The sequence below is a fragment of the Capra hircus genome, chromosome 12 (genome assembly GCF_001704415.2).
Source record: "Capra hircus breed San Clemente chromosome 12, ASM170441v1, whole genome shotgun sequence".
In the NCBI taxonomy this organism is placed as follows: Eukaryota; Metazoa; Chordata; class Mammalia; order Artiodactyla; family Bovidae; genus Capra; species Capra hircus.
This window is the reverse complement of record NC_030819.1, coordinates 37,058,028-38,211,460: the sequence shown is the minus strand read 5'-3', so window position 1 is coordinate 38,211,460 and position 1,153,433 is coordinate 37,058,028. Positions and strand designations below refer to the sequence as shown.

Sequence of the window (1,153,433 nt, the reverse complement as noted above, 5' to 3'; positions counted from 1 at the left end):
TAGATTTTGAGGAAAATTTTTATGATGAAGCGTAGATGGAGACTCAGTTTAATATCCGACACATCTGGTCTTACAACATAATGGTGGGGAAAGTGGTTGGGGAGGGGGGTAAAATTATAGTCAGAGGAAAGAGCTCCACCTACTGATCTGAGAAGCCACTTCCCATCACACCCTTGGAAGTCAAGCTAATGCACAACTTTCAGTGCACAATTATCACTACCACCACTCTGCACACACCCAAACACACAACCTTATCATTTATTGGATATTTATTATTTGGCAGGCAACTGAAAGTCATTTTTATTGATTTGTTGACAACACTAGCAGTAGTAGTTAATCGCAGACCTGCATCCAGGTCACTTGGGCTCGGAGCCTGAATCTGCCATTTTCCAGATGTGTGACTTTGGGCAACTTCCTTAATCTCCCTGGGTCTGCATTTCTCCATCTGCAAAACAGGGTTTGCAATACCTTCTACCTCATTGGGTGGTTATGGGGATTAGACAAATCAAGGTTTGTACAGAATTTACAGATGCTTGGTATGGAATAGGTATTTGTGAGACAGATCTTAAAAAGGAAAAGAACAGATGAGGAAGCTGAAGTTGACACACGTTTGTAGCAGACCTGCACAGTCAGGCGTTGAACACAGACTGTCTGACTCCCAATACACAGGCTCCGGTGCAGTAAGCTGCAGAACTTCTCAGTATGGGACTATATGATGGAAAGACATTCTCAAAGACTAAGGATGTGTATTTGGGGTCTTCCTTACTGATGATGATTTGTTGTTTGAATTAGATTAAATTAAATTAAACAGCTTAGCCTGTTCCATCATATCTTTTCCATCCTTATCTTAGATTCCTAATCATTCTTCAATTTCTTTGCTTCTAGCTTTTGCCATAAGAATTTTCATGAAAAATAACAATAAATACCCCAAATGATGACCATCATAGAGCATTTCTCTTTTTTCTCCCTTGTAATCTTGAGGGCCATTCTTAAGCACCTCCTTGATGTTGTTTACAAATTTCTCATTTCAAGGTTCTATATGAAGCTGATTGGGTTTTTTAAATTTTTATGTTTAAAATTTATTTATTTTTATCAAAGTATAGTTGATTTACAATGTTGTGTTTGTTTCAGGTGAACTGCAAAATGATTCAGTTATATATATGATATACATATTCATGCTTCAGATTCTTTTCCATTATATATTATTATAAGGTATTAAATATAGTTCCCTGTGCTATACAGTAGGCCCCTGTTTCTTTACTTATTTTATATATAGTAGTGTGTATCTGTTAATCCTAAATTCCTGATTTATGCCTCCATCCCATTTTTCCCTTTTGGTAACCAAGTTTGTTTTCTAAATCTGTGAGTCCATTTCTGTTTTGTAAATAAGTTCATTTGCATCATATTTTTAGATTCCCCATGTAAGTGATATCATATGAAATTTGTTTTCTTCTGTATGACTTACTTAGTATGATAATATCTAGGTCGATCTGTGTTGATGCAGATGGCATTATTTCATTCATTTTAATGGCTGAGTAGTATTCCATTGAGTGTGTATGTATGTGTGTGTGTGTGTGTATGTGTGTATATATATATGTGTGTGTGTATATATATATATATCATCTTATTTATCCACTCCTCTGTCATTCCTCTTTATCTATTCATAGTTTGCTTCCATGTCTTGGTTATTTAAAATAGTGCCGCTATGAACATTGGTTTGAATGTGTCTTTTTGAATTAGAATTTTCATCTTTTCAGGATATATGCCCATGAGTGCGATTGCCAGATCATATGGTAAGTCTGCTTTTAGTTTTTTAAGTAATCTCTATACTGTTCTCCATGATAGCTGCACCAGTTACATTCCCACCAACAGAGTAGGAGGTAAACCCAATTGTTAAAATCACTATTCAACTCCTGATATGAAGCTGATATTGGTAAAATAATCTGTTCACCATGTTGAAACTGCTCATGGCAATCCTCAGCAACTGTTGAGGCAACAACTTCAGACTCATTGGAAGAATTTGGAATTTAGGTTGAAGGGTGGGACAAAGTACCCTGGGTTGACTAATGATTCCTAACTGAGAAACATAAATAGGCTGAAGTTAAAGAGAACCGTTAGAGAAAAATTCTGAGCAGCAATAACCCTTAAAATGAAGATGAACAATAGAGTGGTAAAAAGGGCAGGAGCATATGCTTTCTTTTCCTCCCTAAATCAACATATTAGAAGATATGGTCACAATTTAATAATATGTGAGATGGGAGAAAATATTTATTTGGGGAAATTACTGGAAATCTATTACAGCATTTAAGTATTAAAAAGCAGAGACATCATTTTGCCAACAAAGTTCTGTATAGTCAATGTTATGGTTTTTCCGGTAGTCACGTACGAATGTGAAAGTTGAATCATAAAAAAGTCTGAGCACCAAAGAATTGATGCTCTCGAACTGTGGTGTCTCAGAGCCCCTTTGACAGTAAGGAGATCAAACCAGTCAATCCTAAAGGAAATCAACCCTGAATATTCACTGGAAGGACTGATGCTGAAGCTGAAGCTGAATCTCCAATACACTGGCCACCTAATGCAAAGAAATGAGTCACTGGAAATGACCCTGATGCTGGGTAAGATTGAGAGCAGGAGGAGAAGGGGATGACAGAGGATGAGCTGGGTGAATGGCATCACCAACTCAATGGATATGAGTCTGAGCAAACTCCAGCAGATAGTGAAGGATACAGAAGCCTGGTGTGTGTAGTTCATGGGATTGCAAAGATTCAGACACAACTTAGTGACTGAACAACAGCAAAATATGATTGAGTCTCTATATTTTACATGGGATTTACAAAATTTGTTAAGTACCAAGGAAAAGCAAATATAGTTAAAATCTTTGGAAAAAGAAGAGATAAAGAAAAATTAAAGGACTGCAGGGAATTTAATCTGGGGGGCGGCAAAGCAATTAGGGATGACTTAAGTGTTTTCAAATCTACGGAATGTTATTTATTAAAGAACCAAGCATTTGTTCTCTATTTCAATAGAGATCAGAAATAGAAATGGGTTTAAGTTGCTGCAAGAAGTTTGTGTTTACACATGAGAAAGAACTCTTGATTAAACTCTAGAACTTACTAGGGAAGGAAATTGTGGGTCTTTGCTTCAGAAAATCTTTAAGAATTGAAGAGGTAAGCCCTGGGTAATCTGATGTGGTGTTGGGTTGACGCAAAGGCTTAACTGGAATTTCTTTAGGTCTCGTCAAGTTCTTAAATGCCATGATTGGAAAAATAAGATTCATCCACAAAGCAGGAAGAGAAGCAGACACAATCAGACACGGCCCATTTAGCAATGCAGTTGTTATTACTGAGAGAAAATTTTGAAAATCTGCTTTGAACAGAGTTACAATGTCATAGCCAAAACCTTGTGAACATCTTGGAGGGTCCTGGTCAGACACTTTTTTTTTTTTAGACTTAGTGACTAGCCAATTTGAGTAGCAAAGGACATGACCATCATTTTCCATATGTGTGGTAGTTTGTGACCCATGTGTATGTATATGTATGTAAACAATAGTTCATGTTTTAATAAATACAATATTTCGGGTAAATTTGCCAGAGATAGACAATGCAGTCAGTTATTCTGGGGCAGTTTTCTGATGGTATTTTGGATTGAAAATAAAAGCTGATGTTAATGACTGGGGTGATACTGAGAAAGTTCTCAAAATTTTATAAATAAAATTTATTTTATTTATTTTACTTTTTAAGTTAACTTTTCTTAACATTAAAATTGGAAAATTCTCATCCCATAGATATGACTGGTGTTGGAGAAGACTCTTGAGAGTCCCTTGGACTGCAAGGAGATCCAACCAATCCATTCTGAAGGAGATCAGCCCTGGGATTTCTTTGGAAGGAATGACGCTAAAGCTGAAACTCCAGTACTTTGGCCACCTCATTCAAAGAGTTGACTCATTGGAAAAGACTCTGATGCTGGGAGGGATTGGGGGCAGGAAGAAAAGGGGACAACAGAGGATGAGATGGCTGGATGGCATCACTGACTCGATGGATGTGAGTCTGAGTGAACTCCGGGAGTTGGTGATGGACAGGGAGGCCTGGCATGCTGTGATTCATGGGGTCACAAAGAGTCGGACACGACTGAGCGACTGAACTGAACTAAACAGAATAGATATGATTATCCACCTGTATATGGTGAACAGAGAGTTTGGGAGTAAGTGAGGTTTTGGTCAAAGTAAACTGAGAAATACCAGGAAAGGTGGACTGGAGTGGGGTTGTAACTTTATAACTCAGAATGTGGAAATGTGAAACACTGGCTTTCTTTCCCATCTTGGAGAAAGCCTCTGTGAATAGAACAAGGCTCATCAGCTATAGAAGTTTCAACTTATAGGCCAAGCCACAGAAGCCAAAATGATCAGGGGAGACTTGGCAACACTCTCCTCTCTTGGCTGAGTGTCGCCTGCTGCTGGACTCCGTCCTCGCCATCTGACTCCATCCATGCCCACTAGCACCTTCAGAGGACTCACCTTCCCACCAGGGATTAACTATGGAAGAAAGTGTATTGATCAGTCATTTTCCCAACAGTTACATTTTTCATTGTAAATGATCTATGAAACAGTTATTTCATGTAAATCTACTCAAGAGAGATGGCTGACCTGTTGGCCTACTGATATTAGTGATTTAAATCTATAGGTCTCATGGTGTACTCACTAAGGTAAGTATCAACATGTAGCGGTTTTAGCAGTTTCTCCCCCTTCTCTCATTAATTGCCTTCCTCAAACTGAAACAAAAATATGATTTAAAATATTATCATTCATGTAAGTCAGACACAGAAAGACAAGTATCATGTGATATCATTTATATGTCGATCTTAAGTGATACAAATGAACTTATTTACAAAACAGAATAGACCTACAGATATAGAAGACAAACGTTATGGTTACCAAAGGGGAAAGTGAGGGAAGGGATAAATTAGGAGATTAGGATCAGATACACATTATTCTATATATTATATATATATAATTATTATTATATATAAAATAGATAAGCATTATTATATATAAAATATGTATATAAAATAGATAACCAACATTATTGTATATAAAATATATTATATATTTATATATTATATGTATATTGTATATTTATATATTATATATTATATATAATTATTATTATATATAAAATAGATAAGCAACAAAGACCAACTGTATAGCACAGGGAACTATATTCAATATCTTGTAATAACCTACTGTGTATATATACAGAGATATGTATATACAACTATGGGCGTCCTAGGTGGTGACAACGGTAAAGAACCCAGCTGCCAATGCAGAAGACGCAGGAGCTGTGGATTTGATCCCTGGGTCAAGAAGATCCCCTGGAGGAGAAGACGGCTGGCTACCCACTCCAACAGTCTTGTCTGGAGAATCCCATGGACAGAGGAGCCTGGTTGGCTATGGTCCATGGGGTCGCAAGAGTCAGATGCAACTGAAGCAATGTAGCATGCATGCAGCATATATGATATCTCTATATATAATACATACAATTGAATCACTTTGCAGTATACCTGAAACATTTAAATCAACTATACATCAATAAAAAGAAATTAAAAAGTGAAAATAGATACCATAAAAATTTCATTCAACTGACTATTCTTTTTATTCTGGCCATGCCAGGTCTTAGTTGCAACACACAGGATCTTTGATCTTTGTTACTGTGGTATGTGGGCTCTAGTTCCCCAGTCAGGGTTCGAATCTTGGCCCCCTGCATTGGGAGCAAAGAGTCTTAGCCACTGGAGCACCAGAGAAGTCCTCCAAGTGACTATTCTTCTCAGGCTCTTACGGATGAGTGCTCCTTCTCTAGTCATATAGAGTGACAGTGAGGAGACTGGGTCAAGACCTAGAAAAAGGAGGCTCTGAGGCTCTCTGTCTGTCTAGCCAGTAGAGGACCCTTTTTTTTTACCAGAACAGTGGTGTGATAGATGACTCACAAGATTAGGGGCACATCTATTAAACACTTTTAACCTCAATCATTTTGAAATAGGACAGCCCCAGTATTTAATTAGACATATATTAGCAATTTCCTGCATGCTTTACAATGATTCAATAGAATGGTCTTGTCTAGATGACCGGAAATGTCTGTTGCCATACATCATAAAACTATACACATTCATGTGTTGGTTTCAGATAGTAGTGGATTTCCTAGACTGGTGCTGTACTGAATCTCACAACCGCACTACCTCTGGACGTGTCCTTATCAGGGTTCACAAGCAAAACAGACCTTGGCTGAGGAGGTTTGTAAATGGCAGTGGTCCAAGGAAAACCAGGTGCTACAGGAAATAAAATTGGTGATTCAGTCAGGTGAATTCTTTCTTGTGATTCAGGCTGACCCACTAACTAATCATGGTGAGTGAGCACTCTGCTCTCAGGGGTGAATGTGAAGAATAGATGTATAGTAAAGGTCTTAATCACTTTTCCTGACTGAAGCGCTTTCATAGAGATTGCTCTATTTAATGCCTTCGGAATTTCGCAATGGAGGAATCAATTCTATTGCGGTAATAAAATTTATTGGTAATACAATTTTAGGTATGTTATATGTCTTACTTCCTATCTTTGCTCAATATTGAAACATGGAATATATTATTACATACTCAAGGCATTTTGCCTCTGAGCTAGTTTTTTACTTGACAATGAATGTATTTGTTCTTTTTTTATTAGGTTTTTTTTTTTTTAGTTTGTTAAATCTTTAAACTTTAAAGCCCTCATATATATGCATACATCTATGTGTATTGTTTGTTTCCTTTATTTGTTTATGCTCTCTCTTTAGGATTTAAAAAAACTATTGAATAAAAGCAAATAGATTAATACATAAGAAAACTGAGGCCAAGAGAAAATAGGACTAAGAAAATAAAGCAGGACAGGAGTGAGGAAACACATATATCAAAGTATCTATAGCATATACTATAGTTTACCTATAAAATGCTGTTATACCAAAACTATTCTTGCCTAATTCAGAGGAGAAAGTCAATGTAGTGATGAAGCGCTTGCTTTTTGCCAGCAGGCAGATCTGGGTTTGCACCTCAGCTCTCCCATTTACTAGTCTGTCATTTGGGGCACATTCTGATGTCTATCCTGTGAAATGCAGAGAAGAATAGTATTTAATTTACCTCAAAGCCCTATGAATGAGGATTAAAGAACACCCATGTGAAATGTTTAGCATGATGCCTGGTACATAGTGAGGTTTATCAAGTGGTAACTATTTTTATACTAGTGATTATTATTTAATTTTTCCATAAACTTGTGATTGAATAAGGGAGTCCTTGGTTGCCTTTTCACCACCCTTAATAGCTTTATTGAGATCCAGCTGCCTCTTAAACATGTATATTCTTTTGAAAATTGGAGGAGGCACAAGCCCAGTGGGCCTTGATTCATATGACACCATTCATGTACATTTTCTTCCCAAGCAGAGTGGGATCTCTCAGTGACACTCCTGACATTAGTTCAGGGCTATAACCAAGTGTCTGATTTACTTGAGGCCTGCTTTATCCATATCACTTCCAACTTTTAAGGCCTATATCCATGCCTCCTAAAGGTCTTTGATGATCTGTTAATAATATATTAGTTTATTTTATAAGCTGGGTGAGTTTGCAGAGTTGTAGTTTTCTGGTTTGGCTTCTCTCTGGGATCTACTTGTCTTGGCTCCCTCTCATTGCTCATGGCCTGGAGACAATGGAATCTTCCCAGGGCTTTGGCAAAGACCTTGTACAACCTGCAGGGATCCTCACCTAATCCCTCGGTCTATTCTTCTTTATTGAGGAGCTGTCCCTGATTCACTGCCACGGGCACAACCACTTACTTACTTAGAGTGAAACTTTGATCCTGAAACGCAAGAGTCAGCCTAATGAAGCTGAAGCTGCCCTGGGCAAGACCATGGCTCACTATGCATTTTGGGGGAATACAAACCTGCCTTGGACGGTACAGCCAAAAAGGATAAAGGCTGATTGTGCAAAAAGAGAGAGGAGACTTCCTTGTCCTTTCTAAAAATATTTCATGACATTTAGAAAAATATTAAGTTTGGTTCTCAGCACTATTTCTTTCTTGAGAACATCTACTATAAGGAAAATAAATTATTCTCCAGAACCATCTTTTCAAGCCCCAAGTATTTTCCTTTCAAAGTTTCTTCTTAAAATGTAGAAATTAAAGTTTAAATATAAATCAGGTAAATTCAAAACCAGAACTTTTCATCTGAAAATAGGTCAGCCCTATTTGAGGTGACAGGCTTAGGGTTCCCATTCTTTAAATGAGCTTGTCAAGCACTCCTTTACATCTCTCCAGCATCTTCTGGGAACCTTTGCCCCTAATAGATATTCAAATAAATAGAGTAGTTGAATTGCTAAAATAACATTTCCACACTGTGTTTATTTCGCCTAGTAAACTCTTACTGGAGTAAATTCTGATCTTGCCTTTCACATTTTTCTATCGTCTCTGAGCTTGTTCTCTCCTCCAATTACTGAATATGATTACTTTTGGTGGGCTCTGGAATCAGTAGGCATGGGGTTATAATTTCATCTCAAGCACTGACTAGTTCTGTAACTTAAAGCTTAAATCCTAAACATAAATTCTAAATCTTCTTGTCTGTAAACAGAGTATAAATAATATGGGGGTGAAGATTAATACACATCAATTGCTTAGTCCACTACCTGCCTCATACAATTTGTGTTAGCCACTATTATTATTAGTTATCATTATCTCAATGTAAAATGTTAACTTTAAAAATGATCAATTCAAAGAATATGAATGTATAATTTACAAAAGAAAAATTCAAAAGGCAAATAAACTTACAAAGAAATGTTCATATGTACTAAGTATCAGATAAATGTAAGCTAAACACTGAGAAATGATTTTTTACTATAGAATAGAAAAACTTGAAAATAATACTCTCCTATGTGGTCAAACAGGGGCTTCCCAGGTGGCACTAGCTGTAAAGAACTCACCTGCCAATGCAGGAGATATAAGAGACACAGGTTTGATCCCTGGGTCAAGGAGATCCCCTGGAGGAGAGCATGGTACTCCAGTATTCTTACCTGGAGAATCCCATGGACAGAGGAGCCGGTGGGCTCTGGTCCACGGATCACAAAAATTCAGACACGACTAAAGCAATTTAGCACACACACACCGTCAAACAGGCAAGCTTAGACTTAAGTGTGAGATTAAATTAGCGTAACTTTGGGGGAATGTAATACTATAAGTGTCAAGGGTTAAAAATTTTCATACTCTTTGACCCTATAATTGGGCACGTCTTTTATGGAGATAATCAGTGAGATAGACAAATTTTTTTTTAAAGCATTACATATAATTGTGAAAAATGCAAAACTGATGTGTGAAAATAGGTGAATGAAAATTTCTTTCTACTAATGAAGTTTAAAAATAATGTTCTCAAAGAACACGGAAGTTTAGGAAAAGTACTCCTATGATATAAAACTGAATAGTGTGTGTGATCTCATCTCATTAACGTATATATCATGACACATATCAAGGCTTCCCAGGCGGCGCTGGTGGTAAAGAATCTGTCTGCCAGTGCAGGAGACAGAAGAGACGTGGGTTTGATTCCTGGGCAGGGAAGATCCCCTGGAGAAGGTCATGGCAACTCACTCCAACACTCTTGCCTGAAGAATCCCATGGACAGAAGAGCCTGGTGGTCTATAGTACATAGGGGCTCAAAGAGTCAGACACAGCTGATGCAGCTTAGCATGCACACAGATTACACCTATCAGTGATATCTTTCAGACATCTCAAATTTGACCTATCTCCAAATGTTTTTATTCTCAGACACAAATCCCTGAATCTGCTCCTCTTTTAGTCTCCCTTGCCTCAATGAAAGGAAATTCCATCCTGCAATTATTCTGGTCAAATACCTGGGATCTTTCTTCAACTTCTCTTTTTCTTTTATAATCAATCCAACAGTAAATCCATTCACCCCTCCTTTCAAGGTATCTGCAATCTGGCCCCTTTCCACCATCACCAGCTTCTTCTGGCTCAGGCTGTCTGATGGGATCACTGCAGAGATCTCTTCACTGTGGTCCTTGTACCAGCCCTTCTTCACTCCATGCTCTTTTTGTCATACAACAGCCAGAGTGAGCCTTTAAAATATGTTCAACTTTGTCACTCTGCCCAAAGCCTCCAGATAAAAACCGGACCTATGCATTGGTCTGTAAAGGCCTTCCTGATTGGCATTTCTGCTCTCTCTGAATACATTCTCTACTACTCTTCTCAAACTTTTGGTTTCAGTCACACTAACTCCTTGCGTTCTCAATCCTCACCAAACACCCTCCCTTTCCACCGGGTCTTTCCACCTCCTCTGACATCCAGTGAGAATGTTCGATGTGGCTGGTACCATCACTTCCTTAGGGCTTTGCCTACCTGTCGTTTCCCCATGTGACCACTTATGTTAAAAGATACCCCAGCCTTAAGCCAATATGTCCTCTCCCTATCTCCTTAGACAATTTTTTAGATTATCACTAACCTCTGAATGCTTTATTTATACTTTGCTTGCTCACCCTCTCTCCAATAGAATAGAAGCCTTCTGAGAAATGCAGCTTTTTGTTTTTGTTCACTGTTGGAACTCTATTACCTCTAATGCTCTCTGGCTTATTTGTTGAGTAAATAAACAAATGGACCAATGAAGCCTATATCTCTAGATGCATTTGATGTTTTTTTATTTTCTGGTTTATACTCTTCTATATTTAAATTTTCAAAAGTGAGGTTTTCTCCTACTTATTATTAGGAAAAAAAACCCACTCTAAATGTTATTAAAGATTTTTTAACTAGGTCCTTTGCTGGTATTAAAGGGCTGACTGAATGCATGAATCTCCCAGTTCCCTGTACTTTGTTTTGGATCACTCGCTATGAAATCTAAATCAGTTTATTAAAGGATGAAGTTATTTGCCTTTCCTCAAGTCTCATTTCCTCTTTCTTCATGGCATTAGTGAAAATATCATATTTCCTACACTTCTAAATCTGAATCAGTATTAGGCTGGTGACTTAACTCTTTGCCCAGTCTTTCAATTTATAACTACTACTTCTGGTACTTTAATTATTTTTTTGTTTATAATCTTTATTTTTTAATTTTTAAAAAATATACATTGAACTATATTTCATTAGAAAAGTTAATTTAAGCTGCATGGCCAGAATGCTCATGTCCTGAGCAGGTGCTATTTATTGTCTCATTGCCCTCCTCAGACCAATACACACACACACACACACACATGCACACGCACACACACACACACACACACACACACAGAGGCTATGTTGAAGGAAGCACTTAAAAATGTAAAACAAAAGAACAGGACGCAGAATACTCTCCCTTCCCCCTCTCTACAGCCAACCCACATACCTCTTCAACTCTTACCCACACACAGAGGAGCTCTCATGGAAAAGAAGCTGAACCCCAAATAAACTGACCATAAGACACCCAAGTCCAAAGGAATTCTTAGCAGCTGCTCAGAAAGCAGGGTTGAAAATAACACCATCTCCCAAGAGCTGAAGTTGCAGCACAAGTCTTCATCTAAGAGAAGATGGAGCCAGGCTGCCAAGCACAGCAAAGCCTACGGCAGACTGGGGAGAAGAGTGAGATCACTCCACTCCACAGCCAGAGGCAACCCCCTCACATCTCTATATTAAACAGGCTTTTCCAGAGCAAGAAGTATCCAGATGGAGAGGCCCTTCAAGGGCCTGCTGCTGCTGCTGCTGCTAAGTCGCTTCAGTCGTGTCTGACTCTGTGCGGCCCCATAGATGGCAGCCCACCAGGCTCCCCCGTCCCTGGGATTCTCCAGGCAAGAACACTGGAGTGGGTTGCCATTTCCTTCTCCAATGCATAAAAGTGAAAAGTGAAGTCTCTCAGTTGTGTCCGACTCTTGGCGACCCCATGGACTGCAGCCTACCAGGCTCCTCCATCCATGGGATTTTCCAGGCAAGAGTACTAGAGTGGGGTGCCATTGTCTTCTCCGCTTCAAGGGCCTAGTAACAGGTAATTCTCTGATCTGATCACACTGATGCTGAGCTTGCCTATACCAGGAACTGGTACAGCTGGAAGTATTTAGGACAGTGTTCCAAGGTTATAGCCAGTGGTGGGAGGTTTTATCACACCCTTCAGGATGGATGGTCTGCAAGGCCCAAGGGGGGCTCTGTGTGGGCTCTAGTTGGCCACTGATGGTTCAGGGGCTCCCAGGGTATGGGCTTTCAAGTAAGTCCCCCAGGTTGATGGAGAGCAGGATGAACACAACACCTAAGAGATAGAGGTTCAACACAATGCTTCATGACCTGGAGGTTCCCACTCCTTGTACAACAGTAAAGCTGCCTTCTGCTTCTGGAAGTTCTCTGCATCCTCCAGGAGGATGGCCCAGGAATGGCCCACTTGCTGTAATAATGGGTAGTGTGGAGTCAGAAGGAAAGTCAGTCAACAAGCAGCACTAGCCTGCAACCCAGACGCCTCTTCGAAGACAAAAGCTCAGCCTGCAGCAAAGCTGTTTGTAACCTTTAAATTTCTATCTTCCCATTGAAAGTGAAAGTGTTAGTCATGTCAGACTCTCTGCGACCCCACGAACTGCAGTCTGCTAGGGTTATCTGTCTACTGAATTCTCTAGGAAAGAAATCTGAAGTGGGTTGCCATTCCCTTCTCCAGGGGATCTTCCTGACCCAGGGATTGAACCTGATTCTATTGCATTGGCAGGCAGATTTTTTACTGTCTGATCCAGCAGGGAAGCTCCAGTCTTCCCTTTGCACTTTTTCAAATACAACAAAAATTTTAATTGAAACATAGTTGATTTACAAAGTTTTATTAGTTTCAAGTGTACAGCAAGTAATTCAGATATGCATACATATATGTGTGTGTGTATATATATATATATGTATCTTCTTTTCAAATTCTTTTTGATTATAGGTTATTACAAGATATTATACATAGTTCCCTGTGCTATACTATAGATCCTTGTTGGTTATCTATTGTATTTACAGTACTGTGTATCTGTTAATCCCAGACTCTTTTCCTCCCTTCCTCTTTGGTAACCAGAATTTGTTTTCTCTGTCTGTGAGTCTGCTTCAGCTTTGTAAAAAAGTTCATTTGTATCATTTTTTTAAGATTCTACATATAATGATATCTTATTATATTTGTTTGTCTTTCTCAGTTTGACTTACTTGTCTGAGAAAACTGAGCAAATCCTCCTTGGAGGTCAGTGTATCTCTGCACATTGGAAGAACACTGATATCTATACAATAGCCCAGGTTCTTGGAACATTGTTGTCAAGTTGTTTTTATGTACACTATATTTTTCATCCTCAGAAGAACCATCAGATATTATTGCTCCCCATGACTGTGAGGAAACTGAGGCTCTGGGAGCTTTAAAATCTCACTGGAGAGCACAGAGCTAAGAAGTGGTGGAGAGCATGGTGGTGGTTTAGTTGCTAAGTCATGTCCAACTCTTGTGATCCCATGGACTGTAGCCCACAAGGCTCCTCTGTCCATGGGGTTCTCCAGAATACTGGAGTGGGTGGTCATTTCCTTCTCCAGGGGATCTTTCCAACCCAAGGATTGAACCCGGGTCTCCAGCATTGCAGGCAGACTCTTTACTGACTGAGCTACTGGGGAAGCCCCGGTGGAGAGCATATCTGACTTTAAAACCCAGTCTTTTCGCTTTCCCTAGTATTTGTGGATGCTTCCCAGCTCTTCAATTTATTTGTTTATACTCTCTCTCTTTTCAGAAAGCATTAGAAGAACATGAAACCATTGTCACTGCTGCTAAGCCCCATGCTTTGCCTCCATCCTGCCTAAGCCTAAGAGGCTGGGAAGGATGCCATGGGCTAGAGGTGACTGTCAGAGAAACCTCATCCTATCACCATCACTTGTCCCCTTAACCTCAACTGCCAGAAGCAGTGAACTTGCAACAAATTCTGGATTGTATCCAAGAGAGGCAGTGTTAGGGTATTTGCTATAGAATGAATTCCAAGCTTAGCTAGAAGAATCTAGTTTGGTAACCACCATACCATCACTTCATGGCAAATAGATGGGGAAAAAAATGGAAACACTGACAGACTTTATTCTATTGGGCTCCAAAATCACTGCAGATGGTGATTGAAGCCATGAAATTAAAAGACCCTTGCTCCTTGGAAGAAAAGCTATGACCAAACTAGATAGGATAATAAAAAGCAGAGACATTACTTTACCAACAAAGGTCCATCCAGTTAAAACTATGGTTTTTCCAGTAGTCATGTATGGATGTGAGAGTTGGACTGTGAAGAAAGCTAAGTGCTGAAGAATTGATGCTTTGGAACTGTGGTGTTGGAGAAGACTCTTGAGAGTCCCTTGGACTGCAAGGAGATCAAACCAGTGAATTCTAAAGGAAATTAGTCCTGCATATTCATTGGAAGGACTGATGATGAAGCTGAAACTCCAATACTTGGTCACCTGATGCAAAAAACTGACTCCTTGGAAAAGACCCTAATGCTGGGAAAGATTGAAGGCAGGAGAAGGGGAGGACAGAGGAGGAGATGGTTGGATGGCATCACCGACTTGATGGATATGAGTTTGAGCAGGCTCTGGAAGTTGCTGATGGACAGGGAAGCCTGGCATGCTGCAGTCCATGGGGTCACAAAGAGTCAGACATGACTGAGCAACTGAACTGAACTGAACTGATACTAACAGGTGATCTTTGATTTAGAGTCTTCATTAGTAATTGACTGATTATTTTCTTTGGAAAATTATCTTTTCCTTTTGATTTTCTGGGAAAACTGCTTTTTTTTAATCCTAACCTTTAAAATAATTGTAGTATAGCTGATTTACAATGCTGTGTGAGTTTCAGGTGTACAGCAAAGTGATTCAGTTTAGTTCAGTTCAGTTCCATCACTCAGCCATGTCTGACTCTTTGCGACCCCATGAACCACAGCACACCAGGTCTCCCTATCCATCACCAACTCCCGGAGTCTACCCAAACCCATGTCCATTGAGTCAGCAATGCCAACCAGCCATCTCATCCTCTGTCGTCCCCTTATCCTCCTGCCCTCAATCTTTCCCAGCATCAGGGTCTTTTCTAATGTGTCAGCTCTTCGCATGAGGTGGCCAAAGTACTGGAGCTTCAGCTTCAGCATCAGTCCTTCCAATGAACACCCAGGGCTGATCTCCTTTAGAATGGACTGGTTGGATCTCCTTGCAGTCCAAGGGACTCTCAAGAGTCTTCTCCAACACCACAGTTCAAAAGCATCAATTCTTTGGCACGCAGCTTTCTTTATAGTCCAACTCTCACATCTGTACATGACCACAGGAGAAACCATAGCCTTGACTAGACAGACCTTTGTTGGCAAAGTAATGTCTCTGCTTTTGAATATGCTATCTAGGTTGGTCATAACTTTTCTTCCAAGAAGTAAGCATCTTTTAATTTCATGGCTGCAATCAACATCTGCAGTGATTTTGGAGCCCAGAAAAATAAAGTCAGCCACTGTTTCCACTATTTCCCCGTCTATTTCTCATGAAGTAATGGGACCAGATACCATGATCTTTGTTTTCTGAATGCTGAGCTTAAAGCCAGCTTTTTCACTCTCCTCTTTCACTTTCCTCAAGAGGCTTTTTAGTTCCTCTTCAGTTTCTGCCATAAGGGTGGTGTCACCTGCATATCTGAGGTTATTGAGATTTCTCCCGGCAATCTGGATTCCAGCTTGTGTTTCTTCCAGCCTAGCATTTCTCATGATGTACTCTGCATATAAGTTCAATAAGCAGGGTGACAATATACAGCTTTGACGTACTCCTTTTCCTATTTGGAACCAGTCTGTTGTTCCATGTCCAGTTCTAACTGTTGCTTCCTGACCTGCATATAGGTTTCTCAAAAGGCAGGTCAGGTGCTCTGGTATTCCCATCTCTTTCAAAATTTTCCACAGTTTATTGTGATCCACACAGTCAAAGTCTTTGGCATAGTCAATAAAGCAGAAATAGATGTTTTTCTGGAACTCTCTTGCTTTTTTGATGATCCAGTGGATGTTGGCAATTTGATCTCTGATTCCTCTGCCTTTTCTCAAACCAGCTTGAACATCTGGAAGTTCACGGTTCACGTATTGCTAAAGCCTGGCTTGGAGAATTTTGAGCATCACTTTACTATCGTGTGAGATGAGTGCAATTGTGCGTAGTTTGAGTGTGCTTCAGTTATAAATATATATGTGTGTGCATTCTTTTTCAGATTATTTTCCCATATAGTTTATTACATATATTGAGCATAGTTTCCTGTGCTATAAAGTCGGTCCTTGTCGGCTATCTATTTTATATATAGTAGTGTGGGTATACGTTAATCCCAATTTCTGGGGAAATTGTTAAATATATTCTTATTCAATTTTCTTTAAGGAAGAAAACACCATTAGTTTTTAAGAAGGGAAGAGGATGGTAACTAACATGTGTGGAATAACATGTTAAGTATATTATCTTGTTTGATCTTCTTAAATCCCTGTGAAATAGACTTCATTATCCTCTTTTTTTTTTTTTTTAACCAGATGAAGAAATTTGGGTGGAGGAAAGTTAAGAAATAGACATAGACATAGACAATAGAAGTCCTAATGGAATTCTGTTGGCCTACAAAGTCTATTTTCTTCCTATCACCTTATGTACTCATTCTACTTATACATACGCAAATATCGAGATATGTTGGGCTATGTTTGGACACCTAGGGCCTCTTTAAAGTGGAAGAATATATAGGATGATTTAGAATTTGAGAGTGCTGAAGAAAGTGGCTTCAGTCAAGTACGGAAATGCATCCAGGCTTCCTGAGCTCTTTAGGAGGTTTGAGCATTGGCATGCCATTGGGATATCTATCTGTGACTTCCTTTGTGATTTGAAATCAATTTGTCTCTACACATTCACTTGTAACATCAAGATGTTGATACTTCTCACCAAAATGAACAGTACCAAGCCACTTTCATGTATAAACATCTGAAGAAGAAAGTTTAAATATTGACTTGTCTGGGGACAACATTCAGTTCAGTTCAGTCGCTCAATCATGTCCGACTCTTTGTGACGCCATGAATTGCAGCACGCCAGGCCTCCCTGTCCATCAACAATTCCTGGAGTTCACTCAAACTCATGTCCATCGAGTCAGTGATGCCATCCAGCCATCTCATCCTGTGTCGTCCCCTTCTCCTTCTGCCCCTGATCCCTCCCAGCATCAGAGTCTTTTCCAATGAGTTGGGATTAGCAAAATGGCCGTCTCAGCTCCTTTTCTGATTTTGACTGATACAATTCTATTGCTAAACTTATACTGAGATTATGTGTTATTAATGATGCATCACTTATCTAGAATGTGATCTTCCAAAAGTTGCTTGCACTTGGGAATGATCGAGTTCATCTCTGATGGAATTTAAGGGGTCTGTAGAAGTAAACTAGTTCCACCAGTGTCAGGAAATCATGAGTCATCTTGACTCTCATGCTCTCTGACTCTGAATGAAGAAGGGCAATGTTCACATAGAAACCGTATAATTTGTCACGTTAAGAACAGACTGATCTTGTTCTAATGCTCTTGTAGAACTCCAGATACTCTTACATAAAGAGAAGTCTTCTGAAATTAATAAAATGAGTTTCAGCCTTAAGGAATGTGACTAATACATCTGAGATGAATGACTCAAAACAGAATAAGGGGGAGACATGTAGTCTTAGCATTTAAACAGCTTTGAGTTATTTGAGATTAAAAAAAAATCATAAGAACTCACTACATGTTTAAAACATGAAAATTTCTTTCTTTCATAGAGTTAAGGGTAAATCAATCATTGGACAGAAAAAGATAAATAATTTAGTCCCTAAAAGACAGTATTTTATTATTGTTATAAAAAAGGGCAAATACTAGATGCAGTTATCTGCGTATTGACTTCAGTGTATGATCTTAATCCCATGATAATTTCCCAAGATAATTTTCTTATGTCCACATTTCCCTGAGTGCTTTGTGCCACTCCCAGGCATGAGTGTGTGTGGTTAGATCTGCAGACTTGTGGGGACAAGTGTACATACAAGTGCATGCCTAGTTAATAGCCAGCCCTTCAGGGATATCAGATGTGCTGAATGTTGGAAATAGGCAACATTCTGTGTTTCATGACCTTTGCCAAATTGTAAAGTGCAAATTGGCAAAGTGTATTTTATCACTCAGAAACATAGTTTTGGAGATGGAAGAGACACATAATTATCTAGTCAAATCCCTTATTATACGGAGGTGTGAACTGAGGGTTTTCTTATAGCGTATATCTTGGCTTTTATAATTATACACTCCAGAGATTGTTTACCCCACCACACTGTGGGGTCCACAGTGCTTTCCATCATGTTCTCAGCACTCATTGCCTAGCATATAGTTCCTACTAAAAACCTGTTAAATGATCAAATAGATGAACGGATAAAAGAGAAAAAGAATGAGATTGTGTAAGCACACATCAGGAAAAGAAACTCAGATGTTTCTTAATTTCTTTCTATTTTATTGTCCCTGTGAGTTGTCTTTTTACATGAGTTAATCAACTCCTCATTCTCTTTTAATCCTTATTCCTGGAAACACCACCTATTGTTTGCTAAACTCAGCCCCTTTCTCCCCCTGTTTTCACCTCTTTCCCAAAGCCTTGCTGAGTAACTAGACAAAAAAGCAATTTCTTTCTCAACTCCACTTTGCCTGAACATGCAGCAATGAGTCACTCTTCACCTCTAAGACACAATAGAGCTTTCCATGGCTTGTATTTGCTATAAATATTTACTGCCCTGATATCTGATTTACTTAATATTAACGCAATTGTCTCAGACTTTTGATATATCTACACTAGTCTCAGTATTTGTTCAAGATCTCAAATGACTTTAGGTTCTAAATTCAGTAAATATGGGATCCATTCCAATTAAGTTTCTCAACAAAGGTGAAAGCACTATGTCATTTTTGCCGGGCAGGAGTGCTAGATATTGTATTAGAGAACATCTGTCTGTTTATCCATTTTTCTGGATGATGGTTGGTTGATTGTTTATTTGCTAAGTCGTGTCTGACTCTTGAGATCCCATGGACTAGCCTTCTAGTCTTCTCTGCTCATGGGATTTCCCAGACAAGGATACTGGAGTGGATTGCCATTTCCTTCTCCAGGGGATCTTCCAGATCCAGGGATCAAACCCATGTCTCCTACATCGCAGGAGGTCTCCTGCATTGAAAGCAAATTCTTTATTGCTGATACAGCAGGGAAGCCCATCCATCTATGTACTTACCCTCAAATCCTTCTAATGGCCTCCTGGGGCACAGATGTTCTTCCCCTTTCTTTTCCAGATGAGGAAGCTGACATTCCAAGAAGTGGAATGACTTTTAGAAAGGATTGGATCCAGGATTCAAATTGAGATCAGTCTGATTCTTCAGAACAAGTTCTTTCCATGACATTATGTACTCACTTCTTCCCACTCCACAGTCTTTCAGAGCATTTAAAGGCACTGGGACCAACAGATGGTGACCACTGCTTGCCTAGCAGGACAGACAACTTCTTCTCTGTCACCCCCTGCAGCAGGCCTATAGACCCCAGGAGGGCACAGAGAACAAGAGAACAAGGATCTAGACAGGGTTTTTTTTTTTTTTTTTTCTTTCTTTCTTTTCTTGGTTTAAACAAGATGGAGATTTATTTGTCTGGCAAATTTACTTCTCTCACACATTAAAGTCAAAGGTTAGGATCTATGCTCTGTCCATTTGCTCTTATATTCCATTTCCAAGGTTACTGACAGGTCCAAGATGGCTGCTATGATGCCAGCCATCATCAAAGCATTCCTGACTAGCAAGTATGAAAAAAGGAGAGGAGAGTAGCATGCTGTATCTCTTTAAGGACACTGCTCCACAAGTTTCACTGCGTACTTCTGGCATAGCCTATCTGTGGCAGAGCCTGAAATAGAAGCCAGGTTTCTATCTTCTTAACCAAGCTTTTCTCAACAATCTGTCTACTACTTTTGGTATTTTTCATCAGGGTTATTGTTTTGTTTTGCTTGTTTTTAAGGAAGACACTTAGATTTCTGTAGACAGCCGTTCTTATGCCACATGTCTCAGAGCAGTTCATAGTGTCATTAAATAGGGGGGTGGGTAAAGAGATAATGACCTCTTCGTCTTCTCAGAATCAAGACTCAGTAATCTCCCCTTCATATCTATAGGGATGCTTTATTTTTTCTTAGCTGAGTTTAGAATACCAAGTTAAGTGGGAAGATCAGGGCAATTAGTCAGATCTTAAAACGCATTTCTGTATTCCTTAACCCTGCTGCTGTAGTAATAATATTTTCACCCTTCAGCTTTTTCATAGCAGTTACTCTCTTGTTCTCTGTCAGAATGTTATCTTTATTTTGAATTAGTAGATATGCAGTGAGTGTCTAATTTGTGATACTTACATTAAAAGGTGCCAGGAGGGCATAAACATGCATACCAACACCTCTGTTCCCATTCCAGTGGCGGGGAAAGACATGTAACTCTTACAAGCTAAACTGAGACCTACACTATAAGTTTTATTATTCATCAATTTGATCAACAAACATGTATGAAGTTCTACCATGTGGAAGGCAAAAGTATTAGAATAAAAGATTGATCAGTAACTTAAGTATGTGAGATAAGGAAGTTTAGAAGAGAAATTACCGAAAGGAGAACAAAGTTTCCTTTGGATGCTGTGGTATTTGCACTGAACCTGATGACTTGGGAAGAGAAAGCCCCTTCAGTAGAAGAGTTCATACAAATATAAGGGGATAGGAACAGATTATAGAAGGGGAGCACTTCCGCAGTGGCTCAGCAATAAATAATCCATCTGCAATGCAGGAGATGCAGTACAATCAGGTTCGATCACTGGGCTAGGAAGATCCCCTAGAGAAGGGAATGGTGACTCACTCTGGTATTCTTGCCTGGAAAATCCCATGGACAGAGCAGCCTGGCTGGCTACAGTCCAAAGGGTCACAAAGAGTCGGACATGACTGAAGTGACTTAGCACGTGCACACACACCATAGAAGGGGGATGGATAGTAGGCCAGTTTGAATGGAAGAAATTTGAAGAAAAGTAGTAGGAAATGTGGAGAAGGTGATGGCACCCCACTCCAGTACTCTTGCCTGGAAAATCCCATGGGTGGAGGAGCTTGGTAGGCTGCAGTCCATGGGATCGCTAGGAGTCGAACACGACTCAGCAACTTCACTTTCACTTTTCACTTTTCATGCATTGGAGAAGGAAATGGCAACCCACTCCAGTGTTCTTGCCTGGAGAATTCCAGGGACGGGGGAGCCTGGTGGGCTGCCACCTGTGGGGTCGCACAGAGTTCGGGACGACTGAAGTGACTTAGCAGCAGCAGCAGTGGGAAATAAGGCTAAAGAGAGTTAAACTCCTTCTGGAAGACAAGGATCATGTCTGAAAAGATTGATTGATTGAGGGCTTAGTGTATACTTGGAATAATTCTAAAGCCTCACAAATCATGAAAGTATTGCCAGAGAATATATTTGTGCAGGACTTGGTGGTGATGTGGCCAAAAGGCTAGGCTATGATGATGGTGATCTTGGGTTAGGGGTGATAGAAGAGGATGAGGATAATTGGTAGAAAAAGCAGATTAATAAAAAGGGAATGGAAATTCCACATTTTTCCTCCATTACATTTTTGGTGATTAACGCTTTATTCTGCTTAAGGAATGCATCTTCAAAGATGATATTAGACACAAGGAAGATGGTGGAATAAATAATGCAGTAGATTTAATAGTCAGTCAGTTAAAGAAGGGGCTTCCCTGGTAGCTTGGACAATAAAAAATCCACCTGCAATGCAGGAGACCCAGGTTTGATCCCTGGGTTGGGAATATCCTCTGGAGAAGGAAATGGCTACCCACTCCGTTATGCTTGCCTGGAGAATTCCACGGACGGAGGAGTCTGGTGAACTACAGTCCATGGGGTTGCAAAGAGTCAGACATGACCGAGTGACTAACACTTTTCACTTAATTAAAGAAAGCAATGAATCTAGTAAGAGTGATTAGGTCTTTTTTTTAAACAAAAAAGACCCAATTAAAGACAAATAAAACTGGTAACAAAGAAACAACCTAAAATACATAATTTACCTGTAGAATTTAGTGCCATAGCATAGAATTTATGGATAGTCTTAATTTAAGTAAAATGTAAGACTTAAAAAGCATTTGGCATTTACATAAATAAGAAATGTTATTAGTACCTAATATCCCCAGAGAGAAGTATCACTATCATTTGTTAAATTCATTTAAGATGCTGAAATATGTATTCTATTCCTTGCTCTTATGACGTTCAGTGAATATGAGATTCTTACATAGCTTTGAGTTAATTAGGCGTCACATTTATTCTCTAGCATAACATCATTGAAATCAGAAGTAGAACTGACATAAAAATTTATCTATGTTTTTGTTGCCAGGATAGTTGTTTCTTTTAAATTTCTACTAATATCATTTTCTGTTGGCTTTCAACGTTCCCATGATGGCTTCCATTACTGCCCTAGGGTCCTTATTTTTTGAGGCAATACTGGTTCCTCTCTAACAACTTTTCTTTTCTGCTTACAAAGTTGATTTATTTTTATTTTTTTAATTGGAGGATGATTGCTTTACAGTGTTGTGTTGGTTTCTGCCATACAACAATGTGAAATCCGTCATAGCTATATATATATATATATATCCCTTCCCTCTTGAACCTCCCTCCCATCCCCCATATCCTACCCATCTAGGTCATCACAGAGCACTGAGCTGAGCTCCCTGTGTTATTCGGCAGCTTCCCACTAGCTACCTATTTTACACATGATAGTGTACATATGCGGAGAAGGCAGTGGCACCCCACTCCAGTACTCTTGCCTGGAAAATCCCATGGACGGAGGAGCCTGGCAGGCTGCAGTCCATGGGGTCGCTAGGAGTTGGACATGACTGAGCGACTTCACTTTCACTTTTCACTTTCATGCATTGGAGAAGGAAATGGCGACCCACTCCAGTGTTCTTGCCTGGAGAATTCCAGGGACAGGGGAGCCTGGTGGGCTGCCGTCTATGGGATCGCACAGAGTTGGAGACGACTGAAGTGACTTAGCAGCAGCAGCAGCAGTGTATATATGTCAGTTTTACTCTCTCTCAATTCGTCCCACCCTCTTCTCCTGCTGTGTCTGCAAGTCAGATCTATATTCCTGCCCTGTAAGTAGGTTCATCAGTACCTGTTTTTTTCTAGATTACATGCATATGCATTAATATATGATGTTTTTCTCTTTCTGGCTTACTTCATTCTGAATGACAGACTCTGGGTTCATCCACCTCAGTTCAATTGATTCACATTCTTTCCTTTTCATGGCCAAGTAATATTCCATTGGTTATATGTACCACAGTTTCTTTATCCATTCATCTATTGATGGACATCTAGGTTGCTTCCATGCTCTGGAGATTGTAAATAGTGCTGCAATGAACAGTGGATATGTGTCTTTTTTAAATTGTAGTTTTCTCAGGGTATATGCCCAGTAGTAGAATTGCTGGGTCATGTGGTAGTTTTATTTCTAGTTTTTAAAGGAATCTCCATACTGTTCTCCATAATGGTTATCAATTTACATTCCTACCAACAGAACAAGAGGGTTCCCTTTTCTCCACATCCTCTCTAGCATTTATTGTTTGTAGATTTTTTTATGATGGCCATTCTGACTGGTGTGAGGTAGTATCTCATTCTAGTTTTGGTTTGCATTTCCCTAATAATGAGCAATTTTTTCACGTGTTTGTTAGCCATCGACATGTCTTCTTTGGAGAAATGTCTGTTTAGGTCTTCCACTCAGCTTTTGATTGGGTTGTTTTTTCTCTTAAACATTTTTTTTGGCTACATTAGGTCTTAGTTGGAGCACATGAGATCTTCATTGCATCATATGGCTTTCACATCTTTATTGTGGCTTGCAGACTATCTAGCTGTGGCACACAGGCCGAGTTGCTTCACTGCATGTGGGATCTTCATTCCCCAACCGGGAATCAAACCTGTGTCCCCTGCATTGCAAGGTGGATTCTCAACCACTGGGCCACCAGAAAAAAGCAAGTTTTCTTTACTCACAGACTTCCTCTTTCTTTTTCTAGCCATCAACAAAATCTCACTTCCCAGATGTACATTCTTCAAAAAACACAAAAATCTTATTCAAGTCTTATGCATATTTATATCTTCTGAATAGTTGTACTTTCATAGTTTTTAGTCTTTTTTTCCTGAACCCACTTCTTGCATTTATTCATTAGTCTGACAAACTTTTTGGAACATCTATTTAACACACTGACAGGCAGTTTGGAATGGTGAAGAGAGGGACAGCTTTGGAATCTATCGATCTGAAGGGTCAAGGTTAAGACCCAGCTATGACAGGTGATGTTACTGAAAGGAGTGTGTGGGTCTGGCTGATCGCTGCTCAAAAGCCAATAAATAGGCCAGGTTGGTGGAAAGGAAGGTTTGCTTTATTTCAGATGCTTGCAACTGGGGGTGGGCGTGGGAGAGGGTGGTGGGTGTCTGTCCAAAGGCCGACTCCTCCCCTTCTCTGCCGACAAGCAAGGGGTGAGGACATTTATAGACAGTGGGGAGTGGGGAGCTACATGCAGAAACAGCACAGTCATCTCTAATAGTTATCTTCAAACTGGTCATCAGTGGTCTGACCAGGATCATCTTGATAGGTTTAGGTACAGTTAATGTTCAGTTCCAGGTCTGTTTGTTCGTATGTCTTTGTGGCCTGTTCTTGGAATTGTGGCAGCTCAAGTCCTGGGTACAGTCTGGTCATCCTGTAGTTAACTTTTCCACCTGGGGTTTTAGTATCTGTAAGACAGTTCACAGGATATGGCTCAGAATATTATCTATAGCCCTTGAGAATGAGCTAAAGGTCCTTGACTATGCTTAATGACCATATTATTATTATTTAGTCTCCTTTGACTGTTATCCTTTGTTTCAGCATTTCTCACTTCTCTGATTAAACTTATTCTTTGACTAAATTTTTCACAGACAAAGGCAAGGCAGAGGATGTGGTGGTGGAGGAGGCAAGGTCCATAGGGTCCTGCTTCATTTCAGTAACAACTCAGTGACCTTGGACAAATTGTTTAACCAGCTTGAGCCTTAGTCTTCACTGGTGAAAGGGGGTCAAAATGTTTGTCTCACAGGTTCTTGTGAGGGTTCAAGGCAATATCTCCTAGGATTCAGCATACATGCGCACTCAAGAAGGGGTAGGCATTTGGGCTCTTTTCCTTACTCTGTTGCAAATGCACTGAGCTGCTTTAATTTTGCTCTACTGTGTCCTAGGAAAAAATTCAAAGCAAAGTATCTTTGAGTTCTCTTTTACTTTTGCTGCTTATTCTTGCTTTCTATATATTTTAATTTCAGAATCTCATTTCATGACTAACTAGACTCTGACTCTCCCCAGTTCCTCCCAGAGTGCTTGCCTGTTTTCCAGAATGTAGTGAATTTGCATCAGCTGACAAGGTACATGGAGGATTATCCCTGCTTCCTCGGGGGGTTCACCTTGATGCAGACAACATTACCTAATTCTTTCTTCCAGATTTATATGTGATCATAATGATAGGGAAGTGGAAGCTTTATTTTATGAAATAACTTTGTCTCTGATTTTAGAGAAACAAATGATTTCATAAGAAGGCTCTTTCTTCCAGTGTAAAGATTCTAAAAGGCATAAAAGATATTTCTGGATTAGCAGAGAAAAATTTTTTTTCTGTTTGCTTTGTTGTTGGCTACAAAACAGTTCAATGCTACTTCAGTTCAGTTCAGTTCAGTCACTCAGTCATGTCTGACACTTTGTGACCCCATGAACCACAGCATGCCAAGCCCCAACTCCTAGAGTTCACTCAAACTCATGTCCATCAAGTCGGTGATGCCATCCAGCCATCTCACCCTATGTCATCCCCTTCTCTCCTCCTACCCCCAATTCCTCCCAGCATCAGAGTTTTTTCCAATGAGTCAACTCTTCACATGAGGTGGCCAAAGTATTGGAGTTTCAGCTTCAGCATCAGTCCTTCCAATGAACACCCAAGACTGATCTCCTTTAGAAAGGACTGGTTGGATCTCCTTGCAGTCCAAGAGACTCTCAAGAGTCTTCTCCAACACCACAGTTCAAAAGCATCAATTCTTTGGTGCTTAGCCTTCTTCACAGTCCAACTCTCACATCCATACATGACCACAGGAAAAACCATAGCCTTGACTAGACAGACCTTTGTTGGCAAAGGTCTCTGCTTTTTAATATGCTATCTAGGTTGGTCATAACTTTTCTTCCAAGGAGTAAATGTCTTTTAATTTCATGGCTGCAATCACCATCTGCAGTGATTTTGGAGCCTCAAAAATTAAAGTCTAACACTGTTTCCACTGTTTCCACTGTTTCCACTGTTTCCCCATCTATTCCCCATGGAGTGATGGGACCAGATGCCGTGATCTTCGTTTTCTGAATGTTGAACTTTAAGCCAACTTTTTCACTCTCCTCTTTCACTTTCATCAAGAGGCTTATTAGTTCCTCTTCACTTTCTGTCATAACCCACTCCAGTGTTCTTGCCTGGAAAATCCCAGGGATGGGGGACCTATGGGGCCGCGCAGAGTCGGACATGACTGAAGTGGCTTATCAGCACTTTCTGCCATATGGGTGGTGTCATCTGCATATCTGAGGTTATTGAGATTTATCCCAGCAATCTGGATTCCAGCTTGTCCTTCTTCTAGCATTTCTCATGATGTACTCTGCATAGAAGTTCAATAAGCAGAGTGACAATATACAGCCTTGACGTACTCCTTTTCCTGTTTAGAACTAGTCTGTTATTCCATGTCCAGTTCTAACTGTTGCTCTCTGACCTGCATATAGGTTTCTCAAGAGGCAGGTCAGGTGGTCTGGTATTCCCATCTCTTTCAGAATTTTCCACAGTTGATTGTGATCCACACAGTCAAAGTCTTTGGCAGTCAATAAAGCAGAAATAAATGTTTTTCTGAAACTTTCTTGCTTTTTTGATGATCCATTGGATGTTAGCAATTTGATCTCTGGTTCTTCTGCCTTTTCTCAAGCCAGCTTGAACATCTGGAAGTTCATGGTTCACATATTGCTGAAGCCTGGCTTCGAGAATTTTGAGCATTACTTTACTAGTGTGTGAGATGAGTGCAATTGTGTGGTAGTTTGAGCATTCTTTGGCATTGCCTTTCTTTGGGATTGGAATGAAAACTGACCTTTTCCAGTTCTGTGGCCACTGTTCAGTTTTCCAAATTTGCTGGCACATTGAGTGCAGCACTTTCACAGCATCATCTTTCAGGATCTGAAATACCTCAACTGGAATTCCATCACCTCCACTAGTTTTGTTCGTAGTGATGCTTTTTAAGGCACACTTGACTTCACATTCCAGGTGTCTGGCTCTAGGTGAGTGATCACACCATCATGATTATCTTTGTCGTGAAGATCTTTTTTGTATAGTTCTGTGTATTCTTGCCACCTCTTCTTAATATCTTCTGCTTTTGTTAGGTCCATACCCTTTCTGTCCTTTATCGAGCCCATCTTTGCATGAAATGTTCCCTTGGTATCTCTAATTTTCTTGAAGAGATCTCTAGTCTTCCCATTCTGTTGTTTTCCTCTATTTCTTTGCATTGATCGCTGAAGAAGGCTTTCTTATCTCTCCTTGCTATTCTTTGAAACTCTGCATTCAGTTGCTTATATCTTAGTTGCAACATAATATAAAATACAGCTGCTTGCTCTCTTCTTGCTATCTTATATTTTTAATGTTTGGCTGTTGTTTTAGTTTTGGGTTGTTTTTAGAAATCTGTTAAATGGATGTCAAATCTTGATTTGAAAATGGAAGAAGAAGCTGCTATATAACACAGGGAGCTCAGCTCAGTGCTCTGAGATGATTTAGAGGAGTGGGAAGTGGGTAGTGGGAGGGAGGTTCTAGGAAGAGGAGATACATGTATACTTACAGCTTATTCATGTTGTCATCCAGCAGAAACTAACACAACATCATAAAACAATTTTCCTCCAAACAGAAAGAAGAAAGAATCTGTCTAATAAATATTGCACCCTGATTTGAAAATGGAAGAAGAGAGAATCATTCCCAGAACAAAGATGAGAAACAAAGAGAGAGAGAATAGAAAAAGATATGAGTTGTCAGTGGGCTAGGAATCACTGATTTTTACTACATCAGATTTTTCAAAGCACCAGAACTGTCAAGAGCTTGATGTCCAATGCCTGGGGTAGGGTAATAATCAGTATCTGTTGAGTGACTGATGGGAGTTACTGGCCCTCTCTAGTTCTCTGTCTAAGAGATACCTTTTTCCCTCTTCCCTTTACTATAACCTCTTAAGACAAGAGCTTCTAGTCTCCCTGGAGGGTGGACACATACTATCTTACACCTGTCCTTCTTATGAAAGACACCTGGCTCAGGGCCCAGCACCCACTACCTTAGGCCAGGTTAGCAGCCCACCTGGTGGGAGCACCTCGTCTGCAGACTTAAACATGCTGCTCCACAGTTCTCCCCATAGGGGATTCTAAGTCTAGATTTCAGAAAAACTTGAAAGAAGTCTCTTCTCCACTAAAAAGGCAAATCTTATTTTCTAGTCCAGGCTTACAACCACATACAAGCTAAGTCAGTTCCCATCTGATCTTTGAGAGTATTTCAGTGGGTGTCAGTCTCAGAGGGAGGTAGTGGATGAGATGTGTTTAATGATCTTCTTTACAAAATGTGAACCTTCAAACTTGTTTATCCCATGGTGAGTTCACTGAGATAAGTAGGCCCAAGGGCTAATTTGTATCAACCAGAACTACAGCAATCCAGGATTTGGACTCAGCAGAGGTGGGAGGTATGGGTTCCTATCAAACATACTGTTCATTGATCTTTTTTTTTTTTAATGCAAAATTTCAATTTCATTAGGTTATTTGTGGAATACAACTTAAACACACACAGAGTTTAAAGTATGGTGTAGTTGTAGGAGACTTGTTGAGATACACAACAGCTCAATGTCCCTGTATTCCATTTTCTCAATGGAAACCATTTGTCAGCTCACATACCTGTTTATTTTGGTATTTTCTTCCAAAGGGCTAAAGAACACACTTACCTCACTACTTCTTAATTTTGAAGTTGCAGACATTACTTACCTACTTATGCTTTACTTCTTGACTTACCACTTTGGAAAATAAGGACTTGGGTCTCTTTCACATCTCATCATTCACCTCTTGTTCCCCATTCTCCTACTATAGTTATTACACTACTTAGTTCATTCTTTAGGGTTGCAGCAGTGTGATTGTGAAAACACTGGCAGCTGAATTAATTATTGTTATTCACTCAAGCCCAAATTTGTGCCTTTAGCACAACTGTTATTCTGTCAGTTTCACTTTCAAAAGATGTCTCCTCTGGAGATGACCAACCTCTCTAGTATGGACTAGCCTCCCCACTTTTGATGCTCCATTGTCATCTTGAGAATCTGTCTTCACTATCATTCTGAGGATTTCCTTCTGTCCCTTTTGTGTTGGATTCTTTCCTTCCTGGACACTAGGTCTTCTTTGTTCTTTTCATGGAGGACATCCTCTGGTCACTTCCTGCCTAGAACACTCAGCCTGGAGAAATCAGATTTTATTTACCCCAGAGATGAGTCTCTAGTTATAAAGTTCTCCTCAAATTTTTTTTTCTTCAAATGTTTTAATTCTTATTTCTAATTGGAGGAAAATTGCTTTACAATGTTGTGTTAGTTTCTGCTGAAAAGAATTCTAACTGCAAGGTACAGCACAGAATTAAAATGATCACACACATACACATATACACACATGCACAACCACATACCTTCCTATTGTTAAAGTCTAGAAGTCAGAGTCAAATGGAAAGATTGTTGCTAAAATATTAACACACTAATCATCATAGATTATTGCTCTAAGAGATATGCTGAAAAATTAAAATAACAAGCATTTTCCAAGAAAATGAAGATACAGTATTCTGAAGGGCAGCATCTTTCATTGGTCCTTCTAATAGTCTCATGGTTTCATTACTTTTGCTCAAGTCAATAATGCAAATGTTAAGCTCCCTTTCTCTATTACTGCCCCTTAAAAGTAAGTTGATACTTTGAAGCTTTTAAATGAGCATAAATGGTTTTCAGGCATATTCATTTCTGTTTTTCACTAGCCAGGGAAACCCTGGGTGGGGAGTCATGCCTTCTTTGTAACTCCTTGCAGCTCGCAGCTTCTGTACAGTCCATTATGGGCTGAGAAAGATTTTTGCTATTCGCTTGGGAACCCAACAGTTGGTCAGTAGTTGTCTGCAGAAATGAACAAGAAATAAGCATTGTTTATAAGCACTGCTTACATGAGAAAACTGGTACAGCTTCTACACTATGTACTTAAAGTACATTTTCAAAGCCCATATTGATGTTGAGACTCAGTATTATAAACTAAGGATTCTATGAGATATCTTTGTACAGGGCTATTTTACTTAAAATTAGTAACATTGTCCCTTTGACCTCAATGGTCAAAGAATCAACTAAAATGAGAGTTGAGCTTGAGACCATTCATTCTCTCTCACTCCATGAATTTCAAATTGCTTGGGATGCCCAATTTACAGATAGCCAATAAAATATGGTTTTCTAAGCTATAAATTGGTGGGCAACTCAGAAAATGCATGTAGGTCATCTTCCATCCCTAACTTGGTGGAGCAAATTGCAATGGATGACTCATTTCTCGTGGATCCAGCATGTTAAATCAATGAGCACATTTGCTTGAACCTCGTCTCCTAATGAGCTGACACAGATAGAACGTTTCTCATGCATCCAGATGGGATTATTTTGGAAAGTAAACTGATGCACATGCCCACACAAAATTCCTCTGCTATCTCTGGCCAGATTCTGTTAACTGCTCACTGAGATGATTTACCAGCAATTCTTAATATTACTGGCTCCATACAAGTTCCTCCAAAAGACAAATCATTCTATTTTGCTTTGCTCAATTTAATAATATCATGTATAATATTTTCTAGATATTGTGAATTTATGTCTGTACCCATGAATGTGGGAGAGGTTTAAGTTTTATTACTGTAGATGGAATTCATTTAATATGGTTATTTGACTTGGGACTATTTATGTCAATAATTGCTAGCAAAATTATGTCACTAAGTTTATTGCCTTTAGTATGTAAAACTCACAAGTCACCAAGAAAAAGCATACAAAAAAACCCAAAAGAAAAAAGTAATTTGCTTTGACTATGCAAATTGGAATATCTTCTGGAGGCCGACTTTTCAAGTATATTTTCAGAAGCCCTAAAAAATATACTTTCTGTGCCACCCGCAGTTACATCTCCAAGATCATATCCTGCAGAATTAATTAATAGTGGTTATCAGATCTTATAAGATATTTCATTGCAATGCTATTTATTAAAAAGAGATGCAAAAAACTTGACATAAACTCATGTTCAAAAAGAGGGAATTGAGTCATGCTAGCTCAGATCTTCTAAAAGCCAGAAGCCAAGATAAAATAAGTGATACAATAGATTTATTTGGATAAATGCCAGTGAGGAAAGATGAAGAGGGACAGCCAGTGGACCCCAATGCAGGTCTTATACTTTCGAAAGAGCAAGGAAAGGAAGAAGGGACTTTCCTGACAGCTCAGTAGGTAAAGAATCTGTCTGCAGTATGGTAGACGCAGGAGACACGGGTTTAATCCTTGAGTTGGGAAGATCCCCTAGAGAAGGAAATGGCAGCCCGTTCCAGTATCCTTGCCTAAAAATCTCATGGTCAGAGGAGCCTATTGGGCTACAGTCTGAAGTGTCACAGAGTCAGACACAACAACAGGAACATGAGATAAGACAAGGGGAGACAGGGGTCTTAGAAGCTCAGCTGAACAGTTTTGGCAAGGTTGATAGAGAGTCCTCAAGCCAAAGATGCCTATCAAAGTTCTGTGTCTCTCAGAAATGCTCCTGGGAAATACAAACTTTGCTCAAACCCAGCGGTAGATTCAGAGAGCAGCAGCCGAAGCCATCAGTCAATTACATTCCATGCAACCAGAGATTTGAAAGGAGCATTTTCATGGCCTCCATGCATTAAATAAGCTTTGGCACCACCACGAATGAATTTAATCTTTAAAGTGAGATTGATGAATAATTGTTGCCAGGGAAACATGTTTGTCACTTATTTTTATAACTGTACATTTCAATTTATAATTAAAATATTAATCTATTTACAATTCTAATTAACCTAGTATTCTTTATCATACACATAAAGTAGTCAGAGATCATTATTACATCTTTTATGATTTGGAACAAGAAGACAGCTGAGATACAAAATCACACTAACAGAATTGTCACTGGAAAGACAATTCGGTTACCCACATTTGCTATCATTTTTGCTTTCCTAACCTGTACTGCTAAGCTATAATCACAACAAAGACAAAGAAACTTATAAAATTCAAAATAGAGCAAGAGTCAGTCATACGTGAATATTAGATTGAGGAAACTATTCTAGTTAAAGTATAAGACTGTAACTGAGGCTATTGCTTTACAGTATTTACAAATAAAATGTGTTTTATATTCTGGAAAAGAAATGATGTAGGTGTGGTGGGTACAATGTTGAGTAGAGAAAAACAGTTTGTCGATTGCTTGGCCTGTAGGGAAGATAAGAATTACAGGGTGCCATGGGGTTCCCTGAAAGCTCAGTTAGTAAAGAATCCACCTGTAATGCAGAAGACCCTGGTTCGATTCCTGGGTCAGGAAGATCCACTGGAGAAGGGATAGGCTATCCACTCCGTATTCTTGTGTGTCCCTTATGTCCAAGCTGGTAAAGAAGCCTCCTGCAATGCAGGAGACCTGGGCTTGATCCCTGGGTAGGGAAGATCCCCTGGAGAAGGGAAAGGCTACCCACTCCAGTATTCTGGCCTCGAGAATTCCATGGACTCTATAGTCCATGGGGTTAAAAAGAGTCAGACATAAATGAGCCACTTTCAAAAAAAAAAAAAAGGAAGAAAAATAGCAGTTTACATTATGATGTTTGGAGCTTTATCACCCTGACCAAGGCCATATGTTCAGGAGAGATCAGCCCCCCAAGAATGAGGAGATGAGATGGAGAATAGGAAAGCCATCCCACTGAGGTAGGACTTTGTATCTGCCTGGTCTGTTCCACATTCCCACACATCCATCTGTGAAGCACATCATTCACTGATGAGTAATCATGGCTGTGCTGATGACCTTTGTAAACATGCCAATTTGCAATTAGCTACTTCAGATTGAAAAATGGAATTTTAGGGCTGGAAGCACCCTTAGACTATTCCCATAATTCTCTATGAACAAGAGTCCTGCAGTCAACTAAGTTTCGCTATTTCATATTACAACCTCCCCTCGAATTCATGATAATAATTAGTGTATTAAGAGATGTTCCCAATCCTGTCATAAAACTCCATTTAACTTTGTTTAATACAGTATTTCTTACAGATAAATAAAAGTAAAAATCTATCTTCACATAATATCTAATAACTCAGTGTGTTCATGAACACACTGTAGGAAACCAGAATCTTTATTCTATCTTTTCATTCTTACGTGGGAACTTTGAGGCTAAAGGGGGTCAACTTACCCGTCCAAGGTCACACAAATGGGGACTGGAAGACCGGGTCCTGAGACCAAGGCTGGCTGACTCAGCAGAGATCCTTATCCTATCCATAGTCCACTCTTCCTACTATTAAAGTTGAGATGGCCATTTTTACCATCTTTTTCAGATAAGGTAGTTAAACTTAAGCAGACCTTTGGGAACTTGAATAAAGACATTTGAAACAGCTACTTCAGAAAGTATTCGAATTATTTTGAAGTATACCAAAGAGCAAGTGGGAAATAAGATTTATTGTCTTTTTCCTTCCTCCTCAGCTACTGTTCTCGTGATGGTTTTACATTATTGGGCAGAAAAGCAAGCTTCCTTGAGGAGCTGCTACTGACTAGCAATTTATTCATTGCTTCTGAAATGATTTTGAGTTATGTTTCTTTTATTGGATCCCATATTGGAATGCTCCAGAGTGTGCTGCTTTTCATTTGATGCTTTTAGAGTTATTATGGAGGCAACCATTCGGCCAAGTGGAAAGCAGATGAAAAAGCAACCATCTAAATGTGTGCTTTGGGATGATTGCAGATTCTTTATCTCCTATGGGAAACTGAACAGCTGTACCCTCAGGTTGCCCCTTCTCCTGCCTCGAAGTCTGAACTATGTTCCCAGAAGATTTAAGATAGATTGATGTGAGGGTGTGCAGGCTGGGGGTCAAACCATAGGCTAACTGGCTCTTCTAGTTGTTGATGTTTTTGTTAAAGTTTCCAGTGATCTTGATGCCTCATGTTGAGTAAGAGATCCAAGAATGTAGCCAGGTCGCTGGACTGGATCCAACTACACAGATTCTGAAGCTCCGCTGGGCTTGCACCAAGAAACACAGGTGGTCTCACCGAGCCACTTCAATCTCAGTCCAGCCCAAGAAGAGCAGCAAATACCTGGGTGTGTTTATTATTCTCTAACAAATATTTTCCCATTTATTTCATTTTTAAAACAACCAAAGACAAAGCTTATTCAGCTGTAAAAATGAATTTATGTCTTGATTCAGTTGACTTTTGTATCTTTCTCAGTAAAAGGGAAAAGAGAAAGTGCTGGGAAATAGCAGTTATTGACACAAGGGCGTTAGTTAAGGAGTCCTGAAAAGAAAGTGTAGCCTGACATTTTTTTTTGTGGAGGGAGGTAGGGGGTCTCCTGGCATCTTCGATTATTTCTGGACTGTTCCACAAAGACCCTCCACATGTTTGTTTCCACAGAAATCTCGACAAACACTAGAGACTCCTCAAGCAGAGTGAATTCCCTCAGTGAAATATATGTCCTCTGCCAAGAATCAAAGGTCATCCCAGTGGAGTGCCGTCTTCGTGCTCAGCCACTACGGAGTGTCTGGAACAGAGTGAGAACAAAAATTACCCTATTTCGGTGCCCCCTGACTCTTTCGGGAAGTATCCCAACAAAACAGTCACTGGGAATTCAGATAGCACATTTGGAGACTGGGAAAGGGCCAGGCCAAACAGAGGAGAATGTGACTTAGAGACAATAAGGTAAAGGAAATAAATGACTCAAAGAAGAGTTTTAAGCCAATATTTACACCCATATTGCCATATTTACAGCTTAAACACTATGCCCTGACCAGGCAGGAAGTACACTTTTATGAGTCCCTTAATGAATGTTAAGTCAATAATATCCCAAACAATGGGCCCCAGTGAATTTTCTTATGAAGGCCATAGAGGGAGTTATTCAAATGGAGTCAGAGTCATTTGCACTCTGCAATGCACATTTTTTTAAGTGAGAGATTTTCAAATTAGCAATTTTTAGTATGATCGAAAGCCTTTTCTACATGTTTATTGTTAAAGGGAATTATGTCATAGGAGACAGGTATAATGCCTGACTAAAAACGTCTATACAGCAGATTTTATTGTCAGCAGAGGCAATGGTCAAAGAACATTTGCCTTCATCATGACCACAATAAGAGAATAATTACACATGCAGAAAAAACTAATTAAATGACTAATGAGCAAACCAATATGTTCGACTGTAACATCCGTGGCAGCCAGGCAACTGAGCATATGGAATAGATTTTATCAATTGGTTGGTGCCATGTAATCAGTAACTGCTTTTTTTTTGAACCTTGGTGACACCTGACCTATATTGGCTGATTGGCAAGTCCAGATAAATGATCAATAAGACGGAAGTACTCTGATTTCACAAAACACAAGCCCAGCAAAAATACCACTGACCTCTTTGATCTTACTGAGATACTCAGGAAGCACTTTTGAAATTTTATTTATTTTTTGGGTGGCCCATTGTTCAGTGTTCTCTGGTTGCATTTACAAGTGTAATAGGAAATGACAGTCCTGCCAGTCTTTCTTAAAATGTCAAAGACAGACCGCGTAAAACAAAACTCAGAGACATCCCCCATTTGCTCATATCATGGGAAATAAGCAGCATCACAGAGTAGCGCTCATATTTTTGACAACACTCAGTCTTGAAGATCCTGACTTTCAAAAAAAATCCTTCTGATCGAAAGAAGAGAGTATGCTAATTGATGGCTCACCTGCGAATTAGTGGAAAATTATCACATCTACAGACAGTCATATAGAGCATCCTGTTGGATTATCTACCCGGAAAGATGCAAATCTCATTATCACACAATCTACAGAGAAAGTTGTTTGTGTAAATGCTAGCCCTTTCTCTCTTCTTTTTTACTTTTAAACTTTTATTGGAACACAGCCCTGCCTATTTTTTGTAATTGATTTAGTTTTTGGCTGTGCTAGGTGGGCTTTTCTCTAGTTGCGGCAAGTTGGAGCTGCTCCCTAGTTGTAGTGCCGGGGCTTCCTTGTGGCAGAGCACAGGCTCCAGGCCATGGAGACTTCAGCATTTGCGGCACATGGGCTCAGTAGTGGCAGCTCTCGGGTTTTGGAGCACAGGGTCAGTAGTTGCGGTGCACGGGCTCAGTTGCCCCTCCGCAGCTTGTGGGATCTTCCTGGATCAGGAATCGAACCCACGTCTCTTGCATTGGCAGGTAGATTCTTTACCAATGAGCCACCAAGGAAGCCACTAGCTGTTTCTTAAAAGGAGAATAATAGAATTATTCAGGCACGATGTTAGTGTAGAGTTGTAGAGGTCAAACCACTGGAGATAAAGCTAGATTCAAATTCTGGCTGTGGGAGTATAGGGCTGTGCAGACTGTAGATGTGTAAATTCACCTCTCTGAAACTCAATGTACTCTTTGGCAGAGCTGACACAGTATCTCACTCCTAGGATTGCAGTAACAATCAGATATTTGTATGTATGAAATTATGTAGCACTTTGCCTGGCAACTGCTGTTAATTGAACCTGGATAACTGGTTCTTTGGAGAAGGAAATGGCAACCCACTCCAGTGTTCTTGCCTGGAGAATCCCAGGGACGGGGGAGCCTGGTGGGCTGCCGTCTACAGGGTTGCACAGAGTCAGACACGACTGAAGTGACTTAGCAACTGGTTCTTACTATCAGAGGTTTCTACTGATACAAATGTGTGCACTTATAAAAGCACTTATGTAAGAGAAAAATCATCTTAATATGGTGGAAATAATTTTGACCTCATGGACTCCCCAAAAGTATCTCAACTCCTGTCTCCCAGGATTTCCCAGGCCTACTTTGAAAGCCACAAGACTAGGCAAAGCATATGGACCCTTTGGAGAGGGTGAAGCTCTAATAGCAGTAGTAAGGAAGAGAATTAAGAAAGGGGAAATTGAGTTGAGTCCTCCTCTGTTGGGTAATTTTACCAAAATCTCCAGGCAAAATGTGTCATGGTAGGAAGATGCCAAATAAGAGATGATTGCTATGGAAAGACAAATTAAAATATACATTCATGATACATCAGTAAATCTCAGGAAGATTAAAGGAGTTGGCAGATAAGACTAGATATCCTCCCCCTGCCTTAGGCTGTAGCCCCTCCTATTTTTGTTTCATCCATCACCTTTAAAAAGTCAGTGCTTCTTTAAAATCGACTTGTTGATATTACTAATTTACTGCTGTACTTGTGATTCTAAACACTGTAGGTACAAGAAGTTGAATGAGACGGAAGCTCTGGCTGGAGAATGAGCTGTGAGAGGACTCATATGAACAGTGCTGACAGTGGATGCCTGAGCCCAGGGTTGGGTCCCTGAAGGATAGAGAGGATCAGAGGAACCCAGGCCAGGGCTAGAGACCAGAAATACATAGCAAGAGAAGCCAAGTTCTCTCCCCACACGGGTGTAATAAACCAGGAATGAGGCAGGTGAGATGGACTCATCCTGAAAAAGCAAGTTTCCATGATCAGGATAAAAGTAAACGTGGATCCAACATTTTTTTTTTAACTTTTTATTTAAATTTTATTTTATTCAGACATGCATATACATGTATCCATTCTCCCCCAAGCTCCCCTCCCATCCAGGCTACCACATAACGATGAGAAGAATTTTATGTGCTACACTATAGGTCCTTGTTGGTTATCCATTTTAAATGCAGCGATGTGTACATGCCCATCCCAGTTGGTGCAGTGGTAAAGAATCTGCCTCCTAATGCAGTAGGTAAGTTTGACCCCTGAGTCGATAAGATCCCCTGGAGAAGGACATGGCAACACTTCAGTACTCCTACCTGGAAAATTCCATGGACGGAGGAACCTCATGGACTACAATCCACAGGTTGCAAAGAGTCTGACACAACTAAGCAATTATACACGCATGCATGCACATGCCCAAACTCCCTAACTATCCAACATTTTGTCATGGGCATCCATGGTGTTGTGTTTCAAGGGTACAGACCCTTAGTTCCTCCTGATAAGAGCTACAAATGAACTACTTAGACATGTTTATTCGAAGTCAGCAGTCCTGAACATTTTTGGCTCCAGGGACCAGTTTTATGGGAGAGATTTTTTTCCATGGACTGAGGCAGTGGGCATAGTTTTAGGATGATTCTCATAAGGATCTTGAAACCTAGGTCCCTCACACACGCAGCTCAAAGTAGAGTTTGAGCTCCCATGAGAATCTAATGCTGCCACTGGTCTGACAGGAGGTGGAGCCCAGGCAGTAATGCAAGTGTTGGGGAGCAGCTGTAAACACAGATAAAGCTTCACTTTCTCACCACTCACCTCCTGCTGGGCAGTCTATTTCCTAACAGGCCATGGACCTTTATTGGTCTGCAGCCTGCGGACTGGGAACTCCTTTTCTAAATGAAGTAAATGTGATTCCATGGCAGAGAATCTGAAAATTTCAAAGTCCAAAAGATTATAGGAACATATGTTCGTGAAACACCTATAATTCAGTCTTGAGAAGAAAGTGATTTTTTTTTTTCAATCTCAGCTATTTTTAAAAGGTCAGAGAATGAAAATCAATGGGAAAAATCTTGGCCTGATATGGAACTCATGGCTTCACAAACTAAATTCAGCACTGTAATTTCTGAAGTTTTGAATAGTTTGTACTCATTATGGTAAATCCAAATGATACTTAAAAAAGAAAACTTTTGTTATCATACTATGATTCTAAGAAAAGAGTAAATGGGCAGCCTATTAAATATAAAAGACATGCTTGTATACTCTACTTTAATTTAAAATTTTAACATAGTATGATTCACAAATTCACTCTTTTAGAGACTTGTGGGCTTCCCTGGGGGCTCAGTGGTAAAGAATTAGCCTGCAATGCAGGAGACGCAGGTTCAATCCCTAGATTAGGAAGTGACTTGTAAAAGTTTTTTCACCACAAAATATTAGCGTATTATTAAAACATTCTGTTTTTGTATGGATTTTGTTCCTTTACATCCATATAATAGTTACTTCACTCCTGTTGTATTTTAAACAGTAGTATTTTCTAAACATGTGTTTTCTTTACTTTTGTTCTACAAGATGCTTGTAAGTGTTTCCCCAAAACAGTTTTATTCTCAAAGAAGTTTGGAAAACCATGGGTTCAACAAAGGAGAAATTTCTTTATAGCAGGACTTTCATGAGCCTTTGTTGTGAGTTCGTCAAGAAATTTCAAGAAGGTCATCCAGAAGGAAATGCTTCATAACTTACTTGGTTTGAAATACTTGACCTCATGGTGGATCTGTTAACGTCTTTTAGAACAAATACTCTGCATGAAAGGATTTGAGAAATGTTGTTTTGCATCAAGAGACAGAATGACTGGATTTGTACTTAATATCATTTCACTTATTGGGTTTAAATTTCTGAAGGAACCTCCTTTGGGATTAAGGAAAATCAAAATGCAACATAAATATGGCAGACGTGTCTTTAGCATTCTGTTGCTTTTCAGGTGAATGTCAGCAAGAGAGCTTAAGTTAGAATAACTAAGGTGGGAGAAAGTCATGGCAGAGGTTATAGTACCTTCCTTCTACAGGGCTCCCCACGTGGTTCACTGGTAAAGAATCTGCCTGCCAATGCAGGAGATGCAGGAGACAGGATTCGATTCCTAGGTCAGGAAATCCCCTGGAGAAGGCAATGACAACCCACTCCAGTATTCTTGCCTGGAGAATTTCGTGGACAGAGAAGCCTGGCGGGCTATAGTCCGTGGGGTCACAAAGAGTCGGACACAGCAGAGCAGGTGTCACCCCGTGATGTTTCACTACCAGGGTGAAAGAGACAAAATAAGAGTGGGACTCTGCCTCTGAAGAAGAGAATGTTCTTGTAATTCTTTTTATACATATCAATGGCAACAATCAAGTTGTAATTGTCTGCAAGTCATTTGTCCACAGCCGTGTTCATATTTGCTTTTGCACGTGCCACACCTATGGCCAGCTTCCTGTAGGGCGTGAGGGGCAGGAAGGAAGTGCGTCGTCCCTGGAATGGGAAGATGGCCTGTCCACCACCTTTGTCAGAACTGGAGCTTTCTCATTTTGTTTGAATTATTTCAAATACCCAGAATTCAGACATAACAGGGCTTCCCTGGTAGCTCAGCTGGTAAAGAATCTGCCTGCCATGCAGGAGACCTGGGTTTGATCCCTGGATTGGGAAGATCCCCTGGAGGAGGGCATGGCAACCCACTTCAGTATTCTTCCCTGGAGAATCCCCATGGACAGAGGAACCTGGTGGACTACAGTCCATGAGGTCGTGAAGAGTTTGGACATGACTGAGCGACTAAGCACACAGGTAAACATAAACTCAGAAACACTTTTCAAGGAGGCATATACAGGAGCCTTCGAATGCATTCATTTTCTGTCATTACGTTATCATTGTCCTTTATTGACATAGACGCTCCCCAACTGACTATACTTGGTTTATACACATGTCCGAACATGAAATCAGCAATCTATTCAAAATCGAACTGTTTCTATTTTAAATGGGCTTAGCTAGAAACGAACATAGGTTAAATACAAAAGGCACTACAGATGGAAGCTGGGGGAGAGGTGACTGGATGGAAGTAGTATCCCAGGGACGGGGGAACCTGGTGGGCTGCTGTCTATGAGGTCGCACAGAGTCAGACACGACTGAAGTGACTTAGCGGCAGCAGCAGTCAAAAGGTACAAGCTTCCAGTTATAAGCAAGTACTAGGGGTGGCACTAATGGTAAAGAACCTGCCTGCCAATGCAGGAGACAAAAGAGATGATGGTTTCATCCCTGGGTCATGGCAACTCACTCCAGTATTCTTGCCTGGAGAATTCCAAGGACAGAGGAATCTGGCAGGCTACAGCCCATAGGGTTGCAAAGAGTCAGACATAACTGAAGCAACTTAGCATGCACACAGGAATGTGATGTGAAGCAGGATAAATATGATGAACATTGGAGCACATTTTATATGTACATGTGAAAGAGGAGGGTGAAAAAGTTAGCTTAAAGCTCAACATTTAGAAAACGAAGATCATGGCATTCGGCCCCATCACTTCATGGGAAATAGATGAGGAAACAGTGGAAACAGTGTCAGACTTTATTTTGGGGGGCTCCAAAATCACTGCAGGTGGTGACTGCAGCCATGAAATTAAAAGACGCTTACTCCTTGGAAGAAAAGTTATGACCAACCTAGATAGTATATTCCAAAGTAGAGACATTACTTTGCCTACTAAGGTCTGTCTAGTCAAGGCTATGGTTTTTCCAGTGGTCATGTATGGATGTGAGAGCTGGACTGGGAAGAAAGCTGCGCACCGAAGAATTGATGCTTTTGAACTGTGGTGTTGGAGAAGACTCTTGAGAGTCCCTGATACTGCAAGGAGATCCAACCAGTCCATTCTGAAGGAGATCAGCCCTGGGATTTCTTTGGTAGGAATGATACTAAACCTGAAACTCCAGTACTTTGGCCACCTCATGCGACGAGTTGACTCATTGGAAAAGACTCTGATGCTGGGAGGGATTTGGGGCAGGAGGAGAAGGGGACGACAGAGGATGAGAGGGCTGCATGGCATCACTGACTCGATGCACGTGAGTCTGAGTGAACTCCGGGAAATGGTAATGGACAGGGAGGCCTGGCGTGCTGCGGTTCATGGGGTTGCAAAGAGTCGGACACGACTGGGCGACTGAACTGAACTGAACTGAACTGAATGCGTCTGTGTATAGATATATAGTGTTAAAAGAGTAAATCTGAAGAGTTCTCATTACAAAGAAAATTTTTTTCTGTTTTTTAAAACTTTTGCTTCTGTATGAAATGAGGGATGTTCATTAAACTTCTTGTATTCATCATTTCATGATGCAAGTCAAATTATTAAGCTGTATTTACTCATGTCCCCAGTCACGTCTGACTCTTTGCAACCCCATGGACTATAGTCTGCCAGGCTTCTCTGTCCATGGAACTTCCCAGGCAAGAGTACTGGAATTGGTTGCCATTTTCTCCTTCAGAGGATTATGCTTTATACATTTTTTTTTTTTTTTTTTGCAAAACTGTAGCTTGAACATCTTAAATTTAAACTGTGTGTGCATGTGTGTTCAGTAGTGTCCAGCTCTTTGGGACACAGTGGATTGTAGCATGCCAGATTCTTCTGTCCATGGGATTCTGCAAGCAAGAGTACTGGAGTGGGTTGCCATGCTCTCCTCCAGGGGATCTTCCCAAACCAGGGATCAAACCCATGTCCCCAGCATCTCCTGCATTGCACCTGGATTCTTCATCACTGAGACACTAGGGAAGTCCCCAATTTAAACAGTACTGTGTGTCAATTATATCTCAATAAAACTAGAAGAAAGAGCAAACCAAAACAAACAACAACCACAAATGTACTACAGAAAGTTTATGATTTAATGTCACTGTACATCTTTATAGAATTCCCAGCTGTCACACAACCCCTGAGCTCTCTGGATTTCCTCCCTGAACACACTTCAATAGCTGTATGAGCCCTTTTGGTCCAAAATATAGGAAATCACTGATTCCAGGCAAAGTCAGGGTGTGGGAGAAGGGGGAAAGACTAAAGTTTGAATCTAATTAACCAGTTCCGAAACTTGTTTGCACAAACGAGTTAATTTCTTGTTTCAACAGTGAGAGCACTTGGTTTTCCGTATTTATATGTCTGTCCTTGTGTGTACAATGCATGCTTTGTTAAGGCTCTGTCTGGCTAGTGCTTTGCATCCCTTTATGAAGGCAGTAATTGTAGCCAGTACGTAATGTACCTGGGGATGAAGAGTTGCTGGAGTCTCCTTTTGGACAGCATTCTAGCTGGCACAGCCATGGTATTTTCGCCCTCCTCGTCCTTCTAACTCTCCTTGATTTAATGACAGTCTTATGTTTTATTTGTTTCCTCTGATCCAACATGTTTATCTGAGGGCAGTTCTAGAATGCATGAAAGTCAGTGGCAGGGTGGTAATTACTGACACTGTTGTACATATCACCTCTCATGGTGAAAAGATAAATGCGTAATCACACAGTAATATGAAAAACTGACTGAAGGACCAAAGAACTGTGTCATTTCACTCCACCCTCTGTGAGTCAGTGAAATGGATTGAATTATAAACCAGAAACCAGCACTTGAATTTGATGAAACTCATCCTCAGGAGGAAAGTGTCACTACATGTTGGCAGTTTGTAAAATGTGATGAGCTGCCCTAATCCATTGGAGCCAACATGTCCTTAATCATAGCAACATTCTTGGTAAATTAAATAGCTATTAATTTTTTTTTTTCAAAAAAAATAAGCCTGTCAGGATATGCTTCTATAATGAGGCACATACAATCATAGGCATTTCCACTGTGTCAAATATGTAGAAAAATAGAACCCCTTTGGGAATTTGTAAAATGGTGTCAGGCATCAGAGAATTTAAAGGAATGGACTGAACTTGAGCAAAAACTCGGGAATAACTTTCCATGTCTGCAGGTCCTGAGTGCTTGCATGGTGATATATGTCACAGGTCATTGTGTAAAAATCGTCTCCACCCTCCCCCCACGTCAAGTATCCAGTGAAGGCCTATGCTGCTCCAGGTATAGTGCTGAGGGGCAGCCCAGAGGTGGCAGGGGTCTTACTTATCTATTTTCACTTCTCTGCTGCTTGTTTAACCCTCTCTAGTCAGGAGCAAGACATTTGTGTTCTTTTTATTCCTCTCTCATGAGGAGGTCCCCTGCCTCAAGGAGATGAACTCTGGGCCTTCTGCCTTCAAGGTAGCCCCTACAATGGGCTCTTTTCTCATAGATAAAAGGGAGTGTATCCACTACTATATTTAAAAGAAATAACCAAAAAAGACCTGCTGTATAGCACAGGGAACTCTTCTCAATATTCTGTAATAACCTAAATGGTAAAAGAATTTGAAAAAGAATAGATACTTGTATATGTATAACTGAATCACCTTGCAGTAACCTGAAACTTACACACTGTTAATCTCTAATACTCTAATATAATTGAGTATATAATCTCTAATATAATTAGAGATTAGTCAATGTCTAATACTCTGATAATAGAGCATTGTTAATGCTCTAAAATAAAATAGTTTTTTTAAAGAGGCAGTGGTTTATGTTAGTGGCTTTGCTGAAAAGGAATGTATTCCTAGCATGGTGTTAACTTTTTTCTTATAACCACCAGGGATCTCAAAGGAAATTCTCTAAAATTATGCTGGAGTACATTGGCAATTCTTTTGCAAGGTTATTTAATGACCTGATGATTAGGACAGATAGAGACTGCAATATGAAGTCACCTCAGACAGACAAAATATTTCAATAATGCGGAGAAATTTTATGGCATGTCTTACAGACAAACCACAGCAAGATTCATCTTACAGTAAGGCTTTATCTTTGATACATCTGCTTATAACCTTGGTAATGACATGTCTGAATCAGACAGGATATGGCAAAGTGGGAAGCCAGTGCTGTATCAGGGGGCTTATTATCAGCAGGTCTCACCTAATGGCATGTCATCAAGATGCTGCTGAAAATTGTAAATTTTAAGCTTGAAATACCTGATGGTTGCTGTTTTGTTCATAACATTTGAAGTTACAAAAGAATAGCGAAAGGCATAGCTATGTTATATGTAGACTGTGTCCTGCATAGGGTACCCAGCGGGAAGGTAGTGTGGGGTGAGAGGAACCTATCTTGCACCGTGGTCATGGGTCCTGCACCTTGACTTGAGGCTACGTCTGCCCAGAAAGGTGTCTTTTTATAGCTGCATAAAGGTGCTATGTGGGGGTGACTCTGGCATTAGAATAACTGTCTTCCCAAGGCAGAATTCTGAAAGTTCTTTTAGGTCAATGGTAAAGGAGGCAGGCCTGAAATGGCTAAGATTCGAAAAGGGCTGTCCTATTGCTATTTGCAGGGACTCATGTCAGGGATGACATTTTTTCCCCAAGCAAGCTGGGCACACTTCAGTGATTCCAAGTCACTACGTAACTCTGGGGGCTGTAGAGGTTGGTTGCTGCACCCACTGCCCTTTCTTGGAAAAATGTCAAGAACCTGGATTTCCCCTGAGCAAGGATAATTACTGAGCAGAGTCCAGCCCTGCTGAGAAATTGCAGAGTAAATTTCCCCTGAAGGCCACGTCTCCTGCATCCTGCTACCTGTTTCAAGCTTGTAGTTTGAGAGTCTAGTCCAATAGGATTGCAAAAATAGACAGCCCAGACTTAGAACCACTCTCTACATGGTGTGAACATAGCAGCTTGGAAGAAATTCTACGTTTCCAATGTTCATACACACTTCCATGAAATTACACTGACTCTCATTGACTTTGTGGAATGTTCATTATCTTAATGCAATGTTTGTATGTGTGTGTCTATTATGAGACTGTAACAGTTAAGGATTACAACATTGCTCTCTGTTCTACATTTCCTAGCACGCGTGTGCACACACACACACATACACACCACAATTGGTACCAGTAAAATTAAATGAGAGAAGCTATCAGGAAAAAGAGACATAAAATAGAGACTTTTTTTCTGGAGCGAATGAGGCAAGGCAAATGGATTTTAAAATTCTGTTTCTATGACTGCACTACATTTATAAGCCGAAGGCATCAATAGTTGACATTGCTCACGGAATACCAAGGGAAAATTCTGAAAAGGAAGTATCTATTCGCTTATTACCCAAATGTAAATTATATGTGCTCTTGAAGTATGCCCTTTATTTAATTTTAATGCATTTTAAATTTTAATATGGATTTCCCCATGTGAATCACCCTCTTTGTTTTCAACACCATTAGCACACAAAAATTGAGGAAGAGTTTCTATTTTCTGGCAATTCAAAGTATTTTATGAGGTGTAACACATAATATTGCATCTTCCATAGAAGAGGAGCTCAATGTTTGTTGAAGCAATTTCAATGTGATGTGTTAGCTATGATTTACCATGAGTAGGTAATAGCTTTCTCTATTTCCAGCTTAAAAGGATTCTTCTATTGCCATTGATATTAAAAAAACAAAACCCTTGGTTCTCAGTAAAACCAAGGCATAGCTGTATTAGAATATGTTAGCATCTCTCTCAAGGACTTATGCAATCAGAGTGATTCAAAGTCAATTCTTCTGACCCAAATTATTTTCTTATCCTATAAAGATACTCTATATGATATGAAATTTTTTCCATTTGAATAAATTCAGTAATTGAAGAACCTATATTTTATAAAAGTTAGAGGGCTAGATAGAGTAGAAGTAGACACTAGCTTTAAAAAACAGAAAAAAGATTTGCCTCTTTTTAAAAAATTAATGAATTTAATTTTGGCTGCACTGGGTCTTCTTTGCTGCACACAGAGTTTCTCTAGTTGTGGTGAGTAGGGGCTACTCTTGTTTGCAGTGCTCAGGATTCTCATTGCACTGGCTTCTCTTGTGGAACACAGGCTCAAGAGCATGGGCTCAATAGTTGTGGTGCATGGGCATATCTGCCCTGAGGCGTACGGAATCTTTCCAGATCAGGCATCGAATCCATGTCCCCCACTTTGGCAAGTGGATCCTTAATCACTGGACTACCAGGAAAGTCCTTGACTTGTGTTTTGATATATACTTTTACATTTGTAAAGGAGAAAAGATAAGTATACAAATAATGGTGATGTACGTTAGAATGTGAAAAATGTCAGACAAGAGGCCCCCCAAATTGGGCCAGAAGTTCAGAAGGCAAGGCTGAGGCAGGATGGGAGCCTTCATGGAGGAGGTGAGGAATACAGCATGAACTAAGGCAGAGTGATAGGATGGCTCACGGCCATTAGGAGGACACAGTGTGGTCTCATTTGATTAGAGTTAAAGACACATACAAAGGAGAAGGTGGAAGATCATGCTGCAGGACAGGTTGGAATTGGGGTGAAAAAGGTTTGAATACTTGTTATAGGCAGTGGTATCCTATTAAGCATTGAAGAATCAGATACAGGATGGGGAGAGGGGTTGCTGATTTTCTATCCCTACATGAGGCCATTGCATGTACAACTGGGAAAAGATGCTAACATTCAGGTCTGAGCTGCATAAGTTGGCTCCAACACACCAGCAGTTAAACATCAGTTGAAAAAACAAGAAATTGAAAAGGGAAGGTATAGAAAAAGAAAAAAGACAAAAAAGCCAGGACAGAACCTATGGATTACCTGCATTTAAGCTCAGTGAAGGTGATGTGGAGCCAGATGAAGCAAGAGGAGCTAAAAATTGGGAATACAGGAGATCCAGGTAAGCAAGTGTCCTAGAAGTCAAAGGAGGAGAAAGAATAACAAGACTGCGAAATTACTGCTGAGTTTGGCGATTCAGAGGAATCTGGGGTTTTAAGAAAACAGCTTTAGGGAACTGGTAGTCAGTATATCAGGGATTAAGAACTGAGTCAGGGGTCTATGGATTTATATTTATTAGCAAACATCACTGTGTCACATTTAAGTGATTCCACTATTTAAAGGAAAAACTGTATAAGGAATTATAATCAACATGCCAATTAGTCCGAAAAAGCAAGGTTAAAAATTTCACAACCAAGATTTTGGCAAACTCTCCAAGACTCAGCTGGTTTGAGACACTTCAGTTACTTTTACATTCTCCTCTATTTCTCAAATTTGTCCCATTCAAAGAAAGCCTCCTGAAGATTTATTCATGAGCAATTAGGCATGATATGTGAGGATTTTTCTTTTTTTTGTCTAATCCTACATTGAAAAGAATTTTCAAGATGACTAAATCCAGTAAGTCTGTTTAACTCTTACAAGACCCTTAGGCACTGCCCATCTTTAATCTCCTTGCTTTTCTGTTACCGTCCTGAGTCTTTACCTGCTTATCTGTCTCTTTAAAAGCTAAGAGCACAGGAACCTCAACCTTCAATACGAGTTTTCCAAATGCTTTGGTCCACAGAGTTGTTAAAATACATTGAGACCTTCTCAGGCCCTTTACCTAGACAGGCCACAGGCTGATTTTTACAAGCTAATACACTTTAGAGGCTTCCCTGGTGGCTCAGCAGTAAAGAATCTTCCTGCAATGCGGGAGACCTGGATTCTATCCCTGGCTTGGGAAGATCCCCTGGAGAAGGGAAAGGCTACCTATTCCAGTATTCTGGCCTGGAGAATTCCAGGGACTGTGTAGTCCATTGGGTTGCAAAGAGTCGGACACAACTGAGCGACTTTCACCATTAGTAATTACACTAGGAAAGTACGCTTATTTCATCTTTACCCCATGAGAAGGTTTGCCAGATAAAATACAGGACATCTAGCTGAAATTGAATTTTTTTTTATAATATGATTTTTATTTATTTATTTATTTATTTATTGTAATTCATTTTATTTTTTTAAAATATAAATTTTTTAATAAGTAATTTTCATTGAACAACATCTTCAAGAATATGTTCTGTGCTTATGTGCTTAATCGCTTAGTCATTTATGACTCATTGCGATCCCATGGACTCTCCAGGCAAGAAGACTGGAGTGGGTTGCCATGCCCTCCTCCAGGGGATCTTCCCAACCCAGTGATTGAACCCAGGTCTCCCGCATTGCAGGAAGATTCTTTACTGTCTGAGCCACCAGGAAAGACCTTTCAAGAATATATTCTATTTAGAATAAGCAAAATAAAGTATGAAATATATGTAACAGATTGAATATATGTTTTTAAATGAAAATCACAAAGTTGAACATAAATATTCTGTACCCAAAGGATGAACGGGCAATTTATTTGCTAAATAGGCTGGAAAGTGATGATCTCTGCCCAGGGAACTTTGTTCTGTCTTTCCAAAAGTAAATAACACGCTAAAATGACTGGGTACTTTCTAATCATGAATGGACAAATCTTCTGCTCAAGGTTATCTATCAAGTATAACGGATGCTTGGAGTCTAGACAACAGTTTTTAGTTACATAAATTTGAATTTTATATAGAGTAGGGATAACATTTTAACATAAATATGCAACATGGGATTGAATTCCATGGAATAATGGAGACATATGGGCTTCCCTGGGGTTTACTGTATAGCTCAGTCGGTAAAGCATCTGCCTGCAATACGGGAGATACCTGGGTTCAGTTCCTGGGTCGGGAAGCTCCCCTGGAGAAGGAAATGGCAACCACTCCAGTATTCTTGCCTGGAGAATCCCATGGAGAGAGGAGCATGGCAGGGTACAGTTCATGTGATCGCGAGAGTCGGACATGACTTAGCGCTATCTGTCTGTCTTTCTTTCTATGGGCGTCCCTGGTGGCTCAGTGGTAAAGAACCTGCCTGCCAGTTCAGGAGACATAGGTGTGATCCCTGGGTCAGGAAGATCCCCTGGAGTGGGAAATGGCAACCCACTCCAGTATTCTTGCCTGCAAGATCCCATGGAGGAGGAGGAGCCTGGTGGGGTACAATTAATGGGGTCACAGAGTCAGCCACGAATAAGCAACTAAGCACACATGAAACGAAAACTGGGTGTCTGTACGTTTATCAGCAACCTGCACACTGAAGCGACTTGGCAGCAGCAGTAGCACTCGTGAACTCTTTACCCGTTTACACAGGCAACACACCATCTCTGCACAGAGCAGAACAACTTTTCTGACCGCAAACTGGCTACCTAAATTGTAGGGCTTGGTGTAACATGTAAATGTGGGATCTCTTTGCTCAAAAATTATTACACGTTTTAAGATGGTGAGAGCAGAGATCTCTGAAACCAGTCACAGGGCTCTGCTAGGCGTGGATTCCGGACACAGATCACAAATCCATGAAGCTGGCCCTATTCTTACCATTTGGTGTGATGTGTTTTGCTGTAATGAAATCTGGAAGCATTTTCTCTTGAAAAATTTGTTATTGAATAGAAGATTCTTTAAATTCTATAGTACTTGATAATCCTCAAAACTTTCACAAACATGATTTCATACAGTCCCATAATAAACCTTTCTTTTCCCCTATACTCCTCTATTGCCCCTTCCTCCTTCCCTCTCCTCTGGTAACCACTAGTCTGTTCCCTATATCTGTGAGTCTGCTTCTTTCCTGCTGTATTCACTTGTTGGATGTACATATAAATGATATCCACATCTAAATAATATCATATAGCATTTGTTCTATCTGACTTATTTCACATAACACAATGCCCTCTAAGTCCATCTACATTGTCGCAAATGGCAGAACTTGATTCCTCATGACTGCCACATCTTTATCCATTCAACTGTTGATAGATAGGTCGGTTGAAGAATTAATCCTCTTTTTGTTGCTGTTCAGTTGCTCAGTCATGTCTGACCACTTGTGACCACATGGACTGCAGCACACTAAGCTTTCCCATCCTTCACCATCTTCCAGAGCTTCCTCAGACTCATGTCCTTTGAGTCAGTAATGCTATCCAACCATCTCGTCCTCCGTCATCCCCTTCTCTTCCTTGCCTTCAGTCTTTCCCAGCATCAAGGTCTTTTCTAATGAGTTGACTCTTCACATCAGTGGCCAAAGTATTGGAGCTTCAGCTTCAGTATCAGTCCTTCCAGTGAATATTCAGGACTGATTTCCTTTAGGATTGACTGGTTGGACCTTCTTGCAGTCCAAGAAACTCTATAAATAGTCTTTCCCAACACCACAGTTCAAAAGCATCAATTCTTCAGCTTTCAGCCTACTTAATGGTCCAACTCTCACATCCATACATGACTACAGGAAAACCGTAGCTTTGACTATATGGACCTTTACCAGCAAAGCAATGTCTCTGCTTTTTAACATGCTGTCTAGGTTGGTCATAGCTTTTCTTCCAAGGAGCAAGGGTCTTTTAATTTCATGGCTGCAGTCACCATCTACAGTGATTTTAGAGCCCAAGAAAATAAAGTCTATCACTGTTTCCATTGTTTCTCCATCTAGTTGCCATGAAGTGATGGGACTGGATGGCATGATCTTGGTTTTTTGAATGTTGAGTTTTAAGCCAGCTTTTTCACTCTCCTCTTTCACTTTTATCAAGAGGCTCTTTAGTTCTTCTTTGCTTTCTGCCATATGAGTGGTGTCATCTGCATATCTGAGGATATTGATATTTCTCCTGGCAGTATTGATTTAGCTTGTGCTTCATCCAGTCCTGCCTTTCACTTGATGTACTTTGCACATAAGTTAAATAACCAGAGTGACTATGTATGGCCTTGACATATTCCTTTCCCAATTTGGAACCAGTCTGTTGTTCCATGTCCATTCTAACTTTTTCTTCGTGACAAGAGTATGGGTTTCTCAAGAAGCAGGTAAGGTGTTCCAGTATTCCTATCTCTTTAAGAATTTTCCACAATTTGGTGTGGTCCACACAGTCAAAGGCTTTAGTGTAGTCAATGAAGCAGAATTAGATATTTTCTGGAATTCTCTTGCTTTTTCTATGATCCAATAGATGCTGACAATTTGATCTCTTGTTCCTCTGCCTTTTCTAAATTCAGCTTGAACATCTGGAAGTTCTCAATTCATGTGCTGTTGAAGCCTGGCTTGTAGGATTTTGTAATTTTGTAGCAATTACATTGCTAGTATGTGAAAGGAGTGCAATTGTGCTATAGTTTGAACATTCTTTGGCATTGTTTTTCTTTGGGATTGGAATGAAAACTGACCTTTTCCAGTCCTGCAGCCACTGCTGAGTTTTCCAAATTTGCTGGCATATTGAGTGCAGAACTTTCACAGCATCATCTTTTAGGATTTTAAATAGCTTTGCTGGAATTCCATCAACTCCACTAGCTATGTTCATTGTGATGCTTCCTAAGGTGCTCTTGACTTCACACTCCAAGATGTCTGGCTCTAGGTGAGTGATCACACCATCGTGGTTATCTGGGTCATTGGGGTCTTTTTTGCATAGTTCTTCCATGTATTCTTGCCACCTCTTCTTAATATCTTCTGCTTCTGTTGGTCCATACCATTTCTGTCCTTTATAGAGCCCATCTTTGCATGAAATGTTCCCTTGGTATTTTTAATTTTCTTGAAGAGATCTCTAGTCTTTCCCGTTCTGTTGTTTTCCTCTATTTCTTTGCACTGGTCGCTGAGGAAGGCTTTCTTATCTCTCCTTGCTATTCTTTGGAACTCTGCATTGAAATGGGTTTATCTTTCCTTTTCTCCTTTGCTTTTCACTTCCCTTCTTTTCTCAGCTATTTGTAAGGCCTCCTCAGACAACCATTTTGCTGTTTTGCATTTCTTTTTCTTGGAAATGGTCTTGATTCCTGTCTCCTGTACAGTGTCATGAACCTCCATCCATAGTTCATCAGGCACTCTGTCTATCAGATCTAGTCCCTTAAATCTATTTCTCACTTTCACTGTATAGTCATAAGGGATTTGATTTAGGTCATACCTGAATGGTCTAGTGGTTTTCTCCACTTTCTTCAATTTCAGTCTGAATTTGGCAATAAGGAGTTCATGATCTGAGCCACAGTCAGCTCCCAGTCTTGTTTTTGCCGACTGTATAGTGCTTCACCATCTTTGGCTGCAAAGAATATAATCAATCTGATTTCAGTGTCAACCATCTGGTGATGCCCATGTGCAGAGTCTTCTCTTGTGTTGTTGGAAGAGGGTGTTTGCTGTGATCAGTGCGTTCTCTTGGCAGAACTCTATAAACTCTTTTAAAACTATAAACCTATTTTCAGTAGATTGCTTTTTATTAATATAGCATATTTTAAAATTAATATTAACATTTTATGGCTAATTGACATTGACTCAAGATGGCACCAAAATGATCCTTTTCTGGTATACATACATAATATTAAGTTTTTGTTGTTTTTGTTTTGTTTTTGGCCTTGCTACATGACATGTGGGATATCAGTTCCCAGACCAGGGATTAAACCCATGTCCCTTGCAGTGGAAGCATAGAGTTTGACACTGCGCCACCAGGGAACTTCCAAGTTCTAAGTTTTATGCTGTATATTTTTAGGTTTTCTTAGGTCTATATATGAATGTCACATATATATGTGTGTGCATTTATATTATATATATATGTATATAATGCATTTAGTCTAGGTAATATGCACATATATAATATATATGTTTTCCTTTTTTCTAAATATGGACTAAACTGATTGTAATAAAAAATTATTAAATGTTCATCTATAATACCTATATTAAGCAGTGATTTTCATGTATACTAATGTGTAAGTTTTTGGTGAGAGAATTGTATCTAAGAAGTGTTGGAACATGATTGCTTATTTCTAACTGGATAGACCTCAGTAGATGATGCCTAAAGACAGCGCAACAGATTATTTTCCAAGACTTCATCATGAATTCCAAATGTACCATAAATTGAAGACTATATACATTTGTCTCAGTGGGATGTTTCATTTTGTAAAAGAAAAAAAGGCTTGGCGTTCTCCAGTTTTGAGGCAGCAAAGTATGGTAGAGATAACATTGGTTTAAGAGCTGGAAGTCCTGAGCAATAATCGCCAGCAACTACCAACTGTGTGAACTTGGGCACAGGGCTGATGTCTCTGCATCTCAGTTCAGATATGTGTAAACGCAAAGGTTATAAAGATTAAAGGACCTAAGGCAGGACCCATGGCCCTAGGAATGAGAACTTGTGCTGTTGCCTGAATAACCACGCTTTACTCATGTTTGTTTAAAACTGGGTATCTCCTAGAGGTGTTACTCCTCCCTTCCTCATTGGCTCTCAGTTGTCCTATCCTCTTGTCATTCCTTCTCAGACCATCCCATACACTATGTGGGGCAGCTCAAGAATACATATGGAGGTCCATATGCCATATGTCTAAATATTTACAAGCTGTAAATCAAGCTAACACACTGCTAAATTAAATACCTGCTGTCTTCCAGTCTGATAAATCTACATTCCCAATGGCCTGGAAGGCTAGTTTGACTTTGGAATTTTCAGACTCTTGGGGGCAGGTGGTGGGGTGAGGAGAGCTGGCCCTAGTCTTTCATTCCTGTCAGCTTTCCCCTCTAACCCCTAGCTCTACCCGCACTATGGGGGTTCTCATTTATATTTGTGTGGACATATCAGCTCACCCCTCAAAGTTTCTTCCATACTCCCCAGTCACTTCTGGATCACCAGAGGATGGATACACTCTGCCACCAGGAAAATAGACTAGGTAAAGGGACCACATGGGACCTGGTTGCAGATTTAGGGCCACCAGGGAAGGAAATTCTGGGATTTCCAGATACTTAGAGTGTGGTGTAGATATGGGAGTTGGGGTAGACCAGCCTCCTGGTGGGTATACACTCCAAGTCTCATGGATTTTTCATTCTATAGGAAAGGGAACAGTTAGGCAGGAGCCATGATAGAGTCCTCAAAAGCACAGAGCCCAGGGCTGAGGTCATCTTCTCCAGATCTAAAAGCAGGACTTTCCAGTATTTAGCTAAATATCCAATATCTTAGACCCTGTATTTTCCAAAAATGAGCTCTAAGGATGTTACTAGCTTTTAATATGGTACTGTATACTGTGAATCTCCAAAATTTCTGACGATGAAACACTGTGTGTGTGTGTGCGCACATATCTGTATGGGGACACCTCCATGAGACAAGATTTGTCAAAAATAACTTTAATTTCTAATGTCATGTATTGCATATTTCTCTTCCTCCAACTACCATAAGGGATTCTGTCTTCACCTGCTTTTATCTTCTTGCTTTATATTCATGCTAGATGACTTTATCCATATTGAAGGTTTTAATCAGCTATATTCTGATGATTCTAAACTCTCCATATTTCACCTCTCTCCTGAACTTAGTTGTTGTTGTTTAGTCACTAAGTCATGTCTGACTCTTTGTGATCCCATGGACTCTAGTCCACCAGGCTCCACTTTCCATGGGATTTCCCAGGCAAGAATATTGGAGTAGGTTGCCATTTCCTTCTCCAGGGGATCTTCCTGACTCAGGAATCAAACTCACATTTCCTGGTTGGCAGGAATATTCTTTACCACTGAACCACCTGAGAAACCTCCTGAGCTTCATGTGTATGCCTAGTTGTTCAGTCGTGTTCAACTTTTTGCGATCCCATGGACTGCAGCCCTCAAGGATCCCGGGTTCATGGGATTTCCCAGGCAAGAATACTGGAGTGGGTTGCCATTCCCTTCAGGGGATCTTCCCAACTCAGGGATTGAACCCACGTCTTCTGCATTGCAGGCAGATTTTTAAAATTTGAGCTACCTAAGCTTCATTGTGGTGAAGTCACTCAATCGTGTCCAACTCTTTGTGATCCCATGGACCGTAGTCTACCAGGCTTCTCTGTCCATGGGATTTTCCAAGCAAGAGTACTGGAGTGGGTTGCCATTTCCTTCTCTGAGGGATCTTCCTGACTCAGGGATCAAACCCAGGTCTCCTGCATTGCAGGCAGACGCTTTACCCTCTGAGCCACCAATACTTACTACCTAACATCTCCACCTGGTGATACAAACTCCACATGTTGAAAACGTAACTCATCCTCTGTCTCCAGTCCTGCCTACCCCAGCCTGCTCCTCTAACGACTTTCTTCTCCCTGTAAGTGTTTCAACATCTGACAGTGTTTCACCAACTGCCCTGGCCAGAATCCCAGAGTAATCTTTGATTTTTTTTTCCTTTGGTCTCACCCCCCTCCCCAACTTATCTCCCACATTTACTGATTCTGTCTCTTTGGTATTTCTCCAGTCTCTCAGATATATCAATTTTCAAGGCTCTTATCATTTCTTGCCTAAATTCCTATAAGTTCCCATTTCCTCCATTTTTATTTTACACTTCAGTGAGAGTATTCCTTTTTAAATGCTAGGCAGTTAAAAAAAGACCAAAGAAGCTTTTTGTATGCTGATATGTAAAAATCTCCAAAGTACATTAGTAAGTAAGATAAAAGTTAGCTGCAGATCTGAGCATAGATATTAAGTTTAATGTAAGAAAGGAAGAAAATAAGAATATATATTTAATATTTATTTGTGTTTGCAAGCAGCTAATAAAAGCTATCTGTTTGATAAGGGTATTTGGGATGCACATTTCCAGATAGGACGGATATGAGAAAATTTCATTGTATACCTTGTTGATTGTTTTGATTTTTGAAAATATACCAAATTAAAATTCAAAAATTATTTTAAAGTTTTAAATATATTCAAAACTATATTATGCATTATGGTGTAATTATTATGTGTTAAAATGCATAATAAATAAAAGTGAAAAAATTAAAGAATGGAAAGCTAAAATGTTTGTCTGATCATGCCATGTCTTTGCTTAAAATGGTTCTTGGGTCCACTATTACCTTTAGTACCAAGTGAAAACCATTTAGAATGGCATAGAATTCCCTTTAGGATATGGATTTAGTCCACTTCCGCAGCCACACCTCTCTCCATACCCTAATTCAGCCCATTCTCTCATGTCTGCGTGTTTCCACTGTTTGGAATCCCATCCAAGAAGACTCAACCTGCCTGTTCATCCCAAGGCAATCTTCAGGACTTGGCTCAAATACCTCTCTCCAAATAACTCCACTGGTAAGGAATCTGCCTGCAATGCAGGAGACCCTGGATCGATTCCTGGGTTAGGAAGTTCCCCTGAAGGAGGGCATGGCAACCCATTCCAGTATTCTTGCCTGGAGAATCCCCATGGATAGAGGAGCCTGGCAGGCTATAGTCCTTGGAGTCACAAAGAATCAGACATGACTGAGTAACTAAGCACAAACTGAATCAAGTGACCCATTTTTCACCTATTTTATCACTCTATACCTTTCCTATTGTACTCACCTTTTTGGACTGTATTGACTTATATGACTCTTAACCTAGTTGTGCATGCATTAAAGGTGAAGACTATTTTGTATTCACCTCTGTATCTAAATGTAAGGCCTGGCTTAGCACTTATGAAATTAATCTCTAGGTGGAAAATGAATGAAAAGTAAATGAGTGAGTGAATGAATGGGGAAGCATATTTACGATGCATTTCTCTCTCCTGTAAGACTGTGTTGTGGACCAAATCAAGCACTGGTGAGAAAGCTATTGTTCTGCACCTGATTATTGAGTGCACCTGACTGATGGAGTCTTGATTTTGGTGCACTTTCTATGTTTGATTCATGTCAGTGCCAATCCCTCACACCTAAATCAGAATTATCCTTTGAAAAGTAGTCTTAAGTGTTTTCTGCCCTGATCTGAAAATTTTGCTTTATATTTTCATTTTATTTCAGCTTTCTGAGAAAGGATCAATTTTCATAATGATCTTTCCAAATTTTCCCTGAAGGAATTTTTGTTGTGGGAGATTACAAAATCCCCATCTCAGTGTTAGGATTCAGTCCTGGAAAAAAAAAAGACAGGGTAAAGAGAAAAAAAAAAAGTAATGTGAGGTTTTTTTCCTTCATGAATTTTTTTTCATGAGGTTTTTTCCCTTCATAATACTTATGTGTAATGATCAAACACAATATTTTATTCTCTGCATATAGCTTCCAGAAGAAGAGGGCAGTGCATCTTTCTGGGAATTGAGATTTAAGTATTTCCATAGGTCATAGAACAAGTATCCTTCTAAAATTAGAAATTTCTTTTTTATGTCTTGAGAATGTATTTTAATCACTTTTAGAATGAACTTCCTTGGAAAGACCTTATTTCTCTAAATAATGCCAAAGAAGCCCTAATTTGAATTGGCAAAATCTAAAGCAAAAAAGATTGATAACCAATCTTTCAGATTGCCTTCATAAAAACCTGCATTTACAGGTGTGGCAGGTTATCCTGGAACTCTTGGCAGAGTTGAGTCTCCTCACCTGCTTCCCAAGCACCAAATCTTGGTGTGGGACTGTCTCAAGGGCTCTGTGAAGATGATTGCTGCTTGGGTCTTGTGAAAAAGCCAAAAGGACAAAGCCCCCTTTCACTAGCCTCCTTTTATAGGGATCTGGTTTCACTGGATATAATTTTACACTTTGATATATTCCATTTATTTGGGCTCTGGGCCCATCAATATCAAAAGTTCATAAAGATTTTAATATTAAAAAGAATTCTATTCATGGATTACATTGAGAAAATTATTCTCTTGGACCCAACTGCCTGAATCCCACTGCTTGCTTATTGCATTTTGTCTTATGCTTTGCCTGCCATTGTTCTTTTGAGATGTGAAGAAATCTGATTGAATCATATTTTCAGGAATGTTTAAAATTAGAGAGCATTCACTCTGAAAGATATGTTAGTAATTAGGATTTCCAACTTGTGACTGAAGCAACAAATTATTAAATAACTGCATAAGCCACTAAATGAGTCTTTGTTAGTGTTACACCTGAGAACGCTGAACTTTCCTGTGTCCGTTAATGTTGTGTATAAGCTCAGACACATTTCTCTCTCTCTCCACAGACCCATGCACATACACCTCATTAGTATATTATATGCAGTAATAGTGTATTTTGTTACTTATTATAAGTCAAGCTGAAAAAAGCTAACTTTTTAAATGTCAGAGTTCTGAGGAACATGAAATTCATAGTTTTAGCATTTAAACTTCTATTTTTCTCAACACTAAAGGGCTATTTTAATATAGATGTTAGTGCTTATGCAAAACATCAGAAATATAGGTACAGTTAGAAGATTGGGATTGACATATATATACTATTGATGCTGTATATAAAACAGAAAACTAATGAGAACATAATGTATAGCACAGGGAATTTTATCAATGCTCTGTGGTGACCTAAATGGGAAAGAAATCCAAAAAAGAGGGAATATATGTAATATATATAGCTGTTTCACTTTGCCATACAGTAGAAAACAAATACAACATTGTAAAACAACCATACTTTTAAAACACTTTTTATTTTTTTAATTTTTTTAACACCAAAAACATTTTGTATCAGGGTATAGCCGATTAACAATGTTGTGATCATTTCAGGTGAACAGAAAAATAGGTGCAGTGTCCCATTTCTTCCATTTACGTACAGAGTATGCATCTACTGCCACATATTTTCTAGTAAAATCGAGAGCACTTGAGGCATTTTGGTAGCCTCTGTTTGGGGAGTTATTTGTGTTTCAATAAAGGTGCATCTTTGCGGGGTGGAATTTGGAAAAGTGCATTTTCAGTAGGATTTCAAACTAGATCCTCCCGGGGCACAGAAGCTGTGATGATTGCTGCAGTATCCGTATGTACAAAAAGCCTATTTGCTACATAACTTTTACCCTTTGCCAAGAAGCAACACAACCTCATCTCTCTCATCTCAAATCCCTGGGCTGGCTCTGGGGGATACCTGTCTGTTTGATTTGGCTGTGTACACCTTCTCTCTGTTTCAGCAAAGTCGAATTTCCATCAGTGATTTATTAAGAAGTCTTCCAGTAGCTCCTTATAAACCTGCTCTGAAATACTATTGTGGGTCATTGCTTGAGTGGATCGATCTTGTAAGAAAACATTTGCTAGGTACTCTCTGGCAACATCTGTCAAGCTCGGGCTCCCTGTCCTTGGGTGTGATATTGCTGCTCCAGGCCAAGATGACATGGATTGGAAGAGGTGTAAATCTGACGGCCAGGAGTCAAGGAAAGAAGGGAAATGAACATACATAAGAGGTTGTTTTGAGGGAAGATAGGAATAGGCATAATGAGCCCAAAAAGGACATTTACTTAGAAACATATTTGAAACCTGGCATGAGAGGAGAGTTCTAGAGTTAAATATAACTTCACTGCATTATCCAAGTGTTGACTTATGAGGCAGTTTTGAGAGCCAAATGAAAAGCTTTTCATAAAACAGTTATTAGAATATGGGATCATTAGTTTTCTCTATGCATTCCATTGAATTATTTAGTTCTCCTGCTGTGGTTCAGATGCATATATACATAAATACAGAATGCACATCCGTTTAAGCATGTTAAAAAGCATTATTGATGATTTAGCCTAGAAATTTGCTAGTTTTGTTAATATCCAAAACCTTTCTTTTCAAACTTGTATTCTGGGGTGAGTTTGCACTCAATTGAAAATGACATCTGTGAGGTTCAAGATATTTACAAATACGTGATAATACTTTATATGGTATGAAAAGTTTTGACTTTCAACTGAGGACAAGAAGCAATATGAGTTGTTGTTGTTGTTGTTTTTTGGCGGCAAAAAATCAAGCAATGAAGACATCTGAGATAACCTTCTCTCATGGTTGCACCATGAGCCTTGATGAACCCAAGTCCCAAGTATTCCTCTAGAATGAAAAGCAGGGTTGACAGTGCTCTTTATAAATGGAAACCTTGCTAAGAAGGGTCAACTTGGAATTATGAACACCAACCAGTTTGTTGGTGGGCAGCCAAAAACCTTGTTGGAAAAATGCCCCATATTTCCCAAACCATTTGGCTCACCTCCTGATGGAACTCCATCTGCAAGAGAAATATCTAAATGGGCTGGAGCGAGGGTAATGGAAGGATTTCAATTATCAAGGTGCATACTGGATTACTTTAAGTGCCATGGATGGACCTTAAGGCTAACTCAAGGGATCAGACCCACTATAGCTTTCCAATGCAATATGCATCTACCCTCTCTGAAGGTAACACTGTGTGCTCTTAGGTAATACAAAACAAAGGTTGGGAGTCAAAATGCAATTGGAGAGAAATCTATCAGGAAATACAAATCATAATTTCAAATGTGGAATAAGGCCAAATGATTGAGCCTGCTGAAATAATGGTCAAGGGTATTTAGAGAAGTTTGAAATGATAGAAATGATTTTAAAAATTCATGTAAATATGCACTGAGAAATATTTAGAGGCATCAATAAATAGTGGTTCCAAAGTTTTAGAGCAAAACATAATATCTAGAATATCCAGCCAATTTAAAAAAGTCAGTGACTCTGCATTAAAACACTTAAGCAAAATAGACTAGAGCTTAGCACTAAACAAAGAGATTCACGTTTTACCGTCTTGCTCTCACGTCGTTGGCTGTGTGTGAGCAAAGCCTACTTATTGAGTGCTAGAGGATGTACTGTCTTCATTTCCAGGCAAAGAGATAACGGGAGCTGTGCGTCACTTACTGTTCCATTCTTTGCTTTTCTTGCCTCTTTGTTTTCTTCTCACATAGATTCTCTCCTATAACACCTCCTATAACTCACCTGTCTTCCTCCTTTTCTCCCATCTAAAACACTACCTCTGTCCCAAGGGTCTTTCCTCTGTCAAAGTATCACATTCATTTTGCCCTCTTGCCAAGGCCCACGTGACTGGACAGGCATCTTACTTTCTCTTTCAAGTCACCTTAGTAGGTGTTCAACCTACTAAGCTCCTTTGCTTCTTGGTCAAGTAAGTCAGGTACAACACATATACTTTATATGATTTTCTGAAAAAAGGAGCTAATAGATGAGACCAGCCTGAAACAGTATAGATCTGAAAATAGCAATAATTAAAATAATATATGGTACAAAAATAGACATGTATTCATGGCACAGTAAGAGGCCAGAGAGGAAATCTAATGAATTTTGAAATGTCACATAGCTAAGATTTACTTGTCACTTACTACGTGCTGAGTGACTTCACTTTCACTTTAGAAGCCCCCTTGTGGCTCAGATCGTAAAGAGTCTGCCTGCAATGCAGGAGACCTGGGTTCGATCCCTGGGTTGGGAGAATCCCCTGGAGAAGGAAATGGCAACCCATTGCAGTAATCTTGCCTGGAAAATTCCATGGATGGGGGAGCCTGGCAGGTATAGTCCATGGGTCGCAAAGAGTCGGACACAACTGAGAGACTTCTTCACTTCACCATGTACTGGATGCTGAACGTAGTGGTATCTTTGTCCCAGTGAGCTGATGATGGCTTCATTAGGGACAAATGAGCTGAATATTAAAAGGATTTTTCCAGGATCAGCTAATACTGTAGCTAATATTAAATCCAGGCCACTGGGCTCTGATGCCATATTTTAACCTTTACACTCTACTGCCTTCAAAAACTGAAGTTAATAAAGCAGTTTGGAAAGTAATCATTAACTTATAAGTATTTGGGGGGATAATTAGCTTTATGCCAGTTCTCCTGCATTGCAGGCAGATTCTTTACCATCTGAGCCACCGGGAAGCCCATGGTTTTTTATACCATAAGTCAAAATGAACCAAGGACAGTGCTACGTGTTCTTTTAAGCCATGCGAAAACACTAGAATTTACAACATAAAATTTATTTCAATTCTATAGCAATGATAATTTCATACTTATTGAACAATACAAAATATTACAGAAAGTCACATTTGTCTACAATCTATTACATATTATAGTTGACTTTAAGCTTCATTATAATTAAAAACCATGAAACTTTAGACATCAACAGAACAAGAAAATTTTTATGTTCAAATATTAACCGATGAACAAAATTCATTCCTCCAATGTACAAAGAGCTTTAATATTTATAAAAATACAAAAATTCAAACACCTAAATTGGCTAAGTTGAGTCACACAAGAGAAGATATCAATAATAGTGAATAAATTTGTACTGGCCAGGCCACATACACAGTGTTACAATTATTTATTTAAACTAATTTTGTTATTGAAAAGGATATGGAAAAGTTTAATACGCTGTAAAGGCCAATTAGAATGGTGGAGAGAGTTGAAACAATTTTAGATAAGGAATGGTAAGCAGTGAGGCTGTTGGGCAAAGAAGAGTTGGGGGTCTAGGAACATAGCCAGAGATAAGGCCCAGACACTGCCAGAACTTGAACTTCAAAGAAGGCTCAGAAATTAAGATATAGCTTATGGCAGTGGCTTTCAATTTTTGACAGACATCAAAATCACTTTAGGGCTCATTAATACATAGCTGGGTTCCTCTCTCAGAGTTTCTTATCAAGTAGGTTTGAGGTGAGACCCACTGCCTGCATCTCTAGGCTGCTCTCAGATGATGCTGATGCTACTGGTCTGGGGCCCACCATTTGAGAACTAGTGACTTACAGAATCATCTGCAGACATACAGTGAAGATAGGAAGTGCAACGAAATCAACAGCGGAGAAAAAGAAGGGAGAGGAGACCGGCAGAAGGAGACACAGGTAAGGATGGATAAAGACACAGAGACAGAAGCAATGAGCATTAAAGAGGCAGCAATGAAAAAGGAAAACTTTCTTCCCCGAGAAAAGATCTAGCCAGGAGAGGTGAGTGAGACTAGAGAGGATAAAACGAGGCAGACTGACATCACTGTAAATAATGACCACAGTTCTCTTATCCTGCCTTACCCTGTTCCCTTTCCTTCCCTGCTAATGATTTTGAATGACTAATAATCTACTGTAACTGAGTCCCCTGTATCCATAACCAGCACCCCAATCTTCACCTTAACTCCCTGAAATCTGTCTCCTATCTTCAGCTCACCATTGAAATTATTCTCTTAAAGGTCACTGAACCTGTAGCTCTATTCTTAGTCCTATATTCTAGACACATTAGCAGTGTTTCATAGTTTTGCTCGTTTACTTCTCCCTTGGTTTACGTAACACACACTAACCTGGTTCTTCTTCCAAATACTGAGCCCTTGACCTGCATCTCTAATATTCTCCTTGGTTATAAAAACAAATTTTAGAGCACAGCTTTTAGAATAAATTCTAAGGTTTTCCAAAATTCTTTTCTTGTATCAGAAGAGATAAATGTATACTGCCCAGCTTGGCACTTAAAGACAGAAACATTCTATCATTTATAATTTAGTAAGTATTTATTATCTATGGGGTGAAGAACCCCTGGAGGAGGGTATGGCAATCCACTGCAGTATTCTTGTCTGGAGAATCCCATGGACAGAGGAGCCTGGTGGGCTACAGTCCATGGGGTCACAAAGAGTCGGAAATGACGGAAGTGACTTAACACACTCGTAGGATGGCATGCAATACAGACACTGCAGGGAACAAGCTTGATGAACCCTTTGCACTTATGCAGCTGACATTCTGGTGGGGAGGATACAGACTGTAAACCAGCAAATATAAATATATGAGATTATTACAGACATTATCTAAAAAAACAAACAAATTGATATAGTAGAATATCCTGATGCAGCAGTGCTTTTGAAAGTCAGGAAGGCTTCTCGGAAGTGATATGGAGCTGAGATCTGAATAAGAAAGAAACAAGCCATGTGAGGATTAGATGACAAAGACTTTAAACAACTGGAAGGAGGCAAATGTTGGAGCAGAGTAAGTAAAAGGGGGAAAGACAGTGATGGGATAGAAAGACATACAGCCTCAGATACATAAGGCCCTGAAGGTCATGATGATATTTTTGAATTTTATTTTATTTTTTTTGAAGGTTGTTTTATTCAATGGGATTCTTTAGGATTTCAAGCTTGGGAGACACCATCTCAACTAACCCTGAAAGAACTACTCTGAGGAGGTTGGGGGAAGAGTCAGTCTATATAGACCTTTGCAACAAAGGTCAGGTAGTCTGAATATCAAAATATTTGTGTGAATTAAAGATAATCAGATATCTCATCTTAAGGAATTTAGTGAAATGAAGAGAGACTAAAGAGCCTCTTGAGAGTGAAAAAGGGCAGTGAAAAAGCTGGCTTAAAACTCAGCATTCAGAAAATGAAGATCATGGCATCCAGTCCCATAACCTTATGGTACATCAGTTCAGTCAGTCAGTTCAGTCACTCAGTCGTGTCCGACTCTTTGCAACCCCTTGAATCGCAGCACGCCAGGCCTCCTTGTCCATCACCAACTCCCGGAGTTCGCTCAGACTCACGTCCATCAAGTCCGTGATGCCATCCAGTCATCTCATCCTCTGTCGTCCCCTTCTCCTCCTGCCCCCAATCTCTCCCAGCATCAGAGTCTTTTCCAATGAGTCAAGTCTTCGCATGAGGTAGCCAAAGTACTGGAGCTTCAGCTTTAGCATCATTCCTTCCAAAGAAATCCCAGGACTGATCTCCTTCAGAATGGACTGGTTGGATGTCCTTGCAGTCCAAGAGACTCTCAAAGTCTTCTCCAACATCACAGTTCAAAAGCATCAATTCTTTGGCACTCAGCCTTCTTCATAGTCCAACTCTCACATCCATACATGACCACAGGGAAAACCATAGCCTTGACTAGATGGACTTTAGTCAGCAAAGTAATGTCTCTGCTTTTGAATATGCTATCTAGGTTGGTCATAACTTTTCTTCCAAGGACTAAGCGTCTTTTAATTTCATGGCTGCAGTCACCATCTGCAGTGATTTTGGAGCCCAAAAAAATAAAGTCTGACACTGTTTCCACTGTTTCCCCATCTACTTCCCATGAAGTGATGGGACCGGATGCCATGATCTTCATTTTCTGAATGTTGAGCTTTAAGCCAACTTTTTCACTCTCCTCTTTCACTTTGATCAAGAGGCTTTTTAGTTCCTCTTCGCTTTCTGCCATAAGGGTGGTGTCATCTGCATATCTGAGGTTATTGATATTTCTCCTGGCAATCTTGATTCCAGCTTGTGTTTCTTCCAGTCCAGAGTTTCTCATGATGTACTCTGCATATATGTTAAATAAGCAGGGTGACAATATACAGCCTTGACAGACTCCTTTTCCTATTTGGAACCAGTCTGTTGTTCCATGTCCAGTTCTAACTGTTGCTTCCTGACCTGCATACAGATTTCTCAAGAGGCAGGTCAGATGGTCTGGTATTCCCATCTCTTTCAGAATTTTCCACAGTTTATTGTGTCCACTGCTTCCCCAGTGGCTCAGAGGCTAAAGCATCTGCCTGGAATGCGGGAGACCTGGGTTCGATCCCTGGGTCGGGAAGATCCCCTGGAGAAGGAAATGGCAACCCACTCCAGTACTCTTGCCTGGAGAATCCCATGGAGGAAGGAGCCTGGTAGGCTGATGGGGTCACTAGTCCATGGGGTCACAAAGAGTCAGACACGACTGAGCGACTTCAGTTACTCACTCACTATTGTGATCCAGACAGTCAAAGGCTTTGGCATAGTCAATAAAGCAGAAATAGATGTTTTTCTGGAACTCTCTTGCTTTTTCCATGATCCAGGAGATGTTGGCAATTTGATCTCTGGTTCCTCTGCCTTTTCTAAAATCAGCTTGAACATCAGGAAGTTCACAGTTCATGTATTGCTGAAGCCTGGCTTGGAGAATTTTGAGCATTACTTTACTAGCATGTGAGATGAGTGCAATTGTGCGGTAGTTTGAGCATTCTTTGGCATTGCCTTTCTTTGGGACTGGAATGAAAACGGACCTTTTCCAGTCCTGTGGCCACTGCTGAGTTTTCCAAATTTGCTGGATGGGGAAAAAGTGGAAACAGTGACAGATTTTATTTTGGGGACTCCAAAATCACTGCAGATGGTGACTGTGACCAAGAAATTAAGACACTTGCTCCTTGGAAGGAAGGCCATGACAAACCTAGATAGTATATTCAAAAGCAGAGGCAGCAATGACGACCCTGTATACAAGATGGCAAAAAAAGACACAGATGTGTATAATGGACTTTTGGACTCTGTGGGAGAGGGAGAGGGTGGGATGATTTGGGAGAATGGCATTGTAACATGTATATTATCATGTAAGAATCGAATCGCCAGTCTATGTCCGACGCAGGATACAGCATGCTTGGGGCTGGTGCACGGTGATGACCCAGAGAGATGTTATGGGGAGGGAGGTGGGAGGGGGGTTCATGTTTGGGAACGCATGTACACCCGTGCTGGATTCATGTCAACGTATGGCAAAACCAATACAGTATTGTAAAGTAAAATAAAGTAAAAATAAAAATTAAAAAAAAAAAGCAGAGGCATTACTTTGCCAAAAAATTCCATATAGTCAAAGCTGTGGTTTTTCCAGTAGTCATATATGGATGTGAGAGTTGGACCTTAAAGAAGGCTGAGTGCCAAAGAGTTGATGCTTTCACACTGTGGTGCCAGACAATCCCTTGGACTGCAAGGAGATCAAACCCATCAATCCTAAAGGAAATCAGTCCTGAATATTCATTGGAAGGGCTGATGATGAAGCTCAAGCTCCAGTACTTTGGCTACTTTATGCTAAGAGCCAATTCATTGGAAAAGACCTTGATGCTGGGAAAGATTGGGGGCATGAGGAGAAGAGGGCAACAGAAGATAAGTTGGTCAAATGGCATCATCAACTCAATGGACATGAGTCTGAGCAAACTCCAGGAGATAGTGAAGGACAGGGAAGCCTGGCGTGCTGCATCTCATGGAGTCGCAAAGAGTCAGATATGACTTAGTAACTGAACAGCCGCAACAAGTGTATGGGAAGATACAAGAGTTTAGATTTGCTGAAATCCTTCCTTTCATATGCATCTCAGCTATTTGGGGCCAGTATCACGTGTTTTTCCTCAGTGCTCACTGCAGGGAACAACTGCAGTCAGATGGCTGCTGGATTCCAGGTATTGTTTTTCCTGGGTGCTCTTGGGGCTTAGAAATTCACATCAGGAGGACAAAATCAGCTGATGACTGTGACATCCTTAATATGATACAAATCCACTGGAGAATTTTAAACAGGAAGTTATTATTTTGATTAATGATGCTGAGGTTTTTGATTTGCCACATGTAGTTTTCCCCTTATCCAAAGACTTTGCTGAAATAATAGTAAAGGAAGAAGAAAGGCATAAAACTTTAAGAACAATGATGAAAGGAGAGAAGACAGCAGGAGCTAAAGCATTACTGCATATTTTTGGAAAACGGAAGCAGATGGACAGAAGAATGGTAACTGACTCAGATAGATGCAGGTAATTATAACCCAAAGTATGTGCAGAGAATACCAATAAGGGATGAGTCAATTTTTTATTGCCCAGAACTTGAAATCACACAGAGCAGGGTGAAGCAAAGTTTGGAAATAAATGGATTGGATGAAAGTTTGCACAAGAAGCTATTAGTCTTCAGATGCCTATTCTGACCTCTGTATCAAGGTGATATCCTCCATGGCAGGAGTTTCCAACCTCTGGGATCTAAAGCCTGATGATCCAAGATGGGCTTCCAGGTGGCACTAGCAGTAAAGAACCTACCTGTCAATGCAGTTAGACTTAAGAGATGCAGTTTTGATCCCTGGGTTGGGAAGATTCGCTGGAGAAGGGCACAGCATGGCAACCCACTCCAGTATTCCTGCCTGGAGAATCTCATGGACAGAGGAGCCTGGCAGGTTGCAGTCCATAGCGTCACACAGAGTTGGACACAACCAAAGCAACTTAACACTCAGGGAAGCACTGAAGTGAAGCTGATGTTATAAGAAATAAAGTGCACAATAAATGTAATGCTCTTGAATCATCCCCAAATCATCCCCCATCCCACCTGGTCCATGGAAAATTTGTCTTCCATGAAAACAGTACTTGGTGCCAAAAAGACTGAGGACAGCTGCTCCATGGCAAGAAAAAGAGTGTATATTCTACAGAATTTGAACTTGAGTAGCAAAGGCACCAAGGTACATGGCAGAGTGAAGGACATATACACGCAGCTTGAGAAATAAAATAGAAAATTAATCTAAAGCTTGAAAACTGATTTTCCTGTTGTAAGAATGTTGGTCTATATTCCACAGGCAAGAAGCTCAAAGGATTTTTTTTTTTTTCAGAAGAAACTTAAAAGTCCTAGAGAACATACTTTCATATAATTCCCTGACAACTAAACTCAGAATGAAGTCCACAACTTGGTCAGTCCTGATCATGGACTAGATCTTGTTTCCAAGCACCATTAAATATTAACTGCTAAGTCACTTCAGTCGTGTCCGACTCTGTGCGACCCCATAGATAGCAGCCCACTGGGCTCCCCCGTCCCTGGGATTCTCCAGGCAAGAACACTGGAGTGGGTTGCCATTTCCTTCTCCAGTGCATGAAAGTGAAAAGTGAAAGTGAAGTCGCTTAGTCGTGTCCGACCCTCAGCGACCCCATGGACTACAGCCTTCCAGGCTCCTCCATCCATGGGATTTTCCAGGTAAGAGTACTGGAGTGGGGTGCCATTGCCTACTCCAAAATATTAACTAGAAGATAATAAAAAATTTGTGAAAACCCCCAATTTATCTCTCCAATAGAAAAGAGATAAACACAAACAGAAAGGAAAATCTGGAGGAAACAGAGGTAAATCAAACAGCAACATAACTACTTTTTGTTTTCAGAAGATAATTATTTTTGTCTGCATTAAGATGTCTAGTCACTAAGTCGTGTCCAATTGCATTGTTTAGTCAATAAGTCGTGTCCAACTCTTGCAACCCCATGGACTGTAGCCTGCCAGGCTCCTTTGCCCATGGGATTCTCTAGGCAAGAATACTGGAGTGCAATGCCATTTTCGTCTCCAGGGGATCTTCGCAACCCAGAAATTGAACCTGGGTCTCCTGAATTGCAGGCAGATTCTTTACCAACATTGCACACCTAATATGAGATTAGAAAATTAAAAAAGGAACCAACAAAGAAAAAAAGTTCAGATGAAATGAAAAATAGAAGGAAACAGAGTTCAAAAAAAGTAGGACCAAAGCAAAATGACAGGAAAAAAGTAAGACAAGGCTTGGAGGATCAAGGTATCTAACACTTAACTCAGAGTGTTTCAGAGAATAAGAAAAGACAATAAAGAACATAATGAAAGAAATACAAGATGATTTCATCCAATTTGAGGATATGAATCCTTAGATTGAAAAAGTTTACAAAATTCCCAGAGGAATGAATAATAAAGACCTATTTCAAGGATATCATTAGGACACATAAGAGCATCATGTTAGAGAAACTTCAAGAAGATTTTGCAGAGAAAATAAACAGATTACAAAGTAACAACATTAAGCATACCATTCAACTTTTCAGTAGTAACAAGCTACAGACAAAAGGCAATGGAGGAATGCTTACAAAGTACCAAAGAGAATAATTGTCAACCTAAAAATTTGTACCAAATCAAATTATCATCAAGTTTGAGGATAAAATCAAATCATTTTCATATCTGTAACTCATGCAAAGTCTCAACAAAATTACCTCCACAAGCAAAGCACAAAATATGTAGAAAAAAGAAACTATCTAGCTTTAGAATTAAAATACATCTAAACAAACAAAATAAAGAAACCTCTGCTAAGTTGTCTAATACAAAAAAATGCTAAATAAAAATATTAATAGTAGCATTACTATGGAAACAGAGGATGAGAAGTGGAGAATGCTGGCACAGAAAAACTAAGCCTTCACCAACCATAAAAGGAAGCCAGTAGATAGTATCTAAATTCACAAATCAAGAAATAGAAATCATATTATTTAGAAATGTGGAAGCAAATACCAGATGAAACAAAGAAATAAAGGCTAAGAAAGGGATGGTTAAGGAACTACTGATTTTCACTGAAGTTTTAAAATATTATCATATATTTTTCAATTATGTGTATATATTACTTTGACCAAAACAAGCAACCTTCAGGCAAAAGTTTCTTGTGGCAGAGTGGAGACTACAGTGTAGTGAGGCAAGAATGGAAAGAGGTGGCTATTTCCATGCTCCAGATGAGAGATGATGGTGGCTTAGACCAAAGTGGTAGTGGTAGAGAGAGAACTGAGCAGCTTCAGTATACAATTTAATGGAACTGACTTAATTTATTGATACATTGACAGTGGGGCATGAGGAAAAGAGACTCCTCAAGAATGACACCTAAATGGTACGTGGCGGCACCACTCGTTAAAGTAAATAAGCCTAAAGAAAAACTCAATTGGGGAAAGCATCGATCAAGATTTCTATTTTGTGCGTGTTGGGTTTGACATTCTCATCCAAGAAGAGTGTCAGGGAAGAAGCTAGATGGTTTTCTGAGCTCAGCTGTATCCCCTTTAAAGAGGTTGAAGTCCTAACCTCCAGTACTTATGAATGTGACCTCATTTGGAAATAAGGTCTTTGTAGATAATCACATTAAATGAGATTGTTAGTGTGGGCCCTAATTCAGCATGAATGTGTCCTTATAACAAGGTAAAATTAGGACACATAGACAGACATTCACAGAGGGAAAATGATATGAAGACACAGAAAGAATACCATCTGCAAGCCAAAGAATGTCTGAAGTGACCAGAAGATAGGAGAGAGAGATGGAACAGATTCTTCCACACAACCTCAGAAGGAATCAACCTTACTGACATCCTGCTTTTGGATTTCTAGCTTCCAGAACTGTGAGACAATACATTTCTGTTGCTTAGCCGCCCGGTTCCTAGTGTAATAGTTTGTTAGAACAATCCTAGGAAACTAATATGCATCAGGAGATTTAGGAAGAGGAAATGGTAGAGACACACACTTTTGGAATCACATGCATGGAAGTAGAATTTAGAGCTATGTAATTGGAGGAAATCACTTCAGTGACGAGTGCAGATGGAGAAGAGGACCAGTTCAGTAGTCAGTATTGAGACTCCCATATTTAGAGATTTGATCTTTGGGGGAGGAGGCCCCGAGGGAAAATGAGAGAATAAATGATCCAGGAGGTATGAAAAAACCAGGAGAGTGTGATGTCAAGAAAAAAGTTTTGTGGGATGATTTGGGAGAATGGGAATTCTAACATGTATACTGTCATGTAGGAGTTGAATCGCCAGTCCATGTCTGACGTAGGGTGCAGCATGCTTGGGGCTGGTGCATGGGGATGACCCAGAGAGATGTTGTGGGGAGGGAGGTGGGAGGGGGGTTCATGTTTGGGAACGCATGTAAGAATTAAAGATTTTAAAATTTAAAAAATAAAAAAAAATTTAAAAAAAAGAGGGAGTGAAAAACTGTTTAGATGACAAGTAAGATGAAGACAAATGATCACTGCTTTTGGAAACATGAAATTCATCATTGACTTGGGAGGGCCACTTTCTTCATTTGAAGAGGATTGAGGATGGAACCAGGAGTGAGGAAATTGAGGATAGTAACTGCAGAAAGCTGTTGTAAGATGATTTATTGCAAAGGAGACCAGAAAAAGCAGTGTTGGCCAGAGGGAGACATGGGATCAGAGGAGCAGTCTTAAAAGACGAAGGATGATGGTGTTGAACACATCATCTTTGTGGATATTAAGGGACACAGAGTGGATGCAGAACTTTCCTAAGTGAGCTCAAATACTCAGTAAAAGATTATGACCCAGCAATCCCACCCAGAGAAAACCATAATTCAAAAAGATGCATGCACCGAAATGTTCATAGCAGCACTATTTACAATAACCAGGAAATGGAAGCAAACTAAATGCCCATCAACAGAAGAATGGGTAAAGAAAATGTGGTCTACACATACGAAGGAATAATATGCAGCCATAAAAAAGGAATAAAACTGGATCATTTTTAGAAATGTGGATGGACCTAGAGATTGCCATACAGAGTGGGGTAAGTCAGAACGAGAAAAACACTGTGTATTAATGTATATATGTGGAATTCAGAAAAATGGTATAGATAACCTTATTTGCAAAGCAGAAATAGAAACAAGAGATAGAGAACAAATGTATGGATACCAAGATGGAAAGGAGTGGGTGGGTGGAGTTGGGAGGTTGAGATTGACACATATATATACCCGATTGATACTAGGTATATATACCAGGTATATATACCCGATTGATACTAGGTATAAAATAGGTAACTAAATGAGAACACACTGTATAGCAGAGAGAACTCTACTTAATGTACTGTGGTGACCTGAATTAGAAGTCCAAAAGGGAGGGGATATATATATGTATGTATACATATATTTACAGACACACATATGCATATACATGTATGGCTGATTCATTTTTCTATACAGCAGAAACTAACACAACATTGTAAATCAACCATACTCCAATAAAAATAAATTAAAAAAAAAAGAATGTAAGTGGATAAAGGGATGTTAGTAATAAAAACAGGGAGAGAAAGTGTCTGAAAAATAAATGTCAGAGGAGTGAGAGCTTGTGATAAATAAGAAAAATGACTTAAAAATAACAATGTACCCCAATTTAAGGATCTTGTTTACGAGGTGTATGAATACAAAGCAACCTCATCTTGAGAATCCTGCAGAGGGAGTTGTGACCTGTGGACAGACCCCTCACTTGCACCGGCCCCTCCCAGGACAGCTGTGGGTATTCTCTAGTTGTTTACATGATGCCCCAGGATTGTGTTACTTTCCTTTCTTTAAAAGTGTTCCCCAAACTGTATACACTTCAGGACTTGAAAAAAATCTAGATTCACTCTTGCTTGGAGCAATGAATGAGACACCAGACAGTTTTGGTCAGCTGAAGATTCAAGAGAGCTTAGAGAAAACATTGATGAAATGGAAATTTGCCAGATTTAGAGTCTACCAGAAAGACAGAGAATCAATGCCCAGAGGACTTATAGAGACAGTGTGGAATAAAGATTGTCAAGTCTTCTCCTCAACTTCCTTCAAGGAAGTTCCATTTTACAGCAAGACATACTTGCTTATGAAACTTCCTTGGGGTATGGCACTTCCATTGGTCCACAGGTGGAACAACTGGAGACAAAAAGATAAAGATAACCCACTGATGGCTTCACATCATGACATAGACAACGATTTGTTAAGTGGGACAGAGAAAATGCTAATTTAAAGAAGAAAAACACTAGATGAGTCTGCATTAAAATTAACAGCTGTTCATCAAATGACACCATTAGAAGAACAAACAATTGAATCACAGATTGGGAGCAGTCACTATTTGGAATATTACAGTACTGAACAAGCACTTGGATGAAGCGTTAGAAAAAGCTACAATTTGTATGATCTTGGTTAAAATTCACTCCAGCCTTTGTCTTAAATTTTTGTGTTATTATTGTGTTTCTTCATCGCAAATAGATGGGGAAAAGTGGAAACAGTAATAGATTTTATTTTCTTGGGCTCCAAAATCTCTGCAGACAGTGATTGTAGCCATGAAATGAAAAAACAATAGTTCTTTGGAAGAAAAGCTATGGTAAACCTAGACAGCATATTAAAAAGCAGAGACATCACTTTGCCAAAAATGTCTGTACAGTCAAAGCTATAATTTTTCCAGTAGTCATATACAGATGTGAGAGCTGGACCATAAAGTAGGCTGAGCTTCAAAGAATTGATGTTTTTGAATTGTGGTGCTAAAGAAAATTCCTGGGAGTCCCTTGGACTGCAAGGAGATCAAACCAGTCAATCCTAAAGGAAATCAACCTTGAATATTTATTAGAAAGACTGATGGTGAAGCTTCCAATACTTTGGCCACCTGATGCAAAAAGCCAACTCACTGGAAAAGATCCTGATGCTGGGAAAGACTGAAGGTGGGAGGATAAGGGGGATGAGCTGTTTGGATGGTATCACCAACTCAATGGACCTGAGTTTGAGCAAACTCCAGAGATAGTGAAAGACAGGGAAGCTTGGTGTGCTGCAGTTCATGGGGTCACAGAGTCAGACACAACTTAGCAACTGAATAGCAGCAACAACTATGTTTCTACTTTATTTTACAAAAATGGAATTATATTGTACATTTTGGCTTATACCTTTTTCCTCCTAGTAATTTATTACAATAATCAGATTTTAGAACTACAAGGCATATATAAAACTGTTTCCCCATTTTTTTGTGCCAATGTCATTAAAAAAAATTGAGATATAGTTGACATGGTCTTATATGTTAATTTCGGGTATACCACATGATATAAGGTGGTTGGTGGTTTAGTTGCTAAATCGTCTCTGATTTTTTGTGACCCCATGAACTGTAGCCCACTAGGCTCCGCTGTCCAAAGGATTTCGCAAGCAAGAATACTGGAGTGGGTTGCCATTTCCTTCTCCAGGGGCTCTTCCCAACTCAGGGATCGAACCGAGGTCTCTTGTGTTGCAGGCGTATTTTTTACCGACTGAGCACCACTACAGTAAGTCTAGTTTACATCTGTCACCACATAATTGCAAATAATTGAAAATTTTTTCTTGTAATTAGAACTTTTAAGATCTTCTCTCTTAACAACTTTCAAATATATCATAAAACAGTGTTAACTATAGTCACCATGAAACACATTAGAACCAAAGGATGTATTTATCTTGGAATAGTCAGTTTGTATCTTTTGATCGCCTTCACTCATTTCACCCATCCCTATCTCTGGGAACCATTACAGTGTTCTTCACTTCTAACAGAGTCTGGGGTAGTCAAGGGACTTCCTCAGGACTACAGTACTGGTGGAGTACTATGTCCTGATCCCAGCCCACTGCTTCTCTTCATGGTAGAAAAAAGCCTTCCAGAGGGCCTTGCCTTAATTCTTTTCTTTAGCCCCAGGTTGCATCCAAATGAGTGACTGCCTCTTTTTAAAAAAATATTTGTGAAAGACAGCTTCATAATTTGTTTCACTAGTTCATATCATATTTTGGGGGTGTCCAGATTCCTGTAGAGATGAAATTTTGATGAATTATAATATCTCTTTATCCCCAGGATAAAAAAGAAAAACTCTTCAGGAGTAGAAGGAAGAGAAACATTCACTGGTAAGAAAGGTTCAGGTTGCAAACTTCTCTTGCTTATTTATTGAGGTTAAAAGTTAAACTGGATTAGTACAATCATATTTTTCTGACACATTGACTTGCTTCTTAAGAAAACATATTTAGCTTTTTTTTTTCATGAATCATTTCAGCAGAAGATCTAGGAGTTATTTCTTAGGCTGAGTAGAAATACTGAAGGCTCCTTTGTGAGGGATTTAGCTAGGCACACGTATGTATTGGGTTCATTTTTTCCCCTCTGGGTTAAATTTTGGCTTAAAATTTGTGCATGGATTGGGAGAGGAGGCATTTGGGCTCATTTTTGTGTTTTTCTGGAGATAAAAATAGCACCAAATTTACGAGCTTGATAGCATTGCTGTCTGAGTTGTGGCCAAGAAGGTTTTCTCATTGTTGTCATCATTTCCTTCTCTCCCAGCTCCCTCCAATTACTCTTCAGATTCCCAAGATCTGGCTCATGTAATGTTGGTAAATAAGCAGAAACAGGGTGGAGAGTAAAATCGAGAGATGCCAACCTTCAAAATCACAGCAATGAGGTATTGCAAAATCTCCCTTGCAAATGGAGTGCCCTGTCCACAGAGTTGCTTTTCACCATAACACACGTGACCTTTCATTTTATGCGACCTTTCTTTTTGCAAATGTCACAATCTCCATCATTATCATTGAAAATTTCAGGTATGAAGCACACTTTCCATTTAGATTTTCAGTAGACTATAAATAGAACTGTTTTCTGGACAGAGAATTAAATTTCATACCCAACCAATTGAAAAATGGCCAGATATTACTTACCATGACAATTCCCCCTTCATAACAGGGAAATGAGGGGACACACCTTTATTGTTTCTACGATGATCATAAATAATTTAGGAAATACAATTCCATATAAAGGAATAACCCTATCACTGAGAGATGACTGTTAACATAATTTTGATGTATATTCTTCTTTTAAAATATGAGGTCCTACTAAAAGCATTCTTTTTATAACTTTTAAAAATTAATTTTTATTTTTTATTGAAGGATAATTGCTTTACAGAATTTTGTTGCTTTCTGTCAAACCTCAACATGAATCAGCCATACGTATACATATATCCCCTCCCTTTTGAAACTCCCTCTCATCTCCTTCCCCATTCCACCTCTCTAGGTTGATACAGAGCCCCTGTTTGAGTTTCCTGAGTCATACAGCAAATTCCTATTGGCAATCTATTTTACATATGGTAATGTAAGCTTCCATGTTACTCTTTCCATACATGTCACCCTCTCCTCCCCTCTCCCAATGTCCATAAGTCTATTCTCTATGTCTGTTTCTCCATTCAGTTCAGTTTAGTTCAGTCGCTCAGTCATGTCCAACTCTGCGACCCCATGAATCGCAGCACGCCAGGCTCCCCTGCCCATCACCAACTCCTGGAGTTCACTCAGACTCACATCCATTGAGTCAGTGATGCCATCCAGCCATCTCATCCTCCGTCATCCTCTTCTCCTCCTGCCCCCAATCCCTCCCAGCATCAGAGTCTTTTCCAATGAGTCAGCTCTTCGCAATAGGTGACCAAAGTACTGGAGTTTCAGCTTTAGCATCATTCCTTCCAAAGAAATCCCAGGGCTGATCTCCTTCAGAATGGATTGGTTGGATCTCCTTGCAGTCCAAGGGACTCTCAAGAGTCTTCTCCTACACCACAGTTCAAAAGCCTCAATTCTTCGGTGCTCAGCCTTCTTCACGACCCAGATAATCACAATGGTGTGATCACTCACCTAGAGCCAGACATCCTGGAATGTGAAGTCAAGTGGGCCTTAGAAAGCATCACCATGAACAAAGCTAGTGGAGGTGATGGAATTCCAGTGGAGCTATTTCAAATCCTGAAAGATGATGCTGTGAAAGTGCTGCACTCAATATGCCAGCAAACTTGGAAAACTCAGCAGTGGCCACAGGACTGGAAAAGGGCAGTTTTCATTCCAATCCCAAAGAAAGGCAATGCCAAAGAATGCTCAAACTATTGCACAATTGCACTCATCTCACATGCTAGTAAAGTAATGCTCAAAATTCTCCAAGCCAGGCTTCAGCAATACATGAACCGTGAACTTCCTTATGTTCAAGCTGGTTTTAGAAACGTCAGAGGAACAAGAGATTAAATTGCCAACATCCGCTGGATCATGGAAAAAGCAAGAGAGTTCCAGAAAAACATCTATTTCTGCTTTATTGACTATGCCAAAGCCTTTGACTGTGTGGATCACAATAAACTGTGGAAAATTCTGAAAGAGATGGGAATACCAGGCTACCTGATCTGCCTCTTGAGAAATCTGTATTCAGGTCAGGAAGCAACAGTTAGAACTGGACATGGAACAACAGACTGGTTCCAAGTAGGAAAAGGAGTACTTCAAGCCTGTATATTGTCACCCTGCTTATTTAACTTATACGCAGAGTACATCATGAGAAATGCTGGACTGGAAGAAGCACAAGCTGGAATCAAGATTGCCGGGAGAAATCTCAATAACCTCAGATATGCAGATGACACCACCTTTATAGCAGAAAGTGAAGAGGAACTAAAACGTCTCTTGATGAAAGTTTTTCTATTGCTGCCCTGTAAATAAATTCTTCAGTACCATTTTTCTAGATTCCATATATATGCGTTAGAATATGATATTTATCTTTCTCTTTCTGACTTACTTCACTCTGTATAGTAGGTTCTAGGTTCATCCACCTCATTAGGACTGACTAAAATGTGTTTTTTTTATGGTGAGTAATATTCCACTGTGTATATGCACCACAACTTCTTTATCCTTTCATCTGTTGATGGACATCTAGGCTGCTTCCATGTTCTAGCTATAACTAACATTTTAAAAATAAATGTATATTGGCCTTTTCGTAAGGAACCCTCTTACACTGTTGATAGGAATAGAAATTAGTACAGCCGTTTTGGAAAACAGCATGAAGGTTCCTTTAGAAATTGAAAACAGAGTTACCATATGATCCAGCAATGCCATACTAGAAGGAAACTCTAGTTTGAAAAGATATATGCATCCCAATGTTCATAGCAACATTACTTACAACAGACAAGACATAAAAGCCATCTAACTGTCCCACTGACAGATGAATAAAAAGAGAAAATGTGGTGCACAGACACAATCAAAAGTAACTCAGCCATAAAAAAAAGGAATGGAATAATGCCATCTGCAGCAACATGAATGGACCTGTAGATTACCATATTTAGTGAAAGTAAGTCAGACAGAAAAAGACAAATACCATATGATATCACTTACATGTATGTGTGCGTGTGTTAGTCGCTAAGTCATGTCCAACTCTTTGTGACCCCAAGGACTGTCCCTCCAGCCTCCTCTGTGGATTTCTCCAGGCAAGAATACTGGAGTGGATAGCCGATCTCTTCTCCAGGGGATCTTCCTGACCCAGAGATTGAACCCTGGTCTCCTGCATTGTAGGAAGACTCTTTAACATCTGAGCCACCAGGGAAACCCTTATCACTTATATGTGGAATCTAAATAAATGAATCAAATGAACTTGCTTACAAAACAGATGTAGACTCACAGACATAGAAAACAAGCTTATAGTTACCAAAAGGTATGTGGGGATGCAGGTGGAAGATAAATTAAGAGTTTGGGATTAACCTATACACAGTACTATATATATATTAAAAAAGGTAAACAAGGACCTAGAGCATAGCACAGGGAACTACATTCAATTTCCTATAGTAACCTTTAATGGAAAAGAATTTGAAGCTGTACACCTGAAACAAACACAATATTGTAAATCAAATACAGTTCAGTTTTTTAAAAAATAAAGAAATATGCCCTAGCCTCTTCATACATAGCAATGGAAAATATTAATTGATTAATGACAGAAGGGTCTTTGGGTTATTAGAGGAATTTAGAATGAATATCTTTTAATCATAGAATCAACAGAATTTTTTTCTCATGGGGATTTGTTTATGGAAAGTTGATAGAGATTAAAATATCTGTAATTCACAATTACCTTTTGATTATAATTTCCTAGTAGACTCATTAGACTTGAAACAACTTACATCTGGTATTGGTATTGACAACTATCTGTTCTGTCTTTGTTTCATGCCAAGATATACATTTTGTTTTACTCATTGAGTAATAAGCACAGTAGAGGTAAGGCTGAGTAAATAGATAATATTGAAAAGCACAATATTTAAAATTCTAAAGTGATACACTGATACCTAACAAAAATTAGTGTATTCATACTTCATAAAGTGTTTAAATACATATAGTTACTGTTTCCAAAATTTAAGTTATAAAATGTAATAGATTTGAATTTTCTCACAAAATTTTTTCTAGAGTTAATCCAGAAATCTTAGTTTTTATCAGTCAAAGCCTAATCCCAGTTTCCCTCACCTTCTTGGCAATATTATACATTTTGTAGATATACTGCAAAGAGCTATGATGGGAGGAAAAGGAAAGAGCAGTCTAGACACTGGGTGTTTTCCATGTCACATTATTCTTTAATACTATGCAATGAATTCATCTCCAGAGTATAACATCTGGGGATTCAAAATGAACCAAGTTTTGAACTCTGACAGTGTTTTTGAAAAAAATATTGCCCAGTGTTTATATTTTTAAAAATCAGTTTGTAGTGAATTAAAATAAATACTTTTCTTTCTTATCAGTTTTGGAAGAAAATTTCAAAATATCCAGTGCATGACAAAAATACTTAATGTCCAAGTTCTCTTTATTGCCCTGGTCACCAGTGATCTGGTATAGGTTTCAATTTGCTTTGTCCTCTTGATCCTATATATCTTTCTTTTTTGCTTTCTCTCTTTTGCTATAATATGACTCAGTAATAAAATGCTACCTTGAAGATGTCCTGTGAAAACATTTCCCAGTCTATGTGCCAATTTGTATAACTTACACAGGTTGTGGGTAAAATAGTTAATACCTTCTGTTGTATGGCATCTAACCTGAGTTCCTGGAAAAATGCGAGTCTAAACTGTTTTGCATAGCATTATCGTACTTTTTGTCCAAGTTAGGATACCTTTAAGAGTGAAAGGATGGTAGAAACTGTTAATGATTAAGCCATAATAACAGAAATAAACTAGAAGTGTCCCAGGCAAACCAGGACAAAGGACCATCTCCTTTAGAGAAAGGTTATAAAATACCACATGATAATATTGTCATAATTGAATATGAACTTTTCTTGAGCTTGCTTATTTTGATGTATGCTCTGATATCATAAAAAGGGAAGTGATATATCCCATAACAAACTCTTTAATCTGACTCTCTTTGAATTTCAGGGTTCCTAGTCTTCATTCCCTATGAGAATTTTTTTCTTTCTTGAGGTTAAGGAATGGCAGTCTAAAAAAGAAAAAGAAAAAAAAGGAAGATTTATAGAAAGATACTTCCACATGAAAAGACATTTAAAGCTAACGTTTATTTATCTGTTTTTGTCTCTGCTTGTTTTTGATGATTGTGTATGTTTGTTAGCCTTGAAATTGACTGGATTAGAATGTAGTTCATATACAGTAAATATAAAAAGCAGTAATAGCTAATGAATACTAACTAGTATAACTCAGTATGAGTCAACAGATAATAATTGTAGTTAGTCATTCTATATATATTATCTTTAATCCTTATAAAAACCCTGTAACATAGCATTAGCCCCATTTTTGAGATGAAGCAAATGAGGTTTACTAGCTTGCTTAAGGCCACAAAGTTGGAATGAAACAGAACCACTTTCTGAATCTAAACCCCACGATCTTCACACTACATGTTGACTCACTCCCTCTTTAAGAAGACCTGAGGATTGCCCTTGTCTAGTCTCCATCAGCATCTCAAAGCTTTCCTGGGATGATTAAAGATCTATAATTATAATATTATGTATCCCTTCCAGCAAAAATAAATGCTATTCTACGGAGTAAGTCTACTTGTTATGCCTGTTTTGCCAACATGTTTAACCAAACAGAATTACAACAGCCTTCCACAACTGACTGCAGTGTGATATTACTTACTTCCTTAGCAATGATAGTTTTGCAGCTTATAAGGGACTAAAAAAATAATAATTATTTTTCCTAAAAAAGATTACAGTCCTATTCATTTAATCTCCCCAAATAGCCATTAGCTATGGGATGTAGAGAACAAATTTATGGACACCAAGGGAAAAAGGAGGAGTGGGATGAACTAGGAGATTAGGATGGACATATATACACTACCCTTTATAAGATAGATAACTAGTGAGAACATGCCATAGAGCACAGGGGACTCTACTCAGTGTTCTCTGCTGACCTAAAGGGGAAGGAAATCTTAAAAAGAGGGGATACATGTATATATATAACTGACTCACTTTGCTATACAGTAGAAACTAACACAACATTGTAAAGCAACTATACTCCAAAAAAATTAATACATAAAAATGAAATGGAAAAAAGCCAGTAAACACACAAACAAAAATAAACTAGAAGATTTGAACTTACATATGTGCTTTAATTATAAAACACCTGAAGTTGTATACTGTTTTATATTATAATTATATACTTTGCATTAAAGATCAATGAAATTAATCTTGCTTTTGTAATAATTCCAAATAGTTTTGAATACTTTTAAAGATGGAACCAAATGTATAATGGCTTAGCTTTAATAACAACAAAACAAAATAGTCATCTGCTATGGTAGCCAGTTAAAGCCATTTCTTCTGTAGGTGTGTCTCTTGTACCCCACAGTTGTAGCACCCCTGTTTGCCAGAGCTCTTTTGAGATAAGTAGAAACAGGCCCCAGTTACTGTGAAACTGTCCATAGGAACACAGTCTGATGAATGGTCATGACACACCGATGAGTATAGCCCCCGTGACATGAATTAAACATAGCATCAAAATCCTCACTAAGGAATCTGCCTTCATATGCTTGTAACCAGGAAGAATGTTTATATGCATGTCCAGCTATTTGCAACCCAGTGGACTGAAGTCCACCAGACTCCTCTGTCCTGGGATTATCCAAACAAGAATACTGGAGTGGGTTGTCGTTTCCTACTCCAGAGGTCTTCCTGACAGAGGGATCAAACACAAGTCTCTGATGTCTCCTGCATTGGCAGGAGTGGTTCTTTACCACTAGTGCCACCTGGGAAGCCTAAACCTTTGGCATTCTTGTGTTTGTGTGTGTGTATGTGTGTGTGCTAAATCGTTTCAGTCATGTCCAACTCTGCAACTCTATGGACTGTAGCCTGCCAGGCTCCCCTGACTATGGAATTTTCCAGGCAAGAATACTAAAGTGGGTTGCCATCCCCTTCTCCAAGGGATCTTCCCAACTCAGGAAGAGGGCCAAACCAAAGCCTTTTGTAGGAGCTGAGGTCCAGGAATGTTGGGGACATTGGCACTGAAAATTCTACCAACAGTTATGTCCATTCCCTTCAAGACTGACCTGCAGTCCACCTGCTAATATATTTTAGAGTTGCCTCTGGCTTCCCTGGTGGTTCAGCTGGTAAAGAATCTGTCTGCAATCTGGGAGACCTGATTTCAATCCCTGGGTTGAAAAGATCCTCTGGAGAAGGTAAAGGCTACCCACTCTAGTATTCTGGCCTGGAGAATTCCATGGACTGCATAGTCCATGGGATCACAAAGAGTTGGACATGACTGAGTGATTTTCAGTTCACTTCGGAGGTGAAAGAGTAGGTATTCCTGTTTTGAGGCATTTGCAATACGTCTTCCTGAAGGCAAAAGTGAAGACTCTTGGTCTCTTTGATAACTGCTTTCTTTCTACCATCTCATAAAACTTAGTATGCTGGATTGAAGCATTGATTAGAACAGGCTCTGGTTGTATTTCTCTTTGAATTTGATCCTTCTCCACTGTCTATTGACATTATCAACATTCTTCTGATTCTGAAAAAGCAAAGCCACCCCTACTCATGTAACAATGCCTCTCATTCAAGTTTTTGATCCATCTCTAGATTGTTTGTTGATTTGCCATACTTTTTAAAACTTCCTTTATCTACTTCCTCAGCGAATAAATCATTAAAGAATTTTTAATAATTTTTTTTTAATTTGAATCAATAGGCAAGTATAGTATAAAGGACTTTCTCCATAAACCACTTGAGAGTAAATTGCCAAAATGATACCCCATCGCCTCTAAATCTTTACGATTTGGGAAAGAAACCTCAATAAGTTTTCTTCTCTGTATTTCCCATTGTGAGAGGTCACACTGCCTTCTCCATAGTTCTGCCACTGCAATTGGGCATATGGGATATGTATAACTCAGCTTCAGTAGACAACGCTGAAATCTTCTCCAAAGGGGATGTCAGACTTTCTGGAATCATCTTGGGTTTGTCATTGTCTTCATTAAATCATCTTTCTTAGGCTGATCTCTGTTCCTGCCCTTGACAGGAAAGACTGCTAGGAAGATCATTTCAGACCCTTACTATGCACAATTTGATGTTCTCATTTTCCATTCTCATCCTCCTTGGAAGCTTTGTATCATTTGACCACTTCTTAAAATCTCCCTATACATTTGAAATTCTGTCTTCATAATTGACTTCATTCATTCATTCAAAAGATATTTATTAATTGAGCATTTGTCATGGTCCAGGACCTATGTTAGGCTTTTCATATCTGATGGTGAATGTGACAGAAAAATCCTTATGGAGCTAACATCAAACCACGACAGGCTCAAACATTTTTAACACTTTCTTTTAAATTAAAGAAAACTTCATAGTCTTCAATTCAATATCCTCCTTTATTAATATCTGTACTTATTTTTCCTGCCTTCTATCACTGCCATACCTGACAGCAGTGATTTCTAATCAGAGGGCTGAAGACTCTAGGGAACCAAACTATTATGCCAATGGATCTATAAGCCCATATATTCCTCAGTATTAGCCTGAATATATATCTATACTCTGCCTATACATCTCATTTCCACAAGGTTCAAATATACGAAGATGCTGTGAAAATGTATTCTAACATGAATTTAGAGTAAGTTGTCATCATGTATAATTTTCTATAAAAGATTACTAAAAGTACAACAATTATCCCGTTGGACAGGGAGTGGGAAACTTTTTTGATGTATACAGACATACCTAAGTTTCCGCAAGTCTTAATTCCGGCAAATTTGGGCAATTTTATCCCTCACTACCCTGCTTTAAAGGTTTTGTCAGTATTCAGTGGCTGTGGCTTACTTTTTCTTTTAGAAATCTCATCCAAGCTTCCTTTTTTATTTCAAAAATCTCCTGCTGTAAGGTGTCTTTTCTTACCATAATTTTTCCTTGCTATTTCTTATGGTTGTCCTAGTCCAGAGTGAAATACACTATATTTCACTTGTCTTTGTACACCTGAAATGCCTAACACAGTGCTGGCACATCATCTGAGCAGAAAAACTTGCCATATTGACATAAAGATCTTTTCATAAAGAATCAGCATCAATAAATGTGTAACATAAGACTATTGCACCAGAGTCAGTAGAAATAAGGTGATACGTTTCAAGTATTGTTTAGTTTGTTGAAAAAAAATTTCCATGAATCCATCATTATGCTACTTCAGAGCTTTTGGAACTCTGGAATTCATCCTGCCTTTAAACTATTTTTAGCCCTTAAACCAAGTACGCAAGAGGCTGAATAAGTTCATGTTTATTTTACCTGCACAAAAATTTTTCTCTTAAAGAGGATTAGTATAATGATCTACCTCTAAACAGCATTGCCTGATTAATGTATTTCTATGAAGGACTAGCTTATGAGAGTTGAAGCAGGGCTCAGACTTGGTACTTATTATCATTACTTACCCTACAACTTCAATAGATTCTTAAGTTATTATTGAGCACAAAGACTCTCTTTTATCTCTATATTCCCTACACCGTCACATATAATGTGTGTTCAAAGAATCTAGTAAGCGACTATATTCATGGATCCGTCACAAGAGAGGCTCTATGCTAACCAAGGAGCAAAACAGGCCCCTGCGTGATAATGATTCGCTATCGAAGGTAAGATAGACTTGCACTTACATAAGACAAATATAGTTAATCTCTTTGCTCCACTTCTTTCTTCCATTTTATCGGAATCCTATGATGCATTTTTTCTCACTCTATTCACAAAAGTATAACAAGTTTTGATCAAAAAAAAAAAAAAAAAGATTTGTGTCTTCCTTGGGTAACCAGCTTTCAAATTACTGAGTACTTTTAGATCTGATAGTTACAAAGGTGTACACCTGAGAATAGAAAGCTGCAAAGCAATCCTTGGAGAACTTTCAGAATATGATTTTGGTCAAAATATACATACATACACACACACACACACACACACACACACACACACACACAGAGGCTTCCTTGGTGGCTCAAATCGTAAATTATCTGCCTGCAGTGCAGGAGTGACATGAAAGTCAGTCATGTTGGACTCTTTGCGAGCCTATGGACTTTACAGTCCATGGAATTCTCCAAGCCAGAATATTGGAGTGGGTAGCCTTTCCCTTCTCCAGGGCATCTTCCCAACCCAATGATGGAAACCAGGTACCCTGCATTGCATGCAGATTCTTTACCAGCTGAGCCACAAGGGAAGTCCAAGGATATTGGAGTGGGTAGCCTATCCCTTCTCCAGCGGATCTTCCCAACCCAGGAATCGAACCTGGGTCTCCAACATTGCAGGCAGATTCTTTAACAACTGAGCTATCAGGAGACCCAGGTTCAACCCCTGGGTCAGGAAAATCTCCTGGAGAAAGAATTGGCAACCTACTCCAGTACTGTTGCCTGGAAAATTCCAAGGACAGAGGAGCCTGGCAGGCTACAGTTCATGGGATCGCAAAGAGTCGGACATGACCGAGCAACTAACTTTCACTTTCTTTTCTCTATATATATTTATATAATTGATATATATGTGTGTGTATATATATATATATATATCAATTAAAGGAAACCAGTAATGGAAAGTTCTGACATCATTTTTTTCTTTGATCTATATCTGTGATTTACGTATGTTAGGAGATGGGTTATTATCAGTTGAGAGTCAAGATATCATTTCTCTGCCAGTTTAGAGACTAATAATTGTGACTTTAACAGGGAAATTATCTCAAAATTATAAGCGATGTTTCAGCAAAAAGAAAAAATTCTCTCTTTGTCATAATGCTAATAGAGTACTGAAGAAAAAAATCATGAGTCCCAAATAAGAGAGACTTTAAGGGAAGGGAGTAGAAAGACAAGAACTGGTGTTCTTTACCCCAGATGTGACCCTGACTCAAAGCAGCCTGGTGGGACTCATTGTAACCATCTCCCTGCCGACAACAGAGCCAGGGACAGGATTTGGGAAGTCCCAGAAGTGAGAAATGGGACCACTTTCAGAATAATAGTCACAGAAATTTGGAAACTAACACCTCATGGCAGTAGGATTAGGAAATATTCCTTAAGTTCAATTGATTCAATCATCAGACAAGCTATTTTTAAAAATGTTTTTTAAAGCCATATAGTCTTACTGGGGTGCGGTCTTTATTTCCTCCTTCCTTTATCTTGGCAGAACATCCCTGTAATTGATTTCCCATAAGGAAATGCCAAATCCTAACATCAGACAGTTAGACTAAGAACAAATAAAAATTCTTCCACATTTTCCTTCACAGATTAATCATTATTGCCATTCCCCATTAGATTTGTAAAAATGTACCAATTATTTGGGCTTCCCAGGTAGCTCAGTGGTAAAGAATCTGTCTGCCAATGCAGGAGACACAGAACATGAGGGTTCGATCCCTGGGTCCAGAAGATCCCATGGAGAAGAAAATGGCAACTCACTCCAGTCTTCTTGCCTGGAAAATTCCATGGACAGAGGAGACTGGTGGGCTACAGTCCATGGGGTTGCAAAGAGTCAGACACAGCTGAGTGACTGAGTGAGTGACGCACGCACCCAGTTACTTAGCACACCTCTAACCATTTGAACATGTATTTTTAAAGATCTCAGCTTTTGTCAAAATTCAATGAAAAGGAGATTAAAGAATGATAGTTAATGAGACTATTAACTAAATATACTTCAAAGGTCATCAGGCCTAATCAAAAGTGAAGATTTTTCAAGACAGAGCTCTCTTTTGGCAGCTCTTCAAATAGACCTGTGGGCTGGGAGGCACAGGAAGGAGAGATGGTCCTGGAGTCTAGAGGGTCCACTTCAGGATGAATCATAATAGGTGAGAAAGATGCCCAGGGAGAAAGGCAATCTTTCAAGACATCAGGATTTACAAACAAACTCTGCTCATGCTGAGAATCAAATAAGGAGCAAGGACAGTCCTTAGCCACAGGTGTGAGTCATAAGCAGGCTGAACTTACCATTGACTGTCTTCCAGGTCATCAAATCTTTGTTAAATTGTTACATATCATTTAACTCTAGTCCTAGGACGTTGCATGATTTCTCCCTATTACTTAAAAAAAAGCAAAAGAAGACTCATTCTTTTTTTAAGTTTAATCCTGACCCTCACTCCACATTGGATAAGCCACAGTTTAAAAACATTGCCTTGAGTGTTCTGCTTCTGTTCATAGTAAGATGAACCAGGAAGAATATTCAGACTCACATTTGCAGCAATATTAGTGCTTTCCACCCCCAAGAGAAGGGACAGAAAAACTTTCTAGCAAAATGCTGCTTTCTCTCTCTTTCTCATTCTTCCTTTAAAAGTACACTCTGAATATCCATACCATTTATTAATATTACTACTATTATTACATGAGAAATGAATTACATTCAGTCACTAAAAAGACCCAATGATGTGCTAAAGTGGTAAGGTAAATTTTATTATATTTTATGGTACATTATCAAAGCCCCTAAACTCCAAAGCATAAAGTTTGACATCATTAGTGATTTCAAAGGGTTAGCAAGTTTAAACAGATTCAGGGATATGTTTTAATTATAAACCATGATTTATGTAAATCCAAGTAAACATTAGAGAAAGAAATGGCAACCCACTCCAGTATTCTTGCCTGGAGAATCCCATGTACAGAGGAGGCTGGTGGGCTACAGTCCATGGGATTGCAAAGACTCAGACATGACTGAGTGCATGCACAGGTAAATATCATCTACTAACCTGTGTCAAAACAAGGTGTCATACTTTACTTGAATCTTTAAGCAAATCACATTAAACTTAAAGAATGCCTCCCAGGGAATATGCTGAAACACCTGTTTTCATAAGCAGCATGTCCTCGGTGAGAAATTCCAAGTAAGTAAATAGGACATGAGGCCATTTTATAATTTGTGCCAAGGTAAAACCAGAAACTACCTCCTAAATTAAGTCAAATGAAAACAAATATGTGACATGTTTGTCTACTAATAAATGCTTGTTGTTAATTTAAGTGATCTCTATTTGTCCAAAACAGCTTGATTTAATCCTGTCTTTTAAAGTATATGTTACTGAATTGATGCCAAACCCTTTTTCCTGATGCACTCTAATTTTTTAATGCTGAAAAAATTCAGACAGAAAATATACTATAATATAGTGTTGTTTTTATTTGGGGCTTATTTTTAATAGAATGTTATAGCAAAATAATATGGACCCAGAAAAAGCTAAATTTTAACATTGGCACGTTTAATATCTAGTGTAGTATGACATTACTTTTCTTTTTTGCATTTTTAATTTATTTTATTTTTAAAGAACACTGTTGAGATGTAATGAACATACAAAAAGCTTTAATAATAGATAAACAACAAGGTCCAACTGTATAGCACAAGGAACTATACTCAATATCTCCTAATGATCTATGATGGAAAAGAATCTGAAAAGGTATATATACACGTATGAAATGAAAGTCAAAGTGCTAGTTGCTCAGTCCAACTCTTTGTGACTCCATGGACTATACCCTGCTAGGCTCCTTTGTCCATGGAATTCTCTAGGCATGACTAATGGAGTGGGTATCATTCCCTTCTATAGGGGATCTTTGCAACTCAGGGATCAAACCCAGGTCTCCTGTATAACAGGTGGTTCTCTCCATCTGAGCTACGAGGGCAGCCTATTTCATTGTGTGTGTGTGTGTGTGTGTGTGTGTATGTATATACATATATATATGAATCACTTTGCTGTACACTTGAAGCTAACAAAACATTGTAAATTAACTCTAATTAAAAATAGTTTTTTAAAAGCTAAACATATATAATATATACAACTTAATGAATTGGGCAATAAGAATATACTGTGAAACCATTACCATGATCAAAGTTATAAACATATGAATCACCTCTAAAAATTCCCCCTTCCCTCTTTACTTACTTATTTATAATATTATTTTTCTTTGTGGTAAGAGCACTTGATATAAGATACATTTTCTTAGCAAATTTTTAGGTATGCAATATAGTGTTGCCAACTATAGTCTCAATGTTGTACAATAGATCTCTAGAACTTTTTCATCTCATGTAACTTAAACTTTGTACCCTTTGACCAACACCTCTCCATCGCCCCTTCCCAAGCCCCTGGTAACCAAAATTCTACTCTCTGTTCTATGAGTTTGACTGTTTTCAAATATTTGTTAAAAATGAGATCATGCGGTATTTGTCTTTCTGTGACTGGTTTACTTTATTTAGCATAATGTCCTCCCCTAGTGGTGGTTTAGTTGCTAAGTTGTGTCCAACTCTTTGTGACCCCATGGACTGTAGCCCACCAAGCTTCTCTGTCTACGGGATTTTCCAGGCAGAAATACAGGAATGGGTAGTCATTTCCTTCTCCAGGGGTGATTCCTAACCCAGGGATCAAACCCAAGTCTCCTGCATTGCAGGCAGTCTCCTACACTGCCAGAGGAGTCTTTACCAACTGAGCCACTAGGGAAGCTCATTGTCCTCCAGGTCCATCCATGATGTCAACCCTTCTTGTTTTTAAGATGAATAATACTCCTTTGTACGTACATATCACATTTTTAAAATTGAGGTATAATTGACATATAATGTATTAGTTTCAGATGTATGACATGATTCAATGTTTGTATATATTGTGAAATGATCACCACAATAAGTCTAGTTAACATTCATCAACCATGCGTGTGGGTGTGCAAAGTCGCTTCAGCCATGTCCGACTCTATGCAACCCTATGGACTGTAGCTCACCAGTCTCTGTCCGCAGAATTCTCCAGGCAAGAATGCTGGAGTGGGTTACCATGCCCTCCTCCAAGGAATCTTCCCAACCCCGGGATCAAACCTTCATCTCTTACTGACTTCTGCATTGGCAGGCAGGTTCTTTACCACTAGTGCCACCTGGGAAGCCCCTTCATCAACCGTGTGCTGTGTGTCTGTGTGTGTGCGTCTGTGTGTGTGTATTAGTTGTTCAGCCAGCTCCAACTCTTTGTGACGGCATGGACTATAGCCCACCAGGCTCCTCTATCAATGGGCTTCTCCAAGCAAGGATACTGGAGTGGGTTGCCATTTCCTTCTCCAGGTTTTTACAAATATTTTTCTTGTGATGCTAACTTCTAAGATTTACTCTCTTCACAACTTTCAAATATACAATATCATATTATTAACTATAGTTGCCATGCTATACATTATCTCCCCATGACTTAATTTACCTTATAATTAGAAGTTTGCTTTTTTTGACCACCTTCACTCATTTCACCCCATCCCCTACCCCCTGCTCCTGGCAACCACCAATCTGTTCTCTGTATCAGTGAGCTTTTTCATGGTTGCTGTTGTCATTCTTTGTTTTAGATTCCACACATACATGAGAAATTAATCTAGAATGTTTGTGCAATGCACTGTGAAGTTTAACCTAGAATGTTTCCCTAACCTACTTGCTTTTGTCCTAATCCTACTGTCACAGAAGTTGTCACACTAAATGACATCTTTACTTGCAAACTCTTCTGACTCCTCTCCCAGGCTGTCATTTCTGAATGTCTCTTATTTTGTCACGTTTGTCTTTCTTTGCCAGACTTAGAGACAGTTAGCACAATACTTTCAAGGTCCATCCATGTTGTCCCAAATGGCAAGATTTCTGTCTCTTATGGCTGAATAATATCCCATTGTAAATATGTGTGTGTGTGTGTGTGTAGACATATAAACACACAGCATGACTATCCACTCCAGTATTCTGGACTGGAGAATCCATGGATGGAGGAACCTGACAGGCTACAGTCCATGGAGTCTCAAAGAGTCAGACACGACTGAGCGACTAAGCATAACACATATAGAAAATAGAAACACATTTTAAAAATCCATTTATCCATTGATGCACACTTTGATTTCTTCCACGTCTTGGCTATCGTAAATAATGTTTCAGTAAATACGGGGTTGTATATATCTTTTCAAGTTAGCGTTTGCATTTTCTTTAATTAAACACCTCAAAGTGAGGTATCAGTAATATACAGCATTGCATGAGTTTTGGATGTGCAGCATGATGATTTGACTCACATATATGGAGAATCGATGACCACTGTAAGTTTAGTTAACATTAATCAAACGTTTGCCTCCTCAGTATGGCTTGTTATCTTCTGTTGTTGTCATTTCTAACAACTATTCTCCAAGGTGTGAGGTGACATCTTATTGTGGGTTTAAGATGCATTTCCCTAATGATGAGCGATGTTGACTAACCTTCATATACTTGTTAGAGATTTGTACATTTTCTTTGGTGAAACATGTATTCAGATCATTTGCTCATTTTTATTTTATTTTTAATTAATTAATTAATTTTAATTGGAGGCTAATTACTTTACAATATTGTGGTGGGTTTTGCCATACATCAACATGAATCCATTTGCTCATTTTTGTATTAAATTATTTGATTTTTTGCTATTGCATTTGGGAGTTTCTTACCCATTTTGGCCAGTAAACCCTTATCAGATACATGGTTTGCTAGTGTTTTCTTCCATTCTGTAGACCGCTTTCACTTTGCTGACTTGGTTTGGTTTTTTGTTTTGTTTCTGTGTAGAAGCTTTTCAGTTCGATATGATTCCACTTGTCTCTTTTTGTTTTTGTTGTTGATGCTTTTGGTATCACCTCTAAGAAATCATTGTCAAGTCCAATATCTAGAAGCTTTTAATGTTGCTTTAGCTTTAAAACATCCCAATGTGCTCCTTACTGGTTTTAGTACATTTAGATTGTGCATTTCCTAACTATTTTTTGTAAAAGTCTAATTAACTTTACATCTTTTAACACTCTGGTCACTGTGAGGTTAATCTAGAATGCTTTTCTAACCTACTTTCTTTTGTCCAAATTCTTCCATCACAGAATTTGTCACACTAAATTACATCTTTACTTGCAAATTCTTCTGCGTCCTCTCCCAGATGGCCATTTCTGCATGTCTCTTATTTTGAGTATATCCCATAACACTGACACTCACTAAAATTTTTCGGTAAACAAATGAATGAACTAATTAATGCTTTAATTAATTAAGGGTCTGGAATTGAGCCATATTAAGATCTTAGGAATAACAAAATAGATATTTTTTAGTATCACTTTGTAGGAGTATACATGTGCCTTATAGGAAAGACAGGAAGCTCTCTTGATACTTTACAATGCTTTCAATAGGCCTAAAACAAAAAAGACAAACAACAATCCATATATCAAAACAGTAATTTTAGTTGATCATCAGATTGATTAATTTGGTTTAAATATATTCTGTTCTTAATTTTTTTAAGTTAAAAGTTCCTTTTTACATTTAAATGTGTCTCTCCTTATACTGGTCTTGATGAATAAATGATTCAATCAATTAACCAAACTAGAATTCCTCTTATGTTCACTAGTCTTTGCTTTCTTTTTTCTTAACTTTTACTTTATATTTCAGTATAGTTGATTAGGGCTTCCCTCATAGCTCAGTCGGTAAAGAATCCGCCTGTAATGCAGGAGACCTGGGTTTGATTCCTGGGTCAGGAAGATCCCCTGGAGACAGAAATGGCAATCCACTCCAGTATTCTTGCCTGGAAAATCCCATGGACAGAGGAACCTGGCGAGCTATAGTCCACGGGGTTGCAAGAGTCGGACACGACTGAGCAACTAAACCACTAAACCATAGTTGATTAACAATCAACTGTTTTAACAATCAAGCTGTTTCAGATTCAGGTGCAAAGTGATTCAGTTATACATATACCTGTATCTACTCTTTTTCAAATTCTCTCCCTATTTAGGTTATTAGAGAATACTGAGTAAAGCTCCCTTTGCTATGCAATATGTCCTTGTTGGCTATTTTTTTAAAATATAGTTGTGTGTATGTCAATCCCAAACTCCATATGTGTGTGTGTGTGTGTGTGTGTATTTTAGAAAGCATAACTAGCCAGAACAAGAAAAGTGTTTTTACCCAAAACACTTCCAAGTGCTTGATATCAACGTTCATGATCTGAGATTCACATCTTCAGTGATGGCTTGATTTTGTTGGTACAGAGAGGGTGCTCCTGTGACAAAACCATAAATGGCCTGTTGAGATGGAATCTTGAGTATCTAAAGGTATTTAAAATAAATATTTCCACCTTTGAGTTTAGCAACTTTCAAAGCAGATGTCTTCGATCAGGTAAAAGTAGCAGATTTTTTTCTTTAACTTGGCGGGCACATTTGTATTTTCTATACTGTCAGTTCCCTAACAAGGAAGGGTTTTTGTTTTGTTTTTCACAGTTTAGAGTTGTCTTCTAAAAGACAGAGGTAGTAGGGTGCACTGGTTAAGGACATGAACTCCCTCAGTAGGCAGTACCGAGTTCCAAGGTCAGATCACATAGTAACAATGGCTACCATTTGTGAAGGGGCCTTCCCAGGTGTTAAAGAACCCACCTGCCAATGCAGGAGACATAAGAGATGCGGATTCTTTAATCCCTGGGTGGAGAGGATCCCCGGCATGGGGGCATGGCAACCCACTCCAGTATTCTTGCCCGAAGAATCCCATGGACAGAGGAGCCTGGCAGGCTACATACAGTCCATGGGCTCGCAAAGGAATCAGATATAACTGAAGTGACTTAGCAGGCACGTACCATTTGCAGAGAGCTTACTAGCTGCCTAGCTTTGGGGATGATATTCTTTACATGAATTATTTTACTCAGTTCTCACAACTTAGAAAATAGTATTGAGCATATTCTTTTTTTGCATGAGGAAACTAATATTAAAGCATCAGGTAAAATTTCTGAATACACTCAGCTGGTAAATTGAAAGACAGCATTTGAATCCATGTCTATTTAATTCCAGAACCCATATTTTAACCACTGCCATCTTAAACGCCTACTAAGTGTGATCTTCATCAAGTTCTTGCACATGACTGCATCTTGTTAGGTTATTGTAGAGATTCTATAAAACAGCAAGTGTGAAATACTCAGGATGGTGCTTGGTACAAAGTAAGCTCTTAAATTATAATCTAGAAATAATTGTTATTCTTTTTTTTAACAGTCAGTTGTTTACTAGACAATTAGAAAAGAAGGAAAAATAGTCTCTTTTATTGACCCACAAATTTACTCATTACTTCGTATAATTCTAAATTTCCATCTGGTATTTCTCTTTAGTCCAAAGAACTCCTTTAACTTTTCCTGAGGGATAGATTTGCTGGCAACAAATTATCTCCACTTTTGCTTTTCCAAAATTTTACTTTTCATCTTTACTGAGGTATCATTGACAAAATTTTAACTTATTTAAGTTGTGTATATTGTAGTAATTTGGTCTATGTATACATTGTGAAAGGATTCCTTCCATCTAGTTAATACAATCCAAAACCTGACATGTTTGTCTTTACTATGTGTGTGAACATTTAATTTCTACCTCCTTAGCAAATTTCAAATATATAATATAGTGTAATTAACTATAGTTACCATGTCTTATGATACAACCTCAGAACTTATCCATCTTATAGCAGAATGTTTGTACCCTTTTGCCAGCCTCTCTTATTTCTACTACCTCCAGCAGGCCTTGGCAACTACCTTTCTACTCTGTTTCTAATAGTTTGATATTTTTCAGATTCCACATATAATTGATACCATGAAGTGTTCATCTTCTATCTGGTTTATTCCACTTAGCAGAATACCCTCAATATCCATCCCTGTTGTTAAAATTGGCACAATTTCTCTTTTTCATGTCTGAAAATATTCCATTATATATATATCACACATCTTCTTTATCCATTTGTCTATTGATGAACACATAAGTTGTTTCCATATCTTGGCTATTGTGAATAATGCTGCAATTAGCATGGGAGCACAGTATCTCTTTGATATCTTGTTTTCATTTCGTTTGGATATATACCCAGAAGTGAGATTGTTGGATCATATGGTAGTTCTATTTTTAATTTTTTTGAGAAACCTCCATACTGTTTTCCATAGGGGCTGCACAGATTTACATTTCCATAAAATTTTGCCTTCATTTGTAAAGGATACTTTATAGAATACAAACTTGTAAATTTACAGGTTTTAAAATTTTTTTTCAGTACTTTAAAAATGTCATTCCATTATTTCCAGCTTCCTTTGTTTCACATAACTGACTGTTCAAACATTTGACTAAATGTATTCCTTTTATTGTTTCTCTGCATGTAATGTGTCTTTCCTTCTGGCTATTTTTAAGGCCATATCTTTGGTTTTCAAAAAACGTACCTAGGTGTATTGTTTGTTCTGTTTGGGCTTTGGTGAATTTTTAAAACCTTTGTGTTAGTGTTTTTCATCAAATTTCAAAAAATTTTGCCCAGTATTCCTTCAGGTAATTTTTTCTCTCTCATCCCTGTTTTCTTTCCTTCTTAGACTCTAAGCACATGTGTTTATGTTTGATCACTTGAATCTGTCATATAAGATTAAAGTTTTGTACAATTTTTTTCAAGCGTTTGCTCTTTGTGCTTCAGTGTTATTTGTTTATTTTACAAACCTTTTGCAAATTACTTACTTAACACTTATTGATAAGTTCATGGCACATTTTAGCACATTATTAATCCCTAGAATTATAGAAAATAATCAGATCATGTATATTAGCATTTTCTTTTTAATTTGGAGTTTGTTTCCCAGGGTTAAAGATATTTGTTTTCCTTATTAGTCAAGTAATCTGTGCTTCAGTTTTAATAATTTCTATTCACCTCTCTTCACGTTTGCTGATCCTTTATTCTACACTGTTCGATCTGCTGTTAATCCCAACAATGTTTTTTAAATTCCAGGTGTGGGAATGGCTACCTACTCCAGTACCCTTGCCTGGAGAATTCTGTGGACAGAGCAGTCTGGTGGGCTACAGTCCATGGAGTCACAGTGAGTCAGACAGGACTGAGTGACTAACATTACTACTACTAATATATTTTTAAATTCTAAGTATAGTATTTGTTTCTTTTCCAGAGTTCCTACATCTCTCCTAAATTACCCATTTCTTCATCCATTTTCCTGGGTCTAAATATATTAAAGACCCTTTAATATATTTATCATTATTTTAAAGCCCTACCTACCAGTGTCAGCATCAGAGTGATCTATAGGCCTGTTTCTACTGATACTCTTCTTGACTATGAGTCACATTTTCCTGTGTTTAATAATTTTTAATAATTAATTTTAATGCATGTTTAACAATTTAAAAGTTTAGATTGAACATTGTGTATGATGAAACATTGTAGAAATTCTGTATTCTGCAGCTTCATCTGAAGAATATGAAGGGTCTCTTTTCAGCAGGATGCTAAATTATCAGTAGAGTGCTGCGATTCTGTCAATATTTGTTTTTTTTTTATTTTAGTTTTTTATTTTATTTTATTTTTTAATTTTTATTTTTACTTTATTTTACTTTGCAATACTGTATTGGTTTTGCCATACATTGACATGAATCCACCACGGGTGTACATGGATTAATATTTGGTTTTAATTTTGAGCTTTCTTGGAGTGGGTCTGTTTTGGTTAGTTCTGAGATGTGATTGTTACTCCTAATGTGTGGCCCTGCTGGTGTTTTAATAGAAAGTTCAAGATGTTTGCCAAGCCCTGTTAACTTGGTAGGACTTGAATGTCAAGTTGCATCCCCTCAGAACTAAGAAAATGCTGAAACCTCTATTCCACTCTTTCAGCCTTCCTGCATTGATTTCCACTGGAAATGTCGTACTCTTGCTTCCAATTTGTGCAATTCAGATATTAGTGAAGAATCTGAAAGGAGTTTATGTGCAGATTTGAGATGATTGCTTCATTTGAGAAATGTTTTCTTCCATTTCCAGCTGCTATGGCAACTTTGATTCTGATATTTGACTTCTCAGTACAGAAAGGACTTCTCTTTGACTAAGTTCTAGACCTTTATGCTAAAGGGACTGGGGATTGCCCTGGAAAAAAAACCCAGGAAAATATATATCTGACCCAGTTTGTTACCTTTATTTCAAGATGTGGCATGTCACCTACTCATGACGTTCTATATAGTGTTTTAGGCTATCATTACCTTTAAATATAGCTGTGGAAATTAATACTCATAAAACCAGAGTCAGAAAAAAAACAACCAGTATTTACCAAATGCTATGAGAAAACTATTGTTGTTGTTGTTTAGTAACGAAGTCATGTCCCGTGCTTTGCAACCCCATAGACTATAGCCCACCAGGATCCTTTGTCCATGGGATTCTCCAGGCAAGAATACTGGAGTGGATTGCCATTTCCTCCTAAGGGAAATCTTCCCAACCCAGGGATTGAACCCATGTCTCCTGCATTGGCAAGCAGGTTCTTTACTGCTGAGCCATATGAAAACCCTGAAAAACCTATGCAGAGTACCTAAAACACTGACTTTGTTCTAAAAATTATAAATGCAATCAAAACCTTGTGAAAAATGACTAAACAGACAGAAATGTGAGGAGCGTTACCACGTGAATTAGACTTGAAAAATGAGGGGAGCAACTCATAACAAAGGAAGATAGTACCCAGATATGGGAATAAACATAACCAAAATCTGGAAAGCAAAATGGCGTGAAACAAGAGAAATCAGCTTAATTGGGCTAATGGAAAAGACAGGAGATTAAGTTCATTAAGCAGGGTCAGATAAGAGTTAAGAGTGTCAAATATTAGGCCAAGGAGTTTAACCTTGCCAATAGGACATTTTCCAAGTATAGAAAATAGCAAATGGAAAATATTATCCTTAAAATACATTTAATGAGAAGTTCAGTTGCTCAGTTGTATCTGACTATTTGCAACCCCATGAACTGCAACACACCAGGCTTTCCTGTCCATCACCAACTCCCGGAGCTTGCTTAAATTCATATCCATTGAGTCAGTGATGCCATCCAACCATCTCATCCTCTGTTGTCCCCTTCTCCTCCTGCCTTCAATCTTTCCCAGCATCAGAGTCTTTTCCAATGAGTCAGTTCTTCGCATCAGGTGGCCACAGTATTGGAGTTTCAGCTTTAGCATCAGTCTTTCCAGTGAACATTTAGAACTGATCTCCTTTAGGATATACTGGTTGGATCTCCTTGCAGTCCAAGGGACTCTGAAGAGTTTCCTCCAACACCATAGTTCAAAAGAATCAATTCTTTGGCACTCAGCTTTCTTTATAGTCCAACTCTTATATCCATACAAGACTACTGAAAAGACCCTAGCTTTGACTAGATGGACCTTTGTTGGCAAAGCACTGTCTCTGCTTTTTAATATGCTATCTAGGTTTGTCATAGCTTTTCTTTGAAGGAACAAACATCTTTTAATTTCATGACTGCAGTCACCATCTGCAGTGATTTTGGAGCCCAAGAAAATAAAGTTTCTCACTGTTTCCATTGGTTCCCCATCTATTTGCCATAAGTGATGGAATCAGATGCCATGATCTTAGTTTTCTGAATGTTGAGTTTTAAGCCAATCTTTTCACTCTCCTCTTTCACTTTCATCAAGAGGCTCTTTAGTTCTTCTTTCCTTTCTGCCATAAGGGTGGTGTCATCTGCATGTCTGAGGTTATTGACATTTCTCCTGGCAATCTTGATTCTAGTTTGTGCTTCATCCAGCCTGGCATTTCACTTGATATACTCTGCATATAAGTTAAATAAGCAGGGTGACAATATACAGCCTTGATGTGCTCCTTTCCTGATTTGGAACCAGTCTGTTGTCCCATGCCCAGTTCTAACTGTTGTTTCTTGACCTGCATACAGATTTCTCAAGAGGCAGGTCAGGTGGCCTGGTATTCCCATCTCTTTCAGAATTTTCCACAGTTTGTTGTGATCCACACAGTCAAAGGGAAGACATGTTTGTTATTATCATAATGTCTGCATGCTTGTCTGCTAAGTCTCTTCAGTTCAATTCACTTCAGTCGCTCAGTCACGTCCAACTCTTTGCGACCCTATGAATCGCAGCACGCCAGGCTTACCTGTCCATCACCAACTCCCGGAGTTCACTCAGACTCACATCCATCGAGTCAGTAATGCCATCCAGTCATCTCATCCTCTGTCATCCCCTTCTCCTCCTGTCCCCAATCCCTCCCAGCACCAGGGTCTTTTCCAGTGAGTCAACTCTTCGCATGAGGTGGCCAAAGTACTTTAGTTTCAGCTTTAGCATCATTCCTTCCAAAGAAATCCCAGGGCTGATCTCCGTCAGAATGGACTGGTTGGATCTCCTTGCAGTCCAAGGGACTCTCAAGAGTCTTCTCCTACATAGTCATGTACAATTCTTTATGACCCTAAGGATTGTAGCCCTCCAGGCTCCTCTGTCCATGGGGTTCTTCAGGCAAGATTACTGGAGTGGGTTGCCATGCCCTCCTCCAAGGGATCTTCGGACCTAGGGATTGAACTTGGTCTCTTATGTCCTCTGCACTGGCAGGCAGGTTCTTTACCACTAGCGCCACCTGGAAAGCCCCTATTATCATCATAGTACACATTCAATTTTACTTGGTACTATTTCTGGAGTTTTTCTTAATAAAAAAGAAAAAAAGCATGGTATACTTAAGCAGCAGGGGGAAAGATTCTATAGTTAATGGGAGCTTAATTATTATGATAATAGTGGAGATAATTATTCTGATAAAATATGAAAGGTAAGACCTTTAGCACGGCATAACTTCTTGCATTTACTCCTTTTAGGAGCATATTTCTACTCTGGGGGAGTCACGTACTTTTCTTAAAAAACTTGTTACTTTGCTTGGAGAATCCTGTGGACAGAGGAGCCTGGGAAGCTACAGCCCATAGGGTCACACAGATTGAGACACGACTGAAGTGAATTAGCGTGCACGCATAGCCAGTTAATAAACAATGTTGTGATAGTTTCAGGTGAACAGTGAAGGGACTCAGCCATACATATACATGTATCCAATCTTCCCCAAACTCCCCTCCCAGATAAAAAGTCATTTTAAGCAGGACCCATCGAAGGAGACATGAAAGGGACATCTATTTTGTGTACTGGATTGTACAAATTTACCTTTTGTGAATTCCTTTATTTAGACAACCGTTTGTTATTTAATCAATATGAATTCAGCATCTACCACACCCAGGCATTATTCCAGGTACACAGCAAAGTAGATGATGAGTTTCATCCCTCTTTGAGCCTTCATTTTAGTGCTTGCTTCTTACTCTGTTCTCTGCCTGCTGGAGACCACTGGCTTGCTGCCCATTCTTGTTCCTTCAGACTGATACACAATCCAGCCTGTTTCAGTTTGAAACCTCAGCTTCTCTGTCTTCTCTCCTCTTTCTTTTTCACTTTTGTATAACATTGGAGAACTTCCAGAGTAAGACCTAGACTTTCAGAGGTGCTCCTGTTACGTCTTAGCCTTCCCGATCAACAGTTTCAAGTTGGTCTCAGCCTCCTAGTGAAAGTCACTCAGTCATGTCTGACTCTTTGTGGCCCTGTGAACTGTAGCCCACCAGGCTCCTTTGTCCTTGGGTTTCTCCACGCAAGAATACTGGAGTGCCATTCCCTTCACCAGGGGATCTTCCTGACCCAGAGGTTGAACCCGAATCTCCTGTACTATAGGCGGATTCTTTCCCTTTTGAGCCACTGGGCCTCCTAAGTTGGACCCAAGCCCAAGATCTTGTTGAGGATTGGGGGAAAAAATCACTGGGAATTAACCTACTTTATTTTAAACAAACCAGTGATTATGTTGATGAACAGATTTTATTTTAAGACATAGTAAGGATTTTCTATGACTTAAGTAGCATAACCCCCACAAAGTTTTCCCTCAGTCCATTAACTTAGTGCCTCCTCTTCAATGTTATCTCTTTTTTTGAAATAAAGCAATAACCAGAGAGCCATCATGCAATTTTATTATTTTATTGCTCTTTCATAGGAGGAACAAACAGTGATGAAATGGATCCTAATGTTCTCAGAATTAAATTATTTATTAAAGCTGAAAGTTTTAATATAATACTGTACAACTCCAAGTCAAGATAGATCTCAAAGTGATAGAACGTATTATTGCACTTTTATCTTCTTGTATTCTGGTATATCAGTGACCTACATGTACATTTCAAGAGAAGCTCTGAACCAGAGTCCAGCGCTGACAGCAGAGCAGGTAACTCAGTGCTTATGAATCCTATTCTTTGCTGGCTTGATTTTTAGAAATCAGTTTTACTGTGGGCTGACTGCACTGGTATCTACAATGTCAGATATTTCAGTACTTTGCCTGTAGACTTACCTTGCCTACAGACTTCAAAGCATGATGAGATAATGAATTCACATAGTGTTCATTGACAGGACATAGCATTTAGCCCATTCAGTGGATTTTCTGCTACTAGTGGCAAAGAAGCTCTCATTGCAAGAAGAAACTTGAATACAACTATGTTAATTTAGCTGAAACATCTTAATGAGTTACATAAAAATATTCTAAGTAATAGTGGACATGCCAAAAAAAATATTTATGAGAACAAGAAATTATATTTCAGTTTCTGTTTTAGAAAGGAGATAGTTTCTTCTATAAATCAAGAACACATTCCAGAGTATAATGACTGAGTGGAACAATTAGCATCTTCCGAATCTTAGCTAACAAAAAAGAAAGGTGGCACAGTGGTAAAGAATCTGAATACCAACACAGGAAGTGAAAGAAATGGATATTCAGTCACTGGGTTGGGCAGATCCCCTGGAGGAGGAAATGGCAACTCACTCTGGTATTCTTGCCTGGAAAATTCCATGGACAGAGAAGCCTGGCCGACTACAGTCCATGGGGTCGCAAAGAGTAATACTATGCCTTTTAAGCTTTTTTTTTTTTCACAGTGGGCCTTATTTTCTCCTTTATATCCAAGATCTATAGTTAACAATAATATTTTGTGTACATTATTTTTATTGGAATATAATTGATGTACAATATTATGTTGGTTTCAGATGTGCTACATAATGATTTGACTTTTGCATATATTATGAAATGATCACCACAATAAGTCTAGCAACCACTGTCTTTGCACAAAGTAGCTACAATATTATTGCTTATATTCCTTATGCTGTATATTATATCCCTGACTTATTTATTACAAAACTGGAGCTCTGTCCTTCTTAATTCTCTTTGTCTAGTTCCCCACCTCTAACCTCCTTCCTCTGGTAACTACCCAGTTGTTTTCGTATTTATATTTCTTTTTTCATTTTGTTCTATTTGTTTGGTTTTTTTGGATTCCATACATGAGAGCATGTGGTATTTGCTTTTCTCTGATTTATTTCACTTAGCACAATATCCACTAGATCCATCCACATTATCATAAAAGCAAGAGTTCATTTTTAATGGCTAAGTAATGGTCTAGTGTGTGTGTGTGTGTGTGTGTGTGTGTGTGTGTGTGTGTATAACACATCTTTATCTATTCATCTATTTATAGACACTAAGGTTGCTTCCATATATTAGCTATTATAAATAATTCTGCAATGAACACTGGAGTGCGTATATGCTCAGCTAGTCATGTCTGACTGTTTGAGACCCCACAGACTATACCCCGCCAGGCTTCTCTGTCCATGGGATTTTCCCAGCAAGAATATTGGAGTAGGTTGTCATTTCCTACTAGGGGAACTTCCTGACCAGGAATCAAACTTGCATCTCCAGAGTCTCCTGTATTGCAGGCAGATTCTTTACCGCTGAGCTACCTTTTCAAACTAGTGTTTTTTGTTTTCTTTTGGTAAATACCCAGACAAGAAATTGCTAGATCATATGGTAGTTCTACTTTTAAATTTTCAAGGAAATTAGATACTCTTTTCCATAAAGGCTGCACCAAGTTATAACTGTACTAACAGTACAGGAGGGTTTTCTTTTTTGATATCCTTGCCAACACTTATTTGCTATCCTTTTTTTTTTTTAATTTTTATTTTTACTTTATTTTACTTTACAATACTGTATTGGTTTTGCCATACATTGACATGAATCCACCACGGGTGTACATGTGTTCCCAAACATGAACCCCCCTCCCACCTCCCTCCCCATAACATCTCTCTGGGTCATCACTGTGCACCAGCCCCAAGCATGCTGTATCCTGTGTTGGACATAGACTGGCGATTCGATTCTTACATGATAGTATACATGTTACAATGCCATTCTCCCAAATCATCCCACCCTCTCCCTCTCCCTCTGAGTCCGAAAGTCCGTTATACACATCTGTGTCTTTTTTGCTGTCTTGCATACAGGGTCGTCATTGCCATCTTTCTGAATTCCATATATATGTGTTAGTATACTGTATTGGTGTTTTTCTTTCTGGCTTACTTCACTCTGTATAATCAGCTCCAGTTTCATCCATCTCATCAGAACTGATTCAAATATATTCTTTTTAATGGTTGAGTAATACTCTATTGTGTATATGTACCACAGCTTTCTTATCCATTCATCTGCTGATGGACATCTAGGTTGTTTCCATGTCTTGGCTATTATAAACAGTGCTGCGATGAACATTGGGGTACATGTGTCTCTTTCAATTCTGGTTTCCTCGGTGTGTATGCCCAGCAGTGGGATTGCTGGGTCATAAGGTAGTTCTATTTGCAATTTTTTAAGGAATCTCCACACTGTTCTCCATAGTGGCTGTACTAGTTTGCATTCCCACCAACAGTGTAGGAGGGTTCCCTTTTCTCCACACCCTCTCCAGCATTTATTGCTTGCAGATTTTTGGATCGCAGCCATTCTGACTGGTGTGAAGTGGTACCTCATTGTGGTTTTGATTTGCATTTCTCTAATAATGAGTGATGTTGAGCATCTTTTCATGTGTTTGTTAGCCATCCGTATGTCTTCTTTGGAGAAATATCTATTTAGTTCTTTGGCCCATTTTTTGATTGGGTCGTTTATTTTTCTGGAATTGAGCTGCAGAAGTTGCTTGTATATTTTTGAGATTAGTTGTTTGTCAGTTGCTTCATTTGCTATTATTTTCTCCCAATCAGAAGGCTGTCTTTTCACCTTGCTTGTATTATCCTTTTTAAAATAGCCAATCTGACAGGTGCGAGGTGACCTCTTATTGTGGTTTTCAGTTCCCTGATGATTAGTGATATTGAGCATCTTTTCAAGAGCCTGTTGATGATATATATGTCTTCTTTGGAAAAACATCTATTTTGGCCCCTCTGTCCATTTTGTAATCAAGTTGTTTGTTTGATGTTGAATTATAAGAGTTCATTGTATATTTTGGATATTAATTCCTTATCAAGTAAATTGTTTTCAAATATCTTCTCCAACTCAGTAGGCTGCCTTTTCATTTTGTTGAGTTTCCTTCACTATGCAAAAACATTTCAGTTCGATGTAGTCCCACTTGTTCATTTTTACTTTTGTTTACTTTACTGAGAGGATATATCAAAAAAAAGAAAAATTCTAGACCAATGTCAGAAAGCTTGTGTGCGTACATCTGTGTTAAGTCACTTCAGTCCTGTCTGACTCTTTGAGACGTTATGGACTGTAGCCCGTCAGGCTCGTCTGTCCTTGGGATTCTCCAGGCAGTTAAATTCTGGAGTGGGTTGTCATGCCCTCCTTCAGAGGATATTTTGGACACATGAATCAAAATCACATCTACCTGCGGTTCCTTCATTGCACGTAGATTCTTTACTTCTGAGCCACTGGGGAAGATCATGTATACATTCAGTTCAGTTCAGTTCAGTTCAGTCGCTCAGTCGTGTCCAACTCTTTTCGACTCCATGAATTGCAGCACGCCAGGCCTCCCTGTCCATCACCAACTCCTGGAGTTCACTCAAACTCATGTCCATTGAGTCAGTGATGCCATCCAGCCATCTCATCCTCTGTCATTGCCTTGTCCTCCTGACCCCAATCCCCCTCAGCATCGGGGTCTTTTTCAATGAGTCAACTCTCCGCATGAGGTGGCCAAAGTATTGGAGTTTCAGCTTGAGCATCAGTCCTTCCAATGAACACCCAGGACAGACTTCCTTTAGAATGGACTGGTTGGATCTCCTTGCAGTCCAAGGGACTCTCAAGAGTCTTCTCCAACACCACAGTTCAAAAGCATCAATTCTTCGACACTCAGCTTTCTTCACAGTCCAACTCTCACATCCATACATGACCACTGGAAAAACCATAGCCTTGACTAGACAGACATTTGTTGGCAAAGTAATGTCTCTGCTTTTGAATATGCTATCTAAGTTGATCATAACTTTCCTTCCAAAGAGTAAGCATCTTTTAATTTCATGGCTGCAATCACCATCTACAGTGATTTTGGAGCCCCAAAAAGTAAATTCTGAAACTGTTTTCACTGTTTCCCCATCTATTTCCCATGAAGTGATGGGACCAGATGCCATCATCTTCATTTTCTGAATGCTGAGCTTTAAGCCAACTTTGTCACTCTCCTCTTTCACTTTCATCAAGAGGCTTTTTAGTTCCTCTTCACTTTCTGCCATAAGGGTGGTGTTATCTGCATATCTGAGGTTACTGAGATTTCTCCTGGCAATCTTGATTCCAGCTTGTGCTTCTTCCAGCGTTTCCCATGATGTACTCTGCATATGAGTTAAATAAGCAGGGTGACAATATACAGCCTTGACAGACTCCTTTTCCTATTTGGAGCCAGTCTATTGTTCCATGTCCAGTTCTAACTGTTGGTTCCTGACCTGCATACAGATTTCTCAAGAGGCAGGTCAGGTGGCCTGGTATTCCCATCTCTTTCAGAATTTTTCACAGTTTCTTGTGATTCACACAGTCAAAGGCTTTGGCATAGTCAATAAAGCAGAAGTACATGTTTTTCTGGAACTCTCTTGCTTTTTTGATGATCCAGAAGATGTTGGCAATTTGACCTCTGGTTCCTCTGCCTTTTCTAAAACCAGCTTGAACATCTGGAAAAATTCATGGTTCATGTATTGCTGAAGCCTGGCTTGGAGAATTTTGAGCATTACTTTACTAGCATGTGAGATGAGGGCAATTGTTTGGTAGTTTGAATATTCTTTGGCATTGCCTTTTTTTGGGATTGGAATGAAAACTGACCTTTTCCAGTCCTGTGGCCACTGCTGAATTTTCCAAATTTGCTGGCATATTGAGTGCAGCACTTTCACAGCATCATCTTTCAGGATTTGAAATAGCTCCACTGGAATTCCATCACCTCCACTAGCTTTGTTTGTAGTGATGCTTTAGGCCCACTTGACTTCACATTCCAGGATGTCTGGCTCTAGATGAGTGATCACACCATCGTGATTATCTTGGTCATGAAGCTCTTTTTTGTACAGTTCTTCTGTGTATTCTTGCCACTTCTTCTTAATATCTTCTGCTTCTCTTAGGTCCATACCATTTCTGTCCTTTACTGAGCCCATCTTTGCATGAAATGTTCCCTTAAAGTGAAAGTGAAGTTGCTCAGGCATGTTCGACTCTTTGCAACCCCATGGACGGTAGCCTACCAGGCTCTGCAGTCCATGGGATTTTCCAGGCAAGAATACTGGAGTGGGTTGCCATTTCCTTCTCCAGGGGATCTTCCCAACCCAGGGATCAAACTCGGGTCTCCTGCATTGCAGACAGACACTCTACCTTCTGAGCCATGTTCCCTTGGTATCTCTAATTTTCTTGAAGTAATCTCTAGTCTTTCCCATTCTGTTGTTTTCCTCTATTTCTTTGCATGTATCGCTGAGGAAAGCCTTCTTATCTCTTCTTGCTATTCTTTGGAACTCAGCATTCAGATGCTTATGTCTTTCCTTTTCTCCTTTGCTTCTTTTCACAGCTATTTGTAAGGCCTCCCCAGATAGCCATTTTGCTTTTTTGCATTTCTTTTCCATGAGGATGGTCTTGATTCCTGTCTCCTGTACAATGTCACGAACCTCCATCCATAGTTCATCAGGCACTCTATCTATCAGTCTAGTCCCTTAAATCTATTTCTCACCTCTACTGTATAATCATAAGGGATTTGATTTAGGTTATACCTGAATGGCTAGTGGTTTTCCCTACTTTCTTCTATTTAAGTCTGAATTTGGCAATATACATGCAATTCTTTGTGTATTAATTCTCTCTCAATAAAGTTAAAAATTTAGCTTGATTTAAGTCTACTTAACTTGACCAAAAGGTAAATTTGTTATTCAGTAAAGGTAGTAGAAATGGCTGAGGATCCTTTATTATGAAAAGCTCTTAGAACCGCAAACCCTTATTCTCTTATTTCAGATTTCAAGCCACCTCAATTCTGTCTTAGTGGCATGATTGGGATGCAGGAATCCTGGAAATATAGTCCACTTTTGCAGGATAGCATGTGTTCCACTTGAGCAGCCTAGTTCACAAACTATTTCATAGCTATCACAAGTATGAATCCAGTGGAATTGAGAAGAGGGAGTTAGATATATAAATATAGTGAACACATATTAGGTTATCTGACTTCCCTTCTCTGGAATTCATCCTTTACTTTCATCTAGTCACAGGAGCAGCAGATTGCTGACAGCCATGTTCACACACTGTGAAAATGTCCAACAGACTTTAGTTTGACAGATCCAGGGACAGGCACCTTAAATCAGACGAGTCTACCAAATTCCCTTTCTTGACATTTTTGAATGGAGCCCAAGAGAATCCCACCTCAACCTAGGCTGGAGAAAGAAGATGTAAACAGTAGGTCATGCTTTTTGCCGCATAGATCTGAAAGCAAAAAACAGTTTGGAAAAACAGAGGGAGAGAAAGAGAAGCAGGAAGATGAGAAGAAAACTTCATCAGGGAGTTGGGGGTTTGCAGAGGTTTCCTATGACTATCCCTTTTCTGGTATACTGTGAATGCCCATAAAGTCTGTTGCCCAGTATCCATATAACAAAGCCTATTATTTTTTTTACTTTAACTATGTCAAGTCGATTTATATGATTTGAACCTAAAAGTCCTAATACAAGAAGAAAAGTTAATCCTAAAACACAATTTCAAATACATTTAAAGAAGTTCATTCGCTATGTCCTTTTTTTTTTTTTTTTTTTTTTTACTATTCATGTCATGCACATTCCCTCTGTCTAATTAGCTTGGGAATTTCATGTCCTAGACTTGCTAAGTTCTTCTTGCCTTGACATGCCCTTCCTTCTGCTTGTAAGGCCTCTCCTTTTTCACCTAACCATTAAAATCTGGGTCAAACTTGAGGTATTCCAGAAAGTCATCATGACTTAATTCTATCAATCTTTTTTTTTTTTCTTTTTTTTGATTCTGTTTCTAACATCTCTCCAAAGTCTGGAGACTGTACTATATTATTATATATGTATAAGTGCTGCCTTGAAATTATTCTTAAATGGCTTTTTGTGCTAACATTTTTTTTTCTCCAAAGTGATAAATTATTTGACACAAGAGATAAAATATTTTACTCCTTATTTTACTATTTAACTTTAAATAACTTCAGTTCAATGAATTACATATCACAGGTGCCCATAAGGATGTGTGAACTGTCTCTATCACATCCTCAGTGAGTCATCAAAAATCTCCATTTTATAATACTAGAAGCAAATATTTGAAAACTATTGACTTAAAGGAAAAAAGATAGTGATGCCATCTGGAAAAGCCAAAATGTTACCTTCTAAAGTTTACTACGATGCATCACTTCATTCCTAGATTTCCATTTCTAAAAGACAAGCAGTGCAGAGTTCTAATGTAAATTCTTTTATGCATAATATATTTGAATGACTAACCACAGAGGTCCTTCCTTCTAAATGAAGCAAAGCAAAGAGCAGCTCTCCTGTGGACTGAATTAGTTTTCCCAGGTCTAACTCATCCGTAGATGCAGTCCATGATGATAAACTCTGTAGAAAGAGCACACATCAAAGCTACGAAGAAGATAAAACATCATAACCTCTATAAAAGCATTGGAAAAGTGTGTAGGGGAAATTTTTTTAGATTTGACTTTATAATCTAAAAAAAGATATTATCCCTTACTGATGAGACTATTCTTTAATTTTTGTCCAAAGACATTAAAAAATTCATCAATAATTAGGGAGTAGTGTAAACTATAAAGAGTTCTTAATCTTTTCAGATGATCAGGAAGAAGCTATCATTTAAGGCTAAAATAAAGAAATTTTCTCTAGTAAGTCTCAATTTTGATATTGTCACATGCCTTGAAGTCACTGGGACGAGAACATTTTTGCAAATCTAACATAAATAACTGGAGTAGGTCTGTTACTCACAGAAAAACACAGTGTGTTTACATGAATACCTCTTCTACTTGATTCCTTTGACCTGAGAACTTGAGAGAAACTCAGAAAAGGCTGCCAAGTTCCAAAGCTGGGAACAGACCCAGGCCGGCATGATCTTTATTCTCGTGCTCTAACTACCTGGAAACGTTATCTCAAGCAGATAGGTGTTAAAAATTTACAATTCCATTTCTACCAATCAATATTTGTGATACTTTGGAACCTGCCCATACACTAAGGGTGACAAGTTATTCTGTTTTAATCATCTGTTAGATGTGAACATATTGCCTATAACTGATCTTCTTGCTTTTTCTTCCTAGTTCTCCATCTCCGCCTTTCTCAAATCTATTACTCCTTGGATTTTTATTTTTATCTTGTGTTTGCCTTTGCCTCAGCATATTTTGCTTTATCAAATCTTCTTCTGCTTAAACTTGAAGTCCACTAGTTTTTCCCCAGCTGTGGCCCTGACTGAATGGCATCTCTTGTCCTCTCTCAGATCAAAGGGACTTTGGAAGACTTGTCTGGTTAGGAAAAGCCAGTAGGAAGCAGGCAAGGGTGTCACATGAATAAGCAGTAATAGAAGATCAGCAAAAGAGCCATGCTGGCAAAGGTGTCCTAGGGAAGAACCCTTGTGTTCTATTACAAGTTAATCTCTAAAGGGGTGTTGCCTATGAGCATAATGGACCTATAAGCATAACGGACCATCTCTGGGAACACTGCTTCCCAGGTAATGAACATTAAGCTAAAATACCTGTTTAGCTCACCAGAGACATCCTGACCAGGCCCATCTGTGAATGACTACAGAAAGGAAGAAATCAACCTATGCCCTCCAAAAGCTGATGAGAATCAGGTAGTGTTTGATGTTATTCCCTTCTCTTTTAGTGTAAAAGGAGCCTGAATTCCAACTCAGACAAGATGGTTCTTTGGGGGCACAAGCCCACCTTCTCAGTTAGGTAATTTTTCAAGTAAAGTCATTATTCCTTGCCCCAACAACTCTAGCGAACAAGGTCTATCAATAATTGGCCTGTCATGCAGCAAGCAGCACGAGCTTAGACTTGGTAACACGGAATTCTTCTCTGGCCACATAATGGCCACATCTCCTTTTTTGTTGCTGTTGCTCTGAGATTCTCAAGTCCCTTCTTCTTTCATCGAGTTTGCCCAGTGGGCATTGTACCCACTGGTATGTCAACTGTTCCTCTTTCTAGCCTTACCTCAAATGTATTGTTTGATTTCACAATCAGGGACATAGTCACCCTTGCTGTCTGACTCAGAGGGTACTTTACTATTTTACAACAGCAATCGATTACTCTTCTTAAATTACAGACTTATTCACTAACTGGACATCCATCAAAAGGCTTGCCTAGTTCTTACTTGACCAACATAAATTAAGATGTCTCCAGGCAAGGTTTCACACAAGGAACCATGGAGTTTTTAGGCAAAACCATTTCTCTGTAGGCTAACAATTCTTAATGTGGAAAAATCTCTCAAAAATATTTGCCTTTCTTTCAAGAATAAAGCCCTCAAACACTCAGTGTTCAATTCTTCTTGCCTTTCTTCTCTGACTCTGACTCTCCTTATCTTAATCTATCTCATGAAAAGGTTATAAAAATTTAGACTTTTTTTATGATGTACTCAATGCTTTGCTTAGGCTTACAGTAAGCTGTAACAATGAACATGTACACATTAGATCTTAAAATAATCTAAAAATATAAAAGGTTACTTTGTCTCCATAAACATCTCCTTTCTTTTTTCTTCTTTGATAATCTCCTTAGATTGACCCATATCGCAACCTCGTTTCAGTTAAATTATTTTTTTCTCTTGGTTTTATCATCCCCATATTTTGCAACTCATCTGCCATTTTTAAGTATATGTTGGATTTCAAATTTTTTTTTAAAGTAAAGCTATCTAATTTGCTCTTTTGATAAAGTTTTGCACAACCACGCCTATAATATTTTTTCCCCTGTGGGTTATCATACTCTTTATAATAGGAAGAAATAACTTTCAGATGTAGGGAACTTTGGAATGAAAGCTTGAGTCTTTTAGAAACTCAAATAACTCCAGCTTTTGGGTGCAAACAAAATAGAGATTTGAATATGTTTGTGACTCGTAGTAAAAATGTGCTCTTTCAACCAAAGAATTTTTCGGCATTTAAAAAATGCTGATGAGAATGCAGAATGGTACAGCCACTTTGGAAGACAGTTTGGAAGTTTCCTACAAAACTAGACATACATTTATCTACCATCTAGCAACTGTCTTCTTTGATATTTACCCAAATGAATTGAAACCTGATATCCCTACAAAAACCCACACACAAATGTTGATAGCACCGTTCATTATTGCCAAAATTGGGAAGCAACTAAGATGTCCTTCAACAGTGGACTCTGTAAACAGTCTCTGGTTTTGCCACACAATGGTAATTATTCAGCAATGAGAAGAAGTGAGCCATCCAGTCACAAAGACATGGAGGAAACTTAAATGCATATTACTAAGTGTAAGAAGCCGGGCTGAAAAGACTAACTGCTATATGACTCTATGAAATTCTGGAAAAGATGAAAAGACAGTAAAATTTTTCTATGAATTCAGAGGAAGGGAAGGAGGAATGAAAGAGTGGGCACAGAGGATTTTTAGGAACGTGGAATTATTGCTACATATCCTGCCGTGGTGGAAGCATATCACCATACATTTGTCCAAATCCACAGAACGTACAAAAAGAAGAATGAACCCTAATGTAAACTATGCACTTTAGTTAAGAATAATATATCAATATTGGCTCATCAATTGTAACCAACATACCACAGTAATGCAAGCTGTCAGTAGTAGGAGAAACTTTGGGGAGTGGAGGTTGGGGGGTGAATAAATGGGATCTCTCTGTACTTTGTTCTCAGCTTTTCTGTGAACCTAAAACTGCTTTAAAAAATAAATTCTATTAATTTTCATTTATACTTTTAAATTTTTTATCAGTTTAAAACAAAACAGGACAAAAATGAGCTTGCTTCTTCTGGATTATGACTGGATGAGAAAGCCTGAAGGACTTACAAAGGCATTTTCGGTGACTTCATGGCCCTTTATTAGCATGATGGACAGCAAAACCATGAATCAGTGAGTGATCTCGGGTGCCAGCCCTTTGCTAGGTGCTTTCCACACATTGTCTCGTGGAGCCCTGTAGTGTTACGTAAGGCCTTGAGGCTTAGAGAGACTAAAAGATTTTCCAAGACCACCATGACAGGAAATGGCAGAGACAAATTTCAAATCTAGGTCTTTCCTGTTGAAGGAAAAAAGGAGGCAGGTCCCCTTTCCACTCCTGAGTGTTAGGACAGGGATGCAAGCAAGTGGAGAAGGCAATGGCACCCCACTCCAGTACTCTTGCCTGGAAAATCCCATGGACGAAGGAGCCTGGTGGGCTGCAGTCCATGGGGTCGCTAAGAGTCACACACGACTGAGTGACTTCACTTTCACTTTTCACTTTCATGCATTGGAGAAGGAAATGGCAACCCACTCCAGTGTTCTTGCCTGGAGAATCCCAGGGACAGGGGAGCCTGGTGGGCTGCCATCTATGGGGTCGCACAGAGTCGGACACGACTGAAGTGACTTAGCAGCAGCAGCAGCAGCAGGCAAGGGCCATGGAAGAGCTTTTGACTATTGCAAAAACCCCACCCTGATGGCAACTATGTGGGCCTCAGAAATCAGTACCTCATCCAAGACCTGTGACTGCCCTGTCCCTACCCCAAGGGCCCCCTGCTGGGTAGGGTGCAGCCAGATTTGGGGTGCCTTCACAAGGAAGCTGTAAGCTCCTGAGTCAGAAGGAAAACACAATAGGGGAAGAATACTTATGCAGAAGGCCTGTGTAGATGATCTAGCATTAATATTATATAATACAGAAAACACTTGCAACATCCTTTATGATCCTCTCAGGATATTTTTATTACAATTATGGGTAACAGCTCTTGAAAGGTAACGCCCGCACTTCCCAATTTACCCAAGCAACTACCATAGTTTTTTCTTTATCTCTGCTCTTACATTAAAAAAAAAAAAAGTTCCAGGGCTTACATATTACCTTTGCTAATTTTGAAAGAGAAGGAAAACCTTGCAGAATCAAAAGCTCAAATAGCTCACTTTAAAAGCACTTGAGAACAAGAGAAAGTTTTATGTGATTACATTAATAGCAGTGACAAATGCATGTAAGACACTTAACCATGATCTGTGATGCAAAGAAAACCCATTTAGGTGTCATTCATCTTTTTCACATTAGTACAATGAGTACTGCCTGCTTTATCTTTTTCTCAGACAACACTTGAATTAGAATGCTGCATTTTTCCAGAAGCTAGCATCCTAATTTCTCCTTTTGGTGCCCTTTTATAGAAATGGTTAAGACTCTGAAACCCCAAATATAAAACAAAATCTGTTTTTTTCCCCTCCAATTCCATCTCTCTAAAAAAATTGTTGGAACTACTTCCTTTTTGAAGAGACAAGATTTTTATTTACCAATTGGTTATTTCTAGTACTTTTCCTCCAAAGGAAATGAAACTATGCAAAATAAACTCTAATTCCTGATTCCAAACTTAGAATCATGAACAGAGGAACATAGGAATAGAAAAGAATTAGGGGTAGAGGGGTGGTGGTGGAGAAATGAGGTTGGAGAGGGGGGAGACGAGGAAAGAAAAGACAGAAGAATGAGAAATGATCTCTCTGAACATGATTTATACGGCCCTGAATCCAGCTTCCTACAGTCATGGACTTGTGGAGCATGAAAACTTCCAGAAACATTAGTAGTTGTCAATGCCCCCCGACAACCACCCCCCAACTCCTACCACTCAAGTTTTGCCAGTGAGAGAACTATGATGCAATGAAAATAAAATGTTTAATTGACAGTCAGGAGACCTAGATCTCAGTAACCACAAACTTAGCAGGTCACTTGACTACTCCAACCTTCCATTTCCAAACTAGAAGAAGTAAAAGTCAGCCTTGATGCTTTCAGAGTTCCTTTTATCTCTGTCTTATCTGAAACACAGTCTTGGAGAAGTCACTTGTGCAGAGTCTTAGAGCTAGTGAGAGGCAGAGCCAGGCTAGATCTAAGGTCTCCTGAGGAATCATTAAGATTTTTATAGCTTCCTCTGGGTGGAGTGGTTTGTGAGGATGTTTATTCCGTGGGCTAATGCAGGCGCCCATCTCTCTGAGCTGTCCCATGTTTCTCCAAACCTCTTTACAATTTTGTCCTGTTTTCAAATTTTCTTTGGCGGATCAAGTCAGCCTGTACAAGATATCCTAGTAAGAGCAGCCTGGCTTGTTTTTTTTGTTTTTTTTTTTTACTGTGAAAGTGAGAAGCATAGAAAGAGCAGTCTGTTCCCTAATGGGAGCAATGAAGCAGTGCCTCACTTGAGCAAAAAGAGAGAATCAGGCAGGTAAGTGTGGCAGAGGTAGAGAATCAGACCCTCTGTCTCCCCAGGCTAACCTCATCCCATCCCCCACAGCTGTTCAGAGGGACTCTGGGACTCAGTGGACAGGAGGCCCAATGTTGGCTGCCTCTCCTCTCTGCCCTCCAAATACACATTTAAAGACTCCCAAAGGGATTTCTTGCAAACTTGAGTTTCTGATGTGGAAGAAAATGTTTCCAGAATTTAAAAAAAAAAAAAATCACAACAAGTTCCAGCATCACACAAAAGAAAAGACTTCAGTTTGAAACTTTAAAGAAATATTAAATAAGAGATAGAATTTTGGTTATACCAGATATGAATGCCAGTACTATAGGAAAGAGCCTCATAAAATGTATCAAGCCCAGGCAAAAATAAAATAAGCAAAAATAGAATATCACTTAAACTATAGCAGGCCTATAAATTCAGCTCCAAAATTACAAGCCAACACACATACCATATTGTACAACTGAGCCTGAAAAAAGGGGAAATTAGCAATAAACCAAAAAGCTTTTAAAAGTAACATAGTGAAGCAGAAAAAAAAAGTCAGAATAAGTACTATCTGAGAAGAAACAGCAACAAAATATGTGATTTTCCTTTTTTAAAGACTCTGGACTGCATAGTACATCTGAGAGGTGGATGAGTCAATTTGGGTGGGTAGGTTCACTGTGTTTGACAAATAAGTTTTGCTTCTCACCAGGACATTTGGATACTACATAAATAGAAACCTTCTTTTCATCTCGAGAAGCATAAGAAAGTGCTTTCTCAGAGTGAATATTTTCCTCAAATCACTTGGAAAAGAGAAAGAACATTTATTTCCATGTTTCTCATATCTAGCAAACTCTATTGACCTTAGGTTGAACTTGAAAACATTGTCCTAGCACAGCCTGTCTATAAAAGCCAAACTTGCCTTTCTTTACCATCTGCCCCTGGCCTTAGAAAGATCATCTCCTACAGTACCTCCCACATTTAAGAATTTTTGTTTTGTGGAGGGTGGGGTAGAATCCCCTCTGGTGTAAATGCCAGTGTGTGAAGTTGGACTTCTGCAACGAGAATGTTCCAGCCTCACAACAGACCTTTGGTGGAAGTAGGGAAGGTTCTTGCTGGATGATCAGGCTATGGTTCTGAATGTTGAGTAAGACAGTCTGCCTTAGCAGTTACCTGTTAAATCAAGATGCTTTTTGTACTTTGTTGTTGTTTAGTCACTAAGCCGTGTCCGATTCTTTTGTGACGCCATGGACTGTAACCCACTAGGTTTCTTTGTCTATGGGATTTCAAAGGAGTAAGTAGCCATTTCCTTCTCAAGGGGATCTTCCTGACCCAGAGACTGAACCCACATCTCCTGCATTGGTAGGCTGATTCTTTACCACTGAGCCACCTGGGTAGCCCCCTCTTTCTACTTAGTTGAGACAAAAGCTCATACTTTCTAAGACCTGGAGAGAATGGAGAACTTCTCTGGCATTTATGTGAGACCCCAGGGCACTGCTGTTTGTGCCAGGTTGCTAGTTTCAGAAATGCTGAGTTACTCTCACATCCATTTCCACGCTGTGTAGACAGCAGGAGCAGATGCAACTCCCAGACTGCCATGTCGCTAACCTCCTGTTGCAAAGTCCAAAGTCTGTCTGTGTGCAGGAGGTGGGTTATGTTTTCAGAAAATGATACTCTGCTCTCCAGTTGCTACCTGCTTCTTGGCGGCAGCCTTCAGAGCCCTCGAAAATTTAAAATTCAAATTTGTCATTGACATCTGGTATTATTAGACTTGTTAATGCCAGAAGGGACAGGAAGGAAGAGGAATATATATATATATATATATAATATATATATATATATATATGCCTTAAAGACTGCAAGGAATTATCCGAAGGAAACAGAGGAGGTGCTTGTGTGTTTCAAAGTGTTTGTTCCTCCGTCACTCTTCTCTCTGAGTTTCCCTTACTTTGTCTCTGACCCACAGTTGGATCTAGAATACAGATCGGTATCCTTAGAAGGAAGCTGAATAATTAAAGGTCATTCAATATACCGCCATTCTTTTATATAACCTCCAAAGTAAAGGCACTTTAGGGCTAACAATGCTGTACGATTCAATTCTGTAAAAGTAGAATTATCATTGTAATCCTAGAATGCCATGCTTTCTGCTTGCCACGGTTCCCTGATGCTCATGCTTAAATAGTTGCCTTTATGTTTATTTGCCAGGGTATATAACAAGGTGGACGTTCTAAGACATTTTATGTCTTCAAATGTTTGAAAAATCTCAAATATCTGTACTTATCTTTATTTGAAGGTGTCTATAGGTAATTGGCAATTATATATATATATATATTTATTGCCAAATATATTTGAAATATATTTGATTAGCCTCTGTAGCACAGTCAACTTTCAAAAATTGTTCGATTTTCCTGTTTTCTTTTAAATCAAATCTTGCAATTTGTTTTTCACAAAGTTGTAGCATTTGTTATTCACCTATTAAGTATAGAGACTTCATGAATATTGAATATTCCATAGATCTGCTGTGCTGTGCTAAGTCGCCTCAGTCATGTCCAACTCTTTGCAACCCCATGTACTGAAGCACGCCAGGCTTCTCTGTCCATGACATTCTCCAAGCAAGAATACTGGAGTGGATTGCCATTTCGTCTTCCAGGGGATCTTCCTGACTCAGGGATTGAATCCGTGTCTCTTAAGTCTCCTGCACTGGCAGATGGGTACTTTACTACTTGCACCACCTGGGAAGACCCATTTGAAATATGCATGTGTAAAACCCAACCGTTCCCAGTATTTCTACAGGCAGGCAAAAAAGAGCTGCCATACAAAATCTGTGGAATTCCTATGTTCAATTGCACGGCAGCCATTTCTTGCCTGCCAGTAGAAATACTGGGAAAGGTTGGGACTTACACATACATATTTCTCCTCCCGGGGAGCAGGATTTCTCCACTTTGGGGCTGGGAGCATAAGCTGAACAATGGAGAGGATGGGATCTAAGCTGCCCTAACAAATCTAGATACTTTAACTTTGGGTTGAGTCATGTACCATAGAAACATTCAATTTTACATTCACTTTTGGTTGCTGCCTAGAGGGCTTCCACATGTTTTTCACATGATGCTACTTATAGAAAATAAAAGCATTTTGTATCCCAAACTTATTAAGAGTATTTGAACTTAGTTGAGGGTCCTCCATGCTACAAGTGACTTGCTCAAAGACTTGGGCCACCTCTGACCCAACATGGCTGCCCAAGGACTGTGCATGCTAAGTTGGTTCAGTCATATGTGACTGTCTGCAATCCTATGGACTGACTAGAGCCCATCAGGCTTCTCTCTCCAGGCGGATTCTCCAGGCAAGGGTACTGGAGTGGGTTGCCCTACCCTCCTCCAGGGGCTCTTCCTGACCCAGAGATCAAACCTACGTCTCTTATTGCATTGGCAGGTGGGTTCTTTACCACTAGTGCCACCTGGAAAGCCCAAGGACTAAGCATCCTAATTTTGTAGCACACCAGCAGGGATCTGAACTGCAATTCAGCAGCCCCAACCAGGCAAGTTACAAAGCAGACAGGATTTGCCTTTTCTCCCACCTTGATCACTTTTATTCAATACTATAAGTACTGAATCAATTTTATTCAATAGTATAAATGTTGAATAAAATTCTAACGGATGTTGTGGCTGGGCTTTTAAATGTCCACAATATAATCGTTGGGTCTTCCCTCATGGCTCAGAGGGTAAAGAATCTGCGTGCATGCTAGAGACCCAGATTCGATCCCTAGGTCAGGAAGATCCCCTGGAGGAAGGAATGGCAACTCATTCCAGTATTCTTGTCTGGAGAATTCCATGGACAGAGGAGCCTGGTGGGCTATAGTCCATGGGGTCACAGACAGTCGGACACAATTGAGCGACTAACACCACCACCACCATGTAACGATCAGAACTTTTCAGGGCATGAACTGACAGTTGCATATCTGAAATTATGCTTATTTATCTTAAAAGTGTTTCAAAGAGAAATATCTATTATTTTTCATCTCTGCCTCCAATTACTTCACATCTTGCTGTCCTGAACATCTTACCTAGACTTGCCACCATTCAGAAAACTATCCTTTATTGGCCCCAGTTAAAACTTCCATTCTCTGATAATTAAAGTAACTCAGATTAAGATGAGAATAAAGCTTAACTCCATCCATTTAAGAGTTTGTGATTATAAATCTTTAATTATTAGAAGACACAGTGAAACAACAGGTATTCATAATTCCCTCACACACTCTCCAGGACTCTGTTTCTTTGTTTATTTCACTTCTCAGGGAGTAGAATCCAGGGAAGCAATTTTTCTGTGTCAGAGAATCTCATGAGCTGCCCTCTCCTTTCTTCCTGGAATCCCTTCCTTTCTTCCCAGGTTCAGGGAGGAAAGAGTCACCAATTTGAGAGCCTATCTATTGGTATAGGGAGCTTTAGTCTGATTTGGGTGAGATGTGTTTCCTTTATACCTTCTCAAATTGTCTTAAGAGGTTTACCTTGGGGCTAAAAACATCAGAATATCTGAAAGCTCAGCTCTGCACTCAAAGATGGAGACAGTGATCACAACGTGATGCAGACAAAGCAGGTTGCCTCCTGCTCACACTGACAGCACACTGGAAGCATAGCAGGGTGGGGAGGGCCACTGTGCAGGCTTATAGGAGAAACGGGCCTCCGAATCTGAAAGACTGGAGCTTAAATCTTGACTTGGCCACTTCATAGAAGGGTGATTTTATTCTGATTACTGAAGCACTCCGAATTGTCTGTTTCCTCATCTGTAAAATGGACTATTAACCCCAGCTCAAAGAGGTTGATGTACCAATGAAATGAGATGTAAAAGTTGCCAAGCACAGAGAATCCCATCTATAAGAACTTGTCTGAAATTAAAGAGCTGATGCCGAACTGTTGTTTCTCTAAGACATTTCTCAGACTTCCACCCTGCCACTTGGTTTTGGATTTTGTTGTAGGGGAGTTTCTTTCCATCCTAGCCTTAGGAGAAAGTAGGACTTGTCTCTATATTCAGTCTGGCCCCAGATTTGTAATATCAAGCCAGGCTTCCCCAGGAAGCCAGAAATCCCTGCAGGGCTGGTTCCACCCTGCTGGACACTTGCTGTCTCAAAAGCAAAGCCTGAGGTCAAGAGCTTGGGGATGTCTCTTGATCCCTCTTGGCAGGACCTGCACATTAGAATTTCATTTGGAAATTTAAAAAATACTAATAACAAGACTCTAATCCCAGAGATTCTGATTGAACTGGTCTGGATAAGGGCCTGAGCATCAGCAATTTTTTAACTAACTCAAGGGATCTTGATATCCAGCCAGTGTTGAGGACCGCTTCTCTAGACACTGCAGATCTAAGTGACCTGAAGATGTTAGAGGTCAAGGAGGGAGCCGGAGATGTCTGATGAGCTGATACTGGAGAGCCCTCCCTTGCTCAGATATTTCACTCATGGAGGCAAGGACAAGACAGAAGGAAGTGGGGTAAAATTAGCTCTTCTGGAGCATGTCTTGGGGAGCTTTCCAGGTAGCGCTAGTGGTAAAGAATCCACCTGTCAATGCAGGAGACGTAAGAGAGGCAGGTTTGATTCGTGGATTGGGAAGATCCCCTGGAGAAGGAAATGGCAAGGCGCTCCAGTATTCTTGCTTGGAGAATGCCATGGACAGAGGAGGCTGGCAGGCTACAGTCCATAGGATCACAGGGTCAGACATGACTGAAGCAACTTAGCACAGGAAAGTGTCTTGGGCAACGATAGCACCATTTTCTCATCTGCTTGTGGATTCCAATTTTCCAAGTAGCTGTTGAATAAGAGAACACTGCAGATTTTCTTTTTACAACATAACTCCAGAAGCCTCATTTAAGCTGATATCATTATGGACTTTTTAAATCTCCTGCCTGCATTTAGTTCATTTCTGAATTAAGAAGTACTTAAAATGTAATGACTTACTTGAATTGCTCATTCTCTAATGGTGGTTACAGAGCTGTGCTCTTAAACCCCTGCACATGGAGGATATTTTGATCAAGTCAGAAGGAGCAATGTGAAAGCATTCAAATTATGGGAACAGAACCAAGATGTCTTGATTTCCAGTTCTCGCTATCAATTAAACCACATAATAAAACTCAGAAATGGCTATTCCTCTCCTTGAAATAGTGAGATGTCCATGTTTTTTCTCTTTTGTTTTTACTGACATAGATCTCTGACCAGCATAATGATCCCCCTCCCTCCCTTTCCCCCTTTTTTTTTTGCCTTATCAAATGATACTCTTTCTCACCCAGTGAAATCCAGTTTCTACCATCATTCTTTTTTATTCACACCTTAAATTAACTGAGGGTCCTTTTGCTAGAGACCATGACTCCCTCTCTCTTTTTTGGTGAAAAAAGCCTCAAACTGAGTTATCAGTTATTTTAATTATTTTAAGGCCATAGAAACAATATTTGCTCTGTCACTGTTAAATAACTAGGAGTCACTTTAAGATCAAAACTAAAATTTAATGCAAAAACAAGTATTTCTGACTTAGATATCTGCATGAGGAGGGGATCCATTTAATTATCTGATCCCAAATCAAAGAGTTTCCCTGTCCTTATACTACCTGCCCTTCCAAAGGGATATTAATATCAATCGTCAAGGAGAAAATTTATAACCCATGGAGTTCTGATGTCACCAGGATGGATTTAATGGCCTGCAGTCAGTTTGGGCAGGACAGCATAAGAATAGTTGTGAAAATAAGTTCCTAATAAATCAGAACCTGCCTCTAGCCCTCATGACAGTAGAGCTAAGGAAAAAAATTTAGCATCTAACTTGTAGACAGTGGCTGTTATAGGAAATATGGGTGACATTCCCACAGAGGAGAGTGCTTCAGAAAGCAAACCCACTAGGCTAATTACTGGCTCACTCTGCATAGTGGATCCCTTCATTCCACAAGTATAACTGAGTGCTTGGCACTTATTTGACACAGCACAGTGAGTTTATTGGAGGTGTAATAGATAAGCGTGGGTGACTCTGTAGTAGGTCAGCTGGACCTGCTTGGGCTTAGTGTACCCTGAACTTAAAATGATGTCTGAGTCCATGGTCCCATGGCAACCTTACAAAATTATTTACAAGTTTCTTAGGAAATCATCCCTTTATTTTCATCTTTCAACTTTATTTAGTTTTATGGAGTTGAGTGCCATAAACTTAAAATTATTTGCATATTCTTTCTGTTTAGAGTTTTTATTCAGTCACCAAGTCGTGTCTGACTCTTTGTGACCCCATGGACTGTAGCATGCCGGACTTCCCTGTCCCTCACTAATATATTTCCTTGCTTTTGTGCTCTCTTCTTATATTTGCTAGAGGCTTGCCAATATATTGCAGTATTTAGCAATATAAAAATTAGCTATATGTATAGATTATTGTTATATGTCATAAATGTGCAAAGCACATGAAAAAAGTGAAAATGCTAGCTGTTCAGTCATGTCTAACTTTTTAGGACCCCATGGACTATAGCCTGCCAGGCTCCTCGGTCCATGGGATTCTCCAGGCAAGAATACTGAAGTGGGTTGCCATGCCCTGAGGTGGGTTGCCATGCCTTCCTCCAGGGGATCTTCCTGACCGAGGGACTGAACCTAGATCTCTTGCCTTGCAGGCAGATTCTTTACTGCTGCGCATCAGAGAAGCCCCATAAAAAGCACATACAATTAAAGAAAGAAGAAAAAGAAAACAGCAAGCAGAAAAATATGTATATTGGAATGAGGAGTGTTGGGGAACTAGAGTAGGAAATCATTTTTTCCCTAAACTTTTGTACCGTTAATTTTTTACTATGATTAATAATAATAATAATAAATACCTATTTTAACTGACTGAGAGAATCCAGGCCAATATTAGACAGGGTTCATTTAGTGTACTGGGGCCCATTTTCAAAGTCCAGAGGTGTCAGTCCTGTGTGTTTAGGCTTCAGTTCTCCTAAACTTGATTGTGCTTTTGATAACTGGCAGTGGGTCATCAGGGTGGATTGCCAAAACACTTAGGGGAAGTCACTTGATCAACTTGTCCTTGGCACAACGGCCATTCTGAAAATAGACATACTCAAGTGAAATGAGTTATATTGAAACTGATTCCAAATAGTTAACTGAGTGCATGTTATGTTTGAAAAACATGTACTAAAATGTGGAATTGTTTCACTTTCAAGTGAAAATCCCTGCCTACATTACAACATTACAATATTTTGAAACACGTCTTCCTCGGATCAGGAGTCTCCTTCTGGGCTGGCTCTCCCTTGCCCTGGTCCATTTAGAGATTTCCAAGCACTCAGGCCAAAGAAGCAAAGAGGCCTATGTCTGAGAGTGAAGGAAAAAGAACATACAGACAAGTTTGCTGATACAGATACACACACACACACACACACACACACACACACACATCTAGGAAAAAATATTTTGCAGCAATGGTGACAAAAATAGGATTACCCTTTTTATTATAAGATATGTTTTTATAAGTTCATTCAACACAAGGACAAATGGACAAAAACTGTAAACTATCAGTTCTCAAATGAGGAAACATGGTTATTCATTGACTTAGACTGTTTTGGTTGAGTCCTTGAGACAGGAGATTCACTTATTTGTCATAAGTTTCCAGCAAGACTAGAGTTCCAAAACCAGGAGGAGAGGCTCTCACCGCCGACACACTGGGAGCCTCCAGGGATACTCCTGGTCTTGTGACTATAGAGAGCACCATTTCTACTTCAGACAAATGAGCTTGCTATGAGCACTGCCAATAGCCATCCATGGCAGAGGAGCATTGTATACTGGGCCGACCTTGCAGTTTTCAGAGATCTCAGCCCACGACACAGACATCCAGTCTCACCTGGTACCATTAGCCATGAGCCCCAGTTCCTTCCTGCACCATTTTTGCTGTACCCCAAATGTCTGCTACCCCATCCCCACCTCCCTTTCTAATGGAGAGTTTCTACCCAGTAATATAGGACATAGAGATTAAGGACATAATTAGGGTTATAAGAGTAAGGTAGAAGTTATAGGGACAGAGCGAGAAATACTTTATGAACTACTTCAGACATTGTCTTGGCAGGGCTTGGCAACATATTGGATGGAGGCTGTGGGTGAGGAAGAGGGAGGAGTCATGGACGGCACCCAGGTTTTTGGTGCGAGCACCTGAGGGATTGTAATGTCAGGAACTGATCTGGGAAAATTGCAGGAGGAGAAGTATGAGGAAATGAATTCAGTTCTGAACGTGTTGAGTTTGAGGGATCTGTGAGAAGCCAAAGAGGAGATGTCGCGAAGGCTTTGCCTATATTCATCTGGAGTTAAGCAGACAGATCTGGGCTGGAGATACATACTTAGTTGTCATCAACATAAAGATGGGAATCAAGCCATCCCTGGGTGTGGATGAGATTGCTTAATACTTGCTTGTAGTGTGAGATGGTAAGTGGCCCAGGTTAGAGCCCTGAGTAACCCCCATTATTTAGGGATGGGTCAGGAGGAAGAGCTAATAAAACAGCGAGAAGGGGAGAAGGGAAACTGAGAGTGTGCCTTTGTTCATATTCACCCTTTCCCTGGAGTGACCTCCTGCTCTTCTTTGTGTGGTAAAATTCGGCTCATACTCCAACACATCTAAAATGTCACTTTGATGAAGCAAAACTTTCTTGATTCACTCTTTACTTCCGCAAACACCGTAAGAACTGCTCTCTTTTCTCTGCTTCTATAGCTCTTCAGACAAAAGTCAAACCGTGATGTAGCCACCAAAGACACCTCCCACCCTACTTCCAACACTTTCTGAGCTAATATAAAGTAAGAATATGATAGGTGATTCTAATTTATCTTTGTTTCCTGGGACAAAGCAGTACATATGAAATGGTCAACAAGTGTTGAATTAACTTTTCTTGCCTGGTATTGAAAGGCACCTCATTCTGACAAAGATTTCAGCCCAGTGGGATACATTATTCAGAGAAAATTTTGGTTTTTAAGAACTCTTGCATTATAATCAAATCTATTTCTAGGACAATGTTACAAGCTAGTTTTTGATTATTCATGTCTTACTTACTTCCAAAAAGAATTTGAGATAGCTTGCAGTGAGTCACATGAATAATTACATCTTTAAAAACAGCATGAAAGCATCATGCGATGGAAAAAGGTGATAACATTACCTGATAAGTTAGACCAAGGAAAATTGCTGCCATTGAGATTAAGATATAACTTTGCACTTCTTAGCAGATAAATGAATACATTCTCTTTTTATGAACAGTCCTACGATTTTTGTGGGACTCAGTATAGTAGAGGACGGAGCATAAGCATGTTACTCTGACGAGCTAAAATTCAGCTGGACTTAATTATATCCTTCAACTGTTTACTTGAATTGTTGTATGTAATATGCTTATGAGTGGCCTGTGAATTAGAATGACAAAAAATGACTCACTTGAAGAAAAAATTCAACAGGCCTGCAGAATGGGGATTCTTTTTTAAGGTTTTGAAAACATTTAAAGCTATCTCAGAGTTGTACTTTTAGAATATGTTTCTTGAGAACATAGGACAAAAGACTGCCATCAAATTAATAACCTATGAATGTTTTCTGTGTATAATATTAAAATACAATACTATTTGAATACGTTGTTCAGAAATGGCATGAATGTTTGCGTAAGATCAGGTGTATAATGTAGAGATGTTGCATGGGGAACACACAGATTTGAAATGTTTTTTGCAGCATCTCGAGGAGTCTCCTGGTCAGAGATTGGGAACCACTAACTAGATTAATGGTTTTCCGAGTTATTAATGTAATTAGCTTGTTTGCTTAGTTATAATTGGCTAAGTAGCTCTTTGTTCACAGAGCTCATATTCTGGAGATCAACAAATCCCAGCTCTGAGACAGGAGTTGGAGTCTATCTGATTGGGGTTCAGAAAGGACCTTATAAAAAACTATGATCATTCTATGAAAATTACACTGAAGAGACACTATTATTAATATCACCAATGTTTCTGCATGGTGATTAGCCTGACATCTAATGTTAGTTTCAGCATATTTGCTTAGATATACCTGACATTAAAATAGGCACTGCCTTTATTTCTGCCTCTACAAAATTGCAAATGTCTTCTGAGAACCTTCCAAAAATCCTAGAAGAGTCTTTAAATTATTAGGCAAATAATAATTATTATTAGTTATCATAATTACTACTACTAATAATAAATAAGTATTAGGCAAAGCCTAATACTTTGAGGAACTTTGAGGAAAAAATGGTTCTCTATAACTATCTTATAAAATCCAATGGAATTCAGATTTTTCAAACTTTTATGGAAAGGAGAACTTTGAGGTCAATTCTTTCTCTAAGTTCTACCTGATGCTATAAGAAAACACCTGTTGTAATTTTCTTCCATGACAGAAGTTCTGTCTCAATATTTCTAGAATTCAAAATAGATGATTTAGATTCATAATCAAATCATCTTCACTTATCTCCAATGCTATCAAGGATTCTTTTTCTTTTTTAGAAATTTTATGATTTTTTTCAAAGACTCATTATTCTATTTTTGGCTGTGATGGGTCTTTGTTGCTGTGCATGGGCTTTCTCTAATTGCAGAGAGCAGAGGCTATTTGCTAATTGTGGTGCACTAGCTTCTCATTGTTTGTCTTCTCTTGCTGTGAAGCATGGATTCTAGAATGCAGGGTCATTAGTTGTGGCCCAGAGCTTAGTTATTCCATGGCATGTGAGAGCCTCTGGACCAGGGATCGAACCCATATTCCCTGCATTGGCAGGGGATTCTTAACCACTGCACCAGCAGGAAAGCCCTCTTTTTCATAATTTATGTGTAGTTGATGTACAGTATTGTATGAGTCTCTGGTGTACAAGTATAGTGATTTGACATTTATATATATTACAGTTTAGATCACCTTTATTTCTTAATATTGGTAGAATGCAGGAGATTGAAAAATATCTCTTGGGATGTTTGAAACATCTATACATACACACCCTCAGATTACATCTAAAATCCACACATGAAAGAATGAGATTATTCTTCCTTTACAAATCAACACTTCTGAATCAGTGCTCAATATCATTGTGGGACATCTCCCATCTCATGGATTATTTGTTCTGGATTTGACATAGTTTCTGGACCCTGAGAATTTGCTACTGACTCAAGCTCCTTGAGGGTAGAGACAGTCTCCTCACTGAGCCTTGTATTTCTGGCACCATTTAGCATAGTCTGAATTTGTAGATTTTAACTCAATTAAATGTAGCTCCCTATTTAAGTATTAGAAAGGACACATACCTTCTTCCTGCCCTCTCCATCTTTTCAGTTTGATCTCCCCTCTCTCATCCTCAGCCACAACTCAACAGCCAGTCATCATGAGCTTTCTTTAGTTGCCAGCATGCCTTTCCCCAGGCTTGCCTTTGACCTTTGGCAAATGCTATTCCCTTCTATTGGAATATCCCCCCCTTCCCTTTGCCTGGCTGAGATATGCTTATTTTTCAGGTCAATGTTTTTGTGTCTCTTCTCTGGAAATACTTTACAACTCTGATTAAGTATCCTTTATATATTTCTCCCATAACACACATTGTGGCATTTTAACCCTCATTGAACTATTGTAATTGAAATATCCCCACTAGATTGCCAACTTGAAGGCAGGCAGATATGTCACTTTATTTGCCTGCATATCCTCAGGAACTTAGCCCAACAACCGAGACATAACAGGTGCTCAATAAACATGTAGGTGAATAAGCAAATGAATGAATGAATAAATGCAATGACTAGGAATCCTTTCTCAAGAATTCTTTCACCCAGAATTTTTTGGCAGTTAAGACTTCATTGTTGGTATGGTGACATTGTTTTAGGGAAAACTGTTACTGAGTTTATATTTTTAAAAACCTGCTGAAATTGCGCATGAAGCTGGAAGTATCATAGGATCAAAATTCCGAAACTGAGTTCACATCATTCAATTCTGTGTAGGTGAGAATGGAGCTCAGGCTCCTTTCTTTCAGCTGATGATACCAACCTGGTCTTGCTCCTGCAGTTCCTACTTTGTCAACTGGTATTCCATTGGAGATGTGAGGATGTAGTCTTTTTCTTTTTATTCATTCAACAAATATTGATTAAGGGTCTTGGAGGGGGGGACCCATGGACTTGACAGGCACTTAAGAATTAGAATTCCACTGAAGCATGTCTTGAGCCAACAAATACCAGGAAAAGATGGGGAAAGGGAAAATCCTTACAAACCATTTTGAGCATGCTAAGTTATAAATATGTATCGGGAAAATTCTTTGATCAAGTCTCAATATGTGCCTTTCGTTATAGTAAGGAATCTTCCCCACCCTCTCTTTAAAAACAGATGAAGGCACACTTAGAGCCATCTGGAAGAAGATGCTGCTTGATTAGGGTTCAGTCTCTCTTTAGAGAACAGCTTACACAAAATTACACTGAATAGAGTTTCAGAATCAATCTGCTCTTCCCTTTGCCTTTTACAACATGTACTTTACAGAATGCATAGTGATCTCTCTTAAGACATTTTTCTCTTTTATATCTTCGTCTCTTTCTGACAGAAATTCCTTTCTTTGTAGAGAAATAGGGCTCCTCTTTCATTGCCTCTATTCCCTTGATGACATGAAGTATTCAATCACGACCAATTTACAGATAATGTGCTAGTTTCTTGTGTGTGTTTGTCAGTTTCGTCACCTGTGCCAGATTGTCAAGTGCATGCCCTAGATAACGTGGATACCTTAGTCAACAAGTTTCATCATGCTTCTAAGTGGAAATGTTCTGGAAATTTTCCTCTCGCCTCTTTTTCACGTGCTTGTGCCTTTTTGGGTGACTCTGAATTGGATATTCTTCTCCTATACCTTTAGTTCCTTAGGCCACCATACATGTCAGCTGGGAAAGGAAGAAGAAACATGGGCAAAACAAACCTTCCATCAACATGTCAGAAAAGTGTCTGAAAGGCTTTCACTCAGCAAACTTTCCTGATCTTATCAGTGGCAGTCAGCTGAGCTGAAGCTCTTTGGATGATTCTTACTTTTCCCTGACAAGGAAACGAAAAATCCAGATGATGTGAAATGCTGCAAAGAGTCTAGCAATGCAATTTTTCAGTGTCATCTGGGTCAAATGGTTTGATAAGTTTTACTTGTAAGTACAGACTGGGAATAATTTGGGTTTAGGTATGGGGAGAAACAGGCAGAGAAGAAGAATTCAGTGCTAGCCATATAGATTTCATCAATATTAGTGACTCAAATTACCTTGTTAATAAAGCCAAAGATAAGAGGCAAGATAACTGCAGACTATAGTTTTCTAATCTCTAGATGTCTGTCCATGTATTTATACAGAAAGACTCTTGTTCTTTTTTCCTCTAGTCAATAGCACAGCTGCATGGACAGATTTGATACCTCTCCCTTCATAAGCTGACAACCACAACAGGAGAGTTGGCATGTCCCTAGGTTGTGGCATAAAGGCAGCACCTCTTAGTTCTATGACCAGCTTCTGATCAGTCATTGGGAAACAGTTATGGTGGCAACAAGAACCAGAGGCAAAAGTGCTGGAATGGGAGTCCAGTGGTTAGGACTTCACTTCCAGTCCAAGAGGTGTGGGTTCAATCCCTGATCAGGTAGCTAAGATCCCACATGCCTCAGGGTCAGAAAACCAAAACAAAACAGAAGTGATATTGTAACAAATTCAATAAAGACTTTAAAAATGATCCACATTAAAAAAAATCTTAAAAAATAATACTGGGTTCATGGAGGCCTCATTTCATGGGCGTGGGCTTAAAGGCACCCTAGGTTGCTGTTGTTTGGTTGCTAAGTCATGTCCAGCTCTTCTGCAACCCCGTGAACTGTAGCCTGCCAGGCTCCACGGTCCATGGGATTTCCAGGCAAGAATACGGGAGTGGCTTGCCATTTCCTTCTCCAGGGGATCTTCCTAGCCCAGGGAATGAACCCATGTCTCCCGCGTCTCCTGCACTGCAGGTGGATTCTTTACCACTGACCATCAGGGAAGCCCCAATCTTGGTTTAATACTCTGCTGCTGCCTTCTTGAAGTTCTTAATGATTTTTGAGGCAAGGGACTCGTATTTCCATTTTGTACTGGACCCAGAAAATTATGTAGCCAGTCTTGTACTCAAGACATGTCATTGAAACATAAAAGAGCAGCACAGAAAGGTGTGTGCACCGTGTGCTAAACCCAGCTCTTTGTACCTACACTTTAGACTGTTGCCACTGCCCTCTCACCTCCCTCCCACCCCTCCAAAAAAATACTTATGTATGTATTGAGAGACAATTTTCAGGGGTGGTTAAGAGTAAAAATTGCAGCTAGACTGCCTGGGTTTGAAACTTACCATGGGAAAGCTGCAATACTTTCTGTTGCCTCAGCATTTTCATCTGTAATACAAGGTGAGAATAGCATCTATCCATAAAATAAAATAGCCATAAGGATCAAGTGGTTTAATAAATGGAAAGTCCTTAGAGCACACTCTGGCCCTTAGTCACACTAAATTATCTATTATGTTATTATTATTAAATTAGGTTATGTTGTTATTTAGTTAAATTGTCTCTGGAAGGCTATATCAGCAGATCTCGTTTTGTTGCACCTTGCTTTATTACGCTTCACAGATTTTATGTTTTTTTCCAAATTGAAGATATGTGGTAACCCTGCACTGAGCAAGTCTATCAGTACCATTTTCTCAACAGCATTTGTTCACTTTGTGTCCCTGCGCCACATATTGGTAATTTTCACAATATTTCAATCTTTTCCATTGTTGTTATAGTTATTATATAACTGATTTTTAATGTTAGTCTTGGAATTGTTTTGAGACACCATGACCATGCTCATGTAACAGTAAACTCAACTGATAAATGTTGTGCATGTTCAGACGCTCTCCATCTTTCTCCCCCTGCTCAGGTCTTTGTATTCCCTGAGACACAATAATGTTGAAATTGGGCCAATTAATGACCTTATGGTGGCCTCTCAAGTGTTCAAGTGAAAGGAAGAGTCACATGTCTCTCACTTTAAATCAAAAGCTAGAAATGTTAAATCTTAGTGAGGAAAGCATGTAAAATCTGAAACAGGCCAAACATTACCCCTATCCTGCTGAACAACTAGCCAAATTATAGAGACAAATGAAAAGTTCTTGTAGGAAATTAAAAGTGCTACTCCAGTGTACACACAAGAAAGCAAAATAACCTTACTGCTAATATGGAGAAAGAGTAAATGGTTGGTATAGATCCTGATGGCTCAGATGGTAAAGAATTCACCTGCAATGGAGAGACCCAGATTTGAGAAGATCCCCTGGAGAAGGGAATGGCTACCTACTCCAGTATTCTTGCCTGGAGAACTCCATGGACAGAGGAGCCTGGCAAATTATACAGTCCATGGGGTCACAGAGTTGGACACAACTAAGCAACTAACACTTTCATTTTTTCTTCATTTTTTATAGATCAAACCAGCCATAATATTCCATTAAACCCAGCCTAATCTGGAGCAAAGCCCTAACTCTATTCAATTCTCTGGAGGCTGAGAGAAGTCTGGAAGCTGAAGAAGAAAAAGATGAAGCTAGCAGAGGTTGATTCATGAGGTTTAAGGAAAGAAACCATCTCTGTAACATAAAACTGCAAGGTAAAGCAGCCTGTACTGATGTAGTAGCAAGTTATCCAGAAGATCAGATCATTAACAATGTTGGCTACACTAAACAACAGATTTTCAGTCCAAATGAAACAGCTTTTTATTGGAAGAGGATGCCACCCAGAACTTCCATAATTAAAGAGATGTCAATGCTTCATTCAGAGGTCTGAGTCTATTGTTAGGGGCTAATGCACCTGGTAACTTGAAGTTGAACTCAATGCTCATTTACCATCCTGAAAATCCTAGGACCCTTCTGAATTATGCTAAATCTACTCTGCCTGTGCTCTAAAATTGGAACATCAAAGCCTGAATGACAGCATATCTGTTTGCATCACAGTTTACTGAATATATTAATCCCACAACTGAGACCTAATGCTTCAAAGAAAATATTTCTTTCAAAATATTACTGCTCATTGACAATGCTCCTGGTTACCCCAGAGTTCTGATGGAGATGTATGAGATTAATGTTGTTTTTTATACCTGCTAACACTACATCTGTCCTGGAGCCCATGGATTAAGAATTAAATTTGAATTTCAAGTCTTATTATTTAAGAAATATATTTCACAAGGCTAAAACTGCAATCTCTAGTGATTCTTCTGATGAATGTAGGCAGAATAAACGGACAACTTGCCAGAAAGTTTTTACCATTCTGTACTGTGCTGTGCTTAGTTGCTCAGATGTGTCCGACTCTTTGCGACCACATGGACTGTAGCCCACCAGGCTCCTCTATCCATGGGGATTCTCCAGGCAACAATACTGGAGTGGGTTGCCATGCCCTCCTCCAGGATCTTCTCAATCCAGGGACTGAACCCAGATCTCCCGCATTGCAGGCAGATTCTTTACTGTCTGAGCCACCAGGGAAGCCCTTTCACCATTCTAGATGCCATTAAGAACCCTCACAACTAATGGGAAGAGGTCAAAGTATCAACATTAAGAGAAGTTGATTCCAGCCCTCATGGTTGACTTGGGTGGGGCAGGGGGCGGTTCAAGACTTCCATGGAGAAGGTAACTATAGATATGGTGGAAATAGCAAGAGAACTAGAAGTGAACTCTGGAGATGTGACTGCATTGCTACAATCACAAGATCAAACTTTAATGGATGAGGAATTGCTTCCTATGGATGAGCAAAGATAGTGATTTCTTGAAATGGAAACTACTCCTGGTTAAGATGCCATGAAGATTATTGAAATGACAGCAAAGAATTTTGAATATTACATAAACTTAGTTGATAAAACAGTGGCAGGGTTTGAGAGGGTTGTTTCCAAACTTGAAGTTCTACTGTAGTAAAATGGTACTAAACAACATTGCATGCTACAGAGAAATTGCTTAAGAAAAGGAAGGGTCAATCAATGAGGCAAAGTTCATTTTTCTATTTAAGAAATTTACACAGCCTCCCTAACCTTCTGCAACCACCTCTCTGATTAGTCAGCCGCCATCAGCACTGAGGCAAGAACCTCCACCAGCAAAAAGATTATAACAAGCTGAAGGCTCAGGAGTGATGGCTAGCACTTTTTACCAATAAAGTATTTTAAAGTTAAGGTATATACATTTTTTTTTCATTCTGTCTGCCCTCTGATAGATGAGGATAAGAGGCTTGTGGAAACTTCCTGATGGGAGCGACTGGCTGTGGGGAAAACTGGGTCTTGCTCTGGTAGGTGAAGCCAGGCTAAGTCTTTAATCCAAACTTTTGCTGATGGGTGGGGCTGTGTCCCAGCCCTGTAATTTGGCCTGAGGCCAAACCATTGTAGGGATAATGATGACCTCTTTCAAAAGGACTGATGCCAGCACTCTGTGGCTCCCAGGACTGTGGTAGTCAGTGGCCCTGACCACGTGGCAGGCCACTGTCAACCACACCTCTGCCAGAGACACTCACAGGCAAGTCTGGCTCAATCACTTGTAGGTCTCCTTTCTTCTGGGTCCTGATGTGCACAAGGTTTGTCTATGGCCTCCAAGAGCGTTTTCCTAGTCCTGCAGAAGTTCTGTGATCAAATCTCACTGACCTTCAAAGTCAAACTCCCTGAGGGTTCTCAGCCTTTGCCAGAACCCCAGATTGGGAAATCTGTTGTGGGCCCTAAAACATTTGTAGCAGTGTGAGAACTTCATTGGTATAATTGTTCCCCAGTTTGTGGGGCATCTGCTTGGTGGCTCTATAGTGGCGCTAATGGCAACCTCCTCTAAGACGACTTATGCCACGCGCCGTGCCTCCAAGGTCTGCTGCAGCCAGAGCCCCTGTCCTGACGGCAGGCCACTGTTGACCTGTGCCTCTGCAGGAGACACTCAAACACTCAAAGGCAGGTCTGCCTCAGTCTTCTCTGGTGGTCACTGCTCCTTTCCCTGGGTCCTGATGCACATGTTTTGTTTGCACCCTCCAAGCATCTCTGGAAGGTATGAGGTTTGATTCTAAATGGATTAGGCCCTTCCTACCATCTTGTTGGGGCTTTCTCTTGGCCCTTGGACATGGGGTATCTTTTTTGGTGAGATCCAACATTCTCCTGTCAATGGTTTATCAGCAGCTAGCTGAGATTTTGCTGTTTGCACAGGAGATGAGTGCATGACCTTCTACTCCACCATCCTGTCAATAGTTGAGAGTTCCAAAGAATAGCAAGGAGAGATAAGAAAGCCCTCCTAGGTGAACAGTGCAAAGAAATAGAGGAAAACAATAGAATGGGAAAGGCTAGAGATCTTTTCAAGAAAATTAGAGACACCAAGGGAATATTTCATGCAAATATAGACACAAAGAAAGGACAGAAACAGTATGGACCCAACAGAAGCAAAAAATATGAAGAAGAGGTGGCAAGAATACACAGAAGAATTATAAAAAAAGATCTCAATGACCCAGATCATCACAATGGTGTGATCACTCACCTAGAGCCAGACATCTTGGAGGGTTAAGTCAGGTGGGTTTTAGGAACCATCACTATGAACAAAGCAAGTGGACATAATGGAATTCCAGCTGATCTATTTTGAATCCTAAAAGATGATGCTGTTAAAGTGCTGCACTCAATATGCCAGCAAATTTGGAAAATTCAGCAGTAGCCACAGGACTAGAAAAGGTCAGTTTTCATTCCAACCTCAAAGAAAGGCAGTGCCAAAGAATGTTCAAACTACCATATATTTGCACTCTTTTCACATGCTAGCAAAGTAATGCTAAAAATTCTCCAAGCTAGTCTCCAACAGTACTTGAACCGAGAACTTCCAGATGATCAAGCTGTATTTAGGAAAGGCACAGGAATCAGAGATCAAATTGCCAACATCTGTTGGATCATAGAAAAAGCAAGAGAGTTCCAGGAAAACATCGACTTTTGCTTCATTGACTATGCTAAAGTCTTTGACTCTGTGGATCACAACAAACTGTAGAAAATTCTTAAAGAGATGAGAATATCAGACCACCTTCTTTGCCTCCCGAGAAACTGGTATGCAGGTCAAGAGTCAACAATTAGAACTGGACATGAAACAACAGATTGATTGGTTCAATTGGGAAAGGAGTACATCAAGGCTGTATATTGTCACCCTGCTTATTTAACTTATAGGAAGAGTACCTCTTACAAAATACAGTACTGGATAAAGCACAAGCTGGAATCAAGCACAAGCTGGAAGAGATATCAATAATCTCAGATATGCAGATGACACCACCCTTATGGCAGAAAGTGAAGAACAAAAGAGTCTCTTGATGAAAGTGAAAGAGGAGAGTGAAAAAGCTGACTTAAAACTCAACATTCAAAGAACAGAAATTCATGGCATCCAGTCCCATCAGTTCAGTCAGTTCAGACATCAGTCGTGTCTGACTCTTTGTGACCCCATGAACCACAGCACACCAGGCTTCCCTGTCCATCACCAACTCCTGGAGCTTACTCAAACTCATGTCCATCGAGTCAGTGATGCTATCCAACCATCTCATCCTCTCTTGTCCCCTTCTCCTTCTGCCCTCAATCTTTTCCAGCATCAGGATCTTTTCTAATGAGTCAATTCTTCACACAGGTGACCAAAGAATTGGAGTTTCAGCTTCACCATCAGTCCTTCCAATGAACATTCAGGACTGATTTCCTTTAGGACTGACTGGTTTGATCTCCTTGCAGTTCAAGGGACCCTCAAGAGTCTTCTCCAACACCACAGTTCCAAAGCATCAATTCTTCAGTGCTCAGCTTTCTTTACAGTCCAACTCTCACATTCATACATGACTACTGGGAAAAGCCCAGCTTTGACTAGATGGACCTTTGTCTGCAAAGCAATGTCTCTGTTTTTTAATATACTGTCTAGGTTGGTCATAGCCTTTCTTCCAATCTTAAATTTCATGCATCTTTTAATTTAATGACTGTAGTCACCATTGGAAGTGATTATGGAGCCCCCAAAATAAAGTATCTCACTGCTTCCATGTTCTCAATCTATTTGCCATGAAGTGATGGGACCAAATGCCATATTCTTAGCTTTTTGAATGTTGAGTTTTAAGCCAACTTTTTTTGCTCTCCTTTTTCACTGTCATCAAGAGGTTCTTCAGTTCTTGTCACTTTCTGCCATAAGGGTGGTGTCATCTGTGTATCTGAGGTTATTGATATCTCTCCTAGTAATCTTGATTCCAGCTTGTGCTTCATCCAGCCTGGTATTTTGCAAGATGTACTCTGCATATAAGTTAAATAAGTAGGATTACGATATACAGTCTTGACATACTCCTTTCCCAATTTGGAACCAGTCCATTGTTCCATATCCAGTCCTAACTGTTGCTTCTTGACCTGCATACAGATTTCTCAGGAGGCAAGTAAGGTGGTCTGGTATTCCCATCTCTTTAAGAAATTTTCACAGTTTGTTGTGATCTACACAGTCAAAGGTTTTGGTGTAATCAATAAAACAGAAATAGATGGTTTTCTGAAATTCTGTTACTTTTTTGACTTTCACAGCATTATCTTTTAGGATTTGAAATAACTCAACTGGAATTCCATCACTTTCACTATCTTTGTTCTTGTGATGCTTCCTTAGGCCCATTTGACTTCACATTCCTGGATGTCTGGCTCTAGATAAGTGATCATACCATCGTGGTTATCTGGGTCATGAAGATCTTTTTTGTATAGTTCTTCCATGGATTCTTGCCACCTCTTCTTAATATCTTATGCATCTGTTAGGTCCATTCGATTTCTCTCCTTTATTGTGCCCGACTCTGCATGAAATGTTCCCTTGCTATCTCTAAATTTCTTGAAGAGATCTCTAGTCTTTCTCATTCTATTGTTTTCCTCTATTTCTTTGCATTGATCACTGAGGAAGCCTTTCTTATCTCTCCTTGCTATTCTTTGGAAATTTGCATTCAAATAGGTATATCTTTCCTTTTCTCCTTTGCCTTTTGCTTCTCTTCTTTTCTCAGCTATTTGTAAGGCCTCCTCAGACAACCAATTTGCCTTTTGCATTTCTTTTTCTTGATCACTGCCTCCTGTACAATGTCATGAACCTCCATCCATAGTTCTTCAGGCACTCTGTCTATCAGATCTAATCCCTGAATCTATTTGTCACTTCCACTGTATAATTGTAAGGGATTTAAGTCATACTTGAATGGTCTAGTGGTTTTCCTTACTTTTTTCAATTTAAGTCTGAATTTGGCAATAAAAAGTCCATGATCTGAGCCACCGTCAGTTCCTGGTCTTGTTTTTGCTGACTGTACAGAACTTCTCCATCTTTGGCTGCAAAGAAGATAATCAGTCTGATTTCAGTATTGACCATCTGGTGATATCCATGTGTAGAGTCTTCTCTTGTGTTGTTGGGAGAGGGTGTATGCTATCATCAGTGCATTCTCTTGGCAAAACTCTGTTAGCCTTTTCCCTGTTTCATTTTATACTCCAAGGCCAGATTTGCCTGTTACTCCAGGTATCTCTTGACTTCCTACTTTTGCATTCCAGTCCCCTATAATGAAAAGGACAGCTTTTTTTGGATGTTAGTTCTAGAAGGTCTTTCAAGTCTCCATAGAACTGGTCAACTTCTGCTTCTTCAAAGTTACTGGTTGGGGCATAGACTTGGATTACTGTGATATTGAATGGCTTGCTTTGGAAACTAACAGAGATCATTCTGTCGTTTTTGAGATTGCACCAAGTATTGCATTTTGAACTCTTTTGTTGACTATGATGGCTACTCCATTTCTTCTAAGGGATTCTTGTCCATAGTAGTAGATATAATTGTCATCTGAATTACATTCGCCCACTACAGTCCATTTTAGTTCAGTGATTCCTAAAATGTCAATGTTCACTTTTGCCATCTCCTATTTGACCACTTCTAATTTACCTTGATTCATGGACCTCACATTCCAGTTTCCTATGCAATATTGTTCTTTACAGCATCGGACTTGACTTCCATCACCAGTAAAATCCACAACTGGGCTATGCTTTCTCTTTGGCTCAGTCTTTTTATTCTTTTTGGAACTATTTCTCCACTCTTCTCCAGTAACATATTGGGCACCTCCTGACTTGGGGAGTTCATCCTTTAATGTCATATCTTTTTGCCTTTTCATACTGTTCATGAGGTTCTCAAGGCAAGAATACTGAAGTGGTCTGCCATTCCCTTTTCCAGTGGACCATGTTGTGTCAGAACTCTCCACCATGACCCATCCATCTTGGGTGGCCCTCCACAGCATGGCTCATAGTTTCACTGAGTTAGACAAGGCTGTGCTCCATGTAATCTGTTTGATTAGTTTTCTGTGATTGTGGTTTTCATTCTGTCTTATTGGGAGAGACTGACTATGGGGAAAACTGGGTCTTGTTCTGATGGGCAGAGCCACACTCAGTAAATTTTTAATCCAATTTTCTGTTGATGGGCAGGGCTGTGTCCCCACCCTGTTTTCTGACCTGAGACAAAACTCTGGTGGAGGTAATGAGAAGATAGTGGTGACCTACTTCAAAAGGTCGCATGCATGCCCTGCCACACTCAGTGTCCCTGACCCTGCAGCAGGCCAACACCAACCCATGCCTCCACCAGTGACTCCTGGACACTTGCAGGCAAGTCTGGGTCAGTCTCTTGTGTGGTCATTGCTCCTTTCTCCTGGGTCTTGGTGTGCACCAGGTTTTGTTTGTGCCCTCCAAGAGTCTGTTTCCCCAGTTCTGTGAAAGTTCTGTAATCAAATCCCACTGGCCTCCAAAGTCAAATTCCCTGGGGATTTTCATTCTCTTTGCCAGATCCCCCAGGTTGGGAAATCTTCTGTGAGTCCTAGAAATTTCTGAACAGTGTGAGAATTTCTTTGGTATAATTGTTCTGCAGTTTGTGGATCGTCTGCTTGGTGGCTCTATGGTGGGGTTCATGGTGACCTCCTCCAAGAGGGCTTAAGCCACAGGCTATGTAACCCAGGTCTGCTGCACCTAGAGCCCCTGCCCCTGCAGCAGGCCACTGCTGACCCATAACTCCTCAGGAGACACTTAAATACTCAAAAGTAGGAGTGGCTCAGTCTCTGTGGGGTCTCAGGGTCCTGGTGTGCGTGAGGTTTTGTTTGAGCCCTCTGAGCATCTCTGAGAGGTATGGAGTTTGATCCTAAAAGTGATTTCACCCCTCCTACAATCTTGCTGGGGCTTCTCCTTTGCCCCTAGATGTGGGGTATCATTTTCTTGGTGGGATCCAACATTCTCCTGTCAATGGTTGTTCCACAGCAAGTTGTAATTTTGGAGTTCTCCCAGGAGAGGATGAACACACATCCTTCTACTTCACCACCTTAATCTGGAACAGAAAGACAGCACTTTTTCTCTCTGTGAGCCATTGACCATTTGAATAGCTCTGACAGCATATTGCCTCCATTTTACAAATAAGACAACAGAGATCAGATGGCTTGGCCAGAGTCCCACAGATGGTAGGTGGTGTGGTGAGGACTTGAATTATAGCTGTCAAGCCTGTGTATCCTTAACTACTGGAAGATGCTGATGTTCAGGGTTAGCAGCCATACAGCAACACACCCAGAGCCTGAAAATGTCCCTCAAATGCCAGTGGGAACAGCAGGTCCCCAGATGACCCTTGATGCCTATCCAGCCAGGCTGCATGTGGGAGGGTCCCTACCATCTCCTTTCTGTGTGCCCTCATCTGCATCGTCAATCATGTGCTTTGATGAACACAAGACCTTGATCCCTGAGTTCTGTGAGGCGTTCCAGCTGATAAGCCAATCTTGTCCCAACACTTCATGGCAAAAAGATGGGGACCCAATGGAAATAGTGAGAGATTTTATTTTCTTGGGCTCCAAAATCACTGCAGATGGTGACTACAGCCATGAAATTAAAAGATGCTTGTTCCTGTGAAGAAAAGCTATGACAAACCTAGACAGCGTATTAAAAAACAGAGACATTGCTTTGCAGACAAAGGTCCATCTAGTCAAAGCCGGGGTTTTTCCAGGAGTCATGTATGAATGTGAGAGTTGGACTGTAAAGAAAGCTGAGCACTGAAGAATTGATGCTTTGGAACTGTGGTGTTGGAGAAGACTCTTGAGGGTCCCTTGAACTGCAAGGAGATCAAACCAGTCAATCCTAAAGGAAATCAGTCCTGAATGTTCATTGGAAGGACTGATGGTGAAGCTGAAACTCCAATACTTTGGTTACCAGTGTGAAGAGCTGACTCATTAGAAAAGATCCTGATGCTGGAAAAGATTGAGGGCAGGAGGAGAAGGGGACAAGAGAGGATGAGATGGTTGGATAGCATCACTAACTCGATAGACATGAGTTTAAGTAAGCTCCAGGAGTTGGTGATGGACAGGGAAGCTTGGCGTACTGCAGTCCATGGGGTCAGAAGGAGTCAGACATGACTGAGCAACTGAACAGCAACAATAATATACATTTTTTTAGACACAATGCTATTGCGCACTTAATAGATTCTAGTATAGTGTAAATATAACTTTTATATGCACTGGGAAACCAAAATTTTCATGTGACTTTCTTTATTGCAATATTCACTTTATGTGGTGGTCTGAAATTGAACCCACAATGTCTCTGAGGTACACCTATATAATAAACGAGTAAAAGTTGTTTCCTCTAGAGAAAGGAACTAAGGAACATAAATAGGAACAGAAGTCAATTTTTTTTTAATGAAAACTTGCACAAATTTAGGGGCCCCTTTAAGAAAAGCAACAAAAATTATAAATTTAAAAAATCAGAATAACTTTTTTAGAAATAATTTGTAATGCTGATAATATTACAAAGTTCATAAAAATAAAATAATATAATATATATATTCATTGACTAACAAACATCTGGACACGTTCCCCTACATTTTTGCTGCATAATCTTTGCCTCATGTGATAATTTTATAATTTCTATGAGAAAAGGAAGATATTTCTGATTCTTATGAGAATAGAAAGATCAGTGCTGTTGAGCTACAGTTAACATACCATAAGATTTATCATTTTGAGTAAACAGTTTGATAATTTTTAATAAATTTATATAGCTTCCCACTTGGCACTCACTAGTGGTAACAAATCCACCTGTCAGTGCAGGAAATGCAGGTATGATCCCTGGGTCGGGAAGATCCCCTGGAGGAGGAAATGGCAACCACTCCAGTATTCTTGCCTGAAGAATCCCATAGACAGAGGAGCCTGATCCATGGGGCCTCAAAGAATTGGACACGACGGAGTGACCGAACACACACACACACACACACACACACGCACGCACGCACACACACACACGCACCATGTTTTTTAAAATTTCCATCAACCCAGAAAATTTTCTCATGCCCTTTTGCCCTTGTTTAGTTAAATTTATTGTTTAGATGTAATTATGATCGGAATTGCTTTCTTAATTTTATTTTCTAGTTGTGTGTTGCTTGTACTTTATATCCATTCTGAAGGAGATCAGCCCTGGGATTTCTTTGGAGGGAATGATGCTTAGGCTGAAACTCCAGTACTTTGGCCACCTCATGTGAAGAGTTGACTCATTGGAAAAGACTTTGATGCTGGGAAGGATTGAGGGCAGGAGGAGAAGGGGACGACAGAGAATGAGATGGCAGGATGCCATCACTGACTCGATGGACGTGAGTCTGAGTGAACTCCAGGAGTTGGTGATGGACAGGGAGGCCTGGCTTGCTGTGATTCATGGGGTCGCAAAGAGTCAGACACGACTGAGCGACCGAACTGAGTGAACTGACTGTACTTTATATAGTGGATTAAAATTGATCTTTTGTCTTGCAAGCTTGTTAAACTTGCTTATAAGTTACAGCGGGTTTTAAATTTTATATTTATAATTTTCTACATATAGTACTACATTGTCTGCCAGTAAAGTCAATTTACTTTCTTTTTCCCAGTTTTCATGCCCTTAATATTTTACTTCTACATTATTGTACTGACTAGAAACTCCAGTAAAATATAAATGTTGAATAGAAGTTTTGAGAGTGAAGATTCTTATTTACTCCTTTTCTTAGGGAGAAAACACTCAGACTTTTACCACTAAGTATGACGCTAGTGACAATTTTTCTTGTTCTTTTTTTTTTTTTACTTGATTTATAATGTTACACGTGTACAGCACAGTGATTCAGTTATATATATATGTACATAAAAGTGTACATATGTATATATATATTCTTTTCCAGATTCTTTTCCACTATAGGTCATTATAGGATATTGAATGTATTCCACTATGCTATACTCTGCTACTGCTACTGCTAAGTCGCTTCAGTCGTGTCTGACTCTGTGCGACCCCGTAGACGACAGCCCACCAGTCTCCACCATCCCTGGGATTCTCCAAGCAAGAACACTGGAGTGGGTTGCCATTTCCTTTTCCAATGCATGAAAGTGAAAAGTGAAAGTGAAGTCACTGAGTCATGTCCAACTCTCAGCAACCCCATGGACTGCAGCCTACCAGGCTCCTTTGTCCATGGGATTTTCCAGGCAAGAGTACTCGAGTGGGGTGCCATTGCCTTCTCTGGTGCTATATTCTAGGTATTTGCTAATTATTTGACACATAGTAGTCTCTCTGTTAATCCCAAATTCCAAATTATCCTTTCTCCTCCCTTTCCCCTTGGTAACCAAAGGTTTGTTTTCTATGTCTGTGAATCTATTTCTGTCTTGTAAATGAGTCCATTTGCATCATTTTTTTTAGATTCCACATATAAGTGATATGATATTTGCCTTTCTTTGTATAACTTAGTTCACTTAATTTCTAGGTCCACCCATGTTACTCCAAATGACATTATTTCACTCTTTTTTACAGCTGAGTAATATTCAATTGTGTGTGTGTGTATATGTATATATATGTATGCACATAGGCTTTCCTGGTGAGCTTAGATGATAAATAATCCACTTGTAATGCAGGAGACTGTGTTCTGTCCCTAGGTTGGGAAGCTCCATTGAAGAAGGGAATGACTACCCACTCGAGTATTCATGCCTGAAGAGTTCCATGGACAGAGGATCTTGGCAGGCTACAGTCCATGGGGTCACAAAGAGCTAGACATGACATTACTGAGCTACTAACACTAATATCTATGTGGAATGAGAACCTCTGTTTATAATTTTACTTTTCTGCTATCAGATTTTGCCACAGACTAGCTTCTGGTGCTCTATATAATTCATAACTAATTTCACTTCCACTATACTTATGCCTCCAGTGCTGGATTCTCAGATGCACCTTCAGAAAATATGATCTCTGGCCTAGATATTGTCATATCACGATACCATGAATTGGGAAAAATGGTTATTAGGATTATATGTTGAAAACAAGTCTACACTAAGCCTGAATGACAATATAACCATACACAGAAGTGATTATAGACCACAAGAAACACGTCCCACTAAACCCAAGCTGAAAGTATTCTTTTTTAGCTAGAACCCTAAAATGCAAGTAGCCACTTCAATGCCAACAGAAAGAGAGAAAGCATGATGGAATAGGACTGGAAAGAAAGAATTTTCTACACCAATTAAATTATCTAACTTTTGCGAATATTATAATATTTTTGGCTCTGTGAACATATTGCATTGCTGAGTCCATCTTAGAGTCTTGGAAGTGGTCCATGCAAATGAAAGTGAACATAAAAGTCACTCAGTCGTGTCCGACTCATTGCAACCCCATGGACTATAGACCACCAGGCTCCTCTGTCCATGAGATTTCCCAGGCAAGAATACTGTACTGGGTTGCCATGCCCTTCTCCAGGTGCTCTTCCCAACCCAGGTATTGAACCCATGTCTCCTGCACTGCAAGCAAATTCTTTACCATCTGAGCCACCAGGGAAGCCCTGGTACAAGGAGGAAATTTATAATTCAGTATGAGTTTCATGATAAAAGGTAAATCAACCTCTGGTTAAAGGAAAGACTGATTCCTTCTTTTACATATGATAACGTATATGTTTCCATGCTATGCTCTCAATTCGTCCCACCATCAGATAGCCAGTGGGAATTTGCTGTATGACACAGGGAGCTCAAACTGGTTACGACCTAGAGGGGTGGGCTGGGAGGGAGGTTCAAGAGGGAGGGAATATATGTGATACCTATGGCTGATTCATGTTGATGTATGGCAGAAACCAACACAATATTGTACAGCAATTATCTTCCCATTTAAAATAAATAATTTTTTAAATGAAAGACTGACTCTAAAAATGTATTAACTCTAATAAAAAATAAAAAGCTAAAAATAAATGAATAAAGTTTGAAAAGTATTAAGTTCCAAATCTTCCTCTCAGCATCTTATCAGTGGTGTAACTGATCTGTTGAATAAAACTTCTGAGCTTTAATTTTCTCATGTGGAATAAAATTAGCACCAATAATTGTTGACATTATTAACCACTCCCTGCATGCCATCTGCTTTAAGTGTATTATCTTGATTCTCACAACCTTTTGAAACAGGCTTCATTAAAATTCCCATTTTACAGTGAAGGAAACTGGGTCACTTTCCTGAAACATACAAATGATCACCTCACATCATGTTGTTCTGTGCAGTTTAATGTGAAAATAAATAATGTGTCTTGTACACTCTGCAGCTTTACACCAGTCTGCATTAGAGAGAGCCTTTGTAAGTGTGAGAAATGCATCTTCTCATTCATCAGCATGCAGGTAAATCAAGGGACTATTAAATGGCCAATCAGATAGCAAAGTCAGGTCCTGGAGCATCTCCAACCTACCATTATTGCTCATCAAGATACAAGTCCAATGAGCAGAATAATTCCACACAGTATGGTGCAGTAGTTTTCAAACTTTACCCAGCTTTGGAATCATGAAGAGGAAATTGTGCTTGTTGAAATAAAGATTCCTGTGACTTATCTTCAGATATTTTGATTCAGTTGGTCCAGAGTTTGGCTTCAAGATATGCATCCTTATTAAATATCTTAGGTGATTTTGATGTAGGAGTTGTTGGGTTACAGAATAAATACGGAGGAACCATGGAAGAAGCCACTAGCTTACTTTGTATTTTTTTTTTCTTTTACCCTGACCTCAAAAAAATAAAAAAGAATGAAAGAAAAATTTACCACTTAAATTTCTGGTGCATCTAGGACTTTTTATCCCCCTGGAGAGATGACCTTGTACTGTTATATGTTATTTGTATTTTATTGTGGGTGAGTTTATTATGGTTTCTTGTGAGGGAAGATTTGGTTAGAAAGAGAATCTGAAGACCATTGCATTGAAGATCATTGCAACTGATGAAATCTTTCAAAGCAAGGAGAGGGCATGCAACTGGAAGGACAAACTTGCCAACTTCTTCATTTTATCTACACAGAGTAACGTCAGGCAAGGCCATACAGTAACTTGTTACTTTATAGGACAAACATGGGCATATCACGGCAACAATTCTTCCACCTTGAAATCCAGCTAAAGGAATAGGAAGATCTGAAACTTAGGATCAATTATTAAGGTTGGAGCCTAAAAAGCAGACTGAAATTCACCATCGGAGGTGGGCCATATGTCACATTTCACCAGATTAGGGATATTGATGTTTTCTGTCAAATTTGTTCACATATATTACTGTGGCCAGATATCACTGAAGTACTTTGTCTTTTGAGATGTAAATAAAATTCAATTGGACCATATTCCAGGTGAATTGAGAGCCTCTAAGTTTTCTTCTTAGAACAGGAGTCAGCAAATTCTTTTCTGTAAAGGGCCAGATAGTAAATATTTTCAGCCTTGTAGGCCATATAGTATACATTACTCAACTCTGCCATTTGAAGCAGCCATCTGCCTAGTTGCTCAGCTGTGTCCAATTCTTTGCAATCCCATGGTCACATTAAGCTCCTCTGTTCATGGGATTTCCCAGGCAAGAATACTGGGTGAGTTGCCATTTTCTACTCCAGGGGATCTTACTGACCCTGAGTCTCCTCCATTATTAAGTGGATTCTTTATCACTAAACCACCTGGGAAGCCACTATAGACACAATGTAAACAAATGAACAGAGCTATGTTCCAGTAAAACTTTATTTAAAGAAACAGGTGGCATCCAGATTTGGCCCAAGGGCATAGTTTGCATACACCTGTTCTAGAAGGTAGAGATGGCTTACTGTTTACCCTCTAGTTCTGAGTTTCTGCTTCTCCTGAATTAGTTCAGTTTATTGGTCATTTTATCATCCCATGCATCTCTCCCTATTCCGCAATTTGTAAGACTAAAGACAGAGCTCAAGCAGCCTGAGTGGAAGCTAATTTACACTGATATCCAATCAGACACCCGTGTCTATGAGACCTGTTTCTTGTTGGTATTTTGCTTGGCATGCTTCAAACTGTTGTATAATTCTCAGTTGACTCACTGATTTGGATGTGGAAAACAGGTTGTACCACATCATTCATGCTGGAGGAAGCAAGAATGGAGCTGATGGCTTCTCAGCAAATTCTTGGGATAGGGAGAGACACATAGGCACCATATATCACTCGGTGAACTAACAGTTGTCAAGCTAGTACCCCGGATTGGGCTGGTCTGCTGTCAAATTGTATCCTCTGACTCAAAAAAACTATGAGTTTCTGTCTGATAGCTGGCATCTAAGAATCCCGCATTTCCCCATTTTGTTAAATCATATTAAAAGCAACTTGATTGAGCCTTTTATTTTCCATGATTTCTGAGCAGTCCAAACGCAGTGACATTCAGTGCTCCTTTCTCTTATCTTGGACCCCAAGATTTGGGGAGTACAGGAAAAGAGGACAACATCACTCCTCAAGTTCTGTGGGCTTATGGCTCCTATAGCCCATGTTTTAGCAGTTTGTTCAAATATGGGCAGCTTTCAGGCAGCCCCAATTGCTCCACCCATGAGTGATTTGAGGGCTTTCGTCAAAGCTCCCAAGATCACTGGGCTTCGTTCTCAGTCCTTCCAGCTTCAAGATGCTTCTTTTTAGTGGGCTTGGATCTACATCACTTGGGTAAACCGATGCTCTTACCCGCCTCAGCAAGAATCAAACCAGTTTCGAAGGAACTTGGTTGCTCCCCTTATCAAATTTTAAGTCACTGAAACTCTGAACACCATTCTATCTCAGATCAGTTTAATATTCCTATTGGATCCAGATTGTCAGAGGTACAAATTGTTTGGCTTTCATAGTGATTTATTTTGTTTTCATTGAACTTCAATGGACATATAATCTCCAGTTTACAAGCCCTACCATTCTCTATTATCTTGCTCCAACTAGCCTTATTTGTTGCTACCTGTCTTGACTTAGAGGAGGGGTAGAATAATTCCCCTTGATTCTTCCTGAAGAGCTTACAGTTAGGAAATAATACAATTTGCTTTCTCTATATCGGATTTTACTACATAAATTAAAAAGCAAACCACTCTTTTATAAAGCTCTGTTTATTCTAGCCCACCTTAGTGCTTTTCAAGGTATGGGCCTTGGGCTAGAAGTAACCACACCTCCTGGGAACTTGCTAGATAGGTAAATTCTCAAACCCTACTCCAAATCTACTAATGTAGGTCCTGGGAGCCCAGTAATTTGCATTTCAACAAAGCTTCCAGGTGATCAGATGCAATGTGCTAAGTTTCAGAAGTACTGCTTTAGAATATGTTACACTGTGGAAGGACACGGACAGAGAAGCCTGACATTACAGTCCATGGGGTTGCAAAGAGTCGGACACGACTGAGCGACTGAACTGAACTGAACTGAACTGTGGAAGTAATAATCCACTAGAGAAAGAATCTGTCATTTAGAACTAACAGTAATCCTCTGACTAGTTCTTAGTCCTCTCTCCTTTTCATTCCATACTCTCTTGGAGTGCATATGCTCTCAAAATTTTAATTGATGCCCTTTGTGGCTATGAGAATTCCCAAGTGTATAACTGACCTATTATCTTTCTTCTGGCTTTTTATCATTGTTTCATTTCAGGAAAGCTTAATTATCATGGTCTGACATAATTGGAAACTGTATTCTTCATGTAGGCCTCCCACACAAATTCCCCTTCCTTCTTTTCCCCTTAATTGTTAATGACCCTGTAGTGGGACTGGACCCAGCTAGGGTAAGTTGACTGAGTCACTGATCTCAGGTGCAAAATTTAAGGGGACATCCCAGAAATAAATTCACACCCTTATGATCAATTAATCTATGACAAAGGCGGTAAGATTGTACAATAGAGAGAAAGATGGTCTCGTCCATAAGCCATACTGGGAAACTGGACAGCTACTTGCAAAAGAAAGAAATTAAAACATTCTTTAACACTGTATACAAAAATAAACTCAAAATGGGTTAAAGACCTAAATGTAAGACCAGAAACCATAACACTCCTAGAGGGAAATATAGGCAGAATAATCTTTGACATAAATCATAGCAATTTTTTTTTTTTGGATCAGTCTTCTAAAGCAAAGGAGATAAAAGCAAAAATAAACAAATGGTACATAATTAAACTTAAAAGGTTTTGCACAGCAAAGGAAACAATTGACCAAATGAAAAGACAGCCTACTGAATGGGAGGAAATATTTGCAAATGATATGACCAATAAGGGGTTAGTACCCAAAATATATAAACAGCTCAAACAACTCAACCTGAAAAGAACAAACAACTGGATTACAAAACGGGCTGAAGACCTGAATAGACATTTTTCTGAAGAGGACATGCAGATGGCCAACAAGTACATGAAAAGATGCTCAATATTGCTAATCATAAGAGAATGGAAATCAAAACCACAGTTAGATGTCACCTCACATACATCTGCCAAAATTGCCATCATCAAAAAGAACACAAATAACAAATGTTGGTGAGGATGAGGAGAAAAGGGAATCCTCTTGCACTGTTTGTGGCAAAGTAAATTGGTACAGCCACTGTGGAAAACAGTAAGGTTTCTCAAAAAACTAAAAATAGAGTTACCATGAAAAGTATTAGTTGCTCAGTCATATCCCACTCTTTGTGACCCCATGGATTGTAGCCCACCAGCTTCCTCTTTCCATGAATTCTCCAGGCAAGAATACTGAAGTGCATATAAAAATATATAGCCCCCAAGTATAAAAGCTAACTTGAAAAGATACATGCACCCCAGTGTTCATAGCAACATTGTGTACAGTTGCCAAGATATGGAAACAACCTAAGTGTCCATCAACACTGATGAATGGATAAAGAAAATGTGGTGTAAATATATAATAGAATACTAGTCAGTTAAATAAAATAATGAAATGTTGCCATTTGCAACAACATGGATGGACTTGGAGGGCATTGCACTAAAGTGAAATAAACCAGATAGAGGAAGATAAATACTGTATGACATTAGTTATATGTGTAATCTAAGGAATATAACAAACTAGTAAATATAACAAAAAAAGAAGCAGACTCACAGATAGAGAGAACAAACTAATGGTTACCAGTGTGGAGAGGGAAGGGTAGAGGGGAAGTATAGAGGTAGGGGATCAAGAGGAATAAACTATTATGTATAAAATAAACTACAAGGATATATTGTACAACATGGGGAATATAGACATTATTTTATAATACTATAAATGGAGTAAAATATTTTAAAATTGTGAATCACTATCATATACCTGTAACTTCTAAAACATTGTACTGCAATGAAACTTCAATAAAAAATTTAAGGAGGCACCAAAAAAATCTCAATGATTAAAATAAATATTTTGATGAGATTTTTTTTTTTGCAAAATGAAAATTATTGCAAGAAAAGCCATGATGAACAAAATGAAAAATTATTTAAAGACAGGATCAGGACCTTGTCATATCAAGCCATATTAGCTTGAAACAAAAGGAAATATCAATAATACTCTACTGATCCTGGCTTTATTTAAAATTCTGGTATTTTGTTCATTATCAATTTCTCTGCATAAATTTCTCTTTTAAAAAGTACTGCAATAAAATTTTTTTCTGTCTGGGTTGCTGAGTTTTTTGGTACCCATGTAAATTTTATGCCCTCTTGCCTCACCAATTCTCTGAAGGTCAAAGTTTTTCTTACATCTTATAGACAAACACAGTTCTTGAGAAAGATGCCTCTTGCCTTTCTCTGTTCTAAGAACTCTGCTGACTACAGATAGACCCTGTGTGCAGGAAAGAAAGTTGGTTACATGCAGTGATTTGAGAGGCATTGAAAAGTATCTGATCTGTCAAACTCATCTTCTCCTTTTGTTTTCTGTTACTATGTCACAGTTGATACATTGGTCCTAGAAGAGACAGAACCGGTTTTGGTTCCAGGTTCCAAAGCTGACAGAGAAGTCTTAGACCCCATAAGTCTTCTTTGTATTGGTTCAACGAGTCATGGGGCTCTTGGAAAGCAAGTCGCCAGATAAGAAGCGTGTTGAAATGGAAGGGAGGGGCCTGGAGAAGACTCAAAAACTCACCGTTTGCCCAGGGCTCATGGGTATCTGCTCGCCAGATCTTTAACAACTGCACACTCAATGTATTCTAAACAATCTCATGTTAGCTCATAGACTGCTTTGTAATTAGTCTCTAGATGAATCAGATGTATATATTTATCTTCTCCAACTAGATTGCACTTCTTGATGTTAAGGATCATGTTTTCTCTCTTGTTTTGATTTTTTTTTTTTTTTCCTTTAAAGAGGATGAACTGAGTAGCTTTTTCAGAAGCATCACCTTTGGTAAGTTTGTCTTGATTTATTCAATCTTTCCTTTATTCAGTTCACAGTACATTTGAGATCAAATGGAATTAAGGAGACATCATTGAATGAAACAATTTAGCACTGGAAAAAGTTAAAAGCCTGGTTGCCTTTGGTGTCTACTCATTGTGACAGTTACCTGAAGATAATCTCAACTCTCCAGGAACTTCTAAAGCATGGAGATAGATGAGTCCAAAGGAGACAGATATACATAGTACATTATAAAGGAACTTAAAACAGTAAATGTGTATCAAAGTAAATTGAAAGTTAAGCCACATTCTTAAGGAATGTGTTTCTTTCATATGGTTCCAAATCAAAGGCTACATGTACCCACAGTCAACCTCACAGGTCTTTGCAGGTGCAAATATTCTGAGCACAAATTCACCTTTCATGCAAAATCCCCAAACTCAACACATAAACATGCCCTACATAAATCACCGAAGAGTCTCTTCAGTTGTAATACTATACGAATTAAATTGTCAAGAGTATTTTCTTTTATAGAAATTGATTCAGTATCTTTTAAAGTCCTCAGCGCTGTCAGATCTCTAAAGTCTGAATTCCAGTAAATAAACTTATGCTTTCCTCTATATTTAGAAGTTTACAACATAAAACTGCAAGTTCTGACCTGTTGAGAAAGGTACCTTCATAGTGCCCAGTCGCTAAGTCGTGTCCAACTCTTCGAGACCCCAGGCACAATAGCCTGCCTGGCTCTTCTGTTCAAGGATTTTCCAGGCAAGAATACTGGAGTGGGTTGCCATTTCCTCCTCCAGGGATATTCCCAACCTAGGGATCAAACCTGCATCTCCTGCGACTCCTTCTTTGGCCAGCAGATTCTTTACCACTGTGCCACCTTCATAGAGTAATAATTTATTATGCTGGTAACTTGACAAATAGTTTTATTTCACTGGTGACTAACAGTAATTTTCCTTAGCACTTTCAGGACAATTTTCCATTTCTGACTTGAAATCACTGTCTTACATTTTTTAAAATGGAAGATTATCTTTAGAGGAATCATTTATTTTTATATGCTTTTACATTCTAGAATGAATGCGTAAGTGTCCTGAACAGAGCAAGTATCTTTTGAAACATTTTTTACACTGGTGAAAAGTTGTTAACACTTTGTGCCACCAAGACGGTAAAGAGGCCAATCCACTATGCTTGGCTCAGCAATTACTGCAGTCAAGTAGGAAACTGTGTCAACTGTGTGGCAACTTAATTTGTTTTGAACAGATGAATGACCACAGGAGATGCCAAGGATTGATGGAATAAAGCAATTCCCACGTCATTGTGAGTCCTAGGGGTTCACCTAGAAAGTCACGTGTATAAACATCTTCTAGAGGATAATGCCCATTGCTCAGTTCCCCGAAACACAGGGAACAGAGAGCTCACTGCGGTTGCCTTCCACATCTGTTAAGCACAGGAGCACAGACACACAGACAAAGGATACCATATCTGTTTCTATGTATTATTTTTATAGAAGACTCAGCAGAAGGGCTCATGGTGGTACTAAGCACCTGCTTTTCAAGTCTGTAAAGCCCATGACTTAATGGAGAGAAAGGTTCCTTCCAGTTGCACAACTGTCCTCCTGGGGAAACTTCGAGTCTCACTAGGAAGAAGCCAAGGTCCCAAGGACCATCTTGCACAGGACTGTGTGCAAGCGAGTCATGAGGCACCTTTAAATGGTACAAGATTGAAAGGAACCTTTTATTTTGAAAGTTTCAAAATGATCTCTTGGCATCATCACAGCAGAAACAGGAGAGAAAAATTAATAAAATTAGATGAGTACATGTTTATTTGCCTGTGGGTATTTTGCTTGGTTCTGAATTTATTCCTTTGAAAGTCATCCTTCCAGGGTTTGTCTACTCCAAGGATATCTTCCGAGGGTGAGTCAATTCCCTTTCAGTTGGATGTAATTTGCAGCCACTTTACCCTGTCTAAAAGGAATGAAAAGAAGTCAGGAAGATTTCCTGAGGAGCAGCTGGCACATGCAAATGTGAGACTGCTCATTTTAATTTTGGTTGTCATGACATTTCCTCAATTACCTCATTGACCTGAATCACATTTCCTTACAGTGCTTTCAGCCTTACTGTCTGGAAGTTACACTTGTTGTGGATAGCCCAAAGAAAAATCATGAGCAAGTCTGGATGTTATGGTTTTTGCAAATGTTGGACATATGCAGAAAATGTCATTTGAATTTGTAACATACTGAGAGTGTATCTGAACAAGCCTGCCAGTCAAACTTTCATCAGGTTTATTTCTTTGCCAAAGAGTCACTCCTGGATGATATCTTCATTTTACAAATAAAGAGAGATATGCTCATAAATGATAAATTTGAATGGTAGAAAGTATATATGGCTAAGAGAAATAATAAAATATAAAGATATTCATGTGAAACTTACTGGACAGCAAGGACACAAATTTATGTATACTCTATAAAGCAATCTGCTCTCATTCTGCTGGATAGATCCTTAAGAAATACTATCCCTTATCTTCACTATAGCTGGCATAAAAGGATTGGTAATAGCTCTCAGTTGCTTTTCAAAACATCGAACAGAAAAAGATTGGTCAAATCTTTGCAATCACCATAATTTGTCCTTTGGAATTCATTCAGCACATATTCTTGCTCCTTTCTGATGATGAATATCAAAGATTTTAGTATACATTAGACAAATACATTAGCCAATCACTCACACATAAATATGAGAAACAAACTGAAAATATTATAAGAGATACAGTGCATGTTTCAGTATTCAAGAGAAAATTAATTAGCCTTCATTGATAAATACATGGCCAAAGAGTCGTATACAATTAGCCTTTTAGGGAAACATTCTGGCAAAATAGATGCAATTAATGATTACAGTAGTAATTATCTACTTATAGTATGAATGCATATGAAAAATTTCAATTTCTTTCCTGCTTAGTTGTTTTCCACTGTGCATTGCTAATGAATAGAGTTTACTAAACTAGTTTCTAATAGAAATGTCAATGTACAAATAGAACCTCTGTTCATTTTCATTGTGTCCAACCCATAAAAAAATTCAGATTGGCCTTTCCCAGAAGTGTTGAGGGTACATTGTGTCTGAGATCAGATGGTCAGGTGTGCAACCTTTGTGAATAGGCCTGTTCTGCTAATATTTACCAAAGACCACAAGTTCCTGTAGCTAGAAGATTCAGGAGTTAGCCTATTGTTTGAGCAAACTGAAGCTTTCTTTGGAAAATCTTGGCAATGGGAAGTACATTTGCGTATTTATTTATAAAAACTGTCATACAGTTTTCTCTCAAAAGAAAAATAAGTCTTTAATTTCCTATTGAACTTGTTCAGTTGACAGAAAAAAAAATTTTTGCAGCAGCCTCATGTATAAAACATGACAAGGAACAAACTACTAGTACTATCTGGAAATCTTCTGAAAGAAAGATCTTTTCTGGTTTGAATCACTTACATTGAAAACACAAAGATGATATTACTGAAAGCAGTGCTGTATGAAGTGAATGGCTGAAATAATTTTCATGTTTCATGTTTATAAAGACCAGATAATAAGGCAGTAAATTGAAATTTCTGTTTGCTGTCCAGTCGCTAAGTCACATCCAGCTCTTGCTGATCCCATGGACTGCAACATGCCAAGCTTCCCTGTCCTTCAGTATCTCCTGGAGTTCACTCAAACTCATGTCCATTGAGTCAGTGATGTTATCCAACCATTTCATCCTCTGTCGCCCCCTTCTCCTTCTGCCTTCGATCTTTCCCAGCATCAGGGTCTTTTCCAATGAGTCGACTCTCCGCATAGGGTGGCCAAAGTATTGGAGCTTCATCTTTAGCATCAGCCCTTCCAATGAATATTCAAGACTGATTTCCTGTCGGATTGACTAGTTTGATCTCCTTGCAGTCCAAGGGATTCTCAAAAGTCTTCTCCAACACCACAATTCTAAAGCATCAATTCTTCAGTGCTCAGCCTTCTTTATGGTCCAACTCTCACATCTGTACATGACTATTGGAAAAACCATAGCCATATGGACTATGTGAACCCTTGTAGGCAAAATGATGTTTTTGTTTTTTAATACACTGTCTAGGTTTGTCATAGCTTTCCTTCCAAGGAGTAAGTATCTTTTAATTTCATGGCTGCAGTCACTGTCAGCAGTGATTTGGAGACCAAGAAAATAAAGTCTGTCACTGCTTCCACTTTTTCCCATTCTATTTGCCATGAATTGATGGCATATGAAGTAAATTGAAATAGATACATGGTAATAATTTTAGGAATGAGTTTACAATACAATAATGACAACAGTTTTTTTCATAGCATCTCCCAATGCAATATTTTCAAATATCAGTAAATACTAGACAACTCATCATAGAAAAATGCAATCTGTCTTATCTGCATGACTTTCAGGAGCTCATATACAGTTACAGACATATATCATTTCCTAGACTGTCTTGGTACCTCAGCAGTGTCTTAATATATAGCCTTTTTTACATGGAAGGTCCATTTGAGGAGGGAATGTAGCTTATCAGAGAACTCTAGCCTCAGCCTTAATTCTAGAAGGCTACCAAACCCCTTTATTTTTTCAGATGTTCCTGAGTTTGTCTCACTGGCTACAGCCTGGTCTCTCGTTTCCACAATTGCTCCTTTAAAGTTTGACATGTATGCACTGCACACATGCGTGCTAAGTTGCTTCAGTCATGCCTGACCCTGTGACCCTATGGACTATAGCTCACCAGGCTCCTCTGTCCATGGGATTCTCCAAGCAAGAATACTGGAGTGGGTTGCCATGCCCTCCTCCAGGAGATCTTCCCCACCCAGGGATCGAACCCAGATCTTCAACATTGCAGGCAGATTCTTTACTGTCTGAGCCACCAGAGAAGCTCATACACACACACACACACACACACACACATATAGACACATATAGCTGATTTACATTGTAGTACAGCAGAAACCAGCACAACTTTGTAAAACAATTATCCTCCAATTAAAAAAAAAATTAAAGCTTTAGGATTGGGTCAAGCTAGAAAGCCCACAGTAGTACCAACAGATCCTCTTAGCCTAAAACATTTTTAAGAAATTCTGAATGCTTGTTACTTCTCCTGCAGTCTGTCTCTATCATTAACTGGGACCAGAAGAGGAACTCAGTATTTAGATTTAGGCTAAAAATACATTTCAACAGTGACCTGCAGACCTACAAACAAACTTAAAGCTTCCAAAATGAACCTATGATTTCTGAGCAGGTCTTGGCTAGCTTAAGAAGCAATATAAGAGCTCTTTGGAAACAAAAGAAAAATACAATATTTGCCAGCTATTTAGCTGATACGGAATTTTAAGGTTCCATCTCTTCCCCTTCTTCCTCATGCAAAATTGGTCTGGTATTAGTTTAGCCCTATTATGGCAAAACACACATATATATTAGCCTGTCTGTGTCAATATAGCCTTCTTCCTGAATCAGTCAAATATTCTTATTGCATTCCTTCCATTGCTAAGCCCTGTGTGAGGTGCTATGAGTTATACAAAGAAGCAGAAGAGTCAATCCTGAATTTCAGATCTATAACTGAGTTTATAAGATGAATTAATGGAAGTTAAAAAAAAGTGTACTGCTAAATAACCTGGTACTGAGTTTAGCATAATAGACTTTCACAGAATAATGAACCAATGTGTGAGAGCTAAATTGAGAAAGGTTCAATGGAAAAAGCAATGCTGGAGCTGTTTATGGAAGTATGGTCCTAGGCAGAGTGGCTGAAAGAGCCTTCCAGAAGCGGACAAGAGCCTTTTAGCAAATTTCCCCAAATGGAATGAAGATCATAAAACTGGAGAATATGGATGACATTTATTTTACATTTATTCTATATTGATAACTACGACAGACAAGTCATACTTTTTTCCCAGTCATAATTGTCATCCTAACGATGTACTTTTCTTCCAATGCAGTAAGTTATTCCAGATATTAAATGGCTATCTGAAAAAGGAAGAATCTTTTCCTCATCTTCTCTGGAATGTAAGTGCAGTTTTTTTTTCCTTTAAGGCAGGAAAATGGTATTTTAAATATGCTCAACTTTCTTCCATAATGTAGAGTATGATTTTGGAGATGTAATCTTAACAGAGCCCAGCACTTGGTAACTTACTGCAAGTTTTAAATTTCATGATGAACCTACTGTATAACACAGGGAACTCTACTCAATACTTGGCAATGACCTAAATGGTGAAAAGAATCCTTAAAAGAATGGAGATATATATGTATAAGCTGATTCACTTGACTGGTACAGCAGAAACTAACACATTGCAAATCAACTGTACTCCAATAAAAATTAACTTAGAAAATAAATTCCATGATGAAAAAGCAAACATTTCTTACTAATTATGTCAAAGTAAACTGCCTTTAAAAGTACTCTAAGCTTTCCAAGGATCTAAAGATGCAGAAAGATGGTTGTGATGTTGTTCAAATCTAGGTTACCCTGTAGAGTCCTACATACATGCACTATGTTGATGAGTTAGCATGTCCCAGGTTTGGTAGAGCCATGGCAACCTTCCTATGGCCAGGTTTTTTTTTTTTTGTATAAGAGCAGTGACCCCAAAAGTTGAAAAGTGTGGCTTCCCCATATTTTTTCCCAATTGCAAAAGGGAATTGGGATTGCAGTTGTTTCATGAGAAACATCACTAAGGATATTACAGTGTCATACAGTTTTAGAGCTTAAAAATATCATAGAGGACTTTCCTGGTGGTCCAGTGCTTAAGACTCTGCTTCCATTGCAGGGGGCAATGGTTCAGAACCTGACCTAGGAACTAAGATTCCCACATGCTTCATGGCCTGGCCAAAAAAAGAGAAAGATGCCATAGAGATCATTAGCCATTCTTTCAGATCACAATGAAGAAAGGTAAGCTGTACTAGAAGTCTCATCTTGGGACTTCCCTGGTGGTCCAGTGGTTAAGAGTTTGTCTGCCAATGCAGGGGACATGGGTTCGGTCCCTGCTCTGAAAAGATTCCGCATGCTGTAACTACTGAGCCCACATGCCGTCTAGAGTCCATGCTTCACAACAAGAGAAGCCACTGCAATGAGAAGCCCAAGTAACTGCCACTTGCCGGACTAGAGAAAGCCCCTGCACAGCAACAAATACCCAGGGCAGCCAAAAATAAATAAATAATGTATAAATAAAGGAAGAAAAAAAAGATGTTCATTTAAAGGATCAAGGAAAAAAGAAGTCTCATCTCATCTCTGCTTTGGTGTAGACTCTGACCATGCTGAACCTCCTTATCTGTAGATCTGGGGGGGCAGGGAGGCTTCTCTGGACCCCAGGGGCCCTAGGTAGAGAGTGGAGACCACAGCACTCCCAGGTAGTCAACAGGAGAGGGAGCAGCTTAAACCAGTGAATGAGTGCTGGTGACTATTGTGAGTTGCTGCTGCTGCTGCTGCTGCTAAGTCACGTTAGTCGTGTCCGACTCTGTGCGACCCCATAGACGGCAGAGGCCAGTAAAAGGCCCTGCTTTACTCTTTCCATGTGAAATTCAGTCCTGTGATGAAAAATTTAGAAAACACATATTAACAACTACAGATGTGGAGAAAGACTATCATTTAAAACTTTCAGACTATATTCTACCTTTAGAGATAGAGGCTCAAATTTATACAGCAAACTGTGCGTGCGTGCATGTGTGTAAAGTCGCTTCTGCCATGTCTTACTCTTGGCGACCCCATGGACTTAGCCCACCAATCCCTCTGTCCATGGGATTCTCCAGGCAATAATACTGGAGTGGGTTGCCATTTCCTTCTCCAGGGGATCTTCCTGATTCAGATATCAAAACCTCGTCTCCTGTGACTCCTGCATTGCAGGTGGATTCTTTACCACTGAGCCTCCAGGGAAGCCCAGCAAACTAGGAGAAACCCCGTAATAAGCATTTTCTGTTATGTAAAAGATAAAGCAAAACTTTATCCTACTCTTTAAAGGGAAATTTGAATATAGTGAAATAAATTCAATTTAGATGTTTCAACCTGAGTTTTAAGTTCTCTGCTTGATGTAAATTTGGTTAAAGTACATTTTAACAATTACTACCTAAAGACCAATGTTTGTTTTTCTCTGTGCTGAATTAGACTCTTTCAGCATATTTATTATTGAGTGACCCCAAAGAATGATCTCTTGTCTGAAGTCCCCTTTTCCCTACATCCTCTCCAAGGAAAGTTGGAGTCATTTCAGTAAGGAATGGCTTCAAATAAAGAAACACCTTACCCTGAAGGATTCAAGAAGTTCACAGCATTTGGTGGTATGTGACCCAGATGAAAAGATTGCTGTCTAGTGAAGACTAAGGGAAGCCCAGGTGGCTCAGTGGTAAAGAAGCTGCCTGCAATTCAGGAGCCACAGGAGATGCAGCTTCAATCACTGGATCAGGAAGATCTCCTGGAGGAGGGCATGGCAACCCACTCCAGTATTCTTGCCTGGGGCATCCCATGGACAGAGGAGTCTGGCAGACTATAGCCCATGGGGTCGCAAAGAGTCTGACATGATTGAGCGACTGAATATAATCACGAAGATTGAATAAGCCAGATATGGGGAAACATATTAAACTTGCAGTACCATGTATAGGTCAGGTTGAGTTCCTAAGACCAGACTACACTACTAATGGGAGTTGTTATTTCCCCTAAAAGTAGCAGATGACCTGCAGTTTATCACCCTGGGAAGGGGCCAGTCTTGAGGCAGTGAATAAGAACTCAGGATTGTGAGGGCTTTAGACTGTTGGGTTTGGAGGAGGTACTAGGGTCTTTTCTCCTCTCTCTGAAACCTCATGGAATTTAAATAAAGCAGACATGCTAGAGAGTGCCGCTGTTGAGGGATGGCTGGCTTTCCTTTTCCAGATGGCAGCTGACTGGAATGAAGGTGGAAAATGATCATTTAGGAACTCTGAAGAATGTCATCCTGGCTTTGAGGTTGAGGGCTCTGAACACACTTGTGTGCAATGTCATTTATTCTGTATGTGAACAGTCCCCTTCTGTTTTCCATAAACTTTCAATGAAGACTGATTAGGAGTTACCACCTGGTCTCTTCTTTGCTGGAAGAAAAGGGCAGTGACCCCTCCTAGAGCTCAAAGACACTTTGAAGTTGACTAGTTTATGGTAAACCAAAAGGTCGGATTCAAGATATCATTTTCAAAACTTTAAGTGGAAATGTGACCTTATTTTTATTCATATGTATCTGAGACCTGAACATTTTATTGTACGTATTTCTGTACTAAATACCAGAGATGGCTTCCTTCTTCTTTCCTGGTGATTGTGGTAAATCATTATGCAATGGACCATTTTCCGAAATTTCTTTAATGGTTTCTTTGATTAAAAATGGGCTTCCTAGGTGGGGGAGTTGGTAAAGAAACTGCCTGCCAATGCAGGAGACACCGGAGACTCGGATTCCATCCCTGGGTCAGGAAGATCCCCTGGAGGAGGAAATGGAAACTCATCCCAGTATTCTTCCCTGGAGAATTCCATGGACAGAGGGTCCTGGGGGACTACAGTCCGTGGGGTCACAAAAAGTCAGACATGATTGAGCACTCAAGCAAGCAAACAAACAGGCCATTAGAATCTCTTGAATGGTGTCTTTAGTTAAATAACCATAGGATGACAACTGATCAGTCTTCACCTGAGTGAAGGGTATAATGGGAATTCTTTGTGGATTGACTAAGGCTAATGCATACCACACCTCTCACCTTTTAATCACCATATTTAATTGCTAGAGAAAAGTCTGCTAAACTGTAGAAGGAATGTAGGGGTTTTTGAGAAAAAGGGACCCCAACTCTCTTCACCTCTTCGAGCGTACCAGAATGAGTGTACCAAAGTTTGTAAGAAGCATGTCAGGATTCTCCAAGGATAAGCATACCAAAAAATAGGGTATGGGTGCTTACCCTTGGCAGATACCAGAAAAAGCCATTTTTTAGGGAAAATAAAAACATGTATCTGAGATTGGCATACTTTTAAGATCTAGCTATGCTGGCACATTGTTGTGGTTTTGGAGAAAAGGCTGAGCATTTGAACATGGGATGCTTTTTGGTTTAGGTATATCATTACAAGATGGACACATTTTTCTTGGCATTATAGAGTGTTAATTTTGAACAATGACATTCAGTGGTAGCAAAAAAGCAAAGTAGTAATGCAGGACCAAGCTCTTTCCCCCATGACACTGATTAAGGTTTGAGCTCTTAAACTTAAAAAGGGTCTGAATGTGTGTGGGAGGGGAAGACTTTCCAGGCAAAGTCTCAAGAGTGAGATGTTAGACTTCCCACTAACAAGTCACATGGATGCTGACTGGGAAAATAAAAGAATATGACTGCTTTCTACCCCCAGTGTTAATGAATATGATTGTTACATTTGTAAAATTAAAGAGAAGTCACAATGGTATATTGTGTAGGATAATCCCAAATCACAATACATACTGTGATTTTTCCTTTATGTTTATTAATTTAAACGCGAGGTTCAGGGAATCTTAGCTCAACCAAAGTCCCAGAAATCTCAAAGATTTGATCTTTTCTGAAAGGTCTAGGTGAGTAAGTCACTCAGCTAAGAAATTCCCTTGCATGGATCACTGCAGACTAATTCTTAAATCTTCCTTTTAATTGATTTCATTGGAAGTCTGAAAGAACGTAATATGAAAGCTGAGCAACTGTCAATGTGCGGCTTCTCATTCTATAACTGATTCAGTAGTTTAGTTTGTCGTATTCATACACATCTTCATAACTGACTATGCTCTTTTGCATACATTATGTTGTCTGTGCCTCATGGCCACACTGATGGATATGTGGAGAAGTGACTACTAATTTCACTTAATGCAAGAGGGCAAAGAGGCAAGAAGAGAGTAAATGATATAGTCAAAAATGAGTGCAAGAAAGCTTAAATTTAGAGACTAGATACTTGCTAATTGCAAAGAGAAAACTAGTGACTTTAGTGTAAACATATACGGCAGACACCACTTTCACCAAGTGATTAAGGTTAACATGACCCATAATGAGACCTATCAATATCAAGTGCCTCCTGATACTATGCACTGCGAAGGGCACAGCATCACTTCTGTAGGATGGCTGCCAAAAATAATAACCAGAAATATGAAAAATTATCAGATACACTCAAACTGAGACTCATTCTACCACATTGGCCAGTGGTATATGACACTATTCAAAAGTGTCAAGATCATAAAAGACAAAGAAAGACTAAGGACTGTTCCAAATTGCAGGAGACGGAGAAACCATGACCACTAAATGCAACTTGAGAACTTGGATGCTGGGTCTGGAAAAGGAAATCAGGGGGACCATTGGTGACACTGGATAAGATCTGTTGATTAGTTAGTAGTATCATTGTCAATGTTAATTTCCTGATTTTCCTAATTGTACCCTGGTTAGGTAAGATGTTAACATTTGGAAAAGCTGTGAGAAGTGCATATAGGAATTTTGTGTACTGTTTTTGCCACTTTAAAAAAAGTCTGAACTTGTTTCAAAATCAAAGTTAAAGTAGAGAAATAAATAGGTTTTCTCCTATAGCCAAATCAGTTTTATTCCTGTGGGAGTATGGTTGATTTATAATGTTTAGTTTCCGATGTACACAAAGGGATTCAGTTATATACACACACATACTCATTCTTTTTCAGATTCTTTTCTCATATAGGTTATTATAGAATATTAAGTAGAGTTCCATCAATTTTTATCTTCAATAAAAATCTACGTAAACTTCAAAACTGGTACTCTAAAAAATGGTTTATTCATTATTCAAGTGAATACTTTGAATTATTATTTTTTTATTATTCAAATCCATGGGTGATGATCCTATATTCTGCTGTAGAATTCTGGGTAAACAGGGAGCATAATGGTAAAAGACTCTGGGAGTTGGGTTTGGAGAGACATATCCCAGCCCTATCAATTTCTATGTATGTGACCCTCAGTTTCTCTCTCTGAGAAATGGGAATAAGCAAAGGTATCATAGGACGGACTGCTGTGGGATGTGGAATTGAATGAACCAATGTATAATGAGTCCACACCACAGTGCTAGATGCCAGTTCTAGCTTTTGATTGATTTGGGTGAGAAACAACATCTTCATGGGCCAGTCATCATTTTGTGTCAGAATGGCTCCTTGGGTTGAAATTTCACCAACGTAAATGGACACACTTCCTCAGTCATTTACACAAATTCACCAGTGATATGTTGAAAATGCTAAGTGAATCACTCAAAACTTGTCATGGAAAAGATCTCTGCTGTCACCATGACCTCAGCCTTTGGTAGGGTACCATCCCTGGAAAACAGAGTGGAAAATGGGAACTCTGCCCAAAGTTGCAGCGCCTGTGATGGAGAGCAAGGAAGAAACCATGGCTGCTCCGGGAGCCCAGCAGAACCTGCCCGAGTGGGCGGACAAGACTTTAAACAACTTGGAAAGGCTCTTCAAAGAACAATTAAAAACAGCCTCCCGCGGTGGGAGGTGAATCTGGCTGGCCAACTCCTGCTTTCTTTCCCCAGGGTAGAATTCCCAGGCTTCTGGATCCTGGTGGAGCGCCCTTGGCAGTGGATCCTGATGTTCCCTTTTCACTTTCCCGGGACGCAGAGTGATGGTTATGAGTACACAGGGTAAAGAACATCTGGCTGTCTTGAAACTGAAAGAGATTTGCAGTCAGCAGGTGGGGGTTGGAGGTTTATGAAAATAGTGGGGTGAAGTTCATTTTGTGGACAACTCTTGGCCCTGGGTATTATTTATTTCAATTTTTTTTTTTTTTTTTTTTTTACTGCTGGGCTCCTGTGGGCTTATTACAGATCAATTCATAAACAAACACACCGCTAAGTTGTGTCCTGGGGATAAATGATGAGTTTATGTGACTTTGGGGTTGCATGTTAAAGGTAAGAGAGGAGCCACAGCTGAGAACTCAGTGTAATTTCAGTTTACTAAAATTCCAAGCTACACCCCTATTTGGGTAAAAGACTTCAGAAGTCCATGAACTATACATGGTTTTAAGGCACTGAATTAATGTCTTCAACATTTCTAAACAGAATTACTGTGGACTCAGGAAATAAATAATCACACAGAGCACTCAGATTTCCTTAAGAGTGCATGAGAAGATAAAATAAATCATTTGGAGCCCTGACATGTTCTATAAAATGATTTTAATATGCATTTAATATGAATCTAATTTAATGTGTGTTTCTATTTAACAATTATAATGACCTAAGTCATCATTTATTCAATCTCTCAAAAATATCTATCGAGTGTCTACTATATGCCAGAACTATATATGAGCCAAGATTCTAAAATATGGTTAACATTTTTGATGACTTAATTGTTTTCCTTTCATAGAAAGGCTTCTACTTTCTGATGTGATGAGCACTGAGAGATACCCTTCCCAACTCAAAACAGATTGGTGTATAGCAAGTCTGTACATACACACTGTTATCTTTGTGTTTAAAGTAGTGGAAGCTCACTGGATGAAAGGATGAGTCATCATGAGAGGTTATGTACTTCAGCCCTGTCTGAGCAGAGGCGTAAAAGGAAGGCTGTATGTTCCCAAATTACACATGAAACTGAGCGATGTTTATTTCTCACTGTGAGGTCCACCACCATGAGACCTTGGGAAGAAAAGCCATCATCAAAGAGAAAGAATTGTGATTCCAGGAGATGATGTAGCTTGCAAGTCCCGTGTCTTTTTGCAACACAAAATGTAACAGGTAGGCAAAGATATAATTGAAAGAGAAGAATGACGGGGAAATTATATTGGAGAGGAAGGGAATCAGACAGAAAACAGAGATTAAAACTAAGAGAAAACAGAAAAGTAGACACCCTTGGAAGGACAGAAAGAGCCTCCCCCTGACCATCTTCCATACACCTTACCAGGTGTGACACATTGGGGATCATAGAGTAAGCTGCCCTTCCGGCTTCCATCCCTCACCCCCATCGTGTTAGTTAGCAGAAACTAACACGATGATTTAAAGCAAATATACCCCCAATTATTTTAAAAATGAGTTGGTTGGTGACAATTTAGCCCAGTGCTGGGAAAGAGGTACTATATCTGAAAAACGATTATTTATACCACTATAAGCGTGAATTTGGCACTTGGGACAAGGATTCATTCATTCATTCATCCACCCTGTCTCTCTCACACACTTCTCTTATATTAACTGTATTCAATTTCTTCCTGTCATTACAAATTCCTGGTCTTTAACATCAGCTCAGTGTTCTCTCATCCCTTATCGCTTTCACCTGCTTCACTGAGTTTATTACTCTCATTACCTCTGACAGAGACGGTGAAGGACAGGGAAACTTGGAGTGTTGCAGTCCGTGGGGTTCCAAAGAGTCGGACACAACTGAGCGACTAAACAACCGCCTCTGTCCTTGAACCACCCCATCCTTTCTGTTTGGGGTCACCCCATATAATTTTTTATTCCCCATATAAGGCCTCCATCCTTATGGTCCTACAGTGGATTTCATTGCCCACCATCCCTTCAGTGTGACTGTTTGCTAGAGCTCTGTCCTGGTGCGTTCTCACCTGGAAGCTCATCTTTCCTCCATGGAACCCAATGATGTACTCAGCACTCTCAAATGAAGATCTCTGGACATTTCTTCTCCACCACTGCAGACCAAAGTAACTAAAGCTCAACGTGTCTGAAAATCAACTCCGATTGTCCTCCCAAACATGCTTCTACCATCTTTCTTCGCTTGGTGAACAGTGTGTTCATCCACCACGCAGCCCAGGCCACACTTGGGTCTCTGAAACTCATCTCTTCCTCTCATCTCTCATGCTCAAACCTTCACCTCCTTAACATTTCCTAAATCTGTCTTTTCTATTCTATCTCATTCTTAGGCTTCAATTTAGACCCTTATTTTATTTTGGAGAATTTAAATTTTTCTTAACTGATTTTCCTGTCTCTTTTCTTGCATATTGTTTATTGATTGATTATCCACACTTCATCTAGAGTGACTGCTTTAAAATTCAAATCTAACTCAATTTCTTCCTAACTTACAACATGTTAGCAGCTTCTTATTGCTTAGGGATTCTCAAATGCTCTCAGCATGATGTATAAGACCTGAAGTGGTGTGCCCTCTGCCTGACCCGCAGCCTCTCTTCTTCCCTCTATCACAGGCGATGGTCCAGCCATAACCCAGAAAAAAGGTCATGAACCGAACAGCTGGAGCAGAAGATCCTACAGGCTTTTATCATGTCTAAAAGATGGTCTTAGATGACTAAGAATAAGTAGTCTTGATATTTCCTATGCCCCCATCAGCATACTGTCTGATTTATAAATTTTGTTGAATATTGTCAAAATTGTATGTTCTTTCCATAGGCTTTCATCTTATCTATACTGGCTGTTGAGGGCTTACGTGTTGACCTTACACCATATCTGGTATTTGCTCCCACTGAACAAAGACTTCTTCATGTTCTAACAAATATGGAAGCATTTCACATCACATTGCCAGGCTCTGAGGATCTCTAGCAAGAGCACATGTGATTAATTTCAGTCTTTGATAATCCAAGAAGTATGGAAAATTCCCACCTCCTACTCTTTTGCAGGATTCACAACTCTGCCAAGTTTTGTAGCTCATCGGGATATTTACAAGCTAAATGTTGAGCTGTGGAAAAAAAGACATCTTCACATCTTTCATTAAAAGCTTTACAAAGAGCATTCAAATTGAGCCGTGTGGTGAGGGAGGGGAAACCCTAGATTCCATTTCCAGTTCTTCCAGGAACAAGGGGTGTGACCATGGACAAACTCCTAGACCTTCTAGGACTCAGTTTCCTCATTTGTTAACCAAGAGCCTTGGCTGAACTCTAAAATTCCTTCCAGTACTGAAACAAAACAACAAAAACTTTGCCAATTTTCTTGCAAATTCCTGCCCAACTATGTGACTATAGAATGTTTCCTTTGTGGGGAAAGAAAATATAAATAGGTTTTGCATTTTTCCAAACTAAGTGGTCCTTCTTTAGAGACTTCAGCCTTTCATTGCCTACAAATCAAGTTATCCATTTTTAAGTAGTTGCTGAAAAATTGAGGGCACTTTTTTTTTTCCTCACCAACTGACCCTGTGAATAACACCCTTTCACAAACACTGACAATGTAATGTACAGCCTGAAGGGAATTTTTTTGCTTGCTTAAAAAGGAAAATCAGCTTTTCATCTGGATACGAAACATTCTAGAGCTTTTACAACCGTGAATTTAGCATGGAGAGATGAATGTTTAAAAATTGCATTAATAACCAGGTTAGTGTGTCTGACCCCAATGAGCATGAGAATGAAAGGAGGGAGGTGACCAAAAGGACTGCGTTTTCTATAGAGATTTTACTATGTCACTTTAACATCCTCCATTCATCAAAACTTTCCCTAGTAGAACACAGGATTTACCTTTTCCCTTTCAGAAATGTATAGTGATTGAACTAAAACCAAACAGAGACCACAGCCAACATTTCAGCCTCATCCAAATTGAAAATCATTACATGTTCTGGGTAATTATGCTTTCTGTCACCCAGAAATACAATTACAACATAATTTAATTATAAGAAGGAGAAGAAAGTTTCTTAGTCATGTCTGACTCTTTGCAACCCCATAGACTATACAGTCCATGGAATTCTCCGAGCCAGAATACTGGAGTGCATAGCTGTTTCCTTTTCCAAGGGATCTTCCCAACCCAGGGATCAAACCCAGGTCTCCTGCATTGCAGGCAGATTCTTTACCAGCTGAACCACCAGGGAAGACTCATTTAATTATGAATCACATGTATTGATGTGAGAGTTGGACTGTGAAGAAAGCTGAGCACTGAAGAATTAATGCTTTTGAACTGTGGTGTTGGAGAAGACTCTTGAGAGTCCCTTGGACTGCAAGGAGATCCAACCAGTCCATTCTAAAGGAGATCAGTCCTGGGTGTTCTTTGGAAGGAATGATGCTAACGCTGAAACTACAGTACTTTGGCCACCTGATGAGAAGAGTTGACTCATTGGAAAAGACTCTGATGCTGGGAGGGATTGGGGGCAGGAGGAAAAGGAGACGACAGAGGATAAGATGGCTGGATGGCATCACCGACTCAATGGACGTGAGTTTGAGTGAACTCCGGGAGTTGGTGATGGACAGGGAGGCCTGGCATGCTGTAATTTCATGGGGTCGCAAAGAGTTGGACATGACTGAGTGACTGAACTGAACTGACCTGAACAAATGTGTATCTGAAAAAAAACTCATACATTTGGAAATCAATACATATAAATAAGTATAAGGAATCAAAAATGAAAAAAAATCTAGAACAGAAATATAAAAATTTATACATCAAAATCTGTGGGAAGAAACCAAAACAATAATGAAAGAAATTTTTAATTTTAAATATATAGTAGGATGAAAATTAATGAGTTACATGGCCAACTGGAGAAGTCAGAAAAAAACACAACTGGGTATAAACCGCCCCCCCCCAAAAAAGAAGAAGAAGAGAAGAAACCAAAGAGTCAGAGATTACTTGAATGCCTTAGAGACAAACAACAAAATTAATAGCTTATTCTTTGAAATGCTAATAAAAATAAACAAATCTTTGGTGAGACTTCTCAAGAACCAAAAGGAGAAAAGAAATAACAAACAATGTTGGAAGTTAAAAAAAAGGGTGAAGTATATTTACAAATGCAAGCTTGATAGAAAATAAAAAATACTATCAATAATTCTGTGTTAATGAATCTATAAGTGTGAAAAATAGACAGTTTCCTGGAAAAAAGCATAACTTGTCAAAACTGACTCAAGAATAAGTAATACACTTGAATAATAATACACACTTCACCATACACACACACACACACACACACACACACATACACACCAAGAACTCTTTTGACTGACCATTTTATGAGTTACACCAAATATTCATGAATCAGATCATCCATATCATATCCAGGGAATACTATAAGAGCAAAAGCTCCCTGATAGCTTGTGTGGTCTCATATAGAACTTGTTCTTTTAATCAGAAAAGGATATTAGAAAAAACTATACATTCATCTCTTCTGTCCTCATATATGTAAACTTCTTTAAAACAAAGCCAAAATCTAGCAATACATTTATTTAAACACATTCCACTATGCTCACAGAAAAAGAATAAAAATTATATGACTATCTTAATGGATTGGTCAAAATTGGGAAAGGATTAAGTCAAGGTTGTATATTGTCACTCTGCTTGTTTAACTTATATGCAGAGTACATCATGCAAAATGCTGGGCTTTATGAAGCATAGGAGAAGGCAATGGCACCCCACTCCAGTACTCTTGGCTGGAAAATCCCATGGATGGAAGAGCCTGGTAGCCTGCAGTCCATGGGGTTACTAAGAGTCACACACGACTGGGCAACTTCACTTTCACTTTTCACTTTCATGCATTGGAGAAGGAAATGACAACCCACTCCAATGTTCTTGCCTGGAGAATCCCAGGGACAGGGAAGCCTGGTGGGCTGCCGTCTATGTGGTTGCACAGAGTCAGACACCACTGAAGTGACTTAGCAGCAGCAGCAGCATGAAGCATAAGCTGGAATCAAACTTGCCGGGAGAAATATCAATAACCTTAGCTATGCCAATAATACCATCTTTATGGCAGAAAGTGATGAGGGACTAAAGAGCCTCTTGATGAAGGTGAAAGAGGAGAGTGAAAAAACTGGCTTCAAACTCAATATTGAAAAACTAAGATCATGGCATCCGGTCCCCCACTTCATGGCAAATACATGGGGAAACAATGGAAACAGTGACAGACTTCATTTTCTTGGGCTCCAAAATCACTGCTGACAGTGACTGCAGCCATGAAATTAAAAGATGCTTGCTCCTTGGAAGAAAAGCTATGACAAACCTAGATAGCGTATTAAAAAGCAGAGACATTACTTTGCCAACAAATGTCCATTTAGTTAAAACTATGGTTCTACCAGCAGTCATGTGTGGATGTGAAAGTTGGACCATAAAGAAGGCTGAGTCCTGAAGAATTAATACTTTTGAATAGAAAATTCCTGAGAGTTCTTTGGACTGCAAGGAGATCAAACCAGTCAGTCCTAAAGGAAATCAGCCTGAACATTCATTGGAAGGACTGATGCTGAAGCTGAAGCTCCAATACTTTGGCCACCTGATGCGAAGAGCTGATGTATTGGAAAAGACCCTGAAGATGGGAAAGACTGAAGGCAGGAGGAGAAGGGGATGACAGAGGACGAGATGGTTGGAATGCCCTCACCAACTCAGTGGACGTGAGTTTGAGCAAACCCTGGGAAATAGTGAAGGACAGGGAAAGTCTGGCATGTTACAGTCCATTGGGTCACAAAGCGTCAGACACGACTGAGAAGCTGAACAACAAATCTTAATGCATATAGAAAAAAATGTATAATGTTTAGCAACTTCTGATTCAATGAAAACTCTTCGTAAACTAAGGATAAGATAACGTACAACACTCCACAGGCAAAATTTTCAGCGAGAGATTTGCATTAGTCAGGGAAACGTTTTAGTGGCCAATTGAATTATTAAGTTGCTTCTGCTCACTCTCCTGCTAGGATCTGCAAGTAATCTCTTTACTCCTTGGAAAGAAGAGAAGGAGCCTTGCTTTTTTGGTTACACTGAGTAGTCACAGAAGCTGAAGATGATCAACTCCTTTGCATGGGGCTGGCTTTCTACCTGGTGAGAAGCACAGGAGCATCTAGCCAGGCGTGGTCCAACTTTGCCTGGTCCACCTTGGGCTCAACCGCACTAGCCTGGATAACACTGTTCCATAGCATAACCATTCCTTCCACTTCCCACCTGAAGCTGTACGTCATGGCTAAGACGGCAGTGGGGCTTCCCAGAGAGCTGGTGGAATCTAACTTTTCTGCTTCGGTCTCAGATGTGGCTGAGAGACAGTTCTGTTCTCAGGACTGTGTCTATCCCTGCAACAGGCCATGACTAATGCTGTCTATGGGTTGTGGCAGCAACAGACATTTGATCCCAGAATCAAACACTGAGGATGAACATTGTAAGCATTTCACTCTCTCTCGAAGCTTCTGTCTTCTACTATTAAACGTCTTTTCTTTCTCCTTTTTCTCCTCTATTGGCAACTGATTTTCTCCTCTCATTCTCCTCTGTACAAATCTTTCCTGTCATTTTCACTCTATTTCATTATTCTCTTTTTTCCTCATATTTCTATCTCCTTCTCATGCCTATTTTCTGTCCTCTCCTACCCCTCTCCCTACCCCCATATTCTCCAGTTTCTGGGTATGTGCTGTGCCTCTACCAATTTTCCTAGGTTCTCTTCCTCCTCAACCCCTATTCTCAAGCCCTTCTAGCATACACTTTTCTACAACTTCCCTACTTATCATTTCATGACAGTATTTAGGCCACCATTCTAACAAGAAGCACAGCAGATATGCATAATAGAACAACAGCATCATCCAGGTGAGAGTCGATGCTCCATGAACATCCAAGCTTCCTCCAATTGTGGAGGACATATTTCTTTCTTTTTTATGTAGGCAGATAATGTTTCAGATAACACCACAGAGATTAACTATCATGAGTTAGCACAATGTAATTTTTATGGCTATGCTTTTTATTATTTTATAGCTAATATTGTCTTAGCTAGGAATCTAGAAACTTTCACCAGGGCTCTATATCTAAAGATTTTTTTTTTTTTTTACCAGAAGGCAATTACAGATAACTGGATTCTCATGTGTGCTTATGAAAGTTGTAATTATTTATATGTATCTCAAGACATTAAAGGCCAATAATTCACCTGTATTTTGGAGGAAAACAAATTAACTGCTGATTAATTTGGAGAATCATTTCATTTCGTATCCTCAGTAACCAACAGTTCTTGGTGTCTAAGAGGATTTCAGAAAGTGCTGTTGAAACAAATATTGATTTCCATCCAATGTTTTCTCCTAGGATCCTTAAATACATAACTAAAAGAGTCTCATATGAATATGTATTTCCACTCCTGCAACAAATAACAAAATTTTCATGTAAAAGATTACCATGACTGAATTGTTTCTTGGCATTTGAATAGTGATTTACAATCACAAGTCACTTGGTAGTTTTTAAAACTGGCTATTCATCATGAAAACTCTATTTTTACAAATCTACTGATGGAAAATCCAAGGAAGGAAAATTCATAGAGATCCTCACTAAGGATATTTTCCCTCTTAGGTTAAAAAATATTAATACTAAGTACATAAAGGTAAATGATTTACTCTAACATAATGTACAAACTCAGCTTTTCTGAGCAAATAAAGAACATGAACAAATGATATGAACAGGAAAAAATATTAAAGCAACCTCAAGTAATTTCAAGAAGTCTCCAGATTTTCCCAGGTCACTTGACACTCAGCTTTCCCTCAGTTTCCCTCTGGATAACAAAATACAAACAAAAACAACTAACAAAGCCCAGCATGTGGGATCCCCTGGTGGTCCAGCGGTTAAGACTTCACTTTCCAATGCAGAGGGTGCAGGTTCAATCCTTGTCAGGAAGCTAAGATCCCACATGTTTTGCAGCCAAAAATTAAAAAAAAAAAAAAAAAAACACCCAGAACATAAATATCAGAAGCAATATTGTACAAATTCAATAAAGACTTTAAAAATGGTCCACATCAAAAAAAAAAATCTTAAAAGGAAAAAAGAACACAGCAAAGTGTAGGGCTGGATTGGCTAGTAGACACTGTTAGTATGTGCTGGTAGCACCAGCAAAGCAGAACAGTATTTTTAAATGACATTTCAAAAAGAGTTTCAAAACAGATAGTTCAAGAGTCAGATCTGTTTCTTTCGAAGATCTTTCAGGGAGGAGCATATGGATTTTTCAAAACATTCTAAATTCTATATAGCTCAGGAGGGTAGGAGAGCTGCAATGAGTAATAGTGGAGGGCATTTAAAAGGCCAGTCCAGTCAGGAGCCAATTATAAACTGACCATTGCTTCCCCTCTAAAATTTTCGTGCTTTGAGCAGACAATCTCACACATGAGCAAATATGGAAGGGCCAGGCACACATAAAAGAGTAAACAAAACTGCCAAAAATATTGATCTAACCCATATTGAATATTGTACACAATTATTACTGCAATATTAGAAATATTAAACAAAGATGGAGTGAGAGGGTTGTTGGACTCTAAAACCAGTCTTGCTCACAGTTTTGCCCAGAACCATTTCTGACACTTAATTTGCTCCTCCTCATCGCACCATTGTGAGGCTGAGACCGGAGATTTGTTGACTAGGCTGATCCTGGGCTTCTCACTGTACCAGGATGGTCAGAAGAGGACAACAGTATAAAGTCCTAAAGAACAATGGACTTAGGGGGTCAGACAGACCTTACTTTGAGTCCTGGCTATTTCACTTATAAACTAGCTGTGTAATCCTGAGCTAGGAACAATAAGACCACCTCGTAAAATTGTTGGAAAGATGGAAGACATAAAATACATGGAGACCTAGAAAATATATGAAAGCTCATCTAGTAGAATGAGTAGGTGTTCAATAAATGGTACCTGTTGGCACACAGTAATCACAGTTCAGTTACTTAGACAAGAAATCATTCATCTATTCAATTGATACTACTGTGCACATACTATGGACCAGAGTCAGGCGCTGAAATGTGATGTAGGTGATTCCAGAAGTGGGGGGAAAGCAGTATGGAAACGAATTGAGGCAAAGATGTGTGATATAAGGGGCTTCTCAGGTGGTGCTGGTGGTAAAGAATCTGTCTGCCAATGCAGGAGACACAAGAGATACATCCCTGGGTCAGAAATATACCCCAGAGAAGGAAATGGCAACCCACTTCAGTATTCTTGCCTGGAACATCCCATGGACTGAGAAGCCTGTCCCACTTCCTAAGGGAATTATGGAGAAAGTAGTGAGATAAATTCAGACTCAGTTTGTAATGGCTGACAGTCTATACTATCTTGTGGTACTGGATCATAAGTCTTAAAAACATTCTAACAGGTTGAATTTCTGTCTGTATCCATGGTAGATACACACTTCTTAATTTCAACTAGATTGTTTTCTTTGAAGCAGAGCTATGTACCCCAAAGCCAAGGACAGAGGGATGAAGATAGCAGGCTACATAATTCCCTGTAGCAGGCTACAGTTCATGCGTCGCAAAGAGTCAGACATAACCGAGCACACACTATATTATTTGTGTGATATAATAGAAATTTTCTCTCAGACTCTTGACAGAGAGTGAGCTATCCTTGCTTCTACAGAACAAATTGTCAAGAATCAGAGGATTTGTAAAGTTGATGGACTCAACACTGGGTATTGGTGAAACAGGTATTCCCATTTCATGCATGGTTTCCTTCTTTTAAGGAAATAAAATTTCATTCCTCTCATGAGTGAGTTAGCTCATCATTTAGATACTAAAGCCAGGCACATACTAAGATTGCTTGGATCTCAGCTCCAAACAAAACTGAGAAGAGAAAGCAAAGTAATTCCTGCCCATTCCCTACTACAGAGAAAAGCCTGTGAAGTTTCTTCCCTCTCTCCTAGGCTTTGGAGTACATAGCTCTACTTCAAAGAAAATAATCTAGTTAAAATTAAGAACTGTATATCTACCATGGATACAGCCAGAAATTCAACCTGTTAGAATTTTTTTTTTAAAGACTTATGATCCAGTGCCACAAGAAAGTATAGAACGTCAGCCTTTACAAACCGAGTCTGAATTTACCTCACTACTTTCTCCATAATCCCCTTGGCCAACAGCTCAGGGAATGAGAGTTTTGCTGGAATGACAGCCTTTATCTGCCATACAAAACCTGAGAGCTCTGGATACCGTGATGCAGGAGACAGAATAATAGTAAACCCCGAAGATTGTCCTAATCCTCAGAAGCTGTGAAGGTGTAAACTTACATAGAAAAAGTGATTTTTGCAGATGTGCTCAAGTCAAAGATCTTGAGATGGGCAGACTGTCCTGGATTATGCATGTGGGCCCCATCTAATCACATGAGTCTTTTTAAAAAGTGGACTTTCTCAGATGTGATCAGAGAAAAACACATGACAATGGAAGCAGGATCAGTGAGATGCTATACGGTTGGCCTTGAAGGAGGAGGAAGGGGGGCCATGAGCCAAGCAAGATCTGGATCCTTTAGGATCTGGAAAAGGCAAATGGATTCTCTCCTAGAACTTCTGGAAGGGATGTAGCTATTCTGAAACCTTGGTTTGACCTTAGTGAGACGTGCGTTGAAATTCTGTTCTGTAGAACTGTAAAGTAATAAACTTGTGTTAAGTCAATAAACTTGTTGCAATTTGTTACAGCAGCAAGAGAAAATTAAGGCACAAGGGACAAGGAAGTGGGCACTCTAGGCAAAGAGGGAGGAAGAAGGGAGTTCAAGCCAGAGTAGTGGGAAAATGGTTTGAATCAATCCCCTCCCTCCCCAGAGACTACATGGGATGAGCACCACGCTGACTGATTACGGACAATGAGAGGAGGTGGGTCTTGATGTGTTCACATGTTCATTCACTTTAAAAAACCTTGGATCCATTCCGGGGCATTTCTTCTCTAAAGATCTCTGTCCTTATTGTATATTACTGTTGATGTCATTACCTCCCTAGAACTTCTCATGTGGTGTCATCATTTTGTTTCTTTTCCAGATTACTTGTTCAATACTCTTTTCACATTAGAATACAAGCTGCCTCTTTCCCATCAGCGTGCAAGGTACAAGAACTAAAGGATTCTGCATATCTACTCACCATTGTGTTTGCACTGCAGAATAAATGGGAATAATTTATCTCTCTTCTCAGTCAGTCATCCTCTCCAGGCTTCTATTGACCTCTAAGCCAAAGCGGTCTACCACAGAATTTTAAGGAAGATAGATATGAACAAAGGAGGAAGTTTGTCCTTCAGTATTTCATGGTCAAAAAATTGATTTTACAGCAACTAAATCATTTATTAAAGTTCATTTTATATTGTTCTTTTGGGTTAACCTCAATTTTCAAATATGTGAACCACTGGATGTTAATTTTTAATATGAACAATTTTGAGAATCAACACTAAAATGGTCACCATACAAAGGCAAGAAAATACTTGGTTTCATTCAATGACTCACCAGGACATTCAAAGTCCTTGAAAATTACAAGGAAATTGATCCTAAGGGGAGCCAAAGGCTAGTAGATTGAACCAGCCAAAGGTCATATATAAAAAGACTAGGTGGAGCTAGAAAAAAAATCTCGGACTCATAATGTTCAGCTTAGAAATTATGGGTTGTTTTTCTTCTTTTCCTTAAACACCATCTTTCCCCAGCAGGCCTATCTGAAAGTGGGTGGAACCCAGACAAATTCTGGTCATTTTTTTTTTTTTTTCAACACTTCTTTTAAAAATATGTTTATATCAGTGAAATTCAGTAATATATTTATGAGCCTCAGTTCTCAAAAGCACTAATTCGCCAGAGTAGAGAGGTGGGAGGCTTCCCCTAGTGGCTTGGTGGTAAAAAATCCTCCTGCAACCCAGGAGTCACAGGAGACACAGGTTCAACCCCTGGATCAGGAAGATCCCAAGAGGAAGGCATGGCAACCCACTCCAGTATTCTTGCCTGGAGAATCCCATGGACAGAGGAGCCTGGTGGGCTATAGTACATAGGGTCGCAGAGTCCAACACAACTGAAGTGGCATAGCACTCACACAGAGAGGTGAAAAGGGTCGCCTCTTTCATCAAACTGGGGCAGGTGCTATGAAGCTCCTCTCAACATTGTCCAAGAGGCCCATGGTTGGCCCTTTGAAAGGTGGCCAAAACAGTCAGACACACCCACAGGAATTAAGTTTATTGCTTTCCCTTCTCTGTCTCATTTCCTCCCGTTCTCCTTGTAGTGTCTCATGTTTGCCCTGTGAGTGTATTTCGAGTACCTGCCCTAATTCGGCTCTCAGCCTTTCTGCTCTAACATACAGAAAACTGATTCTGGCCTTGCTAGACTACTCCACCTTGCTTCCCAGACAGGACTTGATATTTCTCTGTGGCTTCCCAGCAAAGGACCAACCTGCTCCAAGTTTCAGTCTCATTAACTTAGCATGTGACAGGCTTGCTGCCCAAGGGACCACTCTCTGTTTTATTATTTTCCTTATTTTTCTACTTTCTCTGATAATCAATGGGTGAGGTACTCATGATAGAATTCTTCTCTTATCTTTCCTTAAAAAAATTGTTTTCTCCTTAGAAACATGAAGTTTGTGATGGTGAACAAACATGAAAGATGGTGATTAGTAGGGATTAGAGAGAAGAGGAAAAGGAGAGTTGTTGTTTACCAAGTATAAAATTTCAGACTAATCAGAGGAGAAATTTTTTTCTATTCATAGAAATATGAATATATTATATTTAACACTACTGCACTGTACACTTTTTAAATGGATAGGATGGTAAATTTTATGTTTGGTGTGCTTTCTTTCAATCACAATATATTTTTATTTTTTAATTAAAACATAGTTGATTTATGAAGCTGTGTTAGATTCAGATAAATAGCAAAGTGATTCAGTTATACATGCATATATTTCTATATATTTTTAACATTCTTGTCCCTTATGTGTGCATGCGTGCTAAGTCACTTCAGTCATGTCCAACTCTGTAACCCTGGGGACTATAGCCCACCAGACTCCTCTGTCCATGTGATTCTCCAGGCAAGAATACTGGAGTAGGTTACCATGCCCTCCTCCAGGGGATCTTCCCAACCCAGAGATCAAATCTTCATCTCTTACGTCTCCTGCATGGGCAGGCAGGTACTTTAGGAAGCCCCTTGTCCCTTATAAGCTATTACAAAATATTGAGTATAGTTTCCCATGCTATACAGTAGGTCCTTGTTGGTTACCACAAATTATTTTAGAAGGAAGTTAAAAGTTTATTTTTTTTTGAGTTTTGCCCTTTATGATTTTGGGTGTTGAATTGGGTACTAAATTTAATCAAATGCCTATTTATCTGAATTCTTTTGAAAATAGAATCTGCCAAGTGGACCTGTCTTGGGGTTTGCTCAAATCAATTCTTACTTTCAGATTTATCCCCATAATACAGAATTATACATTCCAGGAATAATCATTGAACACAAATTTGCTAAGCAATGACAAAACTTCAAGGATGAATTGCACACAAGCCTCTGCTCACTGAAGTTTATACACCTAAACTATATTAATGATAGTAGAGCTTCCATTTTTATGGTTTCTCTGTGCCGGAAACTATACTATACCTTTTAATACATTATCTCTTTTATTCTCTAACAAACTAATGAAATAAGTAATTTTTCACTGATTCTCTAGTTTTTAATAAGTGGAGCTGATATGTGTTCACTCAGAAAGTAAAGACAGAATGAAGAACTATTGAAATGGAATGACTATGTATTAACTTCTGTGTGCTAAGCAGAGTTCTAATGAAACTTATATAATAAACTTAATGTTTTATTTCCATTTTACAGATAAGGAAATTGAGGATCTGCCAGGTTCAGAGACCTGCCAAAGGCCATTTAGCTAATAAGACAAAGTTATGTATTTGAAACCCATGTCTGGCTGATTCCCAAGGTTACATGGATTGCCGTACTGTAACCTTCCTATTCGCGACAATACAAGTTGGAAAGTGGTTAAGCACACTAAGATTGTACATGAAATAATGTAGGAAACTAGAGAAGAAGAGGTTTACCTTTAGCTGGAGTTGGTAGATGAAGAAGTAACCTAAAAGGGGGAGACAACATATTTAAGGCAGTAGAAGGAGGAGTGCAGTGTTTGTATGTAGTAAGCAAGCAATAGAGTTGGCTGGAATCTTCCAGGGAAGAAACAGAGCAGTAAGAGATCAGACCTGGAAGCCACACAAAGATCTGGGCCTTCAGGACCTGGATGTCTGACTAAGAGATTTGAACGTCACTGTCTATCTGAAGGTCAACCATTGCCATTTTTCAAACAGAGAAGCTACAGGATCAAAACCTATTTTTATTTAGCAAAGAAGTGTATGAGGCAAACTGGGGAAGGGTCAGTGGAATGAATGAAAAAACAGCTTAACTTCTCTCTTCTTAATTCTCTCTCTTTTTAGATTAACATTGGTCTTGACACATAAAACACATCCTCAACATGTTGAAATCAGGGATTCAGTAGTGTATTTGCCTGAAACCACTAGCTTTTAAGTGAATTAAATATAATTTTTTAAAGTTTTCCCTTAACAGTCTGTAGGTTTAAAACATAATTTGAAGTTCATTTTCCAGGGAGGGATCCAATTTGGCTTTTGTTGTTTCTGGTCAGATATTATATGATTTTTTTTTTTTTTTTTTTTTTTTGTATTGCAAGCCTTTAGAATGGTTCACAGATGTTTCTTCTAAAATAGATCCTCCTGGAACTATTTGGTTTGAGACAATCTTTGTTGCCATGGATTAAATTAATATGAGAGCTCATTTTAAAATTCAAGACTGTACTCAAATTGAAGAAATAATAGTCCTTCCTTAAATTTATATAAGGTAGTCATGGGGACAAGTGATAAATGGAATGCTAACCATAGGTCCACATTGTTGCACTTACAGTTGAGTTATACTTTGTTCAAATTAAAGACCATCTCCCCCAAGGACAGACAGATCAACCAGGTTAATCTTTTTATAAATTAAGAAATTCAATGTTCCCTGTTGGTCAAATGTACAGTAAGTCTTCTACATACAAACTCTCAAGTAACTTTCAAAGCTGTTAATGTGCACTCACATGTCCAGTCACATAAGTTAGTATAGTACTATATAGCTCACTGTGTTAGTTGGATACCTAGTGTTAATTTTGTTGGACTTATGAACAACCTGGGCTTAGGAATATGCTATCAAAATGGAACTCATTCATATGTATGGGACTTACTGTACTAATAAACTTTTATTTTTTTTATTAAAAACACCAACACCTATGCTTTAAATTATACATATGAGTATGCTGTATTAAATTAAATTAATTTAACAAAATATGATCAAATTTAAATAGCAGCTAAACATCAGCTGAGTCCCACACAAACTATTATTGTACATAGGCAGCACTCAAAATATATTCCTTGGTCTTCTCTTTCACTCTTCCCTTTCATGAACTCAACCATTGCCACTAAGCTGGAGTCCTCACTGCCACTCAGGTGAGGGATCCGCATGTCTACATCTCCAGTCCTGACCTATCTCTCAAGACCCAAATCTTCAACCTTCTATTATGCGTCTCCCCATCAGGTACCTGATACTCAAGATATCCAGACCAAATTTACCACTTTATCCACAACACTGTTGCTCCTACATCTGGCATCAAGTAGGACCTCTGCATCAGCATTTTCCAAATTGTGTTCCAGGAATACTAATCTCCCAAAAGGTTAGTTTAAAAAAGAGATTTATGGTCAGCTAAGTCTGGGAAATTCTATATAATATATCACACTTTCCTGGAGATTCACAGTGAAAAATAAACTTCTTAAGTTCCTTAGGTCTCTTGAGTCAAAAACATGTTTATCTTGTTTATCTTAGTATTTTATTTGATGTTGAACCCCTTCCATATTCAACATCTATTAACATTTGGGGAAAAAACTAGTGTTTACAAAAGATACCTTGAAAACAGCCACTATGAATCATTTTTGACTCATCTTATCCCTTAATCTCTGCAAAAAATTTATCACCTCCTTCTACAGTTACACCTAAGAGTATATCTAAAGTGAGACTGCCTGAGTTTACTTCCTAATTCCACCGCATAACGACTGTGAGATGTGGGAAATTATTAATACTTAATCTTTCTTTGCTCATTGCCAGATCTTCAAAATGGCTGACTCCTCTTAACAGATTGTAAGGAGTAAATAAAGTAATGCATACAATGCACTTAAAACAGAGCTTGAAGCATAGTATCTGCTCAATAAATGTTCATTTTTAATACTATTATTGTCATCTTTAAAATATTTCTCAATATTTGCTGTTTCCCATTGTCTTTGACATTTGCATGGTGCAGGTACTCATCACTGATTTTCTAGACCATAATAATAATAAGAGAAATTTGAGAAAGATAAGCATCATATGATATCACTTGTTTGTGGAATCTTAAAAAGAAAAGAACTTATTTATGAAACAGACTCACAGACTTTTAAAACAAACTTATTCTTACCAAAGGGAAAAAGTAAGGGTGAGAGATAAATTAGGAGCTTGAGTTTAGCATATACATAGTACTACATGGGGGCAGGAGGAAAAGGGGACGACTGAGGATGAGATGGCTGGATTGCATCACTGACTCGATGGATGCGAGTCTGAGTGAACTCCGGGAGTTAGTGATGGACAGGGAGGCCTGGCGTGCTGCGATTCATGGGGTCGCAAAGAGTTGGACACGACTGAGCGACTGAACTGAACTGACACATAAAATAAGTAATCAACAAAGACCTATTACACAGCACAAGGAACTCTACTTGATATTCTGTAATAACATATATGCAAAAAGAATCTGAAGAAGAGTAGGTATGTGTACACGTATAACTGAATCACTTTACTGTACTCCTGAAATAAGACAACATTGAAGATCAACTATAGTTCAAAATAAAATTTAAATTTAAAAAATAATAAGAGCAATTTTAACATTTAGTTTGATTCTTTATAAATTTACTTGATATTTTATATACATTATCCAATTAATCTAATAAATATGTAATCTGGTATGTTCACAGACTTTCTACTTTGCAATTCATTCACCACACTGCCATTTAATCTAATGAGTCCATTCCTATGGGCAAGAACATTTAATAATCCTCCATTATCCAAGTATGAAAGAGAAGTAACATTCTCATCATGGTGGGCACACCCCTGACTTCATACTCCTCAGCACAGCTTTCTAATCTAGCCACACTGCACCACTCCTTGAGTTTAGAATATACAGTAGACTTTCAGACCACTTGGCTTGGCTGGTACTGTTTTTGGTTTTATCTTGAATACCCTGTCTTCCTTCTTCTCCTTGTTGAAAGTCTTACTCATTTTTTAGAGTCCATGTAAAATTTTACCTACTCCATGAAGTATTTCTCGTATCTACCCGGTTGTGTATTCTGTTCTCAATTCTACATTCTGTTCTATATTCTACAGTTTTTTTCCAAAAAATATACATACACAGTATTATGTTCTGTCTCATACAGTTAACTGCACAGAGACTATGTTCTCTACTTCTCACTGTGAGCTCAATGAGAGGTGATGTCTGAGTCATTCTTTTGTACTTTGTAAATTAAACACAATGCCTTACATGTAGTATGTGTTCATATAGATATTTACTGATTACATTTGCCTACATAGAGAACATCTTACTACTTATTAATGTGTACCATATCTTAGACAAGTATTACACTTAAAAGAGGCAACTGGTTGGTAATTCTTTCCTTGCCAAAAGTTTCTACTCTACAAATCAGGTTTCCTTTAATCAGAAAATGAGCCAATATCTTTAAATAAAAACACAGTCGTGGGACTTTCAAAAAACACGCCTACAACACACACCTGTATTCACCAACCATCCCTGGATTCTGACTTCTTGGGATAATATCATGTTTTTGTTGGGATTCTCTTGGAATAAATAAAAAGGCCAATTAATATATTGGCTCTGTAATAATACCATGCCTTCATTTTTCCAATGGAGACTTCCTGGTTGGCTCATAGAGAGGTGATATAATCTATAGCCTTACTCCCTAATCTAAGTTCATGTTCAGGTCAAATACTCCAGTTTTTTTCTAATTCAATGATCTCATTGCCTTCAAGGGAGCTACTCTTCCTTCAAAAGGTGGAAAATCACCCTGGAGACTTGCCTACCAGTAAGTCTACAGAGACAAATTTTCCAGATCTGAAGGACAGTATCTCCACTGTGCATTGTTCTCAGTGCCTCCTTCCTATCTATTGGTTTGTCTTGGAAATACTGGCTAGAAGTAGGAGGAGTACCTCTTTAATAAACCTTCCATTTTCCTATGTCTGAATTTAATTAATCTGTTTCCCAAAGAAGTGTAAATGCTCATGTTTGTAAAGCATATTTACAAATCCCTTCTTACCCTATGACTACGTCAGGACTCACGTGGCAGGTTTAAATAGATGTTTCTGTGGCATGAAGAAGTTTGGGCCAGTGTTATACATCGCATTCTCTTTATTCATCCTAATATTTATGGGTACTCTTCTATTATGTTCAGTTTAATTCTCTGCACCTCTTAGCTATTACTGCTTCCCATGGCTTGGGTATTTTGACTCCATCTTGCTCATTAATGATAAACTATTATCTATCCCTGATACACCTCTGCCAAGAGCTTTTTTCCAGACAATACTTTATAGTTATTATCTAATATTTACAAAACCATGGAGGAAGTTTTCCCACCTAACATAGGGTAAATGATTAAGGAGAAGACAGTTAAAGAATCTGCTCAAGGTGACATGGTAATTCAGCAATGGAATAATACTGACTGTTCCCAATGCTCATTTCTAATTGTTTATTTTCCATAATTCAATCAGAAAACCTCTTAACATTTTCTCATTTCAAGTTTGTTTACAGTTGCCTTGTTATTGTTTAGCTGCTAAGTCATGTCCGATTCTTTGTGACCCCATGGACTGTAGTCCAGGAGGCTCCTCTGTTTATGGGGCTACCCAGGGAAGAATACTAGAGTGGGTTGCCATTTCCTTCTCCAGCAGATCTTCCCAATCCAGGGATCAAACCCACACCTCCTGCATTAGCTGGTGGATTCTTTATCGATGAGCCACTGTTATGTTTCTTAAAAATCAATAAATGGCAAAATAAAATGAGAAGATGCATATGAATGTATGGGCTTCACTTCTGGCTCCACAGTAAAGAATCCACCTGCAATGCAAGAGCCATAGGTTTGATCCTTGAGTAGGGAAGATCCCCTGGAGCAGGTCATGGCAATCCACTCCAGTATTCTTGCCTGGAGAATCCCATGGGCAGAGTAGCATGGTGGGCTATATATAGTCCATAGGGTCACAAAGAGTCAGACACATCTGAAGTGACTTAGCATGCAACCATGCAAATTAATGCATGGAATAGAGTTAAAAGTGTTATGCTCTATAAAGAGTTACACTGACTCTATTATTGTTCATCAACTTGACTGTTATTCCCATGATTTTGAAATAATTGCTTGATAATGAAAACAGTTACAACCAAATTACATAAAGTTGTTAATTCTTTACCTGGAAACTTTATAAACTACCAAAATAGCTTTGAAGGCCAAGTTTTACCTTTTTTAAATAAAAAAATTTGCAAATATTTATTTCTAGAATGTTTGTATTCACTTCAACTGGATCATGGGAAAAGCAAGAGAACTCAAGGAAAACATCTACTTCTGCTTCATTGACTATGCTAAAGCTTTTGACTGTGTGGATCACAACAGACTGTGGAAAATTCTTCAAGAGATAGGAATACCAGATTACCTTACCTGCCTCCTGAGAGACATATATGCAGGTCAAGAGGCAACAGTTAGGACTGGACATGGTACAATGGACTGGTTCAAAATTGGGAAAGGAGTATGTCAAGGCTATATATTGCCACCCTGCTTGTTTAACATATATGTATAAATGAGTCACTTTGCTATATAGGAAAAGTTAACACAACATTCTAAGTCAACATATAAACAAAATTTATATATTAATATAAAAATATAAAGTAAGAAAAATAGTAACCAGTAGACACCCACTAACTATGCTGGGACACACAGGCAGGACCAGTTAGGCATCTGTCTCCAGTCTAGGTACAGCCCAGAACAACTGAGATCCTGATCTTTCCTTTACCATGAAGAGGTCACTCGAACAAACTTTTCCTACACATCCAAACCACCAAGGAAAGTTCAGAAAAAGAGACTGTATGTATTTTGTCTGAATGAGACAGCATTTTTCTATTTTAAGTTTTCTATTTTAAAAATTCAATAAATTTTTAATTTATTGAATCAGAAAACACATACTGAATTGGTCTATAATATCACATCACTACCTAAGGTTCAAAAGGGGAAAAGAATACATCAGTGTTGTATATTGACACCCTGCTTATTTAACTTATATGCAGAGTGAATGCATACATGCTCAGTTGCTTTAGCCACATCTGATTTGTTGTGACCCAATGGTCTGTAGCCGGCCAGACTCCTCTGTCCATGGAATTCTCCAGGCATGAATACTCGAGTGGGTTGCCATGCCCTCCTCAGGGGATCTTCCCAACTCAGGAATTGAACTCAGATCTCCTGCATTGCAGGCAGATTCTTTACTGCTGAACCACTAGGGAAGTCCCTATATGCAGGGTACATCAGGCCAAATGCTGGGCTGGATGAATCACAATCTGGAATCAAGATTACCAAGAAAAATATCAACAACATCAGATATGCAGATGCTGCTGCTGCTGCTGCTGCTGCTCCTGCTGCTGCTAAGTCGCTTCAGTCATATCCAACTCTGTGAGACCCCATAGACAGCAGCCTACCAGGCTCCCCCATCAGTGGGATTCTTCAGGCAAGAGTACTGCAGTGGGGTGCCATTGCCTTCTCTGGATATGCAGATGATTCTACCCTAAATTGGCAGAATGGGAAGAGGAACTAAAGTACTTATTGATGAAAGTGAAAGGTGAGAGTGAAAAAGCTGACTTAAAACTCAACATTCAAAAAACTAAGATTATGGCATCCAGTCCCATTGTTTCATGGTAAATAGATAAGGGAAAAATGGAAACAGTGACAGATTTCATTTTTGAGGGGGGGGGGCTCCAAAATCACTGTGGATGGTGACTGCAACCATGAAATTAAAAGATGCTTGCTCCCTGGAAGAAAAACTATGACAAACCTAGACAGCATATTGAAAAGCAGACACATCACTTTGCGAAAAGAGGTTCATCTAGTCAAAGCTAGGGTTTTGTCCAGTAGTCATGTATGGATGTGAAAGTTGACCATGAAGAAGGCTGAGTGCCATAGCATTGATGCTTTCTAACTGTGATATTGTAATCCCCTTGGACAGCAAGGAGATCAAACCAGTCAATCCTAAAGAAATCAACCCTGAGTATTCATTGGAAGGACTGATGCTGAAACTGAAGTTCCAATACTTTGGCCACCTAATGTGAAGAACTGACTCATTAAAATGAGTCTGATGCTGGGAAAGATTGAGGACAGGAGCAGAAGGAGGCAAAGAGGATGAGATGGTTAGATGGCATCACCAATTCAATGGACACGAGTTTGAACAAACTCCAGGAGATAGTGAAGGACAGGAAGACACATGCTGCTGTCCATGGTGTCACAAAGAGTCAGAGAGAACTTAGTGACTGACAAACAGCAACCTAACACTGTGGGGACTTTTGAAGGATTTCACATCAGTTACAGGAAAAATAAAGACAGGGCATTTTCTCTACACATAGGAGTGAATTTTGAGTATACTTATGACCCCACTGGATATTTGTCATCATTTCTAATTTCTAGACAAGCAAACAAAATTATCAAAGTCAAAATTATATCCATGAAACAGCAGACATTTAACATCTTTTTAAAGCCCAGCCCAGTGCTTTTTCTATAGACTCCAAGGCCTCTTGTCCCAATATTCTATATTTATTTCTGTGCTTGTGCCTTAGACCTCAGATGTAAACTTTGGACTCAATTTTAGATCTAGTTAGAACTGTAATGGGGGAGAGAGAGAACAAGTAAATGGTGTTCTGAGGTAGTTACCACAACACATAGACACACAGATAGACACAAACTCATTTGTGAACAGTAAATATTTTCTATTTACACATGCAAACATAGGCAAACACCCCAAGGTTCATGCATGTATGTGTACAAAGTGGTGTAATAGCATGTAAAGAATTTATTTTGCATACCTATTCTGTACAACTGTTTTATTAGCCTTTGAGTACTTGTTGCCCCTGTGCCCTATGGAGGAATGTCTGAAGAGGAATGTGCTTTGTTTGCCAAATACTCTAGTCACCTGAGGTCCCCCACATCTAGGAGGAAGTGAAGGGTTCTCCACTGCCTTGCCCTTAGAGGGATGTCCTTAGGGAGTGAAAAAGTTCACCCAAGACAAAAGAGAGGTAGGGAATCTATGACCTGCCTCTGAGAATCACAAATGTGTAAAAATAGCTGTTGAAAGGGTGATAACTTGCAATAAATACCATGTAGGTTTTGTTCTCTGAGAAACTGTATAAACTATGGACATTCTTTCTAAGATTTGTATGGTCCTCATGGGTTCAATAGATTAAGGATGGTTCTCTTCATGTGGTGGGATAATTCTCACAAAGGGTTCCAGCAGCTCTTGGCTGTAAAAGGAAGTGAGAAACAGTGGCAACCCTACTGATGACTGGCTAAAGTAAAGAGTTTTATCAACCACTACTCAGAGGAGCCCTAACAGAGGGGAACAGACACCAAGGAACTGTAAGTGGAGCCAATGGGAGTGACTTAGGAGAACCACAGAGAGGGGCTGCTAGAAAGGATTTCTTCCCTGTGGCTCACTTTCAGTGGGTTTTACCTCAGAGAGAAGGAAGTCAGCCCACATTTTCTACTTATCATCATATAGGGATAAAGAGTGAATTTTCTCATGGTGGAGCTGGAACCTCAGAAGGTCCGAGTGAGAGCTTATGTCAACACAGAGACTCTGCATGCAGCTTCTCAGCCTTGAGAGTAGCCCTGGGGGAAGAGTGTGGCATAAATATAAGGTGGTGAGTGGGAAATGGCTGCTCTTGTAACCTTATATTAAAATCAACAGAACTTCAGTTAACAGGCCTTTTCTTCTTCATTTGAGAACAAACTAGAAAACCGTTGAGTCTGAAGGGCTTATTTTCAACATGACTGGCGCCTGAGAAGAATTTTTTAGCAGTAGCACTCCTGAAACACAGCCAAAGAACAGCAATCTCCCCCATTTCTAAGCCCCCAGAGTTACAGAAAAAAAACAGCATATAAGAGCAGAGTGTTCAGTTATTATGTCGGGTCTTATTTGATTTCTAAAGTTTAAATAGGTATGAAATTTATCTGTGCCTCTAATCTTTGTTCTTAGTTGTAACCACAACTCTTCAATTACATTGAATCTCTATTCTCTAACTGACACACATTTTTTGTTAAATTAGTCATATCCCCAGACTCATTTTTCAGATACATATTTTTCAAACTTCTAAGAAACTGGCACGTTCATGCTAAGTACAGTGGTACTTTCACTAACCACTCACAAGTCTAAGCTCTCATCAAGTTTGCCACAGTCTCTCTCTGTTTTTTTAATTTAGTATCTTTTGGCCCAAGAGATTTGTTTTATAATGAAAACATGTCTTGAGAAGAAATCTGGGAATAAGAGCAAAGCCCCTTTTGGAGTACTTTAATCACAGAGTACATGGGAGATGTGGGTTCGATCCCTGTGTCAGGAAGATGCCCTGGATGAGGAAATGGCAACCCACTCCAGTATTCTTGCCTGGAGAATCCCATGGACAGAGGAGTCTAGTGGGCTATAGTCCATCTGGTGGCAAAGAGTCGGACACTACTGAGCATGCACACAATAGCAGAGTAAGCAAAGAATCAGAATCAAGTTTGGAAGATTTCTTTATTTCTATTTCAGAGACTCTTTGGTAAAATAGATCTCTGACCTTTTTTTTTTTTTATGAAAAATAAAGACACTGCAAACAGCAGCCCTTTGGACTATGGTGCTTGGATTTGCTGAATGATTGGAGTTGGCAAGGTTGCTATCCAGGGATAGTAACCTCTCATAGCCTGTTGCCTAAGGCGAATATTTTCTAGCAAGCTTTTTTTTAAAGGAGAAAGAAAATTCAGCCATTTTTCATGCAAGTTCCATTTTACCTTTCCATCTGTGGCAATGAATTTCATGTAGAATAGATATGTATTTGATCCAGTCAAATGATTCCTATTGATTTTTGATTTCTCAATATTCAAGAGAGAAATTGAGAGTACTGCTCATCTATCCCAATTACACATGGTAACAGGGATATGAAATACAGTTGTAAGGGAGATAAGGGCACGTTTTAGAACTAACTAAACAGAAAATCATTTTTAGGGTGCTTTGGAAACAAGAAGGGACACTATGGCCCAGATAGTTCAGGTAGATGGGAAAATAGTGGGAGAGAACATGGAAGAAAATGGAGAAAGGATTTTAGTTTTCCTTCACTCTGGCAACTTGAGATGCTTGAGTCTCTGATGAAAAGTAAACCGCACAGGATGGCATGCCTGGTGCCCTGACTGTCCCGCTGCTGGTCCTCGTTGAGTGTTTAAACCTTCACTGGCCACTGGGAGTCGGTAACATGCAGCCAGGAGTTGAGTAAAAGGCCCTGCTGGAGTGGTTGGGAAGAGGGTCTGGGGAAGGCTGGAGCTGATGTTGTATCACACCCAGGAGCAGAGGGCACTCCCATCTCACCATTGCCGTTGGCTGCCCTGAAGCCCATCAGCTGCCCAGGAGTCACTATCCAACATGGACAAACTACAAACAAAGCTAGTGGAGGTAATGAAATTCCAGCTGAGCTATTTCAAATCTTAAAAGATGTTGCCTTTAAAGTGCTGCACTCATTATACCAGCAAATTTGGAAAAGTCAACAGTGGCCACAGGACTGGAAAAATGTCAGTTTTCATTCCAATCCCAAAGAAAATCAATGCCAGAGAATGTTTAAGTTACTGTGCAATTTTACCCATTTCACATGCCAACAAGATTTACTCAAAATCCTCCAATTTAGGCTTCAGCAGTACATGAACTCAGAATTTCCAGATGTACAAGCTGGATTTAGAAAAGGCAGAGGAACCAGAGATCAAGTTGCCAACATACACTGGATCATAGAAAAACAAAGGAAATCCTAAAAAAAAAAAAATCTATTTTTGCTCCATTGACTATGTTAAAGCCTTTGACTGTGTAGATCATAACAAACTGTGGAAAATTATTAAAGAGATGGGAATACCAGACCATCTTACCTGCCCCCTGAGAAGCCTGTATGCAGCACAAGAAGCAAAAGTTAGAACCAGACATGGAACAATGGACTGGTTCCAAATTGGGAAAACTGAAAGTGAAGCCGCTCAGTCGTGTCCAACTCTTTGCGACCAGGCAAGAGTGCTGGAGTGGATTGCCATTTCCTTCTCCAGGGAATCTTCCCAACCCAGGAATCAAACCCGCATCTCCCTCATTGCAGGCAGATGCTTTACTGTCTGAGCCACCAGGGAAGCCCCAAATTGGGAAAGGAGTACGTCAAGGTTGTATATTGTCACCCTGCATATTTAACTTATATGCAGAGTACATCATGTGAAATGCCAAGCTAGATGAATCATAAGCTGGAATCAAGATTGCCTGGAGAAATATCAATGACCTCAGATAAGCAGATGATACCTCTTTAATAGCAGAAAGCGAAGAGAAACTAAAGAGCCTCTTGATGAAGGTGAAAGAGGAGAGTGAAAAAGCTGGTTTGAAACTCAGAATTAAAAAAAACTAAGATAATGACATTGGTCCCATCACTTCATGGCAAATAGACAGGGAAAATGTGGAAACAGTTTCAGATTTCATTTTCTTGGGCTCCAAAATCAATGCAGATGGTGACTGCAGCCTTGAAATTAAGATGCTTGCTTCTTGGAAGAATAGCTATGTCAAAACTAGACAGTGTTTTAAAAAGCAGAGATATCATCTTGCCAACAAAGGTCTGTCTAGTCAAAGCTACGTTTTTCCAGTCATCATATATGGATGTGAGAGTTGGGCCTTAAAGAAGGCTGAGCGCCAAAGAACTGACACTTTCAAACGTGGTGCTGGAGAAGACTCTTGAGAGTCCCTTGGACTGCAAGGAGATCAAACTAGGCAATCCTAAAGGAAATAAACTCTGAGTATTCATTGGGAGGACTGATGCTGAAGCTGAAGCTCCAATACTTTGGTCACCTTATATGAAGAGTTGACTCATTGGAAAAAGCCCTGATGCTGGGGAAAATTGAGGGCAAGAGGAGCAGGAGATACAGAGGACAGAGGATGGCATCACTGACTCAATGGACATGAGTTTGAGCAAACTCAGGGAGCTAGTGATGGGCAAAGAAGCCTGGTGTGCTGCAGTTTATAAGGTCGCAAAGAGTCAGACATGACTTAGCAACTGAACAGCAACAACAAAACTGTACAGGCAACAGCCACTGTGCAGTCTATGCCTTCCAAAAATAGGAAATGAAGCCGCCACAGAACTCCACAGACAGGGAAGGGAAAGGGGCATACCAGTGAAAAGAAGTTGACAGAGGAGAGCTAGAGAAGATCTCTGGCCACTTTTAAGACTTAGTGGGTGTAGTTTGGTCTTGAGCAACTGGCAGACTGAACAAAGAAGAAAATACATCCTAAGGTCATGTGCTTGCTTGAGAAAAACAAAACATCTTTGAGAGGTGAATGCATTTTGCAGAATAAGATTTCTCAGGAATCTTCAGTACTGAGATGTGACTACACCTTTAATGAGCATATGTGTATCAAAAAGAGAGGAATTACTGAAATATTCAATAAAGCCAAGTTTAGAATAAGTTCATGTATTTTTTTTCAAAAATGTTTGATTCCCAGGACTTCCCTAGTGGTCCAGTGGCTAAGATTCCTCGTGTCCCATACAAGGGGACCAGGGTTCAATCCCTGATCAGGGAATGAGATTCCACATGCTACAACTAAAAGATCCCGAATGCAATAAATAAATATTTTTTAATTAAAAACTTTTTAATTCCCTACTATATACATTCCAAACATTTGGGACATGGGGTGTGGGGGGGGGAGTGACTTTGTATTCTATAATCTTATTTCTGCTTGCTGTCTTTTTCAGATTATGCTAGCCACATTTAATGAATGAATTATATCTCCATAGTTTTATGTCCATTGTAATAGCTTCATTAAGATAGCATAAATTATGCCAGAAAGATTTTCCAGAATTTTACCATATCATCTATGGGGAAGTAGTACAGCAAAAGGAACAATTCTTGGCAACTTTGTCAATTATTTATTTATTATTTTACTATTGGTTGCATTGGATCTTTGCTGCCCAGACTTTCTCTAGTGGCAGAGAGTATGTTCTACTCTCTAGTTGTGGTGCACGGGCTTCTCATTGCTGTGACCTCTCCTGTTAGAGAGCACAGGCTCTACATGCCTGGGCTCAGTAGTTGTGGTGCTCGGGCTTAGTTGCTCAGCAGTACATGGAATCTTCCCATACCAAGGATCAAACATGTGTCCCCTGTACTGGCAGGTGGATATTTATCCCCTGTATCATCAGGAAAGTCCTGTTGATGTGTGTGTGTGTGTGTGTGTGTGTGTATGTGTGTGTGTGTGTGTGTGTGGTTACATGTTCCTTTGTTGCTGTTTTAATTTCTCCTTATTTCCATTTTTAACTTTCCAAAACTGAAGCAGGAAGACAAAGAAAATCTTAACAGACCCATCAAAATCACAGAAATTGAAATCGTAATCAGAAATCTTCCAACAAACAAAAGCCCAGGACCAGATGGCTTCACAGCTGAATTCGACCAAAAATTTAGAGAAGAGCTAACACCTATCCTACTCAAACTCTTCCAGAAAATTGCAGAGGAAGGTAAACTTCCAAACTCATTCAATGAGGCCATCATCACCCTAATACCAAAACCCAACAAAGATGCCAAGAAAAAAGAAAACTATAGGCCAATATCACTGATGAACATAGATGCAAAAATCTTTAACAAAATTCTAGCAAACAGAATCCAACAACATATTAAAAAGATCATACATCATGACCAAGTGGGCTTTATTGCAGGGATGTAAGGATTCTTCAATATTCACAAATCAATCAATGTGAAACACCACATTAACAAATTGAAAGATAAAAACCACATGATTATCTCAATAGATGCAGAGAAAACCTTTAACAAATTCAACATCCATTTATGATAAAACCCTTCAGAAAGCAGACATAGAAGGAACATACCTTAACATAATAGAAGCCATATATGATAATCCCACAGCAAACATTATCCTCAATGGTGAAAAATTGAAAGCATTTTCCCTAAAGTCAGGAGCAAGGCAAGAATGCCCACTCTTACCACTACTATTCAACATAATTTTGGAAGTTTTGGCCACAGCAATCAGAGCAGAAAAAGAAATAAAAGGAATCCAGATTGGAAAACAAGTAAAATTCTCACTGTTTGCAGATGACATGGTCCTCTATGTGGAAAACCCTAAAGACTCCACCAGAAAATTACTAGAGCTAATCAATGAATATAGTAAAGTTGCAGGATATAAAATTAACACACAGAAATCCCTTGCATTCTTATACACTAACAATGAGAAAACAGAAAGAGAAATTAAGGAAACAATTCCATTCATCATTGCAATGAAAAGAATAAAATACTTAGGAATATATCCACCTAAAGAAGCAAAAGGCCTATATATAGAAAACTATAAAACACTGGTGGAAGAAATCAAAGAGGACACTAATAGATGGAGAAATATACCACGTTCATGGATCAGAAGAATCAATATAGTAAAAATGAGTATACAACCCAAAGCAATCTATAGATTCAACGCAATCCCTATCAAGCTACTAACGGTATTTTTCAGAGAATTAGAACAAATAATTTCGCAATTTGTATGGAATTACTAAAAAGCTCGAATAGCCAAAGCAATCTTGAGAAAGAAGAATGGAACTGGAGGAATCAACCTGCCTGACTTCAGGCTCTACTACAAAGCCACAGTCATCAAGACAGTATGGTACTGGCACAAAGACAGAAACTTAGATCAATGGAACAAAATAGAAAGCCCAGAGATAAATCCACACACCTATGGACACCTTATCTTCAACAAAGGAGGCAAGAATATACAATGGAGAAAAGACAATCTCTTTAACAAGTGGTGCTGGGAAAACTGGTCAACCACTTGTAAAAGAATGAAACTAGAACACTTTCTAACACCACACACAAAAATAAACTCAAAATGGATTAAAGATCTAAATGTAAGACCAGAAACTATAAAACTCCTAAAGGAAAACATAGGCATAACACTCTCTGACATAAATCATAGCAGGATCCTCTATGACCCACCTCCCCGAGTAATGGAAATAAAAGCAAAAATAAACAAATGGGACCTAATTAAACTTAAAAGCTTTTGCACAATGAAGGAAACCATAGGCAAGGTGAAGAGACGGCCTTCAGAATGGGAGAGAATAATAGAAAATGAAGCAGCTGACAAAGAATTAATCTCAAAAAGATACAAGCAACTCCTGCAGCTCAATTTCAGAAAAATAAGTGACCCAATCAAAAAATGGACCAAAGAACTAAACAGACATTTCTCCAAAGAAGACATACAGATGGTTAACAAACACATGAAAAGATGCTCAACATCACTCATTATCAGAGAAATGCAAATCAAAACCACAATAAGGTACCATCTCATGCCAGTCAGAACAGCTGCTATCAAAAAGTCTACAAACAATAAATTCTGGAGAGGGTGCAGAGAAAAAGGAACCCTCTTACACTGTTGATGGGAATGCAAACTAGTACAGCCACTATGGAGAACAGTGTGGAGATTCCTTAAAAAACTGGAAATAGAACTGCCATATGACCCAGCAATCCCACTTCTGAGTATACACACTGAGGAAACCAGAAGTGAAAGAGACACATGTACCCCAATATTCATTGCAGCAGTGTTTACGATAGCCAGGACATAGAAGCAACCTAGATGTTCATTGGCAGATGAATGGATAAGAAAGCTGTGGTACATATACATGATGGAATATTACTCAGCTATTAAAAAGAATGCATTTGAATCAGTTCTAATGAGGTGGATGAAACTGGAGCCTATTATACAGAGCAAAGTAAGTCAGAAAGAAAAACATCAATACAGCATATTAACACATATATATGGAATTAGAAACATGATAATGATGACCCTATATGTGAGACAGTGAAAGACACACAGATGTAAAGAACAAACTTTTGGACTCTGTGGGAGAAGGGGAGGGTGGGATGATTTGAGAGAATAGCATTGAAACATGTATATTATCATATGTGAAATAGATCACCAGTCCAGGTTCAGTGCATGATGCAGGGTGCTGAGGGCTGGTGCACTGGGATGACCTTGAGGGATGGGATGGAGAGGGAGGTGGGAGGGAGGTTCAGGATGGGGAACACATGTACACCCATGGCTGATTCATGTGAATGTATGGCAAAAACCACCACAATATTGGAAAGTAATTAGCGTCCAATAAAATTTTAAAAAAAGAAAGAAAAATGTTATATTTCCTGGAATAATTGAATATTTCATCAAGTTTTTCAAATAGCTTAGCAAAGAATTATGAATAGTATCATTTTATAATTTTTAATTTCCTGCAGGTCTCTGGTTATATCATCTTTCTCACAATGCTGTGTATTTATGAGTTTTCAATTTTTTATTAAAACAGCAAGACTGTTTATATGTTTCAGTGAAATTGATCTTATTTTTTACAATTTTTATTTATTTCTAATTTATTATTTTCTGTTTTTACATTTATGAATTCTTTTCCTCTGCTTTCTTTGGATTTATTTTATTGCAACACTTCTAGCTTCCTAGATTAAAATTTGTATTTATTTGATTTCATTCTTTCTTGTTCATCAAATGAAGTATCTAAATTTCTGAATATATATATCTTGGCTATGCTTTATAAGCATCTATCTTTTATACAGAAGTTTTTACACAAATAAGAACAACTTCAAATGTCAGTTTTTGAGAAATGTACTTAAAAGCCTTATTAAAAGGATGTGAAGGCTGTAAGAAAGTATGAATCATTTGGGAGGTTCAGTGAAATTTCAATTAGTTATAACCAGCTAACTGGAACCATCCAATTTAATTTGTATCTTGTTTTCTTCTTTTGAAGGCAAATTGTATGGGGGAGGGGGGACCTTACAAAAGATAATACTAAGATTTTTAAAAAATCTTCAGGGGATTAGTTATATCAATGCATGATTGATTCTAAATTTCCATACTATTTTTTTTTAGTTCTTTATAATAATCATGTTCAGAATACCTTGGGGCATTGCAAAATTATCATCAGATATTACATTATTTTTACTATAGAAGCCTTAAGAAATGCCATGAGTACATTTTTATAAGGATCTGAGTAATATTCACAAGGATTCTGATATAAAGAACTTTCTGTGTAATTCTTGACCATTCACAAATATTTCATTTTCTGAACACTTAAGTGAAGCATGATTTTAGAGTCATTATTGTTGAGGTAGTCCGAGCGTGGGTTGGAAAAGAATTTCCAGACACAAAGTATTGCAGAAAGAAGTGAGTTTATTAGGAACAAAGAGCAAAGATAATGCTGGCACTGCGATCACTGTGGGCCAATACCCCCTGACAGGCCTGGGTGTGTTGACATTTTCCGTGGGTTAGTAGTCAATTTTTATAGCCTTAGGACAAAGAAAATTTGTGCTGGAAGCTTGGCATTAGGTATTGGTTAGGGTCTACAGGGTGACTACTAGGGTAGGCATTTTTGCCTAATTTGGGGTCAGGAAGCCTGTTGGTAATTATCAGGGGGCTTTGGCAATGGTTACAAAGGGGCCCAGTCAGCTTCAGAGATGACCTTTGTTCTGGGCTCCACTTCTGTGGCCTTGGTGCAAGGCCTCACACCTGTGGCCTTGGGGCATGACTCAACAGTTGTTGTATAGCAGTAAAAAACAATAACAATGATAACAACATGACTTAGTGACTGAACAACAACATAATAACAATAATAATGCCTATATTTACTGAGAACTTACTATGTGCCAGCTAGCATTCTACCACTTCTGGTAGGATTATCATATTAGTCTTCATAACAACATAAAGAGAAAGGCAGTGATGAGGCAACTAAGGAAAAGGGTCAAAAGGCATGAAATCCAGGATTCAAACTCAAACTACCACCCCTCCAACCCCAAGTTCTTCATTATTTTCTACACTACCTACCAATGGATTGAAAAATGTGAGGCCACAACATCACAAGAGAAATTCCCTTTTAAATTTACCATCATTGGGGATGAGACAGGATAAGCTACCTAGGAATATGGCAGCATAATTCTTTTCAAAGAAACTTCACCATGGAGATAATAGAGTGCCTGCCCCATCCCCTTACACCAGCAGAGAGACACAATTCCTTTAAAAAAGGTCTGTGACCTAGAAACACATGCAGACTGAAAATAAAAGGATGGAAAAAGATATTCCATGAAGATGGAAACCAAAAGAAAGCCAGAGTGGCAATCCTTATTTCAGACAAAATAGACTTTAAAATAAAGAATATTATGAGACAAAGAAGGATACTACATAATGATCAAGGGATCAATCCAAGAAGAAGACAATGCACCCAACATAGGGGCACCTCAGTATATATGGCAAACACCGACAGGCATAACAGGGGAAATCGACAGTAACAGAATAATAGTTGGGGACTTTAACACCCTATTTACACCAATGGACTGGACATCAGAAGAGAGACTCAATAAGGAAACACAAACTTTAAATGAAACATTAGACCAAATGGTTTACATCTAAATGCAGAAGAATATACTTTGTTATCAACTGCATGTGGAACATTCTCCAGGATTGACCACATCTTGGAACAAAAATCAAGCCTCAGTAAATTTAAGAAAATTGAAATAATATCAAGTATCTTCTGTGACCACAAGACTGTGAGACTACATATCAGCTAAAGAAAAAAAAAAAACTGCAAAAAACAAACTCATGGAGATTAAGTAACACTAAATAATGAAGCAGTTACTGAAGAAATAAGAAGGGAAATAAAAAGATACCTAGAAACAAATAACAATGAAACACAACAACCCAAAACCTATGGGATGCAGCAAAAGCAGTTCTAAAAGGGAAGTTTATGGCAATACAATCCTACATCAAGAAACAATAAAATAATCAAATAGACAACCTAACTACATCTAAAGCCACTGGAAAATGATGACCAAGCCAAAAAAAAAAAAAAAAAAACTAAAGTCAGCAGAAGGAAATATCATAAAGATCAGAGCAGAAATAAATAAAAAAGAAATGAAGGAAACAATAGCAAAGATTAATAAAACTGAAAGCTGGTTCTTTGAGAAGATAAACAAAATTGACAAACCACTAGCCAGACTTATCAAGAAAACAAGGGGAGAAAAATCAAATCCACAAAATTAGAAATGAAAAAGGAGAGGTTAAAACAGACAATACAGAAATACAAAAAATCTTGAGAATATTATGAGAAACCTATATGCTAATAAAATGGACAACCTAGAGGAAATGGACCGATTCTTAGAAAAGTTCAGCTTCCCAAGAATGAACAAGGAAGAAATAGAAATTATGAACAATCCAATTGCAAACACTGAAATAGAAACTATGATCAAAAATCTCCCCAAAAAATAAAAGCCCAGGGCCGGATGGCTTCACAGGGGAATTCCATCAAACATTTAGAGAAGAGCTAAGGCCTATTTTTCTGAAACTCTTTCAAAAAACTGCAGAGGCAGGAACGCTTCCAAACTCATTCTATGAGGCCACAATCACCCTAATAACAAAACTAGGTAAAGACAACAACAAAAAAAGAAAATTATACGCCAATATCACTGATGAACATAGATTCAAAAATCCTCAACAAAATTCTAGCAAACAGAATTCAAGAACACACTAAAAAGCTCATACAACATGATCAAGTTGGGTTTATTCCAGGGATGCAAGGATTCTTCAGTATATGCACATCAATCAGTGTGATACACCACATTAACAAATTGAAAGATTAAAATTATATGATCATCACAATAGATGCAGAAAAAGTCTTGGACAAAATTCAGTGCTCATTTATGATAAACACACTTCAGAAACTGGGCACAGAAGGAACCTACCTCAACAGAGTAAAGGCCATATATGGTAAGCCCACAGCAAACATTATTCTCAGTGGGAAAAAACTAAAAGTATTCCCTCTAAGATCAGGAGCAAGACAAGGGTGTTCATTCTCACCACTATTATTCAACATAGTTTTGGAAGTCCTAGCTACAGCAACTAGAGAAAAAGAAAAGGAACCCAGACTGGAAAAGAAGAAGCAAAACTCTCACTGTTTGCAGATGACATTACCATACATAGAAAATCCAAAAGAAACTATCAGTAAATTACTAGAGCTAATCAGTGAACTCAGCAAAGTCGTGGGATATGAGGTCAATACATAAAAAGCAGTTGCATTTCTATATACTAACAACAAAAAATCAGAAAGAGAAATTAAGAAATCAATCCCATTCACCACTTGCAACAAAAAGAGTAAAGTATCTGGGAATAAACCTACCTAAGTAGACAAAAGAACTGTGTAGGGAAAATTATGACACTGATGAAAGAAATCAAAGATGACATAAACAGATGAAGAGATATTTCATGTTCTGCATAGGAAGAATCAGTATTGTGAAAATGTCTATACCACCAATTGCAATCTACAGATTCAATGCAATCCTTACCAAATTACTGATGGCATTTTTCACAGAACTAGAACAAAAAAAATTCCCGATTCATATGGAAACACAAAAGACCCCTACTAACCAAAGCCATCTTGAGAAAGAAGAATTAAGCTGGAGGAATCAACCTTCCTGACTTCAGACTATACTACGAAGCCACAGTCATCAAGACAGTATGGTACTGGCACAAAAACTGAAATATAGACCAATGGAACAAGATAGACAGTCCAGAGGTAAACCTATGCACCTATGGTTACCTTATTTTTGACAAAGGAGGAAAGAATATACAGTGAGGCAAAAATAGCCTCTTCAATAAGTGGTATTGGAAAAACTGGACAGCTATGCACAGAAGAATGAAATTAGGACACTTCCTAACGCCATTCAGTTCAGTCACTCAGTTGTGTCTGTTCTTTGTGATCCCATAGACTGCAGCATGCCATGCTTCCCTGTCCTAACACCATACACAAAGACAAACTCAAATGGATTAAAGACCTAAATGTAAGACCAGAAACTATAAAACTCTTTGAGGAAAACACAGGCAGAACACTCAATGACATAAATCAAAGCAAGATCTTCTATGATCCACCTCCTAGAATAATGGAAATAAAAACAAAAATAAACAAATGGGACCTAATTAAACTTAAAAGCTTTTACAGAGCAAAGGACACTACAAACAAAGTGAAAAGACAAGCCTCAGAATGGGAGAAAATAATAGCAAAGGGAACAATTGACAAAAGATTAATTTTCAAACTATATAAGCAGCTCATACAGCTCAATATCAGAAAAACAAACAACCCAATCAAAAAGTGGGAAAAAGACCTAAACAGACATTTCTCCAAAGAAGACATACAGGTGACTTACAAACATATGAAAAGATGCTCAACATTGCTCATTATTAGAGAAATGCAAATCAAAACTACAATGAGATACCACCTCACACCAGTCAGAATGGCCATCATCAAAAAGTCTACAAACAATAAATGCTGGAGAGGGTATGGAGAAAAGAGAACCCTCTGGCATTGCTGGTGGAAATGTAAATTGATACAGCCACTATGGAAGACAGTATTGAGATTCATTTAAAAAAAAATAAGAATAAAACCACCATATGACCCAGCAATCCCACTCCTAGGCATATACCCTGAGGAAACCAAAACTGAAAAAGACACATGTATACCAATGTTCATTGTAGTACTATTTACAATAGCTGGAACATGGAAACAACCTAGATGTCCATGGATAAAGATGAATGGATAAAGAAGTGGTGGTACACATATAGAATAGAATACTACTCAGCCATAAAAAGAATGCATTTGAATCAATTCTAATGAGATGAATGAATCTAGAGCCCATTATACAGAGTGAAGTAAGTTAGAGGAATATAAATATCATATACTGATGCATATATATGGAATCTAGAAAGATGGTACTGATGAATTTATTTTCAGGGCAGCAATGGAGAAACAGACATAGAGAACAGACCTATGAACACAGAAGGAAGAGAGGATGGAGAGGGTAAGATGCATGGAGAGAGTAACATGGAAATTTACAATCCATATGTAAAACAGATAGCCAATGGGAAATTCCTGTGTGACTCGGGGAACTCAAACAGGGGCTCTGTGGCAATCTAGAAGAGTGGGATGGGGAGGAAGGTTCAGGAGGGAGGGGACCTGGGTGTGTCTATGGCTGATTCTTGTTCATGTTTGACAGAAATACACAATTCTGTAAAGCAATTATCCTTCAATTAAAAGAAAAAAATAAAGTGGCAAAAAAGGCCTATGACACTTTTCCTCTCCTCCCAAGAAGGAATTATGCCCATGAGCTCATCAGTATGAACAGATGCTTTCGAACTGTGCTGCTGCAGAAGACTCTTAAGAGTCCCTTGGATAACAAGCAGATCAAACCAATCAATACTAAAGGAAATCAATCCTGAATATTCATTGGAAGGACTAATGCTGAAGCTGAAGCTCCAATATTTTGTCCACCTGATGCAAATAGCTGAGTCATTGGAAAAGACCCTGATGCTGGGAAAGATTGAGGGCAGGAGGACAAAGGGGCGACAGAGGGGTGAGACGGTTCGATTGCATCATTGACTCAACGGGCATGAGTTTGAACAAAGTCCGGGAAGTAGTAAAGGACAAGGGAGCCTGGTGTGCTGCAGTTCATGGGATCACAAAGAGTTGGACATGACTTAGTGACTGAACAACAACAAGGCTGTTTTTGGATTGTCCTTCAAGTTGTGTACAATTTTCCCTTTCAGAGGAATCTGATTGAGAGGAGGCCTTGTCTTGGCCTGGTAACACACCCGAGTGAAGTATGTGGTTTTATTTGTCTGTGGCATCAGTATTGGGAACCAGGTGCAACATCCCTCGGAGATTACAATGTGCCCTCAACACAGGCCACCCTCAAAGGATGTTTTCTTTCACGTCCATATGTTCTTTCCAATTTGGCATGGGATGAGAACTCAGGTTTGCCTCTGGAGCATCCTTTGTTTTTAAAAAGCTAGTATCAATTTCACAATGAGAAGCCAGAGAAAGATGAGAAGTGGCAACTAATTAAGCTACTCTATTGGATAACTGCATTCAAAGGGACACTCCAAAATTCAGTTAAAAATACCAGTTCATACATGATCTCAAGTGTTTTCATTTTCATATGTTCATCATGATTTTACAGGACTTCAATGAAAACTGGAGTAAAGATGGTGATCTCATTATGACTCTTACTCTGGATGACCTGTTAAATTTTTGCAATGGCACAAGCTTTTCTTTGCAAAGACCAAATGTGTGTCACTTTCATCACACTTTCAACCTTTGCTGCCAAATGTTTAAGTTTCTCTTAATTCTTGTACTTGCATAGTCACGTAATGCTTTCTTTAAGGAGGGAAAATAAAGGAGCTTGAATAAAACAAACAGTTGATATTGATCTAAGCTTACTACAAAGCAAAGTAATTAAAGGGTGGATCATTATTTCTCTGATGCAACTTTTTAATCACCCCCACAATAAATTCTCTACCCTGATTATCCCGCTACATTCAGAGATTTGAGTTATTGTGTTCCAGGCTTCATGCAGTATCATTCAGTTGAATGACCTCATGAATGAGGCAGGTTTATTTTGGTTCTTATTTTAGTAAGAACTCTCTTAGTCATCAGCTGTTTCATATTTTTTAAAGACCCTAGACAAATAACTTCAATAATGAGAAAGATTTTACACAAATGTAGCTGTGTCAACAAGAAATGAGTTTGTATTAACTGTTAGTCTAATTATATCTCATATTTACTACTTTGAATTCAAGTGAGAGGGCACAGATCTCCAAATTTAAGTTATATCTATAGTAACTATACAGTAGAATAAATGGAGAAGTTTAAGTTCCTATTGAAAGGAAATTAATTTTGTTCCAGTATAACAAGTCTTTAGAGTATACTCATTTAAGAAAAATATAATAAACACAAGTAGGAATTACTGTTTTGCTGCGTTGATTTCCCATTTATTGCCTTCTCCTCTAAATATTAAATTACAAATCATTTTGGGATTACTGTACTAGATATTGTAATGCAGCAGTTTGTATTTAGTATGATTTTACCTCTTATTCCTTCATGAAAAAGTTTTTTTTTAATTTTTATCAGTAAATTATTTCATTCCTAGTCTAGGTACAGAACATGATTTCAGGTTCTGCCACTGACTGTTCTTTGGATATATTTTGCCTTCTCAACTAGGTTTTAATAACCCTTGTAGCAGGGCTTCCCAGGTGGCAGTAGTGGTAAAGAACTTGTCTGCCAATGCCGGGGACATAAGAGACTAGGGTTAGATCCCTGGGTCAAGAAGATCCCCTTGAGGAGGGCATAACAATCCACTCCAGTATTCTTACCTGGAGAAGCCCATGGACAGAAGAGCCTGGCGGGCTACAGTCCATAGGATCACAAAGATTCGGACACAACTGAAGTGACAACACACACACACACACACACACACACACACACACACACACAGCCCTTGTAGCAAAGGAGGCGTGTCTTTTCCTCCTTGTACCCTTATCATCTAGCTCAGGCCCCTAAACAATAGACAAACAAGACATGTTTATTGATAATGATTTGGAGTTTGCTCAGTGAATATTATAAAAAAAGAAGAGTGAGAAAATATAAATGTAATGCATGCAAAATAGCATTAGAATAAAAAGGATCAATATTTGTGAAGCAAGCGTAATATACCAGGCATTCTAAGTACTTTATTAGGTAGTCATTTATTAGCTTTGTTTTTCAATGCGGAAGTAAAGACTCAGTGAGGTGAGGTCGGGAACTAGGTCAGAGTCAGTTTAAGAGCTGCTGAGCCAGATCTTAGGTATGACTGACTCCAAAGCATGACCTCTTCCATTGAGCCATATTGCCTCTAATGAGACCAGTAAAACACACAAAGTTATTAATCAGCTATACTCCAATACAAAATACAAAGTTTAAAAAAAAAAAAGGAAGAAAGTGTAGGGGAAAAAACACAATCTCTGGACAAAACCAGATTTTACTTTTGGTCTGCAAGAACCAGAAGGTGTTTCTTGCTATGAAAGATGGAAATTTCTTTTTTTATCCCAAGGAAAAATAGAGGGGAAAGCAATATGTCACCATACTATCCTAAATTATATATACACTACAGGCTATTCAAATCTTCCCTGGTGGTTCAGACGGTAAAGCATCTGTCTACAACGCAGGAGACCCAGGTTCGATCCCTGGGTTGGGAAGATCCCCTGGAGCAGGAAATGGCAATCCGCTCCAGTACTATTGCCTGGAAAATCCCATGGACAGAGGAGCCTGGTAGGCTACAGTCCGTGGGGTCGCAAAGAGTCGGACACGACTGAGCGACTTCACTTCACTTCCCAGACTATTAAAGGATAGGCTTCTAAAACCATTTTTAAATTATTTATGTATTTATTTTTGGTTGTGCTAGGTCTTTGATGCTGTGCAGGCTGTTCTCTAGTTGCAGAGAGCAGGGTCTACTCTCTAGTTGTGGAGCATGGGCTTCTCATTGTGGTGGCTTTTCTTGTTGCCGAGCACAGGCTCTAGGGCATGCAGGCTTCAGCAGTTGAGGCTCGCGGGCACAGGGTCAGAGTTTGCCATGAACGGGCTTGGTTGCTTTGCAACATGTGGGATCTTCCCAGATCAGGGATCGAACCTGTGTCTCCTGCATTGGCAGGCAGATTCTTTACCACTGAACCACCAGGGAAGCCTCATGAAAGCTCTACAAGAAAATCCCATGAGAAATTAAAACTCTCTTCACTTTATAAATAAGAAAACTGAGGCACAGAGAGTTTACCAGCACAAGGTCTTAAAGCTAGTAAATCCAAGAGCCAAGATTCAAAATCAGGATGTTTGCCTTCAGATTCCATACCTGTAACCATCACACCAGCCTCATAATATACCTGAATTTCAGCAAAGTATTTCTCGCAATATTTCATGAACACAAGGATAAAGTAGAAACTGAATCATGAAACAATGAAGCAAGCCTATACTTTTGAACGATTTTCCTTAAAAAAAAAATTAGTGGACTGAACACAACATGGAAACATGGTCTCCTTTCACACCACAGGCCACTTTCCTTGGTCCTGCTCTGGTCTATAGACAAGAATATAAGATGGTCACATTAACTAATGAGATGAAACTGAGGGCAGAAAATACTTGTATTTTAGAATTAGGATCTGTGTTTCAGCTCTACATGGAAAATATCTGTGAGGTAATATACGAAGATGATGACAGTTTCTTTGAGGGCTAAGGTCAATGGAACGGGGGTCACTTAGCCTGTGTGTTCTCAGACGTGTTATAAGGGGAGGCCTCTAGATCTGTTTTGGAGAAGGCAATGGCAACCTTGCCTGGAAAATCCCATGGATGGAGGAGCCTGGTAGGCTGCAGTCCATGGGGTCTCGAAGAATCGCACACAACTGAACGACTTCACTTTCACATTTCACTTTCATGCATTGGAGAGGGAAATGGCAACCCACTCCAGTGTTCTTGCCTGGAGAATCCCAGGGATGGCAGAGCCTGCTGGGCTGCTGTCTATGGGGTCTCACGGAGTCGGACACAACTGAAGTGACTTAGCAGCAGCTAGATCTATCTTGATGCTACCTTTGAGTTCTTCTGGTAGAAAGGTCAAGACGAATATGAGAACATGGGATCTGGGGGAAGAGTTACTAAAGAAATGACTTATGAGCCCCAACACAGGCATAGAAAAATGAGGTCCACTTCCTATCTCACTCATGAACCCAAGATCTTAATTCTAAGACCTCTGAAGCTCTGAAAAATTCCCATATTTGTCATTATTGTTGCTTCCTTCAGTCTTCTTTCTTTGTCATTAGCAGAAAGATTCCCAAACCCTTGAAATCGCTAAGGGCCTATGTGATAACCTTTGAAAAGGGCAAGTAAAGGAGAGCCAAGGATATGGCTTCTTGATCCTCAAACTCCAGCACAAGACTGATAGGAAGATCCCAGAAAAAGGAGTGGCTGGTGACAGCGGTTGTGTGTGAGCTCTGCCCTTATGCAAGAAAGGAAGGTCTCTGAACTGTCCAGGGCTGCAAGGGGCCCCGGGATAAAAACAGAAAATCTTGATAGGGGCTCTAATAATTAGAGTTATTCAGTAAAAGGACAGGAGTATTTTTAAGATAGTGAGTTTCCTGCAGAGGATGGATAGAGTTGTAGAAGGGATTTTTATTGAGGATAAGGAGTTCTTGTAGCTTCTTTTGTGAACCTACTGATTCTCTTTTCTATGATTCTATTATCTCTGAGGCATGTAAATAAATATAGAAGGATTAATTATTTAAAAAAGGAGTTTCAAGTCCATTCATTAATTTATTCATTATGTATTAATAAAGCCTCCTGTGGTCTTCCCAGGAGGTGTTAGTTGTAAAGAACCTGCCTGCCAAGGCAGGAGACATCAGAGATTTGGATTCAATCCTTGAGTCAGGAAGGTTCACTGGAGGAAAGAATGGCAACTCACTCCAGTATTCTTGCCTGGAGAATCCCTGGACAGAGGAGCCTGGAAGTTTACAATTCATAGGGCTGACAGAGTGGGACATGACTGAAGCATCTTAGCACTCATGCAAAGTCTCCTGTATATTTGCATAACTTTTTACAATAAGGTGTTTTTACAGACTTTACATCCAATATTATCTCCTTTATTTACTAGTCACATCACTTCAATCTAGCTTCCCACCACTCTAGTGCATTGATTTCAATAAGTGACTTCCTGCTTTATACAAAAAAAAATCAACTTTATTATTCTTATCTCACTAGATTCAACCTCCCTCCAATCCTGCCTTCCACGATGGCACACAGTTCCAGTTACATTCCTCTCTCTCTAACCAAGCCTTCTTGATCCTCTAATGCTATTGCAGGCTCTTGCATCTTAAAAAGTTGATGTTTGTTTCTCAAGTTCCAAATTCTCCCTGGACAATCACATCTAAACTCATGACTTCAGCCAACAGCTAGATGTTTCCCAAATATTCCAGCTGAGTCACTCTCCCTGACCCTCACACCAGTTTTTCCTGCTCTATACTGAGCATCTTCACTTGCACATCCCAAAGGATTTTCACATCTGGCATGTCTGAGACAGAATGAATCATCCATCTTCCTAATTTCTTCCTTGGTCCTCTCAGTGTTTCCAGTGTTTGGATTACAGCATCATTTCCCAATTTACAGGCCATTAACCAGGAAACTGTTCTGGACCTTTCCCTATTTCACGCTCATAACCAGGCACCAAGTGCTGTTGTTTCCTAATCATCTCTTGAACTAGTTCCATAACTCTGATATGCAGCATCTTTTGCTAGACCATTGGAATTACCTCCCACTTCAGACTTCGACTTCATCAGTCCTACCGCCACATCACAGCCTAAGAGGGCTTTCAAAACCACACACCTCGTGGTGCGACTGCTTTGCCACAATGGCTCGCCATTGCCTTCAGGATGAACAAACTTTCCACTAGAGCATGGATCACCTGAGATTGGTGATTTCCAAAAGTTCTAGCACTCTCTTTCCCCCTGCTCCTGCCAGGACTCCAGGAAGAAAAAAGCAAATGAAACTTGGGGAGGTGCCCTGGCTTCTAATGATCAACTGGGATATATCAATGCCCTTGACTAACCTCTTAGATACCCCCACCCTTCAGCCTCTTTTGCTTTAACAAAAGACAATGAAGAGGATAAATAAGGCTAAGTTTAGGGGCTTCCCTGGTGGCTCAGATGGTAGAAAATCTGCCTGGGATGCAGGAGACCCAGGTTCGATCCCTGGGTTGGGAAGATCCCCTGGAGAAGGAAATGGGAACCCACTCCAGTGTTCTTGCCTGGAGAATTCTATGGACTAAAGAGCCTGGCTGGATATAGTCCATGGGGTCGCAAAGAGTTGGACATGAATGAGAAACTGACACATAAAATGAGGTGGGAGGGGCACTTTGGAGGTGCAAAATAGAAGCAAAAAGGCAGCAGAGGTTCAATGTGTTCAGTCACTCAATCGTGCCTGACTCTTCGTGACCCCATGAACTGTAGTTCGCCAGGCTCCTCTGTCCATGGGATTTCCCAGGCAAGAATACTGGAGTGTGTTGCCATTTCCTTCTCCAAGGAGAAGTTCAATACACTAGAAAGGAAAGGGGGCATCACAGTCCATGATCCCCAGCTGCAAGCGGAGTGCAAAACACAGTTCACAAAACTAAGTCATAGATCTGGCAATGCCCCAGAAGGGACATATTGCATATCACCTGGCAGAGCAAGAAATTCAGAGAAAAAAGACACATCTAAAAGTGGGTAATTTGTGGGTTTAAAGAAAACTGCCCAGCAAGTCTCCCCAGGCAACAATAGCAAGTTTATACTACAGCTGTCAGTTGAGTGGTCACTGTTAACCTTCTGAGGACAAATAGTGTCCTAAGTCAGGACCCGTGGGACAAACCCCATGGCCTATTTGTGAACAGTCTGTGAGCTAAAAGAATTCTTATATCTTAAAACTAGAAGAGTAAATGAAACTTCCCTGATGGTCCAGTGGCTAAGACTCTGTGCTCCCAATGTGGCGGTAGGGAGAAGGGGAGGCAGGTTTAAATCCTGGTCAGGGTACTAAGTCCCACATGCTACACTGAGTTCACGTGCCTCAACTGAAGATCCCACATGCTGCAACTAAGACTCGGTGCAGCCAAATAAGTAAATATTTTTAAGAAAAATAAATAAAACTCGAGTGAAAAATGTAACTAAGAAGAATATGCAACAGAAGAGCATATGACTGCAAAGCCTAGAACATTAACTGTCTAGTCCTTCACAGGAAAACTTTCCTAAAGCTTATGTTCCACTCACATTCAGAGTAGTTTATGGAATGGCATCACAGAAATGAGGCTTTTGAAAATTATGCTCTTGTTATTCAGTTGCTAAGTCACATGCAACTCCATGTACTACAGCACACCATGCTTTCCCCTCCTTCACTGTCTCCCAGAGTTTGCTCAGACTCATGTCCATTGAGTCAATGATGCCATCCAACCATCTCATCCTCTATCGCCCTCTTCTCCTCCTGCCCTCAATCTTTCCCATCATCAGGGTCTTTTCCAATGAGTTGGCTCTTTCCACCAGGTGGCCAAAGTATTGGAGCTTCAGTTTCTGTGTCAGTCCTTTCTATGAATATTCAGGGCTGATTTCCCTTAGGATTGACTGGTTTGATCTCCTTGCAGTCCGAGGAACTCTCAAGAGTCTTCTCCAGCATGACAAACTGATGCCACAGTTTGAAGGCATCGATTCTTCGGCACTCAACCTTCTTTATGGTCCAACTTTCACAACTGTACATGACTACTGGAAAATCATGCTTTTATTACATTATTATGGCAACTTGGCAGAGAAGGCAGTGGAATCCCGCTCCAGTACTCTTGCCTGGAAACTCCCATGGATGGAGGAGCCTGGTGGGCTGCGGTCCATGAGGTCGCGAAGAGTCAGATATGACTGAGCGACTTCACTTTCACTTTTCACTTTCATGCATTGGAGAAGGAAATGGCAACCCACTCCAGTGTTCTTGCCTGGAGAATCCCAGGGATGGCAGAGCTCAATGGGCTGCCGTCTGTGGGGTCACACAGAGCTGGACACAACTGAAGCAACTTAGCAGCAGCAGCAGCAGCAGCATGGCAACTTGGAATTCTCCATGTTGAAGGTTTAAAAGGAGACTCTTTCTTGCCTCTATGGATCACCATTTGAAGACACCTCTATGTTCTAGTGAGGGAAAGGAGGTGATCTGGGTTTCAGTGACAACATCAGGACCTGTCTTGGATATTAGGCAGCTCACTTAAAATTGCTGCATTTTAATTTTCTTAATCTGTCTGTAAAATGGGGATAATGCCTGCTTTGCTGTCTTCACAGGTGTGAGGATACAGTGAGATAACAGATGTAGTACACTTTGCCAAGTTGAAAGGGAGATACACATCGAGGTATTATTATAGATGATGACATCATCAACCCTTAATTATGGGCTACTTTGAAGGAGGATGAAAGATGGATAAATTAAGCTGATAGTTATTAGTGGAACTTTCTACTCCTTTAGTCTTCTCTTTCCTCATTAAATCTTAATAAAACTAACAAGTATCAGAATTGAATGAATTTAAAGATTTTTGTCCCTTAATCCAATAAGTTTGTATACTGTTAATTGTGGATTATGTGCTTAGTACTTTTGAGAGGAGGGAAAAGGAGCTATCAATGACCAGAAGACTTCATTAGAATTAGAGGAGGAATGATGGAAGAAATCTAGAAAATGAAACAACAAAACAAAGAAAAAGAAACACTTTTATTATTGAAAACTATCTCCTGAAGTCTGGTTAGAATGATTTCCGTTCAGGACTTAACTCAAGGTTAACCTGCTCAGCAGTGATGCAAACTCAGATACAGTCTGGCATATATATACCTATGGCTGATTCATGTTGATGCATGGCAGAAACCAACACAGTAATGTAAAGCAATTATCCTTCTATTAAATATCAATTAATTAAAATATATATTAATAAGAAAAAAGTTAGTTGTTTTCAGTCACCAAGTTTGGGGCCGATTTGTTACATAGCTATAGATTAAACTCTATAACTCTATTAAAAAAACTCTGCAAAATTTTGGCCCCAAGGAGGAAGCATTGGCAGTTGACTACTTATTTCTTCTACCTCTGCCCCCCACCTTTTCTCACTCCCTTTTGAAAGTGGGATTTCCACCTCTTCTTTCTGAATGCTCAGAACTACTCTTATTGTCAATAGTTTTTTCTTAAGGCAGTGAGCCCCCAGATCAAGTTACCACTGTTAGAAAGAAAAGTTTTCCTACATTATGGCAGAAACTGAATAGTTATTTTTTTTAATTGAGATATAGCTGACATATAACATTATGTTAATAATAGTTTCAGATGTACACAATAATGATTCAATATTTGTATACATTACCAAATGATCACTATAGTAAGTTCTATTCACATCCATCACCACAGATAGTTACAATTTTTTTTTTCTTGTGGTGAGAGCTTTTAAGATCTACTCTCTTAGCAAATATTCAAAACAATATAATTAACTATAGTCACCATGCTATAGATTACATCCCTAGGATTTTGTATTTTATAACTAGAAGAATGTGCCTTTTGTGTGGTTCTTGGTAGAAAGGCAACACACTAGGCACCAAGGAGTGTTGAGGGAGGAAAATGGAGAATTCTTTAAGAGACTTAAGGTAATATACTTCTTATACCAGCAAGAATGACTTAGAGAGAATGTACATCTGCTCTTGAATATACTCTAAAGTGAGAATGTGGTTCTATCCATGGATGAAATAGGAGTCAAGTTTTCTGACTCAGAAAATTATTCATTCTTTCCTTCTGTAATTATTTATTAATTCCTTCTACATGCCAAGCAATAGGCTAGGCATTGCGGATATAAACCCATGCAAGCCTGCAGGTAACTAAGACTCCATCTATTCTCCCAAATCGCTTATAACTAGTGGTAGAAACAGACAGGTATCCAGTTATCTGCTAGGGTGATATAATATGAGCAATAAGAACTAATATGACCAGAGATGACAGGTACACAGGGAGCTGGTTAATCCAGTCCTGAAGTCTAGGAAGACTTCCTGAAGGAGGGGATGTCTGAAGGAGTCCAGTCCTTAGGGACTAGTGGGAATCAGTTCAGTAAAACTGTGGCAAGAGTACGCCAGGTCAAGGGAAAAACACATGCAAAGTCCAGAGGATTAGAGAATGTGTAGCAAGCTTCCAGACTTGTGAGCAATTCAGCAAATTAAGACACGAAGAGATGGAAGGCACTAAGAGATGAGCTAAAAAATTCTGGGAATTTTCAGAAGAACCTCATACACTGTAAGAAGGATTTTGAACAATATGAAAACCACTGAAGAGTTTTAAATAGTTTAAATCATATGCAACCATATAAATGTGACTGGAAAGCTCAAACCTGAAAAAACTAAATGTATGAGAATATTTTATGACAGTGGGTGGGGGAGATGAGGAGGATGTTTTGAAAACAAGATCTCAAAGACCAAACCAAAAGGAAAACTGGTGGATTCGGTTACATCAAAACTAAAGATTTATGCTCAAGGAGGGAGCCTATAGGCATAGTGAATGGGGAACCAGAGATATCTGAAATGGAAAAGGGGATGATATGCAGAACATAAAAGAAGCTCCTGAAAATTAGCAAGAGAAACGCAAAGTATCCCATAGAAAAATGGGCAGAAAATAAAAATCAGCAGCTAGGAGAAAGGAATGTAGAGTGGCTTAACCTCACTAGTAACTGAAGGATTGTATGTTAAAACAACTGTGAGATACCCATCTTCACAATCAGATGGACAAATAAGGAAGAGAATAAAAATTCTCTCTCTTTTTTAAGTGTTAGTTGCTCAGTGGTGTTTGACTCTTTGCAATCCCATGGACTGTGGCCTGCCTGCCAGGTTCCTCTGTCTATGGAATTCTCCAGGCAAGAATACTGGAGTGGGTAGCCATTCCCTTCTCCAGGGAATCTTCCTGACCCAGAGATCAAACCCAGGTCTCCTGCATTGCAGGCAGATACTTTACCATCTGAGCCACCAGGGAAAACTGTCTTTTTTTTTTTTTTAATTGAGATGTAATTGCTTTACAATGTTATGTTAGTTTCTGCTCTACAATCAAGTGAATCAGCATGTGTGTGTGTGTGTGTGTGTGTGTGTGTGTGTGCGCGCGCGCGCGCGCACGTGCACGCGTCCCTTCCTTCTTGGACCTCCCTCCCACCTCCCCATCTCACCCTTGTAAGTCACCACAGTGCACTGAACTAAGATCCCTGTGCTATACAGCAGGTTCCTACTAACTGTCTATTTTATAGACTGTAGGATGGTGCTGCCATTTTGTCCATCACTCTTGGTAGAACTCAGGGAAGTTAAATATGCTACTACCAATGTTAATAGACCAGGGGAATCTTACTTCTGGTATACTTCCCAGAAAGTTCTGCTTAAGTTCACAGGAGATGTGGATAATTAAGTGACTGATGATTCAATCTTCAGTGGTTTGTGGCAGCAAAGAGTTGGAAGAAGCTGTCTATCACCTAGCTGTCTAACATAAAGGTCTGTATGCTTAACATGGTATTTGATGATGCTTTAGAATATAGAGCAATGAGAAGAAATTAGCTAAATGGATATAACAACATGGAAGGTCACAAAAATAAAATAATGAGTAAATAAATATGAAACAACAAAGTTTACAGCAAAATTCCATTATTTCCATTTTAAAGTTCCATTGGTATTATTTAACAACAATACATCTTCCAGGATGCATAATGATCTAAAGAAGGAAAGTAGAAGGGGAGGAGGACATATATAAAATATAATTAAATATTGCTATCAATAGGAATGGAAGAGAATGCAAGGAAGGATAAAGGAGAAAAACAACAATAAATGATGGAACTTAAAAACAACCCCCCCTCCAAAAAAATGGGACTTCCTTGGTGGTCTGGTGGTTAAGACTCTGCACTTCCAATATACGGGGTGCAGATTCAATCCCTGGTTGGGGAACTAAGATCCCACATGCCATGGGGCACGCCAAAAAATAAAAGTAACACCAAACTGAACTGGGTTGAATAGTACCTCTCCAAATTCATGTCTTTCCCAGCACCTCAGGATGTGAGTTTATTTGGAAATAAGATCATTGCTGATGTAATTAGTTAAGATGAGGTCATATTGAACTATATTGGGTCCTTAATGCAATATGACTGATGTTCTTAAAAGAAGGGACACAGAGAGGCACAGAGGGAAGGCAATGTGAAGACACACAGAGAGATTGGAACAATGCCTCTGCAGACCAGAAAGGCCAAGGACTGCCAGCCACTAGCCACCACCAGAAGTAGGAAGAGACAGGAGGGTCTCCATCAAGAGCCTTTAGAAAGAACATGGCCCGCCTAACACCTTGTTTTTAGATTTCTGGTCTCCGGAACTGTGAAACGACAAAGTTCTGTTGTGACCACACTTGTAGCATGTAGTTAGGGCAGTCCTAGCAAACAAATGCAAAAACAAAATAAATTCCTTCCTAGACCCATATTGATGGCCATGAACTGAGGCATATGCATCTGAATTACTAGAATAAATAAAGGTTACAGTAGAACTCTTTTCTATTCTAGAATTAGGGGACAATATTAACACCCAGGTGAGAAGCCAACACTGTGCTATCTAAGACTTGTGCTGGATTGAATTGTTCTTTGCCTGGACTGTGGTTTGATTTATGCCCTCTCCGTGGTTGTGTAGGTGGCACTAGTTGTAAGGAACCCACCCGTCAATGCAAGAGACATAAGGGACACAGGTTCAATCCCTAGGTCAGGAAGATCCCCTAGAGGAGGAACAAGGCAACCCACTTCAGTATTCTTGCCTGGAGAATCCCATGGACAGAGGAGCCTGGCAAGCTGTAGTCCATAGGGTTGCGCACAGAGTCAGATGTGGCTGAAGCAACTTAGCAGCGTGCATGGTTGTGTGAGAGTAGCTATCACAGAAGGGTGCTCCTTGCTCTATATTTAGAAATACAGCCTGCTGCTGCTGCTGCTAAGTCGCTTCAGTCGTGTCCGACTCTGTGCAACCCCATAGACGGCAGCCCACCAGGCTCCCCTGTCCCTGGGATTCTCCAGGCAAGAACACTGGAGTGGTTTGCCATTGCCTTCTCCAATGCATGAAAGTGAAAAGTGAAAGTGAAGTCGTTCAGTCATATCCGACTCTTCGCGCCCTCATGGACTGCGGCCCACCAGGCTCCTCGGTCCATGGTATTTTCCTGGCAAGAGTGCTGGAGTGGGGTGCCATTACTTAATCGGAGTATAAGTAGAAATAAATGTTTAGACAAGTTTGTGTCAATCATTTCTACAAGAGATTCTTGGGTCCTTAACCATGAACTTTATTTCTGAGAATGGCTACTTAAAATTCTGATGAAGAACAAAAACACTGGAATGGATCCCAAACCTCAGTTAACTGTTGGTGTCTAAAGAAAGGAAAGTGGTCATCTTAGATTATTCCCTGAAATCTGACTTGTTCTTAAAAAGAGTGGGCATAAATTCCCCCAGAAATTGATACTGTAAGCATCTTCTCCTCCTTTTAAGTTAGTATTCCGTTGACTTTGGAAGCAGAGAGACTGAGAACGTGTACTTGTTAATACAGCTGGCATTCTCTGTTCTGCCTCCAACCCCTCCCACTGCCTTTCAGATCCAGACCTTACACTTAGCATTATCAAAAAGTCTCCAAGACATATTCTCTAAAATGTTGGTTCTCAGTTTTCATATTACTTTTTTCAGCATTCTTGAGATAAAATTCACAAAGTTGTAAGATATATATAAGTGTACAGTGTCCACTGTGATGTGTACAGGGTGATGATTTGATATAAATAAATGTTATGAAAGAACTTCCCTCATCAAGTTAATTAACACAACCATCACCTCAAACTCCAGAAGATGGTGAGGACAGCCTGGTGAGTTTGTCTGAACAACAACAACAACACTTCATCTTTATCCTTTTTTCTTTGGTGAAATCATGTAAGTTCTACTCTCATAGCAAATTTCAATTATACAATCCAGTGTTATCAACTGTAGTTACCATGTTTTACAATCCTCTGACTTTATTCATTTTATAGCTGGAAGTGTGTACCATTGACTTCCCTGGTGGTCCAGTGGTTAAGAATCCACCTGTTAATGCAGGGAACATGGGCTTGATCTTTGGTCCAGGAAGATCCCACATTCCTGGGAACAACTAAGCCCACGTGCCACAAGAAGAGAAACCACTGCAATGAGAAGGTGGCACACCACAACTAGAGAAAGAGCAAGAGCAGGGACAAAGACCCAGTGCAGCCAAAAATAAATAAAATTTTAAATATAAATAAAATAAAAATTTAAAAGACCCTCCCTATTTCCCCCACCCGATGGCTCTCAGTTTAGACACTCATGAGAGTCATTGTCTCTCTAGTCAAAGTTATGGTTTTTCCAGTAGTCAGGTATGGATGTGAGAGTTGTACCATAAAGAAAGCTGAGCACCGAAGAATCGATGCTTTTGAACTGTGGTGTTGGAGAAGACTCCTGAGAGTCCCTTGGACTGCAAGGAGATCCAACCAGTCCATCCTAAAGGAAATCAGTCCTGAATATTCATTAGAAGGACTGATGCTGATGCTGAAGCTGAATCTCCAATAATTTGGCCACCTGATGTGAAGAATGACTCATTGGAAAAGATCCTGATGCTGGGAAAGATTGAAGGCAGGAGGAAAAGGGGTTGACAGAGGATGAGATGGTGGGATGGTATCACCAACTCAATGAACATGACTTTGAGCAAGCTCCAGGAGTTGGTGATGGACAGGGAAGTCTGGCGTGCTGCAGTCCATGGGGTCACAAAGAGTTGGACGTGACTGAGCGACTGAACTGACTGAAGAGTCACCAGATAATTGTCAAGCTTTGATTCCTCAGGTTCATGTTCCACCCCGTCTCTCCTTCCGCCCACCAAAACTCCCCTCTTCTCCAGAGATTTTAAATCAAGAGCTAAATTATTTGCATTTTATTAAACAAAAGAAATAAGTCACCAGATAATTGTCAAGCTTTGATTCCTCAGGTTCATGTTCCACCCCGTCTCTCCTTCCGCCCACCAAAACTCCCCTCTTCTCCAGAGATTTTAAATCAAGAGCTAAATTGTTTGCATTTTATTAAACAAAAGAAATAAGTACCTCAGGTGATTCTCATGTAGGTTCTCTGAGAATACTTTGAGAAAGAATTTTCTAGATTTTCCAGTTTTCATATGCCACCAATGCATGTGGAGTCTTGTGACAATGCAGATTCTGATTCTCTGTCAGTCTAGAAATGGGATGCAATTTCCAGTATTTCTTTTTTCAAAAAAGATTTTATTTATTTGGCTGTGTTGGGCCTTAGTTGTGGTACACAAGATCCTTGTTGCAGCATGCAGGATCTTTAGTTGTGGCTTTCAGAAACTAGTTCCCTGAACAGGGATCAAACCCAGGGTCCCTTCATTGGGAGCACTGAGTCTTAACCACTGGGTCACCAGGGAAAGCTATCCAGTATTTCTAAAAGATTCCCAGGCAATGTGAACACAGCTGGTCCATGGACAGCACTTGAGGCAGGAAGCTTTTAAAATCTGGTGCCTCAGCAGCATCACAGATCACTCGATCCAGAATCTCTGGGAGTGGCCCACTGGCATCAGAACTTGTCTAAAGTCCCCAGATGATCCCAACACACAGCTAGGAACTAAGCAACAATGCCACTAGGTGCTTGCAGATGGCAAGACCAGCTTCTAACTCACAGACTTCCTCCAAACATAGATATACAGTAGCTGATATTTCAAAAGAAGAGATGGTGGATTTCAAAGGGGTGAAATTTAAGAAAAATAAAACCTTGGCATAACCACCATTTTTTAAATTTAACAAAATCAGTATTTTACTCTTGTTTTACAGCCTCAAAGAACACTAGAAGTTCTCTCAATTATATATTTCCAACTAATTGAAAACTGACAGTTGTGGATAGACCTTCTTAAGTTTTTGCCAATTGACAGAGTTTGTTGTGGTATTTTTCTTCTTTGTGTCTGGATTTAATCCTGATTTCTGAGCCTCATTTTTCACTGGTTGTGTGTGTTACTCGCCCAGTGGTATCTGACCCTTTGTGACCCCATGGATGGTAGCCTACCAGTCTCCTCTGTTCATGGAATTCTCTAGGCAAGAATACTGGAGTGGGTTGCCATTTCCTTCTCCAGAGATCTTCCTGACCTAGGGATTGAACCTGTGCCTCCTGAAGCTCCTGTATTGCAGGCAGATTCTTTACCACGATTGTGAGATGTGGCTAGATAGCCTCTACCCACCCCTGGGAATTAACAGTGATTAGAATGCGAGGGACACTGGGTCAGTCGCTTTCTCAGTACAGTGTTTCCCCAATTTCCTCCAACAAGTACATCATGTCTGACAGGAACTCCCTCTAGCAGCAAATATTCTCATTGTTCCACCCAAACCTGGAATCCTAGTTCTGACTCTATTTTTCTTTTTCTCCCCTTTTTCTGACCTTTTCCTTTCACGCAGTGATTAACAAGGAAACTATTTCTGTCATTAAATTCTGGTTTCTAAATCATCCACCTGCTTCTTCCAGGACATTTGCTTATAAGAGTCAACCTGCTTTTCTTCTTAAAAGAAATTAAGGAATGAGGAAAGTACCTTGTATCAAACTAGTTCCTCTTTGTGTCAATACTGGTAGTAATTCAAGAGAAGTCTTTTCTGAGTTGACCAGGAGTAGCATTTGACTCTATAATCAAAATATTTGTCTAAAACAAGGAATTGTTTTAAAATGATGTAAGCTGTCAAAATGTTATATTTTAACCTAAAACATTTGTAGGCACAGCTGACATTCAGCCAGCATGTGTATTTGTTTAAGTTTGAGATTCTTTCCAATGTGACAGGCATCCATTTTGATTTGTCAGTGTCAAAACCATACCAATTTTTAAAACATTTGGATATAATCCCTCTATATTCATTGATCTTTTGACATAGGATCAAAGTCACTGCTTTGAGTATAGGTCTTTTGTTCAGAATTCTGATTCTTTTAAACCACACCCATAACATATCAAACTAAATTTCCAGTTTAGCTTCTTTGATGTATAGCGAGAATTAAAAATAGAGTGCAGATGCCTACAATTTTAAGATTTCCATCCTCAATCTTTTAGAATATCCCATCAATGCCTCAGTTAAAAGCAATTTTTAAACCGAGTATTGATAAAGCATTCAATCTAGTTTGTACAGAATCTACCAACTTTCTTTCATACTGTAATATTTATACTCTGTGGGTGTGTTGTGTTGTTTAATCACTAGGTCGTGTCCGACTCGCTTGCAACCCCATGGACTGTAGCCCGCCAGGCTCCCTTGTTCATGGGATTTCCAGGCAAGGATACTGATGGGTTGCCATTTCCTCCTCCAGGGGATTTCCTGACATAGAAATTGAACCCACATTGGCAGCCAGTTCTTTACCTCTGAGCCACCAGGGAAGCCCTCTATGGCAGCCAGTTCTTTACCTCTGAGCCACCAGGGAAGCCCTCTATGGGTTTACATAATATAATTAAATTATGCAATTACAAGAATAAGCATAACTCTCATAAAATGTTTAGGAACAAAAAGTTGATTCTTGTCAATATAAAATTCAACTTATTGAAGAAGTTTGCAGACATACTAGAATTTAAGCCACTAGGCCAATGGTTCATTCTACCTGGGTCACTGATATTAGGTAGACATACATGAAAATGATGATGTTCATCATTTTTGACCCACAAAATCAACAATTCAGCTAGTATATTTTATAGAGTCCTGAAAAGCTGTTCTAAGTTAAATGCATGTCCACCAAGGCAGCTTCTATTATAACACTGAAAGAGCAGGCATGCTTTTCAACACTGCTTCCTCTTTAAAATCTTTGGGAAAATAAAAAATCTTTGAATTCCACTTATTAATGGTACTGTTTCTTCAACCAAACATATCACAAAAGCTTCCCTCTGACCCCAAAACAAAAGTTCTCTCCCCCAAATGCTATCGCTAAATAAGTTTGGGAAATGCCCCGTACTATATCCATCTAGGAGAGTCTTAATATCATTAGCATATTAAGGGCTCTGAGAAGTCCCATAACAAGGCCTTGTTTTACTTTGTTTACCTTAGGGTTTCATAAATATATTTGACAAAAAGTTGACCGTTTCATGTAACATCTAATCCTGAATGGCTGTTAATGAAACAAACACGCTTTAGTAAACATGACCCAACCAGCATTAAGGAAAGTATTATTCTGTTCTTGCACTAGATTAAACAAATGCCATCTTAATATCTATTTGAAATGGCACAATTTGTGCAGGTGTCCCAAAGCACTATACAAATTTCACTTAGCAGTAATGTTCTACCCTGGACAATAGAGAAACAAAGGTAAAAGGAAGCATTAGGTGGTTTGCCAGAACACACACAAGATCGAGACAAACTGGAACCAAAATCCATGTCTGAACAATGATTTCTAAGCTGTGTTTACAAACAGAACTAAATTGCAAATTGTAACCACTCACTGTTTCTAACCAGATTAACTATTTATGTTAAATTCTGCCTTGGTAATTGGATTTTCAGGTAATAAATTTTAACTGGACATACTTGTAAAACACAAACATAGATTAATTCTTGGTACTTTTTTCCCACTTTTTTTCCCTCTTTAGGGATAGTCAGGAACTGGTCCCTGCATTAAATTAGATAGAAGGGACCCTACCTCTCACTTAGACATACGTCTTATGAGGAGTAGATAATATTTCTTCAAGCTATTTTAACATGAAATCAATGAAAAAGCTGAACTAAGGCAAAAAAGTGTGCTCTTTAACCAGGAATAGGAGACCAGCCTTTGGAGTTCAAGGGACAGTTACAATGACCCATGTACTTGATTGCTGGTGACTTCTATCAGTAATTAAGAGCAGAGACTATAAAATCCCCAGCTGCTACAGAGATTCAAGCATCCACTGTCTTAGCTCAGAAGTTCATTGAAAAAAAAAAAAATAGACATAAATATATGGCTCTTTGTTGGCACGATTCCGACCTTGAGAGAATGAATCTCAGTCATTTATAATGCTAAATAGATTTATGTGTTCTGAAGCTTGTCAGAATAATGGGTGTTTCCCAGCATTTGGGAATTGCATGCTACGTGACAGGGGAATAACTTTTACAGCATACCTCCCTACCCTCTCTGCCAGGGTGGGAGGTGGGGAACGGAGACTGGCAGCTTAAGAACCAGATTTATAGACTGCGTTGCTCTGCCTACATTATCTTGGGGTACTCTCCCACACCACAGGGCCCCACGGCCTCTGTCACAAACAATATCTGTTCTTTCAGAACACAGCAGTGCTTTACCTCAAGGCCGAGCGAGAGTTGTCAAATAGAAATGAAGAGCCTTTTGGCAAAAAAAGTGCTCTTAAAATGTTTACCTTCTCATACCTAATGGTTTTAGATCATATCTTATTAGCCTAGGAGACCATTATATAAAGTACAATTAAGATCTCCTTGACATTTTTCTAGGAGTTCCAATTCAGCTTTGCTAATGGCTATAACTTCACTGCCTTTTTTTTTTTTTTAATACAGCGTTGGAAATGCCGTTTACAATAATGCGGGCTACACAGGGCGCACTTGCAGTAATTACACAGAATGTCAACAGCCTCTCAAGCTGGGTCCTGTGTTGATTGCTGCTTATGACATTCGCATTTGGTCAACTTGTTGGAATCACACCTCTGCCTGCAGGTCCCTGACCCTCCACGACTTCAAAAAGTGTTCTCCAAACTTTTAGTTTGATCTCAACTATTGAGTTTCACATTCCCCAGATTATAGAGAGGAAGGAGAGCCAGGCCTAAGGACAGGAGAATTGTTCCCATGGTCCATATCCCACTCATACTGCCAGTAGCTTTTGTTCCAGAAACATGTACTAAATGCCTATTTCAAGTATGTATGCATTTATGTGTTAGTCACTCAGTCATATCCAACTCTTTGTGACCCCCATGGACTATAACCTGCCAGGGTCCTCTGTCCATGGAAGTCTCCAGGCAAGAATACTGGAGTGGGTAGCCATTCCTTTCTCCAGGGGATCTTCCTGACCTAGAGATCGAACCCAGGTCTCCACCATTACAGACAGACTCTTTCCTGTCTGAGCCACCAGGGTATACTCAGCCTTATTTTGGACACACACTCTTGTGTGTGTGGAGGTAAGGAGCTCAGAAACCTCTCTATACCCACAAAATATTTCCTCACAGAAAAGAAATCCCACAGGAGTTAACACTTTGAGCCATAGAGTTTTGTTTCATACCCCTTTTCCTTTTTCCCTTTACATGTTTTCCTTTGTGGGTCCATGCCTTGCAGACCCCTGGTTATCAATAGGCTCTATGTGGTTCACAATTTAGTAAACAAACAGCTAAAATTTATATAGTACCCATGCTGAAAAGGACTGTTATAACCTCTTATACATACCAATCGCTTTTATCCCCACAATAAAGCCATAAGTCATATTATCATCTCTATTTTACAGACAAGTAAACTGAGGCACCGAGAGATTTATTTTGTATATTTCACACAGCTGGCAAGCAGAGAATATGAACTTTGAACTTTGGTTATTTGTAGTGAAAGAGCCTGATATCACTCTGCCATTCAAGGGAAGTCCTGATAAAATATCAGTATGGTAAATTAAACAATATAGTCCCCAGAAGATGATTAATGCATGTCATAAACACAGGATGGCTGCAAATGAAGAGGGTCAGGATAGGAACAGAACAAAGACTTTTCTCTTAGTCACCCTTCCTTCAACACCTATGCACCAGTTCCTGTGTAAAGAGGCATGGGATGGGGTTAAACAAGAACAGCCTGATATGTGACTCATAATTTGTTTTAAAGGTACTAAATACTGAGGTTAACTGCTTAGTGTGCCATATAGTTGATCCTGTGTGAGAGTTTCATTCAAACTACCCACTTTTGTTCTATTTATAAATTCCTGAAATAAAGGAACTTCTTCCAGTATTATTAAAGTGGAAGCCTGAGCAGGTAAGATGTGAGACATCTAACCACTACCAGGCCTCTAGGAAGGGAGGGGGACGACTACGAAAGCCTCTCACAGAATCAGATTGAATCGGGCTCATTCAGGTATAGAAGGACTCCATTTTATAACTGATTTTGAAGAGGGGGGGGGCATTAAATTAAAACAGGAAGCCAGAAGTGGGCCTGAATTACATTATTCTCTTAGTAGACTAAGAAGAGTTTGCACCTTTGGAAATGTCTGCCAGGAGTTTTTCCTGGGACATTCATTATTTTTCATTCCATTCTGAATCTGGAAAGAGGCAGGTTACCTGCTCAGGTTAACGTGAAATCTCAAAAAGTGCTAAATTAGATGCTGGGAAGTGTTAAACCATTGATCAAAGAGATTCCCTGCTTGTTACCCAAGGATTACCTCATTCTCAACACCAGAATTGCTGGGGTTAGATTTTCTTTTTACAGTTTTGATCTTATTTTTTTACTTGCTTGACTGGTTAAAGAACAGGTTTGGTCTTGTCACTAGATTTCTTCACGGTTAAAATGAGAAAATTGTAAAACAGTTGTGCTTTTTGAATGGGCTCTTACTTAGCTCTCATTGTCTTTAAATAAAATTTATTATAGCTATTTGTGTTCTTTTAAACCTATTTGATTACCTTTTTCTCTGACTATAAATTCATTTGAGTCTAGCTAAAATAAGCTCCAATGTTTACTTATGACTCTGTTGTTCATTTAGTTGTTTTTTTTTTCTTTTTGGTCGTGATTTAGGAATTATCATGCTGCAAGTTTGATTGTAAAACTTCTGTACATTTTCATAATTGAGTTGGTTAGAAAGCTTGTTATCAGTATACTTGAAAGTCATAGATATATAAAAAGATAAATGCTTCAAAATTTTCTTTTGCCATGTATTTATATAAAAGTGTCTTTTTACTATTTTTTATTATACTTTATGCCAGCAGGTTGAACAATATCTATGCTGAACACTGAATTTTTAAAGCTTTAGTGCAACCGCTGAAACTTTCTATAAGCTATTATAATTGGTTATATTTACAGTATTAAAATGATGAAAATGTAGAGTCTTATTATAGATGAAATAGAAAAAGTAAAATATTACCTTAAAATAGTCATTCAAGTGATATGAATTAACTGAAACTTGTTATTGCCTTTTACTCTTGAGTACATGATAGAGTACATAGGACAGATAAGAAAACATAATTTCATAACATCACTGAGATGTGCTGAAAATGACAATAAAAAGGCATATTTCTCTAAACTGGTATATATAGAATGGTGAAAAAACCAATTCCTACTGTGGAGCTGCTGTTTCTGCTGTTCAGTTACTAAGTTGAGTCTGACTCTTTTTGACCTCATGGACTGTAACCCACCAGGCTCTTCTGTCTGTGGGACTTCCCAGAGAAGAATATTGAAGTGGGTAGCCATTTCATTCTCGAGGGGATCTTCCTGACTCAGGGATCAAACCGTATCTCCTGCTTGGCAGGCAGATTCTTTACCACTGATTTACTATACTGTAAAAAACAAGGAACTATACTTAAAATCCTGTGATCAACCAAAATGGAAAAGGATATGAAAAAAGATATATGAGTCACTTGGCTGTACAATGGTAATTAAAATTTTAATTCAACTATATTTCAATAAAAAAATTTTTTTTAAGATATGTTTCTCAAAAGAAAGATCTATATTGTATGCCTAAAGTTATGCACCTGTTTTGTTTGTCAAAACTTCCTGGCCTGTACAGTTAAGATTCATGCATTTCAATATACATTAACTATTTCTCAAAAAATTATGCATTGTTTTGAAACTTATGAGGGGGGGTAGGATTACACTGATAAGAATTTTAGAGAAATTTTTACATTTGTTTTTAAAAATAATATACAATAAAACTGTTTTATGGCATCATATGGATCATAATACATGGATAGATTCATGGAATCACTACTACAATCAGAATACAGAGCAGTTTCATCATCCCCCCAAAATTCCTTCATTTTACCCATTTGTAGTCACAATTTCCCCACATCCTTAACCCTTGTCAACCACTGATCTATTCTCTCTTCCTATAGTTTTGACTTAGGGATGTCATATAAATGTAATCATGCTGCTGCCACTGCTGCTAAGTCCCTTCAGTCATGTCCGACTCTCCACGACCCCACGGACTGTAGCCTACCAGGCTCCTCCATCCATGGGATTTTCCAGGCAAGAGTACTGGAGTGGGTTGCCATTGCCTTCTCTGAAATGTAAACATACAGTATGTAATCTCTTGAGACTTGATTTTTTCATTCAATACAATGCCTCTGAAATTTATTCAGTTTGTTTTGTGTTTCTTTTGTTCATTCTTTTTGTATTACGATATAGTATTCCACTGCATGGATATGTACCATCCTTCATCTATCGAAACCACTGAGGGACATTTGGATTGTTTAAAATTTGGGGCAATTATGAATAGGACAGTTATTAACAGTTGTGTGCAGGTTTTTGTGTAACCATAAAATTTGATGTCTTTAGATATTAATCCATGCCTATGGGTGGCATTGCTATAGTAGGCCACACATGTATTTAATTCTATAAGAAATTGAAAATGGCCATTCCATTTGTGTATTTCCACCACTTCCAGTTGCTCTACATCTTTGCCAGTGCTTGCTTTTTTTTTTTAAACTTCAATATTGAAATACATATGTAGTGGTTAACTCATTGTCTTTTCATTTGTGTCCCTCTAACAGTAATGATCTTGAACATAATCAAGGACTATAAAGGGTTTGAGACGTTATCATATTTGCACGTTAGCCTACCAGAGTTTCATGAATGCTGACCAAAGGCATGAGACTCCTGGGTCGGAGACAAAGGAGCTAATTTAGGTAAGGGCTGCAAACTTTTAGCTCTAAGAGAAAATTTCAACTATAGCATTATGAGAAGACTTAAAATTAAAACTACTTGCTTGTTGTAAATGTTTCCAACTAAGACTCCTTAAGTTATTTAAGGTAGGTGGTCCTGGCGGGAACAGACACCCCAAAATTCTGCTGGATGAGCATCAGAAGTTGGACCAGAGGAATTTGCCTGGGTGAGAGAGTGCACTTCCTAGGATTCATTGTAGCTATTGGCCCTGACAATTCTGAATCACCAGGGTGATTTCCCCTGTGCTCAGCCAGTTGTTCCTTTTCTTTGCTATGTGATGGCCATCATTTCCTTCTTTCCTGCTCAGGGTCCCTGTAGAAGGATCCTTTGATGTAGAGATGCTACTGAATAATCTCTCACAGATGCCCACACTAGAGCTGTCTGCAGTGTCTGTCATGAAGCTTTTCATGTCCATGACATCGATTTCTTGGTAAGGCTGGCTTGTCTTCCAGAGTCCCCAGCAACATCTTTCATCATTGCCCACACTGCTAGTCCTGGGTTGCCACTTTGCACTCTTAACATTCCAAGCAAATTTTAGTAAATCCCTTTCCATTTATTTTGTTTTTGTTGATTTTGCATCCTTTTTATTGCCACACCATGCCTTTCGGTCAAGTATTCTTTAGAAAGAAGGTGTGGGTAGTTCTCACAGTTCCTTCTCCAGCTCCAACATCAGCCCTGTGTCCTTAACTCATTCTCTATTACTTAGGATGAGTCTTTTCATTTTTTTATTCAAGTTGCTATTTTGTCTTTTTCTTTGGCTATGCCACGGTGCATATGGGGAAACTCATGCTCCTTGCTTGGTAGCTCCAAATCTTAATCCCTGAACCACCGAGGAAGTCCCAAGATGAGACTTTTCATAGTATCCATCTTAAAGGGCTCTCCTCTGCTATCGTGCAGATCTGTCCAGATTTGCTGAGTCCTAAGTACACACCGAAGAACTGATGCTTTTGAACTGTGGTGTTGGAGAAGACTCTTAAGAGTCCCTTGGACTGCAAGGAAATCCAACCGGTCCATTCTGAAGGAGATCAGCCCTGGGATTTCTTTGGAAGGACTGATGCTAAAGCTGAAACTCCAGTACTTTGGCCACCTCATGTGAAGAGTTGACTCATTGGAAAAGACTCTGATGCTGGGAGGGATTGGGGGCAGGAGGAGAAGGGGACGACAGAGGAGGATGAGATGGCTGGATGGCATCACTGACTTGATGGACGTGAGTCTGAGTGAACTCTGGGAGTTGGTGATGGACAGGGAGGCCTGGCGTGCTGCGATTCATGGGGTCACAAAGAGTTGGACACGACTGAGCGACTGGACTGAACTGAACTGAAGTACACACAGCATCACTGGCTAGATATGTGTTGTGTGTTAGTTGCTCAGTCGTGTCTGACTCTTTCCGACCACATGGACTGTAGCCCACCAGACTCCTCTGTTCATGAGATTTCCCAGGAAAGAATACTGGAGTGGGTTGCCATTTCCTTCTCCAGAGGATCTTGTCTACCCAGGGATCAAACCCAGGTCTACCATGTTGCAGACAGACTCTTTACCGTCTGAACCACCAGGGAAGCTGCTGCTGCTGCTGCTGCTAAGTCGCTTCAGTCGTGTCCAACTCTGTGCAACCCCAGAGATGACAGCCCACCAGGCTCCCGCGTCCCTGGGATTCTCCAGGCAAGAACACTGGAGTGGGTTGCCATAAGCTAGATATACACATATATATTCCCAAGGTTAGTTACACTTCACATTTCTATTAGGAAGTCAGTAATGGGCTTCCCTGATAGCTCAGACGGTAAGGAATCTGGAGACCTGGGTTCAATCCCTGGGTCGGGAAGATCTCTTGGAGAAGGGAATGGCATCCCACTCCAGTATTCTTGCCTCAAGAATTTCATGCACAGAGGAGCCTGGCAGGCTACAGTCCATGGAGTCTCAAGGAGTTGGACATGACTGAGCAGCTAACTTTTCAACATTCTCAATAGACTTGCTTCCTATATTTTTGAATATTATAAAATAATATTTATTTGACATGTCCTATATCAAAGGCACCATATCATTTAATATTCTCAACCCCAAGTAGGAAGTGCTTTTTTTTTGGTCAGATTTACAGATGAAAGAACTGGTGTCCCAAGAGGTTAAATACCTCATGATCACAGACCACACTGAATTTCCATCTCCAGTTGTCTGCCTCCAAAGCCTGTAATGTGAAGCCCCACCCTCTCTCAGACCACTAGAAGGATTCATACCACAGTTACCCTCGCAGTCTGTAAGATTCTCGAGATTGATTTAATTTTATTTTAAATGTTGTTTTGAAATTGGCATCATTGTGTCTAATTACACTTCTTAGACTAGGCTCAGCTTAGTCATTCTCACATTGTTTCTCAACTTATGTTCTTAAGCAGAACAAAATTTTGTTAAAGAAAATATTGCATAAGGAAGTTCATATGGCAAAATTATATAAGATGTATTCTTCCCAGGGTTTTATATCCAACTTGCCCCCATTTTGGTTAAATATGCTGGAAAAATGTTCTTTTAGCTGAAACAAAATCGCTCTTTAAAAAAAAAAAAAAAGTAGAGACAAATCCAGACAAATTGTAAAGCATCATTTCTCTTTAGACTACAAGCAGAAACCTCAGGTCAACCAGAAATGCCTCATTCTGGAGTCCCTTTGGGGACATTATGCATTGTGGGACATGGAGGGGCCTGCTGCCTCCTTTAAGCTGAACGAGGAAATGGGAAGTTCCACTGCCCATGTCTGCAAATCTTCTGTCTTGTTGTTTGGCAATCCATGTGTTAGTCATTCACTTCAAGGATTTCTTAAAGAGTATTTATTCCCAAAATAGAGATGCGGAAGTCTACCTTTACCACTGGGCAATAACTTCAGCTCCTGTTAACTTTCCCATAGGAGTAAAACTGATCAATGTCACTGTTGTTGAAATTATACAAGTGAACCAACTAGAGAGTGGAATTTTCCCCCTGCACCCTCCCTCTTGTTTTCATGTACTTTGTAACCTGAGGAGAAGTTTCCATGAGGAAGCAAAGTCTATGTTGAGGTTACCAGGTGATGTATGGAAGATCTCAAGCACAGAAGCTGCCTTTAGACTGCCAAAAGGAATAAAACTCTGTTGTGTCCACGATTGATCTGTGTAAGCAGAATGCGAAATGTTTTCCTTTGCAGAGGCGTTGGCGAGGTTCCTTCCCTCACGTGAGTATCTTACAAGACGCCCACTGTTCTCCATTCTAACATCCCCATGGTGATAGAATTACCTAAATAACGCTGCCCATGAGGGATTTTCATCCACTGGCAATGATACTCATTCATGATTGTGTGGGCAGCATTTTTTTTTTTTTTTTGCTTTACTTAGGAAAATGTTTCCTACTATATTGATGCCTGCCTAAAGCTAAGATAAACAGAAACATAAAATGGAGAAATGAGTTAATTATCTAGTTATTCTGATTAGTATTTAGATTATTTGAAGCAAAAGTGAGTTTTCCTTTACTTTTTCCAGAGTATTTCTTCAAAGTCATGTAACTTTGCATCTGTAGCTGTATCTTCAGATATAGCTGTTGAAGCTTTTCTGTTGAAGATTTTCTCCCCTGTTTCTTCTTTACTCAAGATTATTTTTTAATCTTCCTCATTTCAGTTTTATTGTGGAAATCAGTACAATCATGAAAACACTTCTGAACCACACCATTTAATAGTATTTAATCAAGAAAAATATTTTACTTGGAAGCATTGAACTTGTCAGATGATGTTTACATTTTATTTACTTTCTAAGAGAAATACCTGAGACCTGAATTGAGACCTAATTTTGAAGGTCTTGCTTTAGGTATTGGTGCTTCACCTCTGGGGCCCACTTGGTTCCAAACTAAGGAGAAATTTATGATCATAAGCACAATCTACCTCCTGGATCCCGACATGCATCACATAAGGGACTTTTTCCTTTTCCTCTGTATGAGGTGAAATTGCATTGACAGGACTCAGGAGGGCTGAAAGGTGAAATAAGGTGAAATACTGGATCTTTCATTTGTCTTGAATAAGCACCATGTACTGGGTTCAGTCCCCTACATGGAAAAACAAAGGTTAGCTAAATGAATGAATTGTGGTGCTGGAGAAGACTCTTGAGAGTCCCTTGGACTTCAAGGAGATCAAACTAGTCAATCTTAAAGGAAATCAACCCTGAATATTCACTGTAAGGACTAATGGGGAAGCTCCAATAGTTTGGCCCATCTGATGCGAAGCGCTAACTCATTGGAAAAGATCCTGATACTGGGAAAGATTGAAGGCAAGAGGAAAAGGGGGTGACAAGGATGAGATGGTTGGATTGCATCACTGGCTCAATGGATATAAGTCTGAGCAAACTCTGAGAGATCGTGAAGAACAGGGAAGCCTGGCATGCTGCAGTTCACGGGGTTGCAAGCAGTTGCGCATGACTGAGCAAATGAACAAAAACAAAACCATCAAATGAAACAATCATTCATTTATTTAAATGTTAATTTTTTTTTCACATGTTAGATTTTGCCTGTTGGCATTTTTATCCTCAGCTGAATGGTTATGTCATTGAATGGAAGCTGTCGTCCTTACTGGTAGCTAAGGGTTATAGCCACATGAGGAATAGCACCAGTTAACAGCTACTGGGCCCTCCAGGGCACCTGGCTCAGTGCTACATGCTTTACCTGTAATCATTTCATCCATACAAACACCCACAAAAGTCGAAGTCCTATCGTTATCCTCTTTTGTAGAAGAGTCATTTGAGTCACAGTGAGGGGTTTATGTTTTAAGCGCTCAGTAAATTTGGTCAATGGAGAAAGTGAAACAGAAGGCAAATGGAAGTAAGATACTTTGAGTTACTGGTCTATGGAAGGCATATTATACTCACTGCTTGATTGAAACCAAATGAATATCTAGAGGAAGGAACTTTAACCCTCTTTTAGGCAGGAAGAAAGACGAAGGTTCTGGGGAATCAAACCATTCTCTGAATATACTTAGCTAGAAAATGAAAGTTAACAAGAGAAATCCAGGACCCCTCTGCTGCTGCTGCTGAATCGCTTCAGTCGTGTCCGACTCTGTGTGACCCCATAGACAGCAGCCCACCAGGCTCCTCTGTTCCTGGGATTTTCCAGGCAAGAACACTGGAGTGGGTTGCCATTTCCTTCTCCAGTGCATGAAAGTGAAAAGTGAAAGTGAAGTGGCTCAGTCATGTCCGACTCTTTGCGACCCCATGGACTGCAGCCTACCAGGCTCCTCTGTCCATGAGATTTTCCAGGCAAGAGTACTAGAGTGGGGTGCCATTGCCTTCTCCACCAGGACCCCTTAGAATCTGCCTATTTAAGACAAATAAAGGATCCAGTGAGCGGTACCCCATTGCCTGGTATGCAATTTCACCTTCTACATGGGAAGGAAAAAGGCCCTGGGTGATGGCTGTGGGCTTCTGGGAGTTGTTCCTGATTGCTAGGGAAATAGTCTCTGCTTGTGATAACAAATTTTTCCTCTGCTTAGAACTAAGCCAGAAATGGAGATAAAGCATAACTGGAATTTGTATTCATTTCCTAGGGCTGCTGTAATAATACACCATAAATGGGGAGAGGCTTAAACAACAGAAACTTATGGTCTCACAATTCTGGAGTCTAGGAAACCAAACTCAAGGTGTCTGCAGGGTTGGTTTCTTCTGAGGCTGTGGAGGAAAAGACTCTACAAGGCCTCTCTCCTCAGTTTGCCTGTGGTCATCTCCTCCTTATATCTCTCCAAATTGTCCTTCCTTTACACATGTCTGCTTCTGTGTCCCAATTTCCTCCTTTTATAAGGACATAAGGGGCTTCCCAGATGGCGCGAGTGGTAAAGAATTCGCCTGCCAATGCAGGAGACATAGAGACATGAGTTTGACCCCTGGGTCAGGAAGATCCCCTGGAAGAGGGCATGGCAACCCATTCCAGTATTCTTGCCTGGAGAATCCCATGGATAGAGGAGCCTGGCAGGCTAAAGTCCATAGAAACTCAAAGATTTGGACACAACTGAAGTCCTGTGGTCATGTATGGATGTGAGAGTTGGACTGTGAAGAAGGCTGAGCACCAAAGAACTGATGCTTTTGAACTGTGGTGTTGGAGAAGACTCTTGACAGTCCCTTGGACTGCAAGGAGATCCAACCGGTCCATTCTGAAGGAGATCAGCCCTGGGATTTCTTTGGAAGGACTGATGCTAAAGCTGAAACTCCAGTACTTTGGCCACCTCATGTGAAGTGTTGACTCATTGGAAAAGACTCTGATGCTGGGAGGGATTGGGGGCAGGAGGAGAAGGGGATGACAGAGGATGAGATGGCTGGATGGCATCACTGACTTGATGGATGTGAGTCTGAGTGAACTCTGGGAGTTGGTGATGGACAGGGAGGCCTGGCGTGCTGCGATTCATGGGGTCGCAAAGAGTCAGACACGACTGAGCGACTGAACTGAACTGAACTGAAGTGACTTGAAGGAATGAAAACAAGAGAAATAGACATAGAGAGAGTCCCTGGCTCCAAACACCATAACATATGACACTGAATTGCTCTCTTAGCTGAGAGCTACATCTCCCCAGTTCAGGAGACCCCAGGAAGGAAAAGGACATCTTGCTAGGGTTCCCTCCTCCCGAGTTTCATGTCCCATTGCCACAGTTGTCGACAAGCTTCCACACCCTGAAGCAGCACTGAGGTGGGTTTCTACTGAACTCAGAGGGGCCCTGCTGGTCTGCTGCTTTAGTTGGAAGATATGAACTGGTTTCTCTCTCTTCCATTCTTCAGATCCAGCCCTGTAGCCACTGATTTCTGCACCGTGCTTATCTTTGGAATAGCTATAAGCTATGCCCCTTCTCCCCTTAGAACCTTGGCCTTCACTTTCTGCCTCATCAGCATGTAGATAAATGTAATTTTGATCTCCATCTGATCTACTGATGTGGAGCACCAGGCAGGATCCAGGAGACACCTTTAGTACAAAGATAATCAGGTGCAGATTTATCTGGAAATATTTTCACTGGTCAAGGACTGTGTTCTCTGTAGTAAGATTCTGAGAACTCACAAGAAAAAAAGATAAGAAAGATTTCTGAGGTCAAATTGGTAGTAAATATCACATTGTTACCTCTGCTGATAACATACTTGCTGCTTATTATGGGATGTGTGCTAAAATGGTGACTGGGTGAGTGAGGAACTGAGAGAAAATTGGAAAATGCTAAAATGATTAAAGGGTTTTTCTTTTTTGCACACATGAATGCCCACATGTACGCAAGAGAGAGCAGGAGAGTGAGAGAGATAAGAGGAACCTTTTACAAGTATTTTTGACACACCCATGGCCTGTTCCTATTAATAGAATGCACAAAGGTGAAATTAAGTCAACAAAACCTCCTGAGAATCTTTAACTCCAGAAAATCATGGTCTGTTTTATTCCTAGACCTAAGGAGCCATAGTTATTAAAAGTTGAGGATTTTCCCTTAGTGGGAACCCAGTCAAAGATCCCCAAACCCCCCAAATTCTGACTTCTCTCACCTACCTGATAATCCCTTTCTAGACATGGTGTCCTTTCTCTCCGGAGACCCACCGCCCCCTGGTGATGGACGGAAAGAATAAACTTTATCTTTCATATGATATTCATTCCTGACTCTAATGGGTAAGGACTGACCCTTGTGCATCCCAAATGAAAAACCATATCAGAGCACAACCTGATAACCTCAACATTCACATGAGCGATGTCCAACAACAGTCATGATCGGACTGATATCTCACAATCTCAATGTCCTTTTTATTCATTCTCAGTGTTCCTGCTGGTATGGATTGTGCCCATTTGGTTGCTGGCTTTATAAACCTTGGGATATAAGGCCTGCTACATGCCTTAGAAGGGATAGAAAGATGTTCAGATTTAGATGGGAAGGGCTCACAGGCCAGATGCTGAAGCCCATAGGACTCAATCTACCAGGTGTTAGAATCTATTGTGGATGAAAAATATTACCTGTCATATCCGTAAACAAAGGAAGTGTCTCAGACATCGAACCAGCAGCCACTGCAGCTGCCCCTGACTGTGCACCCTGAGGGGATTCAGGATGGAAAACAAAACAAAACAAAACAGGATACTCATCCTACGTAGTTAAGGAACATGTCAAAGGAATGATTTCAATAAGCCTAGACTCTTACATCTTCCCATGAGTAGAAACACACTAAATTAATTAGTTTGAGATGTCTGATCTTCTTTAACTAAAAGTAGTCTTCTGATGTTCTGGCCACTTGTTTTTTCTTAGAAAATCCTCTTTCCTCTCTTACTTCTTTGGAGCAGTCCCTCAGAACTGAGAGGCTGTGTTTCAGGCTTAAGTCCTCAGAAAATCTGCTGAATAGAACACAATTCTCAACTTTTAAAATTGTGTGGGTTTGCAAATAGAACTACCTTATGACCCAGCAATCCCACTGCTGGGCATACACACCGAGGAAACCAGAATTGAAAGAGACACATGTACCCCAATGTTCATCGCAGCACTGTTTATAATAGCCAGGACATGGAAACAACCTAGATGTCCATCAGCAGATGAATGGATAAGAAAGCTGTGGTACATATACACAATGGAGTATTACCCAGCCGTTAAAAAGAATACATTTGAATCAGTTCTGATGAGATGGATAAAACTGGAGCCGATTGCCAGAAAGAAAAACACCAATACAGTATATTAACACATATATATGGAATTTAGAAAGATAGCAATGACGACCCTGTATGCAAGACAGCAAAAATGACACAGATGTGTATAATGGACTTTTGGACTCAGAGGGAGAGGGTGGGATGATTTGGGAGAATGGCATTGGAACATGTATACTAACATGTAAGAATCGAATCGCCAGTCTATGTCCAACGAAGGATACAGCATGCTCGGAGCTGGTGCACGGTGATGACCCAGAGAGATGTTATGGGGAGGGAGGTCGGGGGGGGGGTGTTCATGTTTGGGAACGCATGTACACCCATGGTGGATTCATGTCAATGTATGGCAAAACCAATACAGTATTGTAAAGTAAAATAAAGTAAAAAAAAAAAAAATTCATTCCATAGGCACTGCCCTAAGCTGTTTAGATTGCCCAGAGGGTCAGCATTGTAGAAGGGACTTTTCAAAGGTCATCTCACTGAATAATTCTCCTGAGCCTTGTTTGCACCTCTGTTTTAAGCATGAGGAAATGGAGACAGAGAGAGGTTAAGGGACTTCTGCCAAATGCAAAGGTGTATTTGATGTGGATCTCACCTGCTCTGAAGCTGGTACCCCCTGCAGTGTGCACCCCAATATGCCAGAAGATTGTTGAAAAGGATCTCAAGGGTCATGGCATCCAGGCTAGGAGTGCCTCACGTCTTGAGTCTAGGTGGCACACTGGCCACTGTCCCTAACCAGCTCCTTATTTGTGGAGTTTTGAGTTTTCATGTATAAAGTTCTTTCCTCAAGTCAGGCCCTGGGAAACCAATCTTATTTTCTAAAGGCTTTTTGGAGAATCCTGATGGGTGGCGTGGGCACATTTGAAATTAGCTTGAGTTCCCGAGAAGTCTTTCATCTCTTTCCTTTCTTGATTGTACCAGTAGATATTTTCTTGCCTGAAAATCAGTGAGAAAGCCTTCTCCTGGCCTCAGAACCTCTTGCAAGATTTCTTCTTCCTGTCTCCCTCTTCTCTTCCTTCTTTCTGTGCTTCCTTTATCTCTTCCTTTCTTCCTTCTTTCTCCCTTCCTTTCTTTTTTCCTCCCTCCCTCCCCTCCCTCTCTCAACTCAAACGCTACTTATTATTTTTTAAAGATATTTCTTCAGTGAGTTTATTTTTTTAGACTCATTTTTTTTGAGAAGTAATAGAAGAAAATACAATTATTGGATGACAACTGCTCTACAATATTGTGTTGACCCCTGCCATACATCAACACAAATCAGCCGCAGGTATACATATGTCCCTTCCATTACTTGATTATTATAAAAAAGTTAGAAAATACAGTTGCACAAAAAGAGAAATTAATTCAAATCACTCTAAAGCCCCCCATCTGGAGATAAATACTGTTAGATCTTGCCGTGTATTATTTTAGATTTTTTTACATGTAAAATTTGAATATAGAATAGAATTTTTCTGTGTATACTGTTTGTGCTCTGCTTTGAAATGTTTTTATTTGGATGACCTCCTTCTGTTGCCTTACAATACATCCTAAATGCCTTTCTACACGAAAAAAAAAAAAATTGTGTGGGTTTTTCTTAGTCAACACCGTATCACTCTCCTTCTCCCATTATCACTCTCATTCTCCTGTCTCTTGACCATCCACAGCTACCAGCAGTGACCAGAAGAGAGAGTACAATCTGTAAAGCCTGCTGCTAAGTCTCTTCAGTTGTGTCCGACTCTTTGCAACCCCAAGGACTGTAGCCCACCAGGCTCCTACGTCCAAGAGATTCTCCAGGCAAGAATACTGGAGTGGGTTGCCATGCCCTGCTCCAGGGGATCTTCCCTACCCAGGGATTGAACCCAGGTCTCCTGCATTGCAGATAGATTCTTTTGCAGGCATCCCCAAATCTTTTCTCTTCAGGTCTTTCCACATTTAAATCAGCTCATTTTCATGTGTAAGTTTTCAGAATCTCATGAGGGTTTACTCTTTCAGTCACTTGTTTTAATACAGTTATTTAAAATAACTATTTCTCTTTTTTATACAGTGCATATAAACACATATTTATCCTCCTTGAAAGATGATTCCTATATCTGTACAGGGTATTTTTTTCCTTTCTAATGATTAACTTATGTTTTAACAGTTTTGAAAACACTAATGAATTGATTCAGAAAGAGGAACATTGTGTCAACTTTTTTATCAATAGAGTAAAAATATTTTGCTCTGTTTACCCAGTTCTCCATATCTCAATAGCTTTTAATCTAATTCATAGGATTCTTGGTGGCTCAGACTATAAAGAATCTGCCTGCAGTGCAGGAGACCCAAGTTCAATCCCTGGGTCAGGAAGATCCCTTGGAAAAAATGAATGACAACCCATTCCAGTATTCTTGCCTGGAGAATCCCATGGACAGAGGAGCCTGGTGGGCTACAGTCCACGGGGTCACAAAGAGTCGGACATGACTGAGCAATAACACTTTCAGACTCTCTGATAAGGCAAGAGCATATGAGAAAGCTGTGAGTTGTTCAACGTATAGCAATAAGAAATAGTGACGTAACTGGTAATATGCTAAACTGTGGTTCATGGGGTTTCTATGATGTGTTTCTGTGTCTGATTTATCGATCTTGTCTCCATATACACATTCTCAGGAGGTTTGGGGCTGTGATTTATTATGCATTAAAGAAACTAACCCATTGTTGGTACAAAAACAATGTACATGCATTTTCATGTGTATATTTTATCTAGCCAATAGAAAAGAACCTGGTTTTGAACGGAATGATATTATTTACAAAGCAATCATGTATTAGATTTTCCTAAGGAGTATTTTTGATAACAAGCACCACTCTAGATCTGGGCACACAGCCCTGAAGATGCATAAAAAGAAAGTCAGTCTTGGCATAAGTTATGGTGAGCTATAAGTATTGAACAAAAGCAAAACTTACAAGTAATAACCGTCCAACAAAATACAAAATGTAGGAAAATTTTCACTAACTTCCAAGACAAAAATGTAAGGATTTGAGAAAAGAATTAATATATTCTTTTGAATGTCTTTTGAGTCAGAATCTTCTATAGAAATAGAGTATGGAGAATTCAGAATATTTACATAGTAAGCACAGATTTCTTTATATTTTGGGTCAAAAAATGACCCATAATACTTATTATAACCGGGGCAGTTTATCTCTCAAAGGATCAACACAAGGGTTAAAGAAATTGTAACAAGTTCATATTTTTAAAACTGTAAAACTTAATAAAATTTAAATTAATGCCATGTGATAAGTGATAATGAATCAACATTTACATCCATTTATATCATGGTGGCAATCCACACTAAGGGGGCGTCTAAAGGGACAGTGAGACAGCAGTGGAATAGGAACTTAGCATTGTGGATGTCACCACGATACCCACCTCCCTTTCCTCTATACTTTATTTCTAAACAGATTCACCATCATATAATCGGTGAACTAGCTCCATAGTTTACTAATGGCAAGACTGACATTGCTTACTTTTTAGGCATTGCCTTTAATAGTACATAGGAGCAAGGCACCTCTATGGAACATGAAGCTGTAAGAAAGAAATTTGGAGTTAGATGAACAAGAAAAGATCTGTATCTAGGATTGAGACGCCCAGATAAGCCTGAAATTTCATTGCAGTACTATTTACAACAACCAAGACATGGAAGCAACCTAAATGTCCATTGACAGATGAATGGATAAAGAAGGTATGATATATATATATATATGATATATGTCCCATTGAATATACATATATATGTGATTTATATATATTTTATTTTATATATATATATAAATATTCCAATGTATGTGTGTGTATATATGTATAATGGCTATTACCCAGCCATTAAAAAAAACAATGCCATTTGTAACAACATGGATGGACCTAGAGATTACTGTACTCCGTGAAGTAAGCCAGATAGAGAAAGACATACATCATGTGATATTGCCTATATGTGCAATCTAAAAAAGAAATGATACAAATGAACTTATAAACAAAACAGAAAAAGGCCCATAAATAAAACAAACTTATGGTTGCCAAAGGGGAGAGTGATAGGTGGGATAACTTAGGAGTTGGGGAATTAATATATGCACCTACCATATGCACACATATGTGCTGCTGCTGCTGCTTAGCCACTCAGTCGTGTCCGACTCTTGTGTGACCCTATGGACTGTAGTCTGCCAGGCTCCTCTGTCCATTGCATTCTCCAGGCAAGAGTACTGGAGTGGGTTGCCATGCCCTCCTCCAGGGGATCTTCCCAACCCAGGGATCAAACCCGAGTCTTCTACATTGCAGGCAGATTCTTTACCACTGAGCCACCAGGAAAGCCCCATACATATATACTACTACTGTACAAAATTGACAACCATAAGGACATACTATATAGTTCAGGGAACTCTACTCAATATTTTGTAATAAACTGTATGAGAAAAGAATCTGAAAAAGAATGCGTATGTATGTGTGTGTACTTTTTTTTTAGTCACTCAGTTGTGTCTGTTTGTGACCTCAAGGACAGTAAGTAGTCCATCAGCCTCCTCTGCCATGGAATTCTCCAGGCAAGAATTTTGGAATGAGTAGCCATTACCTTCTTCAGGGGATCTTCCCAACCCAGGGATTGAACTCAGGTCTCCTGCATTGCAGGCAGATTCTTTACTGTCTGAGCCACCAGGGAAGCCTGTGGGTGTGTATATATATATATATATATATGTAAGACTTATATATGTGTAAATGAATCACTTTGCTGTTCACCTAAAGCTAACACAACATTGTAAATCAACTATACTTCAATTAAAAAAAAAGTTAAAGAACCCAACTGGAATCTAAATTTGGCTTGTGAAACACTCTTTGGAGAAGTTCATTAAGAGCACGGAGGTTCCAGGGACACCATCAACAAGACTCCTGTGTTACTGCCCCATTCTTGGTGTCCCCCAGCAGGTCCTCAGTAACAGGACCCTGCCCTAAGCGAAGCTGTGTACATTTCTGTGATAAAATGGGTTTCCATGTCTGAATGTACAACCAATAAAATATTTGTGTGACAAAGGTAGGAAAAAAAACCTGGATATTTTAAAATTGGTCTGTACACTAGAAAAACATGGACCATCAAGATCAGATATCTAAGGAGACACTCGTCAACCACTTGTTTTAATGCTTCTGGAGCTTATTTTAACTTAGTGTCTACCTAAAGGCACTTGGAATTCACTCCAGGTGGTACTCTTTTTATATAAGCCACAGGAGATCCCCAAAGAGTAAGAGATTAGAAAGGAAATGCTGTGTATATTGAGGAATGTCCTATACAGGGAGAAGTCATCTACTCACCACACACACCATTAATCAGAACTTCATTAAAACGCTGTGTTCACTTGAAGGTCTCATCAATGAGATGTAACTTGGAAGATAGTGTAGTCTATTAAAAAAAAATCCTGGTGAATAAAAACCAAGTTTATAGTTCTCAACTACCATAGGAGCCTGAAAAAGAATGGAGGATATAAATTATTTTGATGTTGCTCTGTTCACTGAAAGATAATTAAGTCAATGCACTTTAAAAAATAATGCAAAAATAGAAAGACTATGCCTTAGAGAGAATATACTTGATTAATACTTGTGAAATTTGGGGCTTTTAATAAAGAAACTTATTCTTTAGAGGCTGTTTAAGAAAAAGCTACTCAGCTGATGTTATGGATGGTTTTCATATACTTGTAATTTAGGAGAGTTGGTGGACAAGATGACCTCTTGAGTTATTTCCAACCCGTGTGACAAGTAAAGTTTAAATTTATTATAAAATACTAGAGGAAATACAAACATATGCAAATGTCCAGCTGGCCCTCATAAACTCATTAATACAAAGCAAAATTATGCCTTAATATTGCTAATTTAATAGGACTACTTATGGAAGATGTATTACTGTAGAAGGTTTAAATGGCCTGCTTTGTATGCATACTTAATAACCTAGGGAAAATTCAACCACAGTCAGTCTCAACTGATTTGGATGTTGATGCTATCATTTGAGTGGGTATGCTGCAAATGTATATTTGAAATCAAGAGGATTTGCCAAAAGAAATAGAGGATGACTGAATATGCTTTGATTTTAGTAACAATGTAAAGATGAAAAAAATTCTGGCCTGCTACAGTGTGTCTTTTTCTCAAGGCTCATCTACTCAGGCCAAATATTACCAATATCATTCACTTATTTATTTATTCATTCAATAAGCATTTATTGATGCTTACTGTGAACCACTTATTTGCAGCACTGGAACTTCAATGGTGAACAAACAAGGCAAAAATCCCTATTTTAGACTTGTAGCTCAATTGGGAGCTGAAATACTTGTGAAAGAAGACAGCCAATAAATAATAAGCTAGTGACATTATTTGAGGGTCTCATGGATTCAATGAAGGAAATAAACAAGGTGATTTGATGGAGAGCAATTGGGTGAGATGGAAGGAGACAGAGTCGGGTGCTGCTAGATAGCATGGTCATGGATTGCCTGGGCTAGAAATCAGGAAGGGTGGATTTTTCACCCAGCTTCTGCCACCAACCAGTTGCCTGGCCTTAAACAAGGGACATCTGTGGAATGAGCACCTTGGGCTTCCGATGTGGCACTAGTGGTAAAGAACCCTCCTGCCAATGCAGAAGACATAAGAGATGTGGTTTCAGTCCCTGGGTTGGGAAGATCTCCTGGAGGAGGGCATGGCAACCCACTCCGGTATTCTTGCCTTGAGAATTTCATGGACAGAGGAGCCTGGCAGGCTACAGTCCACAGGGTCACAAAGAGTCAGACACAACTGAAGCAAATTAGCACACATGCACACACATGGATGAACAGGTTGGTTAGTATAAATAATCTCAGGAGTATTTTAATAGCCTAGAGAGAATGGTTCCCTTAAAAATCACCCTCCAACCCCCATCTTTAGGACCCCTGGAACCTGTGAATATATTGAGTAACATGCCAAAAGGGACTTTGAAAATCTGGTTAAGTTTAGGGACCTCGAGATGACTCTAGATTACCAGGGTGGGCTCAATCCAATTCCATGAGTCCTTAAAAGTAGAGAATCATTTCTTCTGGTTAAAGAGGGAAATAGGAGAGAAATGCAGCAGAGAGATGAAAGAGAAAGGGAAGCTGGAGAGATTCAAAGTATAAGGAACTCCATCCACTTCTGCTGTTGCCTGTTTCCACTGGGCTGTGTTTGGAAAGCAGGAAAAGGAATTCAGGCCCCCTCTAGGAAAAAAGACCAGCCCTTTGCTGACAGACACCAAGGAAATAGGGGCCTCAGTACTACAATCTCAAAAAAATTGAATTTAACCCACAACCAAAAAGAGGTTGAAAGCAGATTCACCCTTGAATTTTTCAGAAGAGAATGGAATCCAATCTTACCAGACTCTAAGCAAGGGATCCAGCTGAGATGCACTTTGAGATAATACATGGACATATTTTAAACTGTTAAATTTGTGGTGATTTATCGTGACAACAATAAAAAACCAACACACAGTGACTAGTTCATATGGGAGTCATCCTCCAGTTCTCCCAGTCTTCCATCCTTCCCTCACACTCTCCCAGCCCCATCTCCAAACAATAATCACTACCAATTTTATCTCCAAACCAGGTATTGACCCATCTTCCCATCTCTACAAAATTCAGCTTGAATGTTTCAACTAACCATGTCCAACCTGGCCCCACCACCTCTATCTTATTTTCTCTTAAAACTCAATCTGTCCTCCAATTTGTAGCCAATAATTCAAAAACTATGACCATGACTTTCTTTTCTTAAAATCTTTCAATATTCCTACTAAACCAGGTGGCGCTAGTGGTAAAGATCCCACCAGTCAATGCAGGAAACACAAGAGATGTGGGTTTGATCCCTGGGTTGGGAAGATCCCCTGGAGGAGGGCATGGCAACCCACTCCGGCATTCTTGCCTGGAAAATCCCATGGATAGTGCAGCCTGGTGGGTTACAGTCCATAGGGTCATAGACAGTCTGACATGACTGAAGTGACTTAGCACACATGCCCACAAACCAACAGTTTCAAGTTTAATCTCAGTAGAATATGAAGCATCCATGGCATGGCTCCTATCTGCTCCCTCCAGTCTCATACCCCACTGTTTGCCTTAGTCTTTATGCACTCATGATGGAGAAGTGTGATTTCTCATTGGTATCACCCTTACGTCCCAGCACATAGGGTATCAGTTCTAAGACCTCTACTCTTTAGAGGTCACTGTTCTTGTGCTTCCTGGTCCCCTTCACAGCTGTCCACATGCTAAAGGGAGGCACTCACTCAGGTGCCATGCTTCCACCTCATGGAATATGCTATTGAGTTTTGGTCTCCCGAATTCTCTAAACAAATAGCCCAGAGCCCTTCCAGCACCTGCATGGGTCTCTTCCTTGAACTTATGTTCTGAAGGATAGACCATGACCTTGAGCAGGTCTGAGGTGGGCTGGTCAAGGGGAAAATATTAACATTATTGCTAAAGAAAGGGAGGTGGGCAATGGAGCCAGGGATGGGTCAAGAAGAAGGTAGTTTGTGGGCTAAAGGCTGGATCTCTTCCCAGCATCACATTTCTAGCCTGGAATTCCAATAAATTCCAATATTTCAACTTACAACCTGGCCTCCTAGGATGCTATTTGTCAAGATAAGAGGGTAAATTTATTTTGTATAGCATTTTGCTAGCTTAATTTATAACTTCTAAATACACATAAGGTATGTCACTGCCATTTGCAAGCTTGCCCTGATACCTGCAGATGTTGAGGGTGTTTCCCCCCACCCCCATGCACACCATATCTTCACATTGTTTCTTGCTATGTTCCAGATTCTCCCCACTGTCTAGAAGGACCTGACCATCATTTTTCCCCTAGCTGACCCTCACATATGATTCAGGATTCAGGTCAGTGGTTTCTGCCTCCAGGAAGTCTTCAGTAACATTCTCGTGCTCCTTTGCAGTCAACACATGGAAATGTGAAGTTATTAAATCTCTCTTACACTGTAAGATGAAGTACAGCGCATTTTATTCTTTTTCTTGTCTCTGTACCATGGTGAGACACTGCAATGGTCTGGCACATTGGTTTAATTAAAGTTTACAGAACTGAAAAGTGAAACCAAATGGTTCATTCAGAATACTTTCACCAAGCATTTATTAGGGAATAAAATAGCACAAAAAGAGGAAGAAAATTGGTGGAGGGTGGTGGTGGTGGTGGTGTAGAGAGCAGATGTGGCAAATTCCTGGTTCCAAGTCATATAATAGTAATAGCTGAGATTTTTTTGAACATTATTTGCCAGAAATTGCACCAATTGTACTAACTGCAACTGTTCAAGGTAGAAACATCACTATCTTCACTTTATAAATGAAGAAACTAAGGCAAGAGAGGTTTGCTTAAAGGTACAAAGCCTGTAGGTGATAGAGCCTGGAGGGGCTCTAAAACTTGAACTTTGACCTTGAGAGCCTGCCCCTTCCTGACCCACCCACTCAAGAAAGGGGAAGCAGACCCAGAGTGCCTTTCTGAAAAAGATAAGAAACCAGTGGTAACCCTCAAGGGCATGTGCAAATGTTAGCTGAACATTAACTGCATGCACTTCAGGAACAAATATGGGAACAGCTGAAATGTGTAAATAACAATAACACTGCAAAGTAACTTGGATTAAATAAGAAAATGATAATGTACTCTGCGGAAAGGGATCTGGGGGTGTTTCCCAAAGGAAGCTGGGAGGTCTTGTTGAGAGGCCCTCAGAGCGGTGGAGTTTCTGGGAGCTTCCTTAGACAGGATGTTAAGAGGGAATGTATGGGGGCTGAGTTGGTGTACAAGTCCAAAATGAAATACCAACACAAGTTTTACATTAAAATGTTTTAAGACACAAATTGTTCTTCACAACAGTTTTCCATTTAAAAGACGAGTTGTCATGTTTCCTAAAATGTTATTTAAGGCCATTTTTACATGTTGACTAATTGGATTAAATTATTTTTTAAGCAGAATTCAGAAAAGCAACTCTTGGCCATTTAGGGAAACTATACTCATGCCAAGCAAGCAGTGATGTTTATAGCGGGCAAAAAAACCAGACTCTTTTGTAACAAGAAATTTCTCTATTTTGCTGTCACTGAACTTAATGTTCATTTCTATCTCCCATTAGGCCAAATGGTTGGACATTTGATCTCGGTCTATACAGTGTGGTCTCCTCCCCCTACTTTCACTTACTCTCTGCTTCCCCACAATTAGGCTTAAATATAGGGTGACTAGGGGCTCCCCTGGTGGCTCAGTCATTAAAGAATCTGCCTGCAATGCAGGAGACCACCTGCAGTACAGGAGACCCAGGTTTGATCCTTGGGTCAGGAAGATCCTTGGGTCAGGAAGATCCTTTGGGAAAGGAAATAGCAACCCACTCCAGTATTCTTACTTGGAAAATTCCATGGACAGAGGATCCTGGTCCATGGGATTGCAAAGTGTCAGACACAACTTAGCAATTAAACCAGCACCGCCACCACAGGGTGATGAGGTGTAGGGATGGCTGGAGAGGAGACAACACCCACACTGGCATTCATGAGGCATCCTGGTCTCAATCTTGCCTCCAGTCATCAACTGTCCTTGTAGGTCACTGTTGCATTCTTCCACATTCACAGCCTCAGAGCCATATGACTGAAACCAGGTTGCAGGCCTGTGGGGCTCCCAGGCATGAAGGCCTTTTTCTTTCCTATCTCTTGTAGGCAAGACTCCAGTCATTATGATGTTCCCTGAATTCCAGAATAAGCTGTTAATCAAGGCTGGAGCAGTCAAGAGATCATCTGTTATAAGATTAAGAAGACCAAAGAAGATTAAGAGACAGACCACCTGTGAGGAGACTAAAGGGAGTGCTCACACCTTAATCTTGTCAGAGACCCCCACATTTGACCCACTGTTATGAAAGCCCTCATCAAGTTCTCTGGAGTTGAGACACATAGTTTTTTGAAGCAGAAGCCCAGTGTTTCTCTCTTTTTCTAGCAAAACAGTAAAGCTATTCTTTTCTCCTTTACCCAAAACTCTATCTCTGGGATTTGATTCATCTTCAGTGTACAGAGAGGCTCAGCTTTCAGTACCATGATTCTCCTATCCTTGGGTCATGCCTATCCCTCTTGAGTGAGAAAGTTCATTTCATTGGTGCTATGACAAAGAGTAGGATGAAGAGCTCAATGAGGCTGCTTGGGGCCTATCTGCCCAACACTGCTCCTGCAGCCCCACGAAAACTGGAGCTGCTCCTGCAGCCCCACGAAAACTGGAGCTGCTCCTGCAGCCCCATGAAAACTGGAGCTGCTGGAAACTTACTTCCTCTCCAATGGCTGAGGACTCAGATCTGCTTGGGAATCCTTGGGCCTTCCAACTGCACCCTGGGTTTCTATGCACCCTCTTCCCCTAGATGTTTGGCTAGAGAAAAGTAGATTATGTGTTCCCTTCTCAGAAATCAACCATATCTAAGCCATCTGGCTCAGTGGTAAAGAATCTGCCTATCAAGGCAAGAGACACAAGAGATCTCTTGTAGATTCGATCCTTGGGTCAGGAAGATCCCCTGGAGGAAGAAATGGCAACCCACTCCAGTATTCTTGCCTGGGAAATCCCTTGGATAGAGGGGTCTGGCAGGCTACAGTCCTTAAGGTCACAAAGAGTTGGACACAACTGACTGAGCAAAAGTACAAGTTCTCTGCATCTGCTTTTTGAACTTTTCCTTGCTTATCCCAGATTTTTTTTTTAACCCATCCTGGGGCAAGAAGTCCTGCTCTTCAAATCATCATACATTGTTCTAGGATCTAGGTTTGTGAAACCCCCAAAACAGGAACAGACTTTTTTTACACTGATTTCTTCTCTCTATGGACACTAAGTCAGCAAGTCCAAAAGAACATATTGTATAATATCATTTATATGTGGAATCTATAAAAGTGATACTAATGAACTTATTTGCAAAGCAGAAATAGAGACAGACATAGAGAATGGACATATAGTGGGGGAAGAAGGGGTGGGAAGAACTTGGAGATAGGGATTGACATATAACACACTGCTAGGTATAAAATATATACCGAGAACCTACTGTATAGCACAGGGAACTCTACTCAATGCTCTGTGGTGATCTAAATGGGAAAAAAGAGGGGATATATGTATACATATAGCTGCTTCACTTTGCTATACAGCAGGAACTAACACAACATCGTAGAGCAACTACACTGCAATAGCAATTCAATTAACAAATTAAAAAAAAATTAAATAAGATCTTTCTGGATATATGTCCAGAAGTAGAATTGTTGAGTCATATAGTAGTTCTATACTTGTTTTTTTTTTAAGAACCTCATACTGTTTTTCATAGTGGTTATACCTTATATCCAAAGAAAACAAAAAGACTAATTTGAAAAGATACATGCACCCCAATGTTCAGAGCAGCATTATATACAACAGTCAAGATATAGAAGCAGTTTAAGCATTTATCAACAGCTGAATGGATAAAGACGAGATGCACACATACCCAATGGAGTACTACTCAGCCATAAAATAGAATGAAATTTGGCCTTTTGCAACAACATGGAAGGACCTGGAGGATATTAGGTTTAAAGAAATCAGATAGAGAAAAATAAACAATGTTATCATTTATATGTGAAATCTAAAAAATTAACCAAATGAAAATAGAAACTGACTCACAGATGTAGAAATCAAGTTAGTAATTATCATTGTGGAGGGGGAGGGACATTATAGAGGTCAAGGATTAAGAAAAACTGTGTATAGAAAAATAAGCTATAAGGGTATGTTGTACAGAAAGGGAATGTTTCCAATATTTTATAACTTTAAATGGTATATAATTCATAAAAATATTGAATCATTATGTTATACACTTAAAACTGAAACTAATATCATATTACAAATTAACTATATTTGAATAAAAAATTTTTTAAAAATAACACATATTTAAAAAAAGAAATTTCCAACTTGCCTGGGCTAAAGAAACAGCCATGGTGTGGGGGAGGGGCACTATACTGCTGCCATTGTTTACAGAAAAGCCCCTGTCTGGGAATCAGAAGATTGGGAGTTTGCCACATGATCCCAGAAAGGCCATTTCCCCTTTGAGACTTGGTTTTTTCATCCCCATAATGAGAAGAAGACAATAATGAGAGAAGACAATTTTCCATGTTTCCTTTTGACTCCAGAAATTCTAACTTTATTTTTTAAAACTTTTTATCTAGTTCTGTGCCTTTAAAATTCTGTGATCACTCATTCCTGGTAAGTAAGGAAGGGCATCATGATTCACACCCCACCCCCACTCCTTTGCAGCATGTAGAAGTAGGATCCCTTGTAATCAGGTTCAGCAACTATTCAGTAGAGGCTAATATCTCACCATAGCTAACAAAATTATGCAGTGGATTCATCTGATGTAACTTAAATGGGACGTATTCACTGGACTGTGTGAGAACTGGAACCTTAAATTAAAGTGGGTCAAACCTGTAGAGGGCTTCCCTGGTAGCTCAGCTGGTAAAGAATCCTCCTGCCACAAGGGAGGGTTTCATCCCTGGGTTGGGAAGATCCCCTGGAGAAGGGAAAGCCCGTTCCAGTATTCTGGCCTGGAGAATCCCATAGACTTTACAGTCTATGGGGTCGCAAAGAGCTGGACATGACTGAACAACTTTCACTTTCAACTTAAAAGTTTAGTTCCCTAAAATGTGTGACCTTATACGTGTGTATATATATATATATATATATATATATATATATATATGAGAAGCTTATTAGAATAAATATATAAGCTTATTAGAATATATATATATAAGCTTCTCATTACTCTTTTTAATGTATTCTAATTAGTAGTAATATTTCTTATTTACTTTCTATAGACTTTTTAGTTTCAACTGGGAAAAAAATTTAACAACCTCACTGAGTGGCTGAGAGGTGTTTTACAAAAGAATTATAATTCTATTTTTATGAATATCTAAAAAGTGACTTGTTTTTAGAAATTATCAACTGTTTTAAACCAACTCTCTAATTTTTAAAAAAAATGACTTCTAGTAATCCATCAATCATGGCCAAGTATCCATTTGAGAATGTATTTCAAAATTCAGAGAGAAAAACACCCACCATGTAAATAATGGAGGAATAATGGCTGGCTTCTAGGCCACCAAGAGAAGTAGGAGTGAAATTATATTAAAAGCTCTAAATCAATGCAGCAGAAAGTCTCTTTATGTTGCCTGCTAGCTCCCTTGTTTTTATTTCATTCTCACTACCACAGTTGGTATGTTACGCATAGTACACGTGCTATAAAATACCAAGGCCATGTTTTCTGTTTTCAGGCAGTATGAAAAGAAAATTCAAATAAAAATCCAATTTTAGCATCGATGCCAATTACTCCTGTCATTTTGAGGAAGTTCTTTAACTCCATTTGCATTAAGAGTTTTAAAAAGTGATTTCTAAGGGCAGTGCCAGCCTTAAAAATTCCTTGGTTCTGTACTTTTTTTTTCTTAGCTCTAAAATAGGAGCCATAATATTTGTAGTGTTTCACAGAGTTGAAATGAAAAAGCAAGGTTTTTTTTTCACTCAATAGTGAATGTAATTTTGCATCCGTGCAATTATTTGCTGAATGCCTATCAACCCAGAAGACGATTAGTTTCGTGATGTGACAGAGAGTGTCTGTCTTACCCACTGATGTATTTCCAGGGGTGTTCCCTGGTGTATCACAGATGCTTACTTCATAAGACTATTGAGTGAAGCCTCAGCCTTACATGGGTGTTTATACAGGGTATTGACAGCAAGTGAGCCACACCTCCACTCTGCTTTCTCAGAAGAAAATTTATAGAAACATGTAGCCAAGTTTTCTATCAACCACTGATGAAACCCAAATTACTTTTCTAGATGAGAAATACCCTAAATTTGTGCTGCTAAAAGTATAGCCTGTAGACTAGTCACACCAGCATCACCTAGTTAGGAATGCAAATCTTCTTTCCTGGCCCCAGACCTACTGACAGAAATTCTGGAATGGAGGCCAGAAACCTGTATCCTCACAAGACTTCTACTAATTCTAATGTATATGAAAGTTTAGGGATAACCAATCATCTTTATGTATCTTTTTTCATATTATGTGCATTTATTTATTTCCCTCAGTTTTTCTTAAAACAGCCCGAAGTTGTTATCCAGCCCTATCTTAGAAAATAATAATAATTATATCAACAACAATGATAATAGCTTATGTTCTTGAACACGTAATATATTCCAAGTCTTGACTGTAGCATGTCTTATACAAATTTATGAGGTAACAATTACTATTCTATTCTATTATATATATATATAAAATAACAATTGCTATTCTATTATATATATAACACACATATTATATATATATGTATGTATATGCATATATATCAGAAAGCTAAGATTTTATTAGATTTCCTGTCATAAATAGTTTCAAATCTCAGGAGCCTAGTGCCAGAGCTGGGCTCTACATGACACAGAATTAGTGTCAATTTCCCAGCTGAAAGGAGACCTTTATAGGTTGGATCCCAGGCAAATAATGGACACTTATGAGCACGTCCACAGGACTGACTTGACTCCACATTCAGATAAAGAGTGAAGCACCTTCCCAGGGGATGGTCATAGGTTGTCTAACATGGAGGTCAGATTTTTCCTTAGGGATGATCTTGGGATCTTTCCTCATGCAAGGGTAAAATTGTTTCCTGTTGTCTACCCTGAATATTCATTGGAAGGACTGATACTGAAACTGAAGCTCCAATACTTTGGCCACCTGATGCAAAGAGCCCACTCATTAGAAAAGACCCTGATGCTGGGAAAGATTGAAGGTAGGAGGAGAAGGGGATGACAGAAGACAAGATGGTTGGATGGCATCAACAATGGACATGAGTTTGGCATGCTGCAGTCGATGGGGTCACAGAGTCAGATGCAACTGAGTGACAGAACAACAACATAAAAGCTTCAGTGAGTGCCAAAAACTATGATGATTTTCAGCTTGGCAGAGTTAATACTAATCAGTTATTTCTAGAAATACTGAGACATGGTATCCTTTGTTTATTGAGCTTTATTTTCTCCCTCATAAACTTCAAAAGAGAGCCAAGAAAATGGAAGAGAAGAATAAAATTGAGGTGGGATGTGGGAAAGGAGAGAAGAATATGTAAATTGAGAAGGGAGGTCTGATGATGATGCTTTATCCTTGGTGGACCTTTGATACTGGTGTAAGAAGTGGAACCCTAGACGTTCAGGAGTGGAGAGAGGGACTGGCCCTGCCTGGTCAGAGGATCGGGGCAGAGAGAGTGACCAGAGGTGCCAATGGCTGCCCAGTTCTGTGTGAGCCTGGACCTTGCCCATTCTACTGGCTAGAAGTCCAATGCTAAATGGCATCTGAAGAACAGGCAAGGAAGGAGCCAGTGGACAATGCTCAGAGGCAGCAGCTGATGGCATTCCCTGAGAGAAGTGTGTTCATGGAGCTAAGGCCATGGACTTCCTCAGAGAGCTCTCTTCTGAGACCTGCCTTTTCAACACCATGCAGGATGGTCTCCCGTAGGGTTCCTGCCCACAGCAGTGAGAAAGTGTAGAGAACTACCATTGACTGAGAGTCCACCATGCAAGGCATTTTGCTACTCCCTTGACAGATCCAAATCCAGTTGAGCCTCCCCAGATATTAACAAGTAGGTGGTATTTTACCCTCCTTTCTACATACGAGGACACTGAAGTTCAGAGATATTAGTTAACTTGTCTAAAATAACCAGCTGGTAAGTATAGAACCCCTCAGCTTTCTCTGTCTTTTTCCTAGGGGACACTGTCTCTCAAAATGATGGGAGAGGGAGAAGAGAGTGGGAAACAGAAAGTGTTTTTTAGGAAATACTACTATTTCTCTCAGGCTAAATAGGAAACTCATCCTATGGGACATTGTCTCTCTCTCTCTCTTTTTTTTTAAGATTTTTTTTAAAAAAATTTTAATTGGAAGCTAATTAATTTACAATATTGTGGGTTTTTTTTTTTTTGCCATACATTCACATGAATCAGCCATAGATGTATGTGTTCCCCATCCTGAATTTCCCTCCCACCTCCATCCCCATCCCATCTTTCAGAGTCATCCCAGTGCACCAGCCCTGAGCACCCTGTCTCATGCATTGAACATGGACTGGTGATCTATTTCACATATGGTAATATACATGTTTCAGTGCTATTCTTTCAAATCATCCCACCTTAGCCTTCTCCCACAGAGTCCAACAGTCCATTCTTTTCATCTGTGTCTCTTTCACTGTCTCATATATAGGGTCATCGGTCATATTCCTCTCTTCCATCTTTTGAAATTCCAAATATATGCATTAATATACCATATTGGTATTTTTCTTTCTGACTTACTTTGCTCTGTATAATAGGCTCCAGTTTCATCCACCTCATTAGAACTGATTTAAATGCATTCATTTTAATAGCTGAGTAATATTCCATCGTGTATATGTACCACAGCTTGCTTATCCATTCATATGCCAATAGACATCTAGGTTGCTTCCATGTCCTGGCTATTGTAAACAGTACTGTGATGAACATTGGGGTACATGTATCTCTTTCAATTCTGGTTTCCTTGGTGTGTATGTCTAGCAGTGGGGTTGCCGGGTCATATGGCAGTTCTATTTCCAGTTTTTTAAGAAATCTCCACACTGTTCTCCATAGTGGCTAGTACTAGTTTGCATTCCCATCAACAGTGTAAGAGGGTTCCTTTTTCTCTGCACCCTCTCCAGCATTTGTTTGTAGATTGTTTGATAGCAGCCCTTCTGACTGCTGTGAGATGGTACCTTATTGTGGTTTTGATTTGCATTTCTCTGATAATGAGTGATATTGAGCATCTTTTCATGTGTTTTTTAGCCATCTGTATGTCTTCTTTGGAGAAATGTCTATTAGTTCTTTGGCACATTTTTTGATTGGGTCGCTTATCTTTTTGAAATTGAGCTACAGGAGTTGCTTGTATCTTTTTGAGATTAATTCTTTGTCAGTTGCTTCATTTGCTATTATTTTCTCCCATTCTGAAGGCTGTCTTTTCACCTTGCTTATAGTTTCCTTCATTGTGCAAAAGCTTTTAAGTTTAATTAGGTCCCATTTGTTTATTTTTACTTTTATTCCCATTACTCTGGGAGGTGGGTCATAGAGGATCCTGCTATGATTTATGTCAGAGAGTGTTTTGCCTATGTTTCCCTCTAGGAGTTTTATAGTTTCTGGTCTTACGTTTAGATCTTTAATCCATTTTGAGTTTATTTTTGTGTGTGGTGTTAGAAAGTGTTCTAGTTTCATTCTTTTACAAGTGGTTGACCAGTTTTCCCAGCACCACTTGTTAAAGAGATTGTCTTTTCTCCATTGTATATTCTTGCCTTCTTTGCCAAAGATAAGGTGTCCATAGGTGTGTGGATTTATCTCTGGGCTTTCTATTTTGTTCCATTGATCTATATTTCTGTCTTTCTGCCAGTACCGTACTGTCTTGATGACTGTTGCTTTGTAGTATAGGCTGAAATCAGGCAGGTTGATTCCTCCAGTTCCATTCTTCTTTCTCAAGATTGCTTTGGCTATTTGAGGTTTTTTTGTATTTCCATACAAATTGTGAAATTATTTGTTCTAGTTCTCTGAAAAATACCATTGGTAGCCTGATAGGGATTGCATTGAATCTGTAGATTGCTTTGGGTAACATACTCATTTTCGCTATATTGATTCTTCCAATCCATGAACATGGCATATTTCTCCATCTATTAGTGTCCTCTGTGATTTCTTTCACCAGTGTTTTATAGTTTTCTATATATAGGCCTTTTGTTTCTTTAGGTAGATATGTTCCTAAGTATTTTATTCTTTTCATTGCAATGATGAATGGAATTGTTTCCTTAATTTCTCTTTTTGTTTTCTCATTGTTAGTGTATAAGAATGCAAGGAATTTCTGTGTGTTAATTTTATAAACTGCAACTTCACTATATTCATTGATTAGCTCTAGTAATTTTCTGCTGGAGTCTTTAGGGTTTTCTATGTAGAGGATCATGTCATCTGCAAACAGTGAGTTTTACTTCTTTTTTTCCAATCTGGATTCCTTTTATTTCTTTTTCTTTTCTGATTGCTGTGGCTAAAACTTTCAAAACTATGTTAAATAGTAGGTGAGAGTGGGTATCCTTGTCTTATTCTTGACTTTAGGGAAAATGCTTTCAATTTTTCACCATTGAGGACAATGTTTGCTGTGGGATTATCATATATGGCTTTTATTATGTTGAGGTATGTTCCTTTTATGCCTGCTTTCTGGAGGGTTTTTTTTTTTTATCATAAATGGATGTTGAATTTTGTCAAAGGCTTTCTCTGCATCTATTGAGATAATCACACGGTTTTCAGCTTTCAATTTGTTAATATGGTGTATCACATTGATTGATTTGTGAATATTGAAGAATCCTTGCATCCCTGGGATAAAGCCCACTTGGTCATGATGTATGATCTTTTTAATATGTTGTTGTATTCTGTTTGCTAGGATTCTGTTAAGGATTTTTGCATCTATGTCATCAGTGATATTGGCCTGTAGTTTTCTTTTTTTGTGGCATTTTTGTCTGGTTTTGCTATTAGGGTGATGGTGGCCTCATAGATTCAGTTTGGAAGTTTACCTTCCTCTGCAATTTTCTGGAAGAGTTTGAGTAGAATAGGTGTTAGCTCCTCTCTAAATTTTTTGTAGAATTCAGCTGTGAAGCCATCTGGTCCTGGGCTTTTGTTTGTTGGAAGATTTCTGATTACAGTTTTGATTTCTGTGCTTGTGATGGGTCTGTGAAGATTTTCTATTTCTTCCTGGTTCAATTTTGGAAAGTTATATTTTTCTAAGAATTTGTCCATTTCTTCCAAGCTGTCCATTTTATTGTCATATAGTTGCTGATAGTAGTCTCTTATGATCCTTTGTATTTCTGTGTTGTCTGTTGTGACTTCTCCATTTTCATCTCTAATTTTGTTGATTTGCTTCTTCTCCCTTTTTTTCTTGATGAGTCTGGCTAATGGTTTGTCTATTTTATCTATCTTCTCAAAGAACCAGCTTTTAGCTTTGTTGATTTTGGCTATGGTCTCCTTTGTTTCTTTTGCATTTATTTCTGCCCTAATTTTTATGATTTCTTTCCTTCTACTAACCCTGGAGTGCTTCATTTCTTCTTTTTCTAGTTGCTTTAGGGACATTGTCTCTTAAAATGATGGGAGAGAGAGAAGAGAGTGGGAAACAGGAAGTATTTTTTAGGAAATATTACTACTTCCATCAGGCTATTTTCCTATTTTTGAAACTCTTCCTTGAAATTAGACCTCTCCAGTTATTTGAGTTATTGCTCTTTTAAGTGATATTCTCAGAACTTGATTAAGTGCATGGTTGGAAATAATCCAAAAGTAGCCTATGAGGATATCCCTGGAGGTTCAGTGGTTAAGACTCCATGCTTCCTATGTAGGGGGCATGAGTTCAATCACTTGTCAGGGAACTAAGATCCCACATAATGTGCAGCATGGCCTAAAAAAAAAAAATTAGCCTATAAATTTAAACAATCACTATATATAACATAATTTTACATTTAAATATATATGAGTATCACATATATTTTTTCACTTATTTATAAAACTGATAAGTGCATCAGTTCAAGGATGAAAATGAGATCAGGCTAAAATTTTTTCTTTACCTTTCCTAGTCGCATACTGATACCATCATGGGCCCCCTGAAGACTAGCTTTGGTTACTCTAAAGAGTCTTCAAGGGTGTCTCATGTGGGCTCACTATTAAGTCTTCTTATCTGCCTTATGGTATCCAGAGTTTCCTCTTTTCTGCTCCCAGTGATGTCAGCTACAAGTCCTCTCAGCACTACAAGCAGACTTGCTTGAGTTGGGTTCACAATTCTCACAGTTACCTGTGCCCCATGTGGTGCTCTCAGAACTGCAGTGCTGCTGGCAACCATTCCTGTGCCATGGATTGGGTTGACCATTGCCAGGAAGCCTGGATAGGCTTCCCCAGAGGCTCAGAAGTAAAGAATCCGCCTGCAATGCAGGAGCTGCAGGTTTGACCCTGGGTTGGGAAGATCCCGTGGAGGAGGAAATGGCAACCCACTCCAGTATTCTTGCCTGGAGAGTCTCATGGACAGAGGAGCCTGGTGGGCTACAGTACACAGAGTTGAAAAGAATTGGACATGACTGAAGCGATTTGGACATGGAACAACAGACTGGTTTCAAGTAGGAAAAGGAGTATGGCAAGGCTGTATATTGTCACCCTGCTTATTTAACTTAAATGCAGAGTACATCATGAGAAACGCTGGACTGGAAGAAACACAAGCTGGAATCAAGATTGCCGGGAGAAATATCAGTAACCTCAGATATGCAGATGACACCACCCTTATGGCAGAAAGTGAAGAGGAACTAAAAAGCTTCTTGATGAAAGTGAAAGAGGAGAGTGACAAAGTTGGCTTAAAGCTCAACATTCAGCCTCTGGTCCCATCACTTCATGGGAAATAGATGGGGAAACAGTGGAAACAGTGTCAGACTTTATTTTTTTGGGCTCCAAAATCACTGCAGATGGTGACTGCAGCCATGAAATTAAAAGATGGTTACTCCTTGGAAGAAAAGTTATGACCAACCTAGATAGCATATTCAAAAGCAGAGACATTACTTTGCCAACAAAGGTCCGTCTAGTCAAGGCTATGGATTTTCCTGTGGTTGTGTATGGATGTGAGAGTTGGACCGTGAAGAAAGCTGAGCGCTGAAGAATTGATGCTTTTGAACTGTGGTGTTGGAGAAGACTCATGAGAGTCCCTTGGACTGCAAGGAGATCCAACCAGTCCATTCTGAAGGAGATCAGCCCTGGGATTTCTTTGGAAGGAATGATGCTGAAGCCGAAACTCCGGTACTTTGGCTACCTCATGTGAAGAGTTGACTCACTGGAAAAGACTCTGATGCTGGGAGGGATTGGGCACAGGAGGAGAAGGGGACAACAGAAGATGAGATGGCTGGATGGCATCACTGACTCGATGGACATGAGTCTGAGTGAACTCTGGGAGTTGGTGATGAACAGGGAGGCCTGGCGTGCTGCCATTCATGGGGTCACAAAGGGTTGGACACGACTGAGCAACTGAACTGAACTGAAGTGATTTAACATGCACACACAAAGTGACTTAGAACAAGTACAGTAATCCTGGACATGCCTGTGTTTGGCTACCAGGAGCATTTTTAGAAGACCATGGCTAACATTTGTCTCAGGAACACCTCATGCTTCCATCTAAGGAGACATTATTCTGCATGGAGTTTTCTAGCAGCTTGCCACATCTGACCAGACATGTCTAAGATCAATAAAGTATACTGAGTAAATTCAGACTGGAACAGACCTGTACACACACACACATATGCACACATTTCATATATAAGTGGTCCAGTATTGTTGGAAAGCTTTAAGAAAAAAATCAAGGTGATATAAAATATGAGGTAGTACAACTGTACTTTCCAATCACACAATTATACTAACTTATCCTCAACATCGAGAGACTTGGCCATGATTTAAGACAATGAAGAAATACTATTAGAATAAGACAAATAAAATACATAGAAAGAAAATGTTCAAAGGATATGTACTTTCACTCCTCCTCCCACAATTGGGAATGAAACGTTGTTTCTATAAAAATGGGATACCCATATCCTCTGCTTACTGTTATTAGATATTATGATCAAAGTGTCCTCAGTTCAGTTCACTTCAGTTCAGTCACTCAGTCGTGTCTGACCCTTTGCGACCCCATGAATCACAGCACGCCAGGCCTCCCTGTCCATCACCAACTGCCGGAGTTCACCCAAACCCATGTCCATCGAGTTGGTGATGCCATCCAGCCATCTCATCCTCTGTCATCCCCTTCTCCTCCTGCCGCCAACCCCCCTCCCCACCTCCCAGCATCAGAGTCTTTTCCAATGAGTCAACTCTTCACATGAGGTGGCCAAAGCATTGGAGTTTCAGTTTTAGCATCAGTCCTTCCAGTGAACACCCAGGGCTGATCTCCTTCAGAATGGACTGGTTGGATCTCCTTGCAGTCCAAGGGACTCTCATGAGTCTTCTCCAACACCACAGTTCAAAAGCATCAATTCTTCGGCGTTCAGCTTTCTTCACAGTCCAACTCATCCATACATGACCACTGGAAAAATCATAGCCTTGACTAGATGGACCTTAGTCAGCAAAGTAATGTCTCTGTTTTTGAATATGCTGTCTAGGTTGGTCATAACTTTTCTTCCAAGGAGTAAGTGTCTTTTAATTTCATGGCTGCAGTCACCATCTGCAGTGATTTTAAGCCCAAAAAATAAAGTCTGACACTTTTTCCACTGTTTCCCCATCTATTTCCCATGAAGTGATGGGACCAGATGCCATGATGTTCATTTTCTGAATGTTGAGCTTTAAGCCAACTTTGTCACTCTCCTCTTTCACTTTCATCAAGAGGCTTTTTAGTTCCTCTTCACTTTCTGCCATAAGGGTGGTGTCATCTGCATATCTGAGGTTATTGATATTTCTCCTGGCAATCTTGATTCCAGCTTGTGCTTCTTCCAGCCCAGGATTTCTCATGATGTACTCTGCATATAAGTTAAATAAGCAGGGTGACAATATACATCCTTGACGTACTCCTTTTCTTATTTGGAACCAGTCTGTTGTTCCATGTCCAGTTCTAACTGTTACTTCCTGACCTGCATATAGGTTTCTCAAGAGGCAGGTCAGGTGGTCTGGTATTCCCATCTCTTTCAGAATTTTCCGCAGTACATTGTGATCCACACAGTCAAAGGCTTTGGCATAGTCAATAAAGCAGAAATAGATGTTTCTAGAATACCCAAATACCCAGTGGACCGAGGCCACCTTGACTACAGGCTCCCTAATATTTATGATTTCAATGACAAATAAACCATGAAAGGTTCAGTATTCCACATTGGTACACCGAGTCTTGGGTAGTGAATGCCATTGCTGACTTCTGATGAGCTGGACAGAACCATATAGAAGACTCCATTTCCCTAAACTAATAAGATATAAACATTATGCTAAGTAAAAGAAGCCAGATACAAAAGGCCACATATGTTTAATTCCATTTATATGAAATGTCCAGACTAGGCAAATTCAAAGGGATGTAAGCTAGATGAGTGATTACCATGGGCTGAGGGAAAGAAAATTAGAAAGTGACTGATAGCAGGCAATAGGTTTCATTATGGGGATGATGGAAATGTTCTGTAATTAGATGGTGATGATGGTTCTTCAACATAGTAAATATGCTAAAAACACTGTATTGTACACTTTCAAATGATGAACTTTATGTTATGTGAATTCTTCTGAATAAAATTTAAAAATAAAAAGTTTTGTTTTAAAACAGGCCACAAAGTCTATTTGGTTCTCTTTACTCTTTCCCCATTCAGAAGCCAAACTCAGCTCTACTGTTATAGTGGAAGGAAAGGCTAGAATCATGTTTTTCTGCCAGTAACAGAGAAAACTGAAGTCAGAAAGAAAATAAACACCAACAATGAAAAGAAACTGGAAAGACTTCCCTGGTGGTACAGTGGCTAAGATGCTCAATGTAGGGAGTTCGATCTCTTGTCGGGGAACTAGATCCCATGTACTAAGACTGAAGACACCGCATGTTGCAACGAAGACCCAGTGCAGCTAAATAAATAAATATTTTTTAACAAGCTAAATTTAAAAAGAGCTTTATTACTTCTAGTGTTCACAAACAAGTTGGCCTGAGCCAGGCAGGAGCAGAAGTCTTTGGCTACCAAGTTGGAAGAAGAGGAAACATGAAAGGAGAGAGAGAGCCAGAACCAAAGCAACAGCCCAAGATCCTGCATCCTCCCACAAGGAAGCGGCCTGGCCTGAGGCAGCAAGAAACAAACACAAGATGAGGGTGTTTCCTGCGATGCTTATCCCCTGGAAGATATCTTCCACTCAGCACCTTGGGGGCAGATAGACCCAAAACATAATTGTTCTTCCTTAGGGGAGAAATGTGGTGTTGGAGAAGACCCTTGAGAGTTCCTTGGCCTTCAAGGGGATCAAACCAATCAATCATAAAGGAAATCAATCCTGAATATTCACTGAAAGGACTGATCCTGAAGCTGAAGCTCCAATAGTTTGGCCACCTGATGCGAAGAGCCAACTCATTGGAAAAGACCCTGATGCTGAGTAAGATTAAAGGTAGGAGAAGGGGATGACAGAGGACAAGATGATTGGATGGCATTACCAATTCAATGGACATGAGTTTGAGCATGCTCTGGGAGATGGTGAAGGACAGAGAAGTCTGGTATGCTACAGTCCATGGGGTCACAAAGAGTCAGACATGACTGAGTGACTGAACAGCAACAAGGGGAAGATTAGGCTTCCCTGGTGGCACTAGTGGTAAAGAACTCACCTGCCAATGTGGGAGATGTAAGAGACACAGGTTCTATTCCTGGGTTGGGAAGATTCCCTGGAGAAGGAAATGGCAATCCACTCCATTATTCTTGCCTGGGAAATCCCATGGACAGAGGAGCCTGCTGGGCTAAAGTCCATAGGGTTGCAGAGTTGTATACCACTGAAACAACTTAGCACACAGGGGAGGATTAAAGGAAGATGGTAGAGACCACTCCCCTTTCTCCAGTGTCAAAATGCATATTGCTAACTGTAGGTAAAATGAAACAACTGACAGTAAAAAAAAGAAAAGAAAAGATAAAGAAACTGAGACACAAACAAGACTCACCTCAGTATTTTCTCTTAACTCCTAATCTTTTTCAGAATTCAAGCAGCTGCCACACTGGCCTCCTCATAAATGGGAAGGGTGTCTGAGCAATCCAAGAAAGTTTCATGTTTTTAGCAAAAGTGAAAATCCTAAGGGAACTTGAGAGAATTCAGTTTAAACAACGTAGAAGAGAAAATATATAACAAATCTCCACCCATGATTCCTCCACTAGATAAAATCTTCCTGCATTGGGAGAAAATGTAGAAGTGGAAGTCAAAGGAGAAATTAGGTGCTGGTTGGTCTCTGAAAAGGACCCTAAGCTTCACTCCTTCCCATTTCAAGAAATATCAAGGTGATGGTAGCAGAGTCTTCCGAATGGATTTTGAAAACCTAGAGAAGAAACCTGTTTTCCATTGCATACACTTACTTCAAAGAAGTCCTAGGCTTCTCCTGAAGAAATAGCTTCCTCCTATGTCTAAGCAGTGTAGTGGAGCAAAATTTTCTACCCCAAAATGTATTTCTTTGGGTTATTAAGACCCATGACTCAGGGAGAACCTTCAACCTTCCTCCCTAACTGCCTAGAAGAATTTAGATGGGGGAGCCTATTCCCTGAGTACAGCTCTCAGCAGAGACATCTGCAAAGAATATGGGGTAGGTATGGTGAGCATGGGCCTATAGATCACAGCCCATTCTGCCTCCCACTGTCCCTGCATGGTCCACTAAATATTTGTTTATCAAACCTTTCTATCTTCCCAGGTGGCTCAGTGGTAAAGAGTTGGCCTGCCAATGCAGGAGGTGCAGAAGACAAGGGTTTGATCCCAGGGTCAGGAAGATCCCCTGGAGGAGAAAATGGCAACCCACTCCAGTATTCTTGCCTGGAGAGTCCCATGGACAGAGCAGCCTGGCGGGCTATAGTCCACAATGATGCAAAAAACCAGATATGACTTAGTGACTGAGCATGCACACACATCAAACCTTTGCTTTTCCATATCCACATGAATTTCTTTTCTCCCCTGTGAAGTCCAAAACCGCTACCCCCAACATCATCTTTGGTCTTTAGCTGAGAGTTGGATTTGAGAGCTTTGGTCCTTTTGTTGAGTTACTCATTTTCCTGGGTCTTCCCCAAGTACACATGTTATGAATCTTTTTTTTTTTTTTCTTCTGTTAATCTGTCTCATATCAACTTAGTTCTTAGGCCACCAGAAGAACCTAGAAGAGTAGGGGGAAATTTTTTCATCCCTGGCAGTAGTTAGGGGCTTAGCTTCATTGGATCCCACACCTGAATATGGTTTCAATGAAGTAGGTTGGTTCCTGGAGCTGCACAAATGTGCTCACAGAGCAAGTGGAAGAAGTCAAACCCAATGGAGAGGGACCTGTGAAAATGGGAAGTAGAAGACCAGAGGCACAAATGCCATCTCAGAGAGGACAGCCTTCCACAGACAGTCAGTGCTCAGTCATCTCACTCACACACACTACCAGCAGCACTGATTACAGCTTGTCAGCCCCTTCCTCTTGAGGCTCTTTCTTCACTGGGCTTCTCATTTTCCACATCTCCTGGTCATTCTCCTACCTTTCTGCATGTATGCATGTTCAGTTGCTTTAGCCGAGTTCAACCCTTTGGGACTCCCATGGACTATATAGTCCACCAGGCTCCTCTATCTATGGAATTTTCATGGCAAGGATACTGAAGAGGGTTGCCATGCCCTCCTCTAGTGGATCTTTCTGACCCAGGGATTGAACTCATGTCTCCTGCGTTTCCTGCATTGCAGGCAGATCCTTTACCGCTGAGCCACGTGGGAAGCCCATCCTACCTCTAACCTCCTCTTAGTCTTCTTTACTGAAAATCCTTTTCTATTCTCTCTGGAAAGCCCAGGACTCAGCCTTACATTCTCTTCCCTTTCTATTTGCAGATCTGTACTTACTTCTGAGTACTCATCCATTTCTATGGCTCAGATATCACCATATCAGAAAGCTGTCTTGACTAACCTATGTGAAATAGCCCCCATCTAGGATTTCCAGTTCCCTTATACCCCATTGCAAGGGGTGCAGGTTTAACCCCTCATCAGGGAATCTGACATACCATGTGGTCTGCCCCCTAAAAAGAAATGAATGAATCACAAAACATGCAAAACAGCTTTTACTGCACTCAGAGTAAAAGCCAAAAGATCTTTTAAATGACCCCCGAGAATTAGCCTCTAGACACCCCTGTTAGCTTGTCTCCTAGTGCTTTCACCCTCCTGCTTCCTGTTCTAGAGTCTAACTATTTTGTTGGTCTAAGAATTCACACTGAAGCCTGTAGTTTGGCACCTGCTGGCTACTCTTCCAGGAGTTATCTCCCTGCTGGATCCCCAAGCTCACTCTATCATGGACTCTCTGTCACTGAATTAAAGATCCCCACACTAAGTTCTCTAAGTCTCAGCTGTCACCCAGAGCTCCCTTTTTCCTTCCCAACTATATTATTCTACAGCACATTCATCACCACTTAAAGTCTTCAATGAGGCAGGACTTTTGGCAACTGTGTCCACTTTGTGTCTTTGGTACCTAGACTATTTATGCCCAAGAAGTGGACACTTGATATTGAACAAATGTGAATTCAATGTAGCAAATGCCTTTTGGATCCATCCTATCTTCTCATTCCCACTGTTCTGCCTGGGTCAACTCATCTTCATAGTTTTCAGGGTTCTTGCCATGACTCTAAATGATCTTAAGTGGTCTTCCCACTTCCAGTCTCTGTTTGCTTGAATCCATTTTTCACTTTTATCTAATTTTATACCTTCCTGTTATACACATCTGAAATGTCACTTGCCTCATTAGAGAACTTCAAAAGCCTCCACTGCCCACAGTCAAATTGTATTTCTTACTTTGGAGTTCACAGTCCTTTATCACTTTGCCTCTAATTCCCTTAACAAAAAATTCTCCCAATAATATCCTGTTCCAGACACATCAAACTGCTCACTAGTCTTTGCAAATATCATACATAATCAGATTTGTTGTATGCTCTACCCATTGAATTCTTCAGTGCAAAATCACTCCTCAAGGGCTTTTATGGGACAGTAGTGAAGAAAAAGAAAACTAAAGGGAAACTACAAAGAATGTTACTGATCTTAGGACAAATGAGAACCCATCTATGGAGCCAGGATTGGGGGAAAAAACATGGGAAAAAAAGGAAACAGGCTAAGAACATGTTGGCTATAAGAGTACTAATGCTGAATGAATGTTTGTTGGCTGGAAATTTTTTAGTTTTATTTGGGATTATAATAATTACTTATTTTCCCACCTTGTTTCAAAAGGCTTAAAATTTTAATAATACATGGAGTGTCTTAAATGGAACATATTCTGGGCCAGCTACTAGGCTAAGGTGTTTTGCATTAACTTACTTAACACTCTCAACATTATATAGAAGGTGATAAAGTGAGGTTTAAATTATTTGCTCAACATAACAGCTAATAATGGGAAAATTAGTTTTTGGACCCATAAAATCTAAATGCATGTTTCATGATCTTTTTATCACATCACATGACACCCTTGAAATTTGGAGGCATGTCCCAAGTAGATTCTTTTTCTGTTTCTACCACAGTTCCTTTTTCTTCCCTTTCTTCTCTGGCAAAGCCATCATCTCCATGGCTTCCAGAGCTGCATAGTTAATAGTACAATACTACATTATATTACAAAGTATAGAGCCACAAATCAGACAGCTACTATTTTATTACACACACAGTTACACTGGAATTTATTCTAAAAGGAGAAACTTTCTTATCTTTACTGGATTGGCTTCAGTCAGTTGCCTTCAGTTATTCTCTTTTAGCAGAAAGAAATAATAGCTCTTCTGCATTAAATTCATAACACCTAAATTTTAAAGCAGAAATGCTGAAATGTATACCCAGTGGCATAATTTGTGTTTAGGGGATAAGCTGTAGTGAGGCTAAGTGAATGAGCTTTGAAGTCAGAGTGCCTGGGTTAAAATTCCAGCTATGCAATGAACCTGTTATGAGACCAAGAGCAATTTCCTGAATGTCTTCTAAGTCTCGGTTTCCCCATCTACAAATTAGGGCCAATGACAGTGCTTATCTGAGATTCAGACATGTCTGACTATGCTTCTTGAACTTGAACTTGATATTGTTGTTCCAAGGAATCTATAGAAAAAAAAAAAGCCCACAGTACTCCTTCACAATAAAGGAAGGAGTCAGGTGGACAAGATTTAGTCACTGATTGGGGGCATCCTGAAAATGAATTAGTTATACACTTGGATTCAGCTTCTGATTCAATGTTCTCAAAACGCCCCCAGAGCCAACCAAGCTATGATTGCTGGGAAGGGAAGGCAAGCTGTGTGAAAAATCTACAAGTGTGCTCTCAAATCACTATGAGACAATGAGGCACAAGCAGTGTTCACATTCCACTAACCAAGAGTAGAACTGTGAAAAGGAAGAATGGTCTTCTTCCAGCAGTGTCACAGGATACTATGTAGCTTTATGCCCAAAAGACGCAGCAAGTAAATTAAATGCTCTTGAGGAGAGCAGCATCTGGTAGGTCTATGATACCCAATGAGGGGAAATGAGACTGATATAAAAGGGAACACATCTTAAGTAGGAAGAAACTAAGAACAGTGAGACACTCTCCGGGCGACACCTAGGATGCACTCTCAGGACGTTACAGGGAGTTGGAGATCCTCAAATAGCAGGGACATGAATGGTGAAGGATTATTGTGTTATAGCCATGGAAACTTAGTCTAAGGAACTCTGAAACAACTACCATATGAAAGAGCCTGAGCTAGCCTAGGTGGTTGTAGATTGCAAAAAATGGCCATAAATTCTTTCCATCCATTTGCAATAGGACTCCGAAGCTCCTCCTATGAAAGGTCAAGTTTAGGGCTTCCCTGGTGGCTCGGTGGTAAAGAATCTACCTGCCATTGCAGAAGACACTGGTTTGATTCCTGGCCCAGGATGATCCAACATGCCATGGAGCAACTGAGCTGGGACATTACAATTATTGAGCTTGTATTCTAGAGCCCAGCAACTGTAACTATTGAGCCCATATGCTGCAGCTGCTGAAGCCCACATGCTCTAGAGCCTGTGCCACAGTGAAAAGCCCTTGCATTGCAACTGGAGAGTAACCCCTTCTTGCTGTTCCTAGATAAAAAGCCCAAACAAAGCAATGAAGACCCAGCACAGCCAAAAGTAAATACATAAAATTATATTTTTAAAAGGTGGAGTTTAGTCTCTCTGTTCAAGTCTAGAATCGGCCATGGTACTTACTTTGGCCTCTGTCACATCAGCAAACATGATGAAGGGAACTAAAAAGTGTTTTCAGTGCAAGTAGCCCTGTTACACTGCTCCTGAGACTCCTACAGCCTCTGCTAGCTCAGTTACCTTCTTTGTCCCTGCCAATGGCCAATAGGCAACTGAAAGTGTGAGTGAGGTTACTGGCTTCCAACTGACCACAGAGTGTGATGGACTCTAGCTAATATCATGGGGTCACAAAGAGTCAGATATGACTGAGTGACTGATCTGAACTAAACTGAACTGAATATCAAATGGAGCAAAAATTAGCTGTCCCAACTGAAGTCATTCTAGCTGACACATTGAGTTGTGAGATAAAAAAGGGTTGTTTTAAACCACTAAATTTGATGTTGGTTTATAGTCAAGGTCAAGGTTATACTGATTGACATTCACAGATCCATCCATTCACTTATCGGTCCATCCATCTACTTATTTCTTATTCACCTTTTCCCCAAAATAAACATGATCATTTACAGAAAAGCACTAAATATTCAATAACATTAATATGATAGAAATATTAGAAGACAGTAAAAGCATATATGCTGATCAAAAAGTCTAACAGGATTTCTGTTGCTTATTGTTACATCGAACTCTAAACTTCCTGCAATCTAAACAAAAAATTAAAATATGTGAGTAACATAAAAAAGGTCAGCCACAAAGTTCCAGTTATATGATAAGCACTTTATATGTTTCTTAATGTTGATGGCTTTGTGAGTTAGATGTTGCTATTCCCATTTTATGGATAAGGAACTTAAAGATTTGAGATATTTCTCTATTCAGCTAATATGTAGAGAGCTAAGATTTAAACTAAGGACTATCTGATTCTAAAACACACGCCCTTTCCAACTCAAGACACAAGACACTTTCTAACACTTTTTATAGGGGACAATGGAAAGTGAAAGTGTTAGTCTCTAAGTTGTGTCCGACTCTGTGTGACCCCATGGACTGTATCCCACCAGGCTCCTCTCTACATGGAATTTTCCAGGCAAGAATATTGGAGTGGATAGGCCATTCCCTCTCCAAGAGATCCTCCTGACCCAGGGATTAAACCCAGATCTCCTGCATTGCAGGTAGTTCTTTATTGTCTGTGGAAGATACTCTAAATCTCTTAAGTATCTCTCTTCATAATATTCAGTACTGTCTTAGTTCAAGATCTCATCATTTCCTACATATACTGTCAAGCTCACTTTGTAACCAGTTTCTCTCACCCTAGTCTTACCCCCTCTGACCTGACTTCTACAGTTTCGTAGGAATGACTTTTCTAAAACTCAGGTATGATTGTGCCAGGATCCTAAATAAAGCTTCTGAGTGGCTCTTCATTATCTTAAAGATCACAGTCCTCTCTCCACATATGGAGTCTCATTTGCCACCATCACCACTAAGCTTCTTCCATTTTCTTTCTTTTCTTAAAGGATAATTGCTTTACAGTGGTGTGGTGGTCTCTGCTGCACATCAACATGAATCAGTTCTAATTATATACATGAGACTCTTGAGAGTCCCTTGGATAGCAAGGAGATCAAACCAGTCAATCCTAAAGGAAATCAACCCTGAATATTCATTGGAAGGAATAATGCTGAAGCTCCAAAAATCTGGCCACCTGATGCAAAGAGCTGACTCACTGGAAAAGACCCTGATGCTGGGAAAGACTGCGGGCAAGAGGAGAAGTGGGCAATATAGGATAAGATGGTTGGATGGCATCACTGACTCAAGGGACATGAGTCTGAGCAAACTCCAGAAGACAGTGAAGGACAGGGAAACCTGCAGTTCATGGAGTTGCAGAGTCAGACACCACTTAGTGACTGAACAACAACATCCCCTCTCTCTTGAGCCTCTTTCCTCCTTTCCACACCTCCTGGTAGTCACAGAGGGCTAGGCTGGATTCCTTATGTTATATAGCAGTGGCACTAGTTGTCTATTTTACACATGATATTGTATATATGTAAATGCTACTTTCTCAATTCACTTACCAATCCTGAAGAAGTCACCAGTCTATTTATTCATGCTCTGCATTCCCAATTCCTTTTTTCACTTCTCACTGCTCACTTCCCACTCAAGTCTTTCCAGTTAATACTGCTTCTTCAAGATAGTGCAAACATCTCTGAGATTCCTAGGCTGAATCTGTGCCTTTATTTAAACTCATAATATTGGCTCAGTCAGTAAAGAATTTGCCTGCAATGTAGGAGACCTGGGTTTGATCGCTGGGTTGGGAAGATCCCCTGGAAAAGGAAATGGCAATCCACTCCAGTATTCCTGCTTGGAGAATTCCATGGACAGAGAGGCATGTCAAGCTATAGACTACAGGCTCTCAAAGAGTCGGACACTACTGAGTGACTAACATCACTTTCATACACCATGTCATATTTTCTTATTTATTAGGTCGTCCCTCGCACCTAGCCCAGTGTCTGGCACACAGATTCATTCAGTAAATACTTGTGGAGAAAAAGAATAATTGCCTTCAACAACAGTATTCCCCAAAATACAGAAGCTATTTTGCATAGCTGATTTGAAGAATAACCTCAATTCCTCTGTAAACTCTGGGCCGAATTACGTTAAATATGAAAGTGACCTTATTGCTTGAACTATGTAGCCTTTCCAGAGCAAATACAAAAACATATACTTTTGAAGGAAGGAGGGGAGGGAAGAAGAAAGGATTATTGAGTTAGAATTGTTCAGCTTTGGGCACTTTGACCTGCTTCTCCCGAACTCATCACACCACCGTAACTCCTTCATGACCATCATGCCCTCAAATACTGCAAACCTACCTCTCCCGCTAATACCATTCCCTGAGGGTTTCCAAGGTCACACTTTCCATTCAAGGCCACTAGTGCAGCATCATAAGCCACACCCTCTACTGAGGCACCACAGAGAATTTTGGGAGAAAAACAGAATCCTGGGACAGACAGATAATCTGGGGAGAGAATGGAGCACTGCAGGAGAGAACAGAGCATTTTGAGGAAGAATGGAGAAGTCTGGGAGAGAAAAGAGAGATGTGGGAGAACAGGAAGGACTGTGGGAGAGCATAGAAGATTGTGGGGGAATGCAGGTGCACACAAAGCATTGTGGGAGAAAGAAATGTGGATGAGAACAGAAAACTGGGGGAGAGGGAATTACTGAAAAGAAGATATGTGAGGAGAGGTAATTCACAGCTGCTCGTCTACCAGCCTTTCCCACAGGGTCCGCCACACAGACACTTCTGGCCACTCTCTCAAGTCTGTCTGAGTCAAGTCCCTCCACCAAAACCTCACCACCTTTGCTCCTTCATGACCCTCCCCCTCCTGGCCCACTCCTGCTAGAACCACACACAGTTGTAGCTGAGACATGAAATTATGGGAAAAAGTAGAGGCTTTAAGGAGAGAGAGAATTTTGGGAGAGAACAGAGATTTGTGTGAGAGAATAAAGAATTGTGGATAAGAACAAAGAATTATGGAAGAAGGGAAGGTTTGAGGAGAGACAAGGAATTGTGCTAGATATAGATAAGTGAACTTTAATGCTTCACTTGGTCTGTAGGGTAGGAGCCATATCCCCTCAATTATGGCTATGCCCATCCCTACATTCCCTCTGGACCATGCTCCCTCCTGCTCTTAAATCCACTCCTCTGGCTACTGCAAGTCATGCCCCGGATGTTTATTCATGGCTATGTCCGACTTCCTGAGGCCATGCCCCTTGTCTCCATAGGGCCATGTGTTTTCTGGTGGGACATAGTCCTTCTCCCCTATATATCATGCTTCTCCTTTCCAGGTCAATCTACTGTACTCTACCTTGATCCTACTACAACCTCCCAGACAAAGTTGTTCTTGTTCCCTCTAGGATGCTCCCTACGTCCTTGTCCTCTTGTTGTGGCCAGGCTGTGTCCCCTGAATTCAACTGTGGCCATACCCAGACCCCTTGGGCCTTACTCTTTGTGCTCCCTTGTAATCATGCTCCCTCTAACCCACCACAACCATTCCACAAGGCCACACCTCTGCTAACTGGGCCTACTCTTTCTAATCTTGTCTCCTCCCTCACCCACCATTCCTTTCCTCCCAAGGCCACTCTCCTTGTTAGCCCATGTTAGTCCATGGTCTCTCCTCTCCCACCATAACAATACTATGTTCACTCAGCTTGGTAGTGCTCCTCTCAATTAGCATGTCCCTTCCCTAGTCTCTACCAAACTCCTCCTGTAAGTAGAGGAGCCTCCAGGTCTCTTTAGAAACCCACTTAAATCAGAACTTAGGTCCAGTGGCATTCACAGAGTTAGCTGAGGCCTGTGGACCCATGATCCTTGCCTAAAAGATGATTTTCTTCAGATTTCTCCCAGCTCCAAATACTGCCACTTGATCAGTGATTTATCAGTCAGTGGGGACAATGGTGGATGAGTTATGGGCTGTATTTTAGTCAGCGATATTTCATATCCATGAAAATCATGTTCCTTCCAGGCAAGTTTCATGTTCCCTAACCCAGTCTGTTTTTATTCCAGCTCTGTAGTAGACCTTAAGGGCTTCCCTGGTAGCTCAGCTGGTAAAGAATCTGCCTGCAATGCAGGAGATCCTGGTTCAATTCCTGAGTTGGGAAGATCCCCTGAAGAAGGTATAGGCTACTCACTCCAGTATTCTCAGGCTTCCCTGGTGACTTAGATGGTAAAGAAGCCACCAGCAATGCAGGAGACCTGAGTTCCATCCCTAGGTTGGGAAGATCCCCCGGAGGAGGGCATGGCAGTCCACTCCAGTATTCTTGTCTGGAGAATCCCCATAGACAGAGGAACCTGGCAGGACCCAGTCCTTGGGGTCACAAAGAGTCAGACATGCCTGAGCTACTAAGCACAGCACAGTGGACCTTAAATGCTAGGCAGATGCATGGAGTAACAATTCTCTCCAGAGTCTCCTCCAGATGACCTTTCCTAGGCATTTAGTCCCTGTTGTTGTCTAGGACCTGTCAAGATAATACACACTTAATCTGGTTGCAGACTGAGCTCTGAGAATACTCTGATATCCTTGCTCCTTTCATTTTCAACTCTGGCTTTACAAGAAAACTATGAAGAGGTTATAACTAGCTTTCTTTCCTGTTCTAAAATCTTTGAAAAATACTTAAGAATAAACTTTACCAAGAAGGTGAGAAAATCTGTGTCTTTCAGAAGGAGAAAACTATATAGGTGAATATTATAGATGAAAACTATGAAACATTGATGAAAGAAATTTTAAATGACACAAAATTGAAAAAAATATCCCATATTGGAAAAATTAATATAGTTAAAATGTCCATACTATCCAAAGTATTTTACAGATTGCATGCCATTGTTATCAAATGTTTAACCACACTTTTTTTTTTTTTACAAAAATAGAAAGAAAATCCAAAATTCATATGAACTGCAAAAAACGTGCTGAATAGCAAGGAAATTTTGAGCAAGAAGAACAAAGTTGGAAACCTCACACTTTCTGATTTCAAAATATGTTACAAAGCTACAGGAATCAAGACAGTATGGTGCTGGGATAAAAACAGAGATATACACCAAGGGAACAGAATAGAGAGCCTGAGAATAAACCCAGTTATTATGGTTAACTTATCTTTCACAAAGATGCCAAGAATACAATGAGGAAAGAATAATCTCTTCAATAATAGCTGTTGGAAAAACTAGATGCTCACATGCAAAAGAATGAAATTGGATCTTGATCTTACAGCACATACAATAATTAACTTGAAATGGATCAAAGGCTTAAATGTAAGAATTAACTTGAAAACTCCTAGAAGAAAACATAGGAAAAATCTTTTTTCAACATTGGTGTTGGCATTGTCTCTTGAATATGACACCAGAAGCACAGACAGCAAAAGCAAAAATAGACAAATGGGATTACATTAAACCAAAATACTTCTGGATAACAAAGAAAACAATGAAAAAACTGAAAAGACAACTCCCAGAATGGGAGAAAATATTTGCATATCATATATCTGGTAACAGGTTAATACCCAAAAATATAAGAAACTCCTGCTGCTGCTGCTGCTAAGTTGCTTCAGTCGTGTCTGACTCTGTGCGACCCCATAGATGGCAGCCCACCAGGCTCCGCTGTCCCTGGGATTCTTCAGGCAAGAACACTGGAGTGGGTTGCCATTTCCTTCTCCTACAAAATAGCAAAAAATAAACAAACAAGCAAAAAAAAACCTCAAATAACCCAATTTAAAAAATGGGCCAAGGATCTGAATAGACACTCCTCAAAAGAAGACATACAAGTGGCCAACAGGTATATGAAAATGTGTTGGACATCACTAATTATCAGAAAAATTAAAATCAAAACCACAATAAGATATCACTGCCATTTACGCTAGGATAGCTTTTTGTTTTTTTTTTTTTTCAAAAAAGATAAACAGGGTGGGTGAAGACATGAAGAAAAGGGAACCCTGTACACTATTGGTGGAACATGAATTGGTTCAACCACTATGGAATACAGTAAGAAAATTCCTCAAAAAGTTAAAAACAGAACTATCATATGATCTAGCAATCCCACATCTGGGGATATATCCAAATGAACTGAAATCAGTATCTCAGAAAGATATCTGCGTTTCCATGTTCATTGCAGCATTAATCACAATAACCAAGACATGGAGGTAGCCTAAAGGTCCGTCTACTGCAGAATGGATATATACATACAATGGAATGTTATTCAGCCTTTAAAAAGAAAGAAATTTTGTCACTTGTGTCAATGTGAATGAACATGAAGGACATTATAAGTAAAGTTAGCCAGACACAGAACAAATACCACATGATCCCACTCATTTGAGAAATTTAAAACAGTCAAACATAAAAGCTAAGAGTAGAATGATTACTGCTAAGGACTAGAGGGAGAGAGAAATGAAAAAAGGATAAAACATTTCAGTTATGCAAGATTAATAAGTCCTAGAAATTATTCTACAGCACAGTGACTGTAGTTAACAATATTGTATTATATACCTAAAACTTTTGCTAAGAGAGTAGATCTTAAGTGTTATTATATAAACAAATAAATAGGGTGGGAGGATACTTTTGGAGATAATGGATATGTATATGGCATTAACTGTGGTGATATTTTCATGAGCATATGTGAGTGATAGTTGCTCAGTCTTACCTGACTCTTTGCAACCCCATGGACTGTAGCCAGCCAGGCTCCTCTGTCCATGGAATTCTCCAGGCAAGATTACTGGAGTGGGTTGCCATTTTCTTCTCTAGGGGATTTTCCCAACCCAGGGATCCTGCATTGCAGGAGAGTCTTTACCATCTGAGCCACCAGGGAAGCCTACTATTAAGAGACATTTCTAAGTATAAAGACAGGTCAACTTAAAAAGTATCAGCAGATATATGCTTGACTTTATCTTATAATCTATAGACAATAAATACATTAGAAAATGTAATGAATCCATACAACTTTTCCAAAGGAATACTCAAGACAGAAGTAGCAATAAAGTTGAATGAATCAGATCAATCAGATGAAATAATTTAGATGAAGCTTTCCTCTCTCAAAGAGATGGGAACTGGGCAAGTGGTCAGGAAAGAAATACAATGTGCTTTTAGCTTTGTATGAACGATAATGTTCAGTTCCATGTTGATGAACATAGTTCTCTTTTTGCTAAATAAATCCTCTACTTCAAATTACTGTCCAAATGCTTTATTAAAACTCCACTTCTGGCCTTTGTTTGGAATCTGTTACTTTTGTTGCCACCTCCTGATCGCAGTCCTCTGAAGCTTCTACTTCTTTCCCACTGTCCCCCAACACCCCAGTTGCCCTCACGCTGTCCCCTGAAGCCTCCATTGCCTTCCCGCTGTCCTCGGAAGTTGCGGTATCCTTCCCTTGGACCTTCTAGCTCTGGTTGCTCCATGGCCACAGAAAGCTGCCAGCACTGTGAATCATGCCACTTTTCCTGTTACTGATGCAGTAGGGATATCAAAGCAAACACTCTGCTTTCCTTTGAGAAAGACCATTCCCTTCACTTTGGAATCAGTATCTCCACCCAGCTGCTCTTTTAGTTCTTTCCAAGCATAACTAATGTTTGGCATTTCAATTGAACACCGCAAGATCATGAGCATATACTTCTCTCCAAATTCATCAAGCTGTATACATTAAATATGTTCAGCTTTTCATATGTCAATCATATCTCAATAAAATGGTTAAAAGAAAAAAAAAAAAGAGCTTCACCAAGGATCAAAATTGTCTTGAGAAGAGTATTTTCTCAGAATTTTGTAGTAAAATAAGTTTGATTCTTGCCATCAAATTTCTTTCCTCACCTTTTTCCTTTGGTTTCATAAGAGAGAAATGGAACACAAAAGTGAGTGGAATGAGAAAACCGTTGCTTTGGATGTGATCAAATAGTCTTATGTTTAATGTTGTTCTCCTGGAATGTTGTACTTTTTTAAGGAAAATATTATTAAATAGCTAACAAAACATTCCAAAAGGCAAACATTAATTTGACCCAGTTCAATCACATAATATCAATACCTGTAAACAATTCAAACTTTTAATGGCATTGCAACCTCACTCCCTGATATTCTTTGGACCCTCATTTTTAAACACTCTTATGCCTTCTTAGGGTTTCAGAAAACAGTCCTCTATTGTAGTTTAGTGACTATACTTGTTTTGCTTTCTTGCGTGAATCACGTAGACAAAAGAGTATATAGTGCACATAAATGTATGGTTTTGGTTTAATCACTAAGTCATGTCCGACTCTTACGACCCCATGGACTGTAGCCTGCCAGGGCCCTCTGTAGAATTCTCCAGCCACTGGAGTGGGTTGCCATTTCCTTCTCCAAGGCATCTTCCTGACCCAGGAATTAAACCCAGTTCTCCTGCATTGCAGGCAGATTCTTTACCAACTGCGCTATGAGGGAAGTGCTCTACATATATATTTATTTATTTATTTAAATCTTAATACAAACTATGTTAAAAAAAAAAGGAATCTTTGGATATATCTTCCTGGGGAAAGAGCATCTTCCAGTAGCCACTCAGTTGCTCATTTATTCAAAATTGTGTTTATCAAATACTATGAGTGTTCTAGTGACAAATAAGAGAAGCATTAAGGAGCTTACAATGTTGTTCCAATCTGACTTTGATAAAACAAAAAATGACTAGAAAGTTAAAGGCGTGGTCAGGGGTTGATAGGTGGAAAAGAACTTGGTAATCACAGATCTTCTGGATTCAACTAATAGGAATATTTAGGGATAGCAAATATAGGAAGCCACTTTCATAGTAGTTACTACAGTCTTTTACACAATACATTCTCAATCAGTTTTCACTGAATGTGAAGAAGAAGGAGGAGGGGAGGGGAAGAGGGAGGGGGAGAAAAGGAAGACACTTTCATCTTTGATGAAGAAACATCAGTTGTGAGGCCTGTCACAAGTGTATTAGTACCTAAAATTCTAAATATTGAAAGTAAATTGCTTTTTAAAATAAATCAGAGTGGATTCAAGAGTATCACTATTATGATATTTCTTTCAATCATTTGCTTTTTTAATCATGAAGAGAAAGGGATGTGGTTACAGCCTAGGCGTGAGAACTGAACTGGATACAGTCACGGGAGAGTATCATTAAGGCACGCTTCATTCATCAAGTGCATGAAGATCAAAAAAGTCTGAGAATTCTGTTTTAGATTATCTTCTCTACCATTTCTCTCACTTGGACATTTGACAGGACTATGCAGATGACAACTGAAAGTTGTCAATTGACTCTTTGAAAACCTGTATTTCATACAGAGGCTGGACCCCAATGCTCTGGAAACTAGAAAACCAGTGAAAAGTTAATATTCTACCTTCAAGTCAAGAAGTTTGATTGGCACTCTCTTAGTGTATTACTTTTCTATGGAAACCCTGCAAACAGTGCTTAAAACAAGACACAATTTTTTCCTCACAGTATTGGAAAGTCAAGAGTCAGGGAATGGCTGAGCTGGGTCCTTGCTCAGGGTCTCCCCAGACTAAGTCAATGTTTACAGCTGGGGCTCTGGTCTTATCTGAGGCTTAGGGTCCTCTTTCAAGCTCACTGGTTGCTGGCAGAATTAGCCTCCTTGTGGCTCTGAGACTGAGGCATTCAGAGACCCCACGCCCCCTCCACGCACACAGTTCCCTGTCACACAGCCTTCTCCACGCTATGCCAGTTTGTTTCTTCCAGACCAATAGGAGAATCTCTGTGACTTCTTTTAAGGGCTCATCTGGTGAAGTCAGACCAGGATAATCTCCCCAATTTAAAGTCAGCTGATTAAGGACTATAATTATATCTACAAAATTCCTTCGTAGCAGTACCTAGATTACCTTTTGGCTGAATAACTGGAATAATATGTACATACTTAGAATCAGGAATCTTGGGGGTTATCTTAGAATCCTGCCTTCCACACTTGAAAAGGAAAACATTTCCATATTTAAATATTTGTTGTTACTAGTGTTGCTGCTGAGATTCTTGAGGATCCAAGAACTGTCTTTCACAATTTTCATTATGGGGGAAAAAAATTACCTTCACAAAACTTGTGCAAAGAATAGTTGCCTCTTTCCAGTTACTTGGATATACTTCAAATTGAAGGAATTTTTAAAAAATAGATTTTCTATGACAGTTAAACCGTGGGAAGTCATGTGGGAATATAAGACTAGTTAGTTGCAAGAAGGGTAGATCATGAAAGAGACTCCACAAGAAGAGGTCAAGGTACCATTAATTAGGAAAAGATTGTGTTGAATAGCCAGTCACCTGGATTAAATTAAGTCCATTTCCTTGGATACAAAGCGGCTGGACTCTGACAACCAGTCTGTTCTAGAATCCCTCTGTGCCTTTTTAGTAACCCACAGAAAATTTGGTATTCAATACTTTGAGTCCATAAATCCATTAAAAAAATAAGAATGCACATTACTTTCTGGGAGGTCTGTTTGTTTTAATGAGCAAAGAATGAAATAATTATCTCACACAATGCTGCAGGTGTAGATTGTAAGAGCAACTTCAATAGCTGTATGTGCAATTGATAATAGGTCTCCAGTGAAAGAACATTTTTAGATCTCCATTTTCTCATAGTTTCTTTTCTTGTAAAATAACCAATGCCAAAATTAGTTCAATTGCTCTTTTTGGAAGCCTTCAAAAACTAGTCACATTATTGGTTCTTTTGTTTAATACATTCTATCCATATGCTGCTGGCTCGCCTATTCAGAGAGCTCAAACCTTTGTGTATGCCCTTGGGAAAAAAATGTGTGGCCTCAATTTCCAATCAGGAAGCACAGTTTCTCTACTTGAGTCTGCCTCTGACTTACGGTCAATTGATTTGGTTCAATTTTTAGATGCCAGTAAAACTGGAAATACCACTAGTGATCCAAAAATAAATTTATTTTCATCCACAAATAATTGTGAAGTCCTTGTATTACGAATTATGAAGTCTAGTTGAATAGCATCATTCAAAGATCTGTCTCTGATGTCATGAGCCACATGCAGAAATGGATTCCTCTGTAAATGATTGTCCTGGTGACAGTTTACAAAACACCAACTTTAAATGCTCAAGTTAAAAAAAAAACAAAACAACTTGGCTCTGGACTTGAAAAAAATTAGAAACAGAAGGTTAACTCTAAAAATGAAAACACTTCTATTGTATTAAACAAGTAAATTGAAAAACAATAAAAAGTATTTAAAGCACTTTTGAGTTTTAGGAATATAGTAACTGCCTTGTTGCCTAACTTTCCACCACTCTGCAGATGATTTACATTACTTCATTGAGGAGCTAGACTATCCAGGACAGAAAATTCCTTCAAGTTTACTTTCCAAGGAGTCACTGCACACTTACCTGCAGGCACTTCATAAATGGTTGTTGGGAGAGGAATGGATGGATGAGCGCAGATATTCATTCTTGATTCCTTTACTTTTGTCAAGCAGAAGAGACTCTCTCCTGTTGCTGAACTAAGCCTTCTGAAGACCAAGCCATCCAACTGTTTTGGCTCCACCCTTCAAAGAAGTTGGAAAAATTGGATACTTCCTCATCAAGAACCAACGTGGCTTCTCTTATACACCTTCTGTCTCTCCTGGCTCTTTCAATTATGGAGTGGAAGCCCATACTGCTTGCCATATGACAGGCCAATAAATCAAGATACAAATTATTGAGGCAAGCATTAGTGACTTTATTCAGAAAGCTAGCAGACCAAGAAGAAGACCAAAGAACCACCTTACCCGAGGTAGAATTTAGGCTTCTTTGGTACTAAAAGGGAAGAAGGTGTTGCTGGTTGTTGTAAGCTTCTTGGTGCAGGAATCCTTTGTTCTTGCAGCAGTCCACATAGGCCTGGTTATCATATTCCTGTAAACCTCCAACAGAACAAATGTTATTCTCTGTTCTGCAAATTTTTATCTCTATATGAGTGGGAAAGTGTTATACTGTTTAAGATCAGAGCCTCAAGAACGGGCTATTGTATATATTTCAGGCTAGAGGCAACATTCTTGTACAAAAGAAGGAGAGCCAGCATGACTAAGCACAGACAACAGGCACAAGGATTAGAGCTAAAGGAATAGAATCAATATGGAGTCAGTTTTGCTCTCTGTTATATTTCCATTTTCCCATTAACAAGTAAACATGTTTCAGATCTCTTTTTTCTGATGTGTGTGCCTCTGTAAATATATATACCATTTATTACATTTACAAAGAGATATGTCACTATTTAGACATTCCCTTGTTGATAGCCATTTGTTACCAAATTTTTGCTCTTATATACATTTCCCTGTCTCCTTGCACACAGCTGTAACCATTTCTCTGGGGCAATGGTCCTCTGGGGTCATATCCCAGACTTATTAAGATAAAATTTCCAAGGCTATTTCTTAAAAGCCTTGCAGGTAATCCTAATGAGCTGCTTTTAGTGGAGAACTACAGCTCTAGAAAGAGAAATAGAAAATCTGGGTGCACAATTATTCCCCAATGCAACTATACCTATTTTCTAGCCTATCGGTATTGTAAGATGTTTATTCTGCTGGCTTGCTACCATGTGATATTGTCAGACTTTTTCATTGTTCCCAATCCAAGTATGAATTTTATTTCAAAATTTTTTTAATTTAATTTTTAATTACTAGCAAGCTAGATCATCTTTTTGCAAATTTTTCCATTCTGGTTCTTTTTCTCCTGTAAATTATCTGTTCATATCTCTTGTCTATTTTTCTGTTGGTGATTTGCCTTTTTCTTATTGATTTATAAGCTCCATGTGATCATCTTTTTTCTATGTATGCAAACTATCTCCTCCAAGTGCACAGCCAGTTTTTTAAATTTGTGGTTTCTTGTGCTGATACTGCCTAAGTTCAATTTCCAGTTTTAAGGTTGTTAAGTTGTTCTTCTTTTATATAACTGGAGTTGACTATTCTTAGGCTTTTCCTTTTTTCATAGAGGTTTCACTGTCCTTTTTTAAAGTCCATTCTCACTTTCTTCAGAATTAAAGTCCAGAAAGGAGTGCATGTGTGCTAATCCTAGCTGCCAGGGACATGGATCTTCTCAGCTTTGGAAGTGGAAGATGAACTCCATTCCTCACCAAGACTTTTGAAATCAGGAACTCCAAAAACAGCAAGGGGAGTTTAGCTGCTGAGCAGTTCAAAAACATGAAAATTCCCTTCTAGCTTCTAAAATTTTACTAAAGATAGTTGTATGCTATAGCTGTGTGTTAGTCACTCAGTCATGTCTGATTCTTCATGATCACATGGACTGTAGCCCGCCAGACTCCTCTGTCCATGGAATTCTAAAGGCAAGAATACTGGAGTGGGAGAAAAGACAATCTATTTAACAAGTGTTGCTGGGAAAACTGGTCAACCACGTTTAAAAGAGTGAAACTAGAACACTTTCTCACACCATACACAAAAATAAACTCAAATGGATTAAAGATCTAAATGTGTCTCTTGCTGTCTCGCATCGTTACCATCTTTCTATATTCCATATACATGTGTTAGTATACTGTATTGGTTTTTTTCTTTCTGGGTTACTTCACTCTGTATAATAAGCTTCAGTTTAATCCACCTCATTAGAACTGATTCAAATGTATTCTTTTTAATGGCTGAGTAATACTCCACTGTGTATATGTATCACAGCTTTCTTATCCGTTCATCTGCTGATGGACATCTAGGTTGCTTCCATGCCCTGGCTATTATAAATAGTGCTGCGATAAACATTGGGGTACACGTGTTTCTTTCAATTCTGGTTTCCTTGGTGTAGAGACACAGATGTATAGAACAGTTTTTTGGGCTCTGTGGGAGAGGGAGAGGGTAGGATGATTTGGGAGAATGGCATTGAAACATGTGTAATATCATATATGAAATGAATCGCCAGTCCAGGTTCGATGCAGGATACAGGATGCTTGGGGCTCGTGCCCTGGGATGACCCAGAGGGATGGTATGGGGAGGGAGGAAGGAGGGGGATTCAGGATGGGGAACTCATGTACACCTGGGACAGATTCATGTTAATGTGTGGCAAAACCAATACAATATTATAAAGTAATTAGGCTCCAATTAAAATAAGTAAATTTATATTAAAAAATTAAATTAAGAAAAAATAAAATAAAATAAATAAAGAGCTAAATGTAAGACCAGAAACTGTAAAATTCTTAGAGGAAAACATAGAACACTCTCTGACAAAAATCACAGTAAGATCCTCTATGACACACCTCCCAGAGTAATGGAAATAAAAACAGAAGTAACAAATGGGACCTAATTAAACTTAAAAACTTTTGCACAACAAAGGAAACAAAAAGCAAGGTGAAAAGGCAGCCTTCAGAATGGGAGAAAATAGTAGCAAACAAAACAAACAAAACAACTGACAAATAATTAATCTCCAAAATATACAAGCAGCTCATGTAGCTCAATACAAGAAAGACAAATAACCTAATCAAAAAGTGGGCCAAAGAACAAAACAGACATTTCTCCAAAGAAGACATCATACAGATGCCTAATAAACACACAAAAAAGATGCTCAACATGACTCATTATTAGAGAAACGCAAATCAAAACCACAATAAGGTTTTGATTTGCATTTCTCTGACTGCAGCCATGAAATTAAAAGATGCTTACTCCTTGGAAGAAAGGTTATGACCAACCTAGATAGCATATTGAAAAGCAGAGACATTACTTTGCAGACTAAGGTCCATCTAGTCCAGGCTATGGTTTTTCCAGTGGTCATGTATGGATGTGAGAGTTGGACTGTGAAGAAAGCTGAGCTTCGAAGAATTGATGCTTTTGAACTGTGGTGTTGGAGAAGACTCTTGAGAGTCCCTTGGACTGCAAGGAGATCCAACCAGTCCATTCTGAAGGAGATCAGCCCTGGGTGTTCTTTGGAAGGGATGATACTAAAGCTGAAACTCCAGTACTTTGGCCACCTCATGCGAAGAGCTGACTCATTGGAAAAGACTCTGATGCCGGGAGGGATTGGGGGCAGGAGGAGAAGGGGATGACAGAGGATGAGATGGCTGGATGGCATTACTGACTCGATGGACGTGAATTTGAGTGACCTCCAGGAGATGGTGACGGACAGGGAGGCCTGGCGTGCTGCGATTCATGGGGTCACAAAGAGTCGGATACAATTGAGCAACTGAACTGAACTGAACCCAACTGAACTGAATAATAATAATAACAAATCTCTCTCAAGAGTTGGTGTGAGCATACCCTAAACCCACCTGCAGTGTGTTGTTGCTGTTCAGTTACTAAGTCATGTGCGACTCTTTGCGACCCCATGAACTTCAGTACGCCAAGGTTCCCTGTCCTTCACTCTCTCCCAGAGTTTGCTCATTCATGTCCATTAAGTCGGTAATGCCACCCAACTGTCTCATCCTCTGTTGCCCCCTTCCTTCTCCTCTTGCCCTCAATCTGTCCCAGCATCAGAGTCTTTTCCAATGAGTCAGCTCTTCACATCAGGTGGCAAAAGTGTTGGAGTTTCAGCTTCAGCATCAGTCTTTCCAGTGAATATTCAGGGTTTATTTCCTTTAGGATTGACTGGTTTGATCTCTTTGCTGTCCAAGGAACTCTCAAGAGTCTTTTCCAGCACCACAATTCAAAAGCATCAGTTATTTGGCACTCACAATAAGTTTAATGATTGTCATAAATTCAATTTCTCCTTTACAGTAACAAAGAGAAAAATTTCAAATTCTCTTTTAGTTAACAGCCCTTGACAGATGATTGTCAAGGAAGGGCTATCTATACCCACTAATCCCACCACCTCAAATCATTCATTTCTCTCTCTGCTCCAAGTCTATCCATGCCAATATATATTACTTAATTAGGCTGTGGCAGCTTAATTCCCTTAACACTTTCCTGTATTTCTGGAGCATTGTTCTACCATGAACTTTAGTGTCTACCATGAACATTAGTGTCTGCAGCACCACATTCTTTCATGGTCTGTCTGATAATCAACCTGATCTTTCTTGGTCTCATTTATAAACATTCTTTTTTCCGTCCTCCTCTCAAATACCAGGATTCATCTATTCCCCCCATGGCGCCATCTTGGCCTCTTTTCATATGCTTCACCACTATCTGTAAAATAGATATTCTTGATTCTACATCTTTAGATTCCCTTTCCATTGAGATCCAAACTTATAAAAGTAGTTCAAACTACTTTGGGACAATTTTACCTGGAAGTTTCCTTGCCATTTCAAATGATAGGCTTTAAACTAAACCTATCACTTTCCACCCATCTTGCTCATTGCTCCAACCTCCTCCTTCTTCACCATTCCAAGCCAAAACCTTCTCCTCTTTGTATGTCCCTTGTCAAAACCCGAAACATGTAAGTGGCTTCTGAGTCCTCTCCTTCCCTAATCTATATCAAATTGCTTACCTAGTTTCCTAGACCTTTCCATTTGCCATACCATGACCTAAGATGAAGCAACCATTAACTTTTGATGAATGCAACATCTTCTGCCTGGACTTTCTTGGACCACCACAAATTATTTACCCCCAAAATCTAGTGTTCTTGTTCAATGGCACATCTGATGTTATAGCTTTCCTATTTAAAAATTTTCAGTGATTCCTGAAAGTCCTCAGAAAAAAAAGATTAAGACATTCATAGTATGTATTGATTCCCTCCATTCTCAATCCTATTCTCCTATGCAGTGAAATAATTTTAGGAATTGACACTTGCTTGGGCTTCCCTAGTGGCTCAGACAGTAAAGTGTCTGCAATGCAGGAGACCTAGGTTCGATCCCTGGGTTGGGAAGATCCCTTGGAGAAGGAAATGGCAGCCCACTCCAGTATTCTTGCCTGGAAAATCCCAGGGACCCGGAGCCTGGTAGGCTACTGCTCATAGGGTTGCAAAGAATTGGACACGACTGAGCAACTTCACTTCACTTCACACTTCAGAGGCAGAACTCACTTATTCTAGCCAATCATGATGATCCCACACCCCTAGCCAATGATTGATTTTGGAACCAAGGACTGAGACAACTGATGCTGGACCTTCCACTGATGATATTTATTGATGGAGCTGTGGGTATAATGACTAGACTGAGCCAAACTAAGGCTGAAGTGAGGAAGTTTTATTTTACCAATAGGAGCATTCTCTCTTTTCCCATATTGAGGTAAACAACAATAAAAGACTGTAGCCTTGATTCCTCTATTGCTATCTTAAAAAAATGAAGATGATGTCCTGGAAGGCAATGGAAAATGATGGAAGAAACCAACCAATTGTGAAAGTGCCATGACTTAATATTTTAAAACTGTGTTGAAATCACCTTAAACAGCATAAGGCTCTTCATGATCTAGTCCTTAATTGTCTTTCCAGCTTCACCTTCATTTTATTTGTTTTCGTACACTCAATATGTCATCTGAGGACCAGCAGTACTGGTACAACCAGAGAACTGGCTCAAAATAGGGAACTTCAGGCCCTACCCTAGACCTACTGAAACAGAATTTGCAATTTAATAATTTTTCTAAGCGACTATATGCACATTAGAGTTTGAGAAGCACTGCCTTTGACCAGTGGTTCTCAAACTATGGCTCCCAGACCAGCAGCATCAGGATCAGTATCCCCTGGGAACCTACAGTGCTGTGCTGCACTTAGTCACTCAGTTGTGTCCGACTCTTTGCAACCCTACGGACTGTAGCCCACCAGGCTCCTCTGTCTATGGGGATTCTCCAGGCAAGAATACTGGAGTGGGTTGCTATGCCCTCCTCCAGGGATCTTCCCAACTCAGGGATGGAACCCAGGTCTCCCACACTGCAGGTGGATTCTTTACCATGAGTCACCAGGGAAGCCCAGGAACCTATTAGGAATACCAATGCTCAGGCCCTCAGACCTACTGAATCAGAAACTTTAGGAGTGGTATTCCCAGAAATATATGTTTTAATGACTTGGTCACTTTCCCTCAATACTGTGCATAGGATTTGTATTTTTAGATGGTGTTGATGCTATTTGTCTCTAGACCACTCTTTGGAACTATTGGTCTACACAACTGTTTTCTAAGGGGCTTCCCAGGTGGCACTAGTGGTAAAGAACCGGCCTGCCAATGCAGGAGACATAACAGACCCAGGTTCAGTCCCCTGGGTTGGAAGGATCCCCTGAAGAAGGACATAGCAACCCACTCCAGTATTTTTGCCTGGCGAATCCCATGGACAGAGGACCCTGGTGGAATACAGTCCACAGGGTCGCAAAGAGTGGAACACAAATGAAGTGGCTTAGCACGCGCACACACACAGATATTACCTCTTGCCAGAAGTTCTCCCTGATGGCCAAATTTGGGTTAAGTGCCCAGACGAAATACTCAAGTGATAGCCAGAGCAATTCTCAAACTGTAATCCACATTTTTCTTCTGACCTAATCTTCCTCATGGAATTAACAACCATTTTGAGTGCAGTGTTAGCTACAGACACTGTTTCGCTCTTGTGTCTAATACGACATCACACAAAAATGGGTGCTCAATAAGGATTTGTTAAATAATATGCATTATTAAGGCAGGAATTCTGTACTACTTCTGTACTACTTCTCTTGATGATGGTCATAGCTCCTCAAACAATTTTTATAGAAGCTTTATAATTACTTCTTAAAGGAACTCTGTCCATTTACAAGTTCCCAAATAAAACTAGAAAATACTCTCAGTTCAGTTCAGTCGCTCAGTTTTGTCCGACTCTTTGTGACCCCATGAATTGCAGCACACCAAGCCTCATAGTCAATAAGATAATGCTCTAGATGCATAAAAATTAGGGGAAAACAAAATTAGGAAGACTTGGTTAACATCATCAATTTACTGCTGAATAAGGATTCAGTTCAGTTCAGTTCAGTCGCTCAGTCGTGTCTGACTCTTTGCGACCCTGTGAATCGCAGCACGCCAGGCCTCCCTGTCCATCACCAACTCCTGGAGTTCACTCAGACTCACGTCCATTGAGTCAGTGATGCCATCCAGCCATCTCATCCTCTGTCGTCCCCTTCTCCTCCTGCCCCCAATCCCTCCCGGCATCAGAGTCTTTTCCAATGAGTCAGCTCTTCGCATGAGGTGGCCAAAGTACTGGAGTTTCAGCTTTAGTATCATCCCTTCCAAAGAACACCCAGGGCTGATCTCCTTCAGAATGGACTGGTTGGATCTCCTTGCAGTCCAAGGGACTCTCAAGAGTCTTCTCCAACACCACAGTTCAAAAGCATCAATTCTTCGAAGCTCAGCTTTCTTCACAGTCCAACTCTCACATCCATACATGACCACTGGAAAAACCATAGCCTGACTAGACGGACTTTAGTAGGCAAAGTAATGTCTCTGCTTTTCAATATGCTATCTAGCTAGGTTGGTCATAACCTTTCTTCCAAGGAGTAAGTGTCTTTTAATTTCATGGCTGCAGTCACCATCTGCAGTGATTTTGGAGCCCCCAAAAACAAAGTCTGATACTGTTTCCACTGTTTCCCCATCTATTTCCCATGAAGTGATAGGACTGGATGCCATGATCTTCATTTTCTGAATAAGGATTACACATTGCTTAAAATTTTTTCACTAGGGCTGGGATGTGGATTCTGACAAAACCAGATTATCATGATGATTATACATAGCAATAATGTGATTAAGAGCTGGGTTGGGGGCAGAAAATTCCAGCTTGGCCACTTATTTATGATGTGTCTCTGGCAGCTGCTTGACTTCTTTAAGTTTTACAGTCCTTACCTCTAAGATGGGTAATGTTTGCCTCACTGGAATACGGAAGGCTTAAATGAGATAACACCTTTCAGACACATAGCACAATACTTGGTACATAATAAGTTCTCAACGAGTGCAAACTAAGAGCAAAGGGGGTATTTCTAAATTCCATATAGACTTGTGGGTAGAGTTTGGTGCCATCTTGGCTGAAAAACCCATTTTTCAAATATAAGCTTGGTCTCCTCCGAATCTTTGCATTTTATATTGAACTATTGATTATCCAGGAGCAAAAACAGAAACTGTTTCCACATCTACCCTGCCATTCTCACAAACCTTTGCTCTCATGGACATTAGTTTCACTTCTTTCTCCAGAACAACAGCTGCATTACAAAGTGATGAAAACTTCCCAAACATGGCCTGAAGGAACAGAAGAATGGGAAGGTTTACTTGTGGGCAATTGGCCCACAAGCAACAGATTATGATTCTAACTCAAAGTCCCAGAGATGCAGACCTTCAGAGCAGACATCAGCCTACGTAGCAGGATGGGATCACAATGTCCCTGGAAGGTGAGCTGCAGAGCCCAGAGCTGTAAAATACAGCCCTTTGTGTGCTGAACGCTGAACCAGGGCACAGTGAGACAAGAACTGTTTATGTATAGGCGTCAATAAAGTGAAAGCATAAGCTCTATGGACAGAATTGGGCTGGTCAAGGGCAGCTAATTCCTGCAAATACCTTGTTACTCATTGAATGTAAATGATCTACTTCTGCATTTTATCATGTTTACACAGTGATATTTTGTGGGAGCTGCTTCCAGGTTTATGTGTATCTTTAATCTGGGAAAGTCCAGGGCTTATTCACTCTAATGTTGAATAAAAGGTCACTGGTAAAAATCAGGAACCAATCTAAAACAAGAGAGGGGTGGCGAGTTTTGCCAAGTGTGTACATATCAACTTATTTCAATATTTTCTTAAAAATCCATTGTCCTGAAACAAGGCATGGCTTCTCATATTGCAAATAAAAAGTCAAACATTTCAATGCAGGCAAGCAACAACATGGACAAAAACAAAACCTCAAACGATGCCCTCTGTTTCCATCAGAGCAACAAAGACATACTTTTATGTTGATGTAGTGGGTAAAAGAGAATAAGTACAGTCAGGTGAAAAATCAGCAGAGCTCCACACTTCACTATTTTATTTACGTGATCTAGCATCCTGAGAAGTTGTGACTGTGTGTTATACCCATTTTACAGATAAAGATTCTGAAGATCAGCAGGCCTGATGTATCTGCCTAAGACACTCATGACTAGTAAGCCACAACAGGACTTGTCCCAAAGGCTGACTTATTCAGCCTAGTCAAATCTTGAGCTTTCCTCGCTAATATGGTTCTTTCCATTTTGTTTCTTCAGAAAAAAAATGTTATGGGTACATATGTGTGTGTGTTTTCTTTTTTCATTGTACAACTCAATACTTTTTTTTTCTTTTTAAATACAGAGAAGAGATCTTTAAGGGTATTAGATTTTGTAAAGTGAATAAAAGTGTGTTGACATATTTGAAAATTTTTGAATTTCAGTTTATTTAGATTATCACACTAAATAGTCTGTGAAATGACAGATAGTAAAACTGTGTTTCCCAAATGATAGACACTGAATGATTTAGGAAGTTAAAATGACACTGAATGAATTTATCCATAAATTCATAAATATGACTTTATTCTTAAATATAAGAATATATATATAATCTGAAATCTGTTTTGTGATGCAACATTTCTTTTTACAATTACTTTTTATTGGAGTATACCTGCTTTGGGCTTCCCAGGGAACACAATGCTAAAGAATCCACCTGCCAATGCAGGAGACACAAGTTCGATCCCTGGGTCAGCAAGATCCTCTAAAGAAGGAAATAGCAACCCACAACCAGTATTCTCGCCTGAAGATTTCCACAAGACAGAGGAGCCTGGTGGGCTACTGTCCATGGGGTCACAAAGAGTTGGACACAATTGAGTGACTGAGTACATAGTTGCCTTAACAACACTGTGTTAATTTCTTGCTGTACAGCAAAGTGAATCAGTATACGTATTCAGGTATCCACTCTTTCTTCGATTTCCTTCCCCTTTAGGTCACCAGAGAGCACTGAGAAGAGTTCACTTTGCTATACGTAGTGCTTAATGTTACTTGCTTAGTCGTGTCCGACTCTTTGCGACCCCATGGACTGTAGCCTGCCAAGCTTCTGTGGTATTCACCAGTCAAGAATTCTGGTGTGGGTTGCCATTTTCTTCTTCAGGGATCTTCCCAGTCCAGGGATTGAACCTGGGTCTCCTGCATTGCAGGCAGATTTTTTTTTTTACCATTTGAGCCCCAGTAGTTTTTCCCTTTCATGCTTTGGAGAAGGAAATGGCAACCCACTCCAGTATTCTTGCCTAGAGAATCCCAGGGATGGGGGAGCCTGGTGGGCTGCCGTCTATGGGGTTGCACAGAGTCGGACACGACTGAAGCGATTTAGCAGCAGCAGCCGCAGCAGCAGTGTATATATGTCAATCCCAATCTCCCAATCCATTCCACCCTGCCTCCCCTTGGTAACCATAAGTTTGTTCTCTACATCTGTGACTCTTTTTCTGTTTTGTAAGTAAGTTTATTTCTATCATTTTTCTAGATTCCACATATAAACAATATTGTACAATGTATGTTTTTCTGACTTAACTTCACTCCATGACAGTCTCTAGGTCTATACACGTCTCTGCAAATGGCACTATTTTGTTCCTTTTTATGGCTGAGTATTATTCCAATGGATATATGTATCACATCTTCTTTATCCATTCCTCTGTCAATGGACATTTAGGTGGCTTCCATGTCCTGGCCAGTGTAAGTAGTGCTGCAATGAACATAAGGGTGCATGCATTATTTCAAATTATGGTTTTCTCTGGATATATACCTAGCAGTGGGATTACTGAGCCATATAGTAGCTCTAGTTTTAGTTTCTTAAGGAACCTCCATACTGATCTCCATACTGGCTGTACCAATTTGCATTCCCTCCAACAGTGTAGGAAGGTTCCCTTTTCTCCATACCCTGTCCAGCACTGATTGTTTGTAGAATTTTTGATGACAGCCATTCTGACCAGATGAGGTGGCTGGATGGCATCACTGACTCGATGGACGTGAGATTGAGTGAACTCCGGAAGTTGGTGATGGACAGGGAGGCCTGGCGTGCTGCAATTCATGGGGTCGCAAAGAGTCGGACATGACTGAGCAACTGAACTGAACTGAACTGATTCTGACCAGTGTAAGGTGATATAACATTTCTAATGTAAATATTGCAAGAGATCAGTAAATTTTTAAAATAATCCTTTTGCTACTTTGACCAGTTCTCAACCACTGCTTGAAGGACATTCAATTCTCTGAGAAAAAAGAACAGAAATATACAGGAAAAAAGTACAATCTTCCCAACCCATGCTTTTGCATTTCTAGTCTTCTTCCCATTTGTTCTTTTGTTTGAAAATGGTATTTGATAGCCATTTGCAATCAAATAGCAGATTGAGTAGTGCAAACTATCAAATCAGATTCGATGCGCCCAGAACTTTCAAATAAGAGACATATTTTCAGTGAAGTATTTTGGAGAAAACTGCTTTTTTCTAAACATTTTCCGTCTATTTACTAGATGGAATAATCCACCTGGGTATTAGATTGTATGGACTCCACTGCATGAAAGTATATTTTGACAAATCCTCCTACTCAACAGGGACTACACGGATGAGTTGTGACACATCCTTTACTTCTTAGGTAGAATCTCCCTGAGCAAAACAATAAACCAGGAAAATATTATTTCCTAGGGCTCTTGTCTCTCTTTCATGAACCTCTGTACACCTCTCTCTACCCCTTGCCACTTCTGTAACTCCTAGCCACTACAAGCAACCACAACCCACAAAAATCACACAATCACATGAGGGGAGTGTTTTTACTAACTTCATTCTCCCTCTTAACCTAAACCTGCTCTTCTAAATACATCTAGACTCATTCATACTAAGGTGTGACTGTTGTTAAATTTACCACTTCTGCTCTTCAGGCTTATTTAGTGAGTGATTCACTTTAGGCAAATAAATGAAGTCTAACAGGTAATTTCAAACACCAAGTGCATATGTAGGGAATATGTTTACCGAGGAGGCGGGCTAGAAGGAATATTTTTAGCTGGACCTCAAATAAAGTAGCTAGTAATCTGTGTATGGGCTTCTCAGGTGGCGCTAGTGGTAAAGAACCTTCCTGCCAAAGCAGGAGACATAAAAGAAGTGAGTTCAATCACTGTGTCAAGAAGATGCCCTGGAAGAGGGCCTGGCAACCCACTCCAGTATTCTTTCCTGGAGAATCCCATGGACAGAGGAGCCCATGGGCTATAGTCCAGTCCATAGGGTCGCAAAGAGACTGAAGTGATTCAGCATGCACTTAGCACAGTCTGTGTATACTTAAGGCAGGTACTCTTTCTTACTTAAGTTGCTGTGATCTCCTTTGTTTCAACATTTAAAGACCACATTCACAAAATAAAATATCGCTTTTACCCTTCCTGGAGATCACTGGCAGAAAGCCCCAGACTCTGCAGAAGGCAATGATAATAATAAAGGGATCTGTGCTGTGAGTCTGGTTGAGAACCTGGGCATTCTAAGGGTAGTGTGTCCTGGGAGAGGGTGACGGGCTGAGCTACCATGTGCTGCCTCTTTTACTCAAGTTCACCAAACAGACAAGTTACTCCTACTCCTTTAAGGAGGAAACACAGAGGGGAGGAGAATGGCTGGAGTTGATCTTCCTGAACTTTCCTTCCTGTGGAGTAAAATGGAAATCTCTTCCCTTTATGAACTTGAGCAACAGGGAATGACAACAAAGGCTACCTTTGGGGCAGGCTCTGTGTTGTAATTTTGTATATATGATCCTGTTGTGTACCCTGAAACACCTTGGAAGGCAGTGTTTTTTTACCCCCAATTTAAGATGTGTTTCCTCAGGCAAGGAACTTGCAGGTATCACTCTGCTAGTAAACTGAATAACCGATACCCGAAAACACTTCCATCTGACCTTAAAGTGAATACTCTTTCCACTGTGCCAATGTTTTAAATATCTTCAACTTTCTATGACTGAAGTAAACTTATCTATAAAACAGAAACAGACTGACACATATAGAGAACAGACTTGTGGTGGTGGGGTTTGGGGGAGGGATGGACTGGGAGTTTGGGATTAGCAGACACAAACTATTATATAGAAAATGGATAAACAATTAGGTCTGACTGTATAGGAGAGGGAACTATATTCAATATCCTGTGATAAACTATAATGGAAAAGAATATACAAAAGTATATATATATACACACATATATGTATCACTTTTCTGTACAGCAGAAATTAGTTCAAAATTGTAAATCAACTACACTTTCATAAAATAAAATTTAAAAAAATCTTCAACCTTTTGTAACAAAGACTTCTACCAGTATATTTCATCAAGCATTTCTGTCTTAACCTGTCCTCACAGTTCCAATCATCTAACTAGCTCCTCTAGCACAAATGGAGAAGAATTCATTTCTTATTTTGGTAGTAGTAGATCTTTTTTTTCCTCATCATGGAATCAAAAATGCCATCATTACACCATTTATCAACAATCGACTGAGGCCAGTCTCAATATTCTTCGCATTTATATCAAACATATCCTAATTGCAAATTGATGCCAAAAGCCAATGGCATTACCTTCCATCTAAGGTAGAGAAATTTCTCATTGATAATACAGTCAAAATAAACAGAATTTTAAGAAATATGATGGGAGAGTCCTTTAGTTAATAAGGAAGTGAAGAGACGCCAAACACCAGGATCTATGTAAAGCTTTATGGAGCAGTTAACCTTGAGACTTCACTGTATGTAAAGATTAAACGGCAACTTCTGGTTAGCAGATTTATAGAGCTTACAAATACCTTGGTTTCACTGTTTGTACTTTTATCTACTTCTGGGTTTTATTACTGCTTTCTGCCCAATGATAGTCTCTATATACACAGAATGCCAAGAGATTAAGCAGTGAAAAGAAGTAAAAGGTTTCCTTTGTCATCTTTGATGTTGTAAAGGTCCTATAGAGAGGTGCACCGTCTACAAGTTACAGATTCATAGAAAATGCCACCCATAGCTCTAACATTGGTGACAAGATTTTCACAATGCACAGTCATCATAAACAAAGGCAAAGAAAACATTAAAGCATTACAGTAGCTTTCCAGGGTCATGGTGGAAAATAGTGCTAAGTCGCTTCAGTCGTGTCCAACTCTGTGCAACCCTATGGACTGTAGCCCACAAGGCTTCATTGTCCTCTGTGGAAAATAAGTAGTCCCTGATTAGCAATTCACTCATAGACACAAAATCAAATTAAATGTTACTTTATATGATACAATCAGCATATCGCTAAACAAATATACTTATATATCTTTAAAAAGGGGACTATGGTTTTGGTTTTATGTGAATAAAGACAGACACATCAGCACAGAAGATGAATTTTTTAAAAAGGAAATGCAAAATTTTTTAGGCCCCAGCTGGGATGAATGATTCTGTTACAGGATCTTTCACAAAAGACCGGAAATGACAATGTTAGCAAAAAAATACAGTAAAATTGAAGGAAGAAAGAAAACATCAATTAACAGCATGAAGACATAGCCTGTTTCCACTTGCCCTGACTATGAGGAAGTATTGTGGAAACTCAAGTCTTCACGTTCCTGAGTTACCGGCTGTCACAGAGGTGAGCTACCAAGCCATTCGTTTGCTGTGACTTGAGGGAAAACAACATTTCTGACAAGAAAATTAAGTTTCTCAGCCACAATCCTACCTGCTCAGCAAAAGCATCATTATCATCAACATATTTTTTCCCCACTTGAACAAAACAATTTATTTTTTGATTGCAGGGAATTTTGTATACCAGCTGTCATTCTGAGTTTCAAAATTCAGTATTATATAATGTTTTTAAAACCCAACCATAATCAAATGATCAAGTGAAAGCTATTTCTAAACAGTGACTCATATATGAGGTATGGTATCAATTTAGGGCTTTCCAAATGTTCATTTTCTCAAAGAATTTCTTTGGAAAGATGGAAAATATTAAAGTCACAGAATCAAAACACTTAAAAAAAACTGTCAAAGACTCTGTGGATTGAAATAATGAAAAGGTAATCATATGCTGGGCACTGACAGAGTCTGAACAGAAACTTTTAAGTAAATTGGTACCTCATAATTTTTATAATATTTGAAATTTTCACAACAATGCCTCCCTATAAAGTGCTTGGTAAACTGATAGAATTCTATTTTCTAATTTTTGAAAAAAAGAAATTTCATACTTTACTATAAGTATATATATATATATATATATATATACACACACACATACATATATGGTCGTGGTGGTGGTTTAGTTACTCAGTCATGTCCATGTATATATATATATATACACACACACACACACACACAAGTTCCCATGAAAGATTATGGAGTACAATTTGATAAGCCTCCAATGTTAATTTTGATGTTAATTTTGACATGTGAATACATTTAAAATTATCAGTTATTTACTATGCTTTCCTTAATGAAATACCTAATATATTTTTGTGTGTATGGAAGTATGTGTAGGGAAGTGCATTCAAAATATGACCTAATTTTCAAAAAATTTATCAGAACATTCATTTTTAGGAATTAAAATATTATTTCTTATTGCCTAAATCATAAAAGTCAAATCCCAGAATTTAGCCTTTATGGCCCACTGTGATCTAATTCAGAAATACTTTCAATTTTATTGTTTCTATTCCCTCATTAAAGTCCTATCTATAAATTGGATCATAATTTGTAGCCATAAAATACTTACTGAGTATTTACCACATTCCAGGCTTTGTGATTCAAAGATCAATAAGACACAATTTCTACTTTCAAGCAGTTCAAGTCTAGCAAAGAAGAACATATGTAATTGGCTACTCACAGTATCAAAAGTGCAATATTTGATGTGTGTCAAAGGCACAAAAGGAAATGCCAATCACTTCCTGGCTGGATAGATAATAGATTTAAGGAAGATTATAAAGGGGGAGTTATAAGAATTCACCAAATTGACACATAGAAAATGATGTTCTTTACACAGGCACACAAGTTTGAGACAGGAACATAGATCTGTTCAAGTACAGATGTTTGACTATTTTCTAGGACAAAGAGTGTGGGGGTTCACCATCTTCCAAATGCCATTTATCCATTAAATCCCTTGTTTAAGGCTCATCTTGCCTTTTTGGCAGATTAAAGTAGATGACGTTGGTTGCTTATGGGAACCTAATAACTTTGACATGACCTTGGACCAGAGTTGTCCAACCTTGGTGCTACTGAGAGTTTGGAAAGAATTCTCTGTTATGGGGGACTATCCTGAATATTGTAGGATGCTTAGTAGTAGTAGCATTCTGGGATTCTGTCCACTAGTTACAGTAGCATTCTCTCTCCCAGTTGTAATAATCAGAAGTGTCTCAAATCATTGCCGAATGTCATTTGGGGAAAAATCTGTCCTCAGCTGAGAATCACTGCCTTAGATCTATGTATCTACACAGTCACTTCAATATTGGTAAGGATTATAACCCTACTAGATAGGAATGATTACAAGGGAAGAAAATAATCACATTCAAAAGAATTTAGGGCTGTAAACAACCTAACTTTATACCTAAAGGAACAAGGAGAAGAAGAACAAATAAAACCCAAAGTTAGTAAAAGGAAAGAAATAATTAAGATCAGAAGTAAATGAAATAGAGACTTAAAAAGGTATAGAAAAGATCAATGAAACTAAGAGCACTTTATTTGAAAAGATAAAATTGATAACCAAAATTGATAGCTAGACTCATAAGAAATAGAAGGCCCAAATCAACAAAATAAAAAATGAAAACAGAAAAGGTACAAGCAACATCACAGAAATACAAAGGTTCAAAAGAGATTGCTATGAAAAAATATATGCCAATAAGACGGACAACCTAGAAGAAATAGACAAATCCTAGAAATGTATAATCTTCCAAGTTTGAACAAGGAAGAAAGAGAAAATATGAACAGACTAATTATGAGTAATGAAATTTGATCACTAATTAAAAAAAATAACTTTCTCAAAACAAAAGTCCAGGATCAGGTGGCTTGACAGATGAATTCAATCAAATATTTACGAAAACATGAACACCTATCTTTCTCTACTCTAAAAAGTTGCAAAGGAAGTACTGCTTTTGAACTCATTTTATGAGAGATCATAACCCAATACCAAAATCAGACAAAGATATAACAAAAAGAGAAAATTACAGACCAATATCACTGATGACTATAGATGCAAAATCCTCAACAAACTAAAATATTAGCAAACTGGGACCTCCCTGATGGTCCAGTGGCTAGGACTCCATGTTCCTAATGCGGGGGCCTGAGTTTGATACCAGAGTAGGGAACTAGGTTCCGTATGCTGCAGCTAAACATTCCACATGCTGCAACTAAAAGGATCCCCGCATGCCACAACTAAGACCCAACACAGCCAAAGAAATAAGTAAATATTTTAAAAATACATTAGCAGGTCTAATCCAAAAGTACATTAAAAGGATTACATACCATGATCAAGGGGGATTTATCCCAGGGATGTAAGGATGGTTCAATAACTGCAGATCAGTAAATGTGCTACACCACATTGACAAACTGAAGAATAAAAATCATATAATCCTCTCAATAGATGGAGAAAAAGCTTTTGATAAAATTCAACTTCCATTTATGATTAAAAACTCTCAACAAAGTGCGTATGAAGAGAACATACCTCAACATAATAAAGGCCAATTATGACAAATTTACAGCCAACATCATACTTGATGGTAAAAAACATTTCCTCTAGTAGTGGTAATAAGACAAAGATGCTCACTCTCACGACTTCTACTCAATTATGGTACTGGAAGTCCTAGATGCAGCAATCAGGTGAGAAAAAGAAATAAAAGGAATACAAATTAGAAAATAAGAAATAAAACTGTCACTATTTGCAAATGACACGATACTATATACAGAAAGGTAGCATCAAAAACCCATGAGAACTAGTAAATTAATTCAGCCAAGTTGCACTATACAAAATTAATACACAGGAATCTCTTATGTTGCTATTCACCAACAATGAACTATCAGAAAGAGACATCAAGAAAACAACCTCACTTACAGGTGCACCAGAAAAAGTAAAATGTCTAGGAATAAATCTAACCAAGGAGGTAAAAGACCTGTAGTTGGAAAATACTGATGAAAGGAAAGCTTGGTGAGTCCAAAATCTGATGAGGTGCACCAGCAAGTTAGTCAGGGAAACACTGCAGTTCAAATTCAAAGGCGCCTGCTGGCAGAGTTCCTGCTTTCTTAGGCGCAGTCTTTGTTTTATCAAGGCCTTAAGTGATTGTCTTCCCTGGTGGCTCAGATGGTAAAGCATCTGCCTACAATGAGGGAGACCTGGGTTCAATCCCTGGGTCAGGAAGATTTCCTGGAGGAGGAAGTGGCAACCCACTTCAGTATTCTTGCCTGGAAAAATCCCATGGATGGAGGAGCCTGGTAGGCTACAGTCCATGGGGTCACAAAGAGTTGGACACGACTGAGCGACTTCACTTTAGCTGATTGAAAGAGGCCCACCTACACTATGGAGGGTAATCTGCTTTATTCAAAGCCCACTTATTTAAATATTGGGCTTAGTTGCTCAGTTGTGTCCAATCTTTGTGACCCCCCGTGGACTGTATTCTGCCAGGCTCCTCTGTCCATGGGATTTCCCCCGTCATAATACTGGAGTGGGTTGCCATGCCCACCTCCAGGGGAATCTTCCCAACCCAAGGATCAAACCTGGGACTCCCACATTGCAGGTAGATTCTTTACCACGAGACACCAGGGAAGCCCATTTAAATGTTAATCTCATCCAAAAACACCTCACAGAAACGTCCTGAATAATGTTTGACCAAATATCTGCGTCCCATGGCCCAGCCAAGTTGACACATAAAATTCACCACCACAATGGATAAATTGCTCAGTGTGAGAATAGCATACCTGGATATGCCATGGGAGACGTGGGACAGGAGAAAAGGAGAGAGAAAGACCAGTCAACCAGAGGCTTTTAAACTTTATATTTAGCATTGAGCTTTGTCACATGCATGCTGTCATGTACATAGCCGAGACAAAAGCTACTCTTCATCTCCTTGGCTCTTTCTTCTCTTCCGTTTCTTGCATTTCATGTTACTCCATACCATTCTGTCCTTTACCATCCCATTTTTCATTTAATTTTTGAAAAATTTCATCTTCATCCACTAAATGGATTTCCTTGCCACTCTTGGATCACAAAAATTCAGTTAGCAAACAATGAATGTACCATTTACACACACACACGAGTGTGTGTGTATGTGTGTGTATATGCATGTAGTAAATCAAAGAAGAGGCTGACCAGTCAGAAAACAGAGACAACACACTTCAGTCCTTGAAATGATAAACCAAGAGAATGAGGTGATGGTGATAAAGTGAGCAGCTTTACCTTCTTTACCCCCAGAGCTGTACATGCCCTCAGCATGCACAGGAATCCTAGGGAGGGCTCTGGTCTTTTGCTGGGCATGGAATTAGGAATCTGAGCATCTCCATGCAATAGAGATCTCTGGGGATGTGGAGATCCAGCTGATTACATGTGTTACAGAAGCTGTTCTACTTTTAAACTTTCACAACTCATCAGTCAGTTCTGGTGGTGCTTATCCATTTATATTTGATACTATAGAAACTGTGTATCTATCTGCTCCAAAAGGCTGTAACCAAGTTTGGGTCAGAGATTACCTCTGAGGTACAAATTTTGTATCCCATATCAATTAGTATAGTACTTCATGGAGTAGGAACTCAAAATGTGTGCCTTGTTTTATGTATGTAAAACTTCTTACTAGCAACCATAAAAACATTGTTATGAGGGGCTGAATAAAGTAGATGAAATCCCCTAACCATTCACCAATGTTTTCAGTTCAGTTGCTCAGTCATTTCCGACTCTTTGTGACTGCATGGACTACAGCACGCCAGGCTTCCCTGTCCATCAGCAACTTCTGGAGCTTACTCAAACTCATATCCATTGAGTTGGGGATGCCATCCAACCATCTTATCCTCTGTCGTCCCCTTCTCCTCCTGCCTTTAATCTTTCCCAGCATCAGGGTCTTTTCAAATGAGTCAGTTTGTCACATCAGATGGCTAAAGTATTGGAGTTTCAGCTTCAGCATCAGTCTTTCTAATGAATATTCAGGACTGATTTCCTTTAGGATGGACTAGTTGAATATCCTTGCAGTCCAAGGGACTCTCGAGAGTCTTCTCCGACACCACAGTTCAAAAGCATCAGTTCTTTGGCGCTCAGCTTCCTTTATAGTTCAACTCTCACATCCATACATGACTAATGGACAAACCAAAGCTTTGACTAGACGGACCTTTGTTGGCAAAGTAATGCCTCTCCTTTTTAATATGCTGTCTAGGTTGGTCATAACTTTTCTTCCAAGGAGCAAGTCTTTTAATTTTATGGCTGCAATCACCATCTGCAGTGATTTTGGAGCCCCCAAAATAAAGTCTGACACTGTTTCCCCGTGATGGGACCAGATGCCATGATGTTCGTTTTCTGAATGTTGAGCTCTAAGTCAACCTTTTCACTCTCCTCTTTCACTTTCATCAAGAGGCTCTTTAGTTCATCTTCACTCTCTGCCATAAGGGTGGTGTCATCTGCATATCTGAGGTTATTGACATTTCTCCCAGCAATCTCGATTTCAGCTTGTGCTTCATCCAGCCCAGATTTTCACATGATATACTCTGCATATAAGTTAAATAAGCAGGGTGACAATATACAGCCTTGGCATACCTTTCCCTATTTGGAACCAGTCTGTTGTTCCATGTCCAGTTCTAACTGTTCCCTCTTGACCTGCATACAGATTTCTCAAGAGGCAGGTCGGGTGGTCTGATATTGCCATCTCTTTAAGAATTTTCCAGTTTGTTGTGATACACACAGTCAAAGGCTTTGGCGTAGTCAATGAAGAAGTGGTAGATTTTTTCTGGAACTCCGTTGCCTTTTCAATTATCTGGCAATTTTTCTCTGGTTCCTCTGCCTTTTCTAAATTCAGCTTGAACACCTGGAAGTTCTCAGTTCACATACTGTTGAAGCCTCACTTGTAGAATTTTGAGCATTATTTCTTTAGCGTGTAAGATGAGTGCAATGTGCAGGAGTTTTAACATTCTTTGGCATTGCCTTTCTTTGGGATTGGGATGAAAACTGATCTTTTCCAGTCCTGTGGCCACTGCTGAGTTTCCCAAATTTGCTGGCATATTGAGCATCACTTTGCTAGTGTATGAGATGAGTGCAATTGTGTAATTGTGTCCTATGCCATCCAACCATCTTATCCTCTGTCGTCCCCTTCTCCTCCTGCCTTTAATCTTTCCCAGCATCAGGGTCTTTTCAAATGAGTCAGTTTGTCACATCAGATGGCTAAAGTATTGGAGTTTCAGCTTCAGCATCACCAAATATAAACAGGGCTTCCCAGGTGGCACTAGTGGTAAAGAACCTGCCTGCCAATGCAGAAGACTTAAGAGACCTGGATTCAATCCCTGGGTTGGGAAGATCCCCTGGAGGAAGGTACGGCAACCCACTCTGTATTCTTGCCTGGAGAACCCCACAGATAGAGGAGCCTGGTGGACTATAGTCCATGAGGTTGCAAAGAGTCAGATATGAATGAAGCAACTTAGCACAGCACAGCAGAGCACATATCAAAAGAATCAACATCAATATCCAAGAGACTGTGTGGATTCACGCTGTGTATATTGCAAAACAGTGGCTCCAAATTAGCCATGAAAAGTAAGGTAGGGTCCACAGACTTCAGTTCAGCAATGGAATATATAGGCTGCACTAATGTAAGTCTTAAGGGCCCTGAGGCTGGGTCAATATTGCTAACCTTTCCCATCCACATCTACCTCATGAGTTGCTCTCTGGTCAAGCTGAGGAGCTCAGAGGAGTCTGGGGCATAGCAGGGCTGCCCTTGAGATGTCTGAACTGACCTGAATATTAAGTATGGTCTGAAATCTCTAAGGGATGTGGACATCACAGTAGCTATGTCACAGACAAATGCCCTGCAGTCCTCTTGAAGGTAATGGATTACAATGCTTGTGTGTGTGCAGTCGCTTCAGTCATGTCCAACTGTTTGTATCCCCATGGACTGTAACCTGCCAAACTCCTCTGTCCATGGGATTATCCCACAAGAATACTGGAGTGGGTTACAATTTCCTCCTCCAGGGTATCTTCCTGACCCAGGGATCGAACCTGTCTCCTACATTGGCAGGCGGATTCTGTATCACTGAGCCACCAGGGAAGCCCATGGATTACAATATATAAATATATATTATTACATTATATAAACTGTAGCTCTCAAAAAAGGAGAGGACTGAGATGGCTATACATATTTTTAAGCAATTCTGGAACATTCCCCGAGTGAACTTCTTTTTAGCATACCTGCTTCAGCCTGATGTTGCTGATGTCATCATGGCCCTCATAAAACTGAATTACATGTGGATACACACATGAATTTACCACAGTGAAAATACGAGAGAAAAAGACCATGTACAAATTGTTCCTATATAAAGAAAAAGTAATTTATTTCAGAAATAAGACAATCATTCAAGTGTATGGCTGTGTAGGTGTTGATTGATGAATTTAGACTAAACAGGAAGTGATGCAGATTATACTTATTACACTGCTGGGAGAGCGATATATTAAATCCAGACAACACTTGGACAAAGCACAAGGAACTCATTGTGTTGAAGGAAATCATGCAACTTTGGTGGGAAGACAATGTACTATATGGTATGAAAACCATCAGTGGCCGTTTGGGACTGAAATAATTTTTTAGGGAGTATGACTTTGTTCAAGCACTGAAGTATTTTTCTCTTTTTGATAAAGCTCCATGGTATTCTACTCTTAATCACATAGCTGCTTCTGTACTTCTAATTCTTTTATGCTGTGGCTTTGCAGTCATTAACTTGGAGAGAATCAGGAACAGTGATACAATCAATATTCAGATGAGAAATCTCAGCTATGGCAAAACATCAAGAATAAAGGTAAGAACTGAGGAAGTTTCAGAATCCCTAGTATCCATAGAATTCCACCTATTGTTGAAGGATTGGGGAATCCCTTGGTAGAAGAAACACTGACAAATACATTACCTTGAGGGTATAATAGTATCAGGTGATCTATTCCATTAGATTGGCCTCCTTGATCTACACTTATGACAAAGTCTCTTGAGATGAACTGGAAAACAAGAACAAAGCTGGAGAGCTGGCCTACTTGCTTGGTACGGCCTAAAGAGAACAGTCAGAAAAATCAGGCCCAAGACACACAAATCGAATGTTCAACTTACCACTTTGTTACAAAGTCATATCCCAAAATGAAGACCCTGAATGAATTAGGTTCAGTCTTATAAGTGACTGCCACACTTCACCAGAGTGTAGAACAAGAATAGAGTATCCTCATTTGTTGGCTTCTGCCTAAATGGGATATTTCCAAAATGGTGCAACTAAAATCTTCATGAGTAGTTCAGTAAAAAAATGTACTTACAGTTTATTGCTTCAACTGTCAAAGAATCTTATAATTAATTAGTGAGTGATTTCTTCTGTAGAACTGGCCTTGTGATCCACTGAAATTACCAAGGAAGCTGGCACTGGTTGAGGAATCACTCCTCTAGGCTCCCTTCAGGTAGGTGCTTGATGCAACCAGGCTTGGGAGGGTCAAAGACGGCGCCCTAAGCACCTTGGACGGAGCAGAACACAGAAGAGCCTGTGTCTCTTAGTAGAACCCAGTGATTTCACTGAACTTAAAGTTCATTTACAAAAGGATTTGAATCAGTAATAAAGTAAGCCAAAATCTACTTCAGTCTCTGATTTTTATGTTATTAAACTACAAGATGGTTTGCCAAGTATGAAGAATTGTATTCATTGGGTTTATTAATATTTATTTGTACATAAATAATCGAAGGTATTTGTTGAATATTTCTATGATATTCATCACTGCTCATTCTCTCTCCCCACCTTCTATCCTTTCTCCATCCTCCTAACCTGTAACACTTTAGCAGCTAAGGACTCTAGTGCTAGAACCAGGCTGACTGGAAAAGTTGCCAGTACCTTACTTTTACCTCTGTAAAATTAGGATAATAACAGAACCCAACTCAGGATTTTGGTAAGAATAAAGAGAACAAATATAATACTTAGAACACTGCTGGGCATCTAGGAAGTACTGAAATATTATTTTTATTATCATCTACCACCATTTAATATAATTGCTAGTAGGATTTCCTACCATTCTCACTGTTGAATGGATTTTTCTAGTAGGTCTTCAAGTGAAGGATATTAATAGGAGACGGCTGGATGGCATCACTGATTCGATGGACATGAACCTGGGCAAACTCCCAGATGGTGAGGGACAGGGAAGCCTGGCAGGCTGCAGTCCGTGGGGTCATGAAGAGTCAGACCCAGCCTGGTGACTCAACACAACAACTGGAGGATACTTAGATTTTTCAAGTGCTTTTTAAGCATTATTTAAATTGAAGGGCTTCCTGGTGGCTCAGAAGGTAAAGAATCTGCCTGCAATCCAGGAGACCAGGGTTCAATCCTTGGGTCGGAAAGATCCCCGGGAGAAGGAAGTGGCTACCCACTCTAGTTTTCTTGCTTGGAGTATTCCATGGACAGAGGAGCCTGGTGGGCTGCAGTCCATGAAGTCACAAAGAGTTGGGACACAGCTGAGTGACTAATACTTTCACTTTCTTTCACTTTTCCACTCATTAATGGCCTTATTTTTCCAAACCTTATAATTGTTTTAAGATTTTATAGAAATAAACCAGCTTTGTCACATGCTAGATAGATCATTCTACACTTAAACGATACACAAAGTCCAAAAAATAATGTAATTCATTCATTCACAGAGATTCGATTTTAGGCTCTGAAAAATATCTTGCTTTCATATCACTTCATATTTCTGGACCACTTTTTAGTTTTACACTCATTAAAATATTTTCAGGAATCCCACTTTAGGTCCTGGTTGTTATGAAATAAAATGTCCTCATCTTTTAGTATACAGTCTATCTTGTTCTGTTTTAAATTACTATACACAAATGATAAAACTTTTCATAACAAAGATTTAATTAGTATGGTAATAACCATGATTTCCAAAGTGTCTGAATCAGCCTTAGTAATAATTAGGGAGTTTCGTTCCATACAAAATGCTTTATTTAACCTTCATGCCTTCATTCAGATAATTATACAAATGCATACAGTTAAAGGTTTAAACTCTATTTCGGTTCACAGCTCAATTCATAGGAAAGTTGAATACAGAAAAGCAATGCACCAACAGAATGTCTGAGACACCATTAAAAACGATAACACTTGTTCATTTAAATCTCTGAGAATAGACTGGAATAATCATCCTCTGAGAGAATCTCATTAGGAGGGTCTCCCTTTATATTATCGTAGGGCAAAAAAAAAAAAAAAAAAAAAAAAAATCACCATTTTACAGTAAAAGGAAAAAAGCTCTGAGTATATTTACAATACATACACTATACATAAATACAAGAACAACACTTACATAATATTAATAAACTTATAACAGGGGTTACCTAAACACTACAGAGTATATAAATGCAGAGGAAACTATTGGGAAATTAGATCTTTAGATAAGCTGGAGAAATAAATTCATTTGCAATTAAAACTCTGAACAGAAAACCAAATGAAGATTTAAGAAATTAATACATTTGCTTGCCAGCATCATTGGGGGTTTTAATCCTTTAATGCAGAGGACCTCCTCTGGGTATTCTAACTCTCTGGGGTCAGAGACCCAGGAGCCTTTTGTAAAATTACATAAGTGAATCAGACGCAGCACATCTATTTGATTTGCTGTTCAGAGGCTTCAAGCCTAGAATAACTGTTTTGTAAATGAAAGGATGTTTTTGTATTTTTTACACAGCTCTTGTAATCCAATCACCAAGTAGAATGAGCTAAGTGTCAAGGAAAGGAAAAAGATGTCTGCTTGATTTGGCCAAAGATGATATTTTTCTTTATTCCCATGTATTTTTTTCAAATACCACCGAGAGATTTATTCAAAAGAGGATGACGTTTGAACTGACCCCCACACACCGAGAGCAACGTCTAGACTACTACTAATTATAACTAAGTCATTTTAAGTGGCAGGTGGGTATATCTTAAACGTGGTCTGTTCTCATCATTTCACAACACAGAAAGCTCTGAATACATTCTTCTATGGACAAACATGAATTTGCTGGTTTCTCTTTTTTAAAATGAGCACGTTATGATACACATAATTGCATTATGATACAGGATGACATAATACAGAAGACGATGTTTTCAAGCTGGTTTTGTAAGTAGTTATCTCACATCCACGGGGAGTTGGTTTGCCATGTGATGCAATGTGTCCCACACAGACATGAACAAAACAATACAGCCCCCATTCCACAGGGCGGGGGTAGGGATGGTGGTTTTTTTTTTTAATGAATTTTTAAACACAACAAAGTGTAGACAGACAAGTTGATAGGAAAGAGCCTTGAATATAGGCACCAGTGCCCCAGTTCAACTATACCCATCCAATATAATCAAGTTCTGAGGGACAAAATACATCTTGTAGTCTGGATGTAAATACAAAATTCTGCTATGGGAAAACTAGAAACACAAGTAGGGCAACATCATTTTCTAAAATGTTTTATGCTATATTTTAGGAGCATGACATTAGCAGAAAGGGAAGATGTTGGTTCGTCCCTAAAATATCCTACTTTTTGATTACTTGGGCACTTTGACTAGAATTTGATCCAAATTCCACCCTCGTCTTCAACCTGCATTTGGAAAAAGCAAGATATACCAGTTCACACAAGGAGTCATTGGTTCTTGCTTTGCACAAAAGGCAGATTCTGTTGCCTCAAACATTTAAAATTTCTAGAGATATAATCCAGAAAGATAAAATACCGATGTGACTATTTCCACTATTCATCTCTTTTCAACTCACTTAAAGTTGTGGTTTTGCTGTGGAGAAATTATTGCTTGTTTTGAAACCCAATTAACTGAGAAAGCCCTTTTCTGCAATGGGTTGTGTGCACACGAAACAGTTGCTTTCAGCATGGGAGGAAATTTGTTTACACAAGTTTTATCTCTTCCCTCAGCCAAATAACAGGGAGAAAGATTGTAATTCAGGAGATTCATTTTCAGAAAAAGAAACACCATGAGAAATGACATTCTCCAAATGTTTTCTAAGTCCATTAGTACTTCCATGAATCAATACTGTCAAGAGAATGTGTTCTACATAGAAAAGGGGGGTGGGGGGTCATTTCTCTGATGTTGGACAGCTTCCTAGATAAAATTCAATTAAACTAACAATAATACTACAGGCAAATTATTTGTAAGACTACTGAAAATATTACAAGGTGGTACTGTTAGGTGAGAAATCTGAAAAGGAATTTTCCATTCTCCCTTCTCGCTCATCATCTGAATGTTACCGACTGCCAATCCATTTACAACCGCCAAAAGTCGACTCTTGTTATCAACAACTAGTTCCATGGAGGTAACTTTCAAATGCAAATTAAACACACTCTGGAAGGTCTACACAAGTGGAAAACCCTTTATTCCATCTATAAAGAAATACGTAGAATTAAGAAAATCTGCTCTAAAATGCCATCAGGTAGGGAAGTGTTTAAATGATTCTGGATCTCCAGGTCGAACATTTCAGAGGCAGGTGAGAAGTCCAGGGAGATAGCCAGTTGGTGTGTTTGTTTATAATGATTCTCCAGGTGTGAGTTTTCAGGAGACTGATTTTAAATCTTACGCACCACTGTCAAATCATGTCCTTATATCTTATTTGGAAAATTTGATGACTACACATCCCTAATAAAACTACTTAAGGGTTAGATATGGAAAGTTGGCTCTTGGGAACACAGGTGCAGCAGTGCCTTGGGGAGAATACAGGCTTTGGAGCCTGAGAGAGGTAAACTTCCACTCCTACTCTGATTTCTGTTTGCAGACAACTCAGCCACCCTCTCTGTGCCTTGGTTTCCCATCCATGAAACCTAGAACTGTTGTACATGAGAGGTGATATGTCTAAAAATTACCCAGTATACTGCTTGGCATATAGTAAGGATTTACTAAAGAACAGCTAGTATTTTCATGGTTTGCTGAACTTTTGCCCTTTCAAGTTCTTTTAGTACTTTCAGACAACTTGCAGAAAACAGCCCAGTCAAAAAGCTTGCCTTCAGTACGATTAAGGAACGCAGTAGTGTTACTCTGACCCTTTGATCATTATTTTATACCCTCATCTAGCATACTTCCTTCTTTTTTGTTCTGAAACGTAGAGGGGGGAACAAGAGATGGTTTAATAGTCCTGTGGTCTGGTTCTGGAGAACACTGTCCATCATGGTAGTCTTCACTGTCTCAAGCCTGAGTGTTTAATCACAGTTATACTTTAAAAATTGCTCTTACCAAATGTTTGGCTCTGAAAGAGTATAATTTTACTGATACCCTTTGATAGCTTGTTTGGATGGATTTGTGCTCTGAGATGATGGGACTGGAGAATTTCCAGGGCTCTTGTCTCTTCATATAATCTGCTTGTATATTTCTATTCATGACTTTACATTCAGCAGTAAAATAATGGTAGGAACATATTGGGATGTTCTGAATGTAAATCTGGTCATTTCCAGGACTAACTGTAAACCTTGGTCAAGGCTAGGCTTACTACATGTCAGTTTTACTTCAGTGGACATTTGGGGGAGAAACAATTGTGTTAATATTCACTCCAAAATGGTTCTTAGATGATAACAGGAAATATTAGGGGGAAGGGAAATGAAGAAAGGTATAGGTTTGTGCATTTGATATTAGTGGATAAAATAAAGGAAAAGGAACAAATGTCTACAGTGTTTTGCTCTTAATAAACTGGCTTTTGTTAACTGAGCAAAACTTTTTGGACTATAAACAAGTGTTTCATAAGTTTTGGACAAATCACAGTGAAGTTTTCATCTCAAAATTATAAATGCCACGTGCCAGGATGTATAATGGAGATAATCATAAAGTTTAGACAGGCATTCTTATAGTCTGTAAGAAAGATTAAATTAAGAAATGCTAACATAAGATGAAATATATTTAAAACACACCAAACAATTTTTGAGGGTGTATATGAACAGATTCAATTTATTGTGTGCATATATTTTCTCTGTGTGCGTGCTTCCCAAAGGTGGGGGAAAAACCCAGTTTGATAAAGAATTATTGCTGTGTAAAAGTACAGGAATATCTCATTGGTCATAAAATGTATTGACAGGCACTTTCAGCTTTTAATTCATTTCTGAAAATGGGCATTAGTTTATTCCTATTGCCAGTATAGAATCATTTCACATGTGGCCATATCCATAGCATTCATCTTGTCAACAGGTAGCTACTGCTAAAAGTACTCCCTCTGGGATTTTACAAAAACAAACACCTGCAGAGGGTCTGCATTTGTTTTGATCAAGAACTACTGCATCGAGGAGGAAGGTAACTGAGAAAAGAGAACAACTGCTAGATGCTTCTTTTTAACACAAGGAGACCCTGTGCTGCTGTTCCCCTCTTTACAGGCAAAGAGCATGCATCTGGAATCAGTGTGCTACAACTTAAAATGACTTCACTGCATTCTAAACCATCTTGGCTAAACTGAGACAAGCGGCCACCCCATTTTGTTAGGGAGCGCAAGGGCTATGCCCTGACAAGGCAGAACAGAGTCCCCCTGGCAATATCACTAATTGTGTGTAAGATACACAAGGCATATCTGAACAAGTTTTTTTTTTTTATTGTGATGAAAACTAGAAGCTCTTTTTCCCAATATACTTCATCAAACTATTTACAACCTCTGTAAAATTTGTGAGTTTGAAAATACTTTTTTCCACTATCACATATGTTACTAATACAGCAAAATATCTTCACTCTATTTTTTTAAGATGCAGTATCCTATTTCATTTTCTTATGAAAATCTGAATTTCTATTGCAATTGCACAGTATTTAGCATATTTAAAGTACCAATGGACATGGGTTGCTAAACAGACATTATTCTATAATGAAACTGTGAAAATACAGCATTTAAAATTTTTATGTACACTTCTTAACTATAAAATGCAGGCAAAGTCATATATAGCATTATAAGCTGATTCCCTAATAAGGTAAATAACTTACATTTCTAGACAGCATGGATTATTACAAATTCATTCTTTTTAAAAAAGTTCTTTGTTGATATTTATTAGTCCACTGGCTGCTGCATATACAAGTGTGTATACAGGTGTGCATGTGTTGGGGGTGCCAGTACAGGTAAGTGGAAGGCATTGTGGGGATATGAGAAATGTGATATGGAAGACATGGCTTACCAAACCCCTTTTCTAAACCAAACCAAATCAAATGGAAACATCTTTTGTGTGTGTGAAATGCACTACCTCAGAAAAGTTGAAGGAAGAAATATGATCAATGAAATTGTAGAGTACATTTACCTCCTAAATTTACAGGTTTAAACAGTAAGGAGTAAAATCTGAGATTGGATTATGGACTATGAATATTAAGGCTTCCTGGGCCTACTAAGATTCACATGAGTTATCTCACGCTCAATCCTTTACAAAGACTGTAACTCATCATATCACGAACGCTGGTATTCTTAACACTGCTGAAATTCTGTCATTCCTTACTATAAACATTAAGACACCTTTATAACAACATCATGGCTACACTTCTAAGCAGTCATAACAATATAACAAAGGCGTATTAATACATTTGAAGGCCTCACCTCACCAGATTTACTCAGTTGCAACTTTGGTAAGTATAATAAATAAAGTACAGAGTAAGGAATACTGCATCTTTATCCATATATATGTTATCACTCTAATGAACTGATTTCAAAGTGCAGAATTGTATTTATGTTGAAAACACAAATAGAAATTTGAAGTTAAAACAACTGCATAAAAACGAACACAATCTTTGTATAAGCTGATCCAAATTTCAACCTTAATGAGAATGGCCCTTTTAATCATCTAGAACTGGCATTTGTAAACACTGTAGTATTTTGCAAGTTTTTTTCACCTGAAGTTCCTCTTTCTATTTTCCACTTAAACTTGTAAAGTGAACAAAAAGTGCTCTTTTTTTTTTTTCAATAAAAAATGTGGTTTGTGTTACTGTTATTCAACTGCCTTTGAAAATAAATGTCCCATAGTGTTCCATAAAAGTAATTCCAGGCAACAGTGTAATTTTATGGTAAAGCCATTAGAAATTTTACTCTAAATGCCTTAATAAAACTTAAGACAAGTTATCAAGCAGGCTTCTCAAAGTCCACATGCAGTTGATGGGATGGGGCTGGAACTAGATGGGGAAGTGTGAATCTTTACCCAAACAACCTAAGATCAGAATATGAGGAGGGAATCTATTAAAACTTCAAGGTCTGAACTTCTTCACTTTTCAAATAACATTAACTTCCTTGAAATCAATCTCTACAATGCAAAGAGACAGTCAGGTCAACTGTAGCTTCCAAAGCCAGTATAGCTAGCTACCTGTGTCTAAATTCCCAAACATACACATATGCCCAGCTGCAAACTGAATGACTTCAAATTTAACACCAAAGAATGCATCCAGTTGGGGTACAACTGAGAAATTCTTTGGATTTGACTCCTTTTCTGCTGTTAATCATCTACTGTGCTTTTTAAAAGAGGCTAGAACAGACATCAGATGAGATGCAGGAGGCTTTTCCGTGCCTGAAGGTATTCTTACTTAAAAATGTAATTCCTTCTCTTCCAAACCACCTTCCTTTCTATGGGGAAACACTTGTAGAAAATTCACCAAGGATTATTTGTTATAATTGTTTCAAGACAAACTTGTTTCCAGACAAGCCTCAGGTAAGTTTCAGTCTGGGACTAGATCAGCAACTCATTCACTACTTGTGCTTAGATTCCCTCCTTAGAAGTATCAATACATCAAAAGGGGGAAATGGCGTAATGCTGACAGGTTTTATCAGTAAACTTACTGTCTCAGTTGGGTTCCCACCTTCAGAAGGCAAGCAGACAAGCTCACGTCCCTTAATTTTTCCTATGCTATTAGAGGGGAGCAGCTCATCTCATTCTGTGCTAAATTTAAATCAAGCTGTCATTCAGGAAGCTCCTACTGCCTCTCCGTTCTATGAATTCTAAAAACCATTTCTACCTGTAACACTCTCAGGATCTCTCAGCAGAGAAAAGGACTGGCCCTTCTTACGAGAGAAAGCAGAAATCGTCTGCCCTTCACCTCAGTGATTCACCTATTTCCTGCCAACTAAAGTCTAGGACTGGTAGAGGGCTTCACAGCTGTGTTCACCATGCTCTGTGTTCTTTGCCACTGACCGGTAACCAACACTGGTCTTTCTATTCAAAATGGTCACAGGCAATGAGATGCACGAGTTGCTTACAGTACAGGTAAAACTTTCCAGTTGGTGTAAAAGAAAAAAACAAAGAGCCATCAACCCAGTGCTTGGTGGGTAGTACACTGTGTAGCTACAGAAGCTATTTATCCATAGAACTGCAGCCCTTGTTGGAGGGAAATTGCCTGATTTCAGACCTGGCAGAAAATATAGAGCATGTATTTTTGAAGACAGAATTTGACCTGAAAATCATTATGCTCTTGCTTGAACATTAAAAACATTCCTTTTAAAGCCATCCAACACAAGTTATCCTTGTTCCAATGTTTCTAGTTTTTTGCTTCATCAGAATTAAGATGATCTGAATTAGAAGATAATCCTAAAGACGATATTTCTAGAACCAGAAATTATTTCAGAATGTTCAAATCTTTAAAAATGAGCGAGGAATATGGTGAGGTTAATTTGTGCAATTCCCCAAATCAAGTGTTTGTAATTAATTAAAATATAATGCAAAGGTCTATGCTGGCAACTTCTTATATCTAAGCTATAAAAAAATCTTAACAATAACAGCAATGACAATCAAACCTTACCAAGCCCCTTGGCTACAGAAAGCTAAAAAAATTCAGCTTTTAGTGGGGGAAAAAATATGGTAATTTTTCTGAAAGAATGCTCATTGGTGATGTATTGCTTCATTTACTACAGACTTCGCTAGTTGCAAAAAAGGCTCATAACTCAAGGGGGTTTACAGGTCTATAATTTCCTCTCACCCTCAGCACAGGATGAGTGGGTTCATCCCTGCACATGCCATTGTATCGGGTCCTAATATAGTTTAGAAAATGAAATCTATAGAGAAGAACCTATTGGAGAGTCATTTATCCTTGGCTCTCCAAGGGTGGAAACTAGCACCATGTCAGGCTTTCCTTGGGGAGCATTCCCTTCCCACTGACTCAGTTCCAAGGAGAACTGACCCATTCACCCAACAGTTAATTCCCAGCTATGCCTTCGTGGCCTCTCTAGTCACCAAATGACTGTTTTCAAACAAGAAAAGGGGGAGCATAATCTTTAATTGTGGTACTCAACCAAGCAGGACAACAAACAGCAGAAAGATTACCTCAGTGCTGTAAATGTAGCCAAGACCTCTAAAATGCTGGGGTGTTTTTACAATCCCTTTAGTAAGTATGAAAATTGGTAACGTGAGTCCTCAGTGAAGTGATTGTAGGAAAGTCCTTTTATTCGTTATTGCTTTTCTCCTCAAGAGGTGCATTATTTCCATCTCTGCTTTGTCTGATTTTTTTTCGTGTTCACTGACTTTGCCTGGGCCGCCCCACCTCTTACCTTGGTGCCAGTGTGTCTAAGAAAGTTTTTTTTCCCCCGATTCCTTGTAATCAAATACTAGGGGCAGGAAGAGATGATGCCTAGCTGACAGAACACTGCAATTTGAAGTGGGGCAGTAGTTGTTTTAGACAGGCTCTTCCTATTCAACTACAGAACGACTCTGTGCCCGTCCACGCCAGGGAGGACACCAGGGCTAGACTCCAACTGAAACGTCGCTGCCCCTCTGCTCAAACAGATGAACAAAACAGAAGCAGAACAAAACAAAAACAATCAACAACAAACAGATGAAAATAATCAATGTTGGTTTTCTCCAGGGCATGGCATAACGACAAGTCGCAGTGATACCTAGTGGTCACCATCGCTATTGCAAAAGGGCTGCCTGAGCGCTCCTTTCTTTTCAGGTATTGGAACCTCTCCAACAGTTTCTTCTTTTCTACTTTCAGGCTGGTTGCTGGTAACAGATTGGATGTGGGTTCTAGTAATATCTTACTTGTAAAAAGGGGTTCAGGGGTGGGATGATGGGAGAATAATCCAAATTTACAAGGTCTTGCTCTAGCCATCAATTTGTGGTAGATGACCTTTAAAAGTATCAATAACAAAACGTCTGACAGCTCAGAAAATGTACAAACTACAAACATCTTGAAATGGCAGAGGACACAGCACGGAAAACAATGCCTGTCTCTTCAGCATCTGTGTCACTGATCTCCCAGGCCAGCGTGGAGTCGTTTCTTGTGCAGTCGTGACGAGGGGGTTACCTTCAGACCCAAAGGAGAAGTGTTACCACTTCTTTTTCCTGCTCTGCTTTCAGACATCGTGGGATGGTGATGCCCTTTTGTGTTAACACTGTGAAGGGGATCCAGCCCTGCTGAATGGGGTGCCGCTAAGAGATCCAGCTCTTACGCTCAGCTGGACAAGCAGCCTTCCTCACACCAGCATATGCCTCCGGCGGTGCAGTGCCAAGTGATCTGACCGGGAGAAGCTGCGGTCACAGTCTGCGCACTTGAATGGCTTCACTCCCGTGTGTTTGCGGTAATGCCTCGTCAGTTCATCCGAACGAGCGAACTTCCAGGTGCAGCCTTCCCAGGTACACTTGTAGGGTTTCTCTCCTGGAAGAAACAAAGGGACATAACGCTGTGCTCCATCATTTCTCCTGAACAATCTAGCCAATGTGATTATCTGGGGACATGACTGTTCTCAGAGGATTTTCCATTTGGTGGCCCTTTGTCAAGAAACCTAACCACCCTGCCAGCAGGTTTTGGGTCGCACAGATGGGGGTTTCAATGTAATCTCTCTTGCTCTGACAATGGGGAGGTTACTTAACACTTGCATCTTCAGTTATGGGGAAGTTACTTTGCAGTCAAACTATCAGAAGGCACAGACTGATAACTCTGGTGTATAATCACCATGGGTAGACTAGAAAGGCATGTGAGAGAGCTCTACCTAGGCTGATGTGGCTGAAGGGTCGAAACTCACAAAGAATTATAAAGGGCAATGATTTGTATGTTTTGTTGCAATACTGCTCCCAAAAGTGCATCACTTAGACACTTAAAGGCTATTTTAGGGTACAGTGTCCTTTTATCAGTCACACAAAATTTCATTAAAAGATAAAGCACGCTACCACCCCCAGAAATTAGGTACTAAGTACTTATTATTTATAAAGTTATTATTTATATTATGTATAAACTACTGTTGTCCATGGGGTCACAAAAAGTTGGGCATGACTTAGAGGTTAAATAACAGTAAACAATTGTTTGTCTCCTGGGAAAGAATCCTAGATATCTTAGTAGTGTGAAGTTTAAATATCTTCTTCAGGGACTTAAGAATTAGGGCAAGTCCTGAGGAATCATCAGGTTGGTCTGAATGTTGAAACCCACAGCAGAAAACAGTCTGAAGAAGTATGTAATTTGACCACATCCCTCAGTCAACTTGTAAAGACAGTAAAATATGCAAAGGCTTTGTTGGGAAGAGATACGCTATCCCTTGTTCAAATGAGTTCCCGGGGGAGAGGGACAACAGTTGACCCAGGTGTGCTTTTTCCTGGCTCTCATTCAGAATGGAAGCCCTGTCCCCAGGTAACCCCACAAGAACTGATCTCTCTTCTGCCCCCTCCATCCAATAGTTAACCACACACTGCTTGGCCCTACGTGGAGTTTGGCGAAAAGGCCTAAGACAGGGAGCAGAGAGCTATTGGCTGACCCCAACATGTGTGTGTGCTCTGTCGCATCCAGTTCTTTGCAATCCCATGGACTGTAGCCCACCAGGTTCCTCTGTCCATGGGATTTCCCAGGCAAGAATACTGGAGTGGGTTGCCATTTCCTTCTCCAGAGGATCTTCCTGACCCAGGGATTGAACCCCACGTCTCTGGCGTCTCCTGCTTTGGTAGGCAGATTGTTTATACAACTGAGCCACATGACTTTTAGACCCCAAGATACAGAGCTGCAATCCCCAGAAAGAGGGCATGGCAACCCACTCCAGTATCCTTTCCTGGAGAACCCCAGGGACAGAGGAGCCTGGCAGGCTACAGTCCACAGGATCACAAAAGAGTCCAACATGACTTTAGTGACTAAGCAGACACACATACAGAGTTGCAAAGTGAATTTTGTTAAATCCATTTTACAGGTGATAAAACTGAGGATGAATGTAGTAAAATAACTTGCCTGAAGCCAGTAAATAGATGTGTTTGGTTCAAAATTCAGTGTTTTTCATGATGCTCCAAATTCTTTTTCCCATCGAAACTCTGTTACATCCTCAGACAATGCTGATTCTACCTTCTTAGATACTTTCCAATTATTCAACTCCTATTTCTATTAAGCCACCTATCACAATATATTGTACAGATTTTGTCTAGATGCTTTTCCCCTTTACCAGTTTCTGAACATAGAGATTAAGAATCACACATCTATTTCTGTATCCTCAGAGCTTAGAGTATGTGTCAAATAGTGTTTGAATAAATTAATAAAACTGAAACACAAACACAGACATGCTCACACCGAGGTGTGTACACAGGCAACTATTAAGCCCTGTGAATGAGATGTACAAGTCATGCCTACGTGGGAAAACTAGACTGAATCAGACTCAGCAGTTTTTGTTCAGCTGTTAAATGAATGTTCACTATATAGGTCCTTTTGGGATCAAGTGGCACTTTCACAGAACCGCATGAATCGTACAGCTCAGTTAACTCTAGAAATACTGGTGCACTAACTGTGATCCACAGAAAGCTCCAGGTTACTCTGAAAGGGCTCCCATCAAGTAGATGCCTAATGACCAGCTTAATCCAAAACCTCACTTCTGACTCATTCTGGATGTTCTCTAGAGACAAAAATCTGCATTGACAGGTATTGACTGATCAGAATTAACAGAAAAAAATTTTTTAAGTCAGCAAAACCCATAATTTAAGAAGATTGGCAGTCTACTATACAGTATATCCAGGCTTCCCAAATGGCTCAGTGATACAGAATCCGTCTGTGATGCAGGAGATGTGGGTTTGGTGCCTGGGTCAGCAAGATCCCTTGGAGGAGAAAATGGCAACCCACTCCAGGGTTCCTCCTAGGAAATCCTAGGGACAGAGAAGCCTGGTGGGCTACAGTCCATAGGGTCGGAAAGAGTTGGATATGACTAAGCATGCATCCACATATAATATATCCATGGCAACTGCTAAAATACTTTTACTGATATGTCATCACTGCATGCTTTTGAAGTTTATATCATGAACATAGGTTCTACTAAGCTGAACTTGATAAAAACTGTATCTTCAAAAGCACATTCATTTTGGGGGCACTGAGCTCAGCTCACTGAGTCTTTGTCACCAACAGGCATCTCCTAGATATCTCTTGTTGTGTATGGAACCAGCTACAATGAATACAGGTCTAAGAAAAAAAGAATAAAGGATTTTAATTGAGGAAAAGCACTGCTCAGCTGTGTGCTGAGAGGATATCTGTTTCTATCTTGCTGGGAAAGTGCAGTATGAATATGACCAGGGTTAGAAAAGCTGCCATACTTTCATCTTGCCATTGCAGTTAAAGTGAGAGGAAGGGGCCCGACCTGGGATTGGCCTGGAAGGAAGGAGAGATAACAGAAGGAGACAGGCTTCAGTTTCAGAGCAAGAAGGATGCTAGAGGCTGACATGGTCACCATGGGGACAGTCTGTTGTCTTGGAGACTCTCTGAATTTCCTTGTACACCCAATTTAGGCACCTATACATACTCTTACTTTCAATTTGACTGTTTAATAATGGTACTTGTGCCCTTTCCATTTGAAAATCCATAGGAGGTGTGGGAAACTGTGGCCCCCAGGCCAAATCCAGTTGATGGCCTGTTTCATGTGACTTGCAAGCTAAGAACAATTTTCACACTTTTATATCATTAAAAAAAAAAAAAACCACCAAAGAGGGCTATTTCACGGCATGTGAAAATCATATGAGATTCAAATTTTAGAGTCCATGAATAAGTTTTTATTGGAACACCGTCTCACTCATTTGTTTGCATATTGTTTATGGCTGTTTTTCAGTGACAGTGAAATTGAGTATTGCAATAAGAAGGTATGACCTGCAATATCTAAAAGGTTTACTACAGGAAGTTTGCTGACCCTTGATGTAAGTGAAGGGTACCTCAGCTTGGGGCAGGCTTTCTGACTATGTTAACTTAATCAGGTTATATAACATACATTGCTAGTCTGGGATGGGTAGGTAAGGGAATATTTTGGTGATAAAATAATCACTTACTCTCAACTCAGGATCCTTGACTAAAATTCTAACAGTCCTCTCAGTAATGAACACCCTTGACATTTCATGTCCATTGCTTTAAACTGAAGGTTCTGGGTCACGAAATGAGTGATTCTCTATTCCATCAGATTTTTAAAAGTCTTCAGGATCTCTTCTGCTCATTATAAAAGCACAACAACATCTTCCTTATGAAGATGAGTGGGGTCAGGAACATCTCTGTATATTTTAGCTGGTTACCAAACAGCACTGATTCGACAGTGATGGAGCCCCACCCAGCTCCATCATCTTTCAATAGAGTTGTGCTACAATGACCAGCATGCAAGATGAGGAACGATAATTCTACTGAGTCTGGAAAGACGGACACACGCAAGGAAGGATCAGAAAACAGGAGCTCGGATGTTTGGCATCATTGCTCAGGTGGGCATTTTAAAGGAGAAGCAGAGAAAACAACAACTATGGCAAGGATTTCTGTGGGCCCACAAATATGGAGGAGGAAACTTACTGCAAAATCTGGGAAGTATGCTGTGAGGTGGAATCAGGTACAATAATGATCATGAAAGACAAGGCCACCAAAATATTTAAGAGGCAGATATAACCCTACTTCATGAATAAAACCAATGAAAATAATATACAAGCTTATAAGTTGTTAGGGGGTAAGTGGTTAACGCATGCGTGCTCAGGTGTGTCATGTCCCACTCATTGTAACCCCACAGACTATATTCTGGCAGGCTCCTCTGTCCATGGAATTTTCAGATAAGAATACAGGAGTGGGCTGCCATTTCCTCCAGGGGATCTTCCTGACCCAGGGATCAAACCCACATCTCCTACATTGGCAGGTGGATTCTTTACCACTGAGAATATGAAGTGGTGAATGAATGCATAAAAAAAAAATAATGTAAATATTCTCATCTGGGGTGGGGAGGGTCAGGGAGAACCTGTATCAGAAAATAGTAAACAATTATGTGAGCAATAGATGAGTTTTTCTTGAGACTTTCCTTACAAAAATGTATATTTTCTTTTTAATATTCAGAAATATTTCTTGTACAGCATTTCTTTTTTTTTTTGTACAGCATTTCTTATACCCATTTCCTCATTAATACAACAAGAGTTTGGGTATTCTATCTCCATACTTAGAAAAAAGAAGAGGGGAGAAAAAGAAAATAAGATCTTCAAATCTTTCTTCACAACTAGAGGCTGAGCTCTGGGGGTGAAGGGAACAAGTTGGCTGCTTGGACCAGGCAGAGAGCAGGCTTCTGCTCCTTGCTCAAGACTGACCTAGGTTTCTGTCGTATCTGCTGAGTGCCTAGCATTTCATTAAAAAATAAAGATCAATCAATGCTCTCTCAGGACTAGTTAAGTTTTAAAAATGGATACAAAAATGATGCACAGGGACTATGACTTTGTATTGAAACTGCATGTTATAGTGTATGCTTGTGCGTTGAAGCAATTTAAGGGGTACAATCTTATAAATAAATTATAGTAAGAGAAACTAACTTCACAATGTGAGTAAAAACTAATTAAGATGATAATAAGTTTGTAAGATATACTGTAATATGTGTAAATGAGTCCTGAAAAGATATAATGGAGAGAATCCTTCATCCATCTGCCCTTCTTTCCTTTAAATCTTACCAGAAAATAGAACACTCACTCTAATGTGGTGGGGACAGAAGTAGAGATGAATTTTCCATGAACAGTTTCCTATGGAAAGGGTTGATTTGGACAATAATGGGAGTTGGACATCGACCTCCCAGGATCTGTGCTTCTCTGACGCACAGCTGCTCTGCAGCAGTCTGGATGGTGGTGACAGTAAACAGACTTTCTAGCAATTTCTTCAGGAATGGTGAATTGTCCTTAAACTCATCTGAATCAGAATTCTGCAAATGTGTTATTCAAAACTGTTTTTCCTAGAAATAGGCTAAAAATAAAATAGCATGCCCATCTTTTTTTTTTTTTTTGGGCTAACCCACAGATACACTTAAAATCCTCAGGAGCAAAGTCTTTGAAAATGTATTTAAATATTTTTTCAAAATAATCAGAAGTTTTGCTTCCACCATCAGATCACCTTTGATTTTTATTGCCTGTATTAATCCTATGGAGTAATAAAATGATAGGAAATGGTGTGTTATATGTCTTCATAAATAAGTCTTAGTGATTTTTTTTTTTTTTAAGTCCAGACATCAAGTTGCTAACGTGTAAGAAAAATCAAAGAAACAAGATGGGTAACACTACGCTTACCCTGGGGTGCAGTTATTATTTTAGGCTTTCGATTCTGAAGTGAAGGTCTCTTAAGTCCCATGACCAATCCATAAGCCATTTCTACCTTTTGACCATTTTTCAGCATAACCTGTCCTCTTTCAGTTCTTTGTAAAAACTGATCTAAACTATGAAAATCTCTGAAAAAGGAAAATGTTAACCAAAACTAATAACAAGCCCTCTAATTTCTTTAAAGGGTCCTGAAAAGCTTAAAAAGAGAACATACCAAAAAAGAGGGTCTGTTAATTTCTGTTTGAAAACACTCTTAATTCCACATTGGCGGTTCAAGTTAATACAATTTTATATCCATGATGGCCTCTGTGTGTGTGTGTTTATACATGTATATTCACAAGGATTATTTAAATAATATTCTAATTAAGTATCCTGGGAAAATGAGAACTCTCATCAGGGTTTTTTTTCTTGGAACAGTCAACAAACTGACTTATTATGAGAACTGCTGTCTCTTTCAATTCTGGTTAAAGAAAAGGCTTAAGAGTCACTCAATGCATTTCCATGACATTTACCCAGCAGAAGGCATAATAAAGTCTAAAGAAAACACCAGGTATTGAATGGATTCCCAAAACCCATAAAACAAAAATAACTCTTTCAGGTACCTCCCATTTCACCATCTGAAATGCTGAAAGGTAAATGTGTCCTGAGACAAAAGACAGGTGCCTTTTCATATTAAAATGACGTGTGAGCAACACCAGAAAAGGAATGTGCAGTTTGCAAAGCTCAAACAAAACGCCCATGTCCTCACATCAGCTTTTCTCTATTATTTTCTCAAGCAACTGAAAAACAAAACAAACCACCTTCTCCAACAGGAAACATAGGCATTTTCTTCAGTGCTGAAGTGCATTTCTAAAATGTGTCCCTCTTTAACTTTTATAAAGTCAGGGGGCCCCAGACACTGACAAATGAGCTTCATTACACTCAAGGCTCAACATACTTGCTGTGACAATTGGTTTCACTTGAGGAATGGTATTTGCATATGAGGGGAAAAAACACCAGAATCAAGATTCCTATCTTGTCTTCTGGTTTCTGTCACATTAGTTCATAAGAGTTCACAGAATCTTAGATCTGGAAGGAAATCAGGGACTTTGAAAATGAGGAAACAGAAACCTAGAGCTGAGATTACAGGCCCTTGACTTGTCCAGGGGTAGACGAGGCAGGCTGCCTTCTTGCTGGTGTCAAAGAGGCAGAAAATAGCACGGGCTTTAAATGCACGGGCTTCTCTCGTGGATCAGATGGTAAAGAATCTGCCGGCAAGGCAGGAGACCCGGGTTTGATCCCTGGGTCAGGAAGATACCCCGAAAAAGGGAATGGCTACCCACTGCAGTATTCTTGCCGGAAAATTCCATGGACAGAGGAACCTGGCGTGCTACAGTCCATGGGGTTGCAAAGAGTTGGACATGACTGAGTGACTAACACTCGGAATGCATGGTCAAGCGGAATGCATGGTCCAATAAGGCTCAGTCGTCAATCTATGACTGGATCTCAGGCTAGAGAGTGAAGCTTTGTGAAACTCCATCCCCACCCAACCCCACCCTGCCGGTCTATCAAGTGGGAATATTCTTCCAGTTGTGAAACTTAGAAATATACATGCCACGTGCCCAGCAAATGAGAGATGCTCAGTAAAGGATACTGAATTCTATAGTTATGAAATTCAAGGTTTTTCTGTTTCTGCCAAGAAATAAAAATAACATGAAGCTAAAAATGAAGGCCATTTGTTAGTTTTCAGGAAGGAATTAAGATTAGTAGGTAAATGGATGTCAATCCTGATACTGATTTTTCCTAATATTATAAAACTTCTTCATAGGCCAAGCAGACCAAACTATTCTATATTTGTTTGATTCATTTGGTCTTGTCAATTCAGACAAATGATTAGTATTTTAGCATCCTCCCCAAGAACTGTCTGGACTGAATTAATTGACTTTCTGTTTCCTTATGTGTAAACAAGTGGCCTCTTCTTTCTTTTCCATACAATTCTATAATGAATTTCTTTGATAAGTATAATCTTTGCTACAGTAGATAGTATTTTTCACATATCCCACTTGGCCCTAAGAGCTGTATGGATCTGAACTTATTTAATGTTGACTCTTAACTTCCTCATGAAGTTGCTATAAGCAACCTCCCTTCACCAAGAGTTAGCATGTGGCAGGTGGAGGCGGCATTTGAACCCGGGATCTGACACCCAAGGTCACAGTCTTAACCATTTCCCTATAATCCTTCTCAACCTTAAATAGCTGCTTTCATAAGCCAGAATATCTAGTCAGACCTGGCCACGCAGACTGAGAGAATATGAATTACTAGTGAGAGGGGAGACAATATGTTAAACCACAAGAGCCTAGCCCCCTGCACCTAGAAATAAAATACAAGGGAAGTGAAAAATATCCTGTCATAAACATGTACTTCAGTGAAAGCAAAAGTTCAAGGTCTAAGGGTAATTCTTTATTTGGCTGTTCTAAGTTTATATTTCCAGGTGCTATGTCTGTCTGACCCTTTGCAATCCTTTGGATCATAGCCAGTCAAGCTCCTCTATCCATGGGATTCTCCAGGCAAGAATAGTGGAGTGAGTATGCCAGGACCTCCTCCAGGGGATCTTCCCAACCCAGGGAGCGAACCCATGTCTCTTATGTCTCCTGCATTGACAGGAGGGTTCATTACCACTAGCGCCACCTGGGAAGTTCGTATTTCCAGGTAGTAAGAGTATTGAGGTTCCTGTTCCTGGCTGTCTTTTTCTCAGCTTCTTCTCAGACACCTTCCTTTACCTGTCACGTAAATGTTCATTGAGATTCAGGCTTTGACTCCTCACCTGCAGAGGCTCTCCTTGGTACCCATAGCTGCTCCCATAACTTCTAAGACAAAGATTCCCAAGTGTTACATCTCAGTCTCTCTCCCATGCACCATGGCAGGGGAGACGACATTTTCCCTTGGCAGCTAGAAAGCAACTTCCACGTGACCAAGGTGTTATTCAGCATCTACCACTTAGACAAGGCCTGTTCCTCCTTCTGTTTTAGTATCTGGAAACAAGACAACCCTACCTCCTCAGGTATCAGGTCATACATCTCTCCAGCTGGAGAGATTTCTTGGACTCTTTCCTATCTGTTATCCTCTACCTGTCCCAACCTGATTATCATTATATCTGCCAGTTCTGCCTTCAAAACGCCCTCTCGTTTGTCTTCACGAAGATGGTCTGCCTCTGTTTAGAGTCTCCCCACCTTTCAGTGGGCTTCCCAGATGGCTCAGTAGTAAAGAATCTGCCTGCAATCCAGCATCCTCAGGAGCCATGGGTTCAATCCCTGGATCAGGAAGATCCTCTGAAGGGGCTGCAAAGAGTTAGACACAACTGAGCATGCATGCTCAACCTTTCATGAGTTCCGACTTCTACTGGTCTATTTCCCTGTCTTGTGTCTTGCTCCCTCCAGTTTATTGTCTGTATTGTAAGGAAAACTTTCTGAAACAGTGTGATCACGCCACTCCTTGGCACCCTGGGCACGCCTATAATTAAACCCTCCTCACACCCCATCCCATAGTAACAACAGGTTTCCCGCCTGTCCATCACGCTCAGTAGCGCAGTATTGAGGGTGCCTTTTCTATGCTATTCTGCTTTGTGCAAACAGATGCTTGTTGATCAAATGAATGAAACAGCTTGAATTCAAATGCCTCCTGTTCTCTTGAAGTTTAACATACAAGAGTCAATAGAAGAGCAATCCACTTTGTGAAACAAAGAGCTTACTGATTGCACTTCACCCCTTCTACAACCCTTTCCCATTCCAATTAAGTAGAATATATATTTTGTTTGTTTTTAAAATATTTACTTATTTCTGTGGCCGTGAAAGATCTGAGTGGTAGCGCACAGGCTCTGTAGTTTGTAGCAAGTGGGCTTAACTGCCCCTCAGCCTGTGAGATCTTAGTTCCCTGACCAGGGACTAAATCTGTGTCCACTGTGTTACAAGGTGGATTCCTAATCACTGGACCACTAAGGAAGTCCCTAGACTATATATTTTTGAAAGGGAAAATAACAGGAGACTTTATTTGTAGTAAGTGTCATTTAAAGGTCTAGTCTACAAATAAATATCTCATTTCTTTAATTTTTAAAATTTAGTAACATGATATGATGTTAAAATTAGCAACATCTGTGATTGAGTCTATTTTTTCAAATGAGCATCAATTATTTTAATCTTTAAGCAATGTATTTACTTTACAATTCTTTTTATTCTTAGTGATGAAGGGCTTTTACTGAATTTATCTTAAGCCTTATACATAAATAATATTTTAATAAACTCTTTAATGGTAACTATATTTTCTACAAAAATACAGTTCCTTAATAGTTCCACGAAAGCCACACATTTTCTATTAGTAGTAGTTAATTTTATCATTCAGCAAAATTAAGACAGGAGGCATAATCTAGATACTCAGCAGGACATGAGAAGGAACAAGCACTGGGGATATTATTATCCCACTCCTTACAACACAGTTTTGATAGCTGAATGGACAAAATAAACCCAAAAGCAGAGGAAGGAAAATGGGGAGCATGGTGATAAGATCCCACAGTATTTTAACTTTTCATTGTCACTGATGATCTGTGCGCTAACAAAAACAAAAAACAAACTCACTTAGCAAGCAGCTTATTCAACTGGGTAATAATTGACAGACTGTCTTAGAAGTCTTTACTTTTCTAAATATATGAAAAAGATGACTAGTTTTTAAATAAGGTAACACTTTAAAATCAAAATTGAAACAAATGTGAACAGCATTCATACTTATATTCAGACAACTGTAAATCTTAGGTTCACTGTGTTTCTAGGTAGTAACTTTCTAGAACAGTGGTGGATTCATGTTGATGTATGGCAAAACTAATACAATATTGTAAAGTAATTAGCCTCCAATTAAATGAAATAAATTTAAATTAAAAAAATAAACTAACTCCTTCATAAATGAAAATAAGTAAATACTTTCAAAACATTTGTTGCTGATCTTTCAGCTTCCTTTTTAGAGCTGGCCCTTTCCTGCAGGTTCCCATGGGTCGGTGATGGTTGCCGCAGCCTTGCAGTTGGGACCAAAGACCCCTTCACTGCTGCTACAGCAACCTGCATCAAGCTCGCTCAGGGCTTTCCCATCAAATGTTCCCTGACACCACTCTAATTTCAGAAAGTGGAAAGGAACTGAAGAGCCTCTTGATGAGGGTGGAAAACGAGAGTGAAAAAGCTGGCTTAAAACTCAACATTAAAAAACTAAAATCACGGCACGGTGGCTCAGTGGTAAAGAATCTGCTTGCAATGCAGGAGACGTGGTTTCGACCCCTGTGTCGGGAAGATACGCTGGGAAGAGAAAATGGCAACCCACTCTAGTATTCTTGCCTGGGAAATCCTATGGACCGAGAAGCCTGGTGGGCTACAGTCCATGGGGTTGCAGGAGTTGGACACCACTGAGTGACTAAGCATCAAGATCATGGTATCTGATCCCATCACCTCATGGCAAACAGATGGGGAAAAAGTGGAAGCAGCAACAGATTCTATTTTCAATGTGTTTATAAGTAGTGACTCTGTAGAACAGATTAAAATAACTCCTTCGTACATGAAAACAAGCAAATATTTTTATATTTATGTTACCGATCCAGATCTCTGCAGATATGGCTCCACTACCAGATTTCAAACCCCTTGCTGTCTTCATCTTTAAGCTGCACCCATTAATATTCAGAGAGCTATGTGCAGAGCAATCACTCAAGAGTTGCTCTTTTCATTTAATTATTAATGCTGCTGGTCCTTGTTTTCTCACACGCTTTCTAACAACTTCAGAAACTTTAGTTGACACTAAAGAAAGACTGGAAATTCCCTGGTGGTCCAGTGGTTAGAACGCCATGCTTCCACTGCAGGGGGCCTGGGTTTCAATCCTTGGTCAGGGAACTAAGATCCTGCAAGCTGTGAAGCTTGGCCAAAAACCAAGACGAGTTCACATTAATGATGAAAAACTTTAAAAACAGACCATTTCAGGACTTCCCTAGTGGTACAGTAGTTAAGAATCCATGTGCCAATGCATAGGACATGGATTCGATCCCTGGTACAGGAGGATTCTGCATGCTGTGGGGCAACTAAGCCCGTGCCCCACAACTACGGAGCCTGGGTGCTCTAGAGCCCACGCTCCACCACGAGAAGCTACCATGATGAGAAGCCTGAGCACTGCAACTAGAGAAAGCACATGTTAGCAACGAAGACCCAGTGCAGCCATAAATAAATAAACAGAAATTTAAAAAACTGGCCATTTAACATCGCCTGCTATCTTAATACTTAATGACCAACTCTAAACAGGTAGGGGCCACTGGCTAGACCTGCATGGAGTGTGGCCCCGCTGGGAGAGACTGGTAGGTTATTAGCAAACCTGCCGCAGATAGGTATAATGAAAACAACACAAACTAGAAAAAACTGGTTCTAGAAAACCAGAATGACAGGTTCTAGAGAAACCAAAGTCTGCCTTTCAGCTCCTCTCCTTGTCTACTCCATGACAGCAAAGAGCGCCTTAACCCAGCATTCCCCAACCTCTAGGATCTTGTTCCTGGTGATCTGAAGTGAAGCTGATGCAATATCAACAGAAATAAAGTAAGTGCATGATAAATGTAATGGGCTTGAATCATCCCGAAACAACACCCTCTTCCCCGGTCCATGGAAAAATTGTCTTCCACAAAACCGGTCCCTAGTGCCCCAAAGGTTGGGGACTGCTGCTCTGACCTTTCCGAGGACTTACAGATGCGATTAAATTATGGAAAGCACTAGCAAAGCTCTGAGCCTGACCCAGCAGGTCCTTTGGAGATATTGGCTCTCTCTCACCACTGGTCTCCGTGTCTGCTTTCAGCATTCCTTCCTGCCAACCACGCATCCTAGATGTCCTCAAAGTCTCCCTGAACCCTGCCCTCACATCCAAGCAGATGCCACGCCCTGCTCTCTCGACTGCTCCACTGTTTCCCACGTGGCCCCTCTCTGCCCACTGCGCTTCTGTGACAAGGGACACGTCCAAGTGCTCCAGATTAGAGATGATGGAATTCTATGTGCCGAGCGAAGGAGGGTGCTCAGAGAGTCTAACAGACAAGGAGACACTGAGGCAGTTTCCAAAAATAAACAGAGGTTTACCAACTCGAGAAGAAAAAAATGGAGGCACCCAGGCAGGCCATTTCAGGAAGAGGGTAAGAATGTGCAGTGAGCTCCGTACAGTCGAGCATGTTCGGAGACTGGTTTGTTTGTTAGTCTTACCCCAATTTTTTCTGCATTATCTAAATTTTAAATTAGTAGAGTCTGGAGCAAACAGTTGATTGTGATAAGAATACACTAAATTATCCAAACATTTTTTGTCTTGAACCTATTAGTCACATTAATAACATATATCTGTATCAGTACAAGACATAGATAATTTCAATTCAACAAATAATGACTGGGTCCCTATAATGTCTTAGTCCCTGCATTTACTGAGGCTTCCCTGGTGGCTCAGATGGTAAAGAAGCTGCCTGCAACAAGAAGGACTTGGGTTTGGTCCCTGGGTTGGAAAAAGCCCCTGGAGAAGGGAACGGCTAACCTACTCCAGTATTCTGGCCTGGAGAATTTCATGGCTACAGTCCATGGGGTGGCAGAGAGTCAGCCATGACAGCGACGTTCACTTTCACTGCACTGACTGGGCATGCAGTAGCACTAGTGGTAAAAAACCCACCTGCCAATGCAGGAAACGTAGCAGACACAGGTTCAATTCCTGGGTCAGAAGATCCTCTGGAGGAGGGCATAGCAACCCACTCCAGTATTCTTGCCTGGGAAAGACTATGGACAGAGAAGCCTGATAGGCTACAGTCCATGGGGGTCACAAAGAGTCAGACACGACTGAAGTGACTTAGCATGCCCATACATGGTAATTACACCACAACTTGCTATATTTATGTTCACAGTTAAAAAAATAGAAAACCTGCGATTCACTGAGTTAAGTAGCTTGTCTAAGCTCATCAACCAGTTAGGGGCCAAAGATAAACTTCTGTTTACTGACTTCAAATTTAGTGCTATTTCTATGATAGTTTCCTATTTCTTTGCAGTTACCAATATGGTACATACTTGCGAGCTCTTTGGCTAAGATGTGCAAACAACTTATTCAGAGAGGATTTTTTTTTTCTTGAAAAATGTCAGTCTGTCCTTAAGAGATTCATTATCTCGGCATCATTAAGCCTTATGCTTTATCTAACAATGAATCTAGACAGAGGGTCTGAAGTGGAGCTTTACATGGAATGAGTTATTTAAATAATGAAGATGGCAAAACACTCTCAGACATAAATCACAGCAGGATCCTCTATGATCCACCTCCCAGAATTCTGGAAATAAAAGCAAAAATAAACAAATGGGATCTAATTAAAATTAAAAGCTTCTGTACAACAAAGGAAAATATAAGCAAGGTGAAAAGACAGCCTTCTGAATGGGAGAAAATAATAGCAAATGAAACAACTGACAAACAACTAATCTAAAAAATATACAAGCAACTTCTGCAGCTCAATTCCAGAAAAATAAACGACCCAATCAAAAAATGGGCCAAAGAACTAAATAGACATTTCTCCAAAGAAGACATACAGATGGCTAACAAACACATGAAAAGATGCTCAACATCACTCATTATTAGAGAAATGCAAATCAAAACCACAATGAGGTACCACTTCACACCAGTCAGAATGGCTGCGATCCAAAAATCTGCAAGCAATAAATGCTGGAGAGGGTGTGGAGAAAAGGGAACCCTCCTACACTGTTGGTGGGAATGCAAACTAGTACAGCCACTATGGAGAACAGTGTGGAGATTCCTTAAAAAATTACAAATAGAACTACCTTATGACCCAGCAATCCCACTTCTGGGCATACACACCGAGGAAACCAGAATTGAAAGAGACACATGTACCCCAATGTTCATCACAGCACTGTTTATAATAGCCAGGACATGGAAACAACCTAGATGTCCATCAGCAGATGAATGGATAAGAAAGCTGTGGTACATATACACAATGGAGTATTACTCAGCCATTAAAAAGAATTCATTTGAATCAGTTCTGATGAGATGGGTGAAACTGGAGCCAATTATACAGAGTGAGGTAAGCCAGAAAGAAAAACACCAATACAGTATACTAACACATATATATGGAATTTAGGAAGATGGCAATGACGACCCTGTATGCAAGACAGGAAAAAAGACATAGATGTGTATACCAGACTTTTGGACTCAGAGGGAGAGGGAGAGGGTGGGATGATTTGGGAGAATGGGAATTCTAACATGTATACTGTCATGTAAGAATTGAATCGCCAGTCCATGTCTGACGTAGGATGCAGCTTGCTTGGGGCTGGTGCATGGGGATGACCCAGAGAGACGTTGTGGGGAGGGAGGTGGGAGGGGGGTTCATGTTTGGGAACGCATGTAAGAATTAAAGATTTTAAAATTTAAAAAAAAATAAAAAATTAAAAAAAAAATAAACTATGTGAAATTTGAACAAGAATGAAGCAAAAAAAAAAAAATAATGAAGATGGATGTGGACATATAAGCAGCACCCCACTGCCTGAAGGTAAGACCTAGCAACCCCAAGACTAGTGAACAAAAGGCCATTAAGATGCACTGCGGGCACATGGCTCATGATTTTCTGTATAGGATATTATCAAGTCATTTCAAAATCTCATCCAATAAAATAAGATGCCAAATTGGAAGCAAGAAACAGAGGAATAGCAAAGAGAAGGGGTGAGGCAAGTAACAAGTGAAAAAGCATGGACTCTACAAGCATTTCAGACCACAGTGTATGCACATGTGTGCAGTCATTTTTGTTGCTGCTGTTGTTCAGTCACTAAGTCATATCCGATTCTTTGCAACCCCACTGACTGCAACATACCAGGCTTCCCTGTCCTTCACTATCTATATGCACTCTCTATCTGCAGTATCAGAGAAGACAATGGCACCCCACTCCAGTACTCTTGCCTGGAAAATCCCATGGACGGAGGAGCCTGGTAGGCTGCAGTCCACGGGGTCGTGAAGAGTCGGACATGACTGAGCAACTTCACTTTCACTTTTCACTTTCATGCATTGGAGAAGGAAATGGCAACCCACTCCAGTGTTCCTGCCTGGAGAATCCCAGGGACGGGGGAGCCTGCTGGGCTGCCGTCTATGGGGTCGCACAGAGTCGGACACGACTCAAGTGACTTAGCAGCAGCATCTGCAGTATACTACATGCACAGGCATTGTGCTGTGCTAAATCGCTTCAGTGTCCGACTCTTCGCGACGCTATGGACTGTAGCCCACCAGGCTCCTCTGTCCATGGGGATTCTCCAGGCAAGCTACTGGAGTGGGTTGCCATGCCCTCCTCCAGGGGATCTTCCTGACCCAGGGACTGAACCTGTGTCTCTTATGTCTCCTGCATTAGTAGGTGGGTTCTTTACTACGAGCGCCACCTGGGGAGCCGATGCATCGGTCATTGAAAAAAACTTAAAGTGAAAGTAAGTGCAAGTCGCTCAGTCGTGTCTGACTCTTTGCAACCCCATGACATGAAATCACAGCACATGATATTAATTACAAAGGCTTTATTCCTCAAGGGAAGGGCTAACTAATACAACATTTCCTTCATTTGTAAAGGTAAGGAAGGACTTATTTAAATACTTTAAATAATGAGGGACTTTTAAATAAAAATTGATTAGTATTTTTAAAGTATCCATATGAGTTACCTTCCTTGATGTGTAAAATTTAGATACAAATTACTTTTGCTACCGTCAGATAGACAAGAAATGTGACTGCCTTGTGTTCACTACTTTTTAAAATTTAGGTGTGGAGTGTTCATATGAATTCAAATAACTATGAGGCAAGATTGACTAAACAAGCCTGAAAAACTATTAGAGACCAGGATACCAAGTTGAAATTTTCAAATTAAGATTCATTTGAAACTAAATATTCTTACATATTGAAATGATTAATACTTATTTTTTAAAAACCCTAGTTTTAAATCTTTATCTTGCCATTTCCTTGTTCATCATTAAATAATAGTATTTTGCAGAACAGGGACAATCATACCATTTCAAATGTACCACTAGAGGGTTCCAGCTGACTTCTGGACCCTCTTAAGCTAGACCCAACATCTGGTTGCTGTGCGCCATCTAGTGGCTATAAGAATCAGTGGTGTCTGAGTGTTACTTCCTTGTACTGGTACTGCATTTTATTTAGAGAAAACACGGTGGCACACATTTTTGGAAAATAAAGAGAATTATAAAGGGTAATATTAAATTCGTAAAACCATTATCTTCTAAAATTCATATTTAGATCATTTGATAAGCAGTAAAATTCTTAAAATCAGAGAAATTCATTGTACATAATAGTTACATATCATACAGATTTAAATGACCTTTAATTTCAACACAGTGCAATTCATTTAAATACACTGTACACGGCTTCACACAGAGGAGACATACAATTCAGACTAGTGAATAGGAATAATTATTATACTTGCTGACGGTAGGGTAAATGTGATGGTCGAAATATATTTTTTCTGTCTATTGAATATGCTTTAAACAATTTGCCACAGGGAAGTGTTAGTAGGCATTTAAAAATATTTGGCCAAACTTCTATGTTATTATCTAAAATGCACATTCATTAGACTAAGTTATTTTTCAGTTTACGAAGGTACTTCAGCATTTCTTGTTTTATTCTAAATTCTGTATGACTATGTAGAAAATGAACCTCTTTCACACTCCTATGGATATGTTTAATTTACTTTATATCTATGTCCTAAACAGATGACTGATCATTTACTAAGAAAGCACAAAAGATCAAGTTAAAGGCAGAATTAACGTGACTTTCTCAAAGGAAGTGTCTTGTTGCCCCTTGCTCACCTCCCATTGCGTGTATAGTTCTCATAAGTCATCGGTTATAATCCCATACTTCACATTCATTATTACTGGTCACACACAAATAACTTACTCAATATGCCTGAAGCAAAGGTAAGGCTAAGAAGATATTTATTAAGAGCAAAGTAAGCCAACCTGAATCCCTACAGAACTAGTGTGCATTTCATTTTGAGCACCAAGTTATGAAATCTTACACGTAATTATAAATCAGAAACCAGTATGGGTCAACTTTGAACTGGTGGCAGCAAATCAACCAAGTTTCATTCTTCCTTTCTGAAAGTACTGTTATTTGACTGGTGGTTTAGGAGCTTCTGCCTTGCCCAGAATAAGTATTTCTCTGCTAAGTTGGACGGATGAACGTGTCATATCTGGGTTTGGAGCAGAAATTTCACAAGGACTTTTGGGTGGAGCTTTGAGATCAAGAAACATGGATCAGAGGTAGGACAAGTAGGTGGATTCTTAGCTGTAAGTTTATGAATTGAGACCGTCTTGGATGGAAGTCTCCAGGACCACATCTGAGTCCTTTTTCCTGAACCTGTTCTATTCAGTACTTGAAAAAAATGGAGAAGCTGAAGAAGAATCCTAAAATACTAAAAGCAAGGTGGGCAGGAAGGGGTTCCAAAGTCTTTTCGATTTATTAGAATAATGAGCTCACATCAATCAGATGGATATAGTATACACAGTAGAAGTATTTCTAAGGTTTGAAAGGGTATGTGCAGCTCCCACAGTAATAACTGTCCTGTATCTCCCATAAGAGATTATTCAGCCTGGGGAAAACACCTCAGTGAGGGAAAACCCACCCCTCTCAAGGCAGCCATCATCTGACAGGTTCAACAACAAATACAACACCGCATGCTTTGGTTTAAAAGAAATGTTATTGTTACAAGGGAGGGAAAGATCTAGTTTTCAGGAGTTTTTGACATAGATGACCTAACAGAGAAAGACAACTGCTAAAAGACTTAACGCTATCTTCGAATCTATTAAGAGATGTCCATTAACAAGAGCTCTTACGTCATCTAGGGGGGTGAAAACTTTAGAAGATGCAGTGATATGTCAGAGTCTACTTAGAAAGAAGTGGCTGAGAGAATTGAGGGTGTCTGATTTGGAGAAATGAAGACGCCCGTGGTTCATGGCAGTGTCGAGAGGCGCACCAGCGCCCGGAAGTGAAAACTGCAGTGTGCCGGCTGGAGGTATAAAGCAGCCAAACAAAGCCACAGGAGACAATTCAGGGCTGTCAGAGACAAGGACTCTGCCCTCAGAAACATCAGCCAACTTGTCTTGCAGAAGCAAAAGCTCTCTGTTACTCGACAAATTTAAGGAGAGGTAGGAAATAATACTCCACCGGGAGCCACTCTCGTTACCAAGGAGACAATGATACCAGGTGTTGTGCGGATCAAATGAAAGAAAAGATCTGTTACGTGTGCAGAAAACTGCATAGGAGGGACTGGCTCTCCGTGACAGATGACACCCAAGAGATTCCTCTAATGTGGGAATGAACTAAACTCCATGATACCGAAGGTCCATTTGGACCCTAGGAGTCAATGATTTCATCTTATTAATAAGCCACGCTGATTAATTATAGTGCTTTGAATTACAATGCATACATCACATTTCCCCCACTTTTCACAATATATATTAAAACCTTCACGATTCAATCCTATAATGCTATAACATTAAAACCCTTTCATAGTATCTCATTAAACCCTTTCTTCTCTTTCACTGTTCACCACTTGGATAATTGAAATAGAGGATGTCTGGTGAAAATGGGGCTAATAGTTATTTCAGAAAGTTCAAGGAAAATAGGAATAACTCAAAATATATGAGGATTCACTGATGAAAGGTCATCCTTTTTTTTTTCTTATAACTGAAATGCTCCCATAAAAAGTCAGTAATACAACCTGATCATACTTACTCCTGTGATTTGTGTTCACTGTGTACTGAGAGGATGAAATATGCTTATTCAACTTTTATGTCTCTATACTCATTCTTGGCCGTCATAAGAAAATTGAATACACACTACCATATATAAAATAGATAACCAACAAGGACCTACTGTATAGCAAGGGAATTCTACTCAATATTTTATAATAACCTGTAAGGGAAAAGAATCTAGAAAAAATAGATATGTATGTATAAGTGAATCCTTTGCTGTACATCTGAAACTAACACAACATCGTAAATCAACTGTACTCCAATAAAAAACCAACTTAAATATTAAATGGCTTAATTTTTCAGATCCAAAAACAAGGAAGAAAACTGATTAAAAAACAGTGCCTGATAACTTCCCTGGTAGTTCAGGGGTTGAGATTGTGATTTCACTGCAGGGGACATGGGTTTGATACCTGGTCAGGGAACTAAGTTGGAGAAGGTGATGGCACCCCACTCCAGTACTCTTGCCTGGAAACTCCCATGGATAGAGGAGCTCGGTAGGCTGCAGTCCATGGGGTCGTGAAGAGTTGGACACGACCGAGCGACTTCACGTTCACTTTTCACTTTCATGCATTGGAGAAGGAAATGGCAACCCACTCCAGTGTTCTTGCCTGGAGAATCCCAGGGACGGGGGAGCCTCGTGGGCTGCCGTCTATGGGGTCGCACAGAGTCGGACACGACTGAAGCGACTTAGCAGCAGCAGCAGGGAACTAAGTATCTCACATACCGTGTAGTGTGGCCAACAAAACAAAACAACAACAAAATGAGTGTCTAAGAAATAGATGAAAACTTCTCCTGGGAGAGCTCAGGATCAGTGAAGAGGGGAGGATCTGGAATTAAGAAGAAAAGGAAGAAGGCTGGGAACAGGGAAGAAAGATGGGAAGAGACAGTTTGCACACTGTGCTGAATTACTTCAGAAATAGCAAAAGCATTAACATTAGCATTAGAAATAGCAAAACTAAATTGCAGACTCTATAAAGCTTTTCTGAATTCAAGCAGCATCTTGTGCTATAACGTCATCACACACGCAAAGAGGCCCCACCTCAATGATCAAAATCCTGAAAGTCTCTGTAAAGAAACCTTCAAACAATCTGCTATAATAACATGACTCAATATATGGCAAAGAATGCCAGTTTAAATAAATTTGCTACCTCAGCTGGGAAACAGTTCACACAGTGTGGTTACCTTAATGTATCTGAGATGGGAGCACTATTTAAACAGCCCCATGGGGTCTGTTACACATGAAACGCCCAGAGGTGGGTGCTGGAGGCAGATTCCTGTCCAAGATAGTTACTGGACTGGGCTGTCTTCATCTCTAGTATGTTGCTACCAGGAATGCCTATGAACGAATTTCCCTCTTCTCTGAGGTTCACACATTCCAGTCACCAATCACTTTTCCTTGAAAAGGTTCTGTAATTGGGGCGGAATTTGGTCTTTGGTCTCTTCCCAGAGCCTCCTATCAGTGGTACCCAATGGGATCCAGAAAGCAAGGCAGGCAGGGGATGCCAAGTGAGAGACATACACGGTAGAGGATGGATGGGGTGAGTAGAGAGCTAAGTGAGGAACCACCGGCTTCTTTCCTGGGAGGGTGAATCGGTGGGAGGGTAGATGTGTTGGGTGAATGGATGGTGACAAAGTCAGCGAGTCACTTGTGATCTCAATTTCCTTCTTTGCAAACTATGAATATAAAAAATCCTCTCCATATACCAAAACAACAACAACAAAAAAACCACCCAGTCAGAATCAAATGGAATCATGGGGAAATAAAGTTTTCAGCTCCTTGCAGTGTTATGTATATGTCAATCTTATTTCATGTTTTTGTTGTTGCTGCTGTTTGTCGGTTTGGTTATTTGGGGGATGAGATCAAGGGGAGGAAAACATGATCTAAGTGGTGGTGAAAATGCTAACTTTAAGAGAAGAAAATGATTTTACTCTGCTTGTTTTGTATGTTACGTGGACATTTTAAAACCTAGACAAGCATTAAGTGGCAACTCTGACTATGAAAAAGTCTAGACCACTGGGTTCACACTAATATAAGTCCTTAAGACACAGAAGAAATACTTCTTTGTTTCTAAATTCCACTAAGCCTTAAGCCTTTTTCAACTAAGGGAGGGGATGCCCTCTGCTCAGACACGATGGGTGAGCACAGAACACTCCAGCACACCCAGGGGTCCGAAGTCAAGCAGCCGGCCCTGTCTGGACTCTCAGTGACCCTCAGGTGAGAAGCCCTGCAGACCTGTTACCTGTATGTGTTCTCCGATGAGCCTTCAGGTGAGAACTTTTTGTATACACTTTGTTGCAGCCCTCGAAATCGCATCTGTGGATACGCCGCTTTCTCGAGTCTGGGGATTCAGACCTTCTCTGGCGCCTTGTGCTCTCGATACTAAATGGTGAGATTGAACTGGAAAAAGAGAAAGGAGATTTAAACGGTGAGCAAACACAGCACTCTGTGTGGTTCCAGTGCTGTGAGACCTGAGGCTCGCAGTCTGCAGCTTCACAGAGACTCAAGGCCCCGGGTCCACGTTACTGCTGTCACTTTCTGGGACACGTTTCATTTCTTAATCTCGAAGGCGGGCAGCTTGACCTATTTTTGATGAAACGCCCCTCGGGAGAGGAAGACATGCTTAAAATAACAACAGAATGAAAAAAACAAAAAAGTAAATGAAAGCAGTGATGAATGAGTAGATCTCCATCATCAAAAGAAATTATCCGGTGGTGGTAAAATTATCACCTAAAGTTCTGAACTTGGGAAGACACTAACAGAGAATATTTTAGGAAGACCTGCTACAGACAAATGACAAAATGAATGCATTTAATAAGTAACATGAGGGTCTGAATTGCATGTGACAACACATAAAATCATGTAAAATCACAATGTACGTTTCCAAACAAGTGAGGTTGGGCTGAAGAAATGACATCAGTACATCAATAACATGACTCATGACAAGCTGTTTTGGTTCTGCAAAATGCACCTGACATTTAACTCTTCCCGTTGGTGGTTTTTCACGGTGAAGAATCAAGTGCATTGTATTTAAAGATTAGCTGTACCACATTATGAAAAAAAGTTTTAACTATGAAATTTGGCCCTGACTTGTACATTGTTTAATCTTAATGCCACAGTAGAAAAACAGGATTAGTTTGTAATGTCAGGTAACTGATTAACATGTACTTCTTCCAACATTAATCTCTTTTGATTGAGATAGAAATGAAGAATATGACTCATTTTTTCTTTTAGTTATTCATAAAGTTCTTTAAAGTTACAGTGAAATACAATAAAAACCCAATCACTCACACTCCTACTATAAAAGATTTACCACTATGAATACTTTGACATTATTTTCTTCCAGCTTTTCCAGGTTTCGATGTTTTTAAAAATTACTTTTTATGAATAAATCAGTCCTCAAAAAAACTGGACACTACAGATAAAGATAACTTTCCCCCTCTTTCTTCCATCATTGTCTTGATCCTTTGTCCTCCCAGGGAAAATCTCTATCATCAGTTTGCTACAAATCCTTTCAATTCTTTTAAATTATGCTTACTGGTATCTGCATTCATGGAAACTCATTATATTGCGTTTTTTAAGAGACATATAGATCAAAGGCTGTTCACATCATTCTGCAAATTGTTCCACACTTGACTTTTGTTCACTCGACACTGAGGATCTGAGGTCTGTTTATGCTGATACAAGCACAGTGGTTTGTTCATTTGAAGTGCTATATGCTATAGTGCACGGATCCTAAGATGAATCTTTTCATATTTCAATGTCTCTAACTCAGGATGCCTCTGACATTTGATGGCTGGTGGTCATGGTTTAATTGATTTATTTTGTCTTTCTCAACAGTGTATTTTACAATAGATGGTGTTTTAATCTACCCAGATCAGGAGTTGGTAAACTGTTTCTATAAAGGGCTGCTGCTATCACTTCAGTCGTGTCCGACTCTGTGTAACCCCATAGATGGCAGCCTACCAGGCTCCCCCGTCCCTGGGATTCTCCAGGTAAGAACTCTGGAGTGGGTTGCCATTTCCTTTTCCAATGCATGAAAGTGAAAAGTGAAAGTGAAGTTGCTCAGTTGTGTCCGACCCTCAGTGACCCCATGGACTGCAGCCTTCCAGGCTCCTCCGCCCATGGGATTTTCCAGGCTAGATAAAGGGCTAGATAGTGAATATTTTGACAGAGAGTCATGCAGTCTATGTTGTGACAAATCAACCCTGCAACTGTAGCATGAAAGCAGCTATAGATAAATATGAGTATAAATAAAACAAATGAGTGTGTCTATGTTCTAATAAAACTTTATTTACAAAACAAATAGTGGGCAGTATTTGATCCATGGGCTATAACTGGTTAATACTTGACTCAGATGAAATATGGGAGTAGTCCAATGAACATTCATTCCAGAGTTTAAAAATTCATTTCCTAAGTGATGGACATACAGATTTATTTCTAATATTTTACTGCAACATTGCTCCAGTAAACTTTAAAGTGTCTCCTTCCATATGGTGGTGGTGGCTTAGTTGCTAAGTCATGTCCAATTCTTGCAACATTTTGGACTGTAGCCCACCAGGCTCCTTTGTCCATGGGATTTCCCTGGCAAGAACAGTGGAGTGGGTTGCCTTTCCCTTTGCCAGGGGATCTTCTCGACCCAGGGATTGAGCTCGGGTCTCCTGCATTGCAGGCGGACTCTTTACCGATTGAACCACCCAAGTTTTCAAAGCATCTTTTTCACTTGTACAAGTAACAGATTCAGTAGCCAATGCTTTATATTATTAGCGAAGATCAAATATAAATGACGTTTATCTGCCTCTGTCTTCAACAGTTTTGTGCAAGATTTCTATGAAGTTGAAGGGATGGCTAAGCCACTTTTTCAGCCTTCTTATCACTCAATGCAGCTTTGTGGTTTTCCACATCATTGACTCAGCTGTAGGGATTGGAGCTTGGCTGTGAAAAGAGTCAAAACAGTGTGACTGGTCTGTCCCATGAGAGAAGGGCTTTAGTTACTCCCAACAAGGTATGTTCTGGCATAGGGTGTGATTCTTGTGAACAAATTGACTCTATATGTGATAATAAGGCAACAGTAATTAACTTCTTGACTATGTAGTCATAAAAACAAATATGGATCTTGCCACTGGGGGCCTCACAAATAGAAACTTTTGTGTTGTGGTATGTTTTACACCTTTCAAATCGAGAATATGACATGGTATTTATGTCCCTCAAGTTATAACATAAAGCCCATAGTAAGAACATTTTGTTTTGTACAATGCTTTCTATGCACTACTATACAGAAGTCTAAATGTAACTTAGCATAATCACTCACACATATTGCTTGGCCTGTGGATTTTAGCTATTTATTCTGCTATGTGTTCATATATGCAGAGAAAAGTAAAAAAATAAACCTAAAATCAATACCCAGTAACTACTAAGCAAGTCTATAAGGGGCCAAGGAGGTAATGCTGCTATACAGTCAGCCACTGGACTATATGGCGGGCAGGGAAGAACAACAGGGCTACAGAATGGCGGGAAACCACTTCACTCAGATTTTTGAATGCACATCAAAATTGAAGACATGTTAGGTGGATGGCCTTGATGCTCTACAAAACTTCATACCGTGGTTTTCCTCATTTTAAAGTGAAATGTTTTAGGACATTATAAAGAACAACTACCTAAAGATATCTGCATGATGATGATAAAAATGATTTTTAAAGAGGTATGTGCATTGAATAAATGGACCAAGCTAACCTTAAAATGACATTCAACGGGTAAAACTTCCCCCGGTTCCCCTTTTTAAATGGCAGAGATACCCTCAGATGTCACAGAACCTTAGGCTAGCCTGTGCCTTTCAAACAAGAACTACTTATTTGATCTCTTTGTGGAAAGGTAGGTAAATGCGGCTGAAGGAAAAAAGAATCAGAAATGCAGACGAGCTTAAAGAACACAGGAAGAGGAGAGGAAAACCCAAGTCCATGGAGGACTGCTGCTGTACTGGGCCCACAGCACGACCCTGGAGTTGGGGGACATGGTAGGTGGAAGATAACTGGACTGGGTGTTTGGCTACACCAAGTCCATGGCAGGAAATCTGATAGTTAAGATGCTGGTACCAAGTACTTTTGTGTCTCTGGAGCCAAGAACATTGTGGGCATTCAGAAATGTTTGCTAAATAGAATGACTGAACAGCTGGATGGATGAATCGATTAATGTATTAGGTCAGGTATTCTTAATTCAATATAATCAACTAATTAATTAACCTTTAATTGGTTAATTAATCCTTACTAGGATCCTTTGACTTCAAGTCTTCTGATAGTGCTTACTCAATTCCTTACTCTTACTTTCATTTCCCTGCTTCAAATTTTATTGTTTTCATAATACATATATTTTATTGAGGTATCAGTTCAGTTCAGTTCAGTTCAGCCGCTCAGTTGTGTCCGACTCTTTGTGACCCCATGAATCGCAGCACGCCAGGCCTCCCTGTCCATCACCAACTCCCGGAGTTCACTCAGACTCATGTCCATTGAGTTGGTGATGCCATCCAGCCATCTCATCCTCGGTCGCCCCCTTCTCCTCCTGCCCCCAATCCCTCCCAGCATCAAAGTCTTCTCCAATGAGTCAACTCAGTGAAAGTGAAGCCGCTCAGTCATGTCCGACTCTTTGTGACCCGTGGACTGTAGCCCAAGCTCCTCCGTCCATGGGATTCTCCAGGCAAGAATACTGGAGTGGATTGCCATTTCCTTCTCCATTATTGAGGTATAGTTGATTTAAATGTTTCAGGTGCATGGCAAGGTGATTCAGTTATACATATATTGGTTTTCAGATTCTTTTCCATTATAGGTTATTACAAAATACTGACTATAGTTCCCTGTGCCATCAAGTAAAACTTTGTTGCTTGTTGCATATCTATTCTTTTTTGTTTCATATTTTAAATGCTGTAATATACAAAGTGGTGACTGAATACCAGGGACTCTCGGTAACCATTAAAATCATATGTTCCCATGAGTGTCTTGGTTCTTTGCTCTAACTTGAAGAGAATGGCATTCTAAAGCAATGCTTACAATTAAAATTTTCAGTGAAATTAAAATATTCTGCCCTTTCTATGCTTTCTGAGCCACGTGCCCTTTGTTTCCACAGCTTATAAGGTATCCCCACATGCACACACACTGACTTGTGTGCTTCAAAAGTTGGCCTCATTCTGAAGAATGGAAATGTGCAAGAAACTACCGCCTATGCCAGCAGAGGATTCTTCCAATAATCCTTAGTGATAAGCTGGGTATGATGAAAATGGTCGGGACCATTCAGCAACTGAACACAGTTGCTAGTGTGTTCCCAGACATTGCACTAAACACAGTCACACAGCTCATAAATAATAACTAAAAGCCCACTCCCTCCCCAGAAGGTTAGACCATTTAGAGAAGTGAATGAACGCCCGAGGGGGCCTCCCAGGCACTGCGACGTAATAATTAGATGGAGAGAGAACAAACGAGTGAGTCACGCCTTTAGTTACACAATAGTCCCACTTGGAATGGTAAGTTAAATTAGAATGAAACCCAGAGAGACTCGGAAAGTCACATCCAAGAACAGCTCTATTTAAATAGAAGGCACCATACAGCTGCCGTGAAAGGGATGAAGGTTAACTGTAATCAGCAGGTAATAAAGGCCATTTGTCACGTGTGACCTGAGAGCAGTGAGACGCCCTTCACTGAAATTGGAGTTTCCACAGGAGTTAAAAAGGAAGAGCCAGGACAATCTTTTAAGACTGGGACGAGGACACACATATCCTCAATTGTAAAACAAGAGCAGAAAACAGGGATGGAAGGTCCTTCAGCAAATTCACACACATCACCTCAACAGAACATCAAGGAGCATGATTGAGGATAACAATGAGAGCCAACACTGACAGAATGCCTGCCATGGGCCAGGCGCTGCTCTAAACGCTTTAAGCTTCAAAGTAGCTCTTGGAGGTCAATATTATTAGTACCCCTAGTTTACAGAGGAGGAAACCGAGGTAAAGGGAGGTTAAGATCAAGGCCAAAACAGAGTGGGTGACCACACCAATATCTGAACCCAAGGGCTGGACACCAGAATCCACCTGAGTTACTATGTTCTACTCACTCAGGTATTTAGGAATATAAACCACATCTAATAAAAGATGCCTGCATGAACGCAAGCTAAGGCACTTTAGTCGCGTCCGACTCTGTGTGATGCTATGGACTGGAGACTGCCAGGCTCCTCTGTCCATGGATTCTCCAGGCAAGGATACTGAAATGGTGCCATTCCCTCCTCCAGGAAAATCTTCCTGACCCAGAGATTGAAGCTGCATCTCTTAGGTCTCTAGCACTGGCTGGCATGTTCTTTACCACTAGCACCACCTGGGACGCCCCATAAAAGATAAAAAGCAACAAAATAACCTGAATCATTAAAATTTCCCCTCTAATCCTATTATAGAAAACAACAGTACATAAAAGCATTCTTAAATGAAATCGCCAGTCCAGGTTCGATGCATGATCCTGGATGCTTGGGGCTGGTGCACTGGGCCGACCCAGAGGGATGGTACGGGGAGGACGTAGGAGGGGAGTTCAGCATGGGGAACACATGTATACCTGTGGCGGATTCATGTTGATGTATGGCAAAACCAATACAATATTGTAAAGTAATTAACCTCCAATTAAAATAAAGAAATTTATATTTTAAAAAAAAGTAGCCTGCTATGATAAAGCATACACTTTACTCCTGAGAATTTTAAACTATTTTATAAATACTGTCAGTAGAGATACACAGTGTAATTACTTACTATTAATCTACCTTAAAAATACTTAACTTTGTAAAATATATATCTTTCCCCGGAAATGTTTTTGAAGATTGAATTTGGCAGTGATATGCGATTAAGTTTTCCTCGACCATCAAGACCAGAGAACTTGTTCCTTCCCTGCCATCTTTGTTTATTTACAATGGTACCACAAAGTGTTTAGAGTTAGTTACACAACAGAGTTACTTTAAGGGAAGGGGGCACATTCAGTTTTAAAAGTATGTTTTGTACTGTTTTCCAAAGCTTGTTTTAAAATGATTTTCAATAGAATGTAAATATCACCTACAGGAATTCTCAATCAGCTGCTGCCACAGAATAGATGGAAGTGAGAACTACTTCCTCATTAGTAAATCAAACACCATGTTGGGAATGAAATATAGAGGCCACAAGCCAAAAAATAGAGTCGATGAGAATCCAGGAGTTACATAAATCTTAGTACTTGAGATTCTATTCATGTGGACAAGCCAGACACATGTAGGTTTTTGCAGGCTTTTTCTTAGCCAGCAGATGGCTCTCAGAAGCAGGAATCTTCCTATTTCTCTTCCATACTATCACAGACTCTCTGCTGCTGCTGCTGCTAAGTCGATTCAGTCATGCCCGACTCTTAGCGACCCCATGGACTGCAGCCTACCAGGCTCCTCCGTCCATGAGATTTTCCAGGCAAGAGTACTGGAGTGGGTTGCCATTGCCTTCTCCATCACAGACTCTCTAGCTTCTATCAAACCATGTCAAGGTCCTCTCTGAGATATCAATTAGAGAAAGGGGGTTATTTAGATACATTCACTATCCGGTCCCCAGACACTTCATTCTAAGATAGCACAAATCCACTGATTCACCTTTTTCCTTCCTGCCCATGGATTTCCCTGGTAGTTCAGATGATAAAGAATCTGTCTGCAATGCAGGAAAATCTGATTCCATCCTTGGGTCAGAAAAATCCCCTGGAGAAGGAAACGGAAACCCACTCTGGTGTTCTTGCCTGGAGAATTCCACAAACAGAGGAGTCTGGTGGGCTACAGTCCAGAGGGTTGCAAAGAGTCAGAAGCAACCGAGTGACTAACACTTTCACTTTCATTCCTGCCCACAGCTTCCTACAGAAAACTAATTTTGAGCACATTGAAATGTAAGATTAGAAGTTGCCAATCTTTCCAGAAGCTGTGACAAAAACATTACACCACTTTACATTCAAATTTGAATTCAATAAAAATAAATTCATTTTCATGAAATGTATAAATCAAGAGTAATACTTAGATGAAATATGTCCAAAAGCTCTATGTTGGCATTTATTCAACAAGAATTTGACATTTTTCATACAAACAGAATATGTGCATAATGTATTTTGAATTATTCTAATAAATGAAATACTCTACTAATTAAAAGATTGATTCACTGGTTTACCAATGAACTTTTTGTAGGTGAGTCTGTAGATAGATTTATAGTATACCATGATTTTCCTTAAAAATAGCAGCTGCTACTCAGTAATTTTAATCACTATCTAGGACCATTAAAATACTCAAAACTGTTAGACTCTGCTGTTTTTTTGATTCATCATATTTTAGCAAGTAAGTAAGATCATAAGCTGTTTAAGCAAAAGATAAAATAGATACATGGATAAATAGAAAAAATAAATTATTAATGGCATTTGCTGTGATTTGTTATATAGTTAAACTGTTATGATGAATTTAGATTAGAGGCTGAAAGATTTTTTTGTTAAAAAAAAAAGAGACCCATTTCAGATATACAGTTATCTATTCAAAATAGTTTCTTTGGGGGCAACACTGTATTCATTGTAAAGATTTTTTTTCCCATAAAGTCTATTCATAATGTAGGATGGAACAAGGGCCCTGAAACAAGTATAGATTTCTGAATTATACTGGACATGGAACAGAAGACATAAAACTTGCCAAAATATTCAGAAGAATGTTTCCACAAAATTTCTTCAAGAAACGTTGGGATTTAAATTGTATTTCATGCTAGGAGTTGTAGCTCAATGGATCATTTAAGCTTTAAAAAAAACTTTCTAGGTCGGAAAAGGATTAAATAATCAGAATGCCTTTAAGGCGGGTACTGTCTTCCTCAGGTTGGCACAGGCCTTACCACTGTTGCCTTATAAAGACAGCACTATGCCTTGCTCTTTCAGGTGTGATCCTTGAGCCCATCTGGATTTGAGACCCTCTAGGACTGTTCTCTTTATTTTATTAAAGATAAACTTTAAACTCAAGAATGAAGATGTGGTTACATGCATGCCTCTCTAGAAGCTGCCATATCAGCAGGTGCTGGGAAGGGTGAGGAGAAAGAAAGAAGGGAAAGAGCTGGGGGAACACAGTCCACCCCATGAGGACATTCCCAATGGCAAACACTGGTGTTTGATATAAACACGCTAACTTTTCTATTTCAGAAGGATCTTCTTATAAGGCGGATCCGATCAGAAAGAAGTTGTACGGGTGTGTATTAGGTGAGGACAGTATATAAGATGACTTGGTGTTTTAAATATTAAGACATATATAAAATGTTTGAAATACACAGTTCTTATGAGTTATTGTAACGCAATCATAAATAAACTTTTTAAGTAACCATCAACACAGCCTCCATCTATTTTATGCTCATCATTAACAAGGTCTATGTTCCACTAGAGATTTGTTTTATTAAAGAGCACCGAAATTACACCAGTTAATATCTGGTACTTACGCTTACATAAATTATTGAAACAGTTTTTAATTACTCATACAGGGATATATAAATAACATGGCCAAGTAGAACTCATTAGTAATATCTCACTTGAGCTTTTTTTGGCTATCTGGTGGCACAAATAGGCATTTGTCCTACCATAAAATGTGTGTGTATTTGAATTTTGGAGAATACCAGAAATCTTCCCATCTAATGGAGGAAATATTTTACTTGTTTTTATTTTCCTTCTTGAAACTCAACTTAATCTTTGAGTACTCTGCCAAATTGATGTCATAAAAGCTAGAAGGTATAGTAATGTGACCTAAATTTATACCTGAAAGACATTAGAAGATAAGCAAACCACGGCTCAAAAAGTTAATTAAACTAACCTATGCCAAACCCACACAGCTAAACAGTAGTAGAGTTGGTACTAGTCTATTTCCTGACTCTTCAAGCTAGGATTCTTTCACTCTTCAATAAAACTGGAGAAAGAGAGAAAGAGCTATATTATAAGCTTTATATGGTATAAAGGAAAGCCTGCTTGGGAAAACTGGAATATATACATATGCACAAATTTTTTTTTCATCAGATAGTTAGAACTAAAAATCCCCACCCTATTTATGTTTTTGTTATGGCTGCCAGGAAACTCAGCCGCATTAGCCTAGGGCCTAGCGTGTTTACTCCACATTCTAATGATACAACAGTAATTCTTAAATGTATGTCTCATAAAGTTATTTCTGAACTAGGTCAAGTATTAATGATAAACAAGCAAAAGAAAACAAAAACAGAACATGCTGATCTTAAAGGAGGAAACGATGTGAAATTTGAATCTTCATTTTTATATGCAGACTTCTAAATTAAAGTTTTGTGATCAATAAGCTCTCCTTACTATCTTTAAGGAAAAAAAGAAAATAAGAATCCTATATTTTGTTGCGGTTCCTAGAAAAAAAGCATAGGCTGTGATCTGAAAATTTACATATGAATGATAGCTTATTATAATTCATTGTGCTTCCCTAGTAGCTTAGACAGTGAAGGATCTGCCTACAATGTGGGAGACCTAGGTTCGATCCCTGGGTCGGGAAGATCCCCTGAATGGCAATGGCACCCCACTCCAGTACTCTTGCCTGGAAAATCCCATGGATGGAGGAGCCTGGTAGGCTGCAGTCCATGGGGTCGCCAAGAGTCGGACACGATTAAGCGACTTCACTTTCATGCCTTGGAGAAGGAAATGGCAACCCACTCCAGTGTTCTTGCCTGGAGAATCCCAGGGACGGGGGAGCCTGGTGGGCTGCCGTCTATGGGGTTGCACAGAGTCGGACACGACTGAAGCGACTTAGTACACACACAGGAAGATTAACCTAGAATAATGTAAACCTGATACAATGTCCAATACATATTAAACTTGGGTTTCCTCTTCCTGTTTTTTTTTTTTTTGGTTAATATCTTTATTAAGATGTAAAAGATATAATTCACATACCATAAAATCACCCTTTAAAGTGCATGATTCAGTGGCATTCATTATACTGTCAATGTTGTGGAACCATCACCTCTATCTAATTTCAAAATATTTTCATCACCCCCAAAAGGAAACTCCATGTTCATTAATGCATTCCACACACCCTCTCTTCCTAGCTCTTGCAACTACTAATCCAATTTTCTGCCTTTATGGATTTCGCTATTCTGAGTATTTAATAGAAACAGAATCATAAAATATGTGGCTTTTTGTGGCTAGCTTTGTTCCAATAAGCATAAAGTCATTAAGGTTTATCCATGTTGTGGCATGCATCAATAGTTTATTCCTATTTTTTCTTCCAGTTTTATTGAAACTTAATTCATATTCAGCACTGTATAAATTTGAGGTATACAGTATAATGAATTAATTTACATATATCATAAAATGATTAATACTTCATTCCTTTTAATAGCTGAATAGTATTTGATTATACAGACACACCATAGTTGATGGACATTTGGGTTGATTTTACTTTTTGAGTATTAGGAATAATGCTGCTATGAATATCTTTTCAAGCTTTTGTGTGAACATGTGTTTTAAATTCTCTTAGCCATACAACCTAGAAATGGAATTACTAGATTATATGGTAATTCTATGTTTAATATTGTGAGTTTTCAAACTGTTTTTCAAAGTGACTACACCATTTTATACTTTCACCGGCACTGTAAGAAGCTTGTAATTTCTTTTCATCGTCACCAACGCATTATGTTTGTCATTTGAATTTTTGCCATTGTAGTGCATGTAAAGTGGTATCTCATTGTGGTTTTCATTGGTAATATCCCTAACAACTAATGGAGTTGAGTCTTTTCATATACTCGCAGGCCATTTGTATATCTCCTTCAGAGAAATGTCTATTCAAATACCTTGCTTACTTATAAATTGTGTTGTCATGTAACTGTTGAGTTGTGAAATTCCCATATATTCTGGATACAAGTCACTTATCAGATATATAATTTGCCAGTATTTTCTCCCAATCTGTGTCTTTTCATTTTCTTGTGGTCCTTAAAGCACAAAAGTTTTAAATATTATGTCCAATTTAATATTTCTCTAGTTGTATGTGTGTGTGTGGTTATACCTAAGAAAGCTTTACCTAACCTAAGTCTCAAAGATTTACTCCTATCCTTTCTTCTTGTAGATTTAGCTCTTATAATTTAGATTTTTGACCCATTTTTAGTTAATTTTTGTGAAAGGAAGGAGTCTAATTTCATTCTTTCACATGTGGATACACAGTTGTCTCCATATTATTTGCTAAAAAGATTCTTCTTTCTTCATCAAATTGTCTAGGAAATCTCATGAAAATCAACTGATCATAAATGTAACGGTTTACTTCTAAGATCTCACCTTTATTCCATTGATCTATATGTGCATATTTAGTCTAGTACCACACTGTTTTAACTTCATAGCTTTGAGGTAAATGTTAAAATTGAAAAGTTTTAGTCCTTCAAATTCATCTTTTTCAAGATTATTTCCATACGAATTTTAGGGTCAGTTTGTCAATTTTTGCAAAAGAAAATGCAGTTGGAATTTAGATAGAAATTGCATTGAATTTATTTACCATTTGGTAGAATGCTACCATTTACTCAACATTAAGTCTTTCAATCTACAAACATGGAAGCCTTTCCTTTAACAAGTTCTTTAGTTTTCTCAAAATAATGCTTCAAAGTTTTCAGTGTGCAAATCTTGTACTTATTCAATTAAATTTGAAAGTGAAGTGACAGTGTTAGTTGCTCAGTCTGACTCTTTGTGACCCCATGGACTGTAGCCCTCTGTCCACGGGATTTTCCAGGCAAGAATACTGGAGCGGATTGCCATTTGCTTCTCCCAGGGATCTTCCCAACCCAGGGATCGAACCTGGGTTTCCTGCATTGCAGGCAGAGTCTTTACCGTCTGAGCTACCTTTTGTCCTAGGTATTTGCTTTTTTTCATGTTATTGAAAATAGAATTATTTTCTTTTTCACTGAAGTACAGTTGATTTACAAGGCTGTGTTGAAATTATTTTCTTAATTTTCATTTTCAGATAGTTTACTGTTACTGGATAGAAATAAAGTCAATTTTGATCAAGTATATTGATATTATGTCCAGCAATCATGCTGAGCTTCTTTATTAATTCTGATAGTTTTTTGAAGGGATTCATTTGGGTTTTCTATATACAAGATCATGTCAACTCTAAACAGAGATAATTTCACTTCTTCCTTTCATGTCAACTATACATAGAGCTAAGTTTACTTCTTCTTTTCCTATCTGGATTCTCTTATTTCTTTTCCTTAATTGCCATGGCTAGAGTAATGAATGAAGGTGGTGAGTACACAAGTCCATTCTCTAGTCTGGATTTCCACCTTCCCCACATATTGGTTCATCAGTATCATTTTTCTGGATTCCATGTGTGTGACTGCTCAGTGGCTCATTCATGTTCGACTCTGCAACTCCATGGACTTTGGTCTGCCAGGCTTCTCTGTCCATGGAATTTCCCAGGTAAGAACACTAGAGTGGGGTGCCATTTTCTCCTCCAGAAATCTTCCTGACCCCGGGATCAAACTTGCGTCTCTTGTGTCTCCTGCACTGGCAGGTGGATTCTTTACCAGAGCCACCTGGAAAACCCCAGATTCCATACATATACGTTAATACATGATACATGTTTCTCTCTTTCTGACTTCACTCTGTATAACAGGCTCCAGGTTCAGTCACCTCACCAGAACTGACTGAAAGTCATTCTTTTTTATGGCTGAGTAGTATTTTATTGTATATAAGTATCACATCTTCTTTATCCATTCATCTGTCAATGGGACATCTAGGTTGCTTCCGGGGCTATTCTAAATAGCGCTGCAATAAATATTAAGGGACGTGTGTCTTTTAGAACTGTGGTTTTCTCAGGGTATATGCCCAGTAGTGGGGGTTTCTGGGTCATATGATAGATTTAGGGAAGGGAGGATCAAGAGCGAGAGGCTATATGTATAATTATGGCTGATTTGCACAGTTGTACTGCAGAAACCAACACAACATTGTAAAGCAATTTTCCTCCAATTGAAAAAATTTTTAAAAAGTGAATATAAACATCCTTGTCTTGTTTCTCACCTTAGAAAAACTATTCAGTTTGCCCACTAAATATGTTACATATTTTTTCATAGTTCTTTATCAGGCTAAAGAAATCCCTTTATATTTCTAGTCTGCTGAGTGTTTTTATCATGAAAAAAAAATGTTGAGTGCCTCTTATGACCTATGGAGATAATCATGTGGTCTTGTGTTTAAGTCTACTAATATATTATACTAATTGATTTTCACATGTCAAACCAGCCTCATTTCTGTGTTACATCCCACATAGTCATGGTATATGCTCTTTTGTATATGTTGCTAGATTCAGTGTGCTTGTTTTATGTTGAGGGTTCTTGAGTCTGTATAAAGGATCTTGTGTATTTTCTATCATCTGTATCTGGTTTTAGTATCAGGGGAATGATATTCTTATAGAAGAGACAGAAGTGTTTTGGGTTCCATCTTTACCTCGGGTTCCACAAAACCATGTTTACCCCAAGAGCCATTGCTTATTACATTCCTATTTTGATACTGACACTTTCTTTCCAACCTCAATTTTGCTCTTAGCCTGCTTCTATGGAGCTGACATTTCTATGCTATTGGGCTTGAACAGTGTATATCAAATACTGCAGGTGGCATAGTAAGGGCTTTTATATCAACATACATAAACTTAGAAATCACAAAAATTACAGAAAGATTGGCAGGGTCGATATTGTTAATGGCAGTCTAACAGCTGAGAAATAGCTGAGAAAATAGACGCTTAGAATGGGTAAGTGCCTGAGAAAAGAGAGACTGAAGACCTCCAGTCCACACTTCCTCTTACATCACATCATTCCTAAAATAAGATGAAAAATCTATAAAACATCAAGATAACAATGCTAAGTCTCTTGTACCACATTTATTGATGATTAAGTATAATTTGCAGTGGAAACAGTGTCAGACTTTATTTTGGGGGGCTCCACAATCACCGCAGATGGTGACTGCAGCCATGAAATTAAAAGACACTTACTCCTTGGAAGGAAAGTTATGACCAACCTAGATTGCATATTGAAAAGCAGAGACATTACTTTGCCAACAAAGGTCCGTCTAGTCAAGGCTATGGTTTTTCCAGTGGTCATGTATGGATGTGAGAGTTAGACTGTGAAGAAAGCTGAGTGCTGAAGAATTGATGCTTTTGAACTGTGGTGTTGGAGAAGACTCTTGAGAGTCCCTTGGACTGCAAGGAGATCCAACCAGTCCATTCTGAAGGAGATCAGCCCTGGCTGTTCTTTGGAAGGAATGATGCTAAAGCTGAAACTCCAGTACGTCAGCCACATCATGAGAAGAGTTGACTCATTGGAAAAGACCTTGATGCTGGGAGTGATTGGGGGCAGGAGGAGAAGGGGACGACAGAGGATGAGATGGCTGGATGGCATCACTAACTCGATGGACATGAGTTTGGGTAAACTCTGGGCATTGGTGATGGACAGGGAGGCCTGGCGTGCTGTGATTCATGGGGCTGCAAAGAGTCAGACACGATTGAGCGACTGAACTGAACGGAAGTAAATATAATTTGCACTGTTGGCATTTTTTTTTAGCTTGGCTTTTTCCAGCTGAGAAAATCTGTATGATAAGGGTTTAAATAAGTGGCAGTCAGATATATACGTATTTTTCAACTTAACACTACTTATTCAATCAAATAAAACAACAAATATTTTCTGTGGGTTCACCATAGAAAAGCAAATGAGCATATACAAAAGTCTCCTCAATGAGTTTATAGTATGGTGAGGTACAGGATTTGGATATTTATCCACCTCAAACAGGTGACAAAAAACTCAAATACACCAATTACATGACATGTGGAAGTCTAACCTTAACTCTCGAAAGACGTACGTAAATTTCTGGGAGGTTTATACTCTCAGGGCCCTCTTGGCCTCTATCATTAGTCCTGACATAAAAATCAGCACCGTCTTCAGTCTTCACACCAAGAACCACCACACACGCTCATCTGAGCTCAGCAGCCCTTCTACCATAGACATGGAGGCACTCTCGGAGCTCTGGCTCTCTCCGCCTAGTGTTCCTGTCTTTATAAAATGCCTTTGCCTACTTCTGTGCTGCTCACTGGTCCCCTCCAGCCTCAGGCACTGTTCATCTTGCTGGCATTCTCTCCTTCCTTCACCTCTTCTCTAGTTTCTTCCCCACCCCCGAGTGTGCGTGCTATCACTTCAGTCGTGGTTGACTCTTTGCAACCCCATGGACTGTAGCCCTCCAGGCTCCTCTGTCCATGGGATTCTCCAGACAAGAATGCTCAAGTGGGTTGCCATGTTCTTCTCTGAGGTTGTTCCCGATATAGGGATCAAACCTGGGTCTCTTACATCTCCTGCACTGGCAGGAAGGTTCTTTACCAGGCATTCTCTCTCCTTCGCCTCTTCTCTGGGTTCTTCTCCCACCCCCATCTCATCTTTATTCAAGAGAAAAACAACAAACCCCTCCGCTTAGCACATGCAGGGCAGAGGGGCTAAGGTTACATTGAGTCCTTGGCCAGAGAAGTGGGAGTGGGGTTCAGCTGTCATGCTCCCTCCAAGCATTCCTAAAGGCATATTTTCCACACCAAGGGGGATTCTTCTGGAGGAGCCTGGTGCCAGCTGTTAGGATAATAAGAATTTCTCCAATTTATCATGTATGAGAATCATAATTATAAAAGTCGTAAAAAATGTTATGTGATAAAGAGAGGAATAATAAAGTGTTATCGGAGTAAAGGGAGAGAGGGTCTAATTCTCTCTGGAAAGATCACAGCGAGCTTAATGTAGGACACCAACAAGTGGGTCTTAAAAGAACATGTGAGAGGCAAAGAGAAAATAGGAGACGCAAACAGGATAAGCTGGGCCAGAAACCATGGACTTAGTGTTCCCTTATAGTGAATCGTTATTTTGTATGTCCTGGAAATGTCAGGATTTTTTTTTTTTTTTTTTTTAGTTTGGGAGGAAAATCATGGCTTATAAAAATAGGATTCATTGGTGAGGAGGTGATGAAAGTCACAGCTTTTATCAGTTAGAGAGCTATTTATGGTCATCATCTAAGCAGTGGATTCTAAGCTGAACCAAAATAGTGTCTTTAAATCTGATTCAGAGGGGCCCAATTCCAAGGCATTTCAGATGTAGGTCTGTCAGTTCCTGGTAACTGACTGGAGGATGGCAGACGAGGAAGAGGGAGGAACAACCCCAGCAGCTTCCTCTAAGTGATTAGGATAGTATTATAATAATGTCCTTAAACATCCTGGAGTTCCCAGGAGAGAAGACACTAATGACTATAATTAATCTATGTATAAACAATAGTGAAAGTGAAGTCACTCAGTCATGTCTGACTCTTTGCGATCCCATGGACTGTGGTCTACTAGGCTTCTCTTTCCATGAGATTTTCCAGGCAAGAGTACTGGAGTAGATTGCCATTTCCTTCTCCAGGGGATCTTCCTGGCCCAGGGATCAAACTCAGGTCTCCTGCATTGCAGGCAGACGCTTTACCCTCTGAGCCACCAGGGAAGCCCAGAACACAGCAGAGGGTACTCTCTGGCAGTCCAGTAGCTAGGGCTTCACACTTTCATTGCTGAGGGCCCAGGTTCAATCCCTGGTAGGGGAACTGAGATTCTACAAGTCAAGCAATCTGGTCAAAAACATAAACAAAAATTTCTAAAAAAAAAAGACAGCAGAGTAACACTTTGATTTGCCAGACAAGCAATAATTTAAAAGGGCAGTATAAACTAGGTTCATAAAGAAGTTATTTTCAGGAATATCTTGAATGCATTTTATAGAAGAAGGCTCATAAAATAAATATAGGTTAATGGTAATAGAATTTCAGTAAGTGCTGTCCAATCTGTAAATTCTAATGGCCAGGTACTTCGTAGAGAAAATTAGACTGAAAAGGCACAGTTTTTGTTTTATTCAGTCAATTAACATTCATTACAGTCATTTAGGGATATTATTAAGTTTATAGTTGGCAGTTTACATACTTGATGACCTAGGTGATTGCTTTTCTGATTGGTTTTAATTATAGAAGTTCGTTTTTCAGGACCTCAAAGAGACTCACTTAAATGGAAGGGAAGACAATGTAGGGATGAAAGAAAACACGTTTTGAAGCAATAACTATTGCCTTAGGCAGCCTGCTGAGTGTTTTGCATATTAGAATGGCTTGAAATATTGGATGAACCAAAAGATGTGACTTCAGAACTACCAGAGTAAGAATCTTGCCAATGAAATATAATTTTTAGCTGTGTCTTAGAAAAATTTAGCAGCTTCCCCAAATTTTGGATTTTTTTCTAGGGAAAAGAAATATCTACCTTGCAGAATTATAAGGAAATAGAGTTATGAAAATAAAACAACCTTGTATAAACAGGTATATAATCAGGAAATGTTTTAAATTACTGTTGCTCTGTTTTGTACAGACCTCAATGTAACCCCCGTTTTACAGATGAGGAATGTGGGGTTCAGTCAATTTAAGTAACTTGCCCAAGAGCAAAAAATAATATTGGGGGGGTTGACTTTTTTTAGTCATTGCTGTCCCAGTCACCTGCAACAGTGCCTGGGACAGGAGGTGCTCAACAGAAACTTGCTAGTATTTATGAAAAGCACCCCCAGATTTATGTCCCTCTGAATGCCAGAGGGCCCCTGTGCTCAGGCTTCTGGCCACTCCTCTTCCAATTCCTTGGGTGAACCCATTCACTCCCACACTTCATACAGGTGCTGCATATACCTTCTTTCTGCATGTCGCCACCTGTTCTTATCTTTACAGGCTCAGACATTTTCTTGACCTTTTACTGAAAGGGCCAATCAGACATCTAATTTAACATGTTGAAAGTTGAATATGAGATATCCCCTTACCCCCAAACTCGCTCCTTCCCCAGTATTCTCTATCTCAGGAAATGATCCCTATTTTCCTGGTGGCTCAGAACAAAACAGGAGTCTTTTATGATCATCCTGAATTTGAATACTTTCCACCATCTCCTCAGTCATGCATTTCTCACCCGGTTTCCGGACACAGCATCTAACTAGAATCTCTGCTTCCACACCTCTCCCTGCCCCACACACCTCCCATTTATTTTATTATGGTAAATATATGTGGCATAAAATTGACCCTTTAACTATTTTTAAGTGTACAATTCAGTCGCATTAAGTACATTCACACTGCTGTAAAACCATCACCGTTATTCATTTCCAGAACTTCTTCGGCATCCTAACACAGAAACTCTGTTCCCATTATACAATAGAGTAATAACAATAATACAGTAATAACTCATCCTTCTCATCCCTCAGCCCCTGGCAACTTCTACTGTACTTTCTGTCTCTAGGAATGTGACTAAATTAGGTACCTCATGTAAGCGGACTCATACAGCATTTGGGCTTCCCTGGTGGCTTAGACGATACAGAGTCTGCCTGCAGTGCAGGAGACCTGGGTTCAATCCCTGGGTCAGGAAGATCCCCTGGAGAAGGAAATGGCAAACCACTCCAGTATCTTTGCCTGTAAAATTCCATGGATGGAGGAGCTGAAGCTCCAATACTTTGGCCACCTGATGCAACAGCTAACTCCTTGGAAAAGACCTTGATCCTGGGAAAGACTGAGGCCAAGAGGAGAAGGGGGCAAGAGAGGATGAGATAGTTCAATGGCATCACTGACTCAATGGACATGAGTCTGAGCAAACTCTGGGAGACAGTGAAGGACAGGAAAGCCTGGCAGGCCATAGTCCACGAGGACGCAAACAGTCGGACACGACTGAGTGACTTTACTTTCATTTTCACAGTACTTGTCCTTTTGTGTCTGGCTTATTTTACTTAGCATAATGTTTTCAAGATTTATTTACTTTGTAGTATGTACCAGCAGTTCACTTTTTAAGGCCAAATAATATTCCATGGCATGTAGCAGTAACTAGATTTTGTTTATCCTTTTATCCACTGATGGGCATTAAGGTTGTTTCCATGTTTTGGCTATTGTTAGCGTTGCTGCTGTGAACACCAGTGTACATGTATCTTTGTCTTCAATTTGTTGGGTATATACTCATAAACGGAGTTGCTAGATCAAAGGTCTGAATACTCAAAGCTATGGCTTTTCCACAGTCATTTGAGAGTTGGACCATAAAGAAGCCTGAGAGCCAAAGAATTAATGCTTTCAAATTGTGGTGCTGGAGAAGACTCTTGAGAGTCCCATGGATTGCAAGGAGATTGAACCAGTCAATCCTAAAGGAAATCAACCCTGAGTATTCATTGGAAGGACTGACACTGAAGCTCCAATACTTTGGTCATCTGATGCAAACAACTAACTCCTTGGAAAAAGACCTGGATGCTGGGAAAGACTGAGGGCGAGAGGAGAAGGGGGCAAGAGCGGATGAGATAGTTGGATGGCATTGCTGACTCAATGGACATGAGTTTGAGCAAATTCTGGGAGATAGTGAAGGACAGGGAAGCCTGGCAGGCTCCAGTCCATGGGGTCGCAAAGAGTCGGACACGACTTAGCAACTGAGCAACAAGGTAATTCTCTTTAACTTTTGAAGAACCATCAAACTGCTTTCCATAGTGGTTGCATCATTTTACTTTCCTACCAGCAATACACAAAGGTTCTAATTTCACGAACCCTAGATTTTTTTTTTTAATAACAGCCATCCTAATGGTTGTGAAGTATTCTCCTATGAAAAAGTGAAAGTGAAAGCTGCTCAGTTGTATCGACTCTTTGTGACACTGTGGACTATAGCCTGCTAGGCTCCCTGTCCACAGAATTCTCTAGGCAAGAATACTGGAGTGGATAGCCATTCCCTTCTCCAGGGGATCTTCCCAACGTACAGATCGAAGCCAGGTCTCCCTTATTGCAGGCAGAATTCTCCTAGAATTTTCCTAATAAAAGAAACAATGTCCTATCAAAATACTAGTGGTTTCTTATCTCACTAAGAACAAAGCTTAAAGTCTGTATTATCACCTACAAGTCATTCTGGGAGCCCTCAGACCTTATTATTCCTTCTCTAGCTCACTCTGCCCCAGTCACAATACCTTCTAACTGTTTTTGGTATGTCTAATTCATTTCAAATCAGAGCCTTCAGGATTGCTATTTCTCTGCCTGGAACTATTACTCACCATATGGTTTCTGGCTTCACTTAACTGATGTCTCTAATCAAATGTCACTTCTTCAGAAAGGACACACACAGTCTCTTCCATATGCCTTCCCCTACCCTCTCACTGTCTATTGCTTTATTTTTCTTCAAACTACTGATCAATTCTAACATTATATAGTATATTAATTGTTCATCATCTCACCAGAGATGTAGATGTGGGGTTTTTTTTTTAATCTTTTTTTAAAGTTGGTGTACAGTGTGGGCTTCCCTGATGGCTCAGTGGTAAAGAATATATGCCTGCAATGAGGGAGACCTGGGTTTGATCCCTAGGTTGGGAAAATTCCCCTGGAGAAGGAAATGTCAACTCACTCCAGTATTCTTGCCTAGCAAATCCCATGGACAGAGGAGTCCGGCGAGCTACAGTACATGGGGTTGCAAAAGAGTCGGACACCTCTGAGCAACTAAACAACAATAGTTGTACAGTATTATAGAATTACAGGTGCACTATGCAGTGATTCACAATTATTAAAGGTCACACTCCATTTATAGTTACTATAGAATATAAGCTATACCCCCCACGTTGTACAGTATCTCCTTGTAGCTTATTTTATACCTAACAGTTTGCACCCCTTACTCACCTACCCCTATCTTGCCGCTCCCCATTCCCTCTTCCCTCTGGCAACCATTAGTGTGTTCTCTATATCTGTGAATCTGTTTTGTTTTTGTTATATTCACTAGTTTGTTGTACTGCTCAGATTTATCTGAGTTTCTATTCAAAGTACTTAGAACAGTGCTATACAAATGGCAGGCACTAATTCCTGAAGGAACGTTCACAGAGGATTAATAGTTTGGCCTATTTAAAATAAGGAATCTTAATCTACTTATTTGGTTTCATTAGAAATGACAAAATATTCTTTACAATTTCAAACATATATGTCTTCTCCTTTTGGGGGGAGGGGGTGAGAATTTGCTATTCTCTTGATCAGCAAATATTCTGGATCTCTTCAAGAAAATTAGAGATACCAAGGGAACATTTCATGCAAAGGTGGGCACAATAAAGGACAGAAATGGTATGGACCTGACAGAAGCAGAAGACATTAAGAAGAGGTGGCAAGAATACAAAGAAGTTCAGTTCAGTCGCTCAGTCACGTCCGACTCTTTGCGACCCCACTGACTGCAGCACACCAGGAATCCCTGTCCATCACCAACTTTCGGAGTTTACCCAAACTCATATCCAATGAGTCGGTGATGCCATCCAATCATCTCATCCTCTGTTGTCCCCTTCTCCTCCTGCCTTCAATCTTTCCCAGCATCAGGGTCTTTTCAAATGAGTCATTTCTTCACATCAGGGGGTCAAAGTATGTTGAGTTTCAGCTTCAACATCAGTCCTTCTAATGAACACTCAGAACTGATATCCTTTAGGATGGACCAGTTGGATCAGTCACAGAAGAACTATACCAAAAACATCTTCATAACCCAGATAATCATGATGGTGTGATCACCAGCCTAGAGCCAGACATCCTGGAATGCGAAGTCAAGTGGGCCTTAGAAAGCATCACTATGAACAATGCTAGTGAAGGTGATGGAATTCCAGTTGAGCTATTTCAAATCCTAAAGGATGATGCTACTAAAGTGCTGCACTCAACATGCCAGCAAATTTGGAAAACTCTGCAGCGGCCACAGGACTGGAAAAGGTCAGTTTTCATTCCAATCACAAAGAAAGGCAATGCCAGAGAATGGCTCACAACTGCATTCATCTCACAAGCTAGTAAAGTAATGCTGAAAATTCTCCAAGCCAGGCTTCAACAGTACCTGAACCATGAACTTGCAGATGTTCAATCTGGTTTTAGAAAAGGCAGAAGAACCAGAGATCAAATTGCCAACATCTGCTGGATCATCGAAAAAAACAAGAGAGTTCCGAAAAACCATCTATTTCTGCTTTACTGACTATGCCAAACCCTTTGACTGTGTGGATCATATCAACACTCTGGAAAATTCTTAAAGAAATGGGAATACCAGACCACCTGACCTGTCTCTTGAGAAATCTGTATGCAGGTCAAGAAGCAACAGTTAGAACTGGACATTGAACAACAGACTGGTTCCAAATAGGGAAAGGGGTACGTCAAGGCTGTATATTGTCACCCTGCTATGCAGAGTACATCATGAGACACGCTGGACTAGATGAAGCACAAGCTGGAATCAAGATTGCTAGGACAAATATCAATAACCTCAGATATGCAGATGACACCACCCTTATGGCAGAAAGCAAAGAACTAAAGAGCCTCTTGGTGAAAGTGAAAGAGGAGAGTGAAAAAGTTGGCTTAAAGTTCAACATTCAGAAAACTAAGCTCATGGCCTCTGGTCCCATCACTTCATGGAAAATAGATGAGGAAACAGTGGAAATAGTGAGTGACTTTATTTTGGGAGGCTCCAAAAATCACTGCAGATGGTGACTGCTGCTATGAAATTAAAGGATGCTTGCTCCTTGGAAGAAAAGTTATGACCAACTTAGATACCATTTTAAAGAGTAGAGACATTACTTTACCAACAAAGGGGTCTGTCTAGTCAAAGTTATGGTTTTCCCAGTAGTCATGTATAGATGTGAGAGTTGGACTATAAAGAAAGTTGAGTGTGGAAGAATTGATGCTTTTGAACCGTGGTGTTGGAGTAGACTCTTGAGAGTCCCTTGGACTGTAAGGAGATCCAACCAGTTCATCCTAAAGGAGATCAGTCCCGAACATTCATTGGAAGGACAGATGCTGAAGCTGAAACTCAAATATTTTGGCCACCTGATGCGAAGAACTGACTCATTTGAAAATACCTTGATGCTGGGAAAGACTGAAGGCAGGAGGAGAAGGGGATGACAGAGGACGAGATGGTTGGATGGTATCACCAACTCTCAGGGAGGCCTGGCCTGCTGCAGTCCATGTGGTCGCAAGAGTCAGACAAGACTGAAAGGCTGAACTGAATTGATCAGCTATAAAGTGTCTATTGACTATAACATATATTCTGTATAATAACAATAACACTGTTAAGCATTTACTGGCGCCCAGAACTGCACTAGGTGCTTGATACATTTCACCACTAATTTTTCAAAAACTCTATAGCGTTGTCTGCAGTTTATAATGAGAAAATTAAGGCTCAGGAGAGGTAAACTGCCCAAGACCACACAGCAAGGATGTGCAGGCCAGGAATCCCAGACAGGTGCTGTCTGGCTATAAAGCTAGCTACTTATTCCTCCAGGCCACTCTGCAAGACACCCAGAGAATTACACCTCTCAGTCTCTCCTTTAAGGCGCATACTGCTTAGTGAGGGGTATAACAAAGCATATACCTACATGGGCTGTGCTCAGTCACTCAGTCCTGTCCGACTCTTTGTGACCCCATGGATTGTAGCCTGCTGGGCTCCTCTGTACATGGGATTCTCCAGGCAAGAATACTTGAGCGAGTTGCCATTTCCTCCAAGGAATCTTCCCCACCCAGGGATCAAACCTGTGTCTCTAGCATCTCCTGCATTGGGAGGCAGATTTGTTTTACCATTGATTTACCTGGGAAGCCCATGTATCTATCTACACAGGTAATTTAAAAGAAACCCAACAACAGAAGAGACAACAAGCTGGTGTTCTGTTGACTGTTTATAGCCATTAAAGAAATTCAGAGAAGAGAGCCAGCCCTGGAGGTTGTGTGGTTAGGATGTCACCCTGAGAAAAAGGATCTTTGAGCAGGACCCTGACTTTGAGTGGGAATTTGAGAAGGGAGGCATAGAGTAAGGTGGAGAGGGTCACATTCCAGGCAGGATGAATCACCTGAGGACTGACTGGGGATAAAAAGGAAAGAGGGGTATTTGATCAAAACTGGGTAAAGTGGTCTACTAGAAATTCAGAGTTCACGTCTGGCAACGTAGAGAGGAGGAAGAATGTCAGCGGATATCTATTGAGTACTTAATACATGATGACAAGCACGGTGCTACATATGGATGATCTGATTTTTGCAACAACCCTATGAAATTAACACTACTTTCCCCATTTAACAGATGGGCAAACTGAGACTAACGGTGAAAGAGGGATGCATAGTAAGAGATAAGGATGAACAGCCAGTCTTGGTGAAGATTTTGAACGCTGAGACAAATTACTTGTCGTTGTTCTTTATGCACTGAATTTTTTGGGTTCCTCTCCCTGCTGAGAAATTTATTCCATCTTAATAACCACCTGCAGTTAAAACTCACCTCCTCTTTTCCCAAAGCTATCCTGAACATCACACATGCTTCCAAGCATGCATACATCAAGGCAAGTCCACTATTCGGCTAGTCTACTTAAGCCCTACTAATTGAAATTTCTTAGTTGCATCCGACATGCCCTCTGGCTCCTCCATTCAAGGGCTTACCTTTCAGCCATCAAAACCTATATAATGCAACTCATTTACAGGGAAAATGGATGTGAAGTTTGAGACTGTTTCATAGTCTAGTGACATTAATTAAGCATAATGTCTCCAGAAAGCCTGGAGTTTCTGTGAATTACAATTTATTCCTCCTAACTCAGAGAGTTAATTCTCAATATAATAAATATTTGATTCTCCAGCTGTCAATATAAACTACAGCACTTTGAGACTGTCTGACTCCAAGAGTTAGTAAAATAATTCAAACACTAGGAAATTCACCATTTTAAGACTTCTCCCATTATCTCATAGTTTCCACAAGTTTACACAGTACCATGCCCTGGTGCCTCGGGCAGTAAAGAATCCATCTGCCAATGCAGGAGAGGGTAAGTGAGGCAGGTTCAACCCCTGGGTGGGGAAGATCCCCTCAGGGAGGTCATGGCAACCCACTCCAGTGTTCTTGCCTGGAGAATCCTGTGGACAGAGGAGCCTGGCGGGCTACAGTCCATAGGGTCACAAAGAGTTGGACAAAACTGAAGCGACAGCAAGCAGGCAGGTGGTGTGTAAGCGACGGTGAGTTAAAGATCACACTGTCAAACAGAAACTTACATATATATTACTAAGCAGTGGTGAAGCTCATGTTACAAGCACTAGTGTAAATCTCCACATGATGTGTATTTTGGCTTCTGAAGAACAATATGGGGGCTGGTTATCAGATAGGTTGCTGCCATGCAGGATTAATACAGTAGGTGGTGATTCACTGTTCAGACATATTTGACATCATTGGTGCAAGTCTGGGTTCATTCAAAGAGAAGGTAAAGCAGAGAAATAAAGTATTGACGCTTATTATCAAGAGAGTGAGCAAAACAGAAGGGCTTCCCTGGGGAAAACTACATACTAATAACTATACTCCAATATACAACATCTAGAGTTCCTAGTTTTCACTTCTGAAAAAAAAAAGGTGTAGAACAACCCATGAAGCATTTTGTTTGATTTTTTACAAAAAGTCTTCACTACATACTAACTTCTAAAATTAAATTCATGTTCTAACAACGAGGATTACTTATCACAGATTTCTAAGATTTCTCGCCCTCTTTTTTCCTTCTGACTCCTATACAGACTACCTGAAGGCAACTTTTGAGACCCTTCAAAAAGTTGATATGCCTAGAAACCTAGTAAGTATTCAATGTTTTACTGGTAGTGCCACTGCAGGACTAAGTTATCAGAAAACATCTATGAATCAGGTACAAGGTTCATACTAATTACCAGCTTAATTTTCCTTGTTTATTGCGGAATAAAAATGTACTTAATGTAGAATAGTAAGCTTTGAGTCCTCTAATTCTGTGCACAAATCAGGCATTTGTGGAAATATCTGAAATAGTCTCATTTACCTTTATCCAGAATCCAGTGTGTTGGGGTGTGTGTGTGTGTGTGTGTGTGTGTGTGTGTGTGTTGGTGTGTGTGTGTGTGTGGGTGTGTGTGTGTGTATTGTCAGCAAGAAAATTATTTACATAACATGTACATTATCAGTCAGAACTATTTAAGCATCTTCTTTGGAGAAAGGTCTGTGTGAGTCTCTCAGAAGATGATCAAATTAGCCAAATGCACATTGGCTAATATGTGACTGGGAACCAATGACACCAAAATATCTCCGGATCACCTTTTGGCAGATGTAAGAAACAGCTTAACAAAAATCAAGATTATTTATTTTTCCTAAATCCACCTAATATGGTATACATTTTTAAGAGGTTACTCTATACCTGCTTTTTCATGTCTTTTCTTTGTGGAAAATAGACAGCTAGTAAACGACAATGTCTCTGATCTTTAGAACTTAAAATATGGGTAAGTCAACATGTATTATGTCTATGAAACAACAACAATAACAAAGGAGCAAAGGTAAGCAACTATGGAGTGATTCAGATAGAATTGATGAGTGCCAAGAGAATTAACAAGGATGTAACATTTCCCTTACATCTATGACCTAAGTCAAATCCCTTACAATTATACAGGAAGTGACAAATATTCAAGGGATTAGATCTGATGGATAGAGTGCCTGATGAACCACAGACGGAGGTTCATGACACTGTAGAGGAGAGAGTGATCAAGACCATCCCCAAGAAAAAGAAATGCAAAAAAGCAAAATGGCTGTCTGAGGAGGCCTTACAAATAACTGTGAAAAGAAGAAGCAAAAAGCAAAGGAGAAAAAGAAAAATATACCCATTTGAATGTAGAGTTCCAAAGAATAGCAAGGAGAGATAAGAAAGCCTTCCTCGGAGATCAGTGCTAAGAAATAGAGGAAAATAATAGAATGGGAAAGACTAGAGATCTCTTCAAGAAAATTAGAGATATCAAGGGGACATTTCATGCAAAGATGGGCTCAATAAAAGACAGAAATGGTATGGACCTAACAGAAGCAGGAGATAGTAAGAAGAGGTGCCAAGAATACACAGAAGAACTGTACAAAAAAGATCCTCACGACCAAGATAATCACGATGGTATGATCACTCACCAGGGCCAGACATCCTGGAATGTGAAGTCAAATGGGCCTTAGGAAGCATCACTATGAACAAAGCTAGCAGAGGTGATGGAATTCCAGTGGAGCTATTTCAAATCCTGGAAGACGATGCTGTGAAAGTGCTGCACTCAATATGCCAGCAAATTTGGAAAACTCAGCAGTGGCCACAGGACTGGAAAAGGTCAGTTTTCATTCCAATCCCAAAGAAAAGCAATGCCAAAGAATGTTCAAACTAGTGCATAATTGGATTCATCTCACACACTAGTAAAGTAATGCTGAAAATCTTTCAAGCCAGGCTTCAGCAATACGTGAACCGTGGACTTCCACTTGTTCAGGCTGGATTTAGAAAAGGCAGAGGAACCAGAGATCAAATTGTCAACATCCACTGGATTAATGAAAAAGCAAGAGAGTCCCAGAAAGACATCTATTTCTGCTTTACTGACTATTCCAAAGCCTTTGACTGTGTGGATCACAACAAAACTCTGGAAAATCCTGAAATAGATGGGAATACCAGACCACCTGACCTGCCTCTTAAGAAATCTGTAGGCAGGTCAGGAAGCAACAGTTAAGAACTGGACATGGAACAACAGATTGGTTCCAAATTGGGAAAAAAGTATGTCAAGGCTCTATATTGTCATCCTGCTTATTTAACTTATATGCAGAGTACATCATGAGAAACACTGTGCTGGAAGAAGCACAAGCTGGAATCAAGATTACTGGGAGAAATATCAATAACCTCAGATATGCGGATGACACCACTCTCATGACAGAAAGCAAAGAAGAGCTTTAGAGGCTCTTTAGAGCCTCTTGATTAAAGTGAAAGAGGAGAATGAAAAAGTTGGCTTAAAACTCAACATTCAGAAAGCCAAGGTCATGGCATCTGGTCCCATCACTTCATGGGAAATAGATGAGGAAACAGTGAGAGACTTTATTTTGGGGGGCTCCAAAATCACTGCAGATGGTGACTGCAGCCATGAAATTAAAAGATGCTTACCTCTTGGAAGGAAAGTTATGACCAACCTAGATAGCATATTAAAAAGCAGAGACATTACTGTGCCAACAAAGGTCCATCTAATCAAGGCTATGGTTTTCCCAGTGGTCATGTATGGATGTGAGATTTGGACTATAAAGAAAGCTGAACGCCGAAGAATTGATGCTTTTGAACTGTGGTGTTGGAGAAGACTCTTGAGAGTTCCTTGGACTGCAAGGAGATCCAACCAGTCCATTCTAAAGGAAATCAGTCTTGAATATTCATTGGAAGGACTGATGCTGCATCTGAAACTCCAATACTTTGACCACCTGATGCGAAGAACTGACTCATTTGAAAAGACCCTGGTGCTGAGGAAGATTGAATGTGGGAGGAGAAGGGGACAATACAGGATGAGATGGTTGGATGGCAACACCGACTCAATGGACATGAGTTTAAGTAAACTCCGGGAGTTGGTGATGGACAGGGAGGCCTGGTATCCTGCAGTCCATGGGGTCGCAAAGAGTCAGACATGGCTGAGCGACTGAACTGAAGATTTCCCTTAAAGGACTACACAGCTGAAAAGTTGTAAAAGGCAAAGATCATTATAAGCATAACCAATTTGATGGCATTAAGCTTTCACTTATTATTATTATTATTTTTAAACTCTGGTCTGTTGGCCATCTCTTATGGGAAGAGGCTTGTGGTTACGTGCTTAGGGCTGCATGGAGTCTGATCACCTGCCCTCATGCATCTAACTGTATCAGTTCAGTTCAGTTCAGTTGCTCAGTCGTGTCCGACTCTTTGTGACCCCATGAATCACAGCACGCCAGGCCTTCCTATCCATCATCAACTCCCGGAGATCACTCAGACTCACGTCCATTGAGTCAGGGTTGCCGACTCAATCCCTCCCAGCATCAGAGTCTTTTGCAATGAGTCAACTCCTCGCAATAGCTCTGGGAAAATAACTGAAGGCCTGAATGCCTGAGTTTCTTTTCTGTAAAATGGAACAGATAAGCAAATTTACATTATAAGGATAAGTGAATTCGTACGTGTAAGGCATTTACGACCATGCTTACTACTTGGTCAGCCTCAATAGATCTTACCTTGCTCTGTTCTCCGATTTTGGTCTGGGAACATATCAAGGACTGTTGTTAAAGAAAATTACAAAAAGTGTGCAAACAAAATTCAGTTAGAAAATTGCATGTTAAAGTAGTCAACGATTCTGGAGAAGGAAACAGCAAGCCGCTCCAGTATTCTTGCCTGGGAAATCCCACGGACAGATGAATCAGGCAGGCTGCCGTCCATACACGGGGTCACAAACATTGGATACAACTTAGCAACTTGAAGAACAACAACAAACAGTCAACAATACCATACTACAAACTTCAAATGTGCTAAGAGACTAAATCTGAATAGTTGCCACCACAAAAGAAGAACTGTTTTTGTCCGACTCTTTGTGACCCCATGGACTGTAGCCCACCAGGCTCCTCTGCCCATGGGATTCTCCAGGCAAGAATACTGGAGTGGGTTGCCCTTCTCCACGGGATCTTCCTGACCCAGGGATGGAACCTGGGTCTCCTTCATTGCAGGCGGATTCTTTACCTTCTGAGCCACCAGGGAATATCCAGTCATAGGATGTGATGGAGGTGTTAGCATTAGCGTGGTAAGCATGCTGCGATACATAAAGGCATGAACGTGTAATGTATGTCAGTTATATCAATTAAAAAAGTAATGTCCCATATGGGATGTAGAAATGAAGGCATAAAGTTAATAAGAAATGTAAGGAATTTTATGTCTCTAAAAAATAGCTCAAGGTGCTTGGGAGAGCAAAGGTTGGGGGGGGAGAATGAATATGTCATTTATCCCCTTTTTCACTAGCATTATCTGATATTTTCAGAGACTCTTTTGCACCACCGCAGACTATTAATAATATCTGAATCATTCTTACATTTATATAGAGATAATGATAAATAATCAGAAAACATATTACACTCCCTGACAATGATGAAAACATTTGTCAGTTTATCTGGGGTTAGCACGTTCTTGGATAGTTATAGTTTTCAAACAAGCTGTCTAATTTTCAAATCCAAATAATCATTTTTTTTATTTTAGCAGAAACATAACTACGTTCTGAGGTGTGAGAATTAAACACTGATAAGATACGCAGGAAGATATGCTCAGCTATTTGTTGAGAGCTGATCTGGCAAGCTGCAAGGGCACAGCACGTATTCAGTTTTGTGGACTGTGTGAGCAAGAGCCGAGACCTGGCCACACGCTGTCCGAGAAACAAGAAGCCGTCCCAGAAACACTCACAGAAGGTACTATATCATAGGTAAGTGTTGCTGGGTAAACCCGCTGAAGCCTCATCCCAAAGACAATTTAGAACTAGCCATGTCATGCATCCTTGAGTTTGATTAAATGAGTTCATTTCTTGATTTATCGTTTCAAAGAGACTAGTTAAGACTCTCTTAGCCAGATGTTCATCTCCAGAAGCAGGAAGCAGGGATCACGTTCCAGATCCACCCTCTGCGGGTCCCCAGGGGAAAGCATTTCGTGTTCTGGTATATGTCCAAGTGTGAGCCTACCAGTGTGCAGTGAGACTTTTAGCAGAATCAGGAGAAACAGCAGAGCGTCTGTTCTGACAGACAGTGCAGCTCATGAAAAGCTCCCCTCACTGCTAATGCAATCTCCACATCCATAAGACGGGCTCAAAGATTCCAGGAGCAAAGGCAAAAATAGCAGGCGCAAAATGGGACACATTCTCCTCAAAGTGCTAAGAGCATTTTTACATAGCCCATCTTTAAAAAGTTTATAATAACTCCTTCCGTTCCTATAGCATCTTTTGTCAGAGAGGTTAAACTTCCTCTAAAAATGTTTTACTCATTTTTTAAAGTTCCAATTCATCTTGACAGTGTTTCCATGGAACAGAAACTTTCCTGCATCTTAGAGGAGAGAAAAACCAAAGCCCAAGTGGGCGAACGCAGAAGGAAAGAGACAGGTGTGCTCTGCATGGCCCAGCGATGCCTCCTCCCTGACAAAGGGAAGCCTGCAGGGCTGGTCCCTGCCCTGGGAGGGGGCTGCACCAACAGTGCTTGCGAGACCCACAAAAGCTCTGGGTTGGTCAGGTATAGCTGGTGTTTCAAAGCTGTAAATTCTGGTTTCCTTGTAGGATAAGAATCTTGCCTTCAGCTTTACAAAGAATAACAGCAAAGACTTCCAACGTGATCCCCTGGATCACAGTTCTTAAAATCCTTAGCCTAACACCACAGTCTGTCTTAGCTCCATGACATCTGTCTGATGTCACTGGAACCTGCAGAGCTTCAGGGTCACTATTTTGAATTATTTTAATTTCAGGTATGTGAGGCTAATCTAAGACTGAAACTCTCACCTTTGACCCTCTAATGATGAATTTCAACAGCTTCATTGCTCTCAGCAGTTGACTTTAAAATAATAAATTAGACATTTTTCCAAAGAAGGCATACAGATGGTCAACAGGCCCCTGAAAAGATGCTCAACATCACTAAGATTAGAGAAATACAAATCAAATCTACAGTGAAGTAACACTTCACACCAGTCAAAATGATCATCATTAAATTGTCTACAAATATCAAATACTGGAGAGGGTATGGAGAACAAGCAACCATCTTACACTGCAGGATACTTGGGTTCGATTCCTGGGTTGGGAAGATCCCCTGGAGAAGGGAAAAGCTACCCACTCCAGTATTCTGGCCTGGAGAATTCTATGGACTGTTATAGTCCATGAGGTCGAACAGAGTCAGACACGACTGAGCGACTTTCACTTCACTTCTCTATGAACAAACAGTCTAGAGGTTCCTTAAGAAACTAAAAACAAAGCTGCTGTATCATCTAACAACCCCACTCCTAGGCCATACATCTGGAAAACACTCTAATCTGAAAAGAAACATGCACACCAACGTTCATAGTAGCACTGCGGCCAAGACATGGAAGCAACCTTTATGTCCATCCACAGATGAATAGAGAAGATGTGGTATATAAATGCAATGGAATGTTACTCAGCCATAAAAAAGAATGAAAGAATGCCATCTGCAGCAATATGGATGGACCTAGAGATTGTCATATTAAGCAAAGTAAGTCCTACAAAGACAAATAGCATATGATATCACATATGTGGAATCTAAAATGTGATACAAATGAACTTATTTATAAGACAGAAACATACAGACATAGAACACATGGTTACTAAAGGGGAAAGTGAGGAAGGGATAAATCAGAAGTTTAGGATTAGCATATCCGAACTACTATCTATAAAACAGATTAACAACAAGGCTCTACTGTATAGCACAGGAGACTACATTCGATATCTTATAATAGACTGTAATGGAAAAGAATATGAAAAATAACATATATGTATACAAATGAAACTGAATCACTTTGCTGTATACCAGAAATTACCACAACATTGTAAATCAACTATACTTCAACTAAAAAAAAAAAAATCTAAATTTACAGAAAATAAGCTTATACTATCAAGTTACCACTCTTCTCTTTCTAAATATTTCATGTGAGATTTAGTTGTAAAAATACAAGGTTTAGTTGCTTTGAAAAAAAATCTCAAGGTTTTTTTGAGATTTGTTACTTGTGAGACTGGTTACTTCTTTAGCATTTCACAAACATTTCCTGAGAGCTACCATGTGTGAGCACAGACCTGAGCTCTGGGGGTTCAGCAGTGAGTCTGGCAGTGGCAGTCCCCCGCCGTCATCTGCTGAACACCTACCCCGGGCAGCCACAGGAAGAGTGCCTTCACTTTCCTGCCGCCACGCACACTGACCTCTGAAGAGAGGCTGGAAAGCCTACTGACATGGTGGGTTTGAAGCCCACCCTGCCGCAGGCTCTCTCATTTTGTGGCTTTTGAGCAGAGCCAACAGGGTCAACTTAATAAAATGCTGGGTTTTTAGAGATATAAGTGAAGTCAAGAAAAGAAAAAAGTGACAGAAGCCAAAGGCAGTGCTTATTATTTCAGATTCTTGCTACAGTCGTTAGACTTGGGGAAGATTCCTAAATATTTAAGATAGAAAATAGAGAGTAGAAAGTGAGTAACATCAACCCTCTTAGCACTAAAGATATGAAACAGCAGAGTGCACACTTTCAATGGGAGCTAAGTATTCCAATCTGATTTTCCTTTTAAAAAAACAGTTTATCCAGAACAAACAGTAGTCAGTGCTCCCTGTGAGGGGCTGAAACGGCTCAGTACCCCCTGCCCCAAGGAGTGATTATTTGTCAGCTCTTCTCATCACTCTCTAAAGTTGGGGAGAATCACAGCATAGTCATGTTCTTTTTGAGCATAAAGAAAAAAAAGTTACTCTTGAGTCCTAACCCTCTTCTGGTCTTTCCTTCTCTTACATAAGCAGATCCCCCATCTTTCCATTAGTTTCTCCACTTAGAAGAAAAGTTGCCAGAAGTAGCCTGTTACATTTCAGATGGGCTGAGGACATCAGCCTTTAATTTGAGACCGGCTTTCTCCCTTCATCTCTAGCTACACTCCATTTCTACAATCTGAGCTTAGAATCTGAGCACACTTGGAGGATGGCATATTCATCTATGAATTACTTAAGCATTGCATGTGCTGGGGGCTGTTCCTACTGCCTCCTCTCAGAGAATGTTGGCGGAAGGAGTTGTAACCTGCCTTCCTTCAGGACTGGCTCTTCTTATGTAGACGGTCTTAAAAATCTGTTATCTGATCAATGCCAAGTTCCTTAAAATAGACCTCTGCTTTAAGTTCCAGAAAGCACCAGAGGATTTAGCTTTTCCTGAAGACTTACTATATGAGTATTTAACAGGTTGAATGCATTTATAAATTAAGGGGGGAGTATGAAAAGGAATGTTTTCTCATTCCACTAAAGTTACATGGAAACTTCTTTTGAAGTGGTTTCTAAAAAAACCACCAAGAAATATGTATAAACAGTAAATATGTATACTGTTATATGCACAAGCTTATGTGTGTTTATTTGTATTCAGAAAAAAAGTTGATTTAAGAAGAGCATCTTAAAAATCATTTTGGTAACAATCTGCTTCAGAACCACTGACAATTTCAGAATAATTACCTTAAAGTCCCACTGTGTTAAATGAGAAAAACTATGATGGTGGTTTATAGAAAGTGTGGCATCCAGAAAAAAGAGAAAAATCATATGACTAGAGGGTACACTGAGAGTGTTTACAATATTTCAAGCATTCCGGAGGGAAAACTAATCTATATCTTTAAAATGGTTTTGAAAAGCAGTTTCAAGAACCTCAGTGACCTCTCATATTTATCTAGAAACTCTTCTTTCCCTTTCGACAAATATTTTTCCATACCTCAAACAAAACCAAATGCCAAGATCTGTGGAATCTTTGTACTAAAATAAAATAGAGCTGGTGTGTGTGCTTTGAAATTCTCCTTCCACAAATAAGAATTCCAGCTGACTCCCGTTAGGAGTCAGCAGCACGGGCAGGAGATCCATTGCTAAATTTGGACTGAGAAGATCTCAGAGTGCCAGCTCCGTTCCACAGTGGCTGGTTACAGAGAACGAATCACTGAATCTCTATTTTGGGCCCTTAATTTCATCACTGACAAAATGGGGTCAATGATACCTCATGTTCATGTCCCAAAGGCTGGACACAAGCTCTGAGCCTTTGGGGACATACGAGAATGCATATCGCAAATGTGAGTTCATTTAAAGGATCTGTTTCACGTAGGAAACAGGGGCACTGCTCTTACCTCACTGTGACTACAGTCCTGAACGTGTAAAGCAGCTCACTGTGAAGGGGTTTGTCAGGAACCAGGGAACAGGCTCTGGTTTTTCTCTTCCAGTGACTAAATCGTGTGACAATTAGGCCAACTGGAGTGAGACCTGAAGGACATATTGTAACCAGTCTAATCCTAATCATGCATATTGATACATATTAACTGGAGTTATTATTAATGGTGATTATTATTGAAACTGCTAGTCTCTCAGTTGTGTCCGACTCTTTGGGACCCCATGGACTGTAGCCTGCCAGGCTCCTCTGACTACGGGATTCTCCAGGCAAGGATACTGGAGTGGGTTGCCATTTCCTTCTCCAGAAGCTCTTCCCAACCCAGGGATTGAACCCAGGTCACCTGCACTGCAGGCAGATTCTTTACCATCTGAGCCCCAGGGAAGCCTATGATTATTATTATTATTCCCAGTGTATTTAACAAAGGTCATGGTATACCCAGTTTGTGACAATGAGCAGTTCCATATTTTGTGAAAGTATCACATGCAAGAACTACTGTATTTCACACATTACGTCAAAGTACCAAGTACAAGAAGAAAAGGAAATGCTTCTTTGCCGACAATTACATCTACAATCTCTAAAATCAGAGGCGTCCCGATTTACTGATAAGCACCAACTTATAAAAGCAAACCCTGCTTCAGACAACACCAGGCAATAACAGCCATGATTCTGCTTTTACTTAATGCTATTTCCAAGATACTCAACAGTTTGAAAGCATGCAAGTCAAAGGCATGCCACTACACAAGTGAATCAATAACAGTGCAAGAATATCAGTGGTCATGAGGTAAATGAAGTATCCTTTTCACATTTCAAGGGTAGTAATGTCTGACTATGCAGGTAACACATGCTGTCTCTACTGGGCCAAAGTCTTACTGAATGTCTGATGCCTTCAAAAAAAATGTCTCTAAACCCAGAGAGAAATCAGCATTCTAGTGACATTCCAATGTCAATACGGAGGAGTAGTATCAAGCTGACAAATATCTACAGATAAAATCCACAAACAAAAATAACGGTGTTACCACAATTAGGAGTGAGTATATGTGCATGTGGGCAAACAGTGATGGAACTGTTATTAGTTCAATTATTTTTCAGTTTACAGACATGGTAAGTCACACTAGGAGAAGCATTAGAAGGAGCAAAGGCAATGGAGACACTTTCAAAAAAATTTTAAGTGAAATTTAAAAAATGCAAATAATTTTTTATGCATGAATTCCATTATGTTGAACACTGCTAATGCCCAGGGCCAACACATGATGCAATATTTAAGTATATTAAAGCAGTGAGGCATAGAAAGCCCTGCCTGTGACAAAGAGGCAGCATGACTTTTATGAAAGATCATCAACACACAGCAGCAACGTAACTTTGCTAACCCATTCTTGAGAGTTCAAGCTCTTCCCCAAAGACAGACATTCCCTGTAGATACCTTTAGTCCCTGTATTCACACAGTGCCTAGCACAGAGTGGGTGCTCAAGATATGTCAGACTTTCAATAAACAGATTTGTTTAGTTGAGCAAATCTTGGAAAAATCCGTTAAATATTTCAGAATATTGGGAAAATATTCTAGAAGGATTAGAACACTTCAGTTTAAAGCCATGTCCCATTACTCTTTTTCTTCCTTCTTCAGATATTTCCAGAGTGTCTGCTACTCATGGGTCAGACCTTGTGCAAGATCCTAGAGACTTAGCGTCTAAAAGAGAGGCTCATATACACACATGCACACATATGCACACACACACTCAAGGGTTGTGATAGAAAGGCTTGGTGGGGACTCAGAAGAGGAAGAGGTCAATCCAAGCTGTCAATGGGGAAAGGATGTGGACTGAAATTGTAGAGAAGGCTGTTAAATCCTTAAGAAAGATTATGCACAATCACACGGAACTTAAGGAAACGTGAACATTTAAAGGTAGGTGGCTCAGACGGTAAAGTGTCTGCCTACAAGGCGGGAGACCTGGGTTCAATCCCTGGGTTGGCAAGATCCCCTGGAGAAGGAAATGGCAACACACTCCAGTACTCTTGCCTGGAAAATCCCGTGGATGGAGGAGCCTGGTGAGCTTCAGTCCATGGGCTCGCAAAGAGTCAGACACGAGTGACTTTCTTTCTTTCACTTCTAAAGAGAGAGAAGTTAACAGGAGGAATGTAGTGGAAATATCAAGGCCAGCTGAATACACCTTATTGGGAATTCTGTTAACCTAGGTCTCCATTTTGTTATCTGTAGAAGAGTCAAAATGCTTTCTAGACCTAAAGAACTAATGTCAGCCGTATATTAGCTATGGCCTTACTTACCGGGCTTCCCTGGTGACTCAAATGGTAAAGAATCTGCCTGCAATGCAGGATACTTGGGTTCAAAAGCTGGGTAAGGAAGACTCCCTGAAAGAGGAAATGGCAGCCCACTCCAGTATTCTTGCCTGGAAAATCCCATGGACAGAGGAGCCTGGCGGTCTATAATCCATGGGGTTGAAAAGAGTCGGATATGACTGAGTGACTACCATTTTATATAAGTTAGCTTTGCTTTCCCTTAAAATACTAATAGTCAACATTTATTGAGTCTGCTAAACCCTGTCCTGAGAGTTTTCCAGGTATTAGTACATTTAATCCTCACAAAAACCATAGCACAAGGATTGATGGGAAGTTCCAATTTATAAAGTTTCATATAAACTGAGGCATACAGATTGTAAAACATTTACCTAAGGTTGCAGAGTTAATATGTGGTAACTGCAATATGAAAATAAGTAGAATGATGCTTTAATTCCCACTCTCTTCTGCCTCCCCTCATTTTAAAGATTAAGATAATGGTATCTTTTACGACATCTCCCAGAATCATTATAAAGAATAAATGGAATGGTATGTATGAAATTGCATAAAACCATTAAAAGCACAGGCAGGTAAAATATCATTGACAAGCCATTCTCACCAAGTATGCTGTCCGGTTTCTGAGAAAACCAGACTTCACTGTTTCCCTTTGGAGAGAAGTGTTAAAAATGAGGAGTTTGTGGAGAATCACTTTGGAGACCTACCGTCCACCACCAGAGGATGAATTATTTACCAGCAATATAACTAGGCATGCCCGGGAGCAAACTATTGATCTCAGAGCCCACTTTTAACTCCGTATCAGGTTCCCTTCGTCAGGAGGTAGCGTATAACCCACAGAGAAGGCAGAGTCAGACACAGACGACGTTTAGATGATTGCCTTTGAGGGAGCAGATAATCAGGAGCTGGCAGTTTGATAAAAATAATAACTGACATACATGATTCTGCTCCAGCCGGATCTTTAACCTGAATCTACACATTTAAATTTTCATCTGCTGAGCTCGAGGAAAGAGATATTTCTGTTGGACTTTTATTCCAAGGAAAAGAGCAGTGAGGATATGCTAACTCACTTAAGGCCAAACAGCCAATAAATGCAGGGGACAAGATTTGAACTAGCATCCCCTGATCTCACAGCCTGTGCTTTCTCCACTGAGTTGCTTGGACTTCTGATTTTATATTTATTCACCCCAGGTCAGTTTTTAAGGCCTTAAAAAAATTACTGGAGAATAGAAATCTACATCCAGTACTTCTGAGGCCGCATCTCCCTCTGTGGCCAATTACAGCTCTGGATTTGCTTTGATGGACATTTCCCACAAAGTAAACAATCCTTCCTTATTATCATCAGGAGGTCCTTTTTGGTGTATGCTCTGCAAATGGGCCCACAGCTGCTATGATCCTGGGGAGGTCTCACTTCTCAGCCCTTGGGAGGATAAATGATTTAACTCTTCATGCCAACATGGATTTGATATTTTACACAGGGCCAGTTAAAATTCAGGACCTGTTGAGTTAGTTAATCAATTAAAAAGAAAAAAATATTTAGTCTTTGTTCATCTGACAATGTCCCATGCCTTAATCCTATAAAACCACAGAGCCAGCATTTAAAATCTCATTCCAAATCCTATTTCCAGAGCTGTGATGTTTGTGGATGTCTGTCTTTGAAGGTGTGGCAATAATCAACCAGAAGTTTGATTTCCAAATCCATTAATATATACCAGAAACAAAAAAGCCATGGAATTAGCACACCCAAAGGACAAAGAATTTAAAAAAAAAAATCACCCACACAAAGCCTATCCAGGAGGTGACCCTTTCTCATTGGACTAATTACAAGGAAAGATAAAAGGGCAAGCTTTTTATTAATCAAGCTCTTTTCACTCAGCCATGAAGAACCGCTAGCCAGGAAGAAAGCAAAGAGACCGGGTGTTAATGTAAGCCTGGTAATTAAATTCAGAATCAAGTGGATCAGAGGGAAGGGCATAAATGGAAAAGTCAGATGGAGGTAAGAACTGGAATCTTAATCCTTTATAAAACTACATGGCTGTAGAAACAAAATGAGAAATGAAAAGCTATCAGATAAAGCAACAATAAGGGAGGTTACATTTAGAAGTGAACAGTGAGCAAAAATAACCACTGAGGCATTTTGTAGTATCTTGCCTCCCAGAGCATAAAGTCCTTTCCTATAAAATCTCTTCCATTTATTTTCATATAATCTCTGTGAAATATACAGGCAAGCGCAGGCTGCACAATCTTGTCTCAGATCAGATAATTAAGAGAACGACAGAAGAGGTCCCCAATCTCTGAAACTTAGGTCAGTATTCTATGGTTATCCTTCAAACATTTTGTTGAGTATAATAATTATAAGCACAGAAAGGGTAGAGATGATAAAACTCACGTCTAAAGATTTTTCTAACATAAAAAATTCTTATTGCCCTCTGAATCTGTGCTTTTTTACTTGGTGGAAAATACTGAATAAGGATGGGAAACAGCCATGCAAAAGTGGAGGAGAAACCATCCAAGTCAGGAGATGCAGTTCTGATCCCAGCTCAAATTCACTGTGCAAACTTGGACAGCATCCTTTAAACTCTTGGCGTCTCAGTTTTCCTACAAGGTAAGATAAGGGTGTTGAGATTATTCATTTCATTGATGAATATTCCCTGGGTCTGCTGTCCCATGTGCTTTGTGGGTAGCTAGGAAATGACTGGGTTGCCATCTGCAGATGCAAAGGTGGGAAGATCATCACACACAGGCAAACCAATGAGGACACTAAATCGTGACGAGGACAGACAGTAACACGTTCATATAGTGGCATCGGATCAGGAAGAAGCAGCGGATGGCATGGGAGTGCTGGAGGAAAGACTTCCCAAAGAAGAGAATCCTTAATCTGAGCCCTCCAGAATTAGCTTGCGTGGCGATCCACGGCTTCTGGAAAACATGAATTCTGTGTAGCTGGAATGCAGCATCCATGGAGGATGGGAAACATTTAGGGAAAGCAAGGTGGAAAAGCAGGAAAACAGCCATCTAGCAAAGGATCTCATGAACTGCACTAAGGGCTTTGAATGGCAAGACAGAGGGGAGAAATCTCATTTGCATTTGACAAACATCACTGCAGGTAAGGTGGACAATGGATCTGCAGGGTGAGTAGAAAGAATCAGAATCTAAAGAGACCCTTAGGAGCTTACGTTAAATCTTTAAGCAAGAGATGGGATAAAGAAGAGCTAACATCACCAAAAAAATATTTAGGAGGAAGAACACTAGACTGGGTGATCAAACGGATTGGTTCACAGAGTTGATGTTATTGTGAGGTTTCTAGCTTGTGTGATTGTGTAGGTGGAGAACAGGAAGAAAAGTGGGCTTGGAGGATTTGAACAAATGGATTCTTTTCCAGTGCCTTTTCATGGGAAGAAAGAGGTCAGGGTGCTTGGAGTTTTGGGGAAAAGATGCCTTTCTGTGTTAAGATCTATTTATTTAGTTGAGGTTAGTGTCTCACCAAGCAGCTCTGGGCTGGACACATACTGGGGCAGGTAGCATCATTTTGTGGTGGTGCATGCTACAGCATGCACAGGTTGGGCAAAGGAGGTGACTGAAATTTACACTTCAGTTTCCATGCACCCTGAGGACACGTGCTGGCTGTGTGAAGTACACCGTGATATGAACAGTTTCTGTCTGATTTACCTGTGGGTATCTGCAGCTCCACCACTGTACATTAGAGCTGTCAGTGGACAGTCTGAAAAACTTATCTTCAGATTTTCTTGGTCTCAAAAACTTCTCTCTCATCATCAGATATAGACACCCCCCCTCGTTAAGTATCATTTTAAGTATCAATTATATATTGATGATGCTGCCTGCATTGCAAGAGACCTGGGTTTGATCCTTGGGTTGGAACGATCCCCTGGAGAAGGGCAATGCTACCCATGCCGGTATTCTGGCCTAGAGAATTCCATGGACTGTATAGGCCATGGGTCGCAAAGAGTCAGACACGACTGAGTGACTTTCACTCACTCATTCGGACATGGCTGAGCGACTTTCACTCACTCACCCAATCACTCATCATGTGTGCATCTATAGATGTAACCTCTCTAGAGAGGTAGACCCTTGTCTTGTTTCAACCACCCCTCACACACTTTTTTAAGTTCCATGAATTTTCCAAATGTGTCCTCATCCCAGGACCCTGGTGTGAGCTGTTTTGAGCACCTGGACGATTTCTCCCATGCACTCACAGTTGACTCCTTTTCACGCATCTCCTAGCTTGTGTATGTTTTTCTTTCAAGAGGTGTTTTTTCTGACCAAGCCCCTGGAGTGGCTTTCCAGGCATCCCCAACATACCCCTGGCAATACTTTCATCTGAGCACTTCTCACCTCCAGACACTTGCTAATTATCTGTCCTCCTCCACTCTAGGAGAGCAGGGGCCCATTTGTCTTACTAAATACAGTGTCCCCAGAGCGCAGGAAAGCGGCCAGATCATCGCATGTGCCATAATTTCACCCAGTGAGGGAACAAATGAATGAAAATGAGTATTCTAGAAAAGTGATGATGCTATCGAGTGAAAACAACAAAACCCCCACAAAACTTCTGGAATATCCAAAGTGACCAGGTGTGCAAGTGACATAGAAGGTAAACAAGACAGTGGCTTAGTTGCTCAGTCACGTCTGGCTGTAGCCCACCAGGCTCCTCTGTCCATTCTTCCCAGGCAACAATACTGGAGTGGGTTGCCATTTCCCTCTCCAGGGGATCTTCCTGACCCAGGGATTGAACATGCATCCCCTGTGCTGCAGGCAGTCTCCTGCACTGCAGGTGGATTCATTACCAACTGGCCTCCAGGGAAGCCCGAAAGAACAGAAATGGCAAGCCAGGCCCACAAAACAGATAGACGGAAAAGAGCTTCGGCAAAAGCATCCTCAGGCAGCAGTAGGATTTAGAAAACAAGAGGAACATAGGGACACTCTGACTGTGAGCCCCACTTTCTAAAAGGTCTTGGTGATATCTTCTGGTTGTTTTTTTTAAAAGTCTCCCCCCACTTCCTTTCCATGAAAACCAGCGTCCTAGTCATCTACAGCATTCAGTCAAGTCTCCCACTCAGCAGAAGAAAAAGGGGCCAATGTGTAAATTCACACAAATATTTTCTTCCTATTTTCTCCCCTTTCCATGCCAGTGAGATCTGCTCTAGTGTTCTGGGAGGCACCCTCCACACAGGCTATTATGTGAAGAGTGCCCCTTGGGGTTTGCAATATGGCCATCCCGGAAAGACAATCACCAGGCAAAAGTGGCAGCAAAAACGGCAACAGTCATGGCTGTCTAGACGTCCTTAGGAGGGAGGATGTTCTGTTAAAAATGTCCCAACAAGGCAAAAAAATGTCAGTCCTATGGACAGCCAGTTCCTGATAACAAAAGCAAAAATAGGCTACATGGCAGATTCTTGAGGCTGGGCTGTACTGGTTTTAGGTTTGGTGTAACCCAAGGGAGTCTCAGGACCCCTCACTTTCAATGGTATTCCCAGGGTTCTCTGCTCCCATCAAAAAGGTCTCCCTCCTACCTGCATCTTCTTGAGACTAAGGAGACCATCAGCTGCACAATTCGCTGAGCATGCAACCTTTGAGGAGCTCCTGAGGTTGTATTTGAAACACGTGGCATGGATTATGAAAAAGACATTCTCTATTAGCCAGGCTAATAAGGAATCCTCCAAATAATTGAGACCACATGGCCATTACAGAGGCCTTCCAATGAATGACTTTCAAAGACTTAACAGACATTTTCATGATCAGTTACAAGTCTTGTTCACAAAAGCCTACCAGAGTCAGCAAAATCTCATAGGACATACTGGCACACTACCAACAGGGAAGAGGAGAGAATGAGTCTAGTCCCCCTTAGAGGAGAGAGTGAGTCAACCAGAAGCATTTTCAGTTTTATGATGATTCCACCTCCGTGTCGCCTTTCGGGATCACCCCAGGAGCCCAGCACACCCACCATTTACCACCTTCTACCTCTAGGTGGCAGCAACTTCCTTCTGTTCTCAACACCCTCGCCTTTGGCCTTTTGTTTCCTAGTCGCTTTAATTCCACCCTCCCTTCTCTTTCTCAAATAAACACTACACAGCCTGTAAAGTTTGGGGACGATTACTGTAAGCCACTTGCAGTGTTAGAAACCAGTCTATTCTTTCCGTTAAGCGACAGGGTTCTTCAAAGAGTCTGAAATAATTCAGGTCTAAAGTGAAAAATAATAGAAAGTTATTTTCTTTCCTTCTCCAGAACTATCAACTATACGCTCGAAGGAAAGCAATGTTTCTTTTTCTTTACAGTCCTCTAAGGAAAAAGGCAAAGAGTAGAGGAGTGGGAAAACAGATGGAACTGGAGAGATTTCTATTTTACAAGAACATTAATTTACTCCTATGGGTAATGTAAATCATTGCTTTCTAAAAGATCTAACCCAACATGTCCATGTAGGAGGCTGGAAGGGAATATTTACTACTCACACAGAGTTGATAACATACATAGTGTTGAGGTGGTGGTGGCTGTCAGTTGCTAAGTCATGTTTGATCCTTTGCAACCCCACGGCCTGTAGCCTGCCAGCCTCCTCTGTCCATGGAATTTCCCAGGCAAGAATACTAGAGCGGGCTGCCATTTTCTTCTCCAGGGAACCTTCCTGATCCACGGCTGAAACCCCCATCTCCTGCATTGGCAGGTAGATTCTTTACCACTGAGCCACCTAGAAAGCCCAAGGGTGTTACCCTTCTGTTAATTTGGCCTTGGTAAAAACAGAAGTAAACTGGCTACATCTGTAACCAGAAAAGCTATCATTTCTGCTTGGATGCAACACCTGCCCTTCCTGGAGTATGTATTTATCTAATGTATCAAACCACAATCCTACCTCAGCACACTTACCTGCTCAGGGTTCTAAATCATTAAAGTTAAGAAGGACTCAAGACAGTCGAAGTACTGGGTTGGCAAAAATGTTTGAGTTTTTTCCAAAAGATGTTACAGTCTTTCTGGCCAACCCAATAACTTATCAGTTCATTTGGGGTTATAATAACTGCTAGGTATGTCAAAAAAAATCATGCAGGCAGTAGAAAAAGATTCCTTTTATGTATAGCTGGCCTTTGACTATGGGTTAATACCTAGGGTTTATAAAGCATTTTCAAGGTGATACTATGATGAGTATTACCTCTGTTGAACTCTTTCCAAGACCAAATTTGAATAGTTTAGGTCAGAAATCATTCATTCATTCAACAGAAACACTGAGTTGAAGGAAGCAGAAAGTCTGGTTTAGTGTTAAGTGACAAATTTATACTAGAACCTAAGCCTGCAGACTTCAAGCTTAATTTCCTAGGAAGCTCCTCTGGAGAAGGCAATGGCCACCCACTCCAGTGTTTTTGCCTGGAGAATCCCAGGGACGGGGGAGCCCAGTGGGCTGCCGTCTATGGGGTCGCACAGAGACGGACACGACTGATGCGACTCGGCAGCAGCAGCAAGCGCCTCTTTCTTTTCACAATAGCTAAGTGTGTTTGGTTTAAAATTTTTTGAAATATACCATTCAACGTAGGATTTCTAGGAAAATGGATGGTTTGAGGAGATTAGGATAAAGCTAGTGAGTTTTCAGAATGAATTCTATTAATATTTTGGCTAAACACTCTTCTTATGCTTTGAACATTTAAGAATGAGACCAGGGAGAACCCATTTATTTTTATTACTAAATTTTACTTACTAATCGTAGGACTGCCTTTGTCATCCAAAATATAGGAAAAGACTGACTCCAAGGAATAAAGTTGAAGTCTTCTGGCCTGGAGAATTCTGTGAACTGTATAGAATCGGACACAATTGAGCGACTTTCACTTTTCATCAACTGCCTTTAGTGGCAGATTCTAGTTCACTGGTAACATGGCAAGCGGATGGTGCTGGTTTAAGAGGTAGTATCTTCCCCATCACTGTTTGTTTGGTACAAGCACCTCCTCTTCCTTTGGGAAATCCCTCATTGTGTGTGGTTTTAATGGGATTGATAACCAAGATACCCTGCCCTCACTTCGGTCAAAGGCTGGGCACCTGCGTCAGGTTGGGCTGGGTTGATCGGACTCTGGTGTTCTCGACTGTGATCCAGGAGCTGGGGCTGTCTCGTTGCAAGATTGCACCTTCTTACTCAATCTGCTTTCAGGTCCTGCTCTGCTCCCTGGGTTTCCCAAGGACCAACTCCTCCCTTTTTCCTTTGACTCCACAACGCACCTCACGTCCTTCAACAAAATTACCTTTCAAGTACGTTAGACAGACTCAGTCGGTTTCCATTACTTCCAACCAAAGAACCTCACCTGCTAAAGGAGACTGAACTGAATGAAAACTGAGACAGAGGTAATAGCTACAGACCACAGATTCCAGCAGGGTCCTCAGCTCTTCAGCTAACTGAGGGCTTATGTGAAGCAGCTCTGACTAAAACCTGTGGGATACTGTTGTGCTCAGATGCTCAGTGTTTGACTCTTTGTGACCCCGTGGACTGTCTCCCGCCTGGCTCCTCTGCCCATGGGATTTCCCAGGTGAGAATACTGGAGCCGGTTGCCATTTCCTTCTCCAGGGGATCTTCCCCACCCAGGGAGGGAACTTGGTTCTCCTGCATTGGCAGGTGGATTCTTTAACAACAGTGCCACCTGGGAAGCCTACGTGTGATACTGGTTGGCTTTAATTGGTGGAGAAATAGGTCACACACTATCTACTGCTATCTTAAAACTGATGAAATATATAAATTATGAGGATACCGATCCTTCCTTAGGTAATCTAGTACTCTACTAAGAAATGTAATAAATAGCCAATTTGAAGGAAAGCATTACGAAACTTTATGAAAATCTAGCGGTCAACTGAGAAAAATTATAGTAAGATGATATCTTATTTGATTTTTAAATGGCTAGTTCACTGTCCATATGTCTACAGAGAAATCTCCATGGCTAGAAAGATGATACTGAAAATAATATGACTGACAGAGGAAAATCAAAACAAACCTACTTGGTACCCCAAGCATTCTCACAAGGGAACCCCCTTAAGATTTATGATCTGGGCAATATTCCCAGCATATTCAAGAACACATTAGGATTTCTGATTGGGTCCTAACATTAAGTCATTATTCTTTCAAATATATATTTAGAAGGCAGGTTGGACTAGCTAATCCTTTAGTCCAAATGTACCCACTGAAAAATACTGTGGAAGCCTAAGAAAGACTGTGGCTCCTCTAGATAGATATAAAATAAGACCTTTCATCGTTTTGGACTTCCCTGGTGGCTCAGACGGTAAGGAATCTGCCTGCAATGCAGGAGATTTGGGTTCAATTCCAGGGTTGGGAAGATCCCCTGGAGAAGGAAATGGCAACCCACTCCAGTATTCTTGCCTGGAGAATTCCATGCAGAGAGAAGCCTGGAGGGCTACAGTCCATGAGATCACAAAGAGGAGGACATGACTGGGCTACTAACATAACACTTTCATCATTTTAGTATCTTACATTAATTATCAGAGAACTTGTAATTCTACTATCAAAGATATATCTTTTTTTCATATTGGGACAGTTTTGTTTTTTTTTTACCTGCATTATTCATTTGTTGTTTAGTCGCTAAGTCGTGTCTGACTCTTTGCAACCCCAGGAACTGTAGCCCGCCAGGCTCCTCTGTCCATGGAATTTCCCAGGCAAGAATACTGGAGTGGGTTACCATTCCTTCTCCAGGGGATCTTCCTGACCCAGGGATTGAACTTGGGTTTCCTGCCTTGCAGGCAGATTCTTTACCTTCTGAGCCACCAGGGAAGCCTTACTCATTAATGACTCCCCAACCCCCTTATCCTGCCTGTTTCATTACAACACGACCATTATTTTAAAAGTCTACATCTGAAAAGTTTAACACGGAGGGGACTGTGATAGAGAATAATGCCCACTGCACGAATGAAAAATGTACAAAGCTGTAGTTTTAGTAGCTTTCCCAGATTCAATCACGATTCCTGATTATACCTTTAAACTAAGAAACAATAACTATATGAAAACTATGCTACAAGTCCCAGAATTACAGACAAGTCATTTTCTTGCTTCTTTTCTTCTGCTCACTGTGGATTTAATTTGCTCTCCTCGGTGGCTCAGACGGTAAAGTGTCTGCTTGCAGTAAGGGAGACCAGGGTTCAATTCCTGGGTTGGGAAGATCCCTGGAGAAGGAAATGGCAATCCACTCCAGCAATATTGCCTGGAAAATCCCATGGATGGAGGAGCCTGATAGGCTACAGTCCATGGGGTCGCAAAGAGCTGGACACGACTGAGTGACTTCACTTTCACTTTCAAGGTAAAGGCTTAAGGTAACTGATTCTAGATCCTTCCTCTTTTATAAAATATGCATTCAATGCAATAGATTTCCTCCTAAGCACTACTTTATATGCTTACTACAAAATTGGCTAACCTGTGTTTTCACTTTCATTTACATCTGACCTTTAAACAAACAACATGGGTTTGAAATGTGTGGGTCAACTTATATGGGGATTTTTTTCAATAAGTATGTACTATAGTACTACAGAACCTGAGGTTGACTGGAACCATATGTAGGGAACCATGGAAACGCAGGCCCAACTATAAAGGTATCCATAGACTTTCAACTACATGCGGTCGGTCAGTGCCAATAACCCCCACTTGTTCAAGGGTCAACTGTAGTTAAAAGTAATCTTAAATTTCTCTTGAAATTTCTTTTTTGACCCGTGCATTATATAGAAGTATGTTAGAAAGTCTCTGTGTATTTTTAGATTTTTCTAAACAAGTCCTTTTGAATACTGAACGAATATGGGACCATATTAAAATGAGTTAATATGAGGACTTCCATGGTGATGCAGTGGCTAAGACTCCGCCTTCCCAACGCAGACGGCCTGGGTGTGATCCCTGCTTAGGAAATGAGATCCTACAGGCTGCAACTAAGGCCCAGTGCAGACAAATAAATTTTTAAAATATATATAAGATAAAATAAAACTAGTTAATACAGTAGAGATGCTTTAAGACATGATAGTACCACACATAGCTCCAATGCTAAGATGCCAGGAATAACAGAGAATATACTGACAGGCCAAGTAATATGGTTCTGAGCAGCTGGTTGGTAAAAACAAATTATGAATGGACTTTTAATAGAGAAACAACTCAAAAGTGGTGACCTTTTAGCTCAGCAGCATCTTATAGCCTTAATTCTCCTATAATTAGAAAATAACCTGCTTTGATTTTTTTCCCAAATCATCTTTATTGTGGTTGAAGGAATACTAGATGCAAAAATCAGCTAATATTAACAGGAATGTGAAGTATTTTTATCATGACTGTTCTTGCTGCAGTTCTGGGTTAAAGAAAATTAAACCAATGGTTGTTAAGGGAAATCTCAAACACAGCACACAAGTTTAAAGTATACATAATGGTCATCAAGCTAAATTTGAGGAGCTGGTGGAAGTCATGGAAGAATTTACTAGCTGACACTGGATTATAACACAGAAAAAGATAGGAATTTGAAGGGATTTTCAATGTAGCATCACTGTGGAAGCTTCTTTGCATTGTAATTCAGTGTACAGAGAACTTGCAAACTGCTTTATGGTTATATAAACTGCCGCCCATTTTCTGAATCTGTTATCAAACATTGGAAAGAACATGCTTCCAAACTAAATCTAAAGGCAACCTGTTGTTACTTATTTGCCAACACATATGGATTTAAAAAAATAAAAGTGAAGACCAGGCAGGCATTCTGGGAACTGGAATCTTCACATATTAAAGTTGAGACACAGTATCATAATTTTTGCCCTGTAAGTCAAGAAGCAGTGAAATGCTCTGGTAATTAAAGTAACATAGTCAATATTATCTATAAATAATGAGCATGCAAGGATCTGCAAGATGATGAGTAAACATTTTGGCAGGGATCAACTGCCACAGATTGGAAGGGAAAGCAATGTCTTTATCAGGCCTTTCTTCTTTCTTTCCCCCATCACATCAATCTCATGGGAATTTCCCAGACAAAAGCCTTCTGCTTAGCTTGTAATGAATTACACATCCATCTGATTTAATCTTAAGCATTTCTCTTGCTCTGCCCACAGGTAACCAACTGCCAAGGAGCAGAAAGATGGCTGGACAGGAGTGTCGAGAACTGGGCTTATGCCCGCATCTGACAAGGAACACATTTCTGTCTTTGGATCTCCATCTCTGTGTTTGAAAAAGTGAGATGTTGAATTGAACTTGATGACGTTTACAGTTCCTTTTCAAGGGGCTTCCTTGGTGGCTCCAAGGTAAAGAATCTGTCTGCCAATGCAAGAGATGTGGGTTCGATCCCTGGGTCAAGAAGATCCCCTGGAGAAGGAAATGGCAACCCACTCCAGTATTCTTTCCTGGGAAATCCAATGGACAGAGGAGCCTGGAAGGCTACAGTCCATGGGGTCCCAAAGGGTCAGACATGACTGAGTGCCGAAAACAACAACAAAAACGACAGTTCCTTTTCAGCCCCACAACTGATAACTACTGTATTCAGAAATGTCCTGTCCCCCCCACCCTCTTTGAAGAGCTAGCTCTATCTCAGCTTTCTTAAAGGTTTCCAGTAGCAACAACTTGAGTGCCTTCCTCTACTAAGGCAAAAGTTTAAACAAGAAGCAATGTTCTTATTTTTATGACCAAAATCCATATTAGTTACACCATTCAAAAAGATTGAATGAAGTCATGTCTAACATTTGCAACTATATGCATATAAACATTTAAGTTCATTGTAGCACAGCATACCCAACCATAAAACATCAAAATGTGAAAAGGCTCTTCCTGCCCTTCCCTAAATTGGTGACACAGAACTTTTTCACTTCCAAATGTGAAATGTGATCCACACCCAGAATGTGTCATAATTGGCATGGATATGCTATTAAAACTAGAGCTTCTTTTGCAGACAGCTACATAACATCTCAGGCATGTTGGTAAGAAAGGAATCATAATTGAGACTGGGGGTGACAGCATCTGGATTGTTAGAGAAAATTAATCCTATTTTACTAATGGCAATTCCTATTAACAATGCCTAATTTCTCCATCATAATATAAATAGTCTACAGTCTCTAGTATGTGACACATACCTCTGCACAAAACAGCCCCACACAAATGTTTTCGGTACACAGCATAACCATGACTACGCCATCATCAAACAACCATATACACCCAAGTCTTTGAAAGCTTTTGGACCGGGGCCGGATGGAAGGAAAAGTATATAAACAGAAGAAAAAATAAAAAGCTAAAAATGAGGATTTTGGAATCCTCCCACTGAGACTGGCAAGCTTGGAGCCTTAAATCAACTTCAATGTTCATTTCAGAGATATTCCCCAACAAGCCCCGCCCTGTCCTGGTCCAACCTACACATCCACACCAAACACGTTTGTACATTTCAGATTCTAGAATAGCTCTGGGGATAAAAGGGCTGAAAGATGACTTGGAAACAGCCACTCTTTGTGGGTTTGGTATCAGAATATCATAGTTTCAAGCAAAAAGACCTGTGAAGAAGAAAAGTCGACCTATATATTCAACCCTCTAAGAAGATTTACCCCATTTCCCCTCATTTGCCCCACAAGGAGCAAAATATTTTTTCCGTCATTATATGCAAGAAAAAAACAGCAAATGCTCTTAGCTGTCGGACAAAGGCAGGCATGAAACAAGAGCTGTGACACATAATACAGCGAATGAAATTCACATGCTGAACCTCAAACACTTCATTAATCCTCAAATCAACAAATATTACTACAGTGGAATGGCAGAGAGGGGAGAGTCATTCCGATGGGCAGAGTTTATGTCTGGTCTGGATTGCTACCACTGATTAATTGAATATTAAATGAGTTGTCTGATGATCTCATGTTTTTTATTAGGGTGCTAATATATCTTGCAAGAAGTTCTTACTGTCATTCCTTAATCCCTGCCTGATTAAGTTAGCAGATACTTATAACAGACATCTGTCCCTGGACCCCTTACATCCTCATGCTTTCAGCTCCTTCCTGGTTACGTACATTTTTTTAGCCATATTTTCTTTCCATCCAGCAGGTTTGTTTGTCTTGAACAGATATTTTTTTCCACACATTTCTTCAGCTCCAGAGGAATTCTTGCCACAGGAATGAGGCCAGGGGATGGACACTGCCTCTCATATTAACATTATGCAAAGAAAAACACTACTTATAATGTTAAGCCATCTTTACTCAATAATAAGCATTGGTTTGAGACCTCAACCACAGCCACTGACATTTATAATCTACCAACTGTCATGCATTTCCTAGGCATAACTTACAGGTTCAAGTTTTTTCATCTTTTACTGAGATTTAATTGTTTATATGATGAACAATATTTTGTAACTGATTGGAGCACTTGCTGGCTTCACCCAACACCACGTATATATAGTACTTGAGGATATAACTCAAGCCAGAACCAAGTTAGTGTTGAATTCAGTATCTAATTCTGTAAATTATCCCGAAACTTCTGTTTTGGAAAAAAAGAGCAACTATCGCTTTCATATCCATGGCTAGCAAGAGTATTTAAAACTTTTAGATCTTCAGAGAGATTATTTCACAAAGAAATAGCAACAGTTCATCACTTAAGTAGATGTAGATGTTGGAGGATTCACTGGGCTTCTTCCTAGCTTTCCTATATGATTGATTTCCATAAAACAGTTTCATAATATTTACATAAGAAAAATTCAAGGTAGTATATGCAACAGGATTTGCAACTAAACTCAAAACCAAATAAGTTAGAAATGTCTCCAGGTCTTTGCATCTGTGTTTTAATCAATAAATAAAGCACTTTGTCCGGACTCTTTTTTTTCTATTAATTTTGAGCCTTTACTCGAAAACCTTGGGAATCAGTTTTTCTGACAATCCGTTTCCACCTTTATATTTTTTCCCCTTCCATACTGTCTGTTCCCAAACTAGTCTTAAATAAAGTTGATAATTATTCTCCTCTGGATGTTGTACTATGAACGTATCTCTTAGAGCATTATCCACATTTTATTATGTTATTTGTATTATATAATATTGTATGTTATATATATGTGACATCACACACACACTCATGCACACACATCCTTCAAGACAGTAAGCCCCATAAAGACAGAAACCATGTTTTATTTATCTTTCTAATCTAGTGCTTAGGAGTGTAAATAAATGATGTTGAATAAATACAAGCTGAATTTTCTCAAGGCTAGTATTAAAGATCCTTTTTGTTTTTCATGGATTACTTCTCTGGAGACAAAACTGGTTTAAACTTACTAACCGAATTATGTGCTATGAATTATGTAGGAACAAGTTATTGTTACTCTAATACTCCAGGAAGGAAAAGCAAAGAAAGAAAAGAAAATATGTTATGGACTCAGTGATCCACATTTAGCCACTGAAATATAAGCTGCAGAAACTGGGCCTCTCCCCTGACAACATGGCCCTCTACCCATTAGCTTATGTCACTCACTTGAGCATCTCACAATCTCTATCTGTAGTGAAGTTTCTTCAGTATGATGTGCTTTGGACTAAAAAGTAAGAGCAATTTCATGTAGTCAAAAAAGGACCTGGTTTATCCCTTTCCTTTTATGTAATGGCCATCAGTGTTATTATCCTCTCAGCTTTCCACGTTTGACAGGGAACAATATGCTTTAGTGATTGTGAAAAATAGTGATTGTGAGGGATGCCCCAGCTTTTAGACAGTGTGTAAGCAAAAGGCTGCTTCCTCTGTATTCCATTTCCCCCTCTGTGAAAAACCAAAGCATAATATTTAACAACAAGATCAAGCTATTGTGAGGGTTAATTAGATTTAATGGGGGAAGGGAGGTGAGCTGATGAGGCACTATTCAAATTCAAAGAATCATTATTTTGTGTCTAAAAATAATCCTCATTTAGGAGTAAAATTAATTTGGAAGCTCAATCTTTGGTAATCATCTTCCTATACTTAAAAAAAAGCCATGGTTTTTAATCAAAATCCCATTCTAACTGCAATTCAATCAAGTAAAAAATGGAGACCTGTGATTTTCCATTCACCTTTGTAGTAAGATAGTACACGATTCAGTTCTTTTTCTTTTCTCGCCCCTCCCTTCCTTCACTTCTTCCTTTCTTTTTCTGAAGATATACTATGTGGGGAAAGGTTAATTTTGGAGAATGAAGTAATGTAAACAAATATGGATTTTATTAATAAAACTATAATGCGTTTTGTTTGTTTTATATGAAGTATTTGTGAAACAGTTTAAATTTCCTCTTTAAAGAATCAGCAGTCAGGACTTCTTTGGTGGTCCAGTGGTTAAGACTCTGCGCTTTCACCAGAGGGGACAAAGGCCCATGTGGCCAGGAAAAAAAAAAAAAAAATTAATAATCAATATTCTGTGGTTAAAATAACTTTTCAGGCTATTTCTGGTAAGTTTCATCTCTATTTTTGTTCAAGTGAAAGTTCTTCATATTCCCCAAATTAAAGAACAGATGCCTGGATATTTAAGGCTAAGGCCAGAAAAGGGGCATCTAAATAGTAATCATCCAAAGTAATGTAATAGATTAAATTATGAAAATTTTCATGAGAAATAGAAGTTGGTATCTGAGAAAAATCTGAGCTGTCTAAATCTTACTAAAAAACATAGTGTCTTCAAAAAATGGGACACAATTCTTTAAAAATGTCCCAGTCGATAATCCTGGGAAATACGCCGTATCTGTTTGGAAAAAAATGTTGCACTCAGTTTTTGGTGAACGAAGACTTTTGGCTAGAAAGAAACTCTATTCATGTTTGTTTAGAATTTTCCAAAAGGAAAGGGAAATAATGTAGCTCAAGCAGTAGAAATATATTCTCTACAGAGAACCAGGAATAATTGACACAGTCCTATTAAAAATTCCCACAGAACTTATAAATTCTCATCACTGTGACTGTATACTCACCAAGCGAACTTCTGATTATTCACTCGATTTCCCCGGACCCTTGATACTGGGGACGGATGTACCCTGTAGTAGGTAGATGAGAATAATCCAGTCATTAAAAGAGCATTTTCCTGATTACAACTGAACAAAAAGTGATCTGGCTTATAAATAATCTCTTTCAGATTAGCTTAATGTAAAATGGCCCACAACACAAGCACCTCGTAGTAAATGAATGCAGTTCGATTCCTATCCCTACAGACCTGCCTTCTCTTTCCTTTTGCACCACTTTTAACATAACAAGCATTTGTCACAATGTTCCCTGTGAAGATCCCGCAAAGCAGGACCAGTTTTAATAAACTGATTCATTCATTCAGTCCAACAAAAAGTTACTGTTGCCAACCTAATCCCTGCCAGGTTTAGGAGTGCATAAAAATAACATAAGGTCTAATGCTGACCCTCAACAAGTCCTTTCTGCTACCTGTTCCCACAAGGACGACAGAAAGAGACAGTCTAAAAGTACACATTCCCTCAGTTAACGTCTAGATTTAAAGCCCTAAAGTAACATAGCAAAGGAGATCAGCATACACCCTCCCCAAATACGTTACTTTGCCATAATGACTGTTTTGATTTGAAGGCAGTCACAAACACAAACACGGCAAGAGCTCTCTACCTTTCCTCTATAAGGAAATTTTAATTCGTAAAGGCCTTCCATCCAACTATTCCCATATCAGGAAAAGGAGTACAACATACAACTCGCCCCAGAAATGGTATTGAGATGAGCTGGCATAAACAACCCTTATTTACCATTAGTTTCCCCCCATACACTTCCTTGCTACCTCGCTAAAATGTAGCCCCCTAGATGCCCAGACTCCCTTGTATTTTGACAAAGCAATACTCCACAATTTTTTTTTGCCTTTGTTAAACTGGTATATAAGCCCCCAACTCTAACCACCCCTTTGAATTACTCATCACTGAGTATTCCTGCAAGCATGAATGCATGTTTTATGTGTAAATAACTGTTTTTTCCTCTAGCTAATCTACCTATTGTCAGTTTAATCTGCACACCTTCAGACACTAAACTTGAGAGGGCAGAGGAAAAAATTAACCCCCATGCCTTATACTACTGTGCTGTGCTAAGACACTTCAAGTCAGGTCTGACTCTTCGCAACCCAATGGACTGTAGCCTGCCAGACTGCACTTTGCACTCAGAAGGTGTATTTCTTCCAACAGCCCTCCTCTGTCCATGGAATTTTCCAGGCAAAAATACTGGAGTGGGGTGCTGGCCCCTTATAGTAACTTCATCCAAATGAAGAATGGGTGAATAGTTATTTTTAGGGGAAAGGTCTTCTATATGTGATGCTCTCTAGCCAGGCTTTGAAGGAGACCATGTCAATTCAAACCTTTAGCTAAATAATGGGGGAAAGATAGTAAAGACCATATTGTTGTACAAGCTCCTTGGGTTGGAGTCATCCACTGGAAATGCTTGAAATTTCTAGGAACTGCTGATGTCTTCCAAGCAGGAGTTAGCTACTGGACCTTCATGAACTTCCACCTCTTTGTGGGTCACTTACTGGTAGCACAATTTGCTCCACTTCCGGTCCCCATGGCCAGCTTCCTGCTTTCTTCTCTCCTTACCAGGTACTTGTGAGATGTAGGCAGTGCTTAGGCTGGTGCTCTCTTTACCCTTTAGATCTCAGTCATTACTCTTATTCACAAGACAAGACAGTAAACCGGGATTCTAAATAGGCCTTAAAGTCCAGTTAGAATCAAGAGCCCCAAGGTTCATTAGAATCCCCATTCTCCACAGTTGCTCAATGAGTGAGAATCATTTCAAAACAGACAAAACAGTTCTAGCCCCTCTGAAGGGCCAAATCCAGTCTTTCTGTAAATCCAGAGCCAGACTGCACTTTGCACTCAGAAGGCTTATTTCTTCCACCATCCCTTATTAACATTCTTTTCCTCACAGCCCTTCTCAATGGCTGCTGCAGCTGAGCTGCTCAGCACAGAGTTCCTGCTCCATGTGGGGGAGGGGATGTTAATTATGCAGAAAGATGGAGAGCAGCCAGACAGCCCCTCTGGTGAACTGTCTCATTCAAGTACGGACCACTTCCTGCTGTTTTGCAGCTACAAGGATCACCTGTTGGTCTTGGCATTCGGCCAACCTGGGGCCTAGCGGAAATGACAGACTCAGCTAGAAATGAAAGCCAGCTCATATTCCAGTACCCCAAATTGGGGACAGAGTGAACAAACATGCAATAAAAATGCACAAGAGTTACACACAAGGTAACAAGGCTCTTTTTTTCCCCTGCTCTGCTTTTTTTTCTTTCAGTCTGCCTGCTTGAAATACAATCATGAAAATGGAAGAAGTGTGAGCCAAAAAATGTCTGTCCAGTTAAAGTCCCCTGACCTAGGGGAAAATGAAGGAAATCCTCTTGAGCCTTGCCTACATTCCCCCTGGGGTGTCAGAATCCTACTGCCTGAATACAGTTTTAACAAGTAATAGCCCAAAAACCGGAGAAGGCACTGGCAACCCACTCCAGTACTCTTGCCTGGAGACTCCCAGGGACGGAGGAGCCTGGTGGGCTGCCATCTATGGGGTCGCACAGAGTCGGCACGACTGAAGTGACAGCTTAACCTAACTTTCAGTCATCATGATAATTCTACGAGGTGAAGTTTGATAGTATAGAAATATTCTCTCACTAACGCATCTCACTGCATGTATCAGTGGGAAAAAAATGCGTCTATTTAACCTACAGCGGGGCTTCCCAGGTGAGGCAGTGGTAAAGAATCTGCCTGCCAATACAGGAGACACAGGGGACTGTGGTTTGATCTCTGGGTTGGGAAGATTCCGTGCAGTAGGAAATGGCAACCTGTTCCAGTATTCCTGCCTGGAGAATCCCATGGACAGAGAAGCCTGGTGGGGTACAGTCCATGGGGCTGCAAAGAATCAGACATGCAACCGAGCACAAAAACACACGCAACTTACAGTACAATGTTCTCTAGGTAATTGTATCTTTTAGCAAAACTCTACTGACCCATAGATCAAACACTATAAGCAGATAATTTTTGTAACGGTTTAACCTCTTCAAATAATTCCTGATTTTGTGTGATCAAATCATTATTAAGCTTTTTACATCAAAATGGTAAAATAAGAAAGGTTTTTTCCCTTCCCAAAGTGAGTACATTGATAACTCGGAGCTTACTTTATCTGAGGAAAGTAGACCATAAATTTGCATTTCAGCTACTTGCCAAATTTCATTTCTTCAAAGAAACATGCTGTATTTCTGTGTGCTCTGTCTTTAAGTGGTGACACTTCTTACCATCGCCTACCTTCTTTCCACATATAGCAGCCAGGCAGGTAGCAAAGTCAAAATCCCAGTAGGAGAAACCACCGTCTAATCTGCATGTCATGCATTATTCATGACCTCCTGATTCCTGCACCTGCATCTAGGCAGGAAGCTTGCAGGGCATGTTCATTACTCTTCTCTTAGCCTCACACAGGCTCCATTACTGCTAAGCCACTTTGTTCTCTAAGTGAGGGTTTCAGGCCTTAGTACTAACCACTGGATAGGGAAAGGAAAAAAAAAAAAAAAAAAAATCACCAGGCTGCAGGAAAGGGCAAGGTTCGTTGTTGTATTACATGCATTCAATCCTACAACATGCTCTTCTAAGACTGACAGTTTATGTCAGATGGAAATGCTCCTATTTGGTGATTTACATTACACAAAAAAGGAAGCTATAACATTAAGGCCATGTACACCAACTGTTCTATTTATATACACTTACTCATCTGAGGCAGACAGCATGTTTATAATTTTACCCAACACAAGGCTTAATTTAGCTTTCTTGCTAAGCATGTGAGAACTTTTTAGATACCTTCTTACACAAATCAGCCTTCCTTCTTTGGGTATAAGCACTGAAAGACCTGACCCTCAAATCTCGTACTGTAATGACTAACATTTATAGTTAATCAAGACAATGTGATTGCTCCTGTTTTTCAATATTTTGCTGAACCTACCTGAATGGCTGGTGGCTGGCAGAGGGGGTGTGAAACCCTGATCCCCAAGGCAGAAAAGCTGTGACAACTGAAGTCCAATCTTAAGGCCCCCAGTGGAGTAGAAATGAAGTGCTAGAGAGAGCAAGCTATGTAAGTGCCTGGGATTGAATTCTAACTCCACCATTGACCAAAGGTGTTATCTTAGGGTAAGGTACTTAACCTGCCTGCCTTTCTGTCTTCTCATCTGCACAAGTGGAGGCAATGATAGCAGCCACCTTCTAGCTCTGTGAGATTTAAGTAGTTAATAATGTTAAAGTGTTCAGAACAGTGCTAACTACCCAGAAAGCAGTCCATATATGTTAGCTATTATCACTAGTAGTGCCGAGACTGAACTGGAAAGGATATGAAGATGGAACTGGAATATCCAGTTAATTCCACAGCACTGAGAAAAATGTGCTTGACAAGCCCACAGTCTTGATTACTATGCTTATATCACTTCCCTCAAGGCAAGGAAATAAAGAGAAATAAACACCTATGGAGTAACATGAACCAAATACTGTGGTTTCTAAGGTATGGCTTCCTCTCTGGAATCTCATCTTGTCTGTTCTTTATGGACAAGAGCCCACTAGGCTCCTCTGTCCATGGGATTCTCCAGGCAAGAATACTGAAGTGGGTTGCCATGCCCTTCTCCAGGGGATCTTCCTGACTTAGGGATCAAACCCATCTCTCTCACATCTCCTGCACTGGGAGGCAGGTTCTTTACCACTAACTGGGAAGTCCTATTAGAAGACAAATCTTCTGTAGTTTTAAGTCAGTAACCATAGCATACAAAGTCACTCTTACTTACTAAGCCCTTACTAGGTGCAGACCCTGTTAAGTATTTACTTTAGTCACATTATCTTACTTTCTCCTCATCATTAATATCCACATTTCACCTTTGAGAAAATAAAAGGTTTAGAAGAGTTAGTAACTTGCTGGAGTTGCAGGGGGAAAAAACAAAATCAGAACTTGGACACAGGTGTGAATGACCTGTCTTCCTCGAGATTATCATTCAATTCTCGGGAGCTCACATATATTCCCTCCCCTCTACTCCTGAGGCTGCAATAAAGTGAATTAGCACCAGGGGCCTTAATGAACATCAGCATTTATTTAAGCCCAACTGAACATTCTACAGTATGAGTAGATGGTCTTCCTGGCCTAAAACTGGCACCGAGCTAAATATTAAGCTTTCAGGGATTCATCAGAAATAGCATCACAGTCATATACTTTGTTCTTCCTTTAACTCTTTGCGAAAATTTCTTGTTATTAGTGTTACCATTTAAATATATAACGTACAACACATGAGTTCAGCTGATCCTGCTCACAGCACCAACTGTCTCGCTGTTCACACTATCTGCACTATTCCCTGAACCCAGGGTAGGCAAGGCGTGAGCTAAGAGGCTGGAAGCGGACACAAGCACCCATAACGAACTGAAGACACATTTATTCTCTCCTGGCTGACACAGTAGCCATAACATAACCATAACGGAGCCACGACATAGCTTCATATAACATAACCATGATGTTGCCTCGGTGGAGCCCCTATGCAGCAGCAGCGAGGGCTTTCATGATGAAGCTCATACCAGCACACCGCATGAAACAGTCCGTGACTGAGCGAGGAGCTCATGATGTGCGTGCACAGTGGTGTAAGTGATCTCAGCAGCTACACAGCCCTGCAAAGTCATTGTTCACAGAACATGGGGTGAGAGAGCGTGACCGGCCGCCACCTTGTTCACTTCCCTACAATGTGTCAGCTGGAGATGGTAAAAGGAATCTGCTTCCTCACTTCCCATTTTCCTGAGAATCCAATCCCATTCAGTTTGTGACCACAGGTGTCTGATGAAACCACCTTTGTTATGGTCATCAATGGCCTCCATGTTTTCAGATCTAATGGGTCAGTCTCAGTTCTCGTCTTCTCAAACTCTCCACAGTGACTCACCTAACTGATTACTCCATCCTTGACCCTACTCAGCATCAGTGACATTTTTCCAGTCTTTTTCCTCCTCTTTTTCTTCCTTTGCCTGAGCCTCTTCCTCCCATTCTTCTGAACTCTAAATGTCAGCATTGTCTGGGGATCACTTTCTCATGATTTTTCTATACACTGTTTCAACTCACTCCCTAGATGAAGGAGTCTCTAAAATAGCCCCCTCATACCCTTGATCATCTCATCCATCTCTAGGCCCTAGTTACCATCCATACAACAATATCTCCAGGATTTCAATCTCTAGTCTTATCGCCAAAGCAGTGCCAGACAGGTTTTTTGAATCCTAACCAACTTTACCCTTTAAAAAAAACATTCCTTTCCATACCTTCCCAGGCTCAAAAATGGCAGCTTCATTCACCTGGTTGCAATCCTGAAATAGTACTTGAGTCATTCATGCTCTCATGCCCTATATGTTAGAGAGGCTACTTAATACTGAGAAAAATCAGACTAAATTATTTCAGAGACCCAAAATTATTTATTGTGAGAATTGCTTATCTAGTAAGATTAGAGATTTTCATTACAAGATCCAGAGAAATTATTATAGACACATATTTTCTCTTCTTAAATTCACTTTTATCCTTTTTTAAACTTCTAAATTTTATATTGGATTATAGATAATTAACAATGTTGTCACAGTTTCAGGTGCACAGCACTTTTCTCCTGTTACGTAATTAAGAGCCTGTACTTTCTTCCATAAATTGATGCAATTATTTGAAAAAATACACACTTTAACAACTCAGTTTGCTACATCTGTGGAAGAAAAGATTAATCTAGAAATAACTCTACAATTATTTGTAAGTACAGAATTTTCCTATGTAGAATCACAGGAAAGATCATTTTAAAGTAATTCTTGTTATTCCTGTTTATTTACACAAGGTTACAATGAATACAAGTTCTCATGACTGTTCAGGTTACTCAGAATGATTTCATCATAATATATTATATACACACACATACACACACACTACTTTTGACCAAATAAAAGCAGGAGCATGACTTCAGTATTTAAACTAAGTAGGTCCTTTTTGTTCTTAGTTTTCATCAAGTCAATGATAAGATGACCATTAGGAATGTCATATATTGTCCAAAAGCTCTTTTTCCCCTCATTATACTTAATTCTCTCTCTATGCAGAGCTACTGATATTATTTTTAGAAGTGAAAGTGAAATTCACTCAGTTGTGTCTGACTCTTTGCAACCCCACGGACTATACAGTCCATGGGATTCTCCAGGCTACAATACTGGAGTGGGTAGCCGGTCCCTTCTCCAGGACATCTTCCCAATCCAGGGATTGAACCCAGGTCTCCTGCATTGCAGGCAGAGTCTTTATCAGCTAAGCCACAAGGGAAGAGTAGGCTGAATTTAAATATCATACAGAATTAACATAATCATTTCTTCATTGTTAATTTTAATAGGAAAAATTTTATTAAAAATACAGTGTTTTAGGACTTCTCTGACAGTCCAGTGGTTAAGACTTCACCTTCCAAGACAGGAGTGTAGATTTGATCCCTGGTCAGGAAGCTAAGATCCCACATGCCTCAGGCCATAAAAACAATAACATAAAACAGAAACAATATTGTAACAAATACAATAAAGATTTTTTAAATGGTCCATATAAAAAAAACCCAATACTTTAATAGTGACACTGAAGGTTCTCCTCCTTCCCTTTTGCCCTGGGATACTCAATGCTCAACTCTAAGAAGCTGGCCCCAACCTTTAGGTCTAGGTCAACTAGCTGGAAGTTCTGATAGCCTGGGGGTCCTTGGCACACACTGACTGAAGATTACGTTTGTTGATATGTTTAATTTATGTTGTCTGTCTCTCCAAGTAGATGATGTGCTCTAAGAGGACAAGGGAGCTTTTCTCTTTTCACTCATTGTCATAACTCCTCTACCTGCCATGCAGTAGGTATCCAATAAATAACTGCGGGAGTGTTAGCCCCATTTCCCTACTAGACCAGAACTATTAGGACAGATGGCAATGGCTGTGTGTGTGCTCAGTTGGGTCCAACTCTTTGCAACCCTATGGACTATCGTCTCCTCTGACTATGGGATTTCCCAGGCAAGAATACTAGAGTGAGTTGCCATTTCCTCCTCCAGGGGATCTTCCCGACCCAGGGATCAAACCCATGTCTCCTACACTGGCAGGAGGGTTATTTACCACTGAGACACCAAAGAAGCCCCATGGCAATGGCTATGGCTGCCTAAGTCACCACTGCATGCCCAGAGCTTAGTACAGTGTATACTACACACAGTAGGCATACAATAAAAACTTGTTAATCAGTGAGATGTGGAAAAAGGACAAAACATTTTAGATTCAGACATCTGAGCTATTTTGCTGAACCCATCCAGAGCACCTAGAGCTTCAATGTGCTCAGTTGCTCAGTCATGGCCAACTCTTTGTGACCCCGTGGACTGTAACCCACCAGGCTCCTCTGTCCATGGAATGCTCCAGGCAAGAGTACTGGAGTGGGCTGTCATTTCCTTCTCCAAGAGTTTCAATAATTGATTAATATTAACTAAATTCAATAGTTTCCTTAACAGCTACTATCTACTGAAGTGTTGTAGAGAAGAGGGAATCTTTGCCTTCAGGCTGTTTGCAATCTGGTTGAAATAAATAGGTAGCAACTATCATAAATTAGTGTAGGAAAATTAAAAGGGATTTTAAGTTTTACTGAAGTGAAGAAGAGGTTAAAATTAATTCCAACTATAAAATAACAGAGAAGTTTTTGAGGAGAAGACCTTTAGGCTGGGCATGAAGGAAAAGCAAAAATTTCATCACTAGAAGTGGATGATTGCAGGGACTTCCCTGGTGGTCCAATGGTTAAGACGTTGCCTTCCAATGCAGGGAATAGGGGGTCAATCTTTGGTCAGGGAGCTAAGATCCCATGTGCCTCATGGCCAGAAAATCAAAATACAAAACAGAAGCAATACTGCAGCAAATTCAATAAAGGCTTTAAAAATGGTCCACATTAAAAAAAAACTTCAAAAAAAAAGTGAATGAGGGCTTCCCTGGTGGTACAAAGGTTGAGGATCCATCTGCCAATGCAGGGGACAGGGGTTCAATCTCTGCTTTGGGAAGATTCCACACGCAGCATGGCAACTAAGCCCATGCGCCAGAACTACTAAGCCATGGCCCTCGAGTCCTTGAGCCACAACTACTTATCCGGCATGCTGCAACCACTGAAGCCTCTGCACTTAGAGCCCGTGCTTGGCAGCAAGTAAGCCACTACAAGGAGACGCCATGCACCTCAGCTAGAAAGCAGTACCCGCTCGCTGCAACTACAGAACAAAACCTGAGCGCAGCAATGAAGATCCAGTGCAGCCAAAAATAAATACACAAACACACATAATGTTTAAAGGGAATGATGGTAGGAAGATACTCCAAGAAGAGGAGTATGAATTGAAGTTGTGAAGTGAATGAAAAGATATGTCTGGGGGAGAGAATGTCTTAGAAAAATTAGGGAGAGATGAGCCAGATTATTAAGACATGTGTAGAACACAGATCAATAAATAAATGTCTGGATAAGGAACTAGTAATTGGGACAGTCAGTTGTAGAACAGTATCAATCTTTCCTCTCCTGGGCAAATCACATTTATGTTTAAGCAATATTTATTGCATACCTATTATTTACTCATGAATTCAAATATTACTTGAACAGCTATTATGCCACTGTTCTAGGCTCTTATGTACAGTGAGCTGTGCTATGATAGAGGCTGTCATTACACATCTATTAAGACATTATACATCTATTAAGCAATGATGAAACTAGACAGTGTATTAAAACGCAGATACATCATTTTGCCAACAAAGGTCCATCTAGTCAAAGCTATGTTTTTTTCTTTTTCCAGGAGTCACGTATGGATGTAAGAGTTGGACCATAAAGAAAGCTGAGCACTGAAGAACTGATGCTTATAAATTGTGGTGTTGGAGAAGACTCTTGAGAGTTCCTTGAACAGCAAGATCAAACCAGTCAATCCTGAAGGAAATCAACCTTGAATATTCATTGGAAGGAGTGATGCTGAAGCTGAACTCCAATACATTGGCCACCTCATGTGAAGTGCCAACTCACTGGAAAACACCGTGATGCTGGGAAAGATAGAGGGCAGGAGGAGAAGAGGGTGACAGAGTCTGGTAAGACAGCTGGATGGCATCACTGACTCAATGGACATGAGTTTGAGCAAACTCAGGGGATGGTGAAGGGCAGGAAAGCATGGCGTGCTGCAGTTCATGCGGTTGCAAAGAGTCGGACACAACTTGGCCAACTGAACAACAACGACAACAACACTAAGACATGATTCCTGATGTCAGGGAGCCTACAGCAGGTCATGAGTTCAGACAAATGATTGGCCATCAGGATTCAGTGTGATAACTGCCCATGGGAACAGATAGCAAGGGCACTGGAATTAAGCTTTGGAGCAGACAGAGATGTTTTCTTTGGGTTATATAGAAGGTACATTTTAAAGGGGAAGTTTCTCAGCTATGGAGGAGGAAAGGGGCATCTAAAGATATGAAGAGGCTCAGAAAGGTGGAAAGAGTCACAGCAAAACTACAGACTGTGCAGGGAGTCGAGGGTTGGCAGGCCTAGAGGGCAGGAAATTATATAGTAACAGGGAACCATGGAGATTCCCCATATATGGAGAGAAAGCTGAACTCATGGGATCTCATGACCAAGATTAAGAGGCTTAGTCATCTTTACTCTTTCTTGCATGTCAAAAAACACACACACAAAAAAACACAACCCCAATAATCTGTTTTTCCTTCAGTACTACCTTTGGCAGCAAATGGCACCAACACCAATAGTGTAAACCACACGGCAGCCGAGTAGCCATCCTGGACTGAGTCTGTCTTCCCACATCCAGCCCGTCTGCTCCATCCTGTCCACTCGGCATTCCCACAGCCACTAACCTGTTGTAACCCACTGTTCTCTCCTGCCATCACTACTCTCTAAACCACCTCCTCCTCAAGCCATGTTTTTGCACTAGCGCCATGGTGATATTTTTAAAAAGCAAACCTGTTTTTTCCTGCTCCATCATCCCTTTAGAGGCTTTTCATTGGTCTTGAAATAGACCCAAATTTCAACATGGCCTAAATGCCTACAATTGGGTTCCTGCCTACCTCTCTGGTTTCACTTTCCAACAATATCCCCCTGACTACTGCTTTCTGTGATCCTGCCACCCTCATTCCCTTTTACAGTTTTGGTGCCTTTGGTCATGTTGTTCCCGTTCTATAGGATCCGGACAGGCCCTCTGCTTCTTCATCTAGAACTCTGACTCCTCAGCTCAGAGAGCTCATCACTTTCCCTGACTCACCAACCTGCAGTACATCCACGCTATAGGCCCACCACTCTGCATCTGTCCTTCTTCTCAGGCTTGTGTCTATACATGCATGCAATTACTCAATGAGAAGCAGAAATAATTTTCTCCTTAGCTCTCCACTATATGCCCCATATCAGACCCTCCATCTGGTACAATTAAATGTTGCTCTACAGATAGAAGGAGATGATGAGAAGTAGTAATAGTAGCTTTTTTATTTTCCATGAGTTTTGTCCTTTCAATAATCTGAAAAGATAGATAAGGAAATGAACATAATAATCTTACACATATTTAGATTAATATGCATTTATTTTCATACTTAATATGTATTTAATATTTATATATGAAGGTGAAGGTGCTGGAGAAGACTTTTGAGAGTCCCTTGGACAGCAAGAAGATCAAACCAGTCAATCCTAAAGGAAATCAGTCCTGAATATTCACTGGAAGGACTGATCCTAAAGCTGAAGCTCCAATACTTTGATCACATAATGGGAAGAGCCAATTCATTGGAAAAGATCCTGATGCTAGGAAAGATTGAGGGTGAGAAGAGAAGGGGCAACAGAGGATTGAGGTGGCTGGAAGGCATCACTGACTCAATGGACATGAGTTTGAGCAAACTCCAGGAGAGTGAAGGGCACGGAAACATGGTGTGCTGAAGTCCATGGGATTGCAAAGACTTTGATACAATTTAGCAACTGAACATCAACAGCCTTTCAGAGTCCTGGGCAGGCACATATACTGTTCTGTGGGAAACAGCTCCAGCCTTTTCTATGAATCACCTGTGCCCAATAGGGTCAGAGATGGTGTGAGACACAGGTGGGTTCCTTTCTGTATATTTAATATATATGATAGGGGCTTTCCACGTGGTGCTAGTGGTAAGGAACCCGCCTGTCAAAGCAGGAGACATAAGAGATGTGGTTTCAATCTCTGAGTCAGGAAGATCCCCTGGAGGAGGAAATGGCAACCCACCCCAGTATTCTTGCATGGAGAACCGCCAGGGACAGAGGAGCCTACAAGGTTACAATCCATAGGGTCGCAAAGAGTCGGACATGACTGAAGTGACTTAGCAGGTATTCATACACATGACAAAAAGCGAAGCAGAAGAGACAATGAAAGAAAATAAATGTGCTCTGGGTCTTGTCTCCTTTGACCCCACATGAGACGGGCTCTCTGGACCCTGTGTGAGGCCTGTGCCCAGCACAATGTGAGCCCAGGCCCCATCCAGGGCCAAGAAGCCAAAGCAGATGTTTCTATCACTTCCTCATCGCTGAAGAAATTCGTGGAAAATCATTGGACCTTGTGGAGAGACTGCTGAATTTCAAATGAAGCCTGCTACTGCTAAGTAGCTTCAGTCGTGTCCGATTCTATGTGACCCCACAGATGGCAACCCACCAGGCTCCGCCGTCCCTGGGAGTCTCCAGGCAAGAACACTGGAGTGGGTTGCCATTTCCTTCTCCAATGCATGAAAGTGAAAAGTGAAAGTGAAGTCGCTCAGCCGTGTCCAACTCTTCGAGACCCCATGGACTGCAGCCCACCAGGCTCCTCCATCCATGGGACTTTCCAGGCAAGAGTACCTGCTGAATTTCAAATGAAGCCTACGGTTCAGTTAATATTGTTAAACCAATAATAATTTTTTTGGTTTGGACCATTGCACTATGGTTTAGGTAAGATAGAAACCACAGAGAAGTCGAATGGATTCTCTACAGTATTTTTGCAACTTTTAAATATTAAATTTTTAAAAAATTAAAATTATTTTAAAATAAGTCATTTCTAAAATGCTATTCCTTTACTGGGGTAAGAATATAAGCAATACAAGTCTTCTAAGAACTCCTTTCTCCCTGTTTCATTTCATGCTTTTCAACAGTTTGTTATTATCTATAGCAGTCATTTTGTGAATTTATATAAAGTCTATATCTCTCTGTGTACACTCTCACATGGCTTTTTTGGGGGGGAGGGGTAATTAAACTCATCAATCAACAATTCTACTGCTTTTACCATCACAGTTTTCATGCACTGGGTAGAGAATTACTAGTAACAGGTAGGTTGAAAAGTGGTGGAAAGAAAGGAGTAGAAGAAAACAAAATGAAGTCATTTTTAAAAGGTTAATAAAAATAAAGCTGCGATGAGATTGGGGGAGGAAATTTAGGTCATGTCTACAGATCAACAACCTACACTGTAGAACTGACACTTATCCAGGTAATAGAGATTCCACATTGCTGCTCCGAGCTGAGCTACCCTGATAATTCGTTCAATTTTTCACTTCATTTTCCATGTTTATAAGTCTGACATATTATTTTTCAGCACTCAGTATATGGTGCATTAAGGTTCCCATCTTTTTAATATGTGAACTGAAATGCTTTGACTCAGTCATCAGTGTGGATGGCGCTAGAGGAATTTCATGAATTGACAGGCATTCTGATTGGTAGTTATTCTATTAGCCACACTGCCAATGCCTTTTATTTGGTGTGCTCTGTCAAGAAAGAGGAGTAAGCAGTTGAAGAATTACTTCAAACGCTTTTACTGCCTCTGGCTGCATTAATTCTTAGATGCCTCATTTAGGCTGGAAAAAAGAGGCAAAGTTAAAGTATGTAATGTGGGCATTTTGTCACCCCAAATTGGATCTATTACAACTCAGCACTCTCTCAAGAAGGTGTTATAGCTCACTGGGCTGCACTGTTTTTCCTTTGAGTAAGACAAAATTTTACATCGTTTGGTTCACGGGCATAATGAAAATGGCATCAAGTAGACCCTAAAGATGATAAGCCATCACGAAGAGAAAATGCGGCTCTACATTTCACTTGCAATAAAATTTCAAATGCTAGAAAAACTTCAACTTGGTAATTAAATATAACTGTTATCTCAATTTTAATGCATTTAAAAGAAATGGATTTATGGATTTGTATGTGTGCGTACAAAGCCCGATCTGCTTTACTTTAAGCAAACACTAAATAAATCAAAAGGAATGGTACCCAAGAGATGGACTCAGCATTGAATTGGAGAGCAGGCTGATCGGCAGACAGCTGTAGAGGTCATTCTTTCACTGCCAAAACTGACGGCCAACAAACTTGGAGGACTTTAAGGGAAAAGAACCAGGAAATGACTTACTGGCTTATCCAGAGACACTTTATTTTAGAATGTGGCATCGGAGCCCAAGAGGTGCCAAACACATCCATCATTACCCACGGCATGAAAAGTACTGTGGAGACTGTCAAGAAATATATGAAATATCACACACTCACTTACCAACAAAATTGGACAGAGAGCAATGCACCCACCATATAAGCCATGCCAAATGAACCAGGCCTTCTACAGCTGAACACCATCATTTACATTCATTTACATCATTTACATCATTGCATTCACATTCACCATTACCTCCTCTCCCACCATCAGCCACTGGTATTGATACTCTTTCCACTGCTTCATGTAGCACTGGCCCAAGCGACTACAGAGTTTTTCCACAGAGACACCATGGGCTAGTATTACATTAACAAAACAGGCAAGCTCAAGTGCAGCTAGTTTTGTTATTTTGGTTATTTCTGAATTCGATACAGACTGCAACATTGTTGTTCCGATTGTTTATGAAGTGCCAGACCATGACTGTGATTCCAAAAGATAAAGAGGAAAGAACTCATTAAAGTGTATTAGGTACTATGCACTTGCCAACCAATTTACGTGATAATACAGTAATCCAAGTTATGGCCTCTGACCTTGAAAACAGACTATGAGTGCAACTGGGTAAGTATCCAAGAACCTCAGAAATAATAATATAAAGTAAAAAATGTCAGTTCTCCAAACAGGAGAGCTGTCACAAGACAGTAGATGATGAAATAATGGAAATATTGATTACTTTAAGAGGATAGAAGAGAGGAAATACTACTTTAAGAAAAGGATATGGGATAGTGCTGGGTTGCCCAGGCTACATCTCCTGAGCAGCACGATGAAGCCCTCAGGCATGCAGGTGAGGATAAAAAAGGAGCCGGGAGAAAGAGGTGGGAAAGATGAGCAAAGCATGCAGTTACCTTGGTCAGAAGTCGTTCATGCAACGGGGTGCAGCTCAGAAGGTGGAATGTCTTTCATGACTAGTGATAGATGTTTTGGAATTCTCCTTAGAAAGTGCAAAGCTGAAGGACGATTTTATTCCACAGGAGAAATGGTATCACATTAAGAATCTATCTGCCAGTGGTGTGCAGATGACTAACACTCAGACAATCTTGACGATACTGCATCAGTATGGATACAAAGGGAGAAAAAGTCAAATCCAAAGAGGTCCAGAAGGAATAGGGAGAAAGGAATTGATGAGATAAGATGATCTGTTGACAGTGAATAAAGGAAGGTAAAGGGAAGACTCAGGAGAGACTAAAAGAACGGCAGAAAACATGGTTCTAATTTTAGGCAGCTGGAAGGCAGACTTGTAGGCATTGGACTTGATTTTCATAAACAGAGCAGAAAACTAGCTGAGAAAGCGGGTGAGACTTCTAAAGGAAAACTACCCATGCAGAGGAGTTAAGAGGCGCTGACTCTGAAATAATTTATGGTTGAGGGCGAGAGGCAAAGGCACAGTCAAGGAATTAGAAGAAGCAGCCAGTGAGATAAGAGGAAAGCTAATATAAAAGAAGATCCTAGGAGAAGCAAACAGAGCTACTTTGCCTAAAAGGAATCAGAGCGGGAACTGGAGAAGGCCCATTACATGGTCAACGGGGAACCGTCCTAAGAAAAGTTTCTTGGTAAAGCTACAGCAGTGATGAGTCTCAGGCTCTAGAGTGTTAAAAGTTTCAAAATGGGGGTAACAATCTCTAGGTTCACCCACTTTGTGGTAAATGGCACTATTTCATTCTTTTTTTTAATGGCTGAGTAATATTCCATCATATAAATATATGTCATATATAAATGATATCTTCTTTATCCATTCATCTGCTGATGGACAGTTAGGGTGCTCCCATGTCCTGGCTGTTTCAAATAGTGCTGTGGTGAACACTGGGGTGCATGCAATCTCTTTGAATTATGATTTTTCTCTGGGTATATGCCGAGCAATGGGAGTGCTGGATCATATGGAGGCTCCATTCTGTTTTTTTAAGGAACCACTATCCTGTTCTCCATAGTGGCTGTACCAATTTACATTGCCACTAATGGTGTAGCAGGGTTGCCTTTTCTCCACACCTTTTCCAGCATTTAATGTCTGTAGAATTTTTAAGGATGGCCATTCTGACCTATGTGAGGTGATACCTCATTGTAGCTTTGATTTGCATTTCTCTAATAATTAGTGGTGCTGAGCATCTTTTCATGTGCTTTTTGGCCATCAGTGTGTCTTCTTTAGAGCCTTTTATTGATTGGTTTTGTGTTTTTTTTTTTTATACTGAGCTATATGAACTCTGTATACTTTGGAGATTAATCCCTTGTCATTTGCTTCATTTGTAAATAATCTCTCCCATTCTGAGGGTTGTCTTTTTGTTTTGTTTATGGTTTCCTTTGCTGTTGAAAAGTTTTTAATTAGGTCCAATCTGCAGCAACATGGATGGACTCAGAAATTGTCATAATTAGTAAAGTCAGTCAGGCAGAGAAAGGTAATTATCATATGGTATCTATTATAAGTGGAATCTAAAAAACGGCACACATGAACTTATTTTAAAAAAAGAAATAGAGTCACAGATGTAGAAAACAAACGTACGGTCACCAGGAGGAAGGGGAGAAGAATAAACTGGGAGATTGGGATTGACATATACACACTACTATACATAAAAATTAACTAATAAGAACCTACTGTACAGCACAGAGAATTCTCAACACTCTGTAATGAGCTATATGGGAAAAGAATCTAAAAGAAGAGCAGATATATGTATATGTATAACTGATTCACTTTGCTATAGAGCAGAAACTAATACAACACTGTAAATCAATTATATTCCAAAAAAAAAAAAAAAGCATATATCCAAACAAAACCTGAACACTGTTGTTTACAACAACTTTACTGACAGTTAGCAAAACCTGGAAATAAACAAGGTGTCTTTTTGGTAGATGAGTGGATAAAGTAAACTGTGGTACATCCAGACTGTGAAATATTATTCAGTGCTAATAAGAATGAACTATCAAGTAGTGAAAACACATGGATGAACTTTAAGCGCCTCTTACTAAGAGGAAGAAACCAATCTAAAAAGGCTACAAAGCATATGATTCCAACTTTACTACATTCTAGAAAAAGCAGAACCATGGAGACAGGAAATGATTAGTGGTTGCCAAGGGGGAGGGTGGAATGGATGAACAGGCAGAGCACAGATTTTAGGGCAGTAAAACAATTCTCATGATGCTACAATGGGAGATACACATCATTATACATCTGTCAATACATCCATAGAAGGTATAAGGGCAAGAACAAATGTAAACTATGGACTTTAGGTGATGATGATGTATCAGAGTAGGTTCATCTATTGCAACAATGTATCCCTCTGGTGTGGGGTTTCCCAGGTGGCTCAGTGTTAAAGAATCTGCCTGCCAGTGGAGGAGACAAAATAGATGCGAGTTTGCAATCCCTGAGCCGGGAAGATCCCCTGGAGTAGGAAATGGCAACCCACTCCAGTATTCTTGCCTGGAAAATTCCACAGACAGGGAAGCCTGGTAGACTGCAACCCATGGAGTCCCAAAGAGTCTGACACTATGAGCATACACAGACATCCCTCTGGTGTGGGATGTGAACAGTGAGGACGTGGTGGGTACAGGCAATAAAAGGGAATACCATCCTTTTCATTCAGTTTTGTCAAGAACATAAACCTTCTGTAAAAGCCAAAGTTTATCATTTAAAAAGTTAAAAAACAAGGATAAAAGGAAAACAACTTCTGTTGGAGAAGCTTTCTCATGAAGGAAGAGCAATGGCTAGAATAGCCAGATGAGACCAAAAAAAAAGCATTCATGTTTTCCATCATAGCTCAGTCAGTAAAGAATCTGCCTACAATGCAGAAGACCCAGGTTCGATTGCTGGGTTGGGAAGATCCCCTGGAGAAGGAAATGGCAATCCACTCCAGTATCCTTGCCTGGAAAATCCCATGGACAGAGGAATGTGGCGGGCTACAGTCCATGAGTTCGCAAGAGTTGGACACGACTTAGCAACTACACCAAAGAAAAGTGAAGTTACCATTCTGTAAGCTAGGGGGAAGCTAACAATGGAAAAGAAGTGTCTCTGACACACAGCAGTGACACATACACAAATATTTTCTTCAAAGTGAGAACTTCCTGTGAATTTGGTACATGGTTCGAGTTTTATTGGAGAGTCTCACTTCTCCACACAGCAGCCCATGGGGCTGGTTGGTGTCATCATTCCCACTTGGTGGTAAGGAAAAACCAGTCTTAGAGAGCTCTGCTAAACCTAGCCTAGGGGCACACACCAGAGCTGAAACTGCAGTCCAGGCCTCACAGGCTCCATGCCATACTCTTAAACAATGTCCCACTTTGTTATTTTATGAATGAAGAAATTACTCTACTTAAAAAAAAATGTTAATTGGAGAACAGCTACAAGAGTAGAACACAATGCAAAATTCAGTTGCTTACAGTTTCATGTTTACCAAACAATGCTGCTTGCAATGGAAAATTCTGTTTATAAGTAGTCCTGAAACAGTTTGAACTCTCAAATGATCATCGAATTTCAAAATATTGCTTATCATACATATTTCTTAATATATGCTCAGTCATGTCTGACTCTTTGCGATCCTATGGACTGTCATTCACCAGGTTCCTCTGTCCGTGGAATTTCAAAAGCAGGAATACTGGAGTGGGTTGTCACTTCCTTCTCCAGGGGATCTTCCTGACCCAGGGATCAAACCCACATCTCGTCAGTCATAGTAGCTCACATACACATGGTATAAGAAAAGATAAATATGTGGTCTTTGCCCCAGAAGCTTGGCACGGAGCTCCTAAAACCCTTGTAACCTCCTAAGAGACAGCGTGTCTTTTGTTATTCCTCATAAGCCACTTTTGACTACAGTGAGTTTAAGGTGGTAAGGTAACTCAGGGTCAGGCTCCCAGTTAGCTTGAAAGACCAAGCCGGTGATTAGAGTTAGAACTTTCAGAATTGGAGGGGAGAGGGACTGGTGACTGAGCTCATTCAGCAATGGCCAACAATTTCAGCAATCATGCCAACATAATGAATCACCACATACCCCCTAACTGATGGGATTCAGAGAGCTATGTTGTTGTCGAACACAACAACAGGTAAGGAGGGTGGTGTGCCTGGAGGCGGCGTGGCCGCTTTGCATTCCACTCCCCCACACCCTACCCTTTGCATCTCTTTCATTTCACTATTCCTAAATTGTATCTATTAATATAATAAAGCACTTTTCCAAGTTCTGTGAATCATTCTAATAAATTATTGAACCTAGAGGGGGTCTTGAGAACCCTCAACTTTGTAGTTAACCAGGCAGCCTTGGGACCCCATATGTGGCAGGCATTTAAAGTGGGGCAGTCGCACAGGCCAGGACTCTTGACCTGCTGGTTTTTGATAGCTCTGGGTGATCAGCATCAGAACTGAAATGAATTGCTCGACATTCTATTGTTATCAGAGGATTGGAGAATTGGTTCTTGTTTCAGAAAACAAAATATTTTATAAATATATTTAAAATATTTTTATACTGAACTTTCATAATACGTAAATTACCATGTGGTCTGGCCAAACATAAGAGTAATGCACCACTGTCAAAAAGTGAAATCATGATTTCTGAAGCCTGTAAGTTAAATTAGGTGGCACAGTGGTAAAAAAAAAAAAAAAATTTGCCTGCTAATGCAAGGAGATGCTAGGTTCAATCTCTGGGTTGGGAAGATTCCTGGGGGGAAGTAACAGCAACCCACTCCAGTATTCTTGCCTGGAGAATCCCATGCACAGAGGAACCCGGCAGGCTATAGACCAGAGTCACAAAGAGTCAGACACAACTGAGTGACAGAACATATGCACAAGTTAAACTATCTTTTAAAAATTCAGCAAAAAAAAATCTAGGGACCATTTTCCCTCAATCTAATTATTAGAAAGTATGGAAGGATCAACAGCCATTAAACAGAATTAACTCATACTTAAATCTACCAATCCTCATACTCTCTTTTAAATAATCAAGACAAACTGAATTTACAAAATATGATTAGAGTGGTTTGCTTAAATTTGTATTCTCTGATTAAATACAGGTGTTACGCAAAACAGGCAGGGTCTGGAAACTGCTTGCAAATGCATCCTTACTATTTAGAATTACTTTTGCTTTGAATAAAAGCAAGCAAGAGTTTTCATAGCATCCCTGCAAAAACTACAGAAATGAGAAGCATCAACCTAGAAAAAAAACTCCATACATGTACTAAACAGTACCACACAAGATACAGGCCTAAAAACTCCGTATTACCAAACAGTAAAATAAAACTATTATTTTCTTAAAAAGAATTGATACAATTGAAATACAAACAGTTGATGTTTTCACTCTTGTGTTCCTGCCCTGGAGATTTCAGAAAGAAAGCCATATGATTCAACTAGTTTTACAAGGGATAAAATGACAATTCAACATTTGAAAAGAATAATTAACAAATTAAAGGAATTTCTTAGTTTCTATAGTTTGCCAGGCCTCGTGCTAAACACTGGTGATGTACAAATGCATAAACTCTGGATCCTGCCCTGAAAAACTTTCAGGCTAAAGAGTTCGAACATGACAGGAATTTCACTGCAGGATTACGTGGCACAGTGTTGAGTAGGGATTCTGGTCCAGGTTGCCTGGGTTCAACCACTATGAGGTTCTAGCATTTATTTACTGGTTGTTTGGTCTATGGATAAGATATCTACATCTCAGTTTTCCCATCTTCATAATGAGTGTACTTATATCCTCTCACTCAGAACAGTGTCTGGAGTGCAGCTTGTGATGGGCTGGACAAGTTTTGGCTACCAGGACAATCTCGATCTTCCCTGGGTGTCCCACATGGCAGTGGGAATGCCTGCTCAGGGCTTTCTTGTGTCTCTGTGTTTCACTTTCCCCTGAAACCAGGAATGACTACTAAAAGGGTGCTATGTCTCTAGGTACTGGGTACAGGCTAAATGCTAAGTGAAAGTCGCTCAGTCATGTCTGACTCTTTGCAACCCTTGGAATTCTCTAGGCCAGAATACTGGAGTGGGTAGCCTTTCCCTTCTCCAGGGGATCTTCCCAACCCAGGGATAGAACCCAGGTCTCCCACATTGCAGGTGGATTCTTTACCAGCTGAGCCACAAGGGAAGCCCAAGAATACTGAAGTGGGTAGCCTGTCCCTTTTCCAATGGATCTTCCTGACCCAGAAATCAAACCAGGGTCTGCTGCATTGCAGGTGGATTCTTTACTGACTGAGCTATCAGGGAAGCCAGTAAATGGTGAGACACAACAATAAAGACTATTTCAAAACAGCCAGCTCCCAATTTGTCCATAACTAGCGAAATCCATCATGAAGAAATGTAGAAGCTTATTTTTTTAATAAAAAGTCACCAGAGTATTGCAACATCCTGTTAAACAGCAAAACAAATTCAGCTCATTATAGCTGTAGTAGACTGCATTCTGTTAGACTCTCAGAGTAACTGATATTTTGGAAATAAAATGTTAAACTAACTAGACAAATTATCTGCTGATTAGGAAGCATGACCCAGCAATGGTTAGGTGACTCTAGCTACTTTTTAGTTTTGAGTTTATCCATATTCAAATGTGGTGTTGACTGCATATCAGAGAAGAGGGTAGCTGAGTTGAGGCAGTTTACAGTTCTGGGATCAGAGGCTCTAATTTGCCAAGACATCTCCTAATTGTGGCTGTGTTTTATAAAAGCAGCATCAGTCTGGGCAGGACAAAACAGGGCAGTCAGTTGGACTGATTTAGTGCCTTTGGTATGCTGAGTGGTGCTGATGAGCAGGGACCTTGACATTGTCTCCAGTTCACACACAGATCATTATGCTAAACACAGACCTGTTCCCTGGTTTGACTCATTCACATCACAGGAAGCAAATCACAGACAGATTGCATTATGTTTTTTTCAGGTAACAGCATTATCAACATAACCGTTCAAGGGCTTCAAAAAGAGAATATTTCTATGTTGCCAATGTGAATTACTGCAGAATGCCAGCGTAGTCTTGTAAGAGCATGGAGCAACCTACCTTTTTGAACCCTGACCACGAATTAATCCACAAGCACACAACTTGGAAATATGTTTGCACATAATTAAATTCAGTTCTGCCATTCTGTTCTTCATGGTGCAATAAAGCAAGACACAAATTTTTTGGTTTGCCAGTATATATAAAAGTTATATTATATTATAGACTACATTATATTATAGACTACATTATATTATAGACTACTAAGTGTGTAATAGCATTGTGTCTAAAACACAACATACATACCTTGATTAAAAAATATTTTATTGCTAAAAAATGCAGTCATCTAAGTCTTGTGTCATAATCTCTTTGCAAGAGTAACATTAAAGTTCGTTGATCACAGATCACCATAACAATAATGAAAAAGTTTGAAATATGGTGTGATTTAACAAAACGTAATACAGGCAAAAGCGAGCAAATGCCATTTGAAAACTGGCAGGTTCTCACATACCTTCCGTCTGTAAAAATGAGTAACTATGAAGCACAATTAAGTGAGGTGCAATGGAAAGAAAGATTCCTATGTTACCTCTTTCATCCTGAACCCAGAGAATATGCAAAACAGGCTTTCTACTAAATTAAAAGAGAGTAAAAAAAATTACAATTTCTACTGCTTCTTTCTCAACTTACCCTCTGCAACAAGTGGTCAACACTTGACCCTAGTTCTTGCGCATCACTTTCTTCTTTTTTACCTTTTGTGATCTAGCTCCTACCTCCGCTACTTTGGAACTGGTTTTAATTCATTATAAATTCACTCTAGCCTGCCACTTGCCTCACACTAGACCTGAAACCTGCACTTCTCTTTTTCTTTTTGTTAAACACTATACTCCATTTAGGGGCTGGAAGAAGCATAAGCTGGAATCAAGATTGCAGGGAGCAATATCAATAACCTCAGGTATGCAGATGACACCACCCTTATGGCAGAATGTGAAGAGGAAAGTGAAAGAGGAAAGTGAAAGAGTTGGTTTAAAGCACCAACTTCAGAAAACTAAGATCATGGTATCTGGTCCCATTACTTCATGGGAAATAGATGGGGAAACAGTGGAAACAGTGTCAGAATTTATTTTGGGGGGCTCCAAAATCACTGCAGATGGTGACTGCAGCTATGAAATTAAAAGATGCTTACCTCTTGGAAGGAAAGTTATGACCAACCTAGACAGCATATTCAAAAGCAGAGACATTACTTTGCCAACAAAGGTTGGTCTTGTCAAGGCTATGGTTTTTCCAGTGGTCATGTATAGATGTGAGAGTGGGACTGTGAAAAAAACTGAGTGCCGAAGAATTGATGGTTTTGAACTGTGGTGTTGGAGAAGACTCTTGAGAGTCCCTTGGACTGCAAGGAGATCCAACCAGTCCATTCTAAAGGAGATCAGTCCTGGGTGTTTATTGGAAGGACTGATGCTAAAGCTGAAACTCCAATACTTTGGCCACCTCATGCGAAGAGTTGACTCATTGGAAAAGACTCTGATGCTGGGAGGGATTGGGGGCAGGAGGAGAAGGGGACGACAGAGGATGAGATAACTGGATGGCATCACCGATTCGATGGATGTGAGTCTGAGTGAACTCCAGGAGTTGGTGATGGACAGGGAGGCCTGGCGTGCTGCGATTCATGGGGTCACAAAGAGTCGGATATGACAGAGCAACTGAACTGATACTCCATTTATAGTTATTAGAAAATACTGGCTATATTCCCCATGGTGTAAAACATATTCTTGTAGGTTATTTTATACCCAATAGTTTGTACCTACTAACTCCCTACCCTTTAGTGCTCCTTCCCCTGTTATTAGTAACCACTAATTTGTTCTCTGAATCTGTGAGTCAGCTTTTTTGCTACATTCACAAGTTTGCTGTAGTTTTTAGATTCCACATGTAAGTGATATAATACAGCATTTGTCCTTCTCTGACATATTTCACTCAACATAATGCCATCTAAGTCCATCCATCTTGCTATAAATGGCAAAATGTAGTTTTTTATGGTTGAGTAGTATTACCGTGTGTGTGTGTATACATCATATCTTCTTTAATCCATTCATCCATAATGGACACTTAAGTTGCTTCCATATCTTGGTAACTGTAAATAATGATGCTATGAACACTGGGGTACCTGTATATATTTGAATTAGCATTTTTGTTTTTATGGATATATATTCAGGGATGGCATTGCTCCATCACATGGTAGCTATAGTTTTGTTTTTTTAAGAAACCTCCATGCTGTTTTACACAATGACTCCACCAATTTACATTCCTATAACAGAAATTTGCACTTCTCTGTGACCCCCATAACCTGCAACCTCTGACATGCCCTCATCACTTTTCTTTACTCCTCTTCTCCCTCCTCTCCCATTAGTTTCCAAAGATATATTGTCCTGGTGTCTTCCACAGTTAGGTTCCTAGCTCAAATCCTGCCCAAATTATAATTTTTCATTTCCAACGCCTTACTAGACCTGTCTACTTGGATAGCTCACTATTAACAGAAACTCAGCATTTATCTTCTCTCCATTACCAATTTTTCACCCATGTTTTTATTAGTAAAATGAGTATTTTTCAAGTTAACAGAGTTCGCAGCTGTGTAAGTATTTTTTATCTCTTTTGTACACAATATAGCAATGACCTTTGTTGATTAAACCGTCTTATTGAAAAAGCAAGATAGTTTCAGAAAAACATCCATCTCTGCTGATTGCTGGGTGAAATATCAATAACCTCAGATATGCAGATGATACCACCTTTATGGCAGAAAGTGAAGAAGAACTAAAGAGCCTCCTGATGAAAGTGAAAGAGGAGAGTGAAAAAGTTGGCTTAAAGCTCAATATTCAGAAACTAAGTTCATGGCATCTGGTCCCATCACTTCATGGCAAATAGATGGGGAAACAGTGGAAACAATGGCAGACTTTATTTTTTTGGGCTCCAAAATCACTGCAATGGTGACTGCAGCCATGAAATTAAAAGATGCTTGCTCCTTGGAAGGCAAGTTATGACCAACCTAGATAGTATATTCAAATGCAGAGACATTACTTTGTCAACAAAGGTCCATCTAGTCATGGCTATGGTTTTTCCATTGGTCATGTATGGATGGGAGAGATGGACTATAAAGAAAGCTGATAGCCAAAGAATTGATGCATTTGAACTGTGGTGTGGAGAAGATGCTTGAGGGTGCCTTGTACTGCAAGGAGATCCAACCAGTCCATCCTAAAGGAGATCATTCCTGAGCGTTCATTGAAAGCACTGATGCCGAAGCTGAAACTCCAATACTCTGGCCACCTGATGCAAAGAGCTGACTCATTTGAAAAGACCCTGATGCTGGGAAAGATTGACGACAGGAGGAGGAGGAGACGACAGAGGATGAGATGGTTGAATGACATCACAGACTCAATGGACATAGGTTTGGGTGGACTCCGGGAGCTGGTGATGGACAGGGAGGCCTGGCGTGCTACCATTCACAGGGTCGCAAAGAGCTGGACACAACTGAGCGACTGAACTGAACTGCTTTACTGACTAGCCAAAGACTTTGACTGTGTGGATCACAATAAACTGTGGAAAATTCTGAAAGAGATGGGAATACCAGACCACCTGACCTGCCTCGAGAAACCTGTATGCAGGTCAGGAAGCAACAGTTAGAACTGGACATGGAACAATAGACTGGTTCCATATAGGAAAAGGAGTACATCAAGGTGGTATATTGTCACCCTGCTTATTTAACTTATATGCAGAATACATTATGAGAAACTCTGGACTTGAAGAAGCATAAATTGGAATCAAGACTGCCAGGAGAAATATCAATAACCTCAGATATGCAGATGACACCACCCTTATGGCAGAAAGTGAAGAATTAAAGAGCCTCTTGATGAAAATGAAAGAGGAAAGTGAAAGAGTTGGCTTAACACTCAACATTCACAAAACGAAGATCATGGCATCCAGTCCCATCACTTCATGGCAAACAGATGGGTAATCAGTGGAAATAGTGTCAGACTTTATTTTGGGGGGCTCCAAAATCACTGCAATGGTGACTGCAGCCATATAATTAAAAAACGCTTACTCCTTGGATGGAAAGTTATGACCAACCTAGACAGCATATTCAAAAGCAGAAACATTACTTTGTCAACAAAGGTCCATCTAGTCAAGGCTATGGTTTTTCCAGTGGTCATGTACAGATGTGAGAGTTGGACTATAAAGAAAGCTGAACACTGAAGAATTGATGGTTTTGAACTGTGGTGCTGGAGAAGACTCTTGAGAGTCCCTTAGACTGCAAGAAGATCCAACCAGTCCACCCTAAAGAGATTAGTACTGGATGTTCATTGGAAGGACTGATGCTGAGGCTGAAACTCCAATACTCTGGCCACCTCATGTGAAGAGTTGACTCATTGGAAAAGACTCTGATGCTGGGAGGGATTGGGGGCAGGAGGAGAAGGGGACAACAGAGGATGAGATGGCTGGATGGCATCACCGAGTTGATGGACATGAATTTGCGTGAACTCCGGGAGTTGGTGATGGACAGGTAGGCCTGGTGTACTGCGATTCATGGGGTTGCAAAGAGTCGGACGTGACTGAGCGACTGAACTTACTGACTGACTGACTGATGCTGGGAAAGATTGAGGGCAGGAGGAGAAGGGGACGACAGAGGATAAGATGGTTGGATGGCATCACCTACTCAATGGACATGGGTTTGGGTGGATTCTGGGAGTTGGTGATGGACAGGGAGGCCTGGCGTGCTACAGTTCACAGGGTCACAAAGAGTCGGACACAACTGAATGACTGAATTGAACTCACCTTTAGTTTCTATGCTCTTGAAACCCCTTTAATGAGGCAGTTATTACCCTACACTTGGCACACTCATACCCACTGAATGTCACACTCATACCCACTGAATGTCACACTCATACCCACTGAATGTCACACTCATACCCACTGAATGTCATGCATCAACCTCTGTCGCTGCCAATCCACGTGACATCCTAGAGATAAGCAATTTGGGCAGATATGGAAGTTTGCTCACTTAGCATCATTCCAGCCTCTTTGTTTCTGATTTTCTAAAGAAGAGAAACTGAAACACTACATTTCTGAGAGACCTTTGTCATCCATTTCCATGTGTGAGCTGCTTCTACAAAGCCCTAACACGGTAGGTGTGAGCAACTGGGGAAAGCAGCCATGGGTAGAAAGGTGGTCTCCCAACAAGGTTGACAGCAGAAAGAGACATTCTTCTGGGGGAGCTGAGAGGAGTTCTCGGTATCCAGGTCTGTCCAGGGGTGCAAAGGGTGGGTAGGGGGTATCAGAGGTATTTTGCTAGAAGTGCCCTCTGGTTGTTCTATGGGCATATTATTTAATAACTCCCTTTCACCAAAAATTGTTAGGGTGGATTCTATTATCAGCAACTAAATTGGCAACTTTTCTAAACCCTCAGTCCTATAACCATCAAAGGGGTCCCTGATGTCTATAGTATAAAGCCCTAACTCATAACCATCACATTAAAGACCCTGATGTTCTGGCCCTCATCTGCCAGTACTATTTCACATGACTTTCTTTAAGAACTTTCCAATCTAGGCTTCTATTTTTTTTGTTGTTGTTATGAGACTTAACCTATTTCACTTACTGGAGATACCTTTGTCTTTTCCTCTGACATTTCAGCTTTAGCTATCTTTCAAAGCACAGAATAAGCTCTACCTCTTCCTTGAAGCCCTCCTTGATCACCTCAGGCAGGAGTGATTCTTCTCTTTTGCCTCCTCTAGACAGACAGGATATATTATATTGTCAAACTATGTATTTATTTTTTTTTACTTATGCTTGTGTATATTCTTAATAATTTTCTTACACATATTCAAAAGATTCAAAATTTTCTGTTGGGAGGAACTTGCATGACATCATCCGTAACAACTAATTTATTGAGCACCTACTATTGCCTGGTCCTGTTGTAGGTACTTTTTATGTCTCATTCCTGGACAAGCAGGTGACCGTCTTGGTTCATTTACTGGATTATGAAACAGAAACAAGTATTATATAGCTTGTCCAGGGTCATGGAGTTAGGGAAAAGACAGTGCTTAATAGACAGTTTATCCAACTACCGACTGAATAATAAGGAAATTATTTTTTCAAAGGAACATTTCTTGAGCACTCACTCTTTGCCAGGCTCTCTGCTGAGCATGTTACAAGCAATGTTTTATTTAATCCACTCAACCACTACAAGATTTGTTACTTTACATGTTTTAAAGATGAAAAAAATACATTGCCACCTAGAGAAATTAAGTAACTTGCCAAGATCTTAGTGCCAATATACTTCTCGGATTGGAACCCAAGCGTTTGGCTCCAGAATGCACGCACCACACACTAGAAGAAACATTTCTGTTCTAAAGGGAACAATGATTTGACCAGAACGCCATTCAATGAAATCTTTTGTTTTTAACCAATAAATAATAAAATAAAGTGCATCACAGTAATTTTCTTTGTTACGAGAGTCATCATGATTACTGTGACAAATCCTCTAGTCTGCAAGACGTGGAGGTAGCCTAACATTTGAAAATTGGAAAAAAAAAAAAAGTCAAAGAAAAAAGGACAGTGAGAGCAAGAAGAACCTGGAGAAAAATAACCTCAAAGTTTGAGAGGATGTCACCTAATGTGCTAATCCTTCCCATATTAGCCTGCCTATATTTTATTTAAAAAAAATAATTACTAAATCTCTCGGGGTTCTTTCGTTAAGTCTCCCTGCTGAATAAGACTCTCTTCTCTGACTAAATCTTTCCTTCTTTAACGTACTCTTAATATGCAAATTTACAGGTTGTCATTTATCTACTGGTTTATCTTTAATACCCTCCCCTTGTAAAATCATCACCATATTACATTTGGCAAATGCCCAGATGATCTTATTTTCTTAAAGAACTCAAACATAACTTATTTCAAACCTTGGGTTTCAAAGTTACTCAATTTGAGCAGGTAATTCTAGTCCAACTTAAATTTGTTATTGTTTTATGAGGGTCTTTTTGTTCCTTTTTCCATAATTTTTTTGTCGCTCAGGACATCAATGAAGAGATAAAATGATGGCCTATAGAAGATGACAAATACACCCAGATTTTAAATGCATTTGAAAGCAGATTCATTTTAGAGCAAACCTTCAGTGTAGTAATACTGCAGGATTCCCAGTGACTGTTAACAGCAAGTCTACGAAGGACAGTTCTTCACGGGACAAGTAGAAACCATTTCCACACTCTTGTATCAAACACGTCATGTTCCCTTTGCCTTCATACCTGCTTTTCAGTTTTGTTTGAAATGAAATTGCTTTCATCTCCTTTTGCGTTTTTGTTTCAGAACATTTCAACTTTACATATTAACTTTCAAAATTAAGTAAACAGCCAGGCAAATGGGATTCTCTACAAATCACTTTCTTCTAAAGTGTGAAACTTACACCTACACATTCTGCTAATTAGGATATGAATAAAAGTCATAATCTAGTAACTTGTTTGCCTGCCACGTCCTCTAACCTGTCGTTTCAGCAAACTTCTCAGCTCCTTTTAGAGAAAATTTCACTTTGTGTATACTTCAAAATAGCTTATTGCTACTTCTGAAAGCTATTAAGGCTCTATTTTTTTTTCTGAATTATAACAGTTTGAATCATTAATAATGCTCAAAACTACTGAGAGTCAAGTTTTGGTTTACTCTGGTGAGTGAAGAGTATAAACACTCTGGGGGACACACAATGGTTTCATAAACTGCATCCTATAAAGGTAAGGTTGCACATCTGTTTTTCTACAAATATGTTCACTCATCGTATCTTTAAGTGGGGCTGTGAGTGCTGGATCGGTGATACTCTCCACCTGAGAAGTGCCTTAAGAGGACAGAACACCTCCACATCAGTTTCATCCCATGGTCACAAAAGCCTGCAGCAGGAACACAGGCTACAGTATCTGCATTCTATGAATGAGCACACTATGGGGTTAGGGACCTGCTGGGTTATCACCACGGTTGCCATGGTACCAGCCAGTCATAAATGAGCATCAATTCTAAACCTGTTTTTTCTTCTACTACCTTGACTGAATTTGGAGCCAGAGAGCATTCTGGAGCTCCCCTTCAGCCCAGTGGGGAGGAGTGTTATTGTTGTTTAGTTGCTAAGTTGTATCTGACTCTTGGCAACCCCATGGACTGTAGCCCATCAGGCTCCTCTGTCTATGGGATTTCACAGACAAGAATATTGGAGTGGGTTTTCACTTCTTCTTCAGAACTTCCCAACTCAGGGATCAAATCCACATCTCCTGAACTGACAGGTGGATTCTTTACCACTGAGCCACCTAAGCAGCCCAGTGGTGAGGCCATATAATTTGCCCAGGTTACAGAGTGGGATCCTGGCCATCCAGGGACTAAAGATGCCCTCCTCCTTCCCAAATGTGATAGAAAGAAAGGTTTCAGAGTCAGACTAGCTAGATTGGATCCTAGTTTCAAAACACACTCCTTGTGATATCGTGCAAGTTACCTACATTCGACTTTAAGTTCTTCATCCCTTAAGTGGGAATGTTGTTGTTTAGTCACTAAGTCATGTCCAACGTTTTGCAACCTCATGGACTATAGTCTGCCAGGCTCCTCTGTCCATGGGATTCTCCATGCAAGAATAGTGGAGTGGATTGCCATTTTCTTCTCCAGGGGAACTTTCCAACCCACGGATTAAACACACATTTCTTGCACTGGCAGGTGGATTCTTTACCACTGAACCACCAGAGAAGCCTTAAGTGGGAAAATTAACACTTATTTCCTGTAGATGTGGAGAAGGAAATGGCAACCCACTCCAGTATCCTTGCCTGGAAAATCCCATGGAGAGAGGGGCCTGGTGGGCTGTGGTCCATGGGGTCGCAAAGAGTAGGGCATGACTAACACTTCACTTCACTTCTGTAGATGTGGGGATGAACAGAGATAAGGGATGTGATGTGCCTGGCTCATAGCCACTGCTCATGACACATTCTTTTCTTGCCCTCTTCCCAACTCCCTGTTTACATAATGGTACCCACCTTTCACATTTTATTTCATAAACACTTCAGCAATCCTCACTTGCTTACAAAAGTAGGTTTTAAATATATCTGTTTCTAACTTTGCCAGGCAATCCTTATGCTTCTTTTAATTCTTCAGTGTTTATTATCTACAGTCCTTTTCATTAAAATGCTAGACCAAACAGTAAACATACAATTTTTATCATCAGTTAAGGTTTCACAATGTTAAGTCAAAACCCACATCAGTCTGCTCTGGTTAATACATTTGTCATACATTTCTTTTTGCTAATTTCTTTTTAAAATTGCGCTGTTTGGTGCTTAGAATGAAAGCTAATCCTTCCCTTGATCAAGTATTCTGTGAAGTGACCCATGCTGACACTGCTGCTGCTGCTAAGTCGCTTCAGTCGTGTCTGACTCTGTGCGACCCCATAGATGGCAGCCCACCAGGCTCTGCCGTCCCTGGGATTTTCCAGGCAAGAACACTGGAGCGGGCTGCCATTGCCTTCTCGGATGCTGACACTACTTGGTGGCAATAAAAGCCAAGACTCTCTAGGGTGGCGCTCAAAACCAATTAATAGACAAAGAATTTCATATTGCATCTGATCTACTGCACGCAGTGCTGGGCATTGTCATGGGGTCAAATACTGCTTAGAGAGCATCTTAGAGAATTTTCAGGGGGTACCACCATGCATTGAGAACCAAGTACAAAGAAGTCGTAAGAACTCTCCAAGCTAATCCTGATGCTTCCCTCCTCTGGTCTAAGAGCAGAGGAGGGAGCTGCTCTCCTCATCTCCACTCTGCAGATTCATGAGTGCCAAGGCTGGGCAACCTGCAAACAGTGCCAGCAGAAGGGGAACTGAAATTCAGAACCACAGACTCACAGCCCTGGGCTTTCGCGAATCATACGCCTTCTCCCATGAAAGTCCCTCCTGTCCTTCTAGGAAATAAAACCAACACACTGAGTGACCAGAACATTTTTCTGTTCTAATTCTGAATTTCTTTTCACTTTGTATTTTTTTTTTTAATTTTTAGCTTATATTGGAGTATAACTGATTAACACTGTTATGATAGCTTCAAGTGGACAACAAAGGAACTCAACCATAAACATACATGTACCAATTCTCCCCCAAACTCCCCTCCCATCCAGGCTGCCACAGAACACTGAGCATGGTTCCCTGTGCTATGCGGTAGGTCCTTGTTGGTTATCCATTTTAAATATAGCAGTGTGTACATGTCCATCCCAACCTAACTACCCCTTTCCCCATCCTTCCCCCCCAGCAACCATAAGTTCATTTTCTATAATCCTGTGAGCCTGTCTCTGTCTTGTAAATAAGTTTATTTGTATCATTTCTTTTTAGATTCTACATGTAAGGGATGTCATAGGATATTTCTCCTTCTGACTTACTTCACTGGGCATGACAATTTCTAGGTCTATCTATGTTGCTGATGAAAACTTGGAACTATCCCTTGGAAAACATGTTCTGCAATTCGAATTCACCAGAAATAAATTGTAAATTAATTCTTCTGCATTCCTCTCAAGATCCCCAAATACCTTCCTAGAACTCGTGTTTCCTTAAAATTATCTGAAAATTAAATGGACTCAAAATAGGGTAATTTGAGTAGGTATACACAATTTACATTTTTATAAAGACAGAGAGTATAAATATTTACTGGATTCAAGTAATACAAGTGTATGTTCATGTGTCTACTTAGACGTAGCAAAAACAACAAATCATTATTATACTATTATCTACTGATTCAGCCAAAAGAGTATTCTTCTATATATAACATTGTAGCAGAATTTCAATTCAATCTGTCATACTTCCTCATTGAATTGACATTTTTTTTCTGCCACATTACCTGTCTGTCATTCCATATAAGCTGTCAGGTCAAAAAAAATTATTGTCTTCTTTAAGGGCAATAGTTTGTGGCTCTTCTCTGGGAATAAAGCCTTATTAATGAAGTGACCTTTAAGTATACAGGGATGACATCAGCATCCTGCCTGGGTATTTTTATGGAGGACTGCATGATCAGCATATATAGCTATTAAGTTTCTTAGCTTTATCTGTTGTCACATTATTTTTCCTGTACATTGATTTGCTTGCCCAGTTCTTAATTCTAAAATTATACTCTATTATGGGCTTCCCTTGTGGCTCCACTGGTAAAGAATCTGCTGCAATGCGGGAGACCTGGGTTCAATTCCTGGGTTGGGGAGATCCCCTGGAGAAGGGAAAGGCTACCCACTCTAGTATTCTGGCCTGGAGAATTCCATGGACTGTATAGTCCACGAGGTTGCAAAGAGTCGAACATGATTGAGAGACTTTCACTTTTATACTATACTACATTTACATAAATTATGGCCAAATGTCTTTTGAAATGGGAAAGGGAATAAGTAAAGAAATATAGTCTTCAGTCTTGTTTTCAGATCAAATGTCATGGCTACTGTTCTGAGATTTTGATCCCTGTGAACCAAAAAAACCACAATCATCAAAACAGGAATCTAGCTCACTGGCATCATGCTAGCTCATGTTCAGTCCCTCAGTTGTGTCCGACTCTGCGACCCCACGAACTGCAGCACGCCAGGCTTCCATATCCATCACCAACTCCTGGAGCTTACTCAAACTCATGTTCATCGAGTCGGTGATGCCGTCCAACCATCTCATCCTCTGTCATTCCCTTCTCCTCCCGTCTTCAATCTGTCCCAGCATCAGGGTCTCTTAAAATGAGTCAGTTCTTTGCATCAGGTGGCCAAGGTATTGGAGTTGCAGCTTCATCATCAGTCCTTCTAATGAATATTCAGGACTGATTTCCTTTAGAATGGACTGTTGGATCTCTTTGCAATCCAAGGGGCTCTCAAGAGTCTCCCTCAACACCACAGTTCAAAAGCATCAATTCTTCGGCCCTCAGCTCTCTTTATAGTCCAACTCTCATATCCATACAGGCCTACTGGAAAAACCATAGCTTTGACTAGACCGACCTTTGTTGGCAAAGTAATGTCTCTGCTTTTGAATATGCTGTCAAGGTTGGGCATAGCTTTTCTTCCAAGGAGCAATCATCTTTTAATTCCATGGCTGCAGTCACCATCCGCAGTGATTTTGGAGCCCCCAAAATAAAGTCTGTCACTACTTCCATTGTTTCTCTATCTATTTGCCATGAAGTGATGGGACCAGATGCCATGATCTTAGTTTTCTGAATGTTGAGCTTTAAATTAGCTTTTTCACTCTCCTCTTTCACTTTCATCAAGAGACTCTTTAGCTCTACTTCGTCTTTGGCCATAAGGGTGGTGTCATCTGCGTATTTCTCCCAGCAATCTTGATTCCAACTTGTGCTTCATCCAGCCTGGCATTTCTCATGATGTACTCTGCATATAAGTTAAATAAGCACGGTGACAATACACAGCCTTGACACACTCCTTTCCCAATTTGCAACCAGTACATTGTTCCATATCCAGTTATAACTGTTACTTCTTGACCTGCATACAGATTTCTCAGGAGGCAGGTAAGGTGGTCTGTTATTCCCATCTTTTTAAGAATTTTACACAGTTTTTTGTGATCCACAGTCAAAGGCTTTGGCATAGTCAATACAGCAGAAGTAGACATTTTTCTGGAACTCTCTTGCTTTTTTGATGATCCAATGGATGTTGACAATTTGATCTCTGGTTCCTCTGCTTTTTATAAATCCAGCTTGAACTTCTGGAAATTCTCAGTTCACGTATTGTTGAAGCCTGACCTGGAGAATTTTAAGCATTACTTTGCTAGTGTGTGAGATGAGTGCAATTGTGGGGTAGCTGCATGGGACCTTTTGAAGGAGGTCACCATTATCTTCATTACCTCCATCATAGTTTGGCTTCAGGGCAAGTAACAGGGAGGAAACACAGCCCTGCCCATTAACAGAAAATTGGATTAAAGCTTTACAGAGCATGGCCCCGCCCACCAGAACAAGCCCCAGTTTCTCGCTCCTCCCTCAGTCTCTCCCATCAGAAAGTTTCCATAAGCCTCTTATCCTTACCCATTGTGCTGGAGTAGTCTCAAAAATTATTCCCCACAATATGCTATCTTGGATGGTAGAATGCACTAAATGTGGCAAGCCACTGACCCAAATCAGCTGTTTTTAACTGCTTTTCTCCCAGTGTTCACAGAAATAGAATTGTTAGGTTTATTTGTTGTTTGTTATTGAGTCGCTAAGTCGTGTCCGACTCTCTGCAGCCCCATGGACTGCAGCACTCAGGCTGTCCTGTCCTTCACTATCTCCTGGAGTTTGCCCAGATTGAGTCAGTGATGCTATCTAGCCATCCCATCTTCTGCTGTCCCCTTCTCATGAGAAAACAGACACAATAAACTCAGATTTTGAAGGTCACTCACTGTGGCTATGGGGCAGACAGCAGGTTAAATGGTATTTCTGGATAGTTAGCTGCAGCTCCACTCTTTTAACTGATTACAATGTACCAGTTAATCCTAGCCCACCAATTTGTATCCAGATCTTAGATGAAAACTGTTTGGCAAGAAGCCTTTTTACAATGAAATTTAATACAGAATCTCAAAGCATAAAAGAGACAAAAGCAATATGCAGCTATAATAAACTTATGAATGAAATTTTAACAATGATTACAAAATGAATATGAAAAGAACAATGGTGTGCTTTGATAAATACTACAAAGTGAGGGTTTTTCGAAGATCAATGGCAGCATCTAAATGATCCTGTTGTTTTTTTTTCCAATGAGAGAGTACAGCAGGATCTGGAACCACTAAAATTCAAAGTTAAAAAATGATCGGACAGGGACTTCCCTGAAGAGCCAGTGATTAAGGCTTTTTGTACTTCTGCCATAAGGAGCATGGGTTCAATTCCTGGTTGGAGAACGCAGATCCCACAAGCCATGCAGCATGGCCAAAAAAAAAAGTTAAGTTGTTTAACTTGCCATTTTGCAATCTAAGAATTCTCTTCCATCAGAGAAGAGATGTCGGTTTTCACTAAGTGGAAAAGTACTTAAATAATTTAAATTTGTATTGAGTGGAAGGATACAAGGCACCTTCTGAGGTATTCAAAGTATTCTGTATTTTGATTTACACAAAGATCACATGAGTGTGTTCATCACTAAGCTATACATTTAGATCTGTACCCTTAACAATGTAAATGTCACATCTCAGTAATAAAACAATGACCCAGAACTTAAAAGACAATAATGGAAATATTTTTTAAAATTAGTTGATAAAAATGACCAATGTTAAGTGTACACTGCTTATCATCATTACTAGAGTTAAGAAATAAGAACCAAAATGATTTATAATAGATTATCTTTGCCACACATGCTATAAAGATTCACTTGATACAAGTGACTGCTAAGCCATGGTGAGGTCACATGCTCAACACATGTGCCTGCCTCTGCCTGACATTTAATCGAGTCTGGCACGTGTGTGCTTCAGTAATGTACTCAGCTGTGCAATTTTATGTGAGTGGACATCTGTAGAGATGAATTTGAAAAGAATCTGTGCAAAGTGACAACCTTTATAACCAATGATATATAATAAAAAGAATCATAACAAGAAGCAGCAACAACTAACATTTATTAAGGTTTTACTACATCACAAGCACTGTGCCAACTTCCTGCCTTCACCACCTCAAGAACTGCATTTACAGGAGTTTTTAAACATAGGAACAGAGATGGCAGAAGATCTCTTTTGCAATCAGCCCCTAAAATAAAATAATATTGTCATACAAATTAATGCAATTATGAACTTCAAATTTGTAGAAAAGAAAGCTGGTTAGTAACTCTCTCTTACATGTGATTATGTTATAATTGCAATTTTAAAAATAACTGAATTTCGTTAAAATGAACCTAAGACATTTAAAATCTAGCATTCTATAGATAAATCTTGAAAGGCATCATCAAAGGAACTTTTCTGACACCAAATGCTGATCTTCTCATTCTAAGAGTTTATAGCTCACAAACTCCTTTCCTTATCCCACAGAAGCAATGAATAAGTTTGAAGACATGATGTGAATGAATTCCTGGCTCATTCCTTTCCTAAACAACTACTGTCTTCAGGATTAATATTTTTCATATGTAAAGCAGGTTCTTGATACTTTTTATTGTTCTTGTATACATCATCTATTATCATTACATCAAATCTTATTAAAGTTTCAATTCTAAAACTCTTAATTCCAAACTCTTCATTAAATTCAAGTTAATTGATTATTAATGAAAAAATATATAAATGGGAATCAAACTGTGCTAAACCACACACTCTACAACTTAGGGTGAACTTATGATTCCAGACACAGTTACCATGCATTGTAGCAGTTGAGTAGAAACATAAACTTGGAACCACATAATTAAGTGGCTACCAGAGGTTATATTTACCAGGGAGGGTTCAAGTCTTTCAAGAATGTTAATAATCATTGACTCAGTACTTAAGAGACCTCAATAGGAATTGAGAGATAATTTAGTCCAAACCCCTTGTTTTCTGATTAGAAAAAAAAGAAAAACCCACAGAGGTTAGGTTGGGTTAGGTTAGGTTCTGGATTCACTTTTTGACATTTGTGGAGATGAACCAGCTTCTCGAACCAGCTTCTCAAACCGCCTTTAAAGATGTGATTCTCTGCAACACACTGCAATAGCATTTTAAAAAACTGCAAGCACATTGTTATACACACATGTAGGAATATATTATAGTAAGGAAACTATGTGTGTATGTGGAGTCCTCGTTCTATATATATATATATATATATACATATATATATATATATATATCCCAGTTGAAACACCGGCCCACCCTGTTTGTTGTCTGATAATGTTATATATTTAAACGTAACTTCGAAAATACCTTCAAGTTCCCCTTTGTCCTGATGAAGCAATTCCAAAAGCTTTAGCTTTCAAAAGCTGTCTGACCTTTGCACCATCTTCAATTCCCCATAGTTTTCTTTAAAGGATGTTGTAAGCAGAGTGTAAGGATCATGAAGGAATCCTTAGATTAACCTGTCCCAGCCAGGCTTTACTTTCTTTTTAACTAGCTCACAAAATTAAGAAACCACTAGACCAGCAAGTTGATTAGATTATTAACTTACTCTGTGCCCTTAACTGCATAATATGCATCTTTGGACTTTCTGCCTTCTACCCAGAGCCAAGTTATTACTACTCTGCTCTATTTCTTTAAACTAATTTCACAATGAACAACCAGGTTTTTCAAAACAATCAGATTTGGTAAAAAGGAAATACTACACATTTTTCCCTCCTGAGTTGGGAATATGTGTGAAACAATCTTGAATTTTTCTTGTCCTCTGTGATAAAGATGGGTTTGCCTGACCTACGCAGACCTTCCACAGTGACTGGTGATTGCTAGCGTATATTTGAAGCTTAAGAAATGTGAGCTTCCATGAGAGAGAACAGAAATTACTGCAATGCATGGGAAAACTTAAATTCACTGGAAATTCTCTTTGAATATAAATATCCTAGATATCGTGGTAGACAGAAAATGAAGCCATTCTTGGCATGTTAGAGATGACATTTTCTACTTGTCTCCTCATGAAGCTGAGCATAGTCTTTTTACACATGGCAGGCATTTGATAAGCGCTGAATGAATGAACTATAAGAAGGAAGTTATTCCCTTCTACTGCTTATAGTGTCATTATATAGAACAATGAACAACAATAAATACTCAAATGATACTGGATGAATCAGTAATATTTATTTGTGATTTTATGATTTTAGTTTGTTCCTAAGCACTATAAAAACACAGAATTCTGGAAAATTCTTAAGAGGCTCTATGTTTAACTGATTAAGAAATGGGAAGGCCAGAGCATTATAAAATATTATGCAGTTAGCAAATGGAAGACCTATTATTAAAAGAAAAAGTCCTTATTTTCTCATTGGAATAAGAAAGATCCCAACCTACATTTTAGGTTTAAAGCTTACAAATACGTATTCATGTTTGAAGTGAAGAGATGAAAGGAAGGAGAATTTCAAAGTTCATGTGGATAAGAAAGAAGACAAAGATGTACCTAGAATGAAAATGGAGTGGAGGAGATACAAGTGACTCTGGCATATACTGGGCCTTTAATAAGTACACTTTGAATGGATAAAAATTCATAATTGCTACTTACATTGACTTATCCAGATAATTATCAGATAATCAAATTCACATATTCAGGAAAAACAAACACATAGTAACTAAAGTTTGCTTACCCCCCCAACCCCCCACCCCAAGCACAGTTATTTGAATAACTGTCTCAATCTTTCTTTTCACTCTGGGTCGATCTCTAGTTTACAGAAACGAACATCACTCCTCTTGCTGTCCTCTTATTCTCATCTCTCTCACAGTCACGAATCTACATTTGCTTCCTCGAAACTTAAGTCTCCTACCACTTCAGTGCTCATGATTCCTTCCTATTAACCTGACGCATCCAAGCTTATGTGTCCTTTTCCCAACTCAACAAGATCTGTACTGCCTCTAGTTCATTTTTTGCTAAATTGATTAGAGCTCTCATTTTTCATTGTCCTAAAACCTCCGAGGGACAGGATCTGGCTGAAAATCACTCCTCCCTACTTTCCTGATGTTTGTCTTAGTCCTTCTCACCCTTTCATTAAGAGTTTATAGGATATCCATTTATTATATTGTCCTTATGAGGCATAATTATAACTAGCTCAATTTGCCAACTTTAATTTCTTCATCTGTCTCCTCACTGTCTTCTTCCAAAACAGGGTGCTTGGCATCTGGTTTTTACTATGAAGAACTGAAACTAGATCTGATTTTAAAGACTAAATAATCAGTAGAATGCCTTAAAAAAAAACAACAACTATGACTAGTTACTTGAAGATGTAGAGTGACTGGAACTCCTCCACAGTGCTGGTGGGAACATAAAGGAATACAAATACTTTGGACACCGGTTTTTTGTAGTGCCTGGCGGTGCAGTGATAGAGAATCGCCTGCAATGCAGGAGACACTGGTTCAATCCCTTGGTCATGAAGATTTCCTGGAGGAAGAAACGCCAACCCACTCCAGTATTCTTGCCTGGACAATTCCATGGACAGAGGAGCCTGCTGGGCTGCAGTCCATGGAGTCACAAAAGAGTCAGACATAACTGAGCTACTCAGCATACAAACTGGTAGTTTCTTATAAAGATGAACATATATCTTCCCTTGACTCAGCAACTCACTCCTAGGTAGCTACTTAAGAGAAATGAAAAGGTATGCCCAGAGAAGAGTTTCCCAGAATGTTCAAGAGTCCCTAATATAATAAATCCAAACTGGAAACAACCTAAATGTTCAGCAGTAAGTAAAACAATAAACAAATTATATTTGCATCCAGGTAACAGAATAGTACTTAGCAAAGTAACAACGTGGCAAGAATCTCAAAAACATCATGTTGGGTGAGAGAAGACTGAAAGCAAAGAATACATAGTATACAATTCCACAAATGATGCTCTAGAATTAACCCATGGTGACAGACATCAGAAAATGGTTGGCTGCGGGTTGGGAGGAGGCACTGGATTTACTGCGGGGGGCAAAGGGAGAAGGTAAATTTTTGGGTGATGGAAGGGTTCTGTTTCTTGGGCTTGGTTATGGGTGTATGAGTACAGTTGGCCCCTGGCCATGCCCACCCCATCTGAGGGCTCTGCATTTATTGATTCAATCAACCATGGACTGAAAATACTAAAAAATATACCCATAAAGTTCCAAAAAGCAAAACTTGAATTTGCCAGGAACTGGTAACTATTTACATAATATTCATATTGTATATTAACTATTTATATAACATTTACATTATATTGGTGCTATAAATAATCCTGAGACGATCTAAAGTGAGTATAAGGGAAGATGTTGTATAGGTTATGGGCAAATGCTAAGCCATTTTTAAAAGAGACTTGAGCATCCAGAGATTGTGAGGCTACCTGAGTCCTAGAACCAATCTCCATGGATACCAAAGGACAACTATATATGCAATTGTTAAATGCTTTGAATTATACTTTTAAAATGTTTTATTGCATACAAATAATGCCTCAAAGAGAAAAAATAAATCTTAATAATCATTCTTATGCCAATGACAGCCTTCTACATTTCCAGCCTTCTCAAATCAGTTTCAGTTCTAGATTTCAAAATTCCAACAGGCTAGTTCCATTTGTAAATTTCACCAATTTATCAAACTCCACCCACTCCACTTAATTACATTATTTGGTTCAAAGGTATGGCCAATTTTCCTGCCAGTATCTTATTCTTTACAGTCGAGTTATCACTAAAACTATTACTTATTTCTTTAAGACATAAATTATAAATCCCTTCAAGACAGAATGCAGGAAGGAGTACTTTTCACATGTACTGTAAAATTATATCTGATTGGACATTATGAGCATCACTGCTTATTCTATGATACCTGCCACGTACTGAACTTTTCTGTGTCTTACTGTTCTCAGTAAAATGAGATAATTCATCCATTGCTATATTAAGGAACATGGTGAGACATGATAAAAATAAACTGAGCCTCACAAAGCAGGACATTTTTAATATAACACTTAGGGATATTGTTACTGGTTCAAAAGCCACCACTGGAGCGCTGGCCCAGGCCCAGAGGTGCTCATGTGTGAACTACTTCAATAACTTCCGATATAGTCTTCCAGATTTTTTGGGCATGTGACCAACTTGTTACTCATTTTCATGACTAATAATTTATTATGCAATCCCTTTCAAAACACTAGGATGATTCTGATGTTTTAAAGATATACATGGCAAGATTTATGAAACTTATTTTAACTGTCAATCTGGAAGCTTAGGTAAAAATGTAGGAGTAAAAACGAAGACTGTAAATATATTTTAAAAAACCAGGTTGTTTTCAGTATGTAAAGAGATGATATGCTTTTAATTCAACAACTATTTTGTTTTCTTGACAATTAATAATTTTGCTGGATATTCTCACATCATAAAAGCTTTACTGATCTACTGACTTCACTTACATAATAAGCCTCATAAAAGAAGCTACAGTGAAAAATTAATATCTTAACCATACAATTTAATCTACCCAATACAAGCTGACAAGATACACTAATCTCTTGATTTTAAGAAGTCACTTATTAAAAAAAAAAAAAAGTCACGTATTTTTTCTAATAGATTTCCTTGATTGCACTTTACTGTCACATACCAGAAAAGGTTTCTCTAAATGTACAAAAAATTTAAAATGAGTTTTATATCTGCATTAGAAAAAGGAAACTACATGAATCGATTCCTTGTTTTCTCTCAGTTGTAATAATCAATCATTACATTTACAGAACAAAATGGAGACTGGATGAAGAAAAGACGAAAACAACTTTTGCTGAAACGGCATGAAATTTTAGCTCAGAGATTTTATTTTCCACTATCTGTATAATAGCTTTTGTATTTTGTCACTATAGAGTCTATTTAATTCCAGAAATCAGGGGAAAAGGCACATTAGCTGATTTTTTTGTTGTTGTCATTTTGTGCACCATAATAGGTTAATCAAAGTTAATTTGAGTTTAGAGACTTGGTAACATTTCACAGATTTTGCTTCTTCAGCTAGAATCAGCTTCTTGCTAAGTGATACATTTTGCAATACAGCTAGCTCTGTTACACCTGTTTTGTAACAAAATAAAGTACCTCTGAGAATATAAGGCCTGGAGATAAATTCACACTATGAAATCCAGATATCAAGATTCAATAAATGTACCTGCTATTAATGATTCTAAAACATACATCATTAAGAAGATCTAGAAAGCAAATCTAGAAAGAAGATCCACCAGAGCCATCTAGAAATTTCATGAGAATATGGCTAAAATTTGCTAAAACTTAAGATTTCAAAAATAATTTCAACTGTTTCTGTAAACAACAGCCATTTTTCTTTCCTGAAATACCAGTATACTAGTCATCACTCTTCTAAAACTTCACATCTCCATGGGAGGAATGGATTTCCTCAACACTGGAGCGGGATTTAGTCATGTGACTTTTTCCGACCAATGGGATACTGTCAGATGAGGGACATGAGCAAGGGCTTATATTTCGTTTGTGTACTAGGGCTTGCCCACTTGTGCTCTAGTGTTGCTTTGAGATATACTTGCCCTGGACTGTCCTTTGGGTTTAGAAAATGAGTGAGCAGTCCTGCTCCAACAACCATAATACCTGCTCCAAACGACGAACTTGATACATGGGAGAGAAATGTTTTATGATGGTATGCTCCTGAGACTTGGAATGACTGCCTACACAGCATTATATTGGCATTATACAACTGATTAGGAAAAAAAAAAAACCAAAAACGCCTTGATATTGAATTTGGGGTGGTACCATATTTTTCTTAGGTGTTAAACTGAAATTTGGTGGCAAACATTAGTGGTTAACTGTGTCAGTCCATGCTTTTCTTTTCCATAGCCATACTTCAAATAACAGGGAATACATAAACCAGGTTTGGTCAATGAGATATAATCACAAGCCATATGGTGGGTCTCCTAGCAAAACTTTTTAAAAGGAACACAGTTGCCTGGTATGGCCTTCTGGTTAGTTTTTTCTTTCTGCTTTTACCCCTTCCCTTCTGTCTCTTGTAAGGGCAGGATACCTGGAGATGCAGCTGCCTTCATATAACCACTGAAAAGTGAAAAGTCAAAGTGTTAGCTGCTCGGTCATTGTTGACTCTTTGCGACTCCATGGACCGAGGCCCACCAGGCTCCTCTGTCCATGGAACTCTCCAGGCAAGAATACTGGAGTGGGTAGCCATTCCTTTCTCAGGGGATCTTCCTGACCCTGGGCTCCTGCACTGCAGGTACTGGGAAGCCACAACTGAAGGACAACAAAACAGGAAGAGAGAAGAAACCTTACGACAAACCTTAGGATACTCCATGCAGCCTGTCCTGCTTATTACTCCAGACTTCTTGTTATGCTAGAAAAATAATTCCATGCTTAAGCTTTCTTGTAACATGTACTGTTACTTGCAACCCAAAGTAACATGAACCAATATTTGAAAGGATATATGAATAGGTAGGTAATCATAATTTTATTCACAGTTATCAAAAAAGATTCAAACTTGTTCCCAGAAATATTATTTGACTCAGTCTAATATTAGAAATTAAGTTGATAAAATGATCACTTTAGTCAGAATACATAATTAGCTTTAAATTAAGTCAAAACTTCAGTTTTTTTATATATTAATTGGCTTTTCCACAAGTAGAGGTGAAATAACACTAATAATATGTCAGCGAATTGTGAAACTACACTTTGACAGAATTCATTTTATTTTACATTGGTGTTCCTTCTCCCATGAAAATAATTTTTCTAAAGATTAATCAGAAATTTCCTCAAAATTTGCTGGCATTGTTATATACTAACTGCACATGGTTTGGGATTTAATTGTTAGGATAAGCCATAACGCATAACGTACCAGATTACAATCTAGCGGCAACTCTTAAGTTTGTGACTGTCAAAGAAGACGGTACAAAATTGTGGTCAAATGTCATCCTGACAAGATTCTATCTGATCCAAGCTATCTTTTTCTATCTATGTCAGACTTTTCTCTATAGCAGCAGGTTCTCCATGAAAACGTACCCATTAATTTTCTACTTCCATTTGATGCATCTAAGTAAATGTATTCAATGAGATTCATATGTGGGAAAGTGCTATAAAGTGAAGGAAAATTATGGTATGATGGCAATAACTCATGAAGAGTAATAAGAAGAGAGAGTATCTAGAGCATTTGACTGAAAATGGAAGAGATTATAGCCTGGTGAATGGAGTTAATTTCAAATATATTACAGTATGGTTTTCTATCATGTGTGCTCTCTCTGACTATATTAATAAATGAAAGAGTGATGAATAGTTCTGGGAACTTCTACAGAAACTTATTAATATTTCAACATAATCATTGAGTATCTATGTCAACACACATCAAAAATGCATGAGAAATGACTACCTATACTTACTAGTTACACTCATTAGGAATATATGGATGAGAAATATAAATGGCATACACAAATTTGCAAAGCAATTATAGGTAGAACATATAGAAAATAAAAAGCTACAAAAAGATCTCACACAGAGAAGCAGGTCAAACAACCAACAGCAAATTAATACTTGCCATCAGTTTGGAGTATACTGCATGACCACATGAAATACCGTTTTATTTTAAATTATGAGTCATTTCAGCAATTACTAGCAAAAATAAGTAGGCACTCTCAAATAAAAGTGGCTGACTCATTCTATCTATGATATAACTTTGGAATCTCTAACTTTAAAAAGTATAAAAACAAAACGTTCGGCTTTAAAAAGCTTGATTTCTATATATTTTTAAATTGATTATCTAGAACTAATAAATTCACATTAGAATGCGGCGTGAGAGTTTAAAAAACTAGTCAACAGTTAACAATAATTCCAAGTGGTTACAAAAGCTAAACAAATAATCTGTTTATATCTGTAGTATACAGCAAAAGATGATGTTCAGTTCAGGTGGGATGGGGGAAGGTTAAACTCATTGCTTAGCATTACACATGTAGTATCAAATGCCTGCCACAGAGATAGGATATAAATCAGTCTCGTAACAGCAACCTCTGTGTAGAAGCTTCCATATATGATGTCTTTTATTTTCGTTGCTATTTTTCTTATTGTTTTGCTCATTTGTTTTTGTACTTTCTGGCATTTCTAGAACAAACTGCATTACTTGCATTCTCTTTCTCTCTCTCTGTTGACCACATCACATGGCTTGTAGGATCTCAGTTCCTTGACCAGGGATTGAACCCGGGCCTCTTCCATGAAAAAAGCAGAGTCCTAACCACTGGGCTGCCAGGGGATTCGGTGCCTTGTACTTTATTTTACTTTTGAATGATCAAAAAGATTCATACATACAAATTCTTAGGGTAAGTTCTCACTTGAAACAACAGCTGCATCATTTCTAGGGGAAAAAGTGCTAATGGTTCCTAGATGATACAGTAACAATATATCTTTTAACAACTCTCTAGGATAATAAATATTTTTGACTCATCAGGGATACAAAATTAGATTGGAAGAACCCAGCCAAAAAGAAGTAAGTTGAAAGTAATGAAGTGTTTTGAAAGAAAAATTGTTTTGCATTTTTGTTTTTGGACTTCCGTTTTGGTTAAATAACTGCAGATTCCTTAAAAAAAAAAAAAAAAAACAAAAACTAACTTTAATCACAGCACAGAGGGCAAAGTATGCGTAGACACTAGAGATTCAGTCCTGGCTCCCTCACCCTAGGGAAGTGACGCTAGAACAGTTAGCATCTACAGAGCCCAGTTTCCTCTGCAAAATTAAGGAATTCTAACTCATGTTCTCTAGCTGGTCAGTGAGTCTGTTTACTCACTCCGGAATACTCCTGCCTTAGAATCTGTTCACTTGTTATTTCCTCTGCCTCACGGGCTGTTCTTTCAGATAACCTAGTGAATTGACCTTGTATCTCTTTAGGGCTGTCCTAACAGATAACCTTATCAGAATTCTTCAAATGCCTTATATGAAATTATAAATGCTGTGCACCACCTCCACCCTACCCAGTACCCGTATCTGTTTCCCTTATTTCCACAGCACTTCCCTTCTTCAGAGGTGTGCGTACGTTGTGTGCACTTGTGTGCACATGCTCAGCCATATCCATCTCTTTGTGATCTCAGGGATGGTAACCTGCCACACTCCTCTGTCCACATGATTTCCAAGGCAAGATTACTGGAGTGGGTGCCATTTCCTTCTCTAAAGGATCTTTCCAACCCAGGGATTTAACCCACAGCCATTTAATGCAAGTCCAATAACCCACATTTAACCTGCATTGGCAGGCGGATTCTTTACCACTGAGCCACCAGCGAAGCTCTCTTCAGAGGTATTATTCACTTACTGTCTGTGTTCTCTCACTTCCTCCACTAGAATATAAGCACCACAAAATCAGTGATTTGTCTATTTTATTCAATGCTGTTCTAGTGTATAAAAAAGTGCCTTGCCAGGCACTGTGCTACAAGCCCTGGAGATACACGGAGGACATGTTATCTGTCCTCTGAACAGCTCAATGTATGGGAGTCTCATGTGAATGGACACAGGGGTGTCTATAAATATACATATGTACATACATGCAGATATATACAGCTCTTTATATGTATCTTTACACCACAAGCTCCTGTGTCTAACTGTGGAAGCTGTGGGTAGCTGGGCAGCTAGGCAGCACCATTCATAGAAATGGCACCCTTTGGGATGCACAGTGGTCAACCTGCACCACCATACTGAGCTTTCTGGAGACTGAAATGTGTAAGACACAAAGTTGATGATGCCATTCCCATGTAAAATCTATTGATGTCTCTCCACTGTTTACAGAATACAGTCATCATTCCTGATCAGGTCCCTACATACCTCCCAAAGCAGCTTCACCTCCCAGCTCTTCATCACACTCAGCTCCATGCCAGTCACTGAACTTGTGCAATCCTACCACGTGTCTCTGCTCTACTCTGGATGAGCTACATGTCCTTTCCTTTCTTCCTTCATGCTTTCATCCCTTTGGGCTTTAATTTGCCTCATGTAGGTTTATTCTGAGCTCCTTATGATAAGGTACTGTGAATCAGTCATCCTGTATCTCCAGCAGCTAACTCAGAGTTGAATAAATGAATTCATTATTCACCAAATGAAGACATGACTTAATTTGCTAATTCACAAAACAGCTCAAATATCAAATTATTATAAAAACTGATCACACTTTTTTAAGTGAAAGAGGGACCAACAGGATCTCATCAAAGCAGATAAAAGTGTCGGTATAAGAGTACAGGCTTCATTTTGCTATTAAACAACCAGGGATTGAGTTACTCCATGATCATTATCTTTTTTTTTTAATCTTGCAAGAATGTTGGGTTGATGAAGGCTAAGTGAACACTTTAGACTTTATCTATATTCATTCACAAAAAATCAGGGGCTCTTTTGAACTACCTTAGAAGAAGAGCAACATAGAAGTGTTTATTTCCTTGGCAAGACAGTGAATGCCTCTCAGATTTACCCATCAGCAGCAGCCTCATCAGCCATGATGTCTATCATTAGTCTGGTAGAGAGCTAGCTTTCACCTGCAGAACTGAACCAAAGCTATTTCTCTGGTAAGACATGATGTGGAAAAAAAAAAAAAAAAAGACATGATGTGGGACTTTGAAGGTGTTCCAAACACATTATTGGCTTCCCAGGTGGCACTAGTGGTGAAGAACCCACCTGCCAATGCAGGAGACGTGGGTTCAATTCCTGGGCAGGCTATAGTCCATAGGTTTGCCAAGAGTCAGACATGACTGAAGCGACTTATCATGCACTCACACAAACACAACAGGCTTATTAAATAAAAATATAGGTTTGTAAGATGAGACAAGAATTTGGGAAATATTTAAAACAAAAGAACTGCAATTATTTGACATACTGAGCTCTGTGGCTAGTCTCTGGGCACAGTCAGCTCAATTGGGTTTGTTCTAATCAGCCGATAACAGAAAAGGCATGGCCCAATGCCTTCAAATTCTTCAGTTGAAGAAGCAAAATTAGATGACACAGTACCATCTCAGCCCTTGAACAAGCTTATCCTTTTATAGACTGACAGAAAGCAATTCTAAAAAGGATGTTCATTTTAGAAATGTCAGCACATGTGTTTATACTGAAATAATCATTTCTTAAAATAATACCAACAGTGTTATATAAAGAACACTCTAATATATTTGTACTTTATTTCTTTACATATCAATATAACGTTATGTGTGATTCACGAAGTGGAATACCTTTTTAAGAATCATTTCTGAGAAGGCATTTGATTGAATTATCTCCCTCTTAAGTGCTAGTTGCTCAGTCATGTCTGACTCTTTGTGAACCCCATGGACTGTAGCCCTCCAGACTCCTCTGTCCATGGCATTCTCCCAACAAGAATACTGGAATTGGTAACCATTCCCTTCTCCCGGGGATGTTCCTGCTCCAGATATTGAACCTGAGTCTCCTACATTGCAGGAAGATTCTTTACCATCTGAGCCACCAGGGAATCCCCACTTCCCCTTACATCAGATTACATTTAAAGTAACAGTGAGTTTTAGAATGAAATAAAAATCAGAAATTATTTCATAAAAGTTGTATTCTTATTGGGATTCAAGTCTCAAAAAAAACTGTGAATTTTAGATAGCTATGGTTTAGAGATTTTAAAGCCACAGCATAAAAACAGGAGCTGTCTTCATAAAGGAATCTGGGTTTATAGTCAGATAAACTTTGATTTCAAAATGAGCTCTGCAAATTACCAGCTGCAGGACCTCTGGAGACAGACTAAACCTCTCTGGGCTTCCTTTTCTTTATTTGTGCATAAAAAAGGGAGCACAGGGCAAATTAAATGGAAACTGTATGAGTTTTTATAGAATCTGCCTAAAACTAGGCAGCCAGTGGCTTCCCAGGTGGCTTAGTGGTAAAGAATCTGCCTGCCAACGCAGGAGATGTAAGAGGCGCGGGTTCCATCCCTGGGTAGGAAAGATCCCATAGAGAATGAAATGGCGACCCACTCCAGTATTCCCGCCTGGAAAATGTCATGGACAGAGGAGCCTGGGGTGCTACAGTCCATGGGGTCGCAAAGAGTTGGACATGCCTGAGCACACACACACTCACAGGCAGTTAGTAACAGCTTTTTCTTTCTCTTATCTCTAGGATTGTTCTCTACAATCATTTAAAAGACATTAACCCAGTTAGATAGAAGGAAATTGAGAAATAAAGATCAAGAATTTTAAAATAAGGACAATGAGAAACACACAATCGCCATCAAAAACCTACAAGATTTCTGACTTTTCTTTGATCATCAGATGCAACTTTCTAAATTAAGAACCATGATGTTTGAACCAGTAACAGAATCTGAAGAAAGTAATAGGATAGATAACTTGCCGCCACATCTGTTCTTTCAAAGAGCATCTAAGTGAAAATGTAACAAAGATATATGACTCTTCATTTCCAGAATTCACAAATTGTTTTGCTTTAAGAAGAAGGGCACTTGACACAAGCAATATAATAAAAACAGGGGGATGAAAGCAATGTTTTAATTAGCTTAAATGTAATCGACAAGGAGCCATTTAAAAGAATATCCTTTTACCAGGTGCAGATTTTAGGGATGCTAACTAAAGCAAAAAGCTGCTGCTGCTACTAATTTATGTTGCTTTTTTTTTTTCTACCCTCTGAGAGTTATTATCAAGATCAGAGAGGGTAGAGAATTCAGATACCATGTGAGTGAAAAAATAACGTGCATTTACCAACTCTGCAAAAATTGACCCTGAAAAATACAAGTCCAGCTCTTTAACACCTTCATTTGCTTTCCTCACCCTCTGCTCTACCCTTTCCCACTTCACTCTTACCGAAAGTATCATGACTAGATCTTTTCCTTTCAGTTTAAGGCTTGTTCCTGGTTGATTAGAAATTCTCTGAGGAAGGCCCTCTTTCAGATATTCGTATTCATTTATACTTTAATTTGAAGGAAGTTGATTATTCTACTAGCATCACCAAATGAGGAGAATGAAGGTTTAGAACTAGAAAGAAGAAAAAGGGGTACAGAAATTAGAGGCTCTGGGTAAGAGAGCCAAATTTTACCTATTTAAAAAATAGTTTTGCTGAGGGTTAGAGTTAATTATAATAATTTGCTCTAATCATGTGCCTGTACTTCTCTTTTTCCAAACATTTATTTCATAATTATGTTTGTCAAGTAGCTAAGGGTAATGACCCTATTACAGCATCAGAGGGAGGGGAAAAAAAAAAAAAACAAACCCAGACCAAAGCAAAACAGATGTTCAATGAATTTCTGGAAGTTGGCTCTATCACAATTACTGGATACCTGTCTCTGGCTTAGACAGTGCCTCCACAATTGAAATACAAGAAGGGCCTCTCTATGGCCAGCTCTTCCCACTTATCTGAATTCACTGATGCTGAGCTGATGAAGGAGAAGCAAATGAACCAATGAAAATAGTTGAAATGAACAGTTCAAGAACAGTTCAGGAGCCTCTCTATAAAAATCTATTTGATGGAAGTGAACTCAGGTTGCTGCTCAAGCCACCAACCAGTGTTCTTTTTTAAAGACAAGACTTGTTAAACATATTGGGGTGAGGAGAGATGCAACTTTGGCTAACAATTCCTGCATTTCAAATCAAAGGAAAAATATTAAACTGAAGACTTACAGCATTCATTTTAAAAGTCAGTAACATGTGTAATACCAAATATTTTAAAACAGCATTTAATAGCATATTAAGGTTTATGCAATGTAAATATAGTGTCAAAAAGTGAGCCACCAAATCAAAAATTCAAACTATGGTGACAACTACAGAGGCAAGGCTATGAACCTGAATGTGAAAGGAGACGAAGAAGAGATAAGGTTGGAGAGAGTCATCTTGTGGGGTTAGCTCCTTGTTTGAAGGACAAGACAAGTTTAATTCCTCTCTGCTTATCAGTCTTTCCTAATATCTTCCTACCTCATCTTCCCCCTTTCTTCCTTGACACTACCATGGGGGCCAATGAGGTAAGAACTCTTCCTAAACCATGGCTTTAATTAGAGAGATAAATGTGTTTCGGTTGCCCAGGGCTTTTAAAATGTGCTAAGAACTTCCCTGGTGGCTCAGAGGGTAAAGCATCTTGCTTACAATGTGGGAGACCTGGGTTCGATCCCTGGGTCAGGAAGATCCTCTGGAGAAAGAAACGGCAACCCTCTCCAGTACTCTTGCCTAGAAAATCCCATGGACGGAGGAGCCTGGCAAGCTACAGTCCACTGGGTTGCAAAGAGTTGCACAGGAGTGAGCAATTTCACTTTCACCTCTAGTGAACACAAACCCTTGATTTAATCACCTCTCTACCTACAGACATCCTTCTCACCTAAGGAAAGTTCTGAAAGTGCCAGAAATAGATGCACAGATATCTTTTGAAATCCTCTCATCTGGTACATGCTGAAACAACGTTCTGTCCTCTTATGATGGGATACATTATTGTATTGAGCACAGTATAATGGAATTTTGCTTGTTTGTTCGACGTCCAGCTTTTGTGTTAATAGATGGCATCATGATCCAAAGGCAAACACAAAAAGAGGAAAGAGAAATAGTGAAACAGATATGCACGAAAAATGAAAGAGAAATTAAGAGAAGAAGAGAAACACATGTCCACTGAAAGTTAACTCTGGGTAAACCTAAGTTCCTTTGTTGGCAAAGTAATGTCTGCTTTTGAATATGCTATCTAGGTTGGTCATAACTTTTCTTCCAAGGAGTAAGCGTCTTTTAATTTCATGGCTGGCATCACCATTTCCAGTGATTTTGGAGCCCCCCAAAATAAAGTCTGACACAGTTTCCACTGTTTCCCCATCTATTTCCCATGAAGGGATGGGACCAGATGCCATGATCTTCGTTTTCTGAATGTTGAGCTTTAAGCCAACTTTTTCACTCTCCTCTCTCACTTTCATCAAGAGGCTTTTCAGTTCCTTTTCACTTTCTGCCATAAGGGTGGTGTCATCTGCATATCTGAGGTCAAGGCTATGGTTTTTCCAATGGTCATGTATGGATGTGAGAGTTGGACTGTGAAGAAAGCTGAATGCCGAAGAATTGATGCTTTTTGAACTGTGGTGTTGGAGAAGACTCTTCAGAGTCCCTTGGACTGCAAAGAGATCCAACCAGTCCATTCTGAAGGAGATCAGTCCTGGGTGTTCTTTGGAAGGAATGATGCTAAAGCTGAAACTCCAGTACTTTGGCCACCTCATGCGAAGAGTTGACTCATTGGAAAAGACTCTGATGCTGGGAGGGATTGGGGGCACGAGGAAAAGGGGACAACAGAGGATGAGATGGTTGGATGGCATCACTGACTCGATGGACGTGAGTTTGAGTGAACTCCGGGAGTTGGTGATAGACAGGCAGGCCTGGCGTGCTGCAATTCATGGGGTGGCAGAGTTGGACACGATTGAGCGACTGAACTGAAACCTAAGGACAGTTTTTCTTTTTTTTTTTTAATTCTCTAACAAGGACTATATACTTGTCTGAGCCTAAAATTTTCCTCAACGTATTGTAACAAGTTTTGAAACACACCTACATTTAAGAGGTCTCTGTATAACATTCTTTTCACTTCACCTCACAGTATCTTATCACTTCTCAGTTTTTACACACACATATTCCTTCTTGAATGATGCTTAATTAACTACTGATGGGTCCTGGCATTCTAGGGCTTCCCAAGTGACAGCTCAGTATTCTTTACTAATCGTTTAATGAATACACTTACATGAATAATGAATCTGGCATTTCCCTAGATACACATGCAACTTTTGTAACAGTAATAAAGGCAGGCATATGGACAGTAGGAACAAAGTATCGTGGCTTCCAAACGTTTTCACAAAGCAGATCAGAGAAGTTACGTTGAAAATGAAGCTCCAATTCCTGAGGCTGCTGTTAAAAGTTTCATATTAAAATTTACTATTATATTATCAGCACATAATACTAGAAGCATAAAAAGTGATTATATTTGAGAAGCTAGTACCATTATTTGCTCTATCAGCTCCAAATGGATTTTAGTAATCACACTGCCAAACCCTAACATCTGAAATAAAAGAAACACACATATCCATAACATATGTACACACAAATTATGTATATATTATATGGCACAGAAAAACAAGTGTGATTAAAATGTCTGTGAAATTTATGATTCATCTCAGAATTGAACCTTTTCAACAGTCTGTCTAATTTTACAGGTGAGAAAATGGAATCCCTGACCTTAAGATTTCGCTCCCACAAAACCACAATTGCTGTGCTGATCATCACACAGAGAAACTAGGTTACTACAACCAGTTATTTAAACAATGGGAGAAGACAGTGTTTTTATACATGTTCAAGTGGAAGAATATGATTGTTAACAGACATTACAGGGCACTCACAGAAAAAGACCTGTTCTGTGAGTTAGAAGTTCAAACCTTGTCTTATCACCACTTATAATATGACCTTGGACAAGTCACTGAACTTCCCTGATCCTCAGTGTCTTCAATAGTGATAGTAGCATAACGACATCTGCAATATTTACATTTCCTAGTTGTCACTATACACTATACTATACACTATTACTATTATTGTAACAACTATCTATCATTAGCAATACTACTAATTTTACCCTCCTTGATATTTTTATCTGTCAAAATTTTTCAATTCAATTTTCATGCCATGTAACCACATCACACCCTCACAGTTGTCCTGTAAGGTAAGCAGTCTTTCTTATTACAGATGAAGAAACATCTCACAGTGGCTAACTTGCCAGATGTCACATGGCTACTAAGAGCTTGAATGTAAATTTGAATCCAAATCTAACTGCAAATTTCATTAGATTCGCAATATAGTTTCCTCAAATATATATATTTGTGTGTATACACATACATATATAATGTAAGTATATAATACCTAGTGCCTATATAATATGGAGGTATATTATTCATTTTATACCACACACAAATACCCACATGTAGGCTCTAAGTTCTAAAATGTTTCAAAAAAAATTTTTTTTTAATTTCAAGACCTAATTCATGAAATAGAGTAGCTATTTAGTCAATACTTGGGAAAAAAGAATTAATACATGGGAGGTAACCAAGATTATTTTAAGTAAAGTGTTAATGAACTTTCATGTCTGCAGTAATAGTGGCTTAATTTAGATCCTCCTCTTCTTTAAGGCTATGTTATTAAAAATCATGCTAGAAAAAAAATTATGCTAGAGACAAAATACACATGGACTAGTGATGGGTGCAATTCTAGACACAGAATTGACAATGATGAAAAAGCAGCTACATTCAATAAATGAGGGCTAAAATCTAACCCTGTGTTGCAGTTAAAGGAGCAAGAAAGAGCCCTTCAAAAATTACATATGATTTGAGTTTTTCAAAGAGGTAACATATTATCTTCAAAATTTGAAATTTCAAAAAATCTATCATATTTTCTCCTATCTACACAAGATAATAATGCTTGTCAGTTTTATTTCTCTTGACTGTTCTGTATGAAAATGATAAAGGTGATAATTAGATAGTGACATTCAAAAAGAATAAAAAATATTATATATTTCTTTTCAGAGTTGGGAAGGTGTGGGAAGTATTAAAAAATAAGTCTCATTTCTATTCAAACGCAAATATTTACGTAAAACACTCTATGATTCCCCTGATCTCCTCCCAAAGAACACAGGGTGAATGGAAAGATGCTGACACATGTACCCAGTCAGAGCTAGAATGACAGGTCTGGGGAAGGAGATGCTGCTGTTTCCATTATCCATCGAACACCTTGGCAATTCTTATTTCATCCTGAGAATGTGATACTTACTCTTGTACTGCTCTGGCTATGGAAAGGGCCGTAGATCCAGTTTCATTAACGCTATCTAAGGTCACATTTGGCAGGTCATCATCATCACTGTCACTTTTACTTTGTCTGGGAGATAGGCCTCGGGGGTCCATTTGTGCTGGGAAAAAAAGGCATATATAATGAATTAAAATTAGTGTGCACAAAGTTAACCTTGTCCTGGACCAACATCAAGCATGGACTGTCTCTTCTGTGTCTATCACACACATGGCATCCTATAGAAATCCCAGGAATTAGTGAAAGCGACATATTTTTATGGACTGAGCACTCACTGACTCTTTTCCCTTGTTCATCTGATTTATAAAACCGCCATCAGCTCTCGGTAGTTTCAGGGGATGATTACAGAATAGAACGTATAAAATCCACGATATTACCAACTTCTGAGTGGTCAGAAGATGATTAGGTAGCTCGTGAGTTATTGTTCTACCTTCTGGCTTCTTCTTGCTTCTGCTGCCAGAGTTCTGGCCATTTTCTTGCATACTAACACTGCCTGGAAGGTGGCGAGCAGGAGGGAGAGGATTTGTTTGCTTATAGCTCACATCAGAAGCTTAGAAAAGAACAAGGCTTACAAGAGAAATATCAAGGTGTAGGTATTTTTCATATCACAGCGAATCCTTGTCTCATAGTTCACTGTTGCTCTAAGTGGAGATCTGAGAGCAGGAAAATAACAGAACTAGCAGCTTGTCATTTTAACTGTATTTACATGTGTTAGCCAGTGCCCTTCATCATTATCCTGATCTCATTTTCCAAAACAGCGTTTCTAGGTAAGATTCTCCTTCACTGCACGCTTGCTGAGGCAAGAAATAGCCCAACGTTCTGACCCTTGTTGATAGGGACCACCAGATCTTTTCAAATGAGAGGGTTACCATCAATCTTTAATATATTAATATATATTTTTCAAAACTGGTTTCACTTCCACCTCCTCTTTACGAACAGCTTTAGCAACCACCAACTAGGAATTCCATCAGCCCTCACTTCAAGCACCAAAGAAGCACACCTTCTCAATTGAAAGCACTGTGCTAGCTACATAACTGCATTGCTAAAATATATGATTTCAACTCTCAGCCAGCTCCAACCAGAATCCTGCTCTTCAAACATGCCTACATAAGACTTCTAAAACCACTACTAGTTGCAAGGAAAAGCAAAATGAACTTAAAATCATGGTTACAATGACATTTGGGTACATTTACAGTTTCATTTTTTTCCTCTTTTTTGTTTTGTTTTGTTTTGTTTTGTTATTGTGCATCATACATCAGGTAGAGTCGCAGGGAAATGCTGATTTTTCCCATTTTCTTAACCCACAAAAGATAATTTCTTACGATTTTACCTAATACTGACTATATGACTAGAAAAACTGTATCTAGAGAGTTTTGACAGATTTCTAACTAAACTTGGTTAGGAAGGTGCTAATATCTGTTGAAATCTAAGATGTGAGTATACGTGACATACGTTCTGCGAGTATAAACATACCAAAATGCACTTTGAATAATGGATGATTTTAGTAAATGTTGGCTAAATTAAAGAGAAAATAATAAAATGAATCTAAAGTAGTAGTCTTTTGCTGAGGACTTATCTGCCCCCTAAGTGACGATGTCTAGAGACACAGTGATTCATCCAACTTGAAGGAAGAGAGATGCTACTGGTACCCAGTAGGCAGATGCAAAGGATACTGTTAGATCTAATATAGTATGCAGGATAGTCATGGCCCCAAGACAAAGAGCCAGTCTAAAATATCAACGGCACCAGGCTGAATAACTTTGATCTAGATATTTAAGAGTTTGGACAGAAAGGTATCACATCTGATAACTTTCAAACGCATAATAACTATGTCCTAGTTTCAAAGTCTCTAGCAAAGAAATCAAACCATACATTGGATTATCCATCTTTTCTGGGTCTATCCTCAAATAAAACAATTCACTGTCATGTGACTCATCACTGATCACTTCCACCAATACAGCCCTCACTTTCTTGAACACCAGAAATTATGCAATGATGCACATTAAGTTCTTGAATGCTGTCTTTATACCACATGGTAAGACAAAGGCTGTTTCTTTTCCATTTGATCTCTAGAGAAGAGTCCCTAGCAGAGGGGGTTGGAGAAACTCTTTGTAGAGGAAAGTAGCCAATTTCACAACCACGTAATAACATATATCTGCTTAGGCATTTGGTCATTCCAAAGGCAATGAAGGCATTAGATCATATAAGATTTATTTTGGCTCCAGGCAATAGAAACTGGCTCAGGCTGCTTTATATTAAACGAACGCGCATGCACGCTAAGTCCCTTCAGTCATGTCCAATTCTTTGAGAACCTATGAACTTCAGCCCAACAGGCTCCTCTGTCCATGGAGTTTTTCCCAGGCAAGAATACTAGAGTGAGTTGCCATGCCCTCCTCCATGGGAATCTTTCTGACCCAGGGACTGAATGTCTCTTAAGTTTCCCATGTTGGCAGGTGGATACTTTACCACTGTGGCACCTGGGAAGACCCTGGAATGATACTCAGCAGCTCACAGAAAGGAAGGCAAAGATGAACAGCTAGCACTCAAATAGCCCAAGACACAGGGATGATACAGACAGATCAACCAGAAATTCACAGGTAAGTCTCCCGTTGTGCAATCCCACTACAAAATGATTCCTTTAACACTCGTTCATATTGCTAAATTTAGTCAATAAATTTAGTATCAGACTCATTGTGTGGTCTTACATATACCTGTGAAAATCAACAATTTAACATTTAAAGTTCTTGAAACACCGTGCACTAAGACTCCTTTGCCAAGATATCAAATGAACAAATAGCCAAAGAAAAGAGGATATTTTTGGTGGTCCCATTTTCATCAAGACAAACAGAGATCACTTGGGAAGTCATATCAACTCAAGGAAGAGACAGGCACTTAACCAGCAACCAATTTGGCTGGGAAAGTTAGTCTCACGGCGTGACAGATTCCAAATAACTGGTGTGAGAGTTGATCATCTAAATTATGCTATGTTTATATTTTAATGAAAGCTTAAAATATGTTAAATATAATGCCTTTTCTGATGTACTTTTCAGGAACATTATAATTGAGGATCTCTTTCCAATATTTTCAATAAATATTATGAAATACATCTGCTGCCATCATGCTGGGAAACTCTTCTTACCCATACCTTCAGCCAAGTTGAGGACGTAATTAGAAAAGCTTTTTTAAATCTGCATTGCTGATTAGGTCAGATGATTAGCTAATCTACATAGTTGCATAATTCCACTCTATTTTTATTAAATGTGGGGTAGGGGTATCTACCCTCCCTAACCTCCAACAGTCTTTGAGTTTTTCAGCTCATTTAGGGAACACTAAGACTTTGAGGTGCCCACGGGAGAGAAAATGGAAAAGTTACCAGGGCATTAGAACCAAAAACATACCTCTCTCTCTGAGTAAGACAGCACCAAGCGAAAGCACTGAAAAGAATGCTAGAAGCATCTGAAAAGAATCTACATTTCAGATTTTGTTCCTCTTAAATGAAAAAGGGATCAGACAGCAGTAGGTGGTCTAACTCAATGCTGGACAAAGTGTCATCCCTGAGAGAGAGGTACTGGGAACATGGTGTGAAATGCACTCCATGTCATGAAATCCTGGGAAGATAACTGCAGAAATCCAACACCTGAACTTGAACCTATTTACTCTTTCAACCTATTTAGTCCTTCAAACACCCACCTATGATCACTGTCACCATGAAGATCACTCCAATGAATATTGTCTCCTTGAATTCATGCCCTTGTGTGACTGCTTCCCCCAGCAACTGTGGACTTGGCTAGATGACCTGAAGTCATTCTAGATTGAGTGGACATATTCCAGCCACTAGATGACCGCATTCACAGGAGTGACTAGCATGAAAACTGTCCAGCTAAACCCGTTTCAAATGTTCGCCTTACAGAACTGTGAGTAAGTAAGAGTGCTATCTAGTCTTGGACTGGAGAATTTCATGGACTGTATAATCCATGGGGTTGCAAAGAGTTGGACACAACTGAGCGACTTTCACTTTCACATGCCAGTCTACTAAATTGGGGGTTGATTTGTCAGAGCACTCCAGGCTTCCCTATTCTTCCCCATCTCCCTGAGTTTGCTCAAACTCACGTCCATTGAGTCAATGATATCATCCAAACATCTCATCCTCTGTCACCCCCTTCTCCTCCTGCCTTCAATCCTTCCCAGCATCAGTCTTTCCCAATGAGTCAGGTGTTCACATCAGGTGGCCCAAGTATTGGAGCTTCAGCATCAGTCCTTCTAATGAATATTCAGGGTTGGTTTCCTTTAGGATTGACTGGTTTGATGTCCCTGCAGTCCCAGGGACTCTCAAGAGCCTTCTCCAGCACCACAGTTGCAAAGTATCAATTCTCTGGCTCTCAGCCTTCTTTATGGTCCAACTCTCACATCCATACATGACTACTGGAAATACCATAGCGTTTACTATATGGACCTTTGGATATGGCTGCATGTAGTCAATTAATACTTAGGACTTTATTATATGTGGGGCTATGGAGCACACTCTTCATAGTACATTTGTACAATTGATATGCTGACGTCATTTGGCTTCAGAATGTCAGTTGCTCAAATATAGGCTTGATTTTTCTAGCATATCAAGATAGATGATGAGAGAAAAACTCATAAGTAAATAAAGCTTGACTCAGAGGTCAGTGAACTCCAGGATCAGATCTGGCTCTTCTGGGTCTCACTTTACTTACTGATCCTTCCACGATGCTCTGTTGTCTTACTTTTTAAATTTTTGTTACTGCTAATGAGACTACTTCTCTACATAAAGCAAGTGTCATTGTCTATATAACCCCAATGAAGATTTAAAAATCCAATCAATTATGTAAATCCTGTGATGTGGGTACTGTGTTGATATACAAGCAATTTATTCATTTTCCCCAAATTCCTATCTGCACATTTGACAGAGTAATGACTTCTTCTCCCATTATATTAAATAATAACTTCATAATGTTACTATAATTCCCTAGTGCAAGGTCCTCTTCTAAGTGATAGCACCACTGGAACTCTCTGCAGCTTTCAAGACTATTGGTTATATCTTTTCATTTTCACTCCCAGCCTCTTAATTAATATTGACTGAGGGACTGAGGGGGAAACCAGTACCTGTGGCTGGTGACTTTTCTTTTGGTCAGCCCAAAATTAATTATTTTATTTCACTAACACTTTGAGGGCTATTACATTCAACAGTTACACCTGATACACCTGTAAAGTCTTCTAATTTTCTTGATATGTTATAGTCAGTCCAGTCTTCTGCAGAATCAAAAGACGTATTCTCCAGCACCGCACCTTGCGCTTCATTTCACTTTCTGTATCAGAATCAAACACTAAGATTTTTTGTCTCTTTGCTGGTCTAATATTCACACTGTCTGAATCAGAACGATATGAAGAACTATCATGTTCTAAGACACTAGCACATATGTCGCTTGGACAATAACAGAAAGAAATCTACATAAAATTCACCAAAAAAATTCTTCATTCAAAATTTTGTGATGCATCATTTTTGAAAATTTGACATTTATAATATATACAAGGTTGGAACAAGAACATAACGGAGCAAAATGTGAATGATAATGACAATCATAAGTTGTATAATGAACCCTTGATCAATTTTAAGCTCTAGTGATATGCCCTACCAGAAGCTTTAACAACTCTGCACAGTGACTGTTAACTGTATCACTATTTAAAAATATATTAATATGTCCCTGGTCAATAATGTGCTAAATCTCTCTCCCTCCCTTGACTTCAGGGGTAGGCACACCAAGGCTTGTGGGTCTTGCCACCTGATTTTATAGATAAAGTTTTATTCCACCATGCTCATGATTTTATCTCTGGCTGTTTTAGGGCTACAATGACAGACTTGAGTAGTTGTCACGGAAACCATATGGCTTGCCATAAAATACCATCTGGTCTTTTGGAGAAAGCATTTGCTGTCTCTGCTGTAGACTGTATAATTCTTTTGCATCTCTCTCCCTCTTACTTTCTTCAACTCTTCTCTCTGCACATACCTAAATTTTAGATACCCCTTCAAACCTCATTATCCACCCTCTTATTTCTGTCTGTCTTTATTTCTCAGTAATTCCACAATTTCTACAATTTCAGTTACTGTCTCAGTGGAGATGGACACTCAACTCATGTTCTCAGCTCTAAAAGAGCTAAAGATTTAGCTCCTCTGCCCTCAATCCCATTTTATTCATATTTCCAGCATTCTATTCCACCTGAATGTCCAAAAGTAATTTCAAAGTCCAGTCCTATTCTTCTTTCAAGCATCAGTGGAGACCCATCATTCTCCTGTTCAACCAGGTTGAGAGCTCTCATCACTTCATGGGTGTGCCCTTTATTCAACCAGATACTAATTGCTACTGCATTCACCCCACGGTTCTTTGAAGGTCCTTTCCTTTCTTTTCTTAATAAATTCAATAAGCTTCCTCAAAGTACTGCTACATATTACATTTGTCTTCTATGGTATTTCTCTAGTAATTAAGTGAATGAAGGATGTCTAGAGAAATACAGATTTCTCAATCAGTCCTTATTTGAAAGCACTGAATTTTTCCCACCACCTTAACAAAAAAGGTTCAGCAGCCCCCACTAATCATCCTACAATTTCATTTTTCATTTGGCACTCTTATGTGTCCTATCTCTGAAGTCCCTTAATCCACTTATTAATACATACAGTTATTCCCGTCTATGTACAATTTAGTCAAAAAAATTCTACACCCTTCCTAGAGAATAATACTTTCCTTTACGAACCTTCAGTTCATTTTCTAAAGAAATGTAAACTTTCCTTTTTTAAAAAATGCTCTTATTTTTGTACTTACGTATTTTTATGGCATTCTTGCACTTTCCATTTTGAATTATACTTAAGCCTATATTTACTTTCCAGTAGTCATGTATGGATGTCAGAGTTGGACTATAAAGAAAGCTGAGCACCAAAGAACTGACGCTTTTGAACTGTGGTGTTGGAGAAGACTCTTGAGAATCCCTTGGACTGCAAGGAGATCAAACCAATCAATCCTAAAGGAAATCAGTCCTGAATATTCCTTGGAAGGACTGATGCTGAAGCTGACACTCCAATACTTTGGCTACCTGATGCGAATAACTGACTCACTGGAAAAGACCCTGATGCTGGGAAAGATTGAAGGCAGGAGGAGAAGGAGACGACAGAGGATGAGATAGTTGGATGGTATCACTGACTCAATGGACATGAGTTTGAGCAAGCTCCAGGAGTTGGTGATGGACAGGGAAGCCTGGCACGCTGCAGTCCATGGGGTCACAAAGAGTTGGACATGACTGAGTGACTGAACTGAACTGATACTTATTTTACATCCCTTTTTATTCAGTCTACTCCTTGAGAAATCGTATTGATTATATCCCCTTGTACACAATAAGAAGTAATATTTACTGATGAAGATGATGGTAATAAGTGCAGATCTTTGTTTGAAGTGAGCACAGTGGTTCCCAGCTTGCAAAAGAGTCAATGATAAAAGTGTCTATTTCACATTTCATTTTAAAAATTACATTCTGGGTTATATTCTAATATTAACATTCATGGGGCAAAAGTCACAATCATTAAATTTCTATTACTCTATAAAATATTAGTTAATTATATGGCACCCCACTTGCCTGGAAAATCCCATGGACGGAGGAGCCTGGTAGGCTGCAGTCCATGGGGTCGCTGAGGGTCGGACACAACTGAGCAACTTCACTTTCACTTTTCACTTTCATGCATTGGAGAAGGAAATGGCAGCCCACTCCAGTGTTCTTGCCTGGAGAATCCCAGGGACAGTGGAGCCTGGTGGGCTGCCGTCTATGGGGTTGCACAGAGTCGGACATGACTGAAGTGACTTAGCAGTAGCATATATATTTTTGGGTTTGTATAAGGCCATAGAATAACATGGAAGGAAAATGTTCTTAATTTTCTGGTTACTTTTTAAGCTAAATTACATTTAATAGGATTTTCTTTTCTTTCAATAAAATATTTTAAATACAACAACATACATGTCACTTCTACAATATGAGTTTCTGCTTGGAAACTGCAGGGGAGGAATTCACTCATTTAAAATACCATTTAAAATAAATGTTTGTTGAGATTGACACAATATTAACTAGGGTTTCACCTTTCTAAAGAATCATGACTAAAACAACTTTCCTTATTTATAAAAAGAACAAGAACAGAGATTTACTATTGTCTTGTGTTCACAGGACATGTGCCTCAGAGAACACAAGGCTTTTGTGATTAAAAGAATTCATAAAATTTTCTATTAATAAGTGGAAATTTACACTGAGCCTCCACTAATGTTATGTAACTCTCCAGAGTTGGCCAAGACTTCTGAACTCCAGGAGTCTTCTGAGATTTCACAGACCACTGTTTTCCTCTACATTTCCATTTTGTCAACTCATTACAACTGCTCAAAACCCAAGCTAACCAGCTCCAATTGATTTATTCAAAATTGAATCTACTTTAGGAAGAGATGATTTAAAACACTTAATAACAAAGTGAATTGGTGGTGGGCACATATGGTGAATAATGAGATCATCAAACTCATTTTCATCTGGACACAAAAGAAGATGACTTTAGACATTAATCCATGGCATTTTAATTCACTTTTCTTATTTCACTTAGCTGGTCTTTCTGCTCTGTGTTTTCTGGTTTGCCAACTGGGTAGAATTGAATCTTCCAAGAAACAGATAAGAGACCTGCTATAATGATTTTAAGTACCACTGAATCATGATCCTCAACTTAATATAAAGTGTTCAGATCTAATAAACACTTCAGAAATGGAAGAAAATCTACTTTGAACTTAATAGTTCTCTTTTTATGTCAACGAAGCTCTGCATAGTTGACATGGAAATGACTTACATTTGAAAGCAGTTATTTTTTGCTAGTTTCAAAGTAAAAAGATTAAAGAAGTTGGCACATGGGACTTCCCTGGCGGTCCAGTGGTTAAGGCTGTGTTTCCACTACAGGGGGCACAATTTCAATCCCTAGTTGAAGAACTAAGATACCACATGCTGCCTGGCATGGCCCAAAAGTAAAAACAAAAAAGACAAAAAGATACCCCAAAAAACTTGGCACATGAGAGTATCACAGCATGTTTATAATCAAAGTTGCTGTTGACCTCATGAGTGCGTGTATCCTCATGGACTGTTTAGGCATGAAACACACACAAATGTTTGGTATTAGTTTCTTTGAATATAATAATAAGGTAAACAGATTTTTAATTGGTAGAAACTTGTGACATTGATGTTTGGATGACTTCTAAAACTTCTAATGCTCTAACACAGGGATCCCCAACCTCCTCGCCATGAAGTGGTACCAGGCCATACAGGAGAAGGTGAGTGGTGGGCAAGAGAGCAAAGCTTCATCTGTATTTACAGCTGCTCCCCATCACTTGCATTATGCCTGAACTCTGCCTCCTGCCAGATTAGTGGTAGTACAATAATTGTAATGCCCTGAATTATCCTGGAAACATTCCTTCTCTGTCCCCAGTCCGTGGAAAAACTGTCTTCCACAAAACTGGTCCCTGGTACCAAAAAGACTGTGGGGACCGCTGCTCTAACAGTGTGCATTCTGAACATCATCTACCCTGACTTCCTTAACCAAAGCTGCCATGTCACCTCTTCAGCACTAAGCATCAGCTGGCCCTGAGGCCAAGCAGAGATCAGAGAGGCCCAGATGGGTCATTATAATCCATGCAAGTTCACATGCTAAAAATAGAGCTCTTCCTCCATGTCCACCCCATTCACACTATTAAATAAGATGTCAGGGATCAAAGTGACTCTTCAGTATCATTATTCATTTTTCTCCTTCAGCCACTCCAAATCTTGAAAACCATTCCCTCCCACGGCCTCTCACATCCAACCATCGCGGACATAAACATAAAATATGAAGAGACATCACACTTACGCGACCCAACAGTTGCTCTCTCATCCTCCTGCTTCCAGATTGAGTTACATTATTTATAGCTTTTCCATGATGTTATTTTTATTTAAGAAATTCCACACACACATAGACTAATCACTTATTTGATTCTTCCAAAAGATGAAAAAAAACTTAACATTTGCAGTACTTCTTTCAGATCATTAAAGAAAGTAAAATTATCACAGAGGGAGTTGACTCTGCATTTTCCGCCTATTTTGTTTCCCTCTTCCATACTGTCCTAGTGTATGTAAGTTTTAACACTTTTTCTTGGTATATATCAATGAGTGATCACCAATGACATTTTGCTCTTTAAAAAGTATTAAAAAAAGTATATATATAAAATTTTACAGTTTATTTTCACTCAACATTACATTTGCTATTTATTTATATTCTTAATTTTTCCAAAGTCACTCTAGGTATCTCTTCTCCCAAATACAAGAAGGATGCAGCATGCTACAAGTACCCCAGGGGTCATTCCCTCCTTCCCCAGGTTCTTTTTCATTACAGGACACCTTTTTTCTTTTGGTGTTAGTTCTAGAAGGTGTTGTAGGTCTTTGCGTGCTGTGTATGCTCATTCCCTTCAGCTGTATCTGACTCCTTGTGACCCTACAGACTGTAGCCAACTAGGCTCCTATGCCCATGGGATTTCCCAGGCAAGAATCCTGGAGTCTGTTGCCATTTCCCTCTCCAGGGAATCTTCACAACCCAAGAATTCAGCCCAAGTCTTCTGCATCTCCTGCACTGGAGGCGGACTCCTTACCACTGAGTCACCGGGGAAGCCCAGTTCTTTTTCATTGTAGCCCCGTATTCTGCTTCATGTTTTACTGTTAAGAGTTACAGCTTATCTCTTCATGCAGATATTTATATTTTTAAAAATCATGTCTAAGCTCAGTTTCCACTTCAGGTTCTTTTCTTTCAAAGAAATATCCTTTAGTTCTTTCAGCAAATTTGTGTGGGTGGTAGACTTAGTCAATATATGTATGATTTTTTTTTTTTTTTAATTTTACTGTCAGTTGAAGTGACTTTAGTTGGGAACAGAATTCTAGGATCCCTCACTGTCCTTTGAAGACACTACAGCATTTCTTTCTGGTATTTGTTGCTGTTGACAGCCTCTGTCATTCTTTAATCCCTTTGTAGAAAAGCTTTCGAGATTTTCTTTATGACTCAGGCTTGGCAATTTCACTGCTCTGTGTCTAGAGGTGGACTTATTTTTACCGACTTGTCTATAGCCCAAGATTCGTGTTATCCCTTAATTCTTCAAAATTCTCAAGACATTTCTCTGAATATTGCTTCTCTGAATATATCTATTTAGACCTATTTTATAAAAGTTCTTTTAGATAGATGCCGGAACACTTCAATTTATGCCCTTAACTTTTCCTTCATGTTTTGGGTCCAAAAAAAAAAATTTTTAACATTGCCTTGTTTTCAGGGTAAAATTTTCAGTAAGATCCCTCAGTTCATATATTCTTCCACTAAAGAACATTCTCAACATAGCCAAAACAAGAATCTGGGAATTATCCTAGACATATTTTTTCCTTCTTCCTTGACAACCATCAGGGCAATGAGTTCTGTCCATCAGATATCCATTCACATTGGCTTCCTAAAATAGCTTCCTAACTTTTCTCCTTTCTTTTATTTAGTCATTCATCCATAGACTTAATTATTACTATGTTACTCCCATCTATTTACATGCTTGTCTCCCTACAGTGTTCAATAATACAGACTTCTCAGTTTGGCCTACAAGGCCTGGGATCACCAGATCCATAGATAACCCTAGAACTTCATTTCATTTTTGATAAATACCCTACAAGTGAACCATACCAACCTATCTACTTGGATGCTACTGCTGCTGCTAAATCACTTCAGTCGTGTCCTACTCTGTGCGACCCCATAAACAGCGGCCCACCAGGCTCCCCCGTTCCTGGGATTCTCCAGGCAAGAACACTGGAGTGGGTTGCCATTTCCTTCTCCAATGCATGAAAGTAAAAAGTGAAAGTGAAGTCACTCACTAGCAACCCCACGGACTGCAGCCTACCAGGCTCCTCCATCCATGGGATTTTCCAGGCAAGAGTACTGCAGTGGGTTGCCATTGCCTTCTCTGATCTACTTGGATAATGTCCCTATCTACTAGGCTCTACTATGGTCTTTCATATTTCTAGGACATTGCATCTTTTGTTTTTTAATTGCCTTTCCTTCCTCATTTATGTGGATGATGTAAGTAACACTTTCCTCTGAGAAACACCCTTCTCCTGAAGTTACAATCACTCCCTTTCAACCTCTAAGCTTTGCATTCCTTTATAATCTATCTCTGTGGGTCTACACTTATTTGTATTGTAGCACTCATCTCACTATAGTTGTCTTGTCTCCTTTATCCATTCAACTATGAGCTTCTTGTGGATATTGTCAGTGCATCAAACATGTGGCTCAATCATAAATGTGCATTAATGAGTAATTAAATGGAAAGGCTAGATTGAATAATTCCTGGGTGATGTAATAGGTTAAAAAAATTAGAAAAAATTTTTTAAAATTAACCTGGCAGTTCAAATTTTATTTAATTTTGGTAATGGAATAAGAACACAGGAAGAAAATAAACAGTGTTAAAATCATCACATTCATTTAATGTTAAGTGTGAAGACATTCCCCTCCCCTCCATTGAAATGTTGCACCATAGGGAATAAAATTCAAGAAATTTATATAACAAGTCAACTAGTTTCATCTAGTTTATAAAGTGCAACAGTTTCTAGGTGGTAAAATTTTAAAGTATGAACATACATGTGTATATATATGTATGTCTCATATATTTATACATACATGCTTAAATGGCTCAGTGAGTCAAGAACCTGCCTGTGATGCAGGAGACGCGGGTTTCATCCCCAAGTCGGGAAAATCCCCTAGAGTAGGAAACGGCAACCCACTCCAGTGTTTCCACCTGGAAAATCCCATGGACAGAGGAGCCTGGCAGGCTACAGTCCACATGGTCGCAAAGAGTCAGACATGATCGAGCGTGAGCACAGTTCAGTTCAGTTCAGTCGCTCAGTCCTGTCCGACTCTTTGCGACCCCATGAATCGCAGCACGCCAGGCCTCCCTGTCCATCACCAACTCCCGGAGTCCACCCAAACCCATGTCCATTGAGTTGGTGATGCCATCCAACCATCTCATCCTCTGCCGTTCCCTTCTCCTCCTGCCCTCAATCTTTCCCAGCATCAGGGTTATTTCAAATGAGTAAGCTCTTCGCATCAGGTAGCCAAAGTATTGGCATTGCAGCTTTAACATCAGTCCTTCCAATCACATACATCTTAAATAAGGAACAGCATCAACCTCTTTGAGTGTATTCTTACATGCCCAGATATGAGGTGGCCACTGCATTCTGTACCTTACAAACACATAAGCGTCTCTAAATAAACCACCTACTGGCTGAATAGTAATAATATGGCCAATATTCCTTACATGGTCTCTGGAATGAGGTATGAAATGGTATTAACAAGTAGAGTCTGAGTGTGCTGGCTTACTCCAGCTGATCAAGCATAATTCTATTCTGTATTTACCATAATTAAAAATACAGAGCACAACACTGAAAGACAGTTATAAACCATTCAGTGGCTTGTAAACTGCAAACGTTTTAACTTTCCACTTAGACCATGCAAAATTACCCAGTCAAAAGTTGTTTAAGTTATAGTTCAAAGGGGTTTACTTGTTAAGCGTGAGGGGCTTATCGTGGTGATTACCGCAAAAAATGATCACAATTGGCCAAGGAAGGAAATAAAAGGGCCTGTTAATATGTTGCCCTACTTGCAAGGTATAATGAAAATAACTGGAGGTTAATGGCACCTTGATTACTGTAGATCATATCAACCAATGGGTACAAGATGCCAGGAAGCAGGGGTTTGCCAGTTAGTGTCCATTTGTTAGATGAAAGCAAGTCATGTTTCATGACAACCATCACTTTGAGAGTAGGTTGGAAAATACTTACTATCACGTATCATAATACCAATCCATTTTGGAAACCATACAACATATCTTACTCTCTGATAAACTGCAGAAAACAGGAAGAAAACTATGAAAACATAGAAAAGCAGTGGATGAGACTCAAGAGAAACTTACACAAAAACTGGAAAACGTCCGCTCTTACCGTGAAGCTATTCTCTGTAACCAAACACACATCTTTTGGAATTTATTTTCCAACTCTGAAGAAGGCATTTCTGAACATCTGCGATATAAGCTAGGATAATTTTAAAGCTGTAATGTTGTAATGATTATTAGCTATTGGCTAGTGCTCGGAATTTTATTGAACTCATTAATCTAAGAAAAATAAATACAATTATAACAGTACTAATAAATGCTGGCTATATTTTTATTTGGTGGTTTTTCCCTTGTGTTTTTTAGAAAATAACTACTACCAGGATGAGGCAAGACAAACAGCAAGTCTGTGCTGTGTATGCCTGTCTAACCAATTCCCTGCTCAACAGAGCTCCAGGCAGGGACCAGCTATGTGGGAAAAGGACACAGATGTCGATCTCTGAAACTCAGTCAACCACACTTTGACAAAATTTCCCTACACCTAAGAAATGTTAACCTATAGCTTGAAGCTGTTGTTAAAAAATACTGCAAGATGCTGGAGAAAATGGAAATACATAATATGGTACCATAACATCAATACTTAGCCACATGGAATTACCTCATGCAATTCATATACACACACACACACACACATATATGAATTTAAATATAGATGATTTCCTATGTAACATTTTAAACCTTGACAAAAATTAAATGATTTAAAATTTCAATGTACCTGATTTGAAAAAATATGAAACTGGGTTATTCAATATTGACAAATTCTCTACATAACTAAGGCATACTTTTTAAATGATCAAAACCCAAGTATGGCAAAAGTATTAAAAAGTTTTGATTTTGTTCAAGGTTTTGTCACTGGTAAGCTGTGACCTTCTTAAGAAACAGAGAAAGGTATGAGTCTCGGTTTTCTTATCTATAAAAGACAGGCAATAATATCTATACACTGGTTATACTGTAAGACTTAAAGATGATGTATGTAAAGTGCAAAGAACATATAAGCATTCAATAAAGGTTAATTATTGAAATGATTTTTAATAAATATATTTATAAGATTTATTACCTACTTTGCCACCTACTTCAGACAGACCATAATTTAGCCTTTCCTTCATTACTAATGGTCATTATTTCAAAAGCAATTATTATGCTGTAATAAAGTATTACCTCCAAGGACTAAAGAGCTGTGTAAGCCTATTTACTCCAATCCCAACAGACCTCGCTGTGATTTTTCAAGTTCCTATTTTAATAATAATTTTGACACCTCCTTTCTTAGCTGCCATTCTTTTGCCCTTCGTCTACCTACAGAGAAAGGAAAATTCCTAATTTGGGCGGGGGGGCGGGGTTTGGGCGTTGAGAATCTCAGAGGGTTTCAAGCATTTGTAAATAGGTAATGCAACATTAGGAATTTCTTTTCCTACGGAAAACTACAGGAAGTGAAATGCTACACAATTTTTGTGGCTATTAGGAATACATAAAAATCTATTGAGATAACATTTCAAGGGGCATGAGTTATAAAAATTGAGAAATATCCCTCTCCTATATTTTTCTTTTGCCATTTTCATTCACTACTTACTCTCGAGGCACAGCAGGATATTCACAAAGGATGTAAGAAGTACATCTAAAGTAAGAGTTAAAAGGCTTTCTCTTTCAGAAAAGGAGAAGTCAGGTCCTCTCTTATAAGTAATTCATAGTATATATCAGGTGTGCAATGCACGTTTTACACCTTATGCTGTTTGTGCGTGTGTGTGTGCACCTCACAGCCTATGATTTAGTAAAGCTCCACCACTGTTCACCCTTTTCCTTATCTGGAATACTTCTGCCTCCTCCCAGAAGCAAAGCCTGTTTCTTAACTTGCACCTCAAATGCTACACATTCTACTTTCATTGTACCATACGACTTCCTCCAGGGTCAAATTCATGTTCTTTGCGGGGTTCCACCTTTGGTCTCTAGAAGGTTTCCTCTGTTTTAATGGGCTCTGTATTTACAGAGGACTAATTGAAAACATCCATGCCTGACAAAGGTCAGGGGACAAAGGTCACACCAGAGATGATTAGGGAGCCCTGGGCTTTAGCACAGAGGAGACAAAAATGAAATCATGAAATTGACAGCTCCTTCTAAACGCAGATTTGAAGCAATTTAGCAGACCTGTTTTAGATTTGTGCATGGGTTTGCTTAATATACCTTTAAGATTAGAGATTGGTGGAAAGAAACGAAATCTTTGTTTTATGGCTGCAACAAATGGGCCCACCACAGTAAAAATGTCATTTATTCTTTCTCACAAAGAGACCTTTGCGATATAGTGCAAATAAAAGCAGCATTTTTCCTTCTACTTAAGGTTTGTTAGGTGAAATTTATGTTTTTAAAGTGCACTGCAAACACCAAAAACTGATTGTACTCTTATCAGCTTTTAAATCAAAACAGCTTGCTATCCGGTAAGGACAGGAGAACTGGTCGATTTATTTCATAAAACTTTATGTACAAAGAGACAGTGTCTATGAACTTAATGGAGAGAATACAGAGTCTGGAGGGGTAATTTTTATTAGAATTTATAGTGGGATTATCCATACTCCACAGTTTTCAGATTTTATTGAGATTTTATGGTACTGTGATGCTGACACAGTCAACTGCAGTGGGACAGGAGGTATAATTTGTTTCACCCTGACTGGGAAGTGAAATTGGCATTACTATTATATAAGAAACCTCACAGACTCTATTAATTGCCCAGATCCAATCAAAGCCATTATTTTTCCTAGTTTCACAGGTAAAATATTTTACCTGGGCATAAAAGAATAATAAGAACTGGCTGTAACTCTCATGCAACAGTATCTTTTCATTAAGACTGCTCAGAAGCCATAAGAATATTTCTCACCCACAGGGAGTTCAGCTCCAGAAACTATTAAAATCTAAATCACATCAAGTATCTGTAATGTACCACCAAATATTATTCCTCAGTATTAAGTACAGTGAAAAAAAACCAAAAACTTGGAGAATAGCAGAAACAATATACTCAGAAGCACCAGGGAATTACAGATGGCCCACTGACACAAAAGAAGAATAGCTATGGGAAAGATACTCATTCATTCTGCAAACATTTATTGTTCACTGTGTGCCAGACACTGGATCAAGCGTAAGGCCATGATATAGATACCACTGTAATTTTATATTATATATATAATATACTTGAGCCAAATATATTGAGTAAAGAGAATATATTTTGTATATGTATGTATATCTATGGGCTTCCCAGGTGGTGCTAATGATAAGGAACCCGACTGGCATTGCAGGAGACACAGAGGAGTTGGGAGACTCAGGTTCGATCCCTGGGTTGGGCAGGTCCCCTGGAGAAGAGCATGGCAACCCACTCCAGTATTCTTGCCTGGAGAATCCCATGGACAGAGGAGCCTGGTGGGCTACAGTCCATGGGGGGTTGCAAAAAGCTGGACACAACTGAAGCAACTCAATATGCACATGCATGTATATCTATGTGTATGTACATATATGACATACACTGTATTCCAATTTGGTATATGCCTTTCTAGAAAAGAAGGCATCTGAACCAGGTCTTAAGACAGGGAAAGAAATGGCCATCCAGGAAAAGGAAACAGCAAGGCTAGAGGGAGAGTTGTCATCACAGAGAGGTAGAAAAGATGGCTGAGACATGACACGTATTTAGTAGAATGGCAACAGCCTGGTGGGGAGGGGTGGTAGGGCTGGGGTGGGGGGAGTCAGGCTCTGGGGATGTGAGGAACCCATGTTGTTGCTGCTTCTACTTCACCCTACAGAGGCAGGTTGCTCTTCTGGTTAGGGTTTAGGACTAGAGACCAGCACTGGCCACCGCACTCTAATGGAGCACCTCATATAGAGCACGGTACCTACATTAATGAATTCATTAGTTAATTCATCTCTTCACTCAGTATTTATCGAACATGTACTAGTGTCAGGCACAATGCAATGTGTTGAGAAAATCAGAGCTAATGAGGTCCAGGTGGATTTGCGGAGATGCCAGCCTATTTTATTCTATGAGGAAGCATTTATAACAACACACGCCACATTATGCTTCCCTGGCGGCTTAGCAGTAAAGGATCCGCTTGCCAGGCAGGAGCCACGGATTTGATCCCTCATCTGGGAAGATCCCCTGGAGGACAGCATAGCAACTCACTCCAGTTCTTGCCTGGAAAATCCCATGGCCAGAGAAGCCTAGCGGGCTACAGTCCATGGGATCGCAGAGTCAGACTTGACTGAAGTGACTCAGCACGCGTGCGCATATCACATTACAGGAGCAGCTACAGTTTCTGTCAACAGAGAAGTTTATTCTTATCATAGGTCACCCAAGTCTCACTAGGTCTTTCTCTCACTGAGAAAGAGAAAATCATACACCATGGCAATATCTTTCAATTTTACTGTTGCTATTGAGCTTTTCCTAAGTCCCTAGCTATCAATACGGAGAAGGCACTGGCGACCCACTCCAGTACTCTTGCCTGGAAACTCCCATGGACAGAGGAGCCTGGCAGGCTGTAGCCCATGGGGTCGCGAAGATTCGGACACGACTGAGCGACTTCACTTTCACTTTTCACTTTCATGCATTGGAGAAGGAAATGGCAACCCACTCCAGTGTTCTTGCCTGGAGAATCCCAGGGATGGGGGAGCCTGGTGGGCTGCCGTCCATGGGGTCCCACAGTCGGACACGACTGACGTGACTTAGCAGCAGCAGCAGCAGCTATCAATAAGGCAGTTCTCTGATGAATTCTCTAAGGGCTACTCCCACTTATCAGTTTTACCAAATTCTCCTGTTTTCTGTCCCGCTGTCTCACTTTTTATTTTTTTTCTCTGTGACATTCAATAAAACTTAATAGTTCCCAAGTTGTCATCTATCTGCTTCCACTAACTCAACAAACATTACCCATAGTTACAAAGAAACTAATCACAGATCCGTAGAAAGTAGCATTTTATTTCTACTAAACAGAAGCCACATACAAACGTGCAGGATGGAAAGCAGGACAAGCGGGTAGAAGTGATGCTTCTTAAAGCAGATGAGTTAGGGTTCAAATCCATGTCCAAGTTTTCCTTTAAAGGGGCATATTCACTGCACTCCCTGACAGTCCTCAACTGTTAAATCTGAGAGCAACGATAGAATAAATTAGTAGACTACATATGAGTTCCTCCACCAACTCTTTCAGATCACATTATTTTAAAATTCCACCACTAGATGGCAGTACAAAGGCTATCATTTTCAACATAGGTTTCTTAGTTCCACAATAAATACAGCACGTAAGGGATAGGTGATTTCGTTAGATATAGAAGATAAAGAAGAATCAAGATTCAAGAAAAGGAAGAATAGTGAAGCATGGAGGGAGAGAGAGAGAAATATATCTAGGAGGAAAAAAAAAGATAAAAAGAGAAGGGAATTGGAAGAGAGAGAAGGCAGAAAAAACAAACTGGAAGCAAGATGGGTATTTGAGCAGGAGATGGAGAAGAACTCCATGTAGTCTCATTCAAATTTTCTAAATAGAAATTATACGAAGAAATACATATTTCAATATGACTCAGTACATAGATACTATATAGACACACACTGTACTGCATTTGATGCAAGTCAGTCAGTTACTAAACAAAAGTTACATGATGTAACACATCCGTGGGTGAAACTCTCATATTTCTTAATCAAATCTATCCTATTTAATTCCTTTAAAATGTTGATGATAAGCTAGTACACTGATACCAAGATTCACCAACAGGAAAATGACTCACAGTATGAACAATATTATTTTAGTGTATTGTAAACTACAGCTGACTTTTAAGAGAAGTTGTCCTAAAAATCACCACACTGAAATTCCTGGCCATATAATTGGTCCATAAAACATTTGTTGAAAAAATTAATTACAGAAGAAAAATGAAGGCAAAGCCAACTAGTCATAAAAAACACATATACAATTGGCCAATGATCAAAGTTGCATTTTCCCCACATAAAAGGGGCTGGAAGGAAGATCGAGTATGTGATTACCACTCTGTAAATTGGTAACTCTTCTTTTATTTATTAGATAGACAAATATCAATCTGTTCTTTTCTAAAGAACCCAAAGTGGAAGAACAACCGTTAATCAAACTCTCCATTAACCATGGAAAACAGGCAGAAAGAAGGGGCTGAGAAAATAGTAATAGAGCTTGGAGAAGAAAACAATTACTGTTGATGGAGTAAAAAAAATTGGAAACAGAAACCACAGCCAGAGAGTTGTAAATAATTAAAAAGCCAATTTAAAACAGTGCTGGCAATGATTCTAAGACCAAGTTTCCCTTTTGGATCTTACATTCTTTCTTCTTTCATTTGTTCCTTCCAGGTCTTAAGAGTCACTGGGCAAAATGTCCAATTGCAAAAAAGTATCTATATCTATATAGATATATCCAGATATATAAAGATTCCTATACAGCTCTATCAGAGAAGGCAATGGCACCCCACTCCAGTACTCTTGCCTGGAAAATCCCATGGACGGAGGAGCCTGGTAGGCTGTAGTCCATGGGGTCGCTAGGAGTCGGACAAGACTGAGCGACTTCACTTTCACTTTTCACTTTCATGCATTGGAGAAGGAAATGGCAACCCACTCCAGTGTTCTTGCCTGGAGAATCCCAGGGATGGGGGAGGCTGATGGGCTGCTGTCTATGGGGTTGCACAGAGTCAGACACGACTGAAGTGACTTAGCAGCAGCAGCAGCTTACAGCTCTATAGTTATCTATATACATATAGATATATCAGTCCAATACTCAAATGGTTCTTGCAGTGAGTATATATATCCAAACATCATCAAAATAATCCTATAAATATCTGCAATCTAATATGTAAAATAAGAATTTCCTTGTAGCATAACAGCACCTGTACTATGTGAAATTAGAAGCTTCACATTTACGTAGAACATTACTTCAGGAGAGAAAAAATTTGTTCTTCAAAATGAAACTACAGAGGAAAGGAAAGATTTATTTCCAGATTCAACATGTTAAAGATAATCAGAGAAAACATTTCAGGTGTGGTAAAAAATGAATATAGAGACTTTCTTAGACTAAATACTAGTAGTACATCACATTTAAGCATCTATCTACTTGAACATAAATTAGACCGTTTTATCTTAGAAGGAACTTGACCTAACAAGTTATAACAGAATGAACACAAAGTCCACTCTGGTAATCCGTTGTTTTAACTACTTTATCTTTCGAATGGATTTTCTCCTGTCTATATCTTTCCTTCCTTACACAGTATCTATTTCTGAATGGAGTATCTCCTGTCCACTCTGCTGGTCATATTTTTTTCTCTTCTTTTCCAGTTGTACTTCTATTTACTGTTTAAATGTGTGTGGGCAAAGCCAAACTCACACCTTGACATTTTACAGTTTACAAGGACCTTACACAGAGTTTTTTCTTTTCTGCTAATTATCTCTTAGAACAATACATATAATTTCTGTCACTTCTCTTGTCAAATTTTAGACCTAACCCAACCTATGCCCTGTTGGCTCAGACAGTAAAAGAATCTGCCTGCAGTACAGGAGACCCAAGTTCAATCCCTAGGTCAGGAAGATCCCCTGGAGAGAGGGATGGCAACCCACTCCAGTATTCTTGCTAGGAAAATCCCATAGACAGAGGAGTCTGGTGGGCTACAGTCCATGGGGTCACAGAGATTCAGACATGCCTGAGCAACTAACAATCTATGCCAGATGAATCAGAGAAGTCAATAACCTCAGATATTTCAGTAAACAAGAGCAGAAGAAGGCTTTTTTTTTGGGATGGAATCCATTCAACTTCCTATGTGTGCCCATAAGTGAAAAAAATACAGATAGGTTTCTACTCCTTGTTAAAATCAGGTAAAAACAAATGACCAATATATCCATATAAAATATTCTGTCCTCCAATTTAAAATTCAGTTTTTCATAAATAGTAGCTGTTTTTCTCACTATTTAACAAGTTACTGTCTGTTTTATAATGAGGGTAGTGAAACACTCACATCCTTTCAAAGTCTACAATTAAGAAAAATAAGCCAAAGTGAGCAACCATCCAGCCCTGCTTCCCAATAAGCAACGCTGAAAATTAACAGTAAAGGATTACGTAATTAGAAGGTTTGTCAATCAAAATCAGATTAAAAATAGGAGCCTATATCTAGTAGTTATCATAATTAAACATAAGAAGAAGAATGCATTTACCAAAGGAAGCTGGGGTAGTTCAATCAAGAAGCCAAGACAACCATATACAGGAGGGTATGTCAGCTGCCCAGGACTATTCTGGTTATATGGACAGATGACACTGGGATTCCACTGAATGGTGAACTAAAAGAGGACAGTCATATGTAAGGCAGCCAGGAGAAGCGAGTCTGTGACAAAAGGAACCGAGACCTGAAATATGACATCATGAACATCAACAAGTGGGAAAGTCGAGAGGAGAAGAACACTGGTGAAACAAAAAGATCTGAAATGGAGAGTTTCATGGGAGTAAAACCCCAGTTGCATTCAATGGTCGGGAGCTACAGTCATAACCTCCAACCAGCTCTGCAGCAATTGCTAGGATGACCAGATTCCCTTTCACAAGTATAAATGGCCTAGGACTAAAAATACACTGTGGCTTCTTCCTGTGGGCTGTGAGAAAAGCAACAGCCTGTAGGAAGAAATGGGGTGTGACTATTTCAGATGTGCCCGCAGCCACAGCCCTCTGAAATTCCTGAACCAGTGCTATGGGAATAGGTATGGTTTTGAAGGATTTGCCATTTCATCTAAAAATAATAGAAAAATAACACTTTTTTTAAATTAATGGAGATGATCAAAGAAATGACATGCTCATATGGGGCTGCTGATTTCTTAACAGCAGTTACAACAGGCTCTAGTCAGATATTTCGGGGAAAAGTACTTTAAACTCAAAGATCTTATCCTATAAATGTCTGAAGTCAGGAATAATGCACTTATGATCAATGGTAAGTTATTAGTCAAGTATGACACTATTATAATAAAAGTCTTGATGCAATAAATATGTTCTGTAAAAATTCTGGTAGGCTGGGCTCTTGGGATTGCATTTTCAAGAGAGAGAATGTGGCTGCATAGGAAACAGGCTGAGTTCTTTCTCCTAGGCATTTTTCCACTTTTATGGTCATGGGGACATCTGGTGAGTCTGGGTGGCTAAGGAGAAGACAACATGGGGAACGGAGGAGAAGACAAACCGAAAGACCATCTACATAAAACAATGAAGAAGGATAGGATAGCGGTCAGGGAAGAAAACTAGACAACCGTGTTACTCAGCTGGCTTTTCACTTCTGGCTGTTCCAAAGCCAACATCAATTACACCTTTGTTCAAGCCTCATTCCTTGGCATCAAGGTTATATTATGTTCCCCTAGCTACATGGGGAAAGGACCAGCTCAGGTACAGGAGAGAGAAAATAAATCCATTGTCTTTTTTAGCTCTTTAGTTGGTTACGGCTTTGTCCTTTTAAGTATTTCGCATTTCTAAAATGTACACATCTATACATATTCAATTATAAAAATGTCTTTAAACAACAATTACAAATTGCTTAGGGATTATCTTTTTAAAATTATTCCGTATGTTCCAGTATGTGATGAATGAGAAATGTTTGATCTTATATTCATATTAATGCTGGTATCATTTTTACATTTTTAGTGGAACCTACATTTTACTGAACTTCTAATCTGTTTACTTTTCATTGTCAATCTTAGACCATTATCTGCTGTTTTCTGCATTTTCTTTCCTTTACCATTATGTATCTTTTTCCTCGAAACCTGTGTCAATCTAATAAACTGACTTCAGAATTCAGGTTAATTACTGCAAGATGGAGGTTACTTCTGCAAAATAATATTGCCTCTGCAAAATAATATAAGCAACTAATGTGTAATGAACAACTTTGCTTCTGTGAGTCTTCCTTCTCTAGAATTACCCATTTTCAACTATCTACTGGATTATTCTTGACAGAATACAAATATGCTATACTTTCTGTCTCTTTTAAATTGCTCCCTTGAGAGCATAAATTTCTCTTCAGCTATCATGCCATTTCTCCAAAACTCTTTCAGCAAAACTTGGCCAAAGAGCCTTCTAGACCCCTGGTCTCCCCTGCCTCAGCTCTCAGTAGAACATGAACTCACTTCGGTCTGTCCCTTGTCCCCAGTGCTCCACTGACACAGCGTCATCAATGAACCCATCCTTCCCCAAATGCTCCATTCTCAGTCCTTATTTCATTTGGCCCCTTAGAAGCTTTTGATAATCTGACAACTCCTTCTTCACTTATATTCTCTTAAATGCCCTTTCTTTTACCTTAATAGCAGATCAAAAGGAAGGAAAGGAGAATCCTAAACATGCCTATTGAAGCAATAAACCAAGAACAATTTTGCTTGTGATTTTTTTTTTTTTTTACCTTCTATGCTTTCTGCTGCTAATTATCTATGAAAACTAATGAAAATCTCCTGAGAAATCTACCAAAAACTTTCCCAGGCTCAATTGAAATTCTGTTACAAGGTCAAATAACCCCTGTAGGGTCTTGCTTATAAACAAGATGTCTCAGGTCCCGTGGAGAACCTTCTAGCTCTCAGCACTGTCACTTGGGGGGCTCAGTGCTACTCTGTCCCTTTGGTATCAAGCAGGAAAATGCGTCCCTCTGGAGACCTCCTCTTACAGCATCCCTCTCATAGCTCTAGTCTACACTGTAAGCCCCTTCGAGAACATCACGCCGTTTTCTTCCTATTACATCTTATCAAGACCCAGCTGAGTTCTGTCAGTGCCCTGGGTTGGCTAATGACTTGCCATTCCTTTAAGACCATATTCTGTAAATACCTGGATGGGCTGGAGTTCTCTCCTCATTAGAATACTTTTTCACACTCTTCTGTTGTTAGCCAAGCATACCCATGCGAAGTTCCATCCTACCACAACTCCAAAACCCCAAACACCCTCTTCTGAGTATCACAACAAAAACATTTGTTCAACCACATGCAGCCCTCTACATGAAAATACTTTGGTCAAGCACAGCTTTCTCCATCTACAGCTATAATTAACCTCTCTCCCATAGGCACATCCATGGCTAGTCTATGTTTTAACTCTGTCCACAGCTATCAGTTAACTGTACAATTTTCTTGTTTGATGACAAGATCTCCTAGCAGATTGTAAGTATTTAGATAAAAACAGCATCTGTTTTGCTCAACACAATCTCTGGTAACAATAAAACGCCTAATACATGAGAGATGCTCAATCAATACTTGAATGGACAAACGACTCAATTCATATTATTTTAGATACAGACGTATACATTCTTAGTCCCTTATGTAATGTGACATAGGGTAATCTATTTCTTTACTATAGACCAGATATGTTTTACCAACTTTAAAACTAATTAACCAGTACAATCACCCACATTTATGTGAGTTATTTTTATTAGTAGCATTTGAAAATCCAACTCCCCTATTATATTTTCTTTTGCTCATCCATACCAGAAATATAAGACCTATGTGAGAATAGAAATAGACCTCCTTTTATCACTCAGCCATTTCATCACTGGCCCAGTGCCCAAGTGCATATTTGCAGCATAAAGATGTGGGGAATTACTGAAATGCCTCGTCCTTTATTCCTTCTGTGAGACAGGCAGGCCTCCTCCACTACACACTTTTATTATCATCTAATTAATCAGACAATTTAAAAAATTATAAAATGCTATAGCAATATTGTAGAATATGGGGATTATAAAAACAATATAAATTAATAAACATAAAAGTATGGGATTTTCCTTATGACTTCTCATCCTAAACCCTCATCACTTATAATTTGTTTTAACAACTTTGAGAAGCACTTCTTGAGAGCAGTTTATCACTTTTAAATTCAGTAAGTCTTTTTTACCCCAACTTTCTGTTTTTACAATACAGCAAAAAAATTTCTGAACATTATTGCTTCAGGTATTTGGGGGGGGGAATCTAATAATGATAAATTATTATCAGTGCTAGACATGTACACATAAAATCTTTATATTTCCAATAATCTTCAAAGATACATCATATTTTATTTGTATTTTATCACTGAAGAAAATGAAGATTAGTGAGATTAAATAACTTTGCCCAGTCCAAAGCTGGAAGTGAGGGAACTAGAATTCTAAACTCATGCATCCTTGATCCCAAATTTCATGCTGTTAAGGTCCATATCATATTTAGTGTGCTGATGGTTATATGTTTATTCTTGATATGCAAAATCTGCTGAATACAAACACTGCATGAAACTAACAAAAATACTCATGTAGAGAACAAATTATAGCATGAGTCTAAATACAGTTCTTCTACAAAGATAAATTTTCCAGAAAATTAAATTTTGGCAGTAAACTTTAAATAAAAGTAATCTCTCTCATAAAATGATAATGGCAAATAAAAGAGACATCTGTTTCCTTCATTAATGCACCAAAACTGTTTTCTTTTTTAAAAAAGGTCACAGTGTTAAAATCTTTATCAATCACCTTCACAATAAAAGCAATAGTTTTCATAAGTGATACTGTACAAAGATTGGATTCCATGGTATACACATATATAAAATAATGTAATACACAAGGTTATATTTTTTCTAATTTTCAATTCTTAAAGAATTTAAAGCACATCTGTAAATTATAAATGAAAATAAATATCTAATGTGATCTTTAATTATGTTACTCTTATTCAAATCGATTAGCTCATTTGGATTAGAAATATTAGTAATATCAAAGAAGGTTTGACTCAAGTAAAATCTATGTAGATATTCCCTTCTTCCTCTTTTTTTTCTAGTTCACAAAGATAGTGGTGAGACTAATTCCTGGCCATTGTCCATAATAGCACTAAAAATACACAATAGTTGTCAGTTAAGCATGGTACCTGGATCTCAAGTTTGCAGTCTAAGTCTTTGACTGTTGTAAGCCATGAGATTTTTCACTTGGAAAAACTGAAAAGGTGCAATCTGTCATGTGCTATGAAGAAACTTATTGGAGATAAAACAGCAACTTGCAAAAGATGCATGCACAATTTTGTATGTTTGCAAAAATTCTCCAAGTTCATAATCAAATATTATTCCTATGCACTGAATCCTACCTTTTACGAGAACCAAAACAACTATGTTTACTAGCATTTTACACAAAGGCAGTGTTTTATGTGCTCATCCATCATATTTTAATTATGAGCTTGACAGTAATATGGCATTCAAAGCAAAATGTACTACAACCTAAGTCTTAATCCATCATTATTTCTAGACTCTGAAGATGAAACACATGCATATGAGTTGATGATTATAGACATTTTATATTTCTATAGATTGGTGGCTTTTTTTTTTTTAGATCTACAGAAAGGGAAAAAATTAACATCATGTTATTACAATTCCTTTGACTTAAAAATAGAAAAAAAGAAGAACTTAGAAGAAGAAAAAAAACTTCATGAGCAGCTATCATATATAATTAACTTGATCTTATTACATAAACTCATGTAACAAAGGAGAAGGCAATGGCAGCCCACTCCAGTACTCTTGCCTGGAAAATCCCATGGACGGAGGAGCCTGGTAGGCTGCAGTCCATGGGGTCGCGAAGAGTCGGACACGACTGAGAGACTTCACTTTTACTTTTCACTTTCATGCATTGGAGAAGGAAATGGCAACCCACTCCAGTGTTCTTGCCTAGAGAATCCCAGGGACAGGGGAGCCTGGTGGGCTGCCGTCTATGGGGTCACACAGAGTTGGACACGACTGAAGTGACTTAGCAGCAGCAGCAGCATGTAACAAAGTATCTTTCTGCTTCTAATCCCCAGAAGGAAATATTAATACTGCATGTTGAATTATTTCTATCATAGAAGCTTCCTGCTATTTAAAATAACAACTTAGACTTATATGAAGATAAGAACTCTAACTACATGATGCATTTCTAGCCAAACACCTAACTTTAGAGTTACTTTAATGGCAACTTAATTGACAAATTACTCAAAAGTGAATGAACAGATAATAAGCATCGGAACTTCATGTCATTTTACATTATTGCCAGATAAATAAGATCCAGTCTGAACAACTGAAGGAAGAGACATCTTGATACACTTTTTACATTTTTCATAACTGTTAATCTCTATGAGGGATTCACAACTCACAAGCCATGAGGCTGACTGTATAGACTGTCCTTCCTATGAAGGTAAAGATTATTTTGCAAATTTACATATTAGCATTATGACATCATATGACTTGATACATAAAAATATGGACTGAGTAATTCTGAAACATATACCTATGAAACATATGAAAACGAGATTAGTTTCTACTAAACTGAGCTCTACTCACAGGAGCAGATCAGTCGTTCCTCTGTGTCACTGTGCACAGAACATCTTAGTAGTAACTTCCTTGCATAACAGTTACTTCTAGCGGTAAAATAAAGCAAGGCTCGCTTGTGTCTCTTACCTTTGCCATGGCTTCTCCCATCCTCCAAAAGTGGTACTACGATAGTGTTGTTCACATTGCCAGGTGACCGCACAGCTGTGTAGACAACAGGCACCGATTGGACCACCACGGGGATGCGGTGAACGTGACTCAGTTTGTTAGACTGTAAATTCATGGGACTTGAAGGCGGAACAGGATGGATAATGTGCAAAAACTGCTGGCCTCCCACACCAGAGGCAGAGGCAACGAGGGGCCCTGGAGTTAATACTGTCGACGAAGATGATGCTGAAGATACTGATGTTATAACAGTCGGGGATGAGGCTGGACGGCTAGAAGATGATGAGGAGGTTGAAGTTGAAGAAGGTGAGGAGGCGGACGCTGTCATGGAAACTGGGGAGGATGAAACGGCTGTAGGGGATGTCCTGGCTTTGTTGATGGACAAGTCCACTGGCTCAGTTTGTGTCTGGAAGTGATCTACAGATAATGAGTCCTCCGGGGGTTCCCCTTTCACATTATTTAGCAACAGGGGAACAGCTTCCATATCGGGGTACTTGTGGACGTTTGGAGACTGTGGGGAGAAAAATGGAACATGTTTATCTCTGTTAATCACATCTTCTAATAGATGTACGATTTATGACTTCAATGTTTATTAATTTTTCTCTTACTGCTGTGGAACATTAATTCACTCTCCAAGTATCTGAAATACTGCTCTGTGACAGTCATCATAATTAAAGATGAGAGTTTAAAAGTACAAGTCAATTGGAAGAGCAACAGACATAATCGTTAAAGTCCAGGGAAATAAGTACACTATGGAGAAGAAAAAAGGCCACAGAAACCTAAAAATGAACAGCAATTTCACATAAAACCTTCTAAACGACAAGTTCCAAGTATTTTCTTTGGCTGTTGTTCAGTTGCCCAGTCGTGTCCAAGTCTTTGTGACCCCATGGACTACAGCATGGGGTCTTCAGTTGTAGTTACACTGTCTTCTTAAGATATTATATACACAACTAAAGTTAAAAACATTCATTTTGTTGGTCTGACCCATCACTACACTTATGAGTTTTAGTTTCCATTAGTTACAAACTAATGGAAACTTTGATTAGATAACCTGAAATATCTTTTCCAGCTCTAAAAGTCCATGCTTTCATGATTCTAACCCTTACTCAGTACTATTATAGGAGGCCTGGCAACAACATGGGAGAAACTCACTACGACATTTCAGCTTTCATATTTGGAGAAATATCCACCATACCATTCTCATTTTGAGCATTAAAACAGGCATAAAATTCTCCAACTTCCCACACTCAGTTACGAAAGTATTCAACACAAATTATTTCTAACAATGGGATTATAACTTAGCTCTTAACAATGAAAAAGATTTTCTCAAAATAATATAAAGAAATTCCACAACAGACATTTTTAGGAAATAATAATTTTAGGAAAAACTTATTCTATAAATCTTAAATTGCCTACGCTTACGTTGTTTAAGACAATGATAACGATTTTGTCCAAGTTTGTTTCCATTTCTTTCAAGTTTTAATGAGCAAAATTTAATAATAATACTAGGAACAACATACAATAATAATGAAGAATCCAAGATTCCACTCAAACTAATGGGCTCAGTGTGTTATTACTGAGCATAAATATAATTTATAGTTATTCACTCATAAATCCAAGAAGTATTTATTAAATGCCTCTTTCCAAGGCCTAAAATGGTCTCCAAACTAGTATGTGTCTGTCTAGCCTTAACAGAGAGTTAGACTATAATAGATTATTTTTGGTTATATATAATCTGACCAGGTTAACAGGGACATTATTGTTCTATTACATGAAGATCAAAAACTCTTTTTTCAGCTTCATTATGGTATGAGAACAATGCCTAAAATTATATTAAATTGGCTCATTTCATTCTTTAATAATAGATTTGGTTCACTATTTCTCTCAAAGTTGTGCATACACTTAAAGGAACAAAACATGCTTCTTCAAATCTTTCTTTATAGAATATAAATTATAGCTCCATTCAGAAAAAATAATAGCGCATGGGCATTTTATTTAGCAGCAATGAGAAAAGAAAGGAAAGAAGCTAAACAATAGTACCAGAACAACTAAAAAGGAAAATGAGTTGAAGTTTTATTTTTTTCTTCTAAGTTAACATGGTTACTTACCAGCAAAAAGATAACTAGAAAATATAAAAATGAACCATCCAAAATATATACTGCATAAAATTTTAAATGACAAGATTCATGTGCTGAAATTGAGAAATAAGACCTTAAATATTCTCAGATATTAAGAAATAAAGGAAAACAAAAACAAATGCCATAAACAGAGCAACTTTTATAAAAAGCTATTAGCATTATCTATTCTTCTAAATAAGAAGAGTATTTCAATTTGTACCCAGTGTTATCATTTAATTTCTTTGTAGAACAAGGTAGGATATTTCTTATTAGTGTGTTATACCCATACAGGAATTATTTGTTGAGGCTGCTTTCATAAAATATCCCAATTGGTTTGTCATTAAAATTGTAAAATATGTCATTGAGTACATACTATCAAACATGGTTTGCTTTCTAATATAGTCTTGAGATTAACTTCTCTCTTTTACTATTAGAGAGCTCAAAAATTCTAATTTTGGAGATAATGATTAATTTCATTCACAAACCTCTTCCTAACTATACTTGGACACAAAGTTCCAACATAGGTTTAAAATCCCAAGTTTGACATATAATTCATCATTGCAGAAAACTCTTCATAAAGTCAATGAAAGAGTACTTTAGCAGACTATGACAATACAGTTGGTAGATTTGGAGCTTACAGTGCAAATAGATGGTTTGAGGCATCAGGCTTCAATGAGCTTTGCAAACTGCTTAGACTTCTGTATATTATGAACACAAGTCTATACTTTGTAGGTAATATAGCTTAATCTCTCACTAAAAGAATTTACTCCTTACTGTTTTTTAAAAATAGAAGAATAATGTTCTTCTGGTAATTCTGTTGTATACACCGGAAAGCTATAAAGATCTAATACTAAGAGCCCCATATTGTTAGAGGGTGTCAGTTGTGTCCGACTCTTTTGCGAACCCACAGACTGTAACCTGCCAGGCTCCTCTGTCCATGGAATTCTCCAGGCAAGAATACTGGAGATAGTCCTGACCCAGGGATGGAGCCCAGGTTGCCTGCAGTGCAGGTGAATTCTTTACCATCTGAGTCACCAGGGAAGCCCACTAAGAAACCTGCTGCTGCTAATTCGCTTCAGTCATGTCTGACTGTGCAACCCCATAGACGGCAGCCCACCAGGCTCCCCCGTCCCTGGGATTCTCCAGGCAAGAACACTGGAGTGGGTTGCCATTGCCTTCTCCTACTAAGAACCCTAGGTGCATTCAAATCCTTGATAACTACATAGCTTTTACATAAGCTCAAACCACAATATAGAAAATGATCCAAAAAATTAGGAAGGATCAACCAAACCTTTGGATGACAAACATAACTTATTTGGGAATGTTAGACACATTATGCATGAATTTAATCATCACAGAGGCACATACTGGCTCCTATTCAACATGTAGCAGATGAAACACAGCCAGCACGTCCGAAAACAATGCTTTATCAGTATAAAGAGGACAAAACCCTCATCATACCATTCAACTATTTACAGCGCTGACATAGTATCATATTCTCATAGCCCTTACCAATCACTTCTCCTGTGATGTGGCCAGTAAATCATCCATAATTCCAGCTTCAAGCTGCACACACACACACATAAGACCAGCAATACTATATAAATCGTTTCCCAAACAGTGTATGCACACTCCTTTTAGGAAAGAGAAAAGACCTGAAAGGCTTGATCCTGAAATTGTTATTAGAAATTCATTTCTTGGATTTTAGAAAGTGCTAAAAATGCATTGACCAAGAAATACGAATTCATAAACATGTAACTGTAGGGAAGCCATGGGAGAGTAGCCAAGAGAAAGAAAGAAAGCTGGAGAAAAACCAACTGAGAAGTACTGAGAGCAGTTAGAAATGAAGGGATTTGAGAAATGCTACACAGACTTGAGAAAGAGAGAAAAGATATGGATGGCTATGCTACCAGGAAACAGCATCTAAGAGGCAAAGACACTGAGAAAAAACCAGAAATTACAAAGACAAGTTTTATGCACAATTAGGAAAAGAAAATTTTGTTAAAAAAAGAACAAACAAAGGATTTCATACTAAAACTTTGCCCTTGGTTTCTAACTACTCAATTTTAGATACAACACTGATGGACAACTCTTGCAGCAACATCCACTAAGCACTGCTGCTGTTTGTTGTTTGTTTGTTTTAAATAAAAGCCCGTTAAGATCTGCATTTGGAGGAAACGTCTAGCTGAATTTTTGCTGCTGATGATCCTGGTGTGGAAAACATCATCAAACACAAAAACTATATTCAATATTATCAACAGGAACAGAATTCCTTCTAAAGACGTGAAGATAAAAGGGCACCCTGCATTTTATGTCAAAGAGAATGAGAATTACTTTCATTTCCCAAAAAAAGACGTAATATTTTGGAGGGGCGGTCCACAATAATTTTTTCGCCTCTCATACTTTGAGAAATAAATGCATAAATACACACAAAAGTCTGGTAAATGTAACAATCTACTTCATAAGAAGGTGTGAAAACTGAAAGATAATATCATAGGATTATACTGCGGCATCATATTGTTTCTTCAAGAGTCCGAGAGCCAGTTTGATTCAAAATAATTCACTCAATAAAGTACAACGCACAATATTCCAGTGAACATATTCCTTTCAGTGAGATGAGGATTACATGTGAGCTGTTCTAATCAGATCACCCTTTTCCTAAATAAATGTTTTAAACTCTAACTTCAGCTTTAGGTATTTTGTTGAATGAATGTAAAAATGTATCTAAAACTTCCGATATGTGAGTATTCACAGTACCTGCTGTGTTTCCTAAAGTCATCCAGTAGCATCAGATGAATCTTATTACAGTCCTCAAGTGAGTTCTTTTTAAAGCTGGCCTTGTATTGATATTTTGATCACCTGGTAATTTTTTTTTTTTTTAACCTGGTAATTTTAAAAAGGAAAAAAAAAAAAAAACAAAACTGGACAACACCACATCTTTGGAAACCCCTCGAGACTCCTATGTGTAGTCATGGTTGAGGAACACTTGGGTAATATTCTGGTATATGTCCTCCACGACTTACAAGCTAACTCTTTCATCTTTAATGGCACCAGAGATTTATTTCTAGAGAAGTGGTATCTGTGCACACACACAGTGATTTAGTCACTCAGTCATGTTCAACTCTTTGCCACCCTATGGTCTGTAGCCTTCCAGACTTCTCTGTCCATGGGATTTCCCAGGCAAAAATACCAGAGTGGACTGCCATTTCCTTCTCTAGGGCATCTTTCCAACCCAGGGATCAAACTGAGGTCTCCTGTTTGTAGGCGGATTCTTTACCAACTGAGCCACCAGGGAAACCCCACACAGGCACATACGTGAAAAAGATGTGTCAAACTATCTGTCTATCCATCCACCACTCCATTCATCTATTCATCCAGCCAACCAGTAAGCTAGTAATAATTTAAATAGATTATATTTAAGTTTACCTTTAAAACTTTTTGAGAAATCACTTCATGGGAGTGTTCAGAAAAGACTGCACAGTGACTTGCCTAATATATAGTTCATGACTTCATGGTTATAGAGCCTGTTATGTGGTTATCATAGAAAGAAAATTTGATTTGGACGCAAAAGACTTGAATTCATAACCTGCCCTGTTAATTATTAACTATACAATCTTGGTGTCATCATTAAAAATTCTCTCAGTTCAGTTCAGTCGCTCAGTCCTATCTGACTCTTTGCGACCCCATGAATCGCAGCACGCCAGGACTCCCTGTCCATCACCAACTCCCGGAGTTCACTCAGACTCATGTCCATTGAGTCAGTGATGCCATGCAGCCCTCTCATCCTCTGTCGTCCCCTTCTCCTCCTGCCCCCAATCCCTCCCAGCATCAGAGTCTTTTCCAATGAGTCAACTCTTCACATGAGGTGGCCAAAGTACTGGAGTTTCAGCTTCAGCATCATTCCCTCCAAAGAAATCCCAGGGCTGATCTTTAGAATGGACTGGTTGGATGTCCTTGCAGTCCAGGGACTCTCAAGAGTCTTCTCCAACACCACAGTTCAAAAGCATCAATTCTTCGGTGCTCAGCTTTCTTCACAGTCCAACTCTCACATCCACACATGACCACAGGACAAACCATAGCCTTGACTAGATGGACTTTAGTCGGCAAAGTCATGTCTCTGCTTTTCAATATGGTCTCTAGGTTGGTCATAACTTTTCTTCCAAGGAATAAGCGTTTTTTAATTTCATGGCTGCAGTCACCATCTGCAGTGATTTTGGAGCCCCCCAAAATAAAGTCTGACACTGTTTCCCCATCTATCTGCCATGAAGTGATGGGACCAGATGCCATGATCTTCATTTTCTGAATGTTGAGCTTTAAGCCAACTTTTTCACTCTCTACTTTCACTTTCATCAAGGGGCTTTTTAGTTCCTCTTCACCTTCTGCCATAAGGGTGGTATCATCTGCATATCTGAGGTTATTAAGATTTCTCCCGGCAATCTTGATTCCAGCTTGTGCTTCCTCCAGCCCAGCGTTTCTCATGATGTACTCTGCATATAAGTTAAAAAAGCAGGGTGACAATATACAGCCTTGACATACTCCTTTTCCTATTTGGAACCAGTCTGTTGTTCCATGTTCAGTTCTAACTGTTGCTTCCTGACCTGCATGTACGTTTCTCAAGAGGCAGATCAGGTGCTCTGGTATTCCCATCTCTCTCAAAATTTTCCACAGTTTATTGTGACCACATAGTCAAAGACTTTGGCATAGTCAATAAAACAGAAACAGATGTTTTTCTGGAACTCTCTTGCTTTTTCGATGATCCAGCGGATGTTGGTAATTTGATCTCTGGTTCCTCTGCCTTTTCTAAAACCAGCTTGAACATCTGGAAGTTCATGGTTCACGTATTCTCTAGGCCTGAGTTTATCCAGAGTAATATTAATTCCAAACTCATAAAATTGTTGTAAAGACTGAACAAGGGCATTAAGTGCTTTTAAGTAATACTAAGACTATGGGACAGAAACAAATGTGCTTCCTTTTTTAGAACTAAAAATTCTAAACAGAACCTAAATCTATTATTGTAGCTCTCAGAGTGACTTGATTTACAGAACTCAGCATAAGAGACATTCTGATGCAGAGCTGCATTATATAGCCACTGTAGGGGTGCTCTGTTAGCTAAACAACCTAGTATATATTACAAAAGTAGTTGAACATGTCGAGATATTGTAAGCACTTTTAGGTTCCACGTAAGATTTTAAACACACATTCTCTCTTAATATATAGAAGATAGTCATTTGACACTGTTTAATTTTCTCTTTTTTTTCTTTTTAGCTTCATTAGATTGGCTTGTCGGATGATCATGTTAACAGTTGATAGAATACATTTTAATTGACTGGCTTTATCTCTTAGTTTCACAATATAAATATCATCTATCAATCCATAAAACAGTTTGAATCCATTATGACAATAATACATAAATACATTAAAATAACTGTTTAGTGATGTCAGCCACTGTTTAATAGTCTCGTCATGAGATGAAACTGCTGAGCTTTGTTTGTTTCTTGTGTCGCAGCCGACAATCAGTTTATGTAAGGTTCACTGTCTGACTTGGTGAGTAGTTGAATGTGCACTTTTCACGCGAGGTGCTTTTGCTGTATAGATCAGGAAACTCAAACTGGGCTCTGGATCAACCTAGAGGGGTGGGATAGGGAGGAAGATAGGAAGGAATTTCAAAAGGGAGGGGATATATATACATGTATACCTATGGCTGATTCATGTTGAGGCTTGACAGAAAACAGCAAAAGTCTGTAAAGCAATTATCCTTCAATAAAAAATAAATTTTAAAAAAAGCTTCCTGTGCATTTCACATAAAAAGGGAATACTCTAAATCTATGACTTCTGTTTCATTGAGTTTTTAGGTTATACTGCATTATTTTAAATGCAAATACACTTTAATTAAAGTGCTGAATTCCTCTTTTTATATGAAATGCACAATAGGTATACACTTTAGTTTTCCTCATTAGTATATGAAATTTTAAAAATATGAGCACCACGCTTAAAGCAAGCAAGCTGCTCAACTCTGGCCATCTTTGCCCTCAGTGTGAAAGGCACCAAACGTCAATTTGTGAAAAAGCATCAACTTCACTTTCCTCTCTATTGTGTTATTTTACTAAAAAGGAAAGCCTGTTTTTCAAGATTTGTCTTACATATGCCCTGACAATCATCATTCACACTGCTTTCAAGCCCAGTGATTTTTCTTCTTTACTCTACATGTTCAAGGGCAAACTCTTAAACACAACTGCTGCAAAAGTTTGACTTTAGAAAACTGACCAAGAAAAAATTAAAGCAGAGTATATACTCAAAAAAGGAAAGGCAAATTATATTTTTTCAAAAAGTATGGACAAGAGAATAAAAGGAAACAATAGATATCTTTTATGTTTACAATCTAGAAGTTGGTTTCCAAAGTATTGAGTTAAAGGGGAAGATATTTCAATGAATATTTAATTAAACGACTTTATCTCAATCTCTCAAGTGTCAATTTAAGAAATGATTGATTCCCTAAAAAATTCAGAACATATGCATAACACAATGGATTCTCTGTGATTTTACATTTATGTTTTTATGCTTTCATATTCAAATTGCAAACATGCTGGCCTTTTTAAAGGATTCAATACACACATTTAACTTTAAATTTTCCTTATATCTTAGTTACTACATTTTTCCATGAGTTATTTATTTTCCAGAACTTTCCTGAATCTTATCATTTACCCACAGCAATCAGAATTTATGTTAACAGTTGACTGCACATCTGAAATTCTAGTTTAGGACTTATGTGTTATAAAGCTGGGATCAAACCTTAGGTGGGGAGGCTTCTCCTAAAGGGTGGTAGAAGACAGAAGCAATTCTATTCTATCTGTGCATTTTTTAAAAAATTAATAGCAGATGTTCTTAAGCAATGAAAAGACTGACAAACATGTCTGGACATGAACATAATGTGCAACATGTAAATTAATAGTATTTTGTACTACCACATAATCAGTGAACACTCAAACATATTTGCTGAATGAGAATATTTATGCTCAAAATATTAAACCACTTAAATTCCATTTAATTGGTCAAATGAGGTAAAGAAATAGTGTCACTATTAGAAGTGTCAAAAAAGGAAGTATAAGAAGTTAGTTTTGCTCCTATTTTCCTGCAATTACTGTTAAACTTAACTTCAGAAAACCATGCAAACACATGTTAAAATAAATTATATGAGTCCAACTCTATGACATTTTGGAAAAGGCAAACTACAGAGACAGTAAAAAGATCAGTGGTTGCCAGGGGCGTGGGGGACAGGATGGAAGGGATGAAAAAGAGAACCACAGGGAATTTTTAGGGCAATGAAACTCTTCTGTATGTTACTGCAATGGTGGTTACATGTCACCACTCATTTATCAAAACTCACAGAAGTGTACAACACAAAGAATTAACCTTAATGTAAACCATGGACTATACTTAATAATAAATCAATATAGGTTCATTAAATCATTACATCCAACAAATATATTACACTAATGCAAGACTCTATATAGGGGAAACTGTGAAAGAGTGGGGTGAGTATATGGAATTCTTAAGTACATTCTGCCAAATTATTCTGAAAGTAATGAATCTCTACTAAAAAAGTAAAGCCCACTTACTTATTTTAAATTAAGTTGAATTCAATATAAGATTCAATTTTATCTATTATTTTATTTATAATTTTTTGTAAAATAAACCAAAATTATTATAATATTTGCAATGTTTTAAAAAAGGGTTAACTGTTATAGGCTTATCTTTACTATATCACGGTTACCTTTTTTTGTTCTTTTGTTTTTAAAAGACTATTATTATTCAGTGACTGATTTAAGATATTGAAGTTTTACCATACAAGACAAGAAAGCATATTTTATAGACTTTTAAGAATAAAAAGTTCATTTGAATCTTCACCCTAAACCACAGACTTATTCAAGTGCCTGAGGCAAATGTTCTGTGCTAGCTACATATTTTAAAATATGCAAAATGTTTACCATTCTCAAACAGATTAATCTTGTCTGCTACCAGATGGACCTTGCTTTTGATTTCACAAAACATTCACCACAAGAGTTATTTTTGTAAGGCTATTTCACAGTACTGGAAAACATCAAATTTCAGACTAGAAAATGACCTCAGAGAGGCAGAGATACCCAGTGCTACAACTGGAAACCACAACACATTACAAACCTATACAGCAATAACACATTTTTTATGTAAAGGGTGGTATAGTTGCAAAAATGTAGGCTTTATTTTTTGGATATTTAAAGCAAGCAAGCAGTCAAGAGAAGCCCGATATGCTTCCCTGCTCATAGAAAATGCCTTTAAAGAGAGATCCACAAACGAGCCAAACAAGACTAACGGCAAAGCTGAGAGAAATCCATTTTTTCCCACCCAACTCTGAGGTCAGAGGGAGCAACAACAGGAAAGTGCAGAAGCAGAAAAGCAATAGTGTTTAAATGCTCCAGCAAAACGCACTCATGCAAACTAACTTTTCTAGCTTCATATTTTGGCTTCCTGGTAAATGGAATATAGATGCACGCACGTCTTTCTAAGACTATGAAAGGGTGAGACTGTCCAAAGGTTTTCTGAAGTGGTCCCTCATTAAGCTGTGACTGCCGCGAGGCACACAGAGGCGTACATAATTAATAGGTTTACGTGGAGAATTAACGATACACATCAAGCCCCTGTTGATTTCATCCATCAAATGAGCATCTGAGCAAAAGGGGAGAAGGGGCAGACTAGAGCTTCAGGAAAGACAAAGGCAAAACAGGAAGACAGAATGGAGGAAGACTGATGTGACTGAAAAAGAGAACTTGCCAGCAGATGAGACCCCTGCTAACCAAATGTGACTGACAGTGACTGGGGAAATCTAAGCTCAGCACTCCTCCTGGCTGGGACAGAGCATTAAAAGAAACACAGATTTTTAAAACGATCCTAGTAATGCTGACACCGACGTAGTAAAGGGACATTCTATTCTGTTGCAGGACAGCAGTAAGTGTCAGATACACACTTTCAGGAATGCTAGTGGGCGAAGTCTCAAGAGTCGTTAAATACCTTAAAACAAGTAATAACATTTTAAAGAATGATATAAATGAAGTTATTTATAAAACAGAAACAGGCTCACAGATTTAAAAAAAAAAAAACAAAAAACTTATGGTTACGGAAATGGGGAAGAAGGGGTAAATACGGAGCTTGGAATTAACGTACATACAGCATATATATAAATGGATTACCCACAAGGATCTACTGCATAGCACAAGGAACTCTACTTAATACTGTGTAATAATCTACATGGGAAAAGAATCTGAGAAGGAATGAATATGCTTATAACTGAACCACTATGCTGTGCACCTGAAACTAACACAAGAGTGTAACTCAACCACGCTGAGGTGCGCCCAACTCTTTGCAACCCCATGGACTGTAGTCTACCAGCCTCCCTCTGTCCATGGGATTCTCTACACAAGAACACTGGAGTCGGTTGCCACTTATGTCTCCAGGGGATCTTCTCATCCCAGGAAACAAACCCAAATCTCCTGTGTTGGCAGGTGGAATCTTTACCACTGAGCCACCAGGGACGCCCATCTACCTATATGAAAGTGAAAGTCACTCAGTCGTGTCCAACTCTTTGTGACCCCATGGACTATACAGTCCATGGAATTCTCTAGGCAAGAATGGGTAGGGTAGCCTTTCCCTTCTCCAGGGGATCTTCCCAACCCAGAGATCAAATCCAGGTCTCCCGCATTGCAGGTGGATTCTTTCCCAGCTGAGCCACCAGGGAAGAAGCCCAAGAACACTGGAGTGGGTAGCCTATCCCTTCTCCAGCGGATCTTCCCGACCAAGGAATCAAACTGGGGTCTCCTGTATTGCAGGCGGATTCTTTACCAACTGAGTTATCAGGGAAGCCCTGATAGCTACCTATATAACCTGCAATAAAACTAAGAAAAGAATTAAATATAACTGGTAACTACTAATAAAAGTCTGTGTTTGCAGTAACCCAAGTGGGTTAAAACTATGAATTCTTCTGAAAATCTCAAGCTGCTGCCTCATAGTTTACCTGGAAAACATTTTCAAACTTGAAAACTAATGTCAACAATTACATATCAATGTTTGGATACTACAAAGTTTTGTATGTTTTTGATGAAAAGCTTTCACTCAACCATTATTTAGTGACCACCACTATATGATCAGTACAGCACTGTCAAGAATCTGAGGACACTACAAAAGGATTTTCTCCTTTGCCACTATAGAAGCAACTGGTAACCAACCCAGAGATTTAAGGAGAGTCTTATCACTTTTTTGTGAACTACATTCAGAAAACATGAAACGTATAAACAATGGGGAATGTTTCAACCTTGAGCTATAAAGAATGGAAAGTATTAAAAAGGAATTTGAGAAAAAAAATTGTGCTCTTTAACTTGACAAGTAAACATTCAAATAAGTATTATAGGGATCTCGAAATCATAAAACAGTTAATTCAATACTAATTAATTATAAAAGCAATATTAATGATTGCTTTTTTAAATGCAGGAAAAATAAATATACTTAAAATTTCCTACATGCTACCTGGTAAAATTTTCTCCAGTTTTATAAAAAAACGCATCCTCCCAGAAGTTGAAAGAACAATGCAATGTGGATCTGTGATCTAAACCTAAGAGTGACTGCTAAGACTGAATTTACCTCCCATGCTGTCCTTGGGAACCTTGAGAAGGGAAAGTCAGTGAGGACTTATGTCTTTGAAAAATTGTTTCCTGCAGCTCATGTGAAATTAATATTTGGCAAATATAAAAATGTATAGAAATGAGCACTGCCTAGAGAGCTGTATGGTAGGCACCTGCTCACTTTCCCAATATATCCAACACACAACAACCTTAACAGCATGAGGCAATTATTATAATGTCCATTTCATATTTATTTCCTATGTGTTTCCATATTAAGTTTTGGGCTTCCATGGTGGCTCAGACAGTAAATAATCTGCCTACAATGCAGGAGGCAGGGGTCTGGTTCCTGGGTCAGGAAGATCCCTTGGAGAAGGAATGGCAATCCCCTCAGGTATTCTTAATAACCACAACTGGAAAAATCATTTGTCACTTAGGAACAGCATCCTGTATTTGGTGCTCTGGCCACACTGTATGTGATGTAAGTTTGAAAGAAAGGAGGAAAGATGGGGGGATAAAATGAAGAAAACAAAAGTCTAACTAGATTTGTAAGCAACAGATTAGAAATACAGGTGAAAAAATCAGCTCAGCATCTACGTAACTTCTTTTGTTCCTTTTCTTGTAAACCAAACACTCAGAAATGAAAAAGAAAAAAAAAAAAGCTTTATGTTTGACCAAAGATGTATGTTCCCCAATAGAAGCAGTTGAAGTTCAGTAAAGGGAAAATTAAGTGAGAGGAAATGTGGTTTTGTAAAAAGAGTACTTACCTGAGTTCAAGTTAAAGTTCTATTTTATGTAGCCAGTTTACTCTCTTCCTTTATTTCTAATCAAAAATGACTCTGATTACACCTTTGCACAGTCACTTTTCTGTTATCACTGTGACCTTTACCAGACTCCACCTGTCCTGATGAGACACCACTCTTGTGTGCTTCCAAAGCACTCTGAGGTTTCTAACCAGGCACTGAGTCCATTCAAAACTCCACTTTCATACGGTTCCTTCATCACCCAGCATGCGTCAGCATCCCATTTGCTCTCTAAAGCCCTCACTCACTCTAACACTGAATAAATCTATAAAATTACCCCATCTTGGAAACTTAACAGTAAATAAACTTATTAACTCAATTATAACATATAAAAATTAGAGTTTCAAGTTTCCATCTGTCCATTCCTTTATTAAAAAAACTGACTGAATGCCATTTTATTCATTTCTCTCACTACCAAACAATTTCACCAGTGTATCTGACATTCTTTCTTACAACTAAGGAAGTAGTTCACTGTAGGGTGGTTTTCCCACAGGATACAGAGCACAGAGTGTCTGAAGACACTTTTGATTATCACAACTGAGGGAAAAGGGTAACAGTCCAGTTTCTGCAACAAAGACTCAAGTTCAATATGGCTGAGCTTGAGAAATGACATACTAAGCTACCTTCACTTTCCTTCCATCATTTTCCCTCTACTGTCCTATTTTTCACATTATAAAAAAAATTTTGATTCCTTATTTTCCTCTCATCTCTTCCCTCAACTTTCTCCATATGCATCAATCATGTAAATCCATCTATACAGTTAAAATATTAGTATGTTCATCTCTGTGGGCAAGTGGGTATGGTTTCTATTTTTTTTCTCTTTTTATTAATTTAATTAATTTATTTTATTTTACAATATTGTATTGGTTTTGCCATACATTGATTGACTTGAATCCACCATGTGTTCCCCATCCTGAACCCTCCTCTCACCTCCCTCCCCATCGCTTCCCTCTGGGTCATCCCAGTGCACCAGCCCCAAGCACTCTGTATCATGCATCAAACCTGCACTGGTGATTCATTTCACATATGATATTTTACATGTTTCAATGCCATTCTCCAATATCATCCTGCCCTCGCCCTCTCCCACAGAGTTCAAGATGTACTGAACAGTCTTTTGGTTTCTATATTAATAAGAATGTCAGTTAGCATGTATACACTCCTCTGACTTTCACCATACAGCACATTTAAAAATTAAAGGAGGGTGTGTGTGTGTGTGTGTGTGTGTGTGTGTGTGTATGCCTGCATGCACGCACTGTGTATGTATACAGTGAGAATATGCACAAAAATTAACTTGAGGAGTTTATGATCTATATATGTGGATGTGTGTATATGTATGTGTGTTTATAGGCCTTGATTTTACATGCATTTATTGTTTGCCTCTCACACTTGTGCTTAGGTGCATAAATAGAAGAACACAGATATATTTGTTTTTTGTAAAAGTGGGGCTGGGGTTGACTCAAAGAGCTTAAGTAATAAGTACAGTTGATGATCTGAGCTGCATTAAGCATGTGTCTTTCTAGGGGGGCTTCTGGTATCATCCAAAAGATGGCTAGGAAGCCCTGGTAGCTCAGCAATGAAGAATCCACCTGCCAATGCAAGGGATTCAGGTTCGATCCCTGGGGCAAGAAGATCCTCTGGAGAAGAAAATGGCAACCCACACCAGTATTCTTGTCTAAGAAATCCCATGGACAGAGGAGCTTAGCAGGGGTCAAGGGGTCGTCCATGGGGTCGCACAAGAGTCAGACCTGACTTAGCGACTAAACAACAAAATGATGGCTACTGCCAGCTCTGTCTAGACTTCAAACTTGAATCACCTGCACCATGTATAAAGGGTGGGGTCACAAAGAGTCGGACATGACTTAGTGACTGAATGATAACAATACTTACAGACATGTGAATATTCATTGTGATATACACATTTAATCCTCATATCCCAATATAGGGAACTATTATTAGTTACACATTACAGATATAAAACACTTGAAGAGGTTAAAAAATGTGCCAGTGGCTCTTCAGTGGTAAGTGGCAATGTCAAGACACAGTTCCACGTGGTCTCTGACAACAAACCTCACCTGTAATGAAACACTCATCTCTACAACTGATTCTATACCGTATGCCTCCAGGGGATCAGGAAAGACTGACGTTACTGTAATCACTGCCATAGGACATTTTCTTTTTATTTCATGCAATTTAAAGATGATTGTGTTTCATAAAGAAGAAGGGGCAAAAAGGTTAAGTAAAAGCTTTCATGGACTTCACAAACATCTATTATTAATAGAATTATTTTTCCTTCATTAGTTTCCTCATAATGGCTCTAAGAAAACAACAACTGCACATTATTCAATTATGTATCACTGAATAAATAAGTAAAAGAAAAGAATCAGGCACATGAATAACCTTTTTGATTGAAATAATAGAATTTTAATTCCCCTGAGATAAAGTTACTCTGTGTTTTGGCTTTAAATAATGCCTGTGATGAAATCTCAAATTCATTATTAAACAAATAAGCAAACTCATATTTACATAGTTCATTTTCTCCTTACCATCAATACTTTCAGCTGCAGTAAAATAACCAATGTTCAATTATCTACAGTCTTATAAGGGATCGTTATCTAAGTAATCCCAAATGACAGATAATCCAAAATGCATTTATATTGGGTTTTAAATTCATTATATGATTCCAGCAGATTTACTGCCATAATTATATTCTTTTTCTCAAGCTCATATTAAAATTCACTTGTATTTCTTGAGCACAAGCCAACTGACAGCAGAAGGGAGGATCCCAGATACATGCTAGATGACAAAAGAAAGTTGATTTGCTATTAGCATTTTCTTCCTGAAGGTAACTGACATGAAGACAATCAAGAGTTTTTTGAGAAACCGCATTTCATATTAAATATCGTATATGATTAATTAAAAAGGATATATTTTAACACGATAGCAGGTGTATAAAGGTCATGGACTATGAACATTAATAGACTTAGGTTCATACCCCAGCTCTGCCCTAGGTATGTGACTACAAGCAAGTTGCTTATCTTCTAAACTTCCTCACTAAAAAATCATATTTATATTTTTACCTACATTTGAAAGGAGTTTTGAAGATTACATTATTGAATGTACACTGCCTGACACAAAAGCACTTAACTGAAGTTGTGTTTGTATGTTTTGGTTATAGCTATTATTTGATCTATTTTATTCTAGAGCTAAAATCAGAGATAACTATTATATACCTGATAGTCTCTATCAGTTAAGCTTCCATAAAATGTCACTGCTGTGATTATTCAATATATTATATTAGCACACTTTAGGGTCAAGTGTTAAAATTTCTTCATAATCTTTCTGCAGAAGACAGTTGGACATATTTAAGATCTAACTATTAAAAACACTTGGAATATACTAAAAATGCACAATTTAAAAAGTTTTAAACTTTTGAGGCCACATATGTCAAAACTTTTAGGATTCTAGGAAGGCAAATAGTACACCGCCAAGAGGATTTGGAGTGGAACTGCCTTCTCACAGTACTATTTCGGCAGTAAAGCAAAGGAGCATTTGCACTAAGTGTTAGAAATAAAAACTAAATATTCGCACATTGGTTTAGTCCAGATTTTAAATGTAAATGAGTTTTTCAACTGCTAAATTTTCAGAACTTTTAACTGATATTATGAAACTGGATTAAATGATACCAAAAAATCATTTCTACATTTTTTTTCATTAAAGTTGTGCTATGTATCACAGAGTTAAAGGGTAAGATAGTTAAGGAATGAAAAAATCCTTCTCTTGGTTTGAATAAATTGGTGCTGGATAATTTCTTGCAAATATAACTCTAAACTGTAATTCAAATTTGAATCATTATTCCTTAATTTTATAAAGAATATGGCAGATATCCTGATTCATAAAAAGTTACATGTAGGTGGCATTATCCATTTTCCCTTTGTTTCAATTACGAACTGATTTCTTTCATAGCTATACTTTACTGGTTAGCTGGATTAAATTACTAGATTTGAATTTTAATAAGCTGTTACATTTTTTGATACCTTCCCTAGTCAGTAGATGATATAGAACATAAGCAATACCATATGAAAAGGGGCTGGGGCCTGAAGGGAAATCATTGATTTACATTTTATCCTCTGACAAATACACACAAACTATACCACACTACAAACTCCCCAGATGAAGAGTAAGGATAACATTTTGATGTATATTTGTAAAAGATCGAAGGAAAGGGTTTATTTATACCACTTACTGACACAAGAATATTCTTACTATGAGTAAAGGAACACATTACTGGCTGTAAGTCTAACCAGAAGGATTTTAAGCTACAGAGGAGTTCAGAAATTAGTGTGGAAAGGCAGAACTTGCTGAAAATTCTATTCAACAGGAAGATAAATCAACACAAAGTTCACCATTCAACTTGTGCTAAATTTTCTGGAATACCTGACATGAAAAGTTCACAGAGAAATGATGGAATAAAAGTGCAATAAAAGGGTTATATAAAGGAAGACCATAAAAATAAGGATTATGAAGAAGATTTAATGTTGACAACTCTGCATAGGTTGGTAGAGAGCGATAGTTTTCAATTCAATATAAATGATGGTGGTTTAGTCACTGTCGTGTCAGACTCTTTTGCAACCCCGTGGACTGTAGCCCTCCAAGTTCCTTTATCCATGGGATTCCCCAGGCTAGAATACTAGAGTGGGATGTCATTTCCAACTCAGGGATCGAACCTTGGGTCTCCTGCATTGCAGGCAGATTCTTTACTGATTGAGCCACCAGGAAAGTCCATAATTAAGAATGAACAGCTTTAAAAGCTTCAGTTTCCAAGTATAGTATATGTATAGGGAGAATCATCATAAAAAATATATGATGAAAAACACGTTATATAATAAAATAATTAAAAATAATTATGGGAAAATAGAATCTATAAAGAAAAGCAAATGTTAAGGTCAATTTGATAGGTGAATTTTAAACATGACTTTGCACATCTTAGTTGATAAAAAAGTAATACTGAAGTAGCTCTATGGATCATATTCTCTCAAAAGTGGATTGCATACATTTATCAACATTGTCTCACAGTATATATTAAAATGCAAAACTTTTTCATGAGGCGCTTCATGGTGATGAAGTGATGAGACAGAAAATAATCTAAAACAATCAAGGTAATTTATAACAGATAAAATGTGGGTAAAGGGCTGAATTTCATTTCAGCAAAGGCATAGTAGCTTGTGTAAGACGAACTAGACTGCTAGGAATAATAAAAGAACATGCATTAAACTTCAAAAAGTGAAATTTTAAGACACTGAGCAGCTAAAGTAAGTAAGATTTAAAGGTCTAAGATCCAAGAAAGAAAACAATGAGAGGTGCTATCATTCTAACTCCTTTACTTCTCTTCTGAGACATAATCACATGCTTAATATTCCCTTAAATACTACAAAACATTGAAGGAGAGTATTCTACATCTCTTAAAACTAAAAGAAGACAAATACACAATAAAAATGTACTGGTGATTCAGAATTTTCTGAGTTATCAAATACAGAGTTTCAAAAAACAGTAATAACATACTTAAGAAAACAGATGAAAGTCAAGTTTACTCCAAAACTGGAATCTAATGTGCATGAATGCGCACACACACGCGGACACACACATCAAAATTATAAATTCTTGAAGAAAGGAAGGCAATATTTGACTGGAGAATTACTTTTCAACAAAAATGATGAAAGTCAGTAAACTATGAGTTATTTTAAATTGTTGAATGGGAAAAAACAAACAACTGACAACCCTATTTTTCTATCAAAAATCAAGAAAAAATAAAGGCATTTTCGATAAAAACAGGGAATTCTTAGCCAGAGAACCATACAAAAATAAATACAAAAGAAAATTCCTCAGGCCCAAGGAAAATAATTGTATAAAAACATGGAAATACTCAAAAAAAGAGCATCGAGAAAAAGAAAAAGGTAAATACAAGTAAATCTAACTGAATAATGACCATATATCAATAATAACAGCAGTAGTACTTCACTGAGGTTTAAATACCGCACAAATAAGGAGATGGATGAAAATGAAAGTCTCTCAGTGGTTTCCAACTCTTTGCAACCCCATGGACTATATAGTCCATGGAATTCTCCAGGCAAGAATACTGGAGTGGGTAGCTGTTCCCTTCTCCAGCGGATCTTTCCAACCCAGGGATTGAATCTAGGTCTCCTGCATTGCAGGCAGATTCTTTCCCACCAGCTGAGCTACCAGGGAAGCCCAAGAATACCGGAGTCGGTAGTCTATCCCTTTTGCAGGGGATCATCCCAACCCAGGAATCAAACCCAGTTCTCTTGCACTGTAGGCGGATTCTCTACCAGCTGAGCCCCCAGGGAAGCCCAATGGATACGGATATCCATATCCAGGATATACAGAAGGAGATGGACATATAGAGTTAAAATATTCCAAAATATTCACTATGTCTAGATACAAGTATTACTCTATGGTGGACATTAGTATGTAAAATATGCACTGTAATCTCAGAAAAAGCTATTAAAGATAATAAAGGTTTATGAGTACTGGGGAAGTCCTGTTAAAACTGGGGATATATCAAGTTCATTGTTCGAAATTGATCAACTAAGGTATGTTTGTTAATTGTACTGGTTTTCTTGGTTTTCTATAGACTATGCCCCTTTTCTTTCTTTCTTTCTTTCTTTCTTGTCTCCTTTATTTATCACCTTTTGAGAAATGTGTGCTAAGATCTCACACTATATTTATGGGTCTGTCTACTTCTCATTTTAGTCCCTTATTTCTATGTTTTTAAAGGCTATTTTCAGGTAGTTATAAATTGATAACAATTATATGTATTTCTGTTTGAGAGGCTGTTTTACCAAACTTTGACAAAGGGTAAGTTGTAAAGTAGTCTTAATAATTCCAAAAGGTTAAAATTATTTAGCATATTTCCTCTGACCATAGTAGAATAAGGCTGGGTATCAATTACAAAAGATACTTAGAAAATTCTAAAACACTAAGAAATTAAGCAGTATACCTAAAGTCAACCCACTGGTTGAAAAATTACAATAAAAAAATTGAAAATATTTTGAGTCAAATAAGAATAAAAATATGGTATGTGTAACCTGTGGGATAAAGACAAGCTGTGATCAGATGAAAACTTATATACTTAAAACATAATCACAAAGAAAAAATGGTTTATAATCAATTATCTAAGCATTTACCTAAAGAAGTTAGAAAAAGAAAAGCAAGTTTATCCTAAAGGATAGAAAAAGAAAACAATGAGTATGATTAATTAAATAGAAAACAAATGCACAACAGAGAACATAAAACTTACTCTCAAAACTTATCATTGCAATAAACCAATAAATCAATAAACCTGGAGCAAAAATAATAGAGAAGAGGCAGTCACTATCAATATCAGGTTTGAGAAAAACATAAGCCTACAGACATTAAAGACATAGTAAGAGTGTTAAGAACAGATTTATGCTGAAAGAGTTTAAAATTCTGATAAAATATAGAAATTGTTTAGTAAGTATAATTTATCAAAACTGACATAAGAAAAAATGGAAAATCTGAAATGCCCTTCCAGAAACTGATTTAACCTTCTTCTGACTTACAAATCTCTAGGCCCAGATTTTGCTTCATGAATTCATTATTTCAAACAAATTATGAAACAGTTAAATAATAACCCAAATCACGTCAAATTCTTCTAGAATTAAAAAAAAGAAGGATGACTGTGGCTTTGTAGTAGAGCCTGAAGTCAGGCAAGTTGATTCCTCCAGTTCCATTCTTCTTTCTCAAGATTGCTTTGGCTATTCGAGGTTTTTTGTATTTCCATACAAATCTTGAAATTATTTGATCTAGTTCTGTGAAAAATATGGCTGGTAGCTTAATAGGGATTGCACTGAATTTGTAAATTGCTTTGGGTAGTATACTCATTTTCACTATATTGATTCTTCTGATCCATGAACATGGTATATTTCTCCATCTATTAGTGTCCTCTTTGATTTCTTTCATCAGTGTTTTATAGTTTTCTATATATAGGTCTTTAGTTTCTTTAGGTAGATATATTCCTAAGTATTTTATTCTTTTCGTTGCAATGGTGAATGGAATTGTTTCCTTAATTTCTTTTTCTACTTTCTCATTATTAGTGTATAGGAATGCAAGGGATTTCTGTGTGTTGATTTTATATCCTGCAACTTTACTATATTCATTGATTAGATCTAGTAATTTTCTGGTGGAGTCTTTAGGGTTTTCCATGTAGAGGATCATGTCATCTGCAAACAGTAAAAGTTTTACTTCTTCTTTTCCAATTTGGATTCCTTTTATTTCTTTTTCTGCTCTGATTGCTGTGGCCAAAACTTCCAGAACTATGTTGAATAGTAGCAGTGAAAGTGGGCACCCTTGTCTTGTTCCTGACTTTAGGGGAAATGCTTTCAATTTTTCACCATTGAGGATAATGTTTGCTGTGGGTTTGTCATAGATAGCTTTTATTATGTTGAGGTATGTTCCTTCTATTCCTGCTTTCTGGAGAGTTTTTATCATAAATGGATATTGAATTTTGTCAAAGGCCTTCTCTGCATCTATTGAGATAATCATATGGTTTTTATTTTTCAATTTGTTAATGTGGTGAATTACATTGATTGATTTGCGGATATTGAAGAATCCTTGCATCCCTGGGATAAAGCCCACTTGGTCATGGTGTATGATCTTTTTAATGTGTTGTTGGATTCTGATTGCTAGAATTTTGTAAAGCAAAGTGAAAACACAGCCTTCTGAATGGGAGAAAATAATAGCAAATGAAGCAACTGACAAACAACTAATCTCAAAAATATACAAGCAACTTATGCAGCTCAATTCCAGAAAAATAAACGACCCAATCAAAAAATGGGCCAAAGAACTAAATAGACATTTCTCCAAAGAAGACATACGGATGGCTAACAAACACATGAAAAGATGCTCAACGTCACTCATTATTAGAGAAATGCAAATCAAAACTGCAATGAGGTACCACTTCACACCAGTCAGAATGGCTGCGATCCAAAAATCTGCAAGCAATAAATGCTGGAGAGGGTGTGGAGAAAAGGGAACCCTCCTACACTGTTGGTGGGAATGCAAACTAGTACAGCCACTTTGGAGAACAGTGTGGAGATTCCTTAAAAAATTGCAAATAGAACTACCGTATGACCCAGCTATCCCACTTCTGGGCATACACACCGAGGAAACCAGAATTGAAAGAGACACATGTACCCCAATGTTCATCGCAGCACTGTTTATAATAGCCAGGACATGGAAACAACCTAGATGTCCATCAGCAGATGAATGGATAAGAAAGCTGTGGTACATATACACAATGGAGTATTACTCAGCTGTTAAAAAGAATACATTTGAATCAGTTCTGATGAGATGGATGAAACTGGAGCCGATTATACAGAGTGAAGTAAGCCAGAAAGAAAAACACCAATACAGTATACTAACACATATATATGGAATTCAGAAAGATGGCAATGATGACCCTGTATGCAAGACAGCAAAAAAGACACAGATGTGTATAACAGACTTTTGGACTCAGAGGGAGAGGGAGAGGATGGGATGATTTGGGAGAATGGCATTGTAACATGTATACTATCATGTAAGAATCGAATCGCCAGTCTATGTCCGACGCAGGATACAGCATGCTTGGGGCTGGTGCACGGTGATGACCCAGAGAGACGTTATGGGGAGGGAAGTGGGTGGGGGGTTCATGTTTGGGAACGCATGTACACCCGTGGTGGATTCATGTCAATGTATGGCAAAACCAATACAGTATTGTGAATTAAAATAAAGTAAAAAAAAAAAAAAAAGAAGGAAAATATTTTGAATGTTTTTCATGAGGATGCTCAAAACCTAAAAAATGCGAGAACAGGCACAACTAAGCTCTAGTTTTAGAAGCCAGCAGTCACTATTATTGAGGTAGTGTGGTGGCTGTGATGAAGCATGAATAGGGTATGTAAATTACTCTTTTTTGATGTAGGTGGTAGTTACATGTCTGTTCACTTACTGAAAATTTAACAAACAACACATAATTTGTGCACTTTTCTGTGTGTATGCTATACATTATATTTAAAAGAAGACACATACTTTTAAAAAAGGAGTCGTATCCTTAGAATAGACCTTACTACTGGTTAACATTAATCCATAAAACATTGTATGTGAACTGTCTGAAGAATGAAGTTGTTATTTAAATACTTAAACATTTATTCTGAACCAAAGTAAGTATTTTTCTGTTTGCAGCACTTTAAAATTTCAGCTTTCTTAAGTTCACACCTCCACTACTCTTTCTTTTCTAAAGTTTACAAACTTCAATGAAAGTTTCCTTTCTCCCCAGGTTGGGATCATTTTACCATCACCAAGTGGTTCTCCATTCTTATTCACAACCTAATCAGAGCATCATCAGTTTCATCTCATTGCCTCCTTTTTCATCTTTCAAGAAAAAATAAATGAATAACTGTACAAGTCAGAGATTTACCAGAGGCCCTAACAATACAGTCTAATAATATTGTACTTACACAAGTTAACAACTTATACATTGTATCAGTTTTATAATAACATTGTGAAGAACAGGTCAACATAAATTTGGTTCCATTCTATACCCATCACTTTTCAAATGTTTCCTATTCTGAATCCACAGCTTGCTTTTTATTCTGGTACAGAGGAAAGATATTCTCAAATGCACTCAGAGGTAACTAATTGCTAAAAGTGTGTGTGTGTGTGTGTGTGCAGATTAGTGGTCTTAAACACATTCTTAAAGTGATCCTTTGTTCTCATGCCTATATGATCATTCAGCTTTATGAAACACATATTGCCAGAACATTTGCTTTCAGAGCTCTGAGCACGTTTATGTAGAGAAAAACAGAAGGTTAAAGTAGAAATTAGTGTGAAGGGATGATCACTGACAATAATCCAAAATTAGCTATTAATACAATGAGGACTTTCCTCTAAATCCTGCCATCTCTTTATCCTTCAAATGTACTTTCTCCCCCTATGCCAGCCAGTGTGTTTTTCTCCAGACTTTTTACTCCCTTGTTGATAATCTTTTTTTACCCTCTCTGATCACCTTCATCCTAAAGATAGACTCTTTAGGGAATTAGGGAAAAACCACATTCAGCATTTTATACACTACATGCTGCTGCTGCTGCTGCTGCTAAGTCGCTTCAGTCGTGTCCGACTCTGTGTGACCCCACAGACGGCAGCCCACCAGGCTCTGCCGTCCCTGGGATTATCCAGGCAAGAACACTGGAGTGGGTTGCCATTTCCTTCTCCAATGCATGAAAGTGAAAAGTGAAAGTGAAGTCACTCAGTCTTGTCCGACTCTTAGCGACCCCATGGACTGCAGCCTACCAGGCTCCTCTGTCCACGGGAGTTTCCAGGCAAGAGTACTGGAGTGGGTCGCCAGTGCCTTCTCCAAATATAAAACAGAATACTGGACTAGACATGCTTAGTTTTTGCTTAGCATCCATTACTACTGTTTCCTTACATCTCCCTGAAACACAGGGGCAAGAGCAATAAGCTTTCTTAAAGAATAAGGTTCTAGATTCTGCCAGGAAGATACCTTACGCAAGTATTGGAAGTTGGAAGTGAGCTGGAGCAATGTTCAACACTGTAGGGTTCAATTACTTGTCTGAAAACCGTTTATGTCTTAGAAGTAATGATAACAATGGTGGCATACCTGTCTCTACTTTGCAGCTATGAATGGTGTGTCCTGAAATCAATGGTAGAGAGGCAAACCCACCTTCAACCCCTCCCTCTCTTCAATGAATTACATAAACATCTAATTCTCTCTGTTAAATTGCTGGCTGCTTGAAATTCCACTCAATTCCTAGAGCATGACTGTGCTAAAATCTAACTGATTTATAATTATTATTTATAACTGTTAGGTGGTTGGAAAAAAGATATGCATATGGATAAGGGGGGTTAAAATGCAGTTACCCATCATCAAACATGAATTCTAGATTCTTTAATACAGCACAAATGATAACCTTTGATAATCATTGACAGTCCTACACCCACCTCTCATATCCCTCCACTCTTCTGTCTCAAGTTGCACGTAGTTTCCTTACACTGTCAAAAATTCTGGGACCCTTCAAACATTCAGTTACCTCTGAATAGAAGTACACAATTCTCTCCCAAACACTTTTTCTCTACCCTCCACTTTTTCTAACTTCTAGATACCTCTAAAATGCAGTTCAGGTGTCCCCTCATCCAGAAAAGTCTTCTCTGACACAGTCTAGTCCGATTAGCAGTAGCAGCTCTTTTTCTGTCCATCCATTTTTTCCACTTACTTTGCTGTATTAAAATTACTGCCCATGTATGTCAGAGAAGGCAATGGCACCTCACTCCAGTACTCTTCCCTGGAAAACCCTGTGGACACAGGATCCCGGTAGGTTGCAGTCCATGGGGTTGCTAAGAGCCGGACAAGACTGAGCGACTTCCCTTTCACTTTTCACTTTCATGCATTGGAGAAGGAAATGGCAACCCACTCCAGTGTTCTTGCCTGGAGAATCCCAGGGATGGAGGAGCCTGGTGGGCTGCCATCTATGCAGTCGCACAGAGTCAGACACGACTGACGCAACTTAGCAGCAGCAGCGCCCATGTATGTGTCCTTCTTAGAATATTGTGAGGTCCTTTCAGTGTGGGACTATGTTCAATAAATATTTGTCAAATGAATAAAAGAGAGAACAATTCTATAGTTTTCATTGCTCTAACAGCCTGAAGAAGCTAACTGTATCAGTTTGCTGAAATCCATTTGGTAGAGTGGAAGTTGACATTTTTACAGGGTTCAGTTTCTAAAGGGAATGAAAAAAATCAATAGAATGGATTACATTAGGGCTTGAGTCAAAGCAAGATTTCCCAGAGAAACTTCTGATTCTCCTGGTAAACTATCTCCCTAACGTAGAAGGGTATGTACTGAGGTCCTGTTCCCTATAAAAAGGGAAGTAACTGAACCTATTTGCAGGACAGCAGTAGAGGGCTTCCCCGGTGGCTCAGCTGGTAAAGAATCCACCTGCAATGCAGGACACCCTAGTTCGATTCCCAGGTTGGGAGCATTGGCTGGAGAAGGGATAGGGTATTCACTCTAGTATTCCTGGGCTTCCCTGGTGGCTCAGTTGGTAAAGAATCCACCTGCAAGGTGGGAAACCTGGGTTCGATCCCTGGATTGGGAAGAGCCCCTGGAGAGCTACCCACTCCAGTATTCTGGCCTGGAGAATACCTTGGACTGTACAGTCCATGAGGTCCCAAAGAGTTCAACACTACTGAGTGACTTTCACTTTCACTTCATTTTCACAGTGGAGACTCAGACATAGAGAACAGACTTATGAACATGGGGTGGGGGGAGGAGAGGGTGAGATGGATGAATGGAGAAAGTAGCATGGAAACATACATACTACTGTATGTAAAACAGACATCCAGTGGGAACTTGCTCTATGACTCAGGGAACTTAAACAGGGGCTCTGTGACAACCTAGAGGGGTGGGATGGGGTGGGAGGTTCAAGAGGGAAGGGGCATATGTATTCCTGTGGCTGATTCATGTTGATGTATGGCAGAAACCAAGACAACATTGTAAAGCAATTATCCTTCAATTAAAACTAAATTTTTAAAAAAGGGAATTAATTACAACACATCCTATTGTTGCTGTTACTGCTTAGTCACTAAGTTGTGTCTGCTCTTTCGTGACCCCACAGAAGCTCCTCTGTCCATAGGATTTCTTAGGCAAGAATACTGGAGTGGATTGCCATTTCCTTCTCCAGGGGATCTTCACGACCCAAGGATTGAACCTGCGTCTCCTGCATTAGGAGGGTGATTCTTTACCACAGAGCTAGCCACCTGGGAAGCCCAAGGCCCTGTTTGCGGTGAACAATGACTTTTTTTTGGTCTGGATTTCATGTCTGGTCATTTACACTGCAAGTATGTTTCAAAACTTAATCTACACATTCAATGTCAGCACCACACGCCTTAACCCTGTATAAACTAATTTAGTGGCCAAAGTTTCTCATTTAGGTCTTCAAATCCCTTTCAATATAATGACATATATAAATAAGAAAGGGCTCTCCAAGTGGAGGTGGTGTGGTAAAGAACCTGTTTGCTAATGCACGAATCTAAAATATGCTGGTTCAATCCCTGGGTTGGAAAGATCCACTGAAGGAAGGCATGGCAACCCACTCCAGTATTCTTGCCTGGAGAATCCCAGGAACAGAGGAGCCTGGCAGGCTAGAGTTCAGAGAGTCACAAAGAGTGGACATGACTAAAGCAGCTTAGCACTTGTGCGTGTACCCATAAACACAAAAACAGGAACGAAAACCTATGAGACTCGTTCAGCAATTTGAACTCAAGTGTTTCCAGATAGTTTATGGATTACCAATACTCCTCCATGCCTTACCTGAGGACAGGTGTAAGACAGACGAGTAGGCATGCTAGAACTGGGAAGGTGGAGATGATGAGACTGGACTCTGCCAGAAACATGTCCAAAACAATGGGGGTCACACTTCACTGATTAGAAGAAAGGAAATTAAATTTAGGAGCACCAAGGAAGATGCTGGCCATTGTTGGACCTTGCAGAACTCTTGATTAGTACAGTATTTGGTTCTTAAAGCCAGAATCCTTTTTTGTAAGGAACCTGCCTGCTTGCCAAAGTGGCTCCGTGAGCCACTGATCTATCATGGTTCTACCTGGTCTTACATAGTTTTGAAATCTCATTTGACTAAGATATCTTCATATGTGTATATGAAAGAGGTCAATGGAATAAGGAAAAGAGAGAAGTATTATTGTCTGATAAATTTTTGAAATAATCAGGAAAACAGAGTCAAGCTTTTAGGGGTAGAAGGCTCAAAGCTCAGCTTAAAAATAATAATCCCAGCCAGAAAAAATAAATGAACCTGCATGACAACAGAGATTTCTACTTTCTTCACTGCTACATCCCCAATACTGGAAAATTTGCTGAATAAATGAGTGGAATGAGGCTGGCGCTATTATGCACTTTTCTTTATCACATTGACTTATTTCCCCCCCTTGGTTATCCGCTTTGGTCACTGAATTGGCCACTGCACCTATTCCGTTTTCACAGTTTTAGGCCTAAAGCAAGACTTTCTTTATCAAGTTTGTGTTTGTGCACACAGGTAATAACAAATATAAGCTGAGTGGCATTAAAATCAAAGGTGAAAACTAATCACTTAATTTTACCATGGAACATTATAATAAATTCAGCAACTGATCTAAATGAGTGATTTTATTAGTCTTAGCCATTTGATAATAGCCTGCTAAAACAACCTAATCAATGATCAATTTGACCTGGTTTGCTCTCATCTCTGCTTTCCTATTAAGTAAGAACTTCAATAAATAGAGAAATCACTGTAGTAGATTTAACCTCTAAAAATAAATAAGAGGGAGGATAAGCCTAAACATGAAATGAGCCAAGAGAATCATTTGTCAGATACTGAGAAGAGAGGCTTCGTAAGAGAGCTTTATTGAAAAGTGGTCTGAAATTTCTCTCATTTTATCATTTGCCTAATTTTAAACAGATGTCAATGCTCAAAATTTTCATTTGCTTTACATTGGTATGACTGTTGTGTTTTTACTTTTAGAAACAATATACATCTTATATATAACACAGCTAGAAATCAATTTATATAGTACTGTCCTGAACAAAATTAAATCTTATAATCAAAGCACTGGGAAATGAGCTAATTAAATCCCTACTTTATTATTCTTTTCCTAAGTCCAAATTTGCTTCTGTGGATTTTTCTGAAAACTACACAAACTTTCTAGTTCAGCCTAAATTCTTAAAAGTGAACTATTTTAAAAAATTATAATACATGAGAATTGTGTTTAATTTCAGCTCCAAGTAAAAATATGCAAAATGACAAGACTTAATAAACTATTCTCAGAAGAAAGAAAATGTAGAGTTATAAAATGACAGTAACATGTATTAATATGTTTCAAGTATTTGAAGTAGTTCACAGTGATGATGTTTTCAAAAGCTCTACTATAACACTTAAATTAAGAAGGCATTCATAATTTATGATGAAAATAGTAAACATATGGCACCACTCAAAAGAAGGCACTGAAGCAAATAATTCATTAAAAATGTAAATGAATACAAGTGAACCTGGTTAGAAAAAGCAAGCCAGGGAACCAAAGGCAGTAGAAAAGACGAAGTTGAGGACTGTTCACAATGGAAAATTCTGACGAGGTCAAGTACAGCCTCCGGAGCTGCGGACTACTTATTAAGGAAGTAGCGGTTCTGAATTTTTATTACTGAGCTTCGCTCACACTGTGATGATTTCAGATGAGGTATTTATGAATTCATTGAATATCTGACCTTGGGACTTTTATGGACACTAGATATATTGCTTTTTATAGGGAAAACAGGCAGTTCTGTGTAGGTAAATCATTCAGATTATTGAAAGACAAAAGAGGGGAAACATCCCTTGTGAAACATTTCATGCCTGTTCAATAAGTTTAAGCAATTATGCACTACAGTAAATTAGAATACATTATAAATCAATTAGTCAATCTTACCAGAAGCCATAATGTCATGTAAAATAAATGACATGATGTCCTTTTCACAATAAAATTCAATAGTGACAAATTCAGTTATTTAGGAAAATGTAACTGCAGCAATGTCAGTAGTCTATTGTGAATTATAATATGCCCAATAATGAACTTGTATTTTCTTTAGCACAGGGTGCTGACTTCAAACCAAAGTTAAGGAACTACTTGTACAGGCTTGGGAAGCTGACAAGGACCTCCTATTAACACCATCCACCAACTTGGCAGTGGTCTCCCTCAAGGGAAACCATTACCATTTCAAGTAACCAGAACTAAGTAACATGGGATAGACGACTGTCATGACTTAATAAGTATTTATTTTACTATCAAGTGATAATAAAGCTTAATTTTCAGTGTAAGCTCTCTTTTAAGGAAGAACTTAAAAACTCTCCTTTAGATTAGATGTTATCTAAAGAGAAATTTTAAGAACCACAGCTCTTTGTCCTTGAAAGTGAAAGTCGCTCAGTTAGGTCTGACATTTTGCGACCCCATGGACTATACAATCTATTGAATTTTCCAGGCCAGAATACTGGAGTTGGTGGCCTATTCCTTCTCCAGGTGATTTTTCTGACCCAGGAATCGAACCAGGGTCTCCTGCATTGCAAGTGGCTTCTTTACCAACTGAGCTATCAGGGAAGCCCATTTTTTAAGGCGCTTTGTCCTTATCATATTGCAGTATCTAGTCACTGATAAAAATCAGATTTTAACTAGAAATTTCAATGATGAGATAGAAAATAACATGATTAAGAACAACTTGTTTACTATACTGTTTCAATAACACTGGTCATCTGTTTCAACACTGGTCCTCTTAATTTTTTGTATATATTGTGCAAATGAATACTTATTTGGAGCTGCTGCTGCTGCTGCAAAGTTGCTTCTGTCTGTGTCCGACTCTGCATGACCCCATAGGCGGCAGCCCATCAGCCTCCCCCATCCCTGGGATTCTCCAGGCAAGAACACTGGAGTGCGTTGCCATTTCCTTCTCCAATGCATGAAAGTGAAAAGTGAAAGTGAAGTCGCTCAGTCATGTCTGACTCTTTGCGACCCCATGGACTGCAGCCTACCAGGTTCCTCCACCCACGGGATTTTCCAGGCAAGAGTACTGGAGTGGGTTGCTATTGCCTTCTCCGACTTATTTGGAGAGAACATATAATTATTGCAAAGTTACAAAGACCACTCAATATTAAAAAAGAATTGAACTAGTAATTTTTATAATACTTGAAACATTAAAATAATGCAATTAATATATTTAGGCATAATAAATACATTTATATGAAATATAAGAAAATGAATATCCAAGATTAGATTTTGTCTAATATGCACTTTTCCAGTGTTCTTGCCTGGAGAATCCCAGGGATGGAGGAGCCTGGTGGGCTGCCGTCTCTGGGGTCTCACAGAGTTGGACGCAACTGAAGCGACTTAGTAAGCAGCAATATGCACCTTTATAAAGTTTTAAGGTAATAAATATGAGTTTTACAGTATCTTACAAATTTTGATATATAGTATTTTCATTATAATACAATTTTACTTTTAAAATTTCTATTGGTCTGATTCATGAGTTATTTATAAAGATGTCATAGTTCAATGTTTTTTACATTATTGACTCCTAATTAAATGCAGTGGTCAGAAAATAAAATTAAATGCTGTGTGATAGGAATTTTCAGAAATTTGGTGAGGCTTGTTTTTATGGCATATTTTTTATACATCCTTACAACTCTGAAAACTTTGAAAGAATGCTTATTTTCTCTATTATTATTAATGAAAGGATCTATATAGTCTATTCAACTTACACCTTCTATTTCAGAATTCATCATTATCTTTACTACTTTCTTCTGATTGGAATGAAAATAATTGACAAAGGTTTAAAATTTATCTTCCCTTAAAATCTCCCTGTATATGAGCATTTTCCATTTTTTATGTTTAAATCAGTTTTGCTTTATATATTTTCATGCTACGTTAGTTACTCACAGGTTTGTAATTGCTGTATCATGCTAATCACATGGAACATATGTAGTAAAACTCTATCACTACCTAATTATATTTTCGGTACTAAAAGTCTGAATGACCTAAAATAAAATGAATATATTTGCATGGTAAACTTATCATTCCTTTACTTTTAATCTTTATGTGTTTTTATATTTAGATATTTCTCTTCTAAACCATATATAATTACACTTTTAAAATAAAATGGTGCACTGGTTAAAAAAAGAAAACAAAACTGCCTCCCAGTGCAAGAGACATAAGAGGCATGGGTTTGATCCCTGGTTCAGGAAGTTCCCCTGGAGGAGGGCATGGTAACCTACTCCCAGTATTCCTGCTTGCAGAATCCCATGAACAGAGGAGCCTGATGGGCTACAGTCCATGGGGTCACAAAGAGACACGACTGAAGCAACTTAGCAAACACAACAATCTCTATCTTTCAGCTTTAGTGTTTAGTCCATTTTATTAGTTTTCTATTGTTGAATAATCAGTTACTGCAAATTTTGTGGCTCAGAACAACACAAATTTATTATCGCATAGCTTTTGTGGATCAGGAATCTAGTATATTTTAGCTGGTTGCTATGCACAGGGTCTCACAAGCTAAAATCAAGGTTTCAGCTGACCCAGAGTCCTCTTCTGGGCACTGGATTACCATGCACCCATGGGTGGGGCAGACCAGAAACCTTGGAGGCCACTCAGAACTCAGTTTATCACATTCATTTATATTTATTATGATTAGTGATATCTGGCATTATTTTTATCATCTTACTTTTGGCTTTACATTTGCTCTGCCTTTATCATCTATTTGTTACCATTTCTGATGTTAAATGGCTTCCCAAGTGGCACCAGTGCAGGAAATGTAAGAGACTCAGGTTCAACCTCTGGGTCAGGAAGATCCCCTGGAGGAGGGCATGGCAACCCATGTCAATATTCTTGCCTGGAGAATCCCATGAACAGAGGAGCCTGGCGGGCTAAGGTCTGAAGGGTTGAAAAGAGTCAGACACTACTGAAGCAACTTAGTGTACACACACTGATGTTAAAAAACAGAAAAGAAAGATGCCTATACTTTGCTTTTTTTTCCTGTTTTACACATTTTCCCCTATTCTACTAGCTTTGGAAATTATATATTGTATCTCTCTTTTAGGAGTTACTCTTGAATTTTTACCAAACATAATTAACAATGTCATAGACATGTAAGGACCTCAGAGAAACCAATTCCCAATTTCCTCTCTAAATTTGAATATTATAATTCAAATTTTCAGTTGTTATTATATAAAAATCCTACAAATTAAACAGTAGTAGTATTATCCAAGAAGAAATGTGTAAATTTATGTAATGTTTACCAATTTCTTTATCATTATTTTCTTTCTTTTATCATTCCTTTTTTACATTTAAGACCAAATTCTGGGGATCATTCTTGCTGGGAGCCAGCACAGGAGATCCCACCCATGGCAAAGTTCATGAGGAAGAGGCCTGACGGGCAAGGCAGATCAGGACTCGAGGGACTTCCCAACCCCACCCATAACAAGGTCACGCGGAAGAGGCCTGATGGGCAAGGCAGATCAGGACTCGAGGGGTCCTGTGGATCTGCTCGAGCATCTACCCCCAAAACCAAAATCTGTCTGTTATACTACACTCTTCTGACATTAACAGGGGCTATCCCCAACCACCTTTCTCTGGAAAGTTAACTTAGAGCTCCAGTTAATAGTCTCCTGCATATAAAAGGAGTGTCTCAGCTCAAACCTCTCTGCTGGCAGTCTAGCTTGTGTGACAGGTTTATCCACACTCTTACTACTATGCACATGACCTCTCAACCATAAACAGCACAGAGAGTTTGGAGTATTTTGAAAGTCTTAGTTAGCATAGGGCTCTTCTAAAGATAAAAATCATGTTGGTGAAGGGTTTCATTAGCTGAGTTAATGATTGCTGCCAGGCCTCCATACGCTTAGGCACCTGGGAGTATGTTAATCAATGTAATTGGGATGCAGAAAAAGAAATATAGTAGTTTTGATGTTAGCATTACTAGACTTTTGAGTTAATGAATTTTCTCTTTGTTATAAATCACTGTACTCCTCTTTGTTATAAATTGTTGCATCCTTGCTATGTAAGAATGTAACTTTATCACTATCTTAAGACTAAGCAGATCTTGAGGGAAAACAAGTTTTCTGATTGACTAACCTTTATCAACAGAAAGAAAGATGGGGCCATAAAATGTTAATTGGTTTCCAGACCAGAAGATATTGTAAACAAATGTAAGACCCTTGTAAGAACAAAGGTATGCAAAGAACATTCTGTCTTTAGATAAGGGTCAGAGCAGCTGACCCTGCGTGACTCTGCTTCTTACATTTATCTCTATGTACAACTTAAAGTATAAATGCTTCCCTGAAAATTAAAGAGACGGACCAGTTCCACGAAAGCCTGGTTCCCCCATGTCGTTCTTTCTTTCTTTCTTTCTTTTTCTCTCTTACTCTCTTTTTCAGGCTGATCCCTTGAAGCACAGGGGCCCTCCGTGTTCACTTATTTGCCTGGGCTTCTAAGACCTGAATGGGAAGGCACTTTGCATCTTCACTCCCTTGGGAGACGGGGAGGGTGCCTGTGGCCTACGTGAATGGTGCAAGTCCCTTGTCTTGGGGCTTTATTGGCTTTCTGTGTAAACCAAGGAATATCAGCCTCTATTCTATTCCTCTTTCTCTCTTTCCTTATTGCCGATGCCATCCCTCCTGAGGGAATCCCTGGATCCAACCGGGGCTGGACCCCGGTACATTCTCTTACTTCCTCAACTATTAATATGTCAGAATCCTCTAGCTGAATACTTTAGGATGTCCTTTACTTTAGGTTTTGGTTTCTGTTCACTCAAAAATGTCCTAATTTGTGCTCATATTTACAGAAGATATTCCACAGACTCATCATGAGTGATCACACAACTTTACCTTGACATGTGTAATTAACATTTTGAAAATATTATCCCAGAGTCTTCTAGCTGCCATTGTTGGAACTGAGAAGTTTGATATCTCTAATGCTATTTTCTTTGTGATCTCTTTTTTCTTGCTATTTTTATGAACTACTTCATCTTTTTTTCAGTTTTGACAGTTTATCCATTGAGTCCATTATCCTTTTATTTGTTTATTTTTGGCTGTGCTGGTTCTTTGTCGCTGCACAGGCTTTTCTCTTGTCGTGGAGAGCAGGGCCTACTCCCTAGTTGCAGGGCACGGGCTTCTCATTGCAGTGGCTTCTTTTGCGGCACAGCAAGGGCTCTGGGGCCCCAGGGCTTTAGTAGTTGCAACTCCTGGGCTCTAGAGCACAGGCTCAATAGTTCTGATATAAACATATAATTATGACCCACTTATACTGTTGTATGGAAGCAATCAGTACAGTGTAAAGCAATTATCCTCCAATTAAACAAAAAATAAAATTAAAAAATGGTTGTGGCACACAGATTTAGTTGCTCTGTGCCATTTGCGATCTTCCTGGATCAAGGATCAAACCTAAGTCTCCTGCATTGGCAGGCAGATTCTTTACCACTGAGCCACCAGGGAAGCCCCATACATTTTATTTTTGACAATTATTATTTGCTTCCCGATTTCAGCCAGCTCTAGTCTAATGCTGACATTGTTTGCAGGGTAATTCCAATCTATGACCTCATGATACTTACATGTGTGTGTGCATGTGTATTTGTCATTGTTTTGACTGGGAAGGACACAACTAGGAATGATGGAAGGATCTGAAAAATCTCCTCTATTTGTTCTCATCTCTGTTTTACAGTAGGATGACTTTTCAGAGCAGTTATTCCTCCATATTGCTGAAAATATTGTCTATAGACAACAACACATCAAATCATTTTCATTAATCATGCTTTTTTTTTAAATTGCTTTCTTCATTGCTCTTAGAGATTAGTTTTATTACAGCCACTTGTTCCATTATAATTAATATAATTTCCTATAATGCTAAGTTATGTCCCATATTGTGAATAAAGTACATGCCAAATAGAAAAACCAGCACACTAAGTCTCACCTGAGAGAATCAGAAAGGCCATCAAAGTAACACTTATACACAATTAAAATGATCAGGGTACATTTCTTTAGGCATGATTATGTAATATAGGTAATAAAGTTGGGGAAAAATGACTACTTCATACTCAGTGATATGCTGCTGACATATTCTCCCCCAAACATTTCCCGATCACAGTTTACTGTTTGATACGTGGATAGAGGCAAAGATTAAAAAAAGGAAAAAGTTTGGGAATTCCCTGGCGGTTCAGTGGCTAGGACTCTGCACTCTTATTGCTGAGGGCCCTCGGTTCAATCCTTGGTTGGGTAACTTGAGATTTCACAAGCCAAACGGCCAAAAGAAAATAAAAAGTTTGCTGAGCTGTTAACCAGGAATAACTACCAATAGTCCTGTGTTTATTCACTTCTCCCTGAAGTACTCTTACACCTTATCCTGTGTCCCAGAAAAAGTCAGGTGGCTAGGATAGAACATATAGCCGCTTAGTTGATAGAAAATAATTGTTTGATATATATCCTTTCCTGTTCTGGGTATTTTTTCCACAAACAGATGTGTATCTAGTTAATAAATCTGTGCTTTATTTCATTTAGTTGCTACTTTTCTTAGTATTTCAGCTGTCATAAAGAACTTCTCAATAACACAATAATAACTCTACCGGCATTTTCTCTTGACCTTCAAATTTGAAAAGGAGCTAATGGATCTCTCCCATGAATCTTAAGACTCCTCAGGAGTTTTAAGAGTAACACTGACTTTATATCTGGTTTTGGAAAAGCATAAACTCAAAGTAAATTTAATTAAATTATGTACTCCACAACCTCTATCCACAATAGAAAATTACATTCTATATATGAATAATGACATAAAATTATACAGAGGCTAATAAAAAAAGGGAAAGCTCTTTTTACATTTTCCTATAGAGGCCAAATAGGCATAAAATTTAACCTTCAAAATTTGATGTTTCTCACATAAAAATAGACTTTCTCATTTCCACATGCTTTGGGAGAGGTTCTAAGAAGGCAAAATTAAAAGAGGAATGAACAATAAGAAGGTTACAGAGGTACAAAACTTTCATTAATTATTTAAAAATATTTCTGGCCTGGAACATCCAGCATTTGCTCTGTTACATTTTTTTCATAATTCCTCAGCCAAAGCCTTCAACTACTTTGCAGACTTACTTTCACAGTGACACTGGATTGAAGTTGAGGTTTTCTATCAGGAAAATAAAAGACAAGAGGCCAGAGAGGTTCCAGAGAGTGAAAGACATCTCCACTTAGACAGGGTGTTCATCGAAGGCTTGTCTGATAAGAGTGAGACTGAACTGAAACCTGGATCAACAAAGGAGACATTGTTGAGAAGAGGGCTCCAGAGGATCCATGAGTGCCACGAGCATGCAGTGTGCTGGGAACCCTTAAGAGCTTTTCAAGAAGGCCAGTGGAGGTGGAGAAAGAAACATGAGAGAAAATGAGTTCAGACAGGGGTATAAAGAGACAGGTCACGTAGCATCTTTTAGATGGCTAGCAGCACTTTTTTCTTTTTTACTTTTTATTGATGTATAGTTGCTTTACAATGTTGTCTTATTTTCTACTGTTTGGCAGTGTATCAGCTGTGTGTATACCTATATCCTTTCTTTTTTGGACTTCATCCCCATTCAGGTCACCACAGCGTACCAAGTAGATTTCCATGTGCAACACGGTGGGTTCTCATTAGTCATCTAGTTTATACATAGTATCAATAGTGGATATGTGCCATACCATATCTCCCAATTCATGCCATCCCCCTCTTTCCCCTTGGTATCCATATGCTTGTTCTTACATCTGTGTCTCTATTTCCACTTTGTACATAAGATAGTCGATACCATTTGTTTTCAGATTCCACATACATGTGTTAATATACAATATGTGTTTTTCTCTTTCTGACTTACTTCACTTTATATGATAAAGTCTAGGTATTATTTTTTGAGAAGAAAAGTTTTAACCAGAGTTGTGAGAAGGTCTGATTGACACTTAAAAGAATCATTTTGGCTGTGACAGAGATAACAGACTCTGCAGAAGAGCAAGAACTTTCCATAGGCTGCAAGAAAAACCCAAACAACTAAGAAGATAAATTAAGATCCTTTAAAACAGGATAGATCTACATCCTCCAGGTTTTCTGATGTTCTGGACTACCTGATGTTCAGTGAGTATCGCACTGCCTTTCACATCTTTTTATTTCTGCTGATGCTGTTTCTCATGCCCAAAATATCATTTCTTTCTTTCTTTTTTTTTTCCCCCCCCACTGCTTGGCAAAATTACACTTAGCCCTCAAGGGCAAGCTCCAATGTTATGGCTCCATAAAGCCTGCATCCATGACCTCTAGATATTCAATGTTTTTTCTGCTACTGTGATATTTTCAATGTAACACAAATTTGAGAAACAAAAAAGGAAACAGAACAAAAGATATGAAGGTAATGAGACACTGTAAGCAACGACTATCTGTAACTATGATAAATAAATGTTAGAATCTCCAGAATAGAAAGCAAATAGCAAATACTAAAATACATAATAAAACTACAAAACTTAAAACACAGGGGAAAAAAATTTAAGGAGGAAACACAGAAAGGTTTTTCTTAATTCGATCTATACTGTACCATTCAGACCAATCCTTTGAAGATATTACCAAAAGCAACAAGAAAATTACTCAGAGCAGCAGAGTTTTGGTGCTAACACCAGGAGCCTTAGGGCCAAATTCAACATGACAATTTTTATAAAATATAATCAGGGAACATGGCCATGCACACTAATTTATATATTTTCTATCAGTTCAGTTCAGTTCAGTCGTTCAGTCGTGTCTGACTCTCTGCGACCCCATGAATCGCAGCACGCCAGGCCTCCCTGTCCTGGACCATATGAGCATATAAGACTTACAGAGTCTAAAATATTTACTATTTGGCCCTTTACAGAATTAGCTGATCTCTGTTCTATCACACTTCACCAGAAGCTCCTCCTATTCTTGGAGGACTACTCAAACAAATCCTGTTCCTTTGGTTCGCAGTGACTGGCGATGCCAATTCTTCTGCCTGGAGCAGGGTTCTCTACCCCTGCCTGGCTAAGTTCATTGCTCCTTTTAGCCATCTCTCTCTAACAAAAGGCTCCTCCTCACCGTCCAGTGTGCAAGGAATCCTGTCAGATCCCCACTGACTCATGCATACCTGGAACTGCACACACAACTTTCTTCACTTTCAATATTTATATCCCTGCCACCCCAACTAGACGAGCTTCCTGGATGGCTCAACGGTAAAGAATCAGCCTGCAATGCAGGAGACACAGGAGATCCCAGGGTTGGGAAGATCCCCTGGAGGAGGGTGTGGCAACCCACTCCAGTATTCTTGACTAGAGAATTCCCATGGACAGAGGAGCCTGGCGGGCTAGAGTCCATGGGGTCACAAAAAGCCAGATATGATTAAGCACAGAACATAACACACACACACCAAATAAATATCAGATGCTGAGACCAGGAAATATTCTGTGGACTATGCATTTCTCCTCCAAATGAACACATATTCAACTTTTCACTTATGTAGTTGGCATTAGACCCAGACTAAGAGAGTTAAATGGGTTAGAAAGAAATTCAAATATGCTTTACTGCCTGCATCTTACAAGTCAGCATGGTAAACTGGTCACATATCCTAAGTTTAGGAAAAATGTTTATAAAGGATGGTTCCTATAAAATGTATCCGCAGGGTCTTTGGTCCTCATGAGGAACTGCTTCCAACCTATGATGACGGTCCTCTGTCACATCCAGCAGCTTCCAGATGCCTCTAACCATGACCCACCCATACCTTTCCTAAGTGGCTGCCTCAAAACTACTTTCAGAGTTGGAAAATAAAACAAACATGTGGTAAAACTGGTATCTAAAATAAGAATGAATAGGTTTTTAAGGATATAGGGGATTTTTTTTCTACAGGTGTATGAACAGGGCTGCTCTTCCAAAGATAATTTTTCTAAATTCCAGATTCTCAGCTCTGTTCAAATGGATGTTTTTCTTGAACCAGAAACCTATTACAATTACTTGAACCATTTTGCAGTGGAAAACTACACCTTGACCTACTTAGAGAAAAAAACCTATTAGCAAACAGATGTTACATTATTACTATGTTAAAACAAAACATGTACCCAGTTTTAAGCAAGTCTGACATTTAAAAATGTTAATGCTTAAAATAGATTAGAACTTTTTATGTACCTATTTACAGTCATTAATCCCTACACATGCTCTCTAAAGATAAAACTAAAATCACATTTCAGGAGTCACTGCCAAGCAAAACTAAACAGAAATTAAAGGAACACAGTTCTGGAAATGAAAGCCAAATTAGTGGGAACAATTCCATTTTTATGACTCAGATTTATAAATCATTATTTACAAAGTCATAGATTTCATTTTGATGTCTGTATTTGGCACCAAGATAGAGTCATTAAATAGGATTTTTTTTTTTAAAGAAAAGATAAAAGAAACTTAGAGTAACAATTTTTCTTTAAACTTTCCTAAAATCTTAAAGCTGTAAAATAACTGCTCTCATTTATTTGGCAAAGAATAATTTTTCTTATATTTAATGAGGGATAACAATTTCAACCAACATGTTCACCTACACAAAATAGAATCTAGTCAATGTTCTCCTAATTTTTAAATCTAAGGAAACGAAGTATTTAATACAAAATGGGACAATACAGGTATAATTATAGTTTAGAAAGGTCAAGAGAATTTCATTTTCTAAGCTTCTGCGCAGAACTACTTTCCCATTTGAAAAGTTTTTTTTTTTTAATTTTTATTTTTACTTTATTTTACTTTACAATACTGTATTGGTTTTGCCATACATTTACATGAATCCACCATTCACTCTCATAAACTTTTCCTCCTTAGCAGACATCAGATAGGTGGGGTTTTGTTTGTTTTTTGCCCACCGTGATTTTTTTAAAAAGCAAACTGCTGTTTAGCGACACAAGATCATTCATTTTCTACTTCCATTTTTTACTGATAGTGCTAATAGAGGGATAGAACGGAATCTTAACTTGAGTGATGTGGCATTATGTTGTTTATAGGACATTAATAAAATTCATTATAAAATTAAGTCATGTAACCAGGTCTTATTCATCAGTATAACTTGAAATAAACAACGTGATTTATGGGTTTGTCTAAAAAGAGAATAAAAATGAAAAAACTAAGGGCTAATGAAATGTTTTGTTGGTTCATTTAATCTTGAGTTCACTACATTTTAAAGAAAAGTCAGGGCATGTTATGCTCAACTAGGACAGCAGCAGCTTCGCTCTCCTTGTCTTTCATTTGGTCAGCCTTTCTGATTTCTGCTGCCTACACATATCCATCACAGGCATTAGAAATACTGACCACTGCAGATAAACCTTACAGTATAAAAGCTCCTGTTCTTTAATGTCTGAAGGAGCTACTCTTTGGGTAATTTTCTAGAACTCTTTTTCCCAGTTTTATTGAGATATAATTGACACACTATTATATTAGTTTTATGTATACAAGGTAATGATTTTATGTATGTATATACTGCAAAAAGACCACCACAATAAGCTCAGTTAACAAACATCACCTTACATAGCTACAATTTTTTTTACTTTTGACAAGAGCGTTTAAGATCTACTCTCTTAGGAACATTGCTAAGTCACTTCAGTCGTGTCCGACTCTGTGCGGCCCCACAGACGGCAGCCCACCATGCTCCCCTATCCCTGGGATTCTCCAGGCAAGAACACTGGAGTGGGTTGCCATTTCCTTCTCCAATGCATGAAAGTGAAAAGTGAAAGTGAAGTCACTCAGTCGTGTCCGACTCTTAGCGACCCCATGGACTGCAAACTACCAGGCTCCTCCATCCATAGGATTTTCCAGGCAAGAGTACTGGAGTGGGGTGCCATTACAATATAGCATGGTAACTAGAGTCACCATGCTGTATATTAAATCCCCACAAGTGTGTACCTTTTTAACTACCTTCACTACTACAGCCACAAACACACACACACACACACACGCACGCACGCACGCACGCACGCACGCACCAGCTCTGGCAAGCACCAATCTATTCTCTTTTTCTATGAGTTTGTTTTTTTAATTCTACATGTAAGTGAGATTATACAGTATTTGTCTTTCTCCGACTTATTTCATTTAACATAATTGCCCTCAAGCTCCATCCAGTTTGTCACAAATAGCAGGATTTCTTTTTATGACTGAACAATATTCTTATGTAAACACAGTACATTTTCTTAAAACTGTATCTTCCAAAGTCATTTTTAATGCGGTCATTTTTTTAATTTTATCCAAACTATGGTCACAAGGAATATACTGACATACAAAATATACTAAAAAAAAAAGAGAGAGAAACAAATCTGTGCTTAGATTTTAATTTATTATACCAAATGTATGGGGATTTAAATAATTCTGAATTTTAAACAAGTACATGAATTTCCTGAGTAGTCATGAAGATATTTGTAAATCACTAATAAATAAAACTTTAGTTTTCAAAGTACAATCTCTATGAGGGATATCAAGTGCAAAACTTAATTTTATAAACTTTGAATTTTGGCTTTACTGACAAGAGGATATTTAGGTAATCATATTCCATTAACCCATAATTTATTGCTAAGAAAGGACTCAAATAAAAATAATAGTATTTTAACCACGGAGCCAATGTTAAAACCCAAAATAAATGCTTCTATATCAGATATTTTGTCTTATAAGCATCTTAAAACAACTGTAAATGTTTTAAACCAGAAGCAATACAAATGAAAATACATTCAATGCAATTATTCGCTCAGTCGTGTCCTACTCTTTGTGACCCCACAGACTGTAGCCCCCCAAGCTTCTCTTTCCATGGAATTTTCCAGGTAAGAATACTGCAGTGAGTCGCCATTTCCTCCTCCACATCTTCCTGATCCAGGGATCAAACCCATATCTCCTATATTGGCAGGTGGATTCTCTACCCCTCTGCACCTGGGAAGCCCATATTTTACACATAGTCATGTACATATGTCAATCCCAATATCCCAATACATTTCACCCTCCCTTCCCATACATCTTTTAAGTTCATAAGCAACTTTCATGAGAAAAGCAGTAAAGTCATTAAAAACTAAGCTACCTGCATAAGAGAAAACCAAGTGATTCTATCAAATTTTGGAAAGTTTTTCTGTTGAAAAACACAAAGCAGAAATTCTTACAGTATAAGCCTTAAGAATACGTGGCAGAGTCCTCTAGAAGACACACACATTTATCTGCCTTTGTCATGTTGATAACCTGCCTTCCATAAACAGGATGGCGTGCAGTGGGGAAGCCTAGAAGGTACAGTTAGGGAGTTTTCCCTTTTTGCACTTTGGAGTGAAGTGACAGGGAAGGGCAACATAAGGTCAAGCTCAAAAGGAAAACGAAAAGGAAATAGTTCTGGTTGGAAGCTGATTCAATGGCATTAACACAGTGTGTTAATTCAACCCAAACTACATCCATTCAATATCGAACTATCTGCAGAGCTTTGAGCAGGGCACTCCAGAGTAAAACACATATACATCCTTTTTTTTTTTTTTTTTTTTTTTAACCTCAAGGAACTTACAACCCAGTATGAAAAATAGCCAAGTATTAATCTTAGCAAATTCCATTATAAGACACAATGTGACAAAAGGCAGGACATTTGCCTCTGAAACAGTTGATAATTAACTCCTATATTTTAACAAAGTGTTAATTTTTTGTTAGAAAAGTTTCAATTTGGGCATGCCCTATATGACAATATGTGAGATAAACCACACGCCAGTACCACAGTGATTGGCTATTTTACTATGAAGGACAAACCGGAAAAAAAAGGGGTGACAGCCAACTTACAGGTAGAAGTTACGAGAGAAAGGATCGGCCTTTCTGGGCACTTACCCCAAATTTAATACAGTTGAAAAAAAATGTCTTTGAAAACTCAAGTCTTTTTTGGACATCATGTTGAAATTTAAGTCTCCTACTTGGTTTTCAGAAGTCTACATAATAGGCCCTCAGTTGACTTACTATCAGTCAGTCTCATTTCTCAGAATAAAAGGGAACTCATTTCTCATCTGGATAACAAGGATTTAATAATACTTGCCTCCTGATATTCTTCTGAGAATTTAATATGTCAGTATGTTTAAAACACAACTGTGCTTGTATTTTTCTCTTCCCTCAGTTGAAGGGCCTATCAATACTCCTTTGTGGATCTGAGTTTTAGTCATCTTGAGGCTAACATGGAGTACTATCTACGGAATTAAATTTTCCCTTACTACACAAGAGCTCGCAATCACCTCGGGTGTTCTTGACCTCCCAGTTGAAGTGTCCCTGCATAAAATGATTTAATAATTACAGTCAATAAAAGAACTGTGATGATCTTCACTGTTTTCTAAACCAGAGAGATCCACAGCCGGTCTGCACTTCCTCACCTCTTCTGGATCATTCCAGTCATGCCTTCATCTTCATGATCCCACTGGGCCAGACAGCGATGGCTCAGTCATGTTCAACTCTCTGTGACCCCACGGACTATAGCTCCCGCCAGGCTCCTCTGTCCGTGGAATTTTCTGGATAACTGGGTATTTGTTTCCTACTTGAGGGGTCTTCTCAGCCCAGGAACTGAACCCATATCTTCTGCATTGGCAGGCAGATTCTTTACCACAGAGACACCGTACTGGGCACTGCTTCCTTAAGAACAGGTATACTGGATCCAGTGCCTCTAGGACTCTGCTCTCATCTTTCTCTGGTGACATCCTTACCCCAGAGAGAAGACTCTGTCAGGCCAAGAAAGGACGTGCCCACTCAGAGCTGCACTTGCCTTCTATCCAAAAGAACTTTCTGCAATGATGGAAATGCGAGGTAGCGACAAGATCCAGTACAGTATGGCTATTATACATATGAAATATGATTAGTGTGATGGAGGAATTTTTAACTTGATTTTATTTGAATTAAAGTACATTTAAACTTAAAAAGCCACATGGGACTTGTGGCCACAATATTGGCAGCTGAGAATTCTCTCATCGGGACCACCCATGACCTTGCTGTTGATCTGTTATTTATTTTCAACTTTGATGTTCCAGCAACATTCAACACTGTGGAACAATCACCTCTTCATTAAGTACCTGCTTCTTTTGACCTCTGAGACACCCTTTCCTGGTGTTCTGCCTGTATCGCTGGTAAGTCTTAGGCCTCTTTGCTGGCTGCACTCATTGTGCTCTCAGAACTTTCAGAACTAAAGCTCCTTGGAGCCCAGTCCTGTACCTTCCACTCTGTTTACGATCTTTAAGGTAATCCCTTACATCAGCATGTCAATCTATGAAACCTCCACTTCCAAATATAGATTCTCATAGAATGATGGGAGAAGACAGTGGCACCCCACTCTAGTACTCTTGGCTGGAAAATCCCATGGATGGAGGAGCCTGGAAGGCTGCAGTCCATGGGGTCACTAGGAGTCGGACACAACTAAGCAACTTCACTTTCCCTTTTCACTTTCATGCTTTGGAGATGGAAATGGCAACCCACTCCAGGGTTCTTGCCTGGAGAATCCCAGGGACGGGGGAGCCTGGTGGGCTGCCGTCTATGGGGTTGTACAGAGTCGGACACAACCGAGGCGACTATGCAGCAGCAGTAGCATAGAATGATGCTTTTGAAATCTTTACTTAGTATCTAAATGTAACAAATCCAGAAGAACACTCAACTCTCTCATCTGTAAAAAGCCCTCTCCTAATCTAGTCTTCCCTATGTCATTGTATAGCATCAATATCTACCTAGTAACTCAAGATAAAAAACTAAGGGGCTATCCTTCAATCCCCTGTCTTTCGTGTGTGTGTGCATGTTAGGTTGCTTCAGATATGTTCATCTCTTTGTGACCACATGGACTGTGGTCCGCCAGGCTCTTCTGTCTGTTAAATTTCCCAGGCAAGAATACTGGAACGGATTGCCATGGCTTCCTCCAGAGGATCTTCCTAACCCAGGGATTGAACCCTCGTCTTCTATGTCTCCTGCATTGACAGGCAGGTTCTTTACTATGAGCACCACCCAGGAAGTTCCCCCTGTCTTTCATCAGCCCCCAAATCCAATCCATAAGTGGGATCTTTTTCTTTTCCCCACATGGGAACTAAAGGCTTTATTTCATTAGCATAACAAAATGCACTCTCTTCAAGAAAAAATTAAGAGTATTGAGTAAAATACCAGTTACCCATCCCCAATTCCTAAAGTCCTAACCATAGAACTTTATCTTTCAATTTTAAATATATAGCTTAGAGATCTCAAAAGTCTTAACTGAGGCACAAATATGAAAAGTTGGGTGCCCAGGTTCTTACAACTCACAAATAGCAGAGCAGAACTGGAGATATTCATGCTCTGATGGCTGGTCAACTACTCTTAGTCAACTAACCTCAGTTTGCGGAATATAATGGCCCTTATTCAAGTTTATATCTTAAATCATGGCAACAATACAGAGAAGGTAACGGCACCCCACTCCAGTACTCTTGCCTGGAAAATCCCGTGGATGGAGGAGCCTGGAAGGCTGCAGTCCATGGGGTTGCTGAGGGTCGGACACGACTGAGTGACTCCACTTTCACTTTTCACTTTCATGCATTGGAGAAGGAAATGGCAACCCACTCCAGTGTTCTTGCCTAGAGAATCCCAGGGACGGGGGAGCCTGGTGGGCTGCTGTCTATTGGGTCATACAGAGTCAGACATGACTGAAGCAACTTAGCAGCAGCAGCAGCAGCATGACAACAATAAAGATCAATTATTTCCAAATTATACATCAAAATATAGTGTTTTTAAAAAAATTACAAGGTCCTTTCAAATTCAAAAGTTCATTTTTTTCAAGAGTTTATAAAACAAGATTCAAATATTAATAGCTTTTGTGTCTATGGATGTAGATAAACAGCTCAGTTTATCTTGCCCTCTATCCCCTCCCAGTGCTAATTACACAATACTCTGATATTTACTAAACTTTCAAATACATTGCAACTTGGTTTATGCTACTTTATCTCTAATACCACAAACCTGGTTCAAGTCACCATCATCTAGTCTTGACTATTACAGAAGGCTGCCCACTTGTCTTCTTGCATCCACATTTGCCTTCATTACCACCATTCCTACAACTCTTCACCAATGAAGCTGGTGCACTTGCAAAAAGGTGGTAATAGAAGGGTTTAGTGATAGCGGTCATCTGAATTAAGAACTGAAACAAGAGGTGGAACAAGCTATGCAAATAGCTAGAGAAAGAGAAGTCCAGAGGGGTAGTCGAGCAAGAACCTTAAGCTATGAATGAAAAATAGGTCTTACTCTTAGGAGAATGCAATGACATTAAAAGGTTTTAAGTTTGAAAGAGAAATCTGCTATATGAAGAACGGGCTGAGGGGAGAATGAGAACAGAAGTTAAAGAAACCTACTTAAAGAGGCTATTAAGTTCCGCTGAGCACTTGGGGAGGCAGGGATGAATTCAGATAAAACTCATATTTAGAAGTTATGAAGGAGATGCAGATGATGAAGGAATGAAAGGTATCAAGGATAATTCCTATGGCTTTCACTTGAGATAGTTGATGAAGACTGGTGCTCCCAACTGAGATAAGGAAGGAGACTATGGAATTCACCATTTAGGTGAATGCTGGTGGTGACGGTTCTGTATGAATATCACATAAGCAGGCTCCAAAAAGGGACTAAGGTCACCAGGCACCATTCTAGAATGCTACAACGTTGGAACTGTGAAGTTCCAGCCTTCAGATGCCATTTACTCACAATATGCACACTGATCTTTTGGATACTGGAAGGTAGCCATTCCTACTAGTTAAATTGGGAAGCCAGAAGTTTTATCCATGAGCAAGGAACACACAGAATCTGATTCTCTCCAGTTACTGTTCGGGACATTCTTTAATTCTGCATGAAATCTGTGCTCAGTCACAAAAAATTTATGCTACTTTAGTAGCAGGAAGAGAACAAAGTTGAACTAGTAAGTAGCACTGTCGCATACAGGAAGGGCTCTTTCTGTAAAAGGGCACAGTCATCTCACAAGACAGAGAAACAAATCCATTGGTATGTTAAACGATGAAAATGTTAAAAATAATCAAAACTGTTTTCAGTGTGTGCAGTCAGATCAGAAAGCTCTGGTTACAAACACTCTTACAGTTTAATCATCAGAAACAACAAATATCTTAAAAACATAGAAACAAGTGACATATGTGCTACTGAGTAGCAACTGCCCAATTTTAATCTACATATAGTGCTCAAGCCATCCACAGATATAACAAATGTAAAATATTAAAGTCAGCAAAGTTAATAAAGGTACTATTCTTTAAAGTTCAAAAAAGTTCCAACTGTTTTCTTAAAATAAAACCTTCCTAATCATCAAAATAACCTTCAAAATTGTTGCAAGCTCCAAATAAACATTTATCTGAAATTGGCCAAATTTTATCACCATGAGTTAAAAAAAAAAAAATCCTGAAACAGCTTTCTCAAACAAACCAAAATATAGGATTGCATAACAAGTGACTGAATACATGAGAACATTATGGCCACTTCTAAATTTATAGAGTAACACTACTTATTGATCATGACATTTAAATTTCTGATGGAAAAAACCTTGTAATTTTTAGATGAAAATAATTTAGACTAAGATGAATATAGGTTACCTCTTTCAATATTTTTACTATAAAAGGTGTGTTAAATCATAAGACTGTCTTTTAATTACGAAGGCTTTTGGTGGGTAAATTGGACCTTACTGCTGTTCAGAGGACTCAAGACAAATCTCAGCATACATAATTCTATTCTTCATTATTCCATTAAAACTTTTATCAGTAGAAGAATGGATTTTCCTTGTCTTTCATCTCCATTAGTTAAAAAGAGAAGGTTATTGTGCTTCAACGTCTTAAAAACAATATGGTAAGTAACTGTCCAAAAAAGAGAGAATGGAAAAGAGATGAGCACATATTGAAAGCGTAATGAAAGAAATAACCATTCCACAAAATATCACTTTTTATGCTTTATGAACCTTTCTTACAACAATAAAATGTCATCTGAAAACTAAGAAATCTCTTCAGATTTTAGGGGATTTGTGAGCCTCAAAGTTGATTCTTTGCCACTGTCTGTCATGCTTTGTACTCTTCCTTTATCTGTAAAGAGTTTAACTATGAAGGCTGTGCTGTATTTGGAAGAGTCACTGAGAAATGATTAAAAAAAACAACTAAAAATTCCATAATTGTGTTCCTAAATCTCTTGTAGGACAGTAACCACATTGATCATGTAAACTAATACGCCTTCAAAGATTATTTTAGATCCAAACTGACTTACTTAGAATTGCCAGAATCTTTTCATATCATGAAACTTCTTTCACTCTGGTGTCTAGGGAAACCCAAATACGTGCACCTCTCCCCTATTTTTAGAAGGGAGTTGGAGGGTTGGGTAATGGCACAATATGCCATAAGATAAGCAGAAGCTACAATTACATATATAAAACATGTATGCATATAAATTACATACATATGCATGCATGACATGTGTTAGATGGAATGAAAATTTAATTTTAACTATATTTCCTAACTATAGTGACGTACGGTATTATGAGTCTAAAGATCAAATTACACTAAGAAGTAATGATAACAGTGTCTTTGAACACCTGGGTATATACAGAGGTAGTAAACTAGCTCAAGATCTGCAACACGAGAATTATAATGTTCACTACACACACTGAGAAACTGGAACTATGAGAGGCAAGCTTTAATTTCCCACCATATGAATTTAGAATCCAGTCAATTACTCTGTGTTTTTCTCAGTGACCAAACAGCATGAAGTTTTTTCTTCGAGTTTCACTGAAATATAACTAAGGTACTATTGCTTAAGGTATACTTGACTTACATACATCATGAAATGATTATCATAGTAAGTTGAATTACATATAGATACAAAATAAAAGAAACAGAAAAAAAATTGTTCCTTGTGATAATTCAGGATTTATTCTCTTCACTTTTATATACAACATAAGAGTAGTGTTAAATGTATTAACCATGTAAAGCACTGCATATCTAGTAGTCATTTATCTTGTAAGTGGAAATTTGTACCTTTTGACCACCTTCATCCTCTTTCTCACTGAGCTTGTTTTTCTTTTGCTGTTTGTTTGAAGTACAACTGACATACAACACTGTAATAGTTCCCAGTATACAACACACTGATTAGGGATTTATATATATTAAAAATGACCCCACGATAAATCTAGTTACCATCTGTCACTATGCAAAGATACTACATAATTACTGAATATATTCCCCAAACTGTACATTTCATACCCATGACTTATTTATTTTGTAACAAGAAGTTAGTGCCTTTTAATTTTCATTACCTATTTCACACAATCCTTCATGCCTCACACAACATCCTCTCTGGCAATCACCTGTGTGTTCTCTTTATCAAACACTATGTTTCTCTTTCGTTGTATGTGTTCATTTGTTTTGCTACATTATATTTCAACTAAAAGTAGTCATATGGTGTTTTTCTATCTCTAACTTATTTCACTCAGCATAATACCCTTTAGCTCTGTTCATGCTGTCACAAACGGCAAGATTTCATCCTTTTTCATGGCTAACAGTCCACTGTGTATGTCCATACACAAACATATATATCTTTACCCATCCATCTTTCAAGGGGAACATAGGTTGTTTCCATTTCTTGGCTACTGTGAATACTTTCAAAATCAGATTCATTATAGTTTCTGCACCCAAAGATGGAGAAGCCTCATACAGTCAAGCAAAAACAAGACTGGAAGCTGACCATGGCTCAGATCATGAATTGCTTATTGCAAAATTCAGACGTAAACTGCAGAAAGCGGGGAAAACCACTAGGCTAGTCAGGTATGCCTTAACCCAATCCCTTACGATTACACAGTGGAACTAACAAATAGATTCAAGGGATTAGATCTGATAGATAGAGTTCCTGACGAACTGTGGATAGAGATTCATACAGGAGGCAGTGATCAAGACCGTCCCCAAGGAAAAGAAATGCAAAAGGGCAAAATGGTTGTCTGAGGAGTCCTTACAAATAGTCGAGAAAAGAAGAGAAGCTAAAGGCAAAGGAGAAAAGGGAAGATACACCCAGCTCAATGCAGAGTTCCAAAGAACAGCAAGGAGAAATAAGAAAGCCTTCCTAAGTGAATAATGCAAAGAAATAGAGGAAAACAATAGAATGGGATAGACTAAATATCTCTTCAAGAAAATTAGAGCTACCACAGGAACATTTCACGCAAAGATAGGCAAAATAAAGGACAGAAACAGTATGAACCTAACAGAAACAGAAGGTTTAAAAGAGTTGGCAAGAATGCACAGAAGAAGTATACAAAAAAAGATCTAAAAGACCAAGATAATCACGATGGTGTGATCACTCACCTAGAGCCAGACATCTTGGAGTGTGAAGTCAAGTGGGCCTTAGGAAGCATCACTGCAAACAAGCTATTTCAGATTATTTTATAAATGGTTAGATCAAACATTAATTCTAAATCAGATGGAAATCCAGCTAAGCTATTTCAAATCTTAAATGACGATCCTGTTGAAGTGTTGCACTCAAAATGACAGCAAATTTGGAAAACGCAGAAGTGGCCGTAGGACTGAAAAAGGTCACTTTTCACTTCAATTCCAAAGAAGGGCACTGACAAAGAATGTTCAAACTACCACACAATTGCACTCATTTCACATGCTACCAAAGTAATGCTCAAAATTCTCCAAGCAAGTATTCAACACTACATGAACCAAGAACTTCCAGATGTTCAAGCTGGATTTAGAAAAGGCAGAGGAACCAGAGATCAAATTGCCAATAAACGTTGGATACAGAAAAAGCAAGAGAATTCCAGAAGAACACCTACTTCTGCTTCATTGACTGTAATAAAGCCTCTGATTGTGTGGATCACACAAACTTTGGAAAATTCATAAAGAGATGGGAATACCAGACCACATTACCTACCTCTGGTGAAACCTGTATGCAAGTCAAGAAGCAACCATTAGAACCGGACATGGAACAATAAATTGGTTCCAAATTGGGAAAGGAGTATATCAAGGTTGCATATTGTCACTCTGCTTATTTAACTTATATGCAGAGTAAACCCTGTGAAATGCTGGGCTAGATGAAGCCACAAGGTCGAATCAAGATTGCCAGGAGAAATATCAATAACGTCAGATATGCAGATAACATCACCCTTACGGCAGAAAACAAACAGGAACTGAAGAGCCTCTTGATGAAGGTGAAAGAGGAGAGTGAAAAGGCTGCCTTAAAGTTCGACATTCAAAAAAACTAACATCATGGCATCTGGTTCCATCACTTCATGGCAAATAGATGGGGAGAAAGTAGAATCAACTGACAGACTTTATTTTCTTGGGCTCCATAATCACTGCATACGGTAACTGGAGCAACGAAAGTAAGAGACAATTTCTCCTTGGAAGACACGCTATGACAAACCTAGACAGTGTATTAAAAAGCAGAGACGCTACAACAGACAATGCAGAAATACAAAGGATTATAAGAGACTATTATAAACAATTATACGGTAATAAAATGATAACCTGGAAGAAATGGAGAGATTCTTAGATAAGTTCAATCTCCCAAGACTTAACCAGGAAGAAAGAGAAATTATGAACAACCCAATTACAAGCACTAAAATTAAAGCTGTGGTCAAACATCTCCCAAAAAACAAGAGCCCAGGACCAGATGGCTTCACAGGAGAATTCTATCAAACATTTAGAGAAGAGGTAATACCTATCCTTCCAAAATTCTTTCAAAAAATTGCAGAGGAAGAAACACTTCCAAACTCATTCTAAGAGGTCACCATCACCCTGATAACAAAACCAGACAAAGACAACACAAAAAAAGAAAACCACGGACCAATGTCACTAAGAAACATAGATGCAAAACTCCTCTACAAAATTTTAGCAAACAGAATTCAGCAACACAATAAAAAGCTCATACACAATGATCAAGTTGGGTTTATTCCAAAAATAGAAGGATTCTTTAATATATGTAAATCAATCAATGTGATACACCATATTAACAAATTGAAAGATAAAAACCATATGATAATCCCAGTAGATGCAGAAAAAGGCTTTGACAAAATTCAGCACCCATTTATGATGAAAACTCTTCAAAAAATGGGCTCAGAAGGAAGCTATATCAACATAGTAAAGGCCATATATGATAAGCCTAGAGCAAACATTATTCTCCATGGTGAAAACCTGAAAGTATTCCCCCTAAGATCAGGAACAAGACAAGGGCGTCCACTTTCACTACTATTATTCAACATAGTTCTGGAAGTCCTAGCTACTGCAATCAGAGAAGAGAAAGAAATAAAAGGAATCCAGACTGGAAAAGAAGAAGTAAAACTCTCACTGTTTGCAGATGACATGATACTGTAATTACTAGACCTAATCAGTGAATTTAAAGTTACAGGATACAAACTCAATACACAGAAATCACTTGCATTTCCATACACTAACACTGAAAAATCAGAAAGGGAAATTAAGGAATCAATCCCATTTATCATTGCAACACAGAGAATTAAATACCTAGGAATAAACTTACCTAAGGAGACAAACGAACTGTACACAGAAAATTATAAGACACTGATGAAAAAAATCAAAGGTGACATAAACAGATGGAGAGATATTCCATGTTCCTCAGTAGGAAGAATCAATATTGTGAAAATGACTATACCACCAAATGCAACCTACAGACGCAAAGTGATCCCTACCAAATTAACGATGGTATTTTCCACAGAACTAGAGCAAAGTTTTCACATTAATATGGAAACACAAAAGACACCAAATAGCCAAAGCAGTCTTGAGAAAGAAGAATGGAGCTGGAGGAATCAACCTTCCTGACTTCAGATTATACTACAAAGCTACAGTCATCAAGACATTTTGGTACTGGCACAAAAACAGAAATATAGACCAATGGAACAAGATAGAAAGCCTAGAAATAAACCCATGCACCTATGGCTACCTTATTTTTGACGAAACAGGCAAGAATATACAATGGGACAAAAACAGTCGCTTCAATAAATGGTGCTGAGAAAACTGGACTGCTACATGTAAAAGAATGAAATAAGAACAATTTCTAACACTATACCTAAAGATAAACTCAAAATAGATTAAAGACCTAAATGTAAGACAGGAAATTTTAAAACTGTTGAGGAAAACACAAGCAGAACACTCAATGACATAAATCAAAGCAAGATTCTTTATGACCCACCTCATAGAGCAACAGGAATAAAAACAAAAGTAAACAAGTGGGACCTGATTAAACTTAAAAGCTTTAGCACAGCAAAGGAAACTATAAGCAAGGCGAAAATGAATGTCACTCAGAATGGGACAAAATAATAGCAAATGAAACAACTGACAAAGGATTATTTCCAAAATATAGAAGTAGCTCATACAACTCAATGCCAGAAAAACAACCCAATTAAAGAGTGGGGAAAAGACCTAAACAGACAGTTTTCCAAAGAAAACATACAGATGGCTAACAAACACATGAAAAGATGGTCAACAGTGGTCATTATTCAGTTCAGTTGCTCAGTCGTCTCCGATTCTTTGCGATCCCATCAATTGCAGCACGCCAGGCCTCCCTGTCCATCACCAACTCCCAGAGTTCACTCAGACTCACGTCCATCGAGTTGGTGATGCCATCCAGCCATCTCATCCTCGGTAGTCCCCTTCTCCTCCTGCCCCCAATCCCTCCCAGCATCAGAGTCTTTTCCAATGAGTCAACTCTTCACATGAGGTGGCCAAAGTATTGGAGTTTCAGCTTTAGCATCAGTCCTTCCAAAGAACACTCAGGACTGATCTCCTTTAGAACAGACTGGCTGGATCTCCTTGTAGTCCAAGGGACTCTCAAGAGTCTTCTTCAACACCACAGTTCAAAAGCATCAATTCTTCGGTGCTCAGCTTTCTTCACAATCCAACTCTCACATCCATACATGACTACTGAAAAAACCATAGCCTTGACTAGATGGACCTTTGGTGACAAAGCAATGTCTCTGCTTTTGAATATGCTATCTAGGTTGGTCATAACTTTTCTTCCAAGGAGTAAGCGTCTTTTAATTTCATGGCTGCAGTCACCATCTGCAGTGATTATGGAACTCAGAAAAATAAAGTCTGACACTGTTTCCACTGTTTCTCCATCTATCTGCCATGAAGTGATAGGACCAGATGCCATGATCTTCATTGTCTGAATGTTGAGCTTTAAGCCAACTTTTTCACTCTCCTCTTTCACTTGCATCAAGAGGCTTTTGAGTTCCTCTTCACTTTCTGCCATAAGGGTGGTGTCATCTGCATATCTGAGGTTATTGAGATTTCTCCCAGCAATCTTGATTCCAGCTTGTGCTTCCTCCAGCCCAGCATTTCTCATGATGTACTCTGCATAGAAGTTAAATAAGCAGGGTGACAATATATAGCCTTGACGTACTCTTTTTCCTATTTGGAACCAGTCTATTGTTCCATGTCCAGTTCTAACTGTTGCTTCCCGACCTGCATATAGGTTTCTCAAGAGGCAGGTCAGGTGGTCTGGTATTCCCATCTCTTTCAGAATTTTCCACACTTTATTGGGATCCACACAGTCAAAGGCTTTGGCATAGTCAATAAAGCAGAAGCACATGTTTTTCTGGAACTCTCTTGCTTTTTCCATGATCCAGCGGATGTTGGCAATTTGATCTCTGGTTCCTCTGCCTTTTCTAAAACCAGCTTGAACATCTGGAAGTTCACGGTTCACGTATTGCTGAAGCCTGGCTTGGAGAATTTTGAGCATTACTTTACTAGCGTGTGAGATGAGTGCAATTGTGCAGTAGTTTGAGCATTCTTTGGCATTACCTTTCTTTGGGATTGGAATGAACCCTGACCTTTTGCAGTCCTGTTGCTCATTATTAGAGAAATGCAAATCAAGACCACAATGAGATATCATGTCACACCGGTTAGAATGGCCATCATCAAAATGTCTACAAACAATAAACGCTGTAGAGGGTGTGGAGAAAAGGGAACACTCTTGCAGTATTAGTGGGAATGTAAAGTGATACAGACACTATGGAAGACGTTATGGAGATTCCTTAAAAAACTAGGAAGAAAACCACCACATGACCTAGCAGTCCCACTCCTAGGCATATACCCTGAGAAAACCAAAACTGAAAAACATACATTTATCCCACTGTTCATTGCAGCACTATTTACCATAGCTGGAATATGGAAGCAACCTAGATGTCCATCAACAGATGAATGGCTAAAGAAGTTGTGGTACATTTACACAATGGAATATTACTCAGCCATAAAAAGGAATACATTTGAGTCAGTTCTGATGAGGTGGATGAACCTAGAATCTGTAATACAGACTGAAGTGCGTCAGAAAGAGAAATATTGTATTTTAACACACATATACGGGATCTAGAAGAATGGTGCTGAAGAATTTATTTACAGGGCAGCAATGGAGAAACAGACATAGAGAATAGACTTACAGACATGATGAGAGGGGAGGAGAGGCTGAGACGTATGGAAAGAGTAACATGGAAAGTTACATTTCCATATGTGAAACAGATACCCAACGGAAATTTGCTGTATGGCTCAGGAAATACAAACAGGGGCTCTGTAGCAACCTATAGGGGTAGGATGGGGAGAGAGATGGGAAGGAGGTTCAAAAGGGAGGGGATATATGTGCACCTACGGCTAATTCATGTTCAGGTTTGACAGAAAGCAACAAAATTTTGTAAAGCAATTATCCTTCAATAAAAAATAAACTTAAAAAAAAAAAAAAGCAGAGATATTACTTTGCCAACAAAGGTCCATATAGGCAAAGCTATGGTTTTTCCAATAGTCACGTATGGATGTGAGAGTTGGACCATAAAGAAGGCTTAGCATTGAATTGATGCTTTTGAAATGTGGTGTTGGAGAAGACTCTTGAGAGTCCCATGGACTGCAAGGAGAGCAAACCAGTCAATCCTAAACGAAATCAATCCTGAATATTCTGGAAGGACTGATGCTGAAGCTGAAGCTCAAAGTTTGGTCATCTTATGCAAAGAGCTGACTCATTAGAAAAGACCCTGATGCTGGGCAAGACTGAAGGCAGGAGGAGTAGGGGATACCAGAGGAAGAGATGACTGGGTGGCATCACTGACTCAATAGATATGAGTCTGAGCAAGCTCCAGGATATGCTGAAGGACAGGGAAGCATGGCTTGCTGCAGTCCATGTGGTTGCAAAGAGTCAGACAAGACTGAGTGACTGAACAACAACAAATGCTGCAATGAACACAAGAGGTACATATACTTTTTAAAATTAAATTTTTATTTTTATTGGAAAAATACACATAAGTACAATTGCTGAATTGTATGCCAGTTCTGTTTCTATTTTTTTTGAGGAATCTCTATTCTGTTTTCCATAGTTGCTATACACATTTACATTCCCTTTGGGCTGTAATTCAAAAATTATCAACAAAAAATGCCTCTATCTAAAAGAAATGGACTCATCCCTAGAAACCTAAAATTTTCCAAGATGAAATCAAGGATCGAACTTCTGAACAGATTGGTCATTAGTAATTAAATAGAATCAGTAAACAAAATATTCACAGTAAGAAAAATCTAAGACCGAACAGTTTCACAGGTAAACTCTACCAAATATGTTAAAAAGAACCAATATCTACTCTTATCAAACTATTACCAAAAAACTGAAGAGTAAAAAATATTTCTAAACTCATGTTATGAGGTCTTTAACATCACACTGATACCAAAACCAGATAAGGACACTACAAAAAAGAAAATTACAGGCCAATATCCCTGCTGAGCATAGACGTAAAAATCGTCCTTAAAATCCTAGCAAATCAAATTTTAAAAATGCACATAAAAGACCATAAACTCTCAACAAGTGGGATTTATCCTAGAGATATAAGGATATCTAGACGTCAACGAACGTGATATAACATACTGACAAACTGAAGAACAGAAATTGCATAATTATCTCAATAGATTCAGCAAAAGCTTTTCACAAAATTCAACATCCATTTATGATAAAAAGTCTCAACAAAGTTGGTACAGAAGAAACACACCTCAATAAAATATAGGCCATGTATGATAAACCAACAGCCAATATCATACTCCATGCTGGAAAGCTGAAAAATATTTTTCTAAGATTAGGAATAAGACATGGATGTCCACTCTCACCACTCTTATTCAACACAGTATTATAACTTCTAGCTAAAGAAATTAGATAAGAGAAAGAAATTTTAAAAATACAGATTAGAAAGGAAGCAGAGCTGTCACTATGTGCAGATATGATATAGAAAAAACACAGAGAAAGTCCAAGTACCATGATTTTAATGCTTGATTACTAAGCATACTTATAGAAAACCCAATGACAGATATGTGTTTTAAATCTAAAAATAAAGGAATGCACCCATTTTCCCTTGGTATCATCCATATATACTTAAAGTATACCTACTGTTTTCCTTCAATAAAAACATATACATGCCTTTAGAAATCAAGTCTTGAAAAACTATTTTTCTTTTAAGAGAACCGAAGAGTATCACCAAGTTTCTGAACCATTTTATACATTTAAATTTATTTAAAAGGATAATGTAAAATAAGGAGTTAATACAGTTAAAAGAAATCTAGAAAAGCTGGGTAAATAATCTTTTAAAATATTTAAGCAAAACATTGCTGTGCTTCTACTTTTGTTTAGAATACTGCATGCTAAAAGGAACTAAATATAATCATATTTTCAAATAGTAGGTTGTGAGAATAACTTTCTAGTACAGATAGGTTTTGTAATTTTATTTTAAATAAAAAGAGTAAAGAATTAATTAAAAGACTGAGTTTCTGGGCCAATTTTTTTTTTACAATATTTCCTCTAAGTAATGATTTATGAGACTTAATTAAGAATATTCTTAAATATAATTTATCACATGCATATTGACCTTAAATATATATGAAGCAGAGAAAATGTCTTTAAACTAAACATGTCCATAGCAGAATAGTATCTAGCATTATTTGCAATTCATTATAATATAAATGATTATAAATTTCCTTTAACTCATTCCCACCCACTAACCTAAATTCTTTATCTTCCACCTCATGTAAGTTTCAAGGGTCATGAATTTTACAAAGCCTTTGGCAAGTAATTAAAAAAATTATCACCCAAAATGCCTCCTTCTACCAAGGAATGAGAAGTTAACCTTATAAAAGTTCTTTGTGTTTGCTTAAACTTTCTGACCAGAAATCCCAAATATTCCTACCATAGAAAAATAGCAAAAATTAATTCATCTGATGTCAGGATTTTCTCATAAAGTAAAATAATTCTTTTTATCCCATTAAATGCCATTTTTAAAAAACATGCTTTATATACTTATAAGTGGAATTGTTTTGGTATAATTTGAGACGGCTATGACTAAAGGGGATCATATTTTAATTTTCTAGTGAAAGCTTTAAAATGTCAAAAAGCACGTACTTTAAAAGACTTTAACCACATACAATTCAGTGGTGTGTTCTAAATAAAGAATTTTAAAGAAAGTAATTATTTTCCACACTTAAAGGCAATCCAAATGTAGATGGAAACAAAAATATACATCTTTTGGAAAGGTCTTGAAACATGTGTAAACATCTCAGAGAATCTGAATTCCAACATTTTAACTGAAACTTCAAAATATGGAATGCATTTTCCTAGGCTGTTTCAACACTGCTTTTCATATGAATAAGGGGAAAAAAAATTGAAAGGATAAAAAAAAAAAAACCTGATGTATTTACAATAGGAAGGTGAAAGCAGAAAATATTGTGCTAGGGTATTCTACTTTTTCAGGAGATACACATGTATGTGCAAATACATTTTCATGAGTATAGCTAAATTAGGAAAGACCACAAGAATAAACTTTGGAAAAAATTTACATTTTTATATTAAAAATCAAATGTCATTTAAAATAAATTTTCATGTATTTCAAAAACATAGATTGCCTCTCACACTTTTGCTATATAAGGATAAAAATCCCACTTGTCTAGAATGACCTAGAGTAAGAACTCTCCTCTCCTCTGAACAGCTGAATACATCAAAGTTGGGACAAATAAAGGTCAGTTCTTCAATAATATTTTTAATATTAATACATTCAGTAACCCAATTACTTCTGCCCTAAAAATGAAACTTGCAAATAAATGAGGGTCCAGAAATACAGTTTTCAAGAACCATGGGAAATTATGAGTCCGGAGAGGTACACTTTGAAAATAGTTCTAATCAAAGCTGGTTCTGGGAAAAATTTTTTAAAAAAGTTTCTAAAATAATTATGAATCCCCTTGCCTTCTTAACCAAAATGGAGATATTACAGTCTTTTTCTGGGTAGGTCTATATCAGTTTTTGTCTTCTTCTGAAGACATAGTTTATTTCTAAAGAAGTTTCTGTTGATAAGTTTGCATTTGTGGATCACTTCTCTCTTATTAGTAAGGAAGAGTAGCTGCGTACAAACTCCTCATCAATATAAAATGATTATATTCTCCAATAAAACCTTCAAATATTGAATTACTGAATAAAAATACTGACTCACAAGCCAATGTATAATTTCCCAAGCAGTCACCAACCATTGAGAAAATGGCTTCCTCACTACTGCTGCATATGGCTGAAACGTCAATAGCATTCATCCACAGTGTTATTGCTATGTTAATACAAAAAGCAACTTTGTGGCAAGAATTTATTTTATGGCCCAGTATGTTACTTTAATGATATTTACTTTTAAATTCAAAGACTCTGGATTTAAATATTTCACAAAAGCCTTATTTTAAATCTAAAAGTTCTTCATCAAGAATCTGTTCTGGTGCTCGCTTCGGCAGCACATATACTAAGAACAGGAATCTGTTCTGAAATATTTTGTAATGTAAACATGACTCTGTAATAACCCATGAAAATAACAGGAGAAAAATGGAAGCAAAGAGAGGAAACTATTAAGAAACAGTGACCTCACTTCTTCATGATGAACTCTGACTCCTTACACAATGGAACAGTACACCTGTTTTCAAGTAATAAAATTTCAGTGAAGATTTTACAACATGCCAAAATCAAATGTCCACAGGTATATTCAGATGTATTGGAAAGCTGTAGAAATTTCATAATTATTATGGTTTTTAATCTACTCTCTCAGATGTTTATATAAAACAGGAACATTATGGGACAACTGGAAAGAAAAAAAAAGTCTTCATCTTTTATTTAAAGTTGCCTCTCTGCAAGGGTAGAAGCCACTGCCAAACGTAAGGAACTGCCAACTAATAAGGACTCTGACAATTAAACTAGGTTACAAACATACAACAGAGTACTATGAAGCTACAAAAATGAAAGAGAGTTTTGAATTGCTTGAGAGAGATGTCTCAGTTACTATCCTTAGTAAAGAGAAGTTTGGCAAAAAAAGTATAGTAAGTTATTCTCTTTAGCAAAGAAAGTATTGCAAAAAAAGCACAGTAAAGCAAAGCTTGGCAAAACATTATGCCTTGCAAATACAATAGGCATATTCTGAATATATACAGAGGGACTTCCCTGGAGGTCCAGTAGCTAAAACTCTATGCTCCCAATGCACGGGGCCTGGGTTCAATCCACGGTCAGGGAACTAGATTCCACATACAAGGACTTCCCAGATAGCGCTAGTGGTAAAGAACCTGCCTGCCAGTGCAGGAGGTGTAAGAGACACGGGTTCAATTCCTGGGTCAGGAAGATCTGGAGGAGGACATGGCAACCCACCCCAGTATTCTTGGCTGGAGAATCTCATGGACAGAAGAGCCTGGCAGGCTACAATCCACAGAGTCCCAAAGAGTGGGACACGACTGAGTGACTTAGAACGAATATACACAGAGACCACTGTATGGTGGTTACCATGCACCATTCACCTTGGCTTCCTCTGGAGGGATGGAGGTAAGTGGGATGAAGCTACTGCTTTTTAGCCACAAACTTCTGTGAAATTTTTAATCACAAGAATATATCACTTTTGTTGAAATAAAAATAAAGGCATAATGAAAACCAACCTCTTTGTTGGCAATGTAAATGTGTTCAGATACTGTGTTCAGAAAGAGAGCTTTAAAAATAAAAACAAGACCAAAAATCCCTAGCTTATTCCTGTTTGGCGGACTGCTTATCAGCCCCAAACCTGCTTGCCTAACATTTTGAAAAGATTCCTTTCAATTGATCCATGACCCACACCTCTGCATTAGTCTTCCAATTAGCAAAGGGTCAGAGATAGGGGCATCTTCCAATAGCTCTTCTAATGACTGAATAAACACAATCCATGTGATCTAATTTAATTATGGGAAGGGTGCAGATCTTTTCATTAGCTTTAGTTAACTGAATATCTGAAAATAATTTGATCATTTTCCCTCAGCCTCATTGTTTAAGAATGCATTCAATCAACACTGAGAGTTTAGTATGTGCCAGAGATCGGTTTTTTGAAAGGAAAGAAGGAATGAAAGGAGGGAGGGAGAGGGAAGAAGGGAGGAAGGTAGAAAAACCACGTGCTTCTCTAAATCAGGATCCAGTCAAGAAACAGGTGCTCTACTGGCTGTTCAGAGGAAATTTACTACAGGTATAACAACAGAGCTGAGTTGCCAAAAGGCAAATAATGAAGTAATAGCAACAGCAAAACTTCAAAAACTCCCCCTTGTCCCTAGGACTGGAAAGACAAAGGCCAGAGAGGATGTTTTAAAACCTAGGCTGCTGCTGCTGCTAAGTCACTTCAGTCCTGTCCGACTCTCTGTGACCCCAGAGATGGCAGCTCACCAGGCTCCCCCGTCCCTGGGATTCTCCAGGCAAGAACACTGGAGTGAGTTGCCATTTCCTTCTCCAATGCAGGAAAGTGAAAAGTGAAAGTGAAGTCGCTCAGTCATGTCTGACTCCTAGCGATCCCATGGACTGCAGCCTACCAGGCTCCTCCGTCCATGGGATTTTCCAGGCAAGAGTACTGGAGCGGGGTGCCACAGCCTTCTCCGAAACCTAGGCTAGCTCTATCCAAAGGGAACTAGATCCACAGTGAGAGTTGCCTGAGGAACTGGGCACAAGAGACACAGCCCCTGGAAAATGCTACCCAAGGAAGAAAGTTCTAACCACGGTTTTCCCCATCCTTTTAAGCTTCCTAGCTGTCTGCCAATGCTTCCCCTGGCCAAACTTCTTGACAAGCCAGTGGGAAAGTGAACTCGGGAAACGGAGTTTGCAGGGAGACAATGGAAAATGCAAAGAGACATCGAGACTTGACTAATGATGAAGTAACGATTAATAAGTCTGCAAAACGTTACACTTTCCAGACGTCTACAAGCCACAGACATATATATACATGCATGCCAATGCACACACGCACTATGTATAAAATACGTGTTCAGTCACAATGACAATGAAACAGTGCTCTATAATGAGCATACAGAGTACAGCCTGGGGATGCCTTACATCAACCTGAATCAGCCATAGGTATATGTATGTCCCCCTCCCTCCTGAACCTCCTTCCCACTTCCCATCTCTTCCCACTCCTCTAGACTGTTACAAAGCCCCAGTTTGAGCTCAGTCATACAGAGAATTCCCACTGGCTATCTATTTAACGAATGGCAGTGTGTATGTTTCCATTATCTCTAGGTAGTTCATAATGGGATTCACACCATGAATGCCCTTAAATTTTTTAATTTAGTTATTAACAAAGCATAGATATCCTATTTACTTTGTTACCTTTACTAAACTCAAGCTATTTAATTTAACCACCTTTTTCTCTAATGTGATGTATTCAATCACATTCTCTCAAAATAATAACATTTTTACCTAAGTTAATGTAACTGTGTTTCAGGTACAAACTGAGTAGATTTTCTAAAGCAAAATAATGATTGCGTTAGCAGGTTGCTTCCTTTTTGATTCTGAAGAAAATGCTCTTTTTTTTTTCCCCCATTAAGTACACTGCTGACTACTGGTTAGAAGAAACACCTATTCCAACATTAAATAAGTTTTATTCTTCAGTATTTTTGTAAGGAATAGTTGTTGAATTCTATGAAATGTCAGAATTTATTGAGAGGATTACAGAGTAATATTTCCTCTTATTTAACAACAGATTTCCTTCTATCTCCTTTTCCTCTTAATCCTATTTCTTGGCTTATACCCAAAATGTCTTGGCATTATAATAAAGCCAGACAACAAAAATATTTCTTTGTGGTTGTTCCTCTGTTCAGGAAGCACACAATCACAGACTGAGCTACATCTGTGGTTCTAAATTTCTTCACTAATTTTATCATTGGAGGGAAACAAGAAGCTGGTTCTGCCAAATCCTTTTATTTATTTACTATTTTTTAAAAATTCAATTCCAAGACCCTAGAAGGCTGAGCTTACTTAGGGCCTCCCTGGTGGCTCAGTAAAAAATCTGCCTGCCCACGCAGGAGATGCAGGTTCGACCCCTGGCTCGGCAAGATCCCATGGAGAATGAAGTGACAACCCACTCCAGTATTCTTACATGGAAAATGCTATGGACAGAGAAGCCTGGTGGGCTGCAGTCCATGGGACTGCAAAGAGTTGGACATGACTGAGGGATTAAGCATGAGCTTACTTAAGGTCTAACTTCTATGTCACAAAGGAATTTATTTTTAGATCTTAGAAGTGCTGAAGAACTTAGAGAGTGAAAACAAAAAGCCAATAAGCTAAAGCCCAGGAAGTTAAGTACTTTTTTTTCCAGTAGTGTTCAGAAGTGTCTAGTAGTCTGAAGCCAAGATCTCAGCCTGCCAACCAGGTAATACTTTTCCCATACCGTAATTTTGCTTTTGTCCATTTGGTTTGGGTAATGGAACTTTTCCCATATGAATTATATTTAGGACCTAAAACATTTGAAAAGCAAATGAGGGGCTCTGATCTATGCCAGTCATTCTGATATTTTCACAGTGGGTGGTCAAGTAATGCTGACATTGAAGAGAAAGGTTACAGAAAGAATTAAGGGGTCACATGTCAAAGAGTGGATGGCATGACCCTGGGCACGGAGGAGTGTGGGGCATCCACCAGGGAGGGATGAATGATGGGGACAACAAAGGACTGACCTCGCTGCAATGGAGGGAATGGACAGTAAGGTAGTTTGATGTCAGGTTTAAGTTTTGCTGCCGTATATCAGAAGCCTGATCGTAATAAAACAGACTGAGGGGAAACTATCATGGCTTCTCCGGGTGGGAAGAAAAGAAGTGGCCACAACAGAAGATGAGTTTTTGAGGAATCATGTCCCAACAGGTTTCACATTCAAAAGAAGTTTATATGAGAACTATCTGCTGTGAGGCAGACACACTGTCCCCCTTCAGTCAGTCACTTAGTTCAGTCGCTCAGTCATGTCCGACTCTTTGCGACCCCATGAATCGCAGCACGCCAGGCCTCCCTGTCCATCACCAACTCCCGGAGTTCACTTAGACTCACATCCATAGAGTCCGTGATGCCATCCAGCCATCTCATGCTCGGTTGTCCCCTTCTCCTCCTGCCCCCAATCCCTCCCAGCATCAGAGTCTTTTCCAATGAGTCAACTCTTCGCATGAGGTGGCCAAAGTACTGGAGTTTCAGCTTTAGCATCAGTCCTTCCAAAGAAATCCCAGGGCTGATCTCCTTCAGAATGGACTGGTTGGATCTCCTTGCAGTCCAAGGGACTCTCAAGAGTCTTCTCCAACACCACAGTTCAAAAGCATCAATTCTTCGGTGCTCAGCCTTCTTCACAGTCCAACTCTCACATCCATACATGACCACAGGAAAAACCATAGCCTTGACTACATGGACCTTAGTCGGCAAAGTAATGTCTCTGCTTTTCAATATGCTCTCTACGTTGGTCGTAACTTTTCTTCCAAGGAGTAAGTGTCTTTTAATTTCATGGCTGCAGTCACCATCTGCAGTGATTTTGGAGCCCAGAAAAATAAAGTCTGACACTGTTTCCACTGTTTTGCCATCTATCTGCCATGAAGTGATGGGACCAGATGCCATGATCTTCATTGTCTGAATGTTGAATGTTGAGCTTTAAGCCAACTTTTTCACTTTCCTCTTTCACTTTCATCAAGAGGCTTTTCAGATCCTCTTCACTTTCTGCCATAAGGGTGGTGTCATATGCATATCTGAGGTTATTGAGATTTCCTGGCAATCTTGATTCCAGTTTGTGCTTCTTCCAGCCCCGCATTTCTCATGATGTACTCTGCATAGAAGTTAAATAAGCAGGGTGACAATATACAGCCTTGACGTACTCCTTTTCCTATTTGAAACCAGTCTGTTGTTCCATGTCCAGTTCTAACTGTTGCTTCCTGACCTGCATACAGGTTTCTCAAGAGGCAGGTCAGGTGGTCTGGTATTCCCATCAGTCCATTATAAAAGAGTAAGTGATTCAGAACGAAGTGTTCCCAAATTTATTGGTTTGAAATCTTTGAATAAGGAAGTTTCTGATGAAATCAAACTCACACTGAAAACTATGTGTTTTCCCAAAAGCAATGCAAACATGAGGGAAGGAAACATACTTTTTAAAAATTAAATTTGTTATTTTATATTAGAGTAAAGCTGGTTAACAATGTGATATTTTCAGGTGAATAGCAAAGGGGTTCAGCCATACATATACATGTATCCATTCTCCTCTAAACTCCCCTCCATCCAGGCTTCCACATAACATTGAACAGAGTTCCCTGTGCTATACAGTAGGTTCTTGTTGGTTATCCATTCTAAATGTAGCAGTGGAACTAATACTTTCTCAATGTCCACTATGTGTCAGCAATATGCTTAAGGTGACTGCTGAGGCCAGCTACAGGGTCAGGGAGCCTCCCAGTCTTTCCCCCAAGACATTATAACAAGCTGACACTAACAGTGTGGTATATTTAGCTTCATCTCTAAAGGATTAGCTAACATAAAAATAAAAATCATCAGAAAAGCATAAACTAGAACTGAGTTTTCATCTCCACCTAATTTATTTCTTCCCTGAAGTGCTTTAATGACTATTCTCTAAATCTAGGCTTTTGGCTTCAGAACTGGCAATTCTCTTCACATTTTGTTCTTTACCCTAAAACTTAAAAATTCTTTTTTTTCGTGGAGATTCATTATATGCATATGTGCATGCATGCACGTGTGCCAAGTCGCTTTGGTCATGTGCGACTCTGTGTGACCCTATAGACTGCAGCCACCTCTGTCCATGGAATTCTTCAGGCAAGAATACTGGAGTGGGTTGCCTTGCCCTCCTCCAGGGGAATCTTCTGGATGCAGGGATCAAACCCACGCCTCTTATGTCTCCTGCACTGGCAGTTATGTTCTTTACCACTAGCACCACCTGGGAAGCTTATATCTGTATGTATGGGCCCTAAATGATGGACTCAGGTTTCCTGATGAAATACAACTGCTAACAGTTCGTCCCCTCCAAGACAATAAGAGACTGGACTATTGGAATACTGAAGACTTCCACTTTCTTTCTTTGTTTTAGCACATTAAAAAATCTAAATTCATAACACAAAAAGTTATTTTCCTGGGCAAAGGTTTTTCTCCTGTTTCATATATATTCTCAACAGGCAACAGGCCTGCAAAACTAATGGTTGTTTTCAGGTCCAGCACATCTGTGTTGGTCATGGTAGATATATTGTGCACACCCACACTCATGCTCTAAATTTGGTTCCCATGGCAAATAGCACCTTAAAATTTCCAAAATTATGGTGGAGGGAGGGCATGTAAAATTTACAACATATTGAAAACATTTACTAAATCATTTCCATGGGGGAAAATACTGTCACAAATGAAAAAGTTGAGTTTGTTCACCTAAGTACTGCAACATGTCAATAAAGCAGAATACGAGTCTTCTTATTCTTGTCAATAAAGCAGAATAGGAATCTGCTTATTCTTATTCAGAATGAGCTAACAGCCTGGGCAATGACTTCATCTTTTCAAATGCAATCTGCCTTTCCAGGCCGAATACTTTTTGATACCTCAAATGCCTACTTGACATATTCACATTTTTGGCCTTAGGGCACTTCAGACCCTGTTCATGTAAAGAACTCAATCCATCATCTTCTTCATCTGGATCAGGTCTTTCCCCTTTCAGTGTCCTCTCTCCCAGGACATACCAATTTCAAATTACCTGGCATCCCAGGACAGGCAGTGGTGCCTCATTCTTGACTCCTCCCTCTTTTGCAACCCATAAATCCCATCCATCTTCAAAGGCTGACAACTTCACATGCCAAACTGCTCTCTCATTTGTCTACTTTTCTCTACACCAGCTATCCCACTCTATTCTAGGCTACCATCCATCATATACTACATGGAACACTGCAACAGTTTTTAACTAATCACCCTGCATTCTTCATGCCTTAATCAATCTGTTGAAACCAGGATATTAGTGGTTATCCTAAAATGCAACTTTCATGATGCCATGCCCCTTCATTAAATGTTTCACTAGCTCTCCAATTGTCTTAGGACACTTTTCAAATTATTCTCATGATCTGGTTTCTGTTTATTTCCCTACAATCAGGTGAGTGAGTGAGTGAAGTCACTCAGTTGTGTCCGACTCTTTGCAACCCCATGGACTGTAGTCTACCAGGCTCCTTTGTCCATGGGATTTTCCAGGCAAGAATACTGAAGTGGGTTGCCATTTCCTTCTCCAATCAGGTAAGATCACTCTAACCAGTGCCTTGTTACCTTGTAAGTTCTGGATATTGGAGACCTTCAGGACTTGAAGGTTCCATGTTCTTTCTTCATTCTGATAGTTATGCCTGTCAGAGAACACTCTTTTCCCTTGCTCCTGTAACCTGCCTAATTCCCACATCTCCTTTAATCATTTACTCTGATTCCACTTCCTCCAGGAAAGGCAGCATCCTCCAAAATTTGTGTCAAGCAGCCCCCCTTCATGAAAGTGAAAGTTACTCAGTTGTGTCTGTCCAACTCTTTGTAACCCATTCCATGGAATTCTCCAGGCCGGAATACTGGAATGGGTAGCCTATCCTTTCTTCAGAGGATCTTCCCAACCCAGAAATAGAACTGGTGTCTCCTACATTGCAGGTGGGTTTTTTACCAACTGAGCTATCAGGGAAGCCCTCATGTAAACATTCTTTGAAAGAATTTCTCTTTCTCTAAAATCTTTCTCCCCTTTTGTATGATCTCTGCCTGATGGATAATAAACTCCTAAAAAATGTTCAAAGAGTAAATTAACCTATGTTAGAAAGTGATCTTCAAGTTAATTTTCAGATACAAACAGCAACAATACATATTTTCCTCCCCTCCCTTTTTCTCTCTTTCTCAAAGAAAACCTGATTCCATGATACTTTTAGGCTCTATTTACTTGTACTCAATTTGTCCACTAACACGAAGCTGACGACAGAGAGAGAAATCACTTAATATTCAAAGAAAGTCATAAATATCTAGTGCCAGACCATTCCTCTGGAACTTTTTAAAAGCAGCTGAAAAAGCTCTGCTACTCATGACTAACATCCATCCAAGTCTGACCCATTTCCAAAGTCCTTAAGAAAGGGACTAGAGAAGAAAGTCAGAGAACTGTGGAGTCAGGTGTTTTCTGCCTGCTTTGGGGGCTGGGGGAGGAAGGCGATTAAGCGCTTACATCAACCAAATGTAAACAGGATGGAGAGCAACCAATTCTATCATAAATATAACTCTTATAAGAAGGGGAAATTTTATATCATAAAAAATGGCTGGAAATGTACTTAGCAATACATTTATTATCCTTCTAAATACATTTATTATCCTGTCTAAAAATGGCAAAAAAAAAAAAAAGAGAGAGAGAGACCAACAGGTAGCGAAGGGTGAAATTGGCATATAATATGTGAAGAGTTCCATGAATTAGCGGACTTTGCAGAAGGAAGCTACACCTCAAGAGAATTTGCAGCCATGCAAGGCAATTGCAGCAGAGAACAACCATCGTGTGATGACAACCGTTGAGCGAGATGGGGTGAAAAATATCATGCTAGCATCAGATGTCTCGCATTAGGGAACTATACAGTGGCGCTGCCCCAGAGGCCACCAGGCACCCTGCCCAGAGAGGGGGCTGGAGGCATGGACCACTGGAGGACTGAAAGGACACATGGTTGCCCGGCCTTGGCAGGTCCTATGAGAAGGTGAAATAAAAGGGAACGCCATCAAATGGAGAACTCCATGTCACTGAGACCACGAGTGGTAAAGAGTTTAGCCCAAGTCAGACCAAACTGTCGAATGTCTCTCATGACTACTTTCTCTCCCCTCTCACCTCCCACTCCCACCTGTTAGGTGGAGGGAAGGATGCAGAAACCAATGCTGCCCTCCTCCTCATTTCTTGAGACACAGTTCAAGGTGAGGAATAAGATGAAGTCAAAAAAAAATTTTTTTTTTTAAGGATTCACTTCCCTCCTCTGAGTCATTTGCTAAAGAGAAGCACCTACAGTTGGATATGAGGTTGAAGTATGAAACTGGACTGTAAATTTTTTCTCTTTGAATAACCAAAAGTAGTGATTATACTAAGTTATAGAAAACACTGGAGATGAGATGTCAGTTAAAGGATACAAATGGGAAACCAACAGATTCAGGAATAAACTGTAAAATAAAATATCAGGTTTATATATACCAAATTCAGACTGTTCAGTAAACTGACAGGAAATCTCAGTCATCAAAAAAGTAAAACCGTCTAAGATAGCAATTGGCTAGAGTGGAATTGACACCTCAAAAGATCACATGTTAATGACAAAATTTATTTAAGCTATTCCATAATACTCAATTGGAGAAGGAAATGGCAACCCACTCCAGGATTCTTGCCTGGAGAATCTCATGCACAGAGGAGACTGTGGGCTATAGTCCACAAGGTCGCAAAGAGCCGGACATGACGGAAGCGACTTAGCATGCACGCCTAACACTCAATAGATGAATCATTCTGTTGCCAACCACCTCTATCTTCAGCAAGTTTTATTAAATGCTAGTCACAGAAACTATAGAAATAGATGTTCACAAAATATGAGAACATGGCTTAAACCTTTTAACACATTCTTTTCAATTTAATGTATTATAGAATGAAATCAGTGGAATTCTTTCAGAGTTCTATGTCTTACTGGGATGATTACATGATTTTCAAATACTATAGTCTTAAGCAACTACATTAGAGCTCACGAAAAATCTCACTAAGTACACAGACTCATGATTCTGAAACTATAATTGAAAACTATAGCTTTAAACTTCTAAAAAACTAATCATACATGGTATGAAATTGCTTTCTCTAACACTTCAACTGAAATCTCATTCTTGAAAAAAAAGGTGAAAATATTAAATTGTGTGGCCAAAATTACCAAATTTCTACACGTCTCCCCTTTTGTAAAAACATTCTATTGGCTTACTAGATATACTGCTCATGACTATAAATGCAGGCATACCAAACACTTCACACATATCCTAATCAGAGTGAGATTTTTGTTGGCCCATCTGCTTTAAACTGCATGCCAAGAATCAAGAAAAATCTTGGAAGTTCTAAGTCCTGGTTGTAAAAACAGAAGATAAACTCTGAATCACAGATTGTAGGCCCTGGAAGAAAATGCCAATGACAACTTGATTAATTCAATGGCCATTCTGATTGAAGTAAAGAAATAATAGACTTCTCTAAACAGTGTAACTGCATACACACTAAAATCGTTTAACACAGACCCATCACTTTTAACAGTGTTTTTGTGTTGATATTTATGTTGTCGTTTCAAAAACTTGAACCTGCATTCAGCAGACATTCTATAATTAGCTGTGGCTTCACCTACAGAGACGAGTAACACCATGATCTCAGGTTCTTAACATTCCTTTGAAATTTATTTCAAAGCTGTGCTAAACAAATCAGTCAGAAAGCCTTAGCCAAGGAGTCCACCCACGTTTAACAACCTTTCTTCACCTAATGATAATTACAGTCTATGGAACAGGCAGCCTCTAATAAACAGCATCAACTTCAGAAGACAGATATCTAGAGGGACCTTTCTGTTGCCATAGAAATATCTTCAGGCCACCCTGTCTTCAGCATGAAACATTACCTTCACATTAACCTGCTATTAACAGTGTGTGTGCAATTGCATATATGTGTGTGTGTGTGAGAGAGAGAGTGAGGAGTACGCGTGCACACATGCGCATGTTGGGGTCGTTTGGGGGAATACATTAGCCCAAATTATAGGATAATTTACCCTGTCCTGATGGTTATAAATATTATGTGGTCCGTAGCTCTAAAACATTCCCCCAAACAGAGAACACAAATCTTCTCAGTGACAGCAGCCCCTGATTAATGGGTTCTTGCTCCCTTGGTTCGATTGCAAACTTTCATACTGCAGCAAAGCAATAAAGCTCAGCAAAGAATTCTCCATACCCCTTTTCCTCATTCTAACCTCTGGGGTCAGTGGCTTCCTAAAAAAAGGTAGCAGCAGCTGCCACGAAATGAAGAAAGAAACTTCATCATGTTAACCCAAACATGAAAAACATTTTAGGAACCATGAATTCAGGGTGCAGAGGTTGAAATTCTGTTTAATAAACTATTTTAAAAGTTGTTTTTAAAAGAGTCAAGTGAACTTCCCTGAGGCATATTAAGAGCTAAAACATACATGTTCCTTTCACATATCCATAGTATATACCCTTTGGGACCAGAGGAATGAGACAGAACTGAGCCATCTACAGGGCTTATATTTTAATGGGCTTCTTTTGGGGGCCACTTAAACACAAAATCTTAAATATGAAAGATATTTTAAAAGTAAATATACAAAAAATGTAATTACTTAGAGTTTTATTATCTCCAAATGCTTATGGACTGAGAAGTCTGGCATGCTGCAGTCCAGGGGGTCAGAAAGAGTTGGATACAACTGAACAACAGCAACAAAATACGTATGGAGGCTGTCAGGGAGCAGGTAAGGAGGGAAGGTACAGGGAAGGGTGTTAGAAGGGTTAAGAGGTCAGAAACAGCAGAGAAGGGTACAGAAAGGTATAATGCTCAGCTACTCTGAAGTAGGTTTTCTATTTCTTGGTCACTTTACATATGTAATTTGTTTAATTCAAGAATTACTGGCATTAGATGAAGCCCTTTAACATGTGTTCTCTCAATTATTTCTAAAACACTATCAAGGCAAGAGGTGGAAGCAGTGTTTTGTCATCATTACAGAAGTGGATACCAAAGCTCAGGAAGATTAAATGATTTGCCCAAGTCTGCAAACTTGCTCACTAAACTGCCAGGAAGTGAAAATAACTCAATAGGCAGGAGTTTTGCAAGACTACATTATGGTATTACTTTGGGTCTCACTTTATTCAGCATTAATAGCCACATGCTGCATTCTAAAATGTTCTTTACCATTAACAATGAAGAAATTTCCCCAGCACATAGTAATGATTCACTGTTAAGTCTGTTAAAGATTTCTTCTATCCTTTTATTCTCAAACTACCAAAGACCCAATACATCAATAGTCTTCTGTTAAATTTCAATGAGATGATGATACAACTAAGATTAGTGAAAGTCTCACTCAAGGAGAAACCTAAAAATAAGTGCTCTCCAGTAATATGACCCTGAGTTTGGTTCAGTTCACTTTTTTTTTTTTTTCAATACTATTTCTTTTGGAAAATGGCAAAGAGATCCATCTAAACAGTCTTTGTTAGTTTGCCTGAATAGGACACAGTTGATTTATTCAGATCGTTTCCTCTGCGTATGCTACTGAAAATTTTTCTTTATATATAGTTTTATAACAAGAAAGCCCACAAATCAAGACGTTATACTTTTTAATCTATGCTAAAAAAAGATTTAGGTAACGTGATCTAACAAAAGATATCATGTCACTTGCCTACGTTTAGTAGATAGTTTAATTTTTAAAGCAGTATCATTTTTCTTAATAAAGATGCTGTGTGTGGCATTTGTATGTGCTAAAACATACTGACATAGTGATGAAGTGATCTTCACTTCAGGAGATGGGCAATAAACACCAAAATCAACCAGAATGTCTGAAATCTTATTAATTATGGCATCCCACAAATACATCATAAACCTATAAGTTCAGCTATACAAGGAAAATAATACAGATTGATATATTTGACAGGATATTTAAAAATATAGCAAAGGAATAAAAATCTGGCCATCTTTCTAAAGTATTCATATTACTATGAAGAATAACAGGGTTTGATTCTAAAACCAAATTCAAGAATGGGACTGTGTAATTTTTTTCTGACAGTTTCACTACCCACAAATATAACATTTAAAAGTTACCATTTTCATCAAATAGGTAGATCAACTGAACTTTAACAAAAGGGCATGTGAGAAAGTTAATGCCCTAGAAGCTTCAAAACGTTCCTCTGCTCTTGGCTCAGGCTATAATAAAGTCAAGCTAAAGATACATAAGTGAATATAAGAAAATGGTTCACATCAAGGAGGATCACGATCAATTCTTGTTAACGACAGTTACAACACTGGGAATCAACAACCTACAAAGTAAATTTCAGGATAGCAGTTAAAGGCAAAGATATGGCTATAAATGCATAGTCAACAGATCAGATTGAAGCAAACAAAATAATCTCAACCACCGACTTCAGGGAAAAAAATGCCAATCAGGTTCAAAGGTTGTACATGTCAATTATAGCTATCATGGGTCACTAAAAAACCTACTACCCTACAGTTCCTCCTAATTGTGTTGCAATACATTTGTTTTCTGGGATGTACAGGCTGACTTAAGCAACAGCACTTCCCCTAAATCTCTGAATTCTCTGTCTCCTTGGGTCATTCAATATACAGCAAATGCAATTTGCATTTGAGAACAGAGTAATGCACCATTTATCAACTTCACTAAGAGATGGAAAGGTAGTTTCTCATGTATATTTTTTAAATTATAAACTCAATTTATTTAATTTTGATTCCACTAGCTCACTGTGAAATTCAGGTCCAAACAAGCCAAAGGACACAGTAATCTCAGCTATCCCTAAGAAATTTTGTCATTTCATTTCAGCAATGATCTTAAAGAACCGTGTAACTATATTCTCAATCATTTTATTATAGGACTGTCATGCAATTTCAGTGTCTGCACTTGTACATATGTTTCCTATTGTAGCAGCAACATTCTAAGATACAACTTCAACAGCAAGGGCCAATGCAGTGGAGAAGGAACAGAGGAGGGCTTGGCAGTGATGCCCATGACCCAGGCATGGGCCAAATGACAATGCTGGGAGCCTGATGATGTTTTGCAGTAATCCAAACTGGAAAACATGGCAGGAAGACACAGAACTCAGCAGACAGGATTATCAGACTCAAAAGGCCTGTGCTTTAGAAGTCAGAAGCCATTCATTTTGACAGCAATTTACACTGAGCAAAAAAAATTAAAAAATCATCACCCATCACAGGTGTGATATTAATTTAAACTTTCAGATTCCTGAAATGTTGATTCAATTTAACGTGCCTGTCTGTTTTGTTTGTATGGCTACATGAGACCAACTACACTAGTGTTTTAAGCCTGTTTCAATATGTATCTACTTAATGCACTATTATAGGCTTCCCAGGTGGCTCAGGGTAAAGAATCTGACTGTAATATAGAAGGCACACGCAATGTGGGTTTCATCCCTGGGACAGGAAGATCCCCTGGAGGAAGGCATGGCAACCCACTCCAGTATTTTTGCCTGGGGGAATCCCACGGACAGAGCAGCTGGGTGGGGTTTAGTCCACGGCAACACAAAGAGTTGGACACAACGGAGCATGCGCTCACACACCATGCAGTATTATAAACAAAGAAAATTCTATACTATTGTAGAGGTCTTAATTTTTTTTTTCCTTTTTAAGAAAGAATACTCTCATTACTCATGTTTTACCTGAAGTTGACCACTACGCTTGTTCTTCAGTCACCTCTGACTTTTGTGCCCAAGTTTAAGAATTTCTACAAGCATTAGTTCCTGTAGTCATTGTTAATTTATGTTAATAAGAAAATTCCATGTTTGGGAACGCATGTAAGAATTAAAGATTTTAAAATTAAAAAAATAAAATAAAAAAATAAAAAAGAAAATTCCAATTTCAGAGAGTTAATACCCAATTAATTCAGTAGGTACACTTACACTGCATTGTCCCGTTTTCATTATAGCATTATGTTCACACATGTGTGCTCAGCCGTGTCCTACTCTTTGTGACCCCATGTACTGTACTATGGGATTTACCAGGTAAGAATACTGGGTTGGGTGGCCATTTCCTTCTCCAGGGACTGTCGCAACCCAGGGATCAAACCCATGTCTCCTGCATCCAGGTGGTCTGCAGCACTGGCAGGCAGATTCTTTACCATGGGTGCCAACTGGCAAGTCCCTTGATATCCTTATGATACATACAAATAAGCAGCGGCCATCTTGAAATACTGCACTAAAAGGCATCCTTATATTTTAAACACTGAACAGACAGTAAAACACAAGTTGTATAATACATTTTTCTTCAGGTTAAACATCAGAAAAGATGTTCACATTCATAAGGATGGGTCCTCTTCATGAAATTTCACTTCAATATGAATCATCCCCTCAAAATTAATTATCTTACCTAAAATCAAGCATCTCTTTCCCACACCAATTATTTCATCTAAACTCCCTACACTTGTTCGCAGACCTAAGACAAAACATGAGATCTTTGATGGATTTACAAAATCTTTGGCTGATGAATTCAAAAGTTCACCTCCAACACTGTCGGGGCAAGAATGCCAAGTAAAATCCATGCAAAGTATTCAACTACATTCTGTTTCCACCGTACTGGTAATAGAGCATAGAGCCCCCATCAGAAAGAGGATCTTGTTTTTCAAACAATTCTACCTGTTAGTAAGCTGTTGCTTCCTCATATATATCAATCCTGACTTCCTATAACTTCTGGTTTGTAATAATATCATCTTCTAAAATACATTTAATTACATATATATATATATATATATATGATAAAGTTTCAAAAATCTGAACATCTATTGAGTCTCCTCCTATGTCTGTTCTGGAGGCTAAATCTGTTACACAGTTATGCTAATGTGAGATGACTTCAAATCCTTCCATCCTGACCACTTGCATCTAAAGTGATGCCATTTTCTCAGAGTAAAGTCTGTTGTCCTCATAGGATATTTGTAGCATTTCCAGTGCAAAGTCAAGGAAATTTTAAGAGCTGTGATATCCAGTCAGCCATTCACTATCAATCTACATATAAGTGAACATGCATCATAACCTAGACATGACTTACTGTGTTTAAAAAAAAAACAACCTCTGAATAGATGTTTCACTATCTATGAATCTACTCTGTGTTCCTCTCATTCAGTCCACATTTTCCCATCTTATCTAATAACTTAAAGGAAGCTTCACCACTTTCTTGAATTGCTGAAATCAACAAAGTGTTTAGTTTTTCCTTGATCTACTATTTCAAGAAGATTTTCCTTTAGGTTATTTTGTATATCATCACCCTATAGTGGTACAGTTCCTTAAAATTTATAAATTTTTAAATTTAAAATTTCCAGCCATAATTTTTGGATGTATCCAATGGCTCAGTAATATGAAGAGAATAGTAATTATTAGCCCTTGCTATAAAAATATAATCAGGGGCTCACAGAGGTTACAGAATGTAATGTACAGGGCTGGTATTAAACACCAAGGCTTGATTCGTCATTTGTACCAGATTTCCTCCAACCTGCCTTGCTTCTGAGCAGTCTGTGCTTCTAAGAAACACCCATGTTCACTCCACATTAGTTCAAACAATATATCTGATATTCTCTTAAGAAAAATTGGGGGAGGTGTTCAGTTCAGTTCAGTCGCTCAGTTGTGTCTGACTCTTTGCGACCGCATGAATCACAGCACGCCAGGCCTCTCTGTCCATCACCAACTCCCAGACTTCACCCATACTCATGTGCATTGAGTAGATGATGCCATCTAGCCATCTCATCCTCTGTTGTCCTCTTCTCCTCCTGCCCCTAATCCCTCCCAGCATCAGGGTCTTTTCCAATGAGTCAACTCTTCACATGAGGTAGCCAATGTATTGGAGTTTCAGCCTCAGCATCAGTCCTTCCAATGAATACCCAGGACTGGTCTCCTTCAGGATGGACTGATTGGATCTCCTTGCAGTCCAAGGGACTCTCAAGAGTCTTCTCCAGCACCACAGTTCAAAAACATCAATTCTTCAGCAACTACTCTAAAACTCTATAGCTTTCAGCATATATATATTTGTTCTATAGTTAAAGGTTGAAGATCTGATAAAGATAAAAACATATTTAATCCTGCATTTTTAGTTCTCATGTGTTCTAAAAGACAAATACCTCAATATTGGACAAAAGTTTGTCATCAAAACATAAATGTAACACTGTAAGCTAAAGGTACAGATTATTCTGCTGCTCGTATTAAAGCCAAGTTGAATTCTAGTCACAAAATTTTCAGATAATGGGAATACTGAACTATATAGTAATGAATTCAACCTTGTGACTCTTAAAAAATAAACTTAAAATAATTATAAGAAACAGAGGATAAGGTATGGTAGTATATGAACGAATGAGTTTTTTTTAATCTCTTGGCTTATTAAAATGAAATGTTGTATTACTTTAGTTTTTGTTCATAAGGTCAATATAAGATGAGATACAGCAATGGCCCCTCTAATAATGTAAATTTAGTGGAATTTGGGGACAATCTTTGAAGATGCAACAGAATGCCTCAGTACTGGTCATTCATCCAGGAGATTAACAGTCAAGCACACTCCTAAAGTCAGCAATAGAGAAACACGCAAGAGTGGTTTGTAAGTTCACAGAAAAGATGCCTGTGTATGCGAGCGTGCTCAGTCATATTCTCTTCTTTGCGACCCCTAGGGCTGTAGCCCGCCAGGCTCCTCTGTCTATGGAATTCTCCAGGCAAGACAGGAGTGGGTTGCCATTCCCTTCTCCAGAGGATCTTCGTGACCCACGGATCAAACCCACATCTCTTGTATCTCCTGCGCTGGCAGGCAGATTCTTTACCAGCTGAGCCATCTGGGAAGTCCAAAAATGTATACATTTCTATAAAGTGGACGGTGTAGACACATATATATAAACTTGTTCTAATTGATGAATTAATTACTTTAATGTATGTAGAAAATAAATGTATCAGGAATTACAGAAATAAGAAAAATATTCAGATGAAAACAGTATCAACACTAGACCAAAACTTGTATTCCCTAAATTTTGTACCACAGAAAGGTGCACTGCGTCTTTGTGCATTCACTCGATGACTCTGATTATTTCAAAGTAAACATAACCTTTTAAATAGAACTGTTTTGTAGGCCAGAGGCCTACAGTTTCTCCAATGTTTCTGCTCCTTTTATGCTTCTATAAGGTACAATGATATAAGGTAGGCTATATCCAGAGTTAATGGTTTGGGGGTTTTCTGCTGTTGTTGTTTTGTTTTGTTTTGCCCTAAGTAAGGCTATGCTAAAGAGCCTAACTACTTACTGCTCCTTCACAAAAACTCCCAGAAGAAAGTAGGTTCTAAACTAGCTTCTTAGAAAAATGCTACCGATTGTTTACTTGTAAACAGAGCCACTTGAGCTAATTTAATGGTTTCTAAGTTCACTGTGGCAAAGTCTGCTCATTTGTCCTCCATATGTTTAAAAAAATCCCAGATTTTATAAGGCCACAAGGGAAGCTTCCCACTGAGTGGCCTGCTTTGTGCTCTGCTCAGTCCCTTCAGTTGTGTCTGACTCTTGGCGACTCTGTTGATCACAGCCCACCAGGCTCCTCTGTACATAGGATTTTCCAAGCAAGAACACTGGAGTGGGTTCCCATAACCCCCTCCAGCAGATCTTCCTGACCCAGGAATCAAACCGGGGTCTCCTGCATTGCAGGCAGATTCTTTATTGCTGAGCCACCGGGGGGAAGCCTGGTCTTCCTTTAAGCAACTCCAAAGAGCAAAAAGAAACATGAACACTCCTTTGGGGACATTGTTCTAAGTGAACTGTGTCCTGTAAAATGATACGCTGAATTCCTAATCTCCAGAGCCTCAGATTGTGACCTTATTTGGAAACAGAGTTGTTCCAGATATAATTAGTTAAGATTGGGCTAGGGTGGGCTCTTAGTCCACTGTGACAGGGTTTCTTCAAAGAGACACTGAGACAGAAATACAAACGGAGACAGGGGTTGGGGTAACGCATCTAATGGCCAAGGACCGTGGCAAACACCAAAAGCTAAAAGAAGCAAGAAAGGATCTTCCTATACAGCTTTCACAGTGAGTGTGGCCCTCCCAACACTTAATTTTGGACTTCTCCAAAGGTGGGAGAAAATCTATTTCTGTTGTTTGAAGACACAAGGTTTGCAGTAATCTGACATAACTATGTCTTTTTTAACTTTTTATTTTGTATTGGGGTGTAACCTATTAACAAAATTGTGACCGTTTCAGGTGGAAAGGGACTCAGCCATACATATGCATGTATCCATTCTCCTCCAAAATGCCCTCCCATCCAGGCTGCCACATAACACTGAGCAGAGTTTCATGTGCCACACAGTAGGTCCTTATTGGTCATCCATGTTGAATACAGCAGTGTGTACATGACCATACCAAACTCCCTAACTGTCCCTCGCCCTGCAACAACCGTAAGTTTGTGTTCTAAGTCTTGTGAGTCATTCTTAACTCCTTTGTTTCTCTTTCTTCCTCCTATAACACAAGGTGCTTACACTGCCCTCACACACAGCATGCAGCCTCATGCCTCCTCCCCTTGGCCCGAAACTTTCCCTCTCTCTTGACCATCCTTCTCCATATCTCTTTGTGTCATCAATGTATCTTTCGAGCTCATCTCCGAGTTACCTTCTCCATGTCACCTCACCTAATCTCCTCCCAGGCTGGGTTCTGTGTGGGGCTTCTTTCCCCCCAAGCACAGCATACAAATCTGCGACACACGTCTGTCTTCTCCAGTCCACTGTCAGCTCTGACATGACACCATTTCTCACCACTGCACCGCCCAACTCAGAACTAGGCTCAGGGTATGTGTGGCATGGTTGCACTACTCCTATCTTCCATTGTCACGTGCTTTCCTCTCTTCACATCCCCTTTCCGTCATATATCACGTAATCCTCAATTTAGAATTTAATAGGTGATTTTAGGGTTTCCTTTGCGAAAACCCTTAGATATACCTGCAGGAAAAAAACCCAGCTGATATAGCATTTGGGACCCATAGCCCAGTGACAGGGACCTGGGTGATTTGTCAGCTTCGCCATAATTTTCACCATCATTTTCACCATCACCTGTAAGTGACAGCCTGCATTCCATTCAGCGTGGTTGTCTGTCCTGTTAATCAGCAGGCAGGTGAGCAGAAGCAGAAATGTGAGAGGCTAAGTATCAACATGACTGCTCTCCCCTTCCCTTGATGTAAGTCCCCAGGAGTGGATTTTCACCCCCTTGACTCTCACAGAGAAAAATAGAGGGGACGGAACTGGCGGGTTCAGCAAATGAAAGCAAGCATTGATGCCAATAAGGACCGAAAGGGCAGATTTGAACTTCAGTTCAGTCACTCAGTCGTGCCCAACTCTTCATAACCCCATGGACTGAAGCACACCAAGCTTTCTTGTCCATCACCAACTCCCAGAGTGTGCTCAAACTCAAGTCCCTCAAGTCGGTGATGCCATCCAACCCTCTGTCGGCCCCTTCTCCTCTTGCCTTCAATCTTTCCCAGCATCAAAGACTTTTCTAGTGAGTCAGTTCTTTGCCTCAGGTGGCCAAAGTATTGGAGTTTCAGCTTTAGCATCAGTCCTTCCAATGAATATTCAGGACTGATTTCCTTTAGGATTGACTGCTTTCATTTCCTTGCAGTTCAAGGGACTCAAGAGTCTTCTCCAACAGCACAGTTCAAAAGCATCAATTCTTTGGTGCTAAAATTTGAACTTAGCACACACGAAAACAAAATAAGCTTTTCATACCTTTCAAATAAAACACAGTTGTTGCTAAAGTTTATTGTTTTTTAAAGCACTTTAGTACAAATTAATATTACCTTCAATATATTTTCAACTACTCTTGTTAACCATGCTTGCGCTCAGCCACTAAGTCGTGTCTGACTCTCTGTGACCCCATGGACTGTAGCCCAGCAGGCTCTTCTGTCCATGGGATTTCCCAGGCAAGAATACTGGAATGGGTTGTCATTTCCTTCTCCAGGGGATCTTCCTGACCCAGGAACTGAACCCGCGTCTCCTACATTGCAGATGGATTCTTTACCACTGAACCACCAGGGAAGCCTCGTTTTAACTACAGCACTTTAAAGACTATACAGTAAAAGCAGTATATGCCAAACTTCTAAACACAGCAATACACACTATGACTGCATCTTAAATAGCTTTAGAAGTATTTTTCTTGTTGAAAGAAAAAAGTCAGTACAGAAGGATGAGCTCAGTCAAGTGTTTTGTAAGAAATGATTTGTACTATATCTCGATGAATTAAATGAACTGATTTTTCATCTTTGCTGGTCCCTGGACAGCCCAGTCCTGGGTCTGTAAGCCAACTGGCTGTTTCTTGCCAACATCAACAAAAAGCCCATGAACCTAGACTTTTCCAGGGTATATCCCAAACCACTTCGACCAAACTGAAATTTCATTTTTGACTTATGTCTGACATCTGATCCTGTCCCTCAAAGTTCCCATTGAAAGTCTTGATCTTGCAATCCAGCCCTGATGATATTCTTCCATCTACCAGCACAAAGCCCTGACTTTGTCCTTCTTGTCCACCTCTCACAGGCCCACTCTTCCTGCATGGATCATTCTGCTGTGAGTGCTGGCAGCCACGAGGAAACACATCTACTCATCCTCTGGGACCCTGGCCTAGTGGTGCACACCCTCACTGATGGAAAGTTTTGCAGCAGGTTTCAGGCCCAAGAGTTTCACTGAAATGAGACATTTTCACTACCTCTCAATCTCTAGTGCACTTAGAATCATGCACCCAATATACGCTGAATGAGCAAATGAACCTTCCCCTTCAATGAGTATCTACAAAGTTATAAATATCCAAATAGCTAAATTCTCTGCCAGGCTTTTGACTATATGCCTGAGCCTGGAAAACCAGAATAAGGTTGGCGGACACCACAGAGAAGTGCCTCTACCTTCATGTTCTTTCTTCAAAAAATAAAAATGCAGGAGACAACAATCAGGGCTCTCTCTTATGACCCCTTTTGTGTCATTTTTTGGCTACATTTTACTTTGAAATAATTTTAAATGTACATGAAAATTATAACAAGATACAATAAAACCCTTCAACCTGGGTTTTAAAATGTCACTCTTTTTACATGCATTTGAACATAACTATACCCATTCACTTTGGAGAAGGCAATAGCACCCCACTCCAGTACTCTTGCCTGGAAATTCCATGGATGGAGGAGCCTGGTGGGCTGCAGTTCATGGGGTCACTAAGAGCCGGACACAACTGAGCGACTTCTCTTTCACGTTTCACTTTCATGCACTGGAGAAGGAAATGGCAACCCCCCAGTGTTCTTGCCTGGAGAATCCCAGGGACGGGGGAGCCTGGTGGGCTGCTGTCTATGGGGTCGCACAGAGTCGGACACGACTGAAGCGACTTAGCAGCAGCAGCAGCAGCATACCCATTCACTTAACCGTCTGTCGATACATCTATCTAAAAACATTTACAGATATAAACACACAAAAATGTGTTTACAGGTATGTACATACACAATTACACACCTGTGTACAAATATATCTATTTTTTCCTGAATATTTCAGCATAAGTTTCAGATACAGAGCCCTTTTATCCTTAGTACATCAGCATGTCTATACTAAGAATGAGTTGGATACACTCTTATATAACCATTTTCTAATTATCAAAGTCAATAGTTGCAACTAACCCACAAACCATGTTAAAGCCGAATGAGTGCTTTCTTTCAACGTTGTCAGAACACTGATGTATTATTCTCCCATTTATGAATCGACATTTGTTTTTCAGGCTTAGAACTACAAGTAAATCCATTAAATGTTCACTATCACAACACTTTGCCAATATGTTCCCAGTCATGTCTTGGTTGCCAAAATTCATCCTGTTGATGTTTCAAAAAGAGCTCACTGGATGCTGAAGTCCTTGAGCTCTTGCTTGTTTAGAACAGTTTTTCTACAGATTTATACTTCATGAAGACCTTGGCTGGATATGAAATTCACGGTTCACACTTGGAATTCACACTTGAATTTCTTAAATTGCTGCTTTTCTTTGTACATTCTTTGGAGATGTCTGATGCCATCCTAAAGACTTGTATTCCTTGATTGAGTCTTTGTTTGCTTTTGCCTGTAGGCCAGCCGTCGGCAAACATTTCTTAGGAGCTAAGCAGTAAGTTATTTTAGGCATTGTGGGCCACATATGCTCTTTGTCACATATTTTTGTTTTCTATATCTTTAAAAAATATATGCAGAAGCAGTCTGTAGCTTGAATTCTATACAACTGGCCGTTATATGTAGTTTGACAATGCCTGCTATAGATGATAAGCTTATTTTCTTCTAAGTTCACTACTTTTCTACTAGGAAATATATAGTCGATTATTTTTTTACAATTTTCCTAGGAACCTGGAAATACCTTCCAATATGTACCTTCAGGTCTTCTTTTAATTCAAGCAAGTTTTGGGGGGTTTATAAAATGCTAGTAGATAACTTATCAAAGTCAATAGTTGCAACTAAAATTGTGACAAAAATTTGTACACTGTAAAACAAACATTTCTTCAGTGAATCATTTGTGGGGATGATGAGCTGGGGAAGTTGTAAGCTTTCCATCTATTTTTTAGTGTGTTGTGTCTTTCAGGATCTTAAATGTTAGTCCTATTTCATTTTTCTTTTCCAAGGATTCCAATTATCTACAGGCTAGATCTACTCTATCTTCTACTTCAACAATTTTCTGTGAAACTAATTTTAACTTCACTTTATTTTCATTCTCTTAGTTACGTGCCTTTGTCTTCAATGCCCCTCAGTAAGTTTGCCTATTTTAATCCACTCCCCACCTTGAGCCCCTGATAATTTATAGACTTTATAGCTTATTATTTTACCTACTTTTTCATTTCTTTCCTATGTTCAATTAAATTGCATTTCACTTCTTCCCGTTTTTAGTCCATCTCTGTTCTTAAAGTTTTGACAGAAAGGTTTTCTCCCCTACACACACTAAGTCACTTAAGTCATGTCCGACTCTTTGCAACCACATGGACTGTAGTCCGCCAGGCTCCTCTGTCCATGGGGATTCTCCAGTCAAGAACATGGGAGTGGGTTCCCACGCCCTCCTTCAGGGGATCTTTCCGACCCAGAGATTGAACCCACATCTCTCATATCTCCTGCATTGGCAAGCAGGTTCTTACCACCAGGCGCCACCTGGGAAGCCCTGCTCCCTTATAGTTCCGAATAATTGTTTAGGAATATTTAATTCAGCCTGCAGCACTGTGTTAGTTTTATATGAAGGGAATATTCATCAACTAAGGAGATTTTGATTCTCATTTTGTTTTTATCTTAGAATAGTTCTGAAGAATGTTTATTTCATTTCATGAAAAAATGGCAGAGGTTTGGTGGGATTAATACAATTTTAGACTGCCCTCTTCTGTTAGTGTAGCAAAAATGTACTTTAATTTGCATGAATTGTACAAAATTTGTACACTGTAAAACATATAAACATTTCTTCAATGAATTGTTTGTGGGGATGATGAGCTGGGGAAGTTGTACGCTTTCCATCTATTTTTCAGTGTGTTGTGTCTTTCAGGATCTTAAATTCCCCTCTGCTTCTTCATGCTTTCACCAGAGACTTCCTAAAGGTAAATTTCTCATTTCATCTCTGTACCAGTTTCCTTTGGATGCTGTAGCAAATTACCAGAAATTTAATGGCTTAAAATAGCAGAAGTTTACATTTTTTTATAGTTCTGGAATCCAGAAGCTTTAAATAAGTCATATGTAGCTAAAAGGAATGCGTCTCTGGGAAAGTTCTCGGTAAGAATTTATTCTCGGTCTTGTAGTTTCCAGTGGATTCTGGTGCTCCTGGGCCTGTGGCTGCATCTCTCCGCCTCTGGTTCCAGTCCTCACATTGCCTTCTCTTCTGCACAGACATCCCATGCGGGCTCCCTCTCTCTTCTCTACACACATCCCATGTGGGCTCCCTCTAATAAGGGCACTCGTGCTGTCACTTCGGGTCCACCCAGATAATCCAGGATCACCTTCCCAACATATAATCCTTAATGTAATCACATGTACACAGTCTCTTTTTCCGAGAACAAGATAAAATTCAAAGATTCCAAGGATTCTAACATACACATCTTTAGGGGCCATTTATTTAGCCTCCCGCTGCTTTTCCCCAGATGCGCTGCCTTTCCAAGACTGTTTGCATGGATCGTCTGTGAGTGCCAAGTCGACTCAGATCAGTTCAGTTCAGTTCAATTGCTCAGTCATGTCCGACTCTTTGTGACCCCATGAACTGCAGCACGCCAGGCCTCCCTGTCCATCACCATCTCCCGGAGTTCACTCAGACTCACATCCATCGAGTCTGTGATGCCATCTAGCCATCTCATCCTCGGTCGTCCCCTTCTCTTCCTGCCCCCAATCCCTCCCAGCATCAGAGTCTTTTCCAATGAGTCAACTCTTCGCATGGGTGGCCAAAGTACTGGAGTTTCAGCTTTAGCATCATTCCTTCCAAAGAAATCCCAGGGCTGATCTCCTTCAGAATGGACTGGTTGGATCTCTTTGCAGTCCAAGGGACTCTCAAGAGTCTTCTCCAACACCACAGTTCAAAAGCATCAATTCTTCGGCGCTCAGCCTTCTTCACAGTCCCACTCTCACATCCATGCATGACCACTGGAAAAACCATAGCCTTGACTAGACAGACCTTAGTCGGCAAAGTAATGTCTTTGCTTTTGAATATACTGTCTAGATTGGTCATAACTTTTCTTCCAAGGAGTAAGCGTCTTTTAATTTCATGGCCTCAGTAGTGCTCAACTCTTTGTGACCACGTGGACTGTAGCCCACCGGGCTCTTCTGTCCATGAATTCTCCAGGCAAGAATACTGGAGCAGGTTGCCATGCCCTCCTCCAAGGGATCTTCCCGACCCAGGGATCAAACCCACTTCTCTTATGTCTCTTGCCTGGGCAGGAGGGTTCTTTACCACTACTGCCACAGCATGGGTCAAACGCATTTCAAGTCCTTTTCCTGTAGTCAGTGCTCTGAGCTACCCTGACCTCTTTTTTGGTGCTTTTGAATTTAGGATTGATTTTCTCTCTTGAGGGTTGATTTTAGCTCAATTCCATCTTCACTTTTCTGTATACTTTCATGAAAAACCCAGTTCTCCACAAAGGCTTGAGCAGGGAAATAAGAAATATGTTTTCTAGACATTTGTGTTTACCTTCCTACTACAGAGAACTTGAAGTTCGTAGTGTTCTGTCTTACTACTACTTCTAAAGCTTGGGGTTTTAGAGTTTTAACCATGCTTGCTGATCTGCATAGATTTTTAGAATGGTATCTGGAGTGATCTGACTGCATTAATTAAGAAGTCTTAAACCTGGAACTTCGCTGGCAGTCCAGTGGTTCAGACTTCACCTTCTAATGCAAGAGGCTGTGGGTTCGATTCTTGGTTGGGGAGCTAAGACCCCACATTCCTCATGGCCAAAAAATGAAAATATAAAACAACAGAACCAGCCCTGTAACAAACTCAATAAACACTTTTTTTTTTTTAAAGAATAAATCCTTTGTGAAACAGGAAATAAACAGTATTCTAATTTGGTAAAAACCTGTTACTTATACAAAAAAGGTTTTTAAAAGTTAATAATGTAACATAATGGCTACTATTTTGTATAGTTACTCAGAGAAATAACACCTCATTAAACTATAGACTTGTTGAATTCCAGAACTGACAAAGACCACAAGGATCAGAGCTATCAAATCTAGCAAAGATCTCTAGTTGCCTATGGTAGAAGACTGTCTGTCTCCCATGCAAGAATCTACCCATCAACTATCCCAGAACCCAAAATTTGAAAAATCCAAAGCGAAATTAATATCATTATACTGAACATGGCATTTTAGTATAATACTTAATAGTCAATGCAAATAAAGACCGTCAATGTCTTTGTCTCTATTTTCTGCCTATAGAATAGCAATCCTAGTAGTTAAATAAGGAGCCTTAGGAAGTGGTTATGATGAATTAGCCAGAATGTGCAAGTTATTTTGTAAATGAAGGCTTAAGTACCATCATGTAACTCTGATGTATGGGGAGATAAAGCAGAAATGTCAGTGGCTGACTGTGGCCATATATATTACTGTATTAATATTTAACAAAGAAATGGGAGATAAGGAAGTAGGATGTTAGCATCTTGCTATCTGTATTCTAGGACTGCCCTTCCAATGGCATAATTTTATTTAATTGTTAACTACATCTGCCCCCAATTAATGGGTATAAAACACACTTTCAAAGCAATAAAACATTGTAAACAATGATTCTGAAGGTAGAAATGTGTACACTGGTATTCCCTGGGCCACTGTTGCACCCAACTAAGTCAAACGTCAGTCATGTCTTTATTTATTTATGTGGCTGCACCTCACAGCATGTGGGATCCTTATTCTCAGACCAGGGATCGAGCCTGTGCTCCCTGCACTGGAAGTGTGCGATCAACCGCTGGGCCACAAAGGAAGTCCCAACAGTCATGACTTTAAATAAAACTCTAACTAACTACTGTCCAAATTTGAAGAAACATCAGTAAACATATACCATCTGAGGTCTAGCATGTGCTGCATACTGAGTGTCTGCTAAGCACTGACTTGAGAAAACACTCCATTTTCTTTGTATCCACTTTATATGCTAGAAAAGTGATTATTTTTTATAAGTGCTACTAAACAGTCAACACATATCATTCACACAGAAATTATACATTTCAACCATTTTTGACACTGTTCCCTCTGCTGAGACTGATTCCTCACAGGCTCATACTAACCTTTTCCTGGTCTGTATCAGATGTCACCACTTTGGAGTTTTTCCAGATCTGCTGAACTACAATACAATCACTCCATGCTCAGAAATTTCTTAATAGGTTTTAGAACCTATACTTTTGTACTTTCCCATACTAGTCACCATATACATATACAATGGCAACACAGAGGTATATTTTAAGAGCCTGGCTTTGGTTTACACCAGGCACCAAGACGGACCCTGCCACCTACTTGTAGTTGTCATAGTGACTGGCATACCTTTCCTGAGACTCAGTTTCTTTGAGGAAGAGGAGAATAATACCTAACCCCTAGGTGTGCCGGGGCTTCCCTGGTGGCTCAGAGGTTGAAGCGTCTGCCTGCAAGGGGGGAGACCCAGGTTCAATCCCTGGGTCGGGAAGATCCCCTGGAGAAGGAAATGGCAACCCACTCCAGTATTCTTGCCTGGAGAATCCCATGGACGGAAGAGCCTGGTCGGTTACTGTCGATGTGTTTGCAAAGAGTCGGACACGACTGAACGACTTCACTTCACTTCACCTAGGTGTGCCAGAAGAATTGAATGAAATAATGTAAAGTGCTAAATCTAGCAAATCAGTTATAAATACAGTTACCTAATATTATTCTCCCTGCAACTACCTCATTCTGCTTCCTGAGTATAAACTCTATATCAGAGATTATGTCTTATGTGCTTGGTGTGCCTACAGCACCTAGAACAACGCCCTGCACACAATCAGTATTCAGAAGGCACTTTTACAATGAAAATAAATGAAGGATACAAACTGAACATTTGTTGAGCATTTTCCATTGTGAAGGCACAGCAAGAAATGAAAAAGACGTCCCTCCTGACCTTTATTTACATCTTTAAGGGTTTATTCTATTTTAAAAGCTGGATCTAGTAAAAGAGCAGTTAATCTTTAAGTGTTTAGTCTAGTTAAAAATATATATGTATATCGATATTTCACATATAAGACTGTGAGTGAAAAGAACCAGGAGGACAGTACAAAAGTGAGTGCTGACTTGGCAAACACACTTACGAGTGAGTTAAACTGAAAAACGCATTTTTCTTGCCTCCATTTTTTCCAAAGATACTTCCCTCTGCAACTGTTACCTCTCCTTACTCCTACTCAAATTTGTTTCCATGGCAATATGTTTCTACCTTGAAATTCCACCACTGGAATGTCTACATTCAGTCTACAAGTATTTCTACTGCTCTTGCTCTTAAATTGCTCCTAGAAGAACTCAGTTCTCCCCTCCACAGTGTAGATGAATTACATAAATGCCTACCGGGCACATGTTTCATCTCACTCCCTTGTACTGTACAGGGGTTCTTACACAGGACTATATTAATACTTCTAACATTTGATACATTTTAATACTTCATAACAAAGTAAATAAACCCAACTCCTGTGATGTGAATCATGCAGGACCTAAGCTTGTTCAGATTCAAGACCTTTACCGAATACAAAGAGAACATTTAGAGAGCTACTTAACAATCAAAACCAAAGGAAAAGAAAGATTGCCAGTAAAAGAGTTACTCAACAAGGACTTATTTCCTACCACCTGATCCTGCCTTTGGCTAGACACTGGATTTCTCCTGCCAGAACCTCAGGACTGTTAAGAGAACCCTAATTTGCCATTGAGCTTTTCCACTGATGTGCTCTCATCCCTACTCCTATTAGGTCCTTTAATGTTGCTTCATTTACTCTTAATTCTTCTGTTTTGAATTGTGCTGCCAAAGTCCTGAAGGTCTGAAACACATCAGTACCTCTGAATAGATGGTCAATTTGACTCTTCTGAACACCAGTCAGACTCTGCAGAACACTGCCAAATGCCACAAGCAAAATTGCTGTCCTGCAGTCAAACAAAAGATACTAACTCACTGAGCAGGTCCTACCCTGGATTTCAAGAGCCAACGGAAGTCCTTGTAAGCAACCCAGGAGTGCAGCCTAGGCTGAAGGAGACACCCAGATGCCAAATGGTCGCTTTAAAAACCCCCAAAATTGATACAGGACTCATAGAATAAGTTCTGGTGTTCCTTGAAGAATTCTAATACAGAGAGCTAATTAAGAGTTTAAGCCACTCAAGAACTACCATGAAAATTTCCAGAGGGTTATCCACAAATGGGTTAGCAAACCCAGAAAATCTGCTAACCTCTCCCCCGCCCAATAGAATTTTGACGGCTATAGAAAGATCTAGCACAGACTATACCATGAGCACTCAAGGATATGATCTCTCTAGGCTGCTCAGAGGCAACGCGGACTTTCTCTCTTGACTTTGCTTGTCTTGATATAGGGAAGAAAGCTGTCTTCCTCTATATCCTAAATCTAGAACCGTATAGTTAGAAAATCAAATGAACCTTTTTTAAGACTACCTTGCATCAACATTAAAAATTTTCTCAACAATTAAACTTATAAAAACTGGCTACATTACTCTGCAGTTTGTCCTAATGGGTAAAATGATCCTGCTTATTTTAGGCTACATTTTATTATTAATCTTCAATTTCTAACTACATTATCAACATAATACATCATGTTGTCATGAAGGAATCTTTAGCATACCATTTGAATGCATGCAGAATTCTGGATATTGTAATCAACACACCATGAAAAGCAAAATAACTCCTCAAGGATTCACAATGTTAAAGAGCAAATGTTTCCAATCCCTATGCAAGGCATGTTCTAATACACCAGGGTGGTCCTTCCATAGACTCTGATGTATCCTTAGATTCTCGACCTGCATCTGAGAGACATCTAAGTTGACTGCTACTATCAATGCTTTATCTCTTACAAATCTTTCTCTCCTAAATTTTCTCAACATATGACAAGGAAGGAAGTCCAGCCAGCAGCAGCAGTTACCCCAGATTCCACGGAGGGATTATACCGTCAGGATATTCCCCATCTCCTGTCAGCAGCTCCAGTGTTGATGCCTTTTCCCATTCAAATTCAGAGAAATATAAAGTAGTCTGAAAAACCTGTTCTAAACACTATAACAATCTGCCAGTACTATGAGAAGCATTTGGTATCCATGCATACAAATTTATTTATGTGTAAAATAACTGCTAGTTATATAAATAAACATATTGTACAACTATGTACACATATATATTTGTATTTATGTATAAATATATAACATCAATTTATATATGTGTAACTATATTCATATAAGTATATATATGCAGTGTATATGAGTACGTGCATGTATGTGCATTTATTTTTTAATTGAAATATAATTCCTTTAAAATATTAAATGGAGTATAATTCCTTTAAAAGTTGTGTTAGTTTCTTCTATACAACAATGTGGATCAGCTGTAAGTATACATATATACACATCCCCTCTCTCTTGTGCCTCCCTCCCACTCCCCCATCCCATGTAATCACAGAGCACTGAGCTGAGCTCCCTGCGCTATCCAGCAGCTTCCCACCAGCTGTCTATTTTACACATGGTAGTGTATATATGTTAATGCTGCTGCTACTAAGTCGCTTCAGTCGTGTTGGACTCTGTGCAACGTCATGGACTTCAGCCTACCAGGTTCCTCCATCCATGGGATTTTCCAGGCAAGAGTACTGGAGTGGATTGCCATTGCCTTCTCCAATATGGCAATGCTACTCCCTCAATTTGTCCCACTCTCTCCTTCTGCCCACTGTATCCATAACTCGATTCTCTATGTCTGAGTCTCTATTGCTGTCCTGGAAATAGGCTCATCAGTACCATTTTTCTAGATTCCATATGCATGCATTAATATACAATATTTGTTTTTCTTTTTCTGACTTACTTCCCTCTGTATGACAGGCTCTAGGTCCATCCACATCACTACAAATGACCCAACTCCAAATGTAACCCATGTGGAGGTGAGCTACTGCATGGGCCAGGCACGGCAATGTGCCCTTGAAAGAAATTCCAACCCGATCTTCAGTAAACAATCTAGATGTTTAGTCAAGTCTCTCAATGAAAAGTTAAAATGTGATCATAATACACAAACCAGAAAAATGCCCTTACTTCCATTTTCAAAACCTGGAACACTTGGTAGACCTATCCTGCCCCACCCACCAAATTTTTAAACTCTCTGTTCAAACTTGCGAATGTTTTACTTCGGCTCTTATGCTCAATCTCCCTATCCCATCCCTGCATACTCTTTCAAAATCAATTACTCTCTCCCTCAGCAACAGGGTTCTGCCCTTTTCAGAATAAATGAGAGCATGCTCTTTCCCTGTTCTATCTCTTCTACTCCCCCATCCTCAAAAGTCCCCTTTCTCTAATTCTCCAGATATTGTGTAACAAAGACCCACAGCAAAAAAGAAGCTGCAAAAGCAGAGGGGATAAATGCTTACATATTAGTTTTCCCTATCTTACATGTCTATCAGAGAATACCCTTAAGATAGCACTTTTTCAGTTTCTGTGTATAGTTGAAAGAACACTCCTAAGATTTGATGTCAGATGGACACTTCACACTTCTGAGACTTTATTTCCTCCACTGAAGACATCATTATAAGAATCAAACGTAATCATATACATTAAAAGACAAGAGATTTCTTTGCTGGTCCAGTGGTTAAGAATCTGCCTTCCAATCTGCCTTGCAGGGGATACGTGTTGGATTCCTGGTCTGAGAAGATCCCAAATGCTGTGAGGCAACTAAGCCCATGTACAACTATTAAAGCCCACTAACTCTAGAGCCTGTGCTCTGTACCAGGCGAAGCTACCTCAATGAGAAGCCTGTATACTGCACCCAGAGAGCAGCCTGCACACAGAGACCCCGTGCAGCCAAAAATTGAAAAGAAAGAAAAAAAGACTGAAACAAATACCTGTTAATAAACACTGGTCTCACCTGCCCTGTCAATTTAATATCTAGAGATAAATTCAATTTTTGGGGGGGGTGTGGGGGGCTTGGTTAGTGTTAGAGTAACTCAAGTATTTTAAAAGTACCTCCCCTAGGGAGTAAACAGCACACACACTGAAAACCCATGTGGTAAGATTTCTGGATACCATGTCTTTTGAACTTATTTCAGGTGTTCTCCATACCATCAGGTAGAAGGAAATAACCTCTTCATAGGATAAGGATCAAAAGAAATATTAAAACTCTGTAATCACACCCACAAGTTATAAAGAAAAAAAAAAAGCTTCAGAATCTGTGGACTTCCTATTACATTCTTGCAGGATCAATAAACAACACCGTACAAAATCTTCATTACTGTTGTTTTTCCATAGGGAAGTCATATGCTCTGAGTACTGCAAAGAATCTGATTTCTACTCCTGGATGATGCTTTCTGGTACCTAAATTCCATTTAACTGAATGAATTTATTGCCTAGTTTCAACTGAACTATTTCCCAATTATACTGACATTACCTCCAAGGGCTTCCCAGGTGGCACAGGGGTAAAGAATCGGCCTGTCAATGCAAGAGGTGTAGATGCAGGTTCGATCCTGGGGTGGGAAGATCCCCTGGAGGAGGAAATGGCAATCCACTCCAGTATTCTTGCCTGGAAATTTCCAGATAGACGAGCCTGGCAGGCTACAGTCCATGTGGCTGCAAAGAGTCAGACACAACTAAGTACGCACACACACACCAAAGAGCAAAATATCCATATTCTATATATACCGAAAATTACTTGATCCTGTCTTTGCCTTAGAGATATTACGAATGAGTTGAGGGTCAAACCTGTGTTTGCCTCTTCCTCTTCCGGCCCCTTCAATGGCCTACGTAGGAAATTCTACAGATATTCTCCTTGTGTGATAAACAGATCATTTGTATATTTCAAGTAAGCTACAGAACAGAAGATGAGATTAACATCTCTTTGTCCACGGAGAAGACCAGCAAAATCAAGAAGCTAGCCCACTGTATAAAAATTTTTGTAATATTTTTACTAACAAAGGCTTCGCCAGATTTTTCTTCAATGACTCTAATTTTCCTAAAAATTTCAGACAACTGCGGTACTGTTCTCACCTCAAGATGATTTCAGCCAGACTTAATAACAGTGATAGAAAGTATAAGTGATAGCTGCCATTTTGCCAACAAGAGAAATAGTTCACCAGTTATTACTCGTCTCCAAAGAGTGTTCTCAGGTCAGGATTGTTCTATAGGCCAAATAAGAAGTTATTTTCAAAAAAAAAAAAAAAAAAGGAAAGTAAAAGAATTAGGTATTAAAAGGAAAAGGAAAATAGATAATTTATTTTTAATATTATTTTTATTATTGAGAAAAGTTAAAACTACCATTTTCTCATAGTTCTGGCAAATTTTTCTAAGACCATGATTATTTAAATAAAAGCCATTATGCTCCTTTCCTGTAGCCAAAGTGTCCTGGACTTTCAATCTCTCTCTTCTCACACACACAAACACAATATTTATGAGATAACTATTTTCCATCTTAAAACAATAAAATGTTGACTTAAAAAAAACATACACTGGGGTATCTGTGTTGACTCTCATGTTAACACTCAACTTTCACCTACACTCATCTCCAACTGATAAGGGATGACAAAGGCAGAAAAGTCCACTACCAAAGGGAAAGGAAAGACAGGCTGTTGGAAAATGAAAGGGAAAGTGAGAGAGGGGAATAGTGTGACATGGGTCTTTTAAGATTTTGTACAATTTGTTCATATATTTTGTTCTTTTCAGATGTGATCCATCTCCTCCAGCAGAAAGGCAGATGCTCTTGGACCATCCACGTCAGAGGTGACACCATCCGTGTCAGAAGAGACAGAATCAGGAATCTAGGCAGCAAAACTTCCAAAACTGTCACGTGAACGTAAACACAGGATCTCAGATTTCTAGTGAAGTTCGATAAAATAAAAGGAAACAAATATCTGTCAAGAACCTACTGTATGAACTGCCATAGGTACTGTGTGAGATTTTGGCTAACCTCAAAGCCTTGTCAAACTAAAAAGAAAAAAAGAAAAAGACACCAATTCAGATGAGCAATTAGAAAAAAACTACCCTAGAAAAATCATGCATTGGGCTCCTGCTTGGCCCTGAGAGCAGAGAGTAGATATTAACCCCCTGGCCCCTCTGCAGGGTGGCTTTATGTGGAGCTTGCCAGCCACTGCAGCCCCACTGCCAAGCTCTCAGAGCTGAATTCAGAACCTGACATCGCAGCTTCACTCCGATAGCGAGTCTCATTCTGCACAAAAGAGGTGGAATCTTTGGAGACATCATTTAAATGCCAATTTTCATGTCTCAGCTTCCAAGTTATGGCACTTATAACATCAATATTTTAAACAGTTCAAGTATTTTTTAACACCCAAATGAGTCATTCACTCTCTTAGTAGAGAAGACGTAAAATAAAATGTCACTGATGAAAATGTGAACTGCTTCTTCAAAGGCAGAGTTAAGTACATATCTCACAATTCCATGGTAATTGGCACTGAAAATACAATGCTGGAGCCTGACAGTGGGAATTTGCTGGGCTCCACAGGAACTCAAAGGCTGAGGGAGAAACAGGGCCCAGCACTATCAGAATCTCCCTCAGTCTACTCTTTCTGCAACATCCTCACAATCCTCAGTGACTTTTAAAGGGACCAATTCCACCTTCTCATTGAATTGATACAAAAATCAAGGTGTAAGGCAGAGAAAACTGCTGTCATACATGAAAAGGATATTCACAGATGCAAAGCGGCACTCTGGGCCAGCATGACCAGCTCTATAAACAACAAAGTACATCAATACACAACAAAGTATAATATCCTAAAACCTGACATACACACACACCTAACTGTATTTTCAGTGTTCTCCCACGTATATCTGCTTACTGCCCCTCGCCCCAGATCTTTTTTAGAGTGAATAAATAAATAAATAACTGAGAACCAAAGGTACTGTAGAAGGATAACTTACTTTGCAAAACTGCTCAGACTAAATCACTCTAATCCGTGAAAGACGTAATAAGCGGTTCAGTTTAAGTGCGTGTGGTTTCTCTGCTTGAATTACCCAAGTAATTGTAGCTATGCAGAATCAAGCTAAACACACCGCACATCTATAGTACTGCATGATTTCTGTAAAACAGAGCATCTCTAGAATCACACTCGCACCATTTTAGGGCTCTAACTGAGAACACGACAGAAGCAGCACTTGGAGTCCATAAAAATAATGGGCCCAAAGCAATCCCATGAATGATTCCCAGAGTGTTACACAGAATTATAATGAAATCATATTGGATAAATGAAATGGCATAAAGAATTTAAAAGGGTGTGAAGCATGAAACTCAAACGTCTAGCCACTTAACTATAACACAGCTTTTATGTGAACAAATATCGATAATTCCAAATTCATCTAAATGAATTCTGGCACACCCGCACAGGCTTAAAAATTCAACACCACAGCAAAAGTGGGGGAAAACCCAGATGAGGAGGTGAGGAAGAGAAGGAGAGAAACCAGTACATGGGCTAAAAGAGGGAGAGTCCAAGAGAGCATGGATCACTCCTCAAAAGTTACTACACCAGCATCCTTCCTTCATATACAAGTAACAAACTTCCATTGCCCAAACAAAGGGATGAATTACACTTTCTTTAACTCTGAAAAATCTGCTCTGAGATGGCATATATAGAAAGATAAGCCCCATTCCCACTGATGTGTTTGCACACTATCTCCACCTACTCAAGAATATCTTTTCATCTTCTCTGTACTTCCTCTCCAAACCATGACATCGAGACGAAATCCATTTCCATTGGTATCACCAAGCTGGCACTCCCTAATACCAACATTAACCAGCACCACTTAAGGCCAAGAGGACTTCTAGGGTGCTTGTCTGTCCACAACTCTACTGAAAATCCATCAGCATTTAAAATTGGCAGGCAGCTGTACTCTTGCCTGGAAAAATGCCATGGACAGAGGAGCCCTGTAGGGGCCACAAAGAGTCGGACAGGACTGAGCGCATTCACTTTCACTTTCAAACTCTTTAACTAATGGGTTAGAAGCCCTGGGTTAAAAATCTCACAATTGCCACTGATTATCTCTGGGTTTTTGGCAAATGATTGCATTGTTATATTCCCAATTTTTCATATGAAAAATAGTGATCACAGCATTCTGTTCTATCTTCTCACTACATTTATGCCAACATCAAACAATAACAAAGAATAAAGTCCTCAGAGTTACACAAAGGATACATACAGATACAAAGCAGTAGTATTGTCATCATTTTTCCTTCAGAAGACAAAACTCTAAAGAAGCCAGAGGAAGTATATTCCCAATGCCAAAGAAATGCAAAGTTAGATTAGCCAAGTCACATTCATTCAACTCATCAACAGATAACATTCTAATAAATATTTTTCATGAGACGTGATAATAAAATAATGAAGATTATTCTTCAAGATCTGTAAAAATCAACGATTTTACATGAAAGTTTCACCTAGAATGCTAGAAATCTAGCATTTGCTAAAGAGTAGCTTAGTAGCACAAAAAAAAAAAAAAAACAAAACATCATTGTCTCGAGTTCAAACATAGCTCGTTCTGACACTGAGAAGTAATGTGATCTCGGAGAAATTACGTAACAATTCTTAACACAGCCATCCTTGTCAGTAAAGTAGAGATGATCACTGTGGGACTACCAGGAATGTTAGATGAGATGGTACCAGGGCCCAGAAGTGCCCATGAATAGCACCCTCCGTAACTATTCTTTTGGGGATTATTAACACTAGTATCATCTTCCTGATAAACCATGCTGCTACTGCTGCTGCTAAGTCGCTTCAGTCGTGTCCAACTCTGGGCGACCCCATAGACAGCAGCCCACCAGGCTCCTCTGTCCCTGGGATTCTCCAGGCAAGAATACTGGAGTGGGTTGCCATGTCCTTCTCCAATGCATGCATGCATGCTCAGTCGCTTCAGTCGTGTTTGACTGTGCAACCTTATGGACAGCAGCCCACCAGGCTCCTCTTGTCCACAGGAGTCTCTAGGCAAGAATATTGGAGTGGGTTGCCATTTCCTTCTCTAGATAAACCATGGGCCTCCTTCAAGTCAGACTATACCTTGGTTCCTAACAACCAGCACCATAAATGATTGTTCTGAGACTGAACTAACGAATGAATGTGCTGGAAATCAAGCTGAGAGTTAATATGCATGATGCCATTTGAGCTCAATTAAGTGCTAAATTGGGTAGGTTGTGACTACAGACAGAGTCGATAAAAGTGCAGAGAAGAGAGAGATCAATGGGAATGCTAAATGCAAGAAAGAGTTTTGACTTGGAACTTGGAGGATAACCATGATTTCAACAAACTATGGGGACAGAGAGGGTATTAGGTTGAAGCAACAGCTAGCAGCAAATGGGCATCAACTCCTTTATCTTCCCTGAAACAATGGAAACAGTGACAGACTTTATTTTCTTGGGTTCCAAAATCACTGCAGACGGTGACTGCAGCCATGAAATTAAAAAAATGTTTGCTCCTTGGAAGAAAAGCTATGACAAACCTAGTCAGCATGTTAAAAAGCAGAGACATTACTTTGCCTACAAAGGTCTGTATAGCCAAAGGTATGGTTTTTCCAATAGTCAGGTGTGAGAGTTGGACCATAAAAAGTCTGAGCTTCATTGATGCTTTCGAACTGTGGTGTTGGAGAAGACTCTTGAGAGTCCCTTGGACAGCAAGGAGATCAAACCAGTCAATCCTAAAGGATAGCAACCCTGAATATTCATTGGAAGGACTGATCCTGAAGCTGAAGCTTCAGTTCTTTTGCCAACCTAATACAAAGAGCCGACTCACTGGAAAAGGCCCTGATGCTGGGAAAGATTGGAGCCAGGATGAGAGAGGATGACAGAGGATGAGATGGTTGGATGGCATCACTGACTCAATGGACATGAGTTTGAGCAAGCTCCAGGAGATAGTAAAGGACAAGGAAGCTGGCATGCCGCAGTCCATGGGGTTGCAAAGAGTCCAATAAGACTGAGAAACTGAACAACAACAATTATAATCCCCATTTTACAGATGAAGAAAATAAGACAGAGATTAAGCAGTTTGCTTTGGTCACAGAAAAAATGTTAGAGACAGGACATAAGCATACCCAGTCTGGCTCCAGAGTCCACACACTTCACCACAGAGACTCAATGAGGCAAGTCCTAATACATTTAAGCTGGAAAATGAGTAAAGCTCACTGTATCAGCTACAAACAGCATCTACTCTGAGTAGTTTCAGTAGTGAAAGCTACTTGTAAAGTAAAAGTGAAAGTCCCTCAGTCATGTCTGACTCTTTGCGACACAGTCCATGGAATTCTCCAGGTCAAATACTGCAGGGGGTAGTCCTTCCCTTCTCCAGAGGATCTCCCCAACTCAGGGATCGAACCCAGGTCTCCCGCATTGCAGGTGGATTCTTTACCAACTGAACTATCAGGGAAGCCCAACTCTTTGAGACCCCATGGATTGTTATCTGCCTGGTTTCTCTGTCCACCGAATTCTCCAGGCAAGAATACTGGAGTGGGTAGCCTATCCCTTCTCCAGGAGATCTTCCCAACCCAAGAATTGAACTGGGGTCTCCTACATTGTAGGCGGATTCTTTACCAGCTGAGCTACCAGAACTATATTTTTTTAAATGTAAGTTCATTGTTTAAAAAACTTTTTAGTTTGTATTGGGTTATAGCCAATTAATGATGTTGTGACAGTCTGAAATGAACAGCAAAGGGACTCAGCCACATGTATACATGTATCTATTCTCCCCCAAATTCCCCCGTCATCCAGGCTACCACACAGCATTGAGCAGAATTCTCTGTGCTACAGAGTAGGTCCTTGTTGGTTCAGAAAATCTGGTAGGTCAGTGAACTAGGTTTACATTCTAAAGGAACATACATAGTTAAGAGGAAAAATAAACCACATCCCAGGTCTCTACCAGTGAAAATTTTACAGCTACAATCCTCCAGCATCCAGTGCCAGAAAGTCTGTCAAATCAACCCCAAAAGCCAGAAGTTCTTGACACTGCACTCACCCAAAAGACAGCCTGCCCTGCACTGTCCATACTACATCTCTCTATAGGTAGGTGCAGCTCACTGGCCAAAGTCCTACTGACTGCAAGAGAGTCTAGGAACTGCAAGGTGTTATGGTTTCCTTTCTCCTTGTTGTAAAAGATTCTATAAGGGGAACTGAAATCACGATATGGGAAGCCAACAGAAAGTCAAGATGATAAACACAAGATGTCAGGTGATTGCAAAGGGCCACTACACACAATGATCATTTGCAAATAGTGTCAGCTACATAAAGGAAGGTCACATCATACTGGTACAACTTCACTGCATGTGAGAACAATTTACTCTTTTCTGGCAAAGGCCTTAGGTCTCTTATAATGGCAAGGTGTGCAAGGCATAAAGATGATAATTCATGTAATTCAAAAACTAATAATATCAATTACTTGGTGACTTTTTCCCCAACAATTTGAGAATGCTATATAGTATAATGATATGAGTCATTTTTCCTATAAGAAAAAGCAAGATATTAACTAACAAAACTGGCCACATTACGTATCATGTACTATTTTTGCCTCTTATACTTAGTTCCCCCGTACTTCTGTAGAAGAATCATTTTCCAAGACAACTGAAATTTTGAATGGTGGCAACATAATTTTATCTCTGTGGAAATAGGAGTTTGAAATAAAATGCTTTATATAAGTATTCACTAGAAAAAAGTTAGTTTTGGTTAACAAAACAGAAAGTAATTTTTAAATCATTATTCCTTTAACTATCATGGCCATATATATTTCTGAATAACATTTCAATTGCTTTCCACAGTAATCACTGTTTCTAGTTCTGTATTATTAAGGAAAGTTAACTACATACAATGAGATACAGTATTTCTGAGTAAAGTTCAAGAATACAGAACTAAAGACATATTTTTAAATGCAAATTATGCATAAAGGCAGATATTAATAACACAAAATCAATATGTATTACTTCTATTGTATAAATATAAATTCACAGTACCATTTTTTAATTGATTATGGAGTCACATGAAACAAAGTAACTCTAGAGCATCATCAATGTTCAGTTTTTCCAAAATCCATGTGAATAAATGAATATCTATTTTACTTTATATATACAAATTATTTTACATGATAAAGTTAAGGAGAAACTCAGATGAACAACAATCCCAAGAGCAGTTGCTTCTCACAATAATTACTTAATACATAGGGTACTATGTTAAGGATGATATATATAGTTTCATTATTCTAGCTGAATTCTACACCCTTTACTATCCCTGAATTTAAATATATAGGAAAATGTTCCCCGTCCTTCTCAGAAACATTCCCGTCAATCAAAAACACTGCACAGAAATGTGAATATACCCCAAGGACAACAACCCAAAGAGGACAAAGACACAATTTCCACTTTTATGTATTTATGGAACGTTGATGTGGAAATCAGAAGTCACCATGGCAAATAAAATTTGGTGGGAGGGAATTGAGAGCAAGGTGAATGGAAAGCGATAATGTCTCTCTCTATATTTTATGACTTGATATAATAGATATTAAGGGTTTTACCATGTAATTGATAATTATTTACCATATTAATAATTACATGTAGGAAAATCATGTTCCTTTGCTAAATAGTTGCTGGTAGAAGAATCAAGACATTTTCAGCAAGACAAAAGTTTTTAGTGAGTACAAGATTGACTGAGGGAAAAATTTATGATCTTGTACATGAATAGGTTATACATATGGGCCTAAAAATGAATTCCAGACAGTCAGCTCCCTAAAATGTACCAACAGGCTTTGCACTATTCATAGAAAATACTTTACTCCAAACAATTTGCCTCTTTATTTTCTTCAGCAAATATCACAATATATTGATTTTTTTTTTTAAATGTAAAGTTTTTTTATCTTTTGACTGTGCCATGTGGTATGTGAGATTTCAGCTCCTTGACCAGGGATGGAACCTGCATCCCCTGCTTTAGAAGCACAGAGACTCAACTACTGTACCACCAGGGAAGTCCCTGATGAATCACTTTTAAAGGGCTTCAATACTTTGTATGACGTGAATCTTTATATGACGTGAATAACTTGAAGTGACCCAGGAGACTCATGCTACTACCCTGTTATAACTGACTTAGCCAAGGGAGGTTTGAGGTTTTAAACCCACAGCTGCATTAACTTCTTTCAAGTTGGAAGTAAAAAATATATAACCTAGGTCAAAAAAAAAAAAAAACTTGAGAACATTCTTCATCTTAATTTTAGAGAACAATAAGAATGTCTTGCTTAGTAGATACAGGCTTTAAGACTATATCAATCAACATCTGCATCGCTTTATTGAAAAGACATAATTAGGACAAGAGTATAACAATGAAATTGCAAAGTTGGAAATAGAATTGGTCATGGAGACTATGAGTCATCTGAACATAACAGCTCATTTATGATTGACAAAAAGTATGTATTTCTTAATTGAGAAAATTTTCTGAAAAAATGTCCTTATGACAAGAAAATGGATTGAGCAGATCATAGAGACAGATTTTTCCACAGGCCACAGACACGACCATTCAGCAACATGTTAAACTGATCAAACCTGCCACCAGGTTAAATGTGCCTTGGTAGCAAAACATAGATTTTCCTCAGTGATGACACTGACATAATTTGTAAAGTAATAAAAAAAAAAAAAAAGCAATTGTTGACATCCCTATGTTATTATTTATGAAATTCTGCATTCTCAAAATACCAGGACAGAGAGACAGAGTTTTCAAGAAGGTGAATCTAATATGTGCTGTCAGCTCTGCTCAATTTCTTGATTGCTGAATTTGATACATCCAGTGAAACAAAATTTTTCCACTGTGATGAGCAGGGAATATTTTTGCACATTTTTACCAATGATAAAATTGTTGAAACCATTATATTAAAACATATATTATGCAGTAAAATATTTTTAATCCTCTCCTCTTCTATAAACTCACCAAAGTGAAAGTGAAAGTCACTCAGCCCTCTCCCACTCTTTGCAACCCCATGGACTATACAGTACATGGAATTCTCCACGCCAGAATACTGGAATGGGTAGCCTTTTCCTTCTGCAGGGGATCTTCTCAACCCAGAGATCAAACCCAAGTCTCCCACATTGCAGGCAGATTCTTTACTAACTGAGGCACCAGGGAAGCCCAGAAATACTGGAGTGGGGAGCACATTCCTTCTCCAGTGGATCTTCCCAACCCACGAATCGAACCGCATTCCACCTGCATTGCAGACGGATTCTTAATCAGCTGAGCTAAGGTTAAAGAGAGATTCCAAGAGTTCATATTTATTTCAGGATACTGTGTAAAATGGCCACAGAACTTCTATTGGTAAATGTGCACTTACTGGGGCAGTGAATTAAAACTTTTCATAAGAGCTGCAAAAATTTTTCTTAAACATTAATATTATAGTAGAAATTATCTGAACTCAGATAATATGAAATATGATTACTAGTTATAAAACTATCTAAGACAGCTTGCAATAGTGAAAAGATTCAGATTCAGAATACATAAACTCCAAGTACATCCCTTTTACTCACTGGTGGTATCTCTGATACAAGCTATCTCTGCAATTTTATTTACTAAACAAGCTATCTCTGCAATTTTATTTACTAACAGGGATAATGCTACATCGACACAAGGGTTTACTACGGTAAAAACCAATTTGGACTGTCAAGCCCTCTAAAAATTGACTTTCTTACGATTATGAAATGTTCTATTTTACCTCTGGTTTCTAAGTCTATGTATCTAATATTAATATGGGCACCATGTCTGTTTTTTGATTTGGTGTATATATACATGATACATCTTTTCCTATCCTTTTACTTCTTGTTTAAAAGAAGGTCTATTACAACATTATTAACTCCTAACAGAAAACATCTCACACACTAGTAAAATAATGCTCAAAATTCTCCAAGCCAGGTTTCAGCAAACTTGGAAAACTCAGCAGTGGCCACAGGACTGGAAAAGGTCACTTTTCATTTCAAGGCCAAAGAAAGGCAATGCCAAAGAATGCTCAAACTACTGCACAACTGCACTCATCTCACATGCTAGTAAAGTAATGCTCAAAATTCTCCAAGCCAGGCTTCAGCAATACATGGACCGTGAACTCCCTGATGTTCAAGCTGGTTTTAGAAAAGGCAGAGGAAACAGATCAAATTGCCAACATCTGCTGGATCATGGAAAAGCAAGAGAGTTCCAGAAAAACATCTATTTCTGCTTTACTGACTATGCCAAAGCCTTTAACTGTGTGGATCACAATAAACTGTAGAAAATTCTGAAAGAGATGGGAATACCAGACCACCTGACCTGTCTCTTGAGAAATCTGTATGCAGGTCAGGAAGCAACAGTTAGAACTGGACATGGAACAACAGACTGGTTTCAAATAGGAAAAGGAGTACGTCAAGGCTGTATATTGTCACCCTGCTTATTTAACTTATGTGCAGAGTATATCAAGAGAAACGCTGGACTGGAAGAAACACAAGCTAGAATCAAGATTCAGTTCAGTTCAGTTCAGTCGCTTAGTCGTGTCCAACTCTTTGCGATCCCATGAATCACAGCACGCCAGGCCTCCCTGTCCATCACCTACTGCCAGAGTTCACTCAGACTCACATCCATCGAGTCAGTGATGCCATCCAGCCATCTCATACTCGGTCGTCCCGTTCTCCTCCTGCCCCCAATCCCTCCCAGCATCAGAGTCTTCTGCAATGAGTCAGCTCTTTGCATGAGGTGGCCAAAGTACTGGAGTTTCAGCTTTAGCATCATTCCTTCCAATGAAATCCCAGGGCTGATCTCCTTCAGAATGGACTGGTTGGATGTCCTAGCAGTCCAAGGGACTCTCAAGAGTCTTCTCCAACACCACAGTTCAAAAGCATCAATTCTTCGGCGCTCAGCCTTCTTCACAGTCCCACTCTCACATCCATACATGACCATAGGAAAAACCATAGCCTTGACTAGGGGGACCTGAGTCAGCAAAGTAATGTCTCTGCTTTTGAATATGCTATCTAGGTTGGTCATAACTTTTCTTCCAAGGAATAAGCGTCTTTTAATTTCATGGCTGCAGTCACCATTTGCAGTGATTTTGGAGCCCCCAAAAATAAAGTCTGACACTGTTTCCACTGTTTCCCCATCTATTTCCCATGAAGGGATGGGACCGGATGCCATGATCTTCATTTTCTGAATGTTGACCTTTAAGCCAACTTTTTCACTCTCCTCTTTTACTTTCATCAAGAGGCTTTTTAGTTTCTCTTCACTTTCTGCCATGAGGGTGGTGTCATCTGCATATCTGAGGTTATTGATATTTCTCCTGGCAATCTGTGTGGATCACAATAAACTGTGGAAAATTCTGAAAGAGATGGGGATACCAGACCACCTAACCTGCCTCTTGAGAAATCTGTATGCAGGCCAGGAAGCCACAGTTAGAACTGGACATGGAAGAACAGACTGGTTCCAAATAGGAAAAGCAGTATGTCAAGGCTGTATGTCAAAAGCAGAGACATTACTTTACCAACTAAGGTCCGTCTAGTCAAGGCTATGGTTTTTCCTGTGGTCATGTATGGATGTGAGAGTTGGACTGTGAAGAAGGCTGAGAGCCGAAGAATTGATGCTTTTGAACTGTGTGTTGGAGAAGACTCTTGAGAGTCCCTTGGACTGCTAGGACATCCAACCAGTCCATTCTGAAGGAGATCAGCCCTGGGATTTCTTTGGAAGGACTGATGCTAAAGCTGAAACTCCAGTACTTTGGCCATCTCATGCGAGGAGTTGACTCATTGGAAAACACTCTGACGCTGAGAGGGATTGGGGGCAGGAGGAGAAGGGGACAACAGAGGATGAGATGGCTGGATGGCATCACGGACTTGATGGACGTGAGTCTGAGTGAACTCCGGGAGTTGGTGATGGACAGGGAGGCCTGGCGGGCTGTGATTCATGGGGTCGCAAAGAGTCAGACACGACTAAGTAACTGAACTGAACTGAACTGAAAGCAATTTCTGCTTAATTTCTTCTTTAGCCATTGAGTTTAGTAATCCATACTAGCTCTTCCAAGAACTGTTTCACTTGTAGCCATCCTTGTTGAATCACAAGTTGGAATCAAGACTACCAAAAAGAAGTAACAATAACCTCAGATATGCAGATGACACCACCCTTATGGCAGAAAGTGAAGAAGAACTAAAGCATCTCTTGATGAAAGTTAAAGAGGAGTGAAATAAGCTAGGTTAGAACTCAGCATTCAAAAATCTAAGATCATGGCATCGTTCCCATCACTTCATGGCAAACAGATGAAGAAACAAAGGAAACATTGACAGACTTTATTTTCTTGGGCTCCAAAATCACTGCAGATGGTGACTTCAGCCATGAAATTAAAAGATGCTTGCTACTTGGAAGAAAAGCTATGACAAACCTAAATAGCATATTAGAAAGCAGAGACATTACTTTGTTGACAAAGGTCCATATAGTCAAAGCTATGGTTTTTCCAGTAGTCATGTATGGATGTGAGAGTTGGAACACAGAGTTAGCTGAGCACGAAAGATATGATGCTTTTGAACTGTGGTGTTGGAGAAGACTCTTGAGAGTCCCTTGTACAGTGAGGAGATCAAAGCAGTCAATCCTAAAGGAAATCAGTCCTGAATATTCTTTGAAAGGACTGATGCAGTGCTCTGATAACTCTGGCTACCTGATGTGAAGAACTGACTCACTGGAAAAGACCCTGATGCTGGGAAAGATTGAAGGCAGAAGAAGGAGACAATAGAGGATGAGATGTTTGGATGGCATCACTGACGCGATGGACATGAGTTTGTGCCAGCTCCAGGAGCTGGTGATGGACAGGGAAGCCTGGTGTGCTGCAGTCCACAGGGGTGTAACAGTCAGACACGAATAAGCATCTGAACTGAACTGTCATCCTGGTTCTTTCCTTGCCATCCTCTCCACACAGGCAGATCACTACTTAGCCAAACCCTTAAGGGGACCAGTTTAAAGATCCCTAGAGCCCTCTCTCTGTACAGCTACTTCCTGTTACTGTTCGCTTTAAAATTAGCTGCCTTGGCCTCTCCAAATTCCAAACCCTGCCTGCTTACCTGGGTGTGAATACTGGCTCCTCCCTGTTTGCCTCTAGGAGGTTGAGGCAAGAGTCAAATCACATCCTTTGTCCTCCCACTGCTAAAGATTATGGTTGTCCACTAGGTAAGAAAACATTTCATATATTTTGCATGGTTTTCTAACGTTTACAGTAAGAGGTTAATACCCATAGCAGTTAATCCCTCACAGTCAAGAAAAAAAGTCCTCCAAAGGCTAAATGAGGTATTTTTGTGAGACACTTAGAGACTATGCGTCAGTTTGTAAATATTATTACAAGAAAACACACCCAGATATAGAGAAATACACACCTTATGCTCCAGATTTTTTTTTTCCTTATTCTCCCACAACGACTAGTACATGAAGGAGAACATCATAATTCAGAAGCTGAAATATTTCGGGAAGGTTAATTTTCCCCCAATCAAAATTCCCAAAAGACTCTGAGCATGAGTTTGCTTTAAAAATGTGTTCCTTTTTACAAAGCACTGACCCTATGCACATGCAAATAACGCTTGAAAAGAACAGCACTTCACATTCTCCTCAACTAATGAGACTGCAGTTAGAACCAGTCATCTGTGGATACAGAGAATCATCGCTGCACAGAGGGTCAGGGTGTCTGGATGGCGGGCGAAAAGGAATGAAGCTGAAGGAAAAAGTACATTGCTAATGGGAAAGAGGAGGGCAGAATTATCAACTTCATAGCGTTGCCCAGGGCAGGCCCCGAGGGAAGGGATTAGGCTGCCAGCTATATTTCCCTTGGGTGCTATCTGTAATTACTATCACAGCTCATTGATTTTCAATTCTTTCTATTAATACATTTATTGGCCATTCTGACATTATTAAAAATCAGTCCAACTCTGCTTCTATAGTGGAAGAGAGCTCTTTCCTAAAATGTGAGTTTTGGAAGTATAGATACTTTTTTCCTGCTTTTTTTTTTTTAATGGTCTTCTCACATTAGCAATAACACAGCTTCTGCCTATGTTTTTCTTTGAAGCCAGGTAGTGACATGCAAAGATTTGACTAGAGATCAAAAGATCTCAAGTAGTGGGTCATCAGAGAATATTAAATGATAAGCAAATTCATATGTCTAAGATAATTCTACCAATTTACTAGCTATGCTGGCGCCTGTTCCCACAGTAGGGGAGGTAATAATGAGGTGCTGTTGAAGGGCAATGCAAGTGGCATTTTTATAATGCTTTCTCATCTCTTCTGATGAAGTCATTAAAGTAACACTGTCTTACTAAGCCTTGACACACAAATGTATATTAAATCTTTTATGTTAAATTAAACAGAGTGGTTTACTGAGGAAAAAGAAGCTAGATGTGTTGTTGAGTGTGTTTTCTTTTCCTCTAAAGCCACTGAATTCTAATGTAACCACCAATCTCTAATCTAGGTTCCAACTACAATGAGGGTTCCTTGGACTGCAGGGAGATCAAAGCAGTCAATCCTAAAGGAAATCAACCCTGAATATTCATTGGAAGGACTGATGTTGAAGCTCCAATACTTTGGTCACCTTATGCAAAGAGCCGATTCATCAGAAAAGACCCTGATGCTGGGAATGATTGAGGGCAGGAGGAGAAGGAGGCGACAAGAGGATGAGATGGCTGGATGGCATCTTTGATGCCATCAATGGACATGAGTTTGAGCAAACTCTGGGACATATTGAAGGATAGGGAAGCTGGCATGCTGCAGTCCATGGGATCACAAAGAGTTGGCCACGACTTAGCAACTAAACAGCAACAACAATACTCGCACCTGTTTTCATCTGTTTATTAAACCTAAGGACTGGGGGCTTTTCCAGAAAGGCACCTGTCTCCAAATCCTCTCAATTCTAAAGTGTGACACTGGCTCCCACTTATACCAAAGAGCATCTGCATTGATCACTCTTGGCTGAGCCCTGCCAATCAACTCCTTGTGCTGGGAGGATGAAGAATAAGAAGAAACATGAAGCATGAGCTCTGCTCTTAGGGAAGCGGCAACACAGTCAGCTTAATGGCACTAGTCGGTCCTCTGTGACACAGAAATACCGTCAACACCTTGTTATGGATGTCCTGAAGAAGGGTTTACGAAAGCTACTCCAGAGAAAAGACCATTATTCTCTTTTGTCCTAACTCTAAAATTAGGGCACTCAGGGATCTCTGGTCCAACCAGGGCTGATGTTCTCTGGTAGGAAACCATGGAGGATACAATGGAATGTATCTCTCCTCTGCTGCCATACCTGTCCCCTTCCCGGCTCCCGGGCTGTGGTATGTATAAAACAGATATGAAAGCCTACTGTTAGCACAGGGAACTCGGTGCTCTGCGGTGACCTAAATGGGAAGGAAATCCAAAAAAGAGGGGATATATATATGTGTATGTATAGCTGAATCACTTTGCTGTAGAGCAGAAATGAACACAGCACTGTAAGGCGAATATACTCCATGTTTCTTTTTTTAAAGGGGCAGAACATCCAATCTCCTCCTCTCTCTCAGCCACACTCTTACCACTACCCTCTGCCTACCAGCCCACTGGTCAGAACTGCACCTGCCTGGACAAGAGGAGACAGAGGAGGAGAAACCAAGGGCTCCAACATGCTTGTGACTGGAAGAGGGACTCTGCTCCACCCCCGTGGAAGACTCCTCAGGTCTTAGAACAAGAAGAATGAAGGTGACTGAATGATAAGTGATTCCTGCCTGTCCCCCTCTGATGCCTATGCACCTACTATGTATCTGTCATATTTTCATTGAGAGCTTTTTAAAAATTATACTTTAAAGAATTTCAAACCTATATACAATCAGGAAGAAGAGTTAAACAAGGGCCCTCGTACCCACTGCCCAGCTTCACTAATGATGAAATCATGACCACTCTTATTACATCTCTGTCTCCACTCATCCACCCTCATCCACCCTCCCATTTTGTTTTCCAGCAACTCCCAGCTGTTGAATCATTTCATCTGTAAAAACATCAACAACTATCTTTAAAGTATGCAAATCCAAGAGTTCCTTTTTTAAAAATCATGGTCAAATACCATTATCACACCAAATGGTGATATCATTTTTGTCTTAAAACAATAATTGATTTCTGCGTTCATTCTGTATTTCTACAAGATAAAATCTGATCAGAATTTGAAACATTTTTCCAAACATGCTTGAATAGAAATTAAAATAAAGAACGCTTCTGATTTGAGATTTACCTTAAAGCCTCTCTTAGGATTATAAACTAAGGCAGATGTTGAAATCTGTGCTCAATAACGATGAGAACTGCAGAAATGGGAAGTGAAGCAATGGGGCCCTTTCTAATTCTGTTTTTCCTCAAAAGGAGAACATTCCGTGAGCAGCCACCGCATGTGGGCAGGCTCCTTCCTGTGGGGCTAGATGGTCTGCTTCACTTCCCAGGTCAGGGGGACTGGGTGGACAGAGACCGGAGACCAAAAGGGCCCCAGAGCAGGCCCCTGGCTAGGGAAGCATCTGAACTCAGGCCTGTCTCACCGTAAAGTCACCGCATTTCTGCTTTCATATGCAGGCATTTTCATCTCAGTATCACTCTTAGACTCATAATTAAAAATGCTTTCTCTCATTCCTGCCGGCAATGCAGGAGACCGGGGTTCGATCCCTGGGTAAGGAAAATCTTCTGGAGAAGGAAATGGCAACCCACACCAGTATTCTTGCCCAGAGAATCCCATGGACAGAGGAGCCTGGCAGACTACAGTCCATGGGGTCGCAAAGGGTTGGACACCACTGAGCAACTAAAGTTTCACTTTCTTTCACTCCATGCCTGTTACTAGAACTAAAGATGGTCAGGCTGAATTTGGAAGGCCTCATCTCAACACCCCCACCGCACAGATGAAGACAGATGAGGTGGGCAGTTCCTTGCCAATGCCATTCCAGCTGGGGAGCTGCAGGGCCACAAATAAAATCACGTTTTATGTCTTTGAGGTGGTGCCCGTTCTCTGCACACAGCCTTATCTCTGGGTGTAATAGTTCCAGAATTCCTCTTCCTGCTTTAGTCCTGGGCTCAGTAACACATTAGAATATTCAAAGGCTGACAGCATTTGGGAAGCTCTTGTCCCAGAAGAACACAAACACCGAAGGTCACAGACAAAGTCACCCCACACTCCACGCTGGGCCCCTGGAGTGTATCACAGGAGCATGTGACCTTGCCATGGACCACACAGCGGCATGTGCTGTACTACCAAAGAGCCTGGAGAAAACTGAAGTCCCATTTCAGGAGACTGGAATAATGAGCAACCTCAACACAACTAACCACTTTCCTGGTGGCTCAGATGGTAAAGAATCTGTCTGCAATGCAGGAGACCCGGGTTCAACCCCTGGGTAGGGAAGATCTCCTGGAGAAGGGCCTGGCTACCCACTCCAGTATTCTTGCCTGGAGAATCCCCATGGACAGAGGAGCCTGGCGGGCTAAAGACCAGAGGGTCGCAAAGAGTCAGACATGACTGAGCAACTAACACTTTCACTTTCAAGAGTGTTCCAAACAGAAGGGAGACACGCAGAAGTGGTTTCAGTGAGCCACCCTCATCTATCCAGTTAACATGGCTGCCAAGATGGAGGCTGTCACCAATGGCAATCTCTTATTTTCAGTGCTTATCTTTACGTTCACAACAACCTTACGAGGTAGACGGAGCAGGTTTATAACTAGCTGTTGACTGATTTCATATTTTGCATTATGCCAGTTAAAATGCCTGGACGAGCTGCACAGAACATGTATTTACCAAGTGCCAGGAACTACAAGAAAAAGGCAGAAAATAGTTCTTGCTCTTTAAGGACTTCCAATCTAATTGAAGAGATGGGACCACATACACACATCATAAAACTATTAAGGAGGTGAGGCAAGGCAGCCAGAAGTTTTCCGAGAGTAAAATGAGTGGCCAGCCTTGGCCTGTTCCACAGTCTTTCTTTAAGCTCTAAAATGAGCTCATCCAGCCCTGAATTCCTTGGAGGGGTGGGGGCACATGCAGAGACCAGCTGACAGCTGGGGACCAAAGGGACTATTTATAGCAAGAAAGAGAGAAGGAACAGATGCCTTCATAGTGCCCTGAGACAGGAGGCCCGTGCACAGGAGCAGATCTTCCAGTGCTGCCTACAGCCTGAAAGCCAGGTTCACTTTCGTTGTCCTAAACACTGATGGAGAAGTCTTAAAACTAGGTTTCCTGAGTGATTACAGAAACCCACCAACACACCAGCTTCACCCTTTCCATTCACTGCTGTGATGCATAGGCACATTTCTATAATTTTGTTCACTGTAACATCTCATTTTCAAAAGCCCATAATCATACATGTGATTTTAATTTCACTAATATAGTTACATTTTCATATGAAGAATCAAACTTCATCCAGACTTTAATACTCAATAAGGAAAGAGTTCTGTAACACGGAGATCATGTTTAGAATTTAGCACTTCTTACCTTAAAATAATTCTGAGATTCTGAAATTCCACATTATTATCACCCATCCCATCATCCTCAATGAGATACTTCAGTAAAGGAACCAAAATTAAAGTTCACTAAAATTGCTGATTTGGTCTCTTTAAAGAAGAGCTGACTTAAAAGTATTATAAATGAATAAATACAATTAATTATATTCTGTAAATAATCAATCATAATACAATTCATTAAATAGCATGGTGTGCTTCTCTTAAAGTTTTACTGTTAAAGAGAATGCAGTTATATCTGCCATGTATGTAAGAAAAGTATATACATTGCTAAGAAAAAGAATAAATTCAGCTTCTATGCCCCTCCAACACACAAAATCTAAATTAGGGATAAAATGTCAACATCAGTTCCATTCACAAGGAGGAAAATTGATTTTAATGAATTAAGTAAAACCTAGAACTTACAACTTTTCCTGTCCCTATTTGAGGACCAAAAAATACTTTCTATAAATAATGTGACATGAGTTTCTCATGCACACTGTAAAACCCCTGCGAATACTGGCTTTTGTTTTTTATGTACCTAAACCTTTCATGCAAGCCTTACTTGGAGAGAAGTACCTAGATGTTCTTGAAGATTTCCGAGACCATAACAACAGCGCATATCCTGGCTTTGACTAGTAGCCCTGGTAATACATTCTAAGTGGTTTTCTGTACATACAGTATATTTTGGGGTTTTCTGCCTTCCTTCAACATGTATGACTTGAACAGATTTGCTGCTATTCAAGTTGAGGAACATATTGTGCAATAGAAGCAATGTTGTGAAACATACTATTTTCACTTTCCCATCATGCTGTCTTCTCCAAATGAGATGTTATGGTTTGTATGTTTTGTTAAACATAGGGCGTGTAGAAATATATTTTATTAAACTGATGCTAATGCATTTAAATTAAGAAAACAGAAATGTGAAAAGATAAAACACATTCTATTGTGGTTAAGCTACACAATAAAGGTAAAAACCTGTTTGGAGGATTTAACTTGCTGACTGTCAGGCTAGAAAATCCGGGTGAACACATGACTTTTCCTGAAGGTTTGTTTAAAATTAGAAAACAAGTATTAATAACTGACATATAGTCTTTTCTTCCGCCATGGCCTGCTGCCTGAATCTCTGGGCATCAGTCATTATATCACATAGAGAGCTGTGGGGTTGTACTTCCGGTTGACATACTCCACAATGCTCATTTCAGAGCTCCCCAGTCTACACTGAACATAAAGATGAAATGAAACCCTCTACATGATGGGAGTCTGTTTCAGACACTGGCTTATACAGAAGAGAATATGTTATGAGATGCCACACAGCCTGGCACTCAGTGCTCAAGAATGGGGCGTTACTGGGGGACCTCTAAATGCAACCATCAAGATCCTTGCCCTTGACTGTCCTCATTATGAAATCCTTTTGCTACATCAATATCCTAACCTTCTGAACGGGGTCCCCGAAGAACTCAAGCGCACTGATTTTTTTTACCTGTGAGATTTTACTCACACTTAAAATATCTTTTGATTGTTCAATTATAAAACGTTGCTAAGGTTTTGCTTTGATCTTGATTTGAATAAAGGATACATAAACAAGATTAAGACTAAATATTTAACTGATGTCCTTTCTTTTGGTCATGAGTGTAATGCTGGCTTAATAAGATAGGTAGACGGTGCTTTCTCCCTTAAACGTAAAAGGTGGTCAGCCACACATTGCCCTGAGCATGGTTTTTATAAGCGAACCTATTAATATAAATGTTAACAATTGGAAAATCACCCACATCCTTATTAAAAAAAAAAAAAAAAAAGCCAGCTCTGCTCTTTAGTCTTCATATACTCAGTAGCCATAAACTGTCGTTTGGCTATGTTATTGTTCAACAAGCTTTCTTTTGCTTTTATGTGCTTTTCAAACTCACTGACCTAAATTTCATCAACTCAAAGAAAGGGTAAACACAAGTGTCAAAAGAAAATTCCATCCAACAAACAGTAAACCTTCCCCCAGCTGTACTCTGTCATTTCCTAACTTGGAAGAACCCATCTATATTGACATTGAGGTTATAGTCGCATCTTATTTTTTTAACACTTCCCCCGTGCTCTGGATTGTTACAGCTTTCCAAAACATGCATCCATTTAAATAAAGCCATATGGTCACTATGACTTCCTAAATTTAGGAAGCTATCTTTTGTAAGTTAGTAATGTTTTGAGGTTGCAAATGGGTAAGAATCACCCACCGTCTCAGAGGATTGTTACTCAAGAGATAAAAGCTGAAGCAAGGGAAAAATCAGAAGTGTTCTGCAACCCTCAGAACACTCTGGACATGAATGGCTGCCAGGGTCTGAGAGAAAAAGGGGTGGGGCATCTTCAGAAACTTTCGCTTACCCCTTGCTCAGATTCCAAAAGCTCTGTTTTGACTCTGACTGCCGGCATCCCATCAAGCATTAACATTCTGTTCTCCAAGGTGTTGATATTCTGAGAATAAAAAAAGGGAGAGAGGGAAATTCAGCTATAAAGCCTTCAACGGAGGACATCTGGTAGAATCTGCCATCATTGTAGCACATTTAGTACTGCTAACCTAAGGTTTTAACAATATAGTATAATTAAGTGAGAATACCCGCACCACCAATTATCCCCCCATTCTGAACTTTCATTAGAAATAATGACCAAGAACTTGAATTAATCAGTCTGATTCTCTGACCTCTGGGTTGCAGGTCAGATGATAATAAACTGGAGTAAGGAAACCTTACATTAATTTATACGGGGCTGAAATAATTCATCAAGCTTTTGCAAATAGTGGAAGGAAATGCAAGGCAAGTTTCTTTATTCCTTTAGCTTTGGAGGTTGTATTGCATACAGAAATCCATAAAGAAGAAAACAGATCACAATAATTTATATACTCTCATATTCCTGTCAAAGTCTAAATGATTTTAAAAGCAAGAAACTATAACACTAGACAGTTAATTCTGGTATTGTGGCATACCTGATCCAATGAAAATTTCCACCTATCAACCTCAAACACCTTCTTCGAAAACAACTAATGTAAGTCTTGGATTAAGAATGAATTCTTAAGCTGAAATCATAATCAAAGAATAAACAACAATTTGTTTTTTTGTTCTGGTATATGTTTGGCTCCATTTGCCACCTCTTGAAAGGAAAACCTTACTTCTATGTGGTTCAGGAGAATTTCCAACAACATTTATAGAAAGATTAAATTAAGGTTATCTTTGACTAATTTCCACAACTTTGGGGATTTTCTGAAGTCAAAAACCTAGGAAGGGAGTCATAAAGCCACACATCAGTGTTTGCTTCAGGCCAAAATCAGGCTCATGTTTTAAAATATGTTGAGAATGCCAACTTTACTCTCAAATACTGACTAAACCCAGAAATTAAAATCACTAAGTTTGACTGAATTTTTAGGACAGTTTCTTTGCTCAGTTATAGAATGTAACTATGACACTTCAGTGGTCTTACTAAAAGAAAAAAGACATTTTCTAAATGTTTGCCTACATGGTGACAAAGGTTAAAATCACTTCTAAACCATCAAGTTTTCCCCATTCATAGAGTTGCTTTTCTCCCCAGCAGACAGTTGGATAAAAACTCCCACTTCAACACATCATAAATTAAATGCTTTTATTACCAAATAATACCAACAGAGCGCAGCATGGTGAAGCTCTAATTATTTCTCCCATTTCTGGACTCTCTTTTTTGTTTAACAAAAATACTCTAAGAAATAAAATGTATGGAGCCACTCATGACAAATATTTGCTCAGAGAAACCAACAGCAAGAAAAAGCAAATTTACACTAAAGCTAACTAATGAGCATTCAGAAATTCCATGCTACCTAGTTTGTTAGGGAATAAAAAGAAAATTACTGTCATGTTCCTCTCTTAGAAAAGTACAATATTATTAACACTGATAGGATACTTTTTTTAATGTTTGCTTTTGATTTGTCTGTATCTTGGAGGGATTTTCATACCCTCATGGCTTAGAATAGGAGGAAATCTGGTGTTAACTGGTGAGCTCAGTGCATTTGTTCCAAGCTTAAAATCCTTTCAGGGAGACTGATGGATTGCTTACACATCAGGCATGGATCTCAAATCCCAACGGGGCACTTGCTTCCACGGTTGGAAGTGGCCAGCTGGGCTTGTCCCCTCTCAGCCTCAGGGAAGCCTAGGAAAGAGGTACCCAACCCTCAAATGCCCAGTCCTTCACAGCAGCCAGGAATTTGCCCTAACAAAGCCTCTGGGAGGCTATTTGGTTGGTAGACAATGAAGGATGAGTTGATATAGTTTCCTACCCTGGAGGAGGTCTTGCCCAGGTGGAAAGGGAAGAAGATGCCTTGCAAAGAGAGGGGAAAGACAAAGAACGGTTCTGGAAAAGCAGGTTTAATGAACTGTTAGAATCTGATTAGAGGCTAATGTCCCTTTTAGTGCTTTATACCAATTTACAGCTGATATACTTCAGCTGTTTTCCTGGCTGGCTGTGATCAACTCATTCTTGTTTTGTTTTTTTTTTTTTTTAAAGGCAAGCTAACCACAGCCTTTGAGGTTAAAAACAGATAAATCATAAAACGCTGACTGGGTTCATATTCCATTGAGTACATTTAAATATCACTGTATTTGCAATATCATTTGTGTTGCTGTTGTTGTACTCAAATAATTCTAGATGTGTTAAAGACACGATTACATGTCAGTTTCATGTACAAGTCAACAAAAATCCAATACGTTTTCCAAAAAAAATTTCTTTTTAAATAAAGTTTGCCCTGCAAATATTTCTCTTCCTCTGGTTTTTCCAGAATCAGCCAAAGCACAGCCATAATAAACATCATAAATAACACTATTCACAGCTAAGGAACCAATCTTTAAGAAACTCTTGCAACTAGTACAGATTCAATGCATACATATGCCTGAAAGTTATATTATACACACATAAGGGATATTAATCTCTGCATTCATGATTCTAACCTTGTTTAGCATAAATACAAACACACATATTCGGTGCATCACACCATATTCCAGACCATCCAACAAGGTGTATGGTTTTTATAAAACACGTGATAATTTTACAGCATTAAGAGTATAGTCCTTGGAACAAAACACAATAGATTTATCTCTCTAAGCTAAAATCAGATACATACAGTCTCAACTGACTGCAGACTTTAAATATGTAACAAACTGTAATAATTTGAAATTGCTGTCAAACATATCTTGCCATGATCTTGATCAAAATGCATTTACAGGAGAATCCAATTGCCCGATTGAGTCCCCAGAGGAAAATAAAATTACAGTCATCAATTTTAGTAACATGGTACTCTTTACGTTGTGACAAACTTTGTGATATTATACAACCCTATATAATTTATGTGCATGTGCTTATATTCATGCACACATCTATATACCTATGCTACTTAATTCATCTGAGTAAACTGTATCAATTACAGCCAAATTTACCAATTTACTGGCTGTTGATCAGTTACATGTGCACTGGATCAGAATGGTACTCTGGACATTCGTACTGGCCAAATAAGATTTGGCGTTTAGCAGTCCAGCTGATACTAGTTCTCCCAGTCAAAGGAGGTATAAAACAACTGTGCTCAATCCTGGCATCTCATAGTATTCTTAATGGAACAGTGAGGAAGGAAAAAAAATGATGCTCACTGCTAATCTCCCATAAAAAAAACAGAGAACAAGGATGACTTTCCAAGTCAACTAGTACAATTTGGAGTGGTAGACTGGAATCCTCCAAATCCCAGAATACAGGTCTCCTCCTCCCCCTCCTCCAGAATATGGGTTATCCAGTTTGCACAATTTAAGTAATAAATAAAGAACACGCTAGTCAACATTCAATAAATCTAATTTTTAAACCACGTTTCCCTTCATAAGCCAAAAATATCTACTGAGATTAGTTGTGATTTCTCAAGATGCAGGACATATTCATTTAAACATCATGAATCTTCACTGTTTGGCTACAGGTAATGAGACGCAAGGAGTCAGACACGACTGAGCGACTGAACTGCACTGAACTGAACGAGAAATATGAATTGGCCCCTCCCATGCCCAAGTTACATTCAATAATGATCAAAGGGACATAGTAGCAATTCAGGATGCATGCACCAAATTGGCTGAGGTACGTTCAGAAAAGACTCTGAGGAGTTTATAATGCAAACATGTGTGTGTGTGTGCTAAGTCGCTTCCGTTTTGTATGACTCTTTGAGACCCTGTAGACCCTAGCCGGCCAAGCTCCTCTGTCCATGCAATTCTCAGATAAGAACACTGGAGTGGGCTGCCATGCTCTGCTCCGGCAGATCTTTGCAACTAAGGGATGGAATCCATGACTCTTAGGTCTCCTGCATTGGCAGGCAGGTTCTCTACCACTAGCGCCACCTTGGAAGCCCTATTGCAAACACACGAACTGGGGAAAAGCATCACCCTTTTTTGGGCTTCCCAGGTGCCTCAGAGAGTAAAGAATCTGCCTGCAATGCAGGAAACCAGGGTTCAATCCCTGGGTTGGAAATATCCCCTAGAGAAGGGAACAGCTAGCCACTCCAGTATTCTGGCCTGGAGAATTCCATGGCAAAAGGAGCCTTGGGGCTACAGCCTTTGGGGTTGCAAAGAGCGGAACATGACTGTGTGACTTTCACTTTCACTTTTTATAGGAAAAGTAAAAGTATCAGATTATAAGGAAATTCAGTTCAGTTCAGTTGCTCAGTCGTGTCCAACTCTTTGCGACCCCAGGAATCGCAGCACTCCAAGCCTCCCTGTCCATCACCAACTCCTGGAGTTCACTCAGACTCACGTCCATCGAGTCCGTGATGCCATCCAGCCATCTCATCCTCTGTCGTCCCCTTCTCCTCCTGCCTCCAATCCCTCCCAGCATCAGAGTCTTTTCCAATGAGTCAACTCTTCACATGAGGTGGCCAAAGTACTGGAGTTTCAGCTTTAGCATCATTCCTTCCAAAGAAATCCCAGGGCTGATCTCCTTCAGAATGGACTGGTTGGATCTCCTTGCAGTCCAAGGGACTCTCAAGAGTCTTCTCCAACACCACAGTTCAAAAGCATCAATTCTTCAGCGCTCAGCCTTCTTCACAGTCCAACTCTCACATCCATACATGACCACAGGAAAAACCATAGCCTCGACTAGACGGACCTTAGTCGGCAAAGTAATGTCTCTGCTTTTGAATATGCTGTCTAGGTTGGTCATAACTTTTCTTCCAAGGAGTAAGCATCTTTTAATTTCATGGCTGCAGTCACCATCTGCAGTGATTTTGGAGCCCAAAAAAATAAAGACACTGTTTCCACTGTTTCCCCATCTATTTCACATGAAGTGATGGGACCAGATGCCATGATCTTCGTTTTCTGAATGTGGAGCTTTAGGCCAACTTTTTCACTCTCCTCTTTCACTTTCATCAAGAGGCTTTTTAGTTCCTCTTCACTTTCTGCCATAAGGGTGGTGTCATCTGCATTTCTGAGGTTATTGATATTTCTCCTGGCAATCTTGATTCCAGCTTGTGGTTCTTCCAGTCCAGCGTTTCTCATGATGTACTCTGCATATAAGTTAAATAAGCAGGGTGACAATATACAGCCTTGACGTACTCCTTTTCCTATTTGGAACCAGTCTGTTGTTCCATGTCCAATTCTAACTGTTGCTTCCTCACCTGCATACAGATTTCTCAAGAGGCAGGTTAGGTGGTCTGGTATTCACATCTCTTTCAGAATTTTCCACAGTTTATTGTGATCCGCACAGTCAAAGGCTTTGGCATAGTCAAGAAAGCAGAAGTACATGTTTTTCTGGAACTCTCTTGCTTTCTCCATGATCCAGCGGATGATGGCAATTTGATCTCTGGTTCCTCTGCCTTTTCTAAAACCAGCTTGAACATCAGGGAGTTCACGGTTCACGTATTGCTGAAGCCTGGCTTGGAGAATTTTTGTTGTTGTTGTTGTTGTTGTTGTGCAGATTACTTTATTTATTTTTTTTTAATTTATTTTTTTTAAATTTTAAAATCTTTAATTCTTACATGCGTTCCCAAACATGAACCCCCCTCCCACCTCCCTCCCCACAACATCTCTCTGGGTCATCCCCATGCACCAGCCCCAAGCAAGCTGCACCCTACGTCAGACATGGACTGGCGATTCAATTCTTACATGACAGTATACATGTTAGAATTCCCATCCTCCCAAATCATCCCACCCTCTCCCTCTCCCTCTGAGTCCAAAAGTCTGGTATACACATCTGTGTCTTTTTTCCTGTCTTGCATACAGGGTCGTCATTGCCATCTTCCTAAATTCCATATATATGTGTTAGTGCATTACTTTACTAGCATGTGAGATGAGTGCAACTGTGCAGTAGTTTGAGCATTCTTTGGAATTGCCTTTTGAGATTGGAATGAAAACCTTTTCCAGTCCTGTGGCCACTGCTGAGTTTTCCAAATTTGCGGGCATTAGGCTTTACTAAAAAACCACTTCATAAAAAAGTCAATCACCACCCTTTTTGACTCAATTCTAACATAACAACAAAATCAACAACAGTAACAACTTTTTTCAAGCATTTATGCCATTCAACCAATAGGTCATTCAAGTGTTTTATCCAACTCCCAAATTTTGGCTGAAATGCAAGAGAATGAGTGAATTTTGCTCGTTGTAAGGATCATCTCAGAGATTAGAACAGTGTCCAGTCAAGGCTTCCATTATCTGCTGTTATGCAACAAGAGGTAGTATAAAACAACTATAATTTTACTATTATTAATATCTTGGTAACACACACAATGGGCTTTTCCGGTGGCTCAGCCATGAAGAATCTGCCTGCTGAGACTCAGGGACACAGGTTCAATCCCTGGTTGGGACGATCCCCTGGAGGAGGGCATGGCAGCACAATCCAGAAATCGTGCCTGGAGAATCCCATGGACAGAAGAGCCTGTTGGGCTGCAGTCCATGGGGTCAAAAAGAGACACAACTAAGCAACTAAACAACAACAAACAAACAAATAATAACGCCTACTATTTGCATATCTGCTGTGGACTAGACACTGTGTAAGAGATTTGTACTCATTTAGTCCTTATATAGCCTCTGCCTACAGTGCGGGAGACCTGGGTTTGATCCCTGGGTTGGGAAGATCCTCTGGAGAAGACAATGGCAACCCACTCCAGTACTCTTGCCTGGAAAATCCCATGGACGGTCAAGCCTGGTGAGCTATATTCCATGGGGTCGCAAACAGTCAGATACGACTGAGCAACTTCACTTTCACTTTCAGTCCTTATAGTAAACCAAGCATTTGAGACACAATGAAGTTAAACTATCCAAGGTCACACAACTAGTAATTGGTGCAGCTTGATTCCAAATCAAATGAGCCTGAGTCCTAGCTAAGCTCCCTCCCATCCACTACACTCCTCTCTCCCTCTCCTTCTTACTCCCTTTCTCTGTGCACATATGCTCACAGGCAACCCTCATCAACACGGGAAAAGACACGAGCACCTTACTGAAGGCCCCAAGAGACGAACTCTAGAATCTCCATCAATGGTTCCTCTCAGGGCTGAGCTGATTCAGTCATTGAACAAATGGGACGTGCAACTTCCAATCACCAGCGAAGTATCAACATTTTGGGGAATAATAATAAGAATTCAAATAAATCACTGGTATCAAAGCTATTTCACATTTTCTTCTTTAAATCAATCTTTCAACATATTTACTTGGCTTATTATGATTATACATTCCTATCCTAGAAACATCTCATAATTAATTCAGTCAGTCCCATCCTGAATTCAACATCCAGAAAAATCTATGGTAATCTGATCTGCTACTATTTTGAAAATAGTCCTGTCCTAAATGGCTCATTCAATGTTTTCACAATAGTTTCATGTACTTAAGATGATATAGGAATTCTGTCTCCTACCTTTTACATTCAAGAGACATACATTTGGGCCTCACATATAATTTATAATCACTTAAAGTATAAAAGCTTATTTTTCTAAGCTCACATAGCCTCAACACTGGTAAATCAATTCTGTAGTGGGCATACACCTAATCAGAGTATCTCAAATGGTACAAAATAAACACCAGTTCAAACGCAGACTGCCCCTCTGACCCAGACTGTCGTGTTTCATTGCTTTGCAGCATGGCAGAGTGGATGTCACATTAATGACCATTCTTAACTGGGACCACTAGAAGTCAATCTATAGACACACTGGGACTCACAGCTTAAATTTCCTTCAGTGGTTTCAATGATCCATATATACAATTTTCTGAAACTGTCTCCAGTCTCAAAAACAAAACCCTTCCATAATCCCCTCACACTGAAACATGGAATTGTGTCTTTCTTAAGAACTGGTAAAACTGCACATGCAATGCAGTAACTTGTATTTTCCTGACAGGAAGAATCACTGTTTTCTATGTTGGTAAAGGGTCGGGAAGATCCCCAGGAGGAAGAGATGGAAACCCCTTCAGTATTATTGCCTGGAGAATCCCATGGACAGAGGAGCCTGGCTACAGTCCACAGGGTCGCAAAGAGTTGGGCACAACTGAAGCGACTTAGTACACAGCACAAAGTGCTAAATTATTAAAATAATAGTTTACACTAAAATTTTTAGAAATGTCATCTGAGCACTTAAATTTCCACCCCAGCATTAATACAAACTGTAATAAAACTAATTTTGTCATTCATACTCTGAATTATTTGGTCATGAGTTGACCAAATCTCTCCTAAAACATGCAGTGAGGGTCTGTGCTACAGCCAAGTTATTTCATTCTATCCAAGCCATGTCTGTGAACCATGAGGCACTACAAAAGAAAATGGGGCAAAGTCAGGGACTAGAGTATAGAAACAAGGTTACCCCTAGGAAAACTAGTGCAACACAACCACAATCCGACTCCAGGGTCTCATAATTTCAAAAAATAATTATGTAACAACTACAATACTTAAAACACATATATAGAAACAACTATAATAACAAGTATCATTTACTGAGCATTTATGCACCAAGTGTTGTTTCCAGTGCTTTATATTTGTTATATCATTCATTCATTCAAAAAACACTGAGTACTAGGCACTGTCTAGGTATTTAGGAAACATCAGTGAACAAAAGAGGAAGTTTTATAGAGTTCCATTCTAGACATTTAGTATCCCAACAATTTTTTTTTTTACTATGTGCATATTAGACAAGAAAATTTAGGTTCAGAGAGATTAAGCAACCTGTCCAAGGTTACTAGTCTATATCTGAGACTAATATCTATTTTCTATTGCTACCAGGGATAGAGATTCTTAACTACTGGGTACTTTGACATTGGCTTCAAAGCTGCACGAGCCCAGCAGTATCTCAGCCACTCTGGCTAATGTCCTTCAGGCTGTTACATCAAAAGGCTGAGAACCAGGAGTACAATGGGAGGAGCAGGGCAAAGGCGGGCTTGCTCATGGACACGCTGAAGGGAGATGATGTTAAGGTCATTCTGAAGTCCTTACGTGTGCGTGTGTGTGTGTGTGTGTGTGTGTGTGTGTTTGTTCAGTCACTCAGGAGATGATGTTAAGGTCATTCTGAAGTCCTTACGTGTGTGTGTGTGTGTGTGTGTGTGTGTGTGTGTGTGTGTGTGTGTGTGTGTGTGTGTGTGTGTGTGTGTGTGTGGTGTGTGTGTGTGTGTGTGTGTGTGGTGTGTGTGTGTGTGTGTGTTTGTTCAGTCACTCAGGAGATGATGTTAAGGTCATTCTGAAGTCCTTACGTGTGTGTGTGTGTGTGTGTGTGTGTGTGTGTGTGTGTGTGTGTGTGTGTGTGTGTGTGTGTGTGTGTGTGTGTGTGTGTGTGTGTGTGTGTTTGTTCAGTCACTCAGGAGATGATGTTAAGGTCATTCTGAAGTCCTTACGTGTGCGTGTGTGTGTGTGTGTGTGTGTGTGTGTGTTTGTTCAGTCACTCAGGAGATGATGTTAAGGTCATTCTGAAGTCCTTACGTGTGTGTGTGTGTGTGTGTGTGTGTGTGTGTGTGTGTGTGTGTGTGTGTGTGTGTGTGTGTGTGTGTGTGTGTGTGTGTGTGTGTGTGTGTGTGTGTGTGTGTGTGTGTGTGTGTGTGTGTGTGTGTGTGTGTGTGTGTGTGTTCAGTCACTCAGGAGATGATGTTAAGGTCAATCTGAAGTCCTTACGTGTGTGTGTGTGTGTGTGTGTTCAGTCACTCAGGAGATGATGTTAAGGTCATTCTGAAGTCCTTACGTGTGTGTGTGTGTTCAGTCACTCAGCCGTGTCTGAAGATTTACCTTGTTCTAGAAAAAGTACCTTGAACCATTCATCAAAGTGCCTCTAAAAAGTTACCCAAACCTGTTTTCCACCATTCTGCTCAGGTTACACCTCAACCAAGTCAAATGTGCTGGTCCTCCACGCCTCTGTATATTCTGTCCCACCTTTGTGTTCCATCACTAGCTGACTAATTCTTTATCTGCTATTACACCAGAACGTAAATTCCAGGATGACCATGACTTTGCCTTTTTGTTCATAAGAGTATGCCTAGCCCCTGGTTTATATGTGTGTCTAACAGGTGGCTCAATGGTAAAGAACCTGATTGCCAATGCAGGAGATACAAGAGACGTGGTGTGCAATCCCCGTGTAAGGAAGATCCTCTGGAGTAAGAAATGGCAACCGAGTCCAGTGTTTCTGCCTGGGAAATTTCATGGACAGCGGAGGCTGGTGGCCTAGAGTCCATCGGGTAGCAAAGAGTCGGACACGGCTGAGTGAGCACACACACATACAATACGCAGTATGTGCTCAGCAAATGTTTGTTGAGAAGAATAAATGCAAATAAATCTAAAATCACTTCATGCCCAGAGTTCATCTGACCCAGGTGGTAACTGGTTGCTGAGAAACAGATGGGAAGAGGTATGTATGTGCTCAGTTGTGTCTGACTCTTTGCAACCCCATGGGCTGCAGCCTGCCAGGCTCCTCTGTCCATGGAATTTTCCAGGCAAGGAAATTGGAGTGGGTTGCCATTTCTTTCTCCACATGGGAAGAAGAGCATACGCAATGAAGGGCAATGAAATTCTCATATTTGTGAAGAACAGTAAAGGATCCATGTGGCTGGAACATTGTGTGGTTCACTGGAAAAGGAACTAGAGATAAGAGCAGATAAGCAACTTGGTGTTAACTGGCAAATGGTCTTATATGGTATGGTAATTCATTGAAAAGTGTTTTTTAGTGACTGCAATGTGCTAGTTGAAAGAGGCCCAAGTGACTAAGAGAGAAAGACTCCCGGCCTTGAGAAAACTGAAGGTAAGTGAGGAAGAAACGTGTTTGGGCAACACACAATAGGTGGCGGGGCATCATGAAACAAAAGCATAATATGTTTAACGTTTGTGTTTGGAAAGCTAGTGCTGGACTTGCTTTGGAAGATGGCTTATCTACATACAGAATTTGATGCGAAGGAAGTAGCCACAGGCTACTGCAATAACTCAGGGGAGAGGTGGTGAGGTCTTGACCCAAGGCAGTGGCAGTGGGAATAAGGAGGAGGAAGATTCTTTGAGAGAGACAGTTTACAGGAAGAAGGAACAGCTTTGGATGAGGACAAGGAAGAGGAAGCATGGGGTGAGAGTCAACAGAAATGTCAAGAATGGCACTGGTTTTCTACATTGGACATGAAGCCTGAGGCAGGATGTCCAGTAGGAAAAGCCAAACGTGCCATAGGGCCCTCCAACATCCCGTAAAGGACCTACTACACTCCGGGATACATGAATCTTTGGGTATACTGTTTAATTTCCATACATTTTTGCTTACTCAGGGATCTGTTATGCATTGAAGAAAATGTCTCACAAGGTGAGTATGTTTGAATATTATAAAAGATACTAACAGAGTCAAATTTATTCAAACTTGGAAACACAGGTTTCGGTAAAGTAAGGGGAAAAAACTATACAAAGAAGTCATCTCGTAAGCTTATATATTCAAGACAAGAATTAACTATGTCTTTACTTTCACTTTTTTTCCTGGGATTTAGTGTTTTACAGACTTTCATGGTTATCAAAACTTAGAACAAAATAGGTATTTGCCAAAGTATGAGTTTAAGAGTACTATATATTAACGTATTCATCACCACTTTCCTTTATGAAAAGTCATTTGGACAGTAATGAAAAAAATTGAACAGAATATGTAATGAAATAACATCACTGGTCCTCTGTGCCTAGGGACAATGAAGATCACTATCAAAAATTAAGTCATTTATTTTCTGTAGGAAACAAAGGAAATGACTATTAACCTGTATCTCCACCTTTCCTGACCTACAGTGATGTCAAATGGGTCCTTATCAAACCCAAAATGGATTATCTTATTAAAACATGAGCTGTTGAGTGCTTGTCTCTGGTAAAGGCTGAAGAAACAGCGCTAAAGAATTAGGAATATGCAAAAAAAAAAAAAAAAAAAAAAAACAACAACAGGAAAAACAAAAATACAAGTTAACTTTTTTTTGTTAGAACTAGTCTAATGAAATAAAAAAGAAACAATCAACCACAAGGGTCTCCACAGTGGCCAGAAAACTACATAAACTTATAAACCAGGTCTTATATTCACTGCCTTATTTTATATGTTAAACATATCATTGGGTTAAGATTTTGTAACAAATATCTCACATTCCTTGAAAACCCTAGGCATGATGTTATTTCTTAAGTATGTTTGAAAAAAGTAAAGCTAAAACAAATGACCTTTACTGTTTATTTTATCTAAGAAGGATTGTCAAAGCATCTAAAAGCTCTATGTAGTGTTTGTCATGTTATTAAAAGGTGAAACAAAAGTAATTGCTTTTAAAGGATTATATCAAAAATACAATGGTGCAACCATAGCATCGCCTAGACAATCATGCAAGACATATCACTGGAAAGGTCTTTCCTGTCTTCCTCAAAACTCTAGGTCCAGGCAATGCAATGGAGAAAGACATCACTAGTTAGCTGCCAAAGGCAAAATGCATACACTCAACCCAAAATTAATTAATCTGTCACCTTCCAGGTACATCCACCTCTAGCCGTTATCTCTCTGGATTCTTCAAACAATGTTTTCAGCTGTAATAATTAATGATGATATCAAATTCTGTGCTAATTTGACATTTTTACTGGTAATGCTCTTACACATCTACTTTCACGTTATCTAATTCCATCTCCAAGAATTCTGACTATTGCACCTTTCACTTTTTTAAAAAGCATTCTATCTTTCAGGTCTGCGCTTTTTTCCTGTACACTTTAAACAATTATACAGAAGTGTAAAAGTTAGACTAGAAGATTGACCAGAACATGGGCCCAGGAACACATTTCCTGCGTTATGACATTCTCATGTTTTCAGTTTTCTTACCTGTAAAATACAGATTAACAGTCTACTTCACAGATTTTAAGGATTCATTGAGAGCATGCATATCAGATACTTTAGCACAAAGCATTTTAACAGTTAGTTAATATTAAGGAATTTTATCAGTAGTAGTAGGTATACTATTTCAACCATTCTACTAAACTTTGCAGAGCCCTCACAGTTTTATGTATGCGATTTCTCTACATGAACTACTACATAACTAGAAAGAAAATGGCAGATTTGATAAAAATACAGTTAATAGGAATTTATGAAAGATTGATTGACACTATATATATATATATTTCTCATGATGAACAGCAACAGTGAACTATTTTATCAGTTTTAAACTGTGAGGATGAACACCAATAACAGACATACAGCTCACCTTGCCACAGGCATCTCAATGAAAACATTTAGTATTCTCCAACTGCTGGGTGCAACCATGTAGTGTCTGAGCCCTTCCTAGCAATCAAGTGTTATTTGATGCAGTGCTCAAAGCCTTTTCTTATGGTTCTCCTTCACATCATTACCCAGAAACACATTATTTTAAAGAAAGATATTCACAACGACAACATATTCTCAATCAAATATTACTTGATGCAGTGCTCAAAGCCTTTTCTTATGGTTCTCCTTCACATCATTACCCAGAAACACATTATTTTAAAGAAAGATATTTACAGCTACAACATATTCTCTGTAGGAGAACAAACCTACAGAGAACCCTTGTAATTTGAGCTGTGGAAAACTTACTAACTTATTTAAGGAAACCAGAACTACATAGGAAACACAAATCCAAAAGGCTCCAAGTTTAAAATCTGTGTTTCAGAGCAATATAAAGCCAGTGATATTAACACCTCCATGCCGTTACCCAGGCTTGAATGCCCCTCCCTCACCTCTGCATGTGATTTTATAACTCATCTTTGTGCCACATTAGAATTTCTATAAAGGCTATGAGAGAGAGAGAGAGAGAGTGTGTGTGCGTGTGTAGATAAATAAAATTTATGGTTATTGTCCCCATAAAACAGTACTTTTAAAGTTCTAAAATGCAACACAAGGAAAATCAGAACAGAGACAAAGTTTACTCAACAGAACTCTGAAATATACTTCTTATTAAGGAATTATGTAACTGCATGGCATTTGTTTAGGCCTTGTTATTTCCTCCAGCCTCTTAATAACCAGCCCCACAAAAATGGAAGCAGTACAGTTTTGAACCTGTATAACACACTGTCCCCTTCATGGATCACAGCCTTGTCAAGGCAAAGGGGCTTGCATAATTCAATGAAGCTATGAGCCATGCCATGCAGGACCACCCAAGACAGACAGGTCATACCAAAGAGTTCTGACAAAATGCGGTCCACTAGAGGAGGAATGGCAACCCACTTTAGTATTCTTGCCTGAAAAACCCCATGGACGGTACGAAAAGGCAAAAAGAAATGAAATTGGAAGATTAGCTCACCAGGTCAAAAGGCATCCAATATCCAACTGGGGAAGAGTGAACTGCAATTACTAACAGCTCCAACAAGAATAAAGTGGCTGGGCCAAGGCTCAGTCATGTGCCCGGTGGTGAAACTAAAGTACGATGCTGTAAAGAATAATATTGGATAGGAACCTGGAATGTTAGGTCCATGAATCAAGGTAAATTGGATGTAGTCAGGCAGTAGATGACAAGATTAAACATGGTCATCTTCGGAATAAGTGAATTAAAATGGACAGGAATGGGCAAACTGAATCCGATGACCATTACATCCACTATTGTGACCATTGTATCTACTTCTAAGGGCAAGAATCCTTTAGAAGAAATAGAGTAGCTCCGATAATCAACAAAAGTGTCCAAAAGCATGGGCTTGTTTTATTTCCAAAGCAAACCATTCAACATCACAAGTCTATGCCCCAACCACTGATGCCAAAGAAGCTGAAGTTTATCAGTTTCTGTGAAGAACTACACCACCTTCTAGAGCAAACAACCACAAAAATGTCCTTTTCATCATAGGGGATTGGAATGCAAAAGTAGGATGTCAGAAGATACCAGCAATAATAGGCAAGTTTGGCCATGGAATACAAAACGCAACAGGGCAAAGGCTAACAGAGTTTTGTCAAGAAAACACACTGGTCATAGCAAACATCCTTTTCCAACAACCCAAGAGATAACTCTACACATGGACATCATCAGATGGTCACAACCAAAATCAGATTATGTTCTTTGCTGCCAACAATGGAGAATCTCTATACAGACAGTAAAAACAAGACCTGGAGCTGTGACTCAGATCTTGGGCTCCTTACTGCAAAATTCAGACCATAAATTGAAGAAAGTAGGGAAATTTGCTAGGCCATGCAGGTATAACCTAAATCAAATCCCTATGCTTATACAGTGGAGATGATGAATAGATTCAAGGGATTAGATACGAGGGGTCAGAATGCCTGAAGAACTAAGCACAGAGATTCCTAATACTGTCCAGGAGGCAGTGACCAAAACCACCCCAAAGAAAAAAATGCAACATGGAAAAGTGGTTGTCTGAAGAGGCTTTACAAATAGCTGAGGAAAAAGTAAAGGAAAAAGCAAGAGAGAAAGGGAAAGATATAGCCAAATGAATGCAGAGTTCCAGAGAATATCAAGGAGAGATTAAAAAGGTCCTCTGAAATGAACAATGCAAAGAAATAAAGGAAGATAGTAGAATGGGGAAGACTAGAAATCGCTTCAAGAAAATTGGATATCAAGAGAACACTTCATGCAAAACTGGGCACAGTAAAAGACAGAAACAGTAAGGACCCAAGAGAAGCAGAAGAGATTAAGAGGTGGCAAGAATACACAGAAAAACTATACAAAGGAAGTGTAAACAACTCAGAAGACCATGATGTTGTGGTTACTTATCTAGAGCCGGATATTCTGGAGTGTGAAGTCAAGTGGTCCTTAAAAGCATTAATATGGAAAAAGCTAGTGGAGGTGACCCAATTCCAGCTGAGCTATTTCAAATCCTTAAAAATGATGCAGTTAAAGTATTGCACTCAACATGCTGGTATATTTGAAAAACTCAGCAGGGGCCACAGCACTGGAAAAGGTCAGTTTCCATTCCAATATCAAAGAAGGCAATGCCAAAGAATGTTCAAACTACCGCACAACAGTGCTTATTTCACATGCTAGCAGGTTTAAGCTCAAAGTCCTTCAAGCTAGGCTTCAACAGTACAAGAACTGAGAACTCTGATGTACAAGGTGGATTTAGAAAAGTCAGAGGAACCAGAGATCAAATTGCCAACATCTGTTGGATCACGCAGAAAGCAAGCGAGATCCAGAAAAACATCAATTTCTGCTACATTGATTATGTTAAAGCCTCTGACTGTGTAGATCACAACAAACTGCGGAAAATTCTTCAAGAGATGGGAGTACCAGAGCACCTTACCTGCCTCCTAAGAAACCTGTAAGCAGATCAAGAAGTAACAGAAGTGGCCGTGGAACAATGGACTGGTGCAAAACCGGGAAAGGAGTATGTCAAGGCTGTATATTGTCACCCTGATTACTTAACTTGTGTGCAGAGTACATCATGCAGAATTATGGGAGGAAACACAAGCTGGGATCAAGATTGTTGAGAGAAAGATCAACAACCTCAGATATGCAGGTGATACCACTCTAATGGTAGAAACTGAAGAGGAACTAAAGAGTCTTTTGATAAAAGTAAAAGAGGAGAATGAAAAAGCTGGCTTGAAATTCAACATTCAAAAAATCAAGATTGTGGCATCTGGTCCCGTCATTTTAAATGGGGAAAAAGTGGATGTTGTGACAGATTTTATTTTCTTGGGCTCCAAAATCACTGCAGATGGTGACTGCAGCCAAGAAATTAAAAGATGCTTGCTCCTTGGAAGAAAAGCTATGAAAACACTGATGGTGTATTAAAAAGCAGAGACATCACTTCTCCGACAAAGGTCTCTACAGCCAAAGCTATGGTTTTTCCAGTAGTCACGTATGGATGTGAGAGTTGCATCGTAAAGAAGGCTGAGCACCAAAGAATGGATGCTTTCAAATTATGGTGCTAGAGAGTACTCTTGAGAGTCCCTTGGACAGCAAGGAGATCAAACCAGTCAATCACAAAGGAAATCAACCCTGAGTATCCACGGAAGAACTGATGCTGAAGCTCCAATACAACCTGATGCGAAGAGTCGACTCATTGGAAAAGACTCTGATGCTGGGAAAGATTGAAGGCTAAAGGAGAAGAGGGCAGAAGAGGATATGATTAGATTGCATCACCAATTCAAAAGGCATGAATTTGAGAAAACTCGGGAGATAATGGAGGACAGGGGGCCTGACATGCTGCAGTCCATGGGGTTGCAAAGAGTTGGACACAACTCAATGACTGACCAACAACAAACATAACACATTGTATCCAGGAAGTTTCTATTACCTTTCTTGCTATTTCATAGTAATTAAGTCTAAATTAAATGCTGCGCATAGAGAGAAGAAACATGTTTTGTTAAGGAGGTCCATTGTTATAACTCAGGTATTCTTTGAGACCTGGTCTTTTCAACATCTGTACCAACGACATTTAGACCAACTGTTATAGCAGTTGTCCTTTGCATTATAAGATATTCAGTAGCACCCCTGCCTTCTACCACTAGATCTCAGAACATCCCTTCACCCCAACAGTTGTTACAATAAAAAATGCTGTCAGAAATGGCCAAATGTCAAAGGAGAGGCAAAGGGGAAGGGCAGGTGAAGGCTGCTGCCCCATCTAAAAAGCACTGTTTTATAATTAATGATATTATGAACTCATTACAAAAGAATCTTAATTTTATGTTGGATTATACTACCCAGTAGCATAAATACAATCCCAGTAGTAATAGAAACCAATACCTGATTATAAAGACTATCTATAGTTATCTTTAAAATATACCTGATGAGAAATTAGAAACATTTTACAAGATGGTTTTACAATTTTGTTCTAATTCCTTGTCTTCTTTCTGCAAATCCAAATTTTCCCATGAAACAAGGGCAAAGATTCCAGGAAGGAGTTTCAAGAATTTGCTTATTAGTTCAAGCTATGGAAACTGAAAGAAACCTGTAAGGATATCAATATTAATATAACAAATCATGGGAGCTTTCTGGCCTCAATCTTAGATATGGCCAGTGAGAACCTACCAAATTAGTCTCAAAACCCTCCAATGTAAGAAACTGTAATTACCCAAATGAATACGCTGACTCAACTTTCAATAAGAAACTAGAAGATAGAGTTTTCATTCTAATTTGCTGGATGACAGATACTTGCCTTTTTTTTTTTCTTCACTGAAACCAGAACTAATCCTTCAATGAAGAACAAAGTATTTCACAATATGCATTGAAATATAAACCTGTCTATATTTTCTCAATTTCATTAGGAATGTTACCTTTTAGACAACACAGAATTCAATTCATCCTGGTTGAATTCAATACATCCTGGAAGGATTTAGTTTCATCTAGTTGTTGGGAATTTTATAAGATGGTTTTATAATTTTGTTCTCATTTCTTCTCTTCTTTCTTCATATCCAAAGTTTCCCAGAAAACAAGGGCAAAGATTCCAGAACTAGTTTCATCTAGTTGTACTGGATCAAAGGAACAAATTTAAATCACCAAAAGCTATGTAAATTAAAAAGGATACAATGTCCTTAATAAAGAAGAGGGAGAAAGGTGCCTTCTTAGGAAATATGAAAAGCTGTAGTGGCTAGTAGGTTCTTAGAGCATGTTACTACTGATTCAGACTCATAGGAATAAAAGGACCTTTTTTAGAAGACACAAGAATATGCTGGAAAGGCAAACCACAAATTCACTTCCATTAGGATATACACAATCAACATCTATGGTGCCTGGGTAGTCACTAGCTACATGCAGCTACAGAACAGCTGTAAAGTGTTGAGCCCAAATTTAGAGGTGCTTTATATGTAAAACACACACTAGATGTGGAAGACTAAATATGAAAAGAAGAATGCAGAATATTTCATCAATTTCTAATTGATTGCTCAGTCACTTCAGGATCAACTCTGTGATCCCATGGACCGCACCCCACCAGGCTCCTCTGCCCACGGGATTCTCCTAGCAAGATCACTGGACTGGGTTGCCATTTCCTCCTCCATTTAATTGATTAAACATGTTGAAATGACATTTTGATTATACTGGAATAAATAAAATATATTATTAATTTTTTATGTTTTGATGAATGTACTAGCAAATTCAGAACTACACATGGAATGGATTTCGTTCCATGCCTACTGGACAAAACCATTACATGCCATCACTTCAGTAAACCTCAACCTCTATTGAGATGACCTTCCCTCCAGCTTCCCCAGTCCTCTGGAAACTGAGATAGGGACAGGGTGGGCTAGAGAAATGAGAAGTTTTGAATGTTACAAAATTAGCAGAGTGTCACTGGCCTTTGAGAAGGCAATGGCATCCCACTCCAGTACTCTTGCCTGGAAAATCCCATGGATGGAGAAGCCTGGTAGGCTGCAGTCCATGTGGTCACTAGGAGTCGGACACGACTGAAGTGACTTAGCAGCAGCAGACAACCCACTCCAGTACTCTTGCCTGGAGAATCCCATGGACGGAGGAGCCTGGTGGGCTGCCGTCTCTGGGGTCGCACAGAGTCGGACACGACTGAAGCGACTTAGCAGCAGCAGCAGCAGCAGCAGCACTGGCCTTTAATGCCAGAGTACTAAAATTCCTCACAGAAGGGGTGAGCCCCGTGAAGTGAAGGATTCACCTATCTACAGTTGTGTCTCCACTGACAAGGGGGCAGGGAATACAATCAGCCAGTCAAATGGCAGCAAGTGCCAATTGCTGGGACCCAATCTTGAATTTTCAACTCTGACGTTTTTCACTTAAAGCTCTCAGACATGACTGGGCGACTTCACTTTCACAATCTTGAATTTTCAGCTCTGATGTTTTTCACTTAAGGCTCTACTCCAACTTCTTCAACTAGACATTCCATGGTCAGGCCACGATTTACTAATCCATAACAAGTACAGTATCTCTGATTTCCACACACCCCTTCCCCAAAAAAGAAAGGAAGACAGGAAGGAGGAAAAGAAAGATGGAAGGGGGGAGGGGAAGAAGGGAAGGGAGAGGGAAGGAAAGATGGATGGAAGCGGGGAGGGAAGGAAAAACAGATGGAAGGGAGAAAGGAAGGAAGGAAAGAAACCAGAAAATCTCATTGTGCTTAAATGAACTGTCCCCCAAGGAATGACCTCATCATCAACACTGTTTCTCAGACTAGAAACCTTTCTCTTCCTAATTTATATGAACTGTGTCACCAGAACCTTTAGCCATCACAGTCAGCCTCTACTCTCAGTTACCACTAGTCTTTGCCCTGTAAGTGACAGCCTTAATGCCCCCTTCTTCTACCCTGCTGCCAGAGACATCTTGGGACAGAGGGGAAATATTCTAACTATGTCTAAGGCTCAACTAACAAACTCAACCAGTTCAGAGGGTAAGCCTCCCTGATCTTTGATGGTAGATAAAATTTAAGGTCACAAGGATACCTTAGAAAATTTGACTTCATTTTAAGCAAAAAGAATCAAGTAAGGAAAAATAATAAAGTATATTAATGACTTAAAAAACTTAATTATTATATTTGGCTATATATTACATATGGTTACATTTTCTATATGTGGCTAGATATAAAACATGTATATGATTATGTGCTATATGTATAATACAAATAATATATTTACATGGTATACATAGTATATAGTTAGCATGTATGATTATTTAAATATAAAGAGATTTTAGGTGCATTATTTTTCAGCACAATATCAGATAAGTGCTACCTTTAAAAACAAAAACATTTCTGCTAGATTTTCAAAGGATAAAGCATGGTAAAGTTTATCTTGCTCATAAGTACATGGTTTGTTCCTAAAGATCAGACGATGATGACCCACAACCACCTTTTGAATGCATTACTGGAACAACAGTTGCAAATATTGCAAAATGCAGGGCATTTTTTTTTTCTTTTCAACATTAATTTGAAAGCCTACTAAATTGAAAAAAGCTGGAGATACACAAATGGATGAGAAACATCAAGACCTACTGCATCCTGATAAAAATAATGAAATTAACAGAAAATGCTATTCTAAGAAAAAAATTGAACAAACATATACTTAAGCATGTGTAACGATGTCCTGCTCGGGTGATTTGGCATGTGCGCTCAGTCATGTCCAACTTTTTGCAACCCCGTGGACGACAGCCCATCAGGCTCCTCTGTCTATGGGATTTTCCAGGCAAGAATACTGGAGTGGGTTGCCATTGCTTCTCTAGGGGATGTTACCAACCCAGGGATCAAACCTGCATATCCTGTGTCTCCTGCACTGGCAGTTTGATTCTCTACCACTGAGCCACCTGGGAAGCCCACTTAAGGTGTTAACGAAACCAAAATCAATCTAAATGCCAAAAAATAGGGAACTGATTATGGGACATGCAAATCACTGGTAATATTTATTCATTACATTTATGACATGTAGTTTTTGTCTTAAAAGTAGATTGATCATAACTGAGCAAAAAAGAGCAATGATAGAGGAATATGTTCCTGAACCTTTAAAAACAATGCTTTAACAGAGACAAAGGGAATGGTGGAGAAGAGGAGGAAAAAAAGAAAAGGAAGGAAGGGAGGGAGGAGAGAAGGAAAGAGCTAAAAGGATACACAGTAAAAATTGGACCTGACAGAATACAGACTGATTCTTTCACACGTTTTGACAAATGCTCTCACTTTTATGAATTTCATGCATTATCTGTATAACTAAAAGAAATAATTAGGTGTTTAAATTGTGAGTTATAAAGAAAAGCCAAACAGCTTAAAAGAAAAAGACGAAATAAATTTGCTTTTATCCAGATTAACTTTCATAAAGTATGGAAAGGCGACATCAATTCTCTAACAAGAAAAGTGGACAGGCACACAGAGTTGCACGTATATTCATGCTACAGTTAAAATTTACCACGAATCTAAAAGAGTAAGTAAAACGCAAATGAACTGATCATCTAAGTTGTATTTGTAACTGATTCACGGAATAGTTATATTGCTTCACATGGGGTATTAGCTGATATTTACAAATATTTTTATTATGCAGAGATCTATGATAAACTGGTATCTTATTTGAAAGTGCTATAATCTTTTGTAAGTTCCAGTGAATTACACACATACACACACACACACACACAAAATGGGTACACTGTACTAGTATCTTGAGCTAAGAATTTAGCATTCTGAAAAAGGAAACCATGGGACAAATACTTTTGTTTTTTCCACTACATTGAGCAGTTGGTGAGTATATTTTCAAAGATTTCAGTCTTATGGAAAAAAAAAAAAATCAGCCTTTTCTGTTCTTGTCTGAAAAAGCACTGAAGTAAAAAGATGTATACTTGTGAAGCTTTTAAACAAAACATTCTTAAAATAACCACAAACGACTATATTCTCTGTCCTCTGTGTAGATCTCCCACTTCACTGGGCTTTGAAATGCTAAGGCCACATTCTCTGACTACACAGCAATTTTGGAATTGTTATCTGAGAAAATTCCTAGAGAGTAATGAGGAAAAGAAATAAAACCCAGGTCCTCAACATGAATTTTTGGAAGAATTAAAAATAACCTTGGGGACTTTCAGTTTCTAGTCCACCATATAAGAAGCTTAAAGTCATCAATCCATCACGACAACAAATAAAAAGCTGAATAAACAGACATGACAACTTTTGTTAGATCCATCAGAGAAGTGAGGTCATAAGGCAAAGTGCTATTCCAAAAACTGAAAAGAAAGACAAGAGGATGCAAACTGCCAGAGCAAAATCCCCTGAACCAAAACCTCTTCGGGAACCAGTGCTCAGGTAGACAAAGCTGAACTGTAGCTGAAGAATTCCTGGAGGCTCAGGATGGACAAATTCAAGAATTATAGAATATTGTAGAACGTCCCCGGACTTTTCGAGTTTTATTTTCCAGGAGTTGTACCATGTCTTTAAAGTGAATATTGGACGAAAATCCTCTAGTACTTCCATCACGAGGAGGATTTCTATCTGAAAGCTGTCACAGCACTAAGATCTTAACAAGACCTTCCCTGAGGAGAAACTCTCCCCAAAGTCTAACCCACTGAGGCTTATGAGCATCTAACCTACTTGCAGGAAGAGAAATACACAGTTTCAGCCATCCTGTCCCATGAAAGGGGGTTGGAAGGATGCAAAAGCACTAGGTGAGATACACAGTTGAGAGGTACATGCTTGCTAAAAAGATTCCGACCTGACCATAGGACTATACCTTACCGATAACTAAGAGCCTATTAACTGTAGTTCATTTTATCTACTATCTCATGTCCGTCTTTCAACAAATACTTATGAGCCATACTGGCAGCCAATTAAAAAAAAAAAAAAAAAAACATAGTTTGAAAAGACTGAACATCAGAACCAGGGTCAGACGTGGCAAGAACACTGTAATAATCAAACCAGAATTTCTTTTAATTTTTTTCTATTAAAGGATAATTGCTTTGCAGAATCTTGTTGTTTTCTGTCCAACCTCAACATGAATCAGCCATAGAAAGAAAGAAAATGAAGTTGCTCAGTTGTGTCCGACTCTTTGCAACCCCACGGGCTGTAGCCTACAAGGCTCCTCCGTCTATGGGATTTTCCAGGCAAGAGTACTGGACTGGGTTGCCATTTACTTCTCCAGGGAATCTTCCTGACCCAGGGATCGAACCAGGTCTCCCGCACTGCAGACAGACGCTTTAACATCTGAGCCACGAGGGAAGCACTATCGATATACATATATCCCTTCCCTTGTGAACCTCCCTCCCATATCCCTCCCCTGGGCTGATACAGAGCCCCTGTTTGAGTTTCCTGAGCCATACAGCAAATTCCCATTGGCTATCTATTTTACATATGGTAATGTAAGTCTCCATGTTACTCTTTCCATATGTCTCACCCTCTCCTCCCCTCTCCCCATGTCCATTAGTCTATGCTCTATGTCTGTTTCTCCATCGCTGCCCTGTAAATAAGTTCTTCCCTGGTAGCTCAGACGGTAAAGTATCTGCCTACAAAGCGCAAGACACAGGTTTGATTCCTGGGTCAGGAGGATCCCCTGAAGAAGAAAACGGCAATCTATTCCAGTACTCTTGCCTGGAAAATCTCATCGACGGAGGAGCCTGGTAGGTTAGAGTCCATGGGATCGCAAAGAGTTGGAAGTGACTGAGCGACTTCACTCAAACAAGCTCTTCAGTACCATTCTTCTAGACCCCGTATATATTTGTTAGAATACAGTATTTCTCTCTCTTTCTGACTCACATCACTCTGTATAATAGGTTCTAGGTTTATCCACCCGATCAGAACTGACTCAAATGTGTTCCTTTTTATGGCTGAGTAATATGCCATGGTGTGTACCTTCCACAACTTCTTTCTCTCTTCATCTGTTGATCAACATCTGGGTTGCTTCTATGTTCTAGCTACTGTAAATAGTGCTGCAATGAACAATGGAATACATGTGTCTTCTTTCAATTTTGTCTTTTCAAAACTGTCTTTTTCAGTTTCCTCAGGGTATAGGCCTAAGAGTGGGACGGCTGGGTCATATGGTGATTTTATTCCTAGTTTTTTAAGGAATCTCCATACCATTTTTCCATAGTAGCTGTATCAACTTACATTCCCACCAACAGTGCAAGAGCATGCCCTTTTCTCCATACTCTCTCCAGCATTTATTGTTTGTAGACATTTTGATGATGGCCATTCTGACCAGTGTGAGGTGATATCTCATTATAGTTTCGATTAGCTTTTCTCTAATAATGAGCGATGTTGAGCATCTTTTCATGGGTTTGTTAGCCATCTGTATGTCTTCTTTGGAGAACTGTCTGTTTAGGTCTTTTTCCCACTTTTTGATTGCGTTGTTTGTTTTTCTGGCATTGAGTTGTATCAGTTGCTTGTATATTTTGGAAATTATCCTTTGTCAGTTGTTTCATTTGCTATTATCTTCGCCTATTCTGAGGGTTATTTTTTTAACCTTGCTTATAGTTTTCTTTGCTGTGCCAAAGCTTTCAAGTTAAATCAGGTCCTACTGTTGACTTTTGTTTTTATTACCGTAGCTCTATGAGGTGGGTGATAAAGGATCTTGCTTTGATTTCTGTCATCGAGTGTTCTGCCTATGTTTTGCTCGAAGAGTTTTATAGTTTCTGGTCTTACATTTAGGTCTTTAATCTACTTTGAGTTTATTTTTGTGTATGGTGATAGAAAGTATTCTAATTTCATTCTTCTACATGTAGCAGTCCAGTTTTCCTAGCACCACTGAAGTGACTGTCTTTGCCCCATTGTATATTCTTGCCTTCTCTGTCAAAAATAAGGTAGCCATAGGCATATGGGTTTATTTCCGGGCATTCTATCTTGTTCCATTGGTCTATATTTCTGTTTATGTGCCACTACCAAACTGTCTTGATGTCTGTAGTTTTTTAGTATAATCTGAAGTCAGGAATGTTGATTCCTCCAGCTCCATTCTTCTTTCTTAAAGACTGCTTTGGCTATTTGGGGTCTTTTGTGTTTCCGTGTGAATTGTGAAATTTCTGTTCTCGTTCTTTGAAAAATGCCATTGATAATTTCATAGGGATCACACTGAATCTACAGATTATATCATTTTCACAATATTGATTCTTCCTACCCAGGAACATGGAATCTCTCGCCATCTATTTATGTCATTTTTGATTTCCTTCTTTAGTGTCATATAATTTTCACTGTACAGTTCTTTTGTCTCCTTAGCTAAGTTTATTCCTAGATATTTAATTAGTTTTGTTGCATTGGTGAATGGGATCAATTTTTAATTTTGCTTTCTGATTTTTCATTGTTAGTATATGGAAATGCAAGCGATTTCTGTGTATTGATTTTGTATCCTGCAACTTTGCTAAATTCACTGATTAGCTCTAGTAATTTTCTGATACGATCTTCAGGGTTTTCTATGTAGAGTATCAAAGCAAAAACAATAACCAGTTGTGGATGTGACTGGTGACAGAAGCAAAGTCCGATGCTGTAAAGAGCAATACTGCATAGGAATCTGGATTGTTAGGTTCATGAATTAAGGCAAATTGGCAGTGCTCAAACAGGAGATAGCAAGAGCAAATTGGAAGTGCTCAAATGGGAGTGAACATCGACATTCTAGGAATCAGCAAACTAAAATGGACTGGAATGGGTGAATTTAACTCAGATGACCATTGTATCTACTACTGCAGGCAGGAATCCCTTAGGAGAAATGGAGTAGCCATCATGGTCAACAAGAGTCTAAAATGCAGTACTTGGATGCAATCTCAAAAACAACAGAATGATCTCTGTTTGTTTCCAAGGGAAACCATTCAATATCATGGTAATCCAAGCCTATGCCCCAACCAGTAACGCTGAAAGAGGTGAAGTTGAATGATTCTATGAAGACCTACAAGACCTTTTAGAACTAACACCCAAAAAAGATGTCCTCTTCATTATAGGGGACTGGAATGCAAAAGCAGGAAGTCAAGAAACATCTGGAGTAACAGGCAAATTTGGTCTTGGAATAGAAAATGAAGCAGGGCAAAGGCTAATAGAGTTTTGCCAAGAGAACACACTGGTCATAGCAAACACCCTCTTCCAACAACAAAAGAGAAGACTCTACACATGGACATCACCAGATGGTCAACACCAAAACCAGACTTATTATATTCTTTGCAGCCAAAGATGGAGAAGCTCTATACAGTCAACAAAAAAAGACTGGGAACTGACTGTGGCTCAGATCATGAACTCCTTATTGCCAAATAAAGACTTAAATTGAAGAAAGTAGGGAAAATCACTAGACCATTCAGGTATGACCTAAATCAAATTCCTTATTATTATACAGTGGAAATGAGAAATAGATTTAAGGGACTAGATCTGATAGACAGAGTGCCTGATGAACTATGGGCAGAGGTTCGCGACATTGTACAAGAGACAGGGATCAAGACCATCCCCATGGAAAAGAAATGTAAAAAATCAAAATGGCTATCTGAGGAGGCCTTACATATAGCTATGAAAAGATGATAAGTGAAAAGCAAAGGAGAAAAGGAAAGATATAAGCATCTGAATGCAGAGTTCCAGAGAATAGCAAGGAGAGATAAGAAAGCCTTCCTCAGCGATCAATGCAAAGAAATAGAGGAAAACAACAAAATGGGAAAGATTAGAAATCTCTTCAAGAAAATCAGAGATACAAAAGGAACATTTCATGCGAAGATGGTCTCGATAAAGGACAGAAATGGTCTGGACCTAACAGAAGCAGAAGATATTAAGAAGAGGTGGCAAGAATACACAGAAGAACTATACAAAAATATCTTCATGACCAAGATAATCACGATGGTGTGATCACTCACCTAGACATCCTGGAATGTGAAGTCAAGTGGGCCTTAGAAAACATCACTAGGAACCAAGCTAATAGAGGTGATGAAATCCCAGTTAAGCTATTTCTAATCCTGAAAGATGATGCTCTGAAAGTGCTGCACTCAATATGCCAGCCAATTTGGAAAACTCAGCAGTGGCCACAAGACTGGAAGAGGTCAGTTTTCATTCCAGTCCCAAAGAAAGGTAATGCCAAAGAATGCTCAAACTACCGCACAACTGCCCTCATCTCACAGGCTAGTAAAGTAATGCTCAAAATTCTCCAAGCCAGGTTTCAGCAGTACATGAACCGTGAACTCCCTGATGTTCAAGCTGGTTTTAGAAAAGGCAGAGGAACCAGAGATCAAATTGCCAACATCCACTGGATCATCAAAAAAGCAAGAGAGTTCCAGAAAAACATCTATTTCTGCTTTATTGACTATGCCAAAGCCTTTGACGGTGTGGATCACAATAAACTGTGGAAAATTCTGAAAGAAATGGGAATACCAGACCACCTGACCTACTTCTTGAGAAACCTATATGCAGGTGAGGAAGCAACAGTTAGAACTGGACATGGAACAACAGACTGGTTCCAAATAGGAAAAGGAGTCCGTCAAGGCTGTATATTGTCACCCTGCTTATTTAACTTCTATGCAGAGTACATCAGGAGAAATGCTGGGCTGGAAGAAGCACAAGCTGGAATCAAGATTGCTGGGAGAAATTTCAATAACCTCAGATATGCAGATGACACCACACAGATGAAACCACCCTTATGGCAGAACATGAAGAGGAAATAAAGAGCCTCTTGATGAAAGTGAAAGAGGAGAGTGAAAAAGTTGGCTTAAAGCTCAACATTCAGAAAACGAAGATCATGGCATCTGGTCCCATCACTTCATGGGAAACAGATGGAGAAACAGTGGAAACAGTGGCAGACTTTATTTTCTTGGGCTCCAAAATCACTGCAGATGGTGACTGCAGCCATGAAATTAAAAGACGCTTACTCCTTGGAAGGAAAGTTGTGACCAACCTAGATAGCATATTCAAAAGCAGAGTCATTACCTTATCAACAATGGCCAGTCTAGTCAAGGCTATGGTTTTTCCAGTGGTCCTGTATGGATGTGAGAGTTGGACTATAAAGAAACCTGAGCATCAAAGAATTGATGCTTTTGAAGTGTGGTGTTAGAGAAGACTCTTGAGAGTCCCTTGGACTGCAAGGAGATCCAACCAGTCCATTCTGAAGGAGATCAGTCCTGGGTGTTCATTGGGAGGACTGATACTAAAGCTGAAACCCCAATACTCTGGCCACCTCATGTGAAGAGTTGACTCATTGGAAAAGACCCCGATGCTGGGAGGGATTGGGGGCAGGAGGAGAAGGGGACAACAGAGGATGAGATGTCTGGATGGCATCACCCACTCGATGGACATGAATCTGAGTAAACTCTGGGAGTTGGTGATGGACACGGAGGCCTGGCATGCTGGGAGTCATGGGGTCGCAAACAGTCGGACATGACTGAGCAACTGAGCTGAACTGATGTACAGTACCGTGTCATCTGCAAACAGTGAGAGCTTTACTTCTTCTTTTTGTATCTGGATTCCTTTTATTTCTTTTCCTTCTCTGATTGCTGTAGCTAGGACTTCGAACACTATGTTGAAAAATAGAGGTGAATGTGGGACACCTTTGTCTTGCTCCTGATCTTAGGGAACTATCACTATTGTGAATACTTTTTCAGGTAGTTTGCCTATTTCCTCTTCATTTATTTGGACTTTTCTGTTTCTAGTTTGTTCCTTCATTTGTATAGTAATTCTCTGCCTTTTCATTATTTTTTTTTTTTAACTGATTGTGTTTGAGATCTCGTTTTCCTAGGTTTCAAGGTTGATCTTTCTTCCTTTTGGTTTCTGCCCTCCTAAGGTTGGTCCAGAGTTTTGTGTAAGCTTTGTATAGGATGAGATCTCTGTGCTGAGTTTTTGTTGTTTTTCCTCTGATGGGCAAGGCTGAGTGAGGTGGTAATCCTGTCTGCTGATGATGAGGTTTGTATTTTTGTTTTGTTTATTGTCCACAGGTGTCTTGCACAAGGTGCTACTGGTGGTTGGGTAACTCCTGGTCTTGTGTTCAAGCGGTTTCCTTTCTGCGAGTTCTCACTCTTTGATACCCCCTATGGTTAGTTCTCTGGTAGTCTAGGGTCTTGGAGTTAGGCTCCCACTCCAAAGACTCAGGGCTTGATCTCTGGTCAGGAACGAGGATTCCCCAAGTGGTTTGTTATAGTATTAAGTAAGATTAAAACAAATATCCAAAAATAATAAACCAAAGATGAACCCCAGACAAATGGCAGTTACAAAATCAGGCAAATAATAATTAAAATAATGGAATAAACACACATATTTATATATACCCATGAGCAAAGTGAAAATAGCCCAAGAAAAATAAAGTACAGTAGACTGACCCAGTAAACAAAGGAAATCAAAAATTATATTAACAAGTTAAGAACAAAACTAACTAAAGCACAAACTGGAAAACAAAACTAAAGCAAGGTTCCAAGTAGGGAACAAAGCAATGAAAACAAAACTAACAAATATGTTGAGAGGAATGGAAAGAAAGAAAAGAAAGAAAGCATATGCAAAGTTAAATAGAGGTAGATGAAGATTTATATACATTAAAAATTATAATTTTTATAATTATAATTAAAAATTAAGGAAAAAAGGACAGTAGGAAAGGCAAACAAAGGAATAAATGTAGAAAAATATAACACGTTTAAAAAATTAAAGTTATAAAACAGAGAAATGAAAAATATGGAAGAAGAAAGAAAATAGGAGAAAAAAAAAAAGGAAAAACTCCACAGAACTGCAAAAGCCCAACGTACAGGCAGAGGTTTATAACAACAATAAAAAGTGTGATTGAATATACACATATACACCCATATGCAAAATCAAAACAGTCCAACAAGAATAAAGTACAATAGATTGACCTGATGAACAAAGGAAACCAAAAATTTTATCTACCAGAACTAACTAAAGCACAAACTGGGAAACAAAACTAAAGCAAGGTGCCAATTGGGGAATAAAGCAATGAAAATAAAACTAACGTATATGTTGAGGGGAGAGGAAAAGAAGGAAGACTAGATATGCAAAGTGAAGCAGAAGTAGATAAAGAAGATTTATATACATTAAATATTAACTGCAAGGGGAAAAGAACAGTAGAAAAAGCAAGCAAAGGAATAAATATAGAAAAAATAATAGTAGGTTTCAAAAATTAAAATTAGAAAAAGAAAAAAGGAAAACTCCACAGAACTGCAAAAGCCCAATTTAGAGGTAGAAGTTTATGACAATAATATAAAATGTGACTGGAAAAAAAAAAAGCTAAACTGGATTTCTTAGTGCCAATAAAACTGACAACTGCAACAGGGAGAAAAAAAGGGGAAAAAAAGAAGAAGAAATCCAAAAGAATCTACAGAACAAGTCAAAAAATAAGAAATAAATGTTTTTCTTGTGTCACTACTGTCAGAGTCCTTTCCCTTGCTGGGAATCACAGTCCACCTCACCTCTCTAGGATGCCCTCCAACACTGTACTGATCTCTGGACCTGCTGTGGGGGCAGTTCAGATTCTAATCTGGTGCTACTCCTGTGTGTTCTTGCCTCCAATGTCCACATCTATCAGAGGTAGTGTGTTTTCTTTTGTGGGAGTTCTCAATGGCCTTTTATATATTCCACAGACAGTCTGCTTAGTTGATTGTGCGGGATTTAACCTGCAGCTTGTACAGCTGGTGGAAAGGTTTTGGGTCTTCTTCCTTAGCCACACTGCCCCTGGGTTTCAACTGTGGTTTTATTCCCACCTCTACATGTGATGGTCCACTGAGGTTTAGCTTCTCAGGCTGCCTCTGAGGGCTTGGGTTTGCCCTTGTGAGGGCCAGGTGTGGAGGTGGTGCAGCTGCTTGGATTGCAGGGGTTCTGGCAGCACCAGGTACTCAGGGGGAGTTGGTGGCTAGGGCAGCAGGAAGTAAAGTGCACTAGAAGGGTATAGCGATCAGTATTGGCTAATACACTCCAGTATTCTCACCTGAAGAACTCCTCTCCCTAACAGAGAACCCTGGCAGGCTACAGTCTACAGGGCAGCAAAGGGTCGGACACTAGCAAAGTGACCCTGCGTACATAGAGGAAGATTTTTTTGCCTGTAGCATCTCTGCCCCAGTGGGAGTTAAGCATGAAGATGGTGTAGCTGCTTGGTTTGCAGGCCCCTTGGTGATGCCAAGTGTGCAGGGACAAGGACTGCCTCCACCGCAGGAGTTATGGCTCTATCAGAGTCTTTTTATGAGCCTCCTGTAGCAGAGAATCAGAAGGCCTCTTGGGCCAGTCTTTCTCCATAGCTCTGCCTGTTCAGGCACTTAGAGGGCTCCCTTGCCTGGGGGTCCTTCTCTGTTGTTCTGGGAGTCAGGCACATAAAGAGGCTCCCCTGGCTGGGGTCCTACTGTGCAGATTGGTGCATCAGGCTCTTAAGGGGGCACCCGGGGTGGGGTCCTACTCTGTAATTCAGTGTGTCATGCATTTGATGGCCCAACCTATCTATTGTTCAGCCGCCAATGCTGGCATATGCGGTGAGAGAGGCGGTGGTGATGGCTCCACCCCCTACATGTGACTCAGCAGTATCGCCTTGCTTCTGTGGCTGCCCAGCTTTCCTCCACAGGCATTTCCCACCACAGCCTCCTCCCTCACCTCCCCTCAGTCCGTTTCTCTGCAGTCAACAACAGCCCTCACCTTGGGGTTGCTCCACAATCCCTAAACTCCAGCTCCCAACCGTTGCGCCTTCCAGGAGACCTGCATCCCCGTCTGGGGTATGTATGGCTGCGGCAAGAACAATCTGATTCTCATTCCATTAAGGCTGCCACAGATCAGCTGTTTCACTCTCAGCCTTAAATATTTCTGCTCTGACTCAGACAACTGCCCCAGTGTGGGGACTGGACCCCTGTTTCAGTTCCCCCACCAGCTGAGGGCAGGTCCAGTCCTACTAACACTCCTGTTTTTCCCCAGTTCCTTCGTCCTACCGAGTTTTGTGTGGCTCTATATGTTCTTTTCCACTGGTCAGGTACTCCTGTCTGCTCTCAGCTGGTGCTCTGCATGCACTTCTGTGTCTGAAGGTGTATTCCTAATGTATTCCTGGAGAGGTACTCCATGTCCACCTACTCCTCTGCCATCTTGTTCAGCTCCAGAAAATTTTAAAACTATGATTAACATGCTAAGAACTTTAATTTAAAAAGTAGGCAGCGTGCAAGAACAGACGAGTAATGTAAGCAGAGATATGAAAATGCTAAGAGAGACTGCTCAGTCGTGTCCGACTCTTAGCGACCCCATGGACTGCAGCCTACCAGGCTCCTCTGCCCATGGGATTCTCCAGGCAAGAGTACTGGAGTGGGGTGTCATTGCCTTCTCTGCAAAAAGAAATTCAAGTGATCCAAAACATTGTAAGGGAAATGAGGAATGCTTTTTATGGGCAGATAAAGGAAATAATGATTTATTATTATTATTATTATTATTATAAGGTACTTGCACTATCCATGAAACAAGATAGTGTTATTTAAAAGTGAACTAGAATTAGTTATAAACGTGTATTGCAAACTCTAGGAAAATTACTAAAAAAAAGAAATATAACTAATACACTAAGAAAAGAGAGAAAGAATTATATAACATGTTAAAACCACAAAAGGTAAAGAAAAAAGTGTGAAAGACAAAAACAATAAGAACAAAGAGCAAAGGCAACAAATAGAAAATAATAAACATAGCAGCTATTAATCCAACTAAAATAAATTATTTTACACACTAATGGTATAAATACACCAATTAAAAGACAGAGATTTTTTACAGTGGACTAAAAAGTAAGACCCAACTATTTGCAATTTACAGGAAAGTATAAAGACATATGTAGGTTAGAATAAAAGTATGGAGAAAAATATACCATACCAAGATTAAAAGGAAGAAAACATAAGTAGTTATATTATTTCAAGCAGATCAGACTTCAAAGTAAGGAAAGTTTCTGAGGGGTAAAGAAGGACATTATATAATGATAAAGGGGTCAAATATACCAAGAAGATGTAACAATGCTTAATCTTAATCTGAATGCATCTACCAAAGTATGCCAAAATACATAAGACAAAAACACAGAAGTTCAAGCAGAAAGATATTGAGAATGAACAGAACTAGCAAACAGAAAATCAGTAAGGACAAGGCTGAACTCAACAGCATCATCAATAAACAGGATATACTTCACAGTGTAGCCTACTTTATACAATGACAGTAGATTACACATTCTTTTCAAGATTACATGGATTATTCACCAAGAAAGACCAAATTCTGGCCCATAAATAGTTTTGTTTTTTTTATAAGAAATTTTATACTATCTGCCCTCAGACCACATTGGAACTAAACTGGAAATCAGTACAAAAAGATGGCTGGAAAATTCCGAAATATTTGGAGATAAACAACATACTTTTAACAACAAATGGGTCAAAAAAGAAATCTCAAGAGAAATTTTAAAATATTTTGAACTAAATGACAATGAAAATATAACTTTATTAAAATTTCTAAGCTGTTGCAAAAGAAGTATTTAGAGGGAAATTTATAGCACTGAATGTATATACGATAAAAAAAAGAAATACAAAAAGTCAACAATCTAACATTCACAATGGGAAACTTTAAAAAAGGCAAATTAAACCCGATGTAAGTAGAAGAGATAATAAAAATTAGAGCAGAAATCAGTGAAATTGAAAAAAGGAAATCAGTGGAGAAAATAAACACATCCAAAAGCTGACCTTTTGAAAAGATCAATGAAACTGGTTAAGTCTCTAGTCAGACTAAGGAAAAAAAAAAAAAAAATACGACTCAAATTAATAATATGAGAAACAAAAGAGGGGACATCTTTAGACACTTTATGGACAATAAAAAGATGTTATTATGAATAATTCAATACCCACAAACTTCTTCAGTTCAGTCGCTCAGTCATGTCCGACTCTTTGCGACCCTATGAATCACAGCACGCCAGGCCTCCCTGTCTATCACTAACTCCCGGAGTTCACCCAAACTCATGTGCATCGAGTTGGTGATACCAGCCAGCCATCTCATCCTCTGCCGCCCCCTTCTCCTACTGCCCCCAATCCCTCCCAGCATCAGGGTCTTTTCCAAAGAGTCAACTCTTCGCGTGAGGTGGCCAAAGTATTGGAGTTTCAGCTTTAGCATCAGTCCTTCCAATGAACACCCAGGACTGGTCTTCTTTAGGATGGACTGGCTGGATCTCCTTGCAGTCCAAGGGACTCTCAAGAGTCTTCTCCAACATCACAGTTCAAAAGCATCAATTCTTCGGCGCTCAGCTTTCTTCACAGTCCGACTCTCATATCCATACACAACCACTGGAAAAACCATAGCCTTGACTAAAATGGACCGGAATGGGTGAATTTAACTCAGATGACCATTATATCTACTACTGTGGGCAGGAATCCCTTAGAAGAATTGGAGTACCCTTCATGGTCAACAAAAGAGTCTGAAATATAGTACTTGGATGCAATTTCAAAAATGACAGAATGATCTCTGTTTGTTTCCAAGGCAAACCATTCAATATCACAAACTTCTTAAGCTACATGAAATGGATCACTACCTTGAAAGATACGAGCTACCACAACCCATATAGAAATACACAGACAATATGAATAGGCCTGCATCCATTAAAGAAACATCCATTAAAGAAACATTAATTATTTCAATAATTAATATTCTTCTATTAAAAAGGGACCAAGTTCAGATAAGTATAGAAATGATTTCTACCAAATATTTGGAGAAAAAATTATGCCAATTCTCTACCATCTCCTCCAGAAGACACAATCAGAGGGAAGGCTTCGCAACTCACAGAGACCAGTATCACCATATTACTAAAACCAAGCAAAGACACTTCAAGAAAAGTACAGATTGAAATCTCTAATAAACAGAACTGTAAGTTTTTCAATATTAGCAAAATGGATGCAAAAATATATAAAAAGAATTTTATACCACAGACAAGTGAGATTTACCCGAAGTATGTTTGGTTCAGCACTAGAAAATCAATTAGTATAATCCCTCACATCAACATATTAAAGTAGAAAAATATCACATAAGCGCATGCAAAAGAAGCATAAATGTGACACGCATCAATGAGTTTTTAAAAAAATCTCTGTTAACTAGGATTATAGGAAAAGTTCCTCAACTTGACTAAAAACATTGTGGTAGTTAATTTTATATGTCAACTTGACTTAGGTAAAAAGCATACCCAGATAGCTGGTAAAACATTTCTGGATCAGTAGATTGAGTTAATAAGATTGACTCTCACCTATGTCTTCAGCAGCCATCAACCAAACCCCTGAGGGTCCAAATAGAAAAGGCAGAGGAAGGTCAAATCCTCTCTCTCTTCTTGACTTGGGACATCCATCTTACTCTGCTCTCAGACAACAGAGATCCTATCTCTCTGACTTTTGGACTACAGGACTTATACCTTAAGCTTCCCTGTCCCCCACCCCCACCCCCCTGCCTGGTTCTTAGCCCTTCAGACTTGGACTGAATTATACCAACAGTTTTCCTGGTTCTCCAACTGTTAGGTGGCATACAATGGCATATCTCAGCTTCCATAATTGCCTCAGCCAATTCTCACAATAAATCTCCTTATTTATTTTTATATATGTATCCTACAATTCTCTTTTCTAGACAACACTGATGTACATAAATATCTACAAGTGACCTACACCTAACATCATATGTAATGACAAGAAACCAGAAGCTTTCCACCAATATCAGGATCTAGGCAAGAATGTCAACTCTCACCACCGCTTTTCAACATCATACAGAAAATCATATCACATGCCCTAGGAAAGACAGGAAAAGGAAATAAAAGGTATACAGACTGAAAAGGAATAAATAAACTATTTTTGTTGACAAAAGACATGTAGACATTCCCAAGAATCAGCCCAATACTCCTGAAAATAATGAACAATTATTATAAGGTTTTAAGACAGAAGGTTAATTAATGTGCAAAAATCAATCATGTTCTCAAATACTAATAATGAACAAGTCAATTTGAATTTTAAAACATATTACCATTTATGTGCTTCCCAAAATTAAACACTTAGATATAAATCTAAGAAAATATGTACAAGGTCTATATGAAGAAAACTACAAAATTCTGATGAAAGAAACTAAAGAACTAAATAAATGATGAGATGTTCCATGTTCATGGATAGGAAGACTTAATACGGTCAAGATATCAGTTTTTCCCACTCAGTCTTTTAGAGTCAACAGTCTGTATCGAACTTCTAGCAAATCACTCTGTGGATATCAATAAACTGACTAGATTTATATGGATAGGCAAAAAATCTAGATTAGCCAATTCAAATTGAAGGAGGGGAACAAAACCAGAGGACTGATATAACCAATTTCAAGACCTTAAAGACCTACTAAAAAGCTTCAGTAATCAAGAAGTGTGGTATTGGCAAAAAAAAAAAAAAAAAACAAATAGATCCATGAACAGACTAGAAAGCCTAGAAATAGACCCACATATAGTTAACTGATATCTGAAAGAGGAGCAAAGGCAATAAAATAGAGCAGAGATAACACTGTCATCAAATAGGAGAAAACATGCAGACATCCACATGCAAAGAAACAAAACTAATGACTAAATACAGAGTCACAAAGTTACACCTTTCACAAAGATTAACTCAAAACAAATCAGCGACATAAATATGAGATGCCTAACTATAAAAATCCTAGAAAACCTAGACGACCTTGGGTATGGAGATAACACTATAGATGTAACACTAAAGGCCCAACTCATTAAAAAAATAATTCATCAGCTGGACTTTATTTAGTTTCACTCAAGGGAACAAGAAAAGTTGCCACAGACTGGGAGAAAGTACTTACAAAAAACATGTCTGATATAAAACTATTACTCTAAATATTCTTACTGTTGAGTTGAAGGTTTTCTTTCAACACAACAATAAGAAAGCAAACAATTTGATTTAAAAATGGGTCAAAGACCTTAACAGACAGTAAATATACAGATGGCAAGCATGTATATGAAAAGATGAAAACTGAAACGATGAAATACCACTATTCAGCAATTAGAATGACCAAAATCCAAAACACTGACAATACCAAATGCTGGCAAGAATGTAGAGCAAAACAAATTCTCACACATTACTGCTTGGAATGCAAAGTGGTTTAGCCACATTAGAAGATAGGTTGGGAATTTAAAAAAAAAAAACAACAAAACTTACTATAGTGTCCACAATCACACTACTTGGAATTTACTCAAATGAACTGAAAATTTATGTCCTTGAAAATAAAATGTACTGTTGTTTTTAGTCAGTCGTGTCCGATTCTTTGCAACCTCATGGTAGCCTGTACACATGGATGTTTATAGTAGTATGATTCATAACTGAAAAAACATAAAAGCAATCAAGATGTCCTTCAGTAGGTGAATGACTAAACTATGACACATCTGGACAATAGAGTACTAAAGAGCACTAAAAAGAAATGAGCCATTAAAAGACACAGAGGAAACTTAAATGCATATCACTGAGTGAAAGGAAGCTATCTGAAAAGGCTACGTGCCGCATGACTCCAGCTATACGATATTACCGAAAAGCAAAACTACTGAGACAGCAGAAAGAGAGCTGGCTGCTAGGAGTTAAGGCAGAGGGAGGAACGAACAAGCAGAAGAGAAAAAATTTTAGGGCACTGAAACCATTCTATATAATACTACAATGGTGAGCACATGACCTTATACATTTGTCCAAACCCACATAACTTGCAGCATCAAAAACAAAGTCAAACGTAAACTGTGAACTCTGCACTCCGATGATGTGTCCATGTAGGTTCATCTACTGTAACAAATGGTGTGAGATGTGGACAATTGTTTAGGTTGTGCCTGAATAAGGACAGCAGATACACAGGAACTCTATACACCTTCTGCTTAGTTTTGCCATGAATCTAAAACTGCTCTAAAAATAAAGTTTATTAACAAAAAAATTCTCTACTGTAACTTTAATCACAAATTCCATTTTTTAATTAAAAGAAAGAATATATCCTTTAAAGTAGTTTCAAAAAGCTGTTAAAAATAAATGGGGAATTCAATAATGCCTTTCTTTCCTCATTCAGAGGACATCAGAAATAATATTTAGACATATAAAATAACGACTCCTAAAAGGGAATCATTACTGCCAAATCTACAAAATTACAAAAGGAACAAGGTGCTGTCACAATAGTATCCCAGTATCCCAAACAAACTAAACATACTTATATAACAGTGATTCAAATGTTATATAATACTTTACATTAATTATAAACACATTTTCTCAATACCAAAAGAAGGAACTGGTTAATAATCCGATACATGATATGAAGTGGGCAAATATATCATTCTGCACTTAATCATTATATTCTCTGCAGTAAAAAAGTTTGTTACCCAGTGTATTTGTTATATATAAGAGAAAAACACAATTGAAGAAAGCAACAAAACAGTAATTCTTATGCCAGAAGATAAACGGATACATGTGTATGTATGTATATATATTCTTATATATTATTAATATGTCATATATATACACATATGACTTCAATTTGTATGTCTCTAAAAAATATCTGGGGTGTCTTAATGACCCAATAACCATGATGGTGTGATCACTCATCTAGAGCCAGACATCATGGAGTGCAAAGTCAAGTGGGCCTTAGAAAGCATATAACTACGAACAAAGCTAATGGAGGTGATGGAATTCCAGCTAAGCCATTTTAAATCCTAAAAGATGCTGCTGTGAAAGTGCTGCATTCAAGATAGTAGCAAATACAGAAAACTCAACAGCTGCCACAGGACTAGAAAAGATCAGTTTCCAATCCAAAGAAGGGCAGTGGCGAAGAATGTTCAAACTATCACACAATTGCACTCATTTCACATGCTGTCAAAGTAATGCTCAAAATTCTCCAAGTCAGGCTTCAACAGTACATGAACCATGAACTTCGATATCTTCAAGCCAATTTAGAAAAGGCAGAGGAACCAGAGATCAAAATGCCAATATCTGTTGAATCACAAAAAAAGCAAGAGAATTTCAGAATACATCTACTTCTGCTTCATTGACTACACTAAAGCTTTTGACTATGTGGATCACAACAAACTAGAAAATTCTTCAAGAAACGGGAATACTGTACCACCTTACCTGCCTCCTGAGAAATCTGTACGCAGGTCAAGAAGCAACAGTTACAACTGGACATAGAACAATGAACTGGTTCCAAATTGGGAAACAAGTACGTCAAGGCTGTATACTGTCACCCTGCTTACTGAACTTCTATGCCAAGTACATCAAGAAAAATGCCAGACTGGATGAAGCACAAGCTGGAATCAAGACAGCAGGGAGAAATATCAATAACCTTAGATATGCAGATGACACCACCCTTATGGCAGAAAGCAAAGAGGAACTGAAGAGCCTCTTGATGAAAGTGAAGGAGAGTGAAAAAGTTGGCTTAAAGCTCAACATTCAGAAAACGAAGGTCATGGCATCCGGTCCCATCACTTCATGGCAAATAGATGGGGAAACAATGGAAACAGTGACAAACTTTATTTTCTTGGGCTCCAGAATCATTGCAGATGGGGACTGCTGCCATGAAATTAAAAGATGCTTGCTGCTTGGAAGCAAAGCTCTGACAAACCTAGACAGCATATTAAAAAACAGAGAAATTACTTTGTGGCCAAAGGTCTATATAGTCAAAGCTGTGGTTTTTCCAGTAGTCATGTATGGATGTGAGAGTTGGACCATAAAGAAGGGGGAGTGCCAAACAATTGATGCTTTTGAACTGTGGTGTTGGAAAAGACTCTTGAGAATCCCTTGGACTTCAAGGAGATCCAACTAGTCAATCCTAAAGGAAATCAATCCTGAATATTTATTAGGACTGATGCTGAAGCTGAAACTCGAATACTTTGTCCACCTGATACGAAGAGCTGACTCATTAGCAAAGACCCTGATGCTGGGAAAGATTTAAAGGCAGGAGGAGAAGGGGACGACAGAGGATGAGATGGTTGGATGGCATGAGTTTGAGCAAGCTCTGGGAGATGGTGGAAGACAGGGAAGCCTGGTATGCTGCAGGCCATGGGGTCACGAAGAGTCGGACACAACTGAGCCACTGAACACCAACAAATGGACAGGGGGAGAAACAATGGGAGACGCTGAAGACAGCACACTGTCTTCACTAACCTTTTCAATCATTTCCAGTTTTGAACATATTATATAATCACGAAAAAAAAAAAAAAAAAAACAGTTTTAGGTGGAAAGTCTTATTACAGTAACACAGAGGACAGGTCACTCAACAATGTTTTCAAAATGTTTCTTCCTACTAATTATGCATTAATTTAAAAGGGGTTTAACAAAACAATTTGGTTTCTCTATATGGAAAAGTCTTGTGACACCTAGTACTTGCTGCTTGCACTTTAGGTCACTTAGTCATGTCCAGCTCTTTGCAACTCTCTGAACTTTAGCCTGCCAGGCTCCTCTGTCTATGAGATTCTCCCTGCAAGAATAATGGAGTGAGTTGCCATACCATCCTCCAGGGGATCTTTCTGACCCAGGGATCAAACCCGCATCTCCTGCGGCTCTTCATTGCAGGTGGATTCTTTACTGCTGAGCCATGACTTAGTACTTGGTATGATACAATAACTACCAAGAGATAAATGTTTCATTTTAAAGTATCTGACTGAACAAACTTTAATATTTTGGCAGAAAATAAGCTGTCAAAGGAAAAATAATAGGAAAATGGTAAAAGAGTTAACATAATCATTTAATACATAATCATAATCATTTAATACAGCTTATATTTCTTCAAGCTGTTAATTTTTAAGTAAGAACCTATGTACCACTCAGCTGCTAAAATTGGTTCCCTGGTTGGTAAGTGCTAACAATCAAGAGAATTGGTAAATTTTTGAGATTAGTTGTTTGTCAGTTGCTTCATTTGCTATTATTTTCTCCCATTCAGAAGGCTGTCTTTTCACCTTGCTTATATTTTCCTTTGTTGTGCAGAAGCTTTTAATTTTAATTAGATCCCATTTGTTTATTTTTGCTTTTATTTCCAGAATTCTGGGAGGTGGATCATAGAGGATCCTGCTGTGATTTATGTCTGAGAGTGTTTTGCCTATGTTCTCCTCTAGGAGTTTTATAGTTTCTGATCTTACATTTAGATCTTTAATCCATTTTGAGTTTATTTTTGTGTACGGTGTTAGAAAGTGATCTAGTTTCATTCTTTTACAAGTGGTTGACCAGTTTTCCCAGCACCACTTGTTAAAGAGATTGTCTTTACTCCATTGTATACTCTTGCCTCCTTTGTCAAAGATAAGGTGTCCATATGTGTGTGGATTTATCTCTGGGCTTTCTATTTTGTTCCATTGATCTATATGTCTGTCTTTGTGCCAGTACCATACTGTCTTGATGACTGTGGCTTTGTAGTAGAGCCTGAAGTCAGGCAAGTTGATTCCTCCAGTTCCATTCTTCTTTCTCAAGATTGCTTTGGCTATTCGAGGTTTTTTGTATTTCCATACAAATCTTGACATTATTTGTTCTAGTTCTGTGAAAAATGTGGCTGGTAGCTTGACAGGGATTGCATTGAATTAGTAAATTGCTTTGGGTAGTATACTCATTTTCACTATATTGATTCTTCCGATCCATGAACATGGTATATTTCTCCATCTATTAGTGTCCTCTTTGATTTCTTTCATTAGTGTTTTATAGTTTTCTATATATAGGTCTTTAGTTTCTTTAGGTAGATATATTCCTAAGTATTTTATTCTTTTCGTTGCAATGGTGAATGGAATTGTTGCCTTAATTTCTTTTTCTACTTTCTCATTATTCATGTATAGGAATGCAAGGGATTTCTGTGTGTTGATTTTATATCCTGCAACTTTACTATATTCATTGATGAGCTCTAGTAATTTTCTGGTGGAGTCTTTAGGGTTTTCCATGTAGAGGATCATGTCATCTGCAAACAGTGAGAATTTTACTTCTTCTTTTCCAATTTGGATTCCTTTTGTTTCTTTTTCTGCTCTGATTGCTGTGGCCAAAACTTCCAGAACTATGTTGAATAGTAGCGGTGAAAGTGGACACCCTTGTCTTGTTCCTGACTTTAGGGGAAATGCTTTCAATTTTTCACCATTGAGGATAATGTTTGCTGTGGGTTTGTCATAGATAGCTTTTATTATGTTGAGGTATGTTCCTTCTATTCCTGCTTTCTGGAGAGTTTTTATCATAAATGGGTGTTGAATTTTGTCAAAGGCCTTCTCTGCATCTATTGAGATAATCATATGGTTTTTATTTTTCAATTTGTTAATGTGGTGAATTACATTGATTTATTTGCAGATATTGAAGAATCCTTGTATCCCTGGGATAAAGCCCACTTGGTCATGGTGTATGATCTTTTTAATGTGTTGTTGGATTCTGATTGCTAGAATTTTGTTGAGGATTTTTGCATCTATGTTCATCAGTGATATTGGCCTGTAGTTTTCCTTTTTTGTGACATCTTTGTCAGGTTTTGGTATTAGGGTGATGGTGGCCTCATAGAATGAGTTTGGAAGTTTACCTTCCTCTGCAATTTTCTGGAAGAGTTTGAGGAGGATATACAAGCAACTTATGCAGCTCAATTCCAGAAAAATAAACGACCCAATCAAAAAATGGGCCAAAGAACTAAATAGACATTTCTCCAAAGAAGACATACAGATGGCTAACAAACACATGAAAAGATGCTCAACATCACTCATTATTAGAGAAATGCAAATCAAAACCACAATGAGGTACCACTTCACACCAGTCAGAATGGCTGCGATCCAAAAATCTGCAAGCAATAAATGCTGGAGAGGGTGTGGAGAAAAGGGAACCCTCCTACACTGTTGGTGGGAATGCAAACTAGTACAGCCACTATGGAGAACAGTGTGGAGATTCCTTAAAAAATTGCAAATAGAACTACCTTATGACCCAGCAATCCCATTGCTGGGCATACACACTGAGGAAACCAGAATTGAAAGAGACACATGTACCCCAATGTTCATCGCAGCACTGTTTATAATAGCTAGGACATGGAAACAACCTAGATGTCCATCAGCAGATGAATGGATAAGAAAGCTGTGGTACATATACACAATGGAGTATTACTCAGCCATTAAAAAGAATTCATTTGAATCAGTTCTGATGAGATGGATGAAACTGGAGCCAATTATACAGAGTGAAGTAAGCCAGAAAGAAAAACACCAATACAGTATACTAACACATATATATGGAATTTAGGAAGATGGCAATGACAACCCTGTATGCAAGACAGGAAAAAAGACACAGATGTGTATAATGGACTTTTGGACTCAGAGGGAGAGGGAGAGGGTGGGATGATTTGGGAGAATGGGAATTCTAACATGTATACTGTCATGTAAGAATTGAATCGCCAGTCCATGTCTGACGTAGGGTGCAGCATGCTTGGGGCTGGTGCATGGGGATGACCCAGAGAGATGTTGTGGGGAGGGAGGTGGGAGGGGGGTTCATGTTTGGGAACGCATGTAAGAATTAAATATTTTAAAATTTAAAAAATTAAAAAAAATTAAAAAAAAAATTTAAAAGAAAAAAGAGAATTGGTAAAAAGATTCTGGCCCTCAAAGAGAGATGAGAGGAAAACATCACATTCTGTGATCAGGATGGAAACCTAAGTAGCCACAGAATCTGAGGTTCAACTCATTGGCCAACTTTTATCATTTATTACCAATGATGCCTACAGAGCAGGTAACGTGACAGAGCTGACAGGTCCTTCCTACAGTATTATTACAAATGCCTAATGTCTAATTTTATACCATTCAGAATCTTCCATTCAAAACTTAAGTCAATGAGAACACAATCTGTTCTATGGTTAAAACTTTTAAGGAAACCCAAGTATTTGGGACTTTTTCACGCCTATATAAAGCACACTCAAGGATGCAGAAATACATACTTTGCAAGGAAATACAAATAGTAAGAATAAAATCCATGCAATGGTAAGCTCCTGCACAGCTCTTAACCATGACTGATTATCTCTACACCTCCCATTGTTTGTGGTACAATTCACAGAACACAGGGCTGCAAAATCAAGTCTAGCAAGGTCTTTTTTATTTATTTTAACTGGAAGCTAATTATAATATTTTGATGGCCTCTACCATACATCAACATGAATCAGCCATAGGCAAATACGTGAACCCCTCTCCCCTGAACACCACCTGACCTCCCAAAAGGTGATCATTTTTTAGGGCAAAGGGCACTGAAGATACCAAAACTACCCCTTGAATCTCAGAATCACTCTATGAGAATCTTAGATAACTCTCATTCATTCTACGTCTAGTGTATAGCTCAAAAGTTTTTGGATCCCTCAACTCTCCCCAGATTTTATCAGAATAACTACAGGAGGCTGAATAAGGATGCTGAGACACATTAGTGCTGATGAGAACCTAGAGTCTAGGTTTCCAAGGGAGCCAAAAACCACAACAGATCTATAAAGCACTGCCTCCCAACTGTTTTTACATTATGGAATATAAAGAACAATTAATGGTTCTACTACACAGAGAGGTAATCAGACAAGGCTGGCCTTGGCAGACAGTCTCAAACGCTCAAGAGATGAATACGTGTAACCCATCTGTGTTGCACCAGTGTGACTTGATACCCTATTAGTTGAAAGGCTCTGCCCTAAGATCAAATACCTTCAGCATAGTTAGGTTAGAGTCAAAACAACAAAAAACAGTGCTACAAGACTCACAGATACCAGAGAACAAACTGGTGGTTACCAGTAAGGAGAGGGAAGGGGGAGGGGCAATTAAGGAGGGGAGAAGTAAGAGGTACAAGCTGTTAAGTATAACATAAGTGACAAGCATATACTGTACTATATAGGGAATATAGCCACTATTTTATACTAACTATCAGTTCAGTTTAGTCGCTCAGTCATGTCCGACTCTTTGCAACCCCATGTATCTCAGCACTCCAGGCCTCCCTGTCCATCACCAACTCCCGGAGTTCACTCAGACTCACGTCCATCGAGTCAGTGATGCCATCCAGCATCTCATCCTCTGTCGTCCCCTTCTTCTCCTGCCCCCAATCCCTCCCAGCATCAGAGTCTTTTCCAATGAGTCAACTCTTCGCATGAGGTGGCCAAAGTACTGGAGTTTCAGTTTCAGCATCATTCCTTCCAAAGAAATCCCAGGGCTGCTCTCCTTCAGAATGGACTGGTTGGATCCCCTTGCAGTCCAAGGGACTCTCAAGTGTCTTCTCCAGCACCACAGCTCAAATGCATCAATTCTTTGGCACTCAATTTTCTTCACAGTACAACTCTCACATCCATACAGGACCACTGGAAAAACCATAGCCTTGACTAGATTGGCCATTGTTGGAAAAGTACTGTCTCTGCTTTTGAATATGCTAGCCCTTCCAAGGAGTAAGCATCTTTTAATTTCATGGCTGCAGTCACCATCTGCAGTGATTTTGGAGCCCAAGAAAATAAAGTCTGACACTGTTTCCACTCTTTCCCCATCTATTACCCATGAAGTGATGGGACCAGATGCCATGATCTTCGTTTTCTAAATATTGAGTTTTAGGCCAACTTTTTCACTCTCCTCTTTTACTTTCATCAAGAGGCTTTGGAGTTCTTCTTCACTTTCTGCCATAAGGGTGGTGTCATCTGCATATCTGAGGTTATTGATATTTCTCCCGGCAATCTTGATTTCAGCTTGTGCTTCTTCCAGCCCAGCGTTTCTCATGATGTACTCTGCATAGAAGTTAAATAAGCAGGGTGACAATATACAGCCTTGACGGACTCCTTTTCCTATTTGGAACCAGTCTGTTGTTCCATGTCCAGTTCTAACTGTTGCTTCCTGACCTGCACACAAATTTCTCAAGAGGCAGGTCAGGTGGTCTGGTATTCCCATCTCTCTCAGAATTTTCTCTCAGTTGATTGTGATCCACACCGTCAAAGGCTTTGGCATAGTCAAGAAAGCAGAAGTACATGTTTTTCTGGAACTCTCTTGCTTTTTCGATGATCCAGCAGATGTTGGCAATTTAATCTCTGGTTCCTCTGCCTTTTCTAAAACCAGCTTGAACATCTGAAAGCTCACGGTTCATGTATTGCTGAAGCCTGGCTTGGAGAATTTTGAGCATTACTTTACTAGCATGTGAGATGAGTGCAATTGTGCAGTAGTTTGAGCATTCTTTGGCATTGCCTTTCTTTGGGATTGGAATGAAAAGTGACCTTTTCCAGTCCTATGGCCACTGCTGAGTTTTCCACATTTGTTGGCATAATAACTATAAATGGGAGTATAACCTTTTAAAACTGTGAATCACTATACAGTACACCTGTGAGTTACATAATATTGTACAGCAACCATACTCCAATAAAAAAATTTTTTTGAAGAAAGTAGTGCTATGAATCAATGCACTATCAGCATCCTTACACTTTAACAGATTGTTACCATTAAAAGCACATTTTCCTAAGAAAATTAATTTCTTACATATTTACCTCAGATGAAAGACTCAAGGGACACTATTTTAACAAGGTCTCCATAAGAAATACTGTGTTTTAAAAGAGTTTATTTTTGATGGCCCACTTCTTTGTTCTTCCACAAAATTCAGAAATGGTATATTAGCCTGATTAATATAGACAAAGCTTTCTGTCTCCAATGACCTCTGTTTCAGTCATATACAGAGAGAGACTGATTGGGTCTATAGGAGTTGATAGAAGAGATGGGACTCCTAGCTGTCAGCCATTCAGAGACCCTACATTCAGTGGGCTGTTTATGATCCCACTGCCCACAGTCTACAGAGGAACATTCTGGAAGCTGAGTCGACATCCCCAGGATAGGAAATGCAGAGACTATTCATGCACACAATTGCACATTACTTCAAAACTCCTGTTGCCCTTTTATCACTCATGTTTCCTTTTCAAAACAGACTGAATATATTAAAGTTTCCCACTCTAACCAAAAGCCATGAGGTGACGGGAATTTCAGTAGAGGAAAAGAATGACAGTAATTAAGCCCCTATTATAGTCTGCTCTCCAAACTAGAAAATGACCGTCTCGTGCCAGCAAACTATATTTTCCAAGTTATTGGGATGTAGTTGCAATGTAAATTAATTAAGAGACGGCTACTCTCATTATCTACTGGGTGGGGCTGTAAACTGCAGGGCAATTTGGCAGAAAATATTAAAAGCCATAAAATGCACATGCCTTTCGCTCTAGCAATTCTAACTCTTGGAATTCATCCTAAGGTAATAATTAAGGATGCACAAAAGAACATTTATTTATCTGCTGCTTGGAACTACTAAATCTTGGAAACAAACTAAATGTCCAAAAATAGGATGGTGGTTAAATTACCATAAGGCTGTAAAACAAAATACCATAAAGGGTCATTAAAAGAGATGCAGAAATCGCCCACTGACATACACAGGTTTGTACTACATATTCTTAAACATAAAAATCAAAATACAAATAGCATCTAAGAAGTCACCTCATTCCAAGTGTAATGGATATTATGTAGGTTTACTTTTCTTCTCTGACTTATTTTTCTGTTTTCTACTATTTCTCTGAGTACATAAAGAGTATGCTGTTTTGATAAACGCAAACATAAAGAGGGAAAACAGTGCAGGAGTTGGTTTTGGGTTTGGTTTGGTTTTGTTTGTTTGTTTATTTTTGCAGTATTCCAGAGAAAAGAAACTAACTAAAAGAGGAAGGATTAGGAATGGGCTTTAGGGAAAACTCCCAACAAGGGTGATTGTGAAGCTCTGAAATGTGCAGTCAACCAAGGTCACAGAATCTCTTTTCCTTGGGGATTTGTAAGAAAAGGGGGGCCAACTTTCATTTGAGGACAACTCGAATGCAACACTAACCTCTGTGGCCTCTTGCGGCTCCATGTGCAAAAGGATTGAGGCAAAATACAATTTTCACTTGCTGCCACACAAAGCGGTCCATTTCATACACTGCCTCTGATCCTCCACAATCTTTTCCCCCATTTAAGGGAAGGTAACCCCCAAGGTCTTTCACCCAACACTGAAACCCAATGACCTTGAATTTATAGGCCCAGCCACTTGCCAGAACTTTACTCAGAAAACATAGTAGAATGTTAGTTAACATTCTGCAGCAAACAAATGATTTCTGACTTTTCCACATTAATTTAATTCTAACTTCAGCCACTTACACTGCCAAACTGAGACCAAAAAAAAAGATAGCCTTTATTTCAAATCTTATCTGTGTTTACTTCTAAGTTTTATAGAGAAAAATATAATAAATAATGGCCAAAATAAATGACAGGATATAGCTGGAGACAAATGAACAAGATCAATTCTGACAAGTTCTTTTGCTATAGTAAAGCCCCTAATTTTGTTTTCTGATAATTTCCTATGAAGACAAATGGAATTCTTCCCAAGTCCATAATTAAACATAACTTTGACTTGGTCTTCCAGCCCAGTGTAAAGGGTAGAAGGTGGAGAGGTTGACAGCCAAGCATGTTGAACCAAGAATGCCCAGTTAAAATAGGGTTCTGCTAGTCACCAAACAGAGAAGATTGAGTCCGTGAAGAGAGACACCGAAAAGCCAGGATGAGGGATTCAGCCAAGACTGAAATACACAATCCCGTAACACAACTCAGGCAAGGTGGCGTTCAAGGACAGAAGAATGAGGTAAGTAATGTGTGAAAGGAAACTTAGGGACCAGTTTGTAAGACAAAATCAGGTGGAGGGAAAAAATCCTTCTCCCCCGCCCGGCTCTCATGCTTTCTGCACAGGATGACCCTTAAACCATGAGCTTTGTCAACAAGGCATCTAAGAGAGCCTTCCTTTCTCTAAATATCTGAAGGGTTCAGTTCTAAATAAGGTCATGCATCTTTAAGGTATATCATTCTCTGCATCCAACGTTTAAGTCGTCACTTTTTTTTAAATTGGGGTTTCATTGCCTTACAATGTTGTATTAGCCTCCGCTGCACAATGAAGTGAAAAAGCTGTACGTAAATGTCTCCCTCCCACGTGGACCTCCCTCTTGCCCCCACCTCCATCCCACTCCTCTAGGTCATCACAGAGCACCAAGCTGAGCTTCCCTGTGATACAGAATAGGTTCCTACTAGCTATCTGCTTTCAGAGAAGGCAATGGCACCCCACTCCAGTACTCTTCCCTGGCAAATCCCATGGATGGAGGAGCCTGGTGGGCTGCAGTCCATGGGGTTGCGAAGAGTCGGACACAACTGAGTGACTTCACTTTTACTTTTCACCTTCATGCATTAGAGAAGGAAATGGCAACCCACTCCAGTGGTCTTGCCTGGAGAATCCCAGGGACGGAGGAGCCTGGTGGACTGCCGTCTATGAGGTCGCACAGAGTTGGACACGACTGAAGTGACTTAGCAGCAGCAGCAGCAATCTGGTTTACACACAGTAGTGTATATCTGTCAATCCCAATGTATCCTAACCCTTCCCCCACTATCCCACATCCACACATTTTTTCATTTTAACGAAAGAGTGAACAGAACATAAGAGAGACCTATCCCTTTACAGTAAGTCTCCTATACACAGTATTCTTGGGCTTCCTCGGTGGCTTCAGTAATAAAAGAAACTGCCTGGATATTGTGCTCAGGAGTTTCATTTTCTGGACAGGGCAAGGGTGTATCTCTATTAAGTGCAATTTTAAAAGAGAAAAGTCTAACTATTATTTTTAGGATGGAAATATTCCTAACATATTTTACACAGAAGGTAAGGGACATAATTTTTTGATGCCTCAGACCAATAATTATGAGCCGCAATGACTATGCAATGCTGCACAGAGATAACTTCAGGGCCCACTGAAGTGTGTCTACACTAAGTGACCTGAAACTCCGGTGCTTCCTGAGTTCTTGGATCTGCATTTTAGAGTCTGTCAGGCTTTTACTTCTCAAAACTATTTTTTTTTTTAACTAAAAATGAAAGATCCCTCTGCCCTGGGGTGAAATGGAACATCAGACGAAGAATCAAGTTGATTTACATTATTGTTCTAGGTAAATGACCTTGGATATGACACTAAACATCTTCGGGCGTAAGTAAGGGGCTTCCCAGGTGCCACTAGTGGAAAAGAACCCACTTGTCAATGCAGGAGACATAAGAGACTTGGGTTCAATCCCTGGCTCGGGAAGATCCCCTGAAGGAGGGCACAGCAACCCACTCCAGTATTCTTGCCTAGAGAATCCTATGGATAGACGAGCCTGGCAGGCTATGGTCCACAGGGTCAGAAAGAGTTGGACATGCAAATTTTCTGCTTCTCATTTGTGTATATTCTTTAAAAAAATAAGTCAGATAAACTTAGTTGGAAAGTAATATAGATACTTAAACATGCAATATGTATCTTTCTACATTCCCTTCTATACATTAGGGCATGACCACAGTTGGTTTATCTTAGGAGGAATATCCTTTCCTCCTCATTGGTAACATATCATTTACTCATCCTTAAAGTCCTTATTCAAATATGGGTCTGTAAAGAGTCTTCTGAGTCTTCTATAATAGTCATCACAGACTGCTATTAACGAAACATCATATACTGGTGGGTTAAACAATGGAAATTAATTTCTTCCAGTTTGAGGAGCTGAGAAGTCAAGATCAATGGGCTGGTCTATTTGGTTCCTTATGAGGTATCTCTTGTCTGCTGCAGATGGCTATCTCCTGTCTGTGTCCTCACATAGGAAGAGAGATCGCTCATGTCTCACATCTCTTTTTCTAATAGCATTAATTCATCACAAGGGTTCCACCCTCATGATCTACTTATCCTCTAAAGGCTCCACCTGCTAACGCCATCGCACTGGGGTTAGGTCTTCAACACACGGACTTGGAGGAGACATCTCAGTCCATCGAATCTACGAAACTGAAGCCATTTCCTCTCCAGTTCCCCGCGAGGCTGGCAGTTCCTCCTCAGGGCTGAACCATACATATTAATCATCTTTATGATTATGCCCCAATCCCCGGCATACTGCTTGAGACTAAGCACGTCTATGGAAAGCTCTCAGTCCACCTTCCACAGATCCCAGTTAACAGTACACCATTCTAAAAAGCTTCCTCATAGGATTATCATCAAATCTTCCTTTTACTGCAATGAAGACATACACAGAGAGAGAATATATGGCACAGTGGTAAAAGTATCCACCTGCCAATGCAAGAGATGCAAGAGAGGTGGGTTTGATCCCTTCTCCAAAGGAACATCCCCTGGAGAAGGGAATGGCAACCTACTCCAGTAGTCTTGCCTGGAAAATTGCATGGACAGAAGACCCTGGAGAGTTACAATCCATGGGGTCGTAAAGAGTTGGACAAGACTAAGGGGCTTCCCCGAGGGCTCAGTGGGTAAGGAATCTGCCTGCAACACAGGAGACACAAGAGCCGCGAATTTGATACGTGGGTTGGGAAGATCGCCTGGAAAAGGAACGGGCAACCCATTCCAGTATTCTTGCCTGAAAAATACCATGGATAGAGGAACCTGGCGGGCCAGTCCAATGGCTTGCAAAGAGCTGGACACAATGAATCACACACACGCAACTGATCACACACACTAGCTAGGTACACGTGCATCACCACTTGTTCATTTTTTCTTCTAATCATAGAGACCTACTTATAGTTTTAGATCACATCTAATCAAAGCTTTATAAATTCCATACTGCTTAGTTACAATCAGCAAATGACTTGTTGCTAATTGATCACCTGATGTTAATGTTCTGAATCATTGAGTTCTGGGTCCTCAATGTGATGTCTATTTGATGCAAATTTATATTATACTAGGTCAGTCCATCCTCCATTGGTCATGCTTTGTCTCCTGTGTAGCACCGTGAGAGAATAAATAAGATGGAATCTAATGATGAGGATTTAAAGTCACAGTACATTGCTGGCCTCCCTTGGTGGCTCAGCAGTAAAGAATCCACCTGCCAAAGCAGAAGACTCAGGTTTGATTCCTGATCTGGGAAGATCCCCTGGAGAAGAAAATGGCATACCCACTCCAGTACTTTTGCCTGGAGAACCCCATGAACAGAGGAGCCCGGTAATCCATGGGGTGGCAGAGTCGGACATGACTTGGTGACTAAAGAACAATATCAACATTGCCGTCTTGTGTGTCTTACCTTATCTGTAAAATGGGTATAACACCATCTACTTCACAAATTTCTTTTGACTGATCAAATGAGGAAACACAACAGTGTACTTTATAAACCAGAGAGCTCTACCAAAGTATTTTTTTTTTACCATAATATACCTTTGTACAACAAAAACTTATTAGATCTCAGCTGTATTAAAAGCCTTTACTTTAGATCCAATATGATTGAACAAGGTGCTCTAAGAGTTCTAATTTCCTTCGAACAATGTCAGAGGGGATCTATGTGGGCTTCCTCAAGCCACTCTGGACAGGTAGAGAAGTCTGTTAGTATTTATATGCTTCTGTGTTATAGACAGATGCTTCCACGTTCCTTCTGGCCATCTTCTGCCAGTTCTAACATATAGAAACTGGCTACAAAGAGGAGCGTTCTAGTGCCACCAACTGCCCACAGACACACCCACTTCCACTCCCTGAGAGGTACCAGACTGCTGGGCAACTTGGCTGCCTGCATATAAAAATGGGGAAACACAGTAGACACATTAGCCAGTAAAGCAGATACTGGCAGATGAATCAAATATTTAGGCTCTAAGACGTACCCAAATAAATCGTCTGTGTGTTCTAACAAATGTTTTATTTGGAAAGCATTTCCCAGTACAGCTGCTGTCAAAAGTACCCATTTTTCGTGGGTTAAATCAAGGGCTGGAAGTAGCAGAAAGGCATGGAATGTTTTTTAAACAAAACTACATAAGCTGCAAAAAAATATTAATGCCAACTGTGGGAGGGCATCCTTGAAAAACAAAAGCACTGCTAGTGGTTTTCAAAGTTTATACCAATTGCAAATGGTAAAAATTTATAAACATAACTACAAAATGAGAAAGTTATCAGAACTTGGCAAGAGATTTAAAAAACTGTGCTATTTTTAAAATATGTAATATATCAATAAAAAGAGATGCCAAAAAAAGATAAAATCAAGCAGTCAAGAAGTTAAGCATTATAAATTAAACCCTTCACTTGTCGGATCTTTTTAATAAGCCATCAATCACAAAGACAGTTAAGGGTTCTTATACAGGAAGTTAATAATTTGGGGGAGAGACATAATGCAATCCAAATACATAGACTTCCTTAGCAAAATAAACTCTGGGACCAAAAGCCAGACAGAGCCTCTGATAAGCTGCCAGACTCTATAAAGACACAATAATATACTAGAAGAGACCAGAGAACTATTGACCCCTATTCTTAGGCAATACTGTAATGCATATATAATTCATCTGCGCTACATCACCCTTTTTCAATTTAGTTCCACCTGCATGGTGCTGTGCTCCAAGACAGAAAAAGTTACAGAAAAAGTTTGAACTATGAAGTTGATTCCTTTTAGGCCCCAGATTAAGCTGCTGCACAGCATAGGGAGCTCAGCTTGGGGCTCTGTGATGACCTAGACAGGTGGCTTCAGGGGTGGAGGCAAGGCTCAGGAGGGAGAGGAATATATGTATACATATGGCTGATTCACATGTTGCACAGCAGAAACTAACAGAACATTGTAAAGCAGTTATATTCCAGTTTAAAAAAAAATATTTTGTGGGTGAAAATTAAAAAAATAAATGAATGCACGATGAATATTTCTCCTGAGACTCAAAACAGAAATGATGGCTAAATAGGTTCCAGCACCACCAATTTTTGAGACTTTGTGTATAACTACTGATGCCAGTGAAAATACTACATTCATGTTAGCAAGGGGATCTATGAATAAAGACAGCTAATAAATTTTTTCCTCCTGAATTGAAAGGAGTTTTAAAAGTCTTTTTGCATGTTTGCTAGTTTGTTTCCCACTTACACATTAACTGGTTGCACAACTACACTGACCAAATCAATCATATTCTTGGTATTATGCAATCAATAAATGTTTATTAAATCAAAGTTAATGGCACAAAAATACTTTCAGGAAAAGAATGATGAAAAAGGAAACCGTAAAATTTTAAAATGCTTTACTCTGACCAAAAAAAAAAAAAGAGAGAGAGAAAAAATTTAATATGCATGAGTATGTAAAAATCACAGCAACCTGCTAAATCTAATTATAGCTTGAGAATTTATGACCGTTCTAATACTGAGTTTTGAATGATCAGGATGAAGAAACACTGCCAATACATGAAACGTCCCCCATTATCCTGATACATTTTCATTGTAAATGTGTCTTTAAAGAATTATGGACAGTCTTTAAAAGTCTTCCAAGTTTGATTCCCTATAATTAATCCAATCAATAACATTATCAATATGATTAATAATAATCATTTAGAACAGCATGGTGTTCATCAGTCACAGATAGTCAATCCATACGATATATGACAATTTCCTTTCAGGTCATCTCAAAAGAAGGGAAAATATCATCAGCTGCATTTAAATATAACCATAAAAAACTGCACACAAAGCCTGATTCTTCTTTCTTTTTGGGGGGGTAAACTGTATAAATCTCAGTTTGTTTTTCTCATCTTGTATGTCTCAGATTGAATTCACAGTAATCACAGCTACAGAGGAGCATCTTCACACATAAATGAAACAAATAACTAGTAGATCGATGCAAGGTGACAGACGCTCAGCTAAAACCTTGCCCTAGTGTGACCCAGCACTGGCCTTCTGCCCTCCAAAGACTTAATGAATCACCAGGAGAACACTGGAGATTGTCTGGTTTTGCCCATGTAAGAACTGGATTTATGTCAGCACCGAAAAAAAAAAAAAAAAAAAAAAGATCATTCTCTTTCCAGGAGATACATACACAGAAGTAAAGACTATGAAGCACCGGACATGATTCAATGCAGCTTATGGCCTTATTTTATAAGGACTTCTTGTATGTTGAAACGCCAAGAATGACAGAAAACCAGGATGCCTAATGAGTGAATGATTTAAAATGATATGCACTTTAGAGTAAGCCGTTTCTATGTGGGCAACTGGAAATGGTGCAAGACAACATTGGGGAAGCCCTTCCAGAATCTCTGAAGATGTTCCGCTCCAGAAAATGTAAAACATGATCTTGCTATTTAACACTGAAGAGGCTCTTACTGGCCCCCAAAGTAATCTTAAATACTTCATATAAATACTCTGTGGAGAAATTTTCAGTTCATTAATAAATAAAAATCCATGAAACAGGGCTCCTACATGTCAAGAAGAAAGCCACAGAATGAAACAAAACACCACTGAGCTCCCTAAAGACTAGCTTTGTGCCACTTAGCTGAAAAGTGCAGAAACAGCATGCATGCCTTTATGAGGATGTTACACCTGTGCGCTCCTTTGCAAGGGTTATCACTGTCCACACCTGGCTAAAAAGCAGGGAGAAGGCCCAGAATATTCAGACACAGCTCACATAACCACACTCTTTCCTCCCCCACTTCCCCAGAATAAGGCTAACCCACTCCTCATCTGGAATTACTGCAAAATGAGAGACAGTAACTGATTCTCAATATGCAGCAACCAAGAAAAATAGGTCTCAACCACAGAAGGAAAGAAGAAAGATTCATCAGCACTGCATCTCAGTCACAGAATATCTGTTCACATGACAAAATGAAGCAAAACAGGAAATATGTAAACATATCTCAGGATTAAGGAAGGCAAGAATGGGAGAGAGAGAGAAAAGGAAGGAAAGGAAGGGAAAAGTATTCATTTCTAAAGAAGAGACAACCTGAAAACAAAAAGCTTCCCATTCTAGAGTAGCAGGATTTTTTGAAATTATTATCAGTGAACAGGGGCTCAGAGATGAAATGATGAAGTAAGAAAAGTTAAAAAGATGCTGCAGAGCCATCAAAACATATGGAAGACTGAAAACATCAAATCATTACTAATAAACAAACAAAATAAAAAACACCAAGGGAATGGGGAGATATGGCTAGAAATGAGAAGATAAGGCCACAATATAAATTACTAGTGTTTTTTTTTTAATTATACTTAATTTAATTCCAGTGAATAGAGAAAGACAAATACACTTTTTAATGGAGAAAAGACAGGGGGCACAAAAAAGAACCTGAAAACTGCTTATTTTCTAGAAAAGAGCCCCAAAACTGACTATAAAACTATTTCAAGTAATGATACTACGAATTTCCCATCCCAAGCAAGAAAAAGATTGCAATGACAGTTAAAAATTGATACAGAATGATCCAAAAGAATTATATCCTTCAGTCACTGAACTTCAAGATACAGAAAAAACATTCTACAGGTGTTCAGGCAGAAAAGAGCAATTCACGCACATGGCGGGTGGGGGTGGGGGTGGGGGTGAGGAGGTCAAACTAGACTCACTGTTCTATGGGGAACATTCCCTGCTGAAGACAAAATAGCAATGTCTACAGATTTCTTAGTGGGATCTCCAAATTTTACAACAAAGCAAAATATCCTTTGAATAGAAAAGAAACATAGTAAAATATGCAAGAAGTCAGGGAATACAGCATTCATGAGTCCTTCATAAAATAAACTATTCAATAATAGGATCCAGCCAAACAAGTTATTGGGCTTCCCTCGTGGCTCAAACAGTAACAAACCCACCTGCACTGCAGGAGACCTGGGTTCGATTCCTGGGTCAGAAAGATCCCCTGGAGAAGGGCATGGTAATCCACTCCAGTATTCTTGTTTGGAGAATCCCCAAGGACAGAGGAGCCTGGAGGGCTAGAGACTATGGGGTTGCAGAGTGGGACACGACTGAGTGACTAAGCGCAACAAACCCAGTTACAAACACAGAAGTATGTACGGCAAAAAGACCACTTGAACACTCAAGTTTTACAAAGCTCTGAGGGAAAGCATGATCCAATTCTTAAATCAATCTGACATTAGGGTATAAAAGCATCTGTGTAATGTGCCCGAACATAAAATATCTTAGGGACTGCAGGGTGTTAAGATATTTTCTGAAAATTACTTGACAATGAAATCTACTTGACCAAGAGATAAATTAAAAGAAACAACTCAGAACAGAAAAGCTATGGGAAAGGACCAGGATGAACATCACACTAATGTAACTGATAAACAGCAAACTGATTTAAATATTTTGCTATTTAACCAACTGATGAACTGTTCAGAACATAATACAGATGTGTATTTTTCAGAGGCTCAGTATATAGCTAGCTCTACACAGTCAACAAAATTTGCTAACTGCTCAACTGATTCAATGAAAGGCAACCTTGACACTTAACTAAACTTTTAACTGTAAAAATAATCATTATATATTCATTAAAATGTTATTTCATAATTCAAAAGTAACCATGTAACTCTAAAAATCCTAATAAAAAAATTACAGAGAAAGTATGGAAAGACAAAAGCTTATCCCATTTATTCACTCTCAAATTTTTGTTACTATTGGAGGCCTGCCAAAGTAGTTTGTCTAAAATTACCTTGCATCATTTCAACCACTTTTTTTCCCTCTAAACACTACAGGTTAATAATTAATAGACATTTACTTAAATAACTTACAAGTGAAATCAGATGGGTGAATTCAGTGTTAATAAATTTCCTGAAATATAACCTGAATATTTCTTTTTTAAAATTTTTTTTTAATTTTTATTTTTACTTTATTTTACTTTACAATACTGTATTGGTTTTGCCATACATTGACATGAATCCACCACGGGTGTACACGCATTCCCAAACATGAACCCCACCTCCCACCTCCTTCCCCATAACATCTCTCTGGGTCATCCCCATGCACCAGCCCCAAGCATGCTGTATCCTGCGTCGAACATAGACTGGCGATTCGATTCTTACATGACAGTATACATGTTACAATGCCATTCTCCCAAATCATCCCACCCTCTCCCTCTCCCTCTGAGTCCAAAAGTCCGTTATACACATCTGTGTCTTTTTTGCTGTCTTGCATACAGGGTCGTCATTGCCATCTTTCTAAATTCCATATATATGTGTTAGTATACTGTATTGGTGTTTCTCTTTCTGGCTTACTTCACTCTGTATAATCAGCTCCAGTTTCATCCATCTCATCAGAACTGATTCAAATGTATTCTTTTTAACAGCTGAGTAATACTCCATTGTGTATATGGACCACAGCTTTCTTATCCATTCATCTGCTGATGGACATCTAGGTTGTTTCCATGCCCTGGCTATTATAAACAGTGCTGCGATACACACCGAGGAAACCAGAATTGAAAGAGACACATGTACCCCAATGAATATTTCTTTTAAAAAAGAAACAGATTTTCAAAAAGTACCTCAAAAGAATTCCAGTTAATCACATCAAAGGGAAAAAATTAAGAATAAAATATACCTACAAACTGTTAACTGTGGCCTCATGGGTTAATAAAATAGGGACAGCCACTTTTACAAGCTACACTAGCAGAGTTCATTCAAATTCCTTAAATTGTACTCTAACATTATAATGCATTAGATATTTTATATAATGGCCCCAACTGACCTTTCTGTTCTGTCCTAAACTATAGCTATTCATTGGTTTCTAAAGTTATGCTCTTTTTTCTTTCTGTGTGACTATTTGTATAACTCCTGGTTGAATCTTTCTGTTTCACAATTATTCAACGTTAGCCATCATTCTTCAATGATCATCTCACTTGAAGACTCTCTTGTTTTTTTAACAGGTGGTGACTATTGCCTTTAAAAATCCCGTTTTATATTTACATTATCTCACTGCATTTCATCATATTTCTGCATCCAAGTCTATTACACTTGTTTTATATCAATTCTCTCCATGCTCGACTCTCCCACTTTTCTCTTCTCTTTCCAAAAACATTACTTGGCTCATCTCATTTACTCTGACAGCTTCTAGTGCCATCAATGTATCACTGACTTCCTAAGTAACAGCCCCAAATATACGCCCAGGAAAATCCCTTTGGATTTCTCCCAGGAAATTCCAATCTCACAACTTCAAAACACTGCATCATGTTTTGCAAACCTGATCCTCCAGTAGCACCATCCACCCAGTGATTTCATTAAGCAGTCAGTATTTCTAATAACAAACTAGTTGCTGCTGCTGCTAAGTCACCTCAGTCGTGTCCGACTCTGTGCGAGCCCACAGGCTCCTGTCCCTGGAATTCTCGAGGCAAGAATACTGGAGTAGGTAGCCATTTCCTTCACCAAAGCATGCATGCATGCTAAGTAGCTTCAGTCGTGTCCGACTCTGTGCAACCCCATGGACAGCAGCCCACCAGGCTCCTCTGTCCACAGGATTCTCTAGGCAAGAATACCGGAGTGGGCTGCCATTTCCTTCGCCATAACAAACTAATTACACCTCAGTAATAGCTCAGTTACAGCTCCAGCAGGCAGCAGATCCTCCAGATGCACAGGCAGATCCATGGCCCCCACCTCCCAACCCCTACCCCCCAACCGCCACCCGCACCCCACAAGAAGCACCCCCATTCCTCTTGGCTTCCCCTTTTATACTTTGTCTCTTCCAGCTGGAGCCTGACTAGCTATGCCTTATGCAAAATAGGGGAAATGGTATCAGCACTTGCCTAATTGGTTGGTTATGCCCAGGACCAATCAGGGGAGGGAGTGTGTTTGTTGTGAATTTTCTTTCCAGTGGTTCTCACTCAGGCCCTAGAGCTACCCCTTCCATGGTCTTTGTTTTTTATTTTACAACCCTCTGCTTGGTTCCCCAATCTTGGGCTCCTTTCTCTGTTCTAATTAGCAGACATCTTTATCTCCATCTTAGGTGCTAACACTCCAAGCCAAGTCACCACTATCTCATGCTGCCATATAATAGACCCAACTCCAGTTTTTTTTGCAACCTTCCAATCCATTTTCTATACAGAAGTCCATGCCGTTTTCTCAGATGTCCTGACCATATGAACCTCCTGCTTGCAGTCTTTCAGACTATGACTGCATGTAAAGTGAAATGAAATAATGTCCTCACAATGCTGAAACACAGTAATAACTAAGTAGATGGAGAATGTAAATTCTGACAAAATGCATTATGAAAAAAAGGAAAATGACTAAATAGTGAGATGCAAGGTGTATCTCCTAAGATTATTAAAAATTCTAACTAAGTATGCATCTGTTAGCATAGTTCAAAATATGTATAACCAAAATATATAGAAACAGTGAGAAGCTAAAAGAACCATGACCAGAAATGGAGATTTTTAAGCCATTCTTTCAGTCATGGATAGATTAGCTAAGCAAAAACCAGTAAGGCTATAAAGATTTTGAGCAAAATAATTTAAAAGCTTTATCAACTGAATAAAGTGATGTAATAACAATAAGTGATCATACACTATTTTCAAACACAAAGCATTTACAAAAATTGCTCTGGGAGCAGACCATATAGTAATACTATAAATAATTTATATCAAGCAGACAATACACTGTAAGTACAACACAATGCAGCTAATTTGATTATTTAAACACAACACCGACTCGATGGACATGAGTTTGAGTGAACTCTGGGAGTTGGTGATGGACAGGGAGGCCTGGTGTGCTGCAATTCATGGGGTTGCAAAGAGTCAGACACAACTGAGCAACTGAACTGAACTGAACTGAACTGAAAAGAATTTAGAAATATCAATAACCTCAGATATGCAGATGATACCACCCTTATGGCAGAAAGTGAAGAGAACTAAACAGCCTCCTGATGAAAGTGAGAGAGGAGAGTGAAAAAGTTGGCTTACAGCTCAACATTCAGAAAACAAAGGTCATGGCATCCGGTCCCATCACTTCATGGGAAATAGATGGGGAAACAGTGGAAACAGTGGCAGACTTTATTTTGGGGGGCTCAAAAGTCACTGCAGATGGCGACTGCAACCATGAAATAAAACGATGCTTACTCCTTGGAAGAAAAGTTAGGAGCAACCTAGACAGCATACTAAAAAGCAGAGACATTACTTTGCCAACTAAGGTCTGTCTAGTCAAAGCTACAGTTTTTCCAGTGGTCATGTATGGATGTGAGAGTTGGACTATAAAGAAAGCTGAGCACCTAAGAATTGATGCTTTTGAACTGTGGTGTTGGAGAAGACTCTTGAGAGTCCCTTGGACTGCAAGGAGATCCAACCAGTCCATCCTAAAGGAAATCAGTCCTGAATATTCATTGGAAGGACTGATGTTGAAGCTGAAACTCCAATACTTTGGCCACCTGATGCAAAGAATTGACTCATTTGAAAAGACCCCGATGCCAGGAAAGATGGAGGGCAGGAGGAGAAGGGGACGAGGGAGGATGAGATGGTTGGATGGCATCACCGACTCGATGGACATGAGTTTGGGTGAACTTGGGAGTTGGTGATGGACAGGGAGGCCTGGCGTGCTATGATTCACAGGGTCGCAGAGTCGGACAGGACTCAGCAACTGAACTGAACTGAAGCCACCAAGTCTATGACATTATGTTATGATAGTTCAGGCAAACCAATAAAATCTTCATGCCAATACATTTAAAATCTTAAAATAAATGAACAACTTTATAGAAACACAGTGCTATAGAAACATACAACTTACCAAAATCATCTGAAGAAGAAACTGAAAACCTAGTCTTTTTACCACTGAAGGAAATGAATTTCAAGTTCAAATTTTAGCCACAGAGAAAATTCTACTCCCAAATAGCTTTATAAGTGACTTCTACCATGTATGTAGAGATAAATTATTCAAGTTATTCACATGCTCTCAAAGAATAGAAACAGGAAGATTCAAACATTGATACCAAATTCCATTCCAAACAGTGTAAGAAAAGAAAATTACAGGTCAAACTCACTTAGTAGATACAAATATCCTATATAAAACTATCATGACAAAACGCAGAGAAAACACTCACCATAGAATAGGTGTACATGCATGCTCAGTCACTTCAGTCGTTTTCTACTCTGTGCGACCCATGGACCGTAGCCCACCAGGCTTCTTTGTCCACAGGATTCTTCAGGCAAGAATACTGGAGTGGGTTGCCATACCCTTCTCCAAGGGATCTTCCCAACCCAGGTATCGAACCCGTGTCTCTTAAATCTCCTGCCTCGGCGGGTGGGCTCTTTACCACTAGCGCCACCTAGGAAGTCTATAGAATAGACACATATTCAGCCAAATTAAAAATAAACACATTATTTAAAAACTAAAAAGAAGGTCCACAGTCTTGGAGAAAATATTTTCAATGTATTTAATCAGCCCTGTTTATCTACACAGAAAGGGAGAAAAAAAAAAAAACTGACTACCATTCTATAGAAAAATAGGCAACGTGTGAAAAGGAATTCCACAGATGAAAGCCAAATAATCAATAAACATATAAACCTTTAGTAACAGCAAATCACCATTAAGGCCGGAAGGAAACACTGTTTAACACACCACCAGACTGATAAAACTTTAAACATCAACAGAAACCAAGAGTTGGTAAGGATATGTAGAAATGGAACTATTAAACAGCACTATTTAAGTGTTGCAACAATATGGAAAATCATCCAGGCACTATGTAGTGTTGCTGAAAAGGTGCATTCCCTACAAGCCAGCAATTCTACTCCTAGGCATATAGTCCAGAGAAACCTTCTACCTGGCCACCAAGACACATGCAAATGGCTGTACACAGCAGTATTATTTAAAATAGAAAAAAAAAAAAAAAAACTACAAGAAATAGAAACATCTACTGCTGAAGAATGGATAAATGACAGTACGGTCATAATAAAAAAGAGTTCCATTCAGTTGTGGAAGTAAATAAGTTTACCTACATACACCAATGTGGATGAATATTAAAAACAAAATGTAAGAAAGGCAAGTTACAAAAGAAACGAGCATAACTCTACTCATCTGATGTGCTAAGTCGCTTCAGTCGTGTCTGACTCTTTGCGGACCCTACAGGCCGTAGCCCACAAAGTACCTCTGTCCATGGGGATTCACCAGGCAAGAATACTGGAGTAGGTTGCCTCCCCCAGGGGGCAACCAGGAATTGAACCTGCAGCTCTTATGTCTCCTGCACTGGGAGGCAGGTTCTTTACCACTAGCACCACCTGGAAAGTCCCTACCTAAGTGAAAGTCACTCAGTCACGTCCAGCTCTTTGCGACCCCATGGACTATACAGTCCATGGAATTCTCCAGGTCAGAATACTGCAGTGGGTAGCCTTTCCCTTCTCCAGGGCATCTCCCCATCCCAGGAATGGAATCCAGGTCTCCTGTATTGCAGGCAGATTCCTTACCAGCTGAGCCACAATGGAAGCTCAAGAATACTGGAGTGGGTAGCCTATCCCTTCTCCAGCAAATCTTATTGAACCTGGGTCTCCTGCATTGCAGGTGGATTCTTTACCAACTGAGCTATCAGGGAAACCCTACTCATCTGATATCCCCCAACAAGATGAAGTAAACTATATATAGTTCCTGAATATGTCCTTATATATGATGACAAGTATCATAAAAAGGAAGTTAAATATAACACAAGGATAAAGCTCATGTCTGAGACTAAAAGTTGTTTAGTTGCTAAGTCATGTCTGACTCTTTGTGACCCCATGGACAAATACTTAATAGGGCTTCCCAGGAGGCTCAGTGGTCAAAAACTCTGTCTGCCAATTCAGGAGACCCACGAGCCAAAGAGTTCAGTCCCTGAGTCAGAAAGATCCCCTGGAGAAGGAAATGGCAACCTACTCCAGTATTCTTGCCTGGAAAATTCCATGGACAGGGGAGACTGACATGCTATAGTCCATGGGGTCATAAAGAGGTGGACATGACTGAGCACATAGTTAATAACTTCAAGAAAGCATATACTCCTACTCTTAACTGCTGCTGCCAAGTCATTTCACTCGTGTCTGACTCTGTGCAACCCCTTAGACGGCAGCCCACCAGGCTCCCCTGTCCCTGGGATTCTCCAGGCAAGAACACTGGAGCGGGTTGCCATTTCCTTCTCCAATGCGTGAAAGTGAAGACGCTCAGTCATGTCCGACTCTTAGTGATCCCATGGACTACAGGCCACCAGGCTCCTCCACCCATGGGATTTTCCAGGCAAAAGTACTGGAGTGGGCTGCCGTTGTCTTGTCCTCCTTTTTTAACTAGAATTGTTTAAATTGATTAAGAATTTTCAAAGTTACTAATTTTGAAATAAAATGACTAATAGTTGGCTAGAATTTGTTTGACTACATAGTCATCTCATAATACAAGCAATTAAGATAATCAAAGTTTAATTTCCAAAGTATAAGAAAAACAGAATAGAAGGGAAATTCTCAGAACACTTAACTTACCAAATTACCCAACACCATATTTTCCATTAAAACAAAGTCATGTTGCTAGATGCTTTAATATAAAATTGCTGGTCTATCACTAACAATCATAAACACTTAGTATAAGAAAATACCTTCTTCATATTTGTTATTACATTTAACCACAGTCTGAGCAGTATTCAGAATATTTTTATGTCATCAGCATAGTGTTTAGGAAAATCCTCTCTTGCCATTTTCCACATGGCTAGCTCCTGTAAACCAGGAAACCACTGTTTCCCTCAATTACCACTATCTGGAAAAGTCAACCTTGGTAAATTTTCAGTGTTTCACGTTTTGTGTGATCTACTTGCCAACGTTTCAGGATCTTATCTTTCTCTCTCTTCCTTCACATGTGGTCACACTCTTTAACACTTTTTTCAAAGAAGGGAAATGTAAGAGAGATTGGACTCATTTTCTCTCTCATGCTCTTTCCTTTGTCTTCATTCATCCTCAATCCATCATTTATTCAAACACTCACTGAAAATATATCCATCAGGTACTTTTTACTTTAAAGTTAAAAACAGGCGAAAGGTAAACCTACTTGATTAAATGAGGTTTCAGAAATCTGTGAACTACAAGCAATCATGTTGCCTTTATGCCTTCTTTCTCCCAAATCTCCCACTCTATAACTGGCTGTCACCTTGAGCAAACTGCTTTTTTTTTTTTTTTTTTTTTTACAGTGATTTTTTTTTTTATTTTTATTTTTTATTTATTTTTTTTTAAATTTTAAAATCTTAAATTCTTACATGCGTTCCCAAACATGAACCCCCCTCCCACCTCCCTCCCCACAACATCTCTCTGGGTCATCCCCATGCACCTGCCCCAAGCAAGCTGCTCCCTACGTCAGACATGGACTGGCGATTCAATTCTTACATGACAGTATACATGTTAGAATTCCCATTCTCCCAAATCGTCCCACCCTCTCCCTCTCCCTCTGAGTCCAAAAGTCCGTTATACACATCTGTGTCTTTTTTCCTGTCTTGCATACAGGGTCGTCATTGCCATCTTCCTAAATTCCATATATATGTGTTAGTATACTGTATTGGTGTTTTTCTTTCTGGCTTACTTCACTCTGTATAATTGGCTTAATTGTTCATTTTAACTGATTTTTTTATCTTACTTACACGAATCCACTTGAATGAGATATTTCTTTTACTACCATCCAACTTCAAATTTCTATGTTTCTAATATAAATGTTTGAAATTTTCAAGATTACTTGAGAAGAAAAATCTAGAATGAAGCTGCTCTTGAGGGCAACAACAACATTTCCTTGAAGCACAGACCCTGCATGGTGAACTACTGAACAAGATGGAGCCAGCATAAAAAGAATGACAATTCACTAACCCACTGGTCTCTTAGTCTCCCCTCTCAGCTGCTCAACATACTTTAATAATGAAAGAGCAGCTAGCATTACCAGCAGTTTCTGCTGGGGCTATTGCAGTATCTCAGTTTCACAGTTAGAGGCAAAGTAACATGGAAATTTAATTTCTCATTCAAAAACACTAGAGACTTCACTATAATTAAATTCTTGCATTAGAACAATATATATTGTTTCCAGCAAAATAAAAAATAAGCGCTGTTGCATAACTGATTAGAAACAGGGAAGGGGAGTCAATTCACACTCTGAGTTGCAACACAGAAATCTCTTGGCCTTTTCTCTTTTTATCTCTCCTTGATTATTTGCACCAAGTTAGCCAGCAGTGGGCTGGGGAGCTGTGAAACTGCATGTCAGGGTCACCTCTGAAAATCTGATATCTGTTTTCTTCAAATTCTATGGAGAGAATTAAGAGGTGAGATGGTGATGCAATAATTACCTAGTTAGATGAGCAAGCATTTCAGATCCATAATAGAACCAGAAGACATTATAAGTAGAAATCATTTAATTGCTTAAAACAACAACTTTCGCTTACTCTCCTCTACCTCTAATCACTCAATCTCTCCTCCTCCCAAACAAATACCTTCATAAGTACCACCTCCACAATTATTTCTCTACTGGGGCCTTTCTAAATGGCACTTTTAGAAATGATGTACAAATAAATGTTATGAAACAAAAATTAAATACATGACATTCTACTAACTGCAGTGCAACCTTAGGCAAGTCTCTCGCAATTTCAGAGGATAGTAAAGGTTATCACTGATGGAAGTAAAAATCTGGGAAGAAGCTAGACTCCCACCAACGTCCATCATTTTCTCCTCTGCAGAATGAGTACATTGTGGAGCAGAGAGGAGTTTATAAACATGAATAAGACAGTCTGTCCTTTGTATCTATATGTTCAGTTCAGTTGCTCGGTCATCTCTGACTCTTCAACTTCATGGACAGCAGCACACCAGGCTTCCCTGTCCATCACCAACTTCTGGAGTTTATTCAAACTCATGTCCATCGAGTCAGGGAAGCCATCCAACAATCTCATCCTCTGTCATCCCCTTCTCTTCCCACCTTCAATCTTTCCCAGCATCAGGATCTTTTCACGAATCAGTACTTCACATCAGGTGGTCAAAGTATTGGAGTCTCAGCTTCAGCATCAGTTCTTCCAACGAATATTCAGGACTGATTTCCTTTAGGATTGAGTGGTTGGATCTCCTTGCAGTCCAACGGACTCTCAAGAGTCTTCTCCGACACCACAGTTCAAAAGGATCAATTCTTCAGCGCTCAGCTTTCTTTAAAGTCCAACTCTCACATCCATACGTGACTGCTGGAAAATGATAGCTTTGACTAGATGTTCCTTTCTTGGCAAAGTAATATCTCTGCTTTTTAATATGGGGTCTAGGTTGGTCATAGCTTTTTTCCAAGGAGCAAGCATCTTTTGATTTCATGGCAGAAGTTATCATCTGCAGTGATTTTGAAGCCCAAAAAAATAAAGGTTCTCACTGTTTCCACTGATTCCCCATCTATTTGCCAAGAAGTGAAGGGAGTAGATGCCACGATACTAGTTTTCTCAGTGTTGAGTTTTAAGCCAACTTTTTCACTCTCCTCTTTCACTTTCATCAAGTCTCTTTAGTTCTACTTTGCTTTCTGCCATAAGGGTGGTGTCATCTGCATATCTGAGGCTATTGATATTTCTCCCGGCAATCTTGATTCCAGCTTGTGCTTCTTCCAGCCCAGCATTTCTCATGATGTACTCTGCATAGAAGTTAAATAAGCAGGGTGACAATATACAGCCTTGACGTACTCCTTTTCCTATTTGGAACCAGTCTGTTGTTCCATGTCCAGTTCTAACTGTTGCTTCCTCACCTGCATACAGGTTTCTCAAGAGGCAGGTAAGGTGGGCTGGTATTCCCATCTCTCTCAGAATTTTCCACAGTTTGTTATGATCCACACAGTCAAAGACTTTGACATAGTCAATAAAGCAGAAGTACATGTTTTTTTTGAAGTCTCTTACTTTTTCAATAATCCAATGGATGATGGCAATTTTATCTCCAGTTCCTCTGCCTTTTCTAAATTCAGCTTGAACATCTGGAAGTTGACAGTTCCTGTACTGTTGAAGCCTGGCTTGAAGAATTTTGAGCATTACTTTACTAGCGTGTGAGATGAGTACAATCGTGTGGTAGTTTGAGCATTTTTTGGCATTGCTTTTCTTTGGGATTGGAGAAGGATATGGCAACCCACTCCAGTATTCTTGCCTGGAGAATCCCATGGACGGAGGAGCCTGGTGGGCTACAGTCCACGGGGTCGCAAAGAGTTGGACACGACCAAGAGACTTCACTTTCACTTTCTTTGGGATTGGAATGAAAACTGACCTTTTCCAGTCCTGTGGCCACTGCTGAGTATTCCAAATTTGTTGGCATATTGAGCGCAGCACTTTCACAGCATCATCTTTCAGGATTTGAAATAGCTCAACTGGAATTCTATCACCTCCACAAACTTTGTTGGTAGTGATGCTTCCTAAGGCCCACTTGACTTCACATTCCAGGATGTCTGGCTCTAGGGGACTGATCACACCATCGTGATTAATGGGTCATGAAGATCTTTTTTTGTATAGTTCTTCTGTGTATTCTTGCCACCTCTTCTTAATATCGTCTGCTTCTGCTAAGTCCATACCATTTCAGTCCTTTATTGTGCCCATCTTTGCATGAAATATTCCCTTGGTATTTCTAATTTTCTTGAAGAGATCTCTAGTCTTTCCCATTCTATTATCCTCTATTTCTTTGCACTGATCACTGAGGAAGGCTTTCTTATCTCTCCTTGCTCTTCTTTGGAAATTTACATCAAATAGGTATATCTTTCCTTTTCTCCTTTGTCTGTTAGCTTCTCTCTTTTCCTCAGCTATTTGCAAGGCCTCCTTATACAACCACTTTGCCTTTCTGCATTTTGTTTTCTTGGGGAATCTTGATCACTGCCTCCTGTACAATGTTCCAAACCTCCATCCATAGTTCTTCAGGCACTCTACCAGATCTAATCCCTTGAATCTATTTGTCACTTTCACAGTATAATCGTAAATTATTTGATTTAGGTCATACCTGAAAGGTCTAGTGGTTTTCCATACTTTCTTCAATTTATGTCTGAATTTGGCAATAAGGATTTGATGATCTGAGCCACAGTCAGCTCCCAGTCTTGTTTTTGCTGACTGTACAGAGCTTTTCCATGTTTGGCTGCAAAGAATATAATCAATCTGATTTCCAATATTTTACCATCTGGTGATGGTACAATCTGGTGATGTCCATCTAAAGGTCAGCAACATTAATTTCCATGAAAGTAGTCACCAATGGAAAGAACTTAGTTCACAAAGAGAACAGGCAGGCAATGTGTCTCAATTTGTGTGATCCTGGTCTTTAAGGAATGTGAATTTCATCTACAGTTCAGTTTAAAAGAAGAATGGAACTGGAGGAATCAACTTGCCTGACTTCAGGCTCGACTACAAAGCCACAGTCATCAAGACAGTATGGTACTGGCACAAAGACAGACATATAGATCAATGGAACAAAATAGAAAGCCCAGAGATAAATCCACACACATATGGACACCTTATCTTTGACAAAGGAGGCAAGAATATACAATGGAGTAAAGACAATCTCTTTAACAAGTGGTGCTGGGAAAACTGGTCAACCACTTGTAAAAGAATGAAACTAGATCACTTTCTAACACCGCACACAAAAATAAACTCAAAATGGATTAAAGATCTAAATATAAGACCAGAAACTATAAAACTCCTAGAGGAGAACATAGGCAAAACACTCTCCGACATAAATCACAGCAGGATCCTCTATGATCCACCTCCCAGAATTCTGGAAATAAAAGCAAAAATAAACAAATGGGATCTAATTAAAATTAAAAGCTTCTGCACAACAAAGGAAAATATAAGCAAGGTGAAAAGACAGCCTTCTGAATGGGAGAAAATAATAGCAAATGAAGCAACTGACAAACAACTAATCTCAAAAATATACAAACAACTTCTGCAGCTCAATTCCAGAAAAATAAACGACCCAATCAAAAAATGGGCCAAAGAACTAAATAGACATTTCTCCAAAGAAGACATACAGATGGCTAACAAACACATGAAAAGATGCTCAACATCACTCATTATTAGAGAAATGCAAATCAAAACCACAATGAGGTACCACTTCACACCAGTCAGAATGGCTGCGATCCAAAAATCTGCAAGCAATAAATGCTGGAGAGGGTGTGGAGAAAAGGGAACCCTCCTACACTGTTGGTGGGAATGCAAACTAGTACAGCCACTATGGAGAACAGTGTGGAGATTCCTTAAAAAATTGCAAATAGAACTACCTTATGACCCAGCAATCCCACTGCTGGGCATACACACCGAGGAAACCAGAATTGAAAGAGACACATGTACCCCAATGTTCATCGCAGCACTGTTTATAATAGCCAGGACATGGAAACAACCTAGATGTCCATCAGCAGATGAATGGATAAGAAAGCTGTGGTACATATACACAATGGAGTATTACTCAGCCGTTAAAAAGAATTCATTTGAATCAGTTCTGATGAGATGGATGAAACTGGAGCCAATTATACAGAGTGAAGTAAGCCAGAAAGAAAAACACCAATACAGTATACTAACACATATATATGGAATTTAGGAAGATGGCAATGACGACCCTGTATGCAAGACAGGGAAAGAGACACAGATGTGTATAATGGACTTTTGGACTCAGAGGGAGAGGGAGAGGGTGGGATGATTTGGGAGAATGACATTCTAACATGTATACTATCATGTAAGAATTGAATCGCCAGTCTATGTCTGATGCAGGATACAGCATGCTTGGGGCTGGTGCATGGAGATGACCCAGAGAGATGTTATGGGGAGGGAGGTGGGAGGGGGGCTCATGTTTGGAAACGCATGTAAGAATTAAAGATTTTAAAATTTAAAAAAAAATAAAAAATAAAACATTAAAAAAAATAATAATAAATAATTTTATGAGAACTTTGACAAAAAAAATAAAAGTAATGCAGTGATTAAATTTAAAAAGAAACTAAAACTCAGAGAAATCTAGCAACCATCAACCCATCAACTAGAATTAATCAACCTCTCCCCTGTCCACCCCACACACACCTTATAAATATAAAAATATAAACTGGTATGTTCTACCAATATCTGAACTTTTTTTTTTTAGCAGCCTAATTGCTCTTAGGCTCCAAAATCACTGCAGATGGTTAACTTCAGCCATGAAATCAAAAGACACTTGCTCCTTGGAAGAAAAGCTACGATCAACTAGACAGCATATTAAGCAGCAGAGACATTACTTTGCCAAGAAAGGTTCATCTAGTCAAAGCTATGGTTTTTCCAGTAGTCATGTATGGATGTGAGAGCTGGACCATAAAGAATGCTGAGAGCTGAAGAACTGATGCTTTTGAGCTGCATTGTTGGAGAAGCCTCTTGAGAGTCTCTTGCACAGCAAAGAAATAAAACCAGTCAATCCTAAAGGAAATCAACCCTGAATATGCATTGGGAGGACTGATGCTGAAGCTCCAATACTTCGGCCACCTGATGTAAAGAGCTGACTTATTATAAAAGACCCTGATGCTGGGAAATACTAAAGGCAGGAGGAGAAGGGGACAACAGAGGATGAGATGGTTGGATGGCATCACCGACTCAATGGACCTGGATTTAAGCAAGCTCTGGCAGATGGTGAAGGACAGGGAAGCCTGGCATGCTGCAGTCCAAGGGAACACAAAGAATTGAACACATCTGAGCACCTGAAAAACAACAAATTGCTCTTACTCTCTATCAGATTAGAATGCTCCTTCTGAACTTCCTCTAAACCACAGATCAGAATTAAGTCCATCCTGGGGTTATGGGTGTAATTTTGGGAACTGAAGACAGGTTATTTTCAAAAGCTTTTCTTCTTTTCCCCCTCAAGCTCAGCAAAAGGCTAGTAACTTTTTTCCTTTGACCTTCACCCACCTCACCAAATGTTCTCCTTTACTCCTGTTCCACGAATGTCCATTGTACAGGATTTCTTGGTCCTGTACCATGACTCAACACAGACCTCAAGGAACTGTCCCCAACACTGAAGCATTGGCATGTAAGACAAAGAGCCACTTGCCCTCCCAGTCTGTCCAGAAGGCTCCACCTTCCTTGCCAGTATGCTCCCATTTCTGCAGTCCCATCAGTTTTGCCCTTTGCCCTGTAATAACCCACCCTGTTCTTCCCTCAGTGTTAATGCCTGCTGGTTCATGAATCCAGTATGAATTAACACATGCCTTGCCCTTAGCTGCTCTCCAGCAACTGTGTTTAGTTACTGCCTGTCAATTTCAGCTCTCACCTACACTGTCCCTGGTATTCTTCATTCCCGCTGAGTATGATGTCTCCACCTCATTCTTGCTCATAATTTTACTCTGAACCACCTGGAAAAACCCCTAACATTCAGATACCCCACTTAATTTCACCATGCATAAAATCAGAATCTCCCCTCTTTATCAAGGTATGTCTGATCTTCCTATGCTTGCAATCAAAGTTCCCCATGGCCACACGGTCCTGGGTTAAGCCTGACCATTCTCTGGCATTACAGATGAGCAATCAAAATATAGGAAGCAGAGTAACACCAAAAACTGGTCAAGTACCACATGCGACCACAAAGGATCCTGCTGTTTCTCAAAAGATGAGCAGAGATCCTACTGTTTCTCAAAAGATGAGCAGAGCTCAGAAACATTGAATCCAGGGAGGTGGCTGTCCAGAGCTGGTGAGACTTTTCTGTGTGGAAGCTTATCCCCACTACAAGCCTGGGTCCCAAGTACAGTGTTTCCAGTCCTTGACAGGAACGGAAGTAACAACTAAGAAGGCAGGAATCAGAAAAGATAGATGGCGTCCAATAAGAAAGCGGGAACGGTTGGAAAGGAGACTCCTGCAGGACAATGGAGAGAATGGGCAACATGGACTCAGTAGTCCATGAACCGTTATGAACCATCACAGCTTGGCTGAGCTCCACTGCATTGCCAGCACTGCTCCTGGTTTACAAAGAGCATGTTGGTGGGACTCAAAAAGGCAGAAGCGCAGCAGCTCTCTTGCTCTCATCACACGAGGAAGATGGTTGCCCGGCTCTAGTGGTGGGTGCAGTGCAGGGGTGCCTCTGGGGCGGGGCCGGCCTACAGGCTCTCCATCAGCTTATCTGATTCTCGACCTTGATATGTCTGACTCAGTGAAGGCGCCCGCCTCCCCTGAGGTCCAGAGCATTCTGGAGGCTAGAGCCTAGTGAGCAGTAAGGAGTCTGTGTGGATTCAGCTTATCCTCAGGGCTTCCAGTTCACCCCCGTTCTCCAGCACCTTATTTGCCGACTGCTTGCCCTGTGGATTTAGGCCTAATATCCAAAATACAGAAGCAACAACCATGCCTAACTTGCTCAACTTTCTACAAATAGATACAGTCAAGTGCTCAAAATAAATCCCATATTCTCTACCACTGCCATGGTTCTACTTCTCGAGTAAATCTTGCCTGATATAGAATTTGGTACCAGATCTACAATTCCAGGAAAAAAAAGCATGGTGAATACAAGCAACCAGTTGACTCTTAAATTGTAATATTTGTGAGTTTTACTTCTATTAGGCCATAAGTTATAGTGAAGGACCAAATTATGTATAAGGTAAAGAATCACTCTCATTGTTGAGTCAATATTTACTCGTGATTTTACTAAACCAATGTCTCTTTTGAGAGCAGTAATAAATTAATTCTCAGCTAACATCAATAGGAGAAAAGTGAAGGAGGCTACACTTTTTTAAAAAAATGCACAGATGTTGATAATAACAAAATTAACCAGATAGATGTTATATTTCAACAAATATTTTCAACAATCACCCTGTTGCTTTAATACTCTGATGTTCTCATTAAATCAAAACTGTTCAACTGAAATGGTTATGTTTAAAAGATGCTCATATCATTTTTATGATCACTCCTGAAAATTTCTGGCAAAATACATTATATAAACTACTTTTGTAATGTACTCTAAATAGGATGACATAAAGCTTAGCTGAAGAGCCACTATAATCAAAAGGCCAGAGAATGAAAATGTGAGAGAGACAGACATAAAAGGAGAGAGACAGAGGAGGAGGGAAATAAAAAATCATTTAGACACATAAATGAGCCTCAATAGACTTTGGGTGAAGTACTGAATAGCATCACTGAATATTACATTTATGCAGGGCACTTTCGTGTCCAAAGGAAAGACAATATACTTTTGTATTTACTTAAAATATTGTTTTTAAAACGGAATATTATGACTTTTTCTCCTATTTCTTCCAGTCAATGTGACATCATCATTCAAGGCCCAGGTCAAAGGTCACTCCACAAATGAAGCCATCTATGGCCCACACCAACTCCAAATGAAGATTGTAGTAACTTATTTGCCTTTTCCTGAGATGCTGTAACCTTGAAATCAGGGTCTAAATATAATTTGTCTTTGTAGCCCAATAACTAACAAATAACAGATTCTAAGTATATGATTACTAAACCCATTCACACTACAGCACAGGTGTGATGGTTAATTTTATATGTCCATATAGTACTGTGAAAGTCAAATGAGAAAAAAATGCTAAAGGATTCGTATATTGTCTCCTAGCTACTATGTTCTCATTAAAATTGTCATTTTCATCATTTTAAGTCATGTTAATTGTATCTGTTTGACTTTAGGAAAACCTGCTTTTCAGGCCAGTAATTGTGTATGCATTATTTCCTTTGACTGAAGAAATGCTGGGATATACTCACATACCCGGGGGTACCTACTTTGTATTTCAGCCTCTGGCTTCAGGGTCTAACTAGGAATTTCCAAATTGTTACTTTATGTTGATAAGAAATAGATACATCTGGCTTTCTCTTGGAGGAAATAAAATCCTGAGCTCACTGGGCATGCTGCAGTTAGTTGATACATCATTGTTTGTTTCACTCACAGAATGCTGACCGCTTATTTAATATTAGTGAGAATTCTCCAGAGAAATGGAATAGGAGACATATATAAATATATACACATATGTGTGTGTGTATGCATGTATATGTGTGTATATATATATGGTATGTGGTATATGATGTATATATATGGTATACAGCAGGTGGTAAAGAATCCACCTGCCAATGCAGAAGACACAGGAAACAGAGCTTCGATTCCTGGGTGGTGAAGATCCCCTGGAGTACGAAATGCCACCCCACTCCAGTACTCTCACCTGAAAAATTCCATGGGCAGAGGAGCCTGGCAGGCTACAGTCCGAGGGGCCACAAAGAGTTGGACATGACTGAGCACCTGAACACAAAACATCTATATATGAGATATGTGATTTACTATAAAAATTGGCTCATGTAATTATGGAGACTGAGAAGGCCCATGATCTGCATTTACAAGCTGGAGACCAGGAAATCTAGTGGTGTAATTCCAGTCCAAGTCCAAAGGCCTGGGAGCCAAGGGAGCTGATCACGTGAATCCAAGTCCAAGGCCAGGAGAAGGCTAATGTCCCAGCTTAAGCAGCTAATAAGGGACTGATCTCTCCCTTCCTCCACTTTTGTTTTATTCAGGCCTCTCAACAGGTTGGATGATGCCCACCACACTGGGCAGGGCCATCTGCTTTTCGAGTCCACTGATTCAAATGCCAACCTCACCTAGAAATACTCTCCCAGATATAGCCAGAAATAATGTTGTATGTGGGCACCCTGTGGCCTAGTCAAGTTGATATACAAAATTAACCATCACAGCTAGCTCCTGTTCAAAATGGCTGGTGCCCCTACCCACAATACCACCTGCCACATTGGAAACTACTGGCCCCATTCAAAGATGGGTAAAAATCAGAGATAGGCCACAAGGAAACTGTGCATAAAAGTAGCAAATATCAAAAGCAAGACAGAAAGGGAAGAAGGAGGCCAATGAAGAACAAACATCATAAGAAGAACTACCCAAGGAAACAGATGAAGAATTTAAATTAACACTTCACAGACCCAATAACAATAGTAATAATTTAAACAAATGGCTCTTGCTTTAAAAGAAAATAATGTTCAGGAAAGAAGTACAAGGGCCCAAATGATAAAATACAAGATATCTGAATCAGATGAAAATAAACGGACAGGGTTATAAAATACTACAGAGATGAAAAGCCACTTTAGGAACTAAAAAATAACAAAGAATTTGACTGAAAATATAGCAGGAAAAAATACTGAATGGGAAGAAACACTTAAGTGAAATTAAAAAGTTAAAGATGATACAAAACACCAAAAAGAAATGTTATACTTATCTTCAGAGCTAATAAAGAAGAAAACAAAAGGAAAAGATACCTCAGTTCATGCAATTCTCCAGACCAGAATACTGGAGTGGGTAGTCTTTCCCTTCTCCAGGGGATCTTCCCAACCCCAGAATCGAACCCAGGTCTCCCACATTGCAGGTGAATTCTTTACCAGCTGAGCCACAAGGGAAGCCCAATATTTAAATATGAAGGCATAAAATGAGAGTCTGCTTCTCAGAGTTAAATGGCAAGATCCAAGAAAAACTGATACAGAATGAGAAAAAACAAGAAGAAAAATGGATGCAGTTACTGAACTTCTTTCTAGCTTACTAAAAATAGCTTACGGACATCTGAACAAAAAGCAAAACAAGAACAAGGGCAAAGATCAGTTTGCTTCAGGCTTCACAGTGACACCAAATGCCAGATGACAATAAAGCAGTGTTTCCATGCTGCTGAGAAAAAGAATTCAGACTAAATTGTTTTGATAATTATAGTTAACAATCAGAAAATAAATATTACTAACCTAAATTTTAAGAAGACAGTAAAATGAGAAGAAAAGCAAGTTAAAAAGAAATGTCATTAATCTACCCATCTTTCACAGCAAAAAGTCAAAAGATGTTTAGAGTTAAATTCAGTCATTAAAAAAGACAGAAATACCAGAATTCAAAGACGGTTTGTTTGTTTGTTTGCTTTCTGGTCTTTCTCTTAATCCTCAAGTAATAGAGTCACTTTGGTGAAAGGATATTAACTTAAAAATAGTAAATTCCTTTGGGTTAAGCCCAGTTTCTAAATCTTCCATTACATCAGAAGCGAACAAAAAATAACTCTATAATAGAAGCAAAATATAAATATGGTCCTACTTTTGCAAAACCACCTCTATTTATTTGTATATATGCACACACAGATGCTGTAAATAATGCTCACCAAATGCCAAGAAGTATGAGGCAGGGAAGTGATGGGGCTTTCTATGCTTTAATGTTTTTAAAATGAGCAATGCATCATCTTTTCAAATAATAAAGCTTTTATCCTACTTCAATAATGGCACAATCTTTCTCAAATCCCTGTTTATCATTTTGTTCTTATATCCCAGGTCTAAGAAACTAGACCACAAAGAGTTAAGGGACTTGATAGAAGAATGACCTCACAAAGGATGATATTTTAATAAATATGAGATACACCTGTTAGTTTGGATCATTATCAAATCTACTGATTATGCTCCAGAAAAGAACTTTTAATATAACTAGATATGCCTGGAAACAGGATGAACTGCCACATGCAGTAAGAAATTGCACAGAGTACTCAAGATACAGTGCTAAAGTAACCAACCAACGCTTGCAGAAGAAAGCCACATACCAAGCACATGTTAGAGCCAATGACCTTCGTGGGCACTTTCAGTTCTTAGAACACTTGACTTTGATGTAACATGATACAAGAAAGTTCTGAATCTCTGTCTTATGCTATATAAATAAGAGTGTCAAGTGCCACTCACACCTTTAGGACTCTACAGCTCTGAATTATTTTCACAAATATGTCATATTTCCTTTCACCCCTATTACAACTCTTTGAACAGGCAGGACAGGTGTTCTTTTCCACAAAGTCACTGGTCCAAGCTACTACAAAGAACTGCAGAGCAAGACCTCATTTTTCCTGATTCCATGTTTATGGGCCAGGTGACTACCTAATGCAGAGGAGCCCAGTGCTGATGATATATTTCACTTATACCAACCCAGGCTTTCTCAACAATTATGCCAACTTAGCTCAAAATGAGATTGGCTTGTTGCTGGTAGTTTTCTACTTTGTGTGAAGAAGGTCTTGAAACTTTAGACAAAAGAAATTTAAAGTAACCACATTATACCTGTCCACTGCTATGAAACAAAATTTTGGCAGGGAATTAAAACTTCCTCAGAAAGGTGTGGTATTGTTCTCTTGCTTTCCAAACTTACCCACTGCCAACACTGGAGCAAAAGTTTGAACATGAATTCTGATAAGCTGGATTAATGTATATGCATGCATATGTTTGGGACACCTGCTCTGAACCAGCTGCTCAGAGTACTGAGTAACATACTGAAATGGCTGGAAAACAGTGGAGCAAAGTCAGGTCTGTTGGAGTCAGGTCCACAAACATTCACAATGAGAGAAACTGCCAAAATATGCTAAAGAGCTATAGACAAGCTTTTATGCTGATTTATGTGAGTAGAAGTTAATGGTAACTGGAACCTTTCTAGAATTTATTTAATATTATCTAATGGCAGATGGTATAGGGACAAAAAAGAAAGAATTTAAAAACTGAGTAAAGAATTTAATGTGAATTTATATAGGTATATTTTTATATAAATATATATTTATACATGACTGATTGGAAAGAGAGAGGAAGATTGCTTCTAGAAGACTCTTGATATGGCCACAAAAGAAATTTTACAAATGCTCAGGCTGTTTAAATGTTAGAACCTAAGCAGAAAGGCACCGCATCATATTCTGTGGCTCTGGTAAGATTTTATAACCACTGGCAAATTGGAAACGTACAAAATAGTTTTAAGAGCCATATTCAAATCCCTTTTCAATTATGTAGACAGTGGCAATGTTGCATCCACTGCTGACATTTTAAAAACGTCATCTTAAAACTGACCTTGGGAATATACGTGAAACATAGAAAAGATAAATTTCCAAACTGCAATTTTCTCTCTGAATCAGACCTTATGAAAACTAACACCACCTGATCCAAGCAGGTTTAAAAACAAGTATCTATGAATTTGTTCTAAAGCCTCTATAACTGAAAACACAGATTTAAAAATATAAAAAATAGCATGATGAATAATGTAATTCATCAGGACAAACACATTAAGTGAAACACTCAGTGTGCCTCCCTCTATAAAGACTTCTAAACTCATGAATTATGAGCTATGAGGCATAATCATTTAGAATGAATCACATAATATATTATAGCTAATCAAGATAGTATCTTAAGTTTATCCTCAGGGTAAGTATTAACACAATGATTCTCTTTGCCATCATCCTCAGTTGTCATAAAATTAGTTACAGAACAATGACACTGTCAAAATGTATAAACATACAAAACTTAACACTGATCCATTCAAACATAAAAATTTAATAACACCTGAACAAAAACATAAATACAGTATTAAACTCATATATAAGAATTGATGCTTTTGAACTGTGCTGTTGGAGAAGACTCTTCAGAGTCCCTTGGACTGCAAGGAGATCCAACCAGTCTATTCTGAAGGAGATCAGCCCTGGGATTTCTTTGGAAGGAATGATGCTAAAGCTGAAACTCCAGTACTTTGGCCACCTCATGCGAAGAGTTGACTCATTGGAAAAGACTGATGCTGGGAGGGACTGGGGGCAGGAGGAGAAGGGGACGACAGAGGATGAGATGGCTGGATGGCATCACGGACTCCATGGATGTGAGTCTGAGTGAACTCCGGGAGTTGGTGATGGACAGGGAGGCCTGGCGTGCTGCGATTCATGGGGTTGCAAAGAGTCGGACACGACTGAGCGACTAAACTGAACTGAAACTCATATATAGGGAAAGTGAGAACTTTTTGTATGATAATGAGTGAAGATTTCCATGGTGACAGAGGAATGAGCTGGGACTATTAGAATTTACTATATCTGCCCTATTCGTCTTAAGAATATAGAAAACTGTTTATCTTTACATTATAAATGCAATTATCAGTAGTTGCTGGAGTAAAATTTTAAGAACCTTGCAAGTTTTTAAACCACTGAAACTGGTGGGAATATTTACACCATGGGAACTGACAAACACTACAGATCAGGCCTTCACATCCAAAGCCCTCGAGTCAGTTTACAAACACAGCACTAATCCTCATGCAAGGAAGTACACAGTGCACTCAGTTCTTACAAAGTTAATTCAGCTATATAGGTAACAGTGAGCTCATAAACAAAGAACATTACCATACACCCAGAAATCTCCCTTGTATCACCTCTGAACTGATACTCCCTTCTAGAGTATTTTCCAGAAACAAATATTACAAAGGAGAAATTTTAGCAAGAAAGGAAAAAGGCACTTTTTTTTTTAAAGATTCCATATACAAGTGAGATCATACAGTATTTGTCTTTATTTCAGTTAGTATAATGAAATAAATAGTAGGATTTCCTCATTTTTAATATTCCATTATATGTTTATATATATACACACACACCCCACATCCTATTTACCCCTTTATCTGTTGACACACACACAGGTTGTTTCAATGTCTTGGTTACTGTAAGTCATGCTGCAATGATCATGGGGGTGCAGTTATCTTTTGTTGAGTGTTTTTATTACCTTTAGATATTTTCTAGAAGTGGAACTGCTGGATTACATGGTAGTTGGTCTTAATTTCTTGAGGATCTTCCATAAAATTTCCATAGTGACTGCACCAATTAACAATCCTACCAACCAGTGCACACATCCCTTTCTCTGCATCCACACCAGCATTCTCTCTTCTCTAATTATGGTCATTCTAAAAGGTGTGTGGTGTTATATCACTGTAGTTTTAGTTTGCATTTCCCTAAATGCCTAAATGACATTCAGCATGTTTTTATGAACCCGGATGTTGATGTATCTTCTTTGTAGAGATGTCATATTCAGACTTTTGACCATTTATTTGGTTATTTGGGTTTTTTTTTTTCTATTGAGTAACAAGAGTACATTATATTTTTGGATAGTAAACCCTTCTTCATCAGATATATAGTTTACAAATATTTTCTTTTCCCCTTCTTCAGGTTGTCTTCACACTTTTTGATGGTTTCCTATGGTGAAGAAACTTTTTAGTTTGACATAATCCCATTTGTTCATTTTGTTGCTTGTACTTTAGGTGTCATATCCAAAACATTAGCAAGATCTATGTCAAGAAATTTTGTTCCTATGTTTTCTTATAGGAGTTTCTTAGTTTCAAGTCTTACATTTAAGTCTGTAATTGGTAGGTTCAAATTTTGTGAGAGGTGTAACATATGGGTCCAATTTCATTCTCTCACACATGAAAATCCAACTATCATAACACCATTTATTGAAGAGACCATCTTCTTCATTGAGTATTCTTGGTTCCCTTGTCAAATATTAGTTGATCAAATCATATTGGGTTTATTTCTGGGCTCTCAATTCTGTTCCACTGGTCTATTTGCTGGTTTCTTTTCTACGAGTGTCATGCTATTTTGATGACTATAACTGTACAGTATAACTTGGAATCAGAAAGAACAATGTGAGACACCCCCACCCCCGCTTTTTCATTCTCCATATTTCCTTGGCTATTCAAGGGCATCTGTGGTTCCATATGAATTTCAGAAATTTTTTCTAGTTTTACAAAATATGTAATTGGAATCTTGATATGAAATGCACTGAATACATTTCAGTAATATTAACATTTTAACAGTATTAATTCTTCCAGTCCATAAATAATGAGGAACTTCTCCATTTATTTGTCTTCTTCAATGTCTTTGATCCATGACATGTGGTTTACAGCATAGAGATCTTTCACATCCTAAGTTAAATTTATACCTAAGTATTTTATTGTGTTTGATGTTACTGTGAAAAGAAAGTGAAAGTGAAGTCATTCAGTCATGTCTGACTCTTTGCGACCCCATGAACTGTAGCCCACCAGGCTCCTCCGTCAATGGAATTTTCCAGGCAAAAATACTGGAGTGGGTTGCCATTTCCTTCTCCAGGGGATCTTCCCGACCCAGTAACCAAACCCAGGTCTCCTGCATTGCAGGCAGACGCTTTACCATCTGAGCCACCAGGGAAGCCCTTGATGCTACTGTAAGTAGAATCTATTTTTCAGAAATTTTGTTGCTTACAGAAATGCTACTGAATTTTGTATATGTTGATATTGTATCTTTCAACTTTACTGAATTCACTGATCATCTATCAGTCTTTTGGTTGAGTCTTTAAAATTTTCTCTATATAAAATCTAGGCATCTGCAAATAAAGACAATTTTACATCTTCCTTTCCAACTGGGGTAACTTATGTCTTTATCTCACATGATTGCTTTAGCTAGGACTTCCAGTACTATACTGAATATAAGTGGTAAGAGTGGGCACTCTTGACTTATTTGTGATCTTAGAGGAAAAGCTTTCGAACTTTCAACACTGAGTATGATGTTAGCTGTGGGCCTGTCACATTTTTATTGAGATATGTTCCTTCTAGGCCTAATTTGTTAACATTTCTTATTTCTTATCATGAATGGATGCTGAGTTGGAAGAAGGCAATTTCAAGTGAAAGATATAATCTGGAAAATCATTTGTAAGTAGCACCATCTTCCCAAGTGACGCTAGTGATAAAGAACCCGCCTGCCAATGCAGAAGACATAAGAGACTTGAGTTTGATCCCTGGGTTGGGAAGATCCCCTGGAGAAGGGAATGGCAACTCACTCCAGTATTCTTGCCTGGAGAAGCTCATGAACAGAGGAGTATGGTGGGCTAGAGTCCATGGGGTCACAGAGTCAGACACAACTGAAGCAAGTTAGCATGCACACACGTGAAGGTGAGCTGGCAGAAAGACATAATGTACATTTATGTGAAAGTAGCAGGAGCAATGGAAGAAGTAAGAAATTGTACATGTTGTCCAGCTATGTAAGGGTTATGAGTCACATGCCTCTGTACCAGACTTTATGAAATGGAAATGGTTTAACATACTGTCATTTTCTTAGTATTAATGTGTGATTTTTGTATTATGACCACTATGCAGTATAAGGTAAGTTTAAATAAATACCACAAATTGATAGCTAGCACATGATAACTGTTGAAATCCATGGGATATTTTTTATCCTCCAATTTATACCTGAACTTTCCTATGAAACAGCCAAAGGTAAAAGCCTCTCATAGTCATCCTATCCTATCCTTGAAGAAAGCCAAGATTGCAGGTGCAAAGAGGACAGCATTTGAAAGCCATCATATGCTATACAGAGCTGAGATGAATATTATGCGTGTGGTAGGAAAATCTGGCTTTTTTTTTTTTTTGTCCCAGTGATCAGTTTCAATTTTCTAATTATCATTTTAAAGTTGATTCTTGAAACAGTTTTGGTTCTGGAAACTGATGATAGCTAGATTTGCACAACTAGCTTCTTTATAACTTTTTTATACTTAGGGGTTTTAAAAAAAATTACACTTTATAGATAGATGAATGTGTCTAAGCATTGACCTTTGCCTCAGAGTCAAAGAAGTGCACTAATGAAAATAATTGCCCCAAATTAAGGTTCAAAATAGGACTGCCACTGCAATTATACAATTTGACGAACCAACCTTTATTGTTTTCCTCTTCATATGGATATTCATTCATCCATTTGTTTCTAGAGTCACATTGATCCTGAAAGAAAAGCACACAAAAAATTAATGAGAACTGCTAAGGGGTTAATATCTAAAATATATAAATAGTTCATACAACTCAACATCAAAAACACAAGTAATCCAATTAAAAATGAGCAGATCTGAGTAGACATTTTCCAAAGAGGACATGCAGATAAAAACAGGCTCATGAAAAGGTGCTAACCACCAGGGACATATAAATTAAAAACCACAATAAAATATCACCTCATACCTGTTAGCATGACTATCATCAAAAAGAACACAAATAACAAATGTTGCAAGGGTGAGGAGCAAAGGGAACCCTTGTATACTGTTGGGGGGAACATACATTGGTACAGACACTGGAGAAAATAGTATGAAGGCTCCTCAGAAAACTAAAATTAGATGTACCATATGACCCAGTAAATGCACTCCAGGATATATCCAAAAACAAAACAAAAACACTAACTCAAAAAGATACATGAACCCCAAAGTTCATGGCAGCATTATTTATAATAATGCAAATAATCGCAAAGTTAAGGAAGCAATCTGAATGACCATCGACAGATGAATGGATAAAGATGTGGCATCCACATACACTGAAAAACAACTGAGCCATAAAGAATGGAATTTTGCCATTTGTAACAACATGGATGAACTGGAGGGTTATTATGCTAAGTGAAATACATCAGACAGAGAAGGCCTGGGTGATATCCCTTACATGTGGAATCTAAATAATACAACAACCTACGGCAGATAAAAAAAGAAGCAGACTCACAGATAAAGAGAACAAACTAGTGGTTATCACTATGGAGAGGGAAGCGGTACGGGATTAAGAAGTATAAACTATTATTAGAAAACAAACTACAAGGATATGTTGTATGACACAGGGACTGTAGACAAAGCTTTATAACTATATAACTATAAATGGAGTGTAACCTTTAAAAGTTGTGACTCACTATACGGTACACCGGTAACTTGCGTAATTTTGCACTTCAACTATACTTCAATTTTAAAATGATAAGAAGTTGCACATGTTGATAACATTCAGCCACTGGAGGAAAGAAAAGAAAATCTTGAGTCTGCAATTTTTGTAAGCTCTTGATTAGTGGAGTGACATAATAAATGTGATAGCTGAAGAACCGTTTTGGGTTTTGCCTCCTCTTTAGCAGCCATGTAAAGGGGAAAATGGAGAACTGAAGAAACAGGCAGAATTCCACCTATGACACTACTGACAGACCCTGGGCCCAAGATACAGAAATCTGTATAAAGATAAGGCAGAGAGAGAAGAAAAAGAGGGATGAAACAGGGAGAGAAGGGTAGGGGTAAAATGGCAGAAACTGGTTTAAAAGCAAATTTAATATCTGAAAGAGAAGTCACAAATGTTTTAGCTGAAATAGCTGGCTCCATTATTCTTAGCAACTAAGAGATTGTTAAAGAAACATTTGTTTTCCAGAGGAAATTGTCTCCTTTCACCTCTTTATAGTTGATACAAATGTGCAGAATAATTAATGGGAATACTTTTTGGTGACTCCATCTTGGCCAATACCCAAGTAACTTTTTAAAAATTGATCTGAGTTAAAATATGTCACTACTTAAAAATTAAACAAACATAAAGTAAATATTTATGTTGTCTCTAAAAGCTTCCAAATCCCCAAGACCATGTGGATCTCAGAAAACAGAATTAAATATTGCTGGACTGGAGAGTTCCAATTACAATAGACCATTTGCCCCATATGGATACATCTTAAAAGTCCTCCTATTTATTCTCTCTCAGTATTATGTAACTTGCTTCAGAATTTCCATTTCACAAGGCAAAATTTTTTTTGGCATTCAGTTAAGCCAGCTTATTAGGCACAGTTCATTTTTTTTTTTTTTTTTTCACTTGGAATTACACTCAAGAGGGGACACGCCTCAGAGTTCTTAAGCAGTTCCCATTCTGTGCCAATGCCTACCCAGGCATTATCCAGCCATGTTTCCTCTGCATGTGTTTCCACACATTTGAGCAGAAAATGTGTGGAAAGTCATAAAGCCTTAAAAGAAATATACCAGAATGTACACGTTTCATGGGCTTGGTCTGTAAGATGAAGTGGCCTTTAATTTCATTCCAGTTTTAAATCAATCAATTGATCAAGCAATGACTCTTTCTTCCTCCTTCCCTGTCGCCTTTCATCTCTCCCTCTCTATTATAAAGATATGCCTCTTCTGACTCAAAAACACATCCCCTAACATACTGTACAGTTTTCACCACTACTAGAAGTGCCACTAAGAAGCAACAGAACAGAAATGCAGTATTTTAATATGAAAATGACAAACAGAAATATTCTCTTCAAATTCAGAGGATAATTCTGTTTTATATCATGAAATCATAATAGGCTATCCCTTGAAAGATATCCCTTGCTCTAGAAGTTATCTAGAACACCACGTTTCTATCAAATACATCTTGTCCTTTCTAGTCTTCAAAATGTGTTTCAATCCATCAATTGCAACTTCTCAGCAGAATGTATCAGGTACTTCAAAACTCACTGCAAGCTTACATTCTGGTTCTATAATTTTTTTCACACTTTAATAAACTAAGAACATTTTGACATGACATTCAACTCATTAATGCTTACCTCCAAATTCACAGTACTCCATTATAAAGATACAGGATTATTTACTCCCTCATTTTTGTCTAGTAGTTTACAATTTTTTACTATTACTGATAATACACATCCCTCTGTGTAAATCATGTACACCAGGACCTCTGCTAGCCTGAAGGATGCCTTTGGGAAACTAGAAAGGATACCGCCTCTGGGAAGACACAGACACTCATCAGGAGGTGGGGCCTGGCCAGGGAAGGCTAATGTAGATGTCTACCACTCACCCCTCAGCCAGGAATCCATATCCTACACCACTGTACTCAGCTGGCCTGGTGTGCACCTTTAATTACTGTCTTAGGATACAGTTACAGAAGTATCATTCCTGGATCAGAGTAATATAAGCTTTTTTCAGCCTTTCAAAATATATTACTCAACTTGCTTTTTATATACATGCTAGCTTCCCTGGTGGCTCAGATGGTAAAGTGTCTGCCTGCAATGCAGGAGGCCCGGGTTCGATCCCTGGGTTGGGAAGATCCCCTGGAGAAGGAAATTGCAACCCACTCCAGTACCCTTGCCTGGAAAATCCCATGGACAGAGGAGCCTGGTGGGCTACAGTCCATGGGGTGGCAAAGAGTCGGACACGACCGAGATACATCACTTTCACACCAATTTATAGTCCCACCAGCAGAAGCTGCACGTGCTAACGTAGTTCTATTACCATCTACTTCCCAGGACACAGCCCATTGCCCTGCAAACTTTAGGGGATTAATAAAGGTTTGTCAGATGAGTAAGAGAAGCTAAGGATGAGGAAAGAAAAGGAAACTCCCTTTTATATCAAGTGTGTGGATATTTCTTAACCAAGGAATTTGCATGCATGCGTGCTCAGTCATGTCCGACTCTTTGTGACCCCATGGACTGCTGGCCTCCTCTGTCCATGGGATTTTCTAGGTAATAATAACTGGAGTGGGTTGCCATTTCCTTGTCCATGGGATTTTCCCAATCCAAGGATGGAAGCTATATCTACTATGTCTCCTGTATCGCAGGCAGATTCTTTACTGCTGAGCCGTTGGGGAAGTCTAACCAAGGAACTAAGGCCTTAACTACATAATTTGTACTTTTATATGCAATTAAGCTACAGACTACAATAAACATTGAATTTTGTGAGTTATACATAATATTATACATTTTTACAGCATTTGGGGATTTACTAAGAATCCTAATGATAGTATTTGTTCTGAAACCAGTTCTGCAAGTTGAGCACATCAACAATTTTAAGATCCATTTGACAACAAGGATCAGAGGTTAATTTTATATGCAAAGTAACAAGTCAGATAATGGTAGGGTCCTTATAAAACCCCTGAATTAGACTCAAACATTGTGGCATGGCTCTTTGCAGCTTATTGTTGTAACCACCTACAATTTAAAAGTAGACTTCAGTACATATTTTGGCCACCTGATGTGAAGAGCTGACTCACTGGAAAAGACCCTGATGTGGGGAAAGATTGAGGGCAAGAGGAGAAGGAGGAGACAGAGGATGAGATGGCTGGATGGCATCATCGACTCAATGAACATGAGTTTGAGCAAACTCCAGGAGACAGTGAGGGACAGGGAAGCCTGGCGTGCTTCAATTCATGAGGTCACAAACAGACACAACTCAGAGCCTCAACAAGAACAAGAGTATACCATGGGGACAGCGTGGTACAATGCTAACTTCTGTTTTCCATTCAATTCAAGCTCTTCAACGAGCACTCAGGACCGTCCTTTGCTCTGAGATGCCCATCCCATACTTTAAGTAGCACAAATGACAGAAAACAAAGACACAGTTTAAGCTTGAGAAAACCTGCCCCTAGTTTCTCCTCTATCAGCTGTTAGCATGTGACAGTGAACAACTCAATCAACCTTGAGGCTCAACTTCATTCTCCACAGAAGCAAAGATAATACTTGATGTACCTATCTATCCTATACACCCTAACTGAAGTAATTTCTGTAATACAACAGTCTGCACTATTATATATGTAAGTACTCATAAGAATTATCACTCCTTCATCAATGGCCCAAATATTAAACAGGAAAACAACAGAATTTCCCCAAATTAAGACCACCAGATATAATAGATGGAGCTCCAATTTTATTCCTGCCAAGGGACCTTTGGATTGTTCCCCACATCCCCATCAAAACCCAAACCATGATATAAAATAGAAAACTGGAGTATTTCCAATAACAGTTATTATCTCATCAATTTTCTAATTAAAAGATGACTAAACTCTGCCGAACAGGTTTGTGAAATTATCCAGTAAATCTTTCCTAAGTCTGGAAGTTTTAACATTCACTGTCCTCATCAAGAAACTCATCATGCTTGCTTTTGCCCTTCATTTCCCTGGCTCCAAAAGTGATTCTCAATCATCAGGTGAGGCAAAACCAAGGGCAGTCATCTTATTCCAATATGAAAAACACAAGAAGTAACAAAAGGCATTACATATTTTAGAAAGAATTTTAGATTTACTTTTAAACAAAACTGTTGCTTCCTGGAACCACTCGTAAATACTGGTTTATTTTTCTTTTAGTGAACAGTATTTCTTTTAGTGAAATTCTATTTATACATGTTTTTCTTCAGTAGCTATAAGCAATAAAGAATGACTGTCCACATTCTTCACTTTCTAACTCTTGGTTTCTTCCCTAAGGTTTACACACACGGCCAGCCAGCTTCAATAAAAATTCAGAGAGAATATCAGCTCAGTGGTAAAGAATCTGCCTGCCAATGCATGAGAGGCGGGTTCGATCTCTGGGTCTGCAAGACACTCTGGAGTAGGGAATGGCAACCCACTCGAGGATTCTTGCTTGGAAAATTCCATGGGAAGAGGAGCCTGGTGCACTACAGTTCATGGGGTCACAAAGAGTCAGACATGACTAAGCAACTAAGCACAAACACACGCATCCTAGATAACAAAGATGACCTTGGCCAGAACGAAAGTGGATGCTCTCCTTCTTAATGAATAAGGAGCTACTTCAGAATGATTACCTCAGAGTACAGGCATCATATTACCCTCCGGTAACAGGCTGCTAGCTCTTCATCACAACTTAAATGATTATGTTCTCAATATTTAAAGGCTACTGTTAATACATTCTTAATACTTCAGGATCCACAAGTACACTTGTTGCTAATCCCTCTGAGAATCCCTTTACGTATCTTTAAGGAGAGACAGAAAAACGTATTTTATAAATATTTACAGACATCTGACTAGTCAGGGTATACTCCTCTTTGCCCAAAGGGAATTTAGTTTGCTCTGTTTCAAATAATTGAATCCTGGTGCTGGAATAGTAATCCCATTTGGAATTCCAGATTCAGCTTTACAAAATCACTACTTCATTAGCTGTGATCTTGTGTTTTCCAGCAGTGATACAAAAAAAGTCAAGCTATAAAGATGTATATACCATTCAACTCAGTTACTATAACTTTTAGAGCTGATTAGCGAACCCATAGGTAGGCCTGTGCATTTCAGTCTGAGATATTATATAAGAGGATCCAGGTTGGCCTTACTCTGTATCAAGGTTTCTGATCTATAAATTGCCTTTTTTCATTTAAAGTTATTTCTGTTTCATCTGTCGTAGTGAGTTATCTTGGGAACTAAAAATATTTGAAGGTTAATCTAAATATTTCTGGAGATAAATGCAAATCTAAGTGCTACATTTTCAGAGCTATTTTGACTTAAAATGAAAAGACACTAAAGACACAAAGCAGTAAGCTTGTTGCTAGGTGACAGGTGACACCTACAGTATCTTCTCTGAACCTGTATGGCATGAGACATCTTACTGCTGAGAAAAGACACACGGATTTCCATGGCATACGCATCACTCTCTGTAGAGAAGCAAACTGAGGTTCAGATATTTTTAAACATAGGCCATAGGTAGTCAGGAAATCACATCTATATGAATATCTTATTTTAAAGATGCCTCTCACAATAAATAGAAAAGGGAAGTTGCTTATTGTCCATTTTGAGTATATGCGATTCCATCATCTAACATCTACATATGAGATACACATAATTTTCATGATTTATGAATAAAGATTAAACAGTGACAATTCTTTGTATCCCACTGAGAAATTTTCAAACTTTTAATTGAAGTCACTTCAACAAGGGTTAGGTAGAGTCCATAGAGAAAGCAATGCCTTATAAAAAATAACCCAATTTCTATTCAATTTATTAATACCAGATTATCATATCTAAGATCTGATGAACTAAAAAAGAAAAGTACACAAAGCTTCAATGGAGATTACTTCCTAGATACATTCTATAATTACATACCTATGTTCTAGCATTATTGTCCTTTCTCCAGGAAAAAATCAAGGGACAATGTTCCACCCCCTATCCTTTGCTCACTGGGTAATACAGAGGATGACAACAGAAATTTCAGGGATTCTTCTATGCCCAGAAATCTGGGATCTCACACGAATGCACGGCACGACTACTCCTGTAAGAAAGGCTATGCTGATGGTCATGGAAAAGATACAGGCACAAATGCCAGAGAGAAGGGACACTTGGAGGCCATGTGACTTGGGGCAGGCTGCTTCACTTTCATGCACTCCCTTTTCGTAATTTATTAAGCTGGTAAAATAAAACCTGTGGGCAAGGGGCGCCGGAAATGAGAATGTAGACAATATACTGACCGCACTTCACTACGTGGCACATACTAGTTATTCCACAAATGTCAGTCCCATCCATACTCCCTATGCTTATAATCAAGTGCCCAATATCCTACTTCCACTTAAACTTCCCCCAGAACTAGGAAAAAGCAATGACTTACTCTAGCCCAAGTTACACTTACTCCATACCACCTTCAACCATGACTGTATGTTTCTTACAGGAAAACTCCTGAGAATACAGACAACAGGAGCGCCACTCTAGGGCATCACAGTGAAAGTGTAAGCTGCTCAGCTGTGTCTGGCTCTTTGCAACCCCATGGACTATAGCCCGTCAGGTTTCTCTGTCCATGGAATTCTCCAGGGAGGAATACTGGAGTAGACATTCCCTTCTCCGGGGGATCTTCCTGACCTAGGGATCGAACCCAGGCCTCCTGGATTGCAGGCAGATTCTTTACCATCCAAGCCAACAGGGAAGCCCCTCTAGGGCATCACGGTATAGTGTCTATAAAAAACCCATTAAGAGAGTTCACTGTTTTAAGGCCATCAATAACTCATACCCCACAATACTCCTTGGATAACTCGTTTGAAAATTCTCCATTATAAAATTCTTTTCCATTTCCAGCTCTATGTTTCTCTGAAATTATGTTTCCACCCAGGAAAGGAAAGGAGGGAAAGTCACTCAGTCGTGTCCGACTCTTTGCGACCCCATGGACTGTAGCCTACCAGGAAGAAAAACAGACAATACAGAAAAAGCAAACTTTCTCAGAACTAAGGAAGGTCCCACATGGAGTACGCTATACCCTGAAGCTTTGCGCAATCATTTAAGCACAGAGTTCACTGCATAAACAGCCCATTTTCTGAGGGAGAAGGCAGAGATAGAGCACACTGACATAGAAATGACGCTCTCCATCTGTTCTCAGCTTGCATTACATCCAATCATTCTAGACAGACAGAGAACAAATAAACCTTTAAAAGAAAGTAACCACAGCAAATGAATTAAGCCTTTCTTGTACATATATTGTGCTCAATATAATGGTTTGAAAAGTACTGTATGCTATGCTCATATTCAAGTGTAATTGCCATTTTACTGGGACTGCGTAGTCAAAAATCTGATTTGTATTGCAAAGGAATGACAAGATGATTAAATCTTGTCTTCATATGTCTAATTTATGTGATTTAGATTGCAGCACAAATAAATATGAGCATGTGCAATTTGTAGTTGCATGGAAAGCTACTGCATGTAACACTACATTCTGCCAAAAGCAACTTGGTCACACAGGAGTTTCCATTCTCACATGGGAAGCAGGGTGGGGGGAGGAGGGGCACGAACAGTCTTCCCTTAACTGTATCAGGGTGTGTTTTAAACCATTATCATTAAGATGTGAAAAACTTTTGGGGATCTTAAGAGGCTGGTAGGACAGAACAACAGGGTCCCAGCTACTTATTAATCTCCACTTCACTTCCCAGCACTTTTTATAAATATAAATGTGGTTATGTGATTTACATAGAGAAAAGCAAACATCAAGTGTTGAAAATAAATGAAAAATAAAATCATGATAAACACACATTTGGTACTATTTATACATGCATAATTCACAAAGTCTAGAAATTTTCACACTACTTTACTTCAATGGGTGTTGTCTGAACATAGCTGGGCGTATGTATTATGGGGTAATTACAAATTTTATACACTAAAGAGCAATGACATAGTCAAGGAAAATAAGTTGCCTCATTCAGTATGCAGTCAACATACTTGGCTTTCCTATTAATTATTGCATTCTATGTTTAGTTTCCCAATGCTAAGAAAGATAAACCCCATTCAATGCATAATAAACTGTTTGCTTAGGGAGTAAATTTGTTTTCTAGTCCATCACAACAATAGCTGATTAAAATACGTTGCTCTTACCCAGTGTTAAATTAACTAATGTGAAATAAAACAAATATTTATTAAATAGTGAGGAAAACATTCCATCAAACTGTAAAACCTGAGTAGGAAAACAAATGGCACACACTTAATTACAGCTGACATTTAAATGAAATTTGCAATTTACAAATATTTAACAAGAATTAAAAAATATCCAACTTGAGGTATTTTTAGGACACTTTCATGTTCAGTCTTTTCACACATCTGAACCCAAAGAAGTTTTAACAGAGGCAGATTGTACAATACAATTGAAAGATAGATCAAAGAAGTAAACAGATCTGTTTTACTGACATTTGTGACATATTGATACAGACACAAGAGAATTAATGTGATATCTGTAATGAATATCTTGTCTTACTGAACAACAATTTTGACAAGCTAAACTCATTAATCTAGCGTGTACATTCAGACATCATAATCACTGCCCCATGAAGTTCATAATCTGGTTCATAACAGATAGCTGCTGTCATAGCAAATATATAATCAATAAGTATTTCTCAATGATGAGCAAACTAGTAGACTGTCAAATGTATTACATCTGTATGCTTCTCTCTGCTTCTCTCATAATTAATACCAAAAATCAAAATACTATTTATTGAGAATAACAAGTGATATATTAGGTGGATTCCTCTCTAGAAGGATCAAAACCACCACTTGAAAAACTAAAAAATACTGAAATTGGAAGTCGAAGTCCACTCAAATATAACGCAAGCAATAGCTAGCAGGTCTTAATTGAGGGTCTACTGACATTTATTACATGGTACCTATATTCTGTTATTAATTTATATTCATATATGCCAAAAATTGAGGACCTTACAAATCACATATCACAATACCTGATTTAAACAGGCTCATGGACAACAAAAGGGAGAATATAAACAAGTAAAATAATTATAACAATAATGGATACCATCTAGTGGATGTTCACCATATGTTTAACATGAACTAAGGGTTGGACACAACTTGGTGACTGAACAACAAAGGCATTATTATAATATTAGTTAATAAATTCATGTACAAGGCATAGCTATTCCAATGACCCAGTATGAATACATCCATTTTGAATTGAAAGTAAGTGTGATTAAAGTCCATATCCACCAAACATGTATCAAGTTGAAATCCTAATATCATCATAGGAGCTCTAGTGCAAAATAATAAAGCATAGCAGGAAACTGAGGGAACCCACAGCAAGGTGAAACGAAGCGAAGTCTTGAAGCTAAAGAGCTATACGAGGAATGAGGACATTTGAACCTGACTCTGAGAACATACACATGTATGTACAGACACATATGATTTACACATGCATACATATGACTGAGCATCCTAGCTGACATACCTATACCAGCTAGGCCATGTCACCCAACAAGGAGCTCTGACACAGTAGAGAAGCCTCTACAGTGGAGAGGACCATTTCAAAAGAATAACCAAACCAATCCTGAGAGCAGACTTTCTAGTGTCTTAGGTCTTATGTTTTATGTTCATGAAGTTTATGTTTATTGGGAGTAAACAACAAAGTGCTCACAAGTATTTCCCCAAAATGTATGGAAAATCTATTTTTATACTTTAATTCAACTACACTATCAAAAAACCATCAGATTTTACAAGAGTAGTTCTTGAATTCTCTAACTTTATTTCCAAAAGGATGTCAAAATACTACTTCATTTATCATATATTTTGATGATGGCAAATGACTTCAGTATTCTTGCCATGAGAACCCCATGAACATTTCTTATGTCTTATAAAGGGATTTATATTATGTATTCTAAACCAACAATATTAAAAACATGAAGAAGCTAATTACATGGCGGAAAATGACTGTAAAAGGCCTTTTTCGTGTGCTATGTTCCACAATTGAAGATATGTCTGACATCACTGACACTTAGGGATAAAATATTTCAAAATATTTATTATTCAAATATGAAGCAATGAACATATGCCAATAGCGCGCATGTGTGCACACGCGCACGCGCGCGCGCGCACACACACACACACACACACACACACACACACAGTCAAGCACTAGTGAAAAACCTGATTAGAGAGAAATTCCTAACACAAGCATAAGTTATATGAGTAAGTTCTTTTCTAAAAATATTCCAGAAAATTATTTTAAGTGATTTTGAAAAGTAACAGTATAGCCAAGAATAACAAAGGCATTTTGAAAAATAATCTCAAAATGAAAATTGGCCACCTGCAGATTTGAAAGCCTATTTGAATACAAACATAAAACTATTTCAATATAAACATCAGAATTAGTCTGATATATACACATATAATACATGGATTAAGCATTTATCATTGCCAAGAAATGTTCACAAGTAAAATAACTTTATCAAAAAACTATCGGGAGTAAACGACAAAGTGCTCACAGGTATTTCCCCAAAATGTATGGAAAATCTATTTTTATACCTTAATTCAACTACACTATCAAAAAACCATCAGATTTTACAAGGACAGTTCTTAAATTCTCTAACTTTATTCCCAAAAGGATGTCAAAATACACCTTCATTTACCATATATATTGATGATGGCAAACCACTTCAGTATTCTTGCCATGGGAACCCCATGAACAGTACGAAAAGGCAAAAAGACATAACACTGAAAGATGAGTCCCCCAGCTGGATAGGTGTCCAAGATGCTAATGGGGAAGAGCTGAGAAACAGCTACAGAAAGAATGAATAGGCTGAGCAAAACCAGAAAGGACACTCAGTTGTGGATGTGTCTGGTGTGAAAATAAAGTCCAACGCTGAAAAGAGCAATATTACATAGGAACCTGGAATGTTAGGTTCATGAGTCAAGGTTAATTGGATGTAGTTAAACATGAGATGGCAAGAGTGAACATCGACATATTAGGAATCAATGAACTAAAATGGACGGGAAGGAAAAAAAAAGAAGAAAAAAAAAGAAAAATAAATAAATAAATAAAATGGACGGGAATGGGCAAATTTAATTCGGATGACCATTATATCTACTACCACAGGTAAGATTCCTTAGAAGGAATGGAGTACCCCTCACAGTCAACAAGAGTCTGAAAGACAGCACATGGTTGCAATTTCAAAAATGACAGAATGAACTCAGTTTGTTTCCAAGGCAAACCATTCAGTATCACAGTAATCCAAGTCTATGCCCCACCACTAATACTGAAGAAACTTAAGTTGAAAGCTTTTATGAAGACCTTCAAGACCTCCTAGATCTAATACCAAAAACGATGTCCTTTTCATCATAGGGGAATGGAATGCAAAAGTAGGAAGTCAAGAGATGCCTGGAATAACAGGCAAGTTTGGTCTCTGAGTATAAAATGAAGCAAGGCAAAGACTATCAGAATTTAGACAAGAGAACACACTGGTCATAGCACACACCCTCTTCCAACAACACAAGACAATTCTACACATGGACATCAACAGATGGTCAATACCAAAATCATAGAAATTTTATTATTTGCAGTGAAGATGGGAGAACTTCTATACTCAGCAAAAACAAGACCTGGAGCTGACTGTGATTCAAACCATTAGCTCCTTATTGCAAAATCCAGGCTCAAACTGAGGAAAGTAGGGAAACCACTAAGCTATTCAGGTATGACATCAATCAAATTCCTTATGATTATACAGTGGAGGTGACGAGCAGATTCAAGTGACTAGATCTGGTAGACAGAGTGCCTGAACAACTATGGATGTAGGTTCATAACATTGCACAGAAAGTGATGACCAAAGCAATCCCCCAAAGGGGGGGAAAAAATTGCAAGAAGGCAAAGTGGTTGTTTGAGGAGGCCTGACAAATAGCTGAGAAAAGAAGAGAAGCAAAAGGCAAAGGAGAAAGGGAAAGATATAATCAACTTAATGCAGAATTCCTGAGAATAGCAAGGAGAGATAAAGTATTTTTAAGTGAATAATACAAAAGAACAGAGGAACACAACAGAATAGGAAAGACCAGAGAGATCTTCAAGAAAACTGGAGATCCCAAGGGAACATTTCATGCACAGACAAGCACAATAATGGACAAAAACGGCAAGGATCTAACAGAAGCAAAAGTGATTAAGAAGATGTGGCATGAATATACAGAAGAACTATATAAAATGTAAAAAATTCTGAAAGAGATGGGAATACCAGACCACCTGACCTGCCTCTTGAGAAACCTGTATGCAGGTCAGGAAGCCACAGTTAGAACTGGACATGGAACAACAGACTGGTTCCAAATAGGAAAAGGAGTACATCAAGGATGTATATTGTCACCCTGCTTATTTAACATATATGCAGAGTATATCATGAGAAACGCTGGGCTGGAGGAAGCACAAGCTGGAATCAAGATTGTTGGAAGAAATATCAATAACCTCAGATATGCAGATGACACCACCCTTATGGCAGAAAGCAAAGAAGAACTAAACAGCCTCTTGATGAAAGTGAAAGAGGAGAGTGAAAAAGTTGGCTTAAAGGTCAACACTCAGAAAACTGAATGTTGGAATCCGGTCCTATCACTATGGCAAATAGATGGGGAAACAGTGGCTGATTTTATTTTTCTGAGCTCCAAAATCACTGCAGATGGTGATTGCAGCCATGAAATTATAAGATGCTTACTCCTTGGAAGGAAGGTTAGGACCAACCTAGACAGCATATTAAAAAGGAGAGACATTACTTTGTCAACAAAGGTCCGTCTAGTCAAAGCTATGGTTATCCCAGTGGTCAAGTATGGATGTGAGAGTTGGACTATAAAGTAAGCTGAGTGCCAAAGAATTGATGCTTTTGAACTGTAGTTTTGGAGAAGACTCTTGAGAGTCCCTTGGACTGCAAGGAGATCCAACCAGTCCATCCTAAAGGAAATCAGTCCTGGGTGTTCATTGGAAGGACTGATGCTGAAGCTGAAACTCCAATACTTTGGCCACCTGATGCAAAGAACTGACTCATTTGAAAAGACCCTGATGCTGGGAAAGATTGAGGGCAGGAGGAGAAGGGGATGACAGAGGATGAGATGTTTGGATGGCATCACCGACTCAATGGACATGGGCATGGGTGGACTCCGGGAGTTCGTGATGGACAGGGAGGCCTGGCGTGCTGCAATTCATGGAGTCGCAAAGAGTCAGACTAAGATTGAGCGACTGACCTGAACTGAATATAAAAAAGACCTTCATGACCCAGATAACTATGATGGTGTGATCACTCACCTAGAGCCAGAGATCCTGGAGTGTTAAGTCAAGTGGGCCTTAAGAAGCATTACTATGAACAAAGCTAGTGAAGGTGATGGAATTCAAGCTGAGCCATTTCAAATCCTAAAAGATAATGCTGTCAAAGTGCTGCATTCAATATGCCACTAAGTGTGGAAAACTCAGCAGTGGCCACAGTACTGAGAAAGGTCAGTTTTCATTCCAATCCTAAAGAAAGGCAATACCGAAAAATGTTCAAGTTACCATACAATTGCACTAATTTCACATATTAGCAAGATTATATTCAAAATCCTTCAAGCTAGGCTTCAGCATCATGTGATCTGAGAATTTCCAGACGTAAAAACTGAATTTAGAAAAGGCAAGGGAACCAGAGGTCAAACTGCCAACACCAGCAGGATCATAGAAAAATCAAGGAAATTTTTTTTTAATCTACTTTTACTTCATTGACCATGCTTCGAAAGTTTTTGACTCTGCTGATCACAACAAACTGTGGAAAATTCTTACAGAGATGGGAATACCAGAACACCTTACCTGCCCGAGAAACCCATATACAGTTCAAGAAGCAACAGTTAGAACTGGACATGGAATAACAGACTGGTTCAAAACTGTAAAGGAGTACGTCAAAGCTATATATCAGCACCCTGCTTATTTAACTTACATGCAGAGTACATCATATGAAATGCTGGTCTGGAGGACTCACAGCTGGAATAAAGACTGCCTGGAGAAATATCAAAAAGTCAGATATGCAGAAGATAACAATTTAATGGGAAAAAGAAAAACTGAAGTAAAGAGTCTCTTGATGAAGGTGAAACAAGAGAGTGAAAAACCTGGCTTAAAACTCAACATTCAAAAAATTAAGATCACAGCATCAAATCCCATCACTTCATGGCATACAGATGGGGAAAAAGTGGAAACTGTCAGAGTTCATTTTCTTGGACTCCAACATCACTGCAGATGGTGACTGCAGCCACAAAATTAAAAAGACGCTTGCTCCTGGGAAGAAAAGCTATGACAAACCTAGACAGTGTATTACAAAGCAGAGACATCACTTTGCCAACAAAGGTCCGTATAATCAAAGATATGGTTTTTCCAGTAGTCATGTACGGATTTGAGTGTTGGACCTTAAAGAAGGCTGAGTGTTGAAGAATTGATGCTTTCGAACTGTCGTGCTGGAGAAGACTCTTGAGAGTCCCTTGGACAGCGAGGAGATCAAGCCAGCCAATCGTAAAGGAAATCAGTTCTGAATATTCATTGGAAGGACTGGTGCTGAAGCTCCAATACTTTGGCCACTTGACGCAAAGAGCCGACTCCTTGGAAAAGACCCTGATGCTGGGAAAGACTGAGGGCAAGAAGAGAAGGGGGTGACAGAGGATGTGATGGTTGGATGGCATTACTGACTCAATGGATATGAGCTTGAGCAAACTGAGGCAGACAGTGAAGGACAGGGAAGCCTGGTGTGCTGTAGTCCCTAGGGTACCTAAGAGTTGGAGACGACTGAGCAACTGAATGCGACCATCATATATTTTAAGATTAATAATGGCTGGAGGTGGCACACTGTGATTCCGGTAACTACCAAGACTGCAAAAAAGGAATGGTAAAACCAGGTGTTGTGGTTTTACACATACTTCATCTCTGCAGAAAGCCATGGTGTGAAGGATGAAAATAACTGCATTTCAATTCATGAGAACCAAACAGATGACAACTCAACCAAACAGATAACAACTCACTATTAATCCAGAGCAGGGCTATGAAGTAGGCACATGACTCTACTAGTCAACTTGAATTTGAAAAGAACATTCAGTGAATACAACTGTCACCCAAGAGCAAGCCATATACCACTAATATTATGAAGGTCTCTCTATTATTAATATTTGAAGATCTTTCTGCAAAATATAGGAAGTCTATTTCTCTATTACTATTTGGAGACTTTGTCCAAAACTTCCTTCACTGTGAAGGCTGCTGTGATCACTTACACTGTGATAACTTACATAATGAACATTTATTTAATTTTCACTCACAAGCTTCAAACTTCAATATGCTTCAACCCTCAGGTTCAAATGCTTGATGGCATACACGCCCACCCCAGCTAGCCTTTTAAAGGTTTTTATTTCATTGAGCGGCTTTAACCCTCCCTCACCACATCCAGGTTCTAATTTTCTACTCTTTTCCACCATATGCATGCATCTTCTCTCTCTCCTTAAAAATATTCAGATAATCTCCATCTCAGTTCTAACATTCAGGCAGTTCTGCTACAACTTCACGTAACTAGAAAACAGTTTCTATCCTTCCTCAGTCATAACGATCGCAACTCATTCACTCTACTGTGATCCACCTCCCCCTATCTTGAAATGGTCTCTCTGGTAACTGATGTTTATTTAGCAACTCCACTTGGAAATACAATCTCCCTCCCCCATTTCAATGAGGTCTCAGATTCTTCTCTCCAATTTCTGTGCTACCATTGGATGTCTTTTGAACAGTCTACCTCCCTACAGAGGGATATCTTCCAAAAATTCCCCTTAATTTTACAACAGCCTTTGCTGTCTTAGGAAGTTTCCCTACCAGAGAGATCTGACTATTACCTCCCAAATGAACTTCTCTAAACCTAAACTTTTGCTAAAATCTTTCTCTACTTTTTTTTCCCACACAGATATTACAGAATGATGTCCAGTGTATATATATACACACAAGTTGTTCCAAAGTTAGCCATCACCCATAAAGTGAAAGCCACTCCATCCCTTTGTGACCCCATCTACTGTAGCCCACCAGGCTCCTCTGTCCATGCAATTCTCCAGGCAAGAATACTGGAATGGGTTGCCACTCCCTTCTCCAGGGGATCTTTCCAACCCAAGGATCAAACACAGGTCTCCTGCACTGCAGGCAGATTCTTTACCACCACTAGGGAAGTCCTATGGACCAATCAATTATGAATAGGAAACTACACAAGGCATTCATAATCACAGGAGGGAAAGCAACTCGAAAAATATCCGGTGCTCCAACTCTCTTGAATAATCCTTGCATTTTGTTTGGAGTGTCTACTTTCTTAGCAATATGCTGAATTATTATAGCTTACCAATAAACATTATTTGATTGATGAAATTCGTGTTAAATAAGGGAGAGTATTATACTACCATTACCTATGATACTGGGTTCCAGCGGTAAATTAGCTAACCAATCTGGACCACAACTCCCGCATCAGTGAAATTAAGGCACTGATACATCTTTCAGTTTCTCTTCCCTTATAAGTTTGTGGAATCTAAGAAACTTCTATGTAAAAAATGCACACACAAAAAAAGAATCATACTAAGTCACTGAAAATAATTTATGGACTGCAATTTATTAGGTTCATACTGTAAAAAAAATGGTATTTATAACACAGAAATTATTTGAAGAGTTCTATCTCTGAAATTCTTTCAGAGTGGAATAAACAGCTGTTGTTGAAACAATGCACAAGTCTGCACAGCATGTGTTATGAACGGGGATAAATAAATATTAGTTAACGGAGTTTGAGTTCTATCTCTGAATTGGTGAACGCAGCGAAATTTATTGAAACTTCTCCTTCCCAGTGGCTACTAACCTGTTTTGGGCAAAATACATTTTGCACTGTGCTCAATCCCTCAATCATGTCTGACCCAGGGATCGAACCCACCTCTCTTGGGTCTGTTGCGTTGGCAGGTGGATTCTTTACCACTAGCGCCACCTGGGAGGTTCTGGGCAGAATACAATGGATGACTAATGACCAGTGGTACCTGAGGACACCACATCTCTTCACTGCATGGCACTTTGAAGAGAAATTCTCAACTGATAAACAGGGGACAATGAAGTGAAATACTTTCACTATTCCAAAGCTGAGTCCATGGGACACACCAGTAGCTGAACGATTCCTCTGGAGGTGGCCTTGGACAATTCTGAAGGTGAGCAGGGACAATTCCTTGTCTAAGCACAGTTCCATGAAGTGCTGTTATAATAACATGTTCATCTGTGACTGGGAGTAATTTATTCCCCTTAGGGTTTTATCATGGCCACTTGGAATGATCAAAAACATATCTGCCACTTTGTTTTGTGTAAATTACACAGATATATTATTCCCAATAGTATCTCAGCACCAAAAATATAACCCACATAGCATGTACACACCAGGCCATGTGGCAGGTACTTTACACCGTTACCTAAGACAGTCCCCACCATGAAGGAGCAATGTGAACCTCCACGTTACAAGCAAAGCAAGGTTCATGGCTACTGAACTGCACGGCAGGGATCTGAACACATGCCTGTCTGATCCCAAATTCTTCTCCTCCCACGACAGTGCCTCTCACTACAAGCTCCTAAGGTGTGAGCATGATGGAAGCACTATTCCAGCACAAATTTATCCAGTGACAGAGGGGGCCAGCTGTCAGGAGTGCTACCATGCACTGAAATGGACAAACCACTGCAGCATTCACTTGGTGGATCCAGGTGGTCACTGAAGACACTCAATTACAACCAGGGGCCACTGATGGGCCAAATCTTGTTATTGCTAGAGTTGGGCAGCATTTCTCCATAGATGCTCTGTGGATGCAATGGGGTTTATGTCAACAGGTTTGTTTGTTTGCTTGGGCTGTGCCACTTGGCATGAGGGATCTCAGTTTCCTGACCAGGGATTGAACTTGCACCACCCTGCATTGGAAGTATGGCATCTTAACTACCAGACAGCCAGGGAATTCTTCAAGTGGGGTCCATATTAAACAAAGGATATCAGAGTTCCTTTTGCCAATGCATTTTTTTTTCATGTAGCCTTTCTCAGAGGTATTATGCAAGAACTCGCCCACACACCCCGCCAGATATCCCAGTAGCCTCAGAAGTTAAAAGCTAACCCTCCCATTTTTATAAGACCATGAACAATACCTGCAGAGTTTTTCAGAAGCAATCATGCCTCCTCCCATTACTCTGCATATTCATACCATTCATGCATGGGCTTCTCAAGGCAAGAATACTGGAGTGGTTTGCCAGTCCCTTCTCCAGTGGACCATGTTTTGTCAGAACTCTCCACCATGACCCATCTATTTTGGGTGGTCTTACATGGCCTGGTTCACAGCATCAGTGGGTTACACAAGGCTGGATCCATATGATCATTTTGGTTAGTTTTCTGTGATGAAGAAAGAAAGTGAAAGTCTCTCAGTCATGTCCAACTCTTTGTGACCCGAAGGACTAGACAGTCCATGGAATTATCCAGGCCAGAATACTGCAGCAGGTATCCTTTCCCTTCTTCAGGAATCTTCCCAACTCAGGGATCAAACCTAAGTCTCCCGCATTGCCGGTAGATTCTTTACCAGCTCAGCCACAAGGGAAGCCCAAGAATACTGGAATAGTTAGCCTATTCCTTTCTCCAGCGGATCATCCTGACTCAGGAATCGGACCAGGCCAGGGTCTCCTGCATTGCAGGCAGACTCTTTACCAACTGAGCTATCAGGGAGGCCCTGTGATGGTGGAGTACTTTATCCACCTCCTGATGCTAGGAAGTGGATGTCACCTCCTGATGACATTTAACATCCTAGAGACTTGAATTCAAAACTCAGCTTTTCTATTTCCAAGCTATAATGTCATGGCCCAGCAATAATTTTTAGAATACAGGTCTGAATTCCAGAGAAATTAATTAGCTAAAAAATGCTAAAATAATGCCTATCTGGTAGTATGTTTGTTATGTCCAGATATGGAATATGCAGAAGGCACTTGATAAAAGTGGCAGTTATTAAGTTATCTTTTTTCTTAATGATAAGTACTACTTTGGTTGTAAAAACACAGAGCTAAGCAATACTATTAGGCCACAGAATCTGCTGGAGTCAGAAAGAGATCAAAAGAAAAGCCACATGCACTTCTCTGGGTATCATGTATTATTAAATTATACTAATTTAAGGAAAGAAAAATAGTTACTAAAGACAGCCAGATTTCTAGAAAGCATATATGAATATATCATACTCCTCTTTTATAGGGAATGAGGCAATGGGAGATGGGTCTACAATTTTTCATAGTAGTATGATCCAAATAAACTAAAACCCACAAAAGTAAAGATCATACTGCAAATCCATCATCCAGACCTCCTGTTTATGGAGATTATCTGGCTATATTTTCTGAAACTTAATATGTTAATATTATATCTATTCCACAGTCAGTCAACTTTTTATTTTCAATACCTTCTATACCCTCTTTCATTGCATCTTTATTGCCATCCATCTTATTCCTGTAATTATTCAGAAATCCACACCTTGATCTCTTTCCTACGAACTGTACTCATTCATGGAATCAGTAAGTACTTCTCTCCCTTCCTCCTTTTTCCAACTAATTCCCCGGTGTAGTTAAAAATAACCTGATGTGATGTTTTAGCAGATCATGCTGATGTCTGGCAGACACCAACACAATTGTGTAGAGCAATTATTCTTCAATTAAAAAACAAATAAATTTTTTAAAAATATTAAAAAAAATAATCTGATACAAAGAGCCAATGCATTGGAAAAGAACTTGATACTGGCAAAGACTGCAGGCAAGAGGAGAAGGGGGCAACAGATGATGAGATAGTAGGATGGCATCACCAACTCAATGGACAAGAGTTCGAGCTAGTGAAGGACAGGGAAGCCTGGCGTGCTGCAGTCCATGGGGTCGCAAAGCTCTGGACATGACTTAGCAACTGAGTAACAACAACAACGTGCACCAATACAAGGGCTTCCCTGGTGGCTCAGTGGTACAGAATCCACCTGCCAATGCAGGAGATGCAGGTTCGATCACTGGTCTGGGAAAATCCCCTGGAGGAGGAAATGATACCGTACTCTTCCCAGGGAAATCGCATGGACAGAGGAGCCTGGCAGGCTACAGTCCGTAAGTCACAGAGAGTGGGACACGACTTAGTAACTGAACAACAACTAGGTTTCAGAATGCACAGATTTCAGAATTTTTTAATTACCATGTAAATATCACTCACCTAGAGCCAGACATTCTGGAATGTGAAGTCAAGTGGGGCTTAGAAAGCATCACTATGAACAAAGCTGGTGGATGTGATGGAATTTCAGTTGAGCTATTTCAAATCCTAAAAGATGATGCTGTGAAAGGGCTGCACTCAAGATATCAGCAAGTTTGGAAAACTCAGCAGTGGCCATAGGACTGGAAAAGGTCACTTTTCATTCCAATCCCAAAGAAAGGCAATGCCAAAGAATGCTCAAACTACGGCACAACTGCACTCATCTCACACACTAGTAAAGTAATGCTCAAAATTCTCCAAGCCAGGCTTCAGCAGTACATGAACCATGAACTTCCAGATGTTCAAGCTGGTTTTACAAAAGGCAGAGGAACCAGAGATCAAATTGTCAACATCTGCTGGATCATCAAAAAACCAAAGAGTTCCAGAAAAACATCTATTTCTGCTTTATTGACTAGGCCAAAGCCTTTGACTATGTGGATCATAATAAACAGTGGAAAATTCTGAAAGAGATGGGAATACCAGACCACCTGACCTGCCTCTTGAGAAACCTGTATGCAGGTCAGGAAGCAACAGTTAGAACTGGACATGGAACAATAGACTGGTTCCAAATAAGAAAAGGAGTACGTCAAGGCTGTATATTGTCACCCTGCTTATTTAACTTACATGCAGAGTGCATCATGAGAAACGCTGGGCTGGAAGAAGCACAATCTGGAATCAAGATTGCCGGGAGACATATCAATAACTTCCGATATACAGATGACAACACCCTTATGGCAGAAAGTGAAGAGGAACTAAAAAGCCTCTTGATGAAAGTGAAAAAGTTGGCTTAAAGTTCAACATTCAGAAAACTAAGATCATGGCATCTGGTCCTATCACTTCATGGGAAATAGATGGGGAGACAGTGGAAACAGTGTCAGATTTTATTTGGGGGGGGGGGGCTCCAAAATCACTGCAGATGGTGACTGCAGCCATGAAACTAAAAGACACTTACTCTTTGGAAGGAAAGTTATGACCAACCTAGACAGTATATTAAAAAGCAGAGTCATTACTTTGCCCACAAAGGTCCAACCAGTCAAGGCTATGGTTTTTCCAGTGGTCATGTATGGATGTGAAGATGGACTGTGAAGAAACTTGAGCGCTGAAGAATTGATGCTTTTGAACTGTGGTGTTGGAAAAGACTCTTATGAGTTCCTTGGACTGCAAGGAGATCCAACCAGTCCTGGGTGTTCACTGGAAGGATGGATGCTGAGGCTGAAACTCCAGTGCTTTGGCCACCTGATGAGAAGAGTTGACTCATTGGAAAAGACCCTGATGCTGGGAGGGGTTGGGGGCAGGAGGAAAAGGGGAGGACAGAGGATGAGATGGCTGGATGGCATCATCGACTCGATGGACATGAGTTTGGGTTAACTCAGGGAGTTGGTGATGGACAGGGAGGCCTGTCATGCTGCGATTCATGGGGTCGCAAAGAGTCGGACACGACTGAGCAACTGAACTGAACTGAAGTATACACCAGAAAAGCATAAACTCTCTACCCACACTGTTAATGAAACTAAAAGTCAAGGACTTGCAGTGGTTACTCCAGAAACCACCAGCCATATCTGAACATCTGAAATGTATCTTATCCAAATCAAGTCGCTCTGCAAGTGTGAAATTCACAGGAGACTTTGAAGTCCTTTTACCAAAAAAGCATAATTTAAAATATTTCATTTATCATTTTATATTGATTATGTGTTGAAATGGCAAGACTTTATTATAAAAATATATTATTAAAATTAAATTTGCCTATTTCTTTTTATGTTCTAACATAAAAAGGAACCCTAAAATTACTGAAGCAGCTAGAATTATATTTCTATCAAAAAGCATCAGTCAAGGTCCTACAACTTCAAAGCCTTGTTCAACACAATGGGTATTTTCCTGGCCTCGAGTTGTATTTTATAGAGACCTTAATGACTTGCTAACATTAAATTCCCTAAAGATATGTTTCCTTGTTTAATCTAGCATTTAATGTATCTGGATATGAATGTATCACAACAGATCCTGTTAATTGAGCAGTTTTCAGACCCTTGGAGAGTATAATTGTGCAGAATGTATTTGATACTTGCTGCTACCAGATTTTTATTTTACCAGATTATAAATCTCAACATCTCTGAAAACCCTGCAAAGTGCTCTCAAAAGTCTTGTGTGTATCTTTCGTAAAGCACGCACAGCCATGGCTGAACTCAAGTGTCAAGGGTTTTCCCTAATCCTCACAGCCTATTAAAACTAAAAGATTCCCAGAGGGCAAGAAATATAACCCAACATCCAGTTTATGTCCTGAAGCATAGCTGTATTTAAATCAATAAATAAAACGTAACGTATTCTGTACCACACTTCCACTCTACCGCTGACGGAAAATGCATTGGACGATATATACATCATTAAACTGAACACAGCCAAATGTATTATGTTACAGCATCACTTGTAACTCAAGCCAAATAATCCTCCAAAATTTCTAAATGTCAAACTTACTGACAATAACATTTTCATCCATTCTGTGTCTCACTGTTGTTTTTTTATGTTTCTCCTTAGGTATTCTTCTGAGTTAACAGATTTGATTAAGGGTTTCTCATTTTCATAATGTATAAAACTGGGAAAAGAATTCACTGTATATTTACACTGTATATTTATTTAAGGAATTTTTTTCCAGCTCTTTCACTGACAAGCAGCAATACCTAAAAGAAAAAACACATGTTATAACTCATATCAGCCCTCATTTTTTTTTTCATGGAGTTACATGCAAACTCATGTTTTTAATCATATGATTTCTACCAAATATCCCTGCTGGCTCAGTTTCTGTCAGATGCTATGAGTGTGATACCAGGCAACATCAGCAAGGCTAGACTGGGTTTCCTTGTCCTTTGAGTTCAGTCACGTCCAACTCTTTGCAACTCCATGGACTGTAGTCCGCCCAGCTCCTCTGTCCATCGGGTTCTCCAGGTAAGAATACGGGAGTGGGTAGCCATGCCCTTCTCCAGAGGATCTTTCTGACCCAGGGATTGAATCCAGGTCTCCTGCATTGCAGGCAGATTCTTTACCATCTGAGCCACCAGTTTACTGGTGATAAAGCCTTTGACTTCAGAGAGAGGATCCACTTGGTAAAGAACCCATGGATTTATTACTTCTAATTCTGCGGCAGGTCTGTAGGAGCTAACCATTCTCCACAGGGTGGTATAAACACAGAGAGTCTCTCAAGTGAAAAAAATGTCCCAACTCATAACCATGGGGCATCCTGGGGGTGGGGGTGCCAGGCCACACATGAAGTTATCGAAAAACTGACTCAGTGCTTCCCACCCCTTTCACAGCATCCTCAACTGTCTAAGGACATCAGTATCTCAACACACCTGGAACGAACTCCCAGGACGCCAAGTGGGGAGCTCTGGGCTAATGTACTGAGGGAGCTATGAACATTTGACTCCCAGGAGCCAGGAGGCTGGAATAGTGAAGCCACCCAAGCAAAGGCTGAAAGAGGAGTCAGGAAGGACAGGGCCGCTGCTACTCAGCTTGTGACAATGGTTCCCCCTGTAATTATATGAAATGAAAGGAAAACTCTATGCCCGCTTATGCTGCTGCTGCTGCTGCTAAGTTACTTCAGTTGTGTCCAACTCTGTGAGATCCCATAGACGGCAGCCCACCAGGCTCCCCCATCCCTGGGATTCTCCAGGCAAGAACACTGGAGTGGGTTGCCATTGCCTTCTCCAATGCATGAAAGTGAAAAGTGAAAGTGAAGTCGCTCAGTCATGTCCGACTCTTCGAGACCCCATGGACTGCAGCCTACCAGGCTCCTCCGTCCGTGGGATTTTCCAGGCAAGAGTACTGGAGTAGGGTGCCATTGCCTCCTCTGATGCCCGCTTATGAGTTCTCCTGTAAAAACAGTACTGCCATACAGAAAAACAAACAAACAAACACCATCTACTCATCAGTCAGCTCATGCTATGTTCTGTACTCTTCTGACCTTCAGTTTCAAAATATGTAGGAAGCCAAGGAAATTACAAACTACAGAGGTCCTAGCTTTCTCTGGGCCTTTGCAACAGAGTTCCAGGAAGAACGTAAATTCCCATAATAAAACACAGTATTTTTAAAAGAAGCATCAATTTCACTCTGAGTTTTTGTTTTGTTTTTGGAGAAACTGTATTAAAGCCAACTGAATATATTATAGAGAAGGCAATTGCACCCAACTCCAGTACTCTTGCCCGGAAAATCCCACAGATGGAGGAGCCTGGAAGGCTGCAGTCCATGGGGTCGCTGAGGGTCAGACACGACTGAGTGACTTCACTTTTACTTTTCACTTTCATGCATTGTATATTATGCACACAGTTCAAAAATCGCAGGATTTAACATAAAACAAGAGTCAAAATAAATCTACTGCTTGTAGCAGGCTACATTCAACAACATACCTGGAATGACTGTCCTTTTCTAAGAAAAAGTCTGAAAAGTAAGTGATTGGGCAACCCTCAGAAAGGACAAGAACCCCTTAAATGGGCTCTGAGCACAGTAAGATTTTCAAGAATTCTTTCATAGTCTGGAGTTTGGGGGAAGCTCTGGGCTTCTTAGGTGGCTAATTCAAATATACTTCACACTGTCCAAATGTTCAAGAAGGCTCCTGGAACACCGCATTTCAGCAGTTCAGGTTTGTCAGCCCAGTGGAGAGAGGGCACCCACCTCACACTACAAATCTGCTCATTTTACATTAATCAACAGTTTTTTAGTGTAATGAATAAAACATTAAAATTGCTATTTAGAATATTAAAACAATGTAGTTCGTACAAACGGTAAAGTTATGCTGGGCCATAGTTTAGGGTACTAAGGCTGTTACTTACAGAATAAAATTCATTATCACTACGCAAATACTGAACAAGAATGGTCTGTATTCAAAGATAAAGTTGCCACAGGGGACTGTTGATATAGGAAATATGGCTGGAGCGATAGAGGATGCATATTAAAATTCATATACTGAAAAGGAAAAATGTACTTAACAGGGATATTTAATATTCCAAGAGCATCAACTAGAATTGTTAAGGTCGTATTTGCTGACATCTCAATTATAACCCTCCATTTTCAGTGCCTTCAGTTCAATCCAAAAATTGTCTGCAGACCCCAATCTACTGTATTTTATGAGGCCTCGTTGACAAATGATTTTTTGGTAGTGTTCAACATGTTGAAACTATCAGGAAAAAGACCAAAGGCCAATTTGAGTATTTTCCCTCACAGGCCCAGCAAATTTTGAAATGAATAGTAGGGATTTAAGACAAAGTTTTGTAAAATGAAACAAACAAGTTAACAGTTGACCATGGTTAGCTTAATAATAAATAGTAGAGTTAGGAATCAAACTCAAGCATTTCCACTCCAGAGTCTATGTTAGCTAGTATGATTTGCCTGTTCATCTTCATAAGTAGATAGAAGTATTTTTATATCCAATAACATATATTAGTATATATATAAATATGGTGTTATATACATATATTATATACCTCTTACATTCCTGTATCATTTTGTTAGGTAGTTAGAAAAGGAAAAAGGAGTCCAGAATGGTGGTGGCTAAAAGACAAAGAAGGGTAAAGCCCATGAAAATAGAAAAAAGGAAGGTCCAAGGACCAGAGTAAGGACCTCAGGTGAAGGAAACAGCCTTCTGGCTAGCCCAATTTACACAGGGTAGGCTCAGAGGGAGAAGAAAAAAACAAACAAACAGAGGGACCAAAATTGAGCTTGGGGCTTTTCTTCTCTTCGTGTCTTTTGGGTCGGCCCAACCTCATATGCCTCAAGGATGTACTTTCCTTTCTCCTTGCAAATATAACTGAGCTGTGACACGCAGCTGTAACACTGGTCCGCCCAATGCTTCAAATTTTTGCTGCAGTGAGACAGAATCGAGGAAATTACAAACTTCCCAGACATATATGATGCTGTGACTTGGATTTAACCTGGCTGACACAACCTCGGCTTGGCCCCTGCAAGGCGAAGGAAAAACACAGCAGAAGCCCAACTCAGTGAAAGCTCCTGCCGTGGAAGCTGAACATGAAGAAAACCCAGCGCAGCGAAAATGACAAGAAGCCCAGCGTGCTGGAACCTGGAACAGCTAAAACAAACTCACCAGAAAGGGCGTGCAGCTCAGTCTCAGATTCCGTAAGACCTCTGGTTGGGGTAGGAAGTCTTCGCTCCTATGGCTGGAAGGATATACGGCTAAGGTGATCTTAATTCCTTTACAATCTCTCATTCCTCGTTTCCTCAAAACCCCCGTGAACAGGCGAGCGGCACTGGGTGCCCCAGGGTGTCCTGAAGGCTCAGCTATCGGCTGTGCCTTAGTAGCTGTTGCCCAAGTGGGTAGGGGTTCTTCTGACCTTAATCTTCTTTGTGCCAAGGATCAGGTCAATGAAAACCGTGAGAGCAGGTCAGGTATTTAGCAGATTTCCTGGCAGGTAATGAAGGGGATTCCTCAGCACATTCTTCCCACTGCTCCCATCCTTCTGCTCCTCTATCTATGCCACTGTTTACAAAGTATTGGGCAGATCATCTTTCCATTTCTAAAAGTTGTGCTTGAAACCATTTACTTAAGACTGGGGCTCAAACCCATGTGGCAGGGACTCTGTGCGATGCTTAGTCACTCAATCATATCCAACTGGGACTTGAGCCGGCCAAAACCCACGATGCCTGGCTTCAGGACCTAACGAAGCTCAGGCTCTTGATGTCTCATTGAAAAAATTGAGAGAGAGACACAGCAATAGGCAAGAGGTAGATTTGTTCGTATTTAAAAAGAAGGACAGTGCACAGGGTGTGGGCCATTGCAGAGGGCAAGGGTTATGGCCCTGGAATGTGGTGTGGTTAGTTAGCTGGGTGTTTTCATATGTTAATGAGTGGGAGGATCATTCCAACAATTGGGCAACTACCCCCTCTTCAGCCTTTTGACAGTGCCTTGGAACTGTCCTAGGACCTCTGGGTATGTCATTTAGCTTGCAGAGTGAGGATCAAGGTTTAGTTGAATCTTGACTAGTTTAGTTGTCATCTTGGACCTATTTGATTTTAACTGGTTTATGTTATGCCCTTGGGCTATGTGATCCTTTCAAAAGTTGTGCCCTGCCCCCTTCTCTCCTATTTTCACATGCTTTTCCTGAACCCCCTCTGGACCCACAGTGTTGCCTCTACAATCTTATGGAGGGGCAACCAGAAAACAGCTGGCCCTTGGGAGAGAAATACTGTATAATATCCAATCTCTCTAGATATTCAGACCCAGGGATTGAACTCGGGTCTCCGGCATTGTAGGCAGACGCTTTGCCACCTGGGCCACCGGGGAAGTCTATTCAGGCCTTCATGTTCCACGTTTCCTGGAACGTGCGCAACAACAGCATTTCTCAGTGAATCCGCTGGGGTGGGTGACAGGCACACAATGCCCACTACAAGTCCACCTGTGGGCAGCATTCCTTCAAGGGCAATTGGGCTTCCGGGGATGACGTTTGCCACTTTGGGAGTTAGCCCTGCAGGCTGTTTGGGCCCAAACCCTTGCCACTCTTCTCCTAAAGTTACAAACATAGCCCAGGATCAAATCTCCACTCCACTTTTATGGAACATCTGGTCTGTTGCCTCTTAGCAGTTTGTTCTTAAGCCACTTACTAACTCCTACAACCAGGACCCTGCCCCCCTGTAGGCAAAATAACTCCACCCCGCTTATTAAAATACTCTTAATGCACCTAACAGGACCAGACCACAGATAGCCCCCTCTTTTGTCACTATTTCTGTTATTATCCAAAGTGGGTCTACGACAACGAACTGTTTACCACTGGAAACACAATAAGCTGTTCTTATAGAGGACTAGGGAAGAAATCAGTGACTTACATTCCCTCAGAATAAGAAGATAAGGCTTATGGCTATTTCACCAGGTTCCCAGTTCAGGACACAGGCTTGGACTGCTTTACATCATGGTATCCATTCCCATCCATGGTAGACAAATGAGCAATGAGTTCAGACTTCAACCCCTTAATTGTACCCGACACTGGTCATGCTAGAGACCTTAGGCCACCCAACTCCAGCCTGGGGGGTCCCAGGAGGTCAACCTGCCTTGACCGGCCTAGGGATCTGGTCCCTGAGAGATTATCACACCTCAACCTGCTCAGGGATCCACCAGTCTGGGGGTCCCAGGAGGTTGACCTGCCTTGAACAGCCTAGGGATCTGGTCCTCAGGAGGTTGTCACGCCTCCACATGCTTGGGGATCCACCAGTCCAGGGGTCCCAGAAGGTCAATAAGCCTCAATCTGCCCAGGGACCCAATTTCAGAAGGCCAACATGCCTCAAACTGCCTGGGGAACTGATCTCCAGGAGGCTGTCACGCCTCAGCCTGCCTGAGGATCTGCACCCTGACCCAGGGGTCCCTGGCTCTCAGGTTGCAACAGTATTGGGTAGGATAAGCTTCAGAAAGACTCACCCTTAAGGAAGTCCACCCTTAGGGAAGTCCACCCATAAAAATTAAAGGAAGCCTATTAGTTGTGGTGCCGTGCCCAGTCTCACCAATAACTCAGGAGCCCAATAAGAACCCCATGCCTTTCTGGAAAGGCTAAAAGAGGCCCTCCAAAAGCTTGCCAATGTGGACTTACACTCTTACGAGGAACAGGTGATTTTTAAAGGACAAATTCTTGTCCCGATATGCATCAGACATCAGGATAAAGTTACAACAGATACAACAGCAGGACCCTGCTGTCTCTTTAGCTGAGATGGTCCAGATAGACAACAATACCTTTTATAACAGAGAACAGGAGAGGGAGGCCAAGGCCCAGGAAAGGGAGAAAAGGAAAGAGATGAGGCATGCCCAGATGCTGGCCACCCTTCAGAGAAGCCCTATGACAAACCACGAGTCCTTGAAGGACAAGGCACAAGGCAAATGCCTAATCTGTAGACAGGCAGGACAATGGGCCAAAAAGTGTCCAAACCATGAAAGTCTCCTAAAATGGCTTGCTACAAATGCCATCAGTTGGGACATTGGGAAGCACTCTGTCCCCGGGACCAAAGAGCCTCAAGGTCAAGCACCAATCATGATGCTTCAATAGGACTCAAGCAACTGCTCCAGCCAGCCTACCTGTCACACATAACCATCATGGGGCTGGAGCCCAGGCTACAGCTGGATGAGGCAAGTAGGTCCAAGAATTTCTTGGTTGACACAAGGGCTGCCTGCTGTGTCCTGGTCTCCTACTCCAGAGCCTTCTCCCCCCAAACTTGTACCATTTGGGGTCCTACAGGAAAGTTCTCCCATCAGGAAGCTTCCATAAGCCTTTTAAATTTTTCTATCAGAGGGCAGACAGAAGTAAAACCACAATCACAGAAAACTACCCGATCTGATCACAAGGAACACACCTTTGTATAACTCAATGAAACTATGAGCCATGCCATGTAGGGCCTCCCAAGACAAACGGGTCATGGTGGAGACTTCTGACAAAATGTGGTCCAATGAAGAAGGGAATGGCAAACCCCTTCAGTATTCTTGCCTTGAGAACCCCATGAACAGTATGAAAAAGCAAAAAGATAGTACACTGAAAAATGAACTCCCCAGGTCGGTAGGTGCCCAATATGCTCCTAGAGATCACTGGAGAAATAACTCCAGAAAGAATAAAGAGATGGAGCCAAAGTGAAAACAACATCCAGTTGTGGATGTGACAGGTGATAGAAACAAAGTCTGATGCTGTAAAGAGCAACACTGTATAGGAACCTGGAATGTTAGATCCATGAATCAAGGCAAATTGGAAGTGGTCAAACAGGAGATGGCAAGAATGAACGTCAACATTTTAGGAGTCAGCAAACTAAAATGGGCTGGAATGGCTGAATTTAACTCAGATGAAAATTATATTTACTACTGTGGGCAGGAATCCCTTAGAAGAAATGGAGTAGCCATCATAGTCAACAAAAGAGTCCAAAATGCAGAACTTGGATGCAATATCAAAAATGACAGAATGATCTCCATTCATTTCCAAGGTAAACAATTCAATATCACAGTAATCCAAGTCTACACCCCAACCAGTAATACAGAAGAACCTGAATTTGAATGGTTCTGTGACGACCTACAAGACTTTCTAGAACTAACACCCAAAAAGATCTTCTTTTCATTATAGGGGACTGGAATGCAAAAGTAGGAAATCAAGATACCTGGAGTAACAGTCAAATTTGGCCTTGGAATAGAGAATGAAGCAGGACAAAGGCTAATTGAGTTTTGAGAAGAGAACGCACTGGTCATAGCAAATACCCCCTTCCAACAACACAAGAGAGTCCTCTACACATGGACATCACTAGATGGTCAACATCAAAACCAGACTGATTATATTCTTTGCAGCCAAAGATGGAGAAGCTCTATACAGTCAGCAAAAACAAGACTGGGAGCTGACTGTGGCTCAGATCATGAACTCCTTATTGCCAAATTCAGACTTAAATTGAAAAAAGTAGGGAAAACCACTACACCATTCAGCTATGACCTAAATCAAATTCCTTAAAATTATACAGTGGAAGTGACAAATAGATTCAAGGGATTAGATCTAACAGACAGAGAGTGCCTGAAGAAATATGGACGGAGGTTTCTGACATTGTACCAGAGGCAGGGATCAAGACCAACCCCAAGAAAAAGAAATGCAAAAACGCAAAATGGTTATCTGAGGTGGCCTTACAAACAGGTATGAAAAGAAGGGAAGCAAAAGGCAAAGGAGAAAAGGAAAGATATACCCATTTGAATGCAGAGTTCCAAAGAATAGCAAGGAGAGATAAAGGGAATAATATTTCATGCACAGATGGGCACAACAAAGAACAGAAATGGTAGGGAACTAACAGAAGCAGAAGATATTAAGAAGAAGTGGCAAGAATACACAGAAGAACTGTACAAAAAAGATCCTCATGACCCAGATAATCATAATGCTGTGATCACTCACCTGGAGCCAGACATCCTGGAATGTGAAGTGGGCCTTAGAAAGCATCACTACAAACAAAGCTAGTGGAGGTGATAGAATTCCAGTTGAGTTATTTCAAATCCTAAAAGATGATGCTGTGAAAGTGCTGCACTCAATATGCCAGCCAATTTGGAAAACTCAGCAGTGGCCGCAGGACTGGAAAAGGGCAGTTTTCATTCCAATCCCAAAGAAAGGCAATGCCAAGGAATGCTCAAACTACCACACAGTTGCACTCATCTCACATGCTAGTAAATTAATGCTCGAAATTCTCCAAGCCAGGCTTCAACAGTACGTGAACTGTCAACTTCCAGATGTTCAAGTTGGATTCAGAAAAGGCAGAGGAACCGGAGATCAAATTGTCAACCTCCGTTGGATCATCAAAAAAGCAAGACAGTTCCAGAAAAAACATCTATTTCTGCTTTATGGACTATGCCAAAGTATTTGACTGTGTGGGTCACAACAAACTGTGGAAAATTCTGAAAGAGATGGGAATACCAGACCACCTGACCTGTCTCTAGAAATATCTGTATGCAGGTCAGGAAGCAACAGTTAGAACTGGACATGGAACAACAGACTGATTCCAAATCAGGAAAGAAGTACGTCAAGGCTGTATATTGTCACCCTGCTTATTTAACTTATATGCAGAGTACATCATGAGAAATGCTGGGCTGGATCAAGCACAAGCTGGAATCAAGATTACCAGGAGAAATATCAACCAATATACTTCAGATATGCAGATGACACCACCCTTATGGCAGAAAGTAAAGAAGAACTAAAAAGCCTCTTGATGAAAGTGACAGAGGATAGTGAAAAAGTAGGCTTAAAATTCAACATTCCAAAAACTAAGATCATGGCATCTGATCTCATCACTTCATGGCAAATAGATCGGAAAACAATGAAAACAGTGACAGACTTCATTTTCTTGGGCTCCAAAATCACTGCAGACGGTAACTGCAACCATAAAATTAAAAGATGCTTGCTCCTTAGAAGAAAATCTAGACAGTATATTAAAAATCAGAGACATTACTTTGCCAACAAAGGTCCGTCTAGTCAAGGCTATGGTTTTTCCTGTGGTCATGTATGGACGTGAGAGTTGGACTATAAAGAAAGCTGAGTGCAGAAGAATTGATGCTTTTGAACTGTGGTGTTGGAGAAGACTCTTGAGAGTCCCTTGGGCTGCAAGGAGATCCAACCAGTCCATCCTAAAGGACATCAGTCCTGGGTATTCATGGGAAGGACTGACGTTGAAGCTGAAACTCCAATACTTTGGCCACCTGATGCAAAGAGCTGACTCATTTGAAAAGACCCTGATGCTGGGAAAGATTGAGGACAGGAGGAAAAGGCAACGACAGAGGATGAGATGGTTGGATGACATCACCAACTCAATGGACATGGGTTTGGGTGGACTCTGGGAGTTAGTGATGGACAGGGAGGCCTGGTGTGCTGCGGTTCATGGAGTCACAAAGAGTTGGACATGACTGACCAACTGAACTGAACTATATGCTCCAAGGACTTACGTCCTAATTAAAGTCTGGAAAGATGGGTCCTCAAAGGCTCAACTCCAGCCCAGATGGATGGGCCCATACCCTGTAATACTTTCTACCCCCACAGCAATCAAGGTTCCAGGACACAACTCCTGCACTCACTACTCACAAGCCAAGCCGTGGAAGAAAACAAAAGAGGACACTCAATACATCTGTCAACAAGCTACAACATGCAGCGCCAGGTCAACAAGGACATATAAAGCTACACCTGACCACGGAAGATATCACTCACCCTAGATGGAAACCGTTCATGACTCTGAGGTTTGAGACTAACAAGAAGGGGAGACTCAAAGGCCCTCACTGTCTCAGTTCAGCAGGAAGTAGCCAGAGAGACCGCGATGCCCCTATTCCCAAAGAAGGGCCTCCCATCTCTTGAGGTGGGAGTGTTATGTAGTTAGAATAGGAAAAAGGAGTCCAGAACAGTGGTGGTTAAAGGCAGAGAAGAGTAAAGTTCTTCAAAATAGAACCAAGGAAGGTCTCAGGACCAGACTGAGGACCTCAGGTGAAGCAAACAGCCTCCTGGCTAGCCCAGTTTACATCGGGCAGGCTCAGGAGGAGTAGGAAAAAAAAAAAAAACAACTAAAAAGAGGAGCCGGGCAGGCTCAGGGGGAGTAGGAAAAAAAAAAAAAACAACTAAAAAGAGGAGCCAAAATTTAGCCTGGGGCTTCTCTTCTCTTCATGTCTTTTGGGTCGGCCCACCCTAACACCTTGAGGATGTATTCTCCCTTGCTTGCAAATAATACTGAGCTATAACACAGAGCTGTAACACTGGTCCATCCAACACTTCAAATTTTAGCTGCAGTAAGACAGAATCAAGGAAATTACAAACTTCCCTGACAATTTTAAAACAATGCTAGAAAATGTTTATTATTATCTATCCAGTTACCACATACACGCCCGTATCTAACATTGCTACCTCAACGCAATTACAATCCGTACATGTAATTCTCTGTGCAATTTCTAAAGTCCCCAACAAATCTATTTTCTAGAAAGCATAGAGGCTTCCTAGCCTTAATGAAGTTATTTAACCTCTGGAGCACACGATTTTCTCAAATATAAAACAGTAGTAACAGCCATGCCTATGTCACAGACGTGAATTCAGTGCAACAGTGCAAGCATAGTGCTTAAGCACAGTGCCGGGCACAAGAAGCACTAGGGAAATATTATATATTATCACTGCTACGGTAAATCACTTTATCCACCCTTGTGTCCTTGCAATTTACACAGGGTTTAGCCTATGAGAGGTGTTCAGAAAATAGTAACTAAAAGAAACTAGTGAATAGTGTTCAACACAACCCTGTAAACACAAAAACACACCCCTCCTTTCCTTAAGCACTCCCATCTCTCATGATTTTGTTTCTTCCACCTGAAACTGGTCCCCATCCTAAATTTTCATCTGGCTAATTGCGCTTTTCCATCTAAGTTTTGGTTCCTTTTCTTAAAAACTCTGAGCCTATTATGCATCCTGCTTGCACATTGTCACTGGGCTTTCTCCCTGTTGCTATTTAGCAAAGCACTCAACCCTCAGTATTCTTGATGTTTTTGACTTGCCTTAACACCCCATTACATTGCAGAGGCAGACACTACCTTTTTACCATTAAAAGGTATAGAATAAAAGGAATGTTCAGTAATTCTTTGTTAAATGAACACACACATATTTCCACCTGAATAACTTTTCCATGATTCTCATCCTTCCTACCAAATGTCATCCTGGATTTAGGATATGGTTCAATTTTAGACATGAACAAGAAGGAAAAAAGACAGATGATCCAGGTTTTTTAACTGACCAAAAAAACCTGGACAAGTTTCTCCCCAAAGATGGCCAAATGACCTTAACATATGAAAGGCATGCAACTCCCATTAATCACTAGGAAAATGCCAATTAAAGCCACCACTAAGACATCAATACATATCTATCAAAATGGCAAAAAGAGAGTGAGAAAATACAAAGAATAGTGGAATATGGGGCACCTGTATCTTTTATACACTGCTGATGAATGTCTAAATTGGTAGAGTCAGTAAGGAAAACTGGCAATATCTACAAAAATGAAAGTACATTTCTGAAGACTCAGCAATTCCACTTCTATCTAATATGCTATGAAGAAATACGTACCTAAACATGCCAAAAGGCATTCACAAGAATATTCACAGCAATGTATTCCTTACAGCTGCAAAGTAGAAACAACCAAGATGCTCATCAACAGTAAAATGGACAAATAAATCTGTGGAAGTTTCTGGATAAATTCCTATGATAGAATATTATGTAGCAATGAAAAAACAGTAAGAATGAATCTTAAAATATAATGTTGAGACAAATACTGTAGATGTCACTTATATATGGAATCTTAAAAAATTCAACTAGTAATGATAAGAAGCAGACTCACAGATACAGAGAAGAAACTAGTGGTTACCAATGGGGAGTGAGGAAAGGGGAGGAGCAATAGAGGAGTAGGGGGTAAGACGTACAAACTATCAGGAATAAAATAAGCTGTAAGGATATACTGTACAAATGGGGAATACAGCCAATATTTTATAGTAACTAAAGTTTAAATAACTATAAATAAAGGTAAGGATTCCCAGATGCCTCAGAATCCACCTGCCAATGCAGGAGACACAGGTTTGATCACTGGGTTGGGAAGACCCCCCAGAGTAGGAAATGGCAACCCACTCCAGTATTCTTGCCAGGAAAAATCCCCTAGAGAGAGGAGCTTGGCAGGCTACAGGTGGTGAGGTCACAAATAAACAGACACACCTGAGCACATGCACACATGTACCTTTAATACGTGATGAAGGGAAGTGAGTGAAAGTCGCTCAGTTGTGTCTGACTCTTTGTGACCCCATGGACTATACAGTCCATGGAATTCTCCAGGCCAGAATACTGGAGTGGGTAGCCTTTCCCTTCTCCAGGGGATCTTTTCTAGCCAAGGATCAAACCCAGGTGTCCCACATTGCACGCTGATTCTTTACCAGTTGAGCCACAAGGGAAGCCCAAGAATCTTGGAGTGGGTAACCTATCCCTTCTCCAGGGGATCTGTCTGACCCAGGGTCTCCTGCATTGCAGGCAGATTCTTTACCAACTAAGCTATGAGGGAAGCCCTGTAATATGTAATACAGTAATTATACATCAATTAAAAAAATTTTAAACATAATGTTACATGAAATAATACAGACACAAAAGAGCATGTGTCCTTGTGTAGCATCAGGAACAGACAGTTGTCTACAGTGATGGAGGTGAAACAGGAGCTGACCAGTGTGTGTGTGGCTGCTGGTCATTTTTGAAGAATGGATCTGAGTGATCGTGGAGTGTGTATGTTCACTTTGTGGAGTTCACCCACTTGTACACTTGGTGCATGTGCACTTTTCTGCAGGTGACCTGTACTTTGGTGAAAACGTGAGCTAAAAATATATGAATACATAAATGCATTCAATTCACACACACAAAAAAGTCAACACAGATGATTCACACAAGTCCAGGAAGTCTGAAATCCTCTAAATCTGACCAGTCACTTGATTCTATTTGAGATCACATCTTCGTCTTATTTCTCTCTCTTCTCTTTATTGGGAAATTCTATTTTAATCTATTTGTTAAATATAAACTACATATACACAGGTTTAACACTGCCATAAAAAGGGACAGAATAGCCGAAATGGGGTCATGATCTTTTTATTACACACGGAAGAAAAAGAAGGAAAGCGGTTTTCCTGAGATAAGCTGGCAACTGTCAAAAGAGATAGAAATGATAAACACACTCCATGTATTTATGTTTATGTAGTCAGACAAAGCTCTCAAATGGTCTGAGTTGAAAATAACTGGCACAGGGCAGTGAAAAGACACAGAGAAGCAGAAGTCCAGGCACATCAACCACTGTCTACCTGCAGGGGTGAAGCCAGAGAGGGTAAGAAAGAATCACAACAGACAGGACCAGAGCTGAGGCCAAGGGGCACTGCTGACTCCAGACTCCATACAGACGGGGAGGGTGCAGGGGGGGTCAGATTATTCAGAGGTGCCTGCCAGCTTCATGCTAACTTCAAGAACACCAGCTACAAAAGAAGGTGAGAAATCAGGGTTGGAACAACCAAAGCCTTGTGGAAACCTTTGAAAGTCCTTATAATTATTGCTTTTACTACATTTTTTTTTAAGCTAAAGAAGCAACATCCCCAAGAAGGAAATAACTTCAGTGCAATTTTAAATTAGTAATTAGGTTTCTGCAAAATGACTTCTTCAAACCTTTGCTCACTAAAATTTTTCCAGGATCTCTCCACCTCTCTTCAAGTATCGCACTTTCTTATGTATAAAACACGGCTAATCATCTCTTGCAGACACAACTTAAGATGCAGAAATGCCCTAAGAGGGCAGCCACTATTGAACAGGTATACAAAATGGATCCACACATACTTCAACAAGGCAAATTCACCTCTGGGAATGGGTCACTGTTGAAAACATTCACAAATGCAGTTTTTACCAAACATTTCATTACTGTTTCATTAAAAATTATATCTCGGTCTCTAACATTCAAATATTTAGGCAACATCTTAGTCTTATCAGAGATGACTTCTTACTTTGAAAAACTGCATTGTGTTCTTACTTTTTACTACTGTAAAGTGAAAGTGAAAGTCACTCAGCCATGTCCAACTCTTTGTGACCCCATGGGGTATACATACAGTCCATGGAATTCTCCAGGCCAGAATACTGGAGTGGGTAGCTGTTCCCTTCTCCAGGGGAATCTTCCCAACCCAGGAATTGAACCCAGGTATCCTGCATTGCAGCCAGGTAATTTACCAGCTGAACCACCAGGGAAGCCCTTTACTGATGTACACAGACAATAAACATCAGGCGTGCTTTATTTATCTAAGGGTGGTGATTTAGTTGCTAAGTTGTGTCCAACCCTTGCGATCCCATGGACTGCAGGCTGACAGGTTACTCTGTCCATGGAATTTTCCAGGTAAGAATACAGGAGTGGGTTGCCATTTCCTTCTCCAGGGGATCTTCCCAACCCAGAGATCGAACCCATGTCTACTGTTTGGCAGGTGGTTGTCTGCATTGCAGGCAGATTCTTTATTGCTGAACCACCAAGGAAGCCCCAGTTATCTAACAGAAGTTACCAAAAACATATATATTTCCATTTCTATATATACTAACTCCCCATATGAAGACTTCAAACTGAAAGACTTCTTTGGCTATAAAGTATTTGAATTTAATTCCATTTCAATGTAAATCTCTTTGGATAACAAACATATCCATCATAAATCAGTATAATTATTTCAGAATAATCACAGAAAGTAGTTTCCTTATACTGCTCACATAGAAAATCAGTTTTAACTGTCAAGAAGCTTATTCACAATAGGTCTTTTTAACTTGAGTCCCTTGCAATCAAAGATCTATATGTTGAAATAAAAGCAGGAAACAGATCCGTTTCACTTTGCATCTCTTCTTATAATTAGACTGAGAAAAAACATTTCTTTTTCCCTGGGAAATTTCTTTGTCTTGTGGAAAATGCTTCCAACTTTAATATCTAAGATGATAAAATCTACTCCTTTAAAACGTTCCTCGAGAAAAGCAAAATAAACTGCCCATGATGCAAACCGCACTGGAACCCTCCAGGCTTTTCTTTCCGTGCCCTCTGTAATAGTAACATCAACTCAGCCCCTGGCCCCCATGGACATCTGCTCTCATCCCTCAGTATTGTGGCCTGAGCATTAAATGTAAGTGTCAGCCAGTCATAAAATCTCAACAATTTCCAAATCTTTGGGGGTCAAACATATGTTGGCATTCCGAGTGGGAAACCCCAGGGTCTGCAGCCACGTCTTCTAGAGGTCTGACATGATGGAAAAGAAAAACATGGCCTGCCTTTACAACAAGGTCATTCTTACACAGAATTTGGTTGTAAGGAAGACTTTACAAGCCTCATATTTATATTGGCTAAAATGTTATTCCATGCATAAACTTCTAGAAGTAATTTTAGAAATTCAGTTGAACAATTTTTTTTTTTCAAATTACACACAACTTGTGGACTAACACAATTTCTGTACAGTCAAATACGAAGAAAAAGCAAGCAAGCCAGGCCCACTGATGGATTCAAGCACTTCCTACTTCCATTCACCTATCAGGGCTCTGCTAAAGAAAGAAGATGGGTACCCTAATCACACTGGGGCAAATCCTTCAGAGATGGCAGCAGCAAGCTGTCCATGACATCCTGCTCGAGGTCTCAGAAAGAGCAGGGCATTTGACAAAATGCAATGATTTCTAATGCACTCCAGTTTTCAAGGAAGTCAGTGTTACAGCCAGAAACAGGATAAATGAAAACTCTAAGACACGTGCTTTCTGAGATTTATCATCAGGTAGAAATTGACAAGGGGAAGGAGATTAGACAAGTGTTTAAGACTTTCCATCAAAATATGCAACCAGAAGGAGATTGCAACACTGGCCATTTCCTCTGCAATTATGAATAAAAATGACTGATGATCCTCACAGTTTTCATTATCCCTGAGATCCAGCATCCTCCCAACTCGGCTACTACATAACTACGTCAGCCAAATCCTATCCTGAAGAAAAAGGGGTTTAGGGTACAGGCTATGCAGGGGGAAAGAAGGCATGGAAAAGAAAAAAGCATTCCGAGTTAAACTAAGAACAGTTGGTGCTGTGAATAAAATCAGTTTGACTTGTTAAGTTTCACAAAGTTACCGCTCACACCTGGAATGATCGGGCATTTGATCCGACAGCATTTGATCCGACAGCATACTCAAACACTGTCCTTATCAAGAGTTAAAAAAAAAGAGAGAGACAATATAATAAATTCTATTAATTCAACTTCAGTTTAAGGCAAGAAGGGTGCTAGATGTTAACATTTGATTATAATTCCATGTCTCTTAAGAAATTCCTAATAGAAGAAGCTACAAACGGGACATGATGTCCTTGAGATAGTGATACAGAAGATTCTGTAAAATAACTGCCTAGGGGGAGCAGGGAAGGAGACAGAAAGGGAAGGAGAGAAGGAGGAAAGGAAAGGAGGAAGGAAAACACAACATTAGCTTTGGTGAAACAGCCAGAGAGGAGCTGGAGCTAGTTGAGATAGACTCATCAAAGAGGTCTGTGTGCATCTCTACACAACCCTGCAACTACACTTTTGTAACTTGGAATCCATCATGGTTGGTGTATTTATATCAGCAAATGCAACAAGGCTTTCCGCATAGTTCGGCTGGGGAAGAATCTGCCTGCAATGCAGGAGACCAGGGATTGATTCCTGGGTCGGGAAGATCCCCTGGAAAAGGAAATGTCAACCCATTCCAGTATTCTTGCCTGGAGAATCCCATGGACAGAGGAGCCTGGCAGGCTACAGTCATGGGGTAGCAAGAGTCAGACGCGACTGAGTGACTAAATCCCAAATACAGCAAATCAGACCTTTTATTCAGAAAGCTGTTTTCCCGTATAGCCTTGGTTAGATCCAAACTACCATGCTCAGTGAGAGCATCTCTTTACCAATAAGAGAGAAGTGCTACCAGCTACCTCAAAAACGCCATATGAAAATTACATACAATAATGCAAGAGTACTTGGTAGCATACAAGAATTTCAGATGGCTGTCTATTATTACTTTCAAGAATTAGCCATCAAGTATACATCACAGAAAACAACCTCAAAGAATTTCACCAATAATGAGATCTCCTTCATGGTCGCACTTAGACCACAGGCTTCAAATGGCTGGACAGCAGCAGTGAAAACAGCAGTGGAGTTTACAAACAAATACACAAAAGGGAAAAGAGTTCAGGGCACTGGGAAGCTATCAAAGCATGCAAGCTTGACAAGGAAACCAGCACAAAATGAGAAATCAACACAGAGGCATTCATTCCAAGTCTTCTATGTGAAGCAGACCCACCTTACATTTCTCGTTTTTAATGTCTTCCTGCTGCTACTGCTGCTACTAAGTCGCTTCAGTCGTGTCCGACTCTGTACGACCCCATGGACGGCAGCCCACCAGGCTCCCCCATCCTTGGGATTCTCCAGGCAAGAACACTGGAGTAGGTTGCCAGTTCCTTCTCCAATGCATGAAAGTGAGAAGTGAAAGTGAAGTTGCTCAGTCGTGTCCGACTCTTCGCCACCCCATGGACTGCAGCCTGCCAGGCTCCTCCGTCCATGGGATTTTCCAGGCAAGAGTACTGGAGTGGGTTGCCATTGCCTTCTCCGATATTTCAAATATACCATCACTGTGCAAGAAATGGCAATGAAATACTAGAAATAAACCACTAGGAAGCATCACAAGCATTAACTAGCCCTCAGTCCATAACACTAAAGGCACAACCTACCTGTCAAGTCCACGCAGTAAAAGGTGGATGAAGACCAGCAGGAATGTGCTCTCATGAAACTAATACATGTTAAAATGGTAACAGTCACTGCAAACAGAATTTCAGGAAAAAAAAGAATGTGATTCGTTATATGTGTACATTTCTGTGTCACAAAAGAGAATCATTTCCTAGCTAGACTAAATATCAGTACTAGATACTAGGGACTTCCCAGTGGTATCCACCCAGTGGCTCAGTGGTGAAGAATCTGCCTGCCAGGTGGGAGAGACAGGTTCGATCCCTTGGGTCAGTAAGATCCCCTGAAGAAGAAATGGCAACGCACTGCAGTATTCCTGCCTGGGAAATCTCACGGACAGAGGAGCCTGTGGGCAGTCCATAGGGTCGCAAGAGTCAGACATTACTTAGCAACTAAACAGCAGCAATATCAGTATTAGATACTAAATAAAAGTATCTTCCATACTTTTTCAACTCATCCTCATCTCTCTTCCTGGGGCCCAAAACAGGTTTTCAAATAGCAGAAAAGCAATGGTAGAGAGAAAAGTCTAGAGAGAAAAACACCAACCCATACCCCAACTGAGATGCAGCCACCAGGGACCATTACAATTCTCCCAACACATCCAAGGGACGCATGACTCATTGACCTCCTATCTCAAAGATGTCTGGGAAACCTTGGAGTCAGGTAATAAATTGGTTTCTGTCTTACTTAAGGTAGTTCAGTTCAGTTCAGTCGCTCAGTCGTGTCCGACTCTTTGCAACCCCATGAATCGCAGCACGCCAGGCCTCCCTGTCCATCACCAACTCCCAGAGTTCACTCAGATACACATTCATCAAGTCAGTGATGCCATCCAGCCATCTCATCCTCTGTTGTCCCCTTCTTCTCCTGCCCCCAATCCCTCCCAGCATCAAAGTCTTTTCCAATGAGTCAACTCTTCGCATGAGGTGGCCAAAGTACTGGAGTTTCAGCTTTAGCATCATTCCTTCCAAAGAAATCCCAGGGTTGATCTCCTTCAGAATGGACTGGTTGGATCTCCTTGCATTACTCTAAATCCATCCATGGAATTCTCGAGGCAAGAAGAGTGGAGTGGTTAAGCCATTCCCTTTTCCAGGGTTCTTCCCAACCCAGAGATCAAATCCAGGTCTCCTGAATTGCAGGCAGATTCTTTACCATCTGAAACTACCAGGGAAGCCCCTAAATCTATCCATTGCAACCAAAAATCATCACCACCATCATAACCCCCAAAATTTTAAAATAAGTATCCCGGTTATTCTCTGGGATATAAAGACCTTTAGACTAGTATTTCTCAATTTTGACTGCACCACAGAATTCATTAGGAGCTATAAAATTCCCTTTGAGCCATCAGAATCCCTGACTAATGACCAGAAAATCTCTGGGATACGTGCTCAGGCATCAGCAGATCTTCAAAGATGGCCAGGTGATTCCAGGATACAGTCAGACTGAGAACTGCTGCTCTGGCAGAAGGGTTCTTACTCCACACTCAACACTCATGACTCACCTTGAGCCACATGTTCCCATATTCCCTTGTCTCTAGTAAGGATGCCAATCACAGGTTAAATTAAGGGCCCACCCTACTACAATATGACCTCAACCTAGTTAATTACACCTGCAACAACTCTGTTTCCAAATAATGTCCCATTTTGAAGTTGCAAGTAGAATGTGAATTTTCGGGGGACACCAATCAACCCTGCACAGCTGATAAGAAGGGGGAGAAAATAGCAACTCTGGTCAGAATTCTAAGTATTGATTACAAACAAGTAGTAGAGTAACCTAGTCTCTGGGGACCTTGAAGAAAATGAAGGAGTATGTGAAACAGAGCTAGAGTCGAGAGTGTCCCTAAAAGATAACCTGGAAGAGATTCCAAGCCCTAACGGTTTAACACCCCCGGTGCAATGGAACCACTTCCAAATTCCAGCCTCTGAAATATCATGTTGCCTATGCCTTAGAACATTCAAATCTGTATTTCTGTTGTCAAGAGTTACAGCACTGTCCCTGAAAATTCATATGAGAATTCAAACAATTCCCAAGAGATATCCTGTCATATTTAGAGTTACAGTGGAACTACCACATTCTTACTAGGCAAGCATTACAGACGAAATGTGCTTTGTAGAATTAACTACCTCTAATAACCACATACCCAACCATATTTCAGGGAAAATATATTCTGAATTCCAACTTCATACTCTTTAACTAATACCCAGCAAACTAATAAACTTTCCATGATTTAGCACCCTGGGTATCAATCAAATGGCTTGTATATTAATTGTCCTCACTAGTGATAGTTTGACGGCTCAGTGGTAAAGAATCCTGCCAATGCAGGAGCTGCAGCTTTGATCCCTGGGTCAGGAAGATCCCCTAGAGGAGGAAATGGCAATCCACTCCAGTATTCTTACCTGAAAAATCCCATGGACAGAAGAGCCTGGCAAGCTAAATCCATGAGATTGCAAATAAGTCGGACATCACTGAGCAACTGAGCATACAGAAACACAGCAATAGTTAGCACAGACGTTTTGTTTCCAACAACCAAAGAAATCAAAGAGGATGTTAATTATTTTGTCATGCTCGAAAACTCTATGATACACAAAGAGACCCCATAATGTTTACAGCCATCCGCTGAACTACTACCAAGAGAGAAAAGGAGAGGGAAAATGTATAATAAATATATGAACTACAAAAACTTTTTGACAAAAATCATTATTCCATGGACACAAATTAGTTTGGTCCCTTGGTTAACTTCTTTGGCCTTAAATATCCTATAAATCAACCAGCAATATAAACAAGTTCGTCTTTTTCATTTAAATACTATTGTAACAGAAATGGACAGAATGAGATGGTTTAGCCAAGTTTTGTCTGCATTAAGGAAGAGAAAAGCAAAGCCTCTCTAACGTGTGAGAAATTAGGAGAAACTCTAAGGTAATCAAAAAGTTTTTAATCGATTTTTTTGCTTTCAACAGATTTCAAATATGGGACTCTTGACACTTTTCAAACTTTAATAACTCACTGTTTCCTAACTACATTAAATTCTAAATATAAATAAGGCAAAAGAAATCTCCCTTTATAATGTAGCTCAGAAGGGGGAAAAAAACTCTTCTATATACTAGGCTGACATTTACTTTGATCTCTTATAGACCCTTTTAGGTAACAATTTATATAACAGAGCAAGCAAACTCCTTTGGGAATTTAAAATACCTTAGAAGTACGAACAAATGCAAATAAACTGAAAACACAGGGGGCTGTATCTCCATTGCTTGCCTTGTCTTACTCTGTTTGACAGCACTGTTTTCAAGAACAGGCAAAGAAATAAATCCTTCAATTTGGCTCTGATAACTTAAAAAGAAGCTTATAGCAGTTTAATAACGGAGTAAGATTAAACCACACTTCTTAAAAAAAATATTTCAAAGGTGGCAAAAGCAAGTGCCTTTATGCAAATGGCATTCCTTCCCAACTACCAACTAAGAGTCGTTAATCCACTCAGATGAAGTGTCCAAATATATCTGATGCCTCAACTACTCCGGTGTATCTTCAAAGTGGATTTGAAGGTTCTTAATTGTGCTACTAATTTAGCCACTGACGTTAGTAAATTACACGTGGGGGACATTTCATTCTTTTTGCAGTTTTAGAAAATCAACAGTATAAGTAGATGCAAAGGCTCTGGTGCTTCATGGTCATAGGGCTATCTAGCCCATAATAATAATTAACAACATACACTGAGCATGAAAGATACAAAGGGGAATTGAGAATCATAGAAGTTTATGCTTTGCGTTTTGACAGAATTATACAGGTTTATGCTCTGACTTATGACAGCTTCCTAGATCATTCCCTAGTGGCTCAGACGGTACTCAGACGGTAAAGAATCTGCCTGCAATGCAAGAGACCTGGGTTCGATTCCTGGGTCGGGAAGATCCCTGGAGAAGGGAATGACAACCCATTCCAGTATCCCTACCTGGAGAGCAGAACCTAGCGGGCAACAGTCCATGGGAGGGCAAACAGTCGGACATGACTGAGCAACTGACAGTGACTTTCACTACGATAGTCACTGTGGTAAATACAAAATAAAAAAGAATATATCATCAATCAATAAAGCAAAATGAAATGCATTAGACTGATCTGATGAGATAACCAAATGACTGCAGATACAGCTAAATGAAGAGATCAAGTAGATACATCAGGCATCTAACTTGATTATTGCCATAATCACTCCTCAAGAGTCCTCATGACAGAAAGAAAATATTATTTAGAGAATGCAAAGGTTACGTCCTTAAACAGACTTGCTAATGTTTACCCAGCAAAACAGCTGAATTTTAGGTACCCTCACTCAAAACTCAACTTTATTAATAAACATAATTCATGCCCAATGAAACACATTCACAATTATCAATTTCATATTTTTTATTATTATAAAATAATTATAAATAACAGCACACAATTGCAAACACATCCCATGAAAAAAGTATTTTTTATTTTAGACCTTGAGGGGGAAAAAAAAGGCTCTACGTTACAGGAAAAACAGGTCTAAAATAACCTGGCAATAGTTCAGCTACCAAAATATATGTGCAAAAAAATGAAGAAAGGCGGAAGAGGAAAGAAAATCGGTTATTTTAATTCCAAAAAAAAGTGAAAGATTTGCAAATCAAATTCTTTTTTAGCATTATGCTTCTGTTATAAAACTATATATAATTCCCCCGATGCTTACACAGTGAATAAAAATCACCTTGAAATATCAACTTTTAAATGTCTAAAAGGTCAATTTTATTGTCATATATATTTCAGCACAATTAAAAATAAAAATGAAGTGCTATTTAGAGGTTTTTCTATTCATTAAAATAGGGACAGAATGGTTTTCATATGCAGACACATATTTCCAGTTAGATACAGCTATGTGAAAATATATGGACTTAACTCTACTTCTGCTGTTTGAAGAATCAGGCTCTGTTCATCTTTGAATGTCCTAGATTTAGAAAAGTTCTTTGCATAGTGTGAAAAGTTTGTCAAGTAAGTAACTTTTTTTTAATGGCCCAAAAGGTAAAGTTTATGCTATGCAAATTCTACTACCATAAAAACAATCACTTTATTTGGAATCAAATATCAGTATCAGTCACCTTGATTTCAATCCAGGTGAATGTGAACATCAAATCTAATCTTCGATAATTTATATTCTGGCACACGGTTACATGAGCTTTTCAATTTTCTAACCACTCTAATTTTAGACTCCTGGGAGGCCAAAAGGTATGGGAACAGAGGGACCCATTTGTGCACCATGATGATCAGCTCCTCCCACAGTCAAGCAGGTGCCCTGTGAAACTTCTCAGGTCCTTTCCTGTGTGAATAGCCACCTAGAAATGTCAGGGGCCTGCCTTGGGTTTCTGACAGGAAATGGTGCCCCTGAAGTGCAAATTCACACGGAGGGGGAGCTGCTGGGCTGAAGGTGCACTGGCAGCAGGGCAGAAGGAACCAGAAAGTCGCCCTGTGCATTTCGTAAAGATAAAATAATCGAAAATGAAAAAAAAAAAGTGGAGGGGTACGGAGAGATACAGAATTAGATTAAAAATACAAATCAACTACTCCTCAATACATCTAAAGGATAGCCGATCTGAAGGCTTACAAAGGAGTTGGTGAAGAAATTGGAAGGTGATGAAAATTCACATCTATTCTCTTCTGTAAGTGCATGTCTTTCTCCCTGATCTCCTTCTAAATTTTGTTGTTGTTGTTCTCACCCTTTCCTCCTTTTTTCCCCATCTAATTATACATCTCAAAGAAATTTCCTTGCCCCTTTAGGTTCAATTCATCCAACCTACGTTTTGCCTGAGGTGGGGGGATGAGGGGGCAAGGAGCACCCTGAGTAAATACTAAGATCTAACCTCCCACAAATTAGGTTCAAAAAGAGGGTAAGCCAAGAATAGAGTAGTTGGCCTTAAGAGTAAAACTCAAGATAAAGATTCCTTGAGGCTATTTTAAAATGTCCGTAAAACCAAAACAGTGGTTTCCAATCCTATATTTGGTGACTGGGGCTGCAGACAGAGTTTAAAGCATATGTTAATACATTAAGCCAAATAATCAGTAATTAGATCTAGAAGCCAGAAATACCTTTAAAAAAAAAAATCGTTTTAACTTCAAACACTTTTCCTATAAGTAGTTTTAACTGTGAGCATACAAATTCATCATATAAAAAGTCGACAAGTTGCATTACAGAGTTTTTGTTTAAATGAGTCCTAACAAGATGTACTTTATTACAACTGTACAACGAATTCCAGAAAATTACATGACCAGATGTCCTGCCTGCGATCAGAAACTAAATACATGTCAACAGTATCACTTGTGGCCCTTGTAAAGAGATAAGGAACTGTGATATACACTCGGCATCAGTTAGATTAGCCAATTTTAAATAAATAACTACTATGTTCATTGTTAGAAAATGGTAGAATCGTCTTACCCATACATTGCCTCTGGCAATAAAAACTACCAGAATCCTCTGAAAGGCACTCATGTTTCAAAAGTCAAAACAGTTAATAACCTGTGACCCAGTAATAATATTCCTGAACTAATCATTCCCCCGGGGGGAAAAAAAAAAAAAAAGGGAAGAGGAGAGAGGAGGGGGCGGGGAGGGAAGGAGGGAGGGAGACAGAGAGGGATGGAGGCAGGGGAACAAGAAGGAAAGAAGGAAGGAAGGAGGCCTACAAATATAAAAGGCTCACTGTTAGCACCATTTATAACCTAAAAACAGTTCCAGTTCATCCCAAGGAAGCAGCCAGTTTAACTATGGTAAAACAATGTAATGGACTATGATGCTGCCATCATAAACTATACTTAAGAAAGATGGGGAAATAGCAATATTATGTAAAAATAACTTGCATATGAGGAATTAGTAAAATACACAAAAATATTTCTTGAATAATTGTGGTGTGGTGGTTTGACTAAGGATTTTCCCTAACTTAATTAGCATTACTGACATACCTCCATAATATTTTTCTAAAAAACTAGATATATATATTTCCTAATACTATTTTTAAAATCAGTATATTTCCTAATATTGTCTTAATATTACTTTTAAATATTAATAAACCAATTTCAAACAGCAGTGTTTACAAAAAACTGTCAAGATTAATCAAGTTACTCCCAGAATTTGTCTCAATATGAGAGATAATAAAATAAATATGGCTCTTAAGTGGAAAACGCTTCAAGATTCAAAATGTTCAATTAGGCTTCATGTTTTAACAGGACTTTCAAAAAGCACCTGCTAGATGCTGCAGAGAATTAGCGTGTGAGAGACAGAAGGGAAGAGAATCATATCATTACAGAAAGCTCACACTACAAGAGGAAATAAAGGAAAAGAGACTTTTCAATTTTAGAAAGGTCATACATGATATGACCAACTACAGTGCTCCTGAGAAATAACCAGCAATAATGTACAATGCAAAGAAAGGAGTCTGCCATTACTGCTTATTATTTTTATTTTTAATAGTTATCATTCATTGAGTACTAATTTCCAGACACCTTGCCAGATGTTCTATATAGTTATCATTTCACACTCAGTACAACACTACCAACCAAATTTTAGCAACTGCATTTCACAGATGAGGAAACTGAAGCTTAAATAAGGAATATCATTTGTCTCTCATAGCTCATGGGGTTTCCCTCATAGCTCAGTAGGTAAAGAATCCACCTGCAATGCAGGAGACCCTGATTTGATCCCTGGGTCTGGAAGATCCACTGGAGAAGGGATAGGTTACCCACTACAGTATTCTTGGGATTCCTTGATGGCTCAGCTGGTAAAGAATCCACCTGCAATGCAGGAGACCTGGGTTCGATCCCTGGGTTGGGAAGATCCCCTGGAGAAGGGAAAGGCTACCCACGCTGGTATTCTGAGCTGGAGAAATCCATCCATGGACTACAGCCCACGGGGTCACAAGAGTCAGACACGACTGAGCGACTTTCACTTTCACTGTAATTTGTCCACGGTTACATGAAAGAGATCCAACCAATAATAAAGAGTGGAACTAGGACTTGAACCAAGTTTTGATCTTTTATTGCATCCTTTCTCCAAAAACTCAAGAAAACATGTGTAAACCACATAAAACCAGCACTTTTACATTTCTTTATATAACCCCACTAGATTTGCTTTTCCGCAGCTATTTTTATCTGTTCTTCTTGAAACAGAAGACCTTTTCAACTCTATGACAAGAAAACTTCATCGTGGTTAGTCACTGCATTATACTCAACAGGTTTCCTATTAAATGTTTCTAACTAAATACAAACTGTATCTTTAAGATCATAAAATTAATACAGGTACTTTTTTAAACAGTGGTTTTAACTTTTAATTTTTTTAATATTTACTTATCTATTTGGCTGCACTGAGTCTTAGTTGCAGCATGTGGGATCGTTACTCGCAGCGTGTGAACTTTCAGTTGCGGCCTGTGGGATCTAGTTCCCTGACAAGGGATCAAACCCAGGACCCCCTACATGGGGAATGCGGAGTCTTAGCCACTGGACCACCAGGAAAGGCCCATTACAGGCATATTTCCAGATCATAATATGCTTGAGGTCAGATTTAGCTACACCAAGAACAATCTGCCAGAATATGCTGGATCATATATGCTTTTAACTTTTTTTTTTTGGCTTCTAATGGCACCCCACTTCAGTACTCTTGCCTGGAAAGGCCCATGGATGGAGGAGCCTAGAGGGCTGCAGTCCATGGGGTCGCTGAGGGTCGGACATGACTGAGCGACTTCACTTTCACTTTTCACGTTCATGCATTGAAGAAGGAAATGGCAACCCACTCCAGTGTTCTTACCTGGAGAATCCCAGGGATGGGGGAGCCTGATGGGCTGCCATCTCTGGGGTCGCACAGAGTTGGACACGACTGAAGCAACTTAGCAGCAACAGCAGCAAGTCCCTCATGATTTCTAAAGTAAGTATTTAGGAAGACCTGTGGTCGGGTTTGGGCCTCGAGGGCACGCAGCATCACTATTCCAATTTGTTCTCGTGTATTTTTCTATGCAGGTCTTACGCTAAACACCAGGTAAGTTACAGCTTCTAGAACAAACGAACCTTGCATTCTAATATTAAAAGCACCTTCGGTCCTCTCTTGAAGAGTTACCTCCTTCCTAAACAACATAATCAGTTCCTAAATTAAGGTCTGTAACTTAATCTCCTAAAGGCACTGCTTTATTAACTCTTACCTCTAGGCCACGGCTAAGTGCAGAACCAAAGCCTAGTGAAAGAAGCCTGGAAAGGAAGAGTTCTTGTTGCTGGTAGAAACTGATTCACTCACAGGTGGGTCTAAGGTACCTAAAATTCTATATTTTCTTATGAGGAGACATGAATTTTCTTCATAAAATTACACAGTAGATCTTTTTAGATTACATTTAAAATGTTTTAAGTCCTCACCTATCTTGAATTACCCGAATAAACTGACGGGTAAACATAGGATGCCCTGGGAGACCTGGACATCCCAGAACCCGGGCTGTGAGGTGGGGGAGGGGAGGGCACCCTGTGCTTTATTCAAAATGGTAAAGGGCTTACTGGAAAACAGGAAACAAAAGATGACCAACAACAGAATCCACTGGAGACAGAAGGGCTACCTCTCAGGAGAAAGCATTAAGAGGCCAGAAAAGCAGCCACTGGGGAAAATCTGGGGAGCAGTGGGCAGGGCTCTGCTCAGCACTGGGCCACTTCTCCCCTAAACCACTGCCTCTCTCTTCCTCTTCCTGCTTCAGACTCTGTATCTTGACTCAAGTCAACCTCTGGTCCAGGGAAATACTAATTCCTTACACCTCCCTGATAGCTCAGCTGGTAAAGAATCCTCCTGTAATGCAGGAGACCCCGGTTTGATTCCTGGATCAGGAAGATCCACTGGAAAAGGGATGGGCAACTCACTCTAGTACTCTTGGGATTCCCTGGTGGCTCAGCTGGTAAAAAATCCACCTGCAATGAAGGAGACCTCGGTTTGATCCCTGGGTTAGGAAGATCCCCTGGAGAAGGGAATGGCTACCCACACCAGTATTCTTGGGCTTCCCTGGTGGCTCAGCTAGTAAAGAATCCTACGGCAATGAGGGAGACCTGGGTTCGATCCCTGAGAAGGGAACGGCTACCCACTCCAGTATTCTGGTCTGGAGAATTCCAAGGACTGTATAGTCCATGGGGTCACAAAGAGTCAGACATGACTGAGAGACTTTCAGTTTCACTGCATTAGCACAGGGATCTCACACTCTACTTTAAATGGGCATTAACAAAAACTGAGCTTCCTTGGTGGCTCAGATAGCAAAACATCTGCCTGCAATGCAGAAAACCTGGGTTCAGTACCTGGATCAGGAAGATCCCCTAAAGAACGGAATGGCAACCCACTCCCAGTATTTTTACCTGGGAAATTCCATGGACAGAGGAGCCTGGCGGGCTACAGTCCCTGGGGTTCCAAAGAACTGGACACGACTGAGTGACTAACACTTCCACTTTAACAAAAACTGTATAAATACCTACATTTAGAAGGGACAAAAATTTTAACAGCTCTACCATTCCAGAACAAAATGGCCACTTTGTCCATTACATGCTCACAATCAACACCCTCCCTAATTCTAGCCCACTTCCAATCAATATGATTTAAAGAGAAAATAATCATATTCTACAGACAATAGGTAAGGAACTTAGTATCACCTCTTAGAAGTTTAAGGTAGGCCATAAAGAATACATTTGTATGTTAATACAGGCCACAAAAGTAGCATTCTGCAATACCCCACATTCCTTTTATTTAAGGGTAATATTTAAGCTAACACAATGCTAAAGGCTTTGCAAGATTTATCTCATTAAAATCACAAGTTAGGAACCTGTGGTTAGGTATTCTTGCTCTGCCACGGTACAGATGAGGAAACTGTAACTAGAAGGTAACGAGTTTGCTCAATATCACAGAGATGGAGCAAGTGATGAAGGCAGGAATCAACTTCCATCTCTCCAACTCCAAACTGAGTTCTGAAACACTCAATTATACTGTAAGTTGTTAAAAATCTACTTTCTACCATTTTTAATATCTGAAAGGCACTATAATTAAAAGGAGAAACCATAGGAGGACGAGATGAAGCAGAAGAGGAGGAAGAAAAAACCTGAGTACCAATATGTACAAGGTTCTATACTACATCCACAGATTAGGTAAATAGTCCAAGTCTTGATGGGTGCATAGACTCCCAACAACTCACCGTTCCTTCTATAAGTAAACCTGCCTTGGTACACTAATTATTATCTTTATGCTCTTTCAAAACTCTTGCTCACTTTATCCATAATGCCTTTCTTAACTAAGTCCCCTTATTCAATCAGTCTAGTGATGCTATTGTATATGATATTGTGTGTGATTTTAAATCAGTTCTATAATTTCTTTTGTTTGAAGATGTGGTACATTAAATTTACATTCAACAATTTACTCTGTTCTAAATGACTAGCTGCACAAACAGTACACTGCACATGGAATACCAAGGAGTGTATACAATTTAGTTTGACAGGGGCATCTCAGGTGCAGAGAAGTGGATTAATCGTTAATTCTGTGTTTATGAACAACTATCACCATAGGTCTCTTATGTTACTTATGGGATCCATATCTTACTGGTAATAATACAAGCATTTGTTACTTATTAATAATCAACTTATTTTAAATTATTACTAACAAAGAAATTGACCTTTTGTCAAACCAGAATTGAATACTTTTTGTGTACACCTTTAATATGCTACTTGTCATGTTGAGTATTATAAACAGTACACTGTGAGACAATCAAATTAAAAAGTTAGTATCCTAGAATACAAACATGATATACTTAATATCTGATACATTATTTTTACAGTCATGCCAAAAGATCAAGTGGCATGTTGTTACTTGACAAAGTTAACTAAAATGTTTATGATGTCACTGACAAAAAACAGTACTCAATTCACCAGATTAAGAGATTTAAAGATGTTTTTTCTAGTTGTGATTAAAGATTAAATGGCTTTTTTAAAAAAAGCATTTCAAAGATTAAATTTACTTAACTGTTAATTTAGTATTCTACATGATCCTTTCCCATGATCCTTTTAAAAGAACACATGCTGTGTGTGCTTTTAAAGTTTCCTTCAGCTATAAACAAATGCATCAACAGCTAAAACAGGCTACTTCAAATGTTGGGCTTAGCAACAAACTCAAGTCTTCATCCTCTTCTCTATATTCATCATTTTAGACAAACAGAAATGATTCCCTCTGAAGATTATGACAGAAATAATACCTTTATTGTGGTGAGAAATCAAACTAAATGATATTCAAAACACCATCCAACCAGAGTTTCTTAACTAAGAACACTACTCACAAAACTCCAATCAGATTGATCAGCTTCACTATTTCTCATGTAATTCCTTGGGATACTGTTAATATTTCATAAAAGCACAGGTTGAAAACTGAAAATAAAACCTTGGGGTGGATAACAGGAACTTCCAAATCTGTTAGGCAAGGACTCTTTTTGATTAAAGGAATTTCCTTAATATATCTATCAAACTGAAGAGAAATTTCTAGAAAACTGTTATAATTAAGCCCTGTAAATGACCTTGAAGTTTTTTTTTAATTTGTCCTACTGTCTACATAAATTTTTTTGTTCAATTTGTCCAACTGTCTTCACAGTGGAAGTTCTCTATAACCGGACCTCTCCTACTTGACTTCCCATCACCTGCCAGCAATCACTGAACTAAAGGCCTGCTCCCATCCTGCCCACTCTGGCTTGGACCACTTGGTTCAGGCTACCTGCCACCTTCAGCTACCTATAGCCAGTGTTCAGGGTCAAACCAATCCTTATTTCTCCATGTACTTCCCCTATCACACTTGAGTATTATTCAACCCTATCCATCTTATACTTTATAAGCTCCCTTATGCAGTACATTCAATACATACTTACAAATAACCCCACCCTCATGACTTAGTTTTATTTCTATATTTTCATCTGAAGTTTATAATGTACCACCTGATAACTTACTATTTTAAATACTGAGTTAACCCAAAAGTTCATTCAGGTTTTTCCATATCATCCTACAGAAAAACCCAAACGAACCTGTTGATCAACCCAATACATACAGATTATCAGTTTCCGAGATTTTGTTTGTACAACTAGATTGTTAATTATGCATCTTACACTTCTTTTTTCCTGTAAGTTCTCGATATTCAGTAAATACTTTAAAGCTTGCTGATAAAAATATAATTACTTTTATATGGACTTTATTAATTTTTAAAAAGTATAAACTTTTAAGCCAATAAATGTGTTCAATATTAACTGCTTTTCTTTAAAACTCAATTTTGTTGTACCTACCCTAAAAAGTACCACAGAAAACATCACTTATGGATTTCCTAATATGCAATGTCCTATGGGTGTTATGAAAAATGCCAATTATAATGCTGATCATTCATAGTTTTCTTCAACTCTTCCTCGTAGTAAAAGCTGACAGACATTGTATACAAATTAGAATGAGAGTGCCTGCCCTTCTAAAAATCTAACAACTACTACTTGTATAGTACAAACAGTAAAAAAAAAAAAATAGCTTTGCTTTTCCTGCTTAGGGAAGTACAATGCGCATATTCTAAACTCCTCAGAGAATACCTAAAGGTATAAATAAGAAAACTTCAATCATTTGTTAGTTGACAAACTAGTAACAAACAGAAAGAACTGTTAACCATATTTGCTGTGCCCTTTCACATAAGCATACACTTACACGAAAGTATAAATTCTAGAAAGTACTCATTAAATCCTGGCTCCACACCTCCTACTAGTGCAGCCTTGAGCTACTTATCATCCTGATATTTCTGTTTGTTAATCTGTTTAATGGGGCCAACGATATCTAGGAGGAGGAATGCCATGGTCATCAAAAGAGATAATCACCGTAAAGACTCAGCAAAGGTTCTAACATATAGCACATTTTCAACATTACTATATATCGCCGATACAAACGCCACTTTGTAATATGCTTCCTTCAGCTGACAACACTTCACGACCAATTTCCCTATCAATAAATTCAAAACTCTGTTGTCTTTTTAGCAGCAGCTTAATGTTTTCTTCTATCAATGTACCATATTGATTTAACTATCTCTGTATTACATGTTTTGACTCCTTCATTTTTAGGGATAACCATACTCTGGTGAACATGACTGTAGCCAGACCTTTGAACATATTCATTATCACATTTCTGAAATAACTTCCTAAACTTTCTTGTCCAAAGGGTACTCGTATATTAAATGTTTACACTTATTTCCACAGAAAAGTCTAAGTTTACACATGCATCATCAATGCATATACATGAGTGTTTACCACATCCTCCCCAACATTTGGTCTGGTCATATTTTTAATCTTATGCAAAGTGACAGTTAAGAAAAAAAAAAAAAACAGTTCTAAACTTGTACTTCTTGGACAATCAGCAAGATTAAACATGAATTCAGCCAGATTAAACATGAATTGATCAGTTAACTGGTCATGTGTAAGTCTTCTTTTGTGAAATTCCTGGTCAAATCTTTTCCCATCTTTATATTGGTGCAGTTGCCTTTATTCTGGTTAAGAGAGTTCTTTCCCTAAAAATACAAATTTTCACTGCCATATATATTTCAGATAGTTTTTTCCACATTATAATCTGTCATTTCAACTTATCAAATTTTCATCATAAAGATATGCTTAATTTTTTAGTCAAATATATCCATCTATTTTCAATATATGATTTCTGGATTCAGCCTCACCCCTTAGAAATTCTTCCTCCATGCAAAATTATAAAAGCATTCACCTGAATCTTACTTTAGTATTCTTATACATTAGTCTGATTCAGTTTTATGAAGCAAAGTATGAGAAAGGTGTATTTGAAATCTTAGAGAATTATTTCTGAAAATATCTCAGGTTGAACAAAGCATAATGCTTAGCCAAACCACTGTATTAAGGAAGATATAGAAGCGGCTTTATCTAAGCTTCCATGGAAGAATATTATAAAAAAGCAAATCATATACAGCGGCTTCATAGTTTTAGCAATTAATTTTTATCTCAATCCATAGACTTCTATTCTGCTCTCCAGGCCTGTTTATCCCACAGCTTACTTCAAATCTGTACTCAAATTACTTCCTCAGGGAAAACAGGCTCACAGGTGCTGGGTATAAAGCAGGCAGACTTTCCCCCTTGATTCTACAGTGGTTGAAGAGATATATCTTCTCGGTTGGAAGAGATACATTTATTTTTATTAATTTGATTACTTGAATCATGGCAGAGCTGATGAGTTTTTTTGATCCCCATTGCAGCAGCTGACGTATAAACAGGTCCTCCAGGGAGGAACAGAAGTTCCCAATACAGCTTTTCGTCTTGTTTGTTGGCACTTGTTTGTTTTTCTAAGAAAAATATAAAGTCAGATTGAAGCCAAACAAAAAGCTGGGCCACAGTCCTTCTTTGGAAGTAATCCATCTTTCCCTCACACATTTTTAGAAAAGCTGAAGAGAATCACAATCATTCAAAACATTCATTCCTTATGAGTTGAAAGGGGAATATATGTTTCATCCTAAAATGATCTGCGGAATTGGGTTATTTCAGTACCATTTCATGCTCTTATACATAGGTAAACAGTGTCCTTTCTGACACTCTGCATTTTTAAAGTGTATAAAAAAGAAATTTAAAAATGTATTTCTAAGACTGGTATTCAAAGGATAAGGATTCAAATCTGTGTACCGTTTTGCAGCTTGTAGAGCTTTTTTATAAACATTATTTAGTATTCATAGTTTTACTGTATGAATGAAAAATACTTCCTGCCGTATCAATAAACAAAGGACGCTGCAGCCATCAAGCCATCACATTACAGTGTCCCCAGAGGTGAGCCTTGAGGGAACTCAGGATAGAAATGGGATTCCCGCTATCCAGCAGTACAACTGTTGTAGCCACCCTGATGGTACATCCTGAGGGGACACAGGATGAGAAAGTACAGGATCCTGGCCCCCAGAGAGCTGAGGTGCACACCAAAGGAATGATTTCAGTGAGCCCAGACTCCTGGCATTTTCCCACAAAGAAAAGTACTAAACTCTTTAACTTGAGATGTCTGGTTTTCTTTAAGTAACAGTCATCTTTTGATGTTCTGACTACCTAATCTTTGTTGTGAAGAACCAACTCATTCAAGAAGACCCTGATGCAGGGAAAGATTGAGGGTAAAAGGAGAAGAGGGCGGCAAAGGATGAGATAGTTAGAAAGCATCACCAACTCAATGGACACGAACTTGAGCAGACGCCAAGAGATAACGGAAGACAGGGAGGGTTGACATGCTACAGTCCATGGGGTCACAAAGAGTCGGACACAACTTAGCGACCGAACAACAATCTTTTGATGTTCCGACCACCTGGTCTTTGTGGCTGAAACTCCTAAACAGCCCAGCTCCCCTCCCTGCCTGTTCAGAGCAGCCCCCCAGAGCCATCTGAGGCGCTGCATCCTGGGCTTGAGTCCTCAGTTTCGTTCACCAAATAAAACATGATTCTTAAAACGTTTAGGTTGTGCAATTTTTTTAAATCAACAACAGGGATTATATAGTCAGGGAAGGAACTCAACTTGAATTAACAAAGCTAGTCAGTGGAAGGACTTGAACTCAGAACTCCAACCCACTCCCACCCCAGTGCACACGAGTCACATTCAAAACCCCTGCCTCTCAAGTGCACCCTGCTTCACTGCCCAGCAGTCATTCACTCCTTGTGAACCGTCTGGATACGCACATGCTCTAGTCTTCACAGACTGCACCCAGACCACTTCTATCAGGCTAACAATGTATTCTCTCAGCATGAAAATAAGTCCATGGCCTGTTATTTTGCACTCCTGGTAAATCTCGTCTCCCACTAGTTAATAAATCCTCGGAAGAGATTGTGACTTCCTCAAGATAAAGACTTTTTTGTTAACTTCCCACAGCACCTGGTATAAGAGTTTAAAAATTGAGAGTTAATAAACTGGAACAGGAAGGCTATATTCCAGAAATGAAAAACAAGCTATTTTTAAAGGCTTAGCCTGACACTAACCCAGACATGGTGTCCCCACGCCCACCAGCAGGCTCCCACACCCGCTCGGAGTGTACACACAAACCTGCATTCCACGCCCAAAAGGGACCCCATGTTCCCAAGACAGGCTGAGGTTTTTCAACTCGAGGAGGTGGCAGTACTTTCCTGATCTCAAGGTTTGGGGAGTGTCACCCGGAGGCTTTCTTTACAGAAGTTTTTTTTGCAAGAGCTTCTGGCCCAGCAGGCAGTCTGAGAGAGGCTGGAGGATGCAGGAAAGGAAGAAAGGCAAGAAGCAGAGTCAGCAGGGGAAGTTCCTTCACTCCCAATGATGAAATTCCCAAGTCACTTTCACCACCGTGCCTTCCAGGATCTCTCTAAGTCACTCAGTCATGTCCAACTCTTTGCAACACCATGGACTGTAAGCCCGCCAGGCTCCTCTGTCCATGGAACTCTCCAGGCAAGAATACTGGAGTGGGCAGCCATTCCCTTCTCCAGGGGAGCTTCCGAATCCAGGGATGGAACCCACATATCCTGCACTGGCAGGCGGATTCTTTACTGCTGAGCCACCACGCAAGCCCACCTTCCAGCATAATGAAAGGAAAAGGATAAGCAGATGAGAGAAGGGAGAGAAACGCCACCTTCTCTCTCATACCCAGACAAGAGATACAAATAGTATCTGCAGAACTTGAGAGTAAAAGAGATTCATTTTCAAAACTCCAAACTACTTCCTAAAGCAAAAATTTTCACAAGCAACAGTTTTTTCCCTTCCATACAAAAAGCTTCCTCTGTACTTATCTAAATATGGGTGGTTGTATCTGCAACTCAGGCTGCCAAATTCACTCCAAGGGATGAATTCCCTTTTAACATGTAAAGTCACACACTGAGACACACTAAGCCTACTGTGTGCATCCATCCTTAGAGCCTCCACCATGCACAAAGCATCCCTGGTCACACCAATTAAAACCCACTGGACATACCCATTCAAGGCACGCAAGACTGCATCAATTTATTATGCTTAAGATCATTTCCTAAGATTCATTTGTCAACAACTAACTCGTTAACACTGGATCCCCATTTTTAGCATTAAAATTATGTTTTGCAACTTCATGCGTTTTCTGGATAACGACTATACTACGTGGTGTCCAAATTCCAACTAACGGGAGTGGACTCTCGTTATCCGTGTTAACAATTCCCTACTTTGCAGAAGCCAACTTTAAGATAATGTTTCTTTAAAACAGGAAATGTGTAAACTGTCTGTGGGTGAGAGATGACCTTTACAGTGGGAAACAGCCACGAATCCTATCACTGATGCTCCATCTGAGCCACCAGGGAAGCCCTTTTCTTGATTGTGCTGTGCTTAATCACTCAGTCCTATCCTACTCTTTGTGACCCTGTGGACTGCAGCCCACCAGGCTCCTCTGTCCATGGGGATTCTCCAGGCAAGAATACTGGAATGGGTTGCCATGCTCGCCTCCAGGGGATCTTCCCAAGCAGGGATCAAACCCAAGTCTCCTGGATTGCAGGTGGATTCTTTACCACCTGAGCCACTAGGGAAGCCCATGAATACTGAAGTGGGTAGCCTATCTCTTCTCCAGGGGATCTTCCAACCCAGGAATTGAACCAGGCTCTCCTGCATTACAGACAAACTGCAATGTAGGAATTGCATTCTTTACCAGCTGAACTACCAGGAAAGCACTTTCTACATTACTCAGCTATAAAAAAGAATGCATTTGAGTCAGTTCTAATGAGGTGGATGAACCTAAAGCCTATTATACGAAGTGAAGTCAGAAAGAGAAAAACAAGTAATGTATATTAACCCACATATATGGAATCCAGAACAATGGTACTGATAAACCTATTTGCAGGGCAGCAATGGAGAGGCAGACATAGAGAAGAGAAACATCATTCTGTTTTATGTCATAAATAATGTAGAAGCAACAGCCAAGCAGAGTCAGCACTATTTAAAACCTATTGTGTGGAGGGGGAGGGGTGAGCAATAAAAGGGCAGCACAGGGAAGCCTTCTGCCTGTGACAGTGGTTAAATAAATCTGCGGAACTGTACATACAAGCACACACATTAAATACATGTGAAACTAGCGAAATTTGAATAAGCCTAGCAGATTGGATCAATCTCTTGGCTTTGATTTTGCACAACAGTCACACAAAATATTACCATCAGGGGAAACAGGATAAAGGAGTTCAAGATCTCCCTTGTATCTCGGGAGTATAGTGGGCAAAAGTCCTGTGAACCTCTAATTATTTAAAAATAAAATGTTTCAGAAAGAACAACTGTCAGTAGCAAACAATGTCTGCTATACATATTAATAGGTACACTTAGTTGTACTCATTCAACCCTCATTTATTAAGCACATACTATTGCTTGGCCCTGCTGGACATACCAGGGCTATCGACACAGAAATGGTATCACCTTTGATCTTGAGAAACTCACAGCTGGTCATCTCCCAGGAAAGCAATGTAGGAAAGGAAGAGAAGATACAATGCAACTCCACATGGAGAGGTCATGTAAGGGTCTGCAGTTGGTCCACATCAGTCAAGCTTTATATGAAAGTAAATGTACTTGCTAATCACCACTGCATTCACAAAACAGATGACCAGAATAAAAGACCCCTATTAGCCTAAGGTTCACATCATTAAAAATCTCAACCCTAGAGAATAGTTTTTGCTCAAGGTATTTCTGACTTAAGAACAAATAAACATTTAGGTAAAATAAGCTGACTACTTAACTAAGAAAGAAGATTGTGTCTAACTTCAAACACTCTGTTTCTTTTAAATTGCTTTCTGAACTGTATCTTTGGAAATGTTAAAATTATTTCAAAAACATTTACAGCATAATGTAAAACATGTAAAACTGAGGGGTGATAACCTCCCAGGAAAAAAATGCTTAATATTATTAAAACCCAGATTACTATTTTTCAAAATAGCTATGAATTCACTTTTCATGTTACGTGACTTCCTGGAAAAGTTTAGTAAAAGCAAACAATTTCGCTTTAAAGAAATAAGCTCTTTAAGAAGTACTGTCTCCCTGAATCTGATTATCAATTAACAATATGTCAATATCTTAATTTTACTTTACAAGTCCCTCTGACAAGTTGGCCTGGTAAAATCTTTGGGTTCGCTCATACTTCTAATATCATACCTGGAAAATGTTACACTAGAAAACATAATTTTGTAAGACATTATTAAAATAAAGAAATAATGCCATTCCTGTGCATTCGTCTTATTAAAGATTTACTACAAAAAAAAAATATTCCTTTTGGAAAAAGGACAAAACAAAAAAATAATGGACTATTATTTAGAAATACTAGCTTTAGTAATATTAGCTTTCAAAAACATAATGCAATGAAGAGAAAAATGGAAATGTTACAAATATCTCTAGCCTCAGCTTGAAAGATCACTGGACTAAGGGTGGAAGCAAAGATGGCCGTGCTGACCACACAGAACTCGACTTACACATACTACCATCTGTACTGTCCTAAACCTTTCTTGATGAAAGGGAATGAGGAGAGTGAAAAAGTTGGCTTAAAGCTCAACATTCAGAAAACGAAGATCATGGCATCTGGTCCCATCACTTCATGGGCAATAGATGGGGAAACAGTGGAAACAGTGGCTGACTTTATTTTGGTGGGCTCCAAAATCACTGCAGATGGTGACTGCAGCCATGAAATTAAAAGATGCTTACGCCTTGGAAGGAAAGTTACGACCAACCTAGATAGTATATTGAAAAGCAGAGACGTTACTTTGCCAACAAAGGTCCGTCTAGTCAAGGCTATGGTTTTTCCAGTAGTCATGTATGGATTCACGGAGAAGGCAATGGCACCCCACTCCAGTACTCTTGCCTGGAAAATCCCATGGATGGAGGAGCTTGGTAGGCTGCAGTTCATGGGGTCGCTCAGAGTCAGACATGACTGAGCAACTTCACTTTCACTTTTCACTTCCGTGCATTGGAGAAGGCAATGGCAACCCACTCCAGTGTTCTTGCCTGGAGAATCCCAGGGACGGGGGAGCCTGGTGGGCTGCCGTCTATGGGGTCACACAGAGTCGGACACGACTGAAGTGACTTAGCAGCAGTATGTATGGATGCGAGAGTTGGACTGTGAAGAACTGAGCACCAAAGAATTGATGCTTTTGAACTGTGGTGTTGGAGAAGACTCTTGAGAGTCCCTTGGACTGCAAGGAGATCCAACCAGTCCATTCTGAAGGAGATCAGCCCTGGGTATTCTTTGGAAGGAATGATGCTGAAACTGAAACTCCAGTACTTTGGCCACCTCATACGAAGAGTTGACTCATTGGAAAAGACTCTGATGCTGGGAGGGATTGGAGGCAGGAGGAGAAGGGGACGACAGAGGATGAGTTGTCTGGATGGCATCAATGACTCGATCGACATGAGTCTGAGTGAACTCCGGGAGTTGGTGATGGACAGGGAGGCCTGGCATGCTGCGATTCATGGGGTCGCAAAGAGTCGGACACGACTGAGCGACTGAACTGAACTGAACTGAACCCTTTCGCACAGGACCTGTAGTCCATAAATCAACACAAAACAGTACCTTACAGTCAATTTATAAAGTACACAGGATGGCTTGTTCAAAAAGAAACTCAGAAAAGCAAATCCTAAGAGCTATCATTACAAGGAAAAAAAAAAAAACAAACCTATTTTTGGGGTGTGGGGGGCTATTTCTTCTTATTGTATCTGTGTGATGATGGTTAGTAACTAAACTTATAACAATCATTTCATAATGTATGCAAAGTCAAACCATTATCCTCTACACAAACTTACACAGCAGTGTTTAATTATATCTCAATAAAATTAGAAAAAGAAGACATGCAGGCAAAATTAATAAGACTTACTATGTTACAGAATTTTTACCCTTTCCCTGTTAAGTAAAATATATTTTATCTAAAAAATTATCAAAGACATTAAACAGATGACTGAAGAGACCAAGTTATGAGACTGAAAGTATTTTTTTTAAATGTCCTTTCTCTCCAAAATTTGTCGTATAAATTCAATGCAAGCCCAGTAAGAATCCAGGAAGGGTTATCTTTGTCTTTTGGAAACTTATAAGCTGACCAAAAATATATTCATAAGTATAAAGGACCAATAAAAACCAAATTACACTTGTGGGGTGGGGGGAACCCATGAATGTCAAAAATCAACTATAGTGTTAAACAGATATTCTGGTTGAAATAATCCAACTACAGGTATCACATACTGAAATAGATAAAGGGTAAATCAGACCTGCAGGTTCCTTAGTTCACACTTTCCCTAATAAACAGCCATCAGAATATCATGTTTGCAAACTTAATCTGCTACAGGATATGGGAACAACTCATCACCACTTCACTTCTGTTTTTATGAGTCTACCATGTATGAGGCACGCTGCCAAGTGCTAAAATTCAATAGTCATCTAAAGCAGACAGGATTTGTGCCATCATGGAGAGCACTGCCAAGGAAGAAAGGTATGCTCGACGCCACCTGTGCATAAAATACAGGACTGCACACTCAGACCACCCACCACTCCTGAGATCAGATGCTCCAAGTGGCTGCCCTGAACAACTGCAGTCCCGGACTGGGACACTGGAAGGCAGAGAACTCGGGAGCCACCATCAAGCCAAAAACAGTTTCAGAAATGGAGCTCAGTCCTACACACTCAGAGCCAATGTAAGTATGCCTACAACTTCTCTCCTTTATTTTCAAACCACTTGAGACTGAACAAGAGGCTCTTAGAATACCTCATCCAGACACACTGAATGTGCTACATAACAAAGCTGTTGTTATGAAGAGGTATTTTCTCCACAGTTCCGTTATGGAGCTGTCCCCACTCCTTAAACACACACCCTTTAAACAACCGTCAGTCGTTTGATTCAGGCTTTCCACAACAGAGGTGGTCAAAAAATGTTTCCAGTGAATACAGAAATAATCCTTGCTCAGCAAAGCAGGCTAGTGAAAGTGAAAATTTCAAGCGTTAGTCGCCCAGTCAGTGTCTGACTCTTCGCGACTCCACAGACTGTAGCCTGGCCAGGCTCCTCTATCCATGGAATTCTCCAGGCAAGAATACTGGAGTGGGTTGCCATTCCCTTCTCCAGGGGATCTTCCTGACCCAGGGATTGAAACCAAGGATCTCCAGCATTGCAGGCAGACTGTATACCGTCTGAGAGAACCACCTCTTCTGATCTCCATTCATCCTCCCAAGTCTCCTTGATCTTAAAAGCTTGACATCAACCTTAACCCTCCTACTCCACCCATATCTTTCCCATTCTATCAGTCATCAAGCCCTATGCATCCTGAGAAAAGGGATCTTAAATTGATTCCTTTCTTTTCCATTCTCACTGCCACAACAATTTCCACAGTGCTGGCAACAAATAAAATTCATACTACAACCCCAACTACTGCTACTGCTGCTAAGTCGCTTCAGTCGTGTCTGACTCTGTGTGACCCCATAGAAGGCAGCCCACCAGGCTCCCCCGTTCCTGGGATTCTCCAGGCAAGAACACTGGAGTGGGTTGCCATTTCCTTCTCCAATGCTCGGAAGTGAAAAGTGAAAGTGAAGTCGCTCAGTCGTGCCTGACTCTCAGCGACCCCATGGACTGCCGACTCCCAGGCTCCTCTGTCCATGGGATTTTCCAGGCAAAAGTACTGGAGTGGGTTGCCAGTGCCTTCTCTTCACAACCCCAAACCACATCTCAAAAATATTTCCCACCAGGTACACATCTGAACCAACAACCATACTCAACCTCTTACGCACACCTTTCCTCCCAAGCACCTCTGGTTCCTTCTATCTCAAATATACTCTATTAGAAATCCCATGTTCATAACTTCTCTTGAAAGCCACTTCCTCAAACAAATTATGTCCTAATTCTCTACCACCTCTGAACTCCCACCATATCTTCTACCATTCAGTGTGGTTAGTCACCTGAGTATTTAATATGGATGTATTTTACTTAAGGATAAGGCTTTGTCCCACCCAGGTCAAGAATGTATCCTTGTGAATGCTGTGTACAGGAGATGACTGATAAATATGTATCAAATGGAACTGACCTGGAATATTCACGTTAAAATGCTGACTTATTCTCAAATGAAACCACTGGGTAAATGGGGCTAACATTTGGAGGAGTGGGGAGACAGGAACTGTAGTACTTCGAGTGATAGCACAAACTGTGATTTCCTAAAACTCTTCAAAATCACCAATACCTGCAGCTCAACTTCATGAAAAAGAAATCCAACATCAAAGATACGGCAATAAGGAACTTTCCTGCTGATCCAGCGGTTAAGACTTTGTGCTTCCAATGTAGGGGCCGCGGGTTCAAACCCTGGTTAGGGAACTAAGATCCCACATGCCACGGGTCATGGTCAAAGAGTAAAAATAAATATATGGCAACAAAGTTCCCCCAGATCTGACTCATACACACACTCTCCTTCCCTCTCTCCCCCCTCACTCTGAACCCATCCTCTCCCCAACACCCTTTCTCACTCTCTCCAAAGGAAGGGATAGATCTCAGGACAGGATAGTATAGTTTTTACAGCAGTCTCTAGAGTCAGAATGGTCCAATCTTGCCTTGCTATTGTGTGAATACAATCCAAGTATATAAATTATCGGCACCATAATTTCATCACCTGCAAAACAAATATTATGACACAGTACTTCCTTCACAGAAAAGATGTATATCCTAAAAAGGGCTATGTAAGTGTTTGCTACTATTTTCTGTTAAAGTATTTGATTTATTAATAACTTACTTAAATATTTAGAATGAGGTTATCTACTGGCTGATTCTTAATAGATAAGATCTCAAATGCAATTTACAATGTGAGGACCCAATCCTGAAAATGAATCTGACCTGGGAGCATGTCTCCTGAGCAGGCAATAGTCCATGCTTTTACTGTAACAATGATATCAAGAGGTCAAAGGTCCTAAAGATTCCTGGAAAGAAGCTAACCCAAAAAAGAAACTCTGTTTTGACTCAGCTATGGTGAACATGTGGGAGTTAGGACTACAGGAATCCTAGTTACAGCCTCAGTTTGAATTGATTGAAAAAGGCTTAATGGATTGCTGAGTCTTAACATCAATTAAGTAAGACCTGATAAGTATGTCCAAAAGGGTAATAAAATAATTCAGAAAGCCCTCATAAATATGAAACATTAAATATTTGCAATGTGTCATTCAATCAAACAGATAAGATCTATGCTTCAGAGAACAGATGCTCATAAAGCATTTAAATGAACATGAGAAAAGCATTAACTGAGGCACAAATTAAAACTGAGACAGCCCAACGATCTCTACGGGCAGGGACTTTACCACATATCCCAGGAGACAGAGCAAAGTACAGAGAAATAAGAGTGAAATAGGAATCAGAGATTCAAGAAAACAGCAAAGGCTCATCAGTTTAAAAAAAAAGAAGAAAAAGAAAGGTATTAAGACCCCATGCATGATAAGCAGTCTGACTAACGGACTGATTGACTAAAAACGCTCTCCACAAGGTTAAACTGAAGATTCCCTTTGTGAAATATTATTTTTTCATTAAGTCTAAACTTGAAAGTTTGGATGAAGTACAGGTCTAGCACTGCTCAAGCTTTTCTAATTAGTCTGCTAACAGCCAGAAGAAAAATAAAATTAAGACCCTCATCCCTTGAAAAATTACGCCATTTCAACCATCAAAAAATAATGTGCTCCAATGCTTCAAAAGAATAGAATCTACTTAGGGATGGCTAAATATAGGTGTGGAGAAGGAGGACAAGGATAAGATAATTCATAGTAACCTAATGGAGAGCCATTCTGTCCAGGTTAATACAGTAGCAGTGAAAATGAAACAACTGACTTCAATTTCCTGACACATAGCAGACCTCATCAGAAATTAACCTCTGTATGTGCACGAGTGTGTGTACACTCTCTGCTTCCATAATGGCTGCAGTGTTTTTTGATGTTTTCCTGAAATACAGTAAATCCAGATTATAGAAGTAGCTTGACCCTTGACCAGGAAAACCAGTAAAAGCTACCGATCTCCCATTTCTAAAGAACTTCGTTGTTGTTCAGTCATTAAGCTGTGTCTGACTCTTTTGCAACTCCATGGACTGTAGCCTACCAGGCTCCTCTCTGTCCATGGGATTTCCAGGCAAGAAAACCAGAATGGATGGTGATTTCCTCCTCCAGAGGATCTTACGGATTCAGGGATCGAACCCACCTCTCCAGTACTGGCAGGCTCAGTTCTTTACCACTGAGCCACCACGGAAGCCCATTCTAAGAGCACTGAGTAATTAATGCAAAGGGACAAAAGTAGGATATGCTATACCATCAGACAGGGTTTAAAATTTTCTCTAAGGAAGAGTTTCTTGAAGGAAAGTTTGCATTTGTCTATTCAAGATAATATTTATGTTTTCAATAAAGACTAAAGTGTGAAAATCAAGCTGTAGGTCTAGTTATAATACATTAGGCAAGTGCTCAGAGCAACTGCTGTTTAAGTGGAGAGAAGAGAGTGAGGAGCATTATATCTATTAAATAGTCCTAAAGGGCTTCATGCTTACCAATAATCTCATAAAGAATTTTGCATCTATTCTTTTTGTCAGAAACAATATACAATAGTCTTTAGCAGATCATATTTCATTGTATGCCTTTTTGGCAAACTGCAAAAAAAAAAAGAAAAAATGATGTGATCGATCAATGAATAACTCGGCCAGTCAGAACATTAATAAAAATTCTCTTATACTTTGCCCTTAGATAAATGACTCATGAGAAAGGCCAGGAAAATAAACCACCTCACAAAAAATATCAGAGAGAAAAACCTTCCCAAAATGCAGAGGAATGGAAGAGATATTACCCAGACACAGCCCTCTTAGTCCACAATCTGACCACAACTATTTCTACCCTCTTCCATTACCACCATTTTAATTTGGGATCTCCAATTCTACACCTATAAATGAGCTAATAAAAACACCTCAGCAGCAATAAGCACACCATGTACCCAGTTCTTGGTTTCTAATACCATTCTCTAATAAAAGAAACCAGGTCTTATAAAGAAATGGCTGACTGTAGGACAGAGGCAGGAGATACACAAGATACATGTAACATCTTGTAGAGAAAGAAAGTAGAGAAGAGAAGGGAAGAGGAGGGGAAGGGGAAGACAAAGGGAAAAGGAAGGAAAGAGAAAAACAAAAAACACACAAAAACACAATTAAGGGAGTTTGTCAAAGGACCAAAGAAAAGAGTTTCCAGTGCCAACCTAGTACAATTTGAGTAACAAAATTAAGCAGTATTAGATTATAACTCAAAGTATAAAATAAACAGCCATAAGTCTAGGAAATAGCAACCCACTCCAGTGTTGTTGCCTGGAAAATCCCATGAACAGAGAAGAGCCTAGAGGGCTACAGTCCATGGGGCCACAAAGCGACTTGACTTACTGACTAAACAACAAACAGCAGAGTCTATACTAATACAAAGGTTTAGATAAAAAGAGACAGACAGACAGATAACAAGGTACAACAGACAAATCTCATGAGCTGAAGAAGTCCAAATAATTTTTGTATACACTTCACCCTCAAGGAGAAACCATTACACCCCACTCTTCTACTATGAGACACACAGTGACTGCCTTCCAGAGGGTAGTAACAGTAAGGAAAGAAAGAAAGTAGATAAACATTACAGTGGAGAAACTTGACCAACCCTATCTCAAGCCAGGTAACCCAGGTCAGCATCAACAGTGATAAATCATTCTGACCGCATATACTGTTGATCTGACATCATGACAATGGCACTTTAGCTCTGTGACCCTCCTCTCAAAATCCTTTAAGCCCAGACTAATCATGAGAAGGACATCGGACACACACCAGTTGAAATTCACCCTACAAAACATTAGTCCGGTATTCCATAAACTGTCAATCAAGGTCCTCAAATACAGGAAACATACCATAGCCACGAGAGGCCAAACAGGTATGACCCCAAAATGTAGTGTGGGTGCTGGATGAAATCCTGGAACAGGAAAAGGACAGTGGGTAAAAACTGAAAAGATGGGAAGCAGGTATGAACTTATTATAATGATGTATCTGTATTGGTTCAATAATTGCAATAAACATACCACAGGAGCAAAGTTTTTGTAACAAGGGAAAATGGGTGTGGGGTATAAGAAAACGCTCTATGCTCTTGTCACATTTTCTTCTATAAATCTGAAGTTTGAAAATACATATATATATAAAGTTTATCTTTAAAAGTGCCTGACTCACCTCTATGCAAAGCTTTCTTAGTTTATGGAAGTGGAGTTACTGTTCAATGGATATAAAGTTACAGTAATACAAGAAGAGCAAGTTCTAGAGATCTGCTCTACAACACAGTAAATATAACTAACAACATTATGTCATGCACTTAAAAATTTGTTAAGACGGTATGTCTCCTTTTAAGTGTTCTTGAGCGACTGAATTGAACCATAAAAAAAAAAAAAAAGCAAGGAGACACTACAAACTATTGGGAAGCGATGGATATGTTTACTACCTTGATTATGGTGATGATATAATGGGTGTACACAGATGTTCAAACTCAAATGACATACATTAAATATGTGCAGTTTTTTGTGTATCATACCTCAATAAAGCTGTAAAGAACGTTGATAGAAGTACTTAGTTTGTTCATAGGCTACAATACCTGTATTCTCGAAATGTATTTTAAAAATTATACTTTTCCATTTGTTTTCCAAAAGAAACAATGTATTTCATTTCATTCTGAGGGACTCTTGAGATTTGCTTTTCCACCCCATTATAAGAAACTGGAGTCAACTATCACACTGGGTGGGGCTTTTCAGGAAGCTCATGGGAGAAAAAGAAGTTACTGGCAAATATTAAAACTTGCAAATGAGTTCTATTAGGTTGTTTCTTAACTATAGAGACAGTCTGCTAAGATACACTGTAACCACTCTAGTAAAGAAAGCTTAATTATCACTAAGAAATGATCTCTATTAAAATTATATTGTGATTTTTTTAACCACAGATATTTTCATCTAATCATCTATCTACTATTCTATACAAGCAAAGAATACTTTGTACATTCTTGCTGCACTATTAATTTTATTTTTATCTCAACTGTCACTGATTTGCCTCATGAATAAAATGAATAAAATCATTCATTTTAACATTCATTATGTTGTTTGGAAAGAACTACTGAAAAACACAGAAAAGGCAAGAAAGTAACATATATATATTTTAAAATCACAGCAACATGATGGCTACTTATATATAATGCAACCAAACATATATTTATTTTCCCAGCATCTTCTCGGAACCAGCCCCTCCTTCATTCCAGAGAAATTCCATGTAGTCCCTGTGTCTGGGAATGGATGTCCTTCTGCCTGGAGCCCAGGAATGGGCATGTGACCCTGGTCTAGCTGAGCATCCTTCCCCTGGTCCCCTGGTTTAGGGAACAGGCAATAGGGACACCTGGTAAATTCTCAGGAAAAGTGCTTGCTCTTTCTCTGAGAATATAAATGTCTTCATGACAGAGGCAACCAGAAGTCACAGTGTTGCCACATCTGAACCGTCTGAGAATAAAGCAAGCAAAAGTATCAAACCTGAAAGGCGAATAGAGAAGGAGTGTACTAATGACATGATTTAAACTGCTCCATGGGGCAGGACTTAAGACCGCTTCACCTCTTGGATGAACCCACTCCCATAAGCCAATAAGCCCTAAACCTGTTTTTGATTAAGCAAGTATGCATTGCTGTATCAGTTAATATTGGGTTTAGCTGCAAGTGTCAGCAAACAAGCAGATTTACAAGGACGGTGGCTTAGACGCACGCAACGGCAGCCTGCATCTCTAGCGTTCAGAATGCAGAGCTGGCGCGGAAGTTCTCCTCCCCAAGTCTTACAGGACCACATGCAATGCAGCTCACCAGGACAGCCGTTCCAAGAACCTGACCCCTCTCATGGGTTTAAGATGACAGCTAGGCCTCCTGCCATTGCATCGGCGTGCTACACACAGAAAGAAAGAAGGAAGCTATGAGGTGACTTCACAGGTGGGTTCCTAGCAGCCACTTAACATCTCACTGGCTAGAACTTCCTCAGTCACCTCTAGAAGCTAGAAAATGTCAGTCATCTTTATTCTGGGCAGCCATACACTCCAGTAAAAATTCTACTGTCACAGAAAGAGGAAAGAACAGATATTTTGGGACAATCAGCCTCTGCCAGTCTGGGTTTCTACAATTTCCAACCAAGACAACTTATACAAATCATATGCTACATAATAGGTGTTCTTTCAATGACTGTAATTTAAAACAAAGAGAGAAACTTTTAAGGCATTAAATCACTGCGGTACTTACGCTGTGTGAATCTCACACAACAATACACACCCTCAGAATCCAGTAGTATTAACATCTAACTTCACATTTTGGAAAATTAGAATTTTGAGAGCAGAGCTTTATCACATGGCCCAAGTTTGTTAACATAACGACAGAAACTCAATAAGGAACTCAAACCTGGAAATTCTACAAAGAAAAAGACAGGAAACTCAATAGAAAATCTGTTAAAACATATGGATAAATGATTGACAGAAAGGGAAACGCAAAGAGCCAACAAGAATATGACTTTCGCATCAAGAAAGGGCAGATTGATCATACACACTGAATTTTACTCTCTCTCCAATTCAAATAAAATAAGAGGTAATAGATTTTTCTTCTGGCACATGATGTAAGATGAGTCAATAATAGCAAATACATATATATAGATATGGAAAGGCGAAAAGCAGATGGAAGGAAGGTAAATGATTTAGCAGACCCTAGAAAGCTGAATGAAGCTCAGCCAATTGGGAGGAAAACTGAGAAGCAACTGACTTAACCAACAAAACCGTCCAGAATCTCGGAGGCTGTCAGTTCCATGTGACTCTAGAAATGGGGGTAAAGTTAAGCTATAACAGGGAGACTGCTTGACAATGCCTCTGAAAATTAGTTAGATCTTCCAATATTTCACTGAGTACACATGAATACGCCCTCTCCAATCCTAGAAGAGGAATGCTTTGATCTCTGGATACAGGAAAGCATAGGGCCTCTACTTGGGAGTCCTGGGACTCTGTGAAGGTGGGGGAATCATACAGAGAACAGAGCTGGGGGCAAGCAGAGTGCTGAGATGTCCAGTTTTCTTCCCATTTACGTTTCACATGGCTGCCTGGCCTATACCTGTAGGCAGGAGTCTGGAAGATCTGTCTATGAGAAGCTAACTGGTCCTAGAATCAAGCCTACAGATACCTCCTGCCACCAGGGGCTCAACAAACCATAGTCCAGCCAGGTGACTCTGCTGAGAAGCCCACATTCTAACGCAGAGCTTATAGGAAGCTGTTTGCTGCTCCCATCGGAGATTATGGAGATTGTAAATGCATTCAAAAACAAACAGAGGACATCATGAACAAAGGATTACTGTAAGAACAACAAGTGCTTTTAGAAATTAAAAATGTGACAATAGAACAAAATGATATAAATAAAAGGATGGGAAGACGATGATGACATGACCTTTCAGAAAGTAGAAGCAAAGACAAAACCGGAGCAAAATAATAATTGGAATTGACGAAAATGGCACTGAAGTCCAGGACTGCAACCTGGGAATCTGGGCGTTAAAGAGGAAACAAAAGGGGTGATGGGGACAGCATGAACCCAGCACGCCCCTCCCATGCTCCCCAAACTCCCTGAACTGAACAGCTGATGAGAAATTTTGAAGGAGCCAGCTTGGGAAGAAACAGTATTCCTGCATCCTCTGACATATCCCTATCTGGTTGCTTGCTATCTGAACTCAATAAATGAATCAATTTGGATAACAAGAGATTTGTGTATTTGAAAAAAAAAAGAAGAATTTCCATAAAATAAGGATTTAAAAGTGGGCAAAATGCTGAACCAGCTGCAAATGATGGAACCTGCAAAATTTGATGAAAACTGATCACACACATATTTGATGAAAAATGGTATATCCTTGAGAAATTCAGGACTCCTGCAACAGGAAGAGCCTTCTATAAGATTCCAGAGAGAGAGAAAAGGCAAGAGCGGAGGGGAAAGGAAAGGTCATCAACGGAAGTACTGAGAATCATAATGGCATCCAAACGGAAGCTGGATGCCTTCAAAATCCCAAAGCAAAATAACGTGCCACCCTGAATGCTACAGACCCAACTTCGCCACCAATCAAATACAAAAGTAAAGACATGCTAGATGTCAAGTATGTACCTCTCCTACAAGACTCTTCTCAGGAAGGAGGAGACGCAAAGAAAAGGAGGTAAACAAAGGAGGAGGAACCAGGAGATAAGGAGACAGATGGCTCAAGACAGAGGAAAAAGACTGACAAGTATGGGGCCCCAGGGCCACAGCTGTGTACGAGGCAGGGCAGTGCCAAGACCCCAAGAAGAAGGCCTTGACGCAACATGAAGGCAAAGAGGAGAGAATCAGACAACTCAGGACTGGAGGAGGGATACGAATTTTCAAAAAACTCAGCAAACAAAAAACCTGACAATGCAACCTACAAGAAAGGAAGAGTACATGTTGACCTTGGAGTAGCGTCTCCATAGCTGTAATTATGTGAACACTTAATAAGGACCGAACAGAGCTGACACAACTACAGTGGAGAGACAGCAAAGCTGTGGGTTTGGTACACAGATGGGGTGGGAAAGGGTTCAATCCTGTTCACACCCCGGAAATCCACAGATAAGGGCAAACACTAAAGGAAACAAAAAGACAAGCTAAGCAATGTGTACGAGTTAGAGATACAAAGGTTTTTTTAAAATTGGAGTACAGTTGATTTACAGTGTTAAGTTTTAGTTGTACAGCAAAGTGATTCAGATATGCATATACATGTATCTACTCTTTTTTAGACTCTTTTCTCATCTAGGTCACCACAGAATATTGAGTAGAGTCCCCTGCGCTGTAACAGGAGGTCCTTGTTGGTTATCTTCTATATATTTAATAGTAGTATGTATATGTTCATCCCAAGCTCTTGATTTTTCCCCCCAACACACTTCCCCTTTAGTAACTATCAGTTTGTTAGACAGCTAAGCATATTTCCTCAGAGGATGGAAAAACAAGACGAATAAAACAAGAAAAGACTTGCCGCTGTTTTTTAACCAGCTGTGGCGGTCAATCTGTTTAAACTATGTGCAAACCAAGTTTTGATCAAAGCAAAAGAACAAAGCAAGGATTTCTGACAGAATTAGGAGGGCACACCATGTGGAGTGATGCACAGTGGAGAGACGTAATACATGTCTAAGGCCAGAAGGATGTGTAGAAGCCAAGACTAAAAATACACTGTGGACCAACCATATCGCAGTGGTGGAGCTGGATGGGGGCAAGCACTTCGCACCAGAGGAGCTGACTTCATATAGAGAAGATGCAAAGCCTTTAAGGGATCGGGGCAGAGGATCCAGGTGAAAGTTTAGGAGGAGAAATCTGACAGCACTGAACAAGGATCTCTGGGGAATGAGGCAGAGACTCCAGTTAGAATATTTCACCAGTCCAAGGAAGAGTTAATGAGGGTCTGAATATCAGAAGCAGAAGATAATAAGAAGAGCTGGCAAGAATACAGAGAAGAACTAGACAAAAAAAAAAAAATGACCCAGATAACCACGATGCTGTGAACACTCACCTAGAGCCAGATATCCTGGAATGTGAAGTCAAGTGGGCCTTAGGAAACATCACTATGAACAAAGCAGAGGTGATGGGATTCAAACTGAGCTATTTCAAATCCTAAAAGATGATGCTGTGAAAGTGCTGCACTCAAGATGCCAGCAAATTTGGAAAACTCAGCAGTGGCCACAGGACTGGAAAAGGTCAGTTTTCATTCCAATCCCAAAGAAAGGCAATGCCAAAGAATATTTAAACTATCGCACAACTGCACTCATCTCACACGCTAGCAAAGTAATGCTCAAAATTTTCCAAGCCAGGCTTCAATAGTACATGAACTGTGAGTTTCCAGATGTTCAGCTGGATTTAGAAAAGGTAGAGGAACCAGAGATCAAACTGCCAACATCCGCTGAATCATCAAAAAAGCAAGATTCCAGAAAAATATCCACTTCTGCTTTATTAACCACAATAAAGCCTTTGACTATGTGGATCACAACAAACTGGCAAATTCTGAAAGACACAGGAATACCAGACCACCTGACCTGCCTCCTGAGAAATCTGTATGCAGGTCAAGAAGCAACAGTTAGAACTGGACATGAAACAACAGACTGGTTCCAAATAGGAAAAGGAGTATGTCAAGGCTGTATATTGTCACCCTGCTTATTTAACATATACAGAGTATATTATATTATATACATATTTAACACATACAGAGTATATCACATACAGAGTATATCATGTGAAATGCCAGACTGGATGAAGCACAAATTGGAATCCAGACTGCCAGGAGAAATGTCAATAATCTCAGATATGCAGATGACACCACCCTTATGGCAGACAGCGAGTAGGACTAAAGAGCCTCTTGATGAAAGTGAAAGAGGAAAGCGAAAAGATTGGCTTAAAACTCAACATTCAGAAAACGAAGATTATGTCGTCCGGTCCCATCACTTCATGGCAAATAGATGGGGAAACAATGGAAACAGTGGCAGACTTTATTTTCTTGGGCTCCAAAAGTACTGAAGATGGTGACTGCAGCCATGAAATTAAAAGATGCTTGCTCCTTGGAAGAAAAGCTATGACCAACCTAGACAGCACACTATAAAGGAGAGACATTACTTCACCAACAAAGGTCCATCTAGTCAAAGCTATGGCTTGTCCAGTAGTCATGTGTGGATGTGAGAGTTGGACTATAAGGAAAGCGGAGCGCCGAAGAATGGATGCTTTTGAACTGTGGTGTTGGAAAAGACTCTTGAGAGTTCCTTGGACTGCAAGGAGATCCAACCAGTCAATCCTAAAGTAAATCAGCCCTGAATATTCATTGAAAGGACTGACGCTGAAGCTGAAATTCCAATTATTTGGCCACTTGATGTGAAGAACTGACTTATTAGAAAAGACTCGGATGCTGGGAAAGACTGAAAGCAAGAGAAGAAGGGGACGACAGAGGATGAGATGGTTGGATGGCATCACCAACTTGTTGGATATGAGTTTGTGCAAGCTTCGGAAGTTGGTGATGGACAGGGAAGCCTACCGTGCTGCAGTCCATGGGGTCGCAAAGAATTGGACACAACTGAGCAGCTGAACCGAACTGAATATCCATAAAGGTAAAGGATAATATAATAAGGCAGGGAGAATAGGAGAGAGGGTAATACTCACTAGAAATCAAGGGGATACATATCAAAGTAATCTATTCCTTTTCATCTATCAGAATGGTGTAAAATTAGAAAGGAGAACAGTGTTAAGTCTTTGCAGCCATTTGGGAAAAAGGAAAATTTTACACACAGCTGGTGGATGTTTAAACCAGTAGAGTCAGTACAGAAAAAATAAAAATATGGTGGTAATTAGTGAAATTAAGTATGTTTAAGCCCTATCTGATCATTCATCATAAAGACACCTGTTTCGAAATGTTTAAGGCAACACTGTACTGATGGGAGCTGAAGGCACTGAGGCTGACATGAGGGAATGAAAACGTAAAACAGTAAGAGAATGTTACAAAATACTATGCCAAAGTGATAATTGACAGCAAATTGGATCTTAATATTGGAACTTAAACATACAGTGTTGGGTGAGCACTGTAAGAAAGAAAAATGAGTTTTATAGCACAGAACCATTTATGAACATTACAACACACACATTGCACACACATACACAAACACCACGGACTACTCTGCCAGGACCCCTGCACACATACTCCACATCAGGATGCATGCTTGGCTGGTGGTGAGGAGCAGGGCACGACCAAGGGAAGAGGAGTGCAAGAGCACACCAGAAGAGCAAGGAAGTAAAGTGAGTGGAGCAGAAGAGGAGCCTTCCTCTCCACAAAGGAAGGTAAAGCACGATGGACTCAACCATCTATAGCGGAGGATCCAAAACACCGTCACCATTCGCCCCTAAACCCCGCCCTCAAAGACAGAAAGACAAAGACCAGAACTGAGATGAAGTAGAAGGCAATATTGGCTTCCCAGGTGGCGCCAGTGGCAAAGAACCTGCCTGCCAAGTCAAGAGATGTAAGAGACTCAGGCAGGCTCCGTCCCTGGGACGAGAAGATCTCCCGGAGGAGAGCACTGCAACACACTCCAGTTTTGTTGCCCGGAGAATCCCACGGACAGAGGAGCCTGGCAGGCTACAGTCCATAGGGTTGCAAAGAGTTGGACATGACCGAAGAAATATAAGATGTGCCAAATTAAAAAAAAAAAAAAAAAAAAAAAAGATTTGGAATCAGAAAACATATACTCCAAGTCTGGCTCTCAAACCTTTCTAGGCATTATCATCTAAAACAAACTATGTATTTTCTACATTATATATCTTCTCTGCCTCATTTTCCTTATGCATAAAAAAAGGAAGATACTGTAACTTCTTACAATAACTGTGAGAATTAAACTAGAAAATTTCCCATCAATGTCAGGTTGCCTGTAAGCCCAGAAGCTGGAAGACAGTCTAAATTTAAAGTAGCCCTCGTGCGGCATCACAAACGTGGTACCAGTGTGTCAGCCTCCCACACCACGCCCGTGGTGCTCACCTGCTGCCCAGCAGACAATCTGAGAATTAGTTTTGAATCAAATAAAAAAGGTTTCTTCTGGTTTTTTTGGTACGTTTTCTACTAGTTCCGCTCTTGAGAAGGCTAATTCTACTGAAAAGCAGCTTTCTGACACTCCATGGAAAGGAATTCACAATTGGTCCATTTATCAACACTGAGAATCAGGTTAATACCCCAGGAAGCAGGCTACCTTACCCACCCAATGTCACACCCCATTGTCTTGGCCTGAATCACAGCATATACAATTCAAATAGGAGGATTCTTTCCCTGAAGCAAGTTTCTATTTCAGTTCCCTAAATTTTAAAGGCAATGTCCCTTGAACAGGATCAGGCCACTCGCAGCCATGAGTCAAGAATCAAGAAGAATCAAACATAATCCCTACTAGATAATGTCATCCCTCCTTTTCTGTTCTATTCTCCCATTATCACAGCTGAGGGGGAAAGCTGGAGGGTACTGGCTTTCTCTCCCTTGCATATAACCTGCTCATCTCTGTCTCCAAAAATTCCAAGGTATTCCACTCCTCAGCTGCTAGGCCTCTCCTCTTCATCTCTGCCAATCAACACCTGGCTTTCCCTCCAAAACCTCTGAAGGGAGGTTTCCCTCCAGAGCCTGTGCTCTCCATCCACCACGGCCACACCAGCATTCACTTAAACTTATGCATAGTAACTTACACCGAATGAGGAAAGAGCTGTATTATCAGGAAACCCTATATCGAGATTTTCTTGGCTTGTGCTTATAATAAGCATCTTCAGAGGTTGTTTTGCTGTTGTTCAGTTGCTGAGTCATGTCCGACTCTTTGCCACTCATGGACTGCAGCATACCAGGCTTCCCTGTCCTTCACTATCTCCCAGAGTTTGCTCAAATTCATGTCCATTGAGTATGTGATGCCATCTAACCATCTCATCCTCTGCCGCCCTCTTCTCCCTTTGCCTTCAATCTTTCACAGCATCAGGGTATTTTTCAATGAGTCGACTCTTCAGATACTTGTTATCATAAACTGATCCATCTAAAATAATTAAAGATGGACTACATATCAAAGTAGGCTAATACAGAATCTAACTGAATGTTATTAAATGTAACACTTACAGAAAAAAAAATTTTTTATTTGCCATTTGCGGTGACAAACTGTACTCCAAACATAATTTACACTTAATACATATTCCATATACTAGAACTCTCAACTTTCCATAAAACTGTAAAAATCATGATGGCAAGAAATACCACCTACCACTATCAACAGTACCACTACCACTACCAATGAGTGACAGTAATATAATAATAAACAATAAGGACTATTATGTGTCAGGGATCATACTAAGTCTTTTCTATGTATTAATTCATTTAACATCCAGCAACCCCAGGAGGCAGGCTTAACATCCCTATTTCACAGAAAAGGAATCAGCGTAGAGAGAAGATAAAGACTGGCCAAAGTCACATGCTCAACAAGCCAAGAGGCAGGATGCAAAGACAAGCAGTGAGAGGCTAGAGCTGTTTACCATCAACACACTGCCCCCACTGGCTTCCTAAAGCCAGACATGCTTCGTGAACAGTGGCACTTCCCTATCTGGGTACCAGGCTTCACACACAGCAGATGTTAAGTCTAAAATGAATGCCTGAAATTTTAAATTACTGCATTGACCTCTCTGGATGAGAAAATGTGCTAAAAATACTGCTGAAAAGTATATGAGTAGACGGATGAGAAGGAAAAGGAGGTGGAGGAAAATCAGAAAACCTTTTGGCATGTCTGAAGGAAGAGAAAGAATGAAGGGTAAAGGGGACTAGAGACTCGTTCATTGAAAAACTGGAGACAAACTCATTTTGTGGGACAAGTGACTATAGAATATTGTTATGGGCATTTAAAGCCTTGTTTATTAGTTATAAGAAAAGTAATTTAAGTTACAATTTTTGGTACAAAATTCCAATCCCAGTAAATTTTTCTATGTACCATCAGTAAGATAGGATTGTTGTTGTTGTTTAGTCGTGTCCAACTCTTCATGACCCCATGGACTGTAGCCCCTCCAGGCTCCTCTGTCCCCAGCCAAGAATACTGGAGTGGGTGGCCATGCCCTCCCCTCCAGAGGATCTTCCAGACCCAGGAATGGAACCTGCGTCTCCTGCGCTGGCAGGCAGATTTTGACACCACTGAGCCGCCAGGGAAGCCCATAAGCTAGGATTAAGGTATGTTAAATTTGAAACTGCTCCTGCCTCCAACAGGTATTTCAGACAACTCACAGCATCAAAATTCTTAGACCCAAAGGGGTTAAAAACGAAACACAGAAAGTCCAGCTCTAACTCCAAAGACTAACAACCACCCAGCTAGGCAAAACAGCAAGGATGATTCACAAAGGAAAGTCAAAGCAACTAACTCAGAGTGATCATTTAAACTTCTAGACGCTGTAGCCAGAAATAATTTATGCACGATACAGGACATTAAAAAAAAAAAATTTCAGGGCCCTGTTGTTAGGAACTGGCGTTTCCTCATCAGCAACTTCAGTACCACAGAGAAGCAGCTCACTGAGGTCCGCATCAGCTCCCTTGCAGGGGCCACATCCAAAACCTGACAGGGACAGAAGGGGCAAGCAAGGAAGGGTGGGGAAGTGGAAATGTGGTTTTAAGAGGACAGAACTCAAGCAAACTTTGGGATTGGCAGGCTCAGATGACTCATTTTACAAATGAGAAAACACCTCATGACTTACCCAGGAGCACACTACTAATGAGAGACAGCTTCAAGGTCACAGCCCAGGGCAGCTGTACTGCCACCTCCCTGTTCATGCGATTTTTTGGTGTTCTGAACATAGTACATACTTTACGGACTACATTAGACTCTCCAGAAAATGAAAAACCCCGAGTTAATTTCCATTCTTGACAGAACTGCTCACTCCTCATTTCCCAAAGTGAAAACAAACGGAGTACACGAGGACCTACTGTACAGCCCAGGACACTCGACTCCATACTCTGAAATAACCTATATGGGAAAAGAATCTGAAAAAGAATGGATCTGTGCATATGTATACCTGAGTTACTCTGCTGTACCACCGAAACTAACAACACTATAAACCAACTATCTGCCAAAATTATACAAAAATTGTATAAAATTTAAAAAAAAAAGCAAAAGGACTACCTCTATGATCTTACTAAGAAGACTGACTCACAAACTTAAACATCTTCAAAGCACAGCTATCCTAATTAAAAATTAATGAGCAAAGATTTGATGTTAAGGAAGATAAAAATCCCATTGTTACACTGTACTTCATATTTACGCATGACATCTATTCCAAAGCATCATGACATTGCTATGAACAAAGTACGGAATAATTATAATAATTAACATCTTATGGGCAGGGAAAGATAAGTTAAATTTTTTGTTCAAGGGCATCTACCAGGATGGGTAAGAGTGACTGAAACTCTTCATGTCCCAGGAAACCTTGACATCACTGACATTATTATATATTTTAAAAACATGACAAAAATCATATCAAGAGAAACAATCAAAGGAAAGTTAATTGGAAGTTTTAGGAAGTCAAAATCTGCCCTTTACATTCTCCCCAAAATGCCTTGTAGTCTTAATATCAAGTAAGTTGGAAATTTAAGACTCCTGCTTCTCAAATCCATTCTAGTCACTTAAAAAAGCAAAACTCTGGCTACAAAGCAATTTATTAAAAGAAGAAAAAATACATGGTGCTTGTGTTAATGGACCACAATAACAAATCAATGCAAGGCATTTACTTTGCCATCAAAGTATCTGAGGATACTTGTAAATTGTTTTTTTTCCTGGTTCTTTACAAGATGTCACAGAAAGCAACAAGGTTTACCCCAGTAGGTTTGGTTTCTGTATCAATGTGCACAGATGATGCTTATCTCTGGAGTTTGCAAACAACTTGCAGGCACAATCAAAATTCTTTAACCTACTCCCCAGGGCAGTATAATAGGCCTTTCAGCCTTTGGGCTGGTCTTAACTTCTTTGCAGGCAGACTGCACTGTGGCTCAGCACATGAAACAACCAAGACACATTCAAAGAGAGATTTACATTTAACAGAGTAGGGTATGGGTAAGCAAGGCTTCCCTGGTGGCTCAGAGGATAAAGCGTCTGCCTGCAAAGCAGGAGACGCGGGTTCGATCCATGGGTTGGGAAGATCCCCTGGAGAAGGAAATGGCAACCCACTCCAGTATTCTTGCCTGGAGAATCCCATGGACAGAGGAGCCTGGCAGGCTACAGCCCACAGGGTCGCAAAGAGTCGGACACAACTGAGTGACTTCACACACACACACAAGCAATGAACAGAACAAACAGCAGCACTAATCTACCCCAAACACAGTTGTTCCCAGCAACAGCCAGCCAGGAAGCGAGGGCTATAATGCACCAAGCCCATGACCAGGATAAAGCGTGGCACAGGAGACTCAGGAATGGGCCCAACGAGCAACAATGGGTCGTACAGATGGGCAAGGTAAGCAGAGGACACAGTGACTGGAACATCAAGTGTTAAGTGAGGCCATCCACTTTAAAAGCGATTCTCAACCCAGTTTAGGGGAGATGGACACGCTTGGGACCACAGATACAGACAAACACAACACCTGCCTGCAGAGTGAAAAGGAAGAGGAAAAGGTCAAGCAGTCCCCACCCAGAGAAGATGCTTATAACAGGATGTAAGAGGTGTGGGAAGTACAGGTGAAGAAGGAAAAGAAGGGTATAGAAGGAAACAAGGAGAACAGCATGGAGCCCCTGCTAGAACTTGAAGTGAAAACCATGAACCATATTGAGGGCACACACCAAGGCATCAGTTATGCAACATACATGTAACCCAAATTTCACTGACTGTCACTTCTTTCTGAAGCATCTGTTAGATTTTTTTTTCCGCTGTATGTTTGCCGGTAGTTTTTAAGGCCTGTTTTTACTGCTCACTTGTCATTCTACTTACAGTAAAGATTAATAACACTGCATATGGTGTGTGATGAATAAGAAATCCAACTTATATGGCACTAGGTGTAAAATTATGCAGTATATCCCTTTGAGTATGTATGAATCCTATTTAACATGAAGAGTTTCCTACGCAGAGAAAAGAAGTGAAACTTATTCATGTTATTTGTCATGCTCTGGTCTGCAAATAGGCTCAGAAAAGTAATCTGTGAAAATGAAAATTGTGTTACCCGACTCTACTGTCAAACTGAAAAATGTTATTTCAAAGTTACAGTAAACTTCAACTCATCCAAAATCTACTCAACCAAAAAGCCAAGATTACCATAATTTGTTTTGCTTTAATTCTACATGTAAAAGTAGAGTGGAAAAATATTGAAAAGCCATGTCTGCCTTGTTTGGGAGGGAAAGGGAGTGAAATTCAACTTGGTGGGAAAAAAATCTGCTTACTCCTCCTTCCATTGTGAGACCTCTTCAAGAAAGGGGAAAGTGAAAGACTTGGAGTTAGAAAATATTCATGACTCTTCAGATAAGGAAAAGGAGGTTCAGGACTCCAGAGTCAGAGAAAGTTGTAGTGCTCTGCATAACTTGAGAGCTCAGAAGTTTGGTATTTTTTAAAGTTACTGGGAGCCATTAAGGGATGAGAGAAGGAGGGTTAAGGTCAACTATGGGCTGCCAGGCACAGCTGTTGGAACCTGACAAGGGAATTTTTTTAAATATGGTCTAGTATTCCATTTTAAGCTCTTGCTTGCTTCTGGACGTCTTTCAGTTTCCCTTATCTTCCACAAAGCTAAGTCTAGAGGGGCTTCTAATAAAAAGGAAGGGCAAGGGGTTGAGAGTGTAACTGGGGAGGTAGCCAGTACAATGGGACAGTTCAAGATGGAGAGACAGAGCAGGCCAGCAGGCCAACTGTCCCCAGCCTCTGCCCAGCCCCAGGGCTCAGGAAGGGGCTCTGAGCTCCACCCATTTTTTCTGAAAAGGGTCCAGCTAAATTCACTGGGCTCTCAAAGAATAGGTTACAGGTTTCGTCCTCTGAGAAGACAGATTTAAAGCAACTGAAATAGTAGCTACTATACGATGTCTTTTAAAACCAGAGCATTCTGTTAGTACAAGCCAAATTATCTATCAGTGACAAAGAAGATTTTCAAGATATTTATCCATGAGTCATCTCCATCTCTTAACAAACTACTTTTCCTGTCAGCTTGTCATGGACATGCAAGGGAGACGAGCTAAATAGCTCGCCACAAAGTATAACTTAATTCAACAGCTTTATTAAGAAAAAAATGTATTCTCTCCTTTCAAAGTGGGTATGAAATTCAAAACTCATTAGATACAACAACTCTTAAAATTTTGTTATACCTATGACGAATGAGGAAAAATAAGGGAAAAATAAAATGAGAAAGACTAAAATAACAAACACAAGGAGAATAAGATAAAAGGTGAAAAGGAAGGAAGTCAAGAAGTACAGTGAGGAAAAGAACCGGATGAAGAGAGATGGAGACACAGGAAGAAAATCAAAAAGTGACACAAAGTTAATGCAACCACTTTTTAACAAGTTTCTCAAAGCTTCAGCCTTCTCATCCATGAAATAGGTACAAAGAAAAACTCATAACTTCATCATTTAAATAATATTAATAAATGCAAAAATCACATATAAAAATGCAGACCATATATAGTCAAGAGTAAGAAGTGGAAGCAATAAAGAGGAGACCTTAATATATAAACTGACCTTGAATGAAGACTGCCATTGTGAACTTGGGGGTGTTCCTATAATCTACTCTGAAATGTTCACTGACCTCTCTTTACAGGTGTTAACTTCTTGAACTTTATTCCTGATGGAGTATTCATTTCAGCTCAGCAGAAAGAAAATTATTTTTCCAATATACAGGGGTGAGTGTAAATGTAAACCTTGGTCCCTTATGGGGCCTGGTACTCAGATGGAAATGAAGATGAATCTTTTAAACGAGGGCCTTGAGGTATTGTAGAACAAAATAACATTATAAGTCATTATAAGTCATCATTTGAATAGGCCACGTTTACTTTGCTCTTTCTACATAGCAGACACCACACTACGGCATTTCAGATCTGTTCTTTCAAAATGTCATAACAATCCTTTTAGGTAGGTTCTTTTATTAAGTTCATTTTACAAATGAGAAAACTGAGGACCCAAATATAAGTCACTTTCCTGGGGTCCCAGCAACAAGGGGGAAGTCAGATTTCAAGCCTGACTTTTAAAAACCTATACCAAATTTCATGATCTGTAAGTTTCTTTAAGTATCAGAGAAAGAATAAATTAAAGCCAGGAAAGCTTTACTACAAGCATATTACAGTTTTTTCTTAGTTCTCCCCCAAACAGCAAGTCTAATAGTGAACATAAAGTAACTCTCAATTCGATTCATTCATCCAATTTCCACTAACACTTCTTAGATCGTGAGATTTTATGAAAGCGACACTTCAGGGTCTTAGCTTCTTCCTCTGGAATTGAGAATGTTCCAAATGATGCCCCCAATTCTATCGAATAATAGAAAATTATTCTGCAACCCCTCTCACACCATTCCAGAAATCCTAAGGCAATAATGATCTTTTTCCTGTTGAAACATGGTGGAATCTCTCAATACATGTCTTCTAGAACAGCTTGAAGGAAGCACCCACCTAAACAAAGGTTTCATTACCTTCGAATACGCAGAAATCCAGGCCATGCCCTCTCATCCTTGACTTCTATCAGAGCCCTGCTAAACTGTTAACTGTTACTGAATAAGAAATGTAAGGGTTGTGCTCTTTTAATTAAATAAAAAATTAAGAAGTAAACAAGAGCTCTTTAGTCGTATATAAACACCTATACCAAACACTTTGGCTTTTTTTCCCTTGCACTAGGGTTTGCTATTCAGAATGAAAGTGCCAGCAGAACCTTCCTCAGTTGGCTGAGACTGTGGTTACCCTACTTCTAATAAACAAGGCGGCTTCCTGTCTCTGACGTCTCATTGCTCAACAGGGTTGAATCATGGCAGCGTGCACAGCCATGACCCCTAAGTGCACTCATGCTAAAGAGTGTCTGCTTTGATTCACTCCTATTGTAGGAAACTACTTATCAGAGGACACCTCTTGCTTTTTGAATTGAAAATACTTGCATCAGTGAAGCTGAAAAGGAGCGAATTTCTCACGCTCAAACTTAGTTCTCATTATCTCTAAATTTATCTCCATTTGGTTGAGAGGTCCCTGGACTTTTTCTAAGTCTCCGAAGGGCCTGAGCTCTGTGTACAGTTTTAGACCATTTCAGAAGTGGTTAAAACAACATCCGGTAGGTGATTCTCAAATCAAATATTCACTTATGCTTTTCTGAAGGATCTTCAGTGTGGAGGCCCACAAGGCAGAGTTCAGAATCAGAAAATTTAAATGTAGTTCAGGTTATATATTAAAAAAAAAAAAAATGTTTACAAGTGATAGGTCTTTTTCTTAAGGGTTTCAGAGATAACGGACAATGGAACAGTACTTTCTCCCATGTTGGGGCTGTTCTGCGGTCCTTTGCTGTCCAGCACGGTATTCAATTTGTTTTTCAATATGCTAATAAATTATACATGGTCCACATCCCACTTCCTTTACTTTGCTCATAAACCCCTACAGGACTATGCCAGCAGAAAGGCCAGGCTTTGCATTTCTGATCTGAGTTTTTAAAAAAAGGGAAAAGAAAACAGAAATCTGTCTTGCCGTAAAGAACAGAATTGGACTCAGTGGAAGAAGGCAACGTGGAATGATTTTATAAAATAGCACTGAAACAAGTACATTATCATGTGTAAAACAGATGACCACTGTGAGTTCAATGCATGAAGCAGGGCACCCAAAGCCAGTGCTCTGGGACCACCCAAAGGGATAGGGTGGGGAGGGAGGTGGGAGAGGGGTTCAGGAATTGGGGCGGGGGGTGGGCGAGGGGAATACATGTATACCTGTGGGCGATTCATGTTGATCTATGGCAAAAAACCATCACAATATTGTAAAGTAATTATCCTTCAATTAAAATAAATTTAAAAATTAAATGTTTAGATGTATAAAAAAAAGAAATGTCTTGCTGCTCTAAAAACAAAAAAGATTGCATTTCCAGCTTTCCACCAGCACCATCTTCCTTACCCAGGGGCCCCTACTCTGTCGGACAGCCCGGGTGCCTTGATATTGACACATCGCTCCAGATAACAGGGGAAGGCTAGAAACGCTCCCCGTCCTCCTTCTGCCTGGGCTGTTACACAAGCCCTCGTGCTTCCTGGAGATGTCAGAGTCCCAGCCGGTGTGAAATGGTGATGCTGTCAGTCAGCAGGCAAATTTTCTGCTTCTGAAAACTGCTCTCTCTCGGAGCTTCCTCTGTGCAGCACTTCCAGCTGCCTTGGAGCACCGTGTCAGGGCATGAAAATAGCTCCAGCCTGATGACTTCACTAGTTCTCACAAACAGGCCAGTTGGCGGAACTCGCCTGCAGTCTGCTTCTGAAGTGAAGGCAGTGTTCCTTTCCCCAGCGCCCCCTAATATGAATATTCGGTTTCATTTTGACTCTGGAAGAAGTCTCTTTGCTGAGGTTAGAGTCAAACCTTAATGCCAAAATGTCCAAATGCTGTGGGGAGGCCTGAATGAAAAGAGCTACTAAAAACTGACAGCCAAGACGAAACAACCTGGAGGCTAGATTAGTATTTTTCAGGCTCAACTTTAAGAACATCCAAACTGCTTGGGAAACCAACCTTATATTCCATAACACGTTCTCATTTCATTCATTTTTAGGGCCAGGTAGCTTCCTGAAGAACATGTGCGATAACTAATAATCACTCACACTTTTAAAGTGCTATTTCTCATCTTTACTCGTTTTCTACAAATAAGAAGGCTGACAAGGTATCAAAGTAAGAATTAATCACCACTACACCTAATCAACCGAAGCTGACTAAGGGCCTCTACAAGGCATTTTCTGCAACCACGGCAAGCTTTAGTGATGAATGCTCAAACGGATTTCAAAATTAATTCAAAGAAGCACAAGGTATTTCATGCAGTGGAAAAGGTGATCTTTTGTATTAGATTACCAAATTTTCTTTTAATGTTTATCATGTTCCCTTATAGAGCTTTTTGACTTCCCTTTCCAGTGAATACATGCTAGTGAGAGACTATTCTAGAAGGAAAGTAGGAGCCTCTGACATCCCAGTATCATAACTCAGTGCTAGGTCTGCACTCACTTTGATTCTAAAACAGAGCATTTAGATTAACTGCTTCAGTGCCCTATGGACACAAGATTTATGCCCAGAGGAAGAGCTCCCATATGACTCTATGGATACCAGGCTAATGAAATAATGTGGTTCACTGATTTAAGATGGTTCCTCTAAAAGGGGTGCAGGAACTTGCTCCAAAAAGACAGAAAAGCGCTAACACTCTGCTCCCACTGCCCCTCACTTCCTCTCCCCTCTGTCACAGTCACCAGCAGCATCTAAACAGCACTGCCATCTTGCAGCCATGACGACGTGACACCTCTCCACCAGCTCCAACCAAAACATCACAAACGAATCATCAGAAAACACATGGGTACACAGATGACAGTGAATTATTAAAACGTGCTCTATTGTAGGTTCGTTTGTTCATTCTATAAATATATGCCAAGTATGTAGCATGTGGCATGTATTATCTAAGTACTGTCTACAAACATGAATACTGCCTTCAAGGCTTTCACTCTCTCAATCACTTTAGTTAGGTATTATAGAGCCAGGTGGCCTTAACAAGATGAGACGGCCTGCTGCAAGGTTTTCCTTATGTTAATGCAAAGATTTAGAAAACTTGGTGTTTTGTTTTTTATAGTACATCCAAAGTGTTGAATTCCTTAAAAAAAAAAAAAATTGGGGGTCATTTTGGGCATAGTTCAGGAAAATAACCATGAAAATTAAAGAGTTATGTCTCTCTCCCACAGAAGCTAATAAACAAGGGTATAACAAGAGATTCTAAATGCAGAACAGTCAGTTATAAATGTCATTACAGACAGAATAATTCACACAGTGATGGAACAGGCTAAGTAGTTTCAGATGGTGACTGCACTAACCATCAAATTTTAGAATCATAAAGGACAGTAGTTAGATCTAGTAAAATACAAGATTTTTACTAGTGGTGCCTAGAAAAGTCATGTGATTTATACAAAGTCATGGAGGTGTTCTCATTTTGGAATCAATATGCTTTATTTATCCTGTATTTTCCCAATTATACTATACTACTCTGTTTCTCTCTCTCTCACACACACACACACACACACTCTCACCTTATACTACGTGTCGGAAACATATACAAACATACATGTCACACATGCTTGCTTGCCCCCAGTTCTCATACACAAACTATATTACTCTGATTCAGACACACCACTGTGTTGAATTCATATATACATATACACATACACTACACTACTCTGATACACATTTCTTTGCATACACACGTATGTACATATGTGCATCAATCACACCACTGTTCAGTTTGTTCTTACAACTTACTCATAGATGGACCATACTACTTTGTGCCATAAACACACACATACCCCTTATATTACTACTACTGTGTATGTGATTTGTAGTCACACACTTCATACTGGCATATATACATACTAAAAAAATTTAAAACTGTAAATCACCTTCATATTCAAAATACTATTTTTCAGTGGGGGAAATTCAAATGTTAAATACACACCCATGTAACTACTTCAAAGTTGTGTGTGTTAGTTGCTCAGTTGTATCCAACTCTTTGCAACCCCATGGACTGTAGCCCACCAGGTTCCTGTCCATGGAATTCTCTAGGCAAGAGTACTGGAGTGGGTTGCCATTGCCTTCTCCAGGGGAGCTTCCTGACCCAGGGATCAAACCTGGGTCTACCACACTACAGGCAGATTCTTTACCATCTGAGCCCCCAGGGAAGCCGTGTACTTCACAGAAGTTCCTAACTTGAAAGGAAGAGACATACGTAGGTAAATACAATGATGTGGAAATTCCCTGAGCCCGTACGTATCCACTTGCATCCATTCGAATCCGTTTTGGTCCTTGGCTCCAGAATGAGGATATTAGCATTGTTTCTGTTGTGCTGTTTTCCATCATACAGGGTAAAGAATGGATGCAGAGCAACCAGCAACAGAGAACAGTACTATATGCCCCTGCTTCAAGATAAGCCCCCAGTTTCTAAGCAATAAAGCAGTGTTAGGAGGGATATAGAGAAAGTATATGAGCAACATGGCTTAGGACCCCAGCTACCGAGTGTGACCTGAAGGAACATTCTCTCTTCTACTCAAGGGCTCACAGCCTGGAGAGCTCTGAGTGATGCCTCTAGATAAGAATTAGGATTCTTTCTTACAGGAGTTATAACCAGCAATGATGAGGCCTTCTCGGGGACTTTAGGAAAAGAGGATGTGACCAAGCAAGGGACAAAAATAAAGAAGACTCTTCACGGTACCAGCAGATGGAATAACTCATCCACACATATAAGATGTCCCTGGGCACCCAGACACAGAAGGATTAAGGTAGCCCTTAAGGGAGGCTGGGGGTCAGTTGCAGAGACATGGATAGACCTAGAGACTGCCATACAGAATGAAGTGAATCAGAAAGAAAAAAACAAGTATTGTTTATTAATGTATATATGTGGAACCTAGAAAATTATATAGATGGTCTCACTTGCCAAACAGAACTATGGACACAGAAGCAGAGAACAAATTTATGGACACCAAGAAGAGAGAAGAAAGGGTAGGATGAATTGGGGGAATGGGATTGACGTACATACACTCTTACGTATAAAACAGAAAAGTAATGAGAGTCGGACACGACTGAGCGACTTCACTTTCACTTTTCACTTTCATGCATTGGAGAAGGAAATGGCAACCCACTCCAGTGTTCTTGCCTGGAGAATCCCAGGGACGGGGGAGCCTGGTGGGCTGCCATCTATGGGGTCACACAGAGTCGGACATGACTGAAGTGACTTAGCAACAACAATGAGAATCTACTGAATAGCACAGGGAACACTAGTCATCGTTCAGTGGTGACCTGAATGGGAAGGAAACCCAAAAAAGAGGGATATATGTATACACATAGCCGATTCACTCTGCTGCACAGCAGAAACTAACACAACACTGGAAAGCAACTATAGTCCAATATGAAAACTAATTTTTAAAAAAGAGGCTGGAAGTCCTGCAGGAGCAGGTAGGGGCAGCACAGGAAATGTGAATTCTGTGGATGATAGTGTCCATTCCTATCTACAGACTAGCAAGGCCAGCAGATGCAGAGATGATACTGAGAAGGTGAAAGAGAAGTGGAAATGGAGAAGCCTGTTTGGGGGTTTCAGAGTGTCCTCTATTATTCTCAAGATGTTTACTGAAGCAGATGGTGAATATTTGGAACACTTGCTTTCTTAAGCTACTTGCTCTGACAGTCTAGCATGCTTTTCTTTATCCATAAATGATTCTTTTATTATGAAATATAGCCACTTCCAACTCATATACACTGTATACTGAAAAAGCCTGTGTAGTCAACTATGAGGCACTGCTTTTCTGATCCTTTATATAGCAGCCTCAGAGTTTTCAATAAGATAGTGAAAAGAAAACACCAAGAAAAATTGTAATGTAATATGAGTATATTTCTCTGAGTGTCAGATTGAAGAGTTTTCACCTAACATTGAAAAATCAAAGACTGGGAAAGTGCTGGCAAAACTAACGAGAGATTATCATACTAAGCAAAGTCAGTCAGAAAGAGAAAGACAAATATTGTATTATATCACTTCTATGTGAAACGCAAAATGTGACACATGAACTTACCTACAAAACAGAAACAGACTCACAGACGTGGAAAACGATTTGTGGTTGTCAAGGGGGAGATGGGTGCAGGAGGGCAGGATCAGGAGTTTGGAATTAACAGAGGCAAAACAGTATATATAGGATGGATAAACGGAACAAAGTTCTACTGTACAGGACAATGCCCTGAGATAAACCATAATTGCAAAGAATGTGCATATATGTGTAAAATATATAACTTTCACTGTAACACAAAAATTAACACAGTACCGGAAATCATCTGTACTTCAATAAATTTTTTTTAAAAAGACAGCACCATCACTCCAACCTTGGAATACAGCAATAACATGTCATTAGCCAACTCTTAAAAAAAAAAAAAATGGGGCATTATTCCTAAAAAGGAAACACACAGCTTAAAGAAAATAAACCTAGGTACTTTGAAGACCATTTTAAAGACCTTATCCATAGCTCAAGATAAACATTTGCCAGGGATTCAAACGATTAGGTGCTGGGTAGAGGTTTAGAGGAAACAGGGTCGGAGGGGAAACACAGAGCTAAGTGCTTTTCAAAAACCGGAATGAGAGTCCTATCAAGGAATACAAGGAGACCCTCAAAGATTAGTAGGTCAAGGACAAGCTACTAATCAGGCCTGCCAAGAAAAAATTTGACAGTAACCTTACAAAGTCCTCCAAAGCCAATAAAGAAAAAAATGTTGCTTAAAAAGATAAAACTTTGGGAAGCAAAGTAAGATTTTCTGCAAAGCATACAGCAATGTACTTTAGCATGAGAGAGGCAGAAAAAAACAGTAAAAGTATTAAGAGTATTGCAAATACCAATTCTGCAACAGAGAAACTGCAGGACCTAAATCAAAGACTAACAAAGTCGTTTAAAGGCGGGTCTAAATCTAATTGTTAAATAAGATGTAACAAAAATTCAACTGGCATTATCACACAGTGAAGGATTCAAGGTGGAATTTGAGAACTGTTGGCTCAAATATAAAATTCTAAGTACTGGCCTTCCCTGGTGGCTTCGATGGTAAAGAACCTGCCTCCAATGCAGGAGACCTGGGTTTGATCCCTGGGTCAGGAAGATCCCCCGGAGAAGGGAATGGCTATCCACTCCAATATTCTTGGCTGGAGAATTCCATGGACAGAGAAGCCTGGCAGGCTACAGCCCATGGCATCCCGAAGAGTTAGACACGACTAGTGACTAACAGTGAACTGAACTGAATGACCTATAGGGGAATAAAATACAAGAAAAGAGGATATATGTATAAGTGATTCCCTTTGCTGTACAGCAGGAACTAACACAACATTATAACCCAACTATATTCCAATTAAAAAGTTAAGTTAAAAAAAATTCTCATTACAACCAGCCCCTGTGCAGGGGATGCAGTTGCTAACGAGGATGCCCAAGCAGAAATTTTAAAATGAAGGAGTTTCAGGTAGTGAAGAAAACATGTTGAGAGACAAAAACAAACAGGAATTGATGGCAGAGTATTGCTGAGCACTCATCCTACTGGAGAGCTATCAAGAGACTGGAGCAAACCCAAGATCGGTTTTTAAAATTACATTTTACTGTGATTGAAGCAGGAGACAAATGACACAAACAGATGTACAAACGCGAGGATGTCCAGAAGACAGGTGCTTCCAAGTGGTCTTATTCAACATTTTTATAAATGATGTTGAGGACAGAGTGCACAGGAACGCAGGCACGTTTCTAGCCAGCTCTTTTAATACCAAAATGCCAAGTAACCGAGATAACCATCTCCTCAGCATCAATCAGACAAACACGGTCGAAGGCTTTGAACCAACTTCCACTTAACCAACTGTTCAGATGGACCAATGAGCTCCACTCCCCTTGTATGAGAAATCATACTGACTGATGCACCAGGGATGTTCCCCACCAGCAGTCTCCTTCTGGAGCAGAGCGAGAGTCTCTGCTGCCATCATCTGAGCATATTTGTAGTAAGAGTAGTTTTGACCCTAAACCTGCTTATGCAGTTATATTTTAATAATGCGATTTTTATTCAGTGATGTAGCAAAGAAGTGAAACTGGAGCATGAAAAGAAAATTTTCATTTTCTATGAAAAATATGTTGCATGCTTTCAAGATTTTCAAGGCTTAGTCCATAATAAAGCAATAATTTCTAAAGCTGCCAGTGAATAAGCCATGGACATCATAACTGTACAATGGGAAAATATCTTTCAAAGGACTTTAATTTCACTTTGAAAAGAAACAAATTGGAAATAACATAAAATCCACTATTGGTTTTGGTAAGAAAGATAATACTGAATCCCATTTGTGGATTCATACTGAAAGAAAACATCTTGGTCTTACAAAAGGTTTGTAATAGGAAAAAAAAAAAAACATGTATAAGTTCTATGTCTAAAATATTCTAGATATGTATACATTATGTTTACATTTCTGCATTTTAATGACTTTTCTGACTTACTGATCAACTATTGATTCTTACTTCTTTTGTGAGGAAAGTTTTACTATTCTTACTTCTTTTGTGAAGAAAGTCTACTATGTACCAGGCAGTAAAACAGAGACTGAATGCAAAGAAGGTTTTAGCCCTCCAGTACATCACCGTTTAATGGGGTAGGTGGATGTGCTAACAGAAGCAGCTCCCCGTTATACTGTGCTTAGTTGCTCAGTTGTGTCTGACTCTTTGCAATCCCATGGACTGTGGCCCGCCAGGCTCCTCTGTCCATGGGGATTCTCCAGACAAGAATACTGGAGTGGATTGCCATGTCCTCCTCCAGGGGATCTTCCCGACCTAGGAATCGAACCGGGGTTTCCTGCACTGCAGGCGTTATACTGAGTGCTGTAAATAAACATGAAGTGTCAAAACGAAAATAACTACCTCAGTCTAGAGAAGACTGAATTGATAGGGTCAGTAAGGCTACAGGTGAGGCCTAAAGTGGGATTTCAGGTGTTGGGTGCTGGTTAGGAAGGCATATTATGACACGACCCACGTGACAAACCAGAGCCACACTAGGAAGCACCAGAGGAACAGACACCAAAAGTTCCCAAACTGCACAAGACTGGGAAGGGAGAGTGGGAGGCATTATCACCGGGGACTATGCTGTTTAAGTTTCAGACCATAAACTGTCGGGAATCATTAAACGTAAAACAAAAGAATGACACCATCACACGCATATTTTAGCAAAGTATCTTTCCAGTTAAGTGAACGGATGGAGACAATACAGAAAGGAAAGAGACCAGAGATGACATGAAGTTACAAAAACAGTCTACTAAAAATCATAAAATAACAGCAGAACAATATTGAGGAGGTAAAATCAGCCTGACGTGGTGACTGATGAGAGATGACAGTGGTGAGTCACGGACAGTTCCCAGGTTTAGGGATGTAGCACCTGGTGGTCAAAGATTCCTTAATAAAAACAGGAATTTGCAAAGCAAAACTAGACAGACATAGAGATTGAACATATGAATACAGTGAGTGGGGGGAGGGAGAAGGAGGAGGAGGGATGATTTAGGAGATTGGGATTGACATATATACATTACTGATACTATATATAAAACCGGTAACTAACGAGAACCTGTTGTATAGCGCAGGGTGCTCTATGGTGACCTAAATGGAAATGAAATCCAAAAAAGATGGGATAGGTGTATACACATAGCTGATTCACTCTGCTGTACAGTAGGAACTAACAATATTGTAAGACAACTATACTCCAATACAAAATTAATTGTTTAAAATAAGTTAAAAAACAAAAACAGGAAATGCAGGATTAAAAAAAAAAAGAATTCAACCATGGACACATGGTAAGTCTGAAATGCCACTATACAATCAAAAGGAGATATCTGGGCTTAGCAGCAGGTGCATCAGCTGAGTTGGAGTTTTAAGATCAAGAAGTGGAAAAGAGCTCTTTAAGAAACATTCCTTCAAATGAAGTGAAAAAGAAAGTGAAGGCACTTCTTAGGGAATGGAAAAACACAATGGAAAAAGTTGGCATTCTTAAGATGATATAACCTTAAAGATTTTCATAGATAGAGGAGGTGATGAAAACAGCTATGGGAGACACAGAGGGGGCACCAACTGAGAAAAGCCAGAAAGACCCAGATTCTAAGACGGCCAACGTTAGGGCAGCCCCAATTCATATAAGTCACCTGTCTCAGAGGAGAGAGTAGGAATGGTGAGAGAATTAGGCTCTGATGAGACCAAAAATCGGTCAAGTGAGAAGAAGTTCTTGACACAGAGACCGACTGTCTTGGTGACACAAACATTAATCCATGAGGGTGAGAATGGCATCTGTTTGGGGAAAAGGAATGAGAAAGGAAGGCAATGTAGTTTAAACACCCCCTTGTGTGCAATGCCAGGGCCTACTGAGACGCTGGAAGTGGGTTTGTAAAATTTCCCTGATAAATCATTTTTTGACAACAAAAAATCAGTTTTAGGTGTTTATGGAATCATGGGTGGTAAGTTATAAATAAACGTAGGAAATCTGTGCAAAGGCACAATGAACAACTCATAGAAGCTCTCTCTCTAGGGACTAATTCTCTTAACTCAAACACATTTTAAAGTTTTAAACATTACCAAATAGAACTAAAAATAAAGCAGATATTACCTTTGCAGAGCTGTGATGCTCTTCACAGTATTAACCACCATATCTTATTAAATAATGCATTTTAAAGACAATATCCACTTACAACTGAATGCTCATGAGAATGAGAGAGAGCCACATAAAAATACTATGGTGTCTTGGCCTAGAAACAGAAGCCAAATAATCTATAGAATCGTACCTGTCATGGATCCTCTAACACGACCTGTGTAGCTAATCCTGGCCTCAGTATACTCAGGAATATCTCACTAAAACCTGAGAGAAATATGCATAAGATTTAGGAAATGAAAAGTCATTATTTTGTAAGTCAGGTAATAAAACCACATAAAATAATTCCTTAATCTGTGAGACAAAGTTATTTTTAAGTTACAAAAATTAATAGAAAACTAAAATTAATTCAACAGAAATAAGTAGTAACATAAAGAAACAATTATTTTATGGGGCAAGGACATTATGGCATTACAAGAAAACAACACCTTTCTCAACTGGCCACAAATTTGACCCTATACAGTGATTTTTCTTATTGTAAATAAATGCTGATGGAAAAGTGTCAGAAATTCTACATGTATAAACAGAAAAATGTAAAACACAATATAATCTAATAACATTTCTTAAATCTTTTTTTCCCCGGAACAAGAAAGCAGTATCTCATTGACACTTAGACTACAAAAGTACAGAAAGTAGGGGCAGTATTCAAACCTCATTGTTGTTATTCAGTAGCTAAGTTATGTCCAACTCTTTTTGACCCCCATAGATTGAAGCATGCCAGGCTTCCCAGTCATTCACTATTTCCCAGAGTTTGCTCACTCATACCCATTGAGTCAGTGATGCCATCCAACCATCTCATCCCTGGTCATCCCCTTCTCCTCCTGCCCTCAATCTTTCCCATCATCAGGGTCTCTTCCAATGAGTCCACCTCTTTGCATCAGGTGGCCAAAGTACTGGAGCTTCAGCATCAGTCCTTCTAATGAATATTCAGGGTTAATTTCCTTTAGGAGAGACTGGTTTGAGCTTCTTGCTATTCAAAGGGGGCTTCTCTAGTAGTTCAATTGGTAAAGAATCCGCCTGCAATGCAGGAGACCCCAGTTCAACTCCTGGGTCGGGAAGATCCCCTGGAGAAGGAATAGGCTACCCACTCCAGTATTCTTGGGCTTCTCTTATGGCTCAGCTGGTCAAGAATCCGCCTGCAATGTGGGAGACCTGGGTTCTATCCCTGGGTTGGGAAGATCTCCTGGAGAAGGGAAAGATTACCCACTCCAATGTTTCTGAAAGCATCAATTTTTCGGCACTCAGCCTTCTTTATGGTCCAGCTCTTCACATCCACACATGACTACTGAAAAAACCATAGCATTGACTCTATGGACTTTGGTTGGCAAAGTGTTGTCTCTGCTTTTTAATACGCTCTCTAGGTTTGTCATAGCTTTCCTTCCAAGGAGCAAGCATCTTTTAATTTTATGGCTGCAGTCACAGTCTGCAGTAATTTTGGAGCCCAAGAAAATAAAGTCTGCCATTGTTTCCACTTTTTCCCTATCTATCTGCCATGAAGTGATGGGACTGGATGCCATGATCTTAATTTTTCGAATGTTGAGTTTTAAGCCAGCTTTTTCACTGGCTCCGTTCACCCTCATCAATGGGTTCTGCGGTTTCTTCTTGTTTTCTGCCATTAGGGTAGTATTATCTGCATATCTGAAGTTGCTGGGTATTTCTTCTGGCAATCTTGATTCGACCTTGTGATTCACTGTCTGGCATTTCTCATGATGTACTCTGCATATAAGTTAAATATGCAGGGTGACAATATACTGCCTTGACGTACTTCTTTCCCAATTTTGAACCAGTCTGTTGTTTCATGTCCAGTGCTAACTGTTGCTTCTTCTCCTGCATACAGGTTTTTCAGGAGACAAATGAGGTAGTCTGGTATTCTCATCTCTTTAAGAATTTCCCACTGTTTTTTTGTGATCCACAAAGGCTTTAGTGTAGTCAATGAAGCAGAAATAGATGTTTTTCTGGAATTCCTTGCTTTTTCTATGATCCAACAAACGTTGGCAATTTGATCTCTGGTTTCTCTGCCTTTTCTAAATCCAGCTTGTACATCTGGAAGTTCTTGGTTCAGGTATTGTTGAAGCCTACCTTAAAAGCTTTTGAACATTACCTTGCTAGCATGTGAAAAGAGCACACAATTGTACAGTAGCTTGAACATTCTTTGGCATTGCCTTTCTTTGGGATTGAATGAAAACTGATCTTTTCCAGTCCTGTGGCCACTGCTGAGTTTTCCAAATTTGCTATTGACTAAAGCACTTTAACAGTATCATCTTTTAGAATTTGAAAGCGCTCAGCTGAAATTCCATCACGTCTACTAGCTTTGTTCATAGTAATAGTTCCTAAGGCCCACTTGCCTTCACACTCTAAGATGTCTGGCCAATAGAAGTTTCTGTGGAAATAAAACAGATGAAAGCATATCTACGCCACTTACCTTATCCCCCAAATTATATTTTATGTTTATCATTTTACCTTTATTATTACTTAACACTTCGCATATTATCATGCATTTATTTTCTACCTGTGAGTACTAATAGAGTGTCTGGTATATGAGAGTACTCCCTAAAAAAATAAAATAAAATAAATAACTGAAAGTATGATTTTTATATAAAGTAATGAAAGAATGCTTATTTTTTTAAATGCATGAATGGATTCTTGCCTAACTCCTAATTTCTACCATTTCAAAGATCTTTATAGAAGAAATATAGATTATGTAGACAATTAATCACCTTAATTATCCGCAAGAAAATAAAATCATATGTGAAAATAGCACACCATAATATAAGCTACAATGTTTTAAATATTCTTCTTAAATTAACCAGCACATGTGTCATGCACTTCTTGGACATTACTAACAATGATCTAGCTGATATGACCATGGTATTTACTGATTATTACCAATAACTGATTATTCCTATTATTTTTTTGTAATGTAGGTTTCCTTGTTTTTCTGTTTGCTTTTTATTTACAGATGCTGATCTTATGACTCTAAAATATAAGATTTCTAAAAGGAGTCAATTACCATGGATTGGGGGTAGAGGAAACATGTTACAGGCAGTCATGTTGACCTCTGCACTTCCACAAACCTTTCTGAGACTTTTTTGAGGAATAGGAAGTTCCAGATCCTGCTCAGCGTTGCTTAAGGAAATGCTTTGTTCAGGCTGTTTTTTAGAGAAAACACTCAATAAGTATGTTTGTTCCTCTGAATTCAGCTGCACCAGCTGCTGACTCAATGACACTGAAATTAGGAAGCTTTGTTCAAAAGACGGCCACACAGAAGCTCCTTTGGTATATGTCTAGCTCCCCAACAAACAGAAGTCTTTAAAAGGCACATGCCAACCCACACCTGTCCAGAGAATAAACTCTTGGCAAAACAAAATAAACAAGCCAAACAGCCCACATAAAAAGTGTAAAAGTTGAGGGGGGAACACTGTGAGGGAAAATCTCGACAACTAAACATCATTTCACTTATAAAGTAAAAGCAGAATGCATTTCTTCCAATATTTTCCTAAAAACATGTGGCAGGCTACAACTCTAGATATCATTATTCACTACTGCATATATAAATTTAATAATGCCAAGAGTGGCAGCAAAGATTCAACCAGGAGGAATGCCTTGTTAAACTTTGAAATTGTTCTTTTTTGTCCCACGTGACAAACCCATCATAAGCACCACTGCAAGATACAAAAGCCAGCAACACACACCCACTTACTCTTATTCACGAGGTATTTTCTATATGCTGAAAGGCTGGAAAGGCTAAAATTAACTGAGTTTTTGTATTGTTGTCATTATTTTGTTTGTTTGTTTGTTTTACAGCAATGATTGTTGTTGGTTAGTCACTAAGTCATGTCCGAGTCTTTGAGACGGGTGGGCTGTAGCCCGTCAGGCCCCTCTGTCCACGGGATTCTCCAGGCAAGAATACTGGAGTGGGTTGCCATTTCCTTCTGCAGGAGATCGTCCCGACCTAGAGGCTGAACCCACACCTCCTGCATTACAGGCAGGTCCTTTGCCTGGGCCACCTGGGAAGCACCCTGCTACTGTTTTCTCACTCTTAAATATATGTTTAAGGGTATGTGTGAGTGTGCATGCATACATGCAACACAGCCTGGGCTCACATGCACACACAGGGACATTTCATTGTTTTGTTCTAAGCACTCTTTTTTCCATAAGTAAAGTCAACTCTAAAATAGCCTAGCAACTGTAGGGAATCACAGAAGAGATGATCAACACAGTAAGCATGTATTAACAACTACAGAAACATACCACGCTTCCCCTTTTCCTGCTCTCAGGAAGGAAATGCACCATGGGACTGAGTGCAAGGCTGGCTTCTAAGACCAAGTCCTTTAGAGACACACACCTCTCATTTACAGCCCCATCTTCCTCTTCTCTGTCATCTGACTTGACGTTGAGAAAACCTAAAACTCAGTTGCCAGTAGGACCCAGGTGTTTGTGATACATGGAGAAGTGAGACCTCAATCACCGGTCCTAACCAACTCTATCCAGATGACTCAAGCCTGGCTAGATTTTGGGGTGTCCCTGAGCAGAGAAATGAGGAAATCACAAACAATGCTTGTAATGTTCCTGGATATCAAAAAGGCATAATTTCTACAAAGGATCTGAGGCACTGCATAGCAGTACGCCAAGAGGGCTCAGCTGTGATTCTATTCAATTCAACAAATATTTATTACGCATCTTTTGCCAACTCAAATGTAAGAAGGACTCCAAATTGTATTTATATCCTCAGGGTATAAAACAGTGCTGGAACAGACAGTAGGCACTTAATAAATGTCGAAGGAAAGAAGGAAGGAACTTCCACAAAGCAGATATCTGCTAAGTGTGGAGGGTATGAGCTTCAAAGGTGTTACCTAGTGATTTAATCAGGGTCCCCCTCCAACATTTTAATCTAGCCTTGATTGAATCAGTTCTTTTTCATAGGCTTCAGACAGACAAACAAAAGGGAAATTGTTTTTTAAAAATGTTTTTGACAGCATAAGTCTAAAATATGTTTTAATCCTGGCCACACATGAAAATCTCATGGGAAACTTAAAACTTGCCAGCTACTGGCACCTGGGTACCATGCCAAAATTATCAATTAAATCACAATATCTGAGGAATAAACATACTAGTATTTTTTACACTCATGTGATTCTAAGCTGTATTCATTATTGAGAACTACTGCCTAATAAATAATGCTACATAAGGTTTTCTGCTTGGGACCCACTGGGAATGATAAACTAAAACAGAAATCTAACCATGTGTATGTTTATAGCTCCTACAGTAAAATATGAAAGGCATTTGTTTAAGCAAACATTGTTCATTTCACCTTCCTGACCAAAACCTTACAAAAACAGGAATAGAGAACCTTAAGTCAGAGAAATAATGAAAAAAAATTTTCTTTTAAGGCTGGGCATATAGTAAAGTTTTTCACCTCAGCACACTGGCAAAAAAAAAAAAAAACTCTAAATAGCTGAGAAATAATTACCATATAATTAAAGGATTTCAAACATACGATTCTGACATTAATTTAAAGATTACTTTTTACGTATACTTTTAAAAGCAGTTCTATTCATAACAGCCAAACACTGAAAACCACCCGTATGTCCCTGAACACTTCTACTTTTAAAAGTAGGTTTTCTGTGTTCTAAAATTAATTGTGGTTATTGTTGCACAACTCTGAATATGCTAAATACCACTGAGTTGTATACTTTAAATAGGTGAATTATACGGTATGTGAATTCTAGCTCAATAAATCTCCTTTAAAAAAAGAGAAATAAGTAGGTTTATTTTTTCAGTTATATTAAAACTGAGTTTTTTTCATAGTTTTATATAGACTATGGGTGTTATACAAAATATCAGTATAAATCTTATTTTCTTTTTTCATATTCTCCTAAAATCAAAGGTACATTCCATACTGAAAGAATTCTGGCTTCAACAGCTTTTAAAAACCAGAGCCTAGAGCAAAAAATTTTAACTCTAAGTTAACACTGCAATACTGAAATTAATGATATCATAACTGGGAGGCAGGGAGTTGAAATGTAATGAAGTTATTAGTGAATCACTAAGTGTGATGTTTGCAAATGAAACAGGCCTAAACATCAGAAGACTCAAATCCTAGCTCTGACTAGGATGAGTTTTCTAAGATAAATTACTCAGAGTTTCCTTAAAAATTGTAAGTCAGAAACTCCTTGTAAGAATAAGCTATAAAGCAATATTTAAGAAACCATCTGAAAATTGTTTGGTGCTTGAACAAACAGTGTTGAAATGATTTTGGCTTTCTTACAAAAAAAGAGAGAGGACAGAGTTCAGAGAAAGACTATGACTTTCTCCAAGAATCTCTCCAATTCCGTTCTCCACCCACTTTTTCCTGTAGCATCATTTAAACTGCCTAAGTTTTTCTTGTCTATGTAATTTCTCATCTCTAAAAGAGAGACATACGTCTTTTAAGCAGTTATTTAACTATAAAGTCCTCTACTCTGAAAATAAATGCAGCTGGTGAAACAAACTGGGGGCTTGCTTCCTTCAGCTGCCTTTTGGACCCAGAACAATACTGTGTGCTTTTATAATAGTGCGATTATATACTGCAAGTGGGTTCTGTTTGTTTGTTCTGTGGTTTTCTGACAAGAGTCCAGACAGCTAGGGGAAAGGGGAAGAGCTAAAAGGAACGTTACTGAAGGACAGAGGAGTTATGATAACCACAAGGGCAGACTGTCACAGCAGTTCTTATCAGGAAGGGTCCATCTTTATGGTAAAGGAATAAGTCCAAAATTCCATGCACAGAACTGTAACTTTCTACAAGAATTAGTCTTTTCTTTCAGAAATCCCACCACAGTGAAGCTCTGCAAATTAATTGCCTCCATTCAAAAAAAAAAAAAGTTACGCTTATCTCTAACACATGTAATTGGTATCCCCCAAAGATAAAAGCCATATTGTTAAAGAGGCTTTTTCATTTAGAATTAGAAAACACAAATATATGGAAATGTTTCTAAAAACTTTTGGAAACATTACTGAAAACCATTATAAGGCATAATTATAAATGGTCATAAATGTAATACTATTACTTAATTGAATCATCAACTCTTCTGTAAGGATAATTTCTTGTATTAAATTTCCCTCACTGTGTGATGATACGGAAATACACACAACCACACGTGTGAGCTGCTCTCCTGTAATTAATGATGCACTTTTATTCTCTATTATTGTATGGAAAACATTCTGACACAAAATAAATGAAGCATAATCATTCAGAGTAATGATTCGCATGTACTGATTAATGATACCAAATAGCTTTTCTGTTCTTTAGTTAAATTAAAACATTTACTCGGAATCATAAGGGCATCCCTAAATTAATGTTTTCTAGGTAATTATTTTTCCTTATGGAAATGATCTATCCTAACCCGCCTGCCAATACAGGAGACATAAGAGATGTGGGTTTGATTCCTGGGTCTGGAAGATTCCCTGGAGGAAGGCATGGCAACCCACTGCAGTATTCCAGCCTGGAGAATCCCATGGGCAGAGAAGCCTGGCGGGCTACAGTCCACAGGATCTCAAAGAGTCAGACACCACTGAAGCAACTTAGCATGCAGGCACCGTCACTGGATACAAGTTCCAATTGATTGTAAAATACACAGCTATTTAATGTGTAAGAAAAAAAAACTGTCAATTAAACTAGTATACAGTACTAACTTGCCTTGAGAGATGTTTAAAGTGTGTAAAGGACAACTTGGGGGAGAGAGTGTCCAGATATATGGCATTCTATTCCCAAAGTACTCAGTAAATGTTCATTAAATAAACATATTTTAAATGCTGCAACAAAATATTTTCAATTTTTTAAAATTTGAAACAGGCCAGCCACACACAAAAAAAATAAACTATGATTTTGCTTATAGGAGACACCAAGAGTAGTCAAATTCAAAAACAGAAAGTAAAATGGCAGTTGCCAGGGACTAGGAGGAGAAGAGAACTATTGTTTACGGGTACGAAGTTTTAGTTTTGAAAAAAGTTCTCAAGATAGTAGTGAAAACTGCACAAAATCTAAATATCCTTGATGCCCAGAACTAAACAAAAGATGGTAAGCTTTATGTGCATTTTATCACAATTAAAAATAACAATAAAAATATCTTCATAAGGAAAAAAAAAAACAGTATTTAAAACACAATCACAAAACAATGAAAATCTTAAACTAGAAAGTACCTAAATGCAACCCAGCCAATTAGTTAACCTGATAAGGTAACTAACTTCTCCTTAGAAGCTTCTATTTTTGAAAAAACACAGTCTTTTCTCTATGAACTAAGTGAGAAAATTTTCTATACTCTAATGATTCCTAAAGTTGGCATGGTTATAGTACCTGAAACACAAAGGTTTGCTGAAATAGTGGTTTACACATTTACTCTACCATCAGAATCACCAGCGAGCTTTTAAAAGACTTCCTAACACCTCACACTCATTAGGATAGCTACTATCCAAATAATAATAATAATAAAGTTTTGGCAAGGATGTGGAAAAATTGAAACCCTGCACTGTTTGTAAAATGGTACAACTGATACGGAAAACAGTATGACATTTCCTCAAAAAACTAAAAAACAACTACCATTTGATCCAGCAATCCTACTGCTGGGTATAAATCTAAAAGAACTGAAAAGTTTAGAGAAGATAGTTGTACATATCACTGCAGCACTATTCACAACAGTCAAGAAGTCAAAGCAACCCAAATAAATGTCCAGTAACAAACAGACACACAAAATGTGGTATACACATCGATGGAATATTATTCAGCCTTGAAAAGGAAAGCCTGTCATGTGCAACAATGCAGGTGAACCTTCAAGGCACTGTGCAAAATGAAACAAGTCAATGACAAATAGACTGCTGGTTACCACAGCCCGAGAAGTGGAAAAAATGGAAAGGTGTTTTATTGGATATAGTCTCAGTTTTGCACGAAAAAAATCTGGATATCTGTTGCACAAACAATATGAACACATACTACTGAAGTGTATGTTCAAAAATGCTCAGATGGTTTTTAAAAAGCAATCAATCATAGTAGATAGTAGATAGTAGATCTCCTGATCACTATCATGAACCTACTGATAGGTTTCCTAGAGACTGGGTTAAAATATTAACGTGTAAAGTAAGAAACCGAAACCAGCATATGGAGATCAATTTTATCCGTTTCCTAACTCAAAGTAATTCAAACACAATGGCGGCCATGCTAGCACTTCAGTTTGTTTTTAACAACTTTTTATTGGTGTATGTAAAATATGTTTTATAATGGAAACTGATCATCTTGAAACTATCATTAAAAATGGGTCCATTTTAATACTGATACTGAAAGACACAAAGGAAGCAACTGAAAAGTCCCTCCACAACATTCTCTGTTCCCATCACTGCACTAATACCAATGGGTAGAGACCAAATCCACTGACAACAATATCTGCCTTACAGTTTTTGTTTAGGAGAGCCTAAAGTCTTCTACTGGGTCTGTGGAGTCCAGAAAACCTCTGATACACAACTACCATCATAGACCAATCTTGGAGTAAAAGAGGCTAACACAATAAGCCTAACAACCTAGCTCTGACACTTAATTGCTAGGCAATCTTGAGAAATACACTGAACCTTGATTTATTTCATGGATATGAAATATCCATGAAATATATGTGAAATATATTGAAATATTTGAAATATCCCTTCCAAATAACAAGAATAATAGTCACAGGTTTATTATGAAGATTCACTGGAATAATATGTGTAAACCAATTAGCATAATAAACAGTACAAAGTAGGTATTCAGTAACTGGATGACACTATCACCACCACTGCTTATCACCTGTTTTATTAAAAGGTAACTTTAAGTACGACAGAGTTCAGCACCAATCACTCTATAAATGCACTGGTTCCTGTTTCTACTTCTAACATACAACCTCAAGGATCAAGTCTAATATTATGTTTTTTTTCTATGTCCTTAAGAGTTCATCACATAGCATTAAACAATGAGTAGTTAGTTGATCAACTCAACCCTCACTGGACAAGTAATAATTATGGATTTGCCTTGTGCAAGGCATCATCCCAGGCACAGTACACTGATCTCTACCTCTGAGTTTACAATTTAGGCTCAATAAGATCTAGTTCATTCTACTGAATTATTCACCAGATCAGCAGAAACACAGACATGGAAAGCCTCCTTCCATGGATTTACAGTAATCTGTTCCCTTATCCCACTATCAGAGAATAAGTTACCTTATTTAATTATTATACTAAATCAACTGTATAGTTTATAGAATCTCATATTCCAGCAACCTCAACCACTGGGATCTGTCTAAAAATAAAAAATGTCTATACATGCCTCAGAGCTTATAAAACAGTCATTGAGAATTTTTACCCTAATTAAGAGTATTTTATAGTAAAAGAACAAAAGAAATTCATAAAACCATATTTATACATGATGCTGTAAAACATTTCAATATATTCATAGATGGTGCTTTCTTTTCAATTCTAGAATCACCTTTTCTCATGTAAAATTTCTTATAGTTAGGAAAAAAGTATAAGTGAGCTAAAAAAAGAAATGTCTTGAAATCACAGTGCACTGTATGTAACCGACAAACAGCTTGCATGCTATTAAACTAAAAAGTCGGTCAATAAAGAAAAATGCACAATTTTGTCCATTCGTTCAGGATCATCCTTTCTTCCCGCCAACCCCAACTCATCACCCCTAGCCCAAAATTCCCCACTACAAGCTGCCTTAGACATCTACCCGTCTACCAAATACACGATGTCTTTAGCGGGGATAAACACACACATATTTTTGTACAAGATGAGTATCTAGTTTGCTATTTCTGGCAAAGGACAGAGAATGCCCAAGGTTGTCAGCACAACTTTTATGTCCTGTGATTTAACTGGACCTTTAGCGAGTACAAAATATTTCAAAGGAAGGAAAGGATTTTCTTTTTTTTTTCCATGACTAAATAAAGAAAGCCAGAGAGTATTTTCTGAGGCAGGAGGACACTGACAGACTTTCAGCCAAGAGTTTACAAAATTTTGAGAAGGGGACATTAGAAAATAATTATTATTTCTGCATTAAGTAAAACAAAATAAAACAAGCACAGGCAAAGAAAAGAAAAATATTTCAACAAAGATAACAACATAAAACTAAGCAAGCAGTGGTGATGGAGACAAAAAGTTTAATTTTAGGTATCTGACAATATGTCGGTTTGGATAACCGACACAGAGTACACGGTGGACCCCTGTGTATGCTGGCTTTCAAAGGGTGTGGCTCACAAAACAGGCTTTCTTTCCAAATCAATTATTAGCTGTTTATAAAAAGCAACAATAATTTAGACAGTCCAACTGATCTCATTTCAACGAACATTACTTGAAAACATTTGTCATGTATGAAACTCACCGAGATATGTAAATTCATGTAAATTCAAGTCCAAGCTGTGTTTTAAGTAACTCAGACCATTTATTTTCAAAAGTTTGTGCAGTTCATGATGAAATAAGTATGAAGTTTGACTTTAGTAACTTGGTATGTTCTGCGGATCAAAAAGAGTTGGATAACGGTAATTTCATATGGTTCAGCCAGATATGATACCTATCATTGAAAACTAACAAAATAGCTATGAAACAGAAGTCTAGGCAAAATACCGCGAACATTACAAAAATTCAAATGCAAAAGAAGAGAACTCACTCCCTTTTGACTTTGGAAAACAGGACAGCTTCTCAGAGCAGATGGCATATGAACTAGGAATCAGGTTTTGAGAGCTGGAATAGTTAGAAGAGGGAATATAGTGGGGAGGAAGTAGCAGATGGGAATTTTAAGCTGAGGAAAACCAAGAACATAAGCGCAGGATCAGAAAGTGTAACAGAATAATTCAAATGGCAGAATCATCTATTTTTTAATGTCAGAGAACAAGTATGGAAGGTTCCCTATTAAAAATTTACATTCAATTCACTTCATGAATTTGATGTTATATCTCATAATCCAATTAAAACTTGGGATTATGAAACACACATAAAGGTTTTCTGATAAGCAATAAAAGGAAACTGAAATGAAGGCATCAAGTCAACCACTCCCTATAAAAGGGCTGCAAACACTCTCAAGTTCATAGAAGTCTCAATATAACACAATGCACTACAGGCCCCTTGCTTTGCTTCAGATGCAGCAAAACCATGCATTAAGATAATGCTGATCTGTTCAGTGATGGGCAACAGATTTCCCCTTGACTAGTGTCCTTATGGATGCTTCGGCTTCAAACATCAGGGCTTTAGAGAGGTCCCACTGGATTTAAAGGCCAAGTTCTTTCCCTCACTCCACTTACAAATCACTGCAAGTAACCATTATAAATTTACCACGGTACTGGCAAAATTTAATAATCATGAGAACTTACTGAGTGCTTTGTGGGAATACTGGCTTTTGCATGGTTATGAGGATGATAATGAAATCTAATCTACTGCTCCATTACACATATTATTCTTAGCCACAATAACATTGTTCCGTTTAAGCTTTAGGACTGTATTTAAATAGATGGTTTAGGAAACAATAAAGCCTAAAAGAATACCGTAGGTGTATTTCAAATTTAGAGTGAGGAGGAAACACCAGGGGAATTTTATCTACTTGATCAAACAATCAAACGTAATAAAAAAAAAAATTTGTTGTTGGAGGCAGCAACAAAAAAATGCCAAGAAAACAAGGGGCAGGAATTTTTCTCTCTCCTTATTAGAAAGTCTGTGAGCTAATAAGAATATTAATCAAAGGACACAGAAAAAGACTTTTAATTATAGTTTGGGTGTTTAAGAGAAACACTTAATGCCACACAAGTTATACTGTATAAACACTGGACACAGGGGGTATACTACATATTATGACTAGTTAAAGAAGCAGGACCCAAGGGGTACATTACATATCATTACCAGTTGAGAGATGAGGAAGAATGGAGTTAGGGGACCAAGTAAAGGGGAAATGAGACACACAGGGAAAAAGATACAAAACACCAAAGAAGCAGAAATACAAGAGAAAAGCACCTACAATCAAATCAAGGTGAACACAGAACAACAGCATTCTGATGTCTCTATCTCCAACATTTTTTCTAAGGACTAACAGATGCCTGTTTTACTACCATGAACACACGCAAAAGTGAAAATACCCCATCATCTGCCCCAGGGGGCATGGGAAATTATGCTAAGGGTTGAATAGAAAAATCCACAGTACAGAGATACCTTTCCAACTAAAGCCCATGACAACGTTAGAGCCTCCAACAAGAAGGATGGAACTAGGACTCCTGGAATGAAATGAATTATTTCTATTATTAAAACCACTGGGAAAACATCAAAATATTATGAACCGATTTTTGGACAAACACTTCAGCCTGAAAGAACACTTGCTGAACAGAAGTTCTAGGAGATGACCTTAATTTGTGAAATATAACCACAAATTTCAATAGTCGTAGCTCCACTTAAGACTTTTAGGTTTAGAGAAGGAGATCGTGAATGGTTTCATAATAATACTCTTCCACAGTTTGTCAGATGAGAAAGAAAATGCGAAGCTGATATCAGTCAGGTTTGGTTGCCGTTTCCAGCATAGAAGGGGTAGGAGATGAACAATAGTGTGTTTCCAGAATAAGATGTAAACTCAAACTTGGCAGGGAGAAGGCTGCATGTTCTCTAGAAACTGAGTCCTGTGCCCGTGTTACTGCCTGTGGGGACTTTAACACCTGAGTCCTGGGGGTCTTGGAAGCTTTCAGGCTTCCCGGATGCTGAACTGGTCCAGGCTCCCGTCACTGCTTTTGAGGCTGAGTGTGAAGGAGGCGGTAGAGGGGTCCGAAGAAGGCCTGGCGCCACGCAGAGATAGAAGCACCAGGTGTGGCAGGACCACTGGAGCCCAGAGAGGAACCCCAACTGCCACCAGCACTCTCTCATCAGCAAGGCCTGACTGCCTCTGGAAGCTTCCACTGAAACACCACATCTGTATAGAGCAGGACTCGGCGAACTTTTCCCGTCAAGCACCAGAGAGTAAATATCATCTCCTCGGTGGGCCAAAGAGTCCACAGCAGCCACAGACAATGCTTGGAACAATGTGGCAGCCGTGGAGCAATTAACACTGTATTTGCAAAAACACGTTGTGGGTCTGGCATCGACTTCATGCCTCTCCAAAGTTATTTTTCTGGTAACATTCTCCATGGTCTTATTTGAGGGAGACGACGAGTCCCTGCAGCTATTACATCATTTGGGTGAGATGTAATAGTAACAAGCATTGCTGTGCCTGCACTTGCTATAGACCAGTGTGTGTGATGTGCCGTGCTCAGTCGCTCAGTCTTGTCCAACTCTTTGTGACGCTACGGACTGTAGCCCACCAGGCTCCTCTGTCCATGGATACTGGGTTGGGTTGCCATCTCCTCCTCTGGGCCATCTTCCCAACGTAGGAATCGAACCTGTGTCTCTTGCATCTCCTGTATTGGCAAGTGGATTCTTGATCACTGCATCACAGGTAGGCCAGACACAGCACTAATACAACACAGAGTTCACAGGATCCTCCCTGACCTAACTACATCATCCCTATTTCCAGATACTGGGTTAGCCAATGGGTCATTCAGGTTTTCCAGAAGATGTTACAGAAAACTCAGCAAACTTTTTGGCCAACCGAATACAAATATCACAGCAGGCTTAAACAGCACGATTAAGTTTAAGAGTTTTGTGACTCTGATCCATGGCTGCAATTTATTACCCAGCAAGCTTCTAACTTCAGAGCCCACTTCAATCAGTAAGGAGCTGGCAAAAATGCCGATTCCTGGGCCGTAACTACAAGAGGTTCTGATTTAGTCACATGGGGTTAGGCCCAGGACTCTGCACTTTAACACACATTTCTATTGTCCGGTGAGAAACACCGCAATCCCATGCATTTTCCAAGCAAAAGGCCACGTTATCTGTGCTGGAATAGGGTCAGTGCCTGCTAAAAACCTAATTGAAGCAAATGATTAGCCTCAGTGAGGAAAACCTGGAGTACATTTTAGGCTAAATTTTACTTTCAGCTTGCTTTCTATTTTTTATGCATTAATATTATGAAACGTATACCGAGCTTTTAATATTTTCTATAAACACAAAAGTGGTTTAAATTTTAAAAACAAGTTTTTGCTAAAAACAAAAGTTCAGAAGCTAAATAAATCACTGACATTTTAAGCACAGGGAGAAGCTCATGATCAACTATTAGCATTTCTGCTTTAAAAACATAAACCCATTGTATCTCTCTCCTGCATCCTCCAAACATGTAAGATCTAGTACATTCTACCTATTTGCCCCTGAGAATGCTAAAGAAGTAGTATGTCATTGTTTGCCAATAACTGCACTTGGAGTTAATGCTGACCTCGCAGCTTGTTGAGTAGGGAATAGAAAGCCTGGCCCAAGACATGAGTGCAGAGCTGAAGCAGCAGCTCTATGAATTCTGCCATCAGAAGCACATGGTACAGAAGCCTGGCCACCAGCAAGTGCTCATGATTCGAATGTTGACACAGGTACTCTGTCAGAAGTTATGTAAGTCAGAGATAAGACAGCAGAATGGCTTCAAAAAATTCCTGGCAGGATATCCTCATCTCTGAAAGCAGCTGATGTCCCTGGGCCTGAGGTTCCCAGGAAACAGTCTAGAACCCTCTGCATAAGCAATCTCACAAGAGCAGAGCTGTGGGGAGTCATCTGGGATGGAGCGGGGGGGCTCAACATTTATACAACACATATCCAGGCTTCTGATATGAGCCAAGATACACACTGGGTGCTAGGTCTAAAACACCGATTAACAAACACTCCTGTTCTCAGGAAGCTTAAAATCTGACACAAGCCAATTTCCTAGCCCCAGTTTGTGCCAGTTTCTGGCCTGTCATGAAAGTTCCTGAGTCTCTGTGTTTTTTATTTGTAAATTATGTTCTTCCACTGTTAACATCAAATGAGAAGCTCTATAAAGTACAAATCACTGACTTCCCTTGGTGGCTCAGTTGGTAAAGAATCTGCCTGTAACGCAGGAGACCTGGGTTCCATCCCTGGGTCAGGAAGATCCCCCGGAAAAGGGAATGGCAATCCACTCCAGCACTCTTGCCTGGAGAATCCCATGGACAGAGGAGCCTGGTGGGCTACAGTTCATGGGGTCGCAGAGTCAGATACAACTGAGTGAATAACACACTATAAAGTGTAAGCTACTAATATATAATGAATTGGTGTTTCTCAGTGCATTGCACAGGGAAAGCCAGACCTGTGCTGTCAAGAAAGCCCCACCAACTGCACAAAGGAGCTGCCAGGTGCTGCACCCAGGTGCATACTCAACCAGGAGAGTACTCAAGAGGGCAAGATCCAGGCTGGTTTTACCAGTATGTGCTGCTGCTTTGAAACTTCACAATGATGAGTGAGTGAAGGAGGGGGTGGTATTGTATAGCTGCTGCTAAGTTGTTTCAGTCGTGTCCGACTCTGTACGACCCCACAGACGGCAGCCGACCAGGCTCCCCCATCCCTGGGATTCTCCAGGCAAGAATACTGGAGTGGGTTGCCATTTCCTTCTCCAATGGGTGAAAGTGGAAAGTGAAAGTGAAGTCACTCAGTCATGTCTGACTCTTCGCAACCCCATGGACTACAGCCCACCAGGCTCCTCCATACATGGGATTCTCCAGGCAAGAGTACTGGAGTGGGGTGCCATCGCCTTCTCCGGGTGTCCTATAGACTGGAGACAAAAGTATGGTCCTGGGCACCATTAACACCAGGGGACCCTAAGAAACAGAAATCTGCTAAAAACTCCACGAAACATGGTAAGATCAGGCCCAAAGGCCAAGCAACTGTTACTGCTTAGCAAATCTGCTCAGAAATTCAACTGAGGATAAACACTATCCTTCAGAGGAATTTAATCTACCATAAAAACTACTGGACTAGTGACAATGCTGACTGCAACTTGCTGTCTGCTCTAGTTCACCAAGGACAAAAAGAAAGTGATGAAGGCCATCAGCAATCAAAGATGGTCATTAGGTGGTACTGTTATGCAGATAATTTGATTTATAAGAAAGAGCATATGGCTGGGATTCTGAACATCTAGATTACTATGTTTCTAACACCACTACAAAGACCTGCAGCTTTAAGGTCTCTCAACTGACTGCATGTGTTTTTCCAGTGAATTCAGGTTAAAATATTAACTCTCCCATTTTTATAAGATCGTGATGATGACCAGATAGGATGACAAATGTGAAAGCATTTTAAAGTGTTAAAAAGCACTCACAAGGAATTATGTTTAAAGAAACAAGCTTTATGCATATGGGTATGTCTGAAGACAATAGGCTTTAATCTTTTGAATTGTACTGTGAAAAACTGTATTGTGTTCCAAGCTAAGAAAAAAGAAACCTGTGCAATAAATTACTGTACTACCTGTAGTCAAACTGTGCAATTATCATTTGTAAAATTCTCATGTTCTAATCATCAAAAAAAAAAGCAATAAAACTTTAAATACAAGTCTAAGCTTAATCTCCATATAATACACTTTATTTTATTCATACTGTAATATATTCATTGCTTTTCAGGTAAATGATGGAGTAAATGAGTAAACACACACATACCCACACACACACAAAGAATTAAAAAACACTTCCAAACAAACAAAAAAAATTATTTTTAATGTTAAGAGAAAACACACTAGGTTCATGAACAAAACAGATTCTGTCATTACACTGTAAAAATAGGTGTTACTGTGCTCTCTTTCCAATCCTTAAAGAAAAAAAACTTCAAAATATGATAGTAGAGACTAATTCATACCCCATTTTATTTAATCTGTGCACTTAAATAAGCCCATGAATAAGAATTAGCATCAATAACATGTTAAAAGTTACAGCTAATCTAAACTAGCCACTTACTTTGTCAACAAAGGTCTGTCTAGTCAAGGCTATGGTTTTTCCAGTGGTCATGTACAGATGTGAGAGTTGGACTATAAAGAAAGCTGAGCACCAAAGAATCGATGCTTTTGAACTGTGGTGTTGGAGAAGACTCTTGAGAGTCCCTTGGAGTGCAAGGAGAGCCAACCAGTCCATTCTAAAGGAGATCAGTCCTGAATACTCATTGGAAGGATTGATGCTGAAGTTCAAACTCCAATACTTTGGCTACCTGATGTGAAGAACTGACTCACTGGAAAAGACCCGGATGCTGGGAAAGCTTGAGGGCAGGAGAAGAAGGGGACATCAGAAGATGAGATGGTTGGATGGCATTACTGACTCAAAGGACATGGGTTTGGGTAAATTCCGGGAGTTGGTGGTGGACAGGGAGGTCTGGCGTGTTGTGGTTCATGGGGTCACAAAGAGTCAGACACGACTGAGCGACTGAACTGAACTGAAACTAGCCATTTAAAATTAAACTATTTCCAACAAGGAGGCTTCCCAAGTGGCACAGTAGTAAAGAATTCGCCTGCCTGCCAATACAAGAGACACAAAAGACGTGGGTTCAATCCCTGGGTCTGGAAGATCCCCAGGAGTAGGAAATGGCAACCTACTCCAGCATTCCTGCCTACAAAACTCCATGGAGAAAGGAATCTGGAAGGCTACACTTCATGGGGTCACAAAGAGTCAGACAGGACTAAGCACTCGTTCACTCATTATTTCCAACAAAGACATCACAAGAAAGCTATAGGCTTGTAATGTTTTGTGACTAGTAATACAAAATCATCAACAAAACATAAGCAAACAAAATCTGGCAACATATACAAAGAATTACATATCATGACAAGCGAGATTAATGCCAGGTATGCACGGTTGGTTTGATATATGAAAATCAATTTTATCAAAATACTAAAAATAAAAAAATACACACACAAAATACATGATCATATCAATAAATACAGTAAAACGCATCTGACAAAATTCAATACCCTTTCATGATAAAAATTCAACTAACTAGAAATAAAACTTCAACATGGTAACGGGCAGCCACAAAACACAGACACACACACACACACACACACACAAATTACATCATACTTAATGGTGAAAGGCAAGACGCTTTCCCCTGAATCAGGAAGACTGGAAATCCTTCTCTTGCCTCTCCTCTTCAGTATTGTACTAAAAGTTCTAGCCAGAGTAAACAGGCAAGAAAAAGAAATAAAAGCCATTCAGATTGGAAAGGAAGCAGTAAAACCAGCTCTATTCACAGATGACATGATCCTGAATATAAAAATTCCTAAAGAATTCATTTTAAAATTAGAATACAAGGTTGCAGGATACAAAATCATTATACCAAAACCTACCATATAGATTTTCTATATACCTGCATGAGCAATCCAAAAATGAATTTTAAAAAACATGTCTACTGGTAGTTAATAATATGGTATTGCATATTTGAAAGTTCCTAGGAGAATAATTCTTCAGAGTTCTCACTGCAAGAAATTAATTTTTATAGTTACGTATGGTGATGAATGTTTAGACTTATTGTGGTGATCATTTCACAATACATACAAGTATCAAATCATGCTGTAATTTGAAACTAATATAATGTTATATCAATTATACCTCAATTAAAAAAGAACAATTCTATTTATGACTGCATCAAAAATAATAAAATACTTAAGAATAAAGTTAACAAAAGAGGTATAAAACCTACAGTATGAAAACCATAAAATACTGCTGAAAAGAAATTAAAGACTATCTGAATTAAAAAAGGAAAAAAAAAAAAATCCCATGGTCATGGTATCTTACACCATATTAGTCACAATAGGCATCTTAGAAAGAAGCTTCCTCACCTGAGAGGCTGCCAGGAGTCAACTTCTTCTCATTCTACAAGTAAAAACCAGATGCCCTCCATCTCACTTCCACACAGCTGAGGAGGAGCCAAACTGATGTTAAAGCCAACACAGAAAGATAGATAGATTCTTGATACTGCTGAGACATTAAACCAAACTAATCCTGAAGACCTACCTCCTTGTGGACTTTATAGGATCAGACCAAAGCCCCGTTTATTATCAAAGCTAGTCTGAGTTCATTTTCTGTACTCCTAATCAAACACATCTTAATTGACTAAATCACAGAGTTAGGAAATGCTAGTGGATAAGTGAGGCAGAAACATAATCTTGGAGGCAAGTGTTGAAACAGCTCTTTTAGAAGGCAAAGTATGTTTCCCCCTGGTGTATTGAATCACACCTCCAAGTTCACTTAGAATTCTAAGCTCAAAACTTTTTCCACCTCAAAGATGTTACCTAAGTCCCAGTTTCAGAAATGCCCTAGTATCAGTTCCTACATAATCTTGACCATTACTAAACTCAGAATGGAACACTGTTATCAGCTCTCACAATGTTCCCCTATAAATGGCATCTGCCAACCACCCAACCCTGCAACTGCAGAATCCTATTTCCTCTCTCCCTTGATGTTTCCACTCTCAGAAGTCAAAACAACTTTCATGAAATGTTCTTAATTCTACCTATTTCTTGCATTCTAAAACGCCCTGATTTTACTCTAGACCAGAATTTTGACATTTTACCTTGCCTCCTCGACTCTAATTTCTCCCCATTAAACTCAATCTGCATGCTGCTCAGATGAAGCTTTCCAAATTAACATTTCCACCATGCTGCTGCCTTCCTTGAAAAGTTCCCTCACCGACTGCCAAGTACTGCCTCATAACCTACCACCATCCCCAGTTAAAGTGAAAGTGAAGTCACTCAGTCCTGTCTGACTCTTCGAGACCCCTTGGACTACACCTGCTAAAGATTAAACTCAGGGGAGTAATGGGAGTGTTTGCTTCCTTTGCTTCATTAAGGTACAAAAAAGTCACAATGGATATCATCAGGAGGCTAAATCATCTTCTGGGCACAGAATGGGAGCAATACACCCAAAACACGAGACAGAAATGTTACTTTTGATCACTTGTCTCCTACCTTTTAAGAAAACATTCAGTTGGTTTTTTTTTTTTTTTTCACTTTTCCCAAGCTTCTGCTCTTCCCTTATCAAAAACAGGTCTTTCTTCTTTCTACTACCTATATGAAGAAATAATATCCAGTGTCCCTTAATTCTTACAAGTACTTCCCATTTATTAATCAATATGTTTGACATGACTGCAGCCATGAAGTTAAAAGATGCTTACTCCTTGGCAGGAAAGTTATAACCAACCTAGATAGCATATTCAAAAGCAGAGACATTACTTTGCCAACAAAGGTCCATCTAGCCAAGGCTATGGTTTTCCCAATAGTCATGTATGGATGTGAGAGTTGGACTATAAATAAAGCTGAGCACTAAAGAATTGATGCTTTTGAACTGTGGTGTTGGAGAAGACTCTTGAGAGTCCCTTGCACTGCAAGGAGATCCAACCAGTCAGTCCTAAAGGAAATCAGTCCTGAATATTCATTGGAAGGACTGATGCTGAAGCTCAAACTCCAATACTTTGCCCATCTGATGTGAAGAACTGACTCACTGGAAGAGACTGATGCTGGGAAAGATTGAAGGCAGGAAGAGAAGGGGACGACAGAGGATGAGATGGTTCGATGGCATCATGGACATGATGGACATGAGTCTGAGTAAGCTCTGGGAGTTGGTGACGGACAGGGAGGCCTGGCATGCTGCGATTCATGGGGTCGCAAAGAGTTGAACATGACTGAGCGACTGAACTAAACTGATGTTTGACATGGACACACAAATTGAAAAACTCTCCTACTTTTCATGGAGATTCCAGGGTTTCCTTTTCATTCACCTTTGCCGATATTAATGTCTAAAATAACATGACAGAAAGAATAAAGAAATTCAAATACAGAGGCAATAGATGTGAGCAAAGCTGGAGTCCCACTTAACGAAAAAGAACTTTGTAAACCATAAATCTCCATAATATAATCATTACCATTTGTTTGTAAATAACTTTGAAGAATTAGACTAAATTAATTTTCAAAGAATTCTCTTCAAAGAATTGTAGCTCTAAAGTTGTAATTTCAAAGTTTTCAAAAACATGGACAGAGGAGCCTGGTGTGCTGCAGTCCATGGAGTCGCAGAGTCAGACATGACTTAGCAACTGAACAACAATGCTATACATATATTTACACATATAAATACACACATACACACACATACATATTGGGGTTTCCCTGGTGGCTCGGATGGCAAAGAATCTGCCTGCAATGCAGGAAGCCTGGGTTCAATCCCTTGGTTGGGAAGATCCCATGGAGAAGGGATTGGCTACCCACTCTAGTATTCTTGCCTGGAGCATTTCATGGACAGAGGAGGCTGGTGTGGTACAGTCCATGGGGTCACAAAGGGTCAGACATGACTGAGCAACTAACACATTTACTTTTTTAACACACATATGTATATATAAGTACACACACACATACACAGAAAGAGAGAGAGAGAAAGTCAAGCTGCTCCTGTTAGTCACTCAGTTGTATTCGACTTTTTACAACTCCATGGACTATAGCACGCTGGTCTCCTCTGTCCGTGGGATTTCCCAGGCAAGAAAACTGGAGCGGGTCATCATTTCCTTCTCCAGAGAAAGTTAAGAAATGACTATAAAAATATATACAATGAAAGGGACTATAATTCAGTACATTATACCTCAGGCCCATTCCTCTCGATAAGTAAAATCAAAATTACAAACTAGCATAACGGAGCATTACTTTGGTTTAACACCAATTTACTATTTAAACCACTCTACTTCAACATAACCTACCAAGTAAGAACATGAAAGTCATTTCTTCCTTAGAGAAGCACTAGTTTCTCCAACTTTGTCAAAGTATACTTAGGTGTATTAGTGAAAAAAATTTTTTTAAAGCCTGAGGATAGCCCATATTTAAGTTACATAAACATGTATTCAAAAACTTAAATCAATATTTTTATGGATTCTGATGTATATAATTTTATATATTTTAAACATATCTTTTATACAGACATGCTATACTATTAGTTGCCATACACAAATATATACACAGCGGAAAAATTTTTTAATCCCATTTATTCAAAGTATCTGTACTTTAACCCCTTGACCAACAGATAGGAAAGCAAAGGGCAGTGGTTTTATTATAATCAACTATAAAACGGACGTATTTAGAAAACTACAGCTTCTGGGTTTAAAAAGCAAGTGTACATGCCTTTGTAATGGGAAGAAATGATCCGAGCACCACAGACTTCCCTAGCAAATACACTTTCTCCTGAGATCACATGGTCATCTCCTTCCCCAGATGTGCACTTCTAAAGGGAAAGGACTGGGCCAGGAGTCCCCACAAGCAAACACAGAGCTGGCATATAGACGGGGGACTCAGTAAAAATGATTATTTCCATAACCAGAAAGATTTTAAGATCTACTGTTCTACGGATTTGGCTGTAGAAAATTAAACACCTCAGTGTTCTTGCCTGGAGAATCCCAGGGACGGGGGAGCCTGGTGGGCTGCCGTCTATGGGGTTGCACAGAGTTGGACACATAAGTAAACTATTCTGTAATTATTCTACTCATTGTATGCAGTACTGTTTCCTTTCATTTGCTTTATGCTGAAATACCTTTCAGATTTCATAGGAAACTTCAATTCTATTTTAGATTTCTGAAATGTGATCAATAAAGTCTGCATTTCACAGGTTCTGATCATATAACCTCCAGCCTGAAAAGTGCACATTTTTCAAATCCCCAGGTAGAACAAAAATCAGTTCATTTCCCTTTTTTTCAGATTCATATCTTTCTTGAAATGTGACTGAAAACCCCACATGGGATTTCAGATTAGAAACGTCAGGAGGTTATGACAATAAAACTGCATTCAGTAAAATCTCAATTACCTAGAATCCTTAAGGAGTAAGTCCTCAGAGATAACTGAATTTCTTTTACAGTGAACATTTTCAGTGCCACTGTTTTTTATTGTAATTTTTAAAAGACACGTTTATAAAAGCTGCATTATGTATTACTCATTCCTTACAAAGACCTGGGGTTTACCATCTTGAATATCAGTTACCGAGAGGAGTGACCTGTGCCATTCCCATATCGGATTCTAGAATGGCACTGGGTGTGCCGGGTTGCCTTCAGCATGGTCCTGTGACACCATCAAGGACACACAGTTACACACACACACACACAGAGACACACAGAGACACACAGAGACACACACACACAGACATACAGAGAGAGAGACACACACACACACACACACACACACACACACACACACACACACACACACACACACACACACACACACACACACACACACACACACACACACACACACACACACACACACACACACACACACACACACACACACACACACACACACACACACACACACACACACACACACACACACACACACCCCTCTTGCACCTTCACAAAGCTTTCTAGTGAAGGTAGTGGCTTCCCCTCCCAGATCCCTACCACTTTCCATCATATCACGAGCCAGAGCTTCTGGTCTGAAGAGGCTCAACTTTAACACACACATCCTGACCAGTTAGTCCCTTTCAGTTACATTAACGTGCTGACAAGGGCTTGGAAGCTGTTTCTGGAAGCTTGCTTCGTCTGCTCCTTTTAATTATAAAACTCCAAAAGCTTTTATATGAATTGGGGGTACAGAAAGGTATCAAGTTCAAACTACTTCAAAGGTTTGTCCATTAGATAGGATGACGAGCTCTTGCAGTCTATCAATAATTAAACTCTAAGCTGCATCATACATTATGGTCACCTTCCTCTGTACCCGCTGCCCCTTTTCACACTGGCACTCATCACAGAGCTCAGAAAATCAAAAGATGCTGATCAGACCATACTCAGCTACAGAAAGAAAAAAAAAGAAGTTCCCCATTTCTCCAACAAAGAAACCACACAGGCACCAAAGCTTACAATCGCAAAGTACCTCAATCCAAGTTTCACAGAATCACCTACTATGGAAGATGTATTCTATTCTCCATAAAACGTGATCATTAAAGATTCAATTATTTAACTTGCTCTCTAAAAAAAAAACTGTTTGAAAGGCAGAAACCATGACCTAGGATTTCCTTAAAGCTTTTTCAAATCAGTATTTGTAAATTAAGTCTGTATCCTAGGAAACTCAGCAGGTTTTACCTGGGACAAGGAAACTCTACCTGCGTGATTTCCCTTTTATCCCTCACATATGTGGCTGCGGCCTATTAGAGAGAAAAAAAAATTACCTTCTAGTATCAGTGAAATGAGAAGGGAACTAGAATACCACTTTCCCAGCCTGCTTCTTTACCTGGGGTGGATGGAAGAACAAACAGAAGAAAAGTCTGTCCAGACAGCCCCAAAAAGCTAGAAAGCAGTTTGTGATCCAGTTCAGTAAGCACCCAACAGTTTGGGGCATTTACTTTAATTCACTATGTGAAAGGTGAAACAAAAAATGTTTAAAATCTGGATTTATTAGAAACCTTGGGTCAGACATTTCTGAGTTCAAATTCCAAATCTCTTTTTCTGCATGAGTTCACTTTACTTAGTTTACTTCTAACTCTTAAAACAAACAAAAAAAAATACATTGCTCATATTATGGTAATACAAATTCAGTTAAAAATGAATACAAATACCAACTTTAGAAACAATTTTTTCTCTGAAGACTCTCTAAGCACTACAGTCCAAACCTGGGAGTTTGCCAAGGGCTTTATACTATAATAAAACAAGGGTGTGCTTTTAGGGGGGCAGGCTTTTTTTCTCTCCTCTCAAAGGATTTATAGAAGACATGGCATTTTCAGAAAGCAATGGAGTAGATCACTTCTACAAACATCTGCGAGTGAACTTTTTAACACTGAGAAAATGGGTAGTATGTATTATACGTCTTTGCCAGGTCCACAGTACCTGGACTTTTTTCTTTCATCAACAACCAAATACAGGAGGAAAACGGAGACAGAAATCATAACATGGATGAGTTTTAAACACAACTGTAGAATTTATTTGTTGTTGTTGTTGTTTAGTCGCTAAGTCATGTCCAACTCTTCTGCAAACCCATGGACTGTAGCCCTCGAGGCTCCTGTGTCCATGGGATTTCCCAGGCAAGAAAACTGAAATGGGTTGCCATTTCCTTCTCCAGAGAGCTTAAACAGTTTTAAATTTCAAAGAGCCATTATTAAATCACAGTAACGTGTAAAGCATCACAACCCTGGCCCGAAGATCCAAACACTACATATGCTGTTGAGAGTTGCTGCTTAACAAGATTCAGACACTATATCCCAACATTTTTAACACATTCTTAAGTATTTTTCCAAACATTTAACCACACAGCATACTTTAAAATGTTATACATATATTCATGTGCTTTGATGATTTAAATGTCTGCAATTGCAAAGTGACTTTTCTCTAAAGCAACACTTAGTATTTCTCCATAATACAACTCCAACTCTATGAAATGCTCCTCCACATAATACAGGCTCCAACTCTATGAAATGCTCCTCCACATAATACAGGCTCCAACTCTATGAAATGCTCCTCCAAATACTTTTTTGAAATATTCCTTTTGACTTACATGTGCACCTACTGGCCCACCACATAGTGAGTCTGAATTCAATTTTCCATTCTCTCCCTTTTCAAATACGTAAAAATCCAAGAAAGAAACTAAGAAATGGAAACACCCAGCTAAACTAACTTTTACAGGCCCATTTAGCATCTACTACCAAATGATAGTTAAGGCCCTACTAATTTTCCTGTCCCACTCACCTCTTCATTTCAGGAGCAGAAATCCTCATCCCAGGACTGGAACCATTTTAGCCATCATACCAAAGGAAATTCTGCTTTTCAGCTTATCACTCACAGATGCAGCTGAACTCACTGCTCAGATTCTTGAAATTAAACACGGACAAGAGAACACTGCCTATTACACTGACAAGAGAACATTGCCCATTTTAATTAAGTGTTAAAAATGGTCCAGGTAATTACTAACCATTGGCATTGCTTACCTCCTGGCAAAAGCTTGGTGTTGCAAACTGCTATGCTAATCAAATAATAATTATTATAATTATTATATAACTACTATTTATATAATATATAATCATATAATTTATTTATAATGTATTTACATTATTTCTATAACTATATAAACTAAATTTTAAATTGTTATGATTGTGCAATTCATTATTGTTATTATTATGACCAGTACCATCACCCCCAAATCCAGAAGCACTAAGACCTCGGGCATAGATCTCTGACTTAGAGCCAGGAGAGCTTAGTTTCCGTCTAGGCCCCTGGCTCTACTGCACTCAAACTTCATAACCGAGTGCAAGTCACTTTACCTTTATCTACAGGAGACAGATGCTTTCCAAAGCTCCTTTAAGCTCTCATTACTCTCCAGGGCTCATGCCCTGGAGACCTGTATACTGAATAATGAATGGCCGTATAAAACCTCATGCATGGATTGTGCCAAGAGAAAGGAATGCACACTTCCCAGAGAGTTAGTCAATACCACAGGAAAGAGCCATTATATAAATCAGACCTTGGTCACCTTTGTTTTTGAACTTTTATGCAAGGAGTCTTCATCATCGGCTTAACAATTTTTAGAAAATATTCTGCTAGCTAGTTCATGCAGCACTGAACTATTATAAAACAATTATGTTTAATTAGCAAACAAGTAAACAAGCTCACGTGGGACACTGGTTATTTTAAATCCTTAAAGTAAGAATATGCTATATGCCACAGGCCCTGTTTTATAACACAAATGAGTGACATTTCATTAACATGTGTTTACTTTCTGAAGTTAGCAAAGGCTATTTTTATGACTTCTTTTCCTGCTGTTGGATTTATATTCCGAATTGTTGCTGTTTAGTCACTAAGTTGTGTCTGACTCTCTGCGACTCCATGGACTGTAGCCCACCAGGCTCCTCTGTCCATGGGATTCTCCAGGGAAGAATACTGGAGTGAGTTGCCATTTCCTTCTCCAGGCGATCTTCCCATATGAAGACTGAGTCCACGTCTCCAGCTTGGCAGGTGGATTCTTTACCATTAAGCCACCAGGGAAGTCCAAATTCCTATTATTCTATAAATTACTTTAAAGAAATCTCTTTGCCTTGGGTCAAGCCCCATGAGCATATGAATCCTTTACAACCTTGCTCAGAAACATCAGCTAGTCCCTTCCAACCAAGCAAAAATGAATAATAAAAATAGGCTTCTAACGAACACTATACAAAGATCATCCAATCAACACACTGGTCTTGTACTCAGAGACTGCTACTCTCCAAGCCACTCCTCTAGGCTGGTCACATATCATATTCACACCACAAATACCAAATAATTCACTTGGTGAGCCTTGTAGGAGAAAGAAGACACTAATACAGGATTACTAGGGAGGCACTTCCAGCATACATCCTCAACATTCTTCCTTTTCTGTAAAATTCAGCAGTTTCACCTTCTAGTCATGGGCCCATAATGAGTGGAAAAGTGAAAGCATTAGTCTCAGTTGTGTCTGATTCCTTGCCGACCCCATGGATTGTAGCCCGCCAGGCTCCTCTGTCCATGGAATTCTACCATAAAATATTATTGCACTGTTTGGCCAGCAGCACCTGAGAACATGGAGAGCTGATGGGATAGGGAAGAGGGTGGAGCCAGGGGTGGGGGAGGGGGGGGCGGAGATAGCACACGCAGATAAGCATACCCACTGGCCCCAAGCACCTGGAAAGCAGCGGTGGGGGTGGGGGTGAGAATGGTATAGAGAGGGAAAACACTGATGCATGTTGGTATCATGATGCTATCATTGGTGACTGAAGGCACAGGGCAGTGAGGGGGTGGATGGTAAGGAGACAGCAAACAGTAAGACAGAGAATGGATAGGGAAAACAAGTGAAATGACTGAACAAATAAGGGTGTATGCTGACACTAACCAGGATCAGGCTTCTCACTGCTTGAGCAGGTATTTACAAACACACAAAGGGCAAAAGCTGGAAAGACACGCTGGGTTAGAATTGAAAGTATAATTATGAATTTAGTTTTTTTTTAATATATATACATAATCCCTGGGGAAGGCAATGGCACCCCACTCCAATACTCTTGCCTGGAAAATCCCATGGGCGGAGGAGCCTGGTAGGCTGCAGTCCATGGGGTCACAAAGAGTCGGACACGACTCAAGCAACTTAGCAGCAGCAGCAGCAGCATACGCAATGCCCTGTGGCTCAGCTGGTGAAAAATCCGCCTGCGCTGCGGGAGACCTGGGTTCCATCCCTGAGTAGAAAAGATCCCTTGGAGAAGGGAAAGGCTACCCACTCCCGTATTCTGGCCTGGAGAATTATATGGACTATACAGTCCATGGGGTCACAAGCTGGACACGACTGAGCAACTTTCATTTCACAACAGAAATAGGCATAAATATAGACGACGTGTTTATGAGTGTCTATGTGCTCAGTGGCTTCAGTCGTGTCCAACTCTTTGCGACTCCATGGACCACAGCCTACCAAGCTCCTCAGGCCATAGAATTTTTCCGGCAAAAATGCTGGGGTGGGTTGTCATGCCCTCCTCCAAGGGATCTTCCTGACTCAGGGATGGTACTCGCATCTCCTGCACTGCAGGTTGATTTTTTACAACTGGGCCTCCAGGCGTGTTTATGTGGGTAAAAATACTTGTATGTGTGCAGACATGGACATGTTTCGTCAGGTCTACTGGGAGAGCCCAGATCTTAACCTTCTGAATGCCACTGTTCACTGAAAAGAACAAGGGCTACCTGAAAAATACCACTAACTACAAGGAAAGTTGCAAAAACAAGCCTGAGATAGCTTCTTGTGTCACAAAGTAAGAAATTACTCCAAGATTGATGAAACAGAAGTGAAAGTGAAAGTCACTCAGTCATGTCTGACTCTTTCTGACCCTATGGACTACACAGTCCATGGAATTCTCCAGGCCAGAATACTCGAGTGGGCAGCCTTTCTGTTCTCCAGGGGATCTTCCCACCCAGGGATCAAACCCAGGTTTCCCGCATTGCAGGCAGATTCTTTACCAGCTGAGCCACAAGGGAAGCCCACGACTGATGAGAATGTGTCAAAAGACACACAAGTGACTTTGAAAGAGATCCTCATTTGCCCAATTTGGGACAATATGAACATCAAAATAAATAAAGATAATGATGAATCAGAACCCCCTCAATACAGGAAGAATCTGTGATACATGAAAAAATAAATACACAAATGAGTAAGAAGGGAAACCACTTCCATAAAGTAGATTACCACTAGAAGGAATGACCGGAAATGAAAATCACCACTTGGCAACTATCCCCTGTGTCAACTGATTCAGGCAGAGCAGTCAATGGAGAATAAGCCTGGTGGATGGTGCTTTGATGAAGGCAGGATCCTGGTGTAATCTCAGATTACCTCCCAGTTACAAAGGGGGAGATGGCACCTTTGGAAAGGAAATCCTGCAGACACACACATGATGATCAAAACTAACATCACCAAATGGCTCAGGATCTTCCTCCAGTATGTAGGTCTGTACCCTACATTTGAGAGACAGAGACTGACTGAGGAAATGGTCCTGATTCAAGAAGTGGGAAGAGGTATGTCCACTGACTATGACGTATATTCTGGGATGGATTTCTGACCAGATGGGAAAACAAACAAGCAGTGGGACAGCTGGTAAAATCAGAATGAGGTCTGTGGATCAGAGGGCTGGCTGTTACTATGGCAGTCGTGTACAAGTGTTCTTTCCTGGGAAAACTTTCACTGAGGTATTTAGGGATGATGGTGCACCATGTCTAAAGCTTACTCTTTCTTGTTTTAAGAGACCAGAGATAACAGGAGAGTGAGGTATATCATAGAGGAAACATACTGAAATGCTAACAACTGTACCACTCACGTAAAATGCTGTAAATTTTAAATTAAGTCAATAATTTTCAATTTTTTGTCTAAAAATTCCATCAGAAAACAAATTCTAGGACATTGCAGAATTTTTTACTAGCTGTTGAAAAAACTTTAAATTTTTAACATTCCTAAACAGGAGTATCCTTTTAGCTGGTCATTTAAGGCTTTCTTCATGGTATCAAATTGAAACAACAATGTGATTTTAAAAGTTTGTGTGCTGTGTAGCACAGAGAGCTCAGCTCTGTGCTCTGTAATGACCTAAAAGGGTAGGATGGGAAAGAGGCTTAAGAGGGAGGGGGTATGTGCATACATATAGCTGATTCGCTTTGTTGTATAGCAGAAACTAAGGCAACACTGTAAAACAATCATACTCTAAAAGTAAAACAAAATTTTTAAAAAAATTTTAAATTCTGTGTGTGCCACGACATTCATCTAGATGCCAAGAAATATCCACAATGAAGCATGGAAAATGCCATTTGGAGGTACTCTAAATCTAAAACAGCAGCGTGCACCGGGACAACCACATACATACTGGCTACTAGCGGTCACTAACAAGAAAACAATCTCCTGCTGCTGCTGCTAAGTCACTTCAGTCGTGTCTGACTCTGGGCGACATAGACGGCAGCCCACCAGGCTCCCCCGTCCCTGGGATTCTCCAGACAAGAACACTGGAGTGGGTTGCCATTTCCTTCTCCAATGAGTGAAAGTGAAAAGTGAAAGTGAAGTTGCTCAGTCTTATCTGACTCTTAGCGACTCCGTGGACTGCAGCCTCCCAGGCTCTTCTGTCCATAGGTTTCTCCAGGCAAGAATACTGGAGTGGGGTGCCATTGCCTTCTCCAAACTGGCCCAAATTCACCCCACAGAGAATTCTGAAGAATAAAGTCCAACTTTAATTAGAGGTATCTGAGTAAGATATATTGTGCTATTTGTATTTCACTTAATGGATATTTTGAGTGAAAAACAAATATTCACCATTAAAGAAATGCTTTCCTAGCACTGAAATGATCCACAAGGGAAAAAGACAACTTCAAATCCACCATGAATACATAATGAGCCAAAATTCAATTCTGCCTAATTTCAAAAGGTTTAATCTCTTACGATACTATCAAATAAATTACAATGATTACACAAATAACTCATCAACAAGAGACCTACTTTATTATAGCATCACAGTTTACATAGTGATTTACAGACAATGATAGAAATTACATTAGAAGTAGGTGAAGTTATTAGTTAAAATATGACCCTGTAATAGATCCTAAAAAGTTAATTTAATACAAAAAAGGTAAGAACAATTTTCCCAGTGGAAAAATTACCTTTCTAAAACTGGGTTACATACTGATTTTATCCTGTTATTATTATAATACACACACATTGCATACAAAAATGAAGAGGCATATACAGATAAGGAAATTTCCCAGATAAGATGATTTGGGGGCTTGCAAAGTCACAGGTGAATGTATTTTTAGCTCATTATTTCAATGATTTGCACACTTTGTTTCCACATAGTGGTGAGTATTGGATCACTATTTCTCTGTGGACAGGTAGAGATATTCAGTGAGTGATTAAACTCATGCTGTGTCATCCCACATTCATTCAACTGCAACTTTTCAGACTGACACTGCTGCACATTCACATAAAGTGAAATTCAAAACAATGAGTAAGACACCAAATTTTCTTGACTTGCATGACCTCTGAATCATTCAAGATTAAATGTGTGGTTAATATCATATGGTTTCCGTGAATCCATGTACCCAGCATTTGGAATGAACAGAACCCCTTGGTCAAGTCACATGGTTTTTACTATTTATCTCCAGTTCCCCTACATCTCTCTCAGCTTCTCCTTATTTCTCTTTATGGTACCACCATTTTCCCAGTCTCACAGAGTGAAAATATACTATAGTAGAGCTGGTATACAATTCCAGGAATCAGAATGTCCTATCAAGAAAACATTCTCCTAGTTTAAGATCTAAGTCCTTAAACATATATACTGTTACTAATTAAATCTATTGACTTATAAATTCATTAGATTTAGTTTAGGAAGCACCAGGCTAGCAATATGAAACAGGTGATTCGGTAGGTAAAGAATCTGCCTGCAATGCAAGAGACCCTGGCAGACCCGAGTTCAATCCCTGGGTATGAAAGATTCCCCTGGAGGAGAATATGGCAACCCACTTCAGCATTCTTGCCTGGAGGATCCCATGAACAGAAGAGCCTAGCAGGCGACAGCCCACAGGATCACAAAGAGTGGGACATGACGGAAGTGACTGAGCATGCCTTCACACGAAACAGAATAGCCATAAGAAACCATGGTGACTGGGAGAGAAAATATGGGATAGATAGGTTCTCATATGGAGAAGGCAATGGCACCCCACTCCAGTACTCTTGCCTGGAAAATCCCATGGACAGAGGAGCCTGGTGGGCTGCAGTCGATGGGATCGCTGAGGGTCGGACACGATTGAGCAACTTCACTTTCACTTTTCACTTTCATGCATTGAAGGAAATGGCAACCCACTCCAGTGTTCTTGCCTGGAGAATCCCAGGACGGGGGAGCCTGGTGGGCTGCCATCTATGGGGTCACACAGAGTCGGACATGACTGAAGTGACTTAGCAGCAGCAGGTTTTCATATATTTTAAACTTGATGAGTAAACATTACTAAAGTAGGCCAGGTCCCCTTTTATGCTCCATACAGTTTCCACAGGAGCTCTGGATACTTTTCCTCTATTGCTCTTTAGCCACTTTTATTAATTTCATTAATTTCTGAAATTATTTGTCTTTTTTTAAGACCATAAACTACATAGTTCACAGCAGGTTGGGTCACCATGAATTGCAGTACATCACCTGAGTCAAGCACAGCACCAAGTTCTGACGGTAAGGAAGGTCAGGATGTAACTGCCAAAAGGAAATAAGTGTCTTATTTAGCCATTTCAGAATTTTCAAAAGCAAGTCTTTTCTGGAACTACAACTACCTGGGCCTTGTATCCCCAACAGAATTGAGTTTTATCCCTAATGATGTTTAACTTCATCACAGGCTCTTTATTTAAAATTTTTAAAATATAATCTGATCGATAAAGGAAAAATGGGAAGCAAAGCTAAAAACAAAGTCACGTCATTATTACATTTGAAATAGTTTAATTAGAAGCATCAAACAATACACAGAGAATGCATGCGTGCATGCATGCTGTCATGTCCGACTCTTTAAGACTCTTGGGGTTGCCATTCCCTTCTCCAGGAGATCTTTCTGACCCAGGGATCAAACCCGCATCTCCTGCATTGGCAGGCAGATTCTTTACCTGAGCCACCTGGGAAGACAACACAAAGAATGATTTGACCTTACTGAGGATTCATCCACAAAGCAGGAAAAAAAAAAAATTACTGAGAAGGCAAGCAAGGCGAAGAGAAGTTCGAAAAAAGAAGAAAAGGATCTTTGGTAAAAGAGTATATTCATATGGAATGGAATGCAGGGGGTTGGGGGCGGGGGGTGGTGGCAGAACTCTTGGCTTCTCTCAACAGTGTACAAGTGGAGAAGACAGCACTTCTTGGCTTCCAACCTGAAGGTGTTAACAGGAACAGAGCTTCTGAAGGACTCTGTCCACGAAAGGATGAAGTGTTTGTTCAAGTAATGCAATACTCAAGCACTGACAATAAAAGGAAAAAAAGAAAAAAACTAATATACAGTGTCTAATGGAGTCCAAAGGAAAAAAGGAAGAAGGCTTTTTGTAAAGAGAAAGAAAGGCAGGACAAATGACTTTGCTGCCACATATAAGAAGAGGAGAGGAAAAAGAGATTCAAGCCTAGACACTGCTACTTGGCCTCATCTCTTATTATAATAAAATTAAGGTAGTTATGAGATAGCAATTTCTTGTCAGCTTTAAAAAGAAATGGTGTAATTGAATTTTACACACTTGATTGAGCCCCTACTCTGTAGCTTGTACCACAGTTACTGGGAATTCAAGGCTATTTATAAAGCTTTGTCCCTGTCCTCAAGGCACTCACAGTCAATTATATTTCATAATCACATTTGCTGCTTCCCAGTTATTAAAGGCTTCATCTGGGCTTTACCTGTAGACAGGAAATGCTTGTAGACTCATAAACAGGCAAACTGGTTATTTGGGACTGTTTTGACAATACAGGTATTTCAACAGATGTCTGCGCCAATTTCCTTTTGAAAATGGACATCTTAGACATTAAAACTGAGTTCAAATACCTAACATAAAGTTTTCATATAATTATCTGAAAAGTTCATTTATTATTTTAAATATTGGTGAAACTGCAATTATACTTCACTACAAAGGGAAATTAATGGTTTCTAACATAACGAAACATACTAATTTAGCGCACTTTAAAATTGAAATTTCATTTCCTCTACTCAGCACTACATTTCAAGCTGTGTATTTTTAATTATCAAATGCTCAAAACTTTTCAAAACCTTCATTTTATTGATAAGAAATAGTGACATTTTCTAGAGAAACAAAATCAATACATATCTACAAAACTGTTGGTAGAAAATCTGCTTTTTTATCATAATCAAGACCATATTATTAAATTATATTCAAAAAATGTAACTGCCTAGATAACAAAAATTAAACAGATGATTTTAGACACCTGCTCCAACCCAAGTATTGTTACGTATTTTTCACTGTCTATAAAGACAACAAGGTAAACTTAGCAACTCAAATCTATCTCCCACTAACCACAAAATACAGCTAAGCGAAACAATTCCAGAAGGTCTTTCCTATTCTTGTCCTGTATTATGATGGTAAAGTCTGGCAAGGGAGTTAGTTCCACTTCAAAACAGCGCAAAGGACAAAGGAATAAAGCCACCTCTAGGGAACACATGTGTACTGTACATTGGATCCACTTTCCAAGAGCAAATATCCTGGGTAGAGTATGCAATTTTTCTACAAACTTTCCAATCAAAATTTGAAATCACAGTATAATCATACTAAGCTAAAATAAATAAGCTGAATTTCAAGATAATCATATCGCTACAGAAATTAGAGTATAAAGAAACGTTAGCACATCACTTTTTAGATCGTTTTACATTCACCTCAAGCATAAGGTCTCTCGGTATATGTATGCTGGACATATGTGTATGTATGTGTGTATATGTATATCTCAATTTAAAGAATAAGAATCAGATTAGAGAAATAAATCACACAACAGAAACAAGAAATTAAGGAAAGCTAAGCCTGTACTTAACCTATGCTTAGAGTACGGGAACCAAAGTGAAAACGTCCACACATGGCATGATTCACTTAAGAAATTAACTGTATTATAGATGCTCAGTACTCTATAGAGATCAGAAAAAGGCTCTTTTATTTTAAAGTATGTCCTTCATCTCCGTGAGTATGTATATATATACTTACTACTACTGCTGCTGCTAAGTCACTTCAGTTGTGTCCGACTCTGTGTGACCCCATAGACGGCAGCCCACCAGGCTCCCCCGTCCCTGGGATTCTCCAGGCAAGAACTCTGGAGTGGGTTGCCATTTCCTTCTCCAATGCATGAAAGTGAAAAGTGAAAGTGAGGTCTCTCAGTCGTGTCCGACTCTTAGCGACCCCAGGGACTGCAGCCCACCAGGCTCCTCCATCCATGGGATTTTCCAGGCAAACTACTGAAGTGGGGTGCCATTGCCTTCTCCGATATATATATACTTTAGTTCTCTGTAGTAGCAATAATAATTTATCCATATCTAGGTATTTCTGACTTCCTTTGAATCTCCTGGAGTCAACCGTTTCACTAAATTCCTACTGATTCCAATTGGTCTCTAAACTAAAATGTTCATTTAAATATGGTCTTTCTTCAAGAAGCAAAGTAGAACTTTAAGAGCAAAAGACAAAAGCTGAACATATTTACATCAAATTTTCTAAAAGGTAAATATACTTTTTAAATATACATAGAAATTCCACCTAAATTAATCATACTTCCATGATAAAGAATTCTAAATAAATGCCAAAATCCAGAAATTATAAATCAGATTTTTTAATTAAAAATTAACTAAATGTAAAATCTAATCACTTTGAAATAATCAATTATAAAAATGCAACAGAAAAAAATGTACTGAACTTGAATTTTTTTAAGTGATAAAATGAGCTATCAAACTAAAAAGCATTTGCACAGTGAAGGAAACTATCAACAAAATGAAAAGGCCAAAGGCCACCTACTGAATGGGAGGAGACATTTGGAAATTGATGAGGGATTAATATCCAACATATACAAAGAATTTATACTACTCAACATAAATGAACAAATAACCCAATCAAAAAATAAGTAAAGAAACATAATAGATATTTTTTCCAAGGAAGACATACAGATAGGCAACAGACACATGAAAAGATCTCAGCATCACTAATCATCAGGGAAACGCAAAACAGTCTACAATGAGCTATCACCCCACACATGTCAGAATAGCTATTATCAAAAAGACAACAAATAACAAGGGGACGTGGAGAAAACTGAACCTTTGTGCACTGCCGGTGGGAATGTAAATTGGCACAGCCACTATGGAAAACAGTATAGTTTCCTTTAAAATATAAAAACAGAACTTCCATATGATCTAGCAATTCTACTTCTGGATATCTTTCCAAAGAAAACAAAAAGAGTAATTCAAAATGATACGTGCACCCCCATGTTCACAGCAGCGTTATTTACAATAGTCAAGACACAGAAGCCACCTCAGTGCTCCCTGAAAGACAGATGAAGACGACGTATCTATATCTATATGTATATAAATGCAGGAATTGTAAATCAGACTTTCCTAACTAAAAAATAACAAAATGTAAAGTCTATATCAAATGGAATATTACTCAGCCATAAAAAGGAATGAAACCTTGCCATTTGCAACAACATGCCTCTAGAAGGTATTATTTCAAGTGAAATAAGTCAGACAAGAAAAAACACCATATGACTTTACACGTGGAACCTAAAAACAAATGAACAAAGCTAACAAAACAGACATAGCTATAGACAAAACAAACAGATGGTGCCCTAAAAGGTAAAAACTTCCAGTTATAAACTAAATGAGTTACAGAGATGAAATGTACAACATAGGGAATACAGTCAATGATACTGTAATGTCTTTGTATGGTGACAGATGAAACCAGACTTATCATGGTGATCACTTTGCAATGTACATGGAGGAGGGAGGGGGATTTGGATGAAAGTGATCAAAAGGTACACATTTCCAGTTATAAGATAAATATTAGGTGTGCAATATACATGACTGATACTGCTTCATGTTATATATGAACGTTGTTAAGAGAATACATCCTAAGAGTTCTTATTACAAGGAAACATTGTGTATCTATGTGAAATGTTTAGAGAACAACCACAATGTTCACGTACCATCGTAGTAATGTCATAATGTATATAAGTCAAAGTATTAAACTTATACTGTGCTGCATGTCAATTACACCTCAATAAAACAGAAAGGAAAAAAAGTAAAAGAGAAATCATAAACTAGTTCATTTTAAAGACATGATACAAAAATCATGAAATTAAGCATTGCTTTTAAATATCAAATAAAATTTTTAAATATATTATGTTCAAAATTATGCTACTGAATTTGAAAATAACCACAAAATTATTTTCGTGTAACCAGGGATATCAACCAATGTTGATTTAAAAGAGGTAAGAAATCTGACTGAATCAATCACTACAAGACAGATTTGGTGAGGTGCTGGAGGGGGAAAAAACAATTATTTCAAAAAGACAGATACAAACATCAAGTTCCCCAACATTTATGGAATAGATGATACATTTATAATAACTTTTAAAAGAAAAGATTATTCTGATGCTCTAGAGCACAGAAAAACATGGGAAACTTACTAATTTACCAATGAAAAGAAACATACTATAAAGCAAAGCATCAGTATGTCAAAATGAAAAATCGCAATATGCCCCAAAACATTTGATAAAATTCAAAGTCTATTCTTGACAATAATTCTTGGTGAAAAAATGATGTTTCCTTAACCTGAAAGAAAAATATTAATCCAAGCCAACAGAAACTGCCTACAAGAACACACTAAATAAAGTAGCAACAATAACCATGGCATTTTTAAAGATTTGAGCTATATTAAGATGCTAAAATGCATTAATTAAAACAATGAGACTAAGGAATGGTGGTAAGTTTCAACCAACAGTTGTAAATAAACTTTTTAAGAAAAACTGGAAATCTAGATTTAAATGCAATCTTTCATATTACTCTGTGGGCTCAAGTTTTGGAAAGCATTGTATATTTCCAAAGAAAGCATTGCTGTGGGCTAAATCAGCCACAGTGGACCTCAGCCCTACACACACCCAACACTTCCTGCCTCACCCTGAGCTCAAGCTGCTTCCTGTGTGTGGACAGCCCTTTCCTCTCCCTCCACCCATTCAAAGCAACCCACCCATCAAGGTGGGGCTCATAAGCCATCCCTCTACAGAGTTCTTAGAACCTCTACAAGAACTGCCATTACTTTCCCTCTACTACTGGTCTCAGCACAGCTTTAACATTATAGGCTATTCAATCTACTTTCTCTCTCTTCCTCTAAACTGGAGAGCAGAACCATATCCAATAATAATATCTACTACTGGCCATATCCCTGCCATGCACTATGATGAAGCATTGCACACAGCTTCTGTAATCCTCTCAACAAACACAGAATAAATAATTCCTATTTTACAGATGAGTAGGTGTAAATAACTAAACAGGCCCTGGAAGAAACAGGGTTCTAACCACCCCCTTTTTTTTTTTTTGCCAGATTTCACCAACGACATCACAGATGGTCTGAATTCAATTGACTTGATATTCTCCTCTGAAAGAAGGTAGAGATGAGAGATGGGGCTAAAAGAAGTCTGAGGTTAAGGTTTGGTGGTGTTGGTTGGCGAGGAGGGGTTCATATTCTAGAAATAGGATAGAAGCACCACAGGCAGCACAAGAGACTACTACATATTCTAATTCTGTATCTGCGATTATCTCTATAATACAATTTGAATCCAAAATTACCTTTTGCCTCAGAAAATTTCACGGATTCACTTGAACTCTGTGTACTCAGTGAGGGGAGAAAAGAACACAGGGAAACCGCCCTAGACTTTGGAAGGAAGTTTGAGTGGCAACACAGCTTCTGAAATATCCTTAATATGCTTTTCATTGTAACCTCAGTATAATGTTTTTCTAACACCTAATTTGCAACAGTACTATTGGAACTAAAAATAAAGTCATCTCTGAGGTAAGCTATACACGCTTACCTTGAACGAATTTAAAATAATCCTAACATGATTTGTTGACAGATTCTAAAGCTACAAACTCTTTGGGATGTTTCAGAAGCTGTGAGTGAAAAAAAGAGATCATTTAATAACAAGTTCGCTCACAAGATGATCTGAAATGTTCGTTCAATCATTCATGCTAAAGAACACAACCTTGTTAGGCACCTTTAAAAGAACAACATCTCACATAGAAAAGTATCTGTACTGAGGAAAAAGAGATGGCCTTTTAAAAGTGCTATCAGTTACTAGACAGAAATGTAGTCTTTTAAAGTGGTATAATCAGAGAAATCAAGATGGCATTACTTCCTCTTTTGAGGGGGTCTTTGATACATATATATACAAGTTCAATTTATTTCTTTAAAAAGGCAAGGATACTGAACAAAGCAAGCATTTATCTGGTCATTTCTATACTTGTTCAATCTTTGAGGTTAGAAAGCTATAAAGTCCAATAATCATACTCTGGCTCAGACTGCTGTTCATATTTAGTATCTCTTCTTTAGAGCAGAAATACTTGATTCCCCTTTCAAAAGAAAAAGGACCTCTAATGTAAGATATTAACACATCACAGAATAAGAGTCAGCAGACCGAACAGAGCCTACGACCTGTTCTTGTAAGGCTTGTTCTCTTAAAAGTTTTTACATTTTTAAAGGGTTATTTCACATCTATACACACACACAAACATACACATACATACATATATTTAAAAGTTGTAAATATATATATGTGTGTGAATTTAGAAAAAAAATATATATATATATACACACACTTACACACACGCACCCAGACACGTTTTGTGACATGCCAACAAAGTCTAAAACATTTACTCTCTGGCCCTTGATGCAAAAGTTTGCAGACCCCCAATCACAGAACATACAGAGATTGTAACTCGCAACCCGTTATGTACTAACTTCATACTCTTCTCTGAACTGCCAAAGGTACTGAGCCAGAAGACTAAATGATGAAGCATGGCTGGAGGGCGATTTTTTTAGATACCTTCTACATGTATCACACGGACAGACTACTAGAGCCCGGCGGCTTCAAGCTGACAATGTCACTTCAAGAAACAGCTCTGCACCCAATACTTGATCAGACTGAGCCCTCAGACGGGTGCTCATCTCCCAGATAGGGGTTAAAAGAGCAGGACCAGCTGTTTGCCATGTTTCTCCCCAATCCCCATTCATCCAGGCACACTTTCATTACTCTTCATTCACACTGAGATCAAAAGTTTCACCCTCGATGAATCCTCCAAACTCTCCAAATTTACAACGTTAGCTGTACCATTCAGTGTTCCCAATATGCCCTATACAAATTTACTGTAACTCATTGCAAGATTTTATTATAATATTTATTGTAATATAAAATTTATTATAATATTTAACTATGTTTTGGTTTACATTTCAAAAAAAATCTGATTTCCTAGTGACAAGGTTATTTGTCTTGCTCAATCCTGCACTCCGAGCATTTAGCAGAATGTCTTCCCCATGCCTGGACCATAAAGAAGGCAGAGCACCGCAGAATTGATGCTTTCGAATTGTGGTGTTGGAGAAGGCCCTTGAGAGTCCCTTGCACAGCAAGGAGATCAAATCAGTTGCTCTTAAAGGAAATCAACCCTGAATACTCACTGAAAGAACTGATGCTGAAGCTCCAATACTTTGGCCACCTGATGTGCAAGGTGACTCACTGGAAAACACCCTGATGCTGGGAAAGATTGAAGGCAGGAGGAGAAGACGGTGAGACAGGATGAGATGGCTGGATAGCATTACCGATTCAATGGAGATGAACTTGGGCAAACTCCAGGAGATAGTGAAGGATAGGGAAGCCTGGCGTGCTGCAGTCCATGGAGTCACAAAGAGTCAGACACAACCTGGGGACTAAACAACAACAACTTCCCCATGGCAGGGAGTTGGGGTGGAGGATTAGTATCCTGAGGCTGTCCTAACAGAAATTCCTCTCTCACAGTCTGGAGGACAGAAGCCCAAAATCAAGGTGGTAACAGGGCCACACTACTCAGAAGCCTCTAGAAGAGAATCCATTCCTTGCCTCTTCCAGCTCTGTTGGCTGCTGGCATCACATGGTGATAGTGGATTATGGCTGCTGCTGCTAAGTCACTTCAGTCGTGTCCGACTCTTGGCAACCCCACGGACTGCAGCCTACCAGGCTCCTCCATCCATGGGATTTTCCAGGCAAGAGTACTGGAGTGGGATGCCATTGCCTTCTCCCTCTCCAATTCCTGCCTCTGCCTTATATCACCTATTCTCCTTTGACTCTTATAAGGACATGTATGGGACCTAGGGCTCACCCAGAGAATCCAGAATGACCTCATCTCAAGGACCTTAAGTTGCATCTGCTCAGTCTTTTCCAAATTAGATGACACTCACATCACATTTGCATGACAAATGCAGAAATGGAAAAACCTTTCTAAAAGCCACTATTCAACCCACTGCAGTGAGCATTCAGTAAATATGTATTTATTTTTTAGCTTTCGATCCAAATGAAATATACGTCTTCTAGAACAACCCCAAAAAGAGGAAAAATGGAAAAAGAAAAGCTTTTATACCACACGGTTTTTTGCTAATGTCCTGTTTGAAAAGCAACATTGCAGTAGAGCCAGAAGCCTAAGCAGCATTTTTTTGCTCACCCCTAAGAATTACTCTGTCCATAGTTCATCAGGAACTCTGTCTATCAGATCTAGTCCCTTAAATCTATTTCTCACTTCCCCTGTATAATCATAAGGGATTAGATCTAGGTCACACCTGAATGGTCTAGTGGTTTTCCCTACTTTCTTCAATTTAATTCTGAATATGACAAAAGGAGTTCATGATGGACGGAGGTTCGTGACACTGTACAGGAGACAGGGATCAAGACCATCCCCATGGAAAAGAAATGCAAAAAAGCAAAACGGCTGTCTGAGGAGGCCTTACAAATAGCTGAGAAAAGAAGAGAACTGAAAAGCAAAGGAGAAAAGGAAAGATATAAGCATCTGAATGCAGAGTTCCAAAGAATAGCAAGAAGAGATAAAAAAAAAAAAGCCTTCCTCAGCGATCAATGCAAAGAAATAGAGGAAAACAACAGAATGGGAAAGACTAGAGATCTCTTCAAGAAAATCAGAGATACCAAGGGAACATTTCATGCAAAGATGGGCTAGATAAAGGACAGAAATGGTATGGACCTAAGAGAAGCAAAAGATATTAAGAAGAGGTGGCAAGAATACACAGAAGAACTGTACAAAAAAGATCTTTAAGACCCAGATAATCACAATGGTGTGATCACTCACCTAGAGCCAGACATCCTGGAATGTGAAGTCACATGGGCCTTAGAAAGCATCACTACAAACAAAGCTAGTGGAGGTGATGGAATTCCAGTTGAGCTATTTCAAATCCTGAAAGATGATGCTGTGAGAGTGCTGCACTCAATATACCAGCGAATTTGGAAAACTCAGCAGTGGCTACAGGACTGGAAAATATCAGTGTTCATTCCAATCCCAAAGAAAGGCAATGCCAAAGAATGCTCAAACTACCGCACAATTGCACTCATCTCACATGCTAGTAAAGTAATGCTCAAAATTCTCCAAGCCAGGCTTCAGCAATATGTGAACCGTGAACTTCCTGATGTTCAAGCTTGTTTTAGAAAAGGCAGAGGAACCAGAGATCAAATTGCCAACATCTGCTGGATCATGGAAAAAGCAAGAGAGTTCCAGAAAAACATGTATTTCTGCTTTCTTGACTATGCCAAAGCCTTTGACGGTGTGGATCCCAATAAACTGTGGAAAATTCTGAAAGAGATAGGAATACCAGACCACCTGACCTGCCTCTTGAGAAATCTGTATGCAGGTCAGGAAGGAACAGTTAGAACTGGACATGGAACAACAGACTGGTTCCAAATAGGAAAAGGAGTACGTCAAGGCTGTATATTGTCACCCTGCTTATTTAACTTCTATGCAGAGTACATCATGAGAAACACTGGGCTGGAAGAAGCACAAGCTGGAATCAAGATTGCCAGAAGAAATATCAATAACCTCAGATATGCATACGACCCCACCCTTATGGCAGAAAGTGAAGAGGAACTAAAAAGCCTCTTGATGAAAGTGAAAGAGAAGAGTGCAAGAGTTGGCTTAAAGCTCAACATTCAGAAAACGAAGATCATGGCATCTGGTCCCATCACTTCATGGGAAATAGATGGGGAAACAGTGGAAACAGTGTCAGACTTTATTTGCGGGGGCTCCAAATTCACTGCAGATGGTGGCTGCAGCCATGAAATCAAAAGACGCTTACTCCTTGGAAGGAAAGTTATGACCAACCTAGATAGCATATTCAAAAGAAGAGACATTACTTTGCCAACTAAGGTCCATCTAGTCAAGGCTATGGTTTTTCCAGTGGTCACACGTGGATGTGAGATTTGGACTGTGAAGAAAGCTGAGCACCGAAGAATTCGTGCTTTTGAACTGTGGTGTTGGAGAATACTCTTGAGAGTCCCTTGGACTGCGAGGAGATCCAACCAGTCCATCTTAAAGGAGATCAATCCTGGGTGTTCAATAGAAGGACTGATTCTGAGGCTGAAGCTCCAATACTTTGGCCACCTCATGCAAAGAGTTGACTCATTGGAAAAGACTCTGATGCTGGAAAGAACTGGGGGCAAGAGGAGAAGGGGACAACAGAAGATGAGATGGCTGGATGGCTTCACCAACTTGATGGACATGAGTATCGGTAAACTTCGAGAGTTGGTGATGGACAGGGAGGCCTGGCATGCTGTGATTCATGGGGTTGCAAAGAGTCAGACACGAGTGAGCAACTGAATTGAACTGAACTGAAGAATTACTCTACATAATTTCAACACCATTTTATCTTGGAAGGCCGTATCTTTATTCTAAGGTATGAAAAAAGTCCAGTTATATATTCTTGTTCTTACAAACCAACACACATATTTACATGGTAGTTTTATAAAGACCTTCACTAGGTGATGTAATAATCTCTTTAAATTATACATGGACATGAATGTTTAACAACTTGAGTCATTGAAAGTCAAACTATTAAGAACTCACTCTGACAAGAAACATAAACTGAGAGTTGAAACTTTCTATTTCCAGAATTTAGGCTTTGGATCTATTATGGACAGAATGTGTGTGTCTGCCCAAAATGTTTATGTTGAAGGCCTAACCCCCACTGTGACTGTATTCAGAGATAAGGTCCATGTGGAGGTGATAACATTAAATGAGGTCATCAGGGAGGGCTCTGATCAAAACAGGCTGGTGTCCTTATACTAAGAGACCCCAGAGTTCTCTATCAGGTAAGGACTCAGGGAAAGGATGGCCATCTGCAAACCAGGAAGAAAATCCCCACTACAGACCAACCCTGGTCTGGGACATATAGTACCCAGTACCATGAAAAAATAAATTTGCGCTGCTTAAGCTACTGAGTCTGAAGCATTTTTCTAAGGCAGCCCAACCAAACTAAGGCAAGATCTCAATGCAACCTCACGCACATCATAAATATGAATTCATAATTAGTTGATTTTCATGACTGTGACTGTTTCCACCACACAGTTTATGATTTCACAGCAAGACTTTTCGGAAGATATTTTAGCTATCTGGAGATCAAAGATTCTCATGATTTTCAAGGTAAGGGTAAAAACTGGCTTAACAATCCCAAAACTTTTTTAAACTGAATACACCTAAAGCAATTTCTCTATCCAGTGTTTGAAGAGACGAATGAACTACTCTAAAACAGAAATCTCCAGCAAATTACAGAAGAGTACTAGCAGTACAATGTGTCCATAGACTCATATCCTTAGAATAAAAGGCCCGGGGCTCCAAAATCACTGCAGATGGTGACTGCAGCCTTGAAATTAAAAGACACTTGCTCCTTGGAAGAAAATCTACGACACACCTAGACAGCACATTAAAAAGCAGAGACATTACTTTGCCAACAAAGGTCCATGCAGTCAAAGCTATGGTTTTTCCAGTAGCCATGTATGGATGTGAGAGTTGGACTGTGAAGAAGGCTGAGCGCTGAACAATTGATGCTTTTGAACTGTGGTGCTGGAGAAGACTGAGAGTCCCTTGGACTGCAAGGAAATCCAACCAGTCCACTCTAAATGAGATCAGTCCTAGGTGTTCATGGGAAGGACTGATGCTAAAGCTGAAACTCCAATACTTTGGCCACTTCATGCGAAGAACCGACTCACTGGAAAAGACTCTGATGCTGGGAAAGATTGAAGGCAGGAAGAGAAGGGCACGACCGAGGATGAGATGGTTAGATGGCATCACCGACTCAATGAACATGGGTTTGGGTGGACTCTGGGAGTTGGTGATGGACAGGGAGGCGTGGCCTACTGTGGTTCATGGGGTCGAAAAGAGTTGGACACGACTAAGCGACTGAACTGAACTGGTACTCCACTATATCTGGGCACCAATAAAAGAACAAAGGAGAGAATGTAAGAAAAACAGTCACCTTACTGCAAGATGTAGTGGAAAGTCTATTTCCTGATTCTTTTCAAAGAAGCAATTAGCTAACCCATGGCATCACACATAATCCCACCTAAGAGGGGGCCTTCGCACTATGGACACTGAAGATGTGTCTATCTGTTACTAAAATGTTCTAGCAATGGCAATGTATCACCAAAAAAAAAAAAAAAATATTAGAACAGAGTTCTCTTAAAGAAATTGTGCATTTTCTTTGTCACACATCAGCACTATATGAGCTATTAACATGAAGCTGGGGTTGAAATACTTACTGTTAGTCAAACAGCACAGTACAGCGTATCTTCCAAATTGATGGGAGTCACATAGGAAATTTAAAAATATAAATATCATTTTGATTAAATTGACAAAAATATGATGAAATGACTAACAACATCATTATCAAGGAAAACACAGGGATGGTTATTATTATGTTAATGTGACCATTAAAAAGAAGAGGTAATAAAATGGGTTGAAAGAGAAAGAAAATGATGAAAAGAACTACTTACTATACGTTATAAAGCAAACTTAAAACAAATTAACAAGAAAAAGTTAATGACAGACTAAGTCAACTGGTACAGTAAAATCAGAAACAGTCAAAGTCTCTCTCAAAGAGAACAAACAGGAATGGCAGTATTAATAGCAATCTAGGATGAATTTCATTTTAAAGGCATTCAATACCAAAAAAAAAGAAGAATTTTAAGAAAAGTCATGGGGTTATATATACCTAACAATACATAGGTAAATATACAAGCAAAGCTACCAAAATTTAATGAAGACATAAAATTATAAAACTTTTAAAATAGAACACAGGAGAAAAGCTTCATGATAATGGATTTGCCAATGATTTCTTGGATATGACACCAAATGCATAAGTGACAAAAAAAAGAAAGATAAACTGCACTAAAAAGGAAAACTGAGAGCTTTTGTGCATCAAATGATACTATCAACAGAGTGAAAAGGGAACCCATGGAATAGGAGAAAAATATTTGCAAATCATGTATCTGATAAGAGGATAGTATCCAGAATATACAAGGAACTCCTATAATTCAAAAACAGAAATTAAAAAAAAAGAATTAAAAATGGGCAAAGGACTTAAACAGACATTCCTCCAAAGAAGATATACAAATGGCCAGAAAGCACATGAAAAGATGCTCAACATCACTTATCTCTATAGAAATGTAAATGAAATTCACAAGATGCTACTTCAAACCCACCAGAAAGATATTTTTAAAAGCCCAGAAAACAATAAGTATTAGCCAAGATGTAGAGAAACCGGACCCCTTGCATCCGATGAAAATGCAAAGTGGTACAGCTCCTGTGGTAAGTGGTATACCAAGTTCTCAAACAAATTAAAGAATTACAACAGTACACAGCAATTCCACTTGAAGTTATATACCCGAAAGAATTTAAAGCAAGACTCAAAAGACTTTCAAGCATCCATGTTCACGCAGTATACATACAATTCAAAGTTATTCAATCTCAAACATCGAAAGAAAACTTACCACGTGATACAATAAACCTGATCTTTGAGGACAACGTGCTAACTGAAATAAGCCAGAGACATGATGACAAATAGCATATGACTGTAGCTATACGTGGTATGTAAAACAGTCAGACTCAAAAACCCAGAAAGTAGGATGGTGCCTGCCAAGGGTTATAGGGAAGGGCAGTTAAGTTTTATGTCACTTTTATTTTACAACAATTTAAAATAACAAAAGATACATTTTAAAAGTTTAAGATTTTAAAATATTAGAATGTAAAACTCAATACACCATTTTCTGAATTAATCAGATTGAGCAGAACAAATATAAGATAGAACAATAAAGGAATTTAATTTAAAACAAATCAATAAACAATTTAGCTGAAAAAAATATAGAACATCACATTCCTCAAAAGAAGGTATCTTTATTCAAATCTCTAGAGAATGTTTATAAAAGTAAACCATATACTTAGACATTTAAAAAATCAGTGATTTAAAAATGAGAATATTTTTAAAATTACAATCTCTGAAAGTAAATCAAAACTTAGATGCAAACCCAAAATTGAAGACCTAAAAATGATAATCAAAAATTTAAAAACATATTCCTAGAAATTCTTGACTTAAAGAAGAAATAGAATTACAAAATAGAAATATTGAGGTATTCCTTCATAAAAAACACACAGAATATATAGCAAAGAATATACTCAGAACACTACTAACTTCAAGGTCTTCATAAGTATATGCTTAAAAAAAAGTAAATGAAGCAAAAAACAAAAGTAGAGGAGAACTGAAAAAAATATAAGCAAAAAGTCACTAAAAGAAAACAAGAAAAAAACAGTAGAAATGACTAAAAATCCAAAAGAATTATGAAAGAAAAATAATAAAAGAACAAAGCATCTTGTGGACTATTTAATGAAACAATGTAAAAAAGAAAAAAAAAACAGACAACATTGGGAATACAAAAAAAGTTACATATGTGATACTACAGAAATGTAATTATGTAGTATTAGAGAATATTACATTTTATCCCAAAGTAACAAATTTAAAAGCTCCCAAAGGAAATGGGTACATATCAAGATCCAAAGGTTACAGATACAGAGAACAGACTGGTGGTTACTAGAGGCTGAGTGTGGGGGTGGGCAAATGGGAAAAGGTGGTCAGAAAGTACAAACATCCAGTTATAGAATATATAAGTCCTGAGGATGAAATGTTCCAAAGAATAGCAAAGAGAGATAAGAAACCCTTCCTCAGTGATCAGTGCAAAGAAATAGAGGAAAACAACAGAATGGGAAAGACTAGAGATATTGTCAAGAAAACTAGAAATACCAAGGGAACATTTCATGCAAAGATGGGCTCAATAAAGGACAGAAATGGTATGGACCTAACAGAAGCAGAAGATATTAAGAAGAGGTGGCAAGAATACACAGAAGAACTGTACAAAAAAGATCTTCACGACCCAGATGATCACGATGGTGTGATCACTCACCTAGAGCCAGACATCCTGGAATATTAAGTCACATGGGCCTTAGGAAGCATATTACTTCAAACAAAGCTAGTGGAGGTGATGGAATTCCAGTTGAGCTATTTCAAATCCTGAAGCATGATGCTGTGAAAGTGCTGCACTCAATATGCCAGCAAATTTGGAAAACTCTGCAATGGCCACAGGACTGGAAGAGGTCAGTTTTCATTCCAATCCCTAAGAAAGGCCATGCCAGAGAATGTCAAACTACCACACAATTGCACTCATCTCACGCTAGTAAAGTAATGCTCAAAATTCTCCAAGCCAGGCTTCAGCAATACATGAACTGTGAACTTCCAGATGTTCAAGCTGGTTTTAGAAAAGGCAGAGGAACCAGAGATCAAATTGCCAACATCCACTGGATCATGGAAAAAGCAAGAGAGTTCCAGAAAAACATGTATTTCTGCTTTCTTGACTATGCCAAAGCCTTTGACTATGTGGATCACATAAAACTGTGGAAAATTCTGAAAGAGATGGGAATACCAGACGACCTGACCTGCCTCTTGAGAAACCTGTATGCAGGTCAGGAAGCAACAGTTAGAACTGGAGATGGAACAACAGACTGGTTCCAAATAGGAAAAGGAGTACGTCAAGGCTGTATATTGTCACCCTGCTTATTTAACTTATATGCAGAGTATACATCATGAGAAACGCTGGGCTGAAACACAAGCTGGAAATATCAATAACCTCAGACATGCAGATGACACCATCTTTATGGCAGAAAGTGAAGAACTAAAGAGCCTCTTGATGAAAGTGAAAGAGGAGAGTGAAGAAGTTGGGTTAAAACTCAACATTCAGAAAACTAAGATCATGGACATCTAATCCCATCATTTCATGGCAAATAGATGGGTAAACAAAGGAAACAGCAACAGACTACTGTTTGGGGCTCCAAAATCACTGCAGATGGTGAGTGCAGCCATGAAATTAAAAGACATTTGCTCCTCAGTAGAAAAGCTATGACCAACCTAGACAGCACATTAAAAAGCAGAGACTTTGCTAACAAAGGTCCGTCTAGTCAAAGCTATGGTTTTCCCAGTAGTCATGTATGGATGTGAAAGCTGGACTATAAACAGAGCTGAGTACCAAAGAATTGATGTTTTTAAACTGTGTTGTTGGAGAAGACTCTTGAGAGTCCCTTGGACAGCAAGGAGATCAATCCAGTCCACCCTAAAGGAAATCATTCCTGAAAATTCATTGGAAGGACTGATGCTAAAGCTCAAACTCCCATACTTTGGCCATCTGATGCAAAGAAATGACTCATTGGTAAAAAAGGCTGATGCTGGGAAAGACTGAAAGCAGGAGGAAAAAGGGCCTACAAAGGATGAGATGGTTGGATGGCATTATCAACTCAATGGAGGTGAGTTTGAGTAAACTCCAGGAGTTGGTGATGGACAGGGAGGCCTGGCGTGCTGCAGTCCCTGGGGTTGCAAAGAGTTGGATATGACTGAGCAACTGAACTGAAGAAAGTAAATCTTAAAGGTTCCCTTCACAAGAAAAAATAATTGTAACCATGTATGGTGACAGATGTAAACTAAGCTTATTGTGATAATCACTTACGTACATACAGACACACACACATACATCAAATCACTTGAAACTAATACAGTGTAATATATGTCAATTGCATTTCAATATTAAATAGCTTTGAAGAGCAAATGGAAATTTTCGTCGCCAAAACCTTGATACTAAAAGAAGTTGAAAACTTAGCAATAGACAAATAAACAGAAGAAACTGGGAAAAAAAGATCACATATCTACCACTGGGGGGTAGGGAAAGACTATGGTTCACACTGGAGTATCACCCTTTAAAAGCGTTTTAATTACAGTTCATGGAAAAACATGAATATTTTCTAAGTTAATTTTGGTGGATACATAAATTATTATACAAAAATCTGATTCAGAACCAAGAAAAATACTATAGATGTATACCACAGTGTAAATATAGTTGTATATATTCTAAGTATCTCTCCTAGATATCACATAGAATCAAGTTGCACAAAAGTAAAAAATTATTTTTTAAGTGTTTGCTCCCTAATGCAAGAATAGGTCAATACTAGTAAATCCTAAATCCTCCAATGCACTGTAACAGTCAACTAAAGAAGAAAGAATTTTCCACTACTATATTTTACACATACACACACAGTTTAATGGGTATTACCAAAGTAAAAGAAAACAAAGAATGACATCGAAGCAAACTGAAGTTATACAGTAAAGAAAGAAAGTGCTATGTGACATGAATACTCTCCAAATTCATGTTTTAAGACCAAAAATTTAAGTCACAAGGCAACTAGGTGAACTGGGTTCAATTCATAGGACTGCCCCTTCCTAGAGAAACAGGAGGAACTGCCTTCGGCCATGATAATGGAAAGAGAGTGAACAGTCATAAAAGCTGATAAGAAACACAAAGCAGAAGGATGGTTACCAGGGTCCTATAAGTGAGGGTAATAAAGAGTTTCTGTTAGAATCGTACAGAGCTTCAGTTTTGCAAGATGAAAATGTTTGAGATATGCAGCATAACTGGAGAAGGAAATGGCAACCCACTCCAGTATTCTTGCCTGGAAAATCCCCATGTACAGAGGAGCCTGGCAGGCTACAGGCCATGGGGTGTCAAGAGCCAGACACGACTGAGCGACTAAGCATGCAGCCTAACAATGTGAATACAGTTGACATTACTGAACTGTGCATTTAAAAATAGTTAAAATGATAAATCTTGTTATTTTTTTAACTTCAATTGCAAATTTTCTTTTAATTTTTAAGCAATAGGAAACCACCATGAATATAATAAATTTTTAAAAGCTGAATGTGGGCTAACAAAGTCACTTAGTATTAGGAAGACCCAGGTGCAAGGACACTCCACAGCCACTCACCTACTCTTCTGCAGAATCCTCCTCCAGGTTCTAAGACAAAAGGCTAGAAAAAGAACAGAAGACCTAAGAAAACCACCCTTGGAAGTGATGACATACAGGTAGGGACCATCTGATACCACTGGGGCACAATCATGAAAACTGGCCTCATTCCAGTCTCTGATATCAAATTAAGCAAAAGCCATCTGCCACAGAAAGGAAGACAGTAAATATTCCTGCTCCCTCCATGAAAAAGTGGACTGCAGCTAGAGAAGGAAAAGTTATCTGCCACTAGGAGAGAGAGACAGAGAGACCTCTGCCTATCCCTTTTTCCAGGTTCAAAGAATAGCAGCTGTTGGGCGAGAGACAGAAGTCATGAACACAACTGCTCTGCACTGAATACTAGGTTAAAACTCAACTGGTCCTGGAATAAGGGAAGAAACCCACTCAAGCCCAGAATTCTACAGTGATGTCAATAACATATCAGCCATAACTGATACAGAACTCACAGGCACAAAAACCTACCACAAAGAGAAAGGGATAGACATGCAAACAAAATCTCAGCTCCGATTCAGTCATCCAGGCCAGACCAAAACTGTAGCTGGTGTGGGGAAACTGAGACCCCCACATACTTATCCATTCACAACTTCACCCAGTCTGCTGCCAAAGTAAAAGTGAAAATCACTCAGTTGTGTCCAGCTCTGCGACCCATGCAACTGTAGTCCATGGAATTCTCCAGGCCAGAATACTGGAGTGGGTAGGCTTTCCCTTCTCTAGGGGATCTTCCCAACTCAGGGATCAAACCTAGGTCTACCACATTGCAGGTGGATTCTTTACCAGCTGAGCCACAAGGGAAGCCCAAGAATACTGGAGTGAGTAGCCTATCCCTTCTCCAGCAGATCTTCCCAACCCAGAAATCGAACCAGGGTCTCCTGCATTGCTGGTGAATTCTTTACCAACTGAGCTATGAGGGATGCCCTAGACTACTGCCAAGATAGAGGCAAAAAGCCCAGAAAAGGATCCTTCATGTCACAGGAGTTCAGAACTGGTAGAAAGTCGAGGGTATACCAGGAACACTGAGAAGAAAAACTCACTCCATGTCTCACAGAAATCAAGAGGTAAAGCAATGCATTCCAGCAGGACCTTGAAGTCTCTGGTGATAGGACTGTTCACTAGCAACAACAAAGCAGTAACTCAACACAGCAACTGAACAAACAGCCTCACTCCCCCATCAATAGACAGTAGCATCTTGCAGAACAAGAGGCATATCCATGTCTTAGCATAATATTTACCTCACTCTGTACTATTCCTTTACATACTGTCATGCAACCAATCAAAAATTACTAGACACCAAAACAAAGCAAGGAAAAATAATGTCAAGGGATAAACCTATCAACATAATCAGACCCTGAGATGGCAGAGATGTTGAAACTATCAAAGAGGTTTTATAATTACAATATTTTTTAAAAAAGAGAAAAAGACAAACAATGTGAATAAGCAAGAATTCAGCAAAGAGGTAGGAAAATTTTTTAAGTTCTATGAAAATACCAGATGAATTATATCAAATGAAGAATGCTTTCACTAAGCTTACAAAGACTAGATACAACAGAAAGAATTAGTAAATTTGAGGATAAATCAACAGAAATTATTCTGAAGGGGAGAAAGCAGAGAGACTAAGACCTATGAAATAATATCAATTAATGTACTTGTCAAAATAGAACACAAGAAGAGGCAGAAAAGGGGCAGAAGAAATATTCAAAAATACAATAGATGAAAACATTAAAAATTAGGAAGGATAATAACTTACAGATCAAAGAAGCTTAGAGAACCCCAAGAAGGACAGGTGCAAGTGATAACACATCTGTGTGTGTTTAACTTCACAGCCAAAGTTAAAAAAAGAAAAAAAGAACCAGAGACAAAGAAAATGAGAAATATTACTTATAGAAGAACAAAGATGTACAGAATAACAAAAGGTGTCTCTCAGAAACTATGTAAGCTAAAGGATAATGTATCAGTGTCCTTAAATTAATGCAGAAGAAACTGTCAACCTAGAATTCAAAACCTTATAGACATTTTCAGACAAGCAAGAGCTAAAACCAGTCACTGCCAGCAGACCTGCTCTCTAAGAAATGCTGAAGAAATTTCTTTGGGCAAAATAACATTGATACTAGATAGAAACCTAGAACAAACAAATCAAGAAAAGACTGGAACTTGAAAAGACATAATTAAAAAAACTACTTAATTGACTCTTTAAAGCAAAAATAGTAACTAAGAAATTACAGTTTATAACATGTATAAGTAAAAATATTAAGAAAATAAACAATGAGAGAGGAAAAAATGGTGGTATAACACTGAGATTCTGACATCATACAGGAAATGTGAAAACTTCATGATGCATATTGTAAACCCTAAAGTAACCACATATAAAAAATATAAAACAAAGAGCTGCAACTAATAAGCCAACAACAGAGATAAAATAGAATATTAAAAAAAATAATCTAGTCTAAAGAAGGGAAAACAGGGATAAGAGCAAAGAACAGGAGGGACAAATAGAAAACAAACAGCAAGGTAGTAGAGAAACCTAATCACATCAAACTGTTTAATGCAAATGACCAAATTATCCCAAATAAAAGTTGAAAGCAGTAACACTTAATCAGATGTTCTCTCCAAAAAAAAAAAAAAAAAAACAATGGGTATATTACATGACAATGTAGGGGTCAATTCAGAGAAAACATAACAATCCTAAACGTGTTTGCACCTAAAAACAGAGCTTCAAAAGACATACACAAAAGCTTACAGAACTGAAAAGAGTTAGAATAGAATTGAATTTAAATACTTAAACTCTTCAGAACAAGGAGGTAAAAAGATCAGTTAACAAAAATAGAAGACTGAAAGAACATTCACCAACTTTCCCAACTGACACAGACCTAAGAGACATTTACAGACTGCACAACCCAACAGTGCAGGATCCACTATTTCCTACACGTCACCTTCAGTAATACAGACCACACTCTGAGCCAAAAAACAAATCACAACAAATTTCTAAAGACTCAATCATACATACTCTGAAAAACGAGGAATTAAACTAGAAACCAGTATCAGAAAGATATCTCTTAAAAAAAAAAAAACCCTATGGAATTTATATTGACTGAGAGAAGAGATATATTACCTTAAATATGGTTCTGATACAATGGACTGAAAATGCAACTAAAAGTAATTAAAAGTAGACCCCCATCATCCCCTCTTTTATACCATACATACAACTAAACCTTCCCAATGGACTAAAGATGAAAGTCGAATGAAAAATTAAATCTAAGTATAGATTGTAAGTCTACTTTATCAGTGGATAAAGTTAAAACATGAGACAAAAACAGGAAACCAGAGAAACACAGAAAAAAAAGATATCAAAATTAAAAATGTCATATACCAAAAGCTACTTCTTAAACAGACAAGACACAAAAGATGAGTTTTTGGAAAAGTATTATCTGCAATGCAGGTATCAGACAAAAGGTTAGCCAGTGGAATATATAAATAACTCCCACAGAAGGACAATAACCAAATAGAAAAATGAACAAGGAATAAAGGGCAACTCAAGAAAAGTGTCAACTTTGGCTGATGGAGTTTTAGGAAATGGGTATTTCCCTGCTTCGCTGGTAAAAATAAAACCTTTCCTCAAAGCAATGCAGCAACATTTTGAATCAATAATCCGACCCTGGTAATCAATACCAAAGGTCTGTAATACATTTATTACAACATTGGTTTTAATGGCAAAAGCTGGAAACAAAGTATTGCCCATTAGTAAATTATCAGTTAAACAGACTATACAACCATCCCTTAGAATATATGCCACAGTTTTGTTTTGCTTTTAACAGATTAGAGTTGTTGCAGCTAAGCGGGAGGATTTCCCTTAGGCAGTACTAAATGAAAAAAAAGGTCTCCAAAAAGTCTTTTTTCTAAGTGTGACCAAAAAACCATGTGTGCATATGCGTTTGTAACACTTATGGATATGGAGATAAATATGAAGACACATAATAGTTCTGATGACAAGAGTTGCAGGGGAATATAATCCTACTGTTGGCTATAGGAAGAAGGGAAGCTAAGTAAAAAAGAAAGGAGTTCACTATAAAAATGAAATTTAGTGATCTCTTGGTTCTTTTGGTAGCATATTGTTTAGCCTCCAAGTGTTTGTGTTTTTTACTGCTTTTTTCAGTGGAAGCAACCTAAATGTCCATCAACAGATGAATGGATAATGAAGATGTGGTATATTACTCAGTCATGAACAGGAACACAACTGGGCGATCTGTGGTGATGCAGATGGACCTAGAGTCTGTCATACACAGTGAAGTCAGAACAAGAAAAACAAGTATTGTGTATTAATGTATATATATGAAATCTAGAAAAATGGTACAGACGAACCTGTTTGCAAGACAGGAACAGAGACACAGACATAGACAGCAGAGGTGTGGATGCAGTGGGGGAAGGAGAGAGTGGGACAAATTGGAAGAACAGGATTGACATGTATACACCACCAGGTTTAAAGCAGATAGCTAGTGGGAAGCGACTGTGTAGCCCAGGGAGGCCAGCTAGTTTCCTGTGGTGACTCAGAAGGTGGAAAGGGGGCGGTGGGAGGGAGGCTCAAGAGGCAGGGGGATGTATGTATGCATATGGCTGCTTCACTCTGTTATACAGCAGAAACTAACACAACATTGTAAAGTAATTATACTCCCATAATAAAATGAAAACAAAAAAACGGGATGAAACAAAATGAACACCAATGCCTTAAAAGATAAGGAGGGAGGGGCACGTTTAAAACAAAATTAATTTGTCCCTACTGAGTAGTTGGTACACAATAGTAATAAAAATTTTAGTCAACTGCAATGAGTGAAATGTGACTGAATGCTGGATTAAAAAAAAAAAACAAAAAAAAAACAAAAAAAACTGTAAAAGACATTTTTGGACAACTGGAGAAGCTGAATATAGACTGGATATTAGGTGACATGGAGTTATTGTCCGTTTTCTGAGATGTAAGAATAGTATCACAATTTGATAAAAGAATGTCCTCATTCCTAGTAGAGCATGCTGATGGTATAACAGCAGAAAAAAATGAACAAGTGGACATTTACCATATTTCATTCTATCCACTGATTATAAGATGTACCATTATTGTGTAATAACTAAGACAAAAATGCTGTTAATAAAAATACTACATGCTTTCAAAATAAACAAAATAAAATGAAGTTTAAAGTCTCCACACTCATGTACCTACTTTTAACAAAGAGATATATTTTTAAACACTGCTCAACAAGTGAGTTTCTACAAAGCTTATTTCCTACAGAGCTGAAGTGGTAATCCTTCAGAAAACTAAGTCAAAAAGAAAGAATTCACATTTAAATACCATAAATATCTAGCTTTGAGTTGTAAACATTAAAGAATATCTTTAAATGTATATACACATTTTATGTATAATAAATGTGCAATGTACAGTTTTTTAAAAAAAGAAAAAACTTAGAAAATCACTTTTAAATGGAAAAAAAGTTTTTCTCCTAAGATTAAAAGTACTCGAGAGAGTAAAACATAAATCTAAGATTCTCCAGGGTATTACTTTTAGGCACATAAAAGATCTACATGAAGAAAATAAACTGAAGCAGGATACGGTAGTATGGCCCCTCCTTTGGATTCAATGGTGCTGTCTATTTTCCCCAATCCACCTATATATTAAGACAAAGCCCATGTTTTATTTATCTAAGTATTCTCAGCACCTAGTATCACCCCTGATATGAACCACCTCCCTAACTTTCTTCAGAATGTGGATGCATTCCCAGTCTCGTCTAAGATTAACTGGGCTGATCTATCCAAGCTGTTATATATGGAGTTTGATACACTCCTTAAAAATGCTTCAGAAGGAGATAAAAATTCAACCAATAATACTCAGTGAATAAACCATCTAAGCTAAACATTAGCAGCAGCACCTCTGTATACAATGTAGACTACCCAAATGTCTGCTTGTGAAGACTAAAATCAAGTAGGAAGACAGCAATGGAATGAAATGGAAACAAATTATCTTACTGGTATTGGAAATCAAGGTTCTAGTTTTTACTTGGCTGTCTTCAAGCTATTTTACCTTCACAATCTTATTTTACAGCATTGTAAGGATGAAACTAAAACTGCTTTATGAACCCCAAAGCACTAAGCAAAGTTTTTGCTGGCCCCTACTTCTCAGGTATTCTACTAAACTGTCTTAATTACAAAGCTACTTTTACATATAACACAACTGCTTCTGCCTAGAGCCTTGGTATAGTCCCAATATACTCAATAGATGGCTCAGTGTACAATAAAAATTCCATCAATGCTCTTTATAGACTAATTAAGAGTTCATTTGTTTCTTATTATATGATCTCTCAAAATGAAGTATTTCATGTGTTTGCTTAAGTGTCCTGTATTTATACCTACAGCAGAAAAGCTACTGCACATTCCACAGAATAGCCCTCTTCAGATATTCAACCACTCTAACATGGAGTTCCTTTCTAAATATCCCTTCAACTGACTCTGACCTTCTGTAAAATTGATCAGTGTTAAAAGTTTTCCCTTTCATTGATCGTAGGTAGAAAAAAAGATTTATTCTTATATGTTAAGGCTTTTGGTCAAGGCTAAAATTCCCATCATTTATAAATAAAATATATATCAAACCTCTTCAGCAATATGAAAAAAACTTCATTAGACAGTTTCATATAAACTGTATTTTTTTAACTTTATTAATCAACCATCATTATTATTATTATCCAAATAAACCTTCTCTAAATTCATTGTAACATGGGTGGGGAGGGAGGTAGAAGGGGGGTTCAGGATGGGGGGGACACATGTACACCCATGGCCGATTCATGTCGATGTATGATAAAAACCACCACGATATTAGTCACCGATTAAAATAAACTTTTTTTTAATTTCAAGAAATAATAATAATAAATAATGAATAAAAAAATTCATTGTTAACACTGTGTGCATACTAGCCAAGCATATCCCAGGATCTATTTTTTGGAAAAGAAAATTTTCTGATGATACAGCAAATAGAGGTTCACCAAAACACCAAAAGCCATCAGCTCTAAAAGATAACAGAAAAGGAGGTGTGAAATCACCATAGATGCCTAAACAGCTGTTTTTAATTTGCTCTCCTCTGGCAGGTTTGCTTTTTCTTTTCGATAAAGTAAAACATTTTCCATGAAGGACTTTTGCCACATACCCACTGAAAACTTGAAACCTTTGATTTCCCAAATAGGAGCAATTTTTCTCCCCTACATGGTATTGAAACATCTTAGAGCACTTGATCCATGTATCACAAATTACTCTGAATTATAATTATCTGCATAAGTCTTACCTCCCTTACTTGATTTTCAGGCAATTGATGATGTCCTACCCACTTTCATACATAGTTCCAGACACATGGTAGAAGCTAAATAAGCATAAGTCAAATGAGTAAGTAAAGCATTTTTAACATGGATAATACATTTTTATTACTTTTATTATGCCTCTGACTTTAATAGCTTTCAGTTCAGTCACTCAGTCATGTCCGACTCCTTGTGACCCCATGAACCGCAGCACACCAAGCCTCCCTGTCCATTACCAACTCCCGGAGTCCACCCAAACTCATGTCCATTGAGTCGGTGATGCCATCCAACCACCACAACCTCTGTCGTCCCCTTCTCCTCCCGTCTTCAGCTTTTATCAAATACAAAATGCATACTGGCCAGAATTTCTTGGTCTACTATTAACATTATGGAACATTCTATAGAGTTGCCTTCTAAAATAATTTCTTTGGATTGTCTCTATTTATTTTAGGACATACATCAGCAAACACAGAATTAGCTTCTACACTGACATAAATATTCTAGTAAATGTATTCTAGTAAAAGTATATCAACTTAGTCTACAAGTAAAATAAAACGGCCTCTAAAGACAACATCTATTTGTCTAAGACTCCCATTTTTGTGCTCTAATTCTCTACAGTAAGACTAACTGGAATAGCATATTTAATGCTGAAGGGAGATGGGGTGACAAAGAAGATAGTTCAAAGAATTTTCAGTCTTCAAATCTCTGCTTAAAGCTAACTGGCTATTGCCAATGAAGACATGACTCAGAAAATCAGTTTCCACACCTATAAAACAGAAACCATAATATCATGCATACATACTCAATGACTATTTAATGAAGGAAGGAATCTCATGTTTCTAATATAAATGCACTCCTACAAACTTGTACAAAACTCAAATATGTATAAGTTAAGGATTTAGACTGACGTTTTAAAGGACACCACTTCCCAAAGGAATAGTACAAAATCTGTAATTATACACAATCTTTTAAATAGTGTTATTAAAAACACATGCATAGCATTTTGTATGTTGTCATTTTATTTTTTTTTTTTTTTTTACTATTAGCTTACCTCCATTAAACATTTTCAATACAGATTCACCAATTTTCAGCACACCTAATGATTTCTTTGTCTCAATTGGGCTTCTCTTCATAAAGAGAAAAAAAAAATTCAGGAAAATATAGTGAATTGCGAAATGGTTAAGAGAAGTGAATATACTTATTAGAGATGAAAAGGCACAGATAAGAAATGACCATGATATCTGACACTTAGCCACTGAAAGGACAGTCACAGTGACTGAACCCTTGGTTCGGTCTTCTTACAACCAGAAGCAGGAAATTTCATTTTCCCTTTTTTCTACACAGTTTGTTAATGAAAGGCAAAGAGCAGCAACATTCTCAAATAGTTTTTGAAATTATTATCACAAACAGCAAAATCATGGCTGGCAGGAGGGGGCAGACTACTCTTGGCAGACAGCCCCGTCTTACAAGAGCTAAAAGATGCCTCCATGAACTGATGTTCCTAAGTCAAAATCCATTGTACAAAAGGTACTTTAGGGGTCTCCACATACAGTATTTAAAGTGGCAATTACTTGAAAGTCAACTATACCTGCCTGGTTACTAAAAAGTACATATTAAGTAACCTCAGACTGGAAAAGCACAGTGCCTAATTTCTATATTATAGCAGTTGCACAATACAGAGTACTTATTTTGTCAACAGCTGCCTTTAAGAGAGGAATCAATATACTGGAAGAGATTAAAGTTTTTTTCTTCCAGTTTTATTGAGATATAATTGATATACAACACTGTAGAAGTTTAAAGTGTAACATATATCATAAAATGATTACCACAGTAAATTTAGTAAACATCCCACATTTCATATAAATACAAAATCATAAGAAAATTCTGTGATGTAGTAAGAACTCAGGATTTACTCTTAACAACTTTTGTATATAATGTACATCAGTGTTGATTATATTTAATATGTCGCATGTTACCTCCCTAGAACTATTTATCTTATAACTGGAGGTTGGTACCTTTTGAGCAGACTAATATTTGGCACTAAACATGCCAAAGAACTGATGGTTTCGAACTGCAGTGCTAGAAAAGCCTCCTGACACACTTGGACAGCAAGGAGATCAAACCAGTCAATCCTCAAAGAAATCAACACTGAGTATTCACCGGAAGGACTGATGCTGAAGACCCTATACTTTGGCAACCTGATGAGAAGAGCCAACTCATTGGGGGAAAAAAAAGATCCTGATGCAGGGAAAGACTGAGGGCAGGAGGAGAAGGGGAGACAGAGGATGAAATGGTTGGATAGCGTCACTGACTCACTGGACCAGAGTCTGAGTAAACTCCAGGAGATAGTGAAGGACAGGGAAGCCTGGCATGCTGTAGTCTACAGGGTTGCAAAGAGTCAGACATGACTTAGTGACTGAACTACAACAAAATATGTACAAGGTTCTACATATTGGAGGCTTTGCAGACATTACCACAATTTTGACCCTCAAAAACATTCCGCAATGTTGAGATTACATATTCTTGTTTTTGTTTCTCTTTATCAATGAGTGAACTAAGACTTGGAGAACCAACCTGCCCAGCTAGATGGCTAAACACTGGGTTGCTTAAGGTTTTAAACCCAGCATTAGTTAACTTCACTACAAGGAGGAAATAAGTTCAGGAAAATGCAGTGAACTGTGGAATGGCTAACAGAGGTGAATATATTTACCAGAAATGAAAAGGTATAGATAGGAAATGACCATGATATTTGGCACTTAGTTACTAAAAGGACAGTCATATGAACAGTTCTCAATTAGTTCCTTTAGTAAGAACTTTAGCACTGTTTGATCAGTCACTATGTTAGAAGCCAGGAAAGGAACTATGAAGAAGATTCATCTCCTGCTCTCAAGGGGCTTATTACTGGGAAGGGACAAGACAAATCAACAAGCAATTACATCAGAAGGAATATCATATGCTATGGAGCCAGAGATTACAGCCTAGAAGCCAGTGTATTCTACAAGCAAGGGATGATAAATGAGAGTCCCACAGAAAGTGATGTTTACAGTGATAGTTGTAACATGAACAGGAGGTAGGCAAGGTGTATGTGTGATACGGAAAGAGTTATAGTGATGAGCTACTTTTGAGTCTAAGAGCAAAGGGTGTGAAAAAAACTTGTTAATTAGAGAAAATGTAGCAGGTTTAAAACTATGTAAATTATTACTGCTTTTAATTTTCTCCAAAATGTGTGTGTTTAAAACAAATACACATGACAGAAAAATGTGCGCATATAAAAAAAATGTGTGGCAGTAAATTTTCAAATACCCATTTAAGATCCCCATCACTGCCTTTCTTTATTGCATACATGCTGTATTGCAACAATGTTTGAGTCTAACCAAGAGACTCAACCATAAATCAGACATAGCTTAATCAACAGAATCCTGGCTTAAGTGGGGATCTGCAGTTCAATAGATGGTTCTAAATTATAGTACAACAGCACAAATTTAATGATTCCATTAAAAAAAAAAAAAAACTAAGGGCATTTCTAATGACCAGTTGATAGAGGTTTCAGTTCACTCACTGAAGAAGTAGCCCGGAGGTTTATAATCTCTAAATAATCCTTGTTGATCTTTATTTTCTACTTTTTATAAATGATCACAGAAACTATTTTCATGTATCCTCCTTTGAAAAAGTTCAGATGCTTCACCTGCATTATATAAATATTAACAGTCAGTAACTTATATCAGCTACATAGAAACTTTTTAAGAGTGACTTTCTCAAGGTCATAGAGCAAATCTCTGGTGAGACAGGAATGGAATTCATGACCTTTGACTGCCAGAAGTTTTCTACCCACACTCGGAAATTCCTTCTCCATAAGTGTAATTTATATGCTCACTTTGAGGGACTGGAAAGTTCGTCCCTTTCAGGGCAAGGGATGGGGGCTGGGGAGGGAGAGATGTTTCTGTCAAGTCACTTGTCACACAGTTCCTGAGGCTTATAAAGTGATTTTTACCTACCCTATTTCGTCTTACCCTCACCACACCCTGTAACTTGCATGCTGTTTTTCCCATTTAACAGGCTCGAAAGAGTTAAAAAATTTAATCAAGGTCATCCAGAGTTAGTAACTGAGAGAGCAACACTCAAGCTGCAGTATCTCTGCCACTTAAATCAGTACTGATTCCAGGATGTATAATCTGAGCAGACACCCAATTCTGAAATGAATGAAGGTTTCCTTTACAGTTATTTATCTGATGTTTTATAATCATTTACCTCCCTTGTCATTTAGGTCAGTTGCTTTGTTTTCTTTGGGGCAGAGTTGTTTTCATGTTTTGTTATAAGTTGGCTTGTTAAACTTAAGCGAGAGTAGTATCCCCCAACATAGAATTTGAAAAAAAAAAAACAAACTTTGCCTGTTTTTCTTTTTTTTATATATACAAGTGGGAATGGGGCTTTTTACCATAATTCGTGGTCATAATATATACAGTTAATGTATGGGGTATATACCAATATAACTAGAGAATATAAAAACTCACATTCATAAATATAAATACTATGTATATACATATATACATATGCATGTACCTAAAATAGACTATAGTTATATATAGTACATACATACACATCATACCGGCAATTATTGTGAAAAGCCATATATATATACTGTTAAGCATGGTGAATGGAGCACATCAAATACAATTCCTGGATGTGAAGGGCAGCAAAGTAATAGCGGCAGCTTCTACGGCCTCTGATGGGGGTGGGAAAAGTCTCTCAAAGCTCTATAATTTTTTCATCTTCTACACAGCAATAAAGCAGCAAGGGCTTTCTACTGCTCCATCTGTACCTAAACAGCAATGCTGTTTGGACCAGCCCCAAAACTGCTTTTAATAAATATTCAAAAATATACACCATCAAATGAGCCACAGAAGAAAAGTACGACTCTGAGTTAAAAGGAAAAAAAAAAAAAAAAGACAGGAAGAAAGACCATCTCTGAGAATTCTGAGTATCCTGTAATCTACTGACAGACCAAAACAAATTTTTATGGGGCAACAGGACTACTCAAGTAGCCACTTTTATGACAATAAACACCCTAAACCGAAAAATCCTTTTGTAACATAATTACTGAGAATATATAGAGAAAGTAACCATTTAATCCACAGCATGTGTTCCCTACCGCAAAAACTCAAAAGCTGACATCAGATGGGGTGTGGCCAGTCTAGGCCCTGACAATGAATTCTGGCCCGCTGAAGTCAGACAGTTCTCTGGAAGGGCTTGGGACCTAGAAACCAAGCAGGTCTCCCAGAGCCTAAGGCTATTGCCCTTCTGGGCACAGGGGAAGGCCCATCTGTTTACTTGCGTTTTGATTTTGAGAGCCCTGGTTGTGGTAGATGAGTTAAGGCTGTGGTTATAGGGTGCTGCCAGTGATTTAATCTTAATATTTTTACCCTTACATTTTGTCCATACTTAAGATCGAAAGGCGCACGTAATTTGTTGGCTGAAAAAATAAACATAAATTTTAAAATGGAAAATAAATGAACACTGGGCAAAAATACAGATATTTCCACTATAGTACCCTATGGGATTTTCAAAATGTAAATCATAAAGGTAAGCCAGAGCAACCTATTTTAGGAATGATTTACAAAAATGAAAGCTGTGTTCTTAAATAAAAAAAAAAAGATAATCATGGTGTCAATTCTGAACAAAACTCTTCTGGAATATTTAGCTCGTGTTCATTAATCAACATGGAAGCACAAGTAAGAAAACTTACTTATTCAAAGAAAGAATAACTTTTCAAATAAGTTTGTGCCATTTCTAGTGGATTACAAACTATTTTGCATTAATACACGATTAAATCATCTACCGCTAGATTTATGAAGTTGACACTAAGATAACTGCTACTCTCACGATATAAAGAAACCATTTGACACCCCCAAACTTAATGTAATTAACCTCATGTTAATTTGCATAAACATGAAATTCCACACGTTCCATGCTGTACCACCATGAAAATGTCCAAGACGTTTACATGCTCATCTAGCTAGCAGTATCACTTCACTGTTCAAGATACTCAACACTCCAGGTTAACCAACATGGGCCTGAGTTCAAAATGCTCCCATACAGGCCTAGAGGCCTAACCCCTTATGTCATCTTAGAAAACACACCTGCATTTAGACTATATTATTTCATTACGTTGATAGCAGCCTGCTTCAGGACATGACATCTAAGACCCACTCTGAGTCTGCCGAAGAGCATGTTTACCTTTCCCAGGAGGCTGGGAAGTAATTCCCCAGGAACATATATATATTTTTTAATGACCAGAACACTAACACCATTACATGCCTGATGGGTGCTCTTTGGAAAGACTGTCAAGCATCCTGATTTGTTTTTCCCTCGGTCTGGGGAAAGAGCGCTTCAGTGTTTGCAGTCCCTCCCTTTCTGTACACACATAGGCTGCAGCTGTAGTAAACAAGCGCCAGCCAAGAGTTGCTAAGGTCAAGGTCTCAAATGCTATACCAGGACCAATTTTCTCCCAAAGGACATTCAGCTGTGGCAAAGGAATTTTCAGGAGAAAAATATATATATATATTAAAGGGCCCATTAGTGCAACCATTTTCATTCAGTAAATAGTCATTCAAAGCATTCCAAAATAAAGTTTTAACTGACAGAAGTTTCTTTTAAATATGCACTACTAAGTGAAACATTAGTAGTGAAACTACTGAATAACTGAAATATTTCAAAAATACACAGAAACCCCTCAAGGATGTTTATCTCCCACAGCGATAATACAGTTTTAGGGCATAAATTATAATACTGTTCTGTGAAACCATCCCAACTTTTACCAGCTTCAGTATATTTCATAGTAATTATGAATTAGAAGGTAAAATAAAAAACCCCTTTCCTTATTACATTAGATTCCTGTCAATTCTGGTATGCTCAAAACCCTCTCCCAACTCAAAGGAGTTTAACCCACTCCAATTGACCAGGCTGCAGCCATAAAGATACAACTTATGCAACCGAATGTTTGTCCTTCAACATCTCATTTCTAAGCTGCTAAAGTTAAACATTTTCTAGCCTAAAAGTATATCCCTTTATCATAACCCATTTCTATGTGGTTTTTAAAAAATGTAAACAAATCTGAATGAGGTTTACAAATAGCACTCCCAGCCTATTTTATTTTTTAGGTGAGGGGTCACTGTTTTTGCTGAATGCCAATTTCAAAAAGCCTTTCTTAGAAGAAGGAATACACCCAGCCTTCGAAGCGACCACTCCTATTCCCCCATCACAAGCTGCTGCCCGTTAAAAACCACCAAATTCATTTCAAGGCATTTACTTAGCTGAACAACTCTATCCTCCAGTAGGAAGAGGGCATGGAGGCGTCTAGGTGGATTTGCAGAATGACGTCCGTTGATTGGCAGATGTCTACCGAAGCCACTAGACGCACATGCACCAAATGTAAATAGAGCTGCTCCTCTCCCTGGTGTTTCAGGGAAACTGAGAGAATATTAAAGCTGATTTAAAACAAAACATCCGAGGGCTCGGCTGAGGATTCTATTAGCCAGTGGAATTGCCTAAAACAATCCATACAGCGCGACACTTAAACCATCTGTACAGTTAAATTAGAGAGCTGACAATATTAACCACGCGAACTGTTTATCCAGATTACACATTCCGTTGTACTAATACTCTCTAACTCAACACAGTCAGCTTTTACCAGCTGAATTAAGGCTATTACTATTAAAGTATGCAAAACTCGAAGCGCAGGGTGAAGGGGGTTGGGAAGCTGCAGGGCATGTAACAAAGGAATTGGTACTTTTTCCAAGCTTTTGCCCCAAATGCACTTCGAAACTGAACTGTTGAGTGCACCCCACCCTTTTCCCCAAAGATAAAAGTTTTCAAAGTTCTAATAGGCAGTTCTCTGCCCAAGAAAAGCAGGACTGACTCTTCCCGTAGGGAAGCATCTAACGCGAACACCAACTAATGTCGCGGAGGTCAAGTACGAGTCCTCCTCTAAAGGCAAGAAGTGGCTCCCAGGCCGGCTCCGCGGGCTTCCCGCCCGGGTGGCCCTGCAAAGTTGCCCCTTGTCAACTCCGGCCAGGTCCCCCGTAATTGAAAATAACAGCCTCGGGTCAGCCCCCCGGCTACTTCCACAGACCAGGCACTGTAGCAAGTGACAGTTACACATCATTACGACCAGAGACAATAATGAATGTGGCACCGGGACCACTATTCATGCCAGCAGTGTCATCTCCGCTTTAACCCCTTCCCCTCCGCTCTCTCCAGTGCACACCCACAGCCCACACGGCCCGGTGGGGCAGCTCGTCACCCAACTCGCTCTATTCCTGGGGGCAAACTACTTCCACAAGCTCCCCCCCCCCAACCCCCAATTCAGCCCTGGTGTTTTATTTCCCATCCTTGGCAACTGTCAGGCAAACACTGCAAACAACAATTCCACTAGGGATAGAAAAATATTGCTTAATTCACGCTACTTGATAAGTTTTTTTAAAAAAAAATGGGGTGGGAGGGAGAAATCTCCTTTCTTCTCCACGAATCCAACCGACGCTACTTGCTTTGCAAAAGCTTCGCCCTCCCTCTCGCCCCCCCGCCGCCCCGCTTCCCAACACTTTCCCCCCTTTAAGAACACAGACCAACCAAAATGATTTAACTTGAGCAGATGACAGAAGAAAAATAAAACACATTAAGAGACTACGGTCTGATCTGGGATGGCACCAGAAAAAAAAAAAAAAAAAGAGGAGGGGGTTGTTTATTTTGATAAGAAACAGAATCGGCACAGACCTGAACAGAAGCTGCAGAGCAGGAGAAATTGTTTTCTTTCCCTCACCCAGAGTCCCCCTCTCTCTCTCTCCCTTTCTCTCGCTCTCACACGCGCGCGCGCACACACTCACGCTCACACACACACACACACGGCGTCACCCGCGCACACTCACACGCACACTCGCACACGCACGGGCAGAGCCTCTCAGCTGCTCTCTGCAGTTCTCAGGAAATGAATGGGGGGCAACCCAGGGAACTGTTGTACTTGCAAATGACTTACCCGGATCACATGATGCGCTAAATGTAGGGTGGGCCGGTGGGTGGAGGCTGCCGAGACGCGAGCCCGGGTCTAGCGTGGGGAGCCTCGCCAGGCCCGCATCGAATTACCCCGGGGCCCAGCCGAGGGGGTTGCAAGACGCCGCTTCTCCTCCCTTGCAGCCCGCAGCTCAGGAAACCGGAGAGGCGCGGGGGGATGGGGTGGGGTAGGGTGGGGTAGGGTGGGGTGAGTTGGGGGGGCGGGTGGTGAAAACACCAAACCCCCAAACAAAAGAGCTCCGGGTCCTCCTCCCCAGAAACAAAGCCCCGCCGCTGCGGGCGAGCCCCGGGGTGGGGCCGAGGGCGGGGGCGGCGGCGGGGAGGGGCTCGCTCAGCAGGCGCTAAGTCGCTTTATTGCCATAAAATGGGGCCCCCGAGCCGCTCCGCCCGAGGATTAGGAGGCGGGCTCTGAGTGTGATGGTTGAAATCCCCTGTGGGAAACTAACCCCTCCCCGCTCGCAGAGGTAGAAGGCAACACCCACTGCCCGGCCCTCGCCTCGCCGCCCGGGCCGCCGGCTTGGGGGGTGGGTCCGCGGAGCCTCCACCCCGCCCCACCCCGCCCCACCCCTGCCCCCGCCCCCCGGCCTCGGCCGCGCTTCGCGATCACCTGCACCACCTTGCTGCGGCACCCAAAATAACCCACACATGGCCAACACTGCCTTGGGAGCCGCGGGGCGCGAGGGGCCCGCGGGAGGAACCCCCGATTTCAACTCCTCGGGAGCGGACTCGCGCGGAGCCGCCAGAAAGTCCCCTCTTTTGTGCCAGAGCGCGCTAGGCTGCCTTAGGAAGGGAATTTGGAGACAAATAAAGCGCGGAGCCCGCTCGGCCCACCCCTCCTCCGCCCCCGCCGCTCCCCTCCCGCCCGGGTGGAAACGTGCGGGGAGGGGGCCGGGTGCCCGAGCCGTCCCCGCGGCTCACCCACCAGCTAACTTGGAAAGGTGTGGGCGGAGCCGGCTCCAGCGGCCGGCGGCGGCTCGGGACCGCTCGCGGGGACCGCCCCCGTGGCTCCGGGCATCGCCCGCGCCGGGCAACAATGGGGTCCCGGCAGGGGCAGCCCGGGCGGGAGGTGCCCTGGGCGCGGGGGCGCACGCGAAGGTGGGGCGCGCGCAGGGCCGGGTGCGGAAGGCGGTGGGGAAATCATTGTTTGGGTTCTCGAGCGACGCAAGTTGCGGGCGAGGCGAGGGCGTCCTCCCGCCCAGCGCTTCACCTTGGCGGGATGAATGGGGGCGAGGCGGAGCCGCACGCCCGGTTCCGGAGCCCCGGGAGATGGGATGCCCGCCCTCGCTCGGAATTTGGGCAGGAAGCGGGAGCTGTAGATACCGGCCAAGGGGCTGCGGGAGAGCGGAGTCCGGCCCTCCCCTCCTCGCGCCCCAGAAGGGAGCCCCGAGAAGCGAGCAGCCCGGAGCTGAGTCCTTGACGCCCTTCCCGAGGGTCCCTCCCTCCTTCCCCGCTTCCGCGCCCCGGGGAGCGGATCGACGAGATTCTGGGGCGGGAGAGAGGGGAGGCGGGCAGCGCGGCCCGGCTCTCCCGCGGCGGCCCAGAGGGCGCGGGGTCAGCGCGGCTGCGAAGGGTCGGCGGGGGCAGGGCGGCGAGCGGACGGAAGCGGGCGCGCTGGGAGCGGAGCGGGCGCGGCGGCGATCGCGTGCGCCACTTTCTTGCAAAGCTGGGTAAGCGCGCTGGGGCGCCCGAGTGGCCGGACACCCCGGCACGGCGCCCCCGAGCCCGCCCTGCGTGGGAAACCACCTCGGCAGTGGGAAGGCCTCGAAGGGGAAGTTTATATTAGGGAGAGAAAGATTTGCAAATGTGGCACGAAGTAGGGGTGGGAAGAGAAACGAGACAGAGGCCGAGAAACAGGAAATGAGACCGAAAGGACGCATTCGAGCCAGGAAAAAGCCCAGTTCTACATTTCGTGTGGCGGTTTTCCAAACACTTCTAGAGGCCCTGTGTGCCTTATTCATGAAAACAAAGGCAGCGCACCGCCTGCTTGTGTTCCATGCCTCCTGCCTCCTCCTGTATGTGAGAATTAGGCAAGGCGGTCCAGCCCGGACGATGATTCCACAGTCCCCTTCGACTTCTCCAGTGGGCCTGCGTCTGAGACACATGAGAGGAGGGGGTCTGTCCTGGTTTTAGGATTTCCAAGAGCCAGTAAGTGAAAGTGGATGAATAATTGTACCCCAGTCCTTGAGCGAAGTATCCTTAGCCTAGGAAAGCATAGGGAGCAGGAAGGTGATGGAAGGCCACATTCTTAGACGTGGATGCGGCCAGAGAATCAGGAACCCCCCCAAAGGAAAATGGAACCTGGGGGCTGACGGGCGCTCCTTGGGGTGGGGTCTCTTCCGGGGAAAGCAGGCCAGGACCCCCACCCCCTAGCTTGATCCTGGACTCTCGGTAAACAGCCCTTTACATTCCTCTGCATCTGGATAAAAACGTGGTCAAAAGACAAGTTTGAAAACCGATAGTACATCAACAGACACACAGTAATTAATCGGAAAACTTGGCTCTACTAGAAATAGTGTAAAGTTTTCCTCTAGGTGGGGCAGGGAGAGAAGGAGGTGAGTTTAAGAGTGGAAGGATGCTATAAGAAATTATGTCATCGTGGCACTCGTACTAGCAGTTCTTGCTCTGAGAGCGCTGCTGCTAACTGCTACTGCTAAGTCGCTTCAGTCGCTGCACTGACCATAAATATATTCTCGAGCAAGTGCTTCTGCACTTGGAAACACATTCCATAACTGCATTTCCTACCTATGGCTCCAGCTGTGGACATGCTAATAGAATGATGGAAGATAGAAAATAACATAGAAGAATCCACACCAGAGGGATAAGAAAAATACAGATAGGTCAAGGTTAATATTTAGAATCTATGTAATGTGGTTAAAAGAGGGAAGTATACCAAGTATTAGGGGGAAGAAAACTAGCAGATTTTGTTAAATTGAAGTAAGAAAGAATACAAATGTTAAATTAAGGCAACTCCCCAGATATAAAAAGGAAACAGTTTAAGAGGGAGAATCACTTCATTGTGTGAGCTGGGAGTGGAAGAATGAAAACAATGAGAGAATAAAGGATATTTTGGGAGTTAGGGTGCTGGAGACAATTATATGTGAGTGTGTCTGTATAGGCGTACATTCCCAATTCATTTCATGTCATTCCACCTCTGTACAGAACTTGGGTTTAAACAAAGTGAAAGTGTTAGTCGCTAAGTCATGTCCAACTCTTCAACTCCCCAGACTGTAGCCCACCAGGCTCCTTTGCCCATGGAATTATTCAGGCAAGAATACGGGAGTGGGTTGCCATTCCCTTCTCCGAGGGATCTTCCAAATCCAGGAATTTAAACCAGGTCTCCTGCATTGCAGGCGGATTCTTTACTATCTGAGCTACCAGGGAAGCCAAACTAAGGTGTAAATAACAGGGGGAAGGTAAGAAACAGGTCCACATACCCTGGCAAAAATGTGTGCACATCTTTGTCTTTCCATGTGTATTCGGGGATGTGAAAAGTCAGAAAATGTAAAGATGAAAAAAATATTTTGTCAAGAATGTATAATTCTGTCTGCATAAAATAATGTGTTGAAATTACAGAATCATGAAATTTCAGTGTTGAAAGTATATGTAAAATGCCAGTTCTTTATTGATACTTAATTCTGCTTAGTTCTGTTTAAAACCCAGATGAGTTGGATCAAATATGTTTCCCTAACTTTTTATACTATATTTATTTAGTCTTTAGTATTGCAAATACCAGAAGAATGATTTAAGGAGGATGAAAGGGAACTTTCGTGGTAACCCAGTGGTTAAGACTCCACCTTGCCATGCAGGGGACAAGGGTTCGATCCCTGGCCAAGGAACTAAGATCCCACAAGCCCTGGAACAACCAACCGGGCAGGCACTGAGCCCAGGCGCTCCAGAGAGCGCGTGCACCACAACCAAGATCCTGCGTGCTGAAACTAAGACCCATGCAACCAAATATTTTTAAAACTGTTTGAAAGAGGATGAAGGTTGGAATTCTGATATTTTTATGCACATACCCTATACAAATATTGGATTTCTTTCCCCTAACATATTGGTCAGGAAAAGAACAAGAACAAAAACAACCATAACAAAAAACCATTCGCATGCATCCTCAAAGCAAATAATATACCTAATTCAATGTAAATACGTGGCTAAATTTACAACTAAAGATTTTAAATTGTTACTGTAAATGCTACATACGCAGAAACTTTTTGCCAGATCCTATACTTCCCCAGTTGTGCTACTCTTTGAAAGATTAGAATCAGTGATGGAAAATCTTTTATCATATTAAGAGTATCACCTGTCCCATAGCCTGACTTGTCTAAGGTGATGACTATACTCAGTATCTGTGTACATGTAAAGTTCTTAAGCTATTGGCTCAGTGTTGTCAAAGACTGCGTGGGTGATTTAACACTAATATAATTTTAGGCGGGCGTTGGGGGGCATGAAGTCCATTTTCAGAAGTAAAAGTTGTGTTGAAAGATGAGAACTAACTTGAAGTGAAAATAAAAGTGATTCTCAGAGCTTTACATAAGTTAAAGAATATAATTGGGATTTTTTTCCTAAAGCCTGAAGTGAATATGTGCTATTGTGTTTTCAGTGCCTGGTTTCTGTTTTTCTTGTGTCAGTTTTGCCAATAATGTGCAGCAAAGGGGAATTTTCCTGTTTAAGTATGAGAAAGGGTTGTGAAAGCCTTACTACAAAAGCAAAAAGCTGGTAATATGGTAAACAACATGTTTCGATTTGAGTGAGAGGCTATTTAGAAATTAGAGGGGACATGACGTTCAAAACTTTGTTTTGTTGTACTCAATAGAGTTTTGGTCATTTTAGCTTTAAAATCTTCCTCACATCCTTACATGTGTCTTCTTTTCCACCGTTCCTTCAGAGTCACTTTCATTCACATCTCCTGCTGCCCACATTCCCACATCTCCTCCCCCAACTCTGAATTTCTGGTCCATTTCTCCTCTTATACAGCAAAACCTTAATTATTGCATACCTATATTTAAAAATCCTAAAGTGGCAAAAATTAGTTTCAATTCGATACAGTGATATTCAAAAGCCCCACTTAGCTTTTTATCTCATACTTCCATTCCAGCCCATGTGGACATCTTATAATGCCCCATCCATCCTGGATGCTTTTACTCTCATTGAAGGTGAAGGTGTTAGTGGCTCAGTCCTATCTGACTCTTTTGCAACCCCATGGACTGTAGCCTGCCAGGCTCCTCTGCCCATGGAATTCTCCAGGCAAGAATACTGGAGTGGGTAGCCCTTTCCTTCTCTAGGGGATCTTCCAGACCCAGTGATCAAATCCAGGTCTCCTGCACTGCAGACAGATGCTTTACTGGCTGAGCCACTAGGGAAACCCTTTACTCAATAGCCCCCTCTTTTTCCTCCTGTGGAATACTCCCAAAATGATGCCTTGACACCCCGTACACATATGTGCATCTCCATCACCAAAAAAATCATCTCTCCCTTCTTTCAGCTTCTTTAAAAAAAAAAAAAAAGATTTATTTATATATTTTTGGCTGCGCTGGGTCTTCATTGCTGCACTCAGACTTTTTCTAGTTGTGGTGAATGAGCTTAGTTTCTCCCAGGCGTGTGGGATCTTGCCAGACCAAGGATCAAACTTAAGAACCTTGCATTGTAAGGCAGATTCTTAACCACTGGACCACAAGGGAAGCCCCTGAGCTTTTTTTTTTTTTTTTTGGTATAATGGAAAGACTGCCTCAGCCACTGACCAGATGGTTTTTTATCCTTTTTCTGATTTTCAATTTTTCTACCTATTTATATTATATTTCTCTCACACTGAAGGATTAACATTACTGGACCAGTTAACATGCTTACTTGGACCAATGTGAGGTATGCCTGAGCAGGCATCCAGCAAATGTCAATTCCCTCACTTATTCTTAAGGCATTTACATCTTTCTGCTTTCATTAAATTTTGTTGGCTGCTCTATCACAGATAACCCTTTGAGGACAAGAGCTACATCTAAACCATTTATTTAGCCTTCCTTTCACACTAGTTTGCACTTAGTAGGTAATTAATGGGGCTTCTCAGCTGATTCTAGTGGTAAAGAACCAGCTTACTAATTCAGGAGATGCAAAAGATATGGATTCGATCCCTGGACTGGGAAAATCTCCTGGAGGAGGAAATTGTAACCCACTCCAGTATTCTTGCCTGGAAAATCCCATGGAAAGAAGAGCCTGGTGGACTATGGTCCATAGGGTCGCAAGGAGTCAAACACACTGAAACGACCTAGCATGCACACATACACAGGTAATTAATGAGTGCTAGTTGAATCTATTAAACAATTACTAAAATTAGAATGATATCACTAAAATACAACATAGCAGAACACCTGAGTTTCCATTTGTGTGCATATATTAAAAATAAATTCTGGCACATGTTGATAAATACCTTTTGATCATTAATTCTAGCAACTTTCTTCTAAAAGTTTGTACATAAAGACATATATTAGCTTTGAAGAATTTTAACCTAATTTTATTGTCCCTATCATATTTAATCATTTCAAAATTATCTAACCAATTCTAATTTTTGTTTTATCAGAATTATACTGTATTGAATGAAAACTTAATTTTTCAATACGAGAGAGGAAATTCACAGCAAATTTATTTTTAAAAATGGCACTTCACAAGTTTTTCAGTTGCAAACGCTGGAGTTATAATTTTGTGGTAAACATAGTATACAATTTTAAATAAAGCAAGTTGATGATGGGGTTGATGGCAACCTCTGGGAGGGCTTGCACCAGGGGACACCTTCCAGGACTGCTGCTGCCAGGGCCCCCATCCCAGCGGCAAGCCACTACCAATCCCTTCCTCCATGGGAGATCCTCTAACACTAGCACGGGACACAATACGATCCCTGGTCTGGGAAGATCCCACGTGCTGCAGAACAACTAAGCCCCCGCCCCACAACTACTGAGCCCATACACTGCACTTAAGCCGGTGCACCCTATAGCCTGTGAACCACAACAGAAGAAGCCACGGCAATGGGAAGCCCATGCGCCACAATTAGAGAGTCATCCCGATTCACTGCAACTAGAGAAAGCACACCTGCAGAAGTGACAACCCAGCACAGCCAAAAGAGTAACAGTAAATAAAAATAAATATATAACAAATTAAGGCTTATCAGGTTTGAACTATAGCTACCCTTGGCTTTTAAAATTTTACAAATGAAAATTGCACCCCCATGAATCAATTTACTTCAGCTAATGTGTAGATGGTTTATAGAATACCACTTTAATTTCATGCTGAATGCAAAGGACTAGCCTCAGTATTATAAGCATATGAAGATGGGCGTAGATAAAACTAATGAATAACAATAACACAATGTACAATGAAAATACTCGGGATGAAGTTGTATCTGTTTGGAAATACTGGAGAGAAGGTTGCACTTAAAAGATGAGTAGGATATTTTTATTTCTTAACAACATGAAGTGTGTCATGTATATGAAATAGTATATGTCATGCACATGTGGCCTCTCTGTCACTTAAGAAATAGATCCTTTCCAGTACTTTCTAAGCCACCCGCTGCGGTCATCCCAGTTGCATCCCTCTCCTGTCCCTCCAGGGGTGCCTGCATGTATGCTATGTTGCTTCAGTCATGTCCAACTATTTGCGACCCTGTGGACTGTAGCCCACCAGGCTCCTTTGTGGGATTCTCTGGGCAAGAATACTGGAATGGGTGTCCATGCCCTCCTCTTGGGAATCTTCTCAACCCAGGGATAGAAGCCATCCGAGTCTCTTATGTCTCCTGCATTGGCAGGTGGGTTCTTTACCACTAGTCTCACCCGGGAAGCCCCCCTACATGGGTAACTGCTTTCTACCTTGGGGTTTATCACTTCATTGCAATTTTTATTATTAATAATTTTTATCTTGACATAAAGTCTCCATATCATTATTGTTCCTAATAATGAATTGCTGTTATCTATTTAAATTACTGACTCCACCACATTTAAGTTTTTCCAAATGTTTGCAATTATACTTAAACTCCTTTTTTTAAAAAGTATCTTTTAGATAGTTTCCACCAGTTTCAATAGTGTAACTGAAATGAAGATTATGAATTTGTTTTTATTATTTTAGAAACACATTGCCAGATTATTTTCATAATATTTTACCAGGTTAACATGACACCATCATTTATGAGATTGATATTTTCCCAGTGCTCTTGCTCAGGTTGGGTAGTGTTTTGAAATTTGAAAAAAAAAAAAAAAAGATAGTAAACAAGAATGGTTTGAAATTTAATCATTTGATTAGTAACAATTGAACTCTAATCTAGAAATATAAATGCGGTATTGGTGGGCAGGATGTTTGGGCTGTCAAACTGCTATTGCCACAGCCTGGCTAGGAGGATGTGAATCTGTCTACAATAGGAAATGGGTGTCAGAACAGCTGTGAAAGATATTACACATCCAAATTCTGAAATTCAACATCTTGTTAAGTATTTAGGGGAAAGGATAGAAGGGAAGGAAAATAGGAAATCTTGCCTCAATTTTCAGTCCTGGTAATAAGAGGGGAAAAGGGGGTCTTGAAAAGATGGAATTTATCCTTGTTTTTACTTTCCATAAAGGTGTAAGACATCTAAATAGATATTTAATTCTATGGCATTGAAAGCTAAAAATAACAAATTAGATAACTGATAGAGAAGAAGGGAGAAGGCGATGGCACCCCACAACAGTACTCTTGCCTGGAAAATCCCATGGACGGAGGAGCCTGGAAGGCTGCAGTCCATGGGGTGGCTGAGGGTCAGACACAACTGAGAGACTTCACTTTCACTTTTCACTTTAATGCGTTGGAGAAGGAAATGGCAACCCACTCCAGTGTTCTTGCCTGGAGGATCCCAGGGACAGGCGAGCCTGGTGGGCTGCTGTCTATGGGGTCGCACAGAGTTGGACACGACTGAAGCGACTTAGCAGCAGAGAAGAAGAGAGAGAAAAAATTAAAATCTCTCCAGAAATGTGGGAATAAAATAACATGAAATGACAATAGGGGCAGAATGAGAGAAGGAAGAGGAAAGGGAGCGAGAAACATCACTAGATTGATGAAGTATTGCTTTGCTTTCATCTGCAACAACAGAAAACCTAGCTAATGTCTGCTTAAGATACATACCTGCCCCCCTCACACCCTTGCAATGAAACAAGTCCAAAGGTACAAGGCTAGAGTTCAAGGCTGTGCAGCTGTTGTCTGGTGCCCAAGGGCTCGCAAGTTCATTTTCTTTTCCTGCTGGCCTTCTTAATGTGTAACTTTTTTCCCTCCATGGAAGAAAGAGAGCAAAAAGCTAAAGATAAAGGCCAAACCCATTCCTTTTAGAGATTTTCCTCAAAGCCTCACTCATTTCATCTGCCTATATCTCATGGGCCAAAACAAGGTCACATGGCTTCTTAGAGTTCAGTCACAGGAAAGAGGACAACTTAGATGGAATCTGAGACAGCCCAGTAACAGTCTCTACTTTTTTTGCCGTATAATTTTGTGTAATGTTTTAGTCCTAAATTGCAAGCCATTATATTACTGAGACTCTGTTGATTTCTGGCTCACAACTAAAAAAAGAAAAACACATCGTAGGCTGACAAGTTATTGACACAGCCGTTGTAAGGACACCATTTCATAAATGACAGAAAAAAAAAAAAAAAGACTTCATGATATTTCTTAACACGTACTTTTCCACACAATGTGATTTTTAAAAATCATTAAAGTACACAAATCATAATGTAGTCGATTTAAGATTAATCCGTGTGCAATCTTTCTAAGGCAAATGTGAATCCCAGTTTAGCTTCACCCAGTGACATAGTCTGGTTGTGGCTTATCTTTCTATTTTATCAATTTACATGTCTTTGAGACATGAACATTAATTTTTAAAAGCAAGTCACAATCAGAAAGATAAATATAAACTGCATTCGTATTTCATACTCAAATGTTAGTGAATCAGCAGAGTAAGCGCTTCTATCTGTTAACCAAAAAGTCCCTAACTGATTATGGGTTTTCATCACTTGAATGACCTTTGACAGCTTGCTTTGTTTTTCTTGGTTTCAGTTTTCCTCGCTGTACACCTGGGATGGCACCTTCTTTATTAAGACGTGGGGAATGAATGAGGGCTTATGTACCTTCTGAGTGCCAAGCTCTTTGAGACTTCGAAAGAATTGTGCATGACCTCTTGGCTCCCCGCTGGTAAAGAACTTGTCTGCAATGCGGGAGACCTGGGATAGATATCTGGATTGGGAAGATCCTCTGGAGAAGGGAAAGGCTACCCACTCCAGTATTCTGGCCTGGAGAATTCCATGGACAGTATAATCCATGGAGTCTCAAAGAGGTGCATGCAACTGAGCGACTTTCCTTTCACTTTTTTTTTTTCACTGCTTAATTATCCCACCAATGCCTTATTCAGCACTCAATACACAAGTCCCTAAAACTTTTTTATGGAAAATAACTTCCAAATTGCCTGGCACATTGTGGGTGACCTAGGATTATTTATTTTCCTTTTATATTAGCCAGAACGATTAATTTCTTTAATACAAATAACTCATTCTTTGTTTACACCTAAATATAGTCACCTACTAGAATAATAAACTTTTTACCAATAAAAATTGTCTAAAGGAATATATGAGATTTCTATGTTAGTTCAATAAAATGTTTGGACCCAGTTAATTCAGTTATTGGAGATTGGTATTTTCCTCGGTTTGAATTTAGATGTTTTAACTAAGCCATCTTCCAAATTAATTGGAAGTTAAAAGTTAAAATAATTTAAATTGTTTTTTTTTTTTCTTCTCCTCCCTTTCTCCTTCTCCCTGCCCCTACTCCTTCCTTTTTCAAGACAGGGACAAACTGTGAATAATCGATCCATGAATCCACAAGGACCTAGGTCTTCTGGTTCTTTATTTTTATCCAGTTTACAAATTAGTTTTTTGAAACTTTTGTGCAAAATTCAAATATAACTCCACTCTAAACTCCAGATAAAAGTAGCCATGGCCAATAGAAGAAACTCTGCAGAACAAACAAAAACTTTCCTCAAAACAATCCTGAGTGTTACACCCTCTTTTCAACCTGACATTTATTAACCCTGCTTCCCTGGTAACTCACCTGGTAAAGAATCCACCTGCAATGCAGAAGACCTGGGTTCAATCCCTGGGTTGGGAAGATCCCCTGGAGGAGGGCATGGGAACCCACTCCGGTACTCTTGCCTAGAGAATGCCTATGGACAGAGGAGCCTGGTGGGCTACAGCCCATGGGGTTGCATAGAGTTGGACATGGACTGAGCGACTAAGCACAGCACGGCATATGTGCCACACACTGCTCAAAGCATTTTGGTTTGTTCATAGTTCGTGCAATCTCACTGAGAATCCTATGAGCCTCTACGACTGTTGTCACCTCCTCAGGGCAGTCACCACCAACTATTGTTACTAAGTTGCATGCCCCCCAAGCACTCTCAATCCTCCTTCCTTTTATCTTTCTCTACACAGCAATTCTCACAGTCTAGGATACTACACATTCTGCTTTATTTTTGTTGCTTACTGTCTCTCTGCCCCTCTGCAGGACTCCTCCAATAGAGAGAGATTCCATAAGAACAGAGGATTTTTCTTGCATGTTCACTGCTGCAGCCCATTGTGTTAGAAACGTGCCTGGAATGTGGTAGGCACTCAAGGAATATTCGAGAATCAACACTGTTCCCATTACTTAGATGAGGACTCTGAGGCATCTGATGCTTTTGTATCACTTTATCTTTAAAGCTACAATGATAAGGATACTGTACAATTCATCACTAATCATTATGATAGAAATCACTTCTATATATATATATATATATGCTGTTGGCATGAAAGAGCTTGATAACCTCACCAGACCCAAGATGAATATGAGTCTCAGGAATTCAACTGTTTATCACCAGATCATGAGAAGAGATATAATTTCTTCAAAGATGAGGATGAAATCAGGATGAGGAAAATCAAATACGTGGTCATTAGCTACTGCTACTATATCTGTATATTTGCATATTATTTGTACTTTGATTTTTGAGTTAATAGTTTCACACCTTTGTATTTTGCATCAATCACTGCATATTTGTAGTATATAAGGAATTCTTTATTCTCAGGAACTAAGTAGTATAACATAGGGGAATAAATATGTGGTTAAATATTGTATTTTAACTCACTGAGAGAAAAATTAGACAGAATCATAATATTTTCATTCTCACATTATGCCTGGTGCTTTTATGTCTGCATATTAAGATGATAGGTGCTATAGAAAGGGCAAATAAATACAACATAGGAAGTCTGTTTAGTTATTTTAGAGCTGTTGTATTGAAATACTGTCTTGTTTACAATCTTCAACTCCAAAAATCCTCATCAATTATTAAATATTTTTCTCATTGAATTAAGCAGGTTGACTGCATTTTCTCAGGAAAAACATCAAGTAAAACACAAGGCTTACTCTTAACATATTAAAATGTTCCCATGTGAATGAAATTCGATAGCTCTATTACACTACCCACCCTACCCCCCCACTAACAGAAAGTATACATTCTATTTTCTACATAAAAGGAAAAAGAATTTAAATTTCATTATTTCTTTGAGGCTGAAACCAGTTCTTTCCTACTGCAACGACAAAATAAACAAGGTATTTTGTAGAACTGAGCTACTGTGTATCAGGCATCATGTTTGGAACTATCCTGGATGACTCCAGGGTGGTTGCAGTGAAGACAAGTATAGACAAAAGTCAGGGAGAGAATGGGACAGTCACATCTTACAGTGGAAAATGCTATGTGGTCCTTCATCAGACACTTGACAATTTTTAATTTGGGATGATTATATACCATCTATCTGTTTATCCAAATTACTCATCAAAAAATTTGGTTGAGTAGTATTGTACAAAGATACCATTTGCTATTAGCATCCTTCTTCATTTCATTTCGAGTTATGTTCATTGTTTATATGGCTTCTTGCCTGCTAGAACTGCTATCCACATGCCTGAGTTCGGTGGGCAGCCGCCTAGACAAGAAACATATGGCCAAGTCGGCTGAGAAAATCGAGACACACACCATTCGTAACTCTATCTCTTTGTGTGTGTGTTGACTTGTGTCCATTCATGCAAGTCTACATTTAGGATCTGTATCTCTTACGATCATGTGCTAATAAAAATATTTATATCATTTCACCCCAACAATACTTATAAATACCACTTTTATTTAGTAACATGTAATCAAGCAGCAAAGAAATATTTTGCCATTTCATCTAGCAGCATCAAAGTTAGAAAGGAGATATGCAATCCTCCATGGATTTGGCACCAAAACCTAGACTTCAGGTTTTTAGCTCCTGCTTCTGAGCCTGGTCTTGGATCAGGTTCCACAGTTAACAGCAAACACACTCCAACACATTGTAAACCTATGTGCACAATGTCTTTTTTAGTCTTAGTATCATAAAGTTTTCTAAGAATTATCTTCTTACCACAAGCAAGCAAATTTAATTCTTTGACATTTCAAATCTAAAGGAAGGCTGACTTTTCACTGGAACATGTTTTTTAAAACTACTGTAATTATCTTGGAATTTGGTCAAAGTAGAAGTCTTGAAAATTGGTAGGTCCAGATCTTAAAGTGAGCTTAAAGCAGGTACTTAAAGGACACTAATAACTAACAAAGCACACCTAAGATAAAGAGGGGAAGGTTTAAATAGTCAGAGACCTTTGAATAAAAGAGAACATTAAACCATCATCTTAACCATGGAGTTATAAATATGTCAGAAATACAGACTTTACTACTGCTCTATGAGTGACCTTGGCTAAGTTGGTTAAACCTTTGTAATCTTTATTTTCCCATTAGGAACAATACCTGCTTGTAAAGGAAATGCTAGACCACGTATCTAAAATAATATTATTTTATTACTGTTATTATCCCCAACAGAAAAGCCATTCCTTTCTGCAAGAATAATGCAGTTACAAGTTCAATAAACCTCTGGTGTAGACTTTGTCAAAATACTGAAGAGAAAATAGAGTAGGTTTCCTACTTTTAAAAACCAAATCAATCTGTTGTATGTTTTTTTAATTTCATTTCCTTTGCCACACTGTCAATACAGAACTAATGCTGCTTTGCAATTCCATAGGACTTTTCATTTAGAAAAGCACCCCCTATTAGTTATTGCTTGTTACAATATACATGTTAAAATAAAAATCAATGTGCTAAGCATTTAATGTGTTTTTTCTCATTTAATGCTCATAATAGCTGGCAAGGTAGATGATATCGTCTTCTCTGTTTTGCAAAGAAGAAAACCAAGATCCATGGATATTAACTTGTTTCCAAGGTGACACAGTTAGTAGGAGATGGAAATAAGATCTGTCCCTGGGCTGACGGCTGTCTGATGAGTCCCTTTAATCACTGTGTAGTCTGTTCCCAAAACTGGTGGAATTTACTAGTGAACATTTAGGTGCTTAAGTGCTGAATACTCGCCAAGATTGCCCAGCCTGTGCGCATGAGGTTTGAGTTCATGGATCCCAGCACACTGTTGCTCTTATTAGACTGAATTGTCATTGAAGGCTTTCTATACCTCCGTTATGGTTCATGGATAAGAAACCTCAGAAAAAAAGTAAGTTGATGGTCTCTAATTGTTTCCCTAGAGTCTCTTTAGTTTTGATTCTAGTTCACATGTTGCCTCTCATAGGTGGCATAGTGCTGAATGCAGGGCTTCCCCGGTAGCTCAGCTGGTAAAGAATCCACCTACAAGGCAGGAAACCCAGGTTCGATTCCTGGGTCAGGAAGATGGCCTGGAGAAGGGATAGGCTCTCTGCACCAATATTCTTGGGCTCCCCTGGTGGTTCAGACTGTAAAGAATCTGCCTGCAATGCAGGAGATCTGGATTCAATCCCTGGGTTGGGAAGATTCTATCCATAGGTTGCAAAGATCCCCTGGAGGAGGGCATGGCAACCCACTGCAGTATTCTTGCCTGAAGCATCCCCATGGACAGAGGAGCCTGGCAGGCTATAGTACATGGAGTCGCAAAGAGTCAGACACAACTGAGCCACTAAGAACAGCCCAACACAGTGCAGAATGCAAGAGCCTCTCTCAGGGAACTAAGGCATGACTTTGGTGATGCTGTACTTGTGGCAGTGATTTTCCAAACTGGAGTCCATGGAGCATTGTTCTGGAGGATGCTAACAGGTAATGCAACACAAAGAGTTCTGCATTCTCAAACATTTGGGAAAATTTGAATGATACAGTGTTAAACATCTTTAAAGAGCATGCTGTAGTTGCTGTTAGCCCTGTAATTAACATCATGACTTTTGAAGACCGGGCCAATACAGCATACAGCAATTCTCCAAAATATTTATTCACTTGGTTTCAAATGTGTTTTGAATGCTCTGGGAATAGTTTCGCAAGGAACCTGAATTCTAAAATCCTCTTCTGGGGTATAAGTACTGCCCAGTGATGTTAAAGCTGAAACTCCAACACTTTGGCCACCTGATGTGAAGAGCTGACTCATTTGAAAAGACCCTGATGCTGGGAAAGATTGAGGGCAGGAGGAGAAGGGGATAACAGAGGATGAGATGGTTGGATGACATCACCGACTCAATAGACATGAGTTTGGATTGACTCCGGGAGTTGGTGATGGACAGGAAGGCCTGGCATGATGTGGTTCATGGGGTCGCAAAGAGTCAGACATGAATGAGCGACTGAACTGAATGATCCTAGGGCATTTTCCGGCCCACTGATGGTTTACAATTCCTGTCTCATCTCTTTCAACACTCATCTTCCATCCTCACTCTCAGCTAATAGTCTTGTTTCCTATTTCCCAGAGAAAACAGAATCCCTCAGGAGTAAATTTTCCACTTAGACGCTTTCACACCCCAGCTACCCATCTTCTTACAGCATCACCTTCCTTCCTGGTACCATGGATAAATCATGGTGCTTGTATCTAACTCCTCCACCTTTAGCGTGAAACTCCTTATCTTCTCACCTACTCATGTATACTGTTCCATAACTGTTTCCTCACTTCTGCATCACGAGTTTTTCCTTCTCTACTGAATCAATTTCTTTAGCACACAACACCCTATAATTTACCAAATCTTAGGAAAAACATTTGAAAACCTGACCACACAATCTCTTCCAGCTCCTACTTCATTTCTCTATAATTTGTTGTAACAAGGGTCTGTCAAGAAGTGCTGTATTTTTTTCTGTACTCAATCTCTCTTCTCCCATCTCTCTCCTGAAAACAATTCCATCAGACTTTCATCCCTACTCTCCTACTAAAACCGCATTTGTTAAAGTAAGCAAAAATTAAATCTGGTGTTTTGATCTGGTAATAAATGCTCAGTTAGCATTATCTTGATTTATCAGCAGTACATGGCGCAGAGAGGTCAGGAAGATGAAGTCTAACACAAACACCAACTGATGGTTAAAGAGATAGTAAAACACCCTCTCCTCCTTGAAACATTTTCTTTCCCTGCCTTCCAGAATATCCCACTATCTTCTTCTTTTTTTTGTTGTTTTCCTAATTTTTCCTATGTCAGACTGCCTACATGTCACTATTAGATCTCTTAAGTGTCTCTGCCCATTCCCTTGGTGATCTCATCCAGTCTTGATGGCTGTGAATGCCATCTCTATGCTGATCATTCTCAAATGTGTATCTCAAGGTGCCCTTCACTCTAGAGTTATGTATTCCTCTCTTTATTCTATAGCTACACTGATGTGTAGGATGGACACCTAAAGTTAACTTACCTAAAACTGAACTGCAGATCTTACCTTCCCCCTATTCTTCACCATTCATCCCAGTAGACAGCAATTACTTCTCTTCCCTCATTGTTAGGGTGGAAAAATCTTAGTCACATTCTTGACTCCTATATGTTCATGTATGATAAGCCAGCAAGTCCTATTGATTCTTCCTTCAAGTTCTATCTAGAATCTGGTATTCTCTCACCACCTCTATTTTCACTAACCTTCACCTCACCCAGATTATTACCGAAGCTTCTTAAATAGATGCTCTGCTTTCATCTGCCCCTGTCTACAGACACTTCTCAGCGCACTATCCAGAGGGAACCTCTTAAAACATGAGTCATATCTTATTACTCCTTGGCTCAATGCCTCACAACGGTATACACATTCACTCTTTTTTTTTTTTTTTTCCAACACCCCACAAGGCATGTGGGATCTTCCTCAACCAGGGATCAGACCCAAGCCACCTGAACTGGAAGCGTGGAGTCTTCACCACTGGACTGCCAAGGAAGTCCTCATCTCACTATTTACTAGCAAAAGCCTCATACAGCCTTCCAAAGTGGCTATGTGAGGGCTTTACCTCTCCAAATCCCATCTCCCATTTTTCTCCTTCATACGTTTCCACCCACTCTGGCCTCCTGGTTGTTCCTGTACACACCAGGCCACACTTGCTGCTGCCTCTGCCCTGAGCTCTGTGCCTGGTGAATATTCTCACCTCTAATGTCTGCTCACCCAGTCAAGGAGGTCTTCGTGGACCACCTTTTGAAAAATAGCAACTTCTTCCCCACCCTGTCCCATCTCCCTTCTCTGCTTTATTTCTCTCCATATATCAACTCAATCGTACAAATAATTTTTTTAAAACTTTTCTATCTTTTCCCAGTAGGTTGTAATCTCAGGAAGGACAGACATTTTTGTCTATTTTGTTCAATAATGTATTTGCACTGCCTAGAAGAGTGCCTCAAATTTGTTAGCACTTAAGAACCATCTTCTAAGGTAGTGCCAGTGGTAAAGAACCCGCCTGCCAATGCAGAAGACATAAGAGACCTGGGTTCGATCCCTGGGTCAGGAAGATCCCCTGGAGAAGGGAATGGCAACCCACTCCAGTATTCTTGCCTGGAGAATCCCATGGACAGAGGAGTCTGGCGGGCTACAGTCCATGGGGTCGAAAAGGATTGAATACGACTGAAGCGACTTAGCATGCATGCAATCTATTGAATTCATTGTGGAATGAACTAATGAATACCCCTCTAATATATGTTGAAGGAATTCTTCCTACCCAAATATTACCATACATGAAAACAGAAGCACTCATACACAAAGCATTAGTAGTTTAAATAAGAGGACTTTGTTTCTATGAATTAAAAGACAAAATTTCTGTTATCATCATTAATCAGTTCTAATATAATAAAATACAATGCTTCATCCCTGATGACTAATTTTAGGACTCATAATAGGTGGTGAGTTTTGAGGTTTCTTTTTTCCCACAATTAGTTCTATGAATATAAACTTACTTAGGTGATTACAGATGTGTATAGTGAACTGCTTTTAGGGTATTAGAGAAGACTAAAGAGTAATAGTTCTGAAGAATAAGTCTTGAGAGCAGGAAAAAATAGCATTTGAGGGGCATTTTCATATCATCATTTACAGTTAAAGTTGTAATTCCAACTATATAAAATGTGATCAGGCATTTACAGTCAATAGACAAAATTATACAAGCCCCCCAAATACAAAGAATCCCTAAACTTAGGAGAAAATCAAAGGAACAGGAAGAAATTCTGACCAGGAAATGATTGCAACTTACATGTACGTGATTTAGGAAGTAGACTTGATAGAAGGAACCTATCTTCAATGCGATCTGGAGTTGCTGCAGTCACAACATGAAGAATAAAGATGGCTCTTTATGTACACTGATCAATGTAGTCAACCAAAATTAATAAGACCAAAAAAATCTGTAAGTAATGTACAGTGTTTTAAAAGTGCATGTTGAAAAGAAAAAGATGAGGTGAACAAATACAAAATAAAAAGTGGTGGGACTCTTAAAGAATAAGAAGAGGCAGTTGGTAATGGCAGTGTTTCATTTGTGGCAGCATTTTCCAAGACAGCGGGTGGGTGGCTTGACTTTGGAATATAAATAGATGCCCTGGTACAGTCTTTGAATGGAGAGAAAAGCAGGTCACTGGGCTTCTACGCTGTGGTGAAAATAGCCTGCAAGACCACCCAGCACGTGTACTCTGATCCCAGATTTACCAAGATGTTAAAAAAATTTTGATTTCTCAATACAGGCTGGTTGGCAGGAATATTAAGCTAAGTTTCTCATTATTAATTATTTAAATGTCATTCTGGTACAAATAATTCATGTGTGACTTGGGGGCCAGATGAGCTTGTTTTCCTTTCCAGGCAAAATTCCGAACTAGATAAAAATTTCTAGAATTCTCCCTTCCACCCCATTTCCATAATTGTATAACCTTCCTAAGAACCAAATTAATCATCATTAATCAGTTAATATTAATTAATATTTTATTTGCCAGTACTTTTGTGTCACGTGATAAACTAACAGGACATTTTAAAGATGTTTGCTTTTATGGAGATCTCTTAAGACCTAAAAGCTGATAGAAGCAAAACATAAAGTCCAGAAAGCAATAGAAAGATGTAATGCTCTAAGAACAATTAGTAGCTATCATTTATTAAATGTTTGCTACATATCTGCCACTCTTAACACATACATGGGGTATAATTTTCACATAGCCACAAAATCTGGGTGTTAAATATGAAAATGCTTTTCTTTCCCCCATTGTAATGGAAACCACTTAAGAACTCTTGGTCTCTCTCATGATGGAAACTTTTGCATTGCCAATTCAAGTTTCTCAATAATTTTCTGAACTCATTGTGGTCAATTTTAAGTTTTCAATCAGTCAGCCAGTGATACTCCCTCATGCTCTGTGAATACAGAGGTTGAATCAAGACCTGGGTCAGAAAGGAATTGAGGGAGATGCTGGTAAAGACACGACCTTGGCCTAGGGATCTGATCTGGGTGTTAGCCTCTGTGCTTTTTGGTCCAGTAAGTTATGGCTGGTCCTTTCTGGACTTGAGCATCTGCACACCCACTGTTGATCCATATCCCTCCCCATTGTCAGACCATGCTTCTTTCATCTTCCTTGATCCAAATGTGAGGGCTCCTTTGACCCACCTGTTCTCTCAGAGCAAACACCAAGGGCTTTCTCCACACCACACCCAGGTCAGTGACTGCAAAGGCCTAGGAACTCAGAGACCTGAGTCAATCATTGTTAGTTAACAACATTTGGTTTGACACTGGTTTTAAACCTTTTGGAAACGTTCAGTGCTGTGGGCTTTACCTAGGGAAGCCACGTTATTGCCCTGAATCCCCCCTGAACCGCTTGACTGCCCCATCTTGGGTTTCTAGACATCACTGACCCTCTTGAATTAAACTTGCTTGCCTAATTGGGATTTTTTTAAACTTCCACCACCAAATGGAATGCTGACTTTTGTGTTCTAAATTGGGTCTGGCCCCCTCCTTAAGCAATGAATACTATTTGTTCAGTTAATAGAATCTTGAGACTACTGAGAACTTCAGAATGACTACAAACATAAATTGCATTAATTAAATTTTTAAAAATATTATCTTCTGAGTTTTATCTCCTTAATAAATATTTGCATCCCTAGGGAGGGGAATACTTTGCCAAAAGTATCACAGTTTAAATTTTGTTTACCCATAATCTACTCCCCTCAGACTCTGATATTAAGGAGTTACATGTGGCTCATGGGTGAAGATGTCACTTGCTAGCACTATAGGATCATTGCTGCTTTCCCAAGAATTTCTCTTTGCTCACTTTCCCCTCCAAGGTAGTCTATTATGAAGGGGCTATTATGATGCTGGGATAACTAAAGGGTTTTTTTGAGAGTTATAGGAAATGATACATATGACCCCAGTCCAAACCTCCTGGGATCTCCACTGACTCCCAGGAATAGCAACTCTCCCATCACTGTGTAAAGGCAATCTGGCTAAAGGGAGGATTTGTTGTTTAATCACCAAGTCTTGTTCAACTCTTTGTGACCCCATTGACTGTAGCCCACCAGGCTCCCTGTCCATGGGATTTTTCCAGGCAAGAATACTGAAGTGGGTTGCCATTCCCTTCTCCAGGTTATCTTCCCAACCCAGAGATCAGATCTGCATCTTCTGCATTGGCAGGTGTACCACTGGCCACCTGGAAGCCCAAAGGGAGGATAGACCCTGACTAATCAGTCCTCGGCTCTTGCAAGATCATGATGTCTCCATTCTCCAGGGTCTCAAGAATCCCTTCCTAGTTTATTGAGCTTCTATATCACTAGATATGAGTGATCCTCACAGCTTGAACAGATCTTGTTTTTTCTTCCAAAATCAAACTCTCCAACTATCTGCCATCACCATGCTTACAGCTTAAGCTGGTGCCCCCTAAAATCAGCCTTCCTTCTATAAGAAGGAGGTTTAATTTTTGGCATTCAGAGTCACAGTGAAGTTTACAGTTTGGGGTTCGAAACTTTGGCTTTCTGCATACAGTTCTCTCACAACATCATGCTTGTGACTTGCTCCAATTCTTGTCTAAGGTTTAAATTAGTTCATGGTGCAAATATGCCTTAGATGAATGTTCCTTGGAATGTCAGCAAGCTCCTACATGCAGCAGACTTAAAGTTTTACACTTACTAACCTATGGGTGCAGAACTTTAATAGTATTTATCTTTCTACAAGTGAAATTAATTCAGTTCTAAAGTTCCCCTTTTAAAGATCATACAAAATAATCTGAGCAATTCAAGATGACTCAGTCATTTGCGACTTTTGTGTGGCCGAATTAAGTAACACTCAATCACTAGACTATTCTCTTCCTCTCCATTCTTCTTTTCTGGGATAAGCTGCATTGGGAGAAATGCTGTTGCCTTTGCATCATCCTGGCATTGGGGAGCAGTGTTTGGTCCAAGTGATGTCTTCTGAACTTGTTGGCCTCCAGGGAGGTGAAGCTCACTTGAGTGATCTCTGCCGGTATCCTGGCATCTGTTCCTGATATCTGTGGTTCCTCCATGGCCTCTAGTCTCGGAGTCTACATATTCTTGTTTCTTTCTTGGCTGTACCACTTCCATGCCCATGGGAACTTCTTGCAGAGATGACTTCCTCAGCACCCCCTCTCCCATTCTTCAGGTGCTAGGTTGGAGACTTTCTTCAAAACACGGCTTCCCAGACTTCCCTGATGGTCCAATGGTTAAAAATCTGGCTGGCAATGCAGGGGACACCAGTTGGATCCCTGGTCTGGGAAGATCTTATGTGTCACAGAGCAACTAAGCCCAAGTACCACAACTACAGAGCCCATGCTGTGTACAGCCCATGCTCCACAACAAGAGCAGCCTCTGCAATGAGAAACCCACACACTGGTCCCCCACTTGCTGCAACTAGAGAAAGCCACATGCAGCAATAAAGACCCAATGCAGCCAAAACTAAATGTACAAATTAAAAAGTACATACACAGTATATCTGTGTATACACAAAATCTCATACTGGGGCAATCAGGGAAAAACAAACAAAAAAATGTCTTCCCAAGTTATATCTTGGGCAGCTAAGCCAAGTCCTTATGCTCTGAGACTCTCCCCCAAATATAGAGTTTATGTTGCTATCTCTATTTATAATTGAGATTTTAATTTGAGACAGAGTCCTGGGAACTTCTTAGAGGCTTCTATATGATCTAGTCATGTTTCCTCCAACTCAATTCATTCCAGCCATCTGATTTTTCCCTTATCACATTTGGGATGAGGAAACCTGCTCTGTAAACATCATATGGATTTTCTACAAGACATCAGTGTTAGTCGCTCAGTCGTGTCTGACTCTTGGAAATCCATAGACTGTAGCCCACCAGGCTCCTCTGTCCATGGAATTCTGCAGGCAAGAATACTGGAGTGTGTTGTCATTCCCTTCTTCAGAGGATCTTTCTGACTCAGGGATCAAAACCAGGTCTCCTGAATTGCAGGTGGATTCTTTACCATCTGAGCCACCAGCGAAGAACTTTCTAGTTCTACTTCCATAAAAGTGTAGTTTACAGTATAAAATCTACACTCTGAGTGAACCAAGCTCTGAATCTTTGGACCCCACAAATCCTTTTCTTTCTCATTAAGTCTAGTTCTGGCAAACCTAAAGTGATTTGAAATATCTGATACAAAAAAGGTTGCATAAGTCAGCTTTTTACCCCTTCTCCTAGGAAAAAGGCAAAAGCCTAAGGCTTTAAAAATGGACCTTGCAAACTTAATTTTTTATGAAATTACACATATAATCCACCAAAATCAGCTGACTTCAAAATCATGTAAGAATAACTAAAAGTCATGGGAGAAGGTGGAGAGAAGCCCAGAAAATTCCAGAGCTCAGACTGAGCCACCTCCCGAAGAAAAGGAGCTCTCCCTAAAGTGCAAACACTATTTTACTTATTTAGAAGAAGGAGTCAGGAACAGGGGTGAGCAGGGCTTCAGCTGAGGCCCTTTAGAGCCTTTTGCTTCAGATAAACAGAAAAGGTAGAGTTGAACAAAGGCACACAGATGAGCCATAACTGCAGAAATTAGCCTATCTCTGTGCTAGAGCAGGGGGAGAATTGTTCCTGCTGGGAAGACGCCCAGGCAAGTTTTCCAGATTCCCTGACCTCCAGCAAAAAGCCTAGGTGCTACAGCATCATGAAAAGGTTTCTAAGAAAGAAAAATATGTAAAAGAACAGCAACTTTTCCCAACAGATAAAGAGCAGGCATCAAACTTTCAATATTTTGAGTACCTCTAACCATATTCCCAGAGGGAAGTATAAGCCAAAGGTTAAATATCCAGCCAAACTAGCATTTGAACATAAAGACTGAAGTCTGTCCAGGCTGTTTTGAACGTGAGGAACACAGGGCATATGGTCCAAATATAAACCAAATGTGACAGAAGGTGGTGATAGAACAGATATATGTGTGTTATTTGCCCTAAGAACTTAGAATATATTTAACAAAAATTTGGAGGAGATAAGGAAAAATGGGTCAGAGTAAACTTGCTGATTGCTTCATCTAAAATATTTGAGAGTCAAGAGATATCATTTCAAGTTGACAGATGGAGTAATAGAAATATTAACACGTGTAACCATACAATTAAGCACTGAAAAAAATATTAGAGATGGAGAGAGGGAGGAGAGAGGAAACAGGAAACATGCTAATTTTATCATTGCTCATAATAGAAAGCTAATAGGTACTGTCTAAAGAAATGAAAAACTAAGGATATTATATTGTTATAATTATAAGAGTTCCGCTGGTGTAAGAATACCAAATTTCTTAAATAATAGAAGAACTGTACAAACACAAAGACACAAAGAATATAGGCCATAGAGTTAAAGGCTTAAATAGTCTATAAAACTGAAAACATAATATTATGTTTAGTCTTTTCCTCCTGTTAGATTGCAAGCTACATGAAAGTGAAAATACAGAAGTGATCATAGGTGATGGTGCTAATTCACTTCAGTCGTGTCCGACTCTGTGCGATCCCATAGACGGCAGCCCACCAGGCTCCCCCGTCCCTGGGATTCTCCAGGCAAGAACACTGGAGTGGGTTGCCATTTCCTTCTCCAATGCATGAAAGTGAAAAGTGAAAGTGAAGTCTCTCAGTCGTGTCCGACCCTCAGCGACCCCGTGGACTGCAGCCTTCCAGGCTCCTCCGTCTATGGGATTTTCCAGGCAAGAGTACTGGAGTGGGGTGCCATTGCCTTCTCTGTCATAGATGATAGATAGATAGATGAAAAAAAGGATGATGGATGGTAAATAGAGAGAGAGAGGGAGAGAGAGTCACTTCTTTCAATCAACATTCCTGATGCCTGCAATGGTGCCTCTATTATCTGTCTATTTATCTATCACTTTTGCATTTCCAGCTCCTATGATACCTGGAGTAGAAGACACTCAATAAATGATAGAACTAAGATATCTCTCATTAATAGGTTTTTCAGTAAGTAGGTTTCACTCTCTATGAAAGAAGTTTCAGACCGATCTCAGTGAAAAGCCAAAGCTGTGCTACCTATAAGCCAGAGCTAAAACATTCTGACTTAAAAAGATTGTAGACTAAAAGCTGGGCAACCTTTCAACAAACAAAAATGAAAGAAAGCTAGAGTCATGATCTTAGTATCAGATATGGGGTTTCAGGCCCATATGCATTAAATAAAACTAATAAGGTTACAATTCACAGTGGAGATACAGGTATGGATATTCGTGCTCTGCCCAAAACAAGAGTGAAATAGTAATAAAGCAGAAATTTTAAAAATTACAAATAAATAGGGAGAAACATACTAGCGATACAAGCCCTTAAGTTACCTTTCTCACAGACCAAAATTAAGTGACTAAAAGACTTAACTATTATAATTAGCAGGGTAGATCTGATAATACATACAGATGTATATAACCAACGTTGAACACAGCAACTACACATCCAAGTGTTCAAGTTGCATTCCTAAAAATTGATCACCTATTATGCTACATAGAAAACCTTAATGAATTTTGCAAAGTAATGCAATGAAATAAGAAACATGAAAATCTAAAAAATATTACATTTATCTTTTCAATTATTTAAGAAATAATTTTATTGTTTTGTTTGACTTATTTTTGAGCACTAAGAAGCTGACATTATACAGTAAGAACTTTTCTGGGACTTTTTTTTCATTTTCACTCAATGTCATCATCCCAGTCATCTATCCTTGTCTATCCCTTTGTCATCACTGCAAAACTCAGTGGCTTAGAACGGCAAACATCATTTGTAGCTGATGGACGTAAGTGGACATCTCATGCTGTCTCTAGATTCAGGAGTTTAAGAAAAGCATGGTTATGGCTCAAAATCTCTTATGTGTTTAAGTCCAATGATTTCTAGAGCCAGAGTAATCTCTGAAACATCTTCACTCATATTCCTGCTGTCTGGGCTGGTAACACAAGCATAGCTCCTTGGTCTACTTCTATTTCTAGGTATTCTTTCCCCGAGGTCTTTTCAATTTGGTGACTATAGGGTCATCAGACTCCTTCCAAAGCAGCTTAGCACTCTAAAGGCCAAGAGGAAAGTACATTGCCTTTTATGATGCGCACTCAGAAACCACATAGCCTCTGTCCTGTCTGAGTTGAAGCAGTCACAAAGACGCAGCAAATTCAAAGGGAGAAAACACAGACTCCACTTCTTGCTGTGGGAGGTGGTGGAGAGGGTGGAGAAGGTTTTGGAATATCATTTGGGGCCAGAAATAATACTATGGCTGTTTTGGGAAAATATCCTCTGCCACAATTATCTTTCAAAGATAAGTCATGGTTTTTTGTTTTCGTCATTGAGAACAGTTCAGTTCAGTCACTCAGTCATGTCCAACTCTTTGCAACCCCATGGACTGCAGCACACCAGGCTTCCCTGTCCATCACCAACTCCTGGAGCCTACTCAAACTCATGTGCATCACGTTGGTGATGCCATCCAACCATCTTATCCTCTGTTGTCCCCTTCTCCTCCCGCCTTTAATCTTTCCCAGTATCAGGGTCTTTTCCAGTGAGTCAGCTCTTTGCATCAGGTGGCCAAAGTATTGGAGTTTCAGCTTCAGCATCAGTCCTTTCAATGAATATTCAGGACTGATTTCCTTTAGGATGGACAGGTTGAATGTCCTTGCAGTCCAAGGAACTCTCAAGAGTCTTCTCCAACACCACAGTTCAAAAGCATCAAATCTGTCTGAGAACATTTCATTTTATTAACCCATTCTTCTGTTGGTGGATATTTAAATGGTTTTCAGTGTTTTGCTCTTGTGAACATCTTTCCTGGAGACATTCTTGTATAAGCCTCCTGATACAGGTGTGCAAGTTACAGCTCTTGGGAATAAACCTAGGCACAGGATCGATGAGTCATAGAGTACCAGCTATTTCACTTTGCAGCATAATATTACATTCTCTTCCACGCGAGTTGAATCCATTTAGAATCAGCCATCAGCTCCAGTTTCTTCCACTCTATACCTTCCCTCCACTCTTTTCCTTTCCCTTTATGTATATATGTATCATAAGAGTGGTACTTTACAAGTACCACTTGGCTACTTTACAAGATACATTTTAAAAATTCAGAACTTTTTGTTTTTCTCACTGCTACACTCTCAGTGCTTAGAAAAATGTTTGGAAAACAAAAATTTGTTGAATGAATGTAACTTTGTGTCCTGTAACAAGTAACTGAACTTGGCTTATTGGAGATTTATTTGTAAGTTTGCAGTTTAACTATTTTCTCCTAAAATTAAAACTATTTTATTTCAAGAGTAACACTTGCAGTAGGAAAACATTAAAAAAGCATGAAAGGAATGGTTAAAATGGCATTTTGCTTTTCAAGTCTTTGTCTATTCTAAAATTTTCAATAATTTTAGAATTTAAAGACAAAAATATGACTTCTGATTCCACTATATATTTTCCTCACTATTTTCTTCTATGTCCTCTTTTTCCTGAGTCTCTGCATTCATCATTCTAGTTTGAGTGGTGGAAGGGCTCTAGCATTGAAAAAGAGTTAAAAGAAAGATACACTGAGTAATATTTCAAAACACTTGTCACTATTCTCTCATACTGTCCTGAAGCAGCCCTTATGTTAGGCAGGGAGTAACTATGTAAGTCAAGTGCCTGAGGCTCAGTGTAGTTAAATGACTTGCCCAGGGTCATATAAAAAGTAATCACAATTTGAAACCACCTAAGCCTGATTTTAAAGCCCATATAGTGTCCTATATATGTGCCCTATAAGCCCATATATCTGTCAAAATAAAGATAGTTAATGAGTTTATTTTCTCCAATCCTTAAAAAAAAAAAACTATTTATTTTACTGTAGAAAATTCACAGAATACAGAAAAATAGAAATAAAAAATTGAAGATCACATGAAATTCTACTTTGGAGACTTGACAGTAAGTGTTCAATATTTTGGTTAACATCTTTTTGTATCTGTGTGGGGCATGTATAGACTTATCATAAGTGAGGTCATAAATGTTTTCTGACTTCTTTTCTGCATTTAATAATGAATCACAGGATATTTCTTTATCAGTGAATAAAGAGATACACTTTTAATGACTTCCTAGTGTCCATTTTATATATAAGCATGACAATTTATTAATTAATATTTTGCAAATATATAAAATGTTGTGATAAATACTCATACATGTATTTTTTTCCACAGTTATCTTTTTATGAGACATTTCTTGTCTCAAATATTAAAATATGCAGAATTTGCAGAGAACTTATAGAACTCATCTGATCAAACACCGGTTTACCTGATTCTACAGCCAAGATCCCTAAAGCAGGGCAGAAAGTATTTGTAAAATTACATTATTCTAGGTATAAATGAGACCAGGAAATGATTGCTTAGAGAAATAATTGTAATTTTAAAAAGATGTTTTGCTATAGCCATGATTTAACTTTTGTGCGGAAAGAGGTGGAAGTTGCTTGTGCTCACTCACTCTGAGGTAGAGCAGTAGCCCATGACACGGCGGACCCAAACACTAGCATAGCACAAACAAGGGGCTCAGAGGGGTCACTGGAGATGGCCAGCTTAAGCTGTGTTCTGCCAGATCCCTCTGGCTTCCTGTGGATCCATCACAAAATCCTGAACTTTACCCCAGACTTGTCATTAATCTTCATTGTGCCCTGAAAAACTGGACCAGAAATGCCAGCATACTGGGATAGGCCAATAGTCTGGATCAGAGTAAACCATTAGGCAGGGGAAATTAGTGATCTGGGATTCCAGTTGTCTTGGTTAATTGCCGCTGGGGAAGATGGCTGCTGGCATCTGTAGACGTTCTCTGTCTCAGATGGGACTCACCAGGGAGACTCCCAACCAATACCCTCCCAGCCCTAGGGATGGCCTGCTTTCAGTTTCTTGCGCTTCTCTCCTCTTCATTTTTTAAGAATTATTTAAATTTGTATTAAAAATTTATTTCTTTATTTTTATTGAAAATTTATGTTAATTTTAATTTACAATGTCTTGTTAGTTTCAGGTGTTCAGCACAGTGATTCAGTGATATATATATGTATACATACATATATATCTTCTTTTTCAGACTCTTTCCCCTTACAGATTATTAAAAAGCACTGAGTATAGTTCCTGTGCTACAAAGTAGGTCGTTGTTGGTTCATTCCTATATGCATTGCTGTGTAAGTTGCTGAGTTAACGCAAAGCCTGGGAGACAGTGAAAGACTGGGATGTCTGGGGTGCTGCAGGCCGTGGGGTCACAGAGAGTTGGGCACGACTGAGCAATTGGACAACAAAGCTTCCAGTTGCTTCTGCTGCACTTTGTTTGTTTGTTCTTATTCAACTTTAAAATGTTATAACATTTAAAAACACGTTTCTCTGTAAAATCTTCATAATGACTGGTGGAAATAAGTGGAACCCCGATGGTGCAGGTTCCGGCATGGCTGAGATGAGAGAGCAGGGGAGGTGATGGACGTTCAGGACTCCAGGGGAGGGCCCTGTGGGTGGTCTGGGAGGTCCTCAGGAGGGCAGGACCTGCAGAGGCTGCGGGGGCTGGAGGATGAGTGAAGACACATGTGTGGCTGCAGGATGTTGGGCTGGATTCCTTCCCAGTCATCCGGTGGGGGATTTGTGGGGCGGGGAGGGGGAGCTAGGGGGAGTGTAAGATAGAGGTGATCTGGAAGGTGCTCTGAGTTCTTGGAGCAATCTTCCACTAGGATGAAGAAGCCAGCAGTGATCTTCCAGTGTTGCAGATGTGAGCAATTCAAGTTCCAGGATTAGGTAGGTGGAAGGCCCCTGGAATCCAGCACTCCGACTCCTGCTTCTTGGTGAGAATCTGCTTTTTCTAAACTTCTGAACTTGGATTACAAAGCTATCATCAAGCTTCTTGAGAAAGAAAAAAAGGGTTCAAAACAAGTTGAGTCCCAAAGAAAAGTAAATCTTGGGCAATCACGGGAAAGGGAAACAATGGAGAGACCAAGTTGATTGTCAAGAGAGATGATTAGATTTCTTGAATAAAAAGATCCCATGTGGAAATCAAGCATTGAGTGGGGGAAGAAGGATGTAGAACAGGAGAAGAAAAAGCTTGAACGTGTTACTCTTAACGAGCTTTGTGGGATTTTGCCTGACACATAGGTAGTTTGCAATGAATGCTCACCAGATGAATAAATGAAGCTTTACTACTGGAGACAAAACAAATTGATAAAAAGTCATTCCCTAATCTGGATTGTAATTCACTGAGATTTTGTAAAATTTTTAGAGTTAAAAGAGCTGTTGGAGGTGGTTGGTTGATTAGCACATAGTGGATACCTACTATGTGTTAGTAAAAGATTGGAATACAAGATACCCCAGTTCTTTGCCTAAATAGGTAGAAACAGATGTGAGTTTCCTACCCCTCAGATACTTCAAGGCAAAGCTGAGACCAGAACCCCGAGATCCTGAATCTGAGTTCTTTTCACATCCCATTAGTTTGTGTTCTTTCTAGGAATTAAGTGCCCTGGAGGAAACTTTGTCTGCCTGTGTTCTCGAGACCTTGTGCAGTACGCACAAGGAACAGCAGATCCGAAACAGGGTGCACCCTTCAGTCTGACTGAAATAACAAGCGTTGGCACGAAAGAATGAGGGTAGCCTTTTGGAAAGGATATTTTTTCTAAAATGTACCATCACATTAAGATGAATCATATGAGAATGTCACAGGTAAGATAGCAGTGCCTTCCTGAATTCCCATCAGGGAAACCCAAATCTAGCAACATTCTAAAAATCATGGAGGGAGATACGGATGTAATAATGCCCAAAATTCTGACACCAAGTGCAATGTTTGTCACAGAAACTTTTCCGCAATAATAAACTACTGAAACTTGAGAGCTGGTTAAGGCACATATTCCATTATTACTTGAGGGTGCTCTGGAGCAACTGAGAAACTTTGATACATGGCACTTGTAACCTCAACGTAGAGTAGTTGCTGTATGCCTTAAGGTTAATCACTTCTTTTATTTTCATTCAATAATCCAATATATCCTCTAATTTTGATTTAATTTCTGAAGGACACATTTCTATTGAGAAGGTATTACTCCAACTAGTTGAGCATTACGATCCACCTGGCTGTAATAGTTTTCAGTGTAAATTAATAAGTTGGCATTTTGGTTTATCAACGCTTTGCAATGTGGTTAATGTGAATGAATTAGCTCAGCAGAGAGAATTAGAAGTCCAATTGCAGAATATTAAATATAGCTCCCCATTATATATAGTAAGAACTTGCTGTTTATCCATTCTATATATAATAGTTTGCAACTGCTAAACCCAAACTCCCAATCCACCTCTCCCCCACCACCACGTCCTTGGTAACCACAAGTCTGTTGTTAATGTCTGTGAGTCTGTCTCATGGAAAGTTCATTTCTTTCATATTTTCTGTTCCACATATAAGTGATAATATCATATCCTATAATAAACTATCATGGAAAAGATTATGAAAAAATATATATGTATGTGTGTATAAGTGAATCAGCTTGCTGTACAGTAGAAATTAATATAACATTGTAGAGCAACTATACTTCCATAAAATCAGTAAATAAGCTTATAATGGTAGAAAAGTCCAATTGCAGAACTTAAAAATGTAGGAACATAGCATCTTCTTTAGTGTAGGACCATGGCATGATGGTGCATGTGTCTGTACTCTTTGTATGTGTATTTTTCATCTGAACATTGAAATTCTGTACTCATTGGGACGTCACTACTCAATGAAACTCAGTCTAAAGTAGGTAGGTCTCCCCAGAAACCATAAAACCTTAGAGGAAAACATAGGCAGAATACTCTCCAACATAGATCACAGCAAGATCCTCTATGACCCACCTCCCAGAATAATGGAAATAAAAACAAAAATAAACAAATGGGATATAATTAAACTTAAAAGCTTTTGGACAAGGAAGGAAACTATAAGCAAGGTGAAAAGACAGCCTTCAGAATGGGAGAAAATAATAGCAAATGAAACAACTGACAAAGAACTAATCTTCAAAATATACAAGCAGTTCAATACCCGAAAAATGAACAACCTAATCAAAAAGTGGGTAAAAGAACTAAACAGACATTTCTCCAGAGAAGACATACAGATGGCTAGTAAACACATGAAAGATGCTCAACATCACTCATTATTAGAGGAATGCAAATCAAAACCATAATGAAGATTCATCTCGTGCCGGTCAGAATGGCCACCATCAAAAAGTCTACAAACAGTAAATGCTGGAGAGGGTGTGGAGAAAAGGGAACCCCTTACACTGTTGGTGGAAATGCAAACTGGTGTAGCCGCTATGGAGAACAGTGTGGAGATTCCTTAAAAAACTGAGAATAGAACTGCCATATGACCCAGCAATCCCACTGCCAGGCATATACACCACGAAAATCAGAATGGAAAGAGACACATGTACTCCAGTGTTCACTGCAGCACTGTTTACAATAGCTAGGACTTGAAAGCAACCTTGGAGAAGGAAATGGCAGCCCACTCCAGTGTTCTTGCCTGGAGAATCCCAGGGACAGGGGAGCCTGGTGGGCTGCCATCTATGGGGTCACACAGAGTCGGACGCAACTGAAGTGACTTAGCAGCAGTAGCAGAAAGCAACCTAGATCCATCAGCAGACAAACAGATAAGGAAGTTGTGGTACATATCCACAATGGAATATTACTCTGTTATGAAAAGGAAAACATCTGAGTCAGATCTAATGAGGCGGCTGAAACTGGAGCCTATTATATAGAGTGAAGTAAGTCAGAAAGAGAAACACAAATACTGCATACTAATGCAGATATATGGAATTTAGGAAGATGGTAATGACAACCCTACATGGCTTCACTAGTGACTCAGAGGTTAAAGCATCTGCCTGCAATGTGGGAGATCTGGGTTAGATCCCTGGGTCAGGAAGATCCCCTGGAGAAGGAAATGGCAACTCACTCCAGTACTCTTGCCTGGAGAATCCCATGGACGGTGCAGCCTGGTGGGCTCCAGTCCATGGGGTTGCAAAGAGTCGGACAGGACTGAGCAACTTCACTTCACTTCATTTCACATGCAGGGCAGCAATAAAGACACAGATGTGAAGAACAGACTTTTGGACTCTGTGGAAGAAGGCAAGGGTGGGATGATTTGAGAGAATAGCATTGAAACATGTGTATTACCGTATGTAAAACAGATCACCAATGCAAGTTCCATGCATGAAGCAGGGCACCCTAAGCCACAACCCAGAGGGATAGGATAGGGAGGGAAGTGGCAGAGGGGGGTTCAGTGGGAGGACACATGTATACTCATGGTTGATTCACGTTGATGTATGGCAAAAATCATCACAATATTATAAAGCAATTATCCTCCAGTTAAAATAACTTAATTAACTGAAAAAAAAAAGTAAGTAAGTCTCCAGCTGTCTCTCATACCCATCTTATTTACACCATCTTATAACTAAATGCTCCCTAAATACAAAGAAGTTGGATGTATTCTTTTATTAAGTCTTAATTAATTAAAGTTTTGGCTGGGCTGCTTGCAGGATTTTAGTTCCTCAACCAGGGATCAAACCCAGGTCCATCAGTGAAAGTGCTGAGCCCTAAATACTGGACCACCAGGGAATTCCCAATGTGGAATATATTCTTGTAAATATTTTGTTGCAAATAGAAGAGAACTAGGGAATCTGTTGATAGTGATTCTGTTTTCTGTTTTCTACGGAAGGTCTCAGCCTAAATCTGTGTACATACTCAGACCTTTCCAAAGGGCAGAGAGCATAGAACAAAAATGAAACGTCTTTATGTAAATGTCAAATGAGCCTGAGGGAGATAAAAAATGATGAGGGGACACATAGGCTTTGTGTTCCTTCCCTGCAGCCCCACCTTGAGAAATCAGGTTACCGAGTTCCCTCCTTAGTCTTAGAAACTTATGAACTGGAAAGGGAAAAAGTGCAGGAAGGTCAGGGTTGGTGGAGAGCGGGGGATGGAAAAGGACAGCGGGAGGAATCATTCTGAGTAGTTGACTCAAGAGAACTTCTGACCGAGAAAGTTTGAAGTTCAATTAGCTTTTGGTCTGCTCTAATTAACCAAAAGTGCTAGTACACAAAGTTCACTGCTTGTGGAAACTTTTAAAGTTCTGATAAGCATGAGGAAGAATAGCTCCTTCTTACCCTTTTCACCAGGGCATCCATTAGAACAGAGCACGGGAGCAGCTGCGATGGAACCACAGCGGGTAGGATAAAGAGGAGGTCATATTGTTCGTGTGGAAGATGTCTGTGTCATGGAGCAAGGGTGTCAATCTGGGACATTCCGGGGTGTTTTGGAACCTTTCTGGTGAGGTGTCATTAAACTGCACTAGCAGGATTTGGGGAAGGTGGTTGCATTGGAGCTATTGCAAATGTGTTAGTCTGTGCTGAGCCACACTTTAAAAATTGCTGTTAGAGCCGGTAGTGGGCTGTATAGTGCCCACCTCAATTCGTGTACCCTCAGAATCTCAGAATGTAGTCTTGTTTGAAAATAGAGTATTTGAAGATGTAATTAGCTAAGGTTCTAAGATGAAATCATTCTGGATTTAGTTGTTGATTCTCAGTTGCTAAGTCATGTCCACCCCTTTGCAACCCCATGGACTGCAGCATGCCCATCTTCCCTGTCCTTCACTATCTCCCGGAGTTTACACAAACTCATGTCCATTGAGTCGATGATGCCATCCAACCATCTCATCCTTTGCTGCCCGCTTCTCCTCCTATCCTCAGTCTTTCCCAGCATTAGGGTCTCTTCCAATAAGTCAGCTCTCTGCACTAGGTGACCAAAGTATTGGAGCTTGAGCTTCAGCATCAGTCCTTTCAATAAATATTCAGTATTGATTTCCTTTAGGATCGACTGGCTTGATCTCCTTGGTGTCCAAGAGACTGTCAAGAGTCTTCTCCAGCACCACAGTTCAAAAGCATCAATTCTTCTGCACTCAGCCTTTTTTATGGCCCAACTCTCACATCTGTACATGACTACTGGAAAAACCATAGCTTTGAGTATACAAACCTTTGTTGGCAAAGGGATGTCTCTGCTTTTCAATATGCTATCTAGGTTGGTCAAACTTTCCCTTCCAAGCAGTAAGCGTCTTTTAATTTCATGGCTGCAATTACCATCCACAGCGATTTTGGAGCCCAAGAAAATAAAACATGTCACTGTTTCCATTTTTCCCCGGCTATTTGCTATGAAGTGATGGGACTGGATGACATGATCTTAATTTTTTGAATGTTGAGTTTTAAGCCAACTTTTTCACTCTCCTCTTTTGTGCACATCAAGGGGCAGCCAAAACATGGATTTAGGATGGACCCTAAATCCAATAATTGATGACTTTATAGGGGAAAGGAGAGGGAGACTTAGACACATACAGAGACACAGGGAGAAAAATTTATATGAAGATAGAGAAAGAGATTGGAGTAGTGAACTGAACTTCCTGTGCTTGATAGCGAGTTCCCATTAGCTATTTTACACTCGGGAATGTATTTATCATCAATCATAAATAATCTCCCAGTTCATCCCACCCTCCCCTTCCCCAACTCTGCCATTCTCTACATCTGGGTCTCTGTTCCTATCTTGGAAATGGTCTCAGCTCGCTGCTCTGTTATGACCTAGATGAGTGGTGGGGAGAGAGGGGGAAACAGGTCCAAGAGGGAAAGGATTTATGTATACTTATGGCTAGTTCACTTCATTGAACAGCACACACTAACATAACATTGTAAAGCAACTATACTCCACTTAAAAAAGAAAGAGATTGGAGCAATGCAGCTACAAGCTACAAATCAAGGGATGCCAAGTGTTGCCAGAGTCACTGGAAGCTGGTAAAGAGGTATGGAACAGACTCTCCCTCAGAAACTCCAGAAGGGACCACCATGCCAATGTCTTAATCTCAGACTTCTGGTGTCCATGCATGCCTGCTAAGTTGCTTCAGTCATGTCCAAAGCTTTGTGACTCTGTAAGACCATAAGCCATCTGTCTCCTCCGTCCATGGGATTCTCCAGTCAAGAATACTGGAGTGGGTCACCATGCCTTCCTCCAGGGGATCTTTCTGAGCCAGGGATCAAGCCTGTGTCTTTTACATTACAGGTGGATTCTTTATCACTGAGCCACTGGGGAAGCTCCTCTGGCCTCCAGACTGTGAGAAAATAAACTCCAGTTTTAAGTCACCAAATTTCTGGCAATTTGTTATAGCCTTCCTAGGAAAGTACCACATAACCCATCTTGCTCAATTTTAGATCCTGGGAAGTGTGGTCCATGGAAATGTGCATAGCATAGTTGTTTGCTTAGCAACTGAATAGAGATTAATTTTAATTTTCCTCACCTCTGCCTTCCTCATGTACTCCTTAGACATAACCAAACAATGCATCCAAAAGGACTCATCGATAAAGACTCAAGGGTCAGAAGGAGTCATAAGAAATAGTCAGTATACTCTTTTCATTCCCTGATTAAGTTAGAGACAAGATTTTAAGTTATCCTATTTGTTTTCCTTTTTGCTGCCCTGGGTTTTGGTTGCTGCATGCAGGACTTCTCTAGTTGTGCAGGATTTCTCTAGCTGTGTGCAGGCTTCTCATTGCCGAAGCTTTTCTTCTTGCAGAGCAAGGACTCTGGGATCCATTGGCTTCAGTAGCTGTGGTACACAGGCTCTGTTGCCCTGGAGCATGCGGAATCTTCCTGGACCAGGGATTGAACCCATGTCCCTTGCATTGGTAGGTGGATTCTTAATCGCTGGACCACCAGGGAAGTCCCTAAATTATTCTACTTTAAATTAATATGTTTTTATTTCTATCATTTTGCCAACTTGTCTTTAAGAAAATATTTTTCCTATCATGGAAAATTCTTTTTAATAAAGTATACAGAATCCATGGTGCAGTGAACATGGGGGAAATGGCAGCAGATAAGACTTCCATTTGCAAAAGAGAGAGTTTTCTGCTACAGAATCTTAAACCAGTAAAACCTGTCATCACAACACAGTTAGGACCACTGGACCTCTCTTGTAAAGGATATTATGTTATGTGTTCAAGTCAGCTGTGAATCCCATGAAATAACATTGTCTTTCTCCTGCTCTCTGTCCAATGTCCTCCTCCTCCTCAAACACAGAGCACAAATGACACCACCAAAGAACCCTCTAGTTTGGCAACACAGGTTGATCAACACTGAAGAGACCTTGACCAATGTCTCCTTTATCTTTAACCTTAACCCAGGCTCTCACAGTCCTAGCACTGACCTCTTCAGGTCTGGTTCATAAATAAAGCCAGATGCTAGTTTTGGGGGTTCCTGAGTCTTCCTCCAGCAGTCTATCCTAACATTCTGAAAGCTTGCCTGTATGCGCATGTGTGTGTATGAAATAATAATGGCTCTATGATAATAGGATATAAGGCTGTTTATTTGCTCTTCTCTTTCATTTTGCTTCCTCAGTGCTCTCTTGCTTCTCCAGATTCTGCTTGCTTCTCCTCACCTCCCTTGTCAGCATTTTCAGGCTTTATTTTCCACCCCTGGCAGAGGTCTGCAGGTCAACCATGGAATTACAGGTCAGCAGTGGCATTGCTTTGAGTGCCAGGCCAAGGTCCTTACTGCTCTGTTAACAGAGGAAAATGACAGATTATACTGAATAAAATAATAATTCTGAAGTTAGAGTATGTATTTTAAAAAGCATGTGTAAAAGATGGACTTGAAAATGAAAACAGACTATACCAAAGACTATACAGGTAAAAATAAATAAAAAGAACCAAGGAAAATAAATGAGCTGCTAAGGTCCTGGATGTTTATGTTCAGAAGAGAAAGTGGATGGATGAGTGGATGGGGACAGGGTACTGGATTTAATGGAAGAATGGGAGGAAGATTGAAAAGAAGTATTAGATAAAATGAGAGAGGGTAATCAGGAGAAGATGGGAAGGGAGAGCTGAGGTCATCAGTATAGAGGAGACAAATAAAACAGAGGAAAATGAGAAAGAATAAAAGACGAAACACCAGCATGATGCATGCGAAAATGGATACAGATAATAATGGAGGAATTGAAGATAACAAAAAGGTGTATTTCAGGAGTGGCCACATCTGGTCATTGCCTCTTAATGAACAGATTTCAATAATTTATGACAGTGTTTCTGTGTCTCCTTTGGAAACCAAGATGATGGAGGAGGAAGTCTTCTGCCTGAAAGAAGGATTGCCCTCTTGTTCTACTTGCTGCTGTCTAGTTAAACAATCACATCTTTTAACCCCTCTAGTTTGTTCCCAAGGTAAAATAAAAGTATATATATGGGCTTCTTGCTCTCTTAAGACTTTATATACTCTTGGGACTCCACTGGCCATCCAGTGGTTAACACTCTGAGCTTACACTGCAGGGGGTCTGGGTTTGATTCCTGGTCAGGGAACCAAGATTCCACATGCCACATAGCATGGCAAAATAAGTAAATAAATAAAGACTTTGTGTATTCTTAAATACATTTAAATTAAACTGATTAATCAGGAAGCAATATGGGAATGCTATTTTTATTATCTACACTCATATATTGAATATTTATACTTTTACTTTAATATATTTATTTTTTAAATTTTCTTGTAATTTCTTTTAACATTCCAAGTAGAAGGTGATAACACATGAAAATAGGTAGAAGAACTTGTCATGCTTAAGTTCTCTGGATCCGTGACAACAAAAGAATGTGCTAAATTACTTTAAAATATGTTAGTTTGAGATGACTCATTTAAACAGTTTCCTGAAGTACCAAACAAATGCATTCTTTTAAAGCCTAAAAGACATGATGAAGGTTATAAGTTGATTGTCCAAGTCCAGATATGATTGAATGACTAAATGCTTTTGGCCAGCTAAACAGTAGCTTACCCTTGTAGCATATCTGGTAACTGGCAGCCGCAGAAACAGCCTTAGCTATTAAATGGGCTCAACCAAAACCCTTGACCTTTTCACTCTTCAACTTCACCATCCTTTTGTGCTTGTTGCCTCATGGTTGCAAGACAGCTGCCACATCTCCAGGCATTATGTCTTTACTTCAGTATCACAGGCAGGAATGGAAAAGTCCCTGTACACTACTTTTGAGTCTAGAAGGAAAATACCAGGTTTCCCTTGATGTATCATTAACCAGAACTGATTCACATGCTAATTTGGGACCAAATCCATTAATAGAAGGGAATGAGATTATTATAAATGACTTGGACCAGGCATGACTCATTCCTTGGAGCTAAGTCAGCATCCTATCTTGCTTGAAATCAGATCTTTGCCCACTGCAAAAGGGCGTTTCACTTAGCAGGTAGGAAAAACATAATGACAACAAACTGGGTGAGTCCCCAACAGACAGACTTGTGATATCTAAGAGACTTATACGGGCAAATTCTAAAGAATGTATTTCATTGGTGATTGGTAGCTCAGGATGTATCGATTCAATAGGATTTTGAACTAGTGCATACATGCTTTCTTCTTAACAACTAAAATCTCATCCCTGTTAGAAAACAATATAGTACTTAAGTCCTCCTTATGCCACTTTTTCGGAGAAGGCAATAGCACCCCACTCCAGTACTCTTGCCTGGAAAATCCCATGGACGGAGGAGCCTGGTAGCCTGCAGTCCATGGGGTCACTAAGAGTCGGGCATGAATGAGCGACTTCACTTTCACTTTTCACTTTCATGCATTGGAGAAGGAAATGGCAATCCACTCCAGTGTTCTTGCCTGGAGAATCCCAGGGACGGGGAACCTGGTGGGTTGCCGTCTACGGGGTCGCACAGAGTCGGACACGACTGAAGTGACTTAGCAGCAGGAGCAGCAGCATGCCACTTTTTACATATTGCTCCCTCTTGATATTGATTTCCACCATTTATTTTATCTTTAATTCTTTTCTGCACTGACTCCTACCCCCATTCTTTTTTGTCTACCCATTACCTTTTCACTTTGTTCTGTTCTTTAGACTCTGACTCACCATCTACTTTGTTCTAACATTAAATACACAACACTGCACATTTGATACAATAGTTCATTGGGATTCCTCCACACACTTAACCTTTTTCAGATGGGTGCTTCCACAGTTGGCTCTTCTCCCACTGAAGCCAGGTTATCTAATTGATTTATATCATCCAGGTGCCCAACATACACTTTGATTCTCTCCATTCTTTCTCTGCGTAGATATTTGCAGGTTATATATCGTGCCTTTGCCATTATGCAGAAGCAAACATAAGGCAAACAAAGCCATATTTTTTTCTTTCACCAAACTAGAACTATGTATCGATCCTTCTCTCTGCTCATCTTGAATGCTTTCATTCTAATACATTCCAGTCTCTTTTTCCACATTCACACACTCTGATCCCATATCTTGTTAACTCTTTCCTTTTTATTCTCTGCCTTTTCATCTTACCAGCTACTATATCAAGGTGCTCAAGCAAAGAATGCATTTGCGCGTAACTGAGTTGGCTTCTTTGCCCACAGTATGTCCTGCGGGGAGAGGCAAGGCTTGCAACATCTGGTATACCTCCCTCCTTTGCTCACTGAGGCCAGAAGGGAGAGGACAGAAGGTTAGAGGTTTAGTATTAGGAACATTGGAGCCACTATAGGGAAAGTGGAAATAACTCCTTTTCCCAGAGGCTGTCTGTAAGTGGAGTTAGGGAAGTAAATATAGCAAACTGGAATTACAGAGGTTCTAAAAGTATTTCTTTATCTACTTTCACATTTCTTCATATCATAAAAAATGAGACTGGTAAGATTCCATGTGAAATGAAAAGTAAGCAAAAATCTGGTGAGGCAGGTATACAAAATATCAAGCAAGTCAACTTGGTAACGAGAATGAATTTCTCACTTCTATAAAAGGAACTAGTATTAACAAAGTAGCTAACATATGCCAGGTACTGTGATTTTATACTTTATCTCTTATTTAATTTAATCCTCCATTGCACTTCATTGTTCCTGACATCTACATAATATAGTCATAACAGATCTTCTCTTTATTATCATCAAAACAGCAATCCTTCATTAGAAGGGAGCAAATGCAAGTTATGTATTAATTTACTTAATTTATACCGTTTGTGAAAGTATTCACTAAAGAATTCAAGATACTCACAAAGGATGCTTTTAATGAATCATCCATACAGTTACCATCAGTATGTTTTGAAAATATGAAATTAAAGTAAAAGAATGGTTAGACAAACTGGATAAGCAACCTTAAATGAGTCAAAACCAGTAATTTTTAAAAGAAAACCTATCAGAATTCAAAAATTTCCAAAAATGGTTAGAATGGTTATATAAAAAATAAAATGCATATTTCACTTTGTATACAAATCAGTGACTTTATCATTGGCTGGTGGCTTAGATGGTAAAGAATCTGCCTGCAGTGTGAGACTTGGGTTCAATCCCTGCATTGAGAAGATCCCCTGGAGAAGGAAATGGCAACCCACTCCAGTATTCTTGCCTGAAGAATCCCATGGAAAGAGCCTGGCAGGCTACAGTCCACAGGGTCATAAAGAGTTGGACATGACTAAAGTGATTTGACACGGCACGGCATGGAGCTGGCCTTAAGTCAAGGAGTTTTACGTGTATTTACCTGATAACATAGCAAGGATGTGAAATGGTAGTTCAAATTCTTTGCATCCTGACTCATCTCTGCTGTAAGTGGCATTTGTGAGACATCTCTGGCCCCTAAGCGCTAGTCACTTTCCTTGCAGGTGGTCTAGTATGAACAACTTTAGCAAAGGGATGGCAGTTTTAGATGCTATGCAGCCTGTTTTCTGCCCTCTGACCCCAGACTGGACTCTGGCTCTGTACCTTATTTTGCTCCCTGTATTACAACTTTCTTTTGGCCCTGGTGTGTTTGGCTCTGAGTGTTTGCTTGTGTACACCTATCCCTGACTCTGAGTTTTAACTCCTGCCCAGTACTCATGCCAACTTGGGTACAACTTGTGAAATAGTGCCACTGGTGATATTTGACACAGAGACCATGTGCCTCTCAGTGAAAAGATCAAAGCACTCTCCAAGTTTGACCCAGTGCTGGCTGAAAAGCTGGGCTATATCAGCAGAAACAGTGGCCACAGTGCACTTTCTCAAGGCCAGAGTTGGCCATTTAGAATGAAGTGTGCTGTAAGAAATGGAAGACACTTGTGACAAAGACTCAGCACATTAGGAGGCTGCTGCTGAAAAATATTTGTGCTTGTTTTCAGATAAATCACCTATAAACAATTTACCAACCTGAAGAAGTTGGGCTGTTTGGGTAAATCTAATCTAGAAGATGCATAAACAATAATCTGAGGGCTCTGTAATGAATCAAATAAGAAAAGATTTCTGTGCACCAATTGTTGAGGTTCCTATAACATGAAAATATTAAGGATTAAAATTCATAGTCCTACAGCATGGCAGCTACTTTGCATTTATTGAGTTCAGAGCACAAACTAACACAGGCTTCAGACAGAAATTCTTCTTGTTGATTTAATCACCTGGTAGCTTCATGAGAAGAGTCCTAGAAGATTCTATGGTTTATTCTGAAGAAATAAGTTTATGTTTGGGGACTCTTTTTTAAACTCTTTTTTATCCACAAATTCAAACTATAGATCAAAATATTACTAAGAAAATTATATTACCTGAGGAAATATTCTAATAGAACATGATTGTGACTTTCAAGAATATTGAAATATTTTAATAGGTAATTTATAATTTTTTGTGGCTACAAGAGTTCTGTTCAGGAAATACAATAATAATAATCACCATTATTATGTACTTCCTCTATGTCTGACCCACTAAAGATGCTTCACAGATATTATCTTATTCAGTCTTTATTCCTGTTTTATAGGTAAGGACATTGATTCATAACATTAAATAGCTTGCCTGAGCTCCTATAGTTAATAAGGAGTAGAAATAAGCTTCAAACTCATTTATGTCTGACTCTATCTGAAAACTGGAGTAAATATTAACTGACCCACATAGGTGAGGATTAAATGAAGGTATTTATAAGGAAGTATAATGAACAGGACCCTATGGGGCCTTTTCTGGGACAGACACCACCCCCCCCCCCACCTTTGCTTTAACTCCTTTCTTTAAAACATTATTTTTTTACTTATTTAATTGGAGGATAATTACTTTACAATATTGTGATGGTTTTTGCCATACATCGACATGAATCAGCCATGGGTGCACATGTGTTCCCCCTACCCTGAACCTTCCTCCCCACCCCATACCTCTGGGTTTTCCCAGAGCACCAGCTTTGAGTGCCCTGCTTCATGCACAGAACTTGCACTGGTCATCTGTTTTACATATGGTAATATACATGTTTCAATGTTATTCTCTCAAATCATCCCATCCTTACCTTCTCCGAGTCCAAAAGTCTGTTCTTTACATCTGTCTCTTTTGCTGTCTTGCATAAAAATCATTATCATCTTTCTAAATTCTATATATATGTGATAATATACAGTATTTGTGTTTCTCTTTCTGACTTACTTTGCTCTGTACAATAGGCTCCAGTTTTATCCACTTCGTTAGAACTGACTCAAATGTTTTCTTTTTTATAGCCGAGTAATATTCTATTGTGTATATGTATCACAACTTCCTTATCCTTTGCCTGTCGATGGACCTATAGTTGCTTCCATGTCCTGGCTATTGTAAAATAGTGCTGCAATGAACACTGGGGTACATGTGTCTCTTTCAGTTCTGGTTTCCTCAGTGTGTATGCCCAGCAGTGGGATTGCTGGATCGTATGGCAGTTCTATTCTCAATTTTTTAAGGGATCTCCACAGTGTTCTCTACAGTGTCTGTACCAGTTTGCATTCCCATCAACAGTGTAAGAGTGTTCCCTTTTCTCCACACCCTCTCCAGCATTTACTGTTTGTAGACTTTTTGATGGTGGCCATTCTGACCAGCGTGAGATGAATCTTCATTGTGGTTTTGATTTGCATTTCCTTAATAATGAGTCATGTTGAGTATCTTTCATGGGTTTACTAGCCATCTGTATGTCTTCTTTGGAGAAATGTCTGTTTAGTTCTTTTGGTCACTTTTTGATTGGGTTGTTCATTTATCTGGTATTGAACTGCTTGTATATTTTGAAGATTAGTTCTTTGTCAGTTGTTTCATTTGCTATTATTTTCTCCCATTCTTAAGGCTGCCTTTTCACCTTGCTTATAGTTTCCTTCCTTGTGCAAAAGCTTCTAAGTCTAATTAGGTCCCATTTGTTTATTTTTGTTTTTATTTCCATTATTCTGGGAGGTGGGTCGTAGAGGATCTTGCTGTGATTTAGGTCAGAGAGTGTTCTACCTATGTTTTCATCTATTCCTCTATGTTTTCCTCTAATTAGTTTCTGATCTTACATTTAGATCTTTAATCCATTTTGAGTTTACCTTTCTGTATGGTGTTAGGAAGTTCTAGTTTCATTCTTTTACATGTGGTTGACCAGTTTTCCCAGCACCACTTGTTAAACAGTGGTTTTCTCTATTGTATATTTTTGCTTCCTTTGTCAAAGATAAGTTGTCTGTAAATGTGTGGATTTATCTCTGGGCTTTCTATTTTGTTTCATTTATCTATATTTCTGTTTTTGTGCCAGTACCATCCTGTCTTGATGACTGTAGCTTTGTAGTATAGTCTTGTTAGGAAGGTTGATTCCTCTCATTCCATTCTTCTTTCTGAAGATTGTTTTGGCTATCTGAGGTTTTTTCTTTTGTGTGTGTATGTTTCCATACAAATTGTGAAATTATTCATTCTAGTTCTGTGCAGCTTGACAGGGATTGAGTTGAACCTATAGTGCTTTGGGTAGTATACTCATTTTCACTATATTGATTCTTCCAGTCCAGGAACATGGTATATTTCTACATCTATTTGTGTCATCTTTGATTTCTTTCATCAGTGTTTTATACTTCTCCATATATATGTCTTTTGTTTCTTAAGGTAAATTTATTCATAAGTATATGGCCTTCCCTCATAGTTCAGTTTGTAAAGAATCTGCCTGCAATGTGGAGACCCCAGTTCAATTTCTGGATTGGGAAGATCTGCTGGAGAAGGGATAGGCTACCCCACTCCAGTATTCTTGGGTTTCCCTTGTGGCTCAGCAGATAAAGAATCTGCCTGCAATGTGGGAGACCTGGGTTTGATCCCTGGTTTAGGAAGATCCCCTGGAGAAGGGAAAGGCTACCCACTCCAGTATTCTGGCCTGGAGAATTCCATGGACTGTATAGTCCATGGGGTCACAAAGAGTCAGACACAACAAAGGCCCATCTAGTTAAAGCTATGGTTTTTCCAGTAGTCATGTATGGATGTGAGAGTTGGACTAAAGAAAACTGAGCACTGAAGAATTGATGCTTTTGAACTGTGATGTTGAAGACTCTTGAGAGTCCTTTGGACTGCAAAGAGATCCAACCAGTCCATCCTAAAGGAAATCAGTCCTGAATTTTCACTGGAAGGACTGATACTGAAGCTGCAACTCCAATACTTTGGCCACCTAATGCAAAGAATTGACTCATTTGAAAAGACCCTGATGCTGGGAAAGATTGAAGGCAGGAGGAGAAGGGGATGACAGAGGATGAGATGGTTGGATGGCATCACTGACTCAATAGACATAAGTTTAAATAAACTCTGGGAGATGGTGATGGACAGGGAGGCCTTGCGTGCTGCAGTCCATGGGGTCACAAGAAGTTGGACACCACTGAGAGACTGAACTGATTGATTAATAAGTATTTTATTATTTTTGTTGCAATGTTGAATGGGATTGTTTCCTTAATTTCTTTTTCTGTTTTTTCATTGTTAGTGTATAGGGCAAGGGATTTTGGGGTATTAATTTTGTATCCTGCAACTTTACTTTATTCATTGGTTAGCTATAGTAATTTTCTGGTGGTATCTTTAGGGTTTTCTGTGTAGAGGATCATGTCATTTGCAAACAGTGAGAGTTTTACTTCTTTTTTTCAAATCTAGATTCCTCTTATTTCTTTTTCTTCTCTGATTGCTGTGGCTGGGACTTCCAAAACTATGTTGAGTAGTAGTGGTGAGAGTAGGCACCCTTGCCTTGTTCCTGATTTTAGAGGAAATGTTTTTAATTTTTCACCATTGAGAATAATGTTTGCTGCGGGTTTGTCAAATATTGTTTTTATTATGTTGAGGTATGTTCCTTCTGTGCCTGCTTTCTGGAGTTTTTAATCATAAATGGCTGTTGAATTTTGTCAAAGGCTTTCTCTGCATCCACTGAAACAATCATATTGTTTTTATCTTCCAGTTTGTTAATATGGTGTATCACATTAATTTATCTGTGAATATTGAAGAATCCTTGCATATCTGGAATAAAGCCCATTTGGTCATGATGTATGATCTTTTGAATATGTTGCTGGATTCTGTTTCCAAAAATTTTTTGAGGACTTTTGCATCTATGTTCATCGGTGATATTAGCCTGTAGTTTTCTTTTTGTGTAGCATTTTTGTCTGGTTTTGTATCAGGGTTATGGTGGCCTCATAGAATGAGTTTGGGAGTTTGCCTTCTTCTGCAACTTTCTGGAAGAGTTTGCATAGGATAGATACTAGCTCTTCTCTGAATTTTTGGTAAAATTCACCTGTGAAGTCATCTGGTCCTGGGCTTCTGTTTGTTGGAAGATTTGTGATTACAGTTTAGATTTCCATGCTTGTGATTTGTCTATTCCAATTTTCTATTTCTTCCTGGTTCAGTTTTGGAAGGTTGTATTTTTCTAAGAATTTGTCCAATTCTTCTTAGTTGTACATTTTATTGGCATTTATTTGCTTATAGTAGTCTCTCATGATTTTTTGGATTTCTGTGTCATCTGTTGTGATTTCTCCATTTTCGTTTCTAATTTAATTGTTTAATTCCCTTTTTATTCTTGATGGTTCTTGACTAACAGTTTGTCTATTTTGTTTATCTTCTCAAAGAACCAGCTTTTAGTTTTGTTGATCTTTGCTATAGTCACCTTCATTTCTTTTTCACTTATTTCTGCTCTAATTTTTATGATTTCTTTCCTTCTACTAACTTTGGGTATTTTGTTGTTGTTGTTGTTGTTGTTTTTCTAGTTGCTTTAGGTATAAAGTTAGGATGTTTATTTGATGTTTCTCTTGTTTCTTGAGGTAGGCTTGATTGGTATAAAACTCTTTTAGCACTGCTTTACTTAATCTGGTAGGTTTGGGGTTGTCTTGTTTTCATTATCATTTTTTCTATGCATATTTTTATTTCCTTTTTTATTTCTTCTTCAGAAGCATGTTGTCTAGCCTCTGTATGTTTGTGTTTTTTATAGTTTATTTTTTCCTGTAATTGATATCTAATCTTACTGCATTGTGATCAGAAAAGATTCTTGAAATGATTTCAATTTTTTTAAGTTTACCAAGACTAGATTTGTGGCCCAGGATGTGATCTATCTTAGAGAATGTTCTGTGTACCCTTAAGACAAAGTTGAAATCCGTTGTTTTTGGATGAAATGCCCTGTATATATGAATTAGGTCTAACAAGTCCATTTTAACAATTAAAGTTTGTGTTTCCTTGTTAATTTTCTGTTTGGTTGATCTAACCATAGGTGTGAGTGGGGTACTAAAGTCCCCCATTATTATTATGTTACTCTTGCTTTAACTCCTTTCTGAAGTAACCTTAGATAAAAGCAACTAATACACATTTCCTGAGTTGTTCTATAGATGCTAAAACCACCACCAAGTGGTGATCATGAGTAAATAGCCCCCAAACCTAATAGTGCCTAAGGATTGATAATATTAACCCTTGTGACACTATCCAACAAACACTGGGTGTTACCTCACCATCAACTGATCAGAGAACTGTGCACAAGCTGATCACATACTTTGGCACTCCCCTTTCTCACTTTGCCTTTGAAAAATCTTTGCTGAAACCTTTCCCGCAGTTCAAGGTTTTTGAGCATAAGGCGCTCATTCTCTTTGTATTGGCACCTACGCTAAATGCTGTTCTTTCTTTCACCACAACCCAGTGTCAGTAGGCTGGTTTTATTGCACATCTGGGCAAACAGACCAAATTTGTTTCAGTGACAGAAGTTTTCTGTGCCTTTTTTTTTCTTTCCTGTAAGTGCAAGATTTTTTTTAAAGAATGTATTGAGATAATACAGGTATTTCCACCTAATATAGGAGAGGAAATTTCCCCCACCCTTCTAGGTACTTGCCTGAAACCACCCTGTAATAAAAGAAAAATTAACAGGAGAAAAACAGAGTTTAATAACATGTGTACTTCTAGTATGGGCTTCCTTGGTGGTAGCTCAGTGGTAAAGAATCTGCCTGCCAATGCAGGAGACATGGGTTTGATCCCTGGGTTGGGAAGATCCCCTGGAGAAGGAAATGGCAACCCACTCCAGTATTCTTGCGTAGAAAATCCCATGGACAGAGAAGCCTGGCAGGCTAGAATCCATGGGATTGCAAAAGAGTCAGATATGACATAGTGATTGAACAACAACAACAAATACCTCCAGTATACATGAGAGATACATTGGAAAACAAACAACTCTCAAAAATGGCTTAAGACACCACCTTGAATACCATTTACAGCTTAAGGCAAAGGAGACATTGGGAATGGGAGGCAAGTTAAATGAGAAAAGCAAGGCAATTGAGCTTAAGGTGATTATGCAGATGTAAATCTGGGGTTTGAAGAAGGAATTCATAGGGCCTGGACTCCATCTTAGGCCTGTTCATGCTGATCATGCTCAGCCACCTTTCCCATGGACTCTGAACTCTGTGCTTAGTGCCTATGAAAACAACAACAGAAGGATAAGACCCCCTCCAGACGGGAACCTTGAAGAGCATATCTAGGTTCCTCATCATCTAAGAGAAAACATACACTAATCACCCCTTCCTCCAGACAGGCCATACATTTTTCTGTATCTATCAGAGTGTAACTTCGGGTTTATTGATTATTGGCCAATTGTTTGACTGTTTGAGCACATGAGCACATAGCACGTGAATGATGGGGTTATTGGGATTGTATTTTCCTTGGTTTATGTAAGTCTCAAGGAATTTGGAGTGGTGGGTTCAGACACGTACACATGGGGTATAAAAGATTTTCACAAATGCTGGTCGGGGTCCTTGGCTAAGAGGAGACTCTGCCTTGGGGCCGCCGGTGTAATAAACTGCACTCCACTATCTGCATTGTCCTTCCCAGTGAGTTTGTTTCCCGGAATGTGTGGCTACAACAAGGTTCTCTCCATTGATGATAGTTTCTTGTATTTAGAATCCTCCATCTCTTCCTGGTACTGAAAGGAGACATTTAAACTGATAAACTACTGTTGGGTATTGTTAATATTGTTGACAGTCTTTGGACTAGACCATACTTTTTGCCCTTGGATAACTTCTTCAAGTACTAAGATATGCTCTTTCTACACACTGCATCCTCAAACTGGTTAAATGAGGTGTAAAAGGAATTATAAGCTGAAAAGAAGATGACCTTGGCCCACTGAGTTTTGATCAAGAAACTAGGAATAATGCTTTGAATGCTGTTGAGGAGGAAGAGACGCAGTGACTGTGTAGGTAATCTGGAGACTGTGATAATCACTGGGGAGAAGGCTGTTTGCTTCAAGTTTAGTCCACTAATTAGTTTTACAGAAAGGCAGCTGTGTTACACTGTGCAAGGGGTCAATGGCTGTACATTTTTCACTCCACCTTTACAAGAGTCAGATTGTTTAAAAGCAAACAAAGATTGGTGATTTTTTTTCCAAGAAAGCAAGTGTCAGACCCATTGCTGGGTCTTTCCATTCATCCCTATATGCCACATAGTTATCTCACATCTATATTTATAGCTATATGTACTGCAAATACTATCATTGATTTTTATAGTCATGAACTCTCAAACCCCTTCTAAAAGTGGTTCTGTGTCCTGTGTGTTCTGCTTTAGAAGAGAGGAAGATAGGAAAGTATAGATATGATATACAAATTCTTTCCACTGGAAAAAAGTAAGATGTTAAAACTCTGTTTTCTGCTTTCAACTTATATTAAATATGTTTAATCAATATTTATGTATTAATTAATTTTCAATAATAGGTTGCAATTTATAAAGGCCTTTATATATACTTAATTCACTTAACAATCCTGGCAACTAGGCATTGTTACCCTTATATGGTTTCAATTTCTTGGAGAATGCTGTGCCAGGAAAATGCTATGTATCCTCAGAGGAACTGATATTCACTTTCCTTAATGAAAACCAAATATATGTAACCTAATTTTTCCCTTCATGCCCTGGCTTCTAGGAACCTCAGATTCTAATGTAATATATATTTATGGCTATTATATCAACCTTTAGAGTTAGAAATGCTTTCTCCTTTTCCTTTGTTCTGCTTTTCTATTTCTGTTTCATCAGCCTCAGGTGATTATTATACATATAATTTTTCATAATCTGCTTCAGATGTTCTGAAAGAGGATCCATATAAGAAAATAAAGAAAAAAATGAAGGAATAATTTGGCTATTATTGTCTTAATTTCAGAGATAGGTGAAGCTACTTAGCAAAGTTACAAAGCTTGTAAGTGGCAGAGCTGGAGCTTCATCTCAGGCCTGCTGATTCCAAATTCCACATGGTTTCTAGAATGACCCATCCCTTGAGATTAAGGTGAGCTAGGATTGTACCAAATGCCCTGTCCCAAAGGATAAAACAGTTACATTTTCTACTCACGGTTGTGCAAATCCATAAGATTGCTGATACGATCTTCTTAAAGATCCTTAAAGCCTGGACTTGGGGACACAGTTTCAATCCTTGGTTGGGGAAGATTCCACACGCTGTGAACACTTAAGCCTGGGCACCGCAACTGCTGAGCCCATGCTAGAGAGCCCAGAAGCTGCAACTACTCAGCCCATATGGTGCAACTACTGAAGGCCCTGCTCCTGGAGCCCATGCTCCACCACAAGAGAAAGCACTTCAACAAGAAGCCCACATACCTCAGTAAAGAGTAGCCCTCACTTGCCACAATGAGATAAAATCCTTTCAAAGCAATGAAGAACCAGCGCAAGCTAAAAAATTAAAAATAAAAAACTAAAGATCCTTAATTCCAGAGAAAGAAGGATCAACAAAACAACACTGCTCTTGTCATTCCCAGCTTTTTACATGTTCACTTAGGAGATTATCCATGTTAAAAATGGGGGTTAGGGTGTGGTTGCAGAACATCGATATGGCTACTATCCACAGCCCCTCCCATCTCATTCCAAAGAAGAGGACAAACTGCTTCCTTCCAGTCTTCTGAGAAATTGCACCAGCTGCTACCCTTTTCTCCCTGCAGCTCGGCATGAATTTTTCTTTTTGTTGGAAAGAAGATATAAAAAGTCAATGCATTATTTATAGTAGTTATTTTCATCATTATGTATTCACAATAATTGAAAGGTGGAAGTGGAGTATAATATAATGGAGTGGGAAGAAAATGATTTGCAGAAACTTCAGAAACATTCATAAGAAATGTTCAGTTGCTAAAAAAAAAATCCCAACACAAACATTGGATCTTAAAATACCATTTAAGCCACCCACATCTGCAAAGCTTTATTTTTGCTATGTATTGGTCGAAAGCAATAGAGTTAGTGTAAAATAGAATCTGAAGGATAATTCTCAATTCCTTCCATGTTCCAAGACTTGTAAAGCAGTTCTTTTTACTCTCAGAGTAAGCATACCTTCTGATGTTTGGCCCGACATCCTAATGGCTCCAAGACAATGTGTTCTATGCTGACTTAACTTCAATCCATTTCATAACAAGGCACTATACCATTGACTCCACTCAACTGGATATCAAATATATGTTCTCAGTTACAAAGAGAACTGGTTGATAAAATGTAGATAGACCCATCCCAATGTATCATCCTCATGAAACACACACACATATTCTTTACTGACATGTACTCCCAGGACTATATTTACCTACAAAGGACAGCATATACTTATCAGATATAGACGGTGTATTTTCCATGACAAGGCACTAAACCTTAGGTTTCCCCATGTATTATAAGAGATGTCTGGACTGGATAACACAAAGAATCTTTATTGGCTGGGAGACTTTAAACTAAACGTAACAGAAAAACCTGACTCAAAATGTCTTAAACACTAATAAAAATGTATTGTTTTATGTAATAGGAAGGCTATAGCCTCTCATTGTGTGGTTCCAAGGCCAGGTAGTTTAGTGACTTAAAGATACTGGGGTTGCAATTGAAGCTCCTTTCATCTTCCTGTTATTATGCTCCTGTGGCCTCAGCCTAACTCCAGCTCCCTTCATGCTCACACAGTGCTGGCATCGTTCCAGGTATTGTACAAGGTCAAACGGAAAAAGAGATTCCTTTTCCCCATAAGTCTCCTTTTATATGAAGTGAAAAATTTCTTTCTGAAGCCATCCAGCAGGTTCCCCCTAATGTTTCATTGACTAGAATTGTATGAAGTATCAGTCCCTGTACTGCAGGCACCTGGGATGAGATGACCATTGTTGACTCATTAAAGTCAAGAAGCGAATGGGGTACCTGAAAAATATGTTAGTTCTGTTGAAATTTGGGAAACAGGAGAATCAATGGTGGGCTAGCAATTTAAAAATGCCTCCTCAGGTTTACCCCTTGCCCAACCATCAACTTGTCCCATTCACATTTGCTTAAGAATGCTCTCATCTACATAAAATATACCGCCACTTTCTGAACAGAAGACAGTCTTAAATCTCATCAGTCAAAACACCCAATCTGGTGTATTATTGACTGCATCTGGGATCCCTGGACATTTATTCTTCTATCATAGTCTGTGCACACATGGCTAAAAAAAGATGTTCATCACTAGCATACTTAATATAAACTATAATTTATTCTCCCTCTAACCCCTCACCAAATCAATTCCAATTCTGAAAAGGAAATGTAGAAACACCTAACAATAGTCACTGGTCCATAGCACTTATATTCTGCTCGATGAGAGTGGCAGGGCTTCTTATCCAGGCAGTAGGGAGAAGTACTTGGTCATTTAATTGGACAGCCCCAGTACTACTCTCAGGATGTGTCTTTCTTTCCTCTGTTGTGGCAGAGATGGTTCATTGCTCTCCAACAACTATTCTTCTTACTGGACACACAACGAGGCCACCTTTTCCAGCCTTTCTAGCACTTAGTTGCAGACATGTAGACTGCATTCTAGCCCATAGAATGCTAGCGGAAGTGCCACACATTACTTCCAGGCTGGGCCCATAAAATCACTAGGATGTGTGCTTACGTGTCGTTTTCCCCCTCCTTCCAACTCACTATCGAGTATCTCAAGTGGAGACTGACAGTTAAAAGATGATGCTGAATATGGTAGAAACTCCTCTTTCAACCTGAACCCCCAAATTACTGCGCAGGTAAAAGCTGTACCACCCACTTCTTCAGTTGCTCAGTCCTGGTATATGGATGCTGCTGCTGCGGCTAAGTCACTTCAGTCGTGTCCAACTCTGTGCGACCCCATAGACGGCAGCCCACCAGGCTCCCCTATCCCTGGGATTCCCCAGGCAAGAACACTGGAGTGGGTTGCCATTTCCTTCTCCAATGCATGAAAGTGAAAAATGAAAGTGAAGTCGCTCAGTCGTATCCGACTCTTCAAGACCCCATGGACTGCAGCCTACCAGGCTCCTCCACCCATGGGATTTCCCAGGCAGGAGTACTGGAGTGGGATGCCATTGCCTTCTCCGGGTATGTGGATAAGAAATAAAATTTCCAATGTGTCTGAAGCATTTAACCAGCGGGTTTATTTGTTATGGCAGTCACCCTACCCATACCGAGATAATTCTTTATGGCAACAGTAGAGATGAACATTGAGGGCATATGTTATTACTGGGGGCTGCACAGCTTTGGTATTCTACATCCTGTTGGTGGGAGTTTAGTGCTCAGGGATTTGCCCTAGAGACCGAGAAGTCACCAGCCATTGTTTACTAACCTTGGACTTTCTTTGGTAATACAATTCCTGTAAGAACCCAGTAGGCTTCAGGTGCTTCCAGTCAACTCCATGGGCTAATAACACAGCCAGAGATCTTTTCTCGAAATAGACTGTGAGCCTAAGAATTCCTGACTCCACGCCAGGGACTTCTACATGATGCCGGTCCTCCTGGACCTCAGATTAATGACCTCTGCCCCGAGGCAATTTGAAACAATAACCTTGGGTAGAAACGAAATACTCATAATCCAATTTTGGCCATCTGGGTTTTCCTCTTCACCAGGCAGAAACAGCTTTCTAAAAATTGTTTAAGATGGATCTGGAAGCTTAAGGTTGTCTTTTGGCTGATATTTATCTGCTGTTGCTAAATCTCCTGCTTCCCTCTTTAAGATAGTCTATCGTTAGTTTTAACTTGTTTCTTTTCCATTGGAACTTCACTGAAAGACATCCTCGGATCTTCCTACCATTGCCCCTAATACCAAAATCTTCCAGGCCCAGGATTTGTGTTCAAGAGCAAGAAATAGTTTAAACTATTGTTTTCCAGACTCAGAAAAAAAACCATGAACTTATCAGTCAGCTTCCTCACTACCATTTACTCAGTTCCTCATTTTAGTTTCCATTGCTTTCAGCACTCCACTTCTGGAATAACATCTGTATCAACAGAATTAATAGTTGTCAGAAAAATGAATCATATCTAAGAATCCACTTGTTAATGCAGGAGACATGGGTCCAATTCCTGGTCTGGGATGAACCCACATGCCACAGCTACTGAGCCTGCACACCTGGAGACTGTGCCCTGCAACAAGAGAAGCCTGCACACCTCAGCTGGAGAGTGGCCCCTGCTCACTGCAACAGGAGAGAGCCCACTTGCAGCAATGAAGACCCAGTGCAGACAAAAATAAATACATAAAAGAATAATAAGCCACATCTCTGATTTAAAGAGCAACTGAATTTACAGAAGGTTATTGGATAGGTATCATGTGGCATGCTAGACCAGGAGTAGAGGAAGTGTCAGGAACAATGGCACGAAGCACCTGCAGAACTGGCTGGTTGAGAATAACTTCCACTGCCACTGAGTCCAACAACCCGCAGCTCACACTCCTGCCACCACCACTGGGGTGCTGTCACTGCCACTGTTACTAATACTATTCTAGGGGACTAACCTTGCTGCCATGTCCTCTGCCACAAGAAATGCTTCTTTGCTATTCTCCATTCCAGATCCCAGGGTAAGCCTGGGAAGCTACATCTCTTTGGCTGAGCCTAGGTCTCAATCGTTGGCTTCCTCTGTGGCTCAGCAGTGAAGAATCTGCCTACAATGCAGGAACCACAGGCAATCCCTGGGTCAGGAAGATCCCCTGGAGGAGGGCATGGCAATGCACTCCGGTATTCTTGCCTAGAGAATCCCCTGGACAGAGGAGCCTGGCGGGCTACAGTCCGTAGGATTACAAAGAGTCGGACGTGACTCAAGCGACTTAGCACACACGCAGGTCTCATACATGCTCTTGACTCGCAAGGGAGGCTGGGTAAATGAGGACCTGGCATTAGTTTCTCCCTCTGCCTCATAAAATGGGAACTCCCCCAAGTAGAGAAGTGGCTCAGATACAAAGCAGCCAGAAAGATTTCCTACTGTCCTTGTAAGCAATATGAAAATGTGCAACCAAAGCTTCTATTTTCTAGCAGAGCATTAAAACTGCCTGTTAAATTCATTTCTATTCGTTTACCCAACAATTCTTGCTTGTCCTTCTCTTGTGTCAGCCACACGATTAGTTGATTTCCTGACCTTTTTATGTCTCTGAGACAGAGGATCTCCTTTTCTTGGATTTCACCTCTGCCAGGGGCATCCCTGAGAGAAGATCCAATCCAGGCCACAGCATATACCTTCAGAAACTTCAGTCATCCCTCTCATTGGAACGTTCCCACCAGGAGGTCAGTATATGGACAGTATGTAATTTTAGTTCTACACCATGTGGGTTAGAATTTCCTTAGAGACACCACCATAACTTCTCAAGAAGGTTCACATACGAACCCAGAACACCAGAGATCATGGACAGCTTGCCCCACCTATTCTAGGATGTACCTGAAGCTCAGCCTGAGCCAGCCCTCAGACCACCTGTCCCCTTCTTTCCTTAAAGTCTTGATGCCAGTTAATTCACTATGCCTTGTCACCCATCAACCTCATAAAAAAAGGAGTCTCATAGAGTCTCTTCATATTTTTTATACTGATGATTTTATGTGTTTCCTCCCCTCTGGCCAGCCCCCTACTATCTAACTGTCACAATATTTTACATTTTCAAGAAATCTCATTTCACGATGAAGAAAAATTCCATCATTTTAATCATCTTTAACAGAAGACTCATTAAACCTTCTTGATTTGATTTAAATCTAGTTTTCTCCTAAGAATACAATTTCCTTTAGCTGTCTTCCCTAAAATGAATCTTTCCTCCTTTTCAGCATTAGGGGAGACCTAGGTTCGATCCCTGGATTGGAAAGATCCCCTGGAGAAGGGAATGGCTATCCACTCCAGTATTCTGGCCTGGAGAATTTCACTGACTGTATAGTCCATGGAGTCACAAAGAGTCGGATACAACTGAAAAAATTTCACTTTCACTTTCAGCATTAGGGTTTGGTATGTGTGTGAGTGATTGGAGGGGGACAGAATCCCCAGGACTGGCTGGAAAGCATTGTTCTCCCGTCACTGTGTAAATAGCCCTTGTCCTGTGGAGGTTAAACCATTCAGGTTATGTACCCAGTAGGTGTCCTCATAGATGACCTTCTACAATATCTAGAAGCTTTCATCTGACTACAGTCTTCACCGTAAACTCTTATTTAGCCATTATTCCAAATGACTTGTCTGTCCATACACACAAGGCCACTGTTCTAACCTCATGGTATCTTGTCCTCCTCACCTCCGTGTCTGGCAATCTCTTTCCACCCTATACACTTGAATGTTCATCCCCAGGGACTGTTTTGACACTGAAACCTTGAACTTGGATTTCCCATTTTCTTTCACCCCCCACTTTTTTTTAATTGGAGTAGAGTCGATTTACAATGTTGTATTCATTTCTACCATACAGCCAAGCAAGCAGGTTATGCATGTACATATATTCACTCTTTTAAAGATTCTTTTCCCACATAGATCATTACAGAGCATTGAGTAGAGTTGCCTGTGCTATACAATAGGTCCTTATTAGTTATCTATTTTATATAATAGTGTGTCCCTGTCAATCCCAATCTCCTGATTTGTCTCTCCCTCTCTCATACCCCCTGGTAACCATAAGTTTGTGTCCTATTTTCTAATCACCATCTCCTCTTCTATAATTTTTACCTATTACATACACTAAACAGATCCTTTGATCATATTCAGACATTCGGGAGCTTAATCTCTTGATTTTTCTCCTAATTTTGTCAGTCTCTTTGAAGGTTTATTTCTTTCTGTACCTGATCTAAACTCAGGGGCCTGATAATTTATTCTCTTATCTTAGTTTCCATTCTCTTGCCTCATTACACTTACACTTTTCCCTCCTTCCCAACTTTCCAGGAAAACACTTGCTTTATATCCATCTGTCCAGTCTGTCAGCAACTCCATTGAGGTCCACACATTAGGTACTTAATAAATACTGAATTAATTAGTTGCACTTCTTGCATTAGATGTTATCATTGCATCAGACCATAGTAGAGTGGAGCATTTTAGCCACCTTCAGGTTATTAGGAATCTCTTACAATCAGCTTCCTACGATAGCCAGCTCTAATCTTCCTTGATCTAACAGTGCTTTACCACCAATGATCAATACCAAATTTATTTGAAGTAAAGTAAGTGCACTTATCAGTAATTCTTTTCAACATTTTTAGTAACTTTCCTGTTCTAGGATGCGGAAGGAAGGTACTAAGCATAAAAATTGATTCTCCATATCATCAGGGACAACTAGAGTTCACTGTATTGAAGCTGAATCTTGAACTCTGAATAGAAACTCATCTGTGAAGGAAAGTGAACAAGAAATTTCAGGCAAAATTATAGGCAAATTCAAAAGGTGTCAAAGTGTATAGTGTTTTTGAGGAAGGGCTGAGGAAAGCAAGCTATATTTTCTAAGTGTCTATTTTTGCCAGCCTTGTGTAAGGCACTTTAAATACATTACCTAGCAAGCAGTTCAGTGAACTTGAAAATAGGGAACCTGGGAGAAAGAAGTGATGGAAGGTGGTCAGATGAGGTTGGAAAGTTAGCATATTGCAGGGTTCTGAAAGATCCTACATGAAATATAATGTTTTATTTTTACTTAAAGGTTATAAGCAGTCATTTTAGCATTTTAAATAGGGAATGATGTAATCATATAGACATTTTTGGAGGATCACTGATGACTGTAAGAAGGAAGAACTCAGGATGTTCAATGACATGATCCACTCCTAGTCCGCTACTTTTTCCCCAGCATCTGCTACTGCTGTTGTTATCATTAAGTTGCCAAGTCATGTCTGATTATTTGCAACTGCATGGACTGTAACTCGCCAGACTCCTCTGTTCATGGGATTTCCCAGGCAACAATACTGGAGTGGGTTGCCATGCCCTCCTCCAAGGGATATTCCTGTCCTAGGGATCAAACCCACTTCCCCTGCATTGGCAGGAAGATTCTTTACCACTGAGTCACCTGGGAAACCTCCTCTACTACTGCTGCTGCTGCTAAATCGCTTCAGTCATGTCTGACTCTGTGCAACCCCACAGACGGCAGCCCACCAGGCTCCCCCGTCCCTGGGATTCTCCAGGCAAGAACACTGGAGTGGGTTGCCATTTCCTTCTCCAATGCATGAAAGTGGAAAGTGAAAATTGAAAGTGAAGTCAGTCAGTCGTGTCTGACTCTTCACGATCCCATGGACTGCAGCCTACCAGACTCCTCCGTTGTTGGGATTTTCCAGGCAAGAGTACTGGAGTGGGGTGCCATTACCTTCTCCAATCTACTACTGCACTTGATGCTTAATAAAGAGTCACCTCAGACATAAATGAATGAATGAGACTGGAAGTAGAGAGGATAATTGGGAGGTTTTTATAACAGTTCAGATGAGGGAAGTCTGTTCTAAGGTCATAATGGTACAGGTGGAGGAGAGAGGCCAGAAAGACATGGGGGAAATTGGATTTGTGATTTAAGAGAGAAGAAAAAAGATCTGATACCAGGTAGTTCTCTTTGGTTTTATAATAATAATTCCTACCCCAGAGGATTTTAGATCATCAAATGTTAATGAACTAAGGTATACAATACATTATATTAATGAATGAAATACACTTGGGGATTGTGTTGGACTGTGAGCAAAAGAAATTTCTATAACCTAGGTTTAAATATATTAGGACTTTCATTTTTTAACATAAGAAAATTAGAGTCAGGTGCTATATCAGGACTGATAGAGCCTTCTATACTGCCACCAGATTGTCAGTTCCTCTCGCTTTCAGTTCTGCAGTTTTTCTAAATGTATGTGCTATAGGCTGAATGTTTGTGTGTCCACAAAATTCATATATTGAAACCCAATGTCGAAGGTGACGTTATTAGTGGGTGAAGACCCTTTAACGTGATTATGTAATGAGGGCAGAGTCCTAAAGAATAGGTTTCAGTTCAGTTCAGTTAAGTTCAATCGCTCAGTCGTGTCCGACTCTTTGCGACCCCATGAATTGCAGCACGCCAGGCCTCCCTGTCCATCACCAACTCCCAGAGTTCACCCAGACTCACGTCCATCAAGTCAGTGATGCCATCCAGCCGTCATCCTCTGTTGTACCCTTCTCCTCCTGCCCCCAATCCCTCCCAGCACCAGAGTCTTTTCCAATGAGTCAACTCTTCCCATGAGGTGGCCAAAGTACTGGAGTTTCAGCTTCAGCATCATTCCCTCCAAAGAAATCCCAGGGTTGATCTCCTTCAGAATGGACTGGTTGGATCTCCTTGCAGTCCAAGGGACTCTCAAGAGTCTTCTCCAGCACCACAGTTCAAAAGCATCAATTCTTCGGCGCTCAGCTTTCTTCACAGTCCAACTCTCACATCCATACATGACCACTGGAAAAACCGTAGCCTTGACTAGATGGACCTTTGTTGGCAAAGTCATGTCTCTGCTTTTGAATATGCTATCCAGGTTGGTCATAACTTTCCTTTCAAGGAGTAAGTGGCTTTTAATTTCATGGCTGCAATCACCATCTGCAGTGATTTTGGAGCCCCAAAAAATAAAGTCTGACACTGTTTCCATTGTTTCTCCATCTATTTGCCATGACGTGATGGGACCAGATGCTATGATCTTCGTTTTCTGAATGTTGAGCTTTAGGCCAACTTTTTCACTCTCCTCTTTCACTTTCATCAAGAGGCTTTTTAGTTCCTCTTCACTTTCTGCCATAAGGGTGGTGTCATCTGCATATCTGACGTTATTGATATTTCTCCCGGAAATCTTGATTTCAGCTTGTGTTTCTTCCAGTCCAGTGTTTCTCAGGATGTACTCTGCATAGAAGTTAAATAAGCAGGGTGACAATATACAGCCTTGACGTACTCCTTTTCCTATTTGGAACCAGTCTGTTGTTCCATGTCCAGTTCTAACTGTTGCTTCCTGACCTGCATACAGATTTCTCAAGAGGCAGGTCAAGTGGTCTGGTATTCCTGTCTCTTTCAGAATTTTCCACAGTTTATTGTGATCCACACAGTCAAAGGCTTGGCATAGTCAATAAAGCAGAAAGAGATGTTTTTCTGGAACTCTCTTGCTTTTTTGATGATCCAGAGGATGTTGGCAATTTGATCTCTGGTTCCTCTGCCTTTTCTAAAACCAGCTTGAACATCTGGAAGTTCACGGTTCACGTACTGCTAAAGCCTGGCTTGGAGAATTTTGAGCATGACTTTACTAGCATGTGAGATGAATGCAATTGTGCAGTAGTTTGAGCATTCTTTGGTATTGGCTTTCTTTGGAATTGGCCACTGCTGAGTTTTCCAAATTGGCTGGCATATTGAGTGCAGCACTTTCCCAGCATCATCTTTCAGGATTTGAAACAGCTCAACTGGAATTCCATCACCTCCACTAGCTTTGTTCATAGTGATGCTTTCTAAGACCCACTTGACTTCACATTCCAGGATGTCTGGCTCTAGATTAATGACCACACCATCATGATTATCCAGGTCATGAACATCTTTTTTGTACAGTTCTTCTGTGTATTCTTGCCACCTCTTAATATCTTCTGCTTCTGTTAGGTCCATACCATTTCTGTCCTTTATCGAGCCCATCTTTGCATGAAATGTTCCCTTGGCATCTTTAATTTTCTTGAAGAGATCTCTAGTCTTTCCAATTCTGTTCTTTTCCTCTATTTTTTTCTTTGCATTGATCGCTGAGGAAGGCTTTCTTATCTCTCCTTGCTATTTTTTGGAACTCTGCATTCAGATGCTTATATTTTTCCTTTTCTCCTTTGCTTTTCACTTCTCTTCTTTTCACAGCTATGTGTAAGGCCTCCCCAGACAGCCCTTTTGCTTTTTTGCATTTCTTTTCCTTGGGGATGGTCTTGATCCCTGTCTCCTCTACGATGTCATGAACCTCAGTCCATAGTTCATCAGGCACTCTATTTATCAGATCTACTCCCTTAAATCTATTTCTCACTTCCACTGTATAATCACAAGGGATTTGATATAGGTCATACCTGAATGGTCTAGTGGTTTTCCCTACTTTCTTCGATTTAAATCTGAACTTGGCAATAAGGAGTTCATGATCTGAGCCACAGTCAGCTCCCCATCTTGTTTTTGTTGACTGTATAGAGCTTCTCCATCTTTGGCTGCAAAGAATATAATCAATCTGATTTCGGTGTTGACCATCTGGTGATGTCCATGTGTAGAGTCTTCTCTTGTGTTGTTGGAAGAGGTTTTTTGCTATGACCAGTGTGTTCTCTTGGCAAAACGCTATTTAGCACTTTTATAAAAGAGGTCCTAGAAATCTTCCTCCCCTCTTCCACCCTGTGAGAATACAACAAGTCTCCAGTCTGCAATTTGGAAGAGGGTTCTCAGCAGAACTCCACCATGCTGGCACCCTAATCTCGGACAACTAGCTCCAGAACTATAAGCAATACATTTCTGCTCTTTATAAGCCACCCAGTCAGTGATATTTTGTTATAGCAGCCTTGATGGACTAAGACAGGATGGTTTTCACCTCATAGCCACCAACCAGGGTTGGGTGCATATTCCATAAAGGTCAAAGGGGAGGATCAAAGGGCAAAGGTTGTTCTCTGGCTGATTTGCCACTTCTGTGCAATGTTCCCCAAAAGTTCCACCACATGGACCATGGCTTCATCACTTTGTCCCCCAGTGCAAGAAGGACTGGAAAAGCAGTGTTTTCATTACTCACGTTGCAAGACAGGAAACAGTCAGTGTTCACTTGAAAGGAAAAAGAGCCAAACAAACATGAGCAGTGTCTTTCATAGCATCTGGAAAGGGAAGGTGATTTGAGGAGGGGTTGGAACCAAAGCCACAGGTTCAAGAGCCAAGCTCTCATCACTGCTCCACACTGCCTGCCCACTAAGGGCAGAACTGGGCAGTCCTCTGGTACCACCACCCCATAAACCTTCTTAACTCAAGGCCATATATGGGCTTGAAAGCTCCAGGATACCCCTGAGAGTTTATGTACAAGTCAGGGGAGAGAAGTTTCTCAGAAAGATGTTCTCAACTTTAACAGACTCCTCAGAAGAATGTGGGATCCACAGAGGATGAGAGCAAGCTCTGACTGAATAGCTCCCAGTACAAGAGTAAGTGCTACCACTGTACAAGCACGCTGAACCCAATCTTCTGTGCACACACACGTGCGCGTGCACACACACACACACACACACACTAGGAGGGAGGTGATATCATTATACCTTGATTGTTTTGACCATTTCTGATTTAGAAAGATTAGAGGTTTCCCTTGTGCCTCTTTATGGTTCTCAAGAGGGTTCAGGTTGATACTAAACTTTAGAAAATTGAATGAGGATGGTCACAGAAAAAAGATCATCTCCCTGTAAAGGATTTCTTTTATTTACCAATAGAGGCTGGTTCATCTCCTTGGTTTTAAGACAATTTTCTTATTCCTATATGTACCCCAATCTATAGGCTGAAACTGAGCCCAGGACAGCCCTTCTGTGAGGGTGAGTTCTTCCACTGGACTCTCTCTTGTCCCAGTGTCTTTCTGCAACATCTCATTCACTAGGAAACCTCTGGAACTACTGGTGTCTCATGTTTGCTCCATCCCCATGTTGCTAAAGTCATGTGTTACTCTTTAGTGTTTCTTTTTACTTTAAAAATTATAACCTGTGGGACTTCCCTGGTGGTCCAGCGTTTAAGAATCAGCCTGCCAAAGCAGGGGACACCAGTTTGATGTCTGGGTTGGGAAGATTCCACATGCCGCGGGGCAACTAAACCTGTGCACCATAACTACTGAGCCCACTCTTGAGAGCGGTGAGCCAGAACTACTGAGCCCACAAGCTCTAGAGCCCATGCTCAGCAACAAGAGAAGCCACCGCAGTGACAAGCTCTCACATTTCAACTAGAGAGTAGTTCATGCTTGCCACAACTAAAGAAAGCCTTCAAGCAGCAATGAAGACCCAAGTGCAGACATAAATAAATAAATAAATAAATAAAAATTAAAAGTACAACCTGTGCCTTTTGCTTAAAAATGAGATTATAGATACAATGTATATTCAGTTGCTGATCGGTAGTACTTATTGAGTATCTGCTACGCTTCATGCACTACAGCTTCCTCTAATCCTTTGCCTCCCTTCCCCACACCTAGGCTGCCCATCAGACCTAACACTCAGGTCTCTCCTGCCAAAGACTTTAGATTCCATGACCCACAAGCTTCTGGTTATGAGGAAGAGAGAGCCAAGAAAGCCTCATGTGTGTAGTGAGAGCCCATTGGGCAGGTGCCGATTACAGCTGCAGAGGCTGAGAGAGATGCTCATTAGTAGAGATGAATAAAGCCGTAAAGTGGCTCATGTAGACATTCAGCTTGACTGCTTGTATCCATACTTTAGAAGAAATGATCACTTCTCTGAAAATGGTATCGTGTTAAGGAAGGTGCTCTTAGCTATCTGTAACTGCCCTTTTTGAGCACCCGTGTCACATCTTACCCATCCTCCTTTTACGATGAAGCAAAATGATTTAAATGAATGGAGCCACATAATCCTATCTGGAGATGTACTGAAAAATAAGGCTATATGTCAGAAGAAAGATTTTTGCCCATTTGGTTCAGTAATTTAACTTCTCCCTGACCTCCATTTAAAGACATATTGATGCCAGGTTCTTCTGCCAGCTAGTTAAATTCTAGTTTTCCAGTAGTTTCTGAAATTGAGGTTGCTTTATCAAGATCAACACTGGAGAACAGCATATTCCATGTGGCTCTAAAATGGACAGCTTTATTCCTCTTGTTTATTTCAGTGAATATACAGAACTTTTAACTCATAATTACTTTAATATGTCCTTAGAAATGAGACTGCAGGTATACAATCTCTCTTTTTCCAAACAATCCCCTAAATTGGCATCTGGTAATGATGAATGATTACATAATTAACTTGTACTTAAAGGAGGAGAAAGTTTCTTACCCATATTGGAAAGAAATGACTTACAGCTATTCTATTTAAGTTCAGAGCATGAAAGAGTATCATAGTTGCAACAAATTGGGAAGAAAATAATAAATAGATAGCTTTACAAATCACTAGTGTGCTTATTTAAGACTTTCTGGCACATTCCTTGGCTGTTATAAGAGTTTTGATTAACTGGGTTCTGGAATTATCATGCAATGTATAGATTTCTCTATGGAAAAATCAAACCTAAACTAATAGTCAGTGGTTGGCATTCTCAAGTGGGCCAAAAGCCTTAACAAATTGTAAAGAATATGTCAAAAGACAGATTGACTTGGTTTGCTGAATTTAGGGAAATGCTTGCTCTGACAGTTAATCAATTGAAATACTTGCAATTGAAAGATTGTGTTACTAATTCTCTTCACAATTTATCTTTCTTTCCTCATCTCTTCTAAACAAAGCCTCAGAAATGACTGCCTTTGCCAATGAAGTTACCCATTTAGCATGTAGATTTTCTGAAACATGGGTGGCTAACTGGCAAAACTCTTAATTAATTAGCTTGGATTTTATTTCTGAAAATTATCATGAGATGTTGCTTTTTAAGTTTCTTCCCAATCATGGTGTAGGAAAGTTGAAACATACATGAGTCAAACAACTCTAATAATTTAAAATAAATTGAGAAATCAAGATGCATAGACAAACCTTTTGAGAAGAACACTTAAGGTTTTATCTTATTTAATCAATAATGGATGTTGTTATCCAAGAAATCAGTAGATTTGGGTAGATTTGTCTTCCCTCACCTCTACGAGTGATTAATTATAAAATACAAACATAAAATCATAAAATATAAGTATGTCTCAGAAACTCTGAATCCTGAGCTTATTGCTTTTCCCCTCCCTACTCAGAAATACCTGAGGCTAAATAAGGGACATTCATAACACAAAGGATAAAATATGAAGCCCATTTAATTTTGTATGTTCTCCACCCAAATTTAAAAGATGATCTATCTTTTTTATTTTTTCATGTCCTTTGATTAGAACAGTAAGTTATGAATGTATCTTAAAAATGTATCGTGCATAAAAGAAAAGAGTGTAGAAGTGAGAAAAAGGAAAGGGGACTTAAGATTGATGAGATAAGAAATAACAACTGAATGCATATGGGCCTTGTTTGGGTCTTGATTCGATTTGGCCACAATACACCACATCTTTGAAGTAATTTGGGGATCATGAATATGAACTTGCTATCAGATAATACTAAGAAATTACTGTTAATTCTGTTAGATTTAATCGTGGCATGATACATATATATATATATTTTATATATATATATATATATATATATAATCAGAGATGAAGAACAAAGAATTTACAGCAGAAATGGCATAACCTTTGGAGTTTGCTCTAAGATAGTTTAGGAAAGAACAAAAAGGGTGGAAGAGTAAAAAAAATTTGACAAATGTCATATTTATTCAAGTTGATTGATGAGTATGAAGATATTTTTAGAATGTCCTTCTGTTTGTATTTGATTAAAAATTTTCCACAATAAAAATTATGATCTCAATTCATTGCCTCAGAAATGAGCAAATACATGAATTGCAAACTTTGTTTACTTGTATTAGCTGTTCCAGTTAGGCTTTCTTAACAAGAGATTGCTTTAAGCTCCGCACGTAAAGCTAGAGTCGCTTTTGTCCACGGGTGATTCTATTTTCTCTGCCCACAGTTAGCAGAGAATGAGAGAGGATGAGCTAATTACAGCCTTTTGTGTCACTAGGTTCAAGCAACCAACTATGTATTAAAGTCTGCCCCAGGCTACAGTGATTCTGGGGTAGGGGCTAGGGTTTATTTCACTTCCTGTTACTTGGTGAGGATTAAGAGGAGGAAAGCTTTTGTGTTAGCTTTTTGGTGGGGAAGATGAGAGGGAGGAGCCCCTTCCTGCCTTCACCAGCCAGTGAGGGAAGCCAGGAATCCCCTCTAACTGAGCTGGACAGTTTATCTAAGAAGGGATGAACAACCTCCTTTATGCTGACAGGTAAGAATACACAGGGAAAGAATGCTCTTGGCCTTCCTGTAGAGGAACAAGTGATACATTTCCTTACAGAAACCAAGATACTGCTTCCACAAACATTGAAAAGATGTTACGTGGAGAAGAATGAGGAATGGGCATGTCAGGTAAGTCTGAGAACTGCTTGGTTAGAGGTGTTAAGCATTTTTTTCCCACAAAAATGTAACATGTGTGTAATACCTTAATACATACGACAAGCGTCCTAGTAAGTGTACCTGCAGGAGGCAGAATGTAATAATTCCCAAACTGTTTTGACCACTGATTCTTTTTCCAGGAGCATCATGTGAGACTAGTATTTCTTGGAACACACTCTGGAAAATGCTGCCTTTGACCAAACCATTTTCAACTTAAGTCTCAAGTGTACAATGGGCTCTTAACTTGGGTCTCTCTTTCCCTTTGTGCATACTATAGCCATAACAAAGTTGCTTTTTACATAAATTCATAGAATCAGTTCAGTTCAGTTCATTTCAGTCGCTCAGTCGTGTCTGACTCTGCAACCCCGTGAATCGCAGCACGCCAGGCCTCCCTGTCCATCACCAACACCTAGAGTTCACTCAAACTCACATCCATCGAGTCGGTGATGCCATCCAGCCATCTCATCCTCTGTCGTCCCCTTCTCCTCCTGCCCCCAATCCCTCCCAGCATCAGAGTCTTTTCCAGTGAGTCAACTCTTCCCATGATGTGGCCAAAGTACTGGAGATTCAGTTTCAGCATCATTCCCTCCAAAGAAATCCCAGGGCTGATCTTCAGAATGGACTGGTTGGATCTCCTTGCAGTCCAAGGGGCTCTCAAGAGTCTTATCCAACACCACAGTTCAAAAGCATCAATTCTTTGGCGCTCAGCCTTCTTCACAGTCCAACTCTCACATCCATACATGACCAAGGAAAAACCATGGCCTTGACTAGACGGACCTTTGTTGGCATATATATAATATATATAATGTTATTTATGTTTTTGGTTGTGTTGAGTCTTCATTGCTGTGTGGGCTTTTTCTCTAGTTGTGGTGAGTGGGGGCTACTCTCTGGTTGCAATGTGTAGGCTTCTCATTGTGGTGACTTCTCTTGTCACAGCACAGACTCCAGGTGCTTCAGTAGCTGCGGCATGCGAGCTCAGTAGTTGTGGCACACAGGCTTAGTTGCTCCACCAAATGTGGGATCTTCCAGGACCCAGGGATTGAACCTGTATCTTTCACATTGGCAGGTAAGTTCTTCACCACTGAGCTACCAGGGAAGTCCAGTGCCCAGATCTTTACCTTGGTATTCTCTCCAATGAAAATAGCCACTTTCCCACTGAGCTAGGTCTACTCAAGTTCTGCCATTACCCTGCATCCTTCCTGGATCAGCTGAGTTCACAGTGCTTCCTCCCTCCTTTACCACTTGTTTCCATATGTTCATTTAGCACTCAAATACTTCCTTATTAATACACCTGTGCACACACACTCACTCATGTATATGCCTTATCTCCTAAATTAGACTGCCAACTTTTTGAAAATAGAGATTTTAACTTATTATATTACAGTATAGGCATTTGCTGAGTAAATATTAAACTTTTCCATTGTATTCTCCCACTTCTGGCATTTCTTAGCACAGTGCCTAACATATAGCAGAATCCTGCTAGTCATCCACATTTTACTTCTCAGCTGTCACCCCATCTTGGCCTCACCCTTGATTCCTCCCTAGAAGGAATGATCACTTCCTCTCTTGTGCACCCACAGTATAATCACAGATAGTGTAATACATTGTTGCTTTCATTTTTTTCTAAAGCTCTTCCCTTACTAGGTTATAGAGACAGAGACCATTATTTTCCATCTCTGTTTCCTCAAAGCCTTATCAGGTATGTAGTAGATACATAATAGATCTTGTTAAATATAAATGAGAGTAAGTCAGTTTATTTCTGGTTCTTACACTGATATTTAAAATAATCTATACAATTCTAACTGATACTATAATTCTTCCATTTTGTTCAAACATATCACAGACATATATAATACTCTAAGTGGTAAAAATGGACTTATGTAGTACATTTCTTTTATTCATTCAAAGACAAAGCATATAGTTCAAAAGCAATTTTATTAAAAAAAGCTTCTACATGAAATTTTGTACTTCAATAATAATTATTTCTTATAAGGATGACAAGCTGTTATGAAAGCCCCAGAATGGGTGTGTAACTCAATATGGTAAATAAAAAAAAAAGTTTTAGTTTTCCCAAATTATAAAAATATGAATATATTATTCCCACTTGACTATCTTCCAAGAATCCCGTAATATTTAACACTGTTATTTATGGAACACAGTAATATGCATTGAGAAAGAACTGTGTAAGCAGCATTCTTGCAAATAATGTTTGGATGAGAACTTCCTCCAGCAAATATTTTCTCCATTATAAAATGGTCAAAAGTATTCAGCGAAAAACCATAATTACTGGAGACTTTGTAATTGGCATGCAAGCTTAGTGCGAGCCACAGTAGACTAAGAGTTGCATTCACAGAAGCCTGCACCAATTCACTGGAGCTGGGAGATACAGTACTTAGTAGCACAATAACCAATAGAACACTATTGACCAGTAGGGCAGACAGAATAAAAATATTTTCATTGGTTCTGTTTTTAAACAATAGTTAACTTTACAATTATTTTTTGTGTAGAAAAAACTACACAAACTACTTGTCTGAAAATACATAGTAATTTTTTACTTAAATAAATGTGGTTAAAATTATACATTTTGCTATTAAAGTACAAAGTGGGTGCAAATTTTACATAGTGATTTATTGTAAACACTTCACCATCATAAATAAGCATGTCTGAAGTGCCTCTTTAATCAGGTACTAGTGATGTAGATAAATATGGTCTTACCCACTTAGGAACTTATTGACTCTGTAATGTTTATCTTTACTGTTCTTGTCTAGAGCAAGCAAGATGGAGTCAAGTTTCCCAATAGAGTTGACACATGTGCCAATATTTTCTTTAAGCTACATTGAGAAATAAACTACATATAACAAAAGAAATATTTGTTCCCATACAGTCAATTATACATTAAGAAATTCCTTATTGAGATCCTTCTCTCTCATTCCCAAGTGTTCCTAAATAGTCTTAATTTAGAGCAATAGACTTAAATCAGAGAGGGCTCAAAAATAATGACCAAGACCAAGGACAGAGTGAAGCTCGCCAGTATAGTAACTAGTTCCTCAGTAAACATATCAGTCAGGCAACAATATCAGCTTCATTTGGCAAGTTATTATGCATTGTAAGTTGACAAGCTTAGTTTAGGGCCAAAGAAGTTTGAGCTCTTGTGGAGAACAGTGGGAGGAGGCAGCAGAACTTAAGTGATAGCCTTGGAGTTTTCAGTGTGGAATGGTGCTAACAATGGCCAGACTAGTGACTTGGACTCATAAGACCTCTTAACTTTGCTGTAGTTCACCTGGAGTTCTGTAACCAGAAAAGTGATGAGCTAAGATTGTTGCTGTGACTAATGATTAATGAAGGACTTTAAAATACTGAGTTTTTTATACACACTAATTGATACTGTATTTTTTAAGAGTGCAGTCATACAGCAATCATCAGACTCTTCAAAAAATGAATGCAACAGATAACTTGGAAACACAACCCTAATGACCATATTTTAAAAAAGTTTTTTCCCCAAAAGATACATATAAGAAACTACAATGTTTTAAGATCTGTAAACAGTTTCTTTTGTTGGCGGATGTTCATTTTAATCTCTGGAAATTGTAAAATATTTCACTTCAAGCTTAAAAGTTTCTACTTTTCCTACTTTGCCATTTTCCTCTCCCCAGATATTGATACGAGGCCATGAAGACCTAACCCAGGCCCCACTTTCAGATGTGATAGAATGGATAGGTGGGTTCTGTGCTAGTGTCTCCCAGACAAAGCAAGCAGTGTCTCTGGATCCTGAGACAGCGTGGGCAAAGTGGCTGGGAATTCTCAGAAGACAATGGTGGAGGCTGCTTTTGATGGAGACCAAGAGATGGAGGTTCAGAGACATCATCTCGCTGATGTCAGAGCGAGGATATTGACTACATAGCATCCCATGGTGGCATGTAGAGCAGAGAAGTGATCTTTTGGTTTTCCACTAACCCACACATTTCCTGACATGAATTTTTTTTTAAGTGACTTTTGTTGTTTATTTAAATTAAAAAATAAAAAAAACCCTAAATTAAAAAAGTTTAGTTAAGATGTATAGTGCTTACTATGAGCCAGCCCTGTTCTAAGTGTTTTTTTCTTCCCCCATATATTAACTCTTTTAATAGTATTCACTCTATAAGGTACGTAGTTTCTTCTTTTACAGATGAAGAAACTGAGGCACTGAATGATGAAAGACGTTTGTTCAAGGACATAGCCAGTAAGTGGAAGAGCTGAGATTTGAACCCAGGAGTTTAGCTAACCAATCTTGTGCTTTTAATTTCTGCTCTTTACTATTTCTTCCTTTTTAAAAATAGTGATTTATTCATTTGGCTGCTTCAGGTCTTGGTTGCAGCATGTGGGATCTTTTGTTGTGATGTGTGGGCTTCTCTCTAACTGAATTTCGTGGGCTCAGTGGTTGCAGCATGGGCTTAGTTGTTCCCTGGTATGTGGGAGCTTAGTTTCTGGACCAAGGATCAAACCCACGTTCCCTGCATTGGAAGGTAAATTCTTAACCACTGTACTACCAAGGAAGTCTTGCTCTACTGTTTCAGCATGTAAGTCTATTAAATGAGGTTGTTTTTGTTGTTTAGTTCCTAAGTCGTGGCCAATTCTTTTGCGACTCCATACACTATAGCCCGCCAGGCTCCTCTGTCCGTGGGATAACCAAGGCAAGCATACTGAGGTGGGTTGTTATTTCCTTCTCCAGAGAATCTTCCCAACCCAGGGATCGATCCCCCATCTCCTGCGTTGGCAGGAGTGTTCTTTACCACTGAGCCACCAGGAAAGTCCATTAAATGAGATACCACACAAAAAATATAAAATGCAGGACTGTGCATAGGAGGCACTCAAAAATTTTACTTCCCCTTCTGTTAAAATGTTGGTGTATACCTGAAACTAACACAGAATTGTTAACTATACTCCAATATAAAAAAAAATGTCAATCTATATGTTTATATCTAGGGAGGGCAGAGTCCATTACTGATGAGATTAAGACCGTAGGCTCAGCAGTTAGTCAACCTGGATAAAAGCCTGCCCTCTCTTACTGTGGCTATGGGCAAACTATATAACCTCATATGCCTTCCTATCAGTATCTGTAAAAGGGGTCAACAGAGTAGCATCTCAGAGGGTTGCTGTGAGGTTAAATGAGGTATCATGTAAAATTCTTGCAGAAGGCTAAGTAGATAGTAACCACTGATGAACTTCGGTTGTTAGTAGGGAGCTTATACAGAATGCCTTAATACTCAGCCTTCCATTGGGAATATAGTAGACAGTAAGTAAATATTTAATGAATGACGGAATGGACATAAAACTTAATTAATTTGCCCCAGTCTGATTTGCCCCAGGGATGATTGGGGGCCAGAGAGGTTGTATAATATTTCCCTGCTCCCCGGAGGCGCCAAGATGACTCAGCAAACCCTCATTCTGGCATCTGACAGTGATATGCTAAGCTGCTTGGGCACCATCTGACTTTGACATGATCCCAGCTCTGACACATTTTATGGTTTTAGACTCTGACAGACCCAAGCCAGGTCAGTCCCAAGGTGCTGAGAATTGCTGCAGGCTGGGGCATAGCTGGAAGAAAATTCAATTACTTAACATTGCTCATGAAATGCAACACTTGTGAATTTTTAATGAGCTTACTAAAATGAGAGTTATTCCTTAAAAAAAAGTATATAAAACAAACATAATGTTTACCATGCTGTCCTTTTGACTTAGTATAAGGTCTGGGTGTGTCTTTGAAATAAGAAGAAGAGAAAGAGTGGTTTAACATATTTTTGTTTTGTGTACTGAATTCTTAGATAATTAGTGCATTACTTGGGCTTCCCTGGTGGCTCAGAAGGTAAAGAATCCACTAGTAATGCAGGAGACCAAGGTTTGATCTCTGAGTCAGGAAGATTCCCCTGGAGAAGGGAACGGCAAACCACTCCGGTATTCTTGCCTGGAGAATCCCATGGACACAGGAGCCTGGCAGGCTATAGTCCATGGGGTTGCAAACAGACACGACTGAGAAACGAACACTTTCACTTTCAAGTATATTAATTAGTGTATTCTAGTCATGCTGTCACTTATTCAACAAATACTTGTTAACTGTCTACTGTATGCCAGGCCCTGTTCTAGGAGTTGTAGACTTATCAGTGAACAAAACAGATCAAAATTATATCAAGCAGACTGTACAATAGAAAATTTACATTAGAATTGCACTGCTTCAATGTCAATACTTTTCTGAAAATAGCATAAAGTTGATGAATTCAATAATGGAATGTTCTATGGTTCTAAATTGTATAATCTTTACTAATTTGTAAATACAATCAAAAATGTTATGGTTTCTTTAAAATGTATCTATGAAATTGTGGTTCAAATATTATGCCTAGCACAAACATAATAGTAGAATCTGAGAAAGTTAACATGGGCCAATGTCTCTAAATCAGAATTTTGAATATTATTTTCCATGAACTGTTAATAGGTATTCATCTTAAAAGCAATAAATGACTTTCCTGCACAAATAACATTGGAAATACATCTGTGCTTCATGAATATCCAAGCACAAAGACTAATACTCAGGATTTTCCAAACCTATTTGATCACGGAACCCTCTTTCTAGTGGTTTCTTTTGTTGGACAATTGTTTTACTGAACCAATTTTGGAAAAAAAATTTGCTAAGCCGCCTCTGTAATTTATTTTCAGGGCATAAAGGAATTATAGACAATGGTAGGCTCATAAGAGAAAAAAATCGAAGAACCAATTTTTCATCCTGTTTTGTAAGACGAACAACAAGACAATAAAAATGCACCAAGATCAATAGCTTTCCTTCCTAAACAATGTCTGTATTTGGCACATGTTCTTCTTTACAGCAGATGCGTCTCTATTGATGGCAGTGGACAAATCTGCACCTCCATGGACCTGACCTTGTATGTGGAACCACCCCTGCTCAACACGACCCTCCTGCAACACCCTCTGTGTCTGTCACCCTCTTTCTCCAGGCTTTGTTCACACCGACTATTGAAACAAAAAGTTGTTTTTGTTCTGGAATAGGTAGTGCATTTACATGGAGAAGGCAATGGCACCCCACTCCAGTACTTTTGCCTGAAAAATCCCATGGATGGAGGAGCCTGGTAGGCTGCAGTCCATGGGGTCACAAAGTCAGACACGACTGAGCGACTTCACTTTCTCTTTTCATTTTCATGCATTGGAGAAGGAAATGGCCACCCACTCCAGTGTTCTTGCCTGGAGAATCCCAGGAATGGGGAAGCCTGGTGGGCTGCCGTCTATGGGGTCGCACAGAGTCGGACACGACTGAAGTGACTTGGCAGCAGCAGCAGCAGTGCATTTACATGGCTCAAAATTCAAGAGGTAAAGAAGAGTGGAAAATCTCTCTTCCACTTCAGTTCTCCAAACCCTTGGTATAATTAATGTTGTTAATTTCTAGTATATCCTTCCAGCGATATTTTATTCATATACAGGCAACAAACATAGGCATGCATATTAGCTCCACCACTAATGTCTGTTATAATACTTTTCACAACTCTTTTTTTCCTTAACAAGCTATATCAGAGATTATTTTTGACCAGTACTTGAGGAGTTTACATATTCTTTTTGGCTTACTGTGTGCAAAATATAGCACCAAACATTGTGTGCCATAAGTTATTTAATTAATATGCTATTGATTAACACCATTATTTCCAAATTTTGCTATTGTATGCAAGTAAATACTGTTGCAAAGAATGACCTGGTCACATTAATCAACTCACATCCTTGAGAGTATGTTGGTCATGTGCATTTTTGAAGCATTTTTGAGTCAGAGTATATGCATCAGTAATTTCATAGATATTGTCAATTTACCTTCCACAGGACTTATACCAATATGCACTCCAATCAATAATATTTAAAAGTGTTTCTTTTGCCTATACCCATGATAGCACATCAAAAAGTATCAAACTTTTTGATCTTTGCAAATCTTATAGGTGAAAAAGATATCTTAGTACCTTTTAAATTCGGAATTTATCCCTTGAAGAAGCTGGATTTTTTTAATTGAAAAAACTTTAAGAGAAATCATTTAAGAATATATTGCCTATTTCTCCTGCCCTCTTACACAACTTATTTTCAAGTTAATCCTTCTAATGGTTCTTTGCTGTTTAGCTGTCATCATTATGGACATGAATTCTGTGCTCTAATGCAGTGATACATTAAAAGGTAGAGAGGACTAGAGGCTTTTTGCCAGGAATGGGACTGGATTCTGAATGTTGCGCTTCTATTGTTTTTGCCGGCTACTTAATTTCTTTCAGCTGTGGCTTTTTGTCTGTGTGAATATCCTCTTGGTTTCTAATCTATTCCCTTAATTAATATTTTATCATCTGAAGAAAGGCGTGAAAGAGTTTCCTAGACTTCAAAATACTAACTTCTAATAGCTACCATTTATTAAATATTTTTTGTGGTTTAGATAGATGTTTGTATGCAAAATCTGATTAATTCTTTAGAGAGACCTTATCTGGTAGATGGGCTTCCCTGATAGCTCAGTTGTTAAAGAATCCACCTGTAATGCAGGAGACCCCGGTTCGATTCCTGGGTCGGGAAGATCCGCTGGAGAAGGGATAGGCTACCCATTCCAGTATTCTTGGGCTTTCCTTGTGGCTCAGCTGGTAAAGAATCTGCCTGCAATGCAGGAGACCTGGGTTCGATCCCTGGGTTGGGAAGATCCCCTGAAAGGCTACCCACTCCAGTATTCTGGCTTGGAGAAATCCATGGGCTGTATGAGGTCGCAAAGAGTCAGACACGACTGAGTGACTTTCACTTATCTGGTAGATTCTATTATTTGCATCTTATTGTTCAATGTTACTAATAGTCAGGCTGCATATACGGCAGAGATGGGATTTGGTGTTCCAAATTATTAACTCTATCCTCCCTCCAGAAGAAAGGGTACAAGCTTTTTGAAGATTGTTTTCCTCCCTGCTCAAAGACCCCTTTCTCCACTTATGTTTGGGTTCCCAGAAGTGTTTGCAGGGTCTGGGGTTGCTCGGCATGTGACCTGTGGAAGCACAGGGCACCGCTGCCCATTACTTTACTCTCCAGATGCTTTTGAAACCAGAAGCCAGAAGCATCTTAATGTGAACCAAAATAACTAAAAAGCCAGATCAGCAATCATTTTAGCAATAAATGTCTGCTTCATTATCTTGTGAACTCTGTCTCTCTAATGAATTCCCTTTTCAAAGGATTTTGTGTGAAGCATGTGACAAGCAGTATATTCTGTTTGGGAATTAGTAAGGAGATTCAAAGAGCTTGGCATCTGGGCATACAGGTGGCTGATTTATCATTTCCTATCTGCTTCAACCACCTCTGAAGTTCCTTTATTGTTGCTTTATCGTGAAATAGAATTTCCCTTTTTCTTGTCCATTCATAATGCCATGGAGTAGACAGACCCAGAGTAGAAATACTTAGCGACTAAACAACAACAGAAACACCCAGAGCTCTGAGAACCTTTGTCTTTTCTCAGGTTAAATTAGTTTCCTTTCCACTAGAGGATAACAACCTAGCTCCTGAGCCTCCCAATGCAGTCCCGAGAGGGGCTCATTTCTGCTCTTGCTTCTCAGTATGCTGATGCTCACCTCACGTAAAATCAGTTCTTCTCAGGTTAAGGGGAGTCTCCTGTCTCTGCATCTGGGATCCAGAAGGTCTCTTGCCACAAGGAAATAATGGAGTTTTCCTGGGATCTCCTTGAAGAAATTCTCACTCGGGGAAGGGTTGGGGAGGGGTCACCTAGCCCTGTCCAGCTCTGTCCACCGGCCTCTTTAGAGGACAGGATAGGAAGTGCAGAGCCCCTGACTCACACCAGGGTCTCTCATGTCTTAACATCCTTGGGAGAACTTCTGGAGTGTCAGACTGGCCAATTAAGGGGCAGATGTTTGGTGTATATATAGGGCTTCCTAGGTGGCGTGGATGGTAAAGAAACTGCTTGCCAATGCAAGCGGATTCTTGCCAATGCAATGCAAGAGATGCAGGTTCTATCCCTAGGTAAGGAATCCCCTGGAGAAGGAACTGACAACCCACTTCAGTATTCTCGCCTGGAGAATCCTATGGACAGAGGCGCCTGGTGGGCTAGTCTGTGGGGCCGCAAAGAATTGGACATGACTGAGCAACTGAACACACACACACACACACACACACACACACACACGCATTTGGTATACATATATAAACTGCAAAATGTTATGTACCTGAGGAAGGAGGTAGATGGACCCCCACCGGGGTAAGCAGATGGAGTTCATTCCCTATGGGCGGAAACTACAAAATGTCAGTAGCAGGACAAAGGAGAGAGGAGGCTGGGCTCCCATAGCTACCCACAGGCCTCCTCGCTGGAATCCATCTTGGCTGAGAAATGGCACACACACATGGGAGAATCCTGACATGTACCATATATGGACTCAGAACCAGCAAGTCAAAGTAACTGGCCAAAGGAAACTCAGAAGTAATGCCCCATAAAAGTGATTCAAGCCACCGTGAGGGTACAGCTATCTCTCTGAGCCCACCTGTGTGTCTATCCTCACTTTCTGTACTCTTTTTCTCCTAGTAAACACTACCTGTTTCACTATTTTATCTCTTTGTGGAAATTCTTTTTCTGCAAAGCCAAAGGGCCAGGGCCTTGTCACTGACCACCAGTCGAGTGGTGAGGATTAACCCTCTGACAGCCTCGGCCCCACCTCAATCTCTGGTCAGGAACCGAAATCCAGCTACAAGCGGCTGCAGACTGGAGCCCCCCGAGATCACACCCACTCCTGTCGTAATTATTTTCACTTCCACCAGTTCCACTTGAAAAACAGAAACGGTTTAAATCCCCTCTTTTGAATTTTTAGAATTCCAATTTTTAAAAGAAATTATTTAAGTTTGAGATTATGTCCTTCCACTTCAAATCATCTCTGTGGATTGGGCATCATTGCTTTTCAGGTCACTGTCGATTTTAAAACCTCAGAAAACACACTCACACTTCTGATGATAACTTCTGATCATAAGCCTTGTGAATAACAGGCAGGAAACTAATGAACACGTGAGGAATATGTCCTTCCCCAGAGGGCAGAAGGACAAGTCAAGGGGAGAACCTTGGATAATGAGTACATTTTAATCCTTTTTTTTTAAAAAAAAGGGAAACCATAATAGATTACCCACAGTGGACCTACAGTAAACTTGAACCAAGTAATCTGTTAATTAATATCCTCTCTCCTCCCAAAATGCTGCTTTTCACTGGTCATTCCAGCTCAATTCCTTTTACAAACTACATTATATATTTAAAAAAACATAATATGTTAAACTCCCAGGAACGGAAGTGACAGTTTAAACTAGTCTAGGTTACCTGATCTTTCCTTTCCAGTATTAATGCAACCCCCAGTTTTACTTTTTCAAACATTATTTTCTGGAAATATAAAAACACCCATTGGCTCTGTTAAAAAGATATTATGAATATATTAGGTGTCAAGACTCTGTACTGTGATTTATGAATGTTTATTATGTTTTGGCTTCACTGAGTGTGAGATCTGATTACAAGGTAATGAAATGGGTTTTTGTATGTGTCATGAGACAGGTTTCATAGCTTTGTATTCCTGTAGTTTGACACACTTATAAAATGGGTCCAAGCTGCCAAGTCAATGGCAAACTATTATCTGCAATTGGATGCCTTTTGTTAAAAAAAGATGGAATGTTGAGGTTATTTTCATGCCTTGGACATTTTGTGTAGCTGGTGAAATAAACTCTATAATTTAAAAAATTCTTAAAATACATAGATTTCCAAACAAAACCAGTTTTGTTGACATAGAAGTTCATTCTTATTTCTTACTCCTTGCTGCCACCTCTCAAGTTTTGTTACCACAGACCCGCATACAACATAGATGTGCTTCTCGGTTAGAATCAGATTGGCAACTCTTAAGGAACTTTTCTTCTTAAAGAGCTAGTAAGAGGTGGATGAAAGCAGGATTTTAAGCTTACCCATTGCCTCCAGCCCTGGCCACTTCCTCTCTTGACTCATATGCCCTTAGGATTTCTATTCTCTGCCTTTCTGCTGGTCATTTCTGTTTGAGGGAAAATCCCAGTGTTTGCTAATACATCCTTCTTAAATAATTGAAAAGGCTACTTGTATTTGTAACAGAAATGTATGTTTATGTTCACTTTCTTCAGCCTTGGTTTCTTTGACTTTTGTTATAGCCTTCTGAGAACGTGGGTCTCATTAAGTGGATGGTGATTTTTTGTTCCGCTGAACATTTTAATGGGTTTGGATATATGTTTGTTGTAAGGGAATGACTTCACTTCTCTTTTTTCCTGAATGGAATATAATTTGGAGAACTGGGGGCAATCTGGGAAGGAAGTATGAGCGAACGGAGGACAAGAAAAGAGAAAAGGAAGTAAGGTATGGGTGAGAAAGATGCATGAAATACAATGTAACTCCTTATTGTGCCTATAAATCTCCAATAAAGGCTTGTGTATTTTTTCACAAAACGGGACAGGTAAAGGTAGTATCTTTTAAGCAGAGCATTCAGGAAGTCGGACCCAGAATAGAGTGAATAGAGCAGAGTTCTATGGACAATTTTGCCAGTTTAAACGAATGGAGATGACACCACATATACCTTATGCTCTAAGGGTCAGAAGAGGTCTGGATGACAATGAAGATGCTCAAAGAGAAGGGAAAACTAACAAACAAAAGGAAGCTCTAATGTTTTCAGCTTGAAGTAGCTGTAACTCCCAGATGACATCCTTTTCCTATTCACATTGAAAAATAATCTAATTTGTTTATTTCTTTTTCATTGACAAGCTTGGTCTATAAAAGCCCCTCAACTGATAATTATCTGCTTGCCTCAGCTCTCTCAAAAGCATTTTCTTCAGGATTCCCTTCCTTGTCAGAGTTTGTTGTTGACTCCACAGGTGCACTAGCTGGCATATGGGGCAAAGAGGCCATTGTAGGGAGTGGATTTCTGCAGTTGGCTGTTTGGCTGCTTATGAATTGTGTGATCTTAATTTTCCAAGCTCGTTTTTTTATTGGCAACTACATTTCATAAGATTGTATTAAAATGTTCTTGAAAATATGTATCTACCCAGATTAAAAAAAAAAAAAAAAACACCTTAGAAAAACCCAGAACTTAATGTAGCTAGTTTCAGTTGCTAAGTTGCTAAGTCACTTCAGTCGTGTCTGACTCTGTGCAACCCCATAGACGGCAGCCTATTAGGCTCCCCCGTCCTTGGGATTCTCCAGGCAAGAACACTGAAGTGGGTTGCCATTTCCTTCTCCAATGCGTGAAAGTGAAAGGTGAAAGTGCAGTCACTCAATCATATTCAACTTAGCGACTGCAGCCTACCAGGCTCCTCCATCCATGGAATTTTCCAGGCAAGAGTACTGGAGTGGGGTGCCATTGCCTTCTCCAAGTTTCAGTAGAGAAGAAAGTTTTTTAAAGATGGTTTACAGAATCTTTGGAGAGGCCAGGAAATCAGACATGGAGGCCTCGCAGCCAAGAAAAATACTGAATTTACACCTTTGCTGGGTGAGGGCCCTCAGTCCTTGAGCAGGGCTGAGCAGAGGACACTTATAGCTATAAACCCCATCCCCCTCCACTCTGCCATGCCACACCAACCTGTGCCAGCACGAAGGAGGTATGAGCAGTCTCCTTTCCTCTTCCCAAACTCAGTCTGATGAGCCTAACCCAGGCTCCATGCCTGAGGCTGGGAAAGTCAATCCTGGTTTTGACCATGGGATGCAAACTCACAAAGAGGGAAAGTCCAAAAATAGCATGAGATTTTTAATAGCTGGTGGCCAGGGAGCATGACAAACCTACTACAACCCAAGAATATATGGTGCTAAGTTGCTTCAGTTGTGTCTGACTCTGTTCAACCCTATGGGCGACAGCCTGCCATGTTCCTCTCTGTCTATTCTCCAGGCCAAGAATACTGGGATTCTCCAGGCAAGAATACTGGATTGGGTTGCCATGTCCTCCTCCAGGGGATCTTCCCAACCCAGGCACTGGGCCCATGTCTCCTACATCTCCTGTATTGGCAAGCAGGTTCTTTACCACTTGTGCCGCCTGGGAAGCCCAAGAATGTATGGTACCTGGGACTTAATGAAAGCTCAAGAAAATGCATTTACTATTGTTACCACAGGTATTATGAAAATAAAATAAGAAAAATTAGGTTACTCTTGATATGTATGCATATAACTTCTGTTATCTCATATTTTAAAGCACACATCAGGCACAAAACATTCTATTTTCCATTGAGAAATAGTTGATTTACAAGGTTTTGCCAATCTCTGCTGTATAGCAAAAGGAGTCAGTTATACATATATAGACATTCTGTCTGGTACAAAGTATGTTAAAGAGCACACATGCAACCATGTGTACATTGCAAGACAGCACACTGAATCTGTTAGATGTCTTGTGTTTTTCACTCAATCTTCATTTCTGTTCTCCTCCATCCTTCTCTGGACTTAGGACTCTGATTGGTGGTAGCTTCCTTAGCTCCTGACTTCTGGCTGAGTTTTCCAATAAGGGGTATCAGCAGGATTGAAGATATATTTCTTCCCAGGCTCTTTTCTTGCAGAGCGCACTTTGGGCTAGTTGCATGCCTCGACCCAAAGGCCCATAAGTTTAGAGTATTGTCAATAAGTGATTGTAAGTAGTGGGAAAAAGAATAAACACCATGTTTGTTTGCCTGTTTTTTAATAATTTGACTGGAGTATAGTTGATTTACAATACTGTGTTGTTTCAGGTTACAGTGAGTGATTTATTTAGTTATACTTATTCATATACTTGGGCATCCCTGGTAGTTCAGATAATAAAGAATCCACCTGCAATGCAGAAGAGCTGGGTTTGATCCCTGGGTAGGGAAGATCCTCTGGAGACAGGGATGGCAACCTTCTCCAGTATGCCTGGAGAATTCCATGGGCAGAGGAGCCTGGCAGGCTATAGTCCACGGGGTTGCAAAGAGTCAGATATGACTGAGCAACAGTGCGCGTGTGTGCGCGCGCGCACACACACACACACACACACACATTCATATAGTTATTCTTTTTCAGATTCTTTTCTCATATAGGTTATCACAGAATACTGAGTAGAGTTCCCCGTGCTATATAGTAGGTCCTTGTTGGTTACCTATCTTATACAATAGTATATGTAGGGTTCAGAACCTCCTGGTTTATCCATGTTTCTGCTTTGGTGACTGTTAAGTTTGTTTTTGATATCTGTAAATCGATTTCTGTTTTGTAAATAAGTTCATTTGATCATTTTCAAATTAAATGCCACATATGAGTGATATCATATACTCTTTGTCTTTCTCTGTCTGACTTCACTTAGTATGATAATCTTTAGGTTCAACCATGTTGGTGCAAATGGCATTATTTCATTTATTTTTATGGCTGAGTAATATTCCATTCATCTATTGATGGACTTTTAGGCTAAGCAACCTAAATGTTGATGCTGTTTAAATACTTCTTGTATCTATAACAGAAATGTATGTTTATGTTCTTTAGCTTGTTTTCCATCTTGGGGTTCATCTTCTGTGTGGTTCCTTAACTTGAGGATGGTAACCAGCCTTGTGGTAACGTATTATGTTTCGTAGTTTCTCTACATTGAGACCACATCCTTGAAAGTAATCCCTAATTAAATTCTCCCTAAGTATACAATCTGATTGCGCCATCTTGTTCCTACCTGGACTCTGCTAAGACCCTGAGAAAGCACTGTTGAAAGATACTGTAAATACATATAGCAGCATTTATTTAGAGTTTTTAAAAAATTGTGTTTCCTACAGCTTGTAGAATAAGTTAATTTGATTTAAAATGTGCATACATTGAAGGACCATATTTCCAGTAGAAGTTTGAGGAAGGAGAACTTTTCACTCTGAATAAATAATTATTTGGTTTCTTTGCTATGCCAGGCTCTGAGGAAAAAAGAATTTAAATAGTATAATGAATGAAACCTGTGTTCATCTCTAAGTCTTAAAGAGATAAGATCTCAGAAGACTGGAATTTAGTTTTTTACAATACTTTAAAGTATGTAATAGCTATTGAAATAGAAATAATGGCTAGAATTATTTATGTGGTCATAATAAATAATTGATAAGAAGAAGGAAAAAACATGCACACACTGTCTAGATTGTCTAGTTTCTTTTGATGACTATTTTAAATTCTACAAAGTAAGTTTGCAAGCATCTTTACAAAATTATAGTTTTTGAAATATAAGACTATCCAGAAGGAACCATCCGATTTTCTTTGAGCAACTCAGTTTTCCTGAGAATAAAGCAGACATTAATATGTTTGGGAAGTTAAACCCCAGGAGTGCATAAGGATCCCACAGTAAGAAATGAATTCTCTTGCCAGCTGTTCACACACACACACACACACAAACACATACACAAAATAACTCTTTCAACTTAACTGTCTTTTATATTAGCAGCATTATTTTTGATTTCATATATATAAAGATACATATCCTGAAACTCCTGTCTCATTGTGAGATGAAGAAACATGAGTAAAGATGAATAATGGAATGTATAAATGTTTGCCTCAAATTATCATTTTAATGCAGTTATTAAGCAAGTTGTATGTAATAGTGATGAAGTGTTTTAAAATCCTTTATAATGACTCCTATTTGTAGGATATAAGTTTAATAGGCATTTTATGAAATATTTTCATATCCTATGCATTTTTTTTGCTTCCAAGGCTCCCCACCCATTTTGTCAATGGCAGTTGTTCTCTCAAAAGGAAGGAGGGTACCAGCTGGAACAAAGAGGGCATTGATCAGCTTTGAGTTCCAAAGCCAACTTGAAGAAAAATTCCAGCAAGAGGGCTGAGCCTTTTAGAAACTGAACAGAGTTCTAAAATGCCAAAAAGAAAAAAAAGAGAGAGAAAGAAAGAATAACATACAAAAGGAAAAAAATCCCTACTGGTCACGTATCAAAAGAAAAGACAGATAGTTTTGTCTAGAAACCCCAAGAAGGAGAGGAAATGGAGAGACTCCTGGTTTGTGAGACAGATGCTGAGAGGGACCAGGGCCAGGAGGGAAGGTGTCTCTCTAACCCCTGAGGCTAAACCCTGGGGCATGTTGACCATAAGTACAGCTGGGTGTGGTGCTTGGAGGCTCTTAGAAAAAATAAAACCGGGAAACTGCAGAATTCTGGCATAGTGGAACTTGCTCTTCCCTTCCTGGGGCACTGCCTAAAACTAAAGATCATCTTAGACAAGTTCTTGGTAATACATGGGCACATTTTAGGCCTGCACTACTCAGAGTGTGGTCCTAAGAAAGTGCTGGCCTGTAATCCACAGTGAGGTCAGTTCTGAAATGGGGATTGAGAGTTTAGAAACTTTTACGGCAATTTGATAGACTACTGTTATGGACTGAATGTTTGTGTTCCTTCAAATTCATAGGCTGAAACTCCATCCACCAATGTCATAGCATTAGGAGGTGGGGACTTTGGGGGGTGATTAGGTTGAGATGAGGTCATGAGGGTTGATGTTGTTCAGCTACTAAGTTGTGTCCGACTCTTTGCGACCCCACGGACTGCAGCACACTAGGCTTCCCTCTCCTTCACTGTCTCCAGGCGTTTGCTCAAATTCATGTCCACTGAGTCAGTGATGCTATCTAAACGTCTCATCCTCTGTTGCCCCTTACTCCTCCCACTTTCAATCTTTCCCAGCATCAGGGTCTTTTCCAATGAATCAGGTCTTTGCATCAGATGGCCAAAATATTAGAGCTTCACAATGAATATTCAGGGTTGATTTCCTTTAGGATTGACTGATTTGAGCTCCTAGCTGTCAAAGGGATTCTCAAGAGTCTTCTCCAGCACCACAATGCAAAGTCATCTGTTCTATGGCACTCAGTCTTCTTCATGATCCAACTCTCACATCCATATATGACCGCTGGAAAAACCATTGCTTTGACTCTATGGACCTTTGTTGGCAAAGTGATGTCTCTGCTTTTTATTACACTGTCGAAGTTTGTCCTAGCTTTCTTTCCATGGAGCAAATTATCTTCTAATTTCATGGCAACAGTCACCATCCACAGTGATTTTTGAGCCGAAGAAAATAAAATCTGTCACTGTTTCTACTTTTTCCCCATTTATTTGCCGTGAAGTGATGGGACTGGATGCCATGATCTTAGTTTTTTGACTATTGAGTTTCAAGCCATCTTTTTCACTCTCCTAGAGGACATGTGGGTGGAGAGCTCATGTGTGGAGTTAGTCCCCTTGGAAGGGTCAGGAGAGAGCTTGCTTCCATTCTACTTTCCTCTGTGTGAAGATAACACAAGACCTTGATTATCTGCCACTTGGAAGGAAGTTTTCAGCAAAACTGACCCTGTTGGCACCCTCATCTTGGACCTCCAGTCTCCAGAACTATGAGAAATAACTATCTGTTGTGTTTAAGCCATATAATCGATAATATTTTTCTGTTAGGAGCCCAGACAAAGACAACTGATTTTAAACCTGTTGAATCAAATCATAATTTTTTTAAAAATGAGGCTTGTATTGTGTGCCTCTTTGCTATTTTATTTTTCTAATAATTTATTTTTATTGTATTTTACAAAAAAATTTAATGCAGTGGATTGGGGGCAGGGGTGAGACACCACTATAGTTTGAGGAGTGTGATCCTGAAGGATATGCTATATGTGGCTGAGTGAGGGGTCAAAGAGAGGGCTGGAGGTCAGACTCCTCTCTTTCCTCCAAACTTCTTTCACTTGCTTGATTCTCTGGGCAATGGTAGAAATCCAGGAGAAAGTAACGCCATGAGTTACCGGGATAGAAGACAGACATGTTGGGGCCACCCCTAGAGATCCCTGGAACGGATGACCTGTGGTCCTCACTGACTTCTACAGTAATGTCCACTAGTCAGGAGAAGACATAGAATGTCCCTCAGTGGGAAGAAGAGCAGACACCAAATAGATGGCTTAAACCAGAGCTAGAGGAAGGACTAGACTGATACTCAGGCAGGTCTACAAGGCCAGGCAGAGAGCCACAATGTTCTCGTGGAGCCAGTATAGGAGCAATCCATGATTGCACCATGGGTTCCACCAGATGTCAGCACCATGGGCCCATGGAACATCCCATGACTGGTGGGCATTACTGTAAAATGGGTCACAAGTCATCCATTTCTGAGATCTCTAGGAGTGGCCCCAAAGTGTCTTCTCTCCCAGTAACTTCTGATCTTTAAAGTTCCCTGTATATTCCAGAGCCATCTTAGGAATGAGGGTGGAGAACAGAAGGACCGAAGATTTACTTTAAAGTGATTGCCCCAAAGAGATTATGCACTGTTATTCAACAGTCATATTTCCCCCATTATCCAGCAGTATGATACCTTGGGAGCAAAACTAAGTCAGATGTAGAAAATAAAGAAACTGTATTTCTTTCAAACCTGACTGGTAGTGCATAAATTATTGACCCTGTCATACACCTAATAAATTTTAACAGTAAAAATCATGCCTGGCATATAGTACAGTCTTAATAAAGGCTGGCTGAAATATTGAAGGGAGCTTTAAAAAATGTCACATTTCAGAAATAGACACATAGCAGAATGAGGATGACATAGGACTTGCAGAGCTATTCTCCACTTGGTGGCTCAGACTCTTCAGCTCCATTGTCCAATATTTTAGACAAAATAAATGAATTAGGTAAAATAGTCATGACATGTGAATTGACAATAAAACTCTGAAGTAAGTCATCAGATAGGAAGCTTTCCATATCATGGGAATCTGTCCTGGGAAAGGGGAGACAAATTTAATCCATTTTTAAGGAGTCACTGAGCTTCTCAAAAGGATAGGATACAAGAGATGGGGGATAATGTGCCTCTGAACACCACACAGAGACTTCATCTTAACAGTCCCAAGCTCTGTCTAGGGCACTGTCTGTGACCTTTGGGAACATCTGGTAAGTAATGATCACTAGTCATTCCATCCATAAACATTATAGCTTCTTCGTAACTGTGCCAAGCACTGGGCATTTCAAGACATTTAAAGATAATTTTCAGATTCCAAATGGCTTCCCTGGTGACTCAAATGATAAAGAATCTGCCTGCAATGCAGGAGACCCGGGTTCAGTCCTTGGGTTGGGAAGATCCCCTGGAGAAGGAAATGGCAACCCACTCCAGTATTCTTGCCTGGAGAATTATTTGAACAGAAGAGCCTGGCAGGCTATAGTCTACCCTGATGCTGGGAAAGATTGAAGGCAGGAGGAGAAGGGGACAACAGAGGATGAGAAGGTTGGATGGCATCCCCAACTCAATGGACATGAGTTTGAGCAAGCTCCGGGAATTGATGATAGACAGGGAAGCCTGGCATGCTGTAGTCCATGGGTTCGCAAAGAGTTGGACAGGGCTGAGTGATGGAACAGAACTGAGCTACAGATTCAAAGAGATTCTTCCTAGTCTTAAAGAGATTATATTCCAGTGGAAGAAACAAGAGGGTAAACAAAGACACAATTGAACTGGCACTATTAACAAGAAGGAAGGAAGGTTTAGAAGAACAGAAGAAGGGAAACATCTATTTCTATGCCTAGTCAGTGAAAAGTTCCCTAAGGAGATAGTGATCTTCTGGGCTAAGGCTTGCATCATCTGGAATGCACCAAGCATGCCTGGGAGAATCAGGCAGAAACTGAAGCAGGGAGAGGAGAAAAACTAGGTCTAAGTTTACCAAGGCAACAGAGCTGATACACTTGAGATGGTTCTGTGACTAGAGCCATGAGCGTCTGTGATGATGTGTGAAGGGCAAGGATGGGGAAAGTTTGCAGGATCCTACTGAGTGTCACAGACAGGTTTGAAGGCAGAATAACTTGGCTGGATTTTTTTTTTAAACAAATACTATAAATGGCAGATAGAGTGGAATGGGAAATAACTGAAGATAAGAGAATATAAGACTAGCTTACAGAAGACTGAATAAGAGATGCTAGCCTGCATCTTTGGTTTGCCCAAAGAAAACTCAGATTTTAAAAAAAGGAGGGAGGATGTCTTAACATGCAAACTGAATGCAGAAACAGTGAAGACTGGCTAATCTCATGTCTGTGACACAAGTTCAATCTCATTGAGAGTTTCTGTGGTTATACACTCTTCTTTGTGGAATAGCCTATTCTTTCCATTTTCTTTCTTCCAGTTCCTAGAATATGTTTTGCATATCAGTCTTTCCCCTACGAAGATGATCTTTACTGAACTGCCTTTTAATTTGGTTTCCTCCTAGTTTTGTGCTCCAAAGCATAGATAAATGAGTTTTAAGCTTTGTCCTAAAGCACTAGAATCTCATGCCTACTTGGGTGCTACTGTTTCATTTAGTGTGGATACACTCACAAGATCTACTTGGCTTTTTAATAGCTGTCTCTTTTTACTATCTGTGAAGCCTAGTCAAGAAGGCAGTTTTCATTACCAAGGTGATTTCTCTTATTATACTGTTTTTAATGATGAGAGGGGCTTCCTCTCATCCTAAGTTTGGAATGAATTTGGCTAGATTGTCTCAGACAATGTTCTGTACTCTGTTTAAGCAAATGTCAAATTCACCTCTACAAATTCTCATGAAACTCTACCCCACAATCCTGGAACGACTCCTGTGATTTTTTAAATAATATTTTTCCCCATATTTGGATTTTGTATATCACTGGGTCTAATGCTGTGCTTGAATCCTTATGACTGGCCTGCACTTCATTTCACTCTTGGGGGAAGCAGATGAATGCAGAGATATAATTCAAAGGGACCCAGGATTCTGGAAATCCAAACTGCGCTGGCTCCTCTCACATGGTTCCAATTGGTAATATGACAATCTTTGCCAAGCAGGGCATTAATTTTAACCATAGAAACCTGGCAAGTCAGACAATTCAGCTTGACATTGCAATTCAGCAGTGGGAACTATTAGTTTTGGATCTGATTTTAAGTGGTCTCAGAATACCAGTTACAAATAGAAAGGGTTTCCTGAAGCCAAGTCATATGGCGGTCCTGTGTTTCCTTATCTGCTTTCGACCAGGCGACCGGGGACCAGAGCATGTGCTTCCCAGTGCCAATGTCTAATCGCATGAGAGAGAGAGGCAGTCATTCTGCTCTGGGGTCCTTGAATTTAATTTTTATCTGTTTTTTTTTTTTTTTCATTTTTGCTTTCTTATTTCTTTATCCTCAAATCAGAACATGTACATGGTTGGGGAAAAAATACAAGTAATTTGAAAGATCTTAAAAGCCTCTTGGATTTCCATCATCCAACAGTAACTGCTTTTTCATCCAAAAGTAACCACTTAAAAATGGTACCTATCCTAGAAAGGGCAGGACAAGGAGAAAGACACAGAGGGACAGAGACTTTCACTTGCATTTCCTATTTTCTGGAATTGCTCCAAAGCAAAAGCACCAAAGCCTTGCTTTGGCCGGGATAGTATCCACTTTATCTTTGCGGCACACAGATGTCTTGCCCCCATCCTGGAGCGGGTTGTCTAGTCTTCCTCAACCTTACAAACAGATTCACACCCCATCTAAGGCACTGTAACTAAAAGGCTTCTTCTGACCCCTCTCTTTGTGTTAGCTACTTCCTTCTGATGGTAAGGCAGAGAGACTGTTTCCTTAATAAAAGTGACAATTACCCTGCTGCAAGTGAGTGCTCATTGACAAGTACTGGTGTGCCAGGTTTGCGATCGTCAATTCGCGTTTGACTCAGCACTTCCAAGAACTAATGTCTCCCTCTGTTTCTCTGACACAAAATTCTTGGCTTCAATTGGCTTGCCTGCTCTGCCCTCTTCTTTCTGTGGATAGGTTGGTTCCTTGCATATTCCACATCCGAATTCTGGGGGAGCTAATCCGCTAGATGCTGCTGCCTCTTTTGAACAGAATGTTCTGAGTTAAGTGACCTCATTAATCACTGGCTAGAGTCTTGGCACAGGTGAGTCTGCTCTGGTCCATTTATTGGCAGCCTTTGTTCAAATTTGAGTCCTTGTTCAAAAAAAGAACTAACATTTCTTTCATAAAGGGGGCAGGATAGGGGGCTCCCCTGGTGGCTCAGTGGTAAGGAATCCGCCTGCCAATACAGGAGGCAAGGGTTCAAACCCTGGTCTGGGCAGATTCCCCCATGCCTCATGGCAAATAAGCCATTGTGCCACAACTATTGAGCATGTTCTCTAGAGCCCGGGAGACACAACTGTTCAGTCCACATGCCACAACTACTGATGCCCAAATGCCCTACAGCCTGTGTTCCACAAGAGAACTCACCTCAGTGAGAAGCCTGGGCACCACAAGGAATAGTAGCCCCAGCTCCTTACCACTAGAGAAAGCCTGTGCACAGCAACAAAGATCTAGCACAGCCAAAAAACCAAAAAGAGAGGCAAGAGGGGAAAACTCTATGTGGGTGTTGCAGGCAGCAAGACTAGACATGATGTTGCCAACAAAAGAAGTGGCAGGAGAAGGTAGGAAGGGATTTACTCGAAAGCTATTTAGGAGGCGAGAATGACAGAACAGAACTTGGTGACTGATCATCAAATGCTTACATTTCTGGTTTGCATGACTAGGTTAGAAGGGGTTCTATTAAGAGAACAAGACATAGTTGGTTTTGGCATTTATTTCTAGGTATATTTAGTTTGAAGAATGTGTGGTGGTATCTGGGAGATGATGTATCTTTGCAAATAAACTAATTCGGATCTAGAGGTGAGGGTAATATCTGGCTGGAGATAATTGACTTGGGAGTCATTGTTCACAGGTTGCAGATTGCAACCTACTTCTTGAGAACTTCTGTTCTCTCTACCCTGGAATAAGACCACAAGCAAAAAGATGGTGGCAAAGTAAGATATGGAGGCAACCTAAATATCCATCAACAGATGAATGGATAAGCAAGATGTGATGTAAATATACAATGGCTACTCAGCCATGAAAAAGAATGAAAATTTGCCCTTTGCTGCAACATGGATTGACTTGGAGGGCTGTATACTAAGGGAAATAACTCAGACAGAGGAAGATAAGTACTGTGTGATGCTACTTATATTTGGTATCTAAAAACAAAACAAAACAAAAACAAACACAGCTAGTGAATATACAAAAGGAGCAGACTCACAGATGTAGAGAACAAAGTGGTTACCAGTGGGGAGAGGGAAAGAGTGAGGGGCAATATAGGGGTAGAGGAGTAAGAGGTACAAACTATTAGGTATAAAATAAGCTACAAGGACATATTGTACAACATGGGGAATATAGCCAATATTTTATAGTAACTATAAATGAGGAATAACTTTTAAAAGTTGGGAGTCATTACATGGTACACCTGTAACTTATATAATCTTGTACAGCAAATATGCTTCAATTAAAAAAGTACTTAATTATTGTTAGACTCAAATGCTCTAATTTATTAGGAATCACTGAAATACTATAATGTGCTATTTTAAACAATTACACAGTTAATATTCTATTGTTTTTCTTTATTTCTTTGCATTGATCACTTAGGAAGGCTTTGTTATCTCTCCTTGCTATTCTTTGGACCATTAAAATGATTAAATGTTCCATACTTTGGAACATGAAAGTGATTAACACTAAAAAAATATGGTGGCACAATGAATTTTGAATGGAACACTACTTCTTTTTAGAGATATTTTCCCTCATTAGACTTATAAATTAATAGCACCAATAGTAAAAAAAATCAAGCCTCAATTTCCTCAACAAAAAGATTTTTAATAAGGCCATTATGTAGTTCCTGATAGGAGCTAAGGCAACCTGGTTATTAGAAGAAAGTAATTAAAGGTAATGCTGATGAATTGTAGCTGCCATTGAGATGTATAACAGTGAAAAACAGGAAGCGTTATGATTCTATGTAATGTGAAAATCTGTATTCAGCTTGGTGGAGTAAAAGCAGGAAGTGTCTCTTCTTGGCAAAGAAGATTTAAAATATCCTCCTATCCACAGAACACAGGACATTAATTATGGCAGAGAAACGCAGCTACCAAGGAGAGGGTGGACCCAGCACTCAGGCTACTCAGATAGAGAGCTACAGTATCACCCAGACATTCCTCTCAGTTCAGCTCAGTTGCTCAGTCATGTCCAACTCTTTGTGACCTCATGGACTGCAGCATGCCAGGCCTCCCTATCCATGACCAACTCCCAGAGCTTGCTCAAACTCATGTCCACTGAGTCAGTGATGCCATCCAACCATCTCATCCTCTGTCATCCCCTTCTCCTCCTGCCTTCAGACATACCTACTGAAGAATATATAGGAGGCAGCTCCCAATTTTAAAACAGCTTTACCAATATTCAGTCTCCAAAGACTCTACTTCAAATAGTACATTGGCGGCAGCTCAGAAGAAGCAAAGAGCAAAGCTTGAATGATTGGATACAAAGAGACCTTCAAAAGAAGACATAGAGATGACGTGGACATTGTTTCTTAAAAGTTTAAGGGAGTTTGATGCATGAGACAGGGCACTCAGGGCCGGTGCGCTGGGATGACACTGAGGGATGGGATGGGGAGGAGGGATGGGATGGGGCGGAAGGTGGGAGGGAGGTTCAGGATGGGGGACACATGTACACCCATGGCTGATTCATGTCAATGCACGGCAAAACCCACTACAATACTGTAAAATAATTAGCCTCCAGTTAAAATAAATAAATTAAAAAAAAGTTTAAAGGAATAACACCAGAAGGGCATGGAGATATTATAGGAAGTAAATGAAGTTTGCAGTGTTCCCACCATCTCAGTTATTGAATGGGTTTTGAAGCAATGGAACTCTGGTTTTAAACCCTAACTTCATCCGGAGAATGGGTGTTGCTTAGCATCACTGAGTTTCCTCAGTGGCTCAGACCATAAGGAATCTGCCTGCAATGCAGGAAACCTGGATTCAGTCCATGAGTCAGGAAGATCCCTTGGAGAACAGAACGGCTATCCACTCCAGTATTCTTGCCTGAAAAATCCCATGGACAGAGGAGCCTGGCAGGCTACAGTCCATGAGTTCCCAGAGTGAGACACGACTTAGCAAGTAACACATGCTTAGCAACATTATAAAAATTGAGAAAATATGTGCAAAGTGCCTGGTACATGAGAAGTATTGAAATGATAGCTATTACTTTTAAATCACTTTGTTAGTAAATACAAAAATACCTGTAAGAACTCTTTTTGGTTCTCTTACAAATGATTATAAAATCATACTTCTCTATTACCTCAAGTTTGAAAGCCTGTCAACCACAAAGTCCTTCCCACTAAAATTATTTAGATTTTTAGAAATTTCACCCTACAATTAGGGTGAATTCACTGTAGTTTTGAAGGAATAAATGGAATGGCTTCCATTTTTCTCTAAATCTTAAGCAATTTTCAGATTTAAAAACATGTTGAAGATCCTATTATGTGTATGAGACTGGCTATTTCTTGTATGATTCAGAAACCCAGGTTTCTGTGTGGCATCTGGAGGGACTTCAGGAATTTGTGGTTGGGTGGATGATTGCTCCACCATCGCTGCGTGTTTGGGATATTTGGGCTGCTTTGGTCTATGTAGCATCTTGCTAGCAACTTCTTTCAAGTTTATTACCACTATGGCAAACTTCAGGAGGTCTCCCCAGCCCTTTGACCATTGGGCTGTTTGCAAAACCAGAACCAGTCTAAAATAAATCACTGGGCACATACTGATGTCAGAAAATGACCATCACGCTGTCTTCTCATATACCCTTTATTGTTATATTTAGAAAGTGAACTTCCCTCAACTTTTGACAGAGCCACCCTATATCTTTTTGATCTTTGGTTATATTTTGCTGTGCAAATATTCTAAAAAGTTATTTCCCTAGTGGTCAAGTACACTAACTAGAGGGTAAGTTCCCGAGGGATATAGACAGCACATCCACCTAGAGTGGAGAGAAGGGAGATCACTAAACACACTTTGTCAGATTAGGCCAGCGTCATCGATTCATAATTTAGACAACCAGCAGACTTTTACTGCATCAGAATATGTTGTCAGATAAAGTTCTTTGTGAACAAGTCCAGTGTGAAATGAAAACTCATTCTTTCAAGACAATGGGAATTTTTATTTCTGAGATTTACTAGGCTTTTGGAGAAGCTAACATATAGTCTGAGCTTTTTGAGAGGTTCATCCTGTCATGCAGGCACTAAGATGTGAGACCTTCTTCCTACCCAAGTGTACTGAGTGAAGAAAAAAATTACCTAAGAAATGATGATGAGTGGCTCTGACTCAGCAAACACATTCTTATGTGTGTACTCAGTTGCTCAGTTGTGTCCGACACTGCAACCCACCGACCCCATGGAGCCTACCAGGCTCCTCTGTCCATGGGATTTTTCCAGGCAATAATACTGGAGTGGGTTGCCATTTCCTCCTCCGGAGGCGCTTTCTGACCCAGCGATCAAACCTGTGTCTCCTACAATAGCAGGTGGGTTTTTTTTGTTTTTTTACCACTGAATCACATTCTTGGACCTGTGCAAAACACACAAAGCTTTGCTAAACATGTATAATTAAGGATTAACTTCCTCTGACCTGCCCATGTAACCTTCCTGACCTTCATGCAGACAGAGAGAAAGGCATTGGTTCTCTCTACTTACCATTTATAGCAAAACTTAACAGATTTGAAACAATTCTAGAGACTGGAACTCTTTAGTCTCAGAAAGTGAGGACATGCTTAGCTGAGTTTGAAGCTTACACTAAGGATGAAGGGCCACAGTGGTTGTGAAGTGTGAGTCTTTTCTCCAGACTGTAGAGGTTATAATAGTACAGTTGTGGGAAAGAACTGTCAAATATTAACTCTGTCCCCAGAAATTAACAGCTTCCAAATGTGGTAGACCAGGACTCTATGTGTCTCAGAAGTAATATCTGATATGAGATGCCACAAGATACACATTTATTCATAGAACATCTGAATTAAACAGTCATACTGAAGGTACCATTTTGTCTTTCTTTCCTTCCTGTTCTTGGTTATGATCCATTTTATTAACGATTACTTCAAGTTTATACAATGGTACCCAACTGTGATACAATCCAAGAATCTAGTTCTCAAGAAAGAATGTCTCACCTGCTTTTATTTCCCATTAGAGGCCACTTCCTATTTTAGAATACATTAAAATTTTTACAATGGGTACTTTACTCAAGATACTTTATAAACTAACTATAATAATTATATTTTAAGTGTTTTTAGAAGGAGAGTTGGCTTTGTACTACTCTGGTTTTCTTGGTTATAAAAACATTGACTTTACTTAGAGGTTATGGACTTTCAAATATTTTTAAATAGTATCAAACAATTGAGTTATTCAGTTTCAAACAATGACCACAGGCTTTCATTCCCCAAGTTCCAGGCAACCTCTTCTGAGTGGCCCATTTGTTTCCAGCTACTTTGGTATTTTCCTTCTCTATTCTTCCATTATCTTTGTGTTTCCATTCACCCACAGGAAATGGAGTAATCTCCACAAATGATCTCTTTCCTTCTTCCACTGATATAAGATATAGGAGTTACATTGTTAATTTTCTAACAAGGAAAATGTCAAGTGTTGATTCTAGAATGAGAATGAAAGAGACTGTGGTGAGAAGGGGTGGTTTAAACTATACTTTTGTTTTTCTTGGGAGGCAGCAGGCTCACTATGCATAGAATTATGGAAAATGAAACAAAGTACAACACAGCACGTTGGTAACTCATTTAACCTTCTGCATTAGAACAAAATCCAGAACAGTTAAGAATCTAAAGCCTGTCTTCAAGAGTTTTCTAAACACTTGGTATCTGCCAATAATAATGTAATGAACTATCAAACACTTTTGTTCTTGCAACCCTTATATAATTCATACACAGCATGCAGAATGGGACAGGGAAGTGCAATAGTCCTTGTTCCACAGGACAGCTCACACAGGAAGTGCTAGAAAGAGGTTTCCATCCGTCCTCAAATCTACTGACAGCCTGTTCACTTTTCACACCATTGGGGCATATGCTTATTTAACTGTTCCTTTCTTACAAGGATCTCTTCACTCAAAGTAAACCACTTTATCATCTGAGCCTATGGTGAAAAGTAGAAAATAAAATTCCTGTTATGCAGCTCTGTTGTCCTCCAAGTGAATTATAAATATGTTTGTTGGAGGTATTTTACAGATTATGACTCCCCACTGAATTAGACATTCTTTTTTCTCACTTTAGTGAGATATTAGTGACATGTAACTACATTAATCTAAGGTATACAAGTAGCTCAGTGGTTAAAGAATCTGCTTGCAGGGCAGGAGACGCCAGAGATGCAGTTTGATCTCTGGGTCAGGAAGATCCCCAGGAGGAGGGCATGGCAACCCACTCCAGAATTCTTGCCTGGAAAATCCTATGGATAGAGGAGCCTTACGGACTACATTCCATAAGGTCACAAAGAGTTGGACATGACTGAAGCAACCGAGCATGCATGCATCACACACATACATGATGACTTTATATATGTATATATGACAACATGATTACTACAAGAAGTTGAGTTAACATTCACTAACTCATATAGTTACACTTTTTTTCTAGTGATGAGAACTTCAAGATTTTCTCTCTTAGCAACTTTCCAATATATAATACAGTATTGCTGTAGGAAGGGGGACCCCTTCCAGGGCTCTTGTCTAACACTCAGAAATGAATTGTCTGAGGTCAATTATGCAGGTCAGGAAGCAATAGTTAGAACTGGACATGGAACAACAGACTGGTTCCAAATAGGAAAAGCAGTACGTCAAGGCTGTATATTGTCACCTTGTTTATTTAACTTCTATGCAGAGTACATCATGAGAAACACTGGGCTGGATGAAGCACAAGCTGGAATCAAGATTGCTGGAAGAAATATCAATAACCTCACATATGTAGATGACACCACCCTTATGGCAGAAAGTGAAGAAGAACTAAAGAGCTTCTCAATGAAAGTGAAAGAGAAGAGTGAAAAAGTTGGGTTAAAGCTCAACATTCAGAAAACTAAGATCATGGCATCTGGTCCCATCACTTCATGGTAAATAGATGGGGAAACAATGGAAACAGTGTTAGACTTAATTTTGGGGGGCTCCAAAATCACTGCCGATGGTGATTGCAGCCATGAAATTAAAAGATGCTTACCCCTTGGAAGGAAAGTTATGACCAACCTAGACAGCACATTAAAAAGCAGAGATATTACTTGTCATCAAAGGTCCATCTAGTAAAGGCTATGATTTTTCCAGTAGTCATGTATGGATGTGAGAGTTGGACTATAAAGAAAACCAAGCACTGAAGAATTGATGCTTTGGAACTGTGGTGTTGGAGAAGACTCTTGAGAATGCCTTGGACTGCAAGGAGATCCAGCCAGTCCATCCTAAAGTAGATCAGTCCTGAGCGTCAATTGGAAGGACTGATATTGAAGCTGAAACTCCAATACTTTGGCCATCTGATACAAAGAGCTGACTCACTTGAAGAGACCCTGATGCTGGGAAAGATGAGGGCAGGAGGAGAAGGGGCTGACAGAGGATGAGATGGTTGGATGGCATCACTGACTCAATGGACATGAGTTTGAGTAAGCTACAGGAGTTGGTAATGGACAGGGAGGCCTGGAGTGCTGGGGTCCATGTGGTCACAAAGAGTCAGACATGACTCAGCAACTGAACTGACCTGAGGAAGGTGGACACCTTCCAGGGCCCGAAACTGGGCTCTTGTCTAACACTTGGAAATGAATTGTCCAAGGAGACACATGTGCTGACAAAGCAAAAGATTTTATTGGGAAAGGGCATCCGGGTGGAAAGCAGTAGGGTAAGGGAACCCAGGAGAACAACTGTGCCACGTGGCTTGAAGTCTTGGGTTTTATGGTGATGGGATTAGTTTTTGGGTTGTCTTTAGCCAATCATTCTGACTCAGAGCCCTTCCTGGTGGTGCACGCCTTGTTCAACCAAGATGGATGCCAGAAAGAAGGATTCTGGGAGGTGATCGGACTGCAGTGTTTCCTTTTGACCTTTCCTGAACTCTTCTGGTTGGTGGTGGCTTATTAGTTCCATGCTCCTTACTGGGACCTCCTGTCATAATACAACTAATGCAAATGGTTGCTATGGTGCCTGATCAGTGTGGGTGGTTTCATTCAGTGTGCTTCCCCTAACAGTATCATGAACTATAGTCATTATGTTGTACATCACACCCCTCTAACCAGGAGGAGGGCATGGCAACCCACTCCAGAATTCTTGCCTGGAAAATCCTATGGATAGAGGAGCCTTGTAACTGGAGAAGGAAATGGCAACCCACTCCAATGTTCTTGCCTGGAGAATCCCAGGGATGGCAGAGCTTGGTGGGCTGCCATCTATGGGGTAGCACAGAGTCAGACATGACTGAAGTGACTTAGCACCAGCAGCAGCAGCAACCCGTATATATCATAACTGGAAGTTGAAGTCTTTTGACCCACTTTCACCATCCCCAGCCCCTGAGTTACTTTTAAAAAAAAATCTTAATTTCAATGAACAAAAATTACAAGAGAGAATTAACAAAATAAAGAAAAAGAAAAAAAATGTAGTTATTAGTTAAGTTCAAATAAGTTAATTTCCTTTTGATATTATAAGTGTCCACATTCAAGACTCTCATTTGTTAGGTCAAGAGGTATGACACAATGAAAAAAAGTATATTTTTCAATAATAATGTAACCCTACAGTCTTGCATTCTTAGAGTGAAATACATTAAAGAGATTGCTTCTTTTCTGTAGAATCTGTCCACAGTATATGCCTGAAATCTCAAGAGGAAACTGACTCTAAAACTTTGTAACATAATCTTGTAAACACAGATAACTGAGAATGCTGCAGCATGGTGCATCAAAATTTGAACTCTTGGAGGCCAATCTATCATCAGTCACGTAATTAGCAAGGAAAGAAAGATAAAGTACTAGAAAACTAAATGTCTATTTTAAAAGACAGATGCATATTTTGTCTGAGAATATTCCTAATGTTAATATTTTTGGTAGTGATATTTTAACAGTAAAGAGATTTTATATCATTTGCTTGAAAGGCAGAGTCCTTAAAGTCAAATACTAATCTTTCAAACTTCTACTTTCTTATCAAAATGGGTTGTCAGAAAATCTTGTGGATTCATAATTCTCAAAGGCTCTGTTAGAATCTAGGAAAAGGGTCATATAAAAAAGTGTATGGGAACCTAGAGAGGGTGGAAAGGGGTGGGAGGGAGTTCAGGAGGGAGTTCATATGCATACCTATGATTGATTCATGTTGTTGTATGGCAGAAACCCATGCAATATTGTAAAGCAAATATCCTTCAATTAAAAATAAATAAATTTTAAAAAGTGTATGAGGCTTCCATGGTGACTCCAGTGGTGGGGAGTCTGCCTGGCAATGTAGGAGACATGGGTTCAATCCCTGGTTCAGGAAAGCTCCATATGCCATGGAGCAGCTAAACCCATGTGCCCCAACTACCAAGCCTGTGCTCTAGAGCCAGTGAGACACGACTGCTGAGCCCATCTGCCATAGCTCCTGAAGCCTGAGTGCCCTAGAGACCATGCTGCCTTACAAGAGAAGCCACTGCAATGAGAAGCTCACACACTCCAACTAGAGAGTTGCCCCACTCTCTCTGCAACTAGAGAAAACCCGAGTGCAGCAACAAAGACCAAAATGATAATAAATAAATAAATAAAACATTTAAAAGTGTAATTAACAAAGAGTGTGAAGCACTTCCTTAAGAAAGAGAGAAGGGGCAGAGTTTAATTTTGCCTTGGGAAGGAGAACTGTGGGCAAACCCTAGCTTTATTACCTTTGCAGTGGCCTAAGTGCTATGGAAGAAAGAAAGATGAGAAATTTCCCAAGCATTTCATGAAAATGCACTAAATACTGATAAGAGATCCTATCTCAATTCAATTAACCACAATCTTGAGTGACACAACAGCGCACCAGGCTTCGTGGCAGTGTGGAAGTATAAAAAAAGGCTCAACACTTAAGGAACTTACAATCTTATCACACAGACAAACATATTAAAAATATGTTCCACAGCCAAGGATAATGACACAAACCCCATTTGTATTCAATAGATACTGGATTCTGTTCTTCACAATGTTCAAGTAACTCTGTGAAGTGCAGTGAGAGCCACTTAATTTCCTTCCTGTGATATCTGAATTTCCTAGGCTAACTCTGAGGGCCAAACATTCAGTTCTCTTTATTTTTTTCCAGCTGAAAGGCTGTCATTTTAATTGGAAAATATTTAGTATCTGTTTGTGGTACAGTGGGAAAGAATCTGCCTGTCAATGCATGAGACGCAAGAGACTTGGGTTCAGGGTCTGGGTTGGGAAGATTCCTTGCAGTAGGAAAGGGCAACCCACTCTAGTATTCTCGCGTGGAGAATCCCATGGGCAGTGGAGCCTGGTGGGCTACAGACCACGGGGTTGCAAAGAGCCGGACATGACGACTGAGCGACGAAGCAAGTCCGCGCGCGCACACACACACACACACACACACACACACACACACACACACACACACACACACACACACACACACACACACACACACACACACACACACACACACACACACACATACCATAAGCTTCTGAGCACTGAGACTGATTTTTAAACCTTTTCTGACTCCTATTGAATACCCTGTGCTGTGCTGTGCTTAGGGAAGCCCATTGAATATCCTTTATATTGGTTAATGTGCAAAATACTCAATGAAGCTTCTGAAAGAGAAAACAAATTTTTCTTAAAGAAATGAAGAGAAGAGAGAACATTTTAGTACCTGTCACACACCCCTCTACACACATTCACTGTGGTGGTTAAATATAAAACTTAAAAGTTTGAGACCTGGCTTAAAAATCCCAGCTCTACCTCTCACTACCTGCGTGATCCTGGGCAAGTTACTTAAGCTAAATGGACCTTAGTTTCTTCTTTGCAAAATGGCAGATATGCGAGTGCATGTCTAATAAAATTTTGTATAGATTAGATGTAATAATGTAAATAAAGTGTCCAGCCTAAGTTCTTGTACATAAGTGCTCAATAATTAGAACTACATTATTGTTTGCCACCTGTCTATGTTTACAAAGATTTGAGGCAACTAACACTAAGTAACAGATATAATAAAACCAAGATAAAAAGATAAATGTATCAAGCTATAGTATTGATATTTTTTTTACATTTTTTTTGATTTTTTTTCCTTAATTTTTTTTGATCAAATAAGTGAAATTGATTCATAGCACTTAAGAAAATTTCCCAAACCAGATAGTATTTTGTGGAGGAAGGTAGGTATTTGCTGCATATTTAAAACTTGTGTTAAAATATATTCTTTACAAAATTATTGGGAGTTTCAATATTCTAAAATTGAGAATGAATAAACTCAAAACACTAGTGCAAAAATTTTAGAAAGACTGCCTTTCCATCCTTAATTAATAGCTAAAAAATCTGAAGAGTGGTAGACAAGTTTTTATCAAGTTACAGGAAACTACATTTTCTAGGAATCCAGACACATAGTTCTAGAGCATGTTGATTCGGTAACTGACTGACAAGGTTTTAAAAATCATTTTGGTGAATCAAGAAACTTCTTGAGAGGTGCTCAGCTCAATAGAATTAAACTTCCCTCCGTCCAACTGCAACCATGAAATTAAAAGATGTCTGCTCCTTGAGAAGAAAGCTATGAGAAATCTAGAGGGTGCATTAAAAGGCATAGACATCACTTTGCCGACAAAGGTCCATATAATCAAAGCTATGGTTTTTCCAGTAGTCAAGTATGGATGTTAGAGTTGGACCATAAAGAAGGCTGAGCACTGAAGAATTGATGTTTTTAAATTGTGATGCTGGGGAAGACTCTTGAGAGTACCTTGGACTGCAAGGAGATCAAATCAGTCAACCCTAAAGGAAATCAGTCCTGAATATTCATTGGAAACACTGATATTGAAGCTGAAGCCCCAATACTTGATGGGAAGAGCCGACTCATTGGAAAAGACCCTGATGATGGGAAAGATTGAGGGCAGGAGGAGAAGGGGGTGACAGAGGTTGAGATGGTTGGATGGTATCACTGACTCGATGGACATAAGTTTGTGCAAACTCTGTGAAATAGTGAAGGACAGGGACACCTGGCACACTGCACACCATGGTGTTACAAAGAGTTAGACACATCTTAGCAACTGAACAACAACAAGAGCAACAAGAGCAACCCAAGTGGGGCTTCCCTAGTGGCTCAGTGGTAAAGAATCTGCCTGCCAGTGCTGGAGAAATATGTTTGATCCTTGGGTAGGAAAGATCCCCTGGAGAAGGAAATGGTAACCCACTCCAGTGTTCTTGCCTGGAAATCCTATGAACAGAGGAGCCTGGAAGGCTACAGTCCGTGGGGTCGCGAAGAGTCAGGCTTAACTTAGGTACTGAGTATGATGCATGCCACCCAACTGCTTACCACCAAAAATTGTTCAAAGGTTCTAAAATCTTCTGTATTTCAAGTCTATTTTAGGAGACTTACCCATTAATCTCTGAGTTAGCTATGCTACAAACTAACATCAGCCATTTCTAGGTTAAAGTGTTTTAACTGTGAGGTTATGCTGTTTTCCCCATCTATGTCTCTTCCAAGGTCATAAAATCTGGCAGGACAGATACTCCCTATGCAAGTTATGATCCAACCATTTCCTGCACATTTTCTAATACAGAGAGCAGTATCTGTAGCTTCAGTGCCTCTTTTTAAGTTCCCCATTCTTTCTGCTTTGTGCTTTAGTCACTACTCACAGATGCTAAACAATCCACCTGCAATGTGGGAGATTTGGGTTCGATCTCTGGGTTGGGTAGACCCCCTGGAGAAGGGAACACCTACCCACTCCAGTATTCTTGCCTAGAGAATTCCATGAACAGAGGAGCCTGGCCAGCTGCAACCTATGGGATCGCAAAGAGTCGGACATGATTGAGCAACTTTCACTTTCATTTTTCTTTCACAACATGGGACATGGCGATCCAGTTGGTTTTTTGAGCTCTCATAGTAAATTGCTATTTCTGTTGGGCTCCAAACTTGAGATCCAGTATTCCCTTAGGATACTGCTAGGTGTTTATTTTTCCTCCAGGTCCTAGCTGTCTGCCAGCTCATAGGCATGTGGAGCTTATGCTGATCTGGCTTTTGCACTGCTCTGTGAGGACCAAAGCTGGGCTGGTAAACTTGCCCAGCAAAGGTTGGGAAAAGAGGTCATACCTATTACATGGTCCTGTAGCCTGCACAAGTTCTGAGTTCCTGCTGACATCTGTGAGCTCACAAGGCAACCGAGGGATGATGGCAGCCTTCTTTCCAGACGGCTGTGTTCTTTACTATGTTACTCAGCCTACAAACATCTTTGCTGTGCTCTGGGATTTTTGGAACTCTTGGTCCTATTCTTGTCTGAAATGTGATTTAACTTTTAAGGCTGACGGGTGCTGTATCTTAGCTGCTCAATGGCATCTCTGAATTTCTGCATTTACTTTTTAAAAAAATTTATTTTTAGTTGGAGGATAATTGCTTTAGAATGTTGTGTTGGTTTCTGCCACACATCAACATGAATCAGCCATTTATATATCTGCTTAGTTGCTCACTTGTGTCTGACTCTCTGCAGCTCCATGGACTGTTGCCCACTAGGCTCCTCCATCCATGGTATTTCCCAGGCAAGAATATTGGAGTGGGTTGCCAGTTTGTACTCCAGGGGATCTTCCTGACCCAGATATCGAACCAGAGTCTCTTGTGTCTCCTGCACTGACAGGCAGGTTATTCACCACTATCGCCACCCATATGTATATGTGTGTTCCCTCGCTCTTGAACCTCCTTGACACCTGCTACTCCATCCCACCCCTCTAGGTTGTCACAGAGCACCAGCCTGAGCTCCCTCATTCCACAGCAACTTCCTATTACCTATCTATTTCACACATGGTAATGTGCATATTTCAATCCTACTCTCTCCTTCCCTCACTGTGTCCATAAGTCTGTTCTCTTTGAGTCTCTCTTCCGGCCCTGCAAAGAAGTTCATCAGGACCATTTTTCTAGGTTCCATATATATGTGTTAATATATGATATTTGTTTTTCCTTTTCTGACTTACTTCACCCTGCATAGCAGGCTCTAGGCTAATCTACCTCACTAGAACTGACTCAGATCCTTTCCTTTCTATGGCTGAGCAATATTCCATTGTGTATATGTACCATGACTTCTTTATTCACCCGTCTACAGACATCTAGGTTGGTTCCATGTCCGGCCTTTAGCTTTGAGCCTAATCAGCTCTCTCAGTCCAGTGTTTGGGTTATCAACCAGTCCCTAAATTTTCCGCAGGTGCTGACTTACCATGACTGTGCTTCAATACTAAAATATGAAAATACCCAACCATCATGTGAGCTGGAAGTGATTTCAGACGAGGAAACATTCATATCGAGCAATTGTCTTCATACAATTTTGGTTGAATAGAATACTGAAGTTGGTGAGAGGGCTCTCCAAGTAGGAGAACCACATGAGGAGAGGCAGATAAATTGTTGTTAATTTTTAATGTTTGAAGCAAGTCAAACAAAGCTGTTTGCCTCTGGCTTCAATTTGTATTATGAAGGAAAAAAATTCATTGGAAACTTTGAATGAACAAATAAAAAATTTGACAGTATTCATTTGAGGAAGATACATTGAAAAAAATTGAGGCAAACAATTGTTAAGTGCCAAGGCATTTCATTAGTCCTAGAGAACAAAGATTAATAATACCAATATGTGATATTTTCTCTCAAGGGGCTAACATTCCAGTAGGGGAGGCAGATAAACAAATAAGTGATTATTTATATTCAGTTGAAGCTCTTTTATCTAATGCAATTTGGTTTAGAAGTTGATGTATTAACCAAATAAAAATGTAGTTATAGGAGGGAATTTTAAAATGCCCTTTATTATTTTAATTTAAACATAAAATTGTATATTCACTGATTTTTTGATATGCAAAAGCCTTTTCTCTGCATGATTTTACTTACATAAAGCATATAAAATACAGGATATGAGGTTTAATGTTTGTATTTTTAAAAATGAAATGAAAAAGTAAAGAAACATGCAAAGTACTGAGCAGAGATTCTCCTGGAGTTGTAATAGTTTTGTAAACAAGTATCTGAGTTATCTTGTCAATACTTTATTTAACAGAATTATTTTTTAATAACTCAACTTTATCCAGTGTTTTAAATGTATTCATATATGTTATCACAGAAACGTCTCTCTTTTCTTATAGCATTTCATTAGTTTCAACATAAAATTTAATTATGTAATTAAAATAGCAGAGACAACTGGTTTGGAAGGAATGCTACCAAGTTTTTGGAAATGCGCGACTCAACTGGCAAGAACAGAAGTTCATGGTTATACTGGAGAACAGCTGAAAGCTGGGAGATTTTTAGCATGCTTTGGACATTAGCCATTATGTTTAACAAAGGAATACACAATATCAATCACTTAGTTGTAGGTATAATAATTGGAGTTTCATTGAGAAAACTGATCAGAACTAAATGCTAAGGCATGCATGAGGTATTATGTTATCTCAGAACAACTGATATTAGATTATGTAGGGCTTAGGTCAGAACCTTGGGCAGCATCAACTTTGGGATGAGAGACTTAACTATATTAAGTTGTTGTTTAGTCATATGTGACTCTTTGGCAACCCCATGGACTGTAGCTTTCCAGGCTCCTCTGTTCATGGGATTTCCCAGGCGAAATACTGAAGTGGTTGCCATGCCCTCCTCCAGAGATCTTCCTGATCCAGGGATTGAACCCATGTCTCCTCCGTCTGCAATGCGGGAGACCTGGGTTCAATCCCTGGGTTGGGAAGATCCCCTGGAGGAGGGCATGGCAACCTACTCCAGTATTCTTGCCTGGAGAATCCCCACGGACAGAGGAGCCTGGAAAGCTACAGTCCATGGGGTTGTAAAGAGTCGGACACAGCTGAACGACTAAGCAGAGCACCGCATTCCTGCATTGCAGACGGAGTCTTTACTGCTGAGCCACCAGGGAAGCCTAACTATCTCAAGTGTAAACAACAAACTTAATGAAAAATAAAATCATAATAGCTTTAGTAGAATTGGTCTTGCATAGTTAGGATGGGAGAGAAAACAATGGAGAGTACAAGAGAAACTTGGAAAACTGAGATGGAGTAGGAAAGGCTTTTTTCTAACCTTTTTTTGGGACGGAGGGAATTGGGAGCCATTGAAAACAAATTTCTTTAATACCACAGTTATTCCCAGGATCAATCTTTCTTTAAAGTACAGAACAGTACAAGGAGGTGATGTAAAAATAACTATTTTAATTCAATATTTTGGTAACAATTCTAAGTTATTTATTAATGGAATAATAGAGACAAGGGGATTGGTTATAACAACATGTTTTTCAGGAGAGTAATAAAATAAAGTTTTTATAATTAAAATGAGGGTGGTACTAATAAAAACTGTATGGGTAAAATACAACTTTTGAGTGTAGCACATAGTAGAAAAATTTGAAAACTCTGCAATAGTACAAAAAGGTACATACATATATCAGCAATAGTCACCCACAATTCTTTTACCCAGAGATCTGTTGTTCAGTCGCTAAGTTGTGTCTGATTCTTTTGTGACCCCATGAACTGTAGCCTACAAGGCTCCTCTATCCATAGGATTTCCCAGGGAAGAATATTGGAAAGGGTTGCCATTTCCTTCTCTAGGGGATCTTCCCAACCTAGGGATCAAATCTGCATCTCCTGCATTGGCATGAGGATTCTTTACCACTGAGTCACGGGGAAGCCGTATATCCAGAGAAAGCCTGTGTTAAATGTTATTTCATATCTCCTTTTGAATATTATGTACATACACACACACACACACACACACACACACATAGGAGCATACTAAGACTTTTTTTCCAATTTAACAATATATTGTGGCCATTTTTCATGACAACATGAAAAATTTGTGTCATTGGCTAGACTGTGAGTACATTGCCGAATTTTAATCTTGAGAACAACTATTCTTTCTTTTCATTTGTCATTTTAATATCATAGTGGTTGCTGCAGACTTCTGGAAGCTATTTTATTATGAGACTTCTTTTATTTATTTCAGCAATGGGTACAAAATTTTATCAAATTTTTTGTCAGCATCTATAGAATGGACCATATATATGATCTCCTTTAACTGGTAGATAGAATGAAATACATGGATGGAACCACCTTCCCTCCTTCCCTCCCTCCCTTCCTTTCTGCCTTCTTTCTTTTCTTTTTTCTTCCTTCCTTCTAAGTTTAAATAATTTCTGTTCTATGTGAATACTTTTATTTTTTCTAAGTAATAAATATATGTAGTTCAAACAGTAAAATACTTCTACAAGACTGATACTGAAAAGCACTTCCCCAAGCCCCAAATTTCCTATTTCTATGTTCTTTTTTCCCAAGTTTTCTGGCTATTTGTTTTGGCATTTAATTCCTTATATTTTATAGTGCTATTTCTTAACTTATCAATTTTAGTTATTTTATATTATTCTTATGAAATGAGGATTTATAGTTATTACATCATGTCATATTTTTCTACTGTCTCAATATGCATAGTCTTATCAGTAAGTTTTGTTGAATTCATGATCAGTATTCATGTTACTATGAGTTTATTAGTATTGGTCAGAACTGAGCCAAATATTATAATTATATTTTCTATCTTGTGAAGTTTTTGTTTTACTTAGAGTTAATAATTTGTTGTTGTTTGGCCGCTAAGTGGTGTCTGGCTCTTTCGTGACCCCATAGACTGTAGCCCACCAGGCTCCTCTGTCCATGGGATTTCCCAGGCAGGAATACTGGAGTGGGGTGCCACTTCCTTCTCGAGGGGATCATCTGGACCCAGGATCGAACCAGCAGCTCCTGCATTGGCAGGTGGCTTCTTTCCAGCTGAGTCACTAGGGAAATCCAAAGAGTTAGTAATACTTTTGTTTTTATTTTTGTTTGTCTAGGTTTATGTATTTATCACAGTCATTATTCCAACTGATCAATAAAATTCTTTTAGATTCTAATTTCCATCTGGTGCTTTATCAATTACCCACACGCCCCACAAACACCTCCCCTCCCTGCCCTTGGAAGCATCCATGCTGGAGCCCTCTGTCCTGCTACTCCAATATAGATTAATTTCTCTTTAGTGTGCTGTTAACCTGGAATTTCTCCTCTCTCCCATGTTGAGTCCCTTATTTTGAAAATTTGGTTTCTTCTTCTGTTTTAGTCTATGTTCCCATTGTCCAGGAACTTAAGAGGGTGTGCATGGGAGATAATTTGTTTAGGGCTTGCATTGCTAAAGAATTCACCTGCAATGCGGGAGACCTAGGTTCGATCCTTGGGTTGGGAAGTTCCCCTGGCGAAGGGAAAGGCTACCCACTCCAGTATTCTGGCCTGGAGAATTCCATGGACTGTATAGTCCATGGGGTCGAAAAGAGTCAGACACAACTGATCAACTTTCACATTCATCTGCATGTCTGAAAATGTTCTAATAGGCTGTTATACTTGATTGATAGTTTGATAGAGATTGATAGTTTGATTGAAAACAGAATTTTAGGTTGAATAAAAAGTTCCTCTTAGAAATTTGAAGGCATTGCTTCATCATCTTCTAGCTTCAAATGTAGTTGTAGAGTTGCCTGGCAATATTCTGATTGCAGAACCTTCTACAAAATTTATTTCCTTCTGATAGCTTTTATAGTACTTTACTTCTTTCTAGTGTTCTGGATGAAATTTCAAGGAGATGTGCATTAAAAAGGGTATTTTAAATTTTATTTTGTTGAGATTCTTTTGTAAACTCATATTCTAAAGTGCTGGAACATTTACTTGAAATAATTTTTTATAATATCTTCCCATCATATTCCCCCTCCTCCAAGTATATTCTCTTTCCTAAACTTTGATTTATTGGCAACTTTTTCTCTTGAACCATTTCCTTAATTTCCTACTCCAGTATTTCATATATTTGCCTTTTTATTATGCTTTCTGGGCCCCATGTCCTATATTTCTGTTGACTTTTTAATTCTAGCAACCTTATTTTTACATTGCAATAAAAACAAAATTGTTCTCTGATTATTCCTCTTTTGTAACTATTTTATGACGCCATATCTTTCCTTAAACCTCTGAGGAGAATAATGCTAGGATTTTTAACTTAAAAAAAATCTATCATATCTTTGCTTCCTTTGAGTTCCTTTCTATTTGTTTGTGTCTCTGCATTTTATGAAATTAGATGGTTTCCTCAAATTTCTGATAAGCTTCAAACCTTCATATTTAAGAAAAAGATCCTGAACACATGTATGTGGTCAGAACCTGCCACTTGATGGGCCAGCTCTTGGATTTTGTTGCAGGTCTTCCCCTTCTTTCTATGGTCTCTTTTATTCTCTTGTATGTATGTATAGATTTATACTTAAAAAAAATCTAATCTTCTTTCAGTGGGGTCGGGTGCTTAAAAACATGTTTGTTTCATTGGCCATGTCTAACTGGAAGTAAAAAGTAAATCAGTTTAGTCAAATGTATAAACCTTTCCCTTTTCCTTTTTGGTGTCTACCTTTGATGTGCGTATGTCTCTGTGTTTGTGTGTGTGTGTGATGTTTAGATGTCCATTTATTTCATTTCATTTTATTTTTACTAGATTATCAGTTTATTATGAAAGAATATAACTGGTGGCTCAGATGGTAAAGAATTCGCCTGCAATGCAGGAGACCTGGGTTTGATCCCTGGGTTGGGAAGATCCTCTGGAGGAGGGATGGCAACCCATTTCAGTTCTTGCCTGGAGAATCCCCATGGACAGAGGAGCCTGGTGGGCTGCAGTCCATGGGGTAACAAAGAGTCAGACACAACTGAGCAACTAAGTACATATAACTCAGGAACAGCCAGATAACTTTTCTTCCCCAGTTTTCCCACTCTCAGGCAGTCCATTAGCAAGTCTTTCCAGTTTTCACTCCAAAATAGATCCTAGTTCTTCCAAAGCTTTCCCTCTCTGTATCTTGGTCTAAGCTATCACCTTCTTTTGCCAGAATTACTGCTACAACATCCTAATTGAACTCCTTACTATATATTTGGCCGATGCAAATCCAATAGTGTGAATCAAGCTGTTTTTTTCTTAACCTTCTTAAAACTCTTCAATGCTTTTGCTTGGCACCTAGAATTAAACTTCCTTTGAGATGCCTAGAGAGCACAACGTAATGTGGCCGCTACCTGCTCTTTTACTGGTCACAAGTTACATGCTCATTTATTTTAAATTATAAATTTAGAAACATTCATGACAGTTTTTATTAAGAACATTGTGTATCACATTATACAGACATTTTAACTATTTTATCCATATATAGTGTGCTAGAAAGAGTATACCATAGTTAAACCTTGTGTGTTGTGCTATGTCTACAGAAGTATGTTATTCAGATTTTCTCATACAGAGAAATTCAATCATGTATTTCAGGAAATGTTGTAACTAAGTGATTACTAAACAGCAGCAGAATGGAGGGACATAATTTATGTACACAAAATAGTGTCAGTTGGCACTGAAAATTAGAATAAAATAGATCCAAACATGAACACCGGACATTTTCAGGTGACACATGATTCTACCAGTAACATGACATTTGCCAAAGCTTTTTCATTTGTGGAATGAGAGTAATTGAAAAGAGAAGATAAACTCCGTTCACATGTGATCGGGTTGAGGTTTGGACACGATTGCACATAAGAGAAAGAAGAGAGAGATATAGCATTAAGAGTTATTTCATTCAGCTTAATCTAGGCAAATAAGTTTTCCCTAACAGGATGAGTACAGAAAAAGAGTGGGGCCACTGTCCCTAGAGATCATGCTGTGAAGGGCACTCTTGAGAACTGAGCAACATGGTGGACCTGGCTGAGCCCCAGCAGGTGTCCTGAGTAAATGACCAGGGTGGGTAGGGACAATGCTTCTGCCTTTTTCACATATCCTGACTTTCTCAGAAGAGTGTACATCGAGAGACATAGTGAAGGGAAAGGTGTGAATATAGGTGATCAAACTATTAAAATAGAAAGTGAAAGTTGCTCAGTCATGTCCAACTCTATGTGACCTCATGGACTATACAGCCCATGGAATTCTCCAGGCCAGAATATTGGTGTGGGTAGCTGTTCCCTTCTCCAAGGGATCTTCCTAATCCAGGGATCGAACCTAGGTGTCCCACATTGCAGGCAGATTCTTTAACAGCTGAGCCACCATGGAAGCCCAAGAATACTGGTGTGGGTAGCCTATCCCTTCTCCAGTGGATCTTCCTGACTCAGGAATCGAACTGGGGTCGCCTGCATCGCAGGCCAATTCTTTACCACCTGAGCTACCAGAAAAGCCCATTAAAATGGAGTGATCATGTAATTCTTGTTTCCAACTTCTGAAAATGAGAAGGGACACTATCAGTAAATACACAGGGACAATGGACTCAAGCCAATCAGGACTGTTTCAGAAACCAGAATCTATGTTCACCCTAATTAAAATCCTCTGTAGTAAGAAGTCTTAACCAACCTTGACAGGAAGAAGAGTTTCAAAAATAAATATGATTGACTGGCAATGAATTCCACTCAGCACTTCCATTTCAAAATAGTGAAATAGTTTTCTATGGAAATTTATAGCTTTATATTAATTGTCTAGCTAGCAATCAGCATATCTCAAAAAATACCTTGACATTGATTTTGTTTACTACATTTATTTCTTCCACATTCCCTAGAAGAAAGTATTTAGAAACTATCCAGGGATTTCTAAAAGAAAAACCCAAGTCATAAGTTTTCTGGAACTTATTTACTTTTCTTCTTGGTTATCAGAATATTAATATTCAGTATAAACAATCCAAGTTGCTCAAATTCCTTCCATGATTTGAGTTATAAGCTGACAAGGATACATTTGGATTGGAATGAAGCTCTAGGTTAATAAGGCAGGTTTCATAAGACATAAGCCTCCAAAAAATATTACCAAGCTTTACTTGCTATAAAGTTGAGGGGTAAAACTGCAGACCTGAAAATGGTGAGATTAGAATCCCCCAACCACTGGTATTCCTCACCATGATGAAAAAAATGAGAAATCCTTTTCGAGGCCATGGAGAGTGGTTAGATCAGCTTCTATTTCTTGAGGTCATTTATTATGAGAACGAATATGGAGAAAAATGGAGAAATCCTCTTGAGCACAGGAAGTGGTGGTAGTAGTGGTTTAGTCGCTCAGTAGTGTCCAAATCTTGTGACCCCGTGGACTGTATGTAGCCCATCATGCTCCTCTGTCCATGGAATTCTCTAGACAAGAATACTAGAGTGGGTTGCCATTTCCTTCCCAACCCAGGAATCAAACCTGGGTCTCCTGCATTGCAGGCAGATTCTTTGCCAACTGAGCTACAAGGGAAGTTCAGGGATAATGGGAGAAAGAAATGAGGAAAATGAAAAGGGAGAGCTCTAAGAAAAGGGAGTTTCTTGCTTAAAGCAGTTTTTGTTTTGATTGGACTTGTAACCCGGGAGACGCCATGGTCTGGGAATATCAAAGGAAGATATTTCAAAGAGAAGATAAGAGTCCTTCTTTGTAGGTGAAAGTGATACTAACTGCCCCCACCCTCTGGGTTCACATGGTTTGAGTTGATCTTCCATTTCCTATGGTTTGCAGCATCCACTCAAGTTCTCTTACCATGAGACGCAGGTAAAGATTTGAAAGCCTGGCTCCTTGACTGCTAGATAATGTACAAAAGGGACATTCTGTTCTGTGTGCAGAGCTAATTGACCTACACAGGGAGCAAAACTTCAGACTAAGCTTCATTACCATCATGACCCACTCAAACAAGAGAACAAGGCCAGCTCTGAAACACCATGCTGATTGATGAATAAATGTAATGGTTCTAATAAAAGTCTTAATAATTATGAGATACTCCTGAAAAGCTTTTGCTTTTTGTTTTTCTAAATGAAAATGATGGTGGTATAGAAAGCAAATAAAACAAAATGTGAAAAAGTTCCCTCTTATTTCATACCCCATGAAAAATAACTATATATATATATATCTATATATATATATATATATCTTCTTGACTTTTCTGGAAATGTAAACTTATAATGAACAGAGATTTATAATTTTCATCCAATATTGAAGCATGCTTCTCTATAGTATGCTTCTTTCTTTTTTTTCTGTGTATTGTAATACTGAGATTATATTTTCATGTGAATACACCAATATCTGTAAAATCTTAATGCAAATTCAGAATGAATCTTATTTTATGTAATTGTTCCATTTTGATACAGATTTCACTTGTTTCCAAATTTTTGATTAAACAAGGAAATGTATAATAATGTATATACATCTTATAAATATATTTTTTAATGTTTATTATTAAGATAAATTTCTAGGATTGGAGAACTATGGGTGAGTACATTTTATGTTAAAAAGAATTAAAAATTTTTCTTTAATGTGTGTTTACTAACTTCCTCTCTGAGATTGTCTTCAGTTCAACTTATTCTTGAGTGATATTTCTGCAGCAGATAGAATTCAGATTAGTCCTTTGAAGGAAATACTCCACAGCCTTCTGAGTAAAGCTGTTGTTGTGAAATCAGTTCTCAGTGTAGCTTGTTCTTTGAAGGTAATCTACCTATTTTCCTTGACTGCTTTCAAGAATTCTTTGTCTGGTTTTGCAGTTACAACTCAAATGTGTTCAATGTGGATTTCTTTTAGTTTAGCTTGATACTTCTATTAATATCTAATGTATTTCATCAGTTCTGGAAATTTCTTAGTATCTCTTAAATATTACATTTACTTCAACTTCCTCCTCTGTGGAACTTTCTCACTATATCTTTATATCTTTTTCTTCTGTATTTTTTAACTTTTTGTCTCTTGATGCATTGTTCTGGTAATTCCTTTTGATGAAGCTTCCAGGCTAGTGAGTCTTTCTTTAGTTATGTCTCAGCAGCTGATACACTCATGGTTTGTTATTAATTTTGGTTGTAGTATAGAAAAATGGATTTGAGTACTTTCCTTAGTTCTCGAGATTCTCTTATTCTAGATTTGTCTAGAAAGCAAGTCATCCTGTTATCTTTCCAACACTGTGAAAAGATTCTTTAAAATATTTCATCTCAGATTTTTTTGACTTGTATAGCCTGCTATCACTGCAAGCTTATACAGCACATATAGTCTTTAAAAAAAATAAGGCTATATTTTCCACTTTTAATGCTTTCTTTGATTTTACTTTTTTCTTATTTGATCTAAGGATTTTTTTTTTCCTTTTTAGTTTTTGTCCACATTTTGGGTCACTTGGAAACTCCGTAGCCTGTAATGTAGTCTTTAATGTTACTTCTATGATTATACAGTGGAAGTGAGAAATAGATTTAAGGGACTATATCTGATAGACAGAGTGCCTGATGAACTAGGGACAGAGGTTCGTGACATTGTACAGGAGACAGGGATCAAGACCATCCCCATGGAAAAAAATGCAAAAAACCAAAATGGCTGTCTGAGGAGGCCTTACACATAGTGAAAAGAAGAGAAGTGGAAAGCAAAGGAGAAAAGCAAAGATATAAGCATCTGAATGCAGAGTTCCAAAGAATAGCAAGGAGAGATAAGAAAGCTTTCCTCAGCAATCAGTGCAAAGAAATAGAGGAAAACAACAGAATGGGAAAGATTAGAGATCTCTTCAAGAAAATTAGAGCTACCATGGGGACATTTCATGCAAAGATGGGCTTGATAAAGGACAGAAATGGTATAGACCTCACAGAGCAGAAGATATTAAGAAGAGGTGGCAAGAATACACAGAAGAACTGTAGAAAAAGATCTTCATGAGCCAGATAATCACGATGGTGTGATCACTCACCTAGAGCCAGACATCCTGGAATGTGAAGTCAAGTGGGCCTTAGAAAGCATCCCTACGAACAAAGCTAGTGGAGGTGAGGGAATTCCAGTTGAGCTATTTCAAATCCTGAAAGATGATGCTGTGAAAGTGCTGCAATCAATATGACAGCAAATTTGGAAAACTCAGCAATGGCTACAGGACTGGAAAAGGTCAATGTTCATTCCAATCCCAAAGAAAGGCAATGCTAAAGAATGCTCAAACTACCACATAACTGTACTCATCTCACATGCTAGTAAAGTAATGCTCAAAATTCTCCAAGCCAGGCTTCAGCAGTACATGAACCGTGAACTTCCAGATGTTCAAGCTGGTTTTAGAAAAGGCAGAGGAACCAGAGATCAAATTGCCAACATCTGCTGGATCATGAGGAAAGCAAGAGAGTTCCAGAAAAACATCTATTTCTACTTTATTGACTATGCCAAAGCCTTTGACTCTGTCGATCACAATAAACTGTGGAAAATTCTTTAAGAGATGGGAATACCAGACCACTTGACCTGCCTCTTGAGAAACCTGAATGCAGGTCAGGAAGCAATAGTTAGAACTGGTCATGGAACAACAGACTGGTTCCAAATAGGAAAAGGAGTACATCAAGGCTGTACATTGTCACCCTGCTTATTTAATTTCTATGCAGAGTATTCAGTTGTGTCCAACTCTTTGGGACCCCGTGGACTGTAGCCCACCAGGTTCCTCCATCCACTGCAGATGGTGATTGCAGCCATGAAATTAAAAGATGCTTACTCCTTGGAAGAAAAGTTATGACCAACCTAGATAGCATATTCAAAAGCAAAGACATTACTTTGCCGACTAAGGTCTGTCTAGTCAAGCTATGGTTTTTCCAGTGGTCACGTATGGATGTGAGAGTGGGACTGTGAAGAAAGCAGAGCGCCGAAGAATTGATGCTTTTGAACTGTGGTGTTGGAGAAGACTCTTGAGAGTCCCTTGGACTGCAAGGAGATCCAACCAGTCCATTCTGAAGGAGATCAGCCCTGGGATTTCTTTGGAAGGAATGATGCTAAAGCTGAAACTCCAGTACTTTGGCCACCTCACTCGAAGAGTTGACTCATTGGAAAAGACTCTGATGCTGGGAGGGATTGGGGGCAGGAGCAGAAGGGGATGACAGAGGATGAGATGGCTGGATGGCATCACTGACTCGATGGATGTGAGTCTGAGTGCACTCCAGGAGTTGGTGATGGACAGGGAGGCCTGACACGCTGCGATTCATGGGGTCACAAAGAGTCGGATATGACTGAGCGACTGAACTGAACTGAACTGATGCAGAGTACATCATGAGAAACGCTGGGCTGGAAGAAGCACAAGCTGGAATCAAGATTGCCAGAAGAAATATCAATAACCTCAGATATGCAGATGACACCACCCTTATGGCAGAAAGTGAAGAGGAACTAAAAAGCCTCCTGATGAAAGTGAAAGAGGAGAGTGAAAAAGTTGGATTAAAGCTCAACATTCAGAAAACGAAGATCATGGCATCTGGTTCCATCACTTCATGGCAAATAGATGGGGAAACAGTGGAAACAGTGTCAGACTTTATTTCTTTGGGCTCCAAAAATCACTGCAGATGGTGATTGTAGCCACGAAATTAAAAGACGCTTACTTCCAGGAAGGAAAGTTATGGCCAAACTAGGTAGCATATTGAAAAGCAGGGACATTGCTTTGCCAACAAAAATTCGTCTAGTCAAGGCTATGGTTTTTCCAGTGGTCATGTATGGATGTGAGAGTTGGTCTGTGAAGAAAGCTGAGCACCGAAGAATTGATGCTTTTGAATTGTGGTGTTGGAGAAGACTCTTGAGAGTCCCTTGGACTGCAAGAAGATCCAGCCAGTCCATTCTAAAGGAGATCAGTCCTGGGTGTTCATTGGAAGGATTGATGCTGAAACTGAAACTCCAATACTTTGGCCACCTCATGTGAAGAGTTGACTCATTGGAAAAGACCCTGATGCTGGGAGGGATTGGGGGCAGGAGGAGAAGTGGATGACAGAGGATGAGATGGCTGGATGGCACACCGACTTGATGGACATGAGTTTGAGTGAACTCCAGGAATTGGTGATGGACAGGGAGGCCTGGTGTGCTGCGATTCATGGGGTTGCAAAGAGTCAGACACGACTGAACTACTGAAGTGAACTGATAACAGTAATTTACTTAAACCTAATATCCTTGGTATTTAAACCTCATAAGGCATCATTAATTCTCTAACATAAAAGTGAAGAAATTAGCACAGCACAATTATTCTTCTTTACAAATTCCTAGTTCTCCATTTTTTCTTTTATTATTTTTAGTTCTCATGGTTTGTAATACATACATTATATATTTTGACAGGTTATTGTGTCTTATTTATATGACTTTGGTCTATATTTAAATGGAGTCAATATTAGATTTGAAAAGAGGCAGTTTTGTTCTCAACTTTATCAAGGTATAATTTATAAATAAATTTTGAAGACATTTAAGATGTAAATTGCCACAATTTATATATATATAATATAACATATTAATTATATAATAATGTAATATAATATTAGTTATATTATATATGTGTATACATATATATATATGATTGGCAAAGAATCTGCCTGCAATGCAGGAGACCTGGGTTCGATCCCTGGGTCAAGAAGGTCCCCTGGAGGAGGGCCTAGCAGCCCACTCCAGTATTCTTGCCTGGAGAATCGCCATGGACAGAGGAGCTTGATGGGCTACAGTCCATTGACCCTCAAAGAGTCCATCATGACTGAGCGACTAACACATTTTGATACATTATTAAAGAATATTCCCATCTAGTTAATTAATACATCCATTATCTCACACATTTATATTTTTTTGCAAGAACATTTAAGTACTACCTTCTTAGAAAATTTTAGTTTCACAAATGTTATCAACTCTAGCCACCATGTTATACGTTAGATCCTCAGATATTAACCCTCTCATAACTGAAAGTTTGTATCCTTTTACAACCTCTTCCTATTTTCCTCATCCCTCAGCCTACTGTTCTACTCTCTGTTTCTAAGAGTTTGACTTTTCTTTTTTTTTGATTCCAGATATAAATGATAGCATGCAATATTAGTCTTCTCCTATCTGGCTTATTTCACTTGGCCTGATGCATAAAGGTCCATTCATGTTGTCGCAAGTAGTAGGGTTTCCTTCTTTCTCATGGCTGAATTATATATATGTGTGTGTGTGTTAGTTGCTCAGTCATGTCTGACTCTTTGCAACCCCATGAACTATAGCCCCCACGGTCCTCTGTCCATGAAATTCTCCAGACAATAATACTGGAGTGGGTTGCCATTTCCTTCTCCAAGGTATTTTCCTGACTCAGGGATTGAACCCAGGTCTCCCTCATTGGAGGTAGATTCTTTACTGTTTGAGCCACAGACTCAGACTTCATAAGGGAAAACCCCATATCTATCTATCTATAAACACATGTATATATGTATATATATATATATATCACACATATCACATTTTACTTATTGATTCATCTGTTGATGGGCATTTAGGTTATTTCCATATTTTGACTATCATAAACAATGTTGCAATGAACATGGGGCTGTAGATATCTTTTTAATATCCTGATTTCATTTCCATTGGGTATATAAAATATACCCAGAAGTGGGTTTGCTGGATCATATATGGAAGCTGTATTTTTAATTTTTGAGGAACCTCCCGTATGTTTCCCACAGTGGCTGCATCAACTTACTTTCCCACCAACAGTGCACAAGGGTACCCTTTTCCCACATCCTCACCAACACCTGTCACTCTTTTTTAGTTTTTGAATATGGCCATTCTAACAGGTATGAGATGATATCTCATTGAGGTTTTGATTTATATTTCCCTGATGTTTAGTGATGCTGGGCACTCACAAGAAGCAGTTTTATCAGCTGATAATATGAACTCAGGGGAGCATGGTTTGAGGAAACTGGGAAACAGCTTCAGTTTGGGTTTGTTGTTCAGAATAATTTTCTGGCTGAGTCTACTCTATCTAGAGCCTCTTCACTCACTCCTTCACTTCAGGAGCTCACACTTCAGGATGGGCAGGTCACAGAGTTAGGAGGTCACCAAGTTCGACTGTGAAGCCTTAGCAATCACAGATTGCTTCTGTGGTGATTTCAGTTAAGTTCAATTCAGTCGCTCAGTCATGTCCGACTCTTTGCGACCCCATAAATCGCAGCACGCCAGGCCTCCCTGTCCATCACCATCTCCTGGAGTTCACTCAGACTCACGTTCATCAAGTCCGTGATGCCATCCAGCCATCTCATCCTCTGTCGCCCCCTTCTCCTCCTGCCCCCAATCCTTCCCAGCATCAGAGTCTTTTCCAATGAGTCAACTCTTCGTGTGAGGTGGCCAAAGTACTGGAGCTTCAGCTTTAGCATCATTCCTTCCAAAGAAATCCCAGGACTGATCTCCTTCAGAATGGACTGGTTGGATCTCCTTGCAGTCCAAGGAACTCTCAAGAGTCTTCTCCAGTACTACAGTTCAAAAGCATCAATTCTTCGGTGCTCAGCCTTCCTCACAGTCCAACTCTCACATCCATACATGACCACTGGAAAAACCACAGCCTTGACTAGATGGACCTTAGTCAGCAAAGGAATGTCTCTGCTTTTGAATATGCTATCTAGGTTGGTCATAACTTTTCTTCCAAGGAGTAAGCGTCTTTTAATTTCATGGCTGCAGTCACCATCTGCAGTCACCATCTGCAGTGATTTTGGAGTCCAAAGAAATAAAGTCTGACACTGTTTTCACTGTTTCCCCATCTATTTCCCATGAAGTGATGGGACCGGATGCCATGATCTTTGTTTTCTGAATGTTGAGCTTTAAGCCAACTTTTTCACTCTCCTCTTTCACTTTCATCAAGAGGCTTTTTAGTTCCTCTTCACTTTCTGCCATAAGGGTGGTGTCATCTGCATATCTGAGGTAATTGATATTTCTTCTGGCAATCTTGATTCCAGCTTGTGTTTCTTCCAGTCCAGCGTTTCTCATGATATACTCTGCATAGAAGTTAAATAAGCAGGGTGACAATATACAGCCTTGACATACTTCTTTTCCTATTTGGAACCAGTCTGTTGTTCCATGTCCAGTTCTAACTGTTGCTTCCTGACCTGCATACAGATTTCTCAAGAGGCAGGTCAGGTGGTCTGGTATTCCCATCTCTTTCAGAATTTTCCACAGTTTCTTGTGATCCACACGGTCAAAGGCTTTGGCATAGTCAATAAAGCAGAAATAGATGTTTTTCTGTAACTCTCTTGCCTTTTCCATGATCCAGTGGATGTTGGCAATTTGATCTCTGGTTCCTTTGCCTTTTCTAAAACCAGCTTGAACATCTGCTCAATTAATTCTGCCTGTTGGTTCTCTTCTCCCTTTAACCTCTCCTGACCTGAAAGCTCTTTTTCCAGTGTTAGAGTTAGTTGGGTGAGAGGATAGAGATAATAAATATGGATGTTGACATGGTATTTTATATGTATTTCTACATAGGATTTATCCTTTCATGACTCCCACCATTTGACAGTGTACAATTTGACTCTCACTCTCTTCCTTCCCCACCCACAATCCCAATTCTTGTAGTTACATTAAAAAATATGTTAATTAGCTGCTCTGGAGCTCTCTAATTTTCTTTTTAGAGAAATATATACTTTAACCAAGATTTGGAGGGCAGTAACTTAACCGTGAACTTCCAGATGTTCAAGCTGGTTTTAGAAAAGACAGAGGAACCAAGGGTCAAATTGCCAACATCCCCTGGATCATTGAAAGAGCAAGAGTTCCAGAAAAACATCTATTTCTGCTTTCTTGACTATGCCAAAGCCTTTGACTGTGTGGATCACAATAAACTGTGGAAAATTCTGAAAGAGATGGGAATATCAGACCACCTAACCTGCCTCTTGAGAAATCTGTATGCAGGTCAGGAAGCAACAGTTAGAACTGGACATGGAACAACAGACTGGTTCCAAATAGGAAAAGGAGTACGTCAAGGCTGTATACTGTTACTCTGCTTATTTAACTTCCATGCAGAGTACATCATGAGAAACGCTGGGCTGGAAGAAGCACAAGATGGAATCAAGAATGCTGGGAGAAATATCAATAAACTCAGATATGCAGATGACACCACCCTAATGGCAGAAAGTGAAGAGGAACTAAAAAGCCTCTTGATGAAAATGAAAGAGGACAGTGAAAAAGTTGGCTTAAAGCTCAACATTCAGAAAACAAAGATCATGGCATCTGGTTCCCTCACTTCATGGGAAATAGATGGGGAAACAGTGGAAACAGTGTCTGACTTTATTTTTGGGGCTCCACAATCACTGCAGATGGTGACTGCAGCCATGAAACTGAATGATGCTTACTCCTTGGAAGGAAAGTTTGACCAACCTAGATAGCATATTCAAAAGCGGAGACATTACTTTGCCAACTAAAGTCCGTCTAGTCAAGGCTATGGTTTTTCCAGTAGTCATGTATGGATGTGAGAGTGGGACTGTGAAGAAAGCTGAGCGCCAAAGAACTGATGCTTTTGAACTGCGGTGTTGGAGAAGACTCTTGAGAGTCCCTTGGACTGCAAGGAGATCCAACCAGTCCATCCTAAAGGAGATAAGCCCTGGGATTTCTTTGGAAGGACTGATGCTAAAGCTGAAGCTCCAGTACTTTGGCAACCTCATGGGAAGAGTTGACTCATTGGAAAAGACTCTGATGCTGGGAGGGATTGGGGGCAGGAGGAGTAGGGGACAACAGAGGATGAGATGGCTGGATGGCATCACTGACTCGATGGACATGAGTTTGAGTGAACTCCGGGAGATGGTGATGGACAGGGAGGCCTGGTATGCTGCTATTCATGGGGTCACAAAGAGTCGGACACAACTGAGCAACTGAACTGAACTTAACTGAGCTGAAGTTAACTTTTGGCATTTTCTTTGAGGTTTGATAAATTTCCTCTGTATTTTTAGTCTTTTTTTTTTTTTAAAGTAATTCATGGTTTTGATTTTCTGATGTTTTGGTAATTTTCATGGGAAAGAGCAGGGTATATATCAGAATACCTCTATCTATTATAAAATGGACACAAATCTGTTTCTTGAATCCTTATTCCTAGACATTTCTAGTCATCAGGGCCTGCACCACTACTACACTCCTTTAATTATTGGATATTTGTGTTGTATTGATTCTCATTATTCTCATTATTCAAGCCTATTCTCATTATTCTACTTTTTCAAAATAGCTTAGTTATTTTCCAGCACTTATTTTCCAAACAAATTTTATGATCAATGGACAATTCTGAAATAGTTGTATGGAAATTTTGAATATAATTGCATTAAATTTTCAGATAAACAAGGGGAGATTTGACATTAACTCAAATATAAAATCTGATAGTCCAAATAAAATACAGTGTGTAAAATCTGCATGAGATAACATTTATTTGTAAATAACTAAAAAGAAAAATATTATTTATGAGTCAGTGATAATGTTTGTCTTGTTCATGAAAATATTGCCAGAACCTAACACAATGCATGGTGTGGACTAGGAACTCAACAAAGTAGACTGAATCAACCATTGAATTTAATAAAAATGAATTCCTGTTTTTTTAGAAATAGCATTCTTGGCTTATAAAACTTAGAAAAGTAACTGCTAACCCTGGTTGGTTTCACAAGCAAAAATACTTTGATTTAACAAGCAAAAATTGCTTTGAAGCAAACGGTCCAAGAAATGAAGCCCACAAGCACATAATACCGCACCCCTTTGCTTTTTGTAAACATCTGGATCTTTTTTTGTGGTGCTCTGCAAATTTTAAAATGGCTTAATTTAATTGGCTCGAATGTTCTTGGTGGAAAGTGGGAGGAAGAGTAACTTATTTTATAAGTGAACAACAGTATTGTAAATAGCTCAGTTCCTTTACATTTCTGTTGAAAACAATGCATATTTGGGTTCTTCTATTAGAGAACTGTGACTTTGTGTGGAGTTGTTGGAACCATAGGTGCTGAGAGTCATATCTGGGAGTTTGTGAGTAGAGCTATCAAAATCTACTGAGAACCTTAGCCTAATTTTTAAGTCATTTATCATAGTTGATGCATCCCTCAGTAGTTAATGGGTTTTAGTATTCATTTATTCTGAATTCCACTAGGAACTACTCTCTAGCTGTTTTCCAGCACAATGGGATAGTTTCCAAATGATGATGAGGGACATTTTCTTATGTTAAGGGCTAAAAATCTTGAACTATTGCTAAAATCCAGTGTGTGCTTCTTATATATATGAACTGAATGGAGTGGGAACAGAAAAGATGGACTTTCTTATGGTCCAAAAAGCTAAGAGCAGTCATATCCCACCACTTTTACATGGGGCAGTCAATGTTGAGCTGCCTCAATGTCAAGACATCCCCCAAACAGATCAGTTCAGTTCAGTTCAGTTCAATAGCTCAGTCGTGTCCGACTCTTTGTGACCCCATGAATCGCAGCACGCCAGGCCTCCCTGTCCATCACCAGCTCCCAGAGTTTACCCAAACTCATGTCCATTGAGTCGGTGATGCCATCCAACCATCTCATTCTCTGTCATCCCCTTCTCATCCTGCCCTCAATCTTTCCCAGCATCAGGGTCTTTTCAAATGAGTTGGTTCTTCACATCAGGTGGCCAAAGTATTGGAGTTTCAGCTTCAGCATCAGTCTTTTCAATGAACACCCAGGACTGATCTCCTTTAGGATGGACTTAGTCTCAGTCAATTTTATCTGTTATCTTTCAACTTCAGAGTTTTGCCTCTATATTGCTAACCATATTACTAAGGATCCTCTTGAGTGTGGCTATTCTGTGGGCCTTATAACCATGTGAGTTTGATGAACAGTCACCAATTCTGTATTATGCTCACATGCACATTCCTCTTGGTTTAACTTTGCTATGTTTACCATCTATAGAGGAATGTGGATTCATCTACCATTTATAGGTGAATGTAGATCACCATTCATTTATGAGAAGAGGACCTTATGAAATGAAGAACTGAGAAATTGGCTGCCCTTCCTATCTGCTCTTCTATTGTGTATTTCCTCTAAGAAGCAAAATCTTCCCCAGTAATGTAGATTTTTCACTCCAGAAAGAGAATCCATCAAAGGTGTGGTATCATGTTCCCATAAATATTCTCATCCTAACTTATGCAGTTCCCCCAAATTTAGAATGTATGTGCATTGATAACTTGATAAATAAGACAACATAATCAATATTTCTATTGACAATCTGCAGAAACACAAAAGAGGTTTGATCAGTTATTCAATCAAAAATGAATCTATTACAGGCCTTGGGCTACCTACTGGGAATAAAGGAATGAACAATATAAACATGTTTCCTAGATCTGAGAATTCCTGATCCCAGGATTTCTGTGACCCAGGCTAGTGAGGTCTATAAAATCCAGGATCTTCTAACTTTCTGTATAGGAAAAATCAGCACACTGTGAAGCCAACCAATCAACCTATCCTACCATACAATGTGATTGAAAAGTGAAAATGAAAATGCTAGTCACTCAGTTGTGTCTGACTCTTTGTGACCCTATGGATTGTAGCTTGCCAGGCTCCTCTGTCCAAGAAATTCTCGAGGCAAGAATACTGGAGTGGATAGCCATAGAGATCAAAAGAGAGGAAATGATCTTTTCTCCATTTCCCTTGTGTTTGAACTCTTCCCAAGTTTCATTACATGTAGATCCAATAGTACTTTGCAGCATGTAGCTGCTTGAAACTATTTTAAATCTCCATTAGGTAAATGGGAACACAATGCATGAAAATCTACACTAGAGTGGGAGCACTTTATAGTTTTAAGATTCTGGTATTCTTTTCCTCCAAACTATCATGTAACCAGTTTTTAATAACTAGTACAGGTCAGTTCAGTTCAGTCGCTCAGTTGTGTCTGACTCTTTGTGACCCCATGAATCTCAGCACGCCAGGCCTCCCTGTCCATCACCAGCTCCCGGAGTTCACTCAAACTCATGTCCATCGAGTCAGTGATGCCATCCAGCCATCTCATCCTCTGTCGTCCCCTTCTCCTCCTGCCCCCAATCCTTCCCAGCATCAAAGTCTTCTCCAATGAGTCAACTCTTCACATGAGGTGGCCAAAGTACTGATGTTTCAGCTTTAGCATCATTCCTTCCAAAGAAATCCCAGGGTTGATCTCCTTCAGAATGGACTGGTTGGTTCTCCTTCCAGTCCAAGGGACTCTCAAGAGTCTTCTCCAGTACTACAGTTCAAAAGCATCAATTCTTCAGCATTCAGCCTTCTTCACAGTCCAACTCTCACATCCATACATGACCACTGGAAAAACCATAGCCTTGACTAGACGGACCTTAGTCGGCAAAGTAATGTCTCTGCTTTTGAATATGCTATCTAGGTTGGTCATAACTTTTCTTCCAAGGAGTAAGCGTCTTATAATTCATGGCTGCAATCACCATCTGCAGTGATTTTGGAGCCCCCCAAAATAAAGTCTGACACTGTTTTCACTGTTTCCCCATCTATTTCCCATGGAGTGATGGGACCAGATGCCATGATCTTCGTTTTCTGAATGTTGAGCCAACTTTTTCACTCTCCTCTTTTACTTTCATCAAGAAGCTTTTTGACTCCTTGGATTGCAAGGAGATCCAACCAGTCCCTTCTGAAGGAGATCAACCCTGGGATTTCTTTGGAAGGAATGATACTAAAGCTGAAACTCCAATACTTTGGACACCTCATGCGAAGAGTTGACTCATTGGAAAAGACTCTGATGCTGGGAGAGATTGAGGGCAGGAGGAGAAGGGGACGACCAAGGATGAGATGGCTGGATGGCATCATGAACTCGATGGATGTGAGTCTGAGTGAAGTCCGGGATATGGTGATGGACAGGGAGGCCTGGCATGCTGCGATTCATGGGGCCGCAAAAGTCGGACACGACTGAGCGACTGAACTGAACTGAACTGACTCTTTCTATTCTTGATATTAGCTTCCCCTTAGAATCCTTAGGTAAGATTTTGCAAGGAACCAAAGAATTACAAATTTTCATTCATAAATGTAATCATACCTTGACTATGCCAAAGCCTTTGACTGTGTAGATCACAATAAACTGTGAAAAATCTGAAAGAGATGGGAATACCAGACCACCTAACCTGCCTCTTGAGAAATCTGTATGCAGGCCAGGAAGCAACAGTTAGAACTGGACATGGAACAACACACTGGTTCCAAATAGGAAAAGGAGTACATCAAGGCTGTATATTATTACCCTGCTTATAAAACTTATATGCAGTGTACATCATGAGAAACACTGGAATGGAAGAAACACAAGCTGGAATCAAGATTGCCGGGAGAAATATCAATAAACTCAGATATGCAGATGACACCACCCTTATGGCAGAAAGTGAAGAGGAACTAAAAAGCCTCTTGATGAAAGTGAAATAGGAGAGTGAAAAAGTTGGCTTAAAGCTCAACATTCAGAAAACTAGTACAGTAGATAAATATTATGAAGAACATGTTTCATTTAAGATGAATATTGTAATTTTGCTAAGAATTCTTACTCCTAAATGACTTTCTGTTTGATTGCATACAACTTAGAAAATATAAATGACATAACAGAATTAAGCAGTAGCTAAAACATAATGCTTGAGTAAGCTTCAAGAGTCGGTGATGGACAGGGAAGCCTGGCGTGCTGCAGTCCATGGGGTTGCAAAGAGGCAGACGTGACTGAGTGACTGAACTGAACTGAAAACATAATGCTATATTCATTTTTAGAAATATAAATGTTTGACTGTGGCATCTTCAGCAAGAATTTGAACGTCATCATGGATTATGTATGTACTTTTCTCTCCCTACACTCAATCCCTTGATATCCTCATCCTATTAAAGTTTCAATTACCACCTTACAAAGAAGATACCCAGGACTAGAATGAATATCCCTAAGTTCTCCATAACCAGAGTCTTGGTTTCACCCTTCTTGTAAAGGTGTTATTTGATTCTTTGCTACCAAATCTATGTTAACAAAGATAACAAATCTATGTTATCTATGTTAACAAAGATATAGTTACATTTTTTCAAAACATTCCTTGCAGATGAATCTCTAAATCACCATTAATTTCTTATCTCTTCTCCATGAAGTATTGTATGCAGTCGTGGTCTGCATTGTAATTATTCCTAATGGGTAATTACTTTTTTGTACTATATTCAACAGTGATAATGATAATCAGTTATTCATTCAACAAATACTTACAGAACACATTTCATTTATCAGGCTAATTTGAAACCTAGAGAGAAAAGGTAATGAAATGCAGCCCATGCCCTGAGAATTTTCTTGTCTGTTGGAAACATTCTGATATATAAACAGGTGAAGTCCAGTAGAATAGGAATAAAGGTAGAAACAGTGTACTCTATGGATATAGGCAGACACTCATTTTGTCAGGCAGTGTTCAGGAAGAAAAACTAAGCTTTGGTATGGTTATTAAAGGATGAAAAGATGTCCAGGCTTAGAAAGAGAGAAAGGGAACATTTGAGGCAGACCAAGTAACATGTGCAGTGGCCACGGAAGGACGATCTCCTACTGTGGCAATTCACCAAAACGGTGATGCATTGAATGGGGCTAGAACTTGCATATGTGGACTGGCTATTGGAAAGTTGTATTGCAGTCACATTTAAAGTTTCTTTACTTGCCACACTCAAGAGTTTGTGTTTTGCTTTCCAGGCACATGTAAATATCTGGAATTTTGAGCAGGTAAATGATGGGAATGGATTTTTTGTTTAAAAGCAAGATACCTTTGGGAGTTGTGTAAAGGATGGTTTTGAGGAGGAGATGCAATAAAATCAGAAAGAAAACCAATGTAATAATCTGGGTAAGAATGGACAGAAATCTGAAGCAAGGAAAAGCAGTATCTTGGGGAACAAAGGAGGGAAAATCTTCAGGGAAATTTCTGATCAAGGATTGGCAGGATGTGTTAATGATTTGGATAGATATCTTTGGAATTTTTGGCTTGGGAGACTGAGCGGATAATGAAAGACAGTAACATAAGTAGGTTAGCAGAGAGGGAGATGAATTTGATCTTAGATATAAGCCCATTTACCAGGTTTGTGGAACGTCTATGTGAACTTGTCCATTCAGCAATGAGAAATATGAGTTTGTACTGGGCAGAAAGATGAAGGATGGAGTTTTACAAGATCACTAGCAATTGATCACATTAAAAGCCAGGGGCTTCAATTATCTTACATAAACTGTGAAAAAAAAAGCTATCTTGTTCATTTTTGTATTACTCCAAATTGAACCGTGCTCTCAGGTTGCTCAACTGGTAAAGAATCTGCCTGCAAAGCAGGAGACCCCAGTTCGATTCCTGAGTTGGGAAGATCCTCTGGAGAAGGGATAGGCTTCCCAATCCAGTATTCTTGGGTTTTCTTAGTGGCTCAGACAGTAAAGAATCCACCTGCAGTGAGGGAGACCTGGGTTTTATCCGTGGGTTGGAAAGATCCCCTGGAGGAGGACATGGCAATCCACTCCAGTATTCTTGCCTAGAGAATCTCCATGGACAGAGGAGTCTGGCAGGCTACTGTCCATGGAGTCACAAAGAGTTGAACATGACTGAGCAAATAGGCACAGCCTCTTACAGAGTGGTTGAATAGTAATGGTTGACATTGTCTATACCCCCTCATATTTTTGTCTTTTTATCATTATAAAGTCATATGCTCAGATGCTTCAGTCATGTCTGACTCTTTATGACTCCATGGACTATAGCCTACGAGGCTCCTCTGTCCATGGGATTCTCCATGCAAGAATACTGGAGTGGGTTGCATGCCCTCCTCCAGGGGATCTTCCCAACCCAGGGACTGAACCCACTTCTCTTATGTCTCCTACATTGGCAGGTGGGTTCTTTATCACTAGTGCCACCTGGGAAGCCCATAAAAGCCATATATGATAATTCATTTTCAATTGGTATATTCATTTGGATTCTCTGATCAAAGATTTTACTTTGAAGTAAAGTAACTCCTTGCTTAAGTTTTCCCCTCTTTATTTTCATCTATAGCCAAGGGTAACAATAGTTAAGAATCCCAGTGGTTATAAAAATCAACTCCCCCAAATTCTAGCCTTCTCATTCTAAAGTGGAAACTATCAAGGGAAAGAGGGTAGCCCATAAAAATTTATAGTTTATTCTGATAATAAAATATAGTTTCATAGTTAGAAAATAACTCTTAGATATTGCCAATTTCTTTGGGGGAAAGGAGCAAATAAAAATATAGTCCAACCAAATGAGATTTAGGCTGATTTATCAGGATAACAGAGAATCTAATCTTTTAAAAAATGTGTTCAATTTTTAGTTTTTCCTCTCTGGTAGAAGAGAATCTAGTCAATTTTCATGGACCTTAGACAGAATCAAAGATCAGCATGTTGAAGTTAATTAGTAACTCGAAATGCCTTTTTTCATGTGTTTGGAAGAAAGAAAAGAAGACAGATTGCTGTAGAAGTAGAAGATGTTATTTCTGCAAAAATAGTTGTATCTCTACCAATTTTAAATGTCAGTTTTCTTCTCCTTAAGTTTATTTTACCTGTCTACTTGGATGAAATTCATAACTATCCATGTCTGAGAAATATTATCTTTTTCTTACACATTTTGCTATAGAGCATTTTGAGCACTGTATGTTGAAAAATTTGAAACTAGATTATATAGTAGTATAGTAGAAACAATTCAAGACTTAACTTGAAAAAGAGTCACAAGTTGGACTGGAATGAAAATAATATATTTTGGAAAAGCAAACCAGTGAAAGCTGGACATGTTATATTCTAAAATAGCAGGTTACATTTCTTTAATCTTTGAAATAGTATTTAGTTATTATTTTTCCACAAAGTATTATCTGTAGATAAGATTTTAAAATGAGATGAGATTTTGGAGGTCATCTAGACCAATTATACCACTTCAAGGATAAGGAAATATTAAACTTAGAAGCATTAAGTCCCCTTTCCAAGGTCATGCACAAATTAGTAGCAGAGCATAAATGAGAATTTAACTTGAATGATTCTAGGATATATGTCTCTTTTTACTTCTTTTTTGCCCTCTACATTGTCTGAATTTTAAACTAGGGTATATATTATGACAGTCTAATTTGACTCAAATGGAAACAATGAAACAGAGTATTTGAAATCACAACTGTTCCCCCCAAATCTGATACCTGATAACTAACACAACATTTATTTGTGTCTTCATTTTTTCCTGTACCCTTTAGTTTGTTTTTCAATGTAAATGGTATATTTTTTGCTTTATCCATTTTCATTGTCTTTAAATGGCTAAGCAGAAAAACGAAGAAAACAAAACACCAGTATTCCACACTTAGTGAATAATTTGGATACCATTTAAATCTCCATTATCAATATTAAGAATGCTCAGTACACATATCATTTAAAGTTAAATATAATAAATCCTTATGATCCGAACTTTATGTACTAAAACATGCAATAATGCATAACATCTTAAAAAATAAAGCAAACAAGGAAACAAATAAGGTTCTTTAGAGTTGCTAGCTGGGATGGCAGTATGTATTAAGCAAAAAGAAAGTTGCCATATTCCTAGCTTCCTGAATTCTTGGATCTCATCATCATAGGTACATTATCCCGTGTGAAACTATAGAGGGGAATAGCTTTTAGTAACAAAGGCTTTGAACCAAGGTAAAAATACAGAATAAGCAACATGTTCCTAAGCAGTCTGAAGGATACATTCTTGAAGAATGAAATCTTAGCCAAAAAAATGTCCTCTGAGTCTGGGCTCATTATTCATGGTTTTGAATATTCAGGGTTCACAGATCCAACCTATGCTTGGCAATGATTCTCTGTTTTCCTGAGCCCCATGATGTGCACAGCTGCTTGTAAAATTAACGAAGTGCTGGAGAAGGTGATGCATGGTAACAACATTTTTAATTCCTTTTCAGACTTGAAAGGGTGAGAATTTGGAAGAGGTAAGAGCCTATGATGAGAGTCTTAATTAAAAAAAATATTCACTCCTGCTAACTCTTGGAAAGTCATCTAAAATAATAACTTCTTTCAGATTCTAAACTGAAACGTAACTAGTACTTGGCAGTTTTTTGATAGGTCCTTGAGAGCAGCCTAGGAGCCACTAATAAGCAGTGGCTGAACCTAAAGAAGCTCAGAGAATCAGTTTGGATTCTTATTTCTTTTTAAAATTAATGTATAGTTGGTTTGCAATGTTGTGTTAGTTTTGGGTGTACGGCATAGCAATTTAGTTACTTGTTCAGTTGCTCAGTTGTGTCCGACTCTTGGTGACCCCATGAACTGCAGCACCCCAGGCTTCCCTGTCTTTCACTATCTCCTGGAGTTTGCTCAGACTCATGTCCATTGAGTCATTGACGCTACCTACCTAACCATCTCATCCTCTGTTGCCCCCTTCTCCTCTTGACCTCAATCTTCCCCAGCATCAGAGTCTTTTCCAGTGAGCTGGGTCTTTGAATCAGGTGGCTAAATTATTGACTCTTCAGCTTTAGCATCAGTGCTTCCAATGAATATTCAGGCCTGATTTCCTTTAGAATTGACTGGTTTTATCTCCTTGCTGTTCAGGGAACTCTCAAGAGTCTTCTCCATCACCACAATTTGAAAGCATCAGTTCTTCAATTCTTCTTTATGATCCAACTCTTGCATCTGTACATGAGTACTAGTAAAGCCATAGCTTTGACTATATGGACGTTTGTTGGCCAAAGTGATGCCTCTGCTTTTTAATATGTTGTCTAGGTTAGTCATAGCTTTTCTTCCAAGGAGCAAGCATATTTTCATTTCATGGTTGCAGTCACTGTCTGCAGTGATTTTGGAGCCCAGGAAAATAAAATCTGCCACTGTTTCTACTTTTTCACCATCTATTCACCATGAAGTGATGGGACCAGATGCCATGATCTTAGTTTTTTGAATATTGAGTTTTAAGCCAGCTTTTTCATTATCCTCTTTCACTTTCAGCAAGAGGCTCTTTAGTTCCTCTTTACTTTCTGCCATTAGTGTGGTATCATCTGCATAACTAAGGTTGTTGATATTTCTCCCGGCAATCTCGATTCCAGCTTGTGAGTCATCCAGCCAGCATTTCACATGGTGTACTCTGCATAGAAGTTAAATAAGCAGGGTGATAATATACAGCCTTGTTTTACTCCTTTTCCAATCTTGAATCAGTCTGTTGTTTCACATTTGGTTCTGTTTCCTCTTGTCCTGCGTACAGGTTTCTTAGGAGACAGTTCAGGTGATATTTATAGTCTCACAGAGTTACATATATATATATATGTATATATATATATACATATATATATACACACACACACAATTTTTCAGATTCTTTTCTTATAGGTTATTACAAAATATTGATTGTATTTCCCGATACTACTAACAATAGGACCTTATTGTTCATCTATTCAATATATATTAGTGTATATATATTAATCCCAAATTCCTAATTTATTCCCTTCCTGTCCCATCCCCCTTTGGTAACCATAAATTTGCTTTCTATGTCTGCAGGTTTATTTCTGCATTGTAAATAAGTTCATTTGTGTTTTTTAGATCCCACTGATAAGTTACATTGTATTTGTCTTTCTCTGTCTGACTTACTTCAATTAATATGATAATATCTTGGTCCATCCATACTGCTGTAAATGGCATTATTTCATCCTATTTTTTTGGCTGAATAGTATTAAACTGTATACAGATACCACCTCTTCTTTATCCATTCATCTGCTGGTATACATTTAGGTTGCTTCCATGTCTTGGCTGTTGTGAATAGTGCTGCAGTGGACACTGGGGTGCATGTACTCTTTCAAACTATTGTTTTCTCTGGATATGTGCCCTGGAGTGGGGTTGCAGGATTGTATGGGAACTCTATTTTTACTTCTTACACAGGCTCTTTTAATTCTCTCTTCCCAGTGTTCCCCATGTTGTGTTTCCAATTAATCCCACCTTTTCACCTTCTGAAAGGTACATCTCCATGGTCTTTCAAAGCATAATGGAAAAATAGCTAGAGCAGGTAGAATGTTAGTTTTGTCACTCATTGACTGTGGGAAGACGGGTAGATGAGTACCTTATTTAATTTTTCTGAGTCACAATTTTCCCATCTTTAGTATAATCTGATATCATCTGTCTTTTAGGTTTCTGTTGTGAGGGCTAAATATGGCAGAAAAAGTACTCAGAACATAAAAAGCATAATTATATAAGCTCTACCTCCTTAACTATGTGGCAAAAACCCTAGTCAAGGGTTAAGATTCTTTAGTTCCACTTCAGACATCTTCAGTTCCACGATGTTTATCTTAGCCCCCTAACCAAATGGACAGTGGCTGGTTTTGGATGGAAATGAACAATGGGTAAGACAGATTTTCTCCTCTTTATTACCTGAGATGAGTTCTGCTCAGAGGAACCACACTCCTGTTGATCTAACCTCATGGACATTACATGCATTCATGCTTATCAGACCTTTATTCATTGCTTCCAAAGCTAGCCTCTCTGAACCTGATGGCCTTTCCCTCTTACTCTTGCCTCTCCTGTTGGCTTCTATCCCAAATATTTCCAGTATGCTTATGAACTTTCATTCTCTTTTAAGTAACCCTCTCATAGTCACTTTGCTTTGATTGAACTTTGTCTCTGCCACAAAGATACCAGTTCTTTTTTTTGCCATGCAGTTATCAAACTTCATCTTAGTTGGATTCTCACCACTTCCACGGCTACTACCTTTGTCCAAGCACCATCATTTTTGGCCCAAAATGATACATAGGTCTAGAAGCCAAGTATCTCTGCTTCTGCCTTTACCTTTCTATCATGCATTCTCAACGCTGCATCCAGAGTGATCCTTGTAAATTAAAGTCAGATCAGGTCATGCTGTTACTACTTCAGGGCAAGGACCAAGCCACTTTATCTGCGAATTTCTGGTGTTAATCATTGGAATTTAGTAAACACTCAAAAAATATTTTGCCAAGCCTCACAAACTAAGAGAAGAAAGAGGAGGAAGAAATAATTGAATCACTTGTCACATCCTCTCTTAACCTCTTCAATATCTGTAACAATGCCTTATTTTGCTCTTTGTTTCATTTTGTTTGCTAAACAAAACCATCATTTACAGAGGTAGGGCAAACTTATAAACTGAGACCCAGAGAGGTTAAGCGATGTGCCTAAAGTAATAAGGACAGTGGCGTTGGGAGCTTGGCCTTGAACTTAACCTTGTTCCCCTAAAGAGCATACTTTTCCTATTATGCCAAGTTTTACATAAAGTTTTGTGGGGTCTCCAGGCATGTCTATCCCAAGGTGTGATTCTGCAATATGTATCATCTTTGGAAATATCTCCTGTAAGATCAAAATTTGAAATTATGGGAAACCATAAGGTGGACATGGGCCCTTGACAGTCAGCTTGAACCCTCTTAACAAAAAGCCTCTTTTCTGTATCCCATCTTCAGAGTGCACATCATTCAATACAGAACCTCAGAAAGAGAGTATTATTATACGTTTGCAAATCATCTCAACCAAGCTTTAAAATCTGCAGATAAAAATGGTTTATTGCATAGGAAACCTGATTTGGCTATTGTCTGTATACATACTCATTATTACATTACTTTGGTATACTCTGAAGAAAAATTGGCAGAAAGCATCTAACATTAAATATTCCAAAGAAATTTAATTTTGGGGTCTGAATTGATAATAGAAAGTATTGACGCTAAAACTCTAGAAGCTGTGTTCGAGATGAAATCATAGTGTGACAAGACCTGGGACTAACATAAACTAAAGTACTTTACCTTGTAAGTAATCATCTTCCTTCAGACCAATGCTACCACTGGAAGAGGTTGTGGGGCAGAGTGGAAAAGACGAGGGAAGCAGGGTTGATTTTATTATGGGCTTTGTAGAGAATGGCTTTTTAAGCAACAAAACTACAGTGACAAGAGCAACAATAAGACTTTACCTTTCCAAAGTGTGCAGAAGAGTAAGATGATATGCAAATATATTTCTGAACAGCTTTGGAGTGGATAGCCTTTCTTTTCTCCAGGGCATCTTCCCAACCCAGGGATTGAACCCAGGTCTCCCACATTACAGGTGGATTCTTCACCAGCTGAGTCACAAGGGAAGCCCAAGAATGCTGGAGTGGGTAGCCTGTCTCTTCTCCAGTGGATCTTCCCAACCCAGGAATCAAACCAGGATCTCCTGCATTGCAAGTGGATTCTTTACCAACTGAGCTATCAGGGAAACCCTCTGAGCACTTTTACTCTTTCCAAATTCATAACTGTGGTCAAATAGATTTTCATGATTCTTTACAAGGGACTGTCTTAAGGATCCTAGTTGGCAGTTTCAGTTTATGCCACATAAAATTGAACGTTGTAGTTTATTTCCTCATGTAAGTTTGTCCCATGGCCTGAACTAGATTGCGATAAGAAACTCTTGGTCCTGGTAAGTCTTCACACTCATTCAAGCTCTCACATCTCTACATAATTCTGTGGCTCTAAAAGATGCCCAGTAAAACCTTTTGAGAAATTTACTTTCCAGTCCAAGTGTATCCTATCCAGGTTTGAGGGCTTTTAACCTCTGAGAGTTGAATCCACACAAACAAAAGCATTTTTATACAATCTCAAAAACTTTTAAAAGTGATAGGCCTCCACCATCTGACATCAGAATCTTTATTTATGGCACTCCCTGTAGGTTGACAACAATTACAATAGAATCACATTTTCTCTTTCCAAAGGTGGATCTAAAGGACAGAGTACACAGTCTCACCAAGGTCACTATCAGAGACAAGAGAGTTCCTCTGCTTAAAGTTAGAGAGCTTGGATTCCCTGGTTCTTGATGGGACCACTGTGCACCTGGCTTAAAGACAAAGGATCACTCACTAAACAAACAAACAAATCACAGGCTCACACTTGGGCATTCACATGAATACATGAATAGCTACAGCTGTCACTGGGACAAGACATTTTTTGTACAAGATTCTGCAACCTGTTAAAGGCTCCTTTGGTTCATTCTGATGCCATGGTCTGGCAACTCTGACATGCTCCACTCACTAACATCCTAAGAAGCATTCCTACAGGGGCAACAGGTCCCACCGGGCCTATTTCACTTGTCCATAGCCAGCAGAAAGTCTGAGCATCTGGGAGAGAATGTTATGTAAGCAAAGGAAGAAAGCATCATTGTCGGCAGTTCTTCTGGAAGCATGCTTTGTCCATGCAGATTCGACATGTATAATAATTAAGTGTAATGCCTTTGTTTCAACTATACACTACAGTTAGAAAAAGCATGATCATAGTCAATTTAAAATGACTTGAAAATATATACTGAGATCCTTCAGTGGGCTACATTATTTCTGTGAAGACAGAGAATAAAACAACTGAAATTTTAGAATTAGAAAGATCTGAGTTCCTATCTGAACTAAGCAAATTATAAAAGCTGTGTGAATCTGAGCAAGTGGATTTAGTTTTCCTGAACTTTATTTGCATCATCTGTAAAGCATGTATAAGAAGAATTACCTCATTAAAATGAGATTTTGTTGGCAAATCACATAAAACACTGCATGTCACTCTGTAAATGTCCAATAACTAATGCTATCCAATTCTTAATGTATGAGTCTACATTTAAAAGCTGTCCAGATTTCAAAAGCTAACGGAATTATGCCAGAAATAAGAAAGGTTACTAGAGGAAAGGAGAAGTCACTATGCAAAAAAGGAAAAGTCATTAATTTATTTGGCTATACATACATCTTAAAACCATTCAGTAGATTTACTTACTTAAGCTTTGTAGGTTTTGTCACTCTTATTTGGAATTCTGAAAAATGCATCAAAGATATCTTCCTAAAATTTCTTTTCACAGATCAAGACCATTTTATATATCTATATATCTATATATATAATGCAAATATATATAATGCAAATATATATATGGACACATATATATATCACACATATATACATACATTTGGATTTTACACATATATATTAATATACACACATGTCTCTTTTGGATTTTAGCTGAAATATTTTTCTCTTTTATTTAGAATTTATGAAAATGTTTACACTTATGGCATGCATGGTTGGAGACCAAGGTAGTCTCAAAAATATTATAGAGTATGTACATATGTATTTAAATATACATATATACATCTTAAAGATCTTCAAATGTCACATAATATAGTTCAGATGCAAGAAACCAAAACTGATTAAACGAGCATTTATTCCCTGACTTTTAAAGACACAGTTACTGGGGTGTTTACCACCAAACTCATGAAGGGAGATGCACCCCAGCTTTGAGGACCATACAGGCTATTTTAACCCTGTCGATTAAAACAAAAATCAGACTTTCATTCCTTGTGTTTTGGTACTTGGTATAAATCACCAAGGTACTACATTCATCTTACAGAGCACATGCAGCTATATGCAGTACGTGCTGGTAAGGAAAAGCAGAATATGTTTATATTAAATGAGATAACATATGTAAAGAGTTTATCTCAGTTATTCTGCACAAGTATTTATATAGAAACTGCCTTTCCCTATGTTCACTTAAAAAGTTTAGCAGTTATAATTTAGATTAATTACTTGAAGTGATGCACTATTTCATGGCTGCAATTACAAAAGACAGAGGAGAAATAAAGAGGAAAATAGTTAGAAAACATCTTTGACTACTCTGCTTCTCTGATGACTCAGATGGTTAAGAATCTACCTGCAATGCGGAAGACCTGGGTTCAATCCCTGGGTTGGGGCAATCCCCTGGAGAGGGAATGGCAACCCTCTCCAGTATTCTTGCTTGGAGAATTACAAGGACAGACGAGCCTGGTGGGCTATAGTCCATGGGGCTACAAAGAGTTGGACATGACTGAGCAACTAATACTTGACCAAAATTGCAAGGAGATCCAACCAGTCCATTCTGAAGGAGATCAACCCTGGGATCTCTTTGGAAGGAATGATGCTAAAGCTGAAGCTCCAGTACTTTGGCCACCTCATGCGAAGAGTTGACTCATTGGAAAAGACTCTGATGCTGGGAGGGATTGTGGGCAGGAGGAGAAGGGGACGACCCAGGATGAGATGGCTGGATGGCATCACGGACTCGATGGACGTGAGTCTGAGTGAACTCCGGGAGATGGTGATGGACAGGGAGGCCTGGCGTGCTGCGATTCATGGGGTCGCAAAGAGTCGGACACGACTGAGGGGCTGAACTGAACTGAACTGAACTGAACTTTATAATTGACGGAGAAGGCAATGGCAACCCACTCCAGTACTCTTGCCTGGAAAATCCTGTGGACAGAGAAGCCTGGTAGGCTGCAGTCCACGGGGTCACTAGGAGTCGGACATGACTGAGCAACTTCACTTTCACTTTTCACTTTCATGCATTGGAGAAGGAAATGGCAACCCACTCCAGTGTTCTTGCCTGGAGAATCCCAGGGACGGGGGAGCTTGGTGGACTGCTGTCTCTGGGGTCACACAAAATAGGACATGACTGAAGCGACTCAGCAGCAGCATTATAATTGATCTTGCTCCCTCTTTATAGGTATTTGTAAAATAGTACAGATGAGATAAGATCTTGATCTATTAACAACAACTATTTCTATTTGCTTTTTTATAATTTAAAAAATCCTTTCATGGGAAGTATTTCTCTTGGAGTAGGAAAGGCACATCCATGAAAGCAGAGACAAAAAAAAAAATCAGACAAATTTATCTTCATGCCTTTACATATTATTACCTTGGCATTTTATTTTAAATACAAGTTTCTTAATAGCATATATGCAATAGAGGGCCAACAGCAAGATTCAGATATACACATTGACTCTGATTCTCAGTTACTGAATCTATTAAAACTCTTCTGCATGCTTCTCAGAATATTTAAGAATTAAGATAGACAACTTAGAATCACATGTTTGCATGACTGACTCAGTTTTCCCTCAAATAAAAAACGGTCTGTTAAATGGCTGTGCTATTTATAGAAAATACTTATCCATTGAACAGTCAGATTTCATAGAATGTACATTTAGTCTTTTAAGATAGGCATTGATTTTGAAATGAGCTTATACGTCCTTGAATTTTCTTTGACATACATGTTATATTTGAGATGTAGAGCTTCCCTAGTGGCTAAGATGGTAAAGAATCTTCCTGCAATGCAGGAGACCCAGGTTTGATTCCTGGGTTGGAATGATCCCCTGGAGAAGGGAATGGCAACTCACTCCAGTATTCTTGCCTGGGAAATTCCATGAGCAGAGAATCCTGGGTCTACAGTCCACGGGATCACAGAGTCAGACACGAATGAGTCACTAAGCAAATATGAGGTGTAATAAAATTTCTTTATGACTTTTGATTCTTTCATAAACTTGCAATAAACTGTGTCTAACATGTGCCAGCCCTAAAGCAGGATGCTAGTGATTCAAACGGAAGCAGGTGTGGCCTTACTCTCAAGAAGCTCACAGGCTAAAGAGGAGATGAACATACAGAGACATACTTGTATTACAGTGAGGTAAGGACATCTGGACCACGTGGACACAAAACTTCTAGACACATAAAGATGGAGGTTCCTGATGCTGCCGAGGTGAGTGGCAGTGACAAAGCATTCTCTAAGGAGATGTCTTTTGGCCTGGGTTTTGAAATAGAGCTAAGGGTTCTGCAGGTGGAATAAAATTTGGGATAATAAGGGCATCCTTATCAACAGGACCAGAATGTATTTGCAATGTGAAAGAGGCCTGAAACAGGTGTGCCTTGTGGTCTGTCTCATTGCTTTTAATTTATATATGTAAGAGCTGGAAAAACTGAAGTGCTTTCGCTAATAAAGATACCTGAAACATCTACTACAGGATGTTTACCAAGTGAATCATTATCGTGGTTCCTGTTGTGGTTGAATTTTTTGTTTTTAACCTCAAAACTCTAGAGTGAAAAGTGTCACTTCTATTCCCACGGGTCAACTCTTCAGTGATTGATAACTTTTATCTTTCACCTGGACTCTTGCCTGAAGCTTCCACTCCAGTCTTTGATCCATACAACATGTTACTACCAAGGGTACTGTTTTACTTAGAGCTTTCATTTCTGAAAGACAGGTGATCCTACATTGTCTTAAAACATCAAGGACTCCTCATTACCTACATGATTAAGTCTTACCTGTGGGAGACAATGTTCTTCACAAACTGACCCCAAGAATTCTTCTTAACTTTTTCCCAAGCTCATTTCTTTCTATTCCCAATCCCTAAACTTACACTGTCATGAATGACTCATTGTTCTCCCATAGTCCGCACTTTCATCTAACTCATGGCTTTGTGCATGAAACAATTTCACATGTTGAGATGAAGGTAACTTGCTACCTTGTTGGAGCCCTGGGTGGAAGGGGAGCAGGAGAAGAACGGGAGGCTGTTGAGATAATAGAGGTGGACTAGATGACTTGCAAATGCAAGAAGTTTTGGTTCTATTTTTCCTTTACTATATGTGTGCTCAGTCATGTCCACCTCTTTGTGACCCTGTGGACTGTAGCCTGCCAGGCTCCCCTGTCCATGGGACTTCCCTGTCAAGAAAGCTGAAATGGGTTGCCATTTCCTACTCCAGGGGATCTTCCCCACCCAGAGTTCAAATCTGAGTCTCTTGTATCTCCTGCAGCAGGTAGACTCTTTACCAATGGCACCACCTGGGAAGCCCATTCTTCATTTACAGTACTTCTCAAACATTTTGTCTGTTCCAAAGTATCCCAGAGAAGTAAGAAGACTATCCTGTCTCCCACCATAGGCTTCGGGTGGAGAAGCATCACAAGCGAAAAATTTATTTGAAGTCTCCTTTCACATTTTTGCTTTCTATTGTGTATTCTACTTGTCTCAATACTAAAGGCATATGTTACATTCCTTGCCATCAAGTAAAATTGAGTTCCCAAGAAGATGTTATCCTGAGGTGTTCAATTCCCCTGGCACACTGCCAGGACTCCTGAGGAATGTGTATTTCAGACTCAGAAACACAACCTGGGCATGGGGAACCAATGGTAGGACTGAAAAAGGTGGTGCTAGCACAGACTTGTGGTTCAATGTTTTAACTGAGGGAAAAGGAGTGCATTAGTGTCACTGAAATTTGGTCATCCTGATGGTGGCTCAGAAGGTGGATTGAAGACACAGGGATGAAAGAGGAAGGATGGACTGATTGTTATAGGTACCAACTGGATGGCAATACAAATGACTGATGAAAATTCTCAGCTCTTGGTTTTGGTATTTGAATAGATAGTATAACTATTTATCACAATAAATACAAAAATAGAAGATTTTCAACTTTGCACATGAAAGCTGAGATGATTTTGGAATGTACAGATGGAGACATTTGGTAGAATAATAAATATCAGATTTGGAGATCAGGAGATAAGTTGCTCATTTACATCTATCTCTCTAATCAATCATTCATTTACCTATGTATCTAATCAATTACTCATCTATCTATCTATCCACCTACCTACCTGTGTGCTCAGTCACTTGAGTTGTGTCTGACTCTGTGACCCCATGGATCATAGCCTGCAAGGTTCCTCTGTCCACGGGATTCTCCCCATAAGAATACTGGAGTGAGTTACCATGCCCTCCTCCAAGGGATCTTCCTGACCCAGGGATCATATCCAGGTCTACTGCATTGCAGGCAGATTCTTTACTATCCAAGCTATCAAGGAAGCCCATCTACCTACCAACATTTCCCTTTATCTATTATTTATCTATTTACAGTTGGGAATGGCCTTTAAGTGGAAATCAAAGCCATAAGAATTGATGAAAGTGCCCCCAAATTAATATAGGGTCAGAAAGAGAAAGTGTTTCACAGAAGGAAAAAAAAAAAAAAGAGGGCCCTAAAGAAAATTAAATAAGGGAGAAGAAAGAAAGGTCTACAATGGAATGGTAACACTGTAAACACATTTAGAGACCTTCTAAAATAAAGTTTTATTTTATAAATTAAGAAGTCAAGGTTTACAAATAATGAAGGATTACCCGAAGAACATTTTTATTTTCAATTCCTGATTGCATGTTCTTATCATATTTTAATTGATCTCAATTTATCAATAAAATTTATAGTGCTTTATGAGTTTCCCATCCACCATGGCAAATAGCTAAGCGTTTTGCAAAGAGCAGTTACTCAATACAGTTTTTTAAAACAAATTAATTAATTTAAAAATACCTTGTGGGAATAAGAGTAAATAATAACTGTATTTGGGGCAGATCAAATCAAAATGTAAGCCTAGTAGTGGAATATATTAAAAAATCACAGCCATGTATCTTAAAGTAGCAGTGGAAAAATAACCACCTAAAACCCATTGCAAAGGGAATTTTCATAACTTTTCCCCAGACACTTCTCTGCAGAAGGGTTATTTTTGGCCCTTGTTCAGCTTCCCTGAGAACTTCTTTCTTTGCTTTCAGAGTTCTCTTTCTCAAATCCTCTTCCACGTCAGTGCCCTAATCCTCCTGCTTCAACACCACACCCAGCCCTGCTTTCCCCAAGTGCCCACACTTCTACATGAGCCCAAAACCCCAGTCACAGATGGCAGAGGAAAGAGTCAGCCAGTGATCTCAGGTTGGCTTCTGTTATACGTGGCTACATCCTGCTAGAAGTGGATGACGACTGTGTATTTTCCTAGGAGGGTCACTGGGTACCAGGGTTTGGTCCCATTCTGGTTGGGAGTTCCAGGATGGAATAGAAATAGCATGTTCCTATACTCAGAGTGTCAGCAGGTGGGTGGCTCCCCTGGAACAGAGCCCTTTTTCTATAGGGCTTTTCTGTCCTTGGGCGAAGAGAAGTGGAAGCATTCAAAATGCTGCCCAGGCTGATTCTTTAGGCATAAAAAGCAGTGGGCTTGATTCTTTGCGATTGTTCTCCGAGTAATGATTAGGTTGAACAAGGCAGCATTTGCCTTTTCTAAAATACAGGGGAACCACTCTCTTGGCTTCTGAGAAAACTGAAAGTGGCCGCTTGCCAGAGATTTCTGTAGCTTCCTGACTTGGTGGGTGGAAAAAATAGCACAGACCAACGTGAGGGAAACATAGACTCTTCTTCTAACACGTGCCCATGATGGCTCCCCAGCAACGCCGGGCAGATGGTGAAGATCACCTTGGTGGCATTTTCTGCAGAAATCGGAGTCTGTGTGCAGGAAGCCTCCAATGAAAGAGGAGTCTCAGGCTGAGGTGTGCAGTCTCCAGTTAAGAGTCAGGGTGATGCAGCTGAGATCTGCGTCTGTGTGTGGAGAGTCTGAGAGACACATCTGACAGGCTGCTAACAACAGCCATTTGCCGTGTTCAAAAGATGAGGGAGGGTCAGAGGAGTTAATTACTTAAGGTAAAAAAAATCTAAATGCTCAGAGGAGTTAACTGGTATTCCATAATTAATTTAAGAAAAGACTCTTTTGGTTGAAAAATATGATCTTAATATAGACATAAGTAGTTTGAATGCCATCCGCGGTTATTGTTTTCTGTGAAAATTATCTTATTGTACTGATAATGAGTTTGGCGACAGGAAGCTATGTTCTTTTGACCGGATTTCAAAGAAAATAAATTGAGAGTGCAGAAAAGACAAAGCAGAGAAAACAATATCTTTGATATCTTGCTTATTACAGTGCAGTAGAATGGATATCACAAATGTGCTTGGTGATAAAGATGGCTTAGATTGCACTGCGTTGAAAAGACCATATAATAGAAAAGAGTTTCCTTGTTGCTACAGATTTTCTGGTATGCAAGGATGACACAGATTAAATAGGAGCATTTGACTGTGGTGATAACACTTTGAAAAAAATATTAGAGACACAATGTGGAGGAATCTTTGAAATCATTAATTGAATTTGTCTCTGTGGTCAGTTTTCTGGCACATATCAAGATGTACTACCCATATACATAGGTGAAAAATGGCCATGAAATGCCATAAGCATCCTACCTGATTTTTTCTTATCCCCCCAAATTGACCTCAAGTAGTGAGGGGCTAAGGGACTAAGTCACTTCAGTAGTGTGTGACTCTTGGTGACCCCATGGACTAGCCCACCAGGCTCCTCTGTCCATGGGATTCTCCAAGCAAGAATATCGGAGTGGATTGCCATGCCCTCTTCCATAGGATCTTCCTGACTCAGGGATCGAACCTGTGCCGCTTATGTCTCCTGCATTGGAAGGTGGGTTCCTTACCACTAGCACTGCTTGGAAATCCCCAAGTTGTACTTTCCCACTACTTATTCTGGAATCCCCATGGATGTCATGAAGAGGCTGCAGAAAGGGATTCTCCAAGAATTTGTAAGTCTGTGGTATACAACTGAACTCTGAGAATTTACCTATGAGAACAAGGAATGAAAAATCAGACTTGTGTCAAGTTATCATAGACAGATTGGTTTGTAGGTCTGTTACTGAACAGTAACCAGATTGAATGAATTGCTATTATTATAGAAAGATATTTTCTCTATTACAAAAGGAGGGCGACAGAGGCCACAAGCGTTCATCCAAACAGATATGTCAAGGAGGGGAAATGAAACCAACTGATGATGAACTTCCAGTTCCATTGGCAAGGTGTCAGTATTGTGGCACTGGATACCCTGGGTTATCTTAAACTAATGACAAAAGGTACTTAATTAGGGCAAATTATCTTCTTTGGTTATAAGCTCATCAGACAAACTTCTAGTTTTGATTTGGCTTCCTATATAGCAGAGGAACAGTGGTGATGCTAATTTCAGTGTTACAGACATTGTAATAGGCCTATCTGTAGTTGGATTCTGATTTCATACATCTTTCAACAAGTTTGGTTACTGTGAGTTTACAGTGAGCACTTGTATTTGCTCTTGTTGACCTGAATACATTAGGCTTTTGAGCCTGAGAGACTGAGGGTAAACTTGCTGTTGCTGTGAGTCCACTTGGAGGCAACCAGCCATTTCCTTCTGATGACATTTGTGTGCAACACTGTTGATCAGAAAAAAACTATTCATGCTCCTTTAGTAGCTATTTGAGTATCTTTTAAAAAAAGTTAATTTAGTGAAGGTAGCGACCTTGGTTCTAAAAGTAGGCATCATATGTTACTAGGAAGAAAAAGAGAGCTTAAGGAAAGTGGAGAAATAGCCTTCACCAATGAATACAGTTTCAGCCACTGATTAGTAATCTGTGTCTAGGCCAAGCTTTGTCTTGGAAAGCACTTAGAAGTTGTGGGACTTCCTCAGTTTGATGTTCTGGCCAGTCATTTAGACACATGTTGCAGCAACTGTAAAAGTGCCTGCCATAAGGGCTGACATAGCTTCTGTCTCATAAGAGACTGGTCCTCTTGGCTCTTTTTTTCTCTTTTCCATGAGCAGCTGGTGGGCAGCAGACACAAAGGTGATAGAGGGTTGGGTTTAACTAGGGTTGGGGTTTTGCAAAGTGAGCTGCAAAATGGACAAGCCATACAGGCATTGAAGGTGTGTGCTAAGGAGTGTTCATGATGGATTATGGATTTTAAGCTGTGTAAATTTATCTCTGGGCTTTCTATTTTGTTCCATTGATCTATATTTCTGTCTTTGTGCCAGTACCATACTGTCTTGATGACTGTGGCTTTGTAGTAGAGCCTGAAGTCAGGCAGTTTGATTCCTCCAGTTCCACTCTTCTTTCTCGAGATTGCTTTGGCTATTCAAGGTTTTTTGTATGTCCATACAAATTGTGAAATTGTTTGCTCTAGCTCTGTGAAAAATACCATTGGTAGCTTGATAGGGATTGCATTGAATCTGTAGATTGCTTTGGGGTAGTATACTTATTTTCACTATATTGATTCTTCCGATCCATGAACATGGTATATTTCTCCATCTATTAGTGTCCTCTTTGATTTCTTTCATCAGTGTTTTATAGTTTTCTATATATAGGTCTTTAGTTTCTTTAGGTGGATATATTCCTAAGTATTTTATTCTTTTCGTTGCAATGGTGAATGGAATTTTTTCCTTAATTTCTTTTTCTACTTTCTCATTATTCGTGTATAGGAATGCAAGCGATTTCTGTGTGTTGATTTTATATCCTGCAACTTTACTATATTCATTGATTAGCTCTAGTAATTTTCTGGTGGAGTCTTTAGGGTTTTCTATGTAGAGGATCATGTCATCTGCAAACATGAGAGTTTTGCTTCTTCTTTTCCAATTTGGATTCCTTTTATTTCTTTTTCTGCTCTGATTGCTGTTGCCAAAACTTCCAGAACTATGTTGAATAGTAGCAGTGAAAGTGGGCACCCTTGTTTTGTTCCTGACTTTAGTGGAAACGCTTTCAATTTTTCACCATTGAAGATAATGTTTGCTGTGGGTTTGTCATATATAGCTTTTATTATGTTGAGGTATGTTCCTTCTATTCCTGCTTTCTGGAGAATTTTTATCATAAATGGATGTTGAATTTTGTCAAAGGCCTTCTCTGCATCTATTGAGATGATCATATGGCTTTTATTTTTCAATTTGTTAATGTGGTGAATTACATTGATTGATTTGCAGATATTGAAGAATCCTTGCATCTCTGGGATAAAGCCCACTTGATCATGATGTATGATCTTTTTAGTGTTGTTGGATTCTGATTTGTTAAGAACACTGGTAACCACTTGTAAAAGAATGAAACTAGAACACTTTCTAACACAATACACAAAAATAAACTCAAAATGGATTAAAGATCTAAATGTAAGACCAGAAACTATAAAACTCCTAGAGGAGAATATAGGCAAAACACTCTCTGACATAAATCACAGCAGGATCCTCTATGATCCCCCTCCCAGAATTCTGGAAATAAAAGCAAAAATAAACAAATGGGATCTAATTAAAATTAAAAGCTTCTGCACAACAAAGGAAACTATAAGCAAGGTGAAAAGACAGCCTTCAGAATGGGAGAAAATAATAGCAAATGAAGCAACTGACAAACAATCTCAAAAATATACAAGCAACTTATGCAGCTCGATTCCAGAAAAATAAACGACCCAATCAAAAAATGGGCCAAAGAACTAAATAGACATTTCTCCAAAGAAGACATATGGATGGCTAACAAACACATGAAAAGATGCTCAACATCACTCATTATCAGAGAAATGCAAATCAAGACCACAATGAGATACCATTTCACACCAGTCAGAATGGCTGTGATCCAAAAGCCTACAAGCAATAAATGCTGGAGAAGGTGTGGAGAAAAGGGAACCCTCTTACAGTGTTGGTGGGAATGCAAACTAGTACAGCCACCATGGAGAACAGTGTGGAGATTCCTTAAAAAACTGGAAATAGAACTGCCTTATGACCCAGCAATCCCACTTCTGGGCATACACACCAAGGAAACCAGAATTGAAAGAGACACGTGTACCCCATTGTTCATCGCAGCACTGTTTATAATAGCCAGGACATGGAAGCAACCTAGATGTCCATCAGCAGACAAATGGATAAGAAAGCTGTGATACATATACACAATGGAGTATTACTCAGCCATTACAAAGAATACATTTGAATCAGTCCTAATGAGGTGGATGAAACTGGAGCTGATATACAGAGTGAAGCAAGCCAAAAAGAAAAACACAAATACAGTATCAGTTGAGTTCAGTTCAGTCACTCAGTCATGTCCGACTCTTTGCAACCTCATGAATCGCAGCATACCAAGCCTCCCTGTCCATCTCCATCTCCTGGAGTTCACTCAGACTCATATCCATCGAGTCCGTGATGCCATCCAGCCATCTCATCCTCGGTCGTCCCCTTCTCCTCCTGCCCCCAATCCCTTCCAGCATCAAAGTCTTTTCCAATGAGTCAACTCTTCAAGTGAGATGGCCAAAGTACTGGAGTTTCAGCTTTAGCATCATTCCTTCCAAAGAAATCCCAGGGCTGACTCCTTCAGAATGGACTGGTTGGATCTTCTTGTAGTCCAAGGGACTCTCAAGAGTCTTCTCCAACACCACAGTTCAAAAGCATCAATTCTTTGGCACTCAGCCTTCTTCACAGTCCAACTCTCACATCCATACATGACCACTGGAAAAACCATAGCCTTGACTAGACAGACCTTAGCTGGCAAAGTAATGTCTCTGCTTTTGAATATGCTGTCTAGGTTGGTCATAACTTTTCTTCCAAGGAGTAAGCGTCTTTTAATTTAATGGCTGCAGTCACCATCTGCAGTGATTTTGGAGCCCAAAAAATAAAGTCTGACACTGTTTCCACTGTTTCCCCATCTATTTCCCATGAAGTGACGGGACCAGATGCCATGATCTTCGTTTTCTGAATGTTGAGCTTTAATCCAACTTTTTCACTCTCCTCTTTCACTTTCATCAAGAGGCTTTTAAGTTCCTCTTCACTTTCTGCCATTAGGGTGGTGTCATCTGCATATCTGAGGTTATTGATATTTCTTCTGGCAATCTTGATCCCAGCTTGTGCTTCTTCCAGTCCAGCATTTCTCAGGATGTACTCTGCATAGAATTTAAATAAGCAGGGTGACAATATACAGCCTTGACGTACTCCTTTTCCTATTTGGAACCAGTCTGTTGTTCCATGTCCACTTCTAACTGTTGCTTCCTGACCTGCATACAGATTTCTCAAGAGGCAGGTTAGGTGGTCTGGTATTCCCATCTCTTTCAGAATTTTCCACAGTTTGTTGTGATCCACACAGTCAAAGGCTTTGGCATAGTCAATAAAGTAGAAATAGATGTTTTTCTGGAACTCTCTTGCTTTTTCGATGATTCAGGGGATGTTGGCAATTTGATCTCTGGTTCCTCTGCCTTTTCTAAAACCAGCTTGAACATCAGGAAGTTCATGGTTCATGTATTGCTGAAGCTTGGCTTGGAGAATTTTGAGCATTACTTTACTAGCATGTGAGATGAGTACAATTGTGTGGTAGTTTGAGCATTCTTTGGCATTGCCTTTCTTTGGAGTTGGAATGAAAACTGACATTTTCCAGTCCTGTGGCCACTGCTGAGTTTTCCAAATTTGCTGGCATATTGAGTGTAGCACTTTCACAGCATCATCTTTCAGGATTTGAAACAGCTCAACTGAAATTCCATCGCCTCCACTAGCTTTGTTTGTAGTGGTGCTTTCTAAGGCCCACTTGATGTCACATTCCAGGATGTCTGGCTCTAGATTAGTGATCACATCATCATGATTATCTGGGTCATGAAGATCTTTTTGTACAGTTCTTCCATGCATTCTTGCCACCTCTTCTTAATATCTTCTGCTTCTGTTAGGTCTATACCATTTCTGTCCTTTATCAAGCCCATCTTTGCATGAAATGTTCCCTTGGTATCTCTAGTCTTTCCCATTCTGTTGTTTTCCTCTATCTTTGCATTAATTGCTGAAGATATATAGTATACTAACACATATATATGGAATTAGATAGATGGTAATGATAACCCAGTATGTGAGACAGTAAAAGAGACACAGATGTATAGAAGAGACTTTTGGACTCTTTGGGAGAGGGAGAGGGTGGGATGATTCGGGAGAATGGCATTGAAACATGTATACTTCATGTAAGAAACGAATCGCCAGTCTAGGTTCAATAGAGGATACAGGATGCTTGGGGCTGGTGCACTAGTATGACCCAGAGAGATGATATGGGGAGAGACATGGGAGGGGGGTTCAGGGTTGGGAACTCATGTACATCCGTGGTGGATTCATGTCAGTGTATGGCAAAACCAATACAGTGTTGTAAAGTAAAATAAAAATAAATAAGTAAATAATGAAAAAAAAGGCAGAGAAATTCGCCAACAACAACAACAACAAAAAGCTGGGTAAAGAGGGATGGAAGAGGTATGGGGGGTGTGTGTGAAAAAAATAGTAGGATCAGTGGACTATCAGTTTCCGGGAGGCTGGAGATTATGGAATAGTCATCCCAGAGGATGAATTCAAAAATGGGAAATGGTGGTGGATAAGTGTGCTGTTTGAGAAAATCTAGGCAAACAAGGGTCTGAAACAAAACCACTCCCTGAAATTTGTTGTATGATGGTGCAAGTTATTTAGTTTTTCTCAGTCTCAGGCTTTTATATTTTTAAATTCTAAAGTGGGAATAATAATATGAAAAAGCTACCAAGATTATGATGTAATGGATATAAATAACTTTTCACCATGAATAGCAAATATTTGATACTTCAGAAAATGTCAACTCTTGCATTTCTACTATGTAGTAAGTGCTTTAAAAGGCTGGGCATCTCTTTCTATGTATGTGTGTCTCTCTTACATACATACATACACACATACACACACACACACACACACACACACACACACATCCTAAAACAAAAAATGTTTGCTGAAAAGTGATCACAGAGCTGAGCCCTGATGCATTGTTAGCAAATGAGTCTGGACCATGAAGTTTGTCAGGGATTTCTCCCCATAACTTAGGCCTGGGGAGGAGTTAGGTGGGGGTTGGGGTAGAGAAGGAGGAGTTTGAATACAGTAGGTGAGAGTTGGAAAAAATAACAAGCTTTCTTATTTTTAAAATTTGGTTTTCATCAACCATAATTATATTTGGGAAACATATGGAACCTGAAAGTTCTGATACATTTTTTACTTTAATATTACATAGAAAAATACTTAGATTTATTTGTTGCTATCCTTTTGAGGAGTACTTGAGTGGGAAATGCTTTATGGATTCCTTGGAGAATTTTTTTGGATATGAATATCATAAAGAGGAGATTCTGCAATTATTCCCTGATTGTTTTGGCGGAGTCAGTAGATACTTTCTGGAAGTTCGTCATTCTTGAAGCATCACTGGGAGAGGCTCTCTGAGGCTGGAGAAGGGGCAGGGTGGTTGTTCCACCCAGTGAGGTCAAGCTCTCTCTTTGGTAATCATGTCAGTTAATGGTCTCCAACTTCGTAACCATAATAGCTTTCCTGGAACTACTTTATCTGGGGCTCAGTAATGAGACATATTAATGACATAGGTCTGAGGTACTGAGGTAAGTTTGGAGAAAAAGAGCGAGAGGGAATGCAAAAGATAGTGAGACTCCAGTGAATATAAAACCAAAAAGGCAAATAGATACCCCAAACTTCCAGTTATAAAATAAATAAGTCTTGGAAACATAATGTACAGCATGATGGTACTAAAGAAGAATTCTGTATTGTATACTTGAAAATTGCTAAGAGAGTAGATCTTTAAAGTCCTCATCACAAGAAGAGGAAAAAATTGAAAGTATGTGTGATGATGGATGTTGTTGTGGTGACCATTTTGTAACATATAGAAGTATGAATCATTATGTTGCATGCACGCTCAGTCACTTCAGGTGTGTCAACTCTTCGGTGACCCTACGGACTGTAGCCCGCCAGGCTCCTCTGTCCATGGGAGTCTCCAGGCAAGAATAATGGAGTGTGTTGCCATGCCCTCTTCCAGGGGACCTTCCTGACCCAGGGATAGAACTCACGTCCGCATGCATCTCCTACATTGCACATGGATTCTTTAAGCACTGAACCACCTGGGAAGCCCATTATGTTGTAGACCTGAAACTAATACATTGTTATAGATCAGTCATCACTCAAGAAAATAGATAAATGAATGAATGCATCCATGGAGGAAACCATGCTTTGAGAGAGAATGTTGACTAACTCGGGGCAGGATTAGCCTGTCAAAAAATGAGTCTGATGAAGACAAGGAGTTTTAAAAACACAGAGCTCTGTGCCTGGAGAAAGGAGGAGATCTGTTTTCTTTGTGCTTTCAGTTCAGTTCAGTTGCTCAGTCGTGTCTGACTCTTTGCGACCCCATGAATAGCAGCACGCCAGGCCTCCCTGTCCATCACCAACTCCCGGAGTTCACTCAGACTCACGTCCATTGAGTCAGTGATGCCATCCAGCCATCTGTCGTCCCCTTCTCCTCCTGCCCCCAATCCCTCCCAGCATCAGAGTCTTTTCCGATGAGTCAACTCTTCGCATGAGGTGGCCATAGTAAGACATTTTGATGACAGAAATGTTAAATTATTCGAGAGAGATCTGAAAATCATGCACAGGGATGTCTGTAAGGTCACAAGTAGATGGGATGCAGACAAGAACCAGCAGGTGAAAAAAAATAAAGAACCATCAAGTGAAAAGCAAGAGGTACCAGAAGGGAACCGGGCAGGACTTAGGACAGGGAGCTGGGGGTGGGAGTATGGAAAAAGAGAAAGGTTAGAACCATCAGAGACCACTAAAAGAAGTGCTGAAGAAAGAATGCCTTAGAGAAGAAGAGATGAGGGCAAAGCAGGCCAGAGCTGGCTTCCCAGAGAAGGTGCTTAAGCCCTTTTCTGAGAGCAGGAACTCTGGTGACTCAATTACTGTGCTACGTCTGTCAGGCTCTCATTATGCCTAACACACCAGGGACTGATGATCTTATTACATCAAACTTCAGAAAATATCAAGACTGCAATAAAAATGAGCCCAGCATTGCTGGGTTTTATGTTTTTCTTCTCACTATTATGTGCATTAGTCACTACACTGAAAGAGCAGTGAGAAGATGTGCCAAAAGTGATAGAGAAAACATGTCAACATTCGAAGAATAATTAATGAAAAGTGTTGCTGTTTTAATACCAGCAACGAAAGTTGATCCCAGCCTTACCCAGTTCTTCTCAACAGTACCCAGAATCTGTGTCTCCTGGATACAGCCACACCTGCTTTCTACACTGATAATGCCTTAGGTACAAGTTTGAGGAATGCTTCTTCACTATAGACTTCAGCCTGGCATCTGATCTTTCTGGATAAATTACCTAAGTATCCAAGTGTTCACTAAAGTGAAGCTTTCCTTGCAATCTTCACCTTTGATATTCTAATTTTTCTTTTTGTAGTGTGGGCTTTTACTTTCTGGAACTTCATTGTGACTGAGCCCCTGCCTGAAACCACAGTCCGCTTGGCTAAGTTCCCAATGCATTGCTCCTCACTTCTTGCCTCCCTCTCCTTGGAGATTAAAATTCTTCTATCCTCTTCCATCTTCCTACTCTCCCCTGCCAGGTGAGAAAATTCCAGCTTCTGACTTTCTGGCTGGTGTTCAGAATCAGGTTCCTGATTTTCCACCTTGAGGAAGATACTCTCAAGAAAAACCACACACTGCAAACTTGAACTCAAGGGCTGGGTAGAATTTTTCCTCCTGGCCCAGAGTTCTGAATAAATTAAAAGTATGAGTCATATTCCTGCTGGAATAGATTTGTTCCAGCATAGAATTAGAAATCTCTAGTCTCAATTATTCCTATTCATAATTTTCATTTTTAACACTCTTTGCATCCATAGCCTTTATTATGTCACTTAAATGTCAAATCTAAAAAATGCAAAAAACTAACGAAGATAACAAAAAGCAGCAGATTCACAAATATAGAGAACAAACTAATAGTTACAGTGGGAGAGGGAAAAGGGAAGGACATTTGGAGCTGGGGGATTAAGAGACACAAATTATTAATTACAAAGTAAGCTACAAAGATATACAACACAGGGAATATAGCTAATATTTTTATACATTTAGTTATTTTTTAATTGAAGGATAATTGGTTTACAGAATGTTGTTGTTTTCTGTCAAACCTCAACATGACTCAATAACTATAAATGGAGTGTAACCTATAAATTGTGTATCACTATATTGTATACCTATAACATATAATAGTGTACATCAACCATATTTCAATTTAAAAGACTCTTGGGATCCATCTATCATCTGTGTATCATCATCATCTATCCAGAGATATATCTGTGTTTTTAAAGTGTGATTAGAGATTAACTTTTGTGGTTAGAGATCAACCTTTGTGATTAGACATTTTTTCTAAATAACATTAATCTAAAACCACATTCAAAAACTATAGTCTTACACTACCTTCCCGTGGTCACCTGACATGCTTGTTAAAGTGCAGGAATCTGTGTTTGGGCTGAGAATCAGTATTCCTGACAAGACTGCTATGCCAAGCCCCATCATTCTTAGGCACATTGTATTTCCTGAACTCTGCAGATGAAGAATTCATAAACCACAGAGCATCGCACCAGAGAAAGGACTATTTTGAAGTGGCATTAGTGGTCGGGAGGTGTAAACATGTGTCTGGGAGCCACCTCAAATCCTTTGTGGATATTAAAGTTATGAATGAGCAAAACTGGAAAGATATAAATAAGTGGACATGTAAATATATCTTTAAGTAGCTACTCATCAGTTTATTTTTCCTCTTAATAGGAATTGAATGCTTTATCTTATCCATTCTTCAAAGAGATTAAATCTCTTTCCCATTAAAACTTGCCAGCCTTTTAGAGCCTATAGAGCTATCTGTCTTCTAGAATAACAAAGCTTTTTCGAATTTACCAGTAATTCCCAATGTTCCATAGAAAAATGGTTCTTAAACTATCCCCACCACTGTAGAAAAAGATTGACATGTTTCTGAAAATTCAGATTCATAAATGAGGGAAATAGTACCAATTATATATTCACTATTTAAGCTCCATGGCTTATTATAGATTATGCTTAGCCTTGCATTAATAAACTTCTTAACTTTTAAAAAATCAGGGTTTCTGAAACTTACTTGAACAAAGAGTCTTTTTCAAAAGCATAACATTTATCTACATTTCTCTCTTTGTCATTTATATACTCTATGTTTGCAAATTAATCATTTGGAGCCTTGAACTATCTCTTATAATTATTGTTCATCCTTTTTTGCATTTGTAACTAAAGTATCTCTGATCAGTGTATGTATGTGTCATGCATGATTGTGTGTTTGGTGTATTTTATTGAGTGAATTGTCCTGTTTACATGTATTGGTTCAGCAAGCAAAGCTTTTCTTCATGGGAGTGGACTTTGCTGGTGCTGTTAGATAGGATGAGGCAGGTTCTGAGACAGAAAATGAAACTGAGATACAGGCTTTAGTTAAATAGAGAGGGAGCTCCATTCGCTCTGGGTCTTGCTATCTTTTATGGGTTTTAAATGATTGTTTCTATTTTGATCATGATAATACTTGCCATGTATTGTGCACTTAAGCTGGGCAGTGTGCTAAGTACTTGCTATTTCTTCTGATTCTAAAAACAATCTGACGAAGGCATTATTAATGCTATCATCCATAAGATAGTAGTACATAGCTACTAGTTTCTGGAGAAGGAAATGGCAACCCACTCCAGTGTTCTTGCCTGGAGAATCTCAGGGACGGGGGAGCCTCATGGGCTGCTGTCTATGGGGTCGCACAGAGTCTGACACTACTGAAGTGACTTAGCAGCAGTAGCAGCAGCAGCAGCAGCAGCTACTAGTTTCAATCTATGCAGGTGTGTAGCCAAATCGAGATTTGAACACATAGCTGTGAGACTTCAAAGCCCATGATCACGATCATTCTGCTCATAGTCTTAGAAGTCCTTGAGGGTGATCCCAAGGCGGTGAAGTTTGAAGGCAGCCTCTTCCAGATGAAAAGAGAATAAGAGTAGCCAAGAGGAGCCCCCCCCCCCCCAGCTGAAGATACATACATACACATCCTAGGGCCCATGATCTTGTCCCATGGTGTTCCCCTTTATTTTGTCTTTTATTTTCCTTCAACTGCTAATTAACCACATTTAAATATATAGGCTTGGGACTTTCCTAGTGGTCCAGTGGCTAAGACTCTGAGCTCCCAATGCAGGGGGCCCAGGTGTGCTCCCTGGTCAGGGAACTACATCCCACATGCCAAAGAAGACCCTGAGTGCCGCCACAAAGATCGAAGAGCCTGCCTGCCCCCATTAAGTCCTGGCGCAGGCAAATAAATAAATATATATTTAAAAAATAAATCAATATACAGGCTTTACTTCAGATATTCTATGAGTAATCAAACAAAAGGTAAGATGGCCAAGACTAGACCATCAAGCTAAATGGAGAACAGTTTCCTCATTCAAAAGCAGGAACTAGATTGTTTGCCAGAGGAGAGGAACACCAGGAAGAGATTAGTACCTGCAAGAGCTGGCTGCTTTTGCATCTATCAAGATGATTTCATTAATATCTGGAACTTATTTTTAGAAATACAGTATTTTTTAAACACACATCTTCTTTAACAAATACCTAGTAAACTACTTTAAGGAAGGGACACTTTTTATTATCCCTTTAAAGTGTCCATAATGCTTATGGTAACTCATTCCAAGTATGTGCTCCATAAATACAGGTTAATAAGAGAGAATGAAACTTTTTCTGAGTAAATGGAATGGTGTTTGGGCATAAAGGAAAAAAAAAGCTTCACTTGGTGCATTGAGTGTTCTAAAGTATAAGTTTGAGATTAATAATGAGAATTATCATAGTTTTTGTAAAATATTAATTTGCTTTGCTTAAGGTATGAAGACTAGACTGCAAGGAGTTTTTAATTGCTTATCAATTTTTTGGCATCTAAATTTTACATTGTATCATTTAGCAGCAGGCTACTCATCAGAGTTTCCTTTGACTTTCAATTGCATGATATAGTGAGATTCCAAACAGATATAATTTCAGGAAGGTGTTTGATCAAATTATTTCTGATCTCAGAAGAACAACCACAGAGCAGTTGTCTGTAGCTTCTATTTTTATCTAATGGCTTCTATTTAATTAAAATTGTGTCCCTAGTCTAGAAAGTATTTTCTAAGAAACACTTTCATTAATTCCATTTGTAGCAACATGGATGGACAGGGATTATCACTCTAAGTGAAGTAAATCAGAAAGAGAAAGACAAATACCATATGATATAACTTATATGTAGAATCTAAAATATGCTATGAATGAACCTATCTATGAAACAGAAGCAGACTCACAAAGAGAATAGACTTATGGTTGCCAAGGGGGAGGCATAGGAGGGGAAGGAAGGATTGGGAGCTTGGGGTTAGCAGATGGAAACTAGCATATATAGAATCGAGAAACAACAAGGTCCTAGTGTATAGCACAGGGAACTACATTCAATGCCCTGTGATAAACCATAATGGAAAAGAACATGAAAAAGAGTACATATATATATATATGTATATTCGAATCACTTTGCTCAGCAGAAATAAATGAAACATTGTAAATCAATTATACTTCAATAAAGCTAAAAAAACACAAAAGTATAATGCAAAAAAAAACTGAAGAAAAAGAAACGCTTTTTTTGCTAAAAAAGACATATATATATATATATATATATATATATATATATGTATATACAGGAAAAGTAACTCTATCCAGTGACTGCTGCTGCATATTAAAGAGAAACATGTATTTCCATAAATTTCAAATAAAGTTTTCTTAGGTTCCAATCTAATGTCACCATCTACTGAGAAATTAAGGCAGAAAGCTAAGAAGAATGAAAGAGTCTCTTGATGAAAGTAAAAGAGGACAGTGAAAAAGCTGGGTTAAAACTCAACATTTGGAAAACTAAGATCATGGCATCTAGTCCAATTACTTCATGGCAAATAGATGGGGAAACAGTGGAAACAGTGACAGACTGTATTTTTTTGGACTCCGAAATCACTGCAGATGGTGACTGTAGTCATGAAATTAAAAGATGCTTGCTCCTTGGAAGAAAAGCTATGACCAACCTAGGCAGCATATTAAAAAGCAGAGACCATCTAGCTTTGACTACATCTGTCTAGTCATGGCTATGGTTTTTCCAGTAGTCTTGTATGAATGTGAGAGTTGGACTATAAGAAAGCTGAATGCCAAAGAATTGATGCTTTTGAACTGAGGTATCAGAGAAGACTCTTGAGAGTCCCTTAGACTGCAAGGAGAGCCAATCAGTCCACCCTAAAGGAAATCAGTCCTGAATATTCACTGGAAGGACTGATGCTGAAACTGAATCTCCAATACTTTGGTTACCAGATGTGAAGAACTGACTCACTAGAAGAGGCCCTGATGCTGGGAAAGATTCAAGGTGGGAGGAGAAGGGGAAGACAGAGGATGAAATGGTTGGATGGCATCACTAACTTGATGGACATGAGTTTGAGTAAGCTCTGGGAGTTGGTGATGGACAGGGAAGCCTGGCATGCTGCAGTCCATGGGGTTGCAAAGAGTCGAACATGACTGAGTGACTGAACTGAACTGAACTGAGAAATTACCAAGTTCATGCCAAGAAATACAGTTTCAATTTAAGGTACACTTGGCTCAAGTCTCTGATAATGACTAACACTGGAATCAGCATGACCCAGTGGCTAAAAACAAGAAGAAAAATAAACAAAACAAAGCAAAAATAACCCCTCAGAACATATGACTTAAATAAAGATGTCTGGACTCTAGTCCAAGAATTGTCAATGCCTTGCTTCATGGTTTGCGGTCCTGTACATCACAAAGGAAGAGGCTGAAACTTGCCCTTTTCATCTTTTCGTGACAACGAAGAGATAAAGACCGATGTGGATTTGGGTGAGACTATATTAACAATCACTGCAGTAAAACAATCCTACTGAAATAACCAACAAGGGCGACTCAACCCAATGGGTAAATCACAGTGGGTGGGATCAGAAGGCCTTTAGCTGCTGGTTGAAATGGAGGAGAGCCTGTGTGTCTGCTCATTGGTGGAAGCGGGGTGGGGGACGGAGGTAGGTTTATCAGCATGAAGCTTCTCTTTCATCAGTGGAAAATTCTGAATAGTGCTTTTCTTTAAGATATTCCTAACTGTTGCCATACTGTTTTGGAAATGGTCTAGGAATTATAATGAGACTCACTGTCATTCAGCAGTCTCAATTTTCATCACATTTAAAATTTTATGTGTTCGTGTTCAGTCGCTACAGTCGTGTCCGATTCTTTGTGACCCAATGGTCCATAGCCCTCCAGGCTCCCCTGTCCATAGGATTCTTCAGGCAAGAATACTGGAGTGGGTTACCTCGCCCTCCTCCAGGGGATCATCTCCACCCAGGTATCAAACCAGCATCTCCTTCATGCAGGTGGATTCTTTACAGCTAAGCCACTGGGGAAGCCCTTTCAATTTTACATTACATGTGAAAAGGAAGAATGAGGATTAAAACTGCTATTGGTGTCACTGGACACATATTTTTATATATAATAATTGGTGATCAGTTTTCATGTCTGGGGACATTGCATTTGTTATTTCTTGATCCTTTCTCTATTCAAGCCACTAGTCCATGAGGTGCCGAACAACAGAGAAAAAAAAGAGTGAAAAGTTTGGATTGGGGGATCTTCAAAAGGTAAGGTCAAGATATAAGGCAAAATCTGAAAGAAGTTTTAATCAGTCAGGGTTAGTTTCCCAATTAGAGAGTCTAGACAGGGGAAGGTGTGTGGCCCAGGGGAGGTAAGAGCATAGAGCTTGGCTTGTTCCCTGGAAATCCTCCTGCTTCTGTCCTCCTTGGCCAGAGGCCCGGGACCTGGAAAAGGCTGGAAACCTGAGACAGAGCAGAGCCTGTGCCACCTTCCCTGAGGAGGGCTGGGGAAACCAGCGTGGCTCTGGAGCCCAAGAAACCTCACAAGCAGTGCTCAGGAGGGGTGGACCTGCATTAGCTCCCCGTGGTCCCACACTCTCCATGTATTTCCATACATTTCAAATAACGTTTTCTTAGGTTCCAATCTAATGTCATCATTGACTGAGAAGTTACCCAGTTCATGTCAAGAAATCAAGAATGAAGAGTTTCAAGTTTAAGATACACTTGGTTCAAGTCTCTGATAATGACTAACACTGGAATCAGTATGGCCCAGTGGCTAAAAACAAGAAAAATAAATGAAATAGAGCAAAACAATTCCAAACATATGACTTTAATAAATCGTGGTGTGAGGAAGGCAGACCAATTTCCCTTGCTGCCCAGAGTGATGCAAACATGCACAGGATGCTGGCAGGTCTCATGTGAGTAAGAGGCAGATGTAGGAAAATGTGTGGACCAAGAACTAAGATCCAAGTCCATCCTAAAGGAAATCAACCCTGAATATTCATTGAGGACTAATACTGAAGTTGAAGCTCCAATACTTTGGCCGCCTAATGCAAAGAACTGACTCATTGGAAAAGACCCTGATGCTGGGAAAGGTTGGAGGCAGGAGGAGAAGGGGATGGCAGGGATGAGATGGTTTGATGGCATCATCAACTCAAGAGTTTGAGCCAGCTCCAGGAGTTGGTGATGGACAGGGAAATCTGATGTGCTGCAGCCCATGGGGTCACAAAGAGTCAGATACCACTGAGTGACTAAACAACAAAAACAAATCTTAACAGCCCCCCCCCCCCTCCAGTGACGCTCTGGTACTTAGTCAGATTCCGCCCCCTGCCCCCCCGCCACCTCCACAATGGCCTCTAGAAACTCAGATGTAACCCTGGCAGAAGGACATAATTGGATGGAAATTAAGTTTTGTCACCTGGGAGACTGTGAGTTTGTCATGGAAATCAATTCTGGTTACAGATTAATAAAGATGATGCACTTAGAGGTCTTGTTTTGTGGACCAAAGTTAGTTTCCACGAGGTGTCTGTACTGACAGCCACTGAAACTCCAGGGCAGCACTGGGTTCCTTGGTTGCCTTTTTCTAGATGTGTTAAGCTCGAGCCCCTTTTCCCCTTTTGGATTTTCATTTCTGAGCGCTGGTGGGTGATGTTCTGATAAGTAACTAACAGCTACTCTCTGTTTCAGTTGAACAGTCTGGTTTGTATTAAATAACCAAGGTCACTTAGATACATACCTTATCATTACCTGAGGGTACTGAACTGCTGTTTTTACACATTAACTTGTATTATCTCTCAGTTCATGGGGAAATAAAAACATATGTGGCAAAAGGAGAAGTTTTAGAATTTTATGAGTTACCATTTTTCTGTCTAAAGTCTGCTCTTTTATGAGCAATGAGAGCAACTGCCTTCTGTTTGTCTAGTGTGTTGCCGTATATATGCTAAGACAACAGTTTCCTCTTATTTTTGAAGGTTTCCCCTTAACTCCTCCAACTGGCAGACACTGTGGGGTTGCATGCACTCAGCTGAAAGACAAAGAAAGACAGAGAAACTAGATCTTTTTTGCAGGGCTCCACTCACCGACCATTTGACTTTGTCAGAGTCATTTCTCTTCTTTGCACCTCATCTGCCTTACCTGTAGAAGGAGGGCTCCAGCTAAGTGTCTTTTAGTTCCTTATTAATGCAGAGATGTCCTGGTTCCATGGCTACTTGTTCTCTGTGGGATGGTAACCAAAACAAACTGAGATCAGTAGCTGGGACACAATTAGGTAAAACATTAAATATTATATTGCATTATATTACAATACTTTGGTAAATTTGTGTAAGCGAAAGACCTTGTCTCTTTGTCCCTGTTAGCACTGGTGATCTACGACTCTGGATCTGGATAAACAGTGCAATTTAGAAGATCTAACTTTGTTACTAGGAGAATATAGAGTTGGCTACAGGTTATAGGGATGGGCAAGTAATTCATAAGTGGTGGTTGTTCGATCCCTAAGTCCTGTCCAACTCCTTGTGACCCTATAGACTGTAGCCCACCAGGCTCCTCTGTTCATGGAGATTCTCCAGGCAAGAACACTGGAGTGGCTTGCTAATTCCTTCTCCAAGGGATTTTCCTGACCCAGGGATTGAGTCCACGTCTCCTGCATCAAAGGTGGATTCCTTACCACTGAGCCACCAGGGAAGCCCAATTCATGGGTTAGATACCCAATAAGGGATCGTCTCTTTATCACCATGTCCAAACACTCCTTCTTCACCTTCCCCAGGAACTAATTACTCACTTTGGGTTCCCCCATAAGTGGGCCATGAGATGAGGATTTCATGGAAATAGTTTACTTGGAGGTGATCCCAGGAAGATTGATAGGAGAGTAGAGGAGTAACATGGAGAAGAGAAGAAAGACATTTGACGTGCCGTCCTGCTGGGACGTTTGGAAGGTGGAGAACCTGCTCCAGAGTTTCCCCCTCTCTGCTGGGATGAGAGAACCAGGGTACTGATGCACTATATTTCTATCCTGTCCTGCTTACAAGCCTGAACTCTTCCAGAAGTCCTGCCTGCTCCCTGGATAAGCCAGGGCTTCTCCCTTGGCCAGAGAAAGCCTGAGGGTGGAGTCACAGATGCTTGTGTAGGTGGCAGGTGGTGAGTGTGGAGACAGTACTGGTGATGCCAACGTGATTTGGGCAGGGCACCAACAGCATCTGCTGTGCTCCCCTCATCCAGACAAGAAGACTCCTTTTGCTCCAAAGATTCCCCTTCTAGCCTCTAATTCTTCTTACTCTCACTTAGTTTATATTTATAGTCTAGAACATCTCCTTAGATATTGAATGTTCTGCTGACTTTCCTCATCTATATGCAACCTCATTTCATGTTACTCCTCAGCTTTCCTTCTGTGATCAAGCCAGTCCACACACACGATTTTGCCTTTCATTCTTTGTTAAGCGTTCTTTCCACTTGGAATGTGTTCATCAGTGGTTTACATGAATCTGCGTCCTTTCCAGTACACAGAAAATTTTTTAAAAAGAACATAGCTAATGCTTTATAATTATTTTCAGATTGTTTTACATGCATCTCAGGGGTTCTCTCTTTCCAAAGGCCTCTGTAATAAATCCTTTAGTCTATACCCTCTCAGCCCTTGTATTCTACTCCTTCCCCTTTACATATCTAACATTATTCACCTTTTTAGTATGGTGGTGATGGTTTAGCCTCTAAGTTACGTCCAGCTCTTGCAACCCCATGGACTGTAGCCTACCAGGCTCCTCTGTTCATGGGATTCTCCAGGCAAGAAACTGGAATGGGTTGCCATTTCCTTCTCCAGGGGATCTTCCCGACCCAGGAATTGAACCCAGGTCTCCTGCATTGTAATTTAAAAATTTAAAATTTTAAATTCTTTACCGACTGAGCCACCAGGGAAGCCCATCATTAATTCAAGGAAGCCTTTCTGGTGCCCCGTGATTAGATTAGATTTCCATATTGCCTTCTCCCAGATCAGTCCATGTTTGTTCTTTGTAGTTGATTATTTCTGTTCACCATCGACCTTCCAGAGTTTGCTTCAAAGGTCATGAGACCAGGTACCATGGTTTTACTGCATTCCTAGAATCAGTCCTAGTGATTGGCACATAGTAGGCTTGGACTGAAATTTGCTAAATCACTGTATGAAGAACCTATGCCACTTGGGGCTGATTCACATGTTAAAGAAGATTGCTTTGACTTCTTCTGGGTTTTTTCCTCATGAATTTATAAATCTACTATAAATCTAAAGTGGAGATTATTTCTCTTGTCTTCCCTCTGGAGTGCTCTACGCAATGCACTTCATACAGTAGGAGCTTAATATGTTTGTAAATAAATTAACTTGATGACTCCAAGGCCCCACACTGCATGCTTTGGTAAGAGCTAACTTGGCCCACCAAAGGCATGCTGCTCTCCCCAGGTGAAGTAGAGCAACAATTCAACTAGAGCAAATTAATTGCAGGAGAGTCTGAGTAATAAAATCGGGTTTCAAATAGAGAAACAGTGAAGAAATATATCCTGTGATTAGGAAGGATAATGAAGTTACTGAAAATAGACACTGATTCTGAATGTGCAGGGAATGCTTGGGAAGATAAAAATATTGGGATATGTGTGCCAATTGGTCTTAATAAGACACACTAAGAAAAATAAACTAGTCTAAGGAGCACAAGCAAGCACAAGATTTGCAGTCATTAATTCTGGAAAAAAAATATAGAATGGGAGCAAAGCAAACTAAATTTTTGAAAATGCAGAACATGTTCATCAGTTTAAATCAATATACATTAAAATAACAGAGACACTTTTGAAAAGATCTAGTGTTTAACAGAATAATCTCAGTAATCACTATCAAAGAAAATTACTCTTAAATGTGTTATGTTTTCCTGGTAAGATCATACAATTAGAGAATAGAACAGAAGAACATTATCTTTATATCTATATTATTTTATCTGCTTATAGACTCAATTTCTTTAATAAATATATATGTAGATATTTACTCAGCAGAGCATGAATTAAAAAAAAAAATCAAAATAAAAAGTACTTTGGCTTAAGCATTCAATATAGTATGATAGAAGAGTTCATTTGCCCTTACTAGATTGGGTAGAAACCTGCTAGCTTTTTTGGAATATTATCCGAATAAAAAAAAGATAACAAAGGAAGTCATAAAGGGGCAAAATATCGTGTAGGAGGCTGTATATGTTTCCATTTTTAAATAACATGTAAACATTATATATTAACAAATACATATTTTGTATTTTGGGGCAATCAAAAGCCTTGACTGATATGGAATCTGTTTCCAGGAGTAGATTATTGCATTAGGTCTCTGAAAAAAAAGGAAATTTGGGACTTTTACCTGACATAATCAGGCTAAAATTAGTGAAAGTGCAGTCTTTGTCTGTGATAAAAAGGTGACAGATGATGGTGAGCAGTGGTGAAACAGTTTCTTTTCCTGCAATCACTTGGAATCACTTGCACATTGGAAATACGGCTTTGGGTGTCAACCTGTTGCTATTACATAACAGCATAAAGGAATTCAAGTGGGAGTGGGAATGACTGCTTTCTCTCTCTCTCTTTTTTTTTTTTATAAAAAAGAGAATTACAAGATTAAATATGAAACTCAAGTCACCAACTTAAACCCAGGAGACTCTATCTGAAGATGCTGGCAGAGTCTTTTGACTCTTACAGCTGCAAAGCTAAGGTACCCAACAAACAAAGGAATAGGCTGGCCATGGATTGTCAAGTTAATACATTATTTACTATGCCCTCTCTCCAGGTGTCTTCTGGGAAAGGTAAAGTATTTAATGAAACAGAGTAAGCCCCAGAACATTGAAATAAGAATTATGGGAGGGTTAGAAGGACTTGGATTATCCACAAACCCCAAATATTTTAAGCTTCTGCTAGTGGATGCAACCCAAGTAGTTCATGGAGATTCTTATCTTAGTCTTAATGAGCTAGTCCTCCCTTTCTTGATTCAGTCTGTTCTCTTCGGGTCCTCAACCTCTTTTCCATAATGTTTATCTCAAATTGATAACTAGAGTTGTTATCTGAATACTCAATTATGTTGTTTACCATAGTCATATATTTATATACTAAAATAAGTATATTTAGCAATTTATATTATAACGTACAAAGGAGAGATACATGGGACTAAATCCAAAACATGCCAAAGATGCTAAAGAGTGAAAAACTATACTTTTATGTTAACCTGATGTTTATAAAAACATATGTGCAATTATCTGAATTCATTGTGAAGGCAAATTAATTTTAATTCCTAGGTAGGTTGACTGACAGAAAGTTGTACTGAATGGTGATTATGCTAAAGAAGATTAAGATGCCATACATGATTTGCCATAATATATAAATGGGAATCAACAAACTAGATTTATGATATGATTCCTATGTACTTTCTGTGCTTCCTAAACAGGCACAGAAAAAGCCTTGAGAAATGCTTTGAAGAGGGAACCACAGGCATCATTTAGAAGTGTAATTATGTATACTATCAGGTATAAGATAGATAGCTGATGGAAGGTGCTGTGTAGCACAGGGAGCCCAGCTTGATGTTCCGTGATGACCTGGAGGGATGGGATGCAGGGAAGGGAGGGAGGTTCTGGAGGGAGGGGATGTATGTATAATTATGGCTGATTTGCACTGTTTTACGGCAGAAACTCAACATGGTAAAGATTTTAAAAGTTGCTCAGTCATGTCCGACTCTTTGTGACCCCACAGACTGTAGCCTACCAGGCTTCTTAGTCCATGGGATTTTCCAGGCAAGAGTACTGGAGTGGGTTGCTATTTCCTTCTCCAGGGGATCTTTCTGACCCAGGGATCGAACCCGGATCCCCCACATTGCAGGCAGACACTTTACCCTCTGAGCCACCAGAGAAGCCCAAGATTTTAAAAAATATTGAAATAAAAAATGGAAAAAAGAAATGAACACTATGCCAGTATAAAATAAAAATTAAATTTAAAAAATGTGATTGTTGTTTTTCGTGTAGATCAAGGATATTATTGGGGGACACTAATATTGAACTTATCTGCCTGATTACAATGGAGATGGGAAGATCCTATGGTGGAGGTGGGCAGGTGCAGAAGCCAAGTCAGGCACTTATCCTCCAGAGACTAGACGGTTGTGCTTTCTCTAATAGAGACACAAGCGATTTGACATTGGTTTATTGATCATTGGGTCTATGGAAATACACAGGCAACTCACAAATTTCCTAACAAATTTGCATTAAAAAAACCATGTCTCTTCGTAGAGCTCACCAAAAGGGAGACAGTCATTATCTCTATTTCTAGACCTGTGGTCATTTTATGGTGTAAGTACACTCTGAGGAAAGGAATATAAGTAGACCTTTCACCCTGTTTTTGGATAATGGATCCAAAATAGCACATTCCTGGCAAGGAAAATTGGCACTGTGGTTCAATGACCAGAGTGGAAGCTTTTGGTGGTCAGGTGATGAAGAGAGTCTTGAGCCAAGTACACCACACAGTGGGCACAGTGGGTCCTGAAGACACATCCTCTTATTTTCCCTCCATTTCCTTAGTGTATGCTGGGGAAAAATACCAGGCAATGGCCTGATATTGACACTGGCATCCTGACTCAAAATGGGCTATTATGAGAGGAAGGACCAATGATGATGGAAGTCCTGGATCTCACCTTCCTCACTAAAAGAGTAAATCAAGAGTAAAAAACACATCCCTGTGGAAACTCAGAGATTAGTGCTACCACCTAATAGGTGAAAAGGGAGATGCTTATGTTTGAGAAAGATTGTGGCACTAAGGTAAAGGAGAAGCAACTCTTTAAGATATTTCCAGCCAGTAACCAAAATTTCCTGGTGGACATTTTCAAGGACCACAACTATTCATTAGAACACACAGTGCAATTTCTAAATTGTGTTCTTGAAGGAGACCCTGTAAAAACAGTGGTAGCACAAGAATTTGTTCACCAAAATGAGACTATCACTTCTCATACTGCACAGAAGTCTAAGGAGAAAAAGGCAAAGATATTGAAAGAGACTGAAGATATACCAAGTGAACCATCTTTCCAGGACTTTCAGTACCCAGAGTATGTTGACTAGAGGGCAGAGGCTCTCCTGCACCAGCAGAAGAGGATGGAATGCTACAGCAAGGCAAAAGAAGCTTATCGGATAGGGAAGAAAAATGTTGCCACATTTTATGCCCAGCAGGGTAGTCTCCATGAGCAGAAGAGGAAAGAAGCTAACCACCTTGCTGCTGTGGAGATATTTGAGAAAGTCAATGCCTCCCTACTGCCACAGAATGTTCTAGACCTCCATGGGCTGCATGTGGATGAGGCTATAGAACATTTGACGACAGTTTTACAGCAGAAAACTGAAGAATTTAAGCAGAATGATGGTAAGTCCTATCTCTCTGGATAAAAGGGAGAGTAAACCACAGCCAGGGAGGAGTTGCTCGCATCAAACCAGCCGTCATTAAACACCTCACAAGCCATAACTTTAGATTCTCTGAAATTAAACCAGGGTGCTTGAAAGTCATGCTAAAGTAAAAGAAACATCCTTGACTAAAAGGTGTGAACATTTGTAGCTTAAAATTAGTTTTATTTGCAGTGATTTGTCAATTTTACATAAATGTATGTTTTATTAGTAGTGATGTCCAGTTATAAACAGAAAAACATGATGTTTTTCAAAATTCAAGAGAAGTTTAATTTTTACTGAATCAAATGCCAAATGTTATCTATTAAAGATATTAAAAAGAATTTTTATTGATTACCAGATGTCTAAGAAAATTATCAGCTGTGGTTTTAAAGACTGAAATGCTCTGATACTTTCTCAGACAGAAAATGTTACCCTATATTAATTGTTGTTTGACGTTTCATAAAGTCTTAAAGGCTTCTATGAGAGGTATTTAAAGGGCTTTGAGATCTAGTAGAAGGCAATGGCAACCCATTCCAGTACTCTTGCCTGGAAAATCCCATGGATGGAAGAGCCTGGTAGGCTGCAGTCCATGGGGTCACTAAGAGTTGGACACGACTGAGAGACTTCACTTTCACTTTTCACTTTCATGCATTGGAGAAGGAAATGGCAACCCACTCCAGTGTTCTTGCCTGGAGAATCCCAGGGACGGCGGAGCCTGGTGGGCTGCTGTCTATGGGGTCGCACAGAGTCGGACACGACTGAAGTGACTTAGCAGCAGTGCTACCACCCGTAACTAGAAACATAGGGAGTGGTCATTTTTATCACAGCCCCATTTAACTCTCCAATTAGGCTGATGGGGAAGACAGGTGGGTCTTGGAGAATGAGAGGGGATTATCATAAACTGAATCAGGGGAAGCTTCCAACTGTAGCTGCTGTTCCAGATGTTTTTTCCTTACTAACTCCGATCAGTCCTGCCCCTGGCAATCATTTCAGGCTGAAGTGCAACCAGCTCTATCAGGCAGCCCATGGGATCTAGCAGATCCATGAAGCCTGAGCTGTGTGTAGCAGATTGAGGTACTTTATGGAGCCCCAGTAGTCAACTCAGGGGTAAGACTCATAATATTGTTTTTGAAATATAAGCTATGGCCTCTTCAGCAAGTAACTGTTCCTATTTTGAGAAATACCTCTTGAATTGCTATTGGACCTCAGTAGAACCACAAAGCCCAATTCTGTGAACTGAGCTTCCCATTATGAACTGGTCATTAGCTTATCCACCAAATCATGAAGTGAGACATATCCAGCAATAGTCCATCAAGTGGAATATACATTCAGGCTCACATCTGTATAAGGAATGGACTCACACCAATGTTGAAGGGATAAGCTAAATTGTACAAGGAGGGTGTTTCTCCTCCCCATAGATATCTTCCTGTTCAACTGCTTCTCTCTATATATACCATGGGAATGATCTCATGGAGGTATTCCCATGACTAATTAGTAGCTTGAGAAGTTATATACACATTTCTTCCTGATGTTCTGGAACCAATATTAGGTGGATCTAATTCTACCATACTGAGTCATTTATTACAGTTGTTTTTCTAAAGAGGATGGATACATGCTTTTGAACTATGGCGCTGAGGAAGACTCTTGAGAGTACCTTGGACAGCAAGGAAATCTAACCAGTCAATCATAAAAGAAATCAACCCTGAATATTCATTGGAAGGACTGATGCTGAAGCACCAATACTTTGGTCACCTGATGCAAAAAGCTGACTCATTGGAGAGGACACCGATGCTGCAAAAGATTGAGAGCAGAGGGAGAAGGGGGTGACAGAGGATGAGAAGGTTGGATGGCATTACCAATTCAATGGATATGAGTTTGAGCAAACTCCAGGAGATAGTGAAAGACGGGGAAGCCTGGCATGCTGCAATCTGTGGGGCTGCAAAAAGTCAGACATGACATCCTCTAACTTGCCTAGAAATAGTCATGGATTGAGTTAAGTAATAACACAAACTAATAGTCGTTAGTAGTGTGAGCAGGCAGTTAGGAGTTTGAGAGTAATAAGACTGTTTTGGTAGAGGTATGTAGATAAGCTTTTTGGGATGGCTCCAGGTGGGAAAATATTAGCATGCCATTTAAATGGTTATCAAGAGTCTCTAAAAGGTCAGAATAGATAAGATGGTCTACTCTCTAAATGTCAGTCAGCTCCTCTCCTTCTGACTAGTGCTGACTTAGTGGTCTCTTGAGTGATGTAGCAATGGTGATAGTGGTGGAATTTATTATAGTGGGTTCAATGTTGTCCTCCTCAAATATATCCTTGTCCTAACCCCAGAACCTGTGAATGTGATTGTTTTGAGAAAGGGTATTTGCAGACATTATTAAGTTAAGGATCTTGAGATGAGATCACCCTGAATTATCTGCTGCTGCTAAGTCACTTCAGTCATGTCCGGCTCTGTGTGACCCTATAGACAGCAGCCCACCAGGCTTCCCCGTCCCTGGGATTCTCCAGGCAAGAACACTGGAGTGGGTTGCCATTTCCTTCTCCAATGCATGAAAATGAAAAGTGAAAGTGAAGTCGCTCAGTCGTGTCTGGCCCTCAGCAACCCCTTGGTGCAGCCTTCCAGGCTCCTCTGTCCATGGGATTTTCCAGGCAAGAGTACTGGAGTGGGGTGCCATTGCCTTCTCCACTGAATTATCTGAGTGGATCCTAAATCCAATGACAAGTGTCCTTATGAAGGAGAGGAGAGAACACACAGACCCAGAGAAGGCCAGGCAAATATAGAGGCAGAGATGGGGGTTATGCAGTCATAAACCAGGGGACACCTGAAGTTACAAGAGATGAAGGAAGGAATAGGACCAACTGACACCCTGCTTTCTAACTTCTGGCCTCTGAACCATGAGAGATGAACCACCAAGTTTGTGATAATTTAGTACAGCATTTACAGAAATGAATGTACCCCAGATTGGGACTTCTCTATGTAACACTTGTTTTATGTCATCATTGCTGGGGGCTCAATTTTCCAGAAGAATTTGTTCACCCTCAACAAAGGGCTGAGGACCTGGGTGAAAGTCCTGGCAGGTTGCTACTTTGGACAATTTCCAACAAACATTCAGTATATGGATTTGCTTTTCCTGCCTGTTATACTCCTGAAAGCACCATTGATTATGGACTTAACATATAATCTTTTTACTTCATCAGAAGATTATGTTCAATATTTCTCTGGCCACACAATTGGTTTTCAGTGAATAAAATCAGGCAGTGTGCTGCTGCTCGTGGGATTATTGCTTTTATTGTATAGCTGTCATCTGAAAGCAGCTTACTTGTAGAATGGTTGCATGGCCTATGGAAGACTCCCTTTGAGTCTCAGGTGAGTGATCTTGTGTGTGAGACTGGAGTGCCTTTTCAGGAGAACCTTGGGGACCTGAAAAGAACTGTTGGGACCGTTTTAACTCATAGATGGAATAGATGAGTCTGGGTAAGAGTGGATGGTGTTTGGTGTTACTTAAGATTACACCTCATAGTGTACTCCAGAAAACTGTGCTAGCTTCCGAGGCTTCTGGCTTCAGGGATTTGGTAAACAAGGGATGAATGTACCTACAAGGCATCATAATAAGGGTTCTTTTGAGTTGGAACTGGAGACTATCACTGGTCTTCACTGTGAGTTGAATGTATGGAAAAGAGGGCTTATGGGGCTGTCTGGGTGATTAATCCTGACACCGAAGGAAAAATGGGGTTATTACTTCACAGTGGAGGCAGAAAACAATGTGGACAGAGCCAGCCAAGCTGAGAGCAGGGCTGGAGATCTTTGTATAGTCATTTCTAGAAGTGAAAAAAAAATAAAGGCAAGTTCAATCTTATATAGTAGGTCCATCCAAGACCCAGGGCTCTTAGGAATAAAGGTTTCAAGTATCCTGGGGCAAAGTTACTCAACCAGCTTTTGCACTGGCTGATGGCAAAGAGAACATGCCATCTATTTGTCTTCATGATTTTGAATAAACAGGGACTGCAATCCTCTGTATATGATCTTACTTGTTCTCTTGCTCCATATATATATATGTATATATATATGACTATATATTTTATATACATTATATGTGTATTACATATGTATATAATTAATGTATCTCATTTCCTACTCATTTGTACTCACTATTATATATAGGGCATATCTAACCCAGAAGCTGAACAATATTTATATGGGATATTTCTGTGGGATGGAGGCAAAACTAGAGAAGATCTATCCAAAATCTGAGACATGTAGTTGGATTTGTATATAATAGGACTTTGAATGTTCTTCATGTTGTAAGAGTTGAAGCATGTGTTTCATTTATACAAGAGATAGTATTTTACAGAAGTAGATTTTGGGGAGAAGAAGGATGTATATGGATGCTAAGTAGTGGAAAAGGTGGAATATAGGGGTAACTTTCATATTTTTGCTGCCCAAGGTCCCAAGCTCCTCAGCTGGGGAAATTCTCCATTATTTGAAGATTCAAAATAAGGTTTATATAATTCCACATTAGAAGCTCACACGGGATAAATATTCATTTTCTCTGCAAGCTAGAGTGTGTGCACACAACCTAAACTTGGATAGTGAAAGACTCATGTTGAGGAGCTTTGAAACCAGAAGGGATGCAAAGGAGCTGCAATATCCATTCATTTTGAGAATGTCATTGGTGCTGTGGGGTCTAGTGTGGATGACACTGTTTATGGCAATGTTGGTGAATTCCAGGCAAGTCTGTGGAGTTGGCAGTTGTGCTCTAAGTCAATCATTCCTGTGGAAAGGTCTTGACTGTGATCCTGCTTCCTGCTGATTTATTGAAGAAAATTTCCTGATTTTCTTCAATGTCGTATAACACAGAATTTGCCTGGGCTTTGTCCTAGCTACTAGGAGGGAACTTTTAAATCCTTGGACTTCCTGAGTGATGGAGTGTCTTTGTTATTTATGGTTGGTCTTTCAGATCACACCTAGTAGTTTATACTAACAAGGAAAGTGATGGCAGGCTCTTGAATAGTTTTGCTAATGAGATAGACGACTTATCATGCATGACCTATGCATGCATGCATAACACTTTCCTGAGTTCTGTTCATTATTCCAGTGAATTATCTAACCTGAGGGAATAGGGGAAACCTCTGAAGGCCCCAGGATACTTCAAACCTTTATTCCTAAGAGCCCTGGGTCTTGGATGGTCCTACTATATAAGATTGAACTTGCCTTTATTTTTTTTTTTTCCACTTCTAGAAATGACTATACAAAGATCTTCAGCCCTGCTCTCAGCTCTCAGACCACAAAGACCAACCAGGAGATTAGAGGTTTAGTGCTTTGAGCTATGTAGTATCCACCCGATCTTCACAGAGGCTGGGGAGCTGGAGATTAAGTTCAATCACATGAGCAATGATTCAACTAATCACATTGATGGAAGGAAGCCTCAATAAAAACCCTGGACACCCAAATTCTAGTAAACTTCCTTGGTTGGTAACCATATAGCTATGTGCTAGGAGTGTGAAATATCCTGAGGACATGAAAGCTTTGTATTTTGGATCTTCTCAGATCCCATATATTAAACATCTGTGCATTCGGTTGGTCTTGATTTATATTTAAATTAAAATAAAATTGTACTTGTAAGTAATATGACACTTTACTGGGGCTTCCTCAGTGGCTCAGTGGTAAAGAATCCACCTGCAATGCAGGAGCTGCCGGAGGCACAGATTTGATCCCTGGGTTGGGAAGATCCCCTGGAGGAGGGCGTGGCTACCCACTCCAGTATTCTTGCCTGGAGAATCCCATGGACAGAGCCTGGCAGGCAATAGTCCATGGGGGTGCAAAGAGTCAGACACACCAGAAATGACTTTATCATGCATGCACGCATAACACTTAGAGTTCTGTTCATTATTCCAGTGAATTATCTAACCCGAGAGAACAGGAGAAACCTCTGAATTTGTAGCTAGTTGGGGGAGAAGGAGGCCTGAGAACCTTGGAGCTTGTAAAGAGAGGGGATTCTTGTAGAGGACTATGCTCTTAAACATGAAATTTGGCCTCAGTCCAGGTTCTCAAGATCAGAATTGCATTGCATTCAGCTTTCATGTCAATTCTGTGAGCTGCCCTCTTTGGGGTGGTTCTGAGACCAATTTCCAGGACATGTTAGGAGAGGGCTTCCCCAAACTGAAAACAAACAATTCTTAGATGACAGCAGAGTATCTAGAACTCAGCTTGATTCTGATTCTATCAAGCTACCCTGAGATGGCATTAGATAGTACAGATGAAGGCTTCCATTCTCCATGCTCTCCCTGCCCATCCCTCACCCCACTTCACCCCAGTTGCAAGTCCAGCTGTCATCTGTGTTTGTAACCAACTGGCTATTAATCAGAAGTTCCCTCAACTTTCTCTTTGGGTTAGTAAGATTCATTGGCTAGAGTGGCCTGTCAGAGAACTCAGAGACTTAAAACTGTCTTACTGGTTTATTCTGAAAGGATTTAACTTAGGAAGAGTGAAGTGAACAAGAAGCACAGGGCAAGTTATGAGGAAAGGGCTGGGAACTTCCATAATCTCTGGGTGTACCACTCTCTCCAACCCCCAACCCTAGTACTTTTTGCTTTATATGGAATTTTCATTACATAGGTGGGGCTTCCCTGGTGACTTACACGGTAAAGAATCTGCCTGCAATGCAGGACATCTGAATTTCAGTCCTTGGGTTGGGAAGATCGCCTGGAGAAGGGAATGACCCACTCCAGTATTCTCTCCTGGAGAACTCCATGGACAAAGGAACCTGGTGGGCTACAGTCCACCGGGTCATAAAGAGTAGGACACAACTGAGCAACTACCACTAACACACACACATTACACAGGCATGAGTGTCTGAATCCTCTGACATTAGGGATTGACTCATTCTCCAGAGGCTGGGGGGGTGGGGATGAGATTTTGAATCCTTTAATTGTCATGGCAAACAGCACCCATCCTTAGGTGTGGTCCAAAAACCACCTCATTAGCATGACATAAGACATCTTTATGACTCTCATCACTTTGGAAATTCCAAAGGTTTTGGGAGCTGTGAGCCAGGAACCTTGAATGAAGACCAAATATATATAGATACTATATTTTGGTCATCTGATGACTAAATATGTATTTCATATAAATCACACTATTGCACACATGCTATAATTCCAATAAATTCCTTTTTTTCTTACATAAGTTAGAGCACCTTTCCATTGTTTGCAATCAGGTACCTTGAAAGGTTGAAGTAGTAATAGAGGAAAACTACTAAAGCTTTGATAGGAACTGAAGGTATGCTTTAGACATTGATCTGAAGACTCTAAGCAGTCCATTTTCTTTTCTTTGAGCAAACTTATAAACAATAGACAGTAAAAAAGCTAAAAATAGTAGGCATATTTTGTATTTTCACATCACAGACAATAGATACTTGTGAAGCAGAAACACCTCTTAAGAAAAAATAATGAACTGCATTTGTTAGGGGAAGCACACTGACTGAAACCATCCACCCTGGCCAGGCCCTTTAGTAACCATTTGCATGAGTTATTTCATGACAGGAGATCCTGGTAAGGAATATGGAACTAATAAGCCACCACCAAACGGAAAAGTTCGGGAAAGGTCAAAAGGAAACATCACGTGTCCATCCACTTCCCAGAATCCCTCTCGCTAGCATCCATCTTGGGTGAGCAGTGTGTACACCACCAGGAAAGACTCTGAATTAGAATAAATGGCCAAAGACACCCCGGAAACTAATCCCATCACCATAAAACCTGAGACTGTGAGCCACGTGGCAGAGCAGTTCTCCTGAGTTCCTTTACCCTACTGCTCTCCGCCCGGGTGCTCTTTCCCAATAAAATCTCTTGCTTTGTCAGCACATGTGTCTCCTCGGACAATTCATTTCCAAGTGTTAGACAAGAGCCCAGTTTCGGGCCCTGGAAGGGGTCCCCCTTCCTGCCACACATTTATAATAATTATTTAATTTTTGCTCCAAGGAAGAGTCAGTTTCTCAATGATGAACATTGTTTCATGAAATATCTCTCTTTGTTAGTTTAAAATTTTATATCAAACTTTTTACCAACTATATCAGTTAAGGACGTGTTAGATTGTTGGCTATAGGAAACTAAAAGACAGTGGCCTAAAACAGAAAGGTTAATTTTTCTCTTATGTGAAAGAAGTCTTGTAGTAGGCAGACTAAGCATGGTATACACAATGCCATTCAAAGATCTAGTCTCCTAACTTTCCCCCAGAATATATGCTCTTTTTCTCATTATTATAAGGTAACTCTTGCCCCCATGGGCATGGCAACCAGCCTTTTGGACAGGAAGAATGGTAAAAGGCAAGGGGCAAAGAACTCATGCCAATGTAGGCAGCTCCTTTAAAAAAGCTTTTCTGGAATGCCCTCTGATGAGTTCCATTTACATCTTATTGGCCAGAACTGTGTCCCTTGACAAGCCTAGCTGAAAGGGAGTCTAGGATTGTAGTTTATTTTTCTGCCTCCTATATTGTCATCACAAATGAAAATCAGGGTCATAAAGAAAATTGAAGTATTCTTTTCTTTATCTTCTATGGGCTGTTGATAATTATTTGCATCTAATAAATTCCTATCTAACCTGGGATTTATTTTATATGTCCACCAATTTAATAGCTGATTAATAGATGGATACTCAATTCAGAATTTGTTTAATGGCTAATCTTCATGTTGGATAATATTAAGACTTCCTCTATATTCCTTTGATGGAACCAATCATTAGTCACTCTTATGAATTGACACTGAAGAGCAAATTGGGAGAGCACTGTAGGAAATCATAAAAATAATTGTATGGATTGAGAACTTGCTGTGCTATTCTGTTCAAACTGAAGTATTATAAGTTGTAAGTAAGGTAATTGTCATATTAAAGTATTTGAGAAGGAAATATCTCTTCACAGGATGGCCTGAAGGTAAGATTGCAGAAGTTTAGGTATGAAGCTCTGGAAAGGAAGATCAGATTCAGGGGTTAACATTGACCTAGGAAGGAACATGGAGAAGGCAATGGCAACCCACTCCAGTACTCTTGCCTGGAAAATCTCATGGGCGGAGGAGCCTGGTAGGCTGCAGTCTACGGGGTCGCCAAGAGTTGGATACAACTGAGCAACTTCACTTTCACTTTTCACTTTCATGCATTGGAGAAGGAAATGGCAACCCACTCCAGTGTTCTTGCTTGGAGAATCCCAGGGATGGGGGAGCCTCTTGGGCTGCCGTCTGTGGGGTAGCACAGAGTCAGACACGACTAAAGCGACTTAGCAGCAGTAGCAGCAGCAGGAAGGAACATAGGCAGAGCATTTAGAGAATGTTGGATGTAGAGAGTTGGAAGAAATATCAGCGAATTTTTTATCCAGTTGGGAAGTGGAATAAAGGATATTTTGAAAAATTCAGTAATAAATACTGAGAATGAAGGTGTGTATCCAGAAGGGAGTGAATGATTCAGGAATCTCGTCAGGTTGAATTCAAGCAATCTGAGGAGCAAAATTTTTCTGAAGGCAAGAGAGGGGTCTGATTTGTTGACAGAAAAAATTTGATATGTCAGGTACCTGGATTTCTGGGCAAGATAAACCAGGTGTGACCAAAGAATAAAGGTAAAAGTGAGTTTTAAAAAGGATAGCGTGTGAAATGTTAGTTGCTCAATCATGTCAGACCCTTTGTGATCCCATAGACTGCAGCCCGCCAGGCTCCTCTGTCCATGGAATTCTACAGACAAGAATACTGGAGTGGGTAGCCACTCCTCGCTGTAAAGGTTAGGATGTAGGGAAGGAAGATATATTGCTTTAAAATAAATGAAGCAATGTGGGTTAAATGAGCTTGGGAAGCCTCAAATTCATTATTCTTTTTCCTTTTGGAAGAGATGTGTTCTACTAGTATAATTTCCAATAGTGCTCATTTTAGTTTTTTCTTTCCTGCCTAGAAAAATCTAAAGATAGAAATAATCACTAGGTGGTCATTACAGAATTCCTGATTTTGTTGCACATAGCTATGATGCAACTGGTGAAATGATGTCAGGATTTGTTTGAAAAATGAGACTATTTGGAGTTTATTAAATATGAACACATGACTCTTTAAGTTATAAATAATACAGTGATATCCCCTCTATTTTCCATATAAGCAATTTATATTCCTTTATTCTTTTAGGCTCATTTTTCCCCCTTGGTGAATGTATCTGTACTGCTTAAAACATGATTTGATTTGATTTAATGTTAATCCACGATTCATGGGGTCACAAAGAGTCGGACATGACTGAGCGACTGAACTGAACTGAACTGAATGTCAATCTACTTCTTTAACAGTTTTGATATGCAGCTTTTCTGTTGAGTATGTACAAATCTTTTTCTCATATTTGTGAAATTTTCACTTTATATCAGATCTTCCCAATTGTTGTTCACTCAGTCGTGTCCGACTCTTTGAGACCCCATGAACTGAAGCACGCCAGGCTTCCCTGTCCTTCACCATCTCCTGGAGCTTGCTCAAACTCATGTCCATCAAGTTGGTGATGCCATTTAATCATCTCATCCTCTGCTGCCCCCTTCTCCTCCTGCCTTCAGTCTTTCCCAGTATCAGGGTCTTTTTCAGTGAGTCAGCTCCTTTCATCAGGTGTCCAAAGTATTGGAGTTTCATCTTCAGCATCAGTCCTTCTAATGACAGGATTGATTTCCTTTAGAATTGACTGGTGCTGTTCCTTTAGAATTCCGTTAGAATTATAGTCCAAGGGACTCTCAAGAGTCTTCTCCAACGCCACCGTTCAAAAGCATCAATTCTTTGGCGCTCAGCCTTCCTTATGGTCCAACTGTCACATCCACATGACTACTGGAAAATCCGTAGCTTTGACTATACAGACTTTTGCTGGCAAAGTAATGTCTCTGCTTTTTAATATGTTATATTTTAATAGAATTGTGTTTAATATTTGTTATCATCTTAGTGATGAGCACTCAGTAAAAACACCATAAAAACACTAATAATAGATTTAAATGTTATGTGAACCAGGAAACTTACTCCCACTATAACTGAAAACTGGACTTGGAATATCTTTGGCCTTTCAGACAGTTGATAAATTGATTTCAGACTTACAGTTTTCTGAGAAAAGCCAAGATCACTGAAAGGATTTCAGATATTACTGAGACTATGTAATGCATGGCAGCTGGTGGTTTGAAGCCAGAGGGCCCCACCTTAATTCTTACGGAGAAACCTATTTGGATAATAAAGAGTAATTTTAAGTATTATTTTAATGAGATGAGGTGACAGTCACTATAACAGGAACCCATACTACACAATGAATAATAGACTGATCAAACATTGACACATAATTAAAAGTAGACTGAATGTGAATTTAAACATCAAACCTGCTTCTTGTAGGTGTGCACCAAAATCATCTTAATTTGACAAAAATCTCTTCTGTGGTATAAAGTCCTCTAGGGAATGTGATTATACATCCTACTTTACCCAAGATCAATGTTTACAGATCATCTGGTAAGGAAATACTTTCTTATATTTAACCTAAATCCCTGTGTGGAAGCTTAAGTCCCCTATTTCCTCTTCTAGCTTTAAGATACAATACAGCTGCCACTTCCAGATGGTCCTTAAAGATAAAAAAAAAAAGAAGACCTGAAGCTTATTTACATATAATCATCTTAGAGATCCCCTTTCTAGGTCCTCATTAACAACAACAAAACTACATTGTCTCCTCTTACTTACCTCACTCCTTCTAAGGTTGTACCATTACTGTTTTATTTCATCTTTGTAGTTAAATCTTTCCACCTGTCCCTAATCATTTCCGTATGACCAGTTTCCACAAGTGAAAGTCCTGGGTCAGGGGTGAGATGTATGGAAACAGTAACATGAAAACTTATATTACCATATGTAAAATAGATAACCGACAGGAATTTGCTGTTGGCTCAGGAATCTCAAACAGGGTTTGAGTATCAATCCTCTGTATCAACCTAGAAGGGGGGGATGGGGAGGGAGATGGGAGGGAAGTTCAAAAAGGAGGGGATATATGTATGGCTGATTCATGTTGAGCTTTGACAGAAAAAAAACAACCCCAAAATTCTGTAAAGCAATTATCCTTCAATTAAAAAAATTTTTAAAAAAGGTAAGCACATTTAAACTATTTTTTCAAATACATATTGCCAACTTGCTCTTGAGATAGACTATTTATTTATACATCTATTGGCTGCATAGAAGCAAAAGTGTTATCTTATCCTTGCCAATTACCCTTCTTTCATCTTTGATATTTTGGTGTCACTTTATTTTAATTTTCACTTATTTTCTCATCAATGATGAGGAATAGATTTTATGTATGCTGATAATTTATTACCACGTGTATGTAGCAATTTTCTTTTTCATTCCTTTGACCGTTTTTGGTTAGTATTTCTCTTGCATGTGATGGGTTTTTTTCAGGGGAAAGAAATTAACCTTTACTTGGCACATCTTACCAGTATATTTCTTCAACTTGTTGCTTGCTATTTTGTTTGGTCATATTTGGAACAGGCAGAAGTTTAAAATTTTTATATAGTAAAATTTATTTATTATATAGTACAATTATCAGTAATTTGTGAATTGATAAGGGGCCTAGTAACACCTTCAGATTATGTAAATATTCATATATATTTTCTTTCTTAGAATTTGTCTAATTTCAGAGACATAGGAAAGAGATCATGGAGAAGGTGACATTTGAGCAAAGATCTAAAGCAGATGAAAGGGCTTCCTTCCAGGTGGCGCAGTGGTCAAGTGTGCAGCCTGCCAGTGCAGGAGATGCAAGAGGCTTGGGTTTGATCCTCGGGTCTGGAAGATCCCCTGGAGCAGGAAACGGCAACCCATTCCAGCATTCCTGCTTAACAAATTCCATGGACAAAGGAGCCTGGTGGGCTACAGTCCATGGGGTCACAAAGAGTCAGACACAACTGAGTAAGCACGAACACACTGAAGCAGATGAAGAAGAAGCCATATGCATATCTTGGGGAGAAGCATTCCAGGCAAAGGGAACACAAATGCAAAAACCTTGTAACTGGAAACTTTCTGTGTTGGAGGAGCAGCAAAATAAAAACAGTATGGTTGAGGCAGAATGAATAAACGAGGAGAAAAATAACAAAACAGTCAGGGAGAAATTATGGGCCATGTGGCATTGGGCTGTTAAGGTCACTCTGAATTTTTTACTCTGGAAGCAATGGAAAACAATTAGGGGACTTTAAGCACAGAAGTCATGTGACTTACCTTTCATTTTAATGGAATTATTCTTTATTATACTATAGTTTAATCAGTTGACTTCAAACTATTTACAGAATAACTTTTCTCTAGAGATAGAAGCTTGTGGGTTTTTTTTTTTCTTTATGTAACTTGTATAAATTATTAAATTCTTATATATACTTAGAGTTAATATATACTTGGAACTTCCATTTTGTTTGCTTTAGTTTCTTGACTTTTTCTTGCATGAATGTAATACTGCTGTAATTTTGTGCCTTAAAATAGATTTGAAATCTTGGGCAGATTCCTGTTTATTAATCTTTTCTCAAATTGTTTTTGCTTCTTTTCAGGTATTTTTTCTCTATATAAACTTTAAGGTTATGATCAAGTTAAAAAATTCCATCAGCTTTGGATATTTGAATTACACACCCAGATTATTTGAGCAAGAATTTAAATCAGTAAATACTGTCTTTCAGTAATTTAAGCCTCATTAAAGTCCTCTAGTAAAACTTTCCATTTGCCACATCTAATTCTTACATAGTTCTCCTAAGTTGATTTTAGTCTTAAGATACCTTGATAATTGTCTTAACTTGACTTCAGTATTATAAAAAATATTTTTTCCCTAATTAATCATTGTGTGGAGGACCAGTGTTCTAATTTCTTTGCTGCTTACACTTTGTACTGTAAGACATTTTGGTATTTCAAAAAAAGCAAGGTCTTGATTTTTAGTGATTCTTGATTTGAATCTCAGTTCTGCCATTTATATTGCCTTAAAATTTATGTAACTTGTTTGAGTCTTGGTTTCCTCAATGGTGTGATGATAATAATCACCCCTTAGAGGGCTTTTATGGAGATTAAACAAGGTAAGTCATGTAGAAGAAATCACAAAATAGTCACTCAGTACATTTTTATTTCTTGACTTTTCTAGTATTTATATTTTCCTCCTTGCTTCGCAGTCTGTGTTTCATCTTCCCAGGGAAGATTTAAGACAAAAAGTAGATGATGCCTCTTCCTAGTATCTAAGGCCTTTTGGTACCTCAAAGCATTCACACTTTATATTTTTTCCCCATTTTCTCAGTCTTATATAAACTTGTTCTCTTTAAATCATTCTAAAATGTTAATAAATAATATCCTGAAAAATTATCTTCTGTGACAGAGATAGCTTCTAAAAAAGGCATTCCAATGACCTTTATCATGTCATTTCATTGAAATAACTTCCACCTCAAAATATTTCACCACTGTGAAAAATGGCCTTGCCCTTCTAGATTTATCTGAAGCACTATCGGTATCAGTAAGACATGAGTCATCTGAATGAATAGAAACAAAAAAGTTTATAACAGAGGTAGGGAATTTGGGGGTAATAACAAAACTATATACAGAAGAGATAAACAGCAATCTTATTTAAATCAGCTAGTTTGACACAGCCAAACCCATCTTTTCATTTCATCTCTTACCATTGGCTTCTTCCCTATTAGTTCAGTTCAGTCGCTCAGTTGTGTCTGACTCTTTACAACCCCATGGACTGCAGCACTCCAGGCCTCCTTGTCTATCACCAGTTCCTGGAGTTTACTCAAACTCATTTCTACTGAATCAGTGATGCTATCCAACCATCTCATCCTCTGTCTTTGCCTTCTCCTCCCACCTTCAATCTTTCCCAGCATCAGGGTTTTTTCCAATGAGACAGCTTTTCGCATCAGGTAGCCAAGTATTGGAGTTTCAGCCTCAACATCAGTCCTTCCAATGAACACCCAGGACTGATCTCCTTTAGGATGGACTGGTTGGATCTTCTTTCAGTCCAAGAGACTCTCAAGAATCTTCTCCAACACCACAGTTCAAAAGCATCAATTCTTTGGTGCTCAGCTTTCTTTATAGTCCAACTCTCACATGTATACATGACTCTGGAAAAACCATAGCTTTGATTAGATGGACCTTTGTTGGCAAAATAATGTCTCTGCTTTTTAATGTTCTGTCTGGGTTGGTCAAAGCTTTTCTTCCAAGGAGTACGCATCTTTTAACTTCATGGCTGCAATCACCATCTGCAGTGATTTTGGAGCCCCCAAAAAGAAAGTCTGTCACCATTTCCACTGTTTCCCATCTATCTGCCATGAAGTGATGGGACTGGATGCCACGATCTTCATTTTCTGAATGTTGAGCTTTAAACAAACTTTCTCACTCTCCTCTTTCACTTTAGTTCTTCTTCACTCTCTGCCATAAGGGTGGTGTCATCTGCATATCTGAGGTTATTGATATTTCTCCCAGCAATCTTGATTCCGGCTTGTGCTTCCTCCAGCCCAGCATTTCTCATGATGTACTCTGCATATAAGTTAAATAAACAGGGTAACAATATACAGCCTTGACGTACTCCTTTTCCTATTTGGAACCAGTCTGTTGTTCCATGTCCAGTTCTAACTGTTACTTACTGACCTGCATACAGATTTCTCAAGAGGCAGGTCAGGTGGTCTGGTATTCCCAACTCTTGAAGAATTTTCCAGAGTTTGTTGTGATCACACAGTCAAAGGCTTTGGCATAGTCAATAAAGCAGAAATAGACCTTTTCTTGGAACTCTCTTGCTCTTTTGATGATCCAGTGGATGTTGGCAATTTGATTTCTGGTTCCTCTGCCTTTTTTAAAACCAGCTTGAACATCTGGAAGTTCATAGTTCATGTACTGTTGAAGCCTGGCTTGGAGAATTTTGAGCATTACTTTGCTAGAGTGTGAGATGAGTGCAATCGTGTGGTAGTTTGAACATTGTTTGGCATTGCCTTTCTTTGGGATTGGAATGAAAACTGACCTTTTCCAGTCCTGTTGCCACTGCTGAGATTTCCAGATTTGCTGGCATATTGAGTGCAGCACTTTCACAGCATCATCTTTCAGGATTTGAAATAGCTCAACTGGAATTCCATCACCTCCACTAGCTTTGTTCGTAGTGATGCTTCCTAAGGCCCACTTGACTTTGCATTCCAGGATGGCTGGCTCTAGGTGAGTGATCACACCACTGTGGTTATCTGGGTCGTGAAGATCTTCCCTATACTTGTGCTGAATCTTTTGTTCTTATGGTTTTACCTGCAGTTGGAGTCAGCTAATCCTTCTTTGTTTGTAAAGCTGATGACTGGAGAAACCAAGTCCCTTTATGTCTGGAAAATGAATCTGCTTAATAAACTCTAGGTTGACACTGCCCTCCTCATTGAACTTGACCCTTCATTTGGCAGCATCTTCTGAATGATGGACATAGCATTGCCCTTGATGGACCTCTGATGAGTTTCCCAGTCTACTCTCCTAGAATAAGCTTCACCTGATTCTATTTGGGTATCTGCCAGCAGCCTGATGGCCTTAGCCTCTCCAATCTCATTGTGGTTCACCTCTTGCTTTCTGTTCTCATTTACTAGAAAGTGATTATGCATACCTTCACATAGCCATCTATAACAGGGCCACTTTAATTTCTAGAGGCTAGCTGCATCTCTTCACCTCCATACTTTTTCTCCTGCTGCTACATTTTTTTCTTGAATTTCTGTCATTCTAAATGAATACCTGGTGGAATATTAATCTTACATGTTATAGATGACCATGTCCATGAAGTCTTCTCTAGCTATCCAGCTAGGAATGTGGTTCCTCTCTCATTCACACCCATGCACTGAGTTGGCCAAAAATTTCATTTGGGTTATTTTGTTAGATGTTATGAAAAACCCAAACAAACTTTTTGAGCAACCCAATAATTCTCTTTACCTCTCCCCTTGTATGACTCTGCAAATACTCCGTGCTCTGTAACGGTGCCAGTTACTAGACTAGATACTCAGAGTACAAAAATGACAAGTACAAGACAGAGTAGCTGCCGTCAGAGATGCCAAAGTGGGCAGAGAGGCATGTGAAAATAATATATTAAAACAAACATGGCTCGGGGGGATGGAATCATGGAACCACTGTGCTTTCTTTCCTGAAGCCCCTTAAAATGAGCTTTGTAGGGTTTCCCTCCCTGTCTCCTGGATGAAAATCAGGCAGGAGCTAGGACTTCTAAAGTCCCCTTTTAGGACACAAAACCCCTTTTCAATTTGGTAATTAGAATGACATGTCCTACAGAATGTTACACACAACCTCAGCCTTGTGGTCAAGTTGAGGCATCTCTGACCATCTGAAACTGAGGGAGAGAGAACAGATGGCTTCTCCCTTCCTGCCTGTACATCAACTTCTCTGCCTCCTTCTATTATTAATAATAGGATTTTCTTTTTCTCCCTTCAGAATCAGAGTTGGTGGGGGAGAAAGGTAGAAGAGACAGGTTGGGGCAAGATAATCGTTAGTGTCTGTTATGTTACTTTCAAGGGTTGTGTAGTGCTGTGCTCTGGTCTTGGTGGATACTAAATGCTGGTGCTTTCCCCTATAGTTAGCCCTAACGCTAACCCTAACTCATGGGTTCTTTGGACCCTCTCCCTCCTTCAGCTTCCCTACTCTCCCAGCATCCTTTCCCTTACCTCCACCAGTAGCCGAGGATTTCTATTTTCCTATGGGCTGCCTATTTCCTGCTCCCTTAGCCCAAGGACTCTGGTGATACAATCACTTTCTCTGGTGAGTCTGTTCCAACCTTGGGTGGCTCTCTAGGTCAAGATTCCAGATGATTACTCTTTTATCTATCTGACTGCCTCTGGTCCAATGGAAACTTGCATGCTCTCATTGCCTCCTGCTCCCTCTCATCTCTGATACCCTGCTGCAATAAATTCTGATCTTAGTTCAGCAACAACTATTTCACCCTTCCACAGAGGAACCTGTCAGCCCACCTGTTATGCTTTAGATTTCCAAGCAAGAATCAGGCATCAGTCCTTTGTATCTCCCAACTAGATAAGAACATATATTGAATGCTTCCAGTTGTCCATTTAAAACTCTAACTTGAAGCAGAGGGTAAGTACCACACCTTTCCTCTCCAAAAATTCTCCTCACTTTTCTCAACTCTTCCTAACTTTTAAAAGGCATGCTGCTATCTCAGGTGCTACAAAATTAATCTAGTGATTTTAGATTTTCAAATCTCACTTTGAATTGTAACATCTGTTATACTCATGCTTCAGCCAAAATAGAAATAGAGAATTCCATTTTAATATCCAGTTACATCTCTGTATTATAATGATGGTTAGGTAGGAATGCTTATTCTATGGATCATTTTACTTCCAAAGTAGGGAAATGACTTTAGCTGCTTTCTGCAGAAAGGGGCAGAGCATCTTTTCTCACTACTACCCAAGGAGTTATGGTGGTATCAATACTGGTGAAACTGAAGGTAGCTCATATCCTTTGTATCACTTCCCAGGTATTAATGGGTCAGGGTTCTCTGCCTAAACAATTCCTAGACTTAACTCTTTGCCTCTTGGGCATATATGTCCTTAAAATCCCCTGGGGGAGAGTTTCTTCCATTACCATGTTGGGTTATTAAAACATAATAGGAGATAGGAAGTCCTGAGATAGGAAGCCTACTGTGCTTTAAAACCCACCTGCCAGTGTAGGAGATGTAAGAGACATGGCTTTGATCTCTGGGTTAGGAAGATTCCCTAGAGAAGGAAATGGCAAACCCCTCCAGAATTCTAGCTGGAGAGTCCCATGGACAGAAGGGCCTGGCGTGCTGCATAAAGTTCATGGGGTGGCAGAGAGTTGGACAGGACTGCAGTGAGTTAGGATGGATGGACTGTACTCTTTAATTTAGCTGCTACTAGATAGCTTTATCTAAAGGGAATGCATTGCACTTAGGTTCTTGGCTAGGACTCTAGGATGGAAGGAATGTTAACTAACATCCTGAAGCAAGCTCTTCACATTAGTAGACTGTGGCATCACTTTTGGTGGATGAGAGAAATGTCTTTTTTCTGCGCAGTAATTCAGTATCCCTCACAATAGTTTGAAATAATTAGAAATTCTATTGACATTTTCTTTAGTCATAACGCCCTTTGAGGAATAGAATCAAAGTGCCTGAACAAGCACACAGTGGGGAACATCAGGTCCGTAACCAGTGAACAAAAGGGTGGGTGACATTACTGTTTGAGAGTTTAGCTGGAACAAAAACACATCGCACAGGGAAATACATCAGGAGGCTGTTTCATAGTGGGCTCAATAGAGAAAGAGCGCAGAGTACATAATGGGCATTGTCAAGTGCTGTTAAGCTTGTTTGGGCTGGGATTTTAAGGACCCTTAAATTCCACATTAAGAAGCTTGAACTAATTCTCATGGGTAAAGAGAATCTAAGGCTTGGGCAAATATATGGAAACAAATGAAAGTCTCTGAAAGGAATGGTGTGTACAAGGAAGCTATCTTGATCGCAGAACCCTTAAACACAGAATGTCATCAGTGTGGACCATGGAGCAAGTAATGGGTCTAAGAAGTAATGTTTCTTGCCACCATCCACTGCAGTATATGCCTAGGGTTGAAAATAGGCATGCAAACCTTTGCGAAATTCATCCTGCTGGTGGTGAGCAGATTAGTAGTTGTTTTGTTGTTGTTTAGTTGCTAAGTCATGTCTGACAGTCTGCTCCGTCCATGGAATTTCCCAGGGAATATTATTGGACTGGGTTGCTATTTCTTTATCCAGGGGATCTTTCCTACCCAGGGATCAAACTTGCATCTCCTGCATTGGCAGGTGGATTCTTTACCTCTGAACCACCAGGGAAATCATTTATTAAATGCCTACCCTGGGTCATAAAAACAAATATCAGTCCTCACAGAGCTGCAAGTCATTCTCATGTTTCCTTTCTAGATGAGGAAACAGGTACTCAGGGCAGTTAAGAAAGTAGTCCAAGTTTCCAGAACCATGACTACAACCTGGTATAATCTAATGTTCTTCACGGGTGGAGAGTCTGATGAATAGCTTCCTCCTCATTCCCCTCAATTTGAAAGTCACTGAAACAATCGGAAACAGCTTAACTTGTCTTTGTTCTTTAGAATGCTAACAAAGGTGAGGTTAGGGAAGTGGGCTTGCATTATTACCTGATTACTCTCTGTTGTTGTCGTTCAAGTTGCCCAGTCGTAACTCACTGGGTGATTGAACACCACCACCACCACCACCAACAGAGGGTAATCGGGTAATCGTGCAAGCCCACTTCCCTAACCTCACCTTTGCTAGCATTCTAAGGAACAAAGTCAAGTTAAGCCTGTTTCTACTCTCTAATAAGACAAAAATGCACACTGTAAGTTTACAAGCTGTAGAGACTGTATCCCGTAGTAGTGAAGACTGCATGGTTGCGAGTGTCGTGGGAGAGACTAATGAAGGAGACACGGTGAGAAAATGGATCTTAGGTCAAAACCCATCTCTGGCCACATTCCTTTGGTTTCTCCACATTGATGGTAGACAGTGCCCTAGTGGGTGGGATCAGACCTAACAGTCTGATATAACAGAGAATCACAGGAAATGCTGTTTTGTGAACACTTCTATCTACTCTTTTCGCTAACTTACTTTTGAAAAAATGTCTAGCAGGATATAGAAATCACACTCACTTTCTAATAAAAGACTGCCCCATAAAAAGAAGAAAATAAATTCAAGGACACACTTTCTCTGAAGATACTCACTGCTTTTCATCTGTGTGGTATTCTCTCCCTGACTAATTAGCTGTGAGTAAAATCTATCTGCAATCTATTACTAATTGGTCATTATATTTCTCCTAGACTTCTACCTCCCACGTTCTTATCTGTCCATACTTTACTGTATTTTATTTTTCTGCCAATTTTTTTTTCCTTCCTTTTAACCTTTTCCTTTTAAAGGATGATGTTTACAACTTTCTTCTTTATTATTATTATTTTTAAACCAAGTCACATCGGGAGAAACCAACACACAATTTCTCACGACACTACATGAGTTGTTCAGGTAGAAATAGCACTTGATGGAGACGGTCTTTGTTCTCCACACTGAGACGCTGGAGTAGTTTCGCAATGACTGTCATCAGAGGAAAAGGTGAAAATGTTATTCTAGTCCCTTTTTCCCTCAGAACCTTAAGACAATAAGAATGAAGCAATGTGGAATGCGAAAGTATTTTGGCATGACAAGAAGGGATGAAAGGCATTTAAAAATTGTATATGAATGCAGTTATTCATCAAAAATCAGTCCTTGTGCTAGATAACTGAATAAAATAAGTCCTAGGTTATATATTTTGTTGAAAAATACAATAAACTGCTGTTAACTATTTAAAAACTTATAAATGCACCTACAAAATAAGCTAGAATCTAAGTTTAGAAGCAGTAGAGAATTTTCTTCTGTCAAGGTAACAGAATAAGGCTATAAAAATGAATAGTATCAAAATATGTACAAACTCAATGGTTCACATAAATCACTTTCTGATGTATGTGCTTGGTTACAAGACATTCTCCATTTTGGAAGATTGTTGCAATCTTCTTGGTAGGTATGGAAAAATTTTTTTTCCTGCACAATAATTCAATATCTCTCACTAAAGTCTGAAATAAATGAAAACTTTGTTGATATTTTCTTCAAGAAGATGTAAAATTGTTTCTGCTAAACACTGCTAGCTTCCGCAACTGAAAGCTTTGGAAATTCTTGTCAGCAAGGGCTTTCTTCTTCCATCACAGTGTCATTTCCATGTTCCGTGAGAAGCACAGTGCAGCCACTGAGCACCTGGGATCATCTCAAAGTTCAGCCCAATCAACCTTAGGAAGGGCAGTAATTATCGGAGACCGCTGGCGGAAGGTGGGGGAGGGACCTGCAATCCGACCGCAGCCCTGGCAAGTATGACTCAGTTTCTAATAGCAACAAGCTCAAAGCTTCTCTGTGGGGCAGCTTCATAATTAAACGTTAAAATCGAAATACTTTTCTGTGAAGGAGCACACTCTCCTTTCCAAATCCTAGTTTAATATTCAGCTCAGAGCTCACAGCTTAGTAAAAAGTCAGCCTTAAGATTCGGCACACTTAAGCAGGTAGTATGTGATTAAGATGCTGCCTTGGTGGCAAGACTTTGAAACTCAGTGCTTTTGTTGACCGCATGTGTGGTTTATATGCTAAATTGCTTCAGTCGTGTCCGATTCTTTGGGATCCCCTGGGCTGTAGCCCACCAGGCTCCTCTGTCCCTAGGATTCTCCAGACAAAAATACTGGAATGGCTTGCCATTTCCTTCTCCAGGGAATCTTCCCAACCCAGGGATAAAACCCGAGTCTCTTAGGTCTCCTGCATTGGCAGGGGAGTTCTCTACCACTAGGGCCACCTGGGCGGCTTATGAATCTGGGCAATCAGAACTCTGTATTCCCTCCGTGTGAACAGTACACATTATTGTCATTGTTTCCTGGGGAGTCATCCTTCAGGCACCAAGAATGCTGATGGTCTGAGTATCCCCAGGGCTGCAGGGTGATGATGTGAAGATTTTGCACCTCAGTGAGAAGGAGGTGCCTCTGCTGAGAGGCCATGTGATGCAAAATCTGAGTGACTGCACAACAGTGTGTGTGCAAAAGAAAATATGAGAGTAATAACTTCAAGGGGGAAGAGAAAAGGTGAACCAAAGAACAAAAATGAACTGAAAGACCAAAAATGACTAGGAAGGGTAATGACACAGGATGAGTCCAGAGGGTGAGGACCTTCATGACGGTTTGAGTTCTGTTCCTGAGTGCTGTGTGACCATGGGTGAGGTGCTTAATTTCTCTGGGTCATAGTTTCTCTCTTGGGTATGTTTTGACTATAGGACTCATGTGGTATTTTATAACTCTAACATCCTAGTATTCTATTATCTTTACGCTCGTATTTTGACTTTCAATATGTTCGTACAGGTTATTACAGCTAAACACAAGTGTATTGATTGTTGATGACATATTACAATGGTTTAGCAAGAATATTAGTTTAAAAGTAGCCAAAAGAAGACTTAAAATTAAAAAAAACTTCAACCTTAAAAAATAATAATATGCACATTAGTTCCCAACCTGATTAAAGACGGAAGGAGAAGGGGATGACAGAAGACGAGATGGTTGGATGGCATCAACGACTCAATGAACATGAGGCCTGGCCTGCAGCAGTCCATGGGGTCGCAAAGAGTTGGACATGACTGAGCGACTGAACTGAACTGAACTGAACCTACTGGAGATTCCAGAAAAATTCTACCTGTGTAAATCAAATAAGCCAGCTAGAAAGTATCTTTCAAAAACTCAAGATAATATTGTTTCAGTTATTGTTTTTGTTTAGTCACTCAGTCATGTCCAGCTCTTTGAGACCCATGTACTGTGTGTAGCCTACCAGTCTCCTCTGTTATGGAATTCTCCAGGCAAGAACACTGGAGTGGGTTGCCATTTCCTCCTCCAGGGGATCTTCTGAACCTGGGGATGGAACCCACAGCTCCTGTGTCTCCTGTGTTGGCAGGTGGATTCTTTACAACTGAGCCACCTGGGAAGCCCTTCCAATGGTTACTTCATGGGTATTCTAACATTAACAAGATGTTTTCTCTTGATTAGTAAAACCACTAAGAAGATATTATTGGCATAATCCAAAGCTTTTGTGAAAGCTTCGTAGCTATTACCTGCTGAGCCATAATTTGAAAAAGAACAAAACAAATAAAAATGCAAATAAGTCCAATGGAATAACCCAAGAGCCTTGCAAGAATAAATCAGAAAAATCAATTCTTCCAGACAAGGCATAAAACTCAAGATTCACACATTTCCATGTAGACATTCCTTCACAGGTGTTCTGAGTTTTCATTAATTAATAAGAGAGCATATGTTAATAAGTAGGCCAGGCATTAGGCTAGAAGTCAGGGGAATTTGGATTTTATTTTAAATTCTTTCATTTTTTACTCTATGACTTTCTCCACTCTTAAACCTTGTGCCTCTCTTGCCATATCTGTTAAAATGGGGATAATGATATTCACCTGATCAATGTGAGATTATAGAATTTGAAAATCTATAATTAAATGTGCTAAAGACTATGCATTCCTAGTTAACAGTAAAATGATTTTTGCTATTTCAGTAAGACTCAGGTTTTTGGCAAAAAATATAATCTTTGAACATGCCTGAAAGTCTCATTAGCTTCTCAGAGCCCTTAAAATGTCCAGGTCTGCCTATGATCTAGCTGTGAATGGACTCACCCTTTTTGCTCTCAGGTCACCCAGCTGATCATGGAGTCACAAAGAGTTGGACCTGACTGAACAATGACAGCAACTCAGAGAACACATGCTTTTAGTGAAACACACGGCTTCTTGGATGATGAGTCAACTGGCCTACTCTGCTAAGGTGATCACTGTTAGCATGCAAAACTCCATGCTTACCTTGATGATGATGAGACCACAGCCCAGTCTTCCTTTTCCATTTATGGGATAGGAGACTCAGAGGCTGAGGCTCTGTTCGTTCTGTGCTCAAGTTGCTTCTAACTCAGCCCTTCCCAACAGAGAGACAGAGTGATCTTACATCTCTGAGCCTGGTAAGCAATGGCAGCTTTGGGGGTCTGCGGAGGACTTTCAGAGGAAATATGATTGAAAGGAAGACACAGGTAAGGGGTCTTTGCCCCACACCAGAGTTCTCAGCTCTTGGATATACTACGAGGCCTATGAGAATGATGGCCTTCACAGTTTATTCAGACTATGTCATAGAGCTATGCAACATCCCTATTTTAAAGTGTAAATATTTGTTTTTACCAATCATGAATTTGACCTTTCAGGTAAGCACAAACTCCCTGAAATATGATGTGCTATATTTATTCATTCCATTGTCATGGTCATGAGATCAGAGGTTTATGAAAATCCTTTTCAACTCATCAACTTTCTCCTCTATGGAGAAGTTATCACATACATCAATCTTCGTGTAGTTCATGGTTTTCTTACGGGCATGTGAAATCCACTTATGACCCCCTTAACACTTTTATAAGATCAAATGTGTCACCAACCCTACCTGATATTTTTCACACCATGGAGAATTTGGCCTCTTGTTAATTGCATCTGCAGTCTCAAAGCTCTTTATAGAATCTTCCCTAAGTGATATTAATAGCAATGGTGGTCCTTTATTAATAATGTATAATAACAATAGCTCTCATTAAAACTTCAGTTAAGTAATTAGAGAATGGTTAGAGTTGTGGTTAGAAAATGAGCCTGTAGACATCAGTACTGCTGAAGTCATTTATTCCTTCCCTCATGAAACAGAAATAAATACAATGACCAAGATGCTAATGAAATTCCGCCACAATGGCAGCACTGCAAACTGGCATTTTTATCTGTGGGAGAGTTTCCTTGGTGGTATTGTGTGATGGGGCATCCCCAGGAGGAAGAAGACAACACAAAGCATTTTTCTCCATGATGTCCCTGTGCGTCCGGTGGCTTTCTTTCATTCTCTCCAGGCTGGAGTTAGCATCAGTAGCAGAAATGTGAGCAAAGGGCTAATTCCTCATCCTGACTCTGTTATAGGACAACATCCCCTGAACCTCAGGTTCTCTCATCTGTGAGATGGGAGGAATTATGTCTATTTGGCAGAAATTTCCTTTGGTTTGCAAGTAAAATTACACATGAGTTATACCTACAGGTGCACCTTGAGCCCACGCCTCCATTTCTTCCAACAATTTTGTCAGTATCTAATCTCCTGTATGGACTTCCCATTTGGCTCAGTGGTAAAGAATCCCCCTGCCAATGCAGGAAATGCAGGTTCGATTCTTGGGTCGGGAAGATCCTCTGGAGAAGGAAATGGCAACCCATTCCAGTATTCTTGCCTGGAGAATTTTAAAACACCTAGAGTGTTTCTGTTTCCTGCAATGAACACTGACTAATGTAGATCTGATGTTGAGAATTTGAAGTGTTTGAGAGAATCAGATACATTAAATCTGTATTCAAATGTTTAATAAAATTTGATGAGCTTCTTTAAAAAACTGCACAGAATGATGTTTTGTAATTTAAAAGAATGATAAACACTCTCCGATAATTCTTAGCCAACCTCAGAAAGAGGTGTACTTCTTTTGTCCGTTCACACCTCTGCTCCCAATTCAGATGCCCAGAGTGTGTAAGTTGTTTTCTCAGGCACAAGGAGGCCTCTTGTGCACATTAAAGCTGAGTTCCCCCAAGATGACTATTCTAGCTCCCCTCTCGACCTTGCAAAGGGTAACAAGATAAATGCAATTAATAAGATTATCATAAGATGTTGAGTAAATGCAATTAATAAGATTATCATAAGATGTTGAGTTTCCTCTCTCTTCTCTACCCTCTTTCCTCCTCCTTCTCTCCCTTCTAAATGGGTATATCATGCCAAAATGGATGTGAGGGGATAGGCACAGTTGAAAAGTACAAATACATTAAAGCTATAAACTGATTAAAACAAAGTAGGAAGCCATTAGTGCATGTGAAATGAATGGAGGAAAAATTATGCAAGAAACTCTAAGTCTGGGAAGCTACTGAAATTCATGATAAAATGTAACACTGAGCTTCCAGGCAGACAAAGACAAAAAGGGAAACAGTAAAAAAAAGTATTCAGGAGATGACATCTTATATGCAGTTTTTTAAAAGTAGAGATAGTCTTCATATGACTTTGTTAATAAATATTCACGTTGATAAAATACAAGCTGACCTCACATTCACAGTAACTCCTGGGGGCATTTGCATTTTTACAGTGAACTCTGATCTTAGCCCTGAGATGACTCACAAAATCAACATCTGTGGTGTTAGGACCTGGAAGCTAACTGTAAATGGGACACTCTACCATAGTCATCATTTTCTGCACTTGCTTTGGCTTTGTATGTGTAATTTGCTCACTGCGTTGGATTCAGTGTGTTCAAGGCCATGGCGGTTTTTGGAATGGGGGCTCAGAAATGGAGACAGGGCCTTGGAGACCATTGTCCAGGAATCATTTAAACCAAGTTGCAGCTATTGTTTTAACACCCCTTGGAAGGAGAACACCTTGAAATTACTTCCCATTTAACCTCTCAAAAATATTTTAAAGTAAGCTTCATTAATCATGATTAGGCTCTTTCCTAGGCCTTGTCCCAAAGGTCTGGTAAGCGTTAAATCCCTAGTGACACCTGCTGGGCAGACCTCAGCTCACTGCTGCAGGCTCCATCCGCCTACCTCTTCTTTAACATGCAAAGCTGCAGGCCGAGAGGTAAGGGGCTGGCAGGCAGCCTCAGCTCACAGCCAGTCTGCTTATTTCTCCTGCAGGTGACCTTTGCCAGGACTGTACTGCCCGGGAGTCTTCCCAGTATTTCTCGGGGGCTTGGTGTTCAACCTGTCCGGCCCCCAGGAAAAAGCAGGGATTCATCAAAGTTAAGAGACAGAGAAGGAGCAGAGAGAGGAGCAGACAGTATCCGCCCCCACTTCCAGCCCCAAGTTACTATACGGTTGCTTCTTTGTCTGAAAACTCCGAGGTGAAAGATGCTACTTGAGCCGTATGTTTTGTTCCAGCACAAACCCAATTATGCTATACTTGCTTATATCTGAACATATTGGTTTATCTTACATAGAGTTTAATTGATGCAAACTTGAACTTCAGTATGTTAGATTTTCTGAGAAAACACCATGCCTGTGGATTTAGATTGCTGTGTTTTTCTCTGAACAAAGCAAAGAGGAGCCAGGCAATTACACCTTAGGTCTGTTCCTTTCTTCTGGATTCACCAGCCATTACAAAAATAGTGTTTAACCTCTTGTCGGACTACCTCTGGTGTCCTTTACTGTCCAATTGCAAAATTTCTTGCAGAGCCAACATCTGCCTCCTTGGACAGATCAACTAGTGTGCAAAGTCGGTGTTAGCTGATCAAGCGTGGCTTTGTTTGCGCTTATTCACAGCGCATTCGGCACTGCGTAAGTGGTTTTGCATATTAACTAAGTGCACAGTAACCTTCCTTTCCCTCCTGAGAGCTCCACCCCCTCCCACCAGGCCTCCTCGGGAAATCAACACTGTTACTCACTGAGGAAGCTGCCAAGAGGTTGCCATGGCAACTGTTCTGCTTTCAGCAGCTACTTTTCTGGTTTGAAGGTTGGTGGGGGGGTGGGGGCGGGCAGGAAAAAAAACTGAGGAGAACTAGGCAGCTTTCTGATCAGAGTTCAGATAAAGAGGGTCACAGTCATTTGCGGGCGCCGCCTAAAATAACCCCGCGGATTTGACAGTTACAGAAAAGAAGCAAATAGACAAATCCAAAAGGTAAGTCCAGTGGAAGGACAAATGTCCAGGTATTTGGAAGTGGTCTTAGGCAGAAGCATTGCCAGCAGATATCAGTGCATCTCATCCAGGATGCAGTCTTATGAGTCTTTTCATTTTTGTCCAGAGCCTAACAAAGATAATGGGTTTTATTAGATTATAAACAGCAAGGGGGTAAAACAGCCCCAGAATGGGAATGTAACATCTGAAAGTCATTTTCTAAAACTTCATTCAGCGCGGGAACAATGCCGCATTCAAGCAGTATGAGCGAAGGACGCGTGGTGCGCCAGGTCAAGCCGGTGACCCCTGAGCTCTTCTCTCCCCGAGTGGCTTGCCAAGGTTGGCCTCGGAACTGTCTCCTTTCAAAGGAAGGGCTGGGATTAGGCAGGGAAAGGTGTAAAAAGTCAAAAAGACTGCTGGATTTCAGCGACAGACAGACACAGCTGTGCTGAAAACTACTCCAGACACCTGGTTCCTGGGGTCTCAGCAACTCCTCGTGAAATAGCCCACAATTTTCGGTGGTCCCTGGAAAAAAGCTGTCGGGGCTTGGGCGGGGCCAGTTCAGGAGGGTGGCAGTCTACTCCCCATCCTTCCTGTTTCCATTCCGCCCATCCCCAGCGCACACCTGCTCCCCACCGGCCAACCAGCTTCTCAGCGTTGCTCTGGTTCACCTTCTCTTGCATTATTTATTCGGCGGTGATAAAATTGTAGTGCTCTAGCCGTCCACAGACAAGCTACTATTTTCTGTAGAGGTTTATTCAGAACCCAGTAACAGCTACAAGACCCAGATAATTTAAAGACATTGTAAGTTACAGAGGCAAAACACATGCAGAGTCTAAATGGCTTGGTAACATATAGGGTCATGTTGGTGGCATTGTCATTAATGTTTGATGACAAGATTATTGATATTAAGGGATGGCAACCCACTCTAGTATTCTTGCCTGGAGAATTCCATGGACAGAGGAGCCTGGTGGGCTATAGTCCATGGGATCGACAGAACCTGGAAGTGACTAACACTTTCACACTTTCACTAGGATCTCAGAGTCAACACCTCTTAAGGACATGGAGCATGTCTGAAGTAAAAAGAGCCAGCTCTTTTTATGTAACAACTTGTTTCTGACCTGAAATTTTGGCCTAAGGTTTAGTCTGAACATTTGTGTCCCCCCCCCACCCCCAAATTCATATGTTAAAATTCTAACCCCCAGAGATGATGGTATTCTCAGGTGGCCATTGAAGGGGTGTAAGTCATGAGGGTGGGGCCCTGAATGGGATTAGTGCTCTTATAAAAGAAACCAACCGTCCCCTTCCACCATGTGAGGACCGAAGGAGGAGACAAGGAGAAATCTGTACCTGGAGAGGTCCCTCACCTCACCCTGATCTCAGGCTCCCAGCCTCCAAAACTGTGAGAAATACATTTCTGCTGTTTATAAGCCACTCAGTCAGAGGCAATTTGTTTGTGTGTTAAGTCGTTTCAGTCATGTCCAACTCTTTGTGATCCTATGGACTATATAGCCTGCCAGGCTCCTCTGTCCATGGGATTCTCCAGGCAGGAATATTGGAGTGGGTTGCCATTTCCTACTCCAGGGGATCGTCCCAACCCAGGGATTGAACCCACGTCTCTTACGTCTACTGCACTGGCAGGCGAGTTCTTTACCACTACGGCTAGCACCTGGGAAGCTTTAGGAGCCCAAATAGACTAAGACACTCCAGATTGTGGCCCATGTTATAGTTTGTCAGCAATCTGAAGACCTTTCTCACTTGCGGTTTTAAAATTTATCTTTGACAGGTAGACGCATTTTGAGGTAGGAAGGAAGAGGTGACAGCAGAAGGAAAGAAAATATAAAATTCAGAAAAAATAATTGCCAAAGCCAATTTACTCTAAAGCAGAATTCAAAATTTTACATGGTTTGTGTTGTAGGTGGTCTTCACAAATGACAAGAGAGAAGTTTAAGGATGTAAAGGAAATAAAGCTAAAGATCCAAAGCATTTTATTCGAGCAGAGCTGTGTAGACCACTACAAGCTGGTCTAGATGGGGACCAGGCATAGGGACTGCCCCCTACATCAGAGCTTCCCAAGTTAAAGCAAAGAACTAAGGGTTAAAAATAGCGTGGACCCTCCTGTGTATCATGGATGTAGTTGGAGGCCCTGTGTTATATAACAGTAACAGGATGGGAAATGACAGTTCTTCACAGACTACAGTAAATGTGATTAAATTATCTCATCAGCTTCATACTCCAGAGTATTTCTACCATGGCACAGAACCATTCATTAACCTGACCTGTTGGCTAGACAGCACTGGCTGGAGGTATTAGTATTCAAAGAAATCCCTCCCCCAAATGGCTGATTGGAGGGATACCAAGTTTAGTCCATGCAGCAATTGAGTCCAGGAGGAGAAATGGAGAAATAATAAGGGGGAGGGGGAGGAATAAAAATGAAGGGAAAATTCAGAAATTTGTTTGAACTCGACAACAGCTTCTATTCCATTCCTTTGCACTGACCTGATCTAATTCCAGCAGCTATTATTCCTGTGAAACACTGCCACAGCTGAATTTATTTTTATTTTGCCTGCTCACAGGCAATGTAAAGTGAATTTGAGAGCACATCACCTTCAGGGAAAAGACTGCAGCATATTACTCACCACCTCCCTCCTCCCCTCTGCGTGAAAAGGTTAATTTGAATAAGGCTGCTGCTTCCACAAATAGAGCAGTAACCAGCACACAGAGGAACCGCCAATGAGAGGGTTTTGCAGTGATGTCATACTTATACCTGCTCCTTATTATTTGCTGAGTTGTGACAATGTGTTCCTTGTATCTCACATTTTATTGGTTAAGAGCCCTGTCATTCTGAGTGCTCCTGGAGAGTTTTAGACACTGCAGTTTCTTTACAAGCCCAGAATTTTTTCAGCTTCTGTGCTTCAACAAATTGTTGGAGACTATAGAGTATTTTAACACTATCGTCCTGAAAATAAATAAAAATCTGTTATAACTTATACCTGATTTACATGGCCTCTGATGTCATGTCCATTTGCAGTATAACAGCAACATAAGAAAAGTCTACCTTTTGCTTAAAAGGAAAAACAACTACGTGAACAGAGCTTTCATTGAAGTATTCATAGAAAGGTCTTGCTAAGCTTAATATTATTGGCATTGACCTAATGGAAAACAAATTTTTCCATTTGTCTTACAAAAACTTATTGCCCCATGGAACAGAGCTTCCTAAAAAGAAGTGATAGTTTCTCAGTCATGTCTTAGTCTTTGCAGCCCATAAACTGTAGCCCGCCAGGCTCCTCTGTTCATAGAATTCTCCAGGCAAGAATACTGGAGTAGGTAGCCATTCCTTTCTCCAGGGGATCTTCCCAACCTAGGGGTCAAACCCAGGTCTCCTGCATTGCAGGCAGATTCTTCATCATCTGAGCCACAAGGGAAGCTCCAACTAGCTCTAAAACTTAGCAGTTTGTAGGAGAGAATGTACTGGAGGAAGGGAGACCTACCTGGTTTATTTTTGTGTTAAAGTAGATTTTATTTTTTAAAATCAGGTAGGGTTTTGTGTCATTAAAATGTGTGTCCAGGTCACTCAGATTCTAGGGCTTTTCTGAGGAAACCCGTGCAAATAGCTTTGAAAACCTGCTGCTGCTGCTGCTAAGTCGCTTCAGTCATGTCCAACTCTGTGCGACCCCATAGATGGCAGCCCACCAGGGTCCCCCGTCCCTGGGATTCTCCAGACAAGGACACTGGAGTGGGTTGCCATTTCCTTCTCCAATGCATGAAAGTGAAAAGTGAAAGTGAAGTCACTCAGTCGTGTCCGACTCTTAGTGACCTCATGGACTGCAGCCTACCAGGCTCCTCCATCCATGGGATTTTCCAGGCAAGAGTACTGGAGTGGGGTGCCATTGCCTTCTCCATTTGAAAACCTATTGTGAGATTAAATTTAGAAAAACAGGTGCACAAATTAACTGATGGTGTAAATAAGGAAGTAGGAACTATCAAATATTTTGAAAATCCATTGCTTAAATTCAGTACCCAGTATCAAATATTTCTGAAACAAGATTGTCTTCACAGCTGTGTATGAGGGCTTATTGTCTGCTGATTTGGATGAGAGGTTAACTAGATATTATAAAGATTTGATTATCTAATAATTTAAGTAAATGCTTATACCAAATCATTGTGGGCTTTGCTCATTCAATGGGAATCCTACTGTGTTGAGTGCATGAAAATGTGACCAAAAATAAAATTTAATTGTGGTAAAGACTAGAGAATATAGTTCTACCCTGTTGTTAAATGTAGAAGGAACCACAGTCATGTCTGTTTCACTTAAATATCACAGTATTTCTAGTAATTAACTGTATATAAATTTTGATGCCAGAGATCCAGCTGTCATAACTGCATTGTGGAAAGTATCATGGCCTCTGGTCTCAGACAGACCTGAGTTCAAATTCCAGCTCCAGCACTTAGTAGCTGTCTGATCTTGGTCATGTTCATTAATCTAGGTGTCATTTTTCTTGAAGGATAATGAGATGCCCATATATAGGATTACTGTGAGGATTAGCCTGAGTAATGTAGGTAAGTTTTGTCAGTGTAGTATATGTAGTGTATGAAAGACTCAAGAATTGTCTCAGTGTATGAAAGATTTCTTTGTTTTTGTTTTAACTCTATTATGACCTTCAGGGTTTGTCAAGGACCTACATGATGGCACCTGGTTGATCATTTCCTCTCCTCTTCCAGAGCCCTTTGTTCCAGGATGTTGACCTAGGAATTTCCCAAACAGGCCTAATGCACTTCTGCCCAAAGAACTTTGCAGCTTCTTTTGCCTGGAATGCCACTCCTCAGAAGTCTAACCTCTTTATTTTATTCAGGCCTCAGCTTAAATATCTACTCCTTGGAGAAATCTGACTCAACACCCTGTCTAAAACAGCATCCCTATTGCTCTTTCTCATAGTGCCACATTTATGCTTTTTCATGATCACTTATCACTTGTAGACACATTATTTTATGGTTTATTTTCCATTTGTTCAACATCAGTTTTACTCATCTGGATGTCAGGTCTGTGTGAGCAGTGGTTTTGCTCACCTCTGTGTCCCAGAGCCTAGACAATTGCCTGATCATAGCAAGTTCTCCAAAAAGCTTGATAACAAACAACATGATGATGAAGACAGCAGTGAAACTCCTATGCTCTCCTGGATATTGCCATTACAGGGATATGAATGCATGGACCTACGAGGAAACATCACAGTGGCCTCTTTCCAGTGTTAAAAATGTATACAAACTTTTCTTATTGAGCCAAGATGAAATATTTAAATTTGCCCAACATATTTAAAGGATTAAATTATAAGACAAGGAAAATATATGGTCCCAATGTTCTTTACAAAAGGTGCCAATGGTCATCAGGGTAGATGGAATGGTAGAAAGCTGATACAAATCACTGGGCCACTGGTTTAGAAGAGATTCCAGGGTGAAGAACTGGGTGAAGAATTTTAGCTCGTGTACCTTTCTTTCATTTCTTTCCCCTTCCGGGCTTTACTGAACCTATCTATCTTGGTTCTGGTTCTAATTAATTGCGTACAATCTAGAGACTTTGGATCTATAACAACTGGACAGAAACGTAAATTCAGGACAAGGTTTAAGACTTTCTCAACATCACACACACACACATTAATATACACATGTATTGATTGAATGAATGGATCGAAGTTCAGAAGATATTTTAAGATCTTTCTGTTTTGTCCCCCTTTCAGTCAGTCATGATGATGAAATAGACTTGCATTTGGGTTTCTGTTTTCCCGGTACCTCACTGAAGGACAATATAAGACAGCATAGCGCTTATGTAAGCATTATCCTTGCTGACATTCCAAATGAGCAGATCAAATGCCACCTAATCATTTGGTTACAGCTTGGATTTGGCAGTCTTTATAAAATACTGAATTGAAGGAGCATCTGCTTTCTACACTTGGTTATGTCAGCACCTGTGGCTGCTGCTTCTACAAACTTCTTAGCATAATAAAAGTAATAGGAAATAAGATCATTGCTAAGCAGAATGCGTTTGAAAGATTATAGATTTCAAGCTTTAGAGCCTATTTTTAAAGAAAATTTCCCCTCTTCTCTGACACCTACCTCCTCTATTACCTTCAATTTTAGATCTTGTAGATTAGTGCTTTTTTTTACATGGAGATCTTGTTAAAATGCTCAGGCATGAAATTTGGCATTTCCAACAAACTTCTAGGTGAAAATGACACAGTGGCTTGTGGACCATATTTTGGATAGACAGGTTTAGATGACACAATGCCATCAGTTTGAGTTTGCCCTTCCCAGTTAATGTAACATTTTAAAATAAAGTAGTTTACTATTCTCCCTCACATACATTTTAAGATATCTGTGTTCAGAGACTTCATTCTGAAGCGTATTCACATCCAATTTTTTGGAGTCTCTCTAAGAAGTGTTTCTTTTCTCTCCATCTGCACAGGAGCTTGCTCACTGAAGCCTTCCTCATCTCTCCCCTGCAAAGCTGCTATAACCTTTACCTAATCTCCTAATCCCTAGCCATCTCCTCCTCCAAATCAACATTTTATATTCTATCACATACTTTCCTTCCAAAACACTTTTTTTTTCTTTTTGATGAGGTCACTTCCTTGATTAAAGACCCCCTGCTGGTTCCCTTGCTTAAAATAGAGGTTGGTGTAGACTCTTTCAACAAACCTGGGCTGGAATCCAAGTTTCTTTAATTTCTTTTTATGTAACTTTGAGCAATTTGCTTAACTTCAGAAAACCACACTTTCCTCATCTGCACAATGGAGATGATACTGCTTATCTCTGAGTGTTGTCCTATGATTTAGATGCAAAATTGTAGTGGAGTGCCTGGTATGATGCCAGCCACAGTAGGTGTTCAATAACTTTGGTGGTGGTGGTTTAGTCACAAGTCATGTCTGACTCTTTGTGACCCCATGGACTGTAGCCCACCAGGCTACTCTGTCCGTGGGATTCTCCAGGCAAGAATACTGGAGTGGGTTGTCATTTTCTGCTCCAGGGGATCTTCTCAAACCAGGGATCAAACCTGCATTTCCTGCATTGCAGGCAGATTCTCTACTGCTAAACCACCAGGAAGGCCCTGTTCAGAACTTAATTACCTTTCCCCCCTGTTTCTTTCCAGTCTGACCACTTTTGGCCTTTAAATCTATGATGTGAACACTTTTGAACTTCTGTCTTCTTGTCCTGCCTCCACTCCCTACAGGCCACATACATGTACTCTTTAGCTTCATTGAACATCGCTTTTCCTGATACATCTGCCGAAAGACCCATCCCATAGTCCTTCACTTGGCAAATCCCTTTCATCCTTCAAGGCACAGCTTCTCCTCTTTCTTTCCTGAGAAGACAGAACCTGCATACTTGGGTAGAACTTACCATTGTCTTCCCACAGCACTGTGACCGCCTTCTCCCATAATGCACTTGCAGTGATGTGCTAACATGATCTGGGTCTCAGCTGTCTTTCAACTCGGTGGTGACCTCTCAGTGGGCAGGACTTTCTCTTATTTCCTGATCCTTAGTAACTTGAGTGTTTGTTTAATAAAGGAAGGGAGTCAATGTGGTATGTAGTTTAAAGAGATGGATGCTTGAGTATTATATTCCAGAAACTATATAGAAAAAATAATTCTGAAATTTCTTTTAGACCAAAATAATTGTTTAGAGTAACAATCCCCACTTTCAAGTGTATTTAACATATTTTACTGTTTTTCAGGCCCGATTTTAAATGATTTACATGTAGTGTCTCATCAGATTCATTTGACTATGTTTTGTTGTAGGTGATATACTACCCAATTCACAGATACAGAAACTGACATTCAGAAAAATTAAATATCCTCTATAGTCACACAGTTTACGATTGTTAGAGTAGGGATTTGAGCTTATGTCTTTCTGACATCAATTTGTCTTCTACCCAGTATTATCTCATGCAATCTGCTGTCATAATGTGGTTTCAGCTTCCTCTTAAATATAGGTTAAAATCATGGGTAGAGATCTCTGCTAGAGAAGAATTTGTGACACAGATAAAGCCACTCTCTGTGACAGTCACATATTTAAATGGTTTGGAGAGAGTAATTATTAGGTAGATAAAACATAACTCAGAACTGGAAAATTCTAAAATCTGGACACCTTGTAAATCCTTTTCTTTTCACTTATTATTTGTTTTGAAGAAGCCATTAGGCAGTCTTCTTCCTGAGGGAAAACCGTTTTAATGATGCCTTTTTGACTTTCAAAGATACTTTTCATTTTTGTCACACATTAGTTTCATAGGCAGTCCTCACACAGATAATTTTCTTAACTAAATTACGTAGGAGAGCTCTTTCCTGTAGTCTCAAAGAAAACAAGCTGAAGTAAGGCTGGTCATGAAAACTACTGTATGTTACCTGGTCTTGGGAACTGCTATTTGTAACAGACTCTAGGTATTTTCAGGAGAGGAAATCTTGTCTAGAAGAGCCTGTACTGTGTGCTAAGTCACTTCAGTCATGTCTGACTCTTTGATACCCCAAGGACTGTAGCCCGCCAGGCTCTGTCCATGGGACACTCCAGGCAAGAATCCTGGAGTGAGTTGCCCTCGTCTCCTAGATCTCCTGCCTTGGCAGGCAGATTCTTTACCACTAGTGCCACCTGGGAAGCCCAAGAACCTATAGACAATAGGTTATTAGCCCAACTTGTAGACAATAATCATATAGTTAATTACATCTACAATTAGTGACAAATTTGTAGCTTGAAGAGCAAACGTGACCCCAAATGTGTTTGAAGCCTCTTGGCAAAGCAATGAAAAACTGTTAGAAAAGTTCTCAGTGGGGACTCTAGGAATACGCAGTGGAAGTTATTTATTAGTTTATTTATTTATCTAAGCGTGCTGCGATTCATGGGGTCGCAAAGAGTTGGACACGACTGAGCGACTGAACTGAACTGAACTGAACTGAACTGAAGGGTCTCTTTGATCTTTTGGAAACCTCTTAACCTAGACATAGCTGACAGTCTGTTGAATTGATAGGGTTTTCAAAGTTGGTTCAATGTATGTATATACATCTAGAATAAGCCAGAATATTTGGGAACAGGAAATTGATACTTAAAATGCTTAATGCCTAGTGTATTCCCTGGAACATTAGTTCCTTAGGCTATTAAGAGATGTTAAGTGAGAATGTAAAGTGTTCTAAGGTCATAATCACAGAGAAACACTGAGTTTGAAAAAAGTCAACAGGTTTCTTTGCTACTGAAGTTTCCAGACTCTCTATGTCAATGTGTATTATTGCTCTCCAGGGAGAGTATAGTTGCTGTCTCTTCAATTTGTTTTGTTCAGGGAGTATTTCAAAAGTACTACTGTGCCGAGTAGACACTATTATGCTCTGGACAAGTGTGTTTTCCCCTTAGACTTTCAAAGTATTTTGCCTGGCTGTTGGCTAGTGTCCTACTCACTGGTATGGCGTCCTTGTAGCAACTTAGTGGAGACTTGATGTCTACAGAGTAATAAAAAAGAAATCCTCTGTAAAAATACAAAGAAGGATTCTGTAATTATAAAGATCGAAAATTTAAGAATCAACCGAATCTTCTATAGTATTATAAACACATTTTGAAAGACTTCATTTGGATAAGCCTGAAATTCTATGTTTTAAAACCACAGTCTTGCTAAGAATATTGTTGATTTTCAACTAATTTTCAATTATCATAGGTAATAATAGCGAACTGACAAAAGTGGGAGAATTTAAATTTTATACAAATATCTGTGATATTTCAGAAGTCTGATTTCCAGATCTTGATGTCACTTTCTCTTTCTATTCTGAATTTTGTCATCTGGAAATCATGGCCTGTACAATGTGGTCAACAGGAATAAAATTAAGTTTATTGTACAACTGCAGTAGCAGAGTCAATGTACAATGTAAACCTAAACTTATTGTGAAGTCCTGGCATCATTTTATTATTGATAAACATGTACTCTCTCATTACAGATACCTGAGGGATAACTGTCAAAGTAATTTTATTTTATTTTTCTAAGAAACTTGCCTGGAAACCATTGGCAGTAATAAAGTGTATGACTGAGAGAAGATAAGGATATGGGGTTTGCAGGAGGATATAGAAATAGATTGTAAACTGACCATCATCCTCTATTTCCCTGTTTAGTAGTGAAATTTTTCTTCATTAAAGATGCCTCTGGAAATTAAGAATTCAGCCATGTTTCAAATGCTTTAGACTCATGTGACTAGTGGTTACTGTATTGAACAGTACAGATACAGAACATTTCCATCACTGCAGAAAGTTCTATTGAACAACAATATTTATATACAGAATCGGATCCATGTGAGAGTTAGGAGTAGGGAAAAAGAAGAGTGGCTGAAATGCCAGGATTTTATCAGTAAGTAGTACTTTGTGTTGGGGCTTCCCTGGTAGCTCAACTGGTAAAGAATCTGCCTAGCAAAGTGGGAGACCTTGGTTTGATCCCTGAGTTGGGAAGATCCCCTGGAAGAGAACATGGCAACCCACTTTAGTATTCTTGCCTGGGAAATCCCATGGACAAAGGAGCCTGGCAGGCTACAGTCCATGGGATAGCAAAAGTCAGATGTGACTTAGTGACTAAACAACAACAACAACAACGCATATATTTTACAAGTAAATCCATTTGTCTTTAATAATAACTAGTATGAACATCATTTAGGGAGTGTTTGTCATGTGCAAGGTCAGTTTTTAGATGCTTGTAGGCTTCAGAGACAGGGACAGGAAAGGGGAAAACATTAGGAATGAAGAGAAGTGGGAGGAGAGCTTCCTGAGCTGGAGCCAAATAAAACACAGATTGAAACCAATCAAGGAAATTACTGTGTGAAAATTCACTGTAAAGACCATGGAATGCTACTATTTTAATTTTTAAGCGAGAAAAGTAGAGAAAAGGCAATATGTATAATACCACAAACCCCAAAGAAGACTGTATTTGAAAGAAATATGTCACTAACATCTATGTACAATTTTAAATATGAGAAAAACCTCTGAGTTTTTATTTTAATGTTAAGCATGTCTAATTACAATGTCACTGATTTAAGATTTAGGAACAAAGGTATGTATGATTTTGCTGCAGAGACACAAAAATAAAGAGGACTTAGAAATATGAAATTATCTCAGGATTTCAAAGCTGAAAGTTCAGTCACTCTTCATTCATTTATTCAACAAATATTTGTGGAGGCCCTTCTCTATGCAGGGTGTTGTCGACACTTGGGGAGCAAAGCCAAGCCCATGCTCTAACGGCGTTTGCCTTTCAATGGGGGAGGGCAGACCATAAGTAAATCAACAAATACATGCAATGTCATATGTTTATACATGCTCTGGAAAAAATAAAAAGGCTACAAGGGATCATGATACTAGAAGTAGCAAGTACCATTGACTGATAGTAGAGGCTGCTGGTTTATAAAACGTGGTCAGAGAAAATCAAATGGAAAGGACAGCATTTGAGCAGAGATCTGAACGAAATGTAGGAGTTTTGTGGAGGTGGATGAACACTGTTCCACGTAGAGGAAGCAGTTTATGCAAAGGTCCTGAGGCTGACATATGTTTGGGCTGTCCAGTAAACAACAAGAGGTTTAGTGTGGCTGGAATTGAGGGAATGAGAAGCAGAGGGAAGAAGTGGAGGTGAGACAGGAAGGAGGGTCAGAGAGCAGATGGAAATTGAGGCCCTTTGCTAGGGCACTCGGAGAAGGCAATGGCACCCCACTCCAGTCCTCTTGCCTGGAAAATCCCATGGATGGAGGAGCCTGGTGGGCTGCAGTCCACAGGGTCACTAAGAGTCAGACACAACTGAGCGACTCCACTTTCATGGATTGGAGAAGGAAATGGCAACCCACTCCAGTGTTCTTGGCTGGAGAATCCCAGGGACGGAGGAGCCTGGTGGGCTGGGGTCGCACAGAGTCGGACATGACTGAAATGACTTAGCAGCAGCTGCAGCAGCAAGGGCACTGGGCTTTTTTTTGGCCAAGAGATGGGAAGCCATGGAAAGTTCTGAACAAAAGAGCCATGGGATCTGACTTACCCTCTTCTGTTCTTGCACCTCATCTATACCTCTCAAAATACCTTTTAATTTGCTTTCCTTATAAATTGGAGTAGAACATATACATGATTACATCAGCATCATGGAGTTCTTTCCTATAAAAATTTGGGCAAATTTAATTAATGGCAGAATGTCTATTTGATTCTAAATGCCATTAACTTGTTTTAGATTATGCAGCAACTATCAGCAAAAGCACATTAAAGTTTCTTCATAACTCCTAAAACTTCATCTCTTTTTATAAACTCTCAGTTTTAAGTGCCAGTAAGATACATTTTGAAGGGAAATTCCGACAGCATGTGCATGCCAGGGAGGGACTTCAAAGCAAAGAGAGTAGACCTTAGAAACTGTCAAGTGGCCTTCCTGTTTTTTACTTCTTCTTTAAAAATATTTTTAAAAAACCCACTTTTTTTTTGTTTATTTGTTTTTTAAAGCTCAGGTGACTTTGGCCCAAAGGAGGGCAAGAGCAGCAACAATGGCCTCAAGCTTCTAATTCTGTTTTTTCAGCTCCAGCAGTCCAGGGGAGGTAAAAGATGACAAAATAAGAAAGAGAGAGTCTACTAGAAAGTCAGAAAGAGAGAGAAATGCTAGAGAGTTCTCTCTTCTTCTTTTCATAGACTGGATAGAATAAAGCAGATTTCATCTATGTATAAAAAGTATCATAGTATCTGATTACACTAAGAAGAAATTCCTTAATTCCATGTGAAGACCTAGTTGGGTTTCCTTTTTGAGTGGAAACCATTTCAGTTGAATGGAGAAAATAATGCAGAAAAATATTAAAAAAAATTTCTTTCAGAATGAGAGGGAAATTTTGAAGAAGAGGACAATGGAAGTGTTAGTCGTTCAGTCATGTCTGACACTTTTTGACCCTGTGGACTGTAGCCGCCAGGTTCCTCTGTCCATGAAATTCTCCAGGCAAGAACACTGGAGTGGGTTGCCATTCCCTTCTCCAGGGGATCTTCCTGACTCAAGGATCAAACCCAAGTCTCCTATATTGCAGGTGTATTCTTTACTGTCTGAGCCAAGAGGACAAGGAAAATAAGTAAATGGTATCCTTAAAAGTAAGAAAATAGTCTCTTGTGTTTCCTGACTACCTAAATGTAGCTCTAGTTAGAGATTGTTCTGATTGCTCACATGTGACTTTATTTGGGTCTGCATAGTAGCCATCATTTGATTCATGACAGCATAAATAAGAGTGTGGTTCTCAAAGATGACCTCTAGGCTTTGACGGTCAAAGCGAGTGTATGGAGAACCAAGAATCAAAAACAGAGATATAAAATTAATATTAAGGGGTAGGGTAGGGGTGTATGTGTGGACTTGTTTCTCCATTTCTCCTTAAGGGTCTCCATAGGCTAGCTTCATTTCAGAGAGAAAGAAAATCATCATATTGCCTTCCTAAAAAAAATTTTTCCATACGTTTGAGAGGTAGTGGTATCAAACCTCAGCTTAGACGTCACTGAATGTCATTTTTAAGATAAAATTCATTTCTTGTTTGCCATCTCATCATAATACTGAATAAAACTGAACTAAAAAGATTTTTAATAGTCTGCTCAAAAAAGAAAAGCTGTTTCCAGAATTAGCTGTGGGAGCTGGTTTTAGGAAAGTGAATAATTGGGTCTGCGTTTTGGGGTGGGATTGAGAAAACCAGGTTGGATTCCTACCTGGGTGAGTTCTCACTGTTCTTGCTCATGGACTTGCTCCTATGAGACTGACATTGACAAATAAGGAACTTCCTGGGATGTCCATTACCTAAAGACAGTGCTTAAACAATTATTTTTTTGGTGAGAAAATTTCCATCACACTCTGATATGTTGATGATTCACTACTGCATTTCTAGTATCTAGCTTCTGAAGATGAAAAAACCACATTCTTAAAGTCAGCTAACTCTGCTGTGTCTTACAAAATCTTTTAAACTTGCGTTTTTTTAATATAGAATTCTACAATGGGGAACAGTATTTCAGTATAACTCTTAACTGACTACTGTTACTATTCCAGATCCCTGATTACTTTTGCAGCTAACAATGCAAACTCTGAAAAATCCCTACATGGAAATCCTAGTCTCCCAGTCACCCACACCACCCACTGTACAGTGAAGGCCACCCAAAATAAATCAGTGCTATAATTTCCATGATGACAGTCCCCCAAACAGCATTTTGTTATTGTTCCCTTCGCATCCCTAGAATTCTTCCCAAGTGCTGTCATGTCTCTCGATAACAGTGCAGGGAGATGAAATGTGAGTTTAAACGAACTTTTACGTGTGCCTCTATATTTTCTTCTCGGATTTTATTATTTTTAGAGGCAAGTGATGAAAGGTTATTCCCTGCAAGATTTAGCCAGTGAAATGTGCTCATCAAAACCTGAAGCCCTGCAGTGGGACACAGAAAAGAGCAAAGGGGGAAAATGTTCCATTGGGGCTGCAGCTTTTCAGAAGAGCGTGCAGGAATGATGTCATTTGTTTTTACAAAACCCAGTTTAAATTTGTTCCTGCCTTTCAAGAACTGCAGCAGAGTGCATCTGTGGAGACTTCCTGCATCCCATATTTCAGGACGTTAGAGTGTTTGCTGCATCAAAATCCAGCCAATCGCGGGGTGTGCAGGCTTGCCCTCCCCAATTTTCCTTTGCCTCCCCACCTGAAGCAAGCGTGTGTGCTACCCGCCTTAGATTGCTGCTCAGCACCCTCTAGCCCTTAGAACGGCAGAGCCATCACTCTGTGCCTCGAATGGTTTAAAGGAGAACAGTGCCTCAATAAAAACTTCTTTCAGGTCACCCACACGCATTCATTTCATTGACAAATAAGCTCCAAGAAAAGGTCTGTTTGAGAAGTATGTGTTGTTTGTGTCAAATCCTAGCCCTTTTTTGCAGCCCCTGCAGCAGCATTGGAACCAACACAGGAGGGCTAGGGGACTCTCAGAGGCAGAGGCAAGACCTTCAAAGTCACTACTCACAATTATCTTTTTACAGAGCACACCTCCATTTGTGAGTATACGTACATGATGGTTGAAAAATAAGCAATGAAGCAGATAGAGCATTTTACAGTGATGCGGTGATGGAAGGAGATTATGGCATGGTGTTCACGTACAAAAGTAATGGTGAAGATACAGAGCGAAAAAGGAAAGTGCTGGCTAGTGAGTGTGTCATTCCTCCTTCCTTTATCCCCTTCATCTGTAAGTATGGCCTCTTGACAAAACATTGGGATCAATGTGGGTTCATTTGTTGTGAGTGGAGGAAACCCAACTCTGGCTACTGTAAACCAAAAAGATATTTATTGGAAGGCTATTAGGAAACTCACAGAATGACAGAAAGGCTGAAGAAACCGACTCCCGGACCGCAGGACCCAGGCCTTTCTGGGGGTCTCTGCAGCAGGAACCACATGGTGAAACTCACTGCTGCGAGATTTCTTTCTCCAAGCTTCCCATTCCCCAACCCCCGCCCCGTCTTCTCTCATCTTCTCATTCTGCTCCAGGGGCAGAGTTCCAGGAGAGAGTGTCTCAGTGGCTCATTGATCTCATTCCACCCCTTGGCTTCTAGAAAACAGAGTGCCCTTAATTTACATAAAGGGCCAGGAAGGAGACATTCTCCCAAAGGAGGTGGGGAAGCTGTTTCGAAAAGATGGAGAAACTGCTGCTGTTTGCTCCCCTCTGTCATCATGGCCCCAGCCCTGGGTCAAAGTCTCTGACTATCTTGCCCAGGTTAGTGGTCTCTCTCCTTTAACTCATATTTTAAATCTCTGCAAGGTTCCTCATTTGTTAGTGACAAGCTAGGGAACGTTGGAGAATGCACAGAAGTGCGATTGATAATTACCCCAGGGCAGGAGGCATACGCCTGGAGTGTCTTTGGCAAACTGGGATGTGCAGCCATCCTCATGTTATCACATGCTTCTACTTTTCTGTGCTTGATGAAAACCTACTCCATACATAGCAGTTCAAGAGAAACTGAAAGCTCTCGCGAGATAGAAAAGATTGCTTCTCCTTTGTGTACCCAGCATCTCATTTCATTCTTGGCACATGGTAGGTGCCCCATGGACCTTCACTGTGGAATTATAATTGAGTACAACTATGACTTCCCTGGTGGTGCAGACGGTAAAGTGTCTGTCTACAATGCCAGAGACCCGGGTTCGATCCCTGGGTTGGGAAGATCCCCTGGAGAAGGAAATGGCAATCCACTCCCGGACTATTGCCTGGAAAATCCCATGGACAAGGGAGCCTGGTAGGCTACAGTCCGCGGGGTTGCAAAGAGTCGAACATGACTGAGTGACTTCACTATCACTATGAAGTCATTTGGAGAAGGGAATGGCACCCCACTCCAGTACTCTTGCCTGGGAAATCCCATGGATGGAGGCGCCTGGTAGGCTGCAGTCCATGGGGTCGCAAAGAGTCGGACACGACTGAGCGACTTCCCTTTGACTTTTCACTTTCATGCATTGGAGAAGGAAATGGCAACCCACTCCAGTGTTCTTGCCTGGAGAATCCCAGGGATGGGGGAGCCTGGTGGGCTGCCATCTATGGGGTTGCACAGAGTTGGACATGACTGAAGTTACTTAGCAGCAGTAGCAGCAGCATGATCTTTCCTCCTCACACATACTCCCACGTTTAAATTTCCCACTCCTTTAGAGAGTGCACTAGCTCCCAATATCCACATTGGGAGGTATAGCTAACTCCTTTCCCCCTTGCTTATCATCACTCTTTTCTTCTGACAGTGGCATTAATGTGGCTTCCTGCCCACTAAGAGAGTAAGTTAAAAACTAAAGGAGCCTAGGCCATTTCCACTTATGGAAGATGCTAATTACTTAATGAAAAAATGCTTTGGGTATGACATGGAAAGCAAGGTATTAAAAGTTAATTCTTAAAATCAGATGGCACCTACTTTATTACATACAGTGGAACACTATCATAGTTTTCCCAACCAAACTTCCTTTCAGAGTTACTGCTAAGTCACTTCAGTCGTGTCCGACTCTGTGCAACCCCATAGACAGCAGCCCACCAGGCTCCCCCATCTCTGGGATTCTCTAGGCAAGAATACTGGAGTGGGTTGCCAATTTCCTTCTTCAGTGCATGAAAGTGAAAAGTCAAAGTGAAGGCGCTCAGTCGTGTATGACTCTTTGCGATCCCATGGATTGCAGCCAACCAGGCTCCCTTGTCCATGGGATTTTTCAGGCAAGAGTACTGGAGTGGGGTGCCATTGCCTTCTCCATCAGAGTTACTGGACTTAGTTAAAAATCCTCTAGGTTGTCTTTTGAATAGAAATGACTCTCTCATCAGGGGAATGCTGAAATCAGACTGAACTCTTCTGATCTTATGAGCACCAGATCTACTCTGGATTGTCTTTTCCGAGGTCCACTCTATCCTCAAAATGAATCACAAGGGCATGTTCCTGGTCCCTGGTTCCTATTCAGATTATATCCTAAGGACTTTCTTGAAACAATATCTTTCTGATGAGACAGAGATTTAAAAAATCTTGATTTTTTCCCTGCACCTTTGCATCTCTGCGTCTCAGAATGAGGATCAAAGAGCTTCACTAGGTCAAGCAGAACATCAAGCAGATTCCTTCTGGGTCTCTTCAAAGGCCCAGTGGACAACTAATGAGCCTGCTTTCCAGTTGGGTATTGGAAGGATTGAGAACCTAAGTCAAATGAGCAAATCCTATTCCACCACAGCTCTGTGATGAAGACCTCAGCTTTCAGCATAGACCAAAGCCCCAAGTCAAATAGATTCGATATCAGAAGCCAGGGCATTTCCTCTTGTTCTCATTATTCTCCACCTTATCCATTCTGTTTCCCTCTCTTGGAAATGTTTTCTCCTTCTATTAGTCATTCTAAAGCACCTCTTACTCATTCTTCCAATTCTAGAGTTAGGACACTGTACCCTTTCTTGTCACCATATTGGCTTTCTGTTTAGAGGGGATGGTGCAGAAATAAAGCATAAGATGCTACTAACATATGGAATTTCATCTGTTAAGTCCCAAGTGTCAGTACCAATTACTGCACCAGAGCAATAATATATTTTTAAAAAATACAATCAAAATGAGTCATTTAACATTATGCTGACTAATACAGTTTAAAATTTATATAAGGCTTGCTTTATGATACCACATATTTGGGATTTCAGCTATTAAGGTGAGGAAAAAAATGACTGTGAAACAGAAGAGAAGAGGCTAATTTCATATAAGGGGTGAATATCTCATAAACATTGAGGAAGTATGGTAGAGAGATGATCAAGTTCTTTGGAAGTAAGGTGAATGAAAATGCAGTGGAAAATGATGTGTAACTGATAAAATCAGGTTGAAGGTAGACAGAAGTAGCTCTTAGAGTAGAGAGCTGAGAAGTTTTTAATAAAAGAAGACATGCAGCAGTTCCCATCAAACATCATGTTTTACAAAATAAGAAAAAGTATTTTTCCTGTTTAAAAAAAAAAAGAAATTCCACAGCATTTCATATTTTCTGCCATGGTTCATGACTGATGATAAATCTTTTTCATACTTTTACTTTATTTTTTAAACACTTAATAAATTTTTATTTGATTTCTCTGATTTGATACTTAGAGTGAAAATTAATCTCCATGTAATTATAAGAGAACTAATTAAAGCAATATCCACAGTTTTATTTTAGATGCTCTTCTCAGAGTCTATGTCTATATGGTCAGAATTAAGGTGAAACATGACTAATTATCTGGGTAATTCAGTCCGTGTCTCTGGGAACACACTATTAAATTCTTCCCCTCCCTGTGGACCTTTCCCCATGTCTCATTCTTATTTTCCCCAGTAGCACTCTTGAATTTTTTAGAAACCTTGAGTTATCTGGATAAATGTTTTCTACAATTCACATTACTTGAATATATGTAGCTTGACTGGTATTAGTAAGAATTCTTTTAAAATCTCCACATCTGCAGGGGGTATCATAGAGAGGAAATAAAGAGCTACATTTTCATTGGCTATGCTGGTTACCTAGTTCAAATTTTTGAAATACTCCAACTTTTAAAATGGTGCTTATAGATAAAAAGTATTTGCACAGTCATGTATTAGAATTGGCTTAGTTATTTACATTTAACTTTTCTTCTTTTAACTTTGTATAACTATTGAGGCTATTAAAGATTACTAAATCTTCAGCTTTTTTTCTTTCTCAATTGTTTTTAACTTAAAATCAGAAAAAACAGTGTGCTGTCTTTTCCTCTCTTTTTCTGTCTCTCTAGGATTTAAACTTTGTGAGGGCAGGACCTATATATTCTCTCCTTATAATAAACATGAAACTTTCTTCCTTGCTTACAGTTCAATAGGGCTCACTTAATAAGTCAAATTCAGTGTGAATCCTTAAAAAGAATCTTTCCCATCTCCCTGAAAACATCTTTCTAGTAAAATGTGTTTGTTAAATGACTAGGAATCCTTTAACAAATAAAACATAACCCTGTTTGCTGCTCTTTCCCTCTGAGGTGATGATAAATTGCTGAGGAGTAAAAGCCCTCATACTAATAACAGAGGAAAATTGACTCTAAGATCCCATCATTTTGTTTACCAGCTGTCTTTACAATCCTATAATCACCCTAGCCACATTACAAAAAAAAAAAAAAAATTGTTCAGAGATAGTAAAATAGACCAGAAACAAATGATCTCTGCTGAAATTAGTTTAAGCAGGGGAACAGGCTGGAAAGAAAGATTTGATCCAGAAACTTACCTATATCTCAGGCATGGTATCCGGTGACCACACACCCGGTGCTGAAACACAACTCAGGAGCATTACATCATCATGACAAACTTTCATTGGCTGCAGAAACCCCAAGGATAAGACAGGCTTTTAAGGTGCTGAGTGAAAACCCCTGTTGGTTCTTTATCAGACTTTTGCCAAAATATTGAAAGACAGACTTTTCTAGTTTATGCTATCATGATTGAACTTACAAAACATAATTAACCATTTCCTAGGCTTATTTGGCTCCACTATAGTCACCAATTTTATATTTAACTCTAACCTGTTGGGAGAGTTTTTTCTTTTAAACATTAAAAAAATTTTTTTTAAAGCTTATTTTTATTGAAGCTGCTCTTATTTCTCCTGTTACTCTTCAGGCTATTTTTCTCATTTTTAAACCACGTTTGACTCAGTAAATCTATTTTTCTCTCTATTACTTCTGTTTTTATTCTCTGTAGGCAAAAAAGGCCAGCACCCACAGATTCAAGAAAGCACAAGTGCTTTATTTATTTTGAGCTGTGTAGTTGGAACTAGTGCACCAAGCCCTTACTTCCTCATTCATTTTCGTCATCAGCTTTTTTTCTGATTGAACTCTATGAGTTATTTGTGTCGTGCTTATTACCATGGTGATTTATAAACCAAAACCATGTGTGTGATTTGAGGGTGATGAAGAGCTTTCAGTGACTGAGCGAAAGTGATGGGGCTGTGGTTAGGGTTCCTGTCCCCCCTCTGCATGCATTTCTACCATCCGAGGCAGAAGATGTTGATGTAGGGGAAGGTGATGTTTTCATAAAAAGAGAAACATTTTCGTGATTAGATTGCTCATTCAGGAGGTGACAATAATACCGCATTACTAATGAGTGTCAACCTCTTTGTCTGCCTTTCTTTGTCTCTGTCAGTTTGTCTGTCTCTATCTCCTTCTCTTAAAATTTAGGGCTACAGACAAGGACCCGGAGATGACAGGTGTGACTGAATCAGTGTCTCTTTTAGAGTTTCATGCTCACTCTCCTGGAGAAGGCAATGGCACCCCACTCCAGTACTCTTGCCTGGAAAATCCCATGGATGGAGGAGCCTGCTGGGCTGCAGTCCATGGGGGTCGCGAAGAGTCAGACATGACTGAGCGACTTCCCTTTCACTTTTCACTTTCATGCATTGGAGAAGGAAATGGCAACCCACTCCAGTGTTCTTGCCTGGAGAATCCCAGGGATGGGGGAGCCTGGTGGGCTGCCGTCTATGGGGTCGCACAGAATCAGACACGACTGATGTGACTTAGCAGCAGCAGCAGCTCACTCTCCTAAGAACTTGACTCTCTGGTCCCTTAAAGACAAGTAAACACACACACACACACACACACACACACATTCTCTAAACATTCTCACAAGGAGAAACTGGGAAACCCATGTCTAGTGCAAACCTGCTCAACTAGGAGACTTCCCAGACTCCCGTTCTCAGCCACGTGCCTTGGAAGGGGCTCAACTGATCTATGGCAAGAGAAGGAGTGGCTACTGAGAATGTGATCTCTAGAGAGATCCCTTAATTATTATTTCTTAGACTCTGGTCTGGAAAGAATAGCTAGTGATTGTTTTTCCATTGTAAAGACTGATAATGAGGATTCAAGGACCTAGATTAGAGTTTTGAGAGATTTAAGAACATTTTTAAACAGTGATCAGAAAGGAGAGAGAACCCTTTCTTATTTTGTCTCTGCTAAGTGGAGGAACACACCTACTGGTCAAGAGTTTCAACACTGAGTGTGTGGTCACCAAATGCATGCCTGAGATATAGGAAAGTTTCTAGATCAAATCTTTCTAGGATCTACAAGGTAAAAGGAATCACTTTCCCGGCCCTCAAGGTGTTTTATATGAGGGAGGGCGGAGTTGACAATTTACAATTACTATTGAAATCTGATAGAAATACGATGTATATACACAATGGTGGGCATCTCAATGAGATTGCAAGATCCCAAAAAAGGGGATATTTGAGGTGAATTTTTATGAAATAGAAGTTAGCTAACTTAAGGGAGAGTAGAGAATTCTGTTAAAGAAAACAGAATGGAAAGGAGAGGAGGAATGACTAGCATGGTTTGTTTGAGGAACAGCATATAGTTTTCCATTTACAGAAGGAAAGAGCAGTGTGGAAGAGGAGACTAGATGATAGATATGATCAAATCATGGAGGTCTGTGGGCTAAGCCAAGGGATATGGTCTTTAACTTGAAAACCACCGTAGGTCACCAAAGAACGATCATTAGATTTTGACTGAGCTCTATTAGTCTAGCAGTAGCATAAGAAGGATGGGAACAGACTGGAACTGGGGATACAAGTTAGCCTGAGGTTCAGTTGGAGTCTTGGCAGGAAAGAGATGGCGCTTTCCAGGGGCTAACTATAGATGGATTACTGAGGGACTATTTACAGAGGTGTGAGCAGGGTTAAGGGAATTAGCAAAGGGTGGAAGCACCCAGGGAACCAAAATGGTAGGAAGCTCTTCATGATTTATGTGTATTACCAGAAGCTGAAACCAATGGGAGGCTGCAGAGAAGAAAAGCTAGACACTGCAGTAAGTAGAAATTACCTCTTGAGGTATAGAATATAGTTTTATACAGAAATGAAGAGGAAGTATCTTAAAAAAAATTGGAGTATAGATGCTTTACAATGTTGTGTTAGTTTCTGCTTACAGCAAAGTGAATCAGCCACACATTTACATATTTCCCTTCTTTCTTGGATTTCTTTCTCATTTAGGGCACTGCAGAGCACTGAGTAGAGTTCCTTGTTCTTTACAGCAGGATCTCCTTAATTATCTATTTTTTAAATAGTCATGTATTGATACCAATCCCAATCTGCCAATCCACCCCATCCCCACTCCCCCTTAGTATCCATACGTTTGTTCTCTACATCTCTGTCTCTATTTCTGCTTTGCAAATAAGTTTATCTGGAGAGAAAGTATCTTGAGGTGTGAGTATGATGGGAAATAAAAATATCCAGCATGGTTGCCTAGCATTGTCATCAAGGACAGACACAAGCAAGACCTGAAGTCAGGTAGTGGGGCTTGGGAAAAGTAAATAGATATGAGAAATTTTAAGGAGATAGACTCAGTGGTATTGGCTAGTGGTGTGTTTGCGTGTGTGTGTGAAAGAGAGCAAAGGGAAATGGAAACTTCTCACTGAAGATGGTGACTGCAGCCATGAAATTAAAAGATGCTTACTCCTTGGAAGAAAAGTTATGACCAACCTAGGTAGCATATTGAAAAGCAGAGACATACTTTGCCAACCAAGGTCTGTCTAGTCAAGGCTATAGTTTTTCCAGTGGTCATGTATGGATGTGAGAGTTGGACTGTGAAGAAAGCTGAGCACAGAAGAATTGATGCTTTTGAACTGTGGTGTTGGAGAAGACTCTTGAGAGTCCCTTGGACTTCAAGGAGATCCAACCAGTCCATTCTGAAGGAGATCAGCCCTGGGATTTCTTTGGAGGGAATGATGCTGAAGCTGAAACTTCAGTACTTTGGCCACCTCATGCGAAGTGTTGACTCACTGGAAAAGACTCTGATGCTGGGAGGGATTGGGGGCAGGAGGAGAAGGGGATGACAGAAGATGAGATGGCTAGATGGCATCACTGACTGGATGGACGTGAGTCTGAGTAAACTCCGGGAGTTGGTGATGGACAGGGAAGCCTGGCATGCTGTAATTAATGGGATCGCAAAGAGTCGGACACGACTGAGTGACTGAACTGAACTGAACTGAACCAAGGTAAGACAATTTGTGCTTCCTATTCCTGACAAATGGATGAATTGTTGTTTTTTCATTGATAAAAAGGATTTCATGGATATATGCTATGTTCAGTCCAACGAAAGTCATATTTGGAGGCTCCTGGAATATTTAGACAGAAAAGGCAATTATATCTCCATTTGGAGGTCAGATAAGAAATCAAGGATCAAAGATGGGGCTGCACCCTGGGGAGATGTGGGTATATTCATCATTTTCAAAGCCATGGATGTGGATGAGATCATCCAATGAGAAAGTGTATATAATGATGTAAAGAGAAGGGAGCTGACTGTGAGCCTGGGGCATCACATCCAAAGGGGCAGCTGGAGTAAGGGGGCCCAGAAAGGAAAACAGAGAAAGAAAATGTTCAGACAGAAGAAAAATAAAACAGAGAAAAGCAGTGTTTCACAATAATGGGGAAGAAAAGAGCTTCCAGAAGAAGGAGAGAATAATTCTGGAGAGAAGTCAAGTGAGGTAAAAATCATATAAATTCCCATTGGCTTGAGTATAGCATGGAGATCATTAGTAACCTTGGAAAGAATAGGTTTAGTACAGGAGTTCGCATGCCAACATGTGTTGTGAACTGTCATCTGGCGGATGCTCTACCTACTAATTGGACCTATCTTATGAACAGCTCTTTAGAGATAAATGTGAGATGAAAGCCAACATATGGACTGTAGTTCTCAATGAGCTTAGAGAGAAGAGTACTTGGGGGTGAAAAGTGGTAAGTTGAAAGGTTTGGCTTTTGTGGTAAAAAGAACAGTTTGTGCTTTATGGTTGTAAAAGTCATGCCAAGTGTATTAGTCAGCAAGGGCTAGTATATCAAGATACCCACACTGGATGGCTTAAACAACATAAATTTATTTCTCACAATCTGGAAGCCCAAGATCAAGTGCAAGATCAAGGTTCTAAGATCCAGGCAGTGTTGATTTCTCTCAAGACCTATCTCCGTGGCTTAGAGATTCCACCCTCCCTCTGGGTCCTCACATGGCCTTTCCTTTGTAGGTGGGCATATTTGGGATCTTCCTTTTCTTAGAAAGACACCAGTTTTATTGGAATAAGATCCACCCTCATGACCTCATTTAACCTTCAGTTCAGTTCAGTCGCTCACTTGTGTCTGATTCTATGTGACCCCATGAACTGCAGCATGCCAGGCCTCCTTGTCCATCACAAACTCCCAGAGTCCACCCAAACCCATGTCCATCAAGTTGGTAATGCCATCCAACCATGTCATCCTCTGTCGTCCCCTTCTCCTGCCCTCAGTCTTTCCCAGCATCAGGGTCTTTTCAAATGAGTCAGCTCTTCACCTCAGGTGGCCAAAGTATTGGAGTTTCAGCTTCAGCATCAGTCCTTCCAATGAACACCCAGGACTGATCTCCTTTAGGATGGACTGGTTGGATCTCCTTGCAGTCCAAGAGGCTCTCAAGAGTCTTCTTCAACACCACAGTTGAAAAGCATCAATTCTTTGGTGCTCAGCTTTTTTTATAGTCCAGCTCTCACACCCATGACCACTGGAAAAACCATAGCCTTGACTAGATGGACCTTTGTTGGCAAAGTAATCTCTCTGCTTTTCAATATGCTGTCTAGGTTTGTCATAACTTTTCTTTCAAGGAGTAAGCATCTTTTAATTTCATGGCTGCAATCACCAACTGCAGTGATTTTGGAGCCCAGAAAAATAAAGTCAGCCACTGTTTCCACTGTTTCCCTGTCTATTTGCCATGAAATGATGGGACCGGATGCCATGATCTTAGTTTTCTGAATGTTGAGCTTTAAGCCAACTTTTTCACTCTCCTCTTTCACTTTCGTCAAGAGGCTCTTTAGTTCTTCTTCACTTTCTGCCATAAGGGTGGTGTCGTCTGCATATCTGAGGTTATTGATATTTCTGCTGGCAATCTTGATTCCAGCTTGTGCTTCCTCCAGCCCAGCATTTCTCATGATGTACTCTGCATAGAAGTTCAATAAGCACGGTGACAATATACAGCCTTGATGTACTCCTTTTCCTATTTGGAACCAGTCTGTTGTTCCATGTTCAGTTCTAACTGTGGCTTCCTGACCTGCATACAGGTTTCTCAAGAGGTAGGTCAGGTGGTCTGGTATTCCCATCTCTTTCAGAATTTTCCACAGTTTGTGGTGATCCACACAGTCAAAGGCTTTGGCATAGTCAAGAAAGCAGAAATAATGTTTTTCTGGAACTCTCTTGCTTTTTTGATGATCCAGCAGATGTTGGCAATTTGATCTCTGGTTCCTCTGCCTTTTCCAAAACCAGCTTGAACATCAGGAAGTTCACGGTTCATGTATTGCTGAAGCCTGGCTTGGAGAATTTTGAGATTCAGATGTGAATTTTGCAGAGACACAATTTAGTCCATAATAGTGTGGGTTAGGAGAGTGAGCTACTGTAGTGAAGAGTGAGTGAAGATCATCCGAATGGAGGCAACCCACCAACTTGTACTCTCCCAATAATGCAACCCTGCATTTTGTGATTGAACTTTTTTGTATCATTATCTTCCTGTGGAGTTTTTATTGAATTTGCAAAAGAAGCTAGGAAGAAAAGCTTAGCCATCAGTAGTAGTATAATTATTATGCTTATCTATAAAACATGCAAGACATTTATCAAGAAAACTTGGAAATCAGCTAAACATTTCATAATTTTTTGTAGGACACTTTTGTAAGTCAAGTTGAAGAATCTCTCTTTGTATATGTTTGTATATATCTATCTCTCTATATCTACCATACTCACATTGGCTCAGATGGTAAAGCATCTGTCTACAATGCGGGAGACCCGGGTTCGATCCCTGGGTTGGGAAGATCCCCTGGGGAAGGAAATGGCAATTCACTCCAGGACTATTGCCTGGAAAATTCCATGGACAGAGGAGCCAGGTAGGCTACAGTCCATGGGATCGCAAAGAGTCAGACACGACTGAGTGACTTCACTTCACTTCACATACATGTATATTTTTATCTCTGGAAAAATGTGGTAGAAGGTGAATATAGTTGATATGGAAATTCATGTGGAATAGTTTAGAATGAAAGTTCCACAAAATTCACATGGGATAGTCTACTTTTTCACATGGAATTATGAAATATGGAGTAGTTTTATATGCGATCACTTAATGAATTAAATGATCACATAATGATTAATCATTCAGTTCAGTTGCTCAGTCGTGTCCAAGTCTTTGTGACCCCATGGACTGCAGCATGCCAGCCTCCCTGTCCATCACCAACTCCCCACAGTTTACTCAAACTCATGTCCATTGAGTTGGTGATGCTATCCAGCCATCTCATCCTCTGTCATCCCCTTCTCCTCCCGCCTTCAGTCTTTCCCAGCTTCAGGGTCTTTTCCACTGAGTCAGTTCTTCGCATCAGGTAGCCAAAGTACTGGAGTTTCAGCTTCAACATCAGTCCTTCCAATGAATATTCAGGACTAGTTTCCTTTAGGATGGACTGGTTGGATCTCCTTGCAGTCCAAGTGACTCTCAAGAGTCTTCTCCAACACCACTGTTCAAAAGCATTAATTCTTCTGCACTCAGCTTTCTTTATAGTCCAACTCTCACTTCCAAACATGACGAAAACCCATAGCTTTTACTAGACAGACATGAATGTGAACACACCCCAGGAGACAGTGGAGGACAGAGGAGCCTTACATGTTGTAGTCCATGGGGTCACAAAGAATCTGACAACTGAGCAACACCACCAACAAAAATAGTCCTTGACACATGCTTAGCCCGTGCTTGTGTGTGTTTACAGTGTACTTATTTTCACAGCTGGAAATACCAGGAAAAAAAAAAAACAAAAAACAATCAGGTATTACTTGTTAGTGTCATTTCTCTAAAGACAGAACTGAAGCTCGCAAACTAATTAGCAAACGATTAGCAAAACATTTGCAAGAAAGAGTTTAGCTGCCATTTCCCTCCCTACTCTCTACATTAGCACAAATTCAGTAATTTCTTTCTCTAAGTAAATTAAGTTGTTTTAAATTTCACTCATTAAACACATATTCCCCAAGAAGCATCAGCATGTCATTTTAAAGTTCAGAGGCTACTATACCATCTAGTTAGCTAACTTTTTAGTCTTCAACTCAGAAACAGGGAAAGGAATGCTACCCAAATCCCTGGTTCCTGGCCCTAAAAACTGGAACCTGGACTCTGGGAATCCCTTTACTGTCCAGAGTTCAGTTTGCTCTTCTGAAAGATGAGGCATTTGGTATAATCTCTTGTCATTCTAAACTCCTATGTTCCCATAACTTTTGCTTTCCAAGATTTCTAGGGATTTGCTTGCTTGCTTGCTAAGTCGCTTCATTTGGGTCTGACTTTGTGATCCCAAGGAGTGTAGCCCACCAGGCTCCTCTGTCCATGGGACTCTCCAGGCAAGAATACTGGAGTAGGTTGCCATTCTCCCCTCCAGGGGATCTTCCTGACCCAGGGAATGAACCTGCATCTCTTATGTCTCCTACACTGGCAGGTGAGTTCTTTACCACTTAGCACTACATGGGAAGCCATTCTAGGGATGCACAGGGGGTCTACTCTGATTCAGATATAATTCTCAAACCTGGAAGCTAAGTTACCAAGGAACAGCATGGCTGGCACTGGATATAGTAAATTATGCAGACTGCTTTGGCACACAAGGGTGTCTCAGTTTGTCAAAAGGTACTGTGAAAAGTCTCAAAATGAGATTAACTGTATTCTACTTAATTGAAACATATCATAGGTGAGAAAGCAATGGAATGCATTGATCAGTCAAATATGATCATTGCCAGAACTCAAGTGTATTAGAAAACATTGGAATAAGTTATTACACACAGATCAGAAAAGTCTATTTTTTTTTAAGTGAGGAAAAATCGAGGTTATAGAAGCATTGATTGTGTAAACATAGAAGGAATAAATTTGGTTATACAAAGTAAAATGAGGTTTGAAACTTAATAAATGCAAAAAGACCTTTGAAAAAGGAAATAAAATTGAAGATCACATCACTAGATTATATTTCAAGGTAGGGTAATGTGATGTAAGGTTCTCCAATAATTCTTGGCAGTGGCCAGAGGACTGGAAATGGTCAGTTTTCATTCCAATCTCAAAGAAAAGCAATGCCAAAGTATGCTCAAACTACCACACAATTGCACTCATCTCACACGTTAGTAAAGTAATGCTCAAAATTCTCCAAGCCAGGCTTCAACAGTACGTGAACCTTGAACTTCAGGTATTCAAGTTGGATTTAGAAAAGGCAGGGGAACCAGAGATCAAATTGCCAGCATCCATTGGATCACTGAAAAAGCAGGAGAGTTCCAAAAAAAATCTACTTCTGCTTTATTGACTACACCAAAGCCTTTGACTGTGTGGATCACCACAAACTGGAAAATTCTTAGCAAGATGGGACACCAGGCCACCTGACCTGCCTCCTGAGATATCTGTATGCACATCAAGAAGCAACAGTTAGAACTGGACATGGAACAACAGAGTGATTCCAAATAAGGAAAGGAGTATGTCAAGGCTGTATATTGTCACCCCGCTTATTTAACTTATATGCAGAGTACATCATGAGAAACACTGGGTTGGATGAAGTACAAGCTGGAATCAACATTGCTGGGAGAGATATCAGTTAACCTCAGATATGCAGATGACACCACCCTTATGGCAGAAAGTGAAGAAGAACTAAAGAGCCTCTTGATGAAAGTGAAAGGGGAGAGTGAAAAAGTTGGCTTAAAACTCAACATCAGAAAACGAAGATCATGGCATCTGGTCCTGTCACTTCATGGCAATAGAAGGGGAAACAGTGTCAGACTTTATTTTGGGGGGCTTCAAAATCACTGCAGATGGTGACTGCAGCCATGAAATTAAAAGACGCTTACTCCTTGGAAGAAAAGTTATGACTACCCTAGATAGCATATTAAAAAGCAAAGACATTACTTTGCCAACAAAGGTCCCTCTCGTCAAAGCTATAGCTTTTCCAATGGTCATGTATGGATGTGAGAGTTGGACTATAAAGAAAGCTGAGCACCGAAGAATTGATGCTTTTGGACTGTGGTGTTGGAGAAGACTTGAGAGTCCCCTGGCCTGCAAGGAGATCCAACCAGTCCATCCTAAAGGAAATTAGTCCTGAATATTCATCGGAAGGACTGATGCTGAAGCTGAAACTCCAATACTTTGGTCACCTGATGCAAAGAACTGACTCACTGGAAAAGACCCGTATGCTGGGAAAGATTGAAGGTGAGAGGTGAAAGGGATAACAGGGGATGAGATGGTTGGATGGCATCACCAACTTAATGGACATGAGTTTGCGTAAACTCCAGGAGTTGGTGATGGACAGAGAGGCCTGGCATGTTGCAGTCCATGGGGTCACAAAGAGTCAGACATGACTGAACGACTGAACTGAACTGGATTGAATAATTCTTGAGCTAGATTCTAGGTAACCTAACATAGTTAGGAAAATCCTGAAGCACTCACAAGACATTAGTGACCAGCAGTTTTTGGCCCTAGCTATAACATATATTGAGCAGTTCAAAGATAATTTTTGTTACATACTATTTATGGCAATTTCTAAGTACAAACTTTGTTATTAGGCCAAGAATGTACATGCTTTAAGAGCTCCAAAGGAAAAAAAATCAGAAAAAAGAATGAAATAGAAAGAGTAGTATCAACTCAAGGAGATGTCTGGAATACCAAGGTTCTATCTAATGGAAAAACAAAACAAAGTAGATTTTAAAACTGATGAGAGAGAATTAGGAGGTCTATGCTATTTCAGTTAAAATTCTGAATCTGGAACAAAAGTGGAAAAGCAATCTTAGGATTAAAAAGCTAGTTTATTAAAAATCTAGCTTAAGTATTTTTTCCCCATTGCTGCAAAACACCTTTTTTATTTAAAAGGAAAATGATTTTCTATACATCATGAATTTAATTTTTTCTGGTTATAGAATACACCAATCTTGCTTTCTGTTCTGTCTTCTGAATGACAGTTCCAGGCTAGTAAAAATCCATGATACCCATCGTCCAGCCACCTCCAGTGTTTTATACACAAAAATGAATGTGGGATTCATCTCTCTATCTACAGATTCATCTAATCTATTCTCTTGTAGGTCAGCTGGTAAAGAATCCGCCTGTAATGTGAGAGTCCTGGGTTCTATCCCTGGGCTGGGAAGATACTCTGGAGAAGGAAAAGACTACTCACTCCAGTATTCTGGCCTGGAGAATTCCATGGACTATATGGGGTCGTGAAGAGTCTGACACCACTGAGTCACTTCCACTTTCACTGTCATCACCCCTGCTGCTGCTAAGTCGCTTCAGTCGTGTCTGACCCTGTGTGACCCCATGGACGGCAGCCCACCAGGTTCCCCCGTCCCTGGGATTCTCCAGGCAAGAACACTGGAGTGGGTTGCCATCTCCTTCTCCAAAGCATGAAAGTGAAAAGTGAAAGGGAAGTTGCTCAGTTGTGTCCGGCTCTTAGTGACTCCGTGGACTGCAGCCTACCAGGCTCCTCCATCCATGGGATTTTCCAGGCAAGAGCACTGGAGTGGGGTGCCATTGTCATCACCCCTATCCTATGGGTGGTTTTTGAAAGTTAAAAAATATTGTTATTGCATTTTACTGAATTAGCTAAAATTTAATCTTAGAAGGCTCCAGGTGCTTTGGAATGTACTGAAAAAGAACTTGGGGGAGGGAGGAAGGAAGTTTCTTTCTGAATTTGAGGAAGGTGGAATCTTGAGACCCTTCACAGTTAATTCCCAAATCTCCAACAATCTCCTCTTACCTTGGAATCAGATGCATGATGGTTTCAACTTTCTAGGATCATGTAATTCATAAAGTTATAGGTGCCACACTAGGTATCATTCAATATTACTCAAGATGTTTTAGATGCTAAAATATGGCAATTTAAATTTCCTCTTTGAGTCTAGCTTGGCATTCAGGCTCTGTAGAGGAAGTCTTAAAATTTTAGGATCAATATTTGAAAGCAGAAGAGACTGAACCAGACCTGCCTGTGAGTGTTTGAGGGTCTCCTATGGAGGTGTGCATTTGCGGTGGCCTGCCTCAGGGACAAAGGTACTGTTAGCTGCAGTCTTGAGAGGCGCCTATTGGCCTAAGTCAATAGTTTTAGCCCTACTATAGAGCCTATAGTCTCCAGGAAAGCGTTGCCTCAGGCCAGACAGCTAACAGGGAGGGAGCACAGCCCCACTCATCAGCAGACAATTGGATTAAAGATTTACTGAACATGGCCCTGTCCACCATAGCAAGACCCAGTTTTCCCCACAGCCAGTTCCTCAATGAAGCTATGAGTCATGGCATGCCAGATGGGTCATGGTGGAGAGTTTTTGACAAAACATGGTCCTATGGAGAAGGGAATGGCAAACGACTTCAGTATTCTTGCCTCGAGAATCCCATGAACAGTATGAAAAGGTAAGAAGAAATGATACCAGAATATGAACCCCACAGATCAGTAGGTGTCCAATATGCTACTGGGGAAGAGCTGAGAAATAGCTCCAGAGAGAATGAAGAGTCTAGGCCAAAGCAGAAATGATGCCCAGTTGTGGATATGTCTGGTGGTGAAAGTAAAGTCCAATGCTGTAAAATCAATATTGCACAGGAACCTGGAATTTTAGGTCCATGAATCAAGGTAAATTGGACATGGTTAAGCAGGAGATGGCAGGAGTGAACATTGACGTTTCAGAGATCAATGAACTAAAAGGTACAGGAATGGGTGAATTTAATTCAGATGTCTTTGTATCTACTACTGTGGGCAAGAATCCCTTGGAAGAAATGGAGTAGCCCTCATAGTCAACAAAAGAGTCTAAAATGCAGTACTTGGGTGCAATCACAAAAACAATAGACTGAGACCTCTGTTTGTTTAAGATCACAGTAATTCAAGTCTATGCCCCAACCACTGATGTTGAAGAAGCTTAAGTTGACCAGCTCTATGAAGAGCTACAACACTTTCCAGAACTAGCACCAAAAAGGAGTGTCCTTTTCATCATAGGGGATTGGAATGCAGAAGTAGAAATTCAAGAGATCCATGGAGTAACAGGCAAGTTTGGCCTTGGAGTACAAAATGAAGCAGGGCAAAGGCTAACAGAGTTTTGTCAAGAGAACATTCTGGTCATAGCATACCCCCTTTTCCAACAACACAAGAGAGGACTCTATACATGGACATCACCAGATGGTCAAGGCCGAAATCAGATTAATTATATTCTTTGCAGCCAAAGATGGAGAAGCTCTATACATTTGGTAAAAACAAGACCTGGAGCTGACTGGCTCAGATCATCAGTTCCCTACTGCAAAATTCAGGCTTAAATTAAAGAAAGTAGGGAAAACTCTAGCCCATTCAGGTATAGCCTAAATCAAATGCCTTATGATTATGCAGTGGAGGTGATGAATAGATTCAAGGGATTAGATCTGGTAGATACAGTGCCTGAAGAACTATGGATGGAGGTTAGTAGCATGTACTAACTAGGAGGCAGTGACCAAAACCATCTCAAAGAAAAATGCAAGAAAGCAAAGTGGTTGTTTGAGGAGACTTTACAAATAGCTGAGGAAAGAAGAGGAGTGAAAGACAAGAGAGAAAGGGAAAAATATAGCCAACTGAATTCAGAGTTCCAGAGAATAGCACGGAGAGATAGGAAAGCCTTCTTAAATGAACAGTGCAAAGAAACAGAGGAAAACAGAATAGGAAAGACTAAAGATCTCTTCAAGAAAATTAGCAATACCAAGGAAACACTTCATGTAACCATGGGCATGATAAAGGGAAGAAATAGTAAGGGCCTAACAGAAATGAAGATCATGGCATCTGGTCCCATCACTTCATGGGAAATAGACTGGGAAACAGTGGAAACAGTGTCAGACTTTATTTTTGGGGGGCTCCAAAATCACTGCAGATGGTGATTAGAGCCATGAAATTAAAAGACGCTTACTCTTTGGAAGACAAGCTATGACCAACCTAGATAGCATATTAAAAAGCAAAGACATTACTTTGCCAACCAAGGTCTGTCTAGTCAAGGCTGTGGTTTTTCCTGTGGTCATGTATGGATGTGAGAGTTGGACTGTGAAGAAGGCTGAGCGCCGAAGAATTGATGCATTTGAACTGTGGTGTTGCAGAAGACTCTTGAGAGTCCCTTGGACTGCAATGAGATCCAACCAGTCCATTCTGAAGGAGACCAGCCCTGAGATTTCTTTGGAAGGAATGATGCTAAAGCAGAAACTCCAGTACTTTGGCCACCTCATGCAAAGAGTTAACTCATTGGAAAAGACTCTGATGCTGGGAGGGATTGGGGGCAGGAAGAGAAGGGGACGACAGAGGATGAGATGGCTGGATGGCATCACTGACTCGATGGATGTGAGTCTGAGTGAACTCTGGGAGTTGGTGATGGACAGGGAGGCCTGGTGTGCTGCGATTCATGGGATCGCAAAGAGTCGGACACGACTGAGTCACTGAACTAAACTGAACTGAACAGAAACAGAAGAGACTAAGAAGAGGTGGCAAGAATACACAGAAAAATTATACAAAAAAAGTCTTAATGACACAGTATCCACAATAGTGCGGTCATTCACCTAGGCAGACATTCTGGAATGTAAAGTCAAGTGGGCCTTAGGAAGCATCACTACAAACAAAGCTAGTGAAGGTGATGGAATTCCTGCTAAGCTATTTCAAATCTTAAGAGATGATGCTGTTAAAGTGCTGCACTCAATATGTCAACAAATTTGGAAAACTCAGCAGTGGCCACAGGACTGGAAAAAGTCAATTTTCATTCCAATATCAAAGAAGGGCAATGTCAAAAAATGTTCAAACTACGCACAGTTGTACTCATTTCACATGCTAGCAAGGTAGTGCTCAAAAATCCTTCAAGCTAGGCTTCAACAGTATGTGAACTGAGAACTTCCAGATTTACAAGCTTGATTTAGAAGAGACAGAGGAAGAACCAGAGATCAAATTGCCAACATCCACTGGATCATAGAAAAAGCAACAGAATTCCAGAAAAACATCTACTTCTGTTTCATTGACTATGCTAAAGCCTTTCATTGTATTTATCACAACAAACTGTGTAAAATTCTTCAAGGGATAGGAATATCAGACCATCTTACTTGCTTCCTCAGAAACCTATATGCAGGTCAAGAAGCAACAGTTAGATCTGGACATGGAACAATGGACTGGTTCAAAATTGGGAAAGGAGTATGTCAGGAATATATATTGTCATCCTGCTTATTTAACTTACATGCAGAGCACATCATGCAAAATGCCCTACTGGATGAAGCATAACTGGAATGAAGATTGCTGAGAGAAATATCAATAACCTCAGATATGCAGATGATACCACCCTTATGGCAGAAAGTGAAGAACTAAAGAGGCTCTTGATGAAACTGAAAGAGGAGCATGAAAAAGTTGGCTTAAAACTCAATATTAAAAAATGAAGATCATGGTATCCAGTCTCATCACTTCATGGCAAATAGATGAAGGAAACAATGGAAACAGTGACAGATTTTATTTTCTTGGACTTCAAAATTACTGTGGGTTATGAGTGCAGCCACGAAATTAAAGTCACTTGCTTCTTGAAAGAAAAGCTATGACAAACCTAGATAACATATTAAAAAGCAGAGATCACTTTGTTGACAAAGGTCTGTATAATCAAAGCTATGGTTTTTCTAGTAATCATGTATGGATGTGAGAGTCTGACCATAAAGAAGGCTGAGTGCTGAAGAACTGGTATTACTGAAATGTGGTGCCAGAGAAGACTCTTGAGAGTTCTTTGGATAACAAGGGATCAAACCAGTGAATTCTATAAGAAATCAACCCTGAATATTCATTGGAAGGACCGATGCTGAAGCTGAAGCTCTAATATTTTGGCCACCTGATGTGAAGCGGCAACTTGTTGGAAAAGACCCTGATTCTGGGAAAGATTGAAGGCAGGAGAAGAGGGGATTACAGAGGACGAGACGGTTGGGTGGCATCAGTGAACTAAATGGACATGGGTTTGAGCAAACTACAGAATATAGTGGAGGACAGGAAAGCCTGGCATTCTATAGTTCATGGGCTTGCAAAGAGTCAGATAGGACTTAGTGACTGAACAACAACAACAATTTTATTTTTTATTTTTTATTTTTTTTTTGATTCAAACTTTTAATAATAAATTGTGCCAGTAGAAGCTTTTCAAAGGCAATGATATATCAATAAATAATAGTTAAATTGAGTTCCTGAGAAAGAACCTACCACATGAAGGCTGTAAGAGTGTAAATAACAACACGGCGTTACTGCAAAACTAGAGAAACACTGACAGTCACGACACAGCACAGCAGACTCAGAACCCGCCACTCATACACATGTAAACCAGTACACAGGAATCTTCTTCTTCAGTTTAGACATCCACAGACATGTGAGTGTGAACAACAACAACAATTTTAAAGCAGACATTCTTTATGGACTAAGTCCACAGGTTTCTCAGAAGGGTTTGCCTGCCTCCCAAAGCATGTCACAAAATGCACAGTTGTACCTTTCAGATCTGGCTAACTAAACATGCTTTTCATTTTCAGTTGTAGACTCAATGTGCATGAGATAAACAAGCAACATCTGAAGGTTGAGTTTTAGTAGCAACAAGGATGTGCATAAAATTGAGCTTTGTTCTTACCTAAGGATTCTCTCTCACTGGTGACGAATGGACACTTTTTGTCATAGAGTATGCAAGATATTACTTACATGATTTTGGTCTGTTTATCTACTGTAGTTGTATTCAGTGAGTTCATTTCTAAAAGATTTCCCTTCTTTTTTCTGGAAGGAATTTCTGTCATTTATTTGAGAATGCAGTACTTTTCTTGCCCCCCGCACATCAACCAAACACTGCATTCTCCTTCACACAGCATCCATCAAACAACAGTCATCAAGGAAAGAGAGAAGGGCAAGAAAGAATCTTCCCACATAACTGGGCGTCTGCTCAGACAAATCTCATGTAGCATCAGACAGTCATATTAGAAGGCACTATATAAACACAGGCAGGAAGGGTTGTGCTAACACTCTTTCCCTCTTAATAACTAAAAATAATCTCTAATTTAAAGCTATATATTAATAGAATATGGCCCATTTTGTTTAGTGAACATAATAAATGCAGCTTCTGCTATACATATTATAAATAAATATATTAAAGAAATGCTTGACCTGGAAGAAAACTTGGCATATATACATCATCTTAGAATTTACCAGGAGTTTTGTTAGCTTATTGTCCTAATAATTCATTTGTTTGTTTGTTTACCACAACACTAATGAGCAAAATAGTCTAATAGGATTTTTAATTACATGAGGTACATATTGATGACATTTAGAAGTTGGTACAATTATGATTTTATAATTACTGCCTATAGAAAATACACTGAGCCCCATGAGAGCCAAAGCAATAACCTAGAAAGACTTTGCTTTCCTGCTGGAAGTATATCTTGTGATTCCCTTTTTGGTAATTTCAGTTAGACCTTGGCTGTAACAGTCAACTGATCATACTGGACTTGATTGTGCTAAGACAATTTTATCTTTGATTCAGTATTCTATGTATGTGGTAATACAGATATTAGAACTGCATCACATTCCTATTATATCCGGTATAGCTTTAACCCTGGTGTAAAGTTATGGTTTTTCCTCGCTAATTTAGTTCTATCTATAAGACTGACTAGCTTTCTGTATGATGATGTTCTGCTTTGATGATGATGTAGGATGATGCCTTTGACTTCCTAAAAAGAGTACCTCTATTTGGAATGTATTTAATATGAGATTCCAAGAAGTTAAAGATGATAAAGATTAGAAGGACTGGATGTCAAGTTATGAAAGACAATTTGTCACAAAAATTTAACTGAATTATTATAATTTAATGGACAAACATAATTTAATTATTAATAAATTTAACGACATGTATACATAGTAATAGGGGCTTCCCAGGTGCCTCAGCAGTAAGGAATCCGCCTGCAAAGCAGGAGACACAGGTTCAATCTCTGGGTCAGGAAGATCCCTGGAGAGGGAAATGGCATCCCACTCCAGTATTCTTGCTTAGAAAACCCCACAGACAGAGGAGCCTGACAGGCTGCAGTCCATGTGGTTGCAAAGAATTGGATATGACTTAGCGACTAAACAGCAGCAGCAGCATACACAATAATGCTTAATATGATCAGAGTTATTTGAAAGCAAAAGGTCTGTATGGAAAAAATGTTTACCTGGTTCATAATTTGTTAACTTATGTTTTACCTCGTTTAGCATACTTGAAGGAAAATGAACGTTTATTGAATACCTACTATGATCTAACTGTTATACTGGGTGCTGTATATGCTTTAGTGCACTTAATGCTCTCTTTGATACTAGCTAGTAAAGAGGAAATGTAACTTGATCATGGTCAAGGAGACAGGTTTACTCAGGGCTGTTTTACTAAAGCTACACAGTAATGCTTCCTCATTTAAATATACCAAAAGCCACTTTAAAGATCATTAACTTGGTTAAAAGCTGTAAGAAAAATGAATGCCTCTCTTTTTATTGCTTATTTTTGAATATTTTCAGTAGTAATGATTAGAAGCTGAAAACAACTAAATGGTTGAACATATATAATTTGCTTCTTACAGAGCATGTTTCATCTTATGACTCCCAAAACTAATTACCATACTAGATTTATCTATTAATTTCCAAAAGAAAGTAAATACTGTTATGGTGAGAGTCCATAAATACCAACCTACTTGGTCCTAAAGGAGCTGGTCTCCAATCTGTGAAGCACTTCATAGTCATTACCAATTCAGGAGCCAAGAAGTCTTCAAGCACTGACTCTCTAGACTGCTTCTAAGCTCCCTCGCAGATTCCCCAGACAACTCACGGTCTTCTTTTCTCCTAGATTCACTAAGAACCATTTTGCTTTTTCCTAACGTTTTTAACCATCCATTTACATTTCCATAGTCTCACAATTAATTTATTAAAGTCACGACTCTAGATTTATTATGTTTTTGTTGATGGGTGTCTTTATTTTACCTGTATTATTGACTGATTTATTGATTGATTAACTTAACACACAACTATTGAGAGTGAACCATGTGTAAGACTCTAATCTGGATGTCCTAGGATGAAATAAGATGACTGTTAATTGATGCTTGACTTCAAGAGGGTTAGTTGCTATCTAATGAGCAAGATAAGCATAGGAAGAACAAACTATAATTCATACCAGAATTTGATTAAGATACATGTAATGGGAGAAACAAGTGATTAACTTTTTCTTAAGGGAACAAATCATATCATTTCTTGGCTCGAAACCTTTAGTGATTCTCCATTATGCCTAGGCTTACACAGTCTGTATCCAACATTCATTTATTCAATGATGATTTAATTTTAACCATTCCAACCTTATCTAATCACTAGCCTCCAGTACTCAATACACCCTTAATATATTCATTATAATCCTGATAAAACTACCTCTTCCAGAAAGTGTTCCTTGACCAGGCCCATCTAAAATGCTTTCTTTCTCTTGGCAACCTGTGCAATTTAATATAATCGTTTAATACATTGGATTAATAAATGCTTCCCCACCCCCCAATACTTAAGTGCAATTCAAACCTCCTAGAAAGTGATCAAATCTATATTTCTTTCTCTGTAGTAGCTCATGTTAAATATGATAAACAGCCAGTAAATATTTGGTGATTGATCTATCTCAGACATCAGAGAGCCTGTTTGGTTCACTGTTTTTACCTTTGCTGAGAGGTTCCCTGTAGGAGGAGTCTTCTTTGAGTATGATTATGTTGTTGAAGCTAAAATGCAGTAATATTTATTATCTACTATAATGGTTTGTATATGTATTTTTTTCTAATTTGGCTGTAGTATCTTTTTAAGATCAAATTTTTACCAATGAGATTACATTGTCATTGAAAATAAGAAATAAAATTCAGTTTACCAGCAACTTATCATAAAATACCAATTAATGTGTGAAAAGAGCTTGGCTAGGAAAAAAAAATAACTAAACAAAACATATATTCAACGCAGTGTAACATACATACTGTACATTGTTATATTTGCACGTATACCAAGAATATAGCTTGATAAATAACACAGATCAAGAAACAGCATATTCCCAGTACTTCAAAAGTTCCCTTCTACTTCCCTGTATTGTCATAGGTTTTCCAAAATATTTTTTTTTCCAATTTGCATTCACTTGATCAGTATGCAAATTCCCAGTTCTTCCATTTCTACAGTACCCCTTAGTTTTGTCAATCTATTTAACTTTGGCTATTCTAAATTTTTCAAGGAGTGTGTAATGTTGTCATGTTTTATTTTACGATTCCTGATAACTAACGAGACTAGCGTGTTTTCCTTTGTTTACTGGCCATTGGTATATCCTCTTTTATGAAATGTCTAAAACTTTTGCTCATTTTTCAATTCAGTTCTTCATATACTTGGCATAAGTGTCACTTGTTTATAAATGTTTCAGACACTATTTTCCCCTATCTGTGGCTAACCTCTTAAACTCTCTTGAAGGTTTCTTCTGAGATACAGAATTTCTTAGTTTTAACTTATGATTAATGGTTTTTTAGTTCTGTTTAGAAAATCTTTGCCTACTGCAAAGATTTGAAGACAATTTCTTTCTAGAAATTGCATTATTTTCTAGAAGCCTTAATCTGGCACCATTAACATTTAGATTAATAATCTGTCTGGAATTGATTTTTGTATATGGTCTTAGTTAGGAGTCAACATTCAGTTGATTCCATGTGCTCATCCAATTAACTCATGATCATCTACTGAAAAGTCCATCTTTTCCCAGAATCACTTTTTGCAGTACCAGTTTTGTAATGTCAGTTCAGTTCAGTCACTCAGTAGTGTCTGACTCCTTGCGACCCGATGAATCGCAGCATGCCAGGCCTCCCTGTCCATCACCAACTCCCCGAGTTTACCCAAACTCATGTCCATTGAGTCGGTGATGCCATCTAGCCATCTCATCTTCTGTCATCCCCTTCTCCTCCTGCCCACAATCCCTCCCAGCATCAGGGTCTTTTCCAATGAGTCAACTCTTCGCATGAGGTGGCCAAAGTATTGGAGTTTCAGCTTCAACATCAGTCCTTCCAATGAACACCCAGGACTGATCTCCTTTAGAATGGACTGGTTGGATCTTCTTGCAGTGCAAGGGACTCTCAAGAATCTTCTCCAACACCACAGTTCAAAAGCATCAATTCTTCGGTGCTCAGCTTTCTTCACAGTCCAATTCTCACATCTATACATGACTACTGGAAAAACCATAACCTTGACTAGATGGACCTTTGTTGGCAAACTAATGTCTCTGCTTTTCAATATGCTATCTAGATTGGGCATAACTTTCCTTCCAAGGAGTAAGCAAGTGTCCTTAAATGCCTGGGTGTTTTTCTGGATTTTCTCTTTTGTTCTAGTTCTGCAATTTCTGTTCTGGACCTTCTCTACCCTTTTGCTAATACTACATTGTCTTAATTAGCATAGCTTTATTACACAACTTTGGGGCTTCCCTGGTGGTTCAGGAGTAAAGAATCTGCCTGCAAAGCAGGAGTGCAGGAGACTCAAATTTGATCCCTGGGTCAGGATGATCCCCTGCAGAAGGAAATGGCAACCCACTACAGTATTCTTGTCTTGAAAATCCCATGGACCAAGGAGCCTAGAAGGGTAGTCCATTGGGTCCCAAAGAGTTGGACAAGACCTAGCAACTACAACAGCAACATTATAGAACTAAAAATCTTCCACCTTTATTCTTATTTAAAATTATCTCAGTTATTCTTGGTTGTCTAGATTAAGTGTATACGTTTCCATAAAATATAATCTGAAGACCTTTTATTGAAGGGGGTTGCAGTGATCAATTTGGAGAGAAGTCTTGTTTAATTTAAGTCTTGTTTAATTTTTCCGAAAAATGTTATATCATCTTTGTATAGAGTTTGTGCTAGTTTTTGAAATTACATTTATTGTTAGATATTTCATGTTTAACATTGTCATTGTAAATGTGATTTCTTAAATTTATTTTATACAAATTTGTTGCTGTTATATAAACATAAAGTTGCTTTGAAATATAACACTGGCCTTGTATCTAGTGACTTTGCTAAATGCAATTATTAATTCCAAAAGAATGCCATGTTAATTGCATTAACTCCTAAACTCTTGATTAGGAGTCAGGCCAATAAAGAAGGCAAAATACATGTCAGGATTTTTTCTGAAGGTTCTTGGGATAAAAAACATGGAACACAAAGGCAAAGACTGAAGTAAGTAACAGGTAAGCAGTTTTGTTTGTTGTTGTGGTTTAGTCACTAAGTCCTGTCCTACTCTTTTGCAACCCCATGGACTGTAGCCTACCAGGCTTCTCTGTCCATGGGATTTCCCAGGCAAGGATACTAGCGTGGGTTGCCATTTCCTTCTCCAGGGGATCTTCCTGGCCTAGGGATCGAACTTACATTTCTTGCATTGGCAGGAGGATTCTTTACCACTGAGCCACCAGGGAAGCCAAGGAGTCTTAGGAAGTCTTTTAAAAAAGGAAAGAAATTAGATGAATTGGAACAAAGCCTTAACATAAGCACAATTTGGAGCTGGATGAATTTCATTTCATAATAAAGACCTGATTAATCTATTTGGGAAAGCTTGAAGTTGGAAAACTTTCACAGAGCTAGAACTTGGAGATGTGCTTTCTTGGAAGTTTTATTAACAAATGGCCAGGCAAAAGGTTTTATTCCAACTGTCTTGAATCACATCTGCATCTCATCTGGTATAATCTAAGCCTCTGTATTTGTCTGTCTTTCACAACATGTATACCAGATAATTTAGATTACAGTGAAAGAATTAATATAAGCCATGTTTTCTCTCATGCCAGATACTTTGAATGAATCATCACATACATTATATCCATTCCTTTAATAAGCTCAAAATCCTCCATGATAGATGTGATTATTCTAAGCTTATAAACACAGTATATTTGTTGGAGCTCTCTTGTTCGAAGAAAGAGAAAACTTGTTTGAAAACGTTTAAGCAGAAAGCTTAATTTGTAGGGAGAAGTATGCCAGGTTGTAGAAGGACATGGCAACCCACTCCAGTGTTCTTGCCTGGAAAATCCCAGGGAGGACAGAGGAGCCTGGTGTATTCCATGGGGTCGCAAAGAGCTGGACACGACTGAAGTGACAGCGTGCATGCACACACCTATGCCAGGTTATCTCAGAATAAACCATCTGTGAGACTGCAGCTGGGCTTTGCAGACAGCTGGATAGACTTAGATCTCAAGGCCATCAGGATACTGTCTATCATCACTTTTCTGTTTGTGGACTTAGTTTTCCTCCCCCTCTGTTTCTTTCTCCTATTTATTTCTGGTTTTCTCTCCATAATGGAAACACTGTTGCTAATGACTCCTGAGCTTTATATCTTTCAGCCTAACTACTGTTACTCAAAAAAAAAAAAAAAAAAAAAAAAAAAAAAGAAAGAAAGAAAATGCCTGGGAAGAGATTCATTAGTTCAGTTTGGGCCAGGTACTCACAGGTGACATGTGGCAGGAACATACACTATTATGTGAAGTATATGAAATCAGCACTATCTTCTTAAGAATAGCAATTTCATCATTCAATCTAATGATTATAGCTAATAGTAATAATAATATAATTGAGTGCCTACTATGTGCCAAGCATTGTTCTAAGCACTTTACAGATGTTTACTCATTTCCATTTGCAACAGCCTTAAAAGTTAAATGCTATAATCATCTTCATTTTACAGTTTAGGAAAGTAAAGCATGAGGAATTTAACTAACTTGCCCATGATCATATATTAAGTGTAAGTACCAGGATTTTGATCCAAGTATTCAGGCTCCAGGGTCTATTACAACATATAGTAATGGAGAGCATTATAGAAAATTGGGGGAAAGATACTTAAAGTGTTAGGTCAGGAGCATATGCCACATACTCAGTCCCACCGTTGTCTATTGCATCAATATGTTAGCAAGGAAATGGAGGCCCAGAGAGGAGGATAAGAAACCTATATATGACCACACAGCCAGTAAACGACAGGACTGAGACTGGAACTCAACTATGTCCCTGTCCATTATATCATGCTCCCTAGTAAATCACTGGTTTGGGGGAAGAATGATAAAGTTCATATTCTACTACAATAAATACCGCTTCTTGTGTGTAGAGCATTCTTCTAGATACTAATAACTATGGAATTACAAGACTTGGTTTTTGTTTTCTATTTGGAAGTAAAAATATTATATGCATTTTGAATGTATACTCTATTAAGTTAAGCATCTGTTAAGAGAAATGCACTGGCTATTACTTGTTAGGTAGAAATGCCATCTGTGTGTCTCCCTCGTACATGCTCAGTCGCTTCAATCACGTCCCACTGTTTGCGAATCTGTGGACTGTAGCCTGCCAGGCTCCTCTGTTCATGGGGATTCTCCAGGCAAGAATACTGGAATGGGTTGCCATGCCCTTCTCCAGGGGATCTTCTCAACCCAGGGATCGAATCAGCGTCTTATGTGTCTCCTGTATGGCAGGCAGACTCTTTACCACTGAGGCACTGAGGAAGCCCACGTGTTTCCCTCAGAAATGATTATATGTGTGTAGGGGTGTCTGTTTGTAAACGCCCCCTTCTGACTGTTGACATGAAAACAGGCTATGAGATACTTTTACTTTGTTGAGAACTGATGAGGGCTTCTTAGATTTCTCAGATTCTTATTTGCTGCTCCGAGTGTCTCTGTGGAACTGAGGGGGAGGCCAGGAGAGCTGGATATTTCCTGTGGATTCACTATTGTATCCTGGACTAAGTAAAAGTGAAATTGTTCTTTTGCATCTAAGTAAAACGGGTTAAAGTGAATTTGTATGTAAAGTTTAATGCTGCAACATCAAAAACAAGACCAAATCTTAAAATAAGGCTGGCACATAGCTGATACATGCGCTACCTTGATGCTTAACTTCTTAGGTTGTAAGCGCCTTGTGGGATGAGAATATGTTAATTATGTTTTTCTGTGGTTTTACTATGATGTGTATAGATATGGATATCTTTTCATTTATACGGCAGGTGATTTCTTGGAATTCTTGGTTCTGTGAATTGATGTTTCTCCTTAGTTCTAGGGATTAAGTACACCTTTTATTAATGCCTTTATTTCATTTTCTCTGACCTATCCTTCTGTTCACTATATTTTCTGTCTCCCTATGCTGCACTTTCATTTCTTTGTCTGTTTCTTTACTTTCTTAGTAATTTTTTATTATCTATTTTTTCGGTTCATGAATTCTCTCTTTAGCTATGTCTAACCTTATGCAAAACCTATTCATTCAGTTAATTTCAATTCTTGGGGGGGGGTGCTGAAATTGGGGCCTGGTTTATCAGCGTTTCAAATTTTGAATTCTGGGCTTTGGCAGCTCCAATAATCTGCAAAAGTGCTGTTCTGTTATGATGATCTCCCCCAGGCTCAGCAATTAACAAATAACCTCAGGATAAAGAAGCTTTGAGTAATCGGCTGATCTTCTGTTTCTCAGTTCCCCAGGATTTTATCAGAAAATTGTTCACTCTCTTGTTAGTTTTTGTTGTTCTGAAGAAATTAAATTAAAGAACCATTGGTTTCCTCAATGAGAGAGATGATGCTAATTACTGAGTTCTTCCCTATTTAAAATGGAGGTCTCAACATTTGTCTTTGATGAGTTCATTTTAAGTTGAGTAACTGAATGAATAAAATCAGTTAATGTTTATAACATAAACAATCTTAATTAGCAATATTCTGCTAAGCAATATTGCTAAGCAGAATTAGCAGTATTCTAACTGTGGCTTCCGAAGGGTTCAGCAATAATAACTTGATATGTCATTTTTACTTCATGGAAATTGCTGATTCTACTCTGTGAGTTGTCACATTGCCAAGTATATATAGGTCTTTAGAGGTGGCTGTGATGCTCCTTAAAAAACACTTGCTTCTTGGAAGAAAAGTTGTGACCAACCTAGACAGCATATTCAAAAGCAGAGATGTTACTTTGCCAGCAAAGGTCTGTCTAGTCAAAGCTATGGTTTTTCAGTATTCATGTATGGATGTCAGAGTTGGACTGTGAAGAAAGCTGAGTGCCGAAGAATTGATGCTTTTGAACTGTGGTGGTGGAGAAGACTCTTGAGAGTTGCTTGGACTGCAAGGAGATCAAAAAGAAATCAATCTTGAATATTCATTGGAAGGACTGATGCTGAAGATGAAACTCCAATACTCTGGCCACCTGATTTGAAGAACTGATTCATTGGAAAAGACCCTGATGCTGGGAAAGATTGAAGGCGGGAGGAGAAGGAGATGGATGACAGATGAGATGGTTGGATGGCATCACCGACTCAATGGACACGAGTTTGAGTAAACTCCACGAGTTGGTGTTGGACAGGGAGGCCTGGCATGCTGTAGTCCATGGGGTTGCAAGGAGTCCAACACGACTGAGCAACTGAACTGAACTTATGGTGCTCCTTTGACATTTCTTGTGAGAATTGTGATTAGATGGGGCTATGCAGATAAAGACTTTACTTCAGTGAGCTTCCATGGCCTCAAGTCCAGAGGACTATGGTGAAAGGTGATCAGGACATTAACGATTAGAGTTTTTATTAGGTAGATAAAGAAAGGTTTATAAGGTTGGAATGCTATTTAACTTCTCTATTCAAGTAGTGGCTCTCTCAACTGGTTTGTAATTGAATCTTTCGTTCTGGGAAATTTGAGAGTCTTCAGAATAACCTTGATTGTGTGGGTGTTAAGTTGCTTCAGTCATGTCTGACTCTGTGCAACCCTGAAGACTGCAGCCTGCTAGTCTCCTCTGTCTGTGGGATTTTCCAGGAAAGAATATTGGACTGGGTTTCCATGCGCTTCTCCAGTAGTATAAACTTACCACTATAATTACTTTTTCTTCGAACCAATGGATTGCAGTGGGTTCTTTATTCTATGAGTAACAATGGAAAACATAAAAAGAACAGTTACTATGTGCCAGAATCTTTTCTAAAATCTTTACATTTATTAAACAGTTTTATCTTCATAGGAACATATAAGGAGATGAGATAAAGATAAGTGATAAAATTGCACAACCAGACAGTAACAGAGAATAGATCCCAGACAATCTTTATCTAGAGTCCAAGCTCTATCTGTTCTATCATAATAGCACAATCCTAACCTGACCCGCCTCTTGAGAAAACAATATGCAGGTCAGGAAGCAACAGTTAGAACTGGACATGGAACAACAGACTGGTTCCAAATAGGAAAAGGAGTACGTCAAGGCTGTATATTGTCACCCTGCTTATTTAACTTATATGCAGAGTACCTCATGAGAAATGCTGGGCTGGAAGAAACTAAGCTGGAATCAAGATTGCCAGGAGAAATATCAATAACCTCAGATATGCAGATGACACCACCCTTATGGCAGAAAGGGAAGAGGAACTAAAAAGCCTCTTGATGAAAGTGAAAGAGGAGAGTGAAAAAGTTGGCTTAATGGTCAACATTCAGAAAACAAAGATCATGGCATCCAAGCAACACTTCATGAGAAAAAGATGGAGAAACAGTGGAAACAGTGTCAGACTTTATTTTGGGGGGCTCCAAAATCACTGCAGATGGTGACTGCACCCATGAAATGAAAAGACGCTTACTCCTTGGAAGAAAAGTTATGACCAACCTAGATAGCATATTCAAAAGCAGAGACATTACTTTGTCAACAAAGATCTGTCGAGTCAAGGCTATGGTTTTTCCAGTGGTCATGTATAGATATGAGAGTTGGACTGTGAAGAAGGGCACCAAAAAATTGATGCTTTTGAACTGTGGTGTTGGAGAAGACTCTTGAGAGTCCCTTGGACTGCAAGGAGATCCAACCTGTCCATTCTAAAGGAGATCAGTCCTGGATGTTCAATGGAAGGACTGATGTTGAAGCTGAAACTCCAATACTTTGGCCACCTCATGCGAAGAGTTGACTCATTGGAAAAGACTCTGATGCTGGGAGGGATTGGGGCCAGGAGGAGAAGGGGATGACAGAGGATGAGATGGCTGGATGGCATCACTGACTCAATGGACATGAGTCTGAGTGAACTCCGGGAGTTGGTGATGGACAGGGAGGCCTGGCGTGCTGTAATTCATGGGGTCGCAGAGTCAGACACGACTGAGCCACTGAACTCAACTGAATAATAAGAAACACCATTCAGACACTTAGGAACACAATCTCTTGCCTGGGAGAAATGAAGATTATGACTCTCTACTACATCTCCAGTTTTGGGCTTCCCTGGTGACTCAGCGAAAAAGAAACGGCCTGCAACATAGGAGACTCAGGTTTGATCTCTGGGTCAGGAAGATCCCCTGGAGAAGGAAATGGCAGCCCACTCCAGTTTTCTTGCCTGGAGAATCCCATACACAGAGGAGCCTGGTGGCTACAGTCTGTGGTGTCCCAAGAGTCCGACATAACTTAGTGACTAAATCAGCACCACCAGGTCTCCAGTTTTAAAGCTGGAAGATAAAAATAAAGAAAGGAGGAATTTGAAAGAAAAATAAAGAGAACTGTGTTGGAAGTTAGTTGTCAGATAAGCAATGAAATGATTTTTCCAGGAGCCTAAAGCAAGTGTCACAGCTGTGTTTTAAATTGGTATTTTCACTACAGTTGTTCATATGTCTATATAAGAACAGTGTCAAATAAAAGCTATAGAATCACTCATTTTTACAAGGTGACTACTGTGTATAAGCACTTCTGCTGGATCTATGATTTACACATCTTTCAATCACAGATAAATACAGAGCAGCTCGATGTAGCCAAGAATTGTCTCTTCACGTGGCTCTCTGCCAAAACACACTCAGCTCCCCTACTCTGTCTGCTCTCCACATTGCTGCCCGCCCATAGAGAATATGAGGGCTTTGTGGCCTTTTGGTTCTTCTAGCGGAAAATTTTACAGACTAAGAAGAGAGAAAGTTAGCACAAAGGGGATGATTTGCAAATGGACACCATTCCGTGTCTAAGGCCCTCAGATTATAAAAAGCAGCAGACCCCTGTGGTGTGAAACTGCTAGCTTCATACCATAAATGGAAATTGTTTTTAGAACCTAAAGGGATTGTGATGACTGAGCACCAATACTGTTTGTCTTTATCCTTCATAAAAAATGGTAAAAGGAAATGATTCCAAACCAGCCAAGGAATGATTTTGAAAAGCTCAATGCCACATCAAAGGGCACCACATAAAGCGAACAGTGTCATCTCATTGCTGAGAATGGAAAATCCACTGAAACTTTGTAAGAATATGTGTGTCTCTGTGTCTATATCTTTGACATAATTAAGGCCTAGTCCATGTATAACATGATGAGAGACAAAATTTTTCTCATAGTCAGTGTGAATGATTATGGTTATATCTGTTTAAAAGATAATCTAAAATGTTCAATACTTTTCTTTCTTTCTTTTTTTAACCTGGGTTCAGGGAAGTTTTATATTGTCCTAATCTGAATTTTTTCTGATTGATATATGAAGGATCCAAAATTACCCTAGAGTAATAGATTCAGTGACTGTTTATAAACATGACACATTACTTTTCTAGGCAGAAGAGGCCTTCAAGTGTTCCTAAAGGAGCTAAAAAACACACACAGAGTCTCTGATATGTACATATTTTGGCCAGGTCACACTGCTTGTGGAATCTTAGTTCCCTTACCAAAGATTAACCCGGGCCACAGCAGTGAAAATGTAGAATCCTAACTACTGGACATCTAGGGAATTCCCAACTATGATATTTTATTATTATCCTTACTTAAGACTATCCTTACTTTCAAACTGATAGATGCTTTTCCCCTAAAACTGTCACTTAAATGGGGGTTAGATTCAATTAGGTTAATGAAATTCAACATCTATAAGACTTCTCCTATTAGTAGCTTCAGGAGATGACATTTGAATGTAATTTTTGTAATTTATTACAATGGGTGGGATAAATATGGTGTTAGCTTCATTTTAGGTGACATTTAGATAACTTGAATGCATATTGGGTCTTTAAATTTTTTTTTGATGTATCATTAAAAATATAAGTAAGTTTGATATGTTCTTGTGTCAGTTGAGTTAGACTGGGTTATGCTGTGGTAACACAAAATCCTGAGACCTACTGGCTTTTAGCCACAAAGATTTACATCTTAGGTACATGATCAGGACTTGACTGAAGAACCTGGTTCATGCATCCTCACGCCGGGACCCAGGCTGATGGGGCAGACCCTCTTTTGAAGGTGGTGGTTTGCTAGTGCAGGAGGGAAAATTCTACACTAGTTCTTCAAGCTTCCGCCTGAAGGTGACACACATCACTCCCACAGCAGGTCACGTGGGGAGAGAGCAAGCTCAATCCTACCATACACTCTGAAGGAGAAGCAGAAATATTTAGTGAATTGCACTAATGATCACCATAATCTCCAGTCCCTCGAAATAGTAAAAACTGATAAAGCAAATCCGGTATGTAAATCAGCACATCAGGGAAAGCTATACGGGGGACAAACAGTTTCATCCTAAGTTTTCTCAGCTCCCTTCTGTGGCAAACCTCCTTACAAGTTACTACTACACTCACTGTCTTCAACTGATTCATTCCTATTCTCTCAGCGACCCACTGGATCTTATTATTTTCCTAGTCACAGAAAAGCCGAGTCACCTTTCCTTTTGAATCTTTCCCTATATGCCCACTTTGTACTTAAAGACATCAGCTTTATTTTCATTCAGCGTAAGCTTCTAGGACCCACAGGAGAACCCTCAGTGACCTCAATCATTCTGTTCAGTTGATTTGGGGAAATGTATGCATGGTATTGATACTTTGGATACTAAAGATGGAAATCTTCTCTAAATGGGGCTGATATTATCCCAGACAGCTTGATAATAGGTGATATAGATACAGAGTAACTGTTGAAGTATTAAAAAGCTTGGGGTGTTAAGAATTGAACTAAGCTTTTGTTCTAAAGTCACTAAAATGCAGTAGCTTGAAAAGTCTTTGTAACAATTTTCATGAAGAAAATCATCCCAGGTATATTTAAAAAAATAGTATGTAAAACACCTCTTACTTTACTTGATACAACTGCCTTCATTCTCCCCCACTGCCCCTCCTTTTCTTTTTCTTCCTTCCTTCTCTGTACCTTCCTTGTTTTCTCCCTTTCATTCTAAACTTCTCACACTGAAATTTCAGGAGATAAACTTTCTTGGAATTGAAAAAAGAATAAGCTCGTACAGTATTTTAAAATACTCCTTTGTCTCTTTGATAATTTTTACTTTTTCTTTTAAATGCTTCTGTTCTAGTCCTTCTTATTCTCTGTCGATCTTTGATTTTGAGAATTTAGTAACGATCTCTTACATTTTTAGCTGTTTTGCACTTGCCAGATAAATGTTTCTTTGATTTTAAAAAATGGTGCATTTTAAAACGTTTTAAAGTCATATTTAGAAACTCCAGAATATATATTAATAATTATTTCACTTAAAAGGTTCTGGCTAAGGACATGGAAGCAACCTAGATGTCCGTCAGCAGATGAATGGATAAGAAAGCTGTGGTACATATACACAATGGAGTATTACTCAGCCATTAAAAAGAATACATTTGAATCAGTTCTAATGAGTTGGATGAAACTGGAGCCAATTATACAGAGTGAAGTAAGCCAGAAAGAAAAACACCAATATAGTATACTAACACATATACATGGAATTTAGAAAGATGGTAAAGATAACCCTGTATGTGAGACAGCAAAAGAGATAGAGATATACAGAACAGTCTTTTGGACTCTGTGGGAGAGGGAGAGGGTGGGGTGATTTGGGAGAATGGCATTGAAACATGTATAATAGCATATAAGAAACGAATCACCAGCCCAGGTTCGATGCAGGATACAGGATGCTTGGGGCTGGTGCACTGGGATGACCCAGAGGGATGGTATGGGGAGGGCGGTTCAGGATTGGGAACACGTGTACGCACGTGGCAGATTCATGTTGATGTATGGCAAAACAAATGCAATATTGTAAAGTAATTAGCCTCTAATTAAAATAAATAAATTTAAATTAAAAAAAGGTTCTGGCTAAATAGAAAAATATATAAAAAGAAACAACACACTCTTACAACTGTAGCAAAGACTATATTTTTTTACAGCAAGGAAAGTGCTCTCATTTCTAGGGCATGTAAGATACTAGCCTATTGTATCTGAGGATTACTGTGTCCACTGGAGTATGTTGTTGAGAATCTTCAGTACTCCATCTTTCTAGCTTATTTTTGTGTTTAGACTCATTTAGACATCATTAAAGAACAAACATGTTTCCTCTTTTAGGACAAAGGCAATCAAGCTGATCTGAAGCTTGATTTTTCATGACCATGAGATCAAGTAGAGCAAAAACCAAATGTAATTAAGCTCCTAGCTCTCAGTACATGGGTCTTTGTGATTCTTTAATTGGATCGATCCAAAGGCAAATATATTTTGTTGAAACATACAGTGTAGAACTAAATTAAATAGATGTAAATCTCATTGAGGACAGCAAACTCCATGGAAAACTGGCTCCTCACAAAAGATCACCTGAGAGTTCAGTGCTGAGTTGATTCAGTCGTGTCTAACTCTATGTGATCCTACGGACTGTATAGTCTACCGGGCTTCTTTGTCCGTGGGATTCTCCAGGCAAGAATACTGGAGCGGCTTGCCATTTGCTTCTCCAGGGGATCTTCCCAACCCAAGCACTGAACCTGCATCTCTTCCATTTACTGCATTGGCAGGCAGGTGCTTTAAATTTAGTGCCACCTGGGAAGTATTAAATCTCTGCAATTTTTATCCTTGATATGTGTGTCTAGTTTATAAAAACAAGGTCAACCTGTGGATTAATTCATTTATTTGTTCTACAAATATTAAGCCTCTATATTAGTTTTGTATTGGTGCTACAGTAGTAGATATAATGGTCATCTGAATACACAGAAGAACTATACAAAAAAAAATCATGACCCAGATAACCATGATGGGGTGATCACTCACCTAGAGCCAGACATCCTGGAATATGGAGTCAAGTGGGCCTTAGGAAGCATCACTACAAATAAAGTTAGTGGAGGTGATAGAATTCCAGTTGAGCTATTTCAAATCCTAAAAGATGATGCTGTGAAAGTGCTGCACTCAATATGTCAGCAAATTTGGAAAACTCAGCAGGGGTCACAGGACTGGAAAATGTCAGTTTTCATTCCAATCCCAAAGAAAGGCAATGCCAAAGAATATTCAAACTACCACACAATTGCACTCATCTCACATGCTAGTAAAGTAATGCTCAAAATTCTCCAAGCCAGGCCTCAACAGTATGTGAATTGAGAACTTCCAGATGTTCAAGCTGGATTTAGAAAAGGCAGAGGAACCAGAGATCAAATTGCCAACATCTGCTGGATCAGTGAAAAAGCAAGAGAGTTCCAGAAAACCATCTATTTCTGCTTTATTGACTTGCCAAAGCCTTTGACTGTGTGGATCACAACAAACTCTGGAAAATTCTTCAAGAGATGAGAATACCTGACCACTTGACCTGCCTCCTGAGAAATCTGTATCCAGATCAAGAAGAAACAGTTAGAACTGGACATGGAACAACTGACTGGTTCCAAAAGAGTACATCAAGGCTGTATATTGTCACCCTGCTTATTTAACTTACATGCAGCATAATGCCGGGCTTGATGAAGCACAAGCTGGAATCAAGAGTGTCTGGAAAAATATCAGTAATCTCAGATATGCAGATGACACCTCCCTTATTGCAGAAAGTGAAGAAGAACTAAAGAGCCTCGTGATGAAAGTCAAAGAGGAGAGTGAAAAAGTGGCATAAGACTTAACATTCAGAAAACTAAGATCATGGCATCTGGTCCCATCACTTCATGGCAAATATATGGGGAAACAATGCAAACAGTGAGAGACGTTATTTTGAGGGGCTCCAAAATCACTGCAGATGGTGAGTGCAACCATGATGTTAAAAGACATTTGCTGTTTGGAAGAAAAGCTATAACCAACCTAGACAGCATATTAAAAAGCAGAGGCATTACTTTACCAACAAAGATCCATCTAGTCAAAGCTATGGTTTTTCCAATGGTCATGTATGAATGTGAGAGTTGGACTATAAAGAAAGCTGAGCACCGAAGAATTGATGCTTTTGAACTGTGGTTGTTGGAGAAGACTCTTGAGAGTCCCTTCGACTGCAAGAAGCTCCAACCAGTTCATCTTAATGGAAATCAATCCTGAATATTCATTGGAAGAATTGATGCTGAAGATGAAACTCCAATACTTTGCCCACCTGATGTGAAGAACTAACTCACTAGAAAAGACCCTGATGCTGGGAAAGATTGAAGACGGGAGGAGAAGGGGATGACAGAGGATGAGATGGCTGGATGGCATCACTGACCTGATGGACATGAGTTTGAACAAGCTCCGGAAGTCGGCGTTGGACAGGGAAGCCTGCTGTGCTGCAGTCCATGAGGTTGCAAAGAGTTGGATATGAATGTGTGACTGAACTTAATAAACTACTGCCGCAACAATTTGCCAGAAATGTAGAGACTTAAAACAACACAAATATGTGATCTTGCAGCTCAATAAGACTGAAGTCTGACACTGGTCATTCTGAGCTAAAACCAAGGGGTCAGCAAGAATGTGCTCCTTTCTGCAGACTACAGCTTTTTCCAGATATTCCAGGCTATTGTATTCCTTGACTTTTGACCCTTTCCTTCCTTCAGAATCAAAGAGATGTGGCTTCTCCTTTAAACCTCCCCCCCCTTTTTTTTTTTCACGTCTGTACCCTTGGCCAACTCCTGGAAATGTTCTTCACTCTTAAGATTCATGTGATTACACTGGGTCCAGCTGGATAATCCAGAATGCCCTCCTCATCTCAGTGTCCACACACCTAATCACATCTGGAAAGTCTGTTTCATCATGTAAGTTACCACAGTACAAAATGATCCATCAGTGAGGATTGCAGGGCGGTCATTTAGGTAACATACCATCAATGGACAGGGTCACATAGAACAGTATGAGTAAAAGATATGGTTGAGAGACAGGCATACCTGGGTTCCAAATCTAGACTTATTACCTAACTGAGAACAATGTGGAATCTCACCTAATCTTCAGTTCAGTTCAGTCGCTCAGTCGTGTCCGACTCTTTGTGACCCCATGAATTGCAGCACGCCAGGTCTCCCTGTCCATCACCAACTCCCGGAGTTCACTCAAACTCATGTCCATTGAGTCGGTGATGTCATCCTGTCATCTCATCCTCTGTTGTCCCCTTCTCCTCCTGCCCTCAATCCCTCCCAGCATCAGAGTCTTTTCCAATGAGTCAACTCTTCGCATGAGGTGGCCAAAGTACTGGAGTTTCAGCTTTAGCATCATTCCTTCCAAAGAAATCCCAGGGCTGATCTCCTTCAGAATGGATGGGTTGGATCTCCTTGCAGTCCAAGGGACTCTCAAGAGTCTTCTCCAACACCACAGTTCAAAAGCATCAGTTCTTCAGTGCTCAGCTTTCTTCACAGTCCAACTCTCACATCCATACATGACTACTGGAAAAACCATAGCCTTGACTAGACGGACCTTTGTTGACAAAGTAATGTCTCTGCTTTTGAATATGCTATCTAGGTTGGTCATAACTTTCCTTCCAAGGAGTAAGCGTCTTTTAATTTCATGGCTGCAATCACCATCTGCAGTGATTTCAGGCCTCAATTTCTGCAACTGTGAAATGGGGGATAATAATTAGGAATTAAATGACATTGCATATGCAAAACTCACAATACTTAGGAAGAGAGTGAGTGCTCAAGAAATATCATTTCTCTTCTCTTAAGATAGTACATCTTTATATACATTTGGAAACATAACTACAAGGTCAAACAACAGAGCTGTTTTTAGTTGGTGTCAATTTAGAAACATAAAGAAAATCTCTCTAACTATAATTTATCTTCTATCACGTTTCCTGAAACTTCATAACTAGAAACATATTATTTTGGTTTATGTGGGTTGCTTTCCAAGCATGCTCATTAAATATATAGCCATTATCAAGAAAGATGGAGCATGAGCTGTTACAAGTAATTGCCACTGTGATGTGAATTTGTTTGTCAAAGGAGTCTGTTTGAGAAAAAAGTTGGGGGTTATTTTTCAAAATTTGCTTTGAGTGAAATAAAAAAGTGAAAATAGTGTTAAGTGACAGTACATCTTCCAAGAAGAACAGATACAGTTCAGGTGCCTAAGTTGGCTGCACTTGAGCCCCCCCTTTTGTGCAGAGGGTACATAATTGAGGAAAAAAGTACAAATGAGAAAACCAGAGGAATTTGAGTTCATGTCTCCCCACAGCTCTGTGTATCTAGGGATGGCCTTTTAGACATCATCTATTGGGGGATACCAAAGAATGCTGAAAAATAATTTTAAATTATTAAACTTAAAATTATTTAAATAATTAAAATTGTAACATAAGTTACAAGTTTGGGTACAAACTCATATTTCCATTCAAGAATATTACTTCTACTATAAATGAATATTAAGTTTGAATGTATCATCCACATAGGGTTTAGAGCCAGACAGATTTCTGAAGGTTTACTTCTTGGGGGAGAAGGAAACCCTGCTAGACTGAGGCAATGACTTCCTTCTTTATGAGGATGGAAGCTGAGTGAGCAGAGGAGCAGAAGCAAGCTGGCTGGGTCCCAGGGAGAGGGTGCATTAGAAATCAGGCAATGCCTCAAGAGTTCATTATGGAAGACTAAGATGAGGATGTGAGTCCCTGAGATTGCATTAAGACCTAGAGCTCAGTTCTGAAGCTGGGCAGGCAGGTTGCTTGTATTGTGACAAAGGACAAAGTTAAATCAGACATTGGAGTTTCATTCAATTAGGGAAGAGAAGGCTGAGTTAAATGTCTAAGACTGGGGTCATGTTTGATAGCAGTTCTTATATTATCAGAAGATAAGCCTCTCACAAGGGAAGATGGTGAGCAAGTGTAACACAAAAGACTACAGGTTACATTAAGATTGTGGGCAAATGAATGAGGTTACGCTAACTAGTCACAGTAGCAGGTTTTGGAAATTTACCACTGGGGGTTGGGATACAGGCCGTGACATATGTTGAGGAATAAGTGCTAAGATAAGGGCCAGTGGAGAGGAGTTTTCTTGGGGAAGAGGCAGTATGAAGGGGAGCTAAGTGTGGGCTCTAGATTAATGGCCCAAGATCTCAGATCTCGCAGTTCCTTGGCTGCAATATGGACATAAAATAATATCCACCTTAAAGTGTTGTGATGAAGTTAAAAGGAGATAATGCCTGCAGAGCACTTAGTGCATTGACTGACAGAGTAAGCACTCAATTCATTTTAGGTTTTTATCATTTATCTTGGTGTTGAAGCCACAGAGCTATTTCTCTACTTCCTCTAGGGGCTGAGACCTGGGATTTCTGAGTGTTGATAGTCAGACCTTCCAGCATAAGGGGGGAGTATGGAGAGGGGTTTACAATCCTTTCCTTCCCATTGACTTTCTCCTATTGGGGATTAAAATTTAAGATGGAATATTATCAGTTCATGGGCTTCCCTGATGACTCAGTGGGAAAGTATCTGCCTGCCAATGCAGGAGATGCAGATTCCATCCTTAGATTGGGATGATCCCCTGGAGAAGGAAACCCACTCCAGTGTTCTTGCCTGGAGAATCCCATGGACAGAGGAGCCTGGCAGGATATAGTTCATGAGATCACAAAGAGTTGGACATGGCTGAGTGACCAAAAAACAAACAACAAATCATCAGTTTACCTGGATAGTATTTTCTTCCAAATATTATCAGTGAGAGGCAACCTCTTTCTTGCTTCTTTAGAACATTAACACTGTAACTCAAATACCTCCTCCTGTCAAGTACTAATGGGGCACATACATATTAGGTAGGCTTCCCAGGTGGCACTAATGGTAAAGAACCTGCCTGCCAATGCAGGAGACATAAGAGATCTGAGTTCCATCCCTGGGTCGAGAAGATCCCCTGGAGAAGGGATGGCAACCCACTCCAGTATTCTTGCCTGGAGAATCCCATGGAAGAGGAGTCCTGGCCAGCTATAGCCCATAGGGTCACAAAGAGCTGGACTTGACTGAAGCGACTTAGCATGTGCATGTGTACATATCAGGCACTGGGGATAGTAGAAACGCTAAACAAAAGTTGACATAATAGAGTTTGCAGTTTAGAGATAATTAATGTAGGAAATAAAAACCCCTAAATATTGTCAATAGCTACTCCAAATGTTTTAACGAGTATTATCAAGATAGCTAGGTTATTTTCTTTCTAAGATTATCATGGAATGCATTTTAATATCAAATTTTCATATGGTAGCATATTGTTTCTATCAAGAATAATAAATTCCATATCACTTTCATTCACACATTTGTCACTGTACATAATCACTATTGAAATCATAGGTTTGAGATGAAAAAGAAAAAATATGAATGGCAAATCATACAGAGAAATCAAATTGGCTCAGCACATAAAAATATTCCATTTTCAAATGCTTTGCGATATAAATGAAATAGATTGAGTAGTGCTATTTTCGAGGCTGTCCCCTACTCAGCATTTATGATGAAATCTCTTGAAATAAGAAAGAACATTCAGTCTCCACTGAAGTGTTCCCTGGTACTTCTTAAGGAGATGACTTTCAGTGACTTTATAAGAAATAAATACCCCAGAAATCTATGTCACGACCATTATCATGATTAGGTAAATATAAAATCTTGAGGAGTTTTAATTAGAGTCTTGATTTTTTAAAATGTGCTAACAGGCTGTAGGCAGTTAGTAAATTTCCCTTTGGGAAAAGTTTAGCAATTTGAACGTTTAAATACATATCCTTCATGCTAAGGAAATCAATCTGGCATATCCAGTCCCCTGTAGTTACTGGGCCTCTCTAAAGCCATTTGTTGGCAATTTGATCTCTGGTTCCTCTGCCTTTTCTAAAACCATGGCATCTGGTCCCATCATTTCATGGGAAATAGATGGGGAAACAGTGGAAACAGTGTCAGACTTTATTTTGGGGGACTCCAAAATCACTGCAGATGGTGACTGCAGCCATGAAATTAAAAGACGCTTACTCCTTGGAAGGAAAGTTATGACCAACATAGACAGCATATTCAAAAGCAGAGACATTACTTTGCCGACTTAGGTCCGCCTAGTCAAGGCTATGGTTTTTCCAGTGGTCATGTATGGATGCGAGAGTTGGACTGTGAAGAAAGCTGAGCACTGAAGAATTGATGCTTTTGATTTGTGGTGTTGAAGAAGACTCTTGAAAGTCCCTTGGATTTCAAAGAGATCCAACCAGTCCATTCTAAAGATTAATCCTGGGTGTTCTTTGGAAGGACTGATGCTAAAGCTGAAACTCCAATACTTTGGCCGTGTCATGCAAAGAGTTGATTCATTGGAAAAGACTCTGATGCTGGGAGGGATTGGGGGCAGGAGGAGAAGGGGACGACAGAGGATGAGACGGCTGGATGGCGTCACTGACTCAATGGATGTGAGTCTGAGTGAACTCCGGGAGCTAATGATGGACAGGGAGGCCTGGCGTGCTGCAATTCATGGGGTCGCAAAGACTTGGACACGACTGAGCGACTGAACTGAGCTGAACTCCATTTGTAAATGAATACACGCCTGTGTGCTAAGTTGCTTCAGTGTGTCCTACTGTTTGTGACCCTAGGACTGTAGCCTGTCAGGCCCTCCATCCATGGGATTCTCCAGGTGAGAATAACGGAGTAGGTTGCCATGCCCTCTTCCAGGGGATCTTCCTGACCCAGGCATCGAACCTGTATCTCCTGTGACTCCTGCATAGCTGGTGGGTTCTTTACCACTGAGCCACCGGAGAAGCCCTGAATGAATGCATATTTATTTTTAAACACATTTTATTTATTTATTTATTCATTTTTGGCTGTGGTGGGTCTTTGTTGCTGCTCCTGGGCTTTCTCTAGTTGCGGTCAGCAGGGTCTACTCTCTGGTTGTGATGCGCAGGCTTCTCGTTGTGGTGGCTTCTCGTTTTGCAGAGCACAGGCTCTAGAGCACTGATTGAGTAATTGTGGCACACAGGCTTAACTGCTCCTCGGCATGTGGGGTTCTCCCTGATCTGGGATTGAACCTGGGTCCCCTGCATTGGCAGGTGGACTCCCAACCACTGGACTACCAGGGAAGTCCAATACATATTTACTGAGCACTGGCTATGTAACCAGTTCTATGATAGATGCTGTGAAGTTAAGATATAAGTCAGTTATAAATTTTAGTGAGTGCTGTACAGGAACTTTTAATCAAGTTGGGAAACAAACACAGAAGAATATATTTAACAAAATTTTGCACAGTGAAGTTCAGTTCAGTTCAGTCGCTTACTCCTGTCCGACTCTTTGCGACCCCATGAATCCCAGCACGCCAGGCCTCCCTGTCCATCACCATCTCCCGGAGTTCACTCAGACTCACGTCCATCGAGTCTGTGATATCATCCAGCCATCTTATCCTCGGTCATCCCCTTCTCCTCCTGCCCCCAATCCCCCCCAGCATCAGAGTCTTTTCCAATGAGTCAACGCTTCTCATGAGGTGGCCAAAGTACTGGAGTTTCACCTTTAGCGTCATTTCTTCCAAAGAAATCCCAGGGTTGATCTCCTTCAGAATGGACTGGTTGGATCTCCTTGCAGTCCAAAGGACTCTCAAGGTCTTCTCCAACACCACAGTTCAAAAGCATTAATTCTTCAGCACTCAGCCTTCTTCACAGTCCAACTCTCACATCCATACATGACCACAGGAAAAACTATAGACTTGACTAGACGGATCTTAGTCGGCAAAGTAATGTCTCTGCTTTTGAATATACTATCCAGGTTGGTCATAACTTTTCTTCCAAGGAGTAAGCGTCTTTTAATTTCATGGCTGCAGTCACCATCTGCGATGATTTTGGAGCCTAAAAAAGTAAAGTCTGACACTGTTTCCACTGTTTCCCCATCTATTTCCCATGGAGTGATTGGACCAGATGCCATGATCTTTCTTTGCACAGTGAAGGGCCAACTCTAAAAGCAATAGGGTTAAGAAATGAGAGGCTACTGTGACTCATACTACTTCAGGAGGGCAGCTTCAAGGAAGCTGCACTTATGCTGCAAAAGAGGTGTTGTGTTTGAATGAGGAGAAGCGGTATTCCAAAACTGAGAGGGGCAAACGGGTTTGAATGTGGCATCAATGAAGGAGGATGACAACAGCAGGGGACACAATGGGAAACAGTTTGCATTTGTAAGATAGAATTGACATATATATACTATTGTATATAAAATAGATAACTAATAAAAACCGCTGAATAGCACGGGGAACTCTACTCAATACTTGGTAATGATCTACATGGGAACAGAATCTAAAAAGAATGGATATGTGGGTATAATTGGCTCACTTTGCTGTAGAGCAAAAACTAGAAACATTGTAAATCAACTATACTCCAATTAAAAAATTAATTAAAATATATAAACGTGTGAAAAAAGAGCTTAAGAGCTGAAAAAAAAAAAAAAAAAAAGACGGGATCAGAATATTGAGTACCTTGATGTGCAAGCTGAAAAGCAGCAAGAGGCAAGGCATGTTCCAAGCCCATACGGTCATCTAAAATACAACTCTTCCTATAGAACTTGAACTTGGGCAGTGCCAAAGATGATGAAATTGAATGGTTTTTCCACCCTTGTTCTTACATAAATAAGCCATGAAAATCACTTATTTTTAACTCTTTCCCTTGAACTGAAATATATACCGATAAAATGATATGAAGGACTTCCCTGGTGGCTCAGATTGTAAAGCATCTGGCTACAATGTGGGAGACCTGAGTTCAATCCCTGGTTTGGGAAGATCCTCTGGAGAAGGAAATGGCAACCCACTCCAGCATTCTTGCCTGGGAAATCCCATGGATGGAGGATCCTAGTAGGCTACAATCCACAGGGTCACAAAGAGTCGGACACGGCTGAGTGAATTCACTTTCAAAATGATATGATGCTTATTTACTTTCAAATAATTTGACTGTGGGAGAGGAAAGTAGGTGAGGACAGAGATGGAACAAAATTGGCCCTGAGTTGGTAACTGCTGATGCTGAAAGGTGGGCACATGGCCTTTGTCATAGAATTCTATGTAGATTTTATGTTTTTTATTGTGAACAATAAAAAATTTCAAAACATTCTCCTACTGTACCTGTATAACATATCATTCTTGTGAAAATTGCTGTCTATCTCATATTTCTTGTCAGTCTTCTTAGAAGTTAGTGCTGTCTAATGCATTTCAGGTAATTTTCTCATTTATTTTCTGTCTCATCCCCTCCATGCTTGCCCTTCATCATCCAGCCCTTTCCCCACATGGTCCCATGCAGGCAGAGGTTTTCTTCCTTTCTCTTCCTTCCTCCATCCCTCCTTCTTTCTTCCTTTCTCTCCCTCCATTCCTTTCTTTTTTTTGTGTGTGTGTTATGCTTTTCTTTTTTTTTTTTTTATTTTTTTTTCTTTACTGTGCATCTCTATTGCCTAAAATAGTTATGGGCACACAGTATGCAATTTGTACATATTTGTTGAATGAATGAATAGATGAGACAATATATTTGTGCCAAAAAGTTCTGTTTATAATAGATGCTAAACCAAAAGTAACTTACTCATTGTTCTTTTTAGAAAAAGAACATTAAAATAGTTATTTTAATTAATATTGACAATAATTTTGGTTAAGTCATGCCTCTAAACTAAAATCCTTACAATTCAATGATGTGGTGTTATATATTATTGCAGATATTATGACATTTTGAGTTCATTAGCTTATTTCAACACACATATATTGAGTACACATCAAGTATCAGGTATTCAGTTAGGCATTTATATACACAGAAGAATGAAATGCGTTGCTATGGGCTTCCCAGGTGGTGCTAGTAGTAAAGAACCCACCTGACAATGCAGGAGATATAAGCAATGCCGGTTCGATCCCTGGGTTGGGAAGATTCCCCTGGAGAAGGACATGGCAACCCACTCCAGTATTCTTGCCTGGAGAATCCCTTGGACTGAGGAACCTGGTGGCTTACAGTCCATAGTGTCACAAGGAGTTAGACATAACTGAAGCCACTTAGCATGCATACCTGCACAGGAGTTTCCAGCCAAGTGAGGAGGCAGATATAAAAAGAGATCCTCACATCATAGTAAATATAACCAGAGAAATAAACAGAGAAGGAGCACTCAACTCATCCTGAAGGCTCAGAAAGAGCACCTAGTGGAGACAAGACCTGGACTGAGTGAGGCCATCATCAAAAAATCTACAAACAATAAATGCTGGAGAGGATGTGGAGAAGAGACAGGCCTCCTGTGCCACTGGTGGGAATGTAAACTGGCACAACCACTATGGAAAAAAGTATAAATTTCCTCAGAAAACTAACAATAGAATTACCATGTAATTCAGCAATCCTATTCCTGTGCATATATCTGTGGAAAACCATAATTTAAAGAGATATATGGACTCCCAATATTCATTGCAGTATTATTTACAATAGCCAAGATATGGAAAGAACTTAAATTTCCATTAAAAGAGGAAATAAAGAAGATGTGGTACCTATATACAATGCAATATTCAGTTCAGTTCAGTTCAGTCGCTCAGTCGTGTCCAACTCTTTGTGACCCCATGAATCACAGCACGCCAGGCCTCCTTGTCCATCACCAACTCCTGGAGTTCACTCAAACTCACATCCATTGAGTCGGTGATGCCATCCAGGCATCTCATTACTCAGTCATAAGAAAGAATGGAAAATGCCATTTGCAGCAAAATGGATGGACCTAGAGATTGTCATACTGAGTGAAATAAGTCAGGCTGAGAAAGATGTATCATATGATATTGCTTATATGTGGAATCTAAAAAAAATGGTGCAAATAAACTTATTTACAAAACAGAATTGAGTCACAGATACAGAAAACAAACTTATGGTTACCAGGGAGGGGAAAGAATGGAGGGATAAATTGGGAGATTGGGATTAGTATATACACACTGCTGCTGCTGCTGCTGCTGCTGCTAAGTCACTTCAGTTTTCTCCGACTCTGTGCAACTCCATAGACAGAAGCCCACCAGGCTCCCCCATCCCTGGGATTCTCCAGGCAAGAACACTGGAGTGGGTTGCCATTTCCTTCCCCAATGCATGAAAGTGGAAAGTGAAAGGGAAGTCGCTCAGTCATAAAATAGATAACTAATAACGACCTATGATGAGATGGCTGGATGGCATCATGGACTCGATAATGTGAGTCTGAGTGAACTCTGGGAGTTGGTGATGGACAGGGAGGCCTGGTGTGCTGCGATTCATGGGGTCGCAAAGAGTCGGACATGACTGAGTGACTGGACTGAACTGAACTGAACTGATATAGCACAAGGAACTATAGTTAGTATGCTTTTGTGACCTATATGGGAAAAGAATCTTAAAAAGAGGGGATATATGTAACTGATTGATTTTGCAGTACAGCAGAAACTAACACAACATTGTAAATCAACTCTATTGCAATAAAAATTTTTTAAAAATGAGAGTTCCTCAGCCATCAATGCAAAGAAATAAGGGAAAACAACAGAATGTGAAAGACTGGATATCTCTTCAAGAAAATTAGAGATACCAAGGAAACATTTCATGCAAGGATGAGAGCAATAAAGGACAGAAATGGTATGGACCTAACAGAAGCAGAAGATATTAAGAAGTGGCAAGAATACACAGACAAACTATACAAAAAAGATCTTCATGACCCAGATAACCATGACGGTGTACTCACTCAGCTAGAGCCAGGCATCCTGGAATATGAAGTCAAGTGGGCCTTAGGAAGCATCACTACAAACAAAGCTAGTGAAGGTGATGGAATTCCAGTTGAGCTATTTCGAATCCTAAAAGATGAGGCTGTGAAAGTGTTGCACTCAATATGCCAGCAAATTTAGAAAACTCAGCAGTGGTCACAGGGCTGGAAAAGGCCAGTTTTCACTACAATCCCAAAGAAAGGGAATGACAAAGAATGTTCAAACTACCACACAATTGCACTCATCTCACACACTAGCAAAATAATGCTCAAAATTCTCCAAGCCAGGCTTCGATAGTGCGTGAACTGTGAACTTTCAGATGTTCAAGCTGGATTTAGAAAAGTAAGAAGAACCAGAGATCAAATTGCCAACATCTGTTGGATCAGCGAAAAAGCAAGAGCTTTTTCTCGTTCCAGAAAAACATCTACTTCTGCGTTATTGACTATGCCAAAGCCTTTGACTGTGTGGATCACAACAAACTCTGGAAAATTCTTCAAGAGATGGGAATCTCGGACCACCTGACCTGCCTCCTGAGAAGTCTGTATACAGGTCAAGAAGCAACAGTTATAACTGGACATGGCACAATAGCCTAGTTCCAAATAGGGAAAGGAGTATGTCAAGGCTGTATATTGTCACTCTGCTTATTTAACTTATACACAGAGTACATCATGAGAAATGCTGGGGTGGATGAAGCACAAGCTGGAATCAAGATTGCCAGGAGAAATACCGGTAACCTTGGATGTGCAGATGACACCACTTTATGGCAGAAAGCAGAGAGAAACTAAAGAGCCTTTTGATGAAAGTGAAAGAAGAGATTGAAAAAGTGGCTTAAAACTCAACATTCAGAAAACAAAGATCAGGGCATCTGGTCCCATCACTTCATGGCAAATAGATGGGGAAACAATGGAAACACTGAGAGATTTTTTTGGGGGATCTCAAAAATCATTGCAGATGGTGAGTACAACCATGAAATTAAAAGACGCTTGCTCCTTGGAAGAAAAGCTATGAGCAACCTGGACAGCATGTTAAAAAGCAGAGACATTACCAACAAAGGTCCGACTGATCAAAGCTATGGTTTTTCCAGTAGTCATGTATGGATGTGAAAGCTGGACTATAAAGAAAGCTGAGTGTCGAAGAATTGATGCTTTTGAACTACGGTGTTGGAGAAGAGTCTTGAGAGTCCCTTGGACTGCAAGAAGGTCCAACCAGTCCATCCTAAAGGAAATCAGTCCTAAATATTCATTGGAAGAACTGATGCTGAAGCTGAAACTCCAATACTTTGGCCACTGATGTGAAGAACTGACTCATTGAAAAAGACTCTGATGCTCGGAAGGATTAAAGGCAGGAGTAGAAGGGGATGATAGGGGATTAGATGGTTGGATGGCATCACTGACATGATGGATACAAGTTTGAGTGGGCTCTGGGAGTTGGAGATGGACTGGGAAGCCTGGCAGGCTATAGTCCATGGGGTCGCAAGGAGTCGGATATGACTGAGGGACTGAACGGAACTAATGAGCTGCCATTGGGGAAAATAAAATATAAAGATAAAGCCATATGGAAGCTAGTTTGAGCAAAGAACTAGGTGAAAATGCAAATAGCATGATATGTTTGTGTGTGTGTGTGTGTGTGTGTGTGTGTGTGTGTGTGTGTGTGTGTGTGTGTGTTTGGTGAGTGGGGAGTGTTGGGATTAGATAATACTTTTAGATTTTTAAGTGTTGTATGCCTGGATACCTTTTTTTTTTTTTTTTAAATCTCCCTTGCTCTTTTTTCTTGTGGCTAATGTAAAGTTACAGTGACATATAGGTACTAAGTTTCATCTACATGGATAAACAGTGTCATGGCACTTTCTTGTACATACTCTTTCTGTGGGATCAGGACTCTTTAGAGTGTATAGTCACTACGCAAGAAGACAATATTTTGCAGTTAAAATTATCACTTAAGACATGTAGAGATGACTTAGAGAGGTTAAATATTCAGCTTGAAAAAAAAATAACTTGCTGTGTCAAGGGAAAAAAATACCTCTGCTTAGTTCTCCCAGAAACTTGTGTTATAAAGGGGACAATTTTTTCAACATGACATTTTGCATATAGAAAAAGAATTCTGCTTGTACTGTCTAAAACAAGCCAGATGGGACTTGTAAAACCCAGAGTATAATTGTTTCAGTTCAGTTCAGTTCAGTCGCTCAGTCGTGTCCAACTCTAGTAAATCACAAATAGGTACAATTTGGGAAATTAAGAATTTGAAAATTAAAAGCCATGAATATTCAAAAAGAGAGTTTCTTGTACTTTTATATAAAAAGAAGAGCGTTAACATTTTAATTTTATTTTCTGAAGAAAAATAATCTTGTGTTGGTCAAAAAGAAAATTGTGATACTTGTATAGTGACCTTGTGCAATTATTAGATGCAGCATATTAAACTCAAGAGAGCAATATTGGAACACACAAGTCTCTGATTATTCATCACAACTTGCAAAGTAAACATTGGAAAACTTATATTAATTCTATTTTGTAGATGAGTTGTTGTTATTGTAAATACATGCATTTCAGAGGTAACTCCCTCTTGCATTCTGGGTGAGATGCAATAATCGAGGTAATCAGAGAGGTGTTGTAATTTGAAGTTGATCTGTTGTCTTAATAAGCAACTCTATAAACTCTTCTACTGTTATTAATGGTCACTATTTGTTCCCTATAATCTGTTTCTCCCTTTGTCCTGAGCTCATGGCTTTACAGCTAGAGTCTAGACTTCGTCGATTTCTTCCTGCTGTGCTGTCTTTGTGACTGTGTTTGAGCCAATGGGATATGATCAAAAGTTATTTGTCCTGGACTTTGACTTTCTCCTTCTTCCTGTTTTCTGGAAAATAAACACGTCCCTGGCCTTTTTTGTTCCAAGGAGAGAAGGATAATACTGAGGGATGACATAGTTGGAAGACAGAAAGAACCTTGATCCATGAACAACTTTGTGGAACTGAGATACCCCGACAGTTTATACCGGCCAATCTGCTGTGTGAGAAATGAACTTCTTCCTTACCTTAGTTGGTCTACTATTGGCTTCTTTGCTACATCTTCTTAGCTTTTCTCCTAATTATTGTGTGTGTGTGTGTGTGTGTGTGTGTGTGTGTGTGTGTGTGCTTAGTTAACTCTTTGCAACCCTATGGACTGTAGTCTGTCAGGCTCCTCTGTCCATGACAAGAATACTGGAGTGCGTTGCCATTTCCTTCTCCAGGGGATCTTCCCAAGCCAGGGACTGAATTTGGGTCTCCTGCATTGTGGGCAGATTCTTTACTGTCTGAGCCACCAGGGAAGCCCCAACAATCTCTAAAACTTAGCAGTTTGTAGGAGAGAAGATACTTGAGGAAGGAAGACCAACCTGGTTTATTTTTGTGTTAAGTGGATTTTATTTTTTAAAATCAGGTAGGTTGTTTTTTAAAAAAAATATTCCATTAAATTAACAACTTGTGGTTCATATGATTTAGAACATTATTAATTTATTGATATTGAGAAAAAATTGTTTCTCTTAGTAAAAATAAAAAAAATATTCTCTAAGAAAAAAATAAAAAATTTCTCTACTCTGCGGGGCACATCTACAGAACATCAGAAAATGCAAATGGAAAAATACATGGTTACAAATTTGTTAACAAGGAAACTCTTAAATTATATGGAGAACTTTGTTTCTTAGTTTCTCAAACTTAGTTTCTATCACCAAAAATTCTGACTTAGTAGGTCTGGGCAAAGACATGGTGTCAGAAATGGGGAGGGAGGGAAGAGGAATGTTTGTGTGTCTGAGTATTTATTATGGGTCCCTGAAGACTCTGATACACTCCTACATTTGAGATCCAATCATTTACTCAGCTTCGGCAGAGTAAGGTGTGACTCATGAGTAGGTGTGACGTGAAAGAGTGGTTTCTGATGATACTGTAATCACATCAGAAGAACCACTTACCTGTCACCATCTTTAAAATGAAAATTGCTGCTTCAAGTTTCAAGAAATTTCAATAATTGATATAAATTATGTCCTTGATTAGTAGATCTTTTCCTCCATCAACAAATTTAAATTTCTAGAAATAGCAGAAGTAAGGGAATGGGAAGGGAGGATTATACAAGAGTGTGTGTGTGTGTGTATGTGTGTGAGTGGGGTATGTGTTTATATAAGTATTGATGGTTGGGTGGATGATAGTGGGAGAAAAAATAGTTACACATTGTAACTGAAATCTCCTTGCCTGCTGTCTAACTTGTACTCAATCTTCAAGGCTCAGTTTAGTTATCACCTCCCCTTTGAGGTATCTTTCATTCCTTGGGCAAAACTAGGCTCTGCTTTATCTCTGCTCTCATAGCACCCTGTAAATAACCTTCCTACATATACATGGTGGTATTTTACAGCTCTCCTTCACCCCTGGAAGGGATTTCACCCTGTCTGCCTTTAGTATCCTGAATCCCTGGTATAGTATTTGATATGGAGCGGGTTCTCAACACATGAAGGAAACTGGACTTGAAAAGTGCCAGAAAATGGTGAAAATAGAAAGATATGTGTGTAAGGAAGAAGAAAGTACCTACTTGATAATATTTGTCTTTTGAAAAATTGAATTAGAGCTGATTTACAATGTTGTATTATTTTCATATATACAAAAATGATTCAGTTACACACATACACACACATTCTTTTTCAGATTCTTTCCCAATACAGGATATTATAAGATATTGAATATAGTTCCCTGTGCTATACAGTAGGACCTTACTTTTTATCTATTTTATATATATTAAAAATAGTATGTAGCTATTAATCCCAAACTCTTGATTTTGATAACTTTTTTTTTTTAACAGGTTGCAGCTCAGAGTTTTATTCATTAAAGAAACACTAGTACACTGTCAAGGCATGAGGGTAGGCTGACCCCAGAGGAGAGATCTCAGCTCAGCTTGGATCCCTCTTTTTATACATTTTGTCTCCTCCCTGCTGAGCCTGCCCTATGCAAATTACAGCTAACCAGGAAGGGGGCATGTTTGTTTCACCTGAGGTTCTCACTCATGTCTGTGGATTTTTCCTTTGTTCCCTTTTCATGGGCTTTTCCCTTTGTCTTTTGTCTCCGTTTGATAACTTTTTTGAACTTACTTGTTTAGAGTTCGTTGCCTGAGGCTCTTTTTATTTCTCACTTATTTTTCCTATTACTCTCATTTATTTCTCATTCTACCATGTTGGTGTTTAAGGTTTTAAAACTGTGATATGGTTATTAATACTTTATTAATACTAATAGAGTCATTCAGAATATAATCACAATTATAATTCTCCTCTTTAGTTTTTTATTTAGTAGTAAAAGTAGATGTTACTCTCTCCAAGTATGAACATGGATATGTGAAAGAATAAATTCTTTTAACAGAGTATGAAAACCTGACATTTGCTAAGCATCTATTATATTCCAGGCACTGTGTTGTACACTTGTACTTAGATTATTTCATGTAATCCTTCTAGCAATCTGTGAAGTAGGTATTATGTTTCACAAAGAAGAAAACAATATTAGAAAGGTTATAGTTATGGCCCAAGGACTCACAGTTGGCAAATAAATGAGCCAAAATTGGAATGCAGATCTAGCCTAACAAATTCTGGTGACTTGTAGCCCGAACTAAATTTACTTGCAAGAATTGCAATGATGCAGTAAAACCTGTGCATCTTAACATATCCGGGAGGAAGCACCTGCTGTGGGGAAGGTTTTGCCTAACTCATCTGTTTTGCTTTGTATGCTTTGAATATTTTAGTGCCTTCTCATGTTCATACCAGGGCTTCCCAGGTGGCGCTAGTGGTAAAGAACCTGAGAGACCTGGGTTCAATCCCTGGGGGAAGATCACCTGGAGAAGGGCTTGGCAACCCACTCCAGTATTTTTTGCCTGGAGAATCCCATGGACAGAGGAACCTGGTGGGATATAGTCCATAGTGTTGCAAAGAGTCAGACATGACTGAAGCGACTTCATACACTCACCCATGTTCATACCAGCCACCGTGTTGTATTCCACTGTAATCTCTAAATCTGGGCCTGTGAATGTCTCCCAGATCTGAAGATACTCTATTCCTACTCTCAGAAGATTGCAACTTTATTTTATAAAATGTATCCCCGGTGGCTCAGGGGTAAAGAATCCGCCTGCCAATGCAGGAGATGTGGGTTCAACTTCTAATCCAGGAAGATCCCCTGGAGAAGGAAATGGCAACCCAGTCCAGTATTCTTGCCTGGAGAACCCCATGGACAGAGGAGCTTGGTGGGCTACACTTCATGGGGTTGCAAAGAGTCAGACATGATGTAGTGATTAAACAAAAACCATTGTTAATATATTTAGGTTCCAATGTTCCAGCTTGACAGCTATTTGAATTAATATGCAAGATTTCAATATATCAGAAGATTTAGATTATATACAGTCATGTATACTCATATCACATTAATCATTTCAATCTAATCTCTGAAATAAACCTTATGTTCCAAACAAGATTACTTTCCACTCCCCAAAGAAATCAAATGGATATTTTAAACTCTATATACTTGCTCACCTCTTTTTCCTGAAATGCCTTTAAATACATGTATAATAAAATGCTGTCCATATTTTAAGGATTAACTAGAATGTGCTCATTCCTCTGCACTAAGTGTGGGGAGGAAAAGATGCTAGGTTTTAGTTGTGATGCGATCCACTTTGTAGAGCCTAGGATGCAAAGAGATACTGACCAAAGAGGCAGCAGAAATTGTCTAAAGCCTAGTGTTTAAAAGGCACAGAAAGACAAAATATGGTTTAGACAAAAGTACAGGAAGTCCTGCCCAAATTTCAGGAGACTCCTAACTTTGAAATTTTGTGGGATTGCAGTGGATTTGGAAGGTATTAATATTTGAAATAGAGCAAGTCTGCTTGCTACAGGGATGGAAATACAAAGAATATGACTTAACTCTCTGAAATAATGGGTGCTGAAAATTGATTTGCCTTCAAATCCTAGTCATCAGCTGGGCTTCAGGGTAAAATTAAAGTCCTATACAGGAACTGAACTGCCAAGTAGGCTAAGTAGGCTCATGACACAGTGAATAAACAAGGTTGAAATCTATTCCCAGGTGCAGGGATGAGAAAGAGATGATTAGGGAGTGGTATAGCTGAGAGATCACTCCAACTCTGCACCTCATTGCTTGTATCTGGCTTGTGTATTAATTAACTAAATAATTAAGTCAGTAATCCACAAGGTATTTATTATCATTCCTGTATCAGGAACTAAGACTAAAATGAATAAAGCATAGTTCCTTGGAGTGGGGAAGAAAGAGAAATATTATGGGTTTAAGTTGAATAATATTGTTCAATGAATGGACATTGAATAGACATTACTGGTGGTTCCATCTGTCATTGACTCACATCACATGCACTAAGGCTTTATGAAGGACCAAAGAAACCATACAAATGTGAGAGTTGGACCATGAAGAAGGCTGAATGTCAAAGAATTGATGCTTTCAAATCATGATGTTGCAGAAGACCCTGGATGGTCCCTTGGACAACAAGAAGATTAAACCAGTCAATCCTAATCAACCCTGACTATTCACTGGAAGGACTGGTGAGGACGCTGAAGCTCCAATATTTTGGCCACTTAATGTGAAGAGCTAACTCAGTGGGAAAGACCCTGATGCTGGGAAAGATTGAAGGCAAAAGGAGAAGGGGATGGCAGAGGATGAGATGATTAGATAGCATCAGAAGCCTTCTACAAATAACATTGGTTGATGAAATTAAACATCATTCTCAGAACTGGAATTGGATGACTTCCATTTTAACCCCTTCATCCCTCCCCTTCATCTCCAACCATTCAAATGATTTTGACAAACCATCCCTTTGATTCAACATGGATGTCACACAAAAATATGAATGTGAATCTGAGCTATCTCTGGGAGATAGTGGGTGACAGAAGAGCCTGGCATGCTGCAGTCCATAGGGCTGCAAAAAGTTGGACACAACTTAGTGAATGAACAACAGTGATGACAATGACAACAACAGAGAAACCGTATCTGCTTGTTTTCAGCCCACTGAGTTACAGTTCCCTGATGGGGAAACAGTGGAAACAGTGTCAGACTTTAATTTTTTGGGCTCCAAAATCACTGCAGATGGTGACTGCAGCCATGAAATTAAAAGACGCTTACTCCTTGGAAGGAAAGTCACGACCAATCTAGACAGTATATTAAAAAGCAGAGACATTACTTTGCCAACAAAGGTCCATCTAGTCAAGGTTTTTCCAGTGGTCATGTATGGATATGAGAGTTGGACTGTGAAGAAAGCTGAGCACAGAAGAATTGATGCTTTTGAACTGTGGTGTCGGAGAAGACTCTTGAGAGTCCCTTGGACTGCAAGGAGATCCAACCAGTCCATTTTGAAGAAGATCAGCCCTGGGATTTCTTTGGAAGGAATGATGCTAAAGCTGAAACTCCAGTACTTTGGCCACCTCATGAGAAGAGTTGACTCATTGGAAAAGACTTTGATGCTGGGAGGGATTGAGGGCAGGAAGAGAAGGGGATGACAGAGGATGAGATAACTGGATGGCATCACTGACTCGATGGACATGAGTTTGGGTGAACTCCGAGACTTGGTGATGGACAGGGAGGCCTGGCGTGCTGCAATTCATGGGGTCGCAAAGAGTCAGACATGACTGAGGGACTGAACTGAACTGAACTGATGGAGAGCAGCTGGCACTGAGTCACTTGTCTTGGTAATATTCCTGTGTGACATCCATGTTGAATCAAAGGGATGGTTTGTCAAAATCGTTTGAATGGTTGGAGATGAAGGGGAGGGATGAAGGGATTAAAATGGAAGTCATCCAATTCTAGTTCTGAGAATGACCCTTAATTTAATCAACCAAAGTCATTTGTAGAAGGCTTCTGACACATGTCCTGCCTTGATTGATTGTGGGTCAAGAAGTGAATAGGACTATCAAGCATGTTGGCGGTAAGTGTGAGTACAAGTGGTCTCAACTGTGAGGGAGCGAGAGTATCAGTGAGACAAGGATCGTTCTGCTGTCACTTCCTCCATAAAGCCCTTATCATCACCCGGACTGGCCTGATGGCTTATTACACCGTTTCCATCCGTTTGCTACTTGCCTTATCCTACTATAACCTGGGAAGACTCAGGACTGTCTGGTTCTCAGGCCAGAATGGTTTAGGGGAAACACAATGAACTCAAAATGTTAGTCCTGGGGAGTATTAGGTAGTCTGGGCTCAGCACTCAAGGGAAACAAAAGTTTCACAGTTGAATTCAGCTGTTGGTGATATGAGTTCTCTAAAAAAGTAAAGGATGGAAGGTGTGTATCAGGTGCTAGGCAAGGTGGTGGCTTTACTTTCCTAGGAGATTTATTCCTCATGTCAGAGCCCTTCAGTTCAGTTCAGTTCAGTCACTCAGTCGTGTCCGACTCTTTGTGACCCCATAAATCGCAGCACGCCAGGCCTCCCTGTCCATCACCATCTCCCGGAGTTCACTCAGACTCACGTCCATCGAGTCCGTGATGCCATCCAGCCAGCTCATCCTCGGTCGTCCCCTTCTCCTCCTGCCCTTAATCCCCCCCAGCATCAGAGTCTTTTCCAATGAGTCAACTCTTCTCATGAGGTGGCCAAAGTACTGGAGTTTCAGCTTTAGCATCATTCCTTCCAAAGAAATCCCAGGGCTGATCTCCTTCAGAATGGACTGGTTGGATCTCCTTGCAGTCCAAGGGACTCTCAAGAGTCTTCTCCAACATCACAGTTCAAAAGCATCAATTCTTCGGCGCTCAGCCTTCTTCACAGTCCAACTCTCCTTAGTTGGATATTAAAAAAAAATTTAACTGGAGTATAGTTGCTTTACAATGTGTGTTAGTTTTACTGTAGAGCAGAGTGAATCAGTTATATGTGTACATATATCCTCTCTTTTTTGAATTTCCTTCCTGATTAGGTCACCGCAGAGCACTGAGTAGAGTTCCCTGTGCTATACAGTAGGTTCTCATTAGCTATCTATTTTATATACAGTAGTGTATATGTCAATCCCAATCTCCCGGTTCATCCCTGAGCCCCCTACCCTCTTGGTATTTGCATTTACATTTGCTCTTTACATCTGTGTCTCTGTTTCTTCTTTGCAAATAGATTTTTCATCTCTACCATTTTTTCCACATTCTGAATATATATGCTAGTAGACAATATGCTGTACATTTTGATACAGGAAAAAGGAAATGATAAGAGCTAGGCAGTGTATATAGAATCCATCCAAACTCTGAAAACTTGAAGGATGGGTTCCTGACTTTAAAGAACAATAATAGATAATAATGGTGATTTGCCTGCATTTAGAATGCACCTATCTCTACCTTCTCAGGCCCACTTCACTATTTTGAGACTGGATTCTGAGTGGGGGAAGCAGACAGACTACAGAATTAATATTAAGGCAAAGCTGAATCCTGACCATCTTATTTGGGGACTCTGTGCACACTGAATTTTCCTTCCTGGCATTATGTATTCCAGGCTCTATTTGGTTTTAGAGGGCTCTTGAGGGCAATGTGAAGTGAACACACATTTTCTTGCTTCTGCTCAGCTGCATCCTCATCTCTGAACACTTCCCTTCTTGCTCATCTAACTGCAGCCTGAAACAGGCTGGATATGTTGTCATCAAGACCTTTGTAAACACGATCCTTGCCTGGAAGGTTTTTCCTGCAAATGTCCACATGGTTTATTCCTTCACATAGTCCAAGACTCTGCTCATGTTTCATCTTATTGGCGAAGACTATATTCTTTCCCCAGTTCTCTTTGTTTTTCTCCACAGCTGTTTTTAAAATCTGTCATACTATGCATTTCTTTGTTGATTTTCTGTTTCCCAACACCAGAATGCAAACTCTATGAGGGCAAGGCTTTATTTATTGCTGTGTTCTCAGGGCCTACTACTGTACTTGGCACATAGTAGATGCTCAATAAATACCAGATAAATATATGCCTGACTGTTAAAATTTAGATGTAGAATGTCAGTGATTACCAAGACCCACCAAATGGTGCGGCCATGGTATCCAGTATCTTATGTGCTTTAGGAAACTTAATAGGGCTGAGTCTGGTCTGTGGGGTTTTTAGTGGGCACACCAATAGTAGCTGTCATAGACAGATGCAGGAGAAACATGGCAAGGACATGCTACATCATTTCTGTTGGTACACAAGTTGGTTTGATCATTATATTCCTACATAATAAGCTCCTTGGAGATACTTATTCATACTTAAGTATTCTTAATAGCAACTGGCTAAAGGCAGTACATATATAGTACCCAATAACAATTATTGAATGAATGAATGATTTGAAGTTAAAATTACAGAGCTACATAGTTGACAGTTATTTGAAGGAAGAACATCCATAAAATGACTTTCTTAAAATGACAATTTGGGTTCAGATTATTATAAAATGAACTATAATCGTTTCATTTTGGAAATAAGAAAGTCATAATCTGAAACATCAACCAGCATAACATGCAATCAGATAAATGGAATGCTCTATCACCAGACTCTCAGAATTAACTGTACTACCACATGGGATGCATTCAAACAACTGAACACATAGTAACATCTTGGTGGTAAGAAGCAATTAGTATTAGTGTTAGTAGTAGTGTGCTATGGTGTGTGTGTGTGGTGTGTGTTGCTTTCTCACATAGGGAGTAACTATTGTATAGCAGGAACCATGTAACACATGTTTATGTGTAAAGATGAGGCTCAGTGCAAATATATTGGAATAATGAATAAATCATTTTATTTGAAAATGTTTTCTCTCTGCATAACCTTTGGAATGTTGCTGTAATTGCTATTTGCAGGGAGGGATGGAAAGGGGAGGCATAGTTTTGTGGTGAGGAATGTAGGCTTGAGAATTGAACAGTGCTGGGCTTCAGTTTCACTTACTATGTTTTTATGGAAAAATTACTTAATCTAAGACTTTGCTTCTCTCTCAGTAAAATGTGTAACACTAACATACTTCTCAGGATTGTCTTGCTGACTGAATGAGACAATGCAGTGCCAGAATCGTAGTATTGATATTTTCCTTGCATCTTATTTTGCCAATTATAACTGATTATAATCACTCAGGAACCCACAGTTATATCTTATAAGAAGGAAAGAAATTTAACAACCTTAATATATAACATACCACATCCTTCCTCCTCTATCTTGTGGAGTTAGGAACTGACAATAAAACAGCTTTTGTCAGTTAAGTATTTCTCCTTCATTCATTTGGAAATGCATCATGGTCTATTTTGGGATTACTCCTGAATTCTTGTCTTGTGTTATTATGAAGAATTTCACTTGTCTGGCCTGTAATCCACAAATTAGGTTAGGAGTTTGTGGGAAGACTGTGTCTCTGATCATGTTAGAGCTTCATCTGTGTCAGAGACTCTTCCTAACATGGCATTCCAGTGCTGTCAAGTATGAATGAGTGAACTTTAGGCTGCAGGTTCTGAATCTGGGTCTCAGTGCTCCCCCCCGCCCCCAGCGGTAGACCCACAGATAGATCCCTAAGCCTTCTATGAAGCCACTTCCTTCTGCAAAATGAACATAATCATCTGAGCGCTTTCAAAGACCTATTGTCAGAAAATGGCTTGTTGTTGTTTAGTCACTAAGTCATGTCTGACTCTTCTTGACCCCAGGAGCTGCAGCATGCCAGGCTTGCTTGTCCTTCATTATCTCCCCAAGTTTGCTCAAGCTCATGTCCATTGAGTCGGTGATGTCATCCAGCCATCTCATCCTCTATCACCCCTTTCTCTTTCTGCGCTTAATCTTCCCAGTATCAGGGTCTTTTCCAACGTGTCAGCTCTTTGCATAAGGAGGCCAAAGTACTGGAGCTTCAGCATCAGTCCTTCCAATGAATATTTGGGGTTGATTTCCTTTAGGATTGACTGGTTTGTTCTCCTTGCAGTCCAAGGGATTCTCAAGAGTCTTCTCCAGCACCACAATTTGAAAGCATCAGTTCTTCGGCTCGCAGCCTTCTTTATGATCCAACTCTCACATCTGTACATGACTACAGGAAACACATGGCTAATAAATCAACCATGATTTATTGACTGATTCCAGAGTGAATAATTTCATTATTGCTTAAGGCATTTTGTAAATTATATTTTTGTAGTATTTTTCAGAATTCCATGAGCTATAGGCATTAAAAAATGATTAACTTGGGAAAACTATTTCACAGATATTTTATGTTCTCTTGTTAAGTCTCATACTTAGATTTTAGTTTTGGTTATTCATCATCTTTGGAATTTCTGCTTATTTCATAGTAATATTAAGGAAAAACAACTAGTGTGTAATTTAGCTATATCTCATACTTGAGAACTGTAAGAACATCTCAGATGGTTAAAACATACAAAAAATGCATTTTGTTCCTTTATCAAGAACACAAAAAAAAGATCAACAAAGATAAATGTAGTAGCACTTTTGCTTTAAGCATATAATTAATCATTCAAAGATGCTAGATTGTTGTCATAGACTGAGCCACAGCAGTAGAGGAATCAGAAGTAATTAAATATCTTGCAATCTATAGTTTTAAAAAATCATCATGTAGGCAATAAAAGTAATCATTATTCCCGTATCTAAGTTCATTACTAATGTTAACGACTAAATCCTTTGCTATAACAAAATAAGAATCAAGACAATGTTGATTTAGTGAATGTGAGAGTAATTATGTTGATATATTTTTAAGGTCCACATATTTTTGTATCCTTTGTCTTAACTTTAATAATTTCTGCTATAGTTCTCTGTCCTTAGGATCTATACATGCTGAGAATGAGATTTCTCAAAATGGTATTTCATGTCCTTTGACAGGTGAATGGATACAGAAGATGTGATACATATATGCGATGGAATACTACTCGGACATAAAAAGGAAGAAGATAATGCCATTTGCAGCAATACGGATGGGCCTAAAGAGGAGCATACTAAGAGAAGTAAGTCAGAAAAAGACAAATACAATACAATATCACTTATATGTGGAATTTAAAATATGACACAAATACACCTATCTACAAAACAAAAACAGACTCACAAATGCCACGGGGGAAGCGGTTGGGTGAAGGATGGATTAGGAGTTTGGGATTAGCAGATGCAAACTAGTATATACAGAATGGATAAACAACAAGGTCCTACTGTACAGTACAGCTAACTGTATTTGATATCGCATGATAAACCATAATGGAAAAGGATATTAAAAGAATATATGTAAATGAATCACTTTGCTGCATAGTAGAAATTAAGACAATATAGTAAATCAAATATATTTCAATATAATAAATTTTAACAAAAGATCATTTTGGTGCAGAATGTCATATATTACTGAAATGACAAATTCTGAAAAATAAGATCCACAAAAGTATCAGCGTCTGCTTTTTTAGATATGAAACTTGAAGCATCAAGTTATATAACAAACAAAAAGTTGACTTTTTATATGCACAATTTCAAGTATACACAAAATAAGGAAATAAAAAGAACCTCAATATAACAATTATCCACATTCTAACATTATCAAGATTTTCCCATTTGGGCCTTCTCTGTCCTTCTGTCCTTTCATTCTCTCCGACCTACCTCCCCTTCCCTTCTTTTTAAAAGCCAGTTTGGAGTATCATGCCATTTCACCCCCATACCTCTACAAAATATGAACCTTATGTAACCATGATGCCATTATATCACATGTAATTAACTTAAAAATAATATTTCTTGGACTCCTTTAGTAACCAGTCCATACAGAATTTCTCAGACTTTCTCAGAAATGTTTTTTGCAATTGATTAGTTTGAATAAGAATCCAAACAGTGTCTGCAAATCATATTTGGTTGTTTTAGCTCTTTAAACATCTCAGTCCCTATCTCCTTACCCCTGCCTCCTTTTATCCACTACCTTTGATTTAATACTGAAACTGAATTGAGTAATACTGAATTTGTTGTCACCTTGCAGAATTTCTCATATTTTGGATTTGTCTGTTTGCTTTGTTGTGGTATCATTTTATTTGCCCCTCTATCTTCCATAATTTTTATAAATGGAGATTAGCTCTGGAAACTTGAATAGATTTAGGTACACAGAGTTTTCGCTGAAGTACTTAGGGAAACTGTGGGCTATGTGTTATATCTTCTCAGAAGGACTCATGTTTCTCATTTTCTGTTTTCAGTGGGATAGCCAGAACCCTTCACTGGAAATTTCCAATTGAAGTTTCACCTAATGGTTCCATCCACTGATAATTGTTGCTTGGATCAATTATTTTCTTAAGGGGAGCAAAATGTAGTTTCTATTAATATCATCTTACCATATATTTTAGCTGTAGTTCAACTTGAAAAATAACTTTCTCACATCATTTAGGATTATTTGGTTACCCAGAAATACAGTTTATGCAGAAAAGCAAGACAAATAACTATTTCTTTATCATCTAATTGCTAGTTTTCTGAATAGTAACCAGTGCTGCCAAATCCACTGTTAGTCTTAACTTTTCCCTCCAGTTCCGCTGACAAAGCCCAGTTGCACTATTGCTGTAATTTCAATAGGAGTTTCTTCCTCTAAATTGTTCTTTCACTCTCCATTTTTTTTAAACTACCTAAATGGTGCCTCTAAAATCTGCAGTGGATTCAAAATAAGCCTGAACCTTACCTTCAGAAGAAAGATCATAGTCCTTTGTTAAGACATTTGGAACTCTGATGATTGCTCATGGACCTGCCTTTCTACTTTCTTTTTGTGTACTGAAGTGAAAGTTGCACAGTCGTGTCCGACTCTTTGTGACTCAAGCTGGAATACTAGAGTGGGGTAGCCTGTCCCTTCTCCAGGGGATCTTCCCAACCCAAGGATTGAACCCAGGTCTCCCACATTGCAGCAGATTTCTTTACCAGCTGAGCCCCGAAGGAAGCCCAAGAATACTGGAGTGGGTAGCCTATCCCTTCTCCAGCGGATCTTTGCAACTCAGGAATTGAAGCATGGTCTCCTGCATTGCTGGTGGATTCTTTACCAACTGAGCTATTGGGGAAGCCCTTTCTTTTTCTAAAAAAAAAAAAAAAAAATTATTTATTTGGCTGCACTGAGTCTTAGTTGTGGCCTGGAGGCTCACATGTCCCATGGCATGTGGGATTTTAATTCCCTGACCAGCGGATTGAACTCACCTCTCTTGCACTGTAAAGCAGATTCTTAACCACTGAACCACCAGGGAGGCCCCCCTACCTTTCCACTTTCAACAGTCACCACACCCTGAGAACATATGATACGTGTGTGCTCAGTTGCTTAAGTCTTATCCGACTCTTTGAGGCCTCATGGACTGTAGCCCATCAGGCTCCTCTGTCCATGGGATTCTCCAAGAATACTGGAGTGGGCAGGGGATCTTCCTGACCCAGGGATCAAAACAGCGTCTCTAGCGTCTCCTGCATTAGCATGAAGGTTCTTTACCACTGCACTGCCTGGGGAGATTCTGAGAATATAAGGGAGCTCAACAAACACTTCCTGTGTTTTCCTTCAGGCTCCCTGCATAATTTCCTCAGATGGCTGTGCCATTCTCCCTTTATCTTTTCTCTCTAAATCCTACTGATCCTTTAAGACCCACTCCTATGCCACTTCTCCAGAGAAGACCAATTTCCACCAGTCTCCTCTTGCCTCTCAACATATAGTGATCACTTTCTCCTCTGAACTGCCATAGCATTTCTAAGAACCTTGATTTTGAAAAGCATTGCTGTAACTGTCCTTCTTGTACCTGATCGCACATGTGAATCTTACTTAAGAGATCATGTATTCTTAAGAAGCTTCATTTGTGTAACCTGCATACCCCTGTCACCATCACTTACATTCTGTAATGTTCAGACTACCATCATGGAATTATTTGCACACGATCTCTTGTGATTTGTTGCCTTTGTATCAAGAATGTAGCTAGTACAATGAAATATAGTTAAATTCTGATAATCATGACCAAACTTTTTAACAAAATGTACCGAGTACCTAAGTATCAGGCAATATGCCTGATACAGCCCTTCCCTTACTTATTATCATAAGAACCCTATGAGATAGGCTTTTACAGCCCTTTCCTTACTTGTTATCATAAGAACCCTATGAGAAAGGTTCTGCTATTATCTCCATTTATCAAAGAGGAAATTAAGATTTAAGAAATTACTTAAATTGTCAACAGCATAAAGCAGTAAAAGGAAGATTTAAATCCAGCTATTTCTGAAAACAGTCTTTGTCTTCAATATCATTTAGATGCTTTGCTCCTCCAAGATTGTTGAATGAACTGGTGTGAGGAATGAGCTCAGAAAGTTGTTACCTGACAATAACTTGGTATGAGCTCTGTAAGTTCAAAACAAAATTGTGTGCATTTGCAGTCTTACTAAGGACAATGATTGCTCTAATAAGCACATTAGTGATAAGTCTGGGAACACTATAACATGGTAAAGTTGTAAAATTTGGGAAAAAAAAGATAATTTACTTATAAGAAAATATTCTGAATTGATTAGTAATTTTTCATCACTTTTAAAATTTATAATTGCTAAGATATTTTCAATATACTACTTAAAGAAGATATAGCAGTAGTTCCAAGAGAGAAACTATACAAACTTTAAATTTTGATGCATATATTCAATGGTTTCAAACTGTGGTACTGGATAAGACTCTTCAGGGTCCCTTATACAGCAAGGAGATCAAGCCAGTCAATCTTAAATGAAATCAAACCTGAATTTCATTGGAAGGACTGAGGCTGAAGCTGAAGCTCCTATAGTTTGGCCACCTGTTGAGAAGGGAGTCGACTCACTGGAAAACACCCTGATGCTCAGAAAGACTGAGGGCAGGAGGAGAATTGGGCAACAGAGGATGAGATGGTTGGATGGCATCACTGACTCAGTGGACTTCGGTTTGAGAAACTCAGGGAGATAGTGAAGGACAGAGAAGCCTGGTGTGCTGCAGTTAATGGGGTCACAAAGAATCGGACAAGACTTAGCAACTGAACAATAATAACAATTCAACAACATATTCAGTTCAATTCAGTCGCTCAGTTGTGTCTGACTCTTTGCAACCCCATGAATTGCAGCATGCCAGGCCTCCCTGTCCATTACCAACTCCCGGAGTTTACTCAAACCCATGTCCATCGAGTCAGTGATGCCATCCAGCCATCTCATCCTCTGTCATCCCCTTCTCCTCCTGCCCCCAATCCCTCCCAGCATCAGGGTCTTTTCCAATGAGTCAACACTTCGCATGAGGTGGCCAAAGTATTGGAGCTTCAGCTTCAGCATCAGTCCTTCCAATGAACACCCAGGACTGATCTCCTTTAGAATGGACTGATTGGATCTCCTTGCAGTCCAAGTGACTCTCAAGAGTCTTCTCCAACACAGCAGTCAAAAGCATCAATTCTTTGGCGCTCAGCTTTCTTCACAGTCCAACTCTCACATCTATACATGACCACTGGAAAAACTATAGCCTTGACTAGATGGACCTTTGTTGGCAAAGTAATATCTCTGCTTTTCAATATACTATCTAGGTTGGTCATAAAATTCCTTCCAAGGAGTAAGTGTCTTTTAGTTTCATGGCTGCAATCACCATCTGCAGTGATTTTGGAGCCCAGAAAAATAAAGTCAGACACTGTTTCCACTGTTTCCCCATCTATCTGGCATGAAGTGCTGGGACCAGATGCCAAGATCTTAGTTTTCTGAATGTTGAGCTTTAAGCCAACTCTTTCACTCTCCTCTTTCACTTTCATCAAGAGGCTTTTTAGTTCCTCTTCACTTTCTGCCATAAGGGTGGTGTTATCTGCATATCTGAGGTTATTGATATTTCTCCCGGCAATCTTGATTCCAGCTTGTGCTTCTTCCAGTCCAGTGTTTCTCATGATGTACTCTGCATATAAGTTAAAGAATATTTATACCATGCTAGGTGCTGTGAGAAGGCACAAAACCGTATACAAGTTGACAGTTGTTGTCAAGTTGCTCATAATATAACAGAGAGGATAAGAAATATGCCTGGCCATGGACAAGAGCTAGCAATTATCCACCACTGCTACAGCAGGGTTTCCATTCCAGCCATAACTTCTATGGGAATTCTATGGAAGGAAAGAAAACCCTCCACACCATTAGAGGTATAGAAAATGGATTTTTTTTTTTTTTTTTGCTGAAGAAAACAGTTGATGGCAAAGTTAAAAAAATAGAAGCAATTTTCCTATGATCAGATTTCTGTCTTAAATAATTACTTTAAAGGACTCGCAAAACAAAAAAAGGTCCTTTTAAGCATTTCAGGCTCAGTTAGTTAAATAATCAATATGTCCAGTTTGGTTAGAATTGTATAAGAAAGTCACACATTTAAAAAATATCTCCACTATTCCAAGAAAATTACAAATGATGGAGTCTGTCAATTGTATTCAAAGTACAAACTTTAAGCTGATCATGTTGGCAGGCATTCCATGAGGTAGCATGGAGACTGCCTTATGTTTAACGAAAGGAACATGCCATCATGGCAGACTGAAAGCTATCTGGGTTCTACCTTATGTCCTGCCAAGAACTAGCTGATCTTGAGATTTTGCACAAGTCACTCAATCTCTGTTATTTAAACTGAGTAGTTAAGTTATTTCTAACGTCTCCTCTGTCAGTTAAATTATGTGAGTTGATATCATCTCATTTAAGCACCTGCTAATAATGGAGATTTCTCTATCTATTGCAAACCTATATACAGATTTATCATTGTATGGCAAAAAGAAACAAAATGTTCCTGTTCTTAAAGCTGGGACATACTTTGCTGCTGCTAATTTGGGCTTTGAGAAGTCATGTTAAAAAAGGAGATTTTTTCCCTCAGAAATGAATAAATAGAACAGAATTCATCTAACAAGTATTTGTTGAGCACATACTATGTTCCAGACACTGTTGGGTACTGAGAAGTGCAATAGTGCACAATTGTCTCTGCCCTCATGGAGCTTTTGGTCTGGAGGGTGGTGTTGGGGGTGGGGGTAAAAATACTGTACAAGATACAGTAAAGGGACTCTTTTTGTCCTTGCATCCTCTCTCAAAAAAGAGAAGGACACAGAATTCCAAGCTACTCAATATCCTTAAGGGAAGGGAGAGATTACTCATGTAGCAGACACCAGTGGTCAAACCCTTTCTGCCAGAGCAGTATCAACTATAGTTAAAAAAATATATATTTCATGATACTTGTTACAGACACTTAAATAGAGTTTGTTGAAGATCATCACAATAGCTATAGGGACCACAGCAATGCAATTTTATGGTGAGAAAGAGATAGAGAGATTGGGGTCAACCCCAAATACAGCATAGGCAGTAGGAATTTGTAGCCAGAGACCAGGGTTGGGGGTCAGTGGATGAACAGTTACTAAGAAGAGACATCAGGGGTAAGGGGGTTATAGTTAAATCGATCTAACAAGATTTTTGGTGAAGTTAGGTCAGGGTAATAAGACACCATCTGGGAGATGGTGGAGGAGAGGAACCGGCTTAGATATTGAGGGTGATCATTTACCAAGAAATCTTTCTACAACTAGATTTTACAAGGAAATGCACAGGTGGGCTTAAAAGAGGTCTCAGGAATTGGACTGAAGTTTGATTAAGCAAAGAGTCTTTGTCACTGTCTCTCACCTCTCATCCAGAAAACAGTGGAGAAGAAATTGAGATCGAGAATGAGGGTGAGAACAAGAGAGAGAGAGAATGAGAGAGAATTCCTCAGAGACCATTGTCAGGGCTTTAAGAAAGGGCTTGATTGACCTGCAGGGCTTGACTGACATGTGTGCCCGGAAGATGTGGAAGACACTGTTGCTCCTTCCAAGAGACTGTCGAGGCGGGTGTGCCTATCTGGTAGCAAAGAGAAAAATAGTGCTCTGGGAGGAGGTTCTCTCCTACCAAAGTGCTGGATAAGGACGAGGGAGTTCTCTTTGTGGGCTCAGTGGCTACACAGGAGAGCTCCAGCACACTGCCTGGAGGAAGAGACTGACCTCCCAAAGAAAGGTGGGAGGTGGATCAACTGATGCCCCTGAGGGCTAAAGGAGGGGATTTTTTTTTAATGTCTTTAAAAATTTTTTTATATTTTTAATATAAATTTATTTAATTGGAGGCTAATTACTTTACAATACTGTATTGCTTTTGCCATACATCGGCATGAATCCACCACGGGTGTACATTTGTTCCCCATCCTGTACTCCCCTCCCACTTCCCTCCTCATACCATCTGTCTGGGTCATCCCAGTGTACCAGCCCCGAGCATCCTGTATCCTGCATCGAACCTGGACTGGCGATTCGTTTCACATATGATAAAGGGAGGGGATTTAAAGTCTGTTGAGGAGTGTTAAAATCTACCCCAGAGAGATGATGCAGGATTACCCTACCTCCCCTCTGCTAAAATATACCCCACAAGGGCACTCCATGAAAGTGAGGGGGTAAGGGGGGACTGAAGGAAGGCCCCTGTCTAGAAGGAAACAATGGTTAAGTACAAATACCTATGCACCCCAAGAGCGTGTTATTTCTCCAGAGACTCTCTTGTGCTTGGTATGATGTTAGCTGCTGAGGGATGAGGAGCTGGATTTAGGAGAGATGGAGCAAAGGTTCTTCAACAGCAGAGAAAAAGCTTTGAGTTGAAGGGTGTTAAAATCTGTCCTTGTTTCATCAATCTACTTATTTTCCTAGCTGACATGGGACTTTTCTAATGACTGAGAGGGTCTTGAAAATCTTTAGAACCTGCCTGAAATTTCTTCAAGGGAGGGGGGAGAAAAACCAAGAAATTCAGAGAGAGGGTTTAGCGGGACCGTCTAAGAAAGAATAAAGTTGCTTCATGATCATCAGTTCAGTTCAGTTCAGTTGCTCAGTCATGTCCAACTCTTTGCAACCCCATGAACTGCAGCACGCCAGGCCTCCCTGTCCATCACCAACTCCCGGAGTTCACCCAAACTCATGTCCATCAAGTCGGTGACGCCATCCAGCCATCTCATCCTCGGTCGTCCCCTTCTCCTCCTGCCCCCAATCCCTCCCAGCATCAGGGTCTTTTCCAATGAGTCAACTCTTTGCATGAGGTGGCCAAAGTATTGGAATTTCAGCTTTAGCATCATTCCTTCCAAAGAAATCCCAGGGCTGGTCTCCTTCAGAATGGACTGGTTGGATCTTCTTGCAGTCCAAGGGACTCTCAAGAGTCTTTTCCAATACCACAATTCAAAAGCATCAATTCTTCGGTGTTCAGCTTTCTTTACAGTCCAACTCTCACATCCATACATGACCACAGGAAAAACCATAGCCTTGACTAGACCAAACTTTGCTGGCAAAGCAATGTCTCTGCTTTTTAATATGCTCTCTAGGTTGGTCATAACTTTCCTTCCAAGGAGTAAGTGTCTTTTAATTTCATGGCTGCAGTCACCATCTGCAGTGATTTTGGAGCCCCCCAAAATAAAGTCTGACACTGTTTCCACTGTTTCCCCATCTATTTCCCATGAAGTGCTGGGACCAGATGCCAAGATCTTCGTTTTCTGAATGTGGAGCTTTAAGTCAACTCTTTCACTCTCCTCTTTCACTTTCATCAAGAGGCTTTTTAGTTCCTCTTCACTTTCTGCCATAAGGGTGGTGTTATCTGCATATCTGAGGTTATTGATATTTCTCCCGGCAATCTTGATTCCAGCTTGTGCTTCTTCCAGTCCAGTGTTTCTCATGATGTACTCTGCATATAAGTTAAAGAATATTTATACCATGCTAGGTGCTGTGAGAAGGCACAAAACCGTATACAAGTTGACAGTTGTTGTCAAGTTGCTCATAATATAACAGAGAGGATAAGAAATATGCCTGGCCATGGACAAGAGCTAGCAATTATCCACCACTGCTACAGCAGGGTTTCCATTCCAGCCATAACTTCTATGGGAATTCTATGGAAGGAAAGAAAACCCTCCACACCATTAGAGGTATAGAAAATGGATTTTTTTTTTTTTTTGCTGAAGAAAACAGTTGATGGCAAAGTTAAAAAAATAGAAGCAATTTTCCTATGATCAGATTTCTGTCTTAAATAATTACTTTAAAGGACTCGCAAAACAAAAAAAGGTCCTTTTAAGCATTTCAGGCTCAGTTAGTTAAATAATCAATATGTCCAGTTTGGTTAGAATTGTATAAGAAAGTCACACATTTAAAAAATATCTCCACTATTCCAAGAAAATTACAAATGATGGAGTCTGTCAATTGTATTCAAAGTACAAACTTTAAGCTGATCATGTTGGCAGGCATTCCATGAGGTAGCATGGAGACTGCCTTATGTTTAACGAAAGGAACATGCCATCATGGCAGACTGAAAGCTATCTGGGTTCTACCTTATGTCCTGCCAAGAACTAGCTGATCTTGAGATTTTGCACAAGTCACTCAATCTCTGTTATTTAAACTGAGTAGTTAAGTTATTTCTAACGTCTCCTCTGTCAGTTAAATTATGTGAGTTGATATCATCTCATTTAAGCACCTGCTAATAATGGAGATTTCTCTATCTATTGCAAACCTATATACAGATTTATCATTGTATGGCAAAAAGAAACAAAATGTTCCTGTTCTTAAAGCTGGGACATACTTTGCTGCTGCTAATTTGGGCTTTGAGAAGTCATGTTAAAAAAGGAGATTTTTTCCCTCAGAAATGAATAAATAGAACAGAATTCATCTAACAAGTATTTGTTGAGCACATACTATGTTCCAGACACTGTTGGGTACTGAGAAGTGCAATAGTGCACAATTGTCTCTGCCCTCATGGAGCTTTTGGTCTGGAGGGTGGTGTTGGGGGTGGGGGTAAAAATACTGTACAAGATACAGTAAAGGGACTCTTTTTGTCCTTGCATCCTCTCTCAAAAAAGAGAAGGACACAGAATTCCAAGCTACTCAATATCCTTAAGGGAAGGGAGAGATTACTCATGTAGCAGACACCAGTGGTCAAACCCTTTCTGCCAGAGCAGTATCAACTATAGTTAAAAAAATATATATTTCATGATACTTGTTACAGACACTTAAATAGAGTTTGTTGAAGATCATCACAATAGCTATAGGGACCACAGCAATGCAATTTTATGGTGAGAAAGAGATAGAGAGATTGGGGTCAACCCCAAATACAGCATAGGCAGTAGGAATTTGTAGCCAGAGACCAGGGTTGGGGGTCAGTGGATGAACAGTTACTAAGAAGAGACATCAGGGGTAAGGGGGTTATAGTTAAATCGATCTAACAAGATTTTTGGTGAAGTTAGGTCAGGGTAATAAGACACCATCTGGGAGATGGTGGAGGAGAGGAACCGGCTTAGATATTGAGGGTGATCATTTACCAAGAAATCTTTCTACAACTAGATTTTACAAGGAAATGCACAGGTGGGCTTAAAAGAGGTCTCAGGAATTGGACTGAAGTTTGATTAAGCAAAGAGTCTTTGTCACTGTCTCTCACCTCTCATCCAGAAAACAGTGGAGAAGAAATTGAGATCGAGAATGAGGGTGAGAACAAGAGAGAGAGAGAATGAGAGAGAATTCCTCAGAGACCATTGTCAGGGCTTTAAGAAAGGGCTTGATTGACCTGCAGGGCTTGACTGACATGTGTGCCCGGAAGATGTGGAAGACACTGTTGCTCCTTCCAAGAGACTGTCGAGGCGGGTGTGCCTATCTGGTAGCAAAGAGAAAAATAGTGCTCTGGGAGGAGGTTCTCTCCTACCAAAGTGCTGGATAAGGACGAGGGAGTTCTCTTTGTGGGCTCAGTGGCTACACAGGAGAGCTCCAGCACACTGCCTGGAGGAAGAGACTGACCTCCCAAAGAAAGGTGGGAGGTGGATCAACTGATGCCCCTGAGGGCTAAAGGAGGGGATTTTTTTTTAATGTCTTTAAAAATTTTTTTATATTTTTAATATAAATTTATTTAATTGGAGGCTAATTACTTTACAATACTGTATTGCTTTTGCCATACATCGGCATGAATCCACCACGGGTGTACATTTGTTCCCCATCCTGTACTCCCCTCCCACTTCCCTCCTCATACCATCTGTCTGGGTCATCCCAGTGTACCAGCCCCGAGCATCCTGTATCCTGCATCGAACCTGGACTGGCGATTCGTTTCACATATGATAAAGGGAGGGGATTTAAAGTCTGTTGAGGAGTGTTAAAATCTACCCCAGAGAGATGATGCAGGATTACCCTACCTCCCCTCTGCTAAAATATACCCCACAAGGGCACTCCATGAAAGTGAGGGGGTAAGGGGGGACTGAAGGAAGGCCCCTGTCTAGAAGGAAACAATGGTTAAGTACAAATACCTATGCACCCCAAGAGCGTGTTATTTCTCCAGAGACTCTCTTGTGCTTGGTATGATGTTAGCTGCTGAGGGATGAGGAGCTGGATTTAGGAGAGATGGAGCAAAGGTTCTTCAACAGCAGAGAAAAAGCTTTGAGTTGAAGGGTGTTAAAATCTGTCCTTGTTTCATCAATCTACTTATTTTCCTAGCTGACATGGGACTTTTCTAATGACTGAGAGGGTCTTGAAAATCTTTAGAACCTGCCTGAAATTTCTTCAAGGGAGGGGGGAGAAAAACCAAGAAATTCAGAGAGAGGGTTTAGCGGGACCGTCTAAGAAAGAATAAAGTTGCTTCATGATCATCAGTTCAGTTCAGTTCAGTTGCTCAGTCATGTCCAACTCTTTGCAACCCCATGAACTGCAGCACGCCAGGCCTCCCTGTCCATCACCAACTCCCGGAGTTCACCCAAACTCATGTCCATCAAGTCGGTGACGCCATCCAGCCATCTCATCCTCGGTCGTCCCCTTCTCCTCCTGCCCCCAATCCCTCCCAGCATCAGGGTCTTTTCCAATGAGTCAACTCTTTGCATGAGGTGGCCAAAGTATTGGAATTTCAGCTTTAGCATCATTCCTTCCAAAGAAATCCCAGGGCTGGTCTCCTTCAGAATGGACTGGTTGGATCTTCTTGCAGTCCAAGGGACTCTCAAGAGTCTTTTCCAATACCACAATTCAAAAGCATCAATTCTTCGGTGTTCAGCTTTCTTTACAGTCCAACTCTCACATCCATACATGACCACAGGAAAAACCATAGCCTTGACTAGACCAAACTTTGCTGGCAAAGCAATGTCTCTGCTTTTTAATATGCTCTCTAGGTTGGTCATAACTTTCCTTCCAAGGAGTAAGTGTCTTTTAATTTCATGGCTGCAGTCACCATCTGCAGTGATTTTGGAGCCCCCCAAAATAAAGTCTGACACTGTTTCCACTGTTTCCCCATCTATTTCCCATGAAGTGATGGGACCAGATGCCATGATCTTCGTTTTCTGAATGTGGAGCTTTAAGTCAACTTTTTCACTCTCCTCTTTCACTTTCATCAAGAGGCTCTTTAGTTCTTCTTCACTTTCTACCATAAGGGTGGTGTCATCTGCATGTCTGAGGTTATTGATATTTCTCCCGGCAATCTTGATTCCAGCTTGTGCTTCTTCCAGTCCAGCGCTTCTCATGATGTACTCTGCATATAAGTTAAATAAACAGGGTGACATTATACAGCCTTGACGTACTCCTTTTCCTATTTGGAATCAGTTGGTTGTTTCATGTCCAGTTCTAACTGTTGCTTCCTGACCTGCATATAGATTTCTCAAGAGGCAGATCAGGTGGTCTGGTATTCCCATCTCTTTCAGAGTTTTCCACAGTTTATTGTGAGCTTAGTGTTTGTTATTTCAGATTCAGTCCCACAATGGGGCTGTACAAATATATCCATAAGCCAGAAACAGTACAAACTACCAAGGCAAATCATCAGATTGCCTTGTCATGTTGCTCTCAGTTGGGAAGAAGTGTGTTGAAGGTAGAATTATTCTTAATAGGCAATTCTCTTCTAGGGGCAGAATTTGATGTTACATCTATGGTGATGTTGTTTGGTGGGAAGGGATCTTTATCTTATATATCACCTTTAAAGTATTGATAGAATTAAATGAGAATGAGCAAATTGAAGGAAAGGAAATGCAAAAGGTCTTCTTTTCAGTAACGGTAGACTGGAAATGACAGGATAGTAGGGGCTTTCATATCGATCTTTGCACATTTTAAAGTATTACCATCAATATTTAATTGCCAAAATCTGTACAACTTCATCTGCATATCTGTAATTTAACTGAAATCTTGGTGTTCCTCAGACTTACCTACTGCTATATATGTTCATTATTTTACAGTCCTTCATCCTCTTACAGTCATAGGAAGGTTTGTTGGTCCTTGTAATCGACGTTACCCTCCACCAGCGCCACAGGATCTCCTCCATGACCTTTGTTCCTAGACTGATTGCTACTCTATTCTGGACCCATTCTGTCTATAGTGGCTTCTCCTGCTCAGCCTGTAAAATGTGATTAAATCTCCTCGGCTCCTAATACCAGAACAAAAATCTTCTTTGATATTCCATGTCTATTTAGCTACTATTCAATTATTCCTGTATTTTCAACCAATTCTTGGTTAAATTCAATGGACAATTTTCAGTTTTTATTGTATTTATGATGATACTACAGACTATCCCTGACTTAAGATGACTTATGACTTTGTGAATTCACAATGGTGTGAAAGCTATATATATTCAAAAGAAACCATGCTTCACATTTTGAATTTTGATCTCCCGGGCTGGTAATATGTAGTAGGGTACTCTCTCATGATGCCAGGCAGGGCAGAGGGCCGCAGCTCCCAGCTAGCCACACCATCATGAGGGTAGGCAATTGATAAACTAACGACAACTCTGTGCTCATGCAGCCTTTCTATTTTACACTTTTGGGACAGTTCAGTTCAGTTGCTCAGTCGTATCCGACTCTTTGCAATCCCATGAATTGCAGCACACCAGGTCTCCCGGAGTTCATTCAAACTCATGTCCATTGTATCCGTGATGCCATCCAGCCATCTCATCCTCTGTCGTCCCCTTCTCCTCCTGCCCCCAATCCCTCCCAGCATCAGGGTCTTTTCCAATGAGTCAACTCTTTGCATGACGTGGCCAAAGTATAGGAGTTTCAGCTTCAGCATCAGTCCTTCCAGTGAACACCCAGGACTGATCTCCTTTAGAATGGACTGGTTGGATCTCCTTGCAGTTCAAGGGACTCTCAAGAGTCTTCTCCAACACCATATTTCAAAAGCATCAGTTCTTCGGTGCTCAGTTTTCTTCACAGTCTGACTCTCACATCCATACATGACCACTGGAAAAACAGAAGCCTTGACTAGACGGACATTCGTTGGCAAAGTAAAATGTCTTTGCTTTTTAATGCGCTCTCTAGGTTGGTCATAACTTCCCTTCTAAGGAGTAAGCTTTTAATTTCATGGCTGCAGTCACCATCTGCAGTGATTTTGAAGCCCCCAAAAATAAAGTCTGACACTGTTTCCACTGTTTTCCCATCTATTTGCCATGAAGTGATGGGACCAGATGCCATGATCTTCGTTTTCTGAATGTTGAGTTTTAAGCTAACTTTTTCACTCTGTTCTTTCACTTTCATCAAGAGGCTTTTTAGTTCCTCTTCACTTTCTGCCATAAGTGTGGTGTCATCTGCACATCTGAGGTTATTGATATTTCTCCTGGCAATCTTGATTCTAACTTGTGCTTCATCCAGCCCAGTGTTTCTCATGATGTACTCTGCATATAAGTTAAATAAACAGGGTGACAATACACAGCCTTGACGTACTCCTTTACTGATTTGGAACCAGTCTGCTGTTCCATGTTCAGTTCTAACTGTTGCTTCCTGATCTCCATACAGATTTCTCAAGAGGCAGGTCACGTGGTCTTGTATTTCCATCTTTTTAAAGAATTTTCCAGTCTGTTTTGATCCACACAGTCAAAGGCTTTGGCATAGTCAATAAAGCAGAACTAGATGATTTCTGGAACTCTCTTGCTTTTTCGATGATCCAATGGATGTTGGCAATATGACCTCTGGTTCCTCTGCCTTTTCTAAATCCAGGTTGAACATCTGGAATTCACGATTCCCATACTGTTGAAGCCTGGCTTGGAGAATTTTGAGCATTACTTTACTAATGTGTGAGATGAGTACAATTGCAGTAGTTTGAGCGTTCTTTGGCATTGCCTTTCTTTGGGATTGGAATGAAAACTGACATTTTCCATTCCTGTGGCCACTGCTGAGTGTTCCAAATTTGTTGGCATCTTGAGTGCAGCACTTTCACAGCATCATCTTTTAGGATTTGAAATAGCTCAATTGGAATTCCATCACCTCCACTAGCTTTGTTTGTAGTGATGCTTCCTAAGACTCACTTGACTTCTCACTCTAGAATGTCTGGCTCTAGGTGAGTGATCATACCATCATGATTATCTGAGTCGTGAAAATCTTTTTTGTACAATTCTTCTGTGTATTCTTGCCATCTCTTCTTAATATCTTCTGCTTCTGTTAGGTCCATACCATTTCTGTCCTTTATTGAGACCGTCTTTGCATGAAATGTTCCCTGGGTATCTCTAGTCTTTCCCATTCTATTGTTTTTCTCTATTTCTTTTCACTGATCAATGAGGCTTTCTTATCTCTCCTTGCTATTCTTTGGAACTCTGCATTCAAATAGGCATATCTTTCCTTTTCTTCTTTGCTTTTGGCTTTTCTTCTTTTTACAGCTATTTGTAAGGCTTCCTCAGACAGCCATTTTGCTTTTTTGCATTTCTTTTTTTTGGGGATGGTCTTGCTCCCGGTCTCCTATACCATGTCACAAACCTCCATCCATAGTTCATCAGGCACTCTGTCTATCAGATCTAATCCCTTGAATCTATTTGTCACTTCCACTGTATAATCATAAGGGATTTGATTTAGGTCATACCTGAATGGTCTAGTGGTTTTCCCTACTTTTTTCAATTTATGTCTGAATTTGGCAATAAGGAGTTCATGATCTGAGCCACAGTCAGCTCCCGGTCTTGTTTTTGCTGACTGTATAGAGCTTCTCCATCTTTGGCTGCAAAGAATATAATCAATCTGATTTCGGTGTTGGCCCTCTGGTGATGTCCATGTGTAGAGTCTTCTCTTTTGTTGTTGGAAGAGGGTGTTTGCTATGACCAGTATGTTCTCTTGACAAAACTCTGTTAGCCTTTGCCTTGGCTTATTCTGTACTCCAACGCTGAATTTGCCTATTACTCCAGGTGTTTCTTGACTTCCTACTTTTGCATTCCAGTCCCCTATAATGAAAAGGACATCTTTTTTAGGTGTTAGTTCTAGAAGGTCTTGTAGGCCTTTAAAGAACCATTCAACTTCAGCTTCTTCAGCGTTACTTGTTGAGGCATAGACTTGGATTAATGTGATACTGAATGGTTTGCCTTGGAAACGAACAGAAATCATTCTGTCATTTTTGAGATTGCATCCAAATACTGCATTTTAGACTCTTTTGTTGACCATGGCTACTCCATTTCTTCTAAGGGATTCTTGCCCACAGTAGTAGATATAATGGTCATCTAAGTTAAATTCACCCATTCCAGTCCATTTTAGTTCGCTGATTCCTAAAATGTCAATGTTCACTCTTGCCATCTCCTGTTTGACCATTTCCAATTTGCCTTGATTCATGGACCTGACATTCCAGGTTCCTCTGCAATATTGCTCTTTACAGCATTGGACCTTGCTTCTATAACCAGTCACATCCACAAGTGGGTTTTGTTTTTCTTTGGCTCTGTCTCTTCATTCTTTCTGGAGTTATTTCTCCACTCATTTCCAGTAGCATATTGGGCACCTACCAACCTGGGGAGTTCATCTTTCAGTGTCCTATCTTTTTGCCTTTTCATACTGTTCATGGGGTTCTCAAGGCAAGAATACTGAAGTGGTTTGCCATTCCCTTCTCCAGTGGACCACATTCTGTCAGACCTCTCCACCAAGACCCATCCATCTTGGGTGGCCTTACATGACATGGCTCATAGTTTCACTGAGTTAGACAAGTCTGTGGTCCATGTGATCTGATTGGTTAGTTTTCTGTGACTGTGATTTTCAGTCTGTCTGCCCTCTGATGGAGAAGGATAAGAGGCTAATGGAAGCTTCCTGATGGGAGAGACTGACTGAGGGGGAAACTGGATCTTGTTTTGATGAGTAGGGCCATGCTCAGTAAATCTTTAATCCAACTTCGTGTTGATGGGTGGAGCTGTGTCCCCTCCCTGCTATTTACCTGGGGCCAAACTATGGTGGAGGTAATGAAGATAATGGCAACCTCCTTCAAAAGATCCCATGCATATACTACTATACTCACTGCCCCCAACCCTGCAGCAGGCCACCGTTGACCCACACCTCTGCTGGAGACTCCTAGACACTCCCGGGCAAGTCTGGATCAGTCTCCTGTGTGGTCACTGCTCCTTTCTCTTGGGTCCTAGTGTGCACAAGGTTGGTTGTGCCCTCCAAGAGTCTATTTCCCAGTCCTGTGTAAGTTCTGGCAGCTCTATGGTGGGGTTAATGGCGACCTCCTCCAAGAGGGCTTATGCCACACCCAAGCCTGCTGCACCCAGAGTCGCTGTCCCTGTGGCAGTCCCCTGCTGACCTGTACTTCTTCAGGAGACACTCAGATACAGTTCTGTCTCAGTCTCTGTGGGGTTCCTGGGTCCTGGTGCACACAAGATTTGTTTGAGCCCTCTGAGCATCTCTGGCAGGAATGGGGTTTGATTCTAAAGGTGAAATTGCCCCTCATACCATCTTGCTGAGGCTTCTCCTTTGCCCTTGGGCATGGGGTATCTCCTCACAGCCCCTTCAGCACTGTGCAGCCGCCTCTTCAGTGCCTACCTTCTTGCTGGGGTTTCTCTGACCTTGGACATGGGGTATCTCCTCATGGCCACTCCAGCAAAGCACAGCTGCTGCTCCTAACCTTGGATGTGGGGTATCTCCTTCCTGCCTCTCCAACGCTGCACAGCTGCACGGTATTCCATAAATTATGTAAGATATTCAACAGTCCATTATCAAATAGGCTTTGCGTTAAATGATTTGGCCAACTGGAGGCTAACATAAGCGTTCTGAGCACATTCAAAGTGGGCTAGGCTAAGCTGTGATGTTTGGCAGGTTAGATGTATTAAATACATTTTGTACTTGATATTTTCAATTCACAATGGGTTTATGAAGCCCTGTGATAAGTTGAGGAGGATACATAGAGCCCTGGATGGTTGGTCAGTACAATTTCTACTAAGGAAAGGGAAGCACACATTTTTCAATGGAGAGTCACCTGTTTGACCCAAGGGTTTTTGCCAGTATGTATTTCTTAACACTGTCTGCTCTTTTACCTATTTTCTCAGTACTTCTTCCTGCTTCTCCTTCCACATCTCTGACGGCTTTTCCTGGTTTCCTCTATGGCACTTTTTATTTCCTCCTCTCTCTTCACTGCATGCAATGCTCTTCACTATTTCCACACTGCACTGCCCTCTCCACATGAACACTTAGTGGTTCAATTAAAAATCCATATTCTGAAAGTTTAACAATATGTATCTCTGGCCAACCTCGCCTTTGAACTTCCAACTACATATTAAATAAATCCTGGACACTGAAACACCAATTCTTTCCTTAAATTTGCTACATCTGAAACTAAACTTACTTTCTTCCCTCATTTGAACCCTCAAATGGAATCCTGCTTCTTCATTAGCCAGTTTATAACATCGCCTTATATCTAGTCAACCAATAGAGACTCCTGGGAGTCATCTTAAAGTACTTCCTGTTTCTCACCATTCTCTCACTTCCTGCTTTCCTCCCCCATCCCATTAAAAGAGAAGCCCTAAATGTTAATGATATACCAACAGTATTTTGATTCTCTCACCTCTTCTCTAATCCTGCTGTTACTACCTAGTAACACACTCTTGATGCCCATTCCAAAGCCCCAGAATGTTATAATGGCATCCTAACTACGTTCCAATCTCCAAATTTGCCCTTCTCAAATTTACCAGCCATACTAATACTAGCATGACCCATCTAAAATGAATATAAACTAAACCCCTTACTCCATTAAAGTATATCGGTTGTTCTCCATCACTTATCAGATAGCATTCAATTTCTTTGATGAATTATACAAAGTCAGCAATTTGCTGGTCCCTACTTTCCTCTTTATGTTCACTGATGGTCACATCTGAAGTCTAAAAACACTGAATTAGCTCCTCAAACAGTATACATTAATATATAAACCAGTGGTCTTGTTTATGCTCTTTCTCTTATGTGAAATATACTCTATTCCTTTTTCCCTTTCCTCACTAAGTAATGAAGACTTATTTCAGGTACTACATCCTCCAGGAAGAATTATCCAAACTTATTTTAACCATCGTGAGTCCCTCTTTACTTCCTTAGGATCCTTGAGTATCATTGTCATTAGCTTTACCGTAATACATTTCAACTATGTATTTATTTTCCATGCCGACATAGTATGTTCTTCAAAGCTATTTTCAACCTTATACACTCATGGCCCAGCACAGTGCTGCCCACAGATAGGTACACAGTAGATGTTATCAAACTGAAATTGAACATTGCTCCATTATATTTCAATCATTTTGGCTCAAAAAAGTTTTTCGCACTCAACTTTCTTGCAGAAAGAGGAAGGACAGCAACTCTCTAATTTCCTATTTGGTAGAGATAGATAATTTTTCATATATCTGATCACTTATTTTTCAAACTCCATCTAATATTCTGTCTTTTACAGTGATCTTAAAATTGTGTGCATATCTGCCTTTGCATCATAAAGAGGAATATATAATCATTTTATTCATATAAAATGAGTTAACCTTATTGAGACAATGAAGGAAGTAACAAGTTTGTGAAATATTTTGTAGGATTGCTACTAAATCCTGAGTTTCCCACTAAAATACTTGTATTCAGCTCAGCTCAGTCACTCATTCATATCTGACTCTTTGCGACCCCATGGATCGCAGCATGTCAGGCTTCCCTGTCCATCACCAATTCCTGGAACTTACTCAACTCATGTCCATTGAGTTGGTGATGCCATCCAACCATTTCATTCTCTGTCATCCCCTTCTTCTCCTGCCTTCAATCTTTCCCAGTATCAGGGTCTTTTCAAATGAGTCAGTCCTTCACATCAGGTGGCCAAAGTATCAGAGCTTCAACTTCAGCATCAGTCCTTCTAATGAATATTAAGGGATGATCTCCTTTAGGATGAACTGGTTGGATCTCCTTCCAGTTCAAGGGACTCTCAAGAGTCTTCTCCAACACCACAGTTCTAAAGCATCAGTTTTTTGGTGCTCAGCTTTTTTTATAGTCCAACTATCACATCCATACATGACTACTGGAAAAACTATAGCTTTGACTAGATGGACCTTTGTTGGCAAAGTAATGTCTCTGCTTTTTAGTATGGTGTCTAGGTTGGTCATAACTTTTCTGCCAAGGAGCAAGCGTCTTTTGGTTTCATGGCTGCACTCACCATCTGCAGTGATTTTGAAGCCCAAAAATATAAAGTCAGCCACTGTTTCCATTGTTTCTCCATCTATTTGCCATGAAGTGATGCGACTGGATGCCATGATCTTCGTTTCCTGAATGTTGAGCTTCAAGCCAACTTTTTCACTCTCCTTCACTTTCATCAAGAGGCTCTTTTAGTTCCTCTTCACTTTCTGCCATAAGGGTGGTGTCATTTGCATATCTGAGGTTATTGATATTTCTCCCAGCAATCTTGATTCCAGCTTGTGCTTCATCCAGCCCAGCATTTCTCATGATGCATGTAAGTTAAATAAGCAGGGTGACAATATACAGCTTTGACATACTCCAATTTGGAAAAGTCTGTTGTTCTATGTCCAGTTCTAACTGTTCCTTCTTGACCTGCATACAGATATCTCAGGACGCAGATCAGGTGGTCTGGTACTCCCATCTCTTTTAGAATTTTCCACAGTTTGTTGTGATCCACACAGTCAAAGGCTTTGGCATAATCAAGAAAGTAGAAGTAGATATTTTTCTGGAACTCTCTTACTTTTTTGCTGATCCAACAGATGTTGGCAATTTGATTTCTGCTTCCTCTACCTTTTCTAAATTCAGCTGGAACATCTGGAAGTTCACGGTTCATGTACTGTTGAAGCCTGGCTTGGAGAATTTTGAACATTACTTTGCTAGAGTGTTAGATGAGTGTAGTTGTATTAGTCTATATTAGAGAAACAGAAACAGCTTTATTTATTACAAGGAACTGACTGACACAGTTATAGAGACAGCATGACAGCATGATCTGCCATCAAGTCTTCCCAGTTAGCTGAGTGGTAAAGAATTCGTCTGCCAATGTAGGAGACACAGGGTCCCTGAGTAGGGAAGATTCCCCTGGCAAAGAGAAAGGCACCCCACTCTAGTACTCTTGCCTGGGAAATCCCATGGACAGAGGAGCCTGGCGGGCTGCAGTCCACGGGGCGGCAAAGAGTTGGACACAGCTGCGCACACGTGCACTGACTGATCTGTAGTCAGCAAGCTCGAGGCCCAGGTGAGCTGAGGGTATAAGTTCTATCCAAGCCTGAATCTGTCTTGAAGAAAAGAAAGGATTGATGCCCCCTCTTGAAGACTGTCTTACAGAGAGAGTGAATGAATTCTCTTTTTCTCTACCTCTTTGTTCTAGTCAAGTTTCCAAATGGTTGAGGCTTCCCCACAATGGGGAGGGCAATCTTCTTTACTCAGTCTACAAATTCCAACCAGAAAGATCCTCAGAGAAACACCTAGAATAATATTTAATCAAATATCTGGATATCCAGTGGCCCAGTCAAGTTGACAATCAGTGTAACCATCCGGAATGGCATATCAGGAACATTTCTCATATTATTATTTATCAAAGCCATGATTTTATGATGACATAATTTTAAAGCTTATGGGATATATCATTAACTATTATTAAATATTTCCCTTGCTGGATGTGAAATTGGTATGAATTTTTGGAAATGTAAGTAATAATACAATAGGTGTATCATTACAACATTATAATACATATTATAATAATGTACTGGACAATGTCCTTGTTTTTGTGTCCATCATTTTGTGGAGATATATTGTTAACTTGTTTGTCTATCCATCTTTGTTTCATTTGAGTAAGTACTCACCACCATATTATGTTGGTGGGGCTATTTAACCTATCATCTCCTCTCTCCTAACTAGCACCACCTCAATAATGGAAATCAACATACCCCCATTAAACCAGATCAAGCTGGTCAATCAGAATGATCTGTTCTCATGGCTCAGGGATGATTCAGAGATGAGCACAGGGTCGGGAGTACTCCTTCAGATTCTTTTGCTAGAACTATCAGGGGGGTAGGTTTGCTACTGGCTGAACTGTGAGGATGTGATCTGGATTCTAGGTGGCCATCTCTCTGGCCTGTAGGTAGAACATTTTTATAGAATAAGGTCAACATACAGAGTGAAGAAGAGTTGAGATGCAGCAAAAGATGGACCTCTTCCAAATTTATTGATTCCATATGCAGGATTGTCAATAGCAAATTTATTCTTGAATTCTCAGTTACTCAGACTATTATGTCCCCCTCATGCGTAAATAATCTTGAATTGTAGATCTCTTGTTTTCAACCTAAGGGGACAGTTTCTTAGAAATGATATTATTTAGACATAGGTAACACTGACTAATACTTTTACCAGATTACTTTTAAAAAAGATTGCATTAATTAATATTTTTTAATCATCAGTCATTAGAAATAATAGAATAAAAATAGAAAAAGAACAGAAATGATAGCATTCGCAATAAATATTTAATTGGTTATTGCTATATGCCAGTCATTAAACCTAGGTTTATATCTACCAAGAAGATATTATTCCCTTTCCATCCACACACATACTCACTGAAATGGACTTGGCCAAATGGGTCCAGAGTCTTATACCCATTATAATAATAAATCAAACAAAATGCAATTTATTGTGTTTGTTTTCGTTAAACTTTTAAAATGAAAACAGCCTGCTTAGGTATTATATGCTAAAGAAAATAAACAGTATAAAACAAATATAACCAATGATTTAAATGAAAGTAATGTTATTTGTGGAACTTCTGTGGTGGCTCAGACAGTAAAGAATCTGCCTACAATGCAGGACACCCGGGTTTGATCCCTGGGTTGGGAAGATCTCATGGAGAAGGGAATGACTGCCGACTCCAGTATTCTTGCCTGCAGAATCCCCATGGACAGAGAAGCCTGGAAGGCTATAGTTCATGTGGTCGCAAAAAGTCAGACAAGATTGAGTGACTAACACTTATTTTACATGTAAGTCTCTGTGGCTAACACTTTGCAAAGATTACATTTTTTTTTTTTGTTTTGAGAATGAAAGGGAAAACTTTTATCAAATATACTGGGATGACAAATATAAACTGGGATGGTTCTGGGCATCGTGGGACATAGAGTCACTTTAATTCATACAATAGATGTCTATTTATCACTTAAATAAAGAGGAGCTGGTGCAGTGGTGGAAATTTGAAGTTCAGCCTATACAATTATTTGTGGGTCCAGGTTCATAGAGACATTTTTATCTTCAACATGTGGCTTCTATGGGTACCCTGGGTGTTACCATCCAGGAAGATTTATGGATCTTGCCTGGAAATGATGCAATTGTGTTTGTCCACATTCCATTGGCAGAGACTCAGTCTTTTGGCCACATCTAAATACAGTGGGAGCTTCGAATTGGAGTCCTGTTAAGTACTCAGAGGAAAGGAGAAATGGTTCACCAACAGCCAGTCAGGATATTTCCACAGATAAAAATAGGAGTATTTAAAAAAGTACTTACATCATTATAGAAATAAGCTAAACTTTTTTGGACCAAGAGAAATACAACTATAAAAAAATAGAAAAAGAGAAATAAAACTATAGATTAATATTATATTTTATCTCATGAACATTCTGATAGTCTTACTTTACTAAATGACTCCTGAAAGAGAGTCAATTAAAGCATGCTGGGCAAACTTCATTTCCTATTGGATTCCACTCTTCAAAAATTCCATTATGTATTATTATTTTTTTATTAGAACTCATGTGCCTATACCCAGTTTATTTAAACAGCTTTTTATCATATAAAGAGCATAGGCTTCAGGATTTGAAAGACCTGAGCCACAATACTGATTACTATTTACTAGAACAGACTCTGGATAAGCTCCTTAACCTTTGTGAATCTCTGTTTCCTGTCATATAAAAGGCAGGCATACCTATCTCACAGGATGGTTGTGATAACCCTTTATTAAAACAAAAGCTTAACATGCCAAGCTTAATATTGACCCACAAGAGATGCTTCATAATGCCAATCCCCATCTCTTAAGAGTATTTAACATTTTTTGGATATACTTCATTAATTGCTATTCCAGACAACTGTTCACTTACTCTAATTAATAAAACGCTTCAACTGGAAATAAATAATTTAAAATCCCTGGAGTACAGAAATTGTAGCTGCTAAAGTGTTGGCAAAAGTTACTCTCCTTCAAATAAAAGGAAAAATATAATTCAATGCAACAAATTTTAGTTCTCTACACAGTCCTAATTTTGTATAGGTGATGCAACACAGTGAGTTCATTGTTCACAAGATTTCAGACACGTTGTGTGAGTGCAGAAAAGCAGTCTTCATGGTGAAGGGTAGCAGAAAATGCCAAAAATACATCACTTTGGCATAAGGCGCTTAAGGCAATTGCAAAGAAACTGATTAAAAACAAATGAACACACAAATATTAATAAGTCCTCTCTGTCCTCCCACTATTTGCCTAAAAGCAAGGACATACATTTTGGGGCTTCCAGGTGGCCCAATGGTAAAAAATCCACCAAAAAATGGGCAAAAGAACTAACAGACATTTCTCCAAAGAAGACATACAGATGGCTAACAAACATATGAAAAGATGTTCAACATCATTCATTTTTAGAGAAATGCAAATCAAAACTACAATGAGATATCATCTCACACTGGTCAGAATGGCCATCATCAAAAAAGTCTACAAACAATAAATGCTGGAGAGGGTGTGGAGAAAAGGGAACCCTCTTACACTGTTGGTGGGAATGCAAACTGGTACAGTTACAGCGGCGACCTGTGGAGAGTCCTTCAAAAACTGGAAATAGAACTGCCATATGACCCAGCAATCCCAGTGCTGGGCATACACCCTGAGGAAACCAGAATTCAAATTAAAAGACACATGTATACCAATGTTCGTTTCAGGACTATTTACAATAGCTAGGACATGGAAGCCGCCTAGATGTCCATCGGCAGATGAATGGATAAGGAAGTTGTGGTTCATATGCACAGTGGAATATTACTCAGCTATAAAAAGGAAAGCATTTGAGTCAGTTTTAATGAGATGGACGAACCTGGAGCCTATTATACAGAGAAGTAAGTCAGAAAGAGAAAGACAAACATTGTATATTAACGCGTATATATGGAATTTAGAAATACGGTACCGATGATCCTACATGCAGGGCAGCAAAGGAGACACAGACATAAAGAACAGACTTTTGGACTCAGTGCGAGAAAGTGAGGGTGGGATGATTTGAGAGAATGGCATTGAAACATGTACATTACCATATGTAAAATAGTTGACCAGTGCAAATTCAATGAATGTAGCAAGGCACCCCAAAGTCGGTGCTCTAGGACAACCAGAGGATGGGGAGGGAAGCGGGAGAAGGATTCGAGATGGGGGGGACACATGTATACCTGTGCTTATTCTTGTTGATGTATGGCAGAAGCCATCACAATACTGTAAATTAATTATCCTCTAATTAAAATGAATAAATTAATTAAAAAAAAGAATCCACTTGCTACCCCAAGAGATATAAGAGATGCAGTTTCGATCCCTGGGTTGGGAAAATCCCCTGGAGTAGGAAATGGCAACCACTCCAGTATTCTTGCCTGGAAAATCCCATGGACAGAGGAGCCTGGCAGGCTATGGTCCACAGGGTCACAAAGAGTTGGGCATGACTGAAGCGACTGAGCATGCACGTGGCTTTCTTTGGAGCTGAGCAGTTCTCAGGAACAGACTAAGAAATATGCCCATAGGCCTTTGAAGAGTTCACTTAAAGGTCTTCTCTCACTCAGACAGATGACTTGGCAAGAGAGATGGGCTGTAGAAAATTTGCCTTTTCCAATTTCACACTTTGCTTTCCGCAGTCTTCATTGCTAACATAGATCTAATTTCCTCTCCTTTCTCATGTCAAGTTTTATAACTTGACACAGGGCATCTCCCATATTTTTTTCTCATATCAAGGGCAGAGCTAGGCAGATCAAGGCAGAGCAAGCCTCAGCAGAATACTTATGCCAGTTTTTCAGACTTACAGGTTGCATGGAGCACTCAAAGTATCAAAGGAAAAACCAGTTTTGTTTCTTACTTATTTTAATTTGGTCTAATAAACTGAGAATCAAATGTGATAATTTTCCAGGACAAAGTTGAAATTAATGCCCAAAGGAAAGACTAGATGGCATTAGTGTTTTCAAAATGGAAGATAAAAATAATCTTTTATTCTTATCAAGCAAAATATTCCTTTTGAGAAGAACAATGTGATACAGGCAGACTTCACAGCCTGATGGGTGGCCTTGTATAGACAAAATAGTGGAGTATCTGACTAAATTTTGTATTTTGGTTTTGGGTAGACACAACAAATATAAAAGATAGCTAATTCTTCAATGGGTTCTTTATCTTTTCCAGATTCATATGGTCAACCGACTTAGGAAGTTAAGGGACTATATTTTAAAAATGACAATAACTAAAATACGACATGCTCAAATAGTAGAATCATAAATAAAAGATTGAAAGTTTATATTTTCAACATCTGCATGGGTTTGTGCTGTGATATATGTCTTAAAATTATTAAACTCAACAGTATTCAATTTTAATATTTACAATAAATGAGACCTCTGCAATTTTATTGATGTTCTTTGGAAGGAATGATGCTAAAGCTGAAACTCCAGTACTTTGGCCACCTCATGCAAAGAGTTGACTCATTGGAAAAGACTCTGATGCTGGGAGGGATTGAGGGCAGGAGGAAAAGGGGACGACCGAGGATAAGATGGCTGGATGGCATCACGGACTCGATGGACGTGAGTCTGAGTGAACTCTGGGAGTTGGTGATGGACAGGGAGGCCTGCTGTGCTGCACTTCATGGGCTTGCAAAGAGTTGGACATGACTGAGCGACTGAACTGAACTGAACTGATGTATATGTTTGATACTCGGTTAACTAGTTGTAAGAGTGGCTTAAAATTTACCCAAGTTCTAGAATCTGGAAGTTTTTTTAAAACATACTTTTGATTTGAGTACTAATATTCTTATCATCCCAGTAAAATCAGCACTGGTTTTTACATTTATTCTGGTGAGTGAGTGTACACATGTCTGTGTGTGTGTGTTAAGCATCTACCAAGCTGATACAGATGGCTAACAGGCTCTTTTCTTTTGAGAAATCATGGATTGTAGGAGTTTTAGAACATCAATTTTAGACTTTCCTTCATTTCTATTGTCATATAGAGAAGGTGAGGGCTTATCATCTCTTAAGTTGATTGCAAAAGAGCTTTTCTGATATTTCTCTTTAACCAAAGTGTTCTCATTCTCTTTCTTTGCAGGCCCCTAGGCTCTTGTTTTCTGAAATAAATCACTCTCTTTCCTCCCAAAGCAAAATGAAAGGGGCAATTATACCCTTGGTGATTCTTAATTGTCCCAATTAACTAAGTCAGTTTCTGGAGTCTGAGCTGAAAATGAAGCTTAGGATGTGCCTTCAATAAATGGAATTTGTTAAGTCAACTTGAGCCTTTTTTTTTTCCTCCAGGAAAAGCCAGCTATTTGAATATTGAATTGCAGTCACTCTACTGGTGCCTTCAATTTAGGTTAGAATGAAACTAATGTGCTCTTTCCCTATACTCTTAGTTAAGGGGAACAACAACAAACAAAAATCCAATACTGAGTACCTCTTAAATGGATTTTATTTTAGGCAATAAGTTTTCATTTCTCTAACATATGTTACCCTTACAGCAAATTAACATTTACTGTATTCATGCCAATTTATTTGCCAGTGAGTAATAATATATCCATTAAATTTTACTAAGTACTGATATAAAAAGCACTGCTGGCCCAATAGAGACAGTAAAACCTGGCTATGTAACTTGCATGTGCTCTGATCTTACAAACGGAAATATTAGGAAGATTCATTCATTAGTTATTCTGATAATTAGAGGAATTTAAATTAATAATGTTTTAGAAAAACTTAAAGGTTATCACTAGGGTGGCTCAGAGGGTAAAGCGTCTGCCTACAATGCGGGAGACCTGGATTCAATCCCTGGGTCGGGAAGATCCCCTGGAGAAGGAAATGGCAACCCACTCCAGTACTCTTGCCTGAAAAGTCCCATGGACGGAGAAGCCTGATATGCTACAGTCCATGGGGTCGAAAAGAGTCGGACACGACTGAGCGACTTCACTTTCACTTTCACTTTCAGGGTAATTAAAATAAAACATATTTGTTTCAAATCATTGCATCAGAAGAAAATAAATACAATATTCATTCATCTAAATCAAAAGAGGAGTGACATCATCAAGATGGTGACATAGGAGGTCATTTCTGGCTTCAATTCCCATCACAAGGAAACAAACTAGCAACCACAGATAAGATACCATTGGGAAAACCCCAGAACATGGAGTTGAGGCTGAAGCACACCTCTGGACCGCAGAGGCAAAGAAGGACCTCATTAGAAGGGTAAGAGAATGGCTGCACACTAGCCACATTGCCCCTCCTCCAGGCTGGCACAGGGATACACTGACAGTTCCTCTGGGGCTATGGCTTCTCCAGTGTGGAAAATAGAGCTCAAGATTGACATCCAGCTTCCCCAACTTGGTGGGATGCTACCAGAAGACCAACTTACATAACACCTCACAGGAAATACCTAGCAGAGAGCCCAGACAGTGGCTTTGTTCATCTGCAGAGCTGAACTGGTGGCACTCTCTGGCCAGTGGTAGGCAGGAGCTGCCTGATTTGAGTCCCCAATTGAGATATTCTGGCCTTAGAATGTTCTACAGCTCTGCCAGGGCAGGAAAACAAATTTGAAACCACATCTGCTACTGAATATAGCTTCCAACACCATCTGAGCAGGAAGCTTAAATAGAGCGTCTGAAAAGCTATGTAGTTCACTTTGTAATGCCACTTATAACAGCATCTGAGCAGAGAACCCAGCCAATGGCTCTGTCCATTTTCAGATCCCAGTCAGTGGCCCTGTCAAGCTATGGAACTTGGTGGAATGTCCTGGCTAATTCATGTCCCCAACCACAAGTCATGCTTGCCTTGGAGCCTGTTCTGCCACCATTCACAAGTAAGAAGGTCTGTGGCTGTGGCTACTGCTCAATATAGCCATCACTTTTACCTGACCATGAAGTTTAAGCAGAGCACCTGGGAAGCTGTGGGGCTCACCTTACATCCCTGGCTTGCAGTGGCCCTTGAGCATACAGTTCAGCCATCAGCCCTGGCCATTACAGAGTGAAGCTTGTAGCCCAGGCTGGCCAGAGAGCTCAGTGAACAGTACTGTCTGATTCAGCCAACAAGCCTTACTAGTCATCGAGCCTGTTCCACAGCCCTGGTGGGGCTAGGAAGTAAAGTTGAAGCCTGCCTACAGCTCAATATATCCTAGAATATAAGTCATTTTCTAAGATTAATCAAATGTCACACCACAAAATAAGTCAACAAATTTAATAAGATTGAAAGAAAACCAATTGTTTTTTCCAACCATATTGGTATAAAATTAAAAATCAATAGTGGGAGGAAAAATGAAAAATTCACAAATACATGGAAATTAAAGAATGCATTGTTCAATCAACAGATCAAAGACGAAATCAAAGGAAAATAAAAAATTTCTTGAGACAAACAAAAATGGAATGACAGCATATGGGATGTAGCAAAAGCAGTTCTAAGAGGCATGTTTATGGCCTTAAATACACATGTCAGAAAGGGAGAAATATCTCAAACAGACAACTTAACTTTACACCTCAAGGAGCTAGAAAGAAGGAACAAATAAGTCCAAAGTTAGCAGAAGAATGGAAATAATAAAGATTAGGGTGGAAGTAAATGAAATACAGAACAGGAAAACAATAGAAAAGTTATAAAAACTAAGATTATGATCCTTAAAAAGATAAACAAAATTCACAAAACCTTTAGCTATACTAGCCAAGAATAGAGAGGACCCAAATAAATAAAATTATGAAAGAAAAGGGAGACATTACAAGTCATATTACAGAGTATAAAGGATTATAAGAGATTACTGTGAATTAACTATATGCTAATAAATAGGACAATCTAGAAAAATAGATAAATTCCTGGAAACATACAACTTAGTAAAACTGAATTATGAAGAAATAGGAAATCTTGACAGACCAATAACAAGTAAGGAGATTGGGCCAGTATTCAAAAACCTCCCAACAAACTGAAGTCCAGAGCTAGACAGTTTCACTGTTGAATTTTACTGAACATTCAAAGAAGAATTAATGACTGCTATTTAAAACTCTTCCAAAACACTGAAGAGATGGGAACACTTTCAAACTCATTTTATGAGGACAGTGTTATCCTGATACCAAAGTCAATAAGGACAACACATGAAAACTAGAGAATTATAACCCTCATTAATATAAATGCAAAAAGTACTCAACAAAATACTGGAAAACTGAACCTGAGCTACACATTAAAAGGATCATAAACTATGATCAAGTAGGATGATTCAATGCAAGCAAGTCAATCAGTGTGATACATCACATTAATAAATAAAAGAATAATTGAAAAAATCATATGATCATTTCAATAGGTGTGGAAAAATTATTAGATAAAATTCAACCCTATTCATGATAAAAACTCTTAACAAAATGGGTATGGAAGGAACATAACATAATAAAGAACATATAAGACTAGCTTACAGTCAACATCATGTTTCTTGGGAAAACATGAAAGCTTTTCCTCTAATATCAGGAACAAGACAAAAGTGTCTACTCTTGCCACTCCTACTCAGAATAGTAGTGGAAGACCTAGCTAGAGAAATCAGGCAAGAAAAGAAAAATTAAATGGCATTCAAATCATAAAGGAAGAAGTAAAACTATCATTATTTTTAGACTGCATGATATTATATACAGAAAATCCTAAAAGCAACACCAAAAGACTTTAAGAACCAGTAAACAAATTTAGTAAACTTGGTGGGTATAAAAGCAATATACAAAAATTGGTTGAATTTCTATGCATTAAAAATTATCTAAAAATGAAATAAAGCAATTCTACTTGCAATAGTATAAAAAATAAAATAAACGAATAAATTCAACTGAGTTAAATATATATATATGTATACTTAAAGCTATAATATATTGATGAGCAAAATTAAAGAATATGCAAATAAATGGAAAGATATCACATTTTTGTGAGTTGAAAGAACTAATATTATTAAAATGTCCATATTACTCAATGCACTCTACAGATTCAATGCAACCTTTATCAAGATTATAATGGCATTTTTCATAGAAATAGAAAAATCAATCCTAAAATGTGCATAGCACCACAAAAGACCCTAAATAGCCAAGGCATTATTGAGAAAGAAGAACAAAGCTGGAAGCTCACATGTCCCAGTTTCAAACTATATTACAAAACTATAGTAACCAGAACAGTATGGCACTGGCATTCAAAACAGACACACAAACCAACAGAACAGAATCAAGAGTCCGGAAATCAACCTGTTTATATACTTTCAACTAACATTTGACAGGAGAGTCAAGAATAATCACTGAAGAAAAGATAGTTTCTTTCCTAAATGGGGCTTCCCTGGTAGCTCAGATGGTAAGGCATCTGTGGAAGAACTGGGTTCCATCCCCGGGCCGGGAAGATCCCCTGGAGAAGGAAATGGCAACCCACTCCAGTACTCTTGCCTGGAAAATTTCATGGATGGAGGAGCCTAGTAGGCTATAGTCCCTGGGATCACAAAGAGTCAGACATGACTGAGCAACTTCACTGTTTAAATCTTCCTATATAGTGCTGGGAAAACTGGATATTCACATGCAAAAGAATGAAACCAGACCCTTATTTTACATGCTCCAAAATTAACTTGATAAAGATTAAAGATGTAAATGTTGCTGCTGCTGCTAAGTTGCTTCGGTTGTGTCCAACTCTGTGCGACCCTATAGATGACAGCCTACCAGGCTCCCTTGTCCCTGGGATTCTCCAGGCAAGAACACTGGAGTGGGTTGCCATTGCCTTCTCCAGTGCATGAAAGTGAAAAGTGAAAGTGAAGTCTCTCAGTCGTGTCTAACTCTTAGTGACCCCATGGACTGCAGCCTACCAGGCTCCTCCATCCATGGGATTTTCCAGGCAAGAGTACTGAAGTGGGCTGCCATTGCCTTCTCCAAAGATGTAAATATAAGACCATAAAATTCCTAGCAGAAAACATTGGGAAAATTCCTTTATATTTGTCGTGGCAGTGATTTTTCTGGATGTGAGACCTAAAGCACAAGTAAGTAAACAAATGGGACCACATCAAACTAAAAAGCTTCTGCACAGTAAAACAAATGATTTACAAAATGAAAAGCAACCTATAGAATGGGAAAACCTTTTTTCATATCATATATCTAATAAGAGGTTAATATTAAAATTATACATTAAAATCATATAACCCAACAGTAAAAAAAATCCAAATAATCCAATTTAAACATGGACAAAGGACTTAAATAGATATTTTCCCCCAAAAGACATTCAATTGGTAAGCAAATATAGTAAAAGGAGTTCAGTGTCACTAATCATCAAGAAATGCAAATCAAAACCACAATGAGATATCACTTCGTACCTGTTAGAATGGCTATCATCAAAAAGACATTAGATAACAGGTGCTAGTGAGGATGCTGTAAAAAGGGAATCCCTGTGCACTATTGATGGAGATATAAATCATGACCACCACGTCATGGGGAATACTATGGGGCTTTCCTGGTGGTGGGTCAGTGGTAAAGAATCCACCTGCCAAGGCAGAAGACATGGGCTTGATCCCCGATCTGGGAAGATCCCACGTGCCATGGAGCAGCTAAGCCTGAGTGCCACCACAATTGAGCCTGTGCTCTAGAGCCTGAGTAGTCATGTATGGATGTGAGAGTTGGACTATACAAAAAAGAGCTTCATGACCCAGATAACCACAATGGTGTGATCACTCACCTAGAGCTGGACATCCGGGAATGTGAAGTCATGTGGGCCTTAGGAAGCATATGAACAAAGCTAGTGGAGGTGATGGAACTCCAGCTGAACTATTTAAAATCCTGAATGATGATGCTGTAAAAGTGCTGCACTCAAGATGCCAGCAAGTTTGGAAGACTCAGCAGTGGCCCCAGGACTGGAAAACGTTAGTCTTCATTCCAATCCCAAAGAAAGGCAATGCCAAAGAATATTCAAACTACTGCATAATTGTACTCATCTCACATGCTAACAAAGTAATGCCCAAAATTCTCTAACCCAGGCTTCAACAGTACTTGAACTGTGAAATTCCGGATGTTAAAGCTGGATTTAGAAAAGGCAGAGGAACCAAAGATCAAATTGCCAACATCCATTGGATCATGGAAAAAGCAAGACAGTTACAGAAAAAAATATCTACTTCTACTTTATTGACTACACCAAAGCCTTTGACTGTATGGATCACAACAAACTCTGGAAAATTGTTAAAGAGATGGGAACACCAGGCCACCTGACCTGCCTTCTGAGATATTTGTATGCAGGTCAAGAAGCAACAGTTAGAACTGGACACAGAACAACAGACTGGTTCCAAATAGGGAAAGGAGTACATCAAGGCTATATATTGTCACCCTGCTTATTTAACTAATATGCAGAGTACATCATGCAAAATACTTGGCTGGATGAAGCACAAGCTGGAATCAAGAGTGCCAGGAGAAATATCAATAACCTCAGATAATCAAATGACACCACCCTTATGGCAGAAAGTGAAGAGAAACTAAAAAGCCTCTTGATGAAAGTGAAAGAGGAGAGTGAAAAAGTAGGCTTAAAACTCAAACATTCAGAAAACGAAGATCATGGCTTCCTTTCCCATCACTTCATGGGAAATAAATGGGGAAATAGTGGAAACACTGTCAGACTTTATTTTTGGGGGCTCCAAAATCACTGCAGATGTTAATTGCAGCCATGAAATTAAAAGACACTTACTCCTTGGAAGGAAAGTTATAACCAACCTAGACAGCATATTAAAAAGCAGAGACATTACTTTGCCAATGAAGGTCCATCTAGTCAAAGCTATGGTTTTTCTAGTAGTCATGTATGGATGTGAGAGTTGGACTAAAAGAAAATTCAGCACTGAAGAATTGATGCTTTTGAACTGTGGTGTTGGAGGAGACTCTTGAGAGTTCCTTGGAAACAACGAGATCCAACCAGTCCATTCTAAAGGAGATCAGTCCTGGGTGTTCATTGGAAGGACTGATGCTGAAGCTGAAACTCCAATACTTTGCCCACCTGATGTGAAGAACCAACACATTGGAAAAGACCCTAATGCTGGGAAATATTGAAGGTGGGAGGAGAAGGAGATGGATGACAGATGAGATGGTTGGATGACACCACAGACTGGATGGACATGAGTTTGAGTAAGCTCTGGGAGTTGGTGATGGACAGGGAAGCCTGGCGTGCTGCAGTCCATGGGGTCGCAAAGAGTCGGACACGACTGAGAGACTGAACTGAACTGAACTTTGCCTTAGAGCCACAACTACTGAGCCCGTGTGGTGCAAATATTGAACCTGCACTCCCTAGAGCCGGTGCTCTGCAGCAACAGAAACTACTTCATTGAGAAGTCTGTGCAGCAGAAGTATAGAGTAGCCTCTGTTTGTCCCAGCTAGAGAAAATCCCAAACAGCAATGAGACACAGCATAGCCAAACATGAATAAACAAACAAAATTAAAAAAAGCAAACTATGGTGCTTCCTCAAAAAGTTAAAAAATAGAGCTACCATATGATCCAGCAATTCCACTTCTGAGTGTATATATATGAAGGAAATAAAATCACTGTCTCAAAGAGGTATCTGCACTTCTGCGTTTATGGTAGCACTATTTACAATAGACAAGACATGAAAATATCCTAAGTGTCTATTCACAGATAAAGAAACATGGTAAATATACACAATAGAATATTAATTGGCCATAAAAAAGAAGGAAATCCCATCACTTGCAAGTACATGGATGAACCTGAAAGATATTATGTTACATGAAGTGTCAGACAGAGAAAGATAAATAATATACGTTCTCACTTACACGTGGAACCTAAAAAAAATCCAAATTCATAGAAATAGAACAGACAGGTGGTTGCCAGAGACCAGAGCTGGTGATCAGGAAAATGGGTAAAGGTGGTCAAGAGGTGCAAACTTCCAGTTACTATAGGAGAAATAAACTCTGATGATGTATTGCACAGCATGGTGACCAGTTAATAATACTTTATTGCATGTTTAAAAGTTGCTAAGAGACTAAGTTTTAAAGTTTTCAACATAAAAAAATGCTAATTACATATGGTGACAATACTGTATTGTGTATTTGAAAGTTGCTAAAAGAGTAAATCAGACATTTCATAAGAAAAAAATTGTAAATGTGAGGTGATAGATGTGTTAAACTGAATTTATTGTGGTAATCATTCCATGATATTTACATGTATCATTATGTATATATAATGCTTAAATTTATATAATGCTACATGTCAATTAAATCTAAATAAAACTGGGGAAAGGGTAAAATCTAAGGAAAAATAAAGCAAATAGCTAGGAAATGCAAAAAGCTATTATGTGTTCATAAACTGACATGGATTCATTATTTAAAGAAATACAGTTTATCCTCTTTATATGTTCTTAAAAAGCAAAATCTTTTAGAAAGATTTAAAATGTAACTGTATGCTGTTTTACAAGGGCTGCATTTAAATCTACATGATATAGAAAAGTTTAATATAAAATGGCAAGAAAGAATTTTTACACAAATGCAAACAGAAAAGATAAGCATAACATTCTTTGTTTCAGGACACAAACATTAAATAAGACAAAAGGCAACGTTTAAAATTGTTAAATGGAGCAATTTTCCCTGTAGCTCTTCGAGTTGTGATTATTATAAAAAATAGTGTAGCATTATAATACTTGAAGCAAAAAAAATATTAGAAATGTGAAGGAAAATGAAGAGAAATAGAATTATGGGAAAATTAAGAGAACCTTCCCAGGCTCATTCAGAATGATGCATATATACCCTATTTTCTTGGGCAGTTTCCAGTTCTTGGCTGGGTTTTTACATGAACACACTCAGAAACTTATTTCAGATTAGGTTACTTCCTGTTCTAAAATACCCTTATTAACAGCTATTGTAGGTTTACCAGCATTTATAGAAGGGATTTCACCATTTTTCTCTTCAAAATCAATTCTGTCTTTGGTTTTAGAACCCATTTTATTGTAACAAAATTCACTCAAGCTATATGCCATGCTATATGCCTGACTGCCATGATTCTCCTCATCCCTTCAATCTCTCTATTGAATCTGGCTCTTATTTTCCTCCTCACTGTCATTACCTTATTATGGCTTCCCAGGTGGCTTTACTGTAAAGAACCCTCCTGTCAATGCAGGAGAGGATGCAGGATTGATCCCTGGGTTGGCAGATCCCCTGGAGGAGGAAATGGCAACATACTCCAATATTGTTGCCCGGAAAACTCCATAGACAGTTTGGAGACTGTCTATGTCGTCTAGGCAGACTACAGCCCATACGGTCACAAAGAGTTGAAACAACTGAAGCTACTTATTCTCCTCTTCATTATCTTATTTTAGTCTCTCTCTCTCTCTCTTTTTTTTTTTTTGGTCTAATTCATACTGTCCCTGGCACTGGACTCTTATAAACCTGATCACATCACTTTCTTTAGAAATCTCTGTTAGTTTCCTTTGCCCAAACTATAGGACCAAATTCCAACTCATTATACTGTTATATCCTTAACAATCTGCTCATCTCCCCACATCTGTCCAGATTTCTCTCTCACCATTCTTTCTCTAATCTTTATTTCATTAAGATATGTGTCTTAATGAATTGAAAACATTAATCTTCAATTCATTAAGATGCTTTGCTTAAATTTTTTACAATTAACCAAACACCAGACCCACTTATAACTGTTCTTCCAACTGCTATTCTCTCCTTTGGAATAGCCTTCTCTGACTCTGTTTTTTTTATTTTTAATTTATTCTTTAAGATGCAGACTCAACTGTCTCCTCATTTCAGAAACATTCTACCACTTCCCTGAAAAAATATCATTTAATATCATTTTAATATCACTGAATCAGCACATTTATATATGGTTTTATCCAGTGACTCATCTGCCTCCTTCACTAGTAGTGAAACCATGGAAGAAATATGGAAATTTTAAAAGTTAACAGAGGTAGCAGACAAGAAACTTGCAAATTCTGGCCTTCTGTATTTATGATCTAAACCCTGTAGTCTGGAGAAACCCATACCACTGACTGTGTTAAGTGAAGTAACCATCAGTTCTGATTTTTTATCTACTATTCTGGTATAATTATGCGTAGCACCCCTTTCACTCTCAAGAGTCCCAGTTTGAACAATGTTCACTGTATGTATACACAAAATGAGTTTTTAAAGACAGTAATTTTATAGCTTTTATTAAAAATATCCATTGATAATATCTGCCTCTAACTCAATTTCTGTCTATTAGAAATTGAGTTCATTTACATTTAATGTAACATTGAAATGATTGGATTTAAGTCTCCCTTCTTGGCTTTTGGTTTTATGTATCCCATTTGTTCTTTGTCTCAGTTCCCCTCATCTTACCTTCTTTTGAATGAACTACATACTTCTTCGTATTTCACTTTTTCTTAAGAAATGCTTTTCTAAAGTTACATCTCTGTGAGTGTGTGTTCACGGTTGCCCTAGAATTGATATGGTTATTACTGTGAATAATAGTAAGCTGCCTTGGTCAAGAAACCTCATGCTTATATCCAGGATAATATCAATCAATCAATCATTAGGAAATATTGCTCCTTCTTAATTGTCATCACTATGTTCCCATTTCCCTCTTCTTTCTACTCTTTTGTACTTACCCTATGTAGATAGCAAATCTATTTAGTTCCTGATTTACACTTCCTGCATTTATTTTGCATATGAGTGTAATGCACAGTTTCTAATATCCCTTTTTATTTTTTTTATTTTTTTGATGTCTGCAGCCAAGTTTAGGGATTTTATTTTATTTTATTTTTTTATTTTTTAGAGTCTATAGTTTATTTTTAGTTCATGCTGGACACTGATGAGTACAACAGATTATTATTTTGGTCCGATGTGGAGCCAATCTTACATCATTTCTTTTTTTTTTTTTTTTTTAAATTTTAAAATCTTTAATTCTTACATGCGTTCCCAAACATGAACCCCCCTCCCACCTCCCTCCCCACAATATCTCTCTGGGTCATCCCCATGCACCAGCCCCAAGCAAGCTGCACCCTACGTCAGACATGGACTGGCGATTCAATTCTTACATGACAGTATACATGTTAGAATTCCCATTCTCCCAAATCATCCCACCCTCTCCCTCTTCCTCTGAGTCCAAAAGTCTGGTATACACATCTATGTCTTTTTTCCTGTCTTGCATACAGGGTCGTCATTGCCATCTTCCTAAATTCCATATATATGTGTTAGTATACTGTATTGGTGTTTTTCTTTCTGGCTTACTTCACTCTGTATAATTGGCTCCAGTTTCACCCATCTCATCAGAACTGATTCAAATGAATTCTTTTTAATGGCTGAATAATACTCCATTGTGTATATGTACCACAGCTTTCTTATCCATTCATCTGCTGATGGACATCTAGGTTGTTTCCATGTCCTGGCTATTATAAACAGTGCTGTGATGAACATTGGGGTACATGTGTCTCTTTCAATTCTGGTTTCCTCGGTGTGTATGCCCAGAAGTGGGATTGCTGGGTCATAAGGTAGTTCTATTTGCAATTTTTTAAGGAATCTCCACACTGTTCTCCATAGTGGCTGTACTAGTTTGCATTCCCACCAACAGTGTAGGAGGGTTCCCTTTTCTCCACACTCTCTCCAGCATTTATTGCTTGCAGATTTTTGGATCGCAGCCATTCTGACTGGTGTGAAGTGGTACCTCATTGTGGTTTTGATTTGCATTTCTCTAATAATGAGTGATGTTGAGCATCTTTTCATGTGTTTGTTAGCCATCTGTATGTCTTCTTTGGAGAAATGTCTATTTAGTTCTTTGGCCCATTTTTTGATTGGGTCGTTTATTTTTCTGGAATTGAGCTGCAGAAGTTGTTTGTATATTTTTGAGATTAGTTGTTTGTCAGTTGTTTCATTTGCTATTATTTTCTCCCATTCAGAAGGCTGTCTTTTCACCTTGCTTATATTTTCCTTTGTTGTACAGAAGCTTTTAATTTTAATTAGATCCCATTTGTTTATTTTTGCTTTTATTTCCAGAATTCTGGGAGGTGGATCATAGAGGATCCTGCTGTGATTTATGTCTGAGAGTGTTTTGCCTATGTTCTCCTCTAGGAGTTTTATAGTTTCTGATCTTACATTTAGATCTTTAATCCATTTTGAGTTTATTTTTGTGTACGGTGATAGAAAGTGATCTAGTTTCATTCTTTTACAAGTGGTTGACCAGTTTTCCCAGCACCACTTGTTAAAGAGATTGTCTTTACTCCATTGTATATTCTTGCCTCCTTTGTCAAAGATAAGGTGTCCATATGTGTGTGGATTTATCTCTGGGCTTTCTATTTTGTTCCATTGATCTATATGTCTGTCTTTGTGCCAGTACCATACTGTCTTGATGACTGTGGCTTTGTAGTAGAGCCTGAAGTCAGGCAAGTTGATTCCTCCAGTTCCATTCTTCTTTCTCAAGATTGCTTTGGCAATTCGAGTTTTTTTGTATTTCCATACAAATCTTGAAATTATTTGTTCTAGTTCTGTGAAAAATGTGGCTGGTAGCTTGATAGGGATTGCATTGAATTTGTAAATTGCTTTGGGTAGTATACTCATTTTCACATCCCTTTTTAATATAACAACTTTGTTGACATGGTTCTCATGCCACAAAATTCACTCATTTCAAGTATACATGCCGTTGGTTTTCAGTGTATTCACATGGTTGTTCAACTATTACCTCATCTATTTTAGAACATTTTCATCTCCCAAAGAAATCCTGCACCCATTCATCATCCTCTCTCACTCCCAGTCCTAGATAACCACTAATCTATGTGATCTTTGATAACCAACTTTTTGTACTTCAGTTCAGTTCAGTCGCTCACTCATGTCCGACTATTTGTGACCCTGTGAATTGCAGCACGTCAGGCCTCCATGTCTATCACCAACTCCCGGAGTTCACCCAAACTCATGTGCATCGAGTTGGTGATGCCATCCAGCCATCTCATCCTTTGTCGTTCCCTTCTTCTCCTGCCCCTAATCCCTCCCAGCATCAGGGTCTTTTCCAATGAGTCAACTCTTTGCATGAGATGGCCTAAGTATTGGAGTTTCAGCCTTAGCATCAGTCCTTCCAATGAACACTCAGGACTGATCTCCTTTAGGATGGACTGGTTGGATCTCCTTGCAGTCCAAGGGACTCTCAAGAGTCTTCTCCAACATCACAGTTCAAAATCATCAATTCTTTGAGAAAGCACTCAGCTTTCTTCACAGTCCAACTCTCACATCCATACATGACCACTGGAAAAACCATAGCCTTGACTAGATGGACCTAGTTGTTGGAACAACAGTCTGTTGTTCCATGTCCAGTTCTAACTGTTGCTTCCTGATCTGCATATAGGTTTCTCAAGAGGCAGGTCAGGTGGTCTGGTATTCCCATCTCTTTCAGAATTGTAGTTAGCATAATATTAATATTTCCAAAGTTCACCCATGCTTGGATCAGTTCTTTATTTTTTATGGTTTAATAATATTCTGTTGTATGGATATACTCCATTTTATTTATCCATTCCTCAGTTGATGGACATTTAGATTGTTTCCACTTTGGGGCTATTATAAATCATGTTGCTCTGAACTTTTGCATAAAGATTTTGTATGGATATATGGTTTCATTTCTTTTGAATACATGACTAGAAGTGAAATTGCTGGGTTATTTGGTGGCTTTATGTTGACCCTTCTGGGGACTTGCCAGACTATTTTTCCAAAGTGGCTGCACCACTGCATTTTACATTATCCTTAGCAGTGTTGTGAGAGTTCTAACTTTTATACATTTGTCAACTTGGTATTATCCATCTTTTTATTATAGTCAAGCTAGTAGTCCCTTCTTTCTTACATGAAGTGTAGAATACTATAGTTACTCCTTTGCATTTTAGTTCCTCCTTTAACAATATGTCCTAGAAAATACCGAAATCAGTATAGAGGAATCTTCCTTATTCTTCTATACCTGCAAAGTATTGTGTTATATAAACGTATCATAATTTATTCAATAATTCTCCTATTTATGGATATCTGGTTTCTTTCTAAAATTTTCAAATACAGTTGACCCCTGAACAACATGGATTTGAATTGCCTGGGTCTACTTCTATGTGAATTTTTTTTTTTTTTGTATAAACACTGTAGTATTACATAATTTGTGGTTGGTTGAATCTAAAGATGCAGAACTGTGGATGTGGAGGGCTAACTGTAAAGTCCTTCAAATTTTCAAGTGCACAGAGGACCCCTGGGACCCTTATCCAAGGGCCAACTGTGCAAACAATACTGTAATAAATAACCTCATACATATGTACTTGTATACTGTTTGAGGGTTGTCTGTACAAACAACACTGCAATGAATAACCTCATGTATATATATTTTTATATTGCTAGAAGAGTATCTCCAGGGGAGATTCCTAGAAGTGGGATTGCTGAGTTAGAAGGTAAGTGCACAAGTAGCTTTGTTGAGGATTGCCACATTTTCCTCCAGAAGGGATATAATAATTTCCCAAGAACAACATATGAGAGTGTCTGTTTCCCCATATCTTGTCAAAAGAATGCATTTTCTTTTTTAAACTTTTTCCAGTCTGATATATGAGAATAATACTTATTGTTTATATTGGGCTTTCCTGGTGGCTCAGATGGTAAAGTATCTGCCTGCAATGCAGTAGGCCTGGGTTCCATCCCAGGAAGGTCCTCTGGAGAAGGGAATGGCAACCTACTTCAGTATTCTTGCCTGGAAAGTTCATGGACAGAGGAGCCTAGAGGGCTATGGTCCACAGCGTTGCAAAGAATCAGACACAACTGAGTGACCAACACACACAAACAACACACATTATTTATATTTTAATTTCTCTAATATGAGTGAGGTTGAAAACATTTCAATTTTAAATCTTTATGTTTAAAATCTTCCTTTTCAAATCTTTTTAGTGAGTTTTCTGTTCATCCCTGAACTAAATTTTAAAGAGGTAATGAATGACAAAAACGCCTTTCCTATTTATTACATACTTAGCATTTCTAGCAACATTTACTTTCTGTGGATGCAACTTTTCATGTGGCAGCATTTTCTATCAGTGTGAAAAACTATTCTTATCATGTTTCTTATTATAGGTCCGCTGGTAACACACTTTTTAATCTTTTGCTTTTCTAAAAAAGATCTTCTCTTTACCGTCATGTTTTGACAGATATTTTTGCTAGATATAGAAATCGAGGTTGCCAGCTATTTTCTTCCAGGCCTCTATGTTGTTCTGTTGTCTTTGGGCTTACCCCTTCTCTGACAAGAAGTCTGCTGTCATTCTGTTCTTGTTCCCTTTGCCTGCCTCCAGGTGGTAGTGCACAACCCCTGAGCATCGAGTGAGCATGTCTGGGAAAGAGTTTTCAGGTTTGTTCAGTCTTCTATTGTGTCTGTACCACCTTAGAATTTTTATCTGTCATGCTTGCTCACACTTTACCATTAAACACCTATTAATGGTTTAGCTAGTTACCTTATTCTAATTTTCTAAGGAGGAGAGTAGACTCAGGTCTTTCACATGAAAAGTTTATCACTTTCTGGGATTTTGTTCATTGAAGTCTCTTTGTGTACTCAACTTTGTGACAAGTTTAAAAAAATAAAAAAGAGGCTATGACTTTGTACTTTCTCCAGCTTGTTAGTGTGGAAGCAATAATGTTTTGGTCATGTGATCTGGATCTAATAGAGCAGAAGTTCACGGATTCCAATGAGAGTGTTTGCTGTTAGTCAATTTAGCTCACTTGTGCATAATGTTTGCTTACTTTTCATTAAGGCGATTTATTGAAATGTGACTGTCTTTTATTATAGAAAATGTGGATTTTAGCAAAATGATGTAAAGTATAATTGTTAAACCTAGAAATAATTAATATATTATTCTTCCACTGTTAACTGAGGAGTGATTGACTTTTGTGTTCAAAACTTTATATCATCAAAGGATTTGAAGTTCTGTTATTCTTTTGCTTTTCTGTTGAGCTGACACTCCGCTTGCACAGACGTCTAGCAAACTCAAATGCACGTCTCTACTAGAAAGTGGAATTTTGGGGAATAGGTACAGATTTCTACTTTGTCTCAATTTCGCTTTTCTCTTGCATTATATGCATGAGGTTTCCTCAGTTTCACCACCAAGATTATGTAACCTCCACAAAAATTTTAATGGCTAAGAAAAGTTTAGATCATGCTTTCAACTTGTATTAGATAATGTATGTTATGTTATTACATTTGGATTCAAGATGCAATTATTTGCACAAATAGGTTAACTACTTCATTTCTAGGAGTGAACAAAGTCTCTAACACTTCTTTTGCTTTCTGAAAGAGTAACAATTCAAGAGGGTTATGTTACTTTTCATTTAAATAAATGTCAGATAGTAGGAGGTATAATGAAATGCCTTTACATTTAATTATATCACAGCTGATTTTGGAATAACTACATATTTTTATTGTTTCAAAAAATATTAGTGTGCTATAATCTCAATATCTTTTTATTACTCTTTCCTAGGTGGATATTCTGAATTTATTAGTTTTTATTTAGGGATCAATTATTTGATAGTATAAGTCTATTTATAACCCACTCCAGTATTCTTGCCTGGAAAATTCCATGGACAGAGGCACCTGGTGGGCTGCAGTTCAAAGGGTTGCAAAGAGTTGGACATGACTGAGGAATTCAGCACATTCATGACTGAACTTAGAAAAGCATCCGAGTATTCCACTCTCCTGGTGTTTATAAATCATGTCGAATATTTTTATGTTTGGGCAGTGTTTGTATGAGATGTGTCTTCTGTCCAAGGCATACTTTCCCCATGTTTATTTCTTACTCATTGCTTGAAATGAAGTGGAATGAGGTACATAAGGGAGAAAGTTGCTTCCTTTCCCCATTCCTACCTATGCCAATAGAAAGAATAGTCATGAACTACCAACACTTTGGCCTTTGAGGAAGGTGTGGTTGGCAGAGGTAGGATGAGGTGTGCAGAGTGAGAAATTATCTTCCTTATCTCTTCCTTTCCTGAACCCTTCCCTCATTGCGGGGATTTACCTGCCTTCTCTATCACCCTTTCTATTACAGAATTGCTGGATGGAAACCAGTGAAATAGAGAGAGGATACAGGATTAAACCAGCAAACTCTGTCCTGAGCCTTGAGTTTTTAAAGCTTTATTCTACCTGGACTAGCTGGAAAGGGAGATGTAGTCTGTGACTTCCATCTTCCATCACCATCATAGGTTGAGTGGCTCTAGAAGTGCACTTAACTTCCCATTGACAAATAGGTAGAGTGGCTGATAAAAATGCTTTCAGTTTGCTTAGGACTTTATCATTTATTTTATTATTTTTACACTTTACTCTTAATAAATTTATAAAGTAAGCAGAACCCAGACTATTAGTTCAACTTTACCTATGAGGTGACAGAGCTGAAAGGATTATTAAGCAAGTTTACACAGTGTGCAAATGGCAGAAGCACATGTAAAACCAAGGGTGCAGACTTTGAACTCTTCTATTATTAACAGATAGAGCTGCTTTTCCACTTTGCAACCAGCAATTCATTTACTTGGGTAATTGCAGGTTTGAATTTCTAGGGGAGCCTAGTACTGACATCTATGTATTGTGCTCTTATATATACATGTGTGTATACACATATGTGCACATATGTATATGTACATACATATATGTGTATATGTATATG

At 39.4% G+C, this 1,153,433-nt stretch overlaps 1 protein-coding gene and 1 long non-coding RNA gene across 3 annotated transcripts; one reads left to right on the top strand and one right to left on the bottom strand.

Annotated features, from left to right (window-relative positions):
• Positions 224,403-225,600, top strand: LOC108637273. Its single transcript, XR_001918915.1, has 3 exons — positions 224,403-224,534; positions 224,879-225,001; positions 225,469-225,600. It is a non-coding gene; the product is annotated as an uncharacterized LOC108637273 (long non-coding RNA).
• KLF12 (Kruppel like factor 12) lies at positions 310,508-836,754 on the bottom strand. Of its 2 annotated transcripts, none has more exons than XM_005687692.3 (8): positions 836,339-836,754; positions 670,691-670,754; positions 587,296-587,385; positions 471,613-472,159; positions 443,166-443,301; positions 387,523-387,585; positions 332,896-333,053; positions 310,508-310,971 (listed from the first exon to the last, which is right to left on the bottom strand). In XM_005687692.3, the coding sequence occupies exons 2-8, from the start codon at positions 670,721-670,723 to the stop codon at positions 310,790-310,792; spliced, it is 1,209 nt and encodes a 402-aa protein (XP_005687749.2). In that variant the 5' UTR covers positions 670,724-670,754; positions 836,339-836,754; the 3' UTR covers positions 310,508-310,789. The 2 variants fall into 2 exon arrangements, with proteins under 2 accessions (XP_005687749.2, XP_017911997.1); XM_018056508.1 differs by having other exon boundaries at positions 836,080-836,540.

What these genes read in the sequence shown, in the direction of transcription:
- KLF12 (XM_005687692.3), bottom strand. Translation starts at nt 670,723, where the DNA reads ATGAATATCCATATGAAGAGGAAAACAATAAAG. An exon ending in AATAATCAGAAGTTCGCTTG is followed by an intron (nt 333,054 to 387,522) that starts GTGAGTATACAG and finishes CTCTTTTTCCAG; the next exon opens with TTCAATCTCACCATTTAGTA. An exon ending in TCATCGGAGAACACATACAG is followed by an intron (nt 310,972 to 332,895) that starts GTAACAGGTCTG and finishes TGTTTCTTCCAG; the next exon opens with GAGAGAAACCCTACAAGTGT.